The following is a 1,153,433-nucleotide window of genomic DNA, read 5'->3' as shown; positions in this document are numbered from 1 at the left end:
AGGTATTTAGTAAAGCAAATCCTACCTCTAATAGGGGCTATAAAGAAGTGGTGTCTTGGTTTGATAAAAGCTGTGACGAAGCCAAAAAAGCACTCATTGCAGTGATTAAAGATAGGTCCCAAACTAATATTAAATTAACTAGGGCCCACTACAAAAAGAGCATTATTGCTGCCAAGACAACATGGGGTATAGCACAGTGGGACAAAATGAAAAGTGCCATTGAATGTAAGGATGTTAAGGGCTTTTGGAACTTGGTTGCTACTGGATCTAGTGAAGGGCGGACTTCTCTGGTACCCAATATTGCGGCTGAAAGCTGGGTCCTTCACTACCGGGCCCTTTATTCTTTGGAGCCTGATAGTGAAGTTTATATAAGTTCAATACCTAATAGTCCCCACAGTGTAGAACTAGACCACCCCTGTTTTCTATCAAAGAGGTAGAAACTTCTATTGATAGAATTATTCCAGGAAAAGCGCCAGGTCTAGATTATGTCCCGGGCGAACTCTTTAAGAGAGAGCCTAAAATTTGGGGTCCATTTTTATGTGTGATTTTTAACAACATTTAACTTGGGATGGATATACCTGAATCTTGGCTGTGGGCAGAGGTCATCCCTTTATTCAAAAAAGGTTCCCCACTTCTCCCATGTAATTATAGGCCAATTAGTTCGCTTGACATCTCGCAAAAGGTCTTCTCCAGAATTATCTTAAATCGAGTCCAGACCTGGCTAGAGGAAAATGAAATTCTGTCTCATCTCCAGGCTGGGTTTAGATCGAAAATTTCAACACTAGATCAGGTATTTAGGCTCCAGCTCCTCTACTGGAAAACGGTGGAGGTAGAAAGGGGGAGTCTCTATCTGGTCTTTGTTGATTTGAGAAGTGCCTTTGACATGGTACCTAGAAAAGCACTCTGGAGGGTGCTGCGGGAGCTGGGGCTACCCCCCTACCTCCTTGAGATAATAAAATGCCTCCATGAAGGGAACCATGCAAGAGTGAGATATGGGAAAAATGGGGATCTTACTAACTCTATCCCAGTAAATAGGGGAGTGAGACAGGGATGTGTCTTAGCTCCCACACTTTTCTGCATATACATCAACGGTCTGGTGCACGCCCTGCGCCAATGTGAGGACATTAATGCACCTAGGCTGGCGCAGGGTCTTGTACCGGCGTTGATGTCTGCAGACGACACACTCCTTCTCTCTAAATCCCCTATGGGGCTCCAGAGGATTTTGGACGGGTTTTTAAGTTTTTGCAAGGATCGGGGTTTGGAGATTAATGTACATAAGACTAAATATATGGTCTTTAATCCACGAAAATCCACCCATCCCGGTCCTCACCTGAAAGGAGTTCCCTTAGAGAGAGTTCAGGAATTTGAGTATCTGGGGGTGACCTTAAATGAAAAAATGCTCAGGGCCACCCAATTAACCAAGTCCAATCTTAAATTGATCCAAACTTCAGGTGGTCTAGCTACATTTTTCAAGAACACACATTACAAACCATTAAGTCCTGTGATAGAAATTTATAAAACCCAGATAAGAAGTGCAACCCTATATGGTGCCGAGATTTGGGGACATTCTACAACTAACTCTATTACAATCACCGAGAAAAAGTTTCTCAGGCAGTTAGCTGGGCTACCACAAAGTACTCCTTTGACTCCCTTGCGCCTAGATCTTGGCGTAAGACCTATCACTAAAGTGGCTGGCTGTAGGCCTCTTCTTTATTGGAGAAGGATTTGGACAACCCCGGAATTAGTGTCATTTAAAAATGAGCTGATCGGGATCCTTAGCATCCCCGGGAGTGGGAGATACCCGTGGCTTGCATACATTAAAAAATATGTAATTCTCATGGGGCTTGGCGATTTATGGGATAATCTAAGTGTTACTTGTTTTAATGTCACACGTAAAAGACTGATTGAAAGGTACTGGGAGGTACACATGAACGATCTGATTACTAGGCCTGGGCGGTAAATTCCGTTCCGCTCGCGGAATTTGCGGAATTTGGGTAATTTCGCGTTCCGCGGAGAACGCAAAATTGCTCAAAAATCTGATTTCCGCGACTTCGCGAAATTTTTTGCTTGTTCGCGTTCTCAAAATGCGTGTTCGCGAGATATTTCTCCACGAGCACGCAAACAGCGATTGTGAACAGGAAAAAAGCATCGCGAACAAGCAATTCCACGTGTTCGCGGAATTTCTGCGTGTTCGCGGAGATTTTTTGCCGTTTCGCAGAGATTTGCGTAACGCGATTACGCAAATTCCGCCCACCCCTACTGATTACATGTACCAGATCTGGGCCCATGTTTTTCACATTTCTAGAGTTTAAATGTATTTATGCCCTGGAACCAGTCCTTGAGTGATTCAACCCACTCTCGCCAGGAAACTTTTTCTGCAGTTCCGCCATGGATGTCTCCCGCTCCATGCTGTGACGAATAAATGGTCCAACGGTTCAGATAAGGGCTGCCCCGCATGTTTAGCTAATGAAGAAACTGATTTACATTTTTTTGTGAAGGCTATTTTAAAATCCGACGGAGTCAGCTCATAAATTTATGTAGGAACCTGGGCTCCTCACGTTGTATGGAAGTTTATAGATTGCTAAAAACAAACACTGATCTTTCTATTGTCTATGCAGTATCCAGATTTGTATATCGCATGTGGAGCATCAGGGCAAATCTTTTGAAAGAGAAATAATTTCTCATCTTATTCTCAAAACTTGTAAATATTTCAAACTTGTTTTTTTTAACTCTCCAAACTCTTACCTTATATTTAATGAACTGAAAAATGGATTTTGTATATTGATGTCTCTTTTATGGCTTATGCCGAAATAAAGATATATTGACTGACTATGTGTGGGTTTGTCCATACTCATTGTTGAGTCTCATGCTGTTTATCAGTACGTGGTCTTGTATGTACTAACCCATCTCTGATGTTGTAACTACATTTCAAGACAAAAATAGTCTTCTTTCTTTGATTATCTCCACTGTTTAAGATATGCCATTTTTTATTGACAGCCTTCTTGACTGTATCTGTAAGGTGGCTTTATGTGTTAACACATACTAGTCTCTCTGTTTTTGATCTTAAATGTGATTCTAGAAGGGCCTCCCCGTTATTATTATAAGCCCTCTTAGATGCACGACAAATCAAATTTTTGGGATATTGTCTCATTCTCAGATTTCTACTTAGATTTTCAGGAAGCTGTTTGTATTTCTCTACCTCAATGCAGTTCCTTCTCAATCTCAAAAACTGCCCAATGAGAAGATTACCCCGTAACGTTCTTGAATGGAAACTCTTCTAACTGGCCATAGGTTTCTGGAAGAGTTTTGTATAGCTCCCCCCTTTTTTGGATATAATAATAAGTCCAAGAATGGGAGCTTAGTTTTGCTCAGTTTTTCTGTCTTGTATTCAAATTGAAATACGAGATGGTATTTTCTTTTTTATCAAAGAAGAATGATAAGCGGATCTTCTGGATAAAATCAGCCAGTTCTTTATTAGTCGTAAAATCATCTCTCCAATTAGTCAGTACAAAACCCAGACTTTTGTTCAAAACTTAGGTTTTTAATGTCATGAGGGTTCTCTTACTTAGAGTTATAATTAAGTTTTATTGCTCGTTGACAGACTCGGATCACTTGTCATACTACTGGTCACACGTTGTTCCATGGTGGGATCCCATCGTACCCTTGAATTCCGTCGATTCATTTGACTCTGTTGGCCTTGGTTTACTCTTCTTCGGCCTCTCCTGCCACAGTCTTGTCCCAAAAAAGTTTGGGATCCAGGGTCTCCAAAAGGCCCTTGTTGGAATGGATTCATGGGAAAACCCCAGGGTTGTGGTGGCCACCAAGCCGACTGTATCGGCGGATTTATGAATCCCCCTCATTGGTTTCATCCGCATTTTGGAAGAACTATCTAAATGATTTCAGGTGGAGTCTTCTTTATTGCTCCAATCTTCCGAATTAGATGTCCATTCATCCGTGTTACAGCGCCAACCTATAAGCCCTCTTCTATTGTTCTTCTTGAGTGCCTGGGTCTGGTAATCATCTGCTACGTATGGGTAAATATTTTCTTCAGAAAATCTCACTAGATCTTTCTTACGCTTGTTCACCTTGTATTTCAGCAAATATTCTTTGGTCTCATTTAGAGTCTTGGTCTATTCTTCCAATTTCTTTTTGAAAATAGAAATTTGTAGTGAGCATTTCAACTGGTTTTCAAGAGTTTTGATTTCTATTAATAAGAGATCTGCAGTTTCCTTTGCTGTGTTATTCAAAAGGATTAACCAGTCTCTGGTACACTTCCATGAAATTATAGACCAATCCTTGTTAAAGGTTTCATTATCTAAAAAATGTTTGGAGGCATTATATACTATCAGCCCTTATGGTGCTATGTTACCTCTTAGCTACTCAGTTAATATTTTAATATATGCAGTACGTATATGTTGTTTTTTTCATTTTAGAAAGATTGGTCCATTCATCCGTTTGTGACAGAGTTTGTGTTATTTGTGTATCTAAAATGCTTGGTGTTAAAAAGCTATAAACTGGACAGAGCTCTGTATACAAAGGGGGGTCTAGATTGGGTCAAGAATAAAACCAGGAAAGATATACATTTTAAGAGATTATATGTGAAGAAAGACCCACAGCACAGGGTTTATAAAGGAGCTTTTTATCCTACTAAAAACTTACTTCTCCCAAAAGGACAGCCTTACACAAAATGTGTACTTCTGGCAGTGTATAGAAAGAGCATTTAGCTGTTAAGGACGAGAACCCTCACTCACCCAAATGTGACATGCCTCATCATAAGGTTCCCTCCTCACACAAGGATTTCAAGGTACCTTGTGTGGGCTAGAACACCCGAATACACTGGGAGGAGCAGAGGTTTTTTTTGATGTGCAATACGGTAATGCTGAGGAGTGAGGTGCTACACTACCGAACGTGCAAATAGTGTGTAAGTCTACAAGTTAAACAATACCTTCCCTAAATGATAAGTATATGTACTTATCAGTTCAATAAGTGCTCAATCAGGTAGAAAGTGTTCAGGTGGCTGTCCCTTCCAAGTTAGAGTGGGTCCTGCTGACTATCTTAGGATTGCTTGTAAGAGTGCCCAGTGTCAGAGGAAAAGCTTTCAACCCTTCGAATTGCTTTCTCCAGATACAGGCATTTTCTGTGCTGGTAATTCTGTCTCCTCACAGAAGTCTCTATACTGCCTATAAAAATTAACAAAAGCATTCCTTAATCCTGAGTTCCGCTAAGGTCCTTCTCGTCCAGAAAGCTCTGGCTGAGCATTCTCATTTTTTTTCTGGGTTATTTTAAATTGTTTCTCTGTCTAGTCTGTGGTAGGAGAAGGCTGCTTATAATGCCATGTTCTGTTGAATCATTAAAGTGAAAGTACAGAGGAATTTAAGAGTCCCAAGGACATGGAACACTTAGCTTACACATCACAATATGTAATGCGTGCCAGCAAAACACTAAGGCCCCCAGTATGATTTCGGTCGAATGAACGTCCGACCGCCATCGTTGTGGGATGGAGACCGCTCAACATGTAGTCAGCGGCTCCACCTGCCATAATATGATACAACTGCAGTGAAACATAACTTTTTCAATGGCGGTTTGTGCTGCGGCCAGGAAAAGTGCTGTAGCACAAGCTGCAATTGGAAAAGGCATGTTTTTAAACATCCATGCATCATGGTTCAGGTACCATGTGGTGCCTGGCACATGGTGCAGGGATGTTTGGGGGGTGGGCTACATTCCAGTGGCTGCCGTTCGACCGCGGGCCTTTCTTCGGGGCCCCAAAGTCCCTTTCCATCTGCCTTTACATGGCTGATGGTGCGCCATTTCAAGGCTGAGGAAAAGGGACATCCTAATCTCTACGGCGGTGCCTCCACAGGCACTGCCCCCATTGTAGTGATTAGGCACCGACCATGGCCCCAACAACCTCCTTGAGCCTGTCGAATGCAGCGGTCCCCCTGCCCAAATTTCTCCAACCGCCGGAATTGTACTCCAGCAGTCAGACCAATACACTCGATGTCCTGTCAGTGGCGGTCCATCTGACAGCAGAATGAGGCCCTAATTTTTAGAATGCTGACGATTGAAACATTCTTCTGCTAACGGATGGAAAAGACAGCTCAACGGGAAATAAAGCAGCTCTTCATATTGACACTATCTCTCTCTATGTATAAATATATATATGCATATATACACACTATGCATACATACACACAATGAACTATATGATGCGCTAAATGGGCACTGCTAGCCTGCAAAAAACCATCTACTGCCTCTCTTGCTGGGGTGGGACTTGGTCCCCCAGCCTACATCTTACCGCACCTGGGAGAGGCTTCCTCTCCACAGAACTTATGGCAATATCCTGTAGCGCGAGACGCGCTATACAGGCTCTGCTTGCCCACAACAAACCACCTAGTGCCTCGCCTGCTGGGGTGGGACTCAGCCCCCAGCATACATCTCACCGCACCTGGGAGAGGGAGGGGCCACCCCTCCACAAAACTTGAGGCAGTCTCCCGCAGCATGGGACGTGCTAAATGGGCTCTACTAGCCCGCAACAAGCCATCTACTGCCTCGTGTGCTGGGGTGAGACTTGGTCATCTCCCACCCTAGATCGCACCGCACCTCGGAGAGGGAGGTGCTTCCCCTCCAGAAAACTCGCAGCAGTCTCCTGCAGCACAGGGACGCACTCGGGCATGCCCGGGCAAAGCCCAGGCCAAGGGCGGGCTCATCTGTGCCTGTCAGAGCCTGTAGGAGACTAGGCTGGGCCACTCCCCGACATCTGCCTTTGAAGATTAGCTCGTGGAGCCACGGTGGCTGGACAAGATCATTACATGTACAGCGTTTTGTCCTGTGTTATCCTCCACCACACTAAGTAAAGCGAACATTAAGTGTCAAGGATCTTGCACGGCTCTATTAGCAGGGTTGGGAGTTAGTGTGGTTTGCACCTCTGCTGAATAGCATTGTGCAGATATAGTGGTCCCTTCTAACTCCAAGCACCTTGTAACAATGAGGAAACGGACATGTCAGGATAAACAGCAAACTTCCCCAGCAACACCCATCATCATTGCCTCCTACTTCAATTGACAGGATGTTACAGAGGGCTATAGGCACAGTGGTAACCAAAATCGAACTTCCTGAAAGGCGGTTGTCTTTAACCTCTGACCTTCATCTCTCTTCGACTGGCTCAGACTCTCCCCCAACCACTCTCGTTTTGGAAACCAACTCTCCCATGTCACAGCTTGCTGACAGCCTAAAGGCGAGTGACGCACCAAAAGTCTACTCGTGCAAAAAGGATTCTGTGATAGGCCCTGCTAAAATTGGGAAATCCAAGCAAGCCACAAGGGCAGGGGCAAAACAGAAGAAGCTTAATGATGGGACTCACGACATTAGAGAATACCGGGGCGACACGGACTCGAATGTGGACTACATTGGCAGTGCACAAGCGGCCTTGGACTACCCAGTCTGGGTGACGAAACTGGTGGTGGACTTACAGGTCCAGTTTAGATCCATTGTCAAATATGAGCTTAGCTCCCTGGTAGCATGGGTAGACAAGTTGGAAGAATGGTCGATCATAGGGTGAGTAGGCCATCCCAGATCATGGAGGGGAACGACGCTAGCTGTCAGGCAGACATCAATCCCTCAACATCTGGAATAGGGTCTTAACCCCAAATAAAAATAAAATAAATAAATAAACATGCCAAAAACTCCATTCCCTCCACTGATATTAACAAGTCTAATCTTGAGGCCAAGAGGGGAGACACGGTACATTCCAATCTGGCAACTAAGCAAGATATGGTGCACCTGCAGGGGCCTAGACACAGAAAGGATGGAGCTGGGTATGAATCTAGGAATGAGATTTGAAAGAGTGGAGAGCTTTGCTCTCCATCAAGCTACAACCTGCCTCATCCCTGTATGTCATTGTCCTAGCAGGTGTACCCAAACTTAAACAAGGGCAGAGAGAAACTCATTTCGATCTTCAGAACAAATGTTTGTTTTGGCTGGCTAGACAGGGGCAATTCGCCTATGAAGATGCAGTCGAGATCCTCATGACTCGCAGGGTCAGATGGGTGAGCAATAGATCGAACGATGTGCAAGGAGATTGTATAGTGATCAATTTAAAAAATATAATCACTGCCCAAAGCCTTTTATGCTTGAACCATCATAGGCAGAATGAATGAAGAAGGCCCTACCACTAGGTTATTTCTATACCCCCTGTCAAGTACCAGCAGCTAGAGCACAATCGAGCCATGGGCAGGGGCTATGGAACCAGAACCATAAGCAAGTTATATAGTAGTACCAACCACCCCGACACCTGATATACAACATACCCACAGTGAATAGATTTTGGGTCCTAGAAAAGGTTGATTGACTCAAAGTATTGCATCATCCAGAACAGTCCATCATTTATCAGAAAGAACCCTGGATGAAGGATATCTCAATTAGTACAAAATAGGGCTAGAAAATTGAACCTACCTATAAATTTCCAGTATATAAAAGGGCAAGGATGTTAGCCTAGAAGATATTCTGCACTAGTGTGTGCACTGCTGTGTTGCCTGCTCTCGTTTTAAAGGCAGCCCTGCTTTTCATACTGTCTTTAAAATGTAATGATATGCAAAATGAACTTTAGATTTCAAAGTACTTCCAAAGTCTCAACCTAACATACTTCTTCATATGTCACCCCTAAGGTCCCCCCTAGGTGCCCCATTGATAGACTGCCTTGTAACTATAAACAGGGACATTATAAACTATGTTTTATAAGCCGTGGTAAGGGAAAAACTGCCACATTTTTTTTTCACTCATTGTAGTGAATGGGTCTATAGGCTAACATTGTAATCATTTATTTAAATATAAATATTGTTAGGAGCCATGGAAAAAATATAGTTCAAGATATCAAATTAATGGTTGAGATAAATCCAAAAACTTGCCACTGTTGGACTTGTAATAATTATTACAGAAAATAAGTTATTAAACTTTTTTTTGTGAGCCAAAGTCCTGCTTTCCAGCTGCTCTTTCCTGATTGAGCAAACTCTTCCCAGGCTGTGCCAGTGCTTTCTGAGGAGGTGTGAATTGTCCTGTCAGAGGACACAATAGGTTTCCTGTGAGCGGAGAAGTACAAGCTGCAGAGCTGATGACAGGAAGGGGGAAAGGGGTAGCCAAACTGTTCTTCAGAGGAGAATGTCACTTTAGGACAGCAGAGGCCCATCCCCACATCTTGCTTTTTCACCCTCACATGTGCTTCTGTAATTAGATTAGGGGGAGGGTTGGAAAGGGACTGTTTAGGAAATTTAGCCACACCAGTAAGTTGGATTAGCCTAATCCAGCTCCTCTGGAGAGAATTCCTCAATGCTGGATTTTGAAAGAATGATTCTAACTGGGAAAGGAATGTGCCACACTTTGGAGGAAGTGATCATACACCGGGGTGGCACCCTGCATTCCATTGGTAAGGGGTGCCCCCGTTTGACACCCAGAAGTCATGGATAAATATGGGAGCGCTGCATAGCTCCTTGGATCTGCTGCCTGAAGAAGGAAGAAGAAGAAGGACTGCCCTACTGACTCTCTTGCATGCACCAAGAGGAATGCACTTACCAAGACTGCACCTGCTGTACACTGTGGGACTCCAGAATGACTTTGCCTGACTCTGAAAGTGTAAGGAGTGGCCTCCCTGCACGCTACAGGTTAACAGAGCCCACCTGCATCATCTCCAGCAAGAGTAACCATCCTGGAGTGCATCCAGTGGACGTTTAGGCATTTGGTCAGGTGCATTGTGAGAATTGTAGTCCAGAAGTTTGGAGAAGTTTGGAGTAACTTTGGGAAAAGGCTCTATAAGGTGACCCAGCCGACATCAAGAACAAGCCGGCTATCTTCAACCGCGACCTGGCCTGGATTACAGGTTCATCCCGCTGAAAGCTCTAGAGCTCCAGACTTCCTGGATTTGACTGTGGCCTCGCAGAGAGTAATGCCTGGTGAACCGGCAACGAATCCGGCCTGACAAAGTGCATTGCTCAACATCAAGGGACAAAGCTTCAGAAAAACTACTAAGTGTGATGATAAGATTTTCACCAAGGCCTCCTACTTATTGTATCCAACAATTGCTCAATCACGGCCAGCCTCAAACTTTGACATTGTCCCGGTCAAGCCCAACCAGATGTCCCAAAGTGGCACTATATATTTTTAAGCACTAGAAAGTGTTTATTCTTTACAAATTCATATCTCTGATTCCCTACATTGGATTTCTGTTGTTTTGGTGTCTATTTGTTCATGCAACTATAATCTACTTACATAAATTGAAGTTACATTTTTATTGTGTGTTGTGCCTTACTTATTTAATGTATTGGTGTTATTTAATGCTTTACACACCTGTCTCTTAAGTTATGCCTGCCTGCTCATTGCCAGCTGCCAAGAGTTGAGCAAGGCAGTAATTTATTGAGACCTTGACTAACCCTTTTATTGTGTTTGTGGCCTTATTACTAGTGGTATGTCCCTACTTATCACTACTAATAAACCACTTTCCACCATTTGGTGTTAATCAGTGAGGATGAGTACTTGTGTTTAAATTGCACCATACAGTAAATTAAGTTAAGATATTTAAAAATCTGCAGCACAGCACCAGTCCAAGTTGGATTTTCCTTGCCCTACTCTCGGAGGGAGGTTCGCCCCCCAGATTCTGGCACTATTTCTCTCAGCTACCATATCTTCTACCATTAGCCACAACCTCTGGTATTTTTGTCATGTCTCATCCCCTGTCACACATAATGGGGCCGATTCCGATCCTGGAGAAACCGGGTACGAACCGTCGGACGGATCATTTTCTCCGTCCGACTCGTACCCGGCCAAAAAACATTACAAAAATGCAAGTACGATTTGCAAGGAAACACTATTTCCGTGCGAATCGTACAAAACACCGACCAACGAAAATATACATACAAATGTGATCCGGGAAAGCGCCGACGTGACGTCGGGACGCATTCAGGCTGCGTTTCACGAACCAGGAAGTACGATCCGCACCGACGTCACCCCGCACGGATTATATTCTCCGGTTGCCAAAAACTGCCGGGAAATCAGGACGACGCGCACAAGGAGCACCTGTACGTGACGGACAGCCATGGACCCGAACCTACGTGTCATCCCAGCCCTCATAGCAGTCCACCTGCTCTACAGGAACCGATGCAGACGCCGCAGAAGGTCAGAACAACACCCAGGGGCAAAGGGGGGGCAGGGGCAGGACACATAACCCCCACCCAAGTCCCAAATCAGACATGCCCTGGACATACCTGACCTGCAGGACCTAGTCACCTCGAGGGGGTGGGGGCGTGTCCACCAACGCAAGCGTCCGCCACAACGGAAGTGGATGTTGATGCGAACCGGCAGCACATCAATTCCGGTACGTACCGTACCCACGCCTTAAGAGCGTGGGTACGGGTCGTACCACGCCCAACCCTACGTCACCGCAACAATGGCGGTATGGCCCGTACTCACATTCTAAAGGCCTGGGTACGGGCCGTACCAGCATTATTGGGGTGATGTAGGGGTACGCGTGGTACGACCCGTACCCACGCTCTGAAGGCCTGGGTATGGTGCATACCCCTACGGCATCCCATTGGAGGTCCTCACCGTACCCAGGCCTTAAGAGCGTGGGTACGGGTCGTACCACGCGTACCTCTACGTCACTCCAACAATGGCGGTACGGCCCGTACCCACGCTCTTCAGGCCTGGGTACGGTGCGGACCCCCAATGGGGTGCCGTAGGGGTACACACCGTACCCAGGCCTGAAGAGTGTGGGTACGGGTCGTACCACGCGTACACCTACATCACCCCAACAATGCTGGTATGGCCCGTACCCAGGCCTTTAGAACGTGGGTACGGGCCATACCACGCGTACCCCTACATCACCCCAACAATGCTGGTACGGCCCGTACCCAGGCCTTTAGAACGTGGGTACGGGCCGTACCGCCATTGTTGGAGTGATGTAGGGGTACGCGTGGTATGACCCGTACCCACGTTCTTAAGGCCTGGGTACGATTCGGACCCCTACGGCACACCAACAATAGTGGTACGCACCGTACCCACATTCCAAAGGCATGGGTACGGGCCGTACCCAGGCCTGCAGATCGTGGGTACGGGACTGTATGGAGCGTACCCCCACCCGTGTATGTATGGAGCGTACCCACACCCCACCAATGTATGTACGGAGCGTACCCCCACCCGTGTATGAAAGGAGCGTACCCACACCCCACCAGTGTATGTACGGGGCGTACCCCCACCCGTGTATGAATGGAGCGTACCCCCACCCGTGTATGTCCCGAGCATACATGCCCAGACACGAGAGGGGTGGGTGCAGAGTCCTCCCAGCAGTGCCCAGACACAGGAGGGGTGGGTGCAGAGTCCTCCCAGCAGTGCCCAGACATAGGAGGGGTGGGTGCCTATCACTCCCAGCAGTGCCCAGACACAGGAGGGGTGGGTGCAGAGTCCTCCCAGCAGTGCCCAGACACAGGAGGGGTGGGTGCAGAGTCCTCCCAGCAGTGCCCAGACATTGGAGGGGTGGGTGCAGAGTCCTCCCAGCAGTCCCCAGACACAGGAGGGGTGGGTGCAGAGTCCTCCCAGCAGTGCCCAGACACAGGAGGGGTGGGTGCAGAGTCCTCCCAGCAGTGCCCAGACACAGGAGGGGTGGGTGCAGAGTCCTCCCAGCAGTGCCCAGACATAGGAGGGGTGGGTGCCTATCACTCCCAGCAGTGCCCAGACATAGGAGGGGTGGGTGCAGAGTCCTCCCAGCAGTGCCCAGACACAGGAGGGGTGGGTGCAGAGTCCTCCCAGCAGTGCCCAGACACAGGAGGGGTGGGTGTAGAGTCCTCTAAGCAGTGCCCAGACACAGGAGGGGTGGGTGCAGAGTCCTCCTAGCAGTGCCCAGACACAGGAGGGGTGGGTGTAGAGTCCTCCCAGCAGTGCCCAGACACAGGAGGGGTGGGTGCAGAGTCCTCCCAGCAGTGCCCAGACATAGGAGCGGTGGGTGCCTATCACGACCCCAGCAGTGCCCAGACACAAGAGGGGTGGGTGCAGAGTCCTCCCAGCAGTGCCCAGACACAGGAGGGGTGGGTGCCTATCACTCCCAGCAGTGCCCAGACACAGGAGGGGTGGGTGCAGAGTCCTCCCAGCAGTGCCCAGACACAGGAGGGGTGGGTGCAAAGTCCTCCCAGCAGTGCCCATGGAAAGAAAAGGGTGGAGTACACACAGATACAATGGCCACAAATGTCAGTCCGGTGCCCAAAGACCCTGCAGAACACGTAACACATGTGTGTGAGGCTGGGAGTACACACATGCATAGTGTGTAAAAGGGAACATGTCCACATGAAGTAATGTCAATAAACTCCATACACAAGTACAGTGACCACCAAGGATGCCACTAATGATGCAGGTGGAGACATTGCCCAGCATGCATGGCCAAAGTTGAACGGATCCGTCACACACCAAGGAAATGTAGACACAGCTCAGCACAACATATTGGAAACACCCTGCAGGGAAGATGTCAGGGTCCACAGAGGAAGGAACACACCTTGGGACAATTTCACCATACAGTAAGAACACACATGACCAAAGATTATTTGCAGAGCCCTTGTGATGGCACACAGATACCAGGGTTCACCCCATGAGCAGCACACCACAACATTTCCCAGACACCTAACACATTATCACCACCCCAAATCATGGAGCAGCACCACCAACAGCAATACCAGAAAAGCAGTAGTGTACAAAGGAAAAATAAAACATTGCTTTATTCAGCATGAAAATAAAAAATTGTTAATAAAAGTTCAATCTGTACAAGGCCCATAGGGCAGTCCATAGTCCAATTCCTGGTGGGGGACACATATGGACGTGTGTCCCCTAGCTTGCCTGCACAGTTCATACCTCCTTTGCTTCCACAGGGGGGGGCATCATGTGGGGGGAAGGACCAGGCACTGCAGGGACAGGAGGGGCAAGGGTAGGTGTTGTGGGTGCAGGGGCGGAGGACTCCACCACAGGGGGTGGGGCAGCGCCAAAGGTGGTGGTGAGAATGGCGCTGCACACGGTTGCAAGGTCCCCCAGCGTCTCCCCTGCACCCGAAGGAACCACAGGCCCCAAGGAGGGGGGGGTCGGAGGGATGGGTCGCAGCGCTACTGGGGGAGGGTGTGGACAGGGGGGGACTCAACCACCCTGACCGGGGACTCCTTTGACCGCTTGTGGGGTGGTGTCACTTTGGGGCTCAGGGACAGAGCAGCCATGAAGGAATCTTTTTTGGAATCTTGGCCAGGAGAGCTGAGGGGAGTGGATTCGGGGGGAGTGGGTTGTGAGGAATGTGGACTCCAACTGTGGCTGCGTGTCTTCTGTTTGCCCCCCGACCCAGTGGGTGTGCCTACTTCACCCTGTGTGTGCGTGAGAGGAGGTGTGCGCTTGGCCTTCCCTGGTGGTGTGGTGCCTGTGTCTGGTGGGGTGCGTGCATGGTGACGTCTGGGTGTGCGTGGGACAGGCATGGGAGTGGGAAGTGTGGATGGTGCAGGGGGGGATGCAGCACTGCAGGAGATCCACTGCTGCAGTCAGTGTCGAGTCTATGGACCTCAGCAACTGGCGTTGGTCAGACTGCGCAGCTGAGATGCCCTCCATGTATGCCTCCATCTGGGTGAGCACACGGGTGTGGCCATGGAGGACATTAAGCATCGCAGTCTGACCAACCTGTAACTGGCGCAGGATGTCCACAGACTTGGCATTCGCGGCAGCAGTGGAGACAGGGGCAGGGGGTGCGGTGCCTGGCAAGAAGGACACACGTGGTGACCTAGCACAGCAGGAAGGGACCCGAGCAAGTGGGAGGCCGGTGATGGTAATGGAGGGGGCGGGTAGAGATTGAGTGCTGCTTTCAGCTGTGGGAGCTGCCTCCACCCCCTCTGGGAGCTCAGCCTCGGACCGTCAGCGTCATAGTCGGTGGTGGGACTGGACAGGTCCTCCGCCTCACTCCCCTCGGCCTCCGTGCCACTCGATGCGCCAGACAAGACAGCACTGGTGCTCGATCCCTCCTCACGGTCCGTGCCAGTGTCTCCCTCGGAGTCCCCCGACGATTTATGCTGTGGGCAAGGTGAAGAGACAGGAAATAATTAGACACCTGTATACATATGTCACATGAGTCAAATCTACATAGGTCACAGCGCATAGCCTGAAAAGCAACATGAGTAACATCTACAATACAAGGTACATATGTAGGCCCTGCAACACACAGTTGGTTGACCCACCATGCCACTGAGAAACAATGGAAAGCATGACACAACAGCAAATTACTTGATATCAAATCAGACAGAGGAGCCAGGCTCTGGGGACAATCGTGCACAGCATCTGCACCACACAGCGTTGCCAAAAAAGGGATGAGCAGGAACCATGTATATTAACTTTTTGCACATGCTGCAAAGCTAATACATTAAACCATGCCCAACATGACTAGGTCACTGCACCTTGAGTGTATGTCCAGACAAACATCACACACAGGCCAGACCTAGCAAGGAGACTTCAGATTTTTACATGTAGGCCTTGCCCGCACAAACCACCCCCTACCTGAGACAATGTGATTGAAACAGAGGAAGTACTTACACCTCTTACTCTGGGATAATAACACATGGTCTGCACTAAATACTGATTGTACACAAACTACCCCTGGTGCGCCTGTCCACATATATCATTGACAATCAACCATCATCAGATTGTCGTACCAAGACACACAGGCACTGCCCACTGTGAGTATGCACAAGCAAAATTGGGTCACACTGTACAGTGGACACATGTAGCACAGTTTACGTAAATACAGATGAGGCCAGGGTACAATGCCACAGAGCCCAACCTATGCCGAAGACACAGAGAATGTCCACATTGTTGGATGACACACATGATACCTAGGAAAAGGTGCCCCAGGGCACGGTAGTGGCCACACTCCTCCATGGACCTGGATGGATATGACTGCAACTGAAGCAACCGTCCCTGCACTATGCATTACTCCCACGCATGCACATCATGTCAGAGGGCACAACATTGGGCATGCATGCTGTAAGGCAGTACACTTTTAAGACACACTCCTATGTCGGGACTCACCATCAGTGCCAACTGACATGGACCCCACAATGACTGAACTGGCCAGGGCACAGGCAAGGTCCCAAAACCTGTTACACACCACCCCCACACATGATGCTGCAAGCATTGGGCACTTGGATTAACTGCCAGCCTAGATAACCTTGTGCAAGAGTGACTACACACAGACCAGGGAACACATGGCAAGGAGGGGAAGGGAGGAATAACAGCACCGGTGTCCTTTGGGTACAGGTCATGCACTGCACATTTAAACCCTGGCAGTGTATCCATGCAACTGCGCACTTCCAAAAGCTGGTGACACACAACAAACACACATGTACCTACCCCCTTCCTGCTGCTACTTCTCCCGTAAGCGCCTATCCAAGTCGGGGAAGACCACCGCCAGCACACGCTTATGGATGTGGGTCAGACGCCGGCGCCCACGGTTCTTGTGGCTCTCAGGTGAGTCCCCCAACAGGACCCGTGCGATCCTCCTCGTCCAGCACCGGAAATCGTGCCAGCGTTTCCTCACCTGGGCTAGGCGCTGCTTCCGACCCTCCGTCTTCCTCACGGCACTGACGGCTTGCTTCCATATCTCCCCCTTGGCATGGACGCCTACCTGTGAGGATCCAAAAGTGAGAATACTTTAATACACCTGAGCAATGACACAGAGACACACATATTAATAATTTGTCTTGTTTGAACAGGCCATGGTATGCAGGCAACTCATTGCACGTTTGTCATAGGGACATTATCCTCTGGGGAAGGCCAAATGCACTACGTGGCATTGAAAGTACACAGGTGGCATGAGGGGTGCCACACAACCAATGATGCTGGATCACACTGTGCATCACAAGCTACACCAGGATTATGAACAGCACCTCAAAGCAGTCACATGCCCCAGCCCCCTGACGCAACCTCAGCAGAGTACACAGACACACACAGGCACAGGACAATCACCTGCCATTGCCAACTGTGGGTACAAACCTCACTCTGCCCATGTGCCACGAGACTGGGGGGTGTCACAGGTGTGGGGCTGGCTCAGCATGGCAGTCACACAGCACTGCTCCCTGCTCACATCAGATGGGCAGGGTATATCCATCCCTCATGCAGCTGGCGTGCAACACTCCACATATGCAATCACCCACATGACAGGGGACTCACACACACACACCAATGTCCAGGGGACGAACACATCATTTGGACACTCTCAGCACAGGTACACTAAACAAACACACATCTATGGGTACTGTCACCTGTCACACTGGGGGACCACAGAATCACATCAGGACTGTAGAAACAACATTCCCAGGAGGAGTAGCCAGGCTGAATGTGGCATGCACCATGCATTGATTGTCACAGTAAGCACTATGCAAGTGAGGAGTGCACACAGGAACTACAGCATGCTCTGCATGGGAGACATGAGGCATTCCCCACCCTGGGACCCACTCTAAACAACATTGCATGTCTGTCACACATGGACACAATGCCAGAAGTCACAGTCACAGAAAAGGAGCACAGTCTAAGCTAGTGGAGTCAGCACCCACCTGCTCCCCTGGTCGACCATACAGCATGGTGTACTGTGGGAGGATCACATCCACCAACGCCAAATTCTCCTCCATGGTGAATGGCTGGGCCCTCTCCACAGACCTGGACATGGTGCCAGAGGAATCACGAGCAACAGCAGTGTTGTGGAATGAAAGGATGTGCAGGCAAGTGCTCTCTCATGGGACCTCGCTGCCTTATATCTGCCTTACTGGCCTGTTTCATTTACAGGAGTACAGCGTGATAGGTCAGTCACATTAGCATCCTACATTTCCTCCAATCCCTTTAAACCTACCCCAGTGAGTGGCTTTGCATGGTTTAAAAATTGAGCATGATGTCAAGTCAACAACCACTTTGCAACAAAGTATATTGTTTCCAACCGACTTCCGCTGGTCACCTGATGCAAAAATGCAAACTCAGTCTTCATGACAACCAGCATGCATTTTGGCCCTTATACTTGTCCCTCATGTGTCCCCTATGTTATTTCAATATTTACACACAGGTACGGTGCGTTCCACGGCCCTAGGGCACCCCAAATGCAGTGGAAGGGACCGTACAGGCGTGTGTAGGGTCCCTATCACTATGGGAGTGCTGGCGTATGCGTACGCCATAGTAATACGGACCGTACACACGCGTGTACGGTCCGAATTACTATGGCGTACGCATACGCCAGCACTCCCATAGTGATAGGGACCCTACACATGCCTGTACGGTCCGTATTACTATGGCGTACGCATATGCCAGCACTCCCATAGTGATAGGGACCGTACACGCGTGTGTACGGTCCGTATCACTATGGCGTACGCATACGCCAGCACACCCATAGTGATCGGGACCCTACGCAGGCGTGTACGGTCCGTATTACTATGGCGTACGCATACGCCAGCACTCCCATAGTGATAGGAACCATACACGCGTGTGTACGGTCCGTATCACTATGGCGTACGCATACGCCAGCACTCCCATAGTGATAGGGACCCTACGCACGCGTGTACGGTCCGTATTACTATGGCGTACGCATACGCGAGCACTCCCATAGTGATAGGGACCGTACGCACGCGTGTACGGTCCGTATTACTATGGCGTACACATACGCCAGCACTCCCATAGTGATAGGGACCCTACACACGCCTGTACGGTCCGTATTACTATGGCGTACGCATACGCCAGCACTCCCATAGTGATAGGAACCATACACGCGTGTGTATGGTCCGTATCACTATGGCGTACGCATACGCCAGCACTCCCATAGTGATAGGGACCCTACGCACGCGTGTACGGTCCGTATTACTATGGCGTACGCATACGCGAGCACTCCCATAGTGATAGGGACCGTACGCACGCGTGTACGGTCCGTATTACTATGGCGTACACATACGCCAGCACTCCCATAGTGATAGGGACCCTACACACGCCTGTACGGTCCATATTACTATGGCGTACGCATACGCCAGCACTCCCATAGTGATAGGAACCATACACGCGTGTGTACGGTCCGTATCACTATGGCGTACGCATACGCCAGCACACCCATAGTGATCGGGACCCTACGCACGCGTGTACGGTCCGTATTACTATGGCGTACGCATACGCGAGCACTCCCATAGTGATAGGGACCGTACACACGCCCTCAGTGCATATGTACGGTGCGTTTCACACCTGACGGTGGTGACAGGCGGCACACAGACAGGAATAGAGCTGTCATACTTGGCCAAGGCTGGACATCAAGGCATTGTCTGTGCAGTACTACATGTGTCGGGCACAGGTGTGTCAGGCTGTGATGTGGCACATTACTCCTGAGGTGTGAAGCAAATAACTGTATGATGAGCTGTGTACACATGTCATGTGTGATGGTGCACTATGTGCCACACATCCCCTTCACTCCTTTGACATGTGTGCATGTAGTACAGACTTGTTGAGCCATGCGTCACTGGCATGGCACAGTCACCGACACCCGCAACTGTCCCCTGATGCCAGGTACACGGAATGTTACACCTGAGATGTGAATGCCCGCGTTGCACGCTGTAACTATGTCATGTGTGTGTCATGTGTTCCCATAGGTTTGCTGTAGGTGTTTGGTCAAATGCATCTGCAGTTGCTGCAACCAACATGTGTCTGTGTGTAGATGGGCATGGCACACTGTTACGCACACCAGCCCACATGTGTAATCCGACACAAGGTGTGTATGTATGCATCGACACAGAGTTTCAAAACAAGGACATATCTGCATACTCTCAATGTATGTGTGATCAGTCTTGACATGTACTCCTTCATGGCAAGGTGTGTGGTCTGTCCTTTTTATATGACATGTGACCTGTGCCTCTAGTGTTCCGCAACCTGTCTGTATGATTAACATACTTATTCTGCACATATGCGGATGTCTGGCACTCCTGTGATGCGTCTGCCTGTTCACTCCCACTGGCCCACCGCTAGTTTCATGCCACGTCATGTTGAGCTTGAGAATCCACGTTTGTGGCTGGCTCTTGGTAGGAGTGTCACCTGCCTGGCATACGTGTCCAGGGCATATTGCACAGACCTGACTCTGTATGTAGCATATGTGTATTGCCTGTTGAACATGTGCTCAGTACATTGACATTGGTGGTGTATTGTTCTCACTCTTCGTTGTCCCTTCAAATTCACTGCAGGGCTCCGCCTCTCCATCGACCAATTCCGGACTTGGCTGACCTGAGGGAACATGACTGTATACGCCGCTACCGCTTCCCCCAACAGTTGATTGAGGACTTGACGACACGGCTGGCACCACACCTCCAACCGCTACTCAGGTATCCTACTGCACTGACACCCAAGATGAAGGTGATGGCAGCCCTACATTTCTTTGCCACGGGTACCTTTCAATATACCATTGCTCATGTTGGTGGCATGTCCCAAACCATGTTCAGCCGTGTTCTGCATGATTTGTTAGAGGCCATGTTGGATCACCTGGATGAGATCATTAAATTCCCAACTCCTGAGCAGTTGACAGGTGTCAAGCGTGAGTTCTATGCCCTGGGAGGGATGCCCCATGTCATTGGGTCCATAGATGGAACACATGTGGCTTTGGTACCACCACAGGCACAGGAGGTAGCGTATAGGAACCGCAAGCATTACCACTCCATTAATGCCCTTGTGGTGTGTCTTGCCAACATGGTGATTTCACATGTCTGTGCTCGTTTTCCAGGATCAGCACACGATGCCTACATCATGAGGCGTAGCAGGGTGCCTGAAATGATGCTGCAGCTGCGCAACGAACAAGCATGTATTGTTGGTGGGTATACTCTGGCAGTCCTGTATTTAACGTCATCTTTCTGTCTTACTGCTTCTCCTGACCCACTTTTGTCCATGATGTTTCCATGTAGGGGACGCTGGCTATCCCAACATGCCATGGCTGATCACGCCTCTCCGCAACCCCAGCACGGCTGCCGAGCACCGCTACAACAACGCCCCTGGGCGGACCAGGCGAGTGATAGAGAGGACGTTTGGCCTCCTGAAGAGCTGATTCCGTTGCCTCCACAAGACCGGTGGCGCACTCCCATATGCACCGGTGAAGGTCTGCAAGATCTTCCTCGTGTGCTGCATGCTGCACAACATGGCAGTGGAGAAAGCTGTGCCACTCATCCTGGATCCGGATGAGCAGGACCATCCACCCGTGGAGGATGAAGGGCTTGGTCACGAGGCAAGTGATGTGGAGGAGGAGGAGGCGGCAGAGGACATCCAGAGTCGGCTCATACGCAACTTCTTTGCTTAGTGGTGAGTTCCAGTGTCTGAGTGTGCACGCATTGGGCCGTGTGTGGCATGTGTTGTTATGTGTGTGTCCATCTGCATGTCTGCCAAGTGAGTCAGGGGTGTGTTTGGATGTGTCACTCGAGTGATGGTGCAATAGAAGAATTTTTTTCCAGAGTCATCATTGTCACCTAGCATGTTGACAACCTTATATGTGTCGAGTACATGCACATGAATGCGGATGTGCTTCTTTTGGCAGACTTCTGGTGTGTCTCTCATCCACAGGTACTTGCGCATGCTGTCTGCTGGTGGCATTGTTGTGCTACTGCTATTCCTCATGAACACAGCAACATGTGCTGAATCAGCGTTACATGCACGGACAAGTTTGAAAATCTCCTTAGGGTAAGGGATGCAGCACGGCTTTTTGGGAGTGGTATTTGTTTTGAATGTGTGTGCACTGCTCCTGTTCATGTTTGGATACTTTGCATACATGTAGAATCACCATGGGGCACATGACATGGAGCTGAAATCACCTGAATTGATGGTCAGACTTGGTGACAGTCATCTGTAATGGGATTGTGGATTGTGATGAAGCCATCAATGTGTGTAACACTGCCCTCGGAAACATACGGGTTGCACAGGGTAGACATGGTGTGTGAATTTCCCATTAGAGGCTCAATGGTGTATAGCAGCCTCTCCGTGGGCAGCAGGGGGTGTTTAGCTGTAACCCGTCACTTGTGTGCCAGTTCTATGGATTTCCAGCATCTGTGGTGCAAAGGGGGGTGCCAGTGTTGGTCCCACATGTTCATCCACATGACCTGTGTATGTGTTGACAGAGTTGCATTAGCATTCCGACACACATGACTAATAAAGGTGTCCCTCTGCCTCCATGGTGCCTCATCTCTGTCAATGGTGGTCTGTTGCCACTGTGCATGCGGCATGTCTGGCATAGTTATCATAGATGGTGCATATGAGTCTATGTGTAGAGTAGCAAGATGCAAGCTGTTTGTCAGGGATTAGAATCTGTATTGTGCATGATGTCCATGGCTGTGTAGGTATTGTGGCATGTCAGTCTCCACGACGGCCACTGTGCTGCATGTGCATCCATTGCGTGTGTGTGTGCCATGTTGAACCAGACATTCCTTCCTTGACATACACCTGTTGCATAGTTCCTTCCTGAGATCCTTGTCTTTGTGTGCTACTTGTGGAATTGTTTTCTTGACATGGCGCATGCTGCTGCAGGCCCTGCAGCAAGGGCACCCAGTGTCCACGCAAACGAGCTGGTGTTCATCATGGATTGCTTGCTGACATGTGCTATGCTGATCAGCAGCATCTGTGACTCATGCTGCAGCACACTCTGCATTATGCACAAGATCCCCAGTTCCATCCACCTCAAGGCAAGAGAGACCATCCCTCAGGTCAACAACGACATCCGTGTCTAATCCTACCCTGCACTCTACGGACATGTGCGTTACAACTTCCATGATACTTGTTGTTAGATCTGGGGGTCTCTAGTCGGCAGGGTAGGTACCACTGTCCAAGTAGGGACCCTTGCTTCTAGTCAGGGAAAGGGGGATACACTGTTAAGATAACCCCTGCTCACCCTCTAGGTAGCTTGGCCTGAGCAGTCTAGGCTATCAAAGGCAATGTGTAAAGTATTTGTACCAACACTCACAGTAACACAGTTAAAACACCACAGATTTACTCCACACCAGTTTTAGAAAAATAAGGTATCTTTACTAAAAACTTCACAAGACCAAATACTACAGCAAAACCAACATACAATTAAAAGGATTATTTTAAGATAGTTCAAGAGTTTGCAGAAAGTACTCCAGGATGTAAAAGTCAGTGTCCTGCACAATGCGACTCTCAATGCACAAAATGCGACACTCTCGTGCCCAACTGTACCTGTAGTTGCGATAAGGTTCCCAAAAGCTATAACAAGGAAGATGGCAAAGGCGATGCGATACCCCTGAGATCTTGGGGAGGCTTTGCAGCAGCCCTGCTTCACGCAGCAGAGGTGGATGCGCCGGCTCAGATCTGTAGGGGGAGGATGCGATGACTTTGGCTTTCGTTGCGTAGGTTTCTTAGGGGGAAGCTTCACGCACAGGTACGATGCGACGATCTTCGGTGCGGCGCGCTGGCCGGCGCAGCGTGGACTTCGGGCGCCGCAACCCTCGATGCGTCACGGGACGGGACTCTGCGTCGACACACGCAGCGACTGGATACTTTCACGCACTGGCAGTGGTGCGGCTCTCAACTGGTTCTGCGACGACCCTCGCAGCGTCAGGAATCTTCACGCACCGGAACGATGCTCGACGCACTCGGCGATGCGGGGACTCCGGGTGCTGCAATGACGCCGCGATGAAATTTTCCTCACACTCTCGTTCTTGCGACACGCAATCGGATGATGCGTTGGGTACCAGTTACTCTTTTTCACGCTTCTGCTTCCCAGCTCCCAAACACAGCAAAACGACCTCCTGAGGCCCCAAGACTGGGCAAGCAATCCAAGGCAGGTCAGAACTCCTTCAGCAGAGTTTCAGGGGAGCTGGTGGTGAAGTCCTTTTGTTCCTGGGACTTCTTAACAGGGAGCCAGCTCTTCTCAGGCCCTTGGAGATCAGAATCAAAAGAAGGGGACACAGCAAAGTCCTTCCCCTCTCCTTGGCAGCAAAGCAAGCAGGCAGTCTTCTCCTCTTCAGTTCTTTTCAGCTTTCTCCTTGGCAGAGGTTCCTCCTTAGTTCCAAAGTGATCTAAAGTTTAGGTGTCTGGGGTCCTCTTGTCGTACTTTAGAATTTGGGACCGCGTAGGAGGCAGGGCCCTACCCCTGTCTATCCCGGTATTAGTGAACCGTGAATGGTTAATGCAGTATGTACAAGTGCTTTGTGTAATGTTTTAGCTATGAATGCACTGTGTATACGCTATTATACATCACTACGTGGGTTCCATTTTAGAGCGGTGGCCATCTTATGGTTGCCCTCACATAGGCTACATAGCATGAAGCCAATACGGGCCTTTTAGAGCACATGTGCCTTTCCTTGACTTTTCTGTGACCTGGGCAGCTTGGCTCCGCTGCCCCAGGTCAGTCCGGTCTCACGAGTTCCTCGTCCTCTGGCCACCTGTGATTAGCATCAGGGCTTGACAAACCATAAAGCCTTTACATTAAACACGAGCCTCCAGCTAATCTCTTCCTCACCTGACTGTTCCTGCTTTATGGCTTGTTTTCCAAACAGGTGATGCTCATGTTTATTGGGGCCTATCGGTATCTGATGTGGGATCTGAGCCTTGCTGGGTAAATAATTGCGGGCTGGCTTAACTGGAATGTGGGATGGTCATCATGACTCTGCCTTTTCATTTGTAATGTATACCTTTATATGGCCATATAGTGAACCAAGGAATGTATGCCTGAAGCAGGACATTTTGTATTTAAGGAGAAGCCCGTTTCTGTGATTTTTAGCAGTCTCCTGAGAACATACACGCTGTTGTACTTCTAGGATACCTGTAATTGGTCTGCAGCCAATAAACTGATCTTTGACTTCACCCAGAAGACTCTGTGTTTCTGTAGGTCTGAAACAGGAAGAACCCGAAGTCATAGGGTGTGTTCCCCTGCACCGCTGGGCTTAAAATTCCCAGTACTTCAGTTGGCGCCCAACTCGGCGCGATTTCAGCGGTACCGGTCCAAGCCAGAGGTTTGTGAGGAGCTTCGTGTGGAAATTCTGGAGGAAGGCCGCCACTTCATCGACCCCTGCATGTCGACGTGGTCCGAAAGTCTTTTCTGCGAGGTTCTCCGCGTCCCGACGGCTACGAAGGACTGCTGCCCTGATTAATCACCCTGTTTTGGACCCTTGACGATTTTGGTAGAGCGAAACAATCGAGAGAGTCTTCTGGTGACGCCATTGATCATCGATATTCAGTTAAGTATAAGTGGAGCGTCTCCCAATTTGTTTGGTACCCTTCGGGATAATTTTGGTTTATTTGGAGTTTGCAAACCCCAAAGCCAGAGGACTCGTGTATTCACGAGACTATCGTAATCGATAATCCTTTGAAGTTGGGAACTAGACTAGTGAGCGAAGATGCCTGGTGCTAGTGTATTTGCTAATTGGTTTTTTTTGAGTCGTCGAAGGGATTTCCAGTTAGAGGATTCATGTCCGGTTCCTCCAATTGGAACTCCAACTTATGAGCTTTATGTAAAACATGGCGTGGGCCCCATTGCATATAATGAAATATGGATCCGATACACCAGAAAGGACGGTGTTTTAAAATGGCCCCAAAATGGTAGTTTCGATACAGATATTTTAGGTAATTTGGAAGTAAAATTGTTTAAAAAGAAAGCCCGGCCGGCGAAGTTTGATTCTTTCCGCCTATGGCGAAAGGAAGCCAAACAGAAGGAAATTAATCTAGCGAAAAGAAATAAGAGAGAGAGAGGTATGTCAGTGATGCAAGCAGCTGTGCAATTTAAAGATAATGGGGAGGAACAAATGAAGGAACAGCTACACAGACAGCGCAAACTAGGGATTGATAAATGTTACCCTGTTTTGTCACCCCTTGTGCAAGATGAGACAAAAGAGAATGAGAAAGATTCCCTAATGTCCCATTTGCTAAGTTCACCACCCCCATATGCGCAAAACGCCACCGCACCTCCTCAGCTTGTAAATGCGCAGCCTCCAGTAAATATGCCACAAGCCTTCCCACAGGCGCCAGCTCCTCCTCAGCCGGCTCCTATCCCTGCAGTGCAGCCCTCTCAAGGGCTGCCAGTTTTGCTACCTGTTGCCCCTGCGCTTCCTGCGACTTTGCCTAGCACGCCAGCGGCTTCCCCTGGCGCTCCTTCTTACACTACTCAGGTACCTGTATCTGAATCCGTTTTTCTTCCCTCTGTCTATCCCCCTGTTTTCGCCTCAACTTCTCCTTCAGCACGACAACGACTAGCTAATGTAGTTACTAGTCTAATGTCGCCTCTCTTTGGGTCATCTAGTGCGACTCCTGCCTTACAGCGTAAGCAATTGCGCAGTCAGCTGCCTGATCCTGAAGAGAAAAAGACATTAGATCATATGGGGCGTAGGTGGAATATTTTTTCATCACTCTATGATGTGGAATCGGTTGACGTTTTTCACCAATGGGATGCCCCGAAACAGAGGTATGTGTTCGAGAAAATGTGTGAAATCCTCTGTGAGGAATTGGATGATCATGGTAGAGATCCAAGCCAGCAGGAGTTGTGTCGAGTGAGATTCGATTTTGGAAAAGGTACGATTGTGGGCCCCGAAGTCAATAGAGCAGTTGCGATCTTATTAGCCTTGAGGAATGATGATTGTCAACAGTCGTTGTTTGAACCAGATTTCCCTGTGGGGAGAAAGGGAAAAGCGCGACAATACCCTATGAGAGAAGTCCCTCCGGTATGGAAAGAAGCTGTTGCGGCTGATGCCGCTCATGGTATTGCTGCTATGCCAGCACATTTTCAGCGTGTTTGGGTGCATGTCCCTTGGAAACTATCTGAAGTGATAGCGCTTAAACAGACATTGCCTGATCCCCGTAAAAACCCTGCAGGATATTATAAGGAGTTATCACAAACTGCAGGATCATGTATCATGAATCTAGCTGACATTGATATGTTGTTTGGAAATGTTGTTCCACAGCCTTTGTGGGGGTCAATTCGCAATGTAGATCACGATGCAGAACTAGGTTAATATTATTGCCGCAGACACTAGACAAATTGGTGGTGCAAAACCTGAGCCTTTGGTAGCAGAACTCCCTGGTCGAATTATTACCTACATGAAAACTATAATGCCTGCGATGCGCGTAAATTGGGATAAACTATCCGCATGTAAGCAGAAGAAAGATGAGACAGTGTCCGATTTCTTTACCAGGTTTGAAGAAACGTTTATCGACCACAGTGGTCAAGACATGAGCACTGAAGGTGGCCAACGGTTATTTGTTGATAAATTTGTGCAGAATCTACTTCCCGAGTTGTGTAAGAAATTAAAAGACTCAGAAAGTTATTGGGCTGTTTCCTCTTCAGCACAAATACTGGCTACTGCACAGTATTATGAGAATAGAGACAAAGATGAGAAGGATAGAACAGATAAGAAAACGAAAGAACTTAAAACAAAGGTCCTTTTGCAGCAGGCCTATCCACCACATGGAGGACCGAGTAATTATAGGCAAACACAAGGTATCTATCAGCAGCCCCAACAGTTTCAGAATAATCAGCAAATGAACGGGTATTATCAACCACGAATCCCTGTAGGTCCCAACCAATGTTCATATTGCAAAGAGGAAGGTCATTTTAAATATGGTTGCCCTAAATTAATGCAGCGTAACAGTAATGCGTATGGCGCAAGAGGTAGAGGTGGTCAGCAAGCTCCTAGAGGTAGAGGGCGTGGAAATGCTCCCCAGAACACACGTCCTCTTCCGCCTCAAAATACCATAAATAGCTTTGATCAGCAAGCTAACGCGACTGGTAATACAGCTCAGTACTACAATACTGATTATTATGCAGAAGATGACAATGTAGAAGATAATGATTACTAGGACAGCCGTAGACAGAGAGAGGGAGTTGTTTCAGTGCCAGTGGATCAGAGCGGACCTTATGTTAAAGTAACTACAGCAAATGTAACAGAGCCCTTTCTGCTGGATACTGGTGCTGCAAAGAGTTCAATCATGCATTCAAAACTCCCTGGCGCGCCTTTGTCTGGCGAAATGAATGTCTCAGTAGGTTTTTCTGGCGCCCTAGTTAGGAACCCGATTTCTAGTCCTATGTCACTTTCTGTTGGACCTTGTGAGCTAAAAGCACCCCTCATCCTAACGACAGGTTGTGGTGAAAATTTGCTAGGCTTAGATTTGCTAAAAAGATTGCATGCAACACTATATTGTTCTCCCTCAGGAGTACAACTTACATTAGGCAAGAAAGTGATTTCCCCAATGTATTTGTCTAAAAATGCAATGCCACCTGAATTGTCATCCCTTCCGGATGTCCTTTGGGCTACTGGTCCCAATGATGTGGGTCTTTTGGAAATACCGCCATATGTGGTCACTTTAAAAGCCAATGTCAGATTGCCACGTATTCCCCAGTACAAGATCTCCAATGAAGGTCAGAAAGCATTGTTAGCAATTGTCAGTGATTTGATTAAAAAGGGTGTAATTGAAGAGACAAGAGGCAACGTTTGCAATAGTCCTGTTTTACCTGTCTTAAAACGAACGGATCCTTCACAGCCACCTGTTTACAGATTTGTGATTGATCTTAGAGAGGTTAATAAGATTGTTGTACCACAGTTTCCAGTTGTCCCTGATATAACTGCCTTGTTAACTATGATTCCAGCCTCCGCTGCATGGTTCTCAGTGATCGATCTAAAGAATGCTTTCTTTAGCATCCCAATTGCAGAGGAGAGCAGAGACATTTTTGGCTTTAGTTTAGGAGGTCGCAGTTTCCGCTTTAAACGCGCTCCCCAGGGCTACTGTGAAAGTCCATCAATATACAGTCAGGCTTTAAAAGCGCAGCTTGATGCACTTGTTTTACCGAGTGGCGCTATCCTCATTCAGTACGTCGACGATTTACTAATCACCGCGGATACTGAAAAGATTTGCAAAAACGCTACCTTGTCATTGTTGTGTCATTTGTCTGCCTTTCATCACAAAGTGTCTCTCTCAAAGCTGCAATATTGTCGACAAGAAGTGACCTACTTAGGTCATCTCTTATCGAAGGAGGGAAGGAAACTGACCCCAGAACGAATTCAAGCCATTGCACAATTAAGTGTGCCAAGAACACAGAGAGAAGTGCGTGCTTTCTTGGGCATTACTTCATACTGTAGGCATTGGATTCCTAATTTTTCCTTGTTGGCAAAACCTTTGTTAGCATTAACATGTAAAAACACACCGAATCCTATCCTATGGTTTGAAGAGTGTCAGAAAAGTTTTTTGGAATTGCGTAATGCATTATGTTCAGCTCCTGTGTTGCGTACCCCTGACTATAGCAAGCCTTTTACATTGTATGTTCATGAGAAAGACGGTTGCGCATTATCAGTGTTAACACAGCCTTTTGGCGACAGACCGCGTCCATGCGCATATTTTTCGTCAACCTTGGACCCGGTAGCGAGGGCATTGCCAAGTTGTCTGAGAGCCACAGCCGCCACAGCTATGTCTATTCGACAGTCTGCTGGCCTAGTAATGGATCATACATTGATTGTCATGGTTCCACATGCTGTGGACACATTGTTAAACAGGACCAAGACACAACACTTAACTAGTGCGCGATTATCTGGTTATGAGATGACACTGTTAGCAAATCATATACACATAAAGAGATGCAACACGTTGAATCCAGCTACACTATTACCAAGGCGATGCAGACCTAGATGAGATTGAGCAACATGATTGTCTGTTCAGAACAGAAGAAGAGACGAAAGGGAGAGTAGATCTTAAAGATACTCCCCTGACTGAGTGTGATGGTACTTTATGGGTGGATGGTTCGTGTTTCAAGCTTCCGAATGGTGATACAACTGCTGCATATGCTATCACGACTTTGCACACGATTGTGGAAACTGCGCGTGTGCCACAAAATTCGGCTCAAGCAGCAGAATTGATTGCCCTTATGAGAGCATGTGTGTTGTCTGAAGGAATGAAAGTGAACATATATACGGATAGCCAGTACGCCTTTGGCGTGGCTCATAGTTTTGGGCGATTGTGGAAGGAACGTGGGTTCCTGACTTCGCATGGAGCTAAGATTCAGAATGGCAAGTTGGTGAATGATCTCCTTGAGTCGCTGACCCTACCATTACAAGTTGCGATTATGAAATGCAGTGCGCACAAGAAAATCACTGATGATGTTGGTCGTGGTAATGCGTTTGCTGATGAAGTCGCGAAAGAAACAGCAAAAGATGTGAAGACTCGAATGTATGTTGCAGGCCCTGCCAGATGGGTTGGTGATGTTGGAATGTGTGAAAACACAATAGAAAGTGTAAAGTCCCTTCAAGCTGAAGCCACAGAGAAAGAGTTGAGCAAGTGGAGCGAAAGTATGGGTAAGTTGGATGAGAATGGTTGTTGGATTGATTTGTCAGAAAATAGGCGATGGTTGTTACCTGATGCATATGTGCTTCCAGTGGTTACTATGGCACATGGAATGGCACATATCAGTACGAAAGGAATCTGTAAGTTGTTGGCTCCAGTATGGCAGAATGCTGGAATTCCCAAGTGTGCAGAGAATGTGGTCAAGAATTGTATGGTATGTTTGAAGTACAACCCTGGTAAGGGAACCCCAACTCCAGCTGGTCATTTTGCGCCTCCATCATATCCATTTGAAGTTTTGCAGCTAGATTTTATCCACATGGAAAGATGCAACAACCTGAAATATGTATTGGTGGTTGTTTGCGCTTTCTCAAAATGGATAGAGGCCTATCCTCTAAAAGATAACACTGCTCTGTCCACAGCCAAAGCCCTTGTGAAGGAATTTTTCCCTAGGTTTGGAATGCCAAGAATGGTGTGGAGTGATAATGGGAGTGAGTTTGTGGGTCAAGTGATGAAGAATGTGTGTGAGGGAGTAGGGATAAAGCAGAAATGTCACGCTGCAAATCACCCCCAATCAGCTGGATTAGTGGAGCGCTACAATGGCGCTCTAAAACTCAAACTGGCCAAAATCCAAGCGAGCTCAGGTCTTAAATGGCCTGACGCTCTGCCTCTAGCACTCCTGTCCACCAGAATGACTGTGCATTCACGAGTGGGACTTAGTCCCTACGAGGTCGTTTTTGGCCGCCCGGCCAATGTATGGGGTGTGCCAAGACCGACGAAATTCAGTGAAATCGAACATCCAGTACTGCTTGATTACTTGTATGATTTGACGGTTAAACTGCGTGTTTTACACCAACAGGTGCATGATACTCTTCCCCAGGCCTCTGAGGCTCCAGGACGCCCTATCGACCCAGGCACGTGGGTCTTGGTGAAAAATTTTCAGCGCAAGAGCAATGATGAGCCTCGTTGGATCGGCCCTCATCTCGTGCTCCTATCCACAAGATCAGCTGTTCGAGTAAAGGGGAAAAAGAACTGGATCCACGGCACCCACGTGAAGAGGATACCTTTGCCTCTGCCGTATGACCAGTGGGTCCAGGAGGGTATCGCAGACTCTGAAACAGACACTGTACCTCGTTTTGTGCCGTTCAGTGATGCACGCATAAAAGGCACAACTTCAGCACAGGAAAGTGACAATATTTTGCAAGAAGCTGTGCCACCGTCAATTCGATTGGACACCACAGAGCCTGAACTCTTGTTTTAAGATCAGACAGTACCTGGCCGTTTTCATTATAATCTAAGACCAAGGCCTATGGACAAATAAATATTCTTTTTCCTTACCCTTTTAATTTTTTGATAACCAGAGCTCTCCCAACTAAAGGACTTTCTTGATTTTTGTTTTTCGAACCACCATCCGGGTTCAGCCGCAGGGTCGCGGTGCCAAGACTTTGGGGTACAGGCCGAAGACGTTAGGTCGACGGTTCTGGTTGGTCTAGGGCGTTCCCTGGACTGACAGGCATACTCCTTAGCAGAAGATACTCACCCGCCGCGAGCTGCACGATTAGAGGATGGAGTTTTTCAAGATGGAGAGACCCGCTGAGGAAATGAACTTTAAAGCAAGAATGTGTAAAATAATGAAGAGCAAACGTTTTGTATTTTTATGCCTGTTTGTATTATGTAGTATGGTAATGTTTACTGTAGGATTTGTATTCTTCTCCACTCAAGAGCCCATTGCACCCACTGTACAGCCTATACCTCCTCCTACTATCTCCTCACACTCTTTTCACCCTCTGCCTGAACATGGACAAGCTAGACGATCAGAGTTTGTAAACAACTCGTTTATTCAGCTCCTGCACCAGCACCAACTAGTCATGAATACAACCAATTGTTGGGTGTGTGGTTTAATGCCACATACCATTAATAAGGGTATTCCCTATCTAGTGCTGCCGTATAGTTACAATGGATCATCATGGGCATTCCAGACCATGTTTCTCTTTGCACTAGATGCGTACTCCCCGCGACAACCGCGTTCCATCAGACCTAGCACCAATAACAAAGCTTTAATGAAAGGAGTTGCCGATATGAGCAGAGATATCGATGCATACTCATCTATTCCCAAAGAAGAGTTGAGAGCTTTTGTAGGGTGGAACGCGACGGGGTATAGTAATAGTCTGGGTGAAAGACAGCAAAAAATCTCATCCCCAATCTGGGTCGTACCCCACATAGGTCGGTTCTGTTTGCAAGGTAATGGTCAGAATCCTAGAGCTCAACTGGGAAGAAGTGACTGTACTGAAACGTACACTTTTCCGTCACAGTTTTCCCCTGCGTTTTTGGCTGCCAAGGGTACATATTTTATCTGCAATGACCGAGCATATACAAGGTTGCCCCCTGACTTCTCGGGCACATGTTATATTGCAAATCTGCTACCGCCAACATTTACTGCCACCTCTGACTATCACAAGACCAGAGTTGTGAGAGGCGTGATTAGTAAGGAGGATACTGCCGGTCAGGAAGCGGGAGATTTCTTTTTGGGTTTCCTGCCGTTTTGGGGACCTATGGTCAATAGTAGGAACCTGAGACAGCTGACTCGTGTGGTTGAATCCACTGTTAATGTTACGGCTGGTGCCCTTGGTAATTTGACAGCTGAGCTCCAAGCGGATCGCCTCATGACTTTGCAGAACCGCATGGTTCTAGACGTCATACTTGCAGACTGCGGTGGGGTATGTAAGGTTATCCAATCTAGTTGTTGCATTTTCATACCAGACAACGCTCCAACAGTTTATCAAGCCATCTCCAAACTACATAAAATATCTGAGTCCATACACGTGGATAAAGGAGATTGGTCACTGGTGGGGTGGTTCTGGGAACTGATATCTGCCTGGGGTTGGAAAGTTCGGATGGCCATTGGAATGATCTTAGCCATCCTTTTCCTGTTCTGTCTGTGCATACAGTGTGCTCCTGCGATATGTGGCCTCTGTGCTACATTATGTGTAAGGAAACCTGTATCGAGGGACGAGCTAAGTAATAAGATGATGCTACAGCAACATCTCCATGACTTCGTGAATATTGACCTAGACTCGGATTGAAATGAGTATAGTTATTGCCTATGTAAGGGCAAAAGGAGGGTCTGTCGTACTTTAGAATTTGGGACCGCGTAGGAGGCAGGGCCCTACCCCTGTCTATCCCGGTATTAGTGAACCGCGAATGGTTAATGCGGTATGTACAAGTGCTTTGTGTAACGTTTTAGCTATGAATGCACTGTGTATACGCTATTATACATCACTACGTGGGTTCCATTTTAGAGCGGTGGCCATCTTATGGTTGCCCTCACATAGGCTACATAGCATGAAGCCAATACGGGCCTTTTAGAGCACATGTGCCTTTCCTTGACTTTTCTGTGACCTAGGCAGCTTGGCTCCGCTGCCCCAGGTCAGTCCGGTCTCACGAGTTCCTCGTCCTCTGGCCACCTGTGATTAGCATCAGGGCTTGACACACCATAAAGCCTTTACATTAAACACGAGCCTCCAGCTAATCTCTTTCTCACCTGACTGTTCCTGCTTAATGGCTTGTTTTCCAAACAGGAGATGCTCATGTTTATTGGGGCCTATCGATATCTGATGTGGGATCTGAGCCTTGCTGGGTAAATAATTGCGGGCTGGCTTAACTGGAATGTGGGATGGTCATCATGACTCTGCCTTTTCGTTTGTAATGTATACCTTTATATGGCCATATCGTAAACCAAGGAATGTATGCCTGAAGCAGGACATTTTGTATTTAAGGAGAAGCCCGTTTCTGTGATTTTTAGCAGTCTCCTGAGAACATACACGCTGTTGTACTTCTAGGATACCTGTAATTGGTCTGCAGCCAATAAACTGATCTTTGACTTCACCCAGAAGACTCTGTGTTTCTGTAGGTCTGAAACAGGAAGAACCCGAAGTCATAGGGTGTGTTCCCCTGCACCGCTGGGCTTAAAATTCCCAGTACTTCACTCTTCTTATATTCCTCCAAGTCTTTGTCTCTCTGTGTTTCAGTGGGGGGATTCCCCTGCTCAAACCGGTTCCTGGGTGTGCTCTGCCCTGGAGCACCTGGTTCCTTTCAGAGTGAGGGGCAGGGTCGTTAGACGCTCAGCAGGAGGTGGAGCCTTCTTTGTGCCAGCAGAGGCAGAGTCCTCAGCCTGGCCAGCAGGGGGTGGAGCCAGCATTGTGCTGGCAGAGGCAGCCCTATTCAAACCCAGGGGCTACTCCTCCCACCCATCTAAAGCAGATCTCCCTATTCACCCTGCTGCTGACTCATCCAGACTCCTGGAGCCATCTAGCCCATCACATGACACCAGTCAGCCAACCAGCACACAGGCACACAGGAAGGTTAAACAGGAGAATAGCTACTTTCTAAAAAGTGCTATTCTCACACAGTGAATTTAAAAACCATCTTGCTAAAAAGATGTATAATTAAATTCTGAACACAGAGATACCAAACTTGGATTTTCTATCTTGCCCTTATGGGAAGGTAGGCATGTAAACAGCCTCCCCCATTCTATCCTATGAGCAAGATAGCCTCTCAGCAGTGAAAAACGAAAATGGCTGTAATTCACTACCAGGGCATGTTACACACCTCAGTACATGCCCTACCTTTCAGATACACTGCACCCAGCCCAGGGGGGTACCTAGGGCCACCATAGGGATGCCTGACATGTACAGAAAGGGAAGGATAAGGCCTGGTCAGTGGGTGCACTGGCCAGGTCGACATGGCAGTCCTGGACTGCACATAGGCACTGCAAGCAGGCCTAAGACATCAATTTAGCGCTACTCCTGTGGGTGGCACAATCAGTGCTGCAGCCCACTAGTAGCATTTGAATCACCAGCCCTGGCACACCCAGTGCACTTTACTAGGGGCTAACAGGTGAAACAAATATACCAATCATGGATAACCAATCAATATAACAATTTATACAGAGAGCATATGCACTTTAGCACTGATCAGCAGTGGTAAAGTGCCCAGAGCCCTATTGCCAACAACCACGGGTCAGAAAAAATAAAGGAGGAAGAAGCAAAAAGTTTGGGGATAACCCTGCAAAAAGGGCCGTTTCCAACACTTGTCCACATCCAGGGTGAATCTGGACAGCTCTGCTTCTACATCCGGCGACCAGGCCACATCAACGTCCAACAGAGATGGGGGGAATGGATCACTGCCAGCTGCAGGATTACCTTCTCAATCCACGCACACACTCAGGATGCAGCCCACAACCACAACACAACCTTGTGGCACTGTGATCCGACACCCCATTGTGCCATCTCCATGCATCCAAACTTGGCCGGCCCACCATTCTCCACATCCACCTGACTCAAGCATCCAGGACATGGTTCTGCCACGTGTCTACACATACCTGGGAGTAGCACCCCAGGACACTCCACATGATCCCTGACCTCTGCGCATGACTGTTGCTCTTTTAAATAGGTCTGTAGGCACAGTTGTGCGGGCACCCCCTCAGCTGGTTGGGCCCATCACGGGTGAGTATGGTGCTCCATGTCTGTATTGGATGATACATTGTGACCCATGTGTGTCCTGTGCCAGACTCAGACCCCAGGGTATGGATGGTTGGAGTTACTTCTGAAATCAGGCATGGTTTGACTTTACAACACACACATGTAGTGGAATAATGCAAAATGACGGCATCATCTCGTGATTGTGATGATTTTTATTTGTGGTGGGGTACGTGTTTGGGGGGATGACAAGAGGTGCTTTGCGGGAGTGTAGAATCCAAAGTTTGTATCCTTGCCATTGGAAGTCATCAGAGTCTTTGCCACAGTCTTTGTCAACATTGGTCAGACAGTGACCAGCAAGGCCATGTGGCAGAGAATGTCATTTGCTGATGTGCTGCTGTTGGGCCAGAGGGCCAGGTGCCAGGCCAGGTGACCTGGGAGATGGTGATGTTCCGCTGACTCTCACGGTCTTTTGCGTGGACAACCCACCTTCCTGCGGGGACCCTCAGAAGCAGGCCGTGACGATGCTTGTGATACTCCGTCGGATGAATCCTCCTCCTCCTGATCCCTCCCTGTGGGTGGTGATGTTCTTCGCCTGGTGGCACAGGGAGGGTTGCCCATGTTTTCGGCAATCCGACGGAGTACACGGGTCATGTCCGTTTGCACCGCCACGAGCTCAGCCTGTCTTGCCTCCATCCGTCCTTGGTGTCGCTGTTTACAAGCATGTTGCTCGGCCTGCAGGGTCTTCATCTCCTCGAGGGTCCCCTTGATGTCTGTGAGGGTGGACGCAATCTGGACCATGCCCCTGGTGCCACGCCGGTATGTGTCCAGGATGTTGCTAACGTGTGACATTACCGGTTCCTGAGCAAACTAGTCAGGTTTGCGCCTCTGCCGTCCTCCACTCCCACCACCCCTGCCCACTTGCCCCTGGCCTGCCGTTGTGGGCACATCGGGTCTCCGGGACCCCTGAGGGATGGCATTTGCGGTGTCGCCTGCCTCCTCCTGGGTGCCTGGAGAACCTTGTCCCTCCTGGACAGACTGGCTGTGTTGTTGTGTTTGGGCAGGGCTCCTGGGTGTCTCCTGGGATGTGGCAGGAATGGGGGTGGTGGTTGGCACAGTTGTACCTGACGCAGGTGCTGCAGGTGGTTGGACACCAGAGGGGCCAGGTTGGTCTGGGTCATCCACGGAGTGGTGAGAGTCGTCGCTGCCAGTGGGGTCCTCTTCACGCAGAGCCTGGTCCTGTGAGTCTTCCCCCCCAGTGTTGGGGGGAGATCGACGACGTTGACCTGTGTGTGAGAGAGACAATATTAATTGTGTTACATGCGACATCCATATTTCATTTATTTTTGAGTTGGCACAGTTCCTCTGGGTGGTTGGATTTGGCTTGCATTCCTATCACAGTGCACTTGTGCATTGGTATGTCCCTTGGCCACAGCTTTCGACACTTTACCTATGTGTGACACAATCTTAGTTGATGCATCTTTTTGGAACGCAGTCAGCAGTGTAGTGAGCGGGCGTAGCAAGCCATGCAGAGCCGCCTTACGTGTTGCACTGTACGTGGCCAAATGGTGTTTTTTCCATGCTATTTGAGAATGCAGGTAGGTAACTTAAGCATTTGTGACAGGGTTCTGACAAACACAGTTGGTGGGTATACTGGGTGTAAGGTTAGGTTTGTGCCTGCAGCACGGATGTACTCATGCACAGATTGACACATGGCCCAGTGTTTATCAAAGGTTAAAGGGGGTTTCACGCACTGCCAAACCTTGTCTACATGCACACAGTCCACCTGCTGATGAGCGGACATGGCCACACCACCCAAGGGTGATTTGGTCTCCCTCTGTCTCCCTTTCTCCCTCCCTCTGTCAGCCTCCTCCCTCTGTCCGTCTCCCTCTGTCAACCTCCTCCCTCTGTCCGTCTCCCTCTGTCTCCCTTTCTCCCTCCCTCTGTCAGCCTCCTCCCTCTGTCCGTATCCCTCTGTCAACCTCCTCCCTCTGTCTGTCTCCCTCTGTCTCCCTTTCTCCCTCCCTCTGTCAGCCTCCTCCCACTGTCCGTCTCCCTCTGTCTCCCTTTCTCCCTCCCTCTGTCAGCCTCCTCCCTCTGTCCGTCTCCCTCTGTCTCCCTTTCTCCCTCCCTCTGTCAGCCTCCTCCCTCTGTCCGTCTCCCTCTGTCAACCTCCTCCCTCTGTCCGTCTCCCTCTGTCTCCCTTTCTCCCTCCCTCTGTCAACCTCCTCCCTCTGTCCGTCTCCCTCTGTCTCCCTTTCTCCCTCCCTCTGTCAGCCTCCTCCCTCTGTCCGTCTCCCTCTCTCTCCCTTTCTCCCTCCCTCTGTCAGCCTCCTCCCTCTGTCCATCTCCCTCTGTCTCCCTTTGTCCCTCCCTCTGTCACCCTCCTCCCACTGTCCGTCTCCCTCTGTCTCCCTTCCTCCCTCCCTCTGTCAGCCTCCTCCCTCTGTCCGTCTCCCTCTGTCTCCCTTTCTACCTCCCTCTGTCACCCTCCTTCCTCCCTCTGTCTGTCTCCCTGTGTCCACCTCTGTCTCCTCCCTCTCTCTCCCCCTCTCCCTCCCTCTGTGTGTCACCCTCTGTCACCTCAGCCCAGCTTCCTGGGCACACACAGTTTGCAGGTCTTTCAAAGGCCATTGGCTTGTTCATGTGGGTTTGTTTCTTATCTCTGGGCACCCATTGGGCGGAGTGTCTGAGTCTTCGCTGCTGCTGTGGCGGTGTGTGCTGACACTCTTTCAGAGTGATGCGTCTTCATTAGCTGCTGTTATGTGCAAATTGTGCCTTCATACCCATGTCATCCTGCAATGCGGCCACCATTTGCAGGCAACACAGTACTGTGTGGGGACACACTGTTTGTATGGCTGTGCCCTAGGCCATATGGGCTGAGGGCATTGTTGTGTGCTTCAGAGTTGCTCTATGTTAGTTTTGAGGCCCACCCTCCCGGCATCGGGGACATCCTGTCTTGTGTTGGTGTTTTGTGTGGCCTGTGACTTGGCATGGCCTTGCTTGGGGCATGGGGCATGGAGGCGCTAGTGGCATGTGTGTGTTTTTGGAGTGTGGTTGTGTCCGGTGCTGGCTTTGGGGGGGTTGCGTGCATGATTGGTATTTTGGTTGTGTATGGCGTTCCACCCATGTGAGGTGAGTTGTTTGTGTACTCACCAGGCTCTCGGACTCCTCCTACTCCGTCTACTCCCAGCGGCGGCAGCGTGGCCATCACCTTCTCCTCCCAGGGATGGTAGTGTACCGGTCTGCGGGGCAGCCCTCCTCCAGTGATGTTCCCCTGGTTGTGATCGTCCGTCATTTTGTGGCGGACCGTCCTCCGCAGATCGTACCACCTGGCTTGGCACTCATGCCTGGTCCTTCTGGTGGACCCAACAGCATTCACAGAATTGACAATCCTCTCCCACATGGCTGATTTTTCGGATATGCTGGTCCGTCTGACCAATGTTCCAAAGAGCTGTGGCTCGACTCTGACGATTTCGTCGACAAGGACCTCCAGCTCCTCCTTTGTGAACTTTGGATTCTTGTTAGTGGGCATGGTGTGGGGTGTGGGTGTGGATGGTTGTGGGTGTGTGAGTGTGGTTGTGAACGTGTGTGTGTGTGTGAATGTGATGAGGGGGTGTTTGTGATGGTGGTTGTGTGAAGGAGTGCAAGTGTAAGGTGTATTGATGGATGTAGTATGCTGCAGTGCGTTGTCTCTGTGGTCTGGCAGTAGTGGATCTGTTGCAAAGGATCATGGTTTGTGTGTGTTGAGCCTTTTTATTGGTCCATTTGTGGGTGTGGGTGTGGCTGTGTTTGAACTTTGGGTGGGTATGTTATAAGGAGTGGTTGTGTTTTGGGCCTCTGTTTAGCTGTTTGGCAGTTGCAGGTCAGTGTATAGGATGTATTTGGGCTTGTTGGACATGTTTTGTGGTGTTGTGTGCATCGAATTTACTCTCCTTGTGTTGTTTTGGTTTGTCCTGGTTCAGTACGAGTGTTTTTTGCGTCTGTACGGTGCATACATGGGCCATGTTGTTGTACAGTGCTGTCCTTTGCTATGGCTTAGTACGACTCGTACATGCGTGATGTTGGGTGAGGGTGCTGGTGTAGGGGCCTGGGGTAGGGTGCGTACAGACACGGGCAGGGTGTTGGTCCGCACCGTCCATCGGTGGTGGTGTTTTGCACCGTACATACAGGGGGGGCTGGGTGTACGCTCCGTACATACATGGGTAGGGGTACGTTCCATACATACATGGGTGGGGAGTTGGTACGCTCCATGCATACACGGGTGGGGGTATGCTGCGTACATACACGGGTGGGGGTACGCTCCGTACATACACTGGTGGGGTGTGGGTACGCTCCAATCATACACAGGTGTGAGTACGCTCCGTACATACACTGGTGGGGTGTTGGTACACTCCATTCATACACGGGTGGGGGTACGCTCCGTACATACACTGGTGGGGTGTTGGTACGCTCCGTACATACACGGGTGGGGGTACGCTCCGTACATACACTGGTGGGGTGTTAGTACGCTCCGTACAAACACAGGTGGGGGTACGCTCCATACATACACTGGTGGGGGTATGCTCCGTACATACACGGGTGGGGGTACGCTCCGTACATACACTGGTGGGGTGTGGGTACGCTCCATACATACACAGGTGGTGGTACGCTCCGTACATACACTGGTGGGGTGTGGGTACGCTCCATTCATACACGGGTGGGGGTACGCTCCGTACATACACTGGTGGGGGTTCGGCACGTACATCCGCGGCCGGGGGGCGTTTGATGCGTACATGCGGGGGCTGGGGGGGTGTTCGGCACGTACATACGAGGGCTGGGGGGTGTTCTGCGCGTACATACGGGGTCTGGGGTGGGGTGTTCGGCGCATATGCGGGCACATGTCTCCATGGTTGCTAGAGGAGTTCGGTCCATACAGTGTTTTTTCCATACGGTTGTAAAATCGAAAGGACGGGACTGATCGTACTTGCGCGGTCGGACTTCATTTTTACGATTCGTACGGTAAATCGTCCGGGGATGTGTCGGACACATTTTCCGACCCGAGGACGTGTGGGGAACTTTTCCCAATGCGATTCGTATGGACTTTTTCCCATGCGAATCGTACTTGGCAGTTTGTACGCTACTTGTACGATTCGTACGGTAAAAAATCCGGATACGATTCGTACGGGGAACATTTTTCCAGGATCGGAATCGGCCCCAATGTGTGCCATCTAGCTTCCAGTGGTATTGCCTGCCCTGGCACGTCAGACATAGTCCATGTCACCTTCAGTATTTCTGTATGTCGGGGCATCCCCAAATGATATGGAAGAAGCTACCTAGCTCCTTAAAACACCTTGTGTACTGATCTGAAGAACTACGCCCCAACTTGTACATAAGCGCTCTAGAAGAGTAGGACCTATGGAGGACACAGAGTTGCACCAATCGAAATCTAGCCCTGATCGCCACCTCTCTTTGACTTTCTATGTCTTCTGTGTAATCATCATCCTCTAACATTCCAATATCTCCTTCCCAAGCCTCCCGCAGGTCCCTCAGCTGGTCAGGTGAATTGTTTATTATTTTCCTATATATTACGGATGTGGCCTTGTCACACATTGGGTTCATTAATAACCTATCTTCTAATGGGGCACATTCTGGCAACTGCTCCCCTTCACGGATATGCCTGCGGAGTTCTCGACCTAGTTGCATATATCGGTAAAGTTCTGATTCAGCCAGCCGATATTCCTTCTGTACATCTTCAACTGAAATTATTGCCAATCATCTCCATACATCCCCCAAGTGATCTATGTCCAATAGTCTCTACTTCCCAAACTACTGTAAATTCCCTACATCCTGCAGCGTGTCGCTATCCTACAGTGGGGTACGCTCTGTTAGTTTATTCTCCCAGCCAAGGAATTTAGTGGCTCCTCACCACACTCTCACCACTGCTTGTGTGTGGGGGCATCCGTTTTTCCATGGCTTTCCAGTATAGTGCTGTCGGATAACCCCTCTGTCCCATCACTAGGTGGTCTACTCTGTACGCTGGCTCAGCTGCGAAGACCCAGTCATTGATTGCTTCCATCTGAGAGGCCTTTGCTATCACTTCCCCCACTGTGTGTAACTTTCCCTCAGAGTCTCGAATTTCCACCACCCACTCCCTGTCCCTCCTCTCTAGCCGAGCTATCATCTTTTTAGCTTTATCACCCAAATCATATGGTTGCCTTTGAAATGCTAATGCTAGTATCCTGGCTGCATTTTCAGCCAGTTTTCTCATTTTCTGCTGTGCAAGACCAATTTGATGCTTAATCGGAAGGTCAGATTCCACCCCCTCCAATGCCTGTGCTTCCAGCTTAGCTATTCCCCCACCAGAGTGTCATTGTGGAGTCGTTGTTCCTTCCTGCGGCCCCCTAATAGTGCTTGTACATATCCTCTTATCACAGTTTTGAATGTTTGCCACAGGGTACATGCTGAGTCTACGATCCTTCATTATACTGAAAGTACTGTTCCATCCTCTCTCTAATTTGATCTACAAATTCTCTATCTTGAAAAACCCAAGGATCTCTTCTGTGTGGCATTGCATTGACTCTCGTTGGGCCCTGGAGCAGAACTTCCAATGGTGAGTGGTCTGATATACATAGCATTTTCTTCATTGCATTTTGGAACAGCCTAGCACTCTCCACATGCATAAAAATGTGATCTAGGCTGGAGTAGCTGCCGTGTACAGCCGAGTAGTATGTGTACTGTCTTGCCTGGGGATTGTGTAGGCGCCATAGATCTGTCATCCCCTTGGCCTTCACAAATGCCTTTAATGGTTCTGTCACCCTTCCTCTGTTCACTTTTGACTCCCTGTCCCTCTTTGGTTCCATGGTTGCATTCATGTGCACCCCGAATACGAGGATTGCTAAGGAGAGATCAACCAATAGGGTGCCTGTATGCAGAATTGGCAGTACAAATATCGAGAATATATTTAGGACCCATCCCTCTCATGTCCCAGTCAATGCCACATACCTCCCCATGGGGTCGTGTCAAATCCTCCCCACTTCTAACTGGAGGGTGGCTCTAGCTAGTATACCCACCCCCCTTGATCCTGCCGTGAACCCTGCATGTGGTATGAGCTTATATCCATATCTATCCAGTGCTTTGTATCTGTTGCCCTTCAGGTGTGTTTCCTGGAGTAATACGATGTCAGTGGAAGGTCTACGCAGGTATTGTAAAACTACTGTCTGCTTAATTTGACTACCTAACCCATTTACATTCCAGGACATGATTCTCAGGCTAGTGCTCCCCTTGTGTCCCCCTTGGAATGGTTTATTTAGGTTAGTAAAGTCTGATTGGGAGGCCATAGCTCTTTTGATAGCACTCTATCTACCTTACCTACTGTCACCTGATAAACATTAGGAGAAGCCACCCCTCCAGTGTCACCCTTCCCCTGTATTTGACACTTCAATTGCTCTGCAACTAGACATTTAAAAGATAAACTAAAAACAGTCCCGTTCCCACGGGAGCAATAATGAAACCCCCAACTGTGTAACATCCTGCTCTCTACTACCTTGCTAGGCAGGTTAAAAACCACCCACCTCCCCAACTTGCAGAGCACCTGTCGCCCCTTGAACCTTAGTAACTAGAACGGTATAGCAAGTGCCGATTGGAGTATGAAACCATCATTGTTCACCTCTCCATCCCCCAGCCTATCAATCTGGGAATCAATCAATGAATCAGGGAATTGTAAGCTCGCTACTCACCCGTGAGGGTCTCAAGGCGCTGAGGGGGGTCCTCAGATCTGTTTAGCTGAAGAGCCAGGTCTTGAGGGTCTTCCTGAAGGTGTTCAGGGAGGGGGCGCGTCTGATGTCTGCCAGTAGCTGGTTCCAGGTCTTGGCTGCAATGTGAGAGAAGGATTTTCTGCCTGCTCTGGCTTTGTGGATGCGTGGGGTTTCGGCCAGTGTGAGGTTGGAAGATCGGAGGTTTCTTTTGGGTGCGTGGAAGTTGATTCTGTCGTTGAGGTATTTGGGTCCGTTGTTGTGTAGGCATTTGTAGGTGAGAGTGAGGATTTTGAAAGTGACTCTTTTCTCCACGGGGAGCCAGTGGACACTTCGTAGGTGTTGACTAATGTGTTCGTTTCGGGGGATGCCGAGGACAAGTCTGGTGGCGGTGTTCTGTATTGTCTGGAATTTGCGGAGTACAGACTTGTTGATGCTGCCATAGAGTGTGTTACCATAGTCCAGTCTGCTGGTGATGAGTACGTGGGTGACTTTCTTCCTTGACTCAGGGGGGATCCTATCAGTCTTAATACTTTTGCTGCTGATAACGTATTGTTCCTAGAGTGACCCACTCCGCCATGCACCTCACCCAACCATTGATCTCCTCTACCATACCCCAAAGAGTTGTTCAAAAAGGATATAGGCAGAGTTCTGTAAGTTCATGTATAGGGGAGCTGGAGATCACAGGTTTTACCAACATTTGGTGCGCATGGGGGCAGCACCAATGCACTCAGTCCTCCCTTGCTACTTCTCTCTCATCCGACATTTTCCACTGTTCCTTCACTCATCTCTTCCTCTCAATCCTTTTGAGGTCCCCATCTTCTGTCTAATGGGGGCATTCATCCCACCATACGCCAGCCTTTCATCTATTCCCAGACCTTCTCTGGAGTGCTAAAGTGACAGGTTTTCCCTTCTGCCATAACTCTCAATTTTGCCGGGAATATCATCATGTATTTGATGTCTTTACTACGGAACTCTCTCTTAACTTCTTCAAAAGTGAATCTCTGATGCTGGGCCTTTAGTGTAAAGTCCGGGAAGAGCTGTATTACTGTGCTTTCATAGAGAAGATCCCCATGCAATCGTGCTGCCTGTAGTATAGCATCCCTATCTCTGTAATTTAAGATCCATACTATAATTGTTCTAGGTGGTGCACCCAGTTTTGACTGGGGGAGTGGAGCTCTGTGTGCTCGTTAAATTATGAAAACGCTGTAGAGGCACTTCGGCTTAAGGTGGTTAAGTATCAGGTCCTTCAGAAATAGGTCCATATTTGGGCCTTCTGCTCCCTCGGAGACCCCCACCACTCTAATATTGTTCCTGCGTGCCCCCCCTCCTGGTCCTTTTGTCTTGCCGCCATAACTTCTTGTTGCTTCGTAAGGCGCTGCACGTGTTCTTTGAGGTGCTTTGTAGTAGTCTGTAAGTGGACCACGTTGGCCTCTGCTGCGGAGACTCTTTCAGAGATTTTGTGAAAATCTGCCTGTAGCAGGTTCAGGTCTAGTGTCACTGCATCTATTTTGGGCTCGATCGTCCCCTTCAGGTCTGTGATTGCCGCCATTATCGCACATAGTGAAGATTCTTCTGGCTACACCACCTGTTGCCCTGAGGCCCCCATATTCTGCCTTGGGGATGCATATTGGCCCATTTTGTTGGTCTGTGCCCCTGATTGTCCTTTAGGCCTCATCCAGCAGCTTTTTTATCTCAGTGGTGAAGGAAGTGACCCAACTAGGGTCACCGGGGTCACTCTCGACCTCCTCTAGCCTACCAAGAAAGGAAGAGTTGATGACGCAGTAGAGAATACAAGCAAACTAGTTTATTCACTAAGTACACTAAAGTGGAGTCCAATATGACCAGCCTCCTATGATGGCTGATGAGGGTCTGATTCTAACAAGCATTAAGTTACATTATGTATGTTGCGGAGCCCACAAATACCTGCCTGCTATGGAAAAACACTGGTAGCTGTCGTAATACAATGGGGGTACAGAACATAAGTTTCGATTCCCCAGCCTGGCACAAGCTATCTACTGTCCAAGGTCGTCTGGCTTATCCTCCCCACTAAATAGGTGGGAGAAGGCCTCTATGTAACAGGAAAGGCATGCGTTAATGAGCAAGATTCAGCATTTTAGAAACAAAACGTACCAAGGACCATTTCTCGTAAATGATCAAGTAATAGTTTTAATTATAATACAAAATGGCGTCTTCGAGAGGTAAAATGGTCGCACAGATGTCAACCTAACTAACTTAACATCTGCACTTATCAGTTGCGTATGCATACAGTAAGAAAATATTATGAAATAGCTGCATAAATGCTAACATAATATCTGGTAAAATACAAGTAATATGGCATTAATACATTTCAATTGTCCCTATTAGCATTTATGAGCTAATAGGGTCACCTTTATTCTTGCTTTCAGGTAAAAGTCTGTACAATTCTAAAAGTAGAGACAGTATAGAAATACAGGCAATAACATGTCAAGTACATATATATATTACCTACTGGCGGTCGCCAGTAGGTAGTTATAGTTAGGACCGTGTTTCCATAGGAAATCTCAAAATTCTATTTTGAATAACTTTGGCGCCGGTTGACAAATCCTCGCAAAATTTTCAAAACTAATGGGGCGCTCCGCTCAGCTCCTACCCTGAAAGTTTCGGGGTGATTCGTCAAGCGGGGGCAGAGAAAAAGGGGGGGTCCCAAAACGCGTTTTCCCCATGGATTTTTCCATAGGGACTTTAGTCGCAGCTACAGCCCGAACGGCTGAACAGAATTATGTGAAATTTGGCAGAAAGGTATCCATAAGGTCCATGAAGTGCCTTTTGCAGGTTTGGTGTAAATCTGTTCAGTATTTCCTGAGAAATTAGCATTTAAATCAATATATATATCTGTAAGCGCGCAGCGTGCGCGCACTGAGCAAGTCCTGTGCGCGCACCCTGCCGTGCGCGAGCGCACTTCTGATTGGTTGTTAGATGTCAGTAAACATTCGAATCGGTGGAAATCAGGAAGCGGCGGCTGCCATTTTGTCTCTCGCATAAAGAGGGGGTGATAAACAAAGGGGGAGAACGTGAAAAGGGGGCAGAGTGGGGAGATATTGACCCACTAGGCATTGTAAGGGGGTCACAGTAGGACCTTGTAGGGCAAAAAAAAAGATTTATATTTTGAAAAAAAATATCACCGAGTGCGCGCACCCAGCGCGCACCCGAAATGTTTTTGTTTTTTTAAAAAAAAGAATAAAAAATCTCATTTAAGTGATTAGATATAAGGTGGCTCTAAAAAGAGCCCTTGTGTTTATTGTATGTTTGTTGGTACCTACAAGTAAGTACCGATGCAGAGTCTAAAGTTCAAGAGGAAGACTCTGTTGCCTTCATCAGTGAAGTGTACACCATCTCCTCTATAAATGTCTTGCATGTTGTAACACAAGTTGTTGTGGTATATAGAACCCATACCATAGTCTCTGAGGAAAGCAGAAATAGATTTGTTGACGTGCTTCCTTGCTTTGTCAATCTGTGGACAAAATTGATTGGACCAGTTCCACTTTTGCCTTTGGCATATATTAGAATATACAAAGGCAGTTTGTGGAAAAAGCGACATCAATTGCACAAAGGTGTCCTTAATAAGCATTTCCAGACCTACCCCAGTTAAAGTGCCTAGGTCATTACCACCACAGTGCACAATAAAAAGGTTAGGCTGTGGGAGATGTAGAAAGGTTTTCACCAAAAGCATTAATTGGTGCCACTTTAACCCTCTCTGACCAATCCATTTAATGTCTACATTTGGCAAAGCAAGGTCTCTCACCATACCTCTTTTTTCTGCAAACTTTTCACTCCAGAAGACATAGCTGTGACCTACAATCCACACTGTGAACATCTTCCAAGGAGATCTGGATGCACTCAGGAGGTGTCTTTCAGTAGAAAGGCAATATGAAATGAAAGACAGTTGAAATATGGAGGCACACATACTTTTTTTTATAAAAAGAACTCATTGGCAGATTCAAACCATTTTACAGTTAAAACTAGGCTGTATGTTTAAATTTTTAAAAGCATGTTTTGTATTGGTTCAGAAAAATGTGTTACCACAGAACATTACTATGGATTTGCTGTTAGGGTTGAAAAGTCAAGCACTCTTGCTCTTTGGATATGAAACATTGTCTGCTGAACTTCTGACCTCTCTCCTCACAGCAGTGTTCCATGAGCTGTTGCTATGGAAGCAGGCAGAAGTCAAGTTGGGGGAAGGGTACATTTGGAAAGGGGTTGAAGTTTTCAACCAATAGAAATGTGTGATTTCATTTGAAAAAAAAGTGGGAAGCACTGAGATTTGAAATTAACATGTATATGTGTGAAAAAAGAGAGGGAAACATTGCCATTTACTGGTTCTGGAGAGAGGAGAGAGGTGTAGAGCTCTGATATTCTGACTCTGATAGTCTGCTGTTTGAGTGCCACATTTCTTAAACAACTAACTCATTTTAAAGGTGAGTTATGAGTTTGAGAGGGAAAGTATGTGGTGATTTTTGAGATAAATATTAGAATTGTGAATCTTCTTCAAAAGTTATGTTTTACATTTTGAGGTTTGGGAGATATTTAACTGTTTTGAACTTGTAAGATATTATGGAGTATGTTTTCACCATAAGTTAATGTGTACTGGTAACAATGAGGAATACTGTTTTGTGCCTACCATCAAACCATGAGTCTGTGTGCAGAGAAGAATTGTTGACAGAGATTTAATTTGTGTTGCTGTTGAAAAGTAAGACTTGCAGTTGAAAGAAAAGGACAGCTTTTTTTTAATTGTGATGGTTAGGATTTAGCAGAAATCACTTTGAAAGAAAAGAGAGGAAAATGGCAACACATTTGAAATTAGCATTAGTTCTGTAAGAATTGCAGTCCCAGGAAAGGGGCAGCCTGTGTTTTGTGCCTACCAACACAGCATGAGTCTGTGTGCATATAGGAATTGTTGTCTGAGATTTAATTTGTGAAGTTGTTGTTCTGTAAGGATTGCAGACCCAGGAAAGGGGCAGCCTGTGTTTTGTGCCTACCAACACAGCATGAGTCTGTGTGCATATAGGAATTGTTGTCTGAGATGTAATTTGTGTAGCAGTTGTTCTGTAAAACATGCACTTGCAGGAAAGGGACAGCTTGTTTTCTTCAAATGTGGTGGTTAGCACTCAGCAGAAAACACTAAAACGCAAATGAGAGGTAAAAGCTAAAACATTTGAAACCAACAGGGTAGATTTCCCTTTCAAAATAGCAAAGGCACAGGTAGTTGCCATATGTTCTGGTAACAATGAGGAATACTGTGTTGTGCCCACCATCAAACCATGAGTCTGTGTGCAGAGAAGAATTGTTGACAGAGATGGTTCAAAGGTGTGCTGAAACTATGCACTGTTACATACATCCCAGCAGTCTTCATGCATTTCTCTTGCACCAGACAAAAAACAGTCTCTGTGTGCTGTTTCAGATAGCACTGTGTAACGCAAACACATTCAACGTCACCAAGGCACATTTCCTTTGCTCTAGTGTAGTCACTCACCCAGATTGCACATGCTCATGGTATGAAATAGCTGTTAGGACATGTGCTCTTTTCTGCCTCTGTGATCTACAAGGAAAATGTGTCAGGCTGTAACAGTAATTATCACTTGCTCTACCACAGTAGTAAATGTGCTTTGAAATTGCCAATCAAATTCTGTTTCCTGCTTAGAAGCACACCATGAGGCTGTGTGCGCACAGGAATTGTGGCCAGAGATGTAATTTGTGTTGCAGTTGTTCTGTAAAACATGCACTTGCAGGAAAGGGACAGCTTGTTTTCTTCAAATGTGGTGGTTAGCACTCAGCAGAAATCACTAAATCGCAAATGAGAGGCAAAAGCTAAAACATTTGAAACCAACAGGGTAGATTTTCCTTTCAAAATAGCAAAGGCACAGGTAGTTGCCATATGTTCAAAACTGAAAATAACCCTTAGCACACATGCACTGTTACATACATCCCAGCAGTCTTCATGCAGTTTTGGAAGTCTCTTTGCTCATCTGTCTTGCACCAGACAATATACAATCTCCAGAAACACACTCTTAGCACACACGCAGCAGCTTCTCCAACACTCCAATGTGTAGTACTCAGCTCTGTGTGGTGTTTCAGATAGCACTGTGTAACGCAAACACATTCAACGTCACCAAGGCTCATTTCCTTTGCTCTAGTATAGTCACTCACCCAGATTGCACATGCTCATGGTATGAAGTAGCTGTTAGGACATGTGCTCTTTTCTGCCTCTGTGATCTACAAGGAAAATGTGTCAGGCTGTAACAGTAATGATCACTTGCTCTACCACAGTAGTAAATGTGCTTTGAAATTGCCAATCAAATTCTGTTTTCTGCTTAGAAGCACACCATGAGGCTGTGTGCGCACAGGAATTGTGGCCAGAGATGTAATTTGTGTTGCAGTTGTTCTGTAAAACATGCACTTGCAGGAAAGGGACAGCTTGTTTTCTTCAAATGTGGTGGTTAGCAGTCAGCCGAAATCACTAAATCGCAAATGAGAGGCAAAAGCTAAAACATTTGAAACCAACAGGGTAGATTTCCCTTTCAAAATAGCAAAGGCACAGGTAGTTGCCATATGTTCAAAACTGAAAATAGCCCATAGCACACATGCACTGTTACATACATCCCAGCAGTCTTCATGCAGTTTTGGAAGTCTCTTTGCTCATCTGTCTTGCACCAGACAATACACAGTCTCCAGGAACACACTCTTGGCACACACGCAGCAGCTTCTCCAACACTCCCATGCGTAGTACTCAGCTCTGTGTGATGTTTCAGATAGCAGTGTGTAACGCAAACACATTCAACGTCACCAAGGCCTCGTTTTCTTTGATCTAGTCTAATCACTCACCCTGTAACACATGGTCATGGTCTCAAGGAGCTGTTAGGACATGTGCTGTTTTCTGCCTCTGTAAATGATAAGGAAAATGTGTCAGGCTGTAACAGTAATTTGGTACTATCCAGGAACACTGTTTTGTGCCTACAAACACAGCATGAGTTTGTGTGCATAAAGGAATTGTGGGCAGAGATTTAATTTATGAAGTTGTTGTTCAGTAAGAATTGCAGTCCCAGGAAAGGGGCAGCCTGTGTTATGTGCCTAAAATGATGGCATGAGTCTGTGTGCGCACAGGAATTGTGGGCAGAGATTTAATTTTTGAAGTTGTTGTTCAGTAAGAATTGCAGTCCCAGGAAAGGGGCAGCCTGTTTTCTTTACTCAAATTATCCCTTAGCACACATGCACTGTTACATACATCCCTGCAGTCTTCATGCAGTTCTGGAAGTCTCCTTGCTCATCTCTCTTGCACTAGAGAATACAGTCTCCAGAAACACACTCTTGGCACACACGCAGCAGCTTCTCCAACACTCCCATGCGTAGTACTCAGTTCTGTGTGATGTTTCAGATAGCAGTGTGTAATGCAAACACATAAAAACATCATCAAGGCCTCATTTTCTTTGCTCTAGTCTAATCACTCACCCAGGTTGCACATGCTCATGGTATGAAGTAGCTGTTAGGAAATGTGCTCTTTTCTGCCTCTCTAAATGATAATGAAAATGTGTCAGGCTGTAACAGTAATTTGGTACTATCCAGGAACACTGTTTTGTGCCTAAAATCACAGCATGAGTCTGTGTGTATACAGGAATTGTGGGCAGAGATTTAATTTGTGAAGTTGTTGTTCTGAAAGAATTGCAGTCCCAGGAAAGGGGCAGCCTGTGTTATGTGCCTAAAATGACGGCATGAGTCTGTGTGCGCACAGGAATTGTGGGCAGAGATTTAATTTGTGAAGTTGTTGTTGTGAAAGAATTGCAGTCCCAGGAAAGGGGCAGCCTGTTTTCTAAACTCAAATGATCCCTTAGCACACATGCACTGTTACATACATCCCTGCAGTCTTCATGCAGTTCTGGAAGTCTCCTTGCTCATCTCTCTTGCACCAGAGAATACACAGTCTCCAGAAACACACTCTTGGCACACATGCAGCAGCTTCTCCAACACTCCCATGCGTAGTACTCAGCTCTGTGTGATGTTTCAGATAGCAGTGTATAACGCAAACACATAAAAACATCATCAAGGCCTCATTTTCTTTGCTCTAGTCTAATCACTCACCCAGGTTGCAGATGCTCATGGTATGAAGTAGCTGTTAGGAAATGTGCTCTTTTCTGTCTCTGTAAACTATAAGGAAAATGTGTCAGGCTGTAACAGCAATTATCACTTGCTGTACCACAGTAGTAAATGTGCATTTAAATTGCCAATCAAATATTGTTTTCTGCCTACAATCACACCATGAGGCTGTGTGCGCACAGGAATTGTGGGCAGAGATTTAAAGTGTGTTGCAGTTGTTCTGAAAGACTTGCACTTGCAGGAAAGGGGCAGCTTGTTTTTTTTCAACTGTGGTGGTTAGCACTCTGCACAAATCAGTAAATCACAAATGAGAGGCAAATGGTAAAACATTTGAAATTAATGAAAAGCTTAAAAAATATTTTAATGAATTATAATTACAAAAAAGAATTTTTTTTAAGTTTCTTGCAGGTATTGCTGAGCAACAGTGAAAAAATAAAAAAATGCCTTTAAGGACAAGAAAGAGGAAAGAAAAGCAACAACAAGTATATCTGGACAAAACTGGGACAAAAAATAGGAGGAGAAGCTTGTGATGGATAAAAGAAAAACTCTACTGGTAAGAAAACTAAAGTTTTCTTTAAAAATATCTTCAAAAAAACAGAAAATGGCAAAAATAAATGTAAAACAAACAGTGTTTTATGTACAAAGCAACAACAGAGTCAACAGCAAAAAACAAAAAGCTAATGTACAATCAGAAGTAAGTAAAACTGATTTAACACGAAAATTAGATTTTAAAAACATTCGTCGAAAAATGTTTCAGAGAAGAGTGATGTTAAATTTGCTAAAGGATGTGAAAAAATATAAGAAAAAATCAAAATTTATTAAGAAAAAAAAATGTATAGAAAATATTGTAAGTAAGGCTTTGGAAATAAAAAGAAAACTTTTTATTCTAATTTTGAATAGGATGCGTAGATTAGATAAATTAGTCAATGCAATGAAGTCACAAAGCAAAAGGAAAAGAGAAGTGAAAAAAAGTAACTTTTGTAAAGTGTTCTTGGGAGAATGGAAGCACAGTTCAAGTACTGAACCATTTTTTAATGAAGAGAGTTATCTTCAAAGTAATAGTTTGTTGCATGCAGTTGACACCAATGGTAGAGCATATGAAGTTAAGGATGGTTGTGTGATGGAAAAAGAGAAAATGGTCCCAAGAAATGAGGAAGAAGTAAGGGCTGCTGAGGCTATGGGGAGACGTCCAAAAGCCCCAGTGTACACTTGGAACTGTAGTAATATTTGTACTGTGCGTCAGGAATCTATTGATAAATTACGTGACTTTCTAAGAGAATATAGTAAAAAGAGTGTAAAACAGAAGATGAAGGTGCTTCAAACACTAGATCCATGCAGAGTGAGAGAGAATACTGGTTTGCAAGGACATTCTCTGGCTTGTCTATCTAGAAAAGTGTGTAAAAGTGTTTTTCATAATTTTAGGATGCTGGCTGTTCATCATACTGAAATGAGAAAGTTTGTGAGAACATTGTATTTTGCTAAAAGTCCAGCAGTAAAGTTAAATGAACTAAATAATGCTCTGTTCCGTGGATCTGTATCAGATGTAGTGAAGGTTACCGATGAGATTCAGTTTTGTTACTTCGGTCCAGAACAAGAAAGTGCAGAAAAGGACACAGTTAATGAGGAAAATGAGGAACAGAATGTAGAACTCATTATTACAAAAAATTTTGAGGATGAAATGACAAAATTTACTATCATCTCTAATGAAAGACCAAATATTACTTGTATTTGTTGCCGCAGAAGCCATTATAAAATTCAAACAAGGAATGTTGATCTGTATAAAAAAAGTGAAAATGAAGATAATTATAAGTGGAAGGATTTTGCAACATATATATTTCTGGAAAATTGTTTTGAATTGGGTGAAGATCAGCGTATTTGTAAATACTGTTATAATAAGTTAGAAGAAAATAGAATGCCGACCAGAGCTGTACATAATAATTTAGAATTGGATGCTATTCCTGCCGAACTTTCTGATTTAAATACATATGAGTCTATACTCATTCAATGTGTTCATCCGTTCCAGACATAGTACGCATGGAGCCCAAAACTGGTAAATTACCTCCTTCAGATTTACTGAGAGGTTTAAAAGGAAGAGTGCTGTATTTGCCCTTGGATTTAAAAAAAAATATGGAAACTATTGATGCAGATACTTTGGAAACTGAACCATTAGTTATTCTGGTTAATGGTGTACCTACAAAGAATAAGAAGATTTGGCAGGAGCTGGTAGATGTACGGAAAGTACAAAGAGCAAATTTATATTTGAAAAGGAATAATAAATGGTATGAATCATTTTATATAGATGAAGAAGAAGAAGATTTACAAGAAGACACAGAAACACCAACTGGACAAATTGAAAAAGTGGACAAGTCAAAAGAAGAAGAAATTTATGAACATTTTAGCATACATCCTCTTCATTCAAAAGAGGTTATGGGAGACACTATTGATCTGTTTCAGATGAAGAAAGCAAAAGGAACTCCCGTGAGTGTATGGGAGAAGAGCTTGGAAGCTCGATGTTTTCCTCAGCTGTTTCCTACAGGAAAAGGTGGACGATACGACGAACGCCCAGAACAGATTCCAGCTTCTGAGTATCGGACTACAAGACTATATGCTGAAGATTCAAGATTTCGTCAAAGTATTCCTTATTTGTTTCATCTTTTATTTGAAAGCGACTTGTCTGCATTATCTTATGCAGTAAATCACATTTTAAAAAGTGGAGTACATCTACATAAAGTGTCTGCTAAGGATTTTATGGAGAAAGTGCAGCACCGAGATGATCATTTGGAAACACAACTGATCAATCTGATGGCTTGTCAGCGTGGGACAAAAATGAATATTGGTACCGACGCCATGGAGAATTAAAATGCATGTTACGGAATTTAGGAACTCCTACATGGTTTGTAACCCTAAGCTATGCCGAGTACGCTTGGGATGATTTATTGGATTTTCTACGAGAGGCAAATTCAAACGTTAAAAACATTGAATACAAGACAGCAGGAGAACTGTGCTCATTGGATCCAGTTAATGTTTGCAGATATTTCAATCATAGATTTGAGGCTATGATGTCCTTCATCTGCAATAAAAAAAATCCACCTCTTGGAGAAGTTGTGGATTTCTTTTGGAGAAAAGAGTACCAAGCAAGAGGTGCTCCTCATATTCATATGCTATTGTGGATCAAGGATGCCCCAAAAGTTGGAACAGATGCTGATGAAGCAGTGTTATCTTTCATTGAAGAATATGCAACATGTGCTATACCTAAAAGCACAGAAGAGAAAAAGTTAAAAGAGCAAGTTTTACGTTTCCAAAGTCATCGGTGTGGAAAATACTGTTGACGGAAGTACAAGACCAAAGATAAATTCTACACAAAGTGTCGATTTGGATTTCCTAGACCTGTTCTTTCAAAAGGAAGAGTCAACAGTTTTATGTCAGCTGTGCGAAATACTATAACCAGAAAATCTCCCAAAAATACATACAACCTAAGAAGAAAAGAAGAGTCAAAATTTATAAATGACTACAACCCAGTCATTTTAACCATGTGGAATGCTAACATGGATATTCAGTATGTGGCAGACAATTCTATTGCTGTTGCTCGGTATGTCACATCTTACATCACTAAATCTGAGAAAACAGAATTGAAGGAAATGTGGGAAGAGATTTCTCACGAGAAGACTGTCAGTAAGAAGCTGTACAGTTTCAGTTTAAAGATGTTATCGCATCGAGAAATTGGATCCTAGGAATGCTCAGATAGGTTATCATCTGCAAGTCTTTACTCGAAATCCAGAAGAATAATTTGGGTCAGTTTAGGCCTTGCAGGAATGCAAAATCGGGTGCTGAAATCTGTTGGAGAAATTGAATATTTGGCCGAGAATGACCCAGAAAGTACAGATATTTTGAAAACAAACATGTTGGACACATATTACCCAAAAAGAAGTCATCATCTTGAGAACATGTGTCTCTATGAAGTGCTGCAGAACTACATTTTTTCACGGAAAGCCACAGAAGACATCAACAATGGAAAATATAAAGTCATTGGTGAGGAAGGATGTTTGGTGAAGCAAACAAAAGGAAGTTTGATAAATCACAGGAAGCTGAGTTGCGACACTACTGACAAAAAGGAATTTTACTACTTGGCACTTTTACAGCTGTTTAAACCATGGCGTTCAGAGGACGAACTACTGGCAGAATTTCAAAGCTATGAAGATTCTTTTAATGCTAGCAAAGACAGCATAGAATGCAGTACTTTCACAACTTATGTCCAAATGTTAAATGAAGAAAATGAACAGGAAGCAAAAATTGCAGCTGAAGTAGCTAGAGACAGTTCTCAAGACAGCCAAAGTTCAGGAACACTTAGTCAAGATCCCCTAGGACAACCAATCGTAGAAAATGAAGCTGCAGTGGCCATGACTGAAGTAGAAACGGCTATGAATCAAGCACAGGAAGATTCAATAGACTTACTAAATCTGGAACAACAACTAAATGAAGAACAAAAACAAATTTATGAAGAAGTCACCAAAAAAATTGATCATGGATTACTACATGAAAAAAAACAGTGCTCATGCACATCATTTGAACCAATCAGGATGTATGTGAGTGGACAAGCTGGAACTGGTAAACGTTTCTTATTAAAAGTCATCAGAAGCTACCTACAGCAAAAAACAGCTTCAAATTTGTCTTGTGTGGTAACTGCTCCAACTGGGTTGGCAGCCTATAACATAAAAGGAATTACCTTACATCGCTTGCTAATGTTACCAGTGGAACATGAGAACAAAATAGAATACCACAAGCTAACTGGAGAAGCATGCTTCGAAGTTTCAAGAGTGTTGAAGAAGATGCAAGTTCTCATTATTGATGAGGTGAGCATGGTATCAAACTTAATGCTTGCCTTTGTGCATTTAAGAATGCAACAAATTCTTAAGAGAGACTATGACGTGTTATTTGGAGGTAAACACGTCATAGTTTTTGGAGATCTTTTACAGCTCACTCCAGTTAAAGGACAACCTGTGTTTAATACTGTCACACATGAAGATACGAAGAAGTCATTAGGAAGCATTGGTAATGCGAATATTTGGTCGTTCTTTGAGTACAAAGAACTCACTACCAATATGAGACAAGCAAACGATGAAGATTATGCAAGTATTCTGAAAGATATCAGAATTGGACTACTCACAGAAGTTGGCAAAAAAGCATTACAGAGTAGGATGCTACATAATTTATTTCCAAATGAAGAAATAGTTGCAGAGAAAATATACAAGAACATTGCTGAACAAAAATACTGTAATCTGCTTAATGCCAACACTACATGAGTGCTCAATATTCAATGAGGAACTTTTGAAATTGGAAAAGGAAGAGATTAAGAAAATGGAAGCAGAGGACAAAATTCAGCATGAAAGAATTACTATTACATTAACAGGCAAACTGAAAAATAAATTGGATTCACTAGAGAAGAACATTTCCAAAACAGCTGGATTAGAAAAAAGTCTATATGTTTGCATGAATTGTCGAGTGATTTTAAGGAGAAATTTGGATGTAGAAAAAGGTTTAGTGAATGGAGCTATGAGAAGAGTTGTGGGTTTTATTAATTACCAGAAAATAGGATGGAATTGAATGTTTAAAAATAAAATTTGATCAGATAGAAGAAGTTAAAGACATTTGTCGTTGTTCAGTTCGTTTAATACTTGTGAAAGACTTATATGTGCGTAGAAAGCAGTTTCCATTTTCTCTAGCATATGCTGTAACTATTCACAAGTCTCAAGGATTGACTGTAGATAGTGCTTTTGTAAACATTGGTTCTACTGTGTTCAAAGAAGGTATGGCATATGTTGCTCTGTCACGAGTAAAAACATTATCTGGTTTATTTATGATAGACTTTGATGACTCAAAAGTTAGTACTGATACAAACTGTGTAAAGGAGTATAATAGATTAAGAAGAACCTATGCTCCTCATTTAGGTCAGTATCCTGTGATTGAAAAACATGTTGTTTCTCGGAAAAGGAGATTTGAAAATATCTGTAATGTGGATGAACAGAACAAAAAAAAAAGGACAGTGATGTGATAGCAAGGAAAAAGAAAAAGGACAATGTTGAAGAGGTTGTTGGTTGCCATTTTGAAAATAGCTCTGGTGTCAACTGCTATGCAAATGTAGTGCTGAATGTTGTATTTTATCTTGAAAAGTTGCAAGAACAGATAATAGTAAATCATGGAAAAGGATTGTGTTCTCTGCTGAGTCTCCTTTATGAGAAGCTGAGTAATGATAAAACTAAAATAGAAAGTGCTTCTGATGTTAGAAATCCTTTAGATGTATGTTCTGGATCTACACAGTTTAAAGAAAATGTCCAGCAAGATGCACAGGAATTCTTAATATATATACTGAGCATACTTGAAGATGAAGGAGTAGAAGTAGAAAACGTATTTGGTGTCTCTTACAAATGGGAACATTGCTGTGAAAACTGTATGAACACATGCAGTAGTAATGTTGATTCAGAAAGGTTCATATTTTTACCATTACCACAAAGTAAATCAGTGACTTTTAGTAAATTAGTTAAAGATGCCAATCACAACATGGAATGTTCTGAATGTAAATCTGACATGTTTTCCACGTTATTTTTACAGAAATATGGTCAGTATGTAATTTTAATGATGCACCGTTGTAGAGCTGATGGTTCAAAATTGGATACTTTAATAAAGAAGTTTATAGGACAACAATTATCAATTTCTGGAAAAACTTTTGTTACAGTTGCAATAATTTTTCATGAAGGACCTACTGTAACTTCTGGACATTACACAGTTTATCTTAAATGTGAAAAAGGCTGGACACTGTGTAATGATTCCCAATTGATTTTCAAGCAACGTTTGCCTTATGATTTACCCAATTCTTACTTAATTTTTCTGAAACCTAAATTTTGAAAACTAAAAACTGCATCTGAAGAAAGCATTTTTAGTAATTTTAAAGGATTATAATTGAAGATATCACTTAAAAAGGATTTTGAAATTACTATTTGGCCTAAAGGAAAAGTAATAAAAACAATTGTGGACTCCTTTGACAGAAATTATTTTGGCATGTGTGCTTTTGCGACAAGGTTTAAAGACGGTTTATCTAGAAAATTTGTAGTCATCTAGAAAAGTATTTGTAATATATATGTAATATTTCTAACAAGGTATATTTTAGTGAGGATAGTTTTTGGGCTTTTTTTAAACAATCTTTCAGATTGTTTTTTTTTTGCCCGCTGTTAAATAATGAATACAATTGTTTTCACTATTTTAAGTGAAAATTAAAAAATTCTGAAAACAGCAAAAAAAGGGCAAAAAATTGCTTTGTAAAATATTTAAAAACATGTAATGCTTTTTGAAATGTATGATTGAATATTAATACTTTTTTCTTTTTTTGCAGAACTAGAAAGAAAAATTAAAAAACGAAATCCTGTTCCCTTGCAAAATACTAAAAATTTATTTTTTCAAAATAAGTTATTTAAAAAAAAAAAAAAATGAAACATATTTGTATTTCTCAATCCTCCCTTTTCATGCTTCCATTTCTTCACCTCTCTTTGTACATTAAATTAAAAATAAAAAAATATATATTTTTTTTTTTAAAACATCCAAAATAAATAAATCCCCCAAACATTTTTGGGGGTTTAGTTTTTAAGTGGCTCTTAAAAGAGCCCTTGAGTTAATGTAGGGAAACAGGAAGAGAAAAACGAAAAAAATGAAAAAACATCTATGGCCTACTGCACTCATGCGCATCAAATTTTCTCTGAATGAGATCAAGACTGGTCTCACCCACAGAAATAAGTCGACCGCAATCAGTGCAGCGTGTGGACAACCTCGCCAAACAAGGTGGTCCAATAAGAGGTGTGGAAGAAGGCAAAGGCACCACTGCAGAAGAAGTGCTCGCCTGAGCTGCCGAAGATGTGCTCGGCTGAGCTGCTGCAGATGTCGTCGGCTGAGCAGGTGGAGGGTTTGCTCCAGAAGCTCGACGAAAAGATACTGGATGCATTGCCTCAACATGCCTCGTCATTGTGTGTATGCTAAAAGAATACTTCTTGTTAGCATTCCCACATGATAAGACTTTTTGACACAATGTACAAGTAACTTTCGGTGCATTTACCTTTTTTTGTCCCTCTGGGAAAGTAAAAAACTGCCATATAAAGCTGTCTTTCTGCTTCCTGTTCCTCTGCCTGTGGAAATATGGATTTTTCTGCTCAGTTATGTCCCCTATCTTGGACCCCAACGGTTACATGAGCATGTCACAAGTACATGTATGTTCCCTCCAGTTCCAGTTATAAAGACGCAAACACATGTGCGTCCACCGTCAACATGTCCTCTTTAGATCCGCCATGAATAGGCCGGATATTCCATTCCTAAATATGAAAGGCCACCGGCTTTATATGGTTCACTTATGCCACTTTACAGTCCAGGCAAGTAGGCCCAGATTCTGTCATCAAAACTCCTCTTGCCTTCTGCCTCTGAAAGCTCCAGTCCGAGCCTGCATCTGTGACCATGAACTTTGTCTCATTCTCTGCGCGGCTCACGAAGCCTGACATCAGCCTACTCTCTGCCAAGAACTGTATTTCACCTTCGAATTATCTGCTTCCCCCTCAGCCGATGCATTCCTGCCTAGTAGTTTAAGTAAACATTCTTCCAGTTACCAAGCAAAAAGGCCCAGCTTCTCTATCCTCATGCAAGTAATTCATAGCCCTGTTACCATGGAATATTCCTACCCCCTCGCATTCAGTGTAGACACTTAGACGCTTGTACACGCACGCACAGTCAGTATAGAATAGATTCTATCCGAGAGTCCTTCTTTTGTGGATAACATAGTTCTTTAAACATAGGATGTTAGATATGATATGGGATTAGGTTGACTTGACCCCCCAGACTTCTCGTCTCCACATGTAGAGCTAAGCGTCAAGTCCCCGTCACCCCCTAGTTACACGTCAATTACACGTCATACTGCTGCGCGCGCATTTAGGCCAAGTATTATCTTATAGATCCACCTATACATGACATCATAACCAATCATGTTCCTTTTTACTCATTTTTACACCCATTTTCGGTTACGCAGACCAAACGTCAATGTCCTTATCAATTGTTACGCCTACTGTATTCACTTCATTATAATGTATGTACTATAAAAGTTACTTCTTGTCAATAAAGTATGTACTTCACTTCCTGAACCCCCGTGGTGATGGAACTTGGAGCATCCGATTATAATCGATTATTGGAATAAAGCCCATTCCGAAACTCTAATATCACGGATTCTGCCTCTCATTTTACTGAGCTATTTTATAATGTTTCTGTATCAAATTCAGTCCCGGTAAAGGAATTTTTATTTACCACATGATGGCGCCCGAACAGGGACACTTTCTCATCTCACGCGCCGGCGGTGAGTAGCAGGCCCGGTCTCCTGCCACAGCTGGACGGACAATAACGCGTACCAGCAGGATTTCCTGTATCTCCCTCCGGTCAAGCGGGGGCGACTGAGACTGCGATCAACACCCAGACAAGGCGGTGAGAAGTGCGAAGTATCCCGACCAGAGCCTAGCTGAGAGAGCAAGATCCGAGGTATACAGAGACCCACCAGTTCGAAGTCAAGCCCAGTTTCCGACGAGGCGAGTCGAGTCCAGTCCGGTTCAAGTTCAAGTTACCGAGGCCTTCCGTTTCCGAAGCTACCTGGTGAGTACCATTACTGGGGAGGCATTTCTGACGTGCACATAGGTTGTGCCGGTCAAGACGGGTTTGGGTACACAAATCCGGTCTGCACTGTTTTAGCAGTGTATCTGTACTGTTTAGCAGTATATCAAGTATTCCGAAGTATCTAGTAAGTGTCAAGAATTAAGCATGGTGATTTAGTTATGCAGACGATCATCATTGTTGTTTCAGTTAAAGGTTTAATGTTTTAATGTTTAATGTGTTAAACGTCCTGCATATTGTGGTATGAATGGTTGTTCATTATTGTGCTTTTGTATTAAGTGTGTTCAAGACTAAGTATCAGATCAGTTGTCAATATGCCGCTCTTTTCGAAATTAAGACAGATCACTACTAGAAAAGGGGTACTCGAAGAAGCCGTCCCTATTCCTCCTAGGGATACTCCAGGGCACTTCATGTATCACAAACATGGCTTAGACGCTATATTATTTCTTGATTTATGGGTAGACTACACCAAGGGATTACCAGAAAGTCAGAGATGGCCCGCAGCGGGAACCTGGGATGCAGAGTGCATCATGAAAGTCGAGGAAGAGTTATGGAAAAGGAAAGTCAGACAGTCACAGAAAGACGCCGTTGAGTTATGGCGTAAAGAATCTCATAGACGCACAGAAAAAGCACGTAGACAGGAAGAGAAGAGTAAAGAAAGTTCAAGCAAAGTTCAAGAAAATCTATTAATTGAGGAAGGTATCCGAGTGAAATCAGAACAAGTAGACAGACAAAGAAATGCCCTTATGAATGGTATGTATCCCCTTCTGGCCGAAGGATTACCTAAGGCTACTCCAGAGATACCGAAAGACTTGCCACCCCCATTATTCCCAATCAAGGTACATCCTAAGGGGCATCCTAGAACCGCAGAAGATGTTTTTCTTTCCTCATATTTAGATGACGCAGCTCCCGAGTATGCTAATTCCGCCCCACGTAGACCGCATACCAGGGAGGTCCAACGCCAAGATCCAGCACCCGTATCCCTACAGCAACAAATCGAGTCACAAGTTCAGGCAAGCACATCTGTTTCTGCATCTGTTCCTACAGGTGCTTCCATAGCTGAGTCCACACCTATAGTTGCTGTGTCACGTTCGACGAATCCTTTCACACCCGACGCCCCAGACGGGGCCACGGGAGGTGCTACCAATATTTTTTCTACGCCACCTAGAATAAATAAACTTATTTTTCAAGAGTCAGCGCATTCACGTACACCCAAATTCGTAAGTGATCGTACGCTTAAGGAACTTCTTATAGATTGTAGATATGACCCGGTGCTCGGTAAAGAGGACGAAATGATCCTGGCATCATTACGTATCAGACGAGCCGCAGGGTATTTAGCGAAGCTACCAGGAATGACTGCGCATCTAGATAAAATATATCATTTTGTTCAAACAGGGCGAGATCCAGAATGTATTAACAGAGCTATGGAATACCAGAAAGTAGAGATACAGGGTGAACTGTTACGTTTCCTCATAAACTGTGTGATCAGAAATCAAGACCGACCGGGGGTAGATCCGGAAGCAATGAAAATTCTTACAAAATGGAGCCAGAATATATCAGAAGGGAGACACGATAAGCAAAATTGTATAATAGCCATGTGCCGAAAGATCCGTAAAGAAATAGAACGCCTACACGAGGAGAGATTAGAGACAGACGAGTTCGAACAAAGCGAGGAAGAAGGGTCAGGACTGCCCGCAGGACAGTCGGACACCATAGCCTATGTAGGTAGAGGAAGATCTTGTAATAGGAATCAGACTAGATGTCATACTGACTCAATACGTCCAATATGTCCAGATAATGACAGGAATTTCCAAATACCTATAATTAACATAAGGTCTAACGAGCATTCGTTCCAAACCGCCGACAAGCTACTCCGAGAACGAAGGGGTTATCATTTTCTCGATTCTATGGATGAACAAGATTTAGCAAGGGCAGCTGTCCATTGGGTGGACAGTCCCGGAAAATATAGTGATGAGACAGTAGTACGCACATTTTTGAATCTCACCCCAGATGAGCAGAGGTTAGCTGGGATTTATATGATTCAACAACTCATTATACTATATCAGAGTCAGCATTCGGACCCTGGTCCTTTACCTGACATATTAACTGAATTGCTTATGAATAAATGGAGAGGTCCAGGTACTAAGTTAATTAAAGAAATTCTAGTATCAAGAAAGCAGTATATTCTTTTTGTATGCTCAGAGCATGTCTCATTGCCTGTCAAGGAAAGAACAACGTATCACATGGATAGACAGAATCCCTTACGAGAAGTGCACCCAATAAAAGGCGAGGACGATCAGTTTAAACGTGTATTTGTATATACGCCCATATCGAAAATAGAATTGTTAGAAATGAAGAAAGTGGTACCCAGTCATGACAAAGACCCAGCGGGTTTTCACCGAGAAATTAAAGACATGTTACTCATGGGAGAGTATACCTACCCCGACATTATGACAATATTAAAGGTATTGATGCCTGCTGGCATTTATGAGAAACTCAAGGAAAAGGAGTGGGAGGTAGGTGACCAAAAGATAGAATGGTCAGCATTAGAAGCAGAAGAAAGGGCCCGAGGTCCAGGTTCGGGGCTTGGGGACAAAACTAAAGCACTACCAGGTCTACTAGTACAGGTACTGCCACGTTTATTAACTACGAAAAAGGAAGATTGGGGTACAATTTCAGCCTGTAAACAGAAACAAGATGAAGACACTAGCGATTACTATGCCCGATTCGAGAAATGTTTTGGTATAAATAGTGGCATAAAAGCAAGTAGTGAATCATACCCGCATCTGTTTGTAACAAAATTAGTGGAAAATGCCCTGCCCCCAGTAAAGAATAGAGTATTAAAATTCGAGAGTACCTGGCAAGGTAACACTCCAACACAAATGTTACAAATGTTACAGTACCACCACAATAGAATTAAAGAGGAACAAGAACATGAACACAGACGCATGAAAGACACGAAAATGAAAATGCTAGTTTCCCAGACAGTTCCAGCTGAAGGACATAAAAAGGGTATGACACATTCCGATTCAGCAGGACCTGTAAAAGGGGCATGCAATTATTGTAAAAAGCCAGGTCATTACGTACACGATTGTCCAGTTTTAAAACATAATATCGCCATAGGTAAAACACAAGAAAGATCACGGCCACTAAGACAAGATCAGAATGAACAAGGAGCTATGCAGCATGCCCAGGCCATGCCAGCCGCACAACAGCCAATACAGTTTGTGCCAGCTGCACCACCGTTGCCCGCTGCTGCCACACAGACAACAACACGACAAATGTATCAGACTGCACAGTATGAATATCCTGAGTATCAACGTTACGCATGAACTAGCCTAGAGAGGGAAGTTGACTTACCCCTTATCGAGATTCCTGTAGATCAAGAAGGACCTTATGTACATAGTGAATTATTAGGTCAAGATAGAAAATTTTTACTCGATACAGGGGCAAGTCGAACAACTATAAAACGTAGTGAAGTTCCAGGGGCACCCCTCTCAGGCTCTCAGAATATTTCCCTTGGTTTTTCAGGAAAACCTATTGTTAATGAAGTATCACAGCCTCTTCCACTTACGATAGGACCTCTGACCCGAACTACAGATTTATTGCTTACTAAATCATGTCCAGAAAACTTGTTAGGAATAAAAACGTTGAAAGCTCTAGGAGCCATAATATGTTGTTCTCCGGAAGGAGTAAGGTTGTTTTTACGTGATTTTAAAGGTCACTATGTATCTAGAGACATGGATCCCCGACTGCAGACTTTACCTACACATCTATGGGCACAAGGCCCTACTGATGTTGGTTGCATGAATATTACACCATATCGAGTCACACTAAAGGCAGGAGTGGTGCTACCACGAATGCGACAATACAAGTTACCACCAGATGCTGTAGTGGCTTTACTACAAATCATTGACGAGCTTATTGCCCAAGGAGTAGTTGTAGAAACAGACTCCAATGTATGTAATTCACCGATAATTCCGATTCTTAAACGAACAGATCCTACAGCTCCGCCGGTATATCGATTGGTTATTGATCTGCGCGAGTTAAACAAATGCATTGTGCCACAATTTCCTGTGGTCCCAGATATCTCGTCATTATTGACAGCTATTGATTCCGAAGCAACATTCTTTACTGTAATTGATCTCAAGAATGCCTTTTTCAGCGTCCCAATAGATCCGGAAAGCCAATATTTGTTCGGATTTAGTTTAAATGGGCGTAGCTTTAAATTCTCCCGCGCACCTCAAGGATTTACAGAAAGCCCCAGCATCTATAGCCAAGCACTGAAACGAGAACTCGACAGTATCCACATGCCAGTTAACACTGCCTTGCTTCAATATGTCGATGATCTACTGATCACCGCAAGAAGCGAACCGGAATGTGAAAAAGCATCACTGACAGTTTTACAATTTCTAGCCGAAAAGGGGCACAAGGTGTCCCCTTCTAAGCTGCAATTCTGTGTCCAGCGAGTTGTTTATCTTGGACACTCGCTGTCCAAGGAGGGAAGGCAGCTTACACCCGACCGCATTCAGTTAATAGCTAACATGTCAATACCCAAGACACAAAAGGAGGTGCGGGCTTTCATAGGCCTCACTTCATATTGTAGGCAGTGGATCCCTCAGTACGCATTTCTAGCAAAACCACTCATTCAGTTAACCACACAGGAGGCAGCCACATCGACTGTTCTCCCTTGGACTCAGGAACACACACAAGCTTTTGAAAGCTTAAAGAAAGCTTTATGTCAAGCACCCGTTTTAGCAACGCCATGTTACAGAAAACAGTTTACACTCTTTGTTACAGAACGCGAAGGTACTGCCTTGTCAGTACTCACACAGGAACAAGCAGGAGCACACAAACCATGTGCTTATTTTTCTAGTACATTAGATCCCGTAGCTCAGGCTTTGCCTGCGTGCCTGAAATCAGTAGCAGCGACAGCTTTAGCAATCAGACAAAGCGATGCCATAGTGTTAGGACATCCATTGACAGTTCAAGTACCACACGCAGTAGAGGTTCTTGTAAATAGAACGCAAACACAACACTTGACTATAGCGCGACTTACAGGATACGAGCTTACATTGTTTCAACCACATATAGAAATCAGACGCTGTAACACATTGAATCCTGCCACACTTTTACCTGTAATCGGAACAGACCCACTAGCCCATGACTGTATTGAAGTTATTACAATAACAACAAAACCCAGACAAGACTTGACAGATGTCCCATTGTCAGATCCAGACCTGACATTGTATGTAGACGGTTCTTGTATGAGAACAAGTACAGGAGAGTTAGTGGCTGCTTACGCAGTTACAACAGATACTGAAGTCATTGAAACTAATCGTATAAATACTTTGTCAGCTCAAGCCGCAGAACTTATCGCTCTGACACAAGCCTGTATTCAAGCCATGAATAAAAAAGTCAACATATACACTGACTCACGTTATGCATTCGGAGTTGTACATGACTTCGGCGTGTTGTGGCGAGAGAGAGGTTATTTAACTTCCCACGGTGCCCACATTCAGCACGGACCCCTCATTCATGCATTATTAGATGCAATACATCTACCCACTGAAATATCAATTATGAAATGTAAGGCCCATACAAAGGCTACTGATATCATTTCCCAAGGCAATGATCTAGCCGACAGAACAGCTAAACTGACTGCTCAAACTCAAACCCCCGACATGACAAAGACAATAGTCCTGACACCGACACATTGTATGACAGTTAAAGATCCTACTCTTGACGTAATTGACATACAGACACATGCTACACCAGACGAAATAAAGAAATGGACTGAATTAGGAGGGATCCAAACGGACCAAGGATGGATGATGAAGGAAAAGTCTGTATGGTTCCTTCCTGATTCAATGGTCCAAGTTATAATTAACACTATACATAGTCCAGCACATCTAGGAGAAAAAGCTATGCTAGACAGCATTCAACACATTTGGTTCAATAAACATTTACGAGCAGCAGCAAAACAAAAGGTCCGTACCTGTATGATCTGTTGTCAGTTCAACCCAGGAAAAAGCGTTCCCGTAGAACAGGGTGGATTTCATACTCCTAATCATCCTTTTGAAGTACTCCAGATGGACTATATCCAGATGGAACGATGTCGAGGATTCAAATATGTTCTCGTAGTTGTTTGTGCTCTGTCCCGTTGGACGGAGGCATACCCGGTTTCAGATTACACTGCCCCGACTACTGCCAAACAGTTGGTTCGAGAATTCTTCCCACGATACGGTTTACCACGTGCTGTTTACTCAGATAACGGCCAGCCGTTCTCATCCGAATTAATGAAACACGTTTCACTTCTGTTAGGATATCAGTGGAAATTCCACTGTGTCCGACACCCCGAGGCAGCAGGTCTCGTAGAAAGACATAACCAGATACTGAAAATCAGGATGTCCAAAATATGCAGAGAGAAAGGTATCGACTGGGTAGTAGCGTTACCAGTTGCACTCTTTTACATGAGAATGGTAGCACACTCTCGAACAGGGCTATCCCCGTATGAGGTGATCTTCGGTAGACCACCAAATATGTGGGGGACGCCTATACCACGCAAAATAACTGATATTGACTGTAATATGCTGACAGATTACTTGGCTTCCTTGATGTCTGCACTACAATCTTCTCGTTCACAGGTAGCTGCAGCTTTTCCCGACAACACTGAGGTGAAACCCCATGACGTTGTTCCGGGTAATCTTGTCTTTGTGAGGAATTTCGACCGAAAGACTCAGCTGGAGCCCAGGTGGAAAGCACCCAAGTTGGTCCTGTTGACCACAAGAACAGCCGTGAAGATCGAGGGCCGCAAGGGCTGGATTCATTCAAGCCATATCAAGAAATTTCATGGACTATCCTCGGATATAGACACTGTGCCCTGCACTCCCTCACAGACTGATACAAAGCTTCCTTTTGTTGAACCGAACAATTCTGAAAAGTACAAACTAAAGCTTAGGCCCAACCAGTCGAGCAATTTGATTGTTTAAGTCCTCTCCAAGGTGAAGCGGTTGAATTGTCTCTGACATGTATCCCTTGGACCTGAGTAGAGGAAATACCCGTAAAATGTTGAAACAACAGGCGTATTGTAAATCACTGCGTAGCCACTGTATAGTGACATTATTAATTTTGTTTTTATTGAGTCTTTTAATAATTATTACAAGTATGTTGTTGCACATATATTACCCTATTTCTAGACATGTTTATAATGTTGCTGCTGAACATTCTTTTAGTGACTTACCTCCGCATGAATTGTCTTATAGACTTGCGCTGCGCAATAACACTTTCATTAGTATGTTACATCATTCCCATCAGACTAGTAATGCCACCAATTGTTGGGTGTGTGGCCGACTCCCTCCCTATCAGAATTATGAAGGAGTCCTGCCTTTCTTTCCACATCCATTTACACATAATGGCTCCTGTGGAGCATGGTTTAGTTTAATTAATTCCATAGACTCAGACACAGCAGTTTACCAAGATCATTGGGTATGGGGAAACCTGAACCTAGCTTTACTCAAGGTCTGCTATCCTGACAAGGAGGGTCGCCCCAAAAGAACAGGAACTGATCTAGAAAATGAAGTATATGGATTAGGTAATTTTACACCCAATCTCATGATTCTAAATGTCGTATCCGAAGTTGAACTAGTCTTACCCACCATGTCAGTATTCCCAGCGAAGGGTGAATTGTGTGTAGGAAAGGTTGGTTCCATACATATGGGCCATAGTAAATGCACTACTATAGTAGAATTCAGTGATCAAGGAAAATCTTCATTTAGAGCTTCTCGCCACTCCTACTTCATATGTGGTCAGACTGCATATATGCGTCTACCTCTAGATTGGGATGGTACCTGCTACATTGCATTCCTTTTGCCACCTGTTTTCCTAGCTCCTCCTGATTATTACAGAAATATTCATTTAGTACACAACAGAGAACGGAGAGATCTCCCCATTGTCGATTACACTGAGACGGCATGGGACAAGTATGTAGATTTTAATAAAGGCATCTTTCCCTATATAGGTACTGTTACTAATAGTAAGCTGATACATAGATTAACTAGAACCCTTGAAGCAGTAGTGAATGAGACTATTTCCGCCTTAGGCAATTTAACGGAAGAGCAGTCTGCTATGCGGATTGTTGTGCTTCAAAATCGTCTTGTCCTTGACGTCATCCTGGCTGATAGGGGCGGAGCTTGTAGGGTCATCGGATCAAGCTGCTGCGTATTCATACCAGAAAATTCGCCATCTGTATATAAAGCTATCACTCGCCTTCATAAGATTGTAAGCCAGATACACCAGAACCCAGGCACTTGGACTTGGTCCAGTTGGTTTTGGAATGCGGTATCAGCCTGGGGATGGAGAGTTTTATCCTTCCTAGGTATTGGCCTTCTCATACTATTCAGTTGCTGTCTATGTCTACAATGTGGACCAGCGATTTGTGGTCTGTGTGCCACATCGTGCATTCCACATCAAGATTTTCATTCAAGATCCCGGAAGAAGAAAGAAGAACAAATGATGCTATATGAACAGATCAATGGATTGATGAAGATTGATATCTCTTGAAGGGCAAGTAGGGGACAAGGAGGGAATGTGGAAATATGGATTTTTCTGGTCAGTTATGTCCCCTATCTTGGACCCCAACGGTTACATGAGCATGTCACAAGTACATGTATGTTCCCTCCAGTTCCAGTTATAAAGACGCAAACACATGTGCGTCCACCGTCAACATGTCCTCTTTAGATCCGCCATGAATAGGCCGGATATTCCATTCCTAAATATGAAAGGCCACCGGCTTTATATGGTTCACTTATGCCACTTTACAGTCCAGGCAAGTAGGCCCAGATTCTGTCATCAAAACTCCTCTTGCCTTCTGCCTCTGAAAGCTCCAGTCCGAGCCTGCATCTGTGACCATGAACTTTGTCTCATTCTCTGCGCGGCTCACGAAGCCTGACATCAGCCTACTCTCTGCCAAGAACTGTATTTCACCTTCAAATTATCTGCTTCCCCCTCAGCCGATGCATTCCTGCCTAGTAGTTTAAGTAAACATTCTTCCAGTTACCAAGCAAAAAGGCCCAGCTTCTCTATCCTCATGCAAGTAATTCATAGCCCTGTTACCATGGAATATTCCTACCCCCTCGCATTCAGTGTAGACACTTAGACGCTTGTACACGCACGCACAGTCAGTATAGAATAGATTCTATCCGAGAGTCCTTCTTTTGTGGATAACATAGTTCTTTAAACATAGGATGTTAGATATGATATGGGATTAGGTTGACTTGACCCCCCAGACTTCTCGTCTCCACATGTAGAGCTAAGCGTCAAGTCCCCGTCACCCCCTAGTTACACGTCAATTACACGTCATACTGCTGCGCGCGCATTTAGGCCAAGTATTATCTTATAGATCCACCTATACATGACATCATAACCAATCATGTTCCTTTTTACTCATTTTTACACCCATTTTCGGTTACGCAGACCAAACGTCAATGTCCTTATCAATTGTTACGCCTACTGTATTCACTTCATTATAATGTATGTACTATAAAAGTTACTTCTTGTCAATAAAGTATGTACTTCACTTCCTGAACCCCCGTGGTGATGGAACTTGGAGCATCCGATTATAATCGATTATTGGAATAAAGCCCATTCCGAAACTCTAATATCACGGATTCTGCCTCTCATTTTACTGAGCTATTTTATAATGTTTCTGTATCAAATTCAGTCCCGGTAAAGGAATTTTTATTTACCACATGCCTCTCAAGAGTGTCCTGGTCAGTGTCTGAAGATGGTTGCTGTTCAGCCATTGTCTCTCAACAACAGAATAGCTCCTTCTCCAAAGGAATCAGAACTAATAATGAGGAGAGTAGGTGTGGTTTGGGAAGAATCTGGAACTGAAAGTACTTCAAACCAATCAAAAGTGATGATTCTTGATCATATGACTTGCCATGAGGGGATTGGGTGTGGTGTTGAAACAATCAGAAACTGAAAGTAATGTTAACCAATTAGAAGTGTTGTTTTATTATGCATATAACCCGAGGTGCGCGCACTGAGCAAGCTCCGAGCGCGCACCTTGTGATTACGCATGCGCGAACGCGTAGGAGTGCATGTGCATACGTCATATGCGCGTACGTAACGCGCATACATTGCACACGCGTATACGCGAACGTAAACGCACGTAATTTAAGCGTATGCGGAAGTGAACTGCGTGGAGCGCGTACGACGCACGCACGCATGCGTACGTACGCATACGTACGTACGCATGCGTACTGGGTGCGCGCTCCCAGCGTGCACTAAAACGTATGTATGCTTACGTAAATAACGTACGACGGTATTCATAAAAAACTTACGAAAACGTATTAGGTGCGCGCTCAGAGCGCGCACCTAGTACGAGAATTTATATAAAAAAAAAAAATAGGAAAGAAAAATTAATCGCAAAAATTAAATAAACTGTTCAACTTTATCCTAATTGAAAGTTAAAAAAAGAGCAAAAACAAATAAAAGGATACAGATAATATATAAATGAATACATAGGAATTTTTTTTAATAAAAAAAATATATATATAATTTAATAATTCAAAAATTAGCATTTAAAAAACCATACAAATTCACTGAAAAAACCATAGGTTTCACACACGTTATAGTTAGGAATTAGCATTTAAAAAACCTTGCAAATTCACTGAAAAAACCATAGGTTTCACACACGTTATAGTTAGCTGGACATTTCTCTCGTAAAAAACCAATGAAATTCCCCCGTTATAGTTAGTACAGCTAACTATAACTTGCGCGACCGCAATCCACTGCTGATGACGTCACATATTACATCACTCATGACATGGTCAGTGACATCACTCATGACATCACTGATGACATCTCAAATGACATCACTGATGATGTCACTGTTGAAGACATCAATGTGATAAATTACCACATCTTCTCACACCCTTATAAAACCATTGATATACCAACTGAAAATTACACAGTTCCATTCTCAAATCCATAAATAATGCAATACGAATAACTGCATACCCAAAAAATAACTTTTAGATCTTCATTCACCTCCACACACTCACCTGTACAGTCACTCATAGTTACATTCAGTCCATAAAAAAGTATCATATGAATTTATACATATATCTATATAGACACTCACACACTAACAATCATCTATAGAGGTACTCTCACACCTAGTCATTCATACAAATAATCACACTGCCATTTACTCATTAATGCAGTTATACACACTCAAGTTCACTCACTCACAAAAATAGTATCATATTCTTATGCTCAATTAAAATCATTGACACAAGCACACATTCATCCATACAGTCACTATCACAATCACACCCTCTCACATCTAACCACTTATATACTCTTACACACATATATAATGCCTTTTACATATTTAGTTAGTCACAAATGTACCACTGAGATATACATTCAAACCATAACACAGCCATACATACACTCACTCAACCATACAGTCCTTCAGAGATGCACTTTTAATAACATCCAGTCATAGAATCACACACTCACTCATCTATGCACACTCACACACACTTTACCCACACAAACACGTAGGAACTCATACAGATACTGAGACAAGCAATCAATAACCCATATAGACCAGGGGTCTCCAACCTTTTCTGTAGTGAGAGCTACTTCTGCTCAAGGAAAGTCCCCTTGACTTATGAAGTAACATTCAAATCTTGACATGCCCAGTGGCACAAAGGACATAACCACAGCAGTACGTCTCCCCAGCTCAGCTTGAATTATCATTCACCAGTTTCTGAAAATGCACATTTTTCTATCTAATACTACTTTCCACTGTGGGCAAACAACCTCAATTTTCCAGAAGAAACCCCATTTTTGAAAACTAAAACTGCCTTTAAAATATCAGTTTTCAGTTTTTGAGAAATGCACAGTCTCAAAACATCAGCGTGTCATTATCATCATGTAGTCCCATGTACAAATGCCTCATATGGACAGACTACTTTGAATTCCCAGGTATTACAGTCATATGCTATGGATGCTCTCCATTGGTATAGGAAACAATGGTCCTAGACTTCTTTAAAGCTCCAATTTAGTTATGAAAAACATTCATTAGTCAAAGGGCATCCGGTAAATATAGAATTAGCATTTTATCATTAATGTACCACCATTTTCCTTACAATGCAAACAAGCATATCCTCAAAAGACACAAAGGCACAAAATATCGCTCCAATAGTGACTGTTTATTATTTAGTTACTTTTAATACAGATCATCATATTCAATGCTCCAAATAGAGAAAGAGGTTGCTCCAAGGGGAGTGTGAAAAAGGAAAGTGCTCGTGAGGTTGGACAGATATAAAGGAGGGGAATCCAAAAGGCAAATTCAATAAACAATCAATTATACATTCTGGTATCCTTAGTAAAACTGGTCGTGGTTCATAGTCGCACCAGTTTTACAGATGGGCCTGTCCCTTATGGATTTAGAAATATTCATTTAATGATTTTCTGATGACGCACAGAGAACATTCATCTGTGAAAAGGCAGGGCTGGGATGATATCAGGTACAGGCCCACTGGGGGAAGAGTGTCGACGTGTCTTTCAGTAGAATGGCAATATGAAAAGAAAGATAGTTGTAAAATGGAGGCTAACATACTTTTTTTTTTTTTTTAAAAGAACTGATTGGCTGATTCAAACCATTTTACAGTTAAAACTAGGCTGTATGTTTAGATTTTTACAAGCATGTTTTGTATTGGTTCAGATAAATGTGTACCCACAGAACATTACTTTGGATTTGCTGTTAGGTCAAGCACTCTTGCTCTAAGGATTAGAAACATTGTGTGTTAAACTTATGACCTCTCTGCTCACACCAGTGTTCCATGACCTGTTGCTATGGTAGCAGGCAGAAGTCATGTTGGGGGAAGGGATCATTTGGAAAGGGTTGAAATTTCCAACCAATAGAAATGTGTGTTTCCATTTGAAAAAAATGTGGGACACACTGTGATTTGGAGTTAACATGTATATGTGTGAAAAAAGAGAGGGAAACATTGCCATTAACTGGTTCTGGTGAGAGGAGAGAGATGTACAGCTCAGAGATTGTTGCTGTGATAATCTGCTGTTTGAGTGCCACATTTCTTTCTCAACTAACTACTTTTAAAGGTGAGCTATGAATTTGAGAGGGGATGTATGTGGTGCATTTTGATATAAATAATAGAAATGTGATTCTTCTTTTAAAGTTGTGTTTCACATTTTGTGTTTTGGGAGATATTTAACTGTCTTGAACTTGTAAGATATTATTGATTATGTCTTCACCATAAGTTAAGGTGTACTGGTATCACCCAGGAATACTGTTTTCTGCATAGAATCACACCATGAGTCTGTGTGCACACAGGAATTGTTATCAGAGATTTAATTCGTGTTGCTCTTGCTCTGTTAGCCTTGCACTCGTAGGAAAGGGGCATCTTGTTTTCTTGAACTGTGATGGTTAGCATTCAGCAGAAATGACTTTCTCACAAATGAGAGGCAAATGCTAACACATTTGAAATTAACATGGTACATTTTCCTTCCACTTTTAAAGTTGTGTTTTACATTTTATGTTAAGGAAGATATTTAAGTGCCTTGAACTTGTAAGATATTATGGAGTATGTCTTCTCCATAAGTTAAGGTGTACTGGTATCACCCAGGAATACTGTTTTCTGCCTAGAATCACACCATGAGTCTGTGTGCACAAAGGAATTGTTGTCAGAGATTTAATTTGTGTTGGTCTGGTTCTGTAAGAATGGCATACGTAGGAAAGGGGCAGCTTGTTTTTTAGAACTGTGATGGTTTGTATTCAGCATAAAACAGTATCTCACAAATGGGAGGCAAATGCTAACACATTTGAAATTGATATGGTAGATTTTACTTTTAATCATGCAATAGGTAAGGTTGTTCCTACATGTACAAAACTCCAATTAACCCTTACTACACATGTACTTTTATATACATCACTCCAATGTTTATGCTGTTGTGGAAGTGTCCATGCACATGTCTATTGTAACTGAAAATACACAGTCTGCAGAAGCAGACTCTTAACACACACCCAGCTGCTTATCCTGTACTATCATGCTTAGTATTCACAACTGTGTGGTGTTTCAGATAGTAGTGAGTAACGCTAATACATTCAACATCACCAAGGCTCATTTCCTTTGCTGGAGTATAGTCAGTCACCCAGGTTACACATGTTCATGGTCTCAAAAAGCTGTTTGGGCATGTGCTCTTTTCTGCTTTTGAAAACTATAATGAAAATGTGTTAGACTGTTAGAGTAATTATTACTTGCTCTACCACAGTAGTAAGTGTGCTTTCAAATTGCAAATCAAATTTCGTTTTCTGCCTAGAATCACACCATGAGTCTGTGTGCACACAGGAATTGTTGTCAGAGATTTAATTCGTGTTACTCTGGTTCTTTTAGAATTGCATTTGTAGGAAAGGGGAAGCTTGTTTTCATGAACTGTGTTGGTTAGCATTCAGCCCAAATTAATATGTCACAAATGAGAGGGCAATGCTAACACATTTAAAATCAACATGGTAGATTTTCCTTCCACTAGTGCAATGGGTCATGTTGTTCCTACATGTTCAAAACTCCTATTAACCCTTACCACACATGTAGTGTTACATACATGTCTCCAGTGTTTATGCAGATGTGCAAGCGTCCATGCAGATCTCTCTTGCACCTGACAGTAGACAGTCTCCAGAAGCACACTCTTAGCAGAGAGCAAGCTGTTTCTCCTGTACAGTCATGCTTACTATTCAGCACTGTGTGGTGTTTCAGATAGCAGTGAGTAACGCTAATACATTCAACATCAGCAAGGCTCATTTCCTTTGCAAGAGTGTAGTACGTCATTCAGGTTACACATGTTCATGGTCTCAAAAAGCTGTTTGGACATGTGCTCTTTTCTGTTTCTGAAAACTATAAGGAAAATGTGTCAGACTGTTAGAGAAATTATCACTTGCTCTACCACAGTAGTAAGTGTGCTTTCAAATTGCAAATCAAATTTCGTTTTCTGCCTAGAATCACACCATGAGTCTGTGCGCACACAGGAATTGTTGTCAGAGATTCAATTTGTGTTACTCTGGTTCTTTTACAATTGCATTCGTAGGAAAGGGGAAGCTTGTTTTCATGAACTGTGTTGGTTATCATTCAGCCCAAATTAATATGTCACAAATGAGAGGGCAATGCTAACACATTTGAAATCAACATGGTAGATTTTCCTTCCACTCGTGCAATGGGTCATGTAGTTCCTACATGTTCAAAACTCCTATTAACCCTTACCACACATGTAGTCTTACATACATGTCTCCAGTGCTTATGCAGTTGTGCAAGCACCCATGCAGATCTCTCTTGCACCTGACAGTAGACAGTCTCCAGAAGCACATTCTTAGCAGAGAGCAAGCTGTTTCTCCTGTACAGTCATGCTTACTATTCAGCACTGTGTGGTGTTTTAGATAGGAGTGAGTAACGCTAATACATTCAACATCACCAAGGCTCATTTCCTTTGCTGGAGTGTAGTCAGTCACCCAGGTTACACATGTTCATGGTCTCAAAAAGCTGTTTGGGCATGTGCTCTTTTCTGCTTTTGAAAACTATAATGAAAATGTGTCAGACTGTTAGAGTAATTATCACTTGCTCTACCACAGTAGTAAGTGTGCTTTTAAATTGCAAATCAAATTTCGTTTTCTGACTAGAATCACACCATGAGTCTGTGCGCACACAGGAATTGTTGTCAGAGATTCAATTTGTGTTACTCTGGTTCTTTTAGAATTGCATTCGTAGGAAAGGGGAAGCTTGTTTTCATGAACTGTGTTGGTTAGCATTCAGCCCAAATTAATATGTCACAAATGAGAGGGCAATGCTAACACATTTGAAATCAACATGGTAGATTTTCCTTCCACTCGTGCAATGGGTCATGTAGTTCCTACAGGTTAAAAACTCCTATTAACCCTTACCACACATGTAATTTTACATACATGTCTCCAGTGTTTATGCAGTTGTGCAAGCGTCCATGCAGATCTCTCTTGCACCTGACAGTAGACATTCTCCAGAATCACACTCTTAGCAGAGAGCAAGCTGTTTCTCCTGTACAGTCATGCTTACTATTCCGCGCTGTGTGGTGTTTCAGATAGGAGTGAGTAACGCTAATACATTCAACATCAGCAAGGCTCATTTCCTTTGCTAGAGTGTAGTACGTCATCCAGGTTACACATGTTCATGGTCTCAAAAACCTGTTTGGACATGTGCTCTTTTCTGTTTCTGAAAACTATAATGAATATGTGTCAGACTGTTAGAGTAATTATCACTTGCTCTACCACAGTAGTAAGTGTGCTTTCAAATTGCAAATCAAATTTCGTTTTCTGCCTAGAATCACACCATGAGTCTGTGTGCACACAGGAATTGTTGTCAGAGATTTAATTTGTGTTACTCTGGTTCTTTTAGAATTGCATTCGTAGGAAAGGGGAAGCTTGTTTTCATGAACTGGGTTGGTTATCATTCAGCCCAAATTAATATGTCACAAATGAGAGGGCAATGCTAACACATTTGAAATCAACATGGTAGATTTTCCTTCCACTCGTGCAATGGGTCATGTAGTTCCTACATGTTCAAAACTCCTATTAACCCTTACCACACATGTAGTCTTACATACATGTCTCCAGTGTTTATGCAGTTGTGCAAGCGTCCATGCAGATCTCTCTTGCACCTGACAGTAGACAGTCTCCAAAAGCACACTCTTAGCAGAGAGCAAGCTGTTTCTCCTGTACTGTCATGCTTACTATTCAGCAGTGTGTGGTGTTTCAGATAGCAGTGAGTAATGCTAATACATTCAACATCACCAAGGCTCATTTCCTTTGCTGTAGTGGAGTACGTCATCCAGGTTACACGTGTTCATGGTCTCAAAAAGCTGTTTGGACATGTGCTCTTTTCTGTTTCTGAAAACTATAATGAAAATGTGTCAGACTGTTAGAGTAATTATCACTTGCTCTACCACAGGAGTAAGTGTGCTTTCAAATTGCAAATCAAATTTTGTTTTCTGCCTAGAATCACACCATGCGTCTGTGCGCACACAGGAATTGTTGTCAGAGATTCAATTCGTGTTACTCTGGTTCTTTTAGAATTGCATTCGTAGGAAAGGGGAAGATTGTTTTCATGAACTGTGTTGGTTATCATTCAGCCCAAATTAATATGTCACAAATGAGAGGGCAATGCTAACACATTTGAAATCAACATGGTAGATTTTCCTTCCACTCGTGCAATGGGTCATGTAGTTCCTACATGTTCAAAACTCCTATTAACCCTTACCACACATGTAGTCTCACATACATGTCTCCAGTGCTTATGCAGTTGTGCAAGCATCCATGCAGATCTCTCTTGCACCTGACAGTAGACAGTCTCCAGAAGCACATTCTTAGCAGAGAGCAAGCTGTTTCTCCTGTACAGTCATGCTTACTATTCAGCACTGTGTGGTGTTTCAGATAGGAGTGAGTAACGCTAATACATTCAACATCACCAAGGCTCATTTCCTTTGCTGGAGTGTAGTCAGTCACCCAGGTTACACATGTTCATGGTCTCAAAAAGCTGTTTGGGCATGTGCTCTTTTCTGCTTTTGAAAACTATAATGAAAATGTGTCAGACTGTTAGAGTAATTATCACTTGCTCTACCACAGTAGTAAGTGTGCTTTCAAATTGCAAATCAAATTTCGTTTTCTGACTAGAATCACACCATGAGTCTGTGCGCACACAGGAATTGTTGTCAGAGATTCAATTCGTGTTACTCTGGTTCTTTTAGAATTGCATTCGTAGGAAAGGGGAAGCTTCTTTTCATGAACTGTGTTGGTTAGCATTCAGCCCAAATTAATATGTCACAAATGAGAGGGCAATGCTAACACATTTGAAATCAACATGGTAGATTTTCCTTCCACTCGTGCAATGGGTCATGTAGTTCCTACAGGTTCAAAACTCCTATTAACCCTTACCACACATGTAATTTTACATACATTTCTCCAGTGTTTATGCAGTTGTGCAAGCGTCCATGCAGATCTCTCTTGCACCTGACAGTAAACATTCTCCAGAATCACACTCTTAGCAGAGAGCAAGCTGTTTCTCCTGTACAGTCATGCTTACTATTCAGCGCTGTGTGGTGTTTCAGATAGGAGTGAGTAACGCTAATACATTCAACATCAGCAAGGCTCATTTCCTTTGCTAGAGTGTAGTACGTCATCCAGGTTACACATGTTCATGGTCTCAAAAACCTGTTTGGACATATGCTCTTTTCTGTTTCTGAAAACTATAATGAAAATGTGTCAGACTGTTAGAGTAATTATAACTTGCTCTACCACAGTCGTAAGTGTGCTTTCAAATTGCAAATCAAATTTCGTTTTCTGCCTAGAATCACACCATGAGTCTGTGTGCACACAGGAATTGTTGTCAGAGATTTAATTCGTGTTACTCTGGTTCTTTTAGAATTGCATTCGTAGGAAAGGGGAAGCTTGTTTTCATGAACTGGGTTGGTTATCATTCAGCCCAAATTAATATGTCACAAATGAGAGGGCAATGCTAACACATTTGAAATCAACATGGTAGATTTTCCTTCCAGTCGTGCAATGGGTCATGTAGTTCCTACATGTTCAAAACTCCTATTAACCCTTACCACACATGTAGTCTTACATACATGTCTCCAGTGTTTATGCAGTTGTGCAAGCGTCCATGCAGATCTCTCTTGCACCTGACAGTAGACAGTCTCCAAAAGCACACTCTTAGCAGAGAGCAAGCTGTTTCTCCTGTACTGTCATGCTTACTATTCAGCAGTGTGTGGTGTTTCAGATAGCAGTGAGTAATGCTAATACATTCAACATCACCAAGGCTCATTTCCTTTGCTGTAGTGGAGTACATCATCCAGGTTACACGTGTTCATGGTCTCAAAAAGCTGTTTGGACATGTGCTCTTTTCTGTTTCTGAAAACTATAATGAAAATGTGTCAGACTGTTAGAGTAATTATCACTTGCTCTACCACAGGAGTAAGTGTGCTTTCAAATTGCAAATCAAATTTCGTTTTCTGCCTAGAATCACACCATGCGTCTGTGCGCACACAGGAATTGTTGTCAGAGATTCAATTCGTGTTACTCTGGTTCTTTTAGAATTGCATTCGTAGGAAAGGGGAAGATTGTTTTCATGAACTGTGTTGGTTATCATTCAGCCCAAATTAATATGTCACAAATGAGAGGGCAATGCTAACACATTTGAAATCAACATGGTAGATTTTCCTTCCACTCGTGCAATGGGTCATGTAGTTCCTACATGTTCAAAACTCCTATTAACCCTTACCACACATGTAGTCTTACATACATGTCTCCAGTGTTTATGCAGTTGTGCAAGCGTCCATGCAGATCTCTCTTGCACCTGACAGTAGACAGTCTCCAGAAGCACACTCTTAGCAGAGAGCAAGCTGTTTCTCATGTACAGTCATGCTTCATTCATTCATCAACTTTATTTCGGCAAAATAGCCATAAAAGCAAAATGTACATAAAAACATTTCCAACAATTAAATACATATACACAGACCAATATTCAGGTAATAATAGAATGGGACGAACAAGCAATTAATCTATCTCATAGGTTGTGCAATTAGCGCATAAAAATCGAAAAAGACATTATAATTTAATTTAAAAAGCCAGATTTAAAACTTTCTTCTAAAAACATATTAAAAAAGAAGGGTCAGTACTTGTCTTGTTAACTAATCAGGGCTAAGGGAATAGAACCCGCAGCAATTCATTACAACTTACAGCCGATCTGTTTTCTAGTAAGGTACACATTAAATAAAAACCTACTTATACAAAACACTACCAGTTGGGTGGTGTTTGACTTGAGTATGTGTTCTGCCTCTTTATAAGACCTGACCCCCATGTTTTTACATAAGGGTTTGATCCAACGGTCCCTTGATTTTTTGTAGACTGGGCAGAAGAACAATAAATGAACATCATCTTCTTTTGCTTTTTGAGAACAGAGGGTACACAGCCCACTGTCATTTTTGCCCCCCCACCTATAAGTGTTTGCGTTGGTTTGTAGGACCCCGTATCTAAATTGCAGGTATAAAGTTTTTGCTAAGGGTGGTTCTATCTCATCCATAAATTGTTCAAATTCAGGAATATCCTTTAAAATCAGAAATTTCTGGGACAATGTGCCAAACGTTGAGCTATGAACTAATTCATCATTAACATAGGACAGAAAGGGTGTCATGTTCTGGGGTTCTTCCCATAACTGGGAGAGCCCCAGCCTGTTAAACCACTGGAAAATGTGCTTTAACCATGCAATTTTCTTACACCCAGCATTCTGGATTATTTCTATCAGCCCACTCTTATAATCGCTCAACTCCGGGGTTGTCCATAATCTAACCCAATACAATAGTGGCCTTAATATTATAGTCTGTCCTTTTGAGATTAATGTCCAAAAACACTGGTACTAGGGGAGTTCTCATTGGTATTTTAAGTAACCTGCGTATAAAATAGTTTTCTTCTTTCTCAAAGTTGCTTTTGCAGGAATGCCCCCATAATTCCACTCCATAAAGTGCCGCTGATTGAGCCTTTGCCTTAAATACTTCCAATGCCGGAGTAATAGCTTTAGACTAGCTGCTACCATGCATTTTTAAGATGGGCATTGAATTTTGTTTTAGAGATAGTTTACTTTTTTCCAGCTGCCCTTTATAAGAAAGCGTACTGTCCAGCGTAATTCCTAAATAGTTAAAACTCCCCACATACTCCAGTTTTTGGTCATTTAATACCAAGTTTTTCCTAAAGGACTTCTGTGGATTTATGGACATATATTTTGTTGTAGATGAGTTTATTTCTAACCCCTTCCCTGCACAGTAATTGTTAAAGGAATTCACTAAATTTTGTAGACCCTTAGGTGTCTGTGAGATGAGAATCGTGTCATCGGCAAAGAGTAGTGACGTGATCACCTCATCTCCTAACTTCGGGGAATCATGATCACAATCACTTAAATAAGTAGGTATATCGTTGACATATAGTGAAAAGAGTGTGGGCGCCAGCACACAGCCTTGACGCACACCCCGACCTATAGGTATAGCCTTTGAAACTTCACCGCCCTTCCCCCATCTAACTTTGGCGTAATTCCCTGTGTGTAATCTAATAAGTTCTTTAAGTAGCTCACCAGGAACCGCCATATTCTTAAGGCTGGACCATAGCAAATTACGTGGGACGAGGTCAAAAGCGGCCCTCAAGTCAATAAATGCCGCGTACTAACTGCCCTTCCTTATGTTAATGTATTTCCAGCAGATGCACGTGAATCTGAATACTTGATCAACCGTGCTGGTTTTGGATCTAAACCCTGCCTGATATTTAGTTAATATCTGAGTCTCCTCTATCCATTCTAAAAGAGGATTTAAAATATGTCTGGCAAAAACTTTTTGTAAAAGATCTATTAAACTTATTGGACGGTAATTGCTCGGGTCATAGCAATCCCCTTTTTTAAAAATTGCTACAATTTCAGCCCCTTTCCAGGTTTCGGGAATTGGTGTTCCTGCCACTATGGAATTACACAAAAAATGTATGTAGGGCCCCCAAACTTCCATATCGTGCTTCAATAAATCACCAGGGATCTTATCAGGACTGGGGGCTTTGCCCATTTTGACGGCCTGTAGTATCTCAGTAGTCTCCTTTAGGCTAAACCACAAGGGAGCAGTACTCGATATTGAAATAATCTCTTGATCCCCCGTGGGTAACCCCTCATCATTAGTAGCATACAGTTTCAAGAAATGGTCGCACCATGTTTTTTCATCTAAGTAAATATCCCTAGGTGATCTGCCCTTTTTGTTTCCCTTCGAAATTAAATTCCAAAAAGTGCCCTTATCTCTCAATTTGGCCGCATTTAAGAGATCAGCCCATAAGGCATCATCCCAGTCTTTTTTTGCTTGGGTCAAGGTTTTATTGTATGCCTGTCTTCTATCACATATCTCCTTGGGGTTCTTTGATCTAACAGCCTGGATCAAATGGGACTTAGCTGTGCGACAGTCCTTATTATACCATTGATTAACTGATTCTACATGATTATCTTTATGATTGTTATCCATTTTGTAGATTTTACTCAAATGAGGAGTTAGAGCGTCTACTAGTTTATAATGCATATCTAAAACACCCTGAGTGCCTAATAAGGGCATCTGACATGCTTCTATGGTATCAGTAAATGCATTATACATTTTTAGCAACGTCTCTTCTTTAGCCAAAATGTATGGCCATTTTAAAGCACTCCTGTTATTTGTTATTTGGGGTTCCCCAAATGGGCTACTTAGTATAGTTTCTCCGACTAGGTTAGATATAAAAGGCTCGGAATCCAACCATAGTTGGAGTGGAAAATGATCACTCTCTGTCCTGTGATCTATTTTAAAATCGATTATTAAATACCATAGGTTCAGGGAGACCAATATAAAATCTATATGTGACCTACAGTTGCCTTTACAAAATATAGGGGCAGAAGGTCTATCGGACTGGAAGCGGCCATTACATGCCCTTAAATCATGAGTTACGGACAGCTGTAGGATCTGGATAGCAGCTATAGAACTTTTAACCGATCCAGTAGAGTACAGGGACAGGACATTATTTGCAAAGTCCTGCTCATCAAATAAATTGTCCAGACCTGACACTGGTTCGTATTTACAATTAAAATCCCCACCAACCACTACCTGTGCATCTGGACTTAATTTGTCCAAGACGGAATCCAAAAGCTCTATCACCTTGGATTCCTTATTAGATGAATGTGGTCTATTATATATATTTATTAGGTGTATGGGACCTTTGCCCCTAGTCTCCATTTTTAATATCAATAAATCAGGAGAAGAAATCGATAATTGGGTGACGTCTATTTATAGAGTAACCCTTAACCAAATCACCAATCCTCCTGATGCTCTACCTCTTACTAATGGGATTGCGCCACAACAAAATGTTTTATACCCTAATCTATGCGGAATTTCAACGGCCCAAGTCTCCTGAAGAAGAATAATATCAAACTTCTCAGTATAGGAGCACCAAGCTGCATCCCGTAGGTTCCTAGTTATACCTGCTATATTCCATGATGTTAGTCTAACAGGTGAATTTCCTTCTGGGCAGGGTGAAAATACGTTCACCGATCTACCATGCCCAACTACACCAGATACAGGGCTAATTGGAGTGTTTATTTTATCTGTGGTAAATTTTATAGTATTATTTACCTCAATCTCAGTGGTCCTAATACAACGCCGTCCAACCTCGCCCAAGTTAAGATTACTAGCTTCCATAATATTTGAGAGCTCATCTGATATCACAGCTTTAGGAGTCAAGACGGGTGCTAGTCTAGCACCATTAGGTAATGAGGGAACCTCCATCTGTAGTTGTTCCAACTCTATAGTACACAAACGTAACTCCCCTGCCTGGGTATCAACAGATATCTCTAGATCAGAATTGCCACCCGGCAAGAGTCAATCATTCTGATCCAGGGAACTCAGTGCCAGATATCTGTTATTAGTAGGAATCTGGAAAGTTGGGCATCTGTTGGGATTTTGAGATCTACTTGGAATATTAGCATGGGGGACCCTAGATAAATGACTATAAAAATACCCCAAAGGGTGCACACCCACACTATTTTCCCCCAGTACCAACGACGCTGCTCTGAGTAACACAGTCGCAACATGTTGGGGGTGTCTAAAATTTATAATTATGCATTCACCTCTACAGGTTTTTCTAGCATTGCCGATCCAAGGAACCCATCTAGTTAGTAGTATCTGGTCCGCGAAATTTGTTGGAAACCCACAATTTTTATTCAGCCAGGAAACTGTTTTGCGTTTAAGTGAGTCGTGCGATTCATTCCGTGAATTGGGTAGTGAAGAGTCCAGGGGTGGAACATTTGAAAGAACAACAACATATGGCTCACACTCTGGGGGTAAGTTAATCGAGTGAATTTTTCTTGATGAACCTAAGGGCAACGCTAAACTAGTTGAAGCCTCTTTAGTCGGGGTATTGTTATCTCTTGGTTGGCTTATCATATTGGGATGAAGTCTCTTTACTCTCTCTATCGGCTACAACTGTGCTGCTTTTTCACATTGTTCCCCCGGCTCCCTCTGTAGTGTACTGTGATCATTAGATATTTTAGATAAGAGACCACCCAATCTAGTCACTTCAGCTGTCACTAAATCAATCTTTTCTACAAGTGGCTGCACAGCAGCTTCGAGTTTATCTTCGAATATCTTTGTTATTTGGGCCAAGAAGTCTGCAATCATATCTATGCTAGTGCCACAATTAATAGGCATAGTTTCCTTATGGCCAAACCCATTACTCTGGATTGGGACAGTTAAAGACTTATGTAGTAAACCCCCTAGCTTGGGCTGTGTTTTCCTACATTTCCTTACAACTCTCTTGACAGGAGAGTGTACAATTGGAACGACCGTGGAATCAACTAGTAAATTCTGTTCTAGTACATTCTGGTCTACAACCGATAGTACAGGAGTCTCTGCCAACAAAATGTCATTAGCGGGGGATACAACAACATTTTTGCTACAGTTATCATTAGATGTGGGAGAAGGTGGGACCGGGAAACACTCCCGGCCCAGTGATTTCCTTCTTTCATTATTAATCTTGCTCACAACCTTAACTAAATAATTATCCATGGTTGATTTATTTTTGGACTTTAGTGTGCTGGAAAAAACACCTCAAGTAATACAAGGTGTGTTGAAGTCTTACAGGCACTTTTTAGGAGTAAGGAGTTATCACCAGTTACACAACAGCAATCTAAACTCTGCAACCAACGTACTTGTGTAATAAAGTGGTTAAAGAATAGCCGAGCTCACCCAAGCTTCCCCCGAGCATATAAGAAGCAGCTTAACCACATAGAAAGCCTACATGAGCAGTGTAAGGTAAGTAAATATAAATGACCACGAGCGTATCAATATATGCTTAACATAAGTCTCACAGACAAGGCAGGAAAGCAGTGGAGATCATCCACGATGAGCCCCCCAAATGCAACCCAGCCAATGTCCACAAATCACAACAGTAGGAGCAGGTCTGGCTATCAGATGACCTGAAGCAATGGCAGTCAGTTCAGCACAATCAGGGAATGGCAATGGAATCAATGTCAGCCGAGGGCTCCGACCTAGTCTTACCTCAACACAAGAGGAGTGGCCCGGCCCAGCCTCTACTAGCCCCGGACAGCCACAGACGGCCCGCCCTTTGTCCGGGCTTCGTCCGCGCGCGTCCCGCGACGCGGAGGGAGCCTCGGTCTTTTCTGCGCCTCCGGGCGCGTGGAAAGCGTCGGTGGCCGCTAGGCGACTTGGGAGCTGTAGTCTCCTCCTGCTCACGGCCGCGTGATGGAAAGGCGGCGGCAGGGGAGACACACAGCGTTAGGGACCCAGTAGCGGCGGTAGGGCAGGCAAAACGGCAGCAGGACCCCACGGCTGATAAGGTGACTCTGAGCAAAGGTTCCCGCTCCACCGAGGGAGCCTCGGTCTTTTCTGCGCCTCCGGGCGCGTGAAAGGCGTCAAGGCCGCTAGGCGACCTGGGAGCTGTAGTCTCCCCCTGCTCACGGCCGCGTGATGGAAAGGCGGCGGCAGGGGAGACACACAGCGTTAGGGACCCAGTAGCGGCGGTAGGGCAGGTGAAACAGCAGCAGGACCCCACGGCTGGTAAGGCGACTCTGAGCAAAGGTTCCCGCTCCACCGAGGGAGCCTCGGTCTTTTCTGCGCCTCAGGGCACGTGGAAGGCGTCGGCGGCCGCTATGCGACCTGGGAGCTGCAGTCTCCCCCTGCTCACGGCCGCATGATGGAAAGGTGGCGGCAGGGGAGACACACAGCGTTAGGGACCCAGTAGCGGCGGTAGGGCAGGCGAAACGGCAGCAGGACCCCACGGTTGGTAAGGCGACTCTGAGCAAAGGTTCCTGCTCCACCGAGGGAGCCTCGGTCTTTTCTGCGCCTCCGGGCGCGTGGAAAGAGTCGGCGGCCGTTAGGCGACCTGGGAGCTGTAGTCTCCCCCTGCTCACGGCCACGTGATGGAAAGGCGGCAGCAGGGGAGACACACAGCGTTAGGGACCCAGTAGCGGCGGTAGGGCAGGCGAAACGGCAGCAGGACCCCACGGCTGGTATGGCGACTCTGAGCAAAGGTTCCCCTGTCATGCTTACTATTCAGCACTGTGTGGTGTTTCAGATAGCAGTGAGTAACGCTAATACATTGAACATCACCAAGGCTCATTTCCTTTGCTAGAGTGTAGTACGTCATCCAGGTTACACATGTTCATGGTCTCAAAAAGCTGTTTGGACATGTGCTCTTTTCTGTTTCTGAAAACTATAATGAAAATGTGTCAGACTGTTAGAGTAATTAAAACTTGCTCTACCACAGTAGTAAGTGTGCTTTCAAATTGCAAATCAAATTTTGTTTTCTGCCTAGAATCACACCATGAGTCTATGCGCACACAAGAATTGTTGTCAGAGATTTAATTTGTGTTACTCTGGTTCTTTTAGAATTGCATTCGTAGGAAAGGGGAAGCTTTAATTCGTGTTGGTTTTATTGTGTTTTTCACTCATAGGAAAGGGGTAGATAGTATTATAAGATTTGAAAAGCTCAAAAAAAATATAGTAATATATTTAAATTATATAAAGGTATGTTTTTTTAGTTTCTTTCAGGTATTGCTGAACAACAGTGAAATAAATTAAAGATGCCTATAAAATCAAGAAAGAGAAAAGAACAGAAAAAACATTTATATTTGAAGACAACTGGAGGACCCAAATTGGTTGAAGATCCTCATGTTGGAAAAAAGAAAAAGTCTTCTGGTAAGCAGACTAAGGATTTTTTTTTAAATATCTTCAAAAAAAGAAAGAAATTGAAAAATGTCCCCACTGCAAATAGTGTTTCAAGTAGAAAACAACAGGACAAAAGTGAGAAATTACTAAATGCTAATGTACAATCAGAAGGAATAAAGATTGACTTAAAAAGAAAAACAGCATTTAAAGACATTCGTAGAAAAATGTTTCAGAGAAGAGAAGAGTGATGTCCAATTTGCTAAAGGATGTGAAAAAATATAAGAAGAAAGCGAAATTTTATAAGAGAAAGAAAGATATTGAATCAATTGTAGCTAAGGCTTTAGATTTAAAAAGAAAACTTTGAACAGGATCCGTACATTAGATAAAATGGTCATTGTAATGAAGTCACAAAGCAAAACGAAAAGAGTAGTGAAAAGAAATAACTTTTGTAAAGTGTTTTTAGGAGAATGGATGCATGGTTCAAGTACTGAACCATTTTTTAATGAAGAGAGTTATCTTCAAAGTAATAGTTTGCTGCATGCAGTTGACACCAGAGGTCGTGCTTATGAAGTGAAAGATGGTTGTGTAATGGAAAAGGAGAAAATGGTTCCAAGAAATGAGGAAGAAGTGATAGCTGATGAGGTTATGGGGAGACGTCCTAAAGCCCCAGTGTACACTTGGAATTGTAGTAGTATTTGTACTGTACGACAAGAATCTCTTGATAAATTACATGAGTTTCCGAGAGAATATAGTAAAAAAAGTGTTAAACAGAAGATTAAGGTGCTTCAAAGATTAGATCCATGTAGAGTGAGAGAGAATACTGGTTTGCAAGGACATTCTCTGGCTTGTATCTCTAGGAAAGTTTGCCAAAGAGTTTTTCACCATTTTAGGATGCTGGCAGTTCATCATACTGAAATGAGAAAGTTTGTGAGAAGATTGTATTTTGCTAAAAGTCCAGCACTAAAGTTAAATGAGTTGAATAGGGCTCTGTTCCGTGGATCTGTATCAGATGTACAGAAGGTTACTGATGAAATTCAGTTTTGTTACTATGGTCCGGAACAAGAAAGTGCAGGTAATGACACAGTTATTGAAGAAAATGTGGAAGAGAATGTAGAACCCACTGTTAGTAAAAATTTTGAAGCGCAAATGACAAAATTTACTATCATCTCTAATGAAAGAGCAAATATTACTTGTATTTGTTGCCGGAGAAGCCATTACAAAATTCAAACAAGAAATGTTGATCTGTATAAAAAAAGTGAAAATGAAGATAATTATAAGTGGAAGGATTTTGCAACATATATATTTCTGGAAAATGGTTTTGATTTGGGTGAAGATCAGCGTATTTGTAAATACTGTTATAACAAGTTAGAAGAAAATAGAATGCCAGCCAGAGCTGTACATAATAATTTAGAATTGGTTAATATTCCTGCAGAACTTTCTGATTTAAATACGTATGAGTCTATACTCATTCAATGTGTCCATCCGTTTCAGACCATACTGCGTATGGAGCCAAAAACAGGTAAATTACCTCCTTCAGATTTACAAAGAGGTTTAAAAGGAAGAGTTGTCTATTTGCCATTGGATTTGAAATAAAATATGGAAACAATTGATGCAGATAGATTGGAAACTGAACCATTAGTTATTCTGGTTAATGGAGTACCGACAAAGAATAAGAAAATTTGGCAGGAGCTGGTAGATGTACGAAAAGTACAAAGAGCAAATTTATATTTGAAAAGAAATAATAAATGGTATGAAACAATTTATATGGATGAAGATGAAGACGTTTTACTACCAGACTCAGGAATACCAGCTGGGCAAATTGAAAAAGTGGATAAGTCAAAAGAAGAAGAAATTTATGAACATTTCAGCATACATCCTCTTCATTCAAAAGAAGTTATGGCAAACACTATTGATCTGTTTCAGATGAAAAAAGCACAAGGAACTCCCGTGAGTGTATGGGAGGAGAGCTTGGAAGCTCGTTGTTTTCCCCAGCTGTTTCCTACAGAAAAAGGTGGACGATATGATGAACGTCCAGTACAGATTCCTGCTTCTGAGTATCGGACTACAAGACTACATGCAGAATATCCGAGATTTTGTCAAAGTATTCCTTATTTGTTCCATCTTTTATTTGAAAGTGACTTGTCTGCACTATCTTATGCAGTAAATCACATTTTAAAAACTGGAGTACATCTACATAATGTGTCTGCAAAGGATTTTATGAACAAAGTGCAACAGTGAGATGATCATTTGGAATCACAATTGATGAATCTGATGGCTTTTCAGCGTGGAACTAATGAATATTGGTACCGACGCCATGGAGAATTGAAATGTATGTTACGGAATTTAGGAACTCCTAAATGGTTTCTCACCCTAAGCTGTGCTGAGTACGCTTGGGATGATCTTCTGGATTTTCTTCGAGAGGCAAATTCAAATATTGAAAACATCCAATACAAGACAGCAGGAGAATTGTGCTCATTGGATCCGGTTAATGTTTGCAGATATTTCAATCATAGATTTGAGGCTATGATGTTATTCATCTGCAATAAAAAAAATCCACCTCTTGGAGAAGTTGTGGATTTCTTTTGGAGAAAAGAGTACCAAGCAAGAGGTGCTCCTCATATTCATATGCTGTTGTGGATCAAGGATGCCCCAAAATTTGGAACAGATTTTGATGGAGCAGTTTTATCTTTCATCGAAGGATATGCAACATGTGCTATACCTAAAAGCACAGAAGAGAAAAACTTAAAAGAGCAAGTTTTACGTTTCCAAAGTCATCGGTGTGGAAAATACTATCGACGAAAGTACAAGAGTAAAGAAAAATTCTACACAAAATGTCGATTTGGATGTCCACGACCTGTTCTTTCAAAAGGAAGAGTCAACAGTTTTATGTCAGCTGTGCGACATACTATAACAAGAAAATCTCCCAAAAATACGTACGACCTAAGAAGAAAAGAAGAGTCAAAATATATAAATGACTACAACCCAGTCATTTTATCCATGTGGAATGCTAACATGGATAAACAGTATGTTGCTGACAATTCTATTGCTGTTGCTTGGTATGTCACATCTTACATCACTAAATCTGAGAAAACGTAATTGAAGGAAATGTGGGAAGAGATTTCTCACGAGAAGACTGTCAGTAAGAAGCTATACAGTTTCAGTTTAAAGATGTTATCGCATCTAGAAATTGGATCCTAATAATGCTCAGATAGGTTATCATCTGCAAGTCTGTACTCCAAATCCAGAAGAATAATTTGGGTAAGTTTAGGCCTTGCAGGAATGCGAAATCGGGTACTGAAATCTGTTGGAGAAATTAAATATTTGGCAGAGAACGACCCGGAAAGTACAGATATTTTGAAATCAAACATGTTGGACACATATTACCCAAAAAGAAGTCGTCATCTTGAGAACATGTGTCTCTATGAAGTGATGCAGAACTACATTTTTACACGGAAAGCCACAGAAGACATCAACAATGGAAAATATAAAGTCATTGGTGAGGAAGGATGTTTGGTGAAGCAAACAAAAGGAAGTTTGATTAATCACCGGATGCTGAGTTGCGACACTCCTGAGAAAAAGCAATTTTACTACTTAGCACTTTTACAGCTGTTTAAACCATGGCGTTCAGAGGATGAATTACTTGGAGATTTTCACAGCTATGAAGATTCCTTTAATGCATGTAAAGATACGATTGAATGCAGTACTTTCACCAATTATGTACAAATGTTAAATGAAGAAATTGAAGAGGAAGCTACAATTGCAGCTGAAGTAGCTAGAGACAGTTCTTAAGACAGCCAAAGTTCTGGAACGCTCAGTCAAGATCCCCTAGGACAACCAATCATAGAAAATGAAGCTGCAATAGCAATGACTGAAGTAGAAACAGCTATGAATCAAGCTCAGGAAGATTTAATAGACTTACCAAATTTGGAACAGCAACTGAATGAAGAACAACAACTAATTTATGAAGAAGTCACAAAAAAAATTGATCATGGATTACTACATGAAAAGAAAGAGTGCTCATGCACATCATTTGAACCAATCAGGATGTATGTGAGTGGACAAGCTGGAACTGGAAAAAGTTTCTTAATTAAAGTCATCAGAAGCTACCTACAGCAAAAAACAGAATCAACTTTGTCTTGTGTTGTTACTGCTCCAACTGGGTTAGCAGCATATAACATAAAAGGAATTACCTTACATCGCTTGTTAATGTTACCAGTGGAGCATGAGAACAAAATAGAATATCACAAGCTAACAGGAGAAGCATGCTTCGAAGTTTCAAGAGTGTTGAAGAAGATGCAAGTTCTCATTATTGATGAGGTAAGCATGGTATCAAACTTAATGCTTCCCTTTGTGCATTTAAGAATGCAGCAAATTCTAAAGAGAGACTATGACGTGTTATTTGGTGGAAAACATGTTATAGTTTTTGGGGATCTTCTGCAGCTCACTCCAGTTAAAGGACAACCAGTGTTTAATACTATCACACATGAAGACACGAAGAAGTCATTAGGAAGTATTGGTAATGCGAATATTTGGTCATTCTTTGAGTACAAAGAACTCACTACCAATATGAGGCAAGCAAATGATGAAGATTATGCAAGTATTCTGAAATATATCAGAATTGGACTACTCACAGAAGTTGGCAGAAAAGCATTACAGAGTCGGTTGCTACATAATTTATTTCCAAGTAAAGAAATAGTTGCAGAGAAAATATACTAGAACATTGCAGAAACAAATACTGTAATCTGCTTAATGCCAACACTACGTGAATGCTCGATATTCAATGAGGAACTTTTGAAATTGGAAAACGAAGAGATTAAGAAAATGGAAGCAGTGGACAAAATTCAGCATGAAGTAATTACTATTACATTAACAGGCAAATTGAAAAATAAATTGGATTCTCTAGAGAAGAACATTTTGAAAACAGCTGGATTAGAAAAAATCATTATGTTTGTATGAACTGTCGAGTATTTTTAAGAAGAAATTTTGATCTAGAAAAAGGTTTAGTGAATGGAGCTATGGGTAAAGTTGTGGGTTTTGTGAAATACCAGAAAAAAGATGGGATTACATTTTTAAAAATAAAATTTGATCAGATTGAAGAGGTTAAAGACATTAGTCGTTGTTTTTTGCTTGTAAAAGACTTATATGTACGTAGGAAGCAGTTTCCGTTTTCTCTAGCATATGCTGTAACTATTCACAAATCTCAAGGATTAACTGTAGATAGTGCTTTTGTAAACATTGGTTCTACTGTGTTCAAAGAAGGTATGGCATATGTTGCTTTGTCACGAGTGAAAACATTATCTGGTTTATTCATGATAGACTTTGATGACTTAAAAGTTAGTGCTGATGCAAATTGTGTAAAGGAGTATAATAGATTAAGAAGAACCTATGCTCCTCATTTAGGTCAGTATCCTGTGTTTGAAAAACATGTTGTTTCTCGGAAAAGGAGAATTGAGAATATCTGTAATGAGGATGTACAGAAGAGAAAACAAAAGGAGAGTGATGTGATTGCAAGCAAAAAGAAAAAGGACAATGTTCAAGAGGTTGTTGGTTGTCATTTTGAAAATAGCTGTGGTGTCAACTGCTACGCTAATGTAGTGCTGAATGGTGTATTCTATCTTGAAAGTTTGCAAGAGCAGATAATAGTAAATCATGAAAAAAGATTTTGTTCTCTGATGAGTTTTCTTTTTGAGAAGCTGAGTATTGATAAAACTAAAATAGAAAGTGCTTCTGATGTTAGAAAACTTTCAGATGTATGTTCAGGATGTACACAGTTTACTCAAAATGTCCAGTAAGATGCACAGGAATTATTGATGTATATCCTTATGGTACTGGAAGAAGAAGGGGTAGAAATAGAAAATATGTTTGGTCTCTCTTATAAATGGGAACATAGTTGTGAAAACTGTTTCAACACATGCAGCTCTAATGTTGATTCAGAAAGGTTTATATATTTAACATTACCAGAGACTAAATCAGTGACTTTTAGTAAATTAGTTAAAGATGCCAATCACAACATGGAATGTTGTAAATGTAAATCAGACATGTTTTCAACGTTATTTTTAAAGAAATATGGACAGTATGGAATTTTAATGATGCAACGTTGTAGAGCTGATGGTTCAAAATTGGACACTTTAATAAAGAAGTTTACAGGACATCAATTATCAATATCTGGAAAAACTTTTGTTGCAGTTGCAATAATTTTCCATGATGGACCTTCTATAACTTCTGGTCATTACACAGTTTATCTTAAATGTGAAAAAGGCTGGACACTGTGTAATGATTCTCAATTGATTTTCAAGCAACGTTTGCCTGCAGAATTACCAAATTCCTATTTAATATTTCTGAAACCAAAATTTTAGATACAAATTGCAACATCTGAACAAATCATTTTTGCGATTTTATTGGATTACCATTGGATATTTCATCAAAAAAGAATTAAAAAATTCCCATTTGGCCTCATGGAAAGGTAAAAATTTCTCTTGTGGACTTATATGAAAGATATTATTTTGGTGTATGTGCTTAAGCAACAAGATTTACAGACGATATTTATTGCAAATAGTTATTGTTTTTAGATGATGTTTTTATTAAATATGTTACATTTCTATAAAGGTATGTTTTACTGAGAAGAGATTCAGGGCTTTTTTAAACAATCTTTCAGATTGTTAATTTTTTTGCCCGCTGTTAAGTGATGAATGCAATTGGTTTCACGATTTACAGTGAAATTCAATATATTCTGAAAACAGCAAAAAAAGGGCAAAATATTGTTTTTTTAAATATGAAAATATGTGTACTGTATTCTAAAATGTATTGTTAAATATTAATACTTTTTTTCTTTTTTTACAGATTGAGAAAGAAAATTTAGGAAAATTAATCCTTTTTTCTAGCAATTAAAAAAAAAACATTTATTGATAATTAAGTTATTTTGTTGGTCAGGTAAGTTTGAAATATCTGTATTTATCACACATTTACTTTCATACTCCCTTTTTTCACTTCTCCTCACTCTGCTTTTTCTCATTTCCCTTGTGGTCCCTCAAGTACCTTGAAGGGTGAAATAAAGATTTTATTTAAAAAAAAAAAAAAAATGGGTGCGCGCACGGTAGAATTTTTTTAAAAAAAAAGTGATTAAAAAAATAAAAAACAAATTGTGAGGTAAGATGCCTCTTAAAAGAGCCGTTGTGTTAATACAGGGACAGAGGAAGGAAAGAATGGCAATATTATAAGGTACCGCACTTGTGCTGTTCTATCTTATTGTCTATTAAAGGAATACTAGAATCCCCAAAAGCAATAAGACAGTAGCAAGTATTGCACCTTATATGTACCCTCTGAAACCGAGGGTAAATGTCCAGAGGAGCAGAAGAGGGTGACGCTCCCACCGCAGAGGAAGTGCTCGGCTGAGCTGCCGAAGATATACTTGGCTGAGCAGCTGCGGATGTGCTCGGCTGAGCTGCTGAAGGGGTTGCTGCAGTAGCTCGAGCAAAAGTCTTGGGATGTACATCCCTAATGTGTCTGAACATAGTGAAGATTCCAAAAGAGTACTTCTTCTTTGGATCTCCTCTAGACAAGACACGCCCACAAAGTTTGCAGGTGACTAATGGAGTATTGACTTTCTTCTGCCCCTCTGGAAATGTAAAATATTGCCAGACAAAAGAATCCTTCTGTTTCCTCTTTCTCTGTCTGATAATGCTGTCCTGCTCACTCCCAGAAGAGGACTGCTGCTCTGCCATTGTATCCCAAAGACACTTCAGCTCCTTCTCCTAGGGAATCACAAGCAATAATGAGGGGAATGGGTGTGGTGTTGGAAGTTTCTGGAAATGAAAGAAGTTTAAACCAATGAAAAGTGTTGTTTCTGGATCACATGACCTACCGTGCGCGCTCCGTACGCTTACCGTACGTGCACGGTAAAAGTACGCATGCGCGTACGTAAGTCGTGCGCACGCGTGCATGCGCATTAGAGGCACGTGCGCATGCGCGTACGGCGGGTCCGCGTGAGGTGCACGCGCGCATGCGCAAAAAAAACCCACGCGCATGCGCGTAGGAAGCAAGCACATACGCGTCGCAGACGAAGTACGGATGCGTACGTAAATCGCGTACGCATGCGCACACGGAGCATAGATATTACGTACGCACACCGTACTTATAGCGTACCATGCGCGTACCGTAAGCTTACCATACGCGAACGGTAAAAAATCCTAAAAAAAAAAAAAAGTATAAAGGTTTGTAGAAGATATTAACTATGTTGTTCAACTATATCTAAACATTTATTTAAAAAAGGTGAACCATTCCATATTGCAGGATACAGTAAATCTATGATTATATACATAGGTAGCATATTGTTTAAAAAAATAAATCTCAAAAGAAATAATAAAAAAAAAAATTGGATTGAAAAAACCTTGCAAATTCATTAAAAAAACATAGGTTTGACACACGTTATAGTTAGTAATTAGCATTTAAAAAACCTTGCAAATTCACTGAAAAAACCATAGGTTTCACACACGTTAAAGTTAGGAATTAGCATTTAAAAAACCTTGCAAATTCACTGAAAAAACTATAGGTTTCACAAACGTAATAGTTAGGAATTAGCATTTAAAAAACCTCGCAAATTCACTGAAAAAACCATAGGTTTCACACATGTTACAGTTAGCTGGACATTTCGCTCGTAAAAAACCCTGGAAATGTGGGAAACACTGTGATTTGAAGTTAACATGTATATGTGTGAAAAAAGAGAGGGAAACATTTCCATTTACTGGTTCTGCTGAGAGGTGTACAGTTCAGAGATTCTGGCTCTGATAATCTGCTGTGTGAGTGGCACATTTTGTTCTCAACTAACTACTTTTAAAAGGTGAGTTATGAATTTGAGAGGGGATGTATGTGGTGTATTTGGATAAAAATAATAGAAATTTGATTCTTCTTTTAAAGTTGTGTTTTACATTTTATGTTAAGGAAGATATTTAACTGCCTTGCACATGTCAGATATTATGGAGTATGTCTTCACCATAAGTTAAGGTGTATTGGTATCACCCAGAAATACTGTTTTGTGTCTAGAATCACACCATGAGTCTGTGTGCACACAGGAATTCTTCTCAGAGATTTAATTTGTGTTGCTCTTGCTCTGTTAGACTTGCACTCGCAGGAAAGGGGCACTTGTTTTCAAGAACTGTGATGGTTAGCATTCAGCAGAAATCACTATCTCACAAATGAGAGGCAAATGCTAACACATTTGAAATTAGCATGGTACATTTTCCTTCCATTTTTAAAGTTGTCTTTTACATTTTATGTAAAGGAAGATATTTAAGTGCCTTGTACATGAAAGATATTATGGAGTATGTCTTCACCATAAGTTAAGGTGTACTGGTATCACCCAGGAATACTGTTTTGTGCCTAGAATCACACCATGAGTCTGTGTGCACACATGAATTCTTATCAGAGATTTAATTTGTGTTGCTCTTGCTCTGTTAGCCTTGCACTCGCAGGAAAGGGGCAGCTTGTTTTCAAGAACTGTGATGGTTAGCATTCAGTAGAAATCACTTTCTCACAAATGAGAGGCAAATGCTAACACATTTGAAATTAGCATGGTACATTTTCCTTCCACTTTTAAAGTTGTGTTTTACATTTTATGTAAAGGAAGATATTTTAGTGCCTTGAACTTGAAAGATATTATGGAGTATGTCTTCACCATAAGTTAAGGTGTACTGGTATCACCCAGGATACTGTTTTGTGCCTAGAATCACACCATGAGTCTGTGTGCACACAGGAATTCTTATCAGAGATTTAATTTGTGTTGCTCTTGCTCTGTTAGCCTTGCACTCGCAGGAAATGGGCAGCTTGTTTTCTTGAACTGTGATGGTTAGCATTCAGCAGAAATCACTTTCTCACAAATGAGAGGCAACTGCTAACACATTTGAAATCAGCATGGTACATTTTCCTTCTACTTTTAAAATTGTGTTTTACATTTTATGTAAAGGAAGATATTTGAGTGCCTTGAACTTGAAAGATATTATGGAGTATGTCTTCACCATAAGTTAAGGTGTACTGGTATCACCCAGGAATACTGGTTTGTGCCTAGAATCACACCATGAGTCTGTGTGCACACAGGAATTCTTATCAGAGATTTAATTTGTGTTGCTCTTGCTCTGTTAGCCTTGCACTCGCAGGAAATGGGCAGCTTGTTTTCTTGAACTGTGATGGTTAGCATTCAGCAGAAATCACTTTCTCACAAATGAGAGGCAAATGCTAACACATTTGAAATTAACATGGTACATTTTCCTTCCACTTTTAAAGTTGTGTTTTACATTTTATATAAAGAAGGATATTTAAGTGCCTTGAACTTGAAAGATATTATGGAGTATGTCTTCACCATAAGTTAAGGTATACTGGTATCACCCAGGAATAGTGTTTTGTGCCTAGAATCACACCATGAGTCTGTGTGCACACATGAATTCTTATCAGAGATTTAATTTGTGTTGCTCTTGCTCTGTTAGGCCTGCACTCGCAGGAAAGGGGCAGCTTGTTTTCAAGAACTGTGTTGGTTAGCATTCAGCAGAAATCACTTTCTCACAAATGAGAGGCAAATGCTAACACATTTGAAATTAACATGGTACATTTTCCTTCCACTTTTAAAGTTGTGTTTTACATTTTATGTTAACAAAGATATTTAACTGCCTTGAACATGTCAGATATTATGGAGTATGTCTTCACCATAAGTTAAGGTGTACTGGTATCACCCAGGGATACTGTTTTGTGCCTAGATTCACACCGTGAGTCTGTCTGCACACTGGAATTCTTCTCAGAGATTTAATCCGTGTTGCTCTTGCTCTGTTAGCCTTGCACTCGCAGGAAAGGGGCAGCTTGTTTTCTTGAACTGTGATGGTTAGCATTCATCAGAAATCACTTTCTCACAAATGAGAGGCAAATGCTAACACATTTGAAATTAACATGGTACATTTTCCTTCCACTTTTAAAATTGTGTTTTACATTTTATGTTAAGGAAGATATTTAACTGCCTTGAACATGTCAGATATTATGGAGTATGTCTTCACCATACGTTAAGGTGTACTGGTATCACCCAGGAATACTGTGTTGTGCCTAGAATCACACCATGAGTCTGTGTGCACACAGGAATTGTTATCAGAGATTTAATTTGTGTTGCTCTTGCTCTGTTAGCCTTGCACTCGCAGGAAAGGGGCAGCTTGTTTTCTTGAACTGTGATGGTTAGCATTCAGCAGAAATCACTTTCTCACAAATGAGAGGCAAATGCTAACACATTTGAAATTAGCATGGTACATTTTCCTTCCACTTTTAAAGTTGTGTTTTACATTTTATGTTAAGGAAGATATTTAACTGCCTTGAACATGTCAGATATTATGGAGTATGTCTTCACCATAAGTTAAGGTGTACTGGTATCACCCAGGAATACTGTTTTGTGCCTAGAATCACACCATGAGTCTGTGTGCACACAGGAATTCTCAGAGATTTAATCCGTGTTGCTCTTGCTCTGTTAGCCTTGCACTCGCAGGAAAGGGACAGCTTGTTTTCTTGAACTGTAATGGTTAGCATTCATCAGAAATCACTTTCTCACAAATGAGAGGCAAATGCTAACACATTTGAAATTAACATGGTACATTTTCCTTCCACTTTTAAAATTGTGTTTTACATTTTATGTTAAGGAAGATATTTAACTGCCTTGAACATGTCAGATATTATGGAGTATGTCTTCACCATACGTTAAGGTGTACTGGTATCACCCAGGAATACTGTGTTGTGCCTAGAATCACACCATGAGTCTGTGTGCACACAGGAATTGTTATCAGAGATTTAATTTGTGTTGCTCTTGCTCTGTTAGCCTTGCACTCGCAGGAAAGGGGCAGCTTGTTTTCTTGAACTGTGATGGTTAGCATTCAGCAGAAATCACTTTCTCACAAATGAGAGGCAAATGCTAACACATTTGAAATTAGCATGGTACATTTTCCTTCCACTTTTAAAGTTGTGTTTTACATTTTATGTTAAGGAAGATATTTAACTGCCTTGAACATGTCAGATATTATGGAGTATGTCTTCACCATAAGTTAAGGTGTACTGGTATCACCCAGGAATACTGTTTTGTGCCTAGAATCACACCATGAGTCTGTGTGCACACAGGAATTCTCAGAGATTTAATCCGTGTTGCTCTTGCTCTGTTAGCCTTGCACTCGCAGGAAAGGGACAGCTTGTTTTCTTGAACTGTAATGGTTAGCATTCAGCAGAAATCACTTTCTTACAAATGAGAGGCAAATGCTAACACATTTGAAATTAGCATGGTACATTTTCCTTCCACTTTTAAAGTTGTGTTTTACATTTTATGTTAAGGAAGATATTTAACTGCCTTGAACATGTCAGATATTATGGAGTATGTCTTCACCATAAGTTAAGGTGTACTAGTATCACCCAGGAATACTGTTTTGTGCCTAGAATCACACCTTGAGTCTGTCTACACACCGCAATTGTTCTCAGAGATTTACTTGGTGTTGCTGTTTTTCTGTAAGATTTGCACTCGCACGAAACGGCCAGCTTATTTTCTTCAACTGTGATGGATAGCATTGAGCAGAAATCACTATCTCACAAATGAGAGGCAAATGCTAACACATTTGAAATCAACATGGTAGATTTTACTTCCACTCCCGCAATGGGTGAGGTAGTTTTTACATTTTGAAAACTCCAATTAACCTTTACCACACATGTACTCTTACATACATCTGTGCAGTCTTCATTCAGTTGTGCAAGCGTCCATGCAGATCTGTCTTGCACCAGACAATAATCGGTCTCCAGAAGCACACTCTTAGCACAGAGACAGGTGCTTCTCCTGCACTCCCATGCTTACTACTCAGCTCTGTGTGGTATTTAAGATAGCAGTGTGTAATGCTAATACATTCAACCTCACCAAGGCTCATTTCCTTTGCTCTACTCTAATCATTCACCCTGTAACACATGCTGAGGGTCTCAAGTACCTGTTAGGACATGTGCTCTTTTCTGCCTCTCTAAAATATAAGGAAAATGTGTCAGGCTGTCATAGTAATTATCACTTACTCTAACACAGTAGTAAATGTGCTTCAAAATTGCCAAACAAAAATTGTTGTTTGCCTAGAATCACACCATGAGTCTGTGTGCACACAGGAATTGTTCTCAGAGATTTAATTTGTGTTGCTGTTGTTTTGTAAGATTTGCACTCGCAGGAAAGGGCCAGCTTGTTTTCTTCAACTGTGATGGATAGCATTGAGCAGAAATCGCTATTTCACAAATGAGAGGCAAATGCTAACACATTTGAAATCAACATGGTAGATTTACTTCCACACCCGCAATGGGTGAGGTAGTTTTTACATGTTCAAAATTCCAATTAACCTTTACCACACATGTACTCTTACATACATCTCTGCAGTCTTCATGCAGTTGTGCAAGCGTCCATGCAGATCTGTCTTGCACCAGACAATAATCGGTCTCCAGAAGCACGCTCTTAGCACACAGACAGGTGCTTCTCCTGCATTCCCATGCTTACTACTCAGCTCTGTGTGGTATTTAGATAGCAGTGTATAATGCTAACACATTCAACGTCACCAAGGCTCATTTCCTTTGCTCTACTCTAATCCCTCACCCTGTAACACATGCTGATGGTCTCAAGTACCTGTTAGAACATGTGCTCTTTTCTGCCTCTCTAAAATATAAGGAAAATGTGTCAGGCTGCCATAGTAATTATCACTTACTCTACCACAGTAGTAAATGTGCTTTGTAATTGCCAAACAAAAATTGTTGTGTGCCTAGAATCACACCATGAGTCTGTGTGCACACAGGAATTGATGTTAGAGATTTAATACGTGTTGGTATTGTTCTGTCAGACTTGCAGTTGTAGGAAAGGGACAGCTCATATGATAGGATTTGAAAAGCTCAAATAAAAAATCGTAATGTATTAAAATTACATAAAGGTATTTTTTTTTTAGTTTCTTTCAGGTATTGCTGAACAACAGTGAAATTAATTAAAGATGCCTATAAAGTCAAGAAAGAACAGCAACAACATCTACATTTGAAGAAAACTGGACAAAAAAAATTAGTTGAAGAACCTCATGTTGGAAAAAAGAAAAAGCCTTCTGGTAAGCAGACTAAGGATTTTTTTAAAAATATCTTCAAACAAAGAAAAACTGTTAAAAATATATCCACTGCAAATAGTGTTTCAAGTACAAAAGAACAACAGAGTCGACAGAAAATACTAAAAGCTAATGTCGAATCAGAAGTAAGAAAGAGTGATTTAACACGAAAAATACATTTTAAAAACATTTGTCGAAAAATGTTTCAGAGAAAAGTGATGTTAAATTTGCTAAAGGATGTGAAAAAATATAAGAAGAAACCAAATTTTATAAAAAAAAGAAATATATTGAAACAATTGTTGCAAAGGCTTTGGAAATAAAAAGAAAACTATTCATTTTAATTTTGAACAGGATGCGTAGATTAGAAAAATTAGTTAAAGCAATGAAGTCACTAAGCAAAAGGAAAAGAGTAGTGAAAAAAATAACTTTTGTAAAGTGTTCTTAGGGGAATGGAAGCATAGTTCAAGCACTGAACCATTTTTTAATGAAGAGAGTTATCTTCAAAGTAATAGTTTGTTGCATGCAGTTGACACCAATGGTCGAGCTTATGAAGTTAAAGATGGTTGTATAATGGAAAAGGAGAAAATGGTTCCAAGAAATGAGGAAGAAGTGATAGCTGATGAGGTTATGGGGAGACGTCCTAAAGCCCCAGTGTACACTTGGAATTGTAGTAGTATTTGTACTGTACGACAAGAATCTATTGATAAATTACATGAGTTTCTAAGAGAATATAGAAAAAAAGTGTTAAACAGAAGATTAAGGTGCTTCAAAGACTAGATCCATGTAGAGTGAGAGAGAATACTGGTTTGCAAGGACATTCTCTGGCTTGTATCTCTAGGAAAGTTTGCCAAAGAGTTTTTTACCATTTTAGGATGCTGGCAGTTCATCATACTGAAATGAGAAAGTTTGGGAGAAGATTGTATTTTGCTAAAAGTCCAGCACTAAAGTTAAATTACTTGAATAGGGCTCTGTTCTGTGGATCTGTATCAGATGTACAGAAGGTTACTGATGAAATTCAGTTTTGTTACTTTGGTCCGGAACAAGAAAGTGCAGGTAATGCCACAGTTATTGAAGAAAATGTGGAAGAGAATGTAGAACCCACTGTTAGTAAAAATTTTGAAGAGCAAATGACAAAATTTACTATCATCTCTAATGAAAGAGCAAATATTACTTGTATTTGTTGCCGGAGAAGCCATTACAAAATTCAAACAAGAAATGTTGATCTGTATAAAAAAGTGAAAATGAAGATAATTATAAGTGGAAGGATTTTGCAACATATATATTTCTGGAAAATTGTTTTGATTTGGGTGAAGATCAGCGTATTTGTAAATACTGTTATAACAAGTTAGAAGAAAATAGAATGCCAGCTAGAGCTGTACATAATAATTTAGAATTGGTTGATATTCCTGCAGAACTTTCTGATTTAAATACGTATGAGTCTATACTCATTCAATGTGTCCATCCATTTCAGACCATAGAGCGTATGGAGCCCAAAACAGGTAAATTACCTCCTTCGGATTTAAAAAGAGGTTTAAAAGGAAGAGTAGTCTATTTGCCATTGGATTCGAAAAAAAATATGGAAACAATTGATGCAGATAGATTGGAAATTGACCCATTAGTTATTCTGGTTAATGGTGTACCAGCAAAGAATAAGAACATTTGGCAGGAGCTGGTAGATGTACGAAAAGTACAAAGAGCAAATTTATATTTGAAAAGAAATAATAAATGGTATGAAACAATTTATATGGATGAAGATGAAGAAGAATTACTAGCAGACACAGGAATACCAACTGGGCAAATTGAAAAAGTGGATAAGTCAAAAGAAGAAGAAATTTATGAACATTTCAGCATACATCCTCTTCATTCTAAAGAAGTTATGGGAAACACTATTGATCTGTTTCAGATGAAAAAGCACAAGGAACTCCCGTGAGTGTATGGGAGGAGAGCTTGGAAGCTCGTTGTTTTCCCCAGCTGTTTCCTACAGGAAAAGGTGGACGATATGATGAACGTCCAGCACAGATTCATGCTTCTGAGTATCGGACTACAAGACTATATGCAGAAGATCCGAGATTTCGTCAAAGTATTCCTTATTTGTTCCATCTTTTATTTGAAAGTGACTTGTTTATGCAGTAAATCACATTTTGAAAACTGGAGTACATCTACATAATGTGTCTGCAAAGGATTTTATGAACAAAGTGCAACAGCGAGATGATCATTTGGAATCTCAATTGATTAATTTGATGGCTTGTCAGCGTGGGACTAATGAATATTGGTACCGACGCCATGGAGAATTGAAATGTATGTTACGGAATTTAGGAACTCCTACATGGTTCCTTACCCTAAGCTGTGCAGAGTACGCTTGGGATGATTTACTGGATTTTCTTCGAGAGGCAAATTCAAATATTGAAAAGATCCAATACAAGACAGCAGGAGAATTGTGCTCATTGGATCCAGTTAATGTTTGCAGATATTTCAATCATAGATTTGAGGCTATGATGTCCTTCATCTGCAATAAAAAAAATCCACCTCTTGGAGAAGTTGTGGATTTCTTTTGGAGAAAAGAGTACCAAGCAAGAGGTGCTCCACATATTCATATGCTGTTGTGGATCAAGGATGCACCCAAATTTGGAACAGATGCTGATGAAGCAGTTTTATCTTTCATTGAAGGATATGCACCATGTGCTATACCTAAAAGCACAGAAGAAAAAAACTTAAAAGAGCAAGTTTTACGTTTCCAAAGTCATCGGTGTGGAAAATACTGTCGACGAAAGTACAAGAGTAAAGATAAATTCTACACAAAATGTCGATTTGGATTTCCACGACCTGTTCTTTCAAAAGGAAGAGTAAACAGTTTTATGTCAGCTGTGCGACATACTATTACAAGAAAATCACCTAAGAATACCTACAACCTAAGAAGAAAAGAAGAGTCAAAATATATAAATGACTACAACACAGTCATTTTATCCATGTGGAATGCTAACATGGATATACAGTATGTTGCTGACAATTCTATTGCTGTTGCTCGGTATGTCACATCTTACATCACTAAATCTGAGAAAAAGGAATTGAAAGAAATGTGGGAAGAGATTTCTCACGAGAAGACTGTCAGTAAAAAGCTATACAGTTTCAGTTTAAAGATGTTATCGCATCGAGAAATTGGATTCTACGAATGCTCAGATAGGTTATCATCTGCAAGTCTGTACTCCAAATCCAGAAAAATAATTTGGGTAAGTTTAGGCCTTGCAGGAATGAGAAATCGGGTACTGAAATCTATTTGAGAAATTGAATATTTAGCAGAGTACGAACCTGAAAGTACAGACATTTTAAGAACAAACATGTTGGACACATATTACCCACAAAGAAGTCATCATCTTGAGAACATGTGTCTCTATGAAGTGCTGCAGAACTACATTTATAAACAGAATGCCACAGAAGACATCAACAATGGAAAATATAAAGTCACTGGTGAGGGAGGATGTTTGGTAAAACAAACAAAAGGAAGTTTGATTAATCATCGGAAGCTGAGTTGCGACACTACTGACAAAAAGGAATTTTACTATTTGGCACTTTTACAGCTCTTTAAACCATGGCGTTCAGAGAACAAACTACTTGGAGATTTTCAGAGCTATGAAGATTCCTTTAATGCTTGCAAAGATAGCATAGAATGCAGTACTTTCACAACTTATGTTCAAATGTTAAATGAAGAAATTGAACAAGAAGCAACAATTGCAGCTGAAGTAGCTAGAGACAGTTCTCAAGACAGTCAAAGTTCTGGGACGTTCAGTCAAGATCCTTTAGGACAACCAATCGTAGAAAATGAAGCTGCAATAGCCATGAGTGAAGTGGAAACTGCTATGAATCAAGCTCAGGAAGATTGAATAAACTTACCAAATATGGAACAACAACTGAATGATGAACAACAACAAATTTATGAGTAAGTCAGAAAAAAAATTGATCACGGATTACTACATGAAAATAAAGAGTGCTCATGCACATCTTTTAAACCAATCAGAATGTATGTGAGTGGACAAGCAGGAACTGGAAAAAGTTTCTTAATTAAAGTAATTAGAAGCTACCTACAGAACAAAACAGATTCAACTTTGTCTTGTGTTGTTACTGCTCCAACTGGGTTAGCAGCGTATAACATAAAAGGAGTTACCTTACATCGTTTGCTAATGTTACCAGTAGAGCATGAGAACAAAATACAATACCACAAGCTAACAGGAGAAGCATGTTTTGAAGTTTCAAGAGTATTGAAGAAAATGAAAGTACTCATTATTGATGAGGTAAGCATGGTATCAAACTTAATGCTTGCCTTTGTGCATTTAAGAATGCAGAAAATTCTAAAGACAGACTATGACGTGTTATTCGGAGGAAAACACGTCATAGTTTTTGGGGATCTTTTGCAGCTCACTCCAGTTAAAGGACAACCAGTATTCCATACACTTACACATGAAGACACGAAAAAGTCGTTAGGAAGTATAGGTAATGTGAATATTTGGACATACTTTGAGTATAAAGAACTCATTACCAATATGAGACAAGCCAATGATGAGGATTATGCAAGTATTCTCAAAGATATCAGAATTGGACTACTCACAGAACATGGCAGAAAAGCTTTACAGAGTCGATTGCTATGTAATGTGTTTCCAACAGAACAAATTGTTCCGGAGAAAATATACAAGAACATTGCTGAAAAAAATACTGTAATCTGCTTAATGCCAACACTACACGAATGCTCTATATTCAATCAAGAACTTTTGAAATTGGAAAATGAAGAGATTATAAAACTGGAAGCTGTGGATAAAATACAGCATGAAGGAATAACAATTATATTGACAAGCAAATTGACAAGTAAATTGGATTCTCTAGAGAAAAACATATCGAAAACAGCAGGTTTGGAAAAGAATCTTTATGTATGTATGAACTGTCGAGTAATTTTAAGACGTAATTTGGATGTAGAAAAAGGTTTAGTGAACTGAGCTATGGGTAAAGTTGTGAGTTTTGTAAAGTACCAGAAAAAAGATGGAATTGAATTTTTAAAAATAAAATTTGATCAGATTGAAGAGGTTAAAGACATTTGTCGTTGTTCAGTTCGTTTCTCGCTTGTGAAAGACTTATATGTTCGTAGGAAGCAGTTTCCGTTTTCTCTAGCATATGCTGTAACTATTCACAAATCTCAAGGATTAACTGTAGATAGTGCTTTTGTAAATATTGGATCTAGTGTGTTTAAAGAAGGTATGGCATATGTTGCTTTGTCACGCGTGAAAAAAATATCTGGTTTATTCATGATAGACTTTGATGACTCAAAAGTTAGTCCTGATGCAAATTGTGTAAAGGAGTATAATAGATTAAGAAGAAGCTATACTCCTCATTTAGGTCAGTATCCTGTGTTTGAAAAACATGTTGTTTGTCGGAAAAGGAGAATTGAGAATATCTGTAATGAGGATGTATAGAAGAGAAAGCAAAAGGAGAGTGATGTGATTCCAAGCAAAAAGAAAAAGGACAGTGTTGAAGAGATTGTTGGCTGTCATTTTGAAAATAGCTCTGGTGTCAACTGCTACGCAAATGTAGTGCTGAATGTTGTATTTTATCTTGAAATTTTGCAAGAGCAGATAATAGTAAATCATGAAAAAAGATTCTGTTCTCTGCTGAGTCTCCTTTATGAGAAGCTGAGTAATGATAAAACTAAAATAGAAAGAGCTTCTGATGTTAGAAATCTTTTAGATGGATGTTCAGGATGTACACAGTTTACTCAAAATGTCCAGCAAGATGCACAGGAATTCTTAATGTATATGCTTATGGTACTGGAAGATGAAGGGGTAGAAATAGAAAACATATTTGGTGTCTCATATAAATGGGAACATTGTTGTGAAAACTGTATGAACACATGCAGCAGTAATGTTGATTCTGAAAGGTTTATATATTTAACATTACCAGAGAGTAAATCAGTGACTTTTAGTAAATTAGTTAAAGATGCTAATCACAATATGGAATGTTCTCAATGTAAATCAGACATGTTATCAACGTTATTTTTTAAGAAATATGGACAGTATATAATTTTAATGATACAACGTTGTAGAGCAGATGGAACTAAATTGCAAACTTTACTAAAGAAGTTTGTAGGAAATCAATTATCAATATCAGGTAAAACTTTTGTTGCAGTTGCAATAATTTTTCATGATGGACCTTCTATAACTTCTGGTCATTACACAGTTTATCTGAAATGTGAAAAAGGATGGACACTGTGTAATGATTCTCAATTGATTTTCAAGCAACGTTTGCCTTATGATTTACCAAATTGTTACTTAAATTTTCTGAAACCAAATTTTTAGATACAACGTCCAGCATCTGAAGAAACCATTATTTCAATTTTATAGGATTAACATTGGATATTTCACTTAAAAAGGATTTTAAAATTACCATTTGGACTCATGGAAAGGTAAAGGTAACAATTGTGGACTTCTTTGACAGATATTATTTTGGTGTACGTGCTTAAGCAGCAAGATTTTCAGACGTTATTTATTGCAAATAGTTATTGTTGTTATAAGGTATTTTTAATATATTTGTGACATTTCTATCAAGGTCTGTTTTAGTGAGAAGAGTTTCAGGGCTTTTTTTAAACAATCTTTCAGATTGTTTTTTTTTTTGCCCGCTGTTAAATGATGAAAACAATTGATATCACTATTTTCAGTGAAATTCAATACATTCTGAAAACAGCAAAAAAAGGGCAAAACATTGCTTTGTTAAATATGAAAAAACATGTACCGTTTAAGAAAATGTATTGTTGATTTTTCAGATCTTGAAACAAAATTTAGGAAATGTAATCCATTTTACTTGCAATTAAAAAAAAACATTTAAAAATGTGTTTTAATTTAAAACAAAGGTGGAGAACATGGAAAGGGGGCAGGGTCGAGACTTCCTGACCCCTAGTCTTTGTCAGGGAGTCCCTGAAGGATCACAAAGGGTGAAAAAAACGATTAATTAAAAAAAAAAAACCAAACGTGCGCGCACGGTAAAAAAAAAACGAAAAATAGATTTTAAAAACAAGTTTTTGTGTTTAGATTTTAGGTGGCTCTAAAAAGAGCCCTTGTGTTAATGTAGGAACAGAAAAAGTAAAAAATGAAAAAAACTATGCCCGGGTGCATGAGTGCTGCTCCATCTTTCTCTCAATGAGATCAATACTGGTTTCACAAAGAGAAATAAGAGCATGACAGTCAATGCACTGTGTGTACACCCTCCGAAAAGCAGGGCGTATATCAAGAGGTGCAGAAGTAGGTGAAGGCGCCACCGCAGAAGAAGTGCTCGGCTGAGCTGCCAATGATGTGCTCGGCTGAGCTGCTGCGGATGTGCTCGGCTGAGCTGCTGGAGAGTTTTCACTAGCAGCTCGAGCAAAAGCCAGAGGATGTACTCTTCAACGTGCCTTAACATTGTGTGAATACTAAAAGAGTATTTCTTATTAGCATTTCCATGTGATAAGGTCCGTTGACAAATAATGCAGGTGACTTTGGGAGCATTTACCTTCTTCTGCCCCTCAGGAAAAGTGAAAACTGCTATATGAAAGACTCTTTCTGCTTCCTCTGCCTCTGTGGCACAAGAGTCTCCTGATCACTACTAGAAGATGGCTGCTGCTCTGCCATTGTATCACAAAAACTGATCAGCTCCTTCTCTCAGGGAATCAGAAGTAATAATGAGGAAAGTGGGTGTGGTATTAGAAGGATCTGGAACTGAAAGTACTATGAACCAATAAAAAGTGTTGTTTCCTAATCACATGACTTGCCTGTGTGTGGTGTTGGAAGAATCTGGAAGTGAAAGTACTTTGAACCAATGAAAAGTGTTCTTTCTTAATCACATAACTTGCCTGGGTGTGTTATTGGAAGAATCTGAAAGTGAAAGTACTATGAACCAATGAAAAGTGTTCATTGTTAATCACATGACTTGCCGTGCGCGCACCGTGCGCGCATGGCGCATGCGCGGAGCACAAGCGCATGCGCGGAGCACGCGCGCGTACGTGAACATGGCACGCACGCATGCACGAACTTAGCACGCGTAACACGTGTGCATGCGCGAACGAACCGCGCATGCGCGAACGTAGTGCGCTGTAGTACGCGCGCATGCGCGAACGTAACGCGTGGAGCACGTACGCATGCGCACACGAAGAACGTACGCATGCGTACGTAGTGCGCGCTCCAAGCGCGTAAAAAGTACATGTGCATGCGCGAACGTAATGCGTGGAGCACGTATGCATGTGCACACAAAGAACGTACGCATGCGTACGTAGTGCGCGCACCGAGCGCGTAAAAAGTACACGGGCATGCGCGAATACTGCGAATGTAGCGCGCGGAGCACGCACGACGTACGCATGCATACGTGGAGAACGTAAGCATGCGCACAAAAAGAATGTACGCATGCGTACGTAGTGCGTGCACCGAGCACGTACGGAGCACGTGCGCATGCGCGAACCTACCGCGCGGAGTACGCACGACGTATGCATGTGTACGTGGAGAATGTACGTACACACACAGCACCGAGTGCGTACGATGACGTAGCAATCACTGTGCGCGCACCGAGCGCGCACGGCAAAAATACCTTTTAAAAAAAAAAGAAAGAATTAAAGTGTGTATAAGTTAAAAGAAGAAATTAACTATGCTGTTCAACTTTATCCCAATTTTTTTTTTTTTGGAAAGTTGAACCATTCCAAATTAAAGGATACAGGTAATCTATAACTATATACATATGTAACTTTTTGTAAAAGAAATATATAAAAAATAAAATAAAACATTCATAAATTAGCATTTAAAAAACCTTTGAAATTCACTGAAAAACCCATAGGTTTCACAAACGTTATAGTTAGGAATCAGCATTTAAAAAACCTTGCAAATTCACTGAAAAAAACATAGGTTTCACACACGTTATAGTTAGCTGGAAATTTCACTCGTACAAAACCAATGAATTTCCACCGTTATAGTTAGTTCAGCTAACTATAACTCGCGCGCTCGCAGTCCACTGCTGATGACGTCACATATTACATCACTCATGACATGGTCAGTGACATCACTCATGACATCACTGATAACATCTCAAATGACATCACTGATGACATCACTGATGACGTCTTCCATGTGATAAATTACCACATCTTCTCACACCCTAATATAACCTTTGATACACCGACTCAAAATTTCAGAGTTCCATTCTCAAAACCATACATACTGCAATACCAATAACTACATACCCACTTTTTAACTGTTAGGTCTACATACACCTCCACTCATTCACCTGTACAGTCACTCATACTTACAGTCACTCCATACAAGACTATCATATGCATTTATACACCTATAAAGACACTCACACACCACCAATCATCCATAGAGGTACTCTCACACCTAGTCAGTCATGCAAATATTCACACTCCCATTTACTCACCTATGCGGTTATACACACTCAAGTTCACTTAATCATAAAAATATTACCACAATCTTACGCTCTTATAGAATCATTGATACAAGCGCACACTCATCCATACAGTCACTCTCACAATCACACACTCTCACATGTACCCACTTATATACTCTTACACGCATATATACTGCCTTTCAAATATGTAGTTAGTCACAAATGTACCACTGAGATACATATTCACTCACTAACACACCCATACATACACTCACTCAACCATACAGTCCATCAGAGATGTACTCTTAAAACCATGCACCCATAGAATCACCCACTCACACATCTAGTCACAGAGTAACACACACCCTACCCACATAAAAACTCAGGAACCCATAAAGATACTGAGACAAGCAATCAATAACTCATATAGACACTCATATAGCTATTCACAAAACCATGCAGCCACTTATACACCAACATACAGACACATACAGACATTTACACAGTTTAGTCACTAGTCTGCAGTTAGATATATTTAATGACTTACTTAAAGAATCATTTACGCACCAGTGGAAAATATCCATTTACACACTTGTACACCCACTCATTCTCAAACAGGCCTTTCCATATATATATTAAACATATTAAAATTGTTCAGAAACACATACTCAATGAATGACATCATCAGTGATGTCATTTGAGATGTCATCAGTGATGTCATGAGTGATGTCACTGACCATGTCATGAGTGATGTAATATGTGACGTCATCAGCAGTGGATTGCGAGCGCGCGAGTTATAGTTAGCTGAACTAACTATAACGGTGGAATTTCATTGGTTTTGTACGAGTGAAATTTCCAGCTAACTATAACGTGTGTGAAACCTATGGATTTTTTCAGTGAATTTGCAAGGTTTTCTACATGCTAATTCCTAACTATAACGTGTGTGAAACCTATGGTTTTTTCAGTGAATTATATATATATATATATTCACTGAAAAAACCATAGGTTTCAGGGGCGTTATAGTTAGCTGGACTTTTCACTCGTACAAAACCATTGAAATTCCCCCGTTATAGTTAGTTCAGCTAACTATAACTCGCGCGCCCGCAATGCACTGCTGATGATGTCACATATTACATCACTCATGACATGGTCAGTGACATTTTCAGATTTCCTATGGGAACTCGGTCCTAACTATAACTATCTACTGGCGACCGCCAGTAGATAATATATATATACATATATATATTCAGTGAAAAAACCATAGGTTTCACACACGTTATAGTTAGCTGGACATTTCACTCGTAAAAAACCAATGAAATTTTCCTGTTATAGTTAGTTAAGCTAACTATAACTCGCGCGCCTGCAATGCACTGCTGATGACGTCACATATTACATCACTCATGACATGGTCAGTGACATCACTCATGACATCACTGATGACATCTCAAATGACATCACTGATGACATCACTGATGACATCATGCAGTGAATGTGTGTTTTTCTGAAAATTAAATATGTTTTATATATGTATATCTCAAGGTCGATGGAAGAATAAATGGGTATATAAGTGTCTAAATGGATGATTTGTTTTTGAAAAATTAATTGTGTAACTGACTAATTAAGTGTATCTTAGTGAATACATGGCTTAGTGAGTAATGTTTAAATATGTAAATATCTATATCAGTCTCTCACTTTGTGTATAAGTGGTTGCATGGGTTGGTGAGTAGCTACATGAGTGTCTATATAGGTTATTAGTTGTTTTTTTGAGTATCAGTGTCTATATGGTTCGGTGGGGGGTATTACGTAGTGCATAGGTGCATGAATGAGTGACTCACTGTTTGTATGTGTTGAAGACAGCATATGTGCAGGACTGTATGGGTGGAAGAGTGTGTGTATGGGTGTGTTAGTGAGTGAATGGCTGTCTCAATAGTGTCTTTATGAGTAACTACATATGTTTTAAACTAGTATATGTGACTATTGGTGTATATAAGTGAGTATATGTGAGAGTGAGAGATTGAAAGAGTTCCTGTATGAATAAGTATGTGTTTCTATAAGTGATTGTTTAAAAGACTAAGTATGTGTAAGTTTCTGTAGAAGTAAGTGTGGTGGTGTGTATAACTGTATATGCAAGTAAATGTATGTTTCTTTCTTTTTTTCATGAGTGACTATGTGTGTCAGTAACTCTGTGGATGAGTGGCATTGTGTAACAGGATGTATTGGTGTATGAGTACATATGATGTGTGAGTACACGAATGAGTGACTGTACAGGACTGTTGGTGAATGAGTGGATGTTTATGTGGTTCTTAGAATTATTGAAGAGGTTGTTGTAATTGGTATTGGTATGTCCATTTTTTTGAAAATTTCAGTCTCTATTTTTGAATGTGTGTATCAAAGGTTATATTAGGGTGAGAGGACATCTGCCACTCCATCACATGGATGATGTCATCAGTGATGTCATCAGTGATGTCATTTGAGATGTCATCAGTGATGTCATGAGTGATGTCACTGACCATGTCATGAGTGATGTAATATGTGACGTCATCAGCAGTGCATTGCGGGCGCGCGAGTTATAGTTAGCTTAACTAACTATAACGGGAAAATTTCATTGGTTTTTTACGAGTGAAATGTCCAGCTAACTATAACGTGTGTGAAACCTATGGTTTTTTCACTGAATTTGCAAGGTTTTTTAAATGCTAATTCCTAACTATAACATGTGTGAAACCTATGGTTTTTTCAGTGAATTTGCAAGGTTTTTTAAATGCTAATCCCTAACTATAACATGTGTGAAACCTATGGTTTTTTCAGTGAATTTGCAAGGTTTTTTAAATGCTAATTTCTAACTATAACGTGTGTGAAACCCATGGTTTTTTCAGTGAATTTGTATGGTTTTTTAAATGCTAATTCTTACCTATAACATATGTGATTCCCATATTTTTTTTATTGATTTTGTATGATTTTTTTATTATAAATTCTTATCTTAAATGTGTTTTTTTTTTTAAAAATCAAGTTTTTTTTTAACTTTTTATTCTCTTAAAACACTGTTTTTTTTAAAAAAAAATATGCAATATATCAAGTTTTCTCTTTTTTTTTTACCAAACAGGTAAGATATATTAGTATAACATAGAAAATATATATATATATTTTTTTTTTAGTGCGCGTACGGTAAGCGTATGGTAAGCGTACAGTTTACGCAATGTTTGTAATTTATCTACTCTGTTTGCGTATAGTTACGCAATTTGCGTAGCAGCGCGTACTGTGCGTGGGCGCGTAGGCGTGTACGCTACACGCGCACGTTACGCGGAAGTGTTGTAGAGTGACTGTTTTGCGCATGCGCGCGAGCGCGTGTCTTTTTTACGCGCATGCGCACTTTTACCGTAAGCGCACCGTAAGCGCACCGTAAGCGTAACGTAAGCGTAACGTACGCGCACGGTGGGTCATGTGATCATGAAACACAACTTTTGATTGGTTGAAACTACTTTCAGTTCTAGAACTCTCCTACACCACACCCATTCCCCTCATTTCTGCTTGTGATCCCTTAGGAGAAGGAGCTGACTTGTCTTTGTGATACAATGGCAGAACAGCACTCTTCTGCTGAGAGTGAGGCTAGCAGCACCACCATCAGGCAGAGAAGGAGGAAAGAGAAGGGCTCTTTCATATGGGAGTATTTCAGTTTTCCAGAGGGTGAGAAAAAAGTCAATGCTGCCTTGGTGACTTGCAAGCTGTGCCAGCGTGTACTTTCGCGAGGTAATCCCAACAAGAAGTATTCCTTTGAGAATCACACTATGTTGAGACACCTTGAGGATGTGCATCCTAGGACACATGCACGACATACTAGGGGCAACCCTTCAGTAAGTCGAGCAAGCACATCCACAGCAGCTCAGCCGAGTCCTTCTTCGGAAGCTCAGCAGAGCCCTTCATCTGTGGGGGCACATTCACCTTTTTCTGAACCTCTGGAAATGAACCCTCGGTTTGGTAGGGTTACTATGCGGTGTTCATTTTGCCATGATCTAATTGTTCATAGGGAGACCAGTGTTTCCCTCATTAACAACAGAATAGATCAGCACAAATTTCCAACCAGCTAATGTTCCCATACTTCCTTTCCTCTGTCCCTGCATGAACACAACGGCTCTTTTAAGAGCCAACCTTACCTCTCAACTTTTTTTTATTTTTTCTTGAAAACTTTTTTTTTTTTTTTTTACCGTACGCGTATTTTTTCTTTTTTTTTTTTAAAAACACTAAAAATCAATTACAACATCTCAAGATCCTTGAGGAATTAATAACTAAATACTAAAAATCTGTTTGAGGAAAAGTGGAAGAAAGGGACCTTCTAATTTCTCAGTTACCTGTCCCACCCAACAATTTAATTTTTAATTAAAATGTAATTGAAATTACTTGAAAAAATGGTTGTTTTTTTTGAAAATTTTCTTTCACAATCTGAAAAAAAAGAAAAAAGTATTAATATTTAATAAATCAATATATTACACAGTACACGTATTTACATGTTTTTCCCCAAAAATGTTTTGCCTTTTTTTTGCTGTTTTCAGAATATATTGCATTTCACTATAAATTGTGAAAGCAATTGCATTCATCATTTAACAGCGGGCAAAAAAAAATAACAATCTCAAAGATTGTATAAAAAAAGCCCAGAATCTCTTTTAACTTAAACATAACATTATAGAAATGCATAATATTCTAAAAAAATATCAACTAATATCAATACTTATTTCTTTAAAATACCGTCTGACATTTTTGTTTCAGAAGTATAATCACAAAAATATATCTCAAATAACTCCACAATACATCTGGTTCCATTTCCTTTAGGCCAAATAGTAATTTTAAAATTCTTTTTTGATTAAATTTCCAATGGTAATCCAATAAAATTCTAAAGTTTAAATTGTACAGATCTCACCGATTCTCTGTAACATTTTGGTTTCCGAAAGATTAATTAATAATTAAATAAGTCCACAATACAATTGTTTACCTTCCCTCATGGCCAAATAGTAATTTTAAAAATCTTTTTTGAATAAATTTCCAATGGCAATCCAATAACATTCCAAAATTTAAATTGTGCAGATGTTACCGATTTTGTCTAAATTTTTGGTTTTCCAAAGTTTCATTAAAAATTTAAAAAGTCCACATTACAATTGGTTACTTTTCCATTAGGCCAAATGATAATTTGAAAAATCATTTTTTTTGAAAATTCCAATGGTAATCCAATAAAATGGTAAAATTGTTTTGTACACATCTTGCCAAGTCTCTCTAAAATTTAGGTTTCAGGAAGATTAGATAGGAATTTGCTAAATCAAAAGGCAAACATTGCTTGAAAATCAATTGGGAATCATTACACAGTGTCCAGCCTTTTTCACATTTAAGATAAACTGTGTAATGTCCAGAAGTAACAGTAGGTCCTTCATGGAAAATTATTGCAACTGTTACAAAAGTTTTTCCTGAAATTGATAATTGCTGTCCTGTAAACTTCTTTATTAAAGTATCCAATTTTGAACCATCAGCTTTACATCGTTGCATCATTAAAATTACAAATTGTCCGTATTCCTTTAAAAGTAACGTTGAAAACATTTCAGATTGACACTCACTGCATTCCATGTTATGATTAGCATCTTTAACTAATTTAGCAAAAGTGACTGTTTTACTTTCTGGCAATGTTAAATAAATAAACCTTTCAGAATCAACATTAGAGCCACATGTATTATAACAGTTTTCACAACTATGTTCCCATTTATAAGAGAGACCAAACAAATTTTCAATGGGAACCCCTTCTTCTTCCAGTACCTGAAGAAAAAACATCAAGAATTCCTGTGCATCTTGCTGTACATTTTGAGAAAACTGTGTTCGTCCTGAACATACATCTAAAAGTTTTCTAATTTCAGTAGCACTTTCTATTTGAGTTTTATCATTACTCAGCTTTTGAAAAAGGAGACTCAACTCAGAACAGAATCTTTTTCTCTGATTTACTATTATCTGCTCTTGCACACTTTCCAGATAAAATGCAACATTCAGCACTACATTAGCGTAGCAGTTGACACCAGAGCTATTTTCAAAATGACATCCTACAACCTCTTCTTCATTTTCCTTTTTCTTTTTGCTTGCAATTACATCACTCCTCTTTTTTTTCCTCCTCTCTACATCTTCATTACAGATATTCTCATTTCTCCTTTTACGAGAAACTACACATTTCTCCAACACAGGATACTGACCTAAATGAGGAGCATAGGTTCTTCTTAATCTATTATACTCCTTTACACAATTTGTATCAGCACTAAATTTTGAGTCATCAAAGTCTATCATGAATAAACCAGATAATGTTTTCACTCGTGACAAAGCTACATAAGCCATACCTTCTTTGAACACAGTTGAACCAATGTTCAGAAAAGCACAATCTACAGTCAATCCTTGAGACTTGTGAATAGTTACAGCATATGCTAGCGAAAACGGAAACTGCTTCCTACGTACATATAAGTCTTTGACAAGCATGAAACGAACTGAACAACGACAAATGTCTTTAACTTCTTCTATCTGATCAAATTTTATTTTTAAACATTCAATTCCATCTTTTTTCTGATAATTAATAAAACCCACAACTCTTCCCATAGCTCCATTAACTAAACCTTTTTCAACATCCAAATTTCTCTTTAAAAATACTCTACAGTTCATGCAAACATATAGATTTTTTTCTAATCCAGCTGTTTTGGAAATGTTCTTCTCTAGTGAATCCAATTTATTTTTCAGTTTGCCTGTTAATGTGATAGTAATTCTTCCATCCTCAATTTTGTCCACTGCTTCCAATTTCCTGATATCTTCCTTTTCCAATTTTAAAAGCTCCTCATTGAATATTGAGCATTCACGTAGAGTTGGCATTAAGCAGATGACACTTTTCTTTTCTGCAATGTTCTTGTATATCTTCTCTGCAACTATTTCTTCCTTTGGAAATAAATTATGTAGCAGCCGACTCTGTAATGCTTTTTTGCCAACTTCTGTGAGTAGTCCAATTCTGATATCTTTCAGAATACTTCCATATTCTTCATCGTTTGCTTGCCTCATATTAGTAGTAAGTTCCTTGTACTCAAAGAAGGACCAAATATTTGCATTACCGATGCTTCCCAATGATTTCTTTGTGTCTTCATGTGTCACAGTATTAAACACTGGTTGTCCTTTAACTGGAGTAAGCTGTAGAAGATCCCCAAAAACTATGACATGTTTTCCACCAAATAACACGTCATAGTCTGTCCTTAGAATTTGCTGCATTCTTAAATGCACAAAGGCAAGCATTAAGTTTGAAACCATGCTTACCTCATCAATAATGAGAACTTGCATCTTCTTCAATACTCTTGAAACTTCCAAGCATGCTTCTCCAGTTAGCTTGTTGTATTGTATTTTGTTCTCATGCTCCACTGGTAACATTAGCAAACGATGTAAGGTGATTCCTTTTATGTTATATGCTGCTAACCCAGTTGGAGCAGTAACCACACAAGACAAAGTAGAATCCGTTTTTTGCTGTAGGTAGCTTCTGATGACTTTTATTAGGAAACTTTTTCCAGTTCCAGCTTGTCCGCTTACATACATCCTGATTGGATGAAATGATGTGCATGAGCACTCTTTTTTTTCATGTAGAAATCCGTGATCAATTTTGCTTCTGATCTCTTCATAAATTTGTTGCTGCTCTTCATTCAGTTGTCTTTCCAAATTTTGTAAGTCTATAAATTCTTCTTGAGCTTGATTCATAGCCGTTTCCACTTCATTCATGGCTATTGATGCTTCATTTTCAACGATTGGTTGTCCTAGGGGATCTTGACTGAGTGTTCCTGAACTTTGGCTGTCTTGAGAACTGTCTCTAGCTACTTCAGCTGCAATTGTAGTTTCCTTTTCAATTTCTTCATTTAACATTTGCAGATAAGTTGAGAATGTACTGCATTGTATGCTGTCTTTGCAAGCATTAAAAGAATCTTCATAGCTTTGAAATTCTCCCAGTAGTTCATCCTCTGTACGCCATGGTTTAAACAGCTGTAAAAGAGCCAAGTAGTAAAATTCCTTTTTGTCAGTAGTGTCGCAACTCAGCTTCCTGTGATTTATCAAACTTCCTTTTGTTTGCTTCACCAAACATCCTTCCTCACCAATGACTTTATATTTTCCATTGTTGATGTCTTCTGCGGCTTTCCGTGAATAAATGTAGTTCTGCAGCACTTCATAGAGACACATGTTCTCCAGATGATGACTTCTTTTTGGATAATATGTGTCCAACATGTTTGATTTCAAAATATCTGTACTTTCTGGGTCATTCTCGGCCAAATATTCAATTTCTCCAACAGATTTCAGTACCCGATTTCTCATTGCTGCAAGGCCTAAACTTGCCCAAATTATTCTTCTTGATTTCGAGTAGAGACTTGCAGAAGATAACCTATCTGAACATTCGTAGGATCCAATTTCTCGATGCGATAACATCTTTAAACTGAAACTGTACAGCTTCTTACTGACAGTCTTCTCGTGAGAAATCTCTTCCCACATTTCTTTCAATTCAGTTTTTTCAGATTTAGTAATGTAAGACGTTACATATCGAGCAACAGCAATGGAATTGTCAGCTACATACTGTATATTCCACATGGATAAAATGACTGGGTTGTAGTCATTTATATTTTTTGATTCTTCTTTTCTTTTTAGGTTGTAGGTATTCTTAGGTGATTTTCTTGTGATAGTATGTCTCACAGATGACATAAAACTGTTTACTCTTCCATTTGAAAGAACAGGTCTAGGAAATCCAAATCGACATTTAGTGTAGTATTTTTCTTTGCTCTTGTATTTCCGTCGACAGTATTTTCCACACCGACGACTTTGGAAACGTAAAACTTGCTCCTTTAACTTTTTCTCTTCTGTGCTTTTTGGTATAGCACATGTTGCATATTCTTCAATGTAAGATAACACTGCTTCATCAGCATCTGTTCCAAACTTTGGGGCATCCTTGATCCACAACAGCATATGAATATGAGGAGCACCTCTTGCCTGGTACTCTTTTCTCCAAAAGAAATCCACTACTTCTCCAAGAGGTGGATTTTTTTTATTGCAGATGAAGGACATCATAGCCTCAAATCTATGATTGAAATATCTGCAAACATTAACCGGATCCAATGAGCACAGTTCTCCTGCTGTCTTGTATTCGATGTTTTTAATGTTTGAATTTGCCTCTCGTAGAAAATCCAGTAAATCATCCCAAGTGTACTCAGCACAGCTTAGGGTAAGGAACCATGTTGGTGTTCCTAAATTCCGTAACATGCATTTTAATTCACCATGGCGTCGGTACCAATATTCATTTGTCCCACGCTGACAAGCCATCAGATTGATCAGTTGTGTTTCCAAATGATCATCTCGGTGCTGCACTTTCTCCATAAAATCCTTAGCAGAAACATTTTGTAAATGTACTCCACTTTTTAAAATGTGATTTACTGCATAAGACAGTGCAGACAAGTTGCTTTCAAATAAAAGATGGAACAAATAAGGAATACTTTGTCGAAATCTGGGATCTTCAGCATATAGTCTTGTAGTCCGATACTCAGAAGCTGGAATCTGTTCTGGACGTTCATCGTATCGTCCTCCTTTTCCTTTAGGAAACAGCTGGGGAAAACATCGAGCTTCCAAGCTCTCCTCCCATACACTCACGGGAGTTCCTTTTGCTTTCTTCATCTGAAACAGATCAATATTGTCTCCCATAACTTCTTTTGAATGAAGAGGATGTATGCTAAAATGTTCATAGATTTCTTCTTCCTTTGACTTGTTCACTTTTTCAATTTGTCCAGTTGATGTTTCTGTGTCTTCTTGTAAATCTTCTTCTTCTTCTTCTATATAAATTGATTCATACCATTTGTTATTCCTTTTCAAATACAAATTTGCTCTTTGTACTTTCCGTACATCTACCAGCTCCTGCCAAATCTTCTTATTCTTTGTAGGTACACCATTAACCAGAATAACTAATGGTTCAGTTTCCAAAGTATCCGCATCAATAGTTTCCATATTTTTTTTCAAATCCAAGGGCAAATACACCACTCTACCTTTTAAACCTCTCAGTAAATCTGAAGGAGGTAATTTACCAGTTTTGGGCTCCATACGTACTATGGTCTGGAACGGACGAACACATTGAATAAGTATAGACTCATATGTATTTAATTCAGAAAGTTCAGCAGGAATAGCATCCAATTCTAAATTATTATGTACAGCTCTGGTCGGCATTCTATTTTCCTCTAACTTGTTGTAACAGTATTTACAAATACGCTGATCTTCACCCAATTCAAAACAATTTTCTAGAAATATATATGTGGCAAAATCTTTCCACTTATAATTATCTTCATTTTCACTCTTTCTGTAGAGATCAACATTACTAGTTTGTTTTCTATAATGAGTTCTGCGGCAACAAATACAAGTAATATTTGGTCTTTCATTAGAGATTTTTTCAAATTTTGTTATGTGATCATTAAATGTCTTACTTACAGAGGGTTCTACATTCTCTTCCACTTCTTCCTCATTTACTGTGATCTTTTCTGCACTGTTTTGTTCAGGACCAAAGTAACAAAACTGAATTTCATGAACAACCTTCTCTACATCTGATACCGATCCACGGAACAGAGCCCTATTCAATTCATCTAACTTTATTGCTGGACTTTTAGCAAAATACAACCGTCTCACAAACTTTCTCATTTCAGTATGATGAACAGCCAGCATCCTAAAATGATGGAAAACACTATTACACACTTTTCTAGATAGACAAGCCAGAGAATGACCCTGCAAACCAGTATTCTCTCTCACTCTGCATTGATCTAGACTTTGAAGCACCTTAATCTTCTGTTTTACACTTTTTTTACTATATTCTCTTAGAAACTCACGAAATTTATCAATAGATTCCTGACGCACAGTGCAAATACTACTACAATTCCAAGTGTACACTGGGGCTTTAGGACGTCTCCCCATAGCCTCATCCGCCATCACTTGTACCTCATCTCTTGGAACCATTATCTCCTTCTCCATTATGCAACCATTTTTCACTTCATAAGCACGACCTCTAGTGTCAACTGCATGCAGCAAACTATTACTTTGAAAATAACTCTCTTAATTAAAAAAAGGTTCACTACTTGAACTATGCATCCATTTTCCTAAAAACACTTTACAAAAGTTTGTTCTGTTCACTACTCTTTTCCTTTTGCTTTGTGATTTCAGTACATTAACCATTTTATCTAATGTACGCATCCTATTCAAAATTAAAATGAATAGTTTCCTTTTTAATTCTAATGCCTTTGCTGCAATGGCTTCAATTTCTTTTTTTCTCTTGTAATATTTTGCCTTTTGCTTATATTTCTTCACATCCTTTATCAAATTGGACATAACTCTTCTCTGAAACATTTTTCTACGTATCTCTTTAAACGCTGTTTTTCTGTTTAAGTTAATCTTTGTTGTTGCAGAAGGTATATTTGCATTAACTAAATTCTCAATTTTTTCCTGTTTTTTCTATTGAAAACATTCTTTCCAGTACAGACATTTTGTACATTTTTCCTTTTTTTGAAGATGTTCTTTAAAAAATCTTTTGTCTGCTTACCAGAAGATTTGTTCTTTTTCCCAACATGAGCATCTCCAACTAACTTAGGTCCTCCAGTTGTCTTCAAATATAGGTTTTTTTGTGGTCTTTCTTTAGTCTGGATTTTGTAGGCATCTTAAATTTTGTTCACTGCTCTTTAGCAATACCTGAAAAAAACTAAAAAAAAATTCCTTTATTTTATTTAAATATATCACTACATTTTTTATGATCTTTTCAAATCTTAAAATACTATGTACCCCTTTCCTACAAGTGAAAATCACAATAACACCATCACAAATTAAATATCTAAAAACAATTCCTGTGTGCACACAGAGTCATGGTTTGAAATTAGGCAGAAAACGAAATTTCTTTGCCAATTGCAAAGCATACTTTCTACTACTTTTTTGGCAAGTGATAAGTACTTTTACAGTCTGACACATTTTGAATCCACTTTTCAGATTATGAAAACAGCACATGTCCAAACAGCTTTTTCAGACCAGCAACATGTGTAACCTGGGTGACTGACTACACTCCAGCAAGGGCAACCAGCCTTAGTGATGCTGAATGTATTTGCATTACTGATTAAAACCTCAAACCCCACTCGGTTGTGAATACTGTGCTTGATTCCACAGGATAAGCAGCTGGTTGTGTGCTAAGAGTCTGCTTCTGCATAAAAAAATAACACCCCCTTTCCATCTATTGCAAATGTAAAATCACCAGAGCAATACCAAACACCTTTCTGAGACCAGCAACATGTGTAACCTGGGTGACTGACTACACTCCAGCAAGGGCAACCAGCCTTAGTGATGCTGAATGTATTTGCATTACTGACTGAAACCTCAAACCCAACTCAGTTGTGAATACTGTGCATGATTCCACAGGATAACCAGCTGGCTGTGTGCTAAGAGTCTGCTTCTGCATACAAAAAAATGGCTCCCCCTTTCCATCTAATACAAATGTAAAATCACCAGAGCAATACGCAATAAATCTCTGCCTGTAATTCCTATTTACAAACAGAGTCATGTTTTCACATTAGTCACAAATCGAAATTTCTTTGCCAATTTGAAAGCACACTTACTACTCTTTTTTTTGGCAATTGATAAACACTTTTACAGACTGACATATTTTGAATCCACTTTTCAGATTCTTAAAAAAGCACATGTCCATACTGCTTTTTCAGACCAGCACCATGTGTAACCTGGGTGACTGACTACACTCCAGCAAGGGCAACCACCCTTAGTGATGCTGAATGTATTTGCATTACTGACTGAAACCTCAAACCCCACTCGGTTGTAAATACTATGCATGATTCCACAGGATAACCAGCTGGCTGTGTGCTAAGAGTCTGCTTCTGCATACAAAAAAATGGCTCCCCCTTTCCATCTAATACAAATGTAAAAGCACCAGAGCAATACGCAATAAATCTCTGCCTGTAATTCCTATTTGCACACAGAGTCATGTTTTCACAATAGTCACAAAACGAAATTTCTTTGCCAATTTGAAAGCACACTTACTACTCTTTTTTTTGGCAAGTGATAAACACTTTTACAGACTGACACAATATGAATCCACTTTTCAGATTCTGATAAAAGCACATGTCCAAACTGCTTTTTCAGACCAGCACCATGTGTAACCTGGGTGACTGACTACACTCCAGCAAGGGCAACCAGCCTTAGTGATGCTGAATGTATTTGCATTACTGACTGAAACCTCAAACCCCACTCGGTTGTGAATACTGTGCATGATTCCACAGGATAAGCAGCTGGCTGTGTGCTAAGAGTCTGCTTCTGCATACAAAAAAATGGCTCCCCCTTTACATCTAATGCAAATGTAAAATCACCAGAGCAATACGCAATAAATCTCTGCCTGTAATTCCTATTTACACACAGAGTCATGTTTTCACATTAGTCACAAAACGAAATTTCTTTGCCAATTTGAAAGCACACTTACTACTCTTTTTTTTGGCAAGTGATAAACACTTTTACAGACTGACACATTATGAAACCACTTTTCAGATTCTGATAAAAGCACATGTCCAAACTGCTTTTTCAGACCAGCACCATGTGTAACCTGGGTGACTGACTACACTCCAGCAAGGGCAACCAGCCTTAGTGATGCTGAATGTATTTGCATTACTGACTGAAACCTCAAACCCCACTCAGTTGTGAATACTGTGCATGATTCCACAGGATAAGCAGCTGGCTGTGTGCTAAGAGTCTGCTTCTGCATACAAAAAAATGGCTCCCCCTTTCCCTCTAATACAAATGTAAAATCACCAGAGCAATACGCAATAAATCTCTGCCTGTAATTCCTATTTACACACAGAGTCATGTTTTCACATTAGTCACAAAACGAAATTTCTTTGCCAATTTGAAAGCACACTTACTACTCTTTTTTTTGGCAAGTGATAAACACTTTTACAGACTGACATATTTTGAATCCAGTTTTCAGATTCTTAAAAAAGCACATGTCCAAACTGCTTTTTCAGACCAGCACCATGTGTAACCTGGGTGACTGACTACACTCCAGCAAGGGCAACCAGCCTTAGTGATGCTGAATGTATTTGCATTACTGACTGAAACCTCAAACCCCACTCGGTTGTAAATACTATGCATGATTCCACAGGATAACCAGCTGGCTGTGTGCTAAGAGTCTGCTTCTGCATACAAAAAAATGGCTCCCCCTTTCCATCTAATACAAATGTAAAATCACCAGAGCAATACGCAATAAATCTCTGCCTGTAATTCCTATTTGCACACAGAGTCATGTTTTCACATTACTCACAAAACCAAATTTCTTTGCCAATTTGAAAGCACACTTACTACTCTTTTTTTTGGCAAGTGATAAACACTTTTACAGACTGACACATTATGAATCCACTTTTCAGATTCTGATAAAAGCACATGTCCAAACTGCTTTTTCAGACCAGCACCATGTGTAACCTGGGTGACTGACTACACTCCAGCAAGGGCAACCAGCCTTAGTAATGCTGAATGTATTTGCATTACTAACTGAAACCTCAAACCCCACTCGGTTGTGAATACTATCCATGATTCCACAGGATAACCAGCTGGCTGTGTGCTAAGAGTCTGCTTCTGCATAAAAAAAACCTCCCCCTTTCCATCTAATGCAAATGTAAAATCACCAGAGCAATACCAAACAGCTTTCTGAGACCAGCAACATGTGTAATCTGGGTGACTCACTACACTCCAGCAAGGGCAACCAGCCTCACTGATGCTGAATGTATTTGCATTACTGAGTGCAACCTCAAACCCTTAAAGTATTCCTTATTTTTACCAGTACACCTTAAATTTTCGTGAAAACATAGTCCATATTATTTTACATGTTCCTCACATTTAAATTTCTCCCAAAACAGAAAATAATAAACACAACTTCAACAAAAGGAATTCCAATTCTATTATTCATTTCTTAATTTACCATATACATCCCCTCCCAAACTCTAAACTCACCTTTAAAATTAGTTAATTGTAAAAGAAATGTGGCACTCAAACAGCAGATTATCAGAGCCAGGATATCTGTTCTCTACACCTCTCTCCTCTCAGCAGAACCAGATAATGGCAAAGTTTCCCTCTCTTTTTCCACACATATACATGTAAGTTTCAAATCTCAGTGCTTCCCCCTTTTTTTCAAATGTAATCACACTTTTCTATTGGCTGAAAACCAACCCTTTTCCAAAAGTACCCTTCCCCCAACTTGACTTCTGCCTAGTACCCTTCCCCCAACTTGACTTCTGCCTGCTACCATAGCAACAGCTCTTGAAACACTGCTGTGTAGAGTCAGGTCAGAATTTCACCAAACAATGTTTCATTTCCAAAGAGCAGGAGTGCTTGACTTTTCAAACCTAACAGCAAATCCATAGTACTGTTCTTTGGTAACACATTTTTCTGTACCAATACAAAACATGCTTCTATAAATTTACACATACAGCCTAGTTTTTATTCTAGAATGGTATGAAACAGCCAATCAGTTTAAAAAAAAAAATATGTATGCCTCCATTTCCAAACTGTCTTTCATTTCTTTTTACCATTCTACTGAATTACACCTCCTGAGTGCATCCAGTTCTCCTTTGAAGATGTTCACAGTGTGGATTGTAGGGCACAGCTATGTCTTCTGAGTGAAAAGTATGCAGAAAAAACAGATATGGTGAGAGACCTTGCTTTACCAAATGTAGACATTAAATGGATTGGTCAGAGAGGGTTAAAGTGGCACCAATTGATGCCATTGGTGAAATCCTTCATGCAAATCCAACACCCTGACCTCATAATAGTGCACTATGGTGGCAATGACCTAGGCACTTTGACTGGGGTAGGTCTGGAAATGCTTATGAAGGAGAGCTTTGCACAACTGTTTTCACTTTTCCCTAAAACTGCCTTTGTGTTTTCTAACATATGCCAAAGGCAAAAATGGAACTGGTCCAATCATTTCTGTCCACAGATTGACAAAGCAAGAAAGCACGTCAACAAATCTGTTTCTGCTTTCCTCCGAGACTATGGTATGGGTTCCATTTACCACAACAACTTGCGTTACGACATGCAAGACATTTATAGAGGAGATGGTGTGCACTTCAATGATGAAGGCAACAGAGTCTTCCTCTTGAACCTTAGACTCTGCATCGGCACTTACTTGTAGGTACCACTAAAAAATCACTTCATAAACACAACGGCTCTTTTTAGAGCCCCCTAATATCTAAACACTTAAATCTGAATTTTATTTCTCTTTTTATTTTATTTTTCTACCGTACGCGTACGGTAAGCTTACCGTAAGCTTACCGTACGCGTACCCCGCGATTTTTTTTTTAAAATTAATAAATGGTTTTTTTGTACTTTTCTGTCCTTCTTTGACCCCCTTTCAAATGTTAGGGGGTCTGTAACTCTCCTCCTTGCCCCCTTTTCAAGTTATCACCCTTTTTTTTTCTGTGTGAAACACACAAAATGGCGGCCGCCGCTTCCTGGTTTCGACCGATTCGAATGTTTACTAAGATCTAACAGCCAATCAGAATCGCGCTCGCGCACGTCACCGTACGCGTACGGTAAGCTTACCGTAAGCGCACGGTAAGCGCACCGTAAGCTGTCACAGATATATATATTGATTTAAATGCTATTTTCTCAGAATCTACTGAACAGATTTACACCAAACCTACAAAAGGCACTTCCTTGACCTGAGGACTACCTCTCTGCCAAATTTCAAGTAATTCTGTTCAGCCGTTCGGGCTGTAGCTGAGTCAAAAGGTCCTATGGAAAAATGCATGGGAAAAACGCGTTTTGGGACCCCCCTTTTATCTCAGCCCCCGCTTGACGAATCCCCCCGAGACTTTCAGGGTAGGAGCGGAGCGTAGCGCCCAACCTATTTTGAAAATTTCGCGAGGATTCGTCGACCGGCGCCAAAGTTATTCCAAATAGAATGTTGCGGATTTCCTATGGAAACAGGGTCCTAACTATAACAACCTACTGGCGACCGCCAGTAGGTAATATATATATATTCACTGAAAAAAACATAGGTTTCAGGCACATTATAGTTAGGAATTAGCATTTAAAAAACCTTAGAAATTCACTGAAAAAACCATAGGTTTCAGGGGCGTTATAGTTAGCTGGACTTTTCACTCGTACAAAACCATTGTAGTTCCCCCGTTATAGTTAGTTCAGCTAACTATAACTCGCGCGCCCGCAATGCACTGCTGATGACGTCACATATTACATCACTCATGACATGGTCAGTGACATCACTCAGGACATCACTCATGACATCTCAAATGACATCACTGATGACATCATCCAGTGAATGTGTGTTTTTCTGAAAATACATATGTTTGATATATGTATATCTCAAGGTAGATGGAAGAAGAAATGGGTATATAAGTGTCTAAATGGATGATTTGTTTTTGAAAAATTGATTGTATAACTGACTGATTAAGTGTATCTTAGTGAATATATGGCTTAGTTAGTAACGTTTAAATGTGTAAATATCTGTATCAGTCTCTCACTTTGTGTATAAGTGGCTGCATGGGTTGGTGAGTAGCTACATGAGTGTCTATATAGGTTATTAGTTGTTTTTTTGAGTATCAGTATGAGTGTCTGAGTGTCTGTATGGTTCGGTGGGGGGTATTACGTAGTGCATAGGTGCATGAATGAGTGACTCACTGTTTGTATGTGTTGAAGACAGCATATGTGCAGGACTGTATGGGTGGAAGAGTGTGTGTATGGGTGTGTTAGTGAGTGAAGGGCTGTCTCAATAGTGTCTTTATGAGTAACTACATATGTTTTAAACTAGTATATGTGACTATTGGTGTATATAAGTGAGTATATGTGAGAGTGAGAGATTGAAAGAGTTCCTGTATGAATAAGTATGTGTTTCTATAAGTGATTGTTTAAAAGACTAAGTATGTGTAAGTTTCTGTAGAAGTAAGTGTGGTGGTGTGTGTATAACTGTATATGCAAGTAAATGTATGTTTCTTTCTTTTTTTCATGAGTGACTATGTGTGTCAGTAACTCTGTGGACGAGTGGCATTGTGTAACAGGATGTATTGGTGTATGAGTACATATGATGTGTGAGTACACGAATGAGCGACTGTACAGGACTGTTGGTGAATGAGTGGATGTTTATGTGGTTCTTAGAATTATTGAAGAGGTTGTTGTAATTGGTATTGGTATGTCCATTTTTTTGAAAATTTCAGTCTCTATTTTTGAATGTGTGTATCAAAGGTTATATTAGGGTGAGAGGACATCTGCCACTCCATCACATGGATGATGTCATCAGTGATGTCATCAGTGATGTCATTTGAGATGTCATCAGTGATGTCATGAGTGATGTCACTGACCATGTCATGAGTGATGTAATATGTGACGTCATCAGCAGTGCATTGCGGGCGCGCGAGTTATAGTTAGCTTAACTAACTATAACGGGAAAATTTCATTGGTTTTTTACGAGTGAAATGTCCAGCTAACTATAACGTGTGTGAAACCTATGGTTTTTTCACTGAATTTGCAAGGTTTTTTAAATGCTAATTCCTAACTATAACATGTGTGAAACCTATGGTTTTTTCAGTGAATTTGCAAGGTTTTTTAAATGCTAATCCCTAACTATAACATGTGTGAAACCTATGGTTTTTTCAGTGAATTTGCAAGGTTTTTTAAATGCTAATTTCTAACTATAACGTGTGTGAAACCCATGGTTTTTTCAGTGAATTTGTATGGTTTTTTAAATGCTAATTCTTACCTATAACATATGTGATTCCCATATTTTTTTTATTGATTTTGTATGATTTTTTTATTATAAATTCTTATCTTAAATGTGTTTTTTTTAAAAATCAAGTTTTTTTTAAACTTGTTATTCTCTTAAAACACTATGTTTTTTTTAAAAAAAATATGCAATATATCAAGTTTTCCCCTTTTTTTTTCTTGAGGATGTGCATCCTAGGACACATGTACGACATACTAGGGGCAACCCTTCAGTAAGTCGAGCAAGCACATCCACAGCAGCTCAGCCGAGTCCTTCTTCGGAAGCTCAGCAGAGCCCTTCATCTGTGGGGGCACATTCACCTTTTTCTGAACCTCTGGAAATGAACCCTCGGTTTGGTAGGGTTACTATGCGGTGTTCATTTTGCCATGATCTAATTGTTCATAGGGAGACCAGTGTTTCCCTCATTAACAACAGAATAGATCAGCACAAATTTCCAACCAGCTAATGTTCCCATACTTCCTTTCCTCTGTCCCTGCATGAACACAACGGCTCTTTTTCCCCAAAAATGTTTTGCCTTTTTTTTGCTGTTTTCAGAATATATTGCATTTCACTATAAATTGTGAAAGTAATTGCATTCATCATTTAACAGCGGGCAAAAAAAAATAACAATCTCAAAGATTGTATAAAAAAAGCCCAGAATCTCTTTTAACTTAAACATAACATTATAGAAATGAATAATATTCTAAAAAAATCTCAACTAATATCAATACTTATTTCTTTAAAATACCGTCTGACATTTTTGTTTCAGAAGTATAATCACAAAAATATATCTCAAATAACTCCACAATACATCTGGTTCCATTTCCTTTAGGCCAAATAGTAATTTTAAAATTCTTTTTTGATTAAATTTCCAATGGTAATCCAATAAAATTCTAAAGTTTAAATTGTACAGATCTCACCGATTCTCTGTAACATTTTAGTTTCCGAAAGATTAATTAATAATTAAATAAGTCCACAATACAATTGTTTACCTTTCCTCATGGCCAAATAGTAATTTTAAAAATCTTTTTTGAATAAATTTCCAATGGCAATCCAATAACATTCCAAAATTTAAATTGTGCAGATGTTACCGATTTTGTCTAAATTTTTGGTTTTCCAAAGTTTCATTAAAAATTTAAAAAGTCCACATTACAATTGGTTACCTTTCCATTAGGCCAAATGATAATTTGAAAAATCATTTTTTTTGAAAATTCCAATGGTAATCCAATAAAATTGTAAAATTGTTTTGTACACATCTTGCCAAGTCTCTCTAAAATTTAGGTTTCAGGAAGATTAGATAGGAATTTGCTAAATCAAAAGGCAAACATTGCTTGAAAATCAATTGGGAATCATTACACAGTGTCCAGCCTTTTTCACATTTAAGATAAACTGTGTAATGTCCAGAAGTAACAGTAGGTCCTTCATGGAAAATTATTGCAACTGTTACAAAAGTTTTTCCTGAAATTGATAATTGCTGTCCTGTAAACTTCTTTATTAAAGTATCCAATTTTGAACCATCAGCTTTACATCGTTGCATCATTAAAATTACATATTGTCCGTATTCCTTTAAAAGTAACGTTGAAAACATTTCAGATTGACACTCACTGCATTCCATGTTATGATTAGCATCTTTAACTAATTTAGCAAAAGTGACTGTTGTACTTTCTGGCAATGTTAAATAAATAAACCTTTCAGAATCAACATTAGAGCCACATGTATTATAACAGTTTTCACAACTATGTTCCCATTTATAAGAGAGACCAAACACATTTTCAATGGGAACCCCTTCTTCTTCCAGTACCTGAAGAAAAAACATCAAGAATTCCTGTGCGTCTTGCTGTACATTTTGAGAAAACTGTGTTCGTCCGGAACATACATCTAAAAGTTTTCTAATTTCAGTAGCACTTTCTATTTGAGTTTTATCATTACTCAGCTTTTGAAAAAGGAGACTCAACTCAGAACAGAATCTTTTTCTCTGATTTACTATTATCTGCTCTTGCACACTTTCCAGATAAAATGCAACATTCAGCACTACATTAGCGTAGCAGTTGACACCAGAGCTATTTTCAAAATGACATCCTACAACCTCTTCTTCATTTTCCTTTTTCTTTTTGCTTGCAATTACATCACTCCTCTTTTTTTTCCTCCTCTCTACATCTTCATTACAGATATTCTCATTTCTCCTTTTACGAGAAACTACACATTTCTCCAACACAGGATACTGACCTAAATGAGGAGCATAGGTTCTTCTTAATCTATTATACTCCTTTACACAATTTGTATCAGCACTAACTTTTGAGTCATCAAAGTCTATCATGAATAAACCAGATAATGTTTTCACTCGTGACAAAGCTACATAAGCCATACCTTCTTTGAACACAGTTGAACCAATGTTCAGAAAAGCACAATCTACAGTCAATCCTTGAGACTTGTGAATAGTTACAGCATATGCTAGCGAAAACGGAAACTGCTTCCTACGTACATATAAGTCTTTCACAAGCATGAAACGAACTGAACGACAAATGTCTTTAACTTCTTCTATCTGATCAAATTTTATTTTTAAACATTCAATTCCATCTTTTTTCTGATAATTAATAAAACCCACAACTCTTCCCATAGCTCCATTAACTAAACCTTTTTCAACATCCAAATTTCTCCTTAAAAATACTCTACAGTTCATGCAAACATATAGATTTTTTTCTAATCCAGCTGTTTTGGAAATGTTCTTCTCTAGTGAATCCAATTTATTTTTCAGTGTGCCTGTTAATGTGATAGTAATTCTTCCATCCTCAATTTTGTCCACTGCTTCCAATTTCCTGATATCTTCCTTTTCCAATTTTAAAAGCTCCTCATTGAATATTGAGCATTCACGTAGAGTTGGCATTAAGCAGATGACACTTTTCTTTTCTGCAATGTTCTTGTATATCTTCTCTGCAACTATTTCTTCCTTTGGAAATAAATTATGTAGCAGCCGACTCTGTAATGCTTTTTTGCCAACTTCTGTGAGTAGTCCAATTCTGATATCTTTCAGAATACTTCCATATTCTTCATCGTTTGCTTGCCTCATATTAGTAGTAAGTTCCTTGTACTCAAAGAAGGACCAAATATTTGCATTACCGATGCTTCCCAATGATTTCTTTGTGTCTTCATGTGTCACAGTATTAAACACTGGTTGTCCTTTAACTGGAGTAAGCTGTAGAAGATCCCCAAAAAGTATGACATGTTTTCCACCAAATAACACGTCATAGTCTGTCCTTAGAATTTGCTGCATTCTTAAATGCACAAAGGCAAGCATTAAGTTTGATACCATGCTTACCTCATCAATAATGAGAACTTGCATCTTCTTCAATACTCTTGAAACTTCCAAGCATGCTTCTCCAGTTAGCTTGTTGTATTGTATTTTGTTCTCATGCTCCACTGGTAACATTAGCAAACGATGTAAGGTGATTCCTTTTATGTTATATGCTGCTAACCCAGTTGGAGCAGTAACCACACAAGACAAAGTAGAATCCGTTTTTTGCTGTAGGTAGCTTCTGATGACTTTTATTAGGAAACTTTTTCCAGTTCCAGCTTGTCCGCTTACATACATCCTGATTGGATGAAATGATGTGCATGAGCACTCTTTTTTTTCATGTAGAAATCCGTGATCAATTTTGCTTCTGATCTCTTCATAAATTTGTTGCTGCTCTTCATTCAGTTGTCTTTCCAAATTTTGTAAGTCTATAAATTCTTCTTGAGCTTGATTCATAGCCGTTTCCACTTCATTCATGGCTATTTATGCTTCATTTTCAACGATTGGTTATCCTAGGGGATCTTGACTGAGTGTTCCTGAACTTTGGCTGTCTTGAGAACTGTCTCTAGCTACTTCAGCTGCAATTGTAGTTTCCTTTTCAATTTCTTCATTTAACATTTGCAGATAAGTTGAGAATGTACTGCATTGTATGCTGTCTTTGCAAGCATTAAAAGAATCTTCATAGCTTTGAAATTCTCCCAGTAGTTCATCCTCTGTACGCCATGGTTTAAACAGCTGTAAAAGAGCCAAGTAGTAAAATTTCTTTTTGTCAGTAGTGTCGCAACTCAGCTTCCTGTGATTTATCAAACTTCCTTTTGTTTGCTTCACCAAACATCCTTCCTCACCAATGACTTTATATTTTCCATTGTTGATGTCTTCTGCGGCTTTCCGTGAATAAATGTAGTTCTGCAGCACTTCATAGAGACACATGTTCTCCAGATGATGACTTCTTTTTGGATAATATGTGTCCAACATGTTTGATTTCAAAATATCTGTACTTTCTGGGTCATTCTCGGCCAAATATTCAATTTCTCCAACAGATTTCAGTACCCGATTTCTCATTGCTGCAAGGCCTAAACTTGCCCAAATTATTCTTCTTGATTTCGAGTAGAGACTTGCAGAAGATAACCTATCTGAACATTCGTAGGATCCAATTTCTCGATGCGATAACATCTTTAAACTGAAACTGTACAGCTTCTTACTGACAGTCTTCTCGTGAGAAATCTCTTCCCACATTTCTTTCAATTCAGTTTTTTCAGATTTAGTAATGTAAGACGTTACATATCGAGCAACAGCAATGGAATTGTCAGCTACATACTGTATATCCATGTTAGCATTCCACATGGATAAAATGACTGGGTTGTAGTCATTTATATTTTTTGATTCTTCTTTTCTTTTTAGGTTGTAGGTATTCTTAGGTGATTTTCTTGTGATAGTATGTCTCACAGATGACATAAAACTGTTTACTCTTCCATTTGAAAGAACAGGTCTAGGAAATCCAAATCGACATTTAGTGTAGTATTTTTCTTTGCTCTTGTATTTCCGTCGACAGTATTTTCCACACCGATGACTTTGGAAACGTAAAACTTGCTCCTTTAACTTTTTCTCTTCTGTGCTTTTTGGTATAGCACATGTTGCATATTCTTCAATGTAAGATAACACTGCTTCATCAGCATCTGTTAAAAACTTTGGGGCATCCTTGATCCACAACAGCATATGAATATGAGGAGCACCTCTTGCCTGGTACTCTTTTCTCCAAAAGAAATCCACTACTTCTCCAAGAGGTGGATTTTTTTTATTGCAGATGAAGGACATCATAGCCTCAAATCTATGATTGAAATATCTGCAAACATTAACCGGATCCAATGAGCACAGTTCTCCTGCTGTCTTGTATTCGATGTTTTTAATGTTTGAATTTGCCTCTCGTAGAAAATCCAGTAAATCATCCCAAGTGTACTCAGCACAGCTTAGGGTAAGGAACCATGTTGGTGTTCCTAAATTCCGTAACATGCATTTTAATTCACCATGGCGTCGGTACCAATATTCATTTGTCCCACGCTGACAAGCCATCAGATTGATCAGTTGTGTTTCCAAATGATCATCTCGGTGCTGCACTTTCTCCATAAAATCCTTAGCAGACACATTTTGTAAATGTACTCCACTTTTTAAAATGTGATTTACTGCATAAGACAGTGCAGACAAGTCGCTTTCAAATAAAAGATGGAACAAATAAGGAATACTTTGTCGAAATCTGGGATCTTCAGCATATAGTCTTGTAGTCCGATACTCAGAAGCTGGAATCTGTTCTGGACGTTCATCGTATCGTCCTCCTTTTCCTTTAGGAAACAGCTGGGGAAAACATCGAGCTTCCAAGCTCTCCTCCCATACACTCACGGGAGTTCCTTTTGCTTTCTTCATCTGAAACAGATCAATATTGTCTCCCATAACTTCTTTTGAATGAAGAGGATGTATGCTAAAATGTTCATACATTTCTTCTTCCTTTGACTTGTCCACTTTTTCAATTTGTCCAGTTGATGTTTCTGTGTCTTCTTGTAAATCTTCTTCTTCTTCTTCAATATAAATTGATTCATACCATTTGTTATTCCTTTTCAAATACAAATTTGCTCTTTGTACTTTCCGTACATCTACCAGCTCCTGCCAAATCTTCTTATTCTTTGTAGGTACACCATTAACCAGAATAACTAATGGTTCAGTTTCCAAAGTATCCGCATCAATAGTTTCCATATTTTTTTTCAAATCCAAGGGCAAATACACCACTCTACCTTTTAAACCTCTCAGTAAATCTGAAGGAGGTAATTTACCAGTTTTGGGCTCCATACGTACTATGGTCTGGAACGGATGAACACATTGAATAAGTATAGACTCATATGTATTTAATTCAGAAAGTTCAGCAGGAATAGCATCCAATTCTAAATTATTATGTACAGCTCTGGTCGGCATTCTATTTTCCTCTAACTTGTTGTAACAGTATTTACAAATACGCTGATCTTCACCCAATTCAAAACAATTTTCTAGAAATATATATGTGGCAAAATCTTTCCACTTATAATTATCTTCATTTTCACTCTTTCTGTAGAGATCAACATTCCTAGTTTGTTTTCTATAATGAGTTCTGCGGCAACAAATACAAGTAATATTTGGTCTTTCATTAGAGATTTTTTCAAATTTTGTTATGTGATCATTAAATGTCTTACTTACAGAGGGTTCTACATTCTCTTCCACTTCTTCCTCATTTACTGTGTCCTTTTCTGCACTGTTTTGTTCAGGACCAAAGTAACAAAACTGAATTTCATCAACAACCTTCTCTACATCTGATACCGATCCACGGAACAGAGCCCTATTCAATTCATCTAACTTTATTGCTGGACTTTTAGCAAAATACAACCGTCTCACAAACTTTCTCATTTCAGTATGATGAACAGCCAGCATCCTAAAATGATGGAAAACACTATTACACACTTTTCTAGATAGACAAGCCAGAGAATGACCCTGCAAACCAGTATTCTCTCTCACTCTGCATTGATCTAGACTTTGAAGCACCTTAATCTTCTGTTTTACACTTTTTTTTACTATATTCTCTTAGAAACTCACGAAATTTATCAATAGATTCCTGACGCACAGTGCAAATACTACTACAATTCCAAGTGTACACTGGGGCTTTAGGACGTCTCCCCATAGCCTCATCCGCCATCACTTGTACCTCATCTCTTGGAACCATTATCTCCTTCTCCATTATGCAACCATTTTTCACTTCATAAGCACGACCTCTGGTGTCAACTGCATGCAGCAAACTATTACTTTGAAAATAACTCTCTTCATTAAAAAAAGGTTCACTACTTGAACTATGCATCCATTTTCCTAAAAGCACTTTACAAAAGTTTGTTCTGTTCACTACTCTTTTCCTTTTGCTTTGTGATTTCAGTACATTAACCATTTTATCTAATGTACGCATCCTATTCAAAATTAAAATGAATAGTTTCCTTTTTAATTCTAATGCCTTTGCTGCAATGGCTTCAATTTCTTTTTTTCTCTTGTAATATTTTGCCTTTTGCTTATATTTCTTCACATCCTTTATCAAATTGGACATAACTCTTCTCTGAAACATTTTTCTACGTATCTCTTTAAACGCTGTTTTTCTGTTTAAGTTAATCTTTGTTGTTGCAGAAGGTATATTTGCATTAACTAAATTCTCAATTTTTTCCTGTTTTTTTCTATTGAAAACATTCTTTCCAGTACAGACATTTTGTACATTTTTCCTTTTTTTGAAGATGTTCTTTAAAAAATCTTTTGTCTGCTTACCAGAAGATTTGTTCTTTTTCCCAACATGAGCATCTCCAACTAACTTAGGTCCTCCAGTTGTCTTCAAATATAGGTTTTTTTGTGGTCTTTCTTTAGTCTGGATTTTGCAGGCATCTTAAATTTTATTCACTGCTCTTTACCAATACCTGAAAAAAACTAAAAAAAAATTCCTTTATTTTATTTAAATATATTACTACATTTTTTATGATCTTTTCAAATCTTAAAATACTATGTACCCCTTTCCTACAAGTGAAAATCACAATAACACCATCACAAATTAAATATCTAAAAACAATTCCTGTGTGCACACAGAGTCATGGTTTGAAATTAGGCAGAAAACAAAATTTCTTTGCCAATTGCAAAGCATACTTTCTACTATTTTTTTGGCAAGTGATAAGTACTTTTACAGTCTGACACATTTTGAATCCACTTTTCAGATTATGAAAACAGCACATGTCCAAACAGCTTTTTCAGACCAGCAACATGTGTAACCTGGGTGACTGACTACACTCCAGCAAGGGCAACCAGCCTTAGTGATGCTGAATGTATTTGCATTACTGATTAAAACCTGAAACCCCACTCGGTTGTGAATACTGTGCTTGATTCCACAGGATAAGCAACTGGTTGTGTGCTAAGAGTCTGCTTCTGCATAAAAAAATAACACCCCCTTTCCATCTATTGCAAATGTAAAATCACCAGAGCAATACCAAACACCTTTCTGAGACCAGCAACATGTGTAACCTGGGTGACTGACTACACTCCAGCAAGGGCAACCAGCCTTAGTGATGCTGAATGTATTTGCATTACTGACTGAAACCTCAAACCCCACTCAGTTGTGAATACTGTGCATGATTCCACAGGATAACCAGCTGGCTGTGTGCTAAGAGTCTGCTTCTGCATACAAAAAAATGGCTCCCCCTTTCCATCTAATACAAATGTAAAATCACCAGAGCAATACACAATAAATCTCTGCCTGTAATTCCTATTTACACACAGAGTCATGTTTTCACATTAGTCACAAAACGAAATTTCTTTGCCAATTTGAAAGAACACTTACTACTCTTTTTTTTGGCAAGTGATAAACACTTTTACAGACTGACATATTTTGAATCCACTTTTCAGATTCTTAAAAAAGCACATGTCCAAACTGCTTTTTCAGACCAGCACCATGTGTAACCTGGGTGACTGACTACGCTCCAGCAAGGGCAACCAGCCTTAGTGATGCTGAATGTATTTGCATTACTGATTAAAACCTCAAACCCCACTCGGTTGTGAATACTGTGCTTGATTCCACAGGATAAGCAGCTGGTTGTGTGCTAAGAGTCTGCTTCTGCATAAAAAAATAACACCCCCATTCCATCTATTGCAAATGTAAAATCACCAGAGCAATACCAAACACCTTTCTGAGACCAGCAACATGTGTAACCTGGGTGACTGACTACACTCCAGCAAGGGCAACCAGCCTTAGTGATGCTGAATGTATTTGCATTACTGACTGAAACCTCAAACCCCACTCGGTTGTGAAAACTGTGCATGATTCCACAGGATAACCAGCTGGCTGTGTGCTAATAGTCTGCTTCTGCATACAAAAAAATGGCTCCCCCTTTCCATCTAATACAAATGTAAAATCACCAGAGCAATACACAATAAATCTCTGCCTGTAATTCCTATTTACACACAGAGTCATGTTTTCACATTAGTCACAAAACGAAATTTCTTTGCCAATTTGAAAGCACACTTACTACTCTTTTTTTTGGCAAGTGATAAACACTTTTACAGACTGACATATTTTGAATCCACTTTTCAGATTCTTAAAAAAGCACATGTCCAAACTGCTTTTTCAGACCAGCACCATGTGTAACCTGGGTGACTGACTACACTCCAGCAAGGGCAACCACCCTTAGTGATGCTGAATGTATTTGCATTACTGACTGAAACCTCAAACCCCACTCGGTTGTAAATACTATGCATGATTCCACAGGATAACCAGCTGGCTGTGTGCTAAGAGTCTGCTTCTGCATACAAAAAAATGGCTCCCCCTTTCCATCTAATACAAATGTAAAATCACCAGAGCAATACGCAATAAATCTCTGCCTGTAATTCCTATTTGCACACAGAGTCATGTTTTCACAATAGTCACAAAACGAAATTTCTTTGCCAATTTGAAAGCACACTTACTACTCTTTTTTTTGGCAAGTGATAAACACTTTTACAGACTGACACATTATGAATCCACTTTTCAGATTCTGATAAAAGCACATGTCCAAACTGCTTTTTCAGACCAGCACCATGTGTAACCTGGGTGACTGACTACACTCCAGCAAGGGCAACCAGCCTTAGTGATGCTGAATGTATTTGCATTACTGACTGAAACCTCAAACCCCACTCGGTTGTGAATACTGTGCATGATTCCACAGGATAAGCAGCTGGCTGTGTGCTAAGAGTCTGCTTCTGCATACAAAAAAATGGCTCACCCTTTACATCTAATGCAAATGTAAAATCACCAGAGCAATACGCAATAAATCTCTGCCTGTAATTCCTATTTACACACAGAGTCATGTTTTCACATTAGTCACAAAACGAAATTTCTTTGCCAATTTGAAAGCACACTTACTACTCTTTTTTTTGGCAAGTGATAAACACTTTTACAGACTGACACATTATGAATCCACTTTTCAGATTCTGATAAAAGCACATGTCCAAACTGCTTTTTCAGACCAGCACCATGTGTAACCTGGGTGACTGACTACACTCCAGCAAGGGCAACCAGCCTTAGTGATGCTGAATGTATTTGCATTACTGACTGAAACCTCAAACCCCACTCGGTTGTGAATACTGTGCATGATTCCACAGGATAAGCAGCTGGCTGTGTGCTAAGAGTCTGCTTCTGCATACAAAAAAATGGCTCCCCCTTTCCATCTAATACAAATGTAAAATCACCAGAGCAATACGCAATAAATCTCTGCCTGTAATTCCTATTTACACACAGAGTCATGTTTTCACATTAGTCACAAAACGAAATTTCTTTGCCAATTTGAAAGCACACTTACTACTCTTTTTTTTGGCAAGTGATAAACACTTTTACAGACTGACATATTTTGAATCCACTTTTCAGATTCTTAAAAAAGCACATGTCCAAACTGCTTTTTCAGAGCAGCACCATGTGTAACCTGGGTGACTGACTACACTCCAGCAAGGGCAACCAGCCTTAGTGATGCTGAATGTATTTGCATTACTGACTGAAACCTCAAACCCCACTCGGTTGTAAATACTATGCATGATTCCACAGGATAACCAGCTGGCTGTGTGCTAAGAGTCTGCTTCTGCATACAAAAAAATGGCTCCCCCTTTCCATCTAATACAAATGTAAAATCACCAGAGCAATACGCAATAAATCTCTGCCTGTAATTCCTATGTGCACACAGAGTCATGTTTTCACATTACTCACAAAACGAAATTTCTTTGCCAATTTGAAAGCACACTTACTACTCTTTTTTTTGGCAAGTGATAAACACTTTTACAGACTGACACATTATGAATCCACTTTTCAGATTCTGATAAAAGCACATGTCCAAACTGCTTTTTCAGACCAGCACCATGTGTAACCTGGGTGACTGACTACACTCCAGCAAGGGCAACCAGCCTTAGTAATGCTGAATGTATTTGCATTACTAACTGAAACCTCAAACCCCACTCGGTTGTGAATACTATCCATGATTCCACAGGATAACCAGCTGGCTGTGTGCTAAGAGTCTGCTTCTGCATAAAAAAAACCTCCCCCTTTCCATCTAATGCAAATGTAAAATCACCAGAGCAATACCAAACAGCTTTCTGAGACCAGCAACATGTGTAACCTGGGTGACTCACTACACTCCAGCAAGGGCAACCAGCCTCACTGATGCTGAATGTATTTGCATTACTGAGTGCAACCTCAAACCCTTAAAGTATTCCTTATTTTTACCAGTACACCTTAAATTTTTGTGAAAACATAGTCCATATTATTTTACATGTTCCTCACATTTAAATTTCTCCCAAAACAGAAAATAATAAACACAACTTCAACAAAAGGAATTCCAATTCTATTATTCATTTCTTAATTTACCATATACATCCCCTCTCAAACTCTAAACTCACCTTTAAAATTAGTTAATTGTAAAAGAAATGTGGCACTCAAACAGCAGATTATCAGAGCCAGGATCTCTGTTCTCTACACCTCTCTCCTCTCAGCAGAACCAGATAATGGCAAAGTTTCCCTCTCTTTTTCCACACATATACATGTAAGTTTCAAATCTCAGTGCTTCCCCCTTTTTTCAAATGTAATCACACTTTTCTATTGGTTGAAAACCAACCCTTTTCCAAAAGTACCCTTCCCCCAACTTGACTTCTGCCTAGTACCCTTCCCCCAACTTGACTTCTGCCTGCTACCATAGCAACAGCTCTTGAAACACTGCTGTGTAGAGTCAGGTCAGAAGTTCACCAAACAATGTTTCATTTCCAAAGAGCAGGAGTGCTTGACTTTTCAAACCTAACAGCAAATCCATAGTACTGTTCTTTGGTAACACATTTTTCTGTACCAATACAAAACATGCTTCTATAAATTTACACATACAGCCTAGTTTTTATTCTAGAATGGTATGAAACAGCCAATCAGTTTAAAAAAAAAAATATGTATGCCTCCATTTCCAAACTGTCTTTCATTTCTTTTTACCATTCTACTGAATTACACCTCCTCAGTGCATCCAGTTCTCCTTTGAAGATGTTCACAGTGTGGATTGTAGGGCACAGCTATGTCTTCTGGAGTGAAAAGTATGCAGAGAAAACAGATATGGTGAGAGACCTTGCTTTACCAAATGTAGACATTAAATGGAGTTTACAGTGATGTAATTTGAGATGTCATCAGTGATGTCATGAGTGATGTCACTGACCATGTCATGAGTGAGGTAATATGTGACGTCATCAGCAGTGGATTGCGGTCGCGCAAGTAATAGTTAGCTGAACTAACTATAACGGGGGAATTTCTATGGTTTTGTACGAGTGAAATGTCCAGCTAACTATAACATGTGTGAAACCTATGGTTTTTTCAATGAATTTGCAAGGTTTTTTAAATGCTAATTCCTAACTATAACGTGTGTGAAACCTATGTTTTTTTCAGTGAATTTGCAAGGTTTTTTAAATGCTAATTCCTAACTATAACGTGTGTGAAACCTTTGGTTTTTTCAGTGAATTTGCAAGGTTTTTTAAATGCTAATTTATGTATGTATTATTATATTTTTTATATATTTATTTTACAATAAACTACCTATGTATATAGTGATAGATTGACTGTATCCTGTAATATGGAATGGCTCAGCTCTTTTTTTTTTATTTGGATAAAGTTGAACAGCATAGTTAATATCTTCTATAAACTTATAAACAGTTTAAAATGTTTGTTTTTTTAAGGGTTTTTGACGGTGCGCGCACCGGCAATTTTTTATATTAATGGAAATGGGTTTTTTTGATTTACAGATCCTTTAGGGACCCCCTGAGAAGGTCTAGGGGGTCAGGGAGTGTCTTCCCTGCCTCCTTTTCATGTTTTAGAAATCGGTTTAAAAGTAATTCATTTCTGATGCGTGCGTGCACCGTGCGCGCATGCGTGCGAGCACCGTGCACGCACCGGCAATTTTTTTATTAAAGGAAATGTTTTTTTTTTATTTACGAGGTCCTTTAGGGACCCCCGTAGAAGGTCTAGGGGGTCAGGGAGTGTCTTCCCTGCCTCCTTTTCATGTTTTAGAAATCGGGTTAAAAGTAATTCATTTCTGATCCATGCGTGCACCGTGCGCGCATGCGTGCGAGCACCCTGCGCGCACGGCAAGTCATGTGATTACGAAACAACACTTTTCATTGGTTCATAGTAGTTTCTGTTCCAGAATCTTCAAACACCACACCCACTCCCCTGACTATTTCTTCTGATTTCCTGGGATAAGGAGCTGAACAGCTACTCTGGTAAAATCTTACTTGAAAATGGCAGAACAGCAGTCTACTTCAGGGAGTGAGGAGGAGACCTTTGTGGTACCACCAAGGAAGAGCAAACAAAAAGACTCTTTCATCTGGAAATTCTTCACCTTTCCAGAGGGCCAAAAGAAGGTCAATGTCCCGAAGGTGACATGCACTATTTGTGGAACTGTCTTATCCAGAGGAGATCCCAGCCAGAAATACTCCTTTAGTATTTATTCAATGCTGAGACACTTTAAGACAGTGCATCCTGTACCTTATGCTCGAGAGACAACTAGAGCCCTAAGGGACAACCCTCCACCTGCTCAGCCGAGCACATCATCTGCGGCCGCAGATTCTCCGTGTACCAGGGCACTGGACATCCGCCCACTTTTCCAGAAGGTGCACATACACTGTAATGTGTGCAATGCTGTTCTTTGCTACGGCCCATAATTTTTTTCATTTATTGTTTTTGTTCCTGTTGAACAGTTTTTCATTACCAGTTTTTTTTGGTGATCTAAAAAAATCAAAAAAAAATACAAAATTGTTAAAAAAAAAAAAATACAAAACAAAAAAGACAAAAAAAAACAGTTATTTTCAGAACTAACTTCACTTCTAAAAGAAGAGCTATATTCCTAATATACTAATGTATGTAATTTTATTGAATGAATGTGTAGTGTATACATGAATGATTGAAATGATTGAAATGACTGAGTGAAGAGGAGGAAAGGACAGACAGAATGAGTGAGAAAAAGAAAGTATGATCAGTCATGAAAGGGAAGTGAAAGACTGACTGCAACAAAAGGACTAAGGGTAGAGGATACAGGTAAGAAGAGTGAATGAGTAAGGGAATGGCAGTGAGTAATGGAGAGTGATGGAGGGGGAGTGAGAAAAGGGGAGTAAGGGACGGAGATAGGAAAAGGGAGTAACAGATGAAGCGGATGAAGTACAGCAGGGTAAAGGGATTGAATGTAAGAGAAGTGAAGTGATGGTGAGATGAGGGGTATGAGGATTAGAAAAGGGGGTAAGGGAAAGTGAGAGATGGGGAGTGAGGGGATGGAGGGATTTAGGAAACTGGAGTGAGAGAAAGGGAGTCTGGATTTCAATGAGCAAAGGAGAGTGAGGGAGAGTGAAGGAAAGAATGCGAAAAGATGAAGGGGTGTGAGATACAGACAGGAGGAAGTGAAGTAGGAGAATAGGAGTGACTATGAGTATAGGATAGTGACAGTTAGGGAAGGTGAGGGAAGGAGAATGACGGAGAAGGTTAAAAAATTAACATAGATGGAAAATGAGTGATGGAGAGAGGAGGAGTGGTAGAAACAGAGATGGTAAGGAAATTAAGGGTAAGACAGACAAAGGGAGAGAGACAGAAACAGAGACAGAGAGCAAGGAACTGAGAAGGAGTAAGGCAGTTAGAATGACTGAGACATATGGAGACAGGGAGATAAACATGGTTGAAAAAATAGTGATGGAGGCAGTAAACCTAGGGGAGTAGTAGAGAAGGAGTGAGGGAGTTACGAAAGAGCAGTAAAGGAAGAAGAGAGAGGGAAGGGGAATGAGAAAAGCAGAGTGAGGAGAAGTGAAGAAAAGGGAGCATGAAAGTGAAGGGGTGAGAAATACAGATATTTTAAACTTACCTGACCAACAAAATAACTTAATTAGAAATACATGTTTTTTTTAATTACAAGAAAAATGGATTCAATTTCCTAAATTTTCTTTCTAGATCTGAAAAAAAGAAAAAAAGTAGTAATATTTAACAATACATTTTAGAATACAGTACACATATTTTCATATTTAACAAAGTAATGTTTTGCCCTTTTTTTGCTGTTTTCAGAATATATTGAATTTCACTGAAAATAGTGATATCAATTGTATTCATCACTTAACAGCGGGAAAAAAAATAAACAATCTGAAAGATTGTTTAAAAAAGCCCTGAATCTATTCTCAGTAAAATATACCTTGATAAAAATGTAACATATATATTAAAAATATCTTCTAAGAACAATAACTATTTGCAATAAATTACGTCTGTAAATCTTGTTGCTTAAGCACATACACCAAAATAATATCTGTCAAAGAAGTCCACAATAGAAACATTTACCTCTCCATGAGGCCAAATGGTAATTTTTAGGTGAAATATCCAATGGTAATCCTATAAAATCGAAATAATGGTTTCTTCAGATGCTGCAATTTGTATCTACAATTTTGGTTTTAGAAAAATTAAGTAGGAATTTGGTAATTCTGCAGGCAAACGTTGCTTGAAAATTAATTGAGAATCAATACACAGTGTCCAGCCTTTTTCACATTTTAGATAATCTGTGTAATGACCAGAAGTTATAGAAGGTCCATCATGGAAAATTATTGCAACTGAAACAAAAGTCTTTCCTGATATTGATAATTGATTTCCTACACACTTCTTTATTAAAGTGTCCAATTTTGTTCCATCAGCTCTACAACGTTGCATCATTAAAATTATATACTGTCCATATTTCTTTAAAAATAACGTTGATAACATTTCTGATTTACATTGAGAACATTCCATGTTGTGATTTGCATCTTTAACTAATTTACTAAAAGTCACTGATTTACTCTTGGTAATGTTAAATGTATGAACCTTTCAGAATCAACATTAGTGCTGCATGTGTTCATACAGTTTTCACAACAATGTTCCCATTTATAAGAGAGACCAAACATATTTTCTATTTCTACCCCTTCATCTTCCAGTACCATAAGCATATACATTTAGAATTCCTGTGCATCTTGCTGGACATTTTGTGTAAACTGTGTACATCCAGAACATACATCTAAAAGATTTCTAACATCAGAAGCAGTTTCTATTTTAGTTTTATCATTACTCAACTTCTCATAAAGGAAACTCAGCGGAGAACAAAATCTTTTTTCATCATTTAGTATTATCTGCTCTTGCAAACTTTCAAGATAAAATCCAACATTCAGCACTGGCCTTAAAATTAACCACTCCCTGCTCTCCCCCTACTATCCCGGCAAACATCTTCGATCCACCCATGCATTCCTAGCAGTAACCCCCCGGTTCAAGAGGTCAAGAGCAAGAGGAAGGTCCTTCACGCTCAACGCTGCCAAGGTGTGGAACTCCCTTCCCCCACTCCTCAGATCGAATCCTGATCTGTCATCCTTCCGCAAGGAGCTTAAAATGTGTCTTTTCAGCAACTAACTCACCTTTCGCTGCTCTCCTCAAGGCACTATCTTTTTCTACTAGCGCTTGGATGCCTTAGGGCAGCAGTCGCGCTTAATAAAACCCCTTTTCATTTCATTTCATTTCATTTCACTACATTAGCGTAGCAGTTGATACCAGAGCTATTTTCAAATTGACAACCAACAACCTCTTCAACATTGTCCTTTTTCTTTTTGCTTGCAATCAAATCACTCTCCTTTTGTTTTCTCTTCTGTACATCCTCATTACAGATATTCTCAATTCTCCTTTTCCGACAAACAACACGTTTTTCAAACACAGGATACTGACCTAAATGAGGAGTATAGCTTCTTCTTAATCTATTATACTCCTTTACACAATTTGCATCAGCACTAACTTTTGAGTCATCAAAGTCTATCATGAATAAACCAGATAATTTTTTCACTCGTGACAAAGCAACATATGCCATACCTTCTTTAAACACACTAGATCCAATGTTTACAAAAGCACTATCTACAGTTAATCCTTGAGATTTGTGAATAGTTACAGCATATGCTAGAGAAAACGGAAACTGCTTCCTACGTACATATAAGTCTTTCACAAGCAAAAAACGAACTGAACAACGACTAATGTCTTTAACCACTTCAATCTGATCAAATTTTATTGCTAAAAATTAAATTCCATCTTTTTTCTGGTAATTAACAAAACCCACAACTTTACCCATAGCTCCATTCACTAAACCTTTTTCTACTTTCAAATTGCGTCTTAAAATTACTCGACAGTTCATACATACATAAAGATTCTTTTCTAAACCAGCTGTTTTCGATATGTTTTTCTCTAGAGAATCCAATTTAGTTTTCAATTTGCCTGTCAATATAATAGTTATTCCTTCATGCTGTATTTTATCCACGGCTTCCATTTTCATAATCTCTTCATTTTCCAATTTCAAAAGTTCTTCATTGAATATAGAGCATTCATGTAGTGTTGGCATTAAGCAGATTACAGTATTTCTTTCTGCAATTTTCTTGTATATTTTCTCTGGAACTATTTGTTCTGTTGGAAACAAATTACATAGCAATCAACTCTGTAAAGCTTTTCTGCCATGTTCTGTGAGTAGTCCAATTCTGATATCTTTGAGAATACTTGCATACTCATCATCATTTGCTTGTCTCATATTGGTAATGAGTTCTTTGTACTCAAAGTATGACCAAATATTCACATTACCTATACTTCCTAATGACTTTTTCGTGTCTTCGTGTGCAAGAGTATTAAATACTGGTTGTCCTTTAACTGGAGTGAGCTGCAGTAGATCCCGAAAAACTATAACATGTTTTCCTCCAAATAACACGTCATAGTCTGTCTTTAGAATTTGCTGCATTCTTAAGCCATGGTTTAAACAGCTGTAAAAGTGCTAAGTAGTAAAATTCCTTTTTGTCAGTAGTGTCGCAACTCAGCTTCCTGTGATTAATCAAACTTCCTTTTGTTTGTTTCACCAAACATCCTTCCTCACCAATGACTTTATATTTTCCATTGTTGATGTCTTCTGTGGCATTCCGTGTAAAAATTTGGCCTGGGCAAAGCACTACGCTACGCTCGCGAAGTTTGCGAAGTTCGCGCTACTTCGCACTACGCGAATTGCACGTAGCACAGTGCGAACACGCGTAGCGTAGTCTTGCGTAGTGCTGCGGTCATTTTTTGCTTGCTCGCGGTCCTCAACATCAAGTTGGCGACCGCGAGCAAGCAAAATGACATCCCGGCGAGACTTTTTCCTTGTTCGTGATCAGCAACATCAAGTTGGCGATCGCGAACAAGGAAAATAAACCTCCCGGCGAGATTACCAACGCGAGGAGGTCAGGTTTCTCATTGCGAGGGGTCGCGTATGCTCGCGACCGCTCGCGATGAGAAACTACCAGTTCGCGTTGAGAAAGCTGCCACTCGAGTAAAAATCTCCTCGAGCAGCAGAAAACTACAGCTCGCACTGTGCAAGATGCCATTTTCAATGATTGCACAGTGCCGGTTGCTTGTCCGCACTGTGCAATCATTGAAAACAACATCTTGCACAGTGCGAACATGTTACTACGCAGTTCGCGAAGTGCTACGCGAAGCTCGCGTAGTGCGAACTGCACTTTGCGTAGCTTCGCGAAGTGCTACTTCGTGAACTACGCCCACCCTTAGTAAAAATTTAGTTCTGCAGCACTTCATAGAGACACATGTTCTCAAGATGATGACTTCTGTTTGGATAACATGTGTCCAACATATTTGTTTTCAAAATGTCTACACTTTCTGGTTCGTGCTCTGCTAAATATTCAATTTCTCGAATAGATTTCAGTACCCGATTTCGCATTCCTGCAAGGCCTAAACTTACCCAAATTATTCTTCTGGATTTGGAGTACAGACTTGCAGATGATAACCTATGTGAGCATTCGTATGACCCAATTTCTCGATGCGATAACATCTTTAAACTGAAACTGTATAGCTTTTTACTGACAGTCTTCTCGTGAGAAACCTCTTCCCACATTTCTTTCAATTCCGTTTTCTCAGATTTAGTGATGTAAGATGTGACATACCGAACAACAGCAATAGAATTGTCAGCTACATACTGAATATCCATGTTAGCATTCCACATGGATAAAATGACTGGGTTGTAGTCATTTATATATTTTGACTCTTCTTTTCTTCTTAGGTTGTAGGTATTTTTCAGAGATTTTCTTGTAATGGTATGTCGCACAGCTGACATAAAACTGTTTACTCTTCCTTTTGAAAGAACAGGTCGTGGAAATCCAAATCGACATTTTGTGTAGAATTTATCTTTACTCTTGTACTTTCGCCGACAGTATATTCCTCACCGATGACTTTGGAAACGTAAAACTTGCTCTTTTCAGTTTTTTTCTTCTGTGCTTTTAGGTATAGCAAATGTTGCATATTCTTCAATAAAAGATGAAACTGCATCATCAGAATCTGTACCAAATTTTGGGGCATCCTTGATCCACAACAGCATATGAATATGAGGAGCACCTCTTGCTTGGTACTCTTTTCTCCAAACGAAATCCACAACTTCTCGAAGAGGTGGATTTTTTTATTGCAGATGAAGGACATCATAGCCTCAAATCTCTGATTGAAATATCTGCAAACATTAACCGGATCCAATGAGCACAATTCTCCTGCTGTCTTGTATTGGATGTTTTCAATATTTGAATTTGCCACTCGAAGAAAATCCAGTAAATCATCCCAAGCGTACTCAGCACAGCTTAGGGTAAGGAACCATGTAGGAGTTCCTAAATTCCGTAACATACATTTCAATTCTCCATGGCGTCGGTACCAATATTCATTAGTTCCACGCTGACAAGCCATCAGATTAATCAATTGAGATTCCAAATGATCATCTCGCTGTTGCACTTAGTTCATAAAATCCTTTTCAGACACATTATGTAGATGTACTCCAGTTTTTAAAATGTGATTTACTGCATAAGATAGTGCAGACAAGTCACTTTCAATAAAAGATGGAACAAATAAGGAATACTTTGACGCAATCTTGGATCTTCTGCATATAATCTTGTAGTCTGATACTCAGAAGCAGGAATCTGTACTGGACAATCATCATATCGTCCACCTTTTCCTGTAGGAAACAGCTGGGGAAAACAATGAGCTTCCAAGCTCTCCTCCCATACACTCACGGAAGTTCCTTTTGCTTTTTTCATCTGAAACAGATCAATAGTGTTTCCCATAACTTCTTTAGAATGAAGAGGATGTATGCTGAAATGTTCATAAATTTCTTCTTCTTTTGACTTATCCACTTTTTCAATTTTCAATTTGCCCAGTTGGTATTCCTGTGTCTGCTAGTAAAACTTCTTCATCTTCATCCATAAAAATTGATTCATAGTTCTTATTATTTCTTTTCAAATATAAATTTGCTCTTTGTACTTTTCGTACATCTACTAGCTCCTGCCAAATTTTCTTATTCTTTTTAGGTACACCATTAACCAGAATACCTAATGGTTCAGTTTCCAAACTATCTGCATCAATTGTTTCAATACTTTTTTTCAAATCTAATGGCAAATAGACAACTCTTCTTTTTAAACCTCTTTGTAAATCTGAAGGAGGTAATTTACCTGTTTTGGGCTCCATACGAACTATAGTCTGAAACGGATGGACACATTGAATGAGTATAGACTCATACGTATTTAAATCACTAACTTCTGCAGGAATATCAACCAATTCTAAATTATTATGTACAGCTCTAGCTGGCATTTTATTTTCTTCTAACTTGTTATAACAGTATTTACAAATACGCTGATCTTCACCCAAATCAAAACAATTTTCCAGAAACAAATATGTAGCAAAATCCTTCCACTCATAATTATTCTCTTTTTCACTTTTTTTTATAGAGATCAACATTCCTTGTTTGAGTTTTATAACGGCTTCTCCGGCAACAAATACAAGTAATATTTGGTCTTTCATTAGAGATGATAGTAAATGTTGTCATTTGATCTTCAAAATTTTTACTAACAGTGGGTTCTACATTCTCTTCCACATTTTCTTCAATAACTGTGTCATTTCCTGCACTTTCTTGTTCTGGACCAAAGTAACAAAACTGAATATCATCAGTAACCTTCTCTACATCTGATACAGATTGACGCAACAGAGCACTATTCAACTCATTTAACTTTAGTGCTGGACTTTTAGCAAAATACAATCTTCTCACAAACTTTCTCATTTCAGTATGATGTACTGCCAGCATCCTAAAATGGTGAAAAACACTTTGACAAACTTTCCTAGAAAGACAAGCCAGAGAATGTCCTTGCAAACCAGTATTCTTTCTCACTCTGCATGGATCTAGTCTTTGAAGCACCTTAATCTTCTGTTTAACACTTACTATATTCTCTTAGAAAGTCACGTAATTTATCAATAGATTCTTGTCGTACATCACAAATACTACTACAATTCCAAGTGTACACTGGGGCTTTAGGACGTTTCCCCATAACCTCATCAGCTAACACTTCTTCCTCATTTCTTGGAACCATTTTCTTTTTTTCCATTACACAACCATCTTTAACTTCATAACTTCGACCACTGGTGTCAACTGCATGCAGCAAACTATTACTTTGAAGATAACTCTCTTCATTAAAAAATGGTTCAGTACTTGAACTATGCTTCCATTCTCCTAAGAACACATTACAAAAGTTATTTTTTTTCACTACTCTTTTCCTTTTGCTTTTTGACTTCTTTACATTGACTATTTTATCTAATGTACGGATCCTGTTCAAAATTAAAATGAATAGTTTTCTTTTTAATTCCAAAGCCTTTGCAACAATTGATTCAATATGTTTCTTTTTCTTATAAAATATTGCTTTCTTCCTATATTTTTTCACATCCTTTAGCAAATTGAACACCACTCTTCTCTGAAACATTTTTTTACGAATGTTTTGAAATTCTGTTTTTCATTTTAAGTCATTCTTTCTTGCTTCTGATTGTACATTGGCATTTAGTATTTTCTTTCTATTGTCTTGTTGTTTTCTTCTTGAAACACTATTTGCAGTGGATATACTTTGTACATTTTTTCTATGTTTCAGGATATTTAAAAAGAAATCCTTAGTCTGCTTACCAGAAGACTTTTTCTTTTTCCAACATGAGGTTCTTCAACTAATTTCTGTTGTCCAGTTGTCTTCAAATATAGATGTTTCTGCTGTTCTTTTCTCTTTCTCGATTTTATGGGCATGTTTAATTTATTTCAGTGTTGTTCAGCAGTACCTAAAGGAAACTAAAAAAAAATACCTTTATGTAATTTAAATATATTACTATATTTTTTTGAGCTTTTCAAATCCTATCATATGAGCTGCCCCTTTCCTACGAGTGCATGTCTAATCAAACAAGAGCATCACCAATTAAATCTCTGACAACAATTCCGGTGTGCAGACAGACTCATGGTGTGATTCTAGGCAGAAAACGATATTTGATTGGCAATTTCAAAGCACATTTACTACTGTGGCAGAGCAAGTGATAATTACTGTAAGAGCCTGAAACATTTTCCTTATAGTTTAGAGAGGCAGAAAAGAGCACATGTCCTAACAGCTACTTGAGACCATGAGCATGTGGAACCTGGGTGAGTGATTAGACTAGAGCAAAGGAAATGAGCCTTGGTGATGTTGAATGTGTTAGCGTTACACACTGCTCTCTGAAATACCACACAGTGCTGAATAGTAAGCATGGGAATGCAGGAGAAGTAGCTGCCTGTGTGCTAAGAGTGTGTTTCTGGAGACTGTGTATTGCCAGGTGCAAGAGAGATCTGCATGGACGCTTACACAACTGCATAAAGACTGCAGAGATGTATGTAAGATAACCTGTGGTATGGGTTAATTTGAGTTTTGAACATGTAGGAACTACCTCACCCATTGCGGGAGTGGAAGGAAAATCTACCCTGTTGTTTTCAAATGTGTTACCATTTGCCTCTCATCTGTGAGATAGTGATTTGTGCTGAATGCTAACCATCACAGTTCAAGAAAACAAGCTGCCCCTTTCCTACAAGTGCAAGTCTTACAGAACAAGAGCAACACAAATTAAATCTCTGACAACAATTCCTGTGTGCACACAGACTCATGGTGTGATTCTAGGCAGAAAACGATATTTGATTGGCAATTTCAAAGCACATTTACTACTGTGGTAGAGCAAGTGATAATTACTGTAACAGCCTGACACATTTTCCTTATAGTTTAGAGAGGCAGAAAAGAGCACATGTCCTAACAGCTACTTGAGACCATGAGCATGTGGAACCTGGGTGAGTGATTAGACTAGAGCAAAGGAAATGAGCCTTGGTGATGTTGAATGTGTTAGCGTTACACACTGCTATCTGAAATACCACACAGTGCTGAATAGTAAGCATGGGAGTGAAGGAGAAACAGCTGCCTGTCTGCTAAGAGAGTGTTTCTGGAGACTGTATTGTCAGGTGCAAGAGAGATCTGCATGGACGCTTGCACAACTGCATGAACACTGCAGAGATGTATGTAAGATCACCTGTGGTAAGGGTTAATTGGAGTTTTGAACATGTAGGAACTACTTCACCCAGTGCAGGAGTGGAAGGAAAATCTACCCTGTTGTTTTCAAATGTGTTAGCATTTGCCTCTCATCTATGAGATAGTGATTTGTGCTGAATGCTAACCATCACAGTTCAAGAAAACAAGCTGCCCCTTTCCTACGAGTGCAAGTCTTACAGAACAAGAGCAACATGAATTAAATCTCTGACAACAATTCCTGTGTGCACACAGACTCATGGTGTGATTCTAGGCAGAAAACGATATTTGATTGGCAATTTCAAAGCACATTTACTACTGCGGTAGAGCAAGTGATAATTACTGTAACAGCCTGACACATTTTCCTTATAGTTTAGAGAGGCAGAAAAGAGCACATGTCCTAACAGCTACTTGAGACCATGAGCATGTGGAACCTGGGTGAGTGATTAGACTAGAGCAAAGGAAATGAGCCTTGGTGATGTTGAATGTGTTAGCGTTACACACTGCTATCTGAAATACCACACAGTGCTGAATAGTAAGCATGGGAGTGCAGGAGAAGCAGCTGGCTGTGTGCTAAGAGTGTGTTTCTGGAGACTGTGTATTGTCAGGTGCAAGAGAGATCTGCATGGATGCTTGCACAACTGCATGAAGACTGCAGAGATGTATGTAAGATCACCTGTGGTAAGGGTTAATTGGAGTTTTGAACATGTAGGAACTACCTCACCCATTGCAGGAGTGGAAGGAAAATCTACCCTGTTGTTTTCAAATGTCTTAGCATTTGCCTCTCATCTGTGAGATAGTGATTTCTGCTGAATGCTAACCATCACAGTTCAAGAAAACAAGCTGCCCCTTTCCTACGAGTGCAAGTCTTACAGAACAAGAGCAACACGAATTAAATCTCTGACAACAATTCCTGTGTGCACACAGACGCATGATGTGATTCTAGGCACAAAACAGTATTCCTGGGTGATACCAGTACACCTTAATTTATGGTGAAGACATACTCCATAACATCTTACAAGTTCAAGGCAGTTAAATATCTTCCAAAACATAAAATGTAAAACACAACTTTAAAAGAAGAAATACATTTCTATTATTTATATCAAAATACACCACATACATCCCCTCTCAAATTCATAACTCACCTTTAAATATAGTTAGTTGAGAAAGAAATGTGCCACTCACACATCAGATTATCAGAGCCAGAATCTCTGAGCTGTACTCCTCTCACCAGAACCACTAAATGGCAAAATTTCCCTCTCTTTTTTCACACATATACATGTTAACTTAAAATCACATTGCTTCCCACATTTTTTTAAATGGAAACACACATTTCTATTGGTTGCAAATTTCAACCCTTTCCAAATGATTCCTACCCCCAACATGACTTCTGCCTGCTACCATAGCAACAGATCATGGAACACTGGTGTGAGCAGAGAGGTCAGAAGTTCAGCACACAATGTTTCTAATCCAAAGAGCAAGAGTGCTTGACTTTTCAAACCTAACAGCATATCCAAAGTAATCTTCCGTGGGAACACATTTTTCTGAACCAATACAAAACATGCTTTCAAAAATTTACACATACAGCCTAGTTTTTAGTGTTGAATGGTCTGAAACAGCCAATGAGATCTTTTTATTAAAAAAAAGTATGTAAGCCTCCATTTTACAACTATCTTTCTTTTCATATTGCCATTCTACTGAAAGACACCTTCTGAGTGCATCCAGATCTCCTTGAAAGATGTTCACAGTGTGGATTGTAGGTCATAGCTATGTCTACTGGAGTGAAAAGTATGCAGAAAAAAGAGGTATTGTGAAAGACCTTGCTTTGCCAAATGTAGACATTAAATGGATTGGTCAGAGAGGGTTAAAGTGGCACCAATTAATGCCTTTGGTGAAATCCTTTCTACATCTCCCACAGCCTGACCTTATAATTGTGCACTGTGGTGGAAATGACCTAGGCACTTTAACTGGGGTAGGTCTGGAAATGCTTGTTAAGGACACCTTTGTGCAATTGATGTCACTTTTTCCACAAACTACCTTTGTATATTCTAATATATGCCAAAGGCAAAAGTGGAACTGGTCCAACCAATATTGTCCGCAGATTGAGAAAGCAAAAAAGCACGTCAATAAGTCTGTTTCTGCTTTCCTCAGAGACTATGGTATGGGTTCTATATACCACAACAACTTGCGTTACAACATGCAAGGCATTTATAGAGGAGACGGTGTACATTTCACAGATGAAGGGAACAGAGTCTTCCTCTTGAACTTTAGACTCTGCATCGGTACTTAATTGTAGGTACAAAAAAACACTCAATGAACACAACGGCTCTTTTTAGAGCCAACCAACATCTAAACACTTAAACTTGATTTTTGATTCTATTTTTTTAATGAATTTTTTGCCGCCGTGCGTGCACCGCGCAATATTTATAATTTTTCTTTTTTTTTTTGGGACCTTCGGGGTCTTTCATGGTCCCCCTGAGAAGACCTAGGGGGTCAGGGACTCTCTACCCTGCCCCCTTTTCACGTTCTCCACTTGTGTTTTTAGCTCTCTCCTACCTCTAAAACTCAAAATGGTGGCTGGGGGCGCGCGCACCGTGCGCGCACCCCGCGATTTTTTGAAAAAAATAACATGTTTTTTTACCCTTCGTTGTCTTTCAGGGACCCCCTGACAAAGGCTAGGGGGTCAGGAACTCTCTACCCTGCCCCCTTTTCATGTTCTCCAGCTTTCTTTTTCACTGTCACACACAAAATGGTGTCCGATACTTCCTGATTTTGACCGATTGGAAGGTTGACTGACATCTAACCACCAATCAGAATTATGCTCGCGGACATTTGGTGCGCGCACGGTGCGCGCATATCACTATTTATGTACTTTTAACTGCAAATATTCTCAGGAACTACTGAACAGATTGACACCATATATGCAAAAGGCACATGCCTGACGTGAGGACTACCTCTTTGCCAAATTTCCAGTAATTCTGTTCAGCCGTTCGGGCTGTACCTACGACTAAATGTCCTATGGGAAAATGCATGGGGAAAACACGTTTTGGGACCCCCCTTTTTTCTCAGCCTCCGCTTGACGAATCACCCCGAGACTTTCAGGGTAGGAGCTGAGCGGAGAGCCCCATTAGTTTGGAAATTTTCACGAAGATATGTCAACCGGCTCCAAAGTTATTCAAAATAGAATTTTCAGATTTCCTATGGGAACTCAGTCCTAACTATGACTATCTACTGGCGACCGCCAGAACTTTGGCGCCGGTTGACTTATCTTCGTGAAATTTTCCAAACTAATGGGGCGCTCCACTCAGCTCCTACCCTGAAAGTCTCGGGGTGATTCGTCAAGCGGCGGCTGAGAAAAAAGGGGGGTCCCAAAACGCATTTTCCCCATGCATTTTCCCATTGGACCTTTAGTCGAAGGTACAGCCCGAACGGCTGAACAGAATTACTTGAAATTTGGCAAAGAGGTAGTCCTCAGGTCAGGCATGTGCCTTTTGCTTAAATGGTGTAAATCCGTTCAGTAGTTCCTGAGAAAATCAAAAGTAAAATCACATATATATCTGGGCGGAGCCTAACCACACATCTCATCGTGAGATCTGATTGGCTGTCCGCACTTCATCCAAGAAGTGTTGGCAGCCATCTTGGGACCAATATACATGATAGCACCTCATTAAAAAGCATTGCAGTTAATAGAAGGTTTTAAGACTTTAGTTACATTATAAATCATTTGTTGATGGTACCATACTCATTTTAGGAATTGTGGTGTGTTCTAAGGTGATTTTACCATGTGAAAAAGCCTTCTGCTGTGATATCATGAATCATGTTTGAGAGAAAACTATTTTCTCATGCTTTTCCCACAGAGGTTTGGAAGGTGATCTATAAGCTAACTGAGAGCACATATTATGTAAATTCACATTATCTTTCTCAGTCATGTGAGAATGAAGTCTGACATTCTCAGTAAAACATGTACATCCAACAAGGGCAGAGACTGTCAGTTGATTCCTTTGTGTTCTACTGCAGCTTCCCAGAGTGTTCTAAAGAACAACTAGAGCGCGAACAGTCCTACTATGACAAACGTATGGCACACCTGAAGCCATCTTGGTTGGAATAAAGTGGTAATTCTTAAAACATTTAATTTAAAAAGGAACAAAATGAGGGGGTTCATTTTGCCATAGAAAGTATGATTAGTGCTGCAGAAAGAAAAATGAGGGCACATTTTGAGTGACTTCTCAAATCCTCTTCTATTTCATTAAAAAATTCTGACATGCAGACTGAAACATGCACTTTCAATACCAGCAGCAGACTTCCCTGGTGAGCAGTAGCTTTACTACAGTATTCTAATAAGCAACTAGAGTGCTAACATTCTGAATTTATGGCAAATTTTTGAGAAATTTGAATGCCTTCTTGATGGAATCAAAGACAAAAGAGCCCAAATGTAGCCCAAATATCACCCAGATGTAGCCCAAGTATAGCCAAATGACAGAATGTCCCAGAGTGTTCTAACGAACAACTAGAGCGCTAACAGTCTTACTTATGACAAACGTATGGTACACCTAAAGCCATCTTGGTTGGAATAAAGTGGTAATTCTTAAAACATTTAATTTAAATAGGAACACAATGACGGGACTCATTTTGCCATAGAAAGTATGATTAGTGTTGCAGAAAGAAAAATTAGGGTACATTTTGACTTCTCAAATCCTCTTCTATGTCATAAAACAATTCTGACATGCAGACTGAAACATGCACTTTGAATACCAGCAGCAGACTTCCCTGGTGAGCAGTAGCTTTACTACAGTGATCTAATGAGCAACTAGAGTGCTAACATTCAGAATTTATGGCAAATGTGTGACACATCTGAATGCCTTCTTGATGGAACCAAGTAAAAAACTGAAAGTTTTTCCTACTGAGGAGACTGCAGTAAATGAGGAAATTAAGAAACTTCATAACAAATAAATCTCCCAAGATGGCCACCAGAGACAAAAGAGCCCAAATGTAGCCCAAATATCACCCAGATGTAGCCCAAGTATAGCCAAATGACAGAATGTCCCAGAGTGTTCTAACGAACAACTAGAGCGCTAACAGTCTTACTTATGACAAAAGTATGGCACACCTGAAGCCATCTTGATTGGAATAAAGTGGTAACACTTAAAACATTTAATTTACAAAGGAACAAAATGAGGGGGTTCATTTTGCCATAGAAATCATGATTAGTTCTGCAGAAAGAAAAATGAGGGCTCATTTTGACTTCTCAAATCCTCATCTATTTCATAAACAAATTCTGACATGCAGACTGAAACATGCACTTTGAATACCAGCAGCAGACTTCCCTGGTGAGCAGTAGCTTTACTACAGTGATCTAATGAGCAACTAGAGGGCTAACATTCAGAATTTATGGCAAATGTGTGACACATCTGAATGCCTTCTTGATGGAACCAAGTAAAAAACTGAAAGTTTTTCCTACTGAGGAGACTGCAGTAAATGAGGGAATTAAGAAACTTCATAACAAATAAATCTCCCAAGATGGCCACCAGAGACAAAAGAGCCCAAATGTAGCCCAAATATCACCCAGATGTAGCCCAAGTATAGCCTAATGACAGAATGTCCCAGAGTGTTCTTAAGAACAACTAGAGCACTTACTGTCTTACTTATGACAAAAGTATGGCACACCTGAAGCCATCTTGATTGGAATAAACTGGTAACACTTAAAACACTTAATTTAAAAAGGAACACAATGAGGGGTTTCATTTTGCCATAGAATTTATGATTAGTGCTGAAGAAAGAACAATTAGGGCACATTTTGAGTGACTTCTCAAATCCTCTTCTATTTCATTAAAAAATTCTGATATGCAGACTGAAACATGCACTTTTAATACCAGCAGCAGACTTCTGTGGTGAGCAGTAGCTTTACTACAGTGATCTAATGAGCAACTAGAGTGCTAACATTCAGAATTTATGGCAAATGTGTGACATATCTGAATACCTTCTTGATGGAATCAAAGTAAAAAACTGAAAGCATTTCCTACTAAGGAGACTGCAGTAAATGAGGAAATTAGGAAACTTCATAACAGATAAATCTCCCAAGATGGCCACCAGACACAGAAGAGCCTAAATGCAGCACAAATATCACCCAGATGTAGCCCACATGTAGCCCAATGACAGAAGTGTGCAAAACACTTATTTTTTGTGTATTTGCAGTTTTATATAGTGCAGACTTGTCAGGTATTGGAATGCTTTAGATGAGCATTGGTTACATCACACAAGATCAAATTCATTTTGGTTGTAGACATGGGGAGATTAAGCGATTTGACCACTATCACAGAATGTTGAGCTGAAGCAGAAACTCCAACCTGGTTCCCCAGTTGCAAAGTCTGCAGCTCTGGAAGTAACACCACATCCTCTCGCCAAGGTGCAATATTTAATCAAGTGGTCAACTGGATAAAAAAACATAAAGATTACAAATAATTTAAAAGTTCTTTGTCGCTATTTGAAAACTCAGAAAATATGTCCTCATTTTAGTTTTTTAGAGCACTAACCATAATTTTGATGCAAAAAAGACCCTCTCATATATGTAATTTCTAAAGGAAATACTCTAGGTATTACAGTTTTGATTACATCAAGATGACGTCAGGCGTTCCACAGTTTTGTAATAAATATAGAATGTTAGCAATCTAGTTGTTCATTGGGATACTGTTGAGAGGCAGAGGCCAGGGTTGGAACTCTGAAAATTGAAGGCAGGTAGGAGAGTGCAGAGGCAACAATTTGACCACACTGGGCAGGCAAGAAAGGCAGTGGCAGCACAACAGACTATGGAGGGCAGTGGAAAGGGGGGCAGGGGCAACAAACCAACAATACAGGACTGGCAAGAGAGGCTGTGGCAATATAATAGACCATTGTGGGCAGAAGGAAGAGACAGTGGTAGTACAACCATACATGCCAACAGACCCGTTTCAGCCAGGAAACGTCCAATGTTTTTAAGCTCAAATGGGCTTTATTTGATCTGTCTCCTGTCTACAATCTCCTCTTTTTCAATGTAACTCAAAGGGGAAAATCAATACCCCAGTTTTTTTTCAAAATCTCCCTATTACCAAGTTCAAAATGTTCGCAAGTATGGTACATTGAATCATGGTAGGCAGGAGGAATTGGTGTAGGGACATGGACTCTGATAACAGAGGACAGGAGGGACATGGAGAGGTGCACCAAACTGACCCTACAGGGCAGGCATCAGGGTTTGCAGCAGCACGATACACCACACAGCGCATGCGGGACGGGAGTGCAGCACAACAATCCATAGAAAGCAATAGGGAGGGGACAGGACCATGCAGATGGACAACAGAGAACAGATGGGAAAGAGGCAATGGTAGCTAGCTGACCATAATGGACAGACAGGAGAGAAAGCTGCAGCATAACAGACCATAAAGGGCAGGAGGGACGGATCAGGGGCATTACAATGGAACAGACAAGCCAGGAGGGAGGGAATAGGGGGTCTGCACATGGAAACAGAGGGCTGGGGGCAAGGTGGCAGGGCAGGAGCAGCAAGATGACCATGGAGGTCAGGCAGGATGGGCACTAGAAACAAGACACACCATGGAGAGCAACAATGAGACTATGGTGGCATACACACAGACCATGGAGGGAAGGTGGGAGGGGGTCAGGGGCAGCTAGCTGACCACACAGGGAAGGTGGGAGGGGCCATGGCAGCACAGAAGACCATGCGTGGCAAGCGGGAGGGTTAGTGGCAGCACAATGGCTATGATGGGCAAGAAGGAGGGTGCAGGGGCATGCACAAAGGACCATGGAGGATAGAAGGGAGGGTCAGGACCTGGGCACAGACAAGAGAGTTCAGGGGAAGGGGCCTCACAACAGAAAGCATGGGGCAGGCAGGAGGAGCAGTTGCAGCACAACAGATCAGGGAGGGCAGAAGGGTGTGGCAGTAAAATGGACCATGGAGGACAGAAGGAAGGGGATAGGGGCATTACATGTGGGCAGGCAGGATGGAGGTGGCAGGGACAGGTTACAGTCATCTGACAATGCTAGGCAGGTGGGAGGAGAGTGGCAGCTCAACAGAACACTCACAGTAGATAGGAGTGGCAGGTCCATGGAACATAGTGGGCAAAAAGGATGGCGCAGGGGCATGCACAAAGACATCGGAGGGCAGGGGGAAGGGGAATAGGGGCAGCAAGCTAAGCACAGAGGCTAAGCAGGAGGTCAATGATGGGCCATAGAATTGGGCAATGGAGGGCAGGAGGAGTGGACTGGTACATCATACTAAATTGAGGGCAGTGGCAGCACATCAGACCATGCATGGCAGGAGGGAGGAGACTAGTCCATGGATTCACACAACAGAGGATAGGGAGGAGGGGGATGGGGCAGCAAGCTAACTGTTCAGAGAAGGCGGGTATTAGGAACTTTATTGTTTTTAAAACGTGTGTCTGTTCGAACTACTTAAAATATGAACAAGTATGCAGCATAATCTCACTTTTATTCAGGAAGAAGAGGACGTTTGTGACTGTGACTCTGGGCTCACTTGGCAGAAACACCCCCTGACCCTCCACCCCCTATCGCAAAATGTAATGCCCGTGAAAAGGGTAGGTGAACACAGTGTTATATAGAACATAGTCCTGAGAGCACGATTGGAAATGAAAACTAGATATAGTGTATGGTATAAACTATGCACCAAAAAGTGTGATATAAGATGAACCAGGCGTGAAATATAATATGCAATACATTGTGCGCAATTACAGATTCATTGGAGAGCGCTAGATAACACAGGCACTAGCGCGTGCTATGCGATATGCGCCTTGGAGTTCAATATATGCACAGGGCAGTGTTGTGTAACCTAACTAGTCTCTAAAGTTGTAATATAAAATATGTGCTGGGGAGTGTAACGTTGCATATGCACTGTGACAAAGATATGGATCCCAGATTGTAATATGTATGGCATAGCACTGTGCGTTATAACATAGGCATCGAGGAAGCCACGTTAGATGGGGCAATATAACCCGTGCGAAGACAAGTGTGGCATGACATATTCACGGGGTGGTGTTACAGTGCACATGGGCTAGAGAGTGTCATAGCATATGCACTAGCTAGTGGAATACAACACAGAGGTGTGTGGCACTCAGCAGGCAATGGTGGGTGTACCACAGCATTGGGCTCTGCCAGGAGCGTGCTGTGACTCTCAAGTGATGTTCGTTCCCTTTCCAGAGAGTAAAATAAAAAGTATTACACATCCGGCAGTGGATGTGTGTTTTATTAACCATGAGGGGGCTTTCTTGCATAGTATTGGTCGAATTTTTGTCGAATCCCCTTTGAATGGCTTGGTGTGCATGTGTATTAAATGTGCCCGTCAATAGCTACCCATGTTTGTATAAATAAACGACAAGGGTGTCTACCGGGATTAGGCACGGTAGGGCATCAGACATGTCAGAGCTTCACTAGTGGTGTAAATACATTCCACGTGGATTCATTGTATGCATAGTCACCTTTTAATGAATATCACGCAAATTGTCGTGGTGATAGGTACGTACGGTTTGTCCAGCATGTCCTAGGTGTGTCTATAAATATATATTTTTTTAAAATAATAAAAAACAGTGGCCGGCCCTGGGGATTGGGGTCAAAAAATATAATTAGGAGACAGGCCCTGGGGGGTGGGGTCATCAGGGCCAATAAATTAGAATAAGAAGGGGAACCACACAGCCCCCCTCCTTAAAAAATTAAAATAAATAAAAGACTGGCATCGTGCCAGAGGCCACGTCCCCTCCTTGCAGTACACTGCAAACGCGCCCTCTGGCGAATTGTAAGTTGGGGAATTAATTCCTCTTCAATACTGAGGGTCCCTGAGGGCCAACTAGCCCAAAAGGCATCTCCAGTATGCGCCAGGGAGCTGCGCTGCAGACAGGTGTTCTGAGGCCAAGCCCCTTTTTACACCTCTCTGCAACGCAGCTCTGTGGGGCTTACTGGAGGTACCTAGTGGTCTAGTTTGACCCTAGGGACCCTTAGGATTCAAGGGGACTTAATCTGTCAACTTAGAACAGCCACAAGGCGCGTTTTCACAGTGGTGAAGGGAGGGGACGGGGCCTGAGGTGACGTGTGCAAACACGCACTATGGCACGTTTTAAATTGGGGATATAATTTCCCTTCAATACTGAGGGCCCCTGGGGGCTAACTAGCCCACCAAGTGCTTCCAGTAAGCGCCACTGAGCTGCATTGCAGAGAGGTGGTCCAGGCTGTGCCACTTTTTACACCTCTCTGCAAAGCAGCTCTGTGGCACTTACTGGAGGTACCTAGTAGGCTAGTTGGACCCTAGGGACCCTCAGGATTCAAATGAACTTAATCTCCCAACTAAAAACTGACACATGGCGTGTTTACACAGTGGTGAAGGGAGGGGACGGGCCCTGAGTTAACGTGTGCAAAAACTCCCTGTGGCCTGTTTTAAGAGGTAGTTTTAATCCCCCTGCCCTATTATATACTAGGAGCTTACAGAGGAGGTCATGCTAATCACAGGGGGACCCCAACGCATAATGTTCCCTAGTGTATGTAGGTGTTTTCACTGTATTCTAAGTGTCTTTTAACATAGCACTGGCTCTAGGACTGGTTAGTCAGACTCAGTTACCACCAGTATCCGTCTGAAAAAGTTGAGGGTACAGGATGATTTTGCAACAAGGCTTCTTTCTGCTCTTCTTTTTGTTCTTTCTGCACGTTATCCTACTTCCTGCACTTTTCTTCGTCTTTGAGGACTTCTGTTGCTTCTTTCTGCACTTCTTTTTTTTCTTTCTGTGCATTTTTTCTTCTTTCTTCACATGTCCTATTTCTGTAGGCATAGTTATAAATTAGCATTTAAAAAACCTTTGAAATTCACAGAAAAAAACATAGGTTTCAGGCACGTTATAGTTAGGAATTAGCATTTAAAATACCTCAGAAATTCACTGAAAAAACCATAGGTTTCAGGGGTGTTATAGTTAGCTGGACTTTTCACTCATACAAAACCATTGAAATTCCCCCGTTATAGTTAATTCAGCTAACTATAACTCGCGCGCCCGCAATGCACTGCTGATGACGTCACATATTACATCACTCATGACATGGTCAGTGACATCACTCATGACATCACTGATGACATCTCAAATGACATCACTGATGACATCACTGATGACATCATCCTTGTGATAGAGTGGCAGACCTCCTCTCACCCTAATATAACCTTTGATACACACATTCAAAAATAGAGACTAACATTTTCAAAACAATGGACATACCAATACCAGTTACAACAACCTCTTCAGTAATTCTAAGATCCACATACACATCCACTCATTCACCAACAGGCCTATACAGTCACTCATACATGTACTCACTCATCATATGTACTCATACACCTATCCATCCTGTACACAATGCCACTCATCCATAGAGTTACTCACACACATAGTCACTCAAACATACATTTTACTTGCATATACAGTTATACACACACCACCACACTTACTTCTACAGAAACTTACACGTACTTAGTCTTTTAAACAATCACTTATAGAAACACATACTTATTCATACAGGAACTCTTTCAATCTCTCACTCTCACATATTCTCACTTATATACACCAATAGTCACATATACTAGTTTAAAACATATGTAGTTACTCATAAAGACACTATTGAGACAGTCATTCACTCACTAACACACCCATACACACACTCATCCACCCATACAGTCCTGCACACATGCTGTCTTCAACACATACAAACAGTGAGTCACTCATTCATGCACCTATGCACTACGTAATACCCCCACCGAACTATGCAGACACTCAGACTGATACTCAAAAAACCAACTAATAACCTATATAGACACCCATGTAGCTACTCACCAACCCATGCAGCCACTTATACACAAAGTGAGAGACTGATACAGATATTTACATATTTAAACATTACTCACTAAGCCATGTATTCACTATGATACACTTAATCAGTCAGTTACACAATCAATTTTTCAAAAACAAATCATCCATTTAGACACTTATATACCCATTTATTCTTCCATCGACCTTGAGATATACATATATAAAACATATTCAATTTTCAGAAAAACACACATTCACTGGATGATGTCATCAGTGATGTCATCAGTGATGTCATTTGAGATGTCATCAGTGATGTCATGAGTGATGTCACTGACCATGTCATCAGTGATGTAATATGTGACGTCATCAGCAGTGCATTGCGGGCGCGCGAGTTATAGTTAGCTGAACTAACTATAACGGGGGCATTTCAATGGTTTTGTACAAGTGAAAAGTCCAGCTAACTATAACACCCCTGAAACCTATGGTTTTTTCAGTGTATATATATATATATATATATATATTCACTGAAAAAACCATAGGTTTCACACACGTTATAGTTAGGAATTAGCATTTAAAAAACCTTGCAAATTCACTGAAAAAACCATAGGTTTCACACATGTTATAGTTAGCTGGACATTTCAATCGTACAAAACCAATGAAATTCCCCCGTTATAGTTAGTTCAGCTAACTATAACTCGCGCGCCCGCAATCCACTGCTGATGACGTCACATATTACAATCACTCATGACATGGTCAGTGACATCACTGATGACATCACTGATGACATCTCAAATGACATCACTGATGACATCACTGATGACATCATCTAGTGAGTATGTGTTTTATAAAAATTTGAATATGTTTAATATATATAGGGAAAGGCCTGTTTAAGAATGTGTGGGTGTACAAGTGTGTAAATGGATGATTTTCTGTGGTGCATAACATGATTCTTTAAGTTAGTCATTAAATGTATCTTACTGCAGACTAGTGAGTAAACTGTGTAAATGTATGTATGTGTCTGTATGTTGGTGTATAAGTGGCTGCATGGTTTTGAGAACAGCTATATGAGTGTCTATATGAGTTATTGATTTCTTGTGTGAGTATCTGTATGGGTTCATAAGTGTTTGTGTGGGTAGGGTGTGTGTGACTCTGGATATAGATGTGTGAGTGGGTGATTCTATGGGTGCATGGTTTTAAGAGTGCATCTGTGTTGAACTGTATGGTTGGGTGAGTGTATGTATGGGTGTGTTAGGGATTGCATGTATATCTCAATGGTACATGTGTGACTAACTACATATGTGAAAGGCAGTATATATGCGTGTAAGAGTATATAAGTGGGTATATGTGAGAGTGTGTGATTGTGAGAGTGGCTGTATGGATGAGTGTGTGCTTGCATCAATGATTGTATAAGAGCATAAGAATGTGATACTATTTTTATGTGTAAGTGAACTTGAGTGTGTTTCACTGCCTAGATGAGTAAATGGGAGTGTGATTAATGGCATGATTGAGTAAGTGTGAGAGTACCTCTATGGATGATTTGTAGTGTGTGAGTGTCTATTTATGTGTGTGTATAAATTCATATGACACTTTTGTTTGAAGTGACTGTAAGTATGAGTGACTGTATAGGTGAGTGTGTGGAGGTGTATGTTGACCTAAGAGTTAAAAATTGAGTATGTAGTTATTGGTATTGCAGTATGTATGGTTTTGAGAATGGAACTCTTAAATTTTTTGTCGGTGTTTTAAAGGTTATATTATTGTGTGAGAAGATGTGCTACTCTATCACACGGATGATGTCATGAGTGATGTCATCAGTGATGTCATTTGAGATGTCATCAGTGATGTCATCAGTGATGTCACTGACCATGTCATGAGTGATGTAATATGTGACATCATCAACAGTGGATTGCGGGCGCGCGAGTTATAGTTAGCTGAACTAACTATAACGGGGGAATTTCATTGGTTTTGTACGATTGAAATGTCCAGCTAACTATAACATGTGTGAAACCTATGGTTTTTTCAGTGAATTTGCAAGGTTTTTTAAATGCTAATTCCTAACTATGACGTGTGTGAAACCTATGGTTTTTTCAGTGAATTTGCAAGGTTTTTTAAATGCTAAGTTATGTTTTTTTAATTTATATTTTTTAAATATTTTGTTTTTTTAAAAATTTCCTATGTATTAATTTATATATTATCTTTATCCTTTAATTTTTTTTGGCTCATTTTTTAAAAAACTTTCAATTAGGATAAAGTTGAACAGCATAGTTAATATTTTCTATTAAGTTATGTCCTTTTTTTTTTATATATGCAATGCATCCAGTGACTTTTCGTCGAGCTTCTGGAGCAAACCCTCCACCTGCTCAGCCGTCGACATCTGCAGCAGCTCAGCCGAGCACATCTTCGGCAGCTCAGGCAAGCACTTCTACTGCGATGGTGCCTTCACCTTTTTCTACACCTCTTGTTGGTCCACCTTGTTTGGCGAGGTTGTCTACACGGTGCACTGATTGCGGTAGTCTTATTTCTGTGGGGGAGACCAGTCTTGATCTCCTTCAGCGAAAATTTGATGCGCATCATTGCTCTAGGCCATAGATGTTTTTTTCTTTTTTTCATTTTTCTCTTCCTGTTTCCCTACATTAACTCAAGGGCTCTTTTCAGAGCCACCTAAAAACTAAACCCAAAAATATTTTTGGGGGATTTTTATTTTTTATTTTATTTTTTGGGGTGCGCGCACGCTGCGCGCACCCGAGGAGGTTTTTTAATTTTTTTAAATTTTTTTTAATTTTAATGAATAAAGAGAGGTGAAGAAAAGGAATCATGAAAAGGAAGGATTAAGAAATACAAATATTTTTAACTTATCTTATTTTTAAAATAACTTATTTTGATAAAATTTAAGTAGTTAAAGACAGTTAAATATCTCCCAAACCTCAAAATGTAAAACATAACTTTTAAAGAAGATTCACAATTCTAATATTTATATCAAAAACCACCAGATACATCCCCTCTCAAACTCATAACTCACCTTTAAAATTAGTTAGTTGTGAAAGAAATGTTCCACTCAAACAGCAGACTATCAGAGTCAGAATATCAGAGCTCTACACCTCTCTCTTCTCTCCAGAACCAGTAAATGGCAATGTTTCCCTCTCTTTTTTCACAAATATACATGTTAATTTCAAATCTCAGTGCTTCCCACTTTTTTTCAAATGAAATCACACATTTCTATTGGTTGAAAACTTCAACCCCTTTCCAAATGTACCCTTCCCCCAACTTGACTTCTGCCTGCTACCATAGCAACAGCTCATGAAACACTGCTGTGAGGAGAGAGGTCAGAAGTTCAGCACACAATGTTTCAAATCCAAAGAGCAAGAGTGGTTCACCTGTCCAACCTAACAGCAAATCCAATCTAATCTTCTGTGGGAACACAATTTTCTGAACCAATACAAAACATGCTTCTAAAAAAATACACATACAGCCTACTTTTTACTGTAAAAAGATTTGAATCAGCCAATGTGTTCTTTTTATGTTGATAAAATATCTATGCCTCCATTTTACAACTGTCTTTCATTTCATATTGCCTTTCTACTGAAAGACACCTCCTGAGTGCATCCAGATCTCCTTGGAAGATGTTCACAGTGTGGATTGTAGGTCACAGCTATGTCTTCTGGAGTGAAAAGTATGCAGAAAAAAAAGGTATGGTGAGAGACCTTGCTTTGCCAAATGTAGACATTAAATGGATTGGTCAGAGAGGGTTAAAGTGGCACCAATTAATGCCTTTGGTGAAAACCTTTCTACATCTCCCACAGCCTAACCTTATTATTGTGCACTGTGGTGGTAATGACCTAGGCACTTTAACTGGGGTAGGTCTGGAAATGCTTATTAAGGACACCTTTGTGCAATTGATGGCGCTTTTTCCACAAACTGCCTTTGTATATTCTAATATATGCCAAAGGCAAAAGTGGAACTGGTCCAACCAATTTTGTCCACAGATTGACAAAGCAAGGAAGCACGTCAACAAATCTATTTCTGCTTTCCTCAGAGACTATGGTATGGGTTCTATATACCACAACAACTTGCGTTACAACATGCAAGACATTTATAGAGGAGATGGTGTACACTTCACTGAAGGCAACAGAGTCTTCCTCTTGAACTTAAGACTCTGCATCGGTACTTACTTGTAGGTACCAAAAAAACACACAATGAACACAGGGGCTCTTTTTAGAGCCACCTTATATCTAAACACTTAAATGCGATTTTTTATTCTTTTTTTAAAAAGTTTTTTTTCGGGTGCGTGCTGGGTGCGCGCACTCGGCGATATTTACAAGGTCCTCCTGTGACCCCCTGACAATGCCTAGTGGGTCAATATCTCCCCACTCTGCCCCCTTTACACGTTCTCCCCCTTTGTTTCTCACCCCCTCTAAATGCGAGAGACAAAATGGCGGCCGCCGCTTCCTGATTTCCACTGATTCGAATGTTTACTTACTTCTAACAACCAATCAGAAGTGCGCTCGTGCAGATATATATATTGATTTAAATGCTTTTTTCTCTAGAAATACTGAACAGATTTACACCAAACCTGCAAAAGGCACTTCATGGACCTTTTAGCTACCTCTCTGCCAAATTTCACATAATTATGTTAAGCCGTTCAGGCTGTAGCTGCGACTAAAGTCCCTATGGAAAAAATCCATGGGGAAAACGTGTTTTGGGACCCCCCCTTTTTCTCAGCCCCCGCTTGACGAATCACCCCGAGACTTCCAGGGTAGGAGCTGAGCGGAGCGCCCCATTAGTTTTGAAAATTTCGCGAGGATTCGGCAACCGGCGCCAAAGTTATTCAAAATAGAATTTTGAGATTTCCTATGGAAACTCGGTCCTAACTATAACTATCTACTGGCGACCGCCAGTAGATAATGAATGCTGATTGTACTGCTGGTCGGAATATAGATTGGAAAGTCTGCCTGAGAGTGCTTCTTCACTAGGGGCAACTCTTTGTTTTTCGTGTAATACGGCTAGTCCAGCCGTGAAGGATCACCACCGCAGATCCCAGCGGGTCCGGAATGACTATAATAAAGTGTCATTTTGGGATCGGCTGACTCTGCTAATTTACAGCACTTCAACAAACAGAACATGGGATTAGCCCACTTGAGGGTAATGGATTTTAACTGTATATAGTGAAAGCGCTGGCAGACCCACTGGGGTATTACACATTTGGAAAAACTACCTGTACCACGATGCATTGGGTGAACTCATTGGGGGCTCAGGAGGGCAGAACTATATTTAAATGGTAAACAGGTGGCTACAATGATGGTGGTGCTTTGCTTTTTGCTTTGACCTGTTATCAAGGACATGCATCCGAAACGCTTTAGGCCTCATCTTTTCAACCCGTGAAGTTGCTGATTGTGCTGCGGGTCGAAATAAAGATTTGAAATCTGCCCAAGAGTGCTTCTTCGCTACGGGCATCTCTTTGTTTTTCATATATAGATATACACACACACAATACAACACACCTATTATTATGAGGGCCGACTAATGACCGTAATGAAGTGTGTGATTACTATTCTATCTTCACACACGATTTGATAGTAGAGAAGGTCGTAAAGCGGACCAGGACAAATCTAACTGCCTTTTTAGTTTTTTGATACACTCGCTCGAAAGCACCTAAGCACACTGCTGCGACCGGTCCTCGCAATGCACCAGTCCTCACAAAGATAGAGTTATCAGGTTCTGACAAGGTTAGCCCATGCTGTGAGGACCGAGACAGTCCCCACAGGGTGGAGTACACACACACACACACACGTACACACACACACCCCTCTTGGTCAATAAGATTCAAGGGCTGAGCTTCCGATTTCCCAACAATCATGCTGGGATGTCTTGTTAAAACACATTATATAAGAAGCATGCCATGAGGGGGGGCTCAAGGGTTAGTGGAAAAAGAGAGGAGGGCAGACAGTTAGGGGCAATTAAAACACAACATTTTCCCAACTAATAAAAATGTGTAAGGCCTTCGAAACAGAGAGGATTGTGTGTGTGTGTGTGTGTGTGAGTTTGTCAGTGTGAACATATAAAATTCCAAGGTGAAATCCGACTGACACTTCACACTACCCGACTGAAAACTTGTACTTAACTATTTACAAAGAATTAACATTTTTAGGAGGGTGTAACACCCCATCCCCCATGAAGCTACGCCTCTGCACACAGACACCCATGCGCACACATATATGTAGAGTTTCTGCAAAATGAAGCCAGAGATGTAGCACTGGATGCGCCCACCGCGCATGCCATGTGTGGTTGTGGATCTGACACACTGAGCCGGGTAGTCAGCAGGAATGACCTGGTTGTTGATATCAGGGCTGTTTTGGAGCGCACGCTCTGGATCCGTGTGTTCCTTTACTCCTCTGCCTGCGAGTGATGCATCTAGTTGTTCAAACTGGTGCTGACATTTCCAGAGTGCACTGTGTGCAGACAGAGCGCCGGCCGCTGGCAGAGCCCTGGGTCGGGAATGTCAGAGAGAGGGAAAGCGGACCTGGAGGGTGGCGTGGGCAGGCTGCGCGAACCTGCATACTTCTGAAGTCTGCAAAACTGTGACCGTGGGTTTTCGTGCATCATGGAAGAGTGGGGGAGCGGAGCAGCCTTGACGCGTGCACCTGCACTCAGGCATCAACGGCATCAGATGTTATGGATGGATATGCACCCGAGTGCAGCGATCTGCACAATCTGGGGCACTAGGAAAAACGTGTCCTAGTGGTACATGCTGGCTGTCGCTCGTGTGTGTGACCACTCATTGCTCTTCCATCATTCTGCTGCGGGTCTGTGCAAAGAGAGCTCCGCCACCGAAGAGAAAACTCGGCAAGAGAAGTTACCTGGCATCTGTCTGGGGGCGAGTTGCAGGCGGGCGGGGTGAGACGCCTGTCAGAGAGAAGCGGTGTTCGGCAGTGGCAACCCCAGCCTCCCCTGTGAGCCGAGGACGCCCTGCGCCTGCCACCATGGGAGAAACACACTGGATGGATGCTTTTATCAGCATTTCCCAGAAAAGTGAGGGGCAGAGTCGGGAGAAACAGAGAGCAGGACGCCCGGCGCGTAATGCTTATTTGGACTTGCGTTGTTGCTGTTAGTTGTGGGCGAGGACGTGTGGGTACCATCGAATTTTAACGCGCAATTTTAGAGGCGCAAGTTCAAGATTGTGTTTCTCGTGACTGGTTTTTTGTATTTTGCAAACTGGATAAAAGTCGCCACCCTTGGTCGTTAAATAGACTGGGGAACCACAGGAGGGCTATGGAGTGCTTGTGTGCCCCCATTTTATGTGCAAGTTGCTTCTGATAGCGCAACGGTGTCCGCTCAATAGGGAGCTTCTGGCTGACACCCATTCCGATGCCTGCCTGGTACCGCTCCGGGGGTCACTGAACCCAAATGTTGGAGGAAAGTAAAACCTTGATGTTTTTTCACATCATCTCCTCGCAGAGCTCGGGCTTAGCCATGGACATTGTGTGCACAGAAAACTTTGGGAACCTGAGCATGAGCTCTCTCATCCAGCTGTGCCAGGACGGCCGGGGGCTCTATGAGAAGGAGGCGGGCACCAGCCAGGGCACGGCGGCCGAGCTGCTCAACTGGACCGCGGGGCCCCGGAACCTCAGCAACCTGACCTCTGAGGGCAGGCTGCCCGCTCCCGACAAGAACTGGCTGGCCCTGCTGACGGCGCTGGTCATCGTGCTGACCATTGCTGGCAACATCCTGGTGATCATGGCCGTGCTCTTGGAGAAGAAGCTCCAGAACACCGCCAACTACTTCCTGATGTCCCTGGCCATCACGGACATGCTGCTGGTGTTCCTGGTCATGCGGCCCTCCATGCTGAACATCCTCTATGGTGAGTTTGTCCCTATTCGTGCAGCTATGTGATCCTGGGCAAAACATGCATGCCTATGTGTTCTAATACCTGCAGATATATGGGGAGGGGGGACCCTAGAGGATGTTAGTTCCTAGTGTGGATGCTAGACGCCCTCTACAGGGATTGACCCCGCCTGGGCAATTTCATGCTTCACTAAACATTGTGATCTTGGCCGATTCACTAAATATACGTCCACCTCCGTTCTGAATACCTGCAGGCGATTGGGAAGATCTGGAGGTCGCTCAGTTCCCAGTGTGGATGCTAAACATCCCCTTCATTGAGCGACAGCTGAAACGTTCACCCTTTAACTAAAAGCTGTCATTCTTGGCAAATGAATTGCAGGCGATTTGGGTGGGGCTGAGGGGGATAGAGGATGATGAGCATAGAGGAGGATTAGTTTGCACTGTGGATGCTGATCATCATCTACATTTAGTCACCCAGTTTGAGACCTTGCCCGCTTAACCAAACTGTGTGATCGTAGGCGAATCAGCTACAACAGTCGCCTAACAATACACTTGTACGCAGGGTGGGTTTTAAAAGGCAGCAACGGGAAGGCCTATTCCAACCTTCCTCACTGGTACGAAAGACCTTGGAAAAAGGAGGACACAAAGTGATTGTCACTCGTCTCAGAAGCTCACCTGGAGGAGGGCGATGCTGCAGTGATAGTCCTTGCAGCAGTGCGCTCCAACTGAGTTACTCCTTTCCCCTCAAACAGCATTTCCCAGTGATCAGTGTGCATTTAGGAGGACTATATAAAAAAAGTGACGTTTCCAATCTTAATTGGCGCACGACTTCAAGCTATTTATTGTATTTTGACCGATGGGTCATGCTTAGTGCAAAGGTGAGCGCACGGGAACGCCTGCACTTTTGGACGCCCCTTTGACATTACGTCGTGACCAATATTCTGATTTAACAAAAGGGTGTGCTCCCGATGCTTTTTTAGCAAAGGCGCACGTCCATTTATATATGTACGTATACATTTAATTTCAATATGCCCAGGTTCACATAATGTCCAAACATAGCAACGGCATGAATTAATTTCACTCCTTCTAAGCCAAAAGGTATTTTCCCGGTGCAGCCAATAGGGAGGTATCCTGAAACTAACAGGCAACTTGTTCAAGCCCAGAACTTGACACAATACTGGGTATTCTGTGAGGCCCTAACTTGTCCTTATGTCACTATACATTAAATAAGGACAATGCAGAAATAACCCATCCCTGGCTGTACTATATTTCATAAACATAATTATTGCATGTGTTTTGTTGCTGTTCGTGTAGTGTGTTGAAAGCGTGATGTTTCTTGCAGCCGGTTTGTACCTGCAGGCTATGTTCACACTCCGATATGCTGTGGTAAATAAATGCCCTCTCTCCGCCCTATCACGTCATGTCAGGAGCCGTCAGTTCTTTCATCGGAGCTGCGAAGCGCCTCTCTTGCAGCGCTATGATTGTCATGCACGTGGAAGCTGCGCACTGAACAGACCAGCAAACAACACACTAATGTCTGCCCCCAAATATCCTGGACTGGAGGTGGGGAGACAACCTCTACTGGGTTTATCTTCAGGCAAGACAGCTAGAAACAAGCATGGCTCCTGGTCTGCATTTAAGATAAGTACATGCGGCAAATGACTTCACCTTGCCACATTTCAGCTTTGGAGAGAGCCCACGCCAACACCCCATGTGCTCCACCCCCGGCATTGAACAGACAGCACAGCACCAACGAGTCGTTGGGTTAATGAATTAGGAGGAGCAAACATCACCTCTAGTCAGAAGTGCTAATTAAGTGCAAATACTGTTGCAGGGCGGTGCTGCTCCTACGCACGCCCCAGCCTGGTGCCGTCAGTGTACTGTACGATCCATGATGTAAGGACATTTTGTGTTCACACATCTCCACATATAACAGCTTATGGGGTCCACAGCACCCAACACAACAGCACCTCTTAGCGAGGCGCAGGTAGACTTTAGAAAAAAAGCCTAGTGCCTCGGGCACGCAGCAGCACTTAGGACATCAGACCTGATATTATTTTGGACAGTCCTAACTCCTCGCTGACAAGCTGAATTGTTTTTTTAACAAAAGGCTTTTTTTGGCCCTGGGGGTCCTTGTGGGACACCCTAAGCAGGCCTAGGGGGTCAGGTGCTTTCTACCCTGCCCCCTTGTCGCGTTTTTCGCATTTGTTTTATAGGTTTCTTGTGCCTCGGTTCTACTGAGGCACAATATGGCTCCCAACACATCCTGATCTGGAGTGTTGACAGCCAAGTAGAATACAGCTCGTGCAATGCAGGGCGCGCGCTGGGTGCGGGGAGGGTGCGCGGATACTCCGAGGCCATAGATATATCTATCTTTCTTAGTCTAATTTTCTCAGAAACTACAGAACGGATTTACACCATTTAAGCAAAAGGCACGAGTCTGAACTGAGGACTACCTCTTTGCCAAATTTGGTGTAATTCCGTTCAGCAGTTCGGGATGTAGCTGCATCAACAGGTCCTATGGGAAAATGCATGGGGAAAATGCGTTTTTGCACCCCCCTTTTTTCTCAGCCCCCGCTTGACGAATCACCGTGACATTTTCTGGATAGGAGCGGACCGGAGATGGCTAAAAGTTTGGAAAATTTAGCGAAGATTCGTAAACAGGCGCCAACGTTATTCCAAATAGAATGTTGCGAATTTCCTATGGAAAATAGGTCCTAACTATATCTACCTACTGGCGACCGCCAGTAGGTACTATATATATATATATATATGTATATATATTCACTGAAAAAAACATAGGTTTCAGGGGCGTTATGGTTAGCTGGCCTTTTCACTCGTACAAAACCATTGAAATGTCCCCGTTATAGTTAGTTCAGCTAACTATAACTCGCGCGGCCGCAATGCACTGCTGATGACGTCACATATTACATCACTCATGACATCACTGATGACATCTCAAATGACATCACTGATGACATCACTGTTGACATCATCCAGTGAATGTGTGTTTTTCTGAAAATTACATGTTTTATATATGTATATCTCAAGGTCGATGGAAGAATAAATGGGTATATAAGTGTCTAAATGGATGATTTGTTTTTGAAAAATTGATTGTATAACTGACTGATTAAGTGTATCTTAGTGAATACATGGCTTAGTGAGTAATGTTTAAATATGTAAATATCTGTATCAGTCTCTCACTTTGTGTATAAGTGGCTGCATGGGTTGGTGAGTAGCTACATGAGGGTCTATATGGGTTATTAGTAGTTTTTTTGAGTATCAGTATGAGTGTCTGAGTGTCTGTATGGTTCGGTGGGGGGTATTACGTAGTGCATAGGTGCATGAAGGAGTGACTCACTGTTTGTATGTGTTGAAGACAGCATGCGTGCAGGACTGTATGGGTGGATGAGTGTGTGCATGGGTGTGTTAGTGAGTGAATGACTGTCTCAATAGTGTCTTTATGAGTAACTACATATGTTTTAAACTAGTATATGTGACTATTGGTGTATATAAGTGAGTATATGTGAGAGTGAGACATTGGAAGAGTCTCTGTATGAATAAGTATGTGTTTCTATAAGTGATTGTTTAAAAGACTAAGTATGTGTAAGTTTCTGTAGAAGTAAGTGTGGTGGTGTGTGTATAACTGTATATGCAAGTACATGGATGATTGATTCTTTATTAGCATGAGTGACTATGTGTGTGAGTAACTCTATGAATGAATGACGTTATATAACAGGATGTATAGGTGTATGAGTACATATGATGAGTGAGTACATGTATGAGTGACTGTATAGGACTGTTGGTGAATGAGTGGATGTATATGTGGATCTTAGAATTACTGAATAGGTTGTTGTAACTGGTATTGGTATGTCCATTGTTTTGAAAATTTTTGTTTCTATTTTTGAATGTGTGTATCAAAGGTTATATTAGGGGGAGAGGAGGTCGGCCAGTCTATCACAAGGATGATGTAATCAGTGATGTCATCAGTGATGTCATTAGAGATGTCATCAGTGATGTCATGAGTGATGTCATTGACCATGTCATGAGTGATGTAATATGTGTCATCAGCTGTGCATTGCGGGCGCGCGAGTTATAGTTAGCTGAACTAACTATAACGGGGGAATTTCACTGGTTTTGTATGAGTGAAAAGTCCAGCAAACTATAACGCCCCTGAAACCTATGGTTTTTTCAGTGAATTTCTAAGGTTTTTTAAATGCTAATTCCTAACTGTAATGTGCCTGAAACCTATGGTTTTTTCAGTGAATTTCAAGGGTTTTTTAAATGCTATTTTCTAACTATTCCTACAGAGATAGGACATGTGAAGAAAGAAGAAAAAACGCACAGAAAGAAAAAAAAGAAATGCAGAAAGAAGCAACAGAATTCCTCAAATACGAAGAAAAGTGCAGGAAGAAGGATAACGTGCAGAAAGAACAAACAGAAGAGTAGAAAGAAGCCTTGTTGCAAAATCATCCTGTACCCTCAACTTTTTCAGACGGATACTGGTGGTAACTGAGTCTGACTAACCAGTTCTAGAGCCAGTGCTATGTTAAAAGACACTCAGAATACAGTGAAAACACCTACATACACTAGGGAACACTATGCGTTGGGGTTCCCCTGTGATTAGCATAATCTCCTTTGTAAGCCCCTAGTATATAATAGGTCAGGGGATTAAAACTACCTCTTAAAACGCGCCACAGGGCGTGTTTGCACACGTCACCTCAGGCCCCGTCCCCTCCCTTCCCAACTGTGTAAACACGCCCTGTGGCCGTTTTAAGTTGGGAGATTAAGTCCCCTTGAATCCTGAGGGTCCCTAGGGTCCAACTAGACCACTAGATACCTCCAGTAAGCGCCACAGAGCTGCAGTGCAGAGAGATGCAAAAAGGGGCACGGCCTAGACCACTTCTCTGCAACACAGCGCAGTGGAGCTTACTGGAAGCACCTGGTGGGCTAGTTGGCCTCCAGGGTCCCTCAGGATTGAAGGGGAATTATTTCTCCAACGTAAAACGCGCCACAGGGCTTGTTTGCACACGTTAACTTAGGCCCCTTCCCCTCTCTTCACCACTGTGTAAACACGCCCTGTCCCCGTTTTTAGTTGGGAGATTAAGTTCATTTGAATTCTGAGGGTCCCTAGGGTCCAACTAGCCCACTAGGTTTCTCCAGTAAGCACCACAGAGCTGCGTTGCAGAGAGGTGTAAAAAGTGGCACGGCCTGGGCCACCTCTCTGCAACGCAGCTCAGTGGCGCTTACTGGAAGCAACTGGTGGGCTAGTTAGCCCCCAGGGGCCCTCAGGATTGAAGGGAAATTATTTCCCCAACTTAAAACACGCCATAGGGCGTGTTTGCACACGTCACCTCAGGCCCCGTCACCTTCCTTCCCCACTGTGTAAACACACCCTGTGCCGTTTTTTAAGTTGGGAGATTAAGTCCCCTTGAATCCTGAGGGTCCCTAGGGGCAAAACAGCCCACTAGGTACGTCCAGTAAGCGCCATTGCAGAGAGGTGTAAAAAGGGGCACGGCCTGCACCACCTCTCTGCAACTCAGAGCAGTGGCGCATACTGGAAGCACCTGGTGGGCTAGTTGGCCCCCAGGGTCCCTCAGGATTGAAAGTGAAATATTTCCCCAACTTAAACCGCGCCACAGGGCGTGTTTGCACACGACACCTCAGGTCCCATCCCCTCCCTTCACCACTGTGTAAACGTGCCCTCTGGCCGTTCTAAGTTGAGAGATTAAGTCCCCTTGAATCCTAAGGGACCCTAGGGTCAAACTAGCCCACTAGGTACCTCCAGTAAGTGCCACAGAGCTGCGCTGCAGAGAGGTGTAAAAAGGGGCGTTGCCTCAGAACACCTGTCTGCAACACAGCTCCCTGGCGCATACTGGAGATATCTATTGGGCTAGTTGTCCCTCAGGGACCCTCAGTATTGAAGGGGAATTAATTCCCCAACTTACAACTGGCCAGGGGGAACGTTTGCAGAGTGCTGCAAGGAGGGGGCGTGGTCTCCGGCGGGATGCCGGTCTTTTATTTTTTTTCGTTTTTTAAGAAGGAGGGCTGTGTGGCCCCCCTTCTTTTTCTAATGTATTGGCCCTGGGGACCCCATCCACCAGGCCCTGCATCCTAATTTTTTTTGTTGAAAAAAATAAATGTGGCCCTCCCAAGGCCATATTCGGCCCTGGGGACCCCAACCCCCGGGTCATGGCCTTTTAAAAAAAAAATTCTTTAGGAGGGGGCTGCGTTGCCCCCCTCCTCAGGCCACTTATGGCCCGAGGACCCCATCCCCCGGAGTCGGCCTTTGTTTTTTTATTATTTAAAAAAAATATATATTTATAGAAACACTTAGGGCATGCTGGACAAACCGTATGTACCTATCACCATGACGATTTGCGTGATATTCATTAAAAGGCAACTATGCATACAATGAATCCACGTGGAATGTATTTACACCGCTAGTGAAGCTCTGGCGTGTCTGATGCCCTACCATGCCTAATCCCGGCACCCCCGCCGGTGGGTACTCTCCAATTAGACACCCTTGTCGTTTATTTATACAAACATGGGTAGCTATTGATGGGCACATTTAATACACACGCACACCAAGCCATTCAAAGGGGATTCGATAAAAATTCGACCAACCTATGCAAGAAACCCCCATCACGGTTAATAAAAAACACATCCACCGCCGGATGTGTAATACTTTTTATTTTACTCTCTGGAAAGGAGACGAACCTCAATTGAGAGTCACAGCATGCTCCTGGCTGATCTCAATGCTGTGTTACACCCACCAGTGTCCGCCGAGTGCCACACACCTCTGTGTTGTATTCCACCAGCTAGTGAGTATGCTATGACACTCTCTAGCCCATGTGCACTGTAACACCACCCCGTGAATATGCCATGCCACACTTGCCTTCGCACGGATTATATTGCCCCATCTAACGTGCCTTCCTCGATGCCTATGTTATAACGCACAGCGCTATGCCATACCTATTACAATCTGGGATCCATATCTTTGTCACAGTGCATGTGCAAAGTTACACTCCCCAGCACATATTTTATATTACAACTTTAGAGACTAGTTAGGTTACACAACACTGCCCTGTGCATATTACACTCCAAGGCGCATATCGCATGGTACGCGCTAGTGCCTGTGCTATCTCGCGCTCTCCAATGAATCTGTCATTGCGCACAATGTATTGCATATTATATTTCACGCCCCGGTTCATCTTATATCACACATTTTGGTGCATAGTTTATACCATATACTATATCTAGTTTTCATTTTCAATTGTGCTCTCAGGACTATGTTCTATATAACACTGCGTCCACCTACCCTTTTCACGGGCATTACATTTTGTGATGGGGGGTGGAGGGTCAGGGGGTGTTAATGCAAAAAGTAAACCTGGAGTCACAGTCACAAACGTCCTCATCTTCCTGAATAAATGTGAGATTATGCTGCATACTTGTTCATATTTTAAGTAGTTCGCACAGACACACATTTTAAAAACAATAAAGTTCCTAATACCCACCTTCTCTGAACAGTTAACTTGCTGCCCCATCCACCTCCTCCCTATCCTCTGTTGTCTGAATCCCTGGACTAGCCTCCTCCCTCCTGCCATGCATGGTCTGTTGTGCTGCCACTGCCCTCCATTTAGCATGATGTACCAGTCCACTCCTCCTGCCCTCCATTGCCCAATTCTATGACCCATCATTGACCTCCTGCTTAGCCTCTGTGCTTAGCTTGCTGCCCCTATTCTCCATCCCCCTGCCCTCTGATGTCTTTGTGCATGCCCCTGCTCCATCCTTTTTGCCCACCATGTTCCATGGACCTGCCACTCCTATCTACTCTGAGTGTTCTGTTGAGCTGCCACTCCCCTCCCACCTGCCTAGCATTGTCAGATGACTGTAACCTATCCTCCAGCCTGCCTGTCCAAATGTCATGCCCCTATCCCCTTCCTCCTGTCCTCCATGGTCCATTTTACTGACACACCCTTCTGCCCTCTCTGGTCTGTTGTGCTGCAACTGCTCCTCCTGCCTGCCCCGCGCGGTCTGTTGTGAGGCCCCTTCCCTTGAACTCTCTTGTCTGTGCCCAGGTCCTGACCCTCCCTTCTATCCTCCATGGTCCTTTGTGCATGCCCCTGCACCCTCCTTCTTGCCCATCATAGCCATTGTGCTGCCACTAACCCTCCCGCTTGCCATGCATGGTCTTCTGTGCTGCCATGACCCCTCTCACCTTCCCTGTGTGGTCAGCTAGCTGCCCCTGATCCCCTCCCACCTTCCCTCGATGGTCTGTGTGTATGCCATCATAGTCTCACTGTTGCTCTCCATTGTGTGTCTTGTTTCTAGTGCCCATCCTGCCTGACCTCCATGGTCATCTTGCTGCTCCTGCCCTGCCCCCTTGCCCCCAGCCCTCTGCTTCCATGTGCAGACCCCTATTCCCTCCCTCCTGGCTTGTCTGGTCCATTGTAATGCCCCTTATCCATCCCTCCTGCCCTTTATGGTCTGTTATGCTGCAGCTTTCTCTCCTGTCTGTCCATTATGGTCAGCTAGCTACCATTGCCTCTTTCCCCTCTGTTCTCTGTTGTCCATGTGCATAGTCATGTCCCCTCCCTATTGCTTTCTATGGATTGTTGTGCTGCACTCCCGTCCCGCATGCCCTGTGTGGTGTATTGTGCTGCTGTTAACCCTGATGCCTGCCCTGTAGGGTCAGTTTGGTGTACCTCTCCATGTCCCTCCTATCCTCTGTTATCCGAGTCCATGTCCCTACCCCAATTCCTCCTGCCTACCATGATCCAATGTACCATACTTGCGAACATTTAGAACTTGGTAAGGTGGAGATTTTGAAAAAAAACTGGGGTATTGATTTTCCCCTTTGAGTTACATTGAAGAAGAGGAGATTGTAGACAGGAGACAGATCAAATAAAGCCCATTTGAGCTTAAAAACATTGGACGTTTCCTGGCTGAAACGGGTCTGTTGGCATGTATGGTTGTACTACCACTGCCTCTTCCTTCTGCCCACAATGGTCTATTATATTGCCACAGCCTCTCTTGCCAGTCCTGTATTGTGGTTTATTGCCCCTGTTCCCCTTTCCACTGCCCTCCATAGTCTGTTGTGCTGCCACTGCCCTTCCTGCCTGCCCAGTGTGGTCAAATTGTTGCCTCTGCACTCTCCTACCTGCCTTCAATTTTCAGAGTCTGTGCCCCGTTGCCTCTGCCTCTCAATAGTATCCCAATGAACAACTAGATTGCTAACGTTCTATATTTATTACAAAAGTGTGGAACGCCTGACGTCATCTTGATGTAATCAAAACTGTAATACCTAGAGCATTTCTTTTGGAAATTACATATATGAGAGGGTCCTATTTGCATCAAAATTATGGTTAGTGCTCTAAAAAACTAAAATGAGGACATATTTTCTGAGTTTTCAAATAGCGACAAAGAACTTTAACATTTTTTGTAATCTTTATGTTTTTTTATCCAGTTGACCACTTGATTAAATGTTGCACCTAGGGGAGAGGATGTGGTGTTACTTCCAGAGCAGCAGACTTTGCAACTGGGGAACCAGGTTGGAGTTTCTGCTTCAGCTCAACATTCTGTGATTCTGGTCAAATCCCTTAATCTCCCCATGTCTACAACCAAAATGAATTTGATCTTGTGTGATGTAACCAATGCTCATGTAAAGCACTCCAATACCTGACAAATCTGCACTATATAAAACTGCAAATACACAAAAAATAAGTGTTTTGCACACTTCTGTCATTGGGCTACATGTGGGCTACATCTGGGTGATATTTGTGCTGCATTTGGGCTCTTTTGTCTCTGGTGGCAATCTTGGGAGATTTATTTGTTATGAAGTTTCCTAATTTCCTTATTTACTGTAGTCTCCTCAGTAGGAAATGCTTTCAGTTTTTTACTTTGATTCCATCAAGAAGGTATTCAGATATGTCACACATTTGCCATAAATTCTGAATGTTAGCACTCTAGTTGCTCATTAGATCACTGTAGTAAAGCTACTGCTCACCACGGAAGTCTGCTGCTGGTATTAAAAGTGCATGTTTCAGTCTGCATATCAGAATTTTTTAATGAAATAGAAGAGGATTTGAGAAGTCACTCAAAATGTGCCCTAGTTTTTCTTTCTTCAGCTCTAATCATAATTTCTGTGGCAAAATGAACCTCCTCGTTGTGTTCCTTTTTAAATTAAATGTTTTAAGTGTTACCAGTTTATTCCAATCAAGATGGCTTCAGGTGTGCCATACTTTTGTCATAAGTACGACAGTAAGCGCTCTAGTTGTTCTTAAGAACACTCTGGGACATTCTGTCATTGGGCTATACTTGGGCTACATCTGGGTGATATTTGGGCTACATTTGGGCTCTTTTGTCTCTGGTGGCCATCTTGGGAGATTTATTTGTTATGAAGTTTCCTAATTTCCTCATTTACTGCAGTCTCCTCAGTAGGAAATACTTTCAGTTTTTTATTTTTGTTCCTACAAGAAGGCATTCAGATGTGTCACACATTTGCCATGAATTCTGAATGTTAGCACTCTAGTTGCTCATTAGATCACTGTAGTAAAGCTACTGCTCACCAGGGAAGTCTGCTGCTGGTATTCAAAGTGCATGTTTCAGTCTGCATGTCAGAATTTTTTTATGAAATAGTAGAGGATTTGAGAAGTCAAAATGTTCCCTCATTTTTCTTTCTGCAGCACTAATCATAATTTCTATGGCAAAATGAACCCCCTCATTTTGTTCCTTTGTAAATTAAATGTTTTAAGTGTTACCACTTTATTCCAATCAAGATGGCTTCAGGTGTGCCTTACTTTTGTAATAAGTAAGACTGTTAGCGCTCTAGTTGTTTGTTAGAACACTCTGGGACATTCTGTCATTGGGCTATACTTGGGCTACATCTGGGTGATATTTGGGCTACATTTGGGCTCTTTTGTCTCTGGTGGCCATCTTGGGAGATTTATTTGTTATGAAGTTTCCTAATTTCCTCATTTACTGCAGTCTCCTCAGTAGGAAATACTTTCAGTTTTTTATTTTGGTTCCAACAAGACGGCATTCAGATGTGTCACACATTTGCCATAAATTCTGAATGTTAGCACTCTAGTTGCTCATTAGATCACTGTAGTAAAGCTACTGCTCACCAGGGAAGTCTGCTGCTGTTATTCAAAGTGCATGTTTCAGTCTGCATGTCAGAATTTTTTTATGAGATAGAAGAGGATTTGAGAAGTCAAAATGTGCCCTAATTTTTCTTTCGGCAGCACTAATCATAGTTTCTATGGCAAAATGAACCCCCTCATTTTGTTCCTTTGTAAATTAAATGTTTTAAGTGTTACCACTTTATTCCAATCAAGATGGCTTCAGGTGTGCCATACTTTTGTCATAAGAAAGACTTTTAGCGCTCTAGTTGTTCGTTAGAACACTCTGGGGCATTCTGTCATTGGGCTATACTTGGGCTACATCTGGGTGATATTTGGGCTACATTTGGGCTCTTTTGTCTCTGGTGGCCATCTTGGGAGATTTATTTGTTACGAAGTTTCCTAATTTCCTCATTTACCGCAGTCTCCTCAGTAGGAAATACTTTCAGTTTTTTATTTTGGTTCCATCAAGAAGGCATTCAGATGTGTCACACATTTGCCATAAATTCTGAATGTTAGCACTCTAGTTGCTCATTAGATTGCTATAGTAAAGCTACTGCTCACCAGGGAAGTCTGCTGCTGGTATTCAAAGTGCATGTTTCAGTCTGCATGTCAGAATTTTTTCATGAAATAGAAGAGGATTTGAGAAGTCAAAATGTGCCCTAATTTTTCTTTCTGCAGCACTAATCATAATTTCTATGGCAAAATGAACCCCCTCATTTTGTTCCTATGTAAATTAAATGTTTTAAGTGTTACCACTTTATTCCAATCAAGATGGCTTCAGGTGTGCCATACTTTTGTTATAAGCAAGACTGTTAGCGCTCTAGTTGTTTGTTAGAACAGTCTGGAACATTCTGTCATTGGGCTATACTTGGGCTACATATGGGTGATATTTGGGCTAGATTTGGGCTCTTTTGTCTCTGGTGGCCATCTTGGGAGAATTATTTGTTATGAAGTTTCCTAATTTCCTCATTTACTGCAGTCTCCTCAGTAGGAAATACTTTCAGTTTTTTATTTTGGTTCCAACAAGACGGCATTCAGATGTGTCACAAATTTGCCATAAATTCTGAATGTTAGCACTCTAGTTGCTCATTAGATCACTGTAGTAAAGCTACTGCTCACCAGGGAAGTCTGCTGCTGTTATTCAAAGTGCATGTTTCAGTCTGCATGTCAGAATTTTTTTATGAGATAGAAGAGGATTTGAGAAGTCAAAATGTGCCCTAATTTTTCTTTCTGCAGCACTAATCATAGTTTCTATGGCAAAATGAACCCCCTCATTTTGTTCCTTTGTAAATTAAATGTTTTAAGTGTTACCACTTTATTCCAATCAAGATGGCTTCAGGTGTGCCATACTTTTGTCATAAGAAAGACTTTTAGCGCTCTAGTTGTTCGTTAGAACACTCTGGGGCATTCTGTCATTGGGCTATACTTGGGCTACATCTGGGTGATATTTGGGCTACATTTGGGCTCTTTTGTCTCTGGTGGCCATCTTGGGAGATTTATTTGTTACGAAGTTTCCTAATTTCCTCATTTACCGCAGTCTCCTCAGTAGGAAATACTTTCAGTTTTTTATTTTGGTTCCATCAAGAAGGCATTCAGATGTGTCACACATTTGCCATAAATTCTGAATGTTAGCACTCTAGTTGCTCATTAGATTGCTATAGTAAAGCTACTGCTCACCAGGGAAGTCTGCTGCTGGTATTCAAAGTGCATGTTTCAGTCTGCATGTCAGAATTTTTTCATGAAATAGAAGAGGATTTGAGAAGTCAAAATGTGCCCTAATTTTTCTTTCTGCAGCACTAATCATAATTTCTATGGCAAAATGAACCCCCTCATTTTGTTCCTATGTAAATTAAATGTTTTAAGTGTTACCACTTTATTCCAATCAAGATGGCTTCAGGTGTGCCATACTTTTGTTATAAGCAAGACTGTTAGCGCTCTAGTTGTTTGTTAGAACAGTCTGGAACATTCTGTCATTGGGCTATACTTGGGCTACATATGGGTGATATTTGGGCTAGATTTGGGCTCTTTTGTCTCTGGTGGCCATCTTGGGAGAATTATTTGTTATGAAGTTTCCTAATTTCCTCATTTACTGCAGTCTCCTCAGTAGGAAATACTTTCAGTTTTTTATTTTTGTTCCTACAAGAAGGCATTCAGATGTGTCACACATTTGCCATAAATTCGGAATGTTAGCTCTCTAGTTGCTCATTATATCACTGTAGTAAAGCTACTGCTCACCACGGAAGTCTGCTGCTGGTATTAAAAGTGCATGTTTCAGTCTGCATATCAGAATTTTTTAATGAAATAGAAGAGGATTTGAGAAGTCACTCAAAATGTGCCCTAGTTTTTATTTCTTCAGATCTAATCATAATTTCTATGGCAAAATGAACCCCCTCATTGTGTTCCTTTTTAAATTAAATGTTTTAAGTGTTATCACTTTATTCCAATCAAGATGGCTTCAGGTGTGCCATACTTTTGTCATAAGTTAGACTGTTAGCGCTCTAGTTGTTCTTTAGAACACTCTGGGACATTCTGTCATTGGGCTATACTTGGGCTACATCTGGGTGATATCTGGGCTCCATTTGGGCTCTTTTGTCTCTGGTGGCCATCTTGGGAGATTTATTTGTTATGAAGTTTCCTATTTTTCTCATTTACTGCATTCTCCTCAGTAGGAAATTCTTTCAGTTTTTTATTTTTGTTCCATCAAGAAGGCATTCAGATGTGTCACACATTTGCCATACATTCTGAATGTTAGCACTCTAGTTGCTCATTAGATCACTGTAGTAAAGCTACTGCTCACCAGGGAAGTCTGCTCTAGTTGTTCGTTAGAACACTCTGGGACATTCTGTCATTGGGCTATACTTGGGCTACATCTGGGTGATATTTGGGCTACATTTGGGCTCTTTTGTCTATGGTGGCCATCTTGGGAGATTAATTTGATATGAAGTTTCCTAATTTCCCCATTTACCGCAGTCTCCTCGGTAGGAAATACTTTCAGTTTTTTATTTTGGTTCCATCAAGAATGCATTCAGATGTGTCACACATTTGCCATAAATTGAGAATGTTAGCACTCTAGTTGCTCATTAGATCACTATAGTAAAGATACTGCTCACCAGGGAAGTCTGCTGCTGGTATTGAAAGTGCATGTTTCAGTCTGCATGTCAGAATTTTTTCATGAAATAGAAGAGGATTTGAGAAGTCACTCAAAATGTGCCCTAATTTTTCTTTCTGCAGCACTAATCATACTTTCTATGGCAAAATGAACCCCTCATTTTGTTCCTTGTTAAATTAAATGTTTTAAGAGTTACCACTTTATTCCAATCAAGATGGCTTCAGGTGTGCAATACGTTTGTCATAAGTAGGACTGTTAGCGCTCTAGTTGTTCCTCAGAAAACTCTGGGAAGCTGCAGTAGAACACAAAGGAATCAACTGACAGTCTCTGCCCTTGTTGGATGTACATGTTTTACTGAGAATGTCAGACTTCATTCTCACATGACTGAGAAAGATAATGTGAATTTACAGAAAATATGCTCTCAGTTTAGCTTATAGATCACCTTCCAAACCTCTGTGGGAAAAGCATGAGAAAATAGTTTTCTCTCAAATGTGATTCATGATATCACAGCAGAAGGCTTTTTCACATGGTAAAATCACCTTAGAACACACCACAATTCCTAAAATGAGTATGGTACCATCAACAAATGATTTATAATGTAACTAAAGTCTTAAATCCTTCTATTATCTGCAATGCTTTAATTAGGTGCTATCATGTATATTGGTCCCAAGATGGCTGCCAACACTTCTTGGATGAAGTACTGACAGGCAATCAGATCTCACGATGAGATGTGTGGTTAGGCTCCGCCCAGATATATCTATCTTTTTAACTCCAATCTTTTCAGGAACTACTGAATGGATTTACACCATTTAAGCAAAAGGCACGATTCTAAACTGAGGACTACCCCTTTGCCAAATTTGGTGTAAATCCGTTCAGCAGTTCGGGCTGTAGCTGCGTCAACAGGTCCTATGGAAAAATGCATGGGACCCCCCTTTTTTCTTGGCCCCCGCTTGATGAATCACCGTGAAATTTTCAGGAGAGGAACGGACCGGTGCTGGCCAAAAGTTTCGAAAACTTCGCGAAGATTCATCAATCGGCGCCAACGTTATTCCAAATAGAATGTTGCAGATTTCCTATGGAAAATAGGTCCTAACTATAACTACCAACTGGCGACTGCCAGTAGGTAATATATCTTCCTTATCTTACTTTTGAATTCTTGACCATAATGATCAAACAGCCATTATCGGTAATATGTTTTCCCTTCAGATTTCCTTGAACCATTCACAATTCATTCAACTCAACCCTCAAAAACTCCACCCTCTTGTTTATGATTTCAGAGTAGTATTCGTAAATCCACTTTCTAAATCCATGTCTATGTAAACATTTATATAATTCTTGAGATGAGTTTGTTAGAACCGTTAATTTTCATCTGAACGTGCTGTTAGGCAGTGTGAATAGTCTATATTGAGGAGGTGAGTTTTTGCCTTATCATTACAAAGTTGAAATTGATTTTTGCTAGTCATGGCAGTGATCACTTCATTCTTGTTTTAAAGTTATAAATTCAGAAATGTATAATCAAATAGATTATGTTGATAACTCCAGACACTTGGCTACAAGCAATGTGTGATTTGCAGATATCTTCACTCTGAAGAACTCTTTTTCTGCCAATATTAAATGTATTGGGCCCTATTCATGAAAGCACTTTACGTTTAGTAAAGTTGCAAGTGACAAATATCCACACTCGGGGTATTATCTCTGCACGGCGCATTGCAGAGAGTGTGCCGTGTAGAGATTTTGCCCCAAGTGCAGAGATTATACCATGAATGTGGAGACTCCGCCACGAATGCGGAGACTACACAGTCATAACTTTACTAAACGCAAGTTCCTTTATGAATCGGGCCCCGAGTGTCTATTATTTCCAGGTGGCATAAGTAGAATTAAAACTTAATTGACCTCTGTTAATATCTCACACTCTGGAACTGTAAAAATCCCTTGTTCCGAGAGATTAGAATGTCATTTTAGAATCAACTCTGTGTCCTGATTGGAATGGAAATCAACTTTTGTTACTTCTCTCCCTTCATTACCGGTTATAAGATCACCAGCTCTAAATCTGCAGATGAGATGGAATTTAAAAAGGGGATATGCCCAAATATCTTTATTCAGAGGTTTTAATTTCATTTTTTTCATTACAGATTGCTTTACATCAAAACACAAGGACAGAGAAGAGGGATTAACCAAGTCCCTTATCTGAGAAGAAAGACCATTGTGTGCAGCTATATTTCCCGGATTCCCAGATGCCATTGGGCCCAGCAGAGCTCACGCAAGGCCTAGCTGGAATGCCACACTGCACCCTGTTGCCCGCTCTTCCACTCCTGGCTCCCTGAGGACAGGTGAGCACAGTGGCATGGGTTGGTTATTCCTTGCTCCTGTGGACGTGACTGCGGGGGATCTGCTTTTTCTGAGAACTATTATATCAAGAAATGTGAAAAATAACACCACAGCACTGCAGGCTGTAGCTGATCGAATGCAGAGGAAAGCCTACAGCGGGCAGTTTGGTGGTAAGGGAGTGGAAATGGAGTGAAAAAGCCATGCTGTGATTAAATACATCAAGTGGAACACAAGAAAAGACGAGCGTTCTAGGGAGGCACAAGCAACAGTCTAGAGGACGGGAGGAGCAATTAGTAGTGCATAATGTGGGCCAGGGGCGCCAAACTGTACACATTTTACAGGATATGTGTTGAAAGTGATTCCATGTGTATTGATACGATTTCAATAAAGGAAAAAATGTGTTCTCATAACTATACTGTTGTATACCATGACTGAAGAAATTAGTACTTACTAATAGGTGTGCACACCTGCAACATACACGAAAATTACTTATGTGCTATTGGACATACTACTTAAAGTAAGAGTCACAAAGGAATACACTAGAATATTCAAAAAGTAGCAAGTGAATCACATTCTAAATCATAATGTAAGCATTCCACTGTTTATATCCTAACTCTATAGCTTATTAATTGGGTGTTAGATATTTTAAAATAAATAGGAGATTGTGACACCTGAAATGCCCCCACTTTCTTTCCTTCCTCCTCTTAGCTCAGTTTGTAAATTAATATTGCGCAATAATGTTGATAGCGCATAGAAGCACTTTTTACGGCCTGTCCCCGAATAGAAAATGTTATTGGCAGCTATGTGATCAATGTGATATAACAGGCCTGACTTTTATGAAAAAATAATAATGGACGCGTTATTTTACTCTACAAAACCAATGAACTTGTGAAATAGTGCCTTAATCAAGCACACAGAATCTTGCAAAATTGAAAAGAGATTTCTGGATGTTATATACAATTCCATCCATCCAGTGTGATTCGGTGAATGTAGTTCTTCTCTTCTCTATCATTCCTTCTCCAATGTGTGAAGGTGACCTCCAACGTATGCACCCAGTTGAGGTGCCCACATTTCTTTTTCATTACTTGTCGTCTTCCTCTCTGTGTGGCTCAATTTCTGATAAAAGTTCAAAGAACGTTGGGCGGTCTTCTGGTAGCTGAATAACAAAAAAAAAAAAATCTTATATACTGAATTCAATTCAATGCAATCAAAGTGTATTTTAGATAAGCCAATCCTTATAACTTACAGCGAAGATTTTTTTTTTACATCACGTGAGTAAAGAGAAGAAAATGAACTATATACGCTTGATAAATTGATACCAGTTCATAAATTCTTTAAGTAATCCTGCTAAATTAGGTTTATATACATATTCCTAAAGGTTCAGTTAAATGTCCAGCTAATTTAAGAAATCGACTGTCGATGTCTCAGTATGAAAGACAATTTCGAGAGATGGCCAAGATCATCACCTTGATATGTCCTATTTACATATTCTTAGCCCAATCCAATAATCTCCTATGGTGATATTACTAGGTAACTGCAAAAACATCTTTTCCGCTGCGTTCTATAAATCAGATAAAACAAGCATTGGCAAAGCCAATGGGTTTTATGTTGGCTATGTTGGCTGTCAGACTTTGGCTTTGTCAATACTGCTCAGGTCAAGTGTGAGCCAGTGCACAAAGCGCTGCTCTGCGAAGATCTGTGGTAGTTCAGTATGGAGAGAAGCTTTGCCCACTCCCCCGCCCTTATTTTTCATTGGCTTGAGTGTTTGTCCTTTGTAAATGCTGTCTTCTGATTCATTATGAGGCTTGTTAGTCCCTCCTTAGTAGGGCCATGTTGTCATATGTATCCTCCCATGGTTACTGGCTCCTTTACTTGGATGTTACACGTTTCGTGTACTTTTTGTTTATTGAGCCGGGACAATGGCGTAGGCCTCACAGAGCAAGGTGTCCCGCCTCCGCGCTCTCTTTCTCTCCTGTGACACCAACTGGTCGGGTCGCTTGGAGCGAGAGGACAGTGAGTCACTGTGCACTGAGCTCTGCGTCAGCCCAGAGGAGGCAGAGCCCGTCTTCCAGAGGCTGGACACCGACCGCGACGGGGCCATCACCTTCCAGGACTTCACCATGGGCTTCCACGGGACCCGGGGCTCACCCTGGCTGCAGAGAGGAGGCTCGGGGGCTGACGCGAGGGCTCCCATTGAGCATGGAGGACAAGCACAGAGGAGACCCTTTTAACTTGGCTTGTTTTGCTTGGCAGCGCAGCATGCAATAGCGGCCGCGCCCCTTTCTTTTCATCGGCGTACCCACCAATGGCGGCTACATGCCTTTATTTGCAAAATAATCGTTTCGGCCCACTGAAGAAACACAAATTCATGTTGGAAGCAGCTGGTGTAGGTAAGTTTCATTTCTTTAAAAAAGTATATTGTATCCAGAGAAATCTGTTGGAGGTTTGTTTTAATACTTCAATGTTATGTATACGTCTATGCTAAATGTTACAAAGTTATCTACTCCTTCATGAGTACCTACATCTTCCGAGATGGTGGCATCATTCGTGTTTTCTTCACAATTTCGATTTCCTGTATTAACCGAAGACACCGCACTAGGGCCAAGCTAAACTTTCTGTTTTACCTACAACTTCTGACTTGCTATTTAGGAGGAAAAAGCTACTGGAAAGCAGATTTATTTGCATACTGTCTTGTGTTGTATTAGTCATTCATTCCTTTGGTTGCGTGAGTGCTTCAAGAGTACCCCCTGGCGGTCAATCAAGGGACGCATAATCACATTTATTAATTAATTAATCACTAACGTTTTAGGGCCGAAGTTACACTTTCTTTCACTACTTCTTACCAGCCTAACACAGACCACTCAAAGACACCTTTGGCGATAGAGCTTTCTTAATGGATCATAATTTAAAAGCAGCATATAAAGTCTGCATAGAGCACACATGCATTTTTATGCTGCATATACCGTGTATGTAATAGTCAGATTATGTACTGGCATTTATCCAAAAACTACTGACACTTACCATATATGGCACCTACACCATGTAATTCCCCCTACTGTGCACCGCTCATGATCACATACAAGTCTGCACTCGTAACATGACATCCTAATGACATCACATATCACATTACCAGATGTATCATCAATCACCTCAGTGGTGAGAACACAAAATGCGATCTGAATGCAGCCTTTACATTATCCTTACCTGAAAACATCACGATTTTTGCTGATCACAAACCCTCTTCTAATAGCACTTGAGGACGTAGAGTGAAAACCAAAACATGTCTAAATCAATGTAATAGTCAAATGAGATGCATAAAATGATGGAGAGGTGAAAGCAACCTTGACTTCCAGACTATGGTGCCGATCACGATCCGGTAAAAAATTCCCCCGTGCGACTCGTATTGGGTCTTTTTACCGTACGAATCGTACAAGTGCCGTACGAACTGGCAATCACGATTCGCATGGTAAAAAGTCCATACGAACCGCACTGGGAATCATTCCCCACACGTCCCCGGGTCGGAAAATGTGTCCGACACGTCCTCGGACGATTTACCTTACAAACGTGAAAAACAAAGTCCGACCTAGGAATCACGATCCATCCCGTGCGTCCGAGGTTACAACCGTATGGAAAAAACACCGTCCGCACTGAACTCCTACAGCAACCATGGAGACATGTGCCCGCATACGCGCCCAACACTCCCCCCAGCCCCCGTACGTCCTACACGTACCCCCCGTATATGAAAACCCCCACCCGTCTAGGTACACCCCAGTACGTTCCAGTCGAACCCCCACCCCAGGACGTGTCATAGCCCCGTCTACCCACACCCCAGTACGTTCCAGTCGTACCCCCACCCCAGTACGTGTCGTACCACCGTCAATGTACACCCCCCCACCCCAGTACGTGTCGTACCACCGTCCATGTACCCCCCCCCCCTGTACGTGTCGTACCCCCCGTGTACCTACACCCCAGTACGTGCGAGCCACACCCCCACCCCAGGACGTGTCATAGCCCCGTCCACCCACACCCCAGTACGTTCCAGTCGTACCCCCACCACAGTACGTGTCGTACCCCCCGTGTACCTACACCCCAGTACGTGCGAGCCACACCACCACCCCAGGACGTGTGATAGCCCCGTCTACCCACACCCCAGTACATTCCAGTCGTACCCCCACCCCAGTACGTGTCGTACCCCCCGTGTACCTACACCCCAGTACGTGCGAGCCACACCACCACCCCAGGACGTGTCATAGCCCCGTCTACCCACACCCCAGTACGTTCCAGTCGTACCCCCACCCCAGTACGTGTCGTACCCCCCGTGTACCTACACCCCAGTACGTGCGAGCCACACCCCCACCCCAGGACGTGTCATAGCCCCGTCCACCCACACCCCAGTACGTTCCAGTCGTACCCCCACCCCAGTACGTGTCGTACCACCGTCAATGTACACCCCCCCACCCCAGTACGTGTCGTACCCCCCGTCTACCCACACCCCAGTACGTGCGAGCCACACCCCCACCCCAGTACGTGTCATACCCCCCGTGTACCTACACCCCAGTACGTGCGAGCCACACCACCACCCCAGGACGTGTCATAGCCCCGTCTACCCACACCCCAGTACGTTCCAGTCGTACCCCCACCCCAGTACGTGTCGTACCCCCGTGTACCTACACCCCAGTACGTGCGAGCCACACCCCCACCCCAGGACGTGTCATAGTCCCGTCCACCCACACCCCAGTACGTTCCAGTCGTACCCCCACCCCAGTACGTGTCGTACCACCGTCAATGTACACCCCCCCACCCCAGTACGTGTCGTACCCCCGTCTACCCACACCCCAGTACAAGCGAGCCACACCCCCACCCCAGTACGTGTCGTACCCCCCGTCTACCCACACCCCAGTACGTTCCAGTCGTACCCCCACCCCAGTACGTGTCGTACCACCGTCAATGTACACCCCCCCACCCCAGTACGTGTCGTACCACCGTCCATGTACACCCCCCCCCTGTACGTGTCGTACCCCCCGTGTACCTACACCCCAGTACGTGCGACCCACACCCCCACCCCAGGACGTGTCATAGCCCCGTCCACCCACACCCCAGTACGTTCCAGTCGTACCCCCACCCCAGTATGTGTCGTACCCCCCGTGTACCTACACCCCAGTACGTGCGAGCCACACCACCACCCCAGGACGTGTCATAGCCCCGTCTACCCACACCCCAGTACGTTCCAGTTGTACCCCCACCCCAGTACGTGTCGTACCCCCCGTGTACCTACACCCCAGTACGTGCGAGCCACACCCCCACCCCAGGACGTGTCATAGCCCCGTCCACCCACACCCCAGTACGTTCCAGTCGTACCCCCACCCCAGTACGTGTCGTACCACCGTCAATGTACACCCCCCCACCCCAGTACGTGTCGTACCCCCCGTCTACCCACACCCCAGTACGTGCGAGCCACACCCCCACCCCAGTACGTGTCGTACCCCCCGTCTACCCACACCCCAGTACGTTCCAGTCGTACCCCCACCCCAGTACGTGTCGTACCACCGTCAATGTACACCCCCCCACCCCAGTACGTGTCGTACCATCGTCCATGGACACCCCCCCACCCCTGTACGTGTCGTACCCCCCGTGTACCTACACCCCAGTACGTGCGAGCCACACCCCCACCCCAGGACGTGTCATAGCCCCGTCTACCCACACCCCAGTACGTTCCAGTTGTACCCCCACCCCAGTACGTGTCGTACCACCGTCAATGTACACCCCCCCACCCCAGTACGTGTCGTACCATCGTCCATGGACACCCCCCCACCCCTGTACGTGTCGTACCCCCGTGTACCTACACCCCAGTACGTGTCGTACCCCCCGTGTACCTACACCCCAGTATGTGCGAGCCACACCCCCACCCCAGGACGTGTCATAGCCCCGTCCACCCACACCCCAGTACGTTCCAGTCGTACCCCCACCCCAGTACGTGTCGTACCACCGTCAATGTACACCCCCCCACCCCAGTACGTGTCGTACCCCCCATCTACCCACACCCCAGTACGTTCCAGTCGTACCCCCACCCCAGTACGTGTCGTACCACCGTCAATGTACACCCCCCCACCCCAGTACGTGTCGTACCATCGTCCATGGACACCCCCCCACCCCTGTACGTGTCGGACCCCCCGTGTACATACACCCCAGTACGTGTCGTACCCCCCGTGTACCTACACCCCAGTACATGCGAGCCACACCACCACCCCAGGACGTGTCATAGCCCCGTCTACCCACACCCCAGTACGTTCCAGTCGTACCCACACCCCAGTACGTTCCAGTCGTACCCCCACCCCAGTACGTTCCTGGCGCACCCCCAACACAACCTCCTAAGTACGGAGCGCACCCCATGCCCCAACATCACAACCGCATGTACGAGTCGTACGAAGCCACACACAAGGACCAAATCGTACAACCAAATGGCCCATGTACACACCGTACACACGCTCAAAACGCACGTACACAACAAGGACAAAACAAAACAACTCAACAATACACCATTCGAAAGGCACACAGCCACTAAACATGGCCAACAACCACTAAAATAACACAATCACTGACCTGCAACTGTCAAAAACAAACAGAGGCCCAATACACCACCACTCCTTATAACACACCCACCCAAAATTCAAACACTGCCACACCCACCCATGGACCAATGAAAAGGGCCCACACACACAAACCATGAGCCTTTGCAACAGACCCACTGTTGCCAGACACCACAGAACCAGACTACAAGCGACACCACATCTTACACTTGCACACCTTCACACGACCACCCTCACAAACACCCTCTCATCACATTCACACACACACACAACCATCCACACCCCCCCCCAACATCCACACACCCCCCACACCCACACCATCCCCACCCACACCCCTCACCATGCCCACTACCAAGAATCCAAAGTTCAGTCACCGAGAGTTGGAGGTCCTTGTTGATCAAATCCTCAGAGTCGAGCCACAGATCTTTGGAACATTGGTCAGAAGCACCAGCCAGGCAGCCAAAACAGCCATGTGGCAGACCATCGTCGATGCTGTGAATGCTGTTGCGGACACCAGGAGGACCAAGCAGGATTGCCAGAACAGGTGGTACGATCTGCGGAGGAGGGTCAGAGCCAAGAGACAGGAGGAACACGACCAGGCCAACGCCACCGGAGGAGGGCCCTCCCGCAGAGCCGTACAGTACCATCCCTGGGAGGAGAGGGTGATGGCCATACTGCCGGTGGAGGCAGTTGAAGGAGTAGAAGGACTCCGAGACCCGGGTGAGTACACAAACAACGCACCTCACATGGGGGGAACTGCAACCACAACCAAAATTAATAACAGGCACGCAACCACCACAAGCCATCGCATTACTCAACCACACTCCATGAGCAGGCACATGCCACTGCTGCCACCATGCCCCATGCACCCAGCTGGACAATGTCAAGTCACAGGCCACAGAAGACAACAACACATGACACGGTAACCCGGATGGCGGGAGGCTGGGCACCAAGAATCACATAGTGCGACTCCAAAGCAGACAACAATGCCCTCTGCCCATATGGCCTAGGTCACAGGCAGACAAACACTGTGTCCCAACACAGGAATGACTTGCCAGCAAATGGCGGACGCCTTGCATCAACACATGGGGGTGAAGGCACTGTTTTGCACATGCCAGCAGCTAATGAACAGCCAACAGTGTGAAAGAGTGGCAGCACACACCACCACAGCAGCAGCGCACAGACACACAGCAGACAAAATGGGTGCCTGGAGATCAGAAACAAACTCACATCAACAGGCCAAGGGCCACTCAAAGATCTGCTAACAGTGTGTGCCCAGGAAGCTGGGCCAAGGTGACAGAGGGTGACACACGGAGGGAGGGAGAGGGGGACACAGAGGGAGGGAGAGGGGGACTGAGAGGGAGGGAGACGGACAGAGGGAGGAGGCTGACACACAGAGGGAGGGAGAGGGGGACAGAGAGGGAGGGAGAGGGGGACAGAGAGGGAGGGAGACACAGGAAGATGGACAGAGGGAGGAGGCTGACACACAGAGGGAGGGAGAGGGGGACAGAGAGGGAGGGAGAGGGGGACAGAGAGGGAGGGAGACACAGGAAGATGGACACAGGGAGGAGGCTGACACACAGAGGGAGGGAGAGGGGGACAGAGAGGGAGGGAGAGGGGGACAGAGAGGGAGGGAGACACAGGAAGATGGACAGAGGGAGGAGGCTGACACACAGAGGGAGGGAGAGGGGGACAGAGAGGGAGGGAGAGGGGGACAGAGAGGGAGGGAGACACAGGAAGATGGACACAGGGAGGAGGCTGACACACAGAGGGAGGGAGAGGGGGACAGAGAGGGAGGGAGAGGGGGACAGAGAAGGAGGGAGACACAGGGAGAGCAAATCAGTCCTTTGGTGTGTGGGAATGTCTGCTCGTCAGCAGGTGGACTGCGTGCATGTAGACAAGGGTGGCCAGTGCCAGAACCCCCCCTCTTCATCATGGCAAAACGCAGGGCCATGTCACAACCTGTACACGAGCACAAGGACAGCCACCTGCATCATATAAGTGTGTGGATCCACTCCATGTGCACATGTACAGTGCTACAAGGAAGGCGCAAATGCATAGCTCGGCACACATGCACACTCCACTGCTGACTGCAGTCACACTTGACGCAGCAAGTAAGACTGTGCCACACATAGTTAAAGGGGCCAAATTGGTGCCCAAGGGACACACACATGCACAAGTGCACTGTGAGTGGAATGCAAGACAGATCCTAATTCCAAGAGGAAATGTGCCAACTTTGTAACGGATGAAACATGGATGTGGCATGGATCCAAATTAACATTTTCTCTCTCACACACAGGTCAACGTCGTGCTGCACCCCCCAACACTGGGGGGGAACACTCACAGGACCCGGATCTGCAGGAGACCGATCCCACCGGCAGCGACCACTCTCACCACTCTGCGGACGACCCCGACCGACCTGGCCCCTCTGGTGTCCAACCACCTGCAGCACCTGCGTCAGGTACAACCGTGCCAACAACCACCCCCACTCCTGCCACATCCCAGGAGACACCCAGGATCCCTGCCCCAACACCACAATGCAGCCAGGCTCGCCAGGAGGGACACGGTGTCCCGGGCACCCAGGAGGAGGCAGGCGACAACGCCAATGCCACCCCTCAGGGGTCCCGGAGACCCGATGTGCCCACAAGTGCAGGCCAGACGCAAGTGGGCAGGGGTGGTGGGAGTGGAGGACGGCGGAGGCGCGAGCCTGACCAGTTGGCTGGGGATCCGGTATTTTCCCATGTCCGTAACATCCTGGACTCATACCGGCAGGACACCACGGGCATGGCCCAGGTTGTGTCCGTCCTCGAGGGGATCAAGGTCCAGCAGGCCCAGCAACATGCGGAGCTAATAGCCTGTCTACAGCTACACCAACGGAGGATGGAGGACAGACAGGCTGAGCAAGTGACGGCGTCCCAGGGGATTCACGCTGAACTCCGTCGGATGGCCGACACCATGGCCGACCCTCCCTGTGCCAGAAGGCGGAGAACATCACCACCCACAGGGAGGGATCATGAGGAGGAGGAGGAAACATCCGACGGAGCATCCCAGACGTCGTCACGGCCTGCTGCTGAGGTTCCCCGCAGGAAGCCGGGTCGTCCACGGAAAGGACCGTGAGGGTGGCTGCTACATCACCATCTCCCAGGACACCTGGCCTGGCACCTGGCCCACTGGAGCAACAGCATCACAGCATCAAGAGACATTCTCTGCCACATGGCCCTGCTGGTCACTGGCTGACCAATGTTGACAAAGACTGTGGCATGGACTCTGAGGATTTCCAATGGCAAGGACACCAACTCCCCTACTGAACTTTGGATTCCCTAAGCCCGGAAAGCCCCTCACTTTGTCCCCCCCCCCCCCCAATAATAAATCACACTATTAAGAGTAGATGCCTGCTGGTAGCATTATTACCTAACATGTGTCTTGTACAGTCTAAACATGCCTGAGTCATCTGTTCACTTCAACCATCCACACCCTGGGGCCTGAGTCTGGCACAGGACACATGGGTCACAGTTTTTTAGGCAAGACAGACATGGAGCACCATACACACCCGTGATGGTCAGAACCAGCTGAGGGGGTGGCCGAACAACCGTGCTGACAGACACATTGAGTACAGCAACAGTCATGCGCAGAGGTCAGGGATCCTGGCCCGTGTCCTGGGGGGCACCCAGGTACGTGTAGACAGGTGGCAGAACCATGTCCTGCAAGCTTGAGTCCGGTGGATGCAGAGAATGGGGTCATGGACAACGTTGGATGCATGGGGATGGCACATGTCACAATACCCACACAGTCATGGACATCATGCCCAATACACAGTCTCAGCACACACACACAGCTTGCATCTTGCCACTCGACACATTGACACATAGCCACAATCAGGGAATACCATGCCAGACATGCAGGATGCACCGTGCCAACACACCAGCATTGACTGAGAAGAGGCACCTTGGAGGCATAGGGACACCTTTAATAGTCATGTTTTTGGGATTGCAGAGGCAACTTGAAGTACACATGAACACATCATGTGGAGTAACATGTGGCTCAAACACTGGCACCCCCCTTCTGCAGCACAAATGCGTGATAGCCATGGAACTGGCACACAAGTGTCGGCTAACAGCTAAATTCCCACAGCTGCTCACGGAGAGACTGCCATACACCATACATCCGCTGATGTGGAAGTCCCACGCCATGTCAAGACAATGTTAACCGTATGTGTCCGAGGGCAGTGTCACACACATTGATGCCTTCATCACAATCCACTATCCCATCACTGATGACTGACAACCAGGCAGCCCATCTATTCAGGTGTACCCAGCTGCATGTCGTGTCCCATGGGGATGCCACATGTCTGCAGAGGAACCAAACCCCGACCGGGGCAGTGTGCACACATCGTGAACAACTGCCACACCCAATACACCCCAGATGCATCCCTTACCCCATGGAGACTTCCAAACGTGTCCGTGCCTGTAACGCTGAGTCAGCCCACGATGCCATGTCCATGAGGAATAGCAGTGCCACAACAATGCAACCAGAAGACGGCATGCGCAGGTACCTGGGGAAGAGAGACACACAAGAAGTCAGCCACAAAAAGCACAGCCACTTGCATGTGCATTGACTCGACACATGTATGGATGAAAAAATGCTAGGTCACAATTATGAGTGGGGAAATACTACCATCACTGCCACCATCACTCCAGTGACACACCCACACACACCTCTGACTCACGTGCCATACATGCAGGTGGAGACACGCATCACAACACATGCCACACGGGGACCAAGGCGTGCACACTCAGACACTGGTACTCACCACTAAGCAAAGAAGTCGCGTATGAGCCGAGTCCGGATGTCCTCTTGCGGCTCCACATCCTCCACATCACTAGCCCCATTGCCAAGCCCTTCGTCCTCCACGGGTGGATGGTCCTCGTCATGTTGATTCAGGATGAGTGGCACAGCTCTTTCAACTGCCATGTTGTGCAGCATGCAGCAGACCATGAAGATCTTGCAGACCTTCGCCGGGGCATATGGGAGTGCGCCGCCGGTCTTGTGGAGGCACCGGAATCGGCTCTTCAGCATGCCAAACGTCCTCTCTATCACTCGCCTTGTCCGGCCATGGGCGGTGTTGTAGCGGAGCTGGGCCGGCGTGATGGGGTTGCGGAGAGGTGTCAGCAGCCAAGGCATGTTGGGATAGCCAGCGTCCCCTAAATGGAAAGCACATGGATATCGTTAGAACTGGCGAAGCGGTAGTGCTGCTCGGCCAAACAGAATACAGGACAGACAGACTGTACCCACCAACAACACATGCTCGTTCGTTGCGCAGCTGCATCATCATATCAGGCATCCCGCTACGCCTCATGATGTAGGCATCGTGTGCTGATCCTGGGAAACGAGCACAGACATGTGAAATCACCATGTTGGACAGACACACCACAAGGGCATTGATGGAGTGGTAGTGCTTCCGATTGCGGTACGCCACCTCCCGTGCGTGTGGTGGTACCAAACCTACATGTGTCCCATCTATGGACCCAATGACATGGGGCATCCCTCCCAGGGCATAGAAACCACGCTTGACCTCAGTCATCTGTTCAGGGGTTGGGAACTTGATGAAGTCATCCAGGTGAATCAACATGGCCTCCAAGAAATCATGCAGCACACCGCTGAACATGCTCTGGGACATGCCACCAACATGAGCTATGGTATTTTGGAAGGTACCCGTGGCAAGGAAATGTAGGGCAGCCATTACCTTCAGCTGGGGTGTCAGTGCCGTAGGATACCTGTGCTGCGGTTGCAGGTGTGGTGCCAGTCTCGCCGTCAGCTCCAGAATCAACGGTTGGGTGAAGCGGTAGAGCCGGATCCTGTCATTCTCCTGCATGGTGGCCAAGTCTGGAATTCTTCGGGCAACAGGAGGCGCTCTGCAGTAATTTGGAAGTGACAAGGAAGAGTGAGTGCACTACGAGAACAACTCATGTCTACTGAGCACATGTAAATCTGGCAATACACACATGCCACATAGGGAGTCAGGCATGTGCTACATGCCCAGGACACGTATGGATGCAAGGTGACACTCCTTCCAAGACCCAGCTACACACGGTGATTGAGAACCTTCCCATGCCACGCCATGGAAATAGCTGTGTCCCAGTGCAAGTGCACTGCCCGACGCAAGACAGGAGTGACATACACCCACACATCAGCAGAAGTGTGATGCCGATTGCAGAGACTGGCAGCGGAACACTTGAGCCACAGGTCACATGACATTACACTAGTCCAGCCCACACACCTTGCCATGAAGGTGCACATGTCATGACTCACCACACATTCCTTGTGAGTTTGCTGACATGGCCTTGTCACGCTACTCCGTGTCCCTTGCATACATGTGCACCTCACATCCGATAACACATGTGGCATGGTGTTGGGAACAGTGTGCAATGACAATCTACACACAGCCACATGTTGGTTGCTGCAACGGCTGCAGCTTTTGAGGGTGCTACAACATCAACCTGATGTAAATCCCGGACACATATATGGCATAGTCACATTGTGCACTGTGGGTAGTGATAAGTCATGTGTCATGACCCCTGTACCGGGCATCATGGGACACTTCCGTGTGTTGGTGTCCGTGCCATGCCAGTGACGCTCACCCCAAGTGCGCAGTCCCACATGCACACATGTCAAAGGAGTCAAGGGCATGCCTGGCACACATTGCACCCTCACACAGTACACATGTACACATCTCATCATACATCTGGTGCCTTCTCCACTCAGGAGGCATGTTCCACATCACAGCCTGTGACACCTGTGCCCCACACATGTGGTAATGCACAGACGATGCCTTGATGTCCATTCCTGGACAAGTATGTCCATCCATGGACAAGTATGTCCGCCCTATTCCTACATGTGTGTCGCCTATCACCACAGTGATGTGTAAAATCCGCCGTACTGCTGCTGAGAGGGCCTGTGCATGTTCCCAAATCACTGTGGGAGTGCTGCCGTATGTGTACCCATCGTGATGGCGAGCGTAGATGCGAGTGTACGGTCCGTGCCACTACGGGTACGCATACGCGTGCAGACCCATAGTGATAGAGAGCGTAGATGCGAGTGTACGGCCCTATCACTATGGGTCTGCACACGTATGCGTACCCGTAGTGGTGCGGACCGTACACTCACATCTACGCTCACTATCACTATGGGTCTGCACGCGTATGCGTACCCGTAGTGGTACGGACCGTACACTCGCATCTACGCTCTCTATCACTATGGGTCTGCACGCGTATGCGTACCCGTAGTGGTACGGACCGTACACTCGCATCTACGCTCACTATCACTATGGGTCTGCACCCGTATGCGTACCCGTAGTGGTACGGACCGTACACTCGCATCTACGCTCACTATCACTATGGGTCTGCACGCGTATGCGTACCCGTAGTGGTGCGGACCGTACACTCACATCTACGCTCACTATCACTATGGGTCTGCACGCGTATGCGTACCCGTAGTGGTACGGACCGTACACTCGCATCTACGCTCTCTATCACTATGGGTCTGCACGCGTATGCGTACCCGTAGTGGTACGGACCGTACACTCGCATCTACGCTCACTATCACTATGGGTCTGCACGCGTATGCGTACCCGTAGTGGTACGGACCGTACACTCGCATCTACGCTCACTATCACTATGGGTCTGCACGCGTATGCGTACCCGTAGTGGTGCGGACCGTACACTCGCATCTACGCTCACTATCACTATGGGTCTGCACGCGTATGCGTACCCGTAGTGGTGCGGACCGTACACTCACATCTACGCTCACTATCACTATGGGTCTGCACGCGTATGCGTACCCGTAGTGGTACGGACCGTACACTCACATCTACGCTCTCTATCACTATGGGTCTGCACGCGTATGCGTACCCGTAGTGGTACGGACCGTACACTCGCATCTACGCTCACTATCACTATGGGTCTGCACGCGTATGCGTACCCGTAGTGGTGCGGACCGTACACTCACATCTACGCTCACTATCACTATGGGTCTGCACGCGTATGCGTACCCGTAGTGGTACGGACCGTACACTCACATCTACGCTCACTATCACTACGAGTACGCATACGCGTGCAGACCCATAGTGATGGAGAGCGTAGATGCGAGTGTACGGTCCGTACCACTACGGGTACGCATACGCGTGCAGACCCATAGTGATGGAGAGCGTAGGCATGCATGTACGGGCCGTTGCCATGCATTTGGGGTGCCCTAGGGCCCCCACACGCACCGTACCTGTGTGTGATGCTCCAAATTACATAGGGGACAAGTATTAAGGCCTACATGCATGCTGGTTGTCATGGAGACCAAGTTCAAAATTCGAAATTGTTCTGGAAGGTGCACAGCAGAAGTCAGTTGGAATTTGTCTACTTTGTTGCAATGTGTTTGTGGGGCTGACATCATGCAGGAGAATGAAACCGATAGAGAACCCACAGACTGCTAGGTTTGTAGGGATTGGTGGAAACATAGGATGCAAATGTGAGTGACCAATCTCTCTGTACTCCTGTGCATGAGACTGGGCAGAAGGGCACATATAAGGCAGCCAGGTCCCATGAGGGAGCACTTGCCTGCACATCTTTGCATTCGTCGACCCAGCTGCTGCTACTGATTCCCTGGAACCATGTCAAGGGCTGTGGAGAGGACACAGCCATTCACCCTGGAGGAGAACATGGCTCTGCTGGATGTGATCCTCCCACAGTACTCCATGCTGTATGGGCGACCAGGGTATCAGGTGAGTGCATAGGCCACTGCCACAGACTGTCCCTATGTGGTGACTGTGACTTCTGCCATTGCGTCCAGGTGTAACACACATGCCATGTACTGTCGGGGGGGTCCCAGGGGGGGGGTGCCTGATGTCTCCCAGCAGTGCCCTGAGACAGGAGGGGTGGGGGCCTATCACTCACAGCAGTGCCCTGAGACAGGAGGGGTGGGGGCCTAGAACTCACAGCAGTGCCCTGAGCCAGGAGGGGTGTGTGCAGAGTCCTCCCAGCAGTGCCCTGAGACAGGAGGGGTGGGGGCCTATCACTCACAGCAGTGCCCTGAGACAGGAGGGGTGGGGGCCTATCACTCACAGCAGTGCCCTGAGACAGGAGGGGTGGGGGCCTATCACTCACAGCAGTGCCCTGAGACAGGAGGGGTGGGTGTGATGCACAGTGTGAGCCTTGATCATTGATTGTGACATTGCCATCATTCCACCTGTGTACCCACTGTGGCACGTAGTGCTTTTTCCCTCACCAGGGGATGATGTCCCTATGACAAAGGTGCAATGCGTTGGCTGCATGACATGCCTTGTTGTAACCAGCTAATTTGTACCCATATGTCTCTCTGTGACATGTGGCTGGTGTATTGATGTGGTGTCACTTGTTCCTCCTCACAGGTAGGCGCCACTGCCAAGGAGCAGATCTGGCTGACCGCCGTCAGTGCCGTGAGGGGTGTGGATGGTCGGAGGCGGAGCCTGCCCCAGGTGAGGAAACGCTGGCAGGATATCCGGTGCTGGACGCGGAGGATTGCACGGCTCCTGCTGGGGGACTCACCTGAGAGCCACAAGAACCGCGGCCGCCGCCGTCTGATCCACCTCCACAGGCGTGTGCTGCCGGTGGTCTTTCCAGACCTGGAGAGGCGCTTACAGGCGATGCAGCAGCCGGAAGGGGGTAGGTAGATGTGTGTTTGTTGTGTGTCACCGGCATTTGTAAGGGCACAGTAGCATGAATTCACTGGCAGGGTTTAAAGGTGCTGTGCAGATCCTGTTTGCCCCAGTATAGCGCTGTGCCCCTGCCACCCTTCCCCTCCTTGCAATGTGTTCCCTGGTCTGTGTGTAGTCACTCCTTCACAGGGTAATGTAGGCTGGCGCTTTGTCCACGGGAACAAGGTCTGTAGCATCATGTGTGGGGGTGGTGTGTAACAGGTTGTGGGACATTGCCTGTGCACTGTCAAGTTCACTGCATGTGGGTTCCATGTCAGTTGGCACTGATGCTGACTCCAGACATGGGAGTTGGTCTCTCATGTGTCATGCCTTACAGCGCGCATGTCCCATGTAGTGGCCTGTGACATGATGTGCATGAGTGTGCGATACACATAGTGCAGGGATGGTGACGTGTGTTGCAGTCATTACCATTCAGTAGCATGTAGTTGCGTGCCCACTACTGTCCCCTGGGGCACCTTTTCCTCAGTGGTGTATGTGTCATCATAAACGTGGCCACTGTCAGTGTCTACAGCGTAAGTTGTGCTCTGTGCCATTGTCCCCTGTCACCATGTATATAGACGTGCTATTTTGTACAGGTGTCCACTGTGCAGCCTGACCTGATTGTCCTTCTTCATACTCACAGTTGCCAGTGCCTGTGTGTCTTGTTATACTCATCTGAGGATGGGCACTGGTACCTCATTATTTGTACAGGCGCACCTTGGCTGTTTGGCGTCCAATCTTGCTTTTTGCCTGCCCCTGTGTGTATCACCCAGACTATGAGATGTTGGTGCCACCTGTGTCTCAACAATTTGCCTCGTGTAGGGTCTTGTTGGGGCGGGCAATGCCTATGTGTTAAATCCTGATTACCACTTGCTGGGTCTGGGCAGTGTGTGATGTGTCTGGACACACACGCAATGTGCAGTGACAGAGTCATGTTGTGCATGTTTTCAGCATTACCTATGCAGCATGTGTCTCAAGTTCATGGATATGGTCCCTGGTCATCGGTATTTTCGCCAACGCTGTGTGGTGCAGATGCAGTGCTGGATTGTCCCCAGGGCCTGGGTGCTATGTCAGACTCCTTTTCCTGTGTTTAGCTATTTTCTCATGCTCTCCATGGTATTTCAGTGGCATGGTGGCTCAACCAACTGTGTGTTTCATGCCCTACATCGGTACCCTGTTCAGTAGATGTTAGGGATCTTCCTTTTCAGGCCATGCAATGTTACCTATGTAGATTGGACTCATGTGACAGATGTGTACAGGTGTCTGATTAATTTCTGTCTCGCCACCCTGCCCACAGCATCGTCGGGGGACACAGAGGGAGACATGGACACAGACCAGGCGGAGGGACCGAGCACCAGTGCCAGCCGTGACATCGGGTCTGGCACATCGAGTAGTACAGAGGCGGAGGAGAGTGTGGCCGAGGACCTGTCGACTGGCACATCAGACTACGAAGCTGACAGGTCCGGGGACGATGTCTCCGAGTGGGCGGAGGCTGCACCAGCAGCTGACAGCGGAACAACACCTCGCACCGCCCCCTCAGTTTCCACCAGCCGCCTCCCACTTGCTCGTGTCCCTTCCCAGCGTGCCCGGTCACAGCATGTCTCCTTCCTGCCAGGCACCGCACCCCCTGCCCCTGTCTCCACTGCTGCCGCCAATGCAGAGTCTGTGGACATCCAGCGGCAACTGCAGGTTGGTCAGGCTGCGATCCTTAATGTCCTCCATGCCCACGGCAAAACCCTCACCAACATCGAGGCTTTCTTGGAGGGCATTCATTCATCGCAGGCTGACCAACGCAACTTGCTGAGGTCCATCGACTCCACACTGACTGCAGCAGTGGGTCTCCTGCAGCGCGACCTCCCCCCACCTACCCCTGCCCCATCCACACTTCCCACTCCCATGCCTGTCACACGTACACCCAGACGTCGGCATGCACCCACATCAACGGACACGGGCACCACACCAGCAGGGAAGGTCCACCGCACTCCTCCTGACACGCACACACAGGGTGAGGTAGGCACACCCACTGGGTCGGGGGGCAAACGTGTGACACGCAGCCATAGTGGGAGTCCGCATTCCACCCAGTCCACTCCCTCCAAATCCCCTCCCCTCAGCTCTCCTGGCCACATCTCCCCCAAGGACTCCTTCATGGCCGCTCTGTCCCTGAGCCCCACAGTTACACCACCACGCAAGCGGTCAAGGAGGTCCCCGGTCAGGGTGGTTGAGTCTCCCCCCCTGTCTCCACCCTCCCCCGGTGGCGCTGCGACCCATCCCTCTGACCCCCCCCCTCCTTGGGGCCTGAGGTCCCTTCGGGTGCAGGGGACTCCCTGGAGGACCTTGCAAAGGTGTGTAGTGCCATCCTGGCCTCCGCCTTTGGCACTGACCCACCCCCTGTGGTGGAGTCCTCCATCCCTGCACCCACAACGCCGCCCCTTTGCCCTGATGTCCCTGCGGTGCCTGTTGCTTCCCCCCCCCCTGAGGCCCTCACCAGTGTGGAAGACGATGCCATTTGACTGTGCAGGCAAGGTAGGGGACACGCATCCCACTGTGTCCCCCATCCAGCTGAGAATCATTGACTGCCCTATGGGCTTTGTGAATATTGAACTGCCTGCGATCCACGGACATTGTGCTCATGCTGAATAAAGCTTAATTTTGTTTTCATTATCACACTACTGCTATGCTGGTATTGGTGTTGGTGGGGCTGCTACATGGTTTTGGGTGGTGTGCAAGGGTTTGGGTGTGTGGGATATGTAGTAGTGTACTGCTCATTGGTGGGACCCTGTGATCTGTGTGCCATCACAAGGTGTTGGCTAACTTTCTTTGTTCATGTAAGCAGTTACTGCATGGTGCACTTGTCCCAGGGTGTATTCCTTCCTCTGTGTACCCAGCTTTCTTCCCTGCAGGGTGTTCCCAATGTTTAGCGCAGAGCTGTGTCTACATGAGCTGTGTGTGTGACGGAGCCCTTCTACTTTGGCCATGCATGCAGGGCCATGTCTCCACCTGCGACAATCGTGGCATCCTTGGTGATCACTGTACTTGTGTGTGGAGTCTGTTGACATGAGTTCATGGGGACATGTTCCCTTGTAGCCAGTATGCATGTGGATAATTCTGGCCTCACACACATGTGTTACACCCCTCCTGTCTCAGGGCACTGCTGGGAGTGATGGGCACCCACCCCTCCTGTCTCAGGGCACTGCTGGGAGGACTCTGCACCCACCCCTCCTGTCTCAGGGCACTGCTGGGAGGACTCTGCACCCACCCCTCCTGTGTCAGGGCACTGCTGGGAGGACTCCACACCCACCCCTCCTGTCTCAGGGCACTGCTGGGAGTGATAGGCACCCACCCCTCCTGTCTCAGGGCACTGCTGGGAGGACTCCACACCCACCCCTCCTGTCTCAGGGCACTGCTGGGTGGACTCTGCACACACACCTCCGATTTCAGGATATGTGCGCTTGGCACATACACGGTGGGGGTACGCACAATGCATTCGAGGTGAGGGTACGAGTCTACTGACACTGGTGTGGTGGGGGTACGCTCCGTACGTCCGCGGGTGTGGGTACGGGTCGTACTTACACTGTTGGCATGGGGGGTACGCTCCTTGCATTCGCGGGTGGGGGTACGGGTCGTACTTACACTGTTGGGCTGGGGGGTACGCTCCTTGCATTCGCGGGTGGGGGTACGGGTCGTACTTACACTGTTGGGCTGGGGGGTACGCTCCTTGCATTTGCGGGTGGGGGTACGGGTCGTACTTGCACTGTTGGGCTGGGGGGTACGCTCCTTGCATTCGCGGGTGGGGGTACGGGTCGTACTTACACTGTTGGGCTGGGGGGTACGCTCCTTGCATTTGCGGGTGGGGGTACGGGTCGTACTTACACTGTTGGGCTGGGGGTACGCTCCTTGCATTCGTGGGTGGGGGTTCGAGTCGTACTTACACTGTTGGCATGGGGGGTACGCTCCATGCATACGCGGGTGAGGGTACGGGTCGAACTTACACTGTTGGGGTGGGGGTACGCTCCGTACGTCCGCGGGTGGGGGTACGGGTCGTACTGACACTGTTGGCATGGGGGGTACGCTCCTTGCATACGCGGGTGGGGGTACGGGTCGTACTTACACTGTTGGGCTGGGGGGTACGCTCCTTGCATTTGCGGGTGGGGGTACGGGTCGTACTTACACTGTTGGGCTGGGGGGTACGCTCCTTGCATTCGTGGGTGGGGGTTCGAGTCGTACTTACACTGTTGGCATGGGGGGTACGCTCCATGCATACGCGGGTGAGGGTACGGGTCGAACTTACACTGTTGGGGTGGGGGTACGCTCCGTACGTCCGCGGGTGGGGGTACGGGTCGTACTGGCACTGTTGGCATGGGGGGTACGCTCCTTGCATACGCGGGTGGGGGTACGGGTCGTACTTACACTGTTGGGCTGGGGGGTACGCTCCTTGCATTCGTGGGTGGGGGTTCGAGTCGTTCTTACACTGTTGGCATGGGGGGTACGCTCCTTGCATACGCGGGTGGGGGTACGGGTCGTACTTGCACTGTTGGGCTGGGGGGTACGCTCCTTGCATTCGCGGTTGGGGGTACGGGTCGTACTTACACTGTTGGGCTGGGGGTACGCTCCTTGCATTCGCGGGTGGGGGTACGGGTCGTACTTACACTGTTGGGCTGGGGGGTACGCTCCTTGCATTTGCGGGTGGGGGTACGGGTCGTACTTACACTGTTGGGCTGGGGGGTACGCTCCTTGCATTCGTGGGTGGGGGTTCGAGTCGTACTTACACTGTTGGCATGGGGGGTACGCTGCATGCATACGCGGGTGAGGGTACGGGTCGAACTTACACTGTTGGGGTGGGGGTGCGCTCCATGCATACGCGGGTGGGGGTACGGGTCGTACTTGCACTGTTGGGCTGGGGGGTACGCTCCTTGCATACGGGGTGGGGGTAGGGTCCGTACATATCCGTCCCCACGCTATGAGATGTTTGTGCGGCCCGTACCCAGGCCTTTGCCACGTGGGTGCGATCCGTCCCGCCATTGTTGGGGTGACGTGTGTGGGCGTGGTCCGACTCGTACCCACGCTCTTCAGGCGTGGGTACGGGACGTACCTGTCTGGTTGTGTTGCCGGTTCGCGTGGTGACGGACTTCCGTTGTGGCGGTCGCTGGCTTATCAGGACACGCCCCCACCCCCTCGTGGTGACCAGGGCATGGGAGTCAGGTATGTCCAGGCCATGTGTGGTGTGTGACTTATGTGGTTGTTTTGTGGCCTGCCCTGGTCGTGCCACCCCCACCCCACCCCACTTTCCCCCCTCCCTTAGTTATTCTGACCTTCTGCGGCGTCTGCGTCGTAACCTGTAGAGGAGGTGTACTGCTATGAGGGCAGGGATGACTCGTAGGTTCGGGTCCATGTCTGTCCGTCGCGTACTGGTCCTCCTTGATCGCGTCGTCCTGTCGCGTACGGGTCCTCCTTGATCGCGTCGTCCTGTCGCGTACGGGTCCTCCTTGGTGGCGTCGTCCTGTGTGTCCGTCACGTACTGGTCCTCCTTGTTCGCGGCGTCGTCTGTCCGTCGCGTACTGGTGGTCCTTGTTCGCGTCGTCCTGATTTCCCGGCAGTTTTTGGCTGCCGCAAAATATACACCGTGCGGGGTGACGTCGGTGCGAATCGTGATTCCTGGGTCGTGAATGGCTGGCTGCGAGCGTCCCGACGTCAGGTCGGCGCTTTCCCGGATCGCATTGGTAGGTGTTTTTTGTTCGGTCGGGCTTTTTTGCGAATCGTACGGTAATGGTGTACCCGTGCGAATCGTAATTCCTTGTTTGTAAAAATTGACGACCGGGTACGCGTCGGGCGGAGATTATGCTCCGTCCGACGGTTCGTACCCGGTTTTTGCCGGATCGTGATCGGCACCTATATGGGTACCTAAAGTGGGTGAGATGAGGGAATCTGCAATAGCATGATGTGTTGCGTGACTGCATTAAAACCACTTACAGAACAACTACGTGGAAGACAGAGTCCTTAGCTACGTGACTGTCTTTGAAGAGCTCTTTAGTGAAGTCAGTAGTGGGAAGGAAGCTAGCGAGCCGCAGCGGTATGCAGAAGTGCACTTAAGTCTGAGGGGTACGTATCATGGTACATAAGTGCCCAGAGCTTACCCGGGAGTGGAGTGTGCATATCCTTGCACCCAGTAGCCCCCAGTGACATATTCTCCAAAACAAAGCCCACAGACGGCACAGCAATACATGGACATGATGCAAGATCACAAAATGACTGAATTTATGTGCTGACCAGCCGTTCATGGTTTCATGTCCATTAATAAAATTGGGGAGCCTGAGGACTAGTAAATGTTTTTTAAACTGTAGAACAATTAATGAACAGAGTAAAGGTGAATTTGGAAAAAAACTCAGGAAAAAACTCTGCTCTGTTTACATGCCTAATTCAGGTTCATTTAACTCATCTGCTTTATTTTCTCTAGCATAATCCTAAATTTCATGCAGGAGTTAACAAGCATTTGTAATGCACTAGGTCTTACATTACTGAAAGTTTGAGCTATTGGCACTGCAAATAATAATGCAACTCCAATAGCTCAAACTTTAAAAAATGCAAGACCTATTGCATTGCAAATGCTTGTTTTGTTTTGTCAATGGTTTTTGTAAAACTTTATTATTATTATATATTCCTAGATATGAGATATGAAAAAATAGAAACATTGACTAAAAAGAATGACAGAAACCACTTTGCGTAGGGATGTGCTCCTTGTAAAAGAGTGTTCCATTTTTGGTATGGCGCGCTCTTGGTTGCTGGTGCTCGCTGGAGGGTCAGACCTACCCTCAAAAATCTATTTTTAACACAACAAATTGCGATACTCCAAATACTGTGTTATACTGCTGCTCAGCCTGGGTGTCTGTATGAGAGAATGTTGGTGAATGGAGTGTTCATGTGTGTGAGAGTCAGTTGGTGATGGGCTGAGCAGCAGTGAGGCTGTTCCTGGTGGTGCTCTCTCTTATGCAACATCCTACCTGAATAAATCTACATAAAAAACTATATGGACCAGTCTACATTTATTTACAACAGACTGTTGTTAATTTATTTTATCATTAAGGTAACTGTTACATGCTGCAAATGCAGTTTGACCGCACAGTCTTAGTTACGGGAAGCTAGTCTGTTTTCAGTGGATCATTACATAGGATCCCAAACAGCCAGCAATGAAGCAACATGGGAAATATAGTGTGACATTAAGCGACTAGTGCATATTACGTTACCAAGTGACTGTGGTGCATGATAAAGTGCTCACAACTATTAACAATACAATTTATACAAGAATTATCTCACAAAATATTATAGTGTAAACAATTTTGTAGATTATTAATGTCAGATGGTCTAGTAATATTGCTCCCGTAATGATTTTAGTAACATCAAAAGGTCCTGCCTAACCTAAGGCCTTAAAACGCAAATAAAGACAGAAAGTGTTCTTCAGACTCAATACACCCGAAGCAATTATAAAAAAGGTCAAGCTGGCTCGTGGGTGAGCCCTGTAATTGAGTAGTAAAGCATGGGCCAAAAGTTCTGAACACCTCAGAGGCAGTTTCATCCCACACTCATTGTCCAGGTCTGTCATTGTACCAATCTTTAAAAAGGAGGAAAGAAATTACCTGTGTGGCACAGACTTATTTCTTTAATAGATTCAGTAGCTATAATCATTGGGCGAGCTATGTTCGCCAGGATGACTGCAAAGACGGATGAAAACAAAGTCCTGACAGACCTGCAATATGGCTTGAGAGCAAAAAGAAGTACTCTGGACCAAGGTTTAACTTTACAGTTGATTATAGACAAATACACTATCACTAGAAAGGCCATTTACATCTGGCATTTAGGGTACTTTCGTCAGTTTTTGACAGGCTCAAAAGAAGTAAATTATGGTATACACTTTTAAATATGGGTCTGGACAAAGATATCGTGTTCTTCCTTCATGATTTACATAAGCATCTGGATGCGGTTATAAGATATAATCACAATGGAAACACCACTGTGCCTTTTAAAGTTCATCATGGAGACAGACAGGGATGTATGCAGGCCCCATTTTTATTTACTCTTTATATTAATAACCTGGGGGAGACACTTTGCTCAATCTGTTTAGATATCCTGCAGGCTGTCACAATACATCCCCACACTTCTGTATGCTGACGATGCAGTCTTTTTATCTAGGAAAGTGGTTGGTCTCCAATGTATGCTTAATATATTTGTTAGTTTCCTGAAGAAGTTGGATTTATGTACTAATTATAGTAAACCCACACCATGGAGATGGTGAGAGGTGGTAAAGAGCACAGAGACTATACTTTGGTGGGTGATAAAATCTCTAGCGTTAATGCTTTTCCCTACCTGGGGGTTCTTTTTGATGACAAGAGCTCGTGGACACCTCTCCTAGAGGCTAAAAGGAATGTAATAGCCAGTGCAGTGGCTCCAGTGTTTGATTTTGCCGGTCAGCTGGGGGGGAAACACATCAAGGCACTGATTCAAATTTACCAGTCAAAGTGCCTTGCTTTGGTCTCATATGGCAGTGATATTTGGGGCTTCAAAGAGGCCCCTGATATCCAGGTAATTGAGAACAAGTTCCTGAGAGGCCTACTTGTGGTGCCCCAACCTATACCTTCTTCTGTGGTACACGAGGAGCTAGGTGTGTTCTACATTTCAGATTTGTTGTCAATCCACCCTCTAATAAGATGGATTCTAATCTGGTCCAACCCAGAATTGAAGTTAAACAGGGCAATTTTGAGGGATTTTCTGCACCTGGACAAAGGATAAAATGCATTTTGTCTTATTTTGTGAACTTTATAGTAGTTCCCACATCAATTTATTTTACCCTTATTAAGAGGGAAGCAATTTACCTGGGCCAGGCCTGCTTTAATTTTCCTACAAACGCTACAAAACTAATATGTCTGCTTCAATGTTGCTAGGTTTCTAACATGTGCAATAAAGATCAGGAAAAAAGTGGACTGACAGCCATACTATGTATTAGGTGTGGCCCTTGTAATTCAATGATAATATAAGTTTTAAATTGTAAGACTGTATTATTTATTTATGTATGATTTTTTTTCCTGATATACTTAGGTGCCAATTCCGATCCTGGTAAAAAATTCCCCGTCCGACTCGTATCCGTTTTTTTTTCCGTCCGAATCGTCAAAGTGGCGTACAAACTGCCAAGTACGATTCGAACGGAAAAAAGTCCATACGAATCGCATTGGGAAGATTTCCCCACACGTCCTCGGGTCAGGAAAAGTCACCGACACGTCCCCGGTCGAAAAACCCACCGTGCGGAAAAATAAAGTCCGATTGCGCAAGTATGATCCCTCCCGTCCTCCCCATTTCACAACCGTACGCAAAAAACACCGTCCGAACCGAACTCCCATAGCAACCATGGAGACATGTGCCCGCATACGCGCCGAACACCCCACCACCCCCCCCACCCGCGTATGTACGCACCGAACCCCCACCCCAGCAGTGCATGTACGCCCCGAACCCCCACCCGTGTATGTACGCCCCAAACCCCCACCCGTGTATGTATTCACCGAACCACCACCCGTGTATGTACGGACCGTACCCACACCCGTGGAAGTACGGCGCGTACCCCCACCCCAGCAGTGTAGGTACGCCCCAAACCCCCACCCGTGTATGTACGCACCGAACCACCACCCGTGTATGTACGGACCGTACCCACACCCGTGGAAGTATGGCCCGTACCCCCACCCCAGCAGTGTAGGTACGCCCCGAACCCCCACCCGTGTATGTACGCACCGAACCACCACCCGTGTATGTACAGACCGTACCCACACCCGTGGAAGTACGGCCCGTACCCCCACCCCAGCAGTGTAGGTACGCCCCGAACCCCCACCCGTGTATGTACGCACCGAACCACCACCCGTGTATGTACGCACTGAACCCCCACCCGTGGAAGTACGCCCCAAACCCCCACCCGTGTATGTACGCACCGAACCACCACCCGTGTATGTACGGACCGTACCCACACCCGTGGAAGTACGGCCCGTACCCCCACCCCAGCAGTGTAGGTACGCCCCGAACCCCCACCCGTGTATGTACGCACCCAACCACCACCCGTGTATGTACGGACCATACCCACACCCGTGGAAGTACGGCCCGTACCCCCACCCCAGCAGTGTAGGTACGCCCCGAACCCCCACCCGTGTATGTACGCACCCAACCACCACCCGTGTATGTACGGACCGTACCCACACCTGTGGAAGTACGGCCCGTACCCCCACCCCAGCAGTGTAGGTACGCCCCGAACCCCCACCCGTGTATGTACGCACCGAACCACCACCCGTGTATGTACGGACCGTACCCACACCCGTGGAAGTACGGCCCGTACCCCCACCCCACCCGTGGAAGTACGCCCCGAACCCCCACCCGTGTATGTACGCACCGAACCACCACCCGTGTATGTACGGACCGTACCCACACCCGTGGAAGTACGGCCCGTACCCCCACCCCAGCAGTGTAGGTACGCCCCGAACCCCCACCCGTGTATGTACGCACCGAACCACCACCCGTGTATGTACGGACCGTACCCACACCCGTGGAAGTACGGCCCGTACCCCCACCCCAGCAGTGTAGGTACGCCCCGAACCCCCACCCGTGTATGTACGCACCCAACCACCACCCGTGTATGTACGGACCGTACCCACACCCGTGGAAGTACGGCCCGTACCCCCACCCCAGCAGTGTAGGTACGCCCCGAACCCCCACCCGTGTATGTACGCACCGAACCCCCACCCGTGTATGTACGCACCGAACCCCCACCCGTGTATGTACGGACCCAACCACCACCCGTGTATGTACGCACCCAACCACCACCCCAGCAGTGTATGTACGCCCCGAACCCCCACCCGTGTATGGACGCACCAAACCCCCACCCATGGAAGTACGCCCCGAACCCCCACCCGTGTATGTACGCCCCGAACCCCCACCCGTGTATGTACGCACCGAACCCCCACCCGTGTATGTACGCACCCAACCCCCACCCCAGCAGTGCATGTACGCCCCGAACCCCCACCCGTGTATGTACGCACCGAACCCCCACCCGTGTATGTACGCACCCAACCCCCACCCCAGCAGTGTAGGTACGCCCCGAACCCCCACCCGTGTATGTACGCACCGTACCACCACCAGTGCATGTACGAACCGTACTGACGCCAAAAACACACGTACTGAACACAGACAAACCACATTTACACAAGGAGAGTCAATTTGAGTTTCCCCACATCACCAAACATGCCCAACAACCCCACAAACATCACCTACACTGACCTGCAACTGCCAAACTGCCAAACAGAGGCCCAAAACACGACCACTCCTCATAACCCACCCACACAAAATTCAAACACAGCCACACCCACAAATGGACCAATAAAAATGGACCACACCCACAAACCATGAGCCTTTGCAACAGACCCACTGCTGCCAGAGCCCACAGACGACCCACACCACCATACTTGAACCTCACACTTGCATACCTTCACACAACCACCTACACAAACACCCCCTCATCACATTCACACACACACCTCCACTATCACACTCACACACCCACAACCATCCACACCCACACCCCCACAACCATCCACACCCACACCCCACGCCATGTCCACAACCAAGAATACAAAGTTCACAAAGGAGGAGCTGGAGATCCTTGTCGACGAAATCCTCAGAGTCGAGCCACAGCTCTTTGGAACATTGGTCAGACAGACCAGCATATCCGAAAAATCGGCCATGTGGCAGAGGATTGTCGATTCTGTGAATGCTGTTGGGTCCACCAGAAGGACCAGGCACGAGTGCCAATCCAGGTGGTACGATCTGCGGAGGACGGTCAAGAGGAAGATGACTGACAATCACAACCAGGGGAACATCACTGGAGGAGGGCCGCCCCCCAGACCGGTACAATACCATCCCTGGGAGGAGAAGGTGATGTCCACGCTGGCGGTGGAGGGACTACACGGACTACCAGGACTCCCAGACCCTGGTGAGTACACAAACAACTCACCTCACATGGGGGGGATGCCATACACAATCAATCATGCACGCCACCCACCCCAAGCCACCACCGGACACAACCACACTCCACAAACACACACATGCCACTAGCGCCTCCATGCCCCATGCACCAATCAGGGCCATGCCAAGTCACAGGCCACACAAAACACCAACACAACACAGGATGTGGCCGATGCTGGGAGTGGGGGCATCAAAACTAACATTGAGCAACTCACAAGCACACAACAATGCCCTCAGCCCATATGGCCCAGGGCACAGCCATACAAACTGTGTTGACCCACACAGTACTGTCTTGCCTGCAAATGGTGGCCGGCCTTGCAGGATGACATGGGTCTGAAGGCACAATTTGCACATAACAGCAGACAATGAAGATGCATCACTCTGATAGAGTCTCAGCACACACCGCCACAGCAGCAGCCTACACTCAGACACACTGCCCAATGGGTGCCCGGAGAACAGGAACTAACTCACATGAACAAGCCAATGGCCATTCAAAGACCGGCTAACTGTGTGTGCCCAGGCAGCTGGCCTGAGGTGACAGAGGGTGACAAATAGAGGGAGGGAGAGGGGGAATGAGAGGGAAGGAGATAGAGGGGGACACAGGGAGACAGACAGAGGGAGGGAGTAGGGTGACAGAGGGAGACCGACAGAGGGAGGAGGGTGACAGAGGGAGGGAGGAAGGGAGACACAGGGAGACTAAATCACCCTTGGGTGGTGTGGCCATGTCCACTCGTCAGCCGGTGGACTGTGTGCATGCAGACAAGGTCTGGCAGTGCCTCAACCCCCCCCTACCGTAGATGAAGACCGGTCCATGTGTCAATCTGTGCACGAGTCCATCCGTGCTGCAGGCACAGACCTAACCACACACCCAGTATACCCACCCACTGTGTCCGTAAGAACCCTGTCACAAATGCTTCAGTCACCTACCTGCATCATCAAATTGCCTTGGCAAAACACCATTTGGCCACGTACAGTGCAACACGTAAGGTGCCTCTGCATGGCTCGCTACGCCCGCACACCACACTGCTGACTGTGTACCCAAATAGATGCATCAACTAAGATTGTGTCACACATGCGTAAAGCCCTGACAGCTGTGTCCAAGGGACATACCCATGCACAAGTGCACTGTGAGAGGAATGCAAGACAGATCCAACTACCCAGAGGAAGAGTGCCAAATCAGAAATGCATGAAACGGTCCTCCGGGCACCCAGGAGGAGGCAGGCGACAACGCAGATGCCATCCCTCAGGGGTCCCGGAGACTCGATGCACCCACAATGGCAGGCCAGGTGCACGTGGGCAGGGGTGGTGGGAGTGGAGGACGGCGGAGGCGCGAACCTGACCAGGGAGCTCAGGACCCGGTAGTGTCCCAGGTCAGCAACATCCTGGATACATACCGGCGTGACACCAGGGGCATGGACCAGATAGCGTCCACCCTCAATGACATCAAGGGGACTCTCGAGGAGATGAAGACCCTGCAGGCCCAGCAACATGCCTGTCAACTGCAACACCAAGGAAGGATGGAGGATAGACAGGCTGAGCTCGTGGCGGTGCAAACCCAAATGACCGGTGTACTCCGTCGGATTGCCTACAACATGGGCAACCCTCTCTGTGGCACCAGGCGAAGGCCATTACCAGACACAGGGAGGGATCAGGAGGAGGAGGATTCATCCGACGGAGCGTCACAGACATCGTCACGGCCTGCTTCCGAGGGTCCCCGCAGGAAGGTGGGTCGTCCACGAAAAAGACTGTGAGAGTCAGCAGAACATCACCATCTCCCAGGTCACCTGGCCTGGCACCTGGCCCTCTGGCCCAATAGCAGCACATGACATTCTCTGCCACATGGACTTGCTGGTCACTGTCTGACCTATGTTGACGAAGACTGTGGCATGGACTCTGATAATTTGCTACGGCAAGGATACCAACTCCCCCAGTGAACTTTGGATTCTACACTCCCGCAGTGCACCTCTTGTCATCCCCACAAACCCGTACCCCAGCACAAATAAATTAATCACAATTACAAGATGATGCCGTGATTCTGCATTATTACAATACATGTGTGTGTCGTAAAGTCAAAGCATGCCTGATCTCAGAATTAACTCCAACCATCCAAACCGTGGGGTCTCAGTCTTGCCCAGGACACACATGGGTCCCAATGTATCATCTGATACAGACATGGAGTACCATACTCACCTGTGCTGGGCCCAACCAGCTGAGTGGTTCCCGCACAACTGTGGCTACAGACACATTTAGGGGAGCAACAGTCATGCGCAGAGGTCAGGGATCATGTGGAGTGACCTGGCTTGCCGCTCCCAGGTATGTCTAGACATGTGTCCCTACCATGTCCTGCATGCTTGCGTCAGGCGGATGTTGAGAATAGTGGCTAGGCCAAGGTTGGATGCATGGAGATGCCAGAATGCAGTTTTGGATCACAGTGCCACATGGTTGTGTTGGGGTTGTGGGCTGCATCATGAGTGTGGGCGTGGATCGCGAAGGTCATCCTGCAGCTGGCTGTGAATCATTCCCCCCATCCCGTTTGGACGTTGATGTGGCCTGGTTGCCCGATGCAGTAGCAGAGCTGTGCAGATGCACTCCGGATATGGACAAGTATCATGGGAGTTGTAAGGCACATGTCCGTAGACTGCAGGGTAGGATTAGACACGGATGTTGTAGTTGCCCTGGGGGATGGTCTCTCTTGCCTTGAGGTGGATGGAACTGTGCATCTTGTGCATAATACAGATTCCAATCCCTGACAAACCGCTAGCATCTTGCTACTCTACACATAGACACATATGCACCACCTCTGAAAACTATGCCAGACATGCCGCATGCACAGTGGCAACAGGCCACCATTGACAGAGAAGAGGCTCCTTGGAGACAGAGGGACAAATTTATTAGTCATGTGTGTTGGAATGACAATGATACTCTGTCAACACATACACAGGTCATGTGGATGAACATGTGGGAGCAACACTGGCACCCCCCATTGCAACACAGATGCTGGTATTCCATTGAACTGGCACACAAGTGACGGATAACAGCTAAACACCCCCTGCTGCCACGGACAGGCTGCTATACACCATTGAGGCCCTGATGGGGCAATCACACACCATGTCAACCCGGTGCAACCTGTATGTTTCCGAGGCCAGTGTTACACACATTGATGGCCTCATCACAATCCCCAATCCCCTGACACATGACAGTCACCAAGTCTGACCATGGCTCCAGGTGAGGCCTGCCCCATGTCATGTTCCCCATGTAGGATCCACATGTATGCAAATTGACCACACATGAACCGGAGAAGTGCACACAGACTACAAACAATTTACACACCCAAAACGCCGTGAGGCATCCCTTACCCTAAGGAGATTTCAATACTTGCCCGTGCATGTGACGCAGAATAAGCACATGTTGCTGTGTTCATGAGGAGTAGCAGGAGCACAACAATGCCACCAGCAGACAGCATGCCCATGGACCTGTGGAAGAGAGACACACAAGGAGTCAGCCCAAAGGAGCACATCCGCAAGCATGTACTCAACACGTCTCATCTTGTCAACATGACAGGTGACAATGATGACTCTCGGACAATATCCTTCCATTGCGCCATCACTCGAGTGACACTTCAATACACACCACTGACTCACTTGGCAGACATGCAGATGGACACACACATTGCAACACATGCCACACACGGCCTAATGCGTGCACACTCAGACACTGGAACTCACCACTAAGCAAAGAAGTCGCGTATGAGCCGACTCCGCATGTCCTCCACAGCCTCCTCCTCCTCCACATCACTTGCCCCGTCACCAAGCCCTTCATCCTCCACGGGTGGATGGTCCTGGTCATCTTGATCCAGTATGAGTGGAACAGCTTCCTCCACTGCCATGTTGTGCAGCATGCAGCAGACGATGATGATCTTGCACACCTTCACCGGGGCATATGGGAGTGCTCCGCCGGTCTTGTGGAGGCACCGGAATCGGCTCTTCAGAAGTCCAAACGTCCTCTCAATGACTCTCCTGGTCCGCCCATGGGCGTTGTTGTAGCGGTGCTCGGCAGCCGTGCTGGGGTTGCGGACAGGCGTCATCAGCCATGGCATGTTGGGATAGCCAGCGTCCCCTACAAGGAAACATCATGGACAGAAGTGTGTCAGCACAGGCAGTGAGATTGGAAGATGACGCCAAACACTGAACTGCCAGAGTCTACCCACCAACAATACAGGCTCGCTCGTTCCGCAGCTGCTGCATCATTTCAGGCAGCCTGCTACGCCTCATGATGAAGGCATCGTGTGCAGATCCTGGAAAGCGAACACAGACATGTGAAATCACCATGTTGGACAGACACACCACAAGGGCATTAATGGAGTGATAATGTTTGCGATTCCTATACACCACCTCCTGTGCCTGTGGTGGTACCAACGCAACATGTGTCCCATCTATGGACCCAATGACATGGGGCATCCCTCCCAGGGCATAGAACTCACGCTTGACACCTGTCAACTGCTCACGAATTGGGAATTTAATGTACTCATCCAGGTGAACCAACATAGCCTCTAAGAAATCATGCAGAACACGGCTGAACATCGTCTGGGACATGCCCCCGACGTCAGCAATGGTATGTTGGAACGTACCCGTGGCAAGGAAATGTAGGGCTGCCATCACCTTCCACTTGGGTGTCAGTGCACTGGGATACCTGTGGCGCGGGAGGAGGTGTGCTTCCAGCCGGCCAGTCAACTCATCAATCAACCGTTGGCTGAATCTGTAGCGGCGTATACAGTCCCGTTCATGCAGGGCAGCCAGGTCTGGCATACGTCGAGGGAGAGGGGGAGCCCTGCAGTGAAATGGAAGGAACACCGATGAGTGAGCACTGTACGACGACATTGTCAATGCACTGAGCACATGTTAAACAGCCAATACACATATGCCACATTCAGAGTCAGGTCTGTGCCACATTTCCTGGACACGTACGCCAGGCAGGTGACACTCCTACCAAGGGACAGCCACTAACGGAGTGGGGCAAGCTCACGATGACATGGCATGAGACTAGCTGTGGGCCAGTGTAAGTGAACATGCACACGCATCACAGGATTCACGGACATCCACACATGTGCAGAAGTAGGATGCGTATGGTACAGACAGGTTGGTGTATGCGATATGCACTGGTCACATGTTATAGGAAAAGGACAGGCCACACGCATTGCCTTGGAGGAGTACATGTCGAGACAGAACATACATGCATTGAGAGCATGTGGATATGTACTTGTATTGTAACTCCGTGTAGTTGCATACATACACACCTCATGGCAGATCACATATGTGGGCTGGTGTGCGGAACAGTGTGCCATGGCCATCTACACACACACACATGTTGGTAGCAGCAACTGCTGATGCATTGGACCACACACCTACAGCAAAATCATGGAATCACATGCCACACACATGACATGGTTGCAGCGTGCAACGCAGCCATTCACATGTCATGTGTAATATTCCGTGTACCTGGCATCAGGGGGAAGGTGCGGGTGTCCGTGACTGGGACATGCAAGTGACTCATGGCTCTACTACTGTGTACGACATGCACACATGTCAAAGGAGTGGAGGGTATGTGTGGCACAATGCGCACCATCACACACGACATGTGTACACAGCTCATCGTACATATGCTTTGCCCACACCTCAGGGGTAATGTGCCACATCACATCCTGACACACCTGTGTCACACACATGTGGTATTGCACAGACAATGCATTGGTGTCCACCCTTGGCTTAATCTGACGCTCCATTCCTGTCTGTGTGCCGCCTGTCACCACTGACAGGTGTGGAACGCACCGTACATACGCTCTGAGGGCGTGTATAGGGTCCCTGGGCCAACATGGGCGCTGGCGTATGCGTACGCCACAGTAGTACGAACCGGACAAGCGCTTGTACGGTCCGGATCACAACATGGGCGCTGGCGTATGCGTACGCCTCAGTAGTACGGACCAGACAAGCGCTTGTACGGTCCGGATCACAACATGGGCGCTGGCGTATGCGTACGCCTCAGTAGTACGGACCGGACAAGCGCTTGTACGGTCCGGATCACAACATGGGCAGTGGCGTATGCGTACGCCACAGTAGTACGGACCGTACAAGCGCCTGTCCGGTCCGTACTACTGAGGCGTACGCATACGCCAGCGCCCATGTTGTGATCCGGACCGTACAAGCGCTTGTCCGGTCCGTACTACTGAGGCGTACGCATACGCCAGCGCCCATGTTGTGATCCGGACCGTACAAGCGCTTGTCCGGTCCGTACTACTGAGGCGTACGCATACGCCAGCGCCCATGTTGTGATCCGGACCGTACAAGCGCTTGTCCGGACCGTATCACTGCTTTTGGGGTGCCCTAGGGCGTGGAACGCACCGTACCTGTGTGTACATGTATGAAAACACGTAGGGGACACATGAGGGACAAGTATAAGGGCCTAAATGCATGATGGTTGCCATGGAGACCGAGTTTGATTTTTGAATTTGAGCACCAGGTGCCCAGCAGAAGTCAGTTTGCAAGAATCTACATTGTTGCAAAGTGGATGTCGACTTGACATCATCATCAAAACTGAAACCATGCTAAGCCACACACTGGGGTAGGTTTGAAGGGATTGGATGAAACGTAGAATGCAAATGTGACTGACCAATCAATCTGTACTCCTGTACAGGAACAGGCCAGCCAGGCAGATATAAGCCAGCCAGGTCCCATGAGAGAGCACTTACCTGCACATCCATTCATCCATGACCACTGCTGCTGATAGTGATTCCTCTGGCACCATGTCCAGGACTGTGGAGAGGTCACAGCCATTCACCCAGGAGGAGAACCTTGCCCTGATAGATGTGATCCTCCCACAGTACCAGAGCCTGTATGGTCGACCAGGGGTTCAGGTGAGTGCAGACTCCACTAGCTTAGACTGTGCCCCTTTTGTGTGACAGTGACTTCTGGCATTGTGTCCATGTGTGACAGACATGCACTGGTGTTTAGAGTGGGTCCCAGGGTGTGGAAGGCCTCATGTCACCCATGCAGTGCATGCTGTGTTTCCTGTGTGCACTGCTCACTTGCATAGTGCCTACTGTGACAATGATTGCATGGTGCATGCCACATACTGCCGGGCTACTCCTCCTGGGGATGTTGTTTCCACAGTCCTGATGTGATCCTGTGTTCCCCCCAGTGTGACAGGTGACAGTACCCATGGATGTGTGTTTGTTCAGTGTACCTGTGCTGCGAGTGTCCAAAGGCCGTGTCCGTCCCCTGCACATTGGTGTGTGTGTAAGTCCCCTGTCATGTGGGTGAGTGCATTTGGGGAGTGTTGCACACAAGCTGCATGAGGGATGGATATAGGCTGCCCATCCGATGTTAGCAGGGAGCAGTGCTGTGTGCATGCCGTGCTGAGCCAGCCCCACACCTGTGACACCCCCCGTCTACTGGCACATGGGCAGAGTGAGGTGTGTACCCGCAGTTGGCAATGCCATGTGATTGTCCTGTGCCTGTGTGTGTCTGTGTACTCTGCTGAGGTAGCATCAGTGTGCTGGGGCAGGTGACTGCTTTGAGGTGCTGTACATAATCCTGGTGTAGCCTGTGAGGCACAGTGTGATCCCTGGTCAGTGAGTGTGTGGTACCCCTCATGCCACCTGTGTACTTTCAATGGCACGTAGTGCATTTGGCCTTCCACAGTGGATTATGTCCCTATGACAAAGGTGCAATGAGTTGCATGCATACCATGGCCTGTTCATGAAGTGGATTGTTCTATATGTGTGTCTCTGTGTCTTTGCTCATGTGGATTAATGTATTCTCACTTTTGCATCCTCACAGGTAGGCACCATTGCCAAGGGGGAGATCTGGAGGACAGCCGTCAGTGCCGTGAGGGCTACAGAGGGTCGGATGCGGGGCCTGTCTCAGGTGAGGAAACGCTGGCAGGACATCCGGTGCTGGACAAGGAGGATTGCACGGGTCCTGCTGGGGGACTCACCTGAGAGCCGTAAGAACCGTGGGCGCCATCGTCTGACCCACATCCAGAAGCGTGTGCTGGCGGTGGTCTTCCCCGATATGGACAGGCGCCTACAGGAGAAGCAGCAGCAGGAAGGGGGTAGGTACATGTGTGTCAGTTGTGTGTCCCCAGCCAATGTAAGTGCGCAGTTGCATGGATACACTGCCAGGGTTTGATTGTGCAGTGCGTCAACTTCTCCCCAAAGTAGCCCAGTGCTGTTCTCACTCCCTCCCTTCCCCTCCTTGCCATGTGTTCCCTGGTCTGTCTGTAGCCACTCTTGCACAAGGTTATTTAGGCAGACAGTTTATGCAGGTGCCCAATGCTAGCAGCATCATGTGTGGGGGTGATGTGTCACAGGTCTGGGGACCTTGCGTGTGCCCTGGCCAATTTCAGTCATTGTGGTGTCCATGTCACTTGGCACTGATTGTGAATCACGACATAGGGGTGTGTCTCCAAAATGTACAGCCTTCCAGCATGCATGTCCAATTGTGTGCCCTCTGACATGATGTGCCTGAGTGGGAGGCCTGCTAAGTGCAGGGACGGTTGCTTAATTTGCAGTCATGTCCATCCAGGACCATGGAGGAGTGTGGGCACTACTGTGCCCTGGGGCACCTCTTCCTAGGTATCATGTGCGTCATCCAACAATATGGCCATTCAATGTGTCTTCGCCATGGGTTGGGTAGGGTGGCATTGTACCCTGGGCTCAACTGTTAGGACCTACAGGTTGCTACATGTGTCCACTGTACAGTGGGACCCATTTTGCTTGTGCATACTCACAGTGGGCATTACCTGTGTGTGTTGTTAAGACAATCTGATGATGTTTGCCTGTCAATGATGTGTGGACAGGCGCACCAGGAGCAGTGTGTGTACAGTCATGAATTAGTGGAGGCCATGTGTTGTCATCCCAGAGTAAGAGGTGTACATACTTTCTCCGTCTCAATGAGATTGTCTCAGGTGTGGGTGGTTTGTGCGTACAAGGCCTACATGTCAGAAGCTTCATCCTCCTTGCTGGGTGTGGCCTGTGTGTGATGTTTGACTGGACATACGCTCAAGGTGCATTGACCCAGTCATGTTTGGCATGGTTTCATGTATTGCCTTTGCAGCATGTGGCAAGAGTCAATGGATTTGATTCCTGCTCATCCCTTTTTGACAACGCAGTGTGGTGCAGATGCTGTGCACATTTGTCCCCAGAGGCTGGCTCCTCTGTTAAAATTTAGGTGCAGTGATTTGCTGTTGTGTCATGCTCTCCATTGTGTCCCAGTGGCATGGTGGGTCGACAAACTGTGTGTTCCATGGCCTACATGTGTACATTGTTTTGTAGGTGTTACTCCTGTTGCTTTTCAGGCTATGCAATGTGATCTATGTATATTTGACTCATGTGACATATGTGTACAGGTGTCTGATTATCTCCTGTCTCTTCACCTTGCCCACAGCATCGCCGGGGGACACGGAAGGAGACACTAGCACGGACCGGGAGGAGGGATTGAGCACCAGTGCCAGCAGTGCTGTCCTGTCTGGCACATGGAGTGGCACGGAGGCCGAAGGGAGTGAGGCAGAGGACCTGTCGACTGCCAACACAGACTATGACGCAGACGGGTCCGAGGCTGAGCTCCCAGAGGTGGCGGAGTCTGCCCCCCCAGCTGATGGCAGCCCTCCACATCCCCCCGCCACCTCAGTTTCCATCACCGGCCTCCCACCTGCTCGTGGCCCTTCCCTCCGTGCTCGGTCCCCACATGTCTCCTTCCTGCCAGGCACCGCACCCCCTGCCCCTGTCACCACTGCTGCGGTGAGTGCGGAGTCTGTGGACATCCTGAGGCAGTTGCAGGTTGGTCAGACTGCGATGCTAAATGTCCTCCATGCCCACACCCAGGTGCTGACCCAGATGGAGGCATACATGGAGGGCATGTCGGCTGCGCAGTCTGACCAACGGCAGTTGCTGAGGTCCATAGACTCCACACTGACTGCAGCACTGGATCTCCTGCAGCGCTGCCTACCCCCCCTACCCCTGCCCCATCCACAATTCCCACTCCCGTGCCTGTCCCACGCACATCCAGACGTCAGCGTGCACGCACCCCACCAGACACAGGCACCACACCACCAGGGAAGTCGAAGCGCACACCTCCTGTCACGCACACACAGGGTGAGGAAGGCACACCCACTGGGTCGGGGGGGAAACGTACAACACGCAGCCACAGTGGGAGTCCGCAGTCCACACAACCCACTCCCTCCAAATCCACTCCCCTTAGCTCTCCTGGCCAACAGTCGGTGACGGCATCATCCACTGCAAGTGTGCCCCCCCACCCCAGGAGGACACCACCCCGCAAGCGGTGGAGGCAGGACCCGGCCAGGGGAGTTGAGTCCCCCACCCTGTCCACACCCTCCTCCAGTGGCACTGCGACCCATCCCTCTCCCCCCCCCTCCTTGGGGCCTGTGGTTCGATTGGGTGCGGGGGAGTCGCTGGGGGACCTTGCCAACGTGTGCAGCGCCATTCTGTCCTCCACCTTTGGCGCTGGCATCCCCCCTGTGGCGGAATCATCCCTCCCTGCACCCACAACACCTACCCTTGCCCATCCTGTCCCTGCGGTGCCTGTTTCCACCCTCCCCCCTGATGCCCCCTCTTCTGTGGATGAAATGGACATGTGAACTGTGCAGGCAAGCTAGGGGACACACGTCCCGATGTGTACCCCCCCCGGACTTTGCTGCTGGCCTGGCCCATGGCCCTTGTACATAGTGGACATTTTCTCAGAGATATTTTCCTGCTGAATAAAGCATTTTCTTTTGGTTTTGCACACTGATGCTTTCCTGGACTTGCTGTTGGTGCTGGTGCTCCCTGAGTTGGGGTGGTGATAATGTGTTAGGGGTCTGTGAAATGTTGGAGTGTGCTGCTCATGGGGTGTACCCTGCCATCTGTGTGCCATCACAGAGGTCTCTGCCAATGGTATTTGGTCATGTTTGCTCTCACTGTATGGTGACATCGTCCCAAGGTGTGTTCCATCCTCTGTGGAGCCGGCCATTTTCCCTGCAGGGTGTCTCCCATATGCTGTGCTGTGTCTACATTTCCTGGATGTGTGAGGGTTGCCTTTCACTATGGCCATGCTGGCTCAGCGATGGCTCCACCTGCATCTGGGGTATCACCCTTGTTGGTCACTGAACTTGTTGATGGGGTATATTGTCCTATGTCTGGGCACTGCTGGGAGGACTCTGCACCCACCCCTCCTGTCTCTGGGCACTGCTGGGAGGACTCTGCACCCACCCCTCCTGTCTCTGGGCACTGCTGGGAGTGTTAGGCACCCACCCCTCCTGTCTCTGGGCACTGCTGGGAGGACTCTGCACCCACCCCTCCTGTCTCTGGGCACTGCTGGGAGTGTTAGGCACCCACCCCTCCTGTCTCTGGGCACTGCTGGGAGTGTTAGGTACCCACCCCTCCTGTCTCTGGGCACTGCTGGGAGGACTCTGCACCCACCCCTCCTGTGCCTGGGCACTGCTGGGAGTGATAGGCACCCACCCCTCCTGTCTCTGGGCACTGCTGGGAGTGTTAGGCACCCACCCCTCCTGTCTCTGGACACTGCTGGGAGGACTCTGCCCCCAACCCTCCTGTCTCTGGGCACTGCTGGGAGGACTCTGCACCCACCCCTCCTGTCTCAGGGCACTGCTGGGAGGACTCTGCACCCACCCCTCCTGTCTCAGGGCACTGCTGGGAGGACTCTTCACACACCCCTCCTGACTCTGGGCACTGCTGGGAGGCCTATGCACCCACCCCTCCTGTGTCTGGGCACTGCTGGGAGTGATAGGCACCCACCCCTCCTGTGTCTGGGCACTGCTGGGAGTGTTAGGCACCCACCCCTCCTGTCTCTGGGCACTGCTGGGAGGACTCTGCACCCAACCCTCCTGTCTCAGGGCACTGCTGGGAGTGTTAGGCACCCACCCCTCCTGTGTCTGGGCACTGCTGGGGGACTCTGCACCACCCCTCCTGTGTCTGGGCACTGCTGGGAGGACTCTGCACACACCCCTCCTGTGTCTGGGCACTGCTGGGGGGACTCTGCACCCACCTCTCCTATTTCACAATATGTACGCTCATGATATACACGGGTGTGGGTTCGCTCCTTGCATACGCGGGTGGGAGTACGTGTCGTACATACACTGCTGGGGTGGTGGTTGGGTGCGTACATTCACGGGTGGGGGTTCGGGGCGTACATACACGGGTGGTGGTTGGGTGCGTACATACACGGGTGGGGGTTCGGGGCGTACATACACGGGTGGGGGTTCGGGGCGTACATACACGGGTGGTGGTTCGGTGCGTACATACACGGGTGGGGGTTCGGGGCGTACCTACACTGCTGGCGTGGGGGTACGGGCCGTACTTCCACGGGTGTGGGTACGGTCCGTACATACACGGGTGGTGGTTGGGTGCGTACATACACGGGTGGGGGTTCGGGGCGTACCTACACTGCTGGGGTGGGGGTACGGGCCGTACTTCCACGGGTGTGGGTACGGTCCGTACATACACGGGTGGTGGTTGGGTGCGTACATACACGGGTGGGGGTTCGGGGCGTACATACAATGCTGGGGTGGGGGTTTGGGGCGTACATACACGGGTGGTGGTTGGGTGCGTACATACACGGGTGGGGGTTTGGGGCATACATACACGGGTGGTGGTTGGGTGCATACATACACGGGTGGGGGTTCGGTGCGTACATACACGGGTGGGGGTTCGGGGCGTACATGCACTGCTGGGGTGGGGGTTCGGGGCGTACATACATGGGTGGGGGTTCGGGGCGTACATGCACTGCTGGGGTGGGGGTTCGGTGCGTACATACACGGGTGGGGGTTGGGTGCGTACATACACGGGTGGTGGTTGGGTGCGTACATACACGGGTGGGGGCTCGGGGCGTACATACACGGGTGGTGGTTGGGTGCGTACATACACGGGTGGGGGTTCGGGGCATACATACACGGGTGGTGGTTGGGTGCGTACATACACGGGTGGGGGTTCGGTGCGTACATACACGGGTGGGGGTTCGGGGCGTACATACAATGCTGGGGTGGGGGTTCGGGGCGTACATACACGGGTGGGGGTTCGGGGCGTACATACACGGGTGGTGGTTGGGTGCGTACATACACGGGTAGGGGTTCGGTGCGTACATACATGGGTGGGGGTTCGGGGCGTACATACAATGCTGGGGTGGGGGTTCGGGGCGTACATACACGGGTGGGGGTTCGGGGCGTACATACACGGGTGGTGGTTCGGTGCGTACATACACGGGTGGGGGTTCGGGGCATACCTACACTGCTGGGGTGGGGGTACGGGCAGTACTTCCACGGGTGTGGGTACGGTCTGTACATATACGGGTGGTGGTTGGGTGCGTACATACACGGGTGGGGGTTCGGGGCGTACCTACACTGCTGGGGTGGGGGTACGGGCCGTACTTCCACGGGTGTGGGTACGGTCCATACATACACGGGTGGTGGTTGGGTGCGTACATACACGGGTGGGGGTTCGGGGCGTACATACAATGCTGGGGTGGGGGTTCGGTGCGTTCATACACGGCTGGGGGTTGGGTGCGTACATACACGGGTGGGGGTTCGGGGCGTACATACACTGCTGGGGTGGGTGTACGGTCCGTACATACCCGTACCCACGCTCTGCATGCCTGGGTACGGCCCGTACCCATGCCTTTGGTGGGTGGGTACGGTGCGTCCCCCCATTGTTGCGGTGCCGTTGGGTCTGCACCGTACACAGTCCTTGGGGGCGTGGCTACGGGTCGTACCACGCCCACCCCTACATGACCCCAGCAATGCTGGTACAAGCCGTACCCAGGCATTTCTGACGTGGGTACGGGCCGTACCGCCATTGTTGTAGTGACGTTGGGGGACGCGTGGTACGTTCCGTACCCACGCTCTTGCGGCCTGGGTAGGGTACGTACCGGTTCGCGTGACCATCCACTTCCGCTGTGGCGGACGCATGCGTTGCTGGCCACGCCCCCACCCCCTGGAGGTGACCAGGCCCTGATGGTCAGGTATGTTCTGCCCATGTATGATTTGGTACCATGTGTTGGTGTTGTGTGTCCTGCCCCTGCCCCCCCCTTTGCCCCTGGTTGTTGTGCTGACCTTCTGCGGCGTCTGCGTCGGTTCCTGTACGCCAGGTGGACTGCTAGGAGGGTAGGGATGGCACGTAGGTTCGGGTCCATGTCTGTTCGTCGCGTCCAGCTGCTCCTTGCGTGTGTCATCCTGATTTCCCGGCAGTTTTTGGCAGCCGGTAAATATATTCCGTGCGAGATGACGTCGGTTCGAATCGTACTTCCTGGTTCGTGAAACGTAGGTTGGATGCGTACCGACGTCAGGTCGGCGCTTTTCCGGATCGGAATTGTGTTTCGAATCTGTTCAGTGGGTGTTTTGTTCGATTCGAACGGAAATGGTGTTTCCGTCCGAATCGTACTTGCTTTTTCGGATGGATTTCGCACCGGGTACGAGTCGGACGGAGAAAAGGCTCTGTCCGACGGTTCGTACCCGCTTTTTACCGGATCGGAATTGTATGTTTTATGGATTTAATTAACCTGTTAAAGATTTTTGTGATGATGAGTAAAGCATGCCAAAGGCCTGGTGAAAATGTAATCAATATTAATTTTGCTTTCTGTGTTTCCACATTAACTACATTTTAATCAAAGTTGTATTTACCTTTAAATAATAGGAAAATGTGGGTTAAATGACCCGAAACTGGATTCTTCATTTGTTTTTCACAAACAAGCTTGCTCATACAAGTAAGTTTTAGAACACAGAATGCCCCAGCTGAATTCAGTTAAACAGATGACCACACATTTTAGAGATACATAGACTCAAAAGAAACGCAAAGCATCTAAGATAAATGGTTCAGTGACTAAATATCGAGGGACAAAATATCGACTATACAAAAAATCGACACCAAAATATCGAGGGACAGAATATCGACTCCCTATCTACAAACAGGTAAGTACTAAAATATCGATTACAAAATATAGACTGTCAAAATATAGTTAGCCAAAATATCGAATTTTTTAAATGTATTAAAAATAATATAAAATTAATTAAATATTAAAAACAATTAAATAAAACATACATCATATAATATAAAAAAGCTTAAAATGTAAACATAATATAAGTAATTTAAAAAAGAGATTTTGTTGGATACTGAGAGCGTAAAAATTACTATTCCCACTCCAGTGAGTGCAACAGTAGGGAAAGCGTTGGATAGCGTAGGGGTAAAAATTACTATTCCCACTCCAGTGAGTGCAACTGTAGGGAAAACGTTGGATAGCGTAGGGGTAAAAATTACTATTCCAACTCCAAACAGTGCAACAGTAGGGAAAGCGTTGGATAGCGTAGAGGTAAAAATTACTATTCCCACTCCAGAGAGTGCAACAGTAGGGAAAGCATTGGATAGTGGGAGGGCAACAATTACTATTCCCACTCCAGAGAGTGCAGCACTAGGGAAAGCGTTGGATAGCGCAGGGGTAAAAATTACTATTCCCACTCCAGTGAGTGCAACAGTAGGGAAAGCGTTGGATAGTGGGAGGGTAACAATTACTATTCCCACTCCAGAGAGTGCAACAGTAGGGAAAGTGTTGGATAGCGGGAGGGTAACAATTACTATTCCCACTGCAGAGAGTGCAACAGCAGGGAAAGGGTTGGATAGCGTAGGGGTAAAAATTACTATTCCCACTCCAGAGAGTGGGAAAGTGTTGGATAGCATAGAGGTAAAAATTACTATTCCCACTCCAGAGAGTGCAACAGTAGGGAAAGCGTTGGATAGCGGGAGGGTAACAATTACTATTCCCACTCCAGAGAGTGCAACACTAGGGAAAGCGTTGGATAGCGCAGGGGTAAAAATTACTATTCCCACTCCAGTGAGTGCAACAGTAGGGAAAGCGTTGGATAGCGGGAGGGTAAAAATTGCTATTCCCACTCCAAAGAGGGCAACTTTAGGGAAAGCGTTGGATAGCAGGAGGGTAAAAATTACTATTCCCACTCCAATGAGTGCACCAGTAGGGAAAGAGTTGGATAGCAGAGGGTAAAAAATACTATTCCCACTCCTGAGAGTGCAAAAGTAGGGAAAGTAATGATTTAAATTAAAAATAAGATGACATTAATTATCAGTACCGATAAAAAGTTAATTAAAAATAATTACCAATTAATAACAATTAATTACCATTTAAAATATTAATTATCAATTGATAAAAATGTATTACCAATTAATAATAATTAATTACCAATTACAAATTAATTATCAATTATCAATACACATAAATAAAAATATTAATATTTACTTTATTACAATTAATTTACTTCCCACCCAATTCCCCTATAAACCCACAACCCACTCCCAATAATAAAAAATACAATTAACAATATTATCAATTAATCAATTAATAAAAATAATTTTGCAAATAATAAAAATTATTTAGCAATTCATGCAAATTATTTACCCATTATTACAAATTAATTACAAATTATTAATTAATTATCAATACACATAAATAAAAATGTTATTATTTACTTTATGACAATTAATTTACTTCCCACCCAATTCCCCTACAAACCCACAACCCGCTCCTATTAATAACAAATACAATTAATATAATTATCAATTAATCAATTAATATAAATTAATTACCAATTAATAAAAATAAATTACCAATTAATAATTAATTATCAAAACATATAAATATAATTACTATTTAATTAACCATAATTAAATTACTTCCCACCCTATTCCCCTATAAACCCACAACCCGCTACGGAATTAAATTACGCAATAATTAAATTACATAACATTCATTTGTTGAAATAAATTAAACATACATTACAAAAATAATACATCATTTTAACACATATACTACCATACATAACACAAAAAAAAAATTGATATTATGGTAATCTCTATTTTAAAATTCGATATTATGGTATTCGATATTTTTAAGGTCTATATTTTGGTAATCAATATTTTGTACCCCAATTTCGATATTCTGACCTATCTATATTTTGATGAGTCGATATTCTGTCCACTCTATATTTTAACTTCGATATTCTGGGCAGTCGATATTTTGGAATTGATATTTTGGGTGTTTACCAAGATAAATATCCTTTCTCTGTTGGAAGAAAGTGTCTAAAAGTATCATGTAATGCTTTTGCAAGGAGGAGTGTAATAATCTAAATCGCACACTATACGTTAGGGTTACAATTGGCAACTGCAACAAATGTTCAAGAATCATTTTTCACCAGCCACCAACAGAGATGTGTTCACCAAACCCAATTTTCTAACCCAAATAAGGCTGTGTTTTGGGCATGCACCTTGTACACTTCAAACATTTGTGTTATAACTTGCCACCCAAACTTTTAGCAGAACTAGTATATTATTACTTTTTAAAAGCTGTATGTGCTGTTTGAACTCATCCTAATCTCCTGGTAGTTAAAACTGCTCAAACATTACAGAGTTCATATAAGATCTGTGGAGTATAGAAACCCTAAATTTGGTATTAGTAATATTATCAGTCCCCCTCATACTCTAAAACTGAGAGCCTATTCAATAAATGTGAGGCAATGGCAGGTTTACACCCACTTTTTTACTAGTTGGCATGGGGGAATGACTATGTGATGAACTGGGCCCTGCTGACCACGCCTAGGTGCATGTGCCCTGACCCTTAAAAACGTATGCTTAATTGGCTCAGTCCTAATTTGCATAAGTTAATTTACTTATATGTCCCTAGTATATGGTACCATGGCTACCTGCAGTACTTATTATACCACAACTAGTGTGACATAGCAGAGCAAAACTCCTAGCCTGCCATTGCTAGCTGGCAGAGGAGTTTTCAAACTGCTAATACAACTTTGCTATTTAAAGTAATGACAAATCCAGACCTTCCTTTTCAATATATAAATGTTACCCCTAAGGTAGGCCTACTGTGCCCTAAGGTAAGGTAATGTATATTATAAAGTAGGACATTTGTTGTATGTCTTGACAGCAAAAACACCAAATTGTCACTTTTGCTGCAGAAAGGCTAGTAGCCCCATTGGTAAGAACAGGGTTACACACTGCCAATTCAGCTGTGCTAACTTCTAAGTATAGTAGATGCTTCAAGATATCAAAATAATTATTACATAAAACCTGAATTGATGCCCAAGTCGAATTTAATGTAACTTTTATGTAAATGTCAACTTTAGAAAGTTGTCACTCTGCTGCCCGAGTTTTCCTGGGACAGTTTAAGGTTACTGGTCATGGGACAGCCTTCTGCATCCATGGGAGATGTGTGAACTACTCTTATGAATGAAAACCAAAGAACTGTCATTAGAAAAAGGTGTTGCATCTCCCTAAACAAGGTGTAAGCTTACAAGTTGGGCGTCAAAGTGGAAGCTGCCTTGAAAGGGCAAAGGGTAAACACACATGAGAGGGGAATCTCTTTTGCTCCGGTAGACAGGTTAGTATCAGGGACAGAGATGGGTAAACAGTTGCCAAACCAGTTTTCCTGTGGAAGTGTAGCACTCAGGTAGTCACACCTCTAAGGTAGGCTGCCAAGCTCTGCACACTGTGAGAGGGGTAATGACACCCTGGGAGTGGGTAGAATATTACATTCTGGATACCTATATGCTAGACATCTCACAAAGTTGTCATCAGGTGGTAGGGGATCTGCTATCCCGTTAGCTAGCAATCACTGCATCCCCCAGAGAAGGCTGTGGCAGTAAAAGTGGCACCCTTTACACCCAGACCACAGATCATGCCTGCACTGGAGGGAGGACCAAAGAAGTACTGCCCTGCTGTGCTCTGGACTCAGCAAAGAGAAGCTGTACCAAAGACTGGACTGCACCTGCTGATAACTTAGCTAGCAAAAGTGTGGACTGTGGCTGTGGTTTCCTGCTTGAGTAAATGTTATTCCAGAGACCCAGAATGAAGAGGTGAACTTCAAGAGTCAATTGGATGACTTTCTTTTACAGCTCCAGGGCCACAAAAGCAAAAGAAGTCTTGCTGAGTTGGTAGCCACAATAGCTTGATCACCTTTGACCGCTAAAGCACAGCTTAGGAGACCAAGGTGCCGATCACGATCCGGCAAAAACCGGGTACGAACCGTCGGACGGAGCATAATCTCCGTCCGACGCGTACCCGGTCGTCAATTTTTACAAACAAGGAATTACGATTCGCACGGGTACACCAGTACCGTACGAATCGTAAAAAAGCCCGACCGACCAAAAAAAACCTACCAATGCGATCCGGAAAAGCGCCGACCTGACGTCGGGACGCTCGCAGCCAGCCATTCACGACCCAGGAATCACGATTCGCACCGACGTCACCCCGCACGGCGAATATTTTGCGGCAGCCAAAAACTGCCGGGAAATCAGGACGACGCGAACAAGGAGTACCAGTACGCGACGGACAGACATGGACCCGAACCTACGAGTCATCCCTGCCCTCATAGCAGTCCACCTCCTCTACAGGTTACGACGCAGACGCCGCAGAAGGTCAGAATAACTAAGGGAGGGGGGAAAGTGGGGTGGGGTGGGGGTGGCAGGACCAGGGCAGGCCACAAAACAACCACATAAGTCACACACCACACATGGACATACCTGACTCCCATGCCCTGGTCACCACGAGGGGGTGGGGGCGTGTCCTGATAAGCCAGCGACCGCCACAACGGAAGTCCGTCACCACGCGAACCGGCAACACAACCAGACAGGTACGTCCCGTACCCACGCCTGAAGAGTGTGGGTGCGAGTCGGACCACGCCCACACACGTCACCCCAACAATGGCGGGACGGATCGCACCCACGTGGCAAAGGCCTGGGTATGGGCCGCACAAGCATCACATAGCGTGGGGACGTATATGTACGGACCCTACCCCCACCCCGTATGCAAGGAGCGCACCCCCCACCCCAACAGTGAAAGTACGACCCGTACCCTCACCCACGTATGCATGGAGCGTACCCCCACCCCAACAGTGTAAGTACGACCCGTACCCTCACCCGCGAATGCAAGGAGTGTACCCCCCACCCCAACAGTGTAAGTACGACCCGTACCCCCACCCGCGTATGCATGGAGCGTACCCCCCATGCCAACAGTGTAAGTACGACTCGAACCCTCACCCGCGGACGTACGGACCGTACCCCCACCCCCACCAGTGTAAGTACGACTCCTACCCCCACCCGCGGACTCACGGACCGTACCCCCACCCCAACAGTGTAAGTACGACCCATACCCCCACCCGCGTATGCATGGAGCGTACCCCCCAGCCCAACAGTGTAAGTACGACCCGTACCCTCACCCGCGTATGCAAGGAGCGTACCCCCCAGCCCAACAGTGTAAGTACGACCCGTACCCTCACCCGCGTATGCAAGGAGCGTACCCCACACCCCAACAGTGTAAGTACGACACGTACTGGGGTGGGGGTACGACTGGAACGTACTGGGGTGTAGCTTCACGGTGGTACGACACGTACTGGGGTGGGGGTACGACTTGAACGTACTGGGGTGTACCTAGACGGGTGGGGGTATACATACACGGGGGGTACGTGTCGGACGTACGGGGGCTGGGGGGAGTGTTGGGTGCGTATGTGGGCACATGTCTCCATGGTTGCTATAGGAGTTCGGTGCGGACGGTGTTTTTTCCATACGGTTGTACGCTCGGACGCACGGGATGGATCGTGATTCCTCGGTCGGACTTGGCTTTTCACGTTTGTAAGGTAAATCGTCCGAGGACGTGTCGGACACATTTTCCGACCCGAGGACGTGTGGGGAATGATTCCCAGTGCGGTTCGTATGGACTTTTTACCATGCGAATCGTGATTGCCAGTTCCTACGGCACTTGTACGATTCGTACGGTAAAAAGACCCGATACGAGTCGCACGGGGACATTTTTTACCGGATTGTGATCGGCACCAAAGTCTTTATGGTCAAATGTTGCACCAGCCTCTACTGGACCCGGGCAGATCATGGGAGTGCAGTTTGGTTTCCCAAGACAGACACCACTCTCAGTTAAAGGGAATTGCTGGTTTCATAGTGACCGAAGACCACTAGATCAATGAAAACGTTTTTTTGCTGGATTTCAACCGGACTCCGAGTGACATCGACCTCTGTGGCCAGATTTGCCCGACCATGCTTGTGGACTGAGGGACAGCTGCAGGAAGGTCCGCATCACCAGATAAGAATCCTCTGCCTCTTTCAGCATGTTCAGTATCCTCTATCCCTTGCATGACCACTCTATTGAAGTCAGCTGTGGTTCACCCATAGAGCCTGGAACAGGACTAGAGACTGCTTTGACTGCAAGGTAACTGTTCTGCTAAGCCTTATTGGCCCCTGTCACTCGCTCCCTCATGGACTTGGTCACCCTAAGTGGGCTTGAGAGGCTGAACTCAACTCTATACAAATTTTCCAACATTTTCAAAGTAACCGCTGACTCAAAAAAGTAACCGCTGACCGCAATTACCAGCAATGCTTTTTTGCGATTTGAGTGAAAAGCAGTGATTTACAATTTGCTTAATAATTTAGGAATTGTCTGGAGGATTTTGTTTGTAATGGTGTCTAAAAATTCATAAATTATGATCCTGTTTTATAAATTGGTGTCAGATTTCCTTTGTGTCATGTTCCTTTCTTAGTCAACTGTTTGGTACTTGTAAATGTTTTGCACTCGTTCTTTTCATAAAGCTTGACTGCTCGAAGCCACAGCCAGCCAGGGTTGGACTAAGGTTTTACAAACAAACCTTACTAGACCCAGTATGGATTTGTGAGTTTATTATACAGTGAGTTGGCACAACCACACCATATAATAAACCACTTTCCTCACAATAGGTTTTAAAGCCACTGGTGTACAGGAACTAACATTCTATCCACAAATAAAAAAGGAACATTCTTAGAGTATCCTAGCACTGGTGCATAATTTGTGTATTCATTAAGGAATGCCACTTCTCAGTTGATATATATATAGAGAGAGAACAATATGGGAGGCAGGAACATACTTGGCTGACACCCTTGTTTACTGGCAAAGATTTTACCAAGTGCCTCTCAACAAATCTTTGCATATGGGCCATCATATAAACAAATTGGAATACTCAATAAGTCTAGCTAAACACCCATGGATACAAGGGAATTTCAAAGCAGATGTGAGAGAACATTAATAAAAGTGGAGTTTAGGCCAAAAAAACAAACATACAGGGACTCTTTTCTGAGGGTTGTGTATTTCTCTGCCATCAGGTCTTGTTGTTCTAGCCTAGATGTCCTGCCAGGAGAATTTAGTGCACCAACCTCTGTAGGAAAGACCTATAGCATTGGGGGACCACCTGGGCCCTTGTTGTCCTATGCATCGGTTCCTTAGGCTCACTGTACAGGAGGTTGCCCTTTCAGTGAATGTGGTGACTAACAGAGGCATCACCTGCTTGCTGGGCTTCAGCCTGTTGCCTTATGCCCTCCAGGGCTGGGCACTTCATCTGAGCCTTGCAGAGTCCTTCCTGGTGGGTCCTCCTTCTACCTGCCATATACCAAGATCCAGCTTTTTACCAAGTGAGACAGTGTCTTTCCACTGGGCTCCAGGGTGGCCTCCTTAGGTGCCCCATCCACCATCCACCTCATAGGCTGGTTCTCCAGGCCCCTTGCTCTTCCCCTTCTTGGCAGCTGTCTGGGCCATTCTTCCAGGCTCCAGATCTTTTTGACTACCTTTCCGGGTAGCCATGGAACTTGTGGTAGTAAAAGCCCACTCTGATACCCCAAACATTTCCAGGTGTCATCTGAAGTCTACTTCTTTCCAGGCAGTGTGTTCTAGGTCATTCCCTTGCATACAGTTCACAGGCATGGCAGATCTCACTGCTACTTGCAGAAGACCTTAGACTCCCCCCTCTCAAAGGGAACAAGTGCCATTGTATAGTGATCCTCACAGTTGTCTCTTACCACAACCTGATAGAATACATTGGGTAAAATCTGCTCTGGGGGCACCGAATGACTCCTTACCAAAGTCATACTGGCACCTGTGTCCCTGAGAGCTTCAACACCTTGCCCGTTGATGGTAACCTATTGCTTATACTTGGTAGTATTGGATGGCACATGAATCTTTGGGATCATCTCTGTGTCACCCAGGGACACTAGGGCAACACCACTTAGCTCACCTCCACTAACTGGGATAAATTCCTTCGCAAGCACTACACTCTCAACCCCTGGTGCCTTACCTCCAGTGGGAGGCTGTGCCCTCTTGCTGCATTAAGGATCCCCCTTGGCATGCTCATACTCAAAACACTCATAGCACTTGGGGGTTTTGTACTGACTTTTGGACTGCCTCTGGAGCCTTCGGACCCACCTACACCATCTTGACTACTCAGTTGCGCGTAGCTTACGGTGGCCCATATTCAGTCCTGAGAAAGACCCCTGTGTAAGGATCCAAGCAACCTACTTTATATTGGGGTCGAAACATCGACTCTGTCACATTTTTATGCCAGTTTGGCCAATAGTGCTTTTTTGCGGTGCCAGCAAAATACATACAATGGCTATTTAATTTGTTATTATTTAACTGTTAGGTTGAGCAAGCCATTTTATTGTAAATAATGGTGTAATGGATACATTGTCGCTACCTCTCCTTTCACTTTTTCCAACCCTCACTTCATGCACATTACCCTTCTTTTTCCCCTTTCCCTTTTCACGTGGGGCATTTTTACTGTACATAATTTTCAGATGATGTGCTGGTCTGTGAACATCTTAGGATGTTTGATATGATTAAATAATATTGAACATGAAATTTGAGTACAAGTAAATCAATGCCTGTTGAGATTTAATTGTGTGTGTTCTCAAGGGCTAATCTACTGGGACACCCTCTCTACTGTACTCATGATTAGTTGAAGACAATTGAGCTGCATCCAAGAGGCGATCTTTTCCATACAGTCACTAAATCTTACTTTGGTAGAAGCTGGATTGGGTCCCATTGTGATGACTAGTTGAGTGTCATCTGCATATGAAATTGTTAATGTTGGCAACATCGATGCCAATGTCTATAATGATACACTTGCATGTATGAGAGAAATTGCAACACTATTAACAAACTTGCCTGCCATAAACTCTCCATCAGCCCAGACTCAGAAATGCATGGTCACAGGTGGGGTGGCACATTCCAGGCAGACAAACATGCAAACAGGAAACTCAGGTCCATTCCCCGAATAAGCGCAGCGACACCTCAATGGTCCAGGGAGATTGGCCCCAATAAAGCACACATGGCCAGGGTTGGGCACATTCCCAAAATATCATAAAGTCAGATGCCACATGAAATTAGGAACACATAGCCAATCAGGACATTTCACACAAAGTACACACAGTGAGATCACACACCCCTCATGCCGACATCTGGACACTTTACCCACTGGCCCCCACAGTGTCCATGCAAGGTTGAGGCCTACCTGCATTGCTATTCCTAAGATGGCAACATCTAACCCCCAATCAGACTCCCACAGACAGAACAACCCCCTCAACTCTACTCACCACCTCCACTAGACTCTTCCTCTCCTCCAAGACTGACACTATCTAGCACAGACATGCTGGCCTCAGAATCGGGAGGCGAAGCACACCCCATCACTCCACCACAACCTGGGTCTGTCCCCAAAATGGCGGCTGCCCACCTCTAATCACCAACGGTCCAGAAAATTCACCGGACCCGCCACTATACTGATCCTCTCCCTGGAACTCACAGAAACCTGGGATTTGGGGTAAAATCTAAACAGACGTGTGAGCCCAGCAACGGGAGATGCGAGGCACGTTACCTCCTGCCTGGCCCAAAGATGGCGATGTCTAACTCATAATCGAATACCCACATACAAAACAACTCCCAAAACTCTCTGCACCTACTCTTCTAGACTCTCCCTCTCAGAGACTGAAGATTCTAACAATAATTTAGCCCAGACGTGCTGGCCTCGGAAACAAGAGGCGCAGCACACCTCATCACACCACCACAACCAGAGGCCTGTCCCCAAGATAGCGGCTGCCCGCCCCTAATCACTAAAGCATCGGAAAACCCACCGGACCCTCTACCACCCCTACCCTCTCCCTGTAAATTGTAGAAAACAATCTTGGAAAATGTGGAACAACAATCAATTTGGGAAATTGTGGAAAAACAAATTGTGGAAAAACAATTGCATGAAAACTCACCGAACCATCATACCACACCTACCCCTCCCTGGTTATTGTGGAAAACAATCCCAGAAGCGCTGGCCTCAGAAACGGGAGGCATAGCACATGCCATCACTCCACTGCAACGCGATGCCTGCCCCTAAGATGGCAGCCGTCCGCCCTTAACACCGATACATTCGGTCAACTCACCGGACCCTATAAAGCTCTCTTACTCTCCCCAATCCTCACTAGGATCAACTCAAATGCGTGGGCTATAATGATATCCCCTGAAGCCCTAAAGCAAATTGAGCAAATTCAATCTGGCCACAGTAACTGATGACACATCCCACACCTCACCTAACCGGATACCTATCCCCAAGATGGTGGCTATCTGTCCATAATCACCCTGTTTCGGACAAACCAAACCACTGTCTGCCTTAAGAGGAAGTTCTCCGGCCGTAAAGAACAGCCAAACACAAAGTCAACAACACATCTAACTACAACCAAACCACAAGCCACGACACCCCAACACATCCCCCTATACTCCCCAGCAATGCTCCCACCTAACTGATTTCACGTGAAGATCGGAGAGGCAGTTCCCTCACCACCTACCCCAGGTACCGGACACCACCTGAAGATGGAAGAGGTATGCAGAGAGGCAAATCCCACACCTCCAATTCAGAGCTAAATCATGCCGCTGACTCTAAGGCTGAGCACATATGGTCAGAAAGAGCAATAAATCCATCCCCAAATCTTACCTAGACACGAGGAGGGGTTATTACCCCCAACTCCTTCTAGTTTTCTCCTCTCAGACCAATAGACAGAACTCAACTCAGGGTAACCACCTACCCCCGCAACCTAGACATAATGTCACCTCCCACCTCATCCCCCTCCGCCCCTCCACACCTAACAGATTGAAACCTCACGGCCCGATCTCCTTCTTCATCATTTTCCCACACACCTCACACCAAAAGCAAAAAGAAACCTCAAACACACACTGATTAGACAACACCCAGAAACTCTTTCTGCGTCCAAAGGCCAGTTAAAAATGGATCTCATTTTCCACACCACAAGACCTACTATTTGGAACACCACCCTCAAAACACATCTGCACATATCCAAAACAACTAACACCTCCCACAGCTGCAAACTTACGATTACACTCCCAAACCGCCCTATACGCAGCAGTAACGCCTCTGTGACCATCTACACCAACGGCACAGTCATGATTCAAGCCAATAATGACAGACTAGAAGCTTTCGACTCTCTCTTCTCCTTACTCTGCAACACCCCATCGCATTTACAAAGCCCCCAACCGTATAACTCCTTCTCCCCTGATAGACCTCCCTGCCAGGAGATCGCACACAGCAACCGCAAGAACCCGGTCATGAAAGTCAACCCCCCTTCCAGACACTGCCCCCCCTCCATCTACCCCTCCCCGGAAGCGCTCAATTCACTCCCCACTCCAAAAACAATTAGAACCCCGCTACAGATGAAGCTCTTAAACCTCCCACTGAGCAACACCAACCCCCTCCATCCTTAAACCACCACTCCCAACAAACAACCAGTGAACCTAGCCCGCAGTCAATGACTCCTAATTCTCTCCCTCCACCGACACACAAGAGATGGCTGCTCAAACCACACCTTGATCCTCCACACCCCATATACAAGAAAACCCATAGGGGCAACTCCAACACCAAAAGCCAACCCCAAGAGCTCAGCCAGCACCCATACCCGGCACCCATATTCACAGGTACCAATCACAGAAGGCCTCCAAATGGATGTATGTCGTTACAACGCACACTTTTACAACGCATGCACTTACAACGCATTTTTTACAACGCAACATCCACTACAACGCATTCCATTACAACGCAGGACACTACAACGCATTTTTAAAAACTACCTTTACAACGCATTCCATTATATCGCATACTACCTTTACAACGCATACCATTACAACACATAATATTACATTGCATTTAAGGTAAGTATTGGATAGTATAGGGGTAAAAATTACTATTCTTACTCCAGGGGGTGCAACAGTAGGGTAAGTGTTGGATAGTATAGGGGTAAAAATTACTATTCTAACTCCAGGGGGTGCAACAGTAGGCCAAGTGTTGGATAGTATAGGGGTAAAAATTACTATTTCTAACTCCAGGGGGTGCAACAGTAGGGCAAGTGTTGGATAGTATAGGGGTAACAATTACTGTTCTAACTCCAGGGGGTGTAACAGTAGGGCAAGTGTTGGATAGTATAGGGGTAAAAATTACTATTCTAACTCCAGGGGGTGCAACAGTAGGGTAAGTGTTGGATAGTATAGGGGTAAAAATTACTATTCTAACTCCAGGGGGTGCAACAGTAGGGCAAGTGTTGGATAGTATAGGGGTAAAAATTACTATTCTAACTCCAGGGGGTGCAACAGTAGGGCAAGTGTTGGATAGTATAGGGGTAAAAATTACTATTCTAACTCCAGGGGGTGCAACAGTAGGGCAAGTGTTGGATAATATAGGGGTAAAAATTACTATTCTAACTCCAGGGGGTGCAACAGTAGGGCAAGTGTTGGATAGTATAGGGGTAAAAATTACTATTCTAACTCCAGGGGGTGCAACAGTAGGGCAAGTGTTGGATAGTATAGGGGTAAAAATTACTATTCTAACTCCAGGGGGTGCAACAGTAGGGTAAGTGCTGGATAGTATAGGGGTAAAAATTACTATTCTAACTCCAGGGGGTGCAACAGTAGGGCAAGTGTTGGCTAGTATAGGGGTAAAAATTACTATTCTAACTCCAGGGGGTGCAACATTAGGGCAAGTGTTGGATAGCATAGGGGTAAAAATTACTATTCTAACTCCAGGGGGTGCAACAGTAGGGCAAGTGTTGGATAGTATAGGGGTAAAAATTACTATTCTAACTCCAGGGGGTGCAACAGTAGGGCAAGTGGTGGATAATATAGGGGTAAAAATTACTATTCTAACTCCAGGGGGTGCAACAGTAGGGCAAGTGTTGGCTAGTATAGGGGTAAAAATTACTATTCTAACTGCAGGGGGTGCAACAGTAGGGCAAGTGTTGGATAGTATAGGGGTAAAAATTACTATTCTAACTCCAGGGGGTGCAACAGTAGGGCAAGTGTTGGATAGTATAGGGGTAAAAATTACTATTCTAACTCCAGGGGGTGCAACAGTAGGGTAAGTGTTGGATAGTGTAGGGGTTTTAATGTAATATTATGTGTTGTAATGGTATGCGTTGTAAAGGTAGTATGCGATGTAATGGAATGCGTTGTAAAGGTAGTTTTCTAAAAATGCGTTGTAGTGTCCTGCGTTGTAATGGAATGCGTTGTAGTGGATGTTGCGTTGTAAAAAATGCTTTGTAAGTGTAGTGCGTTGTAAAAGTTGCGTTGTAAAGGTTGTATACCCCTCCCAATACTCAACGATTTAACTCAACCACAACCCCCATCTGGAGCCAAACACAGACTCCCAGAAGAACAGGAGCCGCAATGTCCTCCCTGGGCGCCCCACCCCCTCCTCCATAGAGACGACCTAGCAACTCACCCTGCTGGAAAGCCAGCTAGAAACATAATACTGGGCCTCACCGAAATACTACTGAACCTCACCACTCCCCGTAAGCCCAACCAACACCCTCTTCTGACATCCACATTCACCAACACCAATCACACAAGGCCTCACAAGACCCAACAGCTCAGCTGGACCACAACCCCTCTACTGAACCAGACACACAGACCCAAATGAACAAGAGCCGCAATGTCCACAAGTGAAGCGATGGACTTTGCCACCTCATACGACACATCCACTACTGTCCCCTCTAGCTCCAAGATCCAGGCTATCACGGGAATTGGAAGAGATCGCTCACAATCTCATTAGGCAACAAATTTCCAAGCCCCTTCGACACTAGCTGTGGCCTCCAAAGACCTGTGTGAAAACTTTGCCAATTTCTTCAATTAGCAATCACCAAGATAGAACTCTCCCTGGACGTGCAGCGTAGTCCCCCCGACAGTAAATCGCCCCCTGGGACAGAAGATACCACACCCAAGCACCCCCCAAATTTATGGAAATCTTTCAATCTCATCTCTGAAGCAGAGGTCATCAAAATGATTTCCAGGTCTAAATCCTCAGCACACGTCCTGGATCCCATACCTGCCCAACTGGCTAAAAAGCTCAAACGTTACCTAGCCCCGCTGTGGACCAAGATTATAAACAGCTCCCTAAGTACTGGAGTCATGCCTGATTGTCTTAAAATCGGCCAAGTCACATCTCTACTGAAAAAAACGGTCTCTGACACAAACCATCTGAACAACTTCAGACCTGTCTCCAACTCCCCTCTCCTAGCGAAAATCCTGGAAAGATGTGTTCTCCTCCAACTTACTCAACACCTGGAGAGCACCAACCTTCTTGAACCTCACCAATTGGGTTTCAGAAAAAGTTGCAGCACAGAGACAGCGATCTTAAATGTAATTGATGATATGCACAAATCTCTCGATACAGGCCAATGCTGCCTTCTCGTACTCCTGGACCTATCGGCAGCCTTTGACACGGTTAACCACAAACTACTCATCAAGGCACTCCAAGAAAGGGTTAGAGCGGAAGAGGTGGTCTTACAATAGTTCACCTCCTTTCTACAGAAGCGCACCCAAAGAATAAAAATCAAAAACTTTGTGTCAGACTTATTCCCCGTTAACATGGGTGTCCCCCAAGGATCAGTACTCTCGCCGCAAATTTTCAACATCTATATGGAGCCCCTTACCACCATACTCAAAAAATCCAACATTCCCTTCCACCTCTATACAGAAGATACACAGATCTATCTGGAAACCTCCTCCATTGAAGACATTTAGGGCCTCATGTAGGTAAATAAATTTTACCGGTTCTTAAATACCGAGCCGTACCGAATCGGTAAATTAGAATCGGTAAGTTATATGTAGGTAAAAATTCGGTAACAGTTACCGATTCGGTAACATTCGGTAAATACAAATCGTAATTCACCGATTCGGTAAATACCGAGGTGATAATTACCGATTCGGAAAATACCGAGGTGGTATCTACCGAATCGGAAAATACCGAGGTGGTATCTACCGAATCGGAAAATACCGAATCGGTATGTACGGATTCGGTAAAGAACATCACATGACTTGACGAAACAGCTAATCCTGTGCAACGACAGCCCACCCAACCAGGAACTGCCCACACCCAGGCAGGTGTACACAATTAGCCGAAGTGGCCACACCCAGGCAGGTGTACATAATTAGCCGACCCTGGAGAGGCTTGGAGTGCAGAGGAGAGGCAGGGAGCAGTTGCATGTGCGAGCGGGAAACGAACAGCATGTCCAGCCAGAGAACACAGAAAGACGGAGGGGAAAGGAGGAGGAAGCTCAAATTCAGCCCCAAGGAACTCCAGGTGCTGGTGGAGGAGGTGGTGAAGCAGCACCAGAAGCTGTTTGGGAGGCAATCCCTGCAAGTGCCTGAGGCCGAAAAGCGCAACATATGGCTGGCCATCCAGGCGCAGGTCAATGCTGTGGGAGTGACCCACAGGGACATTGAGGTCCTCAAAAAGCGCTGGTATGACCTGAGGATTGTGACCAAGAGGAAGATGGGCGACATCCAGAAGGAGGCCAGCCAGACCGGAGGTGGAACCAACAGGGCACCTGCCCTCACCGAACTGGAGGAGCTGGTGGCGGCCACACTCGAGCAAGAGAGCGTCGTGGGTCTTGGGGACGCCGACAGCTCTGCCAGAGCCGCAACACACCAAGGTAAGACGAAAGCACAGCAATGTAGCCTCCCCTACCCCTATCCCACATCCCCCATTGTGAAACGAGAATCACACTGCAGTCCACACGTGTCAGTGCAGACAGGCAATGCATTCCGGGAGATGTAGTCAGGGCAACACTAACCATGACGTAAATGTTACAGGGCAACAAGGCATGTCACGCACTCGAGGCACAAGGAGACAGAGGACAGATTGGAATGTGAAATGATTTATTGTGACGCTTGCAATGCAGCCCTTCGGGGACACTGAGCCAATGTTGTTTTTCTGTCCACAGATGTGACATCATGCAGTACAGGGCATGCTGCAGGGGAGACGGCACACCGGCCACAAAAATCACCTCTAGCCAGCACGAGTTCAGACCAGGGAGCAGGCCCACTTGCAGCCGCACCACCAACACAGCCAGCCTCGCCGCACACAGAGCCAGCATCACCTCACCGAGAGCCAGCATCACCACAACCACAGCCAGCATCGCCACTCATGTTCGAATCACCGGCCACATCTCCGCTTGCAGGTGTGAGAATGAGGAGGCGTCCAGCAGCCAGGCTACAAGCCTTCGACACCTCGTCAGACGACAGCATGGGCCCAGAAGACCGCACCGGGCCCCAGGAAGGGAGCCATCCCACTGTGCCCCACACCTCACAGGCAGCACAGACGGGAGCAAGAGGGCGCCGCAGGTCGCGTGTCCAGAGTCCACCAGCACCCACTGACGGCCATGGTGTCTTCTTGGGGCTCGAGGGCCAAATGTTGAAGCAACAGCGCCTGCAATCAAAGGCAGTTATGTCAGTCCAGAGGCACATGCGGGTGATGAAGACAAGCTTAGTCAACATGGACACAAACATTGGCGGCATGGCTGCGGGCATTCGGGACATGTCCCAGTCAATCCAGCAGTTGTGCAGCAAATTAGATGCTGACATCGAAGCACGGCGCCGGGAACGCCAGAGAAGGGACACTACCAGCAGGGCACTCAACCGTCTGGCAACTGCGACTTCCCTACTTTGCCGGCGCTCTGTGACGATGCAGGAGGGCCTAACACAGTGCTGCAGCGACCTGTCTCGGGGGATGGTGCAGGTGACAAGTGCACTAGGGGTGCTATTGACTAGTCAGGCGTCGACAACTGCTGCAGGGGATGCTGCGGAGAGCATCGACACCAGCAGCAGCATCACACCCCCCGTCCCCGAAGCACGCAGGAGCAGCAGGCGGCTTGGGGTTGGCTCTAGTGAGGATGCACAGGCCGTGCAATCCACCACTGCAGCGCGTATGCGCAAACATTGATGTGGCCCTGCTTAGCCACTTCCCATTGGGTGACGTAACCCTGGACATACTCCTTGTATAGATGGTATATTGCCAGATTGGCCTGTTCATGTGTTCATGGCGTGGTGCCACATTAAACTACGTCATGACTTCTCACAACTCGCTGTGTCCCCTCACTTACTCAGAAATAGTTGCATGTGATCTCTGCCCGTCTCTCTCTCCCATCGATTGCAGTTGGCACTCTTGCTGCGCTGCCCTCTGGCTGGCCTGACTCATCCTCGTTGTCCTCAAAATATGTTAGTTCCACATCTGTACCTTTTTTCGTGGCAAGGTTGTGCAGCATTGCACAAGTGGCAATAATCTTGCAGCAGGTGATGGGTTTGTACTGGCGTGCGCCTCCGCTCTTGTGGAGGCAGCGGAACCTGCTCTTCAGTAGTCCAAACGTGCGCTCCACCACATTGCGTGTTGTTTTGTGGGCCACGTTGTATCGTCTCTCACTCTGGGTTGCTGGGTGTAGGTAGGGAGTGAGGATGAATGAACGGCATGCATATGCACTGTCGCCTGGATGAGTAAAAGGGAACCATCAGTTACATGCCTCTATACACTCTGATTTGCAGGTTTCAAGGGGCGTCACTGTTACTTACCCAGCAGGTATCCCTCTCCGAATTCGCCGGCACTCAGTCGTGTGTAGATCCCACTATTCTGGAAGATGTAAGAGTCGTGGGTGCTCCCAGGAAACTTTGCAACAATATCTGTGATGATGTTCCCTGCATCACAGATCACCTGCACATTGATGGAGTGGGTGGACTTCCTGTTCCTGTAGATGTGCTCTGTATCAGCTGGTGGACAGATTGGGATGTGTGTACCATCAATACAGCCGATGACATGGGGGAACTGTGCCATGTGATAAAAGTCTGTTTTTGTTTTCTGCAGTGCAGCCTGTGTGTTTGGGAAGCTTATGTAGTGGTGCATTCTCTGCATCATGGCATCCAGGAACTTCCTGAAGAAACGGGACAGGCAACTCTGGGACACACCACCCACCGCAGCTGTCACCACCTGATAACTGCCGGATGCCAGTAGATGTAGGCTGCAGAGCACCTGCACATGTGGTGGTATGGCGTGCGCCCTTCTTGTTGGCTGGTCCAGGAGTGGGTGCAGGTCCCTTATCAGGTCCATGATGGTTTCGGGGTGTAGCCTGTACCTCTCATGTATCTCTGCATCAGTCAGCTGGAATAGTGTGATGCGCTGTCTGTAGATTTGTTCCTCCCGTCGCCACACCCTCAGTCCTGCTGCCTGTAGACGTAGGCGCCTTGCAATGACGTACATGGCGGCCATGTTGTCCACGCTGTTGCATTTTGGGATTGCTTATGTGCATTGTTGATGGTTACCACCTGCTTTCAATCCGTGTTAATTACCGACTCTTATTTACCAATTTTCCTGGATTTCTTAATTACCGACTGCTCCTACATGTCATTTTAAATTTTTACCACTTCATATTTACCACTTCATATTTACCGATTCGTTAATTATGTATTCGGTAAATATGAATCGGTATTTTAGAATTCGGTAACTATGAATCGGTATTTACCGCCTCATATTTACCGAAAAGTGGTTTTTGGACTCCTACATCTCACTTGTCTGAATACCGGTCGGTAACGGCATATTTACCGAAAATCGGCCGTTACCGACCGGTATTTCGCTACCTACATGAGGCCCTTAGAGACTGAATGACACTCTTATTGAATTCCAACACTGGTTATCACGCAACCACCTGAAACTAAACCAAGACAAGACGGAAATCCTTCTCATCTCCAACAAGGAGAAGAACACCCAATTTACAGAATGGCTAAAAGCTATTGATGCTCTCAACTATAACCCGACCCTAGCCGATTCTTTAAAATCGCTGGGAATCACTCTGGATCTGAAATTAGACATGAGCAAACACATCAAGAAAACAGCAATGAGTGCCTTTCTCAACCCTAAACTACTCAACAAAATAAAACCCTTCAGCCCTCCGAACGAACTCAAACAAGCCACTCAATCCTTGGTGCTGTCAAGACTGGACTACGAGAATGCAACCTTCACAGGATCATCAAAATCTCACCTAGCTCCCCTCAGATCAACTTTGAATGCAGCAGCCAGAATGGTCACTGGGGTAAGGAAATATGAACACATCTCGCCTGCACTCAGAGAGCTAAAATGGCTCCCAATCGAAATGCGTGCCAACTTCAGAACTTCATGCCGTACGCATAAAGCACTGCACACAGGGAAACCCACCTACCTGGCCTCCAAACTCCAGAAGGCAGGTCAGACAAGAAGCCTAAGGAGCACCAACACTCTACTCGTTATCCCGACGAAAACTCGCTAACAAAAATACTCATCTCGATCCTTCGCAGGTAATGCACACAAAATCTGGAACTCCATCCCAGTCCATATCAGGACTAACCCTTCCTACTTAAAATTCAAAAGGCAGCTCAAAGACCTCCTCCTCAACCGATCTCTCCCGAAGGGATAGCTACAGCGAACCGCCGAAGCCGGCCTACAGCAGCACACAGTCATTTTGACATTAAGACCTCTACCTCACTCTCCTCAGGACTACCTCCTCTATCCCCCCATCCCTGATCAAATCCCGTCAAGAGACATGTTGCTTCTATGACAACATCACTCGAAGCGTCTTGAGACAATGTACATATAACTGTGTCAACATACCTTACAAGTGACTTTGTGCTCTTTATGAGGATATTATAGGATGCGTAATGAGTCACTGTGCATACTACTGTAGTAGTGTATCTTACGATTGATAATGCTGTAAAGCGCTTTGATACTTTCGGGTCTGGCTAGCACTATATAAAACTCTTGAATAAATAAATAAATGTTATTAGGGGCCTTATTTATGACTCCACAGACAAGGCCCATATTCTTTTACCAAAAAAGTATCGTTGGGAGTACTTTATGGCACCCAAAAACTGTATTAAGACTTGTTCAGATTGATTGTACTTTGAGAAAGTCGTGTAACCAAAAAAGGGGGGATTGTGGGCTTTTATACAGGACCAGCATACATGCCCAAAAGTAATTCAACAAGATAAGTATGCAGTTCCTAATGAACAAAAAAAGGAAAAAATGGTTGGCTATGTGTGCAACAATGTTCACTAAATGAAGGGAGGAAAAGGGGAATTCCTCCTTTCGCAATGAGTGCCCTCACACACCCAGCCAGCTAGGTGTCATGCTTCATCATAGGGCTTGCTCCTCGTCAGGCTGGCGTTGCAATACCTGACAGACACCCTATGAGGGGCTCTTTGGCGGAGATTTTTACTCTGTACCTTTTCATGCAGTGGGTGTGAGGGACCTAAAAAGTGTAGATGTGTGAAATGTGGGTCGCTAGACCGTGTGGGGATTAAAACAGGAATTAGAAGTCCATTTAAGACAATTTTAATGAAACTGGCTTCTATCCTGATTAAAAATTAGGATGTTGTGCACCCCTGTCACAATGCTACAGGATGTTGCGCGCTAACAAGTGGTCGACATGTTTCTTGCCATTGTGTTTAGTTGACGGCAATTCTTCAGGACCAAAACAAACAGTGTTATCTACACTACTTGTGGTTGTCTAATAAGGTAAGACATGATAAACCACAGACAGCACCCTAAGTGTGGTACCTGTAAATAGGTTCAGCCAACCCTATTTGGGTTGCTGGCTCATAACATCGACTCCCTGCATGAAAAGACACCCCCTGTCTTAAGCTATGGCTTGAGAGCAAAAGGACTATAACTGTGCTCAGTGGAAGCGCTCACTCAAAACGTTCTTCAGCCACCCCAAGGCTTTTATTCCGACTCCATTCTCCCCTAGTTTATGGATTAAGACTGAGTGTGAGTTGGTGTTGAAAGCTGCCAAGAGAGCTAATAATACTAGCATAGGTGAATCCCATCATCCAGAGAAAGTCTAACTTCTTCCAAAACTTACACAAGTGCTTTTTCAGTGCTGAAAGAAGTATGAAAACCCAACTGGGAGGGATCCAGCAGAGAGTGGTTTTCTAAGAAGACTATTGAGTATTCACCAAAGTTTCCATAACTTGGAAAGCAATACAATGGGTCTAAAGTTTGCCAGTTCTTTGGGATTTGCAGTGGGTTTTTTAAGAATAGGTTTGACCCTGCCTGATTTCCACTTTAAAGGGAAGGTTTCCAGACTCAGGGAAAGTAAATAGCTTGGTGATAAAAGAAAGCAGGTCTGGGGCCAGAGGTGCCATGATATAGGGTGGTGCTGGATCCTCTGGTGATCCAGGCTTCACGTGAATATTCAGTAGAGTTACTTGATCCAGAGTTACTCTCTTAAAATCCTCCAGAAAGAGAGGTCGAGACCGAAGGAATGGATGCAGTCTCAATTTCCTGTGCGGTCTCTTTACCAAAGGTGTTATAGATTCTGGCAATTTCATCTTAAAGTTGTGGACAGATCTTTTGGGAAGGCCTGAGAAGCTGAAACATGCTCAATGCAAGATGACTGATTGGTAAATTCTTTAAGAGTTTTGTACAGTACTTTTGAGGAATTACCCACATTGTTAATTCTATCCACAATATGGGATTTCATTGCGACTTTATTGTTATGGTAGATTATTAGAGCACTTTTATATGTTGATCTATCCTCAAGGGTTTTTGTAGTTCTTCATTTGTGTTCCAGTTTTCTACACACTATTTTTTCAAAGAATCTAAGAACCATGGAGCCAGGATGGTGTTCGGTTTAGTATGACTCAATTTAGTGAGGGTGACCTTGTTGACTGCTTAAGTGCTTGAATGATTGCATTCTCAAAGGCTTCTAAGACCATATTCATATCAGACTGATCAGTCAGTGAAGGAGGGAGAAAATGTGATAAATGTGATGTGAAGGAGAAAAGAGCAACTTTTCCCCATGGCCTAGTTAACCTACATGCAGTTATCCTAAAGTCAGGGAAACTGGCCACCAAGAAATTTTAAAACAAATATTATATTTGTTTTATAAGACAATCTGTCCCCAATACACAGTTGTGTGCCTACAACCAACCAGTCCAGCAGCGTAGAAGAGATGAGCGAGACACATTTACATAGCTTTAATGCCTACAACCCAGAGGCTGGCAGTGTTAACTAGATTGCCTGAGAATATATGGCTACAATAATGACGTAACTAACATTGATGCAAAACAGAGCAACAGATCAGCTAGAATAAAGGAAAAGACTCCTCTCCCGCCCTACCCCAAAAGAAAAGAAATAAATGAAAGGGAACCTACACCATGTCCTACTAAGTCATTTGGTACCATATAACTCCACGCATTAACTCCCACACAGGGATCCACGGCGTTATGTTCGGGACGCTACCTGATCTCGAGCCCTCGGGATCAATTGCAGAATTTGTAAGTATTTTGGGCATGTGATTTCTCTAAATTCTTTCGATGGTAACGATATAAAAGGGGCCCATAAGTCTGCGTAGGCTCGCTCTTGTGATCTTGCACTAGAAAAAGGCGTTCAACGGCCAGGGTCAACCAAAGTCTGTGTAGCCAGGCCATATGATCCGGCACTGTTAAGGAGCCCCAATTCGCCAAGATCACTTTTCGCGGCCAGTAACGCCAAAGCAATTTGCCTACCCCACAGAGAGATCAGAGGGAACATCAGCGTGTTTGAAAGCCCAGAAAGAAAGTAGGCTGGAAAGCGGGGTATCTCAGTCTCAAAGGTAGGGTCTATATCATCCAACACCTTCTCCCAAAAGCTCACTAACCTCCGACAATGCCAAAGGAGGTGCACCAGCGAACCGGCCAAACCACAACCCCTCCAGCACTGCTCGGTGTGGTTTTTATCCCAACGATGGATACGCGCCAGGGTGAGGTACCAATACGATGTGACTTTGAACTCCGATTAGTTTCCGGCAGTTTTGTACACAGTGTGGTGTGCCCTGTAGTGTATATTTGCCCATTCCTTATACCTAAGGGCCCTCCCTAGCTCCTGCTCCCAGCGTAGATGACCTTTCTTACCCTTTCCTTCCAGACCAGTTGCAAGCCAGGTATATAGCTCTGAAATAAAATGTTTCCCATCTCTTTTGCTCATTAACCATTTCTCAAAAGGGTTAAGGTGGCGGGAGACATGCAGCAGGTAGACCGCTGAGGTGGCCCAGTGACGCAGTTGTAGATAGTAAAATCTATATGATTCGGGAAGATTGCAGACCTGGCACGTCGAACAAGGAGCCCAAGCACTTGCACCCCACCTCCCGCCATCGCTGGGCAACGTCAGATTTACAACCCAGTGGGAAATCCAGGTTATCAACCAATTGACGTGATCGGCAATGCGAATATCATCAGTCCCCTCTTAAGAGCCATGGTAACCCATACCTTTAGCGTCGCTGCGGTCATCGGGGAAGGTTAAAGGCCCCAAGCCCTCAGCCTACGTGGAAGCCACACCTTCCTCCAGATATTCGCTCCAGCTATCGCTTGGTCCATGAAGGTCCAGTGTTTTTTGGAAAGCGAGCGATTCCATTCTAGAATATAGCGCAGGTGGGAGGCCTGTCGATATCTGTGGACCAGCGGAAGATTCACACCACCCTTACTCTTGGGCCGCACCATTTGAGTCATGTACAGTCATACTTTCCCTTTTCCCCAGACAAATGTGTTTATGGCCATTTGCAGGTCTCGCATAGCTTTCGACGGGAGCACCAAGGGCAGGGTCTGAAACAAGTATAAAATCCGTGGTAACACCGACATCTTCCCCGCTGCTATGTGCCCGAACCATGCCAACTTGAGTCTCGACCACCCATCTAGAGCCCTTGTCGTCTGCTCCACCATAGCCGAGTAATTTAACCCAAGTGTTTGCGATAGTGTAGGAGCCAGAAGGATGCCCAGATAGGTTATCGGGTCATTGGCCCACTGCAACAGGAACCTCTCTTTCAGTATTCTACGTGTGCTTGGGGCGCAGTCAAATTTAGGATCTGGGACTTGCTGAGGTACACCTTAAATCCTGAAACCCTTCCAAAAGACTCAAGTTCAGGGTGAACAACCATTACAACGCAACTTTTACAACGCACTGCCATTACAACGAAACTGTTACAACGCAAATGCTGTGACAACGCATGCCATTACAACGCAAGTCTTTACATCGACTTGCACTAGATGGCGTGCTAACATTAAAAATAGTGTAGTTTACTATCCAAACACCTTTCCTACTGCAACGTGGACTGGAGTTAGAATAGTAAATTACCCTTTTTTAATGTTAGCACGCCATCTACTGCAAGTCGATGTAAAGACTTGCGTTGTAAAGACTTGCGTTGTCACAGCATTTGCGTTGTAAAAAATTAGTTGTAACAGCATGCGTTGTAAAAGCATGCGTTGTAACATCATACATCCCAAGTTCAGTCACAAGAGCGGGCAGTGACATGAGGGGGTCGGAGAGAGATAGAATTACATTGTCCGCATAGAGGCTAATTTTATGGGTGTCGCCTCCAAATCGGAGGTCCTGAATGTTTGGGTGATCACAGATCCTCTGGGGCAATGGCTCCATATATAGGATGATGCCTTGTGCCCCTTGTAATCAAGAAGGGTGTTGAGAAAACCCCCTTTACTCTGACAAAAGCCGGGGGGGGAGTGAAAGATACATTGAACCCATTGAATAAAGCGCGTCCCAAACCCAAAGCCCCGCAGTGTGTCAAACAGGTAGCTCCACCACACCCTGTCGAACGCCTTCTACGCTTCTACTGAAATGAATACGGCCTCCCTGCGAGACCTGTGCATGCTGTCCATAAGGTGTAGGAGTTGTTTTGTATTATCTCCTCCCTGACAGGTGGGAACGAGCCCTGCTTGGTCCGGGTCAATTAATCCTGCCATAAGTGGATCCAACCACTTTTTGGTGCAGGCCAAGAGATTCTTGAACTGAAAGTAAGGGAATGGAGTCAGGGTCAGTAGACAGCTCTGCATGGTGGTTGAAGTCCACCAGCAGCAAAAAATGGTCAGCAGCCAAAATATGTGGGGCCAAACATTCTATCAATTTATTACTGAAGGCGTTTTTACCCCCAGGAGACCCTATATATATAACAGTGCCCCTTTCTGGGCTCTTTTTACAGGTTTCTCTATTTTAAAAATACAAATTTCCACCCTTTCCATCAGGAGCGACTCCATAAGGGACATTTTTATTGTATTATGAGAGGAATGGTGACACCTTCTCCTATTTTTCCTACTCTATCTAGCCTAATAAAATTATAATCATCAGTGAAGGCGAGCGAGACACAAGGAATGGCCGTCAATCGTTGCCAGGTTTCTGTCAGGAATCAGAAGTCAGGCTTTTCCATGTCTAACAAATCCCACAACTCCATAGCATGTTTAGGACTTGATCGAGCATTGCAGTACAAGCCATGCAGCTCAAAAGGTTAGCAAGAGTCCTTATGTCCTAAAGCTTTTGGTATTACATGGGGAGAAGTGGAGCAGCTTCTAAACTTGCAGATATTGTAAAGATAGGGGCTGTTTTCTTCAAGGGCTAGGGCATGGGTCCAACATGAGTCCTGGATATAGAAGGCAGTCGCCAGTTCCCTGATATTTCTTAACTCTGTACTGGAATAAGATAAGCACAACATTATCTTACCTTTATTGACAGAAAGAAACCAAAAAATACAGGGGTCCTGGCGAGTGGCGACATTCAGGCATGGACGGGCGTAGACAGGCTTGCCTTTGGCGACCCACTGCGCTTCGGCACCTGCAGTTACCTTAAATAGCCCTCTGGATATATGGGGAAGAGGAAATTTGTGAGGACTAGACCACTGACCATCTAGTAAAAATGTAATGGTGACGGTCGTCCACCCCTTTTATCACATAGGGCTTGATCGGGTTCCTCTGCTTAATCGGCACAAGCTGTGGCATACCGGCAACTGATCAGGATCCCTGACTAAAGAGTCTAGTGCGGGGCAATCCAGGATCGGGGGCCCTGAGTAAAGTGAATCTTACAGAGTTCAACACTGCCTTTAACACATGCAGTCAGCCAAAACATTACAATCCCAACCTGCCTAAATATCACAAAATAAGCATGAAAGAAATTACAATTGAAAGATTGAAAGCTTTGACCAGCAACAGAATTCCAAATAAAGCATGACCTGTAGGGTTGTAGATGATGCTTTCATTTTGAGTGGCACACTTGAAGTCTGTCATTGCCGAACCACGTGTAATAAAGGCTATGTGTCATCGTTGAACCACCCAGCCAGAGCTGTGATGTCCTTGAAGGGGCGATACGTTGTTGTTGAAGAAGATGTGTCGGTTGCAACTGGCGCAAAGACGGCGATGCATGGATTTTTCTGCTGCAGCACAGGAAAACCCACTTCAAAGGGCCCAGGACTGGATTGGCACCACTTGGCAGAGTGGGACTCACAGATGGCGGAGTCCAGGTGCTGGTTGGTGAAGTAGAGTGGAGTTTTTTATGTCCCTGAGACATCAGAACAGGAAGAAAGCCTGCAAGACATTTATTCACTCTGGTTTCAAGTGATGTAGGACCAGCCTTTCTCACCTAGGCGAGGAGGGCAGAAGGCTGAAAGCAGTTCAGCATAGCAGAAATGCTATTATTCCAGAGCAGCAGTCCAGCAGGCAGAGTGACAGTCGTTCAGCTGCACAGCAGTCCTTATTCTTGGCAGAGTGTCCACAAGTCCAGAAGTGTTCAGATTTAGTAGGGCAAGAGGTCTAGTTCATATATCCAGTGGTTCCTTTGAAGTGGGGGTGACTTCACTTCAATGAGGGCTTTGAAGTGCACAGAGGTCCCACCTTTTATTCCCTGCAGCTCTTTGTGTGGGGGAAGGTACAGTCCATTCATGTGCAAGTATCAGCTCCACCCTCCCATCCTGCCCAGGATGACCCATCAGGTTTAAATGGCCCATGAGGATGTGAATCGCCTATCAGGCACATCTAAGCTCCCTTTGTGTGTGACTGTCTAGAGGGAATGCAGAGAGCCCAGCTGTCACCCAACCCAGGTGTGTATTGGAGACAGGCAGCAGGCACACATGGCTTAAGAGCAGCTTAGATTGGAAAAACAGAGCTATTTTTGTATAAATAAAAGATAACCAACATGACAAATATCCGATCAGCAGATCCGAAGATGTTCAATTTTAAGGATTTTAGTAAACATAGCGCCAAAAACCCCATAGAGTCAACTGCAGATATCTGGTTGCACCGGACTGGGACAAAGTCACAGGTTCAGGCCAACCGTGATGGTGTGTGGGCCGGCTACAGTGACCCAGCTAGGTCTGCTAAACAGAGTGCCTTAAATCCTGGTTTGCAGAATGTTGTGGCAATCCATATTGAAGATGTATCATGCAGTCAAAAAAATGCATTGGTTACGAGATGTGGTGAGGCTGCGGTGCGAGGTCCTACATCCACAACGAAGATCCCATTGAGGAAGGCATGTGGATTCTAGCATTGAGAAAACCAATAAACTGGCCATAAATCAAAGGAAAGACAAGACACGGGAACAAGCATAGCACAATCTGAATCATCAGTTTAGTGTTTTGTCGATTAGTTCAAAATTTTGGAAAATCTTAAACAGTCCTTTTTTTATAGAACAGCACTCCGTGAAAACAGATTGTGTCATACCTGCTGATTTATGGGCCAGTTGTTTTGAGCAGATCGATAGAGGAGAGGATATGAGAAGAAACGTCACCCCTTGGGAACCTTGCATAGAGATGCGTCCGCTATGCTTTGGGGTAGCTGAGGTCCAGAAAGTCATCACGGACACATCAGGACGAAAAGCCCCTGGGCCTGATGGGGCCCCTGCAGATCTATATAAAGCTGATCCAGGGTCATGGGCAAAGATCTTTAATGCAGGAACGGTAGGTGGTTCACTTCATGCATGGTCTACAGCGGTTATTTTACCCATATTTAAAGAGGGTGCTAGGGATGACTCTGCATGTTATCGCCTGATCTCATTATTAGACTCGGCTGCAAAAATTATGGGAAGGTGATTTTACAATGCTTAACAATATGGTTAGATGCAAGTAATATAATATCTGACCTGCAATACAGTTTCAGGAAAGGGATGGGGACAGTGGACCAATGCAAAAATCTACTTATGATTATTGGCAAATATTCACTCGCTAAAAGGGACATATGCACGTTGGCTTTCATGGACGTAACGTCCGCTTTCGACCGAGTGAATAGGTCAAAATTATGGCCGTTATTATTATAGACTGGAATGGATGCCGATATAGTGGCTTTACTGCATTGGTCCCACCTAAATTTAACAGCCTTGTTCAGATACAATGAAGACGGTTCCCTTACAGAATCCTGAGACTTAAGCGAGGGGCAAGACAGGGATATATTTTGGCCCCTGTTTTGTTTACCTTATATATTATTAATCTGGGGGCTGCCCTACAAACCGCTAGCAAAGACATGCTTAGAGCAAGTGCTAAACTCATCCCTGCTCTTTTATGTTTTGATTATGCAGTTTTACTTGCTAGGACACCAATGGTGCTGCAAAGACTTGTAAATTTGTTTATTGATTTTATGGTCTCACTCGACCTCTCTTTTAATTTCTCAAAATCCCATATAATGTCCTCTGGCAAAACAAAGTGCATGTATGTACAGGTGGAGAACTGACAAATGTTGCTACATTTTTCTATTTGGGTATCTTGTGTGATGACAAAGGTTCTTAGGTAGCTCAGCGAACACTCAATAAAACACCGCGTCTAGATCAGCAGGAGCGACAATGGAATTTGTCAGCAGAATGTGGAGCAAACCATTACTGAAGGTCTATAATGAGAAATGTATACCAATGGATACGTTTGGCAGTGATACGGAGGTTGGTGATTTGCAGGTGGCTGAAGCTAAATACCTGCGGAAACTATTATCTTAACCCCCCAGCACCTCATCTTTTATGGTGCATAAAGAACTCGGATAGGTTCACATCTCTGACCGTATAGCAGTGGCCCCTTTAATATAGTGGCTAAAAATATGGTCTAGCCCCACACCTACACTCAACCAAACTGTTTTAGGAGATTGTATGAGACTCGACAGGGCGGCTGACATTCCTTGGCTGGGTTACATCTCACAGCAGCTGGCGAATGTAGGGCACCCTGAGCTTTTTACACATCTGAGACAAATGCACCGTGGTGAGTTGAAAGTAATTAAAAGACCATTTTTAGCCAAAAGGATGGTGGGAAGGAAAAAAAATTATAATAAAAAACCCACGATAAAACAGTACATAATCTCGTGTCCTGGGTCTTTAGAACAACCCTTCTGGTCTTGTATTAAAAATTCTACACCACCGTTTTTTTATTCAGATTTAGGATAAATTGTAATCACTGGTGCCTCACGGTTCCTAAGGGTTTTTTGAAGCCTGGGGCTTTAAAACCCTGCCCTTGAGATGATTTTTCGGACCAAGATCTCCTACACTTTATGTTCTTCTGTGGATATTATAATGAACTTCGGTCAAGATACATTTTACCACTTTTAAAACATTGTACCTTTTCACAACTGAGGCCAGCCCAGATATATCTGCAAATGTTATCCTCACCTTTATTATGTTTAGGGGTTGCGAGTTTCTTAACAGGAGCCCTACGGTGAAGGAAAAAGTTTGATTACGCATTGATTTGTCTCTAGAATTGTCATATTTTAGTGGGCATTGTTTTTAATCATTTGTTATTACTGTAACACAATACACTTTATCCAGGTCTAAGAAGCTGTAGTAGTTTTGACATGTAGTAGTTTTTTATATTTTTATGAAAATTAATATACACTAGGGCTTTGTCATTTGCACATGGAAATTTGTACATGAATTATCGGTTTCGCCCTTTTATCAAGTATTGTATACGTTTTTACTATTTTACTTTTGGGGTGTGCAATTGTGCTTTTATGGTCATTATTGGCCTAAAAAGTTTTTTTGGACTTGACTTGAGAATTTAAAAATGCGGGTTTTGCAACACAAATCCCGCATAAGATGTAACACGCTAGGAGCACCACTGGTGCGGTGCAGCACTACATTGAGTGTGGGCACAAGGAGGACGATCTTGTCTGGTCTGTACTTGCAGTATTGAAGGCATGTAACAGGGGACAACTGGAAATGATGCTGAATCACACAGAAGCACGATTAATAGAGAGATATCGTACTGCCACAGAAGGTTTAAATGACCGTGATGAACTATAGGCATTAATCTAGAGGATACAAGCTGTAACAGGGATTTACAAGCCTGAACTAACAACTCGATAACATGTAGAAAATATGTGGGTTTCCCCCTATCATGTCATGTAAATAAATTATGTAAATAATGCATGTTTTGATATTTTGTGTGATGGAGCTGGTAAAAATGGATCAGTTTAATATTTATTTTTATATATGGGTGTACAGTAGAATTTGTATATCGACTGAAGGTTAGAATGGAAGCCCTTTGTTTGACACACAGTGCACCTTCACTCCGTGGTGTGTGATGGAGTACAGGGAGGTTGAGCCACCATATATAGACATACGATGCCTCTCTAAATGTTTCAAGTGATCAGTGTTCCATAAGCATGAGTCCTTAAAGTAGATTGCTGGTCACTGGTCACTTAGCTACTATGAGCACAAATACACTCTAGATATTTTTTGATATGCCACGAGGAAGGCTACATTAATATTTTTAATGTTTCGTATGATGATTATTTACACATGGGGTCCTGTGATAGAACACTATTCTTATATACATATACCAAGTGAATAATGCCTTTTCAGCATGAACTGTAAATACATTACCCATTTCCTAAATAGGTGACGGTGGGTCCTTGGCACAAGTGCTTATGATACACAATATATTTGTAGTTTAATAGGGTTATGCAGTGCAGAATGCGATTCTATCTTCGCCGAGTGGTTTTAATCAGGTTGAGCCGATGCTAACAGTGGTAATAAAATAAGTTTCGAGATGGACCTTCCCCTATTTTAGGTGGGCTTCATCTACATGGTCATTTCTGTATGGGTTTGTGAATCTTATAATGACCACACATAGCCCCTTTTTTGATAATGAGAATCGAATCGACTAGGAGTCTGTTTTCTACCATTGGTGACATAGAGTACCCGGAAGGTAGTTGCAAGGTTTTCCGGAGTCTTTCTTCCATATCCTTGTGTTCAATGTCGGCTGGCGTCAAAACGCGTGAAATAGGCGTTCGGACTCAGGACCCCCAGGGAACACAGTGACCCTGGCGGTGAGAAATCGGACCAGACCGAGCGGCATGTAATAAAGTGGGGGAATACGAGTGCGTCAGCGCTTGTGCGTAGAGACCACTTTTTTATGAGAACCTTCGGCAAGTGACATACATGTATTTTTATTTAGGGACTGAAGCGAAGGAACGGCACACAACCCGAAGGAATAGATCGTCATTTAAAGTATTGGCAGTATTTGAAGGTAATTGTATGTGTGTGAATCATGGGTACTAATATAAAGACGATCTGTAGGTTAGACGAAGCCAAGGAGAATCCATTTTTTATCCTGGTTGGCCCCTATGTCATTACTTGTAGGTTCATATATTCATTATGGAACCCAGAAATGTGGAAGACGTACACCCCCACTGAATTGTATTGTTCCTGACCCCGAGAGTTGGAAAGGAATCCAGGTATTAAGACCACGAGCCTGCGGGTTATTTATTACCCCTGGGGAGCACTGATATAGTGATACGAGTTCATTACTCACAGATTTTGGTTTGATTTGAGGGATTGTTGGATTTAGTTCACACACACCCTCACTTTTGAACGGTGCAGGTAGTTCTGCGGTTTTGGTATCACCACCACGGTGCACTGTGTGGACAAATAGTGGATAGAAAAATATATGTATACGAGATGTGTATATATGTAATTGGAAGCTTCCATTATAATTGTAGATATTGTGTACCCTTGTCCTAAGGAAGCCGGAAGAAGTTGACGGCTGAAACGCGACCGCGTCGACAGCTAGAATTGAGGAGTCCAATCAATTTGAATATAGGCAAAGGTTATATGCGCACATATGTAAATGATAGAGAGGTGTGATACCTCTTGTGTGAAGAGGACTACCTCTTAGTGTACCACTAAGATTCATGAATGTACACCAGTATGTGTAATCGTTAGGGTATTATAGATATTGTGTATATGTTCATTTGTATGTGTATTTTTATATGTATTATTATTTGTGTTTGTGATTAATTCTGTGCAAAATCAATTGATGTGCCAGAGACCTGCCCAATGGTATGTGTATCTAATTGAATCATTAGTATTGGTAGGCATATAAATTATTTAGAACGTCAGGGTAATTAATGGTGCCTTAGACGAAAATAAAAGAGTGAGTCATCCCGCCATACTCCTTTGTACTTCTTCAATTAGATGTTCTATGCCCATGTACAGGAGGGTTATTTGGGCATACCCCCCAGGTTGTACCTTGACTTGAGAATGCGTCACACAGTTGGGGAACTGCATCGGTTTGGAAGAGCGGCGAGGCTGCGATGCTGAGTACAGCATCATGGTCGAGGCTGCTGTTGACGAGAGATATGAGGCCCTGTGCTGAGGAAGCATTGTGCAGTTTCAAAGGAGATTGTGAGCTGCAGCGGCGATCGGGGTCATTGCGACAGGTCCAATCCATGCAGCAGTAGTGATGCATCAGTTCTGCTCGGGGTTGCACTGCACTGCAGACGAGATGCATTGGTTCCACTGTATTCACAGAGGATGGCAAAGCCCACTTCCAAGGATCCAGGACTGGGGTGGCACCACTTGGCAGGGGAGACTCATAGATGGCAGAGTCTAGTTGCAGGAGCAAGGTTGTTGGAAGCATGTTGCGTCTGTAAGGCTTCAGATCTGTAGACCAGCCAACTAGCCCCTGGAGTCTTTCTAGGTTTTGGGATCAGGAGATGCAGGTGCTGTCCTTTTCACCCAGGCAGGAGTGCAGCAGGTCAGCATAGCATGGGCAGCAGTCCTTCAGAGTAGCAGTCCAGCAGAGTGACAGTCCTTTCAGGAGCATCACAGTCCATTTTCCCAGCAGAGCAGCCACAGATCCAGATGTTTACTGAAGAGCTGATGTCAGAGGTCCATTATATATACCCATTTGGGCCTTTGAAGTCGGGAGAAGCTTCTATAAGCAGGCCTTTGAAGTACACAGGTACCCTGCCTTGGTGGCCCTGACTCCAGACTAACTATAGGGCTATGTAGCCCTTCAGATGGAGGCAGAACACAGCGTATTCATGTATAAGCGTCTGGGCCCAGCTTCTCCCTCCTATCCTGCCAGTGATGGCACATCTAGTCACACCTAAGTTCCCCATTAAATGTGGCTGCCTAGGAGGAATACACAAAGCCTAACTGTCAACTACACCCAGTCAGGTGGCCCAGAGATTGGCTGCAAGCACCAAATGGTTAAGGCAGGAAAATGGCAACTTTCTAATAGTGATATTCTCAAAATTGTAATTTAAAATCCAACTTCATCATAACTTAGGATTTTTCATTACACTTCCAGAGACACCAAACATAAACTTTGTACCGCCTCCCATTTGGAAATTATAGCTTATTAAATGTCATTGTGTAGCTCCAATGTCATCCTATGGGAGAAGTGGGACTTGCAGTAGTGAACAACACATTTAAGAGCTTTTCACTACCAGGACATGTGAAACCTAATAGTACATATCCCACATTTTAGATTTATTGCACCCTGCCCTCTAGGCTGTCCATGGCCTACCCTAGGGGTAACATATATGTATTAAAAAGGAAGATTTGGGCCTGGCAAAAGGCTTATTTTACCTGGTTCACATGGTAGTTTAAAACTGCACAGACACAGGCTGCAATGGAAGACCTGAGACATGATTAAAGTTCTACTTAAGTGGGCACAACCACTGCTACAGGCCACTTAGTAGCATTTAACTTACAAGCTCTGGGCACAGGTAGTGCCACTTTACTTGGGGTTTACAAGAAAATTAAATATGCCAGACAGTTCTACCTGTTCTACCTGGTTTTAGGGAGAGAGCACAAGCACTTTAGTCCTGATTAGCAGTGGTGAAGTGTGCAGAGTCCTAAAAGCCAACAAAATGGGTTCGGTAAACATGAAGACGAAGGCAAAAAGTTTGAGGATGACCCTGCAGAAAGGGCCAAGTCCAAATTATTGCACATCCTAGGGCTAAATAAATGGTAACAGCTTGGTATTTTGTTCAGTCTTCTACTAGAATAGACATCTTTCTTTAAGGCATATGAACGCAAGTTGACATGTTCAATGAATTCATTAGAGAAGAAATTGATGCAAGCTTAGAGGAAGGAGAGCTCACATGTCTCATAAAGCAACAGAAAAGGAAGATGTTTTGAAGAATGTGTGTAATAGGAGGAAGTTGATTTTCAAAAGGTAACATGGTGTACACTAGGCTGAAAGTAAACAAACGACAGAAAGGAAAACTTAGTGTTTATAAGACAAGGACTCACATTAAAAGTAAACACATGGGATCAAGTGGATGTGAACACCCATTTGAAGTTCGTGGAGGACCTGTTCAATTATTAACTGGAGTATATCATTTATATGCTGCCTATTTGCAACTGACCACTGATCAAGAAGGTATTTTCCACTTAGCTTTAGTATTCACAAAACTGTATCATGTGAATAGTTTAGAAGCCTTAAAGATGAATCCATTTCACATACCTAGATAAAGTACTAATGATGGGCTACAATTAGTGGGAGATATTTTGGTACTATCAATCAATCAGTAAGTACTTATAGAGCATGGCGATTCCCCCCTGGGGTATCCAGGCATTTTCGTCTTGCCAGTCTTCAGTCAAAGAACCAGGTCGTGAGTCTCTGTCTGAAGTCTGCGAGTGGCAGAAATGTTCGCAGGAGTAGGGGAAGATCATTCTAAGACTTGACGGCTAGGTAGGAAAAGGAACGACCTCCGCTGTGGCTTTGGCAAATGAGGGAAGTGTGCGCAATGGAGGCAGTGCGCAGTTGTCTGGCAGGTTGGTAGAAGTTCAGGCGGCGGTTGGTATATGTAAGACCATGGTTGTGGAGGTCTTTGTAGACTTGATTCATTATCTTGAACTGGCATCTCTTCTGGACGGGGAGTCAGTGGTAGTTCCTAAGGTGAGGGTTGATGCAGGTCTGTTTGGGGAGGGTGAACATGAGTCTGGCTGCTGCCTTCTGTATGGTCTGGAGTCTCTTGAGGAGTTTGGTGGGTGTTTTGCTAAAGAGTGTGTTTGCATGATCCAGATGACTGGTGATGAGGGCTTGTGTGACAATTTTCCTGGTGTTACTGGTCATCCATCTGAAGACCTTTCGATGAATGCGGATGGTGTGGAAGAAGGCAGAGATTGCATTGACCTGGTGTTTCATGATGAGTTTGCTGTCGAGAACAATGCCAAGGTTATGCGTGTGGTTTGTGGGGGCGGGTGTGGGTCCAAGTTTGGGGGGCCACTGGTGTCATCCCATGTGGAGGTGTTCGTACCAAAAATCAGCACTTCCATCTTGGTTTGTTTTGAGCTTTAGACAGTTGGTCCTCATCCATTTGGCGACCCTGGTCATGGCATTTTGGAAATTTGTTATGGTGGTGGTGGCGTCTTCTGAGAGGAAGAGGATGAGTTGGGTGTCGTCTGCATGGGAGATGATGTTAAATCCATGGGTTCAGAAAATGTCAGCCAGTGGTGTCATTTAGGTGGTGAACAAGCTGGGACTGATAAAAGATCCATAGGGAATGCCACAGATGATGCTCTTGGGCTCAGAGGTGAAGGGCGGCAGGCAGATTCTCTGGGTGCAACCTGTGATGAAGGATGCAATCCATTTGAGGGCATCTCCTGGATGCCATTGTGGTGAAATCAACTGATGAGGGTGTGATGGGATACAGTGCTAAATGTCGCTGAGAGGTCAAAGAGGATCAGGGATGCTTTTTCACCTCGGTCGAAGCGGGTTCTGATGTCGTCGGCTTAGGCAATCAGTAAAGTGTTGGTGCTCTGGTTGGTAAGAATGCCTGATTGGAAGACGCCTGGTAGGTTGTACTACTAAATGATGAGAAAATCAGAAAACTTTCTGCAGTAGGAGGCAAATTAGCAAATAGTATTTCTGGTGGTTTGTTAACAGTAGATACAGAACTATTAACTATTAGATCTATGGTTTTGCAAGATTGGTTAGATTTAGATATATTGTTAGCATAAAAAGGCTGAGTCGGCAAGATGCTGAAAGTGCCACATTGTTGTTCAATCGTACCTCACAAGAGTCAAGAGATAGAAGAGTTTACAAAGAACATTTCTGACTTATAACCTGAATTACAGTATTTAGAAGCAACTGGTGTTTTAGGAAAACCAGGAAAGGGTTTTTTGCTATGGTAATGCATTTTTAGGTGTATTACTATGGCCTATTTTAATTACTGGCATATGCTTGAGTTGTTAATTTTTGTTATATAAGAGATTTTGATTTTTGTTTGCAAGAAAGAAAAGAGAATAGGGAAAGAGGCAAAGGGGAGAGGGAATAGAAATGGAAGAAAGAAAGAAAAAGTAAGGCTTGCATAGAAATGAAGGAGTAGCAAACTTGAAGGGTAAGATGGATGACCTGACAGTGAGATGAAGTATTGTTTGGAGATTCATTGTTATGTCTATTTTAGCCATCAGAGGGGGAACTGGAAGAGCGTAAATTTTAATTTGCATAGTTGCACATTTATTAGTGAAATGTGATATGCATTATTAAATAACATATGCACATTAAACATGTAATTTTGAGTAGATGACCACATTTAGCTATATAAGCAGCTCACAAGTTAACATGTTGTAATGGATTAAGTTACCCTTATATTAAAGCCATTTTGAATGACACAGTTACACATTTTAGGAAAAGAGGCCTGTGCATTTTTTTTGTGGTTGTTTTGCATGTCATGATAATACGAAAACAGAGCACAGCACCACAAAAATTACCAACTGACCATCAGAAGTAAGTAATGTATTTTAATTGCACAAGTACATCGTGAATAAGATTAGTCCTTATGGCAAGAACATGAACAGATGGTCTATTCCCACTGCAGATGCTGTGCTTTTCCAGAAGATGTATACTAGCTAGTGAACAGTTGTTTTGTAATATATTAGACAACTGATAGTATGGTTCCCGTTGGAAGGAAGAAAATATGTCAGGATGGGAGACTAGTGGATAAAAGCTGTTTGTACCCAATAGGCTTTCCAGTGTAACAACTCAAGGACATAGCCATGTATGGACCATTTTGATAACAAGAGAACAAGGGGAGATTACCTGCTCCCAGAGTTCTCGAGAGTGGAAACAAAATGCAATTTTTAAATTAATGATTTTGTTGAAATATAATATTGTGTGTTCCTTAGACTAGAGGGAGTCTTCCTTACTCTTTTATTCACATTCTTGTATGGGGAAGATGCTTTCCTGCCTGTGCTGATCTCTACTGCAGGAGTGCAAAGGCTTCTTGCCTAAGCATTCCTATTCTCTTATTCTCACATCAGAATCCTCCTTTTGGTTTTCTGAAGCCTTCTTTAATTTAGATTAGGGGTTGTCTTCATTGAACACGTTTTCTGAATATTTTGTATTTTTTATGTAATTGTGGTACCTGTCATGTTCTATCTCATGCTAAAATATTGTCTTTTTGACAACTTAAATTTGTAACGATAATCCTTAAGATTTATTTACCTGAGTATCAATGATTTAAACCTGTCTAAGTTTGTTAATAAATCCCTTCAAACTCACTTCAATTCTCTTTGGGCCCGATTCACAGAACTAACTTAAGACAAAATCCTAAACTTACTACCATTTTGGTATTCACAGAAGGCACTTACTCATTTTGGTATTCACAGAAGGCACTTACTCATTTTGGTATTCACAGAAGGCACTTACTCATTTCGGTATTCACAGAAGTTAGGAGTCCTAACTTTAGGACTCCTAAATGCCTTCTGTGAATACCGAAAGTCTTAAAATTAGAATTTTTCTCAGTTTAGTAGTAGTATAGGTAGGACTCCTAACTTTAGGACTCCTAAATGCCTTCTGTGAATACCGAAAGTCTTAAAATTAGGATTTTTCTCAGTTTAGTAGTAGTAAATTTAGGAGTCCTAACTTTAGGACTCCTAAACTGAGAAAAATTCTAATTTTAAAACTTTTGGTATTCACAGAAGGCATTTAGGAGTCCTAAAGTTAGGACTCCTAACTTCTGTGAATACCAAAGTGAGTAAGTGTCTTCTGTGAATACCAAAATGAGTAAGTGCCTTCTGTTAATACGAAAATGGTAGTAAGTTTAGGATTTTGTCTTAAGTTAGTTCTGTGCATCGGGCCCTTTGTCATTTCCAGTGGAGCCCATTGGTCTTTACTGTTAATGGAACTATATGTAAATATTTGCTCCTAGAGCCCTCTCCTTATTGATTAAAAAAGATCCATGCGACAATTTTCAAGGTTTGTTTGATGATCCCATCTGACGTTTGAGTCTGGTAGTAGTCTAGTGATTGTTCAGACCTGACTATGTGACAGCACTGCAGGAAGAAACTGAATATTCCAAGTGACACAAAAGCTTTATATCTATAATCACGGGACCACATGATGCCTTCTCAGAACAGTTTTACAGCAGAAATTAACGGGAGATATTGTTCTTTAAAAATAACACTGATTTAACAAAGTAAAAGATTTACTTATATACACACATCTAGATGCATATATTCTTATTTTAATGAATAATAGCACTTCTAAATCAATGCGCTTCATTTATTTAGTAACAATGGTATTGATATTTATCCTACAATTAAATGTTATATTTTTAAAATGTAAGCCTGTTTACAGTTACATTATTTATTAATGTTTGACCAGAATCATAGGGGTATTTATTTTTAATTAATCAAATTGATGGCCTTTGTGGGGGGCATAGCTAGGCCAGGCTGAGAAATGGCCGGTGACTAATAGAGCACTGCCTGCCGAGTCAATAATGCACCCGGAATCCGGCCATACGAGCTTGATGACCTACAAAGCGGGTCAATTTACGGGCTGCCTTGAAGAAGGTGCCTTGAAGAAGCTGAGGTACTGCTGTGGAGAGGCATGGAGGTGAGGGCTGGACTGAAGGCGGTGTGGCCGGTTCATGAACACGCTGATGCCGCGGGCTTGAATGGCCCGGAAGCCACACTGAGGCAGTCTCTACTGGGCAGCCTCGGACGGAAGAGCTGCTGCCACGTGGGGCCCCTGGAGAATTGCTGACAACAGCACAGCTGGGGAGAGGAGCAGTGTCCCATCGGCTGGACTTAGGGCTGTGGCGGTGGAAGCGCACTGCATGGACATCTTCCTCCGGTCCACCTGGCTTAACAGTAATTTCCTTGGAGGTGCAGGAAAGCGTGTCGGGGCCTACGGAATCTGGGCACTCCTCCAGCCTGTTAGGTGAGGTGACAGCTGCATGAAATCGACAGGGCCGTCGTGGCACTGGTATCATCAAGCCAGCCCGCTATAGAGTCAGGAGTCCGCAGTACTAAGTGAGGCCACCCCCATCTCTCGGCCTTCTCAGCCTTACATTAAGGCTTCCCTGACGTCCTGGCAGTACAGGCACTGAGTTGAGGAGGATGATTAGCATACTCCCCTCGTCAATTGGACTATGCATTGGGTGGGCATTGCAAGGAGGGGCAGAGCATTGCTTATTATTAGTACCCCCTGGGGTGGCAGCAGCAGATAGAGCCACTGGAGGGAGGTTAGACTTTCATCCTGTGGTGGTGATGTGAAGGGAGTGTCACTTCAAACGAGACATTGTTTGGTCTAGACACCTTGGGCCTCATGAACTCTACCCACCAGACTTGGGGCTGCCTAAGAATCATATTAGAAGGCTGCTGGTGGACATGCTCAAGTGCCACCTAGACCAGGTTAAGCAGCAACTGGACATGCACGACGATCGCCTTGATCAACTGGTATAAGATGCTGATGATTTACATGCAGAGGCAATGGAGCAACTACTCGAAATGGTCAAAGTGCTGGAGGTAATCATGGTAAAAAATAATGATCTTAAGGCACGCTCCCATCGCAATAATCTCAGGATCACTGGAGTCCCAAAAACCACCAACATGGCAAGAATGGAATACTTCATTGAGTTCATTCTCACGGATCTATTTGGAGATAGACCATCTGATGTGCTCATAGTAGAGAGCGCACACAGATCGCTGGTCCAAGGCCCCCTCCAAGAATACCGGCTAGACCATTAGTTGCATGATTACTGAACTACTGTGACCACGATATGTCCCTGTGCCTGGCCAGGGAATGAGGATCACTTCAATACCAAGGCAGTCAGATATCCTTCTACCCCTACTACACCATGGCTCTGCAGGCAGTCCACTGGGAGTTCCTCCCTGCTAAACAAATGCTTCAGAAAGCGGAGATTCCATATGCCTTGGTTTATCCTGCCTCACTTCAAGTAACCTGAGAGGGCAAACAACAGTTCTTTACGGACACCAAAGCAGCCTTGAAATTTGCCAAATGCATCATCAATGACCGAGGATCTTCCCATGGCTCTTCGGTGGCAACTAGAGAACATCTGCTGAGCGAAAATGACTGACTTGATATCCCTTTGTGTTCTGTGTCGCTGTTTTATTCCCATGCTAAGATTTACTTGCTAGGATAATGTTTCTATTTGCGACACCCTCACATGAGTCTTAATGTTGGAATACAAGACACGTTCACCTTTAACAATTCTTTGATAATGCATTAAGTCTATACAGGATGTTTATTCTGAAATTTGCTCGATGGTATCCTTGACTTGGCTAGCCTGCCGTACATGGTACGGGGTGTACACCCAGTATCACTCTGCCCACGGGATGATTCCTCTTCTGAGTTGTTCTCAAGGTTTTGTTGGGGTGAGATGTGATGGTGCACAACCAAGTTCGGAGGTTGTTGTAGGTGGTGGGAGGGTAAGTTTATCATATGTTTTCGGATGGGCACTTATCTGGTTCAACACACTAGGGCACACTATATTGGGATGAGAGCTATTGTGCATTGTCCTTACATTAGTCCAATGCTTTCACATGTACAGTTTTAAATTGTTAACATGGAATATACACAGCCTTAATGACCACTGGAAGGCACGTCAAGTTTTTGCATACTTACACTGAAACTCCATAGATGTCTGCCTGCTGCAGGAGCTCCACCTTGCAGAAAGTTCCACCACTGAACGTAGGTCCAGTTGGGTTGGTGTGCATTACATGGCTGCGTATTCAAACTATAGCCGAGGGGTGCCAACTGTGATAGGAAAGGGGCTGGCATGGTGGAAGAGCAGGGTCAAATTGGACAAACAGGGCATATATGTTTTGCTGGTTAGTGACTACTGGAACTCTATGGGCCTATGCAGAAGCATTATGACCTGGTATGACACTGTGAGGTCGCAACATTAATATTATACTTGACCCTGAAATGGACAGAGCCAGCCAAACTAAGCGACCATTCCCACGGGCTGCTGGTCAACTACACCTCCTTATGCAGGATCATGACTTGCTTGATATATGGAGTGTTGGGCATGCCAACCTGAAAGAAGGGACCTGTATAAATAATGGACAAGCACTGCGGTCGTGACTAGACTATTGGTTGATTGTGCGGGATGTGGCATCATGGTCAGCACAGGCATTACACCTGCCACATACACTCTCGGTTCATGCCCTAACGCTATTGGAACTGCAGCTACCACGTTCCCTCCTTGGCCTTTACTTGGACCACTACGCAACCAAGTGTTTCGCAAAGATATCAAAACTACAATTATGGAATATTTTGAACATAATGATAAGGAGGACATTACTAGGGCAACCCTCTGGGATGCCTTAAAGGTTGTTATCAGGAGGGCTTGCATTGCCAAACAGGCAGGGGTACTTTGTGAATTGAGGGGGACTCTAGACGCCTGAAGCGAGACATCAGCGACCTTGAGGTACTCTTCTGTATTAAGCGGGATCCGCAGCTACTTGTTGACATATATAGCAGATTGGTGTAATTTGAAGAGGCTGCCCAGAGGGAACTGCACTATTTGGGTTTGGAGACACAGGTACAATGCTTTGAAGAGGGGGCTAAGCCCGAAAGGTTTCTGGCACGACTGCTGTGGAAACCATGGGCGAGTCAATAAATTACAGAAGTACAGGGTGACACAACAGGCACATACATTGGTTAAGCATCTGTCCAGGAACTTATGAAGACCTTTTTTATGCTATATCACATCAGACAAGAGATCACCCCAGTGGATCCCTCTGATTGCTTCAATTCGATCCAACTCCCATGGCTTGAGGAAGACCATAGGTGATACTTAAATAAACCCTTCACAATTAAAGAAATTATTGGGGTGATCCGTTCCATGCCTGCATAAAAGGTACCTGACTTAGATGGCATCCCAGCTGCTTTCTATCATGAATTTGCTACAATACTCGCACTGCACGTAGTAGAGGTATATGTTAAGGCTCTCTTATCTGGCGTGCTTCCTTTCTCCAAGCATGAGGCCCTTATTATTACTATATTAAAGCCTGGAAAGCATCCTTGTCACTGTGTTATGTTATTTATTTTTCATAGCGCGCACAGATACTCAGGAGTGTCTTGGCGCGGAGCCAGGGAGGGGTGGAAGAAAGAGACCTAGGCAAATAGATGAGTTTTCAGGAGCTTTCTAAAACTCATACAGACCGCTCTCACTAATTAATATAGATATTAAAATACTTCTTAAACTGCTCGCCTCAAGGCTCCATCCCCTGCTCCCAGCAACCAGGCGGGATTCATACCTGGCATGCCCACCTCGCACAAATTCTGAACGTTCTTTGCAATACTTCACACCATTGACACTTCTCTGCATACCATAACTGTATTCTTAGATGCCACTAGGGCTTCAATTCCCTCAAATGGCAATATCTATTTGCTTTACTGTGAAGAAGTGGGCTGAGCTCCTCCTTTCTTAACTCAATAGGCTTGTTATACTCACAGCCCATGTCTCCAGTGCGCATCAATGGATGTGTCTCTGACTCATTTGTGATCACCAGTGGCACTCGACAAGGATGTCCCCTCTCCCCCATCCTTTTTGTGATTGCGATGGAACCGCTCACAGCTCGGCTACATCAACACCATGCAATATGGGGAGTTGCGTTTTTCCCCGCTTAATATTAGTATCGCTATAGGTAGACAACGTCATCCTATATGTTAGAGATCCTCACACTAACCTAGACCCCTTATTCAGGAATTTACCAGATTCAGGGAGATATCTGGAATTGATATGAACTGGACCGAGTCCATTGGTTTTCCCTTAACAAATGCTATTCCCCAAATTGACTTGGAATTCCCACTTGTATGGCCGGGGGTGTTGTCAAAATTTTGGGGTTGTGGCTTAGTATGAATATTGAAGAACTGTGGAAGAATAACTATGGCCGATAATTAAACTGGCTAGACAATAGAACTGCAGGGTGGAAACACCTAACACTGTCATTAACGTGCCACCTCGCCATAGTAAAAATTATAATCCTGCCTAAGTTCCTCTATTTATTTATAAATTTGCCCCTTCAATTCTGCCCACAACTCAGATCAAGGCTTATCTCAGTCTGGGCAGGCTCCCAACCATGCATTGCTTGGGAGATTCTGACACTCCCCTTTGAATAAGGCAGGTTTGGTGCCCCTGATTTTGATCTCTATTACTTCAGCTCTCAAGCCCACTTTGCACATTCCTGGCTGTTCCCAACACACTTCATGGTGCACACAGCAACTGAATGCAATCTTGTTGCTCTCTTGCTCCTGTAGATGGCACTTTCCCAGACCCCGATTCGTCCGCACGGTCGAGTTGACACAGTTGCTTGCATGATCTGGACGTGGGAAGAGTTGCGGCACAGGGCTCAAGTTTAACATCTTTTTGCACCATCGGTTCCACCCCCTGAACATACTTTATTGCCCATTACAAGAGACTCCAGAATGTGCACCAAATTGCGCGAGCTTGAACTCATGACTATGGCCGCAATTTACCCCAATGACATATTTATAGCACCAAAGAAAGTCATGCATGTTGACACAGTTATGTCCCTTGATACATTTAAATACTACCAATTGCGCACAGCTATTTGCGCATTACATACATTGTTCTTTGATGCACCACCAACATTTCAGGTGCTCGAAGCTTTCCTCACTTCCCCTACAAACCACAGATTTGTCTCGAAACTGTATGCTGAGATGCAGACGTCAGCGCCTGTGCACAGTCCCACTAGCAGGACGGCTTGGGACGTAGATATTAAACCACCACTGACTGATGCACAATGGAAGTACTGTTGCTCACAGTTGTGCGTACTGTCCCCTAACTATCGCCTTTGACTCATTCATTTTAAATTCATACATAGATCATATCATACTCCAATAAGAATAGTTAGGATGGGACTGGGCATGGACCAGTAGCGGTCCGTGGAGCGAGTTCCGTGGAGCGGTGAGGCGGGGCAGGGGAGGGGCAGGGTGGGGGAATGTAAACACCGAAATATGGATGAACGGAGGTAAGTACACGTTTAAATAAATAAAACGAATTCCTTTGCGCGCGCTGCATCGCAAAATGCTAGTAATGATGTCATTGTAAATAATGCAGCTGGTTTTGAAGATGGTGCAGTCAGGCAAGGTTAACCAATGGAGTTCCATCAGAATGGGTAGGATGTGATCATATTTCTTCAGGCCCTGGATCAGGTGTGCTGAAGCATTTGGGATACCTCTAAGGGGTGCCAGTGTGGCATCTAAAAGACCATGGAGTAGGGCCTCACCACCATCCAGAATCAAGAGCACGACAGCTTGAACAGCGGTCCTGAAGTCGATTTTTGAAAGAAACAGTTTGACTTTCTTTAAAATAGTGACTGGTACCTGGCCGTCATTATGTTTTTGGGAATGCATTCCTTGAGGGAGAGGTTGATGTCCAGGGTTAATCCAAGTGACCTGGCAGGCAGTGAAATTTGGAGTTCGAAGCTGTCAAGGTTCACGTTATTGAGCCAGATTTGTACTGTATCCTGTTTATTTCTCTTAACAAAATGCAGGATATCTGTCTTGGTTGAATTGAGCTTCAGGTAGGCGCTGAACATCCAGGTCTGGACGAGGTACAAGCAGTGTTTGAGGCTTTGGAGCACTGGGGAACTGCAAGGGTCCACAGGTGATAGGGATCTTTTGTGACATGGACGTGTCCACATACACAAACTGTTATTAGTTGGACAGGTAGGAGGGGATCCAGTGGGGGAGATTGCCAGTGAATTCCATTCAAGACTCCAGGGTGCATATGAGGGTGAGGTGGACTGTGTTAAAGGCTGCCGAAAGGTCCAAGAAAATCAAGAGGCAGAGGAAACCCTCACTTGTGGTCAAGATGGCATTGTCTATGATGTGTAAGGTAGTGGTTGTATTTTGAAGCATTATCTGAAGCCAGACTAGTAGTCGTGCAGGAGATGGTTAGCAGTGATGTGGTCTTGGAGTTGAACATAGACTGATTTTTTTCAATGATCATGAAAATGAAAGGTAGGTGAGTGATGGGCCAGAAGTTGATGAGGTCTTTGAGGTCTAGTATCAATTTTGTATGAGTGGGTGGATTTGGCCTGTCTTGAAAGCTTATGGCAAGATGCCTTGAGTGAAGGAGGCATTAACAATGGCAAGACGGAGTAAGAGAACTGTTGTAATGTAAATTCTTCCCTATTGGTTTTTCCCGTCCTCCCCCAGCCCATTGTCCTTTCTAATTTGACCGTTTAGAATGTTGGTAAGATTCTACTGCAGGCGCCCGGCGGTAACTGTCATTCTGGGCTATGGATATCGGTACCAGCAGAATGAATAAAGTGAGCTGTACTTACTGTGACGGAGTCTGCTGAGTTATTTCACTGGCGACGAGTGTTGCGTGAAGGGCAACCATCGATATCCCCTTCGTGTGTGGCCCAGAGGCACTACGGATCTTCACTGTTTGAGTTTGGATAATATCGGAACAAGTAGTGCAGTTGACGCAAAGTCTTCTGAATCTTCGGTGGCAGTGAAGTTTGAAGGGCGCCGCTTCTTCCGTGAACCAGCTAGCACAACCCAGGGGAGGAGCGTGTCGGAAAACATCCGGGTTGTGAGTAACCTGAGGAAGCAGCGTGGTGAGGGGCGTTGCCACAGCTTGACGAGAACGAGATTCATGCGTGTGCAGCTGTGAAGCGTGATGAAGAAGTCATCCGGGTCATAGCTGGCTGAGAGAAAGTTGTTCCAGCAGCTTTTGATCTGTAATCAGTTCCGGGTGGATACGAGTTTCGTATAACGTTGTGGTGGACGCAGCGATTATCGTGAAGTAAGGAAAAAAAATGGCGAGTTTGCAGTTTTGGTGCCGCATTAATAACTCTGGTAAATTATACTAGGGGGCAGTACTATCCTCTGAGTGAGTAGCAGTGAATTTTGTCAATATTTACTTTGCTTATGAGGTGAAGTGACGTTAAATTTTAAGAGCTTTTGGAAACTGCGTAGTGACAGGAACAGTGGAAAGCTGGAGATCTCACAGTTGTTCAAGTGGAAAGAGTAATAATTATAGACAACTGTTATTCTAGATTCTATTAAGCAAGTTAGGTAGTGTGGTGAGCAATATGGCAGCAGCAAGTATGAGCCAACCGCCTCCATTCCTGTCAGAAGCCGGGGAACCCAGTATGACATGGAAAAACTGGATAAAAGGTTTTGAGACTTATCTAATAGCTATTGGCGCAAGTGGGTTTTCAGCACTACGTAGACAGCATATTTTGCTTCATAATCTGGGAGCGGAGGGAAGAAAAGTTTTTGATAGTCTGCCAGATATTGAGGAAGATGACGAGGAAATGGAGGAAAGAGATGTGTATAATGTCACCTTGAGGAAGTTGGAATTACAGTTTGCGGATGAAATTAATGTAGTTCTGGAAAGACACAAGTTCTATGGGAGAGTCCAAGGAAAAAACGAAAGTGTGAGCAATTACATTGCCATCTTGAGAGGATTGGCCAATACGTGTGAGTTTAATGAGTTGACGGATTCGCTCATAAGAGATCCGTTAGTGAGATGCACTAACAATAAGAAAATACAGGAAAAATTGTTAGTTGGGAATCCGGATTTAAGGAAAGCCATAGAAATTGCCAAGAGCATTGAGCACACGGCTGTATGTATAAAAGAAATGTCTGTCTCTAGTGACAAGGATGTGAATAGAATAAGCGAGGAACTGAAACAGGTGTGTGCTGTGAACAGTAAGAAGAAGTATGAACATTTTAATGAGCACCAGAAGAAAACATTGACAATGGATAACAAGTTGAAATGTTTTAGGTGCGGCAGCACTAGTCATTTAGCAAATAGCTTGGGATGTTGGGCAAGAACGGCATTGTGCAGAAAATGTAACCGCAAGGGACATTTTGCGCGTATGTGTAAAGACATGACGGAGAAAAATGTAAATACCATTGATCAGCAAGATGAGAGTAATAGTAGATTTGTATTACAGGTCAAAGTTGAAAGGAATATGAGTGTGAATAATGTAGACTTACCCAAATGTGGAATAGAATTAGAGGGGAAAAAAGTAGAAGTCTATGCTGATTCATGCTCCCCTTTTACATTCATTAATAGTGAAACATTTCTATCTAAATTTGATGAGAAAGTTGTGTCGCTCATTGAACCAGACGTGGTTCCTGTGGGATACAACAAGGATCCTATACCGCTAGTAGGTATGGCTGTTATGAGGATCATGTTCAAGGGACGCAGCACAGTTGGTAAGGTGTATGTAGCCAAGAAGGGTTCGAACCTTTTAGGGTGGGCACACCAAAAAGATCTTGGTATCAAACTTGATCCCAGTGCAGAAGTTCCTGTTCTTCTGGTGGATAGATCTGTTTGTGGCACGGAATTAATTAAAGAATTCCCTGAAGTGTTTACAGAGAAATTAGGATGTTTGAAGGAGTACCAACACAAAATAATTTTAAAGGATAATGCTAAACCTGTAGCATATAAATGTAGAAATGTGCCTATTTTACTTAAGGAACCCCTCAAACAAGAATTAGAGAAGTTAGTAAGACAGAATGTCATTGAACCCATTGAAAGTGCGGAGTGGGTTGCTCCCATTGTTATTACTTCTAAGGCTGACAACAAAGCTATAAGATTATGCATTGATTTGAGGGAGTTGAATAACAATATATGGATTGATAGACATCCCCTACCCAACATCAATGAGATGTTAAGTCAAATAGGTGAGGCTGAGTTCTTCTCAGTTATTGATTTGTCATCAGCATACCACCAGATTGAGTTACACCCTGATAGTAAACCTTTAACATCGTTTATAACGCCTCTTGGGGCGTTCAGGTTTCGAAGGATGCCGTTTGGTCTGGCTTCTGCGGCTGCAGTTTTCCAGAGAGCGATGCAAGGTATTCTCAATGGTATAGACTCTGTGTTGTGCTTCCAAGATGACTTATTAATTTTTGGAAAAGACAAGAAGGAACACAATGAGAATTTCAGGAAAGTGTTAAGCAGGCTAAAGGGAGCGGGCCTGACTTTGAGAAAAGAGAAATGTCAGATTGGTGTAAGATCTGTGACCTATTTAGGGCATGTAATATCGCGTGAGGGAATAAAACCCCAAATCAACCTGATAAATGCGATCAAGTCAGCACCTACACCTCCTACTAAAGATGAAGTAAAATCCTTTCTAGGGTTGTCGGAATATTATTCCAAGTTTGAAAAAAATGTTGCGGACATTACGCATCCTTTAAGACTATTGTTAAAGAAAGATGTCAAATTTGCATGGGACAGGGACTGCGAGAAAGCATTCCATGACCTAAAAGAAGGTATCAGTAACGCACCTTTCTTAGGACATTTTGACACATGTAAATCCACAATACTCACAACTGATGCTAGTACCAAGGGGTTAGGGGCAACTTTGAGCCAGTTGGTTAATGGGGTAGAAAGAATTGTGGCTTTTGCTTCCAGGTCACTGTCTGAGGCGGAGGCACGTTACTCCGTAGTAGAAAGGGAGGCATTGGCATGCTTTTGGGCCGTTAAACATTTCAGGGTGTTCTTATGGGGTATCCCATTTGTTATAAAAACGGACCACATCCCTTGGTGAATGCGTTTTCTGTCAAAAATATTGAAAGGACCACACCTAGAATTTCAAGATGGTTCCTAGGGTTGGAAGGGTATAACTTTAGAATTGTTTACATTCCAGGACCCAGCAATCATGCAGCGGATTTCTTGTCTAGATTACCTCTACAAGCCACTGGAGAAGATTTTTATGGGGTGGATGAATTTGTGGTGGCAAGGGTAATGGACGGCATTCAGGAAGATGAGTGGAAGGTGAGTGTTGGCAGTGATCCTGCTCTAAGGAGTGTGAAGGAATTTGTAACTAAAGGGTGGCCCAGTGGATGCTCAAGAGTAGATAACAGTATAAGAGGATATTGGGATGTGAGAGATGAGCTCTTTATACAGGATGATAATGTGTATAGAGGGAGTAAACTTGTACCTCCAGAAAACTTACGTGAGAAAATTGTATTGTTAGCCCATGAAGGACACTTAGGTTGTAGTCTCACAAAAAACAAGATCAGATTACACTACTGGTGGCCAGGCATGGATTCCATGGTGGAGAGGAATATAAGACAATGTGTGAGTTGTGCTTATAGTGATAAAAGTAAACATATACAAAAGGGGAAGATTTCAGCTGTGGAAGTTCCTGATGCGCCTTGGAATAAATTGGCTTTGGATATTATTGGGCCCATTGATGTCAAGGGATTAAATGGTAAATTCATCCTAACGTTAGTAGATTACCACTCAAAATGGGTTGAGATCAAAATTGTCGAGAGTGTAGTTACCAGTATTGTCATCAAGTTCCTCCAGGAGGTATTCAGAAGGGAAGGTATACCCAAAGTATTGATTACGGACAATGGTGTTCAATTTACGTCTGTGTTGATGAAAGAGTTTTTGCACACCTTTTCTGTGAAACATCAATATTCAGCACTGTATTGTCCTAGGGCTAACGGCCTTGTGGAACGGGTGAACAGAATGATCAAGGATTGCATTCAATTAAACACCATAAAAGGAGTTGACATAAAGACTGAATTAGACAATATGATTTGGTCATATTTGATAACACCCCATTCAATAACTAAAGTTACACCTTTTAAGGCCCTTAAAGGAAGGGAACCTGGCACCAGATTAAGTCCTTTATGGCTGGTGGGAAATGACTTAGGGGCAGTCAATAGAGATGAGATAATGGAAAGATTACAGCGCCATCAAGGGCGTTACATTGATAGGTACAACTCAAAAGTATCAGAGAAGAAGACTAGCTGGGAAGTGGGGGAATGGGTAAGGGTGAAACTACCCAGACACACACTTTCAGGTAGCTCCAAGTATTCTGAAAGGAAAAGAATTACTAAAGTGTTCAAAAACGTGGTTTGTCTTGAGGATGGGCAAATTTGGAGTCAGGACAGAATTATCAGAGATAACAGCATCAATTTGTGTGACCCTCTTCGAGAGCAAGCCCAAAGAGTTAATGAACAATCTCCTTCCAGTTCCGGAGGAAGGGATTTAAGAAACCAATGCAAGAAGCCAATATGGCACAGAGACTACAGTATGACATAATGGTTGCACCTTTCATATTATGTTGGGTTTTTCTTTCAGTTCTGACAACATGTGTTATATAGCTATGTATGTTGCCATTTTGACAGAGAGACCTCTTTTTGACTTTATCGTTGTTTCCACATTATATTTCATTGTACTTCAAATGTTTTATAGGAAGGAGATGTGTTGTAATGTAAATTCTTCCCTATTGGTTTTTCCCGTCCTCCCCCAGCCCATTGTCCTTTCCCATTTGACCGTTTAGAATGTTGGTAAGATTCTACTGCAGGCGCCCGGCGGTAACTGTCATTCTGGGCTATGGATATCGGTACCAGCAGAATGAATAAAGTGAGCTGTACTTACTGTGACGGAGTCTGCTGAGTTATTTCAAGAACATCTCCAGAGAGAGCCTTAATGAAGGACGAGGGTATGGCATTCTCCTGGCTTTGATGGAGTTGAGTAAGTCAGTGAGACCTCAAAGAGAGTGGAATTTGAAGGCTGACCTTTACAAAATTCTACAGGAATGGGAGATTTTATGAATTAAAGCGGGCTTGGTGTTGCTGATGTGCTGTTGGATCTTCTGCATTTTTCACTAAAAAGAGGTGATGGTATTGCACTTTTTTGTGGAGTCAGAAATAGGTGGGTCCAGAAGGAGCCTCATGCAGTGCGTTATTGTCTTGAACAACATTCTGCTTCTGTTATGACTTCAGTGATGGTGCTGATATAGTACTTTGTTTTGGGTGATGTGAGTGGAGCAATTGATTATAAAGAGGTCCTCTGGAGTTATTTTGGTTTTTCTTCCATTTTCTTTTATCTACGGTAGATCTTTTATTTCCAGCAAGGTCTTTAGGGTACCAGGGAGTTGAAGGCTTTGGTTTGCACTTGTGTTCTCTAAGTGGGATGTAGATGTTCACAGAGGTTTCCAAAATATTGTGGTAGTGGTTTAGAAGGATGTTGGCATTGGACGTGGACTTGATAGGTGAGAGATGAGTTCAAGAATGAGGTTGTCTATGGGTAAGTCTTTAAATGATCTGAACAAGTTTTCTTTTTCTTCTCTTTTGAATTGACCTTGGTTAGTTGGTAGGATGCTAAGCAGGTCAACAACAATGGCAAAGTGGTCGATCCAGTCCAGAAGTATGTGTGATTTTTATTGGATTGTTGTTGATGTTGACAAGAGAAACTGTGTATGTGGCGTTGGGAATATGTTGGTTGTGTGACATGCTATACCACTTTAAGTGTGTCAATGATATTGAAGAGTGAGACTCTTGTTTTTATTTAAGGTTGTGTTGTTTGGGAAGTTGAAGTCATCCAAGAGAGTGGTAATGGCATGTCTGATGGAGGCGATCTGGAATCCATCAGTCCTTGTTCTTAGGAGGACTGTAGTTGAGATTCAAGGTTGCAGTTTGAGTTGCAGAGACAAAAAAACGGCCTTTTAGTAGATCGCAGAGTTGAGTGTTACTCGCTTACCTAGCAAGGAATAGCGGAAGGCCATACGGTTGACTGACACCTATGTGCACACAACGGATGTTGTAGTCTGTGGGAAGAAGGATATCTAGGATGTTGGGAGATGTGGTAGTGAACACTATTTCCGGGATGAAGAGGGTATCAAGTTTGTAGTAGTGTAGTAATGTAGGAGTGATGAGGTCTGTGGTGTCTGATGTTTGTAGTACTGCAGAGCAAGCATTGATGAGCATAATAATGTTTGTGATATAATTCTTTAAAAAAACACAAGGGCTCTAAATGTAGTCAACACGTATGCTAAAATCTCGATTTGATGTGTGTGTTTTCAGGTGTCAAATGCAACTCATGTGCTCATAAATAAAACTGGATTAGAACACCATCACAATGTGTCATCGTTTATTTAGGGCTGTTTGTGGTATTTTCCCACAAGTTCACCTTGTATGTATTTAAAAGTCTCAAAGTCTAGAGGTACATGCTCATTTAGATTTTTCAAGCCACCATGTCCCTTACGATCCAGGTACTTATTATACAACCTATTGTTGTACAACTATGGTTGCTACTATGTTACGCAACTGTGTTATCACTGTAGCAATAGACAAGATAACAAATGTGCCTATTTTTGGAATGGCCTTAAGGCTAGATGTGTTTCTTCCTTCCACTATTAGTTTTTCTCTTCACTGAGTGAGGTGTCATTATGTCTTGGATAAACTCAATGCAGTGCCAATGTTTAACAAGTTAGTAACTTGAACTAGGATTCTGGTTCACCCGTACAATCTGCTGCATCACAGAGGGCAGAACTCAGACATTGTAAAAAGACAACCTTTAGCAGATCTCCTTAATCTTTGTTTTCTAAGAGTAATAGAGACATTAAGAGCCTTAGGGAAACCCTGAACTGTGGGGCACATGGTACAGGGAAATGTACAAAGGGCAATTGTTCTGTTGGCTCTTGATTACCTCTATGGGGCAACATGCTTTATCTCTAATCCTAAAACTGTGGGTAAAATATTTGGCTCTGGGAAAGAGGTGAGCGTTCTTCAGGACACCTTTACAGCACCCTGAAATTAGAGCGAAGGAAGGAAAGGTGTTTGTGCTCCTATAACTTAGCACTCATAACACTTAAAACCCTAAAATAATCAGGGTGGTGTGCTGAATTTTGAAGAACTGCAGAACACTCCATGTACTCATGAAACACGATGACTCTGCAGATACTTTGAGAAATTCAGCGTTTCTATGTATATTTCACTAAACCAGACTTCTGCACCCAACATGCATCACACATAGTGGATACACGGTCAAGTCGTTCATTGACATCCAGCTAAAAGAAAGCTGGGATGGGCTCCAAAAATGTAATTATTGGGCTAGGGTGCAGACCTCCTCCCAAAATGTTTTAGGGCATGCTTCATTACCAGCCTGCCAGAATCCTTACATCAGGCGGAAAAATGCCAACAGTACCCAGATGTAGGTGCAAACCTTTGGGAGGTTAATATTTTGTAATTGGGTTTTCCGTACCTCAGAATACCATGTCTTTCTTCTCTCTCAGAAAATAAAAACAAAATCACAGTTATGTCTCTTCAGTAAAGCTTATGTTTATTTCTAAAGGAGATTATTGACTTTGCTTATGGTGGTGCGAAAATTGTGTGAAATTCAAGAATCTAATTTGGTGCTATATGAAACTCACAAAATAAATCGGAAATCCAATATTTCTTCGTGAATCAAATGTACATTGAGAAGTAGAGGTTGGACATTGACACATTTGTTAACCAATGTTCTAATAATGTAATCTCTTCTGCATGCAAAGTAGTTTCACTTACTTCTTGCCAGCAACTGCCCATTATTTCATGAATCCTTCTGGAGGCCAGCTGTGGTCGGTAAAGGCGGTAGCCCTGAGAAATCTTTTGTATCACCTCAGCATTATCATACAGCTCATATGGTTGCTTTCCTACAGTGAACACCTCCCACATCAGGATTCCTGAAGGAAGGTTCATATTATGAAAATATCGATGCCAGAACTTTTTTCTCATATCAATCTATGCTAAAGAAAATAGTACACATTTATAAACAATTTATAAACATCAAACATCAGGCCTCATGCAGCATGGATACTAACTAGTTTACTAGTTGATCGCTGCATTTCATCATGCAGAACTGACGGACATGAATTCCCATGTTTACAACAGTTGGAATCGGAGAAGATATTGAATACTGAATCAAAACCATAATTTACTGTCCATACAGTAAAATACGAATATATTGTAAATGCAATAGATATTGCCTAAACTGAAAGAGGTAAGCATAGATTTTTTTCTTTGACCCACACAAACATTTGCCTTTTGAGGTTCACGCTGGAAGCATTTTTGGGAACAAATCACAAAACATTTTTGACTAGGACAATTACATGTCTATGGTGCTAAGTAAGACAGGGTTTGATGCAAACACGTTTTACCACCGTGTTATGAAAGTAGATTTGCGGAGGATGGTAATGTGCCATGTATGAAAATGCCTCTTTTTTTGTGGCCATCCCCACTTTTTTGCTAAATTTTATTGCTGTTTTTCAGACTCTGCACACTGAGGACCTGCCGTCCTGTAAAGCCATATTATATGGTGGAGACACTACACCAATGGCATGAAAAGTTAAATGTCACCTGAGGCCTGCAGCGTTTATTGTGTTATCCACTAGTGTGACAAGAAAAATATATTTTCAGGCCTACCTGTTCTGCCCCACTGCTGCAGTTTTTTCCTCTGCCAAAATGACCCTTTTGACAGAAAAAAAAACATTTCAAATAATAAATAGCCACACCTACATAGACATTTGAGCCTACATGTTAGGGTGCATGGTATTTAAGAGTGGGACATGTAGAAATGCAATATTGGCAATTATATATGGTTACAAGACCACAACATCTATTTTAACTCTGAAGGGGGAAACTCTTTGATCTTACGACACATAGCAGTCAGCGTGATTCCATCCCAATGGGAGGTAGAGCAGGTCCCAAAATCTGTTTGGTGTAGCTTAGGACGAATGGACTGCTCCTTTCACTAAACACACCCCTGACTGGTGCACAAGCTGCCTTCAAGAGTGCAAGGCCTGTACCATCTTGGAGTCCTCTAGAATGGTGCATTTTGGTCCAGTTTGCAGTAAAGAAAATTGGCTGTGCAGCAAAAGAAGGTATGGTTGCACCTAGGAATTTTTGTTCTCATTGGTAAGAGAGTAAAGGAGTCACACCCATCCACTGGCTATTGAACTGTACAAATGTAGACCGCACCACCGGCTTTTCAGAACATTTTCTTGACATTCAGAAGAGCAGAAGAAGAGACCCAATTACTAAAGGTAAACTTACACTTTTGTCCATTTGGTATTCACAAAGTTAAACTTAGACCAAAAGTCTAATTTGTTACTTCTGGGTATTCACAATGGTAAGTTGCTACTAGCAAAGCTAGACCTTTGGTCTAAGTTTACCTTTGTGAATATCGATAAGTGGTAACGTTAGACTTTTGGTCCAAGTTTACCTTTGTGAATTCCGAAAAGCAGTACACTTACACAAAAGTGTAAGTTTGCCTTTGTGAATCGGGCACTTGGCTTGCACTTGCCATTTGAGGGTTTGTTGAGGACACCTGAAGGATGGAACTTGCTCTCACTTGTACCCAGGACAAAGTTGTGGAATCCAATGGTCAATTGGCTGACCTGCTGTGTAGTTACAGGGACACAACAAGCCACAAGAAGTTTTTTTTCAGAAGTGTTCAGTTGACCAGTAGCAACTTGAACTGGACTGAACCCTTCTGGTGGCCTCTGTTTTAATGTGTCCTTGCCCATAAGCGCTGCCTCTGAGGTCCTGGAGCCATAGAAGGAACCAAGAGGAGCTTCTTCAGAAACTTAAATAGTTGGAACTTTGAAAATGTTTGGACTTCCAAGACTTTGGCAGATACAGCCTCAGGCTTGCCTGCTGGAAGGTTTTGAGTTCAATAAAAACACTAAGGTGCTGATTAAGAGTTTGGTGTTGAGAATTTACTCCATCAGGGCAATGGAGTAAAGTATTTAGGTGATTGCCGCAAATTCTGCTACATTTCTAGCCAAAACTAGCATATTCATTTAAAGTCCCAGTGATTAGCAACCATTTACCTCTGTCTAGGGAAGCAAATACTGCAGCTCTCCAACTGTCCAGTTTCCATCCCAAAAATATGGCAGAGACCCTAACTAAAATTATCACTATTACTTCCCCCGTGTTGTATTGATGATCTCAGCACCAAGGTTAATCGCACAAGTTCTTTGATTTGTTAAGATTGAGAAAAGATTCATTAAATTTTATCATATATGTGCCATGCAGTCCCTTGCAGCTCTAACCCAAAAGATTTCAACTAAGAATCAAAGAACAGAGAGAAGTTGTGGAGGGCGTGGATGTTCCATGCACCACCCACCGTTGTAACTCCATCCATCAGAGGATAAGACTCAGAATTAAGGTCAAAATCTAAAACGTTGACAATTATTGCATGGCATTATTCAGCCAAAGTTCTATGGGGCATATTATCAAGAAATGGCGTTAAAATTATTGCCGCTTTAGCGGGAGAAAACTGCTGCTAAAGCGGCGATAATGGGCTTGATATTATGCCCTTGGGAAATCCAATAGAAGCCCATGTTCTGGTGTCAACATGGGCTTCTATTGGAATTCTCAAGGGCATATTATCAAGCCCATTATCGCCGCTTTAGCGGCAGTTTTCTGCCTATAAAGCGGCGATAATTTTAACGCCGTGCTTGATAATATGCCCCTATGTTCTTTTCAGTGGTGAATGCAGTAGCAAGGATCCTCTGATACTATCCAATAGAGGAGTTTCTGAATGTTTATAGGAGTTTTAGATGTGTAAATAAGGTAACTGTCCGTTCCCAGAAATGCAGCAGCAAAATTGAACATTCTTTGGATTGTACAGATTACATTGAGGAGGTTTACAATTTCTTTCCTTGCCCAATGGGCACATTTGACAGAGGTAGGAGGTTTTCAAAGACCCTCATTCTCAGGCAGGTTTTGCTTCAGAATGCAGCCCCATAGGTAATCCAGACACATTTTGAATGAATTTGTTAGGCATAATTGGATAAAGAAGGAAAGATACAGACATCATCAAGAGACAAAAGCAACATGTATAAATATTTTAGCTCGAGTGAAAATTTAAAATGGGAAGGCATGAGTATACCTTTGGACAACACAATTGATGGATGAACAGGTGTCAAGTTTGACTGGCTTAGTGACACTCTTCTCTGTCCATGAGACTTGTTATTTCTGGATACTGACACTAAATTTTAATTCAGCCGGAAGAACTAAATTCTAGTTAGTTGAGGCAATAGGAAATGCATTAAATACATAAGGTTAAAGGGGGGGCAGACAGGGAATCATTACAAAAGGATACAAAAGATCTGTGCAGATGTGTTTGTATTCATTACCACATTAAAGCCAGATCTATGGGTGGTAGTGGTAATAGTGGTGGTAATGGAGTCGGTGGTAATGGTGGTAATGATGGTAGGAATGGTGGTAGGAATGGTGGTTGTGGTAGATTAATGGTGGCAATAATGATGATAATGGTTGTGGTAATGATGGTGATAATGGCCACATTGATGATGGTGCTAATATTGTGAGTAATAATTGTGAAGCTAATAGTGGTGGTATTAATGGTAGTGGTAAATGTGGTGATAATGGTGGTGTTAGTAATGTTGGCAATGTTGGTGAAGATGGTCATGGTAGTGCTAGTAATAGTGGGTTTTTGGCAATGATAGCAGTGGTTGTGATGGTGGTGATAATAGTGGTGGTGGTGATGGTACTAGTGGAGGTAGAAACAGTGAATAATCACACTGTCAAGATGGCAAACAAAATTTGCATTGGCACTGTGTATCCTTTTTGATAAACATTACTATGCAGGGTGGCTGCCAGATGCTCTGAATATCATATCCAAAAAGAACAGATAATGTATTTTGCTTTCTCTCCCCAGGTGTCACTGGATTCAAGCTAACCTGGCTGATGAGGGATGATGCTCTGAAACCGGTCCCAGGATGCTTGTTTCCGGTCCAGGGAGGACCTGGCTTGCAAGTTCGGTCTGGACTGTTCCCATGAGGGTCAAGACTGATTTGCATATGGCTGGGTCTAAACTGGGGTGGCATGGTGAGCAAAAGAATGATGGTTTTAACCAAGATCTATTGACTGGGAGTGACTGTTTGATTTGCTCTTCATTCTGTTCATCATCTGTGTGTCTTTTGCTGAATGTCATATCAGCATCACTCCAAGGTCTTCAGTAGGGCTGCCAGACACTCAGCATTGACTATAAAGGAGTGGCCTGCTAAGCATGTCTGAGGAGTTACAGTGTACAGCAGAGCAGTACAGAACCAGACCACCATGAGCCATGGTAACAAGGAGGGAGACGTATATAAGAAGATGCGCTCATTGAGCCATAGTGAAGTGGTAACAAGGAGGGCAGCACATAGCTGATGCAGGAATCTTGCACAATGTTGGGACAGTGATTTTGGGGTCAGGGCGTCTTAATATGAAAACACAAAAATACAAGTAAGCAGACATATTAGAGTGAGGCTGGCGTGCGCGCTCCAATACAAACGCCTACTATACTGAAAGACTTACAAGAAAGGATCACTTTTTGTACACAGTGTAGGTATGAAATTGAATGTGTGATGACTAAGTGTACTTTTCCAAACTAAAAAAGTCCTTCATAATTTGTAAAGGAATAATTACCTAAGAGGTAGAAGGATGCATCAAGTGGCCATTTTCACAAAAATTAGATAAACCTACCTCTCTGCGTTAATCTAGTTCAGAATTAACAATATCTTAAACCAGAGTATGAAGGGAGATCACACAAAGAATCATTCATTGCAGGAGATTGACCTAACGCCCACTATTTCTATATTGGAAACAGTAAGTTTCACACACTGAAGATTTGTCAAACCAGACCTAAGAAGTACCTTGTCAGGGTACAAATCCGGGATTAAAGAGAAAGAAGCAGAAGATATGGGAAAACTTAAAAGAACAATGTTAAAACAGTTCACAGTATAATCCGGTAGAACACAGTGTGCAAGCAAACAAGGTACTTCTATGAAGACTGAAAAGGCCATGAATAGCAATATTGTATATTAAAAACTGGACAAGGGTGAAAGTATGCTTGTTGAAGTTATCGTTAGCTTTTTCCAACCAGTAGGCTTGTGTCAGAGTGTGCCTCTTTGCAGGAACTAGGAGCTCTGAGCCCCAGAGAGTTCAAGGTTTCAAAGGTTTGCAGAAATTTTAATATGTGAATGTTGCATCACCAGCCTGTGTCTGATTGTTAAAGAAATAGAACAACTCAGAAGGTAAACCTCTGATTTGGACATTGGCTTCCCAAAACACTGATCTTTTCATCATATCTAACTTGCTTCAAATGTACCTGCCGCTGGTTTATTCACTCCTAAGGAGTCTACTCTCCTACCACTTTATGGGGCAATTTAGTCAAAGTTCAGGGCATATTTACTGTTATATGCTAGGATGTTGTAGCATTTCGTATAATGTCGAGACTATTAAAGGCTATCAATCTTGCACGGCGCCCCAATAATAAACATTTTTGCCCTTCTGGCAACTATGAGAGGAATGTTCAAGTAAATCTTCAAAATTCAAAAGAACACAAAGGCAGACATATGTTTATGAAAGAGACAGTATTGGCAGACAGACCAAGGCCAACAGCTAGGCCCACACTTCTCTAGCAAACACGTCACTAAAGAAATGACAGATGATATAATGTGAGAAAGATGAAGTGCATGCTTCCGTTTTAGTGGGATATTGTTTTGGTCTTCGAGGCCATGATACTGCCTGGTCCTGCATCAATAGCTTTGAGATGTAAATCCACATTAACATTAACCCAGAGTAGGCATAAACAACATAAAACTGTGGGAGTGGTTGGGGTCTGCCGTAGCTCTTCTGTTCATCTATGGACTAGATAGAACTAGTGGGAAGATAAAGCTGCAGCATGTCTCTGACCCATTCTGCTTTCCTTGGCTACTGCCATTTGTTCATTGAATATTGGAAACTTGAAGTGAGCTGGAAATGTCAGCACAAGTTGAAATGTCTAATGTGACATGCTCTGTAACAGCTCTCTTTGTACATAACACTGTGGTCACTGCAGTCTGCACTGTCACTGCTTTCTCATTACTCATGTATTGATGCATTGCCTAGTAACTCCTCATGGGTAAATGATGTCAGTGGATGCACACACATTCATTAGAAAATGCTATAGGGCCTTCCACTGCGAATGGTAAAATGAGAAGGAGAAACAGTCATTCATTCATTGTGTACTTGACTTAAATGAGCATAAGAAAGCACTAATGTAGTGTCCAAAAGTACTTAATAACTGTACAGTATTTACGTAATTGAGCACCAGGTGGAATTTGCACATGTAGGCAATATATTCTTCTTCAATGAAAATATGAGTGTGTTGGACACTTATCTTTGCATTCATTTACACCATGTAACATACATCATCTTCTCTGGAAAAATGCATCTGTTGTTGTTAAGTTGAGCCCTGTACTTCAAAATACTGACTGCTGCTGTCTAAACAATATTTAACCCTTCGAAAATTAAAAGCCAGCTTATTGTTTAGACTACAGTTAGGACCTGATTTAGATCTTGGCGGTAATGGTCCCGTCGTCACTGTTTTGACTGACTCACCCCCCGCCTACATGGTGGTCTGCCTGCTTGATTAAGATGTTGATGGATCCATGAATGAAGTACCACCAGAGTACCGCCGACTCTGCCTGGAAATGTCACCCACACTGATTGCGCCACAAGCAGAAGCATCTGTCATCAGGAGTCCAGTCAAGATGACGTCTGAGCTAATCACGATTTGGCTTTCTGTTGAGGCAACTATGGTGGTGGGAAAACCTCCTACTTTGAGTTGGTGGAATAGAACATTACCATTTTTACTGTTTTCCACTTCCATTTCCGACTTGAAGCCCATTTTCAAGTCCCTTCTTTGCTGCTCTGACTCCACCACAACGCTGTCACTGGGACCTAAGGTAGGCAACTTTTACGATTGTCTTACTATGAATCATGTGTTGATAATTGCTGTATCCTCCAGTCTTTTTGCGTTGCTCTTACATACATTTTTTTCATATGTGTTATGCAGTAGTTTTCATTTTACAATTTAACAAGATAAAATGAACACACCTGTATTAACACTGTGTTAACACTTAAAAACATATTGTTGTTGTGCGTGTGGTACCTGTGGGTGTGCATTCAATATTTTGCGTGTGTTGTGTGTGTTTCATGCAATATGTAACAAGAAGGGGTACAACACATTACCTACATATTTTTTGAGACAAGCACATCATATATGTGTATTGACACGAAAATAAGTTGTACTTACCAGTCTCCACTCCACCAGGCACTCACTCCATCATCAAACTGCTGCTAGGACTATGCCAGCACAATGGGGAAATCTAATAAATGCAGCAGAATACCACTGGCCTGATGGCAATGGAGTGAGCACAGCCAGTACATATCTAAATATGGTGGGCGGTACACCGTCAGCTCGATGGAGTACTTGAAACCGCCACCACGGAAGAACGGCAGGAGTACAACCGAGATCTTAATCAGGTCCTTAGTCTGAGTTCTGTTTTTGAAGGGGAAATATAGGGCCATATTCACAAGGAGCTATCGCCGAATTAACGGCACTTTATCGCAGCCAAAGTTGGGATAAATTTACCACTCCATTCACAAGCTGGTGCTAACAGCCCACAGCACCAGTTTCTCTGCGATAGCAGCTGCAAAAAACATCGCCAAAGAGGACCCCAGCAGATATCGCTAATGAGATGCAGAGTGGGAGTTCCCGTGCTAAAAGCCGCAACAACACCACTCCTCAACATTCACAACAAACAGCCACATCGGCGATAAGAACACAAAAAAGGTGATAAGGCGTGTTAGCACCAGGAAATCTACACCTGCTCTGACCTGGTGTTAAGCCGGACGGCAGCCAGCACCACAAAAGGTAGACCAGCCCAGAGCCATATCGGGAAGGGCAACAGATGCCATGGAGCCACATATCATGCGGCCTGGACACCCAAGAGGGCCACAACACCCACCGACAACACACCCCGGACCCCCCTCCCTGGCACCCCCGACCAAAGACATGCCACATCAGCTAAACCCAAACATGTCCAAAATAATCAGTCTGCCGTCGCACAATCACAACTGGTGACATTCACGTGTCGAAACTGAAATGAGCAGCACACATCCACTTCCGAAGCAACAAATCTAACTTTAATAAAAATAACACAGAAATGAAATGATGACAAATTGCCGCTATCCTCTGGACAATCCGCAGGTCCCAGCCTGCAAGACAAAAAACATGATGAGAAGGTGTGTCCTGCGCACATCAAAGGACAGACAGAGTGAAGGAGAGAGAGCGGAAGAGAGGGAGGGAGAGAGAAAGAGAGAAGGAGAGAGGGAGAAGAAGAGAGGGAGAGAGAGCAAAGGAGAGAGAAGGAGAGAGGGAGAAGAAGAGAGGGAGAGAGAGCGAGGGAGAGAGAGAGAAGGAGAGAGGGAGAAGAAGAGAGGGAGTGGGAGAGAGAGTGAGGGAGAGAGAAGGAGAGAGGGAGAAGAAGAGAGAGAGAGGGAGAGACACCCCTAAGCACCCAGGGCACACTGCTCACCTGCTACCACTGGTGTGTCTCCAACCACTTGCCGGCATGCATAGCAGTACCCCAGGTCACACATCTGACAAAGAGCCGTCATCTGAAACAGAGTCCAGATACACGATTGGCACAGTACACACAATTGCACAAGACAACATCGCCTGCCTGCCCATGCACACCGAAGCAGAGGCACACCAGCCCCTCCCACTACCCATCGGAGCTTGGCCACCCATGCACACCCAGGCCTCAATGCTCACCTTCCATCACCGGTACATAGATGGGAGGTCCCACCATGTGCAGCTGCAAGCCACAAGCCTGGGGCCCGTGGACATGGTCCCCTCCACACCATGACGCCACGCTCTGCAGGGCACCAGGTCTCATGTGTGGTGCTGGGTCCTGATTACTCCATGGTATGTGACATACCAGTGCACCCGGCACCATCGCAGGCTGCACACCCGCTCAGGCCTATGGGTGCCAATAACTCTGTGATTCAGGAGGCAACGCCACATGACGGTAGGCCCATGCCGGCTGCTGGCTCTGGCCCACACTGCGGTCCAGCAGGGCACACATTACCTGAGCTAGACGGACCGCCGGGACGGGTCATCATCGAAGGCTGCTTAAGGTGCCACTGACTCAGTGCACCCGAAGCCACCGTCCCGTGGTGGGGTGCCTGTGCCATCTGCAGGGCCTCCAATGAGACTAACCCTGTGCAACCCCAGTCAGTGCCACGTGGTGGCAGGCCCATTACGGCTGCAAGGCCTCGGGTCCCACTAACCCTGTGCAACTCCAGTCAGCGCCATGTGGCATTAGGCCCATGCCGTCCGCCAGGCCTTGGATACCACCAACTCTGTGCGCAACAACTAATGTTTCCATTATGGATGAGAAAGGTGGAGCGTCCGTCATCCAGTCAGCACTGGAAGAGGGGGATGTGACGCTGTCCGATCCTTATGTTGGTGCAGTCACATGGCCAGTGACTCCTGTGCCGGATGGGTTTGGTGTGTGTGAAAACATGCCCTCAGGGAGTGGCTGTGACATGCTGATGACTAGACCAGTGACTTGCACACCACCAGTGAGTACGCCTGCGAGGGGTAGCAATGTGGCCCCCCCTTTGGAGCATAAGTGGAGTGGTCTGGCCTGCTGTATCCTGGACCAGCGCAGGGCTTGAAACAATGACTCGTGGGCTCTGGGCATAGTTCAGTTCATGCCCAGACAAGGAAGTGACTGATGCGTGTCTCTGTTGTAGTGTCCACGGGACCATGTGCACAAAACGCAATGTTGCACCCTCTGGCTCATATCCCGCAGGTTGAATATCAGTGATGCAAGGGAAGGCAAGGTCAACACATCCATCCACACATCCATACATGAACGATGTAAGACATGACAAAGCAGTGCATCACTAGATGTTTCTTGGCACATCCAGTGCAGTTCTGCAGCTGGAGCGGTACAGGGCAATGCCGAGAACCCCACACAATATGGGCCCGTGAAGGGCCAGCCAGAGCCCATCCAGGGATGACATGTACTGCAATAGAAGAAGGGTACAGTCCGCAGTCTGTCCGCCGTGTCATTGTTTGTCGGACAGGATGTGTCAGTCCATGTCACTATCCAAGGTGAGTGCATCTGAGTGTATCAGAGGACAGTGGAAGGTCATGAGGCGATGCGCGGGACCAAGCAGCAACAGGCCCATTGGCAGGAATGAATGCCATTGCCTCCCTCTGATCACAAACCCATCCACGTCCTTGTCCCCGGATGTGTTGCATGCCCCACCTGTGGGTGTTGCTGTTCCGGCTGCGGCACTGTGTGCCACTGACACATCAGGTGCCTGGGTGGATAGGCCTGCTGCACTGGGAGGCACTGACACACCACGGGGCTGAGATGTGGATGGTGTGGGGGCAGCAGCATTCATTAGCGCCACGCCTTGTGGCAGTGATGCCATGATGTAGACCTGCAGGGCATGATAGATCCCAGCTACATTTCGCTGATGTACAGCGGTGGCTGCCATCCTTTCTGCCTCCATCCGCACCATGTCCTCCATGAGCCTCCGTATGTGTGCCAGCTCATGGCTGGCATCGCTGGAGCCACTCTGAGTGGACAGGTGTTCTTCCCTTTGTGTCATGAATCCAGCGATGTCAGTCATGGCTCGTTAGAGACCATGGGTCGGGCCTAGACACCCAAGGATGGTGACCAGTTTGGTAGCCATGAGGTCGGAGCCCACCCGCACCTTCTCAGCAGTCTCCCACTGGCCCTCCAGCACATGGCATTGGAAGGCCATGTGTTGTTCCTGGGGGTCTTGGGAGAGTGCTGGGCTGTGGGTGCCTCCTGCTGGGGGGTTTGGGTGGTGTGTGGGGTCTCATGATTTAGCTGGGCTGCCTTGATCCTGGTAGTGATTGGCAGATGAGGTGAATGATGTCTTGGATGGTTTGGGTGTCGATGCTGGTGTTGTCCTCCTCGTCATCAGTGAAGAGTGGCTGGGACTGCTCTGCAGGGGGTGTTGATGGTGGCCCTGCGATGTGAATGGGAGATGGTGTATCACATTCTGTCCACATGTATATAGCTGCATGGTACATGTTGACATTCAGACAGCATGACGTTGTACATTGTGACAGTCTGTAGATCTGGGCGAGGACCCAGGGTCATTGTGGGTGTGCACTGTGCTCTGCTTGATTGTGCATGTGTGACATTGTGGCCATCTCCACCCATCCCCCCAGTACCTGTTGGTCACTCACCCTGTTGCATTTGTGTTGTGTCCTGTCGATCAGTGTCCGGTCCCCCGACTCCGGCCACAGTCTCCACACTGATGACTGTGGACACCAGCTCCTCCATGTCATCCAGCTCCAGCTGTGGCGCTGGGCCCCCACCTCCAGTCAGCATTGCTGCATTCTGGTTGGTGGAAAGTTTCTCCTTGGTCTTCCGCTTGATGTCATTCCATCGCCTCTTGACCTCGTCCTTTGTCCTGTTGTGCTCTCCGACGGCATTCACCTTGTCGACGATGTCCCACCATGTTCCAGTTTTGGTGCCCAATGACACGTTGGAGGTGACGAAGAGTTGTTGATGGTGTTCCATCACCTCCGTGACTATGATCCTGTTCGCCTGCGGACTGAACTTCGTCTTCCTTGTCTTCTTGTCCTTGCCCTTCCCTGTCCCTGAGGTCCCGGTCTGGTTGTCCGGGATGCTTGTGGGGTTACACTCGTCCTCTGCACCTGCTCCGGCTGCCTCCATGGTGCTTGGGTGTTGGTCAGTTTGTGTTTGTTTGTTTTATCTGTTGTTATGGTGATTTTTCCTGCCTGCCAGGTGTGTGTTGCAGGCCTTGCGCTGCTTATCGCTGATTTCTTCATCGCGCTTTGGCCCATCGCGTGCTTTTTTAGTATTGTAGTTTGTGTTCTTATCTCCATCGAGGTGGTTCTATCGTGGACATTGTCCATTGTTTCGGCAGACTTTCGCATGGTATCGCTGTGTTGTAAATTCCACGTTGTCACTGGGTTATTTTCACGCGATGGGCTGTGGTATTGAAAGCTGTGTTACGCTGCTCACGCGTTCTTGTGAATATACCCCATAGTGTACTACAGTGTTTTGGGTTTTTTTACACATTTATTTATGTTTTATTTATGTAGCTACCTCTACACTCGGTAGGTACATAGCACGGTACTCCATAATGTTTGGTTTTAAATGTATACAGTAATAAAAATACATTTCCCTACCTATACCAACTAACCTAAACTGCTTCATGCATTCCTATGGACTTATAATACAGCAATACACTACATTTCCACGTAAAACCCAGAACATAGACTAAGGGGTTCATTCCGATGTTGGTCAGACAAGCGTCCGTCAGACATCATAGTGTCCACTCCCAGTATTCCAATGTGACCGCTAGCACTGCGGTCGGAAATATGCCTTTTCCAATTGCAGCTTGTGCCATGGCCTGAAAAAAGGCTGCAGGACAAACTGCAATTGGAAAAGGAATATTTTACACAACCATCCCACATGTGCCAGGCACCATGTAGTGCCTGGCACACTGTGCATGGATGTGCAGTGGGGCACCACATGTGCATACCAGGCCCCTTAGCGGAGGCCCACGGGGGACGGGGCCCCTGCTAGCAGCCAATCAAAGTCCCTTTCTGGCTGGTAAAGCAGAGGGAAACAGGCATTGTAATCCTTATAGCAGTGCCTAAGCAGGCACTGCCCCAATTGCAAGGATCACTGTCCATCCGCTGTACCGACGGGCTCAAGCTGCGGTTGGTCTCCCCACCCAGTGCCTCCGACCGCTGGATCAGAATCCGACAGTAGGGCCGCTCATGTAGATGTTGGTGGGCCCACCACAGAAGGCCTGTTGGTGGCGGGTCCACCGACATCGGAATAAGCCCTTAAGTGTGGTTTGCAAAATATGGCTACCTTTAACTTTGTAAGGGCTTTTCAATTCCCATTCATATGCTCTTTTTTCATTGCAATGAACCGTGGTATAAAGTTAAATTACCACAGTATACAATGGCACAATATATATATATTATCTACTGGCGGTCGCCAGTAGATAGTTATAGTTAGGACCGTGTTTCCATAGGAAATCCGCAACATTCTATTTGGAATAACTTTGCCGCCGGTTGACGAATCCTCGCGAAATTTTCAAAATAGGTGGGGCGCTCCGCTCCTACCCTGAAAGTCTCGGGGGGATTCGTCAAGCGGGGGCTGAGAAAAAAGGGGGGTCCCAAAACGCATTTTCCCCATGCAATTTTCCATAGGGACCTTTAGTCCAATGTACAGCCCGGAACGGCTGAACAGAATTACTTGAAATTTGGCAGAGAGGTAGTCCTCAGGTCAGGGAAGTGCCTTTTGTAGGTCTGGTGTCATCTGTTCAGTAGTTCCTGAGAAAATCAAAAGTAAAATCATATATATATGTGGGCGGAGCCTAACCACACATCTCATCCTGAGATCTGATTGGCTGTCAGCACTTCATCCAAGAAGTGTTGGCAGCCATCTTGGGACCAATATACATGATAGCACCTCATTAAAAAGCATTGCAGTTAATAGAAGGTTTTAAGACTTTAGTTACATTATAAATCATTTGTTGATGGTACCATACTCATTTTAGGAATTGTGGTATGTTCTAAGGTGATTTCACCAGGTGAAAAAGCCTTCTGCTGGGATATCATGATTGAGAGAAAAATATTTTCTCATGCTTTTCCCACAGAGGTTTGGAAGGTGATCTATAAGCTAAACTGAGAGCTTATTTTCTGTAAATTCACATTATCTTTCTCAGTCATGTGAGAATGAAGTCTGACATTCTCAGTAAAACATGTACATCCAACAAGGGCAGAAACTGTCAGTTGATTCCTTTGTGTTCTACTGCAGCTTCCCAGAGTGTTCCAAAGAACAACTAGAGCGCTAACAGTCCTACTTATGATAAACATATGGCACACCTGAAGCCATCTTGCTTGGATTAAAGTGGTAACTCTTAAAACATTTAATTTAAAAAGGAACAAAATGAGGGGGTTCATTTTTCCATAAAAAGTATGATTAGTGCTGCAGAAAGAAAAATTAGGGCACATTTTGAGTGACTTCTCAAATCCTCTTCTATTTCATTAAAAAATTCTGACATGCAGACTGAAACATGCACTTTCAATACCAGCAGCAGTTTTCCCTGGTGAGCAGTAGCTTTACTACAGTGATCTAATGAGCAAAAATAGTGCTAACATTCTGAATTTATGGCAAATGTGTGACACATCTGAATGCCTTCTTGATGGAATCAAAGTAAAAAACTGAAAGTATTTCCTACTGAGGAGACTGCAGTAAATGAGGAAATTAGGAAACTTCATAACAAATAAGTCTCCCAAGATGGCCACCAGAGACAAAAGAGCCCAAATGTAGCCCAAATATCACCCAGATGTAGCCCAAGTATAGCCCAATCACAGAATGTCCCAGAGCGTTCTTAAAAACAACTAGAGCGCTTACTGTCTTCATTATGACAAAAGTATGGCACACCTGAAGCCATCTTGATTGGAATAAACTGGTAAAACTTAAAACATTTAATTTAAAAAGGAACACATTGAGGGGGTTCATTTTGCCATAGAAATTATGATTAATGCTGAAGAAAGAAAATGAGGGCACATTTTGAGTGACTTCTCATATCCTCTTCTATATCATTAAAAAATTCTGACATGCAGACTGAAACATGCACTTTTAATACCAGGAGCAGACTTCCATGGTGAACAGTAGTTTTACTACAGTGATCTAATGAGCAACTAGAGTGCTAACATTCAGAATTTATGACAAATGTGTGACATATCTGAATACCTTCATGATGGAATCAAAGTAAAAAACTGAAAGCATTTCCTACTGAGGAGACTGCAGTACATGAGGAAATTAGGAAACTTCATAACAAATAAATCTCCCAAGATGGCCACCGGAGACAAAAGAGCCCAAATGTAGCCCAAAATCACCCAGATGTAGCCCAAATATAGCCCAATGACAGAAGTGTGCAAAACACTTATTATTTTGTGTTTTTGCAGTGTTATATAGTGCAGACTTGTCAGGTATTGGAGTGCTTTACATGAGCATTGGTTACATCACAAAAGAACAAATTCATTTTGGTTGTAGACATGGGGAGACTAAGTGATTTGACCAGAATCACAGAATGTCGAGCTGAAGCAGAAACTCCAACCTGGTTCCCCAGTTGCAAAGTCTGCAGTTCTGGAAGTAACACCACATCCTCTCCCCTAAGTGCAACATTTAATCAAGTGGTCAACTGGATAAAAAAACATAAAGATAACAAATAATTTAAAAGTGCTTTGTGGCTATTTGAAAACTCAGAAAATATGTCCTTATTTTAGTCTTTTAGAGCACTAACCATAATTTTGATGCCAATAAGACCCTCTCATAGATGTAATTTCTAAAGGAAATGCTCTAGGTATTACAGTTTTGATTACATCAAGATGACGTCAGGCGTTCCACACTTTTGTAATAAATATAGAATGTTAGCAATCTAGTTGTTCATTAGGATACTGTTGAGAGGCAGAGGCCAGGGGCACGGACTCTGAAAATTGAAGGCAGGTAGGAGGGTGCGACGGCAACAATTTAACCACACTGAGCAGGCAGCAAGGGCCGTTTGGCATCACAACAGACTATGGAGGGCAGTGGAAAGGGGGGGAGGGGCAACAAACCAACAATACAGAACTTGCAAGAGAGGCTGTGGCAATGTAATAGACCATTGTGGGCAGAAGGAAGAGGCAATGGTAGTACAACCATACATGCCAACAGACCCGATTCAGCCAGGAAACGTCCAATGTTTTTAAGCTCAAATGAGCTTTATTTGATCTGTCTCCTGTCTACAATCTCCTCTTTTTCAATGTAACTCAAAGGGGAAAATCAATACCCCAGTTTTGTTTCAAAATCTCCCTCTTACCAAGTTCAAAATGTTCGCAAGTATGGTACATTGGATCATGGAAGGAAATGGGGTAGGGACATGGACTTGGATAACAGAGGACAGGAGGGACATGGAGAGGTGCACCAAACTGACCCTGCAGGGCAGGCATCAGGGTTTGCAGCAGCACAATACACCACACAGGGCATGCGGGACGGGAGTGCAGCACAACAATCCATAGAAAGCAAGAGGGAGGGGACAGGACCATGCACATGGACAACAGAGAACAGAAGGGCAAGAGGCAATGGTAGCTAGCTGACCATAATGGACAGACAGGAGAGAAGGCTGCAGCATAACAGACCATAAAGGGCAGGAGGGACGGATCAGGGGCATTACAATGGAACAGACAAGCCAGGAGGGAGGGAGTAGGGGTCTGTACATGTAAACAGAGGGCTGGGGGCAAGGGGGCAGGGCAGGAGCAGCACGATAGCCATGGAGGTCAGGCAGGATGGACACTAGAAGCAAGACACACCATGAAGAGCAACACTGAGACTGTGATGGCATACACACAGACCATGGAGGGAAGGTGGGAGGGGGTCAGGGGCAGCTAACTGACCACACAGGGAAGGTGGGAGGGGCCATGGCAGCACAGAAGACCATGCATGGCAAGTGGGAGGGTTAGTGGCAGCACAATGGCTATGATGGGCAAGAAGGAGGGTGCAGGGCATGCACAAAGGACGATGGAGGATAGAAGGGAGGGTCAGGACCTGTGCACAGACAAGAAAGTTCAGGGGAAGGGGCCTCACAACAGACCGCATGGGGCAGGCAGGAGGAGCAGTTGCAGCACAACAGACCAGGGAGGGCAGAAGGGTGTGGCAGTACAATGGACCATGTAGGACAGGAGGAAGAGGATAGGGGCATGACATGTGGACAGGCAGGGTGGAGGTGGCAGGGACAGGTTACAGTCATCTGACAATGCTAGGCAGGTGGGAGGGGAGTGGCAGCTCAACAGAACACTCAGAGTAGATAGGAGTGGCAGGTCCATGGAACATGGTGGGCAAAAAGGATGGAGCAGGGGCATGCACAAATACATCGGAGGGCAGGGGGAAGGAGAATAGGGGCAGCAAGCTAAGCACAGAGTTTAAGCAGGAGATCAATGATGGGGCATAGAATTGGGCAATGGAGGGCAGGAGGAGTGGACTGGTACATCATACTAAATTGAGGGCAGTGGCAGCACATCAGACCATGCATGGCAGGAGGGAGGAGGCTAGTCCATGGATTCACACAACAGAGGATAGGGAGGAGGGGGATGGAGCAGCAAGCTAACTGTTCAGAGAAGGCGGGTATTAGGAACTTTATTGTTTTTAAAATGTGTGTCTGTGCAAACTACTTAAAATATGAACAAGTATGCAGCATAATCTCACTTTTATTCAGGAAGAAGAGGACATTTGTGACTGTGACTCCGGGCTCACTTGGCAGAAACACCCCCTGACCCTCCACCCCCTATCGCAAAATGTTATGCCCGTAAAAAGGGTAGGTGAACACAGTGTTATATAGAACATAGTCCTGAGAGCACGATTGAAAATGAAAACTAGATATAGTGTATGGTATAAACTATGCACCAAAAAGTGTGATATAAGATGAACCGGCGTGAAATATAATATGCAATACATTGTGCGCAATTACAGATTCATTGGAGAGCGCGAGATAGCACAGGCACTCGCGCGTGCTATGCGATATGCGCCTTGGAGTGTAATATGCACAGGGCAGTGTTGTGTAACCTAACTAGTCTCTAAAGTCGTAATATAAAATATGTGCTGGGGAGTGTAACGTTGCATATGCACTGTGACAAAGATATGGATCCCAGATTGTAATATGTATGGCATAGCACTGTGCGTTATAACATAGGCATCGAGGAAGGCACGTTAGATGGGGCAACATAACCGTGCGAAGACAAGTGTGGCATGACATATTCACGGGGTGGTGTTACAGTGCACATGGGCTAGAGAGTGTCATAGCATATGCACTAGCTAGTGGTATACAACACAGAGGTGTGTGGCACTCAGCAGGCAATGGTGGGTGTAACACAGCATTGGGCTCTGCCAGGAGCGCGCTGTGACTCTCAAGTGATGTTCGTCCCCTTTCCAGAGAGTAAAATAAAAAGTATTACACATCCAGCAGTGGATGTATGTTTTATTAACCGTGATGGGGGTTTCTTGCATAGTTTTGGTCACATTTTTGTCGAATCCCCTTTGAATGGTTTGGTGTGCATGTGTATTAAATGTGCCCGTCAATAGCTACCCATGTTTGTATAAATAAACGACAAGGGTGTCTACCGGGATTAGGCACGGTAGGGCATCAGACATGTCAGAGCTTCACTAGTAGTGTAAATACATTCCACGTGGATTCATTGTATGCATAGTCGCCTTTTAATGAATATCACGCAAATCGTCATGGTGATAGGTACGTACGGTTTGTCCAGCATGTCCTAGGTGTGTCTATAAATATATATTTTTTAAAAATAATAAAAAACAGTGGCCAGCCCTGGGGTCAAAAAAATATAATTAGGAGACAGGCCCTGGGGGATGGGGTCATCAGGGCCAATAAATTAGAATAAGAAGGGGAACCACACAGCCCCCCTTCTTAAAAAATTAAAATAAATAAAAGACTGGCATTGTGCCGGAGGCCACGCCCCCTCCTTGCAGCACTCTGCAAATGCACCCCCTGGCGAATTGTAAGTTGGGGAATTAATTCCTCTTCAATACTGAGGGTCCCTGAGGGCCAACTAGCCCAACAGGCATCTCCAGTATTCGCCAGGGAGCAGCGCTGCAGACAGGTGTTCTGAGGCCAAGCCCCTTTTTACACCTCTCTGCAACGCAGCTCTGTGGCACTTACTGGAGGTACCTAGTGGTCTAGTTTGACCCTAGGGACCCTTAGGATTCAAGGGGACTTAATCTCTCAACTTAGAACAGCCACAGGGCGCGTTTACACAGTGGTGAAGGGAGGGGACGGGGCCTGAGGTGACGTGTGCAAACACGCACTATGGCACATTTTAAATTTGGGATATAATTTCCCTTCAATACTGAGGGCCCCTGGGGGCTAACTAGCCCACCAAGTGCTTCCAGTAAGCGCCACTGAGCTGCATTGCAGAGGTGGTCCAGGCCGTGCCACTTTTTACACCTCTCTGCAACGCAGCTCTGTGGCACTTACTGGAGGTACCTAGTGGGCTAGTTGGACCCTAGGGACCCTCAGGATTCAAATGAACTTAATCTCCCAACTAAAAACGGACACAGGGCGTGTTTACACAGTGGTGAAGTTAGGGGACGGGGCCTGAGTTAACGTGTGCAAAAACGCCCTGTGGCCTGTTTTAAGAGGTAGTTGTAATCCCCCTGCCCTATTATATACTAGGGCCTTACAGAGGAGGCCATGCTAATCACAGGGGGACCCCAACGCATAATGTTCCCTAGTGTATGTAGGTGTTTTCACTGTATTCTAAGTGTCTTTTAACATAGCACTGGCTCTAGGACTGGTTAGTCCTAGAGACTAAAATTTTCAAAACAATGGACATACCAATGCCAGTTACAACAACCTCTTCAGTAATTCTAAGATCCACATACACATCCACTCATTCACCAACAGTCCTATACAGTCACTCATACATGTACTCACTCATCATATGTACTCATACACCTATACATCCTGTTACACAATGCCACTCATCCATAGAGTTACTCACACACATAGTCACTCATGCTAATAAAGAATCAAACATACATTTACTTGCATATACAGTTATACACACACCACCACACTTACTTCTACGGAAACGTACACATACTTAGTCTTTTAAACAATCACTTATAGAAACACATACTTATTCATACAGGAACTCTTTCAATCTCTCACTCTCACATATACTCACTTATATACACCAATAGTCACATATACTAGTTTAAAACATATGTAGTTACTCATAAAGACACTATTGAGACAGTCATTCACTCACTAACAAACCCATACACACACTCATCCACCCATACAGTCCTGCACACATGCTGTCTTCAACACATACAAACAGTGAGTCACTCATTCATGCACCTATGCACTACGTAATACCCCCCACCGAACCATGCAGACACTCAGACTGATACTCAAAAAACCAACTAATAACATATATAGACACCCATGTAGCTACTCACCAACCCATGCAGCCACTTATACACAAAGTGAGAGACTGATACAGATATTTACATATTTAAACATTACTCACTAAGCCATGTATTCACTATGATACACTTAATCAGTCAGTTACACAATCAGTTTTTCAAAAATAAATCATCCATTTAGACACTTATATACCCATTTATTCTTCCATCGACCTTGAGATATACATATATAAAACATATTTAATTTTCAGAAAAACACACATTCACTGGATGATGTCATCAGTGATGTCATCAGTGATGTCATTTGAGATGTCATCAGTGATGTCATGAGTGATGTCACTGACCATGTCATGAGTGACGTCATCAGCAGTGCATTGCGGGCGCGCGAGTTATAGTTAGCTGAACTAACTATAACGGGGGAATTTCAATGGTTTTGTACAAGTGAAAAGTCCAGCTAACTATAACACCCCTGAAACCTATGGTTTTTTCAGTGAATATATATATAACTAAGATTTTGTGCCTTGTAACTTCAACACTACTGAACCACTTTAGAACTAGAACCAAAAAAGACCCTTTTCACCACAAAATCTACATTTCTGCCAAATGTCATCTACATCTGTTCAGCTATTTTCCCACTACATCAGTTTAAACTGCACTTTATATCACAACATGCCACTCCACCATAGGAAATGTCACTCCACTCCACTCTACCACATGCCACTCCACTCTAAGATATGACACTCCACTGTATACAACTCCACTCTACAACACCCCAGTTTAAGTCACTTTTCTCTATGCCCCTCCACTCTAAGACACTGTACCACAAACCACTCTATGACATGCCACTATACTCTACTGTACGATACTCAACTTCACTCTATGCCACTCCACTGTACAATACACCACTCTACTCTAAAAAAGTCCACTCCAATCTATGACACACCATTCCACTCTATGACATGTCACGCCACTCTACCACATGCCAATCCACTCTACCACATGCAACTCCCCTCTATATCACTCCAATATACATCCTTCACCTCTAAGACACTGTATGACACACCACTGTATGACACGCATCTTCAGCCTAAATACCTCCCCTGTGCCCCCACCACCCGAGTTTTCTCCACCACCATAAGGCAGCTTGACATTTTCATTATCAGAAATTAGAAGAGGGCTGGAGGTTTGCGTTTAAGGCAAGGCCCGGGCCTAGATGGGGTGCTGATTGACCTTTTTCAGGACACTTACGATATGTGGGTGCCCCTACTAACAAATGTTTTTAACAGCATAGCAGTAGTGGGCCCCCCTCTACCCTGGAACTACAGCGTAATAGTTCCAATCTATTCAAAGGGAGACAGAGGCAGTCTGAAGAAATACAGACCCATTTCCCTTCTGGACATTACAGCCAAGCTCATGGGTTGGCTCTTATTAGCTAGACTGGAGGAATGGGCGGGAAACCATAACATCTTGATGCAGGCGCAACATGACTTCCAGAAGGGAAACGGGACAGTGGATCGATGCCTTAATCTCTCCCTTTGTATGGATAAATACACCAAGGCAAAAGGCGGGAATATCTATATGGCCTTTATGGACCTGTCAGCGGCCTTTGACTGTGTGTCTCATCAGAAGCTGTGGTCCCTAATGGAGGAGTTGGGGATTGATCTCCAGAATATATGATTCATACGCCAGTTATACACCAATGCAACTGCATTTGTTCAATATGGCATAAACGGGGAGTGCACACGTTCTTTTAGGATTGAGAAAGGGGTCAGGCAGGGATGTGTCCTTGCCCTGTTTCTCTTTTCCTTCTACACAAGCGGGATGGAGATGGCCCTGTCTGAGCCTTCCTTAGACGTGCCTATATTTGACAACACCCCCCTTCCAATACTGGCTTTTGCTGATAACGCTGTCATAATTGCTAGGACAGGGGTAACCCTCCAAAGCCTGGTGATGTCAGGCGCTTCGTTCATGGCCTCTTAAGATCTTAGAGTGAATGAAACCAAGTCCTTTATTATAATAGTGGGAGCACCCAGAGGAGTGAAATCCCCTTGTTTCTATCTGACTTCAAACAAAATTGAAGTGGTGGGGACTTTCTCCTATCTGGGAGTCTTATTTGACAAAAATCTCTACTGGATAAAGTTGGTGGCAGCTAGAGTCTTAGGTATGGAAAGAAGCCATCAAGCAATAAAAGGCTTCGCTAAGAAGCAGGGAGTCAGTCCTCTGGACAAGAGGAAAAACATTTATTATGCAAAAACAAAGGCAGCGGCAACCTATGAGGCGGGAGTCTGCGGGGTGGCCCATATTGACTAACTGCAGAAAATGGAAGATAGCTTCTTTAAAACCAGGGTTTCGCTCCCATAATCATTTTCTAACTATATCCTGCACTCGAAACAAGGGTTACCCTATCTATCTGATGCCATCAGATTGGCGCCAATCCTGTTGTGGATCTCGATATGGCGCAGAACTACAGTCAATCTAACTCAACGCATAATAGGTGACTGTCTGAAGTTAGAGGGTAATAGAAGAATTGGCTGGCTTAGATATGTAGAGGTCGAACCGAATGCAGTTCGGCAGGGAGAATTATTTACAGACCCTGCCTCTTGTAACAAGGTCTCAAAACAAAAAATAATTGAGCTTCATATGTTGAGGGCAATTTTTTTTCGGAGGGAAAAGAATCAGTGCCAAAGGGCATCCATTACATATGACTCTATCTCACCAAGACCCAGGGGAGGTTATTCAGACCTCTCCTGTATTACCATTCCTCAGCATAGATTTATCTTGCTACGCTTCTATTTGAACCACTAACCCGTGATGCTTGGGTACCCAGAAAATACATTCATGCATGCAGATTTGAGCCTTTGCCCATGTGACAATCACTCGCCCCAGTCAGATTTACATCTATTATTGTTTTGCAAGTTTTATCAAACTGAAAGAGAAGTTTTTATTCGCCCAATTTTAAGACAACGTCATTTTATCCAATGCAGGGTGGTGTTGTACTTCCTAAAGGCGCTCTCTGATCCCTTTATTTGCTTTTCGGTAGCATCCTTTCTGTGGGCTTGTCTGAGGAAGAAGAAGCGGAGGGATCTTCCATTTTCAATTATGGTAACTATGTACAATGTAGGTGTATTAAGAGATTGGAATCCTAAAGACTTTTAAGATTCATCAACAGTTTTTATGGTTTTAGTAATATTTGTTGATCGTTCTGTATTGATGAAATTGGGCTTTTATGATCTGTTTGTATATAGATCGAATAAAGATTTTATCGTATCGTATGACACGCCACTTGTTGTGAGTCCCACTCACCTGAAAACCAGGTACTGTGGAAACAGAAAAGGTTCAACCTCTCACAGGATGAGGCAGAGGCTGGCGAGGAAAAAAACACAGCTGCAAACAAAGCCAAGTAGGGCTGATCCAGAAGAAGCACAGTCCACTTAGAAAGTCTGAGGAAAATTCCACTCAGGATGAATAATACGTCCAGTGAAGGTACAGACAGCAAGCCGCAGCAAGGAAACCAGCAAGACAACTGGTGACAGACAATCCTTCCTAGTAGGGAACCACAAAAGAGACCAAGCATAGAGGATATGGAGAACGGCCCCTAAATGGGCCCACCTCTGTAACCACTATGGTAACATAACCCACATGATTACCGATTTGCCCCCAAAATAATGAATAAAAGAGGTGAGTTAATGCATTCATTCACACATGCAAGACCATCCCCAGGTTGTGTGAGATATCTTTTCTGTAACCCCCAGTATGCGTTCGATATGGAATGTAACTCCATTCCACCCTACTGCATTACACGCCCCTACAGTCTATGTCACTTAAGAACATTGTACTCCATTCTATACCCCTCCACTGTATGACACTCCATTCCACTTTTCAAAGCAATCCACTTTATGTGTATCCACTTTCAGACACTCATCAACCCACCGCTCTATTACACACGACTCCACCCTACTCTATGACACAGCGCTACAATCTACATCACTCAAATCTATTTTACAACACCCTACCACACTCCTTGCTACTCCACTCCATCCCACTCCACTTTACACCACTCAACTCTGTAAGATGCCATTCCACTCTACGACAATCCCCTTTCCGCCCTTCCTCTTTAAGACACTCAACAACATGCCACTCTATGACACACCAATCTACTCTATGATATGCAGCTACAATCTACACCACTTCAATCTACACTACAACATGCTACCCCACTATACGTTGCTCCACAGTACACATCTCCACTGTATGCCAATCCACTCTATGCCTCTCTACTGTACGCTATGAGACTGTACGGCACAACACATTACATACGACACTGAACGCTGTGACACTCTATAACAAGACACTGTATGACATTCCGCTCTATGGCACATGATTCTATGCCAATCTACTCTACTCCACTCTACGTCCATCAACTCTATGAAACCCTACTCCACTCTATGCCACTCCTCAGCACTGTACCCCACTCTATAACACTATGCAACTACTTCTACCCCAGTCTATGCCACTTTACTTCGCTGTACTCTACGACACACTACCTCACTTTCTTCCACTCTACTCCACTTCATTCCACTCCATTCTAACACACTGAACACCACTCTTTATGACAAACCACTCAACTCTACTCCATGAACAAGTCACTCCACTCTACAACACTCTAGTCTACTCCATGCCCCTCCACTCTATGCTAATCTACTCCACTCTACAACACTGTAATGACATGCCACTCTATGATTCACCGTTCCACTGTACTCTCCAACACATAACTCCACTGCACTCTACAACACTATGCACCACTATATGCCCCTATACTCCTTCCCACTCTACTTTACTCTATGACACTGTATGACACAACACGCTACTACGCTCCACTCTAGGACACGGCACAGTACCATATGACACACAACCCCTCTATGGAACACTGCTCCACTCTACAACATTCCACTCCAGTCAATGAAATTCCACACCGATTCTCTATACGACATGCCACTACACTGTACACCATGACACTCTACACCCCTCCACTCTAAGACACTCTACAACATGCCACTCTATGACACACCTCTCAACTGTTCTCAATAACATGTCACCACACAAGCCATTCCACCCTACTATACCACATGCCACTCCACTCTCCAACACACCACTCCACTAGACTCTATGCCATTCTACCCCACTGTAATCCACAGTATGTCAGTGTACAATACAGTACTCCTCTCTACACACTTCCCTCCAGCCACTACACACTATTTTACTCCACTGTACTCTATGGCACACCACTTGGCTCTACTCCACTCAACTCCACTCATCCACTCTATGGCAATCCATTCTATGCCACTGTACTGTAACTCAGTGTACAACACACGACTCTATGACATGCCACTATATCTACTACACTCTACGACATCCTTTGCCACTTAAATCTACAACATTCTACTCCACTCTACATACCTCTACTCTCTATTCCACTCCAGGATACATCACTCCACTCTATGACACTCCACTCCACTCTATGACACACCACTCCCCTACATGACGCATCACTCCAACTTATGACACTCCACTCTATGCCACTCAATTCTACACAACAATACTCTAACCATGATACTTGAAAACACAACACTATACATCACTCCACTGTAAGCCATTTAATGTATGCCATTCCACTGTGCTCCTTTAAATAGAATTCCACTCTAACTTACCACATGCCACTGTGCTACCGTACTATAATCTACCCCACAACACTCCATACTACTCCACTAGCCAAGACACCACTCTACTGTATGACATGCCACACCACTCTACAATTGCCATTCCACTTTTCAAAGCAATGCACTTTATGTGTATCCACTTTCAGACACTCATCAACCCACCGCTCTATTACACACGACTCCACCCTACTCTATGACACAGCGCTACAATCTACATCACTCAAATCTATTTTACAACACCCTACCCCACCCCTTTCAACTCCACTCCATCCCACTCCACTTTACACCACTCAACTCTGTAAGTTGGCATTCCACTCTACGACAATACCCTTTCCGCACTTCCTCTTTAAGACACTCAACATGCCACTCTATGACACACCACTCTACTCTATGATATGCAGCTACAATCTACACCACTTCAATCTACACTACAACATGCTACCCCACTATACGTTGCTCCACAGTACACCTCTCCACTGTATGCCAATCCACTCTATGCCTCTCCACTGTACGCTATGAGACTGTACGGCACAACACATTACATACGACACTGAATGCTGTGACACTCTATGACAAGACACTGTATGACACTCCGCTTTATGGCACATGACTCTATGCCAATCTACTGTACTCCACTCTACGTCCATCAACTCTATGAAACCCTACTGCACTCTATGCCACTCCTCAGCACTGTACTCCACTCTATAACACTATGCAACTACTTCTACCCCAGTCTATGCCACTTTACTCCGCTGTACTCTACGACACACTACCTCACTTTCTTCTACTCTACTCCACTTCATTCCACTTCATTCTAACATACTGAACACCACTCTTTATGACAAACCACTCAACTCTACTCCATGAACAAGTCACTCCACTCTACAACACTCTAGTCTACTCCATGCCCCTCCACTCTATGCTAATCTACTCCACTCTACAACACTGTAATGACATGCCACTCTATGATTCACCGTGCCACTGTACTCTCCAACACATAACTCCACTGCACTCTACAACACTATGCTCCACTATATGCCCCTATACTCCTTCCCACTCTACTTTACTCTATGACACTGTATGACACAACACACCACTACGCTCCACTCTAGGACATGGCACAGTACCATATGACACACCACCCCTCTATGGAACACTACTCCACTCTACAAAATTCCACTCCAGTCTATGAAATTCCACACCGATTCTCTGTACGACATGCCACTACACTGTACACCATGACACTCTACACCCCTCCACTCTAAGACACTCTGCGACACGCCACTCTATGACACACCTCTCAACTGTTCTCAATAACATGCCAAAACACAAGCTACTCCACCCTACTATACCACATGCCACTCCACTCTCCAACACGCCACTCCACTAGACTCTATGCCATTCTACCAGACTGTAATCCACGGTATGTCAGTGTACAATACGGTACTCCTCTCTACACACTTCCCTCCAGCCAGTACACACTACTTTACTCCACTGTACTCTATGGCACACCACTTGGCTCTACTCCACTCAACTCCACTCATCCACTCTATGGCAATCCATTCTATGCCACTGTACTGTAACTCAGTGTACAACACACCACTCTATGACATGCCACTATATCTACTTTGCGCCATCCTTTGCCACTTAAATCTACAACATTCTACTCCACTCTACATACCTCTACTCTCTATTCCACTCCAGGATACATCACTCCACTCTATGACACTCCACTCCACTCTATGACACACCACTCCCCTACATGACGCATCACTCCAACTTATGACACTCCACTCTATGACACTCTACACCTTCCCACTTTATGACACTTCACTGCACTTGTTGACATGCCACTACACTCCATGCCATTTTACTCTACACCCCTATACTCTAAGACACTGTATAACATGCCACTTCACTATACTCTATGGCATGCCACTGCACTCTATGCCACTCTACTTTACTGCTCCATATGCCACTACACTCTACAACACGATATGACACGCCACTCCACTCTACAACACTCCACTCCACTACTCCACTCCATGCTATGCCACTCCACTGTACTCCAATCTACGACACTCCACTGTACACAACTCCACTCTTCAACACACTCCACAGCTGTACTCTCTGACACACCACTTAATGACACTCCACTCACTCCACCCAGAGACACTCCTCTTTACTATTAGAAACACGTTTTTGTTAAAAAAATAAAAAAATACTGAAATTAAATTAAAAAACAAAAGTTAGAACTTAGGGCCTGATTTAGATGTTACCGGATCAGGTCCTGCAATTGCTTATTTGAAGATCTTCCCGCCTGTTGACTTGGCGGTCCACCCGCAGTATTTATATGTTCGCTGGTCCATAGATCAAAGTCTGCAAGAGTCCCACCAACTCTGCTAGGAATACTCAACAGCAGAGATGGCGGCAAAGGCAAAAGTGGCTGTCGGCAGGATTCCAGCCCAGATTCCTGCCGTCCTGATTTTGATGTGGCTTTCCACCGTGACAACTGTGGCAGGAATCGCTCCTACTTTGGACTGGCGGAACCAAAGGAAATTAGGTAAAAACATACCATTACGCTTCTGTCTCCATCTTGTACTCCATCATCCAGGTCCCTCCTTTGCAGCACCAACTCCACCCAAATCTAAACAACTCCATTGTAGCGTAGATCTATGGTAAGCTACTTGCACAATTGTCCTATATATCGTGTATCGTGTATCGATAATTACTATACCCCTCGTGTATGTCTGCATTGCTCTTACATGCTACTTTTTTCTTAGGTGTAATGCAGTAGTGTTCATTTTCCTACTCATCAAGGTAAAATGAAAACACCTGTATTGATACTTTAGAACAAATCTTGTTGTGGGGCTTGTGGTGCTTGTGGGTTTGCATTCAATAGCGTGTGACTGTTGTTTGTGTCAAAAAAGGGGGGAGGGACCGGGAGCCATTATTTAGATAAGTCCTGCATACAAGGCTCCTAGTAAACTGTGCTACAAGGGGTATACAGTTCCTCAAGGGGACAGGGAAGACAGGTCTTTCTTCATGATGCCCACACACACCCGAAGTATGCCATGCTTCATCATAGGGCTTTGTTCCTCGTCGGGCCGGTGCTGCAATGCCCGACGGGCTCACCATAAATGGGGATCTTTGGCAGAGATATTTTTGAAGAAGCCGTTGGGTGCATGCGGGTGGGAGGGTAAGAATAGTGTAGTGCACGGGTAGTGGATATTAAAATAAGTCTGGAGAAGTCCTATTCTAAAACAATTTTAATAGTACAGGTAGTTCCAGCTTAGTTAATAGGTGTGTGGATGCCCTATGTGGATGCAATGTTCCTAAAGGGCTATTGCTGTGTAATGGATCGACATGTTTCATGCCCTTATCGCTCCTAACGAGTTGTATGGTACTTCCTCAGGACCTAAGTGAATGAGTGGTACACTACTAGAGGTCTGGTTCCTTCAATTGTTGGGTGGTAACCAGACAACATAGAGTGATGCCCTAGTAGATCTATACTGGGCAGTGGAAGACCCCCAGTATAGTGGTCTATTGCCCGACGGGGGAAAAACAGAGCACGTAGTTGCTCGGATGTGCTGGGTGGATGGCAACTAGCTGTAATCCTACACTCGCTCTGGGCTGTTGTTTGTGTGTCATGCAATATGTACCAAAAAGGGGTATAACACATTACCTACATATACGTTATGACACATTCACAACATATATGTGTATTAAGATACTGATCAGCAGCACTTATCTTTCTCCACACCACCATGGCCTCACTCCATCAGAACACCACTGCCAGGACACCACCAGCACAACGCCAACATCTAAATTACCATAACGGTGACACAGTACTTTTAGCCAGCAGAGAAGTCTGCGTCTGTGGCAGTCTCCTGTCTATTGCCGCAAGCTCTAAATACAGCAGCTGGAATGCTATGATTTCACATGGTATAAGTGATGTAATATGAAAGGATAAAAGCAACGCACCATAAAGGTGCAAGTAATAGTTAAAAACGTATTAATCATTGGTATTTGATGACTTTTAAACCTAAAAAATGTGTAAAACCTGATCCTCATATTAAATTAAATTTTTTCTACTGACTATTTTACCAGAAAAGTATTGTTGCATTTTAAAGTTGGTATAAAAATAACAAAAAAACAAAATATCACTTTGAATTGAGTCAATGGAAATGCCAAAGACATCAGTTCAATAAAATTGATTATTTAAATATCGACATTACCAAAATATAGCTAGGCAAATTAAAGAAACATTTAATATCAAAATAATCATACCAAGAAAGGAAAAGAGATCAAAATATCAAAAATAAGATTTTCAGAACTGGATTATTATTGACATAGTATTAAATCAAAAACATAGATACCTATAACAATCACCAAAAATGTTAACTACTCTTAAAAATACAAATACATTAATTAGCTTTTTCCATAGAAGGAAAACACTAAAACAATTAAAACGAGCAATCACATTACAAAAACTGGTACCAAATCTGAACTAAGCATTAATTGACAATACACCTGTACATGTACCATGGAAGATGCCTTTCCAGCTTTTAAAAAAGCAAACTTTTACTTCAAAAAGTACATTAATTTAAATAATTTAAAATACTCTAGAATGGCAAATACTAATATATAATAATCAATAAAGCAAATTTAAGTATGTATTCTATATTTTTCCCTTCTCAAAAATAAATAATATATAAAACAAGCCAAACTGAAGAAACAGTAGGCCTAAACTGTAAAGCAACCAACATGAAAAAAGAAAACAAATTATAAAGATAAGCAACCATGAAAAAAGATATAACATTTATAATACTACTCAATACTATTGACTGATAGAAAAATATATCAAATATTTGTGTTCTGTTGAATTATATTTTAAATTGAATACAGACAGAATTATGTCCTATGAAGCCAATTGCTCAGAATTAAAGAAAACAGAACCCCTGCTCAAGTTTCCAAGCTACACTTTCAGCAGAGGATACCACACCAAAGAATAAAGCCACACAAAATGTACAAAATATTATTATAATGGCTGCTACAGAAGGGCAATAACTGTAAATGATGAAGTTGAAAATACATCTGAGCATAACCATCCATTACATATGACAGAAAGTGTGGTCCCCCAACTTTGTTCAGGACTTAAAAGAGGCTTAAGCAACTTCTGCAGCTCCAAGTGTAACAATATTAAGGGCCTTATTATGAGTACAGTAGTCCTGGGGCCGCTATACTTGTGGTGGTGATCGACTGCCACCACCCCAGAGGTCCGACTGCCGTATTATAAAGGTGGGGGTGGGACAGCCAGCAGGCCGACAGAAGACTGCTGCCACTACCAGGATCCCGGATCCTGATGGGGTAGCAGTGGAGAAGCACTGAAGAGCGGCGGCCATCTTGGGAGGGGGTCGGAATCTCAGCGCTCTAGCTGTGCATAAAAGGGGTCCCAGTTCGCTCAGCGTTCGTTTGTGTGATTGCTGGAGCTCCTCCTGAGGCGGAAGCCGGGAGGCTGTGTGCCTAGTGCTATTTTGTGTTTTTAATCGCTGCTAATTTACACCATCTGCCTATTCGGCGTTTTATATATTTGCTGGCAACCTGAAGTACAAAGCTTGATTTAAGAAGCCTTCAGAAGCTTTAACTGCCTACTTCGTTCCCCCTGTTTCCCGCTGCCCGGGTCCACTCCCAGCCGAGCATCGACGCTGTGGAGCTGGTCCCCGGACACTGAAGAGCGGCGGCCATCTTGGGTGGGGGCCGGAATCTCAGCGCTCTAGCTGCGCATAAAAGGGGATGTCCATGGCTTCGCGCAGCGAACGCGCACAACGGACGCGCCTGACCCACGCCGGAGTCGTGCCAGAGTCCTGCCCGTCTGCGCCCGTCCGCGACTGGGACGCGGCCGCGCCGAGTCAAACCTCTTCCTCACCTGGCCCCTCCACTACCATCACCTACAGTAGGGAAACCTTACTTCGCCTTAACTTAAAATCTTGTTCATTGACTCATGCACTTTTCTCTGATTCGTCGTCACTTGTTTTTAAACCTTGTAGTGTACTACATAAAGACACCTCTTCTCAGCCTCCATGTCATTCCCTTCAGTCCCTTCCCCGACATTCCTTGACTCCTAAGAACACTATCATTAAAGCTGGATTGATTAATTGTCGTTTGCTTGTGAAACACTCTTTAAACATAGCTCAATCGCTTGAGCACAACCAGTGGGACATTCTGTTTCTCACTGAAACCTGGTTGGGAGCAGATTCTAACCCTGCTCTCTGCCTCGCTATTCCGCCAGACTACAAGATCTTGTGTGCTAATAGACAAAACTCCCACCCCGGTGGTGGGGTGGCCATTATCTACAGATCTATCTGGTCCATCTCTTCCTTTCCCTACCCCCAAATAGAGTGCATTGAGGCACTACCTTTTTGTATTAAATTTACTGCTAACTTCACTTACTCAGGCTTATTAGTCTACCGCCCCCCTAAATCTAAAATCTCCTATCTCCCGGCCCTTCTTGATTATGCCTTACAAGCCTCCTTCCGATATGCCAACTTTACCCTTTTAGGGGACTTCAACCTTCACGTCAATAATATCGATGAACCCACCATCGCCAATTTTTTGTCCACCCTATCAGACGGTGGGCTAAACCAAATTATTTCTGGTCCTACGCATAAGGCAGGACACACCTTGGACCTGATCTGTACAAATCTTATAGATACCGCCTTAAGCAACCCCACCCCCGTAATCTGGTCTGATCACTATGTGATCCCTTTTTCCATCTCCTTCTGGACCGCTCTAGACCCCTGTCCAACTCTGTGGGTCGGAATTGGAGGGTGATTTCCCCCGAGAATCTAGCCCCTCATCTCTCAATGTTCGTCCCTGAGGAGGCTAAAGATTTAGACTCTAGACTATCTAACCATTGGATCACCTCTGCTATTGATCTCCTAGCCCCTATTAGACCTATTAAATCCTCCCGAGCTACTCCTTCTGCACCGTGGTACTCGGACGAACTTCGTATTTGTAAATCGGCTTGCAAACAGCTTGAGAGAAACTGGAGACGTGCTTACTCCCCTAACAGTAAATTTAAATATAAAACCGCCCTTAAGGAGTATAGGAAGAAAATCATAGTTCACAAAAGATTCCATCTTGAGGAGAAAATCACCAGGGCACAAGGGTATTCGAGAGTTATTTTCGATAGTGTCAGATCTTTTACTGACCCTCTGGCCCTCAAGCGTCAACCCCTGGTATCCCAGTCCCTTTGCGACAGCCTTTCCAGCTACTATTCAGAATTCCTTTCCCAGCAAAATTAATCCTCTCCGTCTGGAATCATGTTTAGTCAGTTCTAACCTTGATAAGGTCTTTTCTAACTTTGAGGTGATTACCCCGGAACACTCGCTGGCAGAATTACTTAAATGTAAATCTGGTTCCCCTTTGGACCCTTGGCCGGCTAAACAGTATAAATCCCTAGCCCCCTTGCTCAACCCTTTTTTAAATAAAATCTGGAACGACTCTCTTCAGACAGGAATCTATCCTGACTCCTGGAAGCACGCCAGATTGGTTCCCATTATTAAAAAAGCAACTGCAGATCACTCTGAACCAGCGAACTACCGTCCCATCTCCCTGCTCCCCGCTCCAGCTAATGTGCTGGAGAAACTTGTACAACGACAACTGGCTGGTTTCTTGGCAACTAATGGTGCTTTCCACATCTCACAGCACGGATTCAGGTCGGGTCATAGTACCGAATCTGCCCTCATTGAGATGGCTGACGCTATCAGATGGAAGTTAGACGAGGGATCTAGAGCAGTGTTGGTGCTGCTTGACTTGTCGGCAGCATTTGACACCGTCTCCCACCCCGTCCTCCTTGACCGTCTGCAGGCAAAAGGCATACAAGGCAAGGCCTTGGAATGGCTTGCCTCCTTTCTGTCCAATCGGACACAGGCAGTATTCACTCCCCCTTTTACCTCTGACTGTCGCCCCCTCAGGTGGGGCGTCCCTCAGGGCTCCTCACTGAGTCCCCTTTTGTTTAATGTTTATTTTTCCCCGCTGGCCGAGATTATTACTCAATCTGGAATCCAGGCCACCTCCTATGCGGATGATATACAGCTTCTGTTTTCATGTGATTCCCCCTCCCAATCTACCTTTGACCCGTTGAAAAACTGCCTCCGCAAAATCACTAGCTGGATGGATAACAATTCCCTCCGGCTTAACGCTGGCAAAACCGAGGTTATATTTTTCCATCAGCCTTCGCCTTTGGACCCTAACCTGTGGTGGCCTCTTGATCTGAGTTCTCCCCCTTCGCCTAAAGACTCAGTCAAAAATCTCAGGGTAATCTGGGATACCAATCTCTCTTTTCAGAAACAAATCCAATCGGTATCTGTGGCCTGTTTCTCTAAGATGAGGATGATGAAAAAATTCATTAACTTCCTCCCTAGCCAAACCAGGAAAACTATCGTGCAGGCTCTTATCACTTCCCATCTAGATTACGCCAACGGATTGTATCTTGGTCTCTCCCGGGCCTCCAGCGTCGTCTTCAGACAGTCCAGAATGCCGCTGTCCGTCTGGTCTGTGGGCTTCCACTTTGTGAACATATCACTCCTCATCGACACAGGCTGCATTGGCTCCCAATTCACAAAAGGGCGGAATTTAAGGCTCTTACCCTTGCTCATCGCGCGATCAATGGTAAAGGTTCCGCTCATTTATCCTCTTGCCTTCGTCCTTACAGCAATACCAGACTTCTCCGCTCTAGCTCCAAACATCTTCTTTCTACCCCCAGAGTCAAAAAAGCTCGATCTGGGGTCTGTGCTTCCTTCCACTGGAACAAGTTACCCTTGTCCATTCGGACCATCCAGGAGGAACTTCCCTTCCGGAGAGCTTTGAAAACCTTTCTCTTCTGTTAATACCATCTGAGTTCTGACACAGCTTCTGCCTTCCCATAAGCGCCAGGACACCCCGTTGGGGTATCTGTGCGCTATACAAGTTTCCCAAATAAATAAATAAATAAGGCAGAGGTCTGCCTCGGCAGTGCGGATCCCAGTACTGCAGTGCAAATTATGATCTGCCTGTCTTCCAAGTATTTTATGGCAGTAACCCCACAGTTAAATGTTTGGTGGATATGCGTGAAAAGGGACCCCTAACAGGGTCCTTAGCTGAATCTCCACATGGAGGTGCGAAGGGGGTCACAAGATGTGTCCCCCCAGAAGTGAATAGTCATATGTGCACTTTGCAGCATGCACAACATAGTGCATGCCACATCATGTACAGATGACCTGGAGGTGCTATCACAGCAGCTGTATGCTTGTAAGGCTATCCTATGGACCAAACAGACCGCTGCCGTGACACCACTGCCACGGTACCAACAGCCCTGGATTACACCCGTATTCCGGGGGTGAGAGACTCCAGATACCAACTCACTGTATACCCTAATTACAATCTAGACCAGAATGAAAAATAACTATATCTAGGGAAGAAGAAAACACAGCACCAAAATCATTTTCAGAAATATACATCCCAGAAGATTTCACTGTAACCCGAATGGAAGAGAATTTCATTTTATATGATAAACTCAAAAATGAATAGAAATGTATCACTTTTACTACTACCATAAATATACAACAATATCACATTGTCTCAATGCATGTCAGCAGCTCCCTGTGTGGAAAAGCAATGACGGCTCCCGCAGGACGCGGGGAGCCGATGGGACCTTGGGGGCATTGGGGCTCCCCCCACGGTCCCCAACGGTGAGGCCAGGCCCCAGAGGATGGGGTCCTTGAGGCAGGAATTGGCCACGGGAGGGGGCCGACGCGGCCCTCTTCTCTTTTTTTTTCTTTTTTTAAAAATAATGAACATGTTGGCATGCATCGGGGGATGGTGATAAATTTAATGCACCATTCACAAGCTGGAGCAAACAGCCCATATCACCAGTTTACCAGCGATAGCAGCATCTTCAAGGAGGACCCCGGCAAATATTGCGAATGAGATGTAGAGTAAGCGTACCCGTGCAAAAAGCATTGAACACATCACTTCGCAAGTTTCTCAATCACCAGGAAGATTGTCGAAGAGAGTACAAAACAGGCGACAAGGTGTGTTAGTAGCAGGAAGTTTACACCTGCTCTGAGCTGGTGTAAAGTCAGACTACAACCTGCAACATGAAAGGGAGCCCAGCCCAGAGCCACACCTGAATGACAACAGATGCAATGGAGCCAACGATCATGCAGCTCGGACATCCAACACTGCTCCGACACCCCCTGCCACCAGCCTCTTGTCCATCATCCCCCCTCACCTCCACCCCCCACAAAGAAATGTGACAGCAACCTTAGGAACGTAACAAATTGGCTGATGTCGCGCAATTATAATTAAGAAGGTGCATGTGAGGTTGGACAAATAAGAATCGCAATCATCTATGGATTTACATATAAAACATATTATTTAAACATAACAACAAAATAAAAGTAGGTACAGGCATGGCGTGTCATCCCTCGACAATTTGTGAATCACAGCCTGCAAGACAAAAAGAAAGAAACGATTGTGCGTCATGCGGCTATCAAAGGAGAAATAGAGGGAAAGAGTAAGAGAGAGAAAGAAAGAAAGAGTGAGAGAGAGGAAGACAAAGAGAGAAAGAGTAAGAGAGAGAGGAAGAGAGAGAGAAAGAGTAAGATACAAGGAAGAGAAAGAGAAAGAGAGAAACAGTGTGAGAGAGAGGAAGAGAGAGAGAAAAAAAAGTGGTAGAGAGGAAGAGAGAGAGAAAGAAAGAATGAGAGAGAGAGAAAGGAAGAGACAGAGAAAGAGAGAAAGAGTGTGAGAGAGAGAAAGGAAGAGATAGAGAGGGAGCATGAGAGTGAGTGTTAACACTGTGGAGAAAATCCTAACAGCTCACCTTTCTGCCACCGGTGTGTCTCCAACCATGTGCCAGGGCATAGTGCAGCCCTCAAGTTTAGTCATCTGAAACATAGTATAGAATCAGTACTGGCAGAGTACATACAACTGCACATGCGTAATTCTCTGTTTTGCCCCTACACCCCCGCTCTGGACCCTATCGACTCTTGCCACCCAGAGGTGTCTGTCCAGCCTGCGCACTCAGGCTGCTGCACCCCTTCGACTCCTGCCGCCCAGAGGTGTCTGCCCACCTCTGTGCACCCAGGCTGCTGTGCCCCATCCACTCCCACTGCCCAGAAGTGTCTGCCCACTGCTGTGCACCCAGGCTGCTGCACCCCATCCACTCCCAGTGCCCGGAGGTGACTGCCCATTCCTGCACACCCAGACTGCTGCACCCCATCCACCCCCACTGCTCAGAGGTGTCTGCCTGCTCTTGTGCACCCAGGCTGTTGCACACTATGCACTCCCACCGCCCAGAGATGACTGCCTGCTGCTGCGGAAACAAGCCTCTCTGATCACCTTCCACCACCCGCGTGTGTGTTTGAGGGTCCACCATGTGCCGAAGCAACCTCCTCAGCCGTTGCGTACAGACGGTCAAACCGAGCTCACAATTCAGAGTGGGTTTTCATTGCCAGGATGACCACGCATCATCGCAGGCTGCCCTCGACAATTTGTGAATCACAGCCTGCAAGACAAAAAGAAAGTTAAGATTGTGTGTCATGCGTCCATCAAAAGAGAAAGAGAGAAAGAGTGAGAGAGAGGAAGAGAGAGAGAAAGAGAGAACCAGTGTGAGAGAGAGGAAGAGAGAGAGAGAAAGAGTGAGAGAGAGGAAGAGAGAGAGAAAGAAAGAATGAGAGAGAGAGGAAGAGACAGAGAAAGAGAGAAAGAGTGTGAGAGAAAGAAAGGAAGAGATAGAGAGTGAGAGTGAGAGAGAGAAAGAGTGTGAGTGACAGAAAGGAAGAGATGGAGAGGGAGAATGAGTGTTGACAATGTGGAGAAAATCCTCACAGCTCACCTTTCTACCACCGGTGTGTCTCCAACCACGTGCCAGGACATAGTGCAGCCCTCAAGTTTAGGCATCTGAAACATAGTATAGAATCAGTAATGGCAGAGTACATACAACTGCAAATGTGTAATTCTCTGTTTCGCCCCTGCACACCCAAGCTGCTGCACCCCATCGACTCCTGCCACCCAGAGGTGTCTGTCCAGCCTGCGCACTCAGGCTGCTGCACCCCTTCGACTCCTGCCGCCCAGAGGTGTCTGCCCACTGCTGTGCACCCAGACTGCTGCACCCCATCCACCTCCACTGCTCGGAGGTATCTGCCTGCTCTTGTGCACCCAGGCTGCTGCACACTATGCACGCCCACCGCCCAGAGATGACTGCCTGCTGCTGCGGAAACAAGCCTCTCTGATCACCTTCCACCACCCGCGTGTGTGTATGATGGTCCACCATGTGCCGAAGCAGCCTCCTCAGCCGTTGCGTTCAGACGGTCAAACCGAGCTCACAATACAGAGTGGGTTTTCAATGCCAGGATGACCACGCATCATCGCAGGCTGCCCTCGACAATTTGTGAATCACAGCCTGCAAGACAAAAAGAAAGTTAAGATTGTGCGTCATGCGTCCATCTAAAGAGAGAGAGAGAAAGAGTGAGAGAGAGGAAGAGAGAAAGAAAGAATGAGAGAGAGAGGAAGAGACAGAGAAAGAGAGAAAGAGTGTGAGAGAGAGAAAGGAAGAAATAAAGAGTGAGAGAGAGAAAGAGTGTGAGTGACAGAAAGGAAGAGATGGAGAGGGAGAATGAGTGTTGACAATGTGGAGAAAATCCTCACAGCTCACCTTTCTGCCACCGGTGTGCCTCCAACCACGTTCCAGGACATAGTGCAGCCCTCAAGTTTAGTCATCTGAAACATAGTATAGAATCAGTAATGGCAGAGTACATACAACTGCACACGCACAATTCTCTGTTTTGCCCCTGCACACCCAGGCTGCTGCACCCCATTGACTCCCGCCGCCCAGAGGTGTCTGTATGCCCTGCACACTCAGGCTGCTGCACCCCATCGACTCCTGCCTCCCAGAGGTGTCTGCCCACCTCTGTGCACCCAGGCTGCTGTACCCCATCCACTCCCACTGTCCAGAGGTGTCTGCCCACTCCTGGGCACCCAGGCTGCTGCACCCCATCCACTCTCACTGCTCGGAGGTTTCTGCCCGCTCTTGTGCACCCAGACTGCTGCACACTATCCACTCCCACCACCCAGAGATGACTGCCCGTTGCTGCGGACACAAGCTTCTCTGCTTACCTTCCGCCACCGGCGTGTGTGTAAGAGGGTCCACCATGTGCCAAAGTAACTTCCTCAGCCGTTGCGTACACGCAGTCAAGCCGAGTTCACAATTCAGAGTGGGTGTTGATTGCTAGGATGGCCATGCATCATCGCAGGCTGCACACGCGTTCAGCTCTGGTGGCACTAACTCAGTGGAACTGAAGTCATTGCCTCGTGGCGGGAGGTCCGTGTGGGGGGGTCGTCAATCTGTGAATCACAGCCTGCTAGACAAAAAGCAAGATAAGATTGTGCGTCATGTGTCCATCAAAGAGAGAGAGAGAGATAGAGAAAGAGTGAGAGAGAGAAAGAAAGAGAGAAAAAGAAAGAAAGAGTGAGAGGAAGACAGAGAGAAAAAGAGAAAGAGTGAGAGAGAGAGGAAGAGAGAGAGAAAAAGTGAGAGAAAGAGGACGAGAGAAACAGAGGAAGAGTGTGAGAGAGAGAAAGAGAGAGATAAAGAGTGGTAGAGAGAGGAAGAGAGAGAGAAAGAGAGAAACAGTGTGAGAGAGAGGAAGAGAGAGAGAGAAAGAGTGTGAGGGAGAGAAAGGAAGAGATGGAGAGGGACAGTGAGTGCCCACACTGTGGACAAAACCCTCACAGCTCACCTTTCTGCCACTGTGTGTCTCCAACCACATGCCAGGACATAGTGGAGCCCTCAAGCTCACTCATCTGAAACATAGTACAGAGTCAGTAATGGCAGAGTACATATGACTGCACACACCTAAATCACTTTCCCGCCTTTGTACATCCAGGCTGCTGCACCCCATCCACTTCCACTGCCCAGAGGTGTCTGCCCGCCGCTGCGCACCCAGGCTGCTGCACCCCATCCACTCCCACCGCCCAGAGGTGTCTGCCACCCCTGCGCACCCAGGCCTCACTGCTCACCTTTCCGCGGAAAAGTCACCCTCCACATCATGCAGCCCCACTCCGCAGGCCACCAGGTCTCACATTTGGTGCTGCATCTTGATTTTACCATGGCAGAGGACATACCAGTGCACCCGCCATCATTGCAGGTTGCACACCCACTCAGCCCTTGCGGTGCCACTAACTCTGTGACCAGTGAGGCCACGCCACGTGGCGGTAGGCCCCTGCTGTTCGATGGCTCAGGCCTACACTGCTGTCCAGGAGAGCACACAAAACCTGACCTGTCCGGGCCAACAGGACGGGGCATCATCGCAGGCTGCACACCCGCTCAGCACTTCCAGTGCCCCTACCTCAGTGCACGGAAAGTCACTGTCCCGTGGCGGTGTGCCTCTGCCGGCCGCAGTGCATCCAGTGCACCAAGTCTGAAATGGAAATGGCGTGGAGCATGTGCGTCCAGTCGTTTTTATTCGCAGGGTCACGTGTCCTGTTATGCCTGTGCTTGATGGGTGTGGTGTGGGTGTAAACCAGCTCTCAGGGAGTGGCTGTGGCATACTGACAATTAGACCTGTGAGCAGCAGATCACTACAATGAAAATCTGGGCCATGTAGCGTTGTTGTCCCTCCTTGTATGCGTAAGCGGATTTGGCTGGCCTGGCGTGTGCCAGTCCTGCGTGAGGCTGTGAACAATGACTCCGGAGCTCTGGGCGTGGTTCCGTCCTGGGCTGTATGAGGGATCAACTGATGCAGTTGTCCCTGTTGTAGTGCTGCCGCCACCCAGACCACAAGTGCCAATGTGTCACCCTGTGACCCAAGTCCTAAAACATGGCCAAATGGAAGGTAGGGGTAATCACATAAAAGATCGTGCACATGACATATCTGTGTGGATATGAATGTTTATTGCACATTCAGTGGAGTGTTGCAGCTGTAGAAATACAGTGCCATGCAAAGTCCAAATGTCCATTTTTGGCACATGGAGGGAAGCCAATTAGAGCCAAGCTCATGCTCGGGGGTTAGGCTCCACCAACATATGTACTTATCCAATCACTTCGCCAATTCCGAAGCACTTATAAATTCACTATACACTCTCCTTGCAGTACTCTAATGATCCAGTCTCTACCTATGTACTTATACAATGACCGAGACAAAAATGCATAATCAAAGTTTTCCCCACTGCCAGCGGTAACATGGTTGTGAGTGCTGTCCACATCAGAATGTAATGTGGTAGGGCCCAGGGGCAGCATCATGCATATATAATGATCACACAGACATAGATAGTTAGATAGTAGAAATGGGTATGGGCACATGCGCTCGGCCCATTTTTATTACAAGGGTCACATGTCCGGTGACGTCTGTGCTGGATGCGTGTGGGGTAAATGTAAGCCAGCCCTCAGGGAATGGCTGTTGCTGGCAACAAATGCAACAGTAATCATCGGATCATACACAGAGATTCAATGATAAAGGGTCCAAGACTTGTGCTGCACTAAGTTAGGGACACCAGATGTGAAATAATACACAAAAGATTCTATTGTAAAGGGTTCATGACTTCTGGTACACTGAGGTAGGGGCAGCAGATCTAAAATCATACATAAAAGATTCTATCATAAAGAACCCATGAGTTGTGGTACACTGAGGTAGGGGCAACAGAAGCATTCCACATGTGCACAGCTAGCGATGATGCATGGTCCGGGAGGGCCGCACTGGTAGCAATGTCTGTTGCCTACTGGACTGCGTCCTTTGCAATCGCAACTCGATATGAATTGTGAACCCTGCAGTCCGCAATGTAGATGGAAGGCAGTAGTCAGCACAGACATCGAGGACTGCTTTTTGTCCCTTTCTCTTGACAAAATCCGAGGACATAGAGTACACTTCTGTCTGCAATTAATAAATCATGTCTCAATGTAAATTGTGAGCTCTGCTGACCGCAGTGTAGGTAATATGTATGGAATACATTGTCGAAATGTCTAGATTTCAGAGCCGTTATAGTTAATTACCTACTGGACTATGAAATGGATGAATCAAGACTGAATTTGAATGTGAGCCCTGCTGACCACAGTGTAGGCAAAGGCAACAGTCAGCAAAGGCCCACAGCCATGTGGCGTTAACTTTAGCTGCACAGATTGGGAGCATTTGATTTTCTTAACCGATTACAGTCTCTTACACAATTTGAATCAGTACTAATCTTAAATTGTGAGCCCTGCAGAACGCAGTGTGGATCGGACGCAGTGGTCAGGAAGGGCCCACAGCCACGTGGCATTGACTTGAGCTGTATAGAGTTAGTGGTAGGTGTGGCGCTCAGCATGTGCACAGCCAACGATGATGTGTGGTGTGGTTGGGCTTCACTGGGAGCAATGTCTCTTGTCTACTGGACTGCGTCATCTGCAATCGCGACTCCATCTGAATTGTGAGCCCTGCTGTCCGCAGTGTAGATCGAAGGCAGTAGTCAGCACAGACATCGAGGAATGCTTTTTGTGACTTCCTCTTGAGAAAATGTAACGACATAGAGTACAGTTCACTCTGCAATAAATAAATCAAAACTGAATTCGAACTGTGAGCTCTGCTGTCCGCAGTGTAGACTGCCATTCAGTGTTCCTTTGGACTTGCAAGATGAATTTGGTCATTGTACTAAAGCTATAATTGATATCAAAATAGTTCTTGAAGCAAGAATACTGAAAGGATATTATGTAGGTTTCGAAGATGTTGTAGTTAGTTGCCTACTGGACTCTGTAATTAATTAATAAAGACTCAATTTCAATTGTGAGCCCTGCTGACCGCAGTGTAGGGCAGAGGCAGCTGTCAGAAAGGGCCCACAGCCACGTGGTGCTGAATTGAGCTGCACAGGTAGTGGCATCAGAAGCATTCAGCGTGTGCGGAGCCTGCGATGCTGCGTGGTCCAGGCAGCCCACACTTGTAGCCATGTATTTTGTCTAATGAATTCTGCCTTAATAAGGACACGTGGCGTTGACTTGTGGTGCACTGAGTTAGTGGTACCTCTGGCGCTCAGCGTGTACGCAGCCTGCGATGTTGCATGGTCCGGGCAGGACGCACTGGGAGCAATGTGTCTTGCCTACTGGACTGCGTCATCTGCAATCGCGACTCCATCTGAATTGTGAGCCCTGCTGTCTGCAGTGTAGATCAAAGCCAGTAGTGTGTACAGACATAACTCTGCGGTGCTGTTCCGGTGTGTTCGCTGGGGCCCGGTGTCGAGAAGGCCCGTGGTCATGGTGGCAGCCACATGGCAGGGTGAGGGCCGCCGCTCTGGCAGACGTGTTGGCCTTCACACAAGTGAACCACGACCAGACCCCAGCCTATTTATTCACACTTCTACGCTGGAGTGGCGTACGTTGGACCAGCCCACTGCGCTTACGCTTACAGGAGACGACAACACAGGTATATTGACTAAGGGTGGGCGTAGTTCGCGAAGTAGCACTTCGCGAAGCTACGCAAAGTGAAGTTCGCACTACGCGAGCTACGCGTAGCACTTCGCGAACTGCGTAGTAACATGTTCGCACTATGCAAGATGTTGTTTTCAATGATTGCACAGTGCGGACAAGCAACCGGCACTGTGCAATCATTGAAAATGGCATCTTGCACAGTGCGAGCTGTAGTTTTCTGCTGCTCGAGTAGATTTTTACTCGAGCGGCAGCTTTCTCGACGCGAACTGGTAGTTTCTCATCGCGAGCGGTCGCGAGCATACGCGACCCCTCGCAATGAGAAACCTGACCTCCTCGCGTTGGGAATCTCGCCGGGAGGTTTATTTTCCATGCTCGCGATCGCCAACTTGATGTTGCTGATCGCGAACAAGGAAAAAGTCTCGCCGGGATGTCATTTTGCTTGCTCGCGGTCGCCAACTTGACGTTGAGGACCGCGAGCAAGCAAAAAATGACCGCAGCACTACGCAACACTACGCTACGCGTGTTCGCACTGTGCTACGTGCAGTTCGCGTAGTGCGAAGTAGCACGAACTTCGCAAACTACGCGAGCGTAGCGTAGTGCTTCGCCCAGGCTTAATATTGACGGAGATCTTCCCCACTGCCTGAGGTAACATATTTGCGTCCACTGTCCACAACACTACCAGCACCAACAGTACATGTACACATAGAGAGGTTTATGCTCTGCATAGTGAGGTCTGTCCAGCACATCATCGCTACACTTGGTATTGTGTGCATTATTATTGGTGGGTGACTTGCGTCCTTCATACATGTTTGGTTGCCACATCTCACAACATTCAGCTATTGTGTGGCTGAGGGGCCATGCCATTTTTGGAAGGTCCGCTGTCCTGTTGTGCGCTGCCTCGGTGGCAGTAGGGGTGGTGGTGGTCCGGGGGGAGGTCCTGAAGGTGGTGACAGTGGGTTTTGTGGCCTTCTTGGGTGTCCAAGGTGCATGATCAGTAGCTCTATGACATGTGTTGGTCTTCAGATGTGATTCTGGGCTGGGCTCCCTTTCACACTGTAGGTAGTCATCCTACAGTAAAAGGCAGATGTTACATTCCTACTGCTAACGCAGCTTATCGCCAGTTTTTGGATCGCACAGCATATTTGGCTGCTCGTTGAAAATATCGGTAAGTGGTGTTTTTGTGTTATTTTTGCACAGGAACGCCTACTCTGCATATTATTAGCATTAGCTGTTGCTCTCATTTGTGGTGATTTTTTTTGTGGAAGCTAATGCTGGAAAACTGTCGATATCGGCTGTATTTACCAGGGTGAGAATGGAATGATCATTTAAAATCACTGAAAAAACTATAGGTTTAATGAACATTATAATTAGAAATTAGCATTTTAAAAAACCTTTGAAATTCACTGAAAAAACCATAGGTTTCACGGACGTTATAGTTAGTTGGACATTTCATTCTTACAAAACCAGAGAAATTCGAACATTATAGTTAGTAGAGCTATCTATAACTCGCGCCCCCCGCAGTGCACTGCTGATCACGTCACATATTACATCACTCATGACAGGGTCAGTGACATCACTCATGACATCACTGATGACATCTCCAATGACATCACTGATGACATCACACCCTAATATATCCTTTGATACACCCACTCTAAAATACAGACTACCATTTTCGAAACCATAGACAAATCAATAGCAGTTAATATATACCCACTGACTAATTCCTAGCTATACACACACATTCATTCATTCACCCATACAGTTACTCATACATGCAGTCACTCATCAATACAGCACTATTATATGTACTCATACACCTATACAAACACTCATACACCATCACTCATCCATAGAGTTATTGACACACCTAGCTAGTCATGTAAAGAATCAATAACCCTGCCATTTACTCAACTATACAGTTATACATTCACTATCTAACCTATCCATACAGATACTAACATATACTTACTCTCTTACACAATCACGGACACAAGCACACACTCATTTATGCAGCCACTCTCACAATTACTCACTCTCACATATAGTCATTTATATACTTCAACACTCACATATACTGCCTTTCACATATGTAGTTGCTTGCACATATACCAGTGAGACATACATTCCCTCACCAACACACTGATACACTCACTCACTCACCTATACAGCTATTTCCACATGCACTATTGAACCCATACAACCAGTAAATTATCCACTCACACATGTAGGTAGAAAGTCACACACCGCCCACCCACCCACACACACAAACACTGAGGTACTCATGCAACCAATAAGTAACCCATATAGACAGTCATGTACCCAATCATCAACCCATGCAGCAGCTTACACAACAACTGAGAGACTGATACAGACATTCACACAGTTTAGTCACTAACCCATGCATTCAGAAAGACACATTTAATCACTAACTTATACAGTCAGTCACACACCTATTAAATCCTCCACCCACACACTTATACACCAACTCATTCTTCAATACACCTTGGCATTAACATATAAAAAATATATATTTAAACTTTACAGAAACACATATTCACTGGATGATGTAATTAGTGCTGTCATCTGTGATGTCATTTGAGATGTCATCAGTGATGTCATCAGTGATGTCACTGATCATGTCATGAGTGATGTAATATATGACGTCATCAGCAGTGCATTGCGGGGGAGAGAGTTATAGTTAGCTCTACTAACTATAACATTCGAATTTCCCTGGTTTTGTATGAGTGAAATGTCCAACTAACTACAACATCCCTGAAACCTATGGTTTTTTCAGTGAATATATATACAACTTCCCAAAACCCCACTCTGATTGGTGAATGGGCCCCAACACAACTCGGGTGCACAGCCTGTGAAATGTATTGTTCCACTGAGGATGTCAATACAGCGATATCTGTGTACAGTTGATGAAACACTTGGGCAAATGCTTTTCGTCTAAATTGCCTTTCTAGCCCTTGGAGTCCACTCTCTGGTCATTGGCACAAGTGTGAGCAGGTCTAAGCCATGTGATCTCTCTCCACAGGCTCAATAGCAGGAGCAGACCTTCTCTCTCTTGAGCCCCATCTTGACTTAGTAGGGGCAGCAGGTGCAGTTTCATTCAGTGTAGCCTTTCTTTTTTAGGTCCACAGGTTCAGCAGGTGCTGTCCTTCATCTGTTCTTTCCAAGTCCAATGGTGTTCATGGAGGCCAAGGGTGGTACATTCATGCCAATTTCTAGTTTATGGGAGAGGAGGACTCACTAGCCAATGGAGCTACAACTCCCAAGGGGCAACCTACCCACGTTTACATTGCTTCCTGTGATATTAGCACTATACTATCCCAGAGAGCATCTCTCTACCAAATCCAAGATCTATGGACTTTTGGTCTCTGAGACAAAGCCATGGGCACACCCATAAGGTGTGTCCAGTATAAAGAGCCATCCCCCTTAAAAAAACTGTTCTTTAACGAGTTTCCCTCCTCTGGACGAGATGCCAGCCTTTCTACCTACATAAAGAAAACGGCAACCCAAGGTATGCCTCACATTTGTCTTTGAATAAATGAATGACCAACTTATAAAGTGCAAACAACTGCCCAAGGGCGTCAAGGTGCTGAAGCGGTCCCACTGCCAGGAGGGTAGAAACATCAACCCTATAGAAGGAACAATTACAGGGCAAAGAGGCAGGTCTTCAAAAAATTACAAAAAGGAAGGTGTGCCTCAAGACAAGAGATGGATATGGGGAGAGTATTCCAGAGTTGGTGGCCACCACAGCAAAGGCTCTTCCTCCCGATCTTGCCCTCCTAAACCTAGATATGACGAGCTGATTGTTATCTGCAGAGCGCTGCTGTCTAGTGGGGGCATAACGTTGGAAGAGCTGTTTAATTCCCGTCGGGCCAGAGTTGTGAACCGCCTTACGAACAATGCGTAGAGATTTAAACAAGATACGTTTCTCAGCTGGGAACCAATGCAATTTCCAAATGGCAGCAGAGATTGACTGAAAATTGGGAAAATCCAAAACAAGCCTAGCTGCAGAATTCTGGACACGTTACAATACATTAATGGATGCCTTATTGATGTCCAGGTAGAGTGCATTACAGTAATGCATCCTCGACAAACTCAAGGCCACAGCTGCTTGTTTACACACGGGGAGAGAGAGAAACTGAAATATCTTCCCACAGGTCCTTATAACCCAAAAACAAGATGAAACAGTCTTATTAATCTGAAGATTAAAAGACAGCTTATTATCAACTAGGACACCAAGATTCTTTGCCGAAGCAACAGGACAAGGACATTGTTCCAGAATTCCTGGCCACCAAGAATGGGTCCAGATGGATTGTTGGCTACCAAAGATTAATACCTCAGTGTTGTCCCCATTCAGTCAAAGGTAATTATTTACCATCCAAGATGCCACAGCCTGCATGCAGTTATTGAAGTTGGTGGTGGAGGACTCTATATCCTTTGTGAGTGACACAAATATTTGTGCATCATCAGCATAGGATAATGCCTGCAGCCCAAAGGATCTAATCAGTTTCGCCAAAGGGGAGACATACATATTGAACAGGGTGGGGCTCAAAGATGAGCCCTGGGGAACTCCACAGAAAGTGGGCATGGGGTCAGAATAGAATTGGTCCACCTTTACTGTCTGTGACCTATCTGTCTGGAATGAGGACAAGAACTTCAAGGCCGAATCTGTCACCCCAATTTCCTGTAGGTGGTCAATCAGCCTTGTCAGAGAGATGGTATCAAAGGCCACAGACAGGTCCAAAAGATTCAGCAGCGCAGCCTGCCCAGCATCAACTATGATGTTTCAATTTAATTTTATTTGCATAGTTACTAAAAACCATTGCCACATTTTAAAATAAGCAAGAAAACAAGTGCTAAAAAATGCAGGACAGTGGATAAAATTGTCGGTTTGAGCGTTAGCAAGAATCATTGGTTCGCAGAATAAAATGCAGTGCAGTCGCTTAACCCCTTCAGCGCTGCGCGGATTCCCCCGCGGTGCTGAAGGGTTCGAGCGCGGGCGGGGCCATGACGGAACGGTTCCGTCATGAGCACAGCTCAACCGATGCTCATGACGGAATCGTTCCGTCATGAGCATGGAAGGGGTTAAAGCATTACTGAAGCCAGAAATGCGCATAGTAAAGTGCTGTATAGTGCATATTGTTTAGTAGTGAGAGCCTGCTCAGATTTTACACAATAAAAAGGTACTCCTTCCTTTGTGACCGAGAGAAGCAGCAACCAGTTTGTGGGCCAATTGATCCACAGGCAGCTTATTTCTTGTGTGGCCGAGGTTTTGTTGTTATTTTAGGCATTTTTTGTTCAGGCAGCATACATTGCTGATATGATTTTTTCATGTTCATGTGCTTGTCCATGGTGATACCGAGAGACTTGATAGTCTACGATGAGAGGAGTGCAGTTGAAAGCATTGAGGTAATTCAGCCAGAGGTCTAGCTTAGGGATGTGGTTCGGAGAGGAGATGAGCAGGAACTCTGTTTTGGAAGTGTTGAGCAGGAGATGGTTCTCCGTTAACCAGTTTTGGGTAAACATTAGGGTAGTATTGAGTGAGATGATGTTTTCCGGGGATGAGATGTTCAAATATAGTTGTGTGTCGTCCGCATACATGTGGAAGAGAATGTCCATGGAATTTAGAGAGTTTGCAAGAGGTTCCAAGAAAAAGTTGAAGAGAATAGGAGATAAAGCGGACCCTTGGGGGACCCACATGAGTACAGGAGAGGGCTAGGAGAGAGAGTGGTTTGCCTTGACTCTTTGTGTTTTGTGATGTAGGAAGGATGAAAACCATTGTAACACCTGATTAGAAAAACCCATTCTGTTTTGCAGGATGGATAGGAGGTTGTCATGATTAACCTTGTCGAATGCGGAGGAAAGGTCAAGGAGGATCAGGAGACAGGATTCGTTTTGGTCAAGCATTTTTAAAATGTCATCCATAACGTGAGTGAGAGCTGATTCAGTGCTGTGCCCCTTCCTAAAGCCGGATTGATGCTGGTCTAGGAGTTGGTAATTCTCTATGTGAGCACAAAGTTGGGATTGCACACATTTTTCTAGGAGTTTTGCTAAGGTGGGGATGTTGGAAATGGGGCGGAAGTTACTGAGATCAGATTTGTCAGCATTCATTTTTTTTAGTTTAGTTGTTACCTGCGCTGCTTTTAGGCAGTCTGGTATTGTGCCTTGTGATAGAGAAGCATTTACAATCCTTGTCCAGAAGGGGATGAGTGCATTTTCGATTTCTTTGAAGATGGAGGGTGCAACAGGTTGCTGAAGTGGTTGGGCGGGTTGATATTCTGAAGAATCTTGATGATGTCATTTTCACTAAATGGGGTGGAGGTGCCCCATGATGCATTGTTCTTGGAGTTCCTGGAGGTCGATTTACCATTCTCAGAGTATTGAGGTGATTCAGTCAGAGGTCTAGCTTAGGGATGTGGTTCGGAGGGGAGATGAGCAGGAACTCCGTTTTGGAAGTGTTGAGCAGGAGATGGTTCTCCGTTAACCAGTTTTGGGTAAACATTAGGGTAGTATTGAGTGAGATGATGTTTTCCGGGGATGAGATTTTCAAATATAGTTCTGTGTCGTCCGCATACATGTGGAAGAGAATGTCCATGGAATTTAAAGAGTTTGCAAGAGGTTCCAAGAAAAGGTTATAGAGAATAGGAGATGAAGCGGACCCTTGGGGGACCCACATGAGTACAGAAGAGGGCTGGGAGAGAGAGTGGTTTGCCTTGACTCTTTGTGTTTTGTGATGTAGGAAGGATGAAAACCATTGTAACACCTGATCGGAAAAACGCATTCTGTTTTGCAGAATGGATAGGAGGTTGTCAAGATTAACCGTGTCGAATGCGGAGGAAAGGTCAAGGAGGATCTGGAGGCAGGATTCGTTTTGTTCACGCATTTTTAAAATGTCATCCATAACATGAGTGAGAGCTGATGCAGTGCTGTGCCCCTTCCTAAAGCCGGATTGATGCTGGTCTAGGAGTTGGTAATTCTCTATGTGAGCACAAAGTTGGGATTGTACACATTTTTCTAGGAGTTTTGCTAAGGTGGGGATATTGGAAATGGGCCAGAATTTTTTACGATCAGATTTGTCAGCGTTTTTGTATTTTTAGTATAGTTGTTACCTGAGTTGCTTTTAGGCAGTCTGGGATCGTGCCTTGTGATAAAGAAGCGTTTACAATCCTTGTCCAGGTGGGGATGAGTGCATTTTTGATATCTTTGAAGATGGAGGGGGCAACGGGTCGCTGAAGTGGTGGGACGGGTTGATATTCCAAAGAATCTTGATGATGTAATTTTCTCTAAATGGGGTAAAGGTGCCCCATGATGCATTGTTCTTGGAGTTCGTGGAGGTCGATTTACGCTTTTCGGAGGAGTCAATAGGTGGGGCAGAACTGGAAGAAAGTAGTAGAGCCTTCTTAGAGGTGAGGTCAATGGAGATGAGTCCTGATTTCTCAGTGAAGAAAGCAGCAAGTTCAACACAAGTGGGTGGGTTGCCACCAGGATCCGAGTGGTTAGGACCAACGACTGATTGTTGTTTGACCAATTCGAAAAGTTTCTTGGGGCGGTTTGCCGCTTGATCAAGTTGGTGTCTGAAGTAGGCCACCTTAGCACTCTTGATTTGTTTGTTGTCGAGGCTCCTGGCATATCAAAGGAGTTTTAGTTGGTCAAGCGGAGGGATTGGCTCGCCAAGAACGTTCAACTGCCCTAAGGTTACGGCGTTCCGAGTTTAAGTTATCATTATACCATGGTTTGGATATTTTTGTTGAAGCATTTTTTTGTTGGAGTGGAGCAATATTATCCATGATGTTGGAGATGGTCGAATTGTAGATGTTGGTGAGTGATTGCACCTCAACCATTTTATCTTGGGAGGAGAAGGCAGATTTACAATGGGCAGCTAGTTTGTCAGAGTTTATAGCTCTTAGGTCCATTTTCCATATCTTTGATTTCAATGGTTGTGCCTTCCTCATCAACACTTCCCTGTTAATTAAAATAGAGGATGCTGTGGTGGTCGGACCAGTCACACAGGGTAATAGAATCTATGGTGATAGTCTGCCCTTTAGAGATGATGAGGTCTAAAGTTTCTCCTTTAATATGAGTTGGTTGGTCACAGTGCTGAATCAGTTCTTGATCATTTAAGAAAGATTTAATGCAAGATACAGCGGGGTCATTGGGGTTAGACCAATGAAGGTTGAAATCAGCAAGGAAGATTTGGGACACCGCTGAGTCGACATTGCTAGAGATGATTTCCATTAGCTGCTTAGTGAAAGGGAGATTGTCTCCCAGGGGGTGGTAAAAGGTGTGAAGTTTGCATATACTTGATATGCTGAGACAGAGGTATTGACAGGAGGAGGGCATCAAGGATCTGAGTGAGAAATCAAGAGTGTGTTCCTGTGGATCCAGGCTAGGCCACCACCCAACTTCAGAGCTCTGTCTAGCCTAATTATGTTATGAGTGGGAGGTACTAGGAGGTCTAAGATAGGAGTGGATAGCGGATTTAGCCAAGTTTCAGTGAGGAAGATAATATCTAAATCATTGTGTTGGATGAGGTTGAAGATATCAGAGGCGTGTTTACTGGCTGATCTGCAATTAAGTAGTACACATTTAAGTTGAGGTGGATTTGGGAGGGAAGGAGTCTGGGTGACGTTCACACGGGTGAGGTTGTCAGTATTGCTGCATCTAAGATTGCGAGGAGGTTCTCTGTTCGGGTTAGAAAGATGGAAAGTATTTGTCTCGGGGGTAGATGTTAGATTTGGACAAGGTAGAGCTAGAGTTGTGAGAGTCATGTGGGTCAATGGTCGCAGGGTGGGACTCAGATCCTCTGTGGCTGGTGGGGGCATTGGGTAGTGGAATGGATTTCGGGGTGGAGGGAGCTGAAAGGCTGATCCATGTGATCAATATCCCTAGTGGATGCTTTAGGCCAATTTGTAGAGGTGAAGAGAGAGCTGATCATGGGGAAAAGACCTTATTAGAGGGCTTTCAGTTCATGTATCTCAGAGGTGAGAAGGTGTAACTGAAGAGATATATCATCAAGGTGTGCCGCCAAGTCTGAGTGTTGGGCGAGGGGAGGAAGGAGTGGGTAGGATGGGGGCCTGAGCGGGAGTGCTCGGGATCGCTGCAAGCCATGCCCAGCCTAGTCAGCCCACTCTGCGGAGATCCCGGGCTCACTCTTCATGGTGGAGAATGCCCCTCCCCTGAGCTCAGCTCCCCCTACCTCGTGCCGTGCTGCTTCCCACTGCTGCTTCTCGCTACGGCGTTTTTTGTTTTTTTCCACCACAGCAGCAGCACTACGCCGGGCACCCCTCCCTCGCTCGCTCGCTGAGATTTTTCCAACTCTCTGACGCTCTGCTCAGCTGCTTGCACATTAACCATGATGTGGATGTTGTTGACTGCCGATATTAATGCAGTCTCGGTCCCATATGCAATTCCTAAACCCATACTGAAAGGAGTGAAGCAAATGCTGTTGTTCCAAATAAATATTAAGCTGGGCATTTAGGTGTTTCTCTAAGATCTTGGTGGAAACAGGTAGTGTGGAAATGGGCCGATAGTCTTTAAATCTTTAATTCAAATGGATCAAGATTAGTTCTCTTAAGCAGAGTCTTAACAACCACTGTTTTCCAGCTAAGAGGGTAGCATCCAGAAGAAATGGCCAGATTGTGAGTTGATGTAAGATTGCGAACAATAGTGTCCCTTCCCAAGATTATCAGCTTCGGGGCGCAAGGTTCCAGTGGGGAGCCTGATTTAATCCCTCTAGGAGCTGCTCGCTCTGTTCATATGATAGAGGGAGGAAGGCAGACAAACAGTCATCCCTCTTCTTAGTGTGGGGAGGACTAGAGACTGTGAAATTAATATTTGGGGCAGAGATCAAAAGTTCAGAATTAAGACTGTCCAGAGAAGAGTAGATCTCAAAACATTTGGAGTGAAAATATTTATCCATAGCGTCACAAATGTCCTGCAAGCTCTTGTTGTATACTGGAGCTTGCAGTATGGATGATAGATTGATCAGTTTAAATCACTAGGGGACTTAAGTGATGCTGTTTTCTGATTGCAGTATATTGATTTCTCTAATTTAATGGCTGCTTTATATTCTGCCAACTTGACTTTATGATTTATTCTATCAAAACTAGATACGTTCTTGGTGGCAACATGCTTGTCTGATTGTTCTAAGCTTCTCTGAATACCAGGGAGCCATTGGCTTTTTCATGATTACATAGAATTCTTTAGGGGGAGCAAGAGAATCAATGGAAGCCATGAGCCAATTCGAGTACTCTATGGCTGCCAAATTAGAGTTGTTATGTTCAGTGCAATGTTGGTTTAATAAATGCTCAAAGAAGTGATTTCTTGCTTGTGTATTTGCAATTTCTTTTAGGCACCTTATTATTTCCCCTAGTGGCGGTCTTACATATTACTGGGAATGAAAGGGTAAATGGGACAGCGTGATGGTCAGACTAAGAGACGGGAAAAGGTTCATCCACCCTAAGATTATGATCATTAGAAAAAATGCCATCAGGAATATGTCCTGCATCGTTGGTGGCTGTCTTTACAAGTTGGAAAAAACAGCAACATAACAACGTTTCTTTAAAAGTCTGCAAGACTTTGCAGGAGGAACTGTCAAAATGAATGTTAAAATCTCCCAAAAGGGTAAGGTTTTGTTTTCCAAGGTAGGTTTCTGTAAGGTTGGCAAACTCCATGATGAAAGAGGACCTAGGTCCCAATGGCTGGTAAGACAGAAAACCAGCAAAGGTTTCAGTAGGAAGCACTTTTAGCGGAAAAATAATGCTTCACAAGAGTCTGTAGAAGTAGTTAGTGGCTTGATATAGCAGGTGTAGGAACCAGTATAAATAATGGCTAACCAAACTACACAGAGTTCCTTTCAGAAGTGGTAGCCCTTTTGAAGCTGAGCCATCAGTGGCCACTATTCCTGGGCCATCCTGGCAGGAGGAGCTGACATCTCCCTCCAGCTGACCGCTTGCTTATCTTCCTGGCAGTGCTTCACAATTGTTAGCAGGATGGCAGCATGCTGTATTGGGTGACAACTGCTGCAAATAATCATAAGCGGCTACTTGGGACAAGAAAATTGTGACTTTGTAAAGTCACCTTGTATTTGAAGTTGCTTCACCTTTGACTTCAGGATTAAATCAAGTGTAATGCAAAGATCAATTTGATATCTTGGAGTACTAGATTTGGTGGACTCAAATGGAAGTTATTATTTAGCGCATGGGCTATTGAAACTCCATGTTAGCTAATGAAGTCACTGGCCTTGCCAATGTGCAAATAACAATTTAGAGTTTCACTGTCAGGACATATAAAGTTGAAACTCAACATGTCCTCTTTAATATTTAGCACCCTGCCTTGTGTGCTACTAAGATTTTCCTTTAGGATGGCATAAATATTGAAAAGGAAGCTTTTGACCTAGCAAAATATATATATATTTTTTTTGCCATGTAAAGTTGGCAATGTAAATTCTGCCTGACTCGGCAGTAGTCGCAAACCTAGGGCCATGTTTTTACCTTCTCACTGCAGTGAGTGCACAATAAATGGTTCAGTCCACTAGTGACATTTAGTTTACTAGTCCTTTGTGCACTTTGTACCATATACTAGAAGCATATAGCTCAATCAATCAACCAAATGCAGCAGGTCACCCTAGAGGGTCTCGAGGTGCTAGAGCTGCTGCATGGATGTTTGAACAGCCAGGTCTATACTTCTCTTCTGAATTGCTTGAGCGACGGTGCGGTCATAAGGTACCGGGAGAGGTTGTTCCAAGCCCTGGCTGGCAGGTGCGAGAAGCAGCGTCCTCCACTGTTAGCTCAATGGATCAGCGGGAAGCTGATACAAAGTGTCTGGTCGGTTAGTGGAAGGCCAGGCGTTTGTTGATGTATGCTCGTCCTTCATTGTGCAGATTCTTGTAGGCATGGCTCAGCATCTTGAACTGTAATTTTTTCCTAATCAGAAGCCAGTGTAGTTTTTTGAGATGGGCTGTTTGGAGAGGTAGAGTATGAGTCGTGCCGCTGAGTTCTGTATTATCTGGAGTCTCTTCAGGAGGCGTGCAGTGATTCCTATGAAGAGTGTATTTCTGTAGTCCTGTCTGCTGGTGATGAGGGCCTGTGTGAAAGTCCTTCTGGTGTTTGCCAGGAGCCACCTGAAGATCTTGAGGAACATGTGAAGGGTGTGGAAGCAGGTTGATGAGACAGTGTTGACTTGTTTTTTCATGGATTGCTTGCTATCTAGGATGTTGGGGCAGGAAGTGTCGAGCTCCGTAGACCAAAAAGTGTCTGTCAGTGGTGAGGTGTTGATCCCAAAGATGAGGACTTCCGATTTTTCAGTTTTGAGTTTAAGACAGTTGTCCTTCCGTCCAGGTTGCGATGATCATCATGCATCTTTGGAATTTAGAGTTTGTGGCAGAGGGATCTTAGGACAGTGAGAGGATGAACTGTGTGTCATCAGTGTAGGAGATAATGTTAAAATCGTGTGATCTGACGGTGAAGGCCAGCGGGGTCATCTAGGTGTTGAAGAAGGTTGGGCTTATGAGGTAAATGACGGGAGGTGGATTTTTTAGGTTCTGCAGTGAGGTAAGAGGCAATCCATTTGAGGGTGTTGTCTTGAATCCCAAGGTGGTGGAGTCTGTTGATCAGGATGTGGTGGGGGTTGGTGTCAAACATGTTGAACAGGTCCTGGAGGATGAGGGCTGCTGTTTCCCCATGGTCCAAGAGGGTTCTGATGTTATTTGTGGCTACAATCAGGGCTGTCTGGGTGCTGTGGTTAGTTTGTAATCCGAGTTTGGAGGGCCCAGGAGTATGTAGCCTTCTAGGTGTGTTGCTGGTTGATTGCTTTCACAAAGACTTTTGCTGGATTGAGGAGCAGAGAGATGGGCCAGTAGTGCTTCAATTCAACTGGGTCATCTGATATTTTGTTTCAGGAGAGTCCTAACTTCACTGTGTTTCCAGTCCTTAGGGAAGGGGGCCACGGTGATGGAGGGGTTCAGGACCTTCCTGCACTTGTTGTCGATTGTTTTGTTTCTGAGGTTGATGACATGGTGGGGGCATGAGTTAGCGGGTGCTCCCAAGTGCAAGGAGTTTATGATGGAGATGATATCTTGCATGGTGAGGAGTTCTCAGTGCGTGCAAAGGTGTATGGGTTGGTGTTTGTGGGTGAGAGCTGGTTGCTGCTGTCTGCGGTGGAGGGTTGGCACTTGAAGTTTTTGCAGATGGGGGAGATATTGTCATAGAAGAAGTCTGCAAGGTTGTTGCACAGTTCCTGGGAGGGAGTGATGTCATTCTCAGTGGCTGTGGGATTGGTGAACTCCTTCACAATGGCGAATAGTTCTTTGTTGTGGTTTCCCCTGGTTTTGATGCGGTCTGCTAGAGCTTTCTGTTAAGTTTCTTTCAGGAGGTGGTGGTACTGGTTGAGGGCGGTCCTGAAGGTGGTGCGGTGTCATGTTTTTGTGCTGGTGTGCCACTTCCTTTCAAGTTGTCAGCAGTTGCATTTGGTGACATGCTGTCTTGGCGGGGTGATGGTATCTGCCCATTCTGTGATCCACTGGGAGAAGCTTTCTGCTGCTTGTTCAGGGTTGTGTGTAGAGTCTGGGAGGTGGGAGCAGGAAGTGGCATTCCACTGGTCTTCTGATACCTTTTTCTAGTCTCTTTATGTGGACCTGATGGGCATGGTGCCGGGGTAAGTGGCTCCTGAGATCATGAAGTGTACACTGTGGTGGTCGAACCAGGTGAATTATGTGGTGTGACTCTGTCGCTGGAGGTGAAAATGGAGTTGAGGCATATGTCCTGTGATGTTGATAGGGTCGTGATGATGTGCTTGAGGCCAATGCTGCTCAGGCTTTCAAGGAGGACAGTGGCGTTGCTGGGGTCGTCGAGTTGGATGCTGAGGTCCCCTGGGAAGATGTATTGCTCGAAGTTGACTGAGAGCGGGATGAGTTTCAGGATGGCATTGCTTTAGATGGGGTGTGGTCCTGGTGGTCTGAAGGCAAAGGTACCTTTGATGGTGCTTTTTCCATCTTTGTGGAATTGGAAGTTGAGGTTTTTCATTATCAGTGTTGTGTTATTAGGGGATGCAGTGCAAAGGATGGTGTCTCTGTAGATGATGTTGATTCCACCTCCATGCTTGTTGGTTTGGTCCTGGTGTGTTATCTTGTAACATTTCGGGATGGCGGTGGCAATGTCTGGTATAGAGGCAGAGTTTCTGGGAAGAAGTTTACATTTGTGGTGAGGGAGGAGCTCCTGTCCCGGACCTCTGCTGACATATTTACCGAGTTAATGTGCATTGACTAGGATGCACTGGAGTTGTGTTGTGGCAGTGTCAGTCGATGTAGTGTGTGCGGCTGCGTTTGCGGTATCGCTGGTGTCATTGGTTGATTTAGTGCTAAAAGTGAGGCGGCAGTGTTGGCAAGAGAACGGTCCTCTGGTGGTACATGCGGATGTGCAGCATCAGTGGTTGTTGGTGCATCCAGGGCTCGGAGGTCATTGGTGGTGCATCTTCGTGTGGTGGAAGAGCCAGGGGGCCTGGTGCTGGAAACGGTACAGCTTGGACGGGCATAGATGAGCGCACCTTTGGCACTACTTTGGCTTGCCAGCGGTGTAGCTGCTGTGCATAGCTGCTGTGAGCCCGAGCTGCGGCCTCCATTAAGTATGTCCTGGGAGGTGGGAGGGTTGCTGGGTGATGGTGGGTGGGGCTAGGCAGGAGGCAGAAAAATTGGCAGCAGGTGGGAGCGGTAAGAGGAAAACACAGTTAACAAAAATGAGGGGTAAGAGGATGAAAGTGCTCAGAAAACAGGGGAAAAGTAAGGAGAAATCAGTTGAATAGGTAAGTTAAATATGCCAATCAGAGATTAGACAATGACACAACACTTTGAGGGGAGGAGCATATGCACTGGTGCCTGGAAAGCAAGGTTCGGTGCACTTCAGAGTTGATAGACCAGCAGCATTAGTCTACACATTTGTGGTTAACCATACAAAAAGAGACTCTATCTAACACACTTTATTAAAAAAAATCTGATTTCATCTATGAAAAAATATTTCAAAGTCTTTTACTACGGATGAAAAATAAACAGAAATTTAAAACAAACATCTTAAAATACAAAGATTTGTAGAAAACACTAACCAAAATTCTGTACAAATTCCAGCAACCATAATCATAAAAAAATAAACAAAAAGAACCTCTATTTTAATTCAGTATTAAAAAATGTAAAAATAAAAATGTACTTAGCTTTAATAAGATTTAAAAACATTATTTTAAAATACTCTCCAACCAGAACTCCTATAAACAATGAACACCAAAAAAATATAACATTTACTCAAAAATATATATATTTCATTAATTTATTTCTCAATATAGAAATGCCTTACATATATAACAAATATAAATAAAACATTAATTTACAAACACAACCTACCCAACACCACTATAAAAACCCACATACCAGAAAGAACTATAAATACCAATTTAATTAACATAAAAAATACATTATAAAATGTATCAAACTAAAAACCTTTAAAAAACAATAAAGAAAAAAATGTAATAAATGTAAGATTATTAACATAAGGAAGCCTGAAAGCAATATTAGAAACCACAATTTTAATTTATATAAATGCAAAACTTTGATATTATTCTTCCATCAAGAAAAACAATATGCTCACCGTTGTCATTCAAAACATGGAAACAATTGTACCTACAATAGGATGACATCGATATCAGGTATCATCAATATTCTATCATTGTTATCAAGGAACCATGCCACTTGTAATATGTTGGTGTTGTTCTTATTTAAAAAAAAATTCTCCACTTTACTAATTTTGTTTCAGAAACTTCTTTTTGATTTCTTGGTTGTTTGGTGCTGCTTTAAATACTAATCCCATGTTTCTCTTTGACAAATGTCTGCCCCGTTTTGCTAAAGTGAAATGGGTAAAGCTCAGGATTGTCTGAGGAACCTTCTTTGCCTAGCAATGCCAAGAAAACCAAGAAGATGGAAGTTCATACGTTGTTCTCTCCCTTCTAATATTCCAGTATCTCACAATATTTGGCCCCTCTTTTAATTCAGGGAAAAGCTCTATGTTGCAGCCAATTGCGGACACCTTGGGTAGCTGGAGAGTGTCAAGAACTAAATTAATCCAGGACTTTGGAGAATGACTTAAGGCCTGATTTAGATCTTGGTTGTCTAACCACCATCCCAACAACGCAGCGGTCCCAAGCACTCCGTCAAGGGCATGGCGGTCTGACTGCCATGTTTAGATCTTGTGGGGTGGGCGGAGTTACACTGTGTGGAATTCCTCAGAGTTACATAAAACTATGTGGAATTCTGCAGAGTTCTGCTCCTCCCTAGCAAAGGGGGTGTACAAGGATTCCGGGGGGGGGGGAAGGGTCCCAATATTATTATGCTAACTACACAATTTACACACTCCCCGTGGTCTTATAAAAGGAAGCAAGCTGACAATGGTTAGGATAAGCTGGGCTTGATGCCGAGCAAAGGAGGGACGAGAGGGGGTGGGAAGTGTATATAAGCCAAATCAAAACCTGGAATAAAGCATTTCACAAAACATCTGGAAGTAATAAGTGGAACGACAGAACAGATGGACACAGGAACACTGGGCAGAGTCCAGCCCTCTCCTCGGCTCCCAACCTTTCAACTCCTCACACCGCAATCAGGCCTAGCTCCTCAAAACCCAATCCAGCTCACTGTGAGTTTGCAGAGGGGCTCAGAGGGTGAAACAGTGGTGCTGCCTGCTTCTATGGAGGCCGAGCGGCTCCAAAGCCTTCCCGGCTGAGACAATACAGATGAGGGACGTAGGTATGTATCTAAGTTAAAGCAGATGATTTAAGTGTCAAACATACTGCAAGGAAAAGAGCTTTGTGACACTGTGCCAGAGAACAAACTGGTAGCATGCATTCCCGAAACCACTCCTGGTTACCTCGCTCTTTTTCAACAGGATTGAAAAGGGCGGAAGAGGCAAGAGGGCATTCTAATCAGCACAGAAGACAACAAGGTTAAAGAACAAAACACATATGTCAGAAGAGAGCGAAGTGCAAGAGTGTGTGTAAAGCAGGAGAAGTTTGTTTAAAGTGTCTCAACATATAACTGACAAAACAAATTTTTAATGGTGCAGACCACATCCAGGATAAACAAGTGAGGTTGCGGATCACCTCAGGAGGAGGGAAGAGACTGGTCTTGTCTGAACACCACTGAATGTACTACATACAGAAAAGCTCTAACATGGCATATTGCCTGGAGGGTGATTAGTGCGTTTAATGTTCTGCAAACTAAGTGGTATATTCACAAGAACGTGTGATAACTACCGCAAGAGTAGCTTAACGTAACTCTCAACATCGCAACCTATCGCGGAAAAATTATGCCGTGACAACCAAGTATTCACAACATGGCGGTAGCATGCGACAGTCACCAGATAATGTGTCAAATGGCGGCGCAAAAATCAACGCCACGCCGCAAACATGCAAAACGCGATTGCAAAAAATCATGCGATGAGGCCAATCGCGGTACAAAAAGTAGCAAAAACCAGCCACAGGCCTGCAAATCCCATGCGTCTGGTGGAAAAATGCACCTAAAGACCACAGAAACAACACACCAGAAACAAGCCAAAGCACATAGCAACATGGGTTCACCCTGGCCCAGCGCAGAGGCCAACGCGAACCCCACAACCCCCAAAGACCACTAGCAAGGAACAATGGGGTCATGGAAGGCCAAGGAGAAGAGGGAGAGGAAGACGGGGTGCAGACCGCAGGAAAACAAGACCAGCGTCATGGAGGTGACAGAACACTACCAGCAACTGACCCACAAGCAGACCATCCTGAATGCAGACGGAGTGCCGAGGAGGCCAATGGAGGAGGCCAAGAGGCGCTGGCATTACGTGGAAACCTAAACCAGGCACAAGCCCGCTGCCAACTGGAAGGCAGCAACGGCGACAGGAGGTGGGAGTCTTGCACCACAGGAGGAGCTGGAGGAAATGGACGCCAGTCATCAGTGTGGAGATGGTGCAAGGAGTTGGGAGTCCAGACACAGCTGGATAGGACCTGACACAACAACAACAGGGTGAGGATCTAAACGGGACTGGGGGGATGGGGGAGATGGGCTCAGTGGCACACATGTGCAACGATGTGCAGCACACTGCACAACCACAAATACCCAGGGACCTGTCCCCCATCCCCATGGCACACTACAGCACACACACATAGCAATCACAGCACATCCCATGACAATATGGCACAAAGTGCAACACACACACTTCAGAACAGAGGACTCAACTGGGTCCGCCCATGCACAGAAACAGGCCAATCACATTGGACAGAGCAGGGAACTGTGAGATGCATATATACAGGTACAACCTCACATCAGTCATGTAGTCCAAATGTCCACTGTCCCAACTCAAATTGCCAGCACCGCCCAAACATTCATGATGTACATTGTCACACAGTCTGCATGTCCACAAGAACAATGCGCAAACATAAATGTTAACACAATGTCAACACGCATCTCCCCTTCACATTGCAGAGGGACAAACAAGACCTCCAGCAGGTCACACCAGACAACCCATCAGTGATGCTGGAGCCGACCACCAACCTTCGACACCGACACCCTACAACAGCCCATGGACATTCAACGCAACCCACCACCAGGACCAGGGCAGACAAGCCATTTAAAGGAGAACCCAGCCCCTGCAACAGACCACACAGCATGAAGCACCCGCAAGTACGGCTGGCTCACAGCACTTCACCGACCCACACATGGCACACCAATGGCAGGTGTCAGAACGCCAAAAGAGTTGGCCCAACAGGTGCGGGTGTGGTCCGATCCCATGGAAGGCGCAACAGAACACATACGTGGGTGTCCAATACACTTCAGGGACCACCTACATCCCACAAAAAAGACCCACACTGCCATAGAGATACATGCAGATGCACATTCCCAGTACAGAACGACGCCAAGGGGCACGCACATATCAGTCACACACCCATGTTGGCTCTGCGTACGATGGCACGGTCCACTTCCCTTACGAATTGAGTGGGTGACGACAAAGCTACATGTCCAAGCTCTAACCTGCTGCCTGCGGTGACATGTATGCACCCACTGTACACAGCACAATGTAATGTCGTAGGGCCCAGGACACTCATGCATACAACAAGATCACAGGGACAAACGCAGATATTATGTCGAACTGGCTATGGGCACATGTGCTCGGCCCCTTTATTGGCAGGACCACATGTACATTGACGCCTGTGCTGGATGTGTGTGGGGTGGGTGCGAGCCAGCCCTCAGGGAGTTGTTGGTACTGGCAACAAATACAACAGTTAACACAATGAATACGGAAACAGACAACACCAGCATTACAGGGACAACTGCGAAGCATCATGGAGGTAGCCTGAGCAAGTCCAGAGGGCACACAATGAGCAAACAGAAGTGTCAGTGAGTTGTAGTGCACTGAGTCTGGGGCACCAGAGCTGAGCATGCCCATGTTAAGAGAATGTCCAGGATTCTGTCCCTTCAGGACCTACATGATGCAGCTGCAGTGGGGCGGGTGTCGCACCTGCATCATCTTACTCATCGACGTCCCAGGTCTCCCAGACCACCTGAGGTGAAATTGCTGCGTGAACTCACCACAGTACATAACCAAGATAGTGATGGACGGTAATTCATGGGTGCACTGAGTCAGTGGCACCTGGAGTGCTGAGCAGGGGATCAGGAAGAAGATGGCATCCATGACATGTGGAGGCAACTCCGTCAGTCTGCCAGTATGACCATTTCGACACAGGCATTTTGCGGTTGGAGTAGGTCCTGGCATTGGTGGTGTGTGCCTCCTGCGGTGATGCGGGGTCCAAGCCGGTCAGGACTCGATTTGGTGTGTGAGCCCTGGTGGGCCGCAGTTGAGGCCGAAGGCTGTGGACAGCACAGGGGCACAAACACATGGCGTTGATGGTCCCAAGGCCATCGCTTCAGAGGCCAACCAATATCTCATAAGAAGGGGTCCCGGACATGACCAGCACAGAGTTAGTGGCCCCGGATGCACTGCGGCTGGCACAGGCACCCAGCCACGGGACGGTGATTTGCGGTGCAGTCAGATGGGCCATACGACCTGAGCGGGTCCTCATCAATGTCTGAGGTGTATGTTGCGGTGGGTTGTGGAGGACAGAGGAAGGTGTCCTCCGGGGCATGATGCAGAGGGTGGAATCTGTGCGGAAGCAGCAAATGGAGCGGTGGAATGCCACTGCCTTGTGTTGGCCACAAAGTCAGTATCACCGCCATGATGCGATGACAAGTCCAAGTCCATGGACTCAGCCGCCACCAAAGTCCAACCAGAAAGTGTCCATGGGTCTCGAGGAATAGACATAGTGGCACCAGGGCTGAAAGGGGATGAAGTCAGCGATGAGGCCTGTACAATGAAATCAAGTCTGCCATAAATAAATCAAGGCTGAATTCGAAATTGTGTGTGACCTATTCGACCGCAGTGTAGGCCAGGGTCAGCGGTCCGCAAGGGCACACAGTCACGTGTCATTGGGATGCTATGCACATGGTTGATGCCACCTGACAGAGGGGAGTACAGTGAAGTAGAATCTTCCTTCTTGTGTGTACACGTACAATGGATGATCAAGGCTCAGTTCCAAATGTGTGACCTACGTGTCATTAGTGTCGGCCAAAGGCAGTAGCCAGCAGGGGACAACAGACATGTGTTGTAAGAATGCCATGCACAGAGTTGGTGGCACCACATCGAAGGGAGTACACTGATATGAAATCTGCTATGAACATATGTACTCTGCCATTGTGTAATCAAGACTCAGTTACAAATGTGTGACCTACTTGACCGTGGTGTAGGCCGTAGGCAGCAGTAGAGTATGTCAACGAGAAAGGACTAAAGTGGGCCTGTGTCGTGGAGGCCGTGATGGTCTGAGGAGGCTGCCACGGTCACGGGCCTCGGGCTTGGAGCTTGCGCAGGCATGTGGTGGGCCCTCCTTGACACACGCCGGTGTTGGAAGGTGATCAGTATGGCCTGGCTGCGCAGGGGCGGGCTTGACGGGTTATGAGTCCAGCGGGCCGGGGTACGGCAGGCACTCAGGATCGCAGGCAACTCCGCTCACGAGGATGGCGTCCGCCTTGTGGCATGGTGAGAGGCGCCGCCCTGGCAGAGATGTTGGGCTTTCCGGAAGAGGACCACGCCCAGGGCTACGTGCTTTTTATTCACACCCCTACACTGGCCTGGCATACGCTGGGCCATCCCACTCCGCTCACGCTTAAGGGGGTGACGTAACTGGCAACATTTCCACGTACTCCCCCACTGGCTGGGGTGACATGGTGGTGTCCACTGTCCACTACATTCCATACACCAGAGGTGTATGTCGGCATGGATATGGGTGTGTTCTGCATACTGCGGTCTGTCCAGCACATTTCTGCCACTCTTGGCATTGTGCCCTTTCCCAATCATGTTTCTCCTGCATCCTTCACATATGCCTGGTTGCCACCTCTGCCCACATTCAGCTATTGTGTGGCTGAGGTGCTATGCCGTTGATGGCTCATGTTCAGGGCTTGCCCTGGTTACCATTGTGAGCTGTTCTGTCGTGTCTGGTGGGTGGGCATGTTGTTTTGCAGGTTGGTTTTGATTTTGTGACATGTGCATTGCCAGAGTTGTGAGTTGCATGGTTGTGGAGTTGAGGTTAGTGGGGTGTTCATTTGGAACTTGCCTGGGGCTGCTCATTTCACTTGGTGCCATCCTGGGAACGCTGGTTGCTGTTGAACTGTCATTGGATGAAGGAATCATCCACACTGGCTGGGTATTTAGAGGCGACATTGGTGGAGGTTCCACGGTGTTCGGATGTTGCCTGCACATTAATGTGAGATGTGTGCTTTCTGTTGCGGTGATTGTGTGCTGTGTCACCAGGGGGTACAGGTAGGACATGTGTGCTGTGGATTGCCAACAACACTTGCGTGCATCCAGATGTGGCGTATGGTCCTTGCTTGGTCTCCAGCGGATTCTGCGCATTGTGTTGGATGTATAGGGACTGGGGTACTAGGCTGATGGTGATGTCCAGGACAGGTGTGAGGGACTTGGATGTGGCTGGCTGTGAGATTCCTCCGACTCTGGCGGGTGTTGGTTGGGGGGTACCAGGGGCCAACAGGTGCAGCACAGCCAGCAGCTTTGTGTGGGGTAGGATGTTGGATGTCTGCTGTGTTGGTGCCATTGGTCTGTTGGGCGATGTTGGTCAGGATGCGTACGATGGTTGTCCTTTTGTGCCTGTAGTGGGCAATGACATTGTCGGGTGTTGGGTCTGTGAGGCTGGTGCGTTTCCTGGGAGTCCTCTGTCTTTGTTTGCCCTGCCTCTGTGGTGGTCCAGGGGGTGTTCTGGGTGGGTGTTGAGGTCCTGGGGTGGTGGCCGTGGGTGTTGTGGCCCTCTTGGGTGTCCGGGCCACATGACCAGTGGCTCCATGGCATTTGTTGTTCTTCAGGTGTGGCTCTGGGCTGGGCTCCCTTTTGTGGTGCAGGCTGTGGTCAGACTTAGCAACACGTCAGAGCAGGTGTTATTTTCCTGCTGCTAACGCGCCTTATTGCCTGTTTTGTGTTCTTATTGCATTTTTGGCTGGTCGTTGTGAATGCTGTCGAGTGGTGTTGTCGCGGCTTTTGGCACGGGAACGTCTACTCTGCATCTCATTAGCGATGGTAGCGGGGGTCATCTGTGGCGATGTTTTTTGCGGCTGCTATCGTGGGTAAACTGGTGCTGTGGGATGTTAATACCAGCTTGTGATTGGGGCGATACGTTTATCGCAACTTTGGCTGCGATAAAGTGCCATTTACTCGGTGATACATTCTTGTGAATATGCCCCACTGTTCCCTAAAAGTTGAACACACCCAGCTGCTCACCTCTTTACCGGCCGGCGTGTCTGAAACCATATGCCAGTCCTCCTTTCAGCAGTAATCTGCTCATGTTATCACAAAGGGCACTCAATCTGTCCACACTTTTTGTTTTGCCATGGCAATATGGCAGTCTAAAATCTATTTCCTTGAGTGCAAAACGTATTATACTATCTACACAATACATGCAGAGGATGAACAGCTCATTCTACTTTCTACTTTGGAGCAAGTCCTCGCAGTCGCAGGTAGTGCGATTAGCCAGAAGTAAGTCAGGTAGACTGGATAAGAAGCGAGGACGACGCGTGGCTTCACAGTCCGGTGGCATGCAGCTAATGTCAGGATCCGGTCGCAGAAGGAAAAGGCTAGCAAGAAGGTCATGTAAGCTTGCCTGAATCGACTCAAGCAGACTGGGATCCTGCTTCGTGTATGGGTAGTGTGTATGTTAAAGCAGAGGGTAATGCGATTGGCTAGAGTTGGTAGTGGGGTGGGTGAGAGCGGAAGTGGGCTCTGCTGGACACCTGCCAGGGCACGTACTACTAGCAGGGTTGGTGATGACAGTGAGCAATGTCTGGCCCTTTACAAGACCGAATCGTCAGGACTCAAAACAGAGGTTATTACAGTGTGAGTCTTTGGCTACTGGCTGTGTATTTCATCGTTTTTATCTGCATTCAGAAGCTCTGTGTGCTGCGTCAGCACTCCCCAATTACCCAGGATGAATGCACCGCACACGAGGAATGCCGGTAATTTAATGGCACAAGGTAGAAACATCTTACATTTAACCTTGCAGGAAATGGAATCAGCACCTTTGACTTTTCCTTCACTCGCCTCTGCAATTAGCAGAGAAATACTGGTGAGTGTTCCAATTGTACACAGGGTGGGCAGTCAGTGCGAACTCCCCTACATGGCGTAGTCAGAGTTTTTTTTAAACTAATCTCTCCCAACGGAGTGTACAGTTGGAAAAATCAGCAAACTCCGCTGACGCATTAGAGTTGACCGCCCGCGCTTAGTTATAGCCAGCTTTCTGCCACGGTCTTCTCTGCTGACTGACAATAATCCGCCTCTGTCAGGCTGGGGGGTTCCTGCCGATTTGGATGTAGAACTTGTGCTGGCAGTCTCCTGCGGGTGGGGTCATGACGTAGTGAGGTCCTGCTGGTGTATAGACAGCTAAGTACTATGTATCAGTATCTTAAGACACATTTGTATGTTGTTCATGTGTCATATTGCATATATTGGTAGATTGTACTGTTCATTTTGCTGTATGTCAAATAACCATACACTGCATAGGACAAGTCACACAGAAGTTTACCTTCGATTCCTGCGACAATGGGGTTACTGATCATCATGGTCAGGGAGCAGCAGCACAGGAAGTACCTGGACAACGGCAGGCAGGACAGATTATGAATGGGTACCCCAAAAAAAGGTGAGTTAACACCTCTTTTTCTTTTCTTTCACCGACTCGCGCACAGAAGTGACCCACCCAGAAAAGGCACAACTGAAAGGCATATCATATTCTGGATGGTAGGAAGGTGGGTGAGACTACCTCCCATAGCTGCTTCTGGTTCCACCGCCTTTGATACGGGAGCTGGAGTCTCTGCGGGATTGGCGGGACTGCAGTGGTCTTTTCTCCCACAACCCACCAACATCTAAATTGGGCAGACAGACCACCAAGACGGTGGGTGGGAAGACTGCTAAAAAACCTACAACAGCAACAGTCCTGCCAATATCTAAATCAGGCCCTTAGTTGCAGTGTCAGTGGAGAGCACAATGTAGTTGAACGTCTCTGAAATGCCTTTGTTCAGTACTGGACTTCAGGGTCAACTGCAGCCAGGTCTGCAGATGTGCCAGTCCTATCTCAACTTCGTTATGTCTGGTTTTGTGGAGCCCAACCCGTCTATAATGTTATGTGTAACTCTCCTGGAGGATTTGGACTTCCATGACTAAGGCAGTCATTTAGTGGTTTGCAGATGCAGACCATCTGGCAAAAAGTAAATGTCTGGACAACTAATCTCATTGCACTCTGACCCCATAAAGAGATGGGAGGACCTTCTGGGTTTCTGGTGGTGGAACCTTGGCTGATTCTGCTGGTGTAAATCCTTAATTTGGTAGCCTCTTGGTAAATGGCCAAAAGATCCTAACAACAGTCACCTTGCCATATTTAGGGTGGGCAAGCATCCCTGGTTTCCCTTCTTACTCTCCGACATGTGAGGTATGGTAGACACGTTCTAGAAAAATAATCCATATGTAGAAAACTTCTTGCATTTCAGGGACATTCAGTTTTTGCTTTTGAAAAATAAAAGTTTTGGAAGTGGTTTTCTCCACAAAACAAATTTGAACATTGAGAACTCTTCAAAACATGACTGCCAGTCTACATTCATCAGTGTTGAAAGTGCATACACTATACCAACACATGCACTTTTTGTTACAGAGATCCTTGCCAAACAGGTGAATATTTCTGAATATTGTGAATGCTTCTCTAGCATGGGAGCAGAGGCTAAGGTTTCGACTGATCTGGTGGGCGGACAGACCATCCACATGGACTAAATTACCCCCAGTGGATGAAGGGAAAACTGCTGCCCAAGGCAATCAATGAGAAATATACTTTGAGTTCAGATCAGAAAGTTTTTTTCACATATTTTTATTGGTTTCATTTCAAAGCACACATTTTAACAGTGCCAACAATATAATTGCATTGCATTGCAATTATTTCCATATAGTACAGCAAGAAGCAGCTTAACATACTCAATAGGAAAATAGAAAATAACTCACATAAGCCAGAGACTTCGCACTTTCCTAGAATACCTGAGTGTATAGTAGCTATCTGATGCCACATATACCCCCCTCAAACAGGATGGCTATCATCACTAGCCATGTTATTTAGATATGTGTTCCATCCCTTTATCCTTCTAGTCAGATTCAATGTGTGACAGTGATCAATAAGTATGAACACAAAGAATGGTGGAGTGGACTCATTATTTCTCTTACAATTTTCATCATGCTTGATGGTGTAGCTAGCGTGCTACCTTGGTTCACGCTCCGTTCGTGCGCGCAGTTTAATATATATCCCACAAAGGAGCCCCGTCAGGTCCCTAAACAAGATGCACAGCCAATTGTATATGCAAAATTTCAGTCGTTTTATTGTAATTTTATACCACTAGTATTCCATGGGTAATCCAATAGTTTTTCAAATGTCCTCTTTCCATTTTCAAACTTCAATTGTATCCATGTTTTCACAGTGCCTGGTGAGTCTTTCTATAAGCAGCACTAAAGGGTTCACAATTCCTCATGACACATCCTTATTGTTTAAAAACCCAATGCATTTCGGGATTACTCCCTTCTTCAGGGGTAACTGTGTCTCACGAAGAAACCCATCTAAGCTTTTGATCTTGTATATGCCATAACATGTTATTCAAATTTCCATTTGCGTGCCGCCCATGGATTGGCTATGCAGCCACTTCCCTGCTCCTGGATGCCTTAAAATGTGCTCAATAAGTACCTTATCTTCAATTTCAGCCCATTTCATTCGTTTTTTTACTCTATGGTGGAACTAGATGCTACACTTCTTTTCCAGCACACTACGATTTGCCTTTTTGACAAACTTAAAGCTAAGTCTGCAATCCTAAATGCCTCTTTGTGTTTTTTATTTGGGGTCATCAGTCACAAAAGACCAATTCTGTGATCAGATGTCAATAATTATCCATTTATTTCAATAGTCTGAATAAAATCCTCAACCCAAAAGGTGTTCAAGTGAGGGCATGTCCAAAACATTTGTAGAAATCCTGTTTCCTCCCTGGCACAGTGAGGAAATTCATGGGTGACCGTCGGAAATATTTTATGCAATCAAATCAGTGTCAGGTAAGAGCGGTGAAAGTTATGCAATTCAATTCAATTCAAATAGACTTTATTCAGATTTCAAAACCATCCATAAAAGCACAAAACTGGATTAAAATACACAATTTGATACTACAATTTCGGGCCACAATTTGTAATAAATAGCATTTTAAATATAACTTACAAAAGCAGCAATTAAAATACAGTTATACTTTCTTACTAGACTATGCATAAAGCCACCATACATACAATATATAAGGGTATACAGAGATGTAACCACTGACTTTATAGAAGCAATGCAAATGCGATGCGTTAAATTTGTGCAAGTTAGGCTTTAAAGTGCAGAATGCATGTGTAAACAAATGCGATGCATTACGTTTGTGCAAATTAAGCTTAAAGTGCAAAATGCATATATAAACAAAATTACTCAATTTTCAAAGACCTGCGTGAACGTACAATTGCGTTGAGGAAGCCAATAACTCTAAAAATTAATTCATCTGATCCTAGCATTAAAAAGTGTCTAAAAGCATGGTTGTGGTCAATCAAATCATATTTCCTGCAATAAGGGATTAGGTAATGCTTTGTATATTTCCTGTAAAAACCACAGCCAAAAATAAAGTGGAGCATACTCTGGGTACCACCAAGATCACAAGGGCAATGTAATTTTTCCAGGTTTTTAGTATAGCCCAGTGGAAAGCAGATAAGATTTACAATGCTCCTGTCCCTGAATCTAAATAATAAAACCCTATTCCACCTGCCCAATTTTTTGCATAAATAGGGCTGGGGTAACATCGGAGATTCAATATGTGGTTCCCGGATCATTAGGTAGTTTATTGTGGATTGTTTCAGTGAGTCCACTCTTTCCCTCTCGTTATAAAAATATTGATAGAGTGCCCTTCTCACCAGGTTTTTATGGGAGCGGTCAATCTGGTCGGGGTCTGTAAAGAGATGACCATAATTGACACTCACAAGGCTCCTTTCTACCGCTTTTATCCATGGGATTAAACTCGAATTCTCACTTTTCAAACAATCCATAATGATCTCACGTGAAAGGGAAGCTGCTGGGTTTTGCCAAATCCTTAACCAAAATAGTGCAGGTCTTGCTCTTATAAAATCCTCAATATAATGCAGTTTTAATTCATTGTGACATACGAAGGTCGATGCACTAATAACTCCCCCCAGGATCTTCAGACAGAATCTATTCTCTTCTCTCTGTAGTTCTGAGCAGTTCGAGAACCCCCAGACTTCTGCTCCATACGTTCCAGTTGGGAGGCTTTGCGTCTGATAGATTTGTAATAAACTGGGAACAACAACCTGACGGGGTTGATGAAGAGAGGTAACAGAATTAATGGATTTGGAGAGTTTATTCCTCCCCATTGCGACGTGCGGTTGCCATGAACCGCTATTAGAGAATATCAGGCCCAAATAAGGGAAAGTGCAAGTGCTTTTTAAAATGTTTTGTCCTATCGCAATCTTAGAGATTTTATAATTTTTAGGGCCGCAGGTCATTATAAAAGATTTACTAAAGTTAGTGCACAACCCTAAATCAGACATATAATTAACAAATCCCGAAATTAAAATACGCAGAGCATTCGGGGTGCGGCCCATAAGGACCGCATCATCTGCGTAGAGTAACGCCGGGATGGGTTTCTTGTTAATGATGGGGACATCCTTTGTCAGATTGCATAGAGAATTAGTCAATTCATTAATATATAATATAAAAAGCAAGGGGGCCAAGACGCAGCCCTGTCTCACCCCCTTGCCAATTAAAATATCGTTTGAAACCTCGCCTTCGTTGTTTATTCGTACTCGGGCTTTCAAATTGCGATGGAGGTTGGCCAAAAAGTGGACTAAGGCTTCATCCAGACCATAATTTAAAAGGATGGACCATAAGCGGGAACGGTTTACAAAATCAAATGCTGAGCTTAAATCCATAAAACCAAAATATAAGGGGGATTGTTTGGCTCTTGTATACCTTGAAAGATATGCAACTGAATGAGTTGGAATCCAGCATTTTGATGCAATCGTTTTGGTTAGCCTACTATATTTTTTCAGTCACTATCTGAGTGTTACATCCGAAAATCTTCCTCCCACGCCTTCTTAAACACCAATATCGATCATTTTGTGTTGTTAATCAATGTATTGTATACTGTCACCAGCTGCTTACCTTTGCCTACCATCGATATCATTTGTAATACCTCATTTGTGTTTAAAACCTCTGCATGTCCCCCCATGTGTCCTGTATTATCTTTGCTAGTGGATGATGCACCAGAAATTGTCCTGTAGGCAGAAGGATTCAATTAGATAATAATTGAAATGTACATACATGCCCCTCGCCCACTAAGTCTCCCAGTTGCGAGATAACAGCTGCCTCCCACACTCGCATGTCCACTTGCGTTGCAAGACTCTTAAACAATGGTGACACACAAGGCAGTTCTGTTGCATAAAGTATTCAAACATGCATGCAAGGCAATGCTATTTTCTAAGCATATTTGGCCACTTCCACCAAACTAGGGAGTCAGTCATATTTGCTTACTGTGTGGTTCGTATAGCACTCCTCAAACCATCTCCCAATTATAACCCTGCCCTAAATATCCCAACTCCTGGCCATTCACTCCTGCTGCCCATCTAGTAGGTCATTGCAAGGGTGACACTATATGATATAGCTCATAATCTGGGGCTCCCAACCCACCCTCCAAGACCGGCAATTGTAATTTACCAAGCTAGCACCTATACCTTCCCCATGGCCACACAAGATCTACCAAATGCTGTTAAATGTTAGAAACCTATTTTTAGACAGGCACGCAGAGTACATTTCAGACAAATAAAATAGCTTTGGCAAGTCCACCCTCTTAGACAGTGCCACCCTACCCTTAACAGGTAATAGTATTTTTTTCCAAAGGTCACCAGTGAAAACATTGCTGTCTTTTCCGCTTCAGTTATAGCTGCTATCAAATCCGGATCTCAATGATATATTTGGACTGTCAAATATTTAAAGGATTTGTGTTCCCATTGTAATGCCAAGGTAGGTAACACATCTAGAATCCCTGTTTCTAGGGGACATAAAGAATATATGCCTTATTTAGGGCACTTGATTTTGTGCCCTGATAATTCTCTTAAGTTGTATAACTCAAAAATTACTGAATGAACCAAGCAGGGACCTTCAGAAAGATATATGAGGATATCTTCTGCATATAATGAGAACAGAGTCTACTAAATCCCCTCAACTTTCAGCATTCTGGTTGAATCTCACCCCCATTGGTACAATTGCCAGGACTACCAAGGGCAACCTTGTTGAGTACCGCAAGCAAATGACCATATCTCAGAAATCACATCAACAGTTCTAAATCGGCCAGCTGTGTGAGAATACAAAAGCCCGCCCCATCTCATTTTTCCCTCCCCAAATGCCATTTCCTCCAACACCCTATTAAAACATAGAGCAGCAGTTTAACCAATCATGTTACGACTAATTGTGCAAGCCTCTCACTTCAGGGAACTCTGCTAGAATAGGCTAATTTGTTACTACTTTGCCCCTTTTTTCATGTCTCTTCCACTGCAGATATTGCAGATTATTTTCACACACCCTTTTCCTGTGAGTGTATCCTCTGTTGGTGCAAGCAGTGCCTGCACGCTCACTGGTGAGGAATTAAATGTTGGGGTTCTCCAGTTCATAGTTTTGCGCTACAGGCCACGCTCACCGAATGGCTCAGTCAGGCTTCCTCTCTGCATCAGCAACACTGTGCCAGAATCATCTTTCCACCAGTGCTCTCACCTTGCTCAATGGAGAAAACATGCACAACAAATAACAATGTCTCAACAGGTAATAATTAGAGGCAAATTTAAAGAACATTCACAGTAGTTGCACAGAAACACAAGAAAAAACCCAGGGAGACATCAATGAATTACGCAGTAATTCCTGGGAGTGGTTTATATACAAAAGTAGATGATTTTAAGAAGAAGAACTGTATTACATTAAATTATGTGTTTCCTGTACCACTTGTGCAAATTGTGAAATGAGCGAGAGCCAGCGCAAGAGAACAGTGAAACAATATCTACAAGAGAACATTAATAGTGGTCCAAATACATTACAGACTAGCTTTGGAATGGATAAATTGATTAATAAAACAGAATACTAATGCGCCAACTGTTTGCGCTAGGAAGTCGTCATGATATCAATACAGGTCATCAGGACCAGGTTACAAGATATCTGAAGTGCTTTGAATTAGAGGCAAAAATGTTAGGCACCCGGCAGGGTGATCTGCACAGTTCAACCAGTTTCCACCGAGGGCGGTAGATGTAGTACCAGAGGAGGTGGCATGGGGAAATAGGAGTTCCAGGGTTGGCAATTGAACTCCTGAGCTTGCATGGACTCATGCCATTGCCTCTCAGTCCCCCAATGACCCTAGCTGCCCTCGGTGGAGCCGCACTGTCGAATCTCTTGGACAGCCCTCAAGCCGGACGCCCAATTCCCTGAACGCTGGCCCCGGAACTCCTATTTCCCCATATCACCTCCCTTGGTACTACATCTACTGCCCTATATGGAATCTGGCTGAATACTCACCACTTCAACCCCTGTACAGTGTGAGATGCCCACGTGACATCCAATTGGTTGCATGTCCCGTTCTATCCCTGGCTGAGCCTCCTACTTTGATCCGTATTCTTCACGGACCCCTATTACTGAATGTACATACTTTCCGACCACAAACAGGACTCCTCAAGTGACCTACTTGCCCTGTACTGTGCAGATCACCCTGCCAGATGCCTCACATATTTGCCCTTCCACGATTGCGCATTCACAGCACTCCAAATATCTTGTAACCTGGTCCTAATGATGACCTGTATTGATATCAGGTTGAAACACCGTCAACTTCCTAGCGCAATTACCTGACGCAATTTTGTTCTGTTTTATTAATCAATTTATCTATTCCTAAGCTGTTCTGAAATGTATTTGGACCACTGTTAATGTTCTTTTGTAAACATTGTTATCACTGTTCCCTTGTGCCATCTCTCGCTGGTTTCACTTGTCACTTTGCGCCATTCAATTGTTCATGAGCACAAATTTGCACATGTGGTACAGGTTACACATCATTTAATGTAATACAGTGCTTCTTCTTTACCTCATCTACTTTTGTATATGATCCGCTCACAGCAATTACTGCATAATTCATTGATGTCTCCCTGTGTTTTTTCTTGTCCTTCTCTGCAACTACTGTGAATGTTCTTAAAATTTGCCTCTAATTATTACCTGTTGAGACATTGTTATTTGTTTTGCATACTTATTAACCAGGTCTCAACGGGGTTTAGGGGTTACCTCCCGTTGTCCTTTTATGAAACGGGGAAAACAAATAGAATCATGGCACTTGCATTCACAAGTCTCCACGGTCCAGTGGCCCTCACCGGTTTAGATATGTTGTGCATAGCATCTTGACTCAGCCTGTCCCGGCAGGGGTATGCAGGCAGCACATGTTGAACCACTTAGGAACCATCCTTGAGATGCCAAGTTTACATTTTTGGCATGATTGGCAGCCAGAATGGTGTGCAGGGGAAGCGGGGAATAGTGGGAAGGGGAAAGCGGGCCTTTGGCACCCCAGGAGTAAACAGGATTAATGATTGGGTGTTGGAGCTCCACCCAGATCCTTCTGAACACCATTTTAGGCAGGCAACAGCCCCTCAGGTAAAAAGGTTAGAAGGAAATTTACTAACATTTTGTGATGGGTTTGTACCACAAAATTGCAAAGTGTTGTGCTGGGATTTACTTTTCAAGGCAAATCATGATTTGCATTGGAAAGTTGCCTAAAGTAAGACAGTGTAGCACTTTGTGCTTTTTTGCTCTACTTTGGGTCACGGGGGCTTTATGTGGTGCATAGGCATTGCCATGCAAACCAAATCCCTACTGTAATGAGTTTAATAGTTGCGAAAATTGTGAATCCTTCAAAAGTAATGAGCACACAATTGTCTATTTACTGGGAACCAACTACCCTATTGTCGCTATTGATTCTCTTGGGGTAGCAAAACAGAGCGGTCCAAGCCCTCCTCGGAGGAATTGGAATGGGCTAGTAACCCCAGCTCGCTGGTATGGAAAAACCACACTCAGTAAATTATTGCCCAGTCAGTGTATTTTCTTTTAACTGTCATACAGGCAGGTGTCCTTATAAATAGAGCAGGCCTTATGGCATTTTGTAGGGTGTCACCACATTAGTAAAATTAGTCAAATGCTATAATTAACCAATGTATCACCATGGGAATAAATTGAACAGTAACAATATGCATTTCATGTCATAACTATACTATAGTTGGCACTTTTAGAGCGCATGACTACCCAACGGGCCTCCTAGCGCTAAATGCCATGTTGTTCGCATATTAACTGTTGAATAGGTGAACTACTTGAATAGTTAGGTCTTAAGATTATTTCTAAAATTGAGTTCTTCCTTGATCTTTCTCAGTGGTGAAGTAAGAGTGCTACAAAGTTTGATAACTCACCATTAAAGTCAACAAGAGCAGTATCAACATAAGACTTTGCATAATCAACCACTAACATTCTCAATAAAAAATGTCAAATAAAAAAGGACTAAAGTAAACCTTTTGCATTTATATGACACCAACTGCAGTCACAGGACCAAGAAACTGTGATCCCTGCATTCTAGAGCACAAAAGTCAAAGCTACAGCCCAAGCAGTGATTCAAAATAGGGCAAGGCAGATCCTGAAGTCATAAGTGAAATCTCCTCTGAGACTTAGCGTGACTTTCTGTAAAAAACATTTCTGGGGGGTGCTGTGCTTCCTACAGTCCTCAAATGCACTATGGAGTAAGTTGGTGGAGCCCCTGCTCTTCCTGAGTCATCTCAAAGCACAACATGTACATCTTTGGCCCTGCAATGGGGGATTATGGGTGGAACTAGGCCCTATGCAGTGAATATTTTATTAGTGACCTCCACACTGTGTTTCCCTTTGGGATAGCGGCCTTGCACCGTGTTTTTCTTTTGTATGTTTGTTTTGTTTAACACACTGGGTGCCTGTGTCCACTCTCCACCTGACTGCTGCTAGGGTCTTTTTTTTTTCACGGAGTTTTATATAGCACAAACTTGAACCGGTATTGGCTATCAGAGCGCTTTACATAGCACCAGTTGCATTACATGAGGACACATTCATTTTTGTTAGTCACGGGTAGATTAAGTCATTTGTGCAGAATCACAGGATGTTCAGTGTAATTTCCGAGACTCAGACCTGGTTCCCCAGATTCGAGGTCGACTGCCCTAGCTATTAGGCCAACTCCTCTCCCCACTTGGGAGCCCAGGAGTGATTACCAAGTCCAAAGTGGCCCTGTCAGCTCCCTGATCCACACAGGATCCGACATCCTATTTGTGCTTCCACCTATGTCATCTCCAGTGGTTGTGAACAAAAACTAGTGTTCCTGATTCTGATGTGACTGTAGATGGGAGGTTTAGAGTGGGGTATGTCCACCACCCTGACAAAGCACCGCGGGCAGTTAAGCATCGTACAGGCCAGCCTCATCTATCTAGTTTTCTTTATGCCATGATACTTGGTCCCCAAACATATTTAATCACAGTAAGCCTCTGAGGATGGGTTCCCGAGGATCAAAAGAGTAACAGTCCAGGGTCAGTCAGGACATTCTTGGGCTCATTTTGCTAATGGTAACCAACCCTAGCCACCAATGTATTTTCCTCAGTCCTCTTGGCCTCTAACGGGTGCTGTTTGTGGAGAGCTGGGTTATCTGGTCTGTATGCCTCTGCCTGCCTTCCTGAAGGTCTCTTCTGCTTGGTGGGAATCTTCCACAACATTACCACAGCCAGCTAGCAGAACACCCTCCCTTTCACTCCTCGGGTTCCATGGCCTCCCAGCTGTCCTTCAAGGCTCCTGTGGGCCAGGTACAGAGTTAAGGGGCAGTCCATGGAAGGTGAACCATACAGGCTCCATAAACAAGTCTACTCTTCACACTGTTCATAAGTGGGCATAAGATGACCATTAAGTCAAATTCTAGCAGATCATCAGGTGGCATTTCCTTCCAGCTGGATATTCTTTTACAATTGTTCCTCCCAGTTCCAGTGCCTTCCCAACTGTCTCTCAGCTGTGTAGCAGCTTTTAGGTGGGGTGAAACATTATAGAAGCCAGACATGTCAGGCCAATTCTAAGATACCTCATCATCACTCAATCTGTGTCCTAACTCTGCTGCACAGCCTTCTGGGGCAATCCAATATGGTACATTCAAGTCATCTATGGAAAGAGCTCCTCTCAGAGCTTCGACAATGCCCCTAGCTGACAAAATTGCCTAATCTCTTTCCACCAAAACCTCAGAGGTAAGCTTCTCCTGTGTTGAATCCAGAGGTCTGGCCGTCCTCCTTTGTTTCTGTGTACTTGGACTGTCCTAGCCAAGGTGATGTGTGACAAGCTAATTAACAGATAAAATATCACCCCCACTCTTTCCTTTTCCATGAACTTTATCAAACATTGTTAATTACTCTATTGCATGGGAATTCCTTTTATCCCACTGCTGGGGACCAGAGTAACTTTGTCCAGTAGGGAGAACAAAGACCTAGAATGCAATTATGACCTGAGCCAGGGAAATATGACAATTCTTAAAGTGCCATAAGGAGTGTATTTTGGTTGTCAAGGATGTAAATCTGCATTAAGGCACATATTTGCCCCTAGATTGGTACCTTGCTGGACCCTGTAGGTCTAAGTCGCCTAAAATATGTATTAAAGAGTAAGCATCCCAGATCTCCAGTAAACAGTTGAGACCTACACTATGAATGTCAACTCATATTATAAAGCTTATCCCAAATCAGTACCAATCATTGAAGAGGCCCTTCTGTGACAGGCTACCGCTGCACAGACACCAGACTGTGCAAGAGTGTAGGTTCACATGTGTAGTCCGCACACGTGCGGACACATGTGAACACAAATGTTCCCATATAACAAACTCAGCGCCTGCTACCCTAGCTGTGCAGTAGTGGCCTTATCTTAAAAGGCAGATACTGACAGTACTTTCAGTCAATTTACAGTAAATGCTCTGTGAGTGAAACCCAGGTAATGAAACTCACTCACGGGAAAAGTCTAAGAAACAGTTAGTAGTCAATAGCAAAAATTACAAGGGGACCAAATGAGCAGGACACATTTGTTACACCTATATACTAACATTTGTACACAGGGATTAGCACCCAAAAATGATGTCTCCTCAAGGCAGGCATAAATGTTGTGCAAGCTTTAAAAGTATCTACACTTTTCCAGCCTTGCAAGTGTGCTGCACTGTACAGCACATGCTCAAAGTGTGAAGAAATTAAAACATGTCAAAGGATAGTTTTTGTACTGGAAGATTACCCTTCCAGTAAAAAAAACTAAGATTGACAGAATACACATACTCGTGCCCTATGTGCTAGGGTGTGTGCATTGGCTCATGGACGCCTAAAGTGCATCAGCACAAGGAGAAAGAAAAACCAAAAAACATTGATATATTTTAGTAGAGATGGTGCTGATTTTTCTCTCTGCCTTTGATGCAACATAGCAAAGCAACATTGGTCGGCCAAAAAGTTAGTAAATTTGGCCACCAGTGTGAGCAGCTATAACATTGTAAAGCTTGTGGAATTTACATAATGTGGATTCACGAGGGGCACCACATGTCAGAGATGGCCACATCTGAGTGAAGTTTTGGAGGGCTACGTGAATGTAATCAGTGCAGCAGCACCCCCCTGCTGTGCTTCTCGCTGTGTGGTCTGTTTTTGGTAGGGTTTATACAGCGGTCATGACTCTATCATTCTTTAAGGCATGGGGGTCCCAAAAATCAAGATAACAGAGACTTGCTTCCTCCCATCAGAGCTGGTGGCCATCTTAGATGTGAGAGGAGTTAATTTACTCCTCCTGGGAAATTAATGACAGGCTCCTCCTTTAAATGCAGTGTATATCCTTAAAGGCATTTCTACACCTGAGTTGCCTCTACAATTAAAAGCATTTTTTCCTCTTTTTTTTCTTTCATGTAAGAGGTGTTTCTTCATTTTAATGACTTTCTTAAGATTTACAAAGGACTCTCTTCAGCTGTTGGCATTACTGAAGCGTTGCACCACCATTGAAAAGGTTTCTAGCAGCTTTCTGTGGAAATTGTGTAGAGAATGTCAGTTTATGCTCTAGGTCTCCTTTTAACTCTCATGCTAGCTTTGGAATTTCTAGCTGTTACAGAGTTTTATGAATATATGTAGTAGAGAAATAATTACTTTACACTGCCTGTGCTGCTACACTCGTTTTGTGTGATTTTAATACACGGGCAGGTCAAAAGCTCCTAATTCTACATTTCAGTCTCCAGTAAGTAAATCATAAAGGCGTTTGTCGGCATCGGATGTTTTGGCTGGAATGGAAAATCTTACCTCAAGTGCAGGGCAAAATTTGGCCTCTTCTCATATCTCATCTGCAATGTCATCTCAAACCCAGATCAGTAAGACACAAGTTAAGAGGTCTAAAAAAGACCCACCCTGGCCTACAAAATCTGCATCTGGAGCTTCTTTTGTCCTTTTATTGTAATAAATCAGAGCTTCAAGCCCTTTTATGGAGGACTCTAATGCTAAGTTGCTGTCTCTCAATAATAGATGGTCACTCATGGGGGAACGTTTGTCTTTGCAGAGGAACAAAATCACACACTTTAATGACACGTCTCTTAAAGTGAAGTCCTTACAGCTACATGTTTCTTCTTTACAGAGATAAGTCAAAGACCTTGAAAATCATTATTGGAGGAATGACCTGTGAGTTTATGGTCTACCTGAATGCACAGAAGGGGCGGACTCTATCTCTTTTTTCAAATCTTGTTTACCTCAGATCTTGCCGTTACCGAAATGTCTGCAACTTAATATCCAGAGAGCTCACAGATTGGGTCACCCTCCTTTGACTGCTTTATCTCTTCAAAGACCTACAGGCATTATTTATTACTTCTTGAAATATACAGATTTAATGCAAGTTATTACCTCCTGCATGTCACCTTAAAAGAATCTCCTGGTCAGGCAATGCGTTATATTTTTCATAAGACTATGCCAAGGCTACTTCTGAAGATCCCTTCCTCGACAATTTTTATGGCTTTTTTGTATTCTCTCTCAAATAAGGTCTGATTGTTTTTTTCATTCTATTTGTCTGTAATTGTGTTGACAATGGTTTCTTGGAATATCAGGGGTTTGAATCCCCAATTAAAAGATAGCGTGTTCTCATCCATTAATCAAAACCTAGCGCTTATGTAGCTTTTTTGCAGGAATCTCATCTCTCGGATATATAATATATGAAAATGAGGAGGGGATGTGTGGGTGAAGTTTTCTTTTCACCTGGTTTTGGGGAAAAACATGGAGATGTAATGTTGTGTCACAAGTCTTTAAATGTTCAGTTGATTTCTCAGGAAAGGATGAGGGGGGAGATGGCTAACACTGAAAAATGTATTGTGATAACATTCAAATTGTTCTGTTAAACATATATGGGCCCAATGTACCATATTGTCAATTTTGGTCTTTAATTCTTAGAAGCTTTTGCAGCATCCTGATGATTGATAATCTAACTTTGGCTGGTGATTGTAACATACCTGTTGATCGTTTTTTAGATAGACATTTCTCATTGTACTACATTCCAAACAAATCACAAAAAGCTTTCACACAAGCTCTTCTGAGATGTAACCTTACTGATACCTGGTGATTCTGCAATCCAACCTTAAGGGAGTACACATTTTGCTCTCCAGTACATCATATACAATCTCGAATTGATTATGTTTTTGTTTCACATCATCTAACCCAATCTTTACATTCAGCTGATATTGGTTCCATTCTGATTTCTGATCATGCCCGGTATCTGTGCATTTAGACATCATGCCTAAATATACTCTCCCTAGGAGATGCAGATTTAACAATTCCCTATGATTGGATTCCTCTTTCATCTCTTCTTTTACTGCTTTTGCCCATGATTTTTTCCTCTTTAATCAGATGGAAAACGTTCCTTTTCATACTGTATGGAATTCATTGAAAGCCTCAGGTTGAGATTTTATAATTAATTTTGTTTCTAAAAAGAAGTGACTTTCTCAATCATAATCTAGACTAATTCCTAATTAATTAAAACTTTTAGAGCATTCTTACTATACATCCCATCTTCAAAAAGCTCTAAATCTGCTACTTAAATCCAAACTTAATTTTAATAAAGTATCCACTGATCACGCTTCTTCTTACCTTCTCAAATCTAGTGCTAAATTCTATGGAGGCCAGAATAAGTCTGGAAAGTCACTAGCTAATTATCTTAAAATTAAAAAACAATAAATTATTAATTGAATCAATTATTGATGATAGTGGCTCTTTTTATCACCGAGACTAGGATATTGTAGCTCAATTCCAAAAGTTTTATACAACTCTATACGCACCGTACTGTGTACCCTCAGATCCTTGAATTTTAAGATATCTATGCTCTATTTCAAAGCTGGCTTATTCTCAAGTTGACTTTTTTTCCCTAGAGGTGAATTTTACTCAAACAAAACTTCAGCTTGCATTGCTATCCCTTAAAAAAGCCAAAGCTGTAGGGCCTGATGGTTTTACAGCTTAGTTCTATACTCACTTTTCTAAATTGCTTCTACCTAAACTTTGTCTGTTAATTCATTCTTTTATTAATTCGGTTATTTCTTCTGGCTTGTTTCTTGATGCCTTCATCTGTTTAATCCCGAAAGTGGGAAAGGAGCCACACTTTTGTAAAAACTAACAACCCATCTCTCTAAGGCATTGGCTTTACAGCAGGATGTGCTTCTTCCTGACATCTTAGGCAAGGAATAATCTGGTTTTGTGAAGGGCAGATATCTTTCGGACAATATTTATTTGTTTTTTTTTAAATTATTTCTGCAATCTTACCCAATTATTTAGCATCCATTGGCTTGGATGCTGAAAAGGCTTTTGATCATGTTATTTTGTCTTTTTTATATGAAACTTTAATATGGGTTTGTTTTTAATCAAAATATTTGGCTTTCTTTTCTCTACTTTATACTTCCCCTAAAGCAGCCATTTGTGCTAATGGCCTGATGTCTTCTTTTTTTAACCCAAAAATAAGGTGATGATGGAAGGAGTGCTGAAAATTTTCAGACACTCACTCCCAGTCACAGATCTGAGTTGAATCCATAATTGTTCTATAGCTCACTTCGCCACACAGTTCAAACCCAGCCATATGCAAAGTATTCTTGACCCTGTGCCTCATGGGAACAGTCCAGCCTGAACTGCCAAGCAAGGTCTTTTCTGGACTGGAAACAAGCATCCTGGGACCATTTTCGGTTTAACACCCCTCATCATCCAGGCTAGTTTGAATCCAGTGGCAAAGTGAGCAAGGGACCCACGTCTGGGCATAGCATGTCAACTTAGGGTGAACAAAGCAAAAACACAAGGAGATGGTGGACGGAGTGCTGAAACTTTTCAGACACTCACCCCCAGTCACAGATCTGGGTTGAATCCATCATCGTTCTTTAGCTCTCTTCGCCATCCCAGTTCAGACCCAGACATATGCAAATCAGTCGTGATCCTGTGCCTCATGGGAACAGTCCAGCATGAACTGTCAAGCAAGGTCTTCCCTGGACCGGTAACAAGCATCCTGGGACCGGTTTCAGAGTAACACCCCACATCAGCCAGGCTAGCTCGAATCCAGTGGCAAAGTGAGCAAGGGGCCCATGTCTGGGCATACCCTGCCAACTTAGGGCGAACATTTGTCACCCCGAGTGGAACGGGTATGCCCAGACATAGGTACCATGCTCTCCATGCCACTGGAGTCAAGCTATCCTAGCTGATGAGGTGTGAAACCCCCAAACCGGTCCTAGGATCCTTGTTTCCAGTCCAGGGAGGAACTGGCCTGGCAGTAAGGGCTGGACTGTTCCTACTGGGTGCAGGGTCATGACTGGTTTGCACACTGATGGGTTCAAACTGGAATGGCATGAGAAGCAAAAAAACAATGTATTTAGGCCCAGATCTCTGTACTGGGGTGAATGTATGATATTGTTCTGTATTCTGTCTATCAGTTGTTCTTTTTGCATTTGTCACCCCAAGTGGGACGGGTATGCCCAGATGTGGATCCCGTGCTCTTCAAGCCACTGGAGTCAAGCTATCCTGGCTGATGAGGGGTGAAACCCCGAAACCGGCTCTAGGATTCTTGTTTCCAGTCCAGGGAGGAGCTGGCCTGGCAGTGCAGGCTGGACTGTTCCCATTTGGTGCAGGGTCATGAGGAATTTGCATATGGCTGGGTTCAAATGGGAGGGGCATGGGGAGCAAAGAAACAATGGATTTATGCCCAGATCTCTGTACTGAGGTGAATGTATAGCATTGTTTTGCATTCTGTCAATCAGTTGTTCTTTTTTCTGTTTTTTAACCTACACACAAGAGTTTGTCAAGGTAGTCCCCTTTCCCCCTTCCTTTTTAATTTAGCATTAGAACCATTTTTATCTCGGACCCGTCAGAATGTTAATATTCATTATTTCATCCATGTCTTACAACCGGTTAAACTGGCTGCGTATGGCAATGATATTTTACTATTAAAATCCAAACCTCTTTCTTCTCTTCGAGCTTTCGCATCAGAAGTTGCTTCTTACTCATCTGTATGGGCTATAAGCTGAATACTGGCAAATGCTAAATTTTACCCCTTAATAGATTCACTTTTAGTCGTGACTTTTCTTCTACCCATTTTATGTGGCAATCTAAACAACTTAAATACCTCGGTCTTCATTTCTCTTCCTCCCTTATTTCTTCTATTTCAATTAATATGGACAATTGCACTCAGACAATCTCTCCTGTAACTAGTTAATGGCATCCTCTTTACTTGTCTTGGTGAGGCCGTGTCGAAAACATTAAGATGATGCTGGTTCCTATTATTCATTTTACTCTTTCTAATATTCCATAACATGTCCCTCTTAAGCATCACAAGAGACTAAATTCAATGCTGTCTTCTTTCCTTTGGAATAATAAAAAGCCTTATATGTTTTTAGCTAAGCTAAAAAGGCCTAAAGTTGAAGTTGGAGTATGCTTTTCTGATTTTAGGAAATACCATAAGTCTTTCCTTTTGTGACAATCTTCTCATTGGATTGCACCCTCCTCGCTATATACTCCCGTATTGGTTGATTTGGAACAAGCTTTTTTATCCCCTTATTCTTTTTCAGAACTCCTGCCCTTCATGCAAAAACCTCAAAAAATGTCTAATCCTATCATGAATAATACTTGTAAATTATTATCCTCTGTAATTTCTTATTCTCTCATGGATCTATGCTCCTTTCTTAACTGTACTATATAGAATAACCAATTTATTCAGGCGAAGAAACATCCTATTAATTGGCATTCCTGAAGAACTAAAGGGTTGATTTGGGCTCATCAATTATTTGATCAAGATTTATTCCTTACTTTTCCTCAAGTTCAGGATCTCTTTAGCCTTCCATCTCCCTTCCTAGCCACATTTCTTTTTTTACAGGGGGGCTATATTTCAACCATATAAATATTTCAAATCTATTCCGTCCTCAGATACTTCATCATACACACAATTAGCTGTTATTTTACCCAAGTGTCCTAAGGCTTCACTTATTTATTCCCATTTACTTGAAGCTCCCACTTTGAGATCAAAGTCTAAGACCAAACTTACATGGGAGGAAGATCTTTCCATAACTTTACCTATACCCATTTGGAGACAAATCTCGACTAAAATTAGAAAGTCTTCCCATGCAGCCAGCAATACACAAACACTTTTTTTTGTTTACAACACACTTTTTATAACACCTGACACCTTTCATAGGATTAATAAATATATTCCAGATACCTGTTGGACTTGTTGTGTACCGCAAGCTGATTTGGAACACTTACTTTTCACATGTCACTATTATCCACATTTTGGTTACAAGTTTGGCATCAAATTAATCTTATTTTCCAGAGTAATGTCTCTTTCTCTATTTTGAATGTATTTTTGGGTGGAGTATCTGAGGCTTAGGTTAATGCTCCTTTCAACATGCAGATACTAGATTTGTTATTAGAACTTGATTTTCAACAAATAACCCGTAACTGGAAGGATTTTACAAAATTGTCTTTTAAGGCATGGCGTTATGCAGTTTGTCATAAGCACCGCTTGGATACTGCAAATAGGCACCCTTTATCTCTTGTTTTAAAATGAAAGGTCCTCTGGACACCTGTGACTCACTTTCTTGATTTTCCGTCATCACAACCTTTGCCTCCCACCTCATCTCCAGGATGTTCCTGCAATCTCCCTGATGTCCCTTTCAAGATTTTAAGACTCATTTATATCAAATATTCCCTTATATTTCCTCTAATATATATAGTTGTTCAATAATCAGACTGTAATTTGTATACATTGTATGCCTCTATGTTTGTTTTTCTTACTTTTCTTTTTCCTTGTATGTATCTTTAGATTAGTTGCTTTGTATTACTCTACTGTATGTTATCTTAAGCCAAATAAATATTGTTTTTAAAACTACTAAAAAATTATGTGGATTAAAAAAATAAATCCTGAACACACAAATATTTAACAGAGAATCTGGAGACTCACTGCTGAGAGTATTACCGTGAAGAAACTCAGCATTAGGTGAAATAAAATAGCTTCACATTTGAGAAAGCTTCATTGTCTACAAAGCCATCATGACTTGCTCTCACACCTATCTTGCTGACAAGTGCACCATCTACTGTGGCTCTCAACACATGTGCAACCAACACAATATCAGACTGGAGATGAAGAAGATTAAATAATAAACAACACAGCAACTTATTTTATGACGCCGGTATCAGGAGTTTAATTCCTGTATCTATTTGAACTGCCCAAACCCTGCTGTAATTTGTTTAAAAGCTGAAGACACACTTTAATAAAACATTATAGGAGAAAGGACAGTCAGCCTTTCATCATACAGCTTCCTCTGAAATAACTCAGTGAAGATATCACTGCCTTTGACTCTGTGAAACATTCCATTACCTTTTGGTTAGGTTCGGGCTGTACAAATATCACATTTAGTTCGAATATGGCAATCAAACATAATGGATTAATGTCATATTACCTCTGCCAGAATTGGGAGCGTGAAACCCCCATCTGGATTACTAACCAGTGTCATGAAAATGGAAAGCCTAGCCCAGAAATAGATTGCAGCACCTACTATGTGTTGTAGTGACAAGAATATTAGTGATAAGGACTGTGGGTATGCATAGGACAGAGGCAACACTGCTCAAATCCTTCATATATTTTTATGTGATCTCTGTGGGTGCTGAAGACAGTAGATACCTAGGCCATTAACTGATCTGACAATACCATGAAGCACATCATTGATATATGAAATGACTCAGTGTACAGAAAATTCTTAGACTAAAATATACATTTTATTTTTTATAAATTCATGATCAAAATAAAATAATTCAAAATGTTGCGACAGCAAACTGGACAAACGTAAATGGACATCATATATATCATCAATACAATAAAATTATGTACACTGAATCAAAAGGACCTAAAATGAAGAAGCAGAGGATATGCAAAAAAGCTAACAATTGTGACAATTATTGTTTATGTGTAGATTTCTAAGGGCCATTCCTTCTATTGCTTTTACATTTTAGGTAATTGAGTTACCTGGGTCCAAATCATTGTTTTTTGGTCACAATTATATACCTATCTTAGGTAAGCTGGCATAATTCTCAGCTGTTCTATTCTATATCAATTTTCAGTTATCTAATTCGAGTCATTTTGTACTATTATTCTTTTACTATCTCTTCTTTTGTTTCCTTTTCATTACTGGTACCTTATACCAATGGAGCTTGTTATTCACCTGCTCTTTTTTTAGGTGTGCTCATGGGTCTTTTCCTTCTTTGAGATTTGTTTTTCTCCTTTTATTTTTCTGCATTCTCTTTATATTAGCACGTTCTGTTGCATGCCCTATTTGCACAGAAACAATAATTGTCACCATTGTTAGCTTTTTTGCATATCCTCTGCTATTTCATTTTAGGTCCTTTTTGACTCAGTGTACATCATTTTATTGTCTTGATGATATATATGCTGTCGATTTACGTTTTTCCAGGTTGCTGTGGCCGTCCTGAAGAAGGCATTTTTTGCGCCGAAACGCTTGTAGACAAATTATTAAGAACTTGTCCAAAGATCTAGCCACACTTTGTTCCAACCAGCAACAATGAATTTACTTTTATATGTTCTCATGTTACATGTTTGACATTTATGTATCATACCCATTGTCTTGTATGTAATATATATTTGTGAATATGTTGTTATATGTACTATGCCGCAGGATTTTGAATTATTTTTATTTTTATCATGAATTTATAAAAAATAAAATGTATTTTTCAGTCTAAGAATTTTCTGTACACTGAGTCATTTCATATATCAACGATGTGCATCATGGTATTGTCAGACCAATTAATGGCCTAGGTGTCTACTGTCTTCAGTTATAATTGCCCTGCCCTAAGATTTATCGCACTTTGCAGGGGGTCCCTCTTTTTCTCAAATAATTTACCCACAGCTTGTCTGTGTAGGGTTGTTTGTTTTTATTAAAATTCTCTTTATCTCATCATAAGCTATTAGAGTGTTTTTTCTGTGTCTTTTCTGTGTTTATTGGGCTGTGCACCACGTTATCTTGTTGCACTGTTTCTGTACTACAACTCTGCCTTTCTCTACTCTTTTGCACCCCTTGTCTGACTTTTCCAGTCATTGTAAAATATGGATCGATTAAAAACCTTTGGGTTTAGTGATGAAGAGTTTGCAGCACTAGTAGGCTCTCATACGAATTTTGGAAGTGCATCTAACTTTACATATAGAGGAAATGATGAAGTTAATCAACTCATCAACCTCAAAAAGAAACTTAAACGCATGGAAGCGCATGGCGAGTTTATGCTTGAATATCTTAGAGCCGGTGTAATTCCTCAAGGACTCAGGATTCGTAATATTCCCGGGCTTTTTGTCCACATTAGACAATTTTTTAAAAAGTGGACCCAAATTGCAAACAGATGTTCTCGCGATTTAATGATTTTGATTGTGGAAACTGCTAAGGAGTTGGTGGCATCCTTTAAAAATGAATTAGCAGACTTAGAAGAAAAACTACGTAAAAATAATGCCTTAGATGAGGCTAAGAAAAAGTTAGAAGAGGCAGGTAGGGAATTGGCTTCTTTCACGGAGAAATTAGTTAAACGTAAGACAGATAAACTACATAAAGATATTCGTTACAATTCCCAAGAAAAAATGTATCCATATCTGTCAGAACATTTCTACAAACAGAATCTTCATTCTAATGACGACAATCCTCACCCTCGGCGGGTACAAACATTCTTCGACACCTCAGATTCTGAGGGTGAAGGGATAGGATATCAATATAACCAACAAGGATCCCACAAAACATTTGAGTCTAATCGAGGTACAATTCAACCTTTTTTAGGGCAGCGTGGAGCCCGCAGAGGCCATCAAAGAGTGAGGTTTCAACCTCAATTTCGAGGGAATTATCAAATGCCCTTCTACCAGCCCAACAATCAACAAATGTTGGAGACACGCAACGGCCAATATTGGAGGAAATAAATACCATACCCATTTTTAATTTGTCCTCTACCACCTTGGATACTTCAAGCATCACTCTGTTATCTAAAGGTTTATCATATGTACCACATGCCAGAGCCAATATCTTTGAACTACACCAAGATATGGTTACTTTCTTCAGAAAAATCAGATTGAAAAAATTATTTGCAGATAAAGAGCCTGATAGAGAAGTAGCTCAGAATTTTTCAGGCCTCAGGAATCCATCCACATTCACTCCCACTCTCGACCAGCTTGGTCCAGAAGTAGAATTATTTGAGCATATGGTTCTCAATCGCATTGAAAAAGCTACTAAATACATACCTAAACCCACATATAATCTTAACAAAAATGAATACCTCTCTCTTCAAAAGATCACACAAGACAGAAAATTAACAGTTAAATGTTGCGATAAAGGTGGTGGAATTGTGGTGCTAGACACCACAGTGTACGAAAACAAAATGAAGGATCTTCTCAATGACCAGAATTTTTATACGATAGTCACACGTGACCCAACACAGAAGGTCGCTACTAAGATTTATCGCATCACTACTCAAGCTTTACAACAAGGTGACATTTGTGACAGGGAGTTTGTATTCTTGAACTGTACAGTTCCCAAGATACCTTGCATCTATGGGATACCTAAAATCCACAAAGACTTATTGGATCATCCATATCGCCCAATTGTCTCTACCATTGGATCCATAACGGTACCTTTGTCTAAATATACAAACAAAATACTACGTTCTCATATAGACAACATTCCTTCCTATATCATGTATACCAGGGCCATCATAAAGGAAGTTGAACATCTTGCTTTTAACCATCATCAACATACATTAGTGACCCTAGACATCGAAGCGTTGTACAGTAATATTCCACAACGTGAAGCGATTGATGCAGTCACCTGGTTCATTGAAACCTTCCATGTACCCTGTCCCAAAGACTTTCTTTTGCAATGCCTAGAAATTGTACTTACGGAAAATACCTTTGAATTTGGAAACACTATGTTCAAACAGATCAAAGGCATAAGTATGGGGGCTTCTGTAGCCCCCTCGATTGCCAATATCTATATGGCATATTTTTAAATGAAAAACATCTATAACGAAATGGCACCATTCTTTGAATCTGTTATGCACTGGTCAAGATATATTGATGATACTTTTTTTATCTAGACAGATACTGAAGAAAACCTTAATAAATTCTTAGCATGGTTGATTTTATACCGACCATAATTTAAGGTTCACTTCCCATCACAGTCCTAACCAAGTTGAATTTTTAGATATCATCATACGTCACAATGAAGGACTACTTGAAGTAGATCTATGTGTTAAGCGGACTGTGCAGAATACACTGTTAGAATTCCACAGTTACCACCCTCACGCTCAAAAAGAAAGCATACCCTTTGGGCAGTTTCTTCGGTTACGTCGCAGCTGTTCGAATCTGACTGACTTTGACAAACAAGCTTCCATTTTGAAAGCAAAGTTTGTTGCAAGAGGTTATCCCCACAGACTTATTCGTGAATCCTTTAAACGGGCTTGTTTCTTTGATAGAGATTCACTATTAAAAGGTAAGACTCCTTCTATATCTAACCAATTGGTTTGTGTCACAAAACACTCTACATTAAATGAGAGGGTTAGACAAATTGTCAACTCTAGTTGGCATATTCCCAATAGCGATCCTGAAGAACAACACAAATTTCCCAGGCCTATGTTTGCGCATTGTCGCTATAAAAATATAAAAGATATAGTCACCAGATCTAGATACACAGAAGGTACCACATTTATCCAAAAGAATATTGATGGACAATTTCCTATCAAGGGCAATTTCAAATGTTCCAAATGCAAGTCTTGTGACAATGCGATTGAGGGTGATATACACTTACACATAATGGCTATCACATCTCAGCCAAAAAAATTTCAAATTGTAAAACCAAAAATGTGGTGTATCTTCTGTTGTGCCCCTGTGGATTAGGCTATGTTGGTGAGACCTCACGTTCATTCAATGTTCGACACACGGAACATCCCTCAGCTATAAATACAGCAAAAACCAATGCTCCTCTAGCCAACCATTTTTTACAGTATAAACACACTGCTAATGAGGTGCGATGGTTTATTCTGGAAAAAATTGATTTTGCCCCAGTTGACAGGAGCGAGTCTATACGTAAAGAACGTGAAGTGTCCTGGATCTTTGTCCTAGACACTTGGAAACGTGGATTAAATAATGAAATACCGCCAATTGCTACAATTAAAATTATTAGACACCAACCTGATAAAGAGTTGTGTTTCTCCCTGTTCTATACAGTTACATTATTTGACTACACAGTACTAGCCTTATTGCAATGTATGTACAATTATGCTTATTCAGGAGTATCTATGCATACCTTAGTCAGTCAAATCATCTGTATTGTACAGTTGAGATGCCAAGGATTAGTTTTTGTAAATTTGGCCGATTTTTTGCGGTCTGGATTACTCTTAACCTATTTAAATGTGTTTAGTGTACACACATTATAGGTCAAGTTTAATGGAATGATGTGTTGTTGCACATGTATTTTTCTTAATTACTAAGTTCAGTCCCGTTTTTCTTAATTAAAGTTTACCCCGTTTTGGTTGTATTTTTAGTATTGGAACATCTTTCAGTCCAGACAGGTATGTATTTCGATCTATTGGATCTTGTAATCATCTAGGCTTCCTTGTTTATACAGACGTAGCTATCATCTGTTTTCAGTTTCCAGTGCGTAGGCATGACCCCACGCACCACGTCATTTTGTCACGTTAGTTTCAGGAAGTCCATAGTCGGCTTTAAATATAAAAAAGCCCACGCATTCGTCCACCGACTTCATTATCTAGGGAATCCGGCATGTTTCACGAGTTGTTATCTAAATAAGGTAAGCACAGAAGGCTCTAAGTCACCGCTTCGCGCATTTCATGGAAATATTGTTTTATAATCTTGTATTCAGACTCGCGCCCGGTTTAGCATGGGCCTGTGATATTCTCAGAGCTGCTACTCGGCACTTTCCTCAACTTTACAAGTTACGCCCTGGGGGCCAGTGTACTAGGCAACATGGTGCTAATTTATTTTACGCCGGCTTTTCCTTTTCAATGTTTGTGGCGGTTTTTATTATGTATATGTTTGATATATATACATTTGCATCTTCATTATGTTGCTTTGGGTATTAGCCATGTGTAAAATCTTCATGTACCATTTGGCGTCAGTTATTCCATCTCTCGAATTAGGTTCCCACACCGTGTTGTCTAGAACACGCAGCCCATGAGGCACTGACTCCTTTATTTATTCACTATATATTTTTCATTTAAGTCCTTATCATCATTATCACCCTTCCAAACTAGAACTTATACTCTAGATATGCTGAGTATTATTTATTGCCTGAAGATGTTTCAACATTTCTAAATAGATCCCTCCTTTCATTCTCTTGTTTCAGAAAGCTTATCCTTACCAATATCATTGTTTCGTCTTTATCTTGATCAGCCACTTCGGAAGTTTTTTGCTTTCTAGATGTTTGAAAGGTAAAACTTTAGTTTGGCATATGTGCATCTCTTTAATATTCTTTCATCATATCACTAGTGTAATCTGGAACATATTTTCTTCACAGAATTCGTCTTTCACTATTGGATATAGAAACTATTGTGGAGAACCTGGCTGTGTCACTTGGGTGACAAGTATCACATCTCTTTTATTGTACAGAAGAAGTCCTGACTTAGTTTTAGGTGAAGAATAATAACCTTTCTTCTCTTTTTCTCTTTTTTTCTGTATTAATTTCCCTTCACCTTTCAAGTACAAAATAATGCTAGAATATAATCTTCATAATACACAAACTATTCGGAGTTCTTTTTGTTTACAGCATTATTATCTTCTTCACCTGAATGCTTGACAGTCCATACCCGCATTGATGTTATTTAGTACTTTTGTATATCTTTCTTTATTTCGGTTGATTTCTAAGGTCCATTCCTTCTATTGCTTTTACATTTTAGGTAAATGAGCTACCTTGGTCCTAATCATTGTTTTTTGGTTCCAATGATATACCTATCTTAGGTAAGCTGGCATCATTCTCAGCTGTTCTATTCTATATCAATTTTCAGTTATCTAACTCGAGTCATTTTGTACTATTATTCTTTTACTATCTCTTCTTTTGTTTCCTTTTCATTACTGGTACCTTATACCAATGGAACTTGTTATTCACCTGCTCTTTTTTTCGGTGTGCTCATGGGTCTTATCCTTCTTTGAGATTTGTTTTTCTCCTTTTATTCTTCTGCATTCTCTCTATATTAGCACGTTCTGTTGCATGCCCTATTCACACAGAAACAATAATTGTCACCATTGTTAGCTTTTTTGCATATCCTCTGCTATTTCATTTTAGGTCCTTTTGACGCAGTGTACATCATTTTAAGTTTAAATCGTTTTATTGTTTTTTGTCAACACAAACACATAAGTAAACATCCCCGCATTCGCTTCAGGTACATTATAATTCGTAAAGGGACCGTCCCTTATAGCACTGATCTAAGGCCAGTTGTGCGTAGAATCGCCGTGACTGAGAAAAGTAAGGTATTGGATTGGCAGGGCCCATAGTGCTAAGACAGACAAACCAAATAACATCTCCCAACAGAGCAGCACCGCCATAGTCCAGGAGGGAGACCCTCCAGTGAGTACTCAGACAAGACCCTAGTCCGCTATAACACTCAGCGGTAAGGTGCGATGCAAAATCAAAACCCCCCCTCCCTCCTCCCCAACCCCCCCGCCCTCCCCTCGTCCAGTGCATGGGTCTGTGCCACCCCGCCCCCTCCCGTCTCCCCCCCAGGCAGGCCCCCCAGCACGTGTCCCCACAGGAGGCCTACATCTCCGGCGTCGTGAGCCGCAAGAGGCGGAGATATCTCGGGCAGGTCAGCTCCCTGAATTCAGTAACCAGCAGGGACCGGAACAGCTGCCAAAGGTCATTGAACTGCTCCGCGTCCCCCGCCACTGTAAGCGACAGTTTCTCCATACCCAGTACATGCCATAACCCATGAAGCCAGCCCGTGATCGTGGGTAGTGTAGGGGAGCACCAGTGTGTAAGTATGTTCTGCATCGCCGACCCCAACGCAATGGCTATCTGCCGACCCCTGCGGGAGCGTAATGGGTACATCAATCCGTTCGGGAGGCCCAGTAGTATGTACGCTGGGAAGCGCGGCAACTCAGTGTCGAAGTGGGAGTCAATATCATCTATCACCGCCGTCCAGTAGGAGGCCAGAAGCGGACAGCCCCAGAGGATGTGTGTCAGCGTGCCCACCTGCCCGCAACCCCGCCAGCAGGTGCTATCTTTGCTGCGGGCCATGTCGTGTATCCGCTCCGGTGTGTAGTACCAATATGTTGACACTTTGGTGAACGTTTCAGTCAACCCCATATGATAAGCCGAGTGCCTAGCCCTATATGCGACCTGTTCCCATTCCTTGTGACTCAAGGATCTGCCCAGCTCTCTTTCCCAGCGCTCCCTCCCCGGGTTATAGAAGTGTGAGGAAGGCGGCTGTAGTAACCAGTAAAGGTCGGTGATAAGCTTTGCGTCGGACGTGCGAGAGAGAAGCCAACGCTTATAAGGGAGGAGCGTCCTATCAGCCATCTCACGCACCTGTGGGTGCAACGCCCAGTGGCGGACCTGCAAATAACGCAGCCTGTCGCCCTCCGGGAGCGCGTAGACCTGGCGGAATTGCGGGAAGGGGATAACCCCCTCCGGGTCGTACATATGGCACAAGGCCCGGCACCCCGCCACCCGCCAGTGAGTGAAGGCCCCTTTCTCCAGTCCCGGGGAAAAGTCAGGGTTGTCGATCAGGGGCGCGAGGGGAATGTTGTCAAGCCGTGTGCGGCGTTGGTAGCATCCCAGACCCGTAGGGGGACTCTCGTGACGAATGAAGCGTATAGGTTCGCCGGTCGGTGAGCCCTTCGCAGGAAGGGGACTTCCTGTAATGGCCTGCCCGCCACCGCCTGATCCTGAAAAAGCCAATGCTTGTCAGATTCCCACTTGCTCCACTCCACAAGGTAACGGAGCTGCGCTGCCTGAAAGTATTTGCGGAGATCTGGAATCCCCAGTCCTCCGGCCTCCGGGGCGAGCGTAGAGAGCACCCTCTTCATCCTGGGTGTCCTACCCTGCCATATGAAGCGCATCAAGTCGGACTGCATCTGTCGGATCCAGCCGGCAGGCGGTTGCAACGGTAGCGCCCTAAAAAGGTACAAAATCATTTTTGAATTTGGTGACACCTTATTTAGACAAGTGAAAGGCGTAAGTATGGGTGCTTCTGTGGCACCATCTATAGCCAATATTTATATGGCTGCCTTTGAGACCAAGAATATACATAATGAAATTGCACCATTCTTTGAGTCTATCTCCATCTGGTCCAGATATATAGATGATATCTTTTTTATCTGGACCGATGGAGAAGATTCTTTGTCTGAATTCTTGATATGGCTCAACGCCGCGGATAAAAATTTAAAGTTCACAGCTCAAAAAAGTGTCCATCAAGTCGAGTTCTTGGATATTATAATAAGACATGCACATGGAAAGTTAGAGGTGGACCTCTTTATAAAACCCACTGCAAGAAATACTTTGCTACATTTTAAAAGTTTTCACCCTCGAAACCAAAAGCAAAGTATTCCTTTTTCGCAATTCCTGCGGGTTCGGAGAAATTGCACTAATCTGATCGATTTTGATATACAGGCAGTTGAGATGAGGAAAAAATTCCTTGATAGAGGGTATCCCCATCGTTTGATAAGGGATTCCTATAAACGAGCCAGATTTTATGACCGTGACCACCTCCTGAAATCAAAAGAACCTGTTGAAAAATCGCAATTGGTATGTATTACAAGACATTCTACCCTGGACCATAAGGTAAAACAAATCATCAATGCCAATTGGCATATTCTTAATAGCAATCCTGAACAGCAAAAATTAGTAAAACCTTTGTTTGCTCATAGACGCAATAAAAATATTAAAGATCTGATTGTCCATTCTAGGTTTGATAAAAAATTATTAAACCCTGCGTTTATTCAGAAGTCTATTGATGGTAATATGCCAATCAAAGGAACAGTTAAATGTTCCTCTTGCAAATCCTGTGACTCCATTTTAGGTGGAGAAACATTTACCCACAATGGGTTCACTACACAGGCATCAGATATGTGGAATTGCAGAACTCAAAATATTATTTATTTTATTCTTTGTCCATGTCAACTAGGATATGTTGGCGAAACATCGCGAGCCATCCATACTAGGATTACCGAACATCGTTCTGCCATTAGAACTGCTAAACTTATTGCACCTTTAGTGAAACATTTCATTGAAATGAATCACAAGCCAGAAGATCTCCGATGGAGAATTCTAGAAAAAATTAGAACCCCAAATAATAAAGGTGGTGAAAAAATACGCAAAAAACGTGAGGTTTTTTGGATTTTTTCGTTTGACACCTTTAAAAAGGGATTGAACAACGAAATTCCGTGGGAAAATGCTATTGTGTGATGGTTTCAGCATTTACCCTATTTGTCAATAATTAGGATACAAACATCTTATTTTATTATTTTTTCCTTTTTTTCAACTATAAATATCCGTGTTCGAAAATTAGTTAAAAAATTTAAGGACATCATGACTTATAGCCCATTTTTGGGTTTATCTATATAGTAAAGTCGATACAGACGCTTTAATCTGAAGAGTCTGTCTTCACTTTTAGTTACCTGCATGTACCACATCTATATCTCGAACTATATGCGATTTGTCACTCGTTTTATTACCAATAAAGCATTGTTTGACAAAACTAATGCAATGGAAAAAGTTTTTAAAAAAATAGATGTCATGTGACTCGTCACATGACTAACCAACGAGTATTTAAGAAGTTGGTTAGTTTGTATCCCTCGCTATCTCTTTTTCTGCTGTGAACACGTGAGACGCCGGAGGCCATTTTCAGCCCCGTGATAACTAAACGAAGGTAAATCTAGCCCGCTTTAAAATGTTTTCTATAATAGGTCTAGCATATATAAATAGCAGCTCTATACTCAAACCAGTTTCTCTTTAAGTTCCAGAAAAATCGTTTGTGGAACCTTCTTTTAAATAGACGATATCGCGAAAGACACAAAGGTTAGTTAAGTATCCTTTTCAGCTATTGGTTATTCTTATGACGGTTTACCAGTTTGCCGCTATTGATATTCTCTTTATTTTTCCCTAGAATTTGTTTTTATATGGATTTCCTTTAAAACTTAATTGATACGAATCGGCAGAACCATGCATCGTTGGAATAAATAATTGCTTCCAAATTCGAAGAATAACAAAAGTTAGTGGTTCTTGCTTTCCACTGTATCGTGCTTCATCATTATAATTTTAACTGATAAAAAACTAAAATATGGTGTTTTTTATTTATTTTTTAGATTCGGTATCATTACCTATATAAAAATAAAACTAAAAGATAGACATTCCTATCAACTCGCTTATTTGCTACAAGTAAGTTGTATCGGATGAATACATATCAACAAATTTAAACTCTTTAACATAATACGGAACATGCTGTTCCATCGAAGTTTATACTAGGTGAATTCATATTCGGTCAGATATAATAAACTTGTTTTTTTGTTTATTGTTGCATTTTCAGTATTCCTTCGTACCAGATATACGACATCGTTTTTTCAATAAATATTCTTCCTAAAAGATCGATTTTTGACATTTTAATTAAGTCAATTCTCAATATACAGTTTGTCTGGTTTCATTTTTCTGTTTTTCACATCTTTTTCTTTTCCCCTATTTTCAATTCTTAAAAGAGCAGTTTAACTGTTTTTATTATGTATATATTAGTTTACCTTTAACATTCTATTATCACAGTACGTTTATCATATTGTATATATTTTCAGTTTAAGTTGGGATCTTGAGAATGTATTTATAATAATGATTCTGATAAAGATATGGATGTCAATTTAACTATTAGGTTATGTTTTGATTATATGTTTTTTATTGTTGTAGATACTTTTGTGGCTACTCCTGATGAAGGCGTTGTGAACGCCGAAACGCGCGTCGATTACGATCATTAATTAGAAACTGCCACATATTTTATATTGTATTGTACTGCAATTTTATTGCTGTTGTTTTATTTTTAAATCTATATTGTATACATTATATGTAGTGATATATTTTTCTGTTTTTTCACTTTAAAAGAAACGAAAAAAGTAAATGAGATGATGAAATAAAAATCTATTATCTTTTAAATTTGATGTTTTTAGTATTTCTCTTGTTTCCCAACAACAATATCGATAAATAGTCTTGTTAGTATATATAGACTGCCTAGGAATTTACCTTTACTTCATGTATATTACCCTGTCCTAGGAGTAGAACTATTCACTGTTCAGGGGGTCCTTGTTGTTCTTCATCCAAAATCTGGGGTAGAACAGTCATTTTAACGGCCGCTATCCTGCCCAGCCAGGAAAGGGTGCCACGGTCCTACCGGCCTATCTCCTCCCTGACCTTCTTACCCAAGGCGGTATAATTAGCAGTCACCATAGCCGGGAGGGTGGGAGCTAGTTGGATCCCTAAATAGGGAACCAGATCAGTCGACCAGAGCATTGGGAAACGACCCTGCAGGTAGGTCTTGGTAGCGGGCGCGAGAGACACATCTAAGGCCACCGACTTCCCCATGTTCATCTTGAAGCCCGCGACCGTGGCAAAGGAGTTCAACTCCTCGATACACGCCGGTAGGGCAGAGGGCAGAGAGCGGATCCTCCAGTGACAATATGACGTCATCAGCATAAAGGCTAACGGCATGGGTAAAGCCCCCAAACTTCACCCCTTTTACTGCTGGGTTGTCGCGTATCCTCTGGGCAAAAGGCTCCATATATAGGGCGAAGAGCGGTGACAGCGGGCATCCCTGCCTCGTTCCCCTCTCGATGTCAAAACTCCTAGAGCTATATCCATTCACTCGCACCGTCGCCGTCGGGGATTTGTAGCAATTGAGAATCATAGTGCGGAATGTATCCCCTCTACCCACCTTCAGCAACACCCGCTCCAGATAAGGCCAGTGGACACGGTCGAACGCCTTCTCAGCGTCCACCAGGAGCAACATCCTCTCCCCGGGAATCCGCGACGCCTTTTCCAGCAGGTGAACTATTCTTTTGGTTTTGTCCACTGTCTGCCGTCCCGGGACGAAGCCCGCCTGGTCCAGGTCAATAAGGCTTGGTAGGTGTGGGGCCAATCGGGCCGCTAGGATCCCGGTGTATAGCTTGAGGTCTATATTCAGCAGTGATATTGGCCTGTACGAGCCGCATTGCACCCTGTCCTTCCCTGGCTTGGGGATAACCGAGAGAAAGGCTCGCAGCAGGTCCGGGGGGATGGCACCGGGCGCGGAGAACGAGTTGAAGAGGTGCGTGAGGAGTGGCGCTAACGTTGCACAGAATGTTTTATAAAAAAGGGATGTGTAGCCGTCCAGCCCCGGGGCTTTGCCATGCTTAAGATTAGCTATAGCGGAGATCACCTCCTCGACACGAATGTCCCTGTCTAAGTGCTCCGCCTGCGAAGGCGCCAAGCAGGGGAGCGAAACCGAATCCAGGTACGCCGCCATCGCTGGCTCGTCCGGGGGCTCCCCCGCATAGAGGTTCGCATAGAACGTGCGAAAGGTCTCCGCTATATCAGCATCTTCCGAGACCTCTACCCCCGTGGGGTCAGAAATCGCCTTCACTAGCTGCCGCCGTCGCTCGACTCTGAGTCTATTCGCCAGCAACCGGCCGCACCTGTCTCCCCCCGTGTAATAGGCGTGGCGCAAGCCCAACGCAGCGTACTCCACCCGATCCATGTCCAGCGCCGCCAGGAGCTTCCTTGCCTCCTTGAGTTGCCGCCAGATACGGGGGGCCCCTGTTCTACTAAGTATGTGTTCAAGTTCGCTAACCCGTCTCGGTTGTCGGCCGCGGAGATCGCTATCATTTCCCCCCGCAGTACAGCCTTCAAGGCAGCCCATTGGGTGGCCCGGGAGGTCTCGGAGTTGTCATTATGGGCTAAGTAGTCCCGAATCGCGTCTGCAACCCGCTTGACCACCTCCTTCCTATGAAGTAAGGTGTCCCGCAAACGCCAGACCCTCGGCGGACAGGTAATCGGGGGCAGGCAAAGCTCAGCGGAGACCGGCGTGATCAGATAGGGAAATTACCCCTATCTCTGTTGCGGCGGTAAGCGCACGCACCGGGCCCGTGACCAGGAGATGGTCCAACCTCGCATAGGTTTTATGTGCGTGGGAGTAATATGAATAGTCCCTATCCGTGGGATGCACATAACGCCATAGATTGTGGAGGCCCAGCTCCACCAGGTGCGCCCGACACCCGGCCGAGAATTCCCCCGTCTGTGGAAAGCAAGTCGCTGACCTGTCGAGTGCGGAATCAAAGACCATGTTAAAGTCGCCTCCGAGGACAATATGTCTGTCCTGCGTTGCCGCGACATCCACCAACGCCGAGCGGAGAAAGCGCTTCTGTTGTTCGTTGGGGCTGTACATGGACCCTACCGTGAAAGGAAGCCCCCCGACTCGAAATCTGTACACCAGCAGCCGGCCTCTCTGTTCTGCGTGCTTATGGAGGACCTCCCCCCTGAAAACGCCTGGCCACCAGAATCGCCACCCCCGCCGTCTTAGTGTTGCAAGATGAAAAGAATTGTATCGGGTATTTGTGGGAGCGCAGTCGGTGGCATTCCCGAATATCTGCTTGGGTGCTCTCCAGTAAAGACAACACCGCTCGCCGTTTAACCGGGTTATTGAGACCCCTAACATTCAGGGTCACGATCTTAAGAGTGGTGGGTGGCATAGTGGGTGACAAAGAAGGTAGTGTTGAGCCTCCGCGTACTCGAATGCCGTCTCAAAAAGGCCGCCGCAGCGGCCAGTACCCCTGCGATGCACTGGACGTCCCTCCCTCCCCTCCCGGTTCCCCCCCAACCGCCCGGATCTCGCTCCCAGACCACCCCCATCCCGCACCCTCTAACAGGTCCCCGAACCCCCACAAACTCACACCCCCAACGAAATACCAACAACCCTTGAACCCCTTGCACCCTCCTCCCCACACCCAACCCCAAACGCTCACAAACCATAGTCCCAGTCGAGTCCCAGAGGGACAAGTCCTGGTAAAGTACCTGAGTGGACGTCAAGCCACTGTCCCCTCCCCGCGACCCCCCCCACTCCTCCCCGATCCCCCAAACCTGCAAGATGAAGTAGGCTGTGATGATCTCCCCCCGGAGTGTTCTTATGCCGTCACTGCAGTGTCACTGTTGGCAGTGTCCCTGGTGACCTCGAGCACCGCGTCTTCCATGCCGGCTCTGATGGTAGAAGAGTCCGGCCTTCCGGCCCGCCCGCGGGAGCGCCGCCTCGACACTCTCTGCCAGCCATCTCTAGTCGAGCGCCCCTGGCGCGGTGTAGACCCCTCTTCCTCCATTGCGGTAATGCCTAGGACCCCACATGTCTCTTGCAATGAGCGCAGTTGATGCATGGCGCCGTTCCACCGGAAGATAAGACGGAAAGGGTGACCCCAGGCATAGGGCGTCTCGTGCTCCCTCAAGAAGTCCGTGGCAATTTTGAAGGCCTTACGTTTCTGTAGGGTAATTGCCGATAAGTCCTGGAATAAAGCGACAGGGTGGCTGCGAAAGGTCAGAGACCGTCGCTTCCGTGCCTCAGCCAATATGCGCTCTTTAAGCGGGAAATCCGGGAGGAAGGCCAGAATGTCCGGCGGCAGGGCCGACACCCGTCTTGGCAGTCCCACCCTGTGTGCTCTGTCTATCCGAACACAGAAGTCCTCCGACTCCCCCAGGATCTCCCTGAACAGGGCCTGTAGGTAGCCTGCCACATCGGCTCCCTCCTCCGAAGACGGCACTCCCCGGACCCGAATGTTGTTCCTCCGGGACCTGTTTTCAAGGTCCTCGTTGTGTGCCTGGAGATCTAGCTGTTGGTCCCGGAGGCGCAGCACCTCCTACTGTAGCTGTTCTATTTCTTCGTCTCTCCGTTGGCTTGCGCCCTCCACGGTGGCCACCCGTTCCCCCAGGCCATCCACCTCTCTCCGCACCTCCTGCACCTCACCGGCCACTTCCTGTTTCAATGTTTGAAAGTCATCTCTGAGGGAGCTGAAAAGGGACTCCAGAAAGGATCTAGTGACCGGCGGTTCCACGTCATGTGCGGTCCGTGAGCCCCTGGAAGAGCTCGGCGATGGCTGCCCCTTCTCCGATCTCTGGTGGTTCTTGCCGAGCATCTCGGGGAGGGTGCGATCCCCCTTTTTACCGCTTCTGCCACTTGCCATCGCGGGGAGAACACAGGTCCGCCAGCCGTCGCAGTGCCTCGCTCCAATCCCTGGCACCGTACCCCCGCTTCCCACTGGATGCACGTCGCCAGTCTGTGCAGGCCAGTTGGGCGCCGTGCGGTCACATGTTCTGGGGTCCCGCCAGCCTATGCCACTTTCCTTCAGCCCGTGCTCGCCTCCCCCGCACCAGGCCCGCTAGTCTCCGCCGTTTCAGGGATGTCCACCCTTCCGGTCGGAACTCCCTCACTCCTCTGGGGGCGAAGCCTGCCCGCGAGGCCCCCTCTAGCTTGAGGATTCCGCTCTGCAAACCGCTCTCTGCGAGAGCGCTGATAGAAGGAGTGACCACTCTCCTTATTCCAGGGGCTCCGCAAGGGTCTTGGGTTCCCTCTCCCCCTGCCAGGCCACTCCGGCAGCGTCTCAGCCCTTACCAGGCGCGATCGCTTCCGTGCGCTGTGGGGCCTCTCCGCCGCTCGTCCTCTGGGGGACCCGTCCCCTCCGCTGCTGGGCAAATGGCCTCCACCAGTCCCCTTGTCCGAGTCGAGCCACCAGGTTCCGCCGCACTGCCTTCACCCCACGGGGCACTGGGGCCTTCCTCCGTCCTCGACTAGTCCCTCCGTCGTGTCTCCACAGCAGCGATGTCAGCGGGTGGCCTCGGCCGCGGCTTTCCACCCCAGCGGCAGCGCCGTCATTCCACGCTGGTCCAGGTGTCCCCGGGGTCTTCCCTTCCCCGGATCGGCCGTCTCGCCATCTGCGCTGTTAAGGGGGTCGAAGCCTAGAGCCTCCCGGCCGTCGGCCTCCACTTGCACCCCGGTCGCTGCTGGACCCCTCTCCGCACTGGCTCGTGCACGGACGTAAGGGTGCTCCGCTACAGGCCGCACCTCCGGCCCAGCTCAGGAAAGCGTCTCGTCCCGCCTCCAGCCGCTTCCTCGAGCCTCTTCACGGCGCGGCTCTCCCCGCGACTCAAGTGCAGGCGATACCACCATGCGGATGGGCTTTGCGTGGTGCGGTCCCAGTCCACACCCCGGCTGCACTACACGGGTCGCCCCGCTAGGCCGCAGGTCTCGGCTCCGTCCCAGCGCCCCTCCCGGCCTCCGCCGTGTCTCTGGGTCCTGGCTGGACTTATGCGGCCCACAACGAGCCATGAAGGTGTCGTCGTCCGCCTGCCACTGCTACCATGCCCGTTTCCAGCAGAACGGGGGGAGATCCTGCAGAAACGAGCGGTTCAGGGGCCAAAGGGTGCGGGAGCTCGCAGAGAGTGCGACCGCTCACCCCGCCATCTTGGCCACGCCCCCCGTACATCATTTTATTGTAGTGATGATATATATGATGTCCATTTACGTATGTCCAGGTTGCTGTGGCCGCCCTGAAGAAGGCATTTTTTGCGCCGAAACGCACGTAGACAAATTATTAAGAACTTGTCCAAAGATTTAGACACACTTTGTTCCAACCAGCAACAATGAATTTAATTTTATATGTTCTCATGTTACATGTTTGACATTTATGTATCGTACCCATTGTCTTGTACGTAATATATTTGTGAATATGTTGTTATATGTACTATGTTGCAGCATATTGAATTATTTTATCTTTATCATGAATTTATAAAAAAAATGTATATTTTAGACTAAGAGTTTTCTGTACACTGAGTCATTTCATATATCAATGATGGGCTTCATGGTATTGTCAGACCAGTTAATGGCCTAGGTGTCTACTGTCTCCAGTTATAATTGCCCTGCCGTAGGATTTATCGTACTTTGCAGGGGGTCCCTCTTTTTCTCAAAAAATCTCTGTGGGTGCTGCAATTACCAAGGTATATTTAATGTGTGGGTAGCAGTACTGACATAAAGTGAATCGATGTCTAATGCCTGTTGTGAGTATGTCACAAAATGATCCTGTGCACTCGTGTTAGCATATGTTTTTTTATACTGAAAGAAGTGCTATGCATGTTTATAAATTTGACGATATGATACAGCTACTCTCATTAAACCCCTTGTATAGCCACTAACATGGAACATTCAGTTCAAATTGAGGGCTTTTATGCAACTTCATTACATCCTAAAGCATAACCATGCTGACTGACTCTGGTAAGAATAGTGTCATTCTGTCCCATATACTAAAATATAAAATCACAGCTTCTTCAAAGATGCTCCTGTAGAACTTATTATCAAACCAGTGTTTAGCATGCCCATTTTTTTCTTCTATTAGGCCCCAAAGGACATACTTCTTTTGTGCCCTGTCCTTTGACTTCAACATTTCAGGTGTGGTCCTTCCTTTATTTTTTATCCGCCCTGGTCTGCAGGTGAGACCTGGTAAGCAGCCTGTCTCCCTATAATGATGTGTCCTTGGCATGCAGGTTTGACAATTTGGACGCTGATGTTCGTCCAACATTCTTGTGGACTTATTCCATCATAGTCAAGAGTGTGGCATTTGCATTGCTTTTCCTACTGTGTCAAGGCCGGACAGGCTGTAGCGGGTACCTGGTGTTTCCCCGGTGGGCCGCTAGGGTGGGGGACGGCTTTCGGCCCCTGGGGGGATATTTTTGTTACCAGTGGTCGGCAATATCGGACCCTGTAACAAAATCGGTCCAAACCAGCCCTAGCACAGGGGTCGCCCGCTCACCCCCTTCCCTCCAGGGGGGCAAGGTGAGCAGTTCGCTAGGGCGGTTTCGGTTCACAGTCCGGCCCTGTACTGTGCACCTTAGTAATGGACAGTGCTTGAATTGGAAAAAATGTATTCCATGAACCCATAAATTGTGGGTCATTGTGTGGCAGAGGAAAAGAGAAGGGGTTACGAGGGGCTGAGCCTGAAAAGCAGAGTCTGACAGTAAACTTGTGCATTTGTTTTTTCAATCTGCTGCAAAGAAATGGGAAACAAGGACATATGTGACAGTAACACTGTTCAAGTTTACTTAATTAGTAACAAAGACGGAATTTTAAAATATCCTACAGGGTTAACATGCCTGCTGCAGAGATAATGTTGCGGCCAGCAATTTTAAAGAGATTATAATAGAGGTGTGATAATTCTAGTGGCTAACACTGTTCTGAGAGAGTTTTTTGTTGTGTTCAGTCACGGTTTTGATTCATAAAGTAGCATAGATGGTTAATGTGCCTGCTGCAAGTACATTGTGAAACATTCAGATCACAGATTTGTATTTTCATAAGATAGATAATTGGGCTGCTGCTTTTGACACTGACACAATTTTGTTACTTTTCTCAATCTGTTGCTATTTTACAATTGCAAAAAAATATTTCTTTGGGAAATAATAAAATCTTGTTAGTGCAGGTTACCACAATCACTGTGTGACATTTATATCTCCTGACTTTATGCTACTGCTGAGCATTAAGTCTCAACATATAGGGCCTCATTAGGATGTCGGTCAGAGCACAGCAGGCTGTGGGGAATGACCGTCCCCTCTGACAGGCTCAAGGAGACTGTCGGCTGCAGGTGTCGGACAGTAATCCCCCAGTACCCCATGGGCCTCCACGATGTGGCCAGGGGGGCACATGTGGTGGCCCGCTAAAACATCCATGAACTGTGTGCCAGACACACAGTGCATGAATGTATGAAATCATGCCTTTTACTACTGAGGCTTCTGCTGCAGCCCTTTTCTGCACTGCAGCACAAGCCGTGATAGTAAAAGACATGTTTCAGAGCACCTGCACAGCAGTCTCATCATAATATGGCAGCATGTGGAGCTGACGACTACTTGTCGGCCAGTCTCCATCCCACTGCGATGCCATCATAATGAGGCCATAATGTCCACAAGTACAGATGATATGTGATTCCTACACCTTGTAAGCTTCATTGTCTTATGCAACATTTCTTGTACATTGAATTACACACTTGTATAAGTTATTTTTCCTCTGTGTATGCTATAAATTGCCCTGACACACTACACTTGCACGAGTATCACTGAAAAAAAGAGTTATATAAAAACAATTAATAGGTGTCATTTAAATCAATCAATTAAATATTTATTTGATTTCATGTGTTGGAACCATAAAAGCACAAGTGAAAATATGAAATATAATAAGTTCGATCCACATGGGGACATACCAGGTTTGAATATCAGTGCATCCACATGGGGACATATCAGGTTTAACAATAATATATACAAGTAAAAATTACAGAGTTACCAAGGCTCCAATAATACACCGATAGTGCCAGATAAACAATTCACTCTAGGTAATACAGTAGGTCCACGCACATGACCAGATTGATGAATAAACAAGCAAGTTGAACAGGCAAGATGCGTGGTGCCAGGGATAGTGTCAGAAATCAAGCTAGTTAGTCACAGCTAGCCCTAAGCCCGAAAGCTGATTTTAAAAAGTTAAGCACGTAAATAACGTGCTACCTGACAGCATTTATATAAAAAAATAAAAGCGAGTCGTACTTGCCTAAAATTGTACTTTTTCAAAATGGGAATTAAAAAGTACTTTCTGGGGATATCATGAAATGGGCAAAACATCGTAAAATTAACCATGTCCAATGGAGATTTCCATCACAGCCACAGGACGACAAGATTTATACCTTATTCTGACCCCTGGGGTGGGCAAGGAGGAGGGGGAAAAGTTCGAACCAGAACCTGGTCAGTAGAAAGCGGTGATATGAATTTATGAATCCCAGTAAGTACGCCTCCACCATCTGGGTGGTCCTTAACATGATGAAGCAACGTACACTGGGCTTCAGTAGCTCCTTCTCCATCCTTGCCATGATCTGATACTCAAGAAAGGCCACCTTGATAAGTTTAAGATCCTTGTTATTCGTTGCATCGGGACTGGTGTAGATCTCCTCTCCCCAAGCTCATTAAGTTCTTTTCAACATATCTAAGCCAAGGTACCAGGGAGGTGTGGTCAAGAGCCATACAATCTTTTAGGATCGCTTTATTTAATGTGTTCACCTACTCTGCCCAGATTTTTAACCAGAGAGACACAGGGTGAAATGCTATCAAGTCGGAGATGTAGGTCATACCTAGTTCCTCAAGAGCAGTGAAAGAGGCAATACCCTGAGGAACGGACAAAAGCCTTACCCAAAAATTATTTTCCACGATTTGAAGATCATCTGTGGCAGTGTACCCCCAGATTTCACTGCCGTAAAGGGCCTTTGAAATACACTTGACCCTGTAAAGCTTTAAAAGAGCCCCCACCAGTCTTTTCCCCAGTCTAGGCAGAATTGAATATGGCTGCAGTCTCCCGGGTAAGATAGTTTTTCTTGCGGATAAGTTGGAGCCCCGATTTCATTTTATCGTCTAATAATACACCCAGATAAGAAAACACGCTCAAGCTTGAAATCGGAGTGGGCCCAACCATGAAGGTGTATGGCCTGCTGGAGCAGGTCCCTACTTGCATGATGTAAGACTTAGAGTTGTTGACCTTCAGGTCACGGTCACCTATTAATTGAACAAAGGAGTTTATGAGCATATGCAGGCCCTGGCCATCAGGACGGCGTTGTCTGCGTATAGCAGAATTGGAAGACCGCACTGTCCCACCTGAGGGAAGTCCGCCTTAGTCTCCAGGAGAGTTTTCTCCAAATTGTTGATGTAAAGATTAAATAAAAAAGGAGCCAAAATGCAACCCTGATAGACTCCACTATGGATAGGGAATGTGCGCGACAACTTCAGGTCGGCTGAATATCGCCTGGCCACTTTAGTGTCTCGATGCAGGTCTTTTAAAAACAGGACTATATCCCTGTCCACCCCTAGGGAGAGCAGAATCTGCCACAGCTTTCCTCTGTCCACGCAGTCAAATGCGGAAGAGTTCCATGAAGGCCCGGAAGATGATACCAGAACGGGCAACCGTGTACTTATTCATTATCATAAAAAGGTTCAAGCATTGGTCTGTCATGGAGTGGTCAGAATGGAAATCATATTGAGCATCTGACAAGATGTTATTGTCTAGAGACCAAATGGATAACCTATCCAGCAGGATCCGTATGACCACTTTAACCACTGAGGCCAACAGGGAAATAGGCCTGAAGCAAGGAGTACTATCCCAGTTCCCCTTTTAAAAAACTGGTATGATAATGGAGGTCACCCAAGAGTCCGGGGGGCCAGACCTCACAGCCTCATTGATAACAGAGGTGAGCAGGGGTGCCCAAAACTCCAAATCGGAGAGGTATAGGTCAGGGGATTCAATCTGGTCTGGGGGCCTTATTGCGCATCATACCGGTGATTCTCCACCTCACTTCTTCCTCTGTAACTGACAGGGCTGTATTTTCAGTCCCCCCCCAGGCTAAGGATACTGGGCCAGAGAGCCCTCGGACATACCCTCAAAATAGCTGACCCAGTCATTCTCTGTAATATGGGCATCCAGGACATTTATGATTGCTACTCCCAGGAAGGGGCTGTTGATAATGCTCCAAAACTTGGCACTACTTTTGATGTTTGTAGCTTCCATGAGCTTGCTCCATACTTCCTCCTTCAATTCCTCCTTATGCTTGCTGAGGGCTAGTTTATGTTGCTTTCCACAGGTTTTAACTAAAGCGCCATCCCTGGGGGTTGCATGCAACGCTTCCCTGAGCCTTCTAGCGGCAGGCAAGCAAGCCTTCTGCACTAAACCATCTGGGTGCCCTAACTCATTTGCTTTTAGGTGCCGGGACAGTCTCTAACTCAGCGATAGAGCCAGAAATAGATTCAAAGCCATTGAAAATGGCCTTCACTGGCTGCATCTCTGTGCCCCGACATATCTGAATCTCGTTCTGGCACTTGTCCAGGAAGGTCTTGTGAAAGGAACCAGGGATGATCTGCGCCCATTGAAGCCTTCTCCCTCCATCTAAGGGCCGTACTGCTCCTCCCCCTCACTCCTCCTCTTCAACCCCAATACAGGCCAGCTGACTTTGAGACATAGCGGGTTATGATTGCTATGATTACTGGCTATAATAGAAAAATCAAGACTCAGGTAAAAAAGTGGGGTGGAGACTAAGATAAAATCAATAAAAGAAGGTTCACAACTAAGCCCTTTGAAAATGGAGATTAGGTTCCTCTGGTCTGAGTGCAATTTGTCCATGGCTGATTGCAGATCAAGATCACAAACTATAGAATTTAATTTGTCCCCCTGGCCACTACGTTCGAAATGCAAATTGGCAAAACAAGGACAGGGAGAACCCCAGTACCCTGCAAACTTGAGTCCCCACAGGGATGAACGTTAAAATTACCCAACCATAAAATTAGGCAAGAAGGTGCCCAAGCGTGTGATGTTACAAACCTCAGGGAGGGATGAAGTAGCATTATACACATATAAAAGCTGTAGTTTGCTAGGCCCTCTAGAACATAGAAAGCCCTGCAGGCAAGGATTGTCAGTGTTCAAGTCCTCCATACCTCCTTTTAGCCTGAATGAGACATAAACAGCGAGGCCTCCCTTGGGCCTACGACTTGTACCCTTCAAGGAAAAAAAGGGTTGTCAAAGGCCCAGGTCTCCTGAAGGCAAATGATATCAAACTTTTGAATGAAACAATGCTACTCCGGGTCTGTAAACTTGCTGGCCAAACCAGCTGTATACCTGGAAATGAGGTTGCAAGAGTTAATGTCCTTAGGGTGGGTGGTCAGATTGCGTTTGGCCTGCCGATGCGTGGGATTCGATTGTGGGGAAAGGGCATTGGAGCCCATAGACACTAGCCCTTCAAGTCGATCGCGGTTGTCAAGAAGCCCCAGCTGTGCAAATGTGTTAAAGAGTGAGACAGGTGAGGGAACCTGAGGCCACTCGTGAAAGGCAGTGTGAGATGGTCTTCTGGGGAGCCAAGGACTTGGGCTTGGAACAAGGGGTGGAGGTCTGTAGAAATAGCCCAGGGGAAGGGCCGTGATGGAGGTAACAGGGCCTGTGCTGTTATGACGGCTGGCTGAATGAAGAATTCTCTCTGCCACATGAGGACGGTTGAAGTTTATTATTACCCAATCACCGCCACTACTCTTTTTGGATTCTCCTATCCAGGCCACCCTCCGAACCATGATGATGTGCCTCTCCACTCTAAAGCCCAGAGTTGTGTTAGTGTTCAGCCAATGAAGGACTTTATTTTTTAGCTGGTAAAAGTCCTTGCTGGAGCATGGCTTTAGCACAGGTACATTGCCAAGAACCACAACGTACAGTGTTGCTTCAGTTGGTAGTTGAATGATGTTTAGGCCCTGGGGCTGTGTTCCCAGCCCATCGGTAGTAGGGATGAAAGCCTTCCCTCCTCTGAGCCCTATCCTGGGGGCCATGTTGCCGCGGCAATTGGCCTCTGGCCTGGTGAAATCCAAAGGGTGTGCCCCGCCTGTGCTCCTTCTATAAGGAATGCAAGCGGGCCAGTCTGAGATATGGGGACGGTGGGGGTGGTGATTCTCCCGGATTGAAGAATACTGGCCTTGTGGACCTCCCCTGATGCAATTGATAAGGCAAGCTGGCTGGGGCCCTAATGGTCATTACTGGTTGGTCGGACAGCGTGGCTGGTGCTGGCTGTGTGTTTGGCCATCGGATTGTGTTGGGATCAGTTGGGAAGCTCCCTCTCGATTAAGAGCAGTCATTGCCTGATTCATACTAATTTAGAATCAAGCCCATCAAGTAGGGAGCCCACACAAGCTTCCAGTATGGCTGCCAGCCCATCTTTTGAGGGCGGAACTGCTCCTGGGATGATGGAAGTCGAGGTGTTCACTCTAAGGCATTTTGCCCTGGCCCCTGGTATGGGACACTTACGCTTGTCTCCAGATCCAGTCTCCCCACTTAGCCCCCCCGGGCATCTGGTCGGATTGCAGCTGGATTGGGGATGGAAGCCTCTCGACCTGGCCCCGGGCACTGGAATTGTCTGTACCCTGCTGATCCTCCTCCGCCAATCTGGATTTCGCCTCTCCTGATTTCACTTGGGCCTTGGCCAGGGGGAATAGGGGAGGGCGTGCCAGCTCAACCAACTCCTGGGAGCACAGTAAGAGAGCCTGGCCACTTGCGGGGCTAGAGGAATGGGGGTGCAGTTGGTTTGCCAGTAATTGCAAGAGCCGACGTGCCACCCTCTTGATTTCCATTTCAAGAACCCCCTTCCGCTCGCTGTAGGAAGCAGTCCATGGTTGTAATTGCCAGTGCTGCATGGATAACGGCAGCTGTCTTGTGTTTCCCAAAAATGCCCTACTATGTGAGGGAGATGCTTTTGTAGAGATAGGGCTGTGCAACCCCACTGTAAACGCCCCTTAAGTTGAGCACCCCCTGGCTTGGCTGACTCTGTTTAGAGAGAGTTAGAATAGGAGGGGAGGGAGAGTAAGTGGTGATGGTGAGGCCGGTATGTGCCTACGTGTCCGGTGTAAGAGAGGGGGGACCGGACACCACTTCATCAGTCTACCCCTCTGCCCCTCTGGCTGTGCGAGACTATCCAAGGACCACAGTGATGCTGGTAATGCCCCCATAGGGCTTACCTTATTACGGTGCACTCTGTGGGCTCAAAAAACGGCAAACGACCTTTACAACGTGGTCGTTACACCACGATACACTTACATCACGGTCATTACAACGCAAGTCGTTACAACGACTTGAGCTGGATGGCGCTCTGCATTAAGGAATAGTATGATTTTCTCTTCCAACACCCTCCCTACTGTTACACACACTGGAGTTGGTATAGTAAATCATACTATTCCTAAGTCCAGTGCCTCTAGCGCAAGTCGTTGTAACGACTTACGTTGTAATAACTGCGATGTAACGTACCGCGATCTAAATGATTGTGTTGAAATGTCACATATTCCAAAAAACTGTCTGGGACCGCCCATGGGTGTGACCTTCCTTTCTGCCCTCTGTTTGGCTCACTGCTTGGCTTGGCGACAACACCGGGATGTAAATAAAGTGGAGGCAAGGCACAAGAAAGGCAGAACCAAGAGGGGGGACCCAGCAAAATCTCCTCCGGGCTCTGAGGGGATCTGACGGGCGCAGACAGGCCCGCCCTTGGCCCGGGCTATGGCCGGCATGTCCCACGTGCATCCCCCGCCACGGGTGTCCAACAGCGCTTATGAGCGCGGGCGGCATGGACATGTCCCCAGGTTCCTCCTTTCGATCCTCCATAATGCTGGGACTTCGAGTCCCCAATGAAAACTTTAGTCAGCAAGGGCTACAGTGGCTTTGACACTCTCCTGTGCCACAGGAGTCCACTAGAACCTATGAGCATGGGCGGCGTAGACGTGTCCCCAGGCTCCTCCTTCGACCCTCCATAATGCTGGGATTCCGAGTGCACGACAAAAAATGTAGTCAGCAAGGGCAACAGCGGCTTTGACACGCTCCATTTAAATCAATAGTTATGTAATCATTCATACATACAGATAAATCTTGCATTCTTACTTTGCAAGCACATCTCCTACATACAAAGTTGAACAAAGCTAAAAACCAGATTCCAGATCATAGTTTCTTTTTAGTGCTTCAGTAGAGATAAAAAGCTGTCCACCTTCCTTTCCTTCCTTTGCATTGGCTATTAGGTGTAGGCTCCAGATGGCTCCCCTCCAGAATGACACAAGGCCAAATTCAGCATGTTTCCCTGGGTCAGCCGAATCCCAGATCTGACCCTAAAATAGTTGTCAGAACAGGGATCCATTGATCAGTCCTTGTTCCACAGATAGACGTACGACCTACTTTTGTAGTCAAAACACTCAAAATGCATTTTGTCATATTTTTAGGCTGAAGTTATTAATGCAATTCAAGCAAGCGAAAGTAGTAAAGCCCCCGGACCAGATGCAATCCCATTAGATTTATACAAATATAACATCGCTTTATGGTGGCCCTTGCTGACTCTAGTACTGAGGGCCAGCTGTACCGCAGGTTTTTATCATCATAGGGAGAATCCATCATTGTGCTTATATATAAAAAGGGAGACCGATCTAACCCAGCATGCTCTAGGCCGTTCTCCTTGCTCGATTCTTTAGTAAAGATAGAGGGTCGTATAATCTTGAATAGACTGCAGGACTGGGCAGATTTACAAGGTAAAATGTCAAATCTACAATACGGCTTCCACTCTGGGATTGGGACAATAGAGCAGAGTCTCAATTTGAATATGTTAATTGGGAAATATGTTAAGATTTACCTAGCGTTTGTCGACCTGTCATCGGCCTCTGCTAGCGTTATACACTCCAAACTAGGGTAAAAAATGAAAGATATGGGGGTGGAGACACCAATCATTAGCTTTTTGCAAGATCTATATTCGGGCTGTAGAGCCAGGGTTAGATACGGTGCTAGAGGAGAATGTACCAAAGCTTTTGGCGTGGAGAGAGGGGTGAGACAGGGGTGCGTCCTGGCAGTTTTCCTGTTCTCACTATATATAAATAGTGAAGGTGAGGAACTCATGGCATCCTCAAAAGATCTCCCACAAATAGGAATGCTCCCTGTCCTGGCCCTCCTCTACTCTGACGACGCCGTTCTCATGGCCCGCATCCCTCTGGCCCTACAGTCCCTGCTTACCAACTTTGTCAAATATATGAAGGAACTCGGCCTCCAAGTTAACCAATCAAAAACTTTCATTTTGAAGTGCAGGAAAAATAGTATAAAATGCAGATATATAAAAATAAATGGCACAAATATTTGTTTTACTGACACCTTTTCTTACCTGGGAATTTTATTCGACAAGGATGGTTTATGGAATACTGCCATTGATAATGGCATGGTACAACTTAGCAAGGCCCGTATGGCCCTCAAATGCTTTGCGAGAGGACAGGGCTCTAACCCACCTGAGATAATGATGAAGATTTATAAAGCTAAATGCTTTAGCATAGCACTTTACAAGGCGGGCGTATGGCAATACAAGAAATGTACATACATGCAATTGATAGAAAAGGAATTTTTGGGATATCTTCTTGCCACCCCCAAAAGCACATCTGTGTATGTATGCCATGCCATACTGGGTGTTCCATTTCTTACAGATTTAATAAAGATATAGCCAATTCTGCTGTGGTATAAAATTTGGATCTCAGAATATACAGACCCTAATCGAGCAATAATAGGGGATTGTCTCAAATCAAGATCATATTCATGTATCGCGTCGTTGGCCTATGTCCAGTGGTTTTGCTGTGACATGGGCTATCCCAATACTTTGAGAAGCTTGAAATGCTAGTTACCATTAGTAGAAATACCTTAAAAAAGGAAGGAATGACAACCCTGGAAAATCTTAATCTGAATATTGAAGTCCCTAAACCCAGTGTTTTAAAAAATCAATTGATTTTAGCTACTTTTAATATGCAACCTTATCGTAAAATTGTATTAAATGCATGGCACAGGTTTGTTCTGATGCGCCCAAGATTTAACATATTTCACCGATTAACTAGTTTCCCTAATATGAATGACTGGTCCACAAAACTGATAAAATACCCCTGTGAAATTACGATGTCCCAGAACACTATGCACGTGGTTCTTTTTGCAAATTCCACAGTCAACTCAGGAAACAATATGTCCTACCGATGGTTAGACCATTTAGCGTTCCGCAATGCCGACCTGCATACTTATTTTTGCAATCATTGCCTACTCAGAGATTCGTCATGGATGTCATCTTTCTGATGGGCAGTTTTCTATGCCAGGAAGAATATGCCACATAGACATTGTCTAGAACAGGGCATAAGGTACATACATCCGAGGGGTATAGGCAGTGTGATTTACGGGATTAAGAGAAATTGGCAATAAATGCGTCATACATTGCACTATTGCACTTTAATAATAGTAACACATTTTCTATACGTTTTTAAACACTGACTGACAAGGAAAGTGTTTTATATGGAGGGTGGTAAGAACACACATGGGTAGGAAAGGTATCTAAAGAAATGTTCTTTTGAAATTTGGTAGCCGTATGTTTTAACAATTTTAGCCTGTGTCTATACTGTACTTTTTATGAACATATTTATATTTTATGTAATAAAATGAATAGTGATGTATGTTTGTACAAATGCTTTCATGGATGTCTTATATGCTTCTGAATAAAGTTATTAAAGAAAGAAAGATATACATGTTTGGAATTAAAGACTTACCAAATGCCCAAACATCTGATTTGCTGCTGAACGTCGAATAATTGAAAACCTCTGGTGCTGACCACTTGATTGGAAATTTTGTACCTGCTGAGCTGATATACTCATCATCGAGCACATATCTACAAGGGAAGCAAACATCAATTACACCGCTTGTTTCCAGTTGCAGAATAGTCGACATAACTTGTCTAAGTGAGTTGTCAGTTTATTGCCAAGTGAGGGATAGCCATTGTACCAAAATTGGTGGTTCAAAACATTGCATCAGCTTTTTTTTTAGAATTCTGCAATAAGGAATGGGGGGAAACTGCTTTTGCTCCAGTACCTTTGACATAAAGATTTTTGCACAAAGAGGAGAGGGCGTTCGATGGACCTTCCTGCATTCGTATCTTTCATGTTGTATTGTTGGGCCAAGCTGCTATCTCAATGAGTTGGGGGCATATGTATCAAATTCTCTATTTGCGATTCTCAAATAGCGATTTTTTGAGAATCGCTATTTGTGATTCGCAAATGAGATGTAAGTAAAAATTTGCAAATTGTTATTGATTCTTTGGCATTCCTTAATTGCGATTCGCAAATTGCGAATCGCAATTAAGGAATACCTTCCCATTTTCCTATGGGCCAGGAGGTCCATAAGAATGAATGGGAAGACATTCTCAATTAGCGATTCGCAATTAGAGAATCGCAAATTGAGAATAATTTCAAGGGTGCAAGGGTGTCATAAGGACACCCTGATGCACCCCTAAAATGAGCATGTGTGCGCATGTGGCACACATACATGCCCTAAGGGCATGTATGTGCGCCACATGGCACTTTGAAAAATGCCAAAAAGTGCATCTTTCAAAGAAATCGCAAATTACCACCAACTTCAAGTTGGTGGTAATTTGCGATTTCTTAAGGAGAAATCGCACAACTTGGGTGCTTGTTACATCGCATTTAAGGAATCGCAAGTTGCAATTCCTTAAATGCAATCGCAAAATAGAGAATCACAAATTTGCGATTCTCTAATTTGCGATGCCCCTTTGGGATGATACATTCCAAAAGGCCTTTTCCCGTTCGCAAACGGGAAAAGGGCTTAATACATATGCCCCTTGGCTTTTTTGGCAGCAGGGGGAATGCACTCGCATGAGTCTAAAGTGATGTTTAAATGGACAGATGAATAATGATGTTCTTTCACCCCCAATACAGTAGTTAAGTCAAGTAACTGCGTGTGTCTGCACAAAGAAATGAAAAGATTTCAAAATAATTTTGAGCATTTTCTTCATTTATACATTTATGTACGTATACATTAATTTATATAGTTAATGATTTTCCAACTAGCCCTTCTTAAGCTATAGACTTTAAATGCAGTGATAAAAAGAAGCTCAGGAAATATTCCAAAACTTCAAATTTACTTCTAGGCCCAAAAGGAGTTATCTGTATTCAGGAAAAAATCATTTGTGTTTCTATCCAAACCATGTCAAACATGGTTCAAGCAATGAATGCACCACAGAAATAAGTCCGTAATCTAAGAGAACAATGGCTAGCTAAACATTTTGAACCAGTGAAAATGATGCTCAGCTTGCTAGGAAAATAATCCCTAATTGAAACTCATGCCATGAGGCAGAAGACCACATTTAGTCAAAAGTAAGAGGTCATCACTATGTAAGAATATGCGGCACTTTGTTCCGAGAACTGTAAAGATTTGCTCAGTGATGACTTGACTGGCCTCACTTAAAAAAAAATGCTTTTTAGTGCAATGCTAAACATTGCATCACGGTGCAAAGACAAGACAGCAGTATTTTGCGCAGGCTCTTGTACTCAAGGTACACTTTCAAGTATACATTTCATTGCTGACAACTGTTAAAGGATAAGTCACGTAAAATGTGTATTTTTTCAGAAATTATACATTGCACATGGGAATTTCATGCAATATTCGGTTGCCCATTATTTAATGGTCTGGATTGATTTGGTGCTAGGACTTCACACGCGGCCAGTTTGCGCTTCTTAGTTCTGAATTCAGTGTAATCCTATGTGTTTATGCACAGTTTGAACCAAATTATGCCACCTTCTCGTTCATTTTCACTGGTTTGCTGCTCCGCAAAACAAAGCCATTTGATGTTAGCCTTATATCAACTTTTCGAGGCAGAAAATAATTTGGGCATGGGAAAGTTAATTTCTGCTACAATTTACACCACTTAACATCTCATAGTCTATTTTACTTATTCCCCTCAAATACATAGTATTTTTGTGCCACAATGTCCGAAATATGTACTTGGACCAGCCGTGGCCCATCTGTACAAACTAGGGTGACCAACTGGCATGGGTGCAAATTCAGGACAGTGAGTGTAAAAATTCAGGACAAAGGGTCAAAATTCAGGACAAAAATTCAGGACAGGCGGTCAAAATTCAGGACAAAAGGTAAGTTTTACAGATACATCAGAGGAGGTTGCGCAATAGTATATAAGTAAGTAAATAGACAACCACTTAAGTACAGGTGAAAATAAGTTTATATTAGGTTGAGACAATTGTGCACTTCATGGTTTTTAAGTATGCATGCATCTTTAAGCAAGCGTGCAGGTCTTTTTGTGGTAACAGAACCGCACCCACCTTTCCAGCTCCCAGAGAAAACGCATGATGCCCGGTCCGGCCAGTCTGGCCTTGCTACCACCCTCCAATGGCGCCCCTCATCTTCACATAGACCCTCTCTCATGTGTATTTAATTTCTTCTATAGTGCTACTCATCCCAAGTATGTGAGGCAGAGTGTTGGAGTGTGTTACAACACACATATTTTATAGAGACAATCATTCATATAAATGTGAAAGTCAATGTATAGGAAATGTTGCTTAAGATAATGGGGCTTACAATGTGTAATCATACTTTCATCCATCATTCAGTCTTTCACCATTCATTCTGTCCTTCTATCTGTGTGCCCATCCATGTCCATATTCAACCATTTACAAACCTATCCATCACTTATCCTTCCATCCATCATTTCACTCATCTATCCCTCCATCCACCCTTTTACTCATCTATCCATTATCTATCCATCCACCCTTTCAACCTATCCATCTGTACACTCACCCATTCACTCTTCCACCCATCCATCCATTCACTCATCCATCCAGCCATTTACCTATCCAGCCATCCTTTCACTTACTCATTCATGCACCTAGTCACTCATCCTTCCACCCATTCACCCGTTCAGTCATCCATTTACTCATCCTCCCTTTCTCTCTCAATTCCCCTTTTACTTAGCCATCCATCCTTCCATCCACCCACCCATCCATCTACTCATGAATCCATCCATTGAACCTACCACTCATCCATCCTTTCACTCATCCATCCATCCTTTCACTCATCCATCCACCCTTTCAATCCTTCACTCATATACCCATCCTTTTGTCCATCTACCTGCCCTTTCACTCACTCATCCAGCCTTACATCCACATCCACCCTTTCACTCATCTGTCCATCCATTCACCCTTTCACTTATCAATTCATCAATCCACCCTTTCACTTATCAATTCATCAATCCCTCCATCGTTTCACTCATCAATCCACCCATTCACTCGCCCATCATCCACCCTTTCACTCATCCATCCATCCATAATCTCACTTATCCATCCAACGATCCATCCACCCATCCCTTCACTTACTTACTCACCCATCTTTTCACATTAATTATGAGCTGAGCCTGTCTGCAGAGTTAAAGACAGAAGCGACCCATCAAGAACTCCACCCTTGCTGTAGTTCATAAAGCAAGGGGTGGAGTGGGGCAGGGGTCACTATGCCTCTGCACATAGGCAATCTGAAAAAGTGGAGGGCATGAGTCATGCATGATGCACAGTGCCTGGACGTGGGGCAACTGTGACATGGTGTTGTTTCCAGAGATTTACGTGGGATGAAAAACTAGGGGCGTCTCTCCAAAAGGGTGTTCAATGTAATTAAGGGCGTGGCTTAAAACAAATAAGCTAAACATCTGTGCTTAGCATAATGTGCAGCCCGACTGGTATTTTTTGTTGCTTCTGTCATTGCATCCAGATATATAATACAAGTAACGTTACACCTAGAACAAGTAACGTTACACCTGCAACAAGCCAGAACTATTGGCTTTGTTAATGGTTGTTAGTTGAATAAAATAAAAAGCAGCGACCATGGCTTCCTTGAATATAATATTGAAAATGCGTCTGTTCTAAACCGATGAGACTCTGATATAACTATAATCCTTTCCTTTGAACTTCTTTCACCACCTTCCATTGGTTAACTGGATTCTCACCTAGCAGCAGCATGGGCGTTTTTGCACTTCCATGTGGCAGAATGCCCTGCCCTGGACTGAGGCTGGAGGAGGCCACCACATGCTGTGCCAGCCCAGATGACCCATTGTCATTCTGTATGTGGCAATCAGCCCCACACAGAATGACAATGGGTGGGGTGGGGCTGCTCTTGTGCTCAGAGGAGTGCGAGGCGGCCCATCAGCGAGCTGAGGCCTTTTGCAGGGGAACAGCTCTGTTCCCTGAAAGGCCCAAAATTACGGACAAAAGGCATCCGTAAAAAGGATCCTCATGGACAACGGACATGAGGTCCAATTTACGGACAGTCCGTGAAATTTACGGACGGTTGGTCACCCTAGTACAAGCAGAGGTGCCATGCCCCCACCTTTTATCCCGACAAGTAGAGTGTGCATCAGGTTGAGCAAAGGTCAGCCTGACAGACACTCTTCTTGTTCAGGACAGGTAGCCAGGAGCTGTACATGCACTAAATGCACAGGCATCTGGCTGTTTGAGCTGAACTTTGGCAGGCTGAGGAGTTCACAGCCCTGTGAGCGTGATCTCCTCAGCCTGGCAAAAGTGCCTAGAGGCCCTCCCCCTCGTGATTAGGGGGAGCATCACTGATTGCATTAGACCTGGGCACTTCAATTTTAAGCCCTGAAGTGTCCAGGGCCGAGTGGCAATCAGTGACCCCACTCATCACGGAGTGGGATGGGGTCAGCAGTCTCACTGACCCCATCCCACTTTGTGACAAGTGAGGGACTGCTTCTCATTGGTTGACCTAAGCTCAGCCAATGAGAGAAGGAAGCAGTCTCTACCCTCCTAGGACCTCTTAGGTTTCCCCCTCTGGGAGCTGCAGCCCAGGAAAGTTATGTTTTTGAATGTTTGGTGTGTGCATGTCTGTATGTATGACTAGATGAATTTGTGAATGAGTTTTGTAAATGAGTGTGTATGTGTGTGTGCGAGTGTGGTTTAACTTCCTTCTCCCTGCTAAAATTACCAGCTGCCACTGACTACACAGCTGACATGCCAGTGCTAAGCTCATAATCACAGTTCCTCAACTACAAAATAAGTCCTTCATAAACTGTGGGACATCTAAAAGTTAACTGTACAGAATAACTGCTATGGTGATTCATTCATACACATGGCTTGAAGGAGCAGAAGATGTGTATGCACCCTTCTGTGAGCAGAAGTGGGACATGCACAGTGATGCATACCAAATGTTATATCCACCGCATAGTGACCTGCAGGGTACAGTCCTCATTATGAGTTGTGAGCCACTGAAAGGAATTATCAAGTCTGTAAACTCTACACCCAATAATTTTGGGTTCAGAGACAAAAGGTCAGTATATACTGGTGTATTGGCTGTGAGCAGCATCGCTGACAGACCCCTACATGATTCCTAAACCAGTGTGGAGGGAGCGAAAATGTTCCCCCACACAGGACTACCCTGTAGCCTAGCTGCCCATCTGCACCTCCAAACCACACCAGCCTCCTGCTGAAACTTTCCACCATCACGAAGGACGTGATAAATGCCAGTATTTTCCCCTGAAATCGGGGAAAACTTCCCAGAAATGGACCCAGTATTACTTTTTTGGAACAGTCACTCCCCATTTCACTAATAAACTCATAATCACCGGAAATTAGTGCAGTGATACTGTATGGAATCGTAGATTTCGGACAACCCCCGGTATTCCTGCACTAAATACTGCAATACTTAAAATGAATATTTAAGAGTCCTACTATCTGTTGAAGTCCTACTCTTCTGCTCAACACTCTGCGTGTTACAAAGTCATTACACAAGGCCATGAGGTGGTGAGGGAGGGACCCTTTCTTCCAGTATGAAAAGTCCTGGGGGCATATTCACAAGGATTTAACTCTGAATTATCCCCACGTTAACGCATCAAAAGTGATGATAGAATTAACACCCCATTCACAAGCTGGTGCAAACTGCAGACAACACCAGTATTCCCGTGATAACGCCCCCAAATTTATCTCCACGGTGGACACCACCAAATAACTCCAATGAGATGCAGAGGACGCGTTCCCGTGCAAAAACACACGAAAAAAAACACATCACAGCTTTCACAACGAACTGCCAGATCTGCAAAGCGAAATAAAAACAGGTGATAAGCCGCGCTAGCACAAGGGATTTTACACCTGCCTTTTGCTGGTGTTAAGCAGGACGACTTCCTGCTGCATAAAAGGGAACACAGCCAAGAGCCACACCGGAAGACCCACAGGTGCCTGGTTTGTGCCCCCATTCTTCCCCGGCTGCTGGTGGAGACCGAAGACCAATGTCTGTGTGGGGTGCAATGTGCAGTGCAGGCTGAGGGCTTGGCTGCAGTAGGCGAGCGGAGTGTGCCCCGCATGGTATGGCGGCCCCTGAAGAGGCTGCCTGAGGCTGGGTCCCAGGTAAAATGTATCCTGTAGTGCTGGCTAACATCGGCTGCATAGCAGGGCAAGTAAACAGGGGCACAGAGACACCTGGAGGCCCGATCCTGGGAGATACATGAGCTCCAGCATCAGAGTTGTGGTTGACACCAGCAGCCAGGCAGAGCAGGCCTTGCCCTAAGCTGCAGATCCCAGGTGTCGTGGTGAGGGGACATGAGAGCTGGGGATGCTGGCATCACTCCTGGCATTAGAGCAGTGGAGGTAGAGGGTCTGCCCCCATGTCACTGCCCAAACAACCACCCACGACTTGGAGAATCGTGCTTTGTTTGGCCTCAGCAGGCCCACTCCTCTTCCTTCTCTCCCCTCCGGTGTGAGCATCTAAGCAGGACCCCAGAGGGTGCCTTGCCGGGGGACAGCTGCATGGAGGCGGGGGTGCCAGCCTACTTCTCATCCCCACGCGCATGGCTGAATTGCACCTCCTGTAGATGAACCTAGGGGTGCAATTGACTGCAGTGCAGAGACTTGGCCAATAATCTTTTTTTCCAGCCCTTCCAGCCCCCACGTGGGGGCCGTGTGGATTTCCAGTGGACAAGGGAGGACTGGCCATTATCACTCCGAAGTCACACCATACGGAGGGTTCTTATCCTCCATCCACCTTCACCCGCCTTCATTTACCATTGCTGCAACGAATGCTGACTGCAAACACCCCAGCCACCCCACGTCGCGATGTCAGCCCGGTCTGAAACAGCTTCCCGGGCACACACAGTACTTCACAGGTCTTCAAAAGACCATTCACTTACGCGAATGAGCTCATCGCACCTTTCTCTGTGTTGTGGCTCATTTTTTATCTCCGTCGAGGTAGTTGTCTCGCGGAAATTGGCCGCGTTATAGGCGGACTATCGCATGGTACCGCCATGTTGTGAATTCCACGTTGACACAACGTGATATTCCTGCAATAGGCTGCAATGTGAAAAATTGCGTTAGCAAACTCTGGTGATGTTTAACACAGGTTCTTGTGAATATTCCCCCTGGTGTGTTGCTTAATTGTAATTTTGTATTATAGCAGTTTCGGTTTTATCACCTGGCTCCATGACCAGAATGTGATTTTTTGGTGTTATACTCTTACATCAACCACTGGAAAAACAATAAAAAATTGTAATACAGGTTGCGACGTCTTTCATTCCTTCTTGGAAGCTGAGTCTGGTGTCTTCGGGGTTCTTCGTGAGGGAGAGGATGAGCTGGGTATCATTGGCGTAGTATACTATGCAGAGCCCATGCTGTCTGATGATGGCGGAGAGGGGGCCATATAGATGTTGAAAAGAGTGGAGCTGAGCAGGGGTCCTTGGGGTACTCCACAGTTGATCTCTGTTGGTTCAGAGAGGAAGGGGGGAGTCTGATTCTTTGGGTTCAGCCTGCGAGAAAGGAGCGGATCCAGTCGAGGGCAGTTCCTCTTATTCTGGCGTAGTGGAGTCTGGCTGTGAGGGTGAGGTGTGTGATGGTGCCGAAGGCTGCTGAGAGGTCTAGTAGGATAAGGTCCGTGGTGTGGCCCTGGTCGAGGAGCATGTGGAAGTCGTCGGTGTCAGCGAGGAGGGCAGTCTTGGTGCTGTGGTTGCTGCAAAAACCGGACAGGGAGGAGTAGAGGATGACGTTCTCCTCTATGAAGGTGGTCAGCTGGGCGTTGAAGAATCTCTCAGTGACTTTGGCTGCGAAGGGAAGGAGAGAGATGGGCCAATAGTTTTTCAGGTCTGTTGAGTCGCCCGACGGTTTCTTGAGGATCAATTAGTTTGTCAGTCATATTTCAATAAATTAGGAATTAGGGCCTGATTAAGATGACAGTGAGACCTCCACCAACAGCCCATCAGTGGTGGTACTACTATCATCATAACAATGTTTTCCGCCCACCATATTAACAATGGCGGGCGGATGGTTGCCAGTTGGAAGGACCAACCAACCGCCATGCATCCGATGATCTCCTTGAGCCCACCGGTGCATCGGAGGGACTTGTATTCCCTACAATGGTGGCAGTGCCAGCCAGGCACCGCCATGGGGATTACAGTGTCATTTTCCACCCACCGTTTCATGGTGTTTAACTCACCATGAAAAGGCAGATGAAAAGGGACTTTGGGGGCCTGAAGCAGGCAACCCCAGGCCCTCATCTGTGGGTTTTGAGGGGGCACCTATGGTGCCCCTCTACATATCCCTGCACCATGAGGCAGGCACAACATGGTGCCTGCCACGTAATGCAGAAATATGTGCAGTGTACCCTATTTGTACTGTGGCGTGTGCTTCAGCCAGCAGCACCTGCTGCAATACACAATATATGTGATGCAACTGCTGAATCATAATGCCTATGGTGGGACCACAGCCTGTCGGTGGTCCCATTTATGAAAGGATGGTGGTCGGACAAAAGTCCGACTGCCATCCTAATCAGCACCTTAGTTTGCCAGGGCTGTCAGAATCACATTCACAGTCTTTTGAGACTCGATCCTTTGCCTTTACTTTTCTCTTTTCTTGTGGGACATTCAGGTGAGGCCTTAACCAAGCAGGCAATCTCCTTTCTTCAACATGCTGATTAATGCAAGCTACATATTAAGATTGAATACACAATCAGCCTTTAAGTCTTGCACCTCTAGGGGGTAAATTAAAAACTGGAAGACCCATATAAAATGGAATCTGAACCCACAGAAGGCAACATTTATTCTTCTCTCTTAACAAATAGCAGGTATTAGTTCAGGATAGGACAAATTAAAATGTAAGCCCTGGGCCTTTCACCAAAATAATCAACTCAGCTACATTCCTTTGCTTCAAACTTGATCAATTATTGCATCTCTGTCTTAGCACCAAAGAGTTTCCAGAAATTCCAGATTATAGATAAAACCTCTCAGTAGTCTTAATCTCTTTTTTACATAACCTTAAGCAGAAAGTGAAAACCCTGGTGTACTTTTTTAAATGGTCCTTCCAACGGCAGCCTATCTGATGTGAAATACAAAAAAGTTCAATTTATCCCCCATATTCCAAGCTCCCTATGCATTCTTCATCTATAACATTACTTCACATACAGTACTGTATACATTACCTACAAGGTAATCCACGTGAACAAACTGGAGTAGCTATCACACATTTTTCAGCTGTCTGTTGCTAGTAGAATCCTAAGCAGCTAAGCCATGTCTAAACTGGATATACATTTAAGATAAGGGACATGGATGTCAGTTTTCGAGAGGGACCTAGGCAGCACTTTTCCGGATATCTAACAGAAGTTGACCATCATTTCTGAATGCTGTCTGCCAATTTATTGCAAAAATCCGATATGGCTGCCAACTGGAAATTTCTGCGAGGTTCTCCGCGTCCCGACGGCTACGAAGGACTGCTGCCCTGATTAATCGACCTGTTTTGGACCCTTGACGAGTTTGAGAGAGCGAAACAATCGAGAGAGTCTTCTGGTGACGCCATCGATCAGCAATATTCAGTTAAGTATAAGTGGAGCGTCTCCCATTTGTTTTGGTGTCCTTCGGGATCATTTGAATTGGTACTTTGGAGTTTGCAAACGCCAAAACCAGAGGACTCGTGTATTCACGAGGCTATCGTAATCGATAATCCTTTGACGTTTGGATCTAGACTAGTGAGCGAAGATGCCTGGTTCTGGACTATTTGGTAGATTATTCTGTTTGGGTTGTGGAAAAGATTTCCAGCTAGAGGAATCATGTCCGGTTCCTCCGGTTGGAACTCCAACTTATGAGCTCTATGTGAAACATGGCGTAGGCCCCATTGCATATAACGAAGTGTGGATCCACTACACCAGGAAAGATGGTGTTTTAAAATGGCCCCAAAATGGTAGTTTTGATACTGATATTTTAGATAATCTGGAAATTAAATTGTTTAAGAAGAAAGCCCGGCCGGCGATGTTTGACTCTTTCCGCTTATGGCGAAAGGAAGCCAAACAGAAGGAAATTAAGTTAGCGAAAAAGAATAAGAGAGAGAGAGGTATGTCAGTAATGCAAGCAGCTGTACAATTTAAAGACAATGAAGAGGAGCAAATGGATGAGCAATTGCACAGGCAGCGTAAGTTAGGGATTGACAAATGCTACCCAGCTTTGCCACATTCTAAGCAGGATGAGTCAGAAGAAAAGGAGAAAGATCCCCTGATGTCACATTTGTTGAGTTCGCCACCCCCGTATGCTCAAACTGCCACGACGCCTCCCCAGCTTGTAAATATGCCGCCTCCAGTGCATATACTGCAAGCCTTGCCGCAACCGCCAGTTGCTTTGCAACCAGTTCCTATTCCTGTAGCGCAGTCCTCTCAAGCGCCGCCAGTTGTGCTTCCAACTGCCCCCGCACTCCCTGCAACTTTGCCTAATCCAGTAACTGCCTCCCCTAACACTCTTCCTTCCACCACTCCAGTACCTGTCTCTACATCCTCTTTTCTTCCCTCTGTTTTTCCCCCTGTTCTCGCCTCAGCTTCTCCTTCAGCGCGACAGCGCTTAGCTAATGTGGTTACTACATTAATGTCTCCTCTCTTTGGGTCATCTGGTGCAACTCCTGGTGCACAGCGTAAGCAGTTGCGCAGCCAATTGCCTAACCCCGATGAGAAAAAGGTAATAGATCACATGGCGCGTAGATGGATCGTTTTTCCTTCACTGTATGATGTGGAATCGGTTGTTAACACTTTCCATCAATGGGATGCCCCGAAACAGAGATATGTATTTGAGAAAATGTGCGAAATTCTCTGTGAAGAATTGGAGGATAGTGGTAGAAATCCGAACCCGCAGGAATTGTGTAGAGTGAGGTTCGATTTTGGAACTGGTATAATTGTGGACCGCGAAGTAGATAAAGCAGTTGCGGTTGTATTGTCCTTAAGGAATGACGATTGCCAACAGTCATTGTTTGAACAAGAGGTCCTTGTGGGGAAAAAGGCAAAAGCGCGACAATACCCTATGAGAGAAGTTCCCCCGGTATGGAAGGAAGCGGTTGCAGCTGCCGGTGGTAACCCCGCTGTGGCAGCGCATTTCCAGCGTGTTTGGGTGCATGTTCCATGGAAGCGCTCTGAGGTGTTAGCGCTTAAGCAGTCCTTGCCTGATCCCCGTAAAAACCCAGCAGGTTATTATAAAGAGTTGTCACAGACGGCAGGGTCATGCATTATGAATCTGGCCGACATAGACATGTTGTTTGGTAATGTTGTTCCACAGCCTCTATGGGGATCAATTCGTAATGTAGATCACAATGCAGAACTAGGGGATACATGGGCTAACATTGTTGCTGCTGATGCTAGACAAACGGGTGGCGTGAAACCAGAACCTTTAGTAGCTGAATTGCCTGGTAGAATCATCACGTATATGAAGACAATAATGCCTGCGATGCGCGTAAATTGGGACAAGTTATCCACATGCAAGCAGAAGAAAGATGAGACAGTGTCAGACTTCTTTACTAGGTTTGAAGAAACATTTATTGACCACAGTGGGCAAGATATGAGTACTGAGGGTGGCCAACGGCTGTTTGTGGATAAGTTTGTGCAGAATTTACTTCCTGACCTGTGTAAAAAGTTAAAAGATTCAGAAAGTTCTTGGGCTGTTTCTTCTTCAGCGCAAATACTGGCTACTGCACAGTATTATGAAAATAGAGATAAAGACGAGAAAGATAGAACGGAGAAGAAAACGAAGGAACTAAAGACAAAGGTCCTTTTACAGCAGGCCTATCCGCCACGTGGAGGTGGTAATAATTATAGACAACCCCAAGGTGTCTATCACCAACCCCAACAGTTTCAAAACAATCAGCAAATGAACGGGTATTACCAACCACGTGTCCCTGTAGGTCCCAACCAATGTTCATACTGTAAAGAGGAAGGTCATTTTAAATACAGTTGCCCTAAATTAATGCAGCGGAACGGTAATGCGTATGGCGCAAGAGGAAGGGGTGGTCAGCAAGCTCCTAGAGGCCGAGGGCGTGGAAGTGTTCCCCAGAACGCGCGTCCTCTGCCGCCTCAAAGTACCATCAATAGCTTTGATCAGCAAGCTAACGCGATTAGCAATACGGCTCAGTATTATAATAATGATTATTATGCAGAAGACGGTGATGCAGAGAGTAATGATTACTAGGACAGCCATAGACAGAGAGAGGGAGTTGTTTCAGTGCCAGTGGATCAGAGTGGACCGTATGTTGAGGTGACTACAGCAAATGTAACGGAGCCTTTTCTGCTAGACACTGGTGCTGCAAAGAGTTCAATCATGCATTCAAAACTCCCTGGCGCACCTTTGTCTGGCGATATAAATGTTTCAGTAGGTTTTTCTGGCGCCCCAGTTAGGAACCCGATTTCCAGTCCCATGTCACTTTCTGTTGGACCTTGCGAGCTGAAAGCGCCCCTGATCCTGACAACAGGTTGTGGTGAGAATTTGCTGGGATTAGATTTGTTGAAAAGATTGCACGCTACACTGTATTGTTCTCCTTCAGGAGTACAACTTACATTAGGCAAGAAAGTGGTTTCCCCAATGTATTTGTCTAAAAACACGATGCCACCTGAATTGTCATCCCTTCCGGATGCCCTTTGGGCTACTGGTCCCAATGATGTGGGCCTCTTGGAAATACCGCCATATGTGGTGACTCTAAAGGCTAATGTCAGACTGCCACGTATTCCCCAGTACAAGATCTCTAATGAAGGGCAGAAAGCATTGTTAGACATTGTCAGCGACTTGATTAATAAGGGTGTGATCGAAGAGACAAGAGGCAACGTTTGCAATAGTCCGATTTTACCTGTCTTAAAACGAACGGACCCTTCACAGCCACCTGTTTACAGATTTGTGATTGATCTTAGAGAGGTTAATAAGATTGTTGTGCCACAGTTTCCGGTTGTCCCTGATATAACTGCCTTGTTAACGATGATTCCAGCCTCTGCTGCATGGTTTTCAGTGATCGATTTAAAGAATGCTTTCTTTAGTATCCCAATTGCAGAAGAGAGCAGAGATATTTTTGGTTTTAGTCTGGGAGGCCGAAGCTTCCGCTTCAAACGCGCTCCCCAGGGCTACTGTGAGAGTCCATCCATATATAGTCAGGCTCTGAAAGCGCAGCTTGATGCACTTGTTTTACCTAGTGGCGCTATCCTGATTCAATATGTGGACGATTTACTGATCGCCGCGGATACTGAGAAGATTTGTAAAGACGCCACATTGTCACTATTGCGTCATTTATCCGCTTTCCATCACAAAGTGTCTCTCTCTAAGCTGCAATATTGTCGACAAGAAGTGACCTACTTAGGTCATCTCTTATCGAAGGAGGGAAGGAAACTGACCCCAGAGAGAATTCAAGCTATTGCACAGTTAAGTGTGCCGAAAACACAGAGAGAAGTGCGTGCTTTCTTGGGCATCACTTCATACTGTAGGCATTGGATCCCTAGTTTTTCCTTATTGGCAAAACCTTTGTTAGCTTTAACATGCAAAGACACACCGAATCCTATCCCATGGTCTGAAGAGTGCCAGAGAAGTTTTGTGGAATTGCGTAATGCATTATGTTCAGCACCTGTGTTGGGTACTCCCGACTACAGTAAGCCTTTTACATTGTATGTTCACGAGAAAGACAGATGTGCGTTGTCAGTGTTAACACAGCCTTTTGGCGACAGACCGCGCCCATGCGCATATTTTTCATCTACCTTGGACCCTGTAGCAAGGGCATTGCCAAGCTGTCTGAGAGCGACAGCTGCTGCAGCGATGTCTATCCGACAATCTGCTGGTTTGGTAATGGACAACACATTGATTGTCATGGTTCCACACGCTGTAGACACATTATTAAATAGAACCAAGACACAACACTTGACCAGTGCACGATTATCGGGCTACGAACTTACACTGTTAGCTAATCACATACACATAAAGAGATGCAATACGCTGAATCCAGCTACATTGTTGCCAATTCCGGCAGACTCAGATGAGATTGAGCAACATGACTGTCTGTTCAGAACAGAAGAAGAGACGAAAGGGAGAGTAGATCTGAAAGATACTCCCCTGACTGAGTGTGATGGCACTTTATGGGTAGATGGGTCATGTTTCAAGCTCCCTAATGGTGACACGACTGCTGCATATGCTATCACGACTTTGCACACGGTCGTGGAAACTGCACGAGTGCCACATAATTCGGCCCAAGCAGCAGAATTAATCGCCCTCATGAGAGCATGTGTGTTGTCTGAAGGAATGAGAGTGAACATATACACAGATAGCCAGTACGCCTTTGGCGTGGCTCATAATTTTGGGCGTTTGTGGAAAGAGCGTGGGTTTCTGACGTCACATGGAGCTAAAATTCAGAATGGCAAGTTGGTGAATGATCTCCTTGAGTCACTGACCCTACCGTTGCAAGTTGCGATCATGAAATGTAGTGCGCACAGGAAAGTCACAGATGATGTTGGACGTGGGAATGCGTTTGCTGATGAGACCGCGAGAGAAACCGCACAGAATGTGAGGACTAGAATGTATGTTGCAGGTCCCGCAAGATGGGTTAATGATGTGGGAATGTGTGAGAACACAATAGAGAGTGTGAAGTCGCTTCAAGCTGAAGCCACAGAGGAAGAGTTAAGCAAGTGGAGAGAAAGTATGGGTAAGTTGGATGGGAATGGTTGTTGGATTGATCTGACAGAACATAGGCGATGGTTGTTGCCTGATGCATATGTGCTTCCAGTGGTTACTATGGCACATGGAATGGCACATATCAGTACGAAAGGTATATGCAAGTTGTTGGCTCCAGTATGGCAGAATGCTGGGATTCCCAAGTGTGCAGAGAACGTGGTCAAGAATTGCATAGTATGCTTGAAGTACAACCCTGGTAGGGGAACCCCAACTCCGGCTGGTCACTTTGCACCCCCATCATGTCCATTTGAAGTTTTGCAGCTGGACTTTATTCACATGGAAAGATGCAACAACCTGAAATATGTATTGGTGGTTGTTTGTGCTTTCTCAAAATGGATTGAGGCTTATCCTCTGAAAGATAACACTGCCCTATCCACAGCCAAAGCCCTTGTGAAAGAGTTTTTCCCTAGGTTTGGGATGCCAAGAATGGTGTGGTGTGATAACGGAAGTGAGTTTGTGGGTAAAGTGATGAAGAATGTATGTGAAGGGCTAGGGATAAAGCAGAAGTTCCACGCTGCAAATCACCCCCAATCAGCTGGATTAGTAGAACGCTACAATGGAGCCTTAAAGCTCAAGCTGGCTAAAATCCAGGCGAGCACTGGTCTTAAATGGCCTGACGCTCTGCCCCTAGCACTCCTGTCCACCAGAATGACCATACACTCACGAGTGGGACTTAGCCCTTATGAGGTCGTCTTTGGCCGCCCGGCTAATGTATGGGGCGTGCCAAGACCGGCGAAATTTAGCGAAATAGAGCATCCAGTACTGCTCGATTACCTGTATGATTTGACTGTTAAACTGCGTGTTTTGCACCAACAGGTACATGATACCCTTCCCCAAGCCTCTGAACCTCCTGGACACCCTATCAACCCTGGTACGTGGGTCCTGGTCCGAAATTTCCAGCGCAAGAGCAACGACGAGCCTCGCTGGATCGGCCCTCATCTTGTTCTTCTTTCGACAAGATCAGCAGTGCGAGTGAAAGGGAAGAAACACTGGATTCATGGTACTCACTGCAAGGTAGTTCCCTTGCCTCTGCCATATGACCAGTGGGTCAAGGAGGGTATCGCCGACTCAGAGACAGACATTGTACCTCGCTTTGTACCATTCAGTGACGCACGCTTAAGAGGCACAGTTTCAGACCAAGAGAGTGACAATATTCTGCAGGAAGCTGTGCCACCATCAAGTCGACTGGACACCACTGAGCCTGAACTTTTGTTTCAAGACCAAACAGCACCTGGCCGTCTCCGCTATAATTTGAGACCAAGGCCCATGGACAAATAAAGATTTCCTCACTATTTCCCTTTTGACATTTTTTGCTCTCCCATCTGAAGGACTTTCTTGATTTTTGTTTTTCGAACCACCATCCGGGTTCTGCCGCAGGGTCGCGGTGCCAAGACTTTGGGGTACAGGCCGAAGACGCTAGGTCGACGGTTCTGGTTGGTCTAGGGCGTTTCCCTGGACTGACAGGCGTACTCCTTAGCAGAAGAAACTCATCCACCGCGAGCGGCCCGAGTAGAGGATGGAGTTTTGTAAGATGGAGAGACCGATTGAGGAAATGAACTTTAAAGCCAGGATGTGTAGAATTGTAAAAAGTAAATGTTTTGTCTTTTTGTGCTTTTTTACACTGTGTAGTATCATGATGTTTATTGTAGGGTTTGTGTTTTTCTCCGCTCAAAAGCCCATTGCACCCACTCAACAGCCTATATCTCTTTCTACTGCCTCCTCTCACTCTTTTCACCCTTTGCCTGAGCACGAACAGACCAGACGATCAGAGTTCGTTAATAACTCGTTTATCCAGCTCTTGCACCAGCACCAACTGGTAATGAATACGACCAATTGCTGGGTGTGTGGGTTAATGCCACATACCATTAACAAAGGTATTCCCTACCTGGTGCTGCCGTACAGTTACAATGGATCGTCATGGGCATTCCAAACCATGTTTCTCTATGCTCTAGATACATACTCCCCTCGCCAACCGCGTTCCATCAGACCCATCACCAATAATAAGGCTTTGATGAAAGGAGTTGCCGACATGAGTAGAGATATTGACGCGTACTCATCCATTCCCAAAGAAGAGTTGAGACCTTATGTAGGATGGAACGCGACGGGGTATAGTATTAGTCTGGGTGAAAGACAGCGAAAAATCTCATCTCCAATCTGGGTCGTACCCCACATGGGTCGGTTCTGCTTACAGGGTAATGGTCAGAATCCTAGAGCTCAACTGGGAAGGAGTGACTGTACTGAAACGTACACCTTCCCGTCGCAGTTTTCCCCTGCGTTTTTGGCTGCCAAGGGCACATATTTCATCTGTCATGACCGAGCATATACGTGGTTGCCCCCTGATTTCTCGGGCACATGTTATATTGCGAACTTGCTACCGCTGACATTTACTGCCGCCTCTGACTATCACAAGACCAGAGTCGTGAGAGGTGTGATTAGTAAGGAGGACACTGCCGGTCAGGAAGCAGGAGACTTCTTCTTGGGTTTCCTGCCGTTTTGGGGACCTATGGTCAATAGTAGGAACCTGAGACAGCTGACTCGTGTGGTTGAATCCACTGTCAATGTAACGGCTGGTGCCCTTAGTAATTTGACAGCTGAGCTCCAAGCGGATCGCCTTATGACTCTGCAGAACCGCATGGTTCTAGACGTTATTCTTGCAGACCGCGGTGGGGTATGCAAGGTCATCCAATCCAGTTGCTGCATTTTCATACCAGATAATGCTCCAACTGTGTATCAAGCCATCTCCAAACTCCATAAAATATCTGAAGCCATACACGTGGATAAGGGAGATTGGTCACTGATGGGATGGTTCTGGGAACTGATATCTGCCTGGGGATGGAAAGTTCTGATGGTCATTGGAATGATCTTAGCCATTCTTTTCCTGTTCTGTCTGTGTATACAGTGTGCTCCCGCGATATGTGGCCTCTGTGCTACCTTATGTGTAAGGAAACCTGTATCGAGGGACGAGCTAAGTAATAGGATGATGCTTCAGCAACATCTCCATGACTTCGTGAACATTGACCTAGACTCGGATTAAGATGAGTATAGTGATTGCCTATGTAAGGGCAAAAGGAGGGTCTGTCGTACTTTAATATTCGGGACCGCGTAGGGGACAGGGCCCTACCCCTGTCTATCTTGGTATTAGCGAACCGCAAATGGTAAATGCGGCATGTACGAGTGCTTTATAGATCGTTCTAGCTATAAACGCACTGTTTACACGTTATTCGGCTTCACTACGCGGGTTCCATTTTGGAAGCAGTGGCCATCTTGTCATTGCCCTCACATAGGCTATGATGGAGTTAATACGGGCCTCACATTACATGGGCTTTCCCTCTGACTTCTCTGTGACCTGGGCAGCCGGCTCTGCTGCCCCGGGTCAAACCGGTCTCACGAGCTCCCCTTCCTCCGTCCACCTGTGATTAGCATCAGGGCTCGACCCATCATAAAACCCTTCTCATCCTACACAAGCCCCCGGCTAATCTCTTCCACACCTGCTTGTTCCTGCTTTATGACTTGTTTCCCAAAACAGGAGATGCTCATGTTTATTGGGGGGTCTATTTACTTCAAATGTGGGATCTGAACCTTACTGTGTAAATCATTGTGGGCTGGCCGAACTGGAATGTGGGATGGTCATCATGACTCTGCCTTTTCTTTGTAATGTACACTTGCATATTGCCGTATCATAAAACCTAGGAATGTATGCTTGAGGCAGGAAAAAGCGTATTTAAGATGAAGTCCGTTCCTATGATTTTCAGCAGTCTCCTGAGAACATACACGCTGTTGTACTTCTAGGATACCTGTCATTGGTCTGCAGCCAATAAACGAATCTTTGACTTCACCCAGAAGACTCTGTGTTTCTGTAGGTCCGGAACAGGGTGAACCCAGAAGTCATAGGGTGTGTGCCCCTGCACCGCTGGGTCTAAAATACCCAGTACTTCACACTGTTACCTTGAACACAGTTAATTTTCAATATTCTTTCTCAGTTACTAACTTTAGGACTCCTAAATGCCTTCTGTGAATACCGAAAGTCTTAAACTTAGGATTTTTCTCGGTTTAGGAGTAGTATAGTTAGGAGTCCTAACTTCAGGACTCCTAAATGCCTTCTGTGAATACTGAAAGTCTTAAAGTTAGGATTTTTCTCAGTTTAGGAGTCGTAAAGTTAGACCTCCTAACTTTAGGACTCCTAAATGACTTCTGTGAATACCGAAATGAGTAAGTGCCTTCTGTGAATACCAAAATGAGTAAGTGCCTTCTGTGAATACCAAAATGGTATTAAGTTTAGTATTTTGCATTAAGTTAGTTCTGTGAATTGGGCCCACTATTCCCACTCCAGTGAGTGCAACAGTAGGGAAAGTGTTGGATAGCGTAGGGGTTAAAAAAAACATACTTATAATTAAAATAATTTGTAAAAATAAATAATGATATAATTATTAAATGACAATAAATTAATTATCAATACCAATAAATAAATAACTACAAATAATTACCAATTAATAATTAATTAACAATAAATTAATGATAAATACCAATAAATAATAATGATTACAAATTATCAAATACAAATATTAAAAAATACATTAATTTTTAATACCAAAAAATAATAATTATTAAAAAGTAATTTCCAATTAATAATTAATTAACAAAAGATTACTGATACATACCAATAAATAATAATTCATAAACATTGATTACCAATTAATAATTAATGAACAATACATTCATTTTCAATACCAAAAAATAATTATTATTTAAAATTAATTACCAATTAATAATTAAGTAACAACAAATCAATTATCAATACCAACAATAAAATTAATAATTACTTAATTAGAATTAAATTACTTCTCACCCTATTCCCCTGTAAACTCACAACCCGCTCCAATAATAAATGAATACACTTAATATAACTCAGTTAATCAACTAATAAAAGTTAATTACCAATGAATAAAAATTTATTACCAATTAATAATTAATTAACAATAAATTAGTTAACAATACCAATAAACAAAAATAAAAAATTACTTAATCACAATTAAAATACTTCACACCCTATTCCCTATAAACCCACAACCCGCTACAGAACTAAAACGCAAAATTTAATTAAAATTAATTCATAATTCCTGAAAATTGTTAATTAATTTACTATAATTAAATTACTTCCCACCCTATTCCCCTATAAACCCCCAACCCGCTAGAGTACTAAAACACATAGGTGCGATTCCGATCCGGTAAAAAAAGTTCCCGTATGACTCGTATCCGTATATTTTTACGTACGAATCGTACAAGTCCCGTCCCACCGGTGAAGTACGATTCGTACGTGAAAAATACATACGACTCGCATCGGGAAAAGGTCTACGAGAAGTACCTGGACAGTTTTACATACAAATCGTAAAACTGAAGTTTGAGCGCACAAGTACGATCCATACCGCCCTTCCGAATACTAAGCCTGGGCAAAGCACTACGCTACGCTCGCGTAGTTTGCGAAGTTCGCGCTACTTTGCACTACGCGAACTGCACGTAGCACAGTGCGAACACGCGTAGCGTAGTGTTGCGTAGTGCTTAGGTCATTTTTTGCTTGCTCGCGGTCCTCAACGTCAAGTTGGCGACCGCGAGCAAGCAAAATGACATCCCGGCGAGACTTTTTCCTTGTTCGCGATCAGCAACATCAAGTTGGCGATCGTGAGCATGGAAAATAAACCTCCCGGCGAGATTCCCAACGCGAGTAGGTCAGGTTTCTCATTGCAAGTGGTCACGTATGCTCGCGACCGCTCGCGATGAGAAACTACCAGTTCACGTTGAGAAAGCTGCCGCTCGCGTAAAAATCTACTCGAGCAGCAGAAAATTACAGCTCGCACTGTGCAAGATGCCATTTTCAATGATTGCACAGTGCCGGTTGCCTGTCCGCACTGTGCAATCATTGAAAACGACATCTGGCACAGTGCGAACAAGGTACTACGCAGTTCGCGAAGTGCTACGCGTAGCTCGCGTAGTGCGAACTGCACTTTGCGTAGCTTCGCGAAGTGCTACTTCGCGAACTACGCCCAGGGTTACCGAATACACAAGCATATGTAAAACTTCCCGTACGTAGCGAACTCTGTACCACTCGTATCCTGGGTAAACTTGTGTCCGGGATACGAGTCGTACAGCCCCCCCTCCCCCGCGTATGTCTGCATGTACCCCCGTATGTCAGCACTGTACCCCCCTGTATGTCAGCACCGTACCCCCCCATGTCCGCACCGTACTCCAGCCCCGTACTTGGACGCACCGTATCCCAGCACCGTACCCCAGCCCCGTACTATTACGCACCATACCCCAGCACCATACCCCAGCCCCGTACTTGGACGCACCGTACCCCAGCACCATACCCCAGCCCCGTACTTGGACGCACCGTACCCCAGCACCATACCCCAGCCCCGTACTTGGATGCACCATACCCCAGCCCCGTACTTGTATGCACCGTACCCCAGCACCGTATCCCAGCCCTGTACTTGGACGCACCGTACCCCAGCCCCGTACTTGTACGCACCGTACCCCAGCACAGTACCCTAGCCCTGTACTTGGACGCACCGTACCCCAGCACCGTACCCCAGCCCCGTACTTGGACGCACCGTACCCCAGCACCGTACCCCAGCCCCGTACTTGGATGCACCGTACCCCAGCCCCGTACTTGTATGCACCATACCCCAGCACCGTATCCCAGCCCTGTACTTGGACACACCGTACCCCAGCCCCGTACTTGTACGCACCGTACCCCAGCCCCGTACTTGGATGCACTGTACCCCAGCACCGTACCCCAGCACCTTACTTGGACACACCGTACCCCAGCACCGTACCCCAGCATCGCGTATGTACGCACCTTACAACAACATTGCGTATGCGAGCACGGTACAACAACATCGCATATGTACGCACCTTACATACACGAAAACGACTCGTACTGAACCAGGACACTCGCACAACACCACAAAACACGTCGACAGTAGAAAAAACATCAAAATGACTGACCTGGCACATCCAAACAGGCAAACAGAGGCCCAAACTCACAACCACCTCTTATAACACACCCACCAAAATTTCTAACTCAGGCACACCCACAAATGGACCAATAAAAAGGGCCCACACACACAAACCATGAGCCTTTGAAACAGACTCACTGCAGCTACAGAGCACACCCCAACAACTGCACCCATACACCTTAACATATACACCTTCACACAAACTCCTTCACACATACCCCCTCTTCACATTCCCACCCACACCTTCACATTCACACCCACACACCCACAACCATCCACACCCTCACCCCACACCATGCCCACAGACAAGAATCCAAAGTTCACAAGGGAGGAGCTGGACATCCTTGTCAACGAAGTCATCAGAGTCGAGCCACAGCTCTTTGGAACATTGGTCAGACAGACCAGCATAGCCGAAAAATCACGCATGTGGCAGAGGATCGTCAATAGGGTGAATGCTGTTGCACTCATCAGAAGGACCAGGAATAAATGCCAAGCCAGGTGGTACGATCTGCGGAGGGCAGTCAAGCGGAAAATAAACGAGGACTATGCCCAGAGCAACATCACTGGAGGTGGGCTGCTCTGCAGACCGGTACATTACCATCCCTGGGAGGAGAAGGTGATGGCCCTGCTTCTACCGGTGGGAGTACATGGACTCGAAGGAGCTGCAGAGCCTGGTGAGTACACAAACAACTTACGTAACATGGGGGTAATGGCATCCACACCCCAACTACACCAAATACATGCAACTATCCCTAAGCCCTCACCGGACACAACCACACTCAAAAACAATGCTCATGCCACTAACATGTGTATGCCCCATTCACAAAGCAAGGCCATGCCATGTCCCAGGCTACACGAAGCACTAACCCAAGACTGGATGTCCAGGATGCTGGGAGGGTGGGGCTCACAAAACACATTGTTCAACTCTGAATCAGACACCATTGCCCTCAGCCCATATGGCCCAGGGACATACCCATGCACCATGTTCAATGCACAGGGACTGGCAATGTACTGACAAGGTAGCTGACACTTGGCCCTGCTGTAGGCAGCACAAGGCCCTCCTGTGACCACTGCAAACTTAAACACCAACACATCAAGCGCAGATATCTAGGACAGGAACTCACACTCACTGTCATGGCAGCATGCTCCATCGGGGGACAGATACATCACCTGGGAGACCCACTGCCAAATCACACTACACCCACCAGCAGGCCCTGTCACACACACCCCTTACACAAGCACACACCCCCGCAGCAGGCAATGGATTTACCCACTCTCACAATGGACATGTGACACAACAAGATCAATCCATAGCCAAAGAAGCATCCAAACTAAAAATCTACATGTCAAACACTCATGAGAACATATCAATCTGTCCCCCGCAACATACCCATCCACAAGTGAACAGTGAGGAGAATGCTAGGCACATCCAACTACCTGGAGGAACTGTGCAAACTTGAATATGTATGAAACATGGATGTCGCATGAAACAGCATTAACATTGTCTCTCTCTCACACACAGGGCAACCTCATGGATCTCCCCCCAACAATGGGGGGGAAGAATCACAGTCCGAGGCTCGGGAGGAACCTGAGCCCACCGGCAGCGACGCCTCTCAACACTCCGCGGATGACCCCAACCCACCTGGACCCTCTGGTGTCCACGCCCCTGCAGCACCTGCTTCAGGAACATCTGTGCCAACCACCACCCCCATTCCTGCCACATCCCAGGAGACACCCAGGAGCCCTGCCCGCAGTGAACAACTGAGCCAGTCTGACCTGGAGGGACAAGGTTCACCGGGCACCCAGGAGGAGGCAGACAACCCAGCAACTGCCATCCCTCAGGGGTCCCGTAGACCCGATGTGACCACAACGGCAGGCCAGGCTCGTCTGGGCAGGGGTGGTGGGAGTGGAGGTAGGCGGAGGCAAGAACCTGACCAGCCAGCTGAAGGGACCGGTATGTCACACATACGCAACATCATGGACGCATAGCGGCGTGACACCAGGGCCATCAGCCAGGTAGTGGAGACCCTCACAGAGATTAAGAACCAGCAGGCCGAGCAACACGCCAGTCAACAAGAACACCAAGGACAGATGGAGGCAAGACTGGCTCAGCTCCTGGCGGTGCAAAAGGACATAAGCCGTTCACTCCGTCGGATCGCCGACAACATGGGCAACCCTCCCTGTGCCACCAGGCGAAGACCCCCACCGGCCACATGGAGGGAGGAGGAGGAGGATTCGTCCGATGGAGCGTCCCAAGCATTGTCAAGGCCTGCATCTGAGGGTCCCACGAGGAAGGTGGATCGTCCACGGAAAAGACCGTGAGAGGCAGCGGACCATCCACATCTCCCAGGTGACCTGGCCTGGCACCTGGCCTTCATGCGCAACAGCATCACCTCATTCACTGACATTCTCTGCCACATGGACTGACCAATGATGACAAACACCGTGTTCTGGACTCTGATGACTTAAAATGCCAAGGATCCCATCTCCCCCTGTGAACTTTGGATTCTAGGCACACTGTATAGCACCTATTTTTCCCCACAAAACATGCCCTTCACCGAGAATAAAACTACATTTCTTTAATTAGATGTTGCAGTCATTTTGCATGAGTCCACAACATACGTGTGGGGAAATGTCAAACTATGCTTGAGTGTTGAACTAACTCCAGCCATCCATACCCTGGGATCTGAGTCCGGTACAGGACACACATGGGTCACAATGTATCATCCAATACAGACATGGAGCGCAATACTCACCCGTGATGGCCTCAAGCTGCTGAGGGGGGGCTTGGAATACTGTGCAGACAGACCAATTTGGAAGAGCATCATTAAGGCAGAGAGGTCATGGCTCATGTGGAGGTTCCCAGGGAGGGAGTCCCAGGTATGTTTGGCCAGGATGAAGAACTATCTCCTGCATGCTGTAGTTCGGTGGATGTGAAGAATGCTGGCCAGGGCAAGGTTGGATGCACGGAGTTGGCCCAACGGGGTCTTAGATGACAGATGTCCAAGGTTGGTTTGGGGTCTGGGGTTGTGGACTGCCTCCTGAGTGTGGGTGAGGAGTGTGAAGGTTATCCTGCAGCAGACAGTGATCCATTGCAGCTATCTCAGGTGGACGGTGATGTGGCTGGGGCGCGGGATGTTGAAGCTGAGGTGTGCAGATGCACCCTGGATGTGGACAAGTTTTTCAGGAGTTCGGCTGTACTTGCTCCATAGAGGGCGGGGCTGTAGTTGACACGGCTGGTGTCGTGGGCCCGGGGGACAGTCTGTCTTGCCTTGGAGTGGATCTATCTGTGGATCATGTGCATCATGCAGAGGGTGTTGCAGCATGAGGTACAGATGCTGGTGAGCTGCATGGCACTTGTGAGCAATGAGTCCATGATGCACACCATCTTGCGTGCGTGGCCACTGGGTGCTGGTGCAGTGCCCTGGCGGGTGGGACACAAGGAGTTGACCCAGCTGTAAGGGGACAATCCTCAGATGATTACCTCAGTCCTGTACAAGTCCAGCCTCAGGTGGCTGATGTTCAGCCATTCATCAACGGACCTCATGCCTTCTTGAAGGTTGGAACTGGCAATGGCTGTGTCTTTGGTGAGGGTGAGGAGCAGCTGGCTGTCAATGGCATACGAGATGATGATGAGGTTGTGTGCGCATGTGATGGTGGAGAGGAGGGTCATGGAAACATTGAAGATTGACACGCTGAGAGATGAGCCCTGGGGCATGTGCCAGATGACGCCACTGTACTACATGCTGAAGGCTTGAGTCCCACTCCCATGGCCCTGCTGGTGAGCTACTTGGTGATTTCATCCTGGTCCATCCCCTGGATACCAGTGTTGGAGATGTGTGAGCTGACAGTGTGTGAGCACATCATGTATAATGCTGTGGAGAGGTCAAGGGGGGTGGCCTCACCATTGTTGAGCAGGGCAAAGTTGTCGGTGTTGGTGGCAATGATGACGGTTGCAGTGGGGTGATTACTGTGGAAGATGGTCTTGTGCAGGTTGCCTGGAGCTCTTTGCATGGAGGAAGTTTGTCAGTTGCTCGTTGACTGTCTTCCTGATGACATTTGCTGGCTAGGGAAGCACGGTGATGTTCCTTGAGAGCCTGCGTTCCTGCCGTCCATTGTCTAAGAAGGGCCTGGGTCACTGCATGCCTCTATCTACCATGGAATGTGGCTAACTCCAATGATACATACATGACGTGCTGGACGGGGGCTACAAGGATGGGGAATGATGTGGTTGAGATGTTGTGTGGGAAGGGACCTGATGGAGATCCCCAGGGGATGCTGCACATGAGCCGGGTGTTGTATCTGCTGATGATGGAAGTCCAAAACCTGAGGGGGGTTGGTCCCGCGTATAATAGTGCGTTCTGCCTCTGTGTGCCAAGGCTTGCGTGTATGTCCATGAGCTTGCAGTGGTAGGAAGTTGCAAGGGATTGGCTCAGCCTTGCAAGGGTGGGGTGTCTTTTGGATGGAGAGCTGATGTCAGTGCACTCACAATGCTGATGAGCTCCTTGATGTTGTGTGGTTTTTTGGCCTCGGCCCCATCTGAAGGATCTCCAATTGTCCTTGCTGATAATATGGTTATGGCTGTGTGTGCCGTTTTCCAGGGTTGTAAGGCCACTGATGGTTATTTGTGTTGCAAGCTGTGCACAAGAGTCCTGCTAGACGTGTATGAATCCAGTAGGTCTGCCTTGTCCCAGGTGGCTTAATTGTGTATGTGCGTCACAGGAAAGTCCGTCAACGTGGCTAGATTGTTGGATCAGTTGCTGGTCCAGTGTGTGAGGTTGCAGGGTGTGGCAGTGGTGTTGGTTCCAGTGTCCCACACAGCATGTCTGTGTTGACTTACATCAAGCATCTTTGGGGGATTGGTAGCGGGGTGTGTGGCAGTGTGTTGCTCGTCGGAGACGTGGATGCTAATGTGGATGGACCAATGATGGATGCTGGTGTGGTTCTCATCCAGCCAAAAGTTCCTGGCCCACAGCCACATGTATCCTGTGGATGTGAGTGCGTGCGTGACGATGGACGTGTTGATGGCTTTGCAGAATTGTGGATGTAGGCCTGGATATCTGTAGATGAGTGTTACTTTGAGGGTTTACAGGGGGTTTGTGCCAAACCGGATTTGTGACCCTGAATGCGTACTTGTGAATAGATATCAATTCATCCTCCGGGATTGTTAGTGCCGTCCCTGCGGGTGCTCTTGTATCCGTCTGAGATGGCAATGAAGAAGTTGTGTGCTGAGGATGCTTTTATCCAGGTCACTGTCATGAAGGTGATGTGTGGGCCTGTTGTGTTGAGGAGGTAACAGAGTCCAATGGCGTGCGGTTGGACGGAGCTGGTGTGGAGTAGGAGGGACATAACCTGGTTGGTGTGACAGGGTCTGGAAGGCGGGGCAGCGCTGTGTAGGCAGTTGGAGTTGCACACTCAGCATGCGAAGGTGTCGTGTGTGCGCTTAGGGTATGCCTGAGAGAGCAGGCGGTTGAATTTCGGTTGGACATTGCTTGAAGGGTGGCTACAACATGAGACTGTTGTGTGATGTGGGTCATGCAAGGACATGAGGGTCGTGCAATGTGCACGTTGCATGTGCTGACGGTCCTGCCTCTGACACCGCGTGGCCGCAACAGTGGCACAGACAAGCTGATGATAGCCTAATGAATGGGTGCAGGGAGGAAGGGAGGAGCATCTTGGAGGCGTGTGGGTTGCAGAATCCAGGAACTTGGTGGGCCCTTGCAGCAGGGGCCGCAGCAGCAGGCGGCATGTACTGGAAACTAGGCCAAAAGTAGCACACAAAGACAAGGATGTCAGAAAGGACAACTGCAAAAGGCGTATGTAAAGGAAGGAGTGTCAGGTTACTCATGGCTCACCCAGAGAAAATGGATGAACAATCACCAAAGATGACTGACACAGGATCAGGAAACAGAAGGCCGAGCTGCGCACAAGAGACACACCCTCAGCAGGCGTTGACGGCCCGTTGGGGGGGCAACCTGCCCAAATACAAACGCAACCATGGACTTCATGCACAATAGAGATTATTAGCCATGAAGAACTGCATGCATGTTGCCGAACTACACAGACACTCATATGCACAATCTTTGACAACTATGCCAGAGATGACGCATGCAAAGTGGCAAGAGACCTGCATTGACAGAGATGAGGCACTTTGGAGGGTGAGGAACAACTTTATTACTCAAGCTCACACTAAGGGAAATGCATCAATATGAACTGACTCACAGGTAATTTGACTGAACATGTGGGACCTACGCTGGATACTCCCTTCACAACACGGATGTTGTAAATCCAAATGAACTGGCACACAAGTTAAAGGGATGAGCCAAACACCTCCTGCTGCACACGGAGAGGCTGCAATTCCCCATTAAGCCTGTTATGGGGATGTCCCACACTATGTCCACCCATAGCATGCCGTATGTTTCAGAGGGAGGTTTTACACTCATTGATGCCTTCATCAGAATCCAAAATCCATTACAGATGACTGTCACGAAGGGTGACTATCAATTCATGGGAGTCATGTTACATGTTATGTGCCCCATGGTGAGTCGACATGTATGCATGGTAACACAACATGCACAGAAGCAGTCCCCACACATTCCAAACACGTACCACCCCCAAAATGCCTTGCTGCAATCCTTACCCAAAATGACATTTCCCCATGTCCGTGCATGGAACGCTGATTCAGCAGACGTTGCAATACTCATGAGGAATAGTAGGAGGACAACGATGACACGAGCAGACAACATGCACAAGAACCTGGGAATGACAGACACACAAGAAGTCAGATAAAAGATTTTTCTACGCATACATGGTCATATACTAAACATGAACAATGTTGTCCCCATGCTAATTTAAAAGAAAGTGTCTCTGCTAAAATGTGTGGAATTACATCATCACCCCTTGAGTGACACATCAGAACACACATCTAAGTCACTTAGCATACAGTCAGCTGGACACACACATTGCAACACATGCCACCCAAGGCTACAAGCATGCACACTCAGACCCAGTGACTAACCATTATGAGAAGAAGTTGTGTATGAGTTGACTCCGGATATCCTCCTCCTCCTCCTCCTCCTCACTTGCCTCGTGACCAAGCCCTTCATCCTCCACGGGTGGATGTTCCTGCTCATCCTGCTCCAGGATGAGTGGCACTGCCTTCTCCACTGTCATGTTGTGCAGCATGCTGCACACGAGGAAGATTTTGCAGACCTTCGCTGGTGCATATGGGAGGGACCCGCCTGTCTTGTGAAGGCACCGGAATCGGCTCTTCAGGAGGCCAAACATCCTCTCAATCACTCGCCTGGTCTGCCCGTGTGTATTGTTGTACCGGTGATCTGCAGCTGAACTTGGGTTGCGGAGAGGCGTCATCAGCCATGGCATGTTGGGATAGCCAGAGTCCCCTACATGGAAACATCATGTAAATAAGTGGGTCAGGAGATGCCGTAAGAGCCAAAGATACCACAACACACAGGACAAACAGAGTATACCCACCAACAAGACATGCTCGTTTGTTGTGCAGCCGCAGCATCATTTGTGGCACCCTGCTACGCCTCATGATGTAGGCATCTTGTGCTGACCCTGGAAAACGTGCGCAGACATGGGAAATCAGCATGTTAGCAAGACACACCACAAGGGCATTTATAGAGTGGTAATGTTTACGGTTGCGATAGGCTACCTCCTGTGCCTGTGGTGGTACCAAAGCCACATGTGTCCCATCAATGGACCCAATGACATGGGGCATCCCTCCCAGGGCATAGAAATCACCCTTGACACCTGTCAACTCCTCAGGAGTAGGAAAATGGATGAATTCATCAAGGTGCTCCAACATGGCTGCCAAAACATCACGCAGGACACGGCTGAACATGCCACCAACATCAGCTATGATGAATTGAAACGTACCTGTGGCAAAAAAATGTAGGGCTGCCATCACCTTCATCTTGGGGGTCAGTGCAGTAGGATACATGTGTCGCGGTTGGAGGTGTGGTGCCAGCTTGACAGTCAAGTCCTCAATCAACTGTTGAGTGAATCTGTAACGTCGAATGCAGGCACGTTCCCTCATGGCACCCAAGTCTGGCATTGGTCGGGGGACAGGTGGTGCCCTGCAGAAAATTGTATTGAATAACGAACATTGAGAGCATAACAACATCAATGTCAATGAACAGAGCACAGGCTAAACTGCTACTACACATCAGCTAAATACAGAGTCCGGTCTGTGCAATACATCCAGGACACATATGCCAGCTTGGTGATACTCCTACGAAAGCCAGATACACCCGTTGATTGGCAAGTCTACATGACATGCCCTGAAACGAGCTGGGGGCCAGTCTGAGTGAACGGCCAGAGACATCACAGGAGTGACATACATCCACATAGCTGCATTTAAAGGATGTCATCTCATACAGACAGCTGACGGCAATCTAGACTCACAGGTCACATGGAATGTCAAATGTACAGATCTAACACATTGCGATGAAGGGGTACACGGGAAAACAGTAAACACAGACATTGAGACGACGCAGATATGTCCTCATGTGAAAATATCATGCCCGATGCATATAGACCCTGCTTACGTGGGAATCCACATGTGGCATGGTGTGCGTACATGTGTGCCATGCCCATCTCCACACAGACACATGTTGGATACAGCAACAGCAGATGTAGTTGATGGAACACTAACAGCAAGTTCATGGGAACACATGACACATACATGACATGGTCACATCGGGGCACGCTGATCATGAAATGTCAGTTGTTAGTGTCCCTGTCCCTGGCATCAGGGGACAGTTGCGGGTGGTGGTGACTGTACCATACCAGTGATGCTGTGCTTGACACGTTTGTACTACAGGCACACATGTGCAAAGTGTGAAGGGGAAGTGTGCCACATAGTGCCCCATCACACATGACATGTGTACACAGGTCATCACACATCAATTGTGCAACTACATGAGGAGACATGTGCAATATCACAGCCTGACACACCTAGGCCCTGCACATGAAAGTCTGCAATGACAATGACTTGATGTACAGCCTTATGCGAGTTGGAGACCTCCATTCCTTTCGTGTGCGCCTCCTATCACCAGTGTAAGTGTGTGAAACGCACCGTACACACGCTCTGAGAGCGTGTGTACGGCCCGTATCACTATAGTAGTGGTGCCGTACGAGTACGCGTGGTACGGACCGTACACACGCTCTCAGAGCGTGTGTACAGTCCGGAACACTAAAGTAGTGGTGCCGTAGGAGTAGGCATGGTACGGACCGTACACACGCTCTCAGAGCGTGTGTACGGTCCGTATCACTATAGTAGTGGTGCCATACGAGTACGCATGGTACGGACCGTACACACGTTGTGTGTACGGTCCGTATCACTATAGTAGTGGTGCCGTAGGAGTATGTGTGGTACGGACTGTACACACGCTCTGAGAGCGTGTGTACGGTCCGTATCACTATAGTAGTGGTGCCGTACGAGTACGCGTGGTACGGACCGTACACACGTCATGTGTACGGTCCGTATCACTATAGTAGTGGTGCTGTAGGAGTACACGTGGTACGGACCGTACACACACTCTCAGAGCGTGTGTACGGTCCGTATCACTATAGTAGTGGTGCCGTACGAGTACGCGTGGTACGAACCATACACATGTTGTGTGTATGGTCCGTATCACTATAGTAGTGGTGCCGTAGGAGTACGCGTGGTACGGACCCTACACACACGCGTACTCCTACGGCACCACTACTATAGTGATACTCACCGTACCCACGCTATGGATGTGTGAGTACGGTGCGTATCACTATTGTAGTGGTGCCGTACGTGTACGGCTACGTGTGAAACGCACCGTACATGTTTTTTGGAATCAAAAATTACATAGGGGACAAGTATTAGGCCCAAAATGCATGCTGGTTGTCATGGATACAGAGATTTCAGTTGCAATGTGGCCACCATGTGGGCTTGAAAAGTCAGTTGGCCCAAAAATTACAATGTTGCAAAGTGGTGTTTGCCTTGCTATTATGCTCAAAATTTGAACCATGCAAATTTGTGTCATTGGTGTATGTATAAAGGGATTGGAGGAAACGTAGGATGCAAATGAGTCTGACCAATCACTCTTTACTCCTGTAAATGAAAGCCCCCAGCAAGACAGATATAAGTCAGCCAGAACCCATGAGAGGGCACTTGCCTACACTACTTTCCTGTCGACCACACTGCTGCTGTCTGTGCATCCTCTGGCACCATGTCACGTACTGTGGAGAGAGCCCAGCCATTCACACTTGAGGAGAATGAGGCATTGCTGAATGTCCTCCTCCAACAGTACCCCAGCCTGTGTGGGAGACCAGGGGTGCAGGTGAGTGCTGACTCCACTACCTTTGACTGTGCACCTTTTTTGTGACTGTCACTTCTGGCATTGTGTCCAGGTGTGACAGACATGCAATGTGGTTTATAGTGGGTCCCAGGGAGGTAAAGGCTTCTGTCTCTCATGCAGAGCATGATGTAGTTCTTGTGTGTACTCCTCACTTGCATTGTGCTTACTGTGACATTCACTGCATAGTGCATGACACATTCAGCCTGGCAAATCCTTGGTGGCATTTTCTGGCTATTGTCCTGAGGTGATTCAGTGTTCCCCCCGTGTGACAGCTGACTGTACCCACCGATGTGTATGAGTTGAGTGGAGCTGTGATGAGTGTGTCCAAGTGATGTGTACGCCCTCCTGGACATTGATGTGTGTGAAGGTTCCTTGTCATGTGGGTGAGTGTCTATGTGAAGTGTTGCACCACAGCTGCATGGAGGAGGCAACAGCTCTACCCATCTGATGTGAGAAGTAAGCATGCTGTGTGTCTGACTTGCTGAGCTAGCCCAACACCTGTGACACCCCACAGGCAAGTGGCACATGTGCAGAGTGAGGTTTGTATCCGCTGTTGGCAATGGCAGGTGATTGATCTGTGCCTGTGTGTGTCTGTGTACTCTGCTGAGGTTGCATCAGTGGCCTGGGGCATGTAACTGCTTTGAGGTGCTGTCCATCAGCCTGGTGTTGCATGTGATGCACAGTGTGTGCCATGATCAGGGAGTGCGTCGCACCCTGTTGGAGCCGGCCTCGTGGCGTGGTCCTGTTCCCCCTCGCTAAGCCGCACGAGGTCCCATGCACCTCGGGGCTCCTCCATTTTGGATTATACGTCACTCCACGTGACCACCTACGTGACCCCGCTCCACCCGGCCTCGGTCCCAGCGAGGCCCGACATCGAGGCGCCAACCCCTGGCCCGGGGGATACCACGTGAACCCTTCCCACTCCCGGCGGAGGGCAGTATCGATGGGACCCCCAACCGTCCTTCCACACCTAGGTGCGATCGCCCCACAGCTCTCTGGGGCCTCGCGCCTCTCCTGCTGGGCGTCTGGCCGCTCCCTACCCGGCCTCTCCGACCCCCCCGGGCGCAAGGGTCTGGACATCAAAGGGCTCCAGTCCTATATCTGGGGCGACCCGGCAACAAGACAACAGTTGTATCCCGGAGTCAAGAGCCCTGCTGATCGGATCGCGGCTGACCCTACGGAAAAAGACTCATCCTGAAACTACCCCCTGAGCCCTGCTGACGACGTCGCGGCTCCACCGTGCTTAAAGACCTTCACGATCCTTTGGGGCCCTGCTGACGCTGTCGCGGCCCGACCTTGTTGAACTTGCCATCAGAGCCCAGCTGACCTCGTCGCGGCTCGACCGAAGCGGACCTACCACCGGAGCCCTGCTGACTGTGTCGCGGCTCGACCCAAGCGGAACTACCACCCGAGCCCTGCAGATGCCGTCGCGGCTCTCCACGTCCGAGCTACTTTGAGGCCAGCACGCAAGGTCTGGCGCAGAGCCTCCCCATACCTGGCTGGTACTGAGACTGACCCGCTACGCTATCCCCCTAAAGACATTGAGACTCTTTTTGGATCACTCGATCCCACTGTAAATATTGAATGGTCTACCTTTGATAAAGAACGAAGATAAGCAACTGATACAGAGTCCTGTGTGGTGGTGTTACTGGGCCTAGTACGATCCCAGGAGAAGGACCTCTCCTCGGAGGCTTCTCAGCGGCGCTCGGCTATAACTTTGCGGAAGGAAGGTGGCCGGAGCAGTCCCCCCGACTCCCCGGTGGTCCTCCCTCCAACATTTGGTGGCCAGCGACGGGATCCAAGCCAGACGCAATCGTACAAGCAAGTAACGCAACCACTACCTAACCAGACGGAAAGAAGGGAACCATGAACGACCAAGAAGCAACCATCGCCGCAACCTTCCAACTGGAAAAGCTGGAAGAATACACCCACAAAGAACTGAAACAATTCTGCAAGGACAAAGGGATCCCAACCACAGGATTGGGCACCAAGGAAGAAATGCAGAAAGCCCTGAAAACCTGGGCAGAATCGGAGACCACTCCACCCCGAGGCGAAGGAACCGCGGCCCGGGGCGGAAACCTGCCACCGACCATAACCCCGACAGATGGGGGACGAAGCATCCTGGAAGCCGGCCTGTCCCACGAGGAGATGCAAGAATGGGAGAGGGCCCGGACACATGAAATGGACCTCGCCCGACTCCGGCTGGACGGTGAACTCCTGCTGGCAGAGAAGAAACTAGCCTTGGAGCAACTCAGGCTGCAGGAGGAAATCGAAGAAAAGAAACGGCAGCGAGAACTAGAAGAGAAACGGCTAACCCTCGAGCACGAGAGGGGCCTCAAGGCACTCGAACTGAAATCCAAAACGGGGGAGACCGGCACCCCCGGGGCCCGGGACGCTCTGCCACTAACCGAGCCGAAGGTTCATATCCCCAAGGATGTTGTCAAGGAATACTACAAAAATGACGACATCCAGCAGTGGTTCCGAGCCTACGAGGTAGCCATGACCTCCCATCGGGTACCCCGGAAGGATTGGGGTGCCGGCCTATGGGCGAGGGCCGGGATACCCTGCTGCAACTCCCCGACGCGGTGATGACCTCATACGACCACATGAAAGAAGCCCTACTCACACGCTACGGACTATCAGCCGAGATGTACCGGCAGCGCTTCCGGGACTGTAAGAAGCTCCCCGGTACCACATGGGTCGAATACGTGGACTTCTTCAGCCGGGCCTTTGAAGGGTGGATAAAAGGGAGCAAGGTCACCTCGTACAACGAACTGTTCGACCTCATTGTCTGGGAGCACCTCGCCAACAACTGCTTTGTGGAAGTAAGGCAACACCTCCTGGACAGTAAGCTGACCGAGCCCCGGAAGCTCGCCGCCGTAGCCGACCGATGGGTCAACACCCGGGTCCCCCGGAACCCCGTGGGGGACTACCAACGGAGTACCACGGGACCTCCTCGCCAGCGGGGCGGAGGAGGGGGGTCCCACCGCAGTCGAGACTTCCCAACCGGGCCGCCCAGAAGCCCGCCACGAGGTCAAGCCGCCAACCACACGTCCCCGACCCTGGTCCGAAGGGGGACCCCCATCGCCAGGCCTGGACCCCGACCAACAGTGACCTGCTTCGGCTGCCAACAGACCGGCCACTATGCGAGCGACCCGGCCTGCCCTGTGAACCGGCGGAGCGGGACCACTGGGCCCCCTCCCCGACAAATAGCCGCCGCAGCCCTGGGGGAAGGAGAGGAAGAGGAGGAAAACCGCGAGGACGGGTCCCCCGAGTGGGAACCAGCTGCCATGTCACTCGTATGCCTGGGCCCCCAAGAAATGGTGCCCCGGGCTGCCATCCCAAGCAACACCCAGAAGTACCAGCAGTGGGTCACCATCAATGGACAACGGGCCGAAGCTCTCCGGGACACTGGGGCCAGTGTGACCGCTGTCCGCTGCCACCTGGTGACCCCCGAACAAATCCTGCCGCATGTCCTATGCCCTGTCCGGACCGCGGACAACACCGAAAGCATGTGCCGGATGGCCAGGATCCCCTTCGAGTGGGGAGGAGTGTCAGGCACCCTCAAAGTAACTGTCCGCGACGACGCCCCGGTGGACTGCCTCCTGGGGAATGACCTAGAGAGCTCCCCCTGGGCCCAGGTGGAGCGCCGAGAGCATCTGGGGATGCTAGGGCTGCCCGAGTGGGCCTGCGCCACCACCCGGTCCATGACCGCCCAACCTGCCGCTGCCACGGCCCCCGACAAGGCTACGGGCCCAGAACTACCACCCTCCTCCGGCACGGAGGAACCTGACGATGAGGCCGGGCCATCCGAACTTCCTCCCGACGAGGCCGCCTCCCTCAGCGAGATCCCCGAGCTGGCCCAGTGGCGCCACGACGGGGGCCCCACCCGCGAACAATTCCAGCAAGAGCAAAAGGCCTGCCCGTCCCTCGAGGGGGCCCGACAGCAAGCGGCCGCCCAGGCCTCGGGGGACCCCACAGGAACCCACTGGATCTATTGGGACAATGACTTATTGTATAGCGAGCAGAAAGTCGCCGAACTGGGAGCCGGCCGGGTGTTGGTGGTTCCCCTCCGATTCCGAGAGTTCCTCCTGAACTTGGCGCATGACGTGCCCCTCGCCGGACACCTCGGGCGAGACAAAACTTACAGCCTCCTAGTGACCCATTTCTATTGGCCCCGAATGCGGAGAGACGTGGACCATCACTGCCGGTCCTGCCAGACCTGCCAGGCTAGCTGAAAGACTGGGGGTCGAGTTAAGGCCCCCCTGCAACCATTTCCAGCCGTCCACACCACGTTCGAACGAGTAGGGATCGACATCGTGGGGCCCCTCGACCCCCGGACCGCCCTGGGACACCGCTTCATCCTGGTACTGGCCGACCACGCCACCCAATACCCCGAGGCCATCCCACTCTGCACTGTGACAGCTCCAGTGGTGGGCCGGGCCCTGATGGGCATCTTCTCCAGAGTGGGGTCCTCCCGAGAAGTGGTGAGCGACAGGGGTACGAACTTTATTTCAAAATACATGAAATCCCTCTGGCAACAATGTGGGGTCACCTACAAATTCACCACCCCTTACCACCCCCAGGGGAACGGACTGGTCAAGCGGTTCAACAGAACCCTGAAGGGAATGATCAAGGGTCTGGAAGAGCCCCTGAGGAGGAGATGGGACGTCCTGCTGCCCTGCCTCCTGTTCGCCTATCGAGAGGTACCACAGAAATCCCTGGGCTTCAGCCCCTTCGAACTATTGTATGGGCACCCCGTCCGAGGACCCCTCAGCCTGGTCAAGGAGGGCTGGGAGGCGAACGTACAAGATGCCCCCCCCGACGTCTACCGGTACCTCCTGACCCTGCGGAACCAGACTCGGAAGTTCCGGGCCCTGGCAGAAGCCAACCTCGAAGCCAGCCAAGAAGACATGAAACGCTGGTATGACGAAAATGCTTCGACCATCGAGTTCGAGCCGGGCCAGCAAGTCTGGGTCATGTCGCCCGTGGACCCCTGCGCCCTGCAGGACAAGTGGACCGGGCCCTTCAAGGTGGTTGAGAGGAAGAGCCCCGTCACCTACCTGGTCGACATGGAGTCCCCAAGGAACCCCCTCCGGGTCCTAAACGCCAACCGGCTCAAGCCCCACTTTGCCCGAACTGAACTAAGCCTGCTGCTGGCTACCGACGATGGGGCGAAAGCGACTCCGAGCCCCTACCAGACCTCCTGAGGTCCTCGGGCCAAGACGGCTCCTTGGAGGGCGTCCACCTCTCCGCCACCCTGACCCCAGAACAGCGCCATGACTGCTGGAAGCTGCTGCAACCCTTCGCTGCCCTCTTCTCTCTCACGCCCGGGGTGACCCCCTGGTACGTCCACGACGTGGACACTGGGGACAGCCCCCCGGTGCGGCACCGCACCTACAGAGTACCCGACCGAGTCCGAGCCTGCATACAGACCGAGGTCTCCAAGATGCTCGCCCTCGGAGTCATCGAGCCATCAGACAGCCCATGGGCCAGCCCAGTGGTCTTGGTGCCGAAGGCCGCTGCCCCCGGCACCTCCCCGGAACTCAGATTTTGTGTAGACTACCGGGGCCTGAACGCAGTCACCAAGACCGATGCCCACCCCCTGCCACGGGCAGACGAGCTGATCGGTCGCTTAGGGGCCGCTCGCTACCTAAGCACCTTAGATCTCACCGCTGGGTACTGGCAGATCAAGCTCACTCCCGGCGCCCAGGAACGATCCGCCTTTTCCACCCCCGATGGGCACTACCACTTTCGGGTGATGCCCTTCGGTATGAAGAACGCCCCAGCGACCTTCCAGAGGCTGGTGAACAATGTCCTGGCCGGGCTAGAAGCTTTCAGCGCGGCCTACCTCGACGACATTGCCGTCTTCAGCAACCACTGGGCCGCGCACCTAGGACACCTCGGAGAAGTCCTGGCCGCTCTCCAAAGGGCCGGGCTCACAATTAAGGCCAGCAAATGCCAGATCGGTCAAGGATCTGTGACCTATCTGGGCCACCAGGTGGGGAGTGGCCAGGTGGCGCCCCTCCAGTTAAAGGTCGATGCCATCCAGGCGTGGGAGCCCCCCGCAACCCAAACCGCTGTCCGGGCCTTCTTAGGCCTCACAGGCTACTACCGGCGATTTATTAAAGATTATGGCAGCATTGTGGGGCCCCTTACGGAGCTCACTTCCAAGAAACAGCCCAAGGCGGTGCACTGGACGCCCCGCTGTCAGACCGCTTTTGAAGCCCTCAAGGCGGCCATGTGTGCTGCCCCTGTGCTACAGGCCCCTGACTACAGCAAGGAATTTGTGGTTCAGACCGATGCATCAGAGTACGGGGTCGGGGCGGTCCTCTCCCAGATGGATGCCGAGGGCCTTGACCGACCTGTGGCCTTTATCAGCCGCCGACTGCTGCCACGGGAACAGAGGTGGAGCACCATCGAGCGGGAAGCCTTCGCTGTGGTATGGGCTCTCAAGAAGCTCCGGCCCTACCTTTTCGGCACCCACTTCAGAGTCCAAACTGACCACCGGCCCTTGCGGTGGCTAATGCAAATGCGGGGCGAGAACCCCAAGCTGTTGCGATGGTCCATCTCGCTGCAAGGGATGGACTTCACCGTGGAGCACCGGCCCGGCAACGACCCCGCCAATGCTGACGGCCTGTCCAGATTCTTCCGCCTCGGCGAGGAGAACCCCCAAGGAGATGGGTGACTCTCCCTGCCTTCAGCTGCCTTCAGCTGGGACGCGTGTTGGAGCCGGCCTCGTGGCGTGGTCCTGTTCCCCCTCGCTAAGCCGCACGAGGTCCCATGCACCTCGGGGCTCCTCCATTTTGGATTATACGTCACTCCACGTGACCACCTACATGACCCCGCTCCACCCGGCCTCGGTCCCAGCGAGGCCCGACATCGAGGCGCCAACCCCTGGCCCCGGGGATACCACGTGAACCCTTCCCACTCCCGGCGGAGGGCAGTATCGATGGGACCCCCAACCGTCCTTCCACACCTAGGTGCGATCGCCCCACAGCTCTCTGGGGCCTGGCGCCTCTCCTGCTGGGCGTCTGGTCGCTCCCTACCCGGCCTCTCCGCCCCCCCCGGGCGCAAGGGTCCGGACATCAAAGGGCTCCAGTCCTATATCTGGGGCGACCCGGCAACAAGACAACAGTTGTATCCCGGAGTCAAGAGCCCTGCTGATCGGATCGCAGCTGACCCTACGGAGAAAGACTCATCCTGAAACTACCCCCTGAGCCCTGCTGATGACGTCGCGGCTCCACCGTGCTTAAAGACCTTCACGAACCTTTGGGGCCCTGCTGACGCTGTCGCGGCCCGACCTTGTTGAACTTGCCATCAGAGCCCAGCTGACCTCGTCGCGGCTCGACCGAAGCGGACCTACCACCGGAGCCCTGCTGACTGTGTCGCGGCTCGACCCAAGCGGAACTACCACCCGAGCCCTGCAGACACCGTCGCGGCTCTCCACGTCCGAGCTACTTTGAGGCCAGCACGCAAGGTCTGGCGCAGAGCCTCCCCGTACCTGGCTGGTACTGAGACTGATCCGCTACCCTATCCCCCTAAAGACATTGAGACTCTTTTTGGATCACTCGATCCCACTGTAAATATTGAATGTGCTATCTTTGATAAAGAACCAAGATAAGCAACTGATACAGAGTCCTGTGTGGTGGTGTTACTGGGCCTAGTACGATCTCAGGAGAAGGACCTCTCCTCGGAGGCTTCTCAGCGGCGCTCGGCTATAACTTTGCGGAAGGAAGGTGGCCGGAGCAGTCCCCCCGACTCCCCGGTGGTCCTCCCTCCAACACACCCCTTCTGCCACCTGTGTACTTTCAATGCCAGGCAGTGCATTGGGGCTTCCACAGAGGCCAATGTCTATATGAGAAAGATGCTATTCCTTGGCAGCATCCTATGCCCTGTTCAACATATCAAAGATGTTCAAATGTGTGTCTCTGTGACATGGAGCAGGTGTAGTGATGTTGTCTCACTTTGCCATCCTCACAGGTAAATGCCTACGAGAATGGGCGGATCTGGAAGGAGATCGTCAGGGCCGTGAGAACGGCGGGGGGGTCGCAGTCGGCGCCTAGCCCAAGTCCGAAAACGATGGCAGGACATCCAGTGCTGGACCCGGCGGATCACCCGGGTCCAGCTGGGGCTCTCACCTCCACGCCCCCACGGCGGGCGCCGACGCCTGACCACCCACATGATGTGTGTCCTGGAGGTGGTCTTCCCTGACCTGGATAGGCAGTTACAGGAGAGACAGCAGCAAGGAGGGGGTAAGTACATGTCTGTATGTTGTGTTGTGTGTCCCCAGCTTTTTTTGGATACACTACCAGGGTTTATATGTGTAGTGCATATTCTGTTCCCCAAAGTCAACCGGTGCTCTTATTCGTCCCTTCCCCTCCTTGACATGTGTCCCCTGGTCTGTGTGTAATCACAATTGCACATGGTTATCTAGGCTGCCAGTTAATCCAAGTGCATATTGCTTTCTGCATCATGTGTGAGGGTGGTCTGTGACATTTGTTGGTAACTTGCCTGTGCCCTGTCCTGTTCACTCTGTTGGGGGTCCATATTTGTTGGCACTGATGATGAGTCTCAACATGGGAGTGTGAGGTTTCAAATTAACACACTTGCAGCATGCATGTCAATGTTGTGGCCTCTGACATGATGTGCATGAGTGGGAGATATGCATAGTGCCAGGACGATTGCTCATGTTACAGTCAGATCATTCCAGGAACAAGGAGCAGTGTGCCCACTACAGTCTCCTTGCCAGGTCTGACCTGTGTGTGATAATTGGCTGGACAGAGACTCAACGTGCAGTGACCCAGTGATGTTGTGCAGGGTTTAATGTTTGTTCTTTTCAGCATGTGTAAATTGTTTAAATACATGATTCCTGCTCATACATTTTTTGCACCAGTGTGTGGTCCAGATGCTACGTAGTTTGGTGTTTGTGTGCTGACATCTGTGTGGACATTCTGGCTTGCCATGAGGGTGTCTCCTCACTGCAGGTATGCCTTTTTACGACACAATTGCAGGCCCATTAGCTTATGCATTGTCCTGGGTTTGGACATGTGTGCCACTCCACATGACAGGCAGTGGGTCAGATGTGTTGCCAACTGTGTCATCAGGTAACGGATGGCCATGTGACAACTGACATAATTCAAGTTGTTAGTCAAAAGGTATTGTACCTTGGCACTCACAACACTTGTCAACAGGTCTTCATGTTTTAAATGCTTTAGTTTGATGTTGTGTTGTTAAGAACAATAATGTGCCTGCATGACAGATGTCTCCCAAGGAAGAGCACAACAAACCACCTTTACACTTTCAGGGAACACGCTGGCACATTTTAAAAGAAGGCACTGTTCTAATGAGACTGTTTTTCAGATTATACATATACATGTTCCCCCAGTGTTGTGGAATTTGGGTAAGTCCTTGGTTGTTGGTGATACCAACTTACGAGTGTCAGGTCATCAAGACATCCGTGGGCCCATGTATATGTACTTTCTGCAACACCATTTCTTTCTAACAGTGGCTTCTTTAAAGAAGGCTGCCAGCTTCTTCAATGACTGGCTAAATGTAGTTTTGTGTGCACCTCCTTGGGAGCCATCTTTTATGGAGGCACATGTGTGTTCTGTTCACAAAATGGCACATTCCCACATTCTGACCATGTCGATTGTGTAAAGTATTGTGATTCCCAAGGGACCAACATTTTTTCGTTTTGTGTTCCAAAGTAGTTACAGGTCTCTGAGTGTGGGGACACCTTTGGTATTGAGGTGTGTTACTTTGCCTTGGGTGCACCACTACTGTTTCTTTCAGGGTAAACAAGAGGTGGCATGACTTCATTGTATTGCTGTGCTCACCTGTTCCCAGACACTAGCTCCTCAGTCTATTTCTCATTCAAGTTTTGGGCTAGTGTGTCCTATTTTTCCTTGTGTCCAAGTGGCATGGTGGGTCTACCAACTGGGGAGTACACGGCTTACATATGTGCGGAGTAATCTAGCTGTTACTCATGATGCATTGCCTGATATGCACTGTAACCTATTGGTTTTGTACTCATGTGTCAGATGTATACAGGAGACTGATGTTTTTCTGTATCTTCACCTTGCCCACAGCCACAGCATCATCATTGGAAACCAAGGGAGACACCTGCATGGACCTGGATGAGGGACCCAGCACCAGTGCCACCAGTGCTGGCGAGTCTGCGGGAGCCAGTGGCACGGAGTGCGAGGGGAGTCAGTCGGAGGACCTGTCTGGTGGCGATTCCAACTACGACGCAGACGGGTCCGAGGCTGACCTCATCGAGGGGGCGGAGGCTGCTACAACACCTGGCAGCAGCCCAACATCTGTCCCCACCTCCTCCATTCCCATCACCGCCCTCCCAGTTGCTCCGGTCCCTTCTGTCCGTGCAGGGCCCCACCATGTCTCCTTCGGGACAGGCACCGCACCCCCTGCCCCTGTCACCCCTGCTGCCCTCAGTGCAGAGTCTGTGGACATACTGCAGCAGTTGCAGGTTGGGCAGGCATCGGTGCTGACTGTCCTCCATGGCCACACCACACTGCTGACACAGATGGTGTCGTTCATGGAGGGCATGTCAGCAACGATGTCTGAACAACGCAGGTTTCTGCGGTCCATGGACTCTTCCCTGATGGCAGCAGTGACTCTCCTGCAGCACTTCGTCCCCCCCTACCCCAGCCCCATCCACACTTCCCTCTCCCATACCTGTCCCATGCACACCCAGACATTCCCAAGCACGCACCCCACCAGACACAGGCAGCCCACCACCAAGTAAGGGCTAGCGCACTTTTCCTGGCACGCACACTCAGGGGGATGTAGGCACACCCACTGGGTCTGGGGCAAAAAGACATACATGCAGCCACAGTCTGAGTCCGCATGCCTCACAACCCAGTCCCTCCAAAAGAACTCCCCTTGGCTCCCCTGCCAAACTGACATCCAAAGAGGTCGACTTGGGTGAGCTGCCCATCCCCCCCACTGTGACACCACCCCGCAAGCGGGCGAGGAAGTCCCCGGGCAGGGTAGTCGAGTCCCCCCGACCACCCCCTCCCCCAAGAGCGCTGCACCCCATCCCTCAGCCACCCCCCCCCTCCGTTGGCCCTGGGGTTTCTTCCGGTGCAGGGGTTACCCTGGACGCCCTGGCAGCAGTGTGCAGCGCCGAGCTCACCTCCACCTTTGGCGCTGCCCCACCCCCTGTGGTGGAGACGTCCACCCCTGCACCCACCACACCTATCCTTCCCCCTCCTGTCCCTGCGGTGCCTGGTCCTTCCCCACATGATGCCCCCCCGGTCGACAAACCTGAGGGTTCCACTGTGCAGGCAAGCTAGGGGAGACGCGTGCCCATGTGACTCCCCAAGGACTTCTATTATGGACTGGCCATTGGCCTTTGTATATAGTGTGATTTCATATTTTCTTTTTTATGCTGAATAAAGCATTTTATTTTTACTTTGAACACTATTGCAATTCAGGTATTGATGTTGGTGCTGAGGCTCCAGGAGTTGGTGTTGTGGTAATGTGTTATGGTTCTGAGAAATTTTCTAGTCTGATGGTCATGAGGTGGACCATGGTATCTGCGTGCCATCACAAGGTCTCTACAAATAATAATTGGTAGTGTGTGTTATTTTGGTTTGGAGACATTGTCCCAAGGAGTGTTCCTTCCTCTGTGGCACCTGACATCTTCCCTGCAAAGAGTTGCACAATTGTTGTGCTGACAATTGTTGTGCTGACCTGTGTCTACATTTCCTTTGTTGGTGACGGATCCCTTCAACTATGGCCATCCCTGCTCAGCAATGTCTCCGGCTGCATCGTCTGTGCCATCCTTGTTAGTCACTGTACTTGTGTATTGAGTATGTTGAAATGCCTTCATCGAGAAATTCTCCCTTTTCAGCACTATGCATGTGTGTACGCCCGGCCTAGCACACTTATGGTACTTGTTCTGCAGGGTATTTGGGCACCTGACGCACAATTGTGGGCATTGTTTCTGTGGGAACTCCACCCTATTCCTTCCATGAGAGACAACGTCTTGGTGGCTGGCCCAGCACCTGTACATTCCTCTCAGTCCTGGGATGTGCGTGACAGTGTGTGTTTGCTTTGGCTCTCTTAGTTTAGTAGGCAGTGACATGACTATACAGTCTTGTGGCATGATCTCAGTGTGTGTATTCTGCTGCATCCGCCAGGGGTGGGTATGCATGTGTTATTTGTCCTCACACCCACATGTGGTGTGTCATGCAGTGGGGGAAAGACATCCATCCTCCTGGGAGTGGGACACTGCTGTCAGTGATGTGTTGTTATGGCACTATCATCATTGTCCAAAGTTAGGGATACGTACATACACCAATGGAGTTGTGGTCATCTGATAATGATGTACAAGCTCCCATGTCTCTGTCCACTGCTGGGAGTCCTCTGCACCCACCCCTCATATTGAAGGCCACTGCTGGTAGTCATTTACACCCACCACCATGTCTCTGTCCACTGCTGGGAGTCGTCTGCACCCACCCCTCATATTGCAGGCCACTGCTGGTAGTCATTTACACCCACCCCTCACATGTCTGTCCACTGCTGGTAGTGATATGCACCCACCCCCATGTCTCTGACCACTGCTGGGAGTCCTCTGCACCCACCCCCATGTCTCTGTCCACTGCTGGGAGTCCTCTGCACCCACCCCCATGTCTCTGTCCACTGCTGGGAGTCCTCTTCACCCACCCATATATGTCTGTCCACTGCTGGGAGTCCTCTGCACCCAACCCTCACATGTCTGTCCACTGCTGGGAGTGATATGCACCCACCCCCATGTCTCTGTCCACTGCTGGGAGTCCTCCGCGCCAACCCCCATGTCTCTGTCCACTGCTGGGAGTCCTCTGCACCCACCCAAATATGTGTGTCCACTGCTGGGAGTCATATACACCCACCCCTCACATGTCTGTCCACTGCTGGGAGTGATATTCTCTCACCCCCATGTCTCTGTCCACTGCTGGGAGTCCTCTGCACCCACCCCCATGTCTCTATCCACTGCTGGGAGTCCTCTGCACCCACCCATATATGTCTGTCCACTGCTGGGAGTCCTCTGCACCCACCCCTCACATATCTGTCCACTGCTGGGAGTGATATGCACCCACCCCTCATATTGCAGGCCACTGCTGGTAGTCATATACACCCACCCCTCACATGTCTGTCCACTTCTGGGAGTGATATGCACCCACCCCCAGGTCTCTGTCCACTGCTGGTAGTCCTCTGCACCCACCCCCATGTCTCTGTCCACTGCTGGGAGTCCTCTGCAACCACCCAAATATGTGTGTCCACTGCTGGGAGTCATATACGCCCACCCCTCACATGTCTGTCCACTGCTGGGAATCCTATGCAGCCACCCACCCACCCCCTTGGTGCAGTACACTGCTGTCCTGGGCCTACACACACACCAATATACAGGTAATATGCTGCACCAGGCCGTAGGCCAACATTCGTGGCGTGTGTACGCCTTGTATCCCAAATGTACTGGTGCCGTAGGGGTACGTGTGATACGGACCGTACCCCCGCATTCATAGGGTGTGTACGGTCCTTACCACGTGTACCCCTACGGCCCCAATCCAATAGTGATACGGCCCGTACCCACGCTATGTATGTGTGGGTGCAGTCTGTATCACTATAGTAGTGGTGCCATAGGAGTATGCGTGGTACAGCCCGTACACATGCTCTGAGAGCGTGTGTACGGTCCGTACCACGTGTACCCCTATGGCACCACTACAATAGTAATACGGCCCGTACACATGCTCTGAGAGCATGTGTACGGTCCGTACCACGCGTACCCCTACGGCACCACTACAATAGTGATATGGACCGTACACACGCTCTGAGAGCGTGTGTACAGTCCATACCACGCGTACCCCTACGGCACCACTACAATAGTGATACGGACCGTACACACGCTCTGAGGGCGTGTGTACAGTCCGTATCACGCGTACCCGTACGGCACCACTACAATGGTGATACGGACCGTACACACACTCTGAAGGCGTGTGTACGGTCCGTTCCAAGCGTGCCCCTACGGCACCACTACAATGGTGATAGCGTGTGTATGGTCCGTACCACGCGTACCCCCACGCCACCACTAATATAGTGCTACGGACCATACCCACGCTATGGATGTGTGAGTATGGTGCGTATCACTATTGTAGTGTTGCCGTAGGGATACGCGTACACGTCCACTTCCGTTGTTGCGGGACGCAGGGATTGGTGGACACGCCCCCAGAGTGACCAGACCCTGGATAGGGGGTATGTTTTCCTGCCCCTTACCCCCCCTTGGCCCCTGCGTGTTGTTCTCACCTTCTGCGGCATGTGCGTTGGGTTCGGTGCACCAGGTCGTAGGCTAAGAGGGCCGGGATGACACGTAGGATGGGGTCCATGGCTGTCCGTTGCGTACCGGGGTTCCGTTTTCGCATCACACTCAGTTTTCCGGCATTTTTTGGCTGCCGTAAAAAAATAGCTGTGCGGAGTGACGTTGGGACGAATCGTACTTGCTGGTCTGTAAAACGCTGCCTGACTCCGTACGGATGTCGCGTACGCGCTGTCCAGGATCAGACTCGTAGGTATTTTTTAGCCGTACGGTGTTTTGTACGAATCGTACGGAAATGCTATTTCTGTACGAATCGTACTTGCTGGATTGTACGGTAGATTTCCCGGGTACGAGTCGTACGGAGAATACGCTCCGTACGACAAATCGTACCCGGGTTTTACAGAATTGGAATCGGCACCATAATGCACTTAAAAAAATATTACTAAGTTCTAAAAATATTATACATATATTTAAAAACCAGTACAATACTTAACAAAAAATATATAACACATACATATAAAATACTGAACACTAATATAAATATCGATATTAGTAACATCACTTTTTGCTATCGATATTACTAACTTCGATATTAACAAAAACTATATTTCTTACCTTCAGGTCGATATTCTGGTCGTCGATATTCTTGATTTCGATACTCTGTCCCTACGATATTCGGAACTCGATATTACTGTAGGTCGATATTCAAAACTGGATATTTAAACTGAGCACCGATATGAATCAGCCATTTTTTTAAAACCTTTTGCGACTTGAATAGCTTGCAAGACTTAAGTATTTTATATGAATAACTATAACTACTACTACTGATTTTTCATGTTTGTCACGTGGCTTCTTTCCAACTCAATGAGTTTTTCAGAGATTGACAGATGATACAGCTGTGAGCCTATCAGAGATGTAATAAAGGATTTTAAGAAGGTTAGAATGTCTCTCCCCTATGTTCCTTCTAATAGACCATAAAGTCTAAGATGACTGCACTGATTTCTATTTTCCATGACCTTTGGTTGATTCTCCAAAGCAGTCACAATAGATTATCCTTTAGTGACTCTACAGGATACAACTTGCACATCACTAATCATTTGTTTAACATCCACAATACATTTCCCCATTGCGACCAACCAATCTTCAATATATTTTAGATTTTTTATAAACAACTGAATAGCCATGACTTCTCTGTGGTTTTTATCCTTTACATGTTTAGAAGATGGTTCAATAGGTGACAGTGGATAATTGTTTAATATTTTTGGATTTGCAATGGAGAAGCCGAACTGTCAATAGGTTTATATGGACAGGCACTAGAAGCATCGCTGTTGCTAATATTCTTTCTTTCTTTTAAAAAGAAGCCCTTAGATCTGTCGATACATGGTTAAAACTTATAAAACAATGTTTCAAACTATTTAAGCCTATCACAAATACACTTCAATGCACTCATTGGGAAATTAATATTAGTAATAGAAATATATCAGTGAGACAGCCAGGCCTTAATATCACAGATGGCCTGGTAGCACAATAAGATATACTAGCATAAATTAAGCTCTTTCTTTTCTTATATTATATGATGTTATTGGTGTTTTTATAGCATGCTAATACCCCATGAGGGTATCCAGGCACTCTGTAGCAAGTGTGTGAGACCAGCACTGAAGGGCCTACTCTAAAAACCAGGTCTTCCGCATCTTGCGAAATTCAAGAAGAGGGGAGTCGGCTCTAAGGTGTGGTGGGAAGCCATTCCAGGCTTAAGGAGCCTAGTATGAGAAGTCACGGCCTCCTACTCTGCTTTTGTGTATGATTGAGGTGTGTGCTAGTGAGAGACCAACAGAGCGGAGGTGTCTGGAAGATTGGTAGAATTAATGTGGCTATTCAGGTAGGCAGGGCCTGTGTTGTAGTGTGCTTTGTGGGTGTGGCTGAGGAGTTTGAAGAGTGCACACTTGTGTACAGGGAGGCAGTGGAGTTCCCTGAAACATCACATTCAAGGTGCGAGTAATGCTAAGAGCAGAAGAAATATCATGTCTAAAACAAAAGTTGTCCAAATATGAAAATGTCAGCATAAGGATGTTGAGATACAAATAAGCACAAATAAGCAAGCGTTGTATTACACATTGAATTTGGTATAATTGAATTTGAGGGAGACTTTGATGAATTCATAGTATGTATGATTAAGCTTGTTGTTTCTATAGAAGAATGCTTGCTCACTTTGACGGCTGGATTCAAGCTAGCCTGGCTGATTAAGGGTGTTACCCAGAAACCGGTCCCAGGATGCTTGTTTTCGGTTCAGGGAAGACCTGGCTTGGCAGTTCGGGCTGGACTGTTCCCATGAGGCACAGGGTCAAGATTAATTTGAATATAGCTGGGTCTGAACTGAGGTGGCGAAGTGAGCTAAAAAAATGATAATGGATTCAATCCAGATCTGTGACTGGGGGTGAGTGTCCGAAAGGTTTCAACGCTCCGGCCATCATCTAATTGTGTTTGCTATATTGAAGAATGCTCAGCTTCTTAGAGATCCACAAAGACAGAACCCAACAGGCATACAGAGACAAAAAGACTCTGACGTTCTTTCTGAAAGAGTATATATGACTTTCAAAAATAAAAAATTGCTCATTTACTTCAGAGATAGAGTGCGCAATTATGATTTGACTAATCTGGATGCAAAGACAGCAGTGTTCAGATTAAAGCAAAAAGCAGTGTACCTAGAATAACATTCAATTAGGAGAATTTCTGTCTCTGTGGTAATCGAAGCACATTAACATGCATATGAAGATAAGGCAGAACTGAAACTCTGATGCTAATTAACGGACTTTGCACATTTCAGAAAGCAAAATTAGACCTTCCCAGGCCCTTTTTAGATCTCAGCTAGACAGCGCATGTGCTGACTCGAAGAGACATGTTGTATTTAATCTGTGAACTTCAGCTTGCCCACAGGCTTCCCATTTGCTTGCTTAATCATCTGTATAATGGCATGCATGTTCATGCCTCTTGTGTTTAGCTCTCCCCCAGTGCATGGTCCAAGTTCTTGTAAACATCCACTGCTCCAGTTTTTACCACCATTTTAGGACCTTCATTTTTCTTTCTTTTTCAGCACTCTATACAGTACTTGTGCTTTTACGAGCTCCGTCTCCTCCCACCTATCCTCATCCCACATCATCCCCTCCCTGTCACTGCTTTCCCCTTCGTTGGTACTTTCCATTTCCTCCACCCCTTACCTCCTATCTCTACTTGCTCACTCGCACCTCCTGGTGCTGACCCCAACCACAAATCACCCCCTCACCTAACCCTGTCACTCCTTTAAACTCCCATTCTAGTCTGTTTCATTCTAGTGAGTGGTGGTGTGTACACTGTATGTGGTCATTTGGCAATGGTGTTTATAGCTGGAAAATCAGACCTCACGTAAATCAGGCATGTGTTATCACAGGGCATCTCAGAGCTTCTAAATTACCTGTGTTTTCTGCTGTAAATGCATAGGCATGTTTCTCCTGTGCAAAATGATTGAACTGTTCATGTCTCACCTTGTTGCTTCTCATTTCATAGGGTGGGACACTATTTCTTCAAATTTCTCCCATCTGGACGCTATCTTACTTTTTCCGCATTTATCGATGAAGTATCTCCATGCCCCATTATTGCTTAACTTAGATTCTCTTCAAAGGTGGCAAGCTGAGTCTCGATGTCATCAAGGTCTGCCTACCCCTCAGTGTCAATGGCAAAAGCAGTCCTTATAATGTGGTTGCTGGTATTCGAACAAAATACAGAGTTCAAAATATCGAGTCATATAAATATCGAGTTTTTAATATTGTGATACAAAAATATAGTGATGCAGAAATATCATTTACAAAAATATCGATTTTCGATTTTCTAAGGTCAAAAATATCAATGTAAAAATATCGATGTTGTTAATATAGTTTACAAGAATATAGTTGTTAAAATTATCGATTTTTAATTATCTTTGTGTATTTTATTACATGTTTTAATTGTATATGTTATAATTTGTTTGTATTACTGTTGTTAATGTTTTTAAATATCATTTGTACATTTTTTGTTGTTTTTAATTTTATTTAATTGTTAATTGTAATTTTTTGAGTCATAGCGAGTTGTGGGGTTTGTAGGAGTACAGGGTGGAAAATAAATTAATTATAATCAAAACTAAAATGTACCCCTCCAGAGTCCAACTCTTTCTCCACTGTTACATTGAGAGTTTATATTTTTGTTAATATTGTTTCAATATATGTTATTATTATATGTTTGTGCATTTAACTTTATATTTGTATACATATAAATGAAGGTAATTTATAAAATATTTTGAGTAAAACAAACTTTTGTCTAGTGTTTACTTCTTATGTAGAGATAAATTGGAAATATTTGACATTTTTCTGCAGTTTATTTGCTATATGTTTTTGTATGTGTCTATGACAAGCGGTCGGAGGCATTCCGCCCGATATGGTAGTAGGATGACGGCAGTCGGAGTTTAAACCTGCGGGGGGATTCTGACGTGGTTCCTCATCTTAAAGTCTGCATAATCCAGTTAATGACGGCCGTTCCACTGTTGGGATTATGATGGCGGTTTTCGATAGCCATTTCACATCGGCCTTTCTGTCATGGAAAGACTGTCGGAAAGTGGCATTGTGGTGAGCCTTTTCCATCTGCCGCACAAGCTGCCATTGTGAAATTGATGTTTGCAACTGCCCTAATGGTGGTCGCATTGTAAGAGTGTGGTCAGAACTGTCGACCTAAGGTAACTTTTGGGCGGCTTGTTTAGATGTATCACACAATTTGCATTTTACCTCTGTTTTTTCTACTGGCCCATGAGGGCGTGCACTCTTGTACAGTTGAGCCATGTCATATGGCTAGGCAATTTATTGCATATGTATTGTATTTTCATTATATTTGCACTGTTTTGGCATTTTATTACATATCAATTGTTTAGCATTACATTTGCATTGTTTTGTCTGTGTTCTGTACCTTTACCAACCAGGTACCATTCACTATATCATAGCCCTAGTGCACTCATGACTTTGCTGCATGCCTCCCACATGATCAAGACCGTTTTGCGGTCGAAACGTGTAATGAGAATGCCAATAAAACAACTTTGGAGAACCTCTTGAGTTCCCTAAGTGTGGGTTTACTTTAAGTATGCGTGGAAGTCAATTTTAAAAAAATTGAAAAAGTTAATATAATTTAATATAAATTCCAGTCCAGGTTTTCACGCTGAACCAAGGAGAAGCGAGGAGGATGGGAGGAGGACGCCGGCTGTTCTGTCTTCCATTTGTGCCTACGGCCCCCCCTCTCTCATGCAGCAGGGTGCAGGTCACTTCATTGAATTGCTGCCTCTCTGATTTGTGACAAATTTTGGGAAAAGTCTGGTGCTCTGAGTCTTGGTGTCCTCTCGCTGCCTTGGAGCTGCCTTGGAGCTGAGACAGAAGCTGAGACAGGGGCTCATTTTTCTGTAGCCGGCAGAGATCAAAGAGTGCCGACTGTACCCGACTGTACCTGACAGTTCTGAACTGCACCGGAGTTTATACTGGAGAGGCACAACAGGGATATCTGTCACTCCGGTTCAGCCCGTGGCTCTGCAAGTTGGCAGTTGAGGCTCGAAGGTTTGAGGTGCTGCTGCTGCCAGGAGTCACAGCGGTCTTCTGCGGCGGCAGGGGACTGCATTAACGGAACCGGTACTTCCCACCTTCCCACCTCCATATCTCCAGTCCGTCCCTTGCACCCCTTTGTATCCTTTTGGGTGCCATCCTTGAAAACAACCTGGAGCGCGAAGCGGGGATCACCTGGAGAGAGGCGGTGAATTTGTGGCAGGAGTTGAACTTGGAGCTAGGGCAGAACCTAGCTCGCGGGTGCATGCAGTTTAAAGTTCACCCGCTTAGTTTGCTCAGTTTGCTTAGTTTGTTCTATCTGCTTGGCCGCTGGCTGCTTGGCTGCACACAGCGTTACTACACTCTGGTTTCCCACGCTGCTTCTTGGGTTTTTGACAGTCTCGACAGACCGCCCCAGCCCGCCTAATCCCGGCAGCGCCAGCAGCTTCCACCTCCTCAGCTGTCCGGCCACCTTTGTTACCTGCCTCCGGTCCGCTGGGTATCCACAACTGAGTTTCAGCTAGTTTCTGCTTAGCGGCTGACTTGTGGCAGATTTGCAGCAGGATTTGGGACGCCAGGGATTGGGTCGACAATTATAAGTTAAAAGTGCAAATGACAACGAAGCGCCAATGAGGTGAGAAGCGAGGATTGTAAAGACAACAAAGATTCTCCAACAAGAAAAGTGAAAGAGTGGAAAGTAAGGTCACCTCAAAGGCCCAAAAGATCAAAAGGCTTTGCGAGGTATGGGCACGGCAAGCAGCGAGCAGCGAATTCCACCCTGATCCTACTCCCCCTGCTCTGCTGCTTCACTCGACAGTGAGCTTCGGTCCATCTGCAACTGCAACTTCCACGGAGCTCTCACGTTGCCCACCCAGTCATTTTAATTTTAACAGCCAAGACAGGTCACCCAGCTCTCCCCTTCTTTCTCTTCTCCTGCCAAAGCAAAGGATGAGATCAGGCAAGCAGAGGTCTACAGCCCCACAAAAGAAAAGGAAACGGAGAGAGATATCAACCATGGACACAGACCGGCTACTTAACTCGTCGCCAAGTGCTTCCGGAAGCACAACAGTCAGTACGCTTCCTGTGCAATCGAAGGAAGCAGGCTTGGTGGGCCAATACCCATTCAGTAATCAACCAAAAATAACGACAAAATTTGCCTTCCTGAAAGATGCAGGGTCAGCAGTCTTTTCAAGCAATATGAAAAAAAAAGGGTCTACCCATTCCTACAGTGTCCATCAGCATGGGTAGCTCAGGCGGAATCAATGAGATGGGCAAATCTCAAACCAACCAAGCGAAAGTCACCAGCCAATTTGATGAGTACACACCATCACAGAAGGGAGGAGACCCTAATATATCCACGCAGAACAGTTTGCAGAACAGTTTAGGGGTTCACGCAGTCACAACTTCAGAAAGTCCCAAAACTAAGACCACCTCAATACAATCAATGCCCAGGTGCGACTTTGCAGCAACTCCTGTTGATGGATCAAATCTAATCTACAACAACATTGTCCCCTCAACTGAATTTAACAGAGAGACAATGAGAGATCCTGTAGCCACCAACACTGTTCTTCCTAACGCCAGCTTAGACACAATGTGTAATCACGATGAACTACAAACAATTCCTGCCATAAAGGAAAGTGGATCTGAAATGACAGAGGGGGGAGAAGACATTCACATTTCTGCTCTCATACCATCCATACCACAAGTGCTTGCACCCTCCGGGGGGAGGGAGAAAGAGAATCCGCCCAAAGCGCACAACACTACTCTACCGGGTCTGCGTCCTTGCAATATATGGAGGAAGCGCGCGCCGTGGAGAGAGATCTCGCCATTCTTGAATCAAAAGTATGGGAAAAATGCTGTCTCATACGGCAAAGACGCCCCTGACCATACTCGACCATCATCATCCCCAAATGAGGAGAAGAAGAAGGTGGAATTCAAACAAGAGAGGGCATGGGCCACAGCTCTGGGCATCCTATAAAGGTCAGCTGATGCATCGACCTATCAAGCAAACAAAATGGACATATAAATCAGTCTTCTGAACACATTAGCTGTATACGTAGCCAAAATAGATGACAAAATTACAAACTTGAATATCCTGATCAGACGGGCCCAAGCGGCCGTAGACCACCCGCAACAAGGATGCTACTGCTCACCAATAATCGAGAAATTGAGCACGCTCCCAGTAATGGTGGAAAAACTGTAGGTAGACCTAAAAGAAATTACAAACTCTAAGTCATCCCCCTCAAGCAATAGCAACGGCGACTCAGGTCACGCAACCAAAGAAAAGGTGGCAGCAAATCCAGGAGTGCGAAGGGAAGATATCAATGTCTTATCTTCACCCCTGGATACATCGGCTACTGGCAGTTTAAGGAGCGAACAACAAAAATCCCCACTTGCGGGGAAAGCTCAGCCCACTTCACCTCTTCAAACTGATCAGGACATGGAAGATCAGATTGGTAAGGTGAAAAGACAAAGGAAGCAAAAAGGCTGCAATAAGATCCGCAGGACCAAACAAGATCTGAACCTTTACCCTCTGTTTAACACTTACAGACGAGCTACCGCTACAGAGCATAACGACTTTAAAACAATTGGCGAGCCAAAAAATCAACAAGAGGTCCAATCCACCACACTGGAAAGCGACAAACAAAATAAGACTGACACTCTGTTACCTGCAAAGGAAAAGGACGTAGCCGAGGCAGAACAGGATGACTTGGGTAATAGGGGGAAAACGGAGCCAACCTCAACCACCCAAATGGCAATTTCTGAATCAATGCCGTTACAAAAGTCAGAGGGCCAAAGATCTACCGGGCTCATGGATCTGCTTGGAAGTACCAATTCAGCAAGTCCGGATCAAATCAGCAGCTCACACCAAAATCATTCGGGCATTTTTACTTAATTGGCGAAGGGATTGGGAGGCGAAGCACCAACCGCCCGTGGGTCAAACCAAAAGAGCTTTAGTGTGCGGAACAGGCCACCTCTCACACCTGTTCACAAAGCAACAAACGTGCAATTATCAGGACCACCTCTCACACCTGTACACAAAGCAATGAACGTGCAACTATCAGGACCCCCGACAGGAACAGACCCAATGCATTGGGCCCATAGATCAGAGTCCCAATCTCGGCTTCCAGTGGCCCCCTCCCAAGGAGATCCAACCTTCATGCTTTTTTTACCCGGAGTATAAGTCCAAAGGTGGCTGCGACATACTAAACAGCGGGAATATCATCAAACTGATAGAAGCAAAAGGCCTGTTCAATGTCATAACCTCACAGGACATTATATCAATAGAATTCATCTCACCAGGCCAGGGTCAAATAAATGAAAGCATGAAGGTTACTTGGAGCTCGTTAGAGGCAATGAATACAGAAAACTTCAAGCAGTGGGGTATACTCATACTACCCGATAGGGAACCAGGATATCCACACGTTCTGCAAGGAACCCGAGGCCTTGAGCGTCCACACACTGAAAAAAGAGCTGTCTATTCAGTGTTGAGGAGTGCCCATGATAAAGCTCCAACCTCTCACTCAAAACTAACAAATGCAAGAGAGGATCAGATCACGCTCAAAAGGGATCTGGAAGAGGCCGAAACATGGTCATGGCTGGCGGGCTCCCTAAATTCAACCCGGTTGCTCCGTTGACATCACAACAACCAAACGAGCTACGACATCTGCCCATTAAGGATTTGCTCTTGGAACATTAATGGGTTATCAAGCAAACTGGGGGACATAGCAACAATCTCCTACTTACGATCATTTGAGATAATACTACTTCAGGAGACATGGCTCGTGGAGCCGCAGCAAATAGAAGGGTTCAAAACACATCACATCCCAGCCCTGAAACTGAAATCTTCAGGAAGAGGCAGCGGTGGCTTAGCAATTTACATATCAATAAAAAACGCAATCACCTCATGGGACCTCGTGAGCCCCTCTCATTTTCTCCAGTCGGTAGGAATCTCATTTAGTACAAACAAAGGCCAGCCCAGGTCCATCAATCTAATGAATGCCTATGTTCACCCAAACTCAGTGTCCAGACAATCCTTCTCAGATGAGGTGACAGAGTCAGTATTAGGAAGGAAATCTGGTCCCTCGAATACAGACATAATACTATCTGGCGACTTCAACATGTGGCTAATGTTTGACCTACAGAAAAACGAGGTAACTACCACCGCAGGACCCCCCCTGGATGGCGCAGGATGATCGGAAGCGACGCTCCTTACAAAGAAACCTGGAACACCTTGGTCTTAGAGCCCTCAATGGGCGCTTTCTCCCTGACAAGCCATACTTATCAAAAAATGGCGCATCCTTAATTGATTATACTTTGTTAGCCTCTCCCTCCTGCATCAAATATTAGGTTTCGGATTCGGCAACAGAACAGAAAGTGATCACAGCCCTCAAGAAATATCGCTTAGCACTAGTTTAGTGAAACATGCAGAGGCAAGGTCCCAAGCCTTCGGAAGCTATACGATTAATCTAAAACGAATCAAGTGCTTGGATAATAATCTACAGCAGGTTTGAACGAAGTCAAAACACATTTTTGAGAGTACCAGTAGGACAGACGACGACCACATTGCTAACTGGACAACATTTGTAACAAAATTGACAGATAGACATGCAAAATCAATAACGTACGCAAATTCAAAAGGGCCACAACAGCCAACCTCTTGGAATCCAACAATACGATCAGCAAAAAGAAATATGAACCGGCTATGGTGGGAATTAATAAACAAAGCCAATGGACCCACCAACAATAACCAAATTGAGAGAAGCCCGCAAACACCTGAAGACAGTAAAAAGAGAACATCGCAGGGCTCACTGGAATTCTTTCTGGGCCAAATTATATCAAGACATTAAGTCAAATGATTCTGCGAGGTTCTGGCATACCATCAATAGTCTTAGAGGGAATGTCCCGAAAGCAGCTTCATCAAACATACTGAAGTCCAAGTGGTATTCTTTCTTGTACATTCACTTCAACAATCGACAAGAATACACAGTTGATCAGCGTCCTGGAGAAGAGGGCAGAAGAGCTCCAAAAGTGTCAAACATGCCTCCAGAGTGATTGGTTAAAATGCTAACCATGGAAGAATCTCCTTACAAAGGCCAAATACCTGAAAAGTTAACAGTGAGATTAAATCACCCAAGCAGTATCGAACAGATCAAAAAGGTCCGGAAAGATGGAGCTCCAGGCCCAGGAGGCATCCCTCCGGCTTTGTTCAAGGAAGATTCGGCCTTCTGGGCTTCTAAGCTATCTCCACTCTTTACTTCCATCTTACAAAAGAACATCATTCCACCTTCGTGGCAAGGTTCAATTCTTGCACTAATATTCAAAGGTGGTGACAATCTCCAGGGAATTACCGATTGGTCGCCCTTATCGACAATGAAGCAAAGTACTTTGCTGGGACACTACTCAACTCACTTCGGACATGGGCCGACGAACATTCAGTAATTCCTCTGAACCAAACTGGCTTTACAAGTGACACAGGTACCTCGGTTAATCTCATGACTCTCTCTTGCTTGATAGACCAGGCTGAAACCAGCACTAGTCCGTTTTACATGGGATTTATAGACTATAAAGCCGCCTTCGACAACGTTAACAGGGCCAAGCTCTGGCAAAAGCTTTCCAGATTGAACATCCCAAACGGTCTTTTAAGAGCCATACAGCTACTACACCGGGACACATGAGTCAGGATCAAGATCGGGGACGGCTCCAGACTGTCACGCCCGATCGTAACAACCAAAGGACTCAAACAAGGATGTGTCCTGGCCCCCACACTTTTTAACCTATTTTTATCGGACTTCCCAGAAGCCCTAAACAAGGCAAACTCTCACACTCCCAAACTAGCTGTCTTTCAGCTGTCAAACCTCCTGTACGCCGATGATGTAGTTCTCCTAAGCAACACAAAGATTGGCCTACAAAGACTTATAGACACTACTGTCGAATATTCAATAAAGAATGAGCTCCAGATAAACAATAAGAAAACTAAAATCTTGGCGGTCCGTCCAGGAATGCCCCAGAAGCGCTGGCATGGGTCCTAAATTCCGAAAGCATTATAGAATCCAAGTGCCACAAGTTCTTAGTTCTCTTCGATAACAACGGAAGATACAAAACCCACCTAGAAGAGCAAAAAAAGAAGGGAGTAGCACTATCTTTCGCACTCAGTTCTATTCATAAGAAGCTATTTGGCCCAAAATTCGCCCCAACATTGCAAGCAGCACAGGCAAAAGTTATTCCTACACTAACATACGGAAGTGAGGTGCTAAAAGGGCTGGACAGTGGCCATTTAGATAAAATCATTGCGAAAATCTTCAGAACAGTGTTCCAGTTACCAACACACACGTCACCTGCCCAAGTCAGGCTGGAACTGGGCATCTGTAACCAATCCATCGCCAGATTGATGAGCTTCTTAATGTGCTGCCACAAATTGAGGTCGTCAAAAGAAGGCAGCCTAGCGCAACACCTACAGGTCTACCCTGCACATGAAATGGTGGCGGGCAGGGTATGAATATTGGGCGAGAGGACTAAAAACCTTAAGCTTGAACGAAGTTTGGGACCTACAAGTCAGTCAAAGCGAATTCAAAAGGCTAGGAAAAACAAGCGCAAAAAAATTCTCTTCTTTAGAACATAAGGCATGTCTCGCAAGAAGTCACGGCTGGAAGACTCTCAGATCGTATGACCATCTGACGCCTCAGGGGTATCTAATCCTGCCGTTCACCTCACGCACCAAACTCTGTTTCTTAAAACTAATAATGGGAGTGATTAACGTGTCCTGCCATCTTCCCAAATGGAAAAGAGAATAAGCTCAGCAACACTGTCAGCTTTGTGGAAACCATAGGGAAGACATAACACACATCCTATGTCTGTGTCCAAGTCTGCTGAAATAAAGGTCTCTTTTACGGAGAGGCTGGATCATCAACAAGGTCAGATAATGCAGAGCCGCAGTACTAGCCTGCTTTGACCCAAGGAACACCAACCTAAACTGTGCTCTAGTAAGGTTTATGGATCGAGCTGCAAAAAAACTAGGGGAGGGGATTCACTAACAGCAACCTCATCCAGGAAAACAACAGGCAGATCCTCCTAGCTGGCACTCAGACAAAGGAAAAAATTATTGTCAGTGTCACTAAACTAACTGACAAAGGGGGCTCAGCGCATAGGTTGGCGCACTCCTGGACTCAATTTCCAAATCTTGGACATCACCACCAATGCCACAAAGGGTGAAAATTAACGTATCTGCGGCAGGACAACTACATGTGCACTTTGAAAAAAGTGGGGCCCGGGGGTCTTTTATTAAGGACTTGGGTTTTTTTTTTTTTTTTTTTAAAAGGTTTTTATTGAACAGAAAAAAGGATACAAGCATGGGCCTACAACCACCAGGGCCGGCCGCTAGAATCAAAACGGATCACACAGTGTTAAAGTCATCAACCGACCCATGGTCCCCAGCCCATTACAGAAGCTCCGGATACTCCTAAGGGAATCAGGATACATACATTTACCATAAATAACAACTAAAAACAAAAGGCGAGGCGTAGTGACATGAAGTGGGCGTCAGACTACAGCAGGGGGACCCTACATCCGACCACCAGATGGCGGTCAAGGGAAAGGAGGACTAAGAGGTCAGGGGGGGGTCACGGGAGAGCCAGGTCTACACTCGGATATTCCAAATACGCAAGGAACCATCAAGGGTCAGGGGGACAAGGCAACCTCGGAAGTGTCCACCAGGGGGGGGCACAGATATTTCCCCGATACTGATTCCATTGCCCCCAGATTCTACCCCATGCCCCCGGTTTACCACGAGCCACATACACAGTCTTCTCCCTGAACATGCACCAGTCCATGTTCTCCTTCCATACAGACACGGTGGGCGGCCGCTGGGAACCCCAAAGCTGCGCTATATCTCTCTTGGCAATCATGTTCCCCAGGGCCGCCCACCGAGTCTGGGCCGCGTTATAATCATTGGGCTCCCACACATTCAGAACACAGCGATGCACCTCCGGCAACAGAGCGACCCCGGTGACTTGTCCCATTACCACATGCACCCGGCGCCAGTATTCCGCCACCTCGCGGCACTCCCAAAGGATGTGGAGAAAGGTGGCACTAAGTCCACAGCCCCGCTTACAGAGCCCGTCGTCAGAAAATCCCATCGAAACCAAACGGGGACCCGTCACGTAAACCCGGTGGAGAATCTTAAGCTGGACCAGACGGAGACGGGCCGGGATGGCCACCTCCTTAGGGGACGACAGTGCGGACTGCCAGTCCTCGTCGTCCAGCTCCACCCCATCTCCCGTCCATGCCTCCCGAAGACGCACCAAGAGGTCAGCCCGATTATTAATAAGTTTTTTATAAATTAGAGAAATAGTGCTGTCAGGCACGTGACCATCGAGTATGCGGTCCTCGAGGGGCGAAGAAGCCGGGACCTTGGTCCCTACCCCAAAGACCGAGAGCAGGGCATGCCGAACCTGGGCGTAACGGAAGAACTCCCTTTCAGTAAGCTCGTATTCACTCTGGAGCGCCGCGAAGGTTTTAACCGCGCCCTTGATCCATAGGTCTCCCACTCTGCTAATACCGATCGTGTCCCAACGCTCAAAGCCTTTCGTTTTCCAGAGGCTTCCCAGTCGGTCGGAGGCAAATAAAGGAGTGGCACATGTTAAGCGCTCACTCCAGCCCATGGCTACATTAGCCGCCTTCCAGATCCTTACCGCAATCTTAGTAGGCCCCGTAAGGGTCCTTCCAGCCGAGCGGGAGTAAAGCGCCCTATTATAGTCACCGCCGGGAAGCAGGAATTTATCCATCTCATACGCCGGGTTCAAGCCAGGCGCATACGTGGCATGGTTAATGGCCGATAGCTGTGAGGCCCAATAGTACCTTCTAATGTCGGGAAGCGCGATGCCCCCGTCGTACCAGGGGAGAGTAAGCTTTGCCAGAGCGATACGCGCCCGCCCGTCCCATACCAGTCTCCTCTGCAGGCTCTCCACCTCCCGAAAGTAGGCCACCGGAATGACGTCGAAGGAGTTCTGAAGTGCATAAAGGAATCTGGGAAGGGACATCATTTTAAACAGTGCTGCGCGACCAAGCGGGGACAAGGGCAGCTTACACCACCGAGCCGTATCCTCCCTCAAACGCCGAAGTGGAAGCAGGAGGTTCTGCTCATAGCGAACCGCCGGGTCCAACGAGACGTACACCCCCAGGTATTTAAAGCCGGACAGAGATAGTTGGATCGGAAGCCGAGGCGGCAAGAGAGGAGGGCCACCAGAGATAGGATAGACACAGGATTTAGACCAGTTAATCGTCAAACCCGAATTTCTCCCAAAGGAAGTAAGAACATCAAAGAGAACATTAAGCGACTGCCGCGGCGAGGTGAGATACAAAAGAATATCATCCGCGTACAACGAGACCCGATCCTCGAAGCCCGGGGCCCACCGGATCCCTCTGATCGAGGGCTCCCAGCAGAGCCAGGCAGCGAGCGGTTCCAAGGCGAGAGCAAAGAGCAGAGGGGACAACGGGCACCCCTGCCTCATACCCCTACCGAGAGCGAAAGGCCGGGAGACCCGCCCATTGACAACCACCTGAGCCATTGGTCCAGTGTAAAGAAGCTTCACCCAGCCAAGAAATCCCTCCCCAAAGCCGAATTTGGTCAAGACAGCCCAGAGGAATGGCCACTCGATGGTATCAAAGGCCATCGTGGCATCCAAAGAAACCAGTACGGCTGGTTCGGAGAGGTACTCCGCCCTAGCGAGGGCGCCGTGGAGACGCCGCAGGTTAAGAGCGGTGTTACGATGAGGGATGAAGCCGCATTGATCAGGATGGATCAGATCACAGATAACGCTCAGCAAACGATTGGCGAGGACTTTAGCCAGTATCTTAGGCTCGGCGTTTAATAGAGAAATAGGCCTGTAGGAGGCACAGCGGTCTCGTGGCTTACCTTCCTTGGGGATCACGACTATAGTAGCCAGACGCTGGTCGGCGGGAAGGGAACCCGTCTCGAGGGACTCCTGGAACATACGACGGAGGAAAGGCGCGATTTTATCAGGGCACAACTTATACAACTCAATAGGCAGGCCGTTGGGACCCATAGCCTTGCCAGAGCGAAGGGACCGAATCGTGGTGGCAATCTCGTCAACGGACAAGGGGGTGTCCAGCTGTTCACGGTCCTCGACGGACAGGCCGGGCAAAGCAATATCCCGCAGCAGAAGGCGAGAGTCTTCCTCATCCCTATCCGTCACCGGGGAGTACACGGCCCGGAGGTGGTCAGCGAAACACTCCACAATCTCACCAGGCTCAGTCACACACGCTCCGTCCGAGGCCCGAAGCTCCGGGACCACACGATTCACTCTCTCCTTCTTGTCCAGCCAAGCAATCAATTTACCCGCCTTGTCCCCGGCGTCATACAATCTACCCTGCTGCTCCCTATACATAGTCTTGGCAGCATCAGTAACAAGAGACCTGTATTCAAACTGCTTCAAGCTGAGGGCATGGAGCCTGTCCGGAGTGACACCCGCCTCCAAGGCCGACTCCAGCCCCGAGATGTCAGTCTCCAGCTTCACCACTGCCTCACTCTTGATCTTCTTAGCCACAACTATCTGGGAGAGGGCGTGTCCGCGGAGCACGGTTTTAAAGGCTTCCCACAGGGACATTGCGGACGACACCGACCCCTCGTTTTCAAGGAAGTATTGGTCAATCGACTTGACCAAGCTGTCGCGAGTTGTAGGGTCTCGCAGGTACCAAGGGTTAATGGGAGCGATCCGCCCTGCAGACCGCGACCCGGTGTCAAAGAGCAGCCACAGCGGGGAATGATCAGAGATACCCCGCGCCAGGTGCCTAACCTCTCGAATGCGAGCAGTCTGGGCCGCGGGCATAAGGAAATAGTCTAATCTGGAAAGACTCCCATGCGCCCCAGATTGAAAGGTGTACTGACATTGTGTCGGATGCATCAATCTCCAACTATCTACCAGACCGAAGGTCTCCAATAGTCCGCCGAGCCATGCCTGGGCAGCGGGGAGGGCCCTGGGCGGGTGACGATCCAGGTCACCCGAAAGCACCGAATTGAAGTCCCCGCCCATAAGCAAAAGACTGTCGGGAAGTTCAAGCAGCATTCTACCCAAGTCCGAAAAGGTGGAGTTCTGGAGGCCCGGGGGGACGTAAACTGAGACCAAGGAAAGGGACTGCCCCTCCCACCTCCCAGTCAGACCCACATAGCGCCCTCTATCATCCGAGACTACCCTGGTGATCTCTAACGGAAGTGAGGATCGCAGGAGAATGCCCACCCCTCTAGAACCTGTGGTGAAACCAGAATGAGCCACGAGGCGGTATCCCCCCCTGTTCATTGCATGACAAACATTACCAACCAGATGCGTCTCCTGTAAAAACACCACATCAGGAGCCAGACGACGCAAATACTGCAGCACAACACCCCGCTTGATACGGTCCCCCAACCCATTGACGTTCCATGACATCAACCTCAACCCGTCCCCCCCCATCCCCTCCAGTAGATCAAAGGTCCCCCAGCCAGTAGCACAGCCCCCGAAACTGGACAAAAATCAATACCTCGCCCTGAAAACAAAAAACACACATCAAAACAACTCCTCCCACCCCCCAACCCCCCCCCAAATCCAACTCCCCCCACCCTGCACCCCTGCGGTCCAAAAAACCACCCCAACTTGCAGTGTGCCTGTCGCCCTACTAACCCCATTCTACGAAAAGACCCCGGAGGAGGAAAGGGACCCGTCCCCGCCCGCCCCCCACACAGGTCATAGTGAGACAAAATGAACAAAAGAAGTAAAACCCAACCGAACAGTGCAAAATGGCAAAGTCAAGGACCAAAAGTCACTCCAAAGGGGACCCGTCACCTTCGGTACCGGCAGAGGGCCCAGGCCGGTCACCCCTGTCCGGCAGCGAGTCCAGCCAGTCACTCACAGTCGCGGGAGAGTCAAAAAAGGCAGTCCGACCCTCATGTTCCACTCGAAGTTTTGCGGGATAAAGCATAGAGTACTTAAGGCCCAGGTCACGGAGACGACGCTTCACCCCCTGGAAACCCATCCGCTGTTTCTGGACAAGTTGGGTGAAGTCCGGATAAAAGTTAATTGACGAGTTCTCATGACGAACCGGGCCGTGGACCCGTGAGGCCTGCAGAATCGCATCTCGGTCTCTATAGTGGAAAAGTTTGGCTACAATAGGCCTCGGGGGGCCCCCGGCCGCGGTCGACCGCCCGGAACTCGATGGGCCCGCTCCACGGCAAAGAACTTACTTAGGCCAGCGGGGGCCAGCTGTTGGAGGATGAGTTCCTCAACCAGGAGGTCAACCGGGCGGTTGTCGGAGGACTCCGGTACGCCTATGACACGGATGTTATTGCGTCGGGCTCGTCCCTCGAAGTCCTCCAGCCGCCGGGCCATCTGATCGTTAGCCATCTTGATGTCGCCAAGAGTGGTCTGCAGGTCCAACACATCCGCACCAAGGGTGGACGTCCGCACATCGAGCGCTTGAACCCTCTCGTTGGTTTTAGAGAGATCCGCCCGAATTAATGTGACATCGATTGCCACCGTGTCGATTTTACGGGCCAAGGCCTCGTACTGCGTGGCGATGGTCTCCCTGATGCCATCAATGGCGCCCATGATGTCCTGCAGGGACAGCTCCGGAGAGACGGACGTGCCACCACCGGCGGCGTCTGGGGGGGCGCCGGCCGCTCCAGGGGACCCTCTGCCATGAGTGTAGCGGTCCATGTTGTTCGCCTGGACCGGTCCCCCGCGGAGGGAAGCTTTAGTCTTGCGCCCCTCGGGGCCCCCCTTGCCCCCCATTTGGGCCACGCTCACCGAAGGGGACCGCCGATCAAGGGTCGAATGTGCACCGGCACCGCAGACGGGCGCCTCACCAGAGTCCGCAATATAGCGGTGTGAGGGGACCAAAGGCAATGGGCACACTAGTAGCAGGCGGAGACAAAGACCTCACGCAGAGGCCTAGGAAACACCCAGCCACACCAAGCGATTCCGCCGTCCAGCCCCTTCAAAGTCCAAAAGTGAAACCGAAAGTGATGGAGCGACCACTGGCACAGCGCTGTAGCCGCTGTTGTTCAATTACACCCCGGCTCCACAGTTCGCCCTCGCACCGGGCACCGCCGTCGGGTGGGTCCCAAAAGTTCAGACCACGATAAATCAGGATTCCCAGGTCCGATTCGATTTCTGAAAGGAGATCCGTGTTCAGCCAGCCTTCATCTTCCAGATTCCGTAAACTATATCAGGATAATCTCAGGATAAATTCCGAGGAGCAGCGAGGGTCCGGGGAGCCCTGTGCTCACGCGACCATCTTGGATGCGCGCTAGGCTCCTCCTCAGGACTTGGGCTTTTATCTTCTTTTAATGCTTAAACTTTTATCTTTTGTATCTTGCAAAGGTTTTTTTAAATCATGCAATAACGTTCTTTAATATAATATAAATTAAGCTTAATATTTTTATAATAGTTTTACATTACATATGTGCAGATAAACATACATCAATAACACTGAGAGGGGGATGGAGAGCTATTAGATGGTCCAGAACCCTTGCCCCCAAGAATAATTATGGAAATACTGGTAGGGTAACTGTTCCTGTAGGAGTATTTTTTCAGGATGAAAAAATGGCACAGGTAAGGGAATCTTCCTTTTTAGGAAGTGATGTCCTCACAAACCTGTGAGGTTGTCATGCTTCATCATCGGGCTTAGCTCCTTGTGGGGTCAGCACTGAAATATCCCACAAGCCCCACGAGAGGGCTCTTTTGTGAAAATCTTTTAATCGAATAGCTGTGATGATGAGTGCAGGTGTGTGGGGTGAGTGAAGGGTGAAGTAACAATACCGAAGAGGTACCAAAAATCAATTTAATCGGAGTCCCCTTGGTAGAGATAAAAGCAATGTGTTCCTTGTTATCACCTAGTAATGAAGAAAATCAATAAAGCAGGGTGTGCAGGTTGTGTCGGTTCGACATGTTTCATGCCTCAGTGGTCCAGGAGGGATCCATGGTGTTTCAGCAGGACCAAAATGAGTGAAAATAAGTATCCCTACCCTCGGTGAGGGTTGGGAGGATGTGCACTGGTATCAAATGATTGCTAGCATCTGATTACATAAAATTGTAAGTCAGATATGAACCAAAAAGGATGTAAACCAGTGGAGGTTTTCCTATATTTCAGTCCTAAGAGCACAAATTATGTGCCCCTTAGGTCATGAGCAGATGTCCACATCAATGCTGCAGCAACAATTTATCATTAGTGCAGTGTGAGTAGTAGTAACCTACTCAATCATCTGTGTGCCTGTAGATGTCATTTCCGGGCAAGCAGAAGACAGGGTAGGCTACTAGGTAGGTTAGGGATGGAACCCAGAAGATGGATCCTGATTTTTAGATAGGAAACTTCTTTATTGAGTTGTAAGGAACCCATAATGATAAGTGTTCATAGGTGCTCATCCAGGATTGTTTAACTTCCTGCACAGCCTCTTCTTTTAAGTGATCTCTTTATTCATACGTAAACAACAACTGCATAAAGGGAAATGTGTATGAAGGAGAACACATCTTCCTCCTTTACGGTGACTACATAAGCTGAGACATGTAACAACTAGAAAACAACAAGTACTCAACTAAGTTATTCACTTCATAAATACTTAACCACACATTAATAGAAAAAATGCCTTAATTTTCTTTGTAGTAATTTTTCACATACTGGTAAAAGCAGTGTTTCAGTATTTCTAAGCATTGACAGTAACAGGTGCTATAAGTATTCAGTATAATCATACTCAAACTCAGAGCAATGGAAGGCTGAGTTGACATTATTGTGATCCGAACTGCAAGCGCTTATGTCACTGACCCTTCTTGCCAGCTTGCATTAGCAAGTACATCCTCAAAGCTGCATCCCTTTGCAGAAATTAAACATGTAGCTTACCTTGTCATGCCAAAGTCAGCTACTTTCACAGCAAGGTCCTTGCCCACTAAACAGTTCCTTGCAGCCTGCAGAAAAAGACAACATTTCAACACTGGGTGTTAAAGCAGAAAAAAAAAAGATTGTCCTCAATTTTACATCCTCACAAAATACAACATCACTTACCAAATCTCTGTGTATGAAAGAGTTGCTCTCTAGAAAAGCCATAGCTTCACACACATTGTAACACATTTCCGTGAGATGAACTGGCTGAAGCACGCTTCTATTCTTCTGCAGATAGTTCAACAAACAGCCATTCACCATGTACTCGGTCACAATATAGATGGGATACTGCTGTGTACAAACTCCATATAGCTTAACAAGTTTTGGATGACTAAACTTCCTAGGAGAAACAAAGAAAAAAGATTATGTTTTCATTATTTACAGAACCAAGCAAAATACAATTACCTAAATTCTGATGTACTCAAGTGGGCCTTCAGCGAGTCTTAAACAGCTTCTCCCATTTTATGAATCAGCTAGGCCTAAGGGTGAACACAACTAAAACCTTTATTATGCGTCATGGTAAAGGCATCAAGAAACAAAAGGATATGTTTATGGGAGGCCAAAAAATCGGGGTCACTACAAAATATTCGTACCTTGGTATTCTTTTTGCTTCTAATGATACATGGGTACAAGCAGTCTCTGCTAAAAAAATGGCACTTGTACGCACCACTTCTGCTCTAATTGCCTTCTCAAGAAAACTGGGCAAAAGACCACCGGTGGAACTTTTAAAGATCTACAAGGCTAAATGTGTCTCAGTGGCAATTTATGGGAGCGGAGTCTGGGGACATGCTGACCCTTTACCAATTCAAAGAGTAGAAAACTTGTTTTTAAAATATATTTTATCGGTACCAAATAGCTGTGCCACAAGTGTTTGTCATTCTGAATTAGGCCTGTAATTTATTTCTGACCTAATCAAGATTGATCCCGTGCTCCTGTGGCACAGATTGTGGCTTAAAGAAGAGGCCAAATTGAAAAGAGACTTCCTCTCAGACATTATGAAATTGGAGGGAGCAATGAGGATACCATGGCTTAAATATGCTTTTAACTTTTTAAACAACCTCGGCCACCCAGAATTTTTTACTAATCCTAGTACCCTCTGCACTATATCAAGGAAAGAACTAAAAAAAGAGGGTTTGTTTTTGTTAGAGTCTGCCAGAATGACCATAGAGATTCTAAAACCAACAGTCTTTCATAATCAGATGATTTTAAGTACTTTTAATATTCAACCTTATTTAATTATTGTTCAAAGCGCCTATGAAAGGTTTTTGCTGACCCGCTTTTGGATGGGAACTTTTCACCGCCTTGTTACATTTCCCACAATGAACGATTGGTCTGAAAATCTTTCACCTTGCCCTTGTGATAACATTTCATTACAGACCACGATTCATGTTATTCTTTTCTGTAAATATTATTCTGTATTACAGACCACATTTTTAAAACCTATTTTTAAACAGTTTGCACTGGGGATGATTCACAGCGATGTGGTGAAAAGGGAATTGTATGCAAATAGTGAAACATGTTTATCCACATTTAACAGTTCCAATGATATTTAGATACAGTTCAGTTAAGTTGAACTTTATTCGATTTTATGGCAAAATCATAAAAGTGTGCAGCACATACAACAACAGTGATTCTAAAAATAGACAGCTCCATGTATAGCAGCAACAATTCCTACTAAAACCTCAGATAAGTTGCATCAAGTATAAATTGATCTAAACAGTTTAAAGAACTGTTAAAAATAAATGGCAGAAAAATTCCTGCATTTCAGACTTAATACATAGTTGAGAGGACACCAGAAAGAAAACAATAAACAAAGAAACATACTTTTCGTGTCCCAAGCAGCTGTAAATAAAGATATGCTGGTCTGATTTGCCTAAAGTGTGCCAGGACAAGGAAGTTTATTGTTTATTGTTTAGTTAGTTATAACCATAACAATTACAGATTTAAATTAACAGATTACAGCTAAATTAATCAAATAAAACAACTTACTTAACATCACATTAAGCAATGATTCCTTATTTGTTAATAGACCAGTGCAGAAAAATATTATTAAAAAACACAGTTACACAAAGATCACAGATCCAACATTGCAAATCTTTTCCTTAATATGGTCCTATTGCACCTTTCATCTGATAATTATTAATCTTTATACCAACATTAGAAATTAATTAATTGTGCAAATTAGCACGGATAACCTAGTTTACAGGATATGCAAAGTGCATTGAGCAGTCTGGAACTGACACAAGGTAAGCATGCCCTCAATTCTTAACTGAACCTCCTTGGATTGCATGCTTTTAACTCCTAAGTCGCCTAAAGTTCCTTTGTGCATTATAAAAACTAATAATGCTGGTAAAATATTCTTAATTATTTAGTTACTAACACCTTGCAATTCACAGTAGATAGTAAGAACTATAAAATGTTGCTTAAGCAATTAAAACTATTTTAGGGTGACAAGAGAATTTTCAGCACAAGACCTAATGTCCTCCTAGATATTACATGAGAGAAGGCGAAAAGTTATAATTAAAGTCAGTCTTTGTTTGCACTGACCAACTGTAACCTTTGCTTGATAGAGCTGTTGTTTCAATATATTCATGTATTTGCCACATCTCCCAAGTGCCCTACGTGACCTGCTATTAGTGCAAATGAAGGATGCCTGTGCGCAATTCCGTACTCCCTTGGCCAGAAAAAACGGTTGAAGCAAATGTCTCCTTTACTGATCTAAAACAGGGCAACAACAAAAAAGATGAGCCCATGTTTTTTGGCTTTAGTGGCATAACTTGCAGTCATTATTGACAGCCAATTCGGCCCAGCGTGGGTTAAATTCCCGTATTAGTAGAGCAAGTAATCTCATGTAGCATATCTGAGCACGTCGCTGCATTAATGGAATCTGAAAAATAGGACTGTGGTGTCCCTGCTTGATATGAACTTTCAACCGCTTGTACATCTTTCTCCCTTGAGTTAACTTTTTCTTGTCTGTTAATTGATGTCTTCCAAACAGAGTATGGCATATCACCATTCCCAAAAGCAGATTCTGAGGTAATGAAGACGCAGAAGGTAAGTCAGAAAACTTTATTCAAGCAGTACCTACCCAACATCTTCAGCTTACCAGGGCAGCTCTGTCAAAAACCACAAACCCAACATTCTAAATAGCCTCTCTCTCAGCGTTCTACGGGAGAGACCACTAGAAGAGAGGAGGGAAAGGGTGAGAAGGAGAAGGGGCTAAGTACATAAGTTACAACACATCTCCCTCCGATAAAGGAAGGGCAAGGAAAGAAGGAACATAGGAAGATAAAGAAGACCGAACAAATGAACGAGATGTGAGGATAAAAGAAAAGGATAGAGAGGAGAGAGCAGGGGGAAAGGAGGAGAGTACCTTACAAGGAATGTTATGGCCAGTAGAAATATACAATGATTACAAAACTATGACATCATGAAATCTTTGAGCCAACTTGATGGATAGGGTTGTCTTCATTCTCCTATCTTGAGATCAACACTACCAGGAGCTGTGCTTAGAACTTTCTCAGGTACCTCCAATTGAATCATGTTCGTGAGACAACAGGAAAGTCTGTCCATGCTCCACATTTTCCCATTTTCAAGAATTAACAACATTGTTTTTGACTTCCTTGATTTTCTCTGGTTTGTAAAATGTATCGCTTTTTCCACAGAAATTGTAGGGCTTTCTGACTAGAACCCACTGCCCTACTTTCCACTCTGTACTCCTTGTTCCCCATTTGCAGTCATATATGTTTTTATAAAAAACGTGTTGTCTTCTCACCTTTTCTCCCACAACTTCTGTATTAATCCAGATACCTATTCTGCCAAAGAGCCAATGAGGGTACATTTTGGAACCTGCTTTCCTGATCTTAGCGTCTCAAATGAGGACAACCCTGTTATCCCATTAGGAGTGGTGTGATAAGACGACAAAATATTCCTTTCGGTTTCTTCTATGGGTTTTCCAGAAGAAACCGCCAAATGAATGGACTCTTTGATCATTCTATTGGCTCTTTACACCTTACCATTGGCCTTCGGACAATACAAAGGTGTACGAACATGAGTGATGGAGAGGTCTTTAAGGAAGTTCCTAATTTTCTCAAAAACAAATTGAACCCCATTGTCTGTGATCAATGTAGCTGGAATACCTTCAGTAGAAAACACCTCTGTCAAGAAATTGGTGAGGGTCTTGGTGGTGACCATGTTAACAAACTTGGAGGTTATCCAGTGGGAATAGTAATTAATGAGCACTAATATGTACTTCTCCTGTGTGCCTAGACCGTCGATGGGTCCTGCAATGTTCAAGCATAACTTATTCCACGGGACAGTGGGTACCTCAACAGGAATTCGAGGAGTCTGTCCTAGACTTCTGGTTTTATCACTTAAACTGTGGGCATGGCACTCTTTGACTTTTTCCTCCACTTAGTGATCCATGTAGGAAAACCAATAGTCTGTTCTTAGCTTAGATTTGGTGAAATCTCTCCCCAAATGTCCCTCATGGACTAAAATAATAATTTGTTCTTGTAACCCAATAGGTGGCACAATTTTTCCTGACCTTAAGGTTATGTTCCCATCTAGAGATTGCTCTTCTCTTACATTCTAAAAAGGCTGTAACTCTTCAGGTAACTCTTTACACCTGAAGGGGCAATCCCCCAACAATGGAATCTCTTACAGCCTTTAGGGTAAGTTCACTAACAATCTGTGCCTCCCACTCAGTTTTTAAAATTGCTGGGACAGTGACTTCCATAATGGTGTTTCCATTTTCTCTGTCTTCCTCTACTTTTTCCGCAGGGGCACCTGGCAAGAAATCTGCTGCACAGTTCTTGATACCTGGAACATATGTAACTTTGTAGTTGAAACTTTGGAGTCACAGAGTCCACTTAGCTATCTGGGGAGTAGTACTTTCCATTTCCTTCTTGGCAAACAAGGACAGTGGAGGTTTGTGATCTGTTCTTAGTTCAAATGGTAACCCCAACAAATACAATTTAAAAATATTGATAGCCCAATAGCATGCCAGCACCTCCTTCTCTATGGTTAAACAATTTACCTCAGCCCCCAACAAGGTCCTGGAGGCAAATGCCACAATTCTCTCTTGATTCTGTACTTTCTGTAAAAGGGTAGTCCCTAAACCACTATTACTTTCATCAGTTGTCAGTATGGTTTCCTCTGTCAACATGAACATTTCCTTTGTGAGGTGAATTTACAATAGCTTTCTTTAGCTCTTTAAATGTTACCTCATGCTCACCCACAGGAAAGGGGGTACCTTTTTTCAATAAGTCCCTAAGGGGTTGACCCAACACCGAAACATTTCTTATGTATTTGTCCATGTACTCTGCCAAACCCAAGAACAATTTGATCTCCTCCTTAGGATTAGGTGTGGGAGCCTTGTGTTCTGACTCCCTCCCTCCTCTGATATTGTGTGCCCCAAGTAATCTACTGATGTGACACCTAGTTTGCATTTACTTTCTTTTGTGGTGAAACAGGCATTTTTTACGTTGCACAAAACATCTCTCACTCGGGGGGCGTGGCCAACTGTCGACGGGAATGACCTCACGGTAGCTGAGCTCCATTGTTCCACTCCCGATAAGTACTCCTAATACTGTCTGCCCTGGCCTGATTTTTGCCCCGAGTGCCTCTACGATCTCCGGCAATGCTGCCCAGGGTGCGGTGTGAATTTGAAGCCAATCGGGCGTCATTGTTGGGAGACGCTCCAAACGCCGGCTTCGCTGGATGTGGCCGGGCAGACAGGAAGTGCCGCCTCGCTGCGGCGGAGAGCAACGCGACGCCGTGGATGCGGCCTAGTCCGCGAAGTGACGTGCTTTCCATTTGAACTGCCCTGCACCCGGAGCTGTGTTTGAGGTACTTGGACTGCTTGCCGGGACATGGTAGCTGGCTCGAGGACTTCGCGAGGGAGTGGGTCCGCCCTACCTTTGCTTTCCATCAACCCTTCAGTGCTGCCGCGCCTCCAGCGGGCAGCGAGGCCTCGTGTCTTTGCGTGCCCCCACTAGACTCTTTCTTTAGCAGACTGCGGCATTGCTGAGGGCGATTGGCTGGTGCGAAGCTTATCTGCCTCGAAGACGCCCACACTACCACCGCCGTGGGCCCCGAGGTTTTCTGGGCTTTCTTGACCTGCGTCATGTTTCACATTTAGTGTGGGCCTGCAGGTGGGGATTAATCGCCCTCATTTTTGTCTGGTGAGCTGCGCTGATTGACTCTGATCTGGCAGTGCCTCCCTGGTGTTGCCTGTGGTGCCGGTGTCCAGTTGGGCACTTGAGTGTGCTACTTAGACGACCTCAGTCTTTGAGCAAGGGGGCTATTGTGTCATCCGCGACGAAACTATTTGAAGATCTCTTTGGGCCCGACGACCAGATTGTTATCAGCCCAGTGGGACGCGGAAGGCATCGGAGCTACCACCATCTGAGCACTGCTTGTGGCGACTGATCTGTGCCCCTTGGCAAAGTTGATACATGTCACGATGTTGTCGAGCTTGATATACTAGGCTATTTTTACTGATAACAGTTCTTTCAAACTACGTGAGCAAGGATACAAAAACTACCATTTCCTGCTCTGATGATGTCATCCTGAAGTTTTACGCGATCATTTTCACAGGCTCTGCCAGTCACGCAGAACGCATAGCCCCATAGCACGTCTGTGTGCTTTAAAAATCACACGAAATCAGAAACTCGGTACCTCCCACAAACTTAGGAGAGACGGAGGCACCGACGGATAGGTAAGCAGCGGTGTCATTTCCATTTCTCCGTGCTACTTCATAGGGCCGTGTCAGAACGCCACCGTCAGGCTGTGAGCATACTCTGCTTTTCTGTAGCTCGATACTCCGTTTAGTGATAAGTTTCTCTATAAACGGGCTCGAGCCGCGTATTCCCCAACAGCAGAGGGATCATTCTGCCCTAAACTATTTTGCCTTAAACTTTCCTGCCTGAAAGATTTCAGCCTTAAGCGTCCTAGCGAGCAGCTGCCAAACACTTGTTAAAGTCGGTACATTTTACGATGTTTGTTGAGCTTGAGAAACCAGGCCATTGTTTGGTGAGAATAGTCACAACTCCCTCTACATTTAACTTGGCCTTGCCATATGAGTATACATACCATCAGACTTGACTTTGCTCTCAACATTGGAGTATTAAAGATTAAGGGTTGGGATACACATAGGTTTTTCTTACCTTTTCCTCAATACAGTTATTTCATAACTTTGTTTGGTAACGTATTTATTTGCACTTAAGTATCATTGCCTTGTTATACTTAAATTGATTTGGATACACAAGATGATTGTGAGTAATTTCCTTACCACATAGCCATCAATAAGCCATTTTTTATTATTATTTTTAATTACTTTGACTCATTCCCAACCATTCGGGTGGCTACCTTTTTTCTGTTTCTCGTTTTGAGTGTTGGTCTGATACTATAAGACCAAATACTAAAGAGTTAGATTTAAGATACATAAAATGATTCTTATATCTTTCATTGATCCGCTATATATTAATAATTCTTTTTAGGGCAGGGTCTTCTATACCTGAGTTGGTTACCGGGTGAGATGAGGTCTGAATCTCACACAAGCCAGGTGAGTTCACTACCTTTCATGTCTGGGTAATGCAATGTTGCACTTCAACATTGACAATCAGAGACAAATAACTTATGAGGAACACCAGAATCAGTACTTAGTTCACACACAAAGACTTTATATGTTTGTATTTCTATTTTTTGACAGGAGTGAAGTACACCCTGCTTGTCCAGAGATCTCATCATACGAGGTTGTACTGTCTGACAACTTCTACAGCATGTTTTTTACTTTCTTACTTGTCATATTTTTGCAGTAGCTGTTTAGCCTCTGGGTCCTGAAGAAAGCCGGGAATAAAGTCCTTCGAGGCTGAAACTAGTCGACCAATCTGTGAGGCAACCTATCTGTTAAAAGTTGCCGTTACACGTTTTTAACAGGATTGGTAGAGAGATGTGCATTAAAGTCTTTTTTTCTCTCTCCCAACTCCCTTTTTAACCTTCACATATATGCACTGCACTATAATTTTCATCACACAAGAGATGATTCACTAAAACAGGACCATCCGGGTCGGTTTTCTATCTGGCTCTATCTTTATTGTCCAGTTTTGTTAGTTAACGTATTTATTTGCACTTAAGTATCATTGCCTTGTTATACTTGAATTGATTTGGATACACAAGATGATTGTGAGTAATTTCCTTACCACATAGCCATCAATAAGCCATTTTTTATTATTATTTTTAATTACTTTTAACTCATTCCCAACCATTCGGGTGGCTACCTTTTTTCTGTTTCTCGTTTTGAGTGTTGGTCTGATACTATAAGACCAAATACTAAAGAGTTAGATTTAAGATACATAAAATGATTCTTATATCTTTCATTGATCCGCTATATATTATTAATTCTTTTTAGGGCGGGGTCTCCTATACCTGAGTTGGTTACCGGGTGAGGTGAGGTCTGAATCTCATACAAGCCAGGTGAGTTCACTACCTTTCATGTCTGGGTAATGCAATGTTGCACTTCAACATTGACAATCAGAGACAAATAACTTATGAGGAACACCAGAATCAGTACTTAGTTCACACACAAAGACTTTATATGTTTGTATTTCTATTTTTTGACAGGAGTGAAGTGCACCCTGCTTGTCCAGAGATCTCATCATACCAGGTTGTACTGTCTGACAACTTCTATAGCATGTTTTTTACTTTCTTACTTGTCATATTTTTGCAGTAGCTGTTTAACCTCTGGGTCCTGAAGAAAGCTGGGAATAAAGTCCCTCGAGGCTGAAACTAGTCGACCAATCTGTGAGGCAACCTATCTGTTAAAAGTTGCCGTTGCACGTTTTTAACAGGATTGGTAGAGAGATGTGCATTAAAGTCTTTTTTTCTCTCTCCCAACTCCCTTTTTAATCTTCACATATATGCACTGCACCATAATTTTCATCACACAAGAGATGATTCAATAAAACAGGACCATCCTGGTCGGTTTTTCTGTCTGGCTCTATCTTTATTGTACAGTTGCATCTTTGCTACTTAGTTTGCCTCTAGGCTTAGAGGATTGGTGGCAAGATCAAAGGATGACCAAGCGATGACACTGGCCTCTCTTGGCAGTTGATGGAAATCCTATCGATTTTCTTTCATATTCTCTTTCTTCTATCTATATCTCAGCACTTGAGTGTATGTTTTAGAAGGATAATGCTCTTTGTGTGGCAAGATACTGGTTCTTGCTTTTTCGCATAAGTCCTTTTTTGACCACCAGTTCTTTTTTGAGTTTTGTTCAATTGTATTGGGGATTTGAACTGTTGTTTGGTCTGTAAACTTTTCCCTAAGACTCTCCTTCTTCCTCCCTGGGAGATGTTTAGTGATGAGACTGAGGGGTGTCTTCCAGTGCTGAACTGTCAGGGCGAGGGAGGCCAAAACCAACAGGGGATGTATGATGGTACAACGCGCACCATCACAACGCGGTATGTTACATCGCGGTTTTGAGAACGCAAGTCGTTACATCGACTTGCATTGGAGGGCGCTGGATTTAGGAATAGTATGAATTACTATTCCAACTCCAGTCTACGTACAGTAGGGAAGGTGTTGGAATAGTAATTCACACTATTCCTTAGTCTAGAGCGCCCTCCAGTGCAAGTCGGTGTAAAGACTTTCGTTGTAAAAACCACGATGTAACCATACCGCGTTGTAATGGTTGCGTGGCAAAGGATGTTTCCCCCAACAGGCCACGTTAGGTGTCCCACGGCAGGCGGCGGTGAGTAACTCCTGCGTCCTACCCCTTCACGACCCCCTCTTCACATAGCCACCAATGGCAACAGGCCGGAGTGGACGTAATGTAACACAAGCCAAACTGGATAAGTTTGCATGGCAGAAGAACCACAAAGACAAACAGCGCAATGTTGTGGCTCACGATGGTGAGCCAGAACCCACCAATAAAGACCTCCAATCAGCAATAACCACTGTGTGGACCTCTCTTGAGTACAAAAGCTACAAGGTCGCAATAGAGGTGGCCATCATATTCGAGGACATGCGAAAAATGGCCGATCGTGTCACTACCATCGAGACCACCACAACGGAGCTGGTAACTGACACCGCCCACCTCAAGAAGCAGGTGGCCGAGCTGCGTTCTTCTCATGAGGCCTTTGCAGTTCAACTCGACGAGTATGACGGAAGAATGCAGCGCAATAATATACGAATTTTGGGCATTCCTGAATGGGCGGAGTGGCCAACTGCCAACGTCTATGTCGAGGAGCTCAGCCTGAAGTGTCTGCAGCCAAGGGATCTCTCCAAATGTTTCTCGATTGAACGAGCCCATCGTGTGCCTGGAGGCAGGTCCAAACCGGGAGCCCCCCCCCGTCCGCTTCTTGCCCGAGTGTTCAACTATCGTGACTGCGACTTGATCCTACAAACAGCAAGGGTGGCACGCCCACTGACTGTTGAGATCAGTAAAGTCTCGTTTTTCCCAGACTTCACCCTGAGGGTCCAAAAACAACGTCAGAGCTTCCTGGAAGTGAAACTGGCTCTCAGGAACCAGGAGACAAAATATGCATTGTTATTACCCGCAAAGCTTAGAATTGAATCGGATGGCAAACAATATTTTATCACCAATCCTGAAGATGCCTGGGACATTGCTCGAAGGCTAGCTCATGGTGTGTAAGAAATCTCACAAATTGACACCGAATGCTCAAGTCCCCATGGGGTGATCATGTAAGACTGATCTTGCCAGAGACCTATACGATGTTTTCTTGGTCTGCAGGGTTACGATGTGGCTATTGTTCAATTTGTGGGTTGTGTTTTTCCCATTTCCATGGGTTACTGGATTTACTTTTGGCTGCGGTATGACTGCCTCTACGTTTGCTTAGACTTTGATGCATAGGCTTTCATAAATACTTTTCTTTGAATGTCAAATAAGGCTAAAGTACGTTTTATTTTGGGGTGGTGGGGCCGGGGCTGGCGCTTTGATTCATTATTTACTGTTTTAGGGAGTGAGGTTATACACGTCCCCGAAGTTGATGTGGGTGGGCGACAGGCGCTCTGCAAGTTTGGGGTGGTTGGTGGTTTCAGGCCCGAACTGCAGGGAGGCGGGGTGGGGGGTGGGGTTTGGGGTGATGGGTGGATTGTTTGTTATGTTTTTTCTGTGTTTGGTACCGGTGCACTCTATTGTTCACCTCTCCATTCTTTCATTTAGTTTTGCTGTTATCGACATAAATGACATCCAGCTAAGAAGTTTTCGGTCATGCTTGATTATCCGACACCACTAGATTCCCATTGTCCTGACGTTATGGCATGAGGTTTGACACTTAACTTGTCCACTTGGAACGTTAACGGATTGGGGACAAAATTAAGAGGTGCATTGTGTTGCGATACGTTAAGTGTAATGAGCTTGATCTGGTGTTACTACAGGAGACACACTTGGTTGGGAACTCCTGTGGCATCCTGAAGAGGAAAGGGTACAAAATGGTGGTCCATTCCGGCTTCACCTCAGGTTCCAGGGGGGTGGGGGTTGTGCTTCGGAGGGGTTGTCCCTATATCATCCATAACACCTGGACTGACCCCCAGGGCAGATACGCAGCAGTAACGGGCTCCTGGGAGGGACGTGTTATTAACATTGTTTTTGTGTATGCCCCCCCTGGACTGCAGTGCCAGACGCTGCATGCCATAGGTAACCTGCTGTTGGACCTGCCACTCGGGGTGTTGGTGTTGGGAGGGGATTTTAATCTCACGATGGAGGGTTTTCTGGACCATCTCCCTCCCCGGCGGACCCGCCGAGAGGCTCATACTTAGGGGTTGTGGATATTTGACGTTCATGTTTTTACAAGGTCCAGTTGCCTGGCCCGTGGGATCTCCGACCGTTCTCCCATCCTAGCGACTTTGGGATCTCATCGTGGGGGACGCCCCTGCTCCATTTCCATAAACCTGTGGGCACTGAAAATTCCGAATCTCAAAGAGGCTCTCCGCAAAGACACCGAATATTATTTTGCTGAGAATACAGGCTCTGTCGACTCTGCAGTGACACTATGGGGGGCCTTTGAGGCAGTCATAAAGGGCAGGGCTCTATCACTCATGGTGGGACACAGGGCGGAACAATCCAGGAGAGTACTGGAGTTGAAGACGGATATCTCAGACCTGGAGGAGTTGGTCGCTCGAGATCCAGAGCATGCTACACGCCACAGCCTCGCGATCAAGAGACAGGATTATCTACAACTTCTCTTCGAGGATGTTGCGGCGCGCTCTCTGGCTTCCCGGCACCGGATCTACGAGCAGGGTGAACGGGCAGGCAAACTCTTGGCGTGGCCTGAATGACGGGACCAGGCTGCTTGGTGGGTCCGCGCAATAGCGAATTCTGAGGGTACTTTCCTTACCGACCCTCAATAAATAGCTGACACATTTGCTAGCTATTATGAGAAGGTCTATACTATTTCACCCATGTCTCAGGCCCCGCTATCGGCTGACCTCCTGGTTCCTACTGACGTTCCCACTATTTCCCCACAAGACAGAGAGACCTTGGAGGCAGACATTACAGTGACAGAGGTTCAAAAGGCTATACAGGATGTCCGGTCCGGTAAAGCTATGGGTCCTAATTGGCTTCCCACTGAGCTATTTAAACCCATCTCACCTTTATTGGCTCTCCACTTGTTAAATGTATACACTTAATGTTTTGAGTCGGGTGTCCTCCCCACAGAGATCTGAACTGCAGCTATTGTGGTCATTCATAAACCAAACAAGCCTGCTGAGGATTGTAAATCGTATCGCTCCATATCTCTCTTGACGGTCGAGGCTAAGATCCTGGCCAAACTTCTGGTGAATCAACTCCTTGATTATATTAGTGATCCGGTCCACCCGGATCAATCAGGGTTCATGCCGGGGAGAAACACCGCCCGGAACTTGCGTCGGGTACATGGGGTCCTTGGTAGGATCCACACCATAGAGGAAGACGCGATTCTGTTATCATTAGATGCCTCTATGGCATTTGATACCATAGAGTGGGATTTTCTTTTTGCCGTTTTGACTCGCCTGGGGTTTGGGCCCAAGCTGATACGTTGTATCCGGCTATTGTATGCTCACACTACTGCCCATGTCATCATTAATAACCATCACTCCGCCACTTTTACGCTTCATCGGGGCACGAGGCAAGGCTGCCCCTAGTCGCCGTTACTTTTCGCCCATGTCTTAGAACCACTTGCGGTGTGGGTCTGGGGTTATCCGGGGATACGGGGGCTTAAATTGACAGTGCATCACAAGGACCGCATCTCCTTCTGTACTTGGCTCCCCCACACGATTGCTGCGATGGGTGCTCCATATTTTTCACATTTTCGGCGCCCACTCTGGATATCGGATAAACTGGTCCAAGTCCCAGATGTATGCGTTGTGGGGCGCCCCCACCCAGTGAGTCCTTGGGGCTATGAGATTCCAGTGGCTCCCCTGGGTTTTCGGTATTTGGGCATTTTTGTCACTCCTGACGCCGATCTCTTCTTCGAACAAAACCTACTCAGGCCTCTTCAGCGTTTCAAATCCGATGCCATATATTGGCGCTCTCTCCCTCTAACTCTCCTCGGGCGCGCATCCCCGTTCAAAATGCTCGCATTTCCGCGTTTTCTTCATACCTTGCAGAATACCCCCAACCCGATCCCAGATTCTTATTTTTTCCAAATCGATGGTGTATTGCGGGGCTTGCTGTGGGAGGACCGTACGCCGCGAATAGCAATGAATAAACTCACCATGGGATGGTATGACGGGGGCATAAGTCTACCGGATCTAAGATTTTATTATCAAGCGTCTAAGTTGATCGCAGTCAATAGATGGGTGTTTGAACCCCACGATGAGCCTACTTTCCGCACGGATCATTGGCTCATGGGGGGGCGGCTACATTAGAGTGCTCTACACCAATTCCTGCAAACTTAACTTAACGGGCCCCACGGCACGCATGGTCCAGATTTAGCATGGTGTCACCAAAAAGTTGGGTTGGCACAAGCGTCTGACGAAAGCGACTCCTTTATGGGAACCTAATGTTCTGAGTCACCTTAGCAACTGTCCAGGGTTTGACAAATGGGATTTAATCGGAATTTCCACGGTTAGAGACATCTAGGTTAAGGGGAGACTGGCCTCATTTACAAAGCTCCAGGCAAAATACCAATTGGCTCCGTCCGAGGCATTTAGATACTTGAAGATTAGTCACTCTGTGTCCTCCACCCTGCCGAAGGATGGCACCCTCCCTGAGTCTTCCCCTCTGGAAGACCGGCTGTTGTTGGATCCCATGGACCGCAAGGCCATCTCACTCACATACAAGAAGCTGGTCAACAACCGTGCTGACCCGATGCTGAAATTGAGGGGGGTTGGGAGAGGGACCTGGGAGAGATGGAGGATGACATGTGGTGGGACTCACTGGCCTCACCTCGAGAATTCGCCATTCCCGTGCGCATGCAGCTCCTCCAGTTCCAGTTCCTACACCGGGTCTACTTTGATGCTATATTACTGTTCAAATTAGGTAGACGCCCTGATCCACTTTGTCTCCTACACTGTAATTAAGAGGGTACTTTCATTCACATTTTATGGGACTGCCCATGTATTCAGGGCTACTGGGGAAAAATTGCCTGCCAACTTGAGAGGGCGGGAGGCAAATCCCTTGGGTTATCTCCCCAGCTCTGCTTACTTAATATTTGGGGAGCGACTGACCTCACACATGCTGAACAGGCATGTGCCTCAATGGGCTTTATCATTGCGAAACTGAATATTGCGCAAAAATGAGGGGTGGAGGCGGTCCCACTCCTGGTTGACTGGGCAAAGGATATGGACACTGCGATGGTTGCTGAAAAGTCAGTATTTAAGGGACAGAGTTGCCCCAAGAAATGGGTTCAGAAATGGGGGAAATGGAATAAGTATTGAGGGGACATCTGCATCTCCCCGACGGTGGAGCTCCAGAAAGAAAGGCGAACACTGATGGCCCAGTTGACGATTAGAAATTGTATGAACGTATTGCTCTGTAAGGATCCCAACCCCATTAAGAGGTGAATGTCAAGATGATAATGTATGTATTGGAGGGGGGACTTTTTACAGTGAATTTGTGCTGTATGTACTGGTACCCGGTTGTTGTTAAAATAAAATAAAACGTTTTTAAAAAATCAAAACATCTCTCACTGTACAGTTTTGTTCCTCCTCATTAGAACCATAAATTAAAATGTTGTCCTGAAAACACATTGTCTTCTCACAGCCTTTTAGTATATGTTGCATGATCCTTTGAAAGGCCGCAGTGGCCGAAGCAAGCCCAAAGGGCATTCTTAAAAATCTGAAATTACCAAAAGGGGTTGTGAAAGCTGTTCACATTCATGATTCTGGATGGAGAATGACCTGGTGATATGCCAAGGATAAGTCAAGTACACTGAAATACCTGGCATCTTGGATAGTGTTTAGCATTTCATGTGTTTGAGGGAGGGGATGTCTATCCACCTAAATGTTTGTGTTAAGATCCCTCAAACCAACACAAAGCTGAATGTTTTTACCATGATCTTTTGTTGTAATAACGATGGGTGCCAAGCATTCAGAGCTTTCTATTTCTTCGATGACCCCTTGACTCATGAGTTTCTTTAGTTCTAGCCAAAAAGGTTCCCTCATCAACAGTGAAATAGATCTGGTTTTGTGCACCATTGGAATGGCACCTTCATTGAGTGTGATTTTGTGCATGTAATTATTTAACTTTCCTAGATGGTTAGAAAGTACCTCTGGGAATTCACTTCTTAAAATACTTCCCTCTGACAGTTGCTATTCGCTTCAGAAATATATGGGTTACGAGTTAATAATTCTTCTTGTATTTTATAGTCAATAAGTACATCAAACTAATTGATCCCTTATTAGATAATATGTAAGAGTTCCAAATTCAAAGTTACAGACATACCCCTTAAAACTGCTATATATGCGGACACTCTTTCCTCTGACCCCTCTTCAAAGATTTGTGCCGATCTTGTACAACATTAATCTTTTCTTTAAAGTGGCCTTCTAATTTTTTTAAGTATATTCATAAACATTATCTCCCCAGCCTCCTCTTCAATGTCATTATTAGGTTCCCTTCCTGTAATATCTTCATATACTTTCCTCGCTTGAATCCCTAAGTTATGTAAAAGTATATGTTGTTTCCTGACAGAAGAGAAATTGTCACTTTCTATGGCTCTAAGATACGATTTAAATATTTCTAGCCATCTTCGGACAGGTATATCTGGTTCTCCTAGCTCATTCAGAAATGGTGGAGGCTGGTTCACACTGGCTGCAGCCATAAAGAAATTACCCTCAGTAAGCAACTAGAAAATATCAAAAGGATGTTGTATAACTGTAACTATACACCAGACGACAATACAGGGTATAAACATGTCAGCTTTAGTTTACAAAAGATCAATGTCTGTACCCGTAAAGAAAGATCACAAAAAAAACAAAGGAAAAGAGACTTGTAGTTCATCACTGAAAGGTCAAGTGCTCAAATTTCCCTCAAAAGTGAAGGAACAGTCCTCTTTTCAGCTCTATGTTTCTGTTAGCCTCTGTCAGTCAAACACCAGGAATCTTGAAGCCGCCTCCTCCACATGACAACAACGATGTCTATGTGCAGGTAATCTTTCCTCACAACACACTTCACTGCACTCCGCTACCGGAGATCGGACCGCTACACAGGCACCAGGACGAAGGAACGTGAGGTGGGCTAAGGATGGAAGCGTATCTGCGCCCGCTGCATCAAGAATGCAAGCTGCTGTGTAAAAGCCACCAAAAATGTAACAGAAAGCAGAGAATCCCCTCACATGTCCAGGGAGACAACAAGGCAAACCGTGAGGTGTAAGGCGCTGCCTTGGAGCCGCTACCCTCCTGATCCTGCGGCTCGGAGCACACTACCCATGCGTGTACTACAGAAAATGCCAAAACTGCAAAAGGGAGCTGCTGAAATACTAGTCCTGTGGCAAATCAGCACGGCACCCTTAATAAAATAAGAGCATGGCGATATCAATACTGGGACCCAGAAAAACTGATGAAGGATAATGATACGCTCAAGGAGGTAGAGCTGAGCCACAAAGATTGCCCCAGACCAAAAGCACTTTATGACAGAGGCTGCCCTCACGATGCCCAATAACAGAAAGGATTCGCAGGGGCAAATTCACCACCGGCAGTGCTCCCTTGAAGCAAGGTCCTGAGGGTTCACACAGGCTCCACTTAGAATAAGGATTGCGGCAATCCTCCGAGGCCTGTTAGAAGCAAAGTCAGCCCCCAAAATCACTCTCACTTCAGCAGAGTTCGCACCAGGTGCCCCACGTTCGAATAAACAAGGATGGCAAACGGCAAAGTTTCTCAAGATATCCAAAGGAGCAGACTCCAGCAAGAGCTCACCTTCAAACGTATGCCTCTGGAAAGAAGAAAAAACAGGGTGAAGATGTCATGCTGTCCCTTACACAGCATCCCACGATCGTCGCCAAAATGAGGTAATGATGCAGAAGGTAAGTCCAAAAACTTTATTCAAGCAGTATGTAACCAACTTCTTCAGATTCCCAGGGCAGCTCTGTTAAACACCACAAATCCAAAATTCTAAATAGCCTCTCTCTCAGCGTTCTATGGGAGAGACCACTAGGACAGAGAAGGAAAGGGGTGAGAGGGAGAAGGGGCTAACTGCATAAGTTATAATACAGATTATTCAGACTTAAATTACAGGATCTTTTTTTTAATTGTCAAAACCACGGGGTTGCAAGGACTTTCCTAGATGTTTTTTAAGAGGCTATTTATAGAGTTCTTAGGCAATATTTTAGGATGGATGCCCTACACTCAAGAGTTTGAGATGCTAGCCCTAACTCCAAACTCAATCTAGAACAACAGGTTTTTCGCAGTTGCAGAAATATTTTCTTACATGTTCTGCTGCAGCATAGTTCCAGGGTGATGTCCAGTGCCCCAGGATAAGCATGATAGCCATACCTTAAGGCTGGTGTTAGAGTTGACTTTATTACTCCTAGAATTGGGGGCTGCAGAGGTACTGCTTAGTAATTGGTTTAGTTAACCAATCCCATATGTAATAGCAGCCACCCTCTTTTTAAGATCCTTTATTTAGGCCACAGCTGAAGCATTTTCGCTAAACCATACCCCTAAATACTTGTAGTGCCTTGCTGTGCTGATGATTTTTCCTCCCAGATGCCACGTCACTGTCTTCTTCGCCTACAGCTGCTGAATATTAAGGTGCCGATCACGATCCTGTAAAAACCGGGTAGTAACCGTCGGACGGAGCATATTCTCCGTCCGACGCGTACCCGGTCGTCAAAACTTACAAACATGGAATTACGAATCGCACGGAAACTCCATTTCCGTACGATTCGTACAAAACCCCGACCGACGAAAATAAACATACAAATGCGATCCGGGAAAGCACCGACGTGACGTCGGGACGCACGCAGCCTGCCATTCACGAACCAGGAATTACGATTCGCACCGACGTCATTCCGCATGGTGAATATTTTCCGGCTGCCAAAAACTGCCGGGAAATCAGGAAGACGCGAACAAGGAGTACCTGTACGCGACGGACAGACATGGACCCGAACCTACGTGTCATCCCGGCCCTCATAGCAGTCGACCTCCTCTACAGGTTCGGACGCAGATGCCGCAGAAGGTCAGAACAACAAAGGGAGGGGGGAGAGGGGGGGCAGGACCAGGGGCAGGCCACAAAACCCCCACCACAGTCACACAGCACACATGCCCTGGACATACCTGACCCCCAGGTCCTGGTCACTACGAGGGGGTGGGGGCGTGTCCACCAAAGCCAGCGTCCGCCACAACGGAAGTGCTTGACGACGTGAACCGGCAACACAACAATACAGGTACGTTCCGTACCCACGCCATAAGAGCGTGGGTACGAGTCGTACCCCGCCCACACCTACGTCATCCCAACAATGTCGGGAAGGCTGTACCCACGTGGCAAAGGCCTGGGTACGGCCCGCACAAGCATCACATAGCGTAGGGACGGATATGTACGGACCGTACCCCCACCCCGTATGCATGGAGCGTACCCCCAACCCCAACAGTGTAAGTACGACCCGTACCCCCACCCGCGTACGTATGGAGTGTACCCCCCACCCCAACAGTGTAAGTACGACCCGTACCCTCACCCGCGGACGTATGGAGCGTACCCCCCACCCCAACAGTGTAAGTACGACCCGTACCCTCACCCGTGGATGTATGGAGCGTACCCCCCACCCCAACAGTGTATGTATGACCCGTACCCTCACCCGCGTACGTATGGAGCGTACCCCCCACCCCAACAGTGTAAGTACGACCCGTACCCTCACCCGCGGACGTATGGAGCGTACCCCCCACCCCAACAGTGTATGTACGACCCGTACCCTCACCCCAACCGTGTATGTATGACCCGTACCCTCACCCGCACACGTATGGAGCGTACCCCCCACCCCAACAGTGTAAGTACGACCCGTACCCTCACCCGCGTACGTATGGAGCGTACCCCCACCCCAACAGTGTAAGTACGACCCGTACCCTCACCCGCGTACATATGGAGCATACCCCCACCCCAACCGTGTATGTACGGACCGTACCCCCACCCCAACAGTGTAAGTACGACCCGTACCCTCACCCGCGTACGTATGGACCGTACCGCCACCCCAACAGTGTAAGTACGACCCCTACACTCACCCGCGTATGCATGGAGCGTACCCCCCACCCCAACCGTGTATGAACGGACCGTACCCTCACCCGCGTATGTATGGAGCGTACCCCCACCCCAACAGTGTAAGTACGACCTGTACCCTCACCCGCGTACGTATGGAGCGTACCCCCACCCCAACCGTGTATGTACGGACCGTACCCCCACCCCAACAGTGTAAGTACGACTCGTACCCTCACCCGCGTACGTATGGACCGTACCCCCACCCCAACAGTGTAAGTATGACCCCTACACTCACCCGCGTATGCATGGAGCGTACCCCCACCCCAACCGTGTATGTACGGATCGTACCCTCACCCGCGTACGTATGGAGCGTACCCCCACCCCAACAGTGTAAGTACGACCCGTACCCTCACCCGCGTACGTATGGAGCGTACCCCCACCCCAACAGTGTATGTATGACCCGTACCCTCACCCCAACCGTGTATGTACGACCCGTACCCTCACCCGCACACGTATGGAGCATACCCCCACCCCAACAGTGTAAGTACGACCCGTACCCTCAGCCGCGTACGTATAGAGCGTACCCCCACCCCAACAGTGTAAGTACGACCCGTACCCTCACCCGCGTACGTATGGAGCGTACCCCCACCCCAACCGTGTATGTACGGACCGTACCCCCACCCCAACAGTGTAAGTACGACCCATACCCTCACCCGCGTACTTATGGACCGTACCCCCACCCCAACACTGTAAGTACGACCCCTACACTCACCCACGTATGCATGGAGCGTACCACCCACCCCAACCGTGTATGTACGGACCGTACCCTCACCCGCGTACGTATGGAGCGTACCCCCACCCCAACAGTGTAAGTACGACCCGTACCCTCACCCGCGTACGTATGGTGCGTACCCCCACCGCAACAGTGTAAGTACGACCCGTACCCTCACCCGCGTATGTATGGAGCGTACCCCCCACCCCAACAGTGTAAGTACGACCCATACCCTCACCCGCGTACGTATGGAGCGTACCCCCACCCCAACAGTGTATGTACGACCCGTACCCTCACCCGCGTACGTATGGAGCGTACCCCCACCCCAACAGTGTAAGTACGACCCGTACCCTCACCCGCATACGTATGGTGTGTACCCGCACCGCAACAGTGTATGTACGACCTGTACCCTCACCCCCGTACGTATGGAGCGTACCCCCACCCCAACAGTGTTAGTACGACCCGTACCCTCACCCGCGTACGTATGGAGCGTACTCCCACCCCAACCGTGTATGTACGGACCGTACCCCCACCCCAAACGTGTAAGTACGACCCGTACCCTTACCCGCGTACGTATGGACCGTACCCCCACCCCAACAGTGTAAGTACGACCCCTACACTCACCCGCGTATGCATGGAGAGTACCCCCCACCCAACCGTGTATGTACGGACCGTACCACCACCCCAACAGTGTAAGTACGACACGTACCCCCACCTCGTATGCATGGAGCTAACCCACACCCGTGTATGTCCTAAGCGTACATATCGTGAAATAGGAGGGGTCCACCCAGCAGTGCCCAGACATAGAAGGGGTGGGTGCCCATCACTCCCAGCAGTGCCCAGACACAGGAGGGGTGGGTGCAGAGTCCTCCCAGCAGTGCCCAGACACAGGAGGGGTGGGTGCCCATCACTCCCAGCAGTGCCAGACACAGGAGGGGTGGGTGCAGAGTCCTCCCAGCAGTGCCCAGACACAGGAGGGGTGGGTGCCCATCACTCCCAGCAGTGCCCAGACACAGGAGGGGTGGGTGCCCATCACTCCCAGCAGTGCCCAGACACAGGAGGGGTGGGTGCCTATCACTCCCAGCAGTGCCCAGACACAGGAGGGGTGGGTGCAGAGTCCTCCCAGCAGTGCCCAGACATAGGAGGGGTGGGTGCAGAGTCCACCCAGCAGTGCCCAGACACAGGAGGGGTGGGTGCAGAGTCCACCCAGCAGTGCCCAGACATAGGAGGGGTGGGTGCAGAGTCCACCCAGCAGTGCCCAGACACAGGAGGGGTGGGTGCCCATCACTCCCAGCAGTGCCCAGACACAGGAGGGGTGGGTGCAGAGTCCTCCCAGCAGTGCCCAGACACAGGAGGGGTGGGTGCCCATCACTCCCAGCAGTACCCAGACACAGGAGGGGTGGGTGCCCATCACTCCCAGCAGTGCCCAGACACAGGAGGGGTGGGTGCCTATCACTCCCAGCAGTGCCCAGACACAGGAGGGGTGGGTGCAAAGTCCTCCCAGCAGTGCCCAGACATAGGAGGGGTGGGTGCAGAGTCCAACTAGCAGTGCCCAGACATAGGAGGGGTGGGTGCAGAGTCCTCCCAGCAGTGCCCAGTCACAAGAGTGGTGGGTGTCTAACACTCACAGCATTGCCCCTGCAAAGAAAAGGGTGGAGCACCCACAGATCCAATGCCCACAAATGTCAGTCAGGTGCACAAAGATCCTGCAGTACATGTACCACATGTGTGCGAGGCTGGGAGTATACACATGCATACAGCCTAAAAGGGAACATGTCCACATGAAGTCATGTCAACAGTCTACATACACAAGTACAGTGACCACCAAGGATGCCACGAATGATGCAGGTGGAGACATCGCTCTGCATGCCTGTGCAAAGTTGAAGGAGTCCGTCACACCCCCAGCTGATGTAGACACAGCTCTGCACCACATAGTGGAAGCACCCTGCAGGGAAGATGTCAGGGTACACAGAGGAAGGAACACACCTTGGGACAATTTCACCATGCAGTAACTGCTTACATGAGCAAAGACACTTAGCTAACACCTTGTGATGGCACACAGATACCAGGGTCCCCACTATGACCAGCACACTACTAAATTTCCCACACACCACCCAAAATCATGTAGCAGCCCCACCAACAGCAATACCACAAAAGCTGTAGTGATCTAAGGAAAGAAAAATTGGCTTTATTCAGCATTACGAAAAAATTTGTGAGTGGATAAAGTTCAATATTAACAAAGCCCATAGGGCAGTCCATGAGTCACAGCTGGATGGGGGACACAGTGGGACGCATGTCCCCTAGCTTGCCTGCTCAGTCAGACTCCTTCGTCTTCCACAGCGGGGAGGGCATCATGTGGGGGGGAAGTACCAGGCACCGCAGGGACATGAGGGCGAAGGGTAGGCGTCGTGGGTTCAGGGAAGGAGGACTCCACCACAGGGGGTGGGGCAGGGCCAAAGGCGGAAGCCAGGATCTCGCTGCACACCTTAGCAAGGTCCTCCAGCGTCTCCCCTGCACCCGAAGGAACCACAGGCCCCAAGGAGGGGGGGGGGCGGAGGGATGGGTCACAGCGCCACTGGGGGAGGGTGTGGACAGGGGGGGACACAACCGATCTGACCGGGGACTCCCTTGACCGCTTGCGGGGTGGTGTCACAGTGGGGCTCAGGGACAGAGCGGCCATGAAGGAGTCCTTGCCGGATATGTGGCCAGGAGAGCTGAGGGGAGGGGATTTGGAGGGAGTGGATTGGGTGGAGTGCGGACTCCCACTCTGGCTGCATGACTTGCGTTTGCCCCCCGACCCAGTGGGTGTGCCTACTTCACCCTGTGTGTGCGTGCCAGGAGGTGTGCGTATGACCTTCCCTGCTGGTGTGGTGCCTGTGTCTGTTGTGGTGTGTGCATGCGTATGTCTGGGTGTACGTGGGACAGGCATGGGAGTGGGAAGTGTGGATGGGGCAGGGGTAGGGGGAGGGACGTAGCGCTGCAGGAGGCCCACTGCTGCAGTCAGTGTTGAGTCTATGGACCTCAGCAACTGGCGTTGGTCAGCCTGCGATGAAAAAATGCCCTCCAAGTATGCCTCCATGTTGTGCAGCACTTGGCTGTGGCCATGGAGGACATTAAGGATCGCAGCCTGACCAACCTGCAACTGGCGCTGGATGTCCACAGACTCAGCATTGGCGGCAGCAGTGGAGACAGGGGCAGGGGGTGCGGTGCCTGGCAGGAAGGAGACATGTGGTGACCGGGCACGCTGGGAAGGGACACGAGCAAGTGGGAGGTGGCTGATGGCAATGGAGGGGGCGGGGTGCGATGTTGTGCCGCTGTCAGCTGCTGGTGCAGCCTCCGCCCACTCGGAGAGATCATCATCGGACCCGTCAGCTTCATATTCAGTCGTGCCAGTGGACAGGTCCTCGGCCTCACTCTCCTCCGCCTCAGTACCACTCAATGTGCCAGCCACGATGTCAACGCTGGCACTGGTGCTCGGTCCCTCCGCTCCGTCTGTGCTCATGTCTCCCTCCGTGTCCCCCGACGATGCTGTGGGCAAGGTGAAGAGACAGCAATTAATCACACACCTGTATACATATGTCACATGAGTCCAATCTACATAGGTTACAGTGCATAGCCTGAAAAAAAAGATCAGTAACATCTACAAAACAAGGTACAGATGTAGGGCATGCAACACACAGTTGGTAGACCCACCATGCCACTGAAAATCCATGGAGAGCATGACACAATTGCAAATGACATGAAATGGAGTCTGACATAGGAGCCAGGCCCTGGGGACAATCCAGCACTGCATCTGCACCACACAGCGTTGCCGAAAATAGGGATGAGCAGGGACCATATCCATGAACTTGAGGCACATGCTGCATAGGTAATACTGAAAACATGGCCAACATGACTGTCTCACTGCACCTTGAGTGTATGTCCAGACAAACATCACACACTGGCCAGACCTAGCAAGGATATTTCAGGTTTTGACATGTAGGCGTTGCCCGCACCAACCACCCCCTACATGAGACAATTTGTTGAGACACAGGAAGCACTTACATCTCTTAGTCTGGGTGAAATACACAGGGGCTGCATAAATGCAAGATTGGACGCCAAATTCCCAAGGTGCGCCTGTCCAAAGAATCATGTACTAATGGCCATCATCAGATGATTGTAACAAGACACACAGGCACTGGCCACTGTGACTATGAACAAGGGAAATCAGGTCAGGCTGTCCAGTGGACACTTGTACTACATTTCACGTCAATATACATGGTGCCAGGGGACAATGGCACAGAGCACAACCTATGCTGTAGACACTGAGAGTGTCCACGTTTTGTGATGACACACATGACACCTAGGAAAATATGCCCCAGGGGACAGTAGTGGCCACACAACTCCATAGTCCTGAATGGGAATGACTGCAACACACGCCACCATCCCTGCACTATGCGTATCGCACACTCATGCACATCATGTCACAGGCCACAACATAGGACATGCGCGCTGTAAGGCATGACACTTGAGAGACTAACTCCCATGTCTGGACTCAGCATCAGTGCCAACTGACATGGAACCCACATGTACTGAACTGGACAGGGCACAGGCAAGGTCCCAAAACCTGTTACACACCACCCCCACACATGATGCTGCAAGCATTGGTCACGTGGATTAACTGCCAGCCCAGATGACCTTGTGAAAGAGTGACTACACACAGACCAGGGAACACATTGCAAGGAGGGGAAGGGAGGCAGGAGAGCACAGCTATACTGTGGGTAACTGGATCTGCACAGCACCTTTAAAACCTGGCAGTGAATCCATGCAATTGTGCACTTACAAATGCTGGTGACACACAACAAACACACATGTACCTACCCCCTTCCTGCTGCTGCTTCTCCTGTAAGCGCCTCTCCAAGTCTGGAAATACCACCGCCAGCACACGCTTGTGGATGTGGGTCAGACGGCGGCGCCCCCGGTTCTTATGGGTCTCAGGTGAGTCCCCCAGCAGGACCCGTGCGATCCTCCGCGTCCAGCACCGGATATCCTGCCAGCGTTTCCTCACCTGGGACAGGCGCCGCTTCCGACCATCTGCACTCCTCACGGCACTGACGGCGGTCAGCCATATCTGCTCCTTGGCAGAGGCGCCCACCTGTGAGGATGAACAAGTGACACTACATCAATACACCAGGCACATGTCACAGAGAGACATATTAGAACAAATGTGCTGTGTACAACAAGGCATAGTATGCATCCAACACATTGCACCTTTGTCATAGGGACATCATCCTCTGGGGAAGGGCAAAAGCAGTACGTGCCATTGAAAGTACACAGGTGGAATGAGGGCAACTACACAATCAATGATCCAGGCTCACACTGTGCATCACAAGGTACACCAGGATAATGTGCAGCACCTCTAAGCAGTCATATGCCACAGGCCACTGACGCTACCGCAGCAGAGTACACAGACACACACAGGCACAGGACATTCACCTTCCATTGCCAAATGCTGCGACAAAACTCACTCTGCACATGTGCCACTAGACGGGGAGGCTCACAGGTGTGGGGCTGGCTCTGCACGTCATACATACAGCACTGCTCCCTGCTCACATCACATGGGCAGGGTACATCCATCCCTCATGCAGCCCGGGTGCCACACCCCACATGTGCACCCACCCACATGACAGGGGACTTACACACACACCGATGTCCAGGGTACGAACACATCATGTGGACACTCTCAGCACAGGTACACAGAACTAACACACATCTGTGGGTACAGTCACCTATCACACTGGGCTGACCACATAATCACATGAGGACTGTAGAGGCTACATTCCCAGGAGGGTAAGACAGGCAGAATGTGGCATGCACCATGCAGTGATTGTCACAGTAAACACAATGCAAGTGAGGACGGCAGACATGCACCACAGCATGCTCTGGCTGGGAGACATCAGGCATTCCCCCCCCCGGGACCCCCCCCTACAGTACATAGCATGTGTGCCACACCTGGACACAATGCCAGAAGTCACAGTCACAAAAAAGGGACACAGTCCGTGCCAGTGGACTCTGCACTCACCTGATACCCTGGTCGCCCATACAGCATGGGGTACTATGGGAGGATCACATCCAGCAAAGCCAGGTTCTCCTCCAGGGTGAAGGGCTGTGACCTCTCCACAGACCTTGACATGGTTCCAGGGAATCAGAAGCAGCAGCTGGGTCGTGGAATACAAAGATGTGCAGGCAAGTGCTCCCTCATGGGACCTGGCTGCCTTATATCTGCCTTGCTGGCCTGTTTCATGCACAGGAGTACAGAGTGATTGGTCACTCACATTTGCATCCTATGTTTCCTCCAATCCCTTCAAACCTAGCACAGTCAGTGGGTTATCATTGTGGTTTTTTTCTTCAGCATGATGTCAACTCCTGAAGCACATTGCAACAAAGTAGATTCATTCAAACTGACTACTGCTGTGCACCTGCTTCCAAATATTCAAACTTTAAACTTGGTCTCCATGACAACCAGCATGCATGTAGGCCTTTATACTTGTCCCTCATGTGTCCCCTATGTAATTTTGAGCTTCACACACAGGTACGGTGCGTTCCGGGGCCCTAGGGCACCCCAAATGCATAGCAACGGCCCGTACAGGCGTGTGTACGCTCCATATCACTATGGGTGTTCTCGCGTATGCGTACTCATAGTGGTACGGCCCGTACATACGCCTGTACGCTCACTATCACTATGGGTGTTCTCGCGTATGCGTACTCATAGTGATAGTGAGCGTACAGGCGTGTGTACGGTCCGTACCACTACGAGTACGCATACGCGAGAACACCCATAGTGGTACGGCCCGTACACACGCCTGTACGCTCACTATCACTATGAGTACGCATACGCGAGAACACTCATAGTGATAGTGAGCGTACAGGCGTGTGTACGGGCCGTACCACTACGAGTACGCATACGCGAGAACACTCATAGTGGTACGGCCCGTACACACGCCTGTACGCTCACTATCACTATGAGTATGCATACGCGAGAACACCCATAGTGATAGTGAGCGTACAGGCGTGTGTACGGGCCGTACCACTACGAGTACGCATACGCGAGAACACCCATAGTGGTACGGCCCGTACACACGCCTGTACGCTCACTATCACTATGAGTACGCATACGCGAGAACACCCATAGTGATTGTGAGCGTATGCAGGCGTGTACGGGCCGTACCACTATGGGTGTTCTCGCGTATGCGTACTCATAGTGATAGTGAGCGTACAGGCGTGTGTACGGGCCGTACCACTATGGGTGTTCTCGCGTATGCGTACTCGTAGTGGTATGGCCCGTACACACGCCTGTACGCTCACTATCACTATGGGTGTTCTCGCGTATGCGTACTCATAGTGGTACGGACCGGACACACGCCTGTACGCTCACTATCACTATGAGTACGCATACGCGAGAACACCCATAGTGGTACGGCCCGTACACGCCTGCGTACGCTCACTATCACTATGGGTACACATACGGCAGCACTCCCATAGTGATAGGGAATGTACACAGGCCCTCTTTGCGAAAGTACGGTGCCTTTCACACATCACAGTGGTGACAGGCAGCACACAGGAAGGAATAGGGCTGACATACTTGTCCATGGATGGACATCAAGCCATTGTCTGGGCAGTACTACATGTGTGGGGCACAGGTGTGAAAGGCTGTGATGTGGCAACTCACTCCTGAGTCGAGAAGGCACCAGATGTATGATGAGATGTGTACAGATGTTATGTGTGACGGTGCAATGTGTGCCAGGCATGCCCTTGACTCATTTGACATGTGTGCATGCCGTACTGCACACTTGGGATGAGCGTCACTGGCATGGCACGGTCAACAACACACGCAAGTGTCCCCTGATGCCCGCTACAGGGGTTACCACACCAGACAGGTCACTACCCACGGTGCACCTTGTGACTATGTCATGTATGTGTGGGGGGTTCACATTGGGTTGATGTTGGTGCTCCCTTAAAAGCATCAGCTGTTGCAGCAACCAACATGTGTCTGTGTGTAGATTGACATGGCACACTGTTCCGCACACCATGCCACATGGTACGACACGTACACGGGTGTACATACACGGGGGGTACGACACATACACGGGTGTACATACAGGGGGGGTACGACACGAACGTACACGGGTGTAAATACCGGGGGGTACGACACGAACGTACACGGGGGGTACGACACGTACACGGGTGTACATACCCGGGGGGTACGACTCTAACGTACACGGGTGTACATGCACGGGGGGTACGACACGTACACGGGTGTACATACACGGGGGTACGACACGTACACGGGTGTACATACACGGGGGGTACGGCACGTACACGGGTGTACATACACGGGGGGTACGACACGAACGTACACGGGTGTAAATACCGGGGGGGTATGACACGAACGTACACGGGGGGTATGACACGTACACGGGTGTACATACACAGGGGGGTACAACACGTACACGGTGTACATACACGGGGGGTACGACACGAACGTACATGGGTGTAAATACCGGGGGGTTACGACACAAACGTACAAGGGGGGTACGACACGTACACGGGTGTACATACACGGGGTACGACACGTACACGGGTGTACATACACGGGGGTACGACACGTACATGGGTGTACATACACGGGGGGTACGACACGTACACGGGTGTACATACACGGGGGTACGACACGAACGTACACGGGTGTAAATACCGGGGGGGTACGACACGAACGTACACGGGGGGTACGACACGTACACGGGTGTACATACACGGGGGGTACGACACATACACGGGTGTACATTCACGGGGGGTACGACACGAACGTACACGGGTGTAAATACCGGGGGGGTACGACACGAACGTACACGGGGGTACGACACGTACACGGGTGTACATACACGGGGGGTACGACACGTACATGGGTGTACATACACGGGGGGTACGACACGAACGTACACGGATGTAAATACCGGGGGGTACGACATGAACGTACACGGAGGGGGGTACGACACGTACACGGGTGTACATACATGGGGGGGTACGACACGTACACGGGTGTACATACATGGGTGGGGGTGTACATACACGGGGGGTACGACTCGAACGTACGGGGGCTGGGGGGAGTGTTGGGCACGTATGCGGGCACAATTCTCCATAGTTGCTATGGGAGTTCGGTGCGGACGGTGTTTTTTCCATACGGTTGTAACATCGGATGCACGGGATGGATCGTGATTCCGTGGTCGGACTTCACTTTTCACATTTGTACGGTAGATCGTCCGAGGACGTGTCGGACACATTTTCCGACACGAGGACGTGTGGGGAATAATTCCCAATGCGATTCGTATGGTCTTTTTCCCATGCGAATCGTAATTGGCAGTTTGTACGGCACTTGTACAATTCGTACGGTAAAAAGACCGGATACGAGTCGTAAGGGGGATTTTTTTACCGGATCGTAATTGGCACCTTAGACTTTAGTTTTGGCCTGATACCCCAGTAGGTGAATGTCCACCTTAAATCTGCTTAAAGCATCCAGATCCCTTTGTAAGCCGGATTTAGTGTGATCCATGACAATTATGCCATCGGCATATTAGGTAGTTTACAAAGTTGCTGAACTTAATTTTGGAGGAACCCAGCTGCAGGCATCTAGTTCCTTCCCTAGATCTGCTGTGTACAGATTGAACATCATGGGGGCGAAAACACAGCCATGTTTTAACCTGTGGTTGCTGTCTACTTTTCGTGTAACCGAGGAAGGACCAGTTTTTACCCGTGCCACGTCTCTTTGTGTAAAGAAATGATTTCACTTAAAAGGTTTAAAGGTATACCCCACGCAACCAGCTTCCTCCAAAGGGTGGACTTGTCCACCCTATCTAAAGCTGTACTGTAATCTATAAAACATCACAGAAGAGGTAGGCTATTCTTGTGGAAAGCACGGTGCCTGAGGATCGATAGTGGTTGAATATTGTCTCTAGTAGCTGATCCAGTCCTGAAGCCTGATTGGAAAAAAGGCAAAATGCCCTCCTCACCCACCCAGGCTTCAAGATGGTCTATTAGAGTTGGGCATATGCTTTTGCCTCGATATCTAATAAGGCAACCAGCCTATAATTTGCGGCTAGCAACCAATCTCCCTTTTCAAATATGGGACACAATATATATCCTCTCCAGACCTCAGGAATGACAGCATTCTGGAAGGAACAGTTATACATCACTGACTGCACCATAGCACCTAGTTGTATGTGCTTCCTTAAATAAGCTGGCTGGAAGGCCATTTGGGCATGGGGGCTCCATCTGATTCCAGCTATTTTAATATTTTTTTGACCTTCTGGGAACTTAATTTCCCAATATCTGAGTGACTCTTCTTTCCGTAGTAGTCCAGCTCATAAATATGGTCATCTTGCTGATGTGGCTTGGACTCACTAACAACCAATTTATCAGCAAGAGTTGATTTTGGGGCTGTGATTTCATTTTTTTTTTAAATTTTTATTTTTGAATTTTTAAAGAATCAGCATTGGTGATATAACAGTTTCATAATATTAACATTTGTTACATGATACATAGAAAAGAGACTTTAACCCAAAGAAAAGACAGTCGGTCATAGCTGCAAACAATGGAAATTCAGCGTAAAGGATAACAAATTTAATCATATCCAGTTCTTAATTGGAGCCCATAGTGATAGTCCAAATTTCTTTTTCTCCCTGCCTTTAAGCTTGTACAAAGCGGTTTCCAACTTATACAGAGAGAGTAATTTAGTCATCCACATACTAAAAGACGGTGGATCGGGGTTTATCCATTGGGAAGTGATACATAATCGGAGAATTACCATACATAGAAACAGAAATCCTTTCTCAGGAGCAGAGCGGGTTCTAACATTTGCATCAAACTCGACACCAAACAAGACTAGTTGAGGTGACAGATTAACTGAGATGCCTAGACTTATATTCAAGAAGTTTTGTATCTCCTTAAGCCAAGGGGAGATAACGGGGCAGTCATATATCATGTGGACCAAATCTGCAGCCCTTAAAGTGCATCTGGGACAGAATACCCCTCGATTTGCCCCCCATTTAGCTACCTTAGCTGGAGAATAGTATAGGTCAAAGATAGCCATGAAATATTGACTCTTATGCCTACCTGAAAATAATAGCCGATCGGCTAGATTAAATACGGTTTGCAGGTCAACCCCTGTTATCCCCAACCTCATCTCCCAGCGGTGCTCATATAAAGCAAGGTCATCCTGTTGACATGCAGTCATAATTTTGACAAGTTGAGAGATCTTACATCTCCCTTTTACACATTCAAGTATCGAGTTCTTTTCCAGGCTAATCTGTCCTTTTAACTCTAAATTGGCTAAAAAGCTGCGAATTTGGAGGTATTTAAAGAAGTCTGTATGTGGCAGCCCAAATCTTTCTTGGAGTTCTGCAAATGAGATTAATTGTTTTCCTATATAAAAGTCACCAATGGATCTGACACCCTGAGCGCTCCACCTCCTCATTATATAATCAGAAAAAATTGTAGGCAGTTTGCCTGATATTCCCACAGGCATATATCGATTATATTCCTTAAAAGAAAAATGTTTACAAATTTTTGACCAGATTGCTACAGCTGCAGCTAGAATCTTGAAACGTGTCTTTTTGTAATAGCTGGGCTCAATAAACTTAAAGAACATATAGTTAGCTTCTGGGCCAAAAACAAGTTCATAAATAGATGGGGAATTAGCTGGATCCTTGTAAGACTGTACACCAAAAAACAGAGTTCCCATGTGTTGTAACATAGCCATCCAATAATAGTGTTGGAATTGAGGGATATTTAATCCCCCCCTATCCCTGGCTGAACTTAGTTTTTTATAGGTTCTCCTTGTTCTTTTATACCCCCATAAAAAGCGGGAGCATATTCTTTCGATTTTCATAAAGATTGAATTAGGGACCAGAAGTGGGATCGTGCGGAATAAATAGAGAAATTTCGGGAAGACTACCATCTTCATAACATTACACCTGCCATATAATGATAGATGCAAGTAATCCAGATTCTCTAGCATTTTATTTGTTAAGGTTAGGGTGGGATCAAAATTTAAACTGACTATAGACTGTACATTGGCCGCAATTTTCACCCCAAGGTAAGTCGTCTCTGTAACTATATTAACGCCAGATAATACATCAGAGCCAGTATAAAGAATTTGGGTTTTGTGTAGGTTCAACTTATAGCCAGACACGGCACCAAATTCTGATGTCAAAAATTCAATACGTCTCATTGCATTGGGGACATCTAATGTGACCACAGCCACGTCATCCGCATAGGCTAGAACTTTTACCGACTCGGTCACAGGCTGTACTGGAATAATCTGCAGATCATGCTCAATCTTAATCAAAAGGGGCTCGATATAAAGAGCAAACAGGAGAGGGGAGCAGGGACACCCCTGCCGAGTACCCCTGTGGATCTTAAACTCCCCAGAGCAATTACCTGAAATACGGATTGTGGCAGCTGGACAGGTGTACATAGCTTGTATAGCCTTAATAAAGGAAGATGGAAACCCTTTCCAATAGAGAGTTGCCCATAAAAATTCCCAGGAGACCCTGTCGAATGCTTTCTCAGCATCCAACAGGGCCACCCCTATTGGAACTTTAGAGACCTGAGACCAGTCCAGAAGAGAAATTATATGCCGGACATGATCCGTAGTGCCTCTGCCTGCCACAAACCCATGCTGACGTAATGAGACATGTGATGGAATGATCTTTCCAAGTCTTCTAGCAAGAATCTTGGAAAAGATCTTGCTGTCTGAGTTTATTAGTGTGATGGGGCGGTATGAGCCTGGCTCAACCGCATCCTTACCTTTCTTTTTGAAAACGATTATGATTGTTTTGGACCAAGAGTCGGGTACGAGACCCAAAAAAGCTTGCTGGAAGAGAGATAGTAACACTTCCTGAAGCTCAACCTGGAAAGAGATATAGAACTCCAGAGGGATCGAATCCGGCCCCATTGCTTTCCCCCTTGGCAAGGATTCCATTGCCTGAGTAATTTCCTCCCATGATATAGGAGTAGACAGACTTTCCCTCTCAGCCAGGCTCAGACCCACCGTAGTGATTTCACCTAAATAGCCCCGCGGGTCGAGAGTTTCCCCATTTTCGTAGAGTTTTTGGTAAAATTGTTTAAATACCTCCAAGATACCAGGCTCCGAGTTTTGCAGGGACCCATCAATGTCCTTTATTTTATCAATTTTGCTTTGGGACTGCTTTTGCCTTATTCTATTGGCCAGTGTTTTCCCCACCCGCTCTCCATATTCAAAGCATTCACTTCGGAATGTCTGATATTTAGCTGCCGTTTCATCCGCATGATGATTATAAATTAAAGATCTCTGTTTAACGAGGTTAATTTGTATAGTAGAGACATCCTTTCGATCCTTAATCTTTTGAGCCAGTTCTCGTTCCAATGCGCTTAACTTTAACATATCTTGTTCGTTTTTTTGTCTTATGACATTACGTTTCTTAAGTACATATCTAAGGGTTTCCCCCCTTACACCAGCTTTAAAAGTATCCCAGACCGTTGTATCTGGAGCAGAGCCATTATTATTTACAAAAAAGTTTGGGAGCCAAAGTTTGATACAGTTCCGATATTCTTCGTCTACTAATAGCTTCCTATCAAAAGTCCATTTATATTTTGTACATGGCCCTGTAGAGATCTGAAAGTTTAACACAAGAGGATTGTGATCTGATATCATTCTAGGCAGTAACATGATAGTAGCATCTGCCAAAATGGAGGATGAAGCAAAAATATAGTCCAGGCGCACTACTTTTTTTATGGGGAGCAGAGTAAAAGGTGCTGCCTTGCTGGGATTTATTAAGTTGGTTCCAAGCATCGTAAAGATTTTGTTTCCTTGCTAAGTTGCATAAGGATCTAAAAACTTTTGGTTTCCGACCTGTATAATCAGTCCCTGACTTTATATTAAATGTTTCGGCTAAATGTATATTAAAATCACCGCATAATATGATTGGGTGGGGCCATAAGGCTAATTCCAAATTAAGGGAGTCATATAATTCGGGATCATCTACATTGGAGCCGTAAATAGTGCATACAGTTATGACCTCCCCTGTATCAAACCCAGCCTCAATAATGGCCCACCGACCGTATTTATCCTCTTTATGCTTTTTACAGAGGACAGCACCTGGTTTACAAAAAATTGCTACACCTCTTGTATTAGTAGACTGCTTAGAACAAGTAATCAATTCCAACCCCAACTTTTTAAGCCATAACCTGTTGGCCCAAGCAATGTGTGTTTCTTGAAGACAGACAATGTCCCATGCGAGGGCCCTGGCTATTTGTGCGAAAACCAGTCTCTTTTTAAAGTCATTCAGACCACATATGTTTAACGTACAAAGCTGTATTTTCCTCATTAAATAACAATTTTTTAAACTTAGACAAAAGAAGATTGATCATGTCTACATCAAAACTAGTCCATGCAACAGCCCTTGTATTGCTATTTTTTAGCCAGGCCTCTAATATCAAACAATAAGTAACAAATATAAACAAAAACATCAATGCTGATTTTTCATTCCACCCCCCTCCACCCCCCACCTGTGACCCATCGACCCCCACCCCAGCCCCTCCCCAACCCAACCTTACCCTTCCCATGGAGCAAGGGGACACTGTCCCAAAGATGGTGATGAGTTGGCTGCCACCCCTATCCCCCCCCCCCCGGCCCTTTATTCCAAATTTGGAGTATAGCCGATCCGTGCCTTACCATGCCTAACCTAACCGAGACCATCCCAACCAGACTATTAAACTGAGAAAGGCTAAGAACCTCTATAGCTTATGTAGAAATTCTTTAGCAGTAGCCTCTTCCGTAAATACTGATGACCGTCCTTTTATGATAATTTTGAGTTTCGCAGGGTTTTGAAGATAGACTTGCGCCCCTTTCTCTTGGAATTTCGGGATCAGCTGTCGGAATCTCCACCTGAGATCCACCGTTGATTGACAGAAGTCAGGTCTCACAAAAAATTCGCAGCCCATAGCATGGGCTCTCTTATTAGGGCGAGCCAGATCAAAAAGAGCCTCCCGAGCAAGGAAATGATTTAGATTAATTAAGATTGCTCGGGGAAAAGAGGTTTCTTGAGCAGCTGTTTTCTTTTGAAAAAACGGAAATCGATGAGCCCTCTGAACTTCTAGTTTCCAGTCCCAGCTGCTAGTATCGGGGAAGGCTTCGGTCAGAAGATCCACCACGAACTTCCGAGTGTCTGTCCCTTCTTTTCCCTCCGGTACCCCAAGAATTCTAAGATTGTTTCGTCTTAGCCTATTTTCCATATCGGTTAGTTTCCATATATAGTCATCTCTATTGGCATTCAATAAAGTAATTTCTTTTTTCTGAGACGCTACTTCATCCTCCAGGTTTGATATCCGTGTTTCGGCTTCCCCTATTCTTGTTGCAGAATCAGCACATGATTTGGCTACCCTTCGTAAGGAATTCTGTAGTTTTTTGAGCGCGGTCTGTGTGCGGAGGTTCTCTGCTTGTGCCTCCGCTCTTTGTGCCATTATAACATCATAAATAGTATTGAGCGTAATTTCTTGATGTTCTTGATTGGAAAAGCCCAAGAGTGCGGTTGAGTGTTGATGTTGAGTATTAGCAGAAAGGTTTGAAGAATTTTTATAGGTGCCGTTTGCAAAATCTTCAGACCCAGGTATATTTCTAGTAGCGAAGGAACGCTCTTGCATTTCTGCCATAGAAGTTTGACACAGCCTAGCCGTCGCATCAGCGTCATCTTCCCCACCCGAACAGCCCTCACCAAGCCAGGGGGGCTGTGATTTCAATCGGACCTGTGCTTGATGTAATAACTGACTGATCCACATACAGCTCAATAATATGCCATATCCATGCTGTTCCTGACACTCTATTTTCCCTAGAGATATTGCTGTTTTTAAATTTATGTGGGCCCAAAAACGTGCCTGATTAGAGTATTTTAATAACTGAAAGACAGTGGCCAAATCCTTGCACTGCCTTTCCTTCTGATGTTCCCAGACAGTTTTTAATGTGCCATTCTGACCAGTTTTTATGCTGCAGCTGTAGTTTTTGACGGATTTAGGTGGAGAGCACTTTGGCTTTGCGAACCTGATGCTGCCTGTTTCCAGCACCCCTGAGGGAATCCCGGCTTTTGCTCCTCTCCCTGTAAGTGCGTTCTTAAATCCTCCATATAACTTTCCTACCACAGTATGGCACATTCCGGTTGAAAAGACTTTAAGGTGAGTTCAAATGTCTCTAGCCAGGTCTAACCTTATATCTATATTCAGGCTGTCGCTTAACTCTTCTTACTAACTTCACAGTCTCTTCCCCCATTGCAGTGCTTACCTGATTGATGTTATCCACAGGTTGTACTGCAAGATTTTAAATGCACATCAGTGGATTATTGTCACTCTATGGCCTTACTGATATGTCAAAGAGGACCAGGTGTTAAAAAACTGCAATATAACTTTACATGTTGGGGGAATGCCTGGACTGTATCTTTAACCTCAAATTCAGTCTGAGCAGATGCCAAATTATGAAGCTTCAAGAAATCTTTAACTACATATCCTACTCTGGACTTGGGAGCTCCTCCACTACTCTCCCCTAGGCCTCTGATGTTAAAATCTCCTGTGATTATAAACTGATATTGAGGGTAATCTAAAAAGAGTTCTTCAATACATTCAAGGAGACGGTTTACCAGCTCTGACCCTGCTCTCCTTGAGGCATTAAGATATCATTTGATCAGGATCAAGCCCATATATTGTTAATTCCTATTCAGACCCTGGATTTGGATAACTTGGACTGCCCTGCACTTGCTCTCAGGAATATTAGCTTCTAATTTAGCAGTGTGAGCAGACAATTCAGACAATGCTCGCTTTAGTAAACCTTGCTTCTTTGTTTTCCTTTTTTATTCCTTTTTTTGCCCTGCTTGATAGCCTAGCCTCCTGTAATTAAAGAATTACTGGGCCTCTTGCAACTTTCCTGCTCTGTTGTCCCTGCTTGTGCTTCAACTTTTGCACCAGTCTCTGTGTAGACCGATTTGGGCTGAAATACCAGTGACTCTTCTGCAAAAATATCCTGTCGACCCTTCTATTGAACCTTCGGGCATAGCATATTTCTTGCGGTGGTATCGGCAACCTTACAGAGTTGGCCTTGGTAACCTCCACCCAAGCATAACACCTCTGGCAGGGAGCTTAACTTGTTGATTATAGGAGAACATGGGCAGAGCTTATTTTTGTCTAGTACAATTAATTTAGTGTCCACTCTGGTTAATATGCTCCCTACTTCTGTCAGGTGTGTTACCAGTGACTGGGGCAAGTCAATCTGAAGCTCCAGTTTACTGGATTGCCAAAGAAGAGCCCTCGCCATGGTATCCTGCAAAGCGCTCATGTCTGACAACGTTGGGTTCTTTGTAGCAGCCAAATCAGAATCTGAGAAGTCATTACACCCCTTCCTACCCAATCTTGGGGTTTGACTCAATGTGTCATCAACTTGGGCCTCAATGGAAGCTAGAAAATGATTCGATAAAGTGCCTGGCTCCTGATCTAAACATCTTTCCCATTCGTCTTTAGGTGCAATAATAGTTGGTGAGTTTGTTGCTCTGCAGGGATTTACTCTTGTCATCAATGATGAGATGGTAGGGATCCCTGAATCATTGGTTCGAAGGACTTGGGTTGCTGTTGTGTTGTTGTTAGTTGTAAATGCCAAGACTTGGTTACTGGCTCCATTCTTAGTATTGTCTTTAGAGGCCCGAGTGGGATACCTTTCTGCATCCCTCTGGCCCTGTCGAAGCTTAGGCTAGTGTCCATGAGGACTGATGCACCTAGTACCAATTGATAAATACTTAATGAAGCTGTGCTAAGGGTGTGGCTACCCACAGGTGGGGCATGATCATGCTGCAAGTGTTGTTTGTATGCACTCTGTAACTTGGACGAGTGGCCCTCTCTGTTGCTGTGCTTTGACCTTCTAGATGTTGCCGGTGCTGTGTGCTGTTTCCACTTCTTTACCACTCCTTAGAATCCCTTGGTATACTGATAGAAGCAGATGAACCAGGCTCAAAGTAATTCTTGAGCCGCCAAATAGTGTAGCAAGGAGGCAAGGCAAGCGAGGGAGACATGAGGTAGAGCACGTGCCATCTGCAAGCCGCACCCAATCATAGTTGGCCTGCTTCCGCATCCGGCGGATCGACCTCTGTATTTAGACTTAATCCTGCTACCTCACAGACCCTGTCCCCACCTCCCCCTAAATGTCCTTTACTTCCTCCTCCATGCGCAGAGCTTGCTTACTTGCCTGCCGCAACTTCTCCCTCTGGCATGCTATGGCTGCAATAAGAGGCCCAGCCTGGGAAAGCTGGCTTCCATAATAGGGAGTGAGTCACCTGCCCAACCCCCCTGTGTCTGCTGGGCCAACTGTATAAATGCTGCCACTACTATATGGCATCTGCTGCTCCTTATCACAATCTTCACAGGCTACACAAGCTTTTCCCCCTCTTCTCCCCCACTCAGCGCCACACGAGTGGGGGAGATAGAGCACAACTGTGATGTCAGTTATGTGGTCAGTGAGCAGCTAGTGGCATCCTTAAGCTGCCCCCAGGGTTTTCCTGTAGCTCGCCACTTGCTCCATGGGTGCCGCCAAATCAGTAGCGGATGGAGTGTTTCAAACGTTTCAAGTGGTGGTGTACGGGGTGGATCCGCCAATGACAATTTTATCGCCGTGTTTTACCGCGTTTTACCGCGTGAGGGACAAAGCAGCTCTGCTTGGCAACCGAGGTGCAAATCCTGACCCGCATCTCTGTGTCTCCTATCAACCATGCAGAGGTGGATGTACGTATGATGTAGATAGGAAAACATTGGACACATGAATACAATATGCATGGAGTCACAGATCTAAATATTATCGTAACTACAGATACGCAGTTTTGGCAATTAATACCAGGCTCCCTTCGGAAACAAAAGCTGGAGAAAAATGTCTATCCTTAAAAATGTTAATAGATGTTGTTGCCTAGTGGACATTTACAAGAGGAGATAGGGCTACAATCCACTTTCAGATTTAACCAGGGCGTACGTCTGAAGGGTCTGTTTTGACAAGGCACAACTCTCGCCTTTTAGTAGTCACCCTGTGAAAAAAAGTATTTTTAAACCATCTGAGATCCTTTTATGTTATTCCTCTAGGGTTAGAATATAAGCCTAGACTCCCTAATTCCTTTAACTATTTATTTAGATATTGTAACCATGGCATATGAGCCACATTATCCAAAAGCAAACAGTCCTGTACAATAATCCTATTAAAATGCAAGTACTCTTTATACCAAACCGTTCACCACATAAGGTGAAGGCGAACTCGAATAAAATCTGAATAAAATGGCATACCTAACCTGCAATTTCGGTGCGAATTCCTTGAACAATGGCTAGCACATTTCTCAGCAAGGTATTCGCTATCACCTGAATACAGTCAGTATTGCCACATCCCCAAAATAAGAGAACGAAGGTGGCCATATGAACACATTTGGCCTTATCGACATCAAGTAATAATTTCGGGGACTTATGCTGAATGCCCCTTGCAAAATATTAAAGCGAGAAATCTCATGTTGGAGGGCCCCTCTATTTTTAGATAAAAGAGGATCTCAGCTAAGGCCAGAATTGAGGAGCAAGCTTATGTAGGATACATTTTCTACCCTGGATAAGACTTGACCCTTTGCTGAAGGGTTATGAAATTTAACATTCCCAGGACCCACCACCATAGAGTTAAATTTGTTTGAATTTGTGGATAGGTCCAAGTTACCCATAACATCATTATTTAGATTCATTTAAATGTAAAGATCACCAGTAGTTGGGATTCAGACTTCTTAGAGACACAATACCCACTTTAACTGTTGCCAAGAAGGGCTTGTTTTAATTTCTGAAGGCTGGACAGCTGAAAATATATCCTCGTTAGCAAGGCAGCAACGTGTGACAATGTGCACCAAACACAACTAATGAGGCACCTTGGACAGAAGCTGAGTTCATTAGTGGCCCACAATTATTGGTGGAGAAGGCAAGAAGAGAATACTGACAGGCTGACCTCTGCTCTTCCCCATCTGGTTCTGACTTTAGAAGAGCAGCACACCAACACTGGGCAGGGGTGTGATGAAGGCTCCTGCAGCCCTCGCAATGCAAGGGGACTCACATCTCTTCAGGAGTCCACCAACAACACTTCAAGGGGGTGCCATTCCTCCCACGGCCTTTGTGATTATGGAGACTCAGAGGCCCTGCTTTGCATTCTGCAGGGGGGGCATCATTTATGTCGCTGGGGCATTCGAGCATGGGTGCCTTCAATTTCACCCCAATTTTGTACTCCAACTGTGTTTGTTTATGTTTCCATGAGGATACAGTGAGTGCAGACTGGTATTGCTAAAAACAGATTTGTTTCCAGTGTGAGGGAGAGTAACCATTCAGACATCAAGTAATGAGGAAAGGAGGCAAGAGCTGGTAAGGATGGAGAATGGGGAAAGCACTACTGCCTCTGTGCGTCAGCGCCCTCACTGCTGTTTTCCTTCGCTGTCTTCTTGTTTTCAGCTTCTCAATTACCTCTCTGTCCACACCTTTCACCTGAGTTCCATACCTCCTCCATGTAAGTAGCCTCAAGAGGGTTTGGAAATTAGAGAGCTACAAACAGCAGATGCTCTCCTTCTCTTGAGTCCTCCTTTGTTCTAGTGATGTGTGGCTATTCTCCCCATCTGATTCCACCACAAAGCAAAAAAGTGGAGGTATCTGGCCTAGAACCTTCCATTTTATGCCAAGCAACTGTCAGTCAAGGACAGGGATTTTCTCTTCTTATGAATTTGCGTGCTCTCCAACCAAAGGTGAACAAATGTTGCAAATTAAAGCTGTACTGTTTGGTTGTCTGTGTTATGAAGAAGTTTGAAAGGAGTGAGATTGGGATGAAGGGATGTGCCTTAAATGTCATGTTTGCCTGGGTGTGCATTCAGATCAGACTCCAACTGTGTACACTTAGGCTGTGTACATTTGGAGTGGGTTGTCTTTCTGTGCGTAATTTCATTTAAAGGAAACCTTTTACTGTCAAGCAGATGCTGAAGATTTTCAGGAATGTTGTCACATAATGTTGTAGTAGGGCTGACTGAAAGTTGTGTGACGCTGTTGAAAAAATAATTTTGACTGCATATGAAGACTACCTTCATGTAGATGGTCCCAGCATGGAAATTTCCTGTTAAACCACCCCCATAGGCTCCTCTGATATGAAATTAAGAGTTTTCCATGTGCCTCAATATTAACCCCAATTTAGTGCCACCAGCAGTTACATTAACATAGAGCTGTTGTGGTGAGTGGTGAATTCGGTGCCCAGCAGGATTACTGGTGAACCCGCAGAATCCCATGTTGAGTGGCATTAATGAAAGATATATTCCCAAGAACTTCAGCAAGAGAGCCAGCAGGTAAGACTGATGTGTGTTAGTAGGTGAGGTTGAATGTGTGCTCATCAATTTAGAAGTTGACTTACCACCCCTGCAATCAGGTGCAAAGTCACAAATGCATGTACACCTACACGCATATGAGAATGTATAACTTTTGTGAATCAATGTTTAATGAAGCATGGACAGTTTGGTGCAGTAAGCACAAAATTCTGCTTTTTATTCCCCATGAACTCGTAAATGTGTGGTATTTATCGCACTCGATAGATTCTGACTAAGTTGCATTTCATCTGGTGTGATACATATTACACTAATGTCCCGCTAATTAAAGAGTGGTCCTCTTAGTGAAGGCCTAAATAGAATAGTATCCTGTATTAAATTGTTTTTAATAGCTTTTTTTAATAGCTTTTTTTCCTTTGTCTGTTTCTAGAAAGGAGGGAAACTCACATCATCGTCTGGGCTTCCTCTATGAAGTCATCTTCTGACATAGAGCCCTCTTTGATCATCTTTATTGCAACATCATATTTTCCTTTCCACCTCCCTCGTTGCACCGTTCCAAATTGTCCACTGCCCAGCTCCTCCAATAGAGAGATCTCCGACCGCCTCAACTCCCATATGCCTAGAGGAACAAAACACATTTTGTAGGTACTTAGTTTTATTGAATATTACACTTCCTAAGAAAATACTTTGGGGCTTATTTACAAGCCCCTTGCGCCGCAGATGTGTCTCTTTTAACATGGGAAAAAGTGACGTACCAGTGGCGCAAAGGGGCTTGTAAATAAGCCTCTTTGTTGCCAAGAATATGTTAAGCAGAAATACAAATATACGTCCTTTATAAAGCACATTTTAGGGGCAAGTTATTCATGGTTTAAATTTTTTGCTTTAACACGATAGTTAAGAAGGTCTAAGAGTTTCCAAATATATTTTATTCTATGTTTCACATTTTTCACACTCGTTACTTGGGTAATTCAAGCTACATTCGGCCTAATACCCTTTTTAGTAATGTACCCTTTCAGCAAGTTTACTACTTTTTGATGGCGTGCCAATGGATGAAATTCCGCCCATCACCTTGCCATTGTTCCTTTTCAAGGCAAATATAGGGGGCATATTAACAAGCCAGGCGATAAAATTATCGCCGCTTTAGCGGCAGAAAACTGCCGCTAAAACGGCGATAATGGGCGTGATAATATGCTCTATGGAATTCCAATTGAAACCCATGTTAGATGTCCTTGTCATCTAACATGGGCTTCAATTGGAATTTCAGAGCTCCAGAACTAATTCCTATATAATGTTTGTATATAAATTCTCAGCATCCATCATTATTATCAAGATCTTTTCTTGATCACTGTACTGCAGATTTTCAACCTGATTTATGATGTCCATGGTATCTCTCCCAAACAAATGAACCTCTTCAATGAACGGTTTTGAAAAATGTGTGAATACTTGGCTAAAACTTCCAGAATTGAGATAGTTCCTTATATTATTGGACTTCCTGGAGGGTTTGATGTATCATGGTAAAGTTTAGGAAGTGTACACATCACTTGTGTTCTTGCATTCTGATTGTCCAGATATGCTAGTATATTGTTAATTAGCCAGTCTTCCTTTCCATCTGTTAAGATGTACTGAATTTCCTCATGCATTTCTCTAGTGGGGTCATAATTTATCTTTCTGTAATGTTCTGCCTTATTAAGTTGCCATGGAATTTCCCCCTTGTTTTAGGATCTATCCTGGATCATGATATCACTGCCCTTATTGGCTGTTTCCACTGGAGTAGAGACATTTAGAACAACATTTACAAGTATGTTACTACTCAATCGGGAGCTTGTATAGTGCAGCTACTCACTCGTGAGGGTCCCAAGGTGCTTAGGGGGGGGCTGCTGATCCATCTGGGTGCGGACATTCAGTCGAGAGCCAGGTCTTGATGTCCTTCCTGATTTGCGTCAGTGATGGGGATTGCTTGAGGTTGAGTCTTGGCGGAGATGTAGGTGAAGGATCTTCCTCTAATTCTGGTCTTGTGAATCCTTGGGACGGTGGCCATGGGCAAGTTGGGCGAAGGGAAGATGTCTTGCGGGTACATCTAATGAGATTAGATGGTTCAGATATGCTGGTCCTGCATCATGGCGAGCTTTGTAGGCATGTGTGAGGAGCTTGAAGGTGATTCTCTTGTTGATTGGGAGCCAGTGAAGGTGTCATAGGAGTTGTGGTATGTGGCTGCGACAGATGATGTCGAGGACCGGTCTGGCTGTAGCATTTTGGACGTTCTGTAGTGTCCTGATCTGTTTCTGGGTGATGCCGGCATAGAGTGCATTGCTGTAGTCAAGTCTGCTGGTGATGAGTGAGTGGGTGACCGTCTTTCTGGACTCTGTGGGGATCCATCTTAATGTCTTTTGAAGCAAGCAGAGCATGTGAAAGCAATATAAAAACCCAGGGCCCGAATCACAGAACTAACTTAAGACAAAATCCTAAACTTACTAGCATTTTGGTGTTCACAGAAGGCACTTACTAATTTCGGTATTCACAGAAGTCCTAAATGCCTTCTGTGAATACCGAAAGTCTTAAGGTTAGGGTTTTTCAAAGGTAAGGAGTAGTAAAGTTAGGACTCATAACTTTACTACTCCTAAATTGAGAAAAATCCTAAATATAAGACTTTCGGTATTCGCAGAAGGCATTTAGGAGTCCTAAAGTTAGGAGTCCTAACTTTACTACTCCTAAACGGAGAAAAATCCTAACTTTAAGACTTTCGGTATTCACAGAAGGCATTTAGGAGTCCTAAAGTTAGGAGTCCTAACTTTACTACTCCTAAACTGAGAAGAATCCTAACTTTAAGACTTTCGGTATTCACAGAAGGCATTTAGGAGTCCTGAAGTTAGGAGTCCTAACTTTACTACTCCTAAACTTGGAAAAATCCAAACTTTAAGACTTTTGGTTTTCACAGAAGGCATTTAGGAGTCCAAAAGTTAGGACTCCTAACTTCTGTGAATACTGAAATGAGTAAGTGCCTTCTGTGAATACCAAACTGAGTAAGTGCCTTCTGTGAATACCAAAATGGTAGTAAGTTTTGGATTTTGTCTTAAGATAGTTCTGTGAATCGGGCCCCCAGTATTTGTAAAGTGCTAACTAATCACCCGTAAGGGTCTCAAGGCGCTGAGGGCCTTTGGGAGAATAAGTGAGCTATTGCCCAGAGTCACATGATGCTGAGCTGATCTGCCTCTGGCACTGGGGATTGAACCGTGAGCCCTGTGCTTCAGAGTCAGCTGCCCTGGCAGGTTCACCACACCTCAGGATGAGGATATAGCATTTATTTGGCGGTTCATTGTGAGTGAGAAGTCCAGTATGATGCCAAGGTTGTGTGCCTGGTCCGTATGAAGGAGGTGTTTCCAGTGCAGCGGGCCACCAGGAGTTATCCCAAGATGAGGGGGTGGGTCTCAGGATAAGTACTTCAGTCTTGTCTGAGTTGAGCTTGAGGCTGCTGTGTTTCATCCAGGTGGCATCAGTCTTCATTCTGCTGTGAAAGTTGATTCTGGTGGATGGGGTTCGTTGGTGAGGGAGAGGATCAGCTGGGTGTCGTCGTTTCTGACGTTGGCCACAAGGGGGACCATGTAGATGTTGAAGACTGTAAGGCTCAGGGAAGAGCCCCCGGCACTCTGCAGCTGATCTCTGTGGATTCTGAGAGGAACCAGGGTAGTCTGACTCGCTGTGTTCAGCCGCTAAGGAAGGAGTGGATTCAGTCTAGTACCTTGTCTCAAATGCCAACGTTGTGGACTCTCATGATTAGAGTGTGGTGGGAAACAGTGTCGAAGACGGCCGAGAGGTCCAGTAGGATGAGGGCTGTGGTTTGACCCCAGTCGAGGAGGGAGCGGATGCCATTGTGGCAGTGAGGAGTGTGGTCTCCGTGCTGTGGTTGCTTCAGAAGCTGGTTTGCGAGAGTCCAGGATGTGGTTCTCTTAGATGAACTTGGAGAGTTGGGCATTGATGGCCTTTTGGATGACCTTTGCTGTTAAAGGGAGGAGGGAGATTGGTCAGAATTTCTTGAGGTCTGTCAGGTCGGCAGACAGCTTCTTCAGCAGGGTGTTGATCTCTGCGTGTCTCTAGTCATCGGGGAAGGTGGCAGTTTCGATGGAGCAGTTGATGGCGTGGCAAAGCTCAAGGGCGATGGAGGTGGCTGATCTATGGAAGATGTGATACGGGCAAGGATATGATGGGGCTCTGGAGTGGATGCTCTTCATGGTCTTGAGTGTGTCATCAGTGGTGAGAGGAGTCTAGTTGAGCACGATATGTTAGGGTGCAGAGTGATTGCGTGTGGTGGTGACAGGCATTGTGGTAGGTTCTTGGGTTTCAAAGCTGTTGTAGATCTTCCTGATCTCGTGGTGGAAGAAGGTGCCAAGTTTGGGGCATCTGTGGTCTCGCTGTTGGCCCTGGTGAACTCCTTAACGATAGAGAAGAGTTATTTGCTGTTTCGTGCATTGGCATTGAGTCTGTCTTGGAGGGCCATTTTCTTTGTGGTTTTGAGAAGGAGGTAGTGTGCGTTGATAGGAGTTTTGAAGGTTACATGGGCTTCCTGGTTTTAGTATTGGTGTAGTTGGAGATCCATTGGTAAAGGTTGCGTGCTGAGGTGTTGGTGTCTGTTGATGTTGGGTGTGTGGTCATACTGAGGAAGTCAACAAGAAGTTCTGTGGTGGTCTTGTTTCGGCTACGAAGGGGTGGCGGCGAGGACAGTGATGAATGGTAGAAGTTGCAAAGGCGAAGTGCACACAGTGGTCGTCAGTCAAGAGGAGTTTGGTGGTGTGGCTCTAGGTGATTTTCCCGCTGGTGGGAAAGACGGGGTCGAGCATGTGTCAGGCTGTGTGGGTCGGTGCGGTGACTAGCTGCTTGAGTTCGATTTTGGCAAGGTTCTCCAGTAGGTCAGCAGTGTTCTGGTCACTTGGGTTGCCCAGGTGGAAGTCGAGGTCTCTGAGAAGGATGTAATCATTGGTTGCGAAAGCCAGGGGCGAAATGAGGTCTATGGCGATGGTGTTGATGAAGGGTGCGTGGGGCCTGGTGGGGCCTGTAGATGAGGGTGCCACAGAGTGTGGTGCTGGGATTGGTCTGGATCTGGAAGTGGAGGTGTTCCAGGGTTGCCATTAGGTCATTTGAGTTAGTGGTCTGTCGGAGGGTACTCTTGTGAATGCTGGAGATGCCTCCTGCTGTTTAGTTGGGGCGGTCCTTGTGGGTGATTTTGTAGCCATTGGGGATGGCAGTGGCGATGTCTGCTCCAGAACAGGGTTTGATCCAGGTTTCTGTGAAGAAGGTGATGTCGAGAGTTGCGGCGTCAAGGAGATCCCAGATTTCTGTGGTGTGTTTGTGGAGGGAGTACGTGTTGAGGAGGATGCAGTTGAGCCAGTATGGTGCGCTGTTGGTCAGCTGGGTGGTGAGAAGAGCTGGCAAGTTGGCGTGGGTGAAGGTGTGACTGCAGTTCCAGCAAGAGAAGGGTCCTTGGGACTCCTTTCACGACGTGAGCTGGCAGGTGTTGTGGTGTCCTGAGTTTAGGGCGTGGAGGGTGCAGGCATCGTAGTGGTGGACGGTCCGATAAGCACAGGCCCTGGCGCTGGGAGTGGTCCAGGCACGGACAGGCATAGAAGGGCTTGCCTTTGGGTGCCTTCGGCCAATGGACTGCACTTTAAATGAGCTGAAACTTCCATTATATAGTGCTGCAGAGGCTGGACAGCTGGGAGGCAGAAAATGCAGGGTGCGGGAACAGTCACTGGAGGGGGCAGAACCAGGGGGGATTGCAGCTGCCAGGATGGCAAAGAAAGCAAAAACAGAGGAAAATGAAAGAAAACGGAAAAAGGCAGAAGCAGGAGAAAAAGTAAAAGAGGCAGAGAAAAGCAGAGAAGGAGATGCAGAGAAGGAGAGACACAAGGGCAGTCGGGAGAGGAGTTGGCCTAACGGCTAAGGCGCTCAACCTCGGACCTGGGGGAACTGGGTTCGAGTCTCGGTAACGACACTAAACCTCCTGTGATTCTGGGCAAATCACTTAATCTCCCCGTGCCTAACAAAAAACAAAAACAAACAAAAAAATGAATGTGTGTCTTCATGTAACGTAACTGGTCCTATGTAAAGCGCTCTGGTACCTGATTGAATTCGGGTCAAGTTTGCGCTATATAAAACTCTGCTAAAAAAAAAAGCAGCAGAGCAGTGATGCTCTACCACTAGATCACCAAGGTTGAGGTGCAGGCAGGAGCCTGCGGGTGGAGAAGGGCCTCGATCTCCTGACCAGAGGATCAGCCACAGGGGCAGGGGCGCAAGCAGCTACCAGATGGAGCTGTGCAGCAAAGGGAGCAGTCCACTATAAGGTCAGTGGACTGCTAGTAACAAGTAACTAGTCCCACATTGGCGAAGAGCTAACCACTGGGACAGAGATCTCCATTGTTTGGTGGAGCTCGCTATATGGTAAAGTGTAGGGATAAGTATTACAGTGTAATATTTTTTCAAATATTTTAATGTAGAACAAGAATAGTAAATTAAAGTATAAGCTCATAGAAGGTAGTGCACACAGCGCTGCTGGTATCATTCCCTCTGATTTTAAATGTGCACAAAACTTGTTTTATCCTGTTTTTACCTTGTCTTTTTAACAATTACTTTGGGTAACTTTTAGCTTTGTTTAAATTTTAACTTTTTGTTTCCCTGCCACGTGCACTTTAACCTGCTCACCTCTTTCTTCAGTCCCTGTTGCTCCGCTCCCAGGTCCACTGCAGCAGCTAGGTTGCTGTTTGAGTGGAGGGAGTTGCTCTCTCTTTCTTTCCAGGAAGAGGGTTTCTCCCACTTCCCTTGGGCCACTACACAGCAGCCATTTTGGAGGTGAGCCGCTCTAATCTTCTTCCAACTCAAGTCAGGGCTTCTGGGTATAAACTTAGCCAATGGTGCTGACGCTCTCAGAATAAGCTCAGAGAAGGTAGTGCACACAGCGCTGCTGGTGTCATTCGCTTCAATTTTAAACATGCTCAAAACTTGTTTATACCTTGTCTTTTTAACAATTACTGTGGCTAACTTTTTGCTTTGATTACATTGTATCTGTTTGTTTCCCTGCTGCATGAACTTTAACCCGCTCACCTCTTACATTGGTCCCCTGTAGGTTCACTCCCCAGTCCACTGCAGTAGCTAGGCGGCTGTTTGAGTGGCGGGAGATGCTCTCTCCTTCTTTCCAGGAAGAGGGATTCTCCCACATCCCTTGGTCCACTACACGGCGGCCATTTGGAGGTGAGATGCTCTAGTCTTCCTCCAACTCCCATCAGGGCTTCTGGGTATAAACTTAGCTGATGGCGCTGATGCCCAGCGCACGCACGCAGCCGGTGCACCAGCAGCATGCCAAAGGCAAGCCTGTCTGCACCCCTCTGCAAGCGTCCGGCTGGGCCAGGGCCACCCCCGTCGGTTTCAGTCCTCACTGCCACATATACTCTTCAGAGTTACTCATGAGATTGAGGATCTCTCCCAGTAAGAATTAAGCAAAACTAAAGGGAATGATGGACGGAGTGTTGAACATTGCAAGCACTCACCCCCAGTCAACTGATCTGGGTTTAATCAGGGTCCCTTGCTCACTTTCTTACTGGATTCAAGATAGCCTGGCTGATGACGGCTGATTAGCCAGAAACCGGTCCCAGGATGCTTGTTTCCAGTCCAGGGAAGACATGGCTTGGCAGTTCGGGCTGGACTGTTCCCATGAGGCACAGGGTCAGACTGATTGCATATGGCCATGTCTGAACTGGGGCGGTGGGAGTGAGCTAAAGAATGATGATGGATCAAACCCAGATGAATTGACTGGGGATGAATGCTTGCAATGTTCAACAATCCGCCCATTCTCCCCTTTGGTTTTCCCAGTAAGAATTACCTTAACTCCATTTGTCCACTTATGGACATTTTGACTTGTGCTCAATGGTCTTATACTTTACCTCCTCCACCTAAATCACGCCGGGTCCCTGCCTCCTCCTCAGTCTACAAAATTATGTCTATTAACTGCAGATCCTTATCCAAACATGCCAAACAAATCTCTATCCTGCTCCAAGAGGAATGCTCCAACGCGCTATTTCTCACGGAAACCTGGCTCAACGCTGAGTCAGAACCTGACCTAGTCCAATGTCTCCTACCGGGTCATCATATCCAGAGGAAAGATCAGGAACAGGGGTGGGAAGGAGGCATTGCCATTATTCTAAAAGAAGGTTATAAATGTCGCATTATCCACAATATCCTTCATGTCTGTGAGAACTTCTCCTTCTCCATCTCACTTTCTTCAACTCATACCTTCTCAGGTATCCTTCTATACCATTCCCCAAGTCCCCATAAACAACTGTTTAGAATCCTGCCAGAAGCTGTTGCTAACTTGGCAAGCTCCCCTTCTAACTTTACTATACTGGGGGATTTCACTTTGCATTTTGATGACCCCTCAGACCCAGTAGCGACTGAACTAACCCAAAATAATTTGGCTCTCTGGATAAAGCGAAATGTTACGAACCCTCACTATGAAAAAGGGCATCTTCTAGATCCCATTTTCTCCAAACTGCAATGAACTTTCAGTCAGAGACCCAGTCCCAGTACCATGGTCCGACCACTCTCTTGGGATCTTTTGGGATATATCAAAACCCCCCCTTAATGCTGGCACGACCAGTAGCTGGAAACGTTCTATATTGATACAAGAACAACCTTTGACCATAACAACTTCACTCCCGTCCCCGTTTGAATTATTACTTGGGCTGGAGGCCTGGGGCTGCCTGTGGCGTCAGGTGGAATATGGCTACTATAAAAAGGTCAGGTTTAAGTCCCTGATGGGTACTTTTAAAGTCTTTACCTCAGTTCGGAAACTTTGAGGTCTAGGTAGGTTGAACCATCATACTCCTATTAATCATCACCCTAATTTGCCTGCTATTTTTGGGAGATCTTATCTTCAAGTTGGTTCAACTGGGGTATTCTTAAATTGGCGACTTTTTTTTCAACTGAAGGTATCTTGACTTTTGAAGCCATTAAGACCCGCTATAATTTGAGCCATAATGAGGATTATAAATATCTAGCAGTTAGGGATTTTTTGGCTCCCAAGGCCGGCGAGCCCTCGGGGTTTGCCCCAAACCATCTAATTAACAAACTAAGTGGGTTCCCTATGCCTCGCATCGTGCATATTTACTCAACTCTTAATGAGCTTATGCCCGACGACCTGGACAGAGTCTCCTGTAAGTGGCAGCAAAAATTAGACACTACAGATAATGTTCTTAGCCTTGCATTATGTATGTTTGCTCAGAGCGACTTACCCTCGGCCAAACTTCAGGCACCGTTTTTTAAAACTGGCTTCTTTCTTTATATCACGCCAGGCAGAATTGCGAAATGGGGGGACAGGCCGGGGAACACTATGCCCCAGATGTACGGAATCAGGAGCAGACTCCATCCATATGTTTGCCTCTTGTGCACTACTGGGACCCCTGCTTAATCAAATCCAGGATTTTTTTTAAAAGGGTTTAAAACAAGATATTCCGCTCTCTCCCACAACTATCCTGATGGCATTTACGATACTGTGGATAGGAAGAATGGTGGGGCTTTGATATTTTTTGCCATGACAATCTACAGGCTACGCATTACATCAGCTTGGATAGACCTTATCCCTCCTTCATTTTCTCAGTGTCTAGCTAGACTTATTGTCACTTTTAATCTTGAGAAAGCCATTTATTCCAAAAAAGGCAGGCAGGCCAAAAAGAAGGGTCTAATGATATGGGAGCCCTTATCCGGGTGGCTCAGTCAGAGTAATGATTAATGAACCTCCGGTCTGAATAGGAACTGTTTATGAATGCTAACCTGAGATTTGATCAAGCTCCTCGTAGCATGTAAGACTGTGCCCCCTTTTGAATCGAATCAAAGATTAATGTCTTTACAACTGAATGAATGATTTATGTATTGTATCTTATGTATTATAATGTGTATTGACCAGCTGTAATTGTTTAAAATCTCTCCTGGCCAATTTGGACACTGTCCTGCTGTGATATACTGTCAGTAGCGAAGAATGATGAATTCCGAAAATCTTACTGCTAGGCTGAAATTAGGTTATGCTATTCCTGCTGGTCGCTTCACTCATCTTAGCAAGCTATTTAGTATATCTCTGCTTTTTTCACACATGACACTTCAATATGGATATGAACTTTGAGATGAGGATTGTTTTAATTCCTCCAAGGTCTTTTTATTTCATTGTTAAACTGGGACGGCCGGGTTATATTGCTTATTTTGCACATTTTTCATATAGTAGCACAAGCCACTTTAATTGCTGCACTCTGTCCCTTGAGATTGTGTGCATTATGATTATGGTCTTACAATCAATGTACTGACACTTTATGTATGTACTTGCCTCAGACCCAAGCTGTGTTTACATGCTTCAAGCATCCGAACGAGCGGTAGTGTAACCACTATGACTGTGCTCATAATCTATATGGACTATTCTTTTTATGATTTATCTTTCTTTATCCTTCTTTTTCTCTTGATTTCTTCTTTATAAGTGGCAAATATATTCACTGTTTGATTTATGTGGAGAGTGAGGGGGCGCTGAGCTATCTGGAATTGTAACACTTTAGTTGTTCGTACTGCATATTAAAAAAAAAAAACTTACATCGTATCTCAGTGAAAAGGAGGTACAATTAGACCTAAAGGTATATGTTGAAAATGGGGAAGATACACACAAAAACGTACCGTGATGTGTACTTCAGGAAACACAGTGCTACATGCCAGTAGTTTATAGCCTAGCAAACTAAAGAATAGCATGCTGAGAACTTACGCATGTGGAAACATTGCAGTAGCCCAGATCAGCTCTTTAACAGATTTGAATCCCAAGGCTATGGTAAATTCATCTTGGAAGGGGCCAAAAACAAAGCAAATATGAAATCCAGAGAACACTTGATATTCTCAGAAAAGACAAAGAATCCACCTACTCAGCAAGATCAGAGTTTTTGTTTCATTATAGGGTACAATACTCAAGATCAGAGAATAAGAGCCATTCTTCAGAAACACTTGCACCTATTGCTAGGTGATCCAGTGATAGGTTCCAAAATACAAAGCAGACTACTTATCACTTTTCGGAAAGCAAGATCGATGAGACAGCACCTGGTTATTAATAGTACGTCCTGGGACTCAGTAAAAAGAGACATTACTGAGTGGGAGTAGAGATTTTAAACACCACAGAGGTGCCGCTACCATTTTCTGAAAAAAAGTGGAAGATCACGAAACCCCTGAATTTCAGGAGTGAGTTTGCAATATATGCTTTAAGATGCAGTTGTAGGAAGCTCTATATAGGTAGCATTATTCTACGTGTGCATCTTACAGCATATCAGAGCCATTAAGAACAAATATCAAACCTTTGAGGTGGCCAGGCATTTCGAAGCTGTACATGCGAGCAAGATAGAAGATCTAGAATATTTTGTGCTGAACCAGGTGCCAACTAGATTGAGGGGAGGAAACAGAGACAAATGTCTGAGGCAGCTTGAATACAGATACATTTTGAGATTCAATTCCAAGACGCCTAATGGCCTCAACACTGAGGAAGATTACATGACCCCTTATTAGCTGAATTAGCGAATGAATTATTAGAAATTATCAATCAGCCTGTTTTTAATTTCACACTATATAATTGTATTGTGATCTTTTAGTGGGGTTTCACACTAAGCACTTGCATGGCACTTTACAATATAATAACCACTGTTTGAGTAACATTAATTGGATATACCCAACAACCGTAGATAATTGAGTGTATAAATGAGTAATGTCAGTCCAATAATATCTTTTAGATCAGTTGGCCAATGGGCACTTGCCCAGATTTAAGTCTTAAGTACATGAGAAAATGTTTTTTTGCACATTGCATTATAAGATAAAAAAATGTATTACCATTTTAAATGAAATTGTTGGAAATAGGTCGTAAGGGGAGAATCTGCACATTTTAGTTCTATTACTATGATATAATTATCAATTGACAATGTGACTTGTTCAATTGTAATATGCACTTTACAGTCAGATATTGTGAATCAATGTTTGGAATGCTAAAGAGCATGGGTTTACTATTGTCGGTTGAGAATCATATATTTAGTAAGCCAGACAAGGGCTTAAAAAATTGCACGTCACTTTAAAAACTAAAACAAAAAAATGAAAATGTCACTTTGATAATTTATGTTGCACTGTCACGTTAAGGATTTTGAAAATGTGGTTCCAGTATAAAAAGAAATGCGATGGCAACTTGTATGGCAGTAGCCAGTAGGTAGTTATAGTTAGAAACTATGTTCCATAGGAAGAGCATTTTTTGATTTGCCAATAACTTTGGCGCCATTTGACAAATCTTCACCAAATTTTCAAAACCAATTGTTCACTTAGGTAAGCTCCTGTCTTGAAAGATTTGAGGTGATTTGTCAAGCGGGGGCCGAGAAAAAAGGGGGGTCCTAAAACGTGTTTTCTCCAAGTTAATTTCAATAGGAAACTATAGACACGGCTACAGCCTGAACTGCTGAACGGAATTACACCAAATTTGGCAGAGAGATAGGTATTGCTCCAGAAAGCACACTTCTTAAAAATGTTGTCAATCCGTTCAGTAGTTTATGAGATATATAAATATTTATAGATATCGATATTTGAGAATTGTGAGATCTGATTGGCGGAGCCCTCCTGAGCATGAGCTTGCCTCTGATTGGCTACCAACATTTCAAACCAAGAAGTGTTGGCAGTAATCTTGTGACTCGGTACCAAGGAAGAAGGAAAAAGGTGAGAGGAACATTAAAAAAGAAGAAAAGAGGGCAGGGTAAAAACACCCCTAGGCCTGGTCAGGGGGTCCCACAGAGACCACCAGGGCAAAAAACAGAATTGTTTAAAATTTTCAGCCGGATTCGTGCACCCGGCGCGACTCCGGCTGAAAATTAAAAAAAAGAAACGAAGCGTGGGCTCCAGCGCTTCATTTTTTAAATCCCCTGGTGGGCCACATAATTTATGTAGCGGGGGGCCGCGGGAGCCCCACAGCCTCGGGGACTGACACCTCCCCGGGGCTTTATTATTTATGAGCAGGGGCACGTGGCCCCCCGCAGCCCCAGGGACCACCACCTCCCCAGGGCTTTATTTGAAAATGCGTGGGGGGCTCCTCTCCCTACGCTGCCCCAGGGACCGCCACCTCCCCGGGGCATTCTTAGTTATGTTCGGGGGGGCTTCATGGCCCCCAAGCCCAGGGTACCGCCATCTTCCGGGGGCTTAAATAAAATTTAAAATGTGCGGGGGGCTCATGCCCCTCCCCACACAACTTTAAAAGGTTTTCTTTAAATACGGGGTCCGTTGTGGACCCACAGCCCTGGGGACCACCACATCCCTGGGGCTATGCAACTGGAGCCCTCAATGGCCCTGTGGACCGCCACCCCCAGGGTTGGCTCTTGCAATGTCCTGGGTGCCCACACCCGGGATATTACCGTTTGCAATGGCAGGGCGGGACTACGGCTCCCCCCCATGTCATTGCAAACTCTGCTTTGCTTCATGGAATCGAGAGGAGAAAATCTGTTCTTGCTTCCATGCAGCGAAGCATATTGCTTTTGGACAAGGGGAGCTGCATGTCAGCAGCTCCCCTTGTCCAAATGCAATGCCGGCTCCCGCAGGATGTGGGGACCCGGCTGGGACTGTGGGATCATTTGGTATCACCCCATGGTCCCCAACCTGAGGGCCGGCCCCAAGGGATGGGGTCCCTGGGGCCAAAAGTGTCCCAGGAGGGTGGCCACTAGGCCCCCTCCCTTATTTTTTTTTAACGAAAAGGCTGGCCTGGCCCTGGGTGATGGGGTCCCCTGGGCCATAATTTGCCTCAGGAGGGGGGCCATGCGGCCCCCTATAAAAAAAACAACAAGGCTGGTCAGGCCCCGGGAAATGGGGTCCCAGGGGCCATAATTGGCCTCAGGAGGGGGCCACGCGGCCCCCTCCCAAAAAAAAGTAAAGGCTGGCCAGGCCCTGGGAGATGGGGTCCCCGGGGCCAGAAGTGTCCCAGGAAGGGGGGCCACACGGCCCCCATCCCATAAAAAACAAAAGAAACTGGCAACTTGCCAGAGGCCCCGTCCCCTCCCTGCATGACTCTGCAAACACGCCTCCTGGTATGCTCTGCATTGAGGGAATAATTCCCCTTTGCTAGAGAAGGTCCCTGGGGGCAACAAGGCCACCAGGAACCTCCAGTAAAGCCCCACACTGTGGAATTGCTGATAGGTGGTACAAGGCCACTCCCTTTTTTACACCACTCTGCAAACGTGCCTATTTGCGCACAGCTGGTGGGTTGATAAAGTCCCCTTATTGTCTTGAGGACCTCAGGAATGAAGTGGACTTTATACCCCAAGCAGCAGTGCGCCAGGGGGGCGCATTTACAGAGTATTGTAAAAAGAAGTGTGGTCTCATACCACTCTCAGCAGTCCAGCTGTGTGGGGTCTACTCTAGGTACCTGGTGGGCTAGTTGACCCTCAGTATTCAAGATAACTTAAACCCCCAAGAGGCGTGTTTGCATAGTGGTGGAGAAAGGGGGCGTGGCCTGTAAAAAACCTTAGAAATTCACTGAAAAAAACATAACTTTCAGGGACATTATAGTTAGAAATTAGCATTTAACCTTAGAAATTTACTGAAAATACCACAGGTTTCAGGGACATTATAGTTGGTTGGACATTTCACTTGTCGAAACCAGAGAAGTTTGGCCGTTATAGTTAGTTGTGCTAACTATATCTCGCGCCCCCGCAATGCACTGCTGATGACATCACATATTACATCATTCATGACATGGTGAGTGACATCACTGATGACATCTCAAATGACATATATATAGATATATATATATTATCTACTGGCGGTCGCCAGTAGATAGTTATAGTTAGGACCGTGTTTCCATAGGAAATCCGCAACATTCTATTTTGAATAACTTTGGCGCCGATTGACGAATCCTCGCGAAATTTTCAAAATAGGTGGGGCGCTCCGCACCGCTCTTTCCCTGAAAGTCTCGGGGGAATCGTAATCGTCAAGCGGGGGCTGAGAAAAAGGGGGGGTCCCAAAACGCGTTTTCCCCATGCATTTTTCCATAGGACCTTTAGTCCAAGCTGCAGCCCGAACGGCTGAACAGAATTACTTGAAATTTGGCAGAGAGGTAGTCCTCAGGTCAGGGATGTGCCTTTTGCAGGTCTGGTGTAAATCTGTTCAGTATTTCCTGAGAAAATAGCATTTAAATCAATATATATATCTATGGGCGCGCTCCGAGCGCGTACCGTAAGCTTACCGTACGCGCACGCCGCCGTGCACGAGCGCGATTCTGATTGGTTGTTAGATCTCAGTAAACATTCGAATCGGTCGAAACCAGGAAGTGTCGGCCGCCATTTTGTCTCTCGCAGTCTGAGGGGGTGAAAAACAAAGGTGGATAACGTGAAAAGGGGGCAGGCTGGACAGTTCCTGACCCCCTAGCCTTTGTCAGGGGGTCCTAGAAGGACCCCCAACGGCAAAAATTAATTTACATTTTTTTTCAAAAAATCGATGAATGCGCGTAGCGTACGCGCACGGCGTAAACGGAAAATTCCACGAACTTCGCGTAGCGATTACGCGTACCGTGCGTGCACGGCAAAAAAAACAAATTGAAAAAGAAAGCTTAAAAAAAAATAAAAAAAATTGTGAGGTAAGGTTGGCTCTTAAAAGAGCCGTTGGGTTAATACAGGGATGGAGGAAAGAAAGAATGGGAATATTATGAGCGTCTACAAACGTGCTGGTCTATCTTATTGTTAATAAGGGAAACACTGGTCTCCCCAAAAACAATAAGACCACAACACGTTGTACACCTCATTGCAACCCTCCCAAATCGAGGGTTAATGTCCAGAGGAGCAGAAGAAGGTGATGCTCCCACCTCAGAGGAAGGGCTCAGCTGAGCTGCCGATGATGTACTCGGCTGAGCTTCTGAGGTTGGGCTCCGGTGACTTACTGAAGAGTTTTCTCCAGTATGTCGAGCAAAGGTCCTGGGATGTCTATCCATAAGGTGTATCTTCATAGAGTGATTTCCAAAGGAATACTTCTTCCTTGGATCTCCTCTAGATAAAACACGGTCACAAAGTGTGCAAGTGACCAATGGAGCATTAACCTTTTTCTGCCCCTCTGGAAAAGTAAAATACTCCCACACAAAAGAATTCTTTTGTTTCCTCCTTCTCTGGATGATGGTGGTGCTGCTAGCCTCACTCTCAGAAGAGGTCTGCTGTTCTGCCATTGTATCTCAATGTCAATTCAGCTCCTTCTCCTAGGGGATCTCAAGCAGTAATGAGGGGAATGGGTGTGGTGTGGGAAGTTTCTGGAACTGAAAGTAGTTTCAACCAATGAAAAGTGTTCTTTGTGGATCACATGACCTACCGTGCGCGCTCCGTAAGCTTACGGTATGCGCTCGTAAACAAGTACGCATGCGCAAACGTGACGCTTACGGAGCGCGTACGTAAGACGCACTCGCGCATGCGCATTACACGCCCCTGCGTAACAGCGACATTGCTTCCGCGCAACGCACATGCGTGTACGCGTACGTCACGTACGTATCACGTAAGCGCACTGTACTTATGACGTACGGAGCGCGTAGCGTCAGCTTACCGTACGCGCATCGTATCACGTAAGCGCACCGTACTTATGACGTACGGAGCGCGGAAAAAAATGCATAAAAAAAAATGTACCATTCCATAATGCAGGATATAGTACATATATTATTTTATACATAGGTTTACCAAAAATCTCAAAAAAAAATTGCATTTAAAAAAACGTACAAATTCACTGAAAAAACCATAGGTTTCACACACGTTATAGTTAGGAATTAGCATTTAAAAAACCTTGCAAATTCACTGAAAAAACCATAGGGTTCACACATGTTATAGTTAGCTGGACATTTCACTCGTAAAAAACCAATGAAATTCCCCCGTTATAGTTAGTGCAGGCAACTATAACTCACGCGACCGCAATCCTCTGTTGATGCTAATACTGTATCTTTAGCTATACATATATTACAAATATTTATTTTTCATAAAGACACATATGTCATCAGTGATGTAATATCTGACATCATCAGCAGAGGATTGCGGTCGCGTGAGTTATAGTTGCCTGCACTAACTATAACGGGGGAATTTCATTGGTTTTTTACGAGTGAAATGTCCAGCTAACTATAACATGTGTGAAACCTATGGTTTTTTCAGTGAATATATATACATTTCAAACCAAAGTGCCCTAAAGCATTTTCAGAGGGCACTCGACAGCGTTTAACCATCAGGCATTGAAATGCAGTTCGTCTCCCAGCTCCAACTGTAATTGATCTTGCCAACGCGTTTCAAGGCTGCAAGGCCTCTTCTTCATGGGCTGCTGGAACATTCATTAACAGTTCACACCATCATTTCCGGCATTATTTATTTCTTTAATGGCCCCCAGTGGGCGTCTGCTTAGTGCAATCATTGTACTGCATGATGGGACATAGAGTCCGTGGTGTGAGCAAAAAGTTTCACTTTAGTAAGTTCAATGTTCGTTCCTCAATTAAAAAGCAATTATTTTTTCCTTAGTAGGCATCGGAGCAAGAAGACTCACTTAATTAGCATATTAAACGCTGTGCTGCAATGGTGTCGAACAGTACAACACCTCAGCCTCTGCCACTGGCGATGGTGCTCCTCTGTTGCAGCGCAGCGAGCCAGACGCAATAATCTCGCTGGGAACATTCAGGATCCTACTAAGGAAATTCATTTGACTCTTTAATGAACTTAAGCACGGAACCAACCTTGGTAATACTGTTTTTTACTCTCATTCAGGACTACTAAGTCCATCATGCATTGCCTCGTTTTTCTAAATTGGGTACAGCCCACTGAGGGCCAACTGCAATCATGTGTTGTGCATATTTTGAATAAATGAGAGTACTTCGTACTTACGTGTCAGAAGCTGCCTCTGAGGAAAAGACTTAAGGTCTTGAAACGCGTCAGGCAACCTAATCACTCCTGAATGTGAATACGAGATGTCAGAGAAGGCCGGAAGGCAGGCTGGCTGCCGAGTGCGCTCTGTAAAGCTTCAGGGCGTTTGTTTCAAATATATATATATATATATATATATATATATATATATATATGCCTGCTCCGTTGCACCTTGCCTTCTCACTCACGAACTAATGCTTTGATCGCAGTGGTGCATCCGCGAAAATGATCAGCGCTCACTTTTCTTGCTCGTCTATATCCAAGAAAGAAGCACTCACGGGGATTTTCTCTCCATCCATTTTATTTTGGAGCAAACATGACGCGTTTCTGCATCCGCCATACTCTAATGTTTGAATTCAAAGTTTAGAGTAAGGCGGATGCCGAAACGCATCATGTTTGCTCCAGAATAAAATGGATGGAGAGAAAATCTCCATCCTAGACGAGCAAGAAAAGTGAGAGTTGATATATATATATATATATCTATATACACACATAACCTTCTGACGGTCACCAGACGATGAAGACCACTTGTCTCCTGGGAACTTAATCTCCCAATTTACAACACGCCAGTCGGCGTGTTTGCATACTTGTAATATCAGGCCCCGTACCCTCCATGCACCACTGTGCAAAAGTGCCCTCTGGTGTGTTGTAAGTTGGGGGATTAAGTCCCCTTGAATCCTGAGGGTCCCTGGGGGCCAACTAGTCTACCAGCTACATCCAGTAAGTGCCACAGAGCTGCGTTGCAGAGATGTGTAAAAAGGGGCATGGCCTCAGACCACCTTTCTGCAACGCAGCTCTGTGGCGCTTACTGGAGGTACCTGGTGGGCTAGTTGGCCCCTAGGGACCCTCAGTATTCAAGATAACTTAAACCCCCAACTTAGAACGCTCCAAGAGGCACGTTTGCATAGTGGTTGTGAGAAGTAGGCCTGGTATATGCTGTCCACTAGTTATAGTGGGCACCCTGTAGCAGTCCAAACAAACTCTTATTGATGATAGGTTAAAGACAACCTTTATCGTAGTGGTAGCTATGGAGAGCAGCCTTCAGGCTAAGTCTTGAAGGAATTTAAAGCAGCTTGTTTTACCTATAATCACTTGAATGGCTAAATAAAAGACAACCACACCAGGTATATATATATAAAATATATGTATTTATTTCTAAACACACCCTACTAGACTCTTTATGAGGCTAGAGGTCAAAACACATAAGTTACACTTCAAATATAACAGTAAAGTAGCACAAATACACATTAGGCCCTAGGGGCGAGCCAAACCATATACTAAAATAGTGATATAAGAACCACGACTTAACTAGACACAAGACCTAGAGCCTGTAGAATCGCTGGGACCCCAAGGAACCACCAAAGGTAGTGACACAGGGGACCCACGGGGGCCATGTGCAGTGTGAGAACACAGCTGGGAGCTCCCGTTAGCTTCTATGGGGAAAGTCGCGGTTAGATTATTAAAGACTAGGGACACTTAGAAGTGAGTCAGGACCAAACCCTTTGGGACTTAGGGTCAACACCCATGGGAGCACCGGAGTACTCATGTTACCTCACCCAGGGAAGCCGGGTGCATAGGTGTCAAATGGTGTCGGGTCGCGTCGTTGATTTCACTGGAAGCTGGCGAACAAGTGCTGCTGACGGGAAGATGCGAAGTGTCCGGAGAGATCCAAGCCTGAATCAAAGATGAGAAGAACCTGAAAGCAGAGGAGACAGAGTCTGGTTTCCTAGCCAGTGACCAGGAAGGCGATAGGCAGATGCCCACCGATGTCGAGTGATTTAAGTTGAAGAAGGTGAAGCTTGACTCTTCAGCCACGAGGACCAGGAGGCATTGAGGGCAACCAGGAGCTGGATTCGAGCTGTCCCACAAAGGATGGCGAGTGCTGCAGCATCGGTGCCCAGATTGGACACAACAAGCCTTGACAACAGCAACCCATGCAGAAACAAGAAAGATGCTTCGGTGCAGACCAGCAAGATCTGTGGGACTCACCACTTGGTAGGGAGTCTGGGCACATCTGGAGCAACCAGGGAAGCCCAAGGAAATTCAAAGTCACCCCCTCAGGGATCCACAGTCAACAGACTAGGGATCGCAAAGGGACCTGAAGACGAAACCCACGGGTCACTCGGGGTGACTAGGCCAACAATCTTCAGTGGATTCTGTGCTCAACATGGGGGCTATAAGTCAGCCCAAGCACACCTTCAGGAAACGTCGAAAAGTCAATGCACTTGCAAAAGTGCACGGTGACCAAGAGTTTCGGTTCCACGCTAATCACGAGTGCTGCGGGTCTCAGCTGTGCAGGGGACTCAGGTCAACCTGTGAGATGTCTGGAAATCTTCTTCCTGGGCTGCAAATACTTTGGAGTCTGGTGGGAGCTTCGGAAATGCAGACCAGCAAATTGCATTGTTGGTGCCTGCCAATCAGGGGAGTCACTCCTTGACCCCAAGGGAGATTTCTTCAGTCCTCTAGTCTTGAGTAGAGCGTCGAAGTTTCAGGATTCAGCTTCAGAGTTTTGTTCAGGGATATCTAAAGTTCTGGTTACAGAGGTTCCTTACTTATACCTAAGGAAGGGGTTGGACTAGCTCTGGGGACCCACCTATGGAGGGGTTGGAAAGAGGGGTGGCTACACCCATTTCCTTTGTCTAGCTTTACACCAGAGCAGGGGCTGGAAGCCCCTGAACCGGTTTGAGCTGGACTATGCACAGGGACACCAAATGTGCCCTCAGTGTAGGACTTCAAAGCACTCAGAGAGTGCTCTCACCCAGCCCCAATACACATAGGCCTGTCTGGGAGGTGGTTACACCCCCTGCAGGAGTTTTGGTCAGCAGCAGGAGGCCAGATCCGTGTCTGTGGCTGCAGCATCTATTTTGTTTCTACTGTGTAACCCAGTACTGCCATGTCTCTCCCTCTAGAAGGGTGGGATCATACTCCCACACCAGTTACGGGTGTGGGGGTCAGATTCCAAGGTGTTAGACACCAAACACGACATGTTTCCGTGTGGCCAGTCCAAAGTTAGCATTTACAGTTTGGCTATAATGCACTTAAGAGTACATGGTCAGGCTGAACCACTGACAACCCCGGAGAAGAGATCCTGAAGGCTGCAGAAGGGCTCAGCTCATGCCTGGGCACCCTCTCACATATAACCAAGCACCCTGCCTTCAGGATTGATAAGGCCTGCCATAGGGGTGACTGATAGTTTTGTATGTGCAGTGATAGGTGAGGTATAGTGAACCTATACCTCAGTAAGGGGTGCATGCACCACCTTACCCAGACTTCAGTAGCAGACCTGTGGTGTCATTTTGGGAGGCATAATACATGCTTCAGCCCCTGGTAGGCCTCTGGGGTACCCATGCCCTGGGTACATAGTATACCATATACTAGGGACTCACAAGGGTACCTCAGGATCCAATCTATGATGTACCTAAATTACAGGGAATCAATTTTATAAGAGAAAGCAGATAGGCGGGGGACCTGAATAGCAGGTTCCCAGCCAAACTAAGTCAAAAACCATCAAAACACCAGGAAAAAAGTGGGGGCAACCATGCAGTTAGACTCCACTTTCCTACACTGACCAACACGTGCAGCAGCTTACACAACAACAGACATACTGATACAGACATTCAGACAGTTTAGTAACTAACCCAAGCATTCAGTAAGACGCATTTCATCACCCACTTATATAGTCAATCACGCACCTACTAAATTCTCCATCCAGACACTTATACACCCACTCATTCTTCAATACACCTTGGCATATATATAAAACATATTTAAACTTTACAGAAACACACAGTCACTGGATGATGTCATCAGTGATGTCATCAGTGATGTCATTTGAGATGTCATCAGTGATGTCACTGACCATGTCATGAATGTTGTAATATGTGACGTCATCAGCAGTGCATTGCGGGGGCACGAGTTAATGTTAGCTGAACTAACTATAACGGGGAAATTTCTCTGATTTTGTAAGAGTGAAATGTCCAGCTAACTATAACGTCCCTGAAACCTTTGGTTTTTTTCAGTGAATATATATATATATATATATATATATTATCTACTGGCGGTCGCCAGAAGATAGTTATAGTTAGGACCGTGTTTCCATAGGAAATCTGAAAATTCTATTTTGAATAACTTTGGCGCCGGTTGACGAATCCTCGCGAAATTTTCAAAACTAATGGGGCGCTCCGCTCAGCTCCTACCCTGAAAGTCTCAGGGGGATTCGTCAAGCAGGGGCCGAGAAAAAAGGGGGGTCCCAAAACGCGTTTTCCCCATGCATTTTCCCATAGGACCTTTAGTTGAAGGTACAGCCCGAACGGCTGAACAGAATTACTTGAAATTTGGCAAAGAGGTAGTCCTCAGGTCAGGCATGTGCCTTTTGCATATATGGTGTCAATCTGTTCAGTAGTTCCTGAGAAAATTGCATTTAAAAGCACATACATATCTATAGCCGCGCACCGTACGCGCACCGTACGCGCACGGTGCGCGCACCCTAACGTGCGCGAGCGTAATTCTGATTGGTGGATTCATTTTGTGTGTTGTGTGTGTGACAGGGAAAAAGAAAGGTGGAGAACGTGAAAAGGGGGCAGGGTAGAGAGTTCCTGACCCCCTAGCCTTTGTCAGGGGGTCCCTGAAGGACCCCGAAGGGTGAAAAAAACATTTTATTTTTGTTCAAAAAATCGCGGGGTGCGCGCACAGTGCGCGCACCCCCAGCCGCCATTTTGAGTTTTAGAGGTAGAAGAGAGCTAACAACACAAGTGGAGAACGTGAAAAGGGGGCAGGGTAGAGAGTCCCTGAGTCCCTAGGCCTTCTCATGGGGACCATGAAAGACCTCTAGGTCTCAAAAAAAAAAAAAAAATTACAAATATCGCGGGGTGCACGCACAGTGCGCTCACCCCCAGCCGCCATTTTGAGTTTTAGAGGTAGAAGAGAGCTAAAAACACAAGTGGAGAACGTGAAAAGGGAGCAAGGTACAGAGTTCTTGACCCCCTACCTTTTGACAGGAGGTCCCTGAAGGACCATGAAGGGTGAAAAAAACTTTATTTTATTTAAAAAATCGAGGGGTGCGCGTATCGTGCGCGCACAGTACGCGCACGTCCGGGAATTTTTTTTTTTTTTAAATGATTTAAAAAAATTGTTTAGATGTTAGGTGGCTCTAAAAAGAGCCATTGTGTTAATTGAGGGACAGAGGAAGGAAAGAATGGCAAAAACTATAGGGTGTCGCACGTGTGCTGCTGTATCGTGATCTTTATTAGGGGAATGCTGGTATCCCCCAAAGCAAGAAGAACATTACACGTATTGCACCGTATATGCACCCTCTCAAACAGAGGGTGTATGTCCAGAGGAGCAGAAGAAGGTGAAGCTGCCACCGCAGATAAAGTGCTCGGCTGAGCTGCCGATGATGTACTCGGCTGAGCTGCTGTGGATGTGCTCGGCTGAGCTGCAGGAGGGTTTTCTCTAGCAGCTCGAGCATAAGCCACAGGATGTACATCCCTAACGTGCCTGATCATAGTGAAGATACTAAAAGAGTATTTCTTTTTAGGATCTCCTCTTGATAAGACACGGCCACAAAGAGTGCGGGTGACTTTGGGAGCATTCACCTTCTTCTGCCCCTCTGGAAATGTGAAATATTGCCAGATAAAATAATCTTTCTGTTTCCTCTGTCTCTGACTCACAAGAGTCTCCTGCTCACTCCCAGAAGATGACTGCTGCTCTGCCATTGTATCACAAAAACAGTTCAGCTCCTTCTCCCAGGGAATCAGAAGAAATAATGAGGGGAGTGGGTGTGGTGTTGGAAGTTTCTGGAACTGAAACTACTATAAACCAATGAAAAGTGTTGTTTCTTGATCACATGACTTACCGTGCACGCACCGTATGCTTACGGTGCGCGCACGGTACAAGTACGCATGCGCGTACGTAAGAAGCATGCATGCGCGTACGGAGCACGCGCGTACGACGCACGCTTGCATGCGCATTCGGAGCACGCGCGCATGCATGTACGGAGCACGCGCGTACGCATGACGAACGAAGTACGCATGCGCACGTAAATCACGTACGCATGCGCACACGGAGCACGTACGCATGCAAGCCACATACGCGAACGGTGCGCGCACGGTAAAAACCCTTACAAAAAAAAAAAAATGTTTAGAGATTTAACTATGCTGTTCAACTATATCTAAAATAAAAAATAAAAAGCTGAGCCATTCCATATTGCAGGATACTGTAAATCTATAATTATATACATAGGTAGCATATTGTAAAATAAATAAATAAAAAATATAATAAAAGAATGATAAATTAGCATTTAAAAAACCTTGCAAATTCACTAAAAAAAAACATAGGTTTCACACACGTTATAGTTAGGAATTAGCATTTAAAAAACCTTGCAAATTCACTGAAAAAACCATAGGTTTCACACACGTTATAGTTAGGAATTAGCATTTAAAAAACCTTTGAAATTCACTAAAAAAACATAGGTTTCACACACGTTATAGTTAGGAATTAGCATTTAAAAAACCTTGCAAATTCACTGAAAAAACCATAGGTTTCACACATGTTATAGTTAGCTGGACATTTCGCTCGTAAAAAACCAATGAAATTCCCCCGTTATAGTTAGTTCAGCTAACTATAACTCGCGCGCCCGCAATCCACTGCTGATGACGTCGAATATTACATCACTCATGACATGGTCAGTGATATCACTCATGACATCACTGATGACATCTCAAATGACATCACTGATGACATCACTGATGACGTCATCCATGTGATAAATTACCACATCTTCTCACACCCTAATAGAACCTTTGATACACCGACTTAAAATGTAAGAGTTCCATTCTCAAAACCATACATACTACAATACCAATAACTACATACCCACTTATTAACTCTTAGGTCTACATACACCTCCACTCATTCACCTGTACAGTCACTCATACTTACAGTCACTCCATACAAAACTATCATATGCATTTATACACCTATATAGACACTCACACACTACTAATCATCCATAGAGGTACTCTCACACCTACTCAGTCATGCAAATAATCACACTCCCATTTACTCACCTATGCGGTTATATACTCTCAAGTTCACTTACTCATAAAAATAGTATCACATTGTTACGCTCTTATAGAATCATTGATACAAGCACACACTCATCCATACAGTCACTCTCACAATCATACACTCTCACATCTACCCACTTATATACTCTTACACGCATATATACTGCCTTTCACATATGTAGTTAGTCACAAATGTACCACTGAGATATAGATTCAATCCCTAACACTCCCATACATACACTCACTCAACCATACTGTCCATCACAGATGCACCCTTAAAACCATGCACCCATAGAATCACCCACTCACACATCTATGCATAGAGTCACACACACCCTACCCACACAAACACTCAGGAACCCATACTGATACTGAGACAAGCAATCAATAACTCATATAGACACTCATATAGCTATTCACAAAACCATGCAGCCACTTATACACCAACATACAGACACATACAAACATTTACACAGTTTAGTCACTAGTCTGCAGTAAGATACATTTAATGACTCACTTATAGAGTCAGTTACACACCACAGAAAATCATCCATTTACACACTTGTACACCCACTCATTCTTCAACAGGCCTTTCCCTATATATATTAAACATAATAAAATTGTTCAGTACATACTCAATGGATGATGTCATCAGTGATGTCATCAGTGATGTCATTTGAGATGTCATCAGTGATGTCATGAGTGATGTCACTGACCATGTCATGAGTGATGTAATATGTGACGTCATCAGCAGTGGATTGCGGGCGCGCAAGTTATAGTTAGATATATATATATATATATATATATATATATATATATATATATATACATACTACTTTCGTTGCCCATTTTCTCAAATGTAATCTTCAGAAAAATAAAGTTATGTTACTGTAAAATATTGCAGAATATGTTTTTGTTTTTAATTTCAAATACAGTCAAGTTTGCTGTTTTAGAGACTTAAAATAAATAAATAATACAAAAAGTTAACATTAATATTTGTCAAAAAAATACTTCTTCAATGTTTTTAAAAGCTGCTTTTAATAAACTTTTCTAATTTCCCCTATGCGTTATCATACGAAAATGTCTGACTCAATTGTGGAGGTCTCTGCCACATGTGCAGAACTTTAAATGCTCTTACAAAGCCACTACTGGATGTTTTTACTACTTTCACCCCCAATGTCAGGCGCTGGGGTCATGTAAGTCTCCACATGTAATTAACTTTACACATGTAAAAGGTGAAGAGTCAACATTGGTAAAGTTTCTCAAAAGTGTGTGAGTATATTTAATTGTAGTAAATCCTACACATATAGATTTACCTTTGTGAATAGGGCCCATGGACTTATTTTAAACCAGTCAATATACTCACTTAATATAAAAGCCAAAGTAAAAGATGGTGTATTCGTCCTACTCAAATTATTAATGTCAGAAAGAAAAAGGATTCCTAAGATCTCTCAACAATCATAGGTCTCTATGTAGGAGCTCTTGTGTGTGGGCTTACAGGGGAAGGTGTGTACTTGCCACAAATGACACAGAGTAAGCAGAGACTAGTCTAAACCAATAAACAGCTGCATGAAATCATGAAACATTCCTCATTCTAATGTTGAAGATCAGTTTATTTCACAAACTGTTGCTCTCTAATTCCATGTTTGAATATCTATTTAAAAAATCACATGCACTAGAGTTTATAAGGCATTGAGAGAGACCAACAATGTTGTAAATACCAAAAGCTCTTATACCTTTTCCTAAGGCAGCACTGGATGGAACAGTATTTGCTTTTGCAGCTACATGATGACGAAGTCTTGTAATGATTCCTGTAAATAACACACCTATTATTAGAAAAAGTTATCAAACAAACATTTTATCTTAGAGGTACTGGGCCAGATTTAAAGACTGGTGTAAAAAACCTTTCCAAGTTTCCTCAATTCAAGAATTAACCGTTGAAAACATTGATAATGGAATAATCCCCACCATAAGGATGAAACAGCAGTGGTAATACCACTCACACATTCTCCGGTAAATGATATTCCCAAAACAGTGTATTTAAAACGTCCTTGACCAATCAGAGGATGATTTATTGCCACTAAATCTAAATCAGTCGAACCATTTCCATGTAAGTATATACTATTGAATACTAATATATACTCAGTTGTATATTTATTTATTATAGCATTTAAAGACAAATATGTTTTAAAGGCTTCTCCACTAGTGGATACTATTATGGCAGACGTTTCTCTGCTATAGGAAAATTATGTAGTATATAATTCTGTTAGAGAATTCTCCACTGACAGAATCACCAATGAAGGTTTTACCATTCCCTCTAGATTTTAGAGCATTTTTTTAAATTACTACCTAACTCTAAGGCCTTCATTACAGGTATCCTGTTAAATTCCATTATTTGCCGCAATCCCTGTTACTGTACATACCAGAATTATGAATTTTGTGATTAACCCTGCACCCGTGCAATTTTCCACAAGTAAATTATGTCTAGTCAAATCTGCTACAATATACCAGATGAACAAGGCCCCATAATTACTGTAGTATGCAAATTTTGGTGAAGTAAAACATAAATCCATATGTTATTCTACAAAAACCTGTGCCAGGCAACAATAATTGCATCCAATACATTTCAAGCACCTTGGTGCTGGTTCTTATTGGATGTGATATATCACCTCCTATTGTGGCCAACTCGTACTGAGGGACTAAATAGTGCTTCTTGTCTGTAAGAGCAGGACCACTGGCTCCACTACACTGTTCTGTCAGCCGGAGGATATTTAACTTCACATTTTATCACTGCAATTCATTTTTCTGCCTTTAAAACCTCTTACGAAGTGAGATTGTCCGGTCAGAATTTAAAACAGCATACATAAAAGCATATGTCAAAAAACAATAATAATGACATAAACTACGGAGAAGAGCAATCCCTAATGTCTCTTTTCCACCCAGACTGAACAGTTCATTAGCAACTAAAGGAATTTCACAAATCTTACAATGTATTTGACTAATTCTGGACAAGTTTTAGACAATCAAGAAGCCCTGAAGCTTTCTGAATTTACATCTGGTGCGATCTTAAACCACAGTTGATTAACACAACACAGGAGTCCTCAGCACCCTGAAAATTTCATTTGTCTTTGATGCTGTGAGCCACTTCATTCTAACAACCCATCTGCAACATTTTGGAATCAGGTATTAAGCCCTAATGTGGATCACGTTCTTCCTCTCAAATAAATCACAGATATTTCCCTAAACCTATTTAGCTTTAGAAGCCTAACAAACTTCCTGCAGTGTGCTATGGTCTCCACGCTAAAACATATACCTTAGCCTTCTGGGCTTCAGACTCACCTGCAACATACTTGTACTCACAATCACTAGTAACTAATCCACAGATATCAATCCCACTGCAGGCCCTTTCTCAGAATTTCCTCTATAGGTCACACAGCTTCTATACATTTGGCCATAAGACTCATTTGAAGCAGTGTTGGCCTAACTTTCTTTCACCTTCAATGTACATCTTATTTTGAATCCTCCTCCTTTGGCATATTAACTCTGGTCTCTCTCTTTTGTCTTAAATTTTACCTCAATTCATACACCTTTACGTAAAATGAATCTAGCAAATGCAACTCTCTGTCGCATTTTCATTGATTTACACCCATGAATAAACACTTGGTAAACATATATTCTGGATCTATACCTCCTTTCCAAGTTCAGAACACTGAAGAGGAGATATTTACAGCACACTTTAACTATCACCCCCATGAGTATCATTATTTATCATATGTGATAAATATCCCACCCTACTCCGCAATACTCATAATTAGTCCCTAAGTGTTCATCCATTGTCCACTTGCACGTGTAGTTTTGCTCTTTGATGTGTCTCTTATTATTTTATTAGGAAATGTGAGTTCTTCTATAGCACTAAACCACCATCATCAAAGATAGGCTCAAAATGAACTTTGTTTCATAGTCTATGTTATATACATGAGATATTGCCTCTTTAAAGGGGAGCCTGAGAGCAAAATCATAACTCAAACATGGGGCTTACCTGCAGAGTTGTGCTGATGGTAGTTGATTAATTTAGGAATTGAATCAAAACAGTGGTTCTCAGCCAAATATACTTTGTTTTCATCATTTGTATGAACATGGTAATGTTTGACCACCCCTTTTTTGTCTCTATAAAAATAAGAAAAGCAAATTTCAATAAAAAATATATTTCTCTGCTACTGTTTTCGATCCATCACAGAAGATGTTTATCAACATTAAAAACAATGACTTTTTCTTAATTGCTTTTTTCATTATAATATCATTTGATGTTTAAAGTCACATTTAAATATTGAATACCGAATTGGTGGTTTGACGTAAAGAAATAATATTTGTCAAAGCACTGTTTGACAAATTTAGTATGTTGCTTTACTGTTCGATTTTAACCTTTTTTAAAATGTCTTTTATTTTTAATTTTTTATTGAGCAGAGCATCGAGAACAGAGCAATCACATGTAAATATAATAACAGGAATCGTTCATAAGTTAACATTTGGATAAGAGCAAATTTATTTCTCATTCATTAATAAAAGCAGAGAAGCAATCATATTTAGCTGCCGATATATTTTAGGAGCTAAAGTGAAGACGTGCGGAAAAACAAAAAGATAACACCTTACTAAAGTGCTTGTGCTAAAGTCCTATAGTTAACCAGAGAACCCCTCCAAACTCTTTTGTAGATACCACAAATTTCACCAATCTTAAAAAATTGTCGAGTGCATAAATTCCTTTTCAGTATAATACTCCTAGTCAGTCCAATATTCCAAATTATTTAAGAACTTCCAATTTTCATTAAACTTCTTGGAAGCGTCCACACGCATTGCTTAAGCTTCCTCGAAAGCCCTCGTCCGTTTCATTTTATTGAACCATTTGTCATACGTGGGAACTCCCCTCGACCGCCAATTCTGAAGAACTAAAGAGCGGGCTATTAAGGAGGCGATAGAAAGAAAGTTCTCTTCAGCCTTCCTCAAATTAGTCCTATCTTTACTAATTCCGAACAGGGCCACCTCGGACTTTGGCAATATCCTTTTCTTGATTGCCCTATTTCAAGCTGAAAAAATCTTCCCCCAGAATGGCCCTATTCTAGGACATGTAAACAAAATATGGAGCCAGGCCCCTTTACCTTCTGCCTGGCAACGAAGCATCTGTTTTTGACTTCCGGATATTTTTTATTTTGTGCTTTCAGTGTAAAGTAAGACAGCCACCGAGATAGAAAGGCCATTCTTTTCAAATTGGCTGCTCTCAGAGCCTTACTCCCTCGCAAACATATGACTTCCCATTCTTGATTGGAGAAGGTACATTGCATTTCTCGCATCACCGTTTCAAGATGGCTCTCCACCAATAGGGATTGACCCAGGTTACGCAACTAACAAAATTAATTCCCCACTCCTCTTAACTTAGCTCCGAAAAGGGCTGTCACCAGTTTGGTCGGTGCTCCAAAAGAGAAATTCTGTCGATTCAAGAAATGACAATCTGCCAATACTCAAAAAAAGATGGGTGCCTCTGATCTCTACTCCTCAGCAGCACCTCTTGCCAAGTGATTACCCTATCTTGAATTGAAGCGTCTTAGCTCTTCTAACCCACAAACCTTCCAATTTCATAAGTAACAAGATTAGATCTGAAGGTCGAGGTATTTGCATTCCCTCCATTTTAAATAGTGAAACCCAGAGGATCCCGTTCCCTTAAAAAAGAATTGAAGTCTGATGGAGTAATCTTTCAAAGTCTTATATCTCATTTTTTTCGGTAGTTTGGAGGTTTTCAAAAATATCGGAATTTGAGACCCAGCTTCCTGCACCATTTTATCCAATTTGTTTTTATCTTTTAACCCACTAAAAGCCAATAAATGAGCTGATAAATCTAAGAAGGTGCATCATAGTATGTATGTACATGCGGTAAGGCCAGTCCACCCTCTTCAATGGTTAATTGTAACAAAGAAAGATCAACCCGTTATGTGTTTTCCCCCAAACAAACTGTCTAAACATGGTTTCCAATTCTTTAAAATAGTTTATATTAATTTTAATAGGTATATTAATAAAAAGAAAGACAAGTAACGGGAGTATGGTCCTCTTTATAAGAGATACTCGTCCTACCAATGTTAAAGGAAGTAGCAGCCACCTATCCAACAGTCTCTTCATTTTACCCTGCATTTTTTACATAGTTCAAATTATATAACTGTTGATATTGATCAGAGACAAAGATCCCTAAATATCGTATGGGGTTGGGCTTTGCTGCTTGTGACTTAAGATTGGTTGTGACAAAATTTGTGTCAGAATTCAATGTGAGAATTTCAGTTTTATTTTGATTTATTTTAGAACCCCCAAATAACTCAAATTCACTAAATTCCCTCATAGACAACTCCAGGTTCAGGCTATTGGGTTTCAGGTATAAAATGATGTCGTCCGCAAATATCTTTAGCTTGGCCGTACCCAAGAGTGGGGCATTAATTGCATCATTTTCTTGTATTAGGATGGCTTATGTTTCTATAAAAAACGTAAACAGTAAAGGGGAAAGTGGACAACCTTTTCTTGTTCCCTATTTATTTTTACTGTACCCCCCATTTTGCATTGAAGACCACCTGAGACTGAGCCCCCTGATAAATATTTTGCAGCATTAGAATGATCTGGGGAGGGATGCCAAACCTACCGAGAGCAAAAAACAAGGTATTCCAATTTACCATGTTGAAAGATTTTTCAGCATCAACCATCATAATAACAGCCGGGGTTAAGTAGGTGTTGCAATATTCCAATGCCTGTATTAAAAATGTGGTGCTTGTGGCCATAGATCTACCAGCTATAAACCCGGTCTGATCTTTATGGATTATTTCCTGTGCCGCGGGTGAGAAGCGCTGCACCCAAACCTTCATTAAGATCTTATAGTCGGCATGGAGGAGGTTAATGGGTCTAGAAGAATTTATATCTTTTGGGTTCTTGTCTTTTTTTACGAAGCTAACAACGGTCGCCTCTTTAAAGGGCGAGGGCACCAGCCTGCCATTTTTAATATAATTAAAAAGTTTTGTCAAGGGAGGGATCAATTCTTTTGCGTATACCTTGTAGAATTCTATTGGGGGTCTATCCTCCCCATACGCTTTAGCTCCAGCTGTTGATTTTAGGGCAGCCAAAATTTCCATACCTTCTAGATGTGATTTTAACTGATCCACCAAAGAATTGGATAGTCTTGGGAAATTTACTTTATCAAAATATGCCTGTATGATATCTTCCGCAACCGGATATTCCGTTGTGTAGAGCTGCTGGTAAAGCTCCATAAAAACCTGCGCAATCTCGTCCCTATTTAATACCTCTCCTCCAGTCTTGGGGTCTATTACCTTTGAGATTAAAGCTGCTTCTTTTCTAGTTTTTGTGGAGTTAGCTAACAATTTTCCAACCATTTGGCTATTTTTATAGACACGTTGTTGGTAGGTTCGGGAGCTACTGATCTCTTCTAATAAAAAGAATTCCCTAAGCGCCTGTTTGGCATCTTCCAGCTGATGAGAACCTGACACCGTTCTCAGGACCTGTGCCCTTTCCACTGCCAGCTGAAGTTCAGCTATTTTAGCTCGTTGAATTCTCGACTGGGCGGCCGAGAAAGAGATAATTTGTACTTGCACTGCTGCCTTGAAACCCTCCCTAACCGCAAAGGGTTCCGCTGTCTCCTCGTTGATCCTAAAATATTCAAAGATCCATACTCTAATACCCTGTACCCATTGTTGATCCTGAAGGAGGAGGCGATCCATCTGCCACCTCGATCGCTCCCTTCTCCCCTCACCAATTTCTAGTTTGAACCTAATATAAGAATGATCAGAGAAGGAGTTAGTCCCAATGTCTACCTTTAAGATGTTAAATGATCTAGATGTTAAGAAAAAATCAATGCGGGATGCAGTCTGATAATGGCTGGAATGACATGTGTAGGAGTTTATATCTGGGTTGGCTTTATGCCATGGATCTATTAGTTGGTAATCGTACTTGATGGCCTCAAACACTCTTTTAGTGTTTGGTTGTAATTGTTTTTTTTTTATTTGAGGTATCCTTCTTTAGATCCTGTATATAATTAAAATCCACCCATAATAATCTGACCGGGGATACCCCTTAACAGCTTATTGATCTTCGCCGAGGCATCATCCTTAACCAGACCATAGTAATTTACAAAATTTAAAATCCTCCCCCATTTAATCCTGCAGCTACCCATAGTCATCTCCCCTGTGGATCCCTATGAACTTGTTTTAATTCCCAGGACAAATTTCTAGAAAGATAAATGGCTACCCCTCTCATAGCTAGCCCAGCAGACGCAAAAGAAACCTTCAGAAAATGTCCTTGGTAGGTAAAGCTTAGGTGAATTGGACTTCAAATGTGTTTCCTGAAGAAACAAAACTAGGGGTGTGAAGGAGGCCAGTCATGTGATGAGCCCACCATATTTCTGTTTGTTGAGGATCCCATTTACGTTGATTGACAGAATACTACAATTACTAGCAATTTATATTTCTTCAATAAGCTTGATATTTGATCAAATACGACATCCTGTTTTCTCCAGTCTTTGTCCCTTTTGCTACTGCTCTTTTCACTACTGAAAATTCCCTCAGCACACCACACCAACCATCTGCAAAAATGTGAACCCCTCCCCTGAAATGTGAAAAACCCCACTAGCCAAACTAGCCACATTTCAGCCCTCCCTACAAACCTATTGTGTGTAATGGAACTACACACTGGTGACCCTGCTACCCCCAGCAATAAACAATCTCCGGAGAGGCCATCTGCATTGGCATGGATGCTCCCAGGTCTATGTTCCACTGTATAGTCCATCCTCTGTAGGTAAATGGACCACCTGAGTAGTTTGGGATTTTCACCATTCATCTGTTTTAGCCATAGGAGGGGCTTATGGTCTGTCTGAACAAGGAAGTGAGTGCCAAACAAGTATGGCCTCAGCTTCTTCAAGGCCTAGACCACAGCAAAGGCCCCCCTCTCAATGGCTGACCAACGTTTCTCCCTGGGGGTCAACCTTCTGCTAATGAAAGCTACTGGTTGATCCTGGCCCTTTTCATTCAGTTGTGATAATACAGCACCTACCCCCACCTCAGATGCATCAGTTTGAACTATGAACTCTTTGGAGTAGTTGGGGCATTGGAGCACTGGAGCAGAGCACGTGGCCTGTTTTAGGTCATCAAAAGCTTTCTGACAGCTGACTGTCCACTGAACTTTCTTGGGCATCCTCTTAGAGGTTAAGTCATTTAGGGGTGTCACAATGGATTCATACCCCTTCATAAATCTTCTGTAATACCCAGTCAGGCATAAGAAAGCTCTGACGTGAGTCTGGGTGGTTGGAGCAACCCAGTCCATGATGGTCTGGATTTTGCTCTGCAATGGTTGAACCTGGCCTCCACCCACAAGGTGGCCCAGGTACACAACTTGACTCTGCCCTATCTGGCACTTGGTGGCCTTGATAGTGAGTTCTGCTTTTTGCAGGGCTTCCAAAACTTTCCTCAGGTGGATCAGGTGATCCTCCCAGGTGGAGCTAAAGACAGCAATATCATCCAGATATGCTGCACTAAAGTCATCCAGGCCTGTGGGGACTTGGTTCACCAACCTTTGAAAAGTGGCAGGTGCATTCTTCAAACCAAAGGGCATCACAATAAATTGATAATGCCCACCAGGGGTAGAGAATGCTGTTTTGGCTTTTGCAGATTCAGCTAACCCTATCTGCCAGTCGCCAGCTGTCAGATCCAATGTGCTCAGATATTGGGTTGAGGCCAATTTATCTATGAGCTTTTCTGCTCTGGGAATGGGATGTGCATCAGTCCTAGTGACTACATTTAGACCCCTGTAGTCAACACAAAACCTCATCTCTCTTTTACCACCCTGGGTGAGAGGCTTTGGTACCAGGACTACTGGGCTAGCCCAAGGACTATCTGAGTGCTCAATAACTCCCAATTCCAACATCTTTTGGACCGCAGTCCCTGACATGGTCAGGTTGCCTGTAGATCTTATTCTTCACAGGAAGACTGTCCCCAGTGTCTACTTCATGAGTGCACCAGGTGGTCTGACTTGGAGTCAGTAAAAACATATGCCTGAATGACTGGAGAAATTGTCTGCAGTCAGACTGTTGCTGGGCAGTGAGGCTGCCTGCCAAGGCTACACCATCCACTGACCCATCATCAGGGTTGTGAGAGAGCAGGTCTGGGAGAGGGTCACTCTCCTCCTCCTGTCCCTCATCAGTTGCCATGAGCAAGCCCATGTCATCCCTGGCCACATATTTTTTCAGTCGATTTACATGAGGAACCCTGTGGGGACTTCTGGGAGTGCCAAGGTCCACCAAGTAGGTGACCTCTCCCTTATTTTCCAATATGGTTTGGGGTCCACTCCACTTATCCTGAAGAGCTGCTGGGGCCACTGGATCCAACACCCATACCTCCTGTCCTGGTTGGTACACCACCAGCACAGCTTTTTGGTCATGCTAGGCTTTCTGTAATTCCTGACTGGCCTCCAGGTTTTTGGTTGCCTTCTTCATGTACTCAGCCATCATGAAGCGGAGACCAAGTACATAGTCCACAATATCCTGTTTAGGGGGTTTGAGAAGTAACTCCCATCCCTCCTTCACTAGACATAGTGGCCCTCTAACAGGGTGGCCAACCAAAAGTTCAAAAGGGCTGTAACCAACCCCCTTCTGTGGCACCTCCCTGTATGCAAAGAGAAGGCAGGGTAGAAGAACATCCCATTTTCACCTGAGCTTTTCTGGGAGCCCTTTGATCATACCCTTTAGGGTCTTGTTGACCCTTTCAACAAGCCCATTGCACTGAGGATGATATGGGGTGGTGAACTTATAGTTGACAACACACTCCTTCCACATTGCTTTGAGGTAACTGCTCATAAAATTGGTACCTCTATCAGATAATACCTCCTTAGGGAAACCCACTCTGGAAAATACATTTCCAGGAGGGCTCTTGCCACCACAGGGGCTGTGATGGATCTAAGGGGAATTGCTTCTCGGTATCTGGTGGCATGATCCACTACCACCAGAATATACCTGTGCCCAGATGCTGTTTGTGGGTCAAGGGAACCAACAATGTTGATCCCTACCCTTTCAAAGGGAACCCCCACCACAGGCAGTGGTATCAGGGGGACCTTTGTGGACTTACCTGCCTTGCCACTGGCCTGGCAGGTGATACAAGAGCTACAAAAACTCTTGCAGTCCTCAATCATCTGAGGCCAGTGAAAGTGAGGGACAAGCCTGTCCCAAGTCTTATTTTGGCCTAGGTGTTCTGCTAAGGGAATATCATGGACTAGTGTGAGTAGGAAGCCCCTAAACTTCTGAGGTATGACCAACCTCCTGGCTGCACCAGGCTTGGGGTCTCGACCCTCAGAGTAAAGGAGTCCATCATCCCAATATATCTTATGGGTCCCACAAGCATTCCCAGCAGCCTGCTGTCTGAGGGGTTCAAGAGTGGGTCAGCGATGCTGCTCCAGGCTCAGGTCTGCCCTAGAAGGCCCCCCTGTCCCCAAAAACTCAACCTGATCAGTTTCAAGTTCACCTGGGACAGTTCCTTCTTCAGGGGACAGATCCTCTTCTGCTAAAAGAGCCTCTTCAGACTGATCCTGGGGGAAGGCACTGCCTTACCCCTGCTACTCCTCCTCTTGGTAGGTCCTTGGTCCATTGTTCTAGGATCCAAGGCCTGTTCAGTTTTTGTCAGCTTAGCTTTTGACCTTGTCAGGGCAAATACTTCTGCAGGTATACCCAGCATTGCTGTATGGGTAGTCAACTCCACCTCAGCCCATGCTGAGGTCTCCAAATCGTTGCCTAGCAAACATTTTACTGGTAGGTCTGCACTCACCACAACTTTCTTTAGGCCTGTTACCCCTCCCCAAGAGAAGTTAACAACTGCCAGAGCATTGTTGGTACTGACATTGCTTGCATTGGTCACTTGGTAGGTTTCTCCAAGTATGATTTGACTGGGGTCCACAAGGTCTTTAGTCACCATGGTGACACTTGCCCCTGTGTCCCGGTATGCTAGAGACTCTCTTCCATTTATTCCTGGCTGTTGTCTGTATTTTCCCAGACCACTGGCACTTACAAACAGGGACAGGTCCCCATCACAAACTAGTACAGCCAGTAGGTACTCTGACTAGGCCAGAGTCCTCTCCAGTTCCCAGGGTCAACCCTACTAAACCCTTGTTCTGGGTACCACCACCAACAACTGGACTAGGGGGAACAGGTGCCTTAGGGGCAGGGGTGGTGGTAGCTGTGGAGTCTTTGGACTTGGTACAGTCTGAAGTCCAATGAGTTTTCTGTTTACACATTTTTTCCATGGCTTCCTTGGACCTTTATTCTTGGTAGATTGGGAATTATCAGATGCTACATTTTGGGGGCCTGTTGAAGACTTCTGGTCTTTTCCCTTTTCCCCACCCTTCTCAGAGTTTTTGGCATCTTCCTTTTTAGTTGCACCCCCCAAGGGCTGGACCTTTTGCTTGATTCTGGTTCGGACCCATTTGTCTGCCTTCTTTCCCAATTCTTGGGGAGAGGTCAGATCTGAGTCCACCAGATGCTGATGCAATAGCTGATTCTGACAGTTATTAAGGATCTGCTCCCTCATGATAAGATTTCACAATCCTTGATAATCATTTACTTTACTGCAATTTAACCAACCCTCCAGAGCCTTGGTAGCACAATCTACAAAGTCTACCCAATCTTGATTTGGTGCTTTCTGGGTATCTCTGAACTTCAACCTGTACTGATCAGTGGTTAAGCCAAACCCATCTATTAAAGCATTTCTCAAGATGTAATAATCATCAGCATCCTCTTCTCTAACAGAGAGGAGCTTGTCCCTTCCTTTATCAGCAAAGGAGAGCCATAAGATTGCTGCCCACTGCTCTACTGGGACCCTCTGAACTGTACAGGCCCTCTCAAGTGCAGTGATCCACTTGTGGATGTCATCCCCTGTCTGATAAGGGGGCACAATCTTATGCAGGTTTCTATTGTCAGGAACTTTCTCTCTAACTCTAGGGATATTAGTACTGCCACCAGGGATCTCTAGACCCCATCTTTTTGAAGCTTTCTGAAGCTCCATGGATTCTGTGTCTAATGCTAGCTGTTCTCTTCTGAGCTGAAGCTTGGCCTGCTCATATTGGTTCAGTCTGCATTTCCTCTCTTCAGAGGATGCTCTTCTCTGAGAAGAGGCAGAGGTCCTGTTGGATCTCCCAGAATGGTCAGACCCCCCTGAAGGTGATCTGTGTCTCCTGTATGGATCCACCACTCTCCCATTAGGGATGGAGGGCCTCCACATCCATATTGTGAGTGGTCTACTTCTTCCAGGTCAAGGTCATTGTCACCTTCCTGGCCCTCATCAGATTCCACCATTTGGGTGTCCTCTTCTGTGGGATGCCCACCCAACCTGTCTGCCCCATCAGACACTAAAGTCTGCTTGAAGTCAGCAATTAGCAGTATCTCCCTGAGACGTTGAGTGTTGGCACCTTTGGTTGTCTTCAAATGTCTAGTAGTGCACATCTCTCTTAGCTCAGCAAAAGTGATATTGTCATACCTACTGACAGGGATCCTTGCGGGTCCTTCCAGGGCACTACTGGTGCCTGGTACTGAAGACATCACTAGTATAGTGGGGTGTTGCACCTACCTACACTAAGTGTGGCCTACTGAACCCTCTCTTGAGTTGTAGTAAGGGTGTGCTAAGCCCTCCACCCACAACTCTAAGTTCAGTAGAACTTATTGTATTTAAGCTATGCATTTTTTATGTACCCTGGGTACTTGTAGTGGTTTTCACTTTAGAAATTCAATTTGTTATCTGGTAAAACAATGGCAAGCCTGAATCCAACCGCTGCACACCAATGTGAGAAGTTGGCCTGATTTATGCTGGTCACTAGTTCTTAGTGTCCACCTTATATCAGTACAAGTATCTGTTATTGATGGAAGGTTTAAAGACAATCTTTAAAGAAAGCTATCCTAATGGTAGCTGTGGAGAGCAGCCTTCAGGCTAAGTCTTGAAGGAGTGTTAAGCTTATTGGTTTACCATAGACAACCTCTTGAATGACCAAATGAAAGAGTATTCCACACAAGTCTATATGCAAAACATATGTATTTATTCTTAGAATAATCCCTCTAGAATCCCTATGAGTCTAGAGGCCAAAGTTACACAGATCAATCACTTTAAATGACAATAAATAGCACAATTAAACACTGGGCCCCAGAGGGGGACCAAACCATATACTAAAAAAATGGTATAACAAACACAACAGTTCTGGAGACAGTGCCTATAGCACAGAGGATCGCTGGGCCCCTTTAGAACCAACCAAGGTAGTGAGAAAGGGGACCTAGGCGATGCACATGCAGTGCGTAAACTAAAATGTAAACCCCCGTTAAAACCTATGGGAAATGTCGCATTTAGAAAATAAAGGTTTAGAGGCACTTCAAGCAACAGTATAAAGTCAAGACAATAAACTTAAGGTCTTGGAGGACCAACACCCACAAATGTACCGAAGTACCAGTGTTACCTGCCCCAGGGAAGCTGGCTGCATAGGTAGTTTTTGGTGTCTGGTCGCTTTCTTCTTTTCAATGGGAAAAGTGGAAAAACTGCTGCAAACAAGAAGGTGCGTCGAGTCCGTGAAAAAAGAGGAGCTGGAGGATGAAGAGAAGGACCTGAAAGCAGAGGGGACAGAGTCTGGGTCACTAGCCAGTGACCAGGGGCCTCAGGATTGAGAGCCCACCAATGTCGGGTGCTTCAAGATCGAAGTCAAGGAGCTGGATTCTGAAGCCCCGCGGTCCAGGAGGCATCAAGGAAGGCCAGCTGCTGGAGGAGGGCTGTCCCACGAAGGCTGAAGGACGCTGTGGCATTGAAGTCGGGTTAGGATCAAACAAGCACTGGCAGCCACAACCCACGCCAGATGTAGGAAACAGCTCAGGTGCAGACCAGCGAGGACTGAGAGGGTTCTCCAGCTAGGAGATGGAAGAGCAGGCCTGGAGCACCCAGGAGAGCCCTTGGAATTGAAGATGATCCCTTCAGAGGACCCACGAGTCAAGAGAGAAGGGATCGCAAAAGGCGGTGAAGCTGCGTGCTTCAAACAAGGCCCACGGGAAGCTCGGTTGAGCTGGGGCCTCAAGCTTTGGCACAGATGATGCTCGTCGGTGGGGCTAACAGCAGCCCAATGCACAACCTCATGGAATACAAGGGCTGGGCGCAGTGCAAGATGGCGCTGGTTTGTCGAGGTGTCGGGTATTGCAGCACCCATGGGGTCCACGGGACTCAGCTTTACTCAGCACACTCACTGGCCTCTGGGACGCCTGGAAACCCACCTCAGTCATGGCAGAAGTCTTCGTTGTCCATAGGAGCAGCGGAGTGCCAACTGGGTCAGTTACAGAGCTTAGGTGCCTGCCAAGCAGGGGGGTAACTCCTTTACCCGAAGGGAGATTTCTTCTGTGAGCTGGGCAGCAGCAAGTCGAAGGTCAAGGATTCTGTAGTATTTGCAGGTCCAAGTGTAATCTAAAGTCTCAGGGACCAGGGGCCTACCTTTATTGTAAAGAAAGGGGAAGGGTCACTCCTGAGTCCACCAATGGGCGGTGAGGCAGGAAAGGGTGGCTACACCCACTTCCCTTTGTCCAACTTCACGCCAGTTCAGGGGCAGGATGCCCCTGAACCGGTTTGAAGTGGTGTATGCAGAAGTAGGCACCAAATGTGCCTACGTGCAACTCTGAAAGGAATCCTAAAGTGCACCCACCCAGTTCTAATCCACAAAGTCTGTCTGGGGAGGTGAAGACACCTTCCTGCAACAGGATCCCTATTGTCCATCGGCCTGGGCTGGAGTTCTGCCCAGCAACAGGCAGCCAGAATCGTGTGGGAGGCTGGTAGCCTCCATTTTGTACTACGTGTGCTCTTTTAAATTGGTTTCATAAATCAACCGCTTTTGCCATGTTGACCCTCTAGAATGGTGGAATGCTACCCCCGCCGCCAGGACTGGTGGGGGGGTAGTATTCCAAGTTGTTTCACACCTAACACAACATGGTTTGGTGCAGCCATTCCCAAGTTATCATTTTACCGCGATTGCTTATAATGTACTTAAGAGTATATGGTCTGGCTGCACTACAAATAACTTCGAACCTAGGGTAACGAAAGTTGCAGAGGGGCCCTACTCATGTAGGGGGTCCCCCTCACACATATCCCAGCACCCTGCCTGGTAGGATTAGCAAGGCCTGCCATAGGGGTGACTTATGAGTATATATGTGTTGTATTAGGGGGGATACAGGCTACCTATATCCCTGTAAGGGGTGCAAGCAACACCTTACCCAGACTACAGTAGTGGTCTGGTGGTGTCAGTTTGTATGGTTGTCCCAGGGGTGGCACAATAAGTGCTGCTGCCCCTGGTAGGCCTCTGAGGGGCTCTTGCCCTGGGCACATAGGGTACCATCTACAAGGGGCTCACAGGGTGACCTCAGTATCCAATTGGTATGTACCTAGGGTACTCACATCAGTTTAGAGAGGAATCAGATAGGCTGGGGTACTGGATGGCAGGGCCACAGCCTGGCTAGAGTCATAAAACAGTAAAAACATCAGCAAAAAGTTGGGGGCAACTATGCAGTAGATGCAAATCTCCTACAGCCTGCATTACCATGTGGGGATTGAGGTTCCTGTTCATTTAAGTATTACAAATGTGTATATCTTAACGTAAAGCTACATTGTGATTTTGTTGTCTATTCAAAAGAGAAAAGATAGGAAAGTGAGCAAAGAGAGAGAGGGCAAAAAAGAGAAAAATGAAAGAGGATGAGAGTAGGCTGGTTTGAAAGTTCTGCCACGGCTGATTTGGATTCGTAGTCGACCCTTCTAATATGTTTTTGAATATAATATTTTTCACTGTTTAATGAAATTTAGGGCCTGATTTAGAGTCTAGCAGTGGCCACAGGATACTATGCACTTGTAAGAATAAAGATGGTCTATCCATCATGTTTGTGATTGCATAACCCATCCACCAAACCCTAAATCAGACCCTTAATGTTTAAATAAACCTTGCTTTTCATTGGAATCCATGAGGATAAATATATTTTCAAATAAATAAAATTTGAACAAATATGTGAACAAGGAAATCCTTGAAAAAAAACGTACTTTCATTTCAAGCAAAAACATTTTCATTGAATCAGGAACATTTACACCATTGAAACAATGATGCTGATATGAATGTTAACAATTTTACATCCATATATTTGTACCCAACAAATCAAATGAAAAATAACATATTTTTCTGAACATTAGAATTTGGTATCAGTCATGCCCATAATGCTTCTAAACTGAAGAAGTACCCTCACAGTCAGGATGGCAAGCAATGTATTGTTCTTCCCCTAATGGTTTGATGCTGAAAATACTTCATAAAGTATCACAGTCTTTCGTAAGTATATTTGTAAAACACTTCAAAGAGAGTGCATTTTGAAGAGTATGCATGCTAGTACTTACTTTACAGCCATGCTGTATATAGAAACAGTATAGGCTCCCACTTTGCTGGAGTTTCTAACCATGAAGGATCCTTCTTTGCCCTAAATAAATGTAATGAAATATTATTTGATTGCGGCGTCCTTTATGTTTTTACTATTACAGTACTTCTTTTTTTTTTATATAATATATTAAATCAATATTTTATATTTTTGTACAAGTAGGATACAGTTAGCAAACAAAGGGGTAGGAGGAATGCTCTAGGAGCATAGGCCTTGGCCCTGATTCCTTGTTTGAGATGCAATTGAAATAACGACCTTTGGAAAGCTTTCCGCATGGAGTAGTTACCAGTTGCAATGAGCATCACATGCCTGCAATTTTTCCAGGGTCGATTCCGGCAGATTGAAACCATTGAAATTTACTGTCGAAAAAATGTCTGGTCATTGCTGGGGCATGCAGCATTTGGCACAGGACACCTCAAATTCCACGTTATTCTCTATATATTAGCTTAAGCTTGATATAGGAGATCATTTTAACCTACTACCTCGGCCCCACTTTTAATTGGGATTGTAGTGTTGTTGTACGACAGTGATAGTTTTAGAAAATGCATAATTGATACATTCAGAATCATTTTCTAGCCTCCACAAATAAGTTTCCTTGCTTTGTCCATTAAAATATGCGCAATACATTTCCCTTAATGAATATTTTCCAAATGATCCAACTGAGACTGGGCAATCCTATTTATCACTGCCTTCCTTCAATCATTTACATTTTGTAAGTGTGTGAAAGTTTAACTAAGGGATTCAGATAGTATTGTGTAAGCTTAGGGAAGCTTCAAGGGATCATTGGGTTAAAGAGAAGGATCTTGTTCTGGGGTTAAAAAAAAACAGAGGTTTACTCCTCAGGGGAGTTTACTTGAGTGGTGCACTAGAAACCATCAGTTGCCCATGGTCCTTTTTGAATCATGCCTTTAGGAACAGCATTCTTCACTACTTAGCAAGGCTGCAGGCTTTGTAAGCAGACCAGAAGAGCATTATAAAATTGTGAAGCATACTGGGGCCTATTCACAAACTGCGGGACCGATTCACAGAACTAACTTAAGACAAAATCCTAAACTTACTACCATTTTGGTATTCACAGAAGACACTTACTCATTTTGGTATTCACAGAAGGCACTTACTCATTTCGGTATTCACAGAAGTTAGGAGTCCTAACTTTAGGACTCCTAAATGCCTTCTGTGAATACCGAAAGTCTTAAAGTTAGGATTTTTCTCAGTTTAGGAGTAGTAAAGTTAGGACTCCTAACTTTAGGACTCCTAAATGCCTTCTGTGAATACCGAAAGTCTTAAAGTTAGGATTTTTCTCGGTTTAGGAATAAAAAAGTTCTTCCCCTGGTACTCCTTACCAGGTTTCCTCTCTCTTGTTTTCCCATGCCCCGGCAGCTCTGCTCACTGCTCTTTACTCTCCTCCTTGTTCCTAGGACCTACCTAATGGCAGCCACAGTGTTCACCACCTCTCTCTCTCTGACTTTGTTCTGTGCCTCTTCGCTCCATTCTCTGCTTTATCTACCCTTGTATTGTGCTGCTTTGCTCCACTCCTTGTTCTGTCCTACCTATTTTGTGCCTTCAGCTCCTTCTTCTGCTCTACTTATGTGCTGCTTTTTGCCCTGTTTTCCTCTAGTCTATCCTTGTTTATGCCCCTTTTTCTTTTTTCTGTGCCTTCTGCCCTTTCTGCTCTGTTTTGACACCTTGTTTGTGCCTCTTTTCTCTGTTGGAAGTGGCTCTATACCTTGGTCTTTCCATCATTTCCTTCCCCCAGCACTTCTTACCTTGTTCCTGCTTTTTTGCTTTCCATCTCCCATGCCTCCTCAACAATGCTAACTGCCCCCTTTGATCCTCCCCTCTCCCAGGACCTACTTAAAGACAGCTGCAACACTGACACACAACTGGTGCATTGAAGGCATTCCAAAGGCAAGCCCATCATACTCTTCTAGACCTGGACCTCACTCAGCGCCCGGAGCCCTGCCTCTCCCTCCTCCCACTGCTACCCCACCACACACCCCCATGTTCTAAACCCCAAATGCTGATCTCTGTGCCACTGCCTCACCAGATCGCACATCATGAAGGGAGCTTTTTCAATTCAATTCAAGTTTTCTTTATTTCGGCCAATTAGGCCATAAAAGATAGAATCATACAATATCATGTAAAACAGTCACTTTAAATAAAAGCAGTTGATAAAATCAATAAAACCAATGTGCAATGGGTTACGGACATGGTAAGCAGATGGAATTCATTAAACAGAGCTGTCATTAATTAATTTAGACCTTATCTGCCACATAGCCGTTAAAAATTTTGCAACTGCAAAGACTATGTGCGGAGCAGTGTTCGTTTTCAATATTCTAAACACATGCAGATGACTCCTTATGCCCAGGTTTCTGCATAGCGGAACTAGCCAATATTTTCTTGGTCTATTATAAGCAGGGAAAAAAAAACACAATGTGAGTTTCTTCCTCATCATGAATACAACAACCTGGACAGATGTTATCATTCTTTTTTGTCCAGTTATGGGTAAAAATGTTAATAGAGAGAGTCCCTAGCCTCCATTGTATGAACAGTTTTCTAGATAAAATAGGAAAGATAATGTCCATAAAACCTTCAAACCGATAAGAATCCTTGAAGATCAAGAATCGGTCAGTCAGGGTCCCTTTGTTAGGTGCAGAGACCAGGGAAGCAAAACGCTTCTCCCTATATATACCCACGAGGCGTTTGCGAGGAACCCCGTGACAGCCTTGCTCAGGAGACTCCCATAATTCAGGGAGTCTCAACCGATAGAGTTCTTTCTTTATAGAGGCTAGCCAGGGGATTTTATCGCAAAGGTTCAAGTTCATGACGTGTACAAGCTCTTGTCTGTAATGTGAAAGCTCAGCAGTAGACCAGAGCCTATGCCAGAATCTTAGTGGCATAAGTTCCAGGTCGTCTTTTATAGAGGGTAAGCCCATATCTAGTCTTAGGGGAAGGAGGGGTGTACCTCGGGGCAGTGCCAGGAGACGCCGTAAAAAATTATTTTCTACTTTAACAATTCCTGTGCCCACCTTGTGCCCCCAGAGTTCTCCACCATAGGATGCAGCTGCTTTGGCTTGAGATTTGTACATTTCAACAGCCGGGCTAATTGGTTTATAGGTAGAGGAATTTGCCACCTTCAAAATTCCCCCCGACAGTTGAGAAAGCTTTAAGCGACTGGTTTCTACATGAGGTTCCCATGATAGGTTCTCATGCAGCGTTACCCCTAAGTACTGAAAGGTTTTTACCCTCTCCAGTGTTACTGAACTCAGGGATGGGTTTGGTCTAGTTTTAGCTGAGGGATTAAATATCATAAACTTGGTCTTCCCTGTATTTATTTCCAAGCCGTGTTGGCTACAGAAAAGGCCAAAACCATCTAAGATCCGTTGGATCCCCATCGGAGATTTGGACAGCAGGAGGGTATCGTCCGCAAACATGATTGCCGGTACCCTCCTGCCGGCCAGGGACGGGGCATCATTATCATGAACAGCGTTAAGATGTGCAATTACATTATTAACATAGAGGCAGAACAGGGTTGGGGCAAGGACACAGCCCTGTCTGACCCCTCTAGGAACTGGAAATTTAGATGTCAACGCTCCCATCCTCCCATACCTGACCTGTGGAAAGTTGTTTTCGTGGAGCCTAATGATGGCATTCAATAAATGGTGCGGGACTCCCAGCCCCATTAGCGTCTCCCATAGTTTCTTCCTGGGGACCAGATCGAAAGCTGACCTCAGGTCCACGAACACCATGTACAGCCTTCCCCTCTCAAGGCTCACAGTTTTCCAATATAGGAGAACGAGGCGGAAGATCTGGTCCATGGTGGACGTGTTTTTCCTGAAGCCAGCTTGTAAGGGGCTAAGAATTTTATTTTCCTCCATCCACTCCGTGAGGTGGTTTAGAAGTAGGCGAGAATACATTTTTTGGGGGACATCTATGAGACTTATTGGCCTGTAGTTGGCTGGGAGCAGAGGAGAGCCCTTTTTGAAAATAGGCACTATCTCCGCCCCCAGCCAAGTACAAGGGATCTCCATCCCACCCAGAATAGCATTAAAAAGGGTGAGAAGATAAGGGCCCCATATCTCTGGATGTAATCGGAAAAGATCACCAGGCAACCTATCGAGACCAGGGGCCTTCCCCCTCGCCAAGGCTGCAATAGCACTAAACACCTCAGGAAGAGTGAATTCCAGGACTGTTGCTGGGGCAGGGGCAGCAGTAAGAACCATGTCCCCTCCACCGACATTTTGAGGTGGTTCCTGGTATAATTGGCCAAAATGGGCCTCCCAAACAGATGCTGCAATGTTTGGCTCTATTGCAGCTTTGGGATCTGCCAGGCCAGTATTTACCAGGGACCAGAATTTTCTAAGATCTTTCGCTTCTAGTGCTGATGTTAAGACCTGCCATTTATTCCAGTCCCAGTCTGCTCGCGCCACTGCCAAAGCTTTCTTATAGTTCCGTCTAAGCTCAGCAAGTTTGCACTTGTCCGAACCTTTTTTAACACACTTTAATAGTTCGGACTTGATCTTTTTACAAGATGAATTATACCAGGTTGGGGTACGAGTTATTTTTTGCCTTAAAGGTAACACTGGATAAAAGACCTCGCCTAGAAGGGCGACCAGTTCTTCATTGATTTGGGCTAGTTTCTCATTGAATTCCAAATTTCTTGGCTGCATGATTAAAGAGTCCATTTCCATTAGCTTCGGGAGAGCTAGCCGATAGATTTTACTTAGGGACTCTTCTGAGCTCGCCAGTTTCCCCCATTTAATCCTACGTCTATTAGAACTGATTAACAGGTTCCCAGGATCTTGACTGGGCTCAACGGCGAGTGATCGGGCAGGACCTTTAGGGTGCGCCATATACATTACAAGTGCATTGTGATCACTGTCCGTTCTTGCTATTATTCTAAAATCCATAATCTTAGGCCAGAGACTAATATCTACAAAAATATAGTCTAACCTAGATTCATGATTTATCCTATTAAAAGTGCATGCAGAGGGGGTATCAGAAGTACTGCGACCATTGCATGCCCTTAAGGAGAAATTTAACGTTAAGGACAAAATTTGTACTACTAAGGGGGACCAAATTTTAACATATGGAGAATGACAGGGAGGAAAACCCCAAAGCTCATCTTCTGCAGCGAGGGCTCCTTCCTTTAGACCTTCCAAGGGCTCGAAGTGGCAGTTCAGGTCGCCTCCCAAAACTATCTTAAAGTCGTTAGGGAGACTAGCCAGAAAACAGCTAAGATCATCAAGTGTGGGGGATTCCATAGCCAACTTAGTAGGGCGGGAATACACATTGATAATTGCTAAGTTTAGGGCATTAGGCCACTTGAGTAGGACACACTGGATGTCCTGCGAGAGAGTCGGTAGATTCTCCGCGTTGCACCCAATGTGACTGGCTACCCAAATCGCCAATCCTCCGGAAGGCCTCCCTCTACCGGACCAGATCGCATTTATTTCAAACACTGCGTAGCCCGCTCTACATAATGGTTCCCTTGCCCATGTCTCTTGAAAAAGGCAAATATCACTGTTGCCTATCAGGGAGTCCCAATCGCTCGCATCAAGTTTGTTGGCGATGCCAGCGACATTCCAGGAAAGAACCTTTAAAGAGTCGTCGGACGGTTCTGAATCATATCCACCAATTTTAAATGGGCCAGCTTCCGTCGATGGAACCAAAGATGTAGGCAAAGGTGGTTCCAAAGTTAGAGGATCCATAGGATCTACTTTGGAGAGTGTAGAGACTATCGGTTTTAACTTGTTATTAGTACAGCATAATATAGTCTTAAAAGAATCAGTTTCTTGACCATGGGGGTTAATAGGTGTCAGGTTCTCCCCTCGAGAGGCACCATATTCTTGGGTGGAGATATCTATTTCGCATCTACCGTTCCCCTGTCCTTTGTAAAGTCAATCTATCTGTTCAAGACAGCTGTATCTATTATGATGTAAAAAATTACCAAAGTTAGTAGTGGGAGCATTACAAGTGGGCCTGCCTCTACGGTCGTCGGCGGCAGATCCGACCCGGGTCCAACCATTGTCATTATTCAAAATTGGGTTATAGGTGTTAGGGTAAAAGTATGACAAGTGGACCACTTCGATAGATGTGATTCCTGTATGCCCAGTCTAATTGCAAATATAGGACACAATTTTAGGGTTCCTAAAATTTACAATTATGCAGTCACCTACACATTTCTTATCAGTATGACCGATCCATGGGACTCTTCTTACCATAAGAATTTCTCCGTTGCAATTGGGAGGCAATAGCCTATGGATATTTAGCCAGCTGGTAACCTTATTATGTAGAGAATCGTGGGATTCCACCACACTTCCCTCAAGCGTGGGTACTCCCTTCAGAACAACAGAATAAGCTGCAGCCTCGGGGGGTAAGTTTATTACTTTGCGCCAGTTTTGGTGGCTGACTTGCCTACCTGAAGGGTTCCTTACACCATTTAATATTTTTTCCTGGCCAGAGCCGGAGCCAGAGGCCGGGCCGAGTAAATTCGGCCTGCTGGTAAATCCTATGAGGGGTTGTTGGCTACAGGGTATTACAGGAGCAGATTTTGTCAAGGGAACTAAAGGAACATTTTCCAGTGGAGTGACTATGGGAGGAGCAGGAAACGAGGTAATAGGATTTGTAGGTAAGTTAGACGTCCCTATGGAGTCCCCAGCTACTACATGCGTACCTGCTCTTTGGTCTGCAACTAGACCGAGTAATCCCTTGCGCAGATCTATTAAGCAGATTTCTATATTAGCCAGGCGGTCTTCCAGGGGAGTAAGCAATTCCCTCAATAGGGTGCGTAAACCAATGAACATAGAGTCATGCATCCCAGCAGCATTTTGTTGGCTAGGCAAGTTTTTTGCCAGAGTATGTGGATGCAGGACTTCAGGTTTACGAGATGGAGCTAACCCTTTGCTAATTATGTCCTGTTGGGTTCCCCTGGGCCTGAGATTGGGTTTAGGGGCTTTAAATGTTTCCCCCCTTGTCATATAAGCCCTTTTTTTCATTTTCGGGATAGCTCCCTCCTTCTCCCCCTGTGTGGGCTGGATCAATTCCTTGTTAGTGCTTATATTCAAGTCCATAACAGCTACCACAGCAATGGTTTGTGGTATGGGGGCCTTGCAAGTTGGAAGGGGTAGTATACTAAGCTCTGCATGCTCAAAGTTGTCACAATCAATAGAGGAGGTAGTGGAACAGTTAATATCAGATGAAACTGGTGCAGCAGACAAACCCATTACCCCCCCTACAGGAAGTGATGTGCAATTTGGTGACTTAGCGGGAGTGGTAACGTGTGCAATGGGTCCCAGAGAAGATCTCCTCACCCAGTCAATTTCTTGGGAGATGCGTCTTTCAAGAATGGAGATCTCATCAACAAGAAGAGACCCAGCTTTAGCAAAGTACGTATCCAATGTACCTGTTGGCCTCCCTGTCGCCATGGCACTCTTACTCCTAGTTTCTCTCGTAGTCATAATGTCACGAACAGCTCCTGATGTATGGAGGGTTATAGCACGTCTGAGTTGCCCCACGCCCTACCTCGCCCGTACTCAAACGGCCTCAAACGGCCCGGTCTTCGTCCCGGGCGTGTTCCGCTGGCGCGTGTGGGCGAAAAGGTTATGCTAGAGGAGGGGTCGGAGAGGGGGGCGGGGCCGGGAAGAGTCTCCAGGTGTGCCAAGTTAGTCAATCCGAGAGCACCCTGGTCCTCGCAGTCCCGGCTTCTCAAGCTCCACGGCGGTCCTTCCACAGGCAGCGCAGCTTCCCCTCCAATCGATGAGCAATAGCAGGGCAGAGACCAGCTCCCTAGCAGGGCAGAGACCAGCTCCCAATTCGCCAAGGAGGGCCTGGATTAGAAGACCCCGAGTTGAAAACCTTAAAGCTGCAAAATTTCGCAATCGTCCGAAAAGGCTGCTGTTTATAGACATAAGCCAGGAGGCGCACCCCTGGGAAGAGGCACCAGCTGTGGTTCTGCTAAGAGTGCTGGTCCTCGCAGTCCCGGGGTTGAATCCTTGCAAAATTTAAAAAAGGCTATTCTGGCTGTTTTTAGTTGCTATTAGCAGTCTAGCATAGATCAATGCCCCAGCAGTCTTTTGCTCTACACAGTTCTGCTTTCTAAACCAGTCTCAGCGTGGGCGTCAGTCATCTCTCAGTCAGCTCTCAGTCAGCTCCCCCAGCAACAAATCACCGAAGAAGTGCGACTGGCTGATATATAAGACTGATAAGACTGATAAGACTGATGAGACTGATGTATAGGAAGATGAGGAACTGGGGGGGTCGAGGAGCGAGGGAGGGAGTCAGGCACAGGAGCGTTCAGCCTGCTTGAACTCTGCTCGAGGTATTTAAAGTGTTTAAGGTGCGGGGAGCGAAGGCTGAGTGAGATGAGGCCACACACTGCCCCACGCTTCCGGCTCTGCCTGCTTGGCTTACCTCGGCTTATCTACCTCCTGCTGCCATGTTACCCCTGCTCGACCTTGCTGCCTCTCGCCGCGGCTGGTAATGATCACGACACCGTGGCTTCCCCCGTGTGGGACACCGGAGTTTCCTGTTGTTACTCTGCTCCTCTGACTCCTCTGACTCCTGGTTCTTAGAGCCTCATGGTTCTGCTGAGCTTTTTCTACTCCCACTGGGGCTCACAAATTATTGTTGTGGCAGGTGGCCTGTACTTTCAATAGGGGCCTAGTTGTTTTTCTCTGCAATTTCTGCCAGTTGGGTACCCATGGGTCCATGTTTCGTGGTGTCTGTAGAATTTTCAACATCATGTAGGGCATGGATGCAATAGGATTGTAATGCTAAATGTGGCTGTGGTGTATTTGACTGTTGGTGTGTGTGTGTGTGTGAAATACCTTTGTTGGATGTGTGTGCTTGATGTGTAACTTCTTTCCAATCCTTTCATAGCCCTGTTGATTTTCATTTTTGGATTAAAGCTGTGTTGTTTAGCAGGTCTCCTTTGTCCCATCATCTATTATAGGCCTGCTTCAGTTCATTTTTTTTCATGGCCTGTTGTGACTGTGAGTGCCCATGTGGCTTGTGGCAATTTTGTGGTGGTAGTTTAGTAGTGTGTGCTTCTTTTTCCATAAAGGCCTGCATTTATTTTCTTTGTTCCCCTTGGCTTATGCTTGTTGTTGTTGTGTCCTCCTGGCCATGTGTGTGGCGGCCATTTTGTGAAGGCAGGCATTGTGCTTTTGCCATAGGCTTACATTGACTGTTCCAAGCTTGTGGCCTAGTCTGCCAGTAGGCCCAGAGTTAGTCAGCCTCAAATCTTTGGTGCGTTATTTAAATTTACAGTTTGTGTTGTCTGTTGATTTTTTTTACACCATGGATGGCTTTGGATTTTATTGTAAAAGGTGTTTTTTGGGGTGGAATAGCAGTTTTTGGGTGTGTGTTAAATAAATAGGGCTTTTCAGCCAGTAGGTAACCCTAGGGATTCAGCTCACATACTTTCGGTAACTCTGCACAGCGCGACAACGCGGACTTACAGTTTTCGGCATTTTCGCGCTCTCAATATGCGTGTTCGCGCACGCGATAAAACATTTTTGTACAGTTCGCGATCCTGAACACGCAGCATTTGCAATCTGGCAAACAATATCTCGTGAGCAACATAAATCCATCTCGAAAACGCTGATTTTGTGCATTTTGCTAAAAATACTCCTCAGGTTGTCATTCAGCTGTAGTTTTAGAGCACGAGAAGCTTTTATTTTTTTTAAAATATTTTTTATGAGAGTAAGTAAGTCCCACAGACACTACAACTTCCTATTCCTGTCCTTTGTAATCACTTTTTGGTTATTATTTTGCTGGGTGGCCTGAGCATGTGTGGCGGTCATTTTGTGGAGGCAGGCATTGTGCATTTGCAATAGGCCTGCATTGTCTGTCTTGTATTCCTGACCTTTTCTTGTTTTTGTGAGTGGCCTGGCCATGTGGTGGCATCCATTTTGTGGTACCAGCCACTGTGCTTTTTCCATAGGCCTCCAAGCTTGTGGCCTAGTTGTACAGTAGGCTCAGGGGTACTACTCATCAATCATCACGGGTGCATGGAATTTAAACAACTGTTTTTGTGTTGTGCGTTAAATTTCAACATCATGTATGGCTTTGGATGGAATTGTAAAATGTGGCCTTTACTTTTTTTCGGGGGTAGATTTCACTTTTTGGGTGTTGTAAATAAATGCCTTTAGTTTTTATGTGTATATGTTCGTTGTTGTTGCTCCCTGATGCTGCATCCATCCCATAAGATGCACACATTTTTGTTTAGGGCAAACAGGCTAGACTGCATTTATGTTTTTGTTCTTTGCTATTCTTCTTCCTGAGTGTACACAGTACAAATACACCAGGATCCCTGGCCTTGTCAGTCTCTTTAATGGCTGGCTATACTGTTGTTGTTCACTGACTTCATAAAATGTAATAATTGTGACCACCCACCAGACACTAAGAATATTATTGATCTTTTGACTGATGTTCTTCTGGCTTTTTTGCTTTTAGGTCCACAAAAGACAGAGGATGTGTGTCATCATCATCGACCGTTGTGGTGCCAGACCGACGTCCTGCTGCTGTACACGACGTGACGTGTAAGTGACCTGACCAGGCATCTCTGCAACTTGTGCAACTGAGTGCTGTTTTGACATCTGAAGAAGATGCCCCCAAAGAAAGCAAGTAGCAGGTCCTCCGCTACCAAGAAAGTTGCCATGGAGAAGAAGGAACAGAAGAAGAAGGAAGTGTTACTTAAGTCTGGTGTGCCTCCCAAAACCTTTTTTGGAACACCAAAAATGACGCCTGTAGCAGCGGTTTCGGGGGCCAAGCTGGGGGCAGCACCTCCACATCAGTGGGCCCAACCCACCAACCCAGGCCCAAGCAGATGAGTGTGGAAGAGGTAGCCAGCCTTATGGTGGAAAGCAGTGATGATGAGCCTGGACTAAACTTATCGCTATCTCAAAGTAGTACACAATCAACGCAGGAGGGAACACAGCAGATAAGTGGTCAACAGCCGCAACCACCACATGCAATAGTACCTGTAGTTCCTCCCGAAGTAGGGGCAGTTCAGGAAATTGAGCCTCATGCAGAGGAAGAGGAGGAAGCCACTCCTTTAGAAGTTCCATTGGCTTCCAAATCCTCAGCAAGGAAAAGGAGGGTTAGTACATCAAGTTCTTCACTAAGCCCACCTTCTGATAATCTAGATGCCACTTGGAAGCCACAAACTGAGTCTGAGAGGGAAACACGTCACAAGAGCAGGCATGGGAAAAGGAAGGTTCCAGAAAGCCTGACATCGATGGAGGTTGATGTAGATGAGCAGGAGAATGATGATGATGATGATGGTGAGCCAGTCATCACGAACATCACTCCCGGGCCTGAGGAGATGGAGACCAACATTTTTACACTATCCAAAATGGCTGCGAGGGATGTAGCACGCATACCTCCAACACAGGTAACACCAACACGACCTCCAGCTTCCATATTTACATTAGCAAAGGGCCAGCAGCGTCCTACATCCAGCACAAGCACCACCTCAGCAGAAGTAGGTAGTGGTACTGCACAGAGTCAAATTCAACACACACCCTCCAGTTCATCCGGCATTGGAAGTGGGAGTGGCACCTCCAGCAGGAGACAAAAGTTAAGCTCCCCAGTGTGGGACTTCTTTGCGGTTAGCGGAAATGAGGAGAACATTGCTATATGCTCCGTTTGTCATACCTCTGTTAGTCGTGGTAAGCTTGGTACAAACTATGGTACCGGAGGCCAAATGACCCATCTGAAAAAACACCATGCAATCCAGTGGGAGGAGCACCTTAGTCGCATGAAAAAATTGGAACCATTTCTGTTGGCCATAAACGAGTAGAAAGTTCGCTCACGGTGGAACAGGAAGAAGAGGGAGACATTCTCTGTGCTAGTGATACACAAAGTAGCCCTGTCCCCAGCACTGCAGTGGTAATGCCCACATCCTCAGCCACATCTCATTGTCACAAGAGTTAGAGTCAGCCTGAGACACCAAGGAGTACTGCTGGCCCAAAAAGTGCGACGTTGACCACAGGAAGGAATACCATGCAGCCTACCATTCTAAGCATGTTTAGTAGGCCGGAGGGGCAGTACAAAAGCAACCACCCAATAGCACGTTTGTACAATGCAAAGCTGGCTAAGATGATAGCACTGGACCTTCTCCCTTTTTCTTTTGTTGAAGGGGTAGGTTTTCTTGAATTTGTGACCACCATCTGCCCAAAATGGAAAGTTCCCAGCCGCTACTATTTCGCAAGAGTTGCTGTTCCAGCACTACATCACGACGTGCTGGAATTGCTTGGAAAAGCCTTAAAACAGAGTGCTGTTCAGAGTATACACCTGACAACAGACATGTGGACCAGTTGCCAGTACTCATCCAGGAGGTGCCAACACGTTGGAACTCAACGTATTACATGCTTGAGCGTCTGTTTGAGCAGTACATACCACTTAATGCTTATGTCATGAAAAGGTCGGGGGATCCTACTGTGAAAGGCATGAGAGTTGAGATGGCCCAATGGGACCTTGTCAAATGCCTGACAGAGATGCTACTTCCTTTTGAGGTCTTCACACGTGAAGTGAGCAGGGAAGGCTGTACTATGGGCCAAGCAATCCCATTGTTGTACATGCTAGAGCAAGAGCTGAAGGAGGTGTCAGAAATGTACGCAGGTGTGGATGACAAAGTAGAGGCATATTATTTAGCAGACACCTTAGTCGCTCGCTTATCTGACAATACAAGGATTCAAAATAACATTGTGTCACATCCACATTACATTACTGCCTCAATTTTGGATCCACGTTACAAATGATTGCTGCGCAGTAATGAAGTAATTCCTTTTTCAGAAGTCGATGTTGCGCAGTACAAAACTTTGATAGCTGAGGAAGCCACTGACTTTGAAAATGAAAGGATCTTAATTAGAGGCCCGCCCCCCCAGGGCAAAAAAAGTACTGCAGGGCACCCAGAGTCAAGTTCTACTTCAGAGGCCGAGAGCAGTGCATTTGCCTCCCAGCAGTCAACAACACTGCCAGCAATAACATCAACAGCACCAACAGGATCATCAGGCACATTTAAAAAAACGGCAGGTGATTGGTTTCTACGGAAAGGGTTTTGTACGTCCATGACTGATGCAAAGGCAAAAGAGGCCAAGCAAATCGGAGCACCCCTGAACATTGAGCGGATGGTTCAGGCCTATCTAGATGACACAACAGAGGTCTTCATGGAGCGAAGCCCATTGGTGTATTGGCATGGGAAAAGAAGCCAATGGCCAGTGCTCAGCAGGCTGGTGATAAAGTATGTGGCTTGCCCTGTTGCAAGTGTCTCTTCAGAGCGTGTTTTCAGTGCTGCTTGTGCCATTGTTACTGTCAAAAGGACCAGTCTCTCACCCAAAAGCGTTGAGAGGTTAACCATGATCAAAATGAATCAACACTTTATACCACCGGAGTACAAAATACGTGAATCACAGCAGGAAGAGGAGAGCGACTTCGATGACATAAGTAGTGGGTTGTTAGACGTACTTATGTCCGAACCACCAGAGTTTGAGGACGAGCTCCTCTTCCCTGACAACTAGGCTTTCAAATTGTTCTCCCTTCCTTTATTTGTGTGTGACTGTGTATCTGTTTTTCTGGTTCAAAATCTAATCACAACAAATCCATCAACAGTCTCCTCTTTTTATTTCCCTATTGGAGTTGCACGTCTGTGTATAACTGTCCACTCCACTCCTCAGGGTCCTGCTCCATCTTCCTTACTCTCCCTAAGTACATTTCAAGCAAGCCAGACATTGGATGGAGATGGAGAATAGTACAATACATGTTGCCTCTAACAGTCCCTCCACAAGAAGTGAAACGTGACTCCAGCTATATTCTGTTTTGTTTCCAAGCCGAAAGAAACTCATCACTAACTGTCAGAAGGCTAGGCCTCAGTCTGAAAGTGTTCTCTCCAGAGTCTTGTCTTCTCGTCTTGCACTCCACTGTAATTGAGTTTATTGTTTTAAATGCAGTAATTTTTCAATACCCCGTTTGTTTTTCCATCTACACTTACAGGTCGGCCTTTAACCTGTGCTATAGTGGGAGAAACGACTCACACTTACCTTACCAATCCGCATCAGGCAGGCAGTGGTACCCAAGATTGATGTGCGGAGTGTCCATTGAAGGGAGGACCAAGAGGAATGACGAGAATGATGCAACTCCACATTTGGACCAGGATAATACAGTAACTTTAGTATCATTCATCATTCGTCTTTAAATTTATTTGATTGCTTTTTTCTCTTCAATCATTACGACTGTGTGTTGTGGTTTGTTTGGTAATTGATCCCTACAACTATTTTTTTGTTTGCTTTGCTAGCTTGAAAAATAAAAGTAAGCCCGGTACAGCATGTAATTTGGTTCGGTCTGAGCTCTGAGGGCGGCAGACAGGCAAGGCAAATTTCATATTAATAATTTCTTACCTGTACTGTCTCATTGGGTAATAGTAGTTATAGTAAGTACAACTCATTATCATTAACGATCAAGTTCTCTTCCTCAGCATGCATGCATTTGCTTTTTCTCACTTTATACTTTGATTTCTTTGAAAATGGATCATGGTCGTCTTAAAAGATTGTGTTTTACTTTTGTTGTGTCCATGCATACTGTCTGTTTTTCTTTCTCAAACCTTTCTCAAAACCCCACTTCCCATCCATTCATCAATCCCTAACCCTCTTTCCCCGGGCTGTGTGATTTATATTGAGGTGTGATGTGATGACTACATTAAATGTACACCAACAATTGATCACACACTTGCCGGGGCAGATGTGGTGAAAGCAACACTAATTGAATTTCAACTAAGGCAGGGCAAGGATCTTCTTCTGCTTGCCCACCCATGCTGTAGTTTACTTTGTGTTCTGTTCTACTACTCCTCCCACAGTCTCTCAGTCAAGTGACTTTCTCTTTCTTTTTTCAAATGCTATTGCCAGTGTCTACTACTACCACCACAATAATGGCATCTTCTCTGTTAATTTTGGAAACCAACCATGCAGCCATCAGTGTGCCGAACTTCATCATCAATCACAGGTAAGATACGTTTGGTGGGAGGTATAGACTAGGAGGAGAGACTGTCAGTACTATTATGACAATTAAAAATAACTCAGTGAGGGGTACTGCATCTATCGGTTTGTGTGTTACAAAATCGGTAGATCTTTTAAATCAAACACTGGCTGTGGGCATGCAGCAGCACGGAAACAAAGTAACAAACCATGTAACTTAGATTGAATTCTGAAAGCTGTAACCCACCACAAAACATTAACATCGTATAAGTAAATAGAATAAAATTGAATATCCCCTAACAAAAATAAACTATCCCACTCTCACCTAACCCACCCCCCTCCCTAACCCCAACCAATGTCCAAAACAAAACGAAAGTCGAAGATTCCCAATGTCCGAACGACTCCCCAATGCCCAAAAATCCACCCCCCGACAAAAGGAATTAAAAAAGGGGCAAATGACGAGGTCCTCTATTGTCGGCGGGCCTTGAGGTGTTTGTCCACCAGGATTTTTACCCACTCCTCCAGGTTCTCCTCTAAGCGGGCCATCCGGCAGAGCAGCTGGCAGCGAAATGCCCTGCAGTTACATGCAGGGTGGGGGGCAGCAGTGCTTGAAATGGAGGCGCGGCGGCGGGCGGCTGCCAGACCACAGTGCCGTGAAACTGGAGCCAGGGCCTGACTGGGGCCCGGGGCATTGGAGGAGGCTGCAGCTGCAGCCGCCTCCTCCTCCTCCTCCGCCTGAGCCACCAGCCGGCGATAATGTTCGCAGATGGCCTCCAGTTTACGGCACCGCGCCCTAGCGGCCAACTCCTTCCAAGATGGTTTTGTTGATGTGGAAGGAGTATCTATATCAAGAAAGAAAAAGAACATGTTGTAGCCAATACTCTTAGCAAAACAGAAACACTAAAATCATTCAACACATAGTGTCACAGTATCACTAGCAAGCACAGTTCATAACATTTGTGATTTGGTGGTAAGTATCTCTACTCCTACTTCCTTGGACTCTAACATTTGTGGGAGTTTCCGACATTATAAATATAATCGTACTATGTACTCCGGTACACCAGTCGTGTTGTTCTTATCTGTAGTTTAGCCCAATTACATAACCTTGTTGTAGCCGGCATGCCAGCTCAGTAAGCTAAGCTTGCACCCAAGAGAAACAGATATGAGCCACATGATGAAGACTCACGTTTGTTTTATTTACTACTACTGTCTGCAGGTGGGGAAGCTCATATTTTTGTATGACGCCTTATGGCCGGTGGCACTGGCCATACTCTGTCTGTTACATGAGGGCAAATGCACAATTTCACTTACGCCCTGCCCTGGGTACTACAAAAAGGCTTATTATTAATCTGATCCAATGATCATTGCTTATATTCATATTATAGATGCTAATACGATACGACAACAATACATTAAAAAAACAATATTTCGCATTCGGCGGTGCAGTGCGTACATTGAAAATAATTTTATTTATTTTTATGTTGATTACCTGTATTTGGCCGTAATACACAGTTTACTCGCCAGTGCCACCCACCCGTCCCCTCCCCATGTCACCGCCCGCCAGCCCTCCCACCACCAACCGCTACTGCAGAGGGTACTTTGCTTTCATTGATTGTGTAACCAACCATAAACAACAGATAGGCCACCCTTTGCAGGCTGGCTGACCCAATCGAGAATACATAAATAATAATAGGTAGGGAGTGGTCCCCAGAGTGGGAGGAAGGGGCTTCCGCTTGATAATATATATATATATATATATATAAATATATATATATATATATATTCAGTGAAAAAACCATAGGTTTCACACACGTTATAGTTAGGAATTAGCATTTAAAAAACCTTAGAAATTCAGTGAAAAAACCATAGGTTTCACACATGTTATAGTTAGCTGGACATTTTACTCGTAAAAAACCAATGAAATTGCCCCGTTATAGTTAGTTCAGCTAACTATAACTCGCGCGCCCGCAATGCACTGCTGATGACGTCACATATTACATCACTAATGACATGGTCAGTGACATCACTCATGACATCACTGATGACATCTCAAATGACATCACTGATGACATCACTGATGACATCATCCAGTGAATGTGGGTTTTTCTGAAAATTAAATATGTTTTATATATGTATATCTCAAGGTCGATGGAAGAATAAATGGGTATATAAGTGTCTAAATGGATGATTTGTTTTTGAAAAATTGATTGTTTAACTGACTGATTAAGTGTATCATAGTGAATACATGTTTTAGTGAGTAATGTTTAAATATGTATATATCTGTATCAGTCTCTCACTTTGTGTATAATTGGCTGCATGGGTTGGTGAGTAGATACATGGGTGTCTATATAGGTTATTAGTTGGTTTTTTGAGTATCAGTCTGAGTGTCTGCATGGTTCGGTGGGGGGTATTACGTAGTGCATAGGTGTATGAATGAGTGACTCACTGTTTGTATGTGTTGAACACAGCATGTGTGCAGGACTGTATGGGTGGATGAGTGTGTGCATGGATGTGTTATTGAGTGAATGACTGTCTCAATAGTGTCTTTATGAGTAACTACATATGTTTTAAACTAGTATATGTGACTATTGGTGTATATATGTGAGTATATGTGAGAGTGAGAGATTGAAAGAGTTCTTGTATGAATAAGTATGTGTTTCTATAAGTGATTGTTTAAAAGACTAAGTATGTGTAAGTTTCTGTAGAAGTAAGTGTGGTGGTGTGTGTATAACTGTATATGCAAGTAAATGTATGTTTGATTCTTTGTTAGCATGAGTGACTATGTATGTGAGTAACTCTATGGATGAGTGGCATTGTGTAACAGGATGTATAGGTGTATGAGTACATATGATGAGTGAGTACATGTATGAGTGACTGAATTGGACTGTTGGTGAATGAGTGGATGTGTATGTGGATCTTAGAATTACTGAAAAGGTTGTTTTAACTGGTATTGGTATGTCCATTGTTTTGAACATTGTAGTTTCTATTTTTGAATGTGTGTGTCAAAGGTTATATTAGGGGAAGAGGAGGTCTGCCACTCTATCACAAGGATGATGTCATCAGTGATGTCATCAGTGATGTCATTTGAGATGTCATCAGTGATGTCATGAGTGATGTCACTGACCATGTCATTAGTGATGTAATATGTGACGTCATCAGCAGTGCATTGCGGGCGCGCGAGTTATAGTTAGCTGAACTAACTATAACGGGGCAATTTCATTGGTTTTTTACGAGTAAAATGTCCAGCTAACTATAACATGTGTGAAACCTATGGTTTTTTCACTGAATTTCTAAGGTTTTTTAAATGCTAATTCCTAACTATAACGTGTGTGAAACCTATGGTTTTTTCACTGAATTTCAAAGGTTTTTTAAATGCTAATTCCTAACTATAACGTGTGTGAAACCCATGGTTTTTTCAGTGAATTTGCAAGGTTTTTTAAATGCATTTTTTTTTTTTATTCTTCAATTTTTTCAAACATATTTTTAATTTAATTTTCTTACCTTTTATAAAGACTATGCTTTAATTTTTAAAATCCTTAAATATTTTTTTTTAATATATTTTTTAAAATAAACATGTAAAATGTATTTCCAGTTCTTTTTTTTTTTTTTTTTTTTTTTTTAGTACGCGTACCGTAAGCTCACGGTAAGCGTACGGTTTACGCAACGTCCGTAATCTATCTACGCTGCTTGCGTATAGTTACGCACTTTGCGTAGCCGCGCGTACTGCGCGTGGGACGCGTGCGCGCTTACGCCACACGCGCACGTTACGCGGAAGTGCCGGGGAGTGACTGTTATGCGCATGCGCGCAAGCGCGTGTCTTTTTTACGCGCACGCGTACTTTTTGCCGTAAGCGTACTGTAAGCGTACCGTAAGCGTACGGTAGGTCATGTGATCTTGAAACACAACTTTTGATTGGTTGAAACTACTTTCAGTTCTAGAACTCTCCTACACCACACCCATTCCCCTCATTTCTGCTTGTGATCCCTTGGGAGAAGGAGCTGGTTTGTCTTTGGGATACGATGGCAGAACAGCAGAGCTCTTCTGAGAGTGAGGCTAGCACTAGCAGCACTGTCTTGAGGCAGAGATCGAGGAAACAAAAGCCTTCTTATGTTTGGGATTATTTTACTTTTCCAGAAGGCCAGCAAAAGGTGAATGCACCCTTAGTTACTTGCAGGCTGTGTAAGCGTGTACTTTCTAGAGGTAATCCTGACAGGAAGTATTCCTTTGGGAATCACACCATGAAGAGACACCTCCAGGATGTACAGAGAAGGACACATGGTCATCTTTTTGGAGGTAACTCTTCAGAAAGTCGAGCCAGTACATCCACAGCAGCTCAGCCTGGACCATCACCTGCAGGGCTTACTCCTTCTTCTGCAGGTCAGGTGAGCCCTTCATCTGTGGGGGGAGAATCTCCTTTTGCTGGCCCTCTGGAAATGAACCCTCGATTTCGGAAGGTTGATATTCATTGCACATTTTGTAAAGATCTAATTTGCCATAGGGAGACCAGTGTTTCCCTAGTGAACAACAAAATAGATCAGCACATTTGTCGCTTTGAATAATTTTCCCATGCTTCCTTTCCTCTGTCCCTGCATGAACACAACGGTTCTTTTAAGAGCCAACCTTATCTTTCATCTTTTTTTTACATATGTTTTTAAAAACTTTTTTTTATTTTTTTTTACCGTACACGTACGGTGCGCGTACTTTTTTTTTATTTTTAAAAAAAAACACTAAAAATCATTTATCACATTACATTGTCCTTGAGAGACTACAATTATTATTATTGACTTACCATACTCACTGAAAAAATATTTATTCATTTCTTTTTTTAAAAAATAGTTTTAAAAATGTTTGTAGTTTTCGAAAATTTTCTATATCTATCTGGAAAAAAAGAAAAAAGTATTAATATTTTTTAAACATTTTATAATACAGTACACATATTTACATTTTTTACCAAAAAATCTTTTTGCCTTATTTTTGCTGTTTTCAGAATATATTGCATTTCACTATAAATTGTGAAAGCAATTGCATTCATCATTTTACAGCGGGCAAAAAAAAATACCAATCACAAAGATTGTATTAAAAAAGCCCTGATTCTTTTTTTAATTAAACTTAACATTATAGAAATGCATAATATTGTAAAAAAATATCATCTAATACCAATACTTATTTCTTTAAAATACCGTCTGATATGTTTGTTTCAGAACTATAATCACAATATTATATCTCAAATAACTCCAAAATACATCTGATTTCATTTCCTTTAGGCCAAATAGTAATTTTAATTTTTTTTTTGGAATAAATTTCCAACGGAAATCCAATAAAATTCTAAAGTTTAATTTGTCCAGATCTCACCGATTCTCTGTAACATTTTGGTTCACGAAAATTTTTTGAATAATTTATTTAGTCCACAATAGAATTGGTTACTTTTCCACATGGCCAAATAGTAATTTTTTAAATCATTTTTGAAAAAATTTCCAATGGCAGTCCAATAACATTCCAAAATTTAAAATGTGCAGAAGTTACCGATAATCTCTAAATTATTGGTTTTTCAAAATTGCATTAAAAATTAAAAAAGTCAACATTACAATTGGTTATCTTTCCATTAGGCCAAATGATAATTTTAAAAATCTTTTTTTTACAAAATTGCAATGGTAATCCAGTAAAATGGTAAAATTATTTTGTCCAGGTCTTGCCAAGTCTCTCTAAAATTTAGGTTTCAGGAAGATTAGATAGGAATTTGCTAAATCAAAAGGCAAACGTTGTTTGAAAATCAATTGGGAATCATTACACAGTGTCCAGCCTTTTTCACATTTTAGATAAACTGTGTAATGTCCAGAAGTAACAGTAGGTCCATCATGGAAAATTATTGCAACAGTTACAAAAGTTTTTCCTGAAATTGATAATTGCTGTCCTGTAAACTTCTTTATTAAAGTATCCAATTTTGAACCATCAGCTCTACATCGTTGCATCATTAAAATTACATACTGTCCGTATTCCTTTAAAATTAATGTTGAAAACATGTCAGAATTACACTCACCACATTTCATGCTATGATTAGCATCTTTAACTAATTTTGCAAAAGTGACTGTTTTACTCTCTGGCAATGTCAAATAAATAAACCTTTCATTATCAACAATAGAGCCACATATATTATAACAATTATCACAACTATGTTCCCATTTATAAGAGAGAGCAAAAAAAATGTCAATGGGAACTCCTTCTTCTTCCACTACCTGAAGAAAATACATCAAAAATTCATGTGCATCTTGCTGTTCATTTTGAGAAAACTGTGTTCGTCCTGAACATACATCTAAAAGTTTTCTAATGTCAGTAGCACTTTCTATTTGAGTTTTATCTTTACTCAACTTTTGAAAAAGGAGACTCAGCTCTGAACAGAATCTTTTTCCCTGATTTACTATTATCTGCTCTTGCAAACTTTCCAGATAAAATGCAACATTCAGCACTACATTTGCGTAGCAGTTGACACCAGAGCTATTTTCAAAATGACATCCTACAACCTGTTCTTCATTTTCCTTTTTCTTTTTGCTTGCAATTACATCACTCCTCTTTTTTTTCCTCTTCTCTACATCTTCACTACAGATATTCTCATTTTTTCTTTTACGAGAAACTACACGTTTCTCCAACACAGGATACTGACCTAAATGAGGAGCATAGCTTCTTCTTAATCTATTATACTCCTTTACACAATTTGTATCAGCACTAACTTTTGATTCTTCAAAGTCTATCATGAATAAACCTGATAATGTTTTGACTCGTGACAAAGCAACATATGCCATACCTTCTTTGAACACAGTTGAACCAATGTTCACAAATGCACAATCTACAGTCAATCCTTGAGACTTGTGAATAGTTACAGCATATGCTAGAGAAAACGGAAACTGCTTCCTACGTACATATAAGTCTTTCACAAGCATAAAACGAACTGTACAACGACAAATATCTTTAACTTCATCTATCTGATCAAATTTTATTTTTAAACATTCAATTCCTTCTTTTTTCTGATAATTAATAAAACCCACAACTCTTCCCATCGCTCCATTAACTAAACCTTTCTCAACATCCAAATTTCTCCTTAAAAACACTCTACAGTTCATGCAAACATATAGATTTTTTTCTAATCCAGCTGTTTTGGAGATGTTCTTCTCTAGTGAGTCCAATTTATTTTTCAGTTTGCCTGTTACTGTGACAGTAATTTTTCCATCCTCAATTTTGTCCACTGCTTCCAATTTCCTGATCTCTTCCTTTTCCAATTTCAAAAGCTCCTCATTGAATATTGAGCATTCACGTAGAGTAGGCATTAAGCAGATGACACTTTTGTTTTCTGCAATGTTCTTGTATATCTTCTCTGCAACTATTTCTTCCTTTGGAAATAAATTATGTAGCAGCCGAGTCTGTAATGCTTTTTTGCCAGCTTCTGTGAGTAGTCCAATCCTGATATCTTTCAGAATACTTCCATATTCTTCATCGTTTGCTTGCCTCATATTAGTTGTAAGTTCCTTGTACTCAAAGAAGGACCAAATATTTGTATTACCGATGCTTCCCAATGACTTCTTCGTGTCTTCATGTGTCACAGTATTAAACACTGGTTGTCCTTTAACTGGAGTAAGTTGCAAAAGATCTCCAAAAACTATGACGTGTTTTCCACCAAATAACACGTCATAGTCTGTCTTCAAAATTTGCTGCATTCTTAAATGCACAAAGGCAAGCATTAAGTTTGATACCATGCTCACCTCATCAATAATGAGAACTTGCATCTTCTTCAATACTCGTGAAACTTCCAAGGATGCTTCTCCAGTTAGCTTGTTGAATTGTATTTTGTTCTCATGCTCCACTGGTAACATTAGCAAACGATGTAAGGTGATTCCTTTTATGTTATATGCTGCTAACCCAGTTGGAGCAGTAACCACACAAGACAAAGTAGAATCCGTTTTTTGCTTTCGGTAGCTTCTGATGACTTTAATTAGGAAACTTTTTCCAGTGCCAGCTTGTCCGCTTACATACATCCTGATTGGATGAAATGATGTGCATGAGCACTCTTTTTTTACATGTAGAAATCCGTGATCAATTTTGTTTTTGATCTCTTCATAAATTTGTTGCTGCTCTTGATTCAGTTGTCTTTCCAAATTTTCTAAGTCTATAAATTCTTCTTGAGCTTGATTCATAGCTGTTTCCACTTCATTCATGGCTATTGATGCTTCATTTTCAACGATTGGTTGTCCTAGGGGATCTTGACTGTGTGTTCCTGAACTTTGGCTGTCCTGAGAACTGTCTCTAGCTATTTCTGCTGCAATTGTAGTTTCCTGTTCAATTTCTTCATTTAACATTTGCAGATAAGTTGTGAATGTATTGCATTGTATGCTGTCTTTGCAAGCATTAAATGAATCCTCATAGCTTTGAAATTCTCCCAGTAGTTCATCCTCTGTACGCCATGGTTTAAACAACTGTAAAAGAGCCAAGTAGTAAAATTCTTTCTTGTCGGTAGTGTCGCAACTCAGCTTCCGGTGATTTATCAAACTTCCTTTGGTTTGCTTCACCAAACATCCTTCTTCACCAACAACTTTATATTTTCCATTATTAATGTCTTCTGCAGCTTTCCGTGAATAAATGTAGTTCTGCAACACTTCATAGAGACACATGTTCTCCAGATGATGACTTCTCTTGGGATAATATGTGTCCAACATGTTTGTTTTCAATATATCTGTACTTTCTGGGTCATTCTCGGCCAAATATTCAATTTCTCCAACAGATTTCAGTACCCGATTTCTCATTGCTGCAAGGCCTAAACTTGCCCAAATTATTCTTCTTGACTTCGAGTAGAGACTTGCAGAAGATAACCTATCTGAACATTCGTAGGATCCAATTTCTCGATGCGATAACATCTTCAAACTGGAACTGTACAGCTTCTTACTGACAGTCTTCTCGTGAGAAATCTCTTCCCACATTTCCTTCAATTCTGTTTTTTCTGATTTCGTAATGTAAGACGTTACATATCGTGCAACAGCAATGGAATTGTCAGCTACATACTGTATATCCATGTTAGCGTTCCACATGGATAAAATGACTGGGTTGTAGTCATTTATATTTTTTGATTCTTCTTTTCTTTTAAGGTTGTAGGTATTCTTAGGTGATTTTCTTGTGATAGTATGTCTCACAGCTGACATAAAACTGTTTACTCTTCCATTTGAAAGAACAGGTCTAGGAAATCCAAATCGACATTTAGTGTAGTATTTTTCTTTGCTCTTGTATTTCCGTCGACAGTATTTTCCACACCGATGACTTTGGAAACGTAAAACTTGCTCCTTTAACTTGTTCTCTTATGTGCTTTTTGGTATACCACATGTTGCATATTCTTCAATGTAAGATAACACTGCTTCATCAGTATCTGTTCCAAACTTTGGGGCATCCTTGATCCACAACAGCATATGAATATGAGGAGCACCTCTTGCCTGGTACTCTTTTCTCCAAAAGAAATCCACTACTTCTCCAAGGGGTGGATTTTTTTTATTGCAGATGAAGGACATCATAGCCTCAAATCTATGATTGAAATATCTGCAAACATTAACCGGATCCAATGAGCACAGTTCTCCTGCTGTCTTGTATTCGATGTTTTTAATGTTTGAATTGGCCTCTCGTAGAAAATCCAGTAAATCATCCCAAGCGTACTCGGCACAGCTTAGGGTAAGGAACCATGTTGGTGTTCCTAAATTGCGTAACATGCATTTTAGTTCACCATGGCGTCGGTACCAATATTCATTTGTCCCACGCTGACAAGCCATCAGATTGATCAGTTGTGTTTCCAAATGATCATCTCGGTGCTGCACTTTCTCCATAAAATCCTTAGCAGACACATTTTGTAAATGTACTCCACTTTTTAAAATGTGATTTACTGCATAAGACAGTGCAGACAAGTCGCTTTCAAATAAAAGATGGAACAAATAAGGAATACTTTGTCGAAATCTGGGATCTTCAGCATATAGTCTTGTAGTCCGATACTCTGAAGCTGGAATCTGTTCTGGACGTTCATCGTATCGTCCTCCTTTTCCCGTAGGAAACAGCTGGGGAAAACATCGAGCTTCCAAGCTCTCCTCCCATACACTCACGGGAGTTCCTTTTGCTTTCTTCATCTGAAAGAGATCAATATTGTCTCCCATAACTTCTTTCGAATGAAGAGGATGTATGCTAAAATGTTCATAAATTTCTTCTTCCTTTGTCTTGTCCACTTTTTCAATTTGTCCAGTTGGTGTTTCTGTGTCTTCTTGAAAATCTTCGTCTTCTTCTTCTTCTTTTATATAAATTGATTCATACCATTTGTTATTTTTTTTCAAATACAAATTTGCTCTTTGTACTTTCCGCACATCTACCAGCTCCTGCCAAATCTTCTTATTCTTTGTAGGTACACCATTAACCAGAATAATTAATGGTTCAGTTTCCAAAGTATCCGCATCAATAGTTTCCATATTTTTTTTCAAATCCAAGGGCAAATACACCACTCTACCTTTTAAACCTCTCAGTAAATCTGAAGGAGGTAATTTACCAGTTTTGGGCTCCATACGTACTATGGTCTGGAACGGATGAACACATTGAATGAGTATAGACTCATATGTATTTAATTCAGAAAGTTCAGCAGGAATAGCATCCAATTCTAAATTATTATGTACAGCTCTGGTCGGCATTCTATTTTCCTCTAACTTGTTGTAACAGTATTTACAAATACGCTGATCTTCACCCAATTCAAAACAATTTTCAAGAAATATATATGTGGCAAAATCCATCCACTTATAATTATCTTCATTTTCACTCTTTCTGTAGAGATCAACATTCCTAGTTTGTTTTCTATAATGAGTTCTGCGGCAACAAATACAAGTAACATTTGGTCTTTCATTAGAGACTATTGCAAATTTTGTTATGTGATCATTAAATGTCTTACTTACAGAAGGTTCTACATTCTCTTCCACTTCTTCCTCATTTACTGTGTCCTTCTCTGCACTGTTTTGTTCAGGACCAAAGTAACAAAACTGAATTTCATCAACAACCTTCTCTACATCTGATACCGTTCCTCGGAACAGAGCCCTATTCAATTCATTTAACTTTATTGCTGGACTTTTGGCAAAATACAACCGTCTCACAAACTTTCTCATTTCAGTATGATGAACAGCCAGCATCCTAAAATGATGGAAAACACTATTGCACACTTTTCTAGATAGACAAGCCAGAGAATGACCCTGCAAACCAGTATTCTCTCTCACTCTGCATGGATCCAGACTTTGAAGCACCTTAATCTTCTGTTTTACACTTTTTTTACTATATTCTCTTAGAAACTCTCGAAATCTGTCAATAGATTCCTGACGCACAGTGCAAATACTACTACAATTCCAAGTGTACACTGGGGCTTTAGGACGTCTCCCCATTGCCTCATCTGCCATCACTTGTACCTCATCTCTTGGAACCATTATCTCCTTCTCCATTATGCAACCATTTTTTACTTCGTATGAACGACCTCTGGTGTCAACTGCATGCAGCAAACTATTACTTTGAAAATAGCTCTCTTCATTAAAAAAAGGTTCACTACTTGAACTATGCATCCACTTTCCTAAAAACACTTTACAAAAGTTTGTTCTGTTCACTACTCTTTTGCTTTTGCTTTGTGATTTCAGTACATTAACCATTTTATCTAATGTACGCATCCTATTCAAAATTAATATGAATAGTTTCCTTTTTAATTCTAATGCTTTTGCTGCAATGGCTTCAATTTCTTTTTTTCTCTTGTAATATTTTGCCTTTTGCTTATATTTCTTCACATCCTTTATCAAATTGGACATAACTCTTCTCTGAAACATTTTTCTACGTATCTCTTTAAACGCTGTTTTTCTGTTTATGTAAAACTTTTCAGTTGCAGAAGGTATATTTGCATTAACTAAATTCTCAATTTTTTGCTGTTCTCTTCGTTTTGTTACATTCTTCCCAGGACAGACATTTTGTACATTTTTCTTTGTTTTGAATATTTTTTTAAGAAATTGTTTTTTCTGCTTACCAGAAGATTTTTTCTTTTTCCCAACATGAGCATCTTCTACTAACTTTGGTCCTCCAGTTGTCTTCAAATATAGTTTTTTTTTTAGCGTTTTTTGAACTCGAGATTTTGTAGGCATCTTAAATTTTGTTCACTGTTCTTCAGCAATACCTGAAAAAAACTAAAAAAAAATCCTTTATTGTATTTAAATATATTACTACATTTCTTTTCACAATAGTCACAAAACAAAATTTCTTTGCCAATTTGAATGCACACAAACTGCTCTTTTTTTTGGGCAAGTGAAAATCTCTTTTACAAACTGTCACATTATGAAACCACTTTTCAGATTTTTTAAAAAGCCCATGTCCAGAGTGCTACAATCCAGCAAGGGCAACCAGCCTTAGTGAAGCTCAATGTATTTGCATTACAGACTGAAACCTGAAAACCCCACTCGCTTCTAAATACTGTGCATGACTATACACGGCAAGCACATGGGTGTGTGCTAAGACTCTGCTTCTTCCCCCAAAAATTCACTCCCCCTTTCCATCTAATGCAACTGTGAAATCACCAGAGCAAGACGCAATAAATCTCTGCCTATAATTCCTCTATGCACACAGAGTCATGTTTTCACATTAGTCCCAAAACGAAATTTCTTTGCCATTTTTAAAGCACACTTACTGCTCTTTTTTTTTTCGGGGCAAGTGAAAATCACTTTTACAGACTGACACATTATGAAACCTTTTTTTTTAATTTATTTAATTGCACTTGTCCAAGCTGTTTTTTTCAGACCACCACCATGTGTATTCGCGGTGACTGCCTACACTCCAGCAAGGGCAACCAGCCTTAGTGATGCTGAATGTATTTGCATTACAGACTTAAACCTGAAAACCCCACTCGCTTGTAAATACTGTGCATGACTATACATGGCAAGCACATGGGTGTGTGCTAAGACTCTGCTTCTTCCCCCAAAAATTCGCTCCCCCTTTCCATCTAATGCAACTGTGAAATCACCAGAGCAAGACGCAATAAATCTCTGCCTATAATTCCTCTATGCACACAGAGTCATTTTTTCACATTAGTCCCAAAACGAAATTTCTTTGCCATTTTGAAAGCACACTTACTGCTCTTTTTTTTTCGGGCCAAGTGAAAATCACTTTTTACAATTGGAAATCACTTTTACAGACTGACACATTATAAAACCACTTTTTTTGATTTATTTAAATGCACATGTCCAAGCTGTTTTTTCAGACCACCACCATGTGTATTCTCTGTGACTGCCTACACTCCAGCAAGGGCAACCAGCCTTAGTGATGCTGAATGTATTTGCATTACAGACTTAAACCTGAAAACCCCACTCGCTTCTAAATACTGTGCATGACTATACATGGCAAGCACATGGGTGTGTGCTAAGACTCTGCTTCTTCCCCCAAAAATTCGCTCCCCCTTTCCATCTAATGCAACTGTGAAATCACCAGAGCAAGACGCAATAAATCTCTGCCTATAATTCCTCTATGCACACGGAGTCATGTTTTCACATTAGTCCCAAAACGAAATTTCTTTGCCATTTTTAAAGCACACTTACTGCTCTTTTTTTTTCGGGCCAAGTGAAAATCACTTTTTACAATTGGAAATCACTTTTACAGACTGACACATTATGAAACCACTTTTTTTGATTTATTTAAATGCACATGTCCAAGCTGTTTTTTCAGACCACCACCATGTGTATTCTCTGTGACTGCCTACACTCCAGCAAGGGCAACCAGCCTTAGTGATGCTGAATGTATTTGCATTACAGACTTAAACCTGAAAACCCCACTCGCTTCTAAATACTGTGCATGACTAAACATGGCAAGCACATGGGTGTGTGCTAAGACTCTGCTTCTTCCCCCAAAAATTCGCTCCCCCTTTCCATCTAATGCAACTGTGAAATCACCAGAGCAAGACGCAATAAATCTCTGCCTATAATTCCTCTATGCACACAGAGTCATGTTTTCACATTAGTCCCAAAACGAAATTTCTTTGCCATTTTTAAAGCACACTTACTGCTCTTTTTTTTTTCGGGGCAAGTGAAAATCACTTTTACAGACTGACACATTATGAAACCTTTTTTTTTAATTTATTTAATTGCACATGTCCAAGCTGTTTTGTCAGACCACCACCATGTGTATTCTCTGTGACTGCCTACACTCCAGCAAGGGCAACCAGCCTTAGTGATGCTGAATGTATTTGCATTACAGACTTAAACCTGAAAACCCCACTCGCTTCTAAATACTGTGCATGACTATACATGGCAAGCACATGGGTGTGTGCTAAGACTCTGCTTCTTCCCCCAAAAATTCGCCCCCCTTTCCATCTAATGCAACTGTGAAATCACCAGAGCAAGACGCAATAAATCTCTGCCTATAATTCCTCTATGCACACAGAGTCATGTTTTCACATTAGTCCCAAAACGAAATTTCTTTGCCATTTTGAAAGCACACTTACTGCTCTTTTTTTTTCGGGCCAAGTGAAAATCACTTTTTACAATTGGAAATCACTTTTACAGACTGACACATTATGAAACCACTTTTTTTGATTTATTTAAATGCACATGTCCAAGCTGTTTTTTCAGACCACCACCATGTGTATTCTCTGTGACTGCCTACACTCCAGCAAGGGCAACCAGCCTTAGTGATGCTGAATGTATTTGCATTACAGACTTAAACCTGAAAACCCCACTCGCTTCTAAATACTGTGCATGACTATACATGGCAAGCACATGAGTGTGTGCTAAGACTCTGCTTCTTCCCCCAAAAATTCGCTCCCCCTTTCCATCTAATGCAACTGTGAAATCACCAGAGCAAGACGCAATAAATCTCTGCCTATAATTCCTCTATGCACACAGAGTCATGTTTTCACATTAGTCCCAAAACGAAATTTCTTTGCCATTTTTAAAGCACACTTACTGCTCTTTTTTTTTTCGGGGCAAGTGAAAATCACTTTTACAGACTGACACATTATGAAACCTTTTTTTTTAATTTATTTAATTGCACTTGTCCAAGCTGTTTTTTTCAGACCACCACCATGTGTATTCGCGGTGACTGCCTACACTCCAGCAAGGGCAACCAGCCTTAGTGATGCTGAATGTATTTGCATTACAGACTTAAACCTGAAAACCCCACTCGCTTCTAAATACTGTGCATGACTATACATGGCAAGCACATGGGTGTGTGCTAAGACTCTGCTTCTTCCCCCAAAAATTCGCTCCCCCTTTCCATCTAATGCAACTGTGAAATCACCAGAGCAAGACGCAATAAATCTCTGCCTATAATTCCTCTATGCACACAGAGTCATTTTTTCACATTAGTCCCAAAACGAAATTTCTTTGCCATTTTGAAAGCACACTTACTGCTCTTTTTTTTTCGGGCCAAGTGAAAATCACTTTTTACAATTGGAAATCACTTTTACAGACTGACACATTATAAAACCACTTTTTTTGATTTATTTAAATGCACATGTCCAAGCTGTTTTTTCAGACCACCACCATGTGTATTCTCTGTGACTGCCTACACTCCAGCAAGGGCAACCAGCCTTAGTGATGCTGAATGTATTTGCATTACAGACCTAAACCTGAAAACCCCACTCGCTTCTAAATACTGTGCATGACTATACATGGCAAGCACATGGGTGTGTGCTAAGACTCTGCTTCTTCCCCCAAAAATTCGCTCCCCCTTTCCATCTAATGCAACTGTGAAATCACCAGAGTAAGACGCAATAAATCTCTGCCTATAATTCTTCTATGCACACAGAGTCATGTTTTCACATTAGTCCCAAAACGAAATTTCTTTGCCAATTTGAAAGCACACTTACTGCTCTTTTTTTTTTCGGGGCAAGTGTAAATCACTTTTACAGACTGACACATTATGAAACCACCATGTGTAACTACAACAAAAACAATTCCCATTTCTATTATTCATTTCTTAAGTTACCACATACATCCCCTCTCAAACTGTAAACTCACCTTTAAAATTAGTTAGTTGTGAAAGAAATGTGACACTCAAACAGCAGATTATCAGAGCCAGGATCTCTGTTGTGTTCACCTCTCTCCTCTCAGCAGAACCAGATAATGGCAAACTTTCCCTCTATTTTTCCACATATATACATGTAAGTTTCAAATCTCAGTGCTTCCCCCTTTTTTTCAAATGTAATCACACATTTCTATTGGTTGAAAACCAACCCTTTTCCAAAAGTACCCTTCCCCCAACTTGACTTCTGCCTAGTACCCTTCCCCCAACTTGACTTCTGCCTGCTACCATAGCAACAGCTCATGGAACACTGCTGTGTAGAGTTAGGTCAGAAGTTCGACACACAATGTTTCAATTCCACAGAGCAAGAGTGCTTGACTTTTCAAACCTTACAGCAAATCCATAGTACTGTTCTTTGGTTACACATTTTTTTGTACCAATACAAAACATGCTTCTATTAATTTACACATACAGCCTAGTTTTTATTCTAGAATGGTATGAAACAGCCAATCAGTTCTTTTTGTTTTGAAAAAAATATGTATGCCTCCATTTCCAAACTGTCTTTCTTTTCATATTGCCATTCTACTGAAAGACACCTCCTGAGTGCATCCAGTTCTCCTTTGAAGATGTTCACAGTGTGGATTGTAGGGCACAGCTATGTCTTCTGGAGTGAAAAGTTTGCAGAGAAAACAGGTATGGTGAGAGACCTTGCTTTGCCAAATGTAGACATTAAATGGATTGGTCAGAGAGGGTTAAAGTGGCACCAATTTATGCCATTGGTGAAATCCTTCATTCAAATCCAACACCCTGACCTCATAATAGTGCACTGTGGTGGCAATGACCTAGGCACTTTGACTGGGGTAGGTCTGGAAATGCTTATGAAGGACACCTTTGCACAACTGTTTACACTTTTCCCTAAAACTGCCTTTGTGTTTTCCAACATATGCCAAAGGCAAAAATGGAACTGGTCCAATCATTTCTGTCCGCAGATTGACAAAGCAAGAAAGCACGTCAACAAATCTGTTTCTGCTTTCCTCCGTGACTATGGTATGGGTGCCATTTACCACAACAACTTGCGTTATGACATGCAAGACATTTATAGAGGAGATGGTGTGCACTTCAATGATGAAGGGAACAGAGTCTTCCTCTTGAACCTTAGACTCTGCATCGGTACTTACTTGTAGGTACCACTAAAAAAATGACTTCATAAACACAACAGCTCTTTTTAGAGCTCCCTAATTTCTAAACTCTTAAATCTGCTTTTCATTTATTTATTTTTATTTTTTTTACCGTACGCTTACCGTAAGCTTACGGTACGCGTACCCCGTGATTTTTTTTAAAATCAATAAATGTTTTTTTTGTACTTTTCTGTCCTTCTTTGACCCCCTTACAAATGTTAGGGGGTCTGTAACTCTCCTCATTGCCCCCTTTCCTTGTTTTCTCAGTTTTTTTTTCTGAGTGAAACACACAAAATGGCGGCCGCCGCTTCCTGGTTTCGGCCGATTCGAATGTTTACTAAGATCTATGGGCCAATCAGAATCTCCTTCGCGCACGCCATGTTTCTTCCGTACGCTTACCGTAAGCTTACCGTACGCGTACCCCGTGATTTTTTTTAAAAATCAATAAATGTTTGTTTTGTACTTTACAGTCCTTCTTTGACCCCCTCACAAATGTAAGGGGGTCTGTAACTCTCCTCATTGCCCCCTTTTCTTGTTTTCACTCTTTTTTTTTCAGAGTGAAACACAGAAAATGGCGGCCGTCGCTTCCTGGTTTCGGCCGATTCGAATGTTTACTAAGATCTAAGAGCCAATCAGAATCGCGCTCGCGCACGCCACCGTACGCTTACCGTAAGCGTACGGTAAGCGTACCGTAAGCGGGCTCAGATATATATATTGATTTAAAGGCTATTTTCTCAGAATCTACTGAACAGATTTACATCAAACCTACAAAAGGCACTTCCTTGACCTAGGGACTACCTCTCTGCCAAATTTTGAGTAATTCTGTTCAGCCGTTCGGGCTGTAGCTCGTTCTAAAGGTCCTATGGAAAAATGCATGGGAAAAACGCGTTTTGGGACCCCCCTTTTATCTCAGCCCCCGCTTGACGGATCCCCCCGAGACTTTCAGGGTAGGAGCGGAGCGTAGCGCCCCACCTATTTTGAGAAATTCACGAGGATTCGTCGACCGGCGCCAAAGTTATTCAAAATAGAATGTTGAGGTTTTCCTATGGAAACGTGGTCCTAACTATAACTACCTACTGGCGACCGCCAGTAGGTAATATAAATATATATGACGTGCTTGCAAACTACTGCAAGTCTACTGTATTCTTCTGATAATACTACCTATATTCCCCTACGCTTTGCTACTGTTGCGCAGTTTCTTTTACATTTTCTTCAAAGTAAGAATCTCCAGTGACACTTTCCACCTATACTGTCTATTGATGATGATAGTAGTAGTAGTACATCCAGGCATTCATCCATTAAAGTAAACGTTTATCCTTCTTTTTTATATATCTCATACTTAGTTGGTTTCACCAACAACCACCCATGCTTCCGCTCCTTCCTTGCCTCGGCTTTGGGAACCAAACAACGCTGATTCTTGCTATCTAGCACTATCCACCCATACTGTGTCGCCCACCCAGGCAGGCATTCTCTTTCACCTTCCACCCATCCTTCAACAACCCATGCATCTGATCTGATTACTATCAGCCACCTATGCATGCTTCCAACAACATATCCTTCTCTGCCAGTCAGTCATATTATTTATCTCGCCCGTCCTTCCATCCTTAGTTCTTTCCCTCTTTGTTCAACACATCCATCAAGGTCATCTGATCTGAGTCTGTCTTCTCCATAAAACCTTCACAGCTGATTTTGGAGTCAAATAGAAGAGGCCATTGGTTACTCAACTCACGCTGCTAATGCTAAGTAAAGGGTGTCTTCTTCAACCGTTGTATAATGTTCACTACAACTTAATAAGTCGCACAGTACAGGGAAATAGTGAACACACTTCCATCTAGTAGTAATGTCAAGAAGTAATGAATATAACTTACCGCTGCCGGCCACTGCTGCTGGCTCCCCCCTTGTCTCTCCTGCAGGTGCCGCCAGTTCTCCTGCCCCCTCCGGAATGGCCGCATCGCCGCTGGCCCCGCCGGCACTGGTGGATGGTAGTGTGCCTACAAAAAAACAACACACATTTTTAGATGCCTGGAAACCTCCCCCTATTTTAAGTGTTCACTTGGAACATTGAAAAAAAAGTTAATACAACATACATCAGCACTAGACAGTAAGCACAGTCAGTAGACAGACACTAGTAGTGATATGGTTCCTAGAGTCATCTAGTCCTACTCTACTCTTTTGCAAGTTAGCCTGAGCCATGTGTAACCCTTTTAGATTCATCATGTCGACTACTACTCTTTTGGCGCATATTTAATTATACCTGCCAGCTTATTGACATGTGCAGTAGATGCCTTTGAGGCCACTTGACTGTTGCGTACAAGTGAAGAGGTCGAAAAACAACTCACTTATTGAGTTTGTTTAGTCCATATTTCTTAGCCATCACATACATGTTACACTTTTTGCCATGACTGCAAAATGCTTGCATTCACAAGTATACTATCTAACGGCTAACGCGCAGCATTTTTCTCATATAATAGGCAGAAGATTCCCTTCTACAAACCAGAGATTTACAGAGCATATTGGATGCAAGATGATGTAACCAGTATTTCTACGTTCTACGGTGAGGGGTCTTCCAGGATTCAAAAGATCTTGGCTCTTGTTCTTGTTGTCATGCACTTGTAAATGTTTACTGTTTTAATCTTAGGCTTTTTGCTGGCTTAGTGACTATGGCTGTAGTAATTTAAATTTCATATTAACGATGTACAGAGTTTGATACTTGTTTCACATAAACCTTTTGAACTTACACATAGACTCTGTGGTATTTGGTGTGGTGGGGTGGACTTACACAAGTGAGTGAGCAAAATGGTGTTATTAATTATTATGTTCTGGGTTGTCTGTCTCAGTCATCATCAACATTGTGTATCTTCTTCGTGGGGGGGGTTGGGAGTGGGACCCTAATGTGAGACACTATAGCTAGTCGGTCAGGGGATCGTGGGTTCTTCGGACTGAGGTGTGATCAGTAAGGTCCAACCTCTCATCAGCAACATCCTATTTTGTTGTGCATAGCTCTGTATGTGGCTGTGCAGAATCACTAGACAATAGTAGTATCATGTACTATCCGATCAAAAATACTAGTCAAATATCTGGTTGGCCATTTTGTTTGTGGTAATTCTCAAAGCCTCAACATTGAGAAGACTTGAAGAGGACAACCCAAAGGACAGGACACAGTGGCTAGAGCTATTGGTCAATCAGAGTTTTATTATTCCAAAGAAAACCTTCTATAAAGAGTGGGCAACTGTGCAAGCTTCGCTACAGACAGAGTAATAATATTAATAGTAGTAGTAGTAGTAGTAGTACAGAGAGTCATAGCAGAGGCAGTTAGAAGCAACTTAGTTAGAGGCAGGGATAAACAGAATTTGGAAACAGATAGTCAAGGTCAAAGAAGTAAGCTTTTGTAAAAAATAGAATTAGAAAGTGGAACCATAATTTATAGTTCGAAAAAAAAAAATGCAGTAAAAGTTAGGGAAATATAAATGTCAATATAACCACTGGAGGACTTACTGGGGCCTGCAGCAGGAGCCTCGGTAGAGGAGCGGTCCTGTGGTTTCCCCGCCGACTCCGACCCCGTCTTCTTGCCCCTGGGTGGTGCTGATGATCATGTAAAATATAATAAAGAAAGACAAACATTAAGGAGTGCTGTGAAACAAATAATAATAAATCATTTTGAAAAATAAGTCAAACAAAATTTTAGGAAACAACAATTGCAATAAAATTGACCTATCTAATCAGATGGATCGACTACTGGCTTCTTCCTGCATTCCCGGATCGTCTACTTATTTATGAACACTCCAGTGTTCCATAATCATTCTGATTACAATACGAAGCCTAGTAAGTACCACCTGACCTACACCACCTATTCCAGACGGGCCAATTGTTCACTAAGTCTGCATTTCCCCATTTTTTTCAGCCATCAAATACATAGATAAGATGGAGGACACATGCATACATTAGTGCATACATACATACAACAAATTGTGGGTTGGTTGCATGATTCTGATCTAGTTCTGCTACTGACTGATCATGCTAAGCCTACCACTCACTAAACAAAGTACAAAAGGTTCGACTGGAGACTGGGGTAAGGAGCAATCAGTGACAGAGGAGGCATCACGCAGACCGCATAAACAATAATTAACTAATACTAACAAACTAAACCTAGTATCCAATATCCATCCACCACTATTTCACAGTAGGACAATGGAAGGACTAGAGTCTCTCCAGCAAATCGCATTACCTAACTTCAGTTCTGTAAAATAAACCTAAATAATCAGCATCAGCAGCACAAGCTAGCGCAAATTAACTTGCAAACAAGTAAGAGTACCACCGAGCACCTGGGTCCTTGGCTTAAATCAAAGAACATTTTGCTTTTTGGAACGTAATTTACCAGCAACGCTTGGCACGCAGCAGTAATCTTGTTGTTCATCAAATTTAATATACACAATCACTTACTCACCAAGCCCGATGACCTCAACACCTAGCAGGTCCAACAGGTCCTGCTCCCGGTCCAGGATGTCGGACCACCGTTGGGCTAGCTGATTGTGGGTGCGCCGGACCCCAGAGCACCGGAACACGGCCCGGCGCACCTTTGCCCACCGACGGTGCCCCTCCTGGGTAGCGTACCCGGAGCCGGGCCTACCGCCTGCTGCCAAGGTCAAGGGGAGGAGGCGCTGGATGAAAAAAAAAAGGGCGGCCACCTCCTCCTCCCCAAGCATTTGCCGGGCCTGCACCCCTGCAGGACGCATTCTGCTGCAAGGCAGGCGGCCCTTCTCTGCTTCTGCAGGTCCCTTGCCCTTGGCACTCAGACTTGGTGTGCCCTTGGCCATGGTTCTTTCTGGGGTGGGTGGGAGGCGGAAAAGAAAAGGGGAAAAAAAAGTTAGGGGGAAGAAGATAGAAAGAACTTTATAAAAGTAACAAAAACACAGTAAAAGTAGAAATAAAATGCAAAATATAAACTTAGGCAAAGAGAGAGATAGATGCTTTAAAGACAAAGGATTGCAAAGATAAAGGGTAGATACAAAAGTAGACCCAGAACCATAGCATAGAGTGAAAAACAAGATGGCCGCACCCATTCGCGACCGCGTGGGTAAGTTCGCGCGATATTTCTCGCGAACATGCACTATTCCTCGCGAACAAGTAAAATGCGCTCCCGAACACGTCAATGCACATCGCGAACACACTATCCGCGACCCGTAACAGGAAATAGGCATCGCGAGCGGGCGGGACAATTGAAAAACAAGATGGCCGAGCCCATTGGTGACCGCATGGGTAAGATCGCGAGATATATCCCCAAGCATGCAAACAGCTCCCCGAACACGCTCACCATGCTCCAGAACAAGAAAAAGCCATCGCGAACGGGCGCCCCAAGCAACTATGCAAGCTCGCTAAGCTACGCGAAGGTCGCGTAGTGCAAGTACATCTTTGCGAAGCGCGGCTACGCGAACTACGCCCAGGGCTACTGGTGATAAGTTGAATAGCCTAGAGCGTTTAATGGGGTTGTACTCCAGTTTTCCTGGAGAATACAGATGCCAAATGTTTCTATAAATTTAACCCAGTGAGAAAAAGACATCTTCAACCTCACCGAGCCACATTCCATGACACTATCTGGGGTTTGCATAAGTTCTCAGGCAAGAGAATGAATGAAGGGCCAAATCCTATGGGTGACGCTCCATCAGAGACCTGAGGATAGGAAAAGTTAAAGGATGTTACTCCTGTGGGAGGCTTACCCCTGGTTATAGGTAGCCCCCTTGGATCCATATCTCCAAGACTAAGGGTGGCTTCGCTGCTGCCCCTAGATGCTTCAAAGGAGGCTAGTTTAATATCCGAGCTGGGTAGATATCTTGTCACAGTAGTCAATCGGTTGTGGCTAGGGTAAAATCTTGACCTATATAAGAAGCAGTAGAGAGATTACTAGTTGCCTGCAAGCATTGTGGGAATTGATACTTAAATTGGATGTTATGTTATTTAAACTTATAGCGCACACAGATACTCCAAGGAGTGTCCCGGCACATGCCTGGAGAGGGGAAAAATGCCAGAAATTAAACAAAAAGATGAGTCTTCAATTTTTTCTTGAATAGACAAAAATCTTGAATGCTACGAAGAGCCAGAGGAAGTGAGTTTCAAGCTGTGGCCTCTCTGACCGCAAGAAAACTGCCCCCATTCTAGTAAGCCAGAAGTGAGGAATGTGGGCAAAAAGCTGGGATGATGAACGGAGAAGTCTGGCTGGGGTATAGAACCAAAAACGCTTCCGTAAATAGGTGGGGCCGCTGGCATGCAGAACACGATGGGCCACGGTCAAACTTTAAACTTGACTCGTTCAGCCACACGCAGCCAATGGAGTAAACGCAGATGCTGTCTAATGCTGCTTCTCGTTGGAATGTTAAAAACAAGTCTTGCAGCAGCATTTTGGACAACCTGCATTTTATTAAGAAGGTAGCCCTGCAGACCGATATACAAAGCATTTGCGTAGTCGATCCGTGAATGTATCAGGGCCCCAGTCACTATTTCCTTAGCTGCTCTGGGAAGAAGTTGGAGAAATGTCCTAATTGTTTTGAGTATCCCAAAGCAATTCCCTGCTAACTTCTTAATCTGGGTGGAAAAAGAAAGATTCTCTTCGAACCAGACTCCAAGATTCTTAGCGGGTTGCCCCATCGAGGCTGGCATGGGAAATTCTGCTGGCCATAAGGTTTTTCTGAAATGGGGGGGGAATCCCATAGAGGAGAATTTCTGATTGTTCAATTCAATTCAAATGATCTTTATTCGGATTTAGTACATCCATAAAAGTGCATACAGATTAAAAAATTAAAAACATATATAAAAATTTAAGAACAAAATTTCCAGTTGGGTTTGAGCAGCATATATAACGTAAAGTTCATAGTACATAATACGGATATACATGGTCTATTAGTATATGTAGTTGTAGATTCCACTTTATCCACTTCCATAATAATCATACAGATCCAAACACACATATAATCGATTCTATATACAATTGAACTTGCTTTACTCCTGAGGCGGAAGCCGGGAGATCACCTTTTTTAAAATCTGTATTTCTTGTCACTTCTTCGCCGAATACTCTGATTTTAAAATCGCACTCACCTGCCTGGCTCCACCAGAAACGGGCTACAGAAACGCCTAAAACAGCGATCTTCGCTGCAACAAACAATTGTTTAAGCTAACGATCCTGCCGCCATTGACGGCGAGGAACCGAGGCCACGCCTACCCTAGGCCACGCCCACCCGCCCAAACCAGTATAAAACGCTGCTGACAGCGCTACGATCTCAGAACTTGCTTTACTCCTGAGGCGGAAGCCGGGAGATCACCTTTTTAAAATCTGTATTTCTTGTCACTTCTTCGCCGAATACTCTGATTTTAAAATTGCACTCACCTGCCTGGCTCCACCAGAAACGGGCTACAGAAACGCCTAAAACAGCGATCTTCGCTGCAACAAACAATTGTTTAAGCTAACGATCCTGCCACCATTGACGGCGAGGAACCGAGGCCACGCCTACCCTAGGCCACGCCCACCCGCCCAAACCAGCATAAAACGCTGCTGACAGCGCTACGATCTCAGAACTTGCTTTACTCCTGAGGCGGAAGCCGGGAGATCACCTTTTTAAAAATCTGTATTTCTTGTCACTTCTTCGCCGAATACTCTGATTTTAAAATCGCACTCACCTGCCTGGCTCCACCAGAAACGGCCTACAGAAACGCCTAAAACAGCGATCTTCGCTGCAACAAACAATTGTTTAAGCTAACGATCCTGCCGCCATTGACGGCGAGGAACCGAGGCCACGCCTACCCTAGGCCACGCCCACCCGCCCAAACCAGCATAAAACGCTGCTGACAGCGCTACAATCTCAGAACTTGCTTTACTCCTGAGGCGGAAGCCGGGAGATCACCTTTTTTAAAATCTGTATTTCTTGTCACTTCTTCGCCGGATACTCTGATTTTAAAATCGCACTCACCTGCCTGGCTCCACCAGAAACGGGCTACAGAAATGCCTAAAACAGCGATCTTCGCTGCAACAAACAATTGTTTAAGCTAACGATCCTGCCGCCATTGACGGCGAGGAACCGAGGCCACGCCTACCCTAGGCCACGCCCACCCGCCCAAACCAGTATAAAACGTTGCTGACAGCGCTACGATCTCAGAACTTGCTTTACTCCTGAGGCGGAAGCCGGGAGATCACCTTTTTTAAAATCTGTATTTCTTGTCACTTCTTCGCCGAATACTCTGATTTTAAAATCGCACTCACCTGCCTGGCTCCACCAGAAACGGGCGACAGAAACGCCTAAAACAGCGATCTTCGCTGCAACAAACAATTGTTTAAGCTAACGATCCTGCCGCCATTGACGGCGAGGAACCGAGGCCACGCCTACCCTAGGCCATGCCCATCCGCCCCTTTTCGCTCTCTCAAAAGATGTGCAATCACCGGACGTGCAGCGGACGGGCGCAGCGGGCGTGCCGTCAGCGCGCCGAAGGCGCGCCAAAGGCAAGCCCGTCTGGGCCCGTCCGGGCCCGGACGGCCTTAGGCCTAGCCACTTTGCCCAATCTGCAAAAGCGCATCTCATACTCCCGAGGATCACTGCTCGCCTGGAACCCGGAAAAACATCCCCAGTGCAAATACATCCTCAAGGAAGACACCCCCTATGTAGGATGCATCCGCTGCAATAGACCCGAGGAAACGGAACGCCACCAAGGACTTCGGCTTGGCCTTCTGAATTGTAGATCCTTAGTAAAGCATGCCCACGAAATTAACATCCTCGTTCAGGATGCGAGGTTAGATCTCTTGTTTCTGACGGAAACATGGCTGACCCCGCACAATGACTTCGATGTGGCCAATGCAACACCCCCTGGCTACCAAATATGTTGCCTGAACAGATCAACCGGTAGAGGTGGCGGTCTCGCCATACTCTACAAAGACCATCTTAAATGTAGAATTGAATGTGGGACCGTTAAAGACTGCGAGAACTGCCACTTCACAATCCAGATCTCTCCATCTACCTCCCTCTCGGGACTGTTAGTGTACCGGCCACCAGGCTCTCTAGGCGAATTCACCAATACTCTTATGGACCACATCTCACTTAAGACCCTTTCAGTCTCTAACTTTCTCCTCCTAGGGGACCTTAATATGCACTTTCTGGACCCCACGGACAATGCCGCAGCAAACTTGCTTGCTGATCTTACTACAGCCGACCTCCGCCTGCAAAATCCCAAAGCCACCCATGAGAAAGGTCAACTCCTGGACCCTATCTTCTCCAACATTAAGAACCTATACGCCCAGGACCCTACTCCCCTACCCTGGACAGACCATATGCTGATCCTCATGCACTGGTCACCCGAAACGATACCAGCGCTCAAACAAAAAACAAGGATACTAACCAGGCGATGGCACAAGTTAGTACCAGAGGAATGGGAGGCCAAACTACGTGAAACCATCGCCCCCCTATCCACGGATCCAAACACCGCGGACAGAGAATTCACGGAATGGCTAGTCCGACCTTTAGATAGCTTCATCCCACTGACCAACACTTCAAAACATGTAAAAAGAATCAACCCCGCCCCCTGGTACACACCCGCCCTCACTGCCCTTAAAAAAGAATGCAAAAGTCCGAACGCACCTGTAGGAAAAACAAGTCCATAGAAGAGAAAAGCGCCTATCAATCCTCAATGAAAGCATATAAACGTGCCCTACAAGACGCCAAAAGGGCTTACTATGAGGAAAAAATAAAAGGCTCCTCCTGCTCATCCAAGGAGACCTTCTCCATTCTTAAAGAACTCCTCCATGTCCCTGACCCCCCACAGAAACCCATGGACCCCAAAGCAGCGGAGGAAAAATGCGTCAAGTTGGCCACCTTCTTTGACGAAAAAAGAAAAAAAATCCTCACCTCCCTACCGACTGCCAACTCAGACTCCATAGAGAGAGCCAAGGAGCAGCTGCCCCCTCCCGACAAGCCCTCTTTGGAGTCGCTTGGCCCAGTTACAGAAGAGGAAGTAAGTGCCATACTCACCACAACTAAGAGCGGAGCCCCTAGCGACCCAGTCCCCATACGATTCGTTAAAAACATCCCGCTGACCATAGTTTCCCAATTGACAGCCCTCATTAACACTTCGCTGGAACAGGGAGGGGTCCCTTCAAACTGGAAGGAGGCCGTCGTCAAAGCGCTTCTCAAGAAACCGTCGCTTGACCCAGCTGACCTCTCCAACTACAGACCTATCTCACTCCTCCCTTGGATAGGTAAAGTTGCCGAAAAACTCGTGAATAAAAAACTGTCGTATTACCTAGAGTCAAACCAACTCCTCAACGACTCACAGACAGGCTTTAGACCAGGTCAGGGCACGGACACTGCTCTCCTCGTAGCAGTAGAAAGAACTAGGGAAATCATCGATACTGGAGGATCAGTGGCAGTGGTCCTCCTAGACCTAAGCGCGGCCTTTGACACGGTCAGCCACCAGGTCTTAACCCAACGCCTGGAGAATATTGGGGTCAAAGACAGAGCGCTGAAATGGCTATCGTCCTTTCTCTCCCGACGCTCCTACCAAGTATGGGAAGGCGAAAGCCGCTCCCCTTCCATCCCCCTCCAGTGCGGAGTGCCTCAGGGTTCATCCCTGAGCCCCACGTTGTTTAACGTCTACATGGCCCCACTGGAGGAACTCGTCTCACCTTTTGGAGTCACTATCGTCAGCTATGCTGACGACACACAACTGGTGGTGACACTCTCCCACCCCAAGCTAGAGCCCTCTAATCTCCACGACTGTCTCTCCAACGTACATCAGTGGATGAGTGACTCTGCTCTGAAACTAAACGGCTCCAAAACGGAGATCCTGCTCCTAGGATATAAAACCACGAACCTCCCCTCTAACCTCTGGCCTGCCTGCATGGGTGAACCCCCCACTCCCAAGAAGGAGGTCAAGAGTCTCGGAGTGTGGCTGGAGACCGACCTTACCTTCAGGACACAGGCAAGAAAGACGGCCGGCATATGCTACGGTCTACTTAAATCCTGCAGGAAGGTACTCCCGCTACTACCTTTCCAGCCGCGTCTCATGCTGATCCAGGGCCTTATTTTATCCAGGCTGGATTACAGCAATGCCATTTACCTGGGTTCTCCAGAATCCACTCTTCAGACTCTGCAAAAAGCTCAAAACGCCGCAGCCCGACTCCTAACGAACACCCCGGCTAGATCATCTGCCAAACCCGCACTAAGGAAGCTGCACTGGCTCCCTATCAGGGAAAGGGTCACTTTCAAGGCCCTTTGTCTCGCCCACAAGGTACTACATAACACCGGCCCTCCCATACTAAACAACTGGATCCCCCCCTATAGACCCACTAGAGCGCTTCGCTCGGAGCACGGAAACCTCATTACGATCCCCAAGGTGAAAAAGGCCCGCATAGGTGGCCGCCGTTTCTCGGTCAATACAGGAAACAAATGGAATGCACTCCCTCTGAGCCTCAGTGCAGAACCCAACCTCCTTCGGTTCAGAAAATCCCTCAAAACCCTACTCTTCCCCTAAGCTGTCACTTCTCCTGACCAATCCCCCTTTGCGAGTAAAAAAAGGTTCAGCGCTGGGATACCCACCGGGTGACTACGCGCTCTATAAAACCATAAATAAATAAATAAATAAATAAATAAATAAATAAATAAATAAATACATTTATATTAGAATGGTAAGGTGTAATGTACATTCAGTGGCCATTATGTGTGTTCCATGCTTGCCCTAGATCTTACACAGGCTTTTATAAAACAATTTACAGTATGTATAACCTCGTCTGTTGGCAACATTTGTAGGAATCTCAATGCCAGATTAAAGTCCCTTAAGTTATATTTACGGAAAATCGGCATTAAATATTGACGGGTATACAACTTGTAATGGCCACAGAAGAAAAAGTAGTGCAACAAACTTTGTTTTCCACCCTCTGCACAAAGGCAATCCAGCTTTTCTAAACTTTTATTATAGCCAAGAGGGAAGCTTAGTAAATTGACAATGCTTCCTTCCCGGAACCTAAATAAAAGGCTCCGGTTCCATCTTCCAATTGGGATTGACAGGTATCTACAGGGCTTGTTTAGATTATCATTGTCTGGATCAGTTAGTGGCAGATATTTGATAACAACAGGTTTTACCAATTCGGATCTCCTTCGTTCCTCCTTATATAAATCAAACAGTGCCCGTTTTACACCATTCTTGTGAGCGGGGGCAATGGTATTAGGGGAGCTGAACAACAAACCATGTCCCACACTCAACAGGCTATTGTTAACTGCATTTAACCAGGGTATAAGGTGAGATCTTTCATGTAATAAACAATCAGATATTATACTGCGTGTTAAGGATGCAGCTGGATTGGACCATATTTTTATCCAAAAAAGCGCGGGCCTTGACCTAATAAAGTCGGCAATATATGGCAGCCTAAGTTCATTATGACAGATAAATGTGGGCGCACAGGGAACTCCCCCCAGTACCCTTCTACAAAATCTATTTTCCTCCAACTGGAGAGACGTGCTGTTACAATAACCCCACACTTCTGCTCCATATGTCCCAGTTGGTTGGCATTGGGTACGATAAATTTTGAGCAGGGGGGAAATGACGTCAGCCAGTTTGGGTTGTCGGAGAGATAAAATTGAATTGATCGATTTACCAATTTTATTTCTCGCATAGGCAGCATGTGGCTGCCATGATCCTGTATTAGAGAATAGTAACCCTAGATAAGGGAAGGTGCTTGTGCATTTTAATATATTGTCCCCTGATTTAATCGAAGTAATGTTATACTTTTTGGGTCCACAGTTCATAATGAAAGATTTTTTAAAATTGGTACTTAAGCCCAAGTCGGACATAAAAGCAACAAACCCAGTGATTAAGGTGCGTAAAGCATTCGGGGTACGCCCCATTAATACTGCGTCATCCGCATAAAGTAAGGTAGAAATGGGGGAACCATTTATAATTGGTACATCCTTAGTATTCTTGCTCAAGGAGCAGCTCAACCCGTTAATATATAAAATAAAAAGCAGTGGGGCGAGTACGCAGCCCTGTCTAACTCCTCTGCTAATAAAAATATCATCAGATAATTCACCATCATTATTAATACGTACTCTACCCTTTAGATCCCTATGTAAGTAAGAAAGAAAATATACCAGTGAGTCATCCAAACCATAATCAAGCAAAAGTGACCACAACCTAGAACGATTAACAAAATCAAATGCGGAACTCAGATCCATAAAACCTAAATAAAGCGGGGACTTTTTAACAATAGTATATTTGGCCATAATCAAATTCAAATTAAGGCATTGTTCGACAGTACCCACATGGCTTCTGAATCCCAATTGACTGCAGTGTAAAACATTATTATCCTCAGCCCAGTTTCTTATCCTTTTAAAAATTACCCTTCCAAGAACTTTTAGGGTATTATCGATCAGTGAAATCGGGCGGTAGCAGGCAGGATCCGACCTGTCACCTTTTTTGAATATCGGTACGATGACACTGTTCGCCCAGGAAGCGGGAATTGAGCTGTCAGCCAAATTATTAAATAAGTTACATAATAAGGGGGCCCAAAAATTGATTTCAGATTTAATCTGGTCGATAGAGAGACCATCCGGGCCTGGGGCTTTATTACTAGTGCTCTCAAATATAGCATCCTCGACCTCGGATATTGAAAAGTTCAATCGGTCAACGGTATTGGATAGGGGGACAATGTCTGGGGAAGTGGGTAATATAGCATAAATTTTAGAAAAGTGCTCTACCCACACCTCGCCAGTTATATTGCAATTGATTGGTTTGATGTTAGAACCAAAAGATCTGAGGGACTTGACTTCTCTCCAGAAACCTGTCGTGTCTTTTAATGAGGCGGAGCGCGTGAGAGATTCCCAGTGATTAATCACTAGGGCCTCAGATCTAATACGTAACACAGATTTGTATTTTGATCTTAATTCTCTCACAAGTTGAGCGTCCCTAGGATTGATTTTTAAGGCCGCCCTCAGGTCCCTATTGGCCTTAGAGCAGGAGGAGTCAAACCAGCGAGGGCCGTGATCTATATTAGGCCTAGCTGGTTTAGAAGATTCTCTTTTAATAGCCCCACAAAGATTACCAAAAGCAGTGACCACATCGTCGCCTGAGCTAATGTGCGACAGACAGGTCTCTACAACCGTAGGGTATTTTTTAATTACTCTGGCTAGAATGTCTTTATTGTCCACCCCTTTCCATATTAATCTTAATCTATCAGTAGATAAAACCAGATTTTGTGCCCCCAACTCTGCTCTCGGTGCAACCTTCGTGGTCTGTGGATTATCTAAGTATATTCTAAGCGGGTAGTGATCACTATATGCGGAACAGATGACTTCTGCTTTTAAAATTATGTCACACAATGTGGGACAGATAAATATATAATCTATCGTAGAAGCACAGCCCTGGCCTATATATGTAGGTGTTAATATGTTGTTTGCACTAGAACCAGCAATTTCCATTGCGTTTACTAAATCACGGGAGGCTAGATGGTTTTTCAACTCTTCACCGTTTCTACATGGAGGACTATTGCGGTACATATGAGCATTAAAATCCCCTCCGATGCAAATGCCATCAAAGAGCCCATACTTCTGCCCCTCCATAATTTCATCAATAAAATTAAACAATGACTGAAATTTGTCATTGGGACGAGTAACAAAATCATTATTATAAAAGTTAATTATACATAATTTCATCCTATTGATGTACTTCATAGCCATAAAACATTTACCCGGAGTAGGGATCAATTTGGTTTGTACCCCGGATTTTATTTTAGTGCAGATAGATAAACCCCCACTGGGGCGTCCCATAGGTGAAGTAGAAGCCTTTAAATTATAACAACAAAAACCCTCCATTGTAGGTGTAGTTATACACCAAGTCTCTTGTAGCATCAGTATGTCACAGTTATTTTTAACCCATTCTAACCATTCTTTGATTTTCATTTTAGTATTAAGTCCCGCTATGTTCCAACTTACAAAAGATAGTTCGGAATCCTGGGGCAATAGTCTTTGGTTCGTGGGTTTTTCTCTCTCTACAGTCCAAGGCAAGGGTTGTGGGACTTCCAGAGTTTCAGTGATTGATGCCAATGATAATTTGACTGGATTAGTCGATAAGGGTCAGTCTAACATATCCAAATCTGACAAAGGTGCGAATCTGTTAAACATATTAAATGGGAATGAAGTTGACTGGAATTGCAAAGGGGGTGACTGGAAATGCATTGATGGTGGTTGAAATTGCATTAAGGGTGGCCGTGATTGCATTGTAGGTTGTCTGTAAAAGTAACTCAAAGGTAACATAGTTACAACCGTAGAAATGGCAGAGCAGTTACCATTCCTGTTGAGTAAAAGTCTTACAGTACCAGGGTTTTTGAAATTGAGGACGATACAGTCACCTTCCTTATCTTTAATTAAGGGGCCGACCCAAGACACCCTACGAGCCGATAAAATCTCTCTTGAGATATCGAATCCGACACCTTTGTGCTTAGTTAGCCAGTCTATACATTTGTTTTGCAGTTGCACCCATGATTCCCCTTGTTCCTCCCTCAACGGTGGTACTCCTTACAAGGACTAGAACAAAGGGACACGCATCCGGTGGCAAATGTAAGGCAGGCCCTTGATGTTTAAAAGGCTTGCTTGTTCCTGCTTGCCCAGTACCTTTATTGTTAACAGCAGTTGGTCTTGTAGCTGTTATAGATTGGATGGAACCGTTTGTGTGGTTACTGCCATTTTTATTAATACTAACGGAAGGAGCAGTTTGTCTAGGTGCAGGCGTTGGGGTAGATTTGGGAGGTAAATTAGATTTTATCATGTTCTTCCCTCCATTAGCAGATCGGGGTTGAATTATAGGTAGTACAGTAGAGTGGGCTGATATTCCAGGGTTACTCGTGCCACCGCCCGATAAAGTGGGAACTTCCTGTTTCTTTAGTGACAGAGAGTTGCTTACAGATTCAAGTTGTTTTACAAGACGGTCAGCTCTGATATGATCCAAGATGACAGACCCCTTTCTTTTTGCTTCTTCGTTTCTAACCAGGTTATCTAATCTATCAAGTCTTTTAAAAATTTTATTAAACTGATTGATCATTTGCTTCTCTAGACGATTAAAAATAGTATCCACTATAGTTTCTATAAGGTTCCCATTCTGTTTCGAGAGATGATAATTATCTCCCATTAGTGTTGTTTGGGTCCATATAGTGTTAGAGGTCCCGCTTGAGTCAGTAGTGGTTGCGGTAGGAGTATCATCATCCGCGACCACAGGGTCTTTATCCACAGCATGAGCAATTTGTGCCCCAGTAAATTTTTGTTTATTCCACAGGCTCTGGGGCGTAGGCTGATTCTTGCTAGATGGAAGTTGTTTCCTTTTATTGGCACTGGGTTTGGTAATGCCCCTTTTACGTTTTTCCCCTCCCTGTTTATTGCTGGTGTCCGTAGATCCCAAGGTAATAACGTCATCCTGGGAGGCAATTGTAATAGTGGGAGCAATTTCAGACAACAGGGATACGGGTGATGTTAGTACCAATACCGGTTTTGTAATTACAACAGCTGGTGATAGTGGAATCCCAGGGCTATTTGACAATGATGTCGGCTGAATAATATTGTTAGAGCAGCTCATAGACATTCTTCTTTCAGTGTCAGCTATTTCACTTGATACCAAGTTCAGTGCATTTTCAAGTAGGGACTCAAATGTAGCAGGGGGGAACGGGAAATCCTCCTGTGTGATACCAGTATTAACAAACTCCATGATAGGAGACAATTTAAACTCACCCCGGACAAGATAAAAATGTTAGAGAGGTGGCCCGCCCGACCACTGCAGACCACTGACGGCCACAGACGGTCCCGCCCTTGTCCCGGGCTTCTCCCGGCGCCGCCCGCGCGCGTCCCGCGACGCGGGAGGCGAGATCCGTTAAGTAGCGCCTCCGGGCGCGCTGAGAACGTCTTTCCTGGTTCCGGTTCCCAGGGGATCCTGGGTAATGTAGTTCTTTCTGGCGCTCCCCCCACACGGCGGTCGCGGTGGCAGGCGACAGCGGGAGGGAGACGCTGCAGCCGGTAAGGAGTGAAAAGCACCAGGGGACTCAGGACCTCTCAGGATCGCCGCTATTTTCACCCAGCCTTCGTCGGGATTATAGTACTCAGCCCCCGCTCTGCCGGAGGCGAGATCCGTTAAGTAGCGCCTCCGGGCGCGCTGAGAACGTCTTTCCTGGTTCCGGTTCCCAGGGGATCCTGGGTAATGTAGTTCTTTCTGGCGCTCCCCCCACACGGCGGTCGCGGTGGCAGGCGACAGCGGGAGGGAGACGCTGCAGCCGGTAAGGAGTGAAAAGCACCAGGGCACTCAGGACCTCTCAGGATCGCCGCTATTTTCACCCAGCCTTCGTCGGGATTATAGTACTGATTGGTCCTCATTACATTTAAGCTGTGCTGAGGAAAGCCACTGAAAGACTGCTGACAGACAGTTTCTGACCAGGGACGTGGAACACTCTGATTGTCCCCAGGTAAACAGGAGCTGAGAGTCATCAGCGTATGCAACAACCTTGGCTTCCAACTCATCCGCCAAGTAGATCAAAGGGGTGATATATGGATTAAAGAGAAGAGAGCTCAAAGAGGACCCCTGAGGCATCCCAGTATTCACCTCCTGAGGTGAGGAGGAGAACGGGGGGAGCTAAACATGTTGAATACGCCCCTCCAAAAAAGATTTCAACCAACTCAAGGCAGCAACTGAGATCCCCATGTCTGCAAGGCGGGCAAGCAGCAGAGAGTGGGGGACGGTATCAAATGCTGCTGAGAGGTCTAACAAAAAAATGAAAAGCAGCCCTGCTGCCAGAATCAAGGCACTCCCGAATAGCTTCTGATACTTCCACCAAGGCTGACTCAGTGATATAGGAGGCTCTAAACCCGGATTGAGCTGGATGAAGTAGGCCAGAGACCTCGACAAAGTCAGTAAGTTGTTGTTGACCACTTTTTCAAAGGCTTTCCCAATGTTTGGAAAAAGGGAAATAGGGCAGTAATTGACAGGGTTCAATGGACCCAGCGATAATTCTATTGAAAGAGGCAAAATCTTGGCCTGTTTCCATGCTGAGAGAACATGGGCCTCCTGAAGGGATAGATTAATGAGACTGTTAACTTCAGAGTTCACTGTCTCAGCGACCGAGGTCAGAAGTCTAGCCTCACAGGGATCAGTCGGGGAGCCTGACTTCAAGGCCTTAAAGACCCTCAGTGACTCAGGAAAATCAATGGGTGAGAAGGCCAACACGGAAGGAGATTCGACAAGCAGTTCTTCCGGGGACAAGGGCCTGCCCATAGTGTGATACCTAAGGTAAAAGACACCTGGATGGAGCGAATTTTATCAATAAAGAAATTTGAGAGTTTCTCACACCAGGTATTGTAGGAGGGAAGTGTGATGCATTCAGCCCTGGGGGCCAAAAAACTCTGAACAATGGAAAACATTTCTTTAGAATTATTCCTAGCTAAATCTATGTGATCCGCGTAGTAAAAGCTTTTGGCCTGAGCTATGGAGGAATAATACAACTTCTGTTGGTTAAGACAGGAGGACAAGCTCTTGTTTCCAGAGCAATTAGACTATGGACCAACCTACTATCGGTCAGGGACAGTTCTATGCAATCCGTGGAACTACTGGGGAGGGCATGCTTTCTTGCTCGCAGAATGTCTTCCCTAACCAGAGATCTACAGCCTCTCATTTGGTGAATCCAGTGGATTACTTTATTCTTAAGTAAGTCCTCTCCTTCGTGCATCTGGTTTGTGGCATTTCCTTCTCTTTTGTTGGTCCAGTAAGGAAACTTGGTTGTCATTACTCTCCTGAACTTCAAAGTCGCAGGACTCTCCCTCTTGTTGAGTGAGTTGTTGAACAATAGACTTGTTGGCTAGAATTCAATACAGTTTTAAAACTGAGCCTCCAAAGAGTTGCACGCGGTACTGCTTTCTGTATTGTACTCATAAAAGGCTCAAGGAGACTGTTGGCCTGCAGCCTTAAAAAGGGTACTCTTGTGATGCTTTTTGTTCCAATGCTCCAAGAAATCCTTGAATTCTCGACTGTTAAAAGGGTGGTCATTATTAGGCTTTAAAATGGCCGGAAAGCCCCTTATTGCAACAATGCCATGATGTCTCTCAATGATTTGCCTGTGAATTGTGGATGAGAGATCTTCCATTAATGGAAAACATAAGTACGCATTCACAATTACCATCAGATGATGTCTATTATCGAGTGGAGCGAAGAAGTTGATGGCTATTTTCTCCTATGCGTGCTTAGAGAGTTCTGACATGTTAAGAGTATGTTAAGTAATGTTTGTAGAAAGGCAGAAACCCTCTCATCTAAATATGGCAACCAAAGTTGGTCTCTGGGAGCTCTTTTGGTTGCAACAATACATAGATGTCCTTCATGACGCACTATAAATATTTTCTGTCGCAGACTCTCTGAAAGCAGGATTCTTGTCCCTCGCAGTATAACTCCTTCCTGAGCTAAGGACAGCTTTTATCTAATGTTTTTGTATTTTTGATATTCACTATCATTGGTGAGAGGTCGAGTGTGTTGGCTCCATGACTGATGTGTAGGCTTCAGCCATCTTATATGGTGTATGACACGCTGAATTACGTCTTGAAAGTGTTCTTCAGCCAATGACACACCAAAACGGAGTTTCTTGTATCGAAACAGACCAACATTTGTAGAAAAGGTTGTAATGTACCTGCAATCTTCTTTGATTTCTAACTGATGATAACCTTTATTTTAAATCAAGTTGAGAGAAGACCTTTGCACCATTTCATTGCGTTATCATGTCAGCAATGTGTTAATCTGGATGTCGTTCTTGTTCAATTCAAATATCAAAAAGAGAGAGATGACTAGAAGGCTAGTCCTTATCCCCCGGATTATTATGTGTTATCAAAGAGGACTAGTCTATTTATGCGTGATACAGGACTCAGGACTGTATGGGAGGGGAAAACAGGTAAAACCTTTTGTTTTCCTTATAAAGCCCTCACCCACAAGCCTAGTTGGTGGCATGCTTCATCATCGGGCCCACCCAGTGACACCGAATGTGTCCTGGGTGTGCTACAACACCTGTATTACAGCGGAGCCGGTATTTTTCTGAGTGTGCAGTGATGGTGAAGTGAAAGTGAAATTTAAAAACTATCCAGTGGTCCCAATACCCACGGGGTTTATTTTTAATATATGGGCCTCTGGTAGAGATAAATACAAGGTTGTGGATGTAGGTGGAGTGATAGTTAGGAACTCCTGCATACAGTGGGCGGTCTACATGTTTCAGCCAGGCCTTTCATTAATAACTGGCTTTCCTCAGGACCTTAATTATGTGAATTTGAGATCTACACTAGAGTTGAGTGTATGTCCTTAAATGTGCTGCACGCGCTAAGGTGCCCTATGTGTGGGAGGGGGAGTCTCTCTCCAAGCATTAGCTAGCGATTTTCAGGGAATGCCCCTTGAGATTCCGGCAGGGGTTCTGATTTACTTTGTTGATCAGGACCCTTGTGAAACCTGTTGTGCTGCACCGGATCTCGAAGTAAATCAGAACCCCTGCCGGATTCTCAAGGGGCTTTCGCTGCAAATCGCTAGTTAATGCTTGGAGAGGGAATCCCCCTCCAACACGTAGGGCACCTTAGCGCGTGCAACACATTTAAGGTCATACACTCACCTCTAGTGTAGATCTCACATTCACATAATTAAGGTCTCTGAGGTAAACCTTGACAGGGCACAACCATCTTCTTTACTTTCACTTGATTTTGAAGAGCAAGAGCAAGGATGATTTAGATGATTGCCTTTGTTCAGTACCAATGTGCCTCAATTGATGTTGCCACTTGACCTGGCGAGTGTGTGTCGAACATTGCTTCTGGAATGTTCTGGTGGCCATTTTGTCTTCACACCGTCACACACTTGCTTCACGAAATGGTTCTCTTTAGCACAAAAAAAATGGCGGACAACTGTTATTGATTTGTGTCCTCAGAATACTGCTTAACAAGAATTAAGCTTTTAATGGTTCTTTTCTGGTTATCTTTCTCTTGGTCTTCAGTTCAGGAGGGGGTTCTCTGTATTCTATCTACTCTCAACGGTTTGGCACCTCAGAAGTAAGAGAGACCTGGGTAATTGTTTTGTACTATCTCTTTGGGTATTTCAGAGGGTGAGTTTGTGGGGGCGATGATTGCACCTCCAAACACCCTTCACCAAGTGCCCTGAATCAGAGTGGACTACTCAGTCCTTCTTTGATTCATTTTCCCCATCCAGCGTCAATGTTTCAGGGACCTTAGGATCCTGCCTCCTAATTAACCCTGCAACATGTTCCAGCACCTGGAATAGCCACGCTCCTCCTGGAACGTGGCTGGATTCAGCATAGGGTCATTGGTTCTCTGTGTTGGTTTTCTGGGGCAGGCTGGGCTCCTCCGTCAGGTCTGTCTGTGCTCCGGAATCCCGTGGCTCCTTATGTTCTCTGTCTGGAACGACTGTATCATGCCTCTCCATTGGTGGTAGAAGTCCCTGTATGAAGAGCGACTCCTTACTTCCGGGTACACTCTGGATGTGTTCTCCGTGAGGTCATTGGTTAGACTGACGAGTCGTGCGTCAGCGGTTTGGTGGGCGGGGCCAAGCTCTGACTCGTCCCGGAGTGAGGAAATCCTTGAGTAAGCATCCACAAGGAGACGGGGAAGCCGTGGTCTGGTAGTGCGGCTGCAAACAACAAAAAGAAGGTAGAGCTCGCAGCCTTTGTAGGAAGGTCCTGACAAACTGTGACAAACCCCTCCACCAGACTTTTTCCAATTGAGAAAAAGGGGTATGTGGGAAAGGAAATCAACATTTCTGTTTGCGAAGCCCTTACGATGTTGGACATCAACATCAAAGCGAAACGGCTGAAGAGACAGGAACCAGAGGAGAACCCATGGGTTGTTGCCCTTGTACCGACTCAGCCATTGTAAGGGAGCGTGGTCTGTAAAAAGTGTGAAATGTGTACCTTCTAGATAGTATCGGAGCTTTTCAATGGCCCATTTGATGGCCAGGCACTCTTTTTCAAACACAGGATATTTCACTTCACGGGGAAAGAGCTTACGACTGATGAACAAGATGGGGAACTCAACCCCATCCTTTGGTATCTGCAAGAGAACGGCCCTCAATCCAGTTTTTGAAGCATCCGTTTTTAGAATGAAGGGCTTTTTGAAATTCGGGGATGCCAGGACGGAACTGGAGGTGATTACCTTCTTTAGTTCTAAAAATGCCTTTCAGGCTTCGGGAGGTGGATTGGTTACGTCTCTATAATTTACTTCCTTCCTTAGGAGGTTAGTTAAAGGGGTTGCAATCTCTGAATAGTTGGGTATGAGCCTGCGATAGTACCCTAGTAACCCCAGAAAAGCACGTACTTCTTTCTTGCTGGTAGGCAAAGGAGCATTTAAGATGGCCTTGACTGTCTCTTCTGTGGTATAATAAGGCAGTTTCCCAGAAGGTACTCCAAGTACTTCCCCTTTTAGAATGCCATTCGGGACTTTGTGGCATTGATGTGCAACCCTGCTGTTTTCAGAGCATGAAGAACCGTTTGACAATGTATGAGGTGGTCCCCCCAAGAAGAGCTAAAAACGACGATGTCATCCAGATAGGCTGATGTGTAGGTCTGATGTTCATGAAGGATTTTGTTCATCAGCCTCTGGAATGTGGCAGGGGCTCTGTGCAAGCCAAATGGAAGTATTGTAAATTCATATAGACCATTAGGTGTGGCAAAGGCAGTTTTCACTTGGGTTTCTTCCATAACGGGACCTGCGAGTAGTCTTTTGTGAGACCTATGGTTGAAATGTACTGTGATTTCACTCATTTCTCTATTAGTTAGTCTATCCGGGGAAGAGGGTATGTATCAAATTTAGAGATGGAATCGACGGCTCTGAAGTCAATACAAAAGCGTATTGAACCGTCCCGTTTTGGGACTAGGACTATTGGAGAGGACCAGTTGCTCTGAGAGGTTTTGATAATGGCCATCTCTAGCATTTTGTTCACCTCTGCATCGATAGCCTCTCTTCTGGTGGCCGGTAGGGTCTCTGTTTCACTATCTCGCCCGGACGGTTGATTATAGCGTGTTTAACCAAAGAGGTTTTTCCAGGGAGGTCAGAAAAGGTAGTGGAGAATGGCAGTAGAGTTGAAATTAGTTCAGCTTTTTGTTCGGGTGTTAAAGAATAGTTTATGACCAATTGATTTTTGAGGAGTTGACCTGGGGAGTGGTCAGGATGAGATCTGTAGATTTGGGAATGGGGCCTTTCCATTTTTTTTGGAGGTTAATTTGAAATCTCAGAGTTCTCCTTGGAGTTATCTGAACCTGATAGGTGGTTTGACCTATTTTCCCTACTATCTCATACAGACCTTTCCATTCTGTCCTCATTTTTGTTGGGGAAGAGGGAAGGAGTACCAAGACCCAGTCATCAATCTGAAGGTGTCTCCATTTCTTTCCCTTATCATAGATGGACTTTTGCTTTCTTTGGGCCGTCTCCAGATGGGAATAGGCTAGGTCTCATAATTTACCTATGCAAGACCTAAGACTCTGAATATAATCAAGTAGGTTTTGAGTCACCTGGATCTTCCCCTGCTCCCATGCTTCCCTTGTCATTTCCAACAAGGTCCTTTGTTGTCGTCCATATAATAACTTGAAGGATGAGCATCCTAAGCTGCTCGGAACTTGTCCCCTGATGACAAAAAGAGCAAGTGGGAGGAGCAGGTCCCATTCTTTGCCTTCGCTATCTAGTATTTTCCTAATTGTTAGTTTAAGCATTCCATTGTACCTTTCACACAACCCGTCATTTTGCGGATGATAGAAGTCTTTATGTGCGAACGGTTGAGCGTTTTGCAGACTTGCTACATAAGACGGGAAACAAATGGAGTTCCTCCATCTGTTAGGATTTCTTTGGGAAACCCCACTCTGGAAAAGAACTCCATGAGATTTTTGGCTGTGTTGGCTGTGGTAGTGGTCCTTAAAAGAAAGGCATCTGGATACCTTGTTGTATAGTCAATGATAACAAGCACATATAAATTTCCTTTCTTTGATTTAGGAAGGGGGCCTATTATATAAATCTCCACCCTCTCAAAGGGCTTTCCTATTATAGGAAGAGGTTGCAGGGGTACTGCTGGTGGTTTATACGGGTTCTTTTTCTAACATACCTCACATTCTCTGCAGTATTTGGCGATATGGAAAAAAATCCCCGGCCAGTAGAAGTGTTTTAATATATTCTGTGAAGTCTTCTCAGCACCACTATGTCATTTGGAAAGATGAGAGTGGGTGAAAAAAAGGACCTGATCATGAAAATTGTCAGGGACCATCCGCTGGGGGGAGGTGTTTTCCTTTTCAATGCGATATATGAGATTGTTATACAATTTGAAACAAGGGTATGTTTGTGTTATGGAGGGGGGGATCAGGCTTGTTTCCAGGCAAATTGGAGGGTGGGATCATTGTTTTGGGCATACCTAAAACTCTGATTTGAAGACCAGGAAGTCTGGGTAAGAAGGTTTGAAGGGATTCCTTTAAGATTCTGCCTAACGAATTCAACAACATATGGATTATCAATACCTATAATGACCTCTTCTGGTAAGGTATGTATCACGCCTGCTTTGACCAGGGAGGTGGACCCACTGCTATCCCTAACGGGGATTTCTGCTAGGGGATAGGATTTTATGTCACTGTGAATGCACCTTTTGGCTACTTCCACCCCAAAAAGGAGTTGGGAGTCTTCTACCAAATGAGACTGAATGACGGACTGTCGGCAGCCCGAGTCTAACAGGGCTATGGTTCTCTTTTCATTTACCCAGAGACTTACATAAAAAGATGTTCCCAGATTCTCATAATAGAGAATTGATTTAGGGAGATAGCTAACATCCATAGCTTCTTCTGAACTCTTCATTAGGGGGCAGACCCGGAAGATGTGTCCCCAATTCCCACAGTCAAAACGCTGAGGTCCTTGAGAGGGTAACATTTCTGAATTGTGGCTTTGAGGATGTATTGGTTCCTGTGTAGTTTTAACTATCTTCTTCTCTGGTTTTTCAATAGTGGTATGGGTTTGTGGTTCTTTTCAGTCTCCCGGGTAGAGGCACAGAGCTGAACTCAAGCGAATGTGGTGGCTATCTCGACGGCCTGCTCCACTGTTGGATAAGTGTGTTGTTTGAGCCAGCCTTGGGTGGGGAAGGGAACGGCCTCCAAAAACGGCTCTAAGTAGAAGAGAGCCAAAATCTCTTCTTTGGTGTTCTCTTGTGGCCTAAGCCAATTGTCGGCTGTGGCTTTTTACTTAAAAAAGAGGGTCTTGGGGTTCGCTCCGGGTGTTCCACACTCTATCCTAAAATTGACCCTGTATGTTTCAGAGTCCATTCTGAGTTGGTCAATTATCAGGGCTTTATAATCAGAGTATGGGGTGTTCCCCCCTGCATTAGCCACTTGTAAGCGGCTTGGACTTTTCCTGTCAAGTGGGGTGCCAGGAAGAAGCACCATATAGCTATGGGCCAACCACAAGCCCTGGAGGCCCTGTCAAAATTCAAAAGAAAGACATCAAGGTCCTCCCCCGGAATATACCTTGGTAATGCTATATTTGGGAACACCGTGGGGCTGGAGGGGGGTTTTGTAGTCTGGTGGTCAGCTATACTTGGTCTTCCGCTACTTTGTGTATTTGACCTGTTACATCATAGAGTTCTTGAATAAGTCTCTGTCCGCCTGCATGGGCACCATTTGTCTATTTTTAGGGCCTATTCGAGCTTCTCTTGTCCTTTGATCAACTGTTGAATGAGATTTTTCATTATTGCAGTCTAATGGTGATGTGCCCGCATTCTCCATCACATGTAGGGAATTAGCAAAAAAAAACAAAGTCAGGCAACTGTAATTGATTTGTGTCCTTAGTATTTTATTTCATACGGCGTAACAAGGGTTGAACTTTTAATGATTCTTTTCTGGTTATCGTCCTCTGTATCCTCTATACTCTCAATGGTTTCGGTGCCTCAGGAGGAAGAGAGTAGCAAAAAGACAATGTCTCAACTGGTCAATCATGTAAAGGGACCATTAGGTATTGGAATTAATCATATCGAACAGGGAAAGGACAAGGGAGACCAAGGAGAGGGTAAACGGTTGTTATTTGCAGATAGAAGCACATAATACAACTAAATTACAGTAACCATAACAACCATGTGAGCACTGGGGGTGTAGTGGTGAGTGAAACGGCGCAGTGACACCAGTCTGAGGGAGCAACGTGGGGCGGCGCAGGGTAAATCAACAATGAGGGTCAAACAAGGTATTTACAAAATGTTAACAATTACAAACATCATTTCATTATTAGAGAATTATCCTTTTCAATGCCGCAATTGGCATTGTAGAGTCGACGGCGTTTCAACCTCTTTAGCTTGAGGTCATCATCAGGACTAAGGTTACACACAAATCAATAGGTACTTCTATAGAAATAGGAGGAAAGGAGGGAAAGTAAATGGTAGTGGCACCCAGAGGAGTGAATTGCTATATACAAGAACCTGGGAGAGGGGTTACCTGCTGGCGTGGAGGGGAGGGTTGAAAAAATCCAAGTTGACTCAATCAATAGGGAGCAGAGGAGTTGGAGCGACAGTAGTAGAATTACTGTAGAATGTGTCTAAAGGAGGAAGGCAAAGGTTATCCATAAACCCGAGTCAAGGGGACCAAAAAACACTCGAGTAGCAGCGTTAAGTGCTTACCAATAAAGGAGGGTTTTTGGAACTTGTGAGGAGCAAGAGCGTGGGTCGATGTTGGCAGCGCTCTGAAACGTCAAAGGCAGGCTCTGTTAGTTACCTGGGTGGAGTGTCGGGAAGGAGGCGGGAGAGGGTAAATGCCAGTGGTCGGGTGGTTGGAATTACCGCTGCAAGACGGGTCCGGGAGCAGAAATTTGGCTTACCGGAGGCGTTTGTCAATGGTATGAAGATTCGTGTCCGGTGAATAATTTACGGGTTAGGAAAGGCCGGGATTGGTCCGGTCTCAGGAAGCCGAGTAGACGAGTGAAGCATCTCTGCAAGAGTGCTTAATGATTACATAACACAACTGGTTTTGTGTTACATAATGTGCAATTAATCTGCAGATTATGTCCTCCGGGGAGACCCCCTCTTACTCGTATGACTATATCCAGAATATCCTTAGTGGACCCTCCTTATTATCCCATACTTCTACCCCACTCCCTACGGCACCCAATAACTCTAGGTTGTTGCTCAAGAAACTAGAAAATCTTTTTAAAAAACAAATTTGTACCGACCTGCATGCTCGCATGCTCACTGAGTATCTCAAATCAGACACCATACCATTAGGATTACAAATCCGCAACGTCCCTGCAATCTTCACCTAGGACCCTAAATTTCGTACTGGCTTTAGTCATCTGGCCACTATATGCTCCAGGCACTGGATGGTGCTCGGCATTGACACGGCCATAGAACACAGCAAAAAAGAGTTAGAGGAGATAGCTGAACTTGAAAAACTTATCCTAGCTGACACCACCATTGTTGATGCAAAAAGCCTTTTAGACAGAGTAAACACGACCATTACTACCTTTCACACCTTTGAACACAGCAAGAAAATAAATAAAATTCAGAAAGACATTAAGACTTACACTAGAAACCAAACATACCCATATCTACTTGACACCTTAACCAACACACCCTACCAGCCAGCAAGAACCAAAAACTGGGGCAGATATCGTAACAACCAGGTAATCACGTTCTCGGACTCATCTAATACCTCTGTTGAAGACTCAGACAGTGGGGAAGGCACGAGCTCAGGCACACCTAGACGCCCTCCACCACCCCCACTCCTACCTACTAATATTTTAGGAACAGATCTCGGTCGCGGCCGCGGCCGCAGGAGACAGAACTACCAGTATCAATACGCAGGCGAGAGACAGACTCGCCACAAGTTCTACCAATGGGGGCCCCAGCAATAACAAATACAGTATCGCTCTCAAATTCCAGCTTCTCTATATCTACCGAAATCAGACCCTCTGAACCCTCCACAAGTCATGTTGTCACACTATACCATTCTCCCCCACCACCCCTTCTTTCATCGGTTACTGACTCAACCATACCCATTTTTAATTTATCCAACCATCCCTTATCCACAGATGAAATCTCCCTACTCAGCAAGGGCCTTTCCTTTATCCCCACTGCACACAGCAATTTTTTCAAACTACAGGAAGACTTACTCCTGTTCTTCAGACATATCCGTCTGAAACTATTTTTTTCAGACAAACCTGAAACTAACAGGTATGTTGAGACACAATTCAAACCTGCCTCTACCTTCTTGCCACCATCTTCAATGATGCCACACAAGATTTTAACTTTTGAGAAACTTGTACTACATGAAGTTAAACAATTACAACAACAACCTGAATTTGTACCCTATAATTTACCAATCACTGAAAAATTGGCCATCAGCCGTATGAGCGATAACCAAAATATAATCATCAAACCCGCCGATAAGGGCGGTGGTATAGTGGTGATGGACCATGAAAAATATGACATTGAGATTCTTCGCCAGCTGAGCAATGTCACACACTACCGCAAGCTTAACTCTGATCCACTCATTACCATTCAAAACAACATCTCAATTATCACCTCTCAGGCACTCCACCAGGGTATCATCAATAAGAAGGAGCATGCTTTCCTCAACAACCCACATCCCAGAACACCGGTGATATACACCTTACACAAAATTCATAAAACCGCCTCTACACCACCAGGCCGACCAATAGTATCTGGTTGTGGCTCTGTCCTGGAACCATTAGGCAAATATATTGATTCCATCCTCAAGGTTTTTGTCCCACTTACTGATACCTTTGTCAAAGATAGCACCCACCTGATCAATATCGTTGAGGATCTCCCATTTCACTCAGAGACAGATCTCATGGCAAGCCTGGATATTGAATCATTGTATACCAACATCCCTCAGACTGACGGACTCAAAGTAATGGAAGATTTACTGAACACACGACCGAGGCCAACACGCATTCCAACTGACTTTATAATTCAACTCCTAGACATAGCCTTGACCAATAATTACTTTTTGTACAAAGACACTTACTATCTCCAGACTAAAGGAGTCTCCATGGGTGCCTGTTTCGCCCCAAATGTTGCTGTTCTTTATGTCTACCACCTGGAAAAGACACTCATCTTGTTGATCCAAAACCCTTTCATTAATAACATCACTCTATGGCGCAGGTACATAGACGACATCCTCCTACTATGGCAAGGTACCCAAGATGTCTTAGTCTCCTTTGTTACTTGGCTTAACAATGCTCAACCTCATCTGATCTTCACTTCTGACATTCGTAACAATGATCTCCCATTTTTGGACCTCACTCTACACATAGAGGAAGGCACTATTGGCACTACCCTATACCGCAAACCCACAGAACGGAATACCCTCCTTCTGTACTCTAGCTATCATCCACGCAGCCTACGTGATGAACTACCGTATGGACAATACCTCCGGATCCGTCGTAATTGCAAATGGCACAAGGATTATTTCCGGGAGGCTGCTATCCTTTCCGAAAAATTGGCCAATAGAGGCTACTCCAAACATTTGGTTAAAAGAGCTCTCAAACCTGCGTGGTACAGTCACAGGGAGGTTATCCTGGCACCGTCCATTAGACGCAATAACACACGTATACCTTTTGTCTCAACCTATAGTCCGTCTAGCAACAAGGATAGGAAGATAATCAAATGAAACTGGACATTGCTCCGTACCTTCCCATACTTCTCAGATCCCCCCTACTATCATACAAAAGGGAGACAACACTTTGGATAAATTGGTTCACGCCATCACATGGCCCTCTAACCCCTTCAGTGCCACGCCCTTTCCCCCTCCTGTGCCGGGCGTTGCATTAGTGGGTGGGGTTCATGACAAGATAGTCTCGTCATGGGCACAGCGCGACCGTGCTCCATGAGGAGACTATCTCGTCATGGGCACAGAAGAGGCTAAGGAAAGACATGACCAATCAGTAACAACCTTGTGGGGCCTTCCACCTGTAATAGGCCATTTCAAATGTCAAAAATGCAATGTCTGTGACCGCACAAGTAACACCAAAGTCTTTGTCACCACAAATCGCACATACCCACTCAAACAATTTTCCAACTGTCGTACCAACAACGTTATTTATGCGATCCACTGCCCTTGTAATTTACTCTACATAGGTCAGACTACACAAATGATCAAGCAGCGTATCTCACAACACAAGAGCCGCATCAGATGTAATGTCACTACCGCACCACTGGTAGCACACTATAGAGAACGCAATCACTCTGAGAATGACATGACATGTCAGGTCATAGACCGCCCACTACAACCCATCCGTGGTGGAAACCTTCAAATTCTACTCAACAAATGTGAATGTAGATGGATTACTCGTTGTAATTCTGTGTCACAAGGTCAGAATTCTCTTGATGAGTGGAACACAGTTATTACCAACTCATAGAAGCTGCCTTCTCTTTTCAACTGAATCAGCATTACTGGCTCATTATCACACCTTTCAATACATGATCACCTTCCCTCCGTATGCTGTCTCTCTCCCCCCAGCTTCCTTCCGCCCTCTTCAGCAACTGCTTTACACCACTGGTACATTGTTACCCTTGTTTTGTCCAATATCTATGCCTATTTTTCCAACTAATGTGACATCGTATTGCAATTTGTTGTCCTTTCTGTCTCCAAGTAATGCATATAATTGCTGTTTTTTCCTTGTAAATGCCGTGTTGTGCATTTCTTTATTGTAATGTTCAATTCAATTCCTTATTTCTCTTATGATCTCTTCCGTAATTGTACAATTTACAGCTTTATTGAAAGGAAATCGAGTAATTTAAATACCTTTTTTCTACTTTTTTTCTACTTATTATGGTATCTACCGTCAGCCATCTTTCTATGGACGTTCGCACCTTCATCTATCCCCCCGGGGTACCTACCCCGCCATTACACTCTCTAGTCATGGCACTGTATTCAGAATTGCCCGCCCATTCCTCACGTGACACTGGCTGCCCCTAGTTTAGACGACTTCTCCGCGCCACTCGCCGGAGACGCTTCACTCGTCTACTCGGCTTCCTGAGACCGGACCAATCCCGGCCTTTCCTAACCTGGAAATTATTCACCAGATGCGAATCTTCATACCACGGATAAACGCCTCCGGTAAGGCAAATTTCTGCTCCCGGACCTGTTTTGCAGCGGTAATTACAACTGCCCAACGACTGGCATTTACCCTCTCCCGCCTCCTTCCCGACACTCCTCCCAGGTAACTAACAGAGCCCGCCTTTGTCATTTCAGAGCGCCGCCAACATCGACCCACGCTCTTGCTCCTCACGAGTGCCAAAAACCCTCCTTTATTGGTAAGCACCTAACGCTGCTCCTCGAGTGTTTTTTGGTCCCCTTGACTCGGGTTTATGGATAACCTTTGCCTTCCTCCTTTAGACACATTCTACAGTAATTCTACTACTGTCGCTCCGACGCCTCTGCTCCCTATTGATTGAGTCAACTTGGATTTTTTCAACCTTCCCCTCCACGCCAGCAGGTAACCCCTCTCCCACGTTCTTGTGTATAGCAATTCACTCCTCTGGGTACCACTACCATTTACTTTCCCTCCTTTCCTCCTATTTCTATAGAAGTACCTATTGATTCATGTGTAACCTTAGTCCTGATGGTGACCTCAAGCTAAAGAGGTCGAAACACAGTCGACTCTACAACGCCAATTCCGGCATTGAAAAGGGTAATTCTCTAATAATGAAATGATGTTTGTAATTGTTAACATTTTGTAAATACCTTGTTTGGCCATCATTGTTCATTTACCCTGCGCCGCCCCACATTGCTCCCTCGCACTTGTGTCACTGCGCCGTTTCACTCACCACTACACCCCCAGTGCTCACATGGTTGTTATGGTTACTGTAATTTAGTTGTATTATGTGCTTCTATTTACAAATAACAACCGTCTACCCTCTCCTTGGTCTCCATTGTCCTTTCCCTGTTCGATATGATTAATTCCAATACCTAATGGTCCCTTTAAATGATTGACCAGTTGAGACATTGTCTTTTTGCTACTATACTTGCCCGGTCTCAACTGGGATAACGGGTTCACTCCTGTTTTTCTTTTCTTCTCTGAAGGAAGAGAGACCTGGGCAAGTGTTTTGTACTATCTGTTTAGGTATTTCAGAGGGTGGGTTTGTGGGGAGGATACTTGCACCTTAAAATACTCTTCACCAAGTGACCTGAATGGTCCCCACCCATTGTCAATGATTTGGGGAACTTTGTATCCCGCCTCGTAATTAACCCCGCAACATGTTGCTGTACCTGGAATAGCCACGCTCCTCCTGGAATATGACTGGATTCAGCGTAGGGTCGTTGGTTCTCGGTGTTGTTTTTTTACGGGGCAGGCTGGGCACCTCCGTCATGTCTGTCTGTGCTCCAGAATCCAGTGGCTCCTTATGTTCTATGTCTAGAACGGCTGGATCATGCTTCTCTATCATTAGTCGAAGTCCCCGTATGAAGAGCGACTTACTCCTTTCGGCGTCGCCTTTTAGGTCTGTTTTTTTTATTCCCTACTTCCGGGTATTCTCTGGATGTGTTCTCTTTGAGGTTCTTGGTTGACTGACAAATCCAGCATCATTGGTTTGGTGGGCGGGGCCAAGTTTCGACACGTCCCGCAGTCGCAAATCCTCGAGGATGTATCCACGAGGAGACGGGGAAGCCGTGTTCTGGTATTGTGGCTGCAAACAACAAAAAGATGGTAGAGCGTAAGAGGGAAAGTGTTTTTCCATGGGTCATGCTCACCATCATTGTAGGTAGGTCCTGACAAACTGTGACACCCCCTTTGTCCAGAGCCCTTGGCAGCTTGACAGGTGGGAAAATTAGCTAGGCAATACAGGTGTTTCCACCCTCAGGTGAGCACCATCCCTGACTGGGCTACCTGAAGTGGATGCGACTTTCAGAAGTGTCCATCTTGGTAATGGCAAATTTAGGATCTCTGGAACAAGGTTAAGTCCCACTTTCCCAGGAAGCAGCCATATAGGGTGTGTAGTGACCCTAGAGGTAATTAGCCCATTGGCTACTACCCTATACTCCACTAATGTCCCTATATTCAGTATTTAGGGGAGCCCTGACACCAGGAAATCAGATCCTGCTGACAAACAGAAGAAGATGGGCAGAAGAGCTGCAAAAGCAAGAACTGCAGAAGCAACTGACTTTGCACCAGCCCTGCCACTCTGTTTGCCTATTCTCAACAATTGCGCCAAAGTTGTCTCGCTCTTCAAGCTGCTAAACCTCCAGATGCTTTGAGAGGACTACCATCAGGTCTCCAAAGACTCAGGAACTCTGCAAGGTACCAAAGTCTGAGATGTAAGACATCAAGCCCGCAAAAATCTGCCAGCGGATAGCACCACTACACCTGAGCCGCATAGTGGGCCAACAATGCCAATGTGGTCCCCAGATTCCTGCTGACCTATGAAGAAGAAGGATGCTGAAGCGCCACCAAAGCACAGACTGTGGAAGAAGTAACTGACCCAGTGCCAGCCCTGCTGACCATTCTGCTGATCCTGTTGAAGAGCGCCAAACTCATCTCGTCCTGCATCTGCTAAGCCTTCAAAGCCTGGGAGGCCTGTTTTCAACAAAAAAACAGGGACTCCTGTGAAGCAGTGGAGTTGCTTACCTGCATCCTGGAGGCCCCCCAAAGAAGACTGTGATACTCCAGAACCGCAAAAACCCAACGCCGCAATGCACCACTGCACCTGTACTTCCTAGGCCAAGCTGAAGTGGACCAACAGTGCCAGCATGGTCCCCCAGCCCTCCAAAGACACAGTCCACCTTGGACCTGCCCACTGTGGAATTCTGCACACCGCCTGGCGCTTCTGTTTGCAGGCTATCTCTACCATGAGTGCTCCCTGCGACAAAAATGTAATGCCTAAAGACTCCTCTGAACCCATCATCTCTGGATAGGAAGAGCAAAGGTGTCCCACCGTCCCGGAGCCTCTCAAGAGTTGAGCTCCCCTCTTGGTTCAGCCTGACTGGTCCCCCCAGTCCAAGTTTGCAGCCACTTCTCCTATGGAGTGATCTCCATAGTCTTGAATAGGGTACCTCTGCACCCGGCTGCCATAGTGCTGCCCAAAGTGAACTTTTGGGCTGGCTTAAACCTTACCCATACTAACCTTAAGTCCAGATGATTGATGCTGTAAGTCACTGTTAAGTGCCCGAATGCAATACATAATTTTCCTCCACAGGGTAACATCACACCGAAGGGCTTCAATTCCAATTTAAAGTATTACAATCACCCAACACTGAAAAACACACTTCTGCACGCAGACGCCCCAGTGCCTCCTGAGGTGACCTGTTGGTGTTGCCTTGGACCTTGCCCCATAGTCAACTTAAGACCCAGGAAAGGGACCCGTAATTTGTTTTTAAGTAACCGTGAGCAGTGTCTGTTTTCTTCCTAATTTAACATTGCCGTGAAGTGCTTCAATTATGATTTAATTTTCTATATGTATTAATACTGGAAATAGCGATTCTCTAATTGCGATTTTATACAAATCGCAATTAGTTAATCACTATTCCTAATGTATGAAACTCTTTGAGTTTCATTTAGGGATTCATAGTAGGTCACAAATCGACCTACCTCATGAATATTAAGAGGTAGTTCGCAATTTGTGTCCATTGGAAATCACTAAAATCATGGGAATGGTGGCCTGCTGGTGTCAGCAGACCACCATGTACATGATTGCTTTTAAATAAAGTAATCATGTCTTTAAAATGCAGCTTGTTTTCCTTAAAGGAAAATGGGTTGCATTCAAAAAAGGAAAAAAGGAAAAGTTTTCTTATAATTTTTTAAGAACAGGCAGTGGTTTGTGGGACCATTTTGAAAGGTCACAGGTACTTTGGGGACCGCTTCCCATTTGTGTATGGGTTACCGCCTACTTGAAGTAGGTGGTAAAATACGAATGTTTCGCCACCGCATTTCAGTCACAAAACATTCCTACATACCGCTGTAATTTGGTATAAGGAAGGGACGCCCTGCACATGTCCCTTCCTAACACCGTGTATTTGCAATTCCAAATTGTGATTCAGTAACATGTTACTGAACCGCAAATTGGAATCCATACATACCAAATCACATTTTACCAATCGGAAATGTCCTGATTCGCCCAGTAAAATGCATGATACATGTGACCCTAAGTATCAAAAACCTGTTTACTTCAAAGCTGCCCTTTTAAAGAGTACGTACCTGATTTTGATGACCTTGGTGCCTAAAGTTATATAAAAATATGTGTTATTTTTATCAATTGGTGCGTATCTCCTTATTGTGTTGTGTTCATCATTTATTGACTATTGTGTGTATGTGCAGATGTCTAACTCTCCTCTCTGATAAGCCTACAGCTGCTCGACCATACTACTCCCTAGAAGGGCACCTTGGGATTGCTAGAGCAAGCCCTATCCACTAATACAGGAATACCTGGACTCTTTGCATGGTATACCTCTTTCTGATATATCACATAAAGAGCCAGCTTCCCACAGTTAGCACAGCTGAAAAATCCACCTTATAATGTTATGATATATGTTAACATATTGTTGTATTATACCAGAGCTCAAGCTAATCACTATATACTAACAAGAAAGAGCAGAATGTTGTGCAACACAAAGGAGCACTATGCTGTGTTATTGTTTAGTTTAAATTGTCCAAAAGGTTTATGTGGGTTTATCCAAGGGAGAATGTATTCTGTGGCCTTATTACAATATGTCCCAAGAGTTAAGCAGATCCTCTCATATTAGATGCTTTGAGGTACTATCAGTCAATGTAAGAACTTCAGAGGGGCTTGATTTGATGTCTGGGCTCTAAAAGGAGTGCCAACCTGGCATCTTCGTTTTGTATTTTCTGATTGCAGTGGGTAGAGCTGGTTTTTACAGTGAGGCCACTTTAGTGTACCCCATCCATAGGTGGAGATATAGAAAATACACTTACCAATTATGATGAAGACGCACCAGAAATCAGGGTATGGCTAATAAATAATAAATAATACTGGTAATGTTTTGATAGAATCTCTCTCAGGGCTTCTAGCGGCAGGCCACAGTCTGATGGCTAAGGGAAAAGAAATTGACAACACCCTTGTTCTCCAAACCTGTTTATAACTGGTGGGTGAGATCCCCTGTTAAACTATGTATCTCTGGTAAAAACATATGGACTTCTCTTAAGAGAAGGCTAGTGCTGAATACCACATGTGCTATAAAGATTGTATTAAGACCCCCTTGTTCAGGTAGGGAACTGCATTGAAAATCAGGTATTGGCATTAATGAGTCCTGAAATCCATCGAGAAGATATGAATCACAATCATCATTTGCTATATTCTCACAAAGATACATTTAAGGTAACTGGCATAAAGATGTGTTCTGGAATTGTTCTGTATAGATGGTATTGCAAGTGAGTCTCGCACATATGGTTTCTAACTGATTCCTATTAGTTATTTTGCATGCACAATGTAACTTGAAAATTATTTCACAGTACCTTCTGCTGCAGTAGCTGCTCTGACTGAGCTCTTGAGATGTTCCCCGCAAACCATCTGTAAAAGTTGAGTGCATTACTATATTTTAAGTGTTTTTGTCTGCCACTAAATGCGTACAGAAAGTGCTATATTTTAAAATGAACAATACTTTCTAAATTAGGTATGCTTCAACGTTCGCAAACAGAAAAATCAAAATGTGAAGAAACTCCCCAAAAGAAAAAAACTGACCAAAACTGTGTTATATTCAGAACATATTAAAAACACACAACCCATGCAAGCTATCTTGGTAGATGATGTTGTTATTGTGGTTTGTAACAAAATAAAGACGAGAAACCTCGAATCCAAAGATATAACAAACCGGGTACCTGTCATTAATTAGCATAAAACATATTTGTGTGTGTGTTCAGTGTTTCCTTTCCAAACCACTTAAGCTCCATAACAGTGTCAGGGTTTGTGCCATATTTTATGACTTGCAAGATTCTCGTGCCATTGCTTCCAACATTGATATTAGATCTGTGTGACATACATCTGGCAAAAGATGGTGGTACGTCTGCCATCAGTCTGGGGTCTGATTTGAGGTAACAGGATGGTTAGGGCCATTCCAAAGTTGCGGCGTAGAAAAACTTGAGGGTGGCCCTCTACAAGAAATACTGAGTGAAAGCAAGTGTGGCAAGGAGTATCCGGTTTCTGAATAGAAGGAAGAGATTCATTTTGGTAACTCAAAGAGAGGTGTAGCTAGGAGCCTGACGATGAACTGCAGCTAAGTATCCTGGTTTTGCTGGTTGTATATGAAGGTAAGGTTTTGGAAAGGACACATTTTATTTATCTTACAGCGGAATTCTAGACTGAAGCCTCACTGCTGATCTGATTGGCCCCCCTCCCAAGAAGGGAGTTTCAGATTCCATGGTCATTTTTGAGACTGATTAAGGGATGGAACTTCCTTTTCATATTTCTGCAAAATAATGAGATTAATGTTGAAAGTGTTTTCGAAGTCTTAATTTAAACAAATAAGAAACATTTCAATAATGATTGTATCTAGGAATAGCTAAACAAATGAGTGTAGACTTCAGGTAACAGAGACTTGGGGCCTGACTACGAGTTTGGTGGTCCTACCACCGTACCCCAGTGGCGGCAGTCCAAAGAAGACCGCCAGCTCGGCGGGTCTCCAGTCTGTCGTATTACGATGTTTCAGATGGGCTGGTGGTCTCTTGGCGGCAGTGTCCCAATGTAGTGATGTTTTGCTGCTGGAGAGATAGGTAAGTACAACATGTCAATATCTGAAACACAAATATATGTTGTGTATGTGTCCTAGGGCCCGATTCACAGAACTAACTTAAGACAAAATCCTAAACTTACTACCATTTTGGTATTCACAGAAGGCACTTACTCATTTTGGTATTCACAGAAGGCGCTTACTCATTTCGGTATTCACAGAGGTTAGGAGTCCTAACTTTAGGACTCCTAAATGCCTTCTGTGAATATCGAAAGTCTTAAAGTTAGGACTTTTCTCAGTTTAGGAGTAGTAAAGTTAGGACTCCTAACTTTAGGACTCCTAAACGGAGAAAAATCCTATCTTTAAGACTTTCGGTATTCACAGAAGGCATTTAGGAGTCCTAAAGTTAGGACTCCTAACTTCTGTGAATACCGAATTAAGTAAGTGCCTTCTGTGAATACCAAAATGAGTAAGTGCCTTCTGTGAATACCAAAATGGTAGTAAATTTAGGATTTTGTCTTAAGTTAGTTCTGTGAATCGGGCCCATACTGTATATGTAGGTCATGTGGACTGTATGTTTTGTTGCATGTTAAATATCACAAACTGTTACAATGTGCTACATACGAGAAGTGATAGTGAAGCCTACCTTTGCATCCGGCGACACCCGGGTTGCAGAGCATCGTAAACTGGTGACAGCAGCAGAGGAGAGACCTGGATAATGGCATCTGACACAAATTCTTAAGTGGGACCCCTAAAAAAGGTGTGTTTTTACCTCTTTTTGGGCCTTTACACCGATTTTCTCATGGCAGCGTCCCTGCCAGAAGAAGTTAATCGGAAAGGCAAGTAGTAATTTGGCCAACAAGAAGCTTGGCAGGACCGCCTCCATGGGCCGCCTCTGCCACTGTGGTAGCAGAAATGTCGGTGATGGTGGGGGTCTGGAGGCAGTCTTCCCACTCACATCGTAATCGGGCAGTTGGATTTATTCATAGCTATTCAAGGACTTCATACAGTTTTTTTAGCAACTTTTGTTTAGGAGCATGACAATCCATTTATAGTTTGCTGATACTGTTTAGGAGATTCGTCATCTGAAGACATTTATGTCTGCATAAGGAACTTACTACAGTGGTTCTGATGTAGTAACAGGGTGGACTGGCCGTAGCAGGCACCGGGCAATCCCCTGGTGGGCTGCACGGGCTGGGGCCTGTTTTGGGCCCCTGGGGGCTGTTTTTGTTACTGGGCCGTTTCTGCAGCGTAGCTGTAAAATCTGCCCTGTAACAAAATCGGCCAAAAACTGGCCCTGGCAAAGAGCTCGGCGGCACCCCCAACCCCCCCCCCCCGGGGGGGGGGGCAGCCGAGCACTTTGCCAGGGCCGGTTTTGGTTCCCAGTCTGGCCCTGTGTAGTAAGTGTGCTCACGGGCATAACACAGGCCTCTGCAGCCCTTGCAGTGGAGTGGGGCCCCGATTCTTCAGGGGCTCCCTAACGTGTCAAGGGACCCGATTGAACCCACAGCCAATGAATATCTGTAAGATATGTGAGACTCAGAGGCCCGCTTCACTGTCTACAGGGGGCGCCCATACTTTTATGTCACACCACTCAGTGTACTAGCAGATGTGAAAACATGAATGTTCCTGGGGAGCAGCAGGGGCGGTCACTGTAAAGGTGGGTAACACCTACAAATTTGTAAATTTTTGATGCAAACATTTCCAATGCCATTTGTACATGCAAACATGTTATGAAAAATATTGGATTTCGATTCCAAAAAGAGAGTTAAAAACTGCCCAACATCTCCATGCGGGAAAGGGTTTCAATGGAACAACATGTATCTTACTGATAGAGGAGCACAAAGCATACCCCATTGGTTTTTTCCATATCGCTATCTGCAGAGGTAAGTGTAGGGCAAAAGCAGAACTTGTGAAAATCTAAATCTAGCATTGTCTATTAGTAGTACTACCAGTATTTTTGGAAATCTCAAAAAAGTCACACATTTTTCAAGTAACAAGTAATATTTTTACAACGGTAAAAAATTCTGACTTTTAAAACTATATTTGAAAATAGGCCCCAGGTACAACAGAGATATACTCCATCAACAAATGTGTGTAGAAAACAGCCATGTCCCTTATTCGAAAGCATCAACATTAAAAAAATATGTTCAGCTTCTTGACATCAATTTGGATTCCCCAACTCAGTATTGGCACAATGACCTTTCAAAAATATATTAGAGCAAAATGTATGCTCAATGGCTATTTTGTTAAGTTTACATCTTTATATTCCTTTGGCAATGGGGCCACATTTGGTTTGGGTAGGAAAATTCATATTGATGTCATGTTTCCTGCATTTCTTGCAATGGATATCTGGGGCATCACTGTTACATGAAATCAGAAATCCTCTCTCACAAGTTAATTAATTTGCATGGATGCTGGTTTCAAATAAATTTGATCAGGAAAAGCCAGTGGCAAAGTGTAATTTTGTTTTTAATTGCCTTTAATACCATTAGAAGTTTGAGAGTAAAGGTTACGTTCTGGGTAGCCTAAGCTGAATGCTCAAAAAAGGCATACAGATCTTTTCCTTTTGGCACCGTTGCATAAAGAAGCATATTTACTAGCATTTTGTGCTGTGTTTGTGTGTATAAAAGTGAGGCAAACTGATGCAAAATGTTAATAGCATTATTTTCCAATTTGTCTTAAATTACCACAAAGTAGCACTTTGAGGCAAGTGTGTTTTTTTTATTCTTTTAGTTTATTTCTCTAAACTTTTCCAAATGTGCCTGTCTTTGCACTGTACAATGCACATCTATATTGGGGAAAGTTTTAAAATGTGTCTAGGCATAGTATTTTATACTGATAGGGGGCCCTTCCAGTACAAAACTTATTCAAGCCATCAAATATATACATTTCTACTATGGTGCAAAGATATGTGCGTTATGCTAGACAGCATGACTATGTACCAGTGCTTGGAAAGAGAGCAGTGCCACCACATCTTAGTGGATATGGTGCTGTCCTGCTTCCTCCCTCTCATACAACACAGTGCCGAAACTTAAGTTGCTGCACTTTGTGTATATTATTAAATCTACCCCCAGTCCAAATGACTGATGAGGATATTTATCTTATTATATGCTTTGCATTCATACCAACATTAACATATGCTCCTGCAAATGCATTATTGTGTAATATTCATGTTTAGATTGCAGCTAATGAAGGCCTGCATTTTAAAATGGCAAACATCTGTGGTTAAAATGTATGATAACAGCCATTACCTACACCTCTGAGGCGGAAGCCGGAGGCCTAGTCTATCGCTTTTTTAAAAATTGTGTATTTTGTGTTTCACTTCTTTTAAAACTTGCCAAAACTCTCCCTGAGCTTAGATAGTACTAAGCGCCTAGCGGACACCCCACGAGCAGCGGAGCTAGCGCTGCATCGCGGGACAGCTGGTTGAAAGGCCGCCATCGCTGCACTCGCGAGGCCACGCCCACCTCACTGGCCACGCCCACTCCCCCGCCTATAAGTAGCGCTGACTGAAAGCGCAGGTAACCATTACCTACACCTCTGAGGCGGAAGCCGGAGGCCTAGTCTATCGCTTTTTTAAAAATTGTGTATTTTGTGTTTCACTTCTTTTAAAACTTGCCAAAACTCTCCCTGAGCTTAGATAGTACTAAGCGCCTAGCGGACACCCCACGAGCAGCGGAGCTAGCGCTGCATCGCGGGACAGCTGGTTGAAAGGCCGCCATCGCTGCACTCGTGAGGCCACGCCCACCTCACTGGCCACGCCCACTCCCCCGCCTATAAGTAGCGCTGACTGAAAGCGCAGGTAACCATTACCTACACCTCTGAGGCGGAAGCCAGAGGCCTAGTCTATCGCTTTTTTTAAAAATTGTGTATTTTGTGTTTCACTTCTTTTAAAACTTGCCAAAACTCTCCCTGAGCTTAGATAGTACTAAGCGCCTAGCGGACACCCCACGAGCAGCGGAGCTAGCGCTGCATCGCGGGACAGCTGGTTGAAAGGCCGCCATCGCTGCACTCGCGAGGCCACGCCCACCTCACTGGCCACGCCCACTCCCCCGCCTATAAGTAGCGCTGACTGAAAGCGCAGGTAACCATTACCTACACCTCTGAGGCGGAAGCCGGAGGCCTAGTCTATCGCTTTTTTTAAAAATTGTGTATTTTGTGTTTCACTTCTTTTAAAACTTGCCAAAACTCTCCCTGAGCTTAGATAGTACTAAGCGCCTAGCGGACACCCCACGAGCAGCGGAGCTAGCGCTGCATCGCGGGACAGCTGGTTGAAAGGCCGCCATCGCTACACTCGCGAGGCCACGCCCACCTCACTGGCCACGCCTACCCTCTCCCTAAATGTGCCATCCACGCAAGCGCAGCGGACGAGCGCAGCGGGAGCGCCGTTTGCGCGCCGAAGGCGCGCCTAAGGCAAGCCCGTCTGCGCCCGTCCGCGACCATCAGTGGCCCAGGCCCCGTCCCCCTGGCCTAACCATCTCGGACCAACATGGGATAGTAACCTATACGAGGCAGGCGTTACTACAGCTGCGCAGGAGGCTGCCGCCGGAATGCGAACACATGCTGCAGGTGGAACAATGGCCCCTGAAGTGTGTGGGCTGCGGCCATACTATCCTCAGAGACCAAGCGACGAGTAAGGAAGGTAATGAACTATCTGCCTTATTACGGAACTGTCGATCGATGAAACGTCATAGCTTGAACATTTATGACCTACTGATAGATGACAAACCCGACTTGGTCTTCTTGACAGAAACATGGATGGATGAACAATCCATCCCTGATATCATAGAGGCCCTTCCTCCCGGCTTTAATATTCTTCACGTTAATAGAGGGGTTCAAAGAGGGGGGGGGATAGCCATTATCCACAAAAGCGAGCTGTCAGTCTCTCTTGAACCGACTTCCATCAATAAATGTGAAGCGGGACTCTTTTCTATTTCGGTTAGCCCCAACTGCACCATTAAGGGCTACCTTATCTATCGTCCTCCGGGTGTGGCGACTGCGTTCATTGAAAGCCTCCTGGAAGCTCTAACGCAATCTGCTTTACGCCATAATAAGTTTATGATTGTAGGAGACCTCAACGTGCATTTGGATGATGTCAACTGCAGAGAGGCTGTTTCCCTAATTAATGAACTTAGAGCTCTCATGTTTGTTTTAGCTGACAACAGAGCCACCCATCAAGCAGGACATCTGCTGGACCCAATTTTTACAAACTGGGAAGATATAAGTGTCTCTGTTCCGATTAAGATCCTGTGGTCAGATCATTATTTGATCCCTTTTAAACTCAGAAGACTGCCCAACAGGGGGCCTTTACAGAAACCTCCCGTTATTAGGCGCAGGGACTGGAAGAAATTCAGTCACGACACCTTCAGTCAAGCCCTAGGACAGGAACCCCCAAAGCTCAGCGACAATTTGGTTGAGGCGTACAGGATGTATGAAGAATGGGTTCAAGGTGCGCTGGATAATGTAGCCCCTTGGACTCATAAAGCCATGGCACGGAGCACAAAATCCGCTCCGTGGTTCACCGCTGAGCTGCGCGCCGCTAAAACCAAATGTAAAACCTTGGAGCGTAGATGGAGAGTGGAATATGCCCCCTCACTACGTGAAGTCTATAAGAGTGAACTAAGGTCCTACCACAGCCAGATCAGGAAATCTAAAAGAGAGTACTATAATAAAAGGATTGACTGTGCAGAGAACACATCTAAAGAGCTCTTTATGATTCTGAAGGAACTCTCCGCCCCTCTAGCGAGTTCAGGGGAAGCCCCCCCCTCAACTGAGTCATGCAATGAGATCGCAGACTTCTTTATAGGGAAGGTAGAAAAGATCTATGCATCGTTTCAGACTAACTCTGAAGCTACAAATCTGCCTGACCCCAACTGCGGAAATAAGGTCAGGGAAGAACTTAGGAAATTTGTGGTTCCCCAAGCAGAGGAGCTTATCAACATCCTATCGGACATTCACTCGGGCTCTCCCTTAGATGCGGTACCAGCGAGGATTCTTCGCAGTCATCTTCCCCAGGTAGCGAAGCATATAGGTGACATGGCCTCGCTTTCCTTCCAGGAATGTCTAGTTCCGGATAGCTGGAAACTGGCCCAAGTCGTCCCAATAAAAAAGAAAGCCCACATAAGCATAACGCAATTAGACAACCTGAGACCAATCTCCCTCCTTCCCTACTGTGCGAAGGTAGTAGAAAAATTGGTTAACCGACAGCTGGTGAGCTTTGTGGAGGAAAACAAGCTCCTCCACACGTCTCAGTCGGGATTCAGAGCCAAACACTCGACAGAGACCGCCCTCCTCCTATCGACAGAACTGCTGCGGGGTAAGGCGGATGAGGGTCACACGGCCGCACTGGTCCTACTGGACTTAAGTGCGGCGTTTGACACCGTATCACACCCCGTATTACTGGACCGCCTGAATGAAAAGGGAATAACCGGACCTGCACATGAGTGGTTGGTTTCCTTCCTTAAGAACAGGAGATTTCAAGTGCATTGTCCACCATGTAAATCCAGTGTAAGATGTCTCAGGCAAGGGGTTCCACAGGGCTCGATTTTGAGCCCCACATTATTTAACCTGTACATGGAACCCCTTGCCAAATTGGTGGAGTCATATGGTGTTGCAATAGTCTCCTATGCAGACGATACACAACTGATGATCAATCTGTCCCGTGATCCAGTTGTGGATGCTGAGAATTTCTCGGCCTGCTTGGTGGCACTTGACGGCTGGATGAAACAGAACTATCTCCGCCTTAATGGTAATAAGACGGAAGTTCATATCGTAGGTCCCTGTCCTTCCATCTGGACTTCTGCCTGGTGGCCCATTGAACTGGGCCCTGTCCCGGCCCCGGTAGACACAGTTAAAAACCTTGGCTTTCTTCTGGACTCTAATCTAGCCTTTACCAATCATGTTGGTAAGGTTGCCGGAAAATGCTATGGCCTCTTGAAGGTCCTGAGGAAAATCCTGGACCTATTGCCCCCCAGCTCCAGAAAAACTATGGTACATGCCTTGGTCACCTCCCATTTAGACTATGGGAACTCCCTCCTATGTGGACTCAGCAAAAAAGGCCTAACACAGCTACAACGCGTCCAGAACGCAGCTGCCAGGCTGGTCCTTAACCTCCCTAGGAGAGCCTCTGGGAAACATGCATTACGTTCCCTGCACTGGCTCCCAATAAAGGAACGAATCAAATTTAAAACTATGTGCATCACCCACCGTATAGCTCACAAAAAAGCACCTCCATATCTCCAGGACTTGCTTCCAGTCTATCGCCCCTCACGCCCTCTGAGGTCGATGGGCAGCATGCTATTAGTGGTGCCACGGATACACAGAGCAAGGATGGGAGGACGTTCCTTTAGACACCATGCCAGCAAAGACTGGAATGACCTACCCATCGAATTGAGGATGGAGCCGTGTGAAACCAGGTTCAGACAGAGGCTGAAAACCCATCTTTTCCCCAAGACAAATTCAGCATAGTATGTCCCTGGCCCTAGTGCTCACCCTCTGTGAGCTAAGCTGAAGAGATGTTGGTAGGATTGTCAGCGCGGGGACGCACTGTTCTCTGTGCAACCAAGCGCTTAACAAATGTCATTAACTAACTAACTAACTAACTGTAGTGCACTCAGAGTATTCAAAGTATCAATTAAACATCATGGGCCTTATGTAGGGGGGCTGGCATTTACCACTTCATAAATACCGAATCATACCGATTCGGTATTTATGAAGTGGTAAATGCTATGTAGGTAATTGGTCGGTAAATATTACCGATTCGGAAAAATTCGGTAATTACCGAATCGGTATTTACTGATTCGGTAATGAGGCATACCTTCCCATTGGTGGGAAGGTATGCCTCATTACCGAATCGGTAAATACACACACACACACACCACACAGTCCCCCTACATCTCATTTCTGTATTCGGAATTTACCGAATCGGTAAAATTACCGAATCGGTAATTTTACCGAATCGGTAATTTTACAGATTCGGTAAATTCCGAATACAGAAATTCTCCCCCTACATCTCAAAAGCCAAAATACCGGTCGGTAACGGTATAATTACCGAAAATCGGCCGTTACCGACCGGTATTTGGCTACCTACATGAGGCCCCATGTGTCTTAAAATATTAAGGTTGGTGTGCTCGCTTTGGGGTGGTTCCACCTGACCACCAGTTCAAAAGAAGCAAATAAACTAGGACCAAGTAGTTCTGGACAAAGTAAGCACTACCGGGGGTACACAATCATGAGTGTTCACAAATTGTTTATACAATGATCTGAACAGTGGAAACCATTTTTATACTTAAATTAATGTCACCAATCATAAAATTATATCCTTTAAGAGAACAGTGGTACTGAAAACAACGAAAATCAAAATACTCCAATTCTTCTTTATTCAGAAGAGAGTTCATGAAATGATGAAGAAGTTGCAAATAGAAGATTTCAAATTCTTGATATTCAAAACAAAGTTATTCCCAATGCATTTCGGGTGTGCTGAGCACCTTTCTTCAAGGGAAATCTACAATAAATGTATACAAACATATTCTGAGAAAAACATACATGAATGTCTCATCGTAATCAAACATTTAATAGAAAAACGGCCTTATAATTGCCGGGAGGAAAGGTTTTAAATAGTAGAGGAGATAATTATGAAGAAGTGAGATAGACATGATGATTTCACAAAAAAGCGGCCAGATGCAGTGGCTAGAGACACCAAGTGACTGTCGTGAGTGAATACTGTCGACGGTTTGTTGATTGTGTCATAGGAAGGAACGAGTTGAGAAAAAAAGAAGAAACCCATGGTGATGAAAAACGGGTGATAACCAGAATCAAAAGATTAAGCAGTGATTGAGAAAATAAACGAAAGTGGAAGAAAAATGAAATAAAAGAAAGTGGAAGAAAAATGAAAAATGAAAAGAAGCGCGTAGAATGAATGTGTTCCCTTGAAATCACAGTCACGGTGATGAAACCCGTGTGTGACTAAGCTGATAGCCAATGATCAAATACACAGTGATGCAGTCAGCAATCTCTCGCTGGTGGTGGTTTTGGGTGTCTTATCCCAGTTACTGTAAGGTAAAGTAAATGCCTGAGTGACTCACATAATGGATGTAGATAAAAACTGTGCCAATTGTAATGCTGTAGGATCATGTCTCTCACCTGTGTGTGCTGAGAGCAACGGATACCTTGCTTGAGGCTCGACAACAGGTGACGACCAGAATCTATTCAGAATATATAAAAAATGCAGAGAAAGAGTGGTTGTATGAGAAAAGACTAAGGGAATCATGTGCGCGAGAAAAATAGCTCTGTGAAAATAAACTTACTGTTGTGAAATCGTAAGAATCCAGTATCGTGTGTCCCGGTGTAAGCGCTGGCGAAATTGGCCATGTCCGTTACGTGACAGCGTGATGGTGCATGTGACTCATAAAGGCCAGTAATGTGGCGCGTTACGTCAAGCGTTATAGGCATGAAAATAGGACTGATGTTAAGCAAAAGAGAACTGTGCAGCCATCTTTATGTGATGCCGAGAATGTGGTTAGACTTAACACCGTGTGATCACGAACCCCAAACCCAAAGCCAAGAACTTTGTGCCACGTGAATTATCTACTTTTTCTTGAATAATCAGAAATTGACAGATAAATGCATTATGAAAACATACTGAAACGTGCAATATAAACATTCTGATGTCCACATGATACAAAATTGTAGGCTGCACTCTGCCGTTTTTGAAAAACGTTCACATGCTAAAAGTTGAACAAGAGCGGTTAACCTACATTGATGATGGCAATCCATACTATCCACTAATGGTGCCCTCGGTTGATTTAAAAATAACAGTATATTGCTCATGGTGAGAACGCAGCACATATGAGTTAATCGTCATGTGTAAACAACTTGAAAAATATAATAATGACATCATTAAACTTAACAACAACAGAATTAAAACCAAAGACAATCTTTAAGTCAAAACAACATGTCCGAAAAAGACTGGAGTTGTGTGGTTGCGTATGCATGCTGATTGCAGCGGGTATTGCTAAAAATAGTGCTTGTGGAACACCGTGTAAAACCTGATGTGAGTGGTGCCTAGTAGTGCATCTGGAGTATGCCATAACTGCAATAAAAAGCTTGCGGTCAGTATACAGGGCTGTCCCTAGAGGAAACAAGAAAGTTCCAATTTGTCATTGAGACCTTTTGGAATCATGGTATCGAGATACCTGATCCAAAAGGTTTCCCTTTGTGTGATGTATCTAGACATGTCTCTGTCGGTGTGTTTAGTAATGATCTCTAACACAATGTAAAGCAGAGATTTAACCCATGAATCACCCTCCATACGTGTTTTTAGCGAGTTTTGTAATTCATTTATCTCCAGTTCTAGACAGCGAAACAGAGGCACATGAGATATACGGTCTTATCAGGGTGGTTCGCTCATTCGATCTTACTCTAGGTTCAACAACACAGCAGTTTAGACAGTTAGAGTATTTGATGAGGCGTGAGATAAACCAAATGTTGCACGCAACCACTTTGGTTCAGTACAACAAGGCTAGCAGAATCCCTAGAGGATTACGTTTATCCATCAAACCGATGATGTTTAAGATGAATAAGAAGTTAATGGACAAGTGGTATTCCATTTTGAACAAGTGCACTCTGGACCTTATTCTTATAATTGTAGAGGAACTATCGAGTGTCTTAGTTAGTCTAGAACTGGAGATAAATGAATTACAAAACTCGCTAAAAACACGTATGGAGGGTGATTCATGGGTTAAATCTCTGGAGGAAATCAACAATAAATTGGATTCTTATGCCAAAGAAATCCATGAACGCAAGGTGCGCAAATTCAGGCGCGACACCATAAACTACAAGCTGGATGAGGTTTACTCATGGGCTGAGGTCTACGCGCAGAGGCGTGCATATCAGAGACCTGGGAACACTTCTTCCGAAGAAAGCCTGGTTTCAGTGAGTGAAACTCGCATATCACGTCCACCTGTATCTACAGCGACAGCATCTGTATCTTCAGATGTTCCGTCTACATCTACCTCCAAGGTTTCTTTTTTAGAGACAAGTCCTGCAGCAAACAATGCACCGATAACAACAACATCTACACACATAGAACCAGCAAAACCCGCAGGGGCGACAGACAACACCAAACACACCACCACAGGGCAGAGACAGAAGAGGAGTCAGTGATTAACATCTCCTCCATCACATTAACCAGACCACAAATGGCAGTTCTTAAGAAAGGTACATCATTTGTACCTACGCATTACACCAGAGCCTTGGACACTGAAATAGATTTGTACAAATTTTTGAGAAAACTGAGATTAAGGTATTTCTTTTCCAATGTGGAATACACACAAACATCAACATCTGAATTCAAGGAATTCAAACCCAAAAGCAGATACATTGCACCTATTTCTCACAAGGTCATTGATTCTTTTGAAACATTGGTCAAAAAAGATTTAGCTGAGATACCAGTTGCATCTCACAAACGTAGCAACCTCACTCCTATGAACAAGAAGGCATTACGATCATTGAGAATGAACGAGTCCATAGTGTGTCTCTCGGCAGACAAGGGGGGAGCACTAGTTGTTATGGATCGCAATTTTTACGAATCTAAAATTTACACCATGCTTTCAGACCAAACCACATATTTGATCCTGACCAAGGATCCCACAACAGAACTTCAGGAAACACTATGGAAACTATTGTCACATGCTCTTGATATGGCATGGATTTCAGAAAAAACACGTGATTTTCTATACTCACAATTTCCCCGCAGACCTGTCATATATATGTTGCCCAAAATACACAAAAGTATCTCTGATCCTCCTTTTAGACCTATTGTGTCAGCCTACAACTCGATCCATGAACCACTTGGACAATATCTCGACACGTTCCTACAACCTTTTGTACAATCTGGAGCTACTTATGTACAGGACACGACTCATTTCCTGAAATTACTCAGAGATTTAGTCTTGCCACCTTCCAAAGAAATTTGGTTGGGCACCATTGACGTTGTATCACTCTATACCTCGATACCTCACTCCGAAGGCATCGAGGCCATAGAGTGGGCACTACTACAACAGGAAAACATTCAGGCTGACAAGATCTTCCTTCTGGAAATCTTGCAGTTCAGCTTGTTCAACAGCTACTTCAAATGGAATGAGAAATTCTTTTTACAGACCAATGGTACCTCCATGGGTTTTGCAGGGGCACCCAGCTACACCAACACATTTATGATGAGGTTTGAGCAAGAAAACATTCTCAACGACCCACGGTGGACAGACCATCTAATCATGTATCGTCGATACATCGACGACATCTTCATCATATGGCAGGGCAGCAAAAGCCTATTGACAACCAACCTTAGTGGGCTAAATGATATAAACCCTAGGATCCAATTCACATACACTCTAGACACACAGAAGATTTCTTACCTGGATGTCAACATTGAATTGCAAGGTACTAATTTAGTCACTACAGTCTTCAAAAAAGCCACAGATTGCAACAACACACTACTGTTCAGTAGCTTGCACCCTGACACCTTAAAGAGACATCTTCCATATTCTCAATTTTTGCGTATTAAGCGCATCTCCTCCAATCAAGAACGATACACAACTTCATTGATGTCCTCCAAGCAAAACTTTTTAGATCGAGGGTATCCCAACACTGTAGTTGAGGCATCAGTTAAACGAGCAGATGACATTCCCAGAGAGCGATTACTTGACAAAATGGAGAAATCTCCATGTCCAAGAGAGGTGTTCGTATCTACATTTTCTACTCAATCACCTATCATTAAGAAAATCCATCTTACGCAGATGGGATTTGCTTCAGGCGGAACCTGATTTTCATAATCTTTTTTAGCATCCTCCCATTTTTGCTTAAAAAAGATCCAGGAATCTTAGAGATCTCCTGACGAGTAAACCTATCGTTGATTCCGGTCCACACAAAGGCATGCAAAAATGCCACAACTGTTCTCACTGCAATAATGTTCTCGTTGGGCACTCCATACCACATCCGTGGTCTGGCCGGTCAATACAACTAAGATTCACTGCCAATTGTAACACACATAATGTCATTTATGTGATCTGTTGCCCATGTGCTTTACATTACGTTGGCAAAACAGAAAGGACACTAAGGACACGCATCACAGAACACAAAAGTAGAATCAGGACAAGCTCACTCAATTCTCCATTAGCTAGCCACTGGATATCAGCACATCATTCCATCGCACAACTTAGATTCTCTGTGTTAGAGATCATTACTAAACACACCGACAGAGACATGTCTAGATACATCACACAAAGGGAAACCTTTTGGATCAGGTATCTCGATACCATGGTTCCAAAAGGTCTCAATGACAAATTGGAACTTTCTTGTTTCCTCTAGGGACAGCCCTGTATACTGACCGCAAGCTTCTTATTGCAGTTATGGCATACTCCAGATGCACTACTAGGCACCACTCACATCAGGTATTACATGGTGTTCCGCAAGCACCATTTTTAGCAATACCCGCTGCAATCAGCATGCATACGCAACCACACAACTCCAGTCTTTTTCGGACATGTTGTTTTGACTTACAGATTGTCTTTGGTTTTAATTCAGTTGTTGTTAAGTTTAATGATGTCATTATTATATTTTTCAAGTTGTTTACACATGACGATTATCTCATATGTGCTGCGTTCTCACCATGAGCAACATACTGTTATTTTTACATCAACTGAGGGCACCATTAGTGGATAGTATGGATTGCCATCATCAATGTAGGTTAACCGCTCTTGTTCAACTTTTAGCATGTGAACGTTTTTCAAAAATGGCAGAGTTCAGCCTACAATTTTGTATCATGTGGACATCAGAATGTTTATATTGCACGTTTCAGTATGTTTTCATAATGCATTTATCTGTCAATTTCTGATTATTCAAGAAAAACTAGGTAATTCACGTGGCACAAAGTTCTTGGCTTTGGGTTTGGGGTTCGTGATCACACGGTGTTAAATCTAACCACATTCTCCGCATCACATAAAGATGGCTGCACTGTTCTCTTTTGCTTAACATCAGTCCTACTTTCATGCCTATAACGCTTGACGTAACGCGCCACATTACTGGCCTTTATGAGTCACATGCACCATCACGCTGTCACGTAACGGACATAGCCAATTTCGCCAGCGCTTACACCGGGACACACGATTACTGGATTCTTACGATTTCACAACAGTAAGTTTATTTTCACAGAGCCATTTTTCTCGCGTACATGATTCCCTTAGTCTTTTCTCTGCATTTTTGATATATTCTGAATAGATTCTGGTCGTCACCTGTTGTCGAGCCTCAAGCAAGGTATCCGTTGCTCTCAGCACACATAGGTGGGAGACACGATCCTACAGCATCACAATTGGCACAGTTTTTATCTCCATCCATTATGTGAGTCACTCAGGCCTTTACATTACCTTACAGTAACTGGGAAAAGACACCCAAAACCACCGCCAGCGAGAGATTGCTGACTGCATCACTGTGTATTTGATCATTGGCTATCAGCTTAGTCACACGCGGGTTTTATCACCGTGACTGTGATTTCAAGGTAACACATTCATTCTACGCGCTTCTTTTCATTTTTCATTTTTCTTCCACTTTCGTTTATTTCATTTTTCTTCCACTTTCGTTTATTTTCTCAATCACTGCTTAATCTTTTGATTCTGGTTATCACCCGTTTTTCATCACCATGGGTTTCTTCTTTTTTTCTCAACTCGTTCCTTCCTATGACACAATCAACAACCCGTCGACAGTATTCACTCACGACAGTCACTTGGTGTCTCTAGCCACTGCATCTGGCCGCTTTTTTGTGAAATCATCATGTCTATCTCACTTCCTCATAATTATCTCCTCTACTATTTAAAACCTTTCCTCCCGGCAATTATAAGGCCGTTTTTCTATTAAATGTTTGATTACGATGAGACATTCATGTATGTTTTTCTCAGTATATGTTTGTATACATTTATTGTAGATTTCCCCTGAAGAAGGGTGCTCAGCACACCCGAAATGCATTGGGAATAACTTTGTTTTGAATATCAAGCATTCGAAATCTTCTATTTGCAACTTCTTCATCATTTCATGAACTCTCTTCTGAATAAAGAAGAATTGAAGTATTTTGATTTTCGTTGTTTTCAGTACCACTGTTCTCTTAAAGGATATCATTTTATGATTGGTGACATTAATTTAAGTATAAAAATGGTTTCCACTGTTCAAACATCTGTGGCGACCATCTTGTTCATACCACGTGTATAGCTCTACTTCTAGGAGAAGACAAACTCACATTTACATATGCGATGTGTCCTTATTTTTGGTCTCATGTGAAATGTTTTCCTTTAGGTGATGACTGTAGAATGTTTCAACAAGCAGTTACAGAGCACATGCAAAGTACAGGCTGGTTCAATGTAACTTGTTAATTTGCAGATAACTGTAAATTGAACTGTTGCTTAGAGAAGCTTCATTGTGTCGGAGCCTGAAAAACTGATTTAACTACTGTATTTTTATACTTTACCTTATTGCAACAATTTTTGAATGGAAACCATGTGTAGGTGTAGCAAATATTAGAAATGCGTGATTTAATCTAGTGCAGAGTAGAACTATTCCAGAATGCGTAAAGACATGCTTTTGCCCACTTCACGACAACTTAAAGCAGAGTAGGGTGCTCTCTTTATGGGAGAACTTCTTTTACTTAACCTTTTCCTATTCAGACAAGTTTAAACTGATTTGTCTTTCATTTATATGATTTGATCAATTTGAACTTCATATTTACCTAATATATTCTTTTACAGATCAAAGATTAGACCTGATGGTTAATCAAACCAAATCTTTTGTTATGCAGGTGGGATCTCACACAGCTAAGCCATCTACCTTTAAGAAAGGAACCTTGTCAATACCCAAGACAAACGTCTTCTCTTATCTGGGAGTAGTGTTTGATGACACACTGAGTTGGGGCCCTTTGATTACTCGTAAGAAAGGGGACCTGGTCAGAACAACCGCAGCTGTTTTTAACTTTGCTTCCAGAGGGGGGGGGGGGTAACTGATAGGGGCCCTTTTGAAGATTTATAGAGCAAAATGCATTGCAAATGCCATTTGTGGGAGCAAGATATGGGGTCACATTGGATTGGAGAGCTTGGTAATTGCAGAAAATACTTTCCTGAGATGGGTTCTCTCAGTACTGCAGAGTACCCTGCCCTATGTTGCACATAAAGAACTGGGGATGGCCTTTTTCTCAGATGAATTGGCTTTCCGCCCACTAGCATTGTGGTTAAAGATTTGGGCCAAGCACGAAAATGCTCTTGGCAAGGAGATTTTAAAGGACTGACTTTCCCTTGTTCACGTCACTCACATTCATTGGCTCCAGTATATAAGAGTAGGCCTTTGTAGGCTAGGAAGGGCAAATCTATTTGATAACCCCGAAATTATATGCAAGAGGGACTTTACCTGGGCTTAAGAGTGTTTTCTTAGAAGGCGTTGCTGTGACATAGAGGAAACAGAGTTGTGCAAGCCCACAGTGCATAGGTATACCGCATTAAAAACTGTACCAACTACTGAACCATATCTTTTAGGGCTCAAAGGCATTCACGATCGGTTTCTACTGACTAGATTGCAGCGTGATCTTTTTCACTATCTCTTGGCACAACCACATGGTGTTCATGGAGGGCAGTGCCTCATGCCCTGTGGCTGCGACGGTCAGTCTCCTCCGGACATGATGCACTTTTTAATGTTTTGTATTTTTGTTGAGGTTCCCAGAAATTCTTTTATTATCCCTATTTTTTAAAAGGCTTGTTTTACAAGGATGAGACCTGCTTTTCTCTTTTTACAACTCCTCTCTAACAACACCGTTTTGTACACACTTTGGTTTTTAAGGGCTGCCATCAGGCTTAGGTCAAGCTGTGACTAACCTTGGCATCGGGATTTACAATTTTTACTCTGTTTTTAGACCACAATGGATGTACTGTATCGCAATTTTGTACTTATGTGCAGATTTACTGATGTTTGGATGACTTTTATGGTTTTGTTTGAAAAACCGAATAAACTTTTGATGATGGTGACTGATCAAAGATTCATTTTAATTTGATGATTTTCAATGTGTTAACCTTTTAATAAACCTTTATGATTTGAAAATGTAACCACCCTTTGTATCCCTTGTGGAGTCTATTGATTTTCACATTATTTAAATGTATTGATTTGATGGGCTAGCCTCTGCAGTTGACTTTGTTCAATTAGCTAGCGCTTTATGGGCACTGAATTTGCAGAAAATCAAAGCGGTACAACAGCTCTGCTAATTTAGAGACAACAGGTGCCAGTGAAGGAATATTTGCAGAAAGACAAGGAAAGGGAAGCAAGATTGGCCTCACTTTGCAGCACAGTTCTCTTTTGAGAAAGAAGTTGTTTACAGAATACTGGAATCAAGTCCAACAAGCGGTCTGCAGCAGACAAATGCTCAGGGGCGGAGATCCATTTTGTAGGTTTAGGGGCTGACTTTGTAGGTTCAAGGGTGGTATTAGAAGGTAGAGACAGTTCAGCACAATTAACAAAGGAGGCAGCATATTGATTGTCGGGGTGCTTCAGATTATTGGCTAGATTTTTCCCACCGACCATATTCCTGAGAAATGGAATGAATCTCACTGAAGTAAAATCTAGAAGGGAAAAGCATTGAAATGTTAGAATACTATAGGTTCAGGAGTCATCACTTCCAGCTGTCCTTTGTAAGTGTTAAAATACCATGTTCCAGACACTTTAATGAAGGAACTTGTCTCAATTAGAAAGGGAGAGAAGCCCTCCCTACTGATGCCTTGAACCGCTCTGTTTGACAAAGGTATTTTGGAGGGACTTGTCGCCAGTTTTGTCTAGATTTCTTGTTTCCTCCATTTTGTTTCTAGGACTTGCGTCGCTAGCCTCGTGTTGACTCAATTTACAAGGCTAATTAGATCAAACTTATCTGGGGGCATATCATCAAGGCCAACAACGCTGCTTTAACAGCCGTTTCCGGGCGAAAAGCAGCAATTGAATTACCTCACTATTAGCAAGGACACACTAATAGGCATCAGCGCAGTGTTTCCTGGTATCAGCCGGCGTTTCACTAATGCCTCGCATTGCATCTCTAATGAGATGCAAAGAAGGCATTCCCTCTGAAAAAAACTGTGAAAAAGTTGCTAAGCGCACATCGCGGTATAAACAAGCCGGACCCTGACACCTATAGCGACATAAAAATCAGCGCTTACCGGGGTTAACGCCGTCAGCTTACATCTGCTAAATTTCAGACTTAGCTCTGTGTATAAAGGGAGGTGGATAGCCTGCCTACGACCACCATGGCGTATCAACAATGGATTCCCTATCGCTGTAGTGTTATCGCTGGATTTCCAGCGATAAGCTCGCATTTCGCCGCTATCGCTGCCTTATTTATCGCCTTGGAGATAAGCATTGATAATAACGCGATATCTCTGGGATGAAATGCAGCTCCTTGTTGATATGCCCCCTGGTGGGGATTTATGCTGCAACAAGATGTCCTGTGGACAGAGAAACATTTTACTGCTGACGTGAATTCGAGAGGTACTTCGGAACTTAACATTTTGTTGTGAACCTGAAACACAAGTTGTAGGAATCTTTCTACACATGTGCTGGTGTCAGAGAAATAGTCCTGAAAATGCACTGATTTTCCCATCAAGGTAACGGCGCCAGAGAGCTCCACCTCCATGGCATCATCTTGGCAGTTGTTACTGCGCCTAACTTTTTGATGGAATGTTCGAGACTACATCAGCCGGTATATCTCCCCTTGGACATTCCTTCATGACAACCTAGCTCGTCTTTGTGTAAAACTTGCCATCGAACATGAAACCAATTTTACAATGTGTACTCATTTTAAAAATACAGTTTGAGAAGAACTATAGGTTACGTTGACTAAGAGTGTTTTAGGTAACCCGTCACAGTACTCAGAATCACAAAAGTCAACACTTACTCAAAATTCTCAATGTTATCATCGTCTGTTGCACCTGGCGTTCCTTTATTCCTACAATAAATAACATGAAAACAGTTGTGAGAATACATTGCAGTTTGACCCTTCGAACCTGTAAAGTTGCTTTAGTGATATCAGTGGAGCTAACATGAGCTGAGAAAATAAGCGAAAGGTTGTTGAGCCAACCTGCTATATCAGTATAATACATTTTTAAAGTCATTTAAAGGTAATTGTAACATTACCCTGCTCAGAGCGCTTTTCAAATGTCAGCGAAGGCAATGAGCTAAGTGTGACTCATGAGAAAAAGGACAGGGCAATTCTAGGAATTGAGCATAATCTATAGGAGATGAGAAAGGGATCAGTTCAACGCCCTTGGCAATTATTCTCAAGTGTTCAAAGCAGATTGTCGGCCACATACCAACCGAAAATGGACTATCAGGTGAAGGATTTTGAAGAACACTCGTATCACATCAATTCGATGCTAAACTTAGTAATAAGGGATGCAAAAACAGGTCAGAGTAAATAACATTATCACCGAGTATGAATTCTGTTTCTGCACACTATTATAACCTTAATGATAATTAGTAAAAAGAATGGCTTTAGACAGGTCTTGCCCATGTTAATAGTACGTCATACTGTTTTGCACGGGCAGTTCCTTCCAGTTACAGGTTGGTGGTAATGCTCACGGTAAACCACAGCAAGTTAATATTGTATCAATTTCCTTACAGCACTGCTACAACTCTGGCAAATGCGGTTAGAGGTAATTTTAGTTCTTATTCTTAGGCCTACGGTCCCTTCACATGTCCTTATCCAATGACAATAACATGTCCTTTTGGGACTTAGAGCAGTAAGGATTCTTGTGAGGAAAAGTTACATCACTTCAAACCATAGCACCTCCTTGCCTGGTCTTCCTTATCACAGTCCAAATCACAGGGCTGTGAATCCCACTCCCTAGGCAGGCAAAGTTATTGCCCCCTGGTAGTTTTATCCTGGTCTTACTTTTCTCTAAAGCCTAGTTACTCCTACCTTTATACCCATAATTTGCATACTCCACTCGCAATGGCCTGCTTGTTTTTTCCTGTTTCAATATTGAGAATGATTCCCCCTTACCCTACATGGTAAGTTGAAATCTGATTTGGTGCACTGGTTAACTGTTTCAGTACTTTGTGGCAATTATTAATTTGTCTTTTCTGTGAGCGCTTCATTGAGCGGATATTCCACAGAGTTGTCTCTGGGGGCCTGGTCACATGCAGACGCAGGGGAAGGGCAGTGATAGGATAGGCTGGTGTGGGGGGTCGTGTACTGTGCTTCCACGACAGCAAAATTGTAAAATCAAGAATATTCTCCAGGATGATGAACAAAAATAAGTTTATTCAGGAGACGGAAATGTCCCATCCATCAGCTTGATCCAATCAGGTGCAACTGACTTGCTGGCCACACACATACATTCCATTGCTATGGTGCCGCTTAAACAACAACTAATGGTCTTAAAAAACAGCTATAAACATTAAGTAAAAGGTACAATATTACACACCTTCCTCCCATACAATAAAAACTAATACAAAAAAACCAAAATATTAAAGAGGTAACATATCTCAAACATCCATATCAAAATCTTTGAATTTAGAAGGTACAGATCTTTTCCTGCTTTTCCTTTGCAAGGGAGTAGATGTGGAATGTGGCTCAGCTGTGTCCCCCTTGTTTTTGTCATTGTTTTCATCAAAAAGTGCTTTATTTTTCAAAACAACCACCCTATTTAAGTTCCATATGCGAGAGTCTTCAGTCTTTGTTGCATTTCTTAAGACCTTGACCACTTTGTTCAGAACTTTTCTTACCAATGGGTGCCCTTATCATAACCAAATCTCCTACGTTAACAATGGTTGGTTTAACAGACTTCCTGGAATCAAAATTCTCCTTTCTAGCAATTGCCTTCCTCTCCTCATTTGTCTCACGCATGTTTTGAAAGGGAACATCCTTATTTCTTTTTGATTCCGCAACATTTACCCAAAATGGATCTACTAAAGTGTTAGGTTTCCTGTTTTTCAATAGAATGAACAGACTATACCCAGTGGTGTCAACCTTTTTAAACACCTCAATTTTCAAATCTAGACAATTTTGTTCTGACATATTTATGGTTTCTTTAAGTACATGTTCAAAACGTTCCACCATGCCATTGCACTCTGGGTGGTAAAGAGCACACAACTTGTGATCAATTGAACAGCGTTGCAGAAAATCCTTCATTTCACGAGAAACAAATTGGACACCATTGTCTGTCAAAAGCGAACCAGGTAAACCCTCTTGTATAAAAACTTCTTTGAAAAATATTATAACTTGTTTAGAGTCAATACTCCTTGTAAACTTGATTTCTGGCCATCTTGAAAACATATCAATGAGGACAAATACAAACATCTCACAACCATTAGACACAACAGGGCCTACAATGTCAAGAGCAAGCTCCTGCCATGGACCTTTGGGCCGTTCTCTTATTATCATAGGTTGAACTCTAGGTTTTAATAATTTTTCACTCAAGATACACTGCAAGCAGTCTCTAACAATCATCTCAACCTGAATGTCCAATCCCGGCCACCAGTAGTTGAGCCTAAGTCTTTCTTTAGTTTTGTAAATTCCCTGATGGCCCCCATGGGCTAAATTTATCAAGTCCTCACGCAGCACTTTAGGTGGAACTAACCTTGGACCTCTAAATACCAAACTTCCACTTAAGGATATCCCTTACATTCCAAAAATCATCTATACTCCCACCAGGTTTGCATGACCAACCTTTTTTGATCAAAGAGCGTAACTCCAAAAACTCTACATCTGATTGACACGCCTTTCGACATTTTTCTTCTTTCATCCCATCATGTTCGACATTACATACCCATTCATTCAAGTCTTCCTCCTTTGAGTCCATTTCACCTTCCTCTAGATTAACCAATCTGGACAGTGTATCAGCAATGCAGTTCCACACCCCAGGCAGATATTCAACTTTGAAATCATAAGCTGACAGACCTTCAATCCATTTGGAAATCCTGCAAGATATAGCATCAAAGCCCTTCTTGTTAAACACCTCACATAAGGGTGTGTGGTCGCTCCTTACCAAGAACTTTGTACCCCAAAGTACATTTTTTAGCTTCTTGATGGCCCAATGAACTGCCAAAGCCTCCCTCTCAATCACAGAGTACCTCAGTTTGGCACCTTTCAAGCTACAAGAGAGAAACAAAATAACTTTCACTTCTTAGCCTTCCTCTTGTTGTAGAACGGCACCAAGGCCCTTCATGCTTGCATCTCTGATAAGTACTGATTTCAATGCTGGATCAAAACCCCTAAGTTTAGGTGTCTTCTTTAAACTATTCTTCAAGCTAATGAATTCATCCTCACACAATTCAGACCAATGAAAATCAACTCCTTTGCACAATAATTTCCTAATATTAACTGTTCTCCCAGGAAACCCTTCTACAAACTTGTTATAGTACTCTGACATGCCCAGAATTTTCATAACTTCTTCTTTATTAGTAGGAGAGGCTAAATTCTGAATAGTTTCAATCAATTCACGCTTAGGTTCTACACCTGTGCTAGAAATGGTATGACCTAAATAATCAATGGACGATTTTCTAAATTTACATTTCTCTAACTTAACCATAAGATTGTTTTCACAGAATCTTCTTAAAACTTCTTTCAAAATCTTGTCATGTTCCTCAATGTCATGAGCAAAAATCAGAATGTCATCCTGATATATCTTAACACCACTTAGATTCCGCAACACCTTTTCTAAAACCCTCTGAAAAACTGATGCTGCCGAGACTAAACCGAAAGGCAGTCTAAGGAACCTGAAAGTACCAAATGGGGTGATGAATGCAGTTAGATCTGTGGAACTCTCATCTAACTTTATCTGATGATAGGCCGACTTTAGATCCACTGTGGAGAAAATCTTGGCATCCTTCAGTAACATGAGCATGTTCGAGATTTTCGGGAGGGGATATCTGTCCATAACGACCTGTTTGTTGAGGGAGCGTAAGTCTATGCATAAACACAGACTACCATCAGATTTCCTGGCTGCGACCACTGGGGCCAACCATTGCGTGCCTTCGACCTCTTTGATGATGCCTTTATCTTTCAACTTATCTAATTGACTTTTCATCTCCTCCCGCACTTAGAAAGGTACCCCTCTAACTTTACTAGCAACGGGTTCAGCGTCAGGAAGTATTTTAATTTTGTGAGTGTAATCGCGTAAGCAACCTAACTTATCTTTAAAAACTCCTGGAAACAAGATTGTGAGATGTTCAGTGTACGAAATATCATTCCCCCCCCCCATTAATCTCATTCACATTCACCCTTTCCGTTAGTAAAATGGGGGGGTTACTGTTGGGATCTAGCATAACACCTAAATCTCGTTGGTGGAACCAGCTTTAGATGCTGTCTCCTCTGTGAGATACATAAGCCTTCCTAGAAGCTAATCTTCCTTTATATTCAATCAAACCTTGGAAATATCCAATGAGTTTGATAGGTTCTCCACCATATGCATAAGATTTGATATCCGCTTTCAAGATTTTTACTTTACCTTCTAGATAGTAAGTGTAAAAATGTCTGCATACAATAGTTATTTTAGCCCCTGAGTCAAATAACACCCGTGTAGACATCCCCTCCACAAGTATATCATCAAATGGCCCTTACTTATCACTGTTAGATACTTGAGATACTATTTGTCCACAGTCAAGATCTGAGTTTGAATCACTATCTGACATATTTTGTGGAGACACTGAACTCACTTTTACCTTTTTCTTTTTTGCATGACAGACAGATGTGAAATGCCCAATTTTCTTACAATTACTACAAGTGGCCTTGAATGCAGGACATTTTTTGTCATTGGCTAGGTGACCAAAATTTCCACAACGGAAACATTTCCCTTGAAAGCTAGACTTTTTACTCAAAGTCGAGCCACTACTGCTAGGTTTGATATTTTTCTTGGAGACCTTACCATTAGAAGAGGTCTTAACTTCATGTACGACATTGCTTTTATTTTCCTGTTTAGTAATTATTTCAACGCTCTTTAATGAGTGTTCAATCTGCTTAGCTATGTTAATTACTTCATCTAGAGTGGGATCATCTTTTTGCCAGATATCATCTCTTACTTTCTGTATGTTGCAACCAAGCTTAAATTGGTTCCTGATTCTCTCTTCCAGTAAGGCATCACATTTACAAGAAGATCCCAATTTCCTTAAAGACGTGATATAGTTCTCTATGTTTTCAGCATCATTTTGGGTTCTACGCCCAAAATGATATCTCTCAAGGATGGTGCTCACTTCAGGTAGGTAATGTCTGTCCAACTTTAGAATACATATTTCATATTCATTCAGAGTGTGGTCATTTATGTCTGGAAGGTAATTAAACACTTCCTGACCTTTGAACCCTAAACAGTGCAGCAAGAGTGCAGTTCTTCGTTCTGCACTTAGATTGGTGCCACACACCTTGGCGTACCTTTCAAACACCTTTTTCCACTTTTGCCACTTTATAGGTGGATCTCCTGGTGAAGAAAGGAAAAAAGGTGGTGTGGCAACATTCTGCATTCTTACAAGCTAAATGGTAACAACTATGAATTTACAAGGCTTAGAGCAAATAAGCTAAATTCAGCACTCAATCACTTAAAGGTATTGCTGGATCGGGTAGTACAAAATTTTGTATACCCCCCCCATTTCTGCATGTTTTTATTAATCCAAAAAATCTATTAATTGTAATATTATTAAACTGTTTGAAGTGATAACTCAGCAATTATATTAACAAAAGAATTACACGTGGGACTTGCATTTACATGGCTAAATTAACTGTATACTAATATATGTGCGCATACTAATGGTAGAAAATTAGAATATTGCATGATAAATGTTGCTTTTGTGACGTAATTGTAAGTTGCACCAGATGACATCACTGGGTGAATATAAACGCTTTGAATGTTGCTATCATGCTAGATAATTACTTACACATAAGGGAATTAGTAAGGGTTTAACATTTTATTAGCCATTTCAAAATGGGATGCTTTTCAAAAATATAAGTGAAAAGTTTTCTTTTAATTTTTTCAGAGTGGGCAGTGATCCGTGAGACCACTGCCTGCTCTGAAATAATGTTGGCAGACCTCTTCCCGTTTGCGAATAGCTTACCATCAATTTGAAATGGGTGGAAAACTGGAAATGTTTTGGGACTGCATTCACAATCGTAAAACATTCCTACATACGAGTGCCACTCGCTCTTAGGAAGAGATGCCCTTGGCACGCCCCTTCCCAATTGCGACTCACAAACTCAATTTTACAAATTGGTAAAAAAGCTACAGAATCGCAAAATATGTTTGGAGAATTTGAAAATGCATTTTACCAGTCACAAACTGCAAAAATGCTTCATACATCTAGCCCTCAGAGGGCACTAGAAATAGAATACTAAAGGGGAAGACAGGCAGGGGTGCCAGGACTCAAAGCAAAGACACTTGAAGGATGAATATTTCAGAGAAAGCGACCCTCTCATGTAGGCGCCCTAACCCTTCACAAGCATGTGATGAATAATACTGATGAGATCCCTTTTAGCTCGGAGTAAATGCCACAAAAAATGAAGATTATTGTCTCAGCGTTTAACAATAAAACATTTTACAATCTGAATATTTTCATCCATGAACCTCTAATTCTATTGTAACCTCTGCTCTTTTTCAGCTCTTTCCATATGTTATTCTTTATTTCTCAACATATACACTATTTAAGCTTAGTGCTATCTAATGTAATGGGCAAAGGTTAAAAGGGACGGTGAGCAGTCAAATATTGTCCCCCATTTCCTTATTAATTATGAATGCTGAACAAAGAAAAAGGCACTCTATTGTGATATTGATGTAAGTAGTGCTAGCTTTCAAACATTAAGATGTTAGTGGTTTAATCAGCGTACAAAAGCTAAAAATATGCTGCCAAATTCATGAACTATGGTTTTGTACGAGTGAAATGTCCAGCTAACTATAACACCCCTGAGACATGTGGTTTTTTTCTGTGAATTTCTAAGGTTTTTTAAATGCTAATTTCTAACTATAACGTCTCTGAAACCTATGTTTTTTTCAGTGAATTTCAAAGGTTTTTTAAATGCAAATTTTTAAGTGTAATAGTAGTTATACCAATTTTTTTGTACTGATTTTCTACAGTTTTTTAACTGTTTATTTATAAATAATGTATTCATTAATTAACATTATATGTTTTTCTGAAACTTGCAAAAAAATAAATTAAAACTGAAATATTGTTTCATTTTTTTCTTTTTTTTTCTTTTAATATATGTATATATATATATTTTTTTTTCAAAAATGTTTTCAGAGTCACGCATCCAAAGCGTACACATCACGGTGGGTGCGCGGATTCTAGCCGCTATTTCAGAAATGTCGTGAAGGATCCGCGTAAGGTGTGCGAAGGTTGCGAGTTTTGCAAGTTTTTCAGTTACATCATATACATTTAATATTATGTGATGTGCGCGATTGATATGCGACCAGTCCGCGACTCCTGTTCCCATGCATTCACGACATATGCGCATTACGGTACGCGATACTTGCACGGCGGCGGGTCCCTCGTGACATCATATACGTGCTGGGGCATGCTGGGTACGCGACACCCACAAATAAAGTTTATGTTCTAAAATTATATGTATGTGTGTTTAATATACATATTAGGGCAAGAGACTATCTAAGATATTCATAAAAATAATATATATGTACTTATAATAAACATATATTATTATTAAATATATTTTCGCGAATTCGCCTCGGGTGCGTGCTTTGGGAGCACAGAGTGCGCGGATCCCATGTGACCTCAAAAAAAAGATTTCATTGGTTCATAATATTTCCCACTGTAACTATTAAGGGACCCCACCCATTTTAATCATTCTTGTTGGAGCATCTTTAGAGAGACATCTCTTTTCCTACAAGAACCCTTTTTGCTTGTTTTTATGGTGTTTTTCAAAAAATATCAAACAAAATGGCATCTGGACAGCACCAGGAGGAAGTATCTTCTGAAGAAGAATTCTTGCAGGAGGCACCATGTCCACAGAGGCCGGAATCTGTCGTGTGGAAATTCTTCACTTTTCCACCTGGAGAGAAGAAAGTAAATGCGAGAAAGGTGATGTGCAAAATTTGTGACCGAGTCCTGTCAAGAGCCAGTACAAGCATCTCCGGACCACACATCCTCTCAATCTTGCTTGGGAGGAAATGAGGCGAGCTGCTTTGAACCCCTAACCTGCTGTGGCAAGTACATCTGGATCATCCTCAGGAACACCTGCAATGGACATTAGGCCAGAATTTGCCTTTCTCGAGCAACACTGCGTGAAGTGTAAGAAACTTATATGCTTCGGTGAGCAGTCGGTGGATGCAGTTTGTGCTGCGCAATGCAACCATCATTGTTAATTTTTTGTTTTTGAAATGATAAGTAATTCCAAATGTTTCCTGATTCATTCGTTCTTTTTTTTGTTCATTTTTTGTTAAAACACTCTAAAAAATACAAAATGTTTCAAAAAAAATAAATACAAAGGAAAAAAGAAGAAAAAAAAAGTTCTTATCAGAACTACCTTATCTGGTTAAAGAAAGAACTATAATTGCAAGGTAATGTGTGAAAGTTTGGTTGAATATATGTATACAGCATGATTGACTGAAAGAATGCATTAGTAGTGTATGGTGAATTTATAGGTGAAGATTTACGAGGAAGTACTGCAGCGTGACACTGCAAGCTCTTTAGCTGCACTGCACTGTGGCACTTCCGAAGCACAGGGATGTGACATATGTACATGAATATGTTAAAACTCTGTGCTTCCCTCTGCACTGCTGCACAAACTGCAGCCATGCAGTGACACAGGCACCCTTTCACCATGGTCCAAGGATGTCTGTGTCATGTGGAGATTGTTTTGGTGCAGGAAGGGACACCTTCCTGCACAAAAACAATCAGTAAAGGCATTTTCCTCTTTCAATGTATGCTATGGAATGCAGCATGTATTGAAAGAGGAAAAAATGAGGAGAAATAAAAACAATTCTCCTTGTTGCGCCTTGCTACACCAACTCTAGGATGGGGCAGCATTCACACACATCTCCAGATGTACGATTTCTCATAAATCTGGAGATGTGTCTTGTTCTATGGGTGTTGCATGGGAACACCCACAGCAAAACCTATGGGACGCCCCTACAACGCAAAGTTCTGTGTATGAAGGGGTCGTATTTACAAGGGGAGGAAAAACCACGCATGGTGGCTTTCCTCTCCTTGTAAATATGAAGGAGTGCCTGGCGCCATCACTACATTACAAAAAGTGATGTACTGGTGGTGCAGGGTGCTTGTAAATCTGCCCCATAAGTGCTTAGGTATTGGCAGACTGATACAATAAGAACATAGTGCTGGATGGGTGATTGAAGAATTGCATGAGACTGGCAGGAGGTATCCTACGCTGCATGAGTACTACTTCAGTATTTAATGGAGTGGGCCAATAGTATGTATCTTCTTAGAGATTTGTAGGGATTATGCACAGAATATTTTATGTGTACTTGTGTTGGTGCCTAGGTCATTTTATAAGAATACCACTAGTAACTGGAATGATGACAGTGCTGCAAACAGAGTAAACACTTAATTTATAAGTGCATACGTATTGGTGGAGTGATAGGATAAGTAGATAGTGGTAGATAAGTGATTAAATAAGTGAATGGGACAGACTGGACGATTCCTACAGTACATGAGTACTAACTGGGTATTTGGAAGTGTGTATCAATAGTATGTGGCTAGTTAGAGGTCTGCTTGGATAGTGCACAACATATTATAGATGTACTTGTGTTAGTAGCTAGGCCATTCCATAAGTTCATGACTAGTAACTAGAATAATTACAGTATTACAAACAGAGTGTGTAGTGAATTTATAAGTGCTTAGGTATTGGTGGAGTAATAGGATAAGTAGATAGTCCTAGATGGGTGATTGGAGACATGCATGGGACAGACAGGAGGATTCCTACACTGCATAGGTACTAACTGGGTATTTAGCAGAGCATATCAATAGTACGTAGCTGGTTAGAGGTCTGCATGCATAGTGTACAAAATATTGTACCTGCACTTGTGTTAGTGGCTAGGCCATTCCTTAAGTATATGACTAATAACTGGAGTAATTTCAGAGCTGCAAAGAGAGTGCATGCTAAATGTATTAGTGCTTAGATATTGGCAGAGTGATAGGATACGTAGATAGTGCTGGATGGTTGAATGGAGAAGTGCATGGGACAGACAGAAGGATTCCTAGACTACATAGGTATTAACTGATTATTTAAAATACTGTATCAAAGCTATGTAGCTGATTAGAGGTCTGCATGCATAGTGCACAAAATATTGTAGCTGTACTAGTTTTACTGGCTAGGCCATTCCTTAGGTACATGACTAGTAACTAGAATAATTTCAGTGCTGCAAAGAGAATACATGTTGAATTTATAAGTGCTTAGGTATTGCAGAGTGATAGGATATGTAGATAGTGCTGGATGGGTGATTGGAGAAGTGCATGGGACAGACCGGAGGATTCCTAGATTGCATGGGTAGTACTTTACTAAGTAGCTGGTTAGAGGTTTATATATATAGTGCACAGCTGAATGTAGTTGTGCATTGATAGTGTTTGGATTACTTAATCTTACCTTGACAGTAGTACATATCAAAAAATGCTAAACATTTTTTTCAGTTATTATAAGTGCTTAGGTATTGGTGGAGTAATCGGATAAGTAGCTAGTGCTGGATGGGTGATTGGAGAAAGGCATGAGACAGACAGGAGGATTCCTACACTGCAGAGGTACTAACTGGATATTTAGAAGAGCGTATCAATAGTATGTAGCTGGTTAAAGGTCTGCATGCATAGTACACAAAATATTTTACCTGCACTTGTATTAGTGGCTAGGCCATTCTTTAAGTATATGACTAATAACTGGAGTAATTTCAGTGCTGCAAAGAGAGTGCGTGCTCAATTTACAAGTGCTTAGGTATTGGTGAAGTGATAGGATACGTAGATAGTGCAGGATGGATGAATGGAGAACTGCATGGGACAGACAGAAGGATTCCTATACTGTATAGGTACTAACTGAGTATTTAAAAGACTGTATCAATGCTACAATGATTAGAGGTCGGCATGCATAGTGCACAGAATATTGTAGCTGTACTAGTTTTTCTGGCTAGGCCATTCCTTAGGTACATGACTAGTACCTAAAATAATTTCAGTGCTGCAAAGAGAGTACATATTGAATTTATAAGTGCTTAGGTATTGGCGGAGTAATAGGATACGTAGATAGTGCTGAATGGGTGATTGGAGAAATACATGGCACAGAAAGAAGGATTCCAACACTGCATAGGTATTAACTGGGTATTTAGAAGAGCGTATTAATAGTGTGTAGCTTGTTAGAGATCTGCATGCATAGTGTACAAAACATTGTACCTGTACTTGGGTTAGTGGCTAGGCAATTCCTTAAGTATATGACTAATAACTGGAGTAATTTCAGTGCTGCAAAGAGAGTGCATGCTAAATTTATAAGTGCTTAGGTATTGGATAGGTACATAGTGCTGGATGGGTGAATGGACAATTGCATGGGACAGACAGAAGGATTCCTAGACTGCATAGGTACTAACTGAGTATTTAAAAGACTGTATCAATGCTATATAGCGGATAAGAGGTCTGCATGCATAGTGCACAGAATATTCTAGCTGTACTAGTATTGGTGTGTCTATGGTTTCGAGAATGTTAGTCTGTATTTTAGGGTGTGAGGAGGTGCATCAGATGATCACGTAGATGATGTCATCAGTGATGTAATTTGAGGTGTCATCAGTGATGTCACTGACCATGTCATGAGCGATGTAATATGTGACGTCATCAGCAGTGCATTGCGGGGGCTCGAGTTATAGTTAGCACAACAAACTATAACGGCCAGATTTCTCTTGTTTTGTACGAGTGAAATGTCCAACTAACTACGACGTCCATGAAACCTGTGTTTTTTTTCAGTGAGTTTCTGAGGTATTTTCAATTCTAATTTCTGCTCCATCCTTTTTGCCCACCATGTTCCATGGACCTGCCACTCCTATCTACTCTGAGTGTTCTGTTGAGGTGCCACTCTCCTCCCACCTGCTTAGCATTGTCAGATGACTGTAACCTGTCCCTGCCACCTCCAGCTTGCCTGTCCACATTCCATGCCCCTATCCCCTTCCTCCTGTCCTCCATGGTCCATTTTACTGCCACACCCTTCTGCCCTCCCTGCTCTGTTGTGCTGCAACTGCTCCTCCTGCCTGCCCCATGTGTTCTGTTGTGAGGCCACTTCCCCTGAACTCTCTTGTCTGTGCCCAGGTCCTGACCCTCCCTTCCATCCTCCATGGTCCTTTGTGCATGCCCCTGCACCCTCCTTCTTGCCCATCATAGCAATAGTGCTGCTACTAACCCTCCCGCTTGCCATGCATGGTCTTCTGTGCTGCCACAGCCCCTCCCGCCTTCCATGTGTGGTCAGCTAGCTGCCCCTGACCCCCTCCCACCTTCCCTCCATGGTCTGTGTGCATGCCATCATAGTCTCACTGTTGCTCTCCATGGTGTGTCTTGCTTCTAGCAACTAACTATAACGGCCAAATTTCTCTTGTTTTCTATAACTGAAATGTCCAACTAACTATGACGTCCATGAAACCTGTGGTTTTTTCAGTGAGTTTCTGATGTTTTTTAAATGCTAATTTCTAACTATAATGTCCCTGAAACTTGTGTTTTATTCAGTGAATTGTATATATATGTATTTAATCTCCTCTCACTCTTACAAGGAAGGAATCAGCAATCAGGTTGTTGTGTGGAAGTATTTAATCTGCAAAGGACGTGATCCACACGTTTCGGCTCGTCTGAACCTTGATAACGATACAAGACGTCATTATAGCATCCTTATTTAAATGTACAAATGTCTCCAGTTGCCAACATTAACAAAGGACTACATATTACTTTAATCCAAAAAGCTGGCGGCAATATTGACCTGGTCACGATGTGAAAATTCAGGAATTGATACAATAAAGAAAAGAAAACAAGTGTTAATATGCACACAATGTCATTTCAGCATATCTTGCCCCGTGACCGCCATGTCTGTATGAAAATCAACGTGACTTAGTCATAATAAACATACTTAGAATTGCAAACATCAACATAAACAATGGACTACACATTACTTTAAAGTGAAAGGCTATCGGCCATATTAATCTGGGCACGTTGCGTATTATAATGGTTCTTACACGAAAGAAAAGGAAAAAAAGGGGTGTTAATATAAACACACTATCCCTAAATAAAGTTCTAGTGATTATGGTTCCATTCCATTCACAGCTCATTTGAGATGTCATGAGTGATGCCATGAGTGATGTAACTGACCATGTCATGAATGATGTAATGTCTGAGGTCATTAGCAGTACATTGCGGGGGAGTAATTTATAGTTAGCTCAGGTAACTATAACTGCTAAATTTCACTGGTTGTGTATGAGTGAAATCTGAGTCTAACTACACCGTCCCTGTAATCTTTGAATTTTTCAGCCAATTTCTTGTTTTTTTTTAACGTTAAGTAAGATGCCTATCAGAATGGATGGTGGCGGGTTGGAAGCAGGGCCTGGCATTGTGCTGCCCCCACCCAATCTTGCTGCTCCTGACTTCCCTCCTCCTAGCCATCCATTGTCCAAGTCCATGTCCCTGCTCCCTTATTACAGCCCTGTGTGGCTGTTGTTCTGCCACTGGCCTTCCCACCTTCTCTGAACAGTTAGCTTGCTGCCCCATCCACCTCCTCCCTATACTCTGTTGTCTGAATCCATGGACTAGCCTCTGCCCTCCTGCCTTGCATGGTCTGATGTGCTGCCACTGCCCTCCATTTAGCATGATGTACCAGTCCACTCCTCCTGCCCTCCATTGCCCAATTCTATGCCCCATCATTGACTTCCTGCTTAGCCTCCGTGCTTAGCTTGCTGCCCCTATTCTCCTCCCCCCTGCCCTCTGATGTCTTTGTGCATGCCCCTGCTCCATCCTTTTTGCCCACCATGTTCCATGGACCTGCCACTCCTATCTGCTCTGAGTGTTCTGTTGAGGTGCCACTCTCCTCCCACCTGCCTAGCATTGGCAGATGACTGTAACCTGTCCCTGCCACCTCCAGCTTGCCTGTCTACATTCCATGCCCCTATCCCCTTCCTCCTGTCCTCCATGGTCCATTTTACTGCCACACCCTTCTGCCCTCCGTGCTCTGTTGTGCTGCAACTGCTCCTCCTGCCTGCCCGCGTGTTCTGTTGTGAGGCTCCTTCCCCTGAACTCTCTTGTCTGTGCCCAGGTCCTGACCCTCCCTTCTATCCTCCATGGTCCTTTTTGCATGCCCCTGCACCCTCCTTCTTGCCCATCAAAGCAATAGTGCTGCTACTAACCCTCCCGCTTGCCATGCATGGTCTTCTGTGCTGCCACAGCCCCTCCCACCTTCCCTGTGTGGTCAGCTAGCTGCCCCTGACCCCCTCTCACCTTCCCTCCATGGTCTGTGTGCATGCCATCATAATCTCACTGTTGCTCTCCATAGTGTGTCTTGCTTCTAGTAACTAACTATAACGGCCAAATTTCTCTTGCTTTCTACAAGTGAAATGTCCAACTAACTATGACGTCCATGAAACCTGTGGTTTTTTCAGTGAGTTTCTGATGTTTTTTAAATGCTAATTTCTAACTATAATGTCCCAGAAACATGTGTTTTTTTCAGTGAATTTTATATATATGTATTTAATCTCCTCTCACTCTTACAAGGAAGGAATCAGCACTCAGGTTGTTGTGTGGAAGTATTTAATCTGCAAAGGACGTGATCCACACGTTTCGGCTCGTCTGAACCTTGATAACGATACAAGACGTCATTATAGCATCCTTATTTAAATGTACAAATGTCTCCAGTTGCCAACATTAACAAAGGACTACATATTACTTTAATCCAAAAAGCTGGAGGCAATATTGACCTGGTCACGATGTGAAAATTCAGGAATTGATACAATAAAGAAAAGAAAACAAGTGTTAATATGCACACAATGTCATTTCAGCATATCTTGCCCCGTGACCGCCATGTCTGTATGAACATCAAGGTGACTTAGTCATAATAAACATACTTAGAATTGCTAACATCAACATAAACAATGAACTACACATTACTTTAAAGTGAAAGGCTATCGGCCATATTAATCTGGGCATGTTGCGTATTATAATGGTTCTTACACAAAAGAAAAGGAAAAAAGGGGGTGTTAATATACACACACACTATCCCTAAATAAAGTTCTAGCGATTATAGTTCCATTCCATTCACAGCTCATTTGAGATGTCATGAGTGATGCCATGAGTGATGTAACTGACCTTGTCATGAATGATGTAATGTCTGAGGTCATTAGCAGTACATTGCGGGGGAGTAATTTATAGTTAGCTCAGGTAACTATAACTGCTAAATTTCACTGGTTGAGAATGAGTGAAATCTGAGTCTTTGTCAGCAAATTTCTAGTTTTTTTTTAACGTTAAGTAAGATGTATATCCTGCCTGACCTCCATGGTCATCTTGCTGCTCCTGCTCTACCCCCTTGCCCCCAGCCCTCTGTTTCCATGTGCATACCCCCATTCCCTCTCTCCTGGCCTATATGTTTCATTGTAATGCCCCTGATCCGTCCCTCCTGCCCTCTATGGTCTGTAATGCTGCAGCTTTCTCTTCTGTCTGTCCATTATGGTCAGCTAGCTACCATTGCCTCTAACCCCTCTGTTCTCTGTTGTCCATGTGCATGGTCCTGTCCCCTCCCTATTGCTTTCTATGGATTGTTGTGCTGCACTCCCGTCCCGCATGCCCTGTGTGGTGTATTGTGCTGCTGCAAAAAATGATGCCTGCCCTGTAGGGTCAGTTTGGTGCACCTCTCCATGTCCCTCCTGTCCTCTGTTATCCGAGTCCCTGTCCCTACCCCAATTACTCCTGCCTTCCATGATCCAATGTACCATACTTTTGAACTTGGTAGGAGGGCAGTATTGAAAAAAAACTGGGGGATTGATTTTCCCCTGTGACTTACATTGAAAAAGAGGAGATTGTAGACAGGAGACAGATCAAATAAAGCCCATTTCGGCTTAAAAACATTGGATGTTTCCTGGCTGAATCAGGTCTGTTGGCATGTATGGTTGTACTACTGCTTCCTCTTCCTTCTGCCCACAATGATCTATTATATTGCCTCAGCCTCTCTTGGCAGTCCTGTATTGTTGGTTTGTTGCCCCTGCCCCCATTTCCACTGCCCTCCATAGTCTGTTGTGCTGCCACTGCCCTTCCTGCCTGCCCAGTGTGGTCAAATTGTTGCCTCTGCATCCTCCTACCTGCCTTCAATTTTCAGAGTCCATGCCCCTGGCCTCTGCCTCTCAACAGTATCCTGATGAACAACTAGATTGCTAACATTCTATATTTATTACAAAAGTGTGGCACGCCTGACGTCATCTTGATGTAATCAAAACTGTAATACCTAGAGCATTTCCTTTAGAAATTACATATATGAGAGGGTCTGATTTGTATCAAAATTATGGTTAGTGCTCTAAAAAACTAAAATGAGGACATATTTTCTGAGTTTTCAAATAGCAACAAAGCACTTTTAAATTATTTGTTATCTTTATTTTTTTTTTTATCCAGTTGACCACTTGATTAAATGTTGCACTTCGGGGAGAGGATGTGGTATTACTTCCAGAGCTGCAGACTTTGCAACTGGGGAACCAGGTTGGAGTTTCTGCTTCAGCTCGACATTCTGTGATTCTGGTCAAATCACTTAATCTCCCCATGTCTACAACCAAAATGAATTTGTTCTTGTGTGATTTCACCAATGCTACATTTGGGCTCTTTTGTCTCTGGTGGCCATATTGAGAGATTTATTTGTTATGAAGTTTTCTAATTTCCCCATTTACTGCAGTCTCCTCAGTAGGAAATGCTTTCAGTTTTTTACTTTGATTCCATCAAGAAGGTATTCAGATATGTCACACATTTGCCATAAATTCTGAATGTTAGCCTATAGTTGCTGATTAGATCACTGTAGTAAAGCTACTGATCACCAGGGAAGTCTGCTGCTGGTATTAAAAGTGCATGTTTCAGTCAGCATTTCAGAATTTTTAATGAAATAGAAGAGGATTTGAGAAGTCAAAATGTGCCCTAATTTTTCTTTCTGCAGCACTAATGATAATTTCAATGGCAAAATGAACCCCCTCATTTTGTTCCTTTTTAAATTAAATATTTTAAGTGTTACCTCTTTATTCCAATCAAGATGGCTTCAGGTGTGCCATACATTTGTCATATGTAAGACTGTTAGCGCTCTAGTTGTTCTTTAGAACACTCTGGGACATTCTGTCATGGGCTATATTTGGGCTACATCTGTGTGATATGTGAGCTACATTTGGGCTCTTTTGTCTCTGGTGGCCATCTTGGGAGACCTATTTGTTATGAAGTTTCCTCATTTACTACAGTCTGCTCAGTAGGAAATAGTTTCAGTTTTTTACTTTGATTCCATCAAGAAGGCATTCAGATGTGTCACACATTTGCCATAAATTCAAAATGTTAGCACTCTAGTTGCTCATTAGATCACTGTAGTAAAGCTACTGCTCACCAGGGAAGTCTGCTGCTGGTATTGAAAGTGCATGTTTCAGTCTGAATGTCAGAATTTTTTAATGAAATAGAAGAGGATTTGAGAAGTCACTCAAAATGTGCCCTAATTTTTCTTCCTCCAGCACCAATCATACTGTCTATGGCAAAATGAACCCCCTCATTTTGTTCCTTTTTAAATTAACTGTTTTAAGAGTTACCACTTTATTCCAATCAAGATGGCTTCAGGTGGGCAATACATTTGTCATAAGTAGAACTGTTAGCGCTCTAATTGTTCTTTAAAACACTATGGGAAGCTGCAGTAGAACACAAAGGAATCAAGTGATAGTCTCTGCCCTTGTTGGATGTACATGTTTTACTGAGAATGTCAGACTTCATTCTCACATGACTGAGAAAGATAATGTGAATTTACAGAAAATATGCTTTCAGTTTAGCTTATAGATCACCTTCTAAACCTCTGTGGGAAAAGCATGAGAAAATTGTTTTCTCTCAGACATGATTCATGATATCCCAGCAGAAGGCTTTTTCACATGGTAAAATCACCTTAGAACACACCACAATTCCCAAAATGATTATGGTACCATCAATAAATGATTTATAATGTAACTAAAGTCTTAAAACCTTCTATTAACTGCAATGCTTTTTAATGAGGTGCTATCATGTATATTGGTCCCAAGATGGATGAAGTGCTGACAGCCAATCAGATCTCACGATGAGATGTGTGGCTAGGCTCCACCCAGATATAACATATTTCTTTTTCCATTAATATTTTAAAAACTACTGAATGGATTTACACCACTTAACTAAAAGGCATGACTCTGAACCAAGGGCTACCTTTTTGCCAAATTTGGTGTAATTCCGTTCAGCAGTTCGGGCTGTAGCTGCGACTAAATATTCCTATGGAAAATTGCATGGATAAAACATGTTTTGGGACCCCTTTTTTTCTCAGCCCCCACTTGCCGAATCACCCCGAAACTCTCAAGATAGGAGTGGACCGGAGCGCCCCACGAGTTTTGAAACGTTTGCGAAGATTCGTCAATCGGCGCCAAAGTTAATGGGAATAGAATATTCCGATTTTAATATGGTAACTAGGTCCTAACTATAACTACCTACTGGCGACCGCCAATAGGTAATATAAATATTAACAGTCTAATGTAGTTATGCAACTATTGCATGATATATGTGAGAAATGGTATTATGAGTTTGAACGGCTATGAATTGAATGGATATATGTTGTTGAATTTTTCCATAGAACGATGAACTATAATGTACACTATGATTCATAAGATTAAATGAATCGAAATTGAACCTACATGCAAAATAAGTATTTAAAAGGAGAATATATATCACAGTATGTTTAATAGTCAGGTGAGAACCTCATTATATTGGTGGATAAAGATGGGGTACGCATGAGGTTAGCCTCTCAAGGGAGAAATTAAATTGGAAGTCATGCAAAGTATGAGGGGGTTGTGGTAATATGAAATGAATATTATGAGAAGTTGAGTAAAAAGCTACGAGCAGCAGTGTGACCGTCACCAAAAGCTTTTGAAAGTACATTCTATGCTATAGTAGCATGGCAGCAGGGGGTGTGGGCCTTGGGGTATTCATGACGTTTCCTGCTGAGGGCCTGTTGGGGCCTGGGAATATTTTTTCATGGGGTTTTGGGATTTGGTTTTGGGGGGTATCTGGTGGTGGTGCTGGATGGAGACGAGTCTCCTGGGTGCATGAGGGCAAGTTCTGTTTGGCGAGCAGACTAACACCATTCCAACAGTCGCATCCTATGCGGGGTGGTTCTTGGGGGGAGATCAATTGGCGAAGAGAGTACTCTCAGTTTATGGGATGATCTCAATAGCATCCTGGAACATTAAAGGCCTTAACTTACCACAAAAACAGCCCAAAATTTGGAAATTTATGAACAACTGTCAATTTGAGGTAGTGGCACTCCAGGAAACGCACTTGAAAAAAGTCGGAAGATAAGCGACTACGACATAGAGCTTATCCCTTAATTTACCAATCATCGGCTAGAACCAAACACAATGGGATAGCATTGCTTTTTTGGTCTTCCACTAAATTCCAGCCAGAAGCAGTTAAGACCGACCGGGAGGGGAGAGTCCTTATGGCAAAGGGGAGGCTGCCGGGCATCATGTGCACCTTTATCTCTCTGTACGCGCATAACACGGGACAGAGAGTGCAACAGTAGGGAAAGCATTGGATAGCGTGAGGGTAAAATGTACTATTCCCACTCCAGTGAGTGCAATAGTAGGGATAGCATTGGATAGCATAGGGGTAAAAATTACTATTCCCACTCCAAAGACTGCAACAGTAGGGAAAGCTTTGGATAGTGCAGGGGTAAAAATTACTATTCCCACTCCAGTGAGTGCGATAGTAAGGAAACCGTTGGATAGCGTAGGGGTAAAAATTACTATTACCACTCCACAGAGTGCAACAGTAGGGAAAGCGTTGGATAGCGTGTGGGTAAAATTTACTATTCCCACTCCAGTGAGTGCAACAGTAGGGAAAGCGTTGGATAGCGAGAGGGTAACATTTACTATTCCCACTCCACTGAGTGCAACAGCAGGGAAAGCATTGGATTGCGTAGGGGTAAAAATTACTATTCCCACTCCAAAGAGTGCAACAGTAGGGAAAGCATTGGATAGCGTAGGGGTAAAAATTACTATTCCTACTCCAGAGAGTGCAACAGTAGGGAAAGCGTTGGATAGCGGGAGTGTAAAATGTACTATTCCCACTCCAGTGAGTGCAACAGTAGGGAAAGCGTTGGATAGCGAGAGGGTAACATTTACTATTCCCACTCCACTGAGTGCAACAGCAGGGAAAGCATTGGATTGCGTAGGGGTAAAAATTACTATTCCCACTCCAAAGAGTGCAACAGTAGGGAAAGCGTTCGATAGCATAGGGGTAAAAATTACTATTCCCACTCCAGAGAGTGCAACAGTGGGGAAAGCGTTGGATAGCGGGAGGGTGAAATGTACTATTCCCACTCCAGTGAGTGCAATAGTAGGGAAAGCGTTGGATAGCATAGGTGTACAAATTACTATTCCCACTCCAAAGAGTGCAACAGTAGGGAAAGCGTTGGATAGCGTAGGGGTAAAAATTACTATACCCACTCCAAAGAGTGCAACGGTAGGGAAAGCGTTGAACAGCGTAGGGGTAAAAATTACTATTCCCACTCCAGAGAGTGTAACAGTAGGGAAAGCGTTGGATAGCGGGAGGGCAAAATTTACTATTCACACTCCAGTGAGTGCAACAGTAGGGAAAGCGTTGAATAGCGTAGAGGTAAAAATTACTATTCCCACTCCAGTGAGTCCAACAGTAGGTAAAGCGTTGAATAGCGTAGGGGTAAAAATTACTATTCCCACTCCAGAGAGTGCAACAGTAGGGAAAGCGTTGGATAACGGGAGGGTAACATTTACTATTCCCACTCCAGTGAGTGCAACAGTAGGGAAAGCGTTGGATAGAGTAGGGGTAAAAATTACTATACCCACTCCAATGAGTGCAGTAGTAGGGAAAATAATAATTTAATATTTTATTTAAAATAATTTAATTATTAATACCAATACAAAAATTATTAAAATGAATTGCCAATCACAAAATATTTAATAATCAATTAATTATGAATACCAATAAATATTGTTTTTTAATCAATTACCTATTAATAAATAATTAACAACCAATTAATTTTCAAAATTAAAAATGAATGAATACAAATAATACCAATTAATAATTAATTAATAGTAAATGAATTATCAATATACAAAAATGATTTCAATAATTAATTTTTTACAATTAAATTACTTCCCACCATATTCCCTATAAACCCACAACCCGCTACAAATAATAAATTAATACAATTAACATAATTATCAATTAAATAATTAATACAAATTAACTACCAATTAATACAAATTAATTACCAATTAATAATTACTCAAAAACCAATTAAATTTCAATACCAAAAATTGATTAATAATAAAAAATACCAATTAATAATTAATTATCAGTAAATTAATTATCAATACACAAACATATTTTCAATAATTAATTAATGACAATAAATTACTTCCCACCATATTCCACTATAAAACCACAACCTACTACAAATTATAAATTAATACAATTAGCATAATTATCAATTAATAATTTAATAAAATGTAATTACCTATTAATAATTAATTAATACATTAATTATCAATACCAATAAATACAAATAAATATTTACTTAATTACTATTAAATTGAGAAAGCGTTCGACAGGGTCTCCTGGGGGTTCTTGTGGGCCGTGCTCAGGTGGAAGGGCTTTAGTACTGAATTTATTCATGCTGTTCAGGCACTGCACATCTCTCCAGAGGCAGCACTCCGTATTTCGGGCCAGATGACCGATTATTTCAATATTAGCTGGGGCACTCGACAGGGGTGTCTGTGTTCCCCCTTACTGTTCGCCCTATACATTGATCCGTTTCTAAGTAAAATTGAAGGGGATAGGAGTATAGTACCTGTAAGAGTTGGCACCACAGAGTATCGAGCCCTTGCCTATGCAGACGACATTGCTGTGTTAACATCGGATGTCTTCTCTGCACTTCAGGTACTTAACGTGTCTGCAGCACAATTTGGCTCAGTGTCTGGGTATAAGTTAAATGTGGCTAAGACCCAGGTTGTTCAAACACCAGATATGTCATACTCTGGGACTTTAATAGTCAGGGAAGCAATGTATCTTGGGGTAAGAATTTCAGCGGTAGTCGACACTATTCCGGATTTAAATATTCTTCTGGTAATAGACACAGTAAATACTAAACTTGAACGATTGGATCATTTACATTTGTCTCTTTACGGCCGATGCAGTGTTCTTAAAATGCTTATATTGCCAAAGTTCTTATATCTCTTTAGGACAATTCCTTTAGTAATATCTCAAAGAAGTCTGGCTAAGGCAGACAGTATCTGCTATAGGTTTCTGTGGGGGTATAAGTGCGTTCGCAGGGCTGCCAAGTGGATGTGCCTTCCTTTGAATCGAGGCGGTTGGGCAGTACCTAATCTGATGCTATATTATTGGTCTGCAATAGTACAGACTTTGGGAGTGCCGCTTCTAGGTAATAGATTTGAAGTTTCGCTATGTAATCATCCTACTATTTTTGAGATTGGTTTAGGCACTGCGGCTGAGGGCATCCTGGTTAAAATTCTAGAACAGAGTTACTTCAAAAAAACTAGATTCAAGGTAATTAACGCCATGTTCCTAATCTGGCAGCGAATTCGGCGGAAATTGTCTATTCACCAGTTTAACGTATATACCCCTTTTAAAGCATCCCGACTTTTTTCACCCTCCATTTGTCAAGATCTGGTAATGTCTAGATGGCAAGTACAAGGAGTGCAGGTTATTGGAGATTTGGTGGGGGATGGGCAACTGCTACCTTTTTCAGGCTTGAAGGATAAATATCAGCTCTATCCTCATGATTTTTTAAAATACCTTCAGGTTAGAAGTGTTTTGTTTGTACAGCTTGTAGGAAATCCCTCACTATTCGATAAAATAGAGATTTTTGAACTCATTCGGAAGAAAGCCAAAATAGGTATGATATATCAGCATTTACTATCTAGCCTACCGGATGATCTATGTGCACAAGGGTCAAGGTGGGCAGATAAATTAGGGAAGACTGGTATGGATTTAAACCCGGCTTTGGAGTTCGCTAGTAAAGTCTTGGTCTCTGGTAGTCTTCGGACTCAAAGTTATATGTCAATGTTCGATCTTTATTATACACCTGCAAGAATTGCAAAATGGGGTAGTAGAAAAGGGAACCATTGCTCAAGGTGTGGGTTATACGCAGCAAATGCAAGCCATATGTTTTTTTCTTGTCCTAAATTGATTGAATTTATATCAGACATAGAACGTTTTATTAATTCTATGTTAAAGATTCAATGTATTTTGACACCTGAGATGGTGATAATGGGTTATGATGGGGTAGTATCTTTGGGCAATTCATGGCATACGTCTGCGTTTTTGCTCATTGCTATGTCCATGATTCGTTTATGTATAACTTCACAATGGCTTTCTCCTGAAGCCCCGACATATATTAACTGGAGAACTAGACTGCTTGCTATCCATAAACTTGAATCCTCAGTCTATTCAATAAAGGGTAGGCGGAGGCGGGAGCTTGCTTCTAAGATATGGGCTCCGGTGGAGAAATGGATTAATTAGCTACGTTATTTTTTCTTAATGTTATTGAATATGTTTTTGCATATGAGAAGCAATAACTAGTGTAATTGTATCTTAGACTGAAAGCCATGACTGTATTGTTTGTTTGTGTATTTATGAAAATACAATAAAAATAGTTAAAAAAAAATAATAATAATAATTACTATTAAATTACTTCCCACCCTATTCCCCTATAAACCCACAACCCGCTACTGAATTAAATTACGCAAAAATGTAATAACATATATTACAAAAACTAATATACACTTTTAACACATATACTAACATACAAAACACTTTAAAAAAATCAAAATTAATAACAATTCAATATTTTTTAATGCCTATATTATGTACTTCGATATTACTTACCTGCAATTCGATATTTTTAACAACTATATTATGTCCATTCGATATTATGTCCATTCTATATTTTGGACTCGATATTATGTCCATTTGATATTTTTTTTCCGATATTTTGTGTGTTTACCGTTTATAGCACAGAAGCAGTCTTTTTCCAAAGGGCTCCTGGACCTTTTTTCTCTTTTTTCTTCCTTGTCTCTCCCTCTCTCAATCTTGCTGCACTGCCGGGAGGAAAACCAGATTACAAGACCATTAAGCATATGCTTCATACTGTTTTCTCTCTTCACCAATAAAACATCTCTGTGAAAAAAGAACAGGTAGTCTCTGCCAAATTAAGTAAACAAAAGGAACAGGGATATCCTTTTTGAAGTGCAAAAGGAGGATGATATCCATGCCGTACCACTACTTGTTCTTCACACAATTCCAAGTCTTCACAGTGGAACAAAAAATTGGTACAGGTGGCTAAAGCTTAGACATCCCGCGCCTTACCCTTGCCGAAATCAAGCTCACACAGACCCAGCAGAAGTCCGACCCCAGGAAATGCCAGGAATTGTGTCACACTTGTCTTAGCCGGGACCACCGTCCAGAGTTTCGGCGGTCTCGTCCAGCATGTCCTCCCTTGGGTTCTTTTCATCCTGGCTGACAAACTTCGCAAAGCCAACAGCATAGGTAAATCTTCTCTCCATCTTCTCAGGATTCGTCCATCCTTCATTCTCCGTTACCACATCCGTGTCGTTCTTCCAGCTGCTCGTCTTCCTCCGAACCGCTGTCGACTTCCCAGCTGATCCTCTGTCTCTATGTGAGCCATGCCCTGGCTCCTCACGCAACCAATCCCAGGGCATCAAGTCAACGTCTTTTGGGCCAAAAAGGAGAGAAATGCTAGTATGCAACATCCCAGTGCCCCCGGGGTCCTTACATCGCTCAAGGAACACGCCACAGATGCAAACCTTTGATAGGGTTTTTCTGATAATTTGGAAGACTCTTTGTCATGAGACAATTATTATCACCGCAACATAATATTCTAATCAAACATTGTTTGCAGCTCCTTCAAATGTCTACACAGAGTTGCAAAGCGTATTTAAGCACCGAGCAACTATGCCTATCAGACACTTCATTCAACAAGTTGCATTATTTAGGAGGGGCTCATTGCTATTATAAGCCCTAGGACGTTGAAAGGCGCACTTCACTCCAATGATATGTATTTTGTACAACTCATGGGTGTCAATTTTTTTGATTGTATTACTGGACCATGTCAACCTATGGCCAGGTGTGAAAATTCAATGTCAAAAGAGCAGTTGCAGAGACAATTTTCTGTGGAAGAAGAGAAAGGATTTTCAGGGGCCTCCATGTTCAGTGTCAGCCTGCAAACTTTCAGATAAATGAAGTAGAAAGGGCTGTTCTGATTATCATATGGTAAGGCAGTGAAGATGGCAAACCTAACCCTCCAAAAAGGGTTTGAGATAGATCTCTCTGAAAAAAGTTTGAAAAGAATGTGGTCAAATAGCTCCTTTTGTCGCACAAGGCAGCCAGAAAGGCTGTTCTGAAGGAACACTCAGGAAATTATTTGAAATGTCTTTCGAAACTGCATGCAGTCATTTTGAAAAACTTTGGGGTTGGATATTGCACATGCGAACTGCGTTGTTACAGTTGTGAGTTAAAGATTCAGTTAAAAAAAGTCTATACGGGCGTGGCTTTAGCCACCAACAAGATGGCCGCTCCTTGCTGAGGCTCCTCTATGCGAGCGGAACAGTCCCGCTATTTCGAGCCGTTGTTGAATTCTGTGCCCGATATGCACTGGCTGCCGTAGGGGAGCGGACGCGGGGGCACAGGTAGTTGCTTTTTTTCCCATTCTGTGCTGACTAACGCCTTGTTCCCTCTGCGTTCCCTCATATTTGCCGGTAGCGCCTGCCATTTATTTTTGTGGTGGGTCGCTGCTTCTTCTGTTTTCCTCACATTTTGGATTCCCTGCGTTGCTACTGATGCAGTGCGGGTTTCAGGAAGCATTTTGTCTATTCTTCTGATGCCTTTTATACAGCCCCCATGTTAAGCTTGTGACGACTATATGAAGCCCCTTCCTGAAATTTTCTTCTTTATTTTTGCCGCCTATGGGAAGTTCTGAGGAGATATTTTTAAACTTTTCACTAACATTTCCCTTTGCTTCTGTAGTGGAGACTCTTCTATATACTTTGTGGAACCTCACACATGCAACCTTACTCTTTACTCATTCCGGTGAGGTGATTCTCTCATTCTGGACTGTCTGTTGTTGGAGCCGCTTCATCATTCTGTTTCCCCAAGACCAACATTATATGAATTAAGTGTAGGTGTTTCCTCCTGCTATTTCCACAAGCTGCTGACCGGCATTACTGTTTCCAGACTTTTCTTCATAGGCGGTCCCCCAACTGGCTTCATATATCCTGCGAGGGGATGTGAATATCCCTCGGCTTTGGGGTTATGCAGTGTGCACTTCTTTAAGGCTACAACACCACTATCTGGTGCAAATTATTGATGGAGGTGCTTTGTTACACCCCATATCTTCAACTGCTGTAGAATACTAGAGGGACCTAGTCATACCCTCACTGTTACTGGACATTTTTTTGGGGCTATATTTATCCCTCATCTATATGGCGCAATCCACTTCCCTTGGTCAAAGAGAAACTACAGCAAATATGTCTACCATTCGCAAGGACTCAAACGCTGTTGCTGCACCCAAGCGTCACAAGAAAGAACCCAACTCTCTCCTCCTAACCGTACCAAAAGTTGAGCTCCTCTGGAAAAGGGATTTACAGCGCACCCTCCCTGTTCACACATGGGAGGGTGCGCTGTAAATCCAAGAGGCTCATTTCAGTTTCACTTTCTACGTGCTCAGGGGGCTATCTCTGCCCCTGAGCACGCAGAAAGATGGAAGAGGTATTGTTGGAAAGGGGAGAATCTCCCCTTTCCAATGGTACCCCTCCCCAGTGGATCCCTGCCACAGGAGGGCGATCCCCAAGCAGGGATCCACCCACTAGACACCAGGGAGGGGGGAGCGGCCCCTTGGGCAAGGGCCTTTGCTCCCCCCTGGTTATTTTGGCGCAATTTAGTCTTTTTGCCCCCCCTGGGTGGCAGATGGGGGCATTAGCCCCCAATCTGCCCCCCTGGGGGGGCAAAAAGCAAACTGGAAAATGGGCAGGCCCATGCCCCCACCCCACCCCCAATTACTACAGTCTTTCTGCCCCCCCGGGGGGCAGATGGGGTATTGGCCCCTAATCTGCCCCTTCGGGGGGGCAGAAAGCCCACTAAATACCAGGGATTCGTTTTTAGTTTTTTTTTAGGGTGGGTGCTGCCCGCAATGGGCACGCCAATGCCCCCACCCACCCACCACCATTACAGCCTTTCTGCCCCCCCATAGGCCCCCAATCTGCCCCACCGGGGGGCAAAAGCCCACTAGACACCAGGGTATTAAAAAAAAAAAATAGAGGTGGGGGCTTCCCAAAACGGGCAGGCCAATGCCCCCCCCCCAATTATTACAGTCTTTCTGACTCCCGTGGGGCTGATGGGGCATTGGCCCCTAATCTGCCCCTTTGGTGGGGCAGAAAGCCCACTAAACACCAGGAATTGATTTTTAGATTTTTTTTAGGGTGGGGGTTGCCCGAAACGGGCACGCCAATGCCTCCACCCCCCCCCCCACAAAAATGACAGTCTTTCTGCCCCCCAGGAGGCAGATGGGAGCTGTAGCCCCCAATCTGGCCCCCCCGGGGGGTGCAGAAAGCCCACTAGAAACCATGGATTTTTTTGTTTTATTAGTGTAGGGGTAGGGGCTCCCCAAAATGGGCATGACAATACCCCCACCCCACCTCCAGAGAAACTCCAGTCTTTCCGCCCCCCTGGGAGGGTAGTTGGAGGCAGCGGCCCCTGATCTGCCCCCTGGGGGGGCAGAAAGACCACTAGGCGCCAGCGAGTACGCAGGCTTTTTTTATGCGTGGGGGTGGGGGCTGCCCAAAATGGTCATACCAATGCCCCCACAAAAAATATCCACAGTCTTTCTGCCCCTTTAGGGGCATACCGGGATGAAACCCCCTTCCCCGATTCCCCCCCAGGGCGGCAGAAAGCCCACTGGCCTCCGGCTTTTTTTAGCAATGTGCATACCTGTGGATTTTGGGCCCTAGCGCAGTTGGCACGTAGGCAAACCTAGAAAACCTGTACATTTTTTAAAACTAGACACCGAGGGGATTCCAGGATGGGGTGACTTGACTGGCTCTCACCAGGTTCTGTTACCCAGAATCCATTGCAAACCTAAAAATGTGTCCAAAATAACAAATTTTCCTCACATTTCTGTGGTGGAAAGTTCTGGAATCTGCATGGGTCCACAAAATTCCACCCACCCCATATTCCCCAAAGCCTTCCTAGAAAAATGGTACCTCACTTGCATGGGTAGGCCTAGTGCCCGCGTCAGGCAAGGGCCCAAAACCAATTGAGGAGACATCAATATTACCTATCACAAAACAGCCTGGTTTTGCAAAGGGGGTCACATGAGCTTTTGGCCCCGGGCTTGGCGGCTATCTAGGGAAACCTACCAAACCCACACATTTCTGAAAACTAGACACTTGCGGGATTCCAGGGAGGTATGGCTTGCGTGGATCCCCCAACGTTTCCTTACCCAGAATGCCCTGCAAACCTCAAATTTAGCTGAAAAAATCACCTTTTTCACAAATTTTTGTGTGAGAAAGTTGTGGCATCACCGGGATGACACAAATTTCCTACCACCCAGCGTTCCCCCGGGTCTCCCGATAAAAATGGTGCCTCACTCGTGTGGGAGGCCCAAGTACCCGCAACAGGCAAGGGCCCACAACTTAGTGAGGCGACATGAAATTTGCCTATCTCCAAACGACCTGGTTTTGCAAGGAGGGTCACTTGGGTTTTTGGTCCGGTGCTCGGCAGCCACCTAGGTAAACCTACCAAACCCACACATTTCTCAAAACTAGACACCCGGGGGATTCCAGGGAGGTATGGCTTGCGTGGATCCCCCAACGTTTCCTTACCCAGAATGCCTTGCAAACCTCAAATTTAGCTGAAAAAATCATCACCTTTTTCACACATTTTTGTGTGGGAAAGTTGTGGCATCACCAGGCTGACACAAATTTCCTGCCACCCAGCGTTCCCCCGGGTCTCCCGATAAAAACAGTGCCTCACTCATGTGGGAGGCCCAAGTACCCGTGACAGGCAAGGGCCCACAACGTAGTGAGGTGACATGAAAATTGCCTATCTCAAAATGACCTGGTTTTGCAAGGGGGGTCACTTGGGTTTTTGGCCAGGTGCTCGGCGGCCACCTAGGGAACCCTACCAAACCCACACATGTTTGAAAACTAGACACCCGGGGGATTCCAGGGAGGTATGGCTTGCATGGATCCCCCAACGTTTCCTTACCCAGAATGACCTGCAAACCTCAAATTTAGCTGAAAAAATCACCTTTTTCACACATTTTTGTGTGGGAAAGTTGTGGCATCACCAGGCTGACACAAATTTACTACCACCCAGCGTTCCCCCGGGTCTCCCGATAAAAAGGGAGCCTCACTCTTGTGGGAGGCCTAAGTACCCGCCACAGGCAAGGGTCCAAAACGTAGTTAGGTGCAATACGTTTAGGACCCTTGACTGTTGAGGCACACATTCACTGGATGATGTCATCAGTGATGTCAGTTGAGATGTCATCAGTGATGTCATGAGTGATGTCACTGACCATGTCATGAGTGATGTAATATGTGACGTCATCAGCAGTGCATTGCGGGCGCGCAAGTTATAGTTAGCTGAACTAACTATAATGCGGGAATTTCAATGGTTTTGTACGAGTGAAAAGTCCAGCTAACTATAACGCCCCTGAAACCTATGTTTTTTTCAGTGAATATATATATATATATATATATATAGAGCAAATCCTGGATTATCACCATCCTTCATGCCGCACACACATAGGTACGGACAACTTCAAGGGACGTTATGGAACTGCTGTGCTTTATTTAAATAACATGATTACAGCAACCAGTCAATCTTGGCCAGTGCCTCAGCATGACGCATTTCGACTGATACGACTCGGTCTTGTTCACATATATATAATATTCACTGAAAAAAACATAGGTTTCAGGGGCGTTATAGTTAGCTGGACTTTTCACTCGTACAAAACCATAGAAATTCCCCCGTTATAGTTAGTTCAGCTAACTATAACTTGCGCGCCCGCAATGCACTGCTGATGACGTCACATATTACATCACTCATGACATGGTCAGTGACATCACTCATGACATCACTGATGACATCTCAAATGACATCACTGATGACATCACTGATGACATCATCCAGTGAATGTGTGTTTTTCTGAAAATTACATATGTTTTATATATGTATATCTCAAGGTTGATGGAAGAATAAATGGGTATATAAGTGTCTAAATGGATGATTTGTTTTTGAAAAATGTATTGTATAACTGACTGATTAAGTGTATCTTACATGGCTTAGTGAGTAATGTTTAAATATGTAAATATCTGTATCAGTCTCTCACTTTGTGTATAAGTGGCTGCATGGGTTGGTGAGTACCTACATGAGTGTTTATATAGGTTATTAGTTGGTTTTTTGAGTATCAGTCTGAGTGTCTGCATAGTTCGGTGGGGGTATTACGTAGTGCATAGGTGCATGAATGAGTGACTCACTGTTTGTATGTGTTGAAGACAGCATGTGTGCAGGACTGTATGGGTGGATGAGTGTATGCATGGGTGTGTTTGTGAGTGAATGACTGTCTCAATAGTGTCTTTATGAGTAAATACATATGTTTTAAACTAGTATATGTGACTATTGGTGTATATAAGTGAGTATATGTGAGAGTGAGAGATTGAAAGAGTTCCTGTATGAATACGTATGTGTTTATATAAGTGATTGTTTAAAAGACTAAGTATGTGTAAGTTTCTGTAGAAGTAAGTGTGGTGGTGTGTGTATAACTGTATATGCAAATAAATGTATGTTTGATTCTTTATTAGCATGAGTGACTATGTGTGTGAGTAACTCTATGGATGAGTGGCATTGTGTAACAGGATGTATAGGTGTATGAGTACATATGATGAGTGAGTACATGTATGAGTGACTGTATAGGACTGCTGGTGAATGAGTGGATGTGTATGTGGATTTTAGAATTACTGATTAGGTTGTTGTAACTTGTATTGGTATGTCCATTTTTTTGAAAATTTTAGTTTCTATTTTTGAATGTGTGTATCAAAGGTTATATTAGGGGGAGAGGAGGTCTGCCACTCTATCACAAGGATGGTGTCATCAGTGATGTCATCAGGGCGCGCGAGTTATCGTAGGTGCACTACGTTTAGGACCCTTGACTGTTGAGGCACACATTCACTGGATGATGTCATCAGTGATGTCAGTTGAGATGTCATCAGTGATGTCATGAGTGATGTCACTGACCATGTCATGAGTGATGTAATATGTGACGTCATCAGCAGTGCATTGCGGGCGCGCAAGTTATAGTTAGCTAAACTAACTATAACGGGGGAATTTCAATGGTTTTGTACGAGTGAAAAGTCCAGCTAACTATAACGCCCCTAAAACCTATGTTTTTTTAAGTGAATTTCTAAGGTTTTTTAAATGCTAATTCCTAACTATAACGTGCCTGAAACCTATGGTTTTTTCAGTGAATTTCAAAGGTTTTTTAAATGATAATTTCTAACTATGCCTACAGAGATAGGACATGTGAAGAAAGAAGAAAAAATGCACAGAAAGAAAAAAGAAGAAATACAGAAAGAAGCAACAGAAGTCCTCAAAGACAAAGAAAAGTGCAGGAAGAAGGATAACATGCAGAAAGAACAAACAGAAGAGCAGAAAGAAGCCTTGTTGCAAAATCATCCTGTACCCTCAACTTTTTCAGACGGATACTGGTGGTAACTGAGTCTGACTAACCAGTCCTAGAGCCAGTGCTATGCTAAACGACACTCAGAATACAGTGAAAACACCTACATACACTAGGGAACACTATGCGTTGGTGTCCCCCTGCTATTAGAATGACATCCTCTGTAAGCCCCTAGCATATAATAGGGCAGGGGATTAAAACTACCTCTTAAAACGCGCCACAGGGCGTGTTTGAACACGTCACCTCAGGCCCCGTCCCCTCCCTTCCCCACTGTAGAAACACGCGCTGTGGCCGTTTTAAGTTGGGAGATTAAGTTCCCTTGAATCCTGAGGGTCCCTAGGGTCCCACTAGACCACTAGGTACCTCCAGTAAGCGCCACAGAGCTGCGTTGCAGAGCGATGTAAAAAGGGGCACGGCCTAGACCACCTCTCTGCAACGCAGTGCAGTGGCGCTTACTGGAAGCACCTGGTGGGCTAGTTGGCTCCCAGCGTCCCTCAGGATTGAAGGGGAATTATTTCCCCAACTTAAAACGTGCCACAGGGCGTGTTTGCACACGTTAACTCAGGCCCCGTCCCCTCCCTTCACCACTGTGTAAACACGCCCTGTGGCCGTTTTTTAAGTTGTGAGATTAAGTCCCCTTGAATCCTGAGGGTCCCTAGGGGCAAAATAGCCCACTAGGTAAGTCCAGTAAGCACCATTGCAGAGAGGTGTAAAAAGGGGCACGGCCTGCACCACCTCTCTGCAACGCAGAGCAGTGGCGCTTATTGGAAGCACCTGGTGGGCTAGTTGGCCCCCAGGGTCCCTCAGGATTGAAAGGGAATTATTTCCCCAACTTAAAACGCGCCACAGAGCATGTTTGCACACGTCACCTCAGGCCCTGTCCCCTCCCTTCACCACTGTGTAAACGCGCCCTGTGGCCGTTCTAAGTCCCCTTGAATCCTAAGGGTCCCAAGGGTCAAACTAGCCCACTAGGTACCTCCAGTAAGCGCCACAGAGCTGCATTGCATAGAGGTGTAAAAAGGGGCGTGGCCTCAGAACACCTGTCTGCAACGCAGCTCCCTGGCGCATACTGGAGATACCTGTAGGGCTAGTTGGCCCTCAGGGACCCTCAGTATTGAAGGGGAATTAATTCCCCAACTTTCAACTGGCCAGGGGGTGTGTTTGCAAAGTGCTGCAAGGAGGGGGCATGGCCTCCGGCGCGATGCCGGTCTTTTATTCATTTTATTTTTTTAAGAAGGAGGGCTGTGTGGCCCCCCCTTCTTTTTCTAATTTATTGGCCCTGGGGACCCCATCCCCCAGGGCCTGCACCCTAATTTTTTTTGTTGAAAAAAATAAATTTTGCCCTCCCAAGGCCTTAATCGGCCCCGGGGACCTCAACCCCCAGGTCATGGCCTTTTTAAAAAAAATTCTTTAGGGGGGGCTGCGTTACCCCCCTCCTCAGGCCACTTATGGCCCCGGGGACCCCATCCCCCGGGGCCGGCCTTTATTTTTTATTATTTTAAAAAAATATATATTTATAGAAACACCTAGGACATGCTGGACAAACCGTATGTACCTATCACCATGACGATTTGTGTGATATTCATTAATAGGCGACTATGCATACAATGAATCCACATGGAATGTATTTACACTGATAGTGAAGCTCTGACCTGTCTGACGCCCTACCGTGCCTAATCCCAGTGCCCCACCGGTGGGTACTCTCCAAGAAGACACTCTTGTCGTTTATTTATACAAACATGGGTATCGATTGACGGGCACATTTAATACACACGCACACCAAGCCATTCAAAGGGGATTCGACCAAATTTCAACCAAACTATGCAAGAAACCCCCCTCATGGTTAATAAAACACACATCCACCGCCGGATGTGTAATACTTTTTATTTTACTCTCTGGAAAGGAGACGAACCTCACTTGAGAGTCACAGCGTGCTCCTGGCTGAGCCCAATGCTGTGTTACACCCACCCGTGCCTGCCGAGTGCCACACACCTCTGTGTTGTATTCCACCAGCTAGTGCGTATGCTATGACACTCTCTAGCCCATGTGCACTGTAACACCACCCCGTGAATATGTTATGCCACACATGCCTTCGCACGGGTTATATTGCCCGGTCTAACGTGCCATCCTCGATGCCTATGTTATAACGCACAGCGCTATGCCATACATATTACAATCTGGGATCCATATCTTTGTCACAGTGCATATGCAACTTTACACTCCCCAGCACATATTTTATATTACAACTTTAGAGACTAGTTAGGTTACACAACACTGCCCTGCGCATATTACACTCCAAGGCGCATATCACATAGCACGCGCGAGTGCCTGTGCTATCTCGCGCTCTCCAATGAATCTGTCATTGAGCACAATGTATTGCATGTTGTATTTCACGCCCCGGTTCATCTTATATCACACTTTTTGGTGCATAGTTTATACCATATACTACATCTAGTTTTCATTTTCAATCGTGCTCTCAGGACTATGTTCTATATAACACTGCGTCCACCTACCCTTTTCACGGGCATTACATTTTGCGATGGGGGTGGAGGGTCAGGGGGTGTTTCTGCCAATTGAGCCCGGAGTCACAGTCACAAACGTCCTCTTCTTCCTGAATAAAAGTGAGATTATGCTGCATACTTGTTCATATTTTAAGTAGTTCACACAGACACACATTGTAACAACAATAAAGTTCCTAATACCCACCTTCTCTGAACAGTTAGCTTGCTGCCCCATCCACCTCCTTCCTATCCTCTGTTGTCTGAATCCATGGACTAGCCTCCTCCCTCCTGCCATGCATGGTCTGATGTGCTGCCACTGCCCTCCATTTAGCATAATGTACCCGTCCACTCCTCCTGCCCTCCATTGCCCAATTCTATGGCCCATCATTGACCTCCTGCTTAGCCTCTGTGCTTAGCTTGCTGCCCCTATTCTCCTTCCCCTTGCTCTCCGATGTCTTTGTGCATGCCCCTGCTCCATCCTTTTTGCCCACCATGTTCCATGGACCTGCCACTCCTATCTACTCTGAGTGTTCTGTTGAGCTGCCTTTCCCCTCCCACCTGCCTAGCATTGTCAGATGACTGTAACCTGTCCCTGCCACCTCCACCCTGCCTGTCCACATGCCATGCCCCTATCCCCTTCCTCCTGTCCTCCATGGTCCATTTTACTGCCACACCCTTCTGCCCTCCCCGGTCTGTTGTGCTGCAACTGCTCCTCCTGCCTGCCCCGTGCGGTCTGTTGTGAGGCCCCTTCCCCTGAATACTCTTGTCTGTGCCCAGGTCCTGACCCTCCCTTCTATTCTCCATGGTCCTTTGTGCATGCCCCTGCACCCTCCTTCTTGCCCATCATAGCCATTGTGCTGCCACTAACCCTCCCACTTGCCATGCATGGTCTTCTGTGCTGCCATGGCCCCTCCCACCTTCTCTGTGTGGTCAGCTAGCTGCCCCTGACCCCCTCCCACCTTCCCTCCATGGTCTGTGTGTATGCCACCATAGTCTCACTGTGGCTCTCTATGGTGTGTCTTGTTTCTAGTGCCCATCCTGCCTGACCTCCATGGTCATCTTGATGCTCCTGCCCTGCCCCCTTGCCCCAGCCCTCTGTTTCCATGTGCAGACCCCTATTCCCTCCCTCCTGGCTTGTCTGGTCAATTGTAATGCCCCTGATCCGTCGCTCCTGCCCTTTATGGTCTGTTATGCTGCAGCTTTCTCTCCTGTCTGGCCATTATGGTCAGCTAGCTACCATTGCCTCTTTCCCATCTGTTCTCTGTTGTCCATGTGCATGGTCCTGTCCCCTCCCTATTGCTTTCTATGGATTGTTGTGCTGCACTCCCGTCTCGCATGCCCTGTGTGGTGTATTGTACTGCTGCAAACCCTGATGCCTGCCCTGCTGGGTCAGTTTGGTGCACCTCTCCATGTTCCTCCTGTCCTCTGTTATCCAATTCCAAGTCCCTACCCCAATTCCTCCTGCCTACCATGATCCAATGTACCATACTTGCGAACATTTTGAACATGGTAAGAGGGAGATTTTGAAAAGCAACTGGGGTATTAATTTTCCCCTTTGAGTTACATTGAAAAAGAGGAGATTGTGTAGACGGGAGACAGATCAAATAAAGCCCATTTGAGCTTAAAAACATTGGACGTTTCCTGGCTGAAACGGGTCTGTTGAAATGTATGGTTGTACTAACACTGCCTCTTCCTTCTGCCCACAATTGTCTATTAAATTGCCACTGCCTCTCTTGCCAGTCCTGTATTGTTGGTTTGTTGCCCCCTCCCCCCTTTCCACTGCCCTCCATAGTCTGTTGTGCTGCCACTGCCCTTCCTGCCTGCCCAGTGTGGTCAAATTGTTGCCTCTGCACTCTGCTACCTGCCATCAATTTTCAGAGTCCGTGCCCCTGGCCTCTGCCTCTCAACAGTATCCCAATGAACAACTAGATTGCTAACATTCTATATTTATTACAAAAGTGTGGAACTCCTGACAACATCTTAATGTAATCACAACTGTAATACCTAGAGCATTTCCTTTAGGAATTACATATATGAGAGGGTCTTCTTTGCATCAAAATTATGGTTAGTGCTCTAAAAAAATAAAATGAGGACATATTTTCTGAGTTTTCAAATAGCTACAAAGAACTTTTAAATTAGTTGTAATCTTTATGTTTTTTTGTCCAGTTGACCACTTGATTAAATGTTGCACTTAGGGGAGAGGATGTGGTGTTACTTCCAGAGCTGCAGACTTTGCAACTGGGGAACCAGGTTGGAGTTTCTGCTTCAGCTCAACATTCTGTGATTCAAATCACTTAATCTCCCCATGTCTACAACCAAAATGAATTTGATCTTGTGTGATGTAACCAATGCTCATGTAAAGCACTCCAATACCTGACAAGTCTGCACTATATGAAACTTAAAATACACAAAAAATAAGTGTTTTGCACTTTTCTGTCATTGGGCTACATGTGGGCTACATCTGGGTGATATTTGTGCAGCATTTGGGCTCTTTTGTCTCTGGGTGGCATCTTGGGAGATTTATTTCTTATGAAGTTTCCTAATTTCCTCATTTACTGCAGTCTCCTCAGTAGGAAATGCTTTCAGTTTTTACTTTGATTCCATCAAGAAGGTATTCAGATATGTCACACATTTGCCATAAATTCTGAATGTTAGCACTCTAGTTGCTCATTAGATCACTGTAGTAAAGCTGGTGCTCACCAGGGAAGTCTGCTGCTGGTATTGAAAGTGCATGATTCAGTCTGCATGTCAGAATATTTTAATGAAATAGAAGAGGATTTGAGAAGTCACTCAAAATGTGCCCTCATTTTCTTTCTTCAGCACTAATCATAATTTCTATGGCAAAATGAACCCCCTCATTGTGTTCCTTTGTAAATTAAATGTTTTAAGTGTTACCACTTTATTCCAATCAAGATGGTTTCAGGTGTGCCATATTTTTGTCATAAGTAAGACTGTTAGCGCTCTAGTTGTTCTTAAGAACACTATGGGACATTCTGTCATTGGGCTATACTTGGGCTACATCTGGGGGATATTTGGGTTACATTTGGGCATTTTTGTATCTGGTGGCCATCTTGGGAGATTTATTTGTTATGAGGTTTCCTAATTTCCTCATTTGCTGCAGTCTCCTCAGTAGGAAATACTTTCAGTTTTTTACTTTGGTTCCATCAAGAAGGCATTCAGATGTGTCACACATTTGCCATAAATTCTGAATGTTAGCACTCTAGTTGCTCATTAGATCACTGTAGTAAAGCTACTGCTCACCATGGAAGTCTGCTGCTGGTATTCAAAGTGTATGTTTCAGTCTGCATGTCAGAATTTTTTTATGAAATAGAAGAGGATTTGAGAAGTCAAAATGTGCCCTAATTTTTCTTTCTGCAGCACTAATCGTAATTTCTATGGCAAAATGAACTCCCTCATTTTGTTCCTTTGTAAATTAAATGTTTTAAGTGTTACCACTTTATTTCAATCAAGATGGCTTCAGGTGTGCCATACTTTTGTCATAAGTAAGACTGTTAGCGCTCTAGTTGTTCGTTAGAACACTCTGGAACATTCTGTCATTGGGCTATACTTGGGCTACATCTGGGTGATATTTGGGCTACATTTGGGCTCTTTTGTCTCTGGTGGCCATCTTGGGAGATTTATTTGTTATGAAGTTTCCTAATTTCCCCATTTACTGCAGTCTCCTCAGTAGGAAAATCTTTCAGTTTTTTACTTTGGTTCCATCAAGAAGACATTCAGATGTGCCACACATTTGCCATAAATTATGAATGTTAGCACTCTAGTTGCTCATTAGATCACTGTAGTAAAGCTACTGCTCACCAGGGAAGTCTACTGCTGGTATTCAAAGTGCATGTTTCAGTCTGCATGTCAGAAGTTTTTTTATGAAATAGAAGAGGATTTGAGAAGTCAAAATGTGCCCTAATTTTTCTATCTGCAGCACTAATCATGCTCTCTATGGCAAAATGAACCCCCTCATTCTGAGAATATCAGACTTCATTCTCACATGACTGAGAAAGATAATGTGAATTTACAGAAAATATGCTCTCAGTTTAGCTTATAGATCACCTTCCACACCTCTGTGGGAAAACATGAGAAAATAGTTTTCTCTCAAACATGATTCATGATATCACAGCAGAAGGCTTTTTCACATGCTAAAATCACCTTAGAACACACCACAATTCCTAAAATGAGTATGGTACCATCAACAAATGATTTATAATGTAACTAAAGTCTTTAAACCTTCTATTAACTACAATGCTTTATAATGAGGTGCTATCATGTATATTGCTCCCAAGATGGCTGCCAACACTTCTTGGATAAAGTACTGACAGCCAATCAGATCTCACGATGAGATGTGTGGTTAGCCTCCGCCCAGATATATCTTTCTTTTTAACCCTAATTTTCTCAGGAACTACTGAACGGATTTACACCATTTAAGCAAAAGGCATGAGTCTGAACTGAGGACTGAGGACTACCTCTTTGCCAAATTTGGTGTAATTCCGTTCAGCAGTTCGAGCTGTAGCTGCGTCAACAGGTCCTATGGGAAAATGCATGGGGAAAACGTGTTTTGGGACCCCCCTTTTTTCTCGGGCCCCGCTTGACAAATCACCGTGAAATTTTCAAGATAGGAGTGGACCGGAGCTGGCCAAAAGTTTGGAAAATTTCGCGAAGATTCGTCAATCGGCGCCAACGTTATTCCAAATAGAATGTTGCGTATTCCCTATGGAAAATAGGTCATAACTGTAACTACCTACTGGCCACTGCCAGTAGGTAATAATAATATATATATATATATATATATATATATATATATATATATATATATATATATATATATATATATATATATATATATATATTCACTGAAAAAACCATAGGTTTCACACACGTTATAGTTAGGAATTAGCATTTAAAAAACCTTGCTAATTCAATGAAAAAACCATAGGTTTCACACATGTTATAGTTAGCTGGAAATTTTACTGATAAAAAACCAATGAAATTCCCCCGTTATAGTTACTGTAGGCAACTATAACTCACGCGACCGCAATCCTCTGCTGATGCTAATACTGTATTTAGACACTTATTTGCCCATGTCTTCTTCCATTAAATTTTAGCTATACATATATTACAAATATTTTTTTTTCATAAAGACACATATGTCATCAGCAGAGGATTGCGGTCGCGTGGCACTTACCTCCAGTAAGTGCCACAGAGCTGCGTTGCAGAGAGGTGAAAAAAGTGGCACGGCCTGGACCACCTCTCTGCAATGCAGCTCAGTGGCGCTTACTGGAAGCACTTGGTGGGATAGTTAGCTCCCAGGGTCCCTCAGTATTGAAGGGAATTTATATCCCCAATTTAAAACGTGCCATAGTGCGTGTTTGCACACGTCACCTCAGGCCCCGTCCCCTCCCTTCACCACTGTGTAAACGCGCCCTGTGGCTGTTCTAAGTTGAGAGATTAAGTACCCTTGAATCCTAAGGGTCCCTAGGGTCAAACTAGAACACTAGGTACCTCCAGTAAGTGCCACAGAGCTGAGTTGCAGAGAGGTGTAAAAAGGGGCTTGGCCTCAGAACACCTGTCTGCAGCGCAGCTCCCTGGCGCACACTGGAGATGCCTGTTGGGCTAGTTGGCCCTCAGGGACCCTCAGTATTGAAGAGGAATTAACTCCCCAACTTACAACTCGCCAGGGGGCGCGTTTGCAGAGTGCTGCAAGGAGGGGGCGTGGCCTCCGGCGCGATGCCAGTCTTTTATTTATTTTTATTTTTTAAGAAGGGAGGCTGTGTGGTTCCCCTCATTCTAATTTATTGGCCCTGATGACCCCATCCCCCAGGGCCTGTCTCCTAATTATATTTTTTTGACCCCAATCCCCAGGGCCGGCCACTGTTTTTTATTATTTTTAAAAAATATATATTTATAGACACACCTAGGACATGCTGGACAAACCGTACATACCTATCACCATGACGATTTGCGTGATATTCAGTAAAAGGCGACTATGCATACAATGAATCCACGTGGAATGTATTTACACCACTAGTGAAGCTCTGACATGTCTGATGCCCTACCGTGCCTAATCCCGGTAGACACCCTTGTCGTTTATTTATACAAACATGGGTAGCTATTGACGGGCACATTTAATACACATGCACACCAAGCCATTCAAAGGGGATTCGACAAAAATTCGACCAAAACTGTGCAAGAAACCCCCCTCACGGTTAATAAAACACACATCCACTGCCGGATGTGTAATACTTTTTATTTCACTCTCTGGAAAGGGGACGAACATCACTTGAGAGTCACAGCGCGCTCCTGGCAGAGCCCAATGCTCTGTTACACCCACCATTGCCTGCTGAGTGCCACACACCTCTGTGTTGTATTCCACTAGCTAGTGCATATGCTATGACACTCTCTAGCCCATGTGCACCGTAACACCACCCTGTGAATATGTCATGCCGCACTTGTCTTCGCACGGGTTATATTGCCCCATCTAACGTGCCTTCCTCAATGCCTATGTTATAACGCACAGTGCTATGCCATACATATTACAATCTGGGATCCATATCTTTGTCACAGTGCATATGCAACGTTGCACTCCCCAGCACATATTTTATATTACAACTTTAGAGACTAGTTAGGTTACACAACACTGCCCTGTGCATATTACACTCCAAGGCGCATATCGCATAGCACGCGCTAGTGCCTGTGCTATCTCGCGCTCTCCAATGAATCTGTCATTGCGCACAATGTATTGCATATTATATTTCACACCCGGTTCATCTTATATCACACTTTTTGGTGCATAGTTTATACCATACACTATATCTAGTTTTCATATTCAATCGTGCTCTCAGGACTATGTTCTATATAACACTGTGTTCACCTACCCTTTTCACGGGCATTACATTTTGCGATGGGGGTGGAGGGTCAGGGGGTGTTTCTGCCAAGTGAGCCCGGAGTCACAGTCACAAACGTCCTCTTCCTGAATAAAAGTGAGATTATGCTGCATACTTGTTCATATTTTAAGTAGTTCGCACAGACACACGTTTTAAAAACAATAAAGTTCCTAATACCCGCCTTCTCTGAACAGTTAGCTTGCTGCCCTATCCCCTCCTCTTTATCCTCTTTTTTGTGAATCCATGGACTAGCCTCCTCCCTCCTGCCATGCATGGTCTGATGTGCTGCCACTGCCCTCAATTTAGTATGATGTACCAGTCCACTCCTCCTGCCCTCCATTGCCCAATTCTATGCCCCATCATTGACCTCCTGCTTAAACTCTGAGCTTAGCTTGCTGCCCCTATGCTCCTTCCCCCTGCCCTCCGATGTCTTTGTGCATGTCCCTGCTCCATCCTTTTTGCCCATCATGTTCCATGGATCTGCCACTCCTATCTACTCTGAGTGTTCTGTTCAGCTGCCACTCCCCTCCCACCTGCCTAGAATTGTCAGATGACTGTAACCTGTCCCTGCCACCTCCACCCCGCCTGTCCACATGCCATGCCCCTATCCTCTTCCTCCTGTCCTACATGGTCCATTGTACTGCCACACCCTTCTGCCCTCCCTGGTCTGTTGTGCTGCAACTGCTCCTCCTGCCTGTCCCGTGCAGTCTGTTGTGAGGCCCCTTCCCCTGAACTTTCTTGTCTGTGCACAGGTCCTGACCCTCCCTTCTATCCTCCATCGTCCTTTGCGCATGCCCCTGCACCGTCCTTCTTGCCCATCATAGCCATTGTGCTGCCACTAACCCTCCCACTTGCCATGCATGGTCTTCTGTGCTGCCATGGCCCCTCCCACCTTCCATGTGTGGTCAGTTAGCTGCCCCTGACCTCCTCCCACCTTCCCTCCATGGTCTGTGTGTATGCCATCACAGTCTCACTGTTGCTCTTCATGGTGTGTCTTGCTTCTAGTGCCCATCCTGCCTGACCTCCATGGCTATCTTGCTGCTCCTGCCCTGCCCCCTTGACCCCAGCCCTCTGTTTACATGTGCAGACCCCTACTCCCTCCCTCCTGGCTTGTCTGTTCCATTGTAATGCCCCTGATCCGTCCCTCCTGCCCTTTATGGTCTGTTATGCTGCAGCTTTCTCTCCTGTCTGTCCATTATGGTCAGCTAGCTACCATTGCCTCTTGCCCCTCTGTTCTCTGTTGTCCATGTGCATGGTCCTGTCCCCTCCCTCTTGCTTTCTATGGATTGTTGTGCTGCACTCCCATCCCGCATGCCCTGTGTGGTGTATTGTGCTGCTGCAAACCCTGATGCCTGCCCTGCAGGGTCAGTTTGGTGCACCTCTCCATGTCCCTCCTGTACTCTGTTATCCAAGTCCATGTCCCTACCCCATTTCCTTCCATGATCCAATGTACCATACTTGCGAATAGTTTGAACTTGGTAAGAGGGAGATTTTGAAAAAAAACTGGGGTATTGATTTTCCCCTTTGAGTTACATTGAAAAAGAGGAGATTGTAGACAGGAGACAGATCAAATAAAGCCCATTTGAGCTTAAAAACATTGGACGTTTCCTGGCTTAATCGGGTCTGTTGGCATGTATGGTTGTACTACCATTGCCTCTTCCTTCTGCCCACAATGGTCTATTACATTGCCACAGCCTCTCTTGCAAGTCCTGTATTGTTGGTTTGTTGCCCCTGCCCCCCTTTCCACTGCCCTCCATAGTCTGTTGTGCTGCCACGGCCCTTCCTGCCTGCTCAGTGTGGTTAAATTGTTGCCTTTGCACCCTCCTACGTGCCTTCAATTTTCAGAGTCCCTGCCCCTGGCCTCTGCCTCTCAACAGTATCCTACTGAACAACTAGATTGCTAACATTCTATATTTATTACAAAAGTGTGGAACGCCTGACCTCATCTTGATGTAATCAAAACATTAATACCTAGAGCATTTCCTTTAGAAATTACATATATGAGAGGGTCTTATTGGCATCAAAATTATGGTTAGTGCTCTAAAAGACTAAAATAAGGACATATTTTCTGAGTTTTCAAATAGCGACAAAGCACTTTTAAATTATTTGTTATCTTTATGTTTTTTTATCCAGGTGACCACTTGATTAAATGTTGCACTTAGGGGAGAGGATGTGGTGTTACTTCCAGAACTGCAGACTTTGCAACTGGGGAACCAGGTTGGAGTTTCTGCTTCAGCTCGACATTCTGTGATTCTGGTCAAATCACTTAGTCTCCCCATGTCTACAACCAAAATGAATTTGTTCTTGTGTGATGTCACCAATGCTCATGTAAAGCACTCCAATACCTGACAAGTCTGCACTATATAACACTACAAAAACACAAAATAATAAGTGTTTTGCACATTTCTGTCATTGGGCTATATTTGGGCTACATCTGGGTGATTTTGGGCTACATTTGGGCTCTTTTGTCTCCGGTGGCCATCTTGGGAGATTTATTTGTTATGAAGTTTCCTAATTTCCTCATGTACTGCAGTCTCCTCAGTAGGAAATGCTTTCAGTTTTTTACTTTGATTCCATCATGAAGGTATTCAGATATGTCACACATTTGCCATGAATTCTGAATGTTAGCACTCTAGTTGCTCATTAGATCACTGTAGTAAAACTACTGTTCACCATGGAAGTCTGCTCCTGGTATTAAAAGTGCATGTTTCAGTCTGCATGTCAGAATTTTTTAATGAAATAGAAGAGGATTTGAGAAGTCACTCAAAATGTGCCCTCATTTTCTTTCTTCAGCATTAATCATAATTTCTATGGCAAAATGAACCCCCTCACTGTGTTCCTTTTTAAATTAAATGTTTTAAGTGTTACCAGTTTATTCCAATCAAGATGGCTTCAGGTGTGCCATACGTTTGTCATAATAAAGACAGTAAGCGCTCTAGTTGTTTTTAAGAACACTCTGGGACATTCTGTCATTGGGCTGTACTTGGGCTACATCTGGGTGATATTTGGGCTACATTTGGGCTCTTTTGTCTCTGGTGGCCATCTTGGGAGACTTATTTGTTATGAAGTTTCCTAATTTCCTCATTTACTGCAGTCTCCTCAGTAGGAAATACTTTCAGTTTTTTACTTTGATTCCATCAAGAAGGTATTCAGATATGTCACACATTTGCCATGAATTCTGAATGTTAGCACTCTAGTTGCTCATTAGATCACTGTAGTAAAACTACTGTTCACCATGGAAGTCTGCTCCTGGTATTAAAAGTGCATGTTTCAGTCTGCATGTCAGAATTTTTTAATGGAATAGAAGAGGATTCGAGAAGTCACTCAAAATGTGCCCTCATTTTCTTTCTTCAGCATTAATCATAATTTCTATGGCAAAATGAATCCCCTCATTGTGTTCCTTTTTAAATTAAATGTTTTAAGTGTTACCAGTTTATTCCAATCAAGATGGCTTCAGGTGTGCCATACTTTTGTCATAATAAAGACAGTAAGCGCTCTAGTTGTTTTTAAGAACACTCTGGGGCATTCTGTCATTGGGCTATACTTGGGCTACATCTGGGTAATATTTGGGCTACATTTGGGCTCTTTTGTCTCTGGTGGCCATCTTGGGAGACTTATTTGTTATGAAGTTTCCTAATTTCCTCATTTACTGCAGTCTCCTCAGTAGAAAATACTTTCAGTTTTTTACTTTGATTCCATCAAGAAGGCATTCAGATGTGTCACACATTTGCCATAAATTCAGAATGTTAGCACTCTTTTTGCTCATTAGATCACTGTAGTAAAGCTACTGCTCACCAGGGAAAACTGCTGCTGGTATTGAAAGTGCATGTTTCAGTCTGCATGTCAGAATTTTTTAATGAAATAGAAGAGGATTTGAGAAGTCACTCAAAATGTGCCCTAATTTTTCTTTCTGCAGCACTAATCATACTTTTTATGGAAAAATGAACCCCCTCATTGTGTTCTTTTTAAATTAAATGTTTCAAGAGTTACCACTTTAATCCAAGCAAGATGGCTTCAGGTGTGCCATACGTTTATCATAAGTAGGACTGTTAGCGCTCTAGTTGTTCTTTGGAACACTCTGGGAAGCTGCAGTAGAACACAAAGGAATCAACTGACAGTCTCTGCCCTTGTTGGATGTACATGTTTTACTGAGAATGTCAGACTTCATTCTCACATGACTGAGAAAGATAATGTGAATTTACAGAAAATAAGCTCTCAGTTTAGCTTATAGATCACCTTCCAAACCTCTGTGGGAAAAGCATGAGAAAATATTTTTCTCTCAATCATGATATCCCAGCAGAAGGCTTTTTCACATGGTGAAATCACCTTAGAACATACCACAATTCCTAAAATGAGTATAGTACCATCAACAAATGATTTATAATGTAACTAAAATCTTAAAACCTTCTATTAACTGCAATGCTTTTTAATGAGGTGCTATCATGTATATTGGTCCCAAGATGGCTGCCAACACTTCTTGGATGAAGTGCTGACAGCCAATCAGATCTCAGGATGAGATGTGTGGTTAGGCTCCGCCCACATATATATATGATTTTACTTTTGATTTTCTCAGGAACTACTGAACAGATTGACACCATATATGCAAAAGGCACATCCCTGAACTGAGGACTACCTCTCTGCCGAATTTCAAGTAATTCTGTTCAGCCATTCGGGCTGTACCTTGGACTAAAGGTCCCTATGGAAAATTCCATGGGGAAAACGCGTTTTGGGACCCCACTTTTTTCTCGGCCCCTGCTTGACGAATCACCCCGAGACTTTCACGGTAGGAGCGGAGCACCCCACCTATTTTGAAAAATTCGCGAGGATTCGTCAACCGGCGCCAAAGTTATTCCAAATAGAATGTTGCGGATTTCCTATGGAAACACGGTCCTAACTATAACTATCTACTGGCAACCCCCAGTAGATAATATATATATATATATATTCCAGTGAACTCAAGACTACACAGCAAGAATATCACTTAAAATTAATTAAATGCTAAAACAGTACAAGTTTCTCAAAGTTGACTATCCGGTAACCCCAGTAATTAATTTTATTCCAAAGGTACACAAAAATGAGAATAAACCCCCAGGCAGGCCGATTATATTTGCTAGGGGAGGGCTGCTAGAGAAAATGTCAGTATACATTGACTACTTTTTACAGCCACCTGTCAAAAAACTTCTGTCCTATATACAGGATACTGGGGATTTCCTTTGTAAGCTTCAACAAGTCAAGCGGATCGATGGTTTTTGGATGCTAGCTCTTGATGTCACCGCATTGTATACGAGCATAAGGCACGAAGATGGTTTAATGGCAGTAGCACATTATTTGAACCAGAGGGAAAGCCTGGACATTGAACATAACAGTATGCTGCTCCAAATGCTCAATTTTTGTTTAACCAACAATGTCTTTATGTTCAATAATCTACTGCACCGTCAACTACAGGAAGTGGCTATGGGGCCAGTTTCTCTCCAAGTTTTGCCTGTTTACATATAGGCGCTTGGGAAGAACTGGTCCTCAGAATCAAACACAAGGAAGCAGTAGATAAATATGTGGTAGCATGGTATCAATTCATTGACGATCTATTTGTTGTATGGAGGGGAAATGAGGAACAAGCTAAGAATTTTATTACCAACATTAATGCAAATGATCTCAATCTTACCTTTACAGCCACTATGAGTCAGACATCTGTAACATTTCTAGACACTGAAGTCTATATCAAAAATAATTCCATTGAGACTAGATTGTTCCGCAAGAGAACAGCTGGCAATAGTTTATTACATTCGGGTAGTGCACATCCAGCACATCTAATAGCGAGCATCCCGTATGGGGAAATGCTCCGAATCAGACGAGTCTGCAGCAATACATCAGATCTGGAGAAGGCACAGTTGTCAAGTAAGATGAGATTCATCCAAAGAGGATACTCTAGACACAGTATTGATAGTGCCCTTTCAAAATCTATGCAGTATACAAGACAGGAACTATTGAGTGTTTATACCACTATGGCCCTTACTGAAGAGGTAACGCAGGGTAATAATACTACTGGTAATTCTTTAGATTCGGAGAACACCTTCAGAATCATAACTGGGTACAGTAAACAGCACAAAGACATCTATAGGATCATCAACCATAATTGGCCCATAATCTTAAATGATCCTATCATAGGGCCCTTACTACCTACACAAGCCTCCTTAACTTTTAGTAGAGCTCCGTCGATGAGGGACCATTTAGTGGATAGTAATCCGGAAATTATTGAAAAATCCACTTGGCTTCAAACTAATACCGGCTTTTTTACATGCAAGACTTGCAAATCCTGCACACATGGGGTAAATACTAAAACATATCAGGATGGGTTCAGCACTACCGAACATCAGATCAAGAAATTGCTGACCTGTAAAACAGAATTTGCTGTATACATACTCGAATGTCCTTGTCCTCTTAGGTATGTGGGCAGTACAAAATTGGCCGTACACAAACGGATATTGCAACACTTAAGAGCCATATCAAATCAGGACAATACCTACCCTGTTGCTAGACATTTCAAAGATGTACACCAGAGTGATAATCGTCTCCTCAAATTTTTTGTGATTGACGCTGTCAATGCTAGCAGACGGAGGGGTAATAGAGAGACCAAACTCCGTAAATTGGAAACCGGATATATCCTGCAGCTTGACACCAAGTGCCCCAAGGGACTTAATGTTACGGAGAATTTATATACCTGCTTACCGTAACTATTCAGTATCCAGCAATCATCATTATATGTGCCCTTAGACAGATGCTACTTTTATCTAACTGAGCAAATTAGTTGTTCTCGGATCTGTGATTCATTAACATTGTTTGCCAGCTCACCATCTTTATGTTGCATCTTTAATTTGCCAGTGGGTTGTACGGTTGTTTTCTATCCAGCCCGATAGCCACATTATTGCACAATGTTTATACCTAACTGAGTTTCCAACATTAGAATATCAGACAGGTCCTTCAACCATATTTCCCCTTTCTTTAGTCCTCATGTATTGTAGAACTGAGTGATATATTCCGTGTTGGTTTGTTTATCACAAACATCTGAAATGGAGTGTTTATGAATTCATCTATGATCGCCTAGATTTCATTTATCTATTTTTTGTATCCAGTTGGGACTATTTTATATTATTATTTATATCCAATTGGGAAGTGTTGCAAATTTGAGAATTCACATTCCAGTGCAGAAACAAAAAAACAAATAAATAATTTTTCACTATAATAATAATTTTTTAGGCACAGGGTGTAAGTCATCTTTATATATCTTTATTCATTTTCTGCACTTCATTCTGCTTCACATAGTGTTCTCTGATTTATTGGGCATTTTCTAGTGTGATGGTAATTTCCATAAGATTATTGTATCATCTCTCATAAAACTGTACGAGTTTATGCTTTATATTCATGTACCATCAGTGATTGATAGTAATAAGCAGAACAAACCATAGGACATGTGCGCACAGCTTTAAGGAATTCTGTCCAAGTTTACAAATATGTGCGTTTACTGATTTTTATTACTGTACTTTTACTGTAAACAAACTGGACGACATCAGTTATAGGCATTTATTCCGATAGTATAAGTCTTTGCAAGTGCCAATATGTTTCAGGAAATTAAGTAAACGTATTTTTTCCATTGGGGATTAAGGAGTATAGGCAAAATTATTGCGTTTATATTTTATCTCCTCTTGGTCTGCACAATCCATAAATGCCATGGCATTTATGCCATTTAGTTTTTTACATAATTTTTACATAATTTTATGTTTAAAATGTAAATATGGATTTTTAACTGACTTATTTATATATTTATATATTGTCAAGTAATTTAATAGCGTATTTTGCACATATCTATGCACCACAACAATTTAGGTGTGTTTTCCATTTATATTGTATTCAGACTAGCATTTGCTTATTTTGCACAATCAGCTTTGATGCCACATTGAAGTGGCTTGTCTATGTCTATGGTTAAAATGATCACATGATCTCATGCTGAACTTTGAACTTTTTACCATCACTATTTATTGGGTCACCAACATTACTCACGTTGTCATGTGAACAAGGCTCAGGGGAGCCGAAACGTCGAGACGACACTGCAAATGAAATAAAAGCAGCACTTATTTGAAGGTCCGTGTCCGCTTGGTTTTTGGAGTCGAGGCATCAGCTGTCAGCTTTAATCTTCTTAGCGGTATTTGGATATTGGATATATATATATATATATATATATATTACCTACTGGCGGTCGCCAGTAGGTAGTTATAGTTAGGACCACGTTTCCATAGGAAAACCTCAACATTCTATTTTGAATAACTTTGGCGCCGGTCGACGAATCCTCGCGAATTTCTCAAAATAGGTGGGGCGCTACGCTCCGCTCCTACCCTGAAAGTCTCGGGGGGATCCGTCAAGCGGGGGCTGAGATAAAAGGGGGGTCCCAAAACGCGTTTTTCCCATGCATTTTTCCATAGGACCTTTAGAACGAGCTACAGCCCGAACGGCTGAACAGAATTACTCAAAATTTGGCAGAGAGGTAGTCCCTAGGTCAAGGAAGTGCCTTTTGTAGGTTTGGTGTAAATCTGTTCAGTAGATTCTGAGAAAATAGCCTTTAAATCAATATATATATCTGAGCCCGCTTACGGTACGCTTACCGTACGCTTACGGTAAGCGTACGGTGGCGTGCACGAGCGCGATTCTGATTGGCTCTTAGATCTTAGTAAACATTCGAATCGGCCGAAACAAGGAAGCGGCGGCCGCCATTTTCTGTTTCACTCTGAAAAAAAAAAGAGTGAAAAGAAGAAAAGGGGGCAATGAGGAGAGTTACAGACCCCCTAACATTTGTAAGGGGGTCAAAGAAGGACAGAAAAGTACAAAAAAAACATTAATTGATTTTAAAAAAAATCACGGGGTACGCTTACGGTAAGCGTACGGTAAAAAAAAATAAAAAAAAAATAAATGAAAATCAGATTTAAGAGTTTAGAAATTAGGGAGCTCTAAAAAGAGCTGTTGTGTTTATTGAGTCATTTTTTTAGTGGTACCTACAAGTAAGTACCGATGCAGAGTCTAAGGTTCAAGAGGAAGACTCTGTTCCCTTCATCATTGAAGTGCACACCATCTCCTCTATAAATGTCTTGCATGTTGTAACGCAAGTTGTTGTGGTAAATGGCACCCATACCATAGTCACGGAGGAAAGCAGAAACAGATTTGTTGACGTGCTTTCTTGCTTTGTCAATCTGCGGACAGAAATGATTGGACCAGTTCCATTTTTGCCTTTGGCATATGTTGGAAAACACAAAGGCAGTTTTAGGGAAAAGTGAAAACAGTTGTGCAAAGGTGTCCTTCATAAGCATTTCCAGACCTACCCCAGTCAAAGTGCCTAGGTCATTTCCACCACAGTGCACTATTATGAGGTCAGGGTGTTGGTTTTGCATGAAGGATTTCACCAATGGCATCAATTGGTGCCACTTTAACCCTCTCTGACCAATCCATTTAATGTCTACATTTGGCAAAGCAAGGTCTCTCACCATATCTGTTTTCTCTGCAAACTTTTCACTCCAGAAGACATAGCTGTGCCCTACAATCCACACTGTGAACATCTTCAAAGGAGAACTGGATGCACTCAGGAGGTGTCTTTCAGTAGAATGGCAATATGAAAAGAAAGACAGTTTGGAAATGGAGGCATACATATTTTTTTCAAAACAAAAAGAACTGATTGGCTGTTTCATACCATTCTAGAATAAAAACTAGGCTGTATGTGAAAATTAATAGAAGCATGTTTTGTATTGGTACAAAAAAATGTGTAACCAAAGAACAGTACTATGGATTTGCTGTTAGGTTTGAAAAGTCAAGCACTCTTGCTCTGTGGAATTGAAACATTGTGTGTCGAACTTCTGACCTAACTGCACACAGCAGTGTTCCATGAGCTGTTGCTATGGTAGCAGGCAGAAGTCAAGTTGGGGGAAGGGTACTAGGCAGAAGTCAAGTTGGGGGCAGGGTACTTTTGGAAAAGGGTTCGTTTTCAACCAATAGAAATGTGTCATTACATTTGAAAAAAAGGGGGAAGCACTGAGATTTGAAACTTACATGTATATGTGTGGAAAAATAGAGGGAAAGTTTGCCATTATCTGGTTCTGCTGAGAGGAGAGAGGTGAACACAACAGAGATCCTGGCTCTGATAATCTGCTGTTTGAGTGCCACATTTCTTTCACAACTAACTAAATTAAAAGGTGAGTTTACAGTTTGAGAGGGGATGTATGTGGTAACTTAAGAAATGAATAATAGAAATGGGAATTGTTTTTGTTGTAGTTACATAATGTGTCAGTCTGTAAAAGTGATTTCAAATTGAAAAAAGAGATATACACTTGCCCCCGAAAAAAAAAGAGCAGTAAGTGTGCTTTCAAATTGGCAAAGAAATTTCGTTTTGGCACTAATGTGAAAACATGACTCTGTGTGCATAGAAGAATTATAGGCAGAAATGTATTGCGTCTTGCTCTGGTGATTTCACAGTTGCAGTAGATGGAAAAGAGGAGCGAATTTTTGGGGGAAGAAGCAGAGGTTTAGCACACACCCATGTGCTTGCCATGTATAGTCATGCACAGTAATTAGAAGCGAGTGGGGTTTTCAGGTTTAAGTCTGTAATGCAAATACATTCAGCATCACTAAGGCTGGTTGCCCCTGCTGGAGTGTAGGCAGTCACAGAGAATACACACGGTGGTGGTCTGAAAAAAAAACAGCTTGGACATGTGCATTTAAATAAATTTAAAAAAAAGGTTTCAGAATGTGTCAGTCTGTAAAAGTGATTTCAACGTGTAAAAAGAGATTTTCACTTGGCCCGAAAAAAAAAGAGCAGTAAGTGTGCTTTCAAATTGGCAAAGAAATTTCGTTTTGGCACTAATGTGAAAACATGACTCTGTGTGCATAGAAGAATTATAGGCAGAAATGTATTGCGTCTTGCTCTGGTGATTTCACAGTTGCAGTAGATGGAAAAGAGGAGCGAATTTTTGGGGGAAGAAGCAGAGGTTTAGCACACACCCATGTGCTTGCCATGTATAGTCATGCACAGTAATTAGAAGCGAGTGGGGTTTTCAGGTTTAAGTCTGTAATGCAAATACATTCAGCATCACTAAGGCTGGTTGCCCCTGCTGGAGTGTAGGCAGTCACAGAGAATACACACGGTGGTGGTCTGAAAAAAAAACAGCTTGGACATGTGCATTTAAATAAATTTAAAAAAAAGGTTTCAGAATGTGTCAGTCTGTAAAAGTGATTTCAAAGTGTAAAAAGAGATTTTCACTTGGCCCGAAAAAAAAAGAGCAGTAAGTGTGCTTTCAAATTGGCAAAGAAATTTCGTTTTGGCACTAATGTGAAAACATGACTCTGTGTGCATAGAAGAATTATAGGCAGAAATGTATTGCGTCTTGCTCTGGTGATTTCACAGTTGCAGTAGATGGAAAAGAGGAGCGAATTTTTGGGGGAAGAAGCAGAGGTTTAGCACACACCCATGTGCTTGCCATGTATAGTCATGCACAGTAATTAGAAGCGAGTGGGGTTTTCAGGTTTAAGTCTGTAATGCAAATACATTCAGCATCACTAAGGCTGGTTGCCCCTGCTGGAGTGTAGGCAGTCACAGAGAATACACACGGTGGTGGTCTGAAAAAAAAACAGCTTGGACATGTGCATTTAAATAAATTTTAAAAAAAAGGTTTCAGAATGTGTCAGTCTGTAAAAGTGATTTCAAAGTGTAAAAAGAGATTTTCACTTGGCCCGAAAAAAAAAGAGCAGTAAGTGTGCTTTCAAATTGGCAAAGAAATTTCGTTTTGGCACTAATGTGAAAACATGACTCTGTGTGCATAGAAGAATTATAGGCAGAAATGTATTGCGTCTTGCTCTGGTGATTTCACAGTTGCAGTAGATGGAAAAGAGGAGCGAATTTTTGGGGGAAGAAGCAGAGGTTTAGCACACACCCATGTGCTTGCCATGTATAGTCATGCACAGTAATTAGAAGCGAGTGGGGTTTTCAGGTTTAAGTCTGTAATGCAAATACATTCAGCATCACTAAGGCTGGTTGCCCCTGCTGGAGTGTAGGCAGTCACAGAGAATACACACGGTGGTGGTCTGAAAAAAAAACAGCTTGGACATGTGCATTTAAATAAATTTTAAAAAAAAGGTTTCAGAATGTGTCAGTCTGTAAAAGTGATTTCAAAGTGTAAAAAGAGATTTTCACTTGGCCCGAAAAAAAAAGAGCAGTAAGTGTGCTTTCAAATTGGCAAAGAAATTTCGTTTTGGCACTAATGTGAAAACATGACTCTGTGTGCATAGAGGAATTATAGGCAGAAATGTATTGCGTCTTGCTCTGGTGATTTCACAGTTGCAGTAGATGGAAAAGAGGTGCGAATTTTTGGGGGAAGAAGCAGAGGTTTAGCACACACCCATGTGCTTGCCATGTATAGTCATGCACAGTAATTAGAAGCGAGTGGGGTTTTCAGGTTTAAGTCTGTAATGCAAATACATTCAGCATCACTAAGGCTGTTTGCCCCTGCTGGCGTGTAGGCAGTCACAGAGAATACACACGGTGGTGGTCTGAAAAAAAAACTGCTTGGACATGTGCATTTAAATAAATTTAAAAAAAAGGTTTCAGAATGTGTCAGTCTGTAAAAGTGATTTCAAATTGAAAAAAGAGATATACACTTGCCCCCGAAAAAAAAAGAGCAGTAAGTGTGCTTTCAAATTGGCAAAGAAATTTCGTTTTGGCACTAATGTGAAAACATGACTCTGTGTGCATAGAAGAATTATAGGCAGAAATGTATTGCGTCTTGCTCTGGTGATTTCACAGTTGCAGTAGATGGAAAAGAGGAGCGAATTTTTGGGGGAAGAAGCAGAGGTTTAGCACACACCCATGTGCTTGCCATGTATAGTCATGCACAGTAATTAGAAGCGAGTGGGGTTTTCAGGTTTAAGTCTGTAATGCAAATACATTCAGCATCACTAAGGCTGGTTGCCCCTGCTGGAGTGTAGGCAGTCACAGAGAATACACACGGTGGTGGTCTGAAAAAAAAACAGCTTGGACATGTGCATTTAAATAAATTTAAAAAAAAAGGTTTCAGAATGTGTCAGTCTGTAAAAGTGATTTCAAAGTGTAAAAAGAGATTTTCACTTGGCCCGAAAAAAAAAGAGCAGTAAGTGTGCTTTCAAATTGGCAAAGAAATTTCGTTTTGGCACTAATGTGAAAACATGACTCTGTGTGCATAGAAGAATTATAGGCAGAAATGTATTGCGTCTTGCTCTGGTGATTTCACAGTTGCAGTAGATGGAAAAGAGGAGCGAATTTTTGGGGGAAGAAGCAGAGGTTTAGCACACACCCATGTGCTTGCCATGTATAGTCATGCACAGTAATTAGAAGCGAGTGGGGTTTTCAGGTTTAAGTCTGTAATGCAAATACATTCAGCATCACTAAGGCTGGTTGCCCCTGCTGGAGTGTAGGCAGTCACAGAGAATACACACGGTGGTGGTCTGAAAAAAAAACAGCTTGGACATGTGCATTTAAATAAATTTAAAAAAAAAGGTTTCAGAATGTGTCAGTCTGTAAAAGTGATTTCAAAGTGTAAAAAGAGATTTTCACTTGGCCCGAAAAAAAAAAGAGCAGTAAGTGTGCTTTCAAATTGGCAAAGAAATTTCGTTTTGGCACTAATGTGAAAACATGACTCTGTGTGCATAGAAGAATTATAGGCAGAAATGTATTGCGTCTTGCTCTGGTGATTTCACAGTTGCAGTAGATGGAAAAGAGGAGCGAATTTTTGGGGGAAGAAGCAGAGGTTTAGCACACACCCATGTGCTTGCCATGTATAGTCATGCACAGTAATTAGAAGCGAGTGGGGTTTTCAGGTTTAAGTCTGTAATGCAAATACATTCAGCATCACTAAGGCTGTTTGCCCCTGCTGGAGTGTAGGCAGTCACAGAGAATACACACGGTGGTGGTCTGAAAAAAAAACTGCTTGGACATGTGCATTTAAATAAATTTAAAAAAAAGGTTTCAGAATGTGTCAGTCTGTAAAAGTGATTTCAAATTGAAAAAAGAGATATACACTTGCCCCCGAAAAAAAAAGAGCAGTAAGTGTGCTTTCAAATTGGCAAAGAAATTTCGTTTTGGCACTAATGTGAAAACATGACTCTGTGTGCATAGAAGAATTATAGGCAGAAATGTATTGCGTCTTGCTCTGGTGATTTCACAGTTGCAGTAGATGGAAAAGAGGAGCGAATTTTTGGGGGAAGAAGCAGAGGTTTAGCACACACCCATGTGCTTGCCATGTATAGTCATGCACAGTAATTAGAAGCGAGTGGGGTTTTCAGGTTTAAGTCTGTAATGCAAATACATTCAGCATCACTAAGGCTGGTTGCCCCTGCTGGAGTGTAGGCAGTCACAGAGAATACACACGGTGGTGGTCTGAAAAAAAAACAGCTTGGACATGTGCATTTAAATAAATTTAAAAAAAAAGGTTTCAGAATGTGTCAGTCTGTAAAAGTAATTTCAAAGTGTAAAAAGAGATTTTCACTTGGCCCGAAAAAAAAAGAGCAGTAAGTGTGCTTTCAAATTGGCAAAGAAATTTCGTTTTGGCACTAATGTGAAAACATGACTCTGTGTGCATAGAAGAATTATAGGCAGAAATGTATTGCGTCTTGCTCTGGTGATTTCACAGTTGCAGTAGATGGAAAAGAGGAGCGAATTTTTGGGGGAAGAAGCAGAGGTTTAGCACACACCCATGTGCTTGCCATGTATAGTCATGCACAGTAATTAGAAGCGAGTGGGGTTTTCAGGTTTAAGTCTGTAATGCAAATACATTCAGCATCACTAAGGCTGGTTGCCCCTGCTGGAGTGTAGGCAGTCACAGAGAATACACACGGTGGTGGTCTGAAAAAAAAACAGCTTGGTTTCATAATGTGACAGTTTGTTATACAGATTTTCACTTGCCCAAAAAAAATGAGGAGTTTGTGTGCATTCAAATTGGCAAAGAAATTTCGTTTTGTGACTATTGTGAAAAGAAATGTAGTAATATATTTAAATACAATAAAGGATTTTTTTTTTAGTTTTTTTGCAGGTATTGCTGAAGAACAGTGAACAAAATTTAAGATGCCTACAAAATCTCGAGTTCAAAAAACGCTAAAAAAAAAACTATATTTGAAGACAACTGGAGGACCAAAGTTAGTAGAAGATGCTGATGTAGGGAAAAAGAAAAAATCTTCTGGTAAGCAAAAAAAACAATTTATAAACAAATTATTCAAAACAAAGAAAAATGTACAAAATGTCTGTTGTCGGAAAAATGTAAAAAAACCTACAGAACAGCAAAAAATTGAGGATTTAGTTAATGCAAATATACCTTCTGCAATTGAAAAGTTTAACATAAACAGAAAAACAGCATTTAAAGAGATACGTAGAAAAATGTTTCAGAGAAGAGTTATGTCCAATTTGATAAAGGATATAAAGAAATATAAGCAAAAGGCTAAATATTACAAGAGAAAAAAAGAAATTGAAGCCATTGCAGCAAAAGCATTAGAATTAAAAAGGAAACTATTCATATTAATTTTGAATAGGATGCGTACATTAGATAAAATGGTTAATGTACTGAAATCACAAAGCAAAAGCAAAAGAGTAGTGAACAGAACAAATTTTTGTAAAGTGTTTTTAGGAAAGTGGATGCATAGCTCAAGTAGTGAACCTTTTTTTAATGAAGAGAGCTATTTTCAAAGTAATAGTTTGCTGCATGCAGTTGACACCAGAGGTCATTCATACGAAGTAAAAAATGGTTGCATAATGGAGAAGGAGATAATGGTTCCAAGAGATGAGGTACAAGTGATGGCAGATGAGGCAATGGGGAGACGTCCTAAAGCCCCAGTGTACACTTGGAATTGTAGTAGTATTTGCACTGTGCGTCAGGAATCTATTGACAGATTTCGAGAGTTTCTAAGAGAATATAGTAAAAAAAGTGTAAAACAAAAGATTAAGGTGCTTCAAAGTCTGGATCCATGCAGAGTGAGAGAGAATACTGGTTTGCAGGGTCATTCTCTTGCTTGTCTATCTAGAAAAGTGTGCAATAGTGTTTTCCATCATTTTAGGATGCTGGCTGTTCATCATACTGAAATGAGAAAGTTTGTGAGACGGTTGTATTTTGCCAAAAGTCCAGCAATAAAGTTAAATGAATTGAATAGGGCTCTGTTCCGAGGAACGGTATCAGATGTAGAGAAGGTTGTTGATGAAATTCAGTTTTGTTACTTTGGTCCTGAACAAAACAGTGCAGAGAAGGACACAGTAAATGAGGCAGAAGTGGAAGAGAATGTAGAACCTTGTGTAAGTAAGACATTTAATGATCACATAACAAAATTTGCAATAGTCTCTAATGAAAGACCAAATGTTACTTGTATTTGTTGCCGCAGAACTCATTATAGAAAACAAACTAGGAATGTTGATCTCTACAGAAAGAGTGAAAATGAAGATAATTATAAGTGGATGGATTTTGCAACATATATATTTCTTGAAAATTGTTTTGAATTGGGTGAAGATCAGCGTATTTGTAAATACTGCTACAACAAGTTAGAGGAAAATAGAATGCCGACCAGAGCTGTACATAATAATTTAGAATTGGATGCTATTCCTGCTGAACTTTCTGAATTAAATACATATGAGTCTATACTCATTCAATGTGTTCATCCGTTCCAGACCATAGTACGTATGGAGCCCAAAACTGGTAAATTACCTCCTTCAGATTTACTGAGAGGTTTAAAAGGTAGAGTGGTGTATTTGCCCTTGGATTTGAAAAAAAATATGGAAACTATTGATGCGGATACTTTGGAAACTGAACCATTAATTATTCTGGTTAATGGTGTACCTACAAAGAATAAGAAGATTTGGCAGGAGCTGGTAGATGTGCGGAAAGTACAAAGAGCAAATTTGTATTTGAAAAAAAATAACAAATGGTATGAATCAATTTATATAGTAGAAGAAGAAGAAGAAGAAGATTTACAAGGAGATACAGAAACACCAAGTGGACAAATTGAAAAAGTGGACAAGTCAAAGGAAGAAGAAATTTATGAACATTTTAGCATACATCCTCTCCATTCGAAAGAAGTTATGGGAGACAATATTGATCTCTTTCAGATGAAGAAAGCAAAAGGAAATCCCGTGAGTGTATGGGAGGAGAGCTTGGAAGCTCGATGTTTTCCCCAGCTGTTTCCTAAAGGAAAAGGAGGACGATACGATGAACGTCCGGAACAGATTCCAGCTTCTGAGTATCGGACTACAAGACTATATGCTGAAGATCCCAGATTTCGACAAAGTATCCCTTATTTGTTCCATCTTTTATTTGAAAGCGACTTGTCTGCACTGTCTTATGCAGTAAATCACATTTTAAAAAGTGGAGTACATTTACAAAATGTGTCTGCTAAGGATTTTATGGAGAAAGTGCAGCACCGAGATGATCATTTGGAAACACAACTGATCAATCTGATGGCTTGTCAGCGTGGGACAAATGAATATTGGTACCGACGCCATGGTGAACTAAAATGCATGTTACGCAATTTAGGAACACCAACATGGTTCCTTACCCTAAGCTGCGCCGAGTACGCTTGGGATGATTTACTGGATTTTCTACGAGAGGCCAATTCAAACATTGAAAACATCGAATACAAGACAGCAGGAGAACTGTGCTCATTGGATCCGGTTAATGTTTGCAGATATTTCAATCATAGATTTGAGGCTATGATGTCCTTCATCTGCAATAAAAAAAATCCACCCCTTGGAGAAGTAGTGGATTTCTTTTGGAGAAAAGAGTACCAGGCAAGAGGTGCTCCTCATATTCATATGCTGCTGTGGATCAAGGATGCCCCAAAGTTTGGAACAGATACTGATGAAGCAGTGTTATCTTACATTGAAGAATATGCAACATGTGCTATACCTAAAAGCAGAGAAGAGTACAAGTTAAAGGAGCAAGTTCTACGTTTCCAAAGTCATCGGTGTGGAAAATACTGTCGACGGAAATACAAGAGCAAAGAAAAATACTACACTAAATGTCGATTTGGATTTCCTAGACCTGTTCTTACAAATGGAAGAGTCAACAGTTTTATGTCAGCTGTGAGACATACTATCACAAGAAAATCACCTAAGAATACCTACAACCTTAAAAGAAAAGAAGAATCAAAAAATATAAATGACTACAACCCAGTCATTTTATCCATGTGGAACGCTAACATGGATATACAGTATGTTGCTGACAATTCCATTGCTGTTGCTCGATATGTAACGTCTTACATTACGAAATCAGAAAAAACAGAATTGAAGGAAATGTGGGAAGAGATTTCTCACGAGAAGACTGTCAGTAAGAAGCTGTACAGTTTCAGTTTGAAGATGTTATCGCATCGAGAAATTGGATCCTACGAATGTTCAGATAGATTATCTTCTGCAAGTCTCTACTCGAAGTCAAGAAGAATAATTTGGGCAAGTTTAGGCCTTGCAGCAATGAGAAATCGGGTACTGAAATCTGTTGGAGAAATTGAATATTTGGCACAGTTCGAACCTGAAAGTACAGATATATTGAAAACAAACATGTTGGACACATATTATCCCAAGAGAAGTCATCATCTGGAGAACATGTGTCTCTATGAAGTGCTGCAGAACTACATTTATTCACGGAAAGCTGCAGAAGACATCAATAATGGAAAATATAAAGTCGTTGGTGAAGAAGGATGTTTGGTGAAGCAAACCAAAGGAAGTTTGATAAATCACCGGAAGCTGAGTTGCGACACTACCGACAAGAAAGAATTTTACTACTTGGCTCTTTTACAGTTGTTTAAACCATGGCGTTCAGAGGATGAACTACTGGGAGAATTCCAGAGCTATGAAGATTCTTTTAATGCTTGCAAAGACAGCATACAATGCAGTACATTCTCAACTTATCTGCAAATGTTAAATGAAGAAATTGAACAGGAAACTACAATTGCAGCAGAAATAGCTAGAGACAGTTCTCAGGACAGCCAAAGTTCAGGAACATACAGTCAAGATCCCCTAGGACAACCAATCGTTGAAAATGAAGCATCAATAGCCATGAATGAAGTGGAAACGGCTATGAATCAAGCTCAAGAAGAATTTATAGACTTAGAAAATTTGGAAAGACAACTGAATCAAGAGCAGCAACAAATTTATGAAGAGATCAAAAACAAAATTGATCACGGATTTCTACATGAAAAAAAAGAGTGCTCATGCACATCATTTCATCCAATCAGGATGTATGTAAGCGGACAAGCTGGCACTGGAAAAAGTTTCCTAATTAAAGTCATCAGAAGCTACCTAAAGCAAAAAACAGATTCTACTTTGTCTTGTGTGGTTACTGCTCCAACTGGGTTAGCAGCATATAACATAAAAGGAATCACCTTACATCGTTTGCTAATGTTACCAGTGGAGCATGAGAACAAAATACAATTCAACAAGCTAACTGGAGAAGCATGCTTGGAAGTTTCAAGAGTATTGAAGAAGATGCAAGTTCTCATTATTGATGAGGTGAGCATGGTATCAAACTTAATGCTTGCCTTTGTGCATTTAAGAATGCAGCAAATTTTGAAGACAGACTATGACGTGTTATTTGGTGGAAAACACGTCATAGTTTTTGGGGATCTTTTGCAACTTACTCCGGTTAAAGGACAACCAGTGTTTAATACTGTGACACATGAAGACACGAAGAAGTCATTGGGAAGCATTGGAAATACAAATATTTGGTCCTTCTTTGAGTACAAGGAACTTACAACTAATATGAGGCAAGCAAACGATGAAGAATATGGAAGTATTCTGAAAGATATCAGGATTGGACTACTCACAGAAGTTGGGAAAAAAGCATTACAGAGTCGGCTGTTACATAACTTATTTCCAAAGGAAGAAATAGTTGCAGAGAAAATATACAAGAATATTGCAGAAAACAAAAGTGTCATCTGCTTAATGCCAACTCTACGTGAATGCTCAATATTTAATGAGGAGCTTTTGAAATTGGAAAAGGAAGAGATCAGGAAATTGGAAGCAGTGGACAAAATTGAGGATGGAAGAATTACTGTCACAGTAACAGGCAAACTGAAAAATAAATTGGACTCACTAGAGAAGAACATCTCCAAAACAGCAGGATTAGAAAAAAATCTATATGTTTGCATGAACTGTAGAGTGTTTTTAAGGAGAAATTTGGATGTTGAAAAAGGCTTAGTAAATGGAGCGATGGGAAGAGTTGTGGGTTTTATTAATTATCAGAAAAAAGATGGAATTGAATGGTTAAAAATAAAATTTGATCAGATAGAGGAAGTTAAAGACATTTGTCGTTGTTCAGTTCGTTTCATGCTTGTGAAAGACTTATATGTACGTAGGAAGCAGTTTCCGTTTTCACTAGCATATGCTGTAACTATTCACAAGTCTCAAGGATTGACTGTAGATTGTGCATTTGTGAACATTGGATCTAGTGTGTTCAAAGAAGGTATGGCATATGTTGCTTTGTCACGAGTCAAAACATTATCAGGTTTATTCATGATAGACTTCGATGACTCAAAAGTTAGTGCTGATACAAACTGTGTAAAGGAGTATAATAGATTAAGAAGAAGCTATGCTCCTCATTTAGGTCAGTATCCTGTGTTGGAGAAACGTGTAGTTTCTCGTAAAAGGAGAAATGAGAATATCTGTAATGAAGATGTAGAGAGGAGGAAAAAAAAGAGGAGTGATGTAATTGCAAGCAGAAAGAATAAGGAAAATGAAGAACAGGTTGTAGGATGTCATTTTGAAAATAGCTCTGGTGTCAACTGCTACGCAAATGTAGTGCTGAATGTTGCTTTTTATCTGGAAAGTTTGCAAGAGCAGATAATAATAAATCAGGGAAAAAGATTCTGTTCAGAGCTCAGTCTCCTTTTTCAAAAGCTGAGTAAAGATAAAACTCAAATAGAAAGTGCTACTGATATTAGAAAACTTTTAGATGTATGTTCAGGACGAACACAGTTTTCTCAAAATGAACAGCAAGATGCTCACGAATTTTTGATGTATTTTCTTCAGGTAGTGGAAGAAGAAGGAGTTCCCATTGACATTTTTTTTGGTCTCTCTTATAAATGGGAACATAGTTGTGATAATTGTTATAATATAAGTGGTTCTATTGTTGATAATGAAAGGTTTATTTATTTGACATTGCCAGAGAGTAAAACAGTCACTTTTGCAAACTTAGTTAAAGATGCTAATCATAGCATGAAATGTGGTGAGTGTAATTCTGACATGTTATCAACATTAATTTTAAGGGAATACGGACAGTATGTAATTTTAATGATGCAACGATGTAGAGCTGATGGATCAAAATTGGATACTTTAATAAAGAAGTTTACAGGACAGCAATTATCAATTTCAGGAAAAACTTTTGTAACTGTTGCAATAATTTTCCATGATGGACCTACTGTTACTTCTGGACATTACACAGTTTATCTAAAATGTGAAAAAGGATGGACACTGTGTAATGATTCCCAATTGATTTTCAAACAACGTTTGCCTTTTGATTTAGCAAATTCCTATCTAATCTTCCTGAAACCTAAATTTTAGAGAGACTTGGCAAGATCTGGACAAAATAATTTTACCATTTTACTGGATTACCATTGCAATTTTGTAGAAAAAATATTTTTAAAATTATCATTTGGCCTAAAGGAAAGATAACCAATTGTAATGTGGACTTTTTAAATTTTTAATGCAATTTTGAAAAACCAATAATTTAGAGATTATCGGTAACTTCTGCACATTTTAAATTTTGGAATGTTATTGGACTGCCATTGGAAATTTTTTCAAAAATGATTTAAAAAATTACTATTTGGCCATGTGGAAAAGTAAGCAATTCTATTGTGGACTAAATAAATTATTCAAAAAATTTTCGTGAACCAAAATGTTACAGAGAATCGGTGAGATCTGGACAGATTAAACTTTAGAATTTTAATGGTTTTCCCTTGGAAATTTATTCCAGGGAAAGAATAAAAAATACTATTTGGCCTAAAGGAAATAAAATCAGATGTATTTTGGAGTTATTTGAGATATATTATTGTGAATGTACTTCTGAAACAAAAATATCAGACGGTATTTTAAAGAAAAAAGTATTGTTTTTAGATGACATTTTTTTAGAATAATATGCATTTCTGTAATGATAAGTTTAAATGAGAAGAGATTCTGGGCTTTTTTAATACAATCTTTGAGATTGTTAATTTTTTTTGCCCGCTGTAAAATGATGAATGCAATTGCTTTCACAATTTATAGTGAAATGCAATATATTCTGAAAACAGCAAAAATAAGGCAAAAATTATTTTTTGGTAAAAAATGTAAATATGTGTACTGTATTATAAATTGTTATAAAAATATTAATACTTTTTTCTTTTTTTCCAGATCGATATAGAAAATTTTCGTAAACTACAACCATTTTAAAAACTATTTTTAAAAAAAACAAATGAATAAATTTTTCTTTGAGTGAGTATGGTAAGTCAATAGTAATAATTGTAGTCTCTCAAAGACCTTGTAATGTGATAAATTATTTTTAGTGTTTTTTAAAAAAAAAAAAAAAAAATTACGCGTACCGTACGCGTACGGTAAAAAAAAAAATAAAAAAAGTTTTTAAAAACATGTAAAAAAAAGATGAAAGATAAGGTTGGCTCTTAAAAGAACCGTTGTGTTCATGCAGGGACAGAGGAAAGAAAGATTGGGAATATTAGACAGTACGACAAGTGTGCTGATCTATTTTACTGTTCACCAGGGAAACACTAGTCTCCCTATAAGTAATTAGATCGTGACAAGTGGCGCACCGTACTTCAACCCTCGCAAACCGAGGATTAATTTCCAGAGGGCCAGCAAAAGGAGATTCTCCCCCCACAGATGAAGGGCTCACCTGACCTGCAGAAGAAGGAGTCAGCCCTGCAGATGATGGTCCAGGCTGAGCTGCTGTGGATGTACTGGCTCGTCTTTCTGAAGAGTTACCTCCAAAAAGATGACCATGTGTCCTTCTGTGTACTTCTTTGAGGTGCCTCATCATGGTGTGATTCCCAAAGGAATACTTCCTGTCAGGATTACCTCTAGAAAGTACACGCTTACACAGAATGCAAGTAACTAAGGGTGCATTCACCTTTTGCTGGCCTTCTGGAAAAGTAAAATAATCCCAAACATAAGAAGGCTTTACTTTCCTCGCTCTCTGCCTCAAGACAGTGCTGCTGGTGCTAGCCTCACTCTCAGAAGGGCTCTGCTGTTCTGCCATCGTATCCCAAAGACAAACCAGCTCCTTCTCCTAAGGGATCACAAGCAGAAATGAGGGGAATGGGTGTGGTGTAGGAGAGTTCTAGAACTGAAAGTAGTTTCAACCAATCAAAAGTTGTGTTTCATGATCACATGACCTACCGTACGCTTACGGTACGCTTACGGTGCGCTTACGGCAAAAAGTACGCGTGCGCGTAAAAAAGACACACGCTTCCGCACATGCGCATAACAGTCACTCCCCGGCACTACCGCGTAACGTGCGCGTGTTGCGTAAGCGCGCACGCGTCCCACGCGCGGCTACGCAAAGTGCGTTACTCTACGCAACCAGCGTGGATAGATTACGGACGTTGCGTAAACCGTACGCTTACCGTAAGCTTACGGTACGCGTAATAAAAAAAAAAAAAAAAAAAAAAATAGAATTACATTTTACTTGTTTATTTTAAAAATTATATATAAAAAAAATATTAATAAATTTTTAAAAAAAAGCATAGTCTTTATAAAAGATAAATAAATTAAATTAAAAATATGTTTGAAAAAAATGAAGAATAAAAAAAAAAAAAAGCATTTAAAAAACCTTGCAAATTCACTGAAAAAACTATGGGTTTCAAACACGTTATAGTTAGGAATTAGCATTTAAAAAACCTTGCAAATTCACTGAAAAAACCATGGGTTTCACACACGTTATAGTTAGGAATTAGCATTTAAAAAACCTTAGAAATTCACTGAAAAAACCATAGGTTTCACAGACGTTATAGTTAGGAATTAGCATTTAAAAAACCTTAGAAATTCAGTGAAAAAACCATAGGTTTCACACACGTTATAGTTAGGAATTAGCATTTAAAAAACCTTAGAAATTCAGTGAAAAAACCATAGGTTTCACACATGTTATAGTTAGCTGGACATTTTACTCGTAAAAAACCAATGAAATTTCCCCGTTATAGTTAGTTCAGCTAACTATAACTCGCGCGCCCGCAATGCACTGCTGATGACGTCACATATTACATCACTCATGACATGGTCAGTGACATCACTCATGACATCACTGATGACATCTCAAATGACATCACTGATGACATCACTGATGACATCATCCTTGTGATAGAGTGGCAGACCTCCTCTCACCCTAATATAACCTTTGATACACACATTCAAAAATAGAGACTAAAATTTTCAAAACAATGGACATACCAATACCAGTTACAACAACCTCTTCAGGAATTCTAAGATCCACATACACATCCACTCATTCACCAATAGACCAATACAGTCACTCATACATATACTCACTCATCATATGTACTCATACACCTATACATCCTGTTACACAATGCCACACATCCATAGAGTTACTCACACACATAGTCACTCATGCTAATAAAGAATCAAACATACATTTACTTGCATATATAGTTATACACACACCACCATACTTACTTCTACGGAAACTTACACATACTTAGTCTTTTAAACAATCACTTATAGAAACACATACTTATTCATACAGGAACTCTTTCAATCTCTCACTCTCACATATACTCACATATATACACCAATAGTCACATATACTAGTTTAAAACATATGTAGTTACTCATAAAGACACTATTGAGACAGTCATTCACTCACTAACACACCCATACACACACTCATCCACCCATACAGTCCTGCACACATGCTGTGTTCAACACATACAAACAGTGAGTCACTCATTCATGCACCGATGCACTACGTAATACCCCCCACCGAACCATGCAGACACTCAGACTGATACTCAAAAAAACAACTAATAACCTAAATAGGCACCCATGTAGCTACTCACCAACCCATGCAGCCACTTATACACAAAGTGAGAGACTGATACAGATATATACACATTTAAACATTACTCACAAAGCCATGTATTCACTAAGATACACTTAATCAGTCAGTTACACAATCAATTTTTCAAAAACAAATCATCCATTTAGACACTTATATACCCATTTATTCTTCCATCAACCTTGAGTTATACATAAATAAAAAAAATATATAATTTTCACAAAAACACACAATCACTGGATGATGTCATCAGTGATGTCATCAGTGATGTCATTTGAGATGTCATCAGTGATGTCATGAGTGATGTCACTGACCATGTCATGAGTGATGTAATATGTGACGTCATCAGCAGTGCATTGCGGGCGCGCGAGTTATAGTTAGCTGAACTAACTATAACGGGGAAATTTCATTGGTTTTTTACGAGTAAAATGTCCAGCTAACTATAACATGTGTGAAACCTATGGTTTTTTCACTGAATTTCTAAGGTTTTTTAAATGCTAATTCCTAACTATAACGTGTGTGAAACCTATGGTTTTTTCACTGAATTTCTAAGGTTTTTTAAATGCTAATTCCTAACTATAACGTCTGTGAAACCTATGGTTTTTTCAGTGAATATATATATATATATATATATATATATATATATATTATCTACTGGCGGTCGCCAGTAGATAGTTATAGTTAGGACCGTGTTTCCATAGGAAATCCGCAACATTCTATTTGGAATAACTTTGGCGCCGATTGACGAATCCTCGCGAAATTTTCAAAATAGGTGGGGTGCTCCGCTCCGCTCCTACCCTGAAAGTCTCGGGGGGATTCGTCAAGCGGGGGCTGAGAAAAAAGGGGGGGTCCCAAAACACGTTTTCCCCATGCAATTTTCCATAGGGACCTTTAGTCCAAGATACAGCCCGAACGGCTGAACAGAATTACTTGAAATTTGGCAGAGAGGTAGTCCTCAGGTCAGGGATGTGCCTTTTGCAGGTCTGGTGTCAATCTGTTCAGTAGTTCCTGAGAAAATCAAAAGTAAAATCATATATATATGTGGGCGGAGCCTAACCACACATCTAATCCTGAGATCTGATTGGCTGTCAGCACTTCATCCAAGAAGTGTTGGCAGCCATCTTGGGACCAATATACATGATAGCACCTCATTAAAAAGCATTGCAGTTAATAGAAGGTTTTAAGACTTAGTTACATTATAAATCATTTGTTGATGGTACCATGCTCATTTTAGGAATTGTGGTATGTTCTAAGGGGATTTCACCATGTGAAAAAGCCTTCTGCTGGGATATCATGATTGAGAGAAAAATATTTTTTCATGCTTTTCCCACAGAGGTTTGGAAGGTGATCTACAAGCTAAACTGAGAGCTTATGTTCTGTAAATTCACATTATCTTTCTCAGTCATGTGAGAATGAAGTCTGACATTCTCAGTAAAACATGTACATCCAACAAGGGCAGAGACTGTCAGTTGATTCCTTTGTGTTCTACTGCAGCTTCCCAGAGTGTTCCAAAGAACAACTAGAGCGCTAACAGTCCTACTTATGATAAACGTATGGCACACCTGAAGCCATCTTGCTTGGATTAAAGTGGTAACTCTTAAAACATTTAATTTAAAAAGGAACAAAATGAGGGGGTTCATTTTTCCATAAAAAGTATGATTAGTGCTGCAGAAAGAAAAATTAGGGCACATTTTGAGTGACTTCTCAAATCCTCTTCTATTTCATTAAAAAGTTCTGACATGCAGACTGAAACATGCACTTTCAATACCAGCAGCAGTTTTCCCTGGTGAGCAGTAGCTTTACTACAGTGATCTAATGAGCAAAAAGAGTGCTAACATTCTGAATTTATGGCAAATGTGTGACACATCTGAATGCCTTTGGAATCAAAGTAAAAAACTGAAAGTATTTCCTACTGAGGGGACTGCAGTAAATGAGGAAAATAGGAAACTTCATAACAAATAAGTCTGCCAAGATGGCCACCAGAGACAAAAGAGCCCAAATGTAGCCCAAATATCACACAGATGTAGCCCAAGTATAGCCCAATGACAGAATGTCCCAGAGTGTTCTTAAAAACAACTAGAGCGCTTACTGTCTTCATTATGACAAAAGTATGGCACACCTGAAGCCATCTTGATTGGAATAAACTGGTAACACTTAAAACATTTAATTTAAAAAGGAACACAATGAGGGGGTTCATTTTGCCATAGAAATTATGATTAATGCTGAAGAAAGAAAATGAGGGCACATTTTGAGTGACTTCTCAAATCCTCTTCTATTTCATTAAACAATTCTGACATGCAGACTGAAACATGCACTTTTAATACCAGGAGCAGACTTCCATGGTGAACAGTAGTTTTACTACAGTGATCTAATGAGCAACTAGAGTGCTAACATTCAGAATTTATGGCAAATGTGTGACATATCTGAATACCTTCATGATGGAATCAAAGTAAAAAACTGAAAGCTTTTCCTACTGAGGAGACTGCAGTACATGAGGAAATTAGGAAACTTCATAACAAATAAATCTCCCAAGATGGCCACCGGAGACAAAAGAGCCCAAATGTAGCCCAAAATCACCCAGATGTAGCCCAAATATAGCCCAATGACAGAAGTGTGCAAAACACTTATTATATTGTGTTTTTGCAGTGTTATATAGTGCAGACTTGTCAGGTATTGGAGTGCTTTACATGAGCATTGGTTACATCACACAAGAACAAATTCATTTTGGTTGTAGACATGGGGAGACTAAGTGATTTGACCAGAATCACAGAATGTCGAGCTGAAGCAGAAACTCCAACCGGTTCCCCAGTTGCAAAGTCTGCAGTTCTGGAAGTAACACCACATCCTCTCCCCTAAGTGCAACATTTAATCAAGTGGTCAACTGGATAAAAAAACATAAAGGTAACAAATAATTTAAAAGTGCTTTGTCGCTATTTGAAAACTCAGAAAATATGTCCTTATTTTAGTCTTTTAGAGCACTAACCATAATTTTGATGCCAATAAGACCCTCTCATATATGTAATTTCTAAAGGAAATGCTGTAGGTATTACAGTTTTGATTGCATCAAGATGACGTCAGGCGTTCCCCACTTTTGTACTAAATAGGTGGTTGGCAGGGTAATTATATCTAGGGTCGGCACCTGGATGGAAGAATTGCATGTGTTGTCACACCTCCAAGCAGGGTTCAGGCAAAAGGTGGGCACGATGGACCAGGTCTTTCGCTTTTCCGCGATCTATTGGAAGTCGGTTACCATCAATAAAGGTAGTTTATACCTGGCTTTCATAGATCTTCGGATGGCCTTTGACCTGGTACCACGTGAGAGGCTGTGGGAGGTTTTGAAGAATATGGGATTTCCTGGCCCCCTCCTAAGTTTAATTGTACATCTTCATGAAGGGAATTATGCCAGGATCAGGTGGGGTACCCAAGGGGAACTAACCGAAAAGATCCCCGTGAAGAGGGGTGTACGCCAGGGATGTGTCATGGCTCCCACTCTGTTCTCTCTTTTTGTGAATGGAGTGGTGGATTATTTAAGAGAAGAACCGGCTGATGCCCCTTCCCTGGCAGGAGTTAAAATCCCCACACTCCTCTTCGCCGACGACACTATTTTAATTTCTAAGTCGCCGTCTGGCTTACAAAAGCTCCTGAACCGATTTAGCGCATTTTGCCTTGATAGAGGTCTTACCATCAATACTCTAAAAACTAAGCTCATGGCTCTAGCACCCTCACCTAGATTTAGAAATAATCTCTTACTTAATGGAGAGCCCTTGGAGCAGGTAGAATCATATGATTATCTGGGCATCAGGGTTAATAGTCGCATGAGCTGGAAGGATCACCTGGCTAAAATGGTGTTAAATTATAAAAGAACATCTGGGGCGGTTATGAGTGAATATCGTAAATCTAAAAGCAAGCCCCTCTCACCGCTCCTAACAATTTACGAAGGCCAAGTTCTCCCGTCCGCTTTATATGGCTCAGAACTGTGGGGGTTCGAAAACACTGTAGAGCTGGACAGGGCTGAAAACAAGTTTCTGAGAGACGCAGTAGCCCTCCCAGTCTCCACTCCCCTATTTCCTCTAAGGGCTGACATGGGCAGGCGCCCCCTTAAGGATATAGTGCGCTTACGCCCATTACTTTTCTGGGTTCGTCTGCGCAGGACAAGGGAGCTCCTGGATTATGCTGCCGCCCTAGATGAATTAATTCAGCTAAACACCAATAATAGGGTTAAGTGGCTGAGCAACTTGAAGCGGTTGGTGGTGCTCCTGGGTTTGAGCGACTCATGGGCAAACCAATCACCTCCGCCTAAGATGGTGATTAAAAAGCTCTACTGGAATCTAGTTCAGCAGGAAACACTTTCTAGTAGTTCTGTGGGCTCACTTACTGAGCGCTTTTTGTCCTTTAAGTGGTCATGGCGCTTCGAACCCTTTTTGGATTACATCGAGCAGCCCCTAGATCGATCTCTTTACCTGAAGGTTAGACTCGGGATCCTCCCAGTAAATGCTTATATCTCGGGGTGGAAAAATAATGTCGGCAAAAGGAGCTCATGTCCTGGCTGTGCAGCCCCTACTGAGTCAGTGGCACATTTCTTTTTTGCTTGCCCGGCATATAGGGTTGCTAGGAGGATCTGGCTAAAACCACTATGTAAGAATATGGGTGTTAGATGCCATGCATCGGCTTTGCGGATACTTACCACCGATACCTCTTCAATTACTATGGTTTGTGGAGTTGCAAAATTTTTGGGCTCTGCTTGGCGCTCCCGCATGAGGTGTTACAAAACCCATTCTGAATTATTTATTAGTTCTGAAGCACTTGTTAGTTAAGAGTACTTGGTTAGGATGCTCATCATCCTGTCTTGTGACTGTACTTATTTTTAATGGTCTAATGCCAACTGTGTTTTATGAACCCTTGTTTTGAAATTTTTTAATTGTATTATGTTACTAATTGCTCTTTTATGATGAATTTCATCGAATAAAGAATTTAAATATAGAATGTTAGCAATCTAGTTGTTCATTAGGATATTGTTGAGAGGCAGAGGCCAGGGGCACGGACTCTGAAAATTGAAGGCAGGTAGGAGGGTGCAAAGGCAACAATTTAACCACACTGAGCAGGCAGGAAGGGCCGTGGCAGCACAACAGACTATAGAGGGCAGTGGAAAGGGGGGCAGGGGCAACAAACCAACAATACAGGACTTGCAAGAGAAGCTGTGGCAATGTAATAGACCATTGTGGGCAGAAGGAAGAGGCAATGGTAGTACAACCATACATGTCAACAGACCCGATTAAGCCAGGAAACATCCAATGTTTTTAAGCTCAAATGGGCTTTATTTGATCTGTCTCCTGTCTACAATCTCCTCTTTTTCAATGTAACTCAAAGGGGAAAATCAATACCCCAGTTTTTTTTCAAAATCTCCCTCTTACCAAGTTTAAAATGTTCGCAAGTATGGTACATTGGATCATGGAAGGAAATGGGGTAGGGACATGGACTTGGATAACAGAGGACAGGAGGGACATGGAGAGGTGCACCAAACTGACCCTGCAGGGCAGGCATCAGGGTTTGCAGCAGCACAATACACCACACAGGGCATGCGGGACGGGAGTGCAGCACAACAATCCATAGAAAGCAAGAGGGAGGGGACAGGACCATGCACATGGACAACAGAGAACAGAGGGGCAAGAGGCAATGGTAGCTAGCTGACCATAATGGACAGACAGGAGAGAAAGCTGCAGCATAACAGACCATAAAGGGCAGGATGGACGGATCAGGGCATTACAATGGAACAGACAAGCCAGGAGGGAGGGAGTAGGGGTCTGCACATGTAAACAGAGGGCTGGGGGCAAGGGGGCAGGGCAGGAGCAGCAAGATAGCCATGGAGGTCAGGCAGGATGGGCACTAGAAGCAAGACACACCATGAAGAGCAACAGTGAGACTGTGATGGCATACACACAGACCATGGAGGGAAGGTGGGAGGGGGTCAGGGGCAGCTAACTGACCACACAGGGAAGGTGGGAGGGGCCATGGCAGCACAGAAGACCATGCATGGCAAGTGGGAGGGTTAGTGGCAGCACAATGGCTATGATGGGCAAGAAGGAGGGTGCAGGGGCATGCACAAAGGACGATGGAGGATATAAGGGAGGGTCAGGAACTGTGCACAGACAAGAAAGTTCAGGGGAAGGGGCCTCACAACAGACCGCACGGGCAGGCAGGAGGAGCAGTTGCAGCACAACAGACCAGGGAGGGCAGAAGGGTGTGGCAGTACACTGGACCATGTGGACAGGAGGAAGAGGATAGGGGCATGGCATGTGGACAGGCAGGGTGGAGGTGGTAGGGACAGGTTACAGTCATCTGACAATGCTAGGCAGGTGGGAGGGGAGTGGCAGCTCAACAGAACACTCAGAGTAGATAGGAGTGGCAGGTCCATGGAACATGGTGGGCAAAAAGGATGGAGCAGGGGCATGCACAAAGACATCGGAGGGCAGGGGGAAGGAGAATAGGGGCAGCAAGCTAAGCATAGAGTTTAAGCAGGAGGTCAATGATGGGACATATAATTGGGCAATGGAGGGCAGGAGGAGTGGACTGGTACATCATACTAAATTGAGGGCAGTGGCAGCACATCAGACCATGCATGGCAGGAGTGAGGAGGCTAGTCCATGGATTCACACAACAGAGGATAGGGAGGAGGGGGATGGGGCAGCAAGCTAACTGTTCAGAGAAGATGGGTATTAGGAACTTTATTGTTTTTAAAACATGTGTCTGTGCGAACTACCTAAAATATGAACAAGTATGCAGCATAATCTCACTTTTATTCAGGAAGAAGAGGACGTTTGTGACTGTGACTCCGGGCTCACTTGGCAGAAACACCCCCTGACCCTCCACCCCTATCGCAAAATGTAATGCCCGTGAAAAGGGTAGGTGAACACAGTGTTATATAGAACATAGTCCTGAGAGCACGATTGAAAATGAAAACAAGATATAGTGTATGGTATAAACTATGCACCAAAAAGTGTGATATAAGATGAACCGAGCGTGAAATATAATATGCAATACATTGTGCGCAATGACAGATTCATTGGAGAGCGCGAGATAGCACAGGCACTAGCGCGTGCTATGCGATATGCGCCTTGGAGTGTAATATGCACAGGGCAGTGTTGTGTAACCTAACTAGTCTCTAAAGTTGTAATATAAAATATGTGCTGGGGAGTGTAACGTTGCATATGCACTGTGACAAAGATATGGATCCCAGATTGTAATATGTATGGCATAGCACTGTGCGTTATAACATAGGCATCGAAGAAGGCACGTTAGATGGGGCAATATAACCCGTGCGAAGAGAAGTGTGGCATGACATATTCACGGGGTGGTGTTACAGTGCACATGGGCTAGAGAGTGTCATAGCATATGCACTAGCTAGTTGAATACAACACAGAGGTGTGTGGCACTCAGCAGGCAATGGTGGGTGTAACACAGCTTTGGGCTCTGCCAGGAGCGCGCTGTGACTCTCAAGTGATGTTCGTCCCCTTTCCAGAAAGTAAAATAAAAAGTATTACACATCCGGCAGTGGATGTGTGTTTTATTAATCGTGAGGGGTGTTTCTTGCATAGTTTTGGTCGAATTTTTGTCGAATCCCCTTTGAATGGCTTGGTGTGCGTGTATATTAAATGTGTCCGTCAATAGCTACCCATGTTTGTATAAATAAACGACAAGGGTGTCTACTTGGAGAGTACCCACCTGCGGGGGCGCGGGATTAGGCACGGTAGGGCGTCAGACAAGTCAGAGCTTCACTAGCGGTGTAAATACATTCCATGTGGATTCATTCTATGCATAGTCGCCTTTTAATGAATATCACGCAAATCGTCATGGTGATAGGTACATACGGTTTGTCCAGAATGTCCTAGGTGTTTCTATAAATATATATATTTTTAAAATAATAAAAAACAAAGGCCGCCCCCGGGGGATGGGGTCCCCGGAGCCATAAGTGGCCTGAGGAGGGGGGCAACTCAGCCCCCTCCTAAAGAATTTAAATAAAAAAAAGGCCATGACCAGGGGGTTGGGGTCCCAGGGGCCGATTAAGGCCTTGGGAGGGCCAAATGTATTTTTTTCAACAAAACAAATTAGGGTGCAGGCCCTGGGGTATGGGGTCCCCAGGGCAAGTAAATTAGAAAAAGAAGGGGGGGCCACACAGCCCTCCTTCTTAAAAAAAATAAAATAAATAAAAGAACGGCATCGCGCTGGAGGCCACGCCCCCTCCATGCAGCACTCTGCAAACGCGCTCCTGGCCAGTTGTAAGTTGAGGAATTAATTCCCCTTCAATACTGAGGGTCCCTGAGGGCCAACTAGCCCAACAGGTATCTCCAGTGTGCGCTAGGGAGCTGCGTTGCAGACAGGTGTTCTGAAGCCACGCCCCTTTTTACACCTCTATGCAACGCAGCTCTGTGGCGCTTACTGGAGGTACCTAGTGGGCTAGTTTGACCCTAGGGACCCTTAGGATTCAAGGGGACTTAAATTCTCGAATTAGAACGGCTACAGGCCCGTGAAAAGGGTAGGTGGACGCAGTGTTATATAGAACATAGTCCTGAGAGCACGATTGAAAACAAAAACTAGATGTAGTATATGGTATAAACTATGCACCAAAAAGTGTGATATAAGATGAACCGAGGCGTGAAATATAATATGCAATACATCGTGCGCAATGACAGATTCATTGGAGAGCGCGAGATAGCACAGGCACTAGCGCGTGCTATGCGATATGCGCCTTGGAGTGTAATATGCACAGGGCAGTGTTGTGTAACATAACTAGTCTCTAAAGCTGTAATATAAAATATGTGCTGGGGAGTGTAATGTTGCATATGCACTGTGACAAAGATATGGATCCCAGATTGTAATATGTATGGCATAGCGCTGTGCGTTATAACATACACATCAAGGAAGGCCCGTTAGATGGGGCAATATAACCCGTGCGAAGGCAAGTGTGGCATGACATATTCACGGGGTGGTGTTACAGTGCACATGGGCTAGAGAGTGTCATAGCATATGTACTAGTTGGTAGAATACAACACAGAAGTGTGAGGCAATTGGCAGGCACTGGTGGGTGTAACACAGCATTGGGCTCAGCCAGGAGCACGCTGTGACTCTCAAGTGAGGTTCGTCTCCTTTCCAGAGAGTGAAATAAAAAGTATTACACATCCGGCGGTGGATGTGTTTTTTATTAACCGTGAGGGGGGTTTCTTGCATAGTTTGGACGAATATTTGTCGAATCCCCTTTGAATGGCTTGGTGTGCGTGTATATTAAATGTGTCCGTCAATAGCTACCCATGTTTGTATAAATAAACGACAAGGGTGTCTACTTGGAGAGTACCCACCTGCGGGGGTGCGGGATTAGGCACGGTAGGGCGTCAGACAAGTCAGAGCTTCACTAGCGGTGTAAATACATTCCATGTGGATTCATTCTATGCATAGTCGCCTTTTAATGAATATCACGCAAATCGTCATGGTGATAGGTACATACGGTTTGTCCAGAATGTCCTAGGTGTTTCTATAAATATATATATTTTTAAAATAATAAAAAACAAAGGCCACCCCCGAGGGATGGGGTCCCCGGAGCCATAAGTGGCCTGAGGAGGGGGGCAACGCAGCCCCCTCCTAAAGAATTTAAATAAAAAAAAGGCCATGACCAGGGGGTTGGGGTCCCAGGGGCCGATTAAGGCCTTGGGAGGGCCAAATGTATTTTTTTCAACAAAACAAATTAGGGTGCAGGCCCTGGGGTATGGGGTCCCCAGGGCCAGTAAATTTGAAAAAGAAGGGGGGGCCACACAGCCCTCCTTCTTAAAAAAAATAAAATAAATAAAAGAACGGCATCACGCTGGAGGCCACGCCCCCTCCATGCAGCACTCTGCAAACGCGTTCCTGGCCAGTTGTAAGTTGAGGAATTAATTCCCCTTCAATACTGAGGGTCCCTGAGGGCCAACTAGCCCAACAGGTATCTCCAGTGTGCGCCAGGGAGCTGCGTTGCAGACAGGTGTTCTGAAGCCACGCCCCTTTTTACACCTCTATGCAACGCAGCTCTGTGGCGCTTACTGGAGGTACCTAGTGGGCTAGTTTGACCCTAGGGACCCTTAGGATTCAAGGGGACTTAAATTCTCGAATTAGAACGGCTACAGGGACGCGTTTACACAGTGGTGAAGGGAAGGGACGGGGCCTGAGGTGACGTGTGCAAACACGCCCTGTGGCGCGTTTTAAGTTGGGGAAATAATTCCCTTTCAATACTGAGGGACCCTGGGGGCCAACTAGCCCACCAGGTGCTTCCAGTAAGTGCCCCTGCTCTGCGCTGCAGAGAGGTGGTGCAGGCCGTGCTCCTTTTTACACCTCTCTGCAATGGCACTTACTGGACGTACCTAGTGGGCTATTTTGCCCCTAGGGATCCTCAGGATTCAAGGGGACTTAATCTCCCAACTTAAAAAATGGCCACAGTGCATGTTTACACAGTGGGGAAGGAAGGGGACGGGGCCTGAGGTGACGTGTGCAAACACGCCCTATGGCGCGTTTTAAGTTGGGGAAATAATTCCCCTTCGATCCTGAGGGCCCTGGGGGCTAACTAGCCCACCAGGTGCTTCCAGTAAGCGCCACTGAGCTGCGTTGCAGAGAGGTCGTCCAGGCCGTGCCACTTTTTACACCTCTCTGCAACGCAGCTCTGTGGCGCATACTGGAGGTACCTAGTGGGCTAGTTGGACCCTAGGGACCCTCAGGATTCAAATTAACTTAATCTCCCAACTAAAAACGGCCACAGGGCGTGTTTACACAGTGGTGAAGGGAGGGGACGGGGCCTGAGTTAACGTGTGCAAACAAGCCCTGTGGCGCGTTTTAAGTTGTTGAAATAATTCCCCTTCAATCCTGAGGGCCCCTGGGGGCTAACTAGCCCACCAGGTGCTTCCAGTAAGCGCCACTGAGCTGCATTGCAGAGAGGTGGTCCAGACTGTGCAACGTTTTACACCTCTCTGCAACTCAGCTCTGTGGCGCATACTGGAGGTACCTAGTGGGCTAGTTGGACCCTAGGGACCCTCAGGATTCAAATGAACTTAATCTCCCAACTAAAAACGGGCACTGGGCGTGTTTACACAGTGGTGAAGGGAGGGGACTGGGCCTGAGTTAACGTGTGCAAACAAGCCCTGTGGCGCGTTTTAAGTTGGGGAAATAATTCCCCTTCAATCCTGAGGGACCCTGGGGGCCAACTAGCCCACCAGGTGCTTCCAGTAAGCACCACTCCGCTGCGTTGCAGAGAGGTGGTCTAGGCCGTGCCTGTTTTTACATCTCTCTGCAACGCAGCTCTGTGGCGCTTACTGGCGGTACCTAGTGGTCTAGTTGGACCCTAGGGACCCTCAGGATTCAAGGGGACTTAATCTCCCAACTTAAAACGGCCACAGGGCGTGTTTACACAGTGGGGAAGTGAGGGGACGGGGCCTGAGGTGACGTGTGCAAACACGCCCTGTGGCGCATTTTAAGAGGTATTTTTAATCCCCTGCCCTATTACATACTAGGGTCTTACAGAGGAGGTCATGCTGATCACAGGGGGACCCCAACGCATAGTGTCCCCTAGTGTATGTAGGTGTTTTCACTGTATTCTGAGTGTCTTTGAACATAGCACTGGCTCTAGGACTGGTTAGTCAGACTCAGTTACCACCAGTATCCGTCTGAAAAAGTTGAGAGTACAGGATGATTTCGCAACAAGGCTTCTTTCTGCTCTTCTGTTTGTTCTTTCTGCACGTTATCCTTCTTCCTGCACTTTTCTTCGTCTTTGAGGACTTCTGTTGCTTCTTTCTGCATTTCTTTTTTTTCTTTCTGTGCGTTTTTTCTTCTTTCTTCACATGTCCTATCTCTGTAGGCATAGTTAGAAATTAGCATTTAAAAAACCTTTGAAATTCACTGAAAAAACCATAGGTTTCAGGCACGTTATAGTTAGGAATTAGCATTTAAAAAACCTTAGAAATTCACTGAAAAAACCATAGGTTTCAGGGGCGTTATAGTTAACTGGACTTTTCACTCGTACAAAACCATTGAAATTCCCCCGTTATAGTTAGTTCAGCTAACTTTAACTCACGCGCCCGCAATACACTGCTGATGACATCACATATTACATCACTCATGACATGGTCAGTGACATCACTGATGACATCACTGATGACATCTCAAATGACATCACTAATGACATCACTGATGACATCATCCTTGTGATAGAGTGGCAGTCCTCCTCTTCCCCTAATATAACCTTTGATATACACATTCAAAAATAGAAACTACAATGTTCAAAACAATGGACATACCAATACCAGTTACAACAACCTATTCAGTAATTCTAAGATCCACATACACATCCACTCATTCACCAACAGTCCTATACAGTCACTCATACATGTACTCACTCATCATATGTACTCACACACCTATACATCCTGTTACACAACGCCACTCATCCATAGAGTTACTCACACACATAGTCACTCATGCTAATAAAGAATCAATCATCCATTTACATGCATATACAGTTATACACACACCACCACACTTACTTCTACAGAAACTTACACATACTTAGTCTTTTAAACAATAACTTATAGAAACACATACTTATTCATACATGAACTCTTTCAATCTCTCACTCTCACATATACTCACTTATATACACCAATAGTCACATATACTAGTTTAAAACATATGTAGTTACTCATAAAGACTAGGCCTGGGCGAAGCACTACGCTACGCTCGCGTAGTTTGCGAAGTTCGCGCTACTTCGCACTACGCGAACTGCACGTAGCACAGTGCGAACACGCGTAGCGTAGTGTTGCGTAGTGCTGCGGTCATTTTTTGCTTGCTCGCGGTCCTCAACGTCAAGTTGGTGACCGCGAGCAAGCAAAATGACATCCTGGCGAGACTTTTTCCTTGTTCGCGATCGCGAGCTTGGAAAATAAACCTCCCGGCGAGATTCCCAACGCGAGAAGGTCAGGTTTCTCATTGCGAGGGGTCGCGTATGCTCGCGACCGCTCGCGATGAGAAACTACCAGTTCGCGTTGAGAAAGCTGCAGCTCGAGGAAAAATCTACTCGAGCAGCAGAAAACTACAGCTCGCACTGTGCAAGATACCATTTTCAATGATTGCACAGTGCCGGTTGCTTGTCCGCACTGTGCAATCATTGAAAACAACATCTTGCACAGTGCGAACATGTTACTTCGCAGTTCGCGAAGTGCTACGCGTAGCTCGCGTAGTGCGAACTTCACTTTGCGTAGCTTCGCGAAGTGCTACTTCGCGAACTACGCCCACCCTTAATAAAGACACTATTGAGACAGTCTATCACTCACTAACACACCCATGCACACACTCATCCACCCATACAGTCCTGCACACATGCTGTCTTCAACACATACAAACAGTTAGTCACTCATTCATGCACCTATGCACTACGTAATACCCCCCACCGAACCATACACACACTCAGACACTCATACTGATACTCAAAAAACCAACTAATAACCTATATAGACACTCATGTAGCTACTCACCAACCCATGCAGCCACTTATACACAAAGTGAGAGACTGATAAAGATATTTACACATTTAAACTATGATACACTTAATCAGTCAGTTACACAATCAATTTTTCAAAAACAAATCATCCATTTAGACACTTATATACCCATTTATTCTTCCATCGACCTTGAGATATACATATATAAAACATATGTAATTTTCAGAAAAACACACATTCACTGGATGATGTCATCAGTGATGTCATTTGAGATGTCATCAGTGATGTCATGAGTGATGTCACTGACCATGTGATGAGTGATGTAATATGTGACGTCATCAGCAGTGCATTGCGGGCGCGCGAGTTATAGTTAGCTGAACTAACTATTTTTTTTGAAAATTCTTTTTATTGGCATTTTGATAATATAAACGTACATTCATCATGTTTCGCATAGATGACTGTAATATATAAGTAGCAAAGTAGACCATCGTTGATATAGAGAGTACGTTTACATCTTGGCCAGTGTGGATGCAGTCTGTGTTAGCTGAACTAACTATAAAGGGGGAATTTCAATGGTTTTGTACGAGTGAAAAGTCCAGCTAACTATAACGCCCCTGAAACCTATGGTTTTTTCAGTGAATATATATATATATATATCAAAACCAGTCCAAACTTGCAGATAAAGAAGGCGCTGACTCCGTGGATTAGTTACCAAAGCAAGATAGATTTAATCCAAAATGACCCAGATGCGTTTCGGCGGCAGACCGCCTTGGTCACTGCAATATATATATACAGAGAGAGAGAGAGAAGAGATAGAGAGAGATGTACATGGGGTAACATAACTAAAAAATATTTATTTTACATAATATTAATTTTGTTTCATTTTAAATGTATTAATATCATGATATCTTTCTACCTGTACATATTCATACTAGTAAATATAAAATATTATTCAAATTATTCCAATATATAAAAAATAAGATACCATATATTAGTTAACAATAAATCAAACTCTTTCCAGAGCCTACATTGCTTGAGTCTCCATTACCTGTGGCGTCCTTCATCCCCTGGGTGTAGCGTGGTCTCTAGCAGCCTGCTCCATTCTCGCCGCTTTAGCCTCTACAAGTCCGCCGAGCGGAGACGGACTACACTACCCAGCAGCCTTAGCGGCGGTCCCGGAAGCCGCCGGACGTTATCTCGCGCCTGGAGGCGCTTAAATACGAACAGTGCCGCTGACAGAGCGGGCGAACTCTTTCCAGAGCCTACATTGCTTGAGTCTCCATTACCTGTGGCGTCCTTCATCCCCTGGGTGTAGCGTGGTCTCTAGCAGCCTGCTCCATTCTCGCCGCTTTAGCCTCTACAAGTCCGCCGAGCGGAGACGGACTACACTACCCAGCAGCCTTAGCGGCGGTCCTGGAAGCCGCCGGACGTTATCTCGTTCCTGGAGGCGCTTAAATACGAACAGTGACGCTGACAGAGCGGGCAAACTCTTTCCAGAGCCTACATTGCTTGAGTCTCCATTACCTGTGGCGTCCTTCATCCCCTGGGAGTAGCGTGGTCTCTAGCAGCCTGCTCCATTCTTGCCGCTTTAGCCTCTACAAGTCCGCCGAGCGGAGACGGACTACACTACCCAGCAGACTTAGCGGCGGTCCCGGAAGCCGCCGGACGTTATCTCGCGCCTGGAGGCGCTTAAATACGAACAGTGCCACCGCATCGCGGGACCGCGCGCGGGTCTGCGCCAGGCGAAGCCCGGGCAAAGGGCGGGCCGTCTGTGGCCGTCAGGGGCAGACAGAGGCTGGGCTGGGCCACTCCCCTAAGCTCCTGAGAATGTCAAGTAAGACTTGTGATATACTGTGACTGATTGTGAGCATCATATGTAGTTATTTGATTCACTGTTTACTGTTGCGTATGCTATCAAATGGCCGGGAAAGGGAAGCGCACAATGGGAGCTGCATCAGTGACTGGTACTCTTGATCAGTTCATCACAAGAGCTGTTTCCGTTCTTGAGCACGAAATCGCCATTACTGAACGGCGTCTCTCAGTTGAGCCAATGTATGCCAGACGCTCATCCATCGGCGCACTGGCTCTGGCTAAGTCTCCAACTAGGCCAGTGGGGCACCCTAGTGGCGATCTGCTTCATCATAGAACCCTTGAGGTTAGTCCTACTGTGTTACTGTCCACTGTTAGCGCTCAGGAAGCTAACGATCCCCCCGCTTTGGTTATAGAGGGTTCTTCAAGCCCTGAAGTATTTTTCCCGTTAACTAGGGCCAGTAACAAAGTAATCAAAGCTCCTAGACCAGCTAATCCCAAGAGGAAGAGAGGTGTGGATGCTCAAGGTGCCAGGCAGAGGAAAATTCCTAAAATTCCTAAAAACGTGACCATGTCTGTTGCATCGCCCCAGGAGGACTGTACGGCCATGGGTGAAACCCCTAATAGCCCTTCTGGTCGGCCGCAAGCCGATGATATGCTACTTCAGATTGAGCAGGTGGTTCGATCTTTAATGTTGCCCCTTTTGGAAAGAATAAAACTAGTTGGCGAAAAAGTTGACAACTTAGAACAAATAATTCTTGACAACTTTTGCTCGCTAAAAAACGTAGTTAAACTCTCTTCAAAAACCTGCATTGAACCTAGTTCTATACCCTTAGACAACTCTCTATCTGTTGTTTCTGCCTCTATTGGCTACCCTCCTGTGGCATCTAATGTTAGTTCTGGCCCTGGCTCCTCGAAGCCTAGGGCTAAAAATTATAAGTCAATTAAGGAGGTTGAGCGGGCAACTACTGTACCCGGGGAAAAACATGCTAAGGTTGACAAGCAAACAAGAACAGCTGAAAATCCTGAGTCCCACAAAAGCCCTCCAGAATCCTCCCTGGCCCACATCCATCTCCCTCCAGAGTCCCTTCCTTACGTGGCGGTATTAACTGGTGTCCCCGAGTTAAAAAATGCAAAACCCGAATCCTTTGAAGAACTCAAAAACAAAGTGATCTACTGGCTAAATAAGAATACACCTATCCCTTACAATATGGATGGGAAGATTTTGTTTGTTAGAAGGGTTAGCTGGGTAGGATCAAGATCTAAAGAAGTTTTGGGTGACTGTATAATTATTAACTTTAGAGATAGTCGCATAGCGAGTTTTTTATGTGACCGTGCCCCTCTCGGGACCCACACGGGGATCCAGGTGCACGACTTGCATTATTTTTATATGCAACCAAATAGCCGTGATGATAGGAGGGGACAGTTCTGGGTGGGGAGAGGAATGAATTATGGGTCCTTTAATCTGATTCCCAATAGCAATAATGGCGCGAGAGACTTGGATGATTTGGATTGACCGGAGTCAAGTCTACCAAGTCTAACTGCTTCCGGGGGTGTCCAGGCAATCGCAGATAAGCCCCTGGGCGTTTTAGATGTAATCCACCAGGTCCAGCTCAGTACTCCTGCCCCTCTCAGGGACATAATCTTGAATTCGCCTATACAGACCGTGAGCTCACAAGAAGTTACTTCTAGCTTTGTCACTCAGAGTAGGTCATTGGGAGCCAGGACAGGATCATTGATTTCTTGGTATATAGCTGGCCTCAAGGCGAAGATGGATTCCCCCGTACGGGTCGAATTTATAGGTAACTTTGACGTCTGTCTATTCCAGGAGACATGGTCTGTGGAGCCCCTGTTTTTGCCAGGTTATTTGAATTTCTATGTCCCAGCATCTAAGGGCCCAAAAGGCCACCCTATGGGTGGCCTAACCATCTGGGCTCGTCAGGATTTATTTCCTAAGGTCAGTGTGATGTCAACTGGGTCTCCTGATATTCAATCAATTAGGTTGCCTTTGGCCTCTAAGGGGGACCTGGTTATTTATAACCTCTATCATAGAGGGAGCAAGGGGTGCAGGTCGCGAGTGTTGGACACTCTGGATTCCCTTATAGATACTCATTTGAGCAAGTGGGGTGTGATCATTGCGGGAGACTTCAACGCTACGTTTGAACCTCTCTTAGCCCTGGACTCTGAATGGGAACTTGATCCTGAGGTGGACCGCCAGTGGGGTATTCCTGGCTTGGCTCTTGCCCCAATTAAAAGATGGTCCGAGGTTGTAGTCCAGATAAATTCCCTTTGCTATGAGCGAGGCCTTAGGGCACTGAATGGCAGAACCTTGGGGGATAAGGAGGGTGCCTACACCTTCGATAATGGTCGCTCTAAAAGCAGGATTGATTACGTCCTTTGCTGTATGAGTTTATGGTATTCCATCCTTGATATGGTGGTTGAATCAAGAGTAGAGAGTGACCATAACCCCATTTGTGTTACTCATCAGTGGTGGGGGGGTACTCCTGCCGAAGTTGAAGCAACAGAATTTATTCTTCCAGGAGTTGTTCCCTCTAATGACATGCGTAGGCTTAGGTGGCGGGAGGTGAAGAACAACGACCAGGTCATTGCAGCCATTGATTCCGAGCTGGACAGAGTAACCCTGCAATTAGTGCGCGCAATGGCTACCGAAGAAGGTGTGTCCCAAGTCACCGGGCTCCATGAGTCTTTTTTTGAGGGAATAAGGAGGTACTTTTTAAAACCATTTAACAAAGGTAAAAAGCTCGCTCCTAAGCGGCTTCGTTGGTATGACGGGGAATGCAGAAAAGCAAGAGCAAACTTATCTGTAGCTCTCTCTAGTGGTAACAGGACTTGTGTCCAGCAGGCCAGGCAGCTATATAAAAAATGCCTTGATCAGGCAAAAAAGAACTGGGACGAGCTTTTCTGGCAAGACCTGAAGGGAGCAAGTTATGCCAAGGATTCCAGATTATTCTGGAATATCATTAAATGGAATAGGGGTGGCCTGCCTGACAGTCCTTTAAATCATGTCACCCAAGAAGAGTGGATTAATTACTTTAAGCCTCAATATGCATGTAGTCTTTTACATAATCCCCCGGTAACAATACCTTACGTCTTCTACTGCAAAGGTCCTTTTAGTCCTAAAGACGTATTAACAGCCTTGGGTTCAGTAGCTACTGGTCATGCACCAGGATCAGATGGGGTTCCGTCGGATGTCTTCCTCCACAATAGAACTTGCTGGAGCAAGTACATTGCATTAGTGGCCAACGCTGTGGCTGAAGGCGCCCCAGTACCAAAATCCTGGGGGGGTGCCATTATTATCCCAGTCTTTAAAAAAGGAGACAAGGCACTTCCATCTAACTACAGACCTATTAGTCTGATAGACACAATCCAGAAGATCATTGGGAGGATGGTCCTGAACTTAATTCTGGATTGGGTAGAGGACAATGGGATCCCATCCCCGTTTCAAGCTGGTTTCCGTAAATCAATTAGCACAGTGGACCAGGTCTTTCGTTTCATCCAATTACACTGGAAGGTTGTGACTCTGGGGAATGGCAGTCTTTTTGTTGCTTTTGTAGATCTAAGAGCTGCCTTTGACTTAGTACCCCGTTCACGGCTGTGGCTCGTTCTTGATAAGTTGGGGCTTCCTGTGGAAGTTCTGACCCTGATTATGAGATTACACGAGCCTAACTTTGCTAAAATCCAGTGGGGAGGTCCTGATGAAGTTACCCCTGAGTTTCCAGTTGAGCGTGGTGTGCGCCAAGGTTGCACCATGGCCCCCACGCTCTTCTCTTTGTACATTAACGGGATTGTAGAACGCATGCTCCGTGTTACTACTGACGCTCCAAAGTTGGCAGGGGTAGTTACTCCAATTTTGATGTTTGCGGACGACACTCTTATTGTGTCAAAAACACCGAGTGGTCTGCAAAGAGCTCTGTCTGTCTTTGACGACTTTTGCCTCGCACATGGTCTGGAGGTTAATGTGTCAAAGACCAAACTCATGGTTTTTAAGCCACCTCCTAGCTATAGAGCGAGGACGTTTTTTATGAATGGCCAGCCGCTAGAGGAGGTCAATAATTTTATTTACTTAGGTATGCATATAACTAACGATAATAAGTGGAGTAAGCATATCACGATGTCCTCCCTGAAACTCAGACAGATTACTGGGGTTCTACTCAGTGAGTTTAAAACATCTCTCACTAAGCCGATTAAACCAGTGCTTCAAGTTTATGAGGCCAAGGCTTTAAGCACTGTGTTGTATGGGGCTGAGCTATGGGGTTTCGACGCGTTAACTACTTTAACGGCAGTTGAAAATAATTTTTTCCGAAGCATTACAGGCCTCCCCAGAGCACTCCTTTGGTTCCCCTTAGATACGATCTAGGTAGGAAGACCATCCTGGACCTAGCCAAACTCCGCCCGGTCTTATACTGGCGGAGGTTGTGGACTACCCCGGAACTTTCCTCTTATGCCAGCGGGCTTTTGGTTGTTATTAAGTCCGATACATTCCATAAGATCGGCTGGTTGAGGAACCTGCATGCGTCCCTGACTGACCTGGGTTTGGAGGGGCTGAGGAGCGATCCAACATCTGTTATATTCCCTTCCAAGAGCTCTCTGAGAACGATCTATTGGGAACACATTGATTATCAGACCTGGAGTAAAGTAAATCGTTCTTGGATGACTAGTTGGTATTTGGAGGTGAAAGTTACACCAGCTCTGGAACCCTACTGGGACCTGATCACCAAACCTAGTGACAGGAAACTGTATTTCCAGTTGAGAGCTGGTTCTCTACCACTCAGGTCCCTTACAAGCAGGTGGACAAGTGCGGGTATGGAAACATGCCCTGCTTCTGGTTTGCAAACTGAATCAATTGCCCACTTTTTGTTTGTTTGTCCTGCCTATGTCGTTCCAAGACGAGTCTGGTTGTCGCCATTGTGTAAAGTTTTAGGCACCAGGAGTAGTGCTGTTGCCCTAAGGATTTTACGTACTAACACTTTACCGATTATTTCTATTGCTCTCGCCAAATACCTGGGTTGGGCATGGTATTTAAGGAATAAAGTTGCCACGCATACTTTGTTAGTCATCAACTGAGCTCTTGTTATGCTGGGCAATGGATTCTTTCTTCCTTGTTCCTATATTGTAGTATTTTACATGCTATTTTACCATCTAGTCGCTCGACTTACTGTTTAATGCTTTTTTAATTTTTTAGTATTTATGACCCAATGGATTTTATGGACTTTGCATTTTTTAGTGTTTTTTTTTTTTATCAGATGATGTATGTTTTGTGTTGTTTGTGTCTTTTATGAATTGCAATTTTCTAATAAAGACTATGATGATAAATATTAAAAATTCCCAAAAACACATTTACAAAAAATGCTATTAACATAAAAATGAATTTAAAAATTAAATCAAATAATTTTAGAAAGACAATTAATGCCATTATTTAACCAACATTATTAAATATTTGGAGCCTAAGAATATTAAATATACTATTCCCACTCTAGTTTATGCAACAGTAAGGAAAATGTTGGATTTTGGATAGGTGAAATGTACTATTTCCAATCTAGTCTGTGCAACAGTAGGGATAGTGTTTGATTTCAGAGGGGTTAAATGTACTATTCCCACCCCAGTCTCTGCAACAGTTGGGAAAGCATTTGATTTCAGAGGGGTGAAATTTACTGTTCCGACTCCAGTCTGTGCAATAGTAGGAAAAGCGTTGGATTTCAGAGGGGAGAAATTTATTTTTCCCACCCCAGTCTGTGCAACAGTAAGAAAAGGGTTGGGTTTGGAGGGGTTACATTTATTATTCCCACTCCAGTCTGTGCAACAGTAGGGATAGTGTTTGACTTCAGAGGGGTAAGGTTTACTATTCCCACTCGAGTTTGTGCAACAGTAGGGAAAGCATTTGATTTTGGAGGGGTGAAAGCATTGGATACCAGAGAGGAAAATTTATATTCCCATTCCAGTCGGTGCAACAGTAGGAAAAGGGTTGGATTTCAAAGGGGTTAAATTTACTATTCCCATTCCAATTTGTGCAACAGTAGGGAAAGCAGGGAAAACGTTGGATTTCAGAGGGTTGAAATTTACTATTCCCACTCGAAACAGCGCAATAGTATGTAAAATGTCAAATTTCAAAGAGGTTCATTTTATTATTCCTTCTGCAGTCTGAACAAGAGTAAAGAAAGTACTTCACTTCAAACACATTAAATAAGTCACAACATGAATGTAGTAAAAATATTAAACTCTTAATATAAAAATTATTAATTAACACAAAAATACATATATATATGAAATAAAATTAAAAATAATCAAATTACATAATTACTGTTCATTCAAATAATTCATTATCTCCACGGCCTTACAGCCACACGCATTCCTCTCCTGGACAGATGGCGAATGCCGCATAATTCAGGACCTCTTTGAGGGAACCACTCTCAAACCTTTTGAGCAATGCAAGAATTTATTTCACATTACAGAATCCTCGAGATTGGCGTACTACCAACTCCGCCACTGGCTGCTCTCCTCCAACTACATGCACGGTGCAACTAGATTGCTTACCCCCTTTGAAGCCTTGGTCCAAGCCTTCAAGGGATCCTGCAACTTAATCTCCCGCACATACAAGGTGCTACAACACTAACACCAAATCCAGCCTTACGCATACCAGAAACCTTGAAGGATGGACACAGAGGAGGAGGTGACCCCAGAAAACTGGGAACAGCTCTGGTGCGAAATTTCAAAAATTTACAGAAGCATCCCCCAATGCAAATCAGCCTATAAATTAATGACACATAGCTACTGTACTTCTGCACTCCACCAGAAAGTCTGCCCAACCCTTTTCCTGCTTTGTTGGAGATGCCAAGCAGCTGTAGGTGATTGTATCCATATCTGGTGGACCTTTCCCTCCCTGGTAATATTCTGGAAAGAGGTTCTTAGCCATATTAAAGACACAGTGGGCTTCCCCATCCCAAGTTCCCCTATGGTGACCCTACTAGGCATAAGTCTGCCGTGGCTTGCCGCCATGACCCACTATAACTGAAACCTCATAGCACAGATACTGGGGGCAGCAAGACAAACTATTGCCCTTTACTGGGAAAAAACCTCTTCCCCACCTATCTCGGCATAGTTCCTGCTCCTTTGGCATGTTATGCCACTGGAACTATTGACTGGCAGCCTTAATCTCACAGTCACCAAATTCTCTCACACCTGGCAGCCGCTCATTCATCATTTCTCCCGATTAGAGAACTCTTGCTATGCTCCTTCTCGGCTGCTGTCCCTCCAGCTTTTATACGCCATTCTCTTGTCATACACTAGGGAGGCTCCCCAATCGGAATCTTCGGAGAAAGACCCTGACAGGAGCCCTCCCTAAACAGTGCACTACACCCCCTGGATCAGTCCCTAGGCTTGCTCCTCTCTCTCCCGCCCCCCTGTTTTTGATACACCCCCTGGGTACTTCGTTAATCCAAATGCTTTGCTATCTGGTCGAACTTCCACCACTTGCTGCGAACATTCCACTTGCCTCACTGGTGCAGTGCTGAGCTTTACACCCAAATATGCCTTATGTTCTGCGATACCTGGTCGCTGCATATGATCTAGCTTTAACGTAATGCTTTTTCCTAGCTCAAATCTACTTGATGATGTATTACTCCTACTCACTGCCCAACTCTCTTGCTATCGTAGGAACCTTTCAAATGACATAATGCTTATCCGGTGTTCTATGCTGTTTGTAATGATATTTGTCAATTAATAGGTAATATTATTCAATTATTATTTTATTAACATACCACCATATACCCCTACAAACCAAGCAACCTGAACCTGAAATATATAGCAAGACATAACTATTCATTATTTACCTATTTAAAATCAATTAAATAATGAATTAACATTTAATGACAAACTGTTACTAAGGTAATACTTAATTAACATTCCAGCCTAGACCCCTACACAGCTAGCAAACTAAAAAAATAATAAATATATTTAAATTAAATATTTTATAATTTAAATAATTAACATCCAAATAAATAATTAATTTACAAATAAAAAACGATTACTTATTACCTAATTTACTTCCCACCGTATACCCCTACTAACCCAACAGCCAGCAAATAACATATAAGGAAAAACATAAATATTACATAATTGACATAATATATATCAATCATATCATTAAATAGAATGTATTTAATAATTTATAATTATTATTTGCTAATTACTTCCCCGCCCTATCTCCCTAGAAATCCAAAATCCCTCTACAGCACTATAAATTACAATAAAAAAACAATGTTTTAATTACTTAAAATTATAAGTTATATTTTTTAAGAAAATAGCCTTTATATAACCAATAGTAACACATACATTTTTTTAATCCACTAAGACACATTCAAAAATAAAAAAAAACAATATTATAACACTATATTATATAAAACAATGTTGAAAATATCAATATTATTAAAAATTATATTATTTACCTAAAAAAACTATGCACAATGATTGTCTCACACATGCAGGCTGCACATGTGTTCACATGTTCACCTGTAACCTGCCAAGTGCACCTTACCCTAGCTGCCCCGCAGTCACCCTATCATACAAAGCTGACACTGGCAGTAAACATGCACAGTCCATTTGCCAGGTAATAACCATGTGTGAGAACACATGTAGTGAGACTAACCCACAGTGAAAAGTCCATAACCGGGCTATCCAAAAAGCAAATAATCTGGGCATATTAAATGGGCAGAACCTATTTTGCAACAGATTCACGTTTCTTATTTACATCAGATGAAATGCCAATCAATCAGCCTATCACTGTATCAAAGAGTGCTGTCCAAGTCTGTCTGCTATCTGCCTTGAATGATATCTACTTGTGGATAATACTACTTCACGTTCTCTTAAACAAGGTTCCTTGTTTCAAAGCTAGCATGCATACCCAACCCAGTGGCCCTGGTGCAAGGATTGTTTATGAAAATTATATTTGACTTCTGGAGTGCTGCCTTTACATGGCCAATAAAGCTATTCCTAAGCCCATTTTCTGCACTCTGGCGAGACAGCTGCTTACGTTGGCCTTAACACACCCCGCATTGCCCCATTTATGCTGATAAAAACGCTGCACCACTTGTATGGTTTGGCCTAGTGCCTGCAACAGGATTTTTGTTTTTTTTACACAAGTGGGGTAATGCTGGGTGGTAGGGATTTTGTGGATTTCTGCAGATTCCAAAGGTTTCCATCATAGAAATGTAAGGAAAATATGTGATTTCAGGCAAAGTTTGTGGTTTGCTGGCTATTGTGTGTAAGAAATCCTTATCATATCCACACAAAGCACTCCACCCTGCACTCCTCAAGGTGTTTATTTAAAAAAAAATTGCTGGTTTGCTATGTTTCCCTCGGTGCCACATAGGCTAGGGCCCAATATCCATTTCCTGTCGTGGGCACTAGACCTACCCGCACAAATGAGGTACCATTTTTATCGGAAGACTTGAGGGAATGAGGCCGAAAGAAAGTTTGTGGCTTCCCACAGATTCTGAAACTTTCCATCACAGAAATGTGATAAAATGTGTTTTTATAGTCACATTTTGAGGTTTGCAAGGGATTTTGGGTGAAAACCTCAGTGAGAGCCACGCAAGTCACCTCACCCTGGATTCCCGCTATATCTGGCCCCGGCACGCCTGAGCTAGGGCCCAAAATCCCCAGCTACCTGCTTTGCAATAAAACAGTCAGGTTGAGTAGAAAAATGTGATGTATGCATATTGTATTTTGAGTCATTGCCTAACAAGGGTACTTGGCCTACCTACACAAGTGAGTTACAATTTGTATTGCTGGGCGGAAGGAAGTTTGTGGCTCCCTGCAAATTCCAGAACTTTCAATCACAGAAATTTTAATAAAATGTGTTTTTTAGTCAAAGTTTGAGGATTGGACTGGATTCTGGGTAAAAATACCTTGTAAGAGCCATGCAAGCCACCACACCCTGGATTCCTCTAGGTGTCTTAGTCTAAAAAAAGTACAGGTTTTCTAGATTTCCCTATTTGCCGGCTGAGCTAAGGTTCAAAATCCAGAGCTATACACTTTGGAAAAAAGGGTCAATATTCAGTGGAAAAATGTGATCTGTCCATGTTGTGTTTTGGCACATTCCCTGTTTCAGGCACTTGTCCTACCCCCACAAGTGGGGTACCATATTTATTGGAAGACATGTAGAAGTATAGAAAAGTATAACATTTGTTATTACCAATTTGAGTTTTCTGCATTTGTGCCTTCCAAATATAAGCGAGCATGTAAGAAAGAAGACATCTTGAACATTTCCCTCTAAATTATATGCTAGTATGGGTACCTACAAGTTCAGAGATGTACAAATACCCACTGCTCCTAAACTCTATCACTTGTGCCCATTTCCGAAATATATAGGTTTCCTTGATACCCATTCTTCACTTTACACATTTCACCATGTGAATTGGTCTGCACTTGGTACAGAATGAAAAACCATTGTATGATGAGCACATTTGTTCACTCTGGGTGCCTTGTTTTCTTAGGGAACCTACAATCCTTACAGAAGTGCACAACTGGAATGGCCTAGCAGATGTAATTGTATATTGTTTTTGCAAATCTACCTTTGTGACAAAAAGTTCCAGATGAAAACGTTGTCACAAATGGATGTTTTCTCCTACTCATGTTCAATGTTTCTGTATTTCAACAGTTAATTTCTTTGGGAAATGCTTGAGGGATCTATACATTTGACCAACTGCTGAATTTAGAATGTTATCTTCTTTTCAGAAGTATATAGCTTTCCTGGATCACCCATGGGTTTCACAATGGTTTCCACCAGAAATCGGAAGTAGGTTGAGAGCATAAAAAATGGGAATATTGGGCTTTATTCAGCTCTGCATTTTCCTGAAATCTGTGAAGCAACCCATTGATTTATGTAATTTGTAGAAAGAAAAAAACACTTCTATCCAGAGTACTTTTTTCCCTATTTTTCAGAAATACTCAAAATGTAGATATATTTGTCTATTTTCCTAGTCCCCTTCATGGGAATCCACAAACCCTAGGTGCCTTTAGGATCTACATGATCTTGGAAAAAAAGAACGTAAATTTGGTGTGGTTACATTATGTGGAAAAAAAGCTACGGAGCCCTAAGTGCAAACTACTCCAAATATCCCAAAAAAGGATCATGGGGGGGGGAAGCAGTTAAGGAGCTAAACAATCTCTTCCTCATTGTGATTACTCAGCACATGAATGAGCTCAAGGCTCTGTCAGTACAATTGCCCCCACACAACCTTTTTCTTGCCAAAAGTCAAGACTCCTTTTGAAGTTGGGCAATTAACAAATCTACGGCTTTCTTTCCCTTGCCTCCTCCCTTGAAAGAGAAGTTCCAAAGGTTGAATGCCAAAAGAGTGTAAGCTTTTAGATTGAGCCTACCAAGGGCCATTGGAAGGATGATCACCCTTTTATGGTGTTTCTTGCAATAAAATAAGGACAGGCTGTACAGAAAACGACTCTGTTGAGGTGGATAGTCCTCTGCATTAAGATCTGCTAAGCACTGGCCATAAATCAGTGTCGAGGGCCCATTCCACCTGGGCTAATGCTATTACCACTGTATTGGCATGAGGAGTGCCGGTCCTAGACATAGTCCAGGCTGCTTTGTGGGAATCTGTACACATGTTCATGAAGCACTACTACATTGATAGCTTGACCTGACAGTAAGGACATTTCCCCTGCAAGATTTTGTGGTTTGCATCCACTCCACAGACCCTCCACCTTGGAAGGTACTGGTTCGTATTCATTCTAAAGGTGAGAAATTCGCGGTTAGAAATATCCATCAGAAGCACAATTTACTTACCTTTTTTACGCTCTTTACTACAGATTATTCACTGTCCTCATCCCTCCCCATACTGAGGAGTGGCCTCTTTTCTGCCATGAATATGGTCCAAAATTAAAGAGGTTCACAGTGGTACTAGCATTTGCTTTCTGCTTTGCTTCTGAAGACACTGAAAGAATGCAGTAAGAAACTGACTTCAACATGTAGGTGTGGCACTTATATCCAGATCTGCTCTGTCACTTCTGGAGCAGAATCAAGCCTTTGGGAAGCCACGCAATCCCACCTCGATGCACATGGGAGAACTGCTATAAAACGTTTTCAGATCCAGTCTGGAACCTGAGGAATATTCTGAAACTGAAGAGTCCACGGCTAGATACAGTAGCCACCGGAAAGAGCATTACCAAAGGTAAGTACCATGTTCATTTCAGTGTTCCAAATTAGATAACGATTATACGCAAAGAACAAAATAAGTGCATGAATAATAGAAGAATTTAAATCCACGTACCATGAAGCATGTTTTACTTTCCAGCCAATTGGATTTCCTTCTTTAGAACTCCGAGACATTTTCCCCCTTATAGACTGTAATTCATGTTTGCCTTCTAGTTTGTAGTTTTGGCCTCCCACGGCTGCCATCAATGATGATCTACCCCAGCCTGCTTGTAGGTGTGTAGTCTAAAGAATAAAACAAGCATTGTCTTGTCATTGTAAATGCTGCACAGCGAATGAACATTACTATATTGACACGCAGCAAAGATTGCCAGGAAGAATGGCAACAAAAAAAGAGTGGAGAGGATTCTATTACCGAACTAGGATATTTAATTCAGATGTGATGCAAATTCTTGCAGGAGCATGGGAGAGCATAGAAGTAACATGAAGGAGTAGGGCAATGTGTCCGTAGTATTGATGAAAAAACGTGTTGAATTTAGCAAGTATAAATAGAATACTTAAAAAGAAAGAGTTCACCCAAATATTACAAAAATCCCTGCTATTTAGCGTTGCCCCACTGAGAAGGTCAAAAAAGGAAAAACTAACATGATAATAACTCATTGTTACTATCCTTTTATTGTTACATACCTGCTCAGCTGGGGAAGGGCAGGGTTGCTCTGCTCACAGAGCAGGGCAGGGGAGTAGTGGTTTGTCCACTCCTAGTGTGCAAGACGCTTTGGCTGGCCCTCTCAGCTGGTCAAACAGGCATGCACACTTTGTATGTTCTCCATGCAGGCTGCATTACAGCCTGCATGGAGAACATGCCCAGCCTCCTATTCTCTGTCTGGGCGCCGATCCACGTCACTCAGGCCAATCACAACGCTGCATTGCTATGTTATGGTTGGCTATCTGGAGACTGAGAGCTGGGTGCTTCCTGCCCTGCGGGCGCAAAGGACAGAGAGGAAGAGAAGGGGGCGGCAGCGGTGGCAGACTGGTAAGTGTATTTTTATTTTCACTCCATACTCCCATGAGCCCTCTCCACGGCCGATAAATACCAGCCGCCACTGCATATAAAGGATACTCTTCTGCACTAACTCAATCAGAATGATGTGTTTCACCATCTGGTTGCTTTTCATTCAGGGTGCAAGAGCAGAATGGGCCTATGATGATCTTTCCAAAGTCTCCCTGTCTGAAGTTGTTTGTATGATTTAGTCCTTTTTTGTGTTTACATTGCTATTTTTAGTAAGAATTTTATAAAACTGTGTAGCGAAGACAATTCTTAAAGCACACAGTGTTGCACTTTTACCTATATTACAATATTATACCACATAACAGTTAATAAACAGTGCTAAAGTGCTTGTCCTCTCTCCTTTAAATAAGGTAAAATTGGCTTACACCCGATTGGCACATTTCATTCACTTATAAGTTCCAAGTAAAGTGTTAAAACAGGTACCCAGGACCTGCAAATCAAATGCTACTGGTGGGCCTAAAGTACTTATTTTTCTCTCTACCTAAGTAGCCCTTTAAACATGTCTCAAACCTGCCATTGCAGCCTGTGTGTATGGTTTTAAACTGCTAATTCGCCCTGGCAAAATAAAACCCTTGCCAAGTCTAAAACTCCCTTTTTTACTTTTTTATTTTATTTGGAGAGAGTATACAGAATAAGAAAAAATGTTCATGAATACAAATAAATAAAGTCTTTGCTTATATATGTTTCCAAGACTTCATAAAATGTCCACATTTCATATTTAAATACCAAAAGAATCTACAGTCAATCAATACACATAATATAAAAGAAAAAAACAATTGAAAAAGAAATAGTAAATATAAGAGACGAGGAAAAAAGTGTGGTACTTTAAAATTTGGGACCGCGTAGGAGGCAGGGCCCTACCCTGCCTATTCCGGTATTAGCGAACCGTGAATGGCCAATGCAGTATGTACAAGTGCTTTGCATAACGTTTCATCGATAAATGGACAATGTGTATCGATATTACACATTGACTTCGTGGGTTCCATCTTGGAGCGGTGGCCATCTTATGGTTGCTCTCACATAGGGTACACATTAAGGACAAGTACAGGCCTTCAGAACACATGCGCCTTCCATTTGACTTCTCTGCGACATATGCGATTTGGCTCCACCGCCCCAGGTCAGCCCGGTCCCACGAGCTCCCCGTCCTACGGCCACCTGTGATTAGCATCAGGGTTTGACACACCATAAAGCCTTTTCATCCCACACAAGCCTCCGGCTAATCTCTTTCACACCTGACTCTTCCCGCTTTATGGCTTGTTTTACAAACAGGAGGTGCCCGTGTTTATTGGGGTCTGCTGATATCTGATGTGGGATCTGAGCCTCGCTGGGTAAATAATTGTGGGCTGGCTTAACTGGAATGTGGGATGGTCATCATGACTCTGCCTTTTCGTTTGTAATGAATACATGTGAATGACCATATCGTAAAACGAGGAATGTGCGCCTGAAGCATGATATTTTGTATATAAGGAGAAGGCCGTTTCTGTAAGTTGAAGCAGTCTCCTGAGAACATACACTGTGTTGTACTTCTCGGATACCTGTAATTGGTCTGCAGCCAATAAACAAGATCTTTGACTTCACCTAGAAGACTCTGTGTTTCTGTGGGTCTGAAACAGGAAGAACTCAAAGTCTTAGGGTGTGTTCCCCTGCACCGCTGGGTTTTAAAAACCCAGTACTTCATTTGGGCCCCTCGTGGGGCGATTTCAGCGGTACCGGTCCAAGCCAGAGGTTCGTGAGGAGCTTCTTGTGGAAATTCCGGAGGAAGGCCACCACTTCATCGACCCCTGCATGTCGACGTGGTCCGAAAGTCTTTTCTGCGAGGTTCTCCGCGTCCGATGGCTACGAAGGACTGCTGCCCTGATTAATCGCCCTGTTTTGGACCCTTGACGATTTGGTAGAGCGAAACAATTGAGAGAGTCTTCTGGTGACGCCATCGATCATCGATACTCAGTTAAGTATAAGTGGAGCGTCTCCCAGTTTGTTTGTTATCCTTCGGGAATTTGGTATCCTTCGGGATCGCTTTGATTTGGAACTTGCAAGTGCCAAAGCCAGAGGACTCGTGTATTCACGAGATTATCGTATTCGATACTCCTTTGAAGTTTGAAACTAGACTAGTGAGCGAAGATGCCTGGTTCTAGCGTACTTGGAAGATTGTTTTGTTTGGGTTGTAAAAGGGATTCCCAATTAGAGGATTCGTGTCCGGTTCCTCCAATTGGAACTCCAACTTATGAGCTTTATGTAAAACATGGCGTGGGCCCCATTGCATATAATGAAGTATGGATCCGATACACCAGAAAGGACGGTGTTTTAAAATGGCCCCAAAATGGTAGTTTCGATACAGATATCTTAGATAATTTGGAAGTTAAGTTGTTTAAAAAGAAAGCCCGGCTGGCGATGTTTGATTCTTTCCGCCTATGGCGAAAGGAAGCCAAACAGAAGGAAATTAAGCTAGCAAAAAGGAATAAGCGAGAAAAAGGTATGTCAATGATGCAAGCAGCTGTGCAATTTAAAGATAATGAGGAGGAACAAATGAATGAGCAGTTACATAGACAGCGCAAACTAGGGATCGATAAATGTTACCCAGTTTTGTCACCCCTTGTACAAGATGAGACAAAAGAAAAAGAAAAGGATTCCCTAATGTCCCATCCACTAAGTTCGCCACCCCTGTATGCGCAAAATGCCACAGCGCCTCCACAGCTCGTAAATGTGCAGCCTCCAGTTAATGTGCTGCAAGCCTTCAGCTCCCCCGCAGCTGGCTCCTATCCCTACAGTGCAGCCCTCTCAAGGGCCGCCAGTTTCGTTACCTGTTGCCCCTGCGCTTCCTGCGACTTTGCCTAGTACATCAGCTGCCTCCCCTGGCGCTCTTCCTTACACTACCCAGGTACCTGTTTCTGCACCCGCTTTTCTTCCCTCTGTCTTTCCCCCCGTTTTCGCCTCAACTTCTCCTTCAGCACGACAACGACTAGCAAATGTAGTTACTAGTTTAATGTCGCCTCTCTTTGGGTCATCTAGTATGACCCCTGGTTTACAACGTAAGCAGTTGCGTATTCAGCTGCCTAATCCTGAAGAGAAAGAGGTATTAGATCATATGGCGCGTAGGTGGATTGTTTTCCCTTCACTCTATGATGTGGAATCAGTTGTTAACGTTTTTCACCAATGGGACGCCCCAAAACAGAGGTATGTGTTTGAAAAAATGTGTGAATGCCTCTGTGAGGAATTGGAAGATCATGGTTCAAACTCAAACCCGCAGGAGTTGTGTCGAGTGCGATTTGATTTCGGAACAGGTACAATTGTGGGTCCCGACGTAGATAAAGTAGTTGCGACTTTACTGTCCTTCAGGAATGATGATTGTCAACAATCATTGTTCGAACAGGAATTCCCTGTGGGGAAAAAGGTAAAAGCGCGTCAATATCTGATGCGTGAGGTTCCTCCAGTTTGGAGGCCTGGTGATGCTAACGCTGTTCCACCTGTTTTAGCACATTTTCAGCGTGTTTGGGTACATGTCCCATGGAAGCGTTCTGAAGTGTTAGCGCTTAAGCAGACATTGCCTGACCCCCGTAAAAACCCTGCAGGGTACTATAAGGAGTTATCACAGACTGCGGAATCGTGTGTCATGAATCTAGCTGACATAGATATGTTGTTCGGGAATGTGGTTCCACAGCCTTTATGGGGATCCATTCGTAATACAGATCATGCAGCAGAACTAGGGGGCACATGGGCTAATATCGTTGCTGCAGACACTAGACAAGATGGTGGTGCCAAGCCTGACCCTCTCGTAGCAGAACTCCCTGGTAGAATTATTACATACATGAAAACTTTAATGCCCGCGATGCACGTGAATTGGGATAAACTATCCGCATGCAAGCAGAAGAAAGATGAAACAGTGTCCGATTTCTTTACAAGGTTTGAAGAAACGTTTATCGACCACAGTGGTCAAGACATGAGTACTGAAGGTGGCCAACGGTTATTTGTTGATAAATTTGTGCAGAATCTACTTCCTGAGTTGTGTAAGAAATTAAAAGATTCAGAGAGTTCTTGGGCTGTTTCCTCTTCAGCGCAAATACTGGCTACTGCACAGTATTACGAAAATAGGGATAAAGACGAGAAGGATAGAACAGACAAGAAAACGAAAGAATTGAAAACGAAGGTCATTTTACAGCAGGCTTATCCGCCACGTGGAGGACAGAATAATTATAGGCAAACCCAAGGTATCTATCAGCAACCCCAACTGTTTCAGAATACCCAGCAAATGAATGGGTATTATCAACCACGTATTCCTATAGGTCTCAATCAATGTTCATATTGCAGAGAGGAAGGTCATTTTAAGTATAGTTGTCCTAAATTGTTGCAGCGTACTAATAATGCATATGGCACAAGAGGTAGAGGTGGTCAGCAAGCTCCTAGAGGTAGAGGGCTTGGAAATGTTCCCCAGAACGCGCGTCCTCTTCCGCCTCAAAATACGATAAATAGCTTTGATCAACAAGCCAATGCAACTGGTAATACAGCTCAGTACTATAATAATGATTATTATGCAGAAGATGACAATGTGGAAGGTAACGATTACTAGGACAGCCATAGACAGAGAGAGGGAGTTGTTTCAGTACCAGTGGATCAGAGTGGACCGTGTGTTAAGGTGACCACTGCGGGTGTAACAGAGCCCTTTCTGCTGGACACTGGTGCTGCAAAGAGTTCAATTATGCATTCAAAACTCCCTGGCGCGCCTTTGTCTGGCGAAATGAATGTTTCAGTAGGTTTTTCTGGCGCCCCAGTTAGGAACCCGATTTCTAGTCCTATGCCCCTTTCTGTTGGACCTTGTGAGTTAAAAGCACCCCTCATCCTAACGACAGGTTGTGGTGAAAATCTGTTAGGGTTGGATTTGTTAAAAAGATTGCATGCAACGCTATATTGTTCTCCTTCAGGAGTACAACTTACATTGGGCAAGGAAGTGATTTCCCCGATGTATTTGTCAAAGAATAAATTGCCACCCGAATTGTCATCCCTTCCAGATGTCCTTTGGGCTACTGGTCCCAATGATGTGGGTCTCTTGGAAATACCGCCATACGTGGTCACTTTAAAGGCCAATGTCAGATTGCCACGCATTCCCCAGTATAAGATCTCCAATGAAGGTCAGAAAGCGTTGTTAGCAATTGTCAGTGATTTGATTAAAAAGGGTGTAATTGAAGAAAGAAGAGGCAACGTTTGCAATAGTCCTGTTTTACCTGTTTTAAAACGTACGGACCCTTCACAGCCACCTGTTTACAGATTTGTGATTGATCTTATAGAGGTGAATAAGATTGTTGTGCCACAGTTTCCAATTGTCCCTGATATAACTGCCTTGTTAACTATGATTCCAGCCTCCGCTGCATGGTTCTCAGTGATCGATTTAAAGAATGATTTCTTTAGCATCCCAATTGCAGAGGAGAGTAGGGACATTTTTGGCTTCAGTTTAGGAGGTTGAAGCTTCCGCTTTAAACGCGCTCCACAGGGCTACTGTGAAAGTCCATCAATATACAGTCAAGCTTTAAAAACGCAGCTTTATGCACTTGTTTTACCTAGTGGCGCTATCCTTATTCAGTACGTTGACGATTTACTAATCGCCGCGGATACTGAAAAGATTTGTAAAGGAGCTACATTGTCATTGTTGCGTCATTTGTCTGCCTTTCATCACAAAGTGTCTCTCTCAAAACTGCAATATTGTCGACAAGAAGTGACCTACTTAGGTCATCTCTTATCGAAGGAGGGAAGGAAACTGACCCCAGAAAGAATTCAAGCCATTGCACAATTGAGTGTGCCAAGAACACAAAGAGAAGTGCGTGCTTTCTTGGGTATTACTTCATACTGTAGGCACTGGATACCAAATTTTTCTTTGCTGGCAAAACCTTTGTTAGCATTAACATGTAAAAACATACCGAATCCTGTCCCATAGTCTGAAGAGTGTCAGAAATGTTTTTTGGAATTACGTGATGCATTATGTTCAGCTCCTGTGTTGGGTACCCCCGACTACAGTAAGCCTTTTACATTGTATGTTCATGAAAAGGACGGTTGCGCATTATCAGTGTTAACACAGCCTTTTGGCGACAGACCGCGTCCATGCGCATATTTTTCGTCAACCTTGGACCCGGTAGCGAGGGCATTGCCAAGTTGTTTAAGAGCTACAGCTGCCGCAGCTATGTCTATTCGACAGTCTGCTGTATTGGTAATGGATAACACATTGATTGTTATGGTTCCACATGCTGTGGACACATTGTTAAACAGGACCAAGACTCAGCATTTAACTAGTACTCGGTTGTCAGGGTATGAATTGACACTATTGGCAAACCATATACACATAAAGAGATGCAATACGTTGAACCCAGCTACATTATTGCCGATTCCAGCAGACATAGATGAGATTGAGCAGCATGATTGTCGGTTCAGAACAGAAGAAGAGACGAAAGGGTGAATAGATCTTAACCCCTTCCATGCCCATGACGGAACGGTTTCGTCATGAGCATCGGTTGCGCTGTGCTCATGACAGAACCGTTCCGTCATGGCCCCGCCCGCGCTCGAACCCTTCAGCACCGCGGGGGAATTCCCGCCGCGCTGAAGGGGTTAAAGATACTCCCCTAACTGAGTGTGATGGTACCTTAAGGGTGGATGGTTCGTGCTTCAAGCTTCCGAATGGTGATACGACTGCTGCATATGCTATCACGACTTTGCACACGATCATTGAAACTGAACGTGTGCCACATAACTCGGCTCAAGCAGCAGAATTAATTGCCCTTACAAGAGCATGCGTGTTGTCTGAAGGAATGAAAGTGAACATATATACTGACAGTCAGTACGCCTTTGGCGTGGCCCATAGTTTTGGGCGATTATGGAAAGAACGTGGATTCCTGACTTCGCATGGAGCTAAAATTCAGAATGGCAAGTTGGAGAATGATCTCCTTGAGTCACTGACCCTACCATTACAAGTTGCAATCATGAAATGCAGTGCGCACAAGAAGGTCACTGATGATGTTGGTCGTGGTAATGCATTTGCTGACGAAATCGCGAAAGAAACAGCAAAAGATGTGAAGACTCGAATGTATGTTGCAGGCCCTGCAAGATGGGTTGGTGACGTTGGAATGTGTGAAGACACGATAGAGAGTGTGAAGTCCCTTCAAGCTGAAGCCACAGAGAAAGAGTTGAGCAAGTGGAGAGAAAGCAAGGGTATATTGGATGAGAATGGTTGTTGGGGTGATTTGTCAGAACATCGGCGATGGTTGCTACCTGATGCATAAGTGCTTCCAGTGGTTACTATGGCACATGGAATGGCACATATCAGTGTGAAAGGAATCTGTAAGTTGTTGGCTCCAGTATGGCAGAACGCTGGAATTCCCAAGTGTGCAGAGAATGTGGTCAAGAATTGTATGGTAAGTTTGAAATACAACCCTGGTAGGGGAACCCCGACTCCAGCTGGTCATTTTGCGCCTCCATCATATCCATTTGAGGTTTTGCAGCTAGATTTTATCCACATGGAAAGGTGCAACAACTTGAAATATGTACTGGTTGTTGTTTGCGCTTTTTCAAAATGGATAGAAGCATATCCCCTAAAAGACAACACTGCTTTATCCACAGCCAAAGCCCTTGTGAAAGAGTTTTTTCCTAGGTTTGGAATGCCAAGAATGGTGTGGAGTGATAATGGGAGTGAATTTGTGGGTCGAGTGATGAAGAATGTGTGTGAGGGATTAGGTATAAAGCAGAAGTTCCACGCTGCAAATCACCCCCAATCAGCTGGATTAGTAGAGTGCTACAATGGCACCTTGAAACTCAAACTGGCCAAAATCCAGGCGAGCTCCGGTTTTAAATGGCCTGACGCTCTGCCTTTAGCACTCCTATCAACAAAAATGACTGTGCATTCACGAGTGGGACTTAGTCCGTATGAAGTGGTTTTTGGCCACCCGGCCAATGTATGGGGTGTGCCAAGACCGACAAAATTCAGCGAAATCGAACATCCAGTACTGCTTGACTATCTGTATGAATTGACGGCTAAATTGCGTGTTTTACACCAACAGGTGCACGATACACTCCCCCAGGCCTCTGAAGCTCCAGGACACCATATCGACCCTGGCTCGTGGGTACTCGTGAAAAACTTTCAGCGAAAGAACAACGATGAGCCCCGTTGGATCGGCCCTCACCTCGTGCTTCTATCGACAAGGTCAGCGGTTCGAGTGAAAGGGAAAAAGAATTGGATACACGGCGCCCACTGTAAACGGATCCCTTTGCCTCTACCATATGACCAGTGGGTCCAGGAGGGTATCGCTGATTCTGAAACAGACACTGTACCTCGTTTTGTACCATTTAGTGATGCACGCGTAAGAGGCACAACTTCAGAACAAGAAAGTGACGATATTTTGCAAGAAGCTGTGCCACCGTCAATTCGTTTGGACACCACGGAGCCTGAACTCTTGTTTCAAGACCAGACAGTACCTGGCAGAAACCGATATAACTTGAGACCAAGGCCTATGGACAAATAAAAATTCCTTTCCCTTACTATTTTTTGATATTATAGCTCTCCCATCTGAAGGGCATTTTGATTTTTTGTTTTTCGAACCACCATCCGGGTTCAGCCGCAGGGTCGCGGTGCCAAGACTTTGGGGTACAGGCCGAAGACGTTAGGTCAATGGTTCTGGTTGGTCTAGGGCGTTCCCTGGACTGACAGGCGTACTCCTTAGCAGAAGATACTCACCCGCCGCGAGCGGCACGATTAGAGGATGGAGTTTTTCAAGATGGAGAGACCCGCTGAGGAAATGAACTTTAAGACGAAAATATGTAGAATAATGAAGAGCAAACGTTTTGTATTATTATGTTTGTTTATACTATGTAGTATGGTGGTGTGTATTGTAGGTTATGTATTCTTCTCCTCTCAAGTACCATTTGCACCCACTGAACAGCCTATACCTCCTCCTACTGTCTCCTTACACTCTTTTCACCCTCTGCCTGAACACGAACAAGCTAGACGGTCCGAGTTCATAAACAACTCGTTTATCCAACTCCTGCACCAGCACCAGCTAGTTATGAATACAACCAATTGCTGGGTGTGTGGTTTAATGCCACATACCATTAATAAGGGTATCCCATATCTAGTGCTGCCGTTTAGCTATAATGGATCATCATGGGCATTCCAGACCATGTTTCTTTTTGCATTAGATGCCTACTCCCCGCGACAACCGCGTTCCATCAGACCTAGCACAAATAATAAAGCCTTAATGAAAGGAGTTGCCGATATGAGCAGAGATATCGACGCATACTCATCTATTCCCAAGGATGAATTGCGAGCTTATGTAGGTTGGAACGCGACGGGGTATAGCATTAGTCTGGGTGAAAGGCAGCGAAAAATCTCATCCCCAATTTGGGTCGTACCCCACATAGGTCGGTTCTGTTTACAAGGTAATGGTCAGAATCCAAGAGCTCAACTGGGGAAAAGTGACTGTACTGAAACGTACACTTTTCCATCGCAGTTTTCCCCTGCGTTTTTGGCTGCCAAGGGTACATATTTTGTCTGCAACGACCGAGCATATACATGGTTGCCCCCTGATTTCTCGGGCACATGTTATATTGCAAACTTGCTACCGCCAACATTTACTGCTGCCTCTGATTATCACAAGACCAGAGTTGTGAGAGGTGTGGTTAGTAAGGAGGATACTGCCGGTCAGGAAGCAGGAGACTTCTTTTTGGGTTTCCTGCCGTTTTGGGGACCTATGGTCAATAGTAGGAACCTGAGACAACTGACTCGTGTGGTTGAATCCACTGTTAACGTAACGGCTGGTGCCCTTGGTAATTTGACAGCTGAGCTCCAAGCGGATCGCCTCATGACTTTGCAGAACCGTATGGTTCTAGACGTCATACTTGCAGACCGTGGTGGGGTATGTAAGGTCATCCAATCTAGCTGTTGCATTTTCATACCAGATAACGCTCCAACAGTTTATCAAGCCATCTCCAAACTGCATAAAATATCTGAATCTATTCACGTGGATAAAGGAGATTGGTCACTGGTGGGGTGGTTCTGGGAACTGATATCTGCCTGGGGTTGGAAGATTCTGATGGTCATTGGAATGATCTTGGCCATCCTTTTCCTGTTCTGTCTGTGTATACAGTGTGCTCCTGCGATATGTGGCCTCTGTGCTACATTATGTGTAAGGAAACCTGTATCGAGGGACGAGCTAAGTAATAGGATGATGCTACAGCAACATCTCCATGACTTCATGAATATAGACCTGGACTCGGATTGATATGAGATTAGTTATTGCCTATGTAAGGGCAAAAGGAGGGTCTGTGGTACTTTAAAATTTGGGACCGCGTAGGAGACTGGGCCCTACCCTGCCTATTCCGGTATTAGCGAACCGTGAATGGCCAATGCAGTATGTACAAGTGCTTTGCATAACGTTTCTTCGATAAATGCACTTTGTGTATCGATATTACACATTGACTTCGTGGGTTCCATCTTGGAGCGGTGGCCATCTTATGGTTGCCCTCACATAGGCTACACATTAAGGACAAGTACAGGCCTTCAGAACACATGCGCCTTCCATTTGACTTCTCTGCGACATATGCGATTTGGCTCCACTGCCCCAGGTCAGCCCGGTCCCACGAGCTCCCCATCCTACGGCCACCTGTGATTAGCATCAGGGTTTGACACACCATAAGGCCTTTTCATCCCACACAAGCCTCCGGCTAATCTCTTTCACACCTGACTCTTCCCGCTTTATGGCTTGTTTTACAAACAGGAGGTGCCCGTGTTTATTGGGGTCTGCTGATATCTGATGTGGGATCTGAGCCTCGCTGGGTAAATAATTGTGGGCTGGCTTAACTGGAATGTGGGATGGTCATCATGACTCTGCCTTTTCGTTTGTAATGAATACATGTGAATGACCATATCGTAAAACTAGGAATGTGCGCCTGAAGCATGATATTTTGTATATAAGGAGAAGGCCGTTTCTGTAAGTTGAAGCAGTCTCCTGAGAACATACATTGTGTTGTACTTCTCGGATACCTGTAATTGGTCTGCAGCCAATAAACAAGATCTTTGACTTCACCTAGAAGACTCTGTGTTTCTGTGGGTCTGAAACAGGAAGAACTCGAAGTCTTAGGGTGTGTTCCCCTGCACCGCTGGGTTTTAAAAACCCAGTACTTCAAAAGAAGAGTACTGCCCCATTCCCTGAGTTCTCTAGCCTAGGCCAATCAATCCCTCCCTGCATTTTGCCTTGTTAGCCATTTGTTCATTGGAGCCCAGATTCTTCTGCCTCTCCTGCTGGCTTGCCGGCCTTTACAATTATACAATGACCTTTCAAGATTATATATGGCCAACAGACGACCTAGCCAGGCATAATACGTAGGTGGATCAGCATCCTTCCATTGTGTAGGAATAAGTATCCGGGCCACAGCTACTGTGACAAAGACAAACGTATTCTTCTGTGCATCACATTGCGCCTTTTCGTCATATCCTAACAGCATCATTGTAGGATTATGCAGATTATGCTCCCTAGTACTGCTGAAAGAAATCCCTCCATTCCCTCTTTTAAAGGTCCTAATTTCTCACACCCATAAAACATGTGTATTGTGTCCCTTGGCCCTTGATCACATCGAGGACACTTGTCGTCCCCTCTTTTTGCCCGATGGCAAAGCTTTGCAGGAGTGAAATAAAGATCAAAGAAGGTGTAATAGTGTTGGGCATTTAAGTTAGCTGAGAGAAATGTCCCCTTACCTGATGCGACTGACTGGCAGAGATCAGCATCAGGGTTTCCCAATTTGGTGGCCCACTTGGTTTATACTGCTTCCAGATCGTCGGGCAGTATGTCTATTAATATTTTATATATATGTTTAATTCTGATCTGGGAGTGAGACTTGGCCTCCATTAGAGGGATTCTGTATGTGGAGATCTTTTCCCTGCTTATTTGATTTAAAAAAACTAGTGACCTGCTTATATTTAAAATACATCCCTGCCGTTATGCCATATCTTTGCTGCAGTTCAATGAATGAAAACCTCTGATCTTAGAAATACCCTTTTCCTCCCATTGCCTTCCCAAATTATCATACATTGATGTGGGAAATAGAGAGAATTGCCACAAGGGTGTGTATCTATTATACTTCTGACTTTGCATGAGTCCTACCATTTTGCTCCAGATTTTCCTGATTGCTAATACCACCTTAAACCGCGTCTTCTTGTAGCAGCTGGCCTCCACTTGTTGGAGGAGTACTATCTGTGCTGCCTTCCCTACAGCCAGCTTGTATATAGAGGGAATGCCCACATTTGCCTCTTGGTGCCTCTTTGTCATATATCCATTTCCTGATGAGGTTACAAAGGTCATGTGTTGCAAGAAGGTGGCAAAGTAATAAAATCTAAGATTAGGGGCTGAGCATCCACCACGCTCTTGTGGTAGTGTTCAAAATGTAAGTGAGCGTCGAATTTTTGTGTATCTCCCGATAAAGTTGCTAATAATACCGTCCAGTTTCATTAAAAGTAGGTCTTCAATTACTAACGTGAAAGATCTAAACATGTATATAATCTTAGGTAAAAGGGTCATTTTGAGTACATTACATCTTCCTATAAGTGAAAGATGAAGTTTATCTATAAATTGTAGATCCGTGCTGATCTTATTTATCATGGACAGCATATTTATTTTCCAGATAGAATCTACATTGCTACTGATATTTTTCCCAAGATAGACTACCTCATTCTGCCTTTGGGGATCATTGCAGGGAGTTTTAGAATTGCATATAATCTGCGTTTTCCCTATGTTCAATAAGTAGCCTGATTTCCGGCCGGATTCACTGCCCAGTTTCTGAATTTGAATAATTGCTTTTTCTGGATCTGTGGTCACTACCGCCAAGTCGCCCGCATAAGCCATTATCTTAGATTCAAAACCATTACTACAGACTGGTGTAATTGTCTGGTCTTGAAGAATTTTTTGGTTAAAAATATCAATATATAGGGCAAGTAGAATGGGAGAGCAGTCGACAGCCCTGTCTTGTCCCCCTAGTGGCATCGATATGGCTAGACTCTTGGTCCAATATATGTAGTCTCGCATACGGTCTGAAATACATTGCCCGTATAGCTGTTATGAAGCCTGGCCCAAATCTCTCTGTGCCATAATAGACCATAGATATTACCATGAGACTCGGTTGAATGCCTTCTCTGTCTATGAGGATCATAGCCATCTTCTCTCCTGTTACCTCAGTTATATCAAACAAGGCTATAGCACGTCTGATATGGTCTGTTGTGCCTCTTCCCGGTATAAAGCCATGTTGCCATGGTTGAGACTAGATGGGCTATGATCCCCCTAATCGAGTCGCAAGAATTTTGGAGTAAAGTTTGGTTTCCACGTTCATGAGGGATATGGGCAGATAGGATGCAGGGTTGTCGGGGGGCTTCCCCCTTTTTTAGAAAGATCACAATATCTGATCCTTGCCAGGATTCCGGGGGAACCCCATTGTATTGTACTCCAAGAAACAAGTCCAAAAGTAGCGGAACTATTTCCTTCTGACTCGCTTTATAGAATTCCAAGGGTATTCTATCAGGGGCAGCCGCTTTTCCTGTGGGCTAGTAAAACCTCTTCTATTGTGATCTCTCTTACCATCTCCTGCCTAATTTCTTTACTTACCCTACGTTGATTCCCTAACTATTTCATTTTCATTCGGTAAAATAGGTTCAAGATTATCTTGCCAGTATAAATCTTGATAAAACTTCTCAAAGACCTGAATGATGTCCTTTATGTCTGTGAGCGGTTCGCCATCCTGTCCTTTAACTTCTGTTATATTATTTCTAGCACCCCTCTGCTTAGTGCGTAAGGCAAGTATCTTGCCCACTGACTCCCCGTACTCATAGCTCTCATTTTTATATGCTTGAAAGGCTGCCACCCCCTTCTTGTTGTAGTAGCTAAAAATCTCAGCTTTTGCAACCGCCAAACCATACATCATGATGAGCTATAACGATTCATCTGAAAATATTCGATCACCCATTGTCTAATATATTTCAGAATCAGATACCGTTCATTGGTCAATAATGTTCTATCAAATGTCCATTTAGTTTGTGCATGGTTCCTGCCTTGAAATACTAAATCTATAATTAGTGGGTTATGATCAGATAACAATGTTGGTACTTTCCTTAATGCCACTGCCATAAGCAGGGATGAAGAGACCAAAAAGTAGTCTAATCTGACGTACTTCTTCTGAGGGATTGAGAATTAAGTGTATCCTGGGTCGGCAGGGTGTTTTGCTGCCCATACATCTATCAGATCATGACTGGTAATCAGGGCGGGTAAAGCCTTATAGACATGTGGTTTTCTTCCCAGATATTTTTGAGTTTGGGCTCTACTTGCCTCATAATTGGTATTCATATCTCCACATAATATTAGAGGGCCTGGCCGTAATGCTAACTCAATTTCTAAATCTTCAGTCTGTAGCGATGGCTGCTGCTCCCTGATCATTATGTCCCATTTCATGGCAATATTAGGTGGGAAAAAGCCTCTCTTCTGAATCATTTTAATCATTTTAAACAAAAGAGGAGGATAAGAGAAAAAAGAGCCCAAGATAGATGCCAATTTAAATGGAATTTGATGAAATCCACATATGTAGGACGAACAGATTAATTAACCTTCCTTCCCCTTGAATTTTCATATTTCATATTCACAACCACTATTACATTTATCAATCTAAGACTTCAGATTCCAGCGCTCCAGATACTCCTTAGCCTTCACCTCTGAGGTAAAAAATGTTTAATCATCTGGCGTAAATGCCATCGTCGCTCTACCATGAAATGGCAGAAGTCCAGCTGAACAGAAAAAAAATAGTCACTCCCTTTTCGCTTTGCTGTTGTCCTGGCCTTTTCATAAATAGACTGTCGTAAGAGAAAATTACCAAAATAAACCAAATAGCATGGGGTTTCGCATCCGAACTCAGTTGTTGCTTAAGGTTGAATGGAACCCGGTATGCCCTCTGCACTTCTAGTGCCCAGTTCCATCCCTCCAAGTACAGGAATGCCTTGGCCAGCATATCAGCCATATATGACCGGGCATCTGACCCTTCTTTTCCTTACGGTACACCTAGTACCTGCAGATTATTTCAGCGTTGCTGATTTTCTTGGTATTCTAGCTTCCATTTAATGTCAGTCAGTTGTGCATCATGTGCGATAGTGTTTGTTCATGTTTCTGCCAGGTCATTCTCCAAGGTTTCTGTTCTAGTTTCAAGGGTTGTCAGGTGCTCACTGATTATAGTACATGACTTTGCGACAGTCCTAACAGCCCCCTGAATCTTCCGCATGGCTGTCTGTGCTCGCCTACTATCTTGGCGAGTCTCTTCAACAGTGGGAGAGTATACATTGCAGAACAGTGTCTAGGGTTGTGGGTATTGAGGGGATGTGCTATCACCTTGGGGGATGGTGTTGTAATACTACTAAAAAGCTCGACCCCTGAATGATCCCATTTTAGATTTTTTTATGCAGATTAGGGTGGCTTGCTTTTCTTACCGCTTTACGCATTGTGGCTTTCGGGTCTCTTTTGTCAATATCCGAAGCCTCCTCACTCGAGTCACCTAGTGAGTCCGACCCTGAACCTGACCAGACCCCGTGTGAAAGGGAGAAAAAGCAATCATTGCCTTCCATTCTTCCTCGCTATGATTTGAGGAGACAGTTTGATCTTTAATCAGGGCGTTTCCCTGTTGGGGGTTTAGAGGGTGGTTTCCGACATTGTTTCCTTAAGAACTGCTTCAGTACGATCTGTCTGCTTCAACTGAGGTCCCCCAGACCCATCTGTCACGCTCTCACAATCAGCCCCTGACACAGATTACAACCAGGGGGCAGTTGTTTCCTTGCTTATTGCCAGTACAGTCGGGTCAGCTACAGACTGTTGTAGTATCATCCACCCTTGCCTCATTGCTGCCCCCTTGACTCTGCTCACCTGCTCCGGCTTCTCCTTGTGGTTGCTGTACTGCGGTGTGTTATGCTCCTGGTGATGCCGTCAGCAGTTCCAGGACTGAGAGCTTGTTTGTGTGTGGCTGGGGCAGAGCCCTGCCTTTGCTTTTCCTCTCGTCCACCTTCTCCGTCCGGGTTATGGAGCTCCCTGCAGGCTGTTTCTTTGCTCCTCTAGTGTTCACCTGACTTCCTGGCTCCGTGGATCCACGAGGGTGCGACGATGTCACAGACTTCGGAGAGGGAGCAGCAGCCATACCGGAATGCATCTTCCCCTTCGCGCCTCCTCCAACAGGGACCTTTGGTGCCATTGTTTCCCAGGAATACATCCGGTGGTGCTCCAGACACCCTTGGCAGCCTCCTTGCTCCATTCCAATGCAGTCCAGAAGCAGAGCAGTGCCTTTATGAGCTCTGCGCAGCAGATGGCGACTCCACACTTGCTAGGACCGGGGCAGAGCTGTAGATAGGAAGACACAGTTTCCATTCAGTCTTTCCTTTCTGCTTTACTGTTTTTACTTATTATCTCCTCTCTTAGGCTTCAAACGATTTTATATGCGGATAGCACACTGTCATTCTGTCATGCAATCATCTGTAACATCAAATGTCCTGCAGTGATCAGGGTGCTGCTGTGAGACCGACTCAAGCAGTCACCATCTTGCCCTCCCACTGCCTCTAAAACTCCCTTTTTGATGCATATGTCACAACTAGTTTAGGCCCTAAACAGCAGTTGGGCAGGGCACATTGTATTAAAAGAGTTGGACATGTACTTTTAAGCTCTGCATGTTCTGTAAGTGAAAAACTCACAAATTCATTTTCCATTATTGTGAGGTGTACCCCTCCTTTAGGATAACATTGTGTTACCTTATTACGTTTAAGAAGTAATAACTTTTGATTGGAAACAAGTAGCTATGTCATGTTTACACTCAAATGAATTGCAATTTAAAACCCTATTTAACAATAAAGTCGGAATTCTGAAAATGTCACTTTTAGAAAGTAACATTTTCTCATCCTAACCATTTGATGTCTGAAGCATGTTCCTGGTCACATGACTAGGAGGAGTTGCCATTTGGCCTTTGTGTACTTTTCTCAGACAGTCACACAAAAGAAGGACTGTGTGTTGGCAGGATGGGCCATCCTGACTTGATGGGAGGGGCGGATCCGTCACGTGTCACACTTGCGATTCAAATACACTGCCTCAGCCCATACACAAAGAACTTCACACCGCCTTTTTGTGACCTCAGGCCCAGTGGTACCAGGGCAGGGAGGCAGAGAATTCTGGAACCAAATGTGGGTCAAAGTTTCTTCCACTTTAAAGTTAGCACTGGAAGCTCAGACATATTCTGCAGTTCACTTCTAGACAAGTGGAAGGCTCAGAAGAAGGACTGCCCTGCTACCCTGCTGCCCTGCTGCTAGGACTGCCCTTCTGCAAGAAGGACTGGTCTGCTGCCTGAGTAAGGAAGACTGTGCATGCTACCTGAGACGAGAAGACTTTGACAAGTATATCTTTAGTTCTGCTATTGATGTTTTCTTGTTTTGGTATCCAAAACATATAACATTGTCCTCTATATTTCTAAATTGGTGTGGGATTTTTCTCATGTTGTGTTTTCACTTTATTCATTTTTTAAATTTGTATATTAAATTCCATTTAAGGTAAAGCAATAACAACAATAGCTGTGACATAAATCCATTAGATTTACAGTGCAAGAAGAGGTCTCAACCCCTCCCTCTTTCCAATCACAAAGGTAGAAAATCCCCACAATCACATAATAAAAGGAAAGGCAACAGCAGTGACATTGTTAAAACACCAGTGCCAGGCCAATCCAGTGTAATCAGGGGCAAGGGACTGTACGCTACTCTCACGTATCTAGTGGCGGTGGTACAGCAGCAGTCCCTCTTTGCACAGTTATGCCTCCTCCATTATTGACAGCAAATACATTCAGTGAAGCAAAGGGGGAAGACCATGTCAACAGGTATTGCCTTAAGGCGTCTCAAATGTCTTGTGGCTGGGAAGTTAACAGCATCACTCCAGCATACAGCCTCAAATGCACATTATAGTAAATAAAATCTGTAAGACAGGCCTTGAAATTGGGTGCCAGCCCATGTCCCCAGCGACAGGCAACATGCCTCTTGGCTAGCAGCAGGGAAAATGCTACATACCTTCTGTAAGCAACATCCAGATCTTGTCCATGACCAAGAGGACTCATTTGAGGGGTCAGCAAGAGGTCAACTGTTAAAATGAGGGAGAGCTTGGTGCGCACCTCTTGCCAGTAGAACCGAACTGGGCTACAGGACCAAGCCAAGTGAAGAAAATCAGCTCTGGGCATTTAGCATCTGTCACATGCATCATCTGGCCTAAGCCCAAATCTACGCAGGAGGGCATAAGTATAGTACACCCTGTGGAGTAACTAAAATGGTGTTGCAAAGTCATCCTGTGCCCTGGGCAGCCCCCAACTTTTTGCTGACTGGTACTGGTGGTAACTGACTCTGACTAACCCTGGGCTCTTCATTATCGGTCCCAGGGCCAGTGCTATAGCTGAAAGACACACAATAGTCCTCATTACGATGTCGGTTGGAGTTGTCTCTGACAGACACTGTCTGGGTCTCAAAACTGACTGACCTCCAGTTGCTGGTTCTGGCCGCATAATTACGATGTGACCGAACACTGTTCGGTTGCATACTCCCTTTACTCTATGAGAGCTTGTGTTACAGCCATACATTGGGCGTAACACAAGCTCCCATAGAGAAATGGGTGTGTGTGAAAACCCCTGCACCCTGTGGCTGGCACCACATGGTGCCTGCCACACAGTGCAGGAATTTACTGGGGGGCACTCTGGGTACCCCCTCGACCACCAACCATAGACCATTGAGGCACAGGGGCCGTGCCAGGGGACCCTAAAGTAGCTTTACAACAGCATTTCTGTGTCAGAAAGACCGGCACAGAAAGGCTGTTGGAAACCGTCATCATAACCTGGACGGCAGAAACGCCATCCATATGGGATTACGATGTGGTTTTGAGTGGCCTGCAGACTCTGAGAGCTGTTGGAACACGTCGGAATGACTGGCCAGTTTACGCTCCGACCACCAACATCGTAATTTGGCAGTTGGAACAAAACTGACCGTGTAGGTCAGAAAGCCTCCGACACAGTGGGAGACTTTCTGACCAACATCTTAGAATACAGTGAAAACACCTACATACACTAGGGTAGGCTATGGGTTAGGGTACAGTGAAAACATCTACATACACTAGGGTAGGCTACGGGTTAGGGTACCCCTGTGATTGGCATGATCTCTCCTATAAGGCCCTAGTACATAATTGGGCAGGGGGATTTAAACTACCTTTAAGTCCCTAGTTTATAACAGGGCATGGCAGTTAGAGGCCAGCAGCCCTTTCTGCACTTGCATGTGTGCACTGTTGAAGCCTAAGGTCAGTTTAAAAGCAGCACTGTCTAACAGGACTGCTTTAACGTGCAAATTGTGCTGAAACCCAACTTTGTTGTTTGGGGCACTTAAAAATAGATAACCTACAATGTTTGGGCATATTAGGTAACCCAGGGTCTACCCTAGTTATCGCAAGGGTGAGGGTCAGGTATTTGTAAGAAGGACTCTTATAAAATGAGTTTTATATGTCCTGGGTTAAGTAAAATTGCACATTTCACTCCTCACAATGTGATAGAGTGCTTGATAAAATTGACTTATGTGCTAAGAGCACTGTGGAGGGAAGATCTGCAATATTCATACACATTTAGAACCCCTAATTCTTCCTAGCTGTTCAAAGGGTGGGTGTCCTGCAGATATTAGCAGGGTTCTTATAAAAGGTGTTTATATAAGCCCTGGTGTTGGAAAAATGCCCCAAGTCATTTTTCCCATTGCAAATCCTCTGCCACATAGGTTAACATGGCAACACGCTATCAACTATTAAATCCCACTAGGAGAATCATAAAAAATAGCATTCAAGGAATTTGCAGACTTGTATTGATGATTCCAACAATATGGTATTGTTGTATGTCTCCTAAAATGTACAGACAAGAAGTTATAAGACTTTATTGTCTGTAATCCAAAATTCAACCTTTCAGTGGTCTGCCCTGATTGGTCAGAGTTCAGGGGATTAGCCGGGGTCCTTTGATGAGGTGATAAAGGCCCCCTGGAAGGGCAAGGTTCTGCTACACCAGAATGCCAGAGCCTTGGTAGGGTTGTTAACAATATACTTCAATGGAAGGAGTAGACAGGTAGAAGACACCAGTTTAATTTATACTTCTATTCTTTGAACCCAGCCAGATGCAAGGCTTAAGAAAGGAATGAACAGATGCAAGGGGAGAGACTATGGATATTAGCCATCCTGGAGGTGTGTTTAGTCGGCTCTTCTGTCCCTGATGGAAAATCAGCCATGATGAATTTTGGGGAAATGGTGCTCTCAGGGAGTAAATAGTGACACACTTTGGAAGATGTGGTCATACCCTGGGGTGTTGCCCTGTACCTCATTGGACAGGAGTGCCCTCCTACATGACCCAGAGAACTTATAATAAGTATCTGAGAGGGGTGCAGCCTCTCAGATCTGCTGCATGAAACCTAAGAGGGCAAGTAGGGTCGAAACTGAGGACTTTCATGTGCATCAACCAGACCCTGCACCCTGAAGATTAGGCATCATGCACCATCCAGAACTGCAACACTGTGGACTACCTTGCTTTAAAAGGTCTAAAGAGTGGACTCCCTGCAAACTACTTGTTAACAGAGCTCACCTGGAACATCACCACTTAGAATCCCAAGCCTGGAGTACTACCAGTGGATTTTTAAGGGTTTTGTCCAAGTGGATTGTGGGAACAGAATAGAAGGACTCTGTAAGAAAAAGCTGTGTAAATGTTTCTAAGTCCGAAATTAGAACAGGTGACCAGGACCAACAGTGAGCGCCGAGTCACCCACCTTCAATCACAAATTGAAGGTGAGAGGCTGAGAGCTTCAAGGGACCACGGGAAGAAAATCTCCAGAAAAGTTTCTATGTCAGAAGGTAAAAACTTTGACCAAGACCTACATAGGTGTAGTTGTGCAGGGCTCTATCGTGGTTGGGCCGAAACTTTGACTTTGGCCTGGTCTAGTATGACCAGATGACCCAAATGTGCTATAGGTTTCTATGTGCTATATAATGCAAAATCTTTAAAAAATTATATCTCTGGCTCCCTACAATGGATTTATTTTTGTTTTGGTGTCATTTTAAAGATACAAATATTTTCTATTTTTATAAATCGGTGCTGTATTTTAATTGTATGCTGTGTCTTAGTTATTTACTGCCTTTGAAGTTAAGCCTGCCTGCTTGCAGCCGAGTATCCGAGGGTTGTGCATGGTAATAATTCTCTGAGACCTATACTGAGCCCTAGACTGTGTTTGTGGCTTTATTGCCAATGTCAGATACACATTTACCCCTACTAATATTCCACTTCCCAACAAATGGATAATGTGAAGTCTGCTACTGGATATGATATGTCCCATCTGTACACAACAATACTTCCACTGCTCATTCGTGAGGGGTTCTCCCAAGTCTAGCTCCCACCCATAAGTATTGACTGGTGCCTTTCCCTATGGGCACTCTTAGACCAACAATTCAAGGAAGACATTAGACAAGATATCTCTTAATTCTTTACAAGTAATGTCAGTCATGTGTTTTTGTTTGGCACAGTCTAGGAGGCCATTAAGGTCACCATCCACAGCCTCTGCCTTGCCAGGTGTGAGGGTTTGCTGCACTCCCTACAAGATCATTTGGACTTATCTGAGAGGGTACTCAAATGCTTAGAAATTCAGCTGGCTGCAGATGATGCAGACCCCCTACTGACCCAGCAATTGAGGACAGTACTGTCGGAGTTTCACCAGGTGGCCAACGGAGAGTGACATTTTAGTGGGAAATATGGTATGGTGCGAGCATATGGAGAGGGTGAGTGCACGGAAAAGGACCTCAGAAACTGTGATTATGCACCCCGTAGCTGATAAAAATATCTTGATAGAGTTCGACTACATATGGATACTCCTAATATGCTTCAGACTTATATGTTCTACTAAATCTCTCCATTCCTCATGGTGAGGGGACCCCATTGAGGTGGACTCATACCTGGAGGAGGTGGTGCTGGGCTGGCTCAGTGATGCACAACACAGCTTTTTAGATCAAGAATTCACTCTTGACAAGATCAGGGAGGCAATATACCAGTTGCTGTCTGGGAAGGCACCAGAGCCTGACGGACTACTGACAGAACTTTACGAGACCTATGAAGACCTCTCTGCACCAATGCTGCTATCTGTTTTTCAAGAAGCAAAGGAGAATGGAGAGCTCCCTCTTTCCATACGTGAAGCCCTGATTATTACACTACTTAAACCAGGTAAGCCATCAGAACCATGCAAGTCTTATAGGCTGCTGTCTTTGCTCAACTGTGACTTTAAAATCTCAGCTGACATACTTGCCAACCGGCTGTCCCTCATGTTGTTCTTGATGCACTTGGGCCAATCAGGCTTCATTACTAGCCGTTCCACCTCAAACAACTTGAGAACATTATTCTCGGTGCTGGTAGATATTAACCTAGATACAGCTTCAGTGGCGGGATTTTTAAATGCCACAAAGGACCCCATGTATGACCATTTCATTTTGCGACTCGCAAATTGTGATTTTTTGCGACTCACAATTAGCAAGTCACAAAAGAACTGTATAACAGAGTCTCAGGCACTGTTTGTGATTCCCAAATCGGTCGCAAGGATCCTGCCTCATTAATTATCATCAGGCAGGTTACAATTTGCGACCCTTTGAGAATGACTAGCACTCACAGGAATGTTGGCCTGCTGGGGTCAGCTGACAACAATGTCTGGGACTGCTTTTACAAATAAGCAGGTTTTTTAAAAAATACAGCACGCTTTCCTTAAAGGAAAAAGGAATGCATTGAAAAAAGAAATATTAAACAATTCTGTTTCATTTTTTAACAGTAGGCAGTAGTCCGTGGACCACTGCCTGCTCTAGAAAAACATTTTCGATGACAATCACAAACGGAAAGGAGTCCCTTGAGGACCCCTTCCCACTTGTGACTGGCTTAGCACTTACTTGAAGTAGGCAGTAAACTGAAATTGTTTTCTGATGCATTCCTGTCATGAAACAATTGTACATCCCCATGCAACTCGCTATTAGGAAGGGATGCCCTTGGTATGCCCCTTCCTAATAGCAAATTGCAAACTCTATTTTGCGAGTCGGTAAGAGTTTACCAACTCTCAAAATAGGGTTGATACATGCTACAACCCGTTTTAACGGTCACAAACGGTCCGAATTTTTACATCTGTGACTGCTAAAAACTGTCATACATGGGGCCCTAAGACCTTAGATTCTATGTTATGGCATTTTTTGATGGGTAATTTTGCCAGAATGAGGCTCTCCTGTACCTCCCTTTCCTGAATTGTGTTCTTTTATTTCCATCCTGTTGCTAGGGCGCACATCAACAGTGCGATCTACCCCCTTACAAAATTACCCATGGTTTGCTGCAGGGGTGTCTGTTGTCCCCCTTGCTTTTTACTCTAGCAATTGAACCATTGGCTACTAAGTTGCAGTACCACTATCGTGCCCATGCCCTGCACTAACCTAGTTGTCATATGTTGATATCCCTCTATGCAGATGATATGACTCTCTTCCTCTGTGACCCGCAACATAGTCTAAATGATATTCTGTGGACGTTTGTCCAGTTTAGGGAACTATTGGGCATACATAATAACTGGAGGGAAATCTCACATGTTTGCCTTCACTCCGGCCACTGTGCCCATTTACACCGGGATTTCTGCTTTAATGATGCCAGGCCGAACTCAAGTACTTGGGCATTGTGACCTCACGCAAAAAAGGGAAGCAGCGATGCATTCCAATTATGGCACAGCCCGTTCACTGATTGCATCACTTACTAGATATCTCTCTCACTATCACTTGCAGGCCACATTCCCCATGGTCCTTTTGCCTAAGCTGTTAAATATTTTCTTGAATATCCCTGTACCACTGAATGGCAAATTTTTTCGGGCTCTAAAAACACAGTTGATACATTTAGCATGGGCAGGAGACAACCACGCATCAAATCGTTTGATACCAATTTGATTTTTTTTAATTTGCTTTGATTGTCCTTTGGCGCCAAGCCCAAATCCAGGCAAATGGAGTCACCACTGGTGACCACCTCATCTACTGGGATAATGATCTCCTGTATAGTGAGCCTAAGTTTCCTGCACCTGGGGCAACCCATGTCTTGGTGCCCTCAGTGTTACAGGGCCTTCCTACTGGGACTGGCTCGTAATGTTCCCATGGTCAGACATATGGGGCAGAACAAGACCTTTGAAAGGCTAGTTATCCACTGTAATTGGTTTCGGATGAGAACAGCCTCAGATGTATTCTGTAGGTCCTGCCTACCTGACAGGCCTGTGGGAAGACCACGGGAAAGGAGAAGGCTCCCCTGGTTCGCCTTTATGTTGTTGCTAGCACTGTCCTGCTGCATGTAGAAGGAAGACTGCACCTGCTTCATGAACCCAGAACCACAAACTCCAGTCTCCAAGGGCTAGCTAACTGGCCTCTTTTTCTAAGCTACAGGGAAATAGCAAGCTCCATGGATTTTCCCTGCACTGCTCCTACTTAGCAGAGCATGCTCAACTGAACATGCCTGTGCTTTTCTGCTGTCCCTTTGAAAGGGTGGGCAATGATATTGTGTAGCCTCTGGACCCCAAAAATAGCGTTGGGCAACCAGTTCATCCTCGTCTTGGAGGACCATTACACCCAGTACACAGAAGCCAGCCCTCTGAGAAAAATGACTCAGCCCGCTGTTACTAGGGCACTGATGGGGTTCTTTCCCTGAGTGGATTTTCCCAAGGAGGTGGTGTTTAACCAAGGCACCAACTTCATGTCGGTGTATGTGAAGTAAATGTGGGAAATGTGTGGTGTAAAGTATAAGTTCAATTGTCTAATAAATGCTCCCATTGGATCTGTGGGAACAAGATGAATTGGTGGTTTGGTTTCTATGTTCTGATGTCTTGGCCCAATCAATTAAATGATTAAAGCAACATATGGGCATAAAACAGTGATGTTTTTTATTGTTGTTTTTAGGTCCCCTGGGTGCTGTGATCTTTATATGGGTATCTGGATAGGTCCTGATAAAGGTGTTCTAACTACTCTACATACACCACCGAAACGCGCGTAGACCCTGTGTTCAGCCCTGTGCTTTGAGCATTGAATTCAATTTGGTCGTAGAGGTCTTCTGTTACTTACAACCTTCCTTTGTTCAGATGCAGTTGTATGAAGATTGTGTGAGTGTGGTGTGTTTGAATGGCTTGGTGATATGAAAGTGCTTATGAGTCTGTCCAGGGGTTTTTGTCTTCTTTAAGTGTATTTATTTTATATATATATGTGTATTATATGTATCTATTGTTATTATAGAACTGATTTTGTCTTCTGAGATGGACAATAAAGTTATCCTGTGTAGTTAAAAAAAAATTACAAGAAAAAACGGAATGAAAAAATGAAATAACAATATGAAATTTTTATGAGATATATTGAGAAATGAAAAATATAAAGTAATGAGAATTATATTGTTGAGTGTCACTGTTGTATTTATGGCCCAGCAGAGATTGAATCTCTGACTAAAATGAATAGATAGGCCATGAGGGAACTATTTCCTTCTGACTCGCTTTATAGAATTCCAAGAGTATTCTATCAGGGGCAGCCGCTTTTCCTGTGGGCTAGTAAAACCTCTTCTATTGTGATCTCTCTTACCATCTCCTGCCTAATTTCTTTACTTACCCTACGTTGATTCCCTAACTATTTCATTTTCATTGGGTAAAATAGGTTCAAGATTATCTTGCCAGTATAAATCTTGATAAAACTTCTCAAAGACCTAAATGATGTCCTTTATGTCTGTGAGCGGTTCGTTATCCTGTCCTTTAACTTCCGTTATATTATTTCTAGCACCCATCTGCTTAGTGCGTAAGGCAAGTATCTTGCCCACTGACTCCCCGTACTCATAGCTCTCATTTTTATATGCTTGAAAGGCTGCCACCCCCTTCTTGTTGTAGTAGCTAAAAATCTCAGCTTTTGCAACCGCCAAACCATACATCATGATGAGCTATAACGATTCATCTGAAAATATTCGATCACCCATTGTCTAATATATTTCAGAATCAGATACCGTTCATTGGTCAATAATGTTCTATCAAATGTCCATTTAGTTTGTGCATGGTTCCTGCCTTGAAATACTAAATCTATAATTAGTGGGTTATGATCAGATAACAATTTTGGTACTTTCCTTAATGCCACTGCCATAAGAAGGGATGAAGAGACCAAAAAGTAGTCTAATCTGACGTACTTCTTCTGAGGGATTGAGAATTAAGTGTATCCTGGGTCGGCAGGGTGTTTTGCCGCCCATACATCTATCAGATCATGACTGGTAATCAGGGCGGGTAAAGCCTTATAGACATGTGGTTTTCTTCCCAGATATTTTTGAGTTTGGGCTCTACTTGCCTCATAATTGGTATTCATATCTCCACATAATATTAGTGAGCCTGGCCGTAATGCTAACTCAATTTCTAAATCTTCAGTCTGTAGCGATGGCTGCTGCTCCCTGATCATTATGTCCCATTTCATGGCAATATTAGGTGGGAAAAAGCCTCTCTTCTGAATCATTTTAATCATTTTAAACAAAAGAGGAGGATAAGAGAAAAAAGAGCCCAAGATAGATGCCAATTTAAATGGAATTTGACAAGATGAAATCCACATATGTAGGACGAACAGATTAATTAACCTTCCTTCCCCTTGAATTTTCATATTTCATATTCACACCCACTATTACATTTATCAATCTAAGACTTCAGATTCCAGCGCTCCATATACTCCTTAGCCTTCACCTCTGAGGTAAAAAATGTTTAATCATCTGGCGTAAATGCCATTGTCGCTCTACCATGAAATGGCAGAAGTCCGGCTGAACAGAAAAAAAATAGTCACTCCCTTTTCGCTTTGCTGTTGTCCTTGCCTTTTCATAAATAGACTGTCGTAAGAGAAAATGACCAAAATAAACCAAATAGCATGGGGTTTCGCATCCGATCTCAGTTGTTGCTTAAGGTTGAATGGAACCCGGTATTCCCTCTGCACTTCTAGTGCCCAGTTCCATCCCTCCAAGTACAGGAATGCCTTGGCCAGCATATCAGCCATATATGACCGGGCATCTGACCCTTCTTTTCCTTACGGTACACCTAGTACCTGCAGATTATTTCAGCGTTGCTGATTTTCTTGGTATTCTAGCTTCCATTTAATGTCAGTCAGTTGTGCATCATGTGCGATAGGGTTTGTTCATGTTTCTGCCAGGTCATTCTCCAAGGTTTCTGTTCTAGTTTCAAGGGTTGTCAGGTGCTCACTGATTATAGTACATGACTTTGCGACAGTCCTGACAGCCCCCTGAATCTTCCGCATGGCTGTCTGTGCTCGCCTACTATCTTGGTGAGTCTCTTCAACAGTGGGAGAGTATACATTGCAGAACAGTGTCTAGGGTTGGGGGTATTGAGGGGATGTGCTATCACCTTGGGGGATGGTGTTGTAATACTACTAAAAAGCTCGACCCCTGAATGATCCCATTTTAGATTTTTTTATGCAGATTAGAGTGGCTTGCTTTTCTTACCGCTTTACGCATTGTGGCTTTCGGGTCTCTTTTGTCAATATCCGAAGCCTCCTCACTCGAGTCACCTAGTGAGTCCAACCCTGAACCTGACCCTGACCAGACCCCGTGTGAAAGGGAGAAAAAGCAATCATTGCCTTCCATTCTTCCTCGCTATGATTTGAGGAGACAGTTTGATCTTTAATCAGGGCGTTTCCCTGTTGGGGGTTTAGATGGTGGTTTCCGACATTGTTTCCTTAAGAACTGCTTCAGTACGATCTGTTTGCTTCAACTGAGGTCCCCCAGACCCATCTGTCACGCTCTCACAATCAGCCCCTGACACAGATTACAACCAGGGGGCAGTTGTTTCCTTGCTTATTGCCAGTACAGTCGGGTCAGCTACAGACTGTTGTAGTATCATCCACCCTTGCCTCATTGCTGCCCCCTTGACTTTGCTCACCTGCTCCGGCTTCTCCTTGTGGTTGCTGTACTGCGGTGTGTTATGCTCCTGGTGATGCCGTCAGCAGTTCCAGGACTGAGAGCTCGTTTATGTGTGGCTGGGGCAGAGCCCCGCCTTTGCTTTTCCTCTTGTCCACCTTCTCCGTCCGGGTTATGGAGCTCCCTGCAGGCTGTTTCTTTGCTCCTCTAGTGTTCACCTGACTTCCTGGCTCCGTGGATCCACGAGGGTCCAACGATGTCACAGACTTCGGAGAGGGAGCAGCAGCCATACCGGAATGCATCTTCCCCTTCGCGCCTCCTCCAACAGGGACCTTTGGTGCCATTGTTTCCCAGGAATACATCCGGTGGTGCTCCAGACACCCTTGGCAGCCTCCTTGCTCCATTCCAATGCAGTCCAGAAGCAGAGCAGTGCCTTTATGAGCTCTGCGCAGCAGATGGCGACTCCACACTTGCTAGGACCAGGGCAGAGCTGTAGGTAGGAAGACACAGTTTCCATTCAGTCTTTCCTTTCTGCTTTACTGTTTTTACTTATTATCTCCTCTCTTAGGCTTCAAACGATTTTATATGCGGATAGCACACTGTCATTCTGTCATGCAATCATCCGTAACATCAAATGTCCTGCAGTGATCAGGGAGCTGCTGTGAGACCGACTCAAGCAGTCACCATCTTGCCCTCCCACTGCCTCTAAAACTCCCTTTTTGATGCATATGTCACAACTAGTTTAGGCCCTAAACAGCAATAGGGCAGGGCACATTGTATTAAAAGAGTTGGACATGTACTTTTAAGCTCTGCATGTTCTGTAAGTGAAAAACTCACAAATTCATTTTCCATGACTGTGAGGTGTACCCCTCCTTTAGGATAACATTGTGTTACCTTATTACGTTTAAGAAGTAATAACTTTTGATTGGAAACAAGTAGCTATGTCATGTTTACACTCAAATGAATTGCAATTTAAAACCCTATTTAACAATAAAGTCGGAATTCTGAAAATGTCACTTTTAGAAAGTAACATTTTCTCATCCTAACCATTTGATGTCTGAAGCATGTTCCTGGTCACATGACTAGGAGGAGTTGCCATTTGGCCTTTGTGTACTTCTCTCAGACAGTCACACAAAAGAAGGACTGTGTGTTGGCAGGATGGGCCATCCTGACTTGATGGGAGGGGCGGATCCGTCACGTGTCACACTTGCGATTCAAATACACTGCCTCAGCCCATACACAAAGAACTTCACACCGCCTTTTTGTGACCTCAGGCCCAGTGGTACCAGGGCAGGGAGGCAGAGAATTCTGGAACCAAATGTGGGTCAAAGTTTCTTCCACTTTAAAGTTAGCACTGGAAGCTCAGACATATTCTGCAGTTCACTTCTAGACAAGTGGAAGGCTCAGAAGAAGGACTGCCCTGCTACCCTGCTGCCCTGCTGCTAGGACTGCCCTTCTGCAAGAAGGACTGGTCTGCTGCCTGAGTAAGGAAGACTGTGCATGCTACCTGAGACGAGAAGACTTTGACAAGTATATCTTTAGTTCTGCTATTGATGTTTTCTTGTTTTGGTATCCAAAACATATAACATTGTCCTCTATATTTCTAAATTGGTGTGGGATTTTTCTCATGTTGTGTTTTCACTTTATTCATTTTTTAAATTTGTATATTAAATTCCATTTAAGGTAAAGCAATAACAACAATAGCTGTGACATAAATCCATTAGATTTACATTGCAAGAAGAGGTCTCAACCCCTCCCTCTTTCCAATCACAAAGATAGAAAATCCCCACAATCACATAATAAAAGGAAAGGCAACAGCAGTGACATTGTTAAAACACCAGTGCCAGGCCAATCCAGTGTAATCAGGGGCAAGGGACTGTACGCTACTCTCACGTATCTAGTGGCAGTGGTACAGCAGCAGTCCCTCTTTGCACAGTTATGCCTCCTCCATTATTGACAGCAAATACATTCAGTGAAGCAAAGGGGGAAGACCATGTCAACAGGTATTGCCTTAAGGCGTCTCAAATGTCTTGTGGCTGGGAAGTTAACAGCATCACTCCAGCATACAGCCTCAAATGCACATTATAGTAAATAAAATCTGTAAGACAGGCCTTGAAATTGGGTGCCAGCCCATGTCCCCAGCGACAGGCAACATGCCTCTTGGCTAGCAGCAGGGAAAATGCTACATACCTTCTGTAAGCAACATCCAGATCTTGTCCATGACCAAGAGGACTCATTTGAGGGGTCAGCAAGAGGTCAACTGTTATCATGAGGGAGAGCTTGGTGCGCACCTCTTGCCAGTAGAACCGAACTATGCTACAGGACCAAGCCAAGTGAAGAAAATCAGCTCTGGGCATTTAGCATCTGTCACATGCATCATCTGGCCTAAGCCCAAATCTACGCAGGAGGGCATAAGTATAGTACACCCTGTGGAGGAACTAAAATGGTGTTGCAAAGTCATCCTGTGCCCTGGGCAGCCCCCAACTTTTTGCTGACTGGTACTGGTGGTAACTGACTCTGACTAACCCTGGGCTTTTCATTATCGGTCCCAGGGCCAGTGCTATAGCTGAAAGGTACACAATAGTCCTCATTACGATGTCGGTTGGAGTTGTCTCTGACAGACACTGTCTGGGTCTCAAAACTGACTGACCTCCAGTTGCTGGTTCTGGCCGCATAATTACGATGTGACCGAACACTGTTCGGTTGCATACTCCCTTTACTCTATGAGAGCTTGTGTTACAGCCATACATTGGGCGTAACACAAGCTCCCATAGAGAAATGGGTGTGTGTGAAAACCCCTGCACCCTGTGGCTGGCACCACATGGTGCCTGCCACACAGTGCAGGAATTTACTGGGGGGCACTCTGGGTACCCCCTCGACCACCAACCACAGACCATTGAGGCACAGGGGCCGTACCAGGGGACCCTAAAGTAGCTTTACAACAACATTTCTGTGTCAGAAAGACCGGCACAGAAAGGCTGTTGGAAACCGTCATCATAACCTGGACGGCAGAAACGCCATCCATATGGGATTACGATGCGGTTTCGAGTGGCCTGCAGACTCTGAGAGCTGTTGGAACACGTCGGAATGACTGGCCAGTTTACTCTCCGACCACCAACATCGTAATTTGGCAGTTGGAACAAAACTGACCGTGTAGGTCAGAAAGCCTCCGACACAGTGGGAGACTTTCTGACCAACATCTTAGAATACAGTGAAAACACCTACATACACTAGGGTAGGCTATGGGTTAGGGTACAGTGAAAACATCTACATACACTAGGGTAGGCTACGGGTTAGGGTACCCCTGTGATTGGCATGATCTCTCCTATAAGGCCCTAGTACATAATTGGGCAGGGGGATTTAAACTACCTTTAAGTCCCTAGCTTATAACAGGGCATGGCAGTTAGAGGCCAGCAGCCCTTTCTGCACTTGCATGTGTACACTGTTGAAGCCTAAGGTCAGTTTAAAAGCAGCACTGTCTATCAGGACTGCTTTAACGTGCAAATTGTGCTGAAACCCAACTTTGGTGTTTGGGGCACTTAAAAATAGATAACCTACAAAATGTGGGCATATTAGGTAACCCAGGGTCTACCCTAGTTATCGCAAGGGTGAGGGTCAGGTATTTATAAGAAGGACTCTTATAAAATGAGTTTTATATGTCCTGGGTTAAGTGAAATTGCACATTTCACTCTTCACAATGTGATAGAGTGCTTGATAAAATCGACTTATGTGCTAAGAGCACTGTGGAGGGAAGATCTGCAATATTCATACACATTTAGAACCCCTAATTCTTCCTAGCTGTTCAAAGGGTGGGTGTCCTGCAGATATTAGCAGGGTTCTTATAAAAGGTGTTTATATAAGCCCTGGTGTTGGAAAAATGCCCCAAGTCATTTTTCCCATTGCAAATCCTCTGCCACATAGGTTAACATGGCAACACGCTATCAACTATTAAATCCCACTAGGAGAATCATAAAAAATAGCATTCAAGGAATTTGCAGACTTGTATTGATGAATCCAACAATATGGTATTGTTGTATGTCTCCTAAAATGTACAGACAAGAAGTTATAAGACTTTCTTGTCTGTAATCCAAAATTCAACCTTTCAGTGGTCTGCCCTGATTGGTCGGAGTTAAGGGGATTAGCCGGGGTCCTTTGATGAGGTGATAAAGGCCCCCTGGAAGGGCAAGGTTCTGCGACACCGGAATGCCAGAGCCTTGGTAGGGTTGTTAACAATATACTTCAATGGAAGGAGTAGACAGGTAGAAGACACCAGTTTAATTTATACTTCTATTCTTTGAACCCAGCCAGATGCAAGGCTTAAGAAAGGAATGAACAGATGCAAGGGGAGAGACTATGGATATTAGCCATCCTGGAGGTGTGTTTAGTCGGCTCTTCTGTCCCTGATGGAAAATCAGCCATGATGAATTTTGGGGAAATGGTGCTCTCAGGGAGGAAATAGTGACACACTTTGGAAGATGTGGTCATACCCTGGGGTGTTGCCCTGTACCTCATTGGACAGGACTGCCCTCCTACATGACCCAGAGAACTTATAATAAGTATCTGAGAGGGGTGAAGCCTCTCAGATCTGCTGCATGAAACCTAAGAGGGCAAGTAGGGTCGAAACTGAGGACTTTCATGTGCATCAACCAGACCCTGCACCCTGAAGATTAGGCATCATGCACCATCCAGAACTGCAACACTGTGGACTACCTTGCTTTAAAAGGTCTAAAGAGTGGACTCCCTGCAAACTACTTGTTAACAGAGCTCACCTGGAACATCACCACTTAGAATCCCAAGCCTGGAGTACTACCAGTGGATTTTTAAGGGTTTTGTCCAAGTGGATTGTGGGAACAGAATAGAAGGACTCTGCAAGAAAAAGCTGTGTAAATGTTTCTAAGTCCGAAATTAGAATAGGTGACCAAGACCAACAGTGAGCGCCGAGTCACCCACCTTCAATCACAAATTGAAGGTGAGAGGCTGAGAGCTTCAAGGGACCACGGGAAGAAAATCTCCAGAAAAGTTTCTATGTCAGAAGGTAAAAACTTTGACCAAGACCTACATAGGTGTAGTTGTGCAGGGCTCTATCGTGGTTGGGCCGAAACTTTGACTTTGGCCTGGTCTAGTATGACCAGATGACCCAAATGTGCTATAGGTTTCTATGTGCTATATAATGCAAAATCTTTAAAAAATTATATCTCTGGCTCCCTACAATGGATTTATTTTTGTTTTGGTGTCATTTTAAAGATACAAATATTTTCTATTTTTATAAATTGGTGCTGTATTTTAATTGTATGCTGTGTCTTAGTTATTTACTGCCTTTGAAGTTAAGCCTGCCTGCTTGCAGCCGAGTATCCGAGGGTTGTGCATGGTAATAATTCTCTGAGACCTATACTGAGCCCTAGACTGTGTTTGTGGCTTTATTGCCAATGTCAGATACACATTTACCCCTACTAATATTCCACTTCCCAACAAATGGATAATGTGAAGTCTGCTACTGGATATGATATGTCCCATCTGTACACGACAATACTTCCACTGCTCATTCGTGAGGGGTTCTCCCAAGTCTAGCTCCCACCCATAAGTATTGACTGGTGCCTTTCCCTATGGGCACTCTTAGACCAACAATTCAAGGAAGACCTTAGACAAGATATCTCTTAATTCTTTACAAGTAATGTCAGTCATGTGTTTTTGTTTGGCACAGTCTAGGAGGCCATTAAGGTCACCATCCACAGCCTCTGCCTTGCCAGGTGTGAGGGTTTGCTGCACTCCCTACAAGATCATTTGGACTTATCTGAGAGGGTACTCAAATGCTTAGAAATTCAGCTGGCTGCAGATGATGCAGAACCCCTACTTACCCAGCAATTGAGGACAGTACTGTCGGAGTTTCACCAGGTGGCCAACGGAGAGTGACATTTTAGTGGGAAATATTGTATGGTGCGAGCATATGGAGAGGGTGAGTGCACGGAAAAGGACCTCAGAAACTGTGATTATGCACCCCGTAGCTGATAATAATATCTTGATAGAGTTCAACTACATATGGATACTCCTAATCTGCTTCAGACTTATATGTTCTACTAAATCTCTCCATTCCTCATGGTGAGGGGACCCCATTGAGGTGGACTCATACCTGGAGGAGGTGGTGCTGGGCTGGCTCAGTGATGCACAACACAGCTTTTTAGATCAAGAATTCACTCTTGACAAGATCAGGGAGGCAATATACCAGTTGCTGTCTGGGAAGGCACCAGAGCCTGACGGACTACTGACAGAACTTTACGAGACCTATGAAGACCTCTCTGCACCAATGCTGCTATCTGTTTTTCAAGAAGCAAAGGAGAATGGAGAGCTCCCTCTTTCCATACGTGAAGCCCTGATTATTACACTACTTAAACCAGGTGAGCCATCAGAACAATGCAAGTCTTATAGGCTGCTATCTTTTCTCAACTGTGACTTTAAAATCTCAGCTGACATACTTGCCAACCGGCTGTCCCTCATGTTGTTCTTGATGCACTTGGGCCAATCAGGCTTCATTACTAGCCGTTCCACCTCAAACAACTTGAGAACATTATTCTCGGTGCTCGTAGATATTAACCTAGATACAGCTTCAGTGGCGGGATTTTTAAATGCCACAAAGGACCCCATGTATGACCATTTCATTTTGTGACTCGCAAATTGTGATTTTTTGCGACTCACAATTAGCAAGTCACAAAAGAACTGTATAACAGAGTCTCAGGCACTGTTTGTGATTCCCAAATTGGTCGCAAGGATCCTGCCTCATTAATTATCATCAGGCAGGTTACAATTTGCGACCCTTTGAGAATGACTAGCACTCACAGGAATGTTGGCCTGCTGGGGTCAGCAGACAACAATGTCTGGGACTGCTTTTACAAATAAGCAGGTTTTTTTTAAAATACAGCCCGCTTTCCTTAAAGGAAAAAGGAATGCATTGAAAAAAGAAATATTAAACATTTCTGTTTCATTTTTTAACAGTAGGCAGTAGTCCGTGGACCACTGCCTGCTCTAGAAAAACATTTTCGATGACAATCACAAACGGAAAGGTGTCCCTTGAGGACCCCTTCCCACTTGTGACTGGCTTAGCACTTACTTGAAGTAGGCAGTAAACTGAAATTGTTTTCTGATGCATTCCTGTCATGAAACAATTGTACATCCCCATGCAACTCGCTATTAGGAAGGGATGCCCTTGGTATGCCCCTTCCTAATAGCAAATTGCAAACCCTATTTTGCGAGTCGGTAAGAGTTTACCAACTCTCAAAATAGGGTTGATACATGCTACAACCCGTTTTAACGGTCACAAACGGTCCGAATTTTTACATCTGTGACTGCTAAAAACTGTCATACATGGGGCCCTAAGACCTTAGATTCTATGTTATGGCATTTTTTTATGGGTAATTTTTGCCAGAATGAGGCTCTCCTGTACCTCCCTTTCCTGAATTGTGTTCTTTTATTTCCATCCTGTTGCTAGGGTGCACATCAACAGTGCGATCTACCCCCTTACAAAATTACCCATGGTTTGCTGCAGGGGTGTCTGTTGTCCCCCTTGCTTTTTACTCTAGCAATTGAACCATTGGCTACTAAGTTGCAGTACCACTATCGTGCCCATGCCCTGCACTAACCTAGTTGTCATATGTTGATATCCCTCTATGCAGATGATATGACTCTCTTCCTCTGTGACCCGCAACATAGTCTAAATGATATTCTGTGGACGTTTGTCCAGTTTAGGGAACTATTGGGCATACATAATAACTGGAGGGAAATCTCACATGTTTGCCTTCACTCCGGCCACTGTGCCCATTTACACCGGGATTTCTGCTTTAATGATGCCAGGCCGAACTCAAGTACTTGGGCATTGTGACCTCACGCAAAAAAGGGAAGCAGCGATGCATTCCAATTATGGCACAGCCTGTTCACTGATTGCATCACTTACTAGATATCTCTCTCACTATCACTTGCAGGCCACATTCCCCATGGTCCTTTTGCCTAAGCTGTTAAATCCTTTCTTGAATATCCCTGTACCACTGAATGGCAAATTTTTTTGGGCTCTGAAAACACAGTTGATACATTTAGCATGGGCAGGAGACAACCACGCATCAAATAGTTTGATACCAATTTGATTTTTTTTAATTTGCTTTGATTGTCCTTTGGCACCAAGCCCAAATCCAGGCAAATGGAATCACCACTGGTGACCACCTCATCTACTGGGATAATGATCTCCTGTATAGTGAGCCTAAGTTTCCTGCACCTGGGGCAACCCATGTCTTGGTGCCCTCAGTGTTACAGGGCCTTCCTACTGGGACTGGCTCGTAATGTTCCCATGGTCAGACATATGGGGCAGAACAAGACCTTTGAAAGGCTAGTTATCCACTGTAATTGGTTTCGGATGAGAACAGCCTCAGATGTATTCTGTAGGTCGTGCCTACCTGACAGGCCTGTGGGAAGACCACGGGAAAGGAGAAGGCTCCCCTGGTTCGCCTTTATGTTGTTGCTAGCACTGTCCTGCTGCATGTAGAAGGAAGACTGCACCTGCTTCATGAACCCAGAACCACAAACTCCAGTCTCCAAGGGCTAGCTAACTGGCCTCCTTTTCTGAGCTACAGGGAAATAGCAAGCTCCATGGATCTTCCCTGCACTGCTCCTACTTAGCAGAGCATGCTCAACTGAACATGCCTGTGCTTTTCTGCTGTCCCTTTGAAAGGGTGGGCAATGATATTGTGTAGCCTCTGGACCCCAAAAATAGCGTTGGGCAACCAGTTCATCCTCGTCTTGGAGGACCATTATACCCAGTACACAGAAGCCAGCCCTCTGAGAAAAATGACTCAGCCCGCTGTTACTAGGGCACTGATGGGGTTCTTTCCCTGAGTGGATTTTCCCAAGGAGGTGGTGTTTAACCAAGGCACCAACTTCATGTCGGTGTATGTGAAGTAAATGTGGGAAATGTGTGGTGTAAAGTATAAGTTCAATTGTCTAATAAATGCTCCCATTGGATCTGTGGGAACAAGATGAATTGGTGGTTTGGTTTCTATGTTCTGATGTCTTGGCCCAATCAATTAAATGATTAAAGCAACATATGGGCATAAAACAGTGACGTTTTTTATTGTTGTTTTTAGGTCCCCTGGGTGCTGTGATCTTTATATGGGTATCTGGATAGGTCCTGATAAAGGTGTTCTAACTACTCTACATACACCACCGAAACGCGCGTAGACCCTGTGTTCAGCCCTGTGCTTTGAGCATTGAATTCAATTTGGTCGTAGAGGTCTTCTGTTACTTACAACCTTCCTTTGTTCAGATGCAGTTGTATGAAGATTGTGTGAGTGTGGTGTGTTTGAATGGCTTGGTGATATGAAAGTGCTTATGAGTCTGTCCAGGGGTTTTTGTCTTCTTTAAGTGTATTTATTTTATATATATATGTGTATTATATGTATCTATTGTTATTATAGAACTGATTTTGTCTTCTGAGATGGACAATAAAGTTATCCTGTGTAGTTAAAAAAAATTACAAGAAAAAACGGAATGAAAAAATGAAATAACAATATGAAATTTTTATTAGATATATTGAGAAATGAAAAATAAAAAGTAATGAGAATTATATTGTTGAGTGTCACTGTTGTATTTATGGCCCAGCAGAGATTGAGTCTCTGACTAAAATGAATAGATAGGCCATGAGGGAGTATTCTTAGTGTTTTTTGGTTTCTTTCCCCTCTTTTCCCTGGTCTCAAAGTATAGTTCTTTTTCATGCAGTAGCATTCACGGTTGTTCAACTGTGGGATTGTGTGGATTATTCCAATTTGAGAATAACTCCCATAAACTACATTAATATTGATTGGACCTTTTATGTCAATATTAGTTTTGTTTTTTGGTGAACTTGTTGGGAGCGGTTTTCACTTGGTGGTGTCTATGTTATTGGTTTTCCCTCTGTTTACAAAATCATTAGTGTAGCAGTTGACTTTTTTCAAACAAAATAAAAATAGAAGTTTACTCCCTTATTTCACTTATAATGGAGGGTTGGAAAACCTTTGGTTTTTCTGATGAGGAATTTTCCTCACTAATAGGACAAGTAATGAACAGCAATAGTTCCACTGGGGTTCCTCAGGGAGTTAGTGGTGAGTGGCAAAATCTGTTGAACTTAAAGAAGAAATTCAAGTGTATGGAGTCACATGCGCATTATATGCTGGAGTATTTAAAAGTAGGAGTAATTCCCTCTGGCTTGAGGGTGCGTAACACACCAGCATTATTTGTAGAGGTCCGTAAATTCCTGGAGCGGGGGTCACTCATAGCAAACTGCTGCTCCAGGGATTGGATGATTTTAATAATTGAAACTGCAAAGGAAATCATGGCGGTATTAAGTCAGGAGTTTTTCGCAGTGGAAGATAAGCTGAACGCGTCCACAGCTCTAGAAAAGGCAAAGACTGGACTAGACAAAATTCATACTGATATGAAAGACTTTGAAATATACCTGACTAATAAGAAATCTGAGAAATTGAGGAAGGATACATGGTTGTACACACAGGAATAGGCATATCCGTACCTCAATTCATCTTGCTATCAGGATTGGAATCAAGGGAATTATATCCCTGGTCCAAGTTACAACTATAGAAGAAGAATTGTTAATTTCTCCAATACTGGGTCTTCTGATTCGGATAATGATAACATCCAAGAGACAGGTGGACCCCAATTCAACCCCACGCCTTATAGAGGTAGACAAACTCAGCGCCCTTTTCATGGTCAGGGTTCTTTTTTACCGAGAGGCCAATACAGGGGAAGGAATCGATGGCCAGAGGACAGGGGGGCACACCAGCAGATGAGCCCTCAACCTCAACAAATGTATATGAGGACCCAAAATCAACAGTATTGGTGGTGAATGACTCTGATACCAACTATGGGTCCAAAACTAGTGACACACTGCCTATTTACAATCTTTCTACAGTTGATCTTAGTTCAGAAGAAACATCTATACTTAGTCATGGCCTGTCATTTGTCCCTAGTACTTGTTTGGATGCGTTCAATCTCCATGAGGATCTATATGCCTTTTTTAGAAAGGTTAGATTGAAAAAATTCTTCATGGAGAGATCGGTCACTCAACAGGAAGTAAATTTATCACAGTGTAAACCTCATTCTACATTCACTCCCACTTTGGGGATGGTAGGACCGGAAGTGAATATCTTTGAGCAGAATGTCTTGAAAGACATTGCACGTATTGTTAAAAACCCGCGCAATCCACAACACAATCTGTCACAGAAGGACAATATAGCTCTCGATAAAATTAAACTCAACAATGATCTTGTTGTTAAACCCTGTGATAAGGGTGGAGAGATTACCATTATGAATAAAACTGACTATGATAATAAGATCTTAGAAATGCTAGCAGTCGCGGAGCACTATATGAAGTCGCATTTGCGAGAACTGACAAGACTAAATACACATATTTGAGAGGTGACTCATGCAGCATTGGATGAAGGACTCATCTGTAAAAGAGTGTAGCTTTTTGAATAAGACATGTCCTATACCTCCAGCCTTGTACGGCTTGCCTAAGACACATAAGAATGAGGAGAATCCACCTTTACGTCCTATTATTTCAACTATTGGCTCAAGTACAGAGCCCTTGTCTAAGTATGTGGACTCCTTTCTGTGTTTTCGTTAACACAAGGATATGCCTCCTTTATTCGTGATACAGGGGATGTTATTAGGAAGATAGAGGGCTTACCATTAAACCCAAATACAGATATTTTAGTAACGCTTGACATTGAGGCACTATACACTAATATTCGTTAATGTCAAGCGTTACAGGCAGTGGCATCCCTACTTCCGAGAGTCCCAGGAGAGAGACCGGATGGTTTCATACTTCAATGCTTAGAAATAGTGCTTCTGAATAATTACTTTGATTTTAATGGAACCTTATACCAACAGATCAAAGGTACCAGTATGGGTGCTTCATGTGCACCGAGCGTAGCGAACACCTATATGGGGGAGTGGGAGTTGAAAAATGTTTTTAATGAAGCAGCACCATTTTTTTAGAATGTTCTTGTTTGGAAATGCTTCATTGATGATATTTTTTTCATTTGGAGAGGTAATGTTGAGACCTTACAGGAATATATTATCTGGCTTAATGCCAGTGATAAGAATTTGAAATTTACTGAAAAATTCAGTTTTGAGCAGGTCGAATTTTTGGATATTTTAATCTCCGGATCAGAGGGTACTCTGAAAGTAAGCCTATTTAGGAAATCGACAGCTAAAAATACGATACTCCAGTATCGGAGTTTTCATCCCACCTGTCAGAAGGATTCAATCCCTTTTGGGGAATTCCTTTGTGTCCGTCGTAATTGTACAAATATGTAGGACTTGCACAAACATGGAGATGCCCTTAAGAAACGTCTATTAGCTCGGGGCTATCCACCACGCCTTGTTAGACATGCATACAAGAGAGCGAAATATTATGACCGAGACGCTCTATTGCAAGGGAGCAGACGTGTACAACGAGATCAGATCACATGTGTAATTAATCATTCTTCTTTGAATTATAAAATAAAAAATGTGATTAATAAGAACTGGAGAATCCTCAACACAGATGAGAATGGGATTCAATTTCAGCAACCATTAGTGACATACAGGAGAAATTGAAATTTGCGAGATCTTTTGGTTCACACGAGAAACAAGGCCCTGAGCACGCAACATCAAACTACCATTACTGGAATTCCGCTGATACTAGGAAATCATAAATGAGGGGCATGTCATGCCTGTGATGCAGCATTAGTAACTGAATCTCTTACTTATAATGATAAAAATGTTAAACTCAGGCACCTTACGAATTGTTGGAGTGGTATTATCGTGTATATACTGTTCTGCCCTTGTGGGTTGGCCTATATCGGTGAGACTGGATGTGAATTCCGTCTCAGATTCAGTGAACACAAATCAGCGATAAGAACAGTAAGAACTAATGCCCCGTTAGTACAGCATTTTGTGGATAGTCAACTCTCAGAAAAAGATGTGAGATGGTGTATTCTAGAGAAGGTGCAGAGTAAAGCAGGTTTCTCAACAGAACTAGCACGGAAGAAACGCGAAACTTTTTGGATTTTCGACTTGAACAGTGTTAAGAAGGGCCTGAATGAAGATATAGTGTGGCAGGTTACGTAACTTGGACATTCCATAGCTGTAGGCTTGCGGTTCTTTTCACTAAAAGCTGCTGAAATGACAATAAGTGTAAGTTTATCCGAATCTTGCCTGGCCCGGAGATATAGGTATCACTCAGGGCTCTGAGTGACCATTTTTTACCGGGATAAGAAAGTGTCAGGACTGTAACTGATTTGACAATACTAGACCGGTATCTGATAGTACGAGGTTGAATATATACCTTGAAATGGAATTAGAAATTTGCTGTGGATGAGATAATCCTAATGCTATGGTGAGACATCTGGGATTATAAAATATTCTCCTCATTAAAACTTTGAGGTGATTGATACCTGGGGAAAAGACACATATATTGAAAGTTCTATGTACAATAGACAAATAGAATTTTAGGGTATTCATGATATTGCTTGACTCGCCCATGCCCCCTTTTTTTCTGGCACCTATAGCACGTTATATTGCTGTTTGCTTTTTCTTTATAATATGTTGTTATGAATTTCTGTGTACTTTTCCATGGGGGCTCTGTGCTTTTATTGTTCATGTTGGAGGGATGCATTTTAAGATGGCATTTTTTGCTTGGTGTTGGTGTAGTCCTATCTCTATGTTGATAACTGCCCCCCTATGTCACCTGGATACAGTGCCAGGTTTTACGCGATGTACTCTGTCAACGATTAATTATTTAAACTTTGCGTCTTGACTCAATTGACACACACTAGAATGTGGAACATTGTATTAACGCCGTAATTATTGTCAAACATGCGAAAGAAGCTGGTGGTTTGCTTTTTAGGACTATAGCAGTCCTATTTCTATGGCTATGATTGTAACGCTGTGTCGTTTACACACAGCGTCAATGTGCGCACGCTTCTCGAAGTAGGTAGTAGTTATTTAAACTTTGCGTCTTGGTGTGTAAGGGACACTCTGGATTCTATAACGTGTAACATTCCGTGAAAGAAGGGTTAACTCAGTGTAACGGGTGAGTACATAGCGTGTAGTCGGTGTTAAGACGGCATTGATTATTAGTCAGGATATGCGTAGGCTGGTCGAATGAACGGTATCTATGCCAAAGGAAGCTCTTGTTCAAATTCCCAGCTGCATACAACTGTGGTAGAAGTTTGGTGTATGCCTATATCAATATGCATGAAAGGTGGAGGTATGTTCTCTTTGTGGCATGCTTATTTTCGACTAGTTTTGAGTATAGGACTCTTAGTTATTACCTGGACCTTTCATGTCTTGGGAGTCCTTGGCCTGGAGAATGACGTATACATGGGCTGGGTTAGTGTTGATTGAGGGGAGTTGTACTGAGGGTTAGGGGAATTGAGGTTCGATTTATTTACATAGTGACAATCTCCCATGTACTATACATTTGGATATTGAGGAACTATAGGAATATAGTGTAATCACTTGGAAACTATCACATGTATATTTTTTCTCTCTTTTTTTATTTTAGCTAGCACGTTCCCTGTGCACCGTATTGATGCCAGTTGAAAATAGGTGAAGAAATTAGCACTTGGTGTGATGGTCTATATGGAATAATGAGAGAAATATCCTGGATTTGTTCTAAAAATATTCTTATGGTGTGTAAGTTTCTGGATCTTTCTGGTTATAGTACTTGGGCCTCTTGTACTGAGTTTATCAATGCCCCTGACTGTATCTTAATATCTCTCCTTGTTTAGAACTACTTGGTTTTTACCACGCCTGGGTCCCTATGAATAAGTACAGTAAAGTGAAATATAATATTCTGAAAAAAGATACATCGCTTCGGGTAAGGGCATTTCTGGAGTCATTATGAGATATCATCTAAAGAGTTCCTTTTAACTTATGAATTGATTATGGTATTAAATGTAATGCATGTGCAGATAAAATCGCCAGTACTTTATTAGAAAACAGAAAGGCACTCTGATTGCCAAGTGGAACTCATAGATGCCATTTGAACCATGAACTTTAGTACTCTCGTAAGTAACAGAGAGGATTTGTGTTTAGAATGAACTGGTACGACTTTGCATGTCATTGAGCACTTGATGAATGGGAAAGCCTTTTGACATACACATTTACTCATATGTTTTTATGGGTTGTTCACTATAGTGTGAAGGTGTTTCAAATAAGTTCACATTGGTGGAAGACGAGTTATTTGCTTTTCTTCTCTTTTTTTTATTTTTGTAATTATTTTGTCATACTATCTTGGACTTTCTATTAAATGTTGATACCTATGACCTCGTTGCTCCAATTGGATCTGTGGGAACGAGATGAATTGGTGGTTTGGTTTCTATGTTCTGATGTCTTGGTCCAATCAATTAAATGATTAAAGCAAAATTTGGGCATAACACAGTGACGTTTTTTATTGTTGTTTTTAGGTCCCCTGGGTGCTGTGATCTTTATATGGGTATCTGGATAGGACTTGATGAAGGTGGTCTAACTACTCAACATACACCACCGAAACGTGCGTAGACCCTGTGTTCAGCCCTGTGTTTTGAGCATAGAATTCAATGTGGTCGTAGAGGTCTTCTGTTACTTACAACCTTCCTTTGTTGAGATGCAGTTGTATGAAGATTGTGTGAGTGTGGATGTGTTTGAATGGCTTGGTGATATGAAAGTGCTTATGAGTCTGTTCAGGGGTGTTTGTCTTCTTTAAGTGTCTTTTTTGTATATATATATATTCACAGAAAAAAACATAGGTTTCAGGCACGTTATAGTTAGGAATTAGCATTTAAAAAACCTCAGAAATTCACTGAAAAAACCATAGGTTTCAGGGGTGTTATAGTTAGCTGGACTTTTCACTTGTACAAAACCATTGAAATTCCCCCATTATAGTTAATTCAGCTTACTATAACTCACGCGCCCGCAATGCACTGCTGATGACGTCACATATTACATCACTCATGACATGGTCAGTGACATCACTGATGACATCACTGATGACATCTCAAATGACATCACTGATGACATCACTGATGACATCATCCAGTGAATGTGTGTTTTTCTGAAAATTAAATATGTTTTATATATGTATATCTCAAGGTCGATGGAAGAATAAATGGGTATATAAGTGTCTAAATGGATGATTTGTTTTTGAAAAATTGATTGTGTAACTGACTGATTAAGTGTATCATAGTGAATACATGGCTTAGTGAGTAATGTTTAAATATGTAAATATCTGTATCAGTCTCTCACTTTGTGTATAAGTGGCTGCATGGGTTGGTGAGTAGCTACATGGGTGTCTATATAGGTTATTAGTTGGTTTTTTGAGTATCAGTCTGAGTGTCTGCATGGTTCGGTGGGGGTATTACGTAGTGCATAGGTGCATGAATGAGTGACTCACTGTTTGTATGTGTTGAAGACAGCATGTGTGCAGGACTGTATGGGTGTATGAGTGTGTGTATGGGTGTGTTAGTGAGTGAATGACTGTCTCAATAGTGTCTTTATGAGTAACTACATATGTTTTAAACTAGTATATGTGACTATTGGTGTATATAAGTGAGTATATGTGAGAGTGAGAGATTGAAAGAGTTCCTTTATGAATAAGTATGTGTTTCTATAAGTGATTGTTTAAAAGACTAAGTATGTGTAAGTTTCCGTAGAAGAAAGTGTGGTGGTGTGTGTATAACTATATATGCAAGTAAATGTATGTTTGATTCTTTATTAGCATGAGTGACTATGTGTGTGAGTAGCTCTATGGATGAGTGGCATTGTGTAACAGGATGTATAGGTGTATGAGTACATATGATGAGTGAGTACATGTATGAGTGACTGTATAGGACTGTTGGTGAATGAGTGGATGTGTATGTAGATCTTAGAATTATTGAAGAGGTTGTTGTAACTGGTATTGGTATGTCCATTGTTTTGAAAATTTTAGTCTCTATTTTTGAATGTGTGTATCAAAGGTTATATTAGGGTGAGAGGAGGTCTGCCACTCTATCACAAGGATGATGTCATCAGTGATGTCATGAGTGATGTCACTGACCATGTCATGAGTGATGTAATATGTGACGTCATCAGCTGTGCATTGCGGGCGCGCGAATTATAGTTAGCTGAACTAACTATAACGGGGGAATTTCAATGGTTTTGTACAAGTGAAAAGTCCAGCTAACTGTAACACCCCTGAAACCTATGTTTTTTTCAGTGAATTTCTGAGGTTTTTTAAATGCTAATTCCTAACTATAACGTGCCTGAAACCTATGGTTTTTTCTGTGAATTTTAAAGGTTTTTTAAATGCTAATTTCTAACTATGCCTACAGAGAAAGGACATGTGAAGAAAGTAGAAAAAATGCAGAGAAAGAAAAAAAAGAAGTGCAGAAAGAAGCAACAGAAGTCCTCAAAGACGAAGAAAAGTGCAGGAAGAAGGATAACGTGCAGAAAGAACAAAAAGAAGAGCAGAAAGAAGCCTTGTTGCAAAATCATCCTGTACCCTCAACTTTTTCAGATGGATACTGTTGGTAACTGAGTCTGACTAACCACTCCTAGAGCCAGTGATATGTTAAAAGACACTTAGAATACAGTGAAAACACCTACATACACTAGGGAACATTATGCGTTGGGGTCCCCCTGTGATTAGCATGACCTCCTCTGTAAGCCCCTAGTATATAATAGGGCAGGGGAATTAAAACTACCTCTTAAAACAGGCAACAGGGCGTTTTTGCACACGTTAACACAGGCCCCGTCCCCTCCCTTCACGACTGTGTAAACACGCCCTGTGTCCGTTTTTAGTTGGGAGATTAAGTTCATTTGAATCCTGAGGGTCCCGAGAGTCCAACTAGCTCACTAGATACCTCCAGTAAGTGCCACAGAGCTGCGTTGCAGAGAGGTGTAAAAAGTGGCACGGCCTGGACCACCTCTCTGCAATGCAGCTCAGTGGCGCTTACTGGAAGCACTTGGTGGGCTAGTTAGCCCCCAGGGGTCCTCAGTATTGAAGGGAAATTATATCCCCAATTTAAAACGTGCCATAGTGCGTGTTTGCACACGTCACCTCAGGCCCCGTACCCTCCCTTCACCACTGTGTAAACGCGCCCTGTGGCTGTTCTAAGTTGAGAGATTAAGTCCCCTTGAATCCTAAGGGTCCCTAGGGTCAAACTAGACCACTAGGTACCTCCAGTAAGCTCCACAGAGCTGCGTTGCAGAGAGGTGTAAAAAGGGGATTGGCCTCAGAACACCTGTCTGCAGCGCAGCTCCCTGGTGCATACTGGAGATGCCTGTTGGGCTAGTTGGCCCTCAGGGACCCTCAGTATTGAAGAGGAATTAATTCCCCAACTTACAACTCTCCAGGGGGCGCGTTTGCAGAGTGCTGCAAGGAGGGGGCGTGGCCTCCGGCACGATGCCAGTCTTTTAATTATTTTAATTTTTTAAGAAGGGGGGCTGTGTGGTTCCCCTTCTTATTCTAATTTATTGGCCCTGATGACCACATCCCCAGGGCCTCTCTCCTAATTATATTTTTTTGACTCCAATCCCCAGGGCCGGCCACTGTTTTTTATTATTTTTTAAAAAATATATATTTATAGACACACCTAGGACATGCTGGACAAACCGTACGTACCTATCACCATGACGATTTGCGTGATATTCATTAAAAGGCGACTATGCATACAATGAATCCACGTGGAATGTATTTACACCACTAGTGAAGCTCTGACATGTCTGATGCCCTACCGTGCCTAATCCCGGTAGACACCCTTGTCGTTTATTTATACAAACATGGGTAGCTATTGACGGGCACATTTAATACACATGCACACCAAGCCATTCAAAGGGGATTCGACAAAAATTCGACCAAAACTATGCAAGAAACCCCCCTCACGGTTAATAAAACACACATCCTCCGCCGTATGTGTAATACTTTTTATTTTACTCTCTGGAAAGGGGACAAACATCACTTGAGAGTCACAGCGCGCTCCTGGCAGAGCCCAATGCTGTGTTACACCCACCATTGCCTGCTGAGTGCCACACACCTCTGTGTTGTATTCCACTAGCTAGTGCATATGCTATGACACTCTTTAGCCCATGTGCACTGTAACACCACCCCGTGAATATGTCATGCCACACTTGTCTTCGCACGGGTTATATTGCCCCATCTAACGTGCCTTCCTCGATGCCTATGTTATAACGCACAGTGCTATGCCATACATATTACAATCTGGGATCCATATCTTTGTCACAGTGTATATGCAACGTTACACTCCCCAGCACATGTTTTATATTACAACTTTAGAGACTAGTTAGGTTACACAACACTGCCCTGTGCATATTACACTCCAAGGCGCATATCGCATAGCACGCGCTAGTGCCTGTGCTAGCTCGCGCTCTCCAATGAATCTGTCATTGCGCACAATGTATTGCATATTATATTTCACACCCGGTTCATCTTATATCACACTTTTTGGTGCATAGTTTATACCATACACTATATCTAGTTTTCATTTTCAATCGTGCTCTCAGGACTATGTTCTATATAACACTGTGTTAACCTACCCTTTTCACGGGCATTACATTTTGCGAAAGGGGGTGGAGGGTCAGGGTGGTGTTTCTGCCAAGTGAGCCCGGAGTCACAGTCACAAATGTCCTCTTCTTCCTGAATAAAAGTGAGATTATGCTGCATACTTGTTCATATTTTAAGTAGTTTGCACAGACACACGTTTTAAAAACAATAAAGTTCCTAATACCTGCCTTCTCTGAACAGTTAGCTTGCTGCCCCATCCCCCTCCTCCCTATCCTCTGTTGTGTGAATCCATGGACTAGCCTCCTCCCTCCTGCCATGCATGGTCTGATGTGCTGCCACTGCCCTCAATTTAGTATGATGTACCAGTCCACTCCTCCTGCCCTCCATTGCCCAATTCTATGCCCCATCATTGACCTCCTGCTTAAACTCTGTGCTTAGCTTGCTGCCCCTATTCTCCTTCCCCCTGCCCTCCGATGTCTTTGTGCATGCCCCTGCTCCATCCTTTTTGCCCACCATGTTCCATGGACCTGCCACTCCTATCTACTCTGAGTGTTCTGTTGAGCTGCCACTCCCCTCCCACCTGCCTAGCATTGTCAGATGACTGTAACCTGTCCCTGCCACCTCCACCCTGCCTGTCCACATGCCATGGCCCTATCCTCTTCCTCCTGTCCTACATGGTCCATTGTACTGCCACACCCTTCTGCCCTCCCTGGTCTGTTGTGCTGCAACTGCTCCTCCTGCCTGCCCCATGCGGTCTGTTGTGAGGGCCCTTCCCCTGAACTTTCTTGTCTGTGCACAGGTCCTGACCCTCCCTTCTATCCTCCATGGTCCTTTGTGCATGCCCCTGCACCCTCCTTCTTGCCCATCATAGCCATTGTGCTGCCACTAACCCTCCCACTTGCCATGCATGGTCTTCTGTGCTGCCATGGCCCCTCCCACCTTCCCTGTGTGGTCAGTTAGCTGCCCATGACCCCCTCCCACCTTCCCTCCATGGTCTGTGTGTATGCCATCACAGTCTCACTGTTGCTCTTCATGGTGTGTCTTGCTTCTAGTGCCCATCCTGCCTGACCTCCATGGCTATCTTGCTGCTCCTGCCCCCTTGCCCCCAGCCCTCTGTTTACATGTGCAGACCCCTACTCCCTCCCTCCTGGCTTGTCTGTTCCATTGTAATGCCCCTGATCCGTCCCTCCTGCCCTTTATTGTCTGTTATGCTGCAGCTTTCTCTCCTGGCTGTCCATTATGGTCAGCTAGCTGCCATTGCCTCTTGCCCCTCTGTTCTCTGTTGTCCATGTGCATGGTCCTGTCCCCTCCCTCTTGCTTTCTATGGATTGTTTTGCTGCACTCCCGTCCCGCATGCCCTGTGTGGTGTATTGTGCTGCTGCAAACCCTGATGCCTGCCCTGCAGGGTCAGTTTGGTGCACCTCTCCATGTCCCTCCTGTCATCAGTTATCCAAGTCCATGTCCCTACCCCATTTCCTTCCATGATCCAATGTACCATACTTGCGAACATTTTGAACTTGGTAAGAGGGAGATTTTGAAAAAAAACTGGGGTATTGATTTTCCCCTTTGAGTTACATTGAAAAAGAGGAGATTGTAGACAGGAGACAGATCAAATAAAGCCCATTTGAGCTTAAAAACATTGGACGTTTCCTGGCTGAATCGGGTCTGTTGGCATGTATGGTTGTACTACCATTGCCTCTTCCTTCTGCCCACAATGGTCTATTACATTGCCACAGCCTCTCTTGCAAGTCCTGTATTGTTGGTTTGTTGCCCCTGCTCCCCTTTCCACTGCCCTCCATAGTCTATGGTGCTGCCACGGCCCCTACTGCCTGCTCAGTGTGGTTAAATTGTTGCCTTTGCACCCTCCTACCTGCCTTCAATTTTCAGAGTCCGTGCCCCTGGCCTCTGCCTCTCAACAGTATCCTAATGAACAACTAAATTGCTAACATTCTATATTTCTTACAAAAGTGTAGAACGCCTGACGTCATCTTGATGTAATCAAAACTGTAATACCTAGAGCATTTCCTTTAGAAATTACAGATATGAGAGGGTCTTATTGGCATCAAAACTATGGTTAGTGCTCTAAAAGACTAAAATAAGGACATATTTTCTGAGTTTTCAAATAGCGACAAAGCACTTTTAAATAATTTGTTATCTTTATGTTTTTTTATCCAGTTGACCACTTGATTAAATGTTGCACTTAGGGGAGAGGATGTGGTGTTACTTCCAGAACTGCAGACTTTGCAACTGGGGAACCAGGTCGGAGTTTCTGCTTCAGCTCGACATTCTGTGATTCTGGTCAAATCACTTAGTCTCCCCATGTCTACAACCAAAATGAATTTGTTCTTGTGTGATGTAACCAATGCTCATGTAAAGCACTCCAATACCTGACAAGTCTGCACTATATAACACTGCAAAAACACAAAATAATGAGTGTTTTGCACACTTCTGTCATTGGGCTATATTTGGGCTACATCTGGGTGATGTTGGGCTGCATTTGGGCTCTTTTGTCTCCGGTGGCCATCTTGGGAGATTTATTTGTTATGAAGTTTCCTCATTTCCTCATGTACTGCAGTCTCCACAGTAGGAAATGCTTTCACTTTTTTACTTTGATTCCATCATGAAGGTATTCAGATATGTCACACATTTGCCATAAATTCTGAATGTTAGCACTCTAGTTGCTCATTAGATCACTGTAGTAAAACTACTGTTCACCATGGAAGTCTGCTCCTGGTATTAAAAGTGCATGTTTCAGTCTGCATGTCAGAATTTTTTAATGAAATAGAAGAGGATTTGAGAAGTCACTCAAAATGTGCCCTCAATTTCTTTCTTCCGCATTAATCATAATTTCTATGGCAAAATGAACCCCCTCATTGTGTTCCTTTTTAAATTAAATGTTTTAAGTGTTACCAGTTTATTCCTATCAAGATGGCTTCAGGTGTGCCATACTTTTGTCATAATGAAGACAGTAAGCGCTCTAGTTGTTTTTAAGAACACTCTGGGACATTCTGTCATTGGGCTATACTTGGGCTACATCTGGGTGATATTTGGGCTACGTTTGGGCTCTTTTGTCTCTGGTGGCCATCTTGGGAGACTTATTTGTTATGAAGTTTCCTAATTTCCTCATTTACTGCAGTCTCCTCAGTAGGAAATACTATCAGTTATTTACTTTGATTCCATCAAGAAGGCATTCAGATGTGTCACACATTTGCCATAAATTCAGAATGTTAGCACTCTTTTTGCTCATTAGATCACTTTAGTAAAGCTACTTCTCACCAGGGAAAACTGCTGCTGGTATTGAAAGTGCATGTTTCAGTCTGCATGTCAGAATTTTTTAATGAAATAGAAGAGGATTAGAGAAGTCACTCAAAGTGTGCCCTAATTTTTCTTTCTGCAGCACTAATCATACTTTTTATGGAAAAATTAACCCCCTCATCTTGTTCCTTTTTAAATTAAATGTTTTAAGAGTTACCACTTTAATCCAAGCAAGATGGCTTCAGGTGTGCCATACGTTTATCATAAGTAGGACTGTTAGCGCTCTAGTTGTTCTATGGAACACTCTGGGAAGCTGCAGTAGAAAACAAAGGAATCAACTGACAGTCTCTGCCCTTGTTGGATGTACATGTTTTACTGAGAATGTCAGACTTCATTCTCACATGACTGAGAAAGATAATGTGAATTTACAGAAAATAAGCTCTCAGTTTAGCTTATAGATCACCCTCCAAACCTATGTTGGAAAAGCATGAGAAAATATTTTTCTCTCAATCATGATATCCCAGCAGAAGTCTTTTTCACATGGTGAAATCACCTTAGAACATACCACAATTCCTAAAATGAGTATAGTACCATCAACAAATGATTTATAATGTAACTAAAGTCTTAAAACCTTCTATTAACTGCAATGCTTTTTAATGAGGTGCTATCATGTATATTGGTCCCAAGATGGCTGCCAACAGTTCTTGGATGAAGTGCTGACAGCCAATCAGATCTCAGGATGAGATGTGTGGTTAGGCTCCGCCCACATATATATATGATTTTACTTTTGATTTTCTCAGGAACTACTGAACAGATTGACACCAGACCTGCAAAAGGCACTTCCCTAACCTGAGGACTACCTCTCTGCCAAATTTCTAGTAATTCTGTTCAGCCGTTCGGGCTGTACCTTGGACTAAAGGTCTCTATAGAAAATTGCATGGGGAAAACGCGTTTTGGGACCCCCCTTTTTTTTCGGCCCCCGCTTGACGAATCCCCCCGAGACTTTCAGGGTAGAAGCGGAGCGGAGCGCCCCACCTATTTTAAAAATTTCATGAGGATTCGTCAACCGGCGCCAAAGTTATTCCAAATAGAATGTTGCGGATTTCAGATGGAAACACGGTCCTAACTATAACTATCTACTGGCGACCGCCAGTAGATAATATGTGTATTATATGTATCTATTGTTATTATAGAACTGATTTTGTCTTCTGAGATGGACAATAAAGTTATTTTGTATATTTAAAAAAAATGAAAAGAAAAAACGGAATGAAAAAATGAAATATCAATATGAAATTTTTATGAGATATATTGAGAAATGAAAAATAAAAAGTAATGAGAATTATATTGTTGAGTGTCACTGTTGTATTTATGGCCCAGTAGAGATTGAGTCTCTGACTAAAATGAATAGATAGGCCATGAGGGATTATTCTTAGTGTTGTTTTGTAACCAAGGCACCAACTTCATGTCGGTGTATGTGAAGTAAATGTGGGAAATCTGTGGTGTAAAGTATAAGTTCAATTGTCTAATAAATGCTTAGGCAACTATACATTTTAAAAGTTCTGATAAATAAAAGGGGCATACAAAGCTATGTGACCAGAAATGACCCAAATACGCACCTAGATTTAGTATGTCTATTATTTGAAAAATAGAAAAAAGATAAATAAATATTTATTTTTTTATCAAGTTTTTTTATATATAAAAATATCTAATCATTACTTATAATGAATCAAAACCATTCATGCATCCTCATTTATACAATTGAGAATTATTCATAGTATAGTGTAACACAATTATATCCTAATTTTAACATGTTATTGTTTCTTTATAATTAGAACGAGGGTATATATAGTTAACCCTTCTTTACTTGCTTTTTAAATACGACCACTTTTTGGGAGGAAGAATAAAAATTGGTGCCCCTGAGTAGGTCGTTTTTAATCACCAGCTATTATTATTTTCTGCATTTTGCCCCTCTTTACCTTAGAGATGAGAGACTTGATACATGCTTTCCAATCCAGCTCCTTCCCATTAGGGGTTAAGTTGTAGCCCACATGGGGTACCTTGCGGTCCCCATGTGTTGGAGGAACCCAATGAAGAAGCATGTCACCCTCGGGTGATTGAGGGTTTTCGTCCAAAACTATTTTGTGCCCCACCTGTAACTAGTTGGTTTCTAATTATTGCTACCTTACACATTGTGTGTTTTTCATTGTTTCTTTAATCAATTGATGTAGAACATTGCTAATTTTTGCATAAAGTCCAATAACATTATACAATCAATGAACTGGCGTTTTCACCATGTGTTTTTTTTTATATGTTCCATATTTAATACTAAAAGCTCTGCCAAATTGCGAGGACTGCAGGAATAAATCTTATGTACAAGTTCTCCACACCCAATCATCCCCAAAGAAATGGGCTTCTTAAAAGGTTCAACAAGACCCTGAAAGGCATGATAATGGGCCTATCAGAGCCCTTAACGAGCAGTGAGGCGTCCTCCTTCCATGCCTGTTGTCTGTTTGTTTACAGGGAGGTACCTCAGAAGGCAAACAGGTTCAACCCCTTCAAGTTTCTCTACCCTGTGAGATGGCCTCTCAGCTTTGTAAAGGAGGGGTGGGAGCAAGCTCCCAGGAAAACCCCTCAGGATGTAGGTAGCCACATGATCCTGAATTCGCAGATGAAGTGGTTAAGGAAGACAGCCATTGATAACTTGGCCGCCAAACAGGAAGTCGTGAAACTCTTGAATGACCAGAAGGCCACTTTGGTCAAGTTTTAATCGTTCAGAAGGGGTGGGTGATGGAGACAGTGGAGCCCTGGGCCTTGCAGGACTCGTAGACTGGCCCATGTGAAGAAAAGGAGTGCAAGGGAAAGGTCACCTACCTGGTGGACCTCCAAACCTCCAGGAACCCCTTAGGTATCCTGCCTTTCAACTGCCTCAAGTCACACTTTGCGAGGTTTGAGGTCACTAGGCATTGAGATCGATGAAGGGAAAGAGGAAGAGAGGCAAACTCCCAGATCTCTTCTGGACCTCCAAACCTCCAGGAACCCCTTAAGTAGCCTGCCTTTCAACTGCCTCAAGTCATACTTTGGGAGGTTTGAGGTCACTAGGCATTGTGATCGATGAAGAGAAAGATGAAGAGAGGCAAACTCCCAGATCTCTTCTTTTAAAAGAGCTTAATGGGTCAGTAGAGGGAGTGAATCCCTCCCCCTGTCTGACCCCCCCTACTGGAGAGAGAGTACAGACAGCTATTGGAGCTATTGTGTTCCCTGTTCTGGCTTACTCCCTAGGCTCACCCATTGGTGTACCAATGAAATTGACACTGGGTCAGAATGCCTGTGAAGAATAAGATCTCAAATCTATCTGACAAAGTGAGGACCAGCATAAAAGAGGAGGTGTGCAAGATGCTGGAGCTAGGGGTGACTGAGCACTTCAACAGCCCTTGGTCCAACCCAAGGTTGCTCTGTAACCTGGGCCTGGTAAAGGTCCTGCAGAACAGAAATGGCAGTAGGTAGAAAAAGCTCCCTAGGCCAATCACAGAGCCCTATTTATTACATGTTCAGTCTTGGAGGACTTTCACAGGACCTACCATCCTAATATATCTAACAATGTATCCACTTTAAACAGTAACTTGAATTACAATAATATTGCCTCCATTGCTGGACTTGGAAACTCAGTCTCCGTGTCCTTAAAATGTTTAAAAAAATTATGTGTAAGGGGCAAGGTAGGAATATCCTGAAACCTTGACACTTTTTGTGGGAATCAATTGGACTACAGGGGCTAAAATGTTGCTGGGTGGGCTTTAAAGTTTCAACACTTTCATATATTTTGGTTGTTTGGGATCCACGGATCTGACCCTGATCCAGAACTTAAAAAGACATAAAGGAATCTTCCGGAAGACCATTTTTTTTGCAGTTGCCATTTCTTGTTGTGAGCAAAAGTCCCTGTATCCTGAAGTAAAAGTTAAAATTATATGTAAGGAACAAGAGTAGGCATACCCAGATCCCAATGCTATTGTGGGGTTTCCCCAAAAGCTCCTTCCCAAAATAATTCCTTATTGAATCTGTGGATCCCCAACACCTAAAATGGCATCAGGGTTTATGGTACTTAGACAGGTTTGATGGACCAAGGGTACCATTTTAGGTGTTGGAGATCCATGATTCTTTTTTTGTATCTGTGAATACAGGGCAAGTTTTATGCCTAGCTTTTTTAAACCCAGGGGAGTTTCTCCGACCCATGCACTGACAACTGTAGGTTCGTGGACCTGGATTTGGAACTTCAAACCTCTCAGTGGGTAACATGGGTTGTGGAAGCACTGGTTTGCTGTATCTGACAGGAACCTTGAACTTGATTTGCAGAACCAGAGTAAGGATCCATGGATTCACTAAAAAGCTTTGAAAAAACGTAATGCCAGGCCTAATGGCCAACACATTCTGTGCATGACCAAAGGCTGTGCACAGCGGGGTTTAGGCAGCTCTCATGAGTTGGGCACAGGGTGTGGCTGAAGGCTAGTTGAAACTTAGATCTATTTCTTGAAATGGACAGAAATTGAATGTAAGTCCTCCAAATATATAGTCAGTCAGTCCAATTGAATTCAAAAGACCTTTATTCGAATTACTTGAATTCATAAAAGTACAAACATAAAAACAGTTCATTATTACAATGTACAAAATACAATAGCTTTAAAAATTAAAAAGGGAACTAAAACAGCGATCTTTCAGGGGTTTTCCATCATATTACGTACACGGATTATTAGTCTTAAAAAGGTACTAGTACGAAAGGTCAGTTCCTCTGTATCCAGGGAGAGTAACATCAAGCGGGACTCCTCCAGGGAGAGGGGTCTTTGTTTTCTAAAATAGGGTGTTAAAAACCAGTTAATGTATTTTAAATAAAATTTACAGAAGAATAAAAAATGCAGATCATTCTGTTTGCTGGTACCATCACAGGGGCAGGGGTTACGTTCTTTGGTGTAATTATAACCCAAGGGGAAGCCCAACAGAAATTTTATGGAGCCTGCCCTTAATCGAAATAACAGAGACCTCTCCCAACCGGACATAGGAAGAGTAAGATAAAGTGGGAGGGGATGCCTGGGCAGGTCATTCTCCATGTATCTGACAACAGTTGATTTGGATATTTCCCTTTCCATCCTTTCAGTTTCAAAGAGTGCATATAGTGCTTGTTTAACCTCTAACTTATCTTGACATCCGATTCTGGAGGGATCTGAGAAGAGATCTCCTTTATTCACGGCACTTAGTAATTTTAAGACTCCAGCAAGCCATGGGATTGAGAGACCGTGGTCACATTTAAGACAATCTTTAATTATATCTTGTGTTAAGGAGGCTGCGTTGTTCCTCCAGATTCTCAACCAGAAAAGGGCTGGTCTACTTCTAATAAAGTCGCTGATATAAGGGAGGTTCAACTCTTTGTGACAAATGAGTTCAGGGGACGAAATTGGGGCACCCAATACTTTCCTACAAAAACGTGTCTCTTCTCGTTGGATGCCGGGGTTTATAGCAGGGGCCCAGACTTCAGCCCCGTAAGTGGCAACAGGAATACACTGCAATCTAAAAAATTTTAAAATAGCACTGGTTGCACCTAGTCTTTTAGGGCGTGGGAGACTCAATACTGAGTTGATGGCCTTCGAGACCTTACTCGTGGCGTGGGCAAAATGCCCACTCTATGAGTTGTTCGCAGCGAAAGCCACCCCAAGGTATATAAAAGAATTTACAGAATCAAGTTTATCAGACCCGATATGAATGGTGTTAAGTTTCCGTTTACCAGGTCCGCATGACATAACAAAAGATTTTTTTAAATTCACACGCAGGTCTAGTCCCTCCATATGATGTACAAAATTTTCCACAAGCAAACGGAGTGCGTTAGGGGTGCGGGCCATAAGGACCGCATCATCTGCGTATAGTAGAACTGGCAAAGGATGCCCCTGGACAATTGGGACATCTCTAGTTACTTGTTTTAAAACCTTTGCTATGCCATTGATGTAAATAATAAACAAAACGCACCCGTGTCGAACCCCCCTGCCAATTTTTATGGCTCCGGAAACTTCGCCCCCCGACCCAATTCTAACTTGAGCCCTGAGGTCAGTATGGAGATACGCCAAGAAGTACACTAAAGGCTCGTCCAGTCCATAATTGAGAAGCATGGACCACAGTTTTGATCTGTTTACCAAGTCAAACGCAGATGAAAGATCCATGAAGGCGAGGTATATAGGGGACGATCGAGCGACGGTATACTTGTCAATTATTAATTTTAAATTCAAACATTGCTCGACCGTGCCCACCCCACTCCTGAATCCCATCTGACATGGATCCAGTAGGTCAGAGTCTTCCGCCCACTCTACCACCCTGTTGTAAATAACTCGCCCAAGTATTTTTAAAGTGTTGTCCAAAAGTGAGATTGGGCGGTAGTTAGCTGGATCTGACCTCTCGCCCTTTTTATAAATTGGGACAATAATGCTAGAAGACCACGTCTTAGGAATGGGCACTCTTGACAAACTGTTAAAAACATTATGTAAAATTGGTGCCCATAGGTCTAGACTGTGCTTTATGATGTCTATGGGAAGACCGTCGGGTCCAGGGGCCTTGTTGCCAAGGCTCTCTCTGACGGCTGTCACCACCTCGGAATAATCAATCCGCAGGTCTCGCAACTGTCCCAGATCTGGGGTGATTATTTCTTCAAAGGGAGCAGCATATATATTGGAAAAGTGGGCTTCCCAAGTGCTACTGGTTATATTGCAGCCAATTGGGGATAAATGTTTACCCATGTCGCGCATTTTCCTAACTGCGGTTCAAAATGGCCCACTGCTCTTCATATTGGCGCTAACGACCAGGAACTCCCACTGTTCCATCAGGAGTGCCGCCTTTCTTTCAGCTATTTTTTGTTTATAAAATTTCCTAGCTGATTGTACCTCCACTATATTCCTTGGCTTAATGGTTAATACCCTGCGTAGTTCCCTATTTGCCATAGAACAGGCAGAGTCGAACCATCTTGGCTCTTTCGCCTTTGTGGGTAATGGGACTAACAAATAATTTTTGATTGCCACGCATAGTTTACCAAAATCGGTGACTATTCTGTGGCAATCCCCGTCGGGTGATGAGCAAGAATTTATTAATACTAGGTGATCATTTTTTACACGATCAAGTAGGGCTTCACAGTCAATTCCCCTCCATTTTAGACGGAGACCATCACCTGATGGCGTAATATCTCTTGCGCCATTAAATTTAGCATATACTGGGCTAGGGCCCAGGTACAAAGTGACTATAAGGGGGTTATGGTCTCCATATGATGTCGCAACCACATTTGAGTCGGTAACGCGATCTGTTAGGTAGGGGATTGTGAAAATAAAATCAATCGTCGAATGTGAGTCTCTCCCTCTATGCGTGGGGGCACAAATCATCCTTGGAGATTGGCTTGCTCCCATTACATTACTAAGGATGTGTTCATTCAATATCTTAACAAGCTCAGTGCCTCTACGGTCTGCTGAATCTGGGCAGCTTTTATCCTCCAATCGATGCTTTCCTGGAATCTTCGCATTGAAGTCACCCCCAATGAGATTCCCTGACTTCTCGTCTATACCTATATTCATGTTTGTTTCAAGGTGTATCAATAAATTAGAAAGTGCTATATAGTTCCTATTTGGTATTGAATTAAATTCATTATTATAAAAATTAATTAAATAAATCTTGGTCTTTCGCTTGTATTCAAGAACCTGAATGTTTGGGTTCCCGAATGATAAATCCTTAAAAGTACCACCCGCCAATATCCTGATCCCAATAAAAAGTCCTCCCATTGCACGACCAAAGGCAGGCTTAGAGGCAGACACACTAAAACAATGATAACCCTCTAGGTGCACGTTCCCTACGGCCCAGGTCTCTTGGAACATGATGATATCTTTGCCATCCAATAGCTGGACCCACTGAGGGTCGGACAGTCTAGATTCTATGCCTGCAACGTTCCAGCTAAGGATTGACAAGTCACAGCCACTTGGGCTACTTAAATGGTTGTCCCTGGTAAACTGCCTGGGGTTAATTTTCAGGATTGTTGTTACGTCCTCACATGCAACTGGGAATTCAACCGTAACAGGCTGTACGGCCATGGGTTGAGGTATAACAGTTTTTGTAGAATCTAAAAGTTCCTCAGTTGCATCGGCTACCTCTACACGTTCAGTATTCCTATCACTATCCCCCAGTCAGTCCAGTTCCTCTAAATTTGAAAAGGCGTGTTCGAATCGATTATATGTTGGAACATTATACAGGTACCTCCTCTCATGCTCATCCGGGTAAATATTTTGATTGGTCACTGCATAGGGCCTCTCCCTGGGGATGTGCTGGGGTACGACTAAGAAAGGGGGATATGACATTTGGTGTGCAGATAGTGCAGTCACGTTACCCAATGAAAGGCCATTTCTAGTATCAGGATGTTGGCCCTGGTGGTAACGTCGATTGTTAATTCTAAAATCAGTGTTAATGTCCTGGAGGTGTCCCAAAAAATGAGTCCCAAGACTAGGATTAGGATCTATTAAGTGCCTATAAAAATACCCAAGAGGGAGAAGTGTGGTGTTATATTCCCAATGGGAGGGCTGTGAGGCTTTTGCTAACGTGCATTGAGCCCTTAGAGGGGACTTAAAGTTTATAATTATACAGTCCCCTTCAAACTTTTTCCTTAAGGGGCCCACCCACCCCACTCTTTGGGTATGAATGATCTCTCCAGCGCCATCCATCGGAAATTGACAATGTCTAGATAGCCAGTGGAGAGTTCTATTTTTTAGGCTAACAAAATTTTCCTCTTGATCTTTCCTTAGCTTAGGGACATTAGCTAAAACCAGGACGTAAGGTCCGCACTCTGGGGGTAAACTGATACGGGCCGGAATTTGCTTAGCAATTGTAAGAATAAATTGGTCCGGCTTAGGTGAGGGAGGGGATGAATCAGGTAGGACATCAATATTGGTTTTACCAAAATATGCCGTATTACTTTTAGAGACAGTTTGAGCCGTCGCTATAGGGGTGGCAACCTTGGGGAGTGTTGGTTTGGGTGCCCGTTTGGCGCGATGCTCCACAGATGGTAGGCTTTTACTTGTGCCTGGTATTGGGGGCAACAAGGGGACACTAATATTAGTTTTATTAAACATTTTGGGCTGATTTATTTGGACATCATCAGTGGTGGTAGTTGCCCCTAAAGAGGGCAAGATTTCTTGATGGCGCCCTGAACTTAGTTTAGAAACATGTTCAGTCAGCACTCTCATCCTTTTTTCTATGTTTGATACATGTAGATTCAGAGGACCCAAGAGAGTAGATATCAGTGTCTCCAGTCTCCCCCAAAATCCCTGAGCCCCTGACACTGTGTTGATTTCTATAATAGAGGAATCCATCCTGCTAGGTAGGCCGACCTCTTTAGCCTTATCTAGTGCTACTGGGGCAACAAACCTCCGTGGTTGGCTATTCCCACCCTTATGTTTATTTTGTACAGGCTCAATATTTTTCCGTTTATTCTTAGCTTTTTGCCTCTTTGCTTTCTGGCCCCTTGTTTGTATTAGTCCGCTAATGCTTTTATCCCCACCTGAGTCCAAAGCATCAGAGTCATGGCGTAAGTCAATCCCTTCAGTGTGAATCAAATTGTCAACTGGAGATGGCAAAAAATCCAGGTCCCTATTTGGGCTTGGCTCTAACATAGTGGGAGTTGATGATAGCCTAGAGTCCATGGGCAGGTGTTCGTAAGATACTATATTTCCATTTGTGTGGTTCTCTTTGGTGGCTGTGCCCGGAAGCCCCGCATAGGATGTAGCAAGTAAAGAATCGAGGGACTTTTCAAAGGAGTTATCATGGTGCATAAACAAGGGCAGGCTTGGTGGGAGCGAGAGGCGTCTTTCAGTGTTCTGAATAGCCGTGGCAACGACCCCTATTGTTTTCTGCAACATTTTATCTATGGCCGTTAGGCTTGGCAATGGAGTAGTAGGTGCTGCATGTTGTTTGGGCTTACCCGGTCTTCTGGGTGCTGCTGAAGTCTTTTTCCCCATAATGGGTGTCGTTGCGGGTAGCCAGTAGTTCTTTCTCAGCCAGATGCCCCCGGGCCAGCGAAGGCAAGGGGGGCGGCCCAGCCCTGCCTCTGTCTGCCCCTGACGGCCACAGACGGTCCCGCCCTTGTCCCGGGCTTCTCCCGGCGCCACCCGCGCGCTACCCGCGACGCGGGGGTCAGGGTCGGTTAAGTAGCGCCTCCGGGCGTGCTGGCAGCGTGTTTCTGGCCCCAGGGGATCCTGGGATATGTAGTTCTGGCGTGCGCTCCCCCCACACAGCGGCCACCACAGCAAGCGACGGCGGGAGGGAGACGCCGCGGGCACAAAGGACCTGGTTGCGCCGAGAACTGAAGCACACTCCGGTAGGTTTCTCCCCGCCTTCCACCAGATTTCCGGCTTGTTCCCCGCTCTGCCGGGGTCAGGGTCGGTTAAGTAGCGCCTCCGGGCGCGCTGGCAGCGTGTTTCCGGCCCCAGGGGATCCTGGGATATGTAGTTCTGACGTGCGCTCCCCCCACACAGCGGCCACCACAGCAAGCGACGGCGGGAGGGAGACGCCGCGGGCACAAAGGACCTGGTTGCGCCGAGAGCTGAAGCACACTCCGGTAGGTTTCTCCCCGCCTTCCACCAGATTTCCGGCTTGTTCCCCGCTCTGCCGGGGTCAGGGTCGGTTAAGTAGCGCCTCCGGGCGCGCTGGCAGCGTGTTTCCGGCCCCAGGGGATCCTGGGATATGTAGTTCTGGCGTGCGCTCCCCCCACACAGCGGCCACCACAGCAAGCGACGGCGGGAGGGAGACGCCGCGGGCACCAAGGACCTGGTTGCGCCGAGAGCTGAAGCACACTCCGGTAGGTTTCTCCCCGCCTTCCACCAGATTTCCGGCTTGTATGCCTAGCTTTTTTAAACCCAGGGGAGTTTCTCCGACCCATGCACTGACAACTGTAGGTTCGTGGACCTGGATTTGGAACTTCAAAACTCTCAGTGGGTAACATGGGTTGTGGAAGCACTGGTTTGCTGTATCTGACAGGAACCTTGAACTTGATTTGCAGAACCAGAGTAAGGATCCATGGATTCACTAAAAAGCTTTGAAAAAACGTAATGCCAGGCCTAATGGCCAACACATTCTGTGCATGACCAAAGGCTGTGCACAGCGGGGTTTAGGCAGCTCTCATGAGTTGGGCACAGGGTGTGGCTGAAGGCTAGTTGAAACTTAGATCTATTTCTTGAAATGGACAGAAATTGAATGTAAGTCCTCCAAATATATAGTCAGTCAGTCAGTCATATACTTTTATTCGATAAAATTAATATCACAAAAAGAGACAATTACAGAAAATTACATAAAAAACAGGTTAAAAGTGGAAATAGATATAGCACCAAAATTTCAGTTAATTGACATTATATAAGGCAAAAAACAGGGACCTAAGTAAGGGTGGGCGTAGTTCGCGAAGTAGCACTTCGCGAAGCTACGCAAAGTGAAGTTCGCACTACGCGAGCTACGCGTAGCACTTCGCGAACTGCGTAGTAACATGTTCGCACTGTGCAAGATGTTGTTTTCAATGATTGCACAGTGCGGACAAGCAACCGGCACTGTGCAATCATTGAAAATGGCATCTTGCACAGTGCGAGCTGTAGTTTTCTGCTGCTCGAGTAGATTTTTTCTCGAGCGGCAGCTTTCTCAACGCGAACTTGTAGTTTCTCATCGCGAGCGGTCGCGAGCATACGCGACCCCTCGCAATGAGAAACCTCGCGTTGGGAATCTCGCCGGGAGGTTTATTTTCCATGCTCGCGATCGCCAACTTGATGTTGCTGATCGCGAACAAGGAAAAAGTCTCGCCGGGATGTCATTTTGCTTGCTCGCGGTCGCCAACTTGACGTTGAGGACCGCGAGCAAGCAAAAAATGACCGCAGCACTACGCAAAACTACGCTACGCGTGTTCGCACTGTGCTACGTGCAGTTCGCGTAGTGCGAAGTAGCGCGAACTTCGCAAACTACGCGAGCGTAGCGTAGTGCTTCGCCCAGGCCTAGACCTAAGACACATTCCCCACAAATTCATACTGGGGTATACACTAAAAATTCCATGCAGTTAAAATCATTAATAAATATTAGACTAAAAATCAGATTAAAAGTCATAACCAACTAATAAAATCGGAATAAAAACCACAGCGTCATACCAGATCAGAGTATAACGTGTCCTGGGCCAGCTTTTTTTTTTTTCATCTTGTTATTAATACGAATAGCAGCAACTAAGAAATTAGCGACATGGAAAATTGGCCGGACATTACTCAGTAATTGTAAATATACAAGTGCTGGTCTAACCTGAGCAAACCCTAGTTCCTTAAGCAACGGTACTAAATACCTTTTCCTAATGTCTGAGTAAAATCTGCGAAACATAACAAAATGTAAAGTATCTTGTGACGATAAATTATCACACTTGCAGGGCTCAGCTTTATCTGGAACACCCCATTTTGGGAAATCTCCCAAAGAAAAATTAATTAAGTTAAATCGAAATCTGATTAACAGAAAACGATGGAAGGGGCGTGTTACCAGCTTCAGGTAGGGTTCCAGACCAGGTAAACTCACTAACCCAAAGTGTAGTCTAACTAAAGGTTTTTTCAACTCTTCTCTTTCTGCAAGTTGAAAGTTTACCATGGCAGTTTTTATCAAATCCAGGTCTGCTTTCTTAATTGTATCTGGAGCCGAAAAAATCTCCGGCCGGCTGAGTTTTTTAAGAGTTAATTCAATATATGCTAGCCACGGGATTTTACTGGCCATATCTAGAGACAGACAATCTTTTAAAATCATATGGTTCAAAGATATCTCATCATTGAGCCAGGTCTTGAGCCAACATATTATCAGGGCCATTTTCGCTTTGTCTAAAACATAATTCAGCCCCGTCTCCACGTGTATTGAAAAAGTAGGGGTTGACTGTGGCACAGATAATAAGGTTCTTAGAAATGCATTTTCCACCACTTGGATCTGCTGGTTTTCAGTAATATACCCACAGATCTCAGAACCATAAGTGGCTGTTGCAAGGTATTTTGCCTTGTAAACCTTTAAGATAGCTTCCATGGGTCTGGCTCCTAGGCGTTTTGAAAAACCCATAAGGGCTGAAGTGGATCTTGCGAATACATTTCTTTTAAGTTTCATTTGTGGGCCCCAGGACCCCTCCTCATCAAATTAGAGACCTAAATAAGTAAAAACAGGGACCCTGTTGACCACAATTTTTGCCGAAAAGAAATGCCATTGCTGACCTCATCTTTGCCACAAAAAAATGTCATTGTATTTTTCTTTTTTCTTTGTTCCCCTACTATCATTACGTGGGATTTCTTGGCGTTTATTTTTAGATCAAGTGAATCCATAAATGTATCAAACTTCATTAATAATTTATTTAGCCCAATTCCTGTGTGCGCCAGTAGAACCGCGCCGTTGGCACAAAGGAGAACTGGAATGGTAGTGTCTCCTACTCTCGGGACATCTAATGAGGCTCCCTTCAGGGCAGGTTCTAAAGCATTAATATATAAAGCAGGGGGGCCAAAATGCACCCCTGCCTAACTCCTCTTTCTGATTTAAAGTACCTTGTGCATCTTCCATCTTGGGTGACTAGTATAGAGGCGATCAAACCACAGTGGAGGTCGGCGAGAAATTTAACTAAAACACGGTTGATCCCCATATCAATTAACATTTGCCACAGCTTAGTCCTATTGACTAGATCAAAGGCTGTTGATAGGTCCATGAATCCCAGGTAAAGGGAACCCTTTTTAGCAACAGTATACTTACTGATAAGGAGCTGTAAATTAAGACATTGATTTAATGTGCTCCTTTTTGCTCTAAATCCATATTGTGCATTAGAAAGGATCCTCCTTCCCTCAAAATGATCTGTCATTCTAGCTAATATTACTCTGCCTAAGATCTTCACAGCAGAGTCTATCAAGGAGATGGGCCTATAACAGGCTGGATCATCTCTTTGGCCTTTTTTAAATACCGGGATGATAATGGATTTTGACCAAGATACGGGCAATATATTTGAGCCTGAGGCATTAAAAATGTTAGTCAGTATTTTTGCCCTGAATCTAGGATAACTTTTATAGAGGTCCGCCGGGACCCCATCTGGGCCTGGCACCTTATTAATCATGGTCTCCATTATTTCTTTAAATACTTCACTCTCCTGGAAGACCACTACTGACGGTAATTCCAAGTTAGAGATATATTCTTGTGGACTCTCAGCCCCCTGACTGCCATATATTTTCTCAAAATGGGCAGTCCATTGCTCATCTTGGGTATTACAATCAAGACATGAATTATCCTCACTGGAGAAGTAAGGATCATTAATAGTTTGCCAACATTTTCCACTATCCCTCAGGACCTCCGGGGACAAAAGTTTGCCCCATGCCTCGTCTTTGATCTGATTTTTTCTTATCTGAATGGCTTGTTTATAGGATTTCCTTAGCCCCCTAATTTGCTCCCTATTTCTGGGGCTCTGCTTTAATGCTTTTAGGAGGGCAGAATGTGCCCTAGTACATTCTTTGTTAAACCATCTTTCCCTCTAATAGTTGATTCGGGGTGTATTTGCCTCGTCAACTTACTACTGATTTGCTTACAGATAGTTTCAAAAGCCTCTATAATCAATGTGTTTGACGCGTCAGGGTCCAAACAGATATTAACTTCCTTCTCTGTATTGGACAGAACTTCCCCTACAAAAGTTTCTGGGATCACTTTCAACCATTTCAATCTCCTTCCTTGGTCCGTTGATGTCACCTCTCGACTGATGGCCTTATGCTCAGACACTGTGAGTGTTAGTTGTGCCCCCTGGGCCAATTCTAAAATTACAGGGTTATGATCACTAAAAGCAGAGAACCCCACCTTATAAGAAATGACACTTCTTAGGACTGCAGCGGTCATAAAAATATAGTCTATAATTGTACCGATGGCCGAACCCTTAAAGGTAGCTTTCCTCGGGCCTCCCTTAATACAACCCGATTCATAGAAATTTGTGGTGGCCAGAGGTTTCTCGAGGGTCTCCCCTTGCTCTGTATGTTCAAAGTGTACCGGAGCAGAATATGGGGGACCATCTAGGTTGTCAAAGATACAATTTTGTCCGCAAGGGTGAATGTTAAAGTCGCCCATAACAATAACCTCAGCCCACGGATTATGTGCTTGATAGGCAATTAAAAAGTCCTCTAGGGGGAATAAAAATTGATTGGTACAGTCACTATTGGGAGAATTATAAAAGTTAACCAGTAATAATTTCCCAAAATGTGGATGAGATAACTCCACAGCCAAACAATTGTGGCAACTCGCTTCAATCTGTTGTAATGAACCATTCACATTTAAGGAAAAAAACATTAACAACCCTCCCTGTGCTCTACTGTAGTGTGCCTGTTTGGCAGGAATAAAAAAATGTGTATACCCATCTATATAAAAATTAAGATATGTGTCCCATGTTTCCTGAAATGCCAAAATGTCGTAAGACTTTATCTCTTCCAGCCAAATCTTGTCCATACATTTGCTTCTCAACCCCGCAATATTCCAACTCAGAATTTTACAGGTAGAAGTCTGGGGAACAATATTGACCACTGAATTGTCCATAGCAATAGCACTGTGTACTGTGGCCACCTCTGCCACACTAGGGGCTGTGTTAGCTTCCCCCTGACCAAGATTACCCCCTTGAAGTCAGTCGCAATCTTCCAGACCAGAGAGTGCTTCAAACCTATTGTACAACTCTAAGTTTTCCCCAGACCTCCGCTCCTTTTGTCCTCCATAATACTGGATACTACCCCTGTCAGGAGGCACTACTGCATAAAAATAGGATAGGGGGAGGGGATGAATAGTTGGGACTAGATCGTTTTGGAACCAGTCACAGATATATTCCACGGTCCTCCGGTCCCTAAAATTGACAATTATGCAATCCCCCCCTACTGTTTTTGGTTTATTCCCCACCCAGCCCACTCTTCTGGTGTGGAGAATTTCAGCAGAAACATGTAATGGAAGGGTGCGATTCTTATTGAGCCAGTGGATACACTTGTTCTTCAGCTCCTGGTATGATTCCCTCTTGCCCTCACCTAATGAGGGCACCCCTGCCAGGACCACTACATAGGGTACTGACTCCGGGGGAAGCTGAAGGGTGGGTAACAGAGCTTCGCTATAGTCCCTAGTCTTTGTGTGTGGAGCCGCTTTGTGTTTAACGGCCATACCAGACTCTCTTTGTGGCAGCAAACCCCCTTCACCTGAGTGCGCTACCATTAATGGATTATTAGAAACAGATTCCAATAGATTTACCAGGGGTGCTACCAAGTTACCACTTGGAGCTGTCTTACGGGGGGCAGAGGGTGGTAATTCAACCCCCTGAGTTATATTAGACCCCACTCCCCCACTACCAGCGTGATTATTAACTGACTCTATAACTTTTTTCCCTTCCCTGGCTCGAGTAGAAACTAGCAATAGTTCGAGACATATTAGTCTAGAGTCAATTGAGTCCAACTGTTCACTAAAAGGTGCCCAGGACTTCTTAATCAAGTGTTCCATTTTAATCCAAAAAGATGGGCCCATTTCATTTGAAATGCTCTGATCATCAAAGGGGGCATTGGATATGTCTTCACTGGCATGGCGAGTACTTCCGGGTTAGATTATAGGCTTGTTAGTGGGGTGAGCTTTACTAGTTTTTTTGTTCTTTCCAGGGGACTGAACTTTATTATTAATATGGCTCCGTTTTGATGGGAGACCCTGATCACCTTTAGGGGGCACCGCCCTAGAACCAGTGGTAGACCGAGTTTTAATTTTATCATGGCGTGTGCCTCCTGTCACAGCAGGGGTAAGTATATCTATGGACTTTGCCGGTCCATTGGCAGTACCAGGAGGCTCACTGGTCATAGGTCTTACTGATTCAGGGCGCCCTGGTGATCCCTGCTTCCCCCCCCTCCTCGGCGGGTGACAATAAAACCAAAGAGTCTTGAGTCTTATTCCGGGGTAAATCCGGAGAATGAACTTCGGCTAACCTGCCCATGGAGGATCTTTTCTCAAAAGCAATGTCAAGGGATAGTCTCTTTTCTGTGAGTTCGATATCCTTGGCAAGAGCAGAGGACACTCTAACTAAAAAATTATCCAGGGTGCCCATTAATGCTCCTCCTGTAGGCTTTCTCATATCTTTTACAGGGCAGATTGGTGGTGACGCAGACATAGTATATGTATGTAGTGCCCAACCTAGCGTCGACAGATGGTGCACAAAAAAGAAGTTGTTAGATCCACAGACTGACCTTTATCTTGAATGGAGCGTGAAAGAGACCGGGCTTTGCCCGGCGCGTCCCGCGAAGCGTGCCTCAGCGTAACTTATAGGCGCCTCCTGGCGCTGGCGCTGGCACTGCATCTGAATAATGCGCCGCCGCTGGGGCAGCAGGGAATTGGAGTCCCGGGGCGGCGATGCGAAGGACTGCACTCGGTGGCGCTTGCTGGCGCTTGCAGGTTACTGGTACCCCTTGACTCTTGGCGGTGGCGGCGTGATCCGTGATTCAGGTAGGTTCTGTTCTCCCCCGCTCCGCCGGTCTCAGCGTAACTTATAGGCGCCTCCTGGCACTGGCGCTGCGTCTGAATAACGTGCCGCCGCTGGGGCAGCCGGGAATTGGAGTCCCGGGGCGGCAACGCGAAGGACTGCACTCGGTGGTGCTTGCTGGCACTTGCAGGTTACTGGTACCCCTTGACTCTTGGCGGTGGCGGTGTGGTCCGTGATTCAGGTAGGTTCTGCTCCCACCCCGCTCCGCTGGCCTCAGCGTAACTTATAGGCGCCTGCTGGCGCTGCGTCTGAATAACGCGCTGCCGCTGGGGCAGCCGGGATTGGAGTCCCGGGGCGGCGACGCGAAGGACTGCACTCGGTGGCGCTTGCTGGCGCTTGCAGGTTACTGGTACCCCTTGACTCTTGGCGGTGGCGGCGTGGTCCGTGATTCAGGTAGGTTCTGTTCCTCCAAATATATATTCAGGCTACCCAGGAGAGCACAGTCCATCCACTCACAATGTTTTGAGTTTCTCTCTTTAAGCTGCTAGGATCCAGGGTTTTTGTATACTGCCAAAGTGGGTAAAAACACTTGACCTCACATTTCCACATTTCCAAGGATGATAAAGGAAGAGGTATCTAAGCCGTGACCTGCCTATCTTAGCATCATTACGTGTCAAAAACTTCCACAACAAATGAGCAAGGTAAATAACCTATTACATATTACCCTCCACTTCAGCTGCAATCTAAAGACTTATGATACCGCACTGAAGAAACTGAAGTAGGGCACTTCCATGCTGAGTGCAACCCATCAAATATTGAAGGTGAAGAGCCTACACATCTTAATTAAAGGATAGAAGAACTGTGTGAATGGATTAATACAAGACAATGGATTTCACTTTGAAATATTGAACTTTCCAAAGAACTTCCCGAATGTTCACCATGTCTATGAAGCAAAAAGAAAAAATCTCACAGCTGTCCACTATTTCAAACATTTTTGGGGAGAAAGCTGTGCACACAGGCAAAATCACACAGAACAAACACTGCAACCGTACTGGCCCATGCTCCATAGTAGAAACTTTCACCTGCACCCACTTCCACTTCACCTGCCACAGCACACACACCAGCCTACCAACAGGCCCACCATGAACACAACAAAGACACCACCTGAGCAAAAATACCAACTCTCATGCGCCTTTCTCAACACACACGTACTATGCAAGCATTCCACTGAATTATGTGACCTCATTGCCGCCCTCACACCCAACACCATCTTCCTCACTGAGACCTGGCTTTATCCCACATCTGGTCCAGACATTGCCACACCAATCCTGGATGGATATAAAATAACTCAACAGGACAGTACCAATAAGCCGGGAGGATGAACAACCATCAACTACAAAGAGACCAAACAGTACACCACCATGACTGACAACAGTGCCACCCCCATGGCACATCTCAATTTAAAGCTCCACGTGGATGAAAAGACAACCATCTGAGGCACCCTCACATACTGACATCCAGGCCCACGCTTCAGCTTCTGCAACCCCATCACGGACGTGATTGTGCCACTAGCCATAGACTCTCAGGACTACATCTTCCTCTTTGACCTAAATTTCCACATCAACAAGAACACCACAACAACACACACCTCCCCAATAGATTTGATAATCTGGGACAAATGGATTGTCCCAGATTATCCATTACCCTACACACACCGCAGAACACATACTGTACCCCATTTTCACCTCCAACAACCACATAACATATGGCCATGCCACGAGACTCACATGGAATGATCACTCCATCATCCACTTCAGCATGCCCCTCCCTGCACTGCCACCCTCAAGATGAGCAGCGCCTCCACCATAGGTGGAACAAAATCTCAGAGACCAACTCTATAGATAGCCTAGACACCTCTAACCCTGCTACCACCACCAACAGGGAGTGAAGTACGTCAATGCCTGGATCACTAATTGCACCAACTTCATTGTCCCCATCAAGAGCAACATCCAGAGAAAATCCTCCAAAAAGTGCAGATGGTAAACCCAGCAATTCAGAAAAGCAAAACAAGTCATCAAACAGCTGGAGAGAATATGGCGTGCCAGCTTGGACATCTCTGACAGGGCACACTTGAAACCTCCCTCTACCTCTCTACCTGCCTACTGAGGGTAACAAAGAAGACAGGAGTAGCCGCACACATCAAAACCAGTGACAACATCTCCCAGGAACTTTTTTACATCGTTAAGAAATTCTCCAACCTGCTGCAAGTCAAAACAACATCACACCCTTACAGGAACTTTGCAACAAACTTGTCATCTTCTTCCACAACCAGATCGCAAATATATACGAAAACTTTGAACCCCATTTCACACCCATGGACCTCCTTAAAAGATACGCCACTACCGCAACTGACACAAACCACAGACTGACCACCTGGAACCTCCTCTCCACCCAGGACACAACCTCCACCATGAAATCCATCCACTCATGAGCTCCACAGATCCATGCTCGCAACACATCCTCAGCCTTGGAAACCAATGGATAGGCCAGGAACTCACCACCCTGCTGAACACCTCTATCAGCATAGCAATGTTTCCGACACCTGGAAACACACTGAAGTAATACAACTGCTCAAAGAACCCTCCGCTGACCCCAGCGAACTCAAAAACTACTATCCAATCTCTGTGCTCCCTTTCCCTGGGAAGGCACTGGCAAAAATAATCAACCAGCAACTCTTGACACACCTATGCCCCTGCTGGCCAACATCATCAGATCCCAAATCTCCACATAATTTCCTACGCAAACAAGACACAACTTATCATCTCACTCACCGATGACACCACCATCACCAGAGCCAACTTCCACAGCAGCATGGCAAGCGTCTCTGAATGGATGAAGAACAATTTCCTGCAGTTGAACACAGACAAGATGGAAGTACTGATCTTCGGCAATAGCAGCAACACTTGGAATTACGCCTGGTGGCTATCAGACATAGGATATGAACCCACTCCATCTGACCATGCCAGAAGCCTTGGAATCATTATTGACAACAAGCTCACTATGAAATCCCAGATCAATGCCATCTCCACCTGCCTGCTTCCTCACTCTGTACATGCTATGTAAGATCTACAAGTGGCTACCCCTACACACAAGATGCACTGTAATAAAGGCCCTCATCACCAGCTGACTAGTCTATGGCAATATCCACACAACTTCTACAGACACTTCAGAACATACAAAATGCAGCAGACAGATTCATCCTCGGTCTTTCCCACAAACCCACATCGCATCCCACCTCAGGCAGCTCCACTGGTTCCCCATACAGAAAAGATGTCAAATCAAGCGGCTGACCCATGCACACAAGGCTCATCACAACCAAGGACCTGCCTACATTAACCACCACCTGAACTTCCACTAACCGTCGAGAAGATTATGCTCTACCCTCCTCTCACTTACCCATACTCCCCGCATCTACCAAAGCAGAAGTGGAGGACGCTCTTTCTCCCACATTGCAGCACAGACCTGGAACAGCTTCCCCATACAACTCCTAACCATAACCTCACTTCGAGAATTCTCAATGGCCCTTAGGACCTGGCTGTTTGAATAGGCCTCCAGGACTTGCAAACGCCTGGGTACCACATCGGGTGATAAACCACGCTTTATAAATCATGATTGATTGATTGAAATCCTGATTGATTTGAAGTGGTGCAATAGTCTTCTTAGCTGCTTGGCGTTCCCAAAACTGTAGTCAAACACAGCAGAAACTACTTGCAGTTGAGCAGAGAATACTTTGTTGAATTCTGTAGTACAGACTGCTGCATGACTAGGTCTGCAACACCTGCCTCTAGACACTAAGCACACAAGTCCAATACATGAATCAGCTATGATGATCTATGCCAGCCAAATTAAATTAGGTTAATGTTACAGAGTTGAAGTATCACTGTCTCAATAAGTCACCACATTTGGTGTGCTGGATCTCCTCCCACCCCATTACTTCTATAGCAGTTCCAGTCCATATAGTATTTTACTTTGATTAAATATATTAATCAATGGAATTAGAAATGCTTCTCTTACCATTTTTGCAGGAGAAATGGTGTTCTCAAATACAGTTGAACTTCGTATCGAGGGATCTACAATAGAAAATATTCCTTATATATCCGAAGTCAATATAAAACAAAAAGAAGTATAGTGTTCATGTCATGCCTTTTTTTTCTGAAGGATGATTTTATCTATGCTTATCAAATTCTGAGAGTTCTGCAATGCTTGGTAAAAAGATACAGCATATTAATATATTTTACAGTTTAACATTTTGATTTCCCATAAGCTAAAACGGGAATTATTTAGAAAATGGTAAATATATAATGTGGATAAAATGTACTAGCATGTATACATTAGAAAGCAACTATGGTAGGTCATGATTTGGACAGTATTGCTCTCAAGGCCTGGCCTAGAGGCTGCTTCCACTGTCTTGCCAGTTTCCTGTCCAGCAAAAATCATAAATAAAAAAATACTGATATACAGAGGTCAGTCCTCTTCATCCATTACTCTGTCTTGCTCTTAGATGAAATTGAAATTTTAGGATTCCAGCTGATGGAGCAAACGGGATATATGGCTGTTGGGGTCCTATGCTATAGGCCGCCAAGTACTCCAAGCTCATTCATCCCCCTTTTCTGGACACTATAACTAATATGATGCTGACGCATTCAGACCTTTTTTTTGTTAGGAGACTTCTACCTTTGGGCGGAAGGAATCTTGCCCTCTGCATGTAAGGAACTGATGAGCTCCTGTGAGAACATTGGTCTACATCAGCAAGTACGAGGCCCCACACATGTTAGTGGTCATACTCTCAACCTCATATTCTCCCCAGAAGAACTGATATCAATCAGGAAAATTACTCCTGTGTGTTGGACAGATCACTCACTTATTACCTTACACATGGGTAAGGAGAGGCGTTTCAAGAATATCGCCATGTTTAAACCCAAAAACAGAGCCTGGAATAAACTTTCTACACCTGGACCAGAGCCCGTTTTTAATCTCTCAAAGATGTTTAAACCTTCAAACTCTATAGAAAAGAACTGCCAAGTTTTAGAATGTGAGATTTTAAAAGCACTCGATAAGCAGATTCCCAACCCAAAAAACTTGCATGGGTTTGTCTGACCCCTGGTACGATACAGCCTTAAAGGAGGCACAACTAATTTGTAGGCAACTAAAAATGAAATGGCAGCAGCATTATCTAGATGAAGACAAGATCTGTTTAAAGATATCCTTAAATGATCACAAAAATAAAGATTGTGCTGGGGTCGATTTAGGGTTTGGTGTAGTGAAGTGGGGTTTGGGTAGTATAGGGGGTCATGCTAGGGGTAGATTTAGGGTTTAGGGAAGTGCAGTGGTGTTTGTGTAGTGTGTGCGGGTTGATGCTGGGGTAGTGTTTTAGGGTTTAGGGTAGTGCAGTGGTGTTTGTGTAGTGTAGGGGGTCATGCTGGGGGTAGGGTTTTAGGGTTTCAGGTAGTGCAGTGGTGTTTGTGTAGTGTAGGGGATAGTGTTTATGGTTTAGGGTAGTGCAGTGGTGTTTATGTAGTGTAGGGGGTCGTGCTGGGGGTAGTGTTTTAGGGTTTAGGGTTAGGGTTTAGGGTAGTGCAGTGGTGTTTGGTTATTGTAAGGGTCGTGCTGGGGGTAGTGTTTTAGGGTCTAGTGTAGTGCAGTGGTGTTTGTGTAATGTAGGGGATTGTGCGGGTGGTAGATTTAGGGTTTAGGGTAGTGCAGTGGTGTTTGTGTAGAGTAGGGGTTCATGCTGGGGGAGATTTAGGGTTTAGGGTAGTGCAGTGGTGTTTGTGTAGTGTAGGGGGTGGTGCTGGGGTAGTGTTTTAGGAATAGGGTAGTGCAGTGGGGTTTGGGTAGTCTAGGGGTTTGTGCTAGGGGTAGATTTAGGGTTTAGGGTAGTGCAGTGGTGTTTGTGTGGTGTAGGGGGTCGTGCTGGGGGTAGTGTTTTGGGGTTTAGGGTAGTGAAGTGGTGTTTGTGTAGTGTAGGGGGGAGTGTTTTAGGGTTTAGTGTAGTGCAGCAGTGTTTGGGTGGTATAGGGGATTGTGATGGGAGTAGATTTAGGGTTTAGTGTAGTGCAGTGGGATTTGGGTAGTATAGGGGGTCATGCTGGGGGTAGATTTAGGGTGTAGGGTAGTGCAGTGGAGTTTGTGTAGTGTTTGCGGGTTCGTGCTGGGGTAGTGTTTTAGGGTTTAGGGTAGTACAGAAGTATTTGTGTAGTATAGGGGGTCATGCAGGGGTAGTGTTTTAGGGTTTAGGGTAGTGCAGTGGTGTTTGTGTAGTGTAGGGGGTAGTGTTTTAGGGTTTAGTGTAGTGCAGTGGTGTTTGGGTGGTGTAGGGGATTGTGCTGGGGTAGATAGGGTTTAGTGTAGTGCAGTGGGGTTTGGGTAGTATAGGGGGTCATGCTGGGGATAGATTTAGGGTTTAGGGTAGTGCAGTGGAGTTTGTGTAGTGTTTGCGGGTTCGTGCTGGGGTAGTGTTTTAGGGTTTAGGGTAGTACAGAAGTATTTGTGTAGTGTAGGGGGTCATGTAGGGGTAGTGTTTTAGGGTTTAGGGTAGTGCAGTGGTGTTTGGGTGGTATAGGGGATCGTGCTGGGGGTAGATTTAGAGTTTAGTGTAGTGCAGTGGGGTTTGGGTAGTATAGGGGTTCATGCTGGGGGTATATTTGGGGTTTAGGGTAGTGCTGTGGAGTTTGTGTAGTGTTTGCAGGTTCGTGCTGAGGTAGTGTTTTAGGGTTTAGGGTAGTACAGAAGTGTTTGTGTAGTGTAGGAGGCCATGCAGGGGTAGTGTTTTAGGGTTTAGGGTAGTGCAGTGGTATGTGTGTAGTATAGGGGGTAGTGTTTTAGGGTTTAGGGTATTGAAGTGGTGTTTGTGTAGTGTAAGGGGCCATGCTGTGGGTAGTGTTTTAGGGTAAAGGGTAGTGCAGCGGAGTTTGTGTAGTGTAGGGGGTTGTGTTTTGAGGTTTAGGGTAGTACAGTGGTGTTTGGGTAGTATAGGGGGTCATGCTGGGGTAGTGAATTAGGGTTTAGGGTAGTGCAGAGGTGTTTGGGTACTGTAGGGGTTCATGCTGGGGTAGTGTTTTAAGGTTTAGGGTACTGCTGAGGTGTTTGGGTGGTGTAGGGGGTCGGGCTGGGATAGTGTTTAGGGTTTAGGGTAGCACAGTGGTGTTTGGGTAGTGTAGGGGGTCGTGCTGGGGGTAGTGTTTTGGGGTTTAGGGTAGCACAGTGGTGTTTGGGTAGTGTAGGGGTCGTGTTTTAGGGTTTAGGGTAGCGCAATGGTGTTTGGGTGGTTTAGGGGATCATGCTGGGGATAGTGTTTTAGGGTTTATGGTAGTGCAGTGGTGTTTGGGAAGTGTAGCGGGTCGTGCTGAGGGTAGTGATTTAGGGTTTAGGATAGCGCAGTGGTGTTTGGGAAGTGTAGGGGGTCGTGCCGGGGATAGTGTTTTAGGGTTTAGGGTAGCGCAGTGGTGTTTGGGTAGTGTAGGGGGTCATGTCGGGGTAGTGTTTTAGGGTTTAGGGTACCGCAGTGATGTTTGGGTAGTGTAGGGGGTCGTACCTTATGTAGTGTTTTAGGGTTTAGGGCAGCGCAGTGGTGTTTGTGTAGTGTAGAGGGTCGTGCTAGGGGTAGTGTTTTCAGGTTTAGGGTAGCGCAATGGTGATGGGATAGTGTAGGGGGTCGTGCCGGGGTTAGTGTTTTAGGGTTTAGGGTAGCGCTGTTGTGTTTCAGTAGTGTAGGGGGTCATGCCAGGGATAGTGTTTTAGGGTTTAGAGTAGTGTAGGGGGTCGTGCCGGGGGTAGTGTTTTAGGGTTTAGGGTAGCGCAGTGGTGTTTGGGTAGTGTAGGGGATCATGCCGGGGGTAGTGTTTTAGGATTTAGGGTAGTGCAGCGGTGTTTGGGTAGTGTAAGGGGTCATGCTGGGGGTAGATGTAAGGTTTAGGGAGTGCAATGGTGTTTGTTTAGTGTAGGGGTAGTGCTGGGGGTAGTGTTTTATGGTTTAGGGTAGTTCAGCGGTGTTTGTGTAGTGTAGGGGTGGTGCTGGGGTAGTGTTTTAGTAATAGGGTAGTGCAGTGGTATTTTGGTAGTGTAGGGGATCGTGCTGGGGGTAGATTTAGGGTTTAGGGTAGTGCAGTGGGGTTTGGGTAGTATAGGGGGTCATGCTGGGGTAGATTTACGGTGTAGGGTAGTGCAGTGGTGTTTGTGTAGTGCTAGCGGGTTCATGCTGGGGTTTTGTTTTAGGGTTTAGCGTAGTACATAGGTGTTTGAGTAGTGTAGGGGGTCATGCAGGGGTAGTGTTTTAGGGTTTACGGGAGTGCAGTGGTGTTTGTGTTGTGTAGGGGTGGTGTTTTAGGGTTTAGGGCAGTGCAGTGGTGTTTTTGTAGTGTGGGGGTCATGCTGGGGGTAGTGTTTTAGGGTAAAGGGTAGTGCAGTGGTGTTTGTGTAGTGTAGGGGGTTGTGTTTTAAGGTTAAGGGTAGTGCTGTGGTGTTAGGGTAGTGTAGGGGGTCATGCTGGGTTAGTTTTTAGAATTTAGGATAGCTCAGTGGTGTTTGGGTCGTGTAGGGGGTCGTGCTGGGGGTAGTGTTTTAGGGTTTAGGGTAGCGCAGTGGTGTTTGGGTAGTGTAGGGGGTCATGCTGGGGGTAGTGTTTTAAGGTTTAAGGAAGCGTAGTGGTGTTTGTGTAGAGTAGGGGGTCGTGCCTGGTGTAGTGTTTTAGGGTTTAGGGCAGCGCAGTGGTTTGTGTAGTGTAGGGGGTCATGCTGGGGGTAGTGTTTTAGGGTTTAGGGTAGCGCAATGGTGTTTGGATAGTGTTTGGGGTCATGCCGGGGGTTGTGTTTTAGGGTTTATGGTAGCGCAGTTGTGTTTGGGTAGTGTAGGGCGTCGTGCTGGGGTAGTGTTTAAGGAATAGGGTAGTGCAGTGGTGTTTGGGTAGTCTAGGGGGTTGTGCTAGGGGTAGATTTAGGGTTTAGGGTATTGCAGTGGTGTTTGTGTAGTGTAGGGGGTCGTGCTGGGGGTAGTGTTTTGGGGTTTAGGGTAGTGCTGTGGTGTTTGTGTAGTGTAGGGGGTAGTGTTTTAGGGTTTAGTGTAGTGCAATGGTGTTTGGGTGGTGTAGGGGATCGTGCTGGGGGTAGATTTAGGGTTTAGTGTAGTGCAGTGGGGTTTGGATAGTATAGGGGGTCACGCTGGGGGTAGATTTAGGGTTTAGGGTAGTGCAGTGCTGTTTGTGTAGTGTTTGCGGGTTCATGCTGGGGTAGTGTTTTAGGGTTTAGGGTAGTACAGAGGTGTTTGTGTAGTGTAGGGGTCATGAAGGGGTAGTGTTTTAGGGTTTAGGGCAGTGCAGTTGTATTTGTGTAGTGTAGGGGTAGTGTTTTAGGGTTTAGGGTAGTGCAATGGTGTTTGTGTAGTGTAGGGGGTCATGCTGGGGGTAGTGTTTTAGGGTAAAGAGTAGTGCATTGGTGTTTGTGTAGTGTAGGGGGTTGTGTTTTAAGGTTTAGGGCAGGGCAGTGGTGTTTGGGTAATGTAGAGGGGTGTGTTGGGGTAGTGTTTTAGGGTTTAGGGTAGTGCAGAGGTGTTTGGGTACTGTAGGGGGTCATGCTGGGGTAGTGTTTTAGGGTTTAGGGTACTGCAGAGGTGTTTGGGTAGTGTACGGGGTCAGGCTGGTGTAGTGTTTAGGGTTTAGGGTAGCGCAGTGGAGTTTGGGTAATGTAGGGGGTCGTGCTGTGGGTAGTGCTTTAGGGTTTAGGGTAGCACAGTGGTGTTTGGGTAGTGTAGGGGTTGTGCTGGGGGTAGTGTTTTAAGGTTTAAGGAAGTGCAGTGGTGTTTGTGTAGTGTAGGGGTTCATGCCTGGTCTAGTGTTTTAGGGTTTAGGGCAGCGCAGTGGTGATTGTGTAGTGTAGGGGGTCATGCTGGGGATAGTATTTTAGGGTTTAGGTTAGCGGAATGGTGTTTGGGTAGTGTAGGGGGTCGTGCCAGGGGTAGAGTTTTAGGGTTTAGGGTAGCGCAGTGGTGTTTGGGTAGTGTAGGGTGTCGTGCTGGGGGTAGTGTTTTAGGGTTTAGGGTAGTGCAGTGGTGTTTGGGTAGTGTAAGGGGTCATGCTGGGGTAGATGTGAGGTTTAGGGTAGTGCAATGGTGTTTGTGTAGTGTAGGGGTTGTGCCGGGGTTAGTGTTTTAGGGTTTAGGGTAGTTCAGTGGTGTTTGTGTAGTGTACGGGGTCATGCTGGGTGTAGTGTTTTAGGGTTTAGGGTAGTGCAGTGCTGTTTGTGTAGTGTAGGGGGTTGTGCTGGGTGTAGTGTTTTACGGTTTAGGGTAGTGCAGTGGTGTTTGTATAGTATAGGGGTCGTGCTGGAGGTAGTGTTTTATGGTTTAGGGTAGTGCAGTGGTGTTTGTGTAGTGTAGGGGGTCATGCTGGGTATAGTGTTTTAGGGTGTAGGGTAGTGCACTGGTGTTTGTTTAGTGTAGGCGGTCGTGCTGGGGGTAGATTTAGAATCTTCTGTGCTGACCCTGATCCCTTCCCACCTTCCCTCAATGGTCTGTGTGTATGCCATCATATTCTCACTGTTGCTCTCCATGGTTTGTCTTGCTTCTAGTGCCCATCCTGCCTGACCTCCATGGTCATCTTGCTGCTCCTGCCCTGCCTCCTTGTCCCCATCCCTCTGTTTCCATGTGCAGACCCCTAATCCCTCCCTCCTAGCTTGTCTGTTTCATTGTAATGCCCCTGATCCGCCCATCCTGCCCTTTATGGTCTGTTATGCTGCAGCTCTCTCTCCTGTCTGTCCATTATGGTCAGATAGCTACCATTGCCTCTTTCCCCTCTGTTCTCTGTTGTCCATGTGCATGGTCCTGTCCCCTAACTATTGCTTTCTATGGATTGTTGTGCTGCATTCCCGTCCAGCATGCACTGTGTGGTGTATTGTGCTGCTGCAAACCCTGATGCCTGCCCTGTAGGGTCAGTTTGGTGCACCTCACCATGTCCCTCCTGTCCTCTGTTATCCTAGTCCATGTCCCTACCCCAATTCCTCCTGCCTTCCATGATCCAATGTATCATACTTGTGAACATTTTGAACTTGTAAGGGGGAGATTGTAACCCCTTCGCTGTGGCGGGAATTCCGCCGCAGCGCTGGGGGGGGTTTGGGGGCAGCGCGGTGGCGCTGTGCTCATGACGGAGCCACTCCGTCATGAGCCACGGTTGAGCTGTGCTCATGACAGAGTGGTTCCGTCATGACTCCGCCCACTGCGCTAATCGCCCGCACAGGTGGGGAATCAGCGCAGCGTGGGAGGAGCGGCGGCCAACAGCCGCAGCATGACGGAACCACTCCGTCATGAGCACACGGCACCCGTGGCTCATGACGGAGTGGCTCCGTCATGAGCGCTGAAGGGGTTAAAAACAAACTGGGGTATTGATTTTGCCATTTGAGTTACATTGAAAAAGAGGAGATTGCAGACAGTAGACAGATCAAATAAAGCCCATTTGAGCTTAAAAACATTGAACGTTTTCTGGCTGATTTGGGTCTGTTGGCATGTATGGTTGTACTACCACTGCCTCTTCCTTCTGCCCACAATGGTCTATTATATTGACACTGTCTCTCTTGCCAGTCCTGTATTGTTGGTTTGTTGCGCCTGCCCCCCTTTCCACTGCCCTCTATTGTCTGTTTTGCTGCTACTGCCCTTCCTGCCTGCCCAGTGTGGTCAAATTGTTGCCTCTGCATCCTCCTACCTGCCTTCTATTTTCAGAGTCTGTGCCCCTAGCCTCTGCCTCTCAACAGTATCCTACTGAACAACTAGATTGCTAACATTCTATATTTATTACAAAAGAGTGGAACGCCTGACGTCATATTGATGTAATCAAAACTGTAATACCTACAGCATGTCCTTTAAAAATTACATATATGAGAGAGTCTTATTTGCATCAAAATTATGGTTAGTGCTCTAAAAAACTAAAATGAGGACATATTTTCTGAGTTTTCAATTAGCGACAAAGCACTTTTAAATTATTTGTTATCTTTATTATTTTTTTTATCCAGTTGACCACTTGATTAAATGTTGCACTTAGGGGAGAGGATGTGGTGTTACTTCCAGAGCTGCAGACTTTGCAACTGGGGAACCAGGTTGGAGTTTCGGCTTCAGCTCGACATTCTGTGATTCTGGTCAAATCACCTAATCTTCCCATGTCTACAACCAAAATGAATTTGTTCTTGTGTGATGTAACCAATGCTCATGTAAAGCACTGCAATACCTGACAAGTCTGCACTATATAAAACTGCAAAAACACAAAAAATAAAAAGTGTTTTGCACACTTCTGTCATTGGGCTACATGTGGGTGATATTTGTGCTTCATTTGGGCTCTTTTGTCTCTTGTGGCCATCTTGGGAGATTTATTTGTTACAAAGCTTCCTAATTTCCTCCTTTACTGCAGTCTCCTCAGTAGTAAATGCTTTCAGTTTTTTACTTTTTTTCTTTCTTCAGAACTAATTATAATTTCTATGGCAAAATGAACCCCCTCATTGTGTTCCTTTTTACATTAAATGTTTTAAGTGTTACCAGTTTATTCCAACCAAGATGGCTTCAGGTGTGCCATACTTTTGTCATAAGTAAGACAGTAAGCGCTCTGGTTGTTCTTAAGAACACTCTGGGACATTCTGTCTTTGGGCTATACTTGGGCTACATCTGGGTGATATTTGTGATACATTTGGGCTCTTTTGTCTCTGGTGGCCATCTTGGGAGACTTATTTATTATGAAGCTTCCTAATTTCCTCATTTACTGCAGTCTCAACAGTAGGATATACATTCAGATTTTCACTTTAGTTCCATCAAGAAATCATTCAGATGTGTCACACATTTGCAATAAATTCTGAATGTTAGCACTCTAGTTGCTTATTAGATCAATGTAGTAAAGCTACTGCTTACCCGGGAAGTCTGCTGCTTGTATTCAAAGTGCATGTTTCAGTCTGCATGTCAGACTTTTTTAATGAAATAGAAGAGGATTTGAGAAGTCAAAATGTGCCCTAATTTTTCTTTCTTCGGCACTAATCATAATTTCTATGGCAAAATGAACCCCCTCATTGTGTTCCTTTGCAAATTAAATGTTTAAAGTGTTACCACTTTATTCCAATCAAGATGGCTTCAGGTGTGCCATACTTTTGTCATAAGTAAGACTTTGAGCGCTCTAGTTGTTCTTTAGAACACTCTGGGACATTCTGTCTTTGGGCTATACTTGGGCTACATCTGGGTGATATGTGTGCTACATTTGGGCTCTTTTGTCTCTGGTGGCCATCTTGGGAGACTTATTTGTTATCAAGTTTACTAATTTCCTCATTTACTACAGTCTCCTCAGTAGGAAATACTTTCAGTTTTTTACTTTGATTCCATCAAGAAGGCATTTAGATGTGTCACACATTTGCCATACATTCAGAATGTTAGCACTCTAGTTGCTCATTAGATCACAGTAGTAAAGCTACTGCTCACCAGGGAAATCTGCTGCTGGTATTAAAAGTGCATGTTTCAGTCTGCATGTCAGAATTTTGAGAAGGATTTGAGAAGTCACTCAAAATGTGCCCTAATTTTTCTTTCTGCAGCACTAATCATACTTTCTATGGAAAAATGAACCCCCTCATTTTGTTCCTTTTTAAATTAAATGTTTTAAGAGTTACCACTTTGTTCCAATCAAGATGGCTTCGGGTGTGCAATACGTTTGTCATAAGTAGGACTGTAAGCGCTCTAGTTGTTCTTTAGAACACTCTGGGAAGCTGCAGTAGAACACAGAGGAATCAACTGACAGTCCCTGCCCTTGTTGGATGCACATGTTTTACTGAGAATGTCAGACTTCATTCTCACATGACTGAGAAAGATAATGTGAATTTACAGAAAATATGCTCTCAGTTTAGCTTATAGATCACCTTCCAAACCTCTGTGGGAAAAGCATGAGAAAATTGTTTTCTCTCAAACATGATTCATGATATATCAGCAGAAGGCTTTTTCACATGGTAGAATCACCTTGGAACACACCACAATTCCCAAAATGAGTATGGTACCATCAACAAATGATTTATAATGTAACTACAGTCTTAAAACCTTCTAGTAACTGCAATGCTTTTCAATGAGGTGCTATCATATATATTGGTCCCAAGATGGCTGCCAACACTTCTTGGATGAAGTGCTGACAGCCAATCAGATCTCACGATGAGATGTGTGGTTAGGCTCCACCCAGATATATATGTGATTTTACTTTTGATTTTCTCAGGAACTGCTGAACGGATTTACACCATTTAACCAAAAGGCACGACTCTGAACCAAGGGCTACCTCTTTGCCAAATTTGGTGTAATTCTGTTCAGCAGTTCGGGCTGTAGCTGCGATTAAAGGTTCCTATGGAAAATTGCATGGGGAAATATGTTTTGGAACCCCCCTTTTTTCTCTGCCCCCGCTTGACGAATCACCCCGAGACTTTCAGGATAGGAGTGGACCAGAGCGCCCCACCAGTTTTGAAAATTTCCAAAGTTATTCCAAATAGAATGTTGCGGATTTCGTATGGCTAATAGTTCCTATCTGTAAAAACCTACTGGTGACCGTGATTAAACGTGTCTTACAGAATGCATGTGTTGGTGACTAATCTGTTTGAATGTCTGGCTCAGTCTGTCAGTTGGTGTGTAAGTGGCTGCCTGGGTTTGTGAGTAGCTTCATGAGTGTCTATATGGGTTACTGATTGTTGTCTGAGTATCTGTATGGGTGCCTGAGTGTCTGTGTGGGTGGGTAATGGGTGTGTGACTCTGCATTGATGTGTGAGTGGGTGATTCACTAGGTATGGGTTCAAAAATGCATCTGTGGAGAGCTGTATGGGTGGGTGAGTGTACGTATGGGTGTGTTGGTGAGTGAATGGATGTCTCAGTGGTACATGTGTGAGCAACTACATATGTGAAAGGCAGTATATGTGAGTGTTGGAGTACATAAATGACTATATGTCAGAGTGAGTGATTATGAGACTGGCTGTATGGATGCGTATTTGCTTGTATCAGTGATTGTATAAGAGAGTAAGTATGTGATAGTATCTGTATGAATAATTGAGGTGGTGTGTGTATAATTGTATAGGTGAGTAAATGGGATTTTGATTGATTCTTTGCATGACTGACAACCTGTGTGACTAACTCTATCATTGAGTGGAGGTGTGAAAGTGTCTGTATAAGTGTATGAGTGCATATGATTGTGCTGTATTGAGGAGTAACTGCATGTATGAGTGACTCTATGGGTGAATGAGTGGATGTGTGTATAGACCTAGTAATCAGTGAGGGGGTATGTAGTAACTGGTATTGGCGTCTCTATGGTTTTAAAAATGGTAGTCTGTATTTTAGAGTGGGTGTATCAAAGGTTAAATTAGGGTGTGAGGAAGTGCATCAGATTTTCAATGGATGATGTCATCAGTGATTTATTTGAGATGTCTTCAGTGATGTCATCAGTGATGTCACTGACCATCTCATGAGTGATGTAATATGTGAAGTCATCAGCAGTGCATTGCGGGGGCGCGAGTTATAGTTAGCTCAACTAAATATAATGGCTGTGAAATGTGCAACTAACTATAACGTCCCTGAAACCCATGATTTTTCTGTGAATTTCAAAGATATTTTAATGCAAATTTCTAACTATAACGTCCAGTAAACCTATGTCTTTTTATTAAATACCAAAGTACTATTGTGCTATTCATCATTAAAACTCTTTTCAAAGTTTACCACTATGTACAGTAAAATAAACCAAAAAACTGTTATGTAATGTATTACACAAATGACACTGTTACTTTTTTAAGACTACAACATGATTTAAGATTTACATAACATTTTATTTTCCCTTTTTTGCTGTTCTCAGATTCCACTTAACTTCACTATACACAGTGATGTCGATATAATATCATCATAAAACAGCGGGGGAAAAACAATCAACTAGATTGTTGGAAAATAACCCCAAACAGCGTACAGCATTATTTTGAATATCTGTGCCTATATGTGTTCCTTCTTACAATGTTTTCATTACATTCTTCTACTACAGGATGTTTTTCAATTATCTCAAGAAAATATACACTCATTTACATCTCCTACAATATACAGAACAAATATATAAGCTATTTGCATTTCAACACAATTTTTCCAAATGCAATACCAATAAGCACAAATAATAGTCCCAACACTAGTTATAGTTAGTAATTGTTTCCAGTGCTATCTACTATCTATTCACATCTTCCCAATGTATTCAAAACTTTGGTTTGCAAAATATCCAATATGAGTTCGTTAAAGCATGTTTCTGTCTTCCCAATAGGCTGAATGATGTTTGTAACACTTTGGCGTCAAAAATATCAAATATGAATTTGGTAATTCGTAAGGGAATCTCAGTTTTATTTCCAAGTGTGCATCATTGCAATATGTCCATCCTTTATTACACTTTAAATACAAAGTATAGTGTCCAGATGTTTTAGCAGATCCAGCATGGAAAATAATAACCACTGTTGGTAAAGTTCTTCCAGAAATAGATATTTGACTGGCAACAACATTTTTTATTCTGTTTCAAGTTTTCTTCCATTTGATCTACAACGTTGTAGCATTAAAATCAGATATTTTCCATATCTTTCTATGTGTAATGTAGATAACATCTCTGATCTGCAATGAGAACATTTCATCTCGTGATTTGCTGCTTTTATTAATTTGTCGAAAGTTACAGGTTTGCAGACTGGTATTGTTGAGTATATGAATAGTTCTGTGTCGACTTCAGTGCTTGAAGTTAATGAACACTGTTCAAATTGATGATCCCATTTGTAACTTAGTCCAAATAAGTTTTCAATCTGTATTCCTTCATATTCTAATACTTCAAGCTTAAGCATTAGAAATTCTTGTGCATCTTGTTGCATATTAAGACTGAAGGTCAAAGAACCTGTGCATATATCCACGTGATGGTGAATACCACAAGCGGTATGGATTTTACTTCTGTCAGTTGTCAATTGTTGAAATACATAATGCAGTGCCAAGCATAATCTTTTTCTTGATTTCCCATGATTTCAAGATGAAGATCTTGTAGATAAAATACAACATTCAGAACTACGTTAGAGTAACAGTCGATACCTGAACTATTTTCCAATTGGTATCCCACAATGTCATCACCACATTCCATTTTCTGTCTCTTTACACCTTTTCCTTTCTATTCAATTTTTTTAATTTTTTTCTACCACACTTTATTCTTTAACATATTTTCTTTTCAAACACACAACACGTTTCTCATAAATGGGATATTCACCTAAATTTGGTGTATAAAGTATTCTTAAACAATTATATTCTCTTACAAAACTTACATCAGCACTAATCTTGTTGTCATCGAAATCAATCAAATACAAACTGGACAATGTTCTTACTCGAGATTATGCAACATATGCCACTCCCTCTTGAAACACAGTACTTCCAATACTTACCAAAGCACTATCTATACTTAAACCTTGAGATTTATGAATAGTTACTGCATGTGCTAAAGACAAAGGAAACTGTTTTCTGCAAACATACAAGTCTTTTACCAGCAAAAAACGTACAGCACAACGCCCAATCTGTTTTACCTCTGTAATCTCATCAAATTTTATTTTCAAGAATTCTATTCCATCTCTGTTCTGATACTTTACAAAATCAACAATTTTCCGAATTGCTCACTTTACTAAACATTCTTCTACATTCAAATTACGCTGCAAAATAACCCAACAATTTATACATACATCTAAAGTTTTTTCTAAGCCAGCAGTTTTGATAGACTTTTCCAAAGAATGCTATTTAGTCTGTAGTTTCTCTGAAAGAAGAATGGTCACTCCCTGGTACTCTATTTTATTAATAGCTTCAATGTGAACTATTTCTTGTTTTTCCAATTTCAGAAGGTCTTGTAGTGTAGGCATTAGGCAAACTATGGACTTCTTTTCTCCAATCTTCATGTACATTACTTCAGCTACTGTGTTTTCAGTTGTAAAAAAGTTCCTTAGTAGCCGACTTTCTAAAGCTTGTTTACCATGTTTTGTTAGGACCCCAATTCATATATTTTTGAGAATATTTCCATAATCTTCATCAGTTGCTTGACGCATATTCTTTATAAGTTCTTTATATTCAAAATGTAACCACATGTTCACATATCCAATACTTCCCAAACATTTCCTAGTGTCTTTATGCAAAAGTGTTTTTAAAACTGGTTGTCCTTTAACAGGAGTTAGTTGTAGTAGATCTCCAAATACAATTAAATGTTTTCCGCCAAACAGAATATGGTAATCTGTTTTTTAAAATCAGTTGTATTCCCAAGTGTACAAAAGCAAGCATTAAGTTTGAGACCATCCTCACCTCGTCAATGATTAAAAGTTTCATTTTCTTCAGCACTCTTAACATTTCATAAGAAGCATCTCCAGACAGCTTTTGATATTTGAATTTATTATCATGTTCAACTAGGAGCATAAGTAATCTATGTTAAGTAATTCCTTTAAAATTGTGCGTTGCAATCCAGTCGGAGCTGTTACAACATAAGATAAATGTGAATCTGTAGTTTTTTGTAGAATATTTTTTACCTTTTCCATCTTTACCACTGATATACATAAGAATAGGCTTAAATGATAAACATACACATTATTTTTTTCATGCAATAAACTATGTTGTGTCTGTTCTGTCACTTGTAGATATATTTCTTTCTGTTCAATATTTGGGATAGTATCTATCCAACATATTGGTTTTAAGAATTTCTGTACTTTCTGGTTCATTCACAGCTAAGTATTCAATTTCTTCTATTTTTTTCAACACTCTATTTTGGGTGCAGGCCAGACCTAAACTTACCCAAATGATTTCTCATGACTTTGAATATAAATTGGAAGAACACATGCGATCCAAACATTCATAGGATCTAATTTCTCTGTGGGAAAGCATTTTCAAGCTAAAACTGTACAATTTTTTGCTAAGGCTCTTCACTTGTGAAATTTCTTCCCACATTTCTTTCATCTCTGTCTTTTCTGGTTTTGTTTAATATGATGTAACATAGCGTGCAACGGCAATTGAGTTATCTGAGTCATATTGAATGCAGGCCTGGGTAGTAGTTTGCGAAGTTCTTCTACACATAACTCCGCAAAGTTACAGAAAAACTCTGCGAAGTTCAACGAGTGGAGGAGTGCAGTGTGAACTGCAGTTTGTGCTGTTATTCCGGCCGCTCGGGTAGAAATTCTACCCATGCGAGAGCTCGCGGTTGCCAACTTACTGTTTGCGATCGCGAACTTACCGTTCGCAATCGCGAGCGGAAAAGAAACTCTTCCGCACATCGCAAAACTGAGTTTTCTGCACTTCGCGAGCTCCGCGGGGTGTGGAGTGCAGAAAACTCTGCAAACTCCACAAATGGAGCGAAGTTCACTGTCCAGGCCTAATTGAATGTCCATATTTGCATTCCACATTTTCAAAATAACTGGATTGTAGTCATTAATATACATTGACTGTTCTGTTCTTTTTAACCCCTTCAGTGCCCGCCCCTTTCCCCGCCCTGTGCCGGCCGTTGTATTAGCGGGCGGGGTTTATGACGAGCTGGTCTCGTCATGGGCACAGCGCAACCGCGGCCCATGACGAGACCAGCTCGTCACGGGCATTGAAGAGGTTAAGTTGTACATATCATTTGGTAGATTTCTAAGTTATTGTATGCCTTACAGCATATAAAAAAGATTTTACTCTTTCTCTAGAAATTACTGGATGTGGGAATCCAAAGCGACATTTGGTATAAACTTTTCCTTTAGACTTGTATTTTCGTCGACAGTACTTTCACAACGGTGGCATTGGAAACGTAAAACTTGTTGTATCAAGCTTTTTTCTCCTCCTTCTCTTGTAATCTCACAGGTAACATACTGTTCGATGAAAGACAATACTGTTTCATCAGTATCCGGTCTAAATGTTGGAGCATTCCTTATCCAGTTTAGCATGTGTATATGTGGAGCACCTCTCGCTTGATACTCTTTTCGCCAAAAAAAATCAATAACTTCGCCAAGAGGACAATTATTTTTCTTGCAGATAAAAGACATCATAGTTTGAAACCTATGATTAAAATACCTTCACACATTTAGAGGATCCAATGAACACAGTTCCCCTGGTGTCTTCATTTCAATATTTTTTATATTAGAATTTGCTTCTCGTAAAAATTCAAATAAATCTTCCCATGCATACTCAGCACAGCTAAATGTTTCAAACCATGATGGTGTACCTAAGTTTCTTAACATATACTTAAGTTCACCATAAGGACGAAACCAATACTCATTGGTTCCACGTTGACATGCCATCAAATTAATTAACTTTGCTTCTAAATTTTCATCTGTTCGGTGAACTTTGTCCATGAATTCTTTGGCTGAATCAAGTGATTGATGAACTCCAGTATGTGGTTCACTTCATACGAAAGAGAAGACAAATCACTTTCAAACAAAAGTTGAAATATATATGGAATGCACTGTCAAAATGTAGGATCTTCAGAGTGTAATCTTGTTAAGAGATATTCTGAAGCTGGAATCCATACAGGTTGCTCATCAAAGCGTCCACCATGTCCAGTGGGGAACATCTGTTGAAAAAAACAAGCTTCTTAGCTTTTCTCCCATACACTCATTGATGTTACCTTTGCTTTTTTTCATTTGAAATAATTCAATACTGTTTTCTAGTACTTCTTTTGAATGAAGAGAACATATATAGTGTAATGTTCATAAATCTTTTCACTCCTCGACTTGTCCGCTTTCTCTATTTGACCACTTGAAATTTCTGATTCATCTTCTAAAAATATTACCTGTTCCTCAACACTTACACTTTTATAGTGAATATTGTTCTCTACAAGATATAACATAGCCTTTTGAAGTTTATTAACATCTATAAACTCTTGCCATATTTTTTGACTCTTTGTTGGTACACCGTTTACTAGAATAACTACTGGCTCATTTGCCTCTCTGTCTCCACCAACAGTTTCTATATTTTTCTTAAAATCTAAAGGTAAATAAACAACTCCTCCTTTCAGACCTCTTTGTAAATCTGTTGGTGTCAGTTTACCTGTTTTAGGCTCCATATGAATTTTAGCTGGGAATGGGTGAACAGATTAAATAAGAACTGACTCATATGTATTCAAATTTGCCAATTCCTCTGGAATAGCTAATAATTCTAAGCTGTTATATACTCCTCTAGCTGGCATTTTGTTATCTTCTAATTTGTTGTAACAATATTTACAAATATATTGATCAGTACACAACTCAAATCGACCTTCCACCAACAAGTAAGCACCAAATTGCTGCCACCTATCATTGTTCTCCTTTTCAGTTTTTAAATATAAATTAACATTCCTAGTTTGACTTTTAAAATGAGTAGGTTGACAACAAATACAAACTAAGGGGTCTATTACGATGTCCGACCGCCATGGCACCGTGAAATCGGACAGCCCGCTATGTGTGCGGCGGTCCCGCATACACAATTAGGATACGCCTGCCACACTGGTGGGCGCATCCCACATTTATTACATTGCGGGGGTGGTGCTGTCAGCAGCATCTGCCGCAATGCAAAAAAGGCATTTGTGCATTTGCATGCACAACGTGGCAGGCTCTGCGCGGTGCCTGCCATGTTGTGCATGCAAATTCAGGGGGTACTATAGGTACCAACCATGTGCCCCCCACCCCTCAACATCCTGGGGGCCCGAAACAGGACCCCAACTGCGAAAACTGCGTTGCTGCTTCCTGCATAAATTATAATTTAGACACCGCCACCATATTCAACCCTTTTCCGCCCGATCGACTCGTCGACCGGGTGGAAAAGTGGGCGGACGGTCTTCCCACCCGCTGTGGTACCCCCCGCCATCATAATGTGGTGGGGGAAATGGGAGACAGGAGGGAGATAATGTCGGGCGGATCGCCACCGCCATGCGGGCGGTGGCGATCCGCCCGACATTATAATAGACCCCATAGTTTGGTTTTTCAGAACACACTGTCTCAAACGTTCTAATTTCTTCTACAAACTGATCACTGCTTATCTCTTTCCCATACTCTTCAATATCTGCACTTGTCAAGGTTTCAGTTTCTACACACTCGGTTCTGATAAAAAAAAAAAAAAACTCAATTTCATCACACATTTTTTCTACATCTGATAAACAACCGTGTAAAAGAGCTCTGTTCAATTCACTTAAACATGATACTGGAGTTTTTACACACTTTCCTTACAAAGTTCCGCATTCCTGAGTGGTGTACTGCTACCATTCTTAAGTGACAAAAAGTACTTTTACACACTTTTCTTGAAAGACAAGCCAGAGAATATTCATGCTTCTTAGTATATTGTCTTACCTTACATGGATCTAGTCCTATTAACAAGCTAATCTTCAGATTAACACATTTATTTGCATATTGTCGTAAAAAAATTGCAATATGTCAATAGATTCCTGTTGAATGATGCATATACTGCTACAATCCCACTTATATACAGGAGCTTGTTTGCGATGTCCTTGCATTTCTTCAGCTATTAATTCTTCTGCACTCCTAAGAGCTATTTCTTCTTTTGCAATAGGACAACCATTATGAAATTCGAAATAGCGACCTACAGCATCAACTGCAAAGGCCAATGTAGTCTGCTGAAAGTAGCTATCTTCATTAAAGAAAGGATCAGTAGTAGAAGTGTATTTCCATTCATCATTGAAACTTTAACAAAAGTTACTCCTATTAACAAGTCTTTTTCTTTTGGTCTTGTCTCTCAAAAAATTAATTGTTTTGTCCAATGATTTCATTCTTTTCAATATAAAATAAATAATTTTCATTTCAAAATAAAAGCAGTATCCACTACAGTTTCAATCTGTTGTTTCTGCGGATATGCTAGTGATCTTCTTTTATTCTTCTTACAATCTTTCAATACATTGTGAATTACTCTACTTCGAAAGAGTTGCTATCCAATCTGTTGAAATTGTTTTTGTCTTCGTGTAACATGTGCTGTTTTCCCCCAAACTATTTTGTTTTTTACAATTGGAACTGTCATTCTCCTTCTCTTTAGTCGAAAAACTCTTCTTTTTCCTTTCATTCCTATTCGGTTCATATCATTTCTCCACAACTCTTTTCAAGAAAGTGTTTAGTGCTCCCACCTAAAAAAACTTTATCCTTAGTAAAATTCTCATTTGTTTGTAACACATTTATTTTTATTTTCTTTAAGTAGATCAATTTTTTTGTTTCCTTCTCTTTTCATCTTTTTTTGGTATCTTGAATTTCTGATCCAAACAAAAAAAAATTCTGAAAAATAAATAACAGTTTCAATAGTTTCCTAAATCTATTCAATATTTTAAAATAATTACACATGATTACTCATATTAACTACCAAGACATTATTTACATTACTATTTTTTTGATTTCAAATATCAAAACACTACTCCGTCCACTGAAATATATAGTGCGAACTTCCACAATTCCTTCTGAACACTCATACAAAGTACCATGATCACTTATTCCTTTCCCACCATGTCTTTAACCTCATTTGCCTGTTGCATCTTCATTACTCTGCAACTACTAACAATGTTCGGCCTACCCAAATGCAAACCAGAAACCATTTATATGTTACAGTTGAAAGTCTCACCATATTACTAAAGGATGCATGGATCTCCCTCTGCCTTTTCCTAGTGGCATCATACTTAACACAAACATATAAATAGTTCTATACTTGTGTTTTATAGGTATCGGATCTTCCGATACATAACTCGTGTGCAAAATACATGTTAAAGCATACACATACCTCAGCAAAGTTAAACTGTTAAGACAACTCTTCGAGCAATGTAAATTGGGGCGATATGTAAGTTGCAACTTTGTGCAGCTTTTTTGTATAGCATAGAAGTCTATTACAACTTTCTCTGTGCTCGTCAGATGCCCCCAGCACCCAGTGAAGGTCAACGCAGATGGGCCTCTGTTACCTTCCTTTTACAAACAAGAGGAGAGAAACCATTAGAGAGCGGGAGGAAGGAGGCGGAGGTCAAGGGATGTGTCATTTCCAGTCTCTCGATCTGCCACCCTGTGATGTGGGCAGCTTCAGCATGAACATGAAGCCTGAAAAACTAACGTAACTTATATTTTCGAGTGCTTCCCCAGTGTGAACAAACCTGTGCACTAAGTGTGCACACAACATTTTATATTTTTCATCTTGGTGCAGTTAATAAAGCATGTCTCTGTTAAAGGCCCCCCCAGTATTCCCACATGGTTCAATGCGCAGAAGGCCAATCCTTTTACATTTCCTTGGCCGATTTTGGACCCCAGTTTATCCCTGTACCTTAGTCACAACACCATGTAGTCCTTGCAACATGACACATTACACTTGTGTAGCATTGAAACCAATTACGACTCTCTCTGTGCTCTACAGATGCCACCAACAGGCCAGTTACTGTCTAAATACTATTTTTCACGGTACATGGGTGTATGTTACTTTATTTTTAGAAAGAGGAGAGGTATGAACCGTTTGGGGGATAAACTCTCGATCTGACGACCCTCTAATAAATGCACCTTCAGCACAGGAAGAGAACCTCATAATTACCTTCACTAATATTCACATATACTTAACCAGTGTGAAGAAATTCGTACACAAAATGTGCATGCAACATTTCCATTTCTTTTTTATCTCCCAGACATTCATAAAACATATTTCATGTAAAGAAGCCTTCCACCCCTCTATTTTCCGACAAAGCACAAACGTGGCCATTTCTCTTATGTTGGCTATGCCGATTTTGGATCTTAAATCAACCCTGTACTGCACTCACAACACCATGCAGTCCTTCCAACATCAGAAACTGCATTCCTCATTACACAAAGACAGATAAATAATGCAGCCCACTTCAACTATACCTTCCCAAAAACTCATACAAACTACCATAATCACTAATCCCATTCCCAGTATCTCTTTGACCTCATTTCTCGTATGCACCTTCACTACTCAGTAATTACTATTAGTGTTGTGCCTACCGAAATACAAAGCAGAAACCCTTTCCATATCACACTTGAAAATCTCACCATATTACTGAAAGCATGCCTTTTCATACTTAAAACAAACATACAATAAGATGTATACTTGTATTTTATAAGTTTTGCATCTTCTGATGCATAACACGTGTGAAAATGCATGTAGAAGCATAGACATACCTGAGCAAAGTCAAAATGTTAAAACAAACACTAAAGCAATATACAATAGGCAACTATGTAACTTGCAACAGTATGCAACTTTTGTATGTAGCACTGAAAGCGATTTCGACTTTACTCTGCTGGTCAGATGCCACCAGCAGCCCAGTGAGGGTCTAAGTGGTATCTTTCAATGCACTTGGACCTGTGTTACCTTCTTTTTACAAACGGGAGGACAGAAAGCATTTGGAAGGGGGAAGAGGGGGGAGGAAAGGGGGAGGGGTCAATGGACGTATCATTCCCAGTGTCTCTATCTGCCGGCCCTGTTATATACGCAATTCACCACGAGAAGGAAGCCACACAACCACCTTCACTCATATTCACGTATCCTTCATGAGTGTAAGCAAACCCGTACACCAAGTGTCCTGGCAATATTACATTTTTCTATCTTCCTGAAATAAATAAAATATGTGTCTTCTAAAACTACCCTCCCTCCCCCCAAGTATATCCCAACAAGGAACAATCTTCAAACTTGGGCCATTTCGTTTACATTCCCCGAACAGATTTTGGACCCCAATTCATCCCAGTACCTCAGACAAAAGACCATAGAGTTCTTTCAACTTGACACACTACACTCATGTATCATTAAAACTTGTATTTGTTGAAATTTACAACTTAAAAACACATTTAAAAACAAATTCCAACCTATTTTTTTCCTATTATTTGATACATCCAACTGTCCATAATTATTTTTAAAAATATGAAATACAGGTGAGGCGTTAATCACTGATTGCAAAAGCTCTTTTTTACTACTGTAAGGCATATAACTAAACTGTGTTGCAGATCTCAAGAATACATACCTACTCCTCTAGTGAAAAAATGACTGTAACAGTTCTGCCTCACAGTTTCTATGAGTCGTAGTGTATTGCCAGAATAATTGGAGAAATGCTTCCATTGTATATCACTGAATGGATAAATTCATAGATAGTACTTCAAGAAATTAATCTCTGCATACATAGTGCCTCAGTAAATGCAAAACTACTCCCTTGCTCATTGCATAACTGCATAAGTAATCCACAATTGATTTAATTTGTGTGGTATTAGTGCCTACTTGATTCTATGAGTCCATGGCTACTGCCTAAGTGACTGTGGGCCATATGTAGGAAGCCTAATACCGGTCGGTAACTGCCGATTTTCGGTAAATATCCCGTTACCGACCGGTATTTAGGCTTTTGGTATGTAGGGGGCACATTTCAGGATTCGGTAATTTACCGAATCGGTAAAATTACCGAATCGGTAATTTTACCGATTCGGTAAATACCGAATCCTGAAATGAGATGTAGGGGGAGCGTGTCATTGGTGTGGGGATTCATTATTTACCACCAACTAAAAGTTGATGGTAAATGACAAATAGCTGTAAAAAAGCATTTTTGTGCACTTTGAAGTGTGCAATGTGGCAGACATACATGCCCTTAGGGCATGTATGTGCGCCACATGTGCACACATGGACGAATCAGGGGTGCAACAGGGTGTCAATGTGACACCCTGCCACCCATGATGATGCCTCCCCCATTACCGATTCGGTATTTACCGATTCGGTAATGGCAACTGGCTTCCCATTCATTCCTATGGGCCTCCAGCTATCTTATTCCAAATAACCGCAAGTCCTATTGCATACAATCGGGAGACCCGTACATACCAACTCTTTCACAACGTATAACATGTTGCACCAATGTGTTCTCTCCTCCTCTGTATGCTTTTGGAGATAGTTTGCTTTGGCCTTCCATTCCTACTTTGAAAACAGATTTTAATTGTAAACACTAACACAAACTGCTACTGTTTCAACAACAAGTGGCTCACACATCAGCTCATGAGATCTTCAAATAGCAGGTGGCTTAACCACGAACTGACATTGACTCACTGCTCTATGCCAATATTTTGCTACATTTTGCACAATTTACACACCAAATATTTAATCACTCTCAAACCGAAGGCCTATCAAAATTTTGTAAACTAGTCGACTCCCGCCTTGTTATCTCTTCTAAGACTATTTTTAAGGTAAAACCGGATTTCATTCATTCAAATTCTGCAAGCGCATTTGGCGGGTTCCCTTGCTGCTCTTGCTGGTTTGCACAGTGCATGTTCTTCAGTTCCCACTACGAAATGGCTGCCCGTCTTGTGCTTCAACTCCATCCACGTCAATTGCACCTATACCGTTAATGGATGCTACAACTTTTGAATGCTTGCCATTGGCGATATATATGGCATCAGATGTAGGCTGAATTTCTGCTGCGTGTATTTTGCCTGCATGCAGCCTTTCTTCTACTGTCTCCGGTGCCCCTTTGAATGCCACCTGCAAATCTGCCTTTCTACTACTTCACGCGATACACTGGATTATCAATTGTTGCTGTGACCATTGCTGGCTCCTGACCAAGACTGTTCCGGAGACACACGCTTGATGAATGCCTTTCATAATGCAATAAGGGGGAGATGGAGTACATGGGCTCATGCACAGCGCCTCTTTCAGCAGACTATCATGGAATATGATGCAAGTTGCCCTGACATGCTCTTGCTCGCAGAAGATTACGATGACCATGTCTGTTCTTTCGACTTGCTGAACTGGATGGCGACCCTCTTTGCTTGGAGAGGTGCAGATGACCTTTTGGAGCTGATTGCATATCACGGTGCTTCTGAGCTCTTGAACTTTGATGGATCTCCATGAGTGCTCATGGTAACCCATTTTACGGCCTCTTATTTCTACACTTCAAGAACACTGGGTTTTTTCCTTTGTCTCAATTCGCTTTTCCTTCCTTTTGGGATTTTCAGATATTGACTTTCTTTACGAAATTCCCTTTACAGACTTGGTTACGCTATCTTTATGTTTGCGCTCTGTTTGCCTGGGTGTTCCAGAACTAGCCGTTGGGGACATTACTATCTATATTAAAAGTTATGTAGTATGCAGACAAACCTCTGAGATGTTCTATTTTATAATAATACTTCTTTTTTTGCAGGGAGAGAAACCTTCCTCAAGATATTTCTTTCTCTATTCTCTTTTGCTGATGATATCTCCCTTTATCAGATATTGATTCACTACTTTACTGATTATAATTCCATCATACAGTTTAATTTTTGTTGTGACACATATACTGCACATTACACCATGTTATTTGAAATACATTTTTAAAATGTTTCATGTCTGTATCATATGTTACAAATACAATACTGACAGTTAATTCCTTTCCTACCATGTCTTTAACCTCATTTGTCTGTTGCATCTTAGCTACTAAGCAACTACTAACAATGTTGGGACTACCCAAATGCAAACCAGAAACCCTTTCAATGTCCAGTTGAAAGTCTCACCATATTACAGAAAGAATGCATGCATCTCTCTGTCCCTTTTCCAAGTGGCATCATACTTAAAACAAACACACATAGAGATCTATACCTGTGTTTTATAGGTATTGGATCTTCTGATACATAGCTGATATGAAAATACATGTTGAAGCATAGACATACCTCATCAAAGTTAATCTGTTAAGACGAATCATCGAGCAATCTAATTTGGAGCAGTAGGTAAGTTGCAACTGTGTGCGGCTTTTTTCTATAGCATTAAAGTCGATTACAACTTTCTCTGTGCTCGTCAGATGCCCCCAGCAGCCCAGTGACTGTCAACGCAGATGGGTCTCTGTTACCTTCCTTTTACAAATGAAGGGAGAGAAACCGGTAGAGAGCAGGAAGAAGGAGGGCGTGATCAAGGGACGTTTCCTTTCCCAGTCTTTCCATTTGCCACCCCTGTGGTGTACGCAGCATAAGCACGAGCAGGAAGCTTGACAATTACCTTGATTTATATTCACGTGGGCTTCACCAATGTGAGCAAACCAGTGCACTAAGTGTGCACACAACATCTCATTTTTTTCATCTCCCTGGAGTTAATACACCATGTCCCTGTTAAAGCCCCCCCCCCCCCCAGTATTTTCCTGCAAGGTTCAATCTGCACAAGGCCATTCCTTTTACATTTCCCTGGCCGAATTTTGACCCCAATTCATCCCTGTACCTTAGTCACAAGATCATGTAGTCCTTGTAACATACAACACTGCACTTGATTTAGCATTCAAACCGATTGTGACTCTCTCTGTGCTCTACAGATGCCAAACAGGCCAGTGAAGGTCTAAGTGATATTTTTCACGGTAGATAGGCCTCTGTTACTTTCTTTTTTAGAAAGAGAATAGGGAACTATTGGGGGTGAGAAATGGGGAAGGAGAGTAAAAGGACATGTCATTCCCAAACTCTTGATCTGCCGGTCTTCTGATATACGCAGATTCAGCACAGTGAGGGAGCCTGACAATTACCTTCACTTATATTCACATGTAATTCACCAGTGTGAACAAATAAGTACAAAAAATATACAGGAAACATTACCATTTACCTCTCAGACATTCATGAAAACTATCTCTTCTAAAGAAATGCCCTCCCCTGTATTTTCTGACAAGGCACAATATACAAACCTCCCTATTTCACTTACATTTACTGGGCCGATTTTCAACTTTAATTCAACCCTGTACCTTAGTCACAATACCATACAGTCCTTTCACCAGAAGAGACTGCATCCCTAATTTAACTAAAACACTTAAATATATATGGTGTACTTCAACAATACCTTCCCAAACACTCATACGAAGTACCATATATTTACTAATCCCTTTGCCAGCATGTCTTTGATCTCATCTGTCTTTTGAATCTTCACTACTCAGCAACTACTAACAGTGTTCACTCCACCCAAATTAAAGTCAGAAACTCTTTCCATATAATTTCTCACACCATGAATGTAAATCAAGACTCTAATCAAGAATAGAACCAGTAATGACAAGATTTCCCTCTCTTTCCTCACAGAAATAGATGTAAATAGTAAATCAAAATCCTTCTTTCATTATTTCACAGTGCAAAACACATTTCTATCGGTTACTCATATTAACTATCTCTAACTCTCTTCTAAAACACCCCAAACTGGTTCTCTTATTTTGTGGTTTGGAGACTCCCCCACACTGCCGCATCGCCACACAGCCCCAAACCCTTACCACAATTCAGAAGCCTATTTTCAATAATACTACTGCAAATTTTGAACAACATACTCTCTTCTAAACATACTACTCATTTTCATAATCTAACGTTAATAGCTTATCAGTTGTAATTAATTTTGCACTTCATATTTTAATACCACAGTTATTTCTACTCCTTCCCCAACCACCTTATTGACAGTTTCCATACCAACAGTTTCTGCAACATTCTCCGGCAGGTGCAGGTCACAAGTTTACTTTATTTCATCCCAACAGTTTCTGCAACATTCAACAGCAGGTACAGGTCACAAGTTCACCAAGTAGCAGGTGTGGTTGACTTCTGCATGTGTGATAGTATCCTATGTAGTGTACCTTTCATAAATGTTTTATTAACCAATCAGAAACATACTTTTTCACAAAACTAACATGCACCCTAGTTTCACTGCACAATGTTCTTCATCAGCCAATCAGTTATCGTTCTCTCAAAAAAAAGCTTCTTCTCCACCTTTCACCATGTCTCTCATTTTACCAGCGGACTACATGAACTCCAGACATCTTTTGAATCCTTCCAGCCAAACCTTCAAAATGCTAGTATGGATCGCAGGACACAGCTATGTTTTCTGGTGCAAAAGATATGCTGAACAAAGATGTATGGACAAAGACCTAGCTTTACAATATGTGGAGAATAAATGGTTTGCACAGAGAGGATTAAAGTGGCACGAATTGGTGCCTTAGGTTAAAACCTCTTTGCATCTCCAACACCCTGACCTAATGATTGTGCACTGTGGTGGAAATGACCTAGGCACATTGACTGGTGTAGGTCTGAAAATTCTCATGAAGGATACCTATGCACAATTGATGTTGGTTTTCCCTTAAACTGTATTTGTATACTCTAATATATTCCAAAGACAGAAGTGGAAATGGTCAAATCGGTTCTGTCCTCAGATTGAGAAAGATAGGAAGAATGTCAATAAAGCTGTGTCTGCATACCTCAGAGATCATAGAATGGGGTCCATCTACAACAACAATCTACATTTTAATATGCATGACAAATACAGAAGTGATGGAGTTCATTTCACAGATCAAGGAAACAGAGTTTTTCTCAACAACCTGAAGCTGTTCATCCACACTTACATGTAGCTCCAACAAACTCATAATGAAAACAAGGGCTTTTTTTTAGAGCAACCCTATATCTCAGAACTCAGTTGGACGATTTTAGGCCCAGGTAACCGTATCATTCAGAGCCTGGCCACAATGTTTGGGAACCACGCAAGGAGCCCCAATCCCATGCACTCGTGCCACCTCCTGCAGCAGCAGGCATTCCTTTTGAACAAAGCCAGCTGCTCCATGCAAGCTCCCTTTGCCCAAAAACAAATCTGCTTCACTTCATACAAGTGAGAGCAAACTTCCTCCTCTTGCTTCCATGAAGCAAAGCAGAAATGTACTATGTCAGAGCATGAACTCTGCATAAATCCTGCCCTGCCATAGCAAACTACAATGTCCCAGAGGTAGCCACCATGGGTCATTGTTGAAACCGGCCCTCGGAGATAACGATACCCAGGGCCATTGAAAGCTCCTCAAGGAAAATTGGACAATACACGGCCTGGGAACATCGTACTCCCTGGGGCCCACTGTCCGCAACACACACCCGCATTTTAATTCATAAATGCCCAGGGAAGTAGTGCCCCTGACACAGTATGGGGGAAGCTTCACTCCTCCAAACTTACATTTTACCTATACCTTCAAAGACGTGCTCCTCATCGGACCGGAGGGGGAGGGAAAACGTGTTCCCCTGCACCCCTTCATATCATTATATTTACTCCAAGGAAGTGGCAGTCCTCATGACAAAAATAAACCCTGCATCATAACTAAGCATACCTCCTGGGAACTGGCCCACCTGCGGGCCTAATTAAATGAAGCCTGCTACAGCGCGGGTTGTTTTTCATTTTCCCACTGTGATTTCCAGGCCCTACGCACATAACGCAAATCCTGCCGAAAATATATTAAAACATTTTGTTTACCTTTGGACTCCCTATGCCACACCCTGAGCACCCTATGGAGGTCACAGTGTTCCTACCCTGCCCTCTTCTACTTTTTTTACCCTTTTTCAACGTACTCGTTTCAACCGAGTCACAAGAAGGCTGCATACGCTTCCTACTCTGAAGTGTTGGCAGCCAATCACAGGCAAACACATGCTCGGAACGGCTCAGCCAATGAGATCTCACAATTTTCAAATATCGATAACTTTAAATATCTCAAAAACTACTAAACATATTTACACCATTTATAGAAAAGTGGGCTTTCTGGACCAAGAGCTATCTCTCTGCCAAATGTGGTGTCATTCAGTTCAGCAGTTCGGGCTGTAGCCGTGTATAAAGTTTCCTATGGAAATTAACATGGAGAAAACGTGTGTTGGGACCCCCCCTTTCTTCTCGGCCCCCCCTTGACAAATCACCCGGAAACTTTCAACACCAGGGCTTATCTGATTAAACAATTAGTTTTAAAAAATTCACAGAGATTTGCCAAATGACGCCAAGGATATTGGCAAAAGAAAAAAACAATTTGTATGGAAACTAGGTCCTAACTATAGCGACCGCCAGTAGGTAATAGAACAAACCACAGACTCCCTCGCAATGTATTGGTTGAATGCTGGTTGTCTTGACCGCTGATAACTGAAAGACACATCTAATTTATGGTATTTTTAGTGTGAAGTAACACAAAGCACATACTGAGAACACTCTCATGCCCACATTGTTTCCTGCCAAAATCTTGACTATTGAAGTGATCCCTATGACCAATTAAAGTTCATGTAATCCTTCAGAGACAAGTAAGCAAGATTCAATTCTCTACTCCCACAGGTGTCTTCATTTCTCTTTTTTCAGGTATTGACCTTCCTACAACTTAGCTGCATTTCTCAATTATATCATATAGTTGTGTATGTAACAGGTTCCTATTGCAGTGATCTGAATGATCTACTTTTTTGTACCAGATCTCCCTCCCCGCAGAACCCTCCCTAATTTATTTCCCCTCATCTAGCCACTCTGAAACTCTGTTCTTTAAAACACAAAGTCGGAGCTGCTGGAAGGTGGGCCTCTTGAGGGTACTGCTCCATAGGAATGGTGGTTGTGACAACTAACTCCACATTAATTTGCTGCAAAAGGGAACAACATGTCTCAGCTGCTTACTAGCTAGTGCATGATGTCACAGGATGAGAGACTGTGAACAGGTCAAGAAAAGCTTGTATCTAATAACTTTATTATTTTGTTGTTGAGAGAGCTAATTCTCTAGCTCATTCAAACACTAAATAAAAGCTATATATTTGTTACTGTGCCAGTATCCTTATAAGTACTTCAATCACTTGTTTCTCTATCTCCATCTACTTAAAATTATTTTATTTTCTATCACAAAATCTGCCCAATTTTCATCAACCTATCCCATTTTATTAAATGTAATTTAAGTCAAGGTCTCTAGACTATTTGATAACATGGGGTAATGTTTATATGACATCGCTAAACATACATCCCTTTTTCTGCATGAAATGCATCTAACATATGTTTGCATTCTACATCAGTAATTGTAACTATTATCTGGGATATTATTACTACTAATGCTTTTAATTTTAACATTTGACACATGTCTGATGACAAAAAGATGAGGATGAATCTAACAGTTGAATAGGCAATAGAGGAGGTGGGTCTCTTATTAATCTGTTTCTCCATAAATTAATAGTTGGCCATGAAGTTTTAAGGACCCCTCTTCCATTTTTCATTACACCTCACCTAGAAGATACTCATACTTTGGTATCTATAGTGCCTTCCTTCATGTATTAATGTTAAATGAATATTGTTTCTTTTGCAAATGAATAATAAATACAATGTGTAGTCACACAGTGGGTCATTTAGCGAGGATTACCAATTAAAGAACCCTTACCATTATAGTATCAGCACACAACTCAGGTAAATTATTTTGGACCGAATCGTTCTAAAATTTAGTGAACGATTCACCATTTCAAACCATAATAATCTTAGTTCACAATTGCATTTTTCTACTCTTCACTGGTTTATTTAGTGTATGTTAGAGGATATATTATTCTGTTTGGGTCACACTTCCTTTTCTCTCTGTTTCACGCTTTGTGGTATCAGTTCATTTTTTGCCCCAGAACACGGGTGCTCATTCACAGATATCGGCTATATGCACAGCATAGTATATTTTTTCTTTTCCTTTTTTACATTTAGAATGTCCTGTCAGGTATTGTCCTAATAGTTCTAATAGTACTGCCATACCTGGCATGTGTACGTAGTATTATAAGTAGGCCTGGGCGAAAATTTCATTCCGTTCGCGGAAATTGCGATAATTTGACATTTTCGCGTTCTGCGGAGAGCGAGAAAATGTCAAAAATTCCGGTTTCCGCAGCTTGGCGATAATTTGTTTCTTGCTCGCGCTGTAAAATAATACATTCTTGCGCGCGCGCGATCGCCTTACCTGAATCCCTGCTTTCGCCGACAAGTTTTCTTGATCCGGTCGCGTTCTCCATGAGATGTTGTATTGTTTTTAGCCATTTGCGCTGTCTCGCGACAGTTCGCGCCCGCAGTAACGTCATGCGTCGCGCGATCACGTCTTTCTTCTCGCGATCATGCACCGCGAGAACAACTCAAAACAAGATGGCCGCGCCCGCAAGCAACCACATGGGTAAGTTGGCCACCCGCAACCATGCAGAAAATCTCACGAACATGCCGGAGAAAAACTTCCGCATCTTCGCGATATTTCCGCTCGTTTGCGATAATTTTAAACATTTTCGCGATAATTTGCAAAAGTTAATTTCGCAAATTCCGCCCACCCCTAATTATAAGTCTGCTATGCCAGTCTCTCTCAGATTCAATTGTATATTCTGCTTCTACAATCAACAGCACACAATGCATATAACTCATGTATGAAATGAGTTGATTTCAAATGTCAGGTTGGTCTCCTATGCTGTTTTTTTATTTGTTTACTATACATAGCCTTGAAAAAGTCCCATCGGGGAAGAAACATGTGTCGGCTGATGAGCATGCATTTGGTTGGAAGTGTGATGACACAATAAAAATGATGAAAATAGATCACATGACCTTGGAATTCTGGATTAACTTTTCTGGTTATTTGTCCACAAACGGTGTAATTAAACAAAATTGTTGGAGTGCTCCAGTATATTGTTTTAGGATATTGTGGTTGAAATTCTTTAGAGTAATACCGTCATTGCTGTCATAAGTAGCAGGGTCATATTCTGTGGTTGCTCCAGTCTTTGAATAAGTATTCTTGCTGTAGACTTTCCACCCTGTTTAGGTGTGTGTTGTGCAACAATCTGTTGTTATCGGCATGGCTGCTTATCTGTATTTAACACATTGTATGCATTTAAATGCATTGCAATGGTATCTACTCAATATTCCACTGGTGGCCCATACATTTTACACCAACTTTTATACAAATTAACTCATGCAGTATGTGGAGATTATTTCAGCAACAACATGCAAGCTGCAAGCCCTTTCCAAAATGTACCTTCTTTTTGTCCCTGCACACAAAAGGCAGCAAAGAGAAGTGGTGGCAAAAGAAAAGAAAGCATGCACACAGAGATGGGACATCCTGCTAAAACATAAATAAAAATGAATGCAAAAAAAAAATGTGGAGTGCAGTATGAGGACCACTGCCTGAATGCTAAAAGAAAAAAGACACATAATCCATGTGGAAAAAGCAATAAACCCAGTATAATGAGGAGGGACAAGTGAAACTAAATCTGGGGTGGGATTTACCACGGAGACAGGTCACAATGTAAATCCTACCTTCATTTCAGGAAGGCAGCCCATGTAAATGAACATGATGCCCATCTCCTCCTATAGAAGTTGGGTGCTGCTCCCAAAACAACTGAAAGAATTGGGGAAAATGGTAGAACAAGGCCACCTAAGCAAGATAATCTAACGGGTGAGGAGCAAGGGTCGAGGAGGAAACCAGGAAGCGGGCTGGCAAGGGAACTCAAAATGGGAAGGCCAAACACATTTGTGCATTCAGAACTGAATTTGTCAGAAACTGTCAAAAGTAATTTTTTAGTCAGTGCAAATAACTTTCTCTTAACAATAAATCAATTGAAACGTTATTTTGCAGAGGCCAGTACAAATACCGGTGCAAAATTTTACGTAATTTGCAATATATCTCAGTGAGTAGTGCAATGCATTTAATCTGGCTCATAATTTCAAATTCTTACATTTAGAATAAAGCATCAACATGTTTACCTATTTTTACTTCCATTTTCTACATTAAAAAAAGGAAGGCACAGTAATCCGTACGAGGATGAGGGCACAGCGTCATTGTGCATAGGCACATTCAGTAGGATATCTCTATAAGATCTGTGCCAAACTGTCCTCAGACTGTGCTGCAAGCTCATCCTGCAATGGTTGGCAAATCTCAAAACAAAGTTCTGGCAAAGCCAATAGTTATGGTGTTGGCTGCCAGGAGTTTAGTTTTTTTAATGATTGTTTTGTTTTGTTATGGTTTTTGCGTGAGTTTATTGGTAAAGAAGCTGCCTGACCTTCAACACTCGTAAAAAATAAAAGAAACAGTGGCTAAAACCAAAAGTGTTTTTGTCTCTAAAAGCACAGATGGGCACATGCATCAAGGTATGATTTTGCGAGTCCTTAATTGCGATTATTAAGGAATCCCAAATAAGGACTATGCATGTAGGAATCGCTATAAAAATAGAGATTCTTAAACATTCCTTAAGTGCGACACGCAAATTACGAGTCACAATTAAGGAATGGCTCTCCCAAGGGTATGTGTGTGCAACATGAAAATTTGAAAAATGCACTTTAGTGCATTTTTCAAAGTTTTTGCAAATTACCAACCAGTTCAATTGCTCGGTGATTTGCGGCCCCAAATGTAATGTTAATGTTAATGTTATCATAATTTGTAGCGCGCACAGCTACTCCAAAGAGTGTCCTGGCACGAGCCGAAGAGTAACAAAGAAACAAATAGCAGAAGAAAAGCCAGGACAAACTAGTTAAACAGGAAAGTTTTGAGTTTTTTCCTAAACTAAGTAGGATTCTCAAGACTACGCAGATCCAGGGGAAGGGAATTCCAATATGTTGCGGCCAGATAGGCCAATAAGATGCCCCCCTTATGTTTCGGTGAAACCTGGGGACAGTGGCCAGGAGCATTTTCGAGGAACGAAGAAGCCTGCCCGAGGTACAAAACTGAAAGCGTTTCCTGAGATAGACAGGGCCATACTCTTAAAGTGCAGCATGATCAATGACCAAAGCCTTGAACATTATCCTAGCTTTAACTGGCAGCCGGTGTAAGTTACGCAGGTGTTGCCTAACACTGGAGTGCTTAGGTAGGTCCAACAGCAGCCGGGGAGCTGCATTCTCGACAACCTGCAATTTGTCCAAAAGTTAGCAAGGGAGACCGACATACAACGCATTCGCATAATCAATGCGAGAGGTGACCAAAGCACGAATGACAGTTTCTTTAGCAGGAAGAGGCAGCAGCGGCAAAATCTACGGAGGAGTTTTAAAATGCCAAAGCAAGTGCCAGTTAGTTTGCTGACCTGGTTACCAAAGCTAAGCTTTTCATCAAACCAGATACCAAGATTTTTTACAGGGTGTCCAGATGAAGAGGGATTAGGGGATTCATTGGGTCAAAAGTTATGCCAAAACAATGGGGGGAACTCTCCAAAGAAAAGGATCTCAGTTTTGCCTGCATTACATTTTAACTGAGCCAATGAAAGCAAGTTAAATACAGTAGACAGGCAAGCCTTGATATGAGAGGTGGCGGCCTCGTGCTTCTTCCAGGTAAACAAAAGTTGAGTGTCGTTGGCGTAGGCAACCACTTAAGCACCCAGGTCCTCGGCCAGCTGAATAAGAGGAGTCATATAAAGATTAAATAACAAGGGACTCAATATAGATCCCTGAGGAACCCCTGTCAGCAGATCTTGGGATGTTGACACAAAAGGGAGGATTCAAACTTGTTGGGTTCTAGCTTCCAAAAAGGATTTTAACCACTCCCAGGCGACATTGATGATACCCAACTTCTGCGGACGGGCAAGGAGAAGTGAATTGGGGACAGTATCAAAAGTGGCCGTGAGGTCCAGCAGGACCAAGGCGGCCCTGCCCCCGGCATCCAAAGTCTCACGAATGGCCTCCTCTACTTCCACTAAGGCAGACTCAGTACTGTATGAAGCCCTAAACCCCAATTGGGCAGGATGGAGAAGGCGCTGCTGCTCAAAGAAGGAGGTTAGCTGCTTGTTGACCATTTTCTCGCATACTTTGGCAGTGGCCGGAAGCAGAGAGATGGGGCGATAGCTGGAAGGGAGATAGGGATCCAAAGTCGGCTTTTTAATAACAGGGACAAGCAACGCCTGTTTCCAGTCGGTGGGAATGGAAGCAAGTGTAAGCGAGGTAATAATCAGCTGATTCAGGTGTGGATTGATAACAACAGCTGCTTTAGCCATGAGTTTGGCAGGGCAAGGATCATGAGGGGAGCTTGATTTAAGACAAGAGAAAGCAGCCACAAAGTCCAACTGAGATACAGGGTTGAATGAAGAATGAGTAACATTGGCAGAGGGAACAGATAGGTGATCAGAGGACAGCTGAGAGGGCTGGATATCAAGGTTATGAAAATGTGATTGCAATGCCCTGACCTTATTGGTAAAAAAATTGGAAAGTTCTTCACACCATGAGAGGAAAGGGACGTGGGCCAAATTCATTGCATTGGGGGAAGTAAAGATGTTTACAATTTTAAACAGCTCTTTAGCGTTATTGCTAGACTGGGCAATATAATCAGCGTAATAAGTCTGCTTAGCCAATACCATAGCCGCATAATAAACTTTTTGGGTTACTTTCAATTTGATCTTGGCCTCTGAGCTATAGTTTTGTCTCCATTTCCTTTTCAGCCTTTTACAATGCTGTTTCTGAAATTTAAGCTGGGGCGAGAACCATGGTTTAGGAAGTGGGACATTATGGCGGCTGGGTTTAGCTTGCGGAGTGAGATCGACCAACACCTTCTCAATCCAGCTATTAAAATGGGCAAGGGCAGGAACAAAATCAGCAGGTAGCGAAATTGCTATTTAAAAGTGGTTATTTCATTGCATTTAAGGAATCACAAATTGCGATTCCTTAAATGCAATCGCAACCTAAGAAATCGCAATAAATTGTGATTTCTTAAATTGCGAGTGCCGTACACTTTGATGCATCGTAAAAGTCCTTTTTGCCGGTGCAAACATTCGATTTTTGCGAATCGCACCATTTGCGCTCGCAAAAAAGGTTGATGCATGTGCCTGAGAGTGTTTTAGTAGAACCTGGCACTGAAGTAATCAACTTTGTATGTGTGTTGGACCTGGCCCTTTCTGCAAAGTCATCCCCAAGCTTTTTGTTTTCGCCCTCCACCTTTTTGCTGGCTTTAGGACTCTGTGCACTTTACCTCTGCTAACCAGCACTAAAGTGCTTGTGCTCACTCTCTAAAACATGGAAGAATTGGCTTTTATCCTATTGGCATATTTAATTTACATATAAGTCCCTAGTAAAGTGTCTATATGTGCCCAGACCCAGTAAATCCTACTAGTGTGCCTGTAGCACTTATTGTGCCACTCACTTAAATAGCACTTTTAACTAGGCCTGGGCGAAAATTTCATTACGTTCGCAGAAATTGCGATAATTTGACATTTTGGCGTTCCGCGGAGAGCGTGAAAATGTCAAAAATTCCGGTTTCCGCAGCTTGGCGATAATTTGTTTCTTGCTCGCGCTGTAAAATAATACATTCTCGCGCGCGCGATCGCCTTACCTGAATCCCTGCGTTCGGCGACAAGTTTTCTTGATCCGGTCGCGTTCTCCATGAGATGTTGTATTGTTTTTAGCCATTTGTGCTGTCTCGCGACAGTTCGCGCCCGCAGTGACGTCATGCGTCGCGCGATCACGTCTTTCTTCTCGCGATCATGCACCGCGAGACAACTCAAAACAAGATGGCCGCAAGCAACCACATGGGTAAGTTGGCGACCCGCAACCATGCAGAAAATCTCGCGAACATGCCGGAAAAAAACTTTCGCATCTTCGCGATATTTCCGCTTGTTTGCGATAATTTTAAACATTTTCGCGATAATTTGCGAAAGTTAATTTTGCAAATTCCGCCCACACCTACTTTTAACCTGTCTAAGGCGTGTTACTGCAGAGCCTGTGGGTGCAGTTTAAACTGCCATTTTGACCTGGCAAAATAAACCTTTGCCAGTCCCAAAAATGTCCTTTTTAATACATATGTCACCCCTAGGGTAGGCCCTAGACAGCTCCAAGGGAAGGGTGCAGTGTATTTTAGAAGCTGGACATGTACTTACTTACATGTCTTGGTAAGGAAAAACTCTTAAATTCGTTTTTCACTTTTGCAAGGCATATCTCTCCCATGGATAACATAGGAAGTGCCTTAGTATATTTTATAAGTGTAACTTTCCAAATGGGATGAAATAACTGGTTCATGTTTGGTGTCTCTTGAACCCTATTTTAAAATCCTAACTGATGGTGAAGTCAGATTTTCAATTACAATTCTGAAAATGGCACTTTTAGAAAGTTTGCACTTTCTTGCCTCAGCCATTTGGTGCCTGCAGCTTTTTTCTGGTCACATGACTGGGTATAGTTGGCAGTTGGGCTTTCTGTATTCCTCCTAGACAGCCACACACAATGGGAACTTAGGGGTGGCTGTATGGGTGATCACTTGCAGGTTAGGAGGGTGGAGCAGGGCCCAGCTTCACTTACACAGGAATAGACTCTGGTCTCCACTCAAAGGGCCTAACGACCCTGCATTTGTCACTTCAGCCAGCTTGGAACCAGGGCAGGGGTGACAGAGAATTCTCTGTAATTCAAAGTCACTATCTTGAAGTTTCCCCCACCTTACAGAACCAGGGCACAAGGGTGTAAAAGGGGGACCTCAGACACTAACACTTCAGTATACTTCTGGACCTGTGGATACTCTGCCAGGAAGAAGGACTGCTGTGATGCTGCAAGGACTGCCACTCTGCTGGACTGCTACTCTATAGAAAATGCTGCCCTGCTATGCTGACCTGCTGCCCTATTGCATGGAGAAGAAGAACTAAACCTGTACTCTATCTTCATCCCAGGACCCCAGAGTGACTCAAAGGACTAGTCTTCTGGCCTAGTGATCTGAGCCTTAGGGGCAAAACAGGCTCCTCGACAACTCCTGGAACTGTTGTCTGTGGGTTCCTGACCCCCAAGTGGTACCTCTCAGGTCCTGGGCCATTGGTATGGCTTTCAAGCTCTTAAATTCCAACTGTTGGGCTCTTTGCGACTGCAAACTGGCCCATTTGAACCAGATCCATAATGCTTGCATAGAAAATCAGCATGAGCCATTGCATGCCTGTTTCTGCACAGAATCATCGTTAGCTTGTTGGGGACCGCAAACGTGAAGCTCCAGCCTACCCATCCCTGGCGCCTAGCCTGCTCTTTTCATCACACCGACTGCTGCCCGCAAGGCTATCCTTGCTCCCGGCGACCCTCTCCAACATTAACAGGACTCTTGGAACAACTTTTGAGAAGGTAAAACATCTTGGAGTTGGGTTAATGTCAGAGAGTTGAGTAACGGCAATGTGGGGAAGCTGACTGAGACTTTTTTCGAGCATAAGCCTCTTTGCAAATTGGAACCCTATCTTGACTTCATCCAGATTCCACTGGACAGATTATTGTATGTGCGATTCAGATTAGGGACTTTACCTCTCAACTCCGTCACAGCTAGTTGGAAGGGCCACACACGCATATCCACTGGCTGCCCAAGCTGTGCAGCCCCGAAGGAGACTATTCCCCATTTTCTCTTTGCCTGTTTTACTTATAGAAGAGCGAGATCCAAGTGGCTGAGACCGATTTGTAGAATGCTGGGCAGTCAAGACCATGTAACTGTGTTGCGTATCTTAAAAACGGATACCTCGTCCCTCACTATTGTATGTGGAATGGCCAAGTATTTGGGTTGCGCTTGGCTGTTGAGAAAAAAAAAACTTGCCTCCCTTATGCACTGAAATGTTCTAGTGGCCAGTTTTTACTCTTTTTTACCAACCCCTATACAATGAAACTCGTGTTCTTTTGTTCTTGGTATTTTGTATATAGTGTCTTACCTTGTGATATAGTTCAATTTTAGATACATTTACGATCAATTCTTTTTATTGCTAATGTTTACTTGATCCTTTTTAAACTTTTATTGTATGTTGTGCTTTTATGATATTTTTTATCGAATAAAGCTATACCTACCTACCTAAAACATCTGCTGGACTAATCTGGGACTGTATCTGATCCATGCTCTATCACAATCAGCCTGAATCTTTGACTTTGACCCAGTCCAGCAAAACCAGATATCCCCGGTTGGCACTTTATGCTGCAAGGTGCTATTTTACAGTTTACTCTGTAAAAAATCATAACTCTGGTGCAACAGATAGGATGTTTGTCATTTTTGTCTTGTTTTATTTATTAAATTTTTGTGTGGGATCTTTTTGTGTGGTGTTTTCACTGTTTCACTGTTTGAGTGCTGCACAAATACTCTACACATTGCCTCTAAGTTACGCCTGACTGCTCCGTGCAAGGCTACCAGGGGACTGAGCAGAGGTTAATTCAGAGTTTTCTTGTGCCTTACCCTGACTACGACTGTGCTTGCTTCTAGGCCAGGGTTCACAATTCTGTCAATCAGTAACCTGATATTTAACACTGTGGATGCGCTCCTCATGAAAGGCATACTCTAGGGAGTGGAAGCAAAATGTGAATGACACAAAAACAGACCAATGGTGATGAGGGCTGCCAGGAAACCACTTTAAGTAAGTATGTTACATATATGACTTTAGTAAAATAAATAATGTTTTTTAATGCCAGATCTAAAAGTACCTCTTTTGAGGATATATCCACTCATAAACTGGCCTCTTTGCTGCATACATGCACTAACACACAGAACATTAGAGTACGTAATACTTAAATAAATAGGTGTGAATTACATTTTTCCAAAGTCATACATCCAATAGCAGTTTTGTTGACTTCATTGCAGCATTGAAACTTCCCATCGGTGAAGAATCCATTGTGATACCTGGTGAAAAGGCTCAGATTGCCCTCTATTGCTGCGATTGAAAGAAAAAAATAATGGTGAGCAGAGATATTTCCATTTTTTCTTTTTGTACTGTTTACATATATCATTATTTTGATATAATTATATCTGATCACGTTGATTAACATGAGCTGTCTAAGAAAGCCAGAATTCTTCTTTATGGGTAGGATAAAACTTATGATGATGAGATAGCCAACTTAAAAAAACATTGTGGCGACTGAGCCTATTGTATCTGTTAAAAGTTCAAGAATAAGTTCTCACTTTGTATCTTATGAGAAAAAACTGGGTAATCCATGAATGTCAAAGATTTCCATGTGTAGATTTCCATGCTTCATCCTACTCACTAAAAAAGAGATAATTTATATTCCTCCCAACTAAGCACCCCTTTTCATTTTTGTGCCCCATTATGGGCATTGAAGTCTCAGGTATCAAGCAGGAAATAGCCACAGTTGTTCCCAGATGTTACCTTCTACATATCTAGGGAACATACTTTTGTACTAGTCCTAAGCAAGCTCAAATATTCCACTACCTACTGTTTAATCTTCCTTTCACTATCTCTCCATTTGGATAAATATCATCAAAAGGCCTCTTTTAACCGCACTAGACACACCTTCCTTTTATCATCAACATTAGACTAGAGTTCTATATAAGCTTTGATTTTAAAACTTAAGGCCATTAGCAGCTCTTTCCTTAACTACCTCATTGAAGCTTTATTGGACACATATAGGAAACTTATGCTAGTTCAGGCACAAACTTGTTGTCCTACCCAAATCCCCTTGCACGGTGTTCTGCTTATTCTCTCTACGCAGGACTTTCCTTCAAACTGACTTCTTGCTGACCTGCATTCAAAGTCATTGCTTCATAAATTTATGACTAATCTAAATCTCCCATTTACATCATAAAAATCCAAATTTGTTTGAGAAATTCCAAATGTATACTTTGTCTTGTTATCATCAACATTTACTGTCTTTCTTCTATATTTTTCTCTCTCTAGAAAGGTGAATATATTATATATATATATATATTCACTGAAAAAAACATAGGTTTCAGGCACGTTATTGTTAGGAATTAGCATTTAAAAAACCTTAGAAATTCACTGAAAAAACCATAGGTTTCTGGGGCGTTATAGTTTGCTGAACTTTTATCTCTTACAAAACCATTGAAATTCCACCTTTATAGTTAGTTCAGCTAACTATAACTCGCGCGCCCGCAATGCACTGCTGATGACGTCGCATATTACATCACTCATGACATGGTCAGTGACATCACTCATGACAACTTAAAAACGCGCCACAGGGCCTGTGGCATTCTTAGTTGAGAGATTAAGTCCCCTTGAATCCTAAGGGTCCCTAGGGTCAAACTAGCCCACTAGGTACCTCCAGTAAGCGCCACAGAGCTGCGTTGCATAGAGGTGTAAAAAGGGGCGTGGCCTCAGAACACCTGTCTGCAACGCAGCTCCCTGGCGCATACTGGAGATACCTGTTGGGCTAGTTGGCCCTCAGGGACCCTCAGTAGTGAAGGGGAATTAATTCCTCAACTTACAACTGGCCAGGGGGCGCGTTTGCAGAATGCTGCAAGGAGGGCGCGATGCCGGTCTTTTATTTATATATTTTTAAGAAGGAGGGCTGTGTGGCCCCCTTTCTTTTTCTAATTTATTAGCCCTGGGGACCCCATCCCCCAGGGCCTGCAAACTAATTTGTTTTGTTGAAAAAAATTAATTTGGTCCTCCCAAGGCCTTAATCCGCCCCGGGGACCCCAACCCCCAGGTCATGGCCTTTTTTTAATTGTTTTATTCTTTAGGAGGGGGGCTGTGTTGCCCCCCTCCTCAGGCCACTTATGGCCCCGGGGACCCCATCCCCCGGGGCCGGCCTTTGTTTTTTATTTAAAAAAAATATATATATTTATAGAAACACCTAGGACATACTGGACAAACCGTATGTACCTATCACCATGACGATTTGCGTGATATTCATTAAAAGGCGACTATGCATACAATGAATCCACGTAGAATATATTCACACTGCTAGTGAAGCTCTTACATGTCTGACACCCTACCGTGCCTAATCCCGGCACCCCCGCTGGTGGGTACTCTCCAAGTAGACACCCTTGTCGTTTATTTATACAAACATGGGTAGCTATTGACGGGCACATTTAATACACATGCACACCAAGCCATTCAAAGGGGATTCGACAAAAATTCGACCAAACTATGCAAGAAAACCCCTCACGGTTAATAAAACACACATCCACCGCCGGATGTGTAATACTTTTTATTTTACTCTCTGGAAAGGAGACAAACCTCACTTGAGAGTCACAGCGCGCTCCTGGCAGAGCCCAATGCTGTGTTACACCCGCCATTGCCTGCTGAGTGCCACACACCTCTGTGTTGTATTCCAGTAGCTAGTGCATATGCTATGACACTCTCTAGCCCATGCGCACTGTAACACCACCCCGTGAATATGTCATGCCACACTTGTCTTCGCACGGGTTATATTGCCCCATCTAACGTGCCTTCCTCGATGCCTATGTTATAACGCACAGTGCTATGCCATACATATTACAATCTGGGATCCATATCTTTGTCACAGTGCATATGCAACGTTACACTCCCCAGCACATATTTTATATTACAACTTTAGAGACTAGTTAGGTTACACAACACTGCCCTGTGCATATTACACTCCAAGGCGCATATTGCATAGCACGCGCTAGTGCCTGTGCTATCTTGCGCTCTCCAGTGAATCTGTAATTGCGCACAATGTATTGCATATTATATTTCACGCCCGGTTCATCTTATATCACACTTTTTGGTGCATAGTTTATACCATACACAATATCTAGTTTTCATTTTCAATCGTGCTCTCAGGACTATGTTCTATATAACACTGTGTTCACCTACGCTTTTTACGGGCATTACATTTTGCGATAGGGGGTGGAGGGTCAGGGGGTGTTTCTGCTAAGTGAGCCCGGAGTCACAGTCACAAACGTCCTCTTCTTCCTGAATAAAAGTGAGATTATGCTGCATACTTGTTCATATTTTAAGTAGTTCGCACAGACACACGGTTTAAAAACAATAAAGTTCCTAATACCCGCCTTCTCTGAACAGTTAGCTTGCTGCCCCTTTCCCCTCCTCCCTATCCTCTGTTGTGTGAATCCATGGACTAGCCTCTTCCCTCCTGCCATGCATGGTCTGATGTGCTGCCACTGCCCTCAATTTAGTAGGATGTACCAGTCCACTCCTCTTGCCCTCCATTGCCCAATTCTATGCCCCATCATTGACCTCCTGCTTAAACTCTGTGCTTAGCTTGCTGCCCCTATTCTCCTTCCCCCTGCCCTCCGATGTCTTTGTGCATGCCCCTGCTCCATCCTTTTTGCCCACCATGTTCCATGGACCTGCCACTCCTATCTACTCTGAGTGTTCTGTTGAGCTGCCAGCAGATTCCTCGAGGTTTAACCGGTTTCCAAAGCACCACTTACGGAGTGCGCTAAAAGCAGGCATGCTCAAAAATAATGCAAAATATGCAGTATTATCAAAAATGGCACTTAAACGTTGCGCCGTTCAAATTTACACAGCTCCGGAGAAATATCTCCACATTATCTGCCTATATGTGTTGCAACGCATATATTCTCACAATAATCAATACAAGATATGACCGGTCATCACAAATCAAACACAAATAGCCAACCCAGGCTTAAAAAAACTCGGAGCAAGTACCGTACAACGGTTCTTACCAATCAAGAGTGTCCAGATTCCAACTGCCAAGCTCCAAAATTCGCCCAAACGGCTGTCATGGCAGGACCGACAGAAGAGGTCTCAGTCGAGGACCGGCGCCACCCAGATGGTCAGCTCGGAAGGGAAGGAAGAAAACCTCGGGATGCCAGGACTAAAGTGCCTCTGGCAGTGATCACATCCCCGGCCAAATTCCTCACCTTCGTCACGACCAGTCCTTCGAGCATCCGAGTCGCCGATGAGCCCCACGTGACGGGCGCCAATTGTTGAATACAGGCCCCAGCTAGGCCCGCAGGACACAAGGGTTCGCTCTCCTGTAAATGGAATCTACAAGGAAGTTGGCACGGAAACTGTAAAGTACAAAGACAAAGTTTATTAACCCTTAAGGGTGGTCCTACAATCCATACAACACCCTTCAGTATTGCATAGAGTAGCACAAAGAACTTGCATACACGGTCCCCTTTTATACACAACAGAGGGGTTCATAAGTGGGTGGGTACAACATGAGGCACAGAATATTACCTTTTATGGTCGTTTTCGATACAGAATCAATGTATGGGCGGAGCCAACACACTCCTTGAGCCTGCGAAAACATGGTCAAGCAAGGACTAACTGATAACAGATGTGGTCAAGTCCGGGCATGCGCCAGACGGACAAAGGAGCTATTTATAGACTGTTACTAGGCAGATTACAAGAGCAACTAACACGAAGATAGGACTCTTCTCGTGCTGCGCACGTGGAGGCACGACAATACAAAATGGAGTCCTAGCTTTAGTCAACATAAAGGAAGAAACTCAGTCTTGAGGAGAATTCATGTCTTTAGTAAATGCTTACTCACATCGTTATTTCAATTTTCAGCACTCCCACCTGCCTAGCATTGTCCGATGACTGTAACCTGTCCCTGCTACCTCCACCCTGCCTGTCCACATGCCATGCCTCTATCCTCTTCCTCCTGTCCTACATGGTCCATTGTACTGCCACACCCTTCTGCCCTCCCTGGTCTGTTGGTCTGCTCCTCCTGCCTGCCCCGTGCGGTCTGTTGTGAGGCCCCTTCCCCTGAACTTTCTTGTCTGTGCGCTGGTCCTGACCCTCCCTTCTATCCTCCATGGTCCTTTGTGCATGCCCCTGCACCCTCCTTCTTGCCCATCATAGCCATTGTGCTGCCACTAACCCTCCCACTTACCATGCATGGTCTTCTGTGCTGCCATGGCCCCTCCCACCTTCCCTGTGTGGTCAGTTAGCTGCCCCTGACCCCCTCCCACCTTCCCTCCATGGTCTGTGTGTATGCCATCACAGTCTCAGTGTTGCTCTTCATGGTGTGTCTTGCTTCTAGTGCCCATCCTGCCTGACCTCCATGGCTATCTTGCTGCTCCGGCCCTGCCCCCTTGCCCCCAGCCCTCTGTTTACATGTGCAGACCCCTACTCCCTCCCTCCTGGCTTGACTGTTCCATTGTAATGCCCCTGATCCGTCCCTCCTGCCCTTTATGGTCTGTTATGCTGCAGCTTTCTCTCCTGTCTGTCCATTATGGTCAGCTAGCTACCATTGCCTCTTGCCCCTCTGTTCTCTGTTGTCCATGTGCATGGTCCTGTCCCCTCCCTCTTGCTTTCTATGGATTGTTGTGCTGCACTCCCGTCCCGCATGCCTTGTGTGGTGTATTGTGCTGCTGCAAACCCTGATACCTGCCCTGCAGGGTCAGTTTGGTGCACCTCTCCATGTCCCTCCTGTCCTCTGTTATCCCAGTCCATGTCCCTACCCCATTTCCTTCCATGATCCAATGTACCATACTTGCGAACATTTTGAACTTGGTAAGAGGGAGATTTTGAAAAAAAACTGGGGTATTGATTTTCCCCTTTGAGTTACATTGAAAAAGAGGAGATTGTAGACAGGAGACAGATCAAATAAAGCCCATTTGAGCTTAAAAACATTGGACGTTTCCTGGCTGAATCGGGTCAGTTGGCATGTATGGTTGTACTACCATTGCCTCTTCCTTCTGCCCACAATGGTCTATTACATTGCCACAGCCTCTCTTGCAAGTCCTGTATCGTTGGTTTGTTGCCCCTGCCCCCCTTTCCACTGCCCTCCATAGTCTGTTGTGCTGCCACGGCCCTTCCTGCCTGCTCAGTGTGGTTAAATTGTTGCCTTTGCACCCTCCTACCTGCCTTCAATTTTCAGAGTCCGTGCCCTGGCCTCTGCCTCTCAACAGTATCCTAATGAACAACTAGATTGCTAACATTCTATATTTATTACAAAAGTGTGGAACGCCTGAGGTCATCTTGATGTAATCAAAACTGTAATACCTAGAGCATTTCCTTTAGAAATTACATATATGAGAGGGTCTTATTGGCATCAAAATTATGGTTAGTGCTCTAAAAGACTAAAATAAGGACACATTTTCTGAGTTTTCAAATAGCGACAAAGCACTTTTAAATTATTTGTTATCTTTGTTTTTTTATCCAGTTGACCACTTGATTAAATGTTGCACTTAGGGGAGAGGATGTGGTGTTACTTCCAGAACTGCAGACTTTGCAACTGGGGAACCAGGTTGGAGTTTCTGCTTCAGCTCGACATTCTGTGATTCTGGTCAAATCACTTAGTCTCCCTATGTCTACAACCAAAATGAATTTGTTCTTGTGTGATGTAACCAATGCTCATGTAAAGCACTCCAATACCTGACAAGTCTGCACTATATAACACTGCAAAAACACAAAATAATAAGTGTTTTGCACACTTCTGTCATTGGGTTATATTTGGGCTACATCTGGGTGATTTTGGGCTACATTTGGGCTCTTTTGTCTCCGGTGGCCATCTTGGGAGATTTATTTGTTATGAAGTTTCCTAATTTCCTCATGTACTGCAGTCTCCTCAGTAGGAAATGCTTTCAGTTTTTTACTTTGATTCCATCATGAGTATTCAGATATGTCACACATTTGCCATACATTTTGAATGTTAGCACTCTAGTTGCTCATTAGATCACTGTAGTAAAATTACTGTTCACCATGGAAGTCTGCTCCTGGTATTAACAGTGCATGTATCAGTCTGCATGTCAGAATTTTTTAATGAAATAAAAGAGGATTTGAGAAGTCACTCAAAATGTGCCCTCATTTTCTTTCTTCAGCATTAATTATAATTTCTATGGCAAAATGAACCCCCTCATTGTGTTCCTTTTTAAATTAAATGTTTTAAGTGTTACCAGTTTATTCCAATCAAGATGGCTTCAGGTGTACCATACTTTTGTCATAATGAAGACAGTAAGCGCTCTAGTTGTTTTTAAGAACACTCTGGGACATTCTGTCATTGGGCTATACTTGGGCTACATCTGGGTGATATTTGGGCTACATTTGGGCTATTTTGTCTCTGGTGGCCATCTTGGAAGACTTATTTGTTATGAAGTTTCCTAATTTCCTCATGTACTGCAGTCTCCTCAGTAGGAAATGCTTTCAGTTTTTTACTTTGATTCCATCATGGGTATTCAGATATGTCACACATTTGCCATAAATTCCGAATGTTAGCACTCTAGTTGCTCATTAGATCACTGTAGTAAAACTACTGTTCACCATGGAAGTCTGCTCCTTGTATTAAAAGTGCATGTTTCAGTCTGCATGTCAGAATTTTTTAATGAAATAGAAGAGGATTTGAGAAGTCACTCAAAATGTGCCCTCATTTTCTTTCTTCAGCATTAATCATAATTTCTATGGCAAAATAAACCCCCTCATTGTGTTCCTTTTTAAATTAAATGTTTTAAGTGTTGCCCGTTTATTCCAATCAAGATGGCTTCAGGTGTGCTATACTTTTGTCATAATGAAGACAGTAAGCGCTCTAGTTGTTTTTAAGAACACTCTGGGACATTCTGTCATTGGGCTATACTTGGGCTACATCTGGGTGATATTTGGGCTACATTTGGGCTCTTTTGTCTCTGGTGGCCATCGTGGGAGACTTATTTGTGATGAAGTTTCCTACTTTCCTCATTTACTGCAGTCTCCTCAGTAGGAAATACTTTCAGTTTTTTACTTTGATTCCATCAAGAAGTCATTCAGATGTGTCACACATTTGCCATAAATTCAGAATGTTAGCACTCTTTTTGCTCATTAGATCACTGTAATAAAGCTACTGCTCTCCAGGGAAAACTGCTGCTGGCATTGACAGTGCATGTTTCAGTCTGCATGTCAGAATTTTTTAATGAAATAGAAGAGGATTTGAGAAGTCACTCAAAATGTGCCCTAATTTTTCTTTCTGCAGCACTAATCATACTTTTTATGGAAAAATGAACCCCCTCATTTTGTTCCTTTTTAAATTAAATGTTTTAAGAGTTACCATTTTAATCCAAGCAAGATGGCTTCAGGTGTGCCATATGTTTATCATAAGTAGGACTGTAAGCGCTCTAGTTGTTCTTTAGAACACTCTGGGAAGCTGCAGTAGAACACAGAGGAATCAACTGACAGTCTCTGCCCTTGTTGGATGCACATGTTTTACTGAGAATGTCAGACTTCATTCTCACATGACTGAGAAAGATAATGTGAATTTACAGAAAATATGCTCTCAGTTTAGCTTATAGATCACCTTCCAAACCTCTGTGGGAAAAGCATGAGAAAATTGTTTTCTCTCAAACATGATTCATGATATATCAGCAGAAGGCTTTTTCACATGGCAGAATCACCTTGGAACACACCACAATTCCCAAAATGAGTATGGTACCATCAACAAATGATTTATAATGTAACTACAGTCTTAAAACCTTCTAGTAACTGCAATGCTTTTCAATGAGGTGCTATCATATATATTGGTCCCAAGATGGCTGCCAACACTTCTTGGATGAAGTGCTGACAGCCAATCAGATCTCACGATGAGATGTGTGGTTAGGCTCCGCCCAGATATATATGTGATTTTACTTTTGATTTTCTCAGGAACTACTAAACGGATTTACACCATTTAAGCAAAAGGCACATGCCTGACCTGAGGACTACCTCTTTGCCACATTTCAAGTAATTCTGTTCAGCCGTTCGGGCTGTACCTTCGACTAAAGGTCCTATGGGACAATGCATGGGGAAAATGCGTTTTGGGATCCCCTTTTTTCTCAGCCCCCGCTTGACGAATTACCCCGAGACTTTCAGGGTATTTGCTGAGCGGAGTGCCCCATTAGTTTTGAAAATTTCACGAAGATAAGTCAACCGGCGCCAAAGTTATTCAAAATAGAATTTTCAGATTTCCTATGGGATCTCGGTCCTAACTATATCTATCTACTGGCGACTGCCAGTAGATAAGATAGATATAGATATAGATATAGATATAGATATAGATATAGATATAGATATAGATATAGATATATTACCTACTGGCGACTGCCAGTAGGTAGTTATAGTTAGGACCAAGTTTCCATAGGATGAGCATTTTTTGTTTTGCTTATAACTTTGGTGTCGTTTGATGAATCTTCATGAATTTTCAAAACTAATTCTTTGTTCATATCAGCTCCTATGTGGGACGTTTGGGGGTGATTCGTCAAGGGGGGGCCGAGAAAAAGGTGCGTCCCAAAACGTGTTTGCTCCAATGTTAATTTCCATAGGAAACTTTAGAAAAAGCTACAGGTCGAACGGGTGAAGGAAATTACCCCAAATTTTGGCAGGGAGATGGGTCTTGGTCTAGAAAGCATGCTTTTGTTTATTTGGTGTAAATCCGTTCAGTAGTTTTTGAGAAATATCGAAATTTATAGATATCAATATTTGGGAATTCTGCCATCTGATTGGCTGAGGTGTTACAAGCACGAGCTTGCTGCTTATTGGCTGCGAGCGCTGTGAGCAGTTGCAACTAGGAGGTGTTGGTCACCATTTTGTGATTCCGTCGAAGCGAGTAAGGGGGAAAAAAGGGCAAAAAAAGTGGGAAAGAGGAGGGTAGGAGCACTGTAACCTCTGTGGGGTGTTTAGGGTGCGCTATAGGCAGGGTGTGAAGCGAAGTATTCACCCCTAGCGGTATAAAAGTGCTGGGCTACAGAAATTAAGTGAGGTATTGCCTAGAGTCTGATGCTGCTAAGGTGAGCTGGTGCGGGAGTTGGGGATTAATGCGTGAGCCCAAAATGTGTGTCTTATGCTGTGAAGTCATGTGCTGTGGCCGCTGCACACCTGTGGAAGTAGTGTCAGCATGTGTTTATACCTACTAGGACGAACTTCTTACCCGTACTGGTCTGAAACTCCTGGGGTATGGGAAATATGTGAGGTATTGTGTACAGTCTCATGCTGCTAAGCTGAGCTGCTGTCAGACTCGGGGATGAAAGCGTGAGTCCAAACAGTGTGTCATATGCTGTGAAGTCATGTGCTCTGGCCGCTGTGTCACATCTGTCCAAGTAGTGTCAGTATGTAGTTACACCTACTTAGAGGAAGTTTTGTTTCGAACATTGTAACCTGTGTATGGTGCTTAGGGGGTGTTATACAGGGAGTGCAAAGGTAAATTTGTGCGTATCAAATCAATTCGGTATTTGTAAAACGCAAATTACTCACCCCATGGGAGAGTAGATGTGGTGATCAAAGCGAGAACTCTGTGCTGCAAAGTCAGATGGATTGGCCGCTGTGTCACAGCTGTGTGGAGAATACATTTTGGTGAGGGTGTGGTAGTTGCGGTTACCTGGCCCTAAAACAGCGGGTCTAATTTGTCAGTTATAGGGTGGCTCTAAAAAGAGCCCTTGTGTTGATTAGTTGGAGCTACATATAAGTGCAGATGCACAGCTTCAAGTTATTCAGGAAAACTTGATATCCGTGATCTGTGAAGTGTACTCCATCACTTCCGTAGATATCAGACATATCAAAACGTATGTTGTTGTTGTAGATGGACCCCATTTTGTGGTCTCTGAGGTATGCAGACACAGCTTTGTTGAGTTTCTTCCTAGATTTTTTAATCTGAGGACAAAATTGTTTTGGCCATTTCCACTTCTGTGTTTGGCATATATTGGAATATACAACAACAGTTTGAGGGAAAAGTAACATCAATTGTCCAAAGGCGTCCTTATTAAGCATTTCCAAACCTACCCAGTCAATGTGCCTAGGTCGTTTCCACCACAGTGCACAATCATGAGGTCAGGGTGTTAGAGATGCAAACATGTTTTAGCCACAGGCAACAATTGGTGCCACTTCAATCCTCTACATGCAAACCATTTAATGTCCACATTTTGTAAGCCTAGGTCTAAGTCAATAAGTCTGTGTTCTGCATACCTCTTGCACCAGAAAATATAGCTATGTCCTACAATCCACACTAGCATTTTGAAGTTATGGCTGGAAGGTATGGAAAGAGGTCTGTAGCTCATGCATTTCCTTGGTAGAATAAGAGATATGTTTAAAGATGGGGAACTACTTTTTTTGCCATACTAAACGATATGTGATTGGGAGAAGAAAAGCGTTCTTTTTTAAAAGTAGGGTGCGCATTCGCTTTGTGGAAAAGCATCTTTGTGATTGGTTAAGAAAAAGCAGTTTCAACGTGGAGTACATATCATAGGATAAAAGTTGTCAACTCAACCATACCTGCTACCTGCATTTGGAAGGCACTGTTCGAACTTAAAACAATCGTGAACTTTTAACCTGCACGTGCCGTTAAATGTTCGAGAAAATGTTGCAAAAAAATATGGTTAATTTAAAAAAGATTGGTGAACTTTTAACCTGCACGTGTTGTAGAATGTTCTAGAAAGTGTGTTGATGGAATATGTTGCACTTGTGACTTCTATGTGTTGTTGAATATTAAAAAAAACTTTTTATATGGAAAATTAAAAAGAAACCAAGAGAGAGAAGTTTTGAAACCTAAAAGAATCAAGGAACTATTCTAATTTGTCCTTTACATGTATTTATGTGTGGAGCAACAAAATTATAGCCAGAACAGCACCAGGAATAGGAAGAAGCAGGAAGTGGGGGGACGGGGGGAGATGGGCAGGAAGGCAGACATGCACAATTAAGTATAGCACAAGTATAGACAAACAATGGCCAAAATGAAATACACCAACAAGGAGCACAAGTCACACAACTCACCAACATCACACCAGTGAACGAGCATAGAAGTGAAAACCACGCTGCATTCATAGAGGATGTGTACAAAGGCGGGTCGTTGGTGTTGTGGGATGTCTGCGACCGTGGTCATTATGGATGAGATGCCCAGCACGTGGCACATGGGTGAGTTCACTGTCTGTTATGTTTCAAACAGCTGCTCCTCCTTCCCATGAGCTGCCACACTTTTATACAGTGCGGTGCTGTATCTCGTGCGCTCGTACGGCACACCATTGTAATGCCTATTTGCGCATGTGCTGCTGCATTCCAACTACACCATTACAGTGCCATTTGGAGGTGGTGCTTGCCACTTTACAACATTGACTGCTGCGGCCCTTGTGCGAGGCCACACCAGAACACAGAGACACACTTACCACACTTCCTGTACATGGAGATGTCCGAGACACCCTGTTCCCATTGTCGGATAGGCACACCCCTGCGCTGACCTGTGTACTCCGGACCAGCATACGCCGGTTGTGCATGCAGGAGGATGCGTGTGTAGCTACATGTCCAGGCTCACTGCCAACGCTGAGGTGATAGCACACTGTGATGTTGCAGGGCTGGTGACTGTCATGCTAACACAATGACCATAGGGACACACTGGCTCAGATGCGGACTTGGGGGGCGTTTGCGGTCCCGGAGTTGTTCCGAAGAGTCTTGTGGCCCTCATGGGTATCCCTGTATCATGCTCATTTATTCTATGGCACCTGTGGGTATTCTGGTGTGGCTCTTGGCTGTGTTCTCTTTCATGGTGCAGGGTAGTCGTCCTGCTTAACACCATCAGAAAGCAGGTGTAAAATCCCTGTTGCTAACGTGGCTTATCGCCGGAATTTGTTTCGCATTGCAGTTGGTGTGAAAGTTGTGATGTGATTTTTTGCATGTGCAGGTCTATATATACGCACTGGGCAGTGTATCTCATCAAGATCCAGCACCTGAGGCCCGATTCCCAATCAATATAAATCCAATGGGGTTTCGTAAATGATTTTGTGTGTACACTTTGAGTGCAGCCACTACGTCAGTGCAATTCAATATAGGATTTTAGTATTTTGAATAAATCGCAAAGTTGCACCTCGTGTCTTTTTGCACGGGAACGGCTAGTCTGCATTTCATTATCAGCACTTTAATGGAAGTAAAGTTGAGATAAATCTAACACACTATTCAGAAGTTGGTGGAAACTGCACAAATCACCAGTATTCCCGCGATAAGTCCTACAAAATTTAAGACCATGGTGGACTTCATCAAATAACAGTAATAAGTACAAGAAAGAGTTACACAGCAGTTAATAAAACAATCAGAAACGTAATTTTATTTTTCAAACTTTATTTTTTTATTAACATATATAAACGATAAAGTCATATACAAAATGTATCAAAAAAATTACAAAATAACAAGGTGGAACACTGCTGTGGGGACCATGGATGTGGGCGACAGAGCTTGGAAAATAAAGCACAAAATAAGGAGGTGTGTAATGCGCGTATCAAAGGGGAGAGACATAGAGAAAAAGAGAAGGAAAAAAAGCCAGAGGGAAAAAGAGAGGGAAGGAAAGAAAGGGAGTGAGAAAGAGAGAAGGAAGAGAGAGTTAGAGAGATAGAAGGAAAAGAAGAAGGAGAGAAAGAGTGAGAGAGAGAGAGAGAGAGAGAGAGAGAGAGAGAGAGAGACACTGCCGCCCCTGCGTAATCCATGAGCAAATAATTATCTGGTGCCACCGGAGTGTGCAGCAGTGGGCACTCAACGTCCCCGTCAAAACTCCGTGCATCCCAGATATGTCGCTGAGTTCTAAGTCCAGAATGGCGGAGACCACATCAGGTGCTTGGCTGATCGCACAGATGTCGCTGAGTCCTGAGTCATGAATGACGGAGACCACATCATCTTCTCCACGGCCCGGCAGATCTCACACATGTCGCTGATTCCTGAATCATCAATGGCAAAGACCACCTCAGCTTTTGGGGCCGCTAAGCCTGAATTGTGAGGCCTGCTGATCGTAGTGTAGGCCAGAGGTAGTGGTGAGCAAGGGCCCACAGCCATGTGCCTACGTTGGTGGCGTCACCAGCCTGCGTAGTGCAGGTTCAGTGGCACCACTTGTCACCATTCTTCAATACGAAAATACTCCTCACTAATCGAAGGGAGTGTGGTGGTGTGATCGCTGTCATGAAGTTTTGGGTCTCTGCATATGAAAATATGTCTAACTGATCAAAGAGAGTTGCTGCTGTGGTGGGTGCCATGAACTTGGGGTCACTGCCATTCAGGACTCAGGACACAGTTACACATGTGGGATCCGAATGTGTTGGACAGTGTTAGTTGTCACCACATGTCCAAAATTCAAATTGTGAGGTCTGCTGCCCACAGTGTAGACTGCGGAGTGTTCATTTGTACTTGAAAATGAATTTGGTGATTGTACTAAAGGTATAACTGATATGAAAAATGTTCTAAAAGAAAGGATACTAAAAGGATATTATGTAGATTTGAGGCCTGTACTAGTTACTTGCCTAGTGACTCTGTAGTTAATGAATGAAGAAATAATTTGCATTGGGAGCCCTAGTGAGTGAAGTGTAGGCATATGATGAAAAGATGAAATAAGTATATAGTACACTGACAAAGTGTTGTATTTTCTGAGTACAGTCAAGTTGTTAGAAACTAGCATTTGAAAATGGAATTGCGAGCTGTAGTGCCTGCAGTGTAGACTTCTATTCCATTTTAGTTTTCATTTGAATATTAATTTGGTCATTGTAGTAAAGCTATCACTGATATGCAAAAAAGTTCTTGAAGCAAGGATACTAAAAGGATAATATGTAGGGTGTAGGACGGTGATACTTACTTGCCTACTGGAGTATGTAGTTGCATATGGAAATACCCCTCACTGATGAAAGGGAGTGTGGTGGTACGGAGTTGGGGTGACTGCTATTCAGGACTCAGGACACAGTTACACATGTGGGATCGGCTTGTGTTGAACAGAGTTATTGGCACCACGTGTCGCCGCCATTGCATATGGAAATATGTCTAACTGATCAAAGAGAGTATGCTGCTGTGGTTGCTGCCACGGACTTGGGGTCACTGCCATACAGGACACAGTTACACATGTGGGATCGGCTTGTGTTAAAGAGGGTTAGTGGGACTACGTGTCGCTGGCCTTCCATATTGAAATATGCCTCAGTGGTCGAAGGCAGTGTGGTGCTGTGGTGGTTGCCAGGGACTTGGGGTGACTGCCATTCAGGACTCAGGACACAGTTACACATGTGGGATCGACTTGTGTTGAATAGGGTTAGTGGTAGTACATCTACATTCCTAGTTTGAATTTTATAATGAGTATGTCGGCAATAAATATAAACATAGTTGGGATTTTCACTAGAAACTACTTTAAACTATATTATTTATTTGTCAAACTTCACAACAGTATTATCCTCCATTTGTTGATCAACACCTAGACATATCCAACTGTTATTTTCTGTACAGTTCTCTTGACTAGCAAAGAAACGTAAGTCTATATCATCACAAATTTGTTTTATAACATTTATATTAAAACTCGATTTCATGCCGCAGGAAAACCTGGACTTATCCAGATGGTTCCTGTTGACTTTGAATATAAACTTGCAGATGTCTATCGATCCGAACATTGGTAGGAACCAATTTCTCGATGTGAAAGTATCTTCAAACTGAAGCTGTAAATTTGATTCGTAAGTGTCTTCTCCTGTGAAATTTCTTCCCACAGTTCTTTCAATTCTGTCTTCTCAGAGTTGGTAATATATGACGTGACATAGTAAGAAACAGCAATTGAGTTATGTGCATCATATTGTATGTTCATATTTGCATTTCACAGCTTGAAAATCTCCGTATTGTAATCATTATTGCACTTCGATGCTTCTGTTCTTTTTAAATTATAAGTATTTTTGGGTGATTTTCGAGTGATGGTATGTCTCATTGCTGACATAAAACTGTTCACTCTCCCTTTGGAAATTACTGGACGTGGAAAGGGAAATCGACAGTTTTTGTAAAATTGATCTTTTGCATTATGTTTTCATCGGCAATACTTTCCACATTGATGACTTTTATATGCAAATACGCCACACTAATCGAAGGGAGTCTAGTGCTGTGGTCGCTGGCAAGTTGGGGTCACTGCCATTCAGGACTCAGGACACAGTTCCACATGTGGGATCAGCTTGTGTTTAAGACGGTTAGTGGTACCATTTGTCACCGGTCGCCCACAGTTTAGGGCAGAGGCAGCGGTGTGCTTGGGTCCACAGCCACATGCATACGTTGGTGACCCAAACAAACCTTGCATAGTACAGGTTCAGTGGCACCACATGTCGCTGGTCTTCCATGTGGAAATACCCCTTGGTGATTGAAGAGAGTCTGGTGCTGTGGTCGCTGCTATTAAGGACTCAGGACACAGGTACACATGTGGGATCTGCTTGTGTTGAAAACGGTTAGTGGTACCATTTGTCGCCGGTCGCCCACAGTGTAGGGCAGAGGTAGCGATTAGCTAGGGTCCACAGCCATGTGCATATGTTGGTGGCCACACCGGCCTGCGTAGTGTAGGTTCAGTGGCACCACATGTCGCCAGCCTTCCATATGGAAATACCCCTCACTGATCAAAGGAAGTCTGGTGCTGTGGTCGCTGCCATTCAGGACTCAGGACACAGTTACACATTTGGAATCGGCTTGTGTTGAACAGGGTTAGCTGGCACCACGTGTCACCGGTCTTCTACAGTGTAGGCTGGAGGCAGCGGTCAGAAAAGGCCCACAGGCAGGTGACATTGACTTCAGCTGAAATGAATTGGTAACATTTGGTCTTCTTAACCCACTATAGTCTCTTACACAATTTGCGTCGCTACTAATGTTGAATTGTGACGCATGTAACTCCAGTGTAGGGTGGAGGCAGCAGTCAGGAAGGGTGCACAGGCACATGGAGTTGAGTTGAGCTGCACAGTTAGTGGCACCTGGAGTACTCAGCGTGTGAGCACCCTGCAATGAGACGTGGTCCTGTTGGACCGCACTGGGAGCAATGTGTTTTGTCTGAAGAATTCTGCGTTGATAAGGCCACGTGGCGATGAGTTATGGTGCAGTGAGTTCGTAGTACCTGAAGCACACAGCGTGTGCCCACCCTGTGATGATGCGTGGTCTGGGTGGGCCGCACTGGGAGCAACGTGTCTTGCGAACTGGACTGCGATATCTGCAATCACCTCTACATCTGATTTGTGAGCCGTGCTGTCCGTAGTGTAGATCGATGGCAATAGTCGGTACAGACATAAGTCTGCAGTGCTGTGCCGCTGGGTTCACAGAGGCCCTGTGTCGAGGAGGCCCGTGGTTATGGCGGCTGCCATGTGCCAGGGTGAGGGCTGCTGTTCTGACACACTTGTTGTTCTTCCCACAAGTGAACCACGCCTATGGCCTGGTCTATTTATTCATACTCCTACGCTGGAGTGGTGTATATTGGAACAGTCCACTCCCATTCTGCTTCCAGGGGGGGACAACACAGCGACATGACCGAGATCTTCCCCACTGCCTGAGGTAACATGGTGGCGTCCACTGTGCACTACAGTTCAAGTATCAATAGTATATCTCCACATGGAGAGGTTTGTGCTTTGCATAGTGAGGTTTGTGCAGCACATGAGCGTTACACTTGGCATTGTGTGCTTTATCAGTGATGGGTGACTTGCCTCCTTCATATATAGTTGGTTACTCATCTCCCAACATTAAGCTATTGTGTGGCTGAGGGACATGGCATTTTGGGAATGTCCGTTGTTCTGTTTTGTGCTGCCTCGGTGGTAGTAGGGGGGGTGGTCGGGGGGAGGTTCTGGTGGTGGTGGGGCTGGGTGTTGTGGCATTGTCGGAGCTGCATGATCAGTAGCTGTATCACGTGTTAGTCTTTAGATGTGGCTGTGAGTTGGGTCGAAATAACGGAGTAGATACTCAACCTCCTTACACCAGTTAAAGCTTGATGTTAATTTGTTACTGATAACTCGGCTTATCGCCTGCTTTTTGGATCGCATTGCAGATTTGGCTAGTTGTTGAAAATATGGGGAATTGGTGTTTTCATGTTTATTTTGCATGGGAACGCCTACTGTGTATTTCATTAGCGTTAGTTGTGGCTCTTGTTTGTTGCGATTTTATTGGTGTAAGGTATTTATGGAAGAGTGGTGAGGTTTGCAGTTTTCACCAAGATGAAAATGGGATGATAATTAAAAAACACAGAAAAAAAGATAGGTTTAATGAACGTTATAAATAGAAATTAGCATTTAAAAAGCCTTTGAAATTCACTGAAAAAAACATAGGTTTCAGGGACATTATAGTTAGGAATTAGCATTTAAAAAACCCTAGAAATTCACTGAAAAAAACATAGGTTTCAGGGACGTTATTGTTAGGAATTGGCATTTAAAAAAACTTTAGAAATTCACTGAAAAAACCATAGGTTTCAGAGACATTATAGTTAGGAATTAGCATTTAAAAAACCTTAGAAATTCACTGAAAAAAACATAGTTTTCAGGGACGTTATTGTTAGGAATTAGCATTTAAAAAACCTTAGAAATTCACTGAAAAAAACATAGGTTTCAGACATGTTATAGTTAGGAATGAGCATTTAAAAAACCTTAGAAATTCACTGACGAAACCATAGGTGTCAGGCCTGTTATAATTAGCTGGACATTTCACTTGTACAAAACCATTGAAATTCTTCCGTTATGGTTAGTTCTGCTAACTATAACTCGCTCGCAAGCAATCCACTGCCGATGATGTCACATATTACATCATTCATGACCTGGTCAGTGACATCACTGATGACATCACTGATGACATCTCAAATGACATCACTGATGACATCATCCAGTGAATGTGGTTTGGTTCATTATTTAAATATGTATTATATATATAGCAATCTGCATTGAAGAATGAGTGGATAGATAAATATCTGGATGGAGGATTTAGTAGTAGTGTGATTAACTGTTTACTTGACTAATTGATAGTGTCTCACTAAATATATTGGATAGTGACTAAACTGTGTGAATATCTTTATCAGTTTGTCAGTTGTTGTGTAAACTGCTGCACCAGTTGGTAACTGGCTACGTGAAAGTCTATTATTTATTGATTAGTTAACTGAGTATTTGTATGGGAGAGTGAATGTGTGTGTGCTTCGGTGGGGGGTGTGTGACTTCCCAAAGATGTGTGAATAGTTGATTCAGTAGGTATATGAGGTTAAGACTGCATGTTATAACAGTTGTTTGGGTGAGTGAATATCTTTATGGGTGTGGTGATGAGCAAATATATCTCTCAATGGTACATGTCCAACAAACTAGAAAAATAAAAGGCAGTGTATGTGACAGTTGTATATAAATAATTATACATAAGACTCAGAGATTGTGTGAGTGACTGTATGGATAACTGTATACTTGTAATAGTGATTTTATAACACACTAAGTATGAGTTACTGTCTATATGAAAAAAATGAAGTGGTGTTTGTATAAGTGTGTAGCTGACTAAATGTAAGTATGATCAATTGTTTGTATAAGTGAGTAGGATGACTGCATAAGTGAATAGGATATGTGCTGGTGTGTAATGTCGATATAGGTGTATAAGTATATTTGATAGTGTTCCATTGATCATTGACAGCATGTATGAGTGAATCTATAGGTGAGTGAATAGATGTGTGTATAGATCTAGGAATCACTGAGTGGGTTTTTAGAAACTTGTATTGGTGGGTCAATGGATTCAAACATGGTACTCTGTATTTTACAGTGAGTGAGGAAAGGTTATACTACTGTATGATGAGGTGTATCAGATTGTCACGTGGATGATGTCATCAGTGATATCATCAGTGATGTCATTTGAGATGTCATCAGTGATATCATCAGTGATGTCACTGACTATGTCATGAATGATGTAATATGTGACATCATCAGCAGTGGATTTCGGGGGCACGAGATATAGTTAGCAGAACTAAATATAACGGAGGAATTGTAATGGTTCTGTATGAGTGAAATGTGCAGCTAACTATAACAGCCCTAAAACCTATGGTTTTTTCAGTGAATTTCAAAGGTTTTTTAAATGCTAATTTCTAACTTGAACATGTCTGAAACCTATGGTTTATTCAGTAAATTTCAAAGGTTTTTTAAATGATAATTTTTAAATTTAATAATAGTTATATGTATTTTTATATGGATTTTCTACAGTTTTTTAACTGTTTATTTTTACGTATTTATTTATTAAATTACATTATATTTATTTATTTAAGCGATTTATAGAGCGCGCAAATACCCGTGGGTGTTTCGGCACTATGGACTGAAAAGGAGTAGTTGTTTAGTGGGATGCTCATTGATTGAAAAGCCAGGTCTTCATACGTTTCCTGAAGACAGGTAGCATTGGGCAGGCTTTAATGTGCTGGGGGAGGGAGTTCCACAATTTGGCAGTGGCGATAGTGAATCTCTTGTCACCCCAAGACGCCTTGTATGTGCGGGAAACCATCAGCAGGTTGGCGGTTAAGGAACGTAAGTTTGGACTAGGCACATGGGCATAGAAGGCTTTCTTCAGAAATTCTGGTCCGGTATTGTGAATGGCCTTAAAGGAAATGCAGAGGGCCTTAAATCTGAAGCGGCATTTTATTGGTAGCCAGTGCAGACTCCGAACCACCGGGGAAATGTAATTGTACTTGGGGGTGCCTGTTATTAATCTGGCGGCGGCATTCTGCACCATCTGTAATTTGTTGGTAATCTTTTGCTGGGCATTAATGAGCAGGCGATTGAAGTAATCGATTTTAGACATTACTAGAGTACTAACCAGTGTTTTTCCTGCACTTGGGGGGAGGAAAGGTAACAGTTTTTTGATCATTCTGAGAGTGAAAAAAAAGATGATGAGACAATGGCGTTTGTGTGAGCTGAGAATGTTAGTTTGTCATCGAATATGACCCCTAGGTTTCTTGCTTTAGGTACAGGGAGGGGTGGAGGTCCCAAGGTGGTCGGCCACCAAGTAGGGGACCATACTGGATGTAATTTGCCGAAGATCACTACCTCCGTTTTGTCGGAGTTCAGCTTTAGACAATTCTTAGCCGTCCAGGAACTGATGGCAAGCATGCCAGTTTGAAAACTGGCCGCAATTGCTTCTCCGTCGTTGTTGACTGCAAGCACCAGCTGTGTGTCGTCGGCGAAGGATGTCAGCCTCATCCCATGAGTCTTAATTACCTTGGCCAGGTCCGACACATAGGGCCCGATTCACAGAACTAACTTAAGACAAAATCCTAAACTTACTACCATTTTGGTATTCACAGAATGCACTTACTGCTTTTGGTATTCACAGAATGCACTTACTACTTTTGGTATTCACAGAATGGATTTACGACTACTAACTTTACGTCCGCACTCGGGCCGGAAATTCCGGGCTGGAGGTGGAGCTTCCGGCCCAGAGGTGGAGATTTTGGCCATGGCTAAATCTCCGCCACTGGCCGGAATCCCCACCTCTGGGCCGGAAGCTCCGCCTCCGGGCTGGAAGCTCCACCTCCCGCCGTGGAAGCCCCGCCTCTGGGCCGGAAGCTCCGCCTCCAAGTTACTAGTCGTAAATCCATTCTGTGAATACCAAAAGTAGTAAGTGCATTCTGTGAATACCAAAAGTAGTAAGTGCATTCTGTGAATACCAAAATGGTAGTAAGTTTAGGATTTTGTCTTAAGTTAATTCTGTGAATCGGGCCCATAGATATTAAACAGTGTCGGACTCAAGGATGATCCTTGTGGCACACCGCAAGGGAGGGTAAATGGAGGGGAATTAAATTCGCCAAGACTCACTAGCTGACTGCGGTGGGACAGGAAGGAGGCCAATAGTTCCTTGGCTTTAAGTTTGATGCCTATGTTTGAGACACGGTCGTTCAGAGTGGCGTGGCCGACAGTGTCAAAGGCCATTAATAGATCCAGCAGTATCAAGACTGCTGATCCACCTTGGTCTCGGGTGGCTCTGATTTCATCTGCCACCTTAATGAGGGCGGTTTCTGTCCCATGGCCTTTCCTGAAGCCAAATTGTGTCTAATCCAGGAGATTATTTTCTTAAATGTAGTGAGCTAGTTGCGTGTTCATGACTTTTTCAAAGATTTTTGCTGGGAAAGGGAGGTTTGTAATGGGTCGATAGTTTTTTGTGTCTAGCGGGTCACGATGCTGCTTCTTCAGCAGGGGTTTAATAGTTGCCCTTTTCCAAGCTGTGGGGTAGATACCGGTGTCAAACATGGTGTTGCAGATGTCTGTGAGGTTAGGGGCTAGTAGATCAGGAATGAGTTTTAATACCGAGGGTGGACATGGGTCCGTTGGAGAGCCCGATTTTATTTTTTATTTTTATTTTTTATTTATTTTTTAAACTTTCTTTATTGAATTTTTGTACCAAAACATTACAGTCATACAATAACCGTAGGCGACATTCAGTAGCAATTCAAGTCATAAATCATCACAGCAGCACATCAATTGCGTTTCCAGGGGGCATGTGAACAGCAACGCATATAATATCATGAGTCTTAGCGCAGGGACATGGGGCAGGAACAGCTGGCATTAGGGCAATACACAAATTAAGCGTTCAATGTAAACGTGGGGGCCCACAGGTGGAGCCCCCCATGCACTATACCGCACCCAAGGCGTGACCGCTACCCATATGTCACGTGTAACAGGCATGCAAACCAATCCACATGGCGTGGGGATCATGGCAGAAGGATCAGAGTGGCTGCCCGGGGAGAAGGGGAAGCCAGGGGACATGGGAACACAACCCCCACCCCCACAGATCTGCAACAGTTCACCCATCACCCTGCGCAGGATGTGCATCAAGAGCGCCAGAAGTAGGGTCGTCATTGGCCAGAGGGGGAGCATCCTCCGTCAGGGCTCCCGGGTATTGCAGTAGGTAACACTGTAATGGCCCCCAAACATCAGCAGGACGGGATCGAACTGGGAGCAGGTCGGAGTATGTCAGTATCTGCTCTTGGCAGTAGACAAGGTCTTTAAGCCATTCCTTAAATTTCGGGGCCCTCCCCCGACCTCACCGGCATGCTATACGCCGCTTCGCCAACAGCAACGCCGTTGTGACAAATTTGCGACTCGCTCGCGGAGTATGTTTGGTATATCCCAATAGCGCCTGCACCGGCTCGGGCACAAGGGGCAGGTCTACCATCCGCGAAACGGCGGAGTACACATGGGTCCAATAGGTCTGAATAGCAGGGCAGTCCCAGGATAAGTGTAGGAAGTCTGCATGGGGGGCATGACACCTCTAGCAGTTGTCCGAATTCTGCAGCTGAAATTTGTACTTGGTGACCGGTGTGCAGTACAGACGGTTCAGGAACTTAAAATGAATGACACGGTGTCTACTGCTCGCAGAAATCTGCTCTGTCTGTATGCAACAATACGACCACCTGTCATCCCCCAGCTCCAGCCCCAGCTCCCGCTCCCACTCCCCACGGGCCCTTGAAGTGTCGAGTGCAGTGTCAGAGCGAACTGTATGATACAGTATGGAGACCAAATGGGAGGGCGAGGTTGCCTGCAGGACTCTATGCAATGGACCAGTGATTTCGGGTTCAGCCGGAAATGTCTGCAATATGGACCGCATTCCATGCCTCAGTCTAATGTAGATAAAAAGCTCCAGAGGGGTAGGCGTGTACCCGTCGAAGAAATGTTCCCGGTCGCGGAAGCGCCCAGCAGAGAATAGATCTCCCCATCTCTGAATCCCCAATTTACGAATCAAATCTTGGAACAGTCTCTCTTGTAGAAGGGGCAGCTGCGGGTGGTAGGTAATGGGGAGAAGGGGCGAGTACAGGAACGAGCTCGCCACTCGCTTAGATAACTCCAACCACGCCCTCACTGTGCCCTGCAAGGCGTTATACTGTGAAGTATTATGAGGGAGTGTACTATGCAGTAGGCCACTCAGGGGCAGAGGAGCCGCCAGCCAGTCCTCCGCCGCGAGTTGGGGCATAAATGCAACGGGGTGAAACCAGTAGAACGCATAGTGCGCTTGAGCGCAATAATAATATAACTCCAGGTCCGGTACATCCAAACCACCCCGCGAGTATGGGGCGGTCATCACAGCCCACTTCAGCCTAGGTCAATTCCGAACGCAAACGATTGAAAAAATGCCGGCCCGGGGGGAAGGGAATGTTCATAAACAAATATAAAAGTCGGGGGAGCACTACCATCTTAATCAAGGCGGCACGTCCTGCCATCGAGAGGGGGAGCGTAATCCAACGGTCCACACAGGAGGAGACGTGCGTCAACGCCGTACCATAATTTGAGCGCATTAGTTCCTCCCTGTCACGAGAAACCCTAATGCCGAGATATTTTACGTCAGACTCACACCATTCTATGGGATAGTCAAGTGAGAACGTCCGACATCCATCCGTTAGGTGGAGGATCTGAGACTTTGACCAATTGATTCGTACGCCCGACATCTCTCCGTACATTATGAATTCCCGGAGTAGCGGGTTCAGGTTATTTTGGGGGTCACGCACATACAAAGTAATGTCATCTGCATAAAGCGACAACAGTAGCTGTCGCTGCTCGCAGAACAGTGCCCTGAGTTGATGACGTTGTCGCAACCGCGAGGCGAGGGGCTCCAGCGCCAGTGCAAATAAGAGAGGGGATAAAGGGCACCCCTGCCTGGTCCCACGGGCGATTCCGAAGGGCTCCGATGTCCTACCATTGATTAAGACCCTGGCACAAGGGCCGCCGTAGAGGATAGCTATCCAGCCTAGGAAAACCAGGGGAAAGCCCATACTAGTCAGCACAGCTACCAGGTAATCCCACTCTAGGGAGTCGAACGCTTTCGTCGCGTCCAAAAAGACTGCCACCATCTGGAGGCTGGGAGCCACATTCTGTAAAGTTGCAAATAGCGTGCGCAAGTTGTGCGATGTTGCCCTACCTGGTATAAAGCCCGACTGGTCCGGGAGTACCAGTCCCTCCATGAGGAGCGTCAACCGGTTAGCCAGAGTTTTAGAAAGGATCTTTGCGTCACAATTAAGAAGGGACAGAGGCCGGTAGGAATCAGGAGAGGTTGCCGGTTTGCCCGGCTTCAAGAGAGAGGTAATTAAGGCCTCTCTCATGGTAGGGGGAAGTTTTCCCAGCGTGTGGGCTTCCTCAAACACCACCTTCAGAATCGGGGCAAGGATATCTATGTACGATTTATAAAACTCGATCGGGAGCCCATCGAGACCCGGGGCCTTCCCCGAGGCCATTTGCATGATGGCCTCACGAATTTCGTCGATCCCAAGCGGTGCCATGAGGAACTTTCTTTGTGCGTCAGAGAGCCATGCCAATGTGACCTCCCCCAAATAGTGACCCAGCTCCGGCGGTTTAGTGTGCACGGAGGAGTATAGTTCAGTATAATGAGCAACGAATGCTTGCATTATAGACCGGGTGTCCCTGTGGAGCTCCCCCGAGCTACCCTGGATCTCGAGGACTTGGTTGTTAAAACGTGGCGGCCGGATCGCCCAAGCCATGAATTTACCCGGCCGCTCCCCCTCCCCGTACCTGCGAGCCTGAAAGTATTTCCCCCTGAACCTAACCTCTCTGTACGCAGTTGCTTTATAGTCGGACAATAGTTCGCGGAACCGGGCCTGCGCCCCAGCATCAGTGTGAAACGTGGGGGCGGTCTCCAAGTCCTTAAGGTCAGTCTCAAGTTTACGAAGGGAGCTACGCAGAACCCTGAGGACTCCCACCCCTTTCGAGATGCATATTCCTCTAATTGTGACTTTAAAAGCCTCCCACACTACAGCAACACTATCCACCGTGCCACCATTGCGCTGGAAGAAGCTCTCAATTTCCTGTGCAATTTCGGACCGGAAGACGTCGTCTAGCAGGGCAGTTGGCTGCAGTCTCCATGACATCGGAGAGCCAGCGAGATCAGTCAATTCGACGCTCAGCAGGACCGGGGCATGATCGGAGTATGTGCGAGCAAGGTGTTTTACCCGGCCTATCGTGGGGGCAAGTCCCGGGGAAACTAGGAAATAGTCCAGTCTCGCCCACGTGGAGTGTGCGGCAGTCCAGTGCGTGCCCTCCCTGGTCGCCGGGTGCCTAGAGCGCCACGCATCCAGCAAATGACGCTCAGTAAGGAGGTCATGCACATATGCCTGCGAGCGGGAGTAGTGGTGTGGGCCAGGATTCGCCCTATCCCTCTCGGGGTCAACAGCTATGTTAAAGTCACCTCCCCACACTAGATAAGTGGAACCGATGCGCAAAATCTCCCCCCATAGCGTCTGGAGGCAAGACGGATCATCTGTGTTGGGACCGTAATAGCACGCCAAAGTGAGCGTGTCCACGCCCATGCGTCCCCAGACAACACAATACCTGCCCTCTCGATCCATCCGCTCGCCCATGTGCACAAAGGGGGTATGTTTCCTAATGAGGATGGCCACCCCACGCGAATAGGTGGAGTAAGAGGAGAAGGTACGGTGCACAGCCCAACGTGACGCAAACAACACAGGCCGGGTGGGGTCCAGGTGCGTCTCCTGAAGGAAGGCTACCCCAATGTGATGCCTATCCAGGTATGCCAGGACGTGTCTACGCTTTCTATGGTCTCCCAAGCCCCTCACATTCCAGGTCAAGAAGTTAAGCTGCCCAGTAAAGTCCCCACATGTCTGCGGATCACCCATGGAAAAAAAGGAGACTCAAATACAGCGACACAATGCAACCACCGCCCCCGAACAATGTGAAGAAGACAATGCCAACATCGCCACATACCATTCAGAACTAGCAGACACAACAAATCCCCAACTCCCCCCGCCACCCCCCACCCACAGCAGCATCCCAAACATGCTATCTGGACAGACCCCCTCCCCCCCACCCCGAAGCATACCCCCTCTATAGCAAGTGCCATATGGGAGCAGCATGTAAACTTAAAGTCAAGTGGGTAATACCCTTGGGAGGACAGTCTAGGTGAAGACACAGTAACCCCTCGACCCAGAAGAGTGCACCCAGCCAGGGGGCCGAGCCCTCTCCATGGACAAAGGGCGCCCAGCGAAACGAAAGAGTCCTGAGAGTCTGGTGCAGGCTAAAGAAGCGCTGGACTCCGATAGCATCCCCGCACAGTTAACTCAGCTAGGTCCATGGGTCCCCATACCAAGTCCCACAATGGCAGACAAGTGCAACACCTTACCAGCTGACAAGCAACAGTCTCGGAGTTGACAGAACAACGATCCAGCACCATCATCCTGATGCCGGCGAAGAGGGGCAGTCCAGATCGCGTTTCTTGATTCGCTTCAAGAACTCCTCCGCCTGTTGGGGTTTAGTGCAGAAGATTTGTTTCCCCTGATGAGTGATGCGCAGGCGGGCCGGGTAAAGAAGCGCATAATCAATTTGTGCAGCTCGCAGTTTGTGCTTGACCTGGACGAATTTTTTCCGCTCCTCCTGAACCACCGGGGTGAAGTCTAGGAATATAGTGAAGGCTGTGCCGCCGTAGGATAGGGTCTTCTTCTCCCTCGCCGTCCGAAGCGCGACATCCCGGTCACGAAAGTTCAATAAGCGTGCGATAATAGGGCGGGGGGGAGCCCCCGGCGGCGGTCTCAGGGCCAGAGATCTGTGCGCCCTTTCGACGATGAACTGAGGCGATAGGGAGTCCGTGCCCACCACCTCTCGCAGGAGACCCTCCACGTAGTCCTCCATCTTACCCGTGTGGGTCGATTCTGGAATGCCAATTAAACGAATATTGTTCCTCCGACTGCGCGCTTCCAATTCCTCGTTTTTGGCTGCTATTACGTGTAGGACTTTGTCCATGCGCGCCACAGTGGCAGACAGTTCCGATGTGCGATCTTCGGTGTCTGAAATACGCCTCTCCGTCTCTGTGAGGCGTTCGCCATGGCTGTCAACCTTGTGCACAATCGAGTCCATGCGGGATTGCATGGAGTCCATTTTGTCCACTATGGTCGCTAGACTTTGCCGCATATCCAGCAGTATGGACTTGACATCCTCCCCCGGTGGGGCCTCCACCGACGGCGAACCCCCCGCAGCGGCCTCCGGCTGCGACCTAGTCGGCTTCTTTGGCTCGAAAGTGAGGCGAGGCTGGCGACTGTCCGGCTTCCCCATGGCGGCGCCGCCAAGCTGCCCACAGTCGGATCGAGGGCGCGCCCGGGCGAGCCGGGCCGCAGGTCAGGCCACGAGGGCAAGAAGCAAAGGGGGAGTGCGGCAATGCAGGGGAGGGGGGAAACCTCCAGACCGTGCAGCGGGTCACAGGATCATCCACAATCACGCAATTCGACCCCCTCCTTCTGCTATGAGGGACCCCGCTGGTGACCAACCTCCGCACCGGAGACTGACCGCGATCACCCCAAGCACACCCCTCACCTCCGCAGCAGGCAGCTCCTCACTTGTGCGTCTGGGGCGACCCATGCGCGGATCGCCAGGAAGTAAGAGCCAGGCAGGTGGGGGGAGGAAGGATCCAAGGCGAGCCCCACAGGTAAGCACTGCAACCGCGACTTGCCAGTCAGGGGGAGAAGGCATGCACCGCCGTCCAGCGCCTCCAGGACAATGGCTCTCTTCGCAGGCTCCACAATGCAGGCACCGGCACAGAAGGGTCAGCGATCAGTACACCAGGCAGGCAGTCCCTCCGGGCCCCGTACCTCAGCCGATCCGCTGATCCGTCGGTCCGTCACCTGCACCCAGTGGGCAGGCAGCCAGGCACCCGCGGGGGGGCGAGCGATCCTCACGAGGCAAGGCGAGCGAGGAAGTACTGCACCGCAGCAAGGATCAGGTGAGGGCAGGGAAGGCGGCCGCCGCGGCCGCGATGTCAGACCGATGCGCCCTTCACCAGCGCCAGCGCCCGCCGGGCACCCCGCAGCCACCCAGGCCGTCTCCTCGTCCCCGGACTGGGGTATCCGGTAGGGCACACAACGACCCCCGCAGTCGCGCCGTAGGGCCGCCGCCCGCGGCCTCGGATCCGGAGGCGAGGCCTATCGTCCACGTGTGAAGCACCGGCCTCACGCTGCGGCAGCCTCCCGGTCTCGGCTCCAGTGGGACGTCTGCCACAGCCGGCGCGGCCCGCAGCGGCCCCTAAGTCCGATATCACCGGGCCACGAAGGATGAAAGATCGCTCAGGCAGCAGTAGGGAAGTCGGGCCGTCCACGCAGATCCGTGCAGGCAGCAAAAGACGACTTTCAGGCAGGATTATGAAGGATTTCGTCGCCGGGCTGCGGGAGCTTCACCCAAAGGCAGCCATTCCGCTGTGCGCCACCTAGCGCCTCAGAGAGCCCGATTTTATGGTTAGGATGTGGTCTTTGATTTGTTTGGATGATACTTGATGGAAATGCAGTAAGGAAGGAGAATTGTCATTATTGTCGGGAGAGGTTGGGTGATCATTTTTTGATTGTGTGGTGAAGTTATCATATATTTTGCTGACTTTGTCTTGGAATGCACCGGCCAAGGCATTGCATAGGTCCTGGGTAGATGCTGGTGGGGGGTTTACTGTGGATACTGATAGTTTGGAGACTACCTGAAAGAGTCGTTTAGTGGAGTCTTTGGCTGTTTCTATTTGATTGGTGTAGTATTTGCTTTTCTCAGCAATCAAGAGCTGTTTATATTGGTAGATTGCGTCTTTATAGCGCGCTTTGTCGGTAGTGTTATAATCTCTGCGCCAGTGTCTCTCGAGGTTCCTGCAGCGTTGTTTTTCTAATCTGAGGGCGTCAGATAACCAAGGTGCTGATGGTGAGGTTCTGTTTTTAGAGAGATTTTTCATAGTTACCAGTGCTTTAAAGGCATTGTTCAGCCAATCTGAGTATTTGGAGAAGGCTAGTGTGGGATCCGCTGTGGGCTCGTAGTTGGATAATGACAATTGAGAGTTAAGGAGCTGCTGGTCTACTCGGCTCCCGGCTCTAAATTGTGTAGGCCTTATAGGTATGAGTGGGGGGGAGGTTTTATTTGCCAGGATGTTGAATAACACTGCCCAGTGATCAGTCCAGGTCAGGGGTAGAGTTTTGATAATAGATAGATTGGTATTATTTGTAAAAAGCCCGTCTAGCTTGTGACCGGCTCTATGTGTGGGGCTGGTAACCAATTGTTGGAGGTTGATAGCGTTTAGCTCTGTGAGTAGGTCGACTGTATCCTTATCATCAAGGTTTTCTAGTTGGAAATTTAAATCACCTAGGATGGTGAAGTCCGCTTCCCCTGCTACGGGTTCCAGCAGGCTGCCCAGGGTGGTGAGGAACCCCGCTCGCGGGCCTGGGGGGCGGTATAAGAGGGTTCCTTTGAAGGAGAGTTGTTGATTTTTATGGAGAATGTTATAGCTTCACAGGTCGTGCTAGGGATTGTCTCTGTCCTTACCAAGTATTTGTCTCAATGCATTATAGCCAGACCACTCCCCTTCTAATTATTTCTGTCCTGCCTAACTACACAAAAACCTTCTGGGGTAGCGGTACAGAACTCTGGGCCAGACGAGGGGTCTCCCCATGATTCCGTTATAAATAAGATGTCTAGGTTATGGTTGGTTAGGAAGTCTGCTAAGTCATATTTGTGTTTGGGGAGTGAGCATGAGTTTACAAGTGCCGAATGTATGTCATACCGTTTGGAGTGAATTTTTCGGGTCCGGGTGTCTCCTGAGATGTTATAGATGTCATTAACGTTAATCATAAAAGGGCATGCGGGACAACTGAAGGTTGTGTTGGTTTCTAATGTGCAGGAGTGGAGGTGAAGGTAGGGGGGGGGGTGTTAGTGGAGTGTCCAATATTTTTTAGCTGGGTGCTGGAGTAGGATAAGTACTTCTTGGGCATGACTGGGTTATTTAGGCCAGGTTTCCTGGCCTTGGCCCGGTCGAGGCGCGGACGGGCGCATACGGGTTTGCCTTAGGCGTGCCTTCGGCGCGCCCGCTGCGAGCGTCCGCTGCGCATCTAAGCGAGCATCCATATTTATGCAGCCAACTCAACAACTAGGCTGCTCACTGCCTCAATGGAGTCTGCAATACTTCCGGTCTGCGTCGTGATTCCCTCCACACGATCGGAAGTATCCGTGGTGGACCGGGGAAGATGCTTGGTGACCAAGTGATTGCAGTGAGTTTTAGAGGGATTTGTGTGCATAAGCAGAGTGATAAACATACATCAGTATATCAGCAAGTAACAATTTTAAAAACAGTGAAATGAGCGAGAAGCCCTTTACCAGGCGCTTCGTGAGCTGATGTCCACACTGACTCGTACCTCTAAGCGCGTCCGCCATATATATATTTTATAATATAAATATATATTATATATATTATGAATGGAAATATAAATGTTTTTTGAAATATTGAAACTGAAATTTTGTTTTTTGTCATGGTCACTGGATGAGTACTTGAGTACTGACTGAATGATTAGAGTACTGCAAGGAGAGTGCCTGGGTGAATTTATAAGTGATTGGGTTTTGGCGCAGTGAATGGATTAGTACATGGTGCTCAATGGGTCACTAGAGGAGTGCAAGGGGAGTGACAGGGTGTTTGCTGGAAGGTTATGGATACTGACTGAGGAATTGAAGGTGTAAAAGACAAGTGTGTAGGTGGTTAGAAGACTGCATGCATAGTGGATAGGCATTTGAAGCAGTCCATGTGCTAAGGCCTGGCTCAGGGCATAAGTACTTGGGTACTGCAAGGAGAGTGCCTCGGTGAATTCATAAGTGTTTGGGTGTTGGCGCTGTGAATGGATTAGCACATGGTGCTGAATGGGTCACTGGAGGAGTGCAAGGGAAATGACAGGGTTTTTGCTGGAGTGTATGGATACTGACTGTGAAATTAAAGCTTTGAAAGACAAGTGTGTAGGTGTTTAGAGGACTGCATGCATAGTGGATAGGCGTTTGAAGCTGTCCATGTGCTAAGGCTTAGTGCATGAGTACTTGGGTACTGACTGAATGATTAGAGTACTGCAAGGAGAGTGCCTGGGTGAATTTATAAGTGGTTGGGTTTCGGCGCATTGAATGGATTAGTAGATGATTCTGAATGGGTCACTACAGGAGTGTAAGGGGAGTAACAGTGTGTTTGCTGGAAGTCTATGAATACTGACTGGGGAATTGAAGGTGTGAAAGTCAAGTGTATCGGTGGTTAGAGGACTGCATGCAGAGTGGATAGGCGTTTTAAGCAGTCCATTTGCTAAGTCCTGACTCACTGCATGAGTACTTGGGTACTGACTGAATGATTAGAGTACTGCAAGGAGAGTGCCTGGGTGAATTTATATGTTTTTGGCGCAGTGAATGGATTCGTACATGGTGCTGAATAGGTCACTGGAGGAGTGCAAGGGGAATGACATGTTGATTGCTGGAGTGTATGTATACTGACTGGGGAATTGAAGGTGTGAAACACAAGTGTGTAGGTGGTTAGAAGACTGCATGCATAGTGGATAGGGATTTGAAGCAGTCCATGTGCTAAGTCGTGGCTCACTGTATGAGTACTTGGGTACTGACTGAATGATTAGAGTACTGCAAGGAGAGTGCCTGGGTGATTTTATAAGTGGTTGGGTTTTGGCGTAGTGAATGGATCAGTACATGGTGCTGAATGGGTCACTAGAGAAGTGCATGGGGAGTGACAGGGTGTTTGCTGGAAGTTTATGGATGCTGACTGGAGAATTGAAAGTGTGAAAGACAAGTGTGTAAGTGGTTAGAAGACTGCATGTGTAGTGGATAGGGATTTGAAGCAGTCCATGTGCTAAGGCCTGGGTCACTGGATAAGTACTTGGGTACTGATTGAATGATTAGAATACTGCAAGGGGAGTGCCTGGGTGAATTTATAAGTGGTTGGGTTTTGGTACAGCGAATGGATTAGTACACAGTGCTGAATGGGTCACTAGAGAAGTGCAAGGGGAGTGACAGGGTGTTTGCTAGAAGTGTATGGATACTGACTGGAGAATTGAAGGTGTGAAAGACAAGTGTGTAGGTGGTTAGAAGACTGCATGCATAGTGGATAGGGATTTAAAGCAATCCATGAGCTAAGGCATGGGTTACTGTATGAGTACCTGGGTACTGACTGAATAATTAGAATACTGGAAGGAGAGTGCTTGGGTGAATTTATAAGTGTTTGGGTTTTGACACAGCGAATGGATTAGTACATGGTACTGAATGGGTCACTAGAGGAGTGAAAGGGGAGACAGGGTGATTGCTGGATTGTATTGATACTGACTAGGAAATTGAAGGTGTGAAAGACAAGTGTGTATGTGGTTAGAGAACTGCATGCATAGTGGATAGGCGTTTAAAGCATTCCATGTGCTAAGGCCTGGCTCACATCATGAGTACTTGGGTACTGACTGAATGATTAGATTACTGCAAGGAGAGTACCTGGGTGAATTTATGAGTTTTGGGGTTTTGGCGCAGTGATTGGATTAGTATATGGTGCTGAATGGGTAACTGGTGGAGTGCAAGGGGAGTGACAGGGTGTTTGCTGGAGTATATAGATTCTGACTGGGGAATTGATGGTGTGAAAGACAAGTGTGTAGGTGGTTAGAGAACTGCATGCATAGTGGAAAGGCTTTTGAAGCAGTCCATGTGCTAAGTCCGGGGTCACTAGATGAGTACTTGGGTACTGACTGAGTGATGAGAGTACTATAAGGAGAGTGCCTGGGTGAATTTATAAGTGTTTGGGTTTTGGCGCAGTGAATGGATTAGTACATGATGCTGAATGGGTCACTAGAGGAGTGCAAGGGGAGTGACAGTGTTTTTGCTGGAAGTGTATGAATACTGATTGGGGAATTGAAGGTGTGAAAGACAATTGTGTAGTTTGTTAGAGGACTGCATGCATAGTGGATAGGGGGTTGAAGCAGTCCATGTGCTAAGGCCTGGATCACTGCATGAATACTTGGGTACTGACTGAATAATTAGAGTATTGCAAGGAGAGTGCCTGGGTGAATAAATGTGTTTGGGTTTTGGCGCAGTGAATGGATTGGTACATGATGCTGAATGGGTCACTAGAGGAGTGCAAAGGGAGTGACTGGGTGTTTGCTGGAAGTGTATGAATTCTGACTGGGGATTTGAAGGTGTTAAGACAAGTGTGTGGGTGGTTAGAGGACTGCATACATAGTGGAAAGGGGTTTGAAGCAGTCCATGTGCTAAGGCCTGGGTCACTGGATAAGTACTTGGGTACTGACTGAATGATTAAATGACTGCAAGAAGAGTGCCTGTGTGAATTTATAAGTATTTGGGTTTTTGCACATTGAATGGATTAGTACATGGTGCCTAATGGGTCGCTGGAGGAGTGCAAGGGGAGTGACAGTGTGTTTGCTGGAGTGTATGTATACAGACTGGGGAATTTAAGGTGTGAAACACAAGTGTGTAAGTGGTTAGAGGACTGCATGCATAGTGGATAGGGATTTGAAGCAGTCCATGTGCTAAGTGCACTCACTGCATGAGTACTTGGGTACTGACTAAATGAGTAAAGTAATGTAAGGAGAGCGCCTGAGTGAATTTATAAATGTTTGGGTTTTGGTGCAGTGAATGAATTAGTACATGGTGCTGAATGGGTCACTAGAGGAGTGCAAGGGGACTGACAGTGTATTTGCTGGAAGAGTATGGATACTGACTGGGGAATTGCAGGTGTGAATGACAAGTGTGTAGGTGGTTAGAGGACTGCATGCATAGTGGATATGAGATTGAAGCAGTCCATGGGCTAAGTCCTGGCTCAGTGCATGAGTACTTGGGTACTGACTGAATGAATAGAGTACTGCAAGGAGAGTGCCTGGGTGAATTTATTTGTTTTTGGGGTTTGGCGCAGTGAATGGATTAGTACATGATGCTGAATGGGTCACTAGAGGAGAGCAAGGGGAGTGACTGGGTGTTTGCTGGAAGTGTATGAATACTAACTGGGGAATTGAAGGTGTAAAAGACAGGTGTGTAGGTGGTTAGAGGACTGCATGCATAGTGGATAGGCGTTTGAAGCAGTCCATGAGCTAAGGCCTGGCTCACTGCATGAATACTTGGGTACCGACTGAATGATTAGAATACTGCAAGGAGAGTGCCTGGGTGAATTTATAAGTGGTTGGGTTTTGGCGCAGTGAATGGATTAGTGCATGATGCCTAATGGGTCACTGGAAGGGTGCAAGCGGAGTGACAGGGTGTTTGCTGGAGTGTATGTATACTGACTGGGGAATTGAAGGTGTGAAACACAAGTGTGCAGGTGGTTAGAGGACTGCATGTATAGTGGATAGGGGCTTGAAGCAGTCCATGTGCTAAGGCCTGGCTCACTGCATGAGTTCTTGGGTACTAATTGAATGATTTGAGTACTGCAAGGAGAGTGCCTGGGTGAATTTATAAGTGTTTGGGTTTTGGCGCTGTGAATGGATTAGTACATGCTGCTGAATGGGTCACTGGAGGAGTGCAAGATAAGTGACAGGGTTTTTGCTGGAGTGTATGGATACTGACTGCGGAATTGAAGGTTTGAAAGACAAGTGTGTAGGTGTTTAGAGGACTGCATGTATAGTGGATAGGGGTTTGAAGCAGTCCATGTTCTAAGGCCTGGCTCACTGCATGAGTTCTTAGGTACCAATTGAATGATTAGAGTACAGCAAGGAGAGCGCCTGGCTGAATTTATAGGTGTTTGGGTTTTGGCACAGTGAATGGATTAGTAAATGATTCTGAATGGGTCACTAGAGGAGTGTAAGGGGAGTAACAGTGTGTTTGCTGGAAGTCTATGAATACTGACTGGGGAATTGAAGGTGTGAAAGTCAAGTGTGTAGTTTGTTAGAGGACTGCATGCATAGTGGATAGGGGGTTGAAGCAGTCCATGTGCTAAGGCCTGGATCATTGCATGAATACTTGGGTACTGACTGAATAATTAGAGTATTGCAAGGAGAGTGCCTGGGTGAATATATGTGTTTGGGTTTTGGCGCAGTGAATGGATTAGTACATGCTGCTGAATGGGTCACTGGAGGAGTGCAAGATAAGTGACAGGGTTTTTGCTGGAGTGTATGGATACTGACTGGGGAATTGAAGGTTTGAAAGACAAGTGTGTAGGTGTTTAGAGGACTGCATGTATAGTGGATAGGGGTTTGAAGCAGTCCATGTGCTAAGGCCTGGCTCACTGCATGAGTTCTTAGGTACTAATTGAATGATTAGAGTACAGCAAGGAGAGCGCCTGGCTGAATTTATAAGTGTTTGGGTTTTGGCACAGTGAATGGATTAGTAAATGATTCTGAATGGGTCACTAGAGGAGTGTAAGGGGAGTAACAGTGTGTTTGCTGGAAGTCTATGAATACTGACTGGGGAATTGAAGGTGTGAAAGTCAAGTGTGTAGGTGGATAGAGGACTGCAAGCAGAGTGGATAGGCGTTTGAAGCAGTCTATTTCTAAGACCTGGCTCACTGCATGAGTACTTGGGTAATGACTGAATGATTAGAGTACTGCAAGGAGAGTGCCTGGGTGAATTTATATGTTTTTGGCGCAGTGAATGGATTCATACATGGTGCTGCATAGGTCACTGGAGGAGTACAAGGGGAGTGTCATGGTGATTGCTGGAGTGTATGTATACTGACTGGGGAATAGAAGGTGTGAAAGACAAGTGTGTAGATGGTTAGAGGACTGCATGCATAGTGGATAGGGGTTTGAAGATGTCCATGTGCTAAGTCGTAGCTCACTGTATGAGTACTTGGATACTGACTGAATGATTAGAGTACTGCAAGGAGAGTGCCTGGGTGATTTTATAAGTGGTTGGGTTTTGGCGTAGTGTATGGATCAGTACATGGTGCTGAATGGGTAACTGGTGGAGTGCAAGGGGAGTGACAGGGTGTTTGCTGGAGTATATAGATTCTGACTGGGGAATTGATGGTGTGAAAGACAAGTGTGTAGGTGGTTAGAGAACCGCATGCATAGTGGATAGGCTTTTGAAGCAGTCCATGTGCTAAGTCCGGGGTCACTAGATGAGTACTTGGGTACTGACTGAGTGATGAGAGTACTATAAGGAGAGTGCCTGGGTGAATTTATAAGTGTTTGGGTTTTGGCGCAGTGAATGGATTAGTACATGATGCTGAATTGGTCACTAGAGGAGTGCAAGGGGAGTGACAGTGTTTTTGCTGGAAGTGTATGAATACTGATTGGGGAATTGAAGGTGTGAAAGACAATTGTGTAGTTTGTTAGAGGACTGCATGCATAGTGGATAGGGGGTTGAAGCAGTCCGTGTGCTAAGGCCTGGATCACTGCATCAATACTTGGGTACTGACTGAATAATTAGAGTATTGCAAGGAGAGTGCCTGGGTGAATATATAAGTGTTTGGGTTTTGGCGCAGTGAATGGATTAGTACATGATGCTGAATGGGTCACTAGAGGAGTGCAAAGGGAGTGACTGGGTGTTTGCTGGAAGTGTATGAATTCTGACTGGGGATTTGAAGGTGTTAAGACAAGTGTGTAGGTGGTTAGAGGACTGCATACATAGTGGAAAGGGGTTTGAAGCAGTCCATGTGCTAAGGCCTGGGTCACTGGATAAGTACTTGGGTACTGACTGAATGATTAAATGACTGCAAGAAGAGTGCCTGGGTGAATTTATAAGTATTTGGGTTTTTGCACATTGAATGGATTAGTACATGGTGCCTAATGGGTCACTGGAGGAGTGCAAGGGGAGTGACAGTGTGTTTGCTGGAGTGTATGTATACAGACTGGGGAATTTAAGGTGTGAAACACAAGTGTGTAAGTGGTTAGAGGACTGCATGCATAGTGGATAGGGGTTTGAAGCAGTCCATGTGCTAAGTGCACTCACTGCATGAGTACTTGGGTACTGACTAAATGAGTAAAGTAATGTAAGGAGAGCGCCTGAGTGAATTTATAAATGTTTGGGTTTTGGTGCAGTGAATGAATTAGTACATGGTGCTGAATGGGTCACTAGAGGAGTGCAAGGGGACTGACAGTGTATTTGCTGGAAGAGTATGGATACTGACTGGGGAATTGCAGGTGTGAATGACAAGTGTGTAGGTGGTTAGATGACTGCATGCATAGTTAATAGGGGTTTGAAGCAGGCCATGTGCTAAGACATAGGTTACTGGATGAGTACTTGGGTACTGACTGAATGATTAGAATAATGGAAAGAGAGTGCCTGGGTGAATTTATAAGTGTTTGGGTTTCGGCGCAGCTAATGGATTAGTACATGATGCTGAATGGGTCACTAGAGGAGTGCAAGGGGAGTGACTGGGTGTATGCTGGAGTGTATGTATACTGACAGGGGAATTGAAGGTGTGAAACACAAGTGTGTAGGTGGTTTGAGGACTGCATGTATAGTGGATAGGGGCTTGAAGTAGTCCATGTACTAAGGCCTGGCTATCAGCATGAGTACTTGGGTACTGACTGAATGATTAGAGTACTGCAAGGAGAGTGCCTGGGTGAATTTATAAGTGTTTGGGTGTTGGCGCTGTGAATGGATTAGCACATGGTGCTGAATGGGTCACTGGAGGAGTGCAAGGGAAATGACAGGGTTTTTGCTGGAGTGTATGGATACTGACTGTGAAATTAAAGGTTTGAAAGACAAGTGTGTAGGTGTTTAGAGGACTGCATGCATAGTGGATAGGCGTTTGAAGCTGTCCATGTGCTAAGACTCAGTGCATGAGTACTTGGGTACTGACTGAATTATTAGAGTACTGCAAGGAGAGTGCCTGGGTGAATTTATAAGTGGTTGGGTTTCGGCGCATTGAATGGATTAGTTGATGATTCTGAATGGGTCACTACAGGAGTGTAAGGGGAGTAGCAGTGTGTTTGCTGGAAGTCTATGAATACTGACTGGGGAATTGAAGGTGTGAAAGTCAAGTGTATAGGTGGTTAGAGGACTGCATGCAGAGTGGATAGGCGTATTAAGCAGTCCATTTGCTAAGTCCTGACTCACTGCATGAGTACTTGGGTACTGACTGAATGATCACAGTACTGCAAGGAGAGTGCCTGGGTGAATTTATATGTTTTTGGCGCAGTGAATGGATTCGTACATGGTGCTGAATAGGTCACTGGAGGAGTGCAAGGGGAATGACATGTTGATTGCTGGAGTGTATGTATACTGACTGGGGAATTGAAGGTGTGAAATACAAGTGTGTAGGTGGTTAGAAGACTGCATGCATAGTGGATAGGGATTTGAAGCAGTCCATGTGCTAAGTCGTGGCTCACTGTATGAGTACTTGGGTACTGACTGAATGATTAGAGTACTGCAAGGAGAGTGCCTGGGTGATTTTATAAGTGGTTGGGTTTTGGCGTAGTGAATGGATCAGTACATGGTGCTGAATGGGTCACTAGAGAAGTGCTTGGGGAGTGACAGGGTGTTTGCTGGAAGTTTATGGATACTGACTGGAGAATTGAAAGTGTGAATGACAAGTATGTAGGTGGTTAGAAGACTGCATGTATAGTGGATAGGGATTTGAAGCAGTCCATGTGCTAAGGCCTGGGTCACTGGATAAGTACTTGGGTACTGACTGAATGATTAGAATACTGCAAGGGGAGTGCCTGGGTGAATTTATAAGTGGTTGGGTTTTTGTACAGCGAATGGATTAGTACATGATGCTGAATGGGTCACTAGAGGAGTGCAAGGGGAGTGACTGGGTGTATGCTGGAGTGTTTGTATTCTGACTGGGGAATTGAAGGTGTGAAACACAAGTGTGTAGGTGGTTAGAGGACTGTATGTATAGTGGATAGGGGCTTGAAGTAGTCCATGTACTAAGGCCTGGCTATCAGCATGAGTACTTGGGTACTGACTGAATGATTAGAGTACTGCAAGGAGAGTGCCTGGGTGAATTTATAAGTGTTTGGGTGTTTGCGCAGTGAATGGATTAGTACATGGTACTGAATGGGTCACTAGGGGAGTGCAAGGGGAGACAGGGTGATTGCTGGATTGTATTGATACTGACTAGGAAATTGAAGGTGTGAAAGACAAGTGTGTATGTGGTTAGAGAACTGCATGCATAGTGGATAGGCGTTTAAAGCATTCCATGTGCTAAGGCCTGGCTCACATCATGAGTACTTGGGTACTGACTGAATGATTAGATTACTGCAAGGAGAGTACCTGGGTGAATTTATGAGTTTTGGGGTTTTGGCGCAGTTATTGGATTAGTATATGGTGCTGAATGGGTCACTGGTGGAGTGCAAGGGGAGTGCCAGGGTTTTTGCTGGAGTGCATAGATTCTGACTGGGGAATTGATGGTGTGAAAGACAAGTGTGTAGGTGGTTAGAGGACTGCATGCATAGTGGATTGGCATTTGAAGCAGTCCATTTGCTAAGGCATGGCTCACTGCATGAGTACTTGGGTACTGACTGAATAATTAGAGTACTGCAAGGAGAGCGCATGGGTGAATTTATATGTGGTTGGTATTTGGCGCAGTGAATGGATACATACATGGTGCTGAATGGGTCACTGGAGGAGTGCAAGTGGAGTGACACAGTGATTTGCTGGGGTGTATGTATACTGACTGGGGAATTGAAGGTGTGAAAGACAAGTGTGCATATGGTTAGAGGACTGCATGCATAGTGGATAGGGGTTTCAAGCAGTCCATGTGCAAAGTCCTAGCTCACTGCATGAGTACTTGGGTACTGACTGAATGATTAGAGTACTGCAAGGAGAGGGCCTTGGTGAATTTATAAGTGTTTGGGTTTTTGCGCAGTGAGTGGATTAGTACATGGTGCTGAATGGGTCACTAGAGGAGTGCAAGGGGAGTGACAGGGTGTTTGCTGGAAGTGTATGGATACAGACTTTGGAATTGAAGGTGTGAAAGACAAGTGTGTAGGTGCTTAGAGGACTGCATGCATAGTGGATAGGGGTTTGAAACAGTCCATGTGCTAAGGCCTCGGTCACTGCATGAATACTAGTGTACTGACTGAATGAGTAGAGTACAGCAAGGAGAGTGCCTGGATGAATTGATAAGTGTTTGGGTTTTGGCCCAGTGAGTGGATTAGTACATGGTGCTGAATGGGTCACTAGTTGAATGCAAGGGGAGTGACAGGGTGTTTGCTGGAAGTTTATGGATACTGGCTGGAGAATTGAAGGTGTGAAAGACAAGTGTGTAGGTGGTTAGAGGACTACAAGCATAGTGGATAAGGGTTTGAAGCAGTCCATGTGCTAAGGCCTGGATCACTGCATAAATACTTGGGTATTGACTGAATGATTAGAGTACTGCAAGGAGAGTGCCTGGGTGAATTTATAAGTGTTTGGGTTTTGGCGCAGTGAATGGATTAGTATATGATGCTGAATGGGTCACTATAGGAGTGCAAAGGGAATGACTGGGTGTTTGCTGGAAGTGTATGAATACTGACTGGGGAATTGAAGGTGTAAAAGACAAGTGTGTAGGTGGTTAGAGGACTGCATGCAGAGTGGATAGACATTTGAAGCAGTCCATGTGCTAAGGCCTGGCTCATTGCATGAGTACTTAGGTACTGACTGAATGATTAGAGTACTGCAAGAAGAGTGCCTGGGTGAATGTATAAGTGGTTGGGTTTTGGCGCAATGAATGGATTAGTACATGGTGCCTAATGGGTCACTGGAAGAGTGCAAAGGGAGTGACAGGATGTTTGCTGGAGTGTATGTATACTGACTGGGGAATTGAAGGGGTGAAAAACAAGTGTGTAAGTGGTTACAGGACTGCATGCATAGTGGATAGGGATTTGAAGCAGTCTATATGCTAAGTCCAGGCTCACTGCATGAGTACTTGGGTACTGACCAAATGATTAGAGTACTACAAGGTGAGTGCCTGGGTGAAATTATAAATTTTGGGGTTTTGGCGCAGTGAATGGATTAGTACATGGTGCTGAATGGGTCACTACAGGAGTGCAAGAGGAGTGACAGGGCGTTTGCCTGAAGTGTATGGATACTGACAGGGGAATTGCAGGTGTGAATGACAAGTGTTTAGGTGGTTAAAGGACTGCATGCATAGTGGATATGAGTTTGAAGCAGTCCATGTGCTAAGCCCTGGCTCAGTGCATGAGTACTTGGGTACTGACTGAATGAATAGAGTACTGCAAGTAGAGTTCCTGGGTGAATGTATATGTGGTTGGCATTTGGCGCAGTGAATGGATTCGTACATGGTGCTGAATGGGCCACTGGAGGAGTGTAAGGAGAGTGACATGGTGATTGCTGGAGTGTATAGATTCTGACTGGGGAATTGATGGTGTGAAAGACAAGTGTGTAGGTGGTTAGAGAACTGCATGCATAGTGGATAGGCTTTTGAAGCAGTCCATGTGCTAAGTCCGGGGTCACTAGATGAGTACTTGGGTACTGACTGAGTGATGTGAGTACTATAAGGAGAGTGCCTGGGTGAATTTATAAGTGTTTGGGTTTTGGCGCAGAGAATGGATTAGTACATGATGCTGAATGGGTCACTACAGGAGTGTAAGGGGAGTAGCAGTGTGTTTGCTGGAAGTCTATGAATACTGACTGGGGAATTGAAGGTGTGAAAGTCAAGTGTATAGGTGGTTAGAGGACTGCATGCAGAGTGGATAGGCGTATTAAGCAGTCCATTTGCTAAGTCCTGACTCACTGCATGAGTACTTGGGTACTGACTGAATGATTAGAGTACTGCAAGGAGAGTGCCTGGGTGAATTTATATGTTTTTGGCGCAGTGAATGGATTCGTACATGGTGCTGAATAGGTCACTGGAGGAGTGCAAGGGGAATGACATGTTGATTGCTGGAGTGTATGTATACTGACTGGGGAATTGAAGGTGTGAAACACAAGTGTGTAGGTGGTTAGAAGACTGTATGCATAGTGGATAGGGATTTGAAGCAGTCCATGTGCTAAGTCGTGGCTCACTGTATGAGTACTTGGGTACTGACTGAATGATTAGAGTACTGCAAGGAGAGTGCCTGGGTGATTTTATAAGTGGTTGGGTTTTGGTGTAGTGAATGGATCAGTACATGGTGCTGAATGGGTCACTAGAGAAGTGCATGGGGAGTGACAGGGTGTTTGCTGGAAGTTTATGGATGCTGACTGGAGAATTGAAAGTGTGAAAGACAAGTGTGTAGGTGGTTAGAAGACTGCATGTATAGTGGATAGGGATTTGAAGCAGTCCATGTGCTAAGGCCTGGGTCACTGGATAAGTACTTGGGTACTGATTGAATGATTAGAATACTGCAAGGGGAGTGCCTGGGTGAATTTATAAGTGGTTGGGTTTTTGTACAGCGAATGGATTAGTACATGATGCTGAATGGGTCACTAGAGGAGTGCAAGGGGAGTGACTGGGTGTATGCTGGAGTGTTTGTATTCTGACTGGGGAATTGAAGGTGTGAAACACAAGTGTGTAGGTGGTTAGAGGACTGTATGTATAGTGGATAGGGGCTTGAAGTAGTCCATGTACTAAGGCCTGGCTATCAGCATGAGTACTTGGGTACTGACTGAATGATTAGAGTACTGCAAGGAGAGTGCCTGGGTGAATTTATAAGTGTTTGGGTGTTTGCGCAGTGAATGGATTAGTACATGGTACTGAATGGGTCACTAGGGAGTGCAAGGGGAGACAGGGTGATTGCTGGATTGTATTGATACTGACTAGGAAATTGAAGGTGTGAAAGACAAGTGTGTATGTGGTTAGAGAACTGCATGCATAGTGGATAGGCGTTTAAAGCATTCCATGTGCTAAGGCCTGGCTCACATCATGAGTACTTGGGTACTGACTGAATGATTAGATTACTGCAAAGAGAGTACCTGGGTGAATTTATGAGTTTTGGGGTTTTGGCGCAGTGATTGGATTAGTATATGGTGCTGAATGGGTCACTGGTGGAGTGCAAGGGGAGTGCCAGGGTGTTTGCTGGAGTGTATAGATTCTGACTGGGGAATTGATGGTGTGAAAGACAAGTGTGTAGGTGGTTAGAGGACTGCATGCATAGTGGATTGGCATTTGAAGCAGTCCATTTGCTAAGGCATGGCTCACTGCATGAGTACTTGGGTACTGACTGAATAATTAGAGTACTGCAAGGAGAGCGCATGGGTGAATTTATATGTGGTTGGTATTTGGCACAGTGAATGGATACGTACATGGTGCTGAATGGGTCACTGGAGGAGTGCAAGTGGAGTGACACAGTGATTTGCTGGGGTGTATGTATACTGACTGGGGAATTGAAGGTGTGAAAGACAAGTGTGCATATGGTTAGAGGACTGCATGCATAGTGGATAGGGGTTTCAAGCAGTCCATGTGCAAAGTCCTAGCTCACTGCATGAGTACTTGGGTACTGACTGAATGATTAGAGTACTGCAAGGAGAGTGCCTTGGTGAATTTATAAGTGTTTGGGTTTTTGCGCAGTGAGTGGATTAGTACATGGTGCTGAATGGGTCACTAGAGGAGTGCAAGGGGAGTGACAGGGTGTTTGCTGGAAGTGTATGGATACAGACTGTGGAATTGAAGGTGTGAAAGACAAGTGTGTAGGTGGTTAGAGGACTGCATGCATAGTGGATAGGGGTTTGAAACAGTCCATGTGCTAAGGCCTGGGTCACTGCATGAATACTAGTGTACTGACTGAATGAGTAGAGTACAGCAAGGAGAGTGCCTGGATGAATTGATAAGTGTTTGGGTTTTGGCCCAGTGAGTGGATTAGTACATGGTGCTGAATGGGTCACTAGTTGAATGCAAGGGGAGTGACAGGGTGTTTGCTGGAAGTTTATGGATACTGGCTGGAGAATTGAAGGTGTGAAAGACAAGTGTGTAGGTGGTTAGAGGACTACATGCATAGTGGATAGGGGTTTGAAGCAGTCCATGTGCTAAGGCCTGGATCACTGCATAAATACTTGGGTATTGACTGAATGATTAGAGTACTGCAAGGAGAGTGCCTGGGTGAATTTATAAGTGTTTGGGTGTTGGCGCAGTGAATGGATTAGTATATGATGCTGAATGGGTCACTATAGGAGTGCAAAGGGAATGACTGGGTGTTTGCTGGAAGTGTATGAATACTGACTGGGGAATTGAAGGTGTAAAAAACAAGTGTGTAGGTGGTTAGAGGACTGCATGCAGAGTGGATAGACATTTGAAGCAGTCCATGTGCTAAGGCCCGGCTCATTGCATGAGTACTTAGGTACTGACTGAATGATTAGAGTACTGCAAGAAGAGTGCCTGGGTGAATGTATAAGTGGTTGGGTTTTGGCGCAATGAATGGATTAGTACATGGTGCCTAATGGGTCACTGGAAGAGTGCAAAGGGAGTGACAGGATGTTTGCTGGAGTGTATGTATACTGACTGGGGAATTGAAGGGGTGAAAAACAAGTGTGTAAGTGGTTACAGGACTGCATGCATAGTGGATAGGGATTTGAAGCAGTCTATATGCTAAGTCCAGGCTCACTGCATGAGTACTTGGGTACTGACCAAATGATTAGAGTACTACAAGGTGAGTACCTGGGTGAAATTATAAATTTTGGGGTTTTGGCGCAGTGAATGGATTAGTACATGGTGCTGAATGGGTCACTACAGGAGTGCAAGAGGAGTGACAGGGCGTTTGCCTGAAGTGTATGGATACTGACAGGGGAATTGCAGGTGTGAATGACAAGTGTTTAGGTGGTTAAAGGACTGCATGCATAGTGGATAGGAGTTTGAAGCAGTCCATGTGCTAAGCCCTGGCTCAGTGCATGAGAACTTGGGTACTGACTGAATGAATAGAGTACTGCAAGTAGAGTTCCTGGGTGAATTTATATATGGTTGGCTTTTGGCGCAGTGAATGGATTCGTACATGATGCTGAATGGGCCACTGGAGGAGTGTAAGGAGAGTGACACGGTGATTGCTGGAGTGTATAGATTCTGACTGGGGAATTGATGGTGTGAAAGACAAGTGTGTAGGTGGTTAGAGAACTGCATGCATAGTGGATAGGCTTTTGAAGCAGTCCATGTGCTAAGTCCGGGGTCACTAGATGAGTACTTGGGTACTGACTGAGTGATGTGAGTACTATAAGGAGAGTGCCTGGGTGAATTTATAAGTGTTTGGGTTTTGGCGCAGAGAATGGATTAGTACATGATGCTGAATGGGTCACTACAGGAGTGTAAGGGGAGTAGCAGTGTGTTTGCTGGAAGTCTATGAATACTGACTGGGGAATTGAAGGTGTGAAAGTCAAGTGTATAGGTGGTTAGAGGACTGCATGCAGAGTGGATAGGCGTATTAAGCAGTCCATTTGCTAAGTCCTGACTCACTGCATGAGTACTTGGGTACTGACTGAATGATTAGAGTACTGCAAGGAGAGTGCCTGGGTGAATTTATATGTTTTTGGCGCAGTGAATGGATTCGTACATGGTGCTGAATAGGTCACTGGAGGAGTGCAAGAGGAATGACATGTTGATTGCTGGAGTGTATGTATACTGACTGGGGAGTTGAAGGTGTGAAACACAAGTGTGTAGGTGGTTAGAAGACTGCATGCATAGTGGATAGGGATTTGAAGCAGTCCATGTGCTAAGTCGTGGCTCACTGTATGAGTACTTGGGTACTGACTGAATGATTAGAGTACTGCAAGGAGAGTGCCTGGGTAAATTTATAAGTGGTTGGGTTTTGGTACAGCGAATGGATTAGTACACAGTGCTGAATGGGTCACTAGAGAAGTGCAAGGGGAGTGACAGGGTGTTTGCTAGAAGTGTATGGATGCTGACTGGAGAATTGAAAGTGTGAAAGACAAGTGTGTAGGTGGTTAGAAGACTGCATATATAGTGGATAGGGATTTGAAGCAGTCCATGTGCTAAGGCCTGGGTCACTGGATAAGTACTTGGGTACTGATTGAATGATTAGAATACTGCAAGGGGAGTGCCTGGGTGAATTTATAAGTGGTTGGGTTTTGGTACAGCGAATGGATTAGTACACAGTGCTGAATGGGTCACTAGAGAAGTGCAAGGGGAGTGACAGGGTGTTTGCTAGAAGTGTATGGATACTGACTGGAGAATTGAAGGTGTGAAAGACAAGTGTGTAGGTGGTTAGAAGACTGCATGCATAGTGGATAGGGATTTAAAGCAATCCATGAGCTAAGGCATGGGTTACTGTATGAGTACGTTGGTACTGACTGAATGATTAGAATACTGGAAGGAGAGTGCTTGGGTGAATTTATAAGTGTTTGGGTTTTGACACAGCGAATGGATTAGTACATGATGCTTAATGGGTCACTAGAGGAGTGCAAGGGGAGTGACTGGGTGTATGCTGGAGTGTTTGTATACTGACTGGGGAATTGAAGGTGTGAAACACAAGTGTGTAGGTGGTTAGACAACTGTATGTATAGTGGATAGGGGCTTGAAGTAGTCCATGTACTAAGGCCTGGCTATCAGCATGAGTACTCGGGTACTGACTGAATGATTAGAGTACTGCAAGGAGAGTGCCTGGGTGAATTTATAAGTGTTTGGGTGTTGGCGCAGTGAATGGATTAGTACATGGTACTGAATGGGTCACTAGAGGAGTGAAAGGGGAGACAGGGTGATTGCTGGATTGTATTGATACTGACTAGGAAATTGAAGGTGTGAAAGACAAGTGTGTATGTGGTTAGAGAACTGCATGCATAGTGGATAGGCGTTTAAAGCATTCCATGTGCTAAGGCCTGGCTCACATCATGAGTACTTGGGTACTGACTGAATGATTAGATTACTGCAAGGAGAGTAGCTGGATTTATGAGTTTTGGGGTTTTGGCGCAGTGATTGGATTAGTATATGGTGCTGAATGGGTAACTGGTGGAGTGCAAGGGGAGTGACAGGGTGTTTGCTGGAGTATATAGATTCTGACTGGGGAATTGATGGTGTGAAAGACAAGTGTGTAGGTGGTTAGAGAACTGCATGCATAGTGGAAAGGCTTTTGAAGCAGTCCATGTGCTAAGTCCGGGGTCACTAGATGAGTACTTGGGTACTGACTGAGTGATGAGAGTACTATAAGGAGAGTGCCTGGGTGAATTTATAAGTGTTTGGGTTTTGGCGCAGTGAATGGATTAGTACATGATGCTGAATGGGTCACTAGAGGAGTGCAAGGGGAGTGACAGTGTTTTTGCTGGAAGTGTATGAATACTGATTGGGGAATTGAAGGTGTGAAAGACAATTGTGTAGTTTGTTAGAGGACTGCATGCATAGTGGATAGGGGGTTGAAGCAGTCCATGTGCTAAGGCCTGGATCACTGCATGACTACTTGGGTACTGACTGAATAATTAGAGTATTGCAAGGAGTGTGCCTGGGTGAATATATGTGTTTGGGTTTTGGCGCAGTGAATGGATTAGTACATGATGCTGAATGGGTCACTAGAGGAGTGCAAAGGGAGTGACTGGGTGTTTGCTGGAAGTGTATGAATTCTGACTGGGGATTTGAAGGTGTTAAGACAAGTGTGTAGGTGGTTAGAGGACTGCATACATAGTGGAAATGGGTTTGAAGCAGTCCATGTGCTAAGGCCTGGGTCACTGGATAAGTACTTGGGTACTGACTGAATGATTAAATGACTGCAAGGAGAGTGCCTGGGTGAATTTATAAGTGGTTGGGTTTTGGCGCAGTGAATGGATTAGTGCATGATGCCTAATGGGTCACTGGAAGGGTGCAAGCGGAGTGACAGGGTGTTTGCTGGAGTGTATGTATACTGACTGGGGAATTGAAGGTGTGAAACACAAGTGTGCAGGTGGTTAGAGGACTGCATGTATAGTGGATAGGGGCTTGAAGCAGTCCATGTGCTAAGGCCTGGCTCACTGCATGAGTTCTTGGGTACTAATTGAATGATTTGAGTACTGCAAGGAGAGTGCCTGGGTGAATTTATAAGTATTTGGGTTTTGGCGCTGTGAATGGATTAGTACATGCTGCTGAATGGGTCACTGGAGGAGTGCAAGATAAGTGACAGGGTTTTTGCTGGAGTGTATGGATACTGACTGGGGAATTGAAGGTTTGAAAGACAAGTGTGTAGGTGTTTAGAGGACTGCATATATAGTGGATAGGGGTTTGAAGCAGTCCATGTGCTAAGGCCTGGCTCACTGCATGAGTTCTTAGGTACTAATTGAATGATTAGAGTACAGCAAGGAGAGCGCCTGGCTGAATTTATAAGTGTTTGGGTTTTGGCACAGTGAATGGATTAGTACATGATTCTGAATGGGTCACTAGAGGAGTGTAAGGGGAGTAACAGTGTGTTTGCTGGAAGTCTATGAATACTGACTGGGGAATTGAAGGTGTGAAAGTCAAGTGTGTAGGTGGATAGAGGACTGCATGCAGAGTGGATAGGCGTTTGAAGCAGTCTATTTCTAAGACCTGGCTCACTGCATGAGTACTTGGGTACTGACTGAATGATTAGAGTACTGCAAGGAGAGTGCCTGGGTGAATTTATATGTTTTTGGTGCAGTGAATGGATTCATACATGGTGCTGCATAGGTCACTGGAGGAGTACAAGGGGAGTGTCATGGTGATTGCTGGAGTGTATGTATACTGACTGGGGAATAGAAGGTGTGAAAGACAAGTGTGTAGATGGTTAGAGGACTGCATGCATAGTGGATAGGGGTTTGAAGCAGTCCATGTGCTAAGTCGTAGCTCACTGTATGAGTACTTGGATACTGACTGAATGATTAGAGTATTGCAAGGAGAGTGCCTGGGTGATTTTATAAGTGGTTGGGTTTTGGCGTAGTGTATGGATCAGTACATGGTGCTGAATGGGTCACTAGAGAAGTGCATGGGGAGTGACAGGGTGTTTGCAGGAAGTGTATGGATACTGACTGGGGAATTGCAGGTGTGAATGACAAGTGTGTAGGTGGTTAGAGGACTGCATGCATAGTGGATATGAGATTGAAGCAGTCCATGGGCTAAGCCCTGGCTCAGAGCATGAGTACTTGGGTACTGACTGAATGAATAGAGTACTGCAAGGAGAGTGCCTGGGTGAATTTATAAGTGTTTGGGTTTTGGCACAGTGAATGGATTAGTACATGGTGCTGAATAGGTCACTAGAGGAGAGCAAGGGGAGTGACTGGGTGTTTGCTGGAAGTGTATGAATACTAACTGTGGAATTGAAGGTGTAAAAGACAGGTGTGTAGGTGGTTAGAGGACTGCATGCATAGTGGATAGGCGTTTAAAGCATTCCATGTGCTAAAGCCTGGCTCACATCATGAGTACTTGGGTACTGACTGAATGATTAGATTACTGCAAGGAGAGTAGCTGGGTGAATTTATGAGTTTTGGGGTTTTGGCGCAGTGATTGGATTAGTATATGGTGCTGAATGGGTAACTGGTGGAGTGCAAGGGGAGTGACAGGGTGTTTGCTGGAGTATATAGATTCTGACTGGGGAATTGATGGTGTGAAAGACAAGTGTGTAGGTGGTTAGAGAACTGCATGCATAGTGGATAGGCTTTTGAAGCAGTCCATGTGCTAAGTCCGGGGTCACTAGATGAGTACTTGGGTACTGACTGAGTGATGAGAGTACTATAAGGAGAGTGCCTGGGTGAATTTATAAGTGTTTGGGTTTTGGCGCAGTGAATGGATTAGTACATGATGCTGAATGGGTCACTAGAGGAGTGCAAGGGGAGTGACAGTGTTTTTGCTGGAAGTGTATGAATACTGATTGGGGAATTGAAGGTGTGAAAGACAATTGTGTAGTTTGTTAGAGGACTGCATGCATAGTGGATAGGGGGTTGAAGCAGTCCATGTGCTAAGGCCTGGATCACTGCATGAATACTTGGGTACTGACTGAATAATTAGAGTATTGCAAGGAGAGTGCCTGGGTGAATATATAAGTGTTTGGGTTTTGGCGCAGTGAATGGATTAGTACATGATGCTGAATGGGTCACTAGAGGAGTGCAAAGGGAGTGACTGGGTGTTTGCTGGAAGTGTATGAATTCTGACTGGGGATTTGAAGGTGTTAAGACAAGTGTGTAGGTGGTTAGAGGACTGCATACATAGTGGAAAGGGGTTTGAAGCAGTCCATGTGCTAAGGCCTGGGTCACTGGATAAGTACTTGGGTACTGACTGAATGATTAAATGACTGCAAGAAGAGTGCCTGGGTGAATTTATAAGTATTTGGGTTTTTGCACATTGAATGGATTAGTACATGGTGCCTAATGGGTCACTGGAGGAGTGCAAGGGGAGTGACAGTGTGTTTGCTGGAGTGTATGTATACAGACTGGGGAATTTAAGGTGTGAAACACAAGTGTGTAAGTGGTTAGAGGACTGCATGCATAGTGGATAGGGGTTTGAAGCAGTCCATGTGCTAAGTGCACTCACTGCATGAGTACTTGGGTACTGACTAAATGAGTAAAGTAATGTAAGGAGAGCGCCTGAGTGAATTTATAAATGTGTGGGTTTTGGTGCAGTGAATGAATTAGTACATGGTGCTGAATGGGTCACTAGAGGAGTGCAAGGGGACTGACAGTGTATTTGCTGGAAGAGTATGGATACTGACTGGGGAATTGCAGATGTGAATGACAAGTGTGTAGGTGGTTAGATGACTGCATGCATAGTTAATAGGGGTTTGAAGCAGGCCATGTGCTAAGGCATAGGTTACTGGATGAGTACTTGGGTACTGACTGAATGATTAGAATACTGGAAAGAGAGTGCCTGGGTGAATTTATAAGTGTTTGGGTTTCGGCGCAGCTAATGGATTAGTACATGATGCTGAATGGGTCACTAGAGGAGTGCAAGGGGAGTGACTGGGTGTATGCTGGAGTGTATGTATACTGACTGGGGAATTGAAGGTGTGAAACACAAGTGTGTAGGTGGTTTGAGGACTGCATGTATAGTGGATAGGGGCTTGAAGTAGTCCATGTATTAAGGCCTGGCTATCAGCATGAGTACTTGGGTACTGACTGAATGATTAGAGTACTGCAAGGAGAGTGCCTGGGTGAATTTATAAGTGTTTGGGTGTTGGCGCTGTGAATGGATTAGCACATGGTGCTGAATGGGTCACTGGAGGAGTGCAAGGGAAATGACAGGGTTTTTGCTGGAGTGTATGGATACTGACTGTGAAATTAAAGGTTTGAAAGACAAGTGTGTAGGTGTTTAGAGGACTGCATGCATAGTGGATAGGCGTTTGAAGCTGTCCATGTGCTAAGACTCAGTGCATGAGTACTTGGGTACTGACTGAATTATTAGAGTACTGCAAGGAGAGTGCCTGGGTGAGTTTATAAGTGGTTGGGTTTCGGCGCATTGAATGGATTAGTTGATGATTCTGAATGGGTCACTACAGGAGTGTAAGGGGAGTAGCAGTGTGTTTGCTGGAAGTCTATGAATACTGACTGGGGAATTGAAGGTGTGAAAGTCAAGTGTATAGGTGGTTAGAGGACTGCATGCAGAGTGGATAGGCGTATTAAGCAGTCCATTTGCTAAGTCCTGACTCACTGCATGAGTACTTGGGTACTGACTGAATGATTAGAGTACTGCAAGGAGAGTGCCTGGGTGAATTTATATGTTTTTGGCGCAGTGAATGGATTCGTACATGGTGCTGAATAGGTCACTGGAGGAGTGCAAGGGGAATGACATGTTGATTGCTGGAGTGTATGTATACTGACTGGGGAATTGAAGGTGTGAAACACAAGTTTGTAGGTGGTTAGAAGACTGCATGCATAGTGGATAGGGATTTGAAGCAGTCCATGTGCTAAGTCGTGGCTCACTGTATGAGTACTTGGGTACTGACTGAATGATTAGAGTACTGCAAGGAGAGTGCCTGGGTGATTTTATAAGTGGTTGGGTTTTGGCGTAGTGAATGGATCAGTACATGGTGCTGAATGGGTCACTAGAGAAGTGCTTGGGGAGTGACAGGGTGTTTGCTGGAAGTTTATGGATACTGACTGGGGAATTGAAAGTGTGAATGACAAGTGTGTAGGTGGTTAGAAGAATGCATGTATAGTGGATAGGGATTTGAAGCAGTCCATGTGCTAAGGCCTGGGTCACTGGATAAGTACTTGGGTACTGACTGAATGATTAGAATACTGCAAGGGGAGTGCCTGGGTGAATTTATAAGTGGTTGGGTTTTGGTACAGCGAATGGATTAGTACACAGTGTTGAATGGGTCACTAGAGAAGTGCAAGGGGAGTGACAGGGTGTTTGCTAGAAGTGTATGGATACTGACTGGAGAATTGAAGGTGTAAAAGACAAGTGTGTAGGTGGTTAGAAGACAGCATGCATAGTGGATAGGGATTTAAAGCAGTCCATGAGCTAAGGCATGGGTTACTGTATGAGTACTTGGGTACTGACTGAATGATTAGAATACTGGAAGGAGAGTGCTTGGGTGAATTTATAAGTGTTTGGGTTTTGACGCAGCGAATGGATTAGTACATGATGCTGAATGGGTCACTAGAGGAGTGCAAGGGGAGTGACTGGGTGTATGCTGGAGTGTTTGTATTCTGACTGGGGAATTGAAGGTGTGAAACACAAGTGTGTAGGTGGTTAGAGGACTGTATGTATAGTGGATAGGGGCTTGAAGTAGTCCATGTACTAAGGCCTGGCTATCAGCATGAGTACTTGGGTACTGACTGAATGATTAGAGTACTGCAAGGAGAGTGCCTGGGTGAATTTATAAGTGTTTGGGTGTTGGCGCAGTGAATGGATTAGTACATGGTACTGAATGGGTCACTAGGGGAGTGCAAGGGGAGACAGGGTGATTGCTGGATTGTATTGATACTGACTAGGAAATTGAAGGAGTGAAAGACAAGTGTGTATGTGGTTAGAGAACTGCATGCATAGTGGATAGGCGTTTAAAGCATTCCATGTGCTAAGGCCTGGCTCAAATCATGAGTACTTGGGTACTGACTGAATGATTAGACTACTGCAAGGAGAGTACCTGGGTGAATTTATGAGTTTTGGGGTTTTGGCGCAGTGATTGGATTAGTATATGGTGCTGAATGGGTCACTGGTGGAGTGCAAGGGGAGTGCCAGGGTGTTTGCTGGAGTGTATAGATTCTGACTGGGGAATTGATGGTGTGAAAGACAGGTGTGTAGGTGGTTAGAGGACTGCATGCATAGTGGATTGGCATTTGAAGCAGTCCTTTTGCTAAGGCATGGCTCACTGCATGAGTACTTGGGTACTGACTGAATAATTAGAGTACTGCAAGGAGAGCGCATGGGTGAATTTATATGTGGTTGGTATTTGGCGCAGTGAATGGATACGTACATGGTGCTGAATGGGTCACTGGAGGAGTGCAAGTGGAGTGACACAGTGATTTGCTGGGGTGTATGTATACTGACTGGGGAATTGAAGGTGTGAAATACAAGTGTGCATATGGTTAGAGGACTGCATGCATAGTGGATAGGGGTTTCAAGCAGTCCATGTGCAAAGTCCTTTAGGGCTCACTGCATGAGTACTTGGGTACTGACTGAATGATTAGAGTACTGCAAGGAGAGTGCCTTGGTGAATTTATAAGTGTTTGGGTTTTTGCGCAGTGAGTGGATTAGTACATGGTGCTGAATGGGTCACTAGAGGAGTGCAAGGGGAGTGACAGGGTGTTTGCTGGAAGTGTATGGATACAGACTGTGGAATTGAAGGTGTGAAAGACAAGTGTGTAGGTGGTTAGAGGACTGCATGCATAGTGGATAGGGGTTTGAAACAGTCCATGTGCTAAGGCCTGGGTCACTGCATGAATACTAGTGTACTGACTGAATGATTAGAGTACAGCAAGGAGAGTGCCTGGATGAATTGATAAGTGTTTGGGTTTTGGCCCAGTGAGTGGATTAGTACATGGTGCTGAATGGGTCACTAGTTGAATGCAAGGGGAGTGACAGGGTGTTTGCTGGAAGTTTATGGATACTGACTGGAGAATTGAAGGTGTGAAAGACAAGTGTGTAGGTGGTTAGAGGACTACATGCATAGTGGATAGGGGTTTGAAGCAGTCCATGTGCTAAGGCCTGGATCACTGCATAAATACTTGGGTATTGACTGAATGATTAGAGTACTGCAAGGAGAGTGCCTGGGTGAATTTATAAGTGTTTGGGTTTTGGCGCAGTGAATGGATTAGTATATGATGCTGAATGGGTCACTATAGGAGTGCAAAGGGAATGACTGGGTGTTTGCTGGAAGTGTATGAATACTGACTGGGGAATTGAAGGTGTGAAAGACAAGTGTGTAGGTGGTTAGAGGACTGCATGCAGAGTGTATAGACATTTGAAGCAGTCCATGTGCTAAGGCCTGGCTCATTGCATGAGTACTTAGGTACTGACTGAATGATTAGAGTACTGCAAGAAGAGTGCCTGGGTGAATGTATAAGTGGTTGGGTTTTGGCGCAATGAATGGATTAGTACATGGTGCCTAATGGGTCACTGGAAGAGTGCAAAGGGAGTGACAGGATGTTTGCTGGAGTGTATGTATACTGACTGGGGAATTGAAGGGGTGAAAAACAAGTGTGTAAGTGGTTACAGGACTGCATGCATAGTGGATAGGGATTTGAAGCAGTCTATATGCTAAGTCCAGGCTCACTGCATGAGTACTTGGGTACTGACCAAATGATTAGAGTACTACAAGGTGAGTGCCTGGGTGAAATTATAAATTTTGGGGTTTTGGCGCAGTGAATGGATTAGTACATGGTGCTGAATGGGTCACTACAGGAGTGCAAGAGGAGTGACAGGGCGTTTGCCTGAAGTGTATGGATACTGACAGGGGAATTGCAGGTGTGAATGACAAGTGTTTAGGTGGTTAAAGGACTGCATGCATAGTGGATAGGAGTTTGAAGCAGTCCATGTGCTAAGCCCTGGCTCAGTGCATGAGTACTTGGGTACTGACTGAATGAATAGAGTACTGCAAGTAGAGTTCCTGGGTGAATTTATATGTGGTTGGCTTTTGGCGCAGTGAATGGATTCGTACATGGTGCTGAATGGGCCACTGGAGGAGTGTAAGGAGAGTGACACGGTGATTGCTGGAGTGTATAGATTCTGACTGGGGAATTGATGGTGTGAAAGACAAGTGTGTAGGTGGTTAGAGAACTGCATGCATAGTGGATAGGCTTTTGAAGCAGTCCATGTGCTAAGTCCGGGGTCACTAGATGAGTACTTGGGTACTGACTGAGTGATGAGAGTACTATAAGGAGAGTGCCTGGGTGAATTTATAAGTGTTTGGGTTTTGGCGCAGAGAATGGATTAGTACATGATGCTGAATGGGTCACTAGAGGAGTGCAAGGGGAGTGACAGTGTTTTTGCTGGAAGTGTATGAATACTGACTGGGGAATTGAAGGTGTGAAAGACAAGTGTGTATGTGGTTAGGGATCTGCATGCAAAGTGGATAAGCGTTTGAAGCAGTCCATTTGCTAAGGCCTGGCTCACTGCATGAGTACTTGGGTACTGACTGAATAATTAGAGTACTGCAAGGAGAGCGCCTGTGTGAATTTATATGTGGTTGGTATTTGGCGCAGTGAATGGATACGTACATGGTGCTGAATGGGTCACTGAGGAGTGCAAGTGGAGTGACACAGTGATTTGCTGGGGTGTATGTATACTGACTGGGGAATTGAAGGTGTGAAAGACAAGTGTGCATATGGTTAGAGGACTGCACGCATAGTGGATAGGGGTTTCAAGCAGTCCATGTGCAAAGTCCTAGCTCACTGCATGAGTACTTGGGTACTGACTGAATGATTAAAGTACTGCAAGGAGAGTGCCTGGGTGAATTTATATGTGGTTGGCTTTTGGCGCAGTGAATGGATTCATACATGGTGCTGAATGAGCCACTGGAGGAGTGCAAGGAGAGTGACACGGTGATTGCTGGAGTGTATGTATTCTGACTGGGGAATTGAAGGTGTGAAAGACAAGTGTGTAGGTGGTTAGAGGACTGCATGCATAGTGGATAGGCATTTGAAGCAGTCCATTTGCTAAGGCATGGCTCACTGCATGAGTACTTGGGTACTGACTGAATAATTAGAGTACTGCAAGGAGAGCGCCTGTGTGAATTTATATGTGGTTGGTATTTGGCGCAGTGAATGGATACGTACATGGTGCTGAATGGGTCACTGAGGAGTGCAAGTGGAGTGACACAATGATTTGCTGGGGTGTATGTATACTGACTGGGGAATTGAAGGTGTGAAAGACAAGTGTGCATATGGTTAGAGGACTGCATGCATAGTGGATAGGGGTTTCAAGCAGTCCATGTGCAAAGTCCTAGCTCACTGCATGAGTACTTGGGTACTGACTGAATGATTAGAGTACTGCAAGGAGAGTGCCTTGGTGAATTTATAAGTGTTTGGGTTTTTGCGCAGTGAGTGGATTAGTACATGGTGCTGAATGGGTCACTAGAGGAGTGCAAGGGGAGTGACAGGGTGTTTGCTGGAAGTGTATGGATACAGACTGGGGAAGTGAAGGTGTGAAAGACAAGTGTGTAGGTGGTTAGAGGACTGCATGCATAGTGGATAGGGGTTTGAAACAGTCCATGTGCTAAGGCCTGGGTCACTGCATGAATACTAGTGTACTGACTGAATGATTAGAGTACAGCAAGGAGAGTGCCTGGATGAATTTATAAGTGTTTGGGTTTTGGCCCAGTGAGTGGATTAGTACATGGTGCTGAATGGGTCACTATAGGAGTACAAAGGGAATGACTGGGTGTTTGCTGGAAGTGTATGAATACTGACTGGGGAATTGAAGGTGTAAAAGACAAGTGTGTAGGTGGTTAGAGGACTGCATGCAGAGTGGATAGACATTTGAAGCAGTCTATGCGCTAAAGCCTGGCTCATTGCATGAGTACTTAGGTACTGACTGAATGATTAGAGTACTGCAAGAAGAGTGCCTGGGTGAATGTATAAGTGGTTGGGTTTTGGCGCAATGAATGGATTAGTACATGGTGCCTAATGAGTGCAAAGGGAGTGACAGGATGTTTGCTGGAGTGTATGTATACTGACTGGGGAATTGAAGGGGTGAAACACAAGTGTGTAAGCGGTTAGAGGACTGCATGCATAGTGGATAGGGATTTGAAGCAGTCTATATGCTAAGTCCAGGCTCACTGCATGAGTACTTGGGTACTGACCAAATGATTAGAGTACTGCAAGGTGAGTGCCTGGGTGAATTTATAAATTTTGGGGTTTTGGCGCAGTGAATGGATTAGTACATGGTGCTGAAAGGGTCACTACAGGAGTGCAAGAGGAGTGACAGGGCGTTTGCCTGAAGTGTATGGATACTGACAGGGGAATTGCAGGTGTGAATGACAAGTGTGTAGGTGGTTAAAGGACTGCATGCATAGTGGATGGGCGTTTGATGTGCGAAGCCCTGGCTCAGTGCATGAGTACTGAGGTTCTGTAGCGATCCGAACCCGTGTATTCGGTATCGTAGTACTGACACGATTTTGGTACCAATGAACCGTAAATGATCCATTATATGCATGACAGTGTTTTCGCTGCGCAACTAGCATGAATTCACTGAGAAATAGGGCATTCTGTTGTTAAGTCATGGCATCCATTTTAGTTACGGCATCCATTTTGTTTCTTGCCCTCACATAGTCAATGAATGGGCGATGACCCCGGCAGAATCACCTTGTTAAGGATACGTAAGCTCAAGCCCCGAGAAAGGCTGACGCTGCATGACTAGGCAGAATCAAGCTGCCTCCCTTGCCTGAGGCCAGTCCTGCTATACTGGTTCTCGTGTCCATTGTCCTGACTGAAAGGCCGAAGACGGTAGCCATGCCCGTTTATGATCCATAAACACCTCTTATCCTACTTTTCAATCCTTTGCACCTGACTCTGCTCCTCTCCTTCTGGGCTTTTACGATGGGGAGGTTACGATTTTTATGATGGGGAGGATCGGGTAAAGAATGGAAAACTGACAAGGGGACCTGGTCGAATACCGAATACCTACGATTAGTTATTGTTTGATGTCTATTTACTGTTTGTTTGGGATACCGGGTAGGGCATGAGAAATATTCGTGTAATGTTGCCTAAAGACATTTTTGGTGAATTTAAGGAACAACCCACTTAATGCAATTTGAACAGTCTCGTAGATTCTGCCTCTGTGTGGTTCCTATGACTTCTGTGTCCCTGCAGTGAATAAATCTTGGTCTCTGACGCCACCATCGAGAAACCCGCATCTCTGTTTATTTGTGCACCGAGACAGGAAGGAACTCAGGGGTCTTCGGGTGTTGTTTCCCTGACACCTCTGGACTCTTAAAAGTCCAGAACCTCAAATTGGTGCCCCACGTGGGGCGACGTCATCCGGTACCGGTCCAAAGCCTGAAAAGTTCGAGGAGTTTCGTGTGAAGATTCCGGAGGGAGGTACCGCGCTTCATCGATCCCTGCATGTCATAAAAGTGGCCCGACGATCTCTTCCACGAGGGTTCCCGTTCCCAGACGGCTACAGAGGACCGCTGCCTTGACTGTCGCCCTGTCTTGGACCCGAGGTGCAGACCTTAGTACGGCGAGATGTAGACGGGTTCTCCTTGGTGACGTCTTCCACATTTCAGTTAAGTATTAAGTGAGTTACGCTCAGTTTGGTTGTTCTTTGTTGCTCTGGTTTAATTCGTAGATTATCATTGGTTGCTCTTGTTTAGATAATCTTTGTTTTGGTATTGGTTCATTTTGGTAGGCCTAAGTTCCCTGCGCATTTTGGTTGGAATTTGTCTTTGTTTGTCATGACTAACAGTAGTAATTGTTTCCTGTCCTGGTTACTTTGCAACGGGGATTCCCGGTTGGAGGATTCGTGTTCGGTTCCTCCGATTGGAACTCCTACATATGAGCTCTATTGTAAACACGGTGTAGGTCCTATTGCGTATAATGAAGTATGGGTCCGTTATACCAGAAAAGATGGTGTCCTTAGTTGGCCACCGCATGGTAGCTTCGAAAGCGAAATTCTAGACAATCTAGAAATGAAGTTGTTTAAAAGAAAAGCCCGGCCGGCAATGTTTGATTCTTTTCGTGTATGGCGTAAAGAAGCCAAACAGAGAGAAATTAGGAAAACGAAGAAAGAACAGAAAGAGAAAGGGTTGACTTTAATGGAGTCTGCTAGGCAGCTGCATGTCAACGAGACTGAGAAAGCAATGGAGATGGCGAATAGAAAATATAATTTGGCAATTGATAAATGTTACCCTGTATTGCCATCTTGTCCTACTAAGCCGATAGAGGACCATGAAAAGGATCCTCTGTTGTCTTACCTGTTGAATTCACCTCCACCGTATGCACAGGGTATTACTGCACCACAGTTACTACCTGTTGTACAGCCCGCTGCTGGTCAGCCTGGAATAGTTGCTCCACTTCCTTTGATTCCAGCTCCTGTCCTTCCCGTGGTTAATGTTCCTTCGGCACCCCCTCTTCCTGGGTCGCCTGTTCCGCCTTTGCCTATCGTTTCGCAAACTGCTTTACCTACTACTCCCACCCTTACTATTTCATCTGCTCCAGCTGCCCTGTCCCCGAACCCTGTGGACATTCTGACCCCGCTTTCCGTTCGTCGGAAAATAACCGACTCTGTAACTAATATCTTAACTCCTCTCTACAGGTCTTTTATTGGGACCCCCGTTTCTGACTCTATACAGAGACGTAGCCAGCTTCCTGGTCCCCAGGAACGAGAAATGTTAGATTCGACAGCTCTTAGGTGGATGTCGAAAGCTGCGAAGTATGATGCACGAAGAGTGTTAGATACCTTTATGCAATGGAATGAACCAACTCAATGTTATGTTTTTGACGTGATGTGTTCTCTTGTGCGTGAGGAATGGGAAGATGATGACTTAGATTCCGTTCCCTCTGATCTGATAAATGTTCCGCAGAAATTTGCCGCAGGAATGGTGATAGGTTCCGAAGTAAGGGAAGCGATAGAACTGATTTTAGCTTATAGGGATGATTTCCCTCTTCGAGTGCCAAGGGACCCTGATGGTTCACCGATTACTAGGAAAAGACGAGGTCAATATCCGATGAGGGAAGTTCCACCGATATGGCGTGATGCAGTTCAAGCTGATGGGGCTAATAATATTGCAGCTGCTCCGGCACATTTCCAGAGAGTGTGGATACACATCCCTTGGAAGCGGGCCGAAGTATTAGCAGTAAAACAAGCGCTGCCGGACCCGCGTAAAAACCCTGCTGGTTATTATAAAGAGTTAACACAGACAGTTCAAGCGTGTGTCATGAATTTGGCAGACATTGAAATGCTATTTGGCAATGTAGTGCCACAGCCTATATGGGCCAAGATTCGGCAAGAGAACCACCCAGTCGCCCTAGGAGGTGATTGGCCAGCTATTGTAGCAGCAGATGCGCAACAAATTGGCGGTGCTAAACCTGAACCTCTGATTGCTGCCTTACCTGGCAGAATAATTAATCTGATGAAAACGCTGATGCCAGCGTTACGAGTTAATTGGGATAAACTATCAGCATGCAAGCAAAAGAAGGACGAAAGCGTCTCTGACTTTTTCACTAGATTTGAAGAGACCTTCGTAGACCACAGTGGGCAAGATATGAGTACTGAGGGAGGCCAGAGGTTGTTTGTCGACAAGTTCGTGTTTAATTTACTACCTGAGCTTAGTAACAAGTTAAAGGATTCTGAAAGTGCATGGGCAGTGTCGACGACAGCACAGATACTTGCAACTGCTCAGTATTACGAGAATAGAGAGAAAGAAGAGAAGGAAAAGTCAGAAAAGAAGACAAAAGATTTGAAGACTAAAGTACTATTGCAACAGGCGTATCCGCCTCGCTCGAATCAGTCAGATTCACAGCAGCGACCCCAGTTTCAGCAACAGCCACAATTCCAGCAAGGGACGTCCCAAAGATTTAATTATGGTTTTTCCCGACAACAGTTAGCATGGAATCAGTGTGCCTATTGTAAAAAAGAGGGTCATTATAAGAATGAGTGTCCGGTACTGCACGCACAGACTAGTGGTGTCCCAGCTCAGAGAGGTAATGTTGGATTTATGCAAGCTCCTAGAGGTAGAGGACGTGGTACAATGACTCCACAGGCCGATCGCCCATCAAATTATTTCGATCAGCGAAATGTAAAACCTGCGCAACTAGGTAGATCTCCACAGTATCATGTTGAAGATTACTATGATCATAATGAAGAGATTCAGAGAAGCGAGTACTAGGACAGCCACAGGCAAAGAGAGGGAGTAGTATCAGTTCCAGTTGATCAGAATGGACCTTATGTCGCAGTAGTTACATCAGGCGTGGTCGAACCGTTTCTGTTGGATACTGGTGCGGCAAAAAGTTCAATTATGCATGCGAAACTCCCTGGCGCACCTTTGTCTGGCTTAACGAACACTTCAGTAGGTTTCTCAGGCGCCCCTGTTCACAATCCTGTTTCTAGTCCGTTATCAATTTCTGTTGGGCCATGCGAACTAGAAGCACCCCTTATCCTAACAACCGGTTGTAATGAGAATCTGCTTGGTTTAGATCTGTTGAAACGCCTGCATGCGACACTGTACTGTTCTCCTTCAGGAGTACAGCTCACATTAGGCAAAAGAGTCATCTCTCCAATGTATATGTCGATGGATAAGCTCCCACCGGAGCTGCGTTCTCTCCCTGATACTCTTTGGGCGACTGGTCCTAAGGATGGAGGCCTCTTGGAAATTCCCCCTTATGTGGTAAGTCTGAAAGCGAATGTTAGATTCCCACGAATCCCACAGTATCGGATTTCGAATGAAGGTGAACGTGCACTCTTGCTGATTGTGAAAGACTTAATACAGAAAGATGTGATAGAGGAAACTAGAGGAAATGTCTGCAATAGTCCTGTTCTCCCGATTTTAAAACGCACTGACCCGTCTAAACCTCCAATCTACAGATTTGTGATTGACCTCAGAGAAGTTAACAAAATAGTGATTCCGCAGTTTCCTGTGGTACCAGATATCACTGCATTATTGACGTTGATTCCTACCTCAGCCTCATGGTTTACAGTGATCGACTTGAAGAATGCCTTCTTCAGCATTCCGATAGCCGAGGAAAGTAGAGACATCTTTGGTTTCTCCTTAGGAGGTCGCAGTTTCAGATTCAAACGCGCTCCACAAGGTTATTGTGAGAGCCCCTCAATTTACAGCCAAGCATTGAAGAGTCAATTAGATGCTCTTGTACTTCCTCCTGGTGTTGCTCTGATCCAATATGTAGATGATCTTTTACTGGCTGCTGATGACAAGGAAACTTGCAAAATAGCTACAATTTCTTTATTACGTCATTTGTCAGACTTACATCACAAGGTTTCACCTTCTAAATTGCAATATTGTTGCCAAGAAGTGACCTACTTAGGTCATCTCTTGTCAAAGGAGGGAAGAAGGTTGACCCCAGAGAGAATCAAAGCAATTTCGCAGATGAGTGTACCAAGCACACAGAGAGAAGTACGTGCGCTTTTGGGTATTACGTCATACTGCAGGCAATGGATCCCAAATTTTTCTCTCATGGCGAAACCATTGGTGGCCCTGACTGGAAAAGGTGTTCTGAGCCCTTTGCCATGGTCTGATGATTGTCAACAGAGTTTCTCCGACTTACGTGATGCGCTGTGTTCAGCTCCTGTGTTGGGTACTCCTGACTACAGTAAGCCGTTTACTTTATATGTCCTTGAAAGAGAAGGTTGTGCGTTGAGTGTATTAACGCAACAATTTGGTGACAAACTGCGGCCTTGTGCATATTTCTCATCCACATTAGACCCGGTAGCCAGAGCATTGCCAAATTGTTTGAGAGCTACAGCAGCAGCTGCAGTGTCTATTCGACAGTCTGCTGGTCTAGTCATGAACAACATGTTAGTAGTCATGGTTCCACATGCTGTAGATACACTCATGAATCGAACAAAAACTCAGCACCTCACCAGTGCTAGACTATCAGGCTATGAGCTGACGCTTTTGGCAAGTCACATTCAGATCAAGCGATGCAACATATTGAATCCAGCAACGCTGTTGCCGACTACTCAGGAGTCGAGTGATTCAGAGCCCCATGATTGTTATTTCAGAACTGAGGAAGAGACAAAAGGTAGGATCGATTTAAAAGACACTCCGTTACTAGATCCAGATGGCACTTTGTACGTCGATGGGTCATGTTTCAAACTACAGAATGGTGATGTGACGGGCGCGTATGCAGTTACGACTTTGAGTACGATTGTTGAGACCGCAAGAGTAAGTCAGAATTCTGCCCAAGCTGCAGAATTAATTGCATTAACAAGAGCGTGTGTCTTAGCTGAGGGAAAGAGAGTGAATGTGTTTACTGATAGCCAATACGCCTTAGGCGTAGCACATAGTTTTGGACGTCTGTGGAAAAAAAGAGGTTTTCTCACGTCCCATGGGACTAAGATCCAACATGGACAGTTAGTCAGCGATCTATTGGAATCCCTGACCCTACCGAATGAAGTTGCGATTGTGAAGTGCAGTGCACATCGAAAGATTACGGATGATGTTGGCCGTGGGAATGCGTTCGCTGATGAGGTCGCCAAAGAAACGGCCAAGAACATGACGAGCCGAATGTACGTTGCAACGTCTGCAAGATGGATTGCTGAATCAGGGATGTGTGAGAATACGATTGAAAGTGTAAAGGCAATCCAGAATGAAGCAACTGAAAATGAGAAGAATGAATGGAAGGAGAAAACGGGTAAAATGGATTCAAGTGGATGTTGGGTTGATTTGTCTGAACAGCAGCGTTGGATGTTACCTGATGCGTATGTGCTCGCAGTAGTCACGATGGCGCATGGAGCGGCGCACAGCAGTTCGAAAGGGATCTGTAAAATGTTAGCTCCAGTATGGAAGAATGATGGAATTACTAAGTGTGCGGAAAGAGTGGTGAAAAACTGCATGATATGCCTGATGCATAATCCTGGCAAGGGAACCCCAACCCCAACTGGTCATTTTGCTCCCCCTTCTTGTCCCTTTGAAGTGATTCAGTTGGATTTTATCCACATGGACAGGTGTAACAATCTTAAATATGTCCTAGTGGTAGTCTGTGCCTTTTCAAGATGGATTGAGGCATATCCATTAAAGGATAACACTGCTAAGTCCACTGCCAAAATCCTCCTCAAAGAGTACTTCCCCAGATATGGTATGCCACGGATTGTTTGGTCGGACAATGGAAGTGAGTTTGTAGGGAAAGTTATGAAGAGTGTGTGTGCAGGTCTGGGAATCGTCCAGAAATTCCACAGTGCGAATCACCCACAATCAGCAGGTTTGGTTGAAGGGTACAATGGTACCTTGAAGCTGAAACTTGCTAAAATTCAAGCTTCCACTGGTCTATCTTGGCCAGATGCACTGCCTTTAGCTATACTGTCCACCAGAGCGACTGTACACTCTCGAGTAGGGCTTAGCCCATATGAGATTGTGTTTGGTCGTCCTGCTAATGTTTGGGGAGTCCCTAGGCCAAAGGAATTCAAACAGATAGAATATCCAATGTGATTGATTATCTTTATGACTTGACTGCTAAACTAAGCCTTATTCATCAACAGGTATTCGAATCCTTGCCTAAACTGCCAGAGAGTCCAGGCCACACGTTGAAACCAGGTGACCAAGTGGTGGTACGGAATTTTGAGCGAACCCGGACCCTCCAGCCAAGATTCGTGGGCCCGTTCCAAGTTCTCCTAACAACGAGAACTGCTGTACGCCTAGCTGGAAGGAAGAATTGGGTGCACGCTAGCCATACGAAGCGTGTCCCTCTCCCACCCCCCTATGACAACTGGGTTAGACAGGGATTTGGTGTATCCGAGACAGAACCTGTTCCTAGGCTCATCCCTTTTAGTGATGCAGAGTACATAACGGACCCACGAACTGAAACGCAGAACTCTGACACCTCAGCAGGAACCGCTCCTTTGAACTTTGGACAGAGTGTTGTACAAAGTGAACATTTGTCACCTGTGGAGTCGAACATTTCTGCACCTGTAGACCAGCTATTCCAAGATCAGACAAGACCCGGGAAGTACAGATATAATCTACGTTCTCATGCTATGAACTAATGACATTGCATAATTACCTTTCTGTTTGAAAACTGTTTTGATCTTATCGCATTCCATTCAGTCAGGAAGTTTGCTCTAAATTTTTATCTTTTTGTTTTTGTTGTTCTCTCACCTTGCCGTCTGGGTTACCGTAGGGTCGTAACGTGTGCCTTGTTTTAATTTGCAGGGAACCAGACACAAGGTCGGTTCCTTCTGTTTACTTTGGGAACTCCCAGGGTAGACAGAGGCAATTTTTAACAGGTACAAACCATCCGTTGCGAACGGTTGTAGAAGATGGAGCTTCCTGAACTGCGACGGGTTAACGTCATAAATGTGCACAAGATAAAACTATATGACATATTGTATAGCAAATGTTTTCTAATGCAATGTGCTCTGACACTTCTGATTGTTTTAATAACTTTGGTAGGCGGAATTATTTTTGGTATTCAGTTGATCTTTTCACCTGTTACATCTACAGTATCTCCCCGTGTTCCCGTTTCTCCGACTGTTGTTTCTCTTCATTCTTTCCATCCTTTTCCTGCCCACGAGCAAGCTCGACGCTCTGAGTTTATAAATAACACTTTCATTCACCTCTTGCACCAACATCAACTAGTGGTTAACACAACGAACTGCTGGGTGTGTGGCTTGATACCACATACCATGGACAAGGGCATCCCTTATCTGGTTCTGCCCTTTAGTTATAATGGATCATTCTGGGCATTTCAGACCATGTTCGCTTATGCCCTAGAGACCTATCCTCCACGACCTCCTCGTTCCACTAGGTATAACTCCGCTAATAGAGCCTTGGTAAAAGGAATCACTGACATGGTTAGAGACGTCAATAACACTCCGTTCATTCCCAAGGATGAATTACAAGTTTACATGGGTTGGAATGTTACGGAATATGGCATTACTTTGGGTGAGAACAAACGTAAAAGCTCGACTCCGATCTGGGTCGTACCCCACCAAGGTCAGGTCTGTTTGCAAGGAAATGGGAGGAATCCGAAAGCTCGACTAGGGAAGAGTGACTGTATCGAAACATACGGTTTCCCGTCACAGTCTTCCCCTGCATTTTTAGCTGCTAAGGGCACCTATTTTGTTTGCAAAGACAGAGCATACACATGGCTGCCTGCTGACTTCTCAAGCTCATGTTATATCGCTCAACTGTTACCTCCGACATACACTGCTGCACCGGACTATCACAAAACTAGAGTTGTGAGAGGTGTTTTCAGTAAAGAAGATACTGCAGGCCAAGAAGCAGAAGACTTCTTCAAATGTTTCCTTCCATTCTGGGGGCCTATGGCCAACAGTAGAAACTTACGTCAACTAACACGAGTAGTTGAATCCACTATCACCGAAACTGCGGGTGCCCTTAGTAACCTGACAGCTGAGCTTCAAGCGGATCGCCTCATGACGTTACAGAACCGTATGGTCCTTGATGTGTTACTTGCAGATCGAGGTGGGGGTATGTAAGATGATCCAGTCGAGTTGCTGTGTTTTTATCCCAGATAATGCGCCAACGGTATATAAGGCCATCTCTAAGTTACACAAAATCTCTGACTCTATTCATGTAGAGGAAGGTGACTGGTCATTAATGGGATGGTTCTGGAGTCTGTTATCTGCGTGGGGATGGAAGGTTCTGATAGTCACTGGTGTTGCGTTGGTATTTTTATTTTCGTGCTGGCTCATTGTTCAGTGTGGTCCTGCCTTATGTAGCCTTTGTGTTTCGACATGCGTAAGAAGACCACCTGTTTTTAGAGATACGCCACAGGATAGAGTAATGCTTCAGAAACACATCAGTAACCTGATGAACATAGAAATGGACTCTGACATAGAGTAAGTTATTGCCTATGTAAGGGCAAAAGGACGGTCTGAGGTTCTGTAGTGATCCGAACCCGTGTATTCGGTATCGTAGTACTGACACGATTTTGGTACCAATGAACCGTAAATGATCCATTATATGCATGACAGTGTTTTCGCTGCGCAACTAGCATGAATTCACTGAGAAATAGGGCATTCTGTTGTTAAGTCATGGCATCCATTTTAGTTACGGCATCCATTTTGTTTCTTGCCCTCACATAGTCAATGAACGGGCGATGACCCCGGCAGAATCACCTTGTTAAGGATACGTAAGCTCGAGCCCCGAGAAAGACTGACGCTCCCTTGCCTGAGGCCAGTCCTGCTATACTGGTTCTCGTGTCCATTGTCCTGACTGAAAGGCCGAAGACGGTAGCCATGCCCGTTTATGAACCATAACACCTCTTATCCTACTTTTCAATCCTTTGCACCTGACTCTGCTCCTCTCCTTCTGGGCTTTTACGATGGGGAGGTTATGATTTTTATGATGTGGAGGATCGGGTAAAGAATGGAAAACTGACAAGGGGACCTGATCGAATACCGAATACCTACGATTAGTTATTGTTTGATGTCTATTTACTGTTTGTTTGGGATACCGGGTTGGGCATGAGAAATATTCGTGTAATGTTGCCTAAAGACATTTTTCGTGAATTTAAGGAACAACTCACTTAATGCAATTTGAACAGTCTCGTAGATTCTGCCTCTGTGTGGTTCCTATGACTTCTGTGTCCCTGCAGTGAATAAATCTTGGTCTCTGACGCCACCATCGAGAAACCCGCGTCTCTGTTTATTTGTGCACCGAGACAGGAAGGAACTCAGGGGTCTTCGGGTGTTGTTTCGCTGACACCTCAGGACTCTTAAAAGTCCAGAACCTCAGTACTTGGGTACTGACTGAATGAATAGAGTACTGCAAGTAGAGTTCCTGGGTGAATTTATATGTGGTTGGCTTTTGGCGCAGTGAATGGATTCGTACATGGTGCTGAATGGGCCACTGGAGGAGTGCAAGGAGAGTGACACGGTGATTGCTGGAGTGTATGTATTCTGACTGGGGAATTGAAGGTGTGAAAGACAAGTGTGTTGGTGGTTAGAGGACTGCATGCATAGTGGATAGGGATTTGAAGCAGTCCATGTGCTAAGTCCTGGGTCACTAGATGAGTACTTGGGTACTGACTGAGTGATGAGAGTACTATAAGGAGAGTGCCTGGGTGAATTTAAAAGTGTTTGGGTTTTGGCACAGTGAATGGATTAGTACATGGTGCTAAATGGGTCACTAGAGGAGTGCAAGGGGAGTGACACTGTGTTTGCCGGAAGTGTATGGATAATGGATACTGACTGGGGAATTGAAGGTGTGAAATACAAGTGAGTAGGTGGTTAGAGGACTGCATGCATAGTGGATAGGCTTTTGAAGCAGTCCATTTGCTAAGGCCTGGCTCACTGCATGAGTACTTGGGTAGTGACTGAATGATTAAAGTACTGCAAGGAGAGTGCCCGGGTGAATTTATATGTGGTCGGGTTTTTGCGCAGTGAGTGGATTAGTACATGGTGCTGAATGGGTCACTAGAGGAGTGCAAGGGGAGTGACAGGGTGTTTGCTGGGGTGTATGAATACAGACTGGGGAATTGAAGGTGTGAAAGACAAGTGTGTAGGTGGTTAGAGGACTGCATGCATAGTGGATAGGGGTTTGAAGCAGTCCATGTGCTAAGGCCTGGCTCACTGCATGAGTACTTGGGTACTGACTGAATGATTAAAGTACTGCAAGGAGAGTGCCTTGGTGAATTTATAAGTATTTGGGTTTTTGCGCAGTGAGTGGATTAGTACATGGTGCTGAATGGGTCACTAGAGGAGTGCAAGGGGAGTGACAGGGTGTTTGCTGGGGTGTATGAATACAGACTGGGGAATTGAAGGTGTGAAAGACAAGTGTGCAGGTGGTTAGAGGACTGCATGCATAGTGGATAGGAGTTTGAAGCAGTCCATGTGCTAAGGCCTGGCTCAGTGCATGAGTAATTGGGTACTGACTGAATGATGAGAGTGCCTGGGTGAATTTATAAGTGTTTGGGTTTTGGCATAGTGAATGGATTAGTACATGATGCTGAATGGGTCACTAGAGGAGGGCAAGGGGAGTGACTGGGTGTTTGCTGGAGTGTATGTATACTGACTGGGGAATTGAAGGTGTGAAACACTAGTGTGTAGGTGGTTAGAAGACTGCATGCAGAGTGGATAGGGATTTGAAGCAGTCCATTTGCTAAGGCCTGGGTCACTGGATGAGTACTTGGGTACTGACTGAATGATTACAGTACTGAAAGGAGAGTGCCTGGGTCAATTTCTAAGTGTTTGGGTTTTGGCGCAGTGAATATATTAGTACATGGTTCTGAATGGGTCACTACAGGAGTGCAAGGGGAGTGAGAGGGTGTTTGCTGGAAGTGTATGGATACTGACTGGGGAATTGAAGGTGTGAAAGACAAGTGTGTAGGTGGTTAGAGGACTGCATGTAGAGTGGATAGACATTTGAAGCAGTCCATGTGCTAAGGCCTGGCTCATTGATGAGTACTTAGGTACTGACTGAATGATTAGAGTACTGCAAGAAGAGTGCCTTGGTGAATTTATAAGTGGTTGGGTTTTGGCGCAATGAATGGATTAGTACATGGTGCCTTATGGGTCACTGGAAGAGTGCAAGGGGAGTGACAGGATGTTTGCTGGAGTGTATGTATACTGACTGGGGAATTGAAGGGGTGAAACACAAGTGTGTAAGTGGTTAGAGGACTGCATGCCTAGTGGATAGGGGTTTGAAGTAGTCCATATGCTAAGTTCAGGCTCACTGCATGAGTACTTGGGTACTGACTAAATGATTAGAGTACTGCAAGGTGAGTGCCATGGTGAATTTATAAATTTTGGGGTTTTGGCACAGTGAATGGATTAGTACATGGTGCTCAATGGGTCACTACAGGAGTGCAAGAGGAGTGACAGGGTGTTTGCTGGATGTGTATGGATACTGACTGGGGAAATGATGGTGTGAAAGACAGGGGTGTAGGTGGTTAGATGACTGCATGCATAGTGTATAGGGGTTTGAAGCAGGCCATGTGCTAAGGCCCGGCTCACTGCATGAATACTTGGGTACTGACTGAATGATTAGAGTACAGAAGGGAGAGTGCCTGGGTGAATATATAAGTGTTTGGGTTTTGGCACAGTGAATTGATTAGTACATGATGCTGAATGGGTCACTAGAGGAGTGCAAGAGGAGTGACTGGGTGCTTGCTGGAGTGTATGTATAGTGACTGGGGAATTGAAGGTGTGAAACACAAGTGTGTAGGTGGTTAGAGGACTGCCTGTATAGTGGATAGGGGCTTGAAGCAGTCCATGTGCTAAGGAATGGCTCACAGCATTAGTACTTGGGTACTGACTGAATGACTAGAGTACAGAAGGGAGAGTGCCTGGATGAATTTATAAGTGTTTGGGTTTTGGCCCAGTGAGTGGATTAGTACATGGTGCTGAATGGGTCACTAGATGAGTGCAAGGGGAGTGACAGGGTGTTTGCTGGAGGTTTATGGATACTGACTGGGGAATTGAAGTTGTGAAAGACAAGGGTGTAGGTGGATAGATTACTGCATGCATAGTGAATAGGGGTTTGAAGCAGGCCATGTGCTAAGGCCTGGCTCACTGCATGAATACTTGGGTACTGACTGAATGATTAGAGTACATCAGGGAGAGTGCCTGGGTGAATATATAAATGTTTGGGTTTTGGCACAATGAATGGATTAGTACAGGGTGCTGAATGGGTTACTAGAGGAGTACAAGGGGAGTGACAGGGTGTTTGCTGGAAGTGTATGGATACTGACCGGGGAATTGAAGGTGTGAAAGACAAGTGTGCAGGTGGTTAGAGGACTGCATGCATAGTGGATAGGAGTTTGAAGAAGTCCATGTGCTAAGGCCTGGCTCAGTGCATGAGTACTTGGGTACTGACTGAATGATTAGAGTACTGCAAGGAGAGTGCCTGGGTGACTTTATAAGTGTTTGGGTTTTGGCGCAGTGAATGGATTAGTACATGATGCTGAATGGGTCACTAGAGGAGGGCAAGGAGAGTGACTGGGTGTTTGCTGGAGTGTATGTATACTGACTGGGGAATTGAAGGTGTGAAACACAAGTGTGTAGGTGGTTAGAAGTCTGCATGCATAGTGGAGAGGGATTTGAAGCAGTCCATGTGCTCAGGCCAGGATCATTGCATGAATACTTGGGTGCTGACTGATTGATTAGAGAACTGCAAGGAGACTGCCTGGGTGAATTTATAAGTGTTTGGGTTTTGGCGCGGTGAATGGATTAGTACATGATGCTGAATGGGTCACTAGAGGAGTGCAAGGGGAGTGACTGGGTGTTTGCTGGAAGTGTATGAATACTGACTGGGAAATTCAAGGTATAAAAGACAAGTGTGTAGGTGGTTAGAGGACTGCATGCAGAGTGTATAGACGATTGAAGCCGTCCATGTGCTAAGGCCTGGCTCACTGCATAAGTACTTGGGAACTGACTGAATGATTAGAATACTGCAAGTAGAGTGCCTGGGTCAATTTCTAAGTGTTTGGGTTTTGGCGCAGTGAATATATTAGTACATGGTTCTGAATGGGTCACTACAGGAGTGCAAGGGGAGTGAGAGGGTGTTTGCTGGAAGTGTATGGATACTGACTGGGGAATTGAAGGTGTGAAAGACAAGTGTGTAGGTGGTTAGAGGACTGCATGCATAGTGGATAGGGCCTTGAAGCAGTCCATGTGCTAAGGCCTGGCTCACTGCATGAATACTTGGGTACTGACTGAATGATTAGAGTACTGCAAGGAGAGTGCCTGGAAGAATTTATAAGTGTTTGGGTTTTGGCGCTGTGAATGGATTAGTACATGATGCTGAATGGGTCACTAGAGGAGTGCAAGGGGAGTGACTGGGAGTTTGCTGGAGTGTATGTATAGTGACTGGGGAATTGAAGGTGTGAAAGACAAGTGTGTAGGTGGTTAGAGGACTGCATGCATAGTGGATAGGGGTTTGAAGCAGTCCATGTGCTAAAGCCTGGCTCACTGCATGAATACTTGGGTACTGACTGAATGATTAGAGTACTGCAAGGAGCGCGCCTGGGTGAATTAATAAGTGTTTGGGTTTTGGCGCAGTGAATGGATTAGTACATGATGCTGAATGGGTCACTAGAGGAGTGCAAGGGGAGTGACTGGGAGTTTGCTGGAGTGTATGTATAGTGACTGGGGAATTGAAGGTGTGAAAGACAAGTGTGTAGGTGGTTAGAGGACTGCCTGTATAGTGGATAGGGGCTTGAAGCAGTCCATGTGCTAAGGCCTGGCTCACAGCATGAGTACTTGGGTACTGACTGAATGATTAGAGTACAGCAAGGAGAGTGCCTGGATGAATTTATAAGTGTTTCGCGTTTGGCCCAGTGAGTGGATTAGTACATGGTGCTGAATGGGTCACTAGATGAGTGCAAGGGGAGTGACAGTGTGATTGCTGGAAGTTTATGGATACTGACTGGAGAATTGAAGGTCTGAAAGACAAGTGTGTAGGTGGTTAGAAGACTGCATGCATAGTGGATAGGGATTTGAAGCAGTCCATGTGCTAAGGTATGGGTCACTGGATGAGTACTTGGGTACTGACTGAATGATTAGAGTCCTTACAAGGAGAGTTCCTGGGTGAATTTATAAGTGTTTGGGCTTTGGCACAGTGAATGGATTAGTACATGGTGCTGAATGGGTCACTACAGGAGTGCAAGGGGAGTGACAGTGTGTTTGTTGGAAGTGTATGGATACTGACTGGGGAATTGAAAGTGTGAAAGACAAGTGTGTAGGCGGTTAGAGGACTACATGCATAGTGGATAGGGGTTTGAAGCAGTCCATGTGCTAAGGCCTGGATCACTGCATAAATACTTGGGTACTGACTGAATGTTTAGAGTACTGCAAGGAGAGTGCCTGGGTAAATTTATAAGTGTTTGGGTTTTGGCGCAGTGAATGGATTAGTACATGATGATGAATGGGTCACTATAGGAGAGCAAGGGGAGTGACTGGGTGTTTGCTGGAAGTTTATGAATACTGACTGGGGAATTGAAGGTGTAAAAGACAAGTGTGTAGGTGGTTAGAGGACTGCATGTAGAGTGGATAGACATTTGAAGCAGTCCATGTGCTAAGGCCTGGCTCATTTATGAGTACTTAGGTACTGACTGAATGATTAGAGTACTGCAAGAAGAGTGCCTGGGTGAATTTATGAGGGGTTGGGTTTTGGCGCAATGAATGGATTAGTACATGGTGCCTAATGAGTCACTGGAAGAGTGCAAGGGGAGTGACAGGATGTTTGCTGGAGTGTATGTATACTGACTGCGGAATTGAAGGGGTGAAACACAAGTGTGTAAGTGGTTAGAGGACTGCATGCCTAGTGGATAGGGGTTTGAAGCAGTCCATATGCTAAGTCCAGGCTCACTGCATGAGTACTTGGGTACACTACTGACTAAGTGATTAGAGTACTGCAAGGTGAGTGCCTGGGTGAATTTATAAATTTTGGGGTTTTGGCGTAGTGAATGGATTAGTACATGGTGCTGACTGGGTCAATACAGGAGTGCAAGAGGAGTGACAGGGTGTTTGCTGGAAGTGTATGGATACTGACTGGGGAATTGAAGGTGTGAAAGACAAGGGTGTTGGTGGTTAGATGACTGCATGCATAGTGAATAGGGGTTTGAAGCAGGCCATGTACTAAGGCCTGGCTCACTGCATGAATACTTGGGTACTGACTAAATGATTAGAGTACAGCAGGGAGAGTGCCTGGGTGAATATATAAATGTTTGGGTTTTGGCACAATGAATGGATTAGTACAGGGTGCTGAATGGGTTACTGGAGGAGTACAAGGGGAGTGACAGGGTGTTTGCTGGAAGTGTATGGATACTGACCGGGGAATTGAAGGTGTGAAAGACAAGTGTGCAGGTTTTTAGAGGACTGCATGCATAGTGGATAGGAGTTTGAAGCAGTCCATGTGCTAAGGCCTGGCTCAGTGCATGAGTACGTGGGTACTGACTGAATGATTAGAGTACTGCAAGGAGAGTGCCTGGGTGACTTTATAAGTGTTTGGGTTTTGGCGCAGTGAATGGATTAGTACATGATGCTGAATGGGTCACCAGAGGAGGGCAAGGGGAGTGACTGGGTGTTTGCTGGAGTGTATGTATACTGACTGGGGAATTGAAGGTGTGAAACACAAGTGTGTATGTGGTTAGAAGACTGCATGCATAGTGGATAGGGATTTGAAGCAGTCCATGTGCTAAGGCCTGGGTCACTGGATGAGTACTTGGGTACTGACTGTATGATTAGAGTACTGCAAGGAGCACGCCTAGGTGAATTCATAAGTGTTTGGGTTTTGGCGCAGTGAATGGATTAGTACATGATGCTGAATGGGTCACTAGAGGAGTGCAAGGGGAGTGACTGGGAGTTTGCTGGAGTGTATGTATAGTGACTGGGGAATTGAAGGGGTGAAACACAAGTGTGTAGGTGGTTAGAGGACTGCCTGTATAGTGGATAGGGGCTTGAAGCAGTCCATGTGCTAAGGCCTGGCTCACAGCATGAGTACTTGGGTACTGACTGAATGATTAGAGTACAGCAAGGAGAGTGCCTGGATGAATTTATAAGTGTTTAGCGTTTGGCCCAGTGAGTGGATTAGTACATGGTGCTGAATGGGTCACTAGATGAGTGCAAGGGGAGTGACAGGGTGATTGCTGCAAGTTTATGGATACTGACTGGAGAATTGAAGGTCTGAAAGACAAGTGTGTAGGTGGTTAGAAGACTGCATGCATAGTGGATAGGGATTTGAAGCAGTCCATGTTCTAAGGCATGGGTCACTGGATGAGTACTTGGGTACTGACTGAATGATTAGAGTACTGCAAGGAGAGTGCCTGGGTGAATTTATAAGTGTTTGGGATTTGGCACAGTGAATGGATTAGTACATGGTGCTGAATGGGTCACTACAGGAGTGCAAGGGGAGTGACAGGGTGTTTGTTGGAAGTGTATGGATACTGACTGGGTAATTGAAAGTGTGAAAGACAAGTGTGTAGGCGGTTAGAGGACTACATGCATAGTGGATAGGGGTTTGAAGCAGTCCATGTGCTAAGGCCTGGATCACTGCATAAATACTTGGGTACTGACTGAATGATTAGAGTACTGCAAGGAGAGTGCCTGGGTGAATTTATAAGTGTTTGGGTTTTGGCGCTGTGAATGGATTAGTACATGGTGCTGAATGGGTCACTGGAGGAGTGCAAGGGGGGTGACTGGGTGTTTGCTGGAAGTTTATGAATACTGACTGGGGAATTAAAGGTGTAAAAGACAAGTGTGTAGGTGGTTAGAGGACTGCATGTAGAGTGGATAGACATTTGAAGCAGTCCATGTGCTAAGGCCTGGCTCATTGATGAGTACTTAGGTACTGACTGAATGATTAGAGTACTGCAAGAAGAGTGCCTGGGTGAATTTATGAGTGGTTGGGTTTTGGCGCAATGAATGGATTAGTACATGGTGCCTAATGGGTCACTGGAAGAGTGCAAGGGGAGTGACAGGATGTTTGCTGGAGTGTATGTATACTGACTGCGGAATTGAAGGGTTGAAACATAAGTGTGTAAGTGGTTAGAGGACTGCATGCCTAGTGGATAGGGGTTTGAAGCAGTCCATATGTGGAGAGGTGTGGCTCACTAGGTAGAGGCGGCAGACCCGTAAGCAGAGAATCGGCCATGGACCAGGGTTCAATTCCCTACGCGGCAGGGTCGTGGACCAGGGTCAAAACGGACTTGATAATTCTTGCCTCGGTACCTACTCTAACCAGGAACACACTCGGCAACTCTGGGCATTAAGCTTGCCTCATCTCTACAACGGCCCCCCACAGACGCCGGGGATGCCTGGTTTCACCTTGGAGATACCCAGAAAGGGACCATCTCACAGGGATAGCCAGGACGGGTTCCCCAGTGGTCTACAGCGCCGGGACGCCCCGTTGCTGGGGTAGCTGTGCGCTTTACAAGTCTACAACATTTACATTTACATATGCTAAGTCCAGGCTCACTGCATGAGTACTTGGGTACACTACTGACTAAGTGATTAGAGTACTACAAGGTGAGTGCCTGGGTGAATTTATAAATTTTGGGGTTTTGGCGTAGTGAATGGATTAGTACATGGTGCTGACTGGGTCAATACAGGAGTGCAAGAGGAGTGACAGGGTGTTTGCTGGAAGTGTATGGATACTGACTGGGGAATTGAAGGTGTGAAAGACAAGGGTGTAGGTGGTTAGATGACTGCATGCATAGTGAATAGGGGTTTGAAGCAGGCCATGTACTAAGGCCTGGCTCACTGCATGAATACTTGGGTACTGACTGAATGATTAGAGTACAGCAGGGAGAGTGCCTGGGTGAATATATAAATGTTTGGGTTTTGGCACAATGAATGGATTAGTACAGGGTGCTGAATGGGTTGCTAGAGGAGTACAAGGGGAGTGACAGGGTGTTTGCTGGAAGTGTATGGATACTGACTGGGGAATTGAAGGTGTGAAAGACAAGTGTGCAGGTGGTTAGAGGACTGCATGCATAGTGGATAGGAGTTTGAAGCAGTCCATGTGCTAAGGCCTGGCTCAGTGCATGAGTACTTGGGTACTGACTGAATAATTAGAGTACTGCAAGGAGAGTGCCTGGGTGACTTTATAAGTGTTTGGGTTTTGGCGCAGTGAATGGATTAGTACATGATGCTGAATGGGTCACTAGAGGAGGGCAAGGGGAGTGACTGGGTGTTTGCTGGAGTGTATGTATACTGACTGGGGAATTGAAGGTGTGAAACACAAGTGTGTATGTGGTTAGAAGACTGCATGCATAGTGGATAGGGATTTGAAGCAGTCCATGTGCTAAGGCCCGTGTCACTGGATGAGTACTTGGGTACTGACTGAATGATTAGAGTACTGCAAGGAGAGTGCCTGGGTGAATTTATAAGTGTTTGGGTTTTGGCGCAGTGAATGGATTAGTACATGGTGCTGAATGGGTCACTACAGGAGTGCAAGGGGAGTGACAGGGTGTTTGCTGGAAGTGTATGGATACTGACTGGGGAATTGAAGGTGTGAAAGACAAGTGTGTAGGTGGTTAGAGGACTACATGCATAGTGGATAGGGGTTTGAAGCAGTCCATGTGCTCAGGCCAGGATCATTGCATGAATACTTGGGTACTGACTGAATAATTAGAGTACTGCAAGGAGACTGGCTGGGTGAATTTATAAGTGTTTGGGTTTTGGCACGGTGAATGGATTAGTACAAGATGCTGAATGGTTCATTAGAGGAGTGCAAGGGAAGTGACTGGGTGTTTGCTGGAAGTGTATGAATACTGACTGGGGAATTCAAGGTATAAAAGACAAGTGTGTAGGTGGTTAGAGGACTGCATGCAGAGTGGATAGACGTTTGAAGCAGTCCATGTGCTAAGGCCTGGCTCACTGCATAAGTACTTGGGTACTGACTGAATGATTAGAGTACTGCAAGGAGAGTGCCTGGGTGAATTTATAAGTGTTTGGGTTTTGGCGCAGTGAATATATTAGTACATGGTTCTGAATGGGTCACTACAGGAGTGCAAGGGGAGTGAGAGTGTGTTTGCTGGAAGTGTATGGATACTGACTGGGGAATTGAAGGTGTGAAAGACAAGTGTGTAGGTGGTTATAGGACTGCATGCATAGTGGATAGGGCCTTGAAGCAGTCCATGTGCTAAGGCCTGGCTCACTGCGTGAGTACTTGTGTACTGACTGAATGATTAGAGTACTGCAAGGAGAGTGCCTGGGTGAATTTATAAGTGTTTGGGTTTTGGCACTGTGAATGGATTAGTAGATGGTGCTGAATGGGTCACTGGAGGAGTGCAAGGAAAATGACAGGGTTTTTGCTGGAGTGTATGGATACTGACTGGGGAATTGAAGGTTTGAAAGACAAGTGTGTAGGTGTTTAGAGGACTGCATGCATAGCGGATAGGCATTTGAAGCAGACAATGTGCTAAGCCCTGCCTCAGTGCATGAGTACTTGGGTACTGACTGAATGATTAGAGTTCCGCAAGGAGAGTGCCTGGGTGAATTTATAAGTGTTTGGATTTTGGCGCAGTGAATGGATTAGTACATGGTTCTGAATGGGTCACTAGAGGAGTGCAAGGGGAGTGACAGGGTGCTTGCTGGAAGTGTATGGATAATGGATACTGACTGGGGAATTGAAAGTGTGAAAGACAAGTGAGCAGGTGGTAAGAGGACTGCATGCATAGTGGATAGGGAGAGGAGTTGGCCTAACGGCTAGGGCGCTCGATCTCAGACCTGGGGGAACTGGGTTCGAGTCTTAGTAATGACACTAAAACATCCTGTGATTCTGGTCAAATCACTTAATCTCCCCATGCCTAACAAAAAATGAATGTGTGTCCTCATGTAACATAACTGGTGCTATGTAAAGCGCTCTGATACCTGATTGGATTCGGGTCAAGTTTGCTCTATATAAAACTCTGAAGAGAAAAGAAAAAAGAATGCTGGACTCAGTGCATGAGTACTTGGGTACTGACTGATTGATTAGAGTACTGCAAGGAGAGTGCCTGGGTGAATTTATAGGTGGCTGGGTTTTGGCGCAGTGAATGGATTATTGCATGTTGCTGAATGGGTCACTGGAGGAGTGCAAGGGGAGTGAAAGGATGTTTGCTGGAAGTGTAGGAATACTGACTGGGAAATTGAAGGTGTTAAAGACAATTGTGTAGTTTGTTAGAGGACTGCATGCATAGTGGATAGGGGGTTGAAGCAGTCCATGTGCTAAGGCCTGGATCAATGCATGAATACTTGGGTACTGACTGAATAATTAGAGTATTGCAAGGAGAGTGCCTGGGTGAATATATAAGTGTTTGGGTTTTGGCGCAGTAAATGGATTAGTACATGATGCTGAATGGGTCACTAGAGGAGTGCAAGGGGAGTGAAAGGGTGTTTGCTGGAAGTGTATGAATTCTGACTGGGGATTTGAAGGTGTTAAGACAAGTGTGTAGGTGGTTAGAGGACTGCATACATAGTGGATAGGGGTTTGAAGCAGTCCATGTGCTAAGACCTGGGTCACTGGATGAGTACTTGGGTACTGACTGAATGATTAGATGACTGCAAGAAGAGTGCCTGGGTGAATTTATAAGTATTTGGGTTTTTGCACATTGAATGGATTAGTACATGATGCTGAATGGGTCACTAGAGGAGTGCAAGGGGAGTGACTTGGTGTTTGCTGGAAGTGTTTGCATACTGACAGGGGAAATGAAGGTGTAAAAGACAAGTGTGTAGGTGGTTAGAGGACTGCATGCAGATTGGATAAGCGTTTTAAGCAGTACATGTACTAAGGCCTGGCTCACTGCATCAGTACTTGGGTATTGACTGAATGATTAGAGTACTGCAAGGAGAGTGCCTGGGTGAATTTATAAGTGTTTGGGTTTTGGCGCAGTGAATGGATTAGTACATGATGATGAATGGGTCACTATAGGAGTGCAAGGGGAGTGACTGGGTGTTTGCTGGAAGTTTATGAATACTGACTGGGGAATTGAATGTGTAAAAGACAAGTGTGTAGGTGGTTAGAGGACTGCATGTAGAGTGGTTAGACATTTGAAGCAGTCCATGTGCTAAGGCCTGGCTCATTGATGAGTACTTAGGTACTGACTGAATGATTAGAGTACTGCAAGAAGAGTGCCTGGGTGAATTTATAAGTGGTTGGGTTTTGGTGCAATGAATGGATTAGTACATGGTGCATAATGGGTCACTGGAAGAGTGCAAGGGGAGTGACAGGATGTTTGCTGGAGTGTATGTATACTGACTGGGGAATTGAAGGGGTGAAACACAAGTGTGTAAGTGGTTAGAGGACTGCATGCCTAGTGGATAGGGGTTTGAAGCAGTCCATATGCTAAGTCCAGGCTCACTGCATGAGTACTTGGGTACTGACTAAATGATTAGAGTACTGCAAGGTGAGTGCCTGGGTGAATTTATACATTTTTGGGTTTTGGCGCAGTGAATGGATTAGTACATGGTGCTCAATGGGTCACTACAGGAGTGCAAGAGGAGTGACAGGGTGTTTGCTGGATGTGTATGGATACTGACTGGGGAGTTGAAGGTGTGAAAGACAAGGGTGTAGGTGGTTAGATGACTGCATGCATTGTGAATAGGGGTTTGAAGCAGGCCATGTGCTAAGGCCCGGCTCACTGTATGAATACTTGGGTACTGACTGAATGATTAGAGTACAGAAGGGAGAGGGCCTGGGTGAATTTATAAGTGTTTGGGTTTTGGCGTAGTGAATGGATTAGTACATGATGCTGAATGGGTCACTAGAGGAGGGCAAGGGGAGTGACTGGGTGTTTGCTGGAGTGTATGTATACTGACTGGGGAATTGAAGGTGTGAAACACAAGTGTGTAGGTGGTTAGAAGACTGCATGCATAGTGGATAGGGATTTGAAGCAGTCCATTTGCTAAGGCCTGGGTCACTGGATGAGTACTTGGGTACTGACTGAATGATTACAGTACTGCAAGGAGAGTGCCTGGGTAAATTTATAAGTGTTTGGGTTTTGGTGCAGTGAATGGATTAGTACATGGTTCTGAATGGGTCACTACAGGAGTGCAAGGGGAGTGACAGGGTGTTTGCTGGAAGTGTATGGATACTGACTGGGGAATTGAAGGTGTGAAAGACAAGTGTGTAGGTGGTTAGAGGACTACATGCATAGTGGATAGGGGTTTGAAGCAGTCCATGTGCTCAGGCCAGGATCATTGCATGAATACTTGGGTACTGACTGAATGATTAGAGTACTGCAAAGAGACTGCCTGGGTAAATTTATAAGTGTTTGGGTTTTGGCGCGGTGAATTGATTAGTACATGATGATGGATGGGTCACTATAAGAGTGCAAGGGGAGTGACTGGGTGTTTGCTGGAAGTTTATGAATACTGACTGGGGAATTGAAGGTGTAAAAGACAAGTGTGTAGGTGGTTAGAGGACTGCATGTAGAGTGGATAGACATTTGAAGCAGTCCAAGTGCTAAGGCCTGGCTCATTGATGAGTACATAGGTACTGACTGAATGATTAGAGTACTGCAAGAAGAGTGCCTGGGTGAATTTATAAGTGGGTGGGTTTTGGCACAATGAATGGATTAGTACATGGTGCCTAATGGGTCACTGGAAGAGTGCAAGGGGAGTGACAGGATGTTTGCTGGAGTGCATGTATACTGACTGGTGAATTGAAGGGGTGAAACACAAGTGTGTAAGTGGTTAGAGGACTGCATGCCTAGTGGATATGGGTTTGAAGCAGTCCATATGCTAAGTCCAGGCTCACTGCATGAGTACTTGGGTACACTACTGACTAAATGATTAGAGTACTGCAAGGAGAGTGCCTGGGTGAAATGATACATTTTTGGGGTTTGGCGCAGTGAATAGATTAGTACATGATGCTGAATGGGTCAATAGAGGAGAGCAAGCGGAGTGACTGGGTGTTTGCTGGAAGTGTATGAATACTAACTGGGGAATTGAAGGTGTAAAAGACAGGTGTGTAGGTGGATAGAGGACTGCATTCATAGTGGATAGGCGTTTGAAGCAGTTCATGAGCTAAGGCCTGGCTCACTGCATGAATACTTGGGTACCGACTGAATGATTAGAATACTGCAAGGAGAGTGCCTGGGTGAATTTATAAGTGGTTGGCTTTTGGCGCAGTGAATGGATTAGTACATGATGCCTAATGGGTCACTAGAGGAGTGCAAGGGGAGTGACAGGGTGCTTGCTGGAAGTGTATGGATAATGGATACTGACTGGGGAATTGAAAGTGTGAAAGACAAGTGAGCAGGTGGTAAGAGGACTGCATGCATAGTGGATAGGGAGAGGAGTTGGCCTAACGGCTAGGGCGCTCGATCTCAGACCTGGGGGAACTGGGTTCGAGTCTTAGTAATGACACTAAAACATCCTGTGATTCTGGTCAAATCACTTAATCTCCCCATGCCTAACAAAAAATGAATGTGTGTCCTCATGTAACATAACTGGTGCTATGTAAAGCGCTCTGATACCTGATTGGATTCGGGTCAAGTTTGCTCTATATAAAACTCTGAAGAGAAAAGAAAAAAGAATGCTGGACTCAGTGCATGAGTACTTGGGTACTGACTGATTGATTAGAGTACTGCAAGGAGAGTGCCTGGGTGAATTTATAGGTGGCTGGGTTTTGGCGCAGTGAATGGATTATTGCATGTTGCTGAATGGGTCACTGGAGGAGTGCAAGGGGAGTGAAAGGATGTTTGCTGGAAGTGTAGGAATACTGACTGGGAAATTGAAGGTGTTAAAGACAATTGTGTAGTTTGTTAGAGGACTGCATGCATAGTGGATAGGGGGTTGAAGCAGTCCATGTGCTAAGGCCTGGATCAATGCATGAATACTTGGGTACTGACTGAATAATTAGAGTATTGCAAGGAGAGTGCCTGGGTGAATATATAAGTGTTTGGGTTTTGGCGCAGTAAATGGATTAGTACATGATGCTGAATGGGTCACTAGAGGAGTGCAAGGGGAGTGAAAGGGTGTTTGCTGGAAGTGTATGAATTCTGACTGGGGATTTGAAGGTGTTAAGACAAGTGTGTAGGTGGTTAGAGGACTGCATACATAGTCGATAGGGGTTTGAAGCAGTCCATGTGCTAAGACCTGGGTCACTGGATGAGTACTTGGGTACTGACTGAATGATTAGATGACTGCAAGAAGAGTGCCTGGGTGAATTTATAAGTATTTGGGTTTTTGCACATTGAATGGATTAGTACATGATGCTGAATGGGTCACTAGAGGAGTGCAAGGGGAGTGACTTGGTGTTTGCTGGAAGTGTTTGCATACTGACAGGGGAAATGAAGGTGTAAAAGACAAGTGTGTAGGTGGTTAGAGGACTGCATGCAGATTGGATAAGCGTTTTAAGCAGTACATGTACTAAGGCCTGGCTCACTGCATCAGTACTTGGGTATTGACTGAATGATTAGAGTACTGCAAGGAGAGTGCCTGGGTGAATTTATAAGTGTTTGGGTTTTGGCGCAGTGAATGGATTAGTACATGATGATGAATGGGTCACTATAGGAGTGCAAGGGGAGTGACTGGGTGTTTGCTGGAAGTTTATGAATACTGACTGGGGAATTGAATGTGTAAAAGACAAGTGTGTAGGTGGTTAGAGGACTGCATGTAGAGTGGTTAGACATTTGAAGCAGTCCATGTGCTAAGGCCTGGCTCATTGATGAGTACTTAGGTACTGACTGAATGATTAGAGTACTGCAAGAAGAGTGCCTGGGTGAATTTATAAGTGGTTGGGTTTTGGTGCAATGAATGGATTAGTACATGGTGCATAATGGGTCACTGGAAGAGTGCAAGGGGAGTGACAGGATGTTTGCTGGAGTGTATGTATACTGACTGGGGAATTGAAGGGGTGAAACACAAGTGTGTAAGTGGTTAGAGGACTGCATGCCTAGTGGATAGGGGTTTGAAGCAGTCCATATGCTAAGTCCAGGCTCACTGCATGAGTACTTGGGTACTGACTAAATGATTAGAGTACTGCAAGGTGAGTGCCTGGGTGAATTTATACATTTTTGGGTTTTGGCGCAGTGAATGGATTAGTACATGGTGCTCAATGGGTCACTACAGGAGTGCAAGAGGAGTGACAGGGTGTTTGCTGGATGTGTATGGATACTGACTGGGGAGTTGAAGGTGTGAAAGACAAGGGTGTAGGTGGTTAGATGACTGCATGCATTGTGAATAGGGGTTTGAAGCAGGCCATGTGCTAAGGCCCGGCTCACTGTATGAATACTTGGGTACTGACTGAATGATTAGAGTACAGAAGGGAGAGGGCCTGGGTGAATTTATAAGTGTTTGGGTTTTGGCGTAGTGAATGGATTAGTACATGATGCTGAATGGGTCACTAGAGGAGGGCAAGGGGAGTGACTGGGTGTTTGCTGGAGTGTATGTATACTGACTGGGGAATTGAAGGTGTGAAACACAAGTGTGTAGGTGGTTAGAAGACTGCATGCATAGTGGATAGGGATTTGAAGCAGTCCATTTGCTAAGGCCTGGGTCACTGGATGAGTACTTGGGTACTGACTGAATGATTACAGTACTGCAAGGAGAGTGCCTGGGTAAATTTATAAGTGTTTGGGTTTTGGTGCAGTGAATGGATTAGTACATGGTTCTGAATGGGTCACTACAGGAGTGCAAGGGGAGTGACAGGGTGTTTGCTGGAAGTGTATGGATACTGACTGGGGAATTGAAGGTGTGAAAGACAAGTGTGTAGGTGGTTAGAGGACTACATGCATAGTGGATAGGGGTTTGAAGCAGTCCATGTGCTCAGGCCAGGATCATTGCATGAATACTTGGGTACTGACTGAATGATTAGAGTACTGCAAAGAGACTGCCTGGGTAAATTTATAAGTGTTTGGGTTTTGGCGCGGTGAATTGATTAGTACATGATGATGGATGGGTCACTATAAGAGTGCAAGGGGAGTGACTGGGTGTTTGCTGGAAGTTTATGAATACTGACTGGGGAATTGAAGGTGTAAAAGACAAGTGTGTAGGTGGTTAGAGGACTGCATGTAGAGTGGATAGACATTTGAAGCAGTCCAAGTGCTAAGGCCTGGCTCATTGATGAGTACATAGGTACTGACTGAATGATTAGAGTACTGCAAGAAGAGTGCCTGGGTGAATTTATAAGTGGGTGGGTTTTGGCACAATGAATGGATTAGTACATGGTGCCTAATGGGTCACTGGAAGAGTGCAAGGGGAGTGACAGGATGTTTGCTGGAGTGCATGTATACTGACTGGTGAATTGAAGGGGTGAAACACAAGTGTGTAAGTGGTTAGAGGACTGCATGCCTAGTGGATATGGGTTTGAAGCAGTCCATATGCTAAGTCCAGGCTCACTGCATGAGTACTTGGGTACACTACTGACTAAATGATTAGAGTACTGCAAGGAGAGTGCCTGGGTGAAATGATACATTTTTGGGGTTTGGCGCAGTGAATAGATTAGTACATGATGCTGAATGGGTCAATAGAGGAGAGCAAGCGGAGTGACTGGGTGTTTGCTGGAAGTGTATGAATACTAACTGGGGAATTGAAGGTGTAAAAGACAGGTGTGTAGGTGGATAGAGGACTGCATTCATAGTGGATAGGCGTTTGAAGCAGTTCATGAGCTAAGGCCTGGCTCACTGCATGAATACTTGGGTACCGACTGAATGATTAGAATACTGCAAGGAGAGTGCCTGGGTGAATTTATAAGTGGTTGGCTTTTGGCGCAGTGAATGGATTAGTACATGATGCCTAATGGGTCACTGGAAGGGTGCAAGCGGAGTGACAGGGTGTTTGCTGGAGTGTATGTATACTGACTGGGGAATTGAAGGTGTGAAACACAAGAGTGTAGGTGGTTAGAGGACTGCATGTATAGTGGATAGGGGTTTGAAGCAGTCCATGTACTAAGGCCTGGCTCACTGCATGAGTTCTTGGGTACTAATTGAATGATTTGAGTACTACAAGGAGAGTGCCTGGGTGAATTTATAAGTGTTTGGGTTTCGGCGCTGTGAATGGATTAGTACATGCTGCTGAATGGGTCACTGGAGGAGTGCAAGATAAGTGACAGGGTTTTTGCTGGAGTGTATGGATACTGACTGGGGAATTGAAGGTTTGAAAGACAAGTGTGTAGGTGTTTAGAGGACTGCATGTATAGTGGATTGGGGTTTGAAGCAGTCCATGTGCTAAGGCCTGGCTCACTGCATGAGTACTTATGTACTAATTGAATGATTACAGTACTGCAAGGAGAGTGCCTGGCTGAATTTATAAGTGTTTGGGTTTTGGCACAGTGAATGGATTAGTACATGATTCTGAATGGGTCACTAGAGGAGTGTAAGGGGAGTAACAGTGTGTTTGCTGGAAGTCTATGAACACTGACTGGGGAATTGATGGTGTGAAAGTCAAGTGAGTAGGTGGATAGAGGACTGCATGCAGAGTGGATAGGCGTTTGAAGCAGTCTATTTCTAAGACCTGACTCACTGCATGAGTACTTGGGTACTGACTGAATGATTAGAGTACTGCAAGGAGAGTGCCTGGGTGAATTTATATGTTTTTGACGCAGTGAATGGATTCGTACATGGTGCTGAATAGGTCACTGGAGGAGTGCAAGGGGAGTGACATGGTGATTGCTGGAGTGTATGTATACTGACTGGGGAATTGAAAGTGTGTAGATGGTTAGAGGACTGCATGCAAAGTGGTTGGGTTTTGGCGTAGTGAATGGATCAGTACATGGTGCTCAATGGGTCACTAGAGGAGTGCATGGGGAGTGGCAGGGTGTTTGCTGGAGTGTATGTATACTGACTGGGGAATTGAATGTGTAAAAGACAAGTGTGTAGGTGGTTAGAGGACTGCATGTAGAGTGGTTAGACATTTGAAGCAGTCCATGTGCTAAGGCCTGGCTCATTGATGAGTACTTAGGTACTGACTGAATGATTAGAGTACTGCAAGAAGAGTGCCTGGGTGAATTTATAAGTGGTTGGGTTTTGGTGCAATGAATGGATTAGTACATGGTGCATAATGGGTCACTGGAAGAGTGCAAGGGGAGTGACAGGATGTTTGCTGGAGTGTATGTATACTGACTGGGGAATTGAAGGGGTGAAACACAAGTGTGTAAGTGGTTAGAGGACTGCATGCCTAGTGGATAGGGGTTTGAAGCAGTCCATATGCTAAGTCCAGGCTCACTGCATGAGTACTTGGGTACTGACTAAATGATTAGAGTACTGCAAGGTGAGTGCCTGGGTGAATTTATACATTTTTGGGTTTTGGCGCAGTGAATGGATTAGTACATGGTGCTCAATGGGTCACTACAGGAGTGCAAGAGGAGTGACAGGGTGTTTGCTGGATGTGTATGGATACTGACTGGGGAGTTGAAGGTGTGAAAGACAAGGGTGTAGGTGGTTAGATGACTGCATGCATTGTGAATAGGGGTTTGAAGCAGGCCATGTGCTAAGGCCCGGCTCACTGTATGAATACTTGGGTACTGACTGAATGATTAGAGTACAGAAGGGAGAGGGCCTGGGTGAATTTATAAGTGTTTGGGTTTTGGCGTAGTGAATGGATTAGTACATGATGCTGAATGGGTCACTAGAGGAGGGCAAGGGGAGTGACTGGGTGTTTGCTGGAGTGTATGTATACTGACTGGGGAATTGAAGGTGTGAAACACAAGTGTGTAGGCGGTTAGAAGACTGCATGCATAGTGGATAGGGATTTGAAGCAGTCCATTTGCTAAGGCCTGGGTCACTGGATGAGTACTTGGGTACTGACTGAATGATTACAGTACTGCAAGGAGAGTGCCTGGGTAAATTTATAAGTGTTTGGGTTTTGGTGCAGTGAATGGATTAGTACATGGTTCTGAATGGGTCACTACAGGAGTGCAAGGGGAGTGACAGGGTGTTTGCTGGAAGTGTATGGATACTGACTGGGGAATTGAAGGTGTGAAAGACAAGTGTGTAGGTGGTTAGAGGACTACATGCATAGTGGATAGGGGTTTGAAGCAGTCCATGTGCTCAGGCCAGGATCATTGCATGAATACTTGGGTACTGACTGAATGATTAGAGTACTGCAAAGAGACTGCCTGGGTAAATTTATAAGTGTTTGGGTTTTGGCGCGGTGAATTGATTAGTACATGATGATGGATGGGTCACTATAAGAGTGCAAGGGGAGTGACTGGGTGTTTGCTGGAAGTTTATGAATACTGACTGGGGAATTGAAGGTGTAAAAGACAAGTGTGTAGGTGGTTAGAGGACTGCATGTAGAGTGGATAGACATTTGAAGCAGTCCATGTACTAAGGCCTCGGTCACTGAATGAGTACTTGGGTACTGACTGAATGATTAGAATACTGCAAGGAAAGTGCCTGGGTGAATTTATAAGTGGTTGGGTTTTGGCGCAGTGAATGGATTAGTATATGGTGCTGAATTGGTCACTAGAGAAGTGTAAGGAGAGTGACAGGGTGCTTGCTGGAAGTGTATGGATACTGACTGGAGAATTGAAAGTGTGAAAGACAAGTGTGTAGGCGGTTAGAAGACTGCATGCATAGTGGATAGGGATTTGTAGCAGTCCATGTGCGAAGGCATGGGTCACTGGATGAGTACTTGGGTACTGACTGAATGATTAGAGTACTGCAAGGAGTGTGCCTTGGTGAATTTATAAGTGTTTGGGTTTTTGTGCAGTGAGTGGATTAGTACATGGTGCTGAATGGGTCACTAGAGGAGTGCAAGGGGAGTGACAGGCTATTTGCTGAAAGTGTATGGATACTGACTGGGGAATTGAAGGTGTGAAAAACAAGTGTGTGGGTGGTTAGAGGACTGCATGCATAGTGGATAGGCGTATGAAGCAGTCCATGAGCTAAGGCCTGGCTCACTACATAAGTACTTGGGTATTGACTGAATGTTTAGAGGACTGCAAGTAGAGTGCCTGGGTGGATTTTAAGTGGTTGGGTTTTGGTGCAGTGAATGGATTAGTACATGGTGCTGAATGGCTCACTAGAGGAGTGACAGGGTGCTTCCTGGAAGTGTATGGATATTTTTCCCAGGGAAATCACCATGGGGAAAACGCGTTTTGCACCCCCCCCCTTTTTTGTCGGGCCCTGCTTGACGAATCATCCTCAAACTTTCAGAACAGGAGCTGACTGGAGTGCCCCATTAGTTTTGAAAACTTTGCTAAGATTCGTCAAACGGCACCAAAGATAATGGCAAAAGAAAAAACAATTATCCTATGGAAACTAGGTCCTAACTATAACTGCCTACTGGCGACCACCAGTAGGTAATATATATATATATATATAGTTAAAGTTAGTAATTATTACATATTTTAACATGTAACATTATTATAATGTAAATGAATTATATTTAACTTATATTTAAACATATATATAAATACAAACATTTTTTTTAAAAACACATATATATATCAAAGTGCATATATTAACTTCTGGCATTCACCAGTAGGTAGTTATAGTTAGGACCTACTTTCCATAGGAAACTCGTTTTTTGTTTTCCCAATAACTTTGGCGCCGGTTGATGAATCTTCGAGAAATTGTCAAAAGTTATGGCCCTTTACGGTCATCGCCTATCTTGAAAATTTCGGGGTGATTCGGCAAGCGGGGGCCGAGACAAAAGGGGGTCCCAAAACACTTTTTCTCCATGTTATTTCCCATAGGAAAATTTAGACACGACTACAGCCCAAACTGCTGAACGGAATTACACCAAATTTGACAAAAAGGTACCCCTTGGTTTAGAAACAGTCCTTTTTTTAAATGGTGTAAATCCGTTCAATAGTTCCTGAGTAATTCAAAAACAAGAGGTCAAAAAATCAATTTCCAATAGGAAACCTTAGACACGGTTACAGCTGAAACTGCTGATCGGAATTACACCAAATTTGGCAAAAAGGTAAAAGTTTTGATATCTATAGCCACGGTGGATCCACGCACCCTGCCGATCACGAGCTGCATTTTAATTGACTGTCAACACTTCAAACCAGGAAGTGTTGGCAGCCATTTTGTGAGTCTGGAGAACGAAGGCACAAGAATAGAGAAAAAGAAATGCGCAAAACAAGAAAAGGGGGCAAGGTAGAAACACCCTGACCCCCTAAGCCTGCTCAGGTCCCAGGGCCCAAAAAAGCATTTTATTTTAAAAGAAAATCGTCCAAATTCTTGCTGGGTGCACGAATGCGACTGAGAAAATAAAAAAAAATGAAGCGAGGGCTCCCGCGCTACGTTTAATTGAAGCCCCCGGGTGGGCCAGGTTACGGGGGCAGTAAAAAACTGTGCGTGGGGCCCCAATCCCCCTACACTGCCCCAGGTACCGCCATCCCCCAGGGCTTTGCAAGAATATTTGTGGGGAGGGCACAGGGCCACCCCACAGCCCTGGAGACCACCATCCCATGTGGCTTGTTTTTAAATCTGTAGGGGGGCCTTGGAGGCCCCCCAAGCCCTGGGAACCACCACCCCTGGGGCTTTTATTCATTAATTAGCGGGAGGCACACGGGCCCCTGCTGCCCTGGGGACCGCCACCCCGGGGCTTTAAAAAAAATAAAAACACCTGTGTAGGGGGAGGGCTTGCCCCCAACCCTCCCCGGGGACCGCCACCTCTCCGGGCACTAATATTTAAATGTGGGGGTCCGTAACGGACCACCAAGCCCCGGGGACCACCACCCCCTGGGGTTTGTCAATGTTGGGAGGGGGCTGCGCGGCCCCCCTCCTAGAGCCATTGATGGCCCTGGGGACTGTCACCCCCCAGGGCCAGCTCCTGCAGTGTCCCGGTGTGCCCACCCAGGGACACTGCAGTTTGCTATGAAAGGGTGGGAGCCTCGTGGCTCCCGCCCTGTCATAGCAAACTCTGGTTTGGTTTTTGGAAATCTGCTCTCTCTTCCAAAAACCAAACCACATTGCTTTTCCACACAGGGAGCTGCATCTTAGCAGCTCCCCGTGTGGAAAAGCAATGCCGGCTCCCGCAGGAGGCGGGGAGCCGGCGGGACTGTTGTGGAATTGGGGACCACCCCAAGGTCCCAATTGAAAAGGCCAGGCCCCGGGGGATGGGATCCCCGGGGCCAGAAGTGGCCAGAAGGGGGGCCATGCAGCCCCCCTCCCCATAAATAAAACAGTGGCTATGCCCTGGGGGATGGGGTCCCTGAGGCCTCGGGAGGGAGGCAACATGGCCCCCTTCCATTTAAAAAAAATTTCAAAATAGGGGTCAAGCCCTGGGGGATGGGGTCCCTAGGATCCATAAAATAGAAAAGGAAGGGGGGCCACACAACCCCCTTCTTAAAAAAGAAAAAAATATTACACGCAATCTGCCGGATGCCCCGCCCCCTCCAGCAACACTCTACAAACGTGCCCTGTGGCACGGTTTAAGTTGGGGAATTAATTCCCCTTCAACACTGGGGGTCCCTGGGGGCCAACTAGCCCACTAGGTACCTCCAGTAAGCGCCACAGGGCTGCGTTGCAGAAAGGTGGTCCAGGCCATGCCCCTTTTTACACCTCTCTGCAATGCAGCTCTGTGGCGCTTACTGGAGGTACCTGGTGGGCTAGTTGGACCCCAGGGACCCTGAGGATTCAAGGGGACTTTATCCCCCAACTTAAAATACGCCACAGGTACGTTTGCACAGTGGTGAAGGGAGGGGACGGGCCTGAGGTGACATGTGTGCAAACATGCCCTGTGGTGCGTTTTAAGTTTGGGAATTAATTTGCCTTGAATACTGAGGGTCCCTGGGGGCCAACTAGCCCACCGGGAACCTCCAGTATGTACAATGGAGCTACTTTGTAAAGAGGTGTTCAGAGGCCATGCCCCTTTTCACACCTCTCTGCATTGCAGCTCTGTGGCGCTTACCGGAGATACCTTTGGGCTAGTTGGACCCCAGGGACCCTCAGGATTCAAGGGGACTTAATCTCCCAACTTAAAACGCGCCACGGTTGCGTTTGCACAATGGTAAATGGTGGGGGCGGGCCTGATGTGATGTGTACAAACGTACCATGTAGCGCGTTTTAAGAGGTAGTTTTAATCCCCTGCCCTATTATGTACTAGGGCCTTACAGAGGAGGTCATGCTAATCACAGGGGTACCCCAACGGATAGTGTTCCCTAGTGTATGTAGGTGTTTTCACTGCCTTCCAAGTGTCTTTTAGCACTGCTCTGGCTCTAGGCCTAGTTAGTCAGAGTCAGTTACTACCAGTACCAATCTGAAAAAGTTGTGGGCACAGGATGATTTTGGAACAAGGTCTCTTTCTGCTCCTCTGTTGTTTCTTTCTGCACATGTCTTGCTTCTTCCTGCACTTTTCTTGAACTTTGTGGGATTCGGTTGCTTTTTTCTGCATTTCTTTTGCTTCTTTCTGTGTGTGTTTTCTTCTTTCTTCACATGTCCTACCTCTGTAGGCATTGTTAAAAATTAGCATTTGAAAACCTTTGAAATTCACTGAAAAAACCATAGCTTTCTGGAATATTATAGTTAGAAATTAGCATTTAAAAAACCTTAGAAATTCACTGAAAAAACCATAGGTTTTAGGGAAATTTATAGTTAGTTCGACGTTTCACTCATACAAAACCTCTGAAATTCCCCCGTAATAGTTAGTTCAGCAAACTATAACTCGCTCCCCCGCAATGCACTGCTGATGACATCACATATTACATCACTCATGACATGATCAGTGACATCACTGATGACATCCCTGATGACATCATCCATGTGATAATTTCATGCATCTTCTCACATCCTAATATAACTTTAGATACACCCACTCTAAATTACAGACTGCCATTCTCAAAACCATAGACACTCCAACACCAATAACTACTTACCCGCTCACTGATTCTTGGGTCTACACACACTTCCATTCACTCACCCATACAGTCACTCATACTTATGGCCACTCAGTACAGGACTATCATATGCACTCATACACCTATATAGACACTTACACACCACCACTCATCCATAGAAGTACTCACACACCTAGTCAGAAATGCAAATAATTAATCACACTCCCATTTACTCACCTATACAGTTATACGCACACCAGCTCAATTACTCATACAAATACTAGCACATTCTTACGTTCTTATACAATCAATGATACAAGCACACACTCATCCATACAGCCACTCTCACAATCACACGCTCTCACTTATAGCCATTTATGTACTCCAAAAAACATATATATACTGCATTTCACATGTACCACTGAGATATACATTCACTTACTAACACACCCATACACACACCCACCCACTCATACAGTCCATCACTGGATGCACTCTTGAAACCATGCACCCAATGAATCACCCACTGACACATGTATGCACAGAGTCACACAAACCCCACCCACACAAACACTCAGGCACCCATGCAGATACTCAGACACCCAATCAATAAACCATATAGGCACTCATGTAGCTATTCACAAACCCATGCAGCCGCTTACACAACAACAGACAGACGGATACAGACATTCACACAGTTTAGTCACTAACCCATGCATTCAGTAAGATTCGTTTAATCACTCACTTATAGAGTCAGTCACACGCCTACTAAATCATCCATTCAGAGACTTGTACACCCACTCATTCTTCATTATGCCTTTCCCTATATATATGAAATATATTTAAACTCTACAGAAACACACAGTCACTGGATGATGTCATCAGTGATGTCATTTGAGATGTCATCAGTGATGTCATCAGTGATGTCACTGACCATGTCATGAGTAATGTAATATGTGACATCATCAGCAGTGCATTGCGGGGGCGTGAGTTATAATTAGCTGAACTAACTATAATGGGGGAATTTTACCTGTTTTTTACGAGTGATATGTCCAACTAACTATAACTTTCACTAAAACCTATGGCTTTTTCAGTGAATTTCTAAGGTTTTTTAAAATGATAATTTCTAACTATAACGTGCCTGAAAGTAAAATCACATATATATCTGGGCGGAGCGTAACCACACATCTCATCGTGAGATCTGATTAGCTGTCAGCACTTCATCCAAGAAGTGTTGGCAGCCATCTTGGGATCAATATACATGATAGCACCTCATTAAAAAGCATTGCAGTTAATAGAAGGTTTTAAGACTTTAGTTACATTATAAATCATTTGTTGATGGTACCATACTAATTTTGAGAATTGTGGTGTGTTCTAAGGAGATTTTGCCATGTGAAAAAGCCTTCTGCTGGGATATCATGAATAATGTTTGAGAGAAAACTATTTTCTCATGCTTTTCCCACAGAGGTTTGGAAGGTGATCTATAAGCTAAACTGAGAGCATATTAAATTCACATTATATTTCTCAGTCATGTGAGAATGAAGTCTGACATTCTCAGTAAAACATGAACATCCAACAAGGGCAGGGACTGTCAGTTGATTCCTTTGTGTTCTGCTGCAGCTTCCCAGAGTGTTCTAAAGAACAACTAGAGCGCTAACAGTCCCACTTATGACAAACGTATTGCACACCTGAAGCCATCTTGATTGGAATAAAGTGGTAACTCTTAAAACATTTAATTTGCAAAGGAACAAAATGAGGGGGCTCATTTTGCCATAGAACTTATGATTAGTGCTGCAGAAAGAAAAATTAGGGCACATTTTGACTTCTCAAATCCTCTTCTATTTCATTAAATAATTCTGACATGCAGACTGAAACATGCACTTTTAATACCAGCAGTAGACTTCCGTGGTGAGCAGTAGCTTTACTACAGTGATCTAATGAGCAACTAGAGTGCTAACATTCAGAATTTATGGCAAATGTGTGACATATCTGAATACCTTCTTGATGGATTCAAAGTAAAAATCTGAAAATTGCTCAAAATCAATCTAAGGAGATCTTCTCCATTATTAACAATCTATGTAATTCAGACAGAATTCACCCTGATCAGCCATCCATTCAGGAGTTTTGTAGTTCTTTGAACTCATTTTTCTTGGACAAGATATCCACAATAAAGGCCAGTATCCCCACCACATGCTGCCCAGACCACTCTGATCTGGTCATGACTAACCCTGTTACCCTGGACCACTTCCCAGCTCTATGCCCTCAGCTCTTTTCAGAACTACTGGTCCGAGTCAAGTCGGGGTCACCTAACGACTGTTGTCCCCCTCATATCCTAAAAGAGGTTCTATCTGTCCTTTCCCATGTTGTACTCCCCTTCTTAAATGAATCCCTTACCCAAGGTAAGGCTCCCTCTGCCTTTAAGAATGCGATAGTGGTCCCACAATTAAAAAAACTCGGGGCTAACCCCCTGAATCATTCCAACTATCGCCCCATTTCTTTGCTTCCCTTCTTAGCAAAAATTCTTGAGGCTCATGTCACCAAGTCCCTCTCGAATTTCATTGAACAATCTGATTACTTGGAACCCAATCAAGCCGGGTTCCGCCCCGCACATTCCACGGAGACAGTTATCCTCACTGTACTAGACACCCTGAGAGCAAATGCGGATAAAGGCAATCACCAGGCTCTCATCCTCCTAGATCTGTCGGCCGCGTTCGACACAGTGAATCATCATATCTTATTATCCTGTGTCGAACAAGCAGGTATACAAGGCCCCGCTTATAACTGGATCAAATCTTTTCTTCAAGACAGAACGCAGGCAGTCCGTCTAGGCACTTTCATCGCCCCCAGGATGGTCACCTCCTGCGGAGTACTTCAGGGATCGTCACTCTCCCCTCTCTTATTCAATCTCTATCTCAGACCCCTCATTAGTTCCTTAAAAAATATGAAGGTCACAACTTTTAACTACGCAGATGACCTCCAACTCATTTTCACACTAGACGGGCCTAACTCAGCCTCTGACTTCCAAGCCACCCTGCTACACATTCAGCGCTGGATGAATCTCAACCATCTCAAACTTAATCCTGGCAAAACTGAGCTAATCCTGCCAGGCACTAGCGCAACCATGTGTGGCCCTCAATTTTGGCCTGCTAACCTTGCACCACCTCCCTCCCCTTCTCCCTCAGTAAAAAGCCTTGGAGTGACTTTGAACGCCAATCTCTCGCTCAGGGGACAAGTGGGGTCCGTAGTTTCCTCATGTGTCTTTCAGTTGCAGAAACTCAAAAAAATTGCTCACTTACTTACCCCCTCGGCTCTCACTCAGGCAGTGATCGCCCTTGTACTATCGCGCCTCGACTTTAGCAACTCTATCTACTTTGGCCTGCCCATGTTCCTGCTCAAACGTCTCCAAATGGTACAGAACCAGGCAGCCAGATTGTGAGACCGGCCTTGTGGCGTGGACCCTCCCGACCAGCAAGCAACCCTGCAACCGCACCTGATCCCCGGTGTCACAGACTTCCGGCCACCATGACCCAACAAACCCGATGGCCGACCGGGGCCCCAGCTGAACCCACGACACTACCACGCATGCCCAGCCGAGGGAGCGGGAAACCCCCAAGCAAGACCAGGAGACGCCGTCTCGGTCACACCTCTGATCTCCTCCCCAAGGAGGGTTTTGATCGACCACCAGGCCCCCGGTGAGCGGGTGCCTCACGTGCTGGGCGTCTGGAGTCCCTCCCAGACCAACTGAATAGATCAAAGGGCCGAGCGGCAGGGAATCCTGGCACACCGCCCCTAGGCACCAAGACCCCTCTCTGCGAGGACTCCGGACTTCAAAGAGGAGGGTGAGTATAACAAGGGGTGCTGAAGGGACGGGAGGCAGAGAAGACCTGGACCTATCTGAGCCCTGCTGACGCTGTTGCGGCTCCCCGATCTCCGAACCACCTGAGCCCTGCTGACGCTGTCGCGGCTCCCCGAACTCTGAACCACCTGAGCCCTGCTGACGCTGTCGCGGCTCCCCAAACTCTGAACAATCTGAGCCCTGCTGATGCTGTCGAGGCTCCCCGAACTCTGAACCTTCTGAGCCCTGCTGACGCTGTCGCGGCTCCCCGAACTCTGCACCATCTGAGCCCTGCTGACGCCGTCGCGGCTCCCGAGAACCTGAAACCACCTGTGCCTGCTGAGAGACTCGCAGCGCTCCTGTCCAGAAAGATAAGCGGAGATTCCCGAGTGAACCCCAAATCCCCCGGCTCGAGGATGGAGAGCTGTGCGAAGGATACTCCGCAGAGACACTGAACTTAAAGACTGCCCCGCTACCCCAATACCCCCATCCCGAGACCGCCGCCGCTTGCCCTAGGAGAAGAGATGGAAGACTCCGAAGAGTGGACACCGGCAGCCATGGCCCTGGTCTCCCTAGGAGACCGAGAGATGGTTCCTGGGACACCCCTACCCGCCAACACGGAAAAATACCGACAACAAGTGACGGTCAACGGCCACCAAGTCGAGGCCCTCCGCGACACCGGGGCGATTGTCACAGCGGTCCACTGCCACCTGGTATCCGAAGACCAGATCCTGCCCGACGCCTTCTGTCCAGTCATATCTTCGGACAACTCCGAGAGCCTCTGCCGAATGGTACCCTTCGAATGGGGGGGAGTCACCGGTCAATTAAGAGTGGCAGTCCGAACATCCCAACCAGTAGACTGCCTCCTGGGCAATGACCTCGAGAGCTCCCTGTGGGGACAAGTGGAACGAAGAGCCCATCTGGAGATGATGGGCCTACCCGAGTGGGTATGCGCCACCACGCGCTCCATGGCTGCCCGATCGCCTTCCCCCGAGGGAGTTGAGGCCTTACCCCCAAACCCAGTCACCGTCCCCGAGGACCGGGTCGCGCTACCCGAGCCTGACGACCCTCTTCCGGAAGAAGAACCCGTTCCGGATGACGGGTCAGTGCATCCAGACCCCGAACAACCGACGAGCTCGGGGACCTACCCGAGATGGCCCATTGGCGAGGGAGGTCCCTCCCGAGAAGAGTTCTGCAGGGATCAAGCCACCTGCCCTTTTCCTCATTGGACCCCGACAGCAGGCCGACGCCCAGGCAGCAGGCGACCAGTCCGGAACCCACTGGGTATATTGGGACAACGGCCTCCTGTACAGCGAACAGAAGTCGGCCGAGCTGGGATCGGCCCGGGTACTGGTGGTACCCCTGCGCTTCCGAAGTTTCCTCCTAGGCCTAGCCCATGATGTACCCCTGGCAGGACACTTAGGCCAAGACACAACCTATCATCGCTTGGTGACCCACTTCTATTGGCCCAAGATGCGAGCGAATGTAGAGGCCCACTGCAAGTCATGTCTCACATGCCAGGCCAGCGGAAAAAGTGGTGGGAAGCGCAAGGCTCCGCTACAACCCTTCCCCGTTGTTCGTACCCCTTTTGAGCGGGTGGGGATTGACATCGTGGGACCCCTGGATCCCAGGACTGCCCAGGGCCACCGGTTCATCCTCGTCCTGGTGGACCATGCCACCCCCTACCCAGAGGCAATTCCCCTCCGCACCGTGACGGCCCCCGTGGTGGGCCGGGCCTTGATGGGGATCTTCTCCCGCGTGGGGTTCCCTCGCGAAGTCGTGAGTGATCGTGGCACGAACTTTATCTCCAAGTACATGAGGTCCCTATGGCAACAATGCGGGGTGTCGTACAAATTCACTACCCCCTACCACCCCCAAGGCAATGGCCTAGTCGAACGATTTAACTGGACCCTGAAAGGGATTATCATGGGCCTCGAAGAACCCCTTCGCCGGAGATGGGACGTCCTCCCCCCTTGCCTCCTGTTCGCCTACTGGGAAGTTCCCTAAAAATCTCTGGGGTTCAGCCCGTTCGAATTACTCTACGGACACCCCATCCGGGGACTCCTGAGCCTGGTCAAAGAGGGCTGGGAAACGGCTCCCCGAGGAACCCCTCCCGATGTATTCCGCTATATCCTGACGCTCCGCAACCAGACCCGGAAGTTCCGGGAGCTCGCCGAGGCAAACCTCGAGGCTAGCCAAGAAGAGATGAAGCTCTGGTATGACCAGAATACCACGCTGGTCGAGTTTCAGCCGGGCCAACAGGTCTGGGTACTGGCCCCGGTGAAACCCTGCGCCCTCCAAGACAGATGGACTGGACCCTTCAAAGTGGTCGAGCGGAAGAGTCAAGTCACGTATCTGGTTGATGTTCAGTCTCCTCGGAACCCCCTCCGGGTCCTCCACGTGAACCGCCTCAAACCCCACTTGTGAGGACGGAGTTGAGTTTGCTTCTGGCCACAGACGATGGGACGGAAGAAGACACAGAGCCCCTTCCGGACCCCCTGTGTGCTAAAGAGAAAGATGGCTCCGTAGAGGGGGTGAGACTGTCATCCACCCTGACCCCCCAACAGTCCGACGACTGCCGCCAGCTATTGAGACAATTCATAGACCTCTTCTCCCTCACCCCTAGGGTCACCGACTGGTGTGTCCACGACGTTGACACCGGCGACAGCCCGCCGGTAAGACACCGAGCCTACCGAGTCCCTGACCGGGTCCGGACCTGCATCCAGACCGAAGTAGCCAAGATGTTAGCCCTAGGGGTTATTGAACCCTCCGACAGCCCCTGGGCCAGCCCGGTAGTCCTGGTCCCGAAAGCAGCTGCCCCTGGTGTCGCCCCCAAGCTGAGATTCTGTGTGGACTACCGGGGACTCAATGCGGTCACCCGAGCGGACGCTCACCCTATCCCCCACGCAGACGAGCTCATCGACCGCCTCGGGGCCGCTCGCTACCTCAGCACCTTCAACCTGACCTGCGGAGACTGGCAAATTGCGCTCACTGAGGGAGCCAAGGAGCGCTCCGCCTTCTCCATCCCGGATGGGCACTACCACTTCAGAGTTATGCCTTTTGGAATGAAAAATGCCCCGGCCACCTTCCAGCGACTGGTGAACAGGGTCCTGGCGGGGCTAGAGGGGTTCAGCACAGCGTACCTAGACGACATAGCAGTATTCAGCTCCCAATGGACCGAACACCTCCAGCACCTCCCACAAGTACTGCTGGCCCTGCGCCAGGCCGGCCTAACCATCGAAGCCAGCAAATGTCAAATTGGACAAAGCTCAGTGATCTATCTGGGACACCAGGTGGGGAGCGGGCAGGTCGCCACCCTCCAGCCGAAGATCAACGCCATCTTGTCCTGGGAACCCCCCCAAACCAAACGGAAGTCCAGGTCCTTCCTGGGCCTCACCGGTTACTACCGGAGGTTTATTAAAAACTATGGCAGCCTCGCAGGCCCCCTCACAGAGTTAACCTCCAAAAAGCACCTGAAGAAAATACAGTGGACTCCCCCGTGCCAAAAAGCGTTTGACGCCATGAAAGCCGCTATATGTACTGCTCCGGTACTCAAAGCCCCCGACTACTCTCAGGAGTTTGTGGTCCAGACGAAAGCTTCGGAGCACGGCATCGGGGCAGTCCTCTCACAGTTCTACGACAAAGGCATAGATCAGCCCATAGCCTTCATCAGCCGAAGGTTACTACCTTGGGAACAACGGTGGAGCACCATTGAAAGAGAGACCTTCGCAGTAGTCTGGGCCCTCAAAAAGCTGCGACCCTACTTGGTCGGAACCCACTTCCGAGTTCAAACGGATCATCGACCCTTACGGTGGCTGATGCAAATGAGAGGAGAAAACCCCAAGCTGCTACGATGTTCAATCTCCCTCCAGGGGATGGACTTCACTGTGGAGCATCGCCCCGGGACTGACCACGCCAACGCTGATAGCCTGTCCCGATTCTTCCGCTTCAGCGAGGAGAACCCCCAAGTGGATGGGTAGTTCTCCCCGCCTTTCAGCTGGGGGGGGGCACGTGTGATACCGGCCTTGTGGCGTGGACCCTCCCGACCAGCAAGCAACCCTGCAACCGCACCTGATCCCCGGTGTCACAGACTTCTGGCCACCATGACCCAACAAACCCGATGGCTGACCGGGGCTCCAGCCGAACCCACGACACTACCACGCATGCCCGGCCGAGGGAGCGGGAAACCCCCAAGCAAGACCAGGAGACGCTGTCTCAGTCACACCCTGATCTCCTCCCCAAGGAGGGTTTCGATCGGCCACCAGGCCCCCGGTGAGCGGGTGCCTCGCGTGCTGGGCATCTGGAGTCCCTCCCAGACCAACCTGAATAGATCAAAGGGCCGAGCGGCAGGAAATCCCGACACACCGCCCCCAGGCACCAAGACCCCTCTCCGCGAGGACTCCGGACTTCAAAGAGGAGGGGGAGTATAACAAGGGGTGCTGAAGGGACAGGAGGCAGAGAAGACCTGGACCTATCTGAGCCCTGCTGACGCTGTCGCGGCTCCCCAAACTCTGAACCATCTGAGCCCTGCTGACGCTGTCGCGGCTCCCCGATCTCCGAACCACCTGAGCCCTGCTGACGCTGTCTCGGCTCCCCGAACTCTGAACCACCTGAGCCCTGCTGACGCTGACGCGGCTCCCCGAACTCTGAACCATCTGAGCCCTGCTGACGCTGTCGCGGCTCCCCGATCTCCAAATCACCTGAGCCCTGCTGACGCTGTCGCGGCTCCCCGAACTCTGAACCACCTGAGCCATGCTGACGCTGTCGCGGCTCCCCGAACTCTGAACCATCTGAGCCCTGCTGACGCTGTCGCGGCTCCCCGAACTCTGAACCATCTGAGCCCTGCTGACTCTGTCGCGGCTCCCCGAACTCTGCACCATCTGAGCCCTGCTGACGCCGTCGCGGCTCCCGAGAACCCGAAACCACCTGTGCCTGCTGAGAGACTCGCGGCGCTCCTGTCCAGAAAGATCGGCGGAGATTGCCGAGTGAACCCCAAATCCCCCGGCTTGAGGATTGAGAGCTGTGCGAAGGATACTCCGCAGAGACACTGAACTTAACCGCTTCGACGCTCATGACGGAACGGTTCCGTCATGAGCGTCGGTTGAGCTGTGCTCATGACGGAACCGTTCCGTCATGACCACGCCCGCGCAAGCAGCGCTCAGCACGGCGGGGGAATCCGCCCCGCATGGAAGGGGTTAAAGACTGTCCCGCTACCCCAGTACCCCCATCCCGCTTGCGGCATTGATCCAACGGCTGTATCACGGGTCATAAAGATCCCCTGACCTTTCGATAAAGTATACTGTCTTACTAAGAACTCCTGTGTGGTGTCCCTCTGTCAGAGAGTGTAAGTTCAGCATGTACGATCCTAGGAACGAGACCCTTCCCGGAAGGGCCTCCCCGCCAGTGCTCGGCCTAACTCTGGGAGAGGGGGGTCAACGGGTGGTCAGGAACGTATTCCGAAGCCCCCCGGAGAACGCCCTTCCAACACAGATTAATACTCAAGCAACCCAAATGGCATTCCGCCAGCCCCCTTTTGGCTAAACTACACTGGCTCACTGTTGCTCAACGTGCAGCTTTTAAGATCCGCTACCTCCTCTTCAAATCCCTGCATTGTAAGAGCCCTAAATTTCTCAGCAACTTGATCATAAAATACATACCACGCCGTTCTCTACGGTCCGGCAACCTCATGTTACTAGCTACCGCAACCATTAAACGGAAACGCCAGGGAGGGTGTAGGTTCTCATACCTCGCGCCTAGCCTCTGGAACTCACTACCTCTAGACATTCGAATGCAGAACAATCTATTGAGCTACAGAAAAGCCCTGAAAACACAGCTGTTTACACTATCATACAACTAGTCCGTCCGCCTCGTCTCCTTATGACAATGAAGCGCCATGAAACCTTCGGGTGTACGTGCACTATACAAATCTCTTTTAACATAACATAACAAAGCATTCCTACTGAGGAGATTGCAGTAAATGAGGAAATTAGGAAACTTCATAACAAATAAATTTCCCAAGATGGCCACCAGAGACAAAAGAGCTCAAATGCAGCACAAATTTCCCTCAGATGTAGCCCACATGTAGCCCAATGACAGAAGTGTGCAAAACGGTCTCCAACGTTGTACAAAGGCCCCGGGGGATGGGGTCCCCGGGGAGAATAGAAATTAGTGATAGGTGCTAAAAAACATTTACAGGCAAATTAGGAGTCGCGCACCTAGCGCAGCGCACAGCGCAGCCCCTTAGTGCGCACGCGCTGGGTGTGCGACTCCTAACGCATCAAACACGTATATGACGTCACGTGCATGCGCGCGAGCCTCGCATAAAGTAATACGTATGTGTCGCGTATGTGCCTGGAGTCGCGTACTGGTCGCATAGTAATCGCGCAGGGAAATACACACCCATCACACATCCTACGCGGAACCTACACAACAATCCTAAAATGGCGGCTTGGTTCTGCGCAGCGATCAAGAAAGGTACGCTTTGGGTGCGTGACTCCCCCAAAAATTTGGGAAAAAAAAAACACTAAAGAAAATAATCTAAATATATTAAATAATATATATATATAACAAAAAAACATTAGAGTTTCAATATTTTAAAATCTTTGTTTTCCCCATTTATATTAAAAATATATATTGTAATTTAGAAAATAAAATATGTAAAAATAAATAGTTAAAACATGTAGAAAATCAGCATCAAAAAAATAAATATAACTATTATTACATTTAAAAATTGTAATTTAAGAAATCTTTGAAATTCACTGAAAAAACCATAGGTTTCAGACATGTTATTGTTAGCAATTAGGATTTAAAAAAGCTTTGAAATTCACTGAAAAAACCATAGGTTTCAGACATGTTATAGTTAGGAATTAGCATTTAAAAAACCTTAGAAATTCACTGAAAAACCATAGGTTTCAGACATGTTATAGTTAGGAATTAGCATTTAAAAATACTTAGAAATTAACAGAAAATACCATAAGTTTCAGAGGTGTTATATTTAGCTGGACATTTCACTCATACAAAACTATTGAAATTCCTCCTTTATAGTTAGTTTTACTAACTATAACTCACGCACCCGCAATCCACTGCTGATGATGTCACATTATAAATCATTTATGACATGGTCAGTGACATCACTGATGACATCTCAAATGAGATCACTTTTTTTTTTTTTGTCCTCATCTGCCATACAAGTTTCAATATGCAATCTTGCTGGTGTACACACATTGCGCTGCCTCAGTTACTAGAACTGGTTGGAGCAGTAATGGAACGTAAGACTCACCCCTCAGCAACAATGTTTTCAACCAACAGTGGTCACTAATTTATAACCATACAGGCAATTGCCAAAATCACGTCACAGCACTAAACTTAGTACCGTGAAACAAGAAGCCCCCAGAATGAGGATAATGGCATAATCATTGGACCTGGGGGAAAAAAAAAAAATAAAAAAAAAAAATAAATCCCCAGGTATTCAATGAGACCAAATCAATGAGACCAATTCAGGAGATGCCAGAAAGATCTTGTATCTGGATTACCGGATCTAGCCAGGTCCAACTGAGAAACCATCAGAGCAGACGCATACCAGTCGTTAATAGAAGGAGATGAAGGGTCTTTCCATTTCATACATATTTCCCTCCTTGCTAGCAAAATGGTATAAAGAATAAGCTTTTTTGCCAAGGAGGGGACCCCTTGGTAGCAACCAAAAATTACTGATGTTAAATCCAAGGTAATGTTGACTCCAAGAGATAGTGAAAGGGTCTTACTGATAGCTTCCCAGAATTGGGCCAAATGCGGGCACTCAAAAAACATATGAATGTCAGAAGCAGCCACCAGACCACACTTCGCACAGGCCACACTACTCCCCTCAGTAAATTTAGATAGACGAAGGGGTGAGTAGTATGCTCGATGAATCGTGAAAAGATGATTCCTGCGTAACCATGCAGGTTTAAAAATATCCCACATCATCATACAAGATGAATTCCAAAGATGTTGCAAGTCGGAATTGATGACATGTAGGGACCAAAGGTCGTCTGGGAGTGAAAAAATTCCGTCCATTTCCTCTAAGATTAAATTGTACCATAATGAAATTTCCTTCTTGGCAGGTGGCTTATCTAGTAAAAGCATTATAAGATGACTATATACACCCAAGGGAAATTTAAAACTATATGGTGGTTGAACGGAGTATTCCCGAGCCCAGCTTAACATTTGAAGATACTTAAGCCTAGAGAAGTGTGGGCCAATCTTTGTACAGAGATACTCCCAGGGTAACAAATCCCCGTCAACAAATAGGTTACCTCACTCCTCCAGGCCAGCCTCTCTCATAGGTATAGCTAATGCATCCCCCAACCATGATGGCCCATCAGGTAGGTCCCACAGCGGTGTCCTGCTTCCATAGTACCCCACTTTAATTACTTTAGACATCCGAGCCCATATTCTTGCCATACCCTTTAAAATTTTCAGTTTAATTTTTTTGAAGAACTTGGGGTTCCCAAACTTAAAAAGGAACCCTGACTGACTTACACCTTCCACATCCAATACATTTGAATAAAGAGACCACACTCCATGCCCCACTGGCCTCTTTAGCAGGATCCTGGCATGTGATAGCTGGAAAGCCCAGGCATAAGCCTGGAGATCAGGTGCAGCAAGCCCTCCTTTTTCCCTACGCCTCCTGATTTTTTTCCAGGAGATTCTTGGAAGATGTTTATTCCAAATAAAGGTACTGATAACAGACTGCAATTTCCTAATAGAGGTGGGATCAAAATATAAAGGTATCGTATTAAATAAAACAGTAACCTTAGGCAGAATAGACATTTTAACCAGGCTGATCCTACCCAATAGAGAAAGTGGAAGATGGGCCCAGGTCTGGAACAACTTACGACACTCCTTTGCAACCCTTGTAAAATTAATAGTAGTAGTCAGATCAAGATCAGCTACAATATCCAGACCTAAATATCTCATACGATTTGCCGGCCGGGTTTCAGAAACAAAGGTGCTTTGGTCAATATTCCAGGTCATCATCCCAGTTTTTAAAGTACTAATTTCGTATCCAGAGACCATCCCAAATTCTGAAGCCAGCTCGAATATTACTGGGAGAGCCTCATGGGGATCGGAGGTAAATATAAGAATATCGTCAGCGTAAAGGGCCACCTTTCTCTCCCAGCCCCTGCACGCAAATGCCTTGATGTTAACACTATCCCTCAAGATCTGAGCAAAAGGTTCAGCATATAAGTCGAACAAGAGCGGGGAGAGAGGGCAGCCCTGTCTGGTACCCCTCGAGATGTCAAATGGGTCAGAGAGTATACCATTAACCAAGACTCGAGCACTAGGGTTACGATAAAGAAGACTAATCGCCCGACGAAATCTAGCCCCCACGCCAAATTTTGCCAGGGCCTCCGACAGGTACAACCAATTAACTCTGTCGAAGGCCTTTGTGGCGTCCAGCGTGAGAACCGCCAAGGGTAAAGACCTCAAACATGCCATGTCAATTGACCCAAACAAGTCATACGTCAATTCAAAGAGCTGTCGTCCCTTAATAAATCCCTTCTGGTCAGTATGTAGGATGGAGGGAGCAACCAACGACAATCTCTTTGCAAGAATGGAGGCAAAGATCTTATAGTCTCCATTCAGTACAGAGATTGGTCTATAAGAACCACAGGCAGTTGGGGACTTCCCTGATTTCAAGATTACGGTTATGGATGCGTTATCCCATGATGATGGTGGTCGAACTCAGTCCATCAAGATCTGATTAAACATTACAGCCAGGAAGGGGGCAAGTTCCTGCTCCAATTATTTATATATTTCAGCAGGCAGCCCATCAGGCCCAGGCGCCTTGCCTTTCCTGGCATCCTGGATGGCTTCCCTTACCTCCTCTTCCGAGATTTTACTATCTAACGTTCCTGACTGGTCAACTGAAAGTTTTGGTAGATCTACTTTCCCAAGCCAATCATTGATCTTAATAATATCCACATTCTTATCTTCGTGATAGATGTCTTGATAGTAATCTCTGAATGCTGCTCTAATGTCTGCATCAGAGGAGAGAGGAACATTATTGACATGGATCTGGCTAATGTTGTTACGAGACTGATCAGTTTTTACTTTCCATGCCAATAATTTACCAGCACATTCTCCATACTGAAAGTGTGCGATTTTACTGGTCTCCCATCTTTCCTGAAGCCGCCGATTAAGGATCGAGGTCAGTTCACCCCTTAGGCTCAATAATTTAGCCCGTATAGGTGTTAAGACATCATCTGTGGAATCCAAGTTGTCATCGATTTCAGCCTGCGTTTTAATCAGATTTGCCTCAACTAAGGCAATAGCCTCTCTGTATTCCCTCCGTCTGTATGAGATCTCAGCTGTGATGAGACCCCTCAGGAAGGCTTTAAGTGAGTCCCAAACCACACCAGATTCTGCAGAACCCACATTCACCTCTAAGAAAGATCCCACTTCAGTTTTTAAAAAAGTAACATCTTCCGGGTGAGAGAGCAAAGAATGGTCAAAAGACCAAGTCCTTACTATGTCAGAGGTAGGAACCATAAGTTCCAAAAAAAGAGCAGAATGGTCAGATAAATGTAACGGGAGATAGTGAATGTCCTTAACTGCGTCGGATAAACTATGGCTAATTAATATAAAATCTATCCTAGATTGATGGTTATATTTATGATTTCTAAAGGACACCCCCTGTTGCTGCCCAGCCCTTAATCTCCAGATGTCGACCTATCCGTATTGTTTCATTTCATTCAACAGAAAAGATCTTGATTTAGAGGGGACACGGGATCTATTATTATGAGATTTATCCAGGACTGGATCTAGAACGATGTTAAAATCTCCAGCTAATATAACTGGTTCCGGGAAGGACAAAAGATGAGAGAAAATCACTTCCAAAGATGTAGGGTCATCCACATTAGGACCATAGTATCCAACCACAGTAAATGAAGCACCCAAAATTATCATAGAGGCAATAACCCATCTTCCCGCAGGGTCAGCTTTAAAATCTAATACCCTGGCTCTAAGCTGCTTTTTAAAGATCAAGGACAAACCACGGGAGGTCATAGACTGAGATGTCGATAATATAAAATCAATCCATTTATTCCCTTTTACCAGGGTATCGATTTCAGACTGTATCAAGTGTGTCTCCTGAAGAATGATGACCTGGGCATCGGAATCCCGGAGATATTGCATCAATATCTTAGCCCTAGGTTTGGTTCGGAGCCCATTAATGTTCCAAGACATAATTTTTAAACTAGCCATCTCCACTAAACCAGAACACTGCCAGCCCTGTCTTTATAACAAGACCAATCATGGATTGACCCACCTCCACAAGGAAAAGAGACTCGCAGCAAGATAAAGAAATCAACAGAATCAGCAAGAAAAGAATACAACAAAATGACTGATGAGGAACTTTTTTAATTTGCCCGTGTACCCCACCCCACCCCACCCTCACTCCCCCATAGAAAACCCTCACTCCCCCATAGAGAACCCACGATGTACCTAACCGGATCAAGTCCAGTAATGGCACCCCAAATCAGGCTCCCGTTATTCCCCTGCTCAAGACCAACAACTAAACAGTATAGAGGTAGAACATAGTACCGCATTACCCAATGAAAGAGAAATTATCCCTCACTATTATTCTCTTCCCCCCTTTTTTTTTTTCTAGAATAATAGATTTTAATGTGTTATAATAGCTGTATGTGATCATAAAACCTAAACTCCAAAAAAGAAAAATTAAGTGCTATTATCTGATGACTTGCTGCCTATATTCGAAAGAAATTCATCAGCAGCTTGGACTGTTCTAATGTTAACCATCTTATTATTGTACATAACCCTCAGAGAGGCTGGGAACACTAATTGAGCGGAAGCGCCCAACTTCTTGAAAGCCTCCAACTGCCTTCCAAACTCCCATTGCCTCTCCAGTGTAACCCTAGATAGATCAGACCTGATGAGGAAGGTAAAGCCCTTACCAGGTAAGGACTTCTGTTTGAGAGCTGCATTCAAAATCTGCTCTTTGATAGTGTAAGTAAGAAAATTCACAAGAATTTTGCGTGGTTTTTGCCTTTGTGGATTCTGTCTAAAGGGTTCCCTATGGACCCTCTGAATATCAGTTGATAGTTGATCCAGGGAATGTTCCAAACACAATCCTTCCTTCAACAGGCGAACAACACATTGCTTAACATCCCCACCTTCAGATCCCTCTGGAACATTGAGAATGCGAATATTACATCTTCTTGCATTGTTTTCTAATACCTCCATCCTATCTAACAGGACCTGGTCGTCTCTTTTAAGTTTGGTAATGTCCTCCTCTACCTTGTCTAGATGTTCTGACATTATAGTTAATTTTCCTTCCAGGACTTCTGTCCTTGTTGACAGCCCATCGATCTTATTATCCAATGACTGGCAGTAGTCACAAATCTCCTTCTGCATACCTGAAGATTGCTCGAACCCTCTTTTTATGTCTTGAGACAAGGCAGTAAGCATCGCTAGTAAAGTAACTGACGAGATATTTCCCGAAGATGCCTCTTCGCAAGATGGAATGGGAGGTATAGGAACAGGAATAGACACTGCCATAGTTTGGTCGCCTGATGATTCCATAATACTAGCCACCCCTGCATCCTGCGTGATGCAATCATGAACATAGGCATCAGAGCAGCCTGGGCCACCCTCGCTTGCCTCTACTAGATCGATCCTCACATCAAAACTAGTATGTATTAATCCCCCTCCTACCTCAACCACAGAAGAAACTCCAATCTTGGGTATAATCGGACATGGGAAAGGAACTGAATCTACAGACGCAACCGAACCAGCTAATGCAGTCATCCCAGGATCGGCAAGGGGTGTAAGGACAGGTATGGCAGCCAAAGGAGGAGGGATTGTAAGAGACGGAGTTAAAGAAGGGGAAATCAGTTGGACTGAATCCTCTAAAGTGGCCATTGCCTTAGATTCCACAAGGCGCAAGACCCGGGGGATGACTTTAAAGTATGTCCGAAGAGATGGAGTAATTTTAGATGCAGACTCAGCCCCGATGATATTATGTAGTGCTTTCCCTCTGGCTCCCTTAGACTTCACTTCCTTAGATAAATGGGAGGAAGTTCTTTTATCTGATTTATCTGTTTGGGATGAAATATCTACAACAAATGGATTATGTCCAGTAGCAGAAGCCCTTATAGGCACTTTAGCTTGTTCCTTACCTCGTCCTCGAGCGGATTTACCACTACTCCCCTTACCTTTGGGCACTTTACAATGTCGGTATTGGTGCAAACCTTCTAGATCCTCTAGAACCCCACAATGAGGTAATTCCGGGAACGACTCTTGTGCCTTCGTGTTGTTGTGTCCGCTATGTCCACTATGACTGTAACTGTCTGTCTTTGTAGTGGCAGTCTCTGTATTTTCGGCTATAGCTATAGCCTGGACGGGTTTTCCCAGATGGTAGGTAAGGGCGTCTCCGACTCCGACAGCACGCACCAAACTGCGCGCCTTCCTACCTCGCCGCAGCTCCAGGGCGGCTGAGAACCAGAACCACCGAATCGGTGAACTGATGGAGGCAGAACAATTAAGGCAAACCGGAGCTCCAGCCACACCTCGAGGAACTCCAAAAGCGTCTCCAGCCTGAACACCGCTACCGCCACTGCCACCATTGAGCCCGCAAAACATGGAGAGAAAAAACGGACCCAAGCGGAAAGGGAAAGAGGACCCGCGCCGTACGAACAGCCCGCAGGTCTGCAGCCAGCGCCAAGCGAACCAAGGACCCGGTACCCAGGCAATCCACACAAATCCAACCTGCCACCAGAAATCGAAGGGACAGGAAAAAACAGAGGTAAGGACCTAGAAAACAAAGTTAGCGTACGCCATCAATAAGTCGGCAGGGGAAACGGGAGCCTAATTCGCGGAGCGCCGCGGCAGATCAGCCGTCTGCCACCATGTTCTCCAACCAAATGAGATCATTGATGACATCACTGATGACATCATCTAGTAGATGTAATATGTGACATCATCAGCAGTGGATTGCGGGTGCGCGAGTTATAGTTAGTAGAACTAACAATAATGGAGGAATTTTAATGGTTTTGTATGAGTGAAATGTCCAGCTAACTATAACACCCCTGAAACCTATGTTTTTTTTCAGTGAATTTCTAAGGTTTTTTAAATGCTAATTCCTAACTATAACATGTCTGAAACTTATGTTTTTTTTAGTGAATATATATATATATATATTCACTGAAAAAAACATAGGTTTCAGGCACGATATAGTTAGGAATTAGCATTTAAAAAACCTTAGAAATTCACTGAAGAAACCATAGGTTTCAGGGGCGTTATAGTTAGCTGGACTTTTCACTCGTACAAAACCATTGAAATTCCCCTGTTATAGTTAGTTCAGCTAACTATAACTCACGCGCCCGCAATGCACTGCTGATGACGTCACATATTACATCACTCATGATATGGTCAGTGACATCACTCATGACTGATGACATCTCAAATGACATTACTCATGACATCACTGATGACATCATCCAGTGAATGTGTGTTTTTCTGAAACTTACATATGTTTTATATATGTATATATAAAGGTCGATGGAAGAATAAATAGGTATATAAGTGTCTAAATGGATGATTTGTTTTTGAAAAATTGATTGTATAACTGACTGATTAAGTGTATCTTAGTGAATACATGGCTTAGTGAGTAATGTTTAAATATGTAAATATCTGTATCAGTCTCTCACTTTGTGTATAAGTGGCTGCATGGGTTGGTGAGTAGCTACATGAGTGTCTATATAGGTTATTAGTTTGTTTTTTAAGTATCAGTATGAGTGTCTGAGTGTCTGTATGGTTCGGTGGGGGGTATTACGAAGTACATATGTGCATGAATGAGTGACTCACTGTTTGTATGTGTTGAAGACAGCATGTGTGCAGGACTGTATGGGTGGATGAGTGTATGCATCGATGTGTTAATGAGTGAATGACTGTCTCAATAGTGTCTTTATGAGTAACTACATATGTTTTAAACTAGTATATGTGACTATTGGTGTATATAAGTGAGTATATGTGAGATTGAGAGATTGGAAGAGTTCCTTTATGAATAAGTATGTGTTTCTATAAGTGATTGTTTAAAAGACTAAGTATGTGTAAGTTTCTGTAGAAGTAAGTGTGGTGGTGTGTGTATAACTGTATATGCAAGTAAATGGATGTTGATTCTTTATTAGCACGAGTGACTATGTGTGTGAGTAACTCTATGGATGAGTGGCGTTGTGTAACAGGATGTATAGGTGTATGAGTACATATGATGATTGAGTACATGTATGAGTGACTGTATAGGACTGTTGGTGAATGAGTGGATGTGTATGTGGATCTTAGAATTACTGAATAGGTTGTTGTAACTGGTATTGGTATGTCCATTGTTTTGAAAATTTTAGTTTCTATTTTTGAATGTGTGTATCAAATGTTATATTAGGGGGAGAGGAGGTCTGCCACTCTATCACAAGGATGATGTCATGAGTGATGTCATGAGTGATGTCATTTGAGATGTCATCAGTGATGTCATGAGTGATGTCACTGACCATGTCATGAGGGATGTAATATGTGACGCCATCAGCAGTGCATTGCGGGCGCGTGAGTTATAGTTAGCTGAACTAACTATAACGGGGGAATTTCAATGGTTTTGTACGAGTAAAAAGTCCAGCTAACTATAACGCCCCTCAAACCTATGGTTTCTTCAGTGAATTTCTATGTTTTTTTAATGCTAATTCCTAACTATAACGTGCCTGAAACCTATGTTTTTTTCAGTGAATTTCAAAGGTTTTTTAAATGCCAACTTCTAACTATGCCAACAGAGATGGGACATGTGAAGAAAGAAGAAAAAACGCACAGAAAGAAATAAAGAAATGCAGAAAGAAGCAGCAGAAGTCTTCAAAGACGAAGAAAAGTGCAGGAAGAAGGATAACGTGCAGAAAGAACAAACAGAAGAGCAGAAAGAAGCCTTGTTGCAAAATCATCCTATACCCTCAACTTTTTCAGACGGATACTGGTGGTAACTGAGTCTGACTAACCAGTCCTATAGCCAGTACTATGTTAAAAGACACTCAGAATACAGTGAAAACACCTACATACACTAGGGAATACTATGCGTTGGGGTCCCCATGTGATAAGCATGACCTCCTCTGTAAGCCCCTAGTATATAATAGGGCAGGGGATTAAAACTACCTCTTAAAACTTGCCACAGGGCGTGTTTGCACACCTTAACTCAGGCCCCGTCCCCTCCCTTCACCACTGTGTAAACACGCCCTGTGGCCGTTTTTAGTTGGGAGATTAGGTTCATTTGAATCCTGATGGTCCCTAGGGTCCAACTAGCGCACTAGGTACCTCCAGTAAGAGCCACAGAGCTGCGTTGCAGAGAGGTGTAAAAAGTGGCACGGCCTGGACCACCTCTCTGCAACGCAGCTTAGTGGCGCTTACTGGAAGCCCTGGTGGGCTACTTAGCCCCCAGGTGCCCTCAGGATTGAAGGGAAATTATTCCCCAACTTAAAACGCACCATAGGGCGTGTATGCACACGTCACCTCAGGCCCCGTCCCCTCCATTCCCCACTGTGTAAACACGCCCTGTGGCCGTTTTAAGTTGGGAGATTAAGTCCCCTTGAATCCTGAGGGTGCCTAGGGGCAAAATAGCCCACTAGGTACGTCCAGTAAGCGCCATTGCAGAGAGGTGTAAAAAGGGGCACGGCCTGCACCACCTCTCTGCAACGCAGAGCAGTGGCGCTTACTGGAAGCACCTGGAGGGCTAGTTGGCCCCCAGGGTCCCTCGGGATTGAAAGGGAATTATTTCCCCAACTTAAAACGTGCCACATGGTGTGTTTGCACACGTCACCTCATGCCCCGTCCCCTCCCTTCACCACGGTGTAAACGAGCCCTGTGGCCGTTCTAAGTTGGGAGGTTAAGTCCCCTTGAATCCTAAGGGTCCCTAGGGTCAAACTAGACCACTAAGTACCTCCAGTAAGTGCCACAGAGCTGGGTTGCATAGAGGTGTATAAAGGGGCGTGGCCTCAGAACACCTTTCTGCAACGCAACTCCCTGGCACATACTGGAGAAACCTGTTGGGCTAGTTGGCCATCATGGACCCTCAGTATTGAAGGGGAATTATTTCCCCAACTTACAACTGGCCAGGGGGTGCGTTTGCAGAGTGCTGCAAGGAGGGGGCCTGGCCTCCGGCGCAATGCCGGTCTCTTATTTATTTCATTTTTTTAAGAAAGAGGTCAGTGTGGCCACCCTTCTTTTTCTAATGTATTGGCCCTGGGGACCCCATCCCCCAGGGTCTGCACCCTAATTTTTTTGGATGAAAATAATTAATTTGTAAGGGAGCCGCATGGCCCCCCTTCCAAGGCCTTAATCGTCCCCGGGTACCTCAACCCCCGGGTCATGGCCTTTTTTTTCCTTTCAATTCTTTAGGAGGGGGGCTGCGGGGCCGGCCTTTATTTTTTATTACTTTAAAAATATATATATTTATAGAAACACCTAGGACATGCTGGACAAACCGTACGTACCTATCACCATGACGATTTGCGTGATAGTCATTAAAAGGCGACTATGCATACAATGCATCCAAGTGTAATGTATTTATACCACTAGTGAAGCTCTGGCATGTCTGATGCCTACCGTGCCTAATCCAGGCGCCCCTGCCGGTGGGTACTCTCCAAGTAGACACCCTTGTCGTTTATTTATACAAACATGGGTAGCTATTGACGGGCACATTTAATACACACGCACACCAAGCCATTCAAAGGGGATTCGACAAAAATTAGACCAAACTATGCAAGAAACCCCCCTCACGGTTAATAATACACACATCCACCGCTGGATGTGTAATACTTTTTATTTTACTCTCTGGAAAGGAGACACACCTCACTTGAGAGTCACAGCGTGCTCCTGGCTGAGCCCAATGCTGTGTTACACCCACCAGTGCCCGCCGAGTGCCACACACCTCTGTGTTGTATTCCACCAGCTAGTGCGTATGCTATGACACTCTCTAGCCCATGTGCACTGTAACACCACCCCGTGAATATGTCATGCCACACTTGCCTTCGCACCGGTTATATTGCCCCATCTAACGTGCCTTCCTAGATGCCTATGTTATAACGCAAAGCACTATGCCATACATATTACAATCTGGGATCCATATCTTTGTCACAGTGCATATGCAACGTTCCACTCCCCAGCACATATTTTATATTACAACTTTAGAGACTAGTTACGTTACACAACACTGCCCTGTGCATATTACGCTCCAAAGCCCATATCGCATAGCACGCGCTAGTGCCTGTGCTATCTCGCGCTCTCCAATGAATCTGTCATTGCGCACAATGTATTGCATATTATATTTGACGCCCCGGTTCATCTTATATCACACTTTTTGGTGCATACCATATACTATATCTAGTTTTCATTTTCAATTGTGCTCTCAGGACTATGTTCTATATAACATTGCGTCCACCTACCCTTTTCACTGGCATTACATTTTGTGATGGGGGTGGAGGGTCAGGGGGTGGTTCTGCCAAGTGAGCCCGGAGTCACAGTCACAAACGTCCTCTTCTTCCTGAATAAAAGTGATATTATGCTGCATACTTGTTCGTATTTTAAGTAGTTCGCACAGACACACATTTTAAAAACAATAAAGTTCCTAATACCCACCTTCTCTGAACAGTTAGCTTGCTGCCCCATCCACCTCCTCCCTATCCTCTGTTGTCTGAATCCATGGACTAGCCTCCTCCCTCCTGCCATGCATGGTCTGATGTGCTGCCACTGCCCTCCATTTACCATGATGTACCAGTCCACTCCTCCTGCCCTCCATTGCCCAATTCTATGGCCCATCATTGACCTCCATGCTTAGCCTCTGTGCTTAGCTTGCTGCCCCTATTCTCCTTCCCCCACCCCTCCGATGCCCCTGCTCCATCCTTTTTGCCCACCATGTTCCATGGACATGCCACTCCTATCTACTCTGAGTGTTCTGTTGAGCTGCCACTCCCTTCCCACTTGCCTAGCATTGTCGGATGACTGTAACCTGTCCCTGCCACCTCCACTCTGCCTGTCCACATTCCATGCCCCCATCCCCTTCCTCCTGTCCTCCAAGGTCCATTTTACTGCCACACCCTTCTGCCCTCCCTGGTCTGTTGTGCTGCAACTGCTCCTCCAACCTGCCCCACGTGGTCTGTTGTGAGACCCCTTCCCCTGAACTCTCTTGTCTGTGCCCAGGTCCTGACCCTCCCTTCTTTCCTCTGTGGTCATTTGTGCATGCCCCTGCACCCTCCTTCTTGCCCGTCATAGCCATTGTGCTGCCACTAACCCTCCTGCTTGCCATGTATGGTCTTCTGTGCTGCCATGGCCCCTCACACCTTCCCTGTATGGTCAGCTAGCTGCCCCTGACCCCCTCCCACCTTCCCTCCATGGTCTGTATGTATGCCATCATAGTCTCACTGTTGCTCTCCATGGCGTGTCTTGTTTCTAGTGCCCATCCTGCCTGACCTCCATGGTCATCTTGCTGCTCCTGCCCTGCCCCCTTGCCCCCAGCCCTCTGTTTCCATGTGCAGACCCCTATTCCCTCCCTCCTGGCTTGTCTGTTCCATTGTAATGCCCATGATCCGTCCCTCCTGCCCTTTATGGTCTGTATGCTGCAGCTTTCTCTCCTGTCTTTACATTATGGTCAGCTAGCTACCATTACCTCTTTCCCCTCTGTTCAATGTTGTTCATGTGCATGGTCCTGTCCCCTCCCTATTGCTTTCTATGGATTGTTGTGCTGCACTCCCGTACCGCATGCCCTGTGTGGTGTATTGTGCTGGTGCAAACCCTGATGCCTACCCTGTAGGGTCAGTTTGGTGCACCTCTCCATGTCCCTCCTGTCCTCTGTTATCCGAGTCCATGTCCCTACCCCAATTCCTCCTGCCGACCATGATCCAATGTACCATACTTGCAAACATTTTGAACTTGGTAAAAGGGAGATTTTGAAAAAAAACTGGGGTATTGATTTTCCCCTTTGAGTTACATTGAAAAAGAGGAGATTGTAGACAGGAGACAGATCAAATAAAGCCCATTTGAGCTTAAAAACATTGGACGTTTCCTGGCTGAATCGGGTCTGTTGGCATGTATGGTTGTACTACCACTGCCTCTTCCTTCTGCCCACAATGGTCTATTATATTGCCAAAGCCTATCTTGCCAGTCCTGTATTGTTGGTTTGTTGCCCCTGCCCCCTTTTCCACTGCCCTCCATAGTCTGTTGTGCTGCCACTGCCCTTCCTGCCTGCCCAGTGTGGTCAAATTGTTGCCTCTGCACTCTCCTACCTGCCTTCAATTTTCAGAGCCCGTGCCCCTGGCGTCTGCCTCTCAACAGTATCCCCATGAACAACTAGATTGCTAACATTCTACATTCTACATTCATACAAATAAAAAAATTAAAGAAGGTAGCAAATAAACAAAAAAGTGTAAAATATTTGTAATGTATTTACACATAAAAATGTAAACAATAATTACAAATACATTTTGTCAAAATATTTTTCAAATAATATAAATGTATATATATCAAATTTATAAATAAGTACTAAACACATCATAATAATGAATATTCAAACAGTACTTAAAACATTATTAAACTCCAATAATAATTCATATACTATTCCCATTCCAGTATGGGCAACAGTTGGGAAAGCATTGGACACCAAAGAGGGATAATTTACTATTCCCATTCCAATATGTGCAACATTAGAGAACCCTCAGGAGGGATGACATTTACGATCCCCACTCCATTAGATGCATCAGTAGATCGCATTGTACTCAGGTGGGGTTAGATTTACTATTCCGACTCCAGTGAGGGCAACAGCAGGGAAAGTGTTGGACTCAGAAAGGGTAAAAAATATTGATATTCCCACTCCAGTCAGTGCAACAGTAGGGAAAGTGCTGGATGCTGGAGGAGTTAAATATACTATTCCCACACCCGACGATACAACAGTAGGGTAAGCATTGGACTCAGGATGGGTAACATTTACTATTCTCACTCCAGTGTTTTCAACAGTAGGGAAAGTGTTAGACTCAGGAGGGGTTAAAGTTACTATTCCTGATCCAGTAGGTGCAACAGTAGGGAAAGCAGTGGACCCAGAAGGGGTTCAATTGACTATTCCCACTCCAGTAGGTGCAACAGTAGGGAAATGGTTAAACTTAGGAGAAGTCAAATTTGCTATTCCCACTCCAGACAGTGCAGCAGTAGAGAAAGCATTAGACTCATAAGAGGTAAAATGTACTATTCCTACTTACTTCACTGGTACAATACAGAGAGATTACTTCACTTAAAACAAATAATATATTTTAACAACTCTATTGAATACCCAAAAATATACAATTCTAAATATGAACATTAAATGTCTTAATTTTAACATAACGTTTAGGAAAATACTATATTTTAAATAATTACAATCAATTAAAACAAATAGTATTAATATAATTGAAATACCACACTATATTTCCATGAACATATCAGGCAACAATTAACATTATACAAGTAAACAACATTTTTATGTTCTCATTACTTAAATAACTCCAACCATTTTCTCTACAAACTAAACAACACACACCTAAAATATAACAGAATAAATATGATAATTTCACAAGTCACATAATTATCGATTAAATATTTATTAATAAAGTAATAATACATTATCAATAGTTTATTCCTTAATTAACTTTCAACCCTGCATTCCTAAAAAAACACAACAACCCACACCTGATATATATTATAAAACATCTTAATTACCCAATTTACATAATTAATTAATTATTAATTCATTATAAATAATTTACTTCCCACCCTCTACCCATATAAATCCCACAAATCACACCAAAAACATACCTTAAAAAATGCATTAATTACACAATTTACATAATTAATTATCAATTAAATAATTAATACTTAAAAAATATATTTTTTTATAATTTAAAATTAATTTACATCCCACCCTGTACCCCAACAAACCTCACGACCCGCACCTAAGACATAACTTAAGAAATACATTAATTACACAATGTACATAATTATTATCAATTCAATAGTTAATAATGATTGCAAATTAATTAATTACAATAATTAATAATAATGAAAAATAATGATTAATTAATCATAATTAATGTACTTCCAACCGTATACCTCTACAAACCCCACAACTTGCAACTAAAACGTGACTAAATCAATTATTACATAATTATCAAGCAATTTATAAATAATAATTAAAACATTGTTTATTAATTAATTAAAATTACATTACTTTCAACCCTATACCCTGACAAACCCCACAATCTACTACAACACTTAAAACTACAATAAACAATGACATTAAATTAAATTAAAAAACAGCAAAAAATATACAAACTATATTAACAAACAATGTATAACATATACAATTAAAACATATACTAAAATGTATACAAATTATAAAAAAACAACATTAACAACTTTTTTTTGCAAACGATATTAACACCATAGATATTTTTAACACTGATATTATCAACATAGATCTTTGTGTAAATGATATTAACATCATAAATATTTTTTACATTAATATTACTTACATTGGAAACTCAACATTCTTGTCATCCATATTCCTGTACCACAATATTATGTGATCTTGATTTTAAAAACTCAACATTTCTGCATCTCGATTATTTTTTATAGATATTTTGTCCAAACACCATCATTTTTATTAAGGGAGTGGATATAATGCAAAAGTTTTGTGTGGTGAGTGGCAAGACACTAGTGCCTTAATTACTATGCCGTTCGGATAAGAATCTGACCGGCATTGTGTTGGAATGGAAACCGACTGATTAGTAGTTGCCGTTTCCATCCGATAAATTTCGATGTGACCGCCCATGATGGGGTAGTAAACATTCATTTTCCTAATGAGGCTTGTGCAGTGGACGGAAAAGGGCCGCTGCACAACCCACATTATGAAAATGGATATTTACAAACAGTCACGCACCATAAGTGCCTGGCACAAGAGGTGTTGATGTTTGGGGGACACCACAGGTGCCCCCATGCCTCTTAGCGCACACCGCAGAGAGACGAAGCCTTGCTAGGGCCCTCCAAATCTGTTTACAACGGTCGGTCAATGGCGATCGGACCACCATTGAAAGGCTGTCTGAAGCGTGCATCATAATCCTTACAGCAGTGCCTGAGCAGGCACCACCCCATTTTAGGGGATTACTTTCCACCTGCTGCCCTGACAGTCTCCTTGAGGCAGTCAGATAAGCAGCGGTCAGTTCCTCTGCCACCTGCCTCCAAGCGACGCATCATATACATCGGTCAGACTGCATGTAAAGATGTCCGTCGGATCCAGCTGCGATCCAACTGACATCGTAATCGGCCCCTTGGTACTTTGGGTAGTCTTTACCAGTGAATAGGTGTGTACTGTTGACTGGCTGAGAGAGGTTGTCAGAATCCCATGTCTGTTTTGTATTTTGCTGAGGAAATGGAGACACTGCAAATTATCCTAAAAGAGATGGCATTGTGCCAGCTTTTTAAAATATATACTTGGGCAAGGACTGAAGAAACTATCCAAAGGCTGTGAGGTCAGTGACAGACCATCGGTTAAGTTACATTTTTAATTTACATCAGTATGGAGAAGGGGTGAGGTAAGTGAAGTCATGCTGTGCATGGCTACCCCATGACTGGTGTACGCCCTGCTCTGAAGAAATGCACAGGGGAATATGATCTGTGGAGAAACATATCACAAAAAGTTGTATATAACATGGAATGTATCAACACTGTATTACAAGTGATATGCTTTGCAATGCATTAGTGAATAACAATGCAATTATTGACAACTGCCCATCTATAATTCTTTATATTACAGTAGAGATGCTATATGAATTTCTTATTACAGCTGAGAACTCTTGGCACACGTATACTGAAAGAAGATCATTGTATACATGTCTGTGGACAGATATCACAGCCGCACCATGTACAATACAATCACATAACACAAAATCAGCATTTAGCAATTTACATAGTGATTGTTCTAACTTCAAAACATAGTGCTGTCTATCATAACCCCTGGTAAACCAAAGTTACTCTTCTTATTTTTGATTTATCTAATGTAAACTTACTTTGTTGCAGTGTGATCAGCCATTTGCTTCGGCTCTCTTCATTCTCTGAGAAGATATACAGAAAGCAATCCCCATATATGATCTGGAAAGAATAGGTGTTTTAGACCAGCACCAATATTTTTCTCACTAATACATAGAATAGGTAGGAAATACAATTTGTTTTTAGTATCTTGTACTGTACCTGAAAGGGATATTGCCTCTCTATGGGTGTCTGTTCCACAAGATTTACTGTTGCCACACATTGAATATCCTTGATGTCAATAGATCCTTTCCTCTTTCCCTTTTTCTAAAATATCAAATTCAGAATTAACAAATATTTTGCCATCATAAAGCACAGGGAAATTGATATATTTACCACATTTTTGTTGCTGATCATAAACCAGTGAGAAACCCTTTCCTGATGATTATTGGTCAGATGACTTTTGACCTTCAGTTTCATAGGGGCTGATTATGATGGAGGAAGGACCAGGGAGCCCAAAATGGTGGCGGTGCCTAGAGGACACCGTCCACCAGATTAGGATGCAGACAAACACCGGCTTTTCCATGACAGCGATGATGCCATGGAAAGGGAATATGTGTTGTTATCCCGCAAGACATTACCCCGCATACCATCACCCCCCATTTTTTACAACGCAAGTGCAAATACTACACGATACCATCACCCCGCAAACTTTCACTCCGAATATGACTTTACAACGCATGCCATTACAAAGCAAAGGCATGCGTGGTGAAGGCATAAACTGTGTGAAAGTGCTTTACCTAACTATATATATATTTAAATATATATATATTACCTACTGGCCGTTGCCAGTAGGTAGTTATAGTTTGGACCTAGTTTCCATTGGAAACGAATTCTTTTTGTTTTCCACAATAACTTTAGCACCGGTTGATGAATCTTTGCTTAATTTTCAAAAGTTATGGCCCGTTACGGTCAGCTTCTATCTTGAAAGTTTCGGGGTGATTCGGCAAGAGGGGGCGAAAAAAAATGGGGGGTCCCAAAACGCGTTTTCTCCATGTTATTTCCCATAGGAAACTTTAGACACGACTACAGCTCGAACTGCTGAATGGAATTACACCAAATTTGGCAAAAAGGTAGCCTTTGGTTCAGATAGAGCCCTTTTTTTTAACCCGATTAGTGAGGCATAGAATCTGCCGTGGTGCGGACATTTCTGTGCGCGGGCGGGGCTGCGTCGGCCAACGGACGTGTGCAGCACTACGGAGGTAGTGCTTGCGACGGCCGTTGGCCGATGCACGCAACTAACGGGTTAAATGGTGTAAATCCATTCAGTAGTTCCTGAGAAATTCAAAAAATAGAGGTCAAAAAATCAATTTCCCATAGGAAACGTTAGATACGGTTACAGCTGAAACTGCTGAATGGAATTAAAAGGTAGCCCCTGGTTCAGAAAGAGACCTTTTTTTTAAATGGTGTAAATCCGTTCAGTAGTTGCTGAGAAAATCAAAAAATAAAAGTTTCGATATCTATGGCCGCGGTGGATCTGCGCACCCTGCCGCTCATGAGCTGCATTCTAATTGGCTGTCAACACTTCAAACCAGGAAGTGTTGGCAGCCATCTTGTGCCTTGGTTCTAAAGAGAAGAGAAAAAGAAATGCGCAAAACAAGAAAGCGGGCAGGGTAGAAACACCCTGACCCCCTAGGCCTGCTCAGGGGGTCCCACAAGGTCCCGCAGAGATCAAAAAAGCATGTTTTTTAAAAACAAAATCATCCGAATTCGCGCTGGGTGCCACCAGCCCCCAGGGACCCTCGGGACTGAAGAGGAATTAATTCCGCAAATTAAAACGCGCCACAGGGTGTGTTTGCACAAATGTCACCTCAGACCAGGCCCCCTCCCTTCACCACAGTGCAAACACGCCCCCTGGCGAGTTGTAAGTTGGGGGATTAATTCCCCTTGAATACTGAGGGTCCCTGGGAGCCAACTAGCCCACCAGGTACCTCCAGTATGCGCCAGGGAGCAGCATTTTGCAGAGAAGTGTTCAGAGGCCATGCCCCTTTTTACATCTCTCTGCAACGCAGCTCTGTGGCGCTTACTGGAGGTACCTCGTGGGCTAGTTGGGCCCCAGGGATCCTCAGGATTCAAGGGTACTAAATCTCCCCCTACTTAAAACGGGGCGTGTTTGCACAGTGGTGAAGGGAGGGGGCAGGGCCTGATTTGATATGTGTGCATTCACACCCTGTTGCACGTTTTAAGTTGGGGAATTAATTCCTCTTCAATCCTGAGGGCCCCTGGGGGCCAACTAGCCCACCAGGTGCCTCCAGTAAGCACCACAGAGCTGCATTGCAGAGAGGTGTAAAAAGGGGCATGGCCTCTGAACACCTCTCTGCAACGCAGCTCCCCCGCGCATAATGGAGGTACCTGGTGGGCTAGTTGGCCCCCAGGGACCCTGAGTATTCAAGGGGAATTAATGCCCCAGCTTACAACGCACCAGGGGGTGCGTTTGCACAGTGCTGCAGAGAGGGTGCGTGGCCTTATCTGACAAGTGTACAAACACCCTGTGGCATGCTTTAAGTTGGGGAACTAAGTCCCCTTGAATCGTGAGGGTTGCTGGGGGCCAACTAGCCCACCAGCTACATCCAGTAAGTGCCTCAGAGTTGCGTTGCAGAGAGATGTAAAAAGGGGCATGGCCTCGGACCACCTCTCTGCAACGCAGCTCTGTGGTGCTTACTGGAGGTACATGGTGAGCTAGTTGGACCCCAGGGACTCTCAGGATTCAAGGGGACTTAATCCCCCAACTTAAAATGTGCTACGGGGCGTGTTTGCACAGTGGTTAAGGGAGAAGGCTGGGCCTGAGGTGACATGTGCAAACACGCCATGTGGCGCGTTTTTAGTTGGGAAATTAATTCCCCTTCAATCCTGAGGGCCCCTGGGGGCCATGTAGCCCACCAGGTGCTTCCAGTAAGCACCACTGCGCTGCGTTGCAGAGAGGGGGTCCAGGCCATGCCCCCTTTTACACCTCTCTGCAACGCAGCTCTGTAGCGCTTACTGGAGGTACCTGGTGGGCTAGTTGGACCCCAGAGACCCACAGGATTCAAGGGGACTTAATCCCCCAACTTACAATGCACCAGGGGGTACGTTTGCAGAGTGGTGGAGAAAGGGGGCATGGCCTTTGTCTACCTTGCACCAATCCTACTGCGTGGGGCTTACTGGAGGTAAAAGGTAGGCTAGTTGGCCCCTAAAGGACTTCCAGCAGTGAAGGGGACTTCAATCCCCATCCAAGAGCATGCCAGGGAGCACTTTTGTAGAGTGGTGGGCAAAGTGGGTGTGGCCTGGTATGAGTACTTACCAGTGCTGCTGTGTGGGACTGACTGGAGGTAATAGTTTGGGAAGTTGGCCCCCAAGGATGTCCTTGGGGCCAACTACCCCTCTTGTTACCTCCAATAAGTCCCACACAGTGGGATTGCTAAGACATCTTCGGAGGCCATGGCCCCCTTTCTCTACCACTCTGCAAATGTGCCTCGTGGCAGACTACGGGATGAGGGATAAAGTCCAATTTAGTCCTGAGGGAATTAGGGGGCCAAGAATCCCTTATGGTACCTCCTATAAGTCCTACACAGCGCAATTCCTGAGCGTTGGTTGGATGCCCAGCACCTTTTCTCCACCACTCTGCTAATGCGATTACTAGTTAAAGTTGCATATTTCTTCACCTCTGACTTAGAGGTAGTTTTAATCCTCCTGCCCTATTATGTACTAGGGCCTTACAGAGGAGGTCATGCTAATCACAGAGGTACCCCAATGCATAGCGTTCCCTAGTGTATGTAGGTGTTTTCACTGTATTCTAAGTGTCTTTTAGCATAGTACTTGCTCCGGTCCTGGTTAATCAGAGTCAGTTACCACCAGTACCCGTCACTAAAAAATGGGGGGCACAGGAGGACTGTCTACTCCTCTGTTGTTTTTTTCTGTACATCTCTTGCTTCTTCATGCACTTTTCTTCATCATTCTGGAATTCTGTTGCCTTTTTCTGCATTTGTCTTGCTGCGCTTTTCTTCCTCTTTCCTCACACAAGTCTTAACTTTGTAGGCATAGTTAGAAATTAGCATTTAAAAAACCATTGAAATTCACTGAAAAAACATACGTTTCAGGTACATTGTAGTTAGAAATTAGCATTTAAAAAAACATTGAAATTCACTGAAAAACTATGTTTTTTTCAGTGAATTTCTAAGGTTTTTTAAATGCTAATTTCTAGCTATTACATGCCTGAATCCTATGATTTTGTCAGTGAATTTCAATGTTTTTTTTAAATGCTAATTTCTAACTATAACGTAACTGAAACCTATGTTTTTTTCAGTGAATTTCAATTTTTTTTAAAATGCTAATTTCTAACTACAACGTGCATGAAACCTATGGTTTTTCAGTGAATATATATTTATATTTATATATATATTTATTTATATAAATATTATATTTATATAAAATAATAATTATTTTAAAATACCCACTAAAACCCATATATGTCCATTTCTAGCCCTAAAACTAAACTTCCCCCAAATTTTTAAATGACCCATACCACCCGAATACCCATAGCCACTTAATCTTAACTTACCCTTAGCAACCCAAAACCACCCTTCACCCTAAAATTACCCTGTGCACTCCAAAACCCAAACCCACACTGATCCCTAAAAATACCCCCTGCACCCTAAAACCCTCTCCCGCCCTGTCCCCTATAAATGCCCCAGCACCCCAAAACCTAAACGCACTCTGAATCTCAAAAATACCCCAGCACCAAAAAAACCAAACCATCTCTGAACCCTAAAAATACCACCAACACACCAAAATCCTATCCCACCCTGACCCCTAAAAATACCCCAGCACCCCAAAGCCTAAATGCACCCTGAAGCCTAAAAATAACCCCTACACCCCAAAACCCTATCCCACCCTGACCCCTAAAAATACCCCAGCACCCCAAAAACGAAACGCACCCTAAACCCCAAAAATACCCCAGCACCACATAACCAAAACCATCCCTGAACCCTAAAAATACCCTATCACACCCTGACCACTAAAAATACCCCAGCACCCCAAAACCTAAACACTCTCTGAACCCCCAAAATACCCCAGCGCCCCAAAACCTAAATGCACACAGACCGCTAAAAATACCCCCTACACCCCAAAACCGACCCTGAACCCCCAATATTCTCCAGCACCCCAAAACCTAATTGCACCTTGAACCCCCAAATTACCCCCTTCACCCCAAAACTCTATCCCACCCTGACCCCTAAATTACCCCAGCACCCCTAAACCTAAACGCAACCTGAACCCCAAAAATACCCCAGCACCCCAAAACCTAAATGCACCTGGAACCCTAAAAATACCCCTCCACCTCAAAACCCACCCTGAACCCTAAAAATACCCCTACACCCCAAAACCTAAACACAACCTGAACCCCAAAAATACCCCAGCGCCCCAGAACCTAAATGCACCATGAACCCTAAAAATACCCCCTACTCCCCAAAATCCTCTCTCACCCTGACCCCTACAAATGCCATAGCACCCCAAAACCTAAACACACCCTGAACCCAAAAAATACCCCTGCATCCTAAAACCTAAATGCAGCCTGAACCCTAAAAATACCCCCTACACCCCAAAACCCTATTCCACCCTGACCCCTACAAATACCCCAGCACCCCAAAACCTAAACACACCCTGAACCCCAAATATACCTCAGCGCCCAAACACCTAAATGCACCCTGAACCCTAAAAATACCCCCTACACCCCAAAACCCTATCCCACCCTGACCCCTAAAAATACCCCAGTGCCCCAAAACCTAAATGCACCCTGAAGCCTAAAAATACCCCCTGCACCCAAAACCCTATCCCATCCTGACCCCTCAAATTACCCCAGCACCTCAAAACCTAAACGCACCATGAACCACAAAAATGCCCCAGCGCCCCAAAACCTAAATGCACCCTGACTCCTAAAAATACCCCATCACCCCAAAAACTAAACGCACCCTGAACCCGAAATATACCCCAGCACCCCAAAACCTAAACACACCCTGAACCCTAAATATACCCCCTACACCCCAAACCCTATCCCACCCTAACCCCTAAAAATACCCCAGCACCCCTAAGACAAAACGCACCCTGAACTCCAAAGATACCACAGCACCCCAAAGCCTAAACACACCCTGAACCTCAAAAATACCCCAGCACCCCAAAACCTAAATGCACTGGGAACCCCAAAAATACCACAGCGTCCCAAAACCTGAATGTACCCTGAACCCTAAAAATAACCCTGGAACCCCAAAACCCTATCCCACCCTCACCCCTAAATTACCCCAGCGTCCCAAAACATGAACGTACACTGAACCCTAAAAATACCCACTGCACCCCAAAACCCTAACCCACACTCACCCCTAAATTAGCCCAGCACCCCGAAACCTAAACGCACCCTGACCCCCAAAAATACCACAGCGCCCCAAAACCTAAACGCACCCAAACTCTAAAAATACGCCCTATACCCCAAAACCCTATCCCACACTGAACCCTAAAAATACCCCTACACCCCAAAACCTAAAGGCACCATGAACCCCAAAAATACCCCAGCGCCCCAAAACCTAAATGCTCCCTGATCCCTAAAAATACCCCCTACACCCCAAAACCCTGTCTCACCCTGACCCCTACAAATACCCCAGCACCCCAAAACCTAAACATACCCTGCACCCCAAAAATACCCCAGCGCCCCAAAACCTAAAGGCACCCTGAACCCTAAAAATACCCCCTACACCCTATTCCAACCTGACCACTACAAATACCCCAGCACCCCAAAACCTAAACACACCCTGAACCCCAAATATACCTCAGCGCCCAAACACCTAAATGCACCCTGAACCCTAAAAATACCCCCAGCACCCCAAAACCCTATCCCACCCTAACCCCTAAAAATACCCCAGCGCCCCAAAACCTAAATGCACCCTGAAGCCTAAAAATACCCCCTGCACCCAAAACCCTATCCCACCCTGACCCCTCAAATTACCCCAGCACCTCAAAACCTAAACGCACCGTGAACCACAAAAATACCCCAGCGCCCCAAAACCTAAATGCACCCTGAACCCTAAAAATACCCCCTGCACCCCAAAACCCTATCCCACCCTGACTCCTAAAAATACCCCATCACCCCAAAAACTAAACGCACCCTGAACCCCCAAAATACCCCAGCACCACAAAACATAAACGCACCCTGAACCCTAAAAATATCCCCTACACCCCAAAACCCTATCCCACCCTGACCCCTAAAAATACCCCAGCGCCCCAAAACCTAAATGCACCCTGAAGCCTAAAAATACCCCCTGCACCCAAAACCCTATCCCACCCTGATTCCTAAAAATACCCCATCACCCCAAAAACTAAACGCACCCTGAACCCCCAAAATACCCCAGCACCACAAAACATAAACCCACCCTGAACCCTAAAAATACCCCCACACCCCAAAACCCTAACCAACCCTGACCCCTAAAAATACCCCAGCACCCTAAAACCTAAACGCACCCTGAACCCCAAATATACCCCAGCACCCCAAAACCTAAACACACCCTGAACCCTAAATATGCCCCCTACACCCCAAACCCTATCCCACCCTAACCCCTAAAAATACCCCAGCACCCCTAAGACAAAACGCACCCTGAACTCCAGAAATACCACAGCACCCCAGAGCCTAAACACACCCTGAACCTCAAAAATACCCCAGCACCCCAAAACCTAAATGCACTGGGAACCCCAAAAATACCACAGTGTCCCAAAACCTGAATGTACCCTGAACCCTAAAAATACCCCTGGAACCCCAAAACCCTATCCCACCCTCACCCCTAAATTACCCCAGCGTCCCAAAACATGAACGTACACTGAACCCTAAAAATACCCCCTGCACCCCAAAACCCTAACCCACACTCACCCCTAAATTAGCCCAGCACCCTGAAACCTAAACGCACCCTGACCCCCAAAAATACCCCAGCGCCCCAAAACCTAAACGCACCCAAACTCTAAAAATACCCCCTATACCCCAAAACCCTATCCCACACTGAACCCTAAAAATACCCCTACACCCCAAAACCTAAAGGCACCATGAACCCCAAAAATACCCCAGCGCCCCAAAACCTAAACGCATCCTGATCCCTAAAAATACCCCCTACACCCCAAAACCCTGTCTCACCCTGACCCCTACAAATACCCCAGCACCCCAAAACCTAAACATACCCTGCACCCCAAAAATACCCCAGTGCCCCAAAACCTAAAGGCACCCTGAACCCTAAAAATACCCCCTACACCCCAAAACCCTATCCCACCCTGACCCCTAAAAATACCCCAGCACCCTAAAACCTAAACACACAGTGAACCCTAAAAATACCCCCTACACCCCGAAACCCGATCGCACTCTGAAACCCAAAAATACCCCAGCACCCCAAACCTAAACCCTAAAAATACCCCCTGCACCCCAAAACCCTAACCCACCCTGACCCCTAAAAATACCCCAGCACTGCTAAACCGAAACACACCCTAAACCCCAAAAATACCCCAGCACCCCAAACCTAAACCCACCCTGAACCCTAAAAATACCCCCTGCACCCCTAAAAATACCCCAGCACCCTAAACCTAAATGCACCCGGAAACCCAAAAATACCCCAGCACCCCAAAACCTAAACCCACCCTGAACCCAAAAAATACCCCAGCACCCCATAAGCTAAATGCACCGCGAACCATATAAATACCCCTACATCCCAAAACCCTATCATACCCTGACCCCTACAAATATCCCAGCCCCCCAATACCTAAACGCACCCTGAACCCCAAAAATATCCCAGCACTCCAAAACCTAAATGCACCCTGAACCCTAAAAATATCCCCTACACCCCAAAACCCTATCCCACCCTGAACCCTAAAAATACCCCAGCACCCCTAAACCTATATGCACCCTGAACCTCAAAAATACCCCAGCACCCTAACACCCAAACATACACTTAACCCTAAAATTACCCCTGAACCTCTAAAACATATACCTCTACACCCCAAACCCAAAACACTGTACTCACCTTATACTTACATATAAAAAGCATATGCTTTTGCCATTCATGCATTTACAACAAATTTAATTGTAAAAGCATGCGTCGTAAAAGCATATAAAATGTAATGCCATGCGTTGTAATGGCAATGTGGAGTAATGGTATTTGCGTTGTCATGGTATGCGGGGTATTGATATGAGCGGTAAAAGATTCATTGTAATGGTTGTTTACCATGGAAAGGCATACTGAGTACTGCTATAGGGCCCGTTGCGGGCCCCCAGGGGATGGGGGGCTGCACTTGGGGGGTACTTATGGTACCCCCCCTTCATTGCCATGCTCAAGGTGGCAGGCACTGAACGTTGCCTGCCACGTTGTGCATTGCAATGCAAAACATGGTTGTTTAACATTGCGTACGGTGCTGCAGCCAGCAGCACCATCCGCAATGTTGAACTACCAGCATGCACCCGCCAGTGTGGCGGGCGCATCCTAATTCGGCAGGTGGGACCGCCGCACCTATGGTGGACCGTCCCAGCTCCGCAGGGAAGTCCGCCCTCCATCCTAATAGGCCCCTTAGTGTTCAGAAAAACAGTGTCGACTGGAAATAGGGCTCCTCCCCTGGGGTGTGGGAGTTTCCAGGAGTTCAAATTAGAATTAGAAAGACTTTGAAGACTAATATCTCACATATCATTCATGCCACGCTACTAAGGACACATTTAATTTGCCTCCTCGTGAACTATCTTGAATCAATATAGTGCTCACCCGCAAAAGTGCCACTACGTTCATACATGTAAAGATGCAGGATATAGGTAAAAAAATGTACTTAATACACATTGTTGAAAAACATGAAGAAATATGGTTCATATTAAAAAGACAATACGTTTATAGCCAAAACTTTGAATAATATCAAATTTGATGAATAATCTAATGGATAACAGGATCAAAAATCAACAAACATTGGCAAAGCCGATAGTACTCACAATGAAACCTACTGGCTGTGTCAATGCTTTTTTCCCTAAATGGTCACCACTTGGGCATCTTTCTGAAAGTGAAAGAAAAACAATTTAAAGATTCCCACAGCATACTTGTGTGCAAGCACAGTTATTATCTTTGAATGATTTTTCCTTTACAATTAGGCGTTTATCTGGAAATTCTAAAATAAAAAAAAGTATATAAAGTATTCACACAGTGCTGTGCAATGGTAGGTAAGCTTTTGAGGCAGTAGCTGCCAGGTCCCAGCAAAAACAATATGAACATTTTTAACAAACAAAGCAGGGGCTGGAGGCGTTGGGCTGGAAGCAGAGGGAGTGGGGCAGAAAGTACAGGCCTCAATTTGGGTTGTCGGATAGAAGTGTGCAGATGCCACCACCAAAATATTTCTAAAAACTAACAAAAAGAAGAAGGGACATGAAGTGGGAGATTTAAAGGCACTGGGAGCAGGAGGTTGGAAGGAAATGCCCAAAATTGAGAGGAGCAAATCCCTTTATACTGAGGGTAAACCAACCTACTCCCTGCGGGACTCGCCCACCCAAGAGGCCTTTCCTAAAGATCAACCAAACACGGGCCGAGATCCATCCGGGGCCTGGCTAGGACTCGCAAACAAAACTATAGTATTCACATTGAGAGAGATGCAACAGGCCATCCATGAATTAAAAGCTGGTAAGGCTCCTGGGCCAGTTGGAATTCCCGGGAACTTGTTTAAATCTCTACCTGAAATCTGGGCACCACACTTAAACAAGATCTGTAATTCCATTGCAGCAGGTGCACCCATCCCTGACTCCGGGAAGGGAGCAATATTAGTCCCTATATATTAGAAAGGTGCGAGAGCGGACCGGCTAAATACCGGCCAATAAGCCTGCTATATATAGCCAGAAGATCTTTTGCAAACAAGTCCTGAAGCACCTCAACATGTGGCTGGAGGACAATAATATTGTGTCCCCATTCAAGGCTGGGTTCCGCACTAAAATAAGTACCATAGATCAGGTCTTTAGGATCTTGATGCTTAGGTGGAAAATGGTAGACCTTAACAGAGGTAGCCTTTACGTAGCATTTGTGGACCTCAAGGCTGCCTTCGATATGGTTCCCAGAGACAAACGTTGGGCCGCCCTGAGGTACATGGAAATCCCTCTCCCACTTATGAAAGTAATCTTGAGAATGCACTCTGGAAACTATGCCCAAGTGAGATGGGGCCAAGAGGGTGAATTAACTGATCGTATTTCTGTAGATAGGGGTGTAAGGCAAGGATGCGTCATTGCTCCAACACCTTTTCTTCTTTTTATTAACAGATGTGTCGAATTCGTAGCGGGTGCATAGATGACTGCGGTGTCTTGGGTGGTGTTAACATCCCGGCGTTACTATTCGATGATTACACCCTTCTGGTGTCAAAAAACCCAAATGCCTGGAATCGTTGCTAGAAACATTTAATTTATTTTGTACTACCAAAGGGTTAACAATGAATGCTGATAAAAGCAAATTTATGGCTATCCACCCACACAGGCAATTTTGAGGAACAGTCAGACTAGCAGGTGTCAATTTAGAGAGAGTGTCAGACTTTGAATATTTGGATATACAACTCTCCAACACCACCTCTTGGAAGAGAAAGGTCACCAAGAGTAGATTACCACTCTGAAAACAAGTTTCTGAGAACAGCACTTATACACCCATAAGACACACCCTGGGTTTTTTACAGAGTGGATTTACACGTAAGCCCTATTGATGCTATAGTGAGACTGAAACCAATTTTATAATGGCTGAGATTATGACTGGTCCCAGAGCTGGAATGTTTTAGAAATGGATTGAAGGATATTCTTTTGACCCCAAGGTTTGTGAATACTTTGCCGTGGCTCAGGTACATCAGGGAATCGCTCACTGCAATGGGGGCCCCAGACCTTTGGCAAAGCCCAGAGGGCATCTCTGTCTCCTCTGCAAAGGGGATCAGAGAGGCCTTCTGGACAAATGAATGGAGGAAGGTACTGGAAACCACCATCAGTGGCAGTCGTGCAGATTCGTTGCTGTACCAAAAAACTGAGCCAAGATTTGAAAGCTTCCTGGATGAAATTGACCTGCCACTTACTAGGTCTTTATACATCAAAATTCGGCTGGGGACTCTGCCACTCACGGCTTTTACCAGCAAATGTAGATCCCACACAAGGGGCTGTGCTGTTTGCTCGGTATGTGGCACAGCACAGGAGACAGATGTCCACTTACTCTTATACCAAACAGCTAAGACGCTGGACTGTCCCCTTGTGCAGACGCCTTGGAACAAGACAATATAAACAAACATTGCGCATCTGTAAGTCAGATACGGGGTCTGTGTGGTATTCTCAGTCTGGCCCGTTCGCACTAGGATACTTACGCAAACGCCAGAACTCAACCGCTGAGCAAAACAGTTGACTGTAACAATGATGTTTTAGCTACAGTTGCACACCATCACCCGATGAACCACTAAACATAACCCAAGAATAGATTTATCTTTAACAAAATGTGATTTCTATACAGCATCACCCTCAAACTTATGTTTTAAAGTGCAAAGTTTTTATTCAGATTTTATTTACGCCTAAACAAGAAATATCTTTAATTATGGCTTTGTCCCTTTGAAAAATCTTAGCTTTGAATCTATTTACTGAATTGTTTGTTTACTAATCCAAAGTCACTTTTATCTTATGCTGCCTTAATGGTCGTCACCGAAATAAAGTTTTTACTGAAGTGTGATCCAGTGAGAGGAGCGGTAGCAGTGTGCAACAATCAGATCCTCCCCCAATTTTTTTTATAAGAAATAAATAGAACAGGCAGCTGTGGGGAACTTGAATAAAGTGAGGACAGGTAATAAATAAATCCCTTCATGTCAGCAATGGAAAGTAATAGGTCAATCAAACAGATACATGGGCCAGAAGAAATGCTGTAGATTCGGGACAGACAAGCATAAGGGGGAAATTCATCAAATAAGGAGCTGGGAAATGAGACATACAAGAAATGTTGAGCAAGAGGCTGACCCAAAACCTATTCTATGAATATTTTAGAGAAAGGGTCTTCCACAACAGACAACAGACAACAGCTGCATGTAGGTTGAGCTGTAAAAAGGTTTGCAAGTGGAAATCAGTTTTAAATAAAAATCTTTCAATGTTAATTCCATATAAAGACCACCTAACCTTTGACTCACCAAACATCCAACCTCCAAGTCAGAAGCTTACTGCCATTTCCACTCATATTTTAGCACCTCTACCCAACCTAAACCCGATTGTACTACCGAATATCAACACCAACAATATTGTGGCATACTAATATTGAGGATAGAACATCAAGGGACAAAATATCGAAAGGGAAGTGCATACTGGGAAGTGTAGATAGATTTACTATTCCTAATTCCACATCTACATATATTGAAGGTATATGTACCACTTAGGTTTGTGTACCTGGAGCTAGGTACAGACAATCTAGACTACTTAGCTGTCAATATTTTATTCTGTCATAGATATTCTGTTCCATCAATATAATTGATTCCATATTCAGGGGGCACATCTCTATACCCTAATATACCAGTTGGTACCTATACCCTAATAAGACCTACCACAGAACATATACAAATACAGCTGCTCTTGACCATACTCTAGTACCTCTCCCCTACTTATGCCTTAATGCCTCCATCCCTGCCTATTTTTCTTCCAAATGTTTTATACCATTTTCTCACAAATGAGTTCAAATGTGTTGATGTTTTAACTCAGTTGCTCAAGTTTTTAACTAATTCGTACCTTGAGGTTTCTAAGGGCTACCCACTTCTGTTTTATTGATGGTATGAGGGAGACCAACAATGTCTTCTATTTCCAATGGACTTTATAACCTAATTTCTTCAATAGTTGGTTGTTCCTTTCATTTTTGATCCTGAGTTTGATCTTTATTTTAAGGCAAAATCTCTAATTGCTCCATTGTTTAAATAGGGTGAAGTAGAACTTCGATCCATATAGTTGTTGCATTTAAGTCACAATAAATTCACCTGGAGTATTTTGCACACTGTTGTCTGCAGGTTTCCAGTGAAGATGTTTACCACGTATTGATGACATATTTAAGCAACAATCATTGGATGTGTAGCCCATATATGAGCTTACATTTCTGTATAACAAACCTTTCAGTATAGTATTGGGAAACTAAAACAAATATGGGCCCAATTATGATGTTGGGCGGTCCATCCGACATCGAAGGCTGTGGTTCGATCACAGCACAATGGTGCGGTCAGTCAGTGCGCAAGGGCGGAGAGACCGACCGACACCGCCGACAGGTTCAAGGAGCCTGTAGGAGCATCTATCGGAGCGTAATCGCTATAATGGGGGCAGTGCGTGCAGAGGCGCCAACGTAGGGGTTACGAAGTCCCTTTTCCCTCAGCCTTTACATGGCGGTCCAACCGCCATTTAAAGGCAGGCGGAATGGGACTTTGGAAGCCTGTAACAGGGCCCCCATAGCCCATGGGCCTCCGCTATGGGATACATTACACATGCAGCCTTGCACTACATTACAAGATTATGATTTTTTTAATTTAGCAAAAGGCATAAAAAAGTGCCAGCCTAGCAAGCAAGAGAAATAGTGCCATATCTTATGGCACTGTTCTGCTCTCGCTCTTTTGATATAACACAGTGTACCAAATGTTGTTGTTACACTGTATTGTGTCACTTCTTCTTACATTTCCGCCGGTTTCTTTAATGTGATAATTGGCCTTCTCCATTAATTATTTCTCTTAAGTTCGGCTTTGGATCCATAGTGGAGTGGAGGTGGCAAATAGAATGTATAATACCTTTAAAAAAACGACATTGTGTCTTATTGGTTTTCTACTACACTAACAAATGCAACAAACACTATTTACTCTACATCATAGACTTCCGTACAGGCTAGCATAACGTCAGCATGGAGAAATGGTACAGGCATCGTCAATAAATACAGTCAAATTGTCTTCTCACCTGCTTCGCAAAGTCATAATAGGTGAGTTTTTCTTTCGTCAGTACAAATAGACGTTTTTTGTAATTATTTGGAGATGTTTTCTTTTTCTGCTGTGATCTTTTTAAAAACACTTCTTCTAAAATCGTTTCTTCTGGCATCTTGTTGGGTCTAGGAAAATAAAAAAATTACTTAATGTAATTAATCATAGAAAACACTAAAATCAGATGTGGCAGTGTCTGTTCTAATCATTGGGTCCAATGAGATATTTTATCTTTTTAAATACTAGTCTAATTTCTGAAACTTTCCTCACTGAATATTCAGCATTTCATTCACGCGATTACCAGGCAGACACATCAGCATATTTAACAAAAGGTTGCCTTATTACAGAGGTATGATAAAGGTTGCTGTTTTGCATTGTAAGCAAATTTAGCAACCCGGCTCTCATGTCCAAAATGACAAAAGAAATGCAAAGCAAATACACAGTCTGACAGTCTCATTTCTAACTCCCCTGATCCATAAGCAAATCAACTAATGCACTTTCTGGCTCTAGGTCATTCTTCCCTTCTTACAGGTTTTATTTTATTATATGCATGTCTCCATTCTGGTCCTACCAGTTTTATACATGGCCTACTTGACTACCTGTGCTCCTACGGACACACCCGTCCTTCCTCAACCCAGACCTCCCAGGCTCCTGAATCTCGACACATGGACCAGAGATCCCAATCTGCAATATATGTTTTACTCAACTTAATTGACTGTATTATTTGTGAGGAAATTGGAATAATGCCTGGTGATGTTTAGCTTTATCTTTTTGTTTTTCAAGTGGAGGACCTTTAACAACTGGCAGGGATATAATATTATATTATCACACTCTCTTCTTCTGGCCATTTAACCATCCATGAACACTTCTAGCAACTTGTAGATACATTAACGTACCACCATACATCGTCCATAAGGTGCCCCTTCATTTTATGCTAGATGGGCATCATCAATGTTGCAGAACTGAATTTCTTTCTGTATTGTGTGCCAACTGCTCATCGTTCACTGAGATACATGGTCATGCAGCGCGCATGCAAATTACATCCTATCTTCTCCGTGCCTCCTCTAACCCTGGGCGTAGTGGGGCTACGTGGAGCATCGCGTAGTGTGGCCAACTCTATGCACACTCGCGCGCTCCGCGTAGCCCCAATACGCACCGCCCGCCTCCCACCCGCCCTCATTTTAAAATAATTTAAACTATTTTAAAAATAAGAGAAAATGCCTTACCTGCGGTGCGGCGTCCCGGGGCTCCCTCTTCCTCGTTGACTGCAACTTCTTCTCACAAATGCGCATGCGCGGACGCCCGCGCATGCGCATTTGTGAGAAGAAGTTGCCGTCAATGAGGAAGAGGGAGCCCCGGGACGCCGCACCGCAGGTAAGGCATTTTACTTAGTTTAATATTCTTTAAATTATTTTAAAATGAGGGCGGGCGGGCGGCGGGCGGCGGGCAGCTCTGCTTCGCACTGGCGTGTACGTAGCGCTGCCTGCTACGCCTACTTCGTAAACCGCGAAGCAGGCAGTGCTACGTACACTCCGTGGGCGGAGCGGAGCACTACGCCCGGGTTTAGCCTCCTCTACAATATTAAAGCCCACCTCAATAGTCACAAGAGGAGAAGAATGTTCCTTCTATTCTAGTCAGGCCCACATGGGAAAGGGGCAATGAGGCAAATACAACTTTTCTGCATTGTCTACTTTTTCTGGACCCTATTTTTGCTGGACATAGAACTCCTGGCACTTTACCACTGCCAAGCAGGAGTTAAGTGCCTGTACTCCACCTGGAAGCATAGTTAAACGGAGGCTTACAGCAGTTGACTTATTTAATTTGCCTACAAGTCCCTAGTATGTGTTGTACCAAATGCACCCAGATCCTTGCCATTTAATTTCACCTGCGAACAGCAGCATCTATTGTACAATCTACAGAGTCACATTTAATAGTATCGCCAGATTGTTCATGAACATTTAGGAAAATTAAATTTTACAAAGTTATCTTATATCTGCCTGAAACTCCAGTATGCTAATTAGTAATAGCTTGCTGCCAGCTGGTCTGCCAGTTCTTGACTCCAATGAGAGGAAAAAACTGCTCTTAGAGTAGCGTCAATAGCCTGGGCATGGGGAGGCGTTTTACTTGCCGTTGCAGGGAGACAAGTTAGGGTGGTCCCAAGAACTTCATTAACTTGTAATGGGCCTGTCCTTTCACAAGTAATTATTAGACCTGGATAGAATTTTTAATTCCACTGACGGAATCAGAGGAATTTTGGTAATTATGCATTACTCATGTACCGCTGAATTATTGAAAAAATTAAGATTTTGCCGCTCCACCATCGGAATAAAAAATTATGCATTGGTTTCTCAACTTTAGAAACCACTACCTATACCACGCAGTGCCCTTGCATACTCTGCAGTGATTAAAAGTTGTAATCACTGCAGAGTATGTAAGGGGCGATTATTGAGTGATATGCAGTGGTTACTAAAGTTTAAAATCCACAGTATACCACTTGGTGTTTTTACATACTCTGCCGTGATTAAAAGTTTTCATCACTGCAGAGTATGTATTGATACCAAGTGATATGCAGTGGTGTCTGTAAATTAAATGCTACTGGTGAGCCTACAGCACTTATTTTTCCACCCACTTAAGTGGCACCTTAAAACATGTCCCAGGCCTGCCATTGTAGCCCGAATGCAGTTTCTAACTGCCAATATTTACTTGGTAATAAAACCCATTTGCCAAGCCTTTTTATTACATATTTCCCCCTAGAGTAGGCCCTTGGTAGCCCATTAGGCAGAGGTCCTTGTAATTGAAAGGTTTGACATGCACTTTTTAGTTGTGCATGTCCTGAACATGGAACTTCTTAAATTTGTTTATCACTACTGTGAAGCCTACCCCTCCCATAGGATATAATTGGAGATTCATTATTACCTTTAACAAGCTGTAATTTCCAATTGGGAGCAGGGAGCCATATTAAGTTTGGTGTCTTTGGAATTGTAATAAAATACCATGTTTAATGGTCAAAATACTATTTTGAAAATGCCACTTTTAGAACATTGGAATTTCCTGCCCTTATCTATTTGTGTCTGCAGCCTATTTTGGGTCACATGACTGGCTGTAACTGGCAGATAGACTTTGTGAATTCCTCCTAAACAGTAAAGCAATAGAGGGATTAGATTTGCCTGAATGGGTCATCTGCTAGCAAGATCGGGGAGGAGCTGAGCACAGCCCTACTTGCAATGGAATAGGAAGTGCTCTGCCTTCACACAAAGAACCTATTACCTCCACTTTGACCCTGTATCCAACTTGAAGCCAGGACAGGTGATTCAGGAAATTCCATGCACTTCAAAGATCCTATCTAAAGGTTCCTCTCACCATCCAGAAGTAGTGCACCAGAGTGTACAAATAGGACCTTGGACACCAACTTTTCAGTACACTTCTGAACATGTGGAAACTCTGCCAGGAAGAAGTACTGCTCTTCTGCTGAAAGGTCTGCCACTCTGCTGGACTGCTGACCTACTGGACTGCTGCTTTACTAAACTGCTGCCTTTCTCCCCTTCTGCCCTCTTTCCTGGGGAAGCACGACTTGACTTGGAACTTGAACCCAGGATTATCAGTAACTCCTAAGGGCTAGTTTGCTGGCCTCCTGATCTGAACTTCAGGGGCACAAAAGGCTCCCTTCACCTTGGATCCACACCTGAATCCATCCACAGTGAGTCCTAACCCTCCGAGTGTTGCCCCTTCAGTCCTTGCACCTTGGAAGTCATGCTGAAGATGCCCAGATAGCCAAAATCCAAAACGGGTGACTTGGAACATTTTGGCCAAAAACTACTCTGAGAACCAGGAGGAAACTGGGACAACCTGCTTGCCTATGCACCCGAGGTGCATCGCAGGTCATATTGACTTTGTAACTTCTCCTACTACATTCTTCTCCACAGCTGCAAATCCTGTTCAGCAGTCCTTTGCCAAAGAGATATATGGCCTCATTGTAATGTCTTCGGCTACAGCCCTCTGCCTCGTCCCACTGGAAAATGTTGACTCCTAAAAAAAGAGACTAAGTCCGAATGTAGAAACCTGCACCATGGCTTTGAGCCAAGGCTCCTTAATGACAATGCTCCCTCCTCAAACTCTGCGTGCACCCTTGCTCGAGTGAACTTTCCCATTTGAGATTATTATTCTCAAAAAGTCTTTTTAAGTCTAAAGGTAAGCGCTGTCTGAGCCCAATCCACCTCTTGTATCTGAACTTCGCTCTGTCACAGTGAGCCATATTTTTCGCTTTTGACCCAGTTTCGTGGGACTACATGTCTGCAGTTGGCGCTTTGAAATTTTAGGTGCTAGTTTGTGCTAAAACGTGTTTTAAATTTGTAATTACGGTTTTACTGTTTTTTTTGTCAAATAATTTAATACAATTTACTCTGTTATTTTAAATTGGTGTGGGATTTTTCTTATGTTTTGTTTTTTCTTTATTACTGTTTGTGTGCTGCATAAATACTTTACACATTGCCTCTAAGTTAAGCCTGGCTGCTTTTTGCAGTAAGCTACCCAGAGTTAAGCACAGGTTAAATTAGTGACTTTTTGTGGTTCATGCTGCAAATGATTGTGGCTGTTGCTTGACAGGGCTTACATTCCAGTCACCAACAACCCAATTTCTCACAAGGCCTCACTAGCCTCTTATCCATTTTTGGACGCAAGTGTGCATTTTGCGCAAAGAAAATAGAGCCAAATGCCCACTACTCCCTGTCACGGACTTCTACGGAATCTGACAGCATCTTAATGTAATTTTTGGTGATTGCATGGAATCAAACTCCACTAATTCTGCCCACCCATAGTACATATAAGGTGAAACTTGGGGAAGGCAAACCTTTTTTTTCCGATGCAGGCTGTTTCCAAAACCATTTTGAAAGCTATCCCTCAGCCAGTTGTAGGTAGCCACTTGTTTCCCTGGGATCACCTTTGAGGGTGAAAACAGACTGTACACAGGGGGAGAAATGTTTCCCCATCTTGGATTTTGAGAGTGAGGGGCACTGTGGGATTGTGTTCTGCAGGGCAAAGCAAAACTGCTGAAAAGTGGGTAGAGTTGGCCCTGAGAACTTTACCCCATTGGTTAGGGAGTGTCCAGGAATCAACCCACCCACTAGCTGGTGCCAGGCATAATTGGGGCATTCCCAGGCTTCATCCTCAAAATACTTTCTGAACCTGCAGAAGATCAGAAGAGGATTAAACCCTGCTTGCTGTAACCCGAAAAGAGCTCTGGAGGACTGGAACTGCTCCCTCCTGTACCCAAGACAAAGAAGTGCATTGACTTCTTGTCTGGCTACAGGGACACACCAAACAGAAGATGCACTTTTTCCTGGATGATCAGTTGCCCAGTCACTACTGAACCTTGCATAAAGCCTTTTCTGGGGTAAGCCCTGAAGGCCCCAGTGAAGCCAGGGAGCCTCAGGTGAAGAAGGGCTGAGGAAAAAGTAACTTACCACTTTAAAGTTTTGCTACTTAAAATTCTGACTCCCAGCCAACAGAGTACAGAGACCAATGACCACAGCTGATCCGATGAAGGTGCAACTTTACTGGGCTAAAGAAACAGGTTTTTTCTACTTGGAGATCACTCCAAAAGACTCATCTCAGGACCTCTCCAATGATCCATCTGACTGGTTTATCTCTCAACACAGTAGGCCATTAGTGCACTTCAAATGTTTAGTGAGCTTCTATTCCAATGTCTTCAGTGTGTCTCTTTCCTCTTATGCTTTGAACATGCTGTGGTAATTCCACTGCCCAAGACATGGATGGCTGCTTTTTTTTGTCCTCTAAACTATTCTCACTCCATATCTTCACTAAATCTATTGAATTTGTGTGGTTGCATTACAGACAATACACCTGGGTAAGCTAAGGGTATATGTGCCTCTTTTCTGCACCCCTGAGACACTGTTGTATTACAGAAGTGTGTGGGGATGTTTGTGCAGGCGCTTCTGTACCACTGATAGCACCAGAGCAAATATTGAGTCTGCGCTATTTTAAGACGTCATATCCTTATATCCCCATGCGAATGAGGGAAACATTTTGCCTTTGAACAGGAGAGGGGCACACAGGCAAAAAGAACATCGGGAGAAGTACTGATTGTTCAGCAAAAAAAGGTGGAGCACAATCAGTGCACCCCTTGAGATTACCTTCAGGATGGGGAAAAGCCCCCAGTAGGTGGCTCTAATCACTCACTGCACCCACTTGCAGGGTGATCTCTGCCCCCCTATGAAGTGCAGGTGGTTTATTTTGCACAATGAAAGACAGGCCAGCTATTTTAATGAGTCAGTCTGTCTTTCACTAAAGTGCTGCCCCTGGGCAGAAAATTGTTCACATCTGTCCTGGGGCAGTGTACCGTTTGTAATAGGATGCACTATCCTGTTTGCCTGCTTTGCACCAATTAGAAGGTGCATTGGGCACAAACAAGGACAATATACTCTATTACTAATAATGCACTGCCCAGGGGGCAGCCGTAAACTCATGCTGCCATGGGGGCAAAGCATTATTGGAAGGTGGACCAGCTGATCGAGGCAGTCGGTCCATCTTTCATACCACACACTCTGGTAAGTGGATGTCTGGGGAGGTCCATGGACCCCCTCTTTACCTCCCAAGAGTGGCACCCTTGAGGCATTCTGACTGTGCACCACCTCTTTCAGGCACACAGGTATATGCCTCCTGAAAGCCTTTCTGCCTCTGCACCCCCACCCATAATACAGCACAGACGCAGAGGCAAAGTACTTTCCTCATTTGCATGGGGTCATACCCCCACTGCAAATGGTGGGACACCACTGTAGGATACTGAGGGCTACTACGTGTTCGCCAATGCTATCTGTATTACATAAGGATCCATGCAATCATCTGAAGCCCCTTCTATAATACCAAAGTGACCCGGACACACAGAAAGAGATTCACATGCCCCGCGCACCCCGAGGCACATTGGGTCCGATTCCGATCCGGGTCGGAAGGGCACTGAATGCGATCCGGCTGGAAAAACTACACGCTGTACACGTGTTTTCCGCCCGACTCGTACAGCTGTACGAGCGAGCAAGTACGATGCGAGCTACATGAAATTCACCGACCGACTCGTTTCCGGGTCCGAACCGCTCCGTATGTCTCGGTCGTAAGCTAACCGTGGCGTGCAATGGATGCGATTCACGACCGAGCCAGTATGATGCACGCGTCGGACAGCCTGTGCGAGCCGGAGTGTCCGGCTCGCAAATCGTCCAGGTGGGTGCCTTTGGGGGTCCGTGTCGGACCCCCTGTCACCCGCAGCCCAACGACTCGGACACAGGGGGAGACCCATGGGTCTCCCCAACACAGGCATGTACGGTGCGGATGGCACCGACGCGTACTCACTGTAGGGGGCGCACTTGTCCACGACGTACCCATTCAGTCAATGGGAGCCCATGTACACGTCATACGACCGGCTCCCATTGACTTCTATGGGAGTCCGACCGAACCGAGTCCGACAGCATACGGCTCCATCGTACACGCTCGGTCAGACTGCAGGACTCCGGCTCAGTCGAAAAACACTCCGGATCCTGCTCGGTCGGAATGCTTTCCGACCCACATCGGAATGTTGCCGGCAAGAGCATGGCTTTAGGCTGCACCTGCAACATCCGGTGCCTTTTTTCTGAAGACAGCGAGAGTGAGAGACTGCCAGTGACCGCAGCTGCATCTTCGAGCAGAATTTCTCTTCAAGAAGATGCTCTCACACGATTTTGAGTGTGAGAATTCGCGTCGCGTTGCCAAGCATTAAAAAAGTTGCACAAATGAGAGAGTTGAGCAGCTACGCCCACTTGCAAAATTCAGCGGAGCCTCGCAGAGTTTTTGGCCCGATCTGTGGAATCCCGCATAGCAGAACTCCATGAGCTCCACCCAGGCCTACTTTAGATCACCCTGGCACACATGTAGCACTGGTGCAAGCATTTGAGTCCCCTTCTGTAATACTAAAGTGCACTGGGTGTGCAGACAACGGGTGCACATGCCTATTATCAACCCCCCAGGGGGCACTTAGTGTAAAAGAGCAATGGATGGATTCTCAGGTGTCAGCTGTCTGCTTCTCATAACCTAAATCTGTCTTCTGCCAGCTCAGCCTGACAAGGTTCCTCAACTACATCACTTAGCTTGATTGAAACAAGCCGACAACTGTTCTTGCCTGGCAGCCTAACTCTGATGAAATATGAACCCTGATGGTAACTCATCAATGTATTAAGAGGATGGAAGTGTCTGAAGAAAGTATGGATGAATGAAGAAATAAAAAAAACGCCTTGTCATATTTCACGATGCTCCATCTACTGTTCGAGTTGATATGGGTATTATCTTACAAGGAGCACTTACTTTACTCGGGCCCTAACCTCTGGCCTTTATGAAGTCGCATACATATGAAGGGGTTGCTCAAAGTAAATAAAGGCTGCAAGGACTGCTCACAATACATGGAGTAAAGCTACATCTTCTTTAACCCTTTCGCTGCGGCGGGAATTCCGCCGCAGCGCTGGGGGGTGCGGGGGGGCAGCGCGGTGGCGCTGTGCTCATGACGGAGCCACTCCATCATGAGCCACGGTTGAGCTGTGCTCATGACGGAGCGGTTCCGTCATGACTCCGCCCAGTTGCGTTGTCCCCCCGCACAGGCGGGGAACCGCTCCGTCATGAGCACACGGCAACCGTGGCTCATGACGGAGCGGTTCCGTCATGAGCGGGGAAGGGGTTAAAGAGTGCCATCCTACTTACAGCCCTCGTGCTGTTCACTTCAGTTCACAAAATGAGCGTTCCTCCAGTGAACACATACACATTTGCTCAAAAAGCCCCCACCAGGTGCTGGTGTTCTCATTCTCCCTTCCCCTCCCTCAGTATTCATTCCAGGTACTCATAAGAGTTTTAGCATGAGCGTTGAAGCAGAATAGACACATATGGTATTCAAGATGGTGGTTGCCGGACAGAGAGGTCTTTGCCAAATAGCGCTTTACATTCTTATCATCCGATCATGCTTGGCCATGTTTCTAGAGTGAGCTCAGACCATTCTATCATGGTCTCTGCTCAGCAGTTGCATCTTGAATCATGCATAAACAAGCAGTCTTTGAGCATCACTGCATCTCAGCCTTCTCATCTAAGCCAGGATTATCATCAGACTGTATTTTGTCAGTATGCCTTTTTTGTTCCAACAACTTTATGCTTCAAGACATGTGTTATTAAGTTTCAGTCGTATCAACCACTATTCTGCAAGCTTCAATCATGCACTCTAGGTTTTAGCAGTCAGAAATCTCAGCTTTATGGAATGGTCCTGCTAAGTACTCTTACCGCAGAAGATATTTAATACCTTTGCCATTTTTACTGCCTCATTCTTTGGGCCCCCCACTTTAAACAGTGCTCCTGCACAGTTTTGCGTATTGAACAGGTTAGTCATGTTTATTTAAAAAAGATTGCACCCATATGTTCAGCTATTAAGTTCGTGTTACTGCACAGTTTATAAAGGATTAGCGTAAGCATGTTTGCATCTCAAGGCTAAATAGCATTTTGCCATTGGAACAGCTCCTTGGCAATAATTTAAAAGACCATTTTGAGCCTTTTCTTATACTTTTAAGAAGGAAGCAGTTGGCCAGTGTGACTGCTGCCTTACCTCGCCTTATGAAAGCGTTGTTCCTGGCCTCATGGTTTGGCTATGACGTTTATAGTCAAATTTTAATTAGCAGATGTCTATATTTAAATTTTACTGAAAGAAAATGCTTTTCTTAGTTAAACCATGGCATTACACCTATTTTGGACCCATCTTTTGCAGGTCCAGTGTTTGGATGCTGTTATGATTTAATGTAGATCTTTTCATTCTGATCATGCCATGTTTAATTATTTTATTTATAGACTGACATACAATGCCCTGGGCTTTGCTTTCAGTGGCTTTCAGTGACAGTGTTGAAAATAATCTTGACACCTCTTTAGCCTCGTTCAAACATGCTTGTGCTTATTCACCAAAGCAGAGACGTGTGATCTCCAGAAATATGCTGTAGGTGCCAGCAATATTTTCCTGGGTGCCTTTACATATATACATGTGTCTGTCCCAAAAAAGGTCATTGTGAGTACACAAAAACCTACAGCATCGTTCAGTAGTGTCAAATGGTACAACATCCAAACTGTTTATGACACCCATCAGACTTGTAATCTTGGGCACAAAAAATAATAATGAGGCCCTGATTCTCAAAGAGTCTCCGCTCTTGGAGCAGAGGCTCCGCAGTCGTGGTGGTATCCCCACAAGGGGGAAACTGCAGAGCAGAAATCCCACTTCGACTGTGGAGCCTTTCCCCAAGTGCAAAGGCTCTTTGTGAATCAGGGCCTAAGGGGAAACATCGTTTACAACGCGGGGATTACATCGCAATGCCATTACATCGCGGTTTTTACAACGCAAGTCGTTACAACGACTTGCGCTAGATGGCGCTCTAGGACAAGGAATAGTATAATTTACTATCCAACACCTTCCCTACTGTACGTAGACTGGAGTTGGAATAGTAAATTATACTACTCCTAAGTCCTATTCCTTGTCCTAGAGCGCCATCTAGCGCAAGTCGTTGTAACGACTTGCGTTGTTAAAACCGCGATGTAGTGTACCGCGATGTAAATGTATCATCCGGGCCTAAGAGTAGGCCTGAGCAGAGTTCTACTCCATGCAACTCCGTGAAGTGCCTCAACACACCACCGCCCTCAGTAGGAGTTCCACCAACAACGGAGTCTATTAAGTTGCACTGCTCGCACTGATTTTAACCCCTTCGATGCTCATGACGGAGCGGTTCCGTCAAGAGCATCGGTTGGGCTGTGCTCATGACGGAACCGCCCCGTCATGAGCACAACCTCTGGGGGAAGCGCTGGCGCTTCCCCCCTGGGGCATCGATCTTGCCCCTTCAGAGGGGGATGGCAGCGGAAGAGTTTCAGCTGCCACCCCCCCATGCTTCCCCATGACGTCAGTGCACACAGCGCGCGCCGACGTCATCAGGAAGCGCTGGGACTCCTGGAAGCCATTTGCTTCCAGGCGTCCCAGCAGGAGGAGGTAAGTTTTGTTCTCCGGTGGGGCCGCGGTGGAGGATTCTTGCAAGCATTGAGGCATCGGGGGAGAGGAAAGAGTATTTTCTCTCCCCTGATGTCTCAATACAGGGCATTCCTGCAGCACGATCGCGCACAGCGTCGCGATCGTGCTGCAGGAATGCCCCCACTAGGCACCAGGAATGATTTTGTCATTAAAAGGAAGCGATACCTTAGGCAAGGATCTCTTCCTTAAGGGGGCTAATATTAGAAAGACTTTTCTGGCACCCCTGGGGCCAGATCGCCTCGGTTTTTTGGCGTTTCTGGCTCCAGGGGGGCAGAAAAGCCCACTAGAGCCAGGGATTTTTATTTTTAAAAAACAGAAGCGACCCCTTGGGGAAGGGTGGCTTCCAAGCATTTTATTTGAAAAAGAATGTACACTCTGCCCCCCATGGTGGCAGATCGGCTCCTATTTTTGGCCTTTCTGCCCCCTGGGGGGCAGAATACACCACTAGACACCAGGGAGTCCTTTTTTTAGGTAAAGGAAGCGACCCCTTGGGCAAGGGTCACTTCCTTACGGGGCAAATTTTTAAAAAGTCTTATCTGGCACCCCTGGGGACTGTTTGTGGCGTTTCTGGCCCGGGGGGGGGGGGCAGAAAAGCCCACTAGAGCCAGGGATTTTTTATGTATATAAACGGAAGCGATCCCTTGGGGAAGGGTCACTTCCAGGCCCCTAAATTTTTTTAAATGTGTACTCTGCAATGCCTGGGGGCAGATCAGCACGTGTATTTGGCTTTTCTGCCCCCGCGGGGGGCAGAAAACCCCACTAGACACCAGGGAGTCCTTTTATTATCTAAAGGAAGCGACCCCTTGGACAAGGGTCGCTTCCTTAGGGGGATGATTTTTCAAAAGTCTTTTCTGCCCCCAGTGGGGATTGTTTGCCTTGGTTTTTTGGCGTTTCTGGCCCGGGGAGAGGGGGGTGGCTGAAAAGCCCACTAGAGCCAGGGATCTTTTTTTTTAAAAATGGAAGCGACCCCTTGTGGAAGGGTCGCTTCCAGGGGCCTAATTTTTTTTTTAATGTGTATTCTGCCCCCTCTGGGGGCAGATCGGCCTGTGTATTTGGCTTCTGCGCCCAGGGGGGCAGAATACCCCACTAGACACCAGGGACCTATATGAAATTAAAATGGAAGCGACCCCTTGGGCAAGGGTCGCTCCCAGAGGGCAGATTTTGTTTTATAAATTTGGTTATTGTTATTTCTGCCCCTCCTTTGGACAGATCTGCCCCTTTTTTTGTGGCCTTTTTGCCCTAGGTGGGAGGGGGGCAGAAAACCCTACTAGGCACCAGGGATTTATTTCTTTTGCAAGGGGGCCATATTTCTGTCTGCTGTTGTCTGCCCCGCCCTCAGAGAAGCTCACCCGATCCCTTGGGCAAGTTCACCCCCATTTTTGCACAGCCCTATTAAAAGGCCCATCTGGCAGATTGACCAATTGGGTAGTGACAGTGTGTTATAATGTTAATTCTTTTATTTTTTGTGAATTTCAATTGTAATGCTTTTTTTCTCCCTTTTTGTTCTAGCTGAAAGCTTTTGCTCTTTAGACTGTTCCAGGTTGTGGTTTCATTACTTTTGGTTCTGCTGCTTGTGTAGTTGCTTGTGTTTGGTAAGAGACTTTTTTTTGTACAATGTAAATCTTTTTCATTTCTCTGCATGAATGTGTTTTTTGCAAATGATGTAAGAATTACAGTATGTTTGGCTTCTGTTTTTTGAGTGTCAAAAACTTTTTGCATTTGTGCTCGATGTGTATGTTGTTCTTTTGTGAGTAATTGGTTTTATTTTTTTTCCTTCTAGTGGGATATCGTTTTTGCTGTCTCTCTGTAGAGTAGGTGCTGGTGAGTGTAGCAGACTCTTGCAAGTGAATCGTATAGTTTTTGAGTATATTGATCTTTGTGATAAAGGCACGCATTTTTTTTACTTACTTATTTTGCACAGTGTTGGTTGTTGTTGACTTGTTTGTGCAGTTTCCTTTCTTAGTAAGGATAATGGCTAGCCACATGATTACTGCTCAGCAGGTTGTTGGTATGCTTTTTGAGTCTTCCTCTGATCATGGTCCAGAGACTGACTCTGATTCTGAGGCAGAGGTGGGAGGGGAAGATTCAGGCAGTGAGTTTCTCTCCACATGGCATCAGCGGATCATGAAGCTACTCTCAGTGCGGATGAAGCTACTCTTAGTGCGGATGAAGTTCCAGTGTTAGAGGAGGACATTGATGTGCCGATAGTGTGGCAAGAGGCATCCGGGCTACAGCCTGGGGCTGCAAGGCGTCCCGTTGGTGTAGTGCGGCAAGAGGCATCTGGGCTGCAGTCTGGGGCTGCAAGGCTTCCCATTGGTGTGGTGCGGCTAGAGGGATCTGGGCTGCAAGGCTTCCTGTTGGTATAGTGCGGCAAGAGGCATCTGGACTGCAGCCTGGGGCTGCAAGGCTTCCCGTTGAAAGTGCTGACGTCTGGGTTGCCCCAGGGATGGTGCTGCCAGCATTGCCAGACTTTACTGGTGTTCCAGGGTGTAGAGTGAATACTGAAAACTTTTTGCCGATACATTTTTTTCAGTTGTTTATGGATTATGTATTTTTGGCAGAGATTGTTGAGCAGACTAATTTGTATGCCGAACAGTTTTTGAGGGACAACAGTGCCAGCCTTAAGCCCCACTCTAGAGCTACCCGGTGGACTCCCACAAATCTGGATGAGATGAAGAAGTTCTTGGGTTTAACTTTTTTGATGGGCTTGCTAAGGAAGTCATCAATGTCTTCATATTGGTCTACTAGTCCCTTGATGGCAACTGCTATATTTCCGGCAGTCATGAGTCATGATCGGTATTTGCTTCTGCTTCGGATGATGCACTTTGTCGATAATGGTTTAGCGTTGCTACGAGATCACCCTGATTGTGACCGTCTTTTTAAGATTCGGCCTGTCCTAGATCACTTTGTTGATCGATTTTCTGAGATCTATGCTCCAGGGAAAGAAACAGCAGTGGATGATCCTTTGGTGTTGTTCAAGGGCCACTTGTTTTTTAGGCAATACATTCCTAGTAAGAGGGCACGCTATGGAATTAAGCTGTATATGTTGTGTGACAGTAGGACTGGATATGTCTCTAATTTCAGGGTGTACACTGGTAAGGAATCCAGGGTTGTCCGTCCACTTTTGGAGTGACTGAGAAAATTGTGTGGGAACTTGGTAGAGGAATTTTTAACAAAAGCCACCTTTTATATGTAGATAACTTCTACACCGGTGTGCGGTTGTTCAGGGAATTGGCCAAAGTGGACACTATTGCTTGTGGCACAATCCGCTCTAACCGTAAAGGTTTCCCAAAAGAACTTGTTTGTCAGAAGCTTGTGCGGGGACAGTGCAGTGTGTTGCATTGCAAGGAGCTTCTAGCTGTGAAGTTTTCAGACAGAAGAGATGTTTACATGCTGACTACCATCCATGATGAAAGCACTTCACCTGTGACTGTTTGGGGTCAGGTTGCTGAAGTGCGCAAACCTGTGTGAATTTTAGACTATAATAGGCACATGGGTGGTGTTGACAGAGTAGATCAGAGGTTGGAACGTTATGCTGCTCTTCGTAAGGCTTACATTTGGTACAAGCAGTTGGCTATCTATCTTTTCCACTTGGCAACCTTTAATGCTTTTGTTGTGTTCCAGGATTCTTGTCCTGAGTCAAAGATGACTTTTGGTAAGTTTCAGGAGTCTGTAATAGGCAGCCTTGTTTTAGTGGAACAGGCAAGTGTTCCTAGAGTTGGAGTGGTGGAGGATGTTGCTAGATTGAAAGATTGCCACTTTCCTGATAACATTCCTCCCACACCCTCAAAAGACTTTCCCAGTAGGAGATGGAGAGTCTGTTGGCAAAGAAGCACATGGAAGAAGACTCGTAAGTACTGCCCCGAGTGTCCTTCTAACCCTGGGCTGTGTGTGCCTGCTTGTTTTAGAATGTACCCCACGCAAAATAATTTTTGGGAGCATCCATGATTGGTAAAGTGACCTGCCTGGCCTCTATTGTTTAATATTTTTTGTTCAGTTTCAAGGTTGGCATTTTTGTAGTGTATTTAGTTTCAGTTTTTGTGTTAGTAGATTTGTATCTATTTGCAATTTGTTTGTGTTTTCTCATTTATATAAAAAAAAATCCTAAGTGTGATGGCGGTGTGCGTGGACTGGCGCATGGCTGACGGTGTGGTGTGCGTGGACTGGCGCTTGGCTGACGGTGTGTTTGTACTGGCGCTTGGCAGGCGGTGTGTTTGTCCTGGCACGTGGCTGGCGGTATACGTGGACTGGAGCTTGGCTGGAAATGTGTGTGGACTGGCGCTTGGCTGGCGGTGTGGTGTGCATGGCCTGGTGCTTGGCTGGCAGTGTGCGTGGACTGGCGCATGGCTGACAGTGTGGTGTGTGTGGACTGGCGCTTGGCTGGCGGTATGCGTGGACTGGTGCTTGGCTGGCAGTGTGGTGTGCATGGCCTAGCGCTTGGCTGGTGGTGTGCGTGGACTGGCGCATGGCTGACAGTGTGGTGTGCGTGGACTGGTGCTTGGCTGGCGGTAGGCGTGGACTGGCGCTTGGCTGGCGGTGTGCGTGGACTGGTGCTTGGCTGGCGGTGTGTTTTTGTACTGGCACTTGGCTGGCGGTGTGTTTGGACTGGTGGTTGGCTGGCGGTGTGCGTGGACTGCTGCTTGGCTGGCAGTGTGTGAGTAGTGACTAGCTGCTGGTCACTACACACACTGCTAGCCAAACATCACTCAACAGAATCCGTGAGCTGGTGTGGTTGCTGTGTCAGGAATGTGGGCATGTGAAAGTGATGGGCCCTTGAATGGCGCTGTCTGCTGGTGTGAGTGTTGTAATGTGCTGGGCCCGTGGCTGGCATTGTTAATAGTTTTGTATGTGTCCCATGTATGAAAGGTGTATGAATGGCCTGTAAAGAGGTTGGTGCATTGTCGTGGCTTTACAGCTCATGAGCTGTGAGTCAATGGATCAGTTTCTCGTCCTTTCAATTAACAGTGCATTTCATTTTTGTGAAATCTCTGGTTAATACAACTGTATATACTGAACCATCACTCACCCTCGTACCAAATCCAACCGGTATATATGTGTTTTTGATGAATTGGTGGTTGTGCATAAAAATGTGTCTTTTCTGTTTTTGTCAAACAGCGTGTACCTTGTCCTTTTTTGTGAATGTTGTAATGTGTTGGTTTTGTGCCTGGTGGTGTAAATGGTCTTGTGTGTATCATGTATGAAAGGTGTGTGAATGGCCTGTAAAGCAGTTGGTGCCTTGAAGTAGCTTTACAGCTCATGAGCTGCAAGTGACTGGTTCAGTTTTTTTACCATTCAATTATTGACAGTGCATTTCATTTTTGTGAAATCTCTTGTTAATACAATTTTATATACTGAACCATCACTCGCCCTCGTGCCAAATCCAATCAATATGTGTGTGTGCTTGAGGAATAGATGGCTGTGCAGTAATCTTTGTCTGTTTTGTCTCTCTGCCAAGCTGTACATTTCATTTAAGAATAAACTAACAATTGTAGTTTTTGTCGTAAACTAAACACCCATGGGAGTGCATGGTGATGTTTCTCTTGTGGATCCCAACAAGTTATCTTACCCACAATGTCCTGCAAACCTCAAAACGACACTGTGACATTTTCCTTGCATTATTGTGCCCACATTTTCACACGGCGGAAAGTAACAACAAATTTCCAACCCCCTGCATTTCTCCAAGTATCCCAATAGAAATGGTACCTCACTTGTATGGGTGGGCCAAGTACCTGCGGCAGGGAAGGGCCCAAAACCTATAGATGTGACATCAAAATTACCACAAACCAACCTGGTTTTGCAAGGGGGGGTCCCATGAGTTTTTGGTCAGGGGATTGGCGGCCATCTAGGGAAACCTACCAAACCCACACATTTCTGAAAAGTAGACACCCAAGGGCTGCCAGGGAGGTATGTCTTGCGTGGATCCCCAAATGTTTCCTTACCTAGAATCCTGTGCAAACCTCAATTTTAGCTGAAAAAATCACTTTTTCACAATTTTTTTGCGTGGGAAAGTTGTGGCGTCACCGGGCTCATGCAAATCTCCCACCACCCAGCGTTCCCCCATGTCTCCCGATAAAAATGGTGCCTCACTTGTGTGGGAGGCCCAAGTACCCGCAACAGGCAAGGGCCCACAACGTAGTGAGGCGACATCAAAATTGCCTATCTCAAAACCACCTGGTTTTGCAAGGGGGGGTCATCTGAGTTTTTGGCCCCGTGCTCGGCGGCCATCTAGGGAAACCTACCAGACCCACACATTTCTTAAAACTAGACACCCTGGGGCTTCCAGGGAGGTATGGCTTGCGTGGATTTCCCAACGTTTCCTTACCCAGAATCCCCTGCAAACCTCAATTTTAGCTGAAAAAAATCACTTTTTCACACATTTTTGTGTGGGAAAGTTGTGGCATCACAGGGCTCACACAAATTTCCCACCACCCAGCATTCCCCAGGTCTCCTGATACAAATGGTGCCTCACTTGTGTGGGAGGCCCAAGTACCCGTGACAGGCAAGGGTCCAAAACATTTTTTGATAGGCAATATTGATCATGCCTCACTATGTTTTGGGCCCTTGCCTGCCGCGGGTACTTGAACCTCCCACACAAGTGAAGCACCAGTGAGGTAGAATTTTTCTCTGACGACATTTGGGAACGCGTGGTGGGTGAAAATGTGTGGATCCACGCAGATTCCAGAACTTTCCACCACAGAAATGTGGGAAAATGTGGTTTTATTGACAATTTTTTAGTTTTGCAAGGGATTCTGGGTAACATAACCTGGTGGGAGGCAGTTATGTCACCCCATCCTGGATTCCCCTGGGTGTCTAGTTTTGAAAAATGTATAGGTTTGCTAGGTTTCCTTATGTGCCGGCAGAGCTAGGGTTCACAAACTACAGCTAGGCACTTTGCCAAAAAAGGGTAATTTTTTCACTGCGAAATTGAGGTGTGACCACGTTGCGTTTTGCACTGTTTCCTGTCGCGGGCACTAGGCCGACCCACAAAAGTGAGGTACTATTTTTCTCGTAAGACTTTGGGGAACACGGGGTGGGTGGAAATTTGTGGATCCATGCAGATTCCAGAACTTTCCACCACAGAAATGTGGGGAAAATGTGTTTTTTTGGACAATTTCTTAGGTTTGCAAGGGATCCTGGGTAACAGACCCTGGTGGGAGGCAGTCAAGTCACTCCATCCTGGATTCCCCTGGGTGTCTAGTTTTAAAAAATTTATAGGTTTGCTAAGTTTCCCAAGGTGCCGGCAGAGCTAGGGTTAAAAAACTACAGCTAGGAACTTTGCCAAAAAAGGGTCATTTCTCACTGCGAAATTGAGGTGTGATCACGTTGCGTTTTGGGCCGTTTCCTGTCGCGGGCACTAGGCCGACCCGCACAAGTGAGGTACCATTTTTCTCGTAAGACTTTGGGGAACGCGGTGGGTGGAAATTTGTGGATCCACGCAGATTCCAGAACTTTCCACCACAGAAATGTAGGGAAAATGTGTTTTTTTAATACAATTGTTTAGATTTGCAAGGGATTCTGGGTAACAGACCCTGGTGGGAGGCAGTCAAGTCACCCCTTCCTGGATTTCCCTCGGTATCTAGTTTTAAAAAATGTATAGGTTTGCTAGGTTTCCCTAGATCCCGGCAGACCTATGGTTAAAAAACGACAGCTAGGCACTTTGCCAAAAAAGGGTCATTTCTCACTGCGAAATTGAGGTGTGACTACGTTGCGTTTTGCGCCGTTTCCTGTCACGGACACTAGTCCGACCCACACAAGTGAGGTACCATTTTTCTCGTAAGACTTTGGGGAACGTGGGTGGGTGGAAATTTGTGGATCCTTGCAGATTCCAGAACTTTCCACTACAGAAATATGGGGAAAATGTCTTTTTTTGTCAATTGTTTAGGTTTGCAAGGGATTCTGGGTAACAGAACCTGATGGAAGGCAGTTAAGTCACCACATCCTGGATTCCCCTGGGTATCTAGTTTCCAAAAATGTATAGGTTTGGTAGGTTTCCCTAGGTGCCGGCAGAGCTAGGGTTAAAAAACTACAGCTAAGCACTTTGCCAAAAAAGGGTAATTTTTCGCTGCGAAATTGAGGTGTGTCCATGTTGCGTTTTGCGCCATTTCCTGTCGCGGGCACTAGGCTGACCCACACAAGTGAGGTACCATTTTTCTCATAAGACTTTGGGGAACGCGGGTGGGTGGAAATTTGTAGATACAAGCAGATTCCAGAACTTTCCACCACAGAAATGTGGGGAAAATGTGTTTTTTTGACAATTTTTTAGGTTTGCAAGGGATTCTGGGTAACAGAACCTGGTGGGAGGCAGTCAAGTTCCCCCATTCTGGATTCCCCTTGGTGTCTAGCTTTAAAAAATGTATAGGTTTGCTAGGTTTCCCTAGGTGCCGGCCGAGCTAATGTTAAAAATCTACAGCTAGACACTTCGCAGAAAAAGGGTAAATTTTCATTGTGAAAATGTGGAGTGTTGACGTTGGGTTTTGAGCCATTTCCTGTTGTGGGCACTATGCGTACCCTCACAAGTGAGGTACCATTTTTATCGGGAGACTTAGGGTAATTCAGATTTGTAAAGCAACTGTTATTACCTATATCTTTTTGATGCATTTCTGCCTTCCAAAGGAAAGACATTGGTGCCAATTACGATCCGGTAAAAAATTTCCCCGTACGACTCGTATCCGGTCTTTTTACCGTACGAATCGTACAAGTGCCGTACAAACTGCCAATTACGATTCGCATGGGAAAAAGACCATACCAATCGCATTGGGAATTATTCCCCACACGTCCTTGGGTCGGAAAATGTGTCCGACACGTCCTCGGACGATTTACCGTACAAATGTGAAAAGTGAAGTCCGACCGCGGAATCACGATCCATCCCGTGCGTCCGATGTTACAACCGTATGGAAAAAACACCGTCCGCACCGAACTCCCATAGCAACCATGGAGACATGTGCCTGCATACGCGCCGACCCCCCCCAGCCCCCGTACGTTCGAGTCATACCCCCCGTGTATGCACACCCCCACCCGTGTATGTACACCCATGTACATGTCGTACCCCCGTGTATGTACACCCGTGTACGTGTCGTACCCCCCCTGTATGTACACCCGTGTACGTGTTGTACCCCCCCTGTATGTACACCTGTGTACGTGTCGTACCCCCCTGTATGTACACCCGTGTACGTGTCGTACCCCCCCTGTATGTACACCCGTGTATGTGTCATACCCCCCGTGTACGTTTGTGTCGTACCCCCCGGTATTTACACCCGTGTACGTTCATGTCGTACCCCCATGTATGTATACCCGTGTACGTGTCGTACCCCCGTGTATGTACACCCGTGTACGTGTCGTACCCCCCGTGTATGTACACCCGTGTACGTGTCGTACCCCCGTGTATGTACACCCGTGTACGTGTCGTACCCCCACTGTATGTACACCCATGTACGTGTCGTACCCCCCCCGTGTACGTTCGTGTCATACCCCCCCGGTATTTACACCCGTGTACGTTCGTGTTGTACCCCCCCTGTATGTACACCCGTGTATGTGTTGTACCCCCGTGTATGTACACCCGTGTATGTGTCGTACCCCCCTGTATGTACACCCGTGTACGTGTCGTACCCCCCATGTACGTTCGTGTCGTACCGCCCCCGGTATTTACACCCGTGTACGTTCGTGTCGCACCCCCCCTGTATGTACACCCGTGTATGTGTCGTACACCAGTGTATGTACACCCGTGTACGTGTCATACCCCCCCTGTATGTACACCCGTGTACGTGTCGTACCCCCCCGTGTACGTTCGTGTCGTACCCCCCTGGTATTTACACCCATGTACGTTCGTGTCGTACCCCCCCTGTATGTACACCCGTGTATGAGTCGTACCCCCGTGTACGTTCGTGTCATACCCCCCCGGTATTTACACCCGTGTACGTTCGTGTCGTACCCCCCTGTGCATGTACACCCGTGTACGTGTCGTACCCCCGTGCATGTACACCCGTTTACGTTAGAGTCGTACCCCCACCCGCGTATGCATGGAGCGTACCCCCACCCCAACATTCTAAGTAAGGAGCGCACCCCAGGCCCCAACATCACCACCTTCACACAACATCGCGCATGTACGAGTTGTACCAAGCCACACACAAGGACAGCACTGTACAACAAAATGGCCCATGTACACACCGTACACATGCCAAAAACGCACGTACACAACCAGGACAAACCAAAACGACACAAGAATACACCATTCAAATGGCACAAAGCCACAAAACATGTCCAACAACCACTAAAACAACACATTCACTGACCTGCAACTGCCAAAAACAAAAACAGAGGCCAAAAACACAACCACTCCTTATAACACACCCACCCAAAGTTCAAACACAGCCACACCCACCAATGTACCAATAAAAAGGGCCCACACACACAAACCATGAGCCTTTGCAACAGACTCACTGCTGCCAGACCCCACAGACAACCTACAGCACCATACTAGAAGCTTTACCACACCTTACACTTGCACACCTTCACACACACACCTTCACAAACACCCCCTCATCACATTCACATACACACCTGCACAACCACACCCACACACCCACAACCATCCACACCCCCCCCACCATCCACACCCACACCCCTCACCATGCCCACTAGCAAGAATCCAAAGTTCACTAGCCGAGAGTTGGAGGTCCTTGTCGATGAAATCCTCAGAGTCGAGCCACACCTCTTTGGCACATTGGTCAGACAGACCAGCACTTCAGCAAAAACAGCCATGTGGCAGACGATTGTCGATGCTGTGAATGCTGTTGCGGACACCAGAAGGAACAAGCAGGAATGCCAAGCCAGGTGGTACGATCTGCGGAGGAGGGTCCGAGCCAAGATGACCGATGAACACAACCAGGCCAACGTCACTGGAGGAGGGCCGGCCCGCAGACCCGTACACTACCATCCCTGGGAGGAGAGGGTGATGGCCATACTGCCGGTGGTGGCAGTGGACGGAGTAGATGGACTCCGAGAGCCGGGTGAGTACACAAACAACTCACCTCACATGGGGGGAACGTCATCCACAACCAAACTCACAAACAGGCACGCAACCACCCCAAGCTATCGCATGACTCAACCAAACTCCATGAACACGCACATGCCACTGGCGCCACCATGCCCCATGCACCCAGCTGGACAATGTCAAGTCACAGGCCACAGAAGACACCAACACATGACACGGTAAGCCGGATGGCGGGAGGGTGGGCCTAAAAAATCACATAGTGCAACTCAGAAGCAGACAACAATGCCCCTTGCCCATATGGCCTAGGTCACAGCCAGACAAACAGTGTGTCCCAACACAGGAATGACTTGCCAGCAAATGGCGGACGCCTTGCATCAACACATGGGGGTGACGGCACGTTCTTGCACATGACAGCAGCTAATGAACAGCCAACACTGTGAAAGAGTGGCAGCACACACCACCACAGCAGCAGTGCAGACACACACACTACACCCAATGGGTGCCTGGAGATCAGAAACAAACTCACATCAATAAGCCAAGGGCCATTCAAAGATCTGCTACCAGTGTGTGCACAGTAAGCTGGGCTGAGGTGACAGAGGGTGACACACAGAGGGAGGGAGAGGGGGACAGAGAGGGAGGGAGACACAGGGAGACGGACAGAGGGAGGAGGCTGACACACAGAGGGAGGGAGAGGGGGACAGAGAGGGAGTGAGAAAGCGACACACAGGGAGCCCAATTCAGCCTTGGGGGGTGTGGGAATGTCTGCTCGTCAGCAGGTGGACTGCGTGCATGTAGACAAGGGTGGCCAGTGCCAGAACCCCCCCTCTCCTCCATGGCAAAACACAGGGCCATGTCACAACCTGTGCAGGAGCACAACGACAGCTACCTGCATCATATAAGTGTGTGGAACAACTCCATGTGCCCACGTACAGTGCTACACGGAAGGCGCCAATGCACGGCTCGCCAAAACTGCCCACTCCACTGCTGACTGCAGTCACACTTGACGCAGCAAGTAAGACTGTGCCACACATAGGTAAAGTCGCCAAAGCTGTGCCCAAGGGACATACCCATGCACAAGTGCACTGTGAGTGGAATGCAAGACATAACCAAATTCCCAGAGGAAATGTTCCAACTTTGAAACGAATGAAACATGGATGTTGCATGGAACAAAATTAACATTGTCTCTCTCACACACAGGTCAATGTCGTGGATCACCCCCCAACTCACAGGACCCGGCTCGGCGGGATGAAGGAGCCACTGGCAGCGACGACTCTCACCACTCTGTGGACGAACCCGACCCCGACCAACCTGGCCCCTCTGGTGTCCAACGACCTGCAGCACCTGCGTCAGGTACAACTGGGCCAACCACCACCCCCACTCCTGCCACATCCCAGGAGACACCCAGGAGCCCTGCCCCACCACCACAAAGCAGCCAGGCCGGCCAGGAGGGACACGGTGTCCCGGGCACCCAGGAGGAGGCAGGCGACAACGCCAATGCCACCCCTCAGGGGTCCCGGAGACCCGATGTGCCCACAAGGGCAGGCCAGGTGCAAGTGGGCAGGGGTGGTGGGAGTGGAGGTCAGCGGAGGCGCCAGCCTGACCAGTTGGCTGGGGAACCAGTATATTCCCATGTCTGAAACATCCTGGACACATACCGGCAGGACACCACGGGCATGGCCCAGGTTGTGTCCATCCTCGAGGAGATCAAGACCCAGCAGGCCCAGCAACATGCGGAGCAACATGCCTGTCTACAGCAACACCAACGGCGGATGGAGGACAGACAGGCTGAGCTCGTGATGGTGTTCACGGGAATTCACAGTACACTCCGTCGGATGGCCGACAACATGGGCAACCCTCCCTGTGCCATCAGGCGTAGAACATCACCACCCACAGGGAGGGATCAGGAGGAGGAGGAGGAAACATCCGATGGAGCATCCCAAACATCGTCACGGCCTGCTTCTGAGGGTCCCCGCAGGAGGGCGGGTCGTCCACGTAAAAGACCGTGAGGGTCGGCGCTACAGCACCATCTCCCAGGACACCTGGCCTGGCACCTGGCCCGTGGAGCAACAGCAGCACAGCATCAAAAGACATTCTCTGCCACATGGCCTTGCTGGTCACTGTCTGACCAATGTTGACAAAGACTGTGGCATGGACTCTGAGGATGTCAAATGGCAAGGACACCAACTCCCCTAGTGAACTTTGGATTCCACACACCCGGAAAGCCCCTCATGTCAAACCCCCCCCCACTAAAATAAAAAGTCACACCATGAAGAGAAGATGCCTACTGGTTGCATTATTACCTTACATGTGTCTTGTAAAGTCTAACCATGCCTGAGTTCTCATTTGACTTCAACCATCCACACCCTGGGGCCTGAGTCTGGCACAGGACACACGGGTCACAGTGTATTAGGCAAGACAGACATGGAGCACCATACACACCCGTAATGGGCCCAACCAGCTGAGGCGGGGGCCGCACAACCGTGCCGACAGACATATTGAGTACAGCGACAGCCATGCGCAGAGGTCAGGGATCATGTGGAGTGTCCTGGGGGGCACCCAGGTATGTGTGGACAGGTGGCAGAACCATGTCCTGCAAGCTTGAGTCAGGTGGATGCAGGGAATGGTGGCCTGGCCAACGTTGGATGCATGCGGATGGCACATGTCACAATACTCACACAGTCATGGACATCATGCACAATACACAGTCTAATCCCACACAAACAGCTTGCATCTTGCTACTCTACACATAGACACATAGCCACTATCACGGTAAACCATGCCAGACATGCCGTATGCCCCATGGCAACACACCAGCATTGACTGAGAAGAGGCACCTTGGAGGCATAGGGACACCTTTATTAGTCATGTATTTGGGATTGCAGAGGCAACTCGGAGTACACATGAACAGGTCATGTGGAGTAACATGTGGGTCCAACACTGGCACCCCCCTTCTGCACCACAAATGCGTGATATCCATGGAACTGGCACACAAGTGTCGGCTAACAGCTAAACACCCCCTGCTGCTCACGGAGAGCCTGCCATACACCATTGAACCGCTGATGTGGAAGTCCCACACCATGTCAAGCCAATGCAAACCGTATGTGTCCGAGGGCAGTGTAACACACATTGATGCCATCATCACATTCCACAATCCCATCACTGATGACTGACAACAAGTCTGACCATCTATTCAGGTGTACCCATCTGCATGTCATGTGTACCATGGTGATGCGACATGTCTGCAGAGGAACCAAACATCGACAGGGGCAGTGTGCATACATCGTGAACAACTGCCACACCCAATACACCCCTGATGCATCCCTTACCCTAAGGAGACTTCCAAACTTGTCCGTGCGTGTAACGCTGAGTCAGCACACGATGACGTGTCCATGAGAAATAGCAGTGCCACAACAATGCAAGCAGCAGACGGCATGCACGAGTACCTGGGGAAGAGAGACACACAAGAAGTCAGCCACAAAAAGCACAGCCACTTGCATGTGCATGTACTCGACACATGTATGGATGACAACATGCTAGGTCACAATTATGACTGGGGAAATACACTCATCACTGGCACCATCACTCCAGTGACACATCCACACACACCTCTGACTCACGTGGCATACATGTAGATGGACACACACATCGCAACACATGCCACACGGGGACCAATGCGTGCACACTCAGACACTGGTACTCACCACTAAGCAAAGAAGTCGCGTATGAGCCGAGTCCTCTTGCGGCTCCACATCCTCCACATCACTAGCCCCATTGCCAAGCCCTTTGTCATCCACGGGTGGATGGTCCTGATCATCTTGATCCAGGAAGAGTGGCACAGCTTTCTCAACTGCCATGTTGTGCAGCATGCAGCAGACCATGAAGATTTTGCAGACCTTCGCCGGGGCATATGGGAGGGCGCCGCCGGTCTTGTGGAGGCATCGGAATCAGCTCTTCAGGAGGCCAAATGTCCTCTCTATCACTCGCCTTGTCCGGACATGGGCGGTGTTGTAGCGGAGCTGGGCTGGCGTGATGGGGTTGCGGAGAGGTGTGATCAGCCATGGCATGTTTGGATAGCCAGCGTCCCCTACATGGAAAGCACATGGACATAAGTAGGGCAGGAGAAGCGGTCGTGCTGGAAGTCTACACAAAATACAGGACAGACAGAGTGTACCCACCAACAACACATGCTCGTTCGTTGCGCAGCTGCGTCATCATTTCAGGCACCCTGCCTCATGATGTAGGCATCGTGTGCTGATCCTGGAAAACGAGCACAGACATGTGAAATCACCATGTTGGACAGACACACCACAAGGGCATTGATGGAGTGGTAGTGCTTGCGATTCCTGTACGCTACCTCCTGTGCCTGTGGTGGTACCAAAGCCACATGTGTCCCATCTATGGACCCAATGACATGGGGCATCCCTCCCAGGGCATAGAATCCACGCTTGACCCCAGTCAACATTTCAGGGGTTGGGAAATGGATGAACTCATCCAGGTGAAGCAACATGGCCTCTAAGAAATCATGCAGCACACGGCAGAACATGCTCTGGGACATGCCACCAACATGAGCTATGGTATTTTGGAAGGTACCCGTGGCCAGAAAATGTAGGGCTGCCATTACCTTCAGCTTGGGTGTCAGTGCCGTAGGATACCTGTGCAGCGGTTGCAGGTGTGGTGCCAGTCTCGCCGTCAACTCCAGAATCAACCGTTGGGGGAAGCGGTAGCACCGGATACAGTCATTCTCCTGCATGGCAGCCAAGTCTGGAATTGGTCGGGGAAGAGGCGGCGCTCTGCAGTAATTTGGAAGTGACAAGGAAGAGTGAGTGCACTACAACAACAATGTTTTGGTACTGAGCACATGTTAATCTGTCAATACACATATGCGACATACGGAGTCAGGTATGTGCCACATGCCCTGGACACGTATGGCTGCCAGGTGACACTCCTACCACGACCCAGCTACACACGGAGATTGTGAACCTCCACATGCCATGGCATGGGATTAGCTGTGTCCCAGTGTAAGTGAACAGCCAGACGCAACACAGGAGTGACATACATCCACACATCAGCAGAAGTAGGATGTCGATTGCAGAGACTGGTAGCGGAACACTGGAGCCACAGGTCACATGACATTACACTAGGACAGCCCACACACCTTGCCAATAAGGTGTACATGTGATGACTCACCACACATTCATAGAGAGGATGCAGACATGTCCTTGTTACGCTACTCCGTGTCCCATGCATACATACGCACCTCACATCCGATACCACATGTGGCCTGGTGTGCGTAACTGTGTGCCATGTCCATCTACACACAGATACATGTTGGTTGCTGCAACAGCTGATACTTTTGAGGGAGTTCCAACATCAAGCTACTGGGAACACACCACACATACATGACATAGACACATCGTGCACCGTGGGTAGTGACATGTCTGGTGTTGTAACCCCTGTATCGGGCATCAGGGGACACTTGCGTGTGTTGTGGACCGTGCCATGCCAGTGACGCTCATCCCAAGTGTGCAGTACGACATGCACACATGTCAAAGGAGTTAAGGGCATGCCTGGCACACATTGCACCGTCACACATAACATCTGTACACATCTCATTATACATTTTCTTTTTATCAACCGTCTAGGGATTTGAGATCTTCTTCGCAGCTGCTTGCCTGTACCCCCACTTTCCGTCTTCAACGCATGGTGGGTAGATCGCTTACGCTTAGGGCCTCCAGGTTGTGGAATGCTTTGCCACTATCTTTGCGGGCCATTCAGGATGATCGCTTGTTCAGGAAACACCTCAAAACCCATCTGTTTTAAATCTGTGTTTTGTCTGCTGTTTCTCATAGCTCGCGCCGGGACACTCCTAGGAGTAGCTGAGCGCGTTATAAAATTCAGTAACATAACATAACATCTGGTACCTTCTCCACTCAGGAGTAATGTGCCACATCACAGCCTTTCACACCTGTGCCCCACACATGTAGTACTGCCCAGACAATGCCTTGATGTCCATCCATGGACAAGTATGTCAGCCCTATTCCTTCCTGTGTGCTGCCTGTCACCACTGTGATGTGTGAAAGGCACCGTACTTTCGCTAAGAGGGCCTGTGTCCGTTCCCTATCACTATGGGAGTGCTGCCGTATGTGTACCCATAGTGAAAGTGAGCGTACGCACGCGTGTACGGTCCATACCACTATGAGTACGCATACGCGAGGACACCCATAGTAAAAGTGAGCGTACGCACTGGTGTACGGTCCGTACCACTATGGGTACGCATACGCGAGAACACCCATAGTGATACAGACCGTACACGCGTGCGTACGCTCACATTCACTATGGGTGTTCTCGCGTATGCGTACTCATAGTGATAGTGAGCGTACAGGCGTGTGTACGGGCCGTACCACTACGAGTACGCATACGCAAGAACACCCATAGTGGTACGGCCCGTACACACGCCTGTATGCTCACTATCACTATGAGTACGCATACGCGAGAACACCCATAGTGATAGTGAGCGTACAGGCGTGTGTACGGGCCGTACCACTACGAGTACGCATACGCGAGAACACCCATAGTGGTACGGAACGTACACACACCTGTACGAGCCATTGCTATGCATTTGGGGTGCCCTAGGGCCCCGGAACGCACCGTACCTGTGTGTGAAGCTCAAAATTACATAGGGGACACATGAGGGACAAGTATAAAGGCCTACATGCATGCTGGTTGTCATGGAGACCAAGTTTAAAGTTTGAATATTTGGAAGCAGGTGCACAGCAGTAGTCAGTTTGAATGAATCTACTTTGTTGCAATGTGCTTCAGGAGTTGACATCATGCTGAAGAAAAAAACCACAATGAGAACCCACTGACTGTGCTAGGTTTGAAGGGATTGGAGGAAACATAGGATGCAGATGTGAGTGACCAATCACTCTGTACTCCTGTGCATGAAACAGGCCAGCAAGGCAGATATAAGGCAGCCAGGTCCCATGAGGGAGCACTTGCCTGCACATCTCTGGATTCCATGACCCAGCTGCTGCTACTGATTCCCTGGAACCATGTCAAGGTCTGTGGAGAGATCACAGCCCTTCACCCTGGAGGAGAACCTGGCTTTGCTGGATGTGATCCTCCCACAGTACCCCATGCTGTAAGGGCGACCAGGGTATCAGGTGAGTGCAGAGTCCACTGGCACAGACTGTGTCCCTTTTTTGTGACTGTGACTTCTGGCATTGTGTCCAGGTGTGGCACACATGCTATGTACTATAGGGGGGGTCCCGGGGGGGAATGCCTGATGTCTCCCAGCCAGAGCATGCTGTGGTGCATGTCTGCCGTCCTCACTTGCATTGTGTTTACTGTGACAATCACTGCATGGTGCATGCCACATTCTGCCTGTCTTACCCTCCTGGGAATGTAGCCTCTACAGTCCTCATGTGATTATGTGGTCAGCCCAGTGTGACAGGTGACTGTACCCACAGATGTGTGTTAGTTCTGTGTACCTGTGCTGAGAGTGTCCACATGATGTGTTCGTACCCTGGACATCGGTGTGTGTGTAAGTCCCCTGTCATGTGGGTAGGTGCATATGTGGGGTGTGGCACCCGGGCTGCATGAGGGATGGATATACCCTGCCCATGTGATGTGAGCAGGGAGCAGTGCTGTATGTCTGACGTGCAGAGCCAGCCCCACACCTGTGAGCCCCCCCCATCTAGTGGCACATGTGCAGAGTGAGTTTTGTCACAGCATGTGGCAATGGAAGGTGAATGTCCTGTGCCTGTGTGTGTCTGTGTACTCTGCTGCGGTAGCGTCAGTGGCCTGTGGCATGTGACTGCTTAGAGGTGCTGCACATTATCCTGGTGTAGCTTGTGATGCACAGTGTGAGCCTGGATCATTGATTGTGTAGTTGCCCTCATTCCACCTGTGTACTTTCAATGGCACATACTGCTTTTGCCCTTCCCCAGAGGATGATGTCCCTATGACAAAGGTGCAATGTGTTGGATGCATACTATGCCTTGTTGTACACAGCACATTTGTTCTAATATGTCTCTTTGTGACATGTGCCTGGTGTATTGATGTAGTGTCACTTGTTCATCCTCATAGGTGGGCGCCTCTGCCAAGGAGCAGATATGGCTGACCGCCGTCAGTGCCGTGAGGAGTGCGGATGGTCGGAAGCGGCGCCTGTCCCAGGTGAGGAAACGCTGGCAGGATATCCGGTGCTGGACGCGGAGGATCGCACGGGTCCTGCTGGGGGACTCACCTGAGACCCATAAGAACCGGGGGCGCCGCCGTCTGACCCACATCCACAAGCGTGTGCTGGCGGTGGTATTTCCAGACTTGGAGAGGCGCTTACAGGAGAAGCAGCAGCAGGAAGGGGGTAGGTACATGTGTGTTTGTTGTGTGTCACCAGCATTTGTAAGTGCACAGTTGCATGGATTCACTGCCAGGTTTTAAAAGTGCTGTGCAGATCCAGTTACCCACAGTATAGCTGTGCTCTCCTGCCTCCCTTCCCCTCCTTGCAATTTGTTCCCTGGTCTGTGTGTAGTCACTCCTTCACAAGGTAATGTAGGCTGGCGCTTTCTCCACGTGAACAATGCCTGTAGCATCATGTGAGGGGGTGGTGTGTAACAGGTTTTGGGACTTTGCCTGTGCCCTGTCCAGTTCAGTACATGTGGGTTCCATGTCAGTTGGCACTGATGCTGAGTCCAGACATGGGAGTTAGTCTCTCAAGTGTCATGCCTTACAGCGCGCATGTCCTATGTTGTGGCCTGTGACATGATGTGCATGAGTGTGCGATACGCATAGTGCAGGGATGGTGGCGTGTGTTGCAGTCATTCCCATTCAGGACCATGGAGTTGTGTGGCCACTACTGTCCCCTGGGGCATATTTTCCTAGGAGTCATGTGTGTCATCACAAAACGTGGACACTCTCAGTGTCCACAGCATAGGTTGTTCTCTGTGCCATTGTCCCCTGGCACCATGTATGTTGACGTGAAATGTAGTACAAGTGTCCACTGGACAGCCTGACCTGATTTCCCTTGTTCATAGTCACAGTGGCCAGTTCCTGTGTGTCTTGTTACAATCATCTGATGATGGCCATTAGTACATGATTCTTTGGACAGGCGCACCTTGGGAATTTGGCGTCCTATCTTGCATTTATGCTGCCCCTGTGTATTTCACCCAGACTAAGAGATGTAAGTGCTTCCTGTGTCTCAACAAATTGTCTCATGTAGGGGGTGGTTGGTGCGGGCAAGGCCTACATGTCAAAACCTGAAATCTCCTTGCTAGGTCTGGCCACTGTGTGATGTTTGTCTGGACATACACTCAAGGTGCAGTGAGACAGTCATGTTGGCCATGTTTTCAGTATTACCTATGCAGCATGCGCCTCAAGTTCATGGATATGGTCCCTGCTCATCCCTATTTTCGGCAACGCTGTGTGGTGCAGATGCGGTGCTGGATTGTCCCCAGGGCCTGGCTCCTATGTCAGACTCCATTTCATGTCATTTGCAATTGTGTCATGCTCTCCATGGATTTTCAGTGGCATGGTGGGTCTACCAACTGTGTGTTGCATGCCCTACATCTGTACCTTGTTTTGTAGATAGTACTGATCTTTCTTTTCAGGCTATGCACTGTAACCTATGTAGATTGGACTCATGTGACATATGTATACAGGTGTGTGATTAATTGCTGTCTCTTCACCTTGCCCACAGCATCGTCGGGGGACACGGAGGGAGACATGAGCACAGACGGAGCGGAGGGACCGAGCACCAGTGCCAGCGTTGACATCGTGGCTGGCACATTGAGTGGTACTGAGGCGGAGGAGAGTGAGGCCGAGGACCTGTCCACTGGCACGACTGAATATGAAGCTGACGGGTCCGAGGATGATCTCTCCGAGTGGGCGGAGGCTGCACCAGCAGCTGACAGCGGCACAACATCGCACCCCGCCCCCTCCATTGCCATCAGCCGCCTCCCACTTGCTCGTGTCCCTTCCCAGCATGCCCGGTCACCACATGTCTCCTTCCTGCCATGCACCGCACCCCCTGCCCCTGTCTCCACTGCTGCCGCCAATGCTGAGTCTGTGGACATCCAGCGCCAGTTGCAGGTTGGTCAGGCTGCGATCCTTAATGTCCTCCATGGCCACAGCCAAGTGCTGCACAACATGGAGGCATACTTGGAGGGCATTTTTTCATCGCAGGCTGACCAACGCCAGTTGCTGAGGTCCACAGACTCAACACTGACTGCAGCAGTGGGTCTCCTGCAGCGCTACGTCCATCCCCCTACCCCTGCCCCATCCACACTTCCCACTCCCATGCCTGTCCCACGTACACCCAGACGTACGCATGCACACACCACAACAGACACACGCACCACACCAGCAGGGAAGGTCATACGCACACCTCCTGGCACGCACACACAGGGTGAAGTAGGCACACTCACTGGGTCGGGGGGCAAACGCAAGTCATGCAGCCAGAGTGGGAGTCCGCATTCCACCCAATCCACTCCCTCCAAATCCCCTCCCCTCAGCTCTCCTGGCCACATATCTGGCAAGGACTCCTTCATGGCCGCTCTGTCCCTGAGCCCCACTGTGACACCACCCCGCAAGCGGTCAAGGGAGTCCCCGGTCAGGGTGGTTGTGTCCCCCCCTGTCCACACCCTCCCCCAGTGGCGCTGCGACCCATCCCTCCGCCCCCCCCTCCTTGGGGCCTGTGGTTCTTTCGGGTGCAGGGGAGACGCTGGAGGACCTTGCTAAGGTGTGCAGCGAGATCCTGGCCTCCGCCTTTGGCCCTGCCCCACCCCCTGTGGTGGAGTCCTCCATCCCTGCACCCACGATGCCTACCCTTCGCCCTCATGTCCCTGCAGTGCCTGGTACTTCCCCCCCACATGATGCCCTCCCCGCTGTGGAAGACGAAGGAGTCTGACTGTGCAGGCAAGCTAGGGGACACGCATCCCACTGTGTCCCCCATCCAGCTGTGACTCATGGACTGCCCTATGGGCTTTATAAATATTGAACTTTATCCACTCACAAATTTTTTCGTAATGCTGAATAAAGCCAATTTTTTTTTCCTTAGATCACTACTGCTTTTGTGGTATTGCTGTTGGTGGGGCTGCTACATGATTTTGGGTGGTGAACATGTGTTGGGTGTGTGGGAAATTTAGTAGTGTGCTGGTCATAGTGGGGACCCTGGTATCTGTGTGCCATCACAAGGTGTTAGCTAAGTGTCTTTGCTCATGTAAGCAGTTACTGCATGGTAAAATTGTCCCAAGGTGTGTTCCTTCCTCTGTGTACCCTGACATCTTCCCTGCAGGGTGTTTCCACTATGTGGTGCAGAGCTGTGTCTACTTCAGCTGGGGGTGTGATGGACTCCTTCAACTTTGCACAGGCATGCAGAGCGATGTCTCCACCTGCATCATTCGTGGCATCCTTGGTGGTCACTGTACTTGTGTATGTAGACTGTTGACATGACTTCATGTGGACATGTTCCCTTTTAGGCTGTATGCATGTGTATACTCCCAGCCTCGCACACATGTGGTACATGTACTGCAGGATCTTTGTGCACCTGACTGACATTTGTGGGCATTGGATCTGTGGGTGCTCCACCCTTTTCTTTGCAGGGGCACTGCTGGGAGTGTTAGGCACCCACCACTCTTGTGACTGGGCACTGCTGGGAGGACTCTGCACCCACCCCTCCTATGTCTGGGCACTGCTGGGAGGACTCTGCACCCACCCCTCCTGTCTCTGGGCACTGCTGAGAGGACTCTGCACCCCCCCCTCCTGTGTCTGGGCACTGCTGGGAGGACTCTGCACCCACCCCTCCTATGTCTGGGCACTGCTGGGAGGACTCTGCACCCACCCCTCATATGTCTGGGCACTGCTGGGAGTCCTCTGCACCCACCCCTCATATGTCTGGGCACTGCTGGGAGTGTTAGGCACCCACCCCTCCTATGTCTGGGCATGGCTGGGAGGACTCTGCACACACCCCTCCTGTGTCTGGGCACTGCTGGGAGTGATAGGCACCCACCCCTCCTGTGTCTGGGCACTGCTGGGAGGACTCTGCACCCACCCCTCCTATGTCTGGGCACTGCTGGGTGGACTCTGCACCCACCCCTCCTATGTCTGGGCACTGCTGGGAGGACTCTGCACCCACCCCTCATATGTCTGGGCACTGCTGGGAGGACTCTGCACCCACCCCTCATATGTCTCGGCACTGCTGGGAGTGTTAAACACCCACCCCTCATATGTCTGGGCACTGCTGGAAGTGATAGGCACCCACCCCTCCTATGTCTGGGCACTACTGGGAGTGATAGGCACACACCCCTCCTGTGTCTGGGCACTGCTGGGAGTGATAGGCACCCACCCCTCCTATGTCTGGGCACTGCTGGGAGGACTCTGCACCCACCCCTCCTGTGTCTGGGCACTGCTGGGAGTGATAGGCACCCACCCCTCCTATGTCTGGGCACTGCTGGGAGGACTCTGCACCCACCCCTCCTGTGTCTGGGCACTGCTGGGAGTGTTAGGCACCCACCCCTCCTGTGTCTGGGCACTGCTGGGAGGACTCTGCACCCACCCCTCCTGTGTCTGGGCACTGCTGGGTGGACTCTGCACCCACCCCTCCTATGTCTGGGCACTGCTGGGGGGACTCTGCACCCACCCCTCCTATGTCTGGGCACTGCTGGGAGGACTCTGCACCCACCCCTCCTGTCTCTGGGCACTGCTGGGTGGACTCTGCACCCACCCCTCCTATTTCACGATATGTACGCTTAGGACATACACGGGTGTGGGTTAGCTCCATGCATATGAGGTGGGGGTACGTGTCGTACTTACACTGTTGCGGTGGGGGTACGCTCCATGCATACGCGGGTGAGGGTACGGGTCGTACTTACATTGTTGGGGTGGGACGTATACGTACGCGGGTGAGGGTATGGGTCGTACTTACACTGTTGGGGTGGGGGGTACGCTCCATACGTACGCGGGTGAGGGTACGGGTCGTACTTACACTGTTGGGGTGGGGGTACGGTCCGTACATACACAGTTGGGGTGGGGGTACGCTCCATACGTACGCGGGTGAGGGTACGGGTCGTACTTACACTGTTGGGGTGGGGGGTACGCTCCATACGTACGGGGGTGAGGGTACGGGTCGTACATACACTGTTGCAGTGGGGGTACGCTCCATACGTACGCGGGTGAGGGTATGGGTCGTACATACACGGTTGGGGTGGGGGTACGCTCCATACTTACGCGGGTGGGGGTACGGGTCGTACTTACACTGTTGGGGTGGGGGTACGGTCCGTACGTCCGCGGGTGAGGGTACGAGTCGTACTTACACTGTTGGGGTGGGGGTACGGTCCGTACATACACAGTTGGGGTGGGGGTATGCTCCATACGTACGCAGGTGAGGGTACGGGTCATAGTTACACTGTTGGGGTGGGGGGTACACTCCATATGTACGGGGGTGAGGGTACGGGTCGTACATACACTGTTGCGGTGGGGGTACGCTCCATACATACGCGGGTGAGGGTACGGGTCGTACTTACACTGTTGGGGTGGGGGTATGCTCCATACGTACGCGGGTGAGGGTACGGGTCGTACTTACACTGTTGGGGTGGGGGGTACGCTCCATACGTACACGGGTGGGGGTACGGTCGTACTTACACTGTTGGGGTTGGGGGTACGCTCCATGCATACGGGGGTGGGGGTACAGTCCGTACATATCCGTACCCATGCTATGTGATGCTTGTGCGGGCCGACCTAGGCCTTTGCCACGTGGGTACAGCCTTCCCGCCATTGTTGGGATGACGTAGGTGTGGGCGTGGTACGACTCGTACCCACGCTCTTAAGGCGTGGGTACGGGACGTACCTGTATTGTTGTGTTGCCGGTTCGCGTCGTCAAGCACTTCCATTGTGGCGGACGCTGGCTTTGCTGGACACGCCCCCACCCCCTCGTAGTGACCAGGGCCTGGGGGTCAGGTATGTCCAGGGCATGTGTGCTGTGTGACTTTGGTGGGGGTTTTGTGGCCTGCCCCTGGTCCTGCCTCCCCTTTCCCCCCTCCCTTTGTTGTTCTGACCTTCTGCGGCGTCTGCGTCCGAACCTGTAGAGGAGGTCGACTGCTATGAGGGCCGGGATGACACGTAGGTTCAGGTCCATGTCTGTCCGTCGCATACAGGTACTCCTTGTTCGCGTCGTCCTGATTTCCCGGCAGTTTTTGGCAGCCGGAAAATATTCACCGTGCGGGATGACGTCGGTGCGAATCGTAATTCCTGGTTCGTGAATGGCAGGCTGCGTGTGTCCCGACGTCACGTCGGTGCTTTCCCGGATCGCATTTGTACTTGTGTATGTAGACTGTTGACATGACTTCATGTGGACATGTTCCCTTTTAGGCTGTATGCATGTGTATACTCCCAGCCTCGCACACATGTGGTACATGTACTGCAGGATCTTTGTGCACCTGACTGACATTTGTGGGCATTGGATCTGTGGGTGCTCCACCCTTTTCTTTGCAGGGGCACTGCTGGGAGTGTTAGGCACCCACCACTCTTGTGACTGGGCACTGCTGGGAGGACTCTGCACCCACCCCTCCTATGTCTGGGCACTGCTGGGAGGACTCTGCACCCACCCCTCCTGTCTCTGGGCACTGCTGAGAGGACTCTGCACCCCCCCTCCTGTGTCTGGGCACTGCTGGGAGGACTCTGCACCCACCCCTCCTATGTCTGGGCACTGCTGGGAGGACTCTGCACCCACCCCTCATATGTCTGGGCACTGCTGGGAGTCCTCTGCACCCACCCCTCATATGTCTGGGCACTGCTGGGAGTGTTAGGCACCCACCCCTCCTATGTCTGGGCATGGCTGGGAGGACTCTGCACACACCCCTCCTGTGTCTGGGCACTGCTGGGAGTGATAGGCACCCACCCCTCCTGTGTCTGGGCACTGCTGGGAGGACTCTGCACCCACCCCTCCTATGTCTGGGCACTGCTGGGTGGACTCTGCACCCACCCCTCCTATGTCTGGGCACTGCTGGGAGGACTCTGCACCCACCCCTCATATGTCTGGGCACTGCTGGGAGGACTCTGCACCCACCCCTCATATGTCTCGGCACTGCTGGGAGTGTTAAACACCCACCCCTCATATGTCTGGGCACTGCTGGAAGTGATAGGCACCCACCCCTCCTATGTCTGGGCACTACTGGGAGTGATAGGCACACACCCCTCCTGTGTCTGGGCACTGCTGGGAGTGATAGGCACCCACCCCTCCTATGTCTGGGCACTGCTGGGAGGACTCTGCACCCACCCCTCCTGTGTCTGGGCACTGCTGGGAGTGATAGGCACCCACCCCTCCTATGTCTGGGCACTGCTGGGAGGACTCTGCACCCACCCCTCCTGTGTCTGGGCACTGCTGGGAGTGTTAGGCACCCACCCCTCCTGTGTCTGGGCACTGCTGGGAGGACTCTGCACCCACCCCTCCTGTGTCTGGGCACTGCTGGGTGGACTCTGCACCCACCCCTCCTATGTCTGGGCACTGCTGGGGGGACTCTGCACCCACCCCTCCTATGTCTGGGCACTGCTGGGAGGACTCTGCACCCACCCCTCCTGTCTCTGGGCACTGCTGGGTGGACTCTGCACCCACCCCTCCTATTTCACGATATGTACGCTTAGGACATACACGGGTGTGGGTTAGCTCCATGCATATGAGGTGGGGGTACGTGTCGTACTTACACTGTTGCGGTGGGGGTACGCTCCATGCATACGCGGGTGAGGGTACGGGTCGTACTTACATTGTTGGGGTGGGACGTATACGTACGCGGGTGAGGGTACGGGTCGTACTTACACTGTTGGGGTGGGGGGTACGCTCCATACGTACGCGGGTGAGGGTACGGGTCGTACTTACACTGTTGGGGTGGGGGTACGGTCCGTACATACACAGTTGGGGTGGGGGTACGCTCCATACGTACGCGGGTGAGGGTACGGGTCGTACTTACACTGTTGGGGTGGGGGGTACGCTCCATACGTACGGGGGTGAGGGTACGGGTCGTACATACACTGTTGCAGTGGGGGTACGCTCCATACGTACGCGGGTGAGGGTATGGGTCGTACATACACGGTTGGGGTGGGGGTACGCTCCATACTTACGCGGGTGGGGGTACGGGTCGTACTTACACTGTTGGGGTGGGGGTACGGTCCGTACGTCCGCGGGTGAGGGTACGAGTCGTACTTACACTGTTGGGGTGGGGGTACGGTCCGTACATACACAGTTGGGGTGGGGGTATGCTCCATACGTACGCAGGTGAGGGTACGGGTCATAGTTACACTGTTGGGGTGGGGGGTACACTCCATATGTACGGGGGTGAGGGTACGGGTCGTACATACACTGTTGCGGTGGGGGTACGCTCCATACATACGCGGGTGAGGGTACGGGTCGTACTTACACTGTTGGGGTGGGGGTATGCTCCATACGTACGCGGGTGAGGGTACGGGTCGTACTTACACTGTTGGGGTGGGGGGTACGCTCCATACGTACACGGGTGGGGGTACGGTCGTACTTACACTGTTGGGGTTGGGGGTACGCTCCATGCATACGGGGGTGGGGGTACAGTCCGTACATATCCGTACCCATGCTATGTGATGCTTGTGCGGGCCGACCTAGGCCTTTGCCACGTGGGTACAGCCTTCCCGCCATTGTTGGGATGACGTAGGTGTGGGCGTGGTACGACTCGTACCCACGCTCTTAAGGCGTGGGTACGGGACGTACCTGTATTGTTGTGTTGCCGGTTCGCGTCGTCAAGCACTTCCATTGTGGCGGACGCTGGCTTTGCTGGACACGCCCCCACCCCCTCGTAGTGACCAGGGCCTGGGGGTCAGGTATGTCCAGGGCATGTGTGCTGTGTGACTTTGGTGGGGGTTTTGTGGCCTGCCCCTGGTCCTGCCTCCCCTTTCCCCCCTCCCTTTGTTGTTCTGACCTTCTGCGGCGTCTGCGTCCGAACCTGTAGAGGAGGTCGACTGCTATGAGGGCCGGGATGACACGTAGGTTCAGGTCCATGTCTGTCCGTCGCATACAGGTACTCCTTGTTCGCGTCGTCCTGATTTCCCGGCAGTTTTTGGCAGCCGGAAAATATTCACCGTGCGGGATGACGTCGGTGCGAATCGTAATTCCTGGTTCGTGAATGGCAGGCTGCGTGTGTCCCGACGTCACGTCGGTGCTTTCCCGGATCGCATTTGTATGTTTATATTCGTCGGTCGGGGTTTTGTACGAATCGTACGGAAATGGAGTTTCCGTGCGATTCTCAATTCCATGTTTGTAAGTTTTGACGACCGGGTACGCGTCGGACGGAGAATATGCTCCGTCCGATGGTTCGTACCCGGTTTTTACAGGATCGTGATCGGCACCTTAGTGTAAAATAAAAATCATTTTGAAAAATGACCGATAATTCTCATGCTAGTATGAGTATTCCCAATTTCGAAAATGTGCAAATATGTACTGTTTCTAAACTCTATAGTTTGTTCCCATTTCAGAAATACATAGGAGACTTTCATACCGATTTTTCCATGTATACATTTTCCTACAATAATTGCTATATACCCGGAACATAATAAAAAACGATTGCAAATTGCTGCTCAGTTTTTGACTCTGAATTTTCGGGTTCTTGGTGAACCTACATGTCCTATATATCCCCACAATCAGGAAGGTCCAGCGGATGTAACGGTATATTGCTTTCAAAGAGCTGTCATAATTAGAAGAAGTCACAGGTGAAAACGTTGACACAAAAGGCTGTTTTGTTCAACTAATTTTCAATTTTTCCTATATTTAACTGTTAGTTTCTATAAAGAAACCTTGATGGATCTACACAAATGACCCCTTGCTGAATTCAGAAGTTTGTCTACTTTTTTAAAATGTATAGCTGTCCAGGATCCATTATTGCTTTCACATCCATTTCTACCATTAACTGGAAGGAGGTTGAAAGCACAAAAAATAGCAAAAATAGGCTATGTCCCAGAAAAATGCCAAAATTGTGTAAAAAAGTTTGGTTTTCTGACAAAGTCTGTCATTCCCTAAAAGCTGGGGAAATTGTGATTTCAGCCCCACAAACCCTTTTTTGATACCATTTGCAGAGAAAAACCTAGACCCTTTCATTTGCAACCCGTTTTTCCCATTTTTCACAAACAAAAACAAGATTTTGCTGTATTTTGGCTAATTTCTGGGCCCCCTCCAGGGGAATCCACAAACCCTGGGTACCTTTAGAATCCACATGATGTTGGAAGAAAAGGACGCAAAGTTGGCGTGGATACCTTATGTGGTCAAAAAGTTACAGGGGCCTAAGCACGCACTACCCCAAATAGCCCAAAAAAGGCTTAGCACAGGGGGGTAAAAGGCCTAGCAGCGAAGGGGTTAAGCTCCGGGAGTTTGTCCCATGCTGCAAAATCAGCACAAACGGTACTCCGTGATGCACTGGAAGGCACTGCTGCCTTCTATCACTCGAGTAGACATACAAATCGAGCGGCAGCTTCCTCAATGCGAGTGGCAGATTTCTCAATGCGAGAAGTTGTGACCTGCTGTGACCGACCCCGCTGAAAAATCTCACCGGGAGGAGGTCTATCACACAGTTGTTTAGCGTGAGCACTCATTAACTTAACGATGAGCCCCACAAGAGAAAAAACTCCGCTCTGAGTCACTTCATCGAGTTTTGCAGAACTCTGCACAAAGCACGAAGTGACAAACCTCTGTGAACTCCGCCGGTGGAGCGGAATTCTTCTCCGTGCCCTACCCAAAAAGTATTAGATTCTGTTCACAAAACCTAGAACTCCTTAAATGTTTTTTTTAGTCACAGTGACGTGAACTTTTCAAAAGGGTGCAGCAGTACCTGAGGGGATGCACAACATGCATCACATGAGGAAAATGGAACCATGATGTGTGCGGTCTTTCATCCATCTGTACCAGAAATGATACCCAAAATGAAATGTTTCTGTAACCTATAATGACAAGAATGAAAATAGAAGTTGTAAGAAACACATTTCAGATCTCACCATGCACAAATACATACATATTTACATGAAGGAAACTATAATGGATATATTAAAAAGTTAACTTTCAACCTAGGGACTGTAAGAAATTGGATTATGTGTTGAACGGAGTGGAAACCCACTTCAAAGAATAATCACAATTGTGTCACACACAACTTCCTTGGAGTGACCCACACGGGTAAATATCCTCACTAGTGCCCAGGTAGCTGTGGGTGCAGTCACCAATGTGTGGCATAGTCCACCAAGACTCAAGATAAACCTATTACCAAGGGCATTCTTGAAGCCCATGGGAAACAATGTCTACGTCCACCCTCTCAAAAGGTGTGCCCACTGTGGGGAATGGAAACAGGGGCTCATGTGCTTTGCTCCTGACTTTCCACTGGCTTGGCAGGTCATGCATGATTTACAGAAGGCATCCAGCTACATCCCCATCTGGGGCCAATAGAAGTGGGTGAACAGTTGGTTAACGTTTTTGGCCCGGGGGATAACATGAGTCAACTCCAGTAGGGAGGCTTGGTAGTCCTGGGGTACTACCAACTGACAGGTTGAGCTAGGCTCAGTGACTTTAGTTTTGCTATACAGGAGATCATTCTTCCAGTAATTCAGGTGATCACCAGAGGTGTCGCCAGCTGCCTAGGCTTTGGCCTGCCGTTGTAGGCACTCAAGAGTATGGCACTCCCTCTGCACTTTGCAGAACTCGTCTGAGTTGGCCCCAGTCAGTTTGTCAGCTAGCTAACTCAGGTAGGTCTCCCAGGGCAGCTATGTCTTCCCCTAAAGGTATTAGGTGGCCAACTTCAGGATCAGTTCTCCTCCCTGTCTGTGGGAATCTCTGGGGTGGATTTCCCCTGCCCCCTGCCCTTCCTCTTCATGGCAGGTACCTGGGACTTTATTCATAGCTCCAGGGCCTTTTGACTCCCCTGACAAGCTGCCATGGAGCCCGTGGTTCAGATACACCTACACAGGCAACCTGAACATCTGCGGGTGGGACCTGAGATCCAACTCTTTCCAGATGGTGTGCGTTAGAAATTGGGTCTGTAGTTGGAAAAAGTATGCACTCCGTCAAAATAGGGACCACAATCCTAGTCAGAGTAAGTCACAACAGAATCCTACATTATCCTGTGCTCACCCTCTGGTACCTTGGCACAGTAGGCAGGCTTAACCAAAAAGCAACATGTAATGTATTTGTGTAATAACTCATACAGAAACACATTGAAAACACCACAAAAGACTCCACAACAGTTTAGAAAAATAGAGAATATGTATCTGAGCAAAAAAAGCTAAACCTACAAAAATCTAATATGTAGAATTTGAATTATTGAATTTTGAAGAAAGAAATGCAGTAAAGCGCTTAGAAGCAAGAAGCGCTAAAAAGGTTACTTTAAGTCACGGTGGACTGGGGCCAAGTCAATGTTCGGCCATCCTTGTGGAAGCGCAGGACAGCTGCAGGACCACGCAGGCCCCGGTGAACAAAGTTGGTTTCGATTCACGCATGCGGGTCGATGTGTCGCAGTTGAGCCTTGTAGTTAGGACCTCATTTCAGCGATGCATCATCACAGAACCCTGCAGTTGGGTCAATGTGCTGAAGTCAAGCCTCACGGTCAAATCCTGTGTTGTCATTGAGCCACACAGAGCTGTCACCAATTTTGCACTGTGTTGGTGTAGAAGGGCACTGTGTTGGTTTCGATCAGCGCAGTGTTGAAGATGCGTTGGTTTTGTAACAAAGCAACTGCAGAACACACTTCTGAGGCCCGGAACCTAGAGGGGGAACCTCAGGTCAAGGGTAGGACTCACAGAAGGCAGAGTCTAGCAGCACCAGCAGGATTGCAGGAAGTCTTTTGTGTCCCTGGAGCTTCAGAAAATAGGAGGCAAGCCAGCGAGACCTTGGAGATCACTTAGAGATAAGGCAGAGTCCAGCTCTCCTTCAGCAGAGTAAGGGAGCAGAAGGAATCAGGGTAACAAGCAGAAAAGCAGTCCTTCAAGAAAAGCAGTCCAGTTGAGTCCTTTGAGCAGCACAGCAGTCCTTCTCACAGAGGTTCAGTTCTAGATCCAGAAGTGTCTGCTTTGTGTGTGGATAGGGCACTACCTTTTGAAGTGTAAGTATAAGCCCCTGCCATTTCTCACTGCCCTGGAATGCAGATGAGTACTCAGAATACAGATGAGCCTCACTTTCCTGCCTCTGTGGCTGTCTAGAGGGAATGCACAAAGTGTAGCTGTCACCCAACCCAGATGTGTATTGGAGAAAGGCTGTAAGGCACAAAAGAGCTAAGAGCAGAGAAATTTCCACTTTCTAAAAGTGGCATTTCTAAAACAGTAATTTTAAATCCAACTTCACCAGTAAAGAGGATTTATCAAATCCATTCCAAACAAATGGAATGCAACAAAACTACTTCTTTTTGATCAGGAATTACAAATTAAACATGTATTAAGGAATTTCCAATGCTAGCATATGAGAGGAGTAGTTCTCACAGTAGTGAAAAACAAAATAGGCTGTTTGTCATTACCAAGAAATGTTAAACATGAAAGTGCATGTCCTACCTTTTACTTACAAAGGACCCTGCACGTTGGTTTACCAAGAGCCTTCTTTAGGGGTGACCTATATGTCATAAAAGGGGAGTTTAAGGCTTGGCAATTCGTTTTAAATGCCAAGTCGAAGTGGCAGTATACTCCAAAAACAGGCCCTGCAAGTGCTGGCTCTGAGACAGGTTTGAAAGGCCACTTGTGTTGATGGCACAATCATAGTGATAGAACGCGATTTTGCTCTTTCATTTGTAGGGATGCATTATAATCATGAGTAGTTCGCACCCACATATAATCCTTGTTGTGTTAACATTTGGTCATTACATTGTGTACTGTAATAACATGCAAAGTGAAGTGTTAAGCATTCTTTCATGGAATTGAAGAATTAACATTGAAGTTACTCGTGTTTTGATGAATCTCTTAACATGTAAAAGTACAGCTCTAACTAATGAACATGTTCGATATTAATGTGTTTATGTAACGTGTCAAATTTAATGATTTATACATTGGTGTGATTTCTAAAGTTTATGTATTATCCTCATGTTGACCGAATTCGGTAGGTCTAACGTGTATTTCTCCCAGCTTGGTCTCGTGTTAAAGTTTGCTATTAGAATGTGTGGACTTCTTAGAAAGCCTTCACTTGCTGACTAGGGGTGGGCGGAATTTGCGAAAGTGACTTTCGCAAATTATCGCGAAAATGTTACAAATCTCCGCAAACGCGGAAATATCGCGAAGATGCAGAAGGTTTTTTACCGCCCGTTCGCGGTATTTTCTGCATGGTCGCGGCTCGCCAACTTACCCATGCGGTTGCTTGCGGGCGCGGCCATCTTGTTTTCACTCTTCTCGCGGTGCATGATTGCGAGAAGAAAGACGTGATCGCGCGACCAATGACATTACTGCGGGCGCGAACTGTCGCGAGACAGCGCAAATGGCTACCAACAATCCAACATCTTGTGGAGAACGCGACCGGATCGGGAAAACTTGTCGGCGAACGCGGGGATTCAGGTAAGGCGATTGCGCGCACGCGAGAATGTATTATTTTACAGCGCAAGCAAGAACCAAATTATCGCTAAGCTGCGGAATGCGGAAATTTTGACATTTTCGCGCTCTCCGCGGAACGCAAAAATGTCAAATTATCGCAATTTCCACGAGCGGAACGGAAAATTTGCCCAGGCCTATTGCTGACACCTTTTCTGGAACTTGCCAGGGAAATGCTAAGTAAGGATGTCACGATAGTGGTAGTGCAGGAACAGACTAAAGTGTTTCACTTATAAACCACTAATAAAGGGGGCAATTGATGTTGGAGCAGTGATATTTTGCGTTCTGATTCTGGAATTGTTCATCCTGTGCATGTTGCTCGTCTAAATTTCACTTGTAGATTTAGCTTTGTATTAGTGCCTATATACCTTTACACCTTGGTATTGAGGTGTTTGTATGTCCAACTTTTCTTGGTTTTGTAATAAACTTACTAAACATTGGATCCACAGTCTGTGTTCCTTTAGGGACATGGGCGATTGTAATGGTAATGTATAATTGGCTAACAAGCAGACAACAAAGAGCCATCAGCCAGGGGTTCCAGAATAAGTCTAGAATGTGGAACCCAGCTACTTCAGTAGAATGTTTGAAGGGAGAGAGCACATGCACTTTACCACTACTTAGCAGTAGTAAAGTGCTCAGAGTCCTAAAACTAGTAAAAACAAGTGCAGAAAAATAGAGGGCAGCAGGCAAAAAAGTTGGGGGAAGATCATACTAAGTCTGACAGGTCTAACAGTGAGCTTGACATTATTCCCTATCGAGCAGTCCACAGGCATGTACGGACTCACAGCTGCCTTTAAGGAACCTGGGATTCCCGCCCCCTTTCAAAGTAGAAGTAGACCCACTGGATAGTGGCTCACCTGGTTGTCTGCTGTCACAACCTGGTGGACTACATCAAAGACTACCTGCTCTGAGGACACCAGATGACACCTAAAAGTTATCATAGTTGCTCCTGTATCTTTCAGAGTCTCCACCATCTGCCAATTGATGGTAACCCACTACCTATGCATTTTTGGTATCATCAGGCATGGGGGTCTTTGTTACACTCTCCTTGTCATGTCATCTAGGGTCATTATGCTAACATCTCCAAGGCAGGCTAACTGGAGCAAACTCCTCCAACAACACTATAGTGGTCATTTCCTTGTAGACCGACCAGTCAGGGGTTGCTTCCTGCACTAACAGATGGGATACCATTTAAAGTGCACATATAAGTATGACTCATGGCACTTAGGTTTGAAGTAGATCAGGGACTTCTTCTCGTTTGAAACTAACCTTCTTTTGCTCAGGTTTGATTGGTAATCCTTCCCCATAAAACTCTTTTGGAAGCCTATGGAGAACACCTTTGGTTTTTCTTCATCTCCCCCATCTATCTTCCTATGGTAACCCTGTCCCTTCTTCTGGTGATCGCCCCCCAGGTACCATCCTTGACACTCTGTTAATAATGCAGAGGTCAGCCTCTTTTTCAAGCTCTCTGGGTATAGTCCATCAGGTGCTGGAAAAGCTCTGCAAAGCAATTAGTGAACATGTGCTCTCTCAGAATTAGATTGCGTAACCCATCATAGCCACTGACTTTTCTGTTGTTCAAACAACCATTTAGAATCTTCCTGGAGAAATTCATAAAATTCACCCAAGACTGGTTAGAACATTTCTGACTGTCCCCAAAACTTAGGGGATTGTTCTCAGGGGTCAGACCAACATGTGATAAGAGCTCCCTTCATGGGGGCATAGGTCATTTAGTCAGCTACCTTTTGGGCCAACAAGACATCTCTTTCAATAGATTAGCTCACCAGTCCTCCTCTGGGACTCTATGCATTCATTGAGCTACCTCATATGCTGCGAAGCACTTCAGCTCAGTTCCTCAAAGCTTTATTTGGTTTGAGTTCAACCATAAAAGCGTACATATAAAATACAGGTAATAAAACAGTTAAAACACAAATAAAACAATTATCAAAATAAATAAATTATATCGATGAATGTTGCCTAGAATAAATGCATAATGTGTCTCAGTGTATTAAAACAGAGCACAGTTATTTAATCTCCTTCTTGATACAACAAATCCCAATAAATCTGTATTGATACTATGTGAGGAGAGACAGAAATTTTCATTTAGCTAAAGCAGTGCTCAAGTACAATCATTTCCCGACAATTCTCCTATTCTTAAATACAGAATCAAGAAATCTATAGATAATGTGAAACACAACATTAATCTGTAAATGCTCGAATGCCTCTTTGCATTTTCATATATTTAAGCTTTGCAGTAATGGTCTCAATATTCTGTACCACTATATAACTCAAAGACAAAGAACAAATTAAGTTTTGACTGTTGTGCTATTGAGTTACATGGGCATGAGATCAGGTCTTTATTATTATATACGTTTGAGGGGTAGGTAAAACCTTTGTTTATGCGGTGTTTTAAGCAGGTATGACTCAATAGCTGGAGTGATACTTAAGGGGAAATATATTTTAACATATTTATTCTTGATTTCGACCTGCCACCTCTTTTGTACAATCAGTTTTTGTAATTCATCTTTCACTTTAGCTTTGTCAGTTCTCTTAACTACTGGCGGAGCATCATACAAGTCCCTTCTGCCAATAAGATAAAAATCTTTCCTAATATGACTTAGCCAATTTAATTTATGAACCCTGTCCAGGTCAAGACAATCAGTTATTATAGCTTGTGTCATGGCTGTTTCTGGCCTGGACCACACCGATAACCATAGCCGGGTTGGTGCTAACCTCAATATGTCTCTGAAATGAAGTGTAACTGATACTGTAGTAGTTTCCCAAAAAGAAGTATTTATTACAGGGTACAGGAGCCGTCCCAGCTGGCACAGCCAAGGCACATAAACAGCAACTGCCACTGAGAGAACACCCAGAGCAGGAAGCTTAACAACACTCTAGGTGACATCATAGAATACTCATGGGGCTCTGCCAGCAACACATCACCACAGTCTCCCAGATATTTGAGACATAATTCTTCATGTGTTAATATAGAAGGAACAGAATTAGGGAGAGACAATATTCTTAACTGAAATGTATCTTTGTAGATTTGCAATTGAGAGTCGTCAATATGTCCCCTCACCCCTGCACCAATGGTGACAATTGGGACAGGGTTTGCTTTATATATTGTAATGGTGGCTTTCAGAGCCATGGACCCAAGACTAGTTGCAAATAAAAACAGGGAAGCTGTGGCTTGTTCGTGTTGAGTTGCTCACTCAGATGCCTCCAGGTCAGCTTAATATCAAACAGGATCCCTAAATAGGTAAAGGAGGTCACACACTTAAGTTGAAGCCAGTTTACTTGAAAGCGAGTAAGCCTACTCTGCAAAATATGGCTTATGATTTAGAAGTGTTTGTTGTGAGTCCCAGGTCAGAAATTAATTTTACAAAAATATCTAAAAGTTTTTGAAGGCACAGGCCCCTTCTTGCCATAGGGGCACAGTCATCTGCCTACATAGGGACGATTCCCTTCCCTGGGTGGTTCTGCCACAGCACTCAATGATATGGTCATCAAGGTCATTAATATAAATGCTAAAAAGGAAAAGTGAAAACACACACCCCTGTCTAACCCATTTTTTAAATCTTTATATAGGGGGTAGATCCCCCACCTAATTCAAATCGAATTCAACCCTCGACATCAGTAGGCAGTTGGGCAAGAAGGTGAACAATATGTGTGTGGACGCCCTTATATCCTAACATGTTCCACAGCTTTGACCGTACAACGTTGTCAAAGGCTGAACTCAGGCCCATGAATGCCAATTACAGACATCTATCCTTGGAAAGCATGTGTTTGCAAATTATTAAATGGAGGTTTAAACATCGGTCTGCTGCCTCAATACCCTGCTTCAATCCGTACTAGGTAGGAGTTAAGATGTTTGTTTCATTTGACCAATTTCCAAGTTGGTCCAATAAAATTCTACCCAGTATCTTGGTCATCAAGTTGTTTAAGGATATTGACCAGAAACAGTGGGGGTCCTTCCTGTGTCCCTTTTAAAATATTGGGACAATCATTGCCCTGGACCATGATTTTGGTGGCCCGTGTACGGACGCACAGTGTAGGACAATCACCAGGATGAGAACCCAGAATGTTATATTTTCTTTGTAAAGGTCTACCAGGACCCCATCTGGGCCTGGCACCTTCCTGCTTGAGCACTTACTCACAGCTGACATAACATCCTTCACAATGATTATTGGCTGTTCAGGATCCTCCAAACTTACTGTACCCCTTTTATTGCTGCTCTCACTGGAGACTGGTTCCTTTAGGTCATAAAGGCTGGTGAAGTGACTGACACATAGGTATTCAGGGATATTGGCATCAGTGGCAACAGAGGAGCTATATGAAAAGAAAGGTACATTAACTACTCTCCAGAACTGAGATGAGTAATTCACTGCGCTTGCAGTGACAAGCTGTTCACAGGCCTCTGTTCTAAACTCCTCGTTCCTCCTCTTAAGCACCTCTTTTTTAGTGCTTTCAACAAGTGCTAATTACTAGCTGATCCTTCAGGTGATTTTTGACTGCATTTATAAGACTTTTATTTGCCTGCGAACATGATTTGTCAAACCATTTATGGGGTGTGTGGGCGTTTGGGCATTTAGGTGCCATTAATTGGACAGAAATCGTCCTGCAAATTGAATCAAAGACACCTAATATCTCCTTGTGATCAGAGTCCGAGTTTAGGCATGTCTCGAAGTGCTCCTTCTGATTTTCCAAGTGCATTTAATGAAATGCATTGGCATCCACATCCTGCCATTTGCGTTGTGTTCCCCCGTTTCTAGTATATTCTACCTGACAAGCCACTTTATGTACCACTGCGGTCAGTCCTAGGATACAGATAAGGATGAACAGTTTCTGCTCACTAATGGGGGCTTCCAAGACATGATGTCAGTATATAGAAATTCCTTCTATTTTCTAAATGACACCCAGATTCAGAGTGAGGATCAACAATGCTGAGCCTATAGAAAAAGCCCAGGGGGACTGAGGTTATACCTTGCGGAAGCCATTGAGCATTTGAGAGTCTATTCAGACTGTACCCCGACAAACTCATATCTCAAAGGGTTTATTACTATGCAGTCACCAGTGCCCTTTTTTGGAGCCATCCCAACCCAAAGTACCCTCCGAATTCCAATTATATAATTTGAGAGAATGTCACTATTGATGTACCCACGGATGGAACTAAACCAATGAATCACTTTGTTCTTCAGCTGAATGTCCATTTCGGTTTGATTGGGTAGGAAGGAGGGAGTGTTTGTTAGTACCACAACATACGGTGTACATTCCGGGGCATTTCTACCGTCCGCAAGTTCTTTCTACTGCCTTCTTGTTTCTCTGCAGCAAGATCAGTGGTACCAGACTTTTATTAGGGTGCCCTATGGTATTTATTGTGCTGCTTTGAAGTGTAAGACCTTCTGATAGCTTTGTTGATTGAGAAAGTCCCATATCACTGATTTAGAGAGTCCACTGTGGTCGGCTTGGAGCTTGCTGGTGAGCTTGGAGGGCAAATAACCATGTTAGAATAGCAGTTTTCTTGTTGTGCAGTGGACTTAGTTGGCTGAGATTTTTTTGTAACTGGTCAATTAGATCTTTTAATGGTTTATCAATGCTCTGTACCACAGAAAGTGCTGGGTCAATAGTTTGAAAAGGACTCTCTGCAGTAAACCAAGAGTATTGGCTATGTTTATATTCTCCAAGAGTCCAAGTGTGACTTTTGTTGATTTTTTAGGGCAGGAACATCTCTGCTCATAACCGGCTCCTCAATTGGGTTATTTCCCTCCCATCTTTGGGCACAGAAGCCAAGCGTGATGTTACCTTTCTGTTTTTTTATTACGCGAGGATGCTGTTGCATTAGTATTAGAGGAATTCCCAAGGCATGGTGGATGGTCATCAGACACAGTAACAATATGAAAATCTCCAGTATACATACAATGGTAACTTGTGCCTGGCTCAAATTTACTTATAACCCCCCCACCCTACTGTTTGAGTACTTCCACCACCATCAACTACTTTGTGGCTTGACTCCAAGTTAGTGTTGGGTGGGAGTGATCTCCTAGTTTACCCCACTCTCTCACCCACACATTCAATTTGCGAATTGATAACAGACATGGCAGTGGTGAAGTAATTAACAATTGACCCAGCCCCTGATGGTTATTAACAGAGGCTGCCAAAGTACTTGCTTTCCACTTACCAATTGTTGACGGCAAGATAATGTATGCGTGCTGACCAGGAAATTAAGTCAACATAGGTTAGGTGTGGCTTGGTGTAGACTGAAAAATGTCCAGGCCAAGAGTGGTGGCCCAGTCCAGCCTCCTCTGGGCTCTGACAGGAGCAGACAGGCCTGCTCTCGACCTGGTCTTCACCCGGGCATGTGCCCGGGCACATCCCGCAGGACTCACTGGTGCTCTTTGTACCATGAATTTTCAAGCCCCTCCTTCCACCAGGTAAAATCTGGAGGACAAAGTCCCACCCCAGACTTGGAGCAAAAGTTATACAGGAGCGGGTAGAGAAAACGCTTCAGGAACCAGCACTGCGGGACTCACTAATGCTCTTTGTAGCTTGTCGTCCCTGGCCCCTCCTTCCACCAGGTTAAGTCTGAGGGATGAAATCCGACCCCAGACACAGAGCAAAAGTTAAGCAGGAGCGGGCAGGGAAGCTGCTTCAGGAACCCATGCTGCGCGACTCACTGGTGCTCTTTGCAGCTCGTTATCACTGGCCCCTCCTTCCACCAGGTGAAGTCTGGGGACAAAGACCCACCCCAGACACGGAGCAAAATTTAGGCAGGAATCAATGTCATCCCTCACCAAATAGCAGGCCACCAGGTTTTTGATGATGTGGACACTTTTACCTCGTCTTCAGTTCCAGTTCTTTCTGCCTCATTTCATGAGCCAAGATGGGCTTTTTCTCCTCCAAGACCAACCTTTTCTCCTATAGGGCCTTCTTGTTCTTCTCTATAGCCATCTTTTTCACCCTTATGGCCAAAGTGGCCAATTGCAGCTTCAGCTCTCTTTCAGCTCTCTGGTCCTCCACTCTTCAAGGATCAGGTTTTGGGAGGACACACTGCTCCCTGCTCTTTATCTGGTAGAGACCCCCATTCCTGTGGACCCTTCTCTGGTGCCAAGGTCAGGATATTTTCCCCCTCATTCTCCATTTAGTCTTCACCCTCTGCATCATCGTCATCCTTCTGTTCCTGTGATGTAGCCTAAAATAGTTGGACATCTTCCAAGGCTCTGACGGCTATCTGGTACTCCAGCTTCGTGGAGCCTTTTACTAGCTTCTGCCCCCTCTCTTTGCACAACTTTTTTAGTTCTGCCACAGTGAAGCCTTCAATACTACTGAAATCTCCTTTAATTCTTGCAAATAATACAAGTGCAAAGTATGAGCCAGGAACTGAATTTGGAGAAAGTAAAAATTGACCAATTATAAATTCAGGAGAATTTTTTTAAATCGATTCTTATTTCAGATTACCAAGGAATTTTAAGTTTTACACAAATCAATGAATGGTGCTGCACAATCACGGGTTCTCACCGTTAAACAGCAATGTAAGAAACTGGAATATTTCTTGAAGGTGATGAGAATCCACTTCAAAGAATAAGCGCAATCCTTGTCAAGATGAATCACAAAGTTACCTAAATAAACCCATGCTTAACTCTTTGGTGGCTTGTCATGAAAGCAGTCAGACGTAACTTAGGGACAATGTGTAAGGCATTTATGCAGTACTCAAGCAGTAATAAAGACAAAACACAACACAGGAAAAATCCGAAACTAATTTAGAAACCTAGAGCGAAGTTAAAATATTTCAATGATACCAAAATGACAAATATCTAATGAGGAGAAACAGAGCTTTTTTTTAAAGTTTTAGCTAAAAATAGCTCAAAAGATGTGAAACACTAACTACTGGAAATGTAACCTTTTGACTTTGATGCATTGCGCTGTGTTGGATCCATTGAAGCTTTCAATCTGAAGCTGCACTTCTATGTGGGGCTCTGTGTTGCTTTGCTTCAGATGCAGGAAAGCCGCCGTTTAGAAGCTGTGAAGTGCTGCATTGTTGCCTGTTTCTGGTACAGGAAAGACCTGGCTTGGCTGTTCGGGCTTGACTATTCCAATAAGGAATAGGGTGAAGACTGATTTGCATATGGCTGGGTCTGAATTGGGGTGGTGAAGTGAGCTAAAGAACAATGTTGGATTCAACCCAGATCTGTGACTGGGTGTGAGTGTATAAAACATTTCAGCGCTCCATCCTTTATCTCCTTGTGCTTGCTTTGTTTGCCCTAAGTTGTCAAGGTATGCCCAGACATGGGTCCCTTGCTCACTTTGCCACAGTATTCAAGGTAGCCTGGCTGATGAGGGGTGTTACCCTGAAACCGGTCCCCGGGATGCTTGTTTCCGGTCCAGGAAAGACCTGGCTTGGCAGGTCGGGCTAGACTCTTTCCATATGAATAGGGTGAAGACTGATTTGCATATGGATGGGTCTGAACTGGGGTGGCAAAGTGAGCTAAAGAAAGATGATGGATTCAACTCAGATCTGTGACTGGGGATGACTGTCTGAAAATTTTCAGTGTTCTGTCCATCATCTCCTTGTGTTTGCTTTGTTTACCATAATTTGGCAGGGTATGCCCAGACGTGGGTCCCTTGCTCGCTTTGCCACAGGATTCAAGCTAGCCTGGCTGATGAGGCGTTTTGCCCTAAAACCGGTCCCAGGATGCTTGTTTCCTTTCCAGGAAAGACCTGGGTTGGCAGTTCAGGCTTCAGTGTTTTTCATAAGAAACAAGGTGAAGACTGATTTGCATACGGCTGTGTCTGAACTGGAGTGGCGAAGTAAGCTAAAGGACCATGATGGATTCAACCCAGATCTGTAACTGGGGGTGAGTGTCTGAAAAGTTTCAACGCTCCGTCCATCATCACCTTGTGTTTGCATTGTGAAGCCCTGTATCTCCCTGTGTAGGATCTGGTTAAGCTTTCGATCATGTGCTGCACAGTGCTGCAATATGAAGCCAACTGTTGATCTACATTGGTCTGAGTCAAGCCTGGTGAAACCTTCAGTTAACAGGTAGAGGTACACCCTAACACCAGCCAGGGGTCCAAGACCTTGAGAACCTCACTTGGGGGTCAGGACATACTCTCACAGAATCCAAAAGGGAGGAACAGGTCAAGTCCCTTTGGGTCTGGTCAGCTGGAACAAAGAAAAGATCTCTGGAATCTTATTCTGTCCCTGTAGCTCAGATAGGAGGTCAGCCTACTGACCCTTGGAGTCACTTCTGGGGTCCTGGACTCAAGGTATGCAGGGCTAATCTTCCCTCTTGAGACAGCAAGGCCGTTCTTCTTTTAAACCTTCTCAGGTACAGGAGTGTTCTGATTTCAGGTTCACCACTTTTATGCCCAGTGCCAGTCTGTGGGTGGGGGACACCATTTTGCCTAACTCTAAAACTGATTCTGGCCAATTCTTCCCCTCCCCTGAGTTTAGCTCCAGTCTGTCTAGTGAAACATAGGGCAGGCAGGCCCATGGCTGAGCTGCATTTGCCAGTGACAGGTGAGGATTCTTTTGAAGTCAGAATACCTTTTGAATCACAGAAAGTGGCTGGGTATTATCCCCCAGCAATCCTGCATAGGAGAGGAACACCATTCCACACACCCAAGGTACTTTTTTCTACTGTCTGGGAGAAATACACATCACACCACAGGTGAACCATAAACTGTCAGGTGACCCTGGCACTGGCAGATGAACACATTTAACCTAGGCAAGAAAAGTGGCATTTTCAAAATAGTTATTTAAAATCCAACTTCACTATTAAAGAGGATTTTAAATTACAATTACAATTAGTAGAAGAAGTATTTCTCTCACTATTCCCAAATAGAATAGATCAAATATTAAATGTAATACGGTAAAATTGTGTCGCCACAGTAAAAGAAGTCTTTAGAGATCTTTCAATGCAAGGACATGTACAGCTTCAAATTCATATTTTAAATACTATGCACCCTACCTATGAGTTCTTACAGCCAACCAAGGGGCAACTTATACATTTTAAAAAGGTAAGTTTAGACCTGGCAAAAGATTTAGGACCTGACTTAGATCTTGGCGGCCAGGTTGCTCCATCACATCGGTGAAGAATAAATCCGCCCGCTAAAATATAAATCCCATTATATCCTATGGGATTTATATTTTGGCGGATGAGATATTAGTCACCATTGTGATTGAGTAACCTGTACTCCAAGATCTAAATCAGGCTCTTATTTTGCTTGGTTGAAATGGCACTTTTAATGCACACACCGTCTGCAATGGACAGGAGTGAGGGATGTTTTACAGTGCTACTTTAGGGGGTGGTACAACGAGCGCTGCAGCCTACTAGTAGCATTAAATGTATGGTCCTATACTAGGGGACTTATAAGTAAATTAAATGTAACAACAAGGTGTGTATCAGTTTTGCCTTGTTTGAAAGTGAGAGCACAGGCATTTTACTACTGGTTACCAGGAATAAAGTGTGGAGAGTCCTAAAGCCAACAGAAACAGATTTATCCAAATTGGGTAATAAATAGGGGTGGGCGGAATTTGCGTAATCGCGTTATGCAAATCTCCGCGAAACGGTAAAAAATCTCAGCGAACATGCATTTTAAGAACGCGAACAAGAAAAAATTCGCGAAGTCGCGGAAGGCAGAATTTTGGGCAATTTTGCGTTCTCCGCGGAACGCGAAATTACCGAAATTCCGCAAATTCCGCGAGCGGAACGGAATTTACCACCCAGGCCTAGTAATAAACGCAAAAGTCTGGGGTAAGACCATGCAGAAGATGATCATTTCCAACAAGGACCAATAAAATGATAAGTTTAAAGTCTGAAACAGGGCCTGCTTTAGCGCTGTTGCTGCCCACCAATGATCACCTCCGCCATTAATTCCCTCACTACAACTCTTTAACTGTGCCCCTCAGGTCTCCATAACCACTCTCTCTCAGATGCATTTAATTTGTTTTATAGCATCACTCATACCAGTGTAGGGTGTCTGCACACTTTACATCACACACACATTACTCTGAGACAATAAATCATATATCTGTAAATCAGTGTATAGGAAACATTACAGAAGACTTCAAGGTGTAGGAGTCACATGCCACCCATACTGGAAGTAGCACCATGGTTTGGGGTACTCTTTAATAATAAGAATTGATTTCTACCTAAATGAAGCTTTCCTGCAACGTTAAATAATGAAAGTCTGGGGAACAAAATCATAAGCTCTAATCTATATCTTGCAGTTTGCATGCAACTCTTTGATCCCAGTTCATGGCTCACTGTTCTATATTAGGATGTTAACTTGTAAACTGCAAGCAATAAAAGGATCTCTCTGATAAAAGCAACAACCCACTGACCTATTTACATTATATGCCCCTTGTGATCTGAGAGCAGGCCCTGGTCTAAAATGTAAAACTGCCAAACACAGTAATAGATGCACTATTTGTTGGTTTACATGGAAACCCTCTGTTTGTGCACTGCCTGTAAAAAAAACCTGGAGAAGCGTTGGCATAGTCCAAGATATACTAATCCGACAGAGTGCAAGGAAACTGTTCACAATGACTCATAAAAGTACAGACTCTTCAATATTCACATCAGCCCAGGTGCGGCTCCTCGGTTTGAGAGAAGAAGCGTCGCCCCATTGAAATGCCGCCAGAGAGAAAAATAAAATGGTAAAAAAGTTAATTCATTACCATTTTATTTTTCTTCACCCCCTCCCGAACAGAGAGTCAGGAGAGGGGAGGGACTGCTGCTGAATGACAGCAGCAGAGAGAGCAGGGCACTTTCAGTCTAAAGTGTATATGTCTTTTTGGCCAGCTGTCTTGCGACTGCCAGACACAGGTGTACTTTAAACCTCTCTAGACGGCTAGGTCAGAGAAAGCCAAAGCCTCGAGAGCGTTGTGGAGCACAGAGTGAGGCCGCTCCCACCAATCCTAGCACTGCTCTCATGCTGGTGACTCACAGTGCCTTTGAGTACATTAGATTTCTTGATTTTTCCTTTGGGAATCCTGCCGCTTTGTGCAGTAGAGACTTTGCAAAGAGAACAACCTTTTAGAACATCGTACCAACTGTCAAGAAGAAGGTGACCAGTAGGTCAAAGGTAACAAGGTTTACGAACCAACAAGTTTGAAAATAATGTTATTTCCATCTAACATGTATTCACAGAAACAGATATGTTGTTGATCTAACGTTTTATTACTATGGGCATGAATCATAATAGCCAATGCCAATTACAGTATATATATATATATATATTCACAGAAAAAAACATAGGTTTCAGGCACGTTATAGTTAGGAATTAGCATTTAAAAAACCTTAAAAATTCACTGAAAAAACCATAGGTTTCAGGGGCGTTATAGTTAGCTGGACTTTTCGCTCGTACAAAACTATTGAAATTCCCCCGTTATAGTTAGTTCAGCTAACTATAACTCGTGCGCCCGCAATGCACTGCTGATGACGTCACATATTACATCACTCATGACATGGTCAGTGACATCACTCATGACATCACTGATGACATCTCAAGTGACATCACTGATGACATCATCCAGTGAATGTGTGTTTTTCTGAAAATTACATATGTTTATATATGTGTATCTCAAGGTCGATGGAAGAATAAATGGGTATATAAGTGTCTAAATGGATGATTTGTTTTTGAAAAATGTATTGTATAACTGACTGATTAAGTGTATCTTAGTGAATACATGGCTTAGTGAGTAATGCTTAAATATGTAATTATCTGTATCAGTCTCTCACTTTGTGTATAAGTGGCTGCATGGGTTGGTGAGTAGCTACATGAGTGTCTATATAGGTTATTAGTTGTTTTTTTGAGTATCAGTATGAGTGTCTCAGTGTCTGTATGGTTCGGTGGGGGTATTACGTAGTGCATAGGTGCATGAATGAGTGACTCACTGTTTGTATGTGTTGAAGACAGCATGTGTGCAGGACTGTATGGGTGGATGAGTGTGTGCATGGGTGTGTTAGTGAGTGAATGACTGTCTCAATAGTGTCTTTATGAGTAACTACATATGTTTTAAACTAGTATATTTGACTATTGGTGTATATAAGTGAGTATATGTGAGATTGAGAGATTGGAAGAGTTCCTGTATGAATAAGTATGTGTTTCTATAAGTGATTGTTTAAAAGACTAAGGGGCATATGTATCAAGCAAATTTTTAGTCGCAAACGCTGCGATTCGCAAAATACAGCGTTTGCGATTAAAAATTCGCAAAACGGGATGTATGAGCCACATCCCAACGCAAATTTAAGGAATCGCTAATTTAGCGATTTCTTAAGTTTGAGTAGGCATTTAAGAAATCGCAAATTGCGATTTCTTAAATGAAATGTAACACTCACCAAAGGATTGCGATTAATCCTTAAGAAATCGCAAATTACCACCAACTACTAGTTGGTGTTAATTTGCGATTTCTTTTAAAAATGCATGTTTTGTAATTTTACAAAGTGCCACGTGACGCACATACATGCCCTTAGGGCATGTGTGTGCGCCATATGACCACACATGCTAATTTCAGGGGTGTATCAGGGTGTCATCTTGACACCCTTGCACCTTTGAAATTATTCTCAAATAGCGATTAGCAAATTGCGATTCGCTATTTGAGAATTACTTCCCATTCATTCCTATGGGTCTCCTGGCCCATAGAAATGAATGGGCAGGTATTCCTTAATTGTGATTTCGCAATTTGCTAATCGCAATTAAGGAATTTTAAGAAATCGCAAAAAGTTTGCAATTTTTTAAATACATCCCGTTTTGCAATTCTCAAATAGCGATTCCTTAAAAATCGCTATTTGAGAATCGCAAATGGTGATGTTGATACATATGCCCCTAAGTATGTGTAAGTTTCTGTAGAAGTAAGTGTGGCGGTGTGTGTATAACTGTATATGCAAGTAAATGGATGTTTGATTCTTTATTAACATGAGTGACTATCTGTGTGAGTAACTCTATGGATGAGTAGCGTTTTGTAACAGGATTTATAGGTGTATGAGTACATATGATGAGTGAGTACATGTATGAGTGACTGTATAGGACTGTTGGGGAATGAGTGGATGTGTATGTGGATCTTAGAATTACTGAATAGGTTGTTGTAACTGGTATTGGTATGTCCATTGCTTTGAAAATTTTAGTTTCCATTTTTGAATGTGTGTATCAAATGTTATATTAGGGGGAGAGGAGGTCTGCCACTCTATCACAAGGATGATGTCATGAGTGATGTCATCAGTGATGTCATTTGAGATGTCATCAGTGATGTCATGAGTGATGTCACTGACCATGTCATGAGTGATGTAATATGTGATGTCCTCAGCAGTGCATTGCGGGCGCGCAAGTTATAGTTAGCTGAACTAACTATAACGGGGGAATTTCAATAGTTTTGTACGAGTGAAAAGTCCAGCTGACTATAACTCCCCTGAAACCTATGGTTTTTTCAGTGAATTTTTAAGGTTTTTGAAATGCTAATTCCTAACTATAACGTGCCTGAAACCTATGGTTTTTTCAGTGAATTTCAAAGGTTTTTAAAATGCTAATTTCTAACTATGCCTACAGAGATAGGACATGTGAAGAAAGAAGAAAAAACACACAGAAAGAAAAAAAAGAAATGCAGAAAGAAGAAACAGAAGTCGTCAAAGACGAAGAAAATTGCAGGAAGAAGGATAACGTGCAGAAAGAACAAACAGAAGAGCAGCAAGAAGCCGTGTTGCAAAATCATCCTGTTCCCTCATCTTTTTCAGACGGATACTGGTGGTAACTGAGTCTCACTAACCAGTCCTAGAGCCAGTGCTATTTTAAAAGACACTCAGAATACAGTGAAAACACCTACATACACTAGGGAATACTATGCGTTGCGGTCCCCCTGTGATTAGCATGACCTCCTCTGTAAGCCCCTAGTATATATTAGGGCAGGGGATTAAAACTACCTCTTAAAACACGCCACAGGGCGTGTTTGCACATGTCACCTCAGGCCCCATCCCCTCCCTTCCCCACTGTGTAAACACACCCTGTGGTCGTTTTAAGTTGGGAGATTAAGTCCCCTTGAATCCTGAGGGTCCCTAGGGTCCAACTAGACCACTAGGTACCTCCAGTAAGCGCCACAGAGCTGCATTGCAGAGAGATGTAAAAAGGGGCACGGCCTAGACCACCTCTCTGCATCGCAGCGCAGTGGCGCTTACTGGAAGCACCTGGTGGACTAGTTGGCCCCCAGGGTCCCTCAGGATTGAAGGGGAATTATTTCCCCAACTTAAAACGCGCCACAGGGCGTGTTTGCTCACGTTAACTCAGGCCCCGTCCCCTCCCTTCACCACTGTGTAAACACGCCCTGTGGCCGTTTTTAGTTGGGAGATTAAGTTCATTTGAATCCTGAGGGTCCCTAGGGTCCAACTAGCCCACTAGGTACCTCCAGTAAGCGCCACAGAGCTGCGTTGCAGAGATGTGTAAAAAATGGCATGGCCTGGACCACCTCTCTGCAACGCAGCTCAGTGGCGCTTACTGGAAGCACCTGGTGGGCTAGTTGGCCCCCAGGGTCCCTCAAGATTGAAAGGGAATTATTTCCCCAACTTAAAACGCGCCACAGGGCGTGTTTGCTCACGTTAACTCAGGCCCCGTCCCCTCCCTTCACCACTGTGTAAACACGCCCTGTGGCCGTTTTTAGTTGGGAGATTAAGTTCATTTGAATCCTGAGGGTCCCTAGGGTCCAACTAGCCCACTAGGTACCTCCAGTAATCGCCACAGAGCTGCGTTGCAGAGAGGTGTAAAAAATGGCATGGCCTGGACCACCTCTCTGCAACGCAGCTCAGTGGCGCTTACTGGAAGCACCTGGTGGGCTAGTTGGCCCCCAGGGTCCCTCAAGATTGAAAGGGAATTATTTCCCCAACTTAAAACGCGCCACAGGGCGTGTTTGCACACGTCACCTCAGGCCCCTTCCCCTCCCTTCACCACTGTGTAAACGCACCCTGTGGCCGTTCTAAGTTGAGAGATTAAGTCCCCTTGAATCGTAAGGGTCCCTAGGGTCAAACTAGCCCACTAGGTACCTCCAGAAAGCGCCAAAGAGCTGCGTTGCATAGAGGTGTAAAAAGGGGCACGGCCTAGACCACCTCTCTGCAACGCAGCACAGTGGTGCTTACTGGAAGCACCTGGTGGGCTAGTTGGCCCCCAGAGTCCCTCAGGATTGAAGGGGAATTATTTCCCCAACTTAAAATGCGCCACAGGGCGTGTTTGCACACGTTAACTCAGACCCCGTCCCCTCCCTTCACCACTGTGTAAACACGCCCTGTAGCCGTTTGTAGTTGGGAGATTAAGTTCGTTTGAATCCTGAGGGTCCCTAGGGTCCAACTAGCCCACTAGGTACCTCCAGTAAGCGCCACAGAGCTGCGTTGCAGAGAGGTGTAAAAAATGGCATGGCCTGGACCACCTCTCTGCAACGCAGCTCAGTGGCGCTTACTGGAAGCACCTGGTGGGCTAGTTGGCCCCCAGGGTCCCTCAAGATTGAAAGGGAATTATTTCCCCAACTTAAAACGCGCCACAGGGCGTGTTGGCACACGTCACCTCAGGCCCCGTCCCCTCCCTTCACCACTGTGTAAACGCACCCTGTGGACGTTCTAAGTTGAGAGGTTAAGTCCCCTTGAATCGTAAGGGTCCCTAGGGTCAAACTAGCCCACTAGGTACCTCCAGAAAGCGCCAAAGAGCTGCGTTGCATAGAGGTGTAAAAAGGGGCACGGCCTAGACCACCTCTCTGCAACGCAGCGCAGTGGTGCTTACTGGAAGCACCTGGTGGGCTAGTTGGCCCCCAGAGTCCCTCAGGATTGAAGGGGAATTATTTCCCCAACTTAAAATGCGCCACAGGGCGTGTTTGCACACGTTAACTCAGGACCCGTCCCCTCCCTTTACCACTGTGTAAACACGCCCTGTGGCCGTTTTTAGTTGGGAGATTAAGTTCATTTGAATCCTGAGGGTCCCTAGGGTCCAACTAGCCCACTAGGTACCTCTAGTAAGCGCGACAGAGCTGCGTTGCAGAGAGGTGTAAAAAATGGCATGGCCTGGACCACCTCTCTGCAACGCAGCTCAGTGGCGCTTACTGGAAGCACCGGGTGGGCTAGTTGGCCCCCAGGGTCCCTCAGGATTGAAAGGGAATTATTTCCCCAACTTAAAACGTGCCACAGGGCGTGTTTGCACACATCACCTCAGGCCCCGTCCCCTCCCTTCACCACTCTGTAAACGCACCCTGTGGCCGTTCTAAGTTAAGAGGTTAAGTCCCCTTGAATCGTAAGGGTCCCTAGGGTCAAACTAGCAAACTAGGTATCTCCAGTAAGCGCAACAGAGCTGCGTTGCATAGAGGTGTAAAAAGGGGCGTGGCCTCAGAACACCTGTCTGCAATGCAGCTCCCTGGCGCATACTGGAGATACCTGTTGGGCTAGTTGGGCCTCAGGGACCCTCAGTATTGAAGGGGAATTAATTCCCAAACTTACAACTGGCCAGGGGGCGCATTTGCTGCAAGGAGGGGGCGTGGCCTCTGGCGCGATGCCGGTCTTTTATTTATTTTATTTTTTTAAGAAGAAGGGCTGTGTGCTCCCACTTCTTTTTTAATTTATTGGCCCTGGGCACCCCATCCCCCAGGGCCTGCACCCTATGTTTTTTTTGTTAAAAAAAATTAATTTGGAAGGGGGCCGCGCTGCCCCCCTCCCAAGGTCTTAATCGGCCCCAGGGACCCCAACCCCCGGGTCAGGGCCTTTTTTAAAAAAAAATCTTTAGGAGGGGGGCTGCGTTGCCCCCCTACTCAGGCTACTTATGGCCCCAGGGACCCCATCCCCGGGGCCGGCCTTTGTTTTTTGTTATATATTAAAAAAAATATATATATAGAAACACCTAGGACATGCTGGACAAACCGTATGTACCTAACACCATGATGATTTGCGTGATATTCATTAAAAGGCGACGATGCATACAATGAATCCACGTGGAATGTATTTACACCGCTAGTGAAGCTCTGATGTGTCTGACGCCCTACCGTGCCAAATCCCGGCGCCCCCGCCGGTGGGTACTCTCCAAGTAAACACCCTTGTCCTTTATTTATACAAACATGGATAGCTATTGACGGGCACATTTAATACAAACGCACACCAAGCCATTCAAAGGGGATTCAACAAAAATTCGACCAAACTATGCAAGAAACCCCCCTCACGGTTAATAAAACACACATCCACCGCCGGATGTGTAATTCTTTTTATTTTACTTTCTGGAAAGGAGACGAACCTCACTTGAGAGTCACAGCATGCTCCTGGCTGAGCCCAATGCTGTGTTACACCCAGCAGTGCCCGCTGAGTGCCACACACCTCTGTGTTGTATTCCACCAGCTAGTGCGTATGCTATGACACTCTCTAGCCCATGTGCACTGTAACACCACCCCGTGAATATGTCATGCCACACTTGCCTTCGCGCGGGTTATATTGCTCCATCTAACGTGCCTTCCTCGATGCTTATGTTATAACGCACAGTGCTATGCCATACATATAACAATCTGGGATCCATATCTTTGTCACAGTACATATGCAACGTTACACTCCCCAGCACATATTTTATATTAAAACTTTAGAGACTAGTTAGGTTACACTACACTGCCTTGTGCATATTACACTTCAAGGCGCATATCGCATAGCACGCGCTAGTGCCTGTGCTATCTCGCGCTCTCCAATGAATCTGTCATTGTGCACAATGTATTGCGTATTATGTTTCACGCACGGTTCATCTTATATCACACTTTTTGGTGCATAGTTTATACCATATACTATATCTAGTTTTCATTTTCAATCGCGCTTTCAGGACTATATTCTATATAACACTGCGTCCACCTACCCTTTTCACGGGCATTACATTTTGCGGTGGGGAGTGGAGGGTCAGGGGGTGTTTCTGCTAAGTGAGCCCAGAGTCACAGTCACAAACGTCCTCTTCTTCCTGAATAAAAGTGAGATTATGCTGCATACTTGTTCATATTTTAAGTAGTTCGCACAGACACACATTTTAAAAACAATAAAGTTCGTAAATACCCACTTTCTCTGAATAGTTAGCTTGCTGCCCCATACACCTCCTCCCTCTCCTCTGTTGTCTGAATCCATGGACTAGCCTCCTCCCTCCTGCCATGCTTGGTCTGATGCGCTGCCACTGCCCTCCATTTAGCATGCTGTACCAGTCCACTCCTCCTGCCCTCCATTGCCCAATTCTATGGCCCATCATTGACCTCCTACTCAGCATCTGTGCTTAGCTTGCTGCCCCTATTCTCCTTTCCCCTGCTCTCCGATGTCTTTGGGCATGCCCCTGCTCCATCATTTTTGCCCACCATGTTCCATGGACCTGCCACTCCTGTCTACTCTGAGTGTTCTGTTGAGCTGCCACTCCCCTCCCACCTGCCTAGCATTGTCAGATGACTGTAACCTGTCCCTGCCACCTCCACCCTGCCTGTCCACATGCCATGCCCTATCCCCCTCCTCCTGTCCTCCATGGTCCATTTTACTGCCACACCCTTCTGCCCTCCCTGGTCTGTTGTGCTGCAACTGCTCCTCCTGCCTGCCCCGCGCGGTCTATTGTGAGGCCTCTTCCCCTGAACTCTCTTGTCTGTGCCCAGGTCCTGGCCCTCCCTTCTATCCTCCATGGTGCTTTGTGCATGCCCCTGCACCTTCCTTATTGCCCATCATAGCCATTGTGCTGCCACTAACCCTCCCGCTTGCCACGCATGGTCTTCTGTGCTGCCATGGCCCCTCCCACCTTTCCTGTGTGGTCAGCTAGCTGCCCCTGCCCCCCTCCCACCTTCCCTCCATGGTCTGTGTGTATGCCATCATAGTCTCACTGTTGCTCTCCATGGTGTGTCTTGTTTCTAGTGCCCATCTTGCCTAACCTCCATGGTCATCTTGCTGCTCCTGCCCTGCCCCCTTGCCCCCAGCCCTCTGTTTCCATGTGCAGACCCCTATTCCCTCCCCCCTGGCTTGTCTGTTCCATTGTAATGCCCCTGATCCGTCCCTCCTGCCCTTTATGGTCTGTTATGCTGCAGCTTTCTCTCCTGTCTGTTCATTATGGTCAGCTAGCTACCATTGCCTCTTTCCCCTCTGTTCTCTGCTGTCCATGTACATGGTCCTGTCCCCTCCCTATTGCTTTCTATGGATTGTTGTGCTGCACTCCCGTCCCACATGCCCTGTGTGGTGTATTGTGCTGCTGCAAACCCTGATGGCTGCCCTGTAGGGTCAGTTTGATGCACCTCTCTATGTCCCTCCTGTCTTTTGTTATCCGAGTCCATGTCCCTACCCCAATTCCTCCTGCCTACCATGATCCAATGTACCATACTTGCGAACATTTTGAACTTGGTAAGAGGGAGATTTTGAAAAAAAAACTGGGGTATTGATTTTCCCCTTTGAGTTACATTGAAAAAGAGGAGATTGTAGAAAGGAGACAGATCAAATAAAGCCCATTTGAGCTTAAAAACATTGGACGTTTCCTGGCTGAAACGGGTCAGTTGGTATGTATGGTTGTACTCCCACAGCCTCTTCCTTCTGCCCACAATGGTCTATTATATTGCCACAGCCTCTCCTACCAGTCCTGTATTGTTGGTTTGTTGCCCCTGCCCCCCTTTCCACTGCCCTCCATAGTCTGTTGTGCTGCCACTGCCCTTCCTGCCTGCCCAGTGTGATCAAATTGTTGCCTCTGCACTCTCCTACCTGCCTTCAATTTTCAGAGTCCGTGCCCCTGGCCTCTGCCTCTCAACAGTATCCCAATGAACAACTATATTGCTAACATTCTATATTTATTACAAAAGTGTGGAACGCCTGACGTCATCTTGATGCAATCAAAACTGTAATACCTAGAGCATTTCCTTTAGAAATTACATAAATGAGAGGGCCTTATTTGCATCAACATTATGTTTAGTGCTCTAAAAAACTAAAATGAGGACATATATTCTGAATTTTCAAATAGCGACAAAGAACTTTTAAATTATTTGTAATCTTTATGTTTTTTTATCCCGTTGACCACTTGATTAAATGTTGCACTTAGGGGAGAGGATGTGGTGTTATTTTCAGAGCTGCAGACTTTGCAACTGGGGAACCAGGTTGGAGTTTCTGCTTCAGCTCAACATTCTGTGATTCTGGTCAAATCACTTAATCTCCCCATGTCTACAACCAAAATGAATTTTATCTTGTGTGATGTAACCAATGCTCATGTAGAGAACTCCAATACCTGACAAGTCTGCACTATATAAAACTGCAAATACACTTACAATATGGCAATATGGCAAAATGAACCCCCTCATTTTCTTCCTTTGTAAATTAAATGTTTCAAGTGTTACCACTTTATTGCAATCAAGATGGCTTCAGGTGTACCATACTTTTGTCAAAAGCAAGACTGTTAGCACTCTAGTTGTTCGTTACAACACTCTGGGACATTCTGTCATTGGGCTATACTTGGGCTACATCTGTGTGATATTTGGGCTACATTTGGGCTCTTTTGTCTCTGGTGGCCTTCTTGTGAGATTTATTTGTTATGAAGTTTCCTAATTTCCTCATTTACTGCAGTCTGCTCAGTAGGAAATACTTTCAGTTTTTTACTTTGGTTCCATCAAGAAGGCATTCAGATGTGTCACACATTTGCCATGAATTCTGAATGTTAGCACTCTAGTTGCTCATTAGATCACTGTAGTAAAGCTACTGCTCACCAGGGAAGTCTGCTGCTGGTATTCAAAGTGCATGTTTCAGTCTGCATGTCAGAATTTTTTTATGAAATAGAAGAGGATTTGAGAAGTCAAAATGTGCCCTAATTTTTCTTTCTGCAGCACTAATCATAATTTCTATGGCAAAATGACCCCCTCATTTTGTTCCTTTGTAAATTAAATGTTTTAAGTGTTACCACTTTATTCCAATCAAAATGGCTTCAGGTGTGCCATACTTTTGTCATAAGCAAGACTGTTAGCGCTCTAGTTGTTCGTTAGAACACTCTGGGACATTCTGTCATTGGGCTATACTTGGGCTACATCTGGGTGATATTTGGGCTACATTTGGGCTCTTTTGTCTCTGGTGGCCATCTTGGGAGATTTATTTGTTATGAAGTTTTCTAATTTCCTCATTTACTGCAGTCTCCTCAGTAGGAAATACTTTCAGTTTTTTACTTTGGTTCCATCAAGAAGACATTCAGATGTGTCACACATTTGCCATAAATTCTGAATGTTAGCACTCTAGTTGCTCATTAGATCACTGTAGTGCTGCTCACCAGGGAAGTCTGCTGCTGGTATTCAAAGTGCATGTTTCAGTCTGCATGTCAGAATTTATTTATGAAATAGAAGAGGATTTGAGAAGTCAAAATGTGCCCTAATTTTTCTTTCTGCAGCACTAATCATTAGGGGTGGGCGGAATTTGCGAAATCCACTTTCGCAAATTATCGCGAAAATGTTTAAAATTATCGCAAACAAGCGGAAATATCGCGAAGATGCGGAAGTTTTTTTCCAGCAAGTTCGCGAGATTTTCTGCATGGTTGCGGGTCGCCAACTTACCCATCTGGTTGCTCGCGGGCGCGGCCATCTTGTTTTGAGTTGTCTCGCGGTGCATGATCACGAGAAGAAAGACGTGATCGCGCGATGCATGACGTCACTGCGGGCGCAAACTGTTGCGAGACAGCGCAAATGGCTAAAAACCATACAACATCTCATGGAGAACGCGACTGGATCAAGAAAACTTGTTGGCGAACGCAGGGATTCAGGTAAGGCGATCGCGCACGCGCGAGAATGTATTATTTTACAGCGCGAGCAAGAAACAAATTATCGCCAAGCTCAAGAAAGCGGAAATTTTGACATTTTCGCGCTCTCCGCGGAACACGAAAATGTCAAATTATCGCAATTTCCGCGAACGGAACGAAATTTTAGCCCAGGCCTACTAATCATAATTTCTATGGCAAAATGAACCCCCTCATTTTGTTCCTTTGTAAATTAAATGTTTTAAGTGTTACCACTTTATTCCAATCAAGATGGCTTCAGGTGTGCCGTACTTTTGTCATAAGTAAGACTGTTAGCTCTCTGGTTGTTCGTTAGAACACTATGGGACATTCTGTCATTGGGCTATACTTGTGCTACATTTGGGCTCTTTTGTCTCTGGTGGCCATTTTGGGGGACTTATTTGTTATGAAGTTTCCTAATTTCCTCATTTACTACAGTCTCCTCAGTAGGAAATACTTTCAGTTTTTTACTTTGATTCCATCAAGAAGGCATTCAGATGTGTCACACATTTGCCGTAAATTCAGAATGTTAGAACTCTAGTTGCTTATTATATCACTGTAGTAAAGCTACTGCTCACCAGGGAAGTCTTCTGCTGGTATTGAAAGTGCATGTTTCAGTCTGCATCTCAGAATTGTTTAATGAAATAGAAGAGGATTTGAGAAGTCACTCAAAATGTGCCCTAATTTTTCTTTCTGCAGCACTAATCATACTTCTATGGCAAAATGAACCCCCTCATTGTGTTCCTTTTTAAATTAAATGTTTTAAGAGTTACTACTTTATTCCAATCAAGATGGCTTCAGGTGTGCAATACGTTTGTCATAAGTAGAACTGTTAGCGCTCTAGTTGTTCTTTAAAATACTCTGGGAAGCTGCAGTAGAACACAAAGGAATCAACTGAGAGTCTCTGCCCTTGTTGAATGTACATGTTTTAGACTTCATTCTCACATGACTGAGAAAGATAATGTGAATTTACAGAAAATATGCTCTCAGTTTAGCTTATAGATCACTTTCCAAACCTCTGTGGGAAAAGCATGAGAAAATATTTTTCTCTCAAACATGATTCATAATATCACAGCAGAAAGCTTTTTTACATGGTAAAATCACCTTAGAACACACCACAATTCCTAAAATGAGTATGGTACCATCAACAAATGATTTATAATGTAACTAAAGTCTTAAAACCTTCTATTAACTGCAATGCTTTTTAATGAGGTGCTATCATGTATATTGGTCCCAAGATGGCTGCCAACACTTCTTGGATGAAGTACTGACAGCCAATCAGATCTCACAATGAGATGTGTGGTTAGGCTCCGCCCAGATATATCTATCTTTTTAACTCTAATTTTCTCAGGAACTACTGAACGGATTTACACCATTTAAGCAAAAGGCACGAGTCTGAAATGAGGACTACCTCTTTTCCAAATTTGGTGTAATTCCGTTCAGCAGTTCGGGCTGTAGCTGCGTCAACAGGTCCTATGGGAAAATACATGGGGAAAATGTGTTTTGGGATCCCCCTTTTTTCTTGGCCCCCGCTTGATGAATCACCGTGAAATTTTCAGGATGGGAACGGACCGGAGCTGGCCAAAAGTTTGGAAAATTTCGCACAGATTCATCAATCGGCGCCAACGTTATTCCAAATAGAATGTTGCAGATTTCCTACGGAAAATAGGTCCTAACTATAACTACCTACTGGCGACTGTCAGTAGGTAATATATATATCACTGAAAAAAACAAAGGTTTCAGAGACGTTATAGTTAGAAATTGGCATTTAAAAATCTTAGAAATTCACAGACAAAAACATAGGTTTCAGGGGTGTTATAGTTAGCTGGCCATTTCACTCATACAAAACTATAGAAATTCCTCCGTTATAGTTAGTTCTGCTAACTATAACTCGCGCTCCCGCAATGCACTGCTGATGATGTCACATAATGCATCATTCATGACATGGTCAGTGACATCACTGGTGACATCACTGATGACATCTCAAATGGCATCACTGATGACATCACTGATGACATCATCCAGTGAATGTGGTTTAGTTTGAAATTTAAATATGTATTATATATATATATATATACCAATCTGTATTGAAGATTGAGTGGATATATAACTGTCTGAATGGAGGATTTAGTAGCTGTCTGACTGTCTGTTTAAGTGAGTAATTAAAAGTGTCTCACTTAATACATGGATTAGTAACTAAACTATGTGAATGTGTGTATCACTGTCTCTGTTATATAACATGCTGCATCAGTTGGTCACTAAATACATGAGTGTTTATATTAGTTATTGATTAGTTGGGTGAGTATTTGTATGGGACACTGCGTTTGTATGTAGTTGAATGAGGTGTGTGTAACTCTGTGCATAGTGGTGTGAATGGTTGATTGACTAGGTGTATAAGTTTAAGAGGGCATGTGGAAACTTTTGTTTGGGTGACTGAGTGTATTTACTTGTGTGTTGTTGAGCAAATATATGTTTTAGTTGTACATCTTCAACAAAGTAAAACAATAAAAGGCATTGTATGTGAGAGTTGGTGTATATAAATAAGTATGTGTGAGAGTCAGTGATTCTGAGAGTAACTATATGAATGAGTGTATAATTGTAATGGTGATTTTTTTAACAGATTAACTATGAGTTACTATGTATTTGAATAAATGAGGTGTTGTTGGATAATTGTGTAAGTGAGTAAATGTAAGTGTGATTAATTTTTTTCATGAGTGAGTAGGATGACTTCATAACCGACTAAGATGACTGCTGATGTGTTAATGTCTATATATGTGTATAAGTTCATTTGATAGTGTTCTATTAATTAGTGACTACATGTATAAATGATTCTGTTGTTGAATGGGGAGTTGTGTGTGGAGACTTAGGAATCAGTGAGTGGGTATGTAGTAACTGGTATTGGTGTGTCAATGGTTTCAAATATGGTACTCTGTATTTTACAGTGAGTGATGAAAAATTATACTAGTATAAGATGAGGTGTATCCGATTGTCACGTGGATGATGTCATCAGCGATGTCATCAGTGATGTCATTTGAGATGTCATCAGTGATGTCCTCAGTGATGTCACTGACCATGTCATGAATGATGCAATATGTGACATCATCACCAGTGCATTGTGGGCACGCGAGTTATAGTTAGCAGAACTAACTATAACAGAGGAATTTCTATGGTTTTGTACGAGTGAAATGGCCAGCTAACTATAACACCCCTGAAACCTATGGTTTTTTTCTGTGAATTTCTAAGGTTTTTTAAATGCTAATTTCTAACTATAACGACTCTGAAAACTATGGTTTTTTTCAGTGAATTTCAAAGCTTTTTTAAATGCTAATTTCTAACTATAACGTCTCTGAAACCTATGGTTTTTTCAGTGAATTTCAAAGGTTTTTTAAATGCTAATTTTTAAGTGTGATAGCAGTTATACCTATTTTTTTGTACTGATTTTCTACAGTTTTTTAACTGTTTATTTATAAATATTTTATTCATTAAATAACATTATATATTTTTCTGAAAATTGCAAAAAAAATTAAAAAAGCATTCAAACTGAAATATTGATTAATTTTTTTGTTTTCATTTTTTATTGTAATATATTTATATTATTTTCTTTAACCCGAGATAGTCTCGTCATGGGCACAGCGCAACCGCGGCCTATGACGAGACCATCTCGTCATGGGCACTCAAGGGGTTAAAAAAAAGAAATTTTCCTAATTTTTTTCGGAGTTGCGCACTCAAAGCGTACACATCACGGTGGGTACATGGATTCTATCTGGCATTTTAGAAAAGTTGTGAAGCATCCGCTTACGGTGTGCGGCGGCTGCGTGTTTTTCAGTTACATCATATACATTTAATATTACGTGATGTGTGCGATTGGTATGCGATCAGTGCGCGACTCCTGCTCCAGCGCATTCGCAACACATGCACATTACGGTACGAGATGCTTGCGCGGTGGCGGGTCCCGCGTGACGTCATATACATGCTTGGATGCGCTGGGTGCCCGACCCCCACGAAAAAAATGTATGTTCCAAAATGATATGTATGTGTTTTTAATATACATATTAAGGCAAGAGATTATCTAAGATATTCATAAAAATAATATATTTGTACTTATAATAAACCTATATTATTTTTAAATATATTTTTGCGAAGTCGGTTGCGTGCATCGTGAGCGCAGAGAACCAGGTCAGCAGAGCTGCTGTAGAGCCGGAGAAACCAGGTCAGCAGAGCCATTGTAGAGCCAGAAAAGCAGGTCAGCAGAGCTGCTCTAGAGCCTAAGAAGCAGGTCAGCAGAGCTGCTCTAGAACCAGAGACCCAGGTCAGCAGACCTGCTTTAGAGCCAGAGACCCAGGTCAGAAGAGCTGCTCTAGAGACCGAGAACCAGGTTAGCAGAGCTGCTGTAGAGTCAGAGAAACCAGTTCAGCAGAGCTGCTTTAGAGGGAGAGAACCAGGTCAGCAGAACTGCTTTAGAGCCAGAGAAACAGGTCAGCAGAGCTGCTCTAGAGCCAGAGAACCAGGTCAGCAGAGCTGCATTAGAGCCATAGAACCAGGTCAGCAGAGCTGCTCTAGAGGCAGAGAACCAGGTTAGCAGAGCTGCTGTAGAGTCAGAGAAACCAGTTCAGCAGAGCTGCTTTAGAGGGAGAGAACCAGGTCAGCAGAACTGCTTTAGAGCCAGAGAAACAGGTCAGCAGAGCTGCTCTAGAGCCAGAGAACAAGGTCAGCAGAGCTGCATTAGAGCCATAGAACAAGGTCAGCAGAGCTGCTCTAGAGGCAGAGAACCACATCAGCAGAGCTGATTTAGAGGGAGAGAACCAGGTCAGCAGAGCTGCTTTAGAGCCAGAGAACCATGTCAGCAGAGCTGCATTAGAGCCATAGAATCAGGTCAGCAGAGCTGATTTAGAGGGAGAGAACCAGGTCAGCAGAGCTGCTTTAGAGCCAGATAACCAGCTCAGCAGAGCTGCTCTAGAGGCAGAGAACCAGGTCAGCAGAGCTGCTTTAGAGCCAGAGAACCAGGTCAGCAGAGCTGCTCTAGAGCCAGACAACCAGGTCAGCAGAGCTGCTTTAGAGCTATAGAACCAGGTCAGCAGAGCTGATTTAGAACCAGAGAACCAGGTCAGCATAGCTGCTCTAGAGCCCAAGAACCAGGCCAGCAGAGCTGCTCTAGGGCCAGAGAACCAGGTCAGCAGAGCTGCTGTAGAGCCAGAGAAACCAGGTCAGTAGAGCTGCTTTAGAGCGAGAGAACCAGGTCAGCAAGCTGCTTTAGAGGGAAAGAACCAGGTCAGCAGAGCTGCTTTAAAGACAAGGGACCAGTTCAGCAGAGCTGCTCTAGAGCCATAGAACCGGGTCAGCAGAGCTGCTTTAGAGCCAGAGAACCAGGTCAGCAGAGCTGTTGTAGAGCCATAGAACCAGGTCAGCAGAGTTGCTTTAGAGCCAGATAACCAGGTCAGCAGAGCTGCTCTAGACCTAAGAACCAGGCCAGCAGAGCTGCTCTAGGACCAGAGAACCAGAGAACCAGGTCAGCAGAGCTGCTGTAAAGCCAGAGAAACCAGGTCAGTAGAGCTGCTTTAGAGGGAGAGAACCAGATCAGCAGAGCTGCTCTAGAGGGACAGAACCAGGTCAGCAGAGCTACTCTAGAGCCAGAGAACCATGTCATCAGAACTGCTTTAGAGCCATAGAACCAGGTCAGCAGAGCTGCTTTAGACCCAGAGAACCAGGTCAGCATAGCTGTTGTAGAGCCACAGAAACAGATCAGCAGAGCTGCTCTGTAGCCTAAGAACTAGGTCAGCAGAGCAGCTCTAGAGCCAGAGATCCAGGTCAGCAGACCTGCTGTAGAGCCAGAGAACCAGGTCAGCAGAGCTGTTGTAGAGCCAGACAAACAGGTCAGCAGAGCTGCTCTAGAGCCTAAGAACTAGGTCAGCAGAGCTGCTTTAGAGCCATAGAACCAGGTCAGCAGAGTTGCTTTAGAGCCAGATAACCAGGTCAGCAGAGCTGCTCTAGACCTAAGAACCAGGTCAGCAGAGCTGCTCTAGAACCAGAGAACCAGAGAACTAGGTAAGCAGAGCTGCTGTAAAGCCAGAGAAACCAGGCCAGCAGAGCTGCTTCAGAGGGATAGAACCAGGTCAGCAGAGCTGCTTTAGAGCCATAGAACCGGGTCAGCAGAGCTGATTTACAGCCAGAGAACCAGGTTAGCAGATCTGCTCTAGATGACACTGACTGACTGACACTGACTGATTGACACTGACTGACACTGATTGACTGACACTGACACTGACTGACACTGACTGACTGACACTGATTGACTGACACTGACTGACTGACACTGACTGACACTGATTGACTGACACTGACTGACTGACACTGACTGACTGACTGACACTGACTGACACTGATTGACTGACACTGACTGACTGACATTGACTGACACTGATTGACTGACACTGACTGACTGAAACTGACGGACACTGACTGACTGACTGACACTGACTGACTGACTGACACTGACTGGCACTGACTGACTGACTCTGACTGACACAGACTGACTACTCTCTATACTCTACTAATCACTCTCTACTACTCTCTATCTACTACTCACTCGCTACTACTTTCTACTACTCACTCTCTACTACTCTACTACTCTCTACTACTCACTCTCTACTACTCACTATCTACTACTCTATACTACTCACTCTGTACTACTCTCTACTACTCTCTACTACTCACTTTCTACTACTCTCTACTACTCACTCTCTACTATTCACTCTCTACTATTCACTCTCTACTACTCACTCTCTACTACTTTCTCTCTACTACTCTCTCTCTACTACTCATTATCTACTACTCACTCGCTACTACTATCTACTACTCACTCTCTACTACTCACTCTCTACTACTCTCTACTACTACTCTCTACTACTTACTCTCTACTACTCTCTACTACTCACTCTAGTTCTCTCTACTACTCTCTACCACTCACTCTCTACTACTTTACTACTCACTCTCTACAACTCTCTACTACTCTCTCTCTACTACTCTCTACTACTCACTCTCTACTACTCTCTCTCTACTACTCACTCTCTAATACTCTCTACTACTCACTCTCCACTACTTACCACTACTCACTCTCTACTACTCACTCTCTACTATGCTACTACTCTCTACTACTCACTCTCTACTACCCTCCACTACTCTCTACTACTCACTCTCTACTACCCTCCACTACTGTCACTCTACTACTCATTCTCTACTACTCTACTACTCTCTACTACTCTCTCAACTACTCACTCTCTACTACTCACTCTCTACTACTCTACTACTCACTCTCTACTACTCTCTCTCTACTACTCACTCTCTACTACTCACTCTACTACTCAGTTTCTACTACTCTCTCTCTACTACTCTCTACTACTCACTCTCCACTTATCACTCTCTACTACTCGCTCTCAACTACTCTCTACTACTCACTCTACTACTCTACTACTCTCTACTACTCTCTCTACTTCTCACTCTCTACTACTCTCTCTACTACTCACTCTCTACTACTCTCTACTACTCACTCTCTACTACACACGCTCTACTACTTGCTCTCTACTGCTCGCTCTCTACTACTCTCTACTACTCACTCTACTACTCACTATCTACTACTCTCTACTACTCCCTCTACCACTCACGCTCTACTACTCACTCTCTACTACTCCACTACTCTCTTCTACTCCCTCTCTACTACTCACTCTCTACGACTCACTCTCTACTACTCTCTACTACTCACTACTACTCACTCTCTACTACTCTCCACTACTCACTCTCTACTACTATCTCTCTACTACTCACTCTCTACAACTCACTCTCTACAACTCTCTACTACTCACTCTCTACTATTCTCTCTCTACTACTCTCTACTACTCTCTACTACTTACTCTCTACTACTCACTCTACTACTCACTCTCTGCTACTCACTCTCTACTACTCACTCTCTACTACTCACTCTCTACTACTCTCTACTACTCACCCTCTACTACTCTCTGCTACTCACTCTACTACTTACTCTCTACGACTCACTCTCTACTACTCTCTACTACACACTCTCTACTACTCTCCACTACTCACTCTCTACTACTATCTCTCTACTACTCACTCTCTACAACTCACTCTCTACAACTCTCTACTACTCACTCTCTACTATTCTCTCTCTACTACTCTCTACTACTCTCTACTACATACTCTCTACTACTCACTCTACTACTCACTCTCTGCTACTCACTCTCTACTACTCACTCTCTACTACTCACTCTCTACTACTCTCTACTACTCACCCTCTACTACTCTCTACTACTCACTCTCTACTACTCACTCTACTACTATCTACTACTCACTCTCTGCTACTCTCTCTACTACTCTCCACTACTCATTCTCTACCTCTCTACCTCTCTCTACCTCTCTCTACCTCTCTCTCTACTACTCTCTACCTCTCTACACCTCTACCTCTCTACACCTCTCTACTCCTCCACCTCTCTACCTCTACACCTCTACCTCTACAACTCTACCTCTACACCTCTCTCTACCTCTCTCTACACGCACACATATGCACATATATATGCATATATATATGCATATGCATATATATGCATATGCATTTATATATATGTATGTGTCCATATATACATACATACATATATAAACATATACATAATCTGCATATCTATATAAATACAAATATAAATGCATGCATAATATACATATATGCATACATATGCATGTTATGTACATGAAAGTTTGAAAAACACTAATACAAGCAAAGCTAAAAAGCCACCTAATTACAAACAGAAATGCTTTAACTTAAACGAGGGCAAGACCTATTGCATTTTCAATGCTTGTTTACTTTGGTTCCATCAAGAAGGCATTCAGATGTGTCACTCATTTGCCATAATTTCTGTATGTTAGCACTCTAGTTACTCATTAGATCACTGTAGTAAAGCTCCTGCTCACCAGGGAAGTCTGCTGCTGGTATTCAAAGTTCATGTTTCAGTCTGCATGTCAGACGTTTTAATGAAATATAACTGGATTTGAGAAGTAAAAATGTGCAATCATTTTTCTTTCTGCAGCACCAATCATAATTTCTATGGCAAAATGAACCCCCTTATTTTGTTCCTTTGCAAATTAAATGTTTTAAGTGTTACCACTTTATTCCAATCGAGATGGCTTCAGGTGTGCCATACTTTTGTCATAAGTAAGACTGTTAGCGCTCTAGTTTTTCTTTAGAACACTCTGGGACATTCAGTCATTGGGCTATACTTGGGCTACATCTGGGTGATATTTTTGCTTCATTTGGGCTCTTTTGTCTCTGGTGGCCATCTTGGGAGACTTATTTGTTATGAAGTTTCCTAATTTCATCATTTACTACAGTCTCCTCAGTAGGAAATACTTTCAGTTTTTTACTTTGATTCCATCAAGAAGGCATTCAGATATGTCACACATTTGCCATAAATTTGGAATGTTAGCACTCTAGCTGCTTATTAGATCACTGTAGTAAAGCTGCTGCTCACCAGGGAAGTCTGCTGCTGGTATTGAAAGTGCATGTTTCAGTCTGCATGTCAGAATTTATTATTGAAATAGAAGAGGATTTGAGAAGTCACTCAAAATGTGCCCTAATTTTCTTTTTGCAGCACTAATCATAATTTCTACGGCAAAATGAACCCCCTCATTGTGTTTCTTTTAAATTAAACTACTCACTCTCTACTACTCACTGGTTACTACTCTCTACTACTCACTCTCTACTACTCATTCGACTACTCTCCACTACTCTCCACCACTCACTCTTTACTACTCTGCTGCTCACTCTTTACTACTCTCTCTCTACTACTCTCTCTCTACTACTCTCTCTCTACTACTCCCTCTCTACTACTCACTCTGCTACTCTCTACTACTCACTCTCTACTACTCACTCTCTACTACTCGCTCTCTACTGCCTCTCTACTACTCACTCTCCACTACTCTCTCTCTACTACTCGCTCTCTACTACTCTCTACTACTCACTCTCTACTACTCACTCTCTACTTCTCTATTACTCTCTACTACTCACTCTCTACTACTCACTCTCTACTACTCTACTACTCTCTACTACTCACTCTACTACTCTCTACTACTCTCTACCACTCACTCTCTACTACTCTACTACTCACTCTCTACTACTCTCTCTCTACTACTCACTCTCTACTACTCACTCTACTACTCGCTACTACTCACTCTCTACTACTCTCTCTCTACTACTCACTCTCTACTACTCTCTACTACTCACTCTCTACTACTCACTCTCTACTACTCGTTCTCTAATACTCTCTAATACTCACTCTCCACTACTCACTCTCTACTACTCGCTCTCTACTACTCTCAACTACTCACTCTACTACTCACTTTCTACTACTCTACTACTCTCTACTACTCTCTCTACTGCTCTCCACTACTCACTCTCATCTACACACTCTCTACTACTTGCTCTCTACTACTCGCTCTCTATTGCTCTCTACTACTCACTCTACTACTCACTCTCTACTACTCCCTACTACTCATTCTACTACTCACTCTCTAGTACTCTCTCTCTACTACTCCACTACTCTCTACTACTCACTCTCTACTACTCTACTACTCCCTACTACTCTCTCTCTACTACTCACTCTCTACTACTCACTCTCTACTACTCTACTACTCACTCTCTACTGCTCTCTACTACTCACTCTCTACTACTCTCTCTCTACTACTCTCTACTACTCACTCTCTACTACTCTCTACTATTAACTCTCTACTACTCTCCATCTACTACTCTCTACTACTCACTCTACTACTCACTCTACTACTCACTCTCTACTACTCACTCTCTACTACTCTTTACTACTTACTCTCTACTACTCTCTCTCTACTGTCCTCTACTACTCCCTCTACTACTCACTCTCTAACTACTCTCTGCTACTCTCTCTCTGCTACTCACTCTCTACTACTCACTCTCTACTACTCTCTACTACTCACTCTCTACTACTCTCTACTACTCACTGTGCTACTCACTTTCTACTACTCTCTACTACTCTCTACTACTCACTCTCTACTACCCACTTCTACTACTCTCTACTACTTACTCTCTACTGCTCTCTACTACTCACTCTCTACTACTCACTCTCTACTACTCGCTCTCTACTGCTCTCTACTACTCACTCTCCACTACTCACTCTCTACTACTCATTCTCTACTACTTACTCTCTACTACTCACTCTCTACTACTCTACTACTCTCTACTACTCACTCTCTACTACTCTACTACTCACTCTCTACTACTCTCTCTCTACTACTCACTCTCTACTACTCACTCTACTACTCTCTACTACTCACACTCTAACTTCTCTCTACTACTCTCTCTCTGCTATTCACTCTCTACTACTCACACTCTACTACTCTCTACTACTCACTCTCTACTACTCTCTACCACTCACTCTACTATTCACTCTCTACTACTCTCTACTACGCTCTACTACTCACTCTCTGCTATCCACTCTCTACTGCTCTCTACTACTCACTCTCTACTACTCTCTAATACTCACTCTCTACTACTCACTCTCTACTACTTACTCTACTACTCTCTACTCCACACTCTCTGCCACTCTCTCTACTACTCTCTACTACCTCTCTCTACTACTCTCTACTACTCACTCTCTACTACTCTCTACTACTCACTCTCTTCTACTCACTCTACTACTCTCTACTACTCTCTACTACTCACACTCTGCTACTCTCTCTACTACTCTCTACTACTCTCTACTACTCACTCTCTACTACTCTCTACTACTCACTTTCATAAAACAATTCTGACATGCAGACTGAAACATGCACTTTCAATACCAGCAGAACACTTCCTTGGTGAGCTGTAGCTTTACTACAGTGATCTAATGAGCAACTAGAGTGCTAACATTCAGAATTTATGGTAAATGTGTGACACTTCTGAATGCCTTCTTGATGGAATCAAAGTAAAAAACTGAAAGTATTTCCTACTGTGAAGACTGTAGTAAATGAGGAAATTAGGAAACTTCATAACAAATAAGTCTCCCAAGATGGCCACCAGAGACAAAAGAGCCCAAATGTAGCACAAATATCACCCAGATGGAGCCCAAGAATAGCCCAATTACAGAATGGCCCAGTGTGTTCTTAAGAACAACTAGAGTGCTAACAGTCCTACTTATGACAAACATATTGCACACCTGAAGTCATCTTGATTGGAATAAAGTGTTAACTCTTAAAACATTTAATTTAAAAAGGAACAAAATGAGGGGGTTCATTTTGCCATAGAAAGTATGATTAGTGCTGCAGAAAGAAAATTAGGGCACATCTTGACATCTCAAATCCTCATCTATTTCATTAAAAAAATCTTACACGCAGACTGAAACATGCACTTTGAATACCAGCAGCAGACTTCCGTGGTGAGCAGCAGCTTTACTACAGTGATCGAATGAGCAAGTGGAGTGCTAACATTCCGAATTTATGGCAAATGTGTGACATATCTGATTACCTTCTTGATGGAATCAAAGTAAAAAACTGAAATTGTTTCCTACTGAGGAGACTGTAGTAAATGAGGAAATTATGAAACCTCATAACAAATAAGTCTCCCAAGATGGCCACCAGAGACAAAAGAGCCCAAATGTAGCACAAATATCACCCAGATGTAGGCCAAGTAAAGCCCAATGACAGAATGTCTCAGAGTGTTCTTAAGAACAACTAGAGCGCTAACAGTCCTACTTATGACAAACGTATTGCACACCTGAAGCCATCTTAATTAGAATAAAGTGGTAACTCTTAAAACATTTCATTTAAAAAGGAACAAAATGAGAGGGTTCATTTTGCCATAGAAAGAATGATTAGTGCTGCAGAAAGAAAAATTAGGGCACATTTTGAGTGACTTCTGAAATCCTCTTCTATTTCATTAAAAAATTCTGACATGCAGACTGAAACATGTACTTTCAATACCAGCAGCACACTTCGCTGGTGAGCAGTAGCTTTACTACAGTGATCTAATGAGCAACTAGAGTACTAACATTCTGAATTTATGGCAAATGTGTGACACATCTGAATGCCTTCTTGATGGAATCAAAGTAATAAACTGAAAGTATTTCCTTCAGAGGAGACTGCAGTGAATTATTAAATTAGGAAACTTCATAACAATTAAGTCTCCCAAGATGGCTTGCAGAGACAAAAGAGCCCAAATGTTGCACAAATATCACCCAGATGTAGTCCAAATATTACCCAATGACAGAATCCCCCAGAGTGTTCTTAAGAACATCTAGAGCGCTAACTGTCCTACATATGACAAACGTATTGCACACCCGAAGCTATCTTGATTGGAATAAAGTGGTAACTCTTAAAACATTTAATTTAAAAAGGAACAAAATGAGGGGGTTAATTTTGCCATAGAAAGTATGATTAGTGCTGCTGAAAGATAAATTAGGGCACATTTTGAGTGACTTCTGAAATCCTCTTCTATTTCATTAAAAAATTCTGACATGCAGACTGAAACATGCACTTTTAATACCAGCAGCAGACTTCCCTGGTGAGCAGTAGCTTTACTACAGTGATCTAATAAGCAACTAGAGTGCTAACATTCTGAATTGATGGCAAATGTGTGACACATCTGAATGCCTTCTTGATGGAATCAAAGTAAAACCTGAAAGTATTATCTACTGAGGAGACTGTAGTAAATGAGGAAATGAGGAAACTTCATAACAAATAAGTCTCCCAAAATAGCCATCAGAGACAAAAGAGCCAAAATGTAGCCCAAATATCACCCAGATGTAGCCCAAGTATAGCCAAATGACAGAATGTCCCAGAGTGTTCTAACGAACAACTAAACACTAACGGTCTTACTTATGACAAAAGTATGGCACACATGAAGCCATCTTGATTGGAATAAAGTGGTAACACTTAAAACATTTAATTTACAAAGGAACAAAATGAGGGGGTTCATTTTGCCATAGAAATTATGATTAGTAGGCCTGGGCTAAAATTTCGTTCCGTTCGCGGAAATTGCGATAATTTGACATTTTCGTGTTCCGCGGAGAGCGCGAAAATGTCAAAATTTCCGCTTTCTTGAGCTTGGCGATAATTTGTTTCTCGCTCGCGCTGTAAAATAATACATTCTCGCGCGTGCGCGATCGCCTTACCTGAATCCCTGCGTTCGCCAACAAGTTTTCTTGATCCAGTCGCGTTCTCCATGAGATGTTGTATGGTTTTTAGCCATTTGCGCTGTCTCGCAAGTGGTAACACTTAAAACCTTTAATTTACAAAGGAACAAAATGAGGGGGTTCATTTTGCCATAGAAATTATGATTAGTGCTGCAGAAATAAAAATTAGGGCACATTATGACTTCTCAAATCCTCTTCTATTTCATAAAAAACTTCTGACATGCAGACTGAAACATGCACTTTGAATACCAGCAGAAGACTTCAATGGTGAGCAGTAGCTTTACTGCAGTGATCTAATGAGCAACTAGAGTGCTAACATTCAGAATTTATGGCAAATGTGTGACACATCTGAATGCCTTCTTGATGGAACCAAAGTAAAAAACTGAAAGTATTTCCTACTGAGGAGAATGCAGTAAATGAGGAAATTAGGAAACTTCATAACAAATAAATCTCCCAAGGTGGCCACCAGAGACAAAAGAGCCCAAATGTAGCCTAAATATCACCCAGATGTAGCCCAAGTATAGCCCAATGACAGAATGTCCCAGAGTGTTCTTAAGAACAACTAGAGCGCTTACTGTCTTACTTATGACAAAAGTATAGCACACCTGAACCCATCTTGATTGGAATAAACTGGCAACACTTAAAACATTTAATTTAAAAAGGAACACAATGAGGGGGTTTATTTTGCCATAGAAATTATGATTAGTGCTGAAGAAAGAAAAATTAGGGCACATTTTGAGTGACTTCTCAAATCCTCTTCTATTTCATTAAAAAATTCTGATATGCAGACTGAAACATGCACTTTTAATACCAGCAGCAGACTTCCGTGGTGAGCAGTAACTTTACTACAGTGATCTAATTAGCATCTAGAGTGCTAACATTCAGAATTTATGGCAAATGTGTGACATATCTGAATACCTTCTTGATGGAATCAAAGTAAAACACTGAAAGCATTTCCTACTGAGGAGACTGCAGTAAATGAGGAAATTAGGAAACTTCACCACAAATAAGTCTCCCAAAATGGCCACCAGAGACAAAAGAGCCCAAATGTAGCCCAAATATCACCCAGATATAGCCCAAGTATAGCCCAATGACAGAATGTCCCAGAGTGTTCTAACGAACAACTAGAGCGCTAATAGTCTTACTTATGACGAAAGTAGCAGCAGACTTCTGTGGTGAGCAGTAACTTTACTACAGTGATCTAATTAGCAACTAGAGTGCTAACATTCAGAATTTATGGCAAATGTGTGACATATCTGAATACCTTCTTGATGGAATCAAATATCTCCCAGATGTAGCCCACATGTAGCCCAATGACAGAAGTGTGCAAAACACTTATTTTTTGTGTATTTGCAGTTTTATATAGTGCAGACTTGTCAGGTATTGGAATGCTTTACATGAGCATTGGTTACATCACACAAGATCAAATTCATTTTGGTTGTAGACATGGGGAGATTAAGTGATTTGACTAGAATCACAGAATGTTGAGCTGAAGCAGAAACTCCAACCTGGTTCCCCAGTTGCAAAGTCTGTAGCTCTGAAAGTAACACCACATCCTCTCCCCTAGGTGCAACATTTAATCAAGTGGTCAACTGGATAAAAAAACATAAAGATTACAAATAATTTAAAAGTTCTTTGTCGCTATTTGAAAACTTAGAAAATATGTCCTCATTTTAGTTTTTTAGACCACTAACTATAATTTTGATGCAAATAAGACCCTCTCATATATGTAATTTCTAAAGGAAATGCTCTAGGTATTACAGTTTTGATTACATCAAGATGACGTCAGGCGTTCCACACTTTTGTAATAAATATAGAATGTTAGCAATCTAGTTGTTCATTGGGTTACTGTTGAGAGGCAGAGGCCAGGGGCACGGACTCTGAAAATTGAAGGCAGGTAGGAGAATGCAGAGGCAACAATTTGACCACACTGGGCAGGCAGGAAGGGCAGTGGCAGCATAACAGACTATGGAGGGCAGTGGAAAGGGGGGCAGGGGCAACAAACCAACAATACAGGACTGTCAAGAGAGGCTGTGGAAATATATTAGACCATTGTGGGCAGAAGGAAGAGGCAGTGGTAGCACAACCATACATGCCAACAGACCCATTTCAGCCAGGAAATGTCCAATGTTTTTAAGCTCAAATGGGCTTTATTTGATCTGTCTCCTGTCTACAATCTCCTCTTTTTCAATGTAACTCAAAAAAGGGGAAAATCAATACCCCAGTTTTTTTTCAAAATCTCCCTCTTACCAAGTTCAAAATGTTCGCAAGTATGGTACATTGGATCGTGGAAGGCAGGAGGAATTGGGCTAGGGACATTGACTCGGATAACAGAGGACAGTCGGGACATGGAGAGGTGCACCAAACTGGCCCTACAGGGCAGGCATGAGGGTTTGCAGAAGCACAATACACCACACAGGGCATGCAGGACGGGAGTGCAGCACAACAATCCATAGAAAGCAATAGGGAGTGGACAGGACCATGCACATGGACAACAGAGAACAGAGGGGAAAGAGGCAATGGTAGCTAGCTGACCATAATGGACAGACAGGAGAGAAAGCTGCAGCATAACATACCATAAAGGGCAGGAGGGACAGATCAGGGGCATTACAATGGAACAGACAAGCCAGGAGGGAGGGAGTAGGGGTCTGCATATGTAAACAAAGGGCTGGGGGCAAGGGGGCAGGGCAGGAGCAGCAAGATAGCCATGGAGGTCGGGCAGGATGGGCACTAGAAGCAAGACACACCATGAAGAGCAACAGTGAGACTGTGATGGCATACACACAGACCATGGAGGGAAGGTGGGAGGGGGTCACGGGCAGCTAACTGACCACAGAGGGAAGGTGGGAGGGGCCATGGCAGCACAGAAGACCATGCATGGCAAGTGGGAGGGTTAGTGGCAGCACAATGGCTATGATGGGCAAGAAGGAGGGTGCAGGGGCATGTACAAAGGACGATGGAGAATAGAAGGGAGGGTCAGGACCGGTGCACAGACAAGAAGACAAGAAAGTTCAGGGGAAAGGGCCTCACAACAGACCACACGGGGCAGGCAGGAGGAGCAGTTGCAGCACAACAGACCAGGGAGGGCAGAAGGGTGTGGCAGTAAAATGGACCATGGAGGACAGGAGGAAGGGGATACGGCATGGCATGTGGACAGGCAGGGTGGAGGTGGCAGGGACAGGTTACAGTCATCTGACAATGCTAGGCAGGTGGGAGGGGAGTGGCAGCTCAACAGAACACTCAGAGTAGATAGGAGTGTCAGGTCCATGGAACATGGTGGGCAAAAAGGATGGAGCAGGGGCATGCACAAAGACATCGGAGGGCAGGGGGAAGGAGAATAGGGGCAGCAAGCTAAGCACAGAGTTTAAGCAGGAGGTCAATGATGGGGCATAGAATTGGGCAATGGAGGGCAGGAGGAGGGGACTGGTACATCATACTAAATTGAGGGCAGTGGCAGCACATCAGACCATGCATGGCAGGAGGGAGGAGGCTAGTCCATGGATTCACACAACAGAGGATAGGGAGGAGGGGGATGGGGCAGCAAGCTAACTGTTCAGAGAAGGCGGGTATTAGGAACTTTATTGTTTTTAAAACGTGTGTCTGTGCGAACTACTTAAAATATGAACAAGTATGCAGCATAATCTCACTTTTATTCAGGAAGAAGAGGACGTTTGTGACTGTGACTCCGGGCTCACTTGGCAAAAACACCCCCTGACCCTCCACCCCCTATCACAAAATGTAATGCCCGTGAAAAGGGTAGGTGAACACAGTGTTATATAGAACATAGTCCTGAGAGCACGATTGAAAATGAAAACTAGAAAGGAATCCCTTAATACGTACACACATTGTTAAGTTAGCATAACCACGTTAGATGTTAGAAAGCCATCTTGCTGCATTTGCGCACGACACTGCGTCTACATGTTATTGTTTAAACAAACTGCTGACTCGTGCTTTGCCTCACACAAGAGCAATCTGTTGTTACCATCCCGAGCTCTGCGCAGTGACCTTGGTCTGTACATGGTGTAACAAACAGTCTGGGTCGTTAGACAATGCATGTTTTCCACTCCAGGTTGATCGACCCACTATTTAGCCATAACACACAGGCAGCTGCGAATACCTGAAAGTTGGTGCTTTTAATATTGCAGACATCATGTTTAATATTCAGACCGAAGACGAGCCTTCCTGCGAGAAGACTTCTGATGCTCCTGTGATGTGATTTCACTAAGCTGATCTGTGAGGTATGGGGTCCCCTGTTCAAGCCTAAGAGACCTTTTATTAGCATAATAATAATATTAGCTTCTTATTTAAGGGAAGGTGGTAGTATCCACTGTCATTTATAACATGATCACTCCCTTTATATTCTATGGTATTGTAACGATGCTGATGGTTTTAATTATAATCATTTGTCTGCTTGTATTAGCCAAAGTACTGCATCTTAGGACACGTGGTCTATAAAAATAAACTCTTTTTATTTTCACCGTGTCTCTGTTGATTCTTGTTGTGGACTGATGTGAGAATAATATACGAACAGGTATTTCCGATTCCCACCATTCCTGAGAGTACACTGAGTCGCTTGTTCTGGGTTGTCTTTTCATTGGGACCGCCGAGCTAAATCTCGGATAACGAATGGGACACTTATGCTAGCCAGATACTGGGTTCTGGGTTCTGAGGTGAGTTTCTGGTACATCACAATTCACTGAGGACCTGGGGTTCTACGCATAGTTCTGTGTATAAGCAGAATCCCTGCAACAGTATGGTATAAACTATGCACCAAAAAGTGTTATATAAGATGAACCGGGCATGAAATATTATATGCAATACATTGTGCGCAATGACAGATTCATTGGAGAGCGCGAGATAGCACAGGCACTAGCGCGTGCTATGCGATGTGCGCCTTGGAGTGTAATATGCACAGGGCAGTGTTGTGTAACCTAACTAGTCTCTAAAGTTGTAATATAAAATATGTGCTGGGGAGTGTAACGTTGCATATGCACTGTGACAAAGATATGGATCCCAGATTGTAATATGTATGGCATAGCACTGTGCGTTATAACATAGGCATCGAGGAAGGCACGTTAGATGGGGCAATATAACCCGTTCGAAGACAAGTGTGGCATGACATATTCACGGGGTGGTGTTACAGTGCACATGGGCTAGAGAGTGTCATAGCATATGCACTAGCTGGTGAAATAGAACACAGAGGTGTGTGGCACTCGGCAGGCAATGGTGGGTGTAACACAGCATTGGGCTCTGCCAGGAGCACGCTATGACTCTCAAGTGATGTTCGTCCCCCTTTCCAGAGAGTAAAATAAAAAGTATTACACATCCGGCAGTGGATGTGTGTTATATTAACCGTGAGGGAGGTTTCTTACATAGTTTTGGTCGAATTTTTGTCGACTCCCATTTGAATGGCTTGGTGTGCATGTGTATTAAATGTGCCCGTCAATAGCTACCCATGTTTGTATAAATAAACGACAAGGGCGTCTACCGGGATTAGGCACGGTAGGGCATCAGACATGTCAGAGCTTCACTAGTGGTGTAAATACATTCCACGTGGATTCATTGTATGCATAGTCGCCTTTTAATGAATATCACTCAAATCGTCATGGTGATAGGTACGTACGGTTTGTCCAGCATGTCCTAGGTGTGTCTATAAATATATATTTTTTAAAAATAATAAAAAACAGTGGCCGGCCCTGGGGATTGGGGTCAAAAAAATATAATTAGGAGACAGGCCCTGGGGGATGGGGTCATCAGGGCCAATAAATTAGAATAAGAAGGGGAACCACACAGCCCCCCTTCTTAAAAAATTAAAATAAATAAAAGACTGGCATCGTGCCGGAGGCCACGCCCCCTCCTCGCAGCACTCTGCAAACGCCCCCCCTGGCGAGTTGTAAGTTGGGGAATTAATTCCTCTTCAATACTGAGGGTCCCTGAGGGCTAACTAGCCCAACAGGCATCTCCAGTATGCGCCAGGGAGCTGCGCTGCAGACAGGTGTTCTGAGGCCAAGCCCCTTTTTACACCTCTCTGCAACGCAGCTCTGTGGTGCTTACTGGAGGTACCTAGTGGTCTAGTTTGACCCTAGGGACCCTTAGGATTCAAGGGGACTTAATCTCTCAACTTAGAACAGCCACAGGGCGCGTTTACACAGTGGTGAAGGGAGGGGACGGGGCCTGAGGTGACGTGTGCAAACACGCACTATGGCACGTTTTAAATTGGGGATATAATTTCCCTTCAATACTGAGGGCCCCTGGGGGCTAACTAGCCCACCAAGTGCTTCCAGTAAGCGCCACTGAGCTGCATTGCAGAGAGGTGGTCCAGGCTGTGCCACTTTTTACACCTCTCTGCAACGCAGCTCTGTGGCACTTACTGGAGGTACCTAGTGGGCTAGTTGGACCCTAGGGACCTTCAGGATTCAAATGAACTTAATCTCCCAACTAACAACGGACACAGGGCGTGTTTACACAGTGGTGAAGGGAGGGGACGGGGCCTGAGTTAACGTGTGCAAAAACGCTCTGTGGCCTGTTTTAAGAGGTAGTTTTAATCCCCCTGCCCTATTATATACTAGGGGCTTACAGAGGAGGCCATGCTAATTACAGGGGGACCCCAACGCATAATGTTCCCTAGTGTATGTAGGTGTTTTCACTGTATTCTAAGTGTCTTTTAACATAGCACTGGCTCTAGGACTGGTTCGTCAGACTCAGTTACCACCAGTATCCGTCTGAAAAGGTTGAGGGTACAGGATGATTTTGCAACAAGGATTCTTTCTGCTCTTCTTTTTGTTCTTTCTGCACGTTATCCTTCTTCCTGCACTTTTCTTCGTCTTTGAGGACTTCTGTTGCTTCTTTCTGCACTTCTTTTTTTCTTTCTGTGCATTTTTCTTCTTTCTTCACATGTCCTATCTCTGTAGGCATCGTTAGAAATTAGCATTTAAAAAACCTTTGAAATTCACAGAAAAAACCATAGGTTTCAGGCACGTTATAGTTAGGAATTAGCATTTAAAAAACCTCAGAAATTCACTGAAAAAACCATAGGTTTCAGGGGTGTTATAGTTAGCTGGACTTTTCACTTGTACAAAACCATTGAAATTCCCCCGTTATAGTTAGTTCAGCTAACTATAACTCGCGCGCCCGCAATGCACTGCTGATGACGTCACATATTACATCACTCATGACATGGTCAGTGACATCACTCATGACATCACTGATGACATCTCAAATGACATCACTGATGACATCACTGATGACATCATCCTTGTGATAGAGTGGCAGACCTCCTCTCACCCTAATATAACCTTTGATACACACATTCAAAAATAGAGACTAAAATTTTCAAAACAATGGACATACCAATACCAGTTACAACAACCTCTTCAGTAATTCTAAGATCCACATACACATCCACTTATTCACCAACAGTCCTATACAGTCACTCATACATATACTCACTCATCATATGTACTCATACACCTATACATCCTGTTACACAATGCCACTCATCCATAGAGTTACTCACACACATAGTCACTCATGCTAATAAAGAATCAAACATACATTTACCTGCATATACAGTTATACACACACCACCACACTTACTTCTACGGAAACTTACACATACTTAGTCTTTTAAACAATCACTTATAGAAACACATACTTATTCATACAGGAACTCTTTCAATCTCTCACTCTCACATATACTCACTTATATACACCAATAGTCACATATACTAGTTTAAAACATATGTAGTTACTCATAAAGACACTATTGAGACAGTCATTCACTCACTAACACACCCATACACACACTCATCCACCCATACAGTCCTGCACACATGCTGTCTTCAACACATACAAACAGTTAGTCACTCATTCATGCACCTATGCACTACGTAATACCCCCCACTGAACCATGCAGACACTCAGACTGATACTCAAAAAACCAACTAATAACCTATATAGACACCCATGTAGCTACTCACCAACCCATGCAGCCACTTATACACAAAGTGAGAGACTGATACAGATATTTACATATTTAAACATTACTCACTAAGCCATGTATTCACTATGATACACTTAATCAGTCAGTTACACAATCAATTTTTCAAAATCAAATCATCCATTTAGACACTTATATACCCATTTATTCTTCCATCGACCTTGAGATATACATATATAAAACATATATAATTTTCAGAAAAACAGACATTCACTGGATGATGTCATCAGTGATGTCATCAGTGATGTCATTTGAGATGTCATCAGTGATGTCATGAGTGATGTCACTGACCATGTCATGAGTGATGTCATATGTGATGTCATCAGCAGTGCATTGCGGGTGCGCGAGTTATAGTTAGCTGAACTAACTATAACGGGGGAATTTCAATGGTTTTGTACAAGTGAAAAGTCCAGCTAACTATAACACCCCTGAAACCTATGGTTTTTTCAGTGAATATATATATATATATATATATACACACATACATACATACATACGTACGTATATATATAAATATATATATGTGTGTGTGTAATGTCATTGTACTGAGATGTAATTGAAAATATGCATATTAGTGCAGCTGACACTTCATTGCAGCATGCAATTATGACGAGTGCCTTTCAGTCATCTTTGAACATAGGAGAAACTTTTTGGAAGAAAGCTAAAAATTTGAGTAGTATACAGATGAAGTGGTTGTACTACTGAATATTGAGCCCATGACTATAGACAAAGAAGAATATAATGGACATAATATAGAGGGGCAAAATATTAAAAGGGAACTGTAGATTTACTATTCCTAACTCTATACCTACCTACCTTCAAGATATATATATCACCAAGGTACAGATTTGTGGAGTTAGATATCGAAAATCCATACTTATTTTTCAATATTTTGGATTTGATATTTTGCCTTCAAAATGTGCATGCCTCGATGTTCTGGTTTCAATATTCAGGGTGCACATAATATAAATTCCATAACTAAAGATTATTCTGTCCACCTTGGTAATTATACTTACTGTAGTAGGTAGCACCTAACTGTCTCTGTACAATGAAGAGGCTATGGGATATGCCAAATGGATGGAACCAAGCAGTATGGATAGTGCAACGCTTCTCTGAATGATAGACTGTGCAATATACAAATGTCTGCACAACCACATTTATATACTGGAAAATACCAATAATACATATTGCGCAGGGCTCCAACAAGCCGACACAGCTCAAGGCAGGAGCGGAAGGACAGCTGCATGAATCAGGAATAGTGAGAAAAGACACAGATGTGGCTATGTGGGGCAGTGTGCACCTTTGTGGAGGGACATGGTACCTCTGTAAGAGTAGAGAACCTTCAGGAGAGCCTAGAGGGATAACCCTCTAGAAGTACTGTATGCCTGGCTGGGGAACGGCACATGGAGTACATTAGAGGGAAAAGCTGTGGTGGAAGAAGGCCTAAGCAGAGGGAGAAACAGCTAGGGGAACCATGTGGGCAACTAATGAGGAGAGGTGGATGGCACTCCACCAAAGGGAAAGGGCTAAGGTCTGGGAGTAAAATAAGGGCTATAGCTGGGGGTGAAGGAATTGGAAAACACAGGAGGAGGGGGCACAAGATGGAACTATGGGCATTGAGCACTCGAAAAAGCTGGGTAGGAAAATACTCTGTTATATTTGAAAGTAGCACACTGAGCATGGGAGAGGGTGAGGGTAGAATTATGAATCAGGCACTTCTTGGCACAGCTCAGCGGGGAGCATGGGTTAGAGAGAAGGATATTGCACACAGCTTGGAAGTCATAAATGGCACAACCAGGTGACTGACCCTAGGCACAAGTGGAATCAGAAGCAAATCTAGAAATTTGGGAATAGAGTGGTTTAGAACATGCCTTATTTATTCAATTCATAGTTTTTTGTAGCTTCCTTCACAGACATGAAAGACAATATAAAATACTGTGCAACAGAAGTGTGGATTAGTAAGTTACTCTCTATTTTAAATCTTAGCACCAAACTGCATCTCACACAACCTTGTAAACCATATCAAACCTTTGTGTGCATCGCCCAAACACTTACATCTTGTTGTAATCTGTACATTTAGTAGGATCAAAGGAGGAGAGAAGATGTCAAGGAGAGGAGCATACTGTAAGAGGATGCACAGCAATGATATGAGTAAAATACCCTATCCAGAGCAACTATTCCAGATACTACGCACATGCTTCTTGCAGTGAGGGATTGTTTTGAATACTTTTATCAGGGTTGATTTTAGTTTCAATTCGAAAACAGGGATTAAAAAAATTGAAGTGACCGATGCGGTCGTATATTTAACAATTAATTATAAAACAGATACATGACTTTGTCTAGCAGCAGGAGGTATTAATCGACCAATACTTTTCAACATTTTTGCAACACCTTGTTCATAGTACCACAAAAAACATTCTCAAGAATATATTACGATAAAAAAGAGATTTTCTTTAAAAAAGTTTTTTTCTAAAACAAACTTCTGGTATAGATATGGTGCCCTGTGAATTTATTCCATAACCAAGTATTTGGGCAAGGATTTCATTCTGATCTGCATATCATATTAAAAACAATTCTTATGCACTTCAGCCTTAATCTTATATATTGGACTCAAAACATTAAGAAGTGTGTTCATGAGTATTCTTGCTCAAGAATCAGCAGTTGGATGCACTCCCTTCTTTTGTGAGAGCCCAACTTCATATATAGAGTTACTCACTCCTCCTGGAAGGATATATGGGACCATATCAATTTAAAACATGCTTCCTTAGGAGTGGGATGTTCTAATAGAATTATAGCCCTTCTGCCTCAGGCTATGCCAGTGGCTTAAATCCCTGTTCACCCTTTGCAGTGGTCTAGAGTGCTATGGAATTATTAGTACAGTAGAGACATTTTTACAATTTATATTACCATATGTATTGATAATTCTGATGGAATCCTCTTCTTCTTGTTACCAGAATCCACAAACAAAGATACAATAATCATCATCATCATCTTCATAATAGAAATCATATTTCATACTTTGCATTTTCATAGCACCTGTGATATTATTATCTAGTTGTGATGGCATCCATTTTATAAACTTTGTAAACATAAAAGTCTGAGTTAGCCCTACTGGGATTGAAAACTGTGACCTGCTAAGTCCTGAGGGGGGCATGCATGCCATACATTGTAATTTCAGCAGACACACAGACGTTAATTCTAATTAAGTGGGTAACATAGTACTATTAAGTTGTGCAAGAGCAATAACATCATCAGGAAGTACAGTAATAATACTTTATAGACACACACTTTTTTTAATAGAAGTTCAAATACATAGTCAGTTGTTCTTCCAAACCAAACTGCATCTCTCTCTCTTTCAAGTGTGGTGCAAATGTCACATATGGCTCAACAAACTTGACAAGCAGAATTGTACAGTGTAATGTTGCAAGATGCCCACATTCCCAGTCTGAATATTCTGTAGAGTTAAGAGGAGTAATGTCTGCCCTTTTAGGTCAGCTTTCTGTTTGCTTCTGAGAGACATGTGACACCTCGTCCACACCTATTAAAGGCTGAACACAGGCTGAGAGCTGGCAGAGGTCTATGCTAATTAGGCTTCTCATTGTTCATGCAGGTAAAGGGTAACTTTCTACAAGTTACGTTTCTTTAATATTTATTAACTATCTGACTCCACCATGTAATTGGATTTCTAATAACAATTAAAAAGAGTAGTTTCATTTTTTTGTAGCTAGTTCAAGTCACAAAATATAGTGTTAGTATTTTAATCTGTACTCAGATTTTCTACATAGGACAGCTAGGCCTACCATAGTGAAAATACCTTTTTGGGCCTTGTCACTGTACTGAAATGGTAATATTAATTTTCTAAATGCCCCACTTTTGAAAACCAAACACCCTAACTTCTGGCCTACAAGGCTTACCTAGGGATGACCCTCTAATATTTAAAATGGAGGTTTTTACCTTTCAAAAAAGTGTATTTTAAAAGGTTGCACTGCAGGTTTTACACTGCAGCAGTCTGACTACAATGATAGACCTGTCATATTAGTGGATGTTACAATAAGTGCTGCATTCAACAGGCGACAGTTACATTTTTATGCCATGGGTGTATTTCCGCACCACATACTATGGCCTCATAGATAAGTTGAATTTGCTGATCTGTAATTAGCCAATGTATCCATGTTTTAAAGGTCAGAGCACATGCACTGGGCACTAGACAGCAGCGCTCCTGGGTGCAGAGTCCAAAAACCAGAAACAACATAGGGTCCAGGAGAGGGGTAAATGAAAAACGGGGTATTAACATGCAGGTGAATTTCCTACAGTTTGCTTTTGAACAAACAATAAGCGCCGCACACATCTGTGACCAGTCCTTAATATGACCCAGCGGTTGCCGATGAAGTCAAGGGCCACTCTTTTTTGAGACCGGGATTTATTTCTCCATCATCATACATTGACAGAGTAAAGTAAAGAGACAGGGAGAAGAAGGGGAAAGGAGTGGGAAGAGAAAGATGATAATCAGTGAAAATGGGATACATCAAGGATTAACATGAACCTGCAAGAGTGGGATAAAGGAGTAGGAAGAAGGAAAGAGGCATGAATTGGAAGGTGGGCTTCTGAGAACAACTTTGTGTATGGAACTTATGCTTTTGGTAATTAAGCACTGTCCTAAGGATCCACACGCATACCTTTGCTTTTACTGGTCTAAGAAAAAGTCCAAACAGTGTTGGTTGGATCCCCGATCGCCAGTGACTTTGATTGGGCATTCATTCGATATCTCACAATTGTAATACATTTGATGTCTAATTAAACATTAATAGTTATTAATATCACAATTTTGCTTAGACGTTAAATAGTTACTTTGAAAAAAGTCACAGTGACATACACGTCCTGTTAGAAAGCCGAATAGTTTCCGCTCTTGTGCGAGTTTACAGTCTAAAGTAATAAACGATATTGTAATGATCTTGCTTTACCTTTTTATAAAAGGTTTTATTCACGAGGAGCCAAAAAAACACATACTGTGTAAAATAGATGAGTGAAACTGTACTTATTTGATTGACAGCCCACTTATCAGAAGATCTGTTTAGCTAAGAATTGCAACGGGTGTAATCGATATGGTAAGGTAGTTTAGTGGGTTGAGACCCTGTTGTTGATACATGTGGACAGGTTTGGGTAATGCGGCCTCGTGCTACAAAGAAACCTAGACATGTTCTTACCAAGTTTGAAAGATGTCATTTAATTAATAACAAACACCTAAACAACAGAACAACTATAAACAGATTATTGGCTTCCAATATCGACAATTCGATACTTTCACTCAATCAGTAAAACTATGTTTCAAAAGCTGTCATGTAACTGCTAAAGATGCAAGCACGAAAACATTTAGGAAAACAAAAAAATATATATTTTGCAAATGTTAATGAATTAGGCTTACCTTTAGGTTTGAGTATTTGTTAGGAAGCAGGCCGCAGTGTAGCAGATCCTTTGTTTCCAAATATCCCCGTAATCTTGTACTGTTAACGTAAAAATAATATCTGGACAATGAAGCAAAAGATTATGCGCGATCACCTAGTGTAAATTGTCTTTTGCTCTGAAAAAGAAGAAGTGGAACTTCATCCCGAGCGAACAGTGGAACAATCTATGTAAATACGTTATTCGTTGTCACTGTTAAAAAAGACAGAAACAAAAAACAAAAAAACCTCAATTTGCATACAGGGTTCTCACAGAGGCCAGCTCCCATCTTTCACACAATGACGGCTCTGTCTACCTGCGGCAGGAGGAGTGTTCTGCACCCCTCCTTGTTCCTAATGTACAGGCGCCGGAAACGCTGGTTGCCAGGTTTGCGGTGTGAACCCGAAAGCTAAGCAGCAGATAGACTAAGGTCATTTGCATTGTGTGTTGATAGTATGAGAGAAATAGAATCGCATAAAGAAACACTGCTCCAAAATAAACTCCAAACTCATGGCAAATTGTGAGGTCTTGAAGCTAAAACACTGATATAACAATGGGCTTGTTGTCCTACCGGGAAACACCTCCTATTTTTAAGTAGGCTTTGCATTTTCACATACAAACAAGCGTCACATTTTTATACCTTGAACTAAAAAGCAAACATGGCATTGAGAACTGTCTGATTTTCCTTCCTGAAGTCGTAGTGCATTAGCCATCTATCTAACTACTTAAAAGAATTGTATGCCTTTCAATTAATAACATAGGGGATGATTACAATGGCGGACAGACTTCGGTCTGTCCGCCATCATATCGGGAAGTGGCACCGCCTGCCTACAAGGCATTGGTCCCACAGGGCTGATTACAATGCAACCGCCACCACGGCGGTCGCACTTCCCATATTTTACATAGCAGCACCGCAATGTAAATATGGCACAGTTCACATTTCCTAGCAATACGTGGCAGGCACCATGCGGTGCCTGCCACATGGTTCATGGAGATGCTAGGGGCACCATAGGTGCCCCCCACCCCCAAACGAAAGGGCCCAGGGCAAAGGGGGGCACGTTACGGGCCCCCAATGTCCATCCCCACCAGCCTTTTCATGGCAAGTGAAGTGCCATGGAAAGGCTGGTGAGGATGGACCATCGTAATCACTACGCCGGTGCCTGTTAGGCACCGCCGCCATTTCAGGGATTGGCAGGCCTCTGCAGCACTGGCGGGCTAAAGGAGCCCATCGGATGCATGGCGGTCGGAGTTTCAGACCGCCATGGTACCTCCCGCCATTATAATATGGAGGGTGGAAAATGGCCTCACGATGGTGGTGAACCTGCCACCAATAGGCTATTGGTGGTGGGTTCACCGCCATCGTAATCAGCACCATAGTTTGGACCAGTCAATTTTTCAATGACAATTCAAGATTACAAGTGCCTTTTTTGCTCAGATTAGTTCACATTTTAACTGATACCAGGGCTATTTAGGTACACCAACACCTATTGGTTGGAATGGGTGTGGGTTATTGTACACGGTACTCTAAACCTTTTTTAATGATCACAAAACAGTTCCTATACATTATGTTTAAACAAAAAAAAACAGTTCTGAACGGTGATTGCTAACTGTGAGTTGCATTAGACCAAAAGAGGAACCTGTGTAAGCTTTTGTTGATAGAAACATTTGAAGCTTTAAGGTGACTTCTATCAGTAAAAACAAAATAATGAAAGGACGAACCTTTTTCCACATGTTGTGACACCATCTCTTATACTGTGTGGAAAACATGTTTTAAATGAATGACTTCGCACTACAATTGCACGTCATTATTCTCGGGCGCCAATCAGGATTCAACCGTAGATTACACTCAATGGCATTTGAAATGGTCACATTACCACAATGAGCTCTCCTAACAAAACAATGCATTTCACACAGAGTGGTGTTGCATGTCTTATTGTTCATTTAAGATTTATGCATATGCGAGGGTGCTAGAGAGCCAGCATGCAAGATGGCCACACAAACATGATGCTCCTGCAGTCTGGGGCCTTTATCCATCAGTATCCTGCCCCAGTTGTCCACATCAAAGTTTTAAACATCACCTAACAGAAAGCAGAAACTGCAGAATGATCCACTAAGCTAATTTCTGGGCATGAAATGGTGTATTCCCAGCTTTACTAAGTGAGGTGCCCTGTTGGCCTGCTTCAAGACTTCAAGACTGTAATGGCGGCTGTAGACATGTATAATGAATGTAAATTGAATCAGGGGAGATTGAGAGCTTGAAGAGCGGGCCTTAATTTACAGGATTCCTCAGGAGGTACACTTTTTACCGCTACATGCAGGGTGATATTTGAGAGCCCATAAAGACCTGTGGCACAGCGGCTCCAGCTAGTCCTCAAAGTGATGGGCCAGATATGCTGCAGAACGCTTGCCGCTCTACTACACTGCCTGAGTTTGCTTTTGCCCCTCTGATTGTATTATTGAGGTGTGACAGGACTACAAGGCTGACAGAATGCCTGGCTATAGCTCCTGGCTCAGTGGAGGGCTGAGGAAGAGCCGGCTGCCCCCTGTGGCGCAATACAGAGCAGCGACGTCAAACAGGGGCCCACAGCCCCTACAACAAGCATCAGGATATTTGTGGCCTGGGCTCACAGCCACCTATAACAATGGGGTAAATGGACGGGTGCCAAACCAAGTTGCAGTTTGATGCAAAGCAATCTGCCCCAGCACTGAGGAGTGGGAATGACCAAATGGGATCAAAAGATTCCCCAATGCAAGGAGCCAATGAGGCAGCAGATGTGAAGTCCTTACTCGTTGCTATGCTGCAAAGATTTACGTCCAGTGAAAACAAAATGAATAACGTTCATCAGAATGAATGCTATCACCCACAAACTGGAAAAGCAGGATGCTCGCATAGCAGGAACAGAACACATAATCTTTATGTTCAAGGACACTGTGCCCAGGGGGAACAGCTACTAAATATGGAGAATGTGCTCAAACTAATGTCAGCCAAAAACAAAGATTTGGAGGCGAGATCCCATAGAAAGAATCTATTAATAATGAGGATTCCTTAGTCTACTAACGCTGACCACATGTACGACTTCATGGAGCGCCTACTCACCACCTTATTTGGCGCTGAGTCGTTCTCCAAGATGCAGATTGTAGAGCAAGCCCAGCGTGTGCTGATGACCCAGCCTCTGTCAGGCACCTTTCTCCATAAAATAATTTCCAGGATTCTCAATTACTGCAACAGAGATACTGCCCTTTGCTTAACCTGGGACAAACGCACTCTACAGTTTGAGGAAAACGCAGTGTCCATCTATCCAGACTTCACTTGTGGTACAGGACGCCTGCCGGATATTCATACCCATCAAAAAAAAATTGCGTCATGCTAACATCCCCTATGCAATGCTGTACCCTGCACGTCTTTGCATTTCGCATATGGGCAAGGACCACATCTTCCCCTCCCCACAACAGGCTGGAGACTTCATGAGGGGAAGTGCTTCGCGGGCCTATCTGCCGGGTCGCATGACACCCCCATCCAGGCCCTCTTCTACCTTCTTACCTAGGTCTCTGAGGCTGCGGATGACACTACCCCAAATAAGTGGCTTGGCTACCCACCTTAACATACCATACTTAGAAGACCCATGCACTCCCTCAATAACTGTAGTGTATTGACAGACCTGAGCAGCATGCTGGGCCGGCCCTCCTACCACTATATGGTGCACTGCCTTCGGAAGGGGAGACCACACCAATTATAAAGGTGTAACCACTAGTGGCAAACTGTGGATCAAAACTTTGTCTGGTGTACTGTAACATGCCTGTAACTGCTTAATTGTCTCTTGATGTTTCCGATGTCGGGGCATGGGGTTCAAGCTGGCAGTAAAGTCACACTCTACAAAATGGTATGATGTCGCACAGAAATGTTGCACTTGCTGACTGTTACTCTTGTTTTTTGTACATGACAAATGTATCCTCGGTCTCCTAAACAAAAAACACCAATAAAGAAATCTTTAAAAAAAAAGATTCATGCCAATGCAAATATCTGTATGTGAAATCTTAAGCCAGCAAACCAGTTACAAATGTTTAGCTCTATTTAGCCATGTCACTGACCCGACCCACACTCCCTAACCGTGCCACTGTTGTACAAAGCCTCACAGTTCGCATACTGTTTTTTAAGTACTTTGGTTGTTGACACTCGCAGAATGCCTCGGTAAGCTAGTTGATCAACGTGCTGCAGTGGAGGTCATGTCTTCGAATTTCAGCCAGGCAGACTTTCTTGTCCACCCTTTCGAGGTAAGTAAATTTATTAGCAAAACCTGCCTCATTGTAACATAAGATATTTAGAGAGTTCAGAAAGAGCACATTGCAACACAAAGCACTATATAATATTCAGGTGATTACTGGCAGTGGGAACACTCAGAAACACACATACAAAAATAACAATGTAGCAAAGCGCGATTCTCATTTTACCAACGCCTAATTCACTTTTAGGCAACAAAACAAACCTTAGTTCTAATCAACTTGAGCCATGACATAGGTTTCAAATCAGGGCAGGCGCTAGGCATGGGCAGTGTGGGCAGCTGCCCAGGTCCCGTGCTCAGCTCAAAAACATGGGGCCCACTTCCATTTGAAAGGCTGCATTCACAGTCTATCCACCTGCTGCTCCTGTGCTGCCTCCCCCAGCCGATCACAGCAATTATGCATTTTGTAAATGATGTGTCTTAACCTCGTAGGTCTATAGGAGTAGGGCAATCTTGTAGTGGGGTGATAGAAAGAATGGGTGGGGGTCTTGGGACAGAAGCAAGGCCAACAATTATGTTGGCTGACAAGGTCAAGAGCGGGCTCTGTTATAAAGGTGCCACATAGCCTTGTCTGCTCTTTCTATGTTATACCTTTCCAAACAACAAATAGCCCCTTTCTATCCAGGATCAGCTGGACATTAATGGGTGAGGAGAGGTGGGTCAGTGGAGAAGGGAGAAGCTATGGCTAGGGAATGTGTATGAGCAAAACGCCACAACACTTCTAAGTCCTGGGGAGGCGGCCCCCACTTCCCTGGGCCTATAAGAATAGATCAGGCCACAAGGCCCAGGTGTGGGACCCCCTTTTCTGGGCCTTGCAGCCATTATGCATGCTGTAAGGCCCTGTGCAGGGGGGCCCTGCCCTGGGCATTTCAGTCACTATTCAGTAGCGTGAGAACCAGGGTGGAGGCCCCCCAACTCCCTCCTGGACTTTGCAGCACTACAGTGTGGACCCATTGAGCTTAATGTAACTAAGGAACTAGGTTAGAGTCTCGGCACCTGTTGACCATTCTGTGATTCTAGGCAAATCACTTAATTTCCCCATGCCACAAAAACATGAATCTATCCTTTTGTAATGTAACTGCTGAGCATATAAAGCTCTCCAATGCCTAAGGGCTGAGTTTGAGTAATATAAAACTACAAATCAACTCACATCCTGGAACTGTGAGTCATGCCTTACTTTGCTTCCACAGTCCAATAAACGCTGCAGAGTTTTATATTTGTGGGTGTATTTGCTGTGTGTAAGCTAGCCAAAGGAGTTCCACATGCTCTGTATGTAGGGGTCAGTGGAGTGCTACAGTACCCCCAGAATAACCCTGCAGTTGTCCCAAACGTAAAGGAGGAAAAAAAATGCTTTTAAATTACTGCACTTTGCTCGTAGCATTTGCTGTATGTTTTGACTTCTGGTTCTGCAGTGCACCTTATCTTGTCCTTTTACCACATTACAATATATTCAGCCCTTAAAACAGAAAGCACAAGGGAGAAGTTTGAAACAAGCGCAAACTTTAAGGAGATAAGTGGATGGGAGAGTGTGGTGCAAAAGTGTGAAGATAAAATAAAGCAATGGATAGAAAATGGGAAAAACTCAAAAGTGAGACAGAATGGGTTAAAAGAAGGAGAACAGAGTTCAAGAGAAGATGTTGAAGGGAGGCTGAGAGAGGAGAGCAAAGGGGATAATGGAGAGAAATGAATAACAGCAACACATGAGGAAGTGAATTTGGGAAATAGTAGAGAGGGGAGGAATGAGGATGCATAGACAAGGAGGAGGAGAGAAAAAGTGTAAATAAGTCCACTGGGAGGGGACAGAGTATGTGGAAGAGGTGGAAGAGGTAAAAGAAAGGAAAGAAGATAAGGGTAAAAGCATGAGAGGGACATATCGGAGACACAGAAGTCTGTAGGTGCTGGAAGTAGGTGTGCGGGGGAGCTACAGTACCCCCAAAATTACAATGTTGGAGTTCAGAAGGTGACTGAGCAATGAAGATTCCTGTAAACTTTGTTTGAAGATATATGTCAAATGTCAGGCAATGTATTCTGGCAAATTGTTGCCTATTCTTTTAACATTTAGATTGTTTGCCATTTTTTCTCTGGGTGCAAAGTGAGAAGACTTCTCAAATTGAACTAAGACAATCTTGCTGATGTGAAAGGAAAGGCTATAGGATGTCATTTTATTTTTAAGCACAATAAAATTTAAATAAAAATGGGGTTGGGCTGATAATAGGAAGCTTGATGGTTGTACAAAAAATTGGTTTTCCCAGCACACGCTAACGTCAACATTTCTTACATAAATAATAGATATCAACAATTCTTGTCTTTATTTGTATTTGTTAGGTTTATTCTCATATGTTCTTGTTTAGTTATTTTTTTAACCTCCTTTTAGCCAAGACGTGTTTTGTCGCCCATGGCAGGTGGCTGCAACTTCCTCAGGGCTAAAAGATACAAGCATTTGTATTTGCTACTAGAACATGATATTTTTTTTCTAGCAATTTGAAGTATAGGTGAAATATGTGTCTATATCAATCTTCCTTTTCATTCAGGTAACTTTTTGTGTGTGGCAACCCATGCACATTGGTTATGTCATACAGTAGCGGATATACAAAGAAAAAAAAAGTTATATTCACCAGAAAGAATTTGCATCCCAACTATTGCGAACATTGTTGTTATTTGGTTGAGTTTTTTATCTATGTCATATTTATCAAACAGTTAGTTTAGACATTTGTATTAACTTCTTTGAATGCATTTCTATTTGCTTCATACATTCGTTTTCATTTATCTTTTTATTTTTTGTATTTTACATTTATCCTGCGGTGTAAGGCCTATTGCAGGGAGCCACACACTCCTGGGCCACACAGTGCTACACTATGGCTGCAGGGTCCAGGGTCCAAAAACCCCACCTTTGGGCCTCACAGATCATGGAGTAGCTTAATCTTGTGGACAGTCATTGTTGAGATATCAATCAGTGATGTACCCTGTAAACGATTTCAATACAGAACCAATACAATTACTGGGGAGATTAAGACCCAGAAAACCTGCCGCACTCAAAGCAATAACCCTGGGTTTACCCTGCCCACTATGCTTTGGGTCAGCTCAGCTGTTTAACAAATGCCTTTCCCTACCTGGGCTTCGAGTCTACATCATAGTGCTATGAGGCCCAGGAGACAGGCCACCCTGCCCTAGGCAACACAGCACTAGATCATTGCTGCGGTGAGCCCTAGTGTGGGGTGGGGGTTCTCCAGGGCTTAGTACCCATTATCTAGCACTGTGAGGCTCAGGGGAGGGGACATCTCTCCTGGGTCTCATAGCACTACATTATGCAGCAAGAACAAGGGCTGGTACAAGTATTATTTGAAAGGCATGACTTTGAGAGGAGTCTCTATTGTGCTCTCTTTTGATATCCTTTAAGTGCAAAACACTGAAAGATATCTCAACAATGACTGTAAAAAACATTGCTGTAATCCATGTCGGTCATGCCAGTGGGGTTGCTTCTATGTACATTCCCCATTTCTTGCCTAATTTACTTCCCTAAGAGTGTTTATTTTTTCCTGGATTTTTTTTTTGTATTTGTGCCATGCAACATATCAACTTATTATGATGCATATGGAGTATCGATTTGTCTATAGGTGTTTGTGTGAGTTTAGGCTGAGGGGGAGTGAGTAAGATGGGCCATGATTGAGAGCACTGAAGTTGAGTCTAAAGATAGTGCAAGGTTCTCAGAGTGGCCGCCCATGTGCCACAAACGTGTTTAGAATACCTGCTCAATCAATCTTGTTTGGCGCCTCTGTAGAGGGCAGAAAGCAATGGAGACATGTACAAATTGCACTTAAAAGCAAACGTGTATGAACAGTGCTTAATTTGAGCCGTTGCTTTCAGGTGCTGAGGACTTGCACTTAATTGTCAACACCAGCACTTATAATGCGCACTCTTGACCCAAAGGTATTGGATAGCTTTTCATGAGCACCAGTTAAGGACACATTCATTTTTTGTAGGCACGGTGAGATTAAATGATTTTCCCCAAATCACAGGATGTTGAGCTTATCCCGAGGCTCAAACTTGTTTCCCCAGCTCCAACGTAGACAGCTCTGGCCGTTATGCCACATCCTTTCCCCACTTGTAGGGTTCCATGGTTAGAAGTTAGTTCTGTTAAAGGTGAGCTAATAGGAGCAATGGGTTAGTACAAGCTTCCTCCTGACGAAAACGCCAGCACTTATTTTCCCACAAATTAAACACTGTGTAAAGGAGGTACAAATCATCTGTTGCAATATTGACTGGCCAAATCCAAATACAATGTTCACAGGTGAATGGCTGTGTTGTGCGTGCAAGGTGGAGAATGGTAAAGTGAAGCAGATGCATGAAAATATGTGCAAAAGGAGAAAGTGAAGAGAGGGTTCGGAATGGAAAGAGAGGACGTCTGAAATATGTACATGAAAGATTTTAGAATGATGTGGGTAGAAAACAGTGTCTCACAGAGAGAGGGCAGAGGAAAGTGGCGTGAAGAGACAATATGAATGGTTACTGCACTCTAAAAGACACCACCCTTCCACAGGCTTCAGTGATGTTTAACTCAGTCCCATAATTTCAGAATTCAAACAATTAAGGGGCATATTCACAAGGAACTATCGCTGAGTCAACAGCACTTTATCACAGCCAAAGTTGTGATAAATCTATCGTGCCATTCACAAGCTGGTGTTAACAGCCCACAGCACCAGTTTACCCACGATAGCAGCCGCAAAAAACATCGCCACATATGCCCCCCGGAACTATCGCTTATGAGATGCAGAGTGGGCGTTGCCATGCCAAAAGCCACGACAACATCACACCTCAACATTCTCAACTACCAGACAGAATTGTGATAAAAACACAAAACAGGAGATAAGGCGCGTTAGCACCATCAAATCTACACCTGCTCTGAACTGGCGTAAAGTCAGATGGCAGCCTGCACAACAAAGGGAGCACAATCCAGGGCCACATCGGAAGAGCAACAGATGCCATGGCGCCACTCATCATGCGGCCCAGACACCCAAGACGGCCACAACACCCACAGACACCACCCCAGAACCACAACCCACACCCAGTACACCCCCCACCGGACCACCACAGACGCAGCGCAGACAAAGACAGCAGACCCCCAGGAAGCGTACCAGCTGCACAGACCCAAACTTTGACAATGTCACCGTCCAACACAGGCTGAAAGGGACAACCATCCCACGCATCCCGACCATCATCGCCCATCAGGCCTACGGCACCAACACAGCAGACAACCAACATCCCACCCCACACCAAGCTGCTGGCTTGGCTGCACCTGTTGGCCCCTGGCACCCCCCAACCAACACCCGCCAGAGTCAGAGTAGTCTCACTGCCAGCCACATCCAAGCCCCTCACACCTGTCCTGGACATCACCATCACCCTGGTACCCCAGTCCCCATATGTCCAACACAATGCACAGGTCACGCTGGAGACCAAGCAAGGACCATACGCCATAGCAGGATGCACGCACATGTTGGGGGCAATCCACAGCACACATGTCCCACCTGTGCCCCCTGGTGACACAGCACACAATCACCGCAACAGAAAGCACACGTCCCACCCCAATGTGCAGGCAACAACAGAACACCGTAGAACCTCCAACAATGTCAGCTTCAAATACACAGCCAGTGTGCATGATACCTCCATCCTCCGACAGTCCATCAGCAACCAGTGTACCCAGGATGGCACCAAGGGAAAAGCACAGCCCCTTGGCAAGTTCCAAATGAACACCCCACTCACCTCAACTCCCCAACCATGCAAATCACAACTCTGGCAATGCACACGTAACAGAATCACAACCAACATGCACAACAACATGCCCACCCATCAGACACGACAGAACAACTCAGAATGGTTACCTGGCCAAGCCGTGAACATGAGCCTTCAACGGCATGGCACCTCAGCCACACAACAACCGAATGTGTGGAGAGGTGGCAAACAGGCATGTGTGAAGGATGCAGTAGTACCATGATTGGGAAAGTACACAATGCCAAGAGGGTCGGAGATGTGCTGGACAGACCGCAGTATACAGCACACACCCATATCCATAGCGACATACACCTCTAGTGGATGGAGTGTAGTGGACAGTGGATGCAACCATTTCACCACAGCAAGTGGGGGACCTCGCGGAAATCTTGCCTGTTACGCCTCCCTTAAGCGTGACCGGAGCGGGATGGCCCAGTGTATGCCACGCCATCCTTGGGGGTGTGAATAAGAAGCATGTAGCCCTGGGCGTGGTCCTCTTCCGGAAAGCCCAACGTCTTTGCCAGGGCAGCGCCTCTCACCCCGGCGCGAGGCCAACGCTGTCCTCTAGAGCGAAGTCGCCTGAGACGCTGTGTGGCTGCCGAACCCCGGCAAGCTGGACCATGAACCTGTCAGGCCCGCCCCTGCGCAGCCAGACCTCACTGATCACCTGCTGACACCGTTGTGTGTCAAGGAGGGCTCGCCACGTTCTGGCGCAAGCTCCAGGCCGGAGTCCCACAACCTTGGCAGCCTCCTCAGACCATCACAGCCTCCACGACACGGGCCCGCTTTAGTCCTTTTTCGTTGAGGTACTCTACTGCCACCTCAGGCCCACTCCTCGGCCCTGTAGGTCCCATGTGTGAAACAGTGTCCCGAGTCATGAATAGCAGTGACCCCAAATCTGGGCCAGCGGCAACAGCACCAGCCCCACCCGATCAGTGAGGCATAGTTCCTTATGGGCTTCTTGCAACACATGGTGCCACTAACCCTGTTTAAAGCCAGCCGGCGGCACCTGGTGCCACTAACCCTGTTCAACACCAGCCAATGACACCTGGTGCCACTAACCCTGTTCAACGCCAGCCGGTGACACCTGGTGCCACTAACCCTGTTCAACGCCAGCCGGCGATACATGGATGAGGGACCAGGACTACCCTGCGGACCAGTAGGTCCCACATCCAGCACCTAGATGCAAATCACGAATGGCAGAGTCCACACCAGTGGTCGCACGGAGAGGAGTAAGAGGAAGATGTGGCTCAGTCTGGACAAAACCCGGGTCACATACACGGAGGTGTCCGAACACGTAGTGCCACTGAACCTGAACTACGCAGGCCGGTGGGGCCATCCAACCTATGCCGGCGACACTCGGTGAATGGCTCGTGCTGACCGCTGCCTCAGGACTACACCACGGTCAGGTAGGTCACACATTTGGAACTGAGTCTTGATTTCACCATGGCAGTGAACACCATTTAAGGCATAGGACAAGTCCCTATACTCACTTCGATGTGGTGCCAACAAGTCTGTGCATGGCATCACAACCACACATGTCTGTGGCCCTAGGCGGACTACTGCCCTCGGCCTACGCTGCGCGCGAGTGGGTCACAGATTTGGAACTGAACATCGGTTATTCAAAAGGCAGAATACATGTCATCGCATGCACGGAGAGGCGTAAGAGAATGATGCGTTGCAGTCTGGTGGGATCAAGATCATCGTTACAGAGGTGATCGAACATTACCGACAACTGCCCTTGTGTCACTAACTCTGTGCCTCGCCAGCCAACGACACGTGGCTGTGGGCCACTGCTGACCGCTGCCTCCAGTCTACACTGCGGTCCCGTAGGTCACAGAGTCTTCATTTTGCAATGGCTGAGTTCATATCAGCATACCGGCATCATCACAGACAGCATCCCCTCTCAGCCCCGGTGCCACTAAGTCTGTTCCCCGACAATCATGGACACTCTCTGGTCGAACTTTGGTGGCGTCTGAGTCTATGGACTAGGGGGCAGTTTTCATCCTCATGTAGCTGGTACCGAATTGGTGGTGGCAAAGAGGCTGTTGCCATCTACTCCTCCATTTGCTGCTTCCGGATACAATCAATCCTTTCGGCGTCAGGCCCTGGAGGACACCTTCCACTGTCCCCCAAAACCCTCTGCAACATACACCTCGGACATTGATGGTGATCCGCTCAGGCCGCATGGCCCATCTGACTGCACCGCAAGTCACCGACCCATGGCTGGGTACCTGTGCCGGCCACTGTACATCCGGGGCCACTAACTCTGTACTTGTCAGGTCCAGAACCCCTTCTTCTGAGATATTGGATGGCCCCTGAAGCATTGGCCTTGGGGTCATCAATGCCATTTCTTTGTGGCCCCATGCTGTACGCAACGTCCGGGCCCAACAGCGTCCCACCATGGCTCACACACCAAATCGAGTCCTGACCGGCCTGGACGTGGCATCATCGCAGGAAGCACACACCACCACCACAAGGACAACCTCCAACAGCCATCTGCCACAGTCGACACGGTTGTCCTGACAGACTTATGGAGTTGCTCGGACCTGTCGTGGATGCCATCATCGGACTGATGCCCTGCTTAGCACTCCAGGTGCCAGTGACCCAGTGCACCGCAAGCCATTGTCCATTACTGATTGAGTTTTGAGCTGTGGAGAGGTTGCGCAGCTATGTCACCTCAAACAGTGTGGGGGCCCTGAGACGTTGATGGGGAAGATGATGCAGGTATGACACACCCCACTGCATCTGCATCAGGTATCTGTCGGAGGGACGCAATCCGAGACTTTTTCTTCACATGGGCGTGCTCTTCTATAGTGTCCCATCCCCAGGGCACTGCAACTCACGGACACTTTGGTTTGCATGTTGGCTGTCCTCTGGACTGTCTCCGGCTCACTCCATGTTGCTCAGCAGTTGACTCTTTTATGCATGTGTTTTCTGTTTGCACTGGTGTCTAATGTTCAAGTGGCTGCAAGCACCAGACATTCCGTGCGGAATGGCTTACACTCACCCCACACACATCCAGCACAGGCGTCACTGTACATGTGGCCCTGCCAATAAAGGGGCCTGGTGCATGTGCCGTTAGCCAGTTCAACATGATATCTGCGTGTGTCCCTGTGGTCTTGGTATCTGCATGAGGGCCCTGGGCCCCACGCCATTACATTGTGCTGTGTACAGTGGATGCTGACGTGTCACCGTAGGCAGCGGGTTGGAGCTTGTACATGTAGCTTTGTCGTCACCCACTCAATTCGTATGGGGAGTGGCCAGGGCCGTCGTACGCAGAGCCAACATGGGTGTGTGACTGCTATTTGAGCTCCCCTGCCTGTGGTTCTGTACTGTGAATGTGCATCTGCATGTGTCTCTTTGGCAGTGTGGGTCTCCTTAGTGGGGTGTTGGTGGCCCCTGAAGGGTGATAGACACCTACGTATGTGTCCTGGTTTGCATTCCATGTGTTTGGCCCCCACCCACATCTGTTGGGCCACCTCCTTTTGGCGTGCAGGAACATATCATTGGGGAGCGATGTGTGGGTGGGTGAAGTATCGTGAGCCAGCTGTGCTTGCGGGTGCTTCCTGCTGTGTGGACTGTTGCAGGCTCGGTGTTCTCCTCTGAGTAGCTTGGCTGTCTGGGTCCAGGTGGGGGGTTGCGTTGGATATCCATGTGCTGTTGTAGGGCGTCGGTGTCGACGGTGTGGTGGTCCTCTCCGGCATCACTGATGTGTTGTATTCTGTGCTCTGCTGAAGGTGTTGTGTGCCCCTCTGCGATGTGAAGGGGAGGCGCATATTGACTTTGTGTTGACATATATGCTGGCGCATTGTGCAGGTTTGCATGCAGAATGTATGGCAATGTGCATTGTGACTGTTTGGGGGGTGCTGGATTCTTCTGCTGGACTGTGTACATTTGGTCTACATGACGGATGTGAGGTCGTACGTGTACATTTCCATCTCACAGTTTCCAGCTCCGTCGGATGTAGCAGGCATGTTTCTGTACATGTGCGGAGCCAGTTGTGTCCTCTGTTCTGCAGTGTCGGCTATGTGCGTTGTACCTCGTTGTCGTCAATGTGGGTGTGCTGTTTATTCTACGTGTGTGTGCTGCAGTGTGCTTAGGGGATTGGGCCCATGGACCTGGGTGATTGTGGGTATGCAGTGTCCTACACCTCATTGTGCATGTATGCCATTGTGCCCACTCTCCCTGTCCCTCCAGTCCCTGTTCGTTGCACTCCCTGTTGATGTTGTGTCAGGTCCTCTCGAGCTGTGTCCGTACTCCCTACTCCTTGCACCGTCTCCACACTGATGACTGTGCCCTGGGTTTCCTTCAGCTCCTCCGGTGGCACTGGACTGCCAACTCCTGTCGCTGTTGCTGCCTTCCTGTTGGCAGTGGGTTTGTGCCTGGTTTAGGTAGTCACGTCATGTCGGCGCCTATTGGACTCCTGGATTGGCCTCCTCAGTGCTCCGACTGAAATCCAGGTGGTCTGCTAGTGGGTCAGTTGCTGGTAGTGTTCTGTCTTCTCCGTGATGCTGGTCTTGTTTTCCTGTGGTCTGCACCCCGTCTTCCTCTCCCTCTTCTCCTTGGCCTTCCCAGACCCCGTTGTTCCTTGCTGGTAGTCTGTGGGGGTTGTGGGGTTCGAGTTGGCCCCTGCGCTGTGTCAGGGTGCATCCATGTTGCTATGCACTTTGGATTGTTTTTGGTGTATTTTTTCTGTGGTTTTTATGGTGCATTGTTCCCCAAGACGCGTGGGATTTGCAGGCCTGTGGCTGGTTTTTGCTACTTTTTGTACCGCGGTTGGCCTCATCGCATGTTTTTTTGCATTTGCGTATCGCACTTGTGTGGCGTGGCGTTGATTTTCACGCGGAGATTTGGCAAGGTTATCGGGTGACTATCGCATGCTACCACCTTGTTGTGAATTCCACGTTGACACGGGGTTATTTTCCCACGATAGGCCGCGATATTGAAAGTTGCATTACGCTACTCTTGCGGAAGTTATCACACGGTCTTGTGAATATACCCCTTAATTTCTAATTATTCACAATAATGTCAGTCTTCTAACCCATTTATCTGATACTGTTAACAAGTGCTAGATGGACTCATTTAATTTGAGTATCTTTTTAATGATACTACTGATATCAACATTAGGCCACTTCAGCAATTCAAAGAAGATTAATAGTCCTGTGCTGTCACTTCCTGTGATGTCACATTTCATGCAAATAAGAGGGGCAGCACATTTTCCATTTTGCCTAGGGCCCCAAAAGTCCTAGGACTGGCCATGTAGGAAATACATATTCTGCTCCCTGTATTATTCAGCACTCATAGACCTTTGCTTATGGGCGTCCTGACAGCATTAACTGTTATTCCAAGAATGATCAGTGCTGTAAATGTAAAACTGAACTCAAAGGGGCATATTATCAAGAACGGTGTTAAAATTATCGCCGCTTTAGCGGCAGGAAACTGCTTGATAATATGCCCTTGAGAATTCCAATAGAAGCCCATATTCACACCAGAACATGGGCTTCTATTGGAATTCACAAGGTCATATTATTAAGCCCATTATCGCCGCTTTAGCGGCAGTTTCCTGCCGCTAAAGCGGCAATAATTTTAACGCCGTTCTTGATAATATGCCCCAAAGTATTTTGTTCCAGCTCCGTGATTGTAACCAACTTCAAGAAATGTATTATGCCCTGGAAGGCATATGCATATTACTTGCATACAAAGCAGAAATGTGAATTATATATGTTTCTCAGTGCACGCTACGGGCCTAATTTATCAGCACTTTGAACTAGGGCAAATTCATTAAAAGTAACACACATAGATGCAAACTTTTAATTTATTTGCTTTCTGGTGCAAAACTGGGTTTTCGCCGACAAGCTGTCTAAAAGTAAGACAAAATATTGTTTTTTAGTAATGTTTCCTTTGTCCCATTTTACTTACACATTTGTCAAACGTCTGTTTATTTAACTACTATTTTACTCAAGCGTGCAGGTTAGGAAGTAGGTGCTAATGATTGGATGACCATTTGGATAGAAGTCACAGGCAATAAACAGATTATCAACCAGGAACAAGTAACGAAAAAACAATGGGCCTGATTCACAAAATTGTTTTAGGCCTTGGTTAAGCACAGCTTAAGCTGTCCGTGGCAAGAGCTATTGCTTCCTATACGAGTAGAGTGGACTTTGGGTCAGCTTCTTGATTTTGATTGGATGGCTTTGTTGTTTTTTCCCAGTTTTGTCCTCTTGAATCAGTGGATTTGCTGGTTTTTCTGCTGTTTGCCATGCCCAGGAGCATTTCAGTCTCACAACATAATGATTTTTTTACTTGTATCCACCCACAGCTGGCCTTGCTTGAATGCAGGTAACTGCTATTTTATTTTTCTCTGTGCACCACATGGAGTCAAAGTGTTTTCTTGCTTTCTCCCCTGTTTGCTGCTTACCCCAATACGTTTGAAAGTTAAGGGCCTGATTTATTATAGTTTTGTGTCACCTTTGCACCACACAAGGCAATGCAGGCCGAAGCAAAACCTAGATTCAGATTTATCAAGCCATGAAAAGCCTCCCTGTGTGGCTTGATACATCTGGTGGAACGCAAAGCAGTACAAGGTACTGCCTTGAATTTCACTGTGTGGGGTGGGGAGTTACATGGGCGTAGCATGGGTGTTCCTACTCATCCATCCATGCATTCTGACACACTCCCAGATTTATCCACAGTTATTGCCCCAGGAGTGAGTCAGAAGTGTACAGCTTCATACCAGAGGCATCACAGGGAGAAATATCTTTATTTCTCCTTGTCTCCTCTAAGTGTTCTGCATTCTGAAGCACACTTAGAAAGAGGAAATGCCTCTGAGGATTGTTTTTTGCCAGGAAGGTGACCTTCCAACATAAAAACAATCCTACCTAGAATGCAGGCACCCTTGCACCTCAGGTGCCTGCTTTGGTACAAGGCAGAACATTGTGCTCCAGTGCAGGCAGAGAGCAGTAATATGTTAGATCTTTGTTAATATCATGCAGTCTATACCCACTCCCTTTCACGCAGTTCAGCGCTGCAAAGCAAGTTGTCTTGCTAGATTGCGTAGTAAGAAAGTATGATAACTCTGAACCTAAGTGCCGATAGAGAGACTCTAAGATGCATTCATTAAAAATGTATTTAATCAACTACTGTGATTGGTGTGTGCTCGGCTTTCGTTGGCAACTTATTCTTTTTAAAAGTGCTTTTTCTACTACTAAGCTCACCTCTCCCTGGCCACCTGCTGAGAGTTTGGGGTGGCAAATACCCTCTTCAGCTGGGGAAAATATTAAATCGAACCTCCATCTACGCACCTAAGTAACAGCCTTCGCTGACTGAGAGCTTCCTCCAATATGATATACCTACTGTACATACTATGCATAGTGCATATGTCAAGTATTCTCTAAATTGGAATTATGCATAATCCCTCATATTACAGGTGCATCATGCAGTCATCTTTAAATTCATATGCAATGTTCTTAAAAACGTATTCAATTAATGCAACCCTGGATGTGCACATATCTTTGATGGCTACCCCACAAAAATATATTGGAAAAGCTAAATGTTTCCCTGTTGAGACCTACTGTTTATATTTATATTTTATTTTTTTAATAAGAATGTGTTTCAAATCATAGAGTCCAGTTTTGTTGAGTGCAGTGTTGTTATGTGGAGTGTCGTAAAGTACAGTGGATGGGAATGTTGTAAAATCTTGTGTCATAGAATGGAGTATTGCAGAGTGGTATAGAGTGAAGTGCTATATAGTGTAGTTGCATGGTGCATCATATAGTGGTGTCAAGTATCATAGAGTGGAGGGGCAAATTGTACAGTGGACTGGTGTGTCATACAGTGGACTGTCATAGACTGGAGGAAGGTGTTTCGGAGTGGAGTAGGTTGAAGTAGAGTGTTGTAGAGTTGAATATCGGCAAGTGAAGTGTTGTAGAGTACAGTGGAGGAGAAAGTCATAGAATAGAGTGCTGGACCATATAGTGGAGTGGCGTATCAAAGTGAGGAGTGGAGTGGCATGTTGTCAAGTGTCATACAGTGTAGTACAATGTAGTAGAGTTGTTTGGGTATAGAATGGAGTAGAGTGTCATAGAGTGGCATAGAGTGTAGTACAGTGTTGTAGAGTGGAGTTGCATATAGAGCCGAGTGGCACGGAGTGGGATAAAGTGGAGTAGAGGGGAGTAAAGTAGAATGGAGTACACTGGAGTGGGGTAGGCTGGAGTGGAGTAAAGTGTCATAGAGTGGAATGGGGTGTTGTAGACTAAAGTGGCGTGGAGTGCAGTAGAGTGGAGTGGCATAGCAGAGAGTCAAGTGAAGTGTCATAATTTGGAGTACCATGCTGTACAGTAGAGTGTACTGGCGTTCTGTACACTACTGGATAGTGTTGTAGATGCAGTTGAGTGTCATACAGTCTAGTTGAATTGTGCACTGTACGGTGTTGTAGAGTGTGGTAGAGTGGATTGGCAAACTGTGCTATAGAGTACATTGGCATAGATTGACGTAGAGTTGAGTGGTGTACAGTGGAGTATTGGAGTTGAATGGATTACTGTATAACAGAGTAGAAAGGAGTAAAGTGGGGTGCAGTGGCATCCTTTATGACATGTGCCACACAGCCCCTCTCCCTGGGCCATGACAAACCCTGGGGCTGACATATTGTAAAATTGGGAGGAGAGACCACATTGCCCCCTTCTCCGAGCTGCTAAAGTGCCTGGACCAAAACTGTTCAAAATGGGGAGGGTGCTCTCTCCCCAAGCCAGAAAAGGCCCCAGGGAGCCTACCCCCGGGACAAAGCAGTTTCCTTGCCCACAGTGGTACAGGCAGTGAAACCTGTGCTTGCTCTCACTTGGCAGGAACATTAAAACTAATGCCAAATGGGAGCAAACACCAACTCTACTCCCAGCTGGCGGGAGCTTCAAAAATACTCCCACCCACTGGGAGCAGACTTTTGATCTGCTTCCCTCCCCGAAATGATGTGGGCAGGGAAACAGATCCAAATATGGCTGCAGTTGGTGGTGTTCTCTGTGCGTGGGAGCAATGACAGCTCCTGATGTAGCTGGAAAACCATCTGGGGCCAAAGGGGCCATGGAGCTCCCTCTACAGCCCCTAACAAAACTATCGTGGGTGGGCACCAGACAACCCACTTTTTGTTGTGCCGGACCCCAGGGGATGGACTGTGTGCCCCTCTCCCTCTTATTAATGATGTCATGCTCCAGGTGAATGGGTCCCCAGGGCTGAAAGTGGCCTGGGGAGATGGTCATGTGAACATGTCACCAGGCCCCAGAGGGCAGGGTCCCCAGAGCAAAAATCAACCTGGAGAGGGGGGCCACGAGCACAGTGCTCCGCTTTATTTAAAAAGAGTGGCCCTGGGTTATAGAGTCCCAACAGCCTAACAAGGCTTGGGGAGAGAGTCAACGCGGCCCCCCTCCTTTTTATTTAAATAAGTGGCCTTGGGGGATGGAGTCCCTGGGGCCGAAAATGGATCAGGGAGGGGAGCTGTGTGCCCCTATTCCCTCAAAAAAATACACAGCGCCAGGGGATGGAGTCCTTAGGACCTAAAGAGAATCAGGGAGAGGGCCCCTCCCCTTTATGTTTAAAAAAGTGGATAGTTCCCCAGGGCATAACGAGACTCAGGGAAGTGCAGTCCCCTCCTCATCAGCTATAAAACAAACAGGCCTGGGGAATGGGATCCTCAGGGCCAAACCCTATGGAAAAGCCACCCACTGCGCATGACCAAAGGCCATTCACAACATGGGGTTGGGTTTATGGTGTGGGGTTGACTGCAGGCCCTGCATCCAAACTCCCCCGCACATGGCAAAAGGCCGTGAGGTGTAAGAGGTTTCATCTACATATGGTAATTTTACTAAACATTTAAAACCAAGAAATTCACTGAAAAAAACAAAGGTTAAAGTAACATTATAGCTAGGTGTGATAAAAAAGATCTGTTTTCATTTTTTTTTAAATTGGAAATTCACTGAAAAAAACAAACGCTAAAGTAACGTTATAGTTGAGTGAATTTGACCATGACAACATTAACATTTTGAAGTAAAAAACACTCCAAGATTCACCAGTTGTAATTAGCAGCACTAACTATAACTTGCATCCCATCATGCAATGCTCATTAGCTGGCATGTGACATCACTCATGATAATTTCTATGACTTCATTTATATCACTGATGATATCTCAGATGACATAATTGATGGTATCACTGTGCTAAATATAACAGGTGAATTTCTGTGCTAATGGGTTGGTCGCAGGCCCTGCGATGAACCCCGCACCACACACAGACAGAGGCCGTGGTGTGGGATTGGCTGCCTCTGAGGGGTTGGTCACAGGACATCAAGTTACTGTATCTTGTGCCCTTAGGTAACTATACATTTTGTCCCCGCCCAGCACAATTTTGTCAACAGTGATGTCTTTTTAAATGTTTCATGATTTCATCAATAATGTCATAGGACTTGTTATGAGTGATGTCATATGTGCAATCATAAGCAGTGCATGGTAAGGGCGCAAGTTATTGTTACTTTAGGGCATTAGTTACAGCTACTTGAGATAACTATAACTGGTGCATTTCAGAGGTTTTGTTTGTTTACAATGGTATGTTTTAACTGTCATTTTCTTCTCTCAATAACGTCTCTTCAACCTATGTTTTAGTGTAAATTTCTGAGTTTTTTTAAAATGCAAAATTAGATGATATTACTACACCTATCTACAAAGTCGCTTTAACCTTTGTTTTTATCAGTACATTTCTAGATTAAAAAAAATGTAAAGTACTATTTTAATACCCTACATACCGTCAACCCCATACAACACACTGCCTTCAGCTGTGGCCAGCATGGGGTGGGCTGCAGGGTCTTCCCTGCAGCCAGGCCCTACATCCAGCTCTCAAACTTTTGCCATGGTTGGTGTGGGTTTGGGCACAGGACCTGGCATGAAACCCCTGTGGGAGGGCACAGCTGACTATGTGAATTTACAATATAAAGGCAAAGCTTTGTCAAAGGGTCCAAAACACCAAAATATGAAAAGCGAGCCTATTGGCTTTATGAGGGAGCCAGCATCATAACGTATATAAAGCAGATCTGTTGGCTTTGTAAAGGAATCACTGATGATTATAATTAGATATATAGTTAATTAATTCACACAATGCAATGTTTAATACAAGTGAGTCTTAAACCATTTAGTAAAGTTTTATGAACAAATATTAGCATATTTTTGAGTCTTTCTTTTAACATTTTTCACACCACAAAATGCAACCCACAAGACATCTTTGCACTCCAGCTGAAGATCATAGAGCTCAAGCTCGGAGTGCTTTAAAAAATATGATAAGTCATGGATTTAAAATGAACTAGGAGAATTACTGTATTTTTTTTGTTTCTGAGGGACTGCTGCAGTTTCACCAGCCCCCTCGCAACATGAAATAAAATCCTTGGTGGTGTTAAAACACAGGACTTGGGTAATTATGGGGCACTTCCAATATGGTCAATCAAAAAGAAGAAGGGGGGACCAGAGAGCCATTAATGGTCCAGTGTCCGTGCTCCCTAAAATCATATCAAAACAAATAGAGGACACTGTTCCAAAGGTTGGATGTAAGTATTCATCCATATACCTTCAAGAATAGATTAAGGAACTACAGTTCTAGGTGGGGTGGGCCCATCTTGCCTCTTGTTGCCCTCACACACCCCTAGGGGTGTCATGCTTCATCATCGGGCAATTGCTCCTCGTTGGGACCGGCGCTGCAATACCCAACGGGTCCCCCGAAGGGTCGCTTTATCGGAGATCTTTTGAGGCATGCCGGATGGTGCATGAGGGTGTGTGGGGTGTGTGGGTCCTATATGGGGGTAATATAAAATGTGCGTGCATAGTGATTTAAAACTGGCAAGGGGTGACCTTAAAAAAGGTAAAAATAGGTCATTTCCCCCTTGACAGAGTAAAGACTCTGAAATGGAGTATAATCCCAAAAGGGCATATTGTGCCTTGTTGTCACAAAACGGTCAACATGTTTCGCGCCTCTGTTGCCGCAAAAGGTCATTGGCGCTTCTTCAGGACCAGGATTATGGAATAGTTGTGAAGTGCACGGGACAGTGGTTTAAAAGTAATAAATACCCATAATGCATGTCAGGGCGGGCCAATGTGCTGCTCCTGATCATAACCTCCCGACTAACCGAGAGTTGCTCCAATGGCTGAGAGCGTGAGACGCCCGCACCTTGCTGGACTACTTGTTCTTGCTCTTTCAACTTCTTTTTTTTTTTTTTTTCCAGCTTTTTCTCCTTCACACTTCGTACATTGGCCTTACCGATACCACCAGCATTGCGGATAGACTCAAGGAGGGAAGCTCGATCATTGGAAGGTTTTACAACTTCTTTGGAGGCCCCCTGGACTGGACCTGTAGTTGAATCACCAGCACCGTTCTGAGCATTACTGACATTAAATTGTGGGGGCTGCGGGGGAGGAGGTGGTGGAGGAGCATATGGTGCAACAGATGCAGGAGGAGGTGGTGGTGGCGGTGGAGGAGGCGGTGGTGGTGGAGTCAATGATCGAGCTTCCCTCCTTGAGTCTATCCGCAATGCTGGTGGTATCGGTAAGGCCAATCTACGAAGTGTGAAGGATAAAAAGCTGGAAAAAAAGAAGTTGAAAGAGCAAGAACAAGTAGTCCAGCAAGGTGCGGGCGTCTCACGCTCTCAGCCATTGGAGCAACTCTCGGTTAGTCGGGAGGTTATGATCAGGAGCAGCACATTGGCCCGCCCTGACATGCATTATGGGTATTTATTACTTTTTGACCACTGTCCCGTGCACTTCACAACTATTCCATAATCCTGGTCCTGAAGAAGCGCCAGTGACCTTTTGCGGCAACAGAGGCGCGAAACATGTTGACCGTTTTGTGACAACAAGGCACAATATGCCCTTTTGGGATTATACTCCATTTCAGAGTCTTTTACTCTGTCAAGGGGGAAATGACCTATTTTTACCTTTTTTAAGGTCACCCCTTGCCAGTTTTAAATCACTATGCACGCACATTTTATATTACCCCCATATAGGACCCACACACCCCACACACCCTCATGCACCATCCGGCATGCCTCAAAAGATCTCCGATAAAGCGACCCTTCGGGGGACCCGTTGGGTATTGCAGCGCCGGTCCCAACGAGGAGCAATTGCCCGATGATGAAGCATGACACCCCTAGGGGTGTGCGAGGGCAACAAGAGGCAAGATAAGTTCTTTCCCTTGGTTGATGGGCCCACACCACCTAGAACTTTAGTTCCTTCCTCTATTCTTGAAGGTATATGGATGAATACTTACATCCAACCTTTGGAACAGTGTCCTCTATTTGTTTTGCACTTCCAATATGGAGCAGTGAAAGTGAAATGAGTGGTTCCTCTGCTCATTTCACATTCACTTTGCTTTCTTTTTTTTATGCGGATATGTGGCATGCGGCCCTTCTCCCCAGGCATTGCATAGTACCCGGGGACCCCATCCCCCATGGTAACACTGGTTTTTGAGGGGGCATTTGTCTCCCCTCCCAGAGCCTCTTAAGGGCCATGGGCCCCCATCCCCTTGGCCACATTTTTTTTAAGAGGAGAGAGTTGTAAGGCCCTCCTCCCTGAGCCACATGAGGGCCACCAGTGACCACATGTCCTGAGGCTGAGTTTCATTTGTTGGGGAGTGGGGCATGTGGCCGCCCTCCCCTAGCCTATCAAGTGACCCCAATGGGCTGTTTTTTTTCATCCTATGTTATGTTATGTTAATTCCACTTGTAACGCGCTCAGCTACTCAAGAGTGTCCTGGCGCGAACCTGAAGGAAAGAGAAAGACAATCAAGCAAACAGGAATGTTTTGAGCTTCTTTTTAAAAGCTGCGAGCTCCTGAGTAAGGCGAAGATCCAGGGGAAGGGCGTTCCAGGCCCTGCTGGCTCTGACCACCAGAGAGCAACCCCCAGTCCTCTGACGTTTATAGCGAGGGACCGAGGCCAGGTTTAGAGCCGACGAGCGCAATAACCTAGCAGGGACATAGAAGGAAAAGCGCCTTTGAAGGTAGAGAGGGCCCTGACCGTGAAGAGCATGGTGGGCCATGACCAAAGATTTAAATTTGATCCTGGCCGCAATGGGTAGCCAGTGTCAAGAGTGCAGGTAAGGAGTGACACTCTTCCTAGATGAGATACCTAGTAGCAGTCTGGCAGCCGTGTTCTGGACCACCTGCAGTTTCTTAATCATATAGCCAGGAGACCCAACGTACAGAGAGTTGGCATAGTCTAGCCGAGATAGAATCAGCGCACAAGTCACAGTTACTCTGGCTGTCTGCGGGAGAAGAGGAAAAAAGTTCCTAAGGGTTTTGATAAGACCAAAGCAGCAGCCAGCAGTTTTCTTGATATGGGTAGAAAACGAGAGATTCTCCTCAAACCATACACCCAAGTTCTTGGCGGGCTGTCCCTCCGAAAAGGGAAGAGGAAGCTCCTGTGGCCACAGCTGTTGGCGAAAGTCAGTCGAAAAAGTGCCAAAAAGCAAGATCTCTGATTTCTGCTCATTACACTTGAGCTGAGCATCAGCCAGCCAAGTGAAGACGGAGCGAAGGAACTGTTGGGCCGCAAGGACCAAGCTGGAGGCCTTATCCCACGTGAAGAGCAACTGGGTGTCATCAGCATAGGCCAAAACCTTAGCACCAAGAGCTTCTGCCGGGTGGATCAGAGGCGTGACATAAATGTTAAAAAGCAAAGGGCTAAGGGAAGAACCCTCCAGGGTACCCATTGTGACCATGTGTGGGGAGGAATAAAAAGGAGGAAGCCAGATCTGCTCAACCCTTTCCTCCAGAAAAGACCTAAGCCAACCCCACACGGCCCCAGACACACCAATCTCAGCGAGACGGGTAAGCAGAAGATCGTGTGGGACCGTGTCAAAGGCCGCCGAGAGGTCCAGCAGGATCAAAGCTGCTCTGCCCCCTGCATCCAGGCATGTTCTAATAGCCTCCACAACCTCAACCAAAACCGTGCAGTGGCCTGCCCGAAAACCTGAATGCGCTGGGTGCAAAAGGGCCTCCGCCTCCACAAAATCTGACAATTGTTTGTGCACCACCTTCTCACAAACTTTAGCAATAGCTGGCAGGTGAGAGATGGGACGATAGTTGGCTGGATTGAGCAGGTCCAAGGAAGGTTTTCTTAGCAGTGGAAGAATCTTAGCCTGCTTCCAGACATGAGGTACCGCCTTAGACTGTAAAGAGAGATTGATAATCGGATTAACTTCAAGATAGATACTATCCGCCACCTCTGCTAAAAGTCTGGCCGGGCAGGCATCTGCCAGAGATCCCAATTTAAGCCCTTTAAGGATTTTAAGAGTTTCCAGCGGGAGGACAGGGATAAAAGCGGACAATGAGGTAGAGGGAACTACTTGATCATTCTGCCCCCCAGCCAAAGCATCACTGTCAGGGGAGAACGAGGTCTGACTGGCCATGATTTTATCTCTAAAAAACCCAGACAGGGTATTGCACCAATCGAATGAAGAAGGTGTAGCACTTGTCTGGGCCAGCGGGGAGGTGAAGCTCTGGACTATGGCAAAAATTTCTTTGGAATTATTCCTAGCCGCATCAATGCGGGCCGCATAAAAATGGCTTTTAGCCGCAAAAAGGGCGTCATAATAAGTTCTTTTCATCGCTCTAAGTCTCGTTTTTGCCACAGGGCAGTAATTGCTCCTCCGCCACACTCGCTCCAAAATTTTGCACTCATGTTTAAGTGCTTTAAGAGCAGGAGTAAACCAGGGTTTAGAAGGGGAAGCTCTAGCCGGTCTAATGGGTCGACGGGAGGTGATTGAGTTAACTGCTCTGGACACCCAACCCGTAAACCCAGACATACACTCCTCCAGACCCCCAGACATTACAGGCCTGGCTATGTCCAAAACCTGGGCAAGTTCCAGAGGGTCAACTTTTCCCAGAACAGGCTTCGAAAAGCCAAGCACCCGAGCCTCTGCCCTGGAGACTGTCCAGGAGAAGTAGGATATGTAGTGATCAGACCACGTCACTGGGAGAGGATCTTTTACCAAAATAGGGAAATTGGAACAAATAGGATCCAATAGATGACCAGCCCGATGAGTAGGAAGGCCGACGTGCTGGATAAGTTGAGCGGTGTGAAGGTTATCCAACAGGTCGGTCACCTCTCTCTCATCGGGCATATCCAAATGAAAGTTCAAATCGCCCAGCACCAGGTAATGAGAGAACCTGACCGCCCTAGAAGTGAGGGCATCTCCCCAAGCCTGGAGAAAGGAACCAGAAGGTCCCAGAGGCCGATAAATCAGGGAAACCCCAAGTGTAAAATGGGCTGACAAACAGGCACTAAATCCAGTACCTCGCAGCCGGCCCAGTCCTGTGAGTCACCCACATGAAGATCCCAACAGTCTTTATATATAACAGCAACACCACCTCCCCTTGACCCCTGGCGATCAGCTCTCAGAATCCTATAGCCCATCGGGGTAGTCAAAGCAACTATGGGGGCGGCAAAAGGATCAAGCCAGGTCTAAGTAAGGAACAGCATGTCTAAGGAACCATCCTCCAACAGCCCATGAACGTCCGCATGATGTTGCTTTAGTGAGCGAATATTGATAAGTGCTGCAGAAAGCTGCACCGGTTTAACCCGCTCATTAGGACTAGGGATTAGAGATAGGGTTTGGGGCTTCCCTACCCTCGCCCACCCCGGGGGGTGGTATTTTATTAAACATATGGGGGTATATTCACAAGAACGTGTGATAACTACCGCAAGAGTAGCTTAACACAGTTCTCAACATCGCAGCCCATCTCGGGAAAATAACCCTGTGTCAACGTGGAATTCACAACAAGGCGGTACTATGCGATAGTCCTCCGAAAGCGCGGCCAATGTCCGCAATACAACCACCCCGACGGAGATAAAACCACAAACCGCAACACCAGAAAACATGCAATGAGCCCATACGTGATGGGGAAAGCAAGAGTAAGCACCGCCAGGACCACGAAACACACGGCAGGCGGGAATAAGCACTACAAAAGCCTGAAAAAGTAAGACAGAACAAACAGAAAACAACAGCCAACCACAATGGCGGCAACCCGAGCCAGCAGACAACCCCACCAAACCCATTGACAACAAAACATTGTACATGGCAGGCCAACTCAGACAAGATAAATGCAGCCTGAGAGCGGAGGAGGACAATGTCACAAAACCAGAACTCCAGCAATGATGTGAGAGGCACAAACAAGCAGAAACATGCCAACAACAAGAAGGCAGCGATGCACACCAGAGGTGGGAGTCCAGCGCCACACCAGGAGCTGGATGGCATGGAGGAAATGAGGGTCACACACATCAGTCTGGAGATGGTGGCAGGACTTGTGGCCCACAAACTGCACCAAACAACAGAAACAACAGCAACAGGGAGAGGAACCAGCAGGGACTGGGGGATGGGGGAGATGGGCACAATGGCACACATGCACAACTAAGCACAGCACAACAGCAGACAAATCATGCCCACGCGCAACAACACTAACCAGGTGCACAAGTCACACAATCCTGCAATGCCACACCACAGAACAGGCACAGAAATGAACACAACACTGCTTGAAAGGGAGAAGGGTGAGCCAAATCAGAGCTGAAGGGACATCTCACAATGCATCACACACACATAGGAAGCAGAGCACCCCAACATCCAACACAATGTGGTACAAACACCAACTTGTGCACAACCAAACACAGGACACAAGTGCACCCGCCTGGGGCCGGTAAACGGCCATACACATCTGACAAAGCACGAAACAGGACCATGATAATGCACATGTACAAACACACAGTCCTGATGGGGTAGTAATGCACTGAAGGCAGGGAGCCAGAGAGTCCGTGACAGACATTGGCATGCAAATCAAGACACAACCCAGTTGGAGACAAGTGAAAGTGCAGAAACTTTATTAACAAGAACAAGTGCGAGTCAGTATGGCCAAGATAAGTGCCACAACATGCAGACCAATGCAGCAGCATGTCTGAATCAGGAACGTAGGAAAGCGCCCATGTCCATCTCGGGGGAGTCCCTCACCAACACAAGTCAGTGCCAACCCGCGTTGGTTGTCCGTGCCAGGAACATGAGTCCTGGCCAATGTAGCCATGCCCACTGTCCACAACATGCAACCATGTGTTGTGACAAGTGCAATGGCTCACATCCAGTTGTGGCTGCAGGTACCATGTCACTCGTCCATGAACGCGAGTGCAGCTGCGTAAGCCAACATCTCCAATGAGCGACCGTCGGCTACCAGATCTGACATGTCATTGACATAATTCATCAGCTGACCAGGACAGATGTGCTGACTCCAACTAGTGGACCCAATGTGCACCAAAGCCCAATTGGGTAGTGGCTCAATGTGCTCACTGCACACAATGATTTGTACAATCTCCCAGGTTCAGTTTCCAGCCTGCATGCCGAACATCCATGCATGCCATAAGCGGTCATCCTGGTGACACTCCTGGTTGAGGTCCAACAGGGGGCGCACACACACATCAAAATCCAGGTCAGCAACTGTTACGTTGGAGAGGCAGACATCCAGGGACCACTCGAATATGCACGCGTGACAATGCAACACAGGTTGCACGCAGGTGACGTGCGCAAGGCGGAAGCCCACCCGGTAACTGATCCGCAGCACTGCCAATGGCAGTGCCCCCAGTACATGTAGCAGATGTGCACGGTACAGCTCCACATGATTGGAGTAGACACTGGGCCCGATTCACAGAACAAACTTAAGACAAAATCCTAAACTTAGTACCATTTTGGTATTCACAGAATGCACTTACTACTTCTGGTATTCACAGAATGAACTTACTACTTTTGCGATTCACAGAATAAACTTACTACTTTTGCTATTCACAGAATGGATTTACGACTCCTAACTTTACGTCCGCACTCGGGCCGGAAATTCCGGCCTGGGGGCGGAGCTTCCGGCCCGGAGGCGGAGCTTCTGGCCCGGAGGCGGAGCTTCTGGCCCGGAGGCGGGGTTTCTGGGCCGGAGGCGGAGCTTCCGGCCCAGAGGTGGGGATTCCGGCCAGTGGCGGATCTCCACCACTGGCCGGAATCCCCACCTCCGGGCCGGAAGCTCCGCCTCCGGCCTGAAAGCCCCGCCTCCGGGCCGGAAGCCCTGCCTCCGGGCCGGAAGCCCCGCCTCTGGGCCGGAAGCTCCGCCCCCGGGCCGGAATTTCCAGCCCGAGTGCGGACGTAAAGTTAGGAGTCGTAAATCCATTCTGTGAATAGCAAAAGTAGTAAGTTTATTCTGTGAATCGCAAAAGTAGTAAGTTCATTCTGTGAATACCAGAAGTAGTAAGTGCATTCTGTGAATACCAAAATGGTACTAAGTTTAGGATTTTGTCTTAAGTTTGTTCTGTGAATCGGGCCCCATGTGTCCAGGATAGTCTGCCATTGCGTCAGTGGCATTGCTTGAAGCAGCACTGGCTTGCCCTGAGACAGTCCAGAGGATGAAATGGCACAGCTCGGTGCAATGAGCAGTGTCTGTGTGCAACGGGTGCAGGCCTTGGGTGGGGTGGGAGTACGTGCGAAGGCCATATTACGCACAACAACCATGACCAAGGACCACTGCGTGTGGGTTGGTCTCACGCTGGGCAGTGCGTAGTGTGAGATTCGCAAGCAAATGCCATCGTACCTGTCAGGGGGTGCTGGGCACATGCATATTCCTGCTAGGAGCTGCAGATGTGCTACCACCTGATAGTACAGACAAAGGACCTTTCATCCCTACGTTAACTTCGCTAGCTGCTTGCATACAGGTTGTGGTGGGACGTCTGCGACCCTGGGAATCATGAATGATATGCCCAGCAAGATGCACAAGAGCGGACTCACTGTGTGTCACGTTGCCACACAGCTGCTCCGCCCTGCCATGGGCACCCACACTTGTGTGCGCTGTACAGTTGCATCACATGCACTCCTATAGGACACCATTCTAATGCCTGTCCGCGCATGTCAAGCACTATGCCAACAACACTGCTATGCAGGCCTTCAAAGGTGTGCGCCCACTTGGGCATAGGCCAAAGGGCCGGACACGGTGGACCCAGGTGTTCAGCCCATTGCTGGCTGGGATTGCGCTGTGAATGAGGCCAGGCAACAGACTCATGCATCCGCAAGACTGATACACATCACACCTGGCATGCATGTGCCAAGACCCGAGTGTCCTAGCACTCCTACATGTCCCCGTACCTGTGGGCCCACCCTCCTGGTTCATGCCACATTCCAATATTGTGTGCTGTGGCCCTGGTGGCGACAACACCCCAATACAGAGACAAACTTACCACACTTCCTGCACCGGGCCACATCCGGACCAAGCCCTGCCCCCCCTGCCCCACCTGCCGAACCAGCACACGCAGCCTGTGTATGCCGGGGGGCAGGTGTGGGGCTACATGTCCAGGGCCACTGCCAACGCTGAGTTGACATGGCAACGTCTGCAGAAGACAGCACACTGTGATGTTGTAGGGCCCGTGCACATCAAGCTGACACAATGAACACACGGACACACATGCTCAGATGTTGTGAATGGCTATGGGCATGTGCGCACGGCCACATTTATTAGCAGTCACACTTACTGAGTGACACCTGTGTTGGATGTGTGTGGGGTGTGTGCACACCAGCCGCCAAGGGCTGCCTGGTGCAGTCAGAAATTGACAAGTGTACATCGTTAAGGACACAACCATACAACCATAAAGGCCCCAGGATTTCAGCTGCACAGAGTTAGTGGCCCAGATGCACAACGTCCTGCACGGGCCTGCCCCCACGGGCCGCTGACTTGTGGTGCACTGGGGCAGGGCCACGGGTGCAGGGCAGGTCCACAGGATGACAAGGGGCCTTGTCGTGGAGTGTCTCTAGGGACAGTGGAAAGTGTACTCCCAGGGCAGGATTCAGAGGGCAGTCCCACGCTGAAACAGTTACTATTGTGGAGATAGATTGAACAGACACATGTTGGACACCAAGTCTGGTATAGCCAGAAGAAGATGCAGAAAACCACCAGGCCATGGGATCTGACGGTCCCAGCAAATGGTGCCCATGACTCATTGCACACAGAGTTAGTGGCACCAGTGCAGTTAGGGGATGCCGCCTGCGATGAGGCATGTCCAATGGTTTGGATTCCTGACACATCTTACCCAAAACACAGTTCCACATGTGTGACCTAATGGACCGCAGTGTAGGCCTGAGGTAGCGCTCGGCACGGGCCATTCACCAAGTGTCACCAGCATGGGTTGGATGGCCCCAACGGCCTGCATAATTCAGGTTCAGTGGCACCATGTGACTTGCGATGAACAGGGTTGATGGCACTAAGTCAGTTGTTGATAGTGTTTGGTCACCTCCATGACTGTGACCCGGGTTTCGTCCAGACTGAGCCGCATCTTCCTCTTACTCCTCTCTGTGCAACCACTGGTGTGGACTCTGCCATTCATGATTCGCGACTAGGTGCTGGATGTGGGACCTACTGGTCCACAGGGTAGTCCTGGTCCCTCATCCACGTGTGGCTGGCTGGCATTGAACAGGGTTAGTGGCACCACGTGTGGCCGGCTAGTGTTGAACAGGGTTAGTGGCACCACGTGTCGCAAGATGCCCATATGGATCTATGCCTCACTGATTGGGGGGGGTCTGGTGCTGTGGCTTCTGCCCAGGCTTTGGGGTCACTGCTATTCAGTACTCAGGACACAGTTTCACATATGGGACCTACTGGGCCGAAGAGGACACCAGTGTAGTATGTGATTGTGGAAGGAGTAATGTGGGCCAGCATCGGGGGCCAGCGATGGTCTGCGGAGGCTGCAGAAGTCAGAGAACTGGTACTTGGAGCTTGCACCGGCACTTGGTGGACCCTCCTTGACACACGCCGGTGTCAGCAGGTGATCAGTGTGGCCTCGCTGCGAAGGGCAGGCCCGGCAGTTTTGGGGTCAAGGGGGCCGGGGTACGGCAGGCGCACAGGATCGCAGGCAACTCCGCTCATGAGGACGGCGTCGGCCTTGTGCCGTGGTGACAGGCGCTGCCCTGGCAGAGACGTTGGATTTTCCAGTAGTGGACCACGCCCAGGGCTATGTGCTTTTTATTCACACCCCTTCGCTGGCCTGGAGTACACCGGGCAATCCCACTCTGCTCACGCTTACGGGGGGGACGTAACAGGCAACATTTGCGTGAACTCACCCACTGGCCGGGGGGACATGGTTGCGTCCACTGTCCACCACACTCCATACACCAGTGGTGTGTGGCACCATGGATATGGGTGTGTTCTGTATACTGCAGTCTGTCCAGCAAATCTCCGCCACTCTTGGCATTGTGTGCTTTCCCAGTCATGGTTCTCCTGCCTCCTTCATACATGCCTGGTTGTAACTTCTCCCCACATTCGGCTAGTGTGTGGCTGAGGTGGCATGCCATTGATGGCTCTTGTGCAGGGCTGTCCCAGGTTACCATTGTGAGTTGTTCTGTTGTGTCTGGTGGTTGGGCATGTTGTTTGGCATGTTGGTTTAGATTTTGTGATGTGTGCATTGCCAGAGTTGTGAGTTGCATGGTTGTGGAGTTAAGGTGAGTGGGGTGTTCATTTTGAAGTTGCCAGGGGCCTGTGCATTTCCCTGTTGGCTCCCTGGATCCTCCATGGTGTGATATATACATTTTGAACCTTAATTTCTGAAACTACTGAACAGATTTATACCACATCACAAAAGCAAGGTTTCTATACCAAGATTTAGATTTCTGACACATTTAGTGTAATTCTATTCTGCAGTTTTTGCAGTATCGCTGTTCAATTTTCCTACAGAAAAATGAATGAGAAAAACATATTTTGGAAGCCCCCTCCCCCTTTTTTCTCAGCCCTCACTTGATGGAGATCCCTGAAACTTTTCAGGTAGGAGCTGAGGAGAATGAGACTATTTTAGTGAAAGTTTCGTGAAGATTCGTAAAACAGTGTCAAAGTTATAAGCAAGCTAAAAAATGCATTTCCTATGAAAAAGTATACCATTTTAAAATTAGAGAGCTGTTAAAGGCTTAAGAAGATTCATATAGTGAGTAAACAGATGTGGAAAGAGGCTGCTGTATGTGTGCAAATGCAAAAAAAACAATTGATGGACAGAATGTAGAACAATGTCATACATTCACCCCAGTACAGAGATCTGGGCCTAAATCCATCGTTTTTTTGCTCACCATGCCGTTCCAGTTTGAACCCAGCCATATGCAAATCAGTCTTGACCCTGTGCCTCATGGGAACAGTCCCGACCAAACTGCCAAGCCAGGTCCTCCCTGGACTGGAAACAAGCATCCTAGGACCGGTTTCTGGCATTTCAGCCGTCTTCAGCCAGGCTTGCTTGATTTTCAGTGGCATGGAGAGCAAGGGACCCACGTCTGGGCATACCCTTTCCACTCGGGGTGACAAATGCAAAAACAACAATTGATGGACAGAATGTAGAACAATGTCATACATTCACCCCAGTACAGAGATCTGGGCCTAAATCCATCGTTTTTTTGCTCACCATGCCATTCCAGTTTGAACCCAGCCATATGCAAATCAGTCTTGACCCTGTGCCTCATGGGAACAGTCCAGACCAAACTGCCAAGCCAGGTCCTCCCTGGACTGGAAACAAGCATCCTAGGACCGGTTTCTGGCATTTCAGCCGTCTTCAGCCAGGCTTGCTTGATTTTCAGTGGCATGGAGAGCAAGGGACCCACGTCTGGGCATACCCTTTCCACTCGGGGTGACAAATGCAAAAACAACAATTGATGGACAGAATGTAGAACAATGTCATACATTCACCCCAGTACAGAGATCTGGGCCTAAATCCATCGTTTTTTTGCTCACCATGCCGTTCCAGTTTGAACCCAGCCATATGCAAATCAGTCTTGACCCTGTGCCTCATGGGAACAGTCCAGACCAAACTGCCAAGCCAGGTCCTCCCTGGACTGGAAACAAGCATCCTAGGACCGGTTTCTGGCATTTCAGCCGTCTTCAGCCAGGCTTGCTTGATTTTCAGTGGCATGGAGAGCAAGGGACCAACATCTGGGCATACCCTTGCCACTCGGGGTGACAAATGCAAAAACAACAATTGATGGACAGAATGTAGAACAATGTCATACATTCACCCCAGTACAGAGATCTGGGCCTAAATCCATCGTTTTTTTGCTCACCATGCCGTTCCAGTTTGAACCCAGCCATATGCAAATCAGTCTTGACCCTGTGCCTCATGGGAACAGTCCAGACCAAACTGCCAAGCCAGGTCCTCCCTGGACTGGAAACAAGCATCCTAGGACCGGTTTCTGGCATTTCAGCCGTCTTCAGCCAAGCTTGCTTGATTTTCAGTGGCATGGAGAGCAAGGGATCCACGTCTGGGCATACCCTTTCCACTCGGGTGACAAATGCAAAAACAACAATTGATGGACAGAATGTAGAACAATGTCATACATTCACCCCAGTACAGAGATCTGGCCCTAAATCCATCGTTTTTTTGCTCACCATGCCGTTCCAGTTTGAACCCAGCCATATGCAAATCAGTCTTGACCCTGTGCCTCATGGGAACAGTCCAGACCAAACTGCCAAGCCAGGTCCTCCCTGGACTGGAAACAAGCATCCTAGGACCGGTTTCTGGCATTTCAGCCGTCTTCAGCCAAGCTTGCTTGATTTTCAGTGGCATGGAGAGCAAGGGATCCACGTCTGGGCATACCCTTTCCACTCGAGTGACAAATGCAAAAACAACAATTGATGGACAGAATGTAGAACAATGTCATACATTCACCCCAGTACAGAGATATGGGCCTAAATCCATCGTTTTTTTGCTCACCATGCCGTTCCAGTTTGAACCCAGCCATATGCAAATCAGTCTTGACCCTGTGCCTCATGGGAACAGTCCCGACCAAACTGCCAAGCCAGGTCCTCCCTGGACTGGAAACAAGCATCCTAGGACCGGTTTCTGGCATTTCAGCCGTCTTCAGCCAGGCTTGCTTGATTTTCAGTGGCATGGAGAGCAAGGGACCCACGTCTGGGCATACCCTTTCCACTCGGGGTGACAAATGCAAAAACAACAATTGATGGACAGAATGTAGAACAATGTCATACATTCACCCCAGTACAGAGATCTGGGCCTAAATCCATCGTTTTTTTGCTCACCATGCCATTCCAGTTTGAACCCAGCCATATGAAAATCAGTCTTGACCCTGTGCCTCATGGGAACAGTCCAGACCAAACTGCCAAGCCAGGTCCTCCCTGGACTGGAAACAAGCATCCTAGGACCGGTTTCTGGCATTTCAGCCGTCTTCAGCCAGGCTTGCTTGATTTTCAGTGGCATGGAGAGCAAGGGACCCACGTCTGGGCATACCCTTTCCACTCGGGGTGACAAATGCAAAAACAACAATTGATGGACAGAATGTAGAACAATGTCATACATTCACCCCAGTACAGAGATCTGGCCCTAAATCCATCGTTTTTTTGCTCACCATGCCATTCCAGTTTGAACCCAGCCATATGCAAATCAGTATTGACCCTGTGCCTCATGGGAACAGTCCAGACCAAACTGCCAAGCCAGGTCCTCCCTGGACTGGAAAGAAGCATCCTAGGACCGGTTTCTGGCATTTCAGCCGTCTTCAGCCAGGCTTGCTTGATCTTCAGTGGCATGGAGAGCAAGGGACCAACATCTGGGCATACCCTTTCCACTCGGGGTGACAAATGCAAAAACAACAATTGATGGACAGAATGTAGAACAATGTCATACATTCACCCCAGTACAGAGATCTGGGCCTAAATCCATCGTTTTTTTGCTCACCATGCCGTTCCAGTTTGAACCCAGCCATATGCAAATCAGTCTTGACCCTGTGCCTCATGGGAACAGTCCAGACCAAACTGCCAAGCCAGGTCCTCCCTGGACTGGAAACAAGCATCCTAGGACCGGTTTCTGGCATTTCAGCCGTCTTCAGCCAGGCTTGCTCGATTTTCAGTGGCATGGAGAGCAAGGGACCCACGTCTGGGCATACCCTTGCTACTCGGGGTGACAAATGCAAAAACAACAATTGATGGACAGAATGTAGAACAATGTCATACATTCACCCCATTACAGAGATCTGGGCCTAAATCCATCGTTTTTTTGCTCACCATGCCGTTCCAGTTTGAACCCAGCCATATGCAAATCAGTCTTGACCCTGTGCCTCATGGGAACAGTCCAGACCAAACTGCCAAGCCAGGTCCTCCCTGGACTAGAAACAAGCATCCTAGGACCGGTTTCTGGCATTTCAGCCGTCTTCAGCCAGGCTTGCTTGATTTTCAGTGGCATGGAGAGCAAGGGACCCACGTCGCATACCCTTTCCACTCGGGGTGACAAATGCAAAAACAACTATTGATGGACAGAATGTAGAACAATGTCATACATTCACCCCAGTACAGAGATCTGGGCCTAAATCCATCGTTTTTTTGCTCACCATGCCGTTCCAGGTTGAACCCAGCCATATGCAAATCAGTCTTGACCCTGTGCCTCATGGGAACAGTCCAGACCAAACTGCCAAGCCAGGTCCTCCCTGGACTGGAAACAAGCATCCTAGGACCGGTTTCTGGCATTTCAGCCGTCTTCAGCCAGGCTTGCTTGATTTTCAGTGGCATGGAGAGCAAGGGACCCACGTCTGGGCATACCCTTTCCACTCGGGGTGACAAATGCAAAAACAACAATTGATGGACAGAATGTAGAACAATGTCATACATTCACCCCAGTACAAAGATCTGGGCCTAAATCCATCGTTTTTTTGCTCACCATGCCGTTCCAGTTTGAACCCAGCCATATGCAAATCAGTCTTGACCCTGTGCCTCATGGGAACAGTCCAGACCAAACTGCCAAGCCAGGTCCTCTCTGGACTGGAAACAAGCAGCCTAGGACCGGTTTCTGGCATTTCAGCCATCTTCAGCCAGGCTTGCTTGATTTTCAGTGGCATGGAGAGCAAGGGACCCACGTCTGGGCATACCCTTTCCACTCGGGGTGACAAATGCAGAAACAACAATTGATGGACAGAATGTAGAACAATGTCATACATTCACCCCAGTACAGAGATCTGGGCCTAAATCCATCGTTTTTTTGCTCACCATGCCGTTCCAGTTTGAACCCAGCCATATGCAAATCAGTCCTGACCCTGTGCCTCATGGGAACAGTCCAGACCAAACTGCCAAGCCAGGTCCTCCCTGGACTGGAAACAAACATCCTAGGACCGGTTTCTGGCATTTCAGCCGTCTTCAGCCAGGCTTGCTTGATTTTCAGTGGCATGGAGAGCAAGGGACCCACGTCTGGGCAGACCCTTTCCACTCGGGGTGAAAATGCAAAAACAACAATTGATGGACAGAATGTAGAACAATGTCATACATTCACCCCAGTACAGAGATCTGGGCCTAAATCCATCGTTTTTTTGCTCACCATGCCGTTCCAGTTTGAACCCAGCCATATGCAAATCAGTCTAGACCCTGTGCCTCATGGGAACAGTCCAGACCAAACTGCCAAGCCAGGTCCTCCCTGGACTGGAAACAAGCATCCTAGGACCGGTTTCTGGCATTTTAGCCGTCTTCAGCCAGGCTTGCTTGATTTTCAGTGGCATGGAGAGCAAGGGACCCACGTCTGGGCATACCCTTTCCACTCAGGTGACAAATGCAAAAACAACAATTGATGGACAGAATGTAGAACAATGTCATACATTCACCCCAGTACAGAGATCTGGGCCTAAATCCATCGTTTTTTTGCTCACCATGCCGTTCCAGTTTGAACCCAGCCATATGCAAATCAGTCTTGACCCTGTGCCTCATGGGAACAGTCCAGACCAAACTGCCAAGCCAGGTCCTCCCTGGACTGGAAACAAGCATCCTAGGACCGGTTTCTGGCATTTCAGCCGCCTTCAGCCAGGCTTGCTTGATTTTCAGTGGCATGGAGAGCAAGGGACCCACGTCTGGGCATACCCTTTCTACTCGGGGTGACAAATGCAAAAACAACAATTGATGGACAGAATGTAGAACAATGTCATACATTCACCCCAGTACAGAGATCTGGGCCTAAATCCATCGTTTTTTTGCTCACCATGCCGTTCCAGTTTGAACCCAGCCATATGCAAATCAGTCTAGACCCTGTGCCTCATGGGAACAGTCCAGACCAAACTGCCAAGCCAGGTCCTCCCTGGACTGGAAACAAGCATCCTAGGACCGGTTTCTGGCATTTCAGCCGTCTTCAGCCAAGCTTGCTTGATTTTCAGTGGCATGGAGAGCAAGGGATCCACGTCTGGGCATACCCTTTCCACTCGGGTGACAAATGCAAAAACAACAATTGATGGACAGAATGTAGAACAATGTCATACTTTCACCCCAGTACAGAGATCTGGGCCTAAATCCATCGTTTTTTTGCTCACCATGCCGTTCCAGTTTGAACCCAGCCATATGCAAATCAGTCTTGACCCTGTGCCTCATGGGAACAGTCCAGACCAAACTGCCAAGCCAGGTCCTCCCTGGACTGGAAACAAGCATCCTAGGACCGGTTTCTGGCATTTCAGCCGTCTTCAGCCAGGCTTGCTTGATTTTCAGTGGCATGGAGAGCAAGGGACCAACGTCTGGGCATACCCTTTCCACTCGGGGTGACAAATGCAAAAACAACAATTGATGGACAGAATGTAGAACAATGTCATACATTCACCCCAGTACAGAGATCTGGGCCTAAATCCATCGTTTTTTTGCTCACCATGCCGTTCCAGTTTGAACCCAGCCATATGCAAATCAGTCTTGACCCTGTGCCTCATGGGAACAGCCCAGACCAAACTGCCAAGCCAGGTCCTCCCTGGACTGGAAACAAGCATTCTAGGACCGGTTTCTGGCATTTCAGCCGTCTTCAGCCAGGCTTGCTTGATTTTCAGTGGCATGGAGAGCAAGGGATCCACGTCTGGGCATACCCTTTCCACTCGGGTGACAAATGCAAAAACAACAATTGATGGACAGAATGTAGAACAATGTCATACTTTCACCCCAGTACAGAGATCTGGGCCTAAATCCATCGTTTTTTTGCTCACCATGCCGTTCCAGTTTGAACCCAGCCATATGCAAATCAGTCTTGACCCTGTGCCTCATGGGAACAGTCCAGACCAAACTGCCAAGCCAGGTCCTCCCTGGACTGGAAACAAGCATCCTAGGACCGGTTTCTGGCATTTCAGCCGTCTTCAGCCAGGCTTGCTTGATTTTCAGTGGCATGGAGAGCAAGGGACCAACGTCTGGGCATACCCTTTCCACTCGGGGTGACAAATGCAAAAACAACAATTGATGGACAGAATGTAGAACAATGTCATACATTCACCCCAGTACAGAGATCTGGGCCTAAATCCATCGTTTTTTTGCTCACCATGCCGTTCCAGTTTGAACCCAGCCATATGCAAATCAGTCTTGACCCTGTGCCTCATGGGAACAGCCCAGACCAAACTGCCAAGCCAGGTCCTCCCTGGACTGGAAACAAGCATTCTAGGACCGGTTTCTGGCATTTCAGCCGTCTTCAGCCAGGCTTGCTTGATTTTCAGTGGCATGGAGAGCAAGGGACCCACGTCTGGGCATACCCTTTCCACTCGGGGTGACAAATGCAAAAACAACAATTGATGGACAGAATGTAGAACAATGTCATACATTCACCCCAGTACAGAGATCTGGGTCTAAATCCATCGTTTTTTGCTCACCATGCCATTCCAGTTTGAACCCAGCCATATGCAAATCAGTCTTGACCCTGTGCCTCATGGGAACAGTCCAGACCAAACTGCCAAGCCAGGTCCTCCCTGGACTGGAAACAAGCATCCTAGGACCGGTTTCTGGCATTTCAGCCGTCTTCAGCCAGGCTTGCTTGATTTTCAGTGGCATGGAGAGCAAGGGACCCACGTCTGGGCAGACCCTTTCCACTCGGGGTGACAAATGCAAAAACAACAATTGATGGACAGAATGTAGAACAATGTCATACATTCACCCCAGTACAGAGATCTGGGCCTAAATCCATCGTTTTTTTGCTCACCATGCCGTTCCAGTTTGAACCCAGCCATATGCAAATCAGTCTAGACCCTGTGCCTCATGGGAACAGTCCAGACCAAACTGCCAAGCCAGGTCCTCCCTGGACTGGAAACAAGCATCCTAGGACCGGTTTCTGGCATTTCAGCCGTCTTCAGCCAGGCTTACTTGATTTTCAGTGGCATGGAGAGCAAGGGACCCACGTCTGGGCATACCCTTTCCACTCGGGTGACAAATGCAAAAACAACAATTGATGGACAGAATGTAGAACAATGTCATACATTCACCCCAGTACAGAGATCTGGGCCTAAATCCATCGTTTTTTTGCTCACCATGCCGTTCCAGTTTGAACCCAGCCATATGCAAATCAGTCTTGACCCTGTGCCTCATGGGAACAGTCCAGACCAAACTGCCAAGCCAGGTCCTCCCTGGACTGGAAACAAGCATCCTAGGACCGGTTACTGGCATTTCAGCCGCCTTCAGCCAGGCTTGCTTGATTTTCAGTGGCATGGAGAGCAAGGGACCCACGTCTGGGCATACCCTTTCCACTCGGGGTGACAAATGCAAAAACAACAATTGATGGACAGAATGTAGAACAATGTCATACATTCACCCCAGTACAGAGATCTGGCCCTAAATCCATCATTTTTTTGCTCACCATGCCGTTCCAGTTTGAACCCAGCCATATGCAAATCAGTCTTGACCCTGTGCCTCATGGGAACAGTCCAGACCAAACTGCCAAGCCAGGTCCTCCCTGGACTGGAAACAAGCATCCTAGGACCGGTTTCTGGCATTTCAGCCGTCTTCAGCCAAGCTTGCTTGATTTTCAGTGGCATGGAGAGCAAGGGATCCAAGTCTGGGCATACCCTTTCCACTCGGGTGACAAATGCAAAAACAACAATTGATGGACAGAATGTAGAACAATGTCATACATTCACCCCAGTACAGAGATCTGGGCCTAAATCCATCGTTTTTTTGCTCACCATGCCGTTCCAGTTTGAACCCAGCCATATGCAAATCAGTCTTGACCCTGTGCCTCATGGGAACAGTCCAGACCAAACTGCCAAGCCAGGTCCTCCCTGGACTGGAAACAAGCATCCTAGGACCGGTTTCTGGCATTTCAGCCGTCTTCAGCCAGGCTTGCTTGATTTTCAGTGGCATGGAGAGCAAGGGACCCACGTCTGGGCATACCCTTTCCACTCGGGGTGACAAATGCAAAAACAACAATTGATGGACAGAATGTAGAACAATGTCATACATTCACCCCAGTGCAGAGATCTGGGCCTAAATCCATCGTTTGTTTGCTCACCATGCCGTTCCAGTTTGAACCCAGCCATATGCAAATCAGTCTTGACCCTGTGCCTCATGGGAACAGTCCAGACCAAACTGCCAAGCCAGGTCCTCCCTGGACTGGAAACAAGCATCCTAGGACCGGTTTCTGGCATTTCAGCCGTCTTCAGCCAGGCTTGCTTGATTTTCAGTGGCATGGAGAGCAAGGGATCCACGTCTGGGCATACCCTTTCCACTCGAGTGACAAATGCAAAAACAACAATTGATGGACAGAATGTAGAACAATGTCATACATTCACCCCAGTACAGAGATCTGGGCCTAAATCCATCGTTTTTTTGCTCACCATGCCGTTCCAGTTTGAACCCAGCCATATGCAAATCAGTCTTGACCCTGTGCCTCATGGGAACAGTCCCGACCAAACTGCCAAGCCAGGTCCTCCCTGGACTGGAAACAAGCATCCTAGGACCGGTTTCTGGCATTTCAGCCGTCTTCAGCCAGGCTTGCTTGATTTTCAGTGGCATGGAGAGCAAGGGACCAACGTCTGGGCATACCCTTTCCACTCGGGGTGACAAATGCAAAAACAACAATTGATGGACAGAATGTAGAACAATGTCATACATTCACCCCAGTACAGAGATCTGGGCCTAAATCCATCGTTTTTTTGCTCACCATGCCGTTCCAGTTTGAACTCAGCCATATGCAAATCAGTCTTGACCCTGTGCCTCATGGGAACAGCCCAGACCAAACTGCCAAGCCAGGTCCTCCCTGGACTGGAAACAAGCATTCTAGGACCGGTTTCTGGCATTTCAGCCGTCTTCAGCCAGGCTTGCTTGATTTTCATTGGCATGGAGAGCAAGGGACCCACGTCTGGGCATACCCTTTCCACTCGGGGTGACAAATGCAAAAACAACAATTGATGGACAGAATGTAGAACAATGTCATACATTCACCCCAGTACAGAGATCTGGGTCTAAATCCATCGTTTTTTGCTCACCATGCCATTCCAGTTTGAACCCAGCCATATGCAAATCAGTCTTGACCCTGTGCCTCATGGGAACAGTCCAGACCAAACTGCCAAGCCAGGTCCTCCCTGGACTGGAAACAAGCATCCTAGGACCGGTTTCTGGCATTTCAGCCGTCTTCAGCCAGGCTTGCTTGATTTTCAGTGGCATGGAGAGCAAGGGACCCACGTCTGGGCAGACCCTTTCCACTCGGGGTGACAAATGCAAAAACAACAATTGATGGACAGAATGTAGAACGATGTCATACATTCACCCCAGTACAGAGATCTGGGCCTAAATCCATCGTTTTTTTGCTCACCATGCCGTTCCAGTTTGAACCCAGCCATATGCAAATCAGTCTAGACCCTGTGCCTCATGGGAACAGTCCAGACCAAACTGCCAAGCCAGGTCCTCCCTGGACTGGAAACAAGCATCCTAGGACCGGTTTCTGGCATTTCAGCCGTCTTCAGCCAGGCTTACTTGATTTTCAGTGGCATGGAGAGCAAGGGACCCACGTCTGGGCATACCCTTTCCACTCGGGTGACAAATGCAAAAACAACAATTGATGGACAGAATGTAGAACAATGTCATACATTCACCCCAGTACAGAGATCTGGGCCTAAATCCATCGTTTTTTTGCTCACCATGCCGTTCCAGTTTGAACCCAGCCATATGCAAATCAGTCTTGACCCTGTGCCTCATGGGAACAGTCCAGACCAAACTGCCAAGCCAGGTCCTCCCTGGACTGGAAACAAGCATCCTAGGACCGGTTACTGGCATTTCAGCCGCCTTCAGCCAGGCTTGCTTGATTTTCAGTGGCATGGAGAGCAAGGGACCCACGTCTGGGCATACCCTTTCCACTCGGGTGACAAATGCAAAAACAACAATTGATGGACAGAATGTAGAACAATGTCATACATTCACCCCAGTACAGAGATCTGGGCCTAAATCCATCGTTTTTTTGCTCACCATGCCGTTCCAGTTTGAACCCAGCTATATGCAAATCAGTCTTGACCCTGTGCCTCATGGGAACAGTCCAGACCAAACTGCCAAGCCAGGTCCTCCCTGGACTGAAAACAAGCATTCTAGGACCGGTTTCTGGCATTTCAGCCGCCTTCAGCCAGGCTTGCTTGATTTTCAGTGGCATGGAGAGCAAGGGACCCACGTCTGGGCATACCCTTTCCACTCGGGGTGACAAATGCAAAAACAACAATTGATGGACAGAATGTAGAACAATGTCATACATTCACCCCAGTACAGAGATCTGGCCCTAAATCCATCATTTTTTTGCTCACCATGCCGTTCCAGTTTGAACCCAGCCATATGCAAATCAGTCTTGACCCTGTGCCTCATGGGAACAGTCCAGACCAAACTGCCAAGCCAGGTCCTCCCTGGACTGGAAACAAGCATCCTAGGACCGGTTTCTGGCATTTCAGCCGTCTTCAGCCAAGCTTGCTTGATTTTCAGTGCCATGGAGAGCAAGGGATCCAAGTCTGGGCATACCCTTTCCACTCGGGTGACAAATGCAAAAACAACAATTGATGGACAGAATGTAGAACAATGTCATACATTCACCCCAGTACAGAGATCTGGGCCTAAATCCATCGTTTTTTTGCTCACCATGCCGTTCCAGTTTGAACCCAGCCATATGCAAATCAGTCTTGACCCTGTGCCTCATGGGAACAGTCCAGACCAAACTGCCAAGCCAGGTCCTCCCTGGACTGGAAACAAGCATCCTAGGACCGGTTTCTGGCATTTCAGCCGTCTTCAGCCAGGCTTGCTTGATTTTCAGTGGCATGGAGAGCAAGGGACCCACGTCTGGGCATACCCTTTCCACTCGGGGTGACAAATGCAAAAACAACAATTGATGGACAGAATGTAGAACAATGTCATACATTCACCCCAGTACAGAGATCTGGGCCTAAATCCATCGTTTGTTTGCTCACCATGCCGTTCCAGTTTGAACCCAGCCATATGCAAATCAGTCTTGACCCTGTGCCTCATGGGAACAGTCCAGACCAAACTGCCAAGCCAGGTCCTCCCTGGACTGGAAACAAGCATCCTAGGACCGGTTTCTGGCATTTCAGCCGTCTTCAGCCAGGCTTGCTTGATTTTCAGTGGCATGGAGAGCAAGGGATCCACGTCTGGGCATACCCTTTCCACTCGAGTGACAAATGCAAAAACAACAATTGATGGACAGAATGTAGAACAATGTCATACATTCACCCCAGTACAGAGATCTGGGCCTAAATCCATCGTTTTTTTGCTCACCATGCCGTTCCAGTTTGAACCCAGCCATATGCAAATCAGTCTTGACCCTGTGCCTCATGGGAACAGTCCCGACCAAACTGCCAAGCCAGGTCCTCCCTGGACTGGAAACAAGCATCCTAGGACCGGTTTCTGGCATTTCAGCCGTCTTCAGCCAGGCTTGCTTGATTTTCAGTGGCATGGAGAGCAAGGGACCCACGTCTGGGCATACCCTTTCCACTCGGGGTGACAAATGCAAAAACAACAATTGATGGACAGAATGTAGAACAATGTCATACATTCACCCCAGTACAAAGATCTGGGCCTAAATCCATCGTTTTTTTGCTCACCATGCCATTCCAGTTTGAACCCAGCCATATGAAAATCAGTCTTGACCCTGTGCCTCATTGGAACAGTCCAGACCAAACTGCCAAGCCAGGTCCTCCCTGGACTGGAAACAAGCATCCTAGGACCGGTTTCTGGCATTTCAGCCGTCTTCAGCCAGGCTTGCTTGATTTTCAGTGGCATGGAGAGCAAGGGACCCACGTCTGGGCATACCCTTTCCACTCGGGGTGACAAATGCAAAAACAACAATTGATGGACAGAATGTAGAACAATGTCATACATTCACCCCAGTACAGAGATCTGGCCCTAAATCCATCGTTTTTTTGCTCACCATGCCATTCCAGTTTGAACCCAGCCATATGCAAATCAGTCTTGACCCTGTGCCTCATGGGAACAGTCCAGACCAAACTGCCAAGCCAGGTCCTCCCTGGACTGGAAAGAAGCATCCTAGGACCGGTTTCTGGCATTTCAGCCGTCTTCAGCCAGGCTTGCTTGATCTTCACTGGCATGGAGAGCAAGGGACCCACATCTGGGCATACCCTTTCCACTCGGGCTGACAAATGCAAAAACAACAATTGATGGACAGAATGTAGAACAATGTCATACATTCACCCCAGTACAGAGATCTGGGCCTAAATCCATCGTTTTTTTGCTCACCATGCCGTTCCAGTTTGAACCCAGCCATATGCAAATCAGTCTTGACCCTGTGCCTCATGGGAACAGTCCAGACCAAACTGCCAAGCCAGGTCCTCCCTGGACTGGAAACAAGCATCCTAGGACCGGTTTCTGGCATTTCAGCCGTCTTCAGCCAGGCTTGCTTGATTTTCAGTGGCATGGAGAGCAAGGGACCCACGTCTGGGCATACCCTTGCCACTCGGGGTGACAAATGCAAAAACAACAATTGATGGACAGAATGTAGAACAATGTCATACATTCACCCCATTACAGAGATCTGGGCCTAAATCCATCGTTTTTTTGCTCACCATGCCATTCCAGTTTGAACCCAGCCATATGCAAATCAGTCTTGACCCTGTGCCTCATGGGAACAGTCCAGACCAAACTGCCAAGCCAGGTCCTCCCTGGACTAGAAACAAGCATCCTAGGACCGGTTTCTGGCATTTCAGCCGTCTTCAGCCAGGCTTGCTTGATTTTCAGTGGCATGGAGAGCAAGGGACCCACGTCGCATACCCTTTCCACTCGGGGTGACAAATGCAAAAACAACTATTGATGGACAGAATGTAGAACAATGTCATACATTCACCCCAGTACAGAGATCTGGGCCTAAATCCATCGTTTTTTTGCTCACCATGCCGTTCCAGGTTGAACCCAGCCATATGCAAATCAGTCTTGACCCTGTGCCTCATGGGAACAGTCCAGACCAAACTGCCAAGCCAGGTCCTCCCTGGACTGGAAACAAGCATCCTAGGACCGGTTTCTGGCATTTCAGCAGTCTTCAGCCAGGCTTGCTTGATTTTCAGTGGCATGGAGAGCAAGGGACCCACGTCTGGGCATACCCTTTCCACTCGGGGTGACAAATGCAAAAACAACAATTGATGGACAGAATGTAGAACAATGTCATACATTCACCCCAGTACAAAGATCTGGGCCTAAATCCATCGTTTTTTTGCTCACCATGCCGTTCCAGTTTGAACCCAGCCATATGCAAATCAGTCTTGACCCTGTGCCTCATGGGAACAGTCCAGACCAAACTGCCAAGCCAGGTCCTCTCTGGACTGGAAACAAGCAGCCTAGGACCGGTTTCTGGCATTTCAGCCGTCTTCAGCCAGGCTTGCTTGATTTTCAGTGGCATGGAGAGCAAGGGACCCACGTCTGGGCATACCCTTTCCACTCGGGGTGACAAATGCAAAAACAACAATTGATGGACAGAATGTAGAACAATGTCATACATTCACCCCAGTACAGAGATCTGGGCCTAAATCCATCGTTTTTTTGCTCACCATGCCGTTCCAGTTTGAACCCAGCCATATGCAAATCAGTCCTGACCCTGTGCCTCATGGGAACAGTCCAGACCAAACTGCCAAGCCAGGTCCTCCCTGGACTGGAAACAAGCATCCTAGGACCTGTTTCTGGCATTTCAGCCGTCTTCAGCCAGGCTTGCTTGATTTTCAGTGGCATGGAGAGCAAGGGTCCCACGTCTGGGCAGACCCTTTCCACTCGGGGTGACAAATGCAAAAACAACAATTGATGGACAGAATGTAGAACAATGTCATACATTCACCCCAGTACAGAGATCTGGGCCTAAATCCATCGTTTTTTTGCTCACCATGCCGTTCCAGTTTGAACCCAGCCATATGCAAATCAGTCTAGACCCTGTGCCTCATGGGAACAGTCCAGACCAAACTGCCAAGCCAGGTCCTCCCTGGACTGGAAACAAGCATCCTAGGACCGGTTTCTGGCATTTTAGCCGTCTTCAGCCAGGCTTGCTTGATTTTCAGTGGCATGGAGAGCAAGGGACCCACGTCTGGGCATACCCTTTCCACTCGGGTGACAAATGCAAAAACCACAATTGATGGACAGAATGTAGAACAATGTCATACATTCACCCCAGTACAGAGATCTGGGCCTAAATCCATCGTTTTTTTGCTCACCATGCCGTTCCAGTTTGAACCCAGCCATATGCAAATCAGTCTTGACCCTGTGCCTCATGGGAACAGTCCAGACCAAACTGCCAAGCCAGGTCCTCCCTGGACTGGAAACAAGCATCCTAGGACCGGTTTCTGGCATTTCAGCCGCCTTCAGCCAGGCTTGCTTGATTTTCAGTGGCATGGAGAGCAAGGGACCCACGTCTGGGCATACCCTTTCCACTCGGGGTGACAAATGCAAAAACAACAATTGATGGACAGAATGTAGAACAATGTCATACATTCACCCCAGTACAGAGATCTGGGCCTAAATCCATCGTTTTTTTGCTCACCATGCCGTTCCAGTTTGAACCCAGCTATATGCAAATCAGTCTTGACCCTGTGCCTCATGGGAACAGTCCAGACCAAACTGCCAAGCCAGATCCTCCCTGGACTGGAAACAAGCATCCTAGGACCGGTTTCTGGCATTTCAGCCGTCTTCAGCCAAGCTTGCTTGATTTTCAGTGGCATGGAGAGCAAGGGATCCACGTCTGGGCATACCCTTTCCACTCGGGTGACAAATGCAAAAACAAAAATTGATGGACAGAATGTAGAACAATGTCATACATTCACCCCAGTACAGAGATCTGGGCCTAAATCCATCGTTTTTTTGCTCACCATGCCGTTCCAGTTTGAACCCAGCCATATGCAAATCAGTCTTGACCCTGTGCCTCATGGGAATAGTCCAGACCAAACTGCCAAGCCAGGTCCTCCCTGGACTGGAAACAAGCATCCTAGGACCGGTTTCTGGCATTTCAGCCGTCTTCAGCCAGGCTTGCTTGATTTTCAGTGGCATGGAGAGCAAGGGAACCACGTCTGGGCATACCCTTTCCACTCGGGTGACAAATGCAAAAACAACAATTGATGGACAGAATGTAGAACAATGTCATTCATTCACCCCAGTACAGAGATCTGGGCCTAAATCCATCGTTTTTTTGCTCACCATGCCGTTCCAGTTTGAACCCAGCCATATGCAAATCAGTCTTGACCCTGTGCCTCATGGGAACAGTCCAGACCAAACTGCCAAGCCAGGTCCTCCCTGGACTGGAAACAAGCATGCTAGGACCGGTTTCTGGCATTTCAGCCGCCTTCAGCCAGGCTTGCTTGATTTTCAGTGGCATGGAGAGCAAGGGACCCACGTCTGGGCATACCCTTTCCACTCGGGGTGACAAATGCAAAAACAACAATTGATGGACAGAATGTAGAACAATGTCATACATTCACCCCAGTACAGAGATCTGGGCCTAAATCCATCGTTTTTTTGCTCACCATGCCGTTCCAGTTTGAACCCAGCCATATGCAAATCAGTCTTGACCCTGTGCCTCATGGGAACAGTCCAGACCAAACTGCCAAGCCAGGTCCTCCCTGGACTGGAAACAAGCATCCTAGGACCGGTTTCTGGCATTTCAGCCGTCTTCAGCCAAGCTTGCTTGATTTTCAGTGGCATGGAGAGCAAGGGATCCACGTCTGGGCATACCCTTTCCACTCGGGTGACAAATGCAAAAACAACAATTGATGGACAGAATGTAGAACAATGTCATACATTCACCCCAGTACAGAGATCTGGGCCTAAATCCATCGTTTTTTTGCTCACCATGCCGTTCCAGTTTGAACCCAGCCATATGCAAATCAGTCTTGACCCTGTGCCTCATGGGAACAGTCCAGACCAAACTGCCAAGCCAGGTCCTCCCTGGACTGGAAACAAGCATCCTAGGACCGGTTTCTGGCATTTCAGCCGTCTTCAGCCAGGCTTGCTTGATTTTCAGTGGCATGGAGAGCAAGGGACCCACGTCTGGGCATACCCTTTCCACTCGGGGTGACAAATGCAAAAACAACAATTGATGGACAGAATGTAGAACAATGCCATACATTCACCCCAGTACAGAGATCTGGGCCTAAATCCATCGTTTTTTTGCTCACCATGCCGTTCCAGTTTGAACCCAGCTATATGCAAATCAGTCTTGACCCTGTGCCTCATGGGAACAGTCCAGACCAAACTGCCAAGCCAGGTCCTCCCTGGACTGAAAACAAGCATTCTAGGACCGGTTTCTGGCATTTCAGCCGCCTTCAGCCAGGCTTGCTTGATTTTCAGTGGCATGGAGAGCAAGGGAACCACGTCTGGGCATACCCTTTCCACTCGGGGTGACAAATGCAAAAACAACAATTGATGGACAGAATGTAGAACAATGTCATACATTCACCCCAGTACAGAGATCTGGCCCTAAATCCATCATTTTTTTGCTCACCATGCCGTTCCAGTTTGAACCCAGCCATATGCAAATCAGTCTTGACCCTGTGCCTCATGGGAACAGTCCAGACCAAACTGCCAAGCCAGGTCCTCCCTGGACTGGAAACAAGCATCCTAGGACCGGTTTCTGGCATTTCAGCCGTCTTCAGCCAAGCTTGCTTGATTTTCAGTGGCATGGAGAGCAAGGGATCCAAGTCTGGGCATACCCTTTCCACTCGGGTGACAAATGCAAAAACAACAATTGATGGACAGAATGTAGAACAATGTCATACATTCACCCCAGTACAGAGATCTGGGCCTAAATCCATCGTTTTTTTGCTCACCATGCCGTTCCAGTTTGAACCCAGCCATATGCAAATCAGTCTTGACCCTGTGCCTCATGGGAACAGTCCAGACCAAACTGCCAAGCCAGGTCCTCCCTGGACTGGAAACAAGCATCCTAGGACCGGTTTCTGGCATTTCAGCCGTCTTCAGCCAGGCTTGCTTGATTTTCAGTGGCATGGAGAGCAAGGGACCCACGTCTGGGCATACCCTTTCCACTCGGGGTGACAAATGCAAAAACAACAATTGATGGACAGAATGTAGAACAATGTCATACATTCACCCCAGTACAGAGATCTGGGCCTAAATCCATCGTTTGTTTGCTCACCATGCCGTTCCAGTTTGAACCCAGCCATATGCAAATCAGTCTTGACCCTGTGCCCCATGGGAACAGTCCAGACCAAACTGCCAAGCCAGGTCCTCCCTGGACTGGAAACAAGCATCCTAGGACCGGTTTCTGGCATTTCAGCCGTCTTCAGCCAGGCTTGCTTGATTTTCAGTGGCATGGAGAGCAAGGGATCCACGTCTGGGCATACCCTTTCCACTCGAGTGACAAATGCAAAAACAACAATTGATGGACAGAATGTAGAACAATGTCATACATTCACCCCAGTACAGAGATCTGGGCCTAAATCCATCGTTTTTTTGCTCACCATGCCGTTCCAGTTTGAACCCAGCCATATGCAAATCAGTCTTGACCCTGTGCCTCATGGGAACAGTCCCGACCAAACTGCCAAGCCAGGTCCTCCCTGGACTGGAAACAAGCATCCTAGGACCGGTTTCTGGCATTTCAGCCGTCTTCAGCCAGGCTTGCTTGATTTTCAGTGGCATGGAGAGCAAGGGACCCACGTCTGGGCATACCCTTTCCACTCGGGGTGACAAATGCAAAAACAACAATTGATGGACAGAATGTAGAACAATGTCATACATTCACCCCAGTACAAAGATCTGGGCCTAAATCCATCGTTTTTTTGCTCACCATGCCGTTCCAGTTTGAACCCAGCCATATGCAAATCAGTCTTGACCCTGTGCCTCATGGGAACAGTCCAGACCAAACTGCCAAGCCAGGTCCTCCCTGGACTGGAAACAAGCATCCTAGGACCGGTTTCTGGCATTTCAGCCGTCTTCAGCCAGGCTTGCTTGATTTTCAGTGGCATGGAGAGCAAGGGACCCACGTCTGGGCATACCCTTGCCACTCGGGGTGACAAATGCAAAAACAACAATTGATGGACAGAATGTAGAACAATGTCATACATTCACCCCATTACAGAGATCTGGGCCTAAATCCATCGTTTTTTTGCTCACCATGCCATTCCAGTTTGAACCCAGCCATATGCAAATCAGTCTTGACCCTGTGCCTCATGGGAACAGTCCAGACCAAACTGCCAAGCCAGGTCCTCCCTGGACTAGAAACAAGCATCCTAGGACCGGTTTCTGGCATTTCAGCCGTCTTCAGCCAGGCTTGCTTGATTTTCAGTGGCATGGAGAGCAAGGGACAAACGTCGCATACCCTTTCCACTCGGGGTGACAAATGCAAAAACAACTATTGATGGACAGAATGTAGAACAATGTCATACATTCACCCCAGTACAGAGATCTGGGCCTAAATCCATCGTTTTTTTGCTCACCATGCCGTTCCAGGTTGAACCCAGCCATATGCAAATCAGTCTTGACCCTGTGCCTCATGGGAACAGTCCAGACCAAACTGCCAAGCCAGGTCCTCCCTGGACTGGAAACAAGCATCCTAGGACCGGTTTCTGGCATTTCAGCAGTCTTCAGCCAGGCTTGCTTGATTTTCAGTGGCATGGAGAGCAAGGGACCCACGTCTGGGCATACCCTTTCCACTCGGGGTGACAAATGCAAAAACAACAATTGATGGACAGAATGTAGAACAATGTCATACATTCACCCCAGTACAAAGATCTGGGCCTAAATCCATCGTTTTTTTGCTCACCATGCCGTTCCAGTTTGAACCCAGCCATATGCAAATCAGTCTTGACCCTGTGCCTCATGGGAACAGTCCAGACCAAACTGCCAAGCCAGGTCCTCTCTGGACTGGAAACAAGCAGCCTAGGACCGGTTTCTGGCATTTCAGCCGTCTTCAGCCAGGCTTGCTTGATTTTCAGTGGCATGGAGAGCAAGGGACCCACGTCTGGGCATACCCTTTCCACTCGGGGTGACAAATGCAAAAACAACAATTGATGGACAGAATGTAGAACAATGTCATACATTCACCCCAGTACAGAGATCTGGGCCTAAATCCATCGTTTTTTTGCTCACCATGCCGTTCCAGTTTGAACCCAGCCATATGCAAATCAGTCCTGACCCTGTGCCTCATGGGAACAGTCCAGACCAAACTGCCAAGCCAGGTCCTCCCTGGACTGGAAACAAGCATCCTAGGACCTGTTTCTGGCATTTCAGCCGTCTTTAGCCAGGCTTGCTTGATTTTCAGTGGCATGGAGAGCAAGGGTCCCACGTCTGGGCAGACCCTTTCCACTCGGGGTGACAAATGCAAAAACAACAATTGATGGACAGAATGTAGAACAATGTCATACATTCACCCCAGTACAGAGATCTGGGCCTAAATCCATCGTTTTTTTGCTCACCATGCCGTTCCAGTTTGAACCCAGCCATATGCAAATCAGTCTAGACCCTGTGCCTCATGGGAACAGTCCAGACCAAACTGCCAAGCCAGGTCCTCCCTGGACTGGAAACAAGCATCCTAGGACCGGTTTCTGGCATTTTAGCCGTCTTCAGCCAGGCTTGCTTGATTTTCAGTGGCATGGAGAGCAAGGGACCCACGTCTGGGCATACCCTTTCCACTCGGGTGACAAATGCAAAAACAACAATTGATGGACAGAATGTAGAACAATGTCATACATTCACCCCAGTACAGAGATCTGGGCCTAAATCCATCGTTTTTTTGCTCACCATGCCGTTCCAGTTTGAACCCAGCCATATGCAAATCAGTCTTGACCCTGTGCCTCATGGGAACAGTCCAGACCAAACTGCCAAGCCAGGTCCTCCCTGGACTGGAAACAAGCATCCTAGGACCGGTTTCTGGCATTTCAGCCGCCTTCAGCCAGGCTTGCTTGATTTTCAGTGGCATGGAGAGCAAGGGACCCACGTCTGGGCATACCCTTTCCACTCGGGGTGACAAATGCAAAAACAACAATTGATGGACAGAATGTAGAACAATGTCATACATTCACCCCAGTACAGAGATCTGGGCCTAAATCCATCGTTTTTTTGCTCACCATGCCGTTCCAGTTTGAACCCAGCCATATGCAAATCAGTCTTGACCCTGTGCCTCATGGGAACAGTCCAGACCAAACTGCCAAGCCAGGTCCTCCCTGGACTGGAAACAAGCATCCTAGGACCGGTTTCTGGCATTTCAGCCGTCTTCAGCCAAGCTTGCTTGATTTTCAGTGGCATGGAGAGCAAGGGATCCACGTCTGGGCATACCCTTTCCACTCGGGTGACAAATGCAAAAACAACAATTGATGGACAGAATGTAGAACAATGTCATTCATTCACCCCAGTACAGAGATCTGGGCCTAAATCCATCGTTTTTTTGCTCACCATGCCGTTCCAGTTTGAACCCAGCCATATGCAAATCAGTCTTGACCCTGTGCCTCATGGGAACAGCCCAGACCAAACTGCCAAGCCAGGTCCTCCCTGGACTGGAAACAAGCATTCTAGGACCGGTTTCTGGCATTTCAGCCGTCTTCAGCCAGGCTTGCTTGATTTTCAGTGGCATGGAGAGCAAGGGACCCACGTCTGGGCATACCCTTTCCACTCGGGGTGACAAATGCAAAAACAACAATTGATGGACAGAATGTAGAACAATGTCATACATTCACCCCAGTACAGAGATCTGGGTCTAAATCCATCGTTTTTTGCTCACCATGCCATTCCAGTTTGAACCCAGCCATATGCAAATCAGTCTTGACCCTGTGCCTCATGGGAACAGTGCAGACCAAACTGCCAAGCCAGGTCCTCCCTGGACTGGAAACAAGCATCCTAGGACCGGTTTCTGGCATTTCAGCCATCTTCAGCCAGGCTTGCTTGATTTTCAGTGGCATGGAGAGCAAGGGACCCACGTCTGGGCAGACCCTTTCCACTCGGGGTGACAAATGCAAAAACAACAATTGATGGACAGAATGTAGAACAATGTCATACATTCACCCCAGTACAGAGATCTGGGCCTAAATCCATCGTTTTTTTGCTCACCATGCCGTTCCAGTTTGAACCCAGCCATATGCAAATCAGTCTAGACCCTGTGCCTCATGGGAACAGTCCAGACCAAACTGCCATGCCAGGTCCTCCCTGGACTGGAAACAAGCATCCTAGGACCGGTTTCTGGCATTTCAGCCGTCTTCAGCCAGGCTTACTTGATTTTCAGTGGCATGGAGAGCAAGGGACCCACGTCTGGGCATACCCTTTCCACTCGGGTGACAAATGCAAAAACAACAATTGATGGACAGAATGTAGAACAATGTCATACATTCACCCCAGTACAGAGATCTGGGCCTAAATCCATCGTTTTTTTGCTCACCATGCCGTTCCAGTTTGAACCCAGCCATATGCAAATCAGTCTTGACCCTGTGCCTCATGGGAACAGTCCAGACCAAACTGCCAAGCCAGACCCTCCCTGGACTGAAAACAAGCATTCTAGGACCGGTTTCTGGCATTTCAGCCGCCTTCAGCCAGGCTTGCTTGATTTTCAGTGGCATGGAGAGCAAGGGACCCACGTCTGGGCATACCCTTTCCACTCGGGGTGACAAATGCAAAAACAACAATTGATGGACAGAATGTAGAACAATGTCATACATTCACCCCAGTACAGAGATCTGGCCCTAAATCCATCATTTTTTTGCTCACCATGCCGTTCCAGTTTGAACCCAGCCATATGCAAATCAGTCTTGACCCTGTGCCTCATGGGAACAGTCCAGACCAAACTGCCAAGCCAGGTCCTCCCTGGACTGGAAACAAGCATCCTAGGACCGGTTTCTGGCATTTCAGCCGTCTTCAGCCAAGCTTGCTTGATTTTCAGTGGCATGGAGAGCAAGGGATCCAAGTCTGGGCATACCCTTTCCACTCGGGTGACAAATGCAAAAACAACAATTGATGGACAGAATGTAGAACAATGTCATACATTCACCCCAGTACAGAGATCTGGGCCTAAATCCATCGTTTTTTTGCTCACCATGCCGTTCCAGTTTGAACCCAGCCATATGCAAATCAGTCTTGACCCTGTGCCTCATGGGAACAGTCCAGACCAAACTGCCAAGCCAGGTCCTCCCTGGACTGGAAACAAGCATCCTAGGACCGGTTTCTGGCATTTCAGCCGTCTTCCGCCAAGCTTGCTTGATTTTCAGTGGCATGGAGAGCAAGGGACCCACGTCTGGGCATACCCTTTCCACTCGGGGTGACAAATGCAAAAACAACAATTGATGGACAGAATGTAGAACAATGTCATACATTCACCCCAGTACAGAGATCTGGGCCTAAATCCATCGTTTTTTTTTCTCACCATGCCGTTCCAGTTTGAACCCAGCCATATGCAAATCAGTCTTGACCCTGTGCCTCATGGGAACAGTCCAGACCAAACTGCCAAGCCAGGTCCTCCCTGGACTGGAAACAAGCATCCTAGGACCGGTTTCTGACATTTCAGCCGTCTTCAGCCAGGCTTGCTTGATTTTCAGTGGCATGGAGAGCAAGGGACCCACGTCTGGGCATACCCTTTCCACTCGGGGTGACAAATGCCAAAACAACAATTGATGGACAGAATGTAGAACAATGTCATACATTCACCCCAGTACAGAGATCTGGGTCTAAATCCATCGTTTTTTGCTCACCGTGCCATTCCAGTTTGAACCCAGCCATATGCAAATCAGTCTTGACCCTGTGCCTCATGGGAACAGTCCAGACCAAACTGCCAAGCCAGGTCCTCCCTGGACTGGAAACAAGCATCCTAGGACCGGTTTCTGGCATTTCAGCCGTCTTCAGCCAGGCTTGCTTGATTTTCAGTGGCATGGAGAGCAAGGGACCCACGTCTGGGCAGACCCTTTCCACTCGGGGTGACAAATGCAAAAACAACAAATGATGGACAGAATGTAGAACAATGTCATACATTCACCCCAGGACAGAGATCTGGGACTAAATCCATCGTTTTTTTGCTCACCATGCCGTTCCAGTTTGAACCCAGCCATATGCAAATCAGTCTAGACCCTGTGCCTCATGGGAACAGTCCAGACCAAACTGCCAAGCCAGGTCCTCCCTGGACTGGAAACAAGCATCCTAGGACCGGTTTCTGGCATTTCAGCCGTCTTCAGCCAGGCTTGCTTGATTTTCAGTGGCATGGAGAGCAAGGGACCCACGTCTGGGCATACCCTTTCCACTCGGGTGACAAATGCAAAAACAACAATTGATGGACAGAATGTAGAACAATGTCATACATTCACCCCAGTACAGAGATCTGGGCCTAAATCCATCGTTTTTTTGCTCACCATGCCGTTCCAGTTTGAACCCAGCCATATGCAAATCAGTCTTGACCCTGTGCCTCATGGGAACAGTCCAGACCAAACTGCCAAGCCAGGTCCTCCCTGGACTGGAAACAAGCATCCTAGGACCGGTTTCTGGCATTTCAGCCGCCTTCAGCCAGGCTTGCTTGATTTTCAGTGGCATGGAGAGCAAGGGACCCACGTCTGGGCATACCCTTTCCACTCGGGGTGACAAATGCAAAAACAACAATTGATGGACAGAATGTAGAACAATGTCATACATTCACCCCAGTACAGAGATCTGGGCCTAAATCCATCGTTTTTTTGCTCACCATGCCGTTCCAGTTTGAACACAGCCATATGCAAATCAGTCTTGACCCTGTGCCTCATGGGAACAGTCCAGACCAAACTGCCAAGCCAGGTCCTCCCTGGACTGGAAACAAGCATCCTAGGACCGGTTTCTGGCATTTCAGCCGCCTTCAGCCAGGCTTGCTTGATTTTCAGTGGCATGGAGAGCAAGGGACCCACGTCTGGGCATACCCTTTCCACTCGGGGTGACAAATGCAAAAACAACAATTGATGGACAGAATGTAGAACAATGTCATACATTCACCCCAGTACAGAGATCTGGGCCTAAATCCATCGTTTTTTTGCTCACCATGCCGTTCCAGTTTGAACCCAGCCATATGCAAATCAGTCTTGACCCTGTGCCTCATGGGAACAGTCCAGACCAAACTGCCAAGCCAGGTCCTCCCTGGACTGGAAACAAGCATCCTAGGACCGGTTTCTGGCATTTCAGCCGTCTTCAGCCAAGCTTGCTTGATTTTCAGTGGCATGGAGAGCAAGGGACCCATGTCTGGGCATACCCTTTCCACTCGGGGTGACAAATGCAAAAACAACAATTGATGGACAGAATGTAGAACAATGTCATACATTCACCCCAGTACAGAGATCTGGGCCTAAATCCATCGTTTTTTTGCTCACCATGCCGTTCCAGTTTGAACCCAGCCATATGCAAATCAGTCTAGATCCTGTGCCTCATGGGAACAGTCCAGACCAAACTGCCAAGCCAGGTCCTCCCTGGACTGGAAACAAGCATCCTAGGACCAGTTTCTGGCATTTCAGCCGTCTTCAGCCAGGCTTGCTTGATTTTCAGTGGCATGGAGAGCAAGGGACCCACGTCTGGGCATACCCTTTCCACTCGGGTGACAAATGCAAAAACAACAATTGATGGACAGAATGTAGAACAATGTCATACATTCACCCCAGTACAGAGATCTGGGCCTAAATCCATCGTTTTTTTGCTCACCATGCCGTTCCAGTTTTAACCCAGCCATATGCAAATCAGTCTTGACCCTGTGCCTCATGGGAACAGTCCAGACCAAACTGCCAAGCCAGGTCCTCCCTGGACTGGAAACAAGCATCCTAGGACCGGTTTCTGGCATTTCAGCCGCCTTCAGCCAGGCTTGCTTGATTTTCAGTGGCATGGAGAGCAAGGGACCCACGTCTGGGCATACCCTTTCCACTCGGGGTGACAAATGCAAAAACAACAATTGATGGACAGAATGTAGAACAATGTCATACATTCATCCCAGTACAGAGATCTGGGCCTAAATCCATCGTTTTTTTGCTCACCATGCCGTTCCAGTTTGAACCCAGCCATATGCAAATCAGTCTTGACCCTGTGCCTCATGGGAACAGTCCAGACCAAACTGCCAAGCCAGGTCCTCCCTGGACTGGAAACAAGCATCCTAGGACCGGTTTCTGGCATTTCAGCCGTCTTCAGCCAGGCTTGCTTGATTTTCAGTGGCATGGAGAGCAAGGGACCAACGTCTGGGCATACCCTTTCCACTCGGGGTGACAAATGCAAAAACAACAATTGATGGACAGAATGTAGAACAATGTCATACATTCACCCCAGTACAGAGATCTGGGCCTAAATCCATCGTTTTTTTGCTCACCATGCCGTTCCAGTTTGAACCCAGCCATATGCAAATCAGTCTTGACCCTGTGCCTCATGGGAACAGTCCAGACCAAACTGCCAAGCCAGGTCCTCCCTGGACTGGAAACAAGCATCCTAGGACCGGTTTCTGGCATTTCAGCCGTCTTCAGCCAAGCTTGCTTGATTTTCAGTGGCATGGAGAGCAAGGGATCCACGTCTGGGCATACCCTTTCCACTCGGGTGACAAATGCAAAAACAACAATTGATGGACAGAATGTAGAACAATGTCATACATTCACCCCAGTACAGAGATCTGGGCCTAAATCCATCGTTTTTTTGCTCACCATGCCGTTCCAGTTTGAACCCAGCCATATGCAAATCAGTCTTGACCCTGTGCCTCATGGGAACAGTCCAGACCAAACTGCCAAGCCAGGTCCTCCCTGGACTGGAAACAAGCATCCTAGGACCGGTTTCTGGCATTTCAGCCGTCTTCAGCCAGGCTTGCTTGATTTTCAGTGGCATGGAGAGCAAGGGACCCACGTCTGGGCATACCCTTTCCACTCGGGGTGACAAATGCAAAAACAACAATTGATGGACAGAATGTAGAACAATGTCATACATTCACCCCAGTACAGAGATCTGGGCCTAAATCCATCGTTTTTTTGCTCACCATGCCGTTCCAGTTTGAACCCAGCCATATGCAAATCAGTCTTGACCCTGTGCCTCATGGGAACAGTCCAGACCAAACTGCCAAGCCAGGTCCTCCCTGGACTGGAAACAAGCATCCTAGGACCGGTTTCTGGCATTTCAGCCGTCTTCAGCCAGGCTTGCTTGATTTTCAGTGGCATGGAGAGCAAGGGACCCACGTCTGGGCATACCCTTTCCACTCGGGGTGACAAATGCAAAAACAACAATTGATGAACAGAATGTAGAACAATGTCATACATTCACCCCAGTACAGAGATCTGGTCCTAAATCCATCGTTTTTTTGCTCACCATGCAGTTCCAGTTTGAACCCAGCCATATGCAAATCAGTCTTGACCCTGTGCCTCATGGGAACAGTCCAGACCAAACTGCCAAGCCAGGTCCTCCCTGGACTGGAAACAAGCATCCTAGGACCGGTTTCTGGCATTTCAGCCGTCTTCAGCCAGGCTTGCTTGATTTTCAGTGGCATGGAGAGCAAGGGACCCACGTCTGAGCATACCCTTTCCACTCGGGGTGACAAATGCAAAAACAACAATTGATGGACAGAATGTAGAACAATGTCATACATTCACCCCAGTACAGAGATCTGGGCCTAAATCCATCGTTTTTTTGCTCACCATGCCGTTCCAGTTTGAACCCAGCCATATGCAAATCAGTCTTGACCCTGTGCCTCATGGGAACAGCCCAGACCAAACTGCCAAGCCAGGTCCTCCCTGGACTGGAAACAAGCATCCTAGGACCGGTTTCTGGCATTTCAGCCGTCTTCAGCCAGGCTTGCTTGATTTTCAGTGGCATGGAGAGCAAGGGGCCTACGTCTGGGCATACCCTTTCCACTCGGGGTGACAAATGCAAAAACAACAATTGATGGACAGAATGTAGAACAATGTCATACATTCACCCCAGTGCAGAGATCTGGGCCTAAATCCATCGTTTTTTTGCTCACCATGCCATTCCAGTTTGAACTCAGCCATATGCAAATCAGTCTTGACCCTGTGCCTCATGGGAACAGTCCAGACCAAACTGCCAAGCCAAGTCCTCCCTGGACTGGAAACAAGCATCCTAGGACCGGTTTCTGGCATTTCAGCCGTCTTCAGCCAGGCTTGCTTGATTTTCAGTGGCATGGAGAGCAAGGGACCCACGTCTGGGCAGACCCTTTCCACTCGGGGTGACAAATGCAAAAACAACAATTGATGGACAGAATGTAGAACAATGTCATACATTCACCCCAGTACAGAGATCTGGGCCTAAATCCATCGTTTTTTTGCTCACCATGCAGTTCCAGTTTGAACCCAGCCATATGCAAATCAGTCTTGACCCTGTGCCTCATGGGAACAGTCCAGACCAAACTGCCAAGCCAGGTCCTCCCTGGACTGGAAACAAGCATCCTAGGACCGGTTTCTGGCATTTCAGCCGTCTTCAGCCAGGCTTGCTTGATTTTCAGTGGCATGGAGAGCAAGGGACCCACGTCTGAGCATACCCTTTCCACTCGGGGTGACAAATGCAAAAACAACAATTGATGGACAGAATGTAGAACAATGTCATACATTCACCCCAGTACAGAGATCTGGGCCTAAATCCATCGTTTTTTTGCTCACCATGCCGTTCCAGTTTGAACCCAGCCATATGCAAATCAGTCTTGACCCTGTGCCTCATGGGAACAGCCCAGACCAAACTGCCAAGCCAGGTCCTCCCTGGACTGGAAACAAGCATCCTAGGACCGGTTTCTGGCATTTCAGCCGTCTTCAGCCAGGCTTGCTTGATTTTCAGTGGCATGGAGAGCAAGGGGCCTACGTCTGGGCATACCCTTTCCACTCGGGGTGACAAATGCAAAAACAACAATTGATGGACAGAATGTAGAACAATGTCATACATTCACCCCAGTGCAGAGATCTGGGCCTAAATCCATCGTTTTTTTGCTCACCATGCCATTCCAGTTTGAACTCAGCCATATGCAAATCAGTCTTGACCCTGTGCCTCATGGGAACAGTCCAGACCAAACTGCCAAGCCAAGTCCTCCCTGGACTGGAAACAAGCATCCTAGGACCGGTTTCTGGCATTTCAGCCGTCTTCAGCCAGGCTTGCTTGATTTTCAGTGGCATGGAGAGCAAGGGACCCACGTCTGGGCAGACCCTTTCCACTCGGGGTGACAAATGCAAAAACAACAATTGATGGACAGAATGTAGAACAATGTCATACATTCACCCCAGTACAGAGATCTGGGCCTAAATCCATCGTTTTTTTGCTCACCATGCCGTTCCAGTTTGAACCCAGCCATATGCAAATCAGTCTTGACCCTGTGCCTCATGGGAACTGTAGGAGAGTAGGGTCTGCAATCCTATGATCACCCAGATTTTTTGCTTTTGCTTCATTGGTTTACGACTTTCTCCGGCTGTGGGCCTGCCAATCAGACCCACAGCCTAGCTGTTCTCTCTCGAAATTAACACACCTGTACGTTAGGTGCATCCACTAATTTGAACTGGGCCGCCTTGTCAGTCCCTGTCTCAGCATACCACAGGTATCCAGGGCATCAGTGTACCCAGGGCCTACCAGGGGCTGAAGCATGTATTATGCCACCCCTGGAATGGCCGCCCAAATCTGACACAACTGGCTGCACGACAGCTGGGGCCACGTGGTGTAATCACCCGTTGCTGTAGGTGTAGTATTCCTACACCTAAACCCTAAAATGGACACATGGATTCCTATCAGTCACTCCTATAGCAGGCCTTATCAATCCTGAAGGCAGAGTGCAGGGGATCATGTGGGACGGTGCTCTGGCGCGAGCTGAGCCCGTCGACGGCTTGCGGAACCAAGTCCTAATAGCCGTTCCATGGTGACGCGGGCCAACTACTTTTAATGCAATTGCTAACTTTGGCCTCACCTCACCTATACATGTCGAGTAAGGTGTCATACGAATGGGAATACGAACCCCTCGCCAGTCCTGGTGACGGGGTTAGCATTCCCCCCTTTTAGAGGGACACGACATGGAAGTAACCTTGAACCCCGGTTAAAGTTGACTCAAGCCTCAGCATCACAAAATGGATGCTGCCACCAGACACAAGTCTGACCTCCTGCTGCTGGGGGACCTTCCAGCAAGGGGAGCTTGGACAAAGGGTTTCCTGTCGAGGGCGGTGTTAGCACCGTCCCAGACAGGGTTTGTGTATCCCAGGTAGGCAGGGCTGAAAGGAAGGTGATTGCAAGTGGCACCCCGGTGCTCACTGTGCATAGCCCGGCTCAAACCAGTTTCGGGGGCACACCAGCCCCTGAGCTGGCGCGAAGCCGGACAAAGGTTAGGGGTGTAACCACCCCCCTCCTGGCTCCACCCATAGGTAGAACCTAGTCACGGGCCAGCCCCTTTTCTTAGAATAAAGGTAGGAGCGAGTCCCCTTCCCAAATTGGATAATCAGATAATCGGATAACTCCGAATCACGAACCACTTTCCACGAACGGAACTCTTGACTATTTCTGAAGACTCTCCCTTGTGGCTAAGGAGTAGCCACCCTGCACCAGCAGGCACCACCTAAGCGCTTGCGGTTTGCTGTAAGTCTCTCCTACGGATCACGACTGCCCAGCTCGACGAGACCCGAGTACCCTGCCATCTCTGACCTTTTACCTACCTCATCAGCCCAGCTGAGAGACGTAGGTGTGACGAGACCTGCGGGACCGGCTATCTTCAGAACCTGCACGACGCTTATCTAGCACGCCCACCGAGGGACCCTCGAGTGAGTGCACCTAGGGTTTGAGAAGCCCTAAACCCTGAGCAGCTCCAGCATCGAAGTCTGCCTCCCCAGCATCCCTGAGATCTGCGTGGGGGCCCTTCCGCTCCTTGTTGTTCACCGCGTTGTTCGACCACTTGCCGACCGGCTTGTGGCCCTCTTCACGACGCACCACGATTGTTTCATCACTAGTCTGGTTGCTCCAGACTGGCTCTTGCTCCCCTTCAACAGAGGAGTACCACGGACCCTCCTGGTCCACTCCCGACGCCATCTTGACTCCCCCGCTTGGGTTGCCACTGCCAAGATCCGCTGCCCCTTCCTGGGCCCAGCATCATCGACAGCAGACACCTTCGTGGGACAGCTCGCCCTCCATCCTGGTCGCCGCCGCGCCTCCTTGTCCGAGGAATAGCCGAGTCCGACGTCACCCACTCACCTGGTCGAGGTGACTTCAGCCGGTACCCCCCTGGTACCCACACGATCGCTGGCTAGCGGTTGAGAACTGAGTCCCCTCTGCTTTCAGGTTTCCTTCACCACCGATCCAGGCTTGGATCGCTCTGAACATCGTCACTGGTCGCCTGCCAGCAACTTCTTCTTTCAGGCTCCTGAGACTACACGAGGACTCCCGACATCTTGCCGAACTTCACGCAGCCGCAGCCTCCGGGCTAGGTAACTCGAGCATCTCGGTGCTCCATCGCAGGTTCGCTCTACAAGTGTCCAGTTCCTTTTTCGTTTAGTCCCACTGATCGGATCACTCCGGAATCAGTACCTCCAGACTCTAACCATTCGCATTTCACTGTTAGTGTAGATGGTTTCTCGTGCCCCTCGGGCATTTGTGTAAATTGTGCAACTGAAGTATTTTCCTAAGAGTTTTGTAGTGTGCTTAGCTCCCTGACTCATAAGGAGCCAGGGTAGTCTTGTTATAAATAAATATCCTTTTATTTTCATAACAACTTGTGTGGTGTCCCTTCACTTGGTGTTCAAGGGGTATATGTGATGGTAAACAGCTGGCTTAACACGCCCTCTAGAGTTTAGCCTAAAGACTGCTCGTATCCACGCTACTAGGATAGCTGGTCTAAAAGGTTGACTTACAACCAATCATCAATAAGGGTCGTTTGGAATGATACACAGTGATCACTAGAATAGTGAGCACTACATATCAGGCCAACTTCTCACAGGAACAGTCCAGACCAAACTGCCAAGCCAGGTCCTCCCTGGACTGGAAACAAGCATCCTAGGACCGGTTTCTGGCATTTCAGCCGTCTTCAGCCAGGCTTGCTTGATTTTCAGTGGCATGGAGAGCAAGGGACCCACGTCTGGGCATACCCTTTCCACTCGGGGTGACAAATGCAAAAACAACAATTAATGGACAGAATGTAGAACAATGTCATACATTCACCCCAGTACAGAGATCTGGGCCTAAATCCATCGTTTTTTTGCTCACCATGCCGTTCCAGTTTGAACCCAGCCATATGCAAATCAGTCTTGACCCTGTGCCTCATGGGAACAGTCCAGACCAAACTGCCAAGCCAGGTCCTCCCTGGACTGGAAACAAGCATCCTAGGACCGGTTTCTGGCATTTCAGCTGTCTTCAGCCAGGCTTGCTTGATTTTCAGTAGCATGGAGAGCAAGGGATCCACGTCTGGGCATACGCTTTCCACTTGGGGTGACAAATGCAAAAACAACAATTGATGGACAGAATGTAGAACAATGTCATACATTCACCCCAGTACAGAGATCTGGGCCTAAATCCATCGTTTTTTTGCTCACCATGCCGTTCCAGTTTGAACCCAGCCATATTCAAATCAGTCTTGACCCTGTGCCTCATGGGAACAGTCCAGACCAAACTGCCAAGCCAGGTCCTCCCTGGACTGGAAACAAGCATCCTAGGACCGGTTTCTGGCATTTCAGCCGTCTTCAGCCAGGCTTGCTTGATTTTCAGTGGCATGGAGAGCAAGGGACCCACGTCTGGGCATACCCTTTCCACTCGGGTTGACAAATGCAAAAACAACAATTGATGGACAGAATGTACAACAATGTCATACATTCACCCCAGTACAGAGATCTGGGCCTAAATCCATCGTTTTTTTGCTCACCATGCCGTTCCAGTTTGAACCCAGCCATATGCAAATCAGTCTTGACCCTGTGCCTCATGGGAACAGTCCAGACCAAACTGCCAAGCCAGGTCCTCCCTGGACTGGAAACAAGCATCCTAGGAGCGGTTTCTGGCATTTCAGCCGTCTTCAGCCAGGCTTGCTTGATTTTCAGTGGCATGGAGAGCAAGGGACCCACGTCTGGGCATACCCTTTCCACTCGGGGTGACAAATGCAAAAACAACAATTGATGGACAGAATGTAGAACAATGTCATACATTCACCCCAGTACAGAGATCTGGGCCTAAATCCATCGTTTTTTTGCTCCCCATGCTGTTCCAGTTTGAACCCAGCCATATACAAATCAGTCTTGACCCTGTGCCTCATGGGAACAGTCCAGACCAAACTGCCAAGCCAGGTCCTCCCTGGACTGGAAACAAGCATCCTAGGACCGGTTTCTGGCATTTCAGCCGTCTTCAGCCAGGCTTGCTTGATTTTCAGTGGCATGGAGAGCAAGGGACCCACGTCTGGGCATACCCTTTCCACTCGGGGTGACAAATGCAAAAACAACAATTGATGGACAGAATGTAGAACAATGTCACACATTCACCCCAGTACAGAGATCTGGGCCTAAATCCATCGTTCTTTTGCTCACCATGCCGTTCCAGTTTGAACCCAGCCATATGCAAATCAGTCTTGACCCTGTGCCTCATGGGAACAGTTCAGACCAAACTGCCAAGCCAGGTCCTCCCTGGACTGGAAACAAGCATCCTAGGACCGGTTTCTGGCATTTCAGCCGTCTTCAGCCAGGCTTGCTTGATTTTCAGTGGCATGGAGAGCAAGGGACCCACGTCTGGGCATACCCTTTCCACTCGGGGTGACAAATGCAAAAACAACAATTGACTGACAGAATGTAGAAAAATGTCATACATTCACCCCAGTACAGAGATCTGGGCCTAAATCCATCGTTTTTTTGCTCACCATGCCGTTCCAGTTTGAACCCAGCCATATGCAAATCAGTCTTGACCCTGTGCCTCATGGGAACAGTCCAGACCAAACTGCCAAGCCAGGTCCTCCCTGGACTGGAAACAAGCATCCTAGGACCGGTTTCGTCATTTCAGCCGTCTTCAGCCAGGCTTGCTTGATTTTCAGTGGCATGGAGAGCAAGGGACCCACGTCTGGGCATACCCTTTCCACTCGGGGTGACAAATGCAAAAACAACAATTGATGGACAGAATGTAGAACAATGTCATACATTCACCCCAGTGCATTGTCAGCATTCTGTCCATCAATTGTTTGTCTTAACGCTTTTCGCCCTAAGTGGGATGGGTATTCCCAGACGTGGGACCCGTGCTCACTACGCCACTGGAGTCAAGCTATCCTGGCTGATGACGCCTGTAGCCAGAAACCGGTCCTAGGATGCTTGATTCCGGTCCAGTGAAGACATGGCTTGGCAGTTCGGGCTGGACTGTTCCCATGAGGCACAGGGTCAAGACTGATTTGCATATGGCCATGTCTAAACTGGGGTGGTGTAGTGGGCAAAAGAACGATGGATGTAACCCAGATCTCTTGACTGGGGGAGAATGTCTGCATTGTCAGCATTCTGTCCATCAATTGTTTGTTGTAACGCTTTTCGCCCTGAGTGGGATGGGTATTCCCAGACGTGGGACCCGTGCTCACTACGCCACTGGAGTCAAGCTATCCTGGCTGATGACGGCTGATAGCCAGAAACCGGTCCTAGGATGCTTGATTCCGGTCCAGTGAAGACATGGCTTGGCAGTTTGGGCTGGACTGTTCCCATGAGGCACAGGGTCAAGACTGATTTGCATATGGCCATGTCTAAACTGGGGTGGTGTAGTGGGCAAAAGAACGATGGATTTAAACCAGATCTCTTGACTGGGGGAGAATGTCTGCCTTGTCAGCATTCTGTCCATCAATTGTTTGTTGTAACGCTTTTCGCCCTAAGTGGGATGGGTATTCCCAGACGTGGGACCTGTGCTCACTACGCCACTGGAGTCAAGCTATCCTGGCTGATGACGGCTGATAGCCAGAAACCGGTCCTAGGATGCTTGATTCCGCCCCAGTGAAGACATGGCTTGGCAGTTCGGGCTGGACTGTTCCCATGAGGCACAGGGTCAAGTCTGATTTGCATATGGCCATGTCTAAACTGGGGTGGTGTAGTGGGCAAAAGAACGATGGATTTAACCCAGATCTCTTGACTGGGGGAGAATGTCTGCATTGTCAGCATTCTGTCCATCAATTGTTTGTTGTAACGCTTTTCGCCCTAAGTGGGATGGGTATTCCCAGACGTGGGACCCGTGCTCACTACGCCACTGGAGTCAAGCTATCCTGGCTGATGACGGCTGATAGCCAGAAACCGGTCCTAGGATGCTTGATTCCGGTCCAGTGAAGACATGGCTTGGCAGTTCGGGCTGGACTGTTCCCATGAGGCACAGGGTCAAGACTGATTTGCATATGGCCATGTCTAAACTGGGGTGGTGTAGTGGGCAAAAGAACGATGGATTTAACCCAGATCTCTTGACTGGGGGAGAATGTCTGCATTGTCAGCATTCTGTCCATCAATTGTTTGTTGTAACGCTTTTCGCCCTAAGTGGGATGGGTATTCCCAGACGTGGGACCCGTGCTCACTACGCCACTGGAGTCAAGCTATCCTGGCTGATGACGGCTGATAGCCAGAAACCGGTCCTAGGATGCTTGATTCCGGTCCAGTGAAGACATGGCTTGGCAGTTCGGGCTGGACTGTTCCCATGAGGCACAGGGTCAAGACTGATTTGCATATGGCCATGTCTAAACTGGGGTGGTGTAGTGGGCAAAAGAACAATGGATTTAACCCAGATCTCTTGACTGGGGAAGAATGTCTGCATTGTCAGCATTCTGTCCATCAATTGTTTGTTGTAACGCTGTATGTGTGCAGACATTACTCTCATTATTTTGTAGCTCCTTTAAAAATAAATGTTGCCTCAGATTGCTAAAAACCTTGGGGCATATCAACAAGGGCTTTATCTCTGCTTTTCTGGCTTTAAAAGCCAAAAAAGGAGAGATAAAACTAGCGCCCTATCAACAACAGGGTGCAAACATGCAAATGTGCATGTTAGCACCCTTTTACTCTACGCTTCCCCTTGCATCTCTAATGAGATGCAAAGGGGGCGTTCCAGAGTAAAATAATAGGAGAAATGTCGCTAAGCGACATTTCTCCTATTATCAAGTATGTCGCTAAGCCTGTTAGAGACAAAAAAAGCAGCGCTAACTGGGGTTAACGCTGCTTTTTTACGTCTGGTATTTTTCTGATTTAGCCATGATATCCTATGGAAGGAGTATATCATGGCTAAGTTTGTCTGTCCCTATCAACAATTTGACGTGAGATTATCACTGGGTTTCCAGCGTTAATCTCACGTTAGCCTGTTAGCGGGAGGATTTTTATCGCTATTGAGATAAGCGTTGCTAATAGTACGCTATGTCAGCGATAAAAATTCACGCTAGCCGGCGATAATTATCCTAGCGCTAAGTGCGCTTAGAGAAAATTATCGTTGGTTGTTGTTGATATGCCCCCATATGTCCTCTCAAATTCTTAGGCCAATACTTTTATACCTCTGTTTATTCTTAATGCTCATTTACTTTAGATTGCTCTTTGGGAAAGGCTTTAAATTCAACGAGGTCCTATTTTAACGAGATGCCGTTCAGGGGTGCCTCAGTTTTGTCTTGAATACTACATTTTAGTAATGTAGATGTTCATTAGAACTCGGTAATGAAGTTCAGTTAATCAATATGGAATTAACAACATACTGCTGCTGGTGTTGGAAGTACAGCGTTCACTCTGTATTTGAGATGTTTTGCTGAAATGAAGGAGGAAGGAGGAGGATAATCAAGAACTCATAGAAAACGTGTCCTCATTTTAGCTTTATAGAGCCTTAACCATAATTACATTGTCAAAAAAGAATACAATAATTTTGTTCATTTACAGTATTATCCCTCTGTTGCAACTTCTTTCAGTTTTACACCTTAGATTCCATTAAGATGGTATTCAGGTGTAACACATTATTAAATACCGAATTTCAGCATGCTGCTTGTTAATTACAACACTGCGGTGAAGCTCCAGTAGAACACTGTGGAATCCACTGACAGGCTGCTGCTTGTGTTGGAAGTTTGTTTCACTCAGCATACAAGACTTTTTTTCTGACATTAATGAGGAAGAAATTTGACAATTTTTAGAAGATGTGTCCTCATTTTATCTTTCTAGTGCACTCTCCACAATTAATATGACAACATGAACCCCGTCAATTTGTTTGTTTCTACAGCAAATGCTGTCAGATGTACAGCTTTGATTCCATTAAGATACTGTTCAGCAGTGCCACACATTTGTCATTAATACAGAATGTTAGAGCTCTAGTTTATTTGACCACTTGCAGGGCTGCAGTAGAAGACTGGAAAATCAACTGACATACTGCTGCTGCTGTTGGAAGCATTTTGCACAAAATGTCAGTCTTTTTGTCTAAATGGCTGGGTAGATAGTGAGAGCTTATAGGAAATGTGTTCTTTTTTTAGATTCTTGAGCACTTTTCATAGCATCCATGAGAAAATCATGTGAGAAGACCATTGTCTCTCACACATAGTTTATCAAATGCAATCAAAGGATCAGCTCTTTTTGCAGGGTAAAATCACCTTTGAACACAACACATTTTTAAAATTAGTATGGTACCACCAAGAAAGGATTTATATAGTAACTAAAATCTCTTATCACCATTCAAATGTCTTCCTTTTTTGTGACTCTCAAAATCTGGCATTCACTACAGTGCATTCCAGCTGGGACATGTCATTAGTCCTTTAATGCTACCACAACTTATTGTCTATGTTTTGGCCAGCCAATCAAAAGGGGAGGGGTCCCTTTGGACCCTTCACATGCCCCTTGAAGTTAAGGTGTGCACACACTACCCCTTCATTTTTTATAAATTCATTTTTAGAATGCAGATACAATGGGGCAGATTTACAAGCCCCATGCACCTCATTTACGCTGACGTTGCGTCACTTTTGTGACGTAGCGGTGGCGCAAATCCTGCGCCATGGTTTCGGGGTACTTACAACGTGACGCATCTAGGAGATGCGTCACGTTGTAAAGCCCTGCGCCACATGTAGGCGTTCCTGTGCAGGGGGGGGGTGTTCCGGCGCAGGAACGCCTCCTAAAAGTGGGTGAGTGAAATCTACAAGATTTCACTCAGTCACTTTTAGGCCATGCTGTGTCAAAACCCTGCGCCTGCCTGAAGCAGGCGTAAGGATTGACACAGCATTAAAAAGATAGGGCCCCCCAGAGCATTGCTGGAGCTGCGTCGCGCTTGCAACGCAACTCCAGCAATGTGCCACTTTTACGGCACAGATGCGTCACGCATCTGTGCCGTTTTTGCCCCATGGTGCGCCACATTGTAAATGCGGCGCATCCATGGTGGTGGAGCTGTGGCGCACAATCACTGGTGCATCCCTGCTGATATGCAGGGATGCGCCAGTTATTATAAATATGCCCCTATGTGTTTAAGTTCTGAAATGACTGTCAAAATATATTCTTCATATTGTGGCCACTCAATGAGGATTGATCAAGCCCCTTTAAATTTGTCAATCAGAGCATATCTGAACACCAAAGTTCCAGATATCCCTACGTGGGTCAACCCCTTCATGTCCAACTTTAGCTCTTTAACTTTAACTCTTTAAGTGCAAATTTCACAAAAACTACAGAACAGATTTACACCAAATTATGGAAATCATGATTTCTCAGTAAAGTTTTAACTGTGTGCCATAGCTAGAGTAAATTCTTTCAGCCATTTTTTTCGGAATTGGAGAGTAATCTTTCCTATGAGAAATAAATTGTGAAATGGATTTTTTGTCACACCCCTCCGCCATTTTTCTTGGCCCCTGCTTAATTCATCAACTATAAACTTTCCATGGAGTAGCCAAAGTGGCTGAGCTTTTTTTAAATATTTCAAGCAGATTTGTTGATCGGCGACAAAATTAAGAAAATAAAATGTGCTTCCAATGGAAACTACAACTTAATTATAACTACTCTGGCACTATCTCAGCCACAGTAATTGTTTATATACATATGTACACACACACACACACACAAACATTCACATAGACACACACATGGTGTGTGTGAGAAAGTCATCCTTTTAGCCATGATCACTCCCATTTATTGACTGATACTAGTGGTAACTGGCTCTGGTTGTGCCATGGACTCTGCTAACCAGACCCAGAGCCAGTGCTTTGTGTACAAGGTAATTAGGTGTAATTACAATTAGTAGGATAACCTACCTGTAAGGCCCTAGTATGTGGTAGGGCATGTAGTTTTGAGGCCCAGCATATGTAATGCACTTAAGTGTGCACTGCTGTGATGCCTGCTTTTTAAAGGCTTTTAAAATTAAATTATATACAAATTCGACTTTGAAATTAAAAGCACTTCCAAAGTCTTAAACAACCTTATTGTTACATATAAATCACCCCTAAGGTCTTCCCTAAGTGCTCCAGCGTAGGGTGCCTTGTCACTAAAAGCAGGAGCATTTTAGAAGATGGTTACTATGCCCTAGTGAGGGAAAAACTTCCAATGTTGTTTTACCCATTGTAGCACAATGGCTCTATAGGCTCACATGGGAATACTTTAATAAAGTATAACTTTTGAAAGCAGTAGGCTAAAAATATAATTCAAAGACTTAAAATGATAGTTAGAATAAACCCAATAACTTGCCAAGGTTAGATTTATTATACCTGTCGCAGAAGAGTAGTTATAGAGCTAGAAGCTTTTCTGATGAACCAAAATCCATCTTTCTAGCAGCCTCTCCTTTTTGGCCAGCCTTTGACGGACTGAGCCAAACTGCTCTGATGAGATGTGAAATGGCCTGCATAGAGACAAAGGACATCTGGTGGGAGGAGAACTGCAGCTGCAGTGCAAAAAGCAGGATGGGGTTACAGTAGTAAAACTGGTCCTCAAAGAGGGACAGTTAGGACAGGACACAGGCTCAGCCCCACAACCTGCACCCTTAGCAAGACAGGAGCCCCAGTAATTCAATTAGCAGAGGGACCGGAAGGGGAATTTTAGGGAAACTTAGTCACGCCAGTGGATTGGCTTATCCAGGTGTTAACCTTCAGGAGAGAGATTCCCCATTTAGAATTTTAAATGAATAGTGCTTTCTGGGGCAAGAATAGGCCACACTTTGGAAGAAGTTGCCATAGCTAAGGGTGGCACCCTACACCCCATTAGTCAAGGGTTCCCCCCTGCTTGTCACCAAAGAATACTGGTTACATATGAAAGA

General features: G+C 44.8%; 1 protein-coding gene and 1 pseudogene across 1 annotated transcript; one reads left to right on the top strand and one right to left on the bottom strand.

The window, feature by feature from the left end:
• The first annotated feature begins 173,485 nt into the window (after positions 1-173,485).
• On the top strand, positions 173,486-173,905 carry LOC146805097 (5-hydroxytryptamine receptor 2A pseudogene; annotated as a pseudogene).
• Positions 173,906-190,186: 16,281 nt separating this feature from the next.
• BMX (BMX non-receptor tyrosine kinase) lies at positions 190,187-1,081,212 on the bottom strand. The gene is made up of 19 exons (XM_085620470.1): positions 1,081,044-1,081,212; positions 1,026,970-1,027,078; positions 986,056-986,203; positions 971,286-971,390; positions 971,105-971,186; positions 850,630-850,749; positions 811,520-811,575; positions 738,207-738,373; positions 644,063-644,113; positions 623,891-623,945; positions 555,210-555,289; positions 541,790-541,917; positions 539,487-539,561; positions 513,189-513,360; positions 471,056-471,272; positions 470,894-470,958; positions 403,493-403,611; positions 287,567-287,724; positions 190,187-191,576 (listed from the first exon to the last, which is right to left on the bottom strand). Exons 2-19 carry the CDS (start codon positions 1,027,035-1,027,037, stop codon positions 191,502-191,504), a joined length of 1,941 nt encoding a protein of 646 aa, XP_085476596.1. The 5' UTR covers positions 1,027,038-1,027,078; positions 1,081,044-1,081,212; the 3' UTR covers positions 190,187-191,501.
• Between the last annotated feature and the right edge of the window lie 72,221 nt (positions 1,081,213-1,153,433).

Source organism: Triturus cristatus, chromosome 8 (assembly GCF_964204655.1).
Source record: "Triturus cristatus chromosome 8, aTriCri1.1, whole genome shotgun sequence".
NCBI classification, from domain to species: Eukaryota; Metazoa; Chordata; class Amphibia; order Caudata; family Salamandridae; genus Triturus; species Triturus cristatus.
This window is presented reverse-complemented; position numbering and strand designations above follow the sequence as displayed.

Excerpts from the sequence above, each read along its gene's own strand:
- BMX (XM_085620470.1), bottom strand. The coding sequence starts at position 1,027,037 with ATGGATGAAAGACCGCACACATCATGGTTCCATTTTCCTCATGTGATG. Across the intron at positions 541,918-555,209 it reads ATATACAGCATGGCTGTAAA|AGACAAAAAAGGGGTGGTCA; the intron begins GTAAGTACTAGC and ends TTATTTTTATAG. Across the intron at positions 539,562-541,789 it reads CCATCAGCACAACTCTGCAG|GAATCATTACAAGACTTCGT; the intron begins GTAAGCCCCATG and ends TGTTATTTACAG.